This window comes from Ranitomeya variabilis, chromosome 5 (genome assembly GCF_051348905.1).
Source record: "Ranitomeya variabilis isolate aRanVar5 chromosome 5, aRanVar5.hap1, whole genome shotgun sequence".
Lineage (NCBI taxonomy): Eukaryota > Metazoa > Chordata > Amphibia > Anura > Dendrobatidae > Ranitomeya > Ranitomeya variabilis.
The window spans coordinates 1,016,695-2,170,127 of NC_135236.1; the positions used below are offsets into that span (position 1 = coordinate 1,016,695).

General features: G+C 47.1%; 6 protein-coding genes and 1 long non-coding RNA gene across 12 annotated transcripts; 2 read left to right on the forward strand and 5 right to left on the reverse strand.

Moving 5' to 3' along the window:
• Window positions 1-151,215: 151,215 nt before the first annotated feature.
• On the reverse strand, window positions 151,216-213,210 carry LOC143774120 (uncharacterized). Its single transcript, XM_077261423.1, has 5 exons — window positions 212,557-213,210; window positions 164,227-164,481; window positions 164,090-164,149; window positions 157,255-157,611; window positions 151,216-151,378 (listed from the first exon to the last, which is right to left on the reverse strand). Exons 1-5 carry the CDS (start codon window positions 212,657-212,659, stop codon window positions 151,374-151,376), a joined length of 780 nt encoding a protein of 259 aa, XP_077117538.1. The 5' UTR covers window positions 212,660-213,210; the 3' UTR covers window positions 151,216-151,373.
• A 72,819-nt stretch (window positions 213,211-286,029) lies between these two features.
• Window positions 286,030-317,654, reverse strand: TP53 (tumor protein p53). Its single transcript, XM_077261430.1, has 11 exons — window positions 317,531-317,654; window positions 316,753-316,835; window positions 315,632-315,680; window positions 315,273-315,455; window positions 314,969-315,155; window positions 314,534-314,643; window positions 314,123-314,232; window positions 313,739-313,860; window positions 312,682-312,767; window positions 312,512-312,594; window positions 286,030-286,220 (listed from the first exon to the last, which is right to left on the reverse strand). The coding sequence occupies exons 2-11, from the start codon at window positions 316,821-316,823 to the stop codon at window positions 286,133-286,135; spliced, it is 1,089 nt and encodes a 362-aa protein (XP_077117545.1). The 5' UTR covers window positions 316,824-316,835; window positions 317,531-317,654; the 3' UTR covers window positions 286,030-286,132.
• A 146-nt stretch (window positions 317,655-317,800) lies between these two features.
• LOC143774122 (monocarboxylate transporter 13-like) lies at window positions 317,801-396,815 on the forward strand. Of its 4 annotated transcripts, none has more exons than XM_077261427.1 (5): window positions 317,801-318,035; window positions 386,741-386,944; window positions 387,219-387,362; window positions 387,475-388,203; window positions 396,346-396,815. In XM_077261427.1, exons 2-5 carry the CDS (start codon window positions 386,746-386,748, stop codon window positions 396,783-396,785), a joined length of 1,512 nt encoding a protein of 503 aa, XP_077117542.1. In that variant the 5' UTR covers window positions 317,801-318,035; window positions 386,741-386,745; the 3' UTR covers window positions 396,786-396,815. The 4 variants fall into 4 exon arrangements, with proteins under 4 accessions (XP_077117542.1, XP_077117543.1, XP_077117540.1 ...); XM_077261428.1 differs by having other exon boundaries at window positions 317,801-318,018; XM_077261425.1 differs by lacking the exon at window positions 317,801-318,035 and adding an exon at window positions 361,776-361,924.
• A 9-nt stretch (window positions 396,816-396,824) lies between these two features.
• ACAP1 (ArfGAP with coiled-coil, ankyrin repeat and PH domains 1) lies at window positions 396,825-803,796 on the reverse strand. The gene is made up of 23 exons (XM_077261424.1): window positions 803,599-803,796; window positions 801,211-801,281; window positions 764,135-764,192; window positions 763,693-763,812; window positions 543,496-543,549; window positions 526,995-527,053; window positions 526,526-526,709; window positions 524,786-524,830; window positions 524,399-524,494; window positions 524,176-524,250; window positions 514,206-514,315; window positions 488,238-488,286; window positions 439,089-439,189; window positions 432,668-432,779; window positions 432,407-432,588; window positions 425,143-425,212; window positions 424,715-424,809; window positions 412,744-413,081; window positions 409,504-409,679; window positions 409,312-409,421; window positions 409,136-409,246; window positions 408,685-408,734; window positions 396,825-396,962 (listed from the first exon to the last, which is right to left on the reverse strand). Exons 1-23 carry the CDS (start codon window positions 803,779-803,781, stop codon window positions 396,856-396,858), a joined length of 2,556 nt encoding a protein of 851 aa, XP_077117539.1. The 5' UTR covers window positions 803,782-803,796; the 3' UTR covers window positions 396,825-396,855.
• LOC143774124 (uncharacterized) lies at window positions 542,628-543,102 on the reverse strand. The gene is made up of 2 exons (XR_013215474.1): window positions 542,803-543,102; window positions 542,628-542,755 (listed from the first exon to the last, which is right to left on the reverse strand). It is a non-coding gene; the product is annotated as an uncharacterized LOC143774124 (long non-coding RNA).
• A 35,979-nt stretch (window positions 803,797-839,775) lies between the features above and the next one.
• NEURL4 (neuralized E3 ubiquitin protein ligase 4) lies at window positions 839,776-980,767 on the reverse strand. Of its 2 annotated transcripts, none has more exons than XM_077261431.1 (29): window positions 980,459-980,767; window positions 969,435-969,819; window positions 969,201-969,266; window positions 941,254-941,528; window positions 941,013-941,124; window positions 940,816-940,904; window positions 940,660-940,732; window positions 938,190-938,445; window positions 937,924-938,105; window positions 937,738-937,823; window positions 937,496-937,658; window positions 921,636-921,831; window positions 921,491-921,567; window positions 921,335-921,413; window positions 921,087-921,262; window positions 920,156-920,284; window positions 919,898-920,043; window positions 919,604-919,819; window positions 919,430-919,528; window positions 902,080-902,220; window positions 901,834-901,998; window positions 901,596-901,754; window positions 901,184-901,363; window positions 900,395-900,488; window positions 865,840-865,944; window positions 862,970-863,114; window positions 862,789-862,898; window positions 845,348-845,507; window positions 839,776-840,357 (listed from the first exon to the last, which is right to left on the reverse strand). In XM_077261431.1, exons 1-29 carry the CDS (start codon window positions 980,765-980,767, stop codon window positions 840,153-840,155), a joined length of 4,578 nt encoding a protein of 1,525 aa, XP_077117546.1. In that variant the 3' UTR covers window positions 839,776-840,152. The 2 variants fall into 2 exon arrangements, with proteins under 2 accessions (XP_077117546.1, XP_077117547.1); XM_077261432.1 differs by having other exon boundaries at window positions 938,190-938,481.
• A 6-nt stretch (window positions 980,768-980,773) lies between these two features.
• Window positions 980,774-1,034,654, forward strand: GPS2 (G protein pathway suppressor 2). 2 transcript variants are annotated; one of them, XM_077261433.1, is made up of 12 exons: window positions 980,774-980,939; window positions 986,135-986,248; window positions 986,327-986,436; window positions 996,347-996,459; window positions 1,000,091-1,000,170; window positions 1,000,668-1,000,747; window positions 1,000,828-1,000,996; window positions 1,001,074-1,001,160; window positions 1,001,232-1,001,311; window positions 1,002,973-1,003,065; window positions 1,034,229-1,034,312; window positions 1,034,394-1,034,654. In XM_077261433.1, the coding sequence occupies exons 1-12, from the start codon at window positions 980,774-980,776 to the stop codon at window positions 1,034,475-1,034,477; spliced, it is 1,260 nt and encodes a 419-aa protein (XP_077117548.1). In that variant the 3' UTR covers window positions 1,034,478-1,034,654. The 2 variants fall into 2 exon arrangements, with proteins under 2 accessions (XP_077117548.1, XP_077117549.1); XM_077261434.1 differs by having other exon boundaries at window positions 980,774-980,910; window positions 986,136-986,248.
• Window positions 1,034,655-1,153,433: the final 118,779 nt, after the last annotated feature.

Sequence of the window (1,153,433 nt, forward strand, 5' to 3'; positions counted from 1 at the left end):
GCCCGCCAAATCGGACCCAGAGTGGCGCCGCCCGCCAAATCGGACCCAGAGTTGCGCCGCCCGCCAAATCGGACCCAGAGAGGCGCCGCCCGCCAAATCGGACCCAGAGTGGCGCCGCCCGCAAAATCGGACCCAGAGTGACCCGGGCCACCAAATCGGACCCAGAGTGACCCGGGCCGCCAAATCGGACCCAGAGTGACCCGGGCCGCCAAATCGGACCCAGAGAGGCGCCGCCCGCCAAATCGGACCCAGAGTGGAGCCGCCCACCAAATCGGACCCAGAGTGACCCGGGCCACCAAATCGGACCCAGAGTGACCCGGGCCGCCAAATCGGACCCAGAGTGACCCGGGCCGCCAAATCGGACCCAGAGTGGCGCCGCCCGCCAAATCGGACCCACAGTGGCGCCGCCCGCCAAATCGGACCCAGAGTGGCGCCGCCCGCCAAATCGGACCCAGAGTGGCGCCGCCCGCCAAATCGGACCCAGAGTGGCGCCGCCCGCCAAATCGGACCCAGAGTGGCGCCGCCCGCCAAATCGGACCCAGAGTGGCGCCGCCCGCCAAATCGGACCCAGAGTGGCGCCGCCTGCCAAATCGGACCCAGAGTGACCCGGGCCGCCAAATCGGACCCAGAGTGGCGCCGCCCGCCAAATCGGACCCAGAGTGGCGCCGCCCGCCAAATCGGACCCAGAGTGGCGCCGCCCGCCAAATCGGACCCAGAGTGACCCGGCCCGCCAAATCGGACCCAGAGTGACCCGGCCCGCCAAATCGGACCCAGAGTGACCCGGCCCGCCAAATCGGACCCAGAGTGACCCGGCCCGCCAAATCGGACCCAGAGTGACCCGGCCCGCCAAATCGGACCCAGAGTGACCCGGCCCGCCAAATCAGACCCAGAGTGACCCGGCCCGCCAAATCGGACCCAGAGTGGCGCCGCCTGCCAAGTCGGACCCAGAGTGGCGCCGCCCACCAAGTCGGACCCAGAGTGGCGCCGCCCGCCAAGTCGGACCCAGAGTGGTGCCACCCGCCAAGTCGGACCCAGACTGGCGCCGCCCGCCAAATCGGACCCAGAGTGACCCGGCCCACCAAATCGGATCCAGAGTGACCCGGCCCACCAAATCGGACCCAGTGACCCGGCCCACCAAATCGGACCCAGAGTGACCCGGGCCACCAAATCGGACCCAGAGTGACCCGGGCCACCAAATCGGACCCAGAGTGACCCGGGCCACCAAATCGGACCCAGAGTGACCCGGGCCACCAAATCGGACCCAGAGTGACCCGGGCCACCAAATCGGACCCAGAGTGACCCGGGCCGCCAAATCGGACCCAGAGTTACCCGGGCCGCCAAATCGGACCCAGAGTGACCCGGGCCGCCAAATCGGACCCAGAGTGACCCGGGCCACCAAATCGGACCCAGAGTGACCCGGGCCACCAAATCGGACCCAGAGTGACCCGGGCCACCAAATCGGACCCAGAGTGACCCGGGCCACCAAATCGGACCCAGAGTGACCCGGGCCACCAAATCGGACCCAGAGTGACCCGGGCCACCAAATCGGACCCAGAGTGACCCGGGCCACCAAATCGGACCCAGAGTGGCCTCAACCCTGAGGGGCTACAACTACCAAACCAGCGCCTGAGGGGCACCCAAGTGTGAAAGTCTTGCAGGGGCAGCCCGGGCACCATTCCAAAGCACTATCTGTAGTTCCTTCAGGAAATACCCATCTAGTTATTATTATTATTTGGTTTCTAAATTGTCCCTGAAAAAAACATTTTATCTTATTTGGTTTCTAAAGTCTCCCTGAGGAAAAAAAAAAAAAATAGGTGGGAGATTAATATTGACATTTGTGCTTGAGTGACAGTCCTGCGTGTGTGTCATCTCTGTGATTTGGTGCCACAGAAAACAGAGTGTGTAACATTGTGCCTGATTTTCCTTGTGGTCTCACCAACCTGTTAAGGGATATTGAAATCATACTGAAGTTATAGCTCACCGTGTAAGTTGTTTGACAGCAACAAATAAAGTTAATTTGGTTAAGTTTTTCAAACAATGAGGAAGTCTGGTGCAAGAGGTCGTGGCCGTGGGCGTTCATTGTCAGCTGGTAATGATGGTAGTGGTAGTGGAGCATCAGGTGGTCGTGGGGATAAAAATATTCCACCTAAGTCTGGAGCTGTGGAGGCTGTTTCGTCGTCTGGCTACACAAGGCCTCGAAAGCTTTCTTTTCTGGGATTAGGAAAACCGATTTTAAAGCCGGAGCAGCAACAGCAAGTTTTGGCTTACATTGCAGACTCAGCCTCTAGCTCTTTTGCCTCCTCTTCTGAAACTGGTAAATGTAAAAGCAGCGCGTCGCTTGTGGATGTTCACGGTCAGGGACAAGTCGCTTCCTTGTCCTCCTCAGCAAAAACAACAAGAGAGAAGGATGCAGCAGGCGACACAACGGGTTACTCCATGGAGCTCTTTACACATACCGTCCCTGGCTTAGAAAGTGAAACACTTAACAGGCCATGCCCATTACAAGTAGATTCTGACATGGAGTGCACTGATGCACAGCCACAGCCAGAGTAATATGCTGCTCCTTTGACTGAGACCACAACATTGCCCTCTCAGGGTACTGATCCGCAATCAGACCCTGATGAGACTATGTTGCCCCGCCACGAACGCTATACCACCGACCGACACAGTGACACAGACGAAGTTGCACACGAGCTCGAAGAGGAGGTAATAGATGACCCAGTTGTTGACCCCGATTGGCAGCCATTGGGGGAACAGGGTGCAGGCGGCAGTAGTTCAGAAGCGGAGGTGGAGGAGCGGCCGCAGCAGGCATCAACATCGCAACAGGTTCCATCTGCCGGGCCCGTATCTGGGCCAAAACGCGTGTCAAAGCCAAAACCTGTTGGAGGACAGCATGGCCATCCGGTTAAAGCTCAGTCTGCAATCCCTGAAAAGGGATCCGATGCTAGGAAGAGTGCAGTCTGGCATTTTTTTAAACAACATCCAATTGATCAGCGCAAAGTCATCTGTCAAAAATGTTCAACTAGCTTAAGCAGAGGTCAGAATCTGAAAAGTCTCAATACTAGTTGCATGCATAGACACTTAACCACCATGCATTTTCAAGCCTGGACTAACTACCAAACGTCCCTTAAGGTTGTAGCACCCTCGGCCAATGAAGCTAGTCAGCAACGCAACATCCCTTCCGTCACTGTAAGGCCACCATTTTCCGCACCACCGGCAGTATCTGTGCAGGTTTCTTTGACAGCCAAAAGCAGTCAGGGTCAGGGAATCACCAGTTTTGTAGGAGGAAATATTGCATCTAGGGCACCGGCGGAAACAATACCGTCTCCAACCGTCTCTCAGTCTGCCAGGTCCACCGGCACACCCGCAAGTTCCACGATCTCCATCTCTCCAGTTCAGCTCACACTACATGAGACTCTGGTTAGGAAAAGGAAGTACTTATCCTCGCATCCGCATACACAGGGTTTTAACGCCCACATAGCTAGACTAATCTCGTTAGAGATGATGCCCTACCGGTTAGTTGAAAGCGAAGCTTTCAAAGCCCTGATGGAGTACGCTGAACCACGATACGAGCTACCCAGTCGACACTTTTTTTCAAGAAAAGCCATCCCAGCCCTGCACCAGCACGTTAAACAGCGCATCGTCCATGCACTCAGGCAATCTGTGAGTACAAAGGTGCACCTGACTACAGATGCATGGACCAGTAGGCATGGCCAGGGACGTTATGTGTCCATCCGGCACACTGGGTGAATGTGGTGGATGCAGGGTCCACAGGGGACATCAATTTCGGGACAGTTGTGCCTAGCCCACGGTCTAGGAAACAGTTGGCTGTAGGCGTTCGCACCCCCTCCTCCTCCTCCTCCTCGTCCTCCTGCAGAAGCTACAGCTCTTCCACAGACCGCAGTCGGCCAACCACTCCATCGGCAGATGACACTGTTGCACACCAGTTGTCCCATTATGGGCCAGCTACTGGCAAGCGTCAGCAGGCTGTATTGGCTATGAAGTGTTTGGGCGACAACAGACACACCGCGGAAGTTCTGTCCGAGTTCTTGCAACAAGAAACGCAGTCGTGGCTGGGCACAGTAGATCTTGAGGCAGGCAAGGTAGTGAGTGATAACGGAAGGAATTTCATGGCTGCCATCTCCCTTTCCCAACTGAAACACATTCCTTGCCTGGCTCACACCTTAAACCTGGTGGTGCAGTGCTTATTGAAAACTTATCCTGGGTTCTCCGACCTGCTCCTCAAAGTGCGTGGACTTTGCTCACATATCTGACGTTCGCCTGTACACGCCAGCCTTATGCAGACCTATCAGCGGTCTTTGAACCTTCCCCAGCATCGCCTAATCATAGACGTTGCAACAAGGTGGAACTCAACACTGCACATGCTTCAGAGACTGTGCCAACAGAGGCGGGCTGTTATGTTTTTGTGGGAGGATACACATACATGGACAGGCAGTAAGATGGCAGACATGGAGTTGTCAGGTGTGCAGTGGTCCAAGATACAAGACATGTGTCAAGTCCTTCAGTGTTTTGAGGAATGCACACGGCTGGTTAGTGCAGACAACGCCGTAATAAGCATGAGCATCCCCCTAATGCGTCTGCTGATGCAAAGTTTGACGCACATAAAGGAGCAGGCGTCTGCACCAGAGGAAGAGGAAAGCCTTGATGACAGTCAGCCATTGTCTGGTCAGGGCAGTGTACAGGACGAGGTAGCGGGCGAAGAGGAGGTGGAGGACGAGGAGGATGATGGGGATGAGTATATTTTTAATGCGGAAGCTTTCCCGGGGGCACTGGAAATTGGTTGCGTGGCAAGGCCGGGTTCTGGTTTTTTGAGGGACACAAGTGACGTAGATTTGCCTGAAACTGCCCCTCAACCAATCACAACCGGAGATTTGACAACTGGAACTTTGGCCCACATGGCGGATTATGCCTTACGTATCCTAAAAAGGGACACACGCATTACGAAAATGATGAACGATGACGATTACTGGTTGGCCTGCCTCCTTGATCCACGCTATAAAGGCAAATTGCAAAATATTATGCCACATGAGAACTTGGAACTAATATTAGCAACCAAACAATCAACTCTTGTTGACCGTTTGCTTCAGGCATTCCCAGCACACAGCGCACGTGATCGTTCTTACACGAGCTCCAGGGGGCAGCAGACTAGGAGTGTTAGGGGTGCACACATCAGAAGTGGCATTGGACAGAGGGGTTTTCTGACCAGGTTGTGGAGTGATTTTGCTATGACCGCAGACAGGACAGGTACTGCTGCATCAATTGAAAGTGACAGGAGACAACATTTGTCCAGTATGGTTACTAACTATTTTTCATCCCTTATCGATATTCTCCCTCAACTGTCATTCCCATTTGATTACTGGGCATCAAAATTAGACACCTGGCCAGAATTGGCAGAATATGCATTGCAGGAGCTTGCTTGCCCAGCAGCAAGTGTCCTATCAGAAAGAGTATTCAGTGCTGCAGGTTCAATATTAACCGAAAAAAGGACTCGTCTGGCTACCCAAAATGTTGACGATCTAACATTCATTAAAATGAACCACAACTGGATTTCGAAATCTTTTTCCCCACCTTGCCCGGCCGACACCTAGCTTTCCTATGAAAAGCTCTTGCCTGTGGACTACTGTGAATTACTTTTCTAATGTATAATTTGCTGCAGCTGATTGTGTGGAGCGCCCCCACACTGCCGCAGGGCCGAGGGGGTACCCGGTACCGGGCCTCTGGGTCTCAGCGCTGGGGTTGTCACGGTGGCTAGACCCGGTCCGTGGCCCTGTCAGTCAGTGGGGGACGTCCGGTGATCTAGGTCGTGTTGTAACGGTGCAGTTGTGGGGTGCAGGTCGCGGTAAATAACGAGGACACCAGGTTGCAGTCTCTTTACCTCTTTACTGGAGATCTCTGAGTCCTCAGTCCAGAATACGGTTCACCAGGCTGCGCAAGTCCGGCCGGTCCAATGGCACCTCCAGAGTTCACTTCACAGGTGGAAATCGGTGCCTTCCTTCTTAGCGCTATGTGTTGTAGTCCTTCCCTGCTGTGCTTACGGAAAGTACCCCACAACCGTTGTGTCTGTTTCTTAAGTTCCCTCACAACTCGATTAAATGATGTTCTTCTAATCTTCCGTCCCTTCCTGATGTTACAGTTAGAACGGCACCCGTTTGTCGGATAGGCCTGGAGTTCTTCCGGGACCCTAGAGACGCCCCTCTCCCGCAATTGCCTCCCAAGACTTCATAGGTGATATGTGTTAGACAGCCCGCCTTAAACTGACTGTCCTGCCGCTGTTTAGAGTATTGCTTGAAGCAGAATGTTATAATACTCCCTCGGCGTTCCGGCCACCGGCAGTGCGCCTCAGTAGGGTGTTGCTCCGGTCTTACAGCACGACCCCTACTGGAATTCTCCTATTGCTTGATCTCGTTTCTCACTCAGCACAATCTATCTCGCTTCTAGTCCTTTCTTGGGCCCCGCCGCTTCCCGGAGCTGGTGCGGACCCGTTACGTTCTTTCCAATGCCAGGCCTCTGTCAGGATCCCACCCCTGACAGAGACCCTACTGTCTCTTCCTCCACAACACCCTCTGCCACAAGGTGTTGCTTCGTCCAATCCAGTCAGCTTTCTGATCTAACTTCCTGCCTGACCCCCGGTTTACCCACTATGGTGGGGAGTGGCCTAATGAATAGCACCCTTAGCTCCCCCCGGAGGCCCTGCTGTGAAATGTATTGGTGTCTGTGATACCTGATCAGATGAACTCCTTCAGTGCCATTGGACGCACCATGGCTCCCCATAGTGGCGGAGCCACAGTACTGCAACGACCAGGACTCTGGGGCGCTGCACTCCCCCCTGGTTAAACACAGTACTCCGGGACTGGGAAGAAAACAACAATACAAGTTAGCAAAAAGACATACAATTTTGTTGAGTGTAATAACAATAAGTATACTTGAACAGGCTTCCCTTTATGGGAGGTAAGGACACTTGAACGTTACAAACATGGCAAAAATATCATAGCAACATGCTATAATTAACTTTTCTTACCCAACCGGGTATTCTACTAAGTGCAAACATTTTTAACCAATAATTTAACTTTGCCTTTAAGGATATACACTCTTAATCCACTAAAGACCTTCCTATAATCACATTACAAGGTATTTTAACTTTTTTCATTCTCCTACTTTGGATCTGCAGGACCGCCTGTCCTATCGGCACCAGACCTACTGCCTCTCCTTTCTGTTACAGGACCGCCCCGTTCAGCCAGGGCCTACTGCCTTTTCAACTACTATACACAGTATAGAACATAACTTTTCTTTCAGTTTGAGAACACTGAGCCGGCTCTACTTGGCTCCTATAAGGACTCACCCACTAACCCTTACAGGTTCACTTTCTGTCCTTAGCAACACATTACTAACTTTCGATGGGGAACGCAGGGTTTACCTTCTATCCCCCCCCTTTTCTTATCAACATTATCGACTATCTTCTTTTCACAACATTAAACTTTCTCATTTCTTCCTTCTACTTTTTCTTTCAGAGAACATTATCAATATTTCTTCACATTTAACCAGTTAAACACATATAACTTTTCCCATATAAACATTATCATCATTTCCTTTGGTCAAGACATTATTGCTACTCATCTTAAGCAATATTACTATCGAAGCATAACAACTGAACATCCCCTTTAAGAGAGGACCAAGTCTCTGTGAGGTAGCACATCTTCTCAAGCTACCAGTCCATACTTATCAAAGGTTCCAGTACGGTATCTTCGCAAAGAGTCCTTGTTTAAGTAAAACCAGTAGGGAGCACCTTTAATAAGGTGCAAACTATATACAAAAGAGTTCGGATCATGCACAGTTCATGATTCAGCAGTTTTTTAAAACTTGTGCAAAACTTTTTGAAAAGACACAAACAAAACAATAGGGATCCCGGGTCAACAAAGGGATCCCTTTAAGAGTTAACCCTTTACGGGTATAGCAACAAAGTAGTAGAACAGTAACTATTTACAGATCCAGGGTATCGAGGTTTATTCTTCCTCAGGTGGCCGTGGGAGGTTGTTAAACATCAGTTGATGGTGGACACCTCCCGACCGTGCAGGCTTCAGCCCTTGGTCCATGGCTGATGCAGCGGTAGTTTGTTCCCTTTCTTTCCAGTCTTTCCATTGTAGGATCAAGTACCGCTTATATTGTTCCCAATTCAGCACGGCGATGGTGTGACCTTCTCGCCGGACTCCATCCGATCCAATTCGGGGGGCCTCCCACCGGAGGATAACTCCCTCCGGGCTCACATCTACGAACTCCCCCGTTTGGGTCGGTGGCAGAGGTATCAATCTCCCCGTTGCGCCGGGGGATAATACCCCTAGCCCCGCAAAAAGGAAACGGTTATTGTGGGGGCGAGGATCGATCGCAGAATCGGGATCGGTCGGGGGAGCAGGGACGCTTTCTATACCTGCGTCTGATGTGATTCCACCGATGTCGGTCCGCTCCATTAACAAGGACGCTGGAGTCGGCTGCAGCCCGGACCGCGGCTCTTCCCCGGCAGTCTCCGGATACGGCTCCGCTCCCCATAGCTCTTCTTCGGCTAGTTTCGGGATAGGTAGGCTCAGCTCCGCTACCAGCTCCGAGGAACTCAGGTCCTCCCTCTGCGGTGGACGCGGGTCCCTCTCGGATGGATGAGGGCAAACCGGGTTCACCTCGCCGTTGTTCGGGCCCCCGTTGTTCACCGTCGCTGTCCGGCATTCGAGGGCAAGGCATGTATCTGACTCTGCCATTTCTCCAAGGTCGAACTCCTCCTTCACTTCGTTCCCGCCATCGCAAGTCGGGGGGCGGGTCTCTGCTTTGAGGCAGGTCATCGCTTTGCAACAAGAGGCGCAGGGGGCGATCACCGTTTCTGGCGCCACTTTGATAGTCTCCTCCCATGGCACGCCCCCCTGGTTCTCTGGCGTAGCAATGGCGGCGGTTTTCGGCGGGAACTTTTGGTGGTAAATGGCGCAGCACAGTCTTTGCAATAAAGTACAGTCCAAGCACAACAAATCACAGTTCCAAGGCACACATGACCTGATTCTTCAGGCTTAAGTAGATCCTGTTCGTGACGCCAAGTTGTGGAGCGCCCCCACACTGCCGCAGGGCCGAGGGGGTACCCGGTACCGGGCCTCTGGGTCTCAGCACTGGGGTTGTCACGGTGGCTAGACCCGGTCCGTGGCCCTGTCAGTCAGTGGGGGACGTCCGGTGATCTAGGTCGTGTTGTAACGGTGCAGTTGTGGGGTGCAGGTCGCGGTAAATAACGAGGACACCAGGTTGCAGTCTCTTTACCTCTTTACTGGAGATCTCTGAGTCCTCAGTCCAGAATACGGTTCACCAGGCTGCGCAAGTCCGGCCGGTCCAATGGCACCTCCAGAGTTCACTTCACAGGTGGAAATCGGTGCCTTCCTTCTTAGCGCTATGTGTTGTAGTCCTTCCCTGCTGTGCTTACGGAAAGTATCCCACAACCGTTGTGTCTGTTTCTTAAGTTCCCTCACAACTCGATTAAATGATGTTCTTCTAATCTTCCGTCCCTTCCTGATGTTACAGTTAGAACGGCACCCGTTTGTCGGATAGGCCTGGAGTTCTTCCGGGACCCTAGAGACGCCCCTCTCCCGCAATTGCCTCCCAAGACTTCATAGGTGATATGTGTTAGACAGCCCGCCTTAAACTGACTGTCCTGCCGCTGTTTAGAGTATTGCTTGAAGCAGAATGTTATAATACTCCCTCGGCGTTCCGGCCACCGGCAGTGCGCCTCAGTAGGGTGTTGCTCCGGTCTTACAGCACGACCCCTACTGGAATTCTCCTATTGCTTGATCTCGTTTCTCACTCAGCACAATCTATCTCGCTTCTAGTCCTTTCTTGGGCCCCGCCGCTTCCCGGAGCTGGCGCGGACCCGTTACGTTCTTTCCAATGCCAGGCCTCTGTCAGGATCCCACCCCTGACAGAGACCCTACTGTCTCTTCCTCCACAACACCCTCTGCCACAAGGTGTTGCTTCGTCCAATCCAGTCAGCTTTCTGATCTAACTTCCTGCCTGACCCCCGGTTTACCCACTATGGTGGGGAGTGGCCTAATGAATAGCACCCTTAGCTCCCCCCGGAGGCCCTGCTGTGAAATGTATTGGTGTCTGTGATACCTGATCAGATGAACTCCTTCAGTGCCATCGGACGCACCATGGCTCCCCATAGTGGCGGAGCCACAGTACTGCAACGACCAGGACTCTGGGGCGCTGCAATTGTACAGCATACGACATGTTTACACCTCCCTAAATGGCAAAACTCCCCACACGGGGCCGTGGTATCGCGACTTGGCGCAAGCACCCGTGAGACTGCTGTTTGTCTGAAGAGGTGGGTGTGCTCGCTTTTGGTTGACGGCATTGCTACTGGGTCCCTCATAGTACAATGTAGTGTCTCTGGCGGTGGTGGTGCGCACCCAACGTCAGACACACCGTTGTAACATGAGGGGCCCTGGGGCGGTCCCGCCGGCCTCAAGAGAGTTCCCCCCTACCCCAGCTCAAAATGTGCTCTACCACGTGCAAAATTATGTCGCACAGCTCCACCAATCTTTAGTCTATTCGCTGACATCATTCAATGTCTGGCACTGACAATACAAATTTGTAGACATCTATGATGCAACTTAAAGTAGTCTGTGTCTGTGTCCTATATTGGCACCATTAAATAGTTACTGCCAAATTACTATGTCAGAAACTCAGCAGATGAGCCCACCCCTGTACCTAAGTATGCCACCTTTTTTTTTTTTTGGTTGTTTTGCGAGACATTAACATCTATTTATATTTTGGGAGTACTGGGACAGACACTCCTTGCAATACTCCTCCACTGACCACCAAGCTGCCTGTGTATCCATGTAACCGATGTAAAACTGCCATGAGCCTATTGTTTGTTATTTTAGGCCTTTGATAGCCTGTCTGCGGTCCCTTCTTTAAATACTCCTCCAATGACAACCAAGCTGCCTGCCCGTGTATCCATGTAACCGATGTAAAACTGCCATGAGCCTATTGTTTGTTATTTTAGGCCTTTGATAGCCTGTCTGCGGTCCCTACTTTAAATACTCCTCCACTGACCACCAAGCTGCCTGCCCGTGTATCCATGTAACCGATGTAAAACTGCCATGAGCCTATTGTTTGTTATTTTAGGCCTTTGATAGCCTGTCTGCGGTCACTCCTTGCAATACTCCTCCACTGACCACCAAGCTGCCTGCCCGTGTATCCATGTAACCGATGTAAAACTGCCATGAGCCTATTGTTTGTTATTTTAGGCCTTTGATAGCCTGTCTGCGGTCCCTTCTTTAAATACTCCTCCACTGACCACCAAGCTGCCTGCCCGTGTATCCATGTAACCGATGTAAAACTGCCATGAGCCTATTGTTTGTTATTTTAGGCCTTTGATAGCCTGTCTGCGGTCACTCCTTGCAATACTCCTCCACTGACCACCAAGCTGCCTGCCCGTGTATCCATGTAACCGATGTAAAACTGCAGTATTTTGCTTATAAAAAAGAAAATACTGGAGAGATATCAAATGCAGACATTTTAACATTAAAAACAAAAACACATACAACAAAAAACTGGTACAGTACAAAAATTGGCCACCAGCTACAAAAACTTTCTCCTGCAAGTAGTTAACTGAAATGTTTTTTTCCATTGAAAACACAGATATGGCATCCACCGAGTGTTGTCCTGTCGCGTCTTCTTTATATTATTGCCAAGAAGCTGCAACTGAATAAAGCTGAGCTTCTACCTTCGGCCTCTTATTAACTGCTTTTTTTAAAAAAAATTGGCCACCAGCTACAAAAACTTTCTCCTGCAAGTAGTTAACTGAAAGGTTTTTTTCCATTGAAAACACAGATATGGCATCCACCGAGTGTTGTCCTGTCGCGTCTTCTTTATATTATTGCCAAGAAGCTGCAACTGAATAAAGATGAGCTTCTACCTTCGGCCTCTTATTAACTGCTTTTTTTGAAAAAAATTGGCCACCAGCTACAAAAACTTTCTCCTGCAAGTAGTTAACTGAAAGGTTTTTTTCCATTGAAAACACAGATATGGCATCCACCGAGTGTTGTCCTGTCGCGTCTTCTTTATATTATTGCCAAGAAGCTGCAACTGAATAAAGCTGAGCTTCTACCTTCGGCCTCTTATTAACTGCTTTTTTTTGAAAAAAATTGGCCACCAGCTACAAAAACTTTCTCCTGCAAGTAGTTAACTGAAAGGTTTTTTTCCATTGAAAACACAGATATGGCATCCACCGAGTGTTGTCCTGTCGCGTCTTCTTTATATTATTGCCAAGAAGCTGCAACTGAATAAAGCTGAGCTTCTACCTTCCGCCTCTTATTAACTGCTGTTTTTTAAAAAAATTGGCTGTTCCGGCCTAGTAAAGGTGTCTGCCCCTGCCTGGTGTTGTCCTCAACTGAATAAAGCTGAGCTTCAACCTTCTGTTCCAAAATAACGATTTTTAAAAATGAAATTGGCTGTTCCGGCCTAGTAAAGGTGTCTGCCCCTGCCTGGTGTTGTCCTCAACTGAATAAAGCTGAGCTTCAACCTTCTGTTCCAAATTACGATTTTTAAAAATGAAATTGGCTGTTCCGGCCTACTAAAGGTGTCTGCCCCTGCCTGGTGTTGTCCTCAACTGAATAAAGCTGAGCTTCAACCATCTGTTCCAAAATAACGATTTTTAAAAATGAAATTGGCTGTTCCGGCCTACTAAAGGTGTCTGCCCCTGCCTGGTGTTGTCCTCAACTGAATAAAGCTGAGCTTCAACCTTCTGTTCCAAAATAACGATTTTTAAAAATGAAATTGGCTGTTCCGGCCTAGTAAAGGTGTCTGCCCCTGCCTGGTGTTGTCCTCAACTGAATAAAGCTGAGCTTCAACCTTCTGTTCCAAATTACGATTTTTAAAAATGAAATTGGCTGTTCCGGCCTACTAAAGGTGTCTGCCCCTGCCTGGTGTTGTCCTCAACTGAATAAAGCTGAGCTTCAACCTTCTGTTCCAGAATAACGATTTTTAAAAATGAAATTGGCTGTTCCGGCCTACTAAAGGTGTCTGCCCCTGCCTGGTGTTGTCCTCAACTGAATAAAGCTGAGCTTCAACCTTCTGTTCCAAAATAACGATTTTTAAAAATGAAATTGGCTGTTCCGGCCTAGTAAAGGTGTCTGCCCCTGCCTGGTGTTGTCCTCAACTGAATAAAGCTGAGCTTCAACCTTCTGTTCCAAAATAACGATTTTTAAAAATGAAATTGGCTGTTCCGGCCTAGTAAAGGTGTCTGCCCCTGCCTGGTGTTGTCCTCAACTGAATAAAGCTGAGCTTCAACCTTCTGTTACAAATGACGATTTTTAAAAATGAAATTGGCTGTTCCGGCCTACTAAAGGTGTCTGCCCCTGCCTGGTGTTGTCCTCAACTGAATAAAGCTGAGCTTCAACCTTCTGCCTCTTATTAACTGCTGTTTTTTAAAAAAAATTGGCTGTTCCGGCCTACTAAAGGTGTCTGCCCCTGCTTGGTGTTGTCCTCAACTGAATAAAGCTGAGCTTCAACCTTCTGTTCCAAATTACGATTTTTAAAAATGAAATTGGCTGTTCCGGCCTACTAAAGGTGTCTGCCCCTGCCTGGTGTTGTCCTCAACTGAATAAAGCTGAGCTTCAACCTTCTGTTCCAAAATAACGATTTTTAAAAATGAAATTGGCTGTTCCGGCCTACTAAAGGTGTCTGCCCCTGCCTGGTGTTGTCCTCAACTGAATAAAGCTGAGCTTCAACCTTCTGTTCCAAAATAACGATTTTTAAAAATGAAATTGGCTGTTCCGGCCTAGTAAAGGTGTCTGCCCCTGCCTGGTGTTGTCCTCAACTGAATAAAGCTGAGCTTCAACCTTCTGTTCCAAAATAACAATTTTTAAAAATGAAATTGGCTGTTCCGGCCTACTAAAGGTGTCTGCCCCTGCCTGGTGTTGTCCTCAACTGAATAAAGCTGAGCTTCAACCTTCTGTTTCAAAATAACGATTTTTAAAAATGAAATTGGCTGTTCCGGCCTAGTAAAGGTGTCTGCCCCTACCTGGTGTTGTCCTCAACTGAATAAAGCTGAGCTTCAACCTTCTGTTCCAAAATAAAGATTTTTAAAAATGAAATTGGCTGTTCCGGCCTAGTAAAGGTGTCTGCCCCTGCCTGGTGTTGTCCTCAACTGAATAAAGCTGAGCTTCAACCTTCTGTTTCAAATTACGATTTTTAAAAATGAAATTGGCTGTTCCGGCCTACTGTTGTGAAATTGGATTCTGGGCTCCCCCGGTGGCCACTTGTGGAATTTAACTTGTGTGCATCATCCCCTCTGTTCACCTGCTCCTATCAGTATGTGGGAGTCGCTATATAACCTTGCTCCTCTGTCAGTTTCATGCCGGTCATCAATGTAATCAGTAGCCTTTCTGTGCATGTTCCTGCTACTAGACAACTCCCAGCTAAGTTGGACTTTTGTCCTTGTGTGTTTTTGCATTTTGTTCCTGTTCACAGCTGCTGTTTCGTTACTGTGTCTGGAAAGCTCTTGTGAGCGGAAATTGCCACTCTGGTGTTATGAGTTAATGCTAGAGTCTTAAAGTAATTTCTGGATGGTGTTTTGAAAGGGTTTTCTGCTGACCATGAAAGTGCCCTTTCTGTCTTCATGCTATCTAGTAAGCGGACCTCGATTTTGCTAAACCTATTTTCATACTACGTTTGTCATTTCATCTTAAATCACCGCCAATATATGTGGGGGCCTCTGTCTGCCTTTTGGGAAAATTTCTCTAGAGGTGAGCCAGGACTGTCTTTTCCTCTGCTAGGATTAGGTAGTTCTCCGGCTGGCGCTGGGCATCTAGGGATAAAAAAACGTAGGCATGCTACCCGGCCACTTCTAGTTGTGCGGCAGGTTTAGTTCATGGTCAGTATAGTTTCCATCTTCCAAGAGCTAGTTCTCATATATGCTGGGCTATGTTCTCTCGCCATTGAGAATCATGACAGTTTGACCGGCCCAAAAAAGGGTTAAATTACTGGCTGAGAAAGGAGAGAAAATAGAAGTCTGCTACAATTTTTTTTTTTTTTTTTTTCCCCTCTAGTTCTGAGTGTGCTCTTAATTGAATCACTTGCTAGTCTGCCTATACTGCAGCCTTCCTCTCTTCCTCTCCTTCTAATTCTTGAATGGCTCTGTGTTCACCTGTTTCAAATGGATCTTCAGAGTGTAGCTACAGGTTTGAATAATCTCGCCACAAAGGTACAAAATTTGCAAGATTTTGTTGTTCATGCACCTATGTCTGAGCCTAGAATTCCTTTGCCTGAATTCTTCTCGGGGAATAGATCTCACTTTCAAAATTTTAAAAATAATTGCAAATTGTTTTTGTCCCTGAAGTCTCGCTCTGCCGGAGACCCTGCACAGAAGGTCAGGATTGTAATTTCCTTGCTCCGGGGCGACCCTCAAGACTGGGCTTTTGCATTGGCACCAGGGGATCCTGCGTTGCTCAATGTGGATGCGTTTTTTCTGGCCTTGGGGTTGCTTTATGAGGAACCTCATTTAGAGCTTCAGGCGGAAAAGGCCTTGATGTCCTTGTCTCAGGGGCAAGATGAAGCTGAAATATACTGCCAAAAATTCCGCAAATGGTCTGTGCTTACTCAGTGGAATGAGTGCGCCCTGGCGGCGATTTTCAGAGAAGGTCTCTCTGATGCCATTAAGGATGTTATGGTGGGGTTCCCTGTGCCTGCGAGTCTGAATGAGTCCATGACGATGGCTATTCAGATCGATAGGCGTCTGCGGGAGCGCAAACCTGTGCACCATTTGGCGGTGTCTACTGAGAAAACGCCAGAAAATATGCAATGTGATAGAATTCTGTCCAGAAGCGAGCGGCAGAATTTTAGACGAAAAAATGGGTTGTGCTTCTATTGTGGTGATTCAACTCATGTTATATCAGCATGCTTTAAGCGTACTAAGAAGCCTGACAAGTCTGTTTCAATTAGCACTTTACAGTCTAAGTTTATTCTATCTGTGACCCTGATTTGTTCTTTGTCATCTATTACCGCGGACGCCTATGTCGACTCTGGCGCTGCTTTGAGTCTTATGGATTGGTCCTTTGCCAAACGCTGTGGGTATGATTTGGAGCCATTGGAGGCTCCGATACCTCTGAAAGGGATTGACTCCACCCCATTGGCTAGTAATAAACCACAATACTGGACACAAGTGACTATGCGTGTTAATCCGGATCACCAGGAGGTTATTCGCTTTCTGGTGCTGTATAATCTACATGATGTTTTGGTGCTGGGATTGCCATGGCTGCAATCTCATAACCCAGTCCTCGACTGGAGAGCTATGTCTGTGTTAAGCTGGGGATGTAAAGGAACTCATGGGGACGTACCTTTGGTTTCCATTTCATCATCTATTCCCTCTGAGATTCCTGAATTCTTGTCTGACTTTCGTGACGTTTTTGAAGAACCCAAGGTTGGTTCACTGCCTCCGCACCGGGAGTGCGATTGTGCCATAGACTTGATCCCGGGTAGTAAATACCCTAAGGGTCGTTTATTTAATCTGTCTGTGCCTGAACACGCTGCTATGCGAGAATATATAAAGGAGTCCTTGGAAAAGGGACATATTCGTCCTTCGTCATCTCCCTTAGGAGCCGGTTTTTTCTTTGTGTCTAAGAAAGACGGCTCTTTGAGGCCGTGTATTGATTATCGACTTTTGAATAAAATCACGGTTAAATATCAATATCCGTTACCACTGCTTACTGATTTGTTTGCTCGTATAAAGGGGGCCAAGTGGTTCTCTAAGATTGATCTCCGTGGGGCGTATAATTTGGTGCGAATCAAGCAGGGGGATGAGTGGAAAACCGCATTTAATACGCCCGAGGGCCATTTTGAGTATTTGGTGATGCCTTTTGGTCTTTCAAATGCCCCTTCAGTCTTCCAGTCCTTTATGCATGACATTTTCCGCGATTATTTGGATAAATTTATGATTGTGTATCTGGATGATATTCTGATTTTTTCAGATGACTGGGACTCTCATGTCCAGCAGGTCAGGAGGGTTTTTCAGGTTTTGCGGTCTAATTCCTTGTGTGTGAAGGGTTCTAAGTGTGTTTTTGGGGTTCAGAAGATTTCCTTCTTGGGATACATTTTTTCCCCCTCTTCCATCGAGATGGATCCTGTCAAGGTTCAGGCTATTGGTGATTGGACGCAACCCTCTTCTCTTAAGAGTCTTCAGAAATTTTTGGGCTTTGCTAACTTTTATCGTCGATTTATTGCTGGTTTTTCTGATGTTGTAAAACCATTGACTGATTTGACTAAGAAGGGTGCTGATGTTGCTGATTGGTCCCCTGATGCTGTGGAGGCCTTTCGGGAGCTCAAGCGCCGCTTTTCTTCCGCCCCAGTGTTGCGTCAGCCTGATGTTGCTCTTCCTTTTCAGGTTGAGGTCGACGCTTCTGAAATCGGAGCTGGGGCGGTGTTGTCGCAGAGAAGTTCCGACTGCTCCGTGATGAGACCTTGTGCTTTTTTTTCCCGTAAATTTTCGCCCGCCGAGCGGAATTATGATATTGGGAATCGGGAGCTTTTGGCCATGAAGTGGGCTTTTGAGGAGTGGCGTCACTGGCTTGAGGGGGCCAGACATCAGGTGGTGGTATTGACTGACCACAAAAATTTAATTTACCTTGAGTCTGCCAGGCGCCTGAATCCTAGACAAGCGCGCTGGTCGTTGTTTTTCTCTCGGTTTAATTTTGTGGTGTCTTACCTACCGGGTTCTAAGAATGTTAAGGCGGATGCCCTTTCTAGGAGTTTTGAGCCTGACTCCCCTGGTAATTCTGAGCCCACAGGTATCCTTAAAGATGGAGTGATATTGTCTGCCGTTTCTCCAGACCTGCGGCGGGCCTTGCAGGAGTTTCAGGCGGATAGACCTGATCGTTGCCCACCTGGTAGACTGTTTGTTCCTGATGATTGGACCAGTAGAGTCATCTCTGAGGTTCATTCTTCTGCGTTGGCAGGTCATCCTGGAATCTTTGGTACCAGGGATTTGGTGGCAAGGTCCTTCTGGTGGCCTTCCCTGTCACGAGATGTGCGAGGCTTTGTGCAGTCTTGTGACGTTTGTGCTCGGGCCAAGCCTTGTTGCTCTCGGGCTAGTGGATTGTTGTTACCCTTGCCTATCCCGAAGAGGCCTTGGACGCACATCTCGATGGATTTTATTTCGGATCTGCCTGTTTCTCAGAAGATGTCTGTCATCTGGGTGGTGTGTGACCGTTTCTCTAAGATGGTCCATCTGGTTCCCTTGCCTAAGTTGCCTTCTTCTTCCGAGTTGGTTCCTCTGTTTTTTCAAAATGTTGTTCGTTTGCATGGTATTCCGGAGAATATCGTTTCTGACAGAGGGACCCAATTCGTGTCTAGATTTTGGCGGGCATTCTGTGCTAGGATGGGCATAGATTTGTCTTTTTCGTCTGCTTTCCATCCTCAGACTAATGGCCAGACCGAGCGGACTAATCAGACCTTGGAGACATATTTGAGGTGTTTTGTGTCTGCGGATCAGGATGATTGGGTTGCTTTTTTGCCTTTGGCGGAGTTCGCCCTCAATAATCGGGCCAGCTCTGCCACCTTGGTGTCCCCGTTTTTCTGTAATTCGGGGTTTCATCCTCGATTTTCCTCCGGTCAAGTGGAATCTTCGGATTGTCCTGGAGTGGATGCTGTGGTGGAGAGGTTGCATCAGATTTGGGGGCAGGTGGTGGACAATTTGAAGTTGTCCCAGGAGAAGACTCAGCTTTTTGCCAACCGCCGTCGTCGTGTTGGTCCTCGGCTTTGTGTTGGGGACTTGGTGTGGTTGTCTTCTCGTTTTGTCCCTATGAGGGTTTCTTCTCCTAAGTTTAAGCCTCGGTTCATCGGCCCGTACAAGATATTGGAGATTCTTAACCCTGTGTCCTTCCGTTTGGACCTCCCTGCATCCTTTTCTATTCATAATGTTTTTCATCGGTCATTGTTGCGCAGGTATGAGGTACCAGCTGTGCCTTCCGTTGAGCCTCCTGCTCCGGTGTTGGTTGAGGGTGAGTTGGAGTACGTTGTGGAAAAGATCTTGGACTCTCGTGTTTCCAGACGGAAACTCCAGTATCTGGTCAAATGGAAGGGATACGGTCAGGAGGATAATTCTTGGGTCACTGCCTCTGATGTTCATGCCTCCGATCTTGTCCGTGCCTTTCATAGGGCTCATCCTGATCGCCCTGGTGGTTCTGGTGAGGGTTCGGTGCCCCCTCCTTGAGGGGGGGGGTACTGTTGTGAAATTGGATTCTGGGCTTCCCCGGTGGCCACTTGTGGAATTTAACTTGTGTGCATCATCCCCTCTGTTCACCTGCTCCTATCAGTATGTGGGAGTCGCTATATAACCTTGCTCCTCTGTCAGTTTCATGCCGGTCATCAATGTAATCAGTAGCCTTTCTGTGCATGTTCCTGCTACTAGACAACTCCCAGCTAAGTTGGACTTTTGTCCTTGTGTGTTTTTGCATTTTGTTCCTGTTCACAGCTGCTGTTTTGTTACTGTGTCTGGAAAGCTCTTGTGAGCGGAAATTGCCACTCTGGTGTTATGAGTTAATGCTAGAGTCTTAAAGTAATTTCTGGATGGTGTTTTGAAAGGGTTTTCTGCTGACCATGAAAGTGCCCTTTCTGTCTTCATGCTATCTAGTAAGCGGACCTCGATTTTGCTAAACCTATTTTCATACTACGTTTGTCATTTCATCTTAAATCACCGCCAATATATGTGGGGGCCTCTGTCTGCCTTTTGGGAAAATTTCTCTAGAGGTGAGCCAGGACTGTCTTTTCCTCTGCTAGGATTAGGTAGTTCTCCGGCTGGCGCTGGGCATCTAGGGATAAAAAAACGTAGGCATGCTACCCGGCCACTTCTAGTTGTGCGGCAGGTTTAGTTCATGGTCAGTATAGTTTCCATCTTCCAAGAGCTAGTTCTCATATATGCTGGGCTATGTTCTCTCGCCATTGAGAATCATGACAGCCTACTAAAGGTGTCTGCCCCTGCCTGGTGTTGTCCTCAACTGAATAAAGCTGAGCTTCAACCTTCTGTTCCAAATTACGATTTTTAAAAATGAAATTGGCTGTTCCAGCCTACTAAAGGTGTCTGCCCCTGCCTGGTGTTGTCCTCAACTGAATAATGCTGAGCTTCAACCTTCTGTTCCAAATGACGATTTTTAAAAATGAAATTGGCTGTTCCGGCCTAGTAAAGGTGTCTGCCCCTGCCTGGTGTTGTCCTCAACTGAATAAAGCTGAGCTTCAACCTTCTGTTCCAAAATAACGATTTTTAAAAATGAAATTGGCTGTTCCGGCCTAGTAAGGGTGTCTGCCCCTGCCTGGTGTTGTCCTCAACTGAATAAAGCTGAGCTTCAACCTTCTGTTCCAAATTACGATTTTTAAAAATGAAATTGGCTGTTCCGGCCTACTAAAGGTGTCTGCCCCTGCCTGGTGTTGTCCTCAACTGAATAAAGCTGAGCTTCAACCTTCTGTTCCAAATGACGATTTTTAAAAATGAAATTGGCTGTTCCGGCCTACTAAAGGTGTCTGCCCCTGCCTGGTGTTGTCCTCAACTGAATAAAGCTGAGCTTCAACCTTCTGTTCCAAATGACGATTTTTAAAAATGAAATTGGCTGTTCCGGCCTACTAAAGGTGTCTGCCCCTGCCTGGTGTTGTCCTCAACTGAATAAAGCTGAGCTTCAACCTTCTGTTCCAAATGATGATTTTTAAAAATGAAATTGGCTGTTCCGGCCTACTAAAGGTGTCTGCCCCTGCCTGGTGTTGTCCTCAACTGAATAAAGCTGAGCTTCAACCTTGTGTTCCAAATTACGATTTTTAAAAATGAAATTGGCTGTTCCGGCCTAGTAAAGGTGTCTGCCCCTGCCTGGTGTTGTCCTCAACTGAATAAAGCTGAGCTTCAACCTTCTGTTCCAAAATAACGATTTTTAAAAATGAAATTGGCTGTTCCGGCATACTAAAGGTGTCTGCCCCTGCCTGGTGTTGTCCTCAACTGAATAAAGCTGAGCTTCTACCTTCTGCCTCTTATTAACTGCTGTTTTTTAAAACAAATTGGCTGTTCCGGCCTACTAAAGGTGTCTGCCCTTGCCTGGTGTTGTCCTCAACTGAATAAAGCTGAGCTTCAACCTTCTGTTCCAAATGACGATTTTTAAAAATGAAATTGGCTGTTCCGGCCTACTAAAGGTGTCTGCCCCTGCCTGGTGTTGTCCTCAACTGAATAAAGCTGAGCTTCAACCTTCTGTTCCAAATTACGATTTTTAAAAATGAAATTGGCTGTTCCGGCCTACTAAAGGTGTCTGCCCCTGCCTGGTGTTGTCCTCAACTGAATAAAGCTGAGCTTCAACCTTCTGTTCCAAATTACGATTTTTAAAAATGAAATTGGCTGTTCCAGCCTACTAAAGGTGTCTGCCCCTGCCTGGTGTTGTCCTCAACTGAATAAAGCTGAGCTTCAACCTTCTGTTCCAAATGACGATTTTTAAAAATGAAATTGGCTGTTCCGGCCTAGTAAAGGTGTCTGCCCCTGCCTGGTGTTGTCCTCAACTGAATAAAGCTGAGCTTCAACCTTCTGTTCCAAAATAACGATTTTTAAAAATGAAATTGGCTGTTCCGGCATACTAAAGGTGTCTGCCCCTGCCTGGTGTTGTCCTCAACTGAATAAAGCTGAGCTTCTACCTTCTGCCTCTTATTAACTGCTGTTTTTTAAAAAAAATTGGCTGTTCCGGCCTACTAAAGGTGTCTGCCCTTGCCTGGTGTTGTCCTCAACTGAATAAAGCTGAGCTTCAACCTTCTGTTCCAAATGACGATTTTTAAAAATGAAATTGGCTGTTCCGGCCTACTAAAGGTGTCTGCCCCTGCCTGGTGTTGTCCTCAACTGAATAAAGCTGAGCTTCAACCTTCTGTTCCAAATTACGATTTTTAAAAATGAAATTGGCTGTTCCGGTTTACTAAAGGTGTCTGCCCCTGCCTGGTGTTGTCCTCAACAGAATAAAGCTGAGCTTCAACCTTCTGTTCCAAATTACGATTTTTAAAAATGAAATTGGCTGTTCCGGCCTACTAAAGGTGTCTGCCCCTGCCTGGTGTTGTCCTCAACTGAATAAAGCTGAGCTTCAACCTTCTGTTCCAAATTACGATTTTTAAAAATGAAATTGGCTGTTCCGGCCTACTAAAGGTGTCTGCCCCTGCCTGGTGTTGTCCTCAACTGAATAAAGCTGAGCTTCAACCTTCTGTTCCAAATTACGATTTTTAAAAATGAAATTGGATGTTCCGGCCTACTAAAGGTGTCTGCCCGTGCCTGGTGTTGTCCTCAACAGAATAAAGCTGAGCTTCAACCTTCTGTTCCAAATGACGATTTTTAAAAATGAAATTGGCTGTTCCGGCCTACTAAAGGTGTCTGCCCCTGCCTGGTGTTGTCCTCAACTGAATAAAGCTGAGCTTCAACCTTCTGTTCCAAATTACGATTTTTAAAAATGAAATTGGCTGTTCCGGCCTACTAAAGGTGTCTGCCCCTGCCTGGTGTTGTCCTCAACTGAATAAAGCTGAGCTTCAACCTTCTGTTCCAAATGATGATTTTTAAAAATGAAATTGGCTGTTCCGGCCTACTAAAGGTGTCTGCCCCTGCCTGGTGTTGTCCTCAACTGAATAAAGCTGAGCTTCAACCTTCTGTTCCAAATTACGATTTTTAAAAATGAAATTGGCTGTTCCGGCCTACTAAAGGTGTCTGCCCTTGCCTGGTGTTGTCCTCAACTGAATAAAGCTGAGCTTCAACCTTCTGTTCCAAATTACGATTTTTAAAAATGAAATTGGCTGTTCCGGTTTACTAAAGGTGTCTGCCCCTGCCTGGTGTTGTCCTCAACAGAATAAAGCTGAGCTTCAACCTTCTGTTCCAAATTACGATTTTTAAAAATGAAATTGGCTGTTCCGGCCTACTAAAGGTGTCTGCCCCTGCCTGGTGTTGTCCTCAACTGAATAAAGCTGAGCTTCAACCTTCTGTTCCAAATTACGATTTTTAAAAATGAAATTGGCTGTTCCGGCCTACTAAAGGTGTCTGCCCCTGCCTGGTGTTGTCCTCAACTGAATAAAGCTGAGCTTCAACCTTCTGTTCCAAATTACGATTTTTAAAAATGAAATTGGATGTTCCGGCCTACTAAAGGTGTCTGCCCCTGCCTGGTGTTGTCCTCAACTGAATAAAGCTGAGCTTCAACCTTCTGTTCCAAATGATGATTTTTAAAAATGAAATTGGCTGTTCCGGCCTACTAAAGGTGTCTGCCCCTGCCTGGTGTTGTCCTCAACTGAATAAAGCTGAGCTTCAACCTTCTGTTCCAAATTACGATTTTTAAAAATGCAATTGGCTGTTCCGGCCTACTAAAGGTGTCTGCCCCTGCCTGGTGTTGTCCTCAACTGAACAAAGCTGAGCTTCCACATTCTGGCTTTCGGCCTATACTATCAGATATTAAACTGCATTTGGCCTACTAGTGTGGTTAGGCCCTTGAAACAGTGTCTGCTGCTCTTGGGTTTGCTACTCCACTGAACAAAGCAATGCCGCCTGTTTAGTCCTGTTACCAATTTTGAACTGCATTTAGCCTACTTTATTCTTTGGCCCTATATCCATTTCCTCCTCATCCTGCCCATTGCCCAGCCACTGCTAGATGAGTCTGCTGGTACATTGACCTAGACCACTACATTCCCCTTGTACTCTACACAGCCAGAATCTGACCCTGCTGAAAGTAAGGTTCCCCTTCCCGCATGTTATACCACCTTACACAGGGAAAAGAGGAAGGTGCAGATGAAAGTGCAGGTTCCTTCATCAGGTGGGGGGGCATACTCGTTGGCGACGTCACTGGCACAGGGCCCCTCAGAGTACGCAAAAGTGTCGCTGCTGGTGGGAGGCGCCCCCGCCATGCAAACACACCGCCGTACTTTGAGGGGCCCTGTGCCAGTGCCAATGCGAACGAGTGGGCCCCCCCTGCTTGCTCAGGATCACAGCACTTGCAACGTTGAAATACTTACCTCTGCCTGCAACACCGCCGTGACGTAGTCCGCATTTCCTGGGCCCACTAAAAACTTGAACCAGCCCTACTCCCCCCACAACTTTTGCCAAATGACCGCCAATTTCCTATGCCCAACTATTATTATAAAGTTAATTAAGATTGACAAGGTTCAGAAACAAGAATGGATGTTTTTGGCATTAAAATGGGCACTGTAGGTGTTTTCCTGGCCTCCACTCACTGCCGACTATGCTTCCCCATTGACTTGCATTGGGTTTCGCTTTTCGGTCGATCCCCGACTTTTAGCGATAATCGGCCGACTGCACTCGACTCGACTCTGGACAAAGTCGGGTTTCACAAAACCTGACTCGATCTTAAAAAAATGAAAGTCGCTCAACTCTACCTCACACCACACAGGTCCCAGAAGAATGATAGTATATCCATGGGCTTATTGTTCCACCCTCTAGGGATCCGCCCCTTGGATAGGTGGAGGGGTTCACACCCACCCTCAAACATTTGTTACCTGGAGCTGAAAGTACAAAAGAGGCTTCAGATGTCCAGTCCCGGCCAGTCTGAGAAGCCCCCTGCAGAGATCAACAAATGAACACAATGCCCCCCACCAAAAGCAGGGTAGGAAATGTTAATGAAGTATGGTCTATGAAATCAGGGCGGGGGTGGTACTCTGTTACATCTGCCTGCGAGACGACAGTGTTGACCTCAGAGACATTGTTATCCCTTCCGCAGCCTTCTCTGCTTCCTTCTCTTCTTCTGGGACCAACCTCTCCTCCCGCAGGCTACTCAAAGTCTGCTCCAACATATAACTGACTGGAATAGTGATTCTGATGATGGTATCGTCAGTGCTAACCATCTTAGGAGCCATTTCAAAACTGTGCAGAAGGGTGCAGAGGTCCTTAATCTGTGCCACAGTCATACTGCATCCCAATTGATGAGGCCATATTGTCCATAGCATCAAGACGGCAGACTCCTGGAGCAATTTTATGTATTGCGTATTCTTTTATCTCATTTTAATTACATTTCCTTCTTCTTTCTTTTTTTAGTGTCCTTATTACTTGCCTCTTTTGTGATCGGAGCTGCCCTTCATTTGGTGTTGCTCCAGGAGTCTGCGGTGTTGGTGCTATGGACAATATGGCCTCATCAATTGGGATGCAGTATGACTGAGGCTTTAGGGACTGTTTCTTTGCCTTAATATAAAAGAAGAAGATTGTAATTATAATCAAAACAGTCTGCATATATGTTTAAATATGCATTGAATCCATTAATATTATCTATGCCTTTTCAATAGTCTTATGATAGGTCACTCACTAGTTAATTTTATTTTTTTATTAATTTTGTTAATCATGCACATATGCTCAATGTATTGCTACAAGAGCCAATCTATTTCCAAACATACCATGCACTGTCCTTAAGCCCATAGACTTTATTTTTGTAAGTGTAGTTTTTTCATGAAGCAATAGCCTCTAATACACACTTAATGCCCTTTTGTAGATGTCTAACACAAATTCATGTATCATATACGTATATTTTTTAATAATTATAGTTATTAATTCATCATCTTTATAGGCACTCGTTCACTTTTTAGTTGCACTTTTTCCATTAATATATTCTTTGGGTAGATATCTGACCTAGAATTTCTGAGATTTCAATTAATTAGTGCTCTATTTATTTGAACAAGTCTAGTGACTGTATTTCATTACCATAGCAAACTCACCCACAGTGCTTTTAATATACTTTCCTTTACCCTTTATCCTGTGGCAATCGGATATACATATTCTACCGATGGTGACGTCACGCAGGTTTGCCGTTGGAAGCGCCACAATCCAGCCGCTGCCACCACTGATTAAACACCGGTTGTCACGTACCCGCTTCTCAGCACGTGACTTGCGGTTGCACCTGCAAGAGTTAATCTATCTCCCCTTTCTCAGTCCAGCATTCAACCTCTGCCCTATGCTGTAATGGGAGCATAAGTCACACACTGACCAAGGCCACACACCCGCTCATACACGCTGCCACCACTCACCGAACACACGGGCGATGAGTCCCGGAAATATTACTAATACTGTCTGCCAATCATAAGGCTCACACACTTTAAGGTTATGGATTTTTTAGAACATACGAGGTTCAACTTTTAAAGTTTTATGCTTTAATAGAAAAGGTACAGTGCTTACAATAAAAAGGGTATAAAAATACGGTAATAAAAGGTGACATACAAAATGCAAAACAGTTATAAAAATAAACAGGAGAAAACTTACAGAAATACCTAACTTTGTAGTCTGCTTGACAAAAAAATAAAAGTGACTTAAAAGATAAACGTAAATGGTGAATTGTGGTCAAAGTGTTCACATTTGGAACGTTTGAACACTGCATTACATGCGAAAGGTATGAGAGCAGAACGGATCAATAGCGAGGGAAAGGGACCTAACAACCTATCTAGGTACAGAACATGGCTGGTCACCAACATGGATGAAGTGCTGACCTGATGCCAAAACGTAAACCTCACACTTCATATAAGGAAGTCTCTAAACCAGAAGGGGTTAATCCAAAGAACTAATACCACTGCAGAAGGTTATGAGATTACTCTGCATGATTAAACTGGGATTAGTGTCACTGTCTGTCAGCACCAGCTGATTACACTGAATTTATAGTGCAGAGGGGAGGGAGTAACAAATTAGAGGTCAAATCTGAACATGGTTGTACAAGCAATGTTCCATAATAATACAGTGGAGCAAAACTGGAGCTGCTGCAGAGGACTCCCTCCATCCAGTGACAGGAGCTGGGGTTCATCCTGTACCTCCCTCCATCCAATGACAGGAGCTGGGGTTCATCCTGTACCTCCCTCCATCCAGTGACAGGAGCTGGGGTTCATCCTGTACCTCCCTCCCTCCAATGACAGGAGCTGGGGTTCATCCTGTACCTCCCTCCATCCAATGAGAGGAGCTGGGGTTCATCCTGTACCTCCCTCCATCCAATGAGAGGAGCTGGGGTTCATCCTGTACCTCCCTCCATCCAATGACAGGAGCTGGGGTTCATCCTGTACCTCCCTCCATCCAATGACAGGAGCTGGGGTTCATCCTGTACCTCCCTCCATCCAGTGACAGGAGCTGGGGTTCATCCTGTACCTCCTCCATCCAGTGACAGGAGCTGGGGTCCATCCAGTACCTCCCTCCATCCAATAACAGGAGCTGGGGTTCATCCTGTACCTCCCTCCATACAATGAGAGGAGCTGGGGTTCATCCTGTACCTCCCTCCATACAATGACAGGAGCTGGGGTTCATCCTGTACCTCCCTCCATCCAATGAGAGGAGCTGGGGTTCATCCTGTACCTCCCTCCATCCAATGAGAGGAGCTGGGGTTCATCCTGTACCTCCCTCCATCCAATGACAGGAGCTGGGGTTCATCCTGTACCTCCCTCCATCCAATGACAGGAGCTGGGGTTCATCCTGTACCTCCCTCCATCCAGTGACAGGAGCTGGGGTTCATCCTGTACCTCCTCCATCCAGTGACAGGAGCTGGGGTTCATCCTGTACCTCCCTCCATCCAATGGCAGGAGCTGGGGTTCATCCTGTACCTCCATCCATCCAATGACAGGAGCTGGGGTTCATCCTGTACCTCCCTCCCTCCAATGACAGGAGCTGGGGTTCATCCTGTACCTCCCTCCATCCAATGACAGGAGCTGGGGTTCATCCTGTACCTCCCTCCATCCAATGACAGGAGCTGGGGTTCATCCTGTACCTCCCTCCATCCAATGACAGGAGCTGGGGTTCATCCTGTACCTCCCTCCATCCAGTGACAGGAGATGGGGTTCATCCTGTACCTCCCTCCATCCAATGACAGGAGCTGGGGTTCATCCTGTACCTCCCTCCATCCAATGACAGGAGCTGGGGTTTATCCTGTACCTCCCTCCATCCAGTGATAGGAGCTGTAGTTCATCCTGTACCTCCCTCCATCCAATGACAGGAGCTGTGGTTCATCCTGTACCTCCCTCCATCCAATGACAGGAGCTGGGTTTCATCCTGTACCTCCCTCCATCCAATGACAGGAGCTGGGGTTCATCCTGTACCTCCCTCCATCCAATGACTGGAGCTTGGGTTCATCCTGTACCTCCCTCCATCCAGTGACAGGAGCTGGGGTTCATCCTGTACCTCCCTCCATCCAATGACAGGAGCTGGGGTTCATCCTGTACCTCCCTCCATCCAGTGACAGGAGCTGGGGTTCATCCTGTACCTCCCTCCATCCAGTGACAGGAGCTGGGGTTCATCCTGTACCTCCCTCCATCCAATGAAAGGAGCTGGGGTTCATCCTGTACCTCCCTCCATCCAATGACAGGAGCTGGGGTTCATCCTGTACCTCCATCCAATGACTGGAGCCGGGGTTCATCCTGTTCCTCCCTACATCCAGTGACAGGAGCTGGGTTTCATCCTGTACCTCCATCCAATGACTGGAGCCGGGGTTCATCCTGTTCCTCCCTACATCCAGTGACAGGAGCTGGGGTTCATCCTGTACCTCCCTCCATCCAGTGATAGGAGCTGTGGTTCATCCTGTACCTACGTCCATCCAATGACAGGAGCTGGGGTTCATCCTGTACCTCCCTCCATCCAATGACAGGAGCTGTGGTTCATCCTGTACCTCCCTCCATCCAGTGACAGGAGCTGGGGTTCATCTTGTACCTCCCTCCATCCAATGACAGGAGCTTGGGTTCATCCTGTACCTCCCTCCATCCAATGACAGGAGCTTGGGTTCATCCTGTACCTCCCTCCATCCAGTGATAGGAGCTGGGGTTCATCCTGTACCTACGTCCATCCAGTGACAGGAGCTGGGGTTCATCCTGTACCTCCCTCCCTCCAATGACAGGAGCTGGGATTCATCCTGTTCCTCCCTCCATCCAATGACAGGAGCTGGGGTTCATCCTGTACCTCCCTCCATCCAATGACAGGAGCTGGGGTTCATCCTGTACCTCCCTCCATCCAATGACAAGAGCTGGGGTTCATCCTGTACCTCCCTCCATCCAATGACAGGAGCTTGGGTTCATCCTGTACCTCCCTCCATCCAGTGATAGGAGCTGGGGTTCATCCTGTACCTACGTCCATCCAGTGACAGGAGCTGGGGTTCATCCTGTACCTCCCTCCCTCCAATGACAGGAGCTGGGGTTCATCCTGTTCCTCCCTCCATCCAATGACAGGAGCTGGGGTTCATCCTGTACCTCCCTCCATCCAATGACAGGAGCTGGGGTTCATCCTGTACCTCCCTCCCTCCAATGACAGGAGCTGGGGTTCATCCTGTTCCTCCCTCCATCCAATGACAGGAGCTGGGGTTCATCCTGTACCTCCCTCCATCCAATGACAGGAGCTGGGGTTCATCCTGTACCTCCCTCCATCCAATGACAAGAGCCGGGGTTCATCCTGTACCTCCCTCCATCCAATGACAGGAGCTGGGGTTCATCCTGTACCTCCCTCCATCCAGTGACAAGAGCTGGGGTTCATCCTGTACCTCCCTCCATCCAGTGACAGGAGCTGGGGTTCATCCTGTACCTCCCTCCATCCAATGACAAGAGCTGGGGTTCATCCTGTACCTCCCTCCATCCAGTGACAGGAGCTGGGGTTCATCCTGTACCTCCCTTCATCCAATGACAGGAGCTGGGTTTCATCTTGTACCTCCCTCCATCCAATGACAGGAGCTGGGGTCCATCCTGTACCTCCCTTCATCCAATGACAGGAGCTGGGGTTCATCCTGTACCTCCCTCCATCCAATGACAGGAGCTGTGGTTCATCCTTTACTTTCCTCCATCCAATGACAGGAGCTGGGGTTCATCCTGTACATCCCTCCAACCAATGACAGGAGCTGGGTTTATCCTGTACCTCCATCCATCCAATGACAGGAGCTGGGGTTCATCCTGTACCTCCCTCCATCCAGTGACAGGAGCTGGGGTTCATCCTGTACCTCCCTCCATCCCATGACAGGAGCTGGGGTTCATCCTGTACCTCCCTCCAGCAAATGACAGGAGCTGGGGTTCATCCTGTACCTCCCTCCATCCAATGACAGGAGCTGGGGTTCATCCGGTACCTCCCTCCATCCAGTGACAGGAGCTGGGGTTCATCCTGTACCTCCCTCCATCCAGTGACAGGAGCTGGGATTCATCCTGTACCTCACTCCATCCAGTGATAGGAGCTGTGGTTCATCCTGTACCTCCCTCCATCCAATGACAGGAGCTGAGTATCATGCTGTACCTCCCTCCATCCAATGACTGGAGCCGGGGTTCATCCTGTTCCTCCCTCCATCCAGTGACAGGAGCTGGGGTCCATCCTGTACCTCCCTCCATCCAATGACAGGAGCTGGGGTTCATCCTGTACCTCCCTCCATCCAATGACAGGAGCTGGGGTTCATCCTGTACCTCCCTCCATCCAATGACAGGAGCTGGGTTTCATCCTGTACCGCCCTCCATCCAATGACTGGAGCCGGGGTTCATCCTGTTCCTCCCTACATCCAGTGACAGGAGCTGGGGTTCATCCTGTACCTCCCTCCATCCAATGACAGGAGCTGGGGTTCATCCTGTACCTCCCTCCATCCAATGACAGGAGCTGGGGTTCATCCTGTACCTCCCTCCATCCAGTGACAGGAGCTGGGGTTCATCCTGTACCTCCCTCCATCCAGTGACAGGAGCTGGAGTTCATCCTGTACCTCCCTCCATCCAATGACAGGAGCTGGGTTTCATGCTGTACCTCCCTCCATCCAATGACTGGAGCCGGGGTTCATCCTGTTCCTCCCTCCATCCAGTGACAGGAGCTGGGGTTCATCCTGTACCTCCCTCCATCCAATGACAGGAGCTGGGGTTCATCCTGTACCTCCCTCCATCCAATGACAGGAGCTGGGGTTCATCCTGTACCTCCCTCGATCCAGTGACAGGAGCTGGGGTTCATCCTGTGCCTCCCTCCATCCAGTGACAGGAGCTGTGTTTCATCCTGTACCTCCCTCCATCCAATGACAGGACCTGGGTTTCATGCTGTACCTCCCTCCATCCAATGACTGGAGCCGGGGTTCATCCTGTTCCTCCCTCCATCCAGTGACAGGAGCTGGGGTTCATCCTGTGCCTCCCTCCATCCAATGACAGGAGCTGGGGTTCATCCTGTACCTCCCTCCATCCAATGACAGGAGCTGGGGTTCATCCTGTTCCTCCCTCCATCCAGTGACAGGAGCTGGGGTTCATCCTGTGCCTCCCTCCATCCAATGACAGGAGCTGGGGTTCATCCTGTACCTCCCTCCATCCAATGACAGGAGCTGGGGTTCATCCTGTACCTCCCTCCATCCAATGACAGGAGCTGGGGTTCATACTGTACCTCCCTCCATCCAATGACAGGAGCTGGGATTCATCCTGTACCTCCCTCCATCCAATGACAGGAGCTGGGGTTCATCCTGTACCTCCCTCCATCCAGTGACAGGAGCTGGGGTTCATCCTGTGCCTACGTCCATCCAATGACAGGAGCTGGGGTTCATCCTGTACCTCCCTCCATCCAATGACAGGAGCTGGGGTTCATCCTGTACCTCCCTCCATCCAATGACAGGAGCTGGGGTTCATCCTGTGCCTACGTCCATCCAATGACAGGAGCTGGGGTTCATCCTGTACCTCCCTCCATCCAGTGACAGGAGCTGGGGTTTATCCTGTACCTCCCTCCATCCAATGACAGGAGCTGGGGTTCATCCTGTACCTCCCTCCATCCAGTGACAGGAGCTGTGTTTCATCCTGTACCTCCCTCCATCCAATGACAGGACCTGGGTTTCATGCTGTACCTCCCTCCATCCAATGACTGGAGCCGGGGTTCATCCTGTTCCTCCCTCCATCCAGTGACAGGAGCTGGGGTTCATCCTGTGCCTCCCTCCATCCAATGACAGGAGCTGGGGTTCATCCTGTACCTCCCTCCATCCAATGACAGGAGCTGGGGTTCATACTGTACCTCCCTCCATCCAATGACAGGAGCTGGGGTTCATCCTGTACCTCCCTCCATCCAGTGACAGGAGCTGGGGTTCATCCTGTACCTCCCTCCATCCAGTGACAGGAGCTGTGTTTCATCCTGTACCTCCCTCCCTCCAATGACAGGAGCTGGAGTTCATCCTGTACCTCCCTCCATCCAATGACTGGAGCTGGGGTTCATCCTGTTCCTCCCTCCATCCAATGACAGGAGCTGGGGTTCATCCTGTATCTCCCTCCATCCAGTGATAGGAGCTGGGGTTCATCCTGTACCTCCCTCCATCCAGTGACAGGAGCTGGGGTTCATCCTGTACCTCCTTCCATCCAGTAACAGGAGCTGGGGTTCATCCTGTACCTCCCTCCATCCAGTGACAGGTGCTGGGGTTCATCCTGTACCTCCCTCCATCCAATGACAGGAGCTGGGGTTCATCCTGTACCTCCCTCCATCCAATGACAGGAGCTGGGGTTCATCCTGTACCTCCCTCCATCCAGTGACAGGAGCTGTGGTTCATCCTGTACCTACGTCCATCCAATGACAGGAGCTGGGGTTCATTCTGTACCTCCCTCCATCCAGTGTCAGGAGCTGGGGTTCATCCTGTTCCTCCCTCCCTCCAATGACAGGAGCTGGGGTTCATCCTGTACCTCCCCCCATCCAATGACAGGAGCTGGGGTTCATACTGTACCTCCCTCCATCCAATGACAGGAGCTGGGGTTCATCCTGTACCTCCCTCCATCCAGTGTCAGGAGCTGGGGTTCATCCTGTTCCTCCCTCCCTCCAATGACAGGAGCTGGGGTTCATCCTGTACCTCCCCCCATCCAATGACAGGAGCTGGGGTTCATACTGTACCTCCCTCCATCCAATGACAGGAGCTGGGGTTCATCCTGTTCCTCCCTCCCTCCAATGACAGGAGCTGGGGTTCATCCTGTACCTCCCCCCATCCAGTGTCAGGAGCTGGGGTTCATCCTGTTCCTCCCTCCCTCCAATGACAGGAGCTGGGGTTCATCCTGTACCTCCCCCCATCCAATGACAGGAGCTGGGGTTCATACTGTACCTCCCTCCATCCAATGACAGGAGCTGGGGTTCATCCTGTTCCTCCCTCCATCCAGTGACAGGAACTGTGGTTCATCCTGTACCTTCCTCCATCCAATGACAGGAGCTGGGGTTCATCCTGTACCTCCCTCCATCCAATGACAGGAGCAGGGGTTCATCCTGTACCTCCATCCATCCAATGACAGGAGCTGGGGTTCATCCTGTACCTCCCTCCATCCAGTGACAGGAGCTGGGGTTCATCCTGTACCTCCCTCCATCCAATGACAGGAGCTGGGGTTCATCCTGTACCTCCCTCCATCCAGTGACAGGAGCTGGGGTTCATCCTGTACCTCCCTCCATCCAATGACAGGAGCTGGGGTTAATCCTGTACCTCCCTCCATCCAGTGACAGGAGCTGGGGTTCATCCTGTACCTCCCTCCCTCCAATGACAGGAGCTGGGGCTCATCCTGTACCTTCCTCCATCCAATGACAGGAGCTGGGGTTCATCCTGTACCTCCATCCATCCAATGACAGGAGCTGGGGTTCATCCTGTACCTCCATCCATCCAATGAAAGGAGCTGGGGTTCATCCTGTACCTCCCTCCATCCAATGACAGGAGCTGGGGTTCATCCGGTACCTCCCTCCATCCAGTGACAGGAGCTGGGGTTCATCCTGTACCTCCCCCCATCCAATGACAGGAGCTGGGGTTCATACTGTACCTCCCTCCATCCAATGACAGGAGCTGGGGTTCATCCTGTTCCTCCCTCCCTCCAATGACAGGAGCTGGGGTTCATCCTGTACCTCCCTCCATCCAATGACAGGAGCTGGGGTTCATCCTGTACCTCCCTCCATCCAGTGACAGGAGCTGGGGTTCATCCTGTACCAACCTCCATCCAGTGACAGGAGCTGGGGTTCATCCTGTACCTCCCTCCATCCAGTGATAGGAGCTGTGGTTCATCCTGTACCTCCCTCCATCCAGTGATAGGAGCTGTGGTTCATCCTGTACCTCCCTCCATCCAATGACAGGAGCTGGGTTTCATCCTGTTACCTCCCTCCATCCAATGACAGGAGCTGGGGTTCATCCTGTACCTCCCTCCATCCAATGACAGGAGCTGGGTTTCATCCTGTACCTCCCTCCATCCAGTGACAGGAGCTGGGGTTCATCCTGTACCTCCCTCCATCCAATGACAGGAGCCGGGGTTCATCCTGTTCCTCCCTCCATCCAGTGACAGGAGCTGGGGTTCATCCTGTACCTCCCTCCATCCAATGACAGGAGCTGGGGTTCATCCTGTACCTCCGTCTATCCAATGACAGGAGCTGGGGTTCATCCTGTACCTCCCTCCAATGACAGGAGCTGGGGTTCATCCTGTACCTCCCTCCATCCAATGACTGGAGCTGGGGTTCATCCTGTTCCTCCCTCCATCCAGTGACAGGAGCCGGGGTTCATCCTGTACCTCCCTCCATCCAATGACAGGAGCTGGGGTTCATCCTGTACCTCCCTCCATCCAATGACAGGAGCTGGGGTTCATCCTGTACCTCCCTCCATCCAGTGACAGGAGATGGGGTTCATCCTGTACCTCCCTCCATCCAATGACAGGAGCTGGGGTTTATCCTGTACCTCCCTCCATCCAGTGACAGGAGCTGTGGTTCATCCTGTACCTCCCTCCATCCAATGAAAGGAGCTGGGTTTCATCCTGTACCTCCCTCCATCCAATGACTGGAGCCGGGGTTCATCCAGTACCTCCCTCCATCCAGTGACAGGAGCTGGGGTTCATCCTGTACCTCCCTCCATCCAGTAATAGGAGCTGTGGTTCATCCTGTACCTCCCTCCATCCAGTGATAGGAGCTGTGGTTCATCCTGTACCTCCCTCCATCCAATGACAGGAGCTGGGTTTCATCCTGTTCCTCCCTCCATCCAGTGACAGGAGCTGGGGTTCATCCTGTACCTCCCTCCATCCAATGACAGGAGCTGGGGTTCATCCTGTACCTCCGTCCATCCAATGACAGGAGCTGGGGTTCATCCTGTACCTCCCTCCCTCCAATGACAGGAGCTGGGGTTCATCCTGTACCTCCCTCCATCCAATGACTGGAGCTGGGGTTCATCCTGTTCCTCCCTCCATCCAGTGACAGGAGCCGGGGTTCATCCTGTACCTCCCTCCATCCAATGACAGGAGCTGGGGTTCATCCTGTACCTCCCTCCATCCAATGACAGGAGCTGGGGTTCATCCTGTACCTCCTGTTATGACCCCAATGGCGAGGGTCTCAGAGGAACGTGGAAGTCTGCAGAGTACAAAAATCCAGCTCATAGGGCAGTGGTAACTGGGTTGACCATATATCTACTCCTAACGCCAACACTAGAAGTAGCCGGGGATCATTCCTACGTTGATTCTAGATGACACGCGCCAGCCGGAGAATCTAGCTACCCCTAGTAGAGGAAAACAAAGACCTTTCTTGCCTCCAGAGAAGGGGACCCTAAAGCTGGATAGAAGCCCCCCACAAATAATGACGGTTAGGTAAGAGGAAATGACAAACACAGAAATGAACCAGGTTTAGCACAGAGAGGCCCGCTTACTGATAGCAGAATAAAGAAAGGTAACTTATATGGTCAACAAAAACCCTATCAAAATCCACACTGGAACTTCAAGAACCCCCGAACCGTCTTAACAGTCCGGGGGGAGAACACCAGCCCCCCTAGAGCTTCCAGCAAAGGTCAGGATATAGATTTGGAACAAGCTGGACAAAAATACAAAACCAAAACAAATAGCAAAAAGCAAAAGGCAGACTTAGCTGATATAACTGGAACCAGGATCAGTAGACAAGAGCACAGCAGACTAGCTCTGATAACTACGTTGCCAGGCATTGAACTGAAGGTCCAGGGAGCTTATATAGCAACACCCCTAACTAACGACCCAGGTGCGGATAAAAGGAATGACAGAAAAACCAGAGTCAAAAAACTAGTAACCACTAGAGGGAGCAAAAAGCAAATTCACAACAGTACCCCCCCCTTAGTGAGGGGTCACCGAACCCTCACCACGACCACCAGGGCGATCAGGATGAGCGGCATGAAAGGCACGAACTAAATCGGCCGCATGAACATCAGAGGCGACCACCCAGGAATTATCCTCCTGACCATAGCCCTTCCACTTGACCAGGTACTGAAGCCTCCGCCTGGAGAGGCGAGAATCCAAGATCTTCTCCACCACGTACTCCAACTCGCCCTCAACCAACACCGGAGCAGGAGGCTCAGCAGAAGGAACTACAGGCACAATGTACCGCCGCAACAAGGACCTATGAAATACATTGTGAATAGCAAACGACACAGGAAGATCCAGACGAAAAGATACAGGATTAAGGATTTCCAATATCTTGTAAGGCCCAATAAAACGAGGTTTAAATTTGGGAGAGGAGACCTTCATAGGAACAAAGCGGGAAGAAAGCCATACCAAATCCCCAACGCGTAGTCGGGGACCCACACCGCGGCGGCGGTTGGCAAAGCGCTGAGCCTTCTCCTGTGACAACTTCAAGTTGTCCACCACATGATTCCAGATCTGCTGCAACCTATCCACCACAGAATCCACCCCAGGACAGTCAGAAGGCTCCACATGACCCGAAGAAAAGCGAGGATGGAAACCAGAGTTGCAGAAAAAAGGCGAAACCAAGGTGGCGGAACTAGCCCGATTATTAAGGGCAAACTCAGCCAACGGCAAGAATGTCACCCAATCGTCCTGATCAGCAGAGACAAAACACCTCAAATAAGCCTCCAAAGTCTGATTGGTTCGCTCCGTCTGTCCATTAGTCTGAGGATGGAAAGCAGACGAAAACGACAAATCAATGCCCATCCTACTACAAAAGGATCGCCAGAACCTGGAAACGAACTGGGATCCTCTGTCTGACACAATATTCTCAGGGATGCCGTGCAAACGAACCACGTTCTGGAAAAACACAGGAACCAGATCGGAAGAGGAAGGCAGCTTAGGCAAAGGAACCAAATGGACCATCTTGGAGAAGCAATCACATATCACCCAGATAACGGACATGCCCTGAGATAGCGGAAGATCAGAAATGAAATCCATGGAGATATGTGTCCAAGGTCTCTTCGGGACAGGCAAGGGCAAGAGCAAACCGCTGGCACGAGAACAGCAAGGCTTAGCTCGAGCACAAGTCCCACAGGACTGCACAAATGACCGCACATCCCTTGACAAGGAAGGCCACCAAAAGGACCTGGCCACCAGATCTCTGGTGCCAAAAATTCCCGGGTGACCTGCCAACACCGAGGAATGAACCTCGGAAATGACTCTGCTGGTCCACTTATCCGGGACAAACAGTCTGTCAGGTGGACAAGACTCAGGCCTATCAGCCTGAAATCTCTGCAACACACGTCGCAGATCCGGAGAAATAGCTGACAAGATAACTCCATCTTTAAGAATACCAACAGGATCAGCGACTCCAGGAGCATCAGGCACAAAGCTCCTAGAAAGAGCATCGGCCTTCACATTCTTTGAACCTGGTAAATACGAGACAACAAAATCAAAGCGGGAGAAAAACAATGACCAGCGGGCCTGTCTCGGATTAAGGCGTTTAGCAGACTCGAGATACATCAGATTTTTGTGATCAGTCAAGACCACCACACGATGCTTAGCACCCTCGAGCCAATGACGCCACTCCTCAAATGCCCATTTCATGGCCAACAACTCCCGATTGCCCACATCATAATTTCGCTCGGCAGGCGAAAACTTCCTAGAGAAAAAGGCACAAGGTTTCATAACAGAGCAACCAGGGCCTCTCTGCGACAAAACGGCCCCTGCCCCAATCTCCGAAGCATCCACCTCAACCTGAAAGGGAAGTGAGACGTCAGGCTGGCACAAAACAGGCGCCGAAGTAAACCGGCGTTTCAACTCCTGGAAAGCCTCCACGGCAGCAGGAGCCCAGTTAGCTACATCGGAGCCCTTCTTGGTCATATCCGTCAAAGGTTTCACAATGCTAGAAAAATTAGCGATAAAACGACGGTAGAAGTTAGCGAAGCCCAAGAACTTCTGAAGACTCTTAACTGACGAGGGCTGAGTCCAATCAAGAATAGCTCGGACCTTGACTGGGTCCATCTCCACAGCAGAAGGGGAAAAAATGAACCCCAAAAAGGGAACCTTCTGTACACCAAAGAGACACTTTGAGCCCTTGACAAACAAAGAATTTTCACGCAAAATTTTAAAGACCAACCTGACCTGCTCCACATGCGAATCCCAATTATCAGAAAAAACCAAAATATCATCCAGATAAACAATCAAAAATTTATCCAGATACTTCCGGAAAATGTCATGCATAAAGGACTGAAAAACTGAAGGCGCATTGGAGAGCCCAAAAGGCATCACCAAGTACTCAAAATGACCTTCGGGCGTATTGAATGCGGTTTTCCATTCATCACCTTGCTTAATGCGCACAAGGTTGTACGCACCACGAAGGTCTATCTTGGTGAACCACTTGGCACCCTTAATCCGGGCAAACAAGTCAGACAACAGCGGTAAAGGATACTGAAATTTGACAGTGATCTTATTTAAAAGCCGATAATCAATACAAGGTCTCAAAGATCCGTCCTTTTTTGCCACAAAAAAGAATCCCGCACCAAGAGGGGAAGAAGACGGACGAATATGTCCTTTCTCCAGAGACTCCTTGATATATGAACGCATAGCGGTATGTTCAGGTACCGACAGATTAAACAGTCTTCCCTTAGGAAATTTACTGCCTGGGATCAAATCTATAGCACAGTCACAGTCCCTATGAGGAGGCAGTGCACTGGACTCAGACTCACTGAAGACATCCTGATAATCAGACAAATACTCCGGAACTTCCGAAGGCGTAGAAGAAGCAATAGACACAGGCAGGGAATCCCCATGAATACCACGACAGCCCCAACTTGAGACTGACATAGCCTTCCAGTCCAGGACTGGATTATGGGTCTGTAACCATGGCAGCCCTAAAACAACCAAATCATGCATTTTATGTAAAACCAGGAAACGTATCACCTCGCGGTGTTCAGGAGTCATGCACATGGTAACCTGTGTCCAATACTGCGGTTTATTTGCTGCCAATGGTGTAGCATCAATACCCCTAAGAGGAATAGGATTTTCTAATGGTTCAAGAGTAAAACCACAGCGCTTAGCAAATGAGAGATCCATGAGACTCAGGGCAGCACCTGAATCTACAAACGCCATGACAGGATAAGATGACAGTGAGCAAATCAAAGTTACAGACAGAATAAATTTAGGTTGCAAATTACCAACGGTGACAGGACTAACAACCTTAGCTATACGTTTAGAGCATGCTGAGATAACATGTGTAGAATCACCACAGTAGTAGCACAAGCCATTCCGGCGTCTATGAATTTTCCGCTCATTTCTAGTCAGGATTCTATCACATTGCATTAAATCAGGTGTCTGTTCAGACAACACCATGAGGGAATTTGCGGTTTTTCTATCACATTGCACCGAATTAGGTGTCTGTTCAGACAACACCATGAGGGAATTTGCGGTTTTGCGCTCCCGCAACCGCCGGTCAATTTGAATAGCCAGTGCCATAGTATCATTCAGACCTGTGGGAATGGGAAAACCCACCATAACATTCTTAATGGCTTCAGAAAGGCCATTTCTAAAATTAGCGGCCAGTGCACACTCGTTCCAATGTGTCAGCACGGACCATTTCCGAAATTTTTGGCAATACACTTCAGCCTCGTCCTGCCCCTGAGACATAGCCAGCAAGGCCTTTTCTGCCTGAATCTCAAGATTGGGTTCCTCATAAAGTAAACCGAGCGCCAGAAAAAACGCATCAAGATCAGCCAATGCCGGATCTCCTGGCGCCAGCGAAAAAGCCCAATCCTGAGGGTCGCCCCGTAAGAACGAAATAACAATTTTTACTTGCTGAGCAGAACCTCCAGATGAACAGGGTCTCAGGGACAAAAACAATTTACAATTATTCACGAAATTCCTAAACTTAAACCTGTCTCCAGAAAACAGTTCAGGAATCGGTATTTTAGGTTCTGACCTAGGATTTCTGATAACATAGTCTTGTATGCCCTGCACACGAGTAGCCAGCTGGTCCACACTTGTAATCAAGGTCTGGACATTCATGTCTGCAGCAAGCATAGCCACTCTGAGGTAAAGGGGAAGAAGAAAAAAAAAACAACTCAGAATCTTCTTTCTTATAATCCCTCTTCTGCAATGCATTAAACATTTAATACTGGCCTGGCAAACTGTTATGACTCCAATGGCGAGGGTCTCAGAGGAACGTGGAAGTCTGCAGAGTACAAAAATCCAGCTCATAGGGCAGTGGTAACTGGGTTGACCATATATCTACTCCTAACGCCAACACTAGAAGTAGCCGGGGATCATTCCTACGTTGATTCTAGATGACACGCGCCAGCCGGAGAATCTAGCTACCCCTAGTAGAGGAAAACAAAGACCTTTCTTGCCTCCAGAGAAGGGGACCCCAAAGCTGGATAGAAGCCCCCCACAAATAATGACGGTTAGGTAAGAGGAAATGACAAACACAGAAATGAACCAGGTTTAGCACAGAGAGGCCCGCTTACTGATAGCAGAATAAAGAAAGATAACTTATATGGTCAACAAAAACCCTATCAAAATCCACACTGGAACTTCAAGAACCCCCGAACCGTCTAACGGTCCGGGGGGAGAACACCAGCCCCCCTAGAGCTTCCAGCAAAGGTCAGGATATAGATTTGGAACAAGCTGGACAAAAATACAAAACCAAAACAAATAGCAAAAAGCAAAAGGCAGACTTAGCTGATATAACTGGAACCAGGATCAGTAGACAAGAGCACAGCAGACTAGCTCTGATAACTACGTTGCCAGGCATTGAACTGAAGGTCCAGGGAGCTTATATAGCAACACCCCTAACTAACGACCCAGGTGCGGATAAAAGGAATGACAGAAAAACCAGAGTCAAAAAACTAGTAACCACTAGAGGGAGCAAAAAGCAAATTCACAACAACCTCCCTCCATCCAGGGACAGGAGATGGGGTTCATCCTGTACCTCCCTCCATCCAATGACAGGAGCTGGGGTTTATCCTGTACCTCCCTCCATCCAGTGACAGGAGCTGTGGTTCATCCTGTACCTCCCTCCATCCAATGAAAGGAGCTGGGTTTCATCCTGTACCTCCATCCAATGACTGGAGCCGGGGTTCATCCAGTACCTCCCTCCATCCAGTGACAGGAGATGGGGTTCATCCTGTACCTCCCTCCATCCAATGACAGGAGCTGGGGTTCATCCTGTACCTCCCTCCATCCAATGACAGGAGCTGGGGTTCATCCTGTACCTCCCTCCATCCAATGAAAGGAGCTGGGGTTCATCCTGTACCTCCCTCCATCCAGTGACAGGAGCTGGGGTTCATCCTGTACCTCCCTCCATCCAGTGACAGGAGCTGGGGTTCATCCTGTACCTCCCTCCATCCAGTGATAGGAGCTGTGGTTCATCCTGTACCTCCCTCCATCCAGTGATAGGAGCTGTGGTTCATCCTGTACCTCCCTCCATCCAATGACAGGAGCTGGGTTTCATCCTGTACCTCCCTCCATCCAATGACTGGAGCCGAAGTTCATCCTGTTCCTCCCTCCATCCAGTGACAGGAGCTGGGGTTCATCCTGTACCTCCCTCCATCCAATGACAGGAGCTGGGGTTCATCCTGTACCTCCGTCCATCCAATGACAGGAGCTGGGGTTCATCCTGTACCTCCCTCCCTCCAATGACAGGAGCTGGGGTTCATCCTGTACCTCCCTCCATCCAATGACTGGAGCTGGGGTTCATCCTGTTCCTCCCTCCATCCAGTGACAGGAGCCGGGGTTCATCCTGTACCTCCCTCCATCCAATGACAGGAGCTGGGGTTCATCCTGTACCTCCCTCCATCCAGTGACAGGAGCTGGGGTTCATCCGGTACCTCCCTCCATCCAGTGACAGGAGCTGGGGTTCATCCTGTACCTCCCTCCATCCAGTGACAGGAGATGGGGTTCATCCTGTACCTCCCTCCATCCAATGACAGGAGCTGGGGTTCATCCTGTACCTCCCTCCATCCAATGACAGGAGCTGGGGTTCATCCTGTACCTCCCTCCATCCAGTGACAGGAGATGGGGTTCATCCTGTACCTCCCTCCATCCAATGACAGGAGCTGGGGTTTATCCTGTACCTCCCTCCATCCAGTGACAGGAGCTGTGGTTCATCCTGTACCTCCCTCCATCCAATGAAAGGAGCTGGGTTTCATCCTGTACCTCCATCCAATGACTGGAGCTGGGTTTCATCCTGTTCCTCCCTACATCCAGTGACAGGAGCTGGGGTTCATCCTGTACCTCCCTCCATCCAATGACAGGAGTTGGGGTTCATCCTGTACCTCCCTCCATCCAATGACAGGAGCTGGGGTTCATCCTGTACCTCCCTCCATCCAGTGACAGGAGATGGGGTTCATCCTGTACCTCCCTCCATCCAATGACAGGAGCTGGGGTTTATCCTGTACCTCCCTCCATCCAGTGACAGGAGATGGGGTTCATCCTGTACCTCCCTCCATCCAATGACAGGAGCTGGGGTTCATCCTGTACCTCCCTCCATCCAATGACAGGAGCTGGGGTTCATCCTGTACCTCCCCCCATCCAATGAAAGGAGCTGGGGTTCATCCTGTACCTCCCTCCATCCAATGACAGGAGCTGGGGTTCATCCTGTACCTCCCTCCATCCAGTGACAGGAGATGGGGTTCATCCTGTACCTCCCTCCATCCAGTGACAGGAGATGGGGTTCATCCTGTACCTCCCTCCATCCAATGACAGGAGCTGGGGTTTATCCTGTACCTCCCTCCATCCAGTGATAGGAGCTGGGTATCATCCTGTACCTCCATCCAATGACTGGAGCCGAGGTTCATCCTGTTCCTCCCTACATCCAGTGACAGGAGCTGGGGTTCATCCTGTACCTCCTTCCATCCAATGACAGGAGCTGGGGTTCATCCTGTACCTCCCTCCATCCAATGACAGGAGCTGGGGTTCATCCTGTACCTCCCTCCATCCAGTGACAGGAGATGGGGTTCATCCTGTACCTCCCTCCATCCAATGACAGGAGCTGGGGTTTATCCTGTACCTCCCTCCATCCAGTGATAGGAGCTGTGGTTCATCCTGTACCTACGTCCATCCAATGACAGGAGCTGGGGTTCATCCTGTACCTCCCTCCATCCAATGACAGGAGCTGGGGTTCATCCTGTACCTCCCTCCCTCCAATGAGAGGAGCTGGGGTTCATCCTGTACCTCCCTCCATCCAATGACTGGAGCTGGGGTTCATCCTGTTCCTCCCTCCATCCAGTGACAGTAGCTGGGGTTCATCCTGTACCTCCCTCCATCCAATGACAGGAGCTGGGGTTCATCCTGTACCTCCATCCATCCAATGACAGGAGCTTGGGTTCATCCTGTACCTCCCTCCATCCAGTGACAGGAGCTGGGGTTCATCCTGTACCTCCCTCCATCCAGTGACAGGAGCTGGGGTTCATCCTGTACCTCCTTCCATCCAGTGACAGGAGCTGGGGTTCATCCTGTACCTCCCTCCATCCAATGACAAGAGCTGGGGTTCATCCTGTACCTCCCTCCATCCAGTGACAGGAGCTGGGGTTCATCCTGTACCTCCTTCCATCCAGTGACAGGAGCTGGGGTTCATCCTGTACCTCCCTCCATCCAATGACAAGAGCTGGGGTTCATCCTGTACCTCCCTCCATCCAGTGACAGGAGCTGGGGTTCATCCTGTACCTCCTTTCATCCAATGACAGGAGCTGGGGTTCATCCTGTACCTCCCTCCATCCAATGACAGGAGCTGGGGTTCATCCTGTACCTCCCTCCATCCAATGACAGGAGCTGGGGTTCATCTTGTACCTCCCTTCATCCAATGACAGGAGCTGGGGTCCATCCTGTACCTCCCTCCATCCAATGACAGGAGCTGGGGTTCATCCTGTACCTCCCTCCATCCAGTGACAGGAGCTGTGGTTCATCCTGTACCTACGTCCATCCAATGACAGGAGCTGGGGTTCATCCTGTACCTCCCTCCATCCAGTGTCAGGAGCTGGGGTTCATCCTGTACCTCCCTCCCTCCAATGACAGGAGCTGGGGTTCATCCTGTACCTCCCTCCATCCAATGACAGGAGCTGGGGTTCATCCTGTACCTCCCTCCATCCAATGACAGGAGCTGGGGTTCATCCTGTACCTCCCTCCATCCAATGACAGGAGCTGGGGTTCATCCTGTACCTCCCTCCATCCAGTGAAAGGAGCTGGGGTTCATCCTGTACCTCCCTCCATCCAATGACAGGAGCAGGGGTTCATCCTGTACCTCCATCCATCCAATGACAGGAGCTGGGGTTCATCCTGTACCTCCCTCCATCCAGTGACAGGAGCTGGGGTTCATCCTGTATCTCCCTCCATCCAATGACAAGAGCTGGGGTTCATCCTGTACCTCCCTCCAGCAAACGACAGGAGCTGGGGTTCATCCTGTACCTCCCTCCATCCAGTGACAGGAGCTGGGGTTCATCCTGTACCTCCCTCCATCCAATGACAGGAGCTGGGGTTCATCCTGTACCTCCCTCCCTCCAATGACAGGAGCTGGGGTTCATCCTGTACCTTCCGCCATCCAATGACAGGAGCTGGGGTTCATCCTGTACCTCCCTCCATCCAATGACAGGAGCTGGGGTTCATCCTGTACCTCCATCCATCCAATGACAGGAGCTGGGGTTCATCCTGTACCTCCCTCCATCCAATGACAGGAGCTGGGGTTCATCCGGTACCTCCGTCCATCCAGTGACAGGAGCTGGGGTTCATCCTGTACCTCCCTCCATCCAATGACAGGAGCTGGCGTGCATCCTGTACCTCCCTCCATCCAGTGACAGGAGCTGGGGTTCATCCTGTACCTCCCTCCATCCAGTGACAGGAGCTGGGGTTCTTCCTGTACCTCCCTCCATCCAGTGATAGGAGATGTGGTTCATCCTGTACCTCCCTCCATCCAATGACAGGAGCTGGGTTACATCCTGTACCTCCCTCCATCCAATAACTGGAGCCGGGGTTCATCCTGTTCTTCCCTCCATCCAGTGACAGGAGCTGGGGTTCATCCTGTACCTCCCTCCATCCAATGACAGTAGCTGGGGTTCATCCTGTACCTCCCTCCATCCAATGACAGGAGCTGGGGTTCATCCTGTACCTCCCTCCATCCAGTGACAGGAGCTGTGGTTCATCCTGTACCTCCCTCCATCCAATGACAGGAGCTGGGGTTCATCCTGTACCTCCCTCCATCCAATGACAGGAGCTGGGGTTCATCCTGTACCTCCCTCCATCCAATGACAGGAGCTGGGGTTCATCCTGTACCTCCCTCCATCCAATGACCGGAGCTGGGGTTCATCCTGTACCTCCCTCCATCCAGTGACAGGAGATAAGGTTCATCCTGTACCTCCCTCCATCCAATGACAGGAGCTGGGATTTATCCTGTACCTCCCTCCATCCAGTGACAGGATATGGGGTTCATCCTGTACCTCCCTCCATCCAATGACAGGAGCTGGGGTTCATCCTGTACCTACGTCCATCCAATGACAGGAGCTGGGGTTCATCCTGTACCTCCCTCCATCCAATGACAGGAGCTGGGGTTCATCCTGTTCCTCCCTCCATCCAGTGACAGGAGCTGGGGTTCATCCTGTTCCTCCCTCCATCCAATGACAGGAGCTGGGTTTCATCCTGTTCCTCCCTCCATCCAGTGACAGGAGCTGGAGTTCATCCTGTACCTCCCTCCATCCAATGACTGGAGCTGGGGTTCATCCTGTTCCTCCCTCCATCCAGTGACAGGAGCTGGGGTTCATCCTGTTCCTCCCTCCATCCAATGACAGGAGCTGGGTTTCATCCTGTTCCTCCCTCCATCCAGTGACAGGAGCTGGAGTTCATCCTGTTCCTCCCTCCATCCAGTGACAGGAGCTGGGGTTCATCCTGTACCTCCCTCCATCCAGTGACAGGAGCTGGAGTTCATCCTGTACCTCCCTCCATCCAGTGACAGGAGCTGGGGTTCATCCTGTTCCTCCCTCCATCCAGTGACAGGAGCTGGAGTTCATCCTGTACCTCCCTCCATCCAATGACTGGAGCTGGGGTTCATCCTGTTCCTCCCTCCATCCAGTGACAGGAGCTGGGGTTCATCCTGTACCTCCCTCCATCCAGTGACAGGAGCTGTGGTTCATCCTGTACCTCCCTCCATCCAATGACAGGAGCTGGGGTTCATCCTGTACCTCCCTCCATCCAATGACAGGAGCTGGGGTTCATCCTGTACCTCCCTCCATCCAATGACAGGAGCTGGGGTTCATCCTGTACCTCCCTCCATCCAATGACCGGAGCTGGGGTTCATCCTGTACCTCCCTCCATCCAGTGACAGGAGATAAGGTTCATCCTGTACCTCCCTCCATCCAATGACAGGAGCTGGGATTTATCCTGTACCTCCCTCCATCCAGTGACAGGATATGGGGTTCATCCTGTACCTCCCTCCATCCAATGACAGGAGCTGGGGTTCATCCTGTACCTACGTCCATCCAATGACAGGATCTGGGGTTCATCCTGTACCTCCCTCCATCCAATGACAGGAGCTGGGGTTCATCCTGTTCCTCCCTCCATCCAGTGACAGGAGCTGGGGTTCATCCTGTTCCTCCCTCCATCCAATGACAGGAGCTGGGTTTCATCCTGTTCCTCCCTCCATCCAGTGACAGGAGCTGGAGTTCATCCTGTACCTCCCTCCATCCAATGACTGGAGCTGGGGTTCATCCTGTTCCTCCCTCCATCCAGTGACAGGAGCTGGGGTTCATCCTGTTCCTCCCTCCATCCAATGACAGGAGCTGGGTTTCATCCTGTTCCTCCCTCCATCCAGTGACAGGAGCTGGAGTTCATCCTGTTCCTCCCTCCATCCAGTGACAGGAGCTGGGGTTCATCCTGTACCTCCCTCCATCCAGTGACAGGAGCTGGAGTTCATCCTGTACCTCCCTCCATCCAGTGACAGGAGCTGGGGTTCATCCTGTTCCTCCCTCCATCCAGTGACAGGAGCTGGAGTTCATCCTGTACCTCCCTCCATCCAATGACTGGAGCTGGGGTTCATCCTGTTCCTCCCTCCATCCAGTGACAGGAGCTGGGGTTCATCCTGTTCCTCCCTCCATCCAATGACAGGAGCTGGGGTTCATTCTGTACCTCCCTCCCTCCAATGACAGGAGCTGGAGTTCATCCTGTACCTCCCTCCATCCAATGACTGGAGCTGGGGTTCATCCTGTTCCTCCCTCCATCCAGTGACAGGAGCTGGGGTTCATCCTGTACCTCCCTCCATCCAATGACAGGAGCTGGGGTTCATCCTGTACCTCCCTCCATCCAGTGATAGGAGCTGGGGTTCATCCTGTACCTCCCTCCATCCAATGACAAGAGCTGGGGTTCATCATGTAACTCCCTCCATCCAGTGACAGGAGCTGGGGTTCATCCTGTACCTCCCTTCATCCAATGACAGGAGCTGGGTTTCATCTTGTACCTCCCTCCATCCAATGACAGGAGCTGGGGTTCATCCTGTACCTCCCTTCATCCAATGACAGGAGCTGGGGTCCATCCTGTACCTCCCTCCATCCAATGACAGGAGCTGGGGTTTATCCTGTACCTCCCTCCATCCAGTGACAGGAGCTGTGGTTCATCCTGTACCTCCCTCCATCCAGTGTCAGGAGCTGGGGTTCATCCTGTACCTCCCTCCCTCCAATGACAGGAGCTGGGTTTCATGCGGTACCTCTCTCCATCCAGTGACAGGAGCTGGGGTTCATCCTGTACCTCCCTCCATCCAGTGACAGGAGCTGGGGTTCATCCTGTACCTCCCTCCATCCAGTGACAGGAGCTGGGGTTCATCCTGTACCTCCCTCCATCCAGTGATAGGAGCTGTGGTTCATCCTTTACCTCCCTCCATCCAATGACAGGAGCTGGGTTTCATCCTGTACCTCCCTCCATCCAATGACAGGAGCCGGGGTTCATCCTGTTCCTCCCTCCATCCAGTGACAGGAGCTGGGGTTCATCCTGTACCTCCCTCCATCCAATGACAGGAGCTGGGGTTCATCCTGTACCTCCCTCCATCCAATGACAGGAGCTGGCGTGCATCCTGTACCTCCCTCCATCCAGTGACAGGAGCTGGGGTTCATCCTGTACCTCCCTCCATCCAGTGACAGGAGCTGGGGTTCATCCTGTACCTCCCTCCATCCAGTGATAGGAGCTGTGGTTCATCCTTTACCTCCCTCCATCCAATGACAGGAGCTGGGTTTCATCCTGTACCTCCCTCCATCCAATGACAGGAGCCGGGGTTCATCCTGTTCCTCCCTCCATCCAGTGACAGGAGCTGGGGTTCATCCTGTACCTCCCTCCATCCAATGACAGGAGCTGGGGTTCATCCTGTACCTCCCTCCATCCAATGACTGGAGCCGGGGTTCATCCTGTTCCTCCCTCCATCCAGTGACAGGAGCTGGGGTTAATCTTGTACCTCCCTCCATCCAATGACAGGAGCTGGGTTTCATCTTGTACCTCCCTCCATCCAATGACAGGAGCTGGGGTTCATCCTGTACCTCCCTTCATCCAATGACAGGAGCTGGGGTCCATCCTGTACCTCCCTCCATCCAATGACAGGAGCTGGGGTTTATCCTGTACCTCCCTCCATCCAGTGACAGGAGCTGTGGTTCATCCTGTACCTACGTCCATCCAATGACAGGAGCTGGGTTTCATCCTGTACCTCCCTCCATCCAGTGTCAGGAGCTGGGGTTCATCCTGTACCTCCCTCCCTCCAATGACAGCAGCAGGGGTTCATGCGGTACCTCCCTCCATCCAGTGACAGGAGCTGGGGTTCATCCTGTACCTCCCTCCATCCAATGACAGGAGCTGGCGTGCATCCTGTACCTCCCTCCATCCAGTGACAGGAGCTGGGGTTCATCCTGTACCTCCCTCCATCCAGTGACAGGAGCTGGGGTTCATCCTGTACCTCCCTCCATCCAGTGACAGGAGCTGGGGTTCATCCTGTACCTCCCTCCATCCAGTGATAGGAGCTGTGGTTCATCCTGTAACTCCCTCCATCCAATAACTGGAGCCGGGGTTCATCCTGTTCCTCCCTCCATCCAGTGACAGGAGCTGGGGTTCATCCTGTACCTCCCTCCATCCAATGACAGGAGCTGGGGTTCATCCTGTACCTCCCTTCATCCAGTGAGAGGAGCTGTGGTTCATCCTGTACCTCCCTCCATCCAATGACAGGAGCTGGGGTTCATCCTGTTCCTCCCTACATCCAGTGGCAGGAGCTGGGGTTCATCCTGTACCTCCCTCCATCCAGTGACAGGAGCTGGGGTTCATCCTGTACCTACGTCCATCCAATGACAGGAGCTGGGTTTCATCCTGTACCTCCCTCCATCCAGTGTCAGGAGCTGGGGTTCATCCTGTACCTCCCTCCCTCCAATGACAGGAGCTGGGGTTCATGCGGTACCTCCCTCCATCCAGTGACAGGAGCTGGGGTTCATCCTGTACCTCCCTCCATCCAATGACAGGAGCTGTGGTTCATCCTGTACCTCCCTCCATCCAATGACAGGAGCTGGGGTTCATCCTGTACCTCCCTCCATCCAATAACAGGAGCTGTGGTTCATCCTGTACCTCCCTCCATCCAGTGACAGGAGCTGGGGTTCATCCTGTACCTCCCTCCATCCACTGATAGGAGCTGTGGTTCATCCTGTACCTCCCTCCATCCAATAACTGGAGCCGGGGTTCATCCGGTACCTCCCTCCATCCAATGACAGGAGCTGGGATTCATCCTGTACCTCCCTTCATCCAGTGACAGGAGCTGTGGTTAATCCTGTACCTCCCTCCATCCAAAGACAGGAGCTGGGGTTCATCCTGTACCTCCCTCCATCCAATGACAGGAGCTGGGATTCATCCTGTACCTCCCTTCATCCAGTGACAGGAGCTGTGGTTCATCCTGTACCTCCCTCCATCCAATGACAGGAGCTGGGTTTCATCCTGTACCTCCCTCCATCCAATGACTGGAGCCGGGGTTCATCCTGCACCTCCCTCCATCCAGTGACAGGAGCTGGGGTTCATCCTGTACCTACGTCCATCCAATGACAGGAGCTGGGGTTCATCCTGTACCTCCCTCCCTCCAATGACAGGAGCTGGAGTTCATCCTGTACCTCCCTCCATCCAATGACTGGAGCTGGGGTTCATCCTGTTCCTCCCTCCATCCAGTGACAGGAGCTGGGGTTCATCCTGTTCCTCCCTCCATCCAATGACAGGAGCTGGGGTTCATCCTGTACCTCCCTCCATCCAATGACCGGAGCTGGGGTTCATCCTGTACCTCCCTCCATCCAGTGATAGGAGCTGGGGTTCATCCTGTTCCTCCCTCCATCCAGTGACAGGAGCTGGGGTTCATCCTGTTCCTCCCTCCATCCAATGACAGGAGCTGGGGTTCATCCTGTACCTCCCTCCATCCAATGACAGGAGCTGGGGTTCATCCTGTACCTCCCTCCATCCAGTGATAGGAGCTGGGGTTCATCCTGTACCTCCCTCCATCCAGTGACAGGAGATGGGGTTCATCCTGTACCTCCCTCCATCCAATGACAGGAGCTGGGGTTCATCCTGTACCTCCCTCCATCCAATGACAAGAGCTGGGGTTCATCCTGTACCTCCCTCCATCCAGTGACAGGAGCTGGGGTTCATCCTGTACCTCCCTTCATCCAATGACAGGAGCTGGGTTTCATCTTGTACCTCCCTCCATCCAATGACAGGAGCTGGGGTCCATCCTGTACCTCCCTCCATCCAATGACAGGAGCTGGGGTTCATCCTGTACCTCCCTTCATCCAATGACAGGAGCTGGGGTTCATCCTGTACCTCCCTTCATCCAATGACAGGAGCTGGGGTCCATCCTGTACCTCCCTCCATCCAATGACAGGAGCTGGGGTTCATCCTGTACCTCCCTCCATCCAGTGACAGGAGCTGTGGTTCATCCTGTACCTACGTCCATCCAATGACAGGAGCTGGGGTTCATCCTGTACCTCCCTCCATCCAGTGTCAGGAGCTGGGGTTCATCCTGTACCTCCCTCCCTCCAATGACAGGAGCTGGGGTTCATCCTGTACCTCCCTCCATCCAATGACAGGAGCTGGGGTTCATCCTGTACCTCCCTCCATCCAGTGACAGGAACTGTGGTTCATCCTGTACCTTCCTCCATCCAATGACAGGAGATGGGGTTCATCCTGTACCTCCCTCCATCCAATGACAGGAGCAGGGGTTCATCCTGTACCTCCATCCATCCAATGCCAGGAGCTGGGGTTCATCCTGTACCTCCCTCCATCCAGTGACAGGAGCTGGGGTTCATCCTGTACCTCCCTCCATCCAATGACAGGAGCTGGGGTTCATCCTGTACCTCCCTCCATCCAGTGACAGGAGCTGGGGTTCATCCTGTACCTCACTCCATCCAATGACAGGAGCTGGGGTTCATCCTGTACCTCCCTCCATCCAGTGACAGGAGCTGGGGTTCATCCTGTACCTCCCTCCATCCAATGACAGGAGCTGGGGTTCATCCTGTACCTCCCTCCCTCCAATGACAGGAGCTGGGGTTCATCCTGTACCTTCCTCCATCCAATGACAGGAGATGGGGTTCATCCTGTACCTCCATCCATCCAATGACAGGAGCTGGGGTTCATCCTGTACCTCCATCCATCCAATGACAGGAGCTGGGGTTCATCCTGTACCTCCCTGCATCCAATGACAGGAGCTGGGGTTCATCCGGTACCTCCCTCCATCCAATGACAGGAGCTGGGGTTCATCCTGTTCCTCCCTCCTTCCATCCAGTGACAGGAGCTGGGGTTCATCCTGTACCTCCATCCATCCAATGACAGGAGCTGGGGTTCATCCTGTACCTCCCTCCATCCAGTGACAGGAGCTGGGGTTCATCCTGTACCTCCCTCCATCCAGTGATAGGAGCTGTGGTTCATCCTGTACCTCCCTCCATCCAATGACAGGAGCTGGGTTTCATCCTGTACCTCCCTCCATCCAATGACTGGAGCCGGGGTTCATCCTGTTCCTCCCTACATCCAGTGACAGGAGCTGGGGTTCATCCTGTACCTCCTCCATCTAATGACAGGAGCTGGGGTTCATCCTGTACCTCCGTCCATCCAATGACAGGAGCTGGGGTTCATCCTGTACCTCCCTCCCTCCAATGACAGGAGCTGGGGTTCATCCTGTACCTCCCTCCATCCAATGACTGGAGCTGGGGTTCATCCTGTTCCTCCCTCCATCCAGTGACAGGAGCCGGGGTTCATCCTGTACCTCCCTCCATCCAATGACAGGAGCTGGGGTTCATCCTGTACCTCCCACCATCCAATGACAGGAGCTGGGGTTCATCCTGTACCTCCCTCCATCCAGTGACAGGAGCTGGGGTTCATCCTGTACCTCCCTCCATCCAGTGACAGGAGCTGGGGTTCATCCTGTACCTCCCTCCATCCAGTGACAGGAGCTGGGGTTCATCCTGTACCTCCCTCCATCCAATGACAAGAGCTGGGGTTCATCCTGTACCTCCCTCCATCCAGTGACAGGAGCTGGGTTTCAAATTGTACCTCCCTCCATCCAATGACAGGAGCTGGGGTTCATCCTGTACCTCCCTCCATCCAATGACAGGAGCTGGGGTTCATCCTTTACCTCCCTCCATCCAGTGACAGGAGCTGGGGTTCATCCTGTACCTACGTCCATCCAATGACAGGAGCTGGGGTTCATCCTGTACCTGTCTCCATCCAGTGTCAGGAGCTGGGGTTCATCCTGTACCTCCCTCCCTCCAATGACAGGAGCTGGGGTTCATCCTGTACCTCCCTCCATCCAAAGACAGGAGCTGGGGTTCATCCTGTACCTCCCTCCATCCAATGACAGGAGCTGGGGTTCATCCTGTACCTCCATCCATCCAATGACAGGAGCTGGGGTTCATCCTGTTCCTCCCTCCATCCAATGACAGGAGCTGGGGTTCATCCTGTACCTCCCTCCATCCAATGACAGGAGCTGGGTTTCATCCTGTACCTCCCTCCATCCAATGACAGGAGCTGGGGTTCATCCTGTACCTCCCTCTATCCAGTGACAGGAGCTGGGGTTCATCCTGTACCTCCCTCCATCCAGTGACAGGAGCTGGGGTTCATCCTGTACCTCCCTCCATCCAGTGACAGGAGCTGGGTTTCATCTTGTACCTCCCTCCATCCAATGACAGGAGCTGGGGTTCATCCTGTACCTCCCTCCATCCAATGACAGGAGCTGGGGTTCATCCGGTACCTCCCTTCATCCAATGACAAGAGCTGGGGTTCATCCTGTACCTCCCTCCATCCAGTGACAGGAGCTGGGGTTCATCCTGTACCTCCCTCCATCCAGTGACAGGAGCTGGGGTTCATCCTGTACCTCCCTCCATCCAATGACAGGAGCTGGGGTTCATCCTGTACCTCCCTCCATCCAGTGACAAGAGCTGGGGTTCATCCTGTACCTCCCTCCATCCAATGACAGGAGCTGGGGTTCATCCTTTACCTCCCTCCATCCAGTGACAGGAGCTGGGGTTCATCCTGTACCTACGTCCATCCAATGACAGGAGCTGGGGTTCATCCTGTACCTGTCTCCATCCAGTGTCAGGAGCTGGGGTTCATCCTGTACCTCCCTCCATCCAATGACAGGAGCTGGGGTTCATCCTGTACCTCCCTCCATCCAATGACAGGAGCTGGGGTTCATCCTGTACCTCCCTCCATTCAATGACTGGAGCTGGGTTTCATCCTGTACCTCCCTCCATGCAATGACTGGAGCCCGGGTTTATCCTGTTCCTCCCTACATCCAGTGACAGGAGCTGGGGTTCATCCTGTACCTCCCTCCATCCAGTGACAGGAGCTGGGGTTCATCCTGTACCTCCCTCCATCCAATGACAGGAGCTGGGGTTCATCCTTTACCTCCCTCCATCCAGTGACAGGAGCTGGGGTTCATCCTGTACCTACGTCCATCCAATGACAGGAGCTGGGGTTCATCCTGTACCTGTCTCCATCCAGTGTCAGGAGCTGGGGTTCATCCTGTACCTCCCTCCCTCCAATGACAGGAGCTGGGGTTCATCCTGTACCTCCCTCCATCCAAAGACAGGAGCTGGGGTTCATCCTGTACCTCCCTCCATCCAATGACAGGAGCTGGGGTTCATCCTGTACCTCCATCCATCCAATGACAGGAGCTGGGGTTCATCCTGTTCCTCCCTCCATCCAATGACAGGAGCTGGGGTTCATCCTGTACCTCCCTCCATCCAATGACAGGAGCTGGGTTTCATCCTGTACCTCCCTCCATCCAATGACAGGAGCTGGGGTTCATCCTGTACCTCCCTCTATCCAGTGACAGGAGCTGGGGTTCATCCTGTACCTCCCTCCATCCAGTGACAGGAGCTGGGGTTCATCCTGTACCTCCCTCCATCCAGTGACAGGAGCTGGGTTTCATCTTGTACCTCCCTCCATCCAATGACAGGAGCTGGGGTTCATCCTGTACCTCCCTTCATCCAATGACAAGAGCTGGGGTTCATCCTGTACCTCCCTCCATCCAGTGACAGGAGCTGGGGTTCATCCTGTACCTCCCTCCATCCAGTGACAGGAGCTGGGGTTCATCCTGTACCTCCCTCCATCCAATGACAGGAGCTGGGGTTCATCCTGTACCTCCCTCCATCCAGTGACAAGAGCTGGGGTTCATCCTGTACCTCCCTCCATCCAATGACAGGAGCTGGGGTTCATCCTTTACCTCCCTCCATCCAATGACAGGAGCTGGGGTTCATCCTGTACCTCCCTCCATCCAATGACTGGAGCTGGGGTTCATCCTGTTCCTCCCTCCATCCAGTGACAGGAGCCGGGGTTCATCCTGTACCTCCCTCCATCCAATGACAGGAGCTGGGGTTCATCCTGTACCTCCCTCCATCCAGTGACAGGAGCTGGGGTTCATCCGGTACCTCCCTCCATCCAGTGACAGGAGCTGGGGTTCATCCTGTACCTCCCTCCATCCAGTGACAGGAGATGGGGTTCATCCTGTACCTCCCTCCATCCAATGACAGGAGCTGGGGTTCATCCTGTACCTCCCTCCATCCAATGACAGGAGCTGGGGTTCATCCTGTACCTCCCTCCATCCAGTGACAGGAGATGGGGTTCATCCTGTACCTCCCTCCATCCAATGACAGGAGCTGGGGTTTATCCTGTACCTCCCTCCATCCAGTGACAGGAGCTGTGGTTCATCCTGTACCTCCCTCCATCCAATGAAAGGAGCTGGGTTTCATCCTGTACCTCCATCCAATGACTGGAGCTGGGTTTCATCCTGTTCCTCCCTACATCCAGTGACAGGAGCTGGGGTTCATCCTGTACCTCCCTCCATCCAATGACAGGAGTTGGGGTTCATCCTGTACCTCCCTCCATCCAATGACAGGAGCTGGGGTTCATCCTGTACCTCCCTCCATCCAGTGACAGGAGATGGGGTTCATCCTGTACCTCCCTCCATCCAATGACAGGAGCTGGGGTTTATCCTGTACCTCCCTCCATCCAGTGACAGGAGATGGGGTTCATCCTGTACCTCCCTCCATCCAATGACAGGAGCTGGGGTTCATCCTGTACCTCCCTCCATCCAATGACAGGAGCTGGGGTTCATCCTGTACCTCCCCCCATCCAATGAAAGGAGCTGGGGTTCATCCTGTACCTCCCTCCATCCAATGACAGGAGCTGGGGTTCATCCTGTACCTCCCTCCATCCAGTGACAGGAGATGGGGTTCATCCTGTACCTCCCTCCATCCAGTGACAGGAGATGGGGTTCATCCTGTACCTCCCTCCATCCAATGACAGGAGCTGGGGTTTATCCTGTACCTCCCTCCATCCAGTGATAGGAGCTGGGTATCATCCTGTACCTCCATCCAATGACTGGAGCCGAGGTTCATCCTGTTCCTCCCTACATCCAGTGACAGGAGCTGGGGTTCATCCTGTACCTCCTTCCATCCAATGACAGGAGCTGGGGTTCATCCTGTACCTCCCTCCATCCAATGACAGGAGCTGGGGTTCATCCTGTACCTCCCTCCATCCAGTGACAGGAGATGGGGTTCATCCTGTACCTCCCTCCATCCAATGACAGGAGCTGGGGTTTATCCTGTACCTCCCTCCATCCAGTGATAGGAGCTGTGGTTCATCCTGTACCTACGTCCATCCAATGACAGGAGCTGGGGTTCATCCTGTACCTCCCTCCATCCAATGACAGGAGCTGGGGTTCATCCTGTACCTCCCTCCCTCCAATGAGAGGAGCTGGGGTTCATCCTGTACCTCCCTCCATCCAATGACTGGAGCTGGGGTTCATCCTGTTCCTCCCTCCATCCAGTGACAGTAGCTGGGGTTCATCCTGTACCTCCCTCCATCCAATGACAGGAGCTGGGGTTCATCCTGTACCTCCATCCATCCAATGACAGGAGCTTGGGTTCATCCTGTACCTCCCTCCATCCAGTGACAGGAGCTGGGGTTCATCCTGTACCTCCCTCCATCCAGTGACAGGAGCTGGGGTTCATCCTGTACCTCCTTCCATCCAGTGACAGGAGCTGGGGTTCATCCTGTACCTCCCTCCATCCAATGACAAGAGCTGGGGTTCATCCTGTACCTCCCTCCATCCAGTGACAGGAGCTGGGGTTCATCCTGTACCTCCTTCCATCCAGTGACAGGAGCTGGGGTTCATCCTGTACCTCCCTCCATCCAATGACAAGAGCTGGGGTTCATCCTGTACCTCCCTCCATCCAGTGACAGGAGCTGGGGTTCATCCTGTACCTCCTTTCATCCAATGACAGGAGCTGGGGTTCATCCTGTACCTCCCTCCATCCAATGACAGGAGCTGGGGTTCATCCTGTACCTCCCTCCATCCAATGACAGGAGCTGGGGTTCATCTTGTACCTCCCTTCATCCAATGACAGGAGCTGGGGTCCATCCTGTACCTCCCTCCATCCAATGACAGGAGCTGGGGTTCATCCTGTACCTCCCTCCATCCAGTGACAGGAGCTGTGGTTCATCCTGTACCTACGTCCATCCAATGACAGGAGCTGGGGTTCATCCTGTACCTCCCTCCATCCAGTGTCAGGAGCTGGGGTTCATCCTGTACCTCCCTCCCTCCAATGACAGGAGCTGGGGTTCATCCTGTACCTCCCTCCATCCAATGACAGGAGCTGGGGTTCATCCTGTACCTCCCTCCATCCAATGACAGGAGCTGGGGTTCATCCTGTACCTCCCTCCATCCAATGACAGGAGCTGGGGTTCATCCTGTACCTCCCTCCATCCAGTGAAAGGAGCTGGGGTTCAGCCTGTACCTCCCTCCATCCAATGACAGGAGCAGGGGTTCATCCTGTACCTCCATCCATCCAATGACAGGAGCTGGGGTTCATCCTGTACCTCCCTCCATCCAGTGACAGGAGCTGGGGTTCATCCTGTATCTCCCTCCATCCAATGACAAGAGCTGGGGTTCATCCTGTACCTCCCTCCAGCAAACGACAGGAGCTGGGGTTCATCCTGTACCTCCCTCCATCCAGTGACAGGAGCTGGGGTTCATCCTGTACCTCCCTCCATCCAATGACAGGAGCTGGGGTTCATCCTGTACCTCCCTCCCTCCAATGACAGGAGCTGGGGTTCATCCTGTACCTTCCGCCATCCAATGACAGGAGCTGGGGTTCATCCTGTACCTCCCTCCATCCAATGACAGGAGCTGGGGTTCATCCTGTACCTCCATCCATCCAATGACAGGAGCTGGGGTTCATCCTGTACCTCCCTCCATCCAATGACAGGAGCTGGGGTTCATCCGGTACCTCCGTCCATCCAGTGACAGGAGCTGGGGTTCATCCTGTACCTCCCTCCATCCAATGACAGGAGCTGGCGTGCATCCTGTACCTCCCTCCATCCAGTGACAGGAGCTGGGGTTCATCCTGTACCTCCCTCCATCCAGTGACAGGAGCTGGGGTTCTTCCTGTACCTCCCTCCATCCAGTGATAGGAGATGTGGTTCATCCTGTACCTCCCTCCATCCAATGACAGGAGCTGGGTTACATCCTGTACCTCCCTCCATCCAATAACTGGAGCCGGGGTTCATCCTGTTCTTCCCTCCATCCAGTGACAGGAGCTGGGGTTCATCCTGTACCTCCCTCCATCCAATGACAGTAGCTGGGGTTCATCCTGTACCTCCCTCCATCCAATGACAGGAGCTGGGGTTCATCCTGTACCTCCCTCCATCCAGTGACAGGAGCTGTGGTTCATCCTGTACCTCCCTCCATCCAATGACAGGAGCTGGGGTTCATCCTGTACCTCCCTCCATCCAATGACAGGAGCTGGGGTTCATCCTGTACCTCCCTCCATCCAATGACAGGAGCTGGGGTTCATCCTGTACCTCCCTCCATCCAATGACCGGAGCTGGGGTTCATCCTGTACCTCCCTCCATCCAGTGACAGGAGATAAGGTTCATCCTGTACCTCCCTCCATCCAATGACAGGAGCTGGGATTTATCCTGTACCTCCCTCCATCCAGTGACAGGATATGGGGTTCATCCTGTACCTCCCTCCATCCAATGACAGGAGCTGGGGTTCATCCTGTACCTACGTCCATCCAATGACAGGAGCTGGGGTTCATCCTGTACCTCCCTCCATCCAATGACAGGAGCTGGGGTTCATCCTGTTCCTCCCTCCATCCAGTGACAGGAGCTGGGGTTCATCCTGTTCCTCCCTCCATCCAATGACAGGAGCTGGGTTTCATCCTGTTCCTCCCTCCATCCAGTGACAGGAGCTGGAGTTCATCCTGTACCTCCCTCCATCCAATGACTGGAGCTGGGGTTCATCCTGTTCCTCCCTCCATCCAGTGACAGGAGCTGGGGTTCATCCTGTTCCTCCCTCCATCCAATGACAGGAGCTGGGTTTCATCCTGTTCCTCCCTCCATCCAGTGACAGGAGCTGGAGTTCATCCTGTTCCTCCCTCCATCCAGTGACAGGAGCTGGGGTTCATCCTGTACCTCCCTCCATCCAGTGACAGGAGCTGGAGTTCATCCTGTACCTCCCTCCATCCAGTGACAGGAGCTGGGGTTCATCCTGTTCCTCCCTCCATCCAGTGACAGGAGCTGGAGTTCATCCTGTACCTCCCTCCATCCAATGACTGGAGCTGGGGTTCATCCTGTTCCTCCCTCCATCCAGTGACAGGAGCTGGGGTTCATCCTGTACCTCCCTCCATCCAGTGACAGGAGCTGTGGTTCATCCTGTACCTCCCTCCATCCAATGACAGGAGCTGGGGTTCATCCTGTACCTCCCTCCATCCAATGACAGGAGCTGGGGTTCATCCTGTACCTCCCTCCATCCAATGACAGGAGCTGGGGTTCATCCTGTACCTCCCTCCATCCAATGACCGGAGCTGGGGTTCATCCTGTACCTCCCTCCATCCAGTGACAGGAGATAAGGTTCATCCTGTACCTCCCTCCATCCAATGACAGGAGCTGGGATTTATCCTGTACCTCCCTCCATCCAGTGACAGGATATGGGGTTCATCCTGTACCTCCCTCCATCCAATGACAGGAGCTGGGGTTCATCCTGTACCTACGTCCATCCAATGACAGGAGCTGGGGTTCATCCTGTACCTCCCTCCATCCAATGACAGGAGCTGGGGTTCATCCTGTTCCTCCCTCCATCCAGTGACAGGAGCTGGGGTTCATCCTGTTCCTCCCTCCATCCAATGACAGGAGCTGGGTTTCATCCTGTTCCTCCCTCCATCCAGTGACAGGAGCTGGAGTTCATCCTGTACCTCCCTCCATCCAATGACTGGAGCTGGGGTTCATCCTGTTCCTCCCTCCATCCAGTGACAGGAGCTGGGGTTCATCCTGTTCCTCCCTCCATCCAATGACAGGAGCTGGGTTTCATCCTGTTCCTCCCTCCATCCAGTGACAGGAGCTGGAGTTCATCCTGTTCCTCCCTCCATCCAGTGACAGGAGCTGGGGTTCATCCTGTACCTCCCTCCATCCAGTGACAGGAGCTGGAGTTCATCCTGTACCTCCCTCCATCCAGTGACAGGAGCTGGGGTTCATCCTGTTCCTCCCTCCATCCAGTGACAGGAGCTGGAGTTCATCCTGTACCTCCCTCCATCCAATGACTGGAGCTGGGGTTCATCCTGTTCCTCCCTCCATCCAGTGACAGGAGCTGGGGTTCATCCTGTTCCTCCCTCCATCCAATGACAGGAGCTGGGGTTCATTCTGTACCTCCCTCCCTCCAATGACAGGAGCTGGAGTTCATCCTGTACCTCCCTCCATCCAATGACTGGAGCTGGGGTTCATCCTGTTCCTCCCTCCATCCAGTGACAGGAGCTGGGGTTCATCCTGTACCTCCCTCCATCCAATGACAGGAGCTGGGGTTCATCCTGTACCTCCCTCCATCCAGTGATAGGAGCTGGGGTTCATCCTGTACCTCCCTCCATCCAATGACAAGAGCTGGGGTTCATCATGTAACTCCCTCCATCCAGTGACAGGAGCTGGGGTTCATCCTGTACCTCCCTTCATCCAATGACAGGAGCTGGGTTTCATCTTGTACCTCCCTCCATCCAATGACAGGAGCTGGGGTTCATCCTGTACCTCCCTTCATCCAATGACAGGAGCTGGGGTCCATCCTGTACCTCCCTCCATCCAATGACAGGAGCTGGGGTTTATCCTGTACCTCCCTCCATCCAGTGACAGGAGCTGTGGTTCATCCTGTACCTCCCTCCATCCAGTGTCAGGAGCTGGGGTTCATCCTGTACCTCCCTCCCTCCAATGACAGGAGCTGGGTTTCATGCGGTACCTCTCTCCATCCAGTGACAGGAGCTGGGGTTCATCCTGTACCTCCCTCCATCCAATGACAGGAGCTGGCGTGCATCCTGTACCTCCCTCCATCCAGTGACAGGAGCTGGGGTTCATCCTGTACCTCCCTCCATCCAGTGACAGGAGCTGGGGTTCATCCTGTACCTCCCTCCATCCAGTGATAGGAGCTGTGGTTCATCCTTTACCTCCCTCCATCCAATGACAGGAGCTGGGTTTCATCCTGTACCTCCCTCCATCCAATGACAGGAGCCGGGGTTCATCCTGTTCCTCCCTCCATCCAGTGACAGGAGCTGGGGTTCATCCTGTACCTCCCTCCATCCAATGACAGGAGCTGGGGTTCATCCTGTACCTCCCTCCATCCAATGACAGGAGCTGGCGTGCATCCTGTACCTCCCTCCATCCAGTGACAGGAGCTGGGGTTCATCCTGTACCTCCCTCCATCCAGTGACAGGAGCTGGGGTTCATCCTGTACCTCCCTCCATCCAGTGATAGGAGCTGTGGTTCATCCTTTACCTCCCTCCATCCAATGACAGGAGCTGGGTTTCATCCTGTACCTCCCTCCATCCAATGACAGGAGCCGGGGTTCATCCTGTTCCTCCCTCCATCCAGTGACAGGAGCTGGGGTTCATCCTGTACCTCCCTCCATCCAATGACAGGAGCTGGGGTTCATCCTGTACCTCCCTCCATCCAATGACTGGAGCCGGGGTTCATCCTGTTCCTCCCTCCATCCAGTGACAGGAGCTGGGGTTAATCTTGTACCTCCCTCCATCCAATGACAGGAGCTGGGTTTCATCTTGTACCTCCCTCCATCCAATGACAGGAGCTGGGGTTCATCCTGTACCTCCCTTCATCCAATGACAGGAGCTGGGGTCCATCCTGTACCTCCCTCCATCCAATGACAGGAGCTGGGGTTTATCCTGTACCTCCCTCCATCCAGTGACAGGAGCTGTGGTTCATCCTGTACCTACGTCCATCCAATGACAGGAGCTGGGTTTCATCCTGTACCTCCCTCCATCCAGTGTCAGGAGCTGGGGTTCATCCTGTACCTCCCTCCCTCCAATGACAGCAGCAGGGGTTCATGCGGTACCTCCCTCCATCCAGTGACAGGAGCTGGGGTTCATCCTGTACCTCCCTCCATCCAATGACAGGAGCTGGCGTGCATCCTGTACCTCCCTCCATCCAGTGACAGGAGCTGGGGTTCATCCTGTACCTCCCTCCATCCAGTGACAGGAGCTGGGGTTCATCCTGTACCTCCCTCCATCCAGTGACAGGAGCTGGGGTTCATCCTGTACCTCCCTCCATCCAGTGATAGGAGCTGTGGTTCATCCTGTAACTCCCTCCATCCAATAACTGGAGCCGGGGTTCATCCTGTTCCTCCCTCCATCCAGTGACAGGAGCTGGGGTTCATCCTGTACCTCCCTCCATCCAATGACAGGAGCTGGGGTTCATCCTGTACCTCCCTTCATCCAGTGAGAGGAGCTGTGGTTCATCCTGTACCTCCCTCCATCCAATGACAGGAGCTGGGGTTCATCCTGTTCCTCCCTACATCCAGTGGCAGGAGCTGGGGTTCATCCTGTACCTCCCTCCATCCAGTGACAGGAGCTGGGGTTCATCCTGTACCTACGTCCATCCAATGACAGGAGCTGGGTTTCATCCTGTACCTCCCTCCATCCAGTGTCAGGAGCTGGGGTTCATCCTGTACCTCCCTCCCTCCAATGACAGGAGCTGGGGTTCATGCGGTACCTCCCTCCATCCAGTGACAGGAGCTGGGGTTCATCCTGTACCTCCCTCCATCCAATGACAGGAGCTGTGGTTCATCCTGTACCTCCCTCCATCCAATGACAGAAGCTGGGGTTCATCCTGTACCTCCCTCCATCCAATAACAGGAGCTGTGGTTCATCCTGTACCTCCCTCCATCCAGTGACAGGAGCTGGGGTTCATCCTGTACCTCCCTCCATCCACTGATAGGAGCTGTGGTTCATCCTGTACCTCCCTCCATCCAATAACTGGAGCCGGGGTTCATCCGGTACCTCCCTCCATCCAATGACAGGAGCTGGGATTCATCCTGTACCTCCCTTCATCCAGTGACAGGAGCTGTGGTTAATCCTGTACCTCCCTCCATCCAAAGACAGGAGCTGGGGTTCATCCTGTACCTCCCTCCATCCAATGACAGGAGCTGGGATTCATCCTGTACCTCCCTTCATCCAGTGACAGGAGCTGTGGTTCATCCTGTACCTCCCTCCATCCAATGACAGGAGCTGGGTTTCATCCTGTACCTCCCTCCATCCAATGACTGGAGCCGGGGTTCATCCTGCACCTCCCTCCATCCAGTGACAGGAGCTGGGGTTCATCCTGTACCTACGTCCATCCAATGACAGGAGCTGGGGTTCATCCTGTACCTCCCTCCCTCCAATGACAGGAGCTGGAGTTCATCCTGTACCTCCCTCCATCCAATGACTGGAGCTGGGGTTCATCCTGTTCCTCCCTCCATCCAGTGACAGGAGCTGGGGTTCATCCTGTTCCTCCCTCCATCCAATGACAGGAGCTGGGGTTCATCCTGTACCTCCCTCCATCCAATGACAGGAGCTGGGGTTCATCCTGTACCTCCCTCCATCCAGTGATAGGAGCTGGGGTTCATCCTGTTCCTCCCTCCATCCAGTGACAGGAGCTGGGGTTCATCCTGTTCCTCCCTCCATCCAATGACAGGAGCTGGGGTTCATCCTGTACCTCCCTCCATCCAATGACAGGAGCTGGGGTTCATCCTGTACCTCCCTCCATCCAGTGATAGGAGCTGGGGTTCATCCTGTACCTCCCTCCATCCAGTGACAGGAGATGGGGTTCATCCTGTACCTCCCTCCATCCAATGACAGGAGCTGGGGTTCATCCTGTACCTCCCTCCATCCAATGACAAGAGCTGGGGTTCATCCTGTACCTCCCTCCATCCAGTGACAGGAGCTGGGGTTCATCCTGTACCTCCCTTCATCCAATGACAGGAGCTGGGTTTCATCTTGTACCTCCCTCCATCCAATGACAGGAGCTGGGGTCCATCCTGTACCTCCCTCCATCCAATGACAGGAGCTGGGGTTCATCCTGTACCTCCCTTCATCCAATGACAGGAGCTGGGGTTCATCCTGTACCTCCCTTCATCCAATGACAGGAGCTGGGGTCCATCCTGTACCTCCCTCCATCCAATGACAGGAGCTGGGGTTCATCCTGTACCTCCCTCCATCCAGTGACAGGAGCTGTGGTTCATCCTGTACCTACGTCCATCCAATGACAGGAGCTGGGGTTCATCCTGTACCTCCCTCCATCCAGTGTCAGGAGCTGGGGTTCATCCTGTACCTCCCTCCCTCCAATGACAGGAGCTGGGGTTCATCCTGTACCTCCCTCCATCCAATGACAGGAGCTGGGGTTCATCCTGTACCTCCCTCCATCCAGTGACAGGAACTGTGGTTCATCCTGTACCTTCCTCCATCCAATGACAGGAGATGGGGTTCATCCTGTACCTCCCTCCATCCAATGACAGGAGCAGGGGTTCATCCTGTACCTCCATCCATCCAATGCCAGGAGCTGGGGTTCATCCTGTACCTCCCTCCATCCAGTGACAGGAGCTGGGGTTCATCCTGTACCTCCCTCCATCCAATGACAGGAGCTGGGGTTCATCCTGTACCTCCCTCCATCCAGTGACAGGAGCTGGGGTTCATCCTGTACCTCACTCCATCCAATGACAGGAGCTGGGGTTCATCCTGTACCTCCCTCCATCCAGTGACAGGAGCTGGGGTTCATCCTGTACCTCCCTCCATCCAGTGACAGGAGCTGGGGTTCATCCTGTACCTACGTCCATCCAATGACAGGAGCTGGGTTTCATCCTGTACCTCCCTCCATCCAATGACAGGAGCTGGGGTTCATCCTGTTCCTCCCTCCATCCAATGACTGGAGCCCGGGTTTATCCTGTTCCTCCCTACATCCAGTGACAGGAGCTGGGGTTCATCCTGTACCTCCCTCCATCCAGTGACAGGAGCTGGGGTTCATCCTGTACCTCCCTCCATCCAATGACAGGAGCTGGGGTTCATCCTTTACCTCCCTCCATCCAGTGACAGGAGCTGGGGTTCATCCTGTACCTACGTCCATCCAATGACAGGAGCTGGGGTTCATCCTGTACCTGTCTCCATCCAGTGTCAGGAGCTGGGGTTCATCCTGTACCTCCCTCCCTCCAATGACAGGAGCTGGGGTTCATCCTGTACCTCCCTCCATCCAAAGACAGGAGCTGGGGTTCATCCTGTACCTCCCTCCATCCAATGACAGGAGCTGGGGTTCATCCTGTACCTCCATCCATCCAATGACAGGAGCTGGGGTTCATCCTGTTCCTCCCTCCATCCAATGACAGGAGCTGGGGTTCATCCTGTACCTCCCTCCATCCAATGACAGGAGCTGGGTTTCATCCTGTACCTCCCTCCATCCAATGACAGGAGCTGGGGTTCATCCTGTACCTCCCTCTATCCAGTGACAGGAGCTGGGGTTCATCCTGTACCTCCCTCCATCCAGTGACAGGAGCTGGGGTTCATCCTGTACCTCCCTCCATCCAGTGACAGGAGCTGGGTTTCATCTTGTACCTCCCTCCATCCAATGACAGGAGCTGGGGTTCATCCTGTACCTCCCTCCATCCAATGACAGGAGATGGGGTTCATCCTGTACCTCCCTCCATCCAATGACAGGAGCAGGGGTTCATCCTGTACCTTCCTCCATCCAATGACAGGAGCTGGGGTTCATCCTGTACCTCCCTCCATTCAATGACTGGAGCTGGGTTTCATCCTGTACCTCCCTCCATGCAATGACTGGAGCCCGGGTTTATCCTGTTCCTCCCTACATCCAGTGACAGGAGCTGGGGTTCATCCTGTACCTCCCTCCATCCAGTGACAGGAGCTGGGGTTCATCCTGTACCTCCCTCCATCCAATGACAGGAGCTGGGGTTCATCCTTTACCTCCCTCCATCCAGTGACAGGAGCTGGGGTTCATCCTGTACCTACGTCCATCCAATGACAGGAGCTGGGGTTCATCCTGTACCTGTCTCCATCCAGTGTCAGGAGCTGGGGTTCATCCTGTACCTCCCTCCCTCCAATGACAGGAGCTGGGGTTCATCCTGTACCTCCCTCCATCCAAAGACAGGAGCTGGGGTTCATCCTGTACCTCCCTCCATCCAATGACAGGAGCTGGGGTTCATCCTGTACCTCCATCCATCCAATGACAGGAGCTGGGGTTCATCCTGTTCCTCCCTCCATCCAATGACAGGAGCTGGGGTTCATCCTGTACCTCCCTCCATCCAATGACAGGAGCTGGGTTTCATCCTGTACCTCCCTCCATCCAATGACAGGAGCTGGGGTTCATCCTGTACCTCCCTCTATCCAGTGACAGGAGCTGGGGTTCATCCTGTACCTCCCTCCATCCAGTGACAGGAGCTGGGGTTCATCCTGTACCTCCCTCCATCCAGTGACAGGAGCTGGGTTTCATCTTGTACCTCCCTCCATCCAATGACAGGAGCTGGGGTTCATCCTGTACCTCCCTTCATCCAATGACAAGAGCTGGGGTTCATCCTGTACCTCCCTCCATCCAGTGACAGGAGCTGGGGTTCATCCTGTACCTCCCTCCATCCAGTGACAGGAGCTGGGGTTCATCCTGTACCTCCCTCCATCCAATGACAGGAGCTGGGGTTCATCCTGTACCTCCCTCCATCCAGTGACAAGAGCTGGGGTTCATCCTGTACCTCCCTCCATCCAATGACAGGAGCTGGGGTTCATCCTTTACCTCCCTCCATCCAGTGACAGGAGCTGGGGTTCATCCTGTACCTACGTCCATCCAATGACAGGAGCTGGGGTTCATCCTGTACCTGTCTCCATCCAGTGTCAGGAGCTGGGGTTCATCCTGTACCTCCATCCATCCAATGACAGGAGCTGGGGTTCATCCTGTTCCTCCCTCCATCCAATGACAGGAGCTGGGGTTCATCCTGTACCTCCCTCCATCCAATGACAGGAGCTGGGTTTCATCCTGTACCTCCCTCCATCCAATGACAGGAGCTGGGGTTCATCCTGTACCTCCCTCTATCCAGTGACAGGAGCTGGGTTTCATCCTGTACCTCCCTCCATCCAATGACAGGAGCTGGGGTTCATCCTGTACCTCCATCCATCCAATGACAGGAGCTGGGGTTCATCCTGTACCTCCCTCCATTCAATGACAGGAGCTGGGGTTCATCCTGTACCTCCCTCCATCCAATGACAGGAGCTGGGGTTCATCCTGTACCTCCCTCCATCCAATGACAGGATCTGGGGTTCATCCTGTACCTCCCTCCATCCAATGACTGGAGCTGGGGTTCATCCTGTACCTCCCTCCATCCAATGACAAGAGCTGGGGTTCATCCTGTACCTCCCTCCATCCAGTGATAGGAGCTGTGATTCATCCTGTACCTACGTCCATCCAATGACAGGAGCTGGGGTTCATCCTGTACCTCCCTCCATCCAATGACAGGAACTGGGGTTCATCCTGTACCTCCCTCCCTCCAATGACAGGAGCTGGGGTTCATCCTGTACCTCCCTCCATCCAATGACTGGAGCTGGGTTTCATCCTGTACCTCCCTCCATGCAATGACTGGAGCCCGGGTTTATCCTGTTCCTCCCTACATCCAGTGACAGGAGCTGGGGTTCATCCTGTTCCTCCCTTCATCCAGTGACAGGAGCTGGGGTTCATCCTGTACCTCCCTCCATCCAGTGACAGGAGCTGGGGTTCATCCTGTACCTCCCTCCATCCAGTGACAGGAGCTGGGTTTCATCCTGTACCTCCCTCCATCCAGTGACAGGAGCTGGGGTTCATCCTGTACCTCCCTCCATCCAGTGACAGGAGCTGGGGTTCATCCTGTACCTCCCTCCATCCAGTGACAGGAGCTGGGTTTCATCCTGTTCCTCCCTACATCCAGTGACAGGAGCTGGGGTTCATCCTGTACCTCCCTCCATCCAGTGACAGGAGCTGGGGTTCATCCTGTACCTCCCTCCATCCAGTGACAGGAGCTGGGTTTCTTCCTGTACCTCCCTCCATCCAATGACAGGAGCTGGGGTTCATCCTGTACCTCCATCCATCCAATGACAGGAGCTGGGGTTCATCCTGTACCTCCCTCCATCCAATGACAGGAGCTGGGGTTCATCCTGTACCTCCCTCCATGCAATGACAGGAGCTGGGGTTCATCCTGTACCTCCCTCCATCCAATGACAGGAGCTGGGGTTCATCCTGTACCTCCCTCCATCCAGTGACAGGAGCTGGGGTTCATCCTGTACCTCCCTCCATCCAATGACTGGAGCTGGGGTTCATCCTGTACCTCCCTCCATCCAATGACAGGAGCTGGGGTTCATCCTGTACCTCCCTCCCTCCAATGACAGGAGCTGGGGTTCATTCTGTACCTCCCTCCATCCAGTGACAGGAGCTGGGGTTCATCCTGTACCTCCCTCCATCCAGTGACAGGAGCTGGGGTTCATCCTGTACCTCCCTCCATCCAATGACTGGAGCTGGGGTTCATCCTGTTCCTCCCTCCATCCAATGACAGGAGCTGGGGTTCATCCTGTTCCTCCCTCCATCCAGTGACAGGAGCTGGGGTTCATCCTGTACCTCCCTCCATCCAGTGACAGGAACTGGGGTTCATCCTGTACCTCCCTCCATCCAATGACAGGAGCTGGGGTTCATCCTGTACCTCCCTCCATCCAATGACAGGAGCTGGGTTTCATCCTGTTCCTCCCTCCATCCAATGACTGGAGCCGGGGTTTATCCTGCTCCTCCCTACATCCAGTGACAGGAGCTGGGGTTCATCCTGTACCTCCCTCCATCCAATGACAGGAGCTGGGTTTCATCCTGTACCTCCCTCCATCCAATGACAGGAGCTGGGTTTCATCCTGTACCTCCCTCCATCCAATGACTGGAGCCGGGGTTTATCCTGCTCCTCCCTACATCCAGTGACAGGAGCTGGGGTTCATCCTGTACCTCCCTCCATCCAATGACAGGAGCTGGGGTTCATCCTGTACCTCCCTCCATACAATGACTGGAGCCGGGGTTTATCCTGCTCCTCCCTACATCCAGTGACAGGAGCTGTGGTTCATCCTGGACCTCCCTCCATCCAATGACAGGAGCTGGGTTTCATCCTGTACCTCCCTCCATCCAATGACTGGAGCCGGGGTTTATCCTGTTCCTCCCTACATCCAGTGACAGGAGCTGGGGTTCATCCTGTACCTCCCTCCATCCAATGACAGGAGCTGTGGTTCATCCTGTACCCCCCTCCATCCAATGACAGGAGCTGGGGTTCATCCTGTACCTCCCTCCATCCAATAACAGGAGCTGGGTTTCATCCTGTACCTCCCTCCATCCAATGACTGGAGCCGGGGTTTATCCTGCTCCTCCCTCCATCCAATGACAGGAGCTGGGGTTCATCCTGTACCTCCCTCCATCCAATGACAGGAGCTGTGGTTCATCCTGTACCTCCCTCCATCCAATGACAGGAGCTGTGGTTCATCCTGTACCTCCATCCATCCAATGACAGGAGCTGGGTTTCATCCTGTACCTCCCTCCATCCAATGACAGGAGCTGGGGTTCATCCTGTACCTCCCTCCATGCAATGACAGGAGCTGGGGTTCATCCTGTACCTCCCTCCATCCAATGACAGGAGCTGGGGTTCATCCTGTACCTCCCTCCATCCAGTGACAGGAGCTGGGGTTCATCCTGTACCTCCCTCCATCCAATGACTGGAGCTGGGGTTCATCCTGTACCTCCCTCCATCCAATGACAGGAGCTGGGGTTCATCCTGTACCTCCCTCCCTCCAATGACAGGAGCTGGGGTTCATTCTGTACCTCCCTCCATCCAGTGACAGGAGCTGGGGTTCATCCTGTACCTCCCTCCATCCAGTGACCAGGAGCTGGGGTTCATCCTGTACCTCCCTCCATCCAATGACTGGAGCTGGGGTTCATCCTGTTCCTCCCTCCATCCGGTGACAGGAGCTGGGGTTCATCCTGTACCTCCCTCCATCCAGTGACAGGAACTGGGGTTCATCCTGTACCTCCCTCCATCCAATGACAGGAGCTGGGGTTCATCCTGTACCTCCCTCCATCCAATGACAGGAGCTGGGTTTCATCCTGTACCTCCCTCCATCCAATGACTGGAGCTGGGGTTTATCCTGCTCCTCCCTACATCCAGTGACAGGAGCTGGGGTTCATCCTGTACCTCCCTCCATCCAATGACAGGAGCTGGGTTTCATCCTGTACCGCCCTCCATCCAATGACAGGAGCTGGTGTTCATCCTGCACCTCCCTCCATCCAGTGACAGGAGCTGGGGTTCATCCTGTACCTCCCTCCATCCAATGACTGGAGCCGGGGTTTATCCTGCTCCTCCCTACATCCAGTGACAGGAGCTGTGGTTCATCCTGGACCTCCCTCCATCCAATGACAGGAGCTGGGTTTCATCCTGTACCTCCCTCCATCCAATGACTGGAGCCGGGGTTTATCCTGTTCCTCCCTACATCCAGTGACAGGAGCTGGGGTTCATCCTGTACCTCCCTCCATCCAATGACAGGAGCTGTGGTTCATCCTGTACCTCCCTCCATCCAATGACAGGAGCTGGGGTTCATCCTGTACCTCCCTCCATCCAATAACAGGAGCTGGGGTTCATCCTGTACCTCCCTCCGTCCAGTGACAGGAGATGGGGTTCATCCTGTACCTCCCTCCATCCAATGACAGGAGCTGGGGTTTATCCTGTACCTCCCTCCATCCAGTGATAGGAGCTGTGGTTCATCCTGTACCTACGTCCATCCAATGACAGGAGCTGGGTTTCATCCTGTACCTCCCTCCATCCAATGACAGGAGCTGGGGTTCATCCTGTACCTCCCTCCATCCAGTGACAGGAGCTGGGGTTCATCCTGTACCTCCCTCCATCCAGTGACAGGAGCTGGGGTTCATCCTGTACCTCCCTCCATCCAGTGACAGGAGCTGGGGTTCATCCTGTACCTCCCTCCATCCAATGACAAGAGCTGGGGTTCATCCTGTACCTCCCTCCATCCAATGACAGGAGCTGGGGTTCATCCTGTACCTCCCTCCATCCAATGACTGGAGCCGGGGTTTATCCTGCTCCTCCCTACATCCAGTGACAGGAGCTGGGGTTCATCCTGTACCTCCCTCCATCCAATGACAGGAGCTGGGTTTCATCCTGTACCTCCCTCCATCCAATGACTGGAGCCGGGGTTTATCCTGCTCCTCCCTACATCCAGTGACAGGAGCTGTGGTTCATCCTGGACCTCCCTCCATCCAATGACAGGAGCTGGGTTTCATCCTGTACCTCCCTCCATCCAATGACTGGAGCCGGGGTTTATCCTGTTCCTCCCTACATCCAGTGACAGGAGCTGGGGTTCATCCTGTACCTCCCTCCATCCAATGACAGGAGCTGTGGTTCATCCTGTACCTCCCTCCATCCAATGACAGGAGCTGGGGTTCATCCTGTACCTCCCTCCATCCAATAACAGGAGCTGAGGTTCATCCTGTACCTCCCTCCGTCCAGTGACAGGAGATGGGGTTCATCCTGTACCTCCCTCCATCCAGTGATAGGAGCTGTGGTTCATCCTGTACCTACGTCCATCCAATGACAGGAGCTGGGTTTCATCCTGTACCTCCCTCCATCCAATGACAGGAGCTGGGGTTCATCCTGTACCTCCCTCCATCCAGTGACAGGAGCTGGGGTTCATCCTGTACCTCCCTCCATCCAGTGACAGGAGCTGGGGTTCATCCTGTACCTCCCTCCATCCAGTGACAGGAGCTGGGGTTCATCCTGTACCTCCCTCCATCCAATGACAAGAGCTGGGGTTCATCCTGTACCTCCCTCCATCCAGTGACAGGAGCTGGGGTTCATCCTGTACCTCCCTTCATCCAATGACAGGAGCTGGGTTTCATCTTGTACCTCCCTCCATCCAATGACAGGAGCTGGGGTTCATCCTGTACCTCCCTCCATCCAATGACAGGAGCTGGGGTTCATCCTGTACCTCCCTCCATCCAGTGACAGGAGCTGGGGTTCATCCTGTACCTCCCTCCATCCAATGACTAGAGCTGGGGTTCATCCTGTACCTCCCTCCATCCAATGACAGGAGCTGGGGTTCATCCTGTACCTCCCTCCATCCAGTGATAGGAGCTGTGATTCATCCTGTACCTACGTCCATCCAATGACAGGAGCTGGGGTTCATCCTGTACCTCCCTCCATCCAATGACAGGAGCTGGGGTTCATCCTGTACCTCCCTTCCTCCAATGACAGGAGCTGGGGTTCATCCTGTACCTCCCTCCATCCAATGACTGGAGCTGGGGTTCATCCTGTACCTCCCTCCATCCAGTGACAGGAGCTGGGGTTCATCCTGTTCCTCCCTCCATCCAGTGACAGGAGCTGGGGTTCATCCTGTACCTCCCTCCATCCAGTGACAGGAGCTGGGGTTCATCCTGTACCTCCCTCCATCCAGTGACAGGAGCTGTGGTTCATCCTGTACCTCCCTCCATCCAGTGATAGGAGCTGTGATTCATCCTGTACCTACGTCCATCCAATCACAGGAGCTGGGGTTCATCCTGTACCTCCCTCCATCCAATGACAGGAGCTGGGGTTCATCCTGTACCTCCCTTCCTCCAATGACAGGAGCTGGGGTTCATCCTGTACCTCCCTCCATCCAATGACTGGAGCTGGGGTTCATCCTGTTCCTCCCTCCATCCAGTGACAGGAGCTGGGGTTCATCCTGTACCTCCCTCCATCCAGTGACAGGAGCTGGGGTTCATCCTGTACCTCCCTCCATCCAGTGACAGGAGCTGGGGTTCATCCTGTACCTCCCTCCATCCAGTGACAGGAGCTGGGGTTCATCCTGTACCTCCCTCCATCCAGTGACAGGAGCTGAGGTTCATCCGATACCTCCCTCCATCCAGTGACAGGAGCTGGGGTTCATCCTGTACCTCCCTCCATCCAATGACAAGAGCTGGGGTTCATCCTGTACCTCCCTCCATCCAGTGACAGGAGCTGGGGTTCATCCTGTACCTCCCTTCATCCAATGACAGGAGCTGGGGTTCATCTTGTACCTCCCTCCATCCAATGACAGGAGCTGGGGTTCATCCTGTACCTCCCTCCATCCAATGACAGGAGCTGGGGTTCATCCGGTACCTCCCTCCATCCAATGACAGGAGCTGGGGTTCATCCTGTACCTCCCTCCATCCAGTGACAGGAGCTGGGTTTCATCCTGTACCTCCCTCCGTCCAATGACAGGAGCTGGGGTTCATCCTGTACCTCCCTCCATCCAATGACAGGAGCTGGGGTTCATCCTGTACCTCCCTCCATCCAGTGACAGGAAATGGGGTTCATCCTGTACCTCCCTCCATCCAGTGACAGGAGCTGGGTTTCATCCTGTACCTCCCTCCATCCAATGACAGGAGCTGGGGTTCATCCTGTACCTCCCTCCATCCAATGACTGGAGCTGGGGTTCATCCTGTTCCTCCCTCCATCCAGTGACAGGAGCTGGGGTTCATCCTGTACCTCCCTCCATCCAGTGACAGGAGCTGTGGTTCATCCTGTACCTACATCCATCCAATGACAGGAGCTGGGGTTCATCCTGTACCTCTCTCCATCCAGTGTCAGGAGCTTGGGTTCATCCTGTACCTCCCTCCCTCCAATGACAGGAGCTGGGGTTCATCCTGTACCTCCCTCCATCCAATGACAGGAGCTGGGGTTCATCCTGTACCTCCCTCCATCCAATGACAGGAGCTGGGGTTCATCCTGTACCTCCCTCCATCCAATGACAGGAGCTGGGGTTCATCCTGTACCTCCCTGCATCCAGTGACAGGAAATGGGGTTCATCCTGTACCTCCCTCCATCCAGTGACAGGAGCTGGGTTTCATCCTGTACCTCCCTCCATCCAATGACAGGAGCTGGGGTTCATCCTGTACCTCCCTCCATCCAATGACTGGAGCTGGGGTTCATCCTGTTCCTCCCTCCATCCAGTGACAGGAGCTGGGGTTCATCCTGTACCTCCCTCCATACAGTGACAGGAGCTGGGGTTCATCCTGTACCTCCCTCCATCCAATGACTGGAGCCGGGGTTTATCCTGTTCCTCCCTACATCCAGTGACAGGAGCTGGGGTTCATCCTGTACCTCCCTCCATCCAATGACAGGAGCTGTGGTTCATCCTGTACCTCCCTCCATCCAATGACAGGAGCTGGGGTTCATCCTGTACCTCCCTCCATCCAATAACAGGAGCTGGGGTTCATCCTGTACCTCCCTCCGTCCAGTGACAGGAGATGGGGTTCATCCTGTACCTCCCTCCATCCAATGACAGGAGCTGGGGTTTATCCTGTACCTCCCTACATCCAGTGATAGGAGCTGTGGTTCATCCTGTACCTCCCTCCATCCAATGACAGGAGCTGGGGTTCATCCTGTACCTCCCTCCATCCAATGACAGGAGCTGGGGTTCATCCTGTACCTCCCTCCATCCAGTGACAGGAGCTGGGGTTCATCCTGTACCTCCCTCCATCCAGTGACAGGAGCTGGGGTTCATCCTGTACCTCCCTCCATCCAGTGACAGGAGCTGGGGTTCATCCTGTACCTCCCTCCATCCAATGACAAGAGCTGGGGTTCATCCTGTACCTCCCTCCATCCAGTGACAGGAGCTGGGGTTCATCCTGTACCTCCCTCCATCCAGTGACAGGAGCTGGGGTTCATCCTGTTCCTCCCTCCATCCAGTGACAGGAGCTGGGGTTCATCCTGTACCTCCCTCCATCCAATGACAGGAGCTGGGGTTCATCCTGTACCTCCCTCCATCCAATGACTGGAGCCGGGGTTTATCCTGTTCCTCCCTACATCCAGTGACAGGAGCTGGGGTTCATCCTGTACCTCCCTCCATCCAATGACAGGAGCTGTGGTTCATCCTGTACCTCCCTCCATCCAATGACAGGAGCTGGGGTTCATCCTGTACCTCCCTCCATCCAATGACTGGAGCCGGGGTTTATCCTGTTCCTCCCTACATCCAGTGACAGGAGCTGGGGTTCATCCTGTACCTCCCTCCATCCAATGACAGGAGCTGTGGTTCATCCTGTACCTCCCTCCATCCAATAACAGGAGCTGAGGTTCATCCTGTACCTCCCTCCGTCCAGTGACAGGAGATGGGGTTCATCCTGTACCTCCCTCCATCCAATGACAGGAGCTGGGGTTTATCCTGTACCTCCCTCCATCCAGTGATAGGAGCTGTGGTTCATCCTGTACCTACATCCATCCAATGACAGGAGCTGGGTTTCTTCCTGTACCTCCCTCCATCCAATGACAGGAGCTGGGGTTCATCCTGTACCTCCCTCCATCCAGTGACAGGAGCTGGGGTTCATCCTGTACCTCCCTCCATCCAGTGACAGGAGCTGGGGTTCATCCTGTACCTCCCTCCATCCAGTGACAGGAGCTGGGGTTCATCCTGTACCTCCCTCCATCCAATGACAAGAGCTGGGGTTCATCCTGTACCTCCCTCCATCCAGTGACAGGAGCTGGGGTTCATCCTGTACCTCCCTTCATCCAATGACAGGAGCTGGGTTTCATCTTGTACCTCCCTCCATCCAATGACAGGAGCTGGGGTTCATCCTGTACCTCCCTCCATCCAATGACAGGAGCTGGGGTTCATCCTGTACCTCCCTCCATCCAGTGACAGGAGCTGGGGTTCATCCTGTACCTCCCTCCATCCAATGACTAGAGCTGGGGTTCATCCTGTACCTCCCTCCATCCAATGACAGGAGCTGGGGTTCATCCTGTACCTCCCTCCATCCAGTGATAGGAGCTGTGATTCATCCTGTACCTACGTCCATCCAATGACAGGAGCTGGGGTTCATCCTGTACCTCCCTCCATCCAATGACAGGAGCTGGGGTTCATCCTGTACCTCCCTTCCTCCAATGACAGGAGCTGGGGTTCATCCTGTACCTCCCTCCATCCAATGACTGGAGCTGGGGTTCATCCTGTACCTCCCTCCATCCAGTGACAGGAGCTGGGGTTCATCCTGTTCCTCCCTCCATCCAGTGACAGGAGCTGGGGTTCATCCTGTACCTCCCTCCATCCAGTGACAGGAGCTGGGGTTCATCCTGTACCTCCCTCCATCCAGTGACAGGAGCTGTGGTTCATCCTGTACCTCCCTCCATCCAGTGATAGGAGCTGTGATTCATCCTGTACCTACGTCCATCCAATCACAGGAGCTGGGGTTCATCCTGTACCTCCCTCCATCCAATGACAGGAGCTGGGGTTCATCCTGTACCTCCCTTCCTCCAATGACAGGAGCTGGGGTTCATCCTGTACCTCCCTCCATCCAATGACTGGAGCTGGGGTTCATCCTGTTCCTCCCTCCATCCAGTGACAGGAGCTGGGGTTCATCCTGTACCTCCCTCCATCCAGTGACAGGAGCTGGGGTTCATCCTGTACCTCCCTCCATCCAGTGACAGGAGCTGGGGTTCATCCTGTACCTCCCTCCATCCAGTGACAGGAGCTGGGGTTCATCCTGTACCTCCCTCCATCCAGTGACAGGAGCTGAGGTTCATCCGATACCTCCCTCCATCCAGTGACAGGAGCTGGGGTTCATCCTGTACCTCCCTCCATCCAATGACAAGAGCTGGGGTTCATCCTGTACCTCCCTCCATCCAGTGACAGGAGCTGGGGTTCATCCTGTACCTCCCTTCATCCAATGACAGGAGCTGGGGTTCATCTTGTACCTCCCTCCATCCAATGACAGGAGCTGGGGTTCATCCTGTACCTCCCTCCATCCAATGACAGGAGCTGGGGTTCATCCGGTACCTCCCTCCATCCAATGACAGGAGCTGGGGTTCATCCTGTACCTCCCTCCATCCAGTGACAGGAGCTGGGTTTCATCCTGTACCTCCCTCCGTCCAATGACAGGAGCTGGGGTTCATCCTGTACCTCCCTCCATCCAATGACAGGAGCTGGGGTTCATCCTGTACCTCCCTCCATCCAGTGACAGGAAATGGGGTTCATCCTGTACCTCCCTCCATCCAGTGACAGGAGCTGGGTTTCATCCTGTACCTCCCTCCATCCAATGACAGGAGCTGGGGTTCATCCTGTACCTCCCTCCATCCAATGACTGGAGCTGGGGTTCATCCTGTTCCTCCTTCCATCCAGTGACAGGAGCTGGGGTTCATCCTGTACCTCCCTCCATCCAGTGACAGGAGCTGTGGTTCATCCTGTACCTACATCCATCCAATGACAGGAGCTGGGGTTCATCCTGTACCTCTCTCCATCCAGTGTCAGGAGCTTGGGTTCATCCTGTACCTCCCTCCCTCCAATGACAGGAGCTGGGGTTCATCCTGTACCTCCCTCCATCCAATGACAGGAGCTGGGGTTCATCCTGTACCTCCCTCCATCCAATGACAGGAGCTGGGGTTCATCCTGTACCTCCCTCCATCCAATGACAGGAGCTGGGGTTCATCCTGTACCTCCCTGCATCCAGTGACAGGAAATGGGGTTCATCCTGTACCTCCCTCCATCCAGTGACAGGAGCTGGGTTTCATCCTGTACCTCCCTCCATCCAATGACAGGAGCTGGGGTTCATCCTGTACCTCCCTCCATCCAATGACTGGAGCTGGGGTTCATCCTGTTCCTCCCTCCATCCAGTGACAGGAGCTGGGGTTCATCCTGTACCTCCCTCCATCCAGTGACAGGAGCTGGGGTTCATCCTGTACCTCCCTCCATCCAATGACTGGAGCCGGGGTTTATCCTGTTCCTCCCTACATCCAGTGACAGGAGCTGGGGTTCATCCTGTACCTCCCTCCATCCAATGACAGGAGCTGTGGTTCATCCTGTACCTCCCTCCATCCAATGACAGGAGCTGGGGTTCATCCTGTACCTCCCTCCATCCAATAACAGGAGCTGGGGTTCATCCTGTACCTCCCTCCGTCCAGTGACAGGAGATGGGGTTCATCCTGTACCTCCCTCCATCCAATGACAGGAGCTGGGGTTTATCCTGTACCTCCCTCCATCCAGTGATAGGAGCTGTGGTTCATCCTGTACCTCCCTCCATCCAATGACAGGAGCTGGGGTTCATCCTGTACCTCCCTCCATCCAATGACAGGAGCTGGGGTTCATCCTGTACCTCCCTCCATCCAGTGACAGGAGCTGGGGTTCATCCTGTACCTCCCTCCATCCAGTGACAGGAGCTGGGGTTCATCCTGTACCTCCCTCCATCCAGTGACAGGAGCTGGGGTTCATCCTGTACCTCCCTCCATCCAATGACAAGAGCTGGGGTTCATCCTGTACCTCCCTCCATCCAGTGACAGGAGCTGGGGTTCATCCTGTACCTCCCTCCATCCAGTGACAGGAGCTGGGGTTCATCCTGTTCCTCCCTCCATCCAGTGACAGGAGCTGGGGTTCATCCTGTACCTCCCTCCATCCAATGACAGGAGCTGGGGTTCATCCTGTACCTCCCTCCATCCAATGACAGGAGCTGGGGTTCATCCTGTACCTCCCTTCATCCAATGACAGGAGCTGGGTTTCATCTTGTACCTCCCTCCATCCAATGACAGGAGCTGGGGTTCATCCTGTACCTCCCTTCATCCAATGACAGGAGCTGGGTTTCATCTTGTACCTCCCTCCATCCAATGACAGGAGCTGGGGTTCATCCTGTACCTCCCTCCATCCAATGACAGGAGCTGGGGTTCATCCTGTACCTCCCTCCATCCAGTGACAGGAGCTGGGGTTCATCCTGTACCTCCCTCCATCCAATGACTAGAGCTGGGGTTCATCCTGTACCTCCCTCCATCCAATGACAGGAGCTGGGGTTCATCCTGTACCTCCCTCCATCCAGTGATAGGAGCTGTGATTCATCCTGTACCTACGTCCATCCAATGACAGGAGCTGGGGTTCATCCTGTACCTCCCTCCATCCAATGACAGGAGCTGGGGTTCATCCTGTACCTCCCTTCCTCCAATGACAGGAGCTGGGGTTCATCCTGTACCTCCCTCCATCCAATGACTGGAGCTGGGGTTCATCCTGTTCCTCCCTCCATCCAGTGACAGGAGCTGGGGTTCATCCTGTACCTCCCTCCATCCAGTGACAGGAGCTGTGGTTCATCCTGTACCTCCCTCCATCCAGTGATAGGAGCTGTGATTCATCCTGTACCTACGTCCATCCAATGACAGGAGCTGGGGTTCATCCTGTACCTCCCTCCATCCAATGACAGGAGCTGGGGTTCATCCTGTACCTCCCTTCCTCCAATGACAGGAGCTGGTGTTCATCCTGTACCTCCCTCCATCCAATGACTGGAGCTGGGGTTCATCCTGTTCCTCCCTCCATCCAGTGACAGGAGCTGGGGTTCATCCTGTACCTCCCTCCATCCAGTGACAGGAGCTGGGGTTCATCCTGTACCTCCCTCCATCCAGTGACAGGAGCTGGGGTTCATCCTGTACCTCCCTCCATCCAGTGACAGGAGCTGGGGTTCATCCTGTACCTCCCTCCATCCAGTGACAGGAGCTGGGGTTCATCCGATACCTCCCTCCATCCAGTGACAGGAGCTGGGGTTCATCCTGTACCTCCCTCCATCCAATGACAAGAGCTGGGGTTCATCCTGTACCTCCCTCCATCCAGTGACAGGAGCTGGGGTTCATCCTGTACCTCCCTTCATCCAATGACAGGAGCTGGGGTTCATCTTGTACCTCCCTCCATCCAATGACAGGAGCTGGGGTTCATCCTGTACCTCCCTCCATCCAATGACAGGAGCTGGGGTTCATCCGGTACCTCCCTCCATCCAATGACAGGAGCTGGGGTTCATCCTGTACCTCCCTCCATCCAGTGACAGGAGCTGGGTTTCATCCTGTACCTCCCTCCGTCCAATGACAGGAGCTGGGGTTCATCCTGTACCTCCCTCCATCCAATGACAGGAGCTGGGGTTCATCCTGTACCTCCCTCCATCCAGTGACAGGAAATGGGGTTCATCCTGTACCTCCCTCCATCCAGTGACAGGAGCTGGGTTTCATCCTGTACCTCCCTCCATCCAATGACAGGAGCTGGGGTTCATCCTGTACCTCCCTCCATCCAATGACTGGAGCTGGGGTTCATCCTGTTCCTCCCTCCATCCAGTGACAGGAGCTGGGGTTCATCCTGTACCTCCCTCCATCCAGTGACAGGAGCTGTGGTTCATCCTGTACCTACATCCATCCAATGACAGGAGCTGGGGTTCATCCTGTACCTCTCTCCATCCAGTGTCAGGAGCTTGGGTTCATCCTGTACCTCCCTCCCTCCAATGACAGGAGCTGGGGTTCATCCTGTACCTCCCTCCATCCAATGACAGGAGCTGGGGTTCATCCTGTACCTCCCTCCATCCAATGACAGGAGCTGGGGTTCATCCTGTACCTCCCTCCATCCAATGACAGGAGCTGGGGTTCATCCTGTACCTCCCTCCATCCAGTGACAGGAAATGGGGTTCATCCTGTACCTCCCTCCATCCAGTGACAGGAGCTGGGTTTCATCCTGTACCTCCCTCCATCCAATGACAGGAGCTGGGGTTCATCCTGTACCTCCCTCCATCCAATGACTGGAGCTGGGGTTCATCCTGTTCCTCCCTCCATCCAGTGACAGGAGCTGGGGTTCATCCTGTACCTCCCTCCATCCAGTGACAGGAGCTGGGGTTCATCCTGTACCTCCCTCCATCCAGTGACAGGAGCTGTGGTTCATCCTGTACCTCCCTCCATCCAATGACAGGAGCTGGGTTTCATCCTGTACCTCCCTCCATCCAGTGACAGGAGATGGGGTTCATCATGTACCTCCCTCCATCCAATGACAGGAGCTGGGGTTTATCCTGTACCTCCCTCCATCCAGTGATAGGAGCTGTGGTTCATCCTGTACCTACGTCCATCCAATGACAGGAGCTGGGGTTCATCCTGTACCTCCCTCCATCCAATGACAGGAGCTGGGGTTCATCCTGTACCTCCCTCCATCCAGTGACAGGAGCTGGGTTTCATCCTGTACCTCCCTCCGTCCAATGACAGGAGCTGGGGTTCATCCTTTACCTCCCTCCATCCAGTGACAGGAGCTGTGGTTCATCCTGTACCTACGTCCATCCAATGACAGGAGCTGGGGTTCATCCTGTACCTCCCTCCATCCAATGACAGGAGCTGGGGTTCATCCTGTACCTCCCTCCCTCCAATGACAGGAGCTGGGGTTCATCCTGTACCTCCCTCCATCCAGTGACAGGAAATGGGGTTCATCCTGTACCTCCCTCCATCCAGTCACAGGAGCTGGGTTTCATCCTGTTCCTCCCTCCATCCAGTGACAGGACCTGCGGTTCATCCTGTACCTCCCTCCATCCAGTGACAGGAGCTGGGGTTCATCCTGTACCTCCCTCCATCCAGTGACAGGAGCTGTGGTTCATCCTGTACCTCCCTCCATCCAGTGACAGGAGCTGGGGTTCATCCTGTACCTCCCTCCATCCAATGACAGGAGCTGGGGTTCATCCTGTACCTCCCTCCATCCAATGACAGGAGCTGGGGTTCATCCGGTACCTCCCTCCATCCAATGACAGGAGCTGGGGTTCATCCTGTACCTCCCTCCATCCATTGATAGGAGCTGTGATTCATCCTGTACCTCCCTCCATCCAATGACAGGAGCTGGGTTTCATCCTGTACCTCCCTCCATCCAATGACTGGAGCCAGGGTTTATCCTGTTCCTCCCTACATCCAGTGACAGGAGCTGGGGTTCATCCTGTACCTCCCGCCATCCAGTGACAGGAGCTGGGTTTCATACTGTACCTCCCTCCATCCAATGACAGGAGCTGGGGTTCATCCTGTACCTCCATCCATCCAATGACAGGAGCTGGGGTTCATCCTGTACCTCCCTCCATCCAATGACAGGAGCTGGGGTTCATCCTGTACCTCCCTCCATCCAATGACAGGAGCTGGGGTTCATCCTTTACCTCCCTCCATCCAATGACTGGAGCTGGGGTTCATCCTGTACCTCCCTCCATCCAATGACAGGAGCTGGGGTTCATCCTGTACCTCCCTCCCTCCAATGACAGGAGCTGGGGTTCATCCTGTACCTCCCTCCATTCAATGACTGGAGCTGGGGTTCATCCTGTTCCTCCCTCCATCCAGTGACAGGAGCTGGGGTTCATCCTGTACCTCCCTCCATCCAATGACTGGAGCTGGGGTTCATCCTGTTCCTCCCTCCATCCAGTGACAGGAGCTGGGGTTCATCCTGTACCTCCCTCCATCCAGTGACAGGAGCTGGGGTTCATCCTGTACCTCCCTCCATCCAATGACAGGAGCTGGGTTTCATCCTGTACCTCCCTCCATCCAATGACTGGAGCCGGGGTTTATCCTGCTCCTCCCTACATCCAGTGACAGGAGCTGGGGTTCATTCTGTACCTCCCTCCATCCAATGACAGGAGCTGTGGTTCATCCTGTACCTCCCTCCATCCAATGACAGGAGCTGGAGTTCATCCTGTACCTCCCTCCATCCAATAACAGGAGCTGGGGTTCATCCTGTACCTCCCTCCATCCAGTGACAGGAGATGGGGTTCATCCTGTACCTCCCTCCATCCAATGACAGGAGCTGGGGTTTATCCTGTACCTCCCTCCATCCAGTGATAGGAGCTGTGGTTCATCCTGTACCTACGTCCATCCAATGACAGGAGCTGGGGTTCATCCTGTACCTCCCTCCATCCAATGACAGGAGCTGGGGTTCATCCTGTACCTCCCTCCATCCAGTGACAGGAGCTGGGGTTCATCCTGTACCTCCCTCCATCCAATGACTGGAGCTGGGGTTCATCCTGTACCTCCCTCCATCCAATGACAGGAGCTGGGGTTCATCCTGTACCTCCCTCCCTCCAATGACATGAGCTGGGGTTCATCCTGTACCTCCTTCCATCCAATGACTGGAGCTGGGGTTCATCCTGTTCCTCCCTCCATCCAGTGACAGGAGCTGGGGTTCATCCTGTACCTCCCTCCATCCAGTGACAGGAGCTGGGGTTCATCCTGTACCTCCCTCCATCCAGTGACAGGAGCTGGGGTTCATCCTGTACCTCCCTCCATCCAATGACTGGAGCTGGGGTTCATCCTGTTCCTCCCTCCATCCAGTGACAGGAGCTGTGGTTCATCCTGTACCTCCCTCCATCCAATGACAGGAGCTGGGTTTCATCCTGTACCTCCCTCCATCCAATGACTGGAGCCGGGGTTTATCCTGCTCCTCCCTACATCCAGTGACAGGAGCTGGGGTTCATCCTGTACCTCCCTCCATCCAGTGACAGGAGCTGGGGTTCATCCTGTACCTCCCTCCATCCAATGACAGGAGCTGGGTTTCATCCTGTACCTCCCTCCATCCAATGACTGGAGCCGGGGTTTATCCTGCTCCTCCCTACATCCAGTGACAGGAGCTGGGGTTCATCCTGTACCTCCATCCATCCCATGACAGGAGCTGTGTTTCATCCTGTACCTCCCTCCATCCAATGACTGGAGCCGGGGTTTATCCTGTTCCTCCCTACATCCAGTGACAGGAGCTGGGGTTCATCCTGTACCTCCCTCCATCCAATGACAGGAGCTGTGGTTCATCCTGTACCTCCCTCCATCCAAAGACAGGAGCTGGGGTTCATCCTGTACCTCCCTCCATCCAATAACAGGAGCTGGGGTTCATCCTGTACCTCCCTCCATCCAATGACAGGAGCTGGGGTTCATCCTGTACCTCCCTCCATCCAATAACAGGAGCTGTGGTTCATCCTGTACCTCCCTCCATCCAATGACTGGAGCCGGGGTTTATCCTGTTCCTCCCTACATCCAGTGACAGGAGCTGGGGTTCATCCTGTACCTCCCTCCATCCAATGACAGGAGCTGTGGTTCATCCTGTACCTCCCTCCATCCAATGACAGGAGCTGGGGTTCATCCTGTACCTCCCTCCATCCAATAACAGGAGCTGGGGTTCATCCTGTACCTCCCTCCATCCAATGACAGGAGCTGGGGTTCATCCTGTACCTCCCTCCATCCAATAACAGGAGCTGGGGTTCATCCTGTACCTCCCTCCATCCAATGACAGGAGCTGGAGTTTATCCTGTACCTCCCTCCATCCAGTGATAGGAGCTGTGGTTCATCCTGTACCTACGTCCATCCAATGACAGGAGCTGGGGTTCATCCTGTACCTCCCTCCATCCAATGACAGGAGCTGGGGTTCATCCTGTACCTCCCTCCATCCAGTGACAGGAGCTGGGGTTCATCCTGTACCTCCCTCCATCCAGTGACAGGAGCTGGGGTTCATCCTGTACCTCCCTCCATCCAGTGACAGGAGCTGGGGTTCATCCTGTACCTCCCTCCATCCAATGACAAGAGCTGGGGTTCATCCTGTACCTCCCTCCATCCAGTGACAGGAGCTGGGGTTCATCCTGTACCTCCCTTCATCCAATGACAGGAGCTGGGGTTCATCTTATACCTTCCTCCATCCAATGACAGGAGCTGGGGTTCATCCTGTACCTCCCTCCATCCAATGACAGGAGCTGGGGTTCATCCGGTACCTCCCTCCATCCAATGACAAGAGCTGGGGTTCATCCTGTACCTCCCTCCATCCATTGATAGGAGCTGTGATTCATCCTGTACCTACGTCCATCCAATGACAGGAGCTGGGGTTCATCCTGTACCTCCCTCCATCCAATGACAGGAGCTGGGGTTCATCCTGGTCCTCCCTCCCTCCAAAGACAGGAGCTGGGGTTCATCCTGTACCTCCCTCCATCCAATGACTGGAGCTGGGGTTCATCCTGTTCCTCCCTCCATCCAGTGACAGGAGCTGGGGTTCATCCTGTACCTCCCTCCATCCAGTGACAGGAGCTGGGGTTCATCCTGTACCTCCCTCCATCCAATGACAGGAGCTGGGTTTCATCCTGTACCTCCCTCCATCCAATGACTGGAGCCAGGGTTTATCCTGTTCCTCCCTCCATCCAGTGACAGGAGCTGTGGTTCATCCTGTACCTCCCTCCATCCAATGACAGGAGCTGGGTTTCATCCTGTACCTCCCTCCATCCAATGACTGGAGCCGGGGTTTATCCTGCTCCTCCCTACATCCAGTGACAGGAGCTGGGGTTCATCCTGTACCTCCCTCCATCCAGTGACAGGAGCTGGGGTTCATCCTGTACCTCCCTCCATCCAATGACAGGAGCTGGGTTTCATCCTGTACCTCCCTCCATCCAATGACTGGAGCCGGGGTTTATCCTGCTCCTCCCTACATCCAGTGACAGGAGCTGGGGTTCATCCTGTACCTCCATCCATCCCATGACAGGAGCTGTGGTTCATCCTGTACCTCCCTCCATCCAATGACTGGAGCCGGGGTTTATCCTGTTCCTCCCTACATCCAGTGACAGGAGCTGGGGTTCATCCTGTACCTCCCTCCATCCAATGACAGGAGCTGTGGTTCATCCTGTACCTCCCTCCATCCAATGACAGGAGCTGGGGTTCATCCTGTACCTCCCTCCATCCAATAACAGGAGCTGGGGTTCATCCTGTACCTCCCTCCATCCAATGACAGGAGCTGGGGTTCATCCTGTACCTCCCTCCATCCAATAACAGGAGCTGTGGTTCATCCTGTACCTCCCTCCATCCAATGACTGGAGCCGGGGTTTATCCTGTTCCTCCCTACATCCAGTGACAGGAGCTGGGGTTCATCCTGTACCTCCCTCCATCCAATGACAGGAGCTGTGGTTCATCCTGTACCTCCCTCCATCCAATGACAGGAGCTGGGGTTCATCCTGTACCTCCCTCCATCCAATAACAGGAGCTGGGGTTCATCCTGTACCTCCCTCCATCCAATGACAGGAGCTGGGGTTCATCCTGTACCTCCCTCCATCCAATAACAGGAGCTGGGGTTCATCCTGTACCTCCCTCCATCCAATGACAGGAGCTGGAGTTTATCCTGTACCTCCCTCCATCCAGTGATAGGAGCTGTGGTTCATCCTGTACCTACGTCCATCCAATGACAGGAGCTGGGGTTCATCCTGTACCTCCCTCCATCCAATGACAGGAGCTGGGGTTCATCCTGTACCTCCCTCCATCCAGTGACAGGAGCTGGGGTTCATCCTGTACCTCCCTCCATCCAGTGACAGGAGCTGGGGTTCATCCTGTACCTCCCTCCATCCAGTGACAGGAGCTGGGGTTCATCCTGTACCTCCCTCCATCCAATGACAAGAGCTGGGGTTCATCCTGTACCTCCCTCCATCCAGTGACAGGAGCTGGGGTTCATCCTGTACCTCCCTTCATCCAATGACAGGAGCTGGGGTTCATCTTATACCTTCCTCCATCCAATGACAGGAGCTGGGGTTCATCCTGTACCTCCCTCCATCCAATGACAGGAGCTGGGGTTCATCCGGTACCTCCCTCCATCCAATGACAAGAGCTGGGGTTCATCCTGTACCTCCCTCCATCCATTGATAGGAGCTGTGATTCATCCTGTACCTACGTCCATCCAATGACAGGAGCTGGGGTTCATCCTGTACCTCCCTCCATCCAATGACAGGAGCTGGGGTTCATCCTGTACCTCCCTCCCTCCAAAGACAGGAGCTGGGGTTCATCCTGTACCTCCCTCCATCCAATGACTGGAGCTGGGGTTCATCCTGTTCCTCCCTCCATCCAGTGACAGGAGCTGGGGTTCATCCTGTACCTCCCTCCATCCAGTGACAGGAGCTGGGGTTCATCCTGTACCTCCCTCCATCCAATGACAGGAGCTGGGTTTCATCCTGTACCTCCCTCCATCCAATGACTGGAGCCAGGGTTTATCCTGTTCCTCCCTACATCCAGTGACAGGAGCTGGGGTTCATCCTGTACCTCCCTCCATCCAGTGACAGGAGCTGGGTTTCATCCTGTACCTCCCTCCATCCAATGACAGGAGCTGGGGTTCATCCTGTACCTCCATCCATCCAATGACAGGAGCTGGGGTTCATCCTGTACCTCCCTCCATCCAATGACAGGAGCTGGGGTTCATCCTGTACCTCCCTCCATCCAATGACAGTAGCTGGGGTTCATCCTGTACCTCGCTCCATCCAATGACAGGAGCTGGGGTTCATCCTGTACCCCCCTCCATCCAGTGACAGGAGCTGGGGTTCATCCTTTACCTCCCTCCATCCAATGACTGGAGCTGGGGTTCATCCTGTACCTCCCTCCATCCAATGACAGGAGCTGGGGTTCATCCTGTACCTCCCTCCCTCCAATGACAGGAGCTGGGGTTCATCCTGTACCTCCCTCCATCCAGTGACAGGAGCTGGGGTTCATCCTGTACCTCCCTCCATCCAGTGACAGGAGCTGGGGTTCATCCTGTACCTCCCTCCATCCAGTGACAGGAGCTGGGGTTCATCCTGTACCCCCCTCCATCCAGTGACAGGAGCTGGGGTTCATCCTTTACCTCCCTCCATCCAATGACTGGAGCTGGGGTTCATCCTGTACCTCCCTCCATCCAGTGACAGGAGCTGGGGTTCATCCTGTACCTCCCTCCATCCAATGACAGGAGCTGTGGTTCATCCTGTACCTCCCTCCATCCAATGACAGGAGCTGGGTTTCATCCTGTACCTCCCTCCATCCAATGACTGGAGCCGGGGTTTAACCTGTTCCTCCCTACATCCAGTGACAGGAGCTGGGGTTCATCCTGTACCTCCCTCCATCCAATGACAGGAGCTGGGGTTCATCCTGTACCTCCCTCCATCCAATAACAGGAGCTGGGGTTCATCCTGTACCTCCCTCCATCCAGTGACAGGAGATGGGGTTCATCCTGTACCTCCCTCCATCCAATGACAGGAGCTGGGGTTTATCCTGTACCTCCCTCCATCCAGTGATAGGAGCTGTGGTTCATCCTGTACCTACGTCCATCCAATGACAGGAGCTGGGGTTCATCCTGTACCTCCCTCCATCCAGTGACAGGAGCTGGGGTTCATCCTGTACCTCCCTCCATCCAATGACTGGAGCTGGGGTTCATCCTGTACCTCCCTCCATCCAATGACAGGAGCTGTGGTTCATCCTGTACCTCCCTCCATCCAATGACAGGAGCTGGGGTTCATCCTGTACCTCCCTCCATCCAATAACAGGAGCTGGGGTTCATCCTGTACCTCCCTCCATCCAGTGACAGGAGATGGGGTTCATCCTGTACCTCCTTCCATCCAATGACAGGAGCTGGGGTTTATCCTGTACCTCCCTCCATCCAGTGATAGGAGCTGTGGTTCATCCTGTACCTACGTCCATCCAATGACAGGAGCTGGGGTTCATCCTGTACCTCCCTCCATCCAGTGACAGGAGCTGGGGTTCATCCTGTACCTCCATCCATCCAATGACAGGAGCTGGGGTTCATCCTGTACCTCCCTCCCTCCAATGACAGGAGCTGGGGTTCATCCTGTACCTCCCTCCATCCAATGACTGGAGCTGGGGTTCATCCTGTACCTCCCTCCCTCCAATGACAGGAGCTAGGGTTCATCCTGTACCTTCCGCCATCCAATGACAGGAGCTGGGGTTCATCCTGTACCTCCCTCCATCCAATGACTGGAGCTGGGGTTCATCCTGTACCTCCCTCCATCCAATGACAGGAGCTGGGGTTCATCCTGTACCTCCCTCCCTCCAATGACAGGAGCTGGGGTTCATCCTGTACCTCCCTCCATCCAATGACTGGAGCTGGGGTTCATCCTGTTCCTCCCTCCATCCAGTGACAGGAGCTGGGGTTCATCCTGTACCTCCCTCCATCCAGTGACAGGAGCTGGGGTTCATCCTGTACCTCCCTCCATCCAATGACAGGAGCTGGGTTTCATCCTGTACCTCCCTCCATCCAATGACAGGAGCTGGGGTTCATCCTGTACCCCCCTTCATCCAGTGACAGGAGCTGGGGTTCATCCTTTACCTCCCTTCATCCAATGACTGGAGCTGGGGTTCATCCTGTACCTCCCTCCATCCAATGACAGGAGCTGGGGTTCATCCTGTACCTCCCTCCATCCAATGACAGGAGCTGGGGTTCATCCTGTACCTCCCTCCATCCAATAACAGTAGCTGGGGTTCATCCTGTACCTCCCTCCATCCAATGACAGGAGCTGGGGTTCATCCTGTACCCCCCTTCATCCAGTGACAGGAGCTGGGGTTCATCCTGTACCTCCCTCCATCCAATGACAGGAGCTGGGGTTCATCCTGTACCTCCCTCCCTCCAATGACAGGAGCTGGGGTTCATCCTGTTCCTCCCTCCATCCAGTGACAGGAGCTGGGGTTCATCCTGTACCTCCCTCCATCCACTGACAGGAGCTGGGGTTCATCCTGTACCTCCCTCCATCCAGTGACAGGAGCTGGGGTTCATCCTGTACCTCCCTCCATCCAATGACTGGAGCTGGGGTTCATCCTGTTCCTCCCTCCATCCAGTGACAGGAGCTGGGGTTCATCCTGTACCTCCCTCCATCCAGTGACAGGAGCTGGGTTTCATCCTGTACCTCCCTCCATCCAATGACTGGAGCCGGGGTTTATCCTGCTCCTCCCTACATCTAGTGACAGGAGCTGGGGTTCATCCTGTACCTCCCTCCATCCAATGACAGGAGCTGTGGTTCATCCTGTACCTCCCTCCATCCAATGACTGGAGCCAGGGTTTATCCTGTTCCTCCCTACATCCAGTGACAGGAGCTGGGGTTCATCCTGTACCTCCCTCCATCCAGTGACAGGAGCTGGGTTTCATCCTGTACCTCCCTCCATCCAATGACAGGAGCTGGGGTTCATCCTGTACCTCCATCCATCCAATGACAGGAGCTGGGGTTCATCCTGTACCTTCCTCCATCCAATGACAGGAGCTGGGGTTCATCCTGTACCTCCCTCCATCCAATGACAGTAGCTGGGGTTCATCCTGTACCTCCCTCCATCCAATGACAGGAGCTGTGGTTCATCCTGTACCTCCCTCCATCCAATGACTGGAGCCAGGGTTTATCCTGTTCCTCCCTACATCCAGTGACAGGAGCTGGGGTTCATCCTGTACCTCCCTCCATCCAGTGACAGGAGCTGGGTTTCATCCTGTACCTCCCTCCATCCAATGACAGGAGCTGGGGTTCATCCTGTACCTCCATCCATCCAATGACAGGAGCTGGGGTTCATCCTGTACCTTCCTCCATCCAATGACAGGAGCTGGGGTTCATCCTGTACCTCCCTCCATCCAATGACAGTAGCTGGGGTTCATCCTGTACCTCCCTCCATCCAATGACAGGAGCTGGGGTTCATTCTGTACCCCCCTCCATCCAGTGACAGGAGCTGGGTTTCATCCTTTACCTCCCTTCATCCAATGACTGGAGCTGGGGTTCATCCTGTACCTCCCTCCATCCAGTGACAGGAGCTGGGGTTCATCCTGTACCTCCCTCCATCCAATGACAGGAGCTGGGGTTCATCCTGTACCTCCCTCCCTCCAATGACAAGAGCTGGGGTTCATCCTGTACCTCCCTCCATCCAATGACTGGAGCTGGGGTTCATCCTGTTCCTCCCTCCATCCAGTGACAGGAGCTGGGGTTCATCCTGTACCTCCCTCCATCCAGTGACAGGAGCTGGGGTTCATCCTGTACCTCCCTCCATCCAGTGACAGGAGCTGGGGTTCATCCTGTACCTCCCTCCATCCAATGACTGGAGCTGGGGTTCATCCTGTTCCTCCCTCCATCCAGTGACAGGAGCTGGGGTTCATCCTGTACCTCCCTCCATCCAGTGACAGGAGCTGGGTTTCATCCTGTACCTCCCTCCATCCAATGACTGGAGCCGGGGTTTATCCTGCTCCTCCCTACATCTAGTGACAGGAGCTGGGGTTCATCCTGTACCTCCCTCCATCCAATGACAGGAGCTGTGGTTCATCCTGTACCTCCCTCCATCCAATGACAGGAGCTGGGTTTCATCCTGTACCTCCCTCCATCCAATGACTGGAGCCGGGGTTTAACCTGTTCCTCCCTACATCCAGTGACAGGAGCTGGGGTTCATCCTGTTCCTCCCTCCATCCAATGACAGGAGCTGTGGTTCATCCTGTACCTCCCTCCATCCAATGACAGGAGCTGGGGTTCATCCTGTACCTCCCTCCATCCAATAACAGGAGCTGGGGTTCATCCTGTACCTCCCTCCATCCAGTGACAGGAGCTGGGGTTCATCCTGTACCTCCCTCCATCCAATAACAGGAGCTGGGGTTCATCCTGTACCTCCCTCCATCCAGTGACAGGAGATGGGGTTCATCATGTACCTCCCTCCATCCAATGACAGGAGCTGGGGTTTATCCTGTACCTCCCTCCATCCAGTGATAGGAGCTGTGGTTCATCCTGTACCTACGTCCATCCAATGACAGGAGCTGGGGTTCATCCTGTACCTCCCTCCATCCAGTGACAGGAGCTAGGGTTCATCCTGTACCTCCCTCCATCCAATGACTGGAGCTGGGGTTCATCCTGTACCTCCCTCCATCCAATGACAGGAGCTGTGGTTCATCCTGTACCTCCCTCCATCCAATGACAGGAGCTGGGGTTCATCCTGTACCTCCCTCCATCCAATAACAGGAGCTGGGGTTCATCCTGTACCTCCCTCCATCCAGTGACAGGAGATGGGGTTCATCCTGTACCTCCTTCCATCCAATGACAGGAGCTGGGGTTCATCCTGTACCTCCCTCCATCCAGTGATAGGAGCTGTGGTTCATCCTGTACCTACGTCCATCCAATGACAGGAGCTGGGGTTCATCCTGTACCTCCCTCCATCCAGTGACAGGAGCTAGGGTTCATCCTGTACCTTCCGCCATCCAATGACAGGAGCTGGGGTTCATCCTGTACCTCCCTCCATCCAATGACTGGAGCTGGGGTTCATCCTGTACCTCCCTCCATCCAATGACAGGAGCTGGGGTTCATCCTGTACCTCCCTCCCTCCAATGACAGGAGCTGGGGTTCATCCTATACCTCCATCCATCCAATGACTGGAGCTGGGGTTCATCCTGTTCCTCCCTCCATCCAGTGACAGGAGCTGGGGTTCATCCTGTACCTCCCTCCATCCAGTGACAGGAGCTGGGGTTCATCCTGTACCTCCCTCCATCCAATGACAGGAGCTGGGTTTCATCCTGTACCTCCCTCCATCCAATGACTGGAGCCAGGGTTTATCCTGTACCTCCCTCCATCCAGTGACAGGAGCTGGGGTTCATCCTGTACCTCCCTCCATCCAGTGACAGGAGCTGGGTTTCATCCTGTACCTCCCTCCATCCAATGACAGGAGCTGGGGTTCATCCTGTACCTCCATCCATCCAATGACAGGAGCTGGGGTTCATCCTGTACCTCCCTCCATCCAATGACAGGAGCTGGGGTTCATCCTGTACCTCCCTCCATCCAATGACAGTAGCTGGGGTTCATCCTGTACCTCCCTCCATCCAATGACAGGAGCTGGGGTTCATCCTGTACCCCCCTCCATCCAGTGAGAGGAGCTGGGGTTCATCCTTTACCTCCCTTCATCCAATGACTGGAGCTGGGGTTCATCCTGTACCTCCCTCCATCCAATGACAGGAGCTGGGGTTCATCCTGTACCTCCCTCCCTCCAATGACAGGAGCTGGGGTTCATCCTGTACCTCCCTCCATCCAGTGACAGGAGCTGTGGTTCATCCTGTACCTCCATCCATCCAATGACAGGAGCTGGGGTTCATCCTGTACCTCCATCCATCCAATGACAGGAGCTGGGGTTCATCCTGTACCTCCCTCCATCCAATGACTGGAGCTGGGGTTCATCCTGTTCCTCCCTCCATCCAGTGACAGGAGCTGGGGTTCATCCTGTACCTCCCTCCATCCAATGACTGGAGCCGGGGTTTATCCTGCTCCTCCCTACATCTAGTGACAGGAGCTGGGGTTCATCCTGTACCTCCCTCCATCCAATGACAGGAGCTGGGGTTCATCCTGTACCTCCCTCCATCCAGTGACAGGAGCTGGGGTTCATCCTGTACCTCCCTCCATCCAGTGACAGGAGCTGGGGTTCATCCTGTACCTCCCTCCATCCAATGACTGGAGCTGGGGTTCATCCTGTTCCTCCCTCCATCCAGTGACAGGAGCTGGGGTTCATCCTGTACCTCCCTCCATCCAATGACTGGAGCCGGGGTTTATCCTGCTCCTCCCTACATCTAGTGACAGGAGCTGGGGTTCATCCTGTACCTCCCTCCATCCAATGACAGGAGCTGTGGTTCATCCTGTACCTCCCTCCATCCAATGACAGGAGCTGGGTTTCATCCTGTACCTCCCTCCATCCAATGACTGGAGCCAGGGTTTATCCTGTTCCTCCCTACATCCAGTGACAGGAGCTGGGGTTCATCCTGTACCTCCCTCCATCCAGTGACAGGAGCTGGGTTTCATCCTGTACCTCCCTCCATCCAATGACAGGAGCTGGGGTTCATCCTGTACCTCCCTCCATCCAATGACAGGAGCTGGGGTTCATCCTGTACCCCCCTCCATCCAGTGACAGGAGCTGGGGTTCATCCTTTACCTCCCTTCATCCAATGACTGGAGCTGGGGTTCATCCTGTACCTCCCTCCATCCAATGACAGGAGCTGGGGTTCATCCTGTACCTCCCTCCGTCCAATGACAGGAGCTGGGGTTCATCCTGTACCTCCCTCCATCCAATGACTGGAGCTGGGGTTCATCCTGTTCCTCCCTCCATCCAGTGACAGGAGCTGGGGTTCATCCTGTACCTCCCTCCATCCAGTGACAGGAGCTGGGGTTCATCCTGTACCTCCCTCCATCCAGTGACAGGAGCTGGGGTTCATCCTGTACCTCCCTCCATCCAATGACTGGAGCTGGGGTTCATCCTGTTCCTCCCTCCATCCAGTGACAGGAGCTGTGGTTCATCCTGTACCTCCCTCCATCCAATGACTGGAGCTGGGGTTCATCCTGTTCCTCCCTCCATCCAATGACAGGAGCTGGGGTTCATCCTGTACCTCCCTCCATCCAGTGACAGGAGCTGGGGTTCATCCTGTACCTCCCTCCATCCAGTGACAGGAGCTGGGGTTCATCCTGTACCTCCCTCCATCCAATGACTGGAGCTGGGGTTCATCCTGTTCCTCCCTCCATCCAGTGACAGGAGCTGTGGTTCATCCTGTACCTCCCTCCATCCAATGACAGGAGCTGGGTTTCATCCTGTACCTCCCTCCATCCAGTGACAGGAGCTGGGGTTCATCCTGTACCTCCCTCCATCCAATGACTGGAGCTGGGGTTCATCCTGTTCCTCCCTCCATCCAGTGACAGGAGCTGTGGTTCATCCTGTACCTCCCTCCATCCAGTGACAGGAGCTGGGGTTCATCCTGTACCTCCCTCCATCCAGTGACAGGAGCTGGGGTTCATCCTGTACCTCCCTCCATCCAATGACTGGAGCTGGGGTTCATCCTGTTCCTCCCTCCATCCAGTGACAGGAGCTGTGGTTCATCCTGTACCTCCCTCCATCCAATGACTGGAGCCGGGGTTTAACCTGTTCCTCCCTACATCCAGTGACAGGAGCTGGGGTTCATCCTGTACCTCCCTCCATCCAATGACAGGAGCTGTGGTTCATCCTGTACCTCCCTCCATCCAATGACAGGAGCTGGGGTTCATCCTGTACCTCCCTCCATCCAATGACAGGAGCTGGGGTTCATCCTGTACCTCCCTCCATCCAGTGACAGGAGCTGGGGTTCATCCTGTACCTCCCTCCATCCAGTGACAGGAGCTGGGGTTCATCCTGTACCTCCCTCCATCCAATGACAGGAGCTGGGGTTCATCCTGTACCTCCCTCCCTCCAATGACAGGAGCTGGGGTTCATCCTGTACCTCCCTCCCTCCAATGACAGGAGCTAGGGTTCATCCTGTACCTTCCGCCATCCAATGACAGGAGCTGGGGTTCATCCTGTACCTCCCTCCATCCAATAACTGGAGCTGGGGTTCATCCTGTACCTCCCTCCATCCAGTGACAGGAGCTGGGGTTCATCCTGTACCTCCCTCCATACAGTGACAGGAGCTGGGGTTCATCCTGTACCTCCCTCCATCCAATGACTGGAGCTGTGGTTCATCCTGTACCTCCCTCCATCCAATGACAGGAGCTGGGGTTCATCCTGTACCTCCCTCCATCCAATAACAGGAGCTGGGGTTCATCCTGTACCTCCCTCCATCCAGTGACAGGAGATGGGGTTCATCCTGTACCTCCCTCCATCCAATGACAGGAGCTGGGGTTTATCCTGTACCTCCCTCCATCCAGTGATAGGAGCTGTGGTTCATCCTGTACCTACGTCCATCCAATGACAGGAGCTGGGGTTCATCCTGTACCTCCCTCCATCCAGTGACAGGAGCTGGGGTTCATCCTGTACCTCCATCCATCCAATGACAGGAGCTGGGGTTCATCCTGTACCTCCCTCCCTCCAATGACAGGAGCTAGGGTTCATCCTGTACCTTCCGCCATCCAATGACAGGAGCTGGGGTTCATCCTGTTCCTCCCTCCATCCAGTGACAGGAGCTGGGGTTCATCCTGTACCTCCCTCCATCCAGTGACAGGAGCTGGGGTTCATCCTGTACCTCCCTCCATCCAGTGACAGGAGCTGGGGTTCATCCTGTACCTCCCTCCATCCAATGACTGGAGCTGGGGTTCATCCTGTTCCTCCCTCCATCCAGTGACAGGAGCTGGGGTTCATCCTGTACCTCCCTCCATCCAGTGACAGGAGCTGGGGTTCATCCTGTACCTCCCTCCATCCAGTGACAGGAGCTGGGGTTCATCCTGTACCTCCCTCCATCCAATGACTGGAGCTGGGGTTCATCCTGTTCCTCCCTCCATCCAGTGACAGGAGCTGGGGTTCATCCTGTACCTCCCTCCATCCAGTGACAGGAGCTGGGGTTCATCCTGTACCTCCCTCCATCCAATGACTGGAGCTGGGGTTCATCCTGTTCCTCCCTCCATCCAGTGACAGGAGCTGGGGTTCATCCTGTACCTCCCTCCATCCAGTGACAGGAGCTGGGGTTCATCCTGTACCTCCCTCCATCCAGTGACAGGAGCTGGGGTTCATCCTGTACCTCCCTCCATCCAATGACTGGAGCTGGGGTTCATCCTGTTCCTCCCTCCATCCAGTGACAGGAGCTGGGGTTCATCCTGTACCTCCCCCCATCCAGTGACAGGAGCTGGGGTTCATCCTGTACCTCCCTCCATCCAATGACAGGAGCTGGGTTTCATCCTGTACCTCCCTCCATCCAATGACAGGAGCTGGGTTTCATCCTGTACCTCCCTCCATCCAATGACAGGAGCTGGGGTTTATCCTGCTCCTCCCTACATCCAGTGACAGGAGCTGGGGTTCATCCTGTACCTCCCTCCATCCAATGACAGGAGCTGGGTTTCATCCTGTACCTCCCTCCATCCAATGACTGGTGCCGGGGTTTATCCTGTTCCTCCCTACATCCAGTGACAGGAGCTGGGGTTCATCCTGTACCTCCCTCCATCCAATGACAGGAGCTGTGGTTCATCCTGTACCTCCCTCCATCCAATGACAGGAGCTGGGGTTCATCCTGTACCTCCCTCCATCCAATGACAGGAGCTGGGGTTCATCCTGTACCTCCCTCCATCCAATGACAGGAGCTGGGGTTCATCCTGTACCTCCCTCCATCCAATGACAGGAGCTGGGGTTCATCCTGTACCTCCCTCCATCCAATGACAGGAGCTGGGGTTCATCCTGTACCTCCCTCCATCCAGTGACAGGAGCTGGGGTTCATCCTGTACCTCCTTCCATCCAATGACAGGAGCTGGGGTTCATCCTGTACCTCCCTCCATCCAGTTATAGGAGCTGGGGTTCATCCTGTACCTCCCTCCATCCAGTGACAGGAGCTGGGGTTCATCCTGTACCTCCCTCCATCCAATGACAGGAGCTGGGGTTCATCCTGTACCTCACTCCCTCCAATGACAGGAGCTGTGGTTCATCCTGTACCTCCCTCCATCCAGTGACAGGAAATGGGGTTCAACCTGTACCTCCCTCCATCCAGTGACAGGAGCTGGGTTTCATCCTGTACCTCCCTCCATCCAATGACAGGAGCTGGGGTTCATCCTGTACCTCCCTCCCTCCAATGACAGGAGCTGGGGTTCATCCTGTACCTCCCTCCCTCCAATGACAGGAGCTGGGGTTCATCCTGTACCTCCATCCCTCCAATGACAGGAGCTAGGGTTCATCCTGTTCCTCCCTCCATCCAGTGACAGGACCTGGGGTTCATCCTGTACCTCCCTCCATCCAGTGACAGGAGCTGTGGTTCATCCTGTACCTCCCTCCATCCAGTGACAGGAGCTGGGGTTCATCCTGTACCTCCCTCCATCCAGTGACAGGAGCTGTGGTTCATCCTGTACCTCCCTCCATCCAATGACTGGAGCCGGGGTTCATCCTGTTCCTCACTACATCCAGTGACAGGAGCTGGGGTTCATCCTGTACCTCCCTCCATCCAATGACAGGAGCTGGGTTCATCCTGTACCTCCCTCCATCCAATGACAGGAGCTGGGGTTCATCCTGTACCTCCCTCCATCCAATGACAGGAGCTGGGGTTCATCCTGTACCTCCCTCCCTCCAATGAGAGGAGCTGGGGTTCATCCTGTACCTCCCTCCATCCAATGACTGGAGCTGGGGTTCATCCTGTTCCTCCCTCCATCCAGTGACAGGAGCTGGGGTTCATCCTGTACCTCCCTCCCTCCAATGACAGGAGCTGGGGTTCATCCTGTACCTCTCTCCATCCAGTGTCAGGAGCTGGGGTTCATCCTGTACCTCCCTCCATCCAATGACAGGAGCTGGGGTTCATCCTGTACCTCCCTCCATCCAATGACAGGAGCTGGGGTTCATCCTGTACCTCCCTCCATCCAGTGACAGGAGCTGTGGTTCATCCTGTACCTCCCTCCATCCAATGACTGGAGCCGGGGTTCATCCTGTTCCTCCCTACATCCAGTGACAGGAGCTGGGGTTCATCCTGTGCCTTCCTCCATCCAGTGACAGGAGCTGGGGTTCATCCTGTACCTCCCTCCTTCAAGTGACAGGAGCTGGGGTTCATCCTGTACCTCCCTCCATCCAGTGACAGGAACTGTGGTTCATCCTGTACCTTCCTCCATCCAATGACAGGAGCTGGGGTTCATCCTGTACCTTCCTCCATCCAATGACAGGAGCTGGGGTTCATACTGTACCTCCCTCCATCTAGTGACAGGAGCTGGGGTTCATCCTGTACCTTCCTCCATCCAATGACAGGAGCTGGGGTTCATCCTGTACCTCCCTCCATCCAATGACAGGAGCTGGGGTTCATCCTGTACCTCCCTCCATCCAGTGACAGGAGCTGGGGTTCATCCTGTACCTCCCTCCATCCAGTGACAGGAGCTGGGGTTCATCCTGCAGCTTCTTCCATCCAGTGACAGGAGCTGGGGTTCATCCTGCAGCTTCTTCCATCCAGTGACAGGAGCTGGGGTTCATCCTGTATCTCCCACTGTCATGATCCACAGGGGGGATGTATTTGTATATCCCACTGCTCTACCATTATGTCATGAACCGGGGGTGTTTGGTTGCCCCCAGTTCTTCATCAGGGATTTATTTATATCCCACTCCTAGGTTCGGAACCTGCAGCTCTCTAGCACCCCCCTTACCCTCAGGTCAGTCAGGGATCTGCACCTAGGGTAATTAGTAACCAGAAAGGCTGCCTTGCGTTGTACTGGCTATTGGGAACACTGCAGTGAGGGCAATAACTACTCCTGCTTATGTGGGAAATATAATTATCAACGTTTTAGAGCAATTGAAATGAAACTAGTAAATATTATAACTTTTACTTCAAAAAAAAATAGGCAGTGTTTACAAGTCTAAAAAGATATTACAAAAATGAGACAAATACACTATGTACACAATGATTGCGAAATAAAAGGGATTAAAGATGAAAAGCACTTAGGCCATGTGCACACGTTCAGTATTTTTCGCATTTTTTTCGCGTTTTTTCGCTATAAAAACGTGATAAAAACGCGAAAAAAACGCTAACATATGCCTCCTATTATTTTAAGTGTATTCCGCATTTTTTGTGCAAATGTAGCCTTTTTTTCCGCGAAAAAATCGCATCGCGGAAAAAGAAGCAACATGTTCATTAAAATGCAGAATTGCAGGGATTCCGCACACCTAGGGGTCCATTGATCTGCTTACTTCCCGCACGGGGCTGTGCACACCATGCGGGAAGTAAGCAGATTATGTGCGGTTGGTACCCAGGGTGGAGGAGAGGAGACTCTCCTCCACGCACTGGGCACCATATAAGTGGTCAAAAAATAAGAAATAAAATAAAAAATAGTCCTATACTCACCCTCGATGTCCCGCGCAGTGTTCCCGCCTCACCGCTGCACGCTGCCGTTCGGTTCCTGTACCTGATGTGCGGCGAAGGACCTCGCCGATGACGTCACTGTCCTGTGATTGGTCGTGAGCGGTCATGTGACCGCTCACATGACCGTGACGTCACGGAAGGTCCTGCGCGCACACACCAGCTATAGGAAGACGAACGGACGCCGCTGATGAGATGTCTGGGTGAGTATAAGCATTTTTTTATATTTTTTATTATTTTTAAACATTCTATCTTTTACTATAGATGCTGCATAAGCTGCATCTATAGTAAAAAGTTGGTCACACTTGTCAAACAGTATGTTTGACAAGTGTGACCAACTTGTCAGTCAGTTTTCCAAGCGATGCTACAGATCGCTTGGAAAACTTTAGCATTCTGCAAGCTAATTACGCTTGCAGAATGCTAAAAAAACGCGAAAAAAACGGAAAAAAAACGCAAAAAAAAAAATGCGGATTTCTTGCAGAAAATTTCCGGTTTTCTTCAGGAAATTTCTGCAAGAAATCCGCAACGTGTGCACATACCCTTACAGTTCTCTCAGACATTGATAAGCTATGTGGTGGTGTGGGGGAGGGGCACCTTCCCCAAGGGACACTGTACATCAGCACAGCCTCTGGTAGCTGACACCCTGGGCAGGAGACCCTTCCTAAAATGAGGTTCCATATTTTATACCCTCTGCTCGTGACATCACTGAGTGGGCTGAGTTATGAAATGCACTCTTTTTTCAGAGGGACTCAAACTCACTGAAAACTCATAACCGTCGTCGCTCTGGGATAGAACCTCATATAGCGATGATGGAACTACCATTCTTCCGAGCGTGAGCTGGGTGTTAATTTGATCCCAAACATGAAGTATCTCTATGATCCGGTTAGGTAGTAATCCATTTCTCAGATTCTGCTGGTGCGGGAAATTAGAAAATGCGTTGGTGTGTAGCTCTACTGATGCACACTCCAAAATGTAAAATTCCCCCTATCTCACTTAATCAATGCCATTATCATAGAATCATAGAATGGTAGAGTTGGAAGGGACCTCCTGAGTCATCTGGTCCAACCCCCGGCTCAAAGCAGGATTCACTAAATCATCCCAGACAGATGTCTGTCCAGCCTCTGTTTAAAGGCTTCCATGGAAGGAGAACTCACCACCTCTCGTGGCCGCCTGTTCCACTCATTGATCACCTAACTGTCAAAAAGTTTTTTCTCATATCTAATCTGAGTCTCCTCACATTCAGTTTCATCCCATTGCTTCTAGTCTTTCCTTGTGCAAATGAGAATAAAGATGATCCTTCTACAATGTGACAGCCCTTGAGATATTTGCAGACAGCTGTTAAGTCTCCTCTCAGTCTTCTTTTTTGCAATCTAAACATTCCCAAATCCTGTAACCGTTCCTCATAGGACATGGTTTGCAGACCGGTCACCATTCTAGTGGCTCTTCTCTGAACTTGCTCCAGTTTGTTGATGTCTTTTTTAAAATGTGCCCAAAACTGGACACAGTATTCCAGATGAGGTCTGACCTAAGAGGAGTAGAGGGCAATAATTACTTCACGTGATCTAGACTGTATGCTTCTGTTAATACATCCCAGAATTGCATTCGCCTTTTTTGCTGCTGCATCACACTGTTGACTCATGTTCAGTTTATGATCTATTAGTATACCCAAGTCTTTTTCACACGTGCTGTTGCTTAGCCCTATTCCTCACATTCTGTATATGCTTTTTTCATTTTTATTGCCCAGATGTAATACTTAGCATTTTTCCCTGTGAAAAACCATTCGGTTAGTTGCTGCCCACTGCTCCAGTTTATTTATATCTTTTTGAATCCTTTCCCTTCTCTAGTATTAGCTATCTCTCCTAGCTTTGTGTCATCAGCAAATTTAATCAGTTTACCCTCAATTCCTTCAAAAAAATCATTGATAAAGATGTTGAACAATACAGGGCCCAGGACAGAACCCTGTGGTACCCCACTTGAGACATTCTTCCAACTGGATGTGCAGCCATTTACGACCACTCTTTGAGACCGATCACTAAGCCAGTTATGAATCCACCTAACAGTTGCCTTCTCCATTCCATACTTAGTCATTTTTTCAATAAGGATGGTGTGAGATACTTTGTCAAATGCTTTGGTTGAAGTCAAGATGCACTATATCTACAGCATTTCCCTGATCCACCCCGTCAGTGATTCTGTCATAGAAGGAAACTAAATTAGTCTGACATGACTTATTAGATAGAAACCCATGCTGACTCTGTCACTTCATTCTTATCCAGGTACTTATATACATGTTGTTTAATAATTTGTTTAAAGATCTTTCCTGGTATAGAAGTCAGACACACCGGCCTATAGTTCCCTGGGTCCACCTTCTTCCCCTTTTTGAAGACAGGAACAACATTTACTCTTCTCCAATCTTCTGGGATTTCTCCTGTTCTCCAAGAATTTTCAAAAATTATGGAGAGTGGATCAAAAATGTCTTCTGCTATCTCCTTCAGTACTCTAGGGTGTAATTCATCTGGACCTGGAGACTTGAATTAATTTATGTTAGCTAAGTGTTTCCTCACTATCTTTCTATTTATAGACATCCTGGATTCTTCTACTCCTTTAATAGGACAGTGAAGATCAGTTGATGCTACATATCCTTTCTGAGAGAAAACAGATGCAGAATAGCAATTTAAAAGTTTGGCCTTCTCAGCATCCTTTCTTACCATTTCATCATTTTCATCCTGTAAAAATCCTATAGCATCTTTGACATTTCTTTTACTTTTGACATATCCCCAAAATCCTTTTTTATTGCTTTTGACGTCTCTTGCGTCTCTTGCAAGCCTTAATTCATTGTCAGCTTTAGATAATCTGATGCGTCCCCTGCAGGTTCTGCAGACAGCATTATATTCTTCTTTAGATATGCCTCCCTCTTCCTTTTTAGCATGTGTTTAAGTTCTGTGTTCATCCATCCTGGTTTCCTTAAATGCTTCATATTCTTCCCTCTTTTTGGAATTGTTAATGATTGTGCTTTGAGAACCTCATTTTTCAAGACATTTTTGTTCTTAAGGATATCCAGCCATTGGATCCCTCCGATTCTCTTTCTGAGTCCCTTAAAATCTGCCATCCTGAAATCTATAAACATACTGACCATTTGGGCATTAAACCAAATGAAATCAAGAAGTGTCTTTTACCTTTTAATGAAAAAAAGGAGAGATATATATTGATCCACTTTTTGTGCGTGGGTATGGGTCAATTTAGTAAAGATTTTTAAGTTAGGGTATAGAAGCCAAGCAATTATTTTTGTATTTCAGTTCACTTTGGCACACTTCCTTTTTTTTTTTTTGTTACTCTTTTAATTTTTTGTTTACACAACCTTTATTCACAATAACATGGGGTCGGATCATTAAGGGGGTGATAGGAATGATTGCCTGCCTCCAACCTGCAGGGGAGACGGCAATCGCTCCTCACTATCAATTTCTGATCCGGCTTTATCCTAATTTTCGTTCACATAACATGCACTTTTATACATAATTAGGCACTTGGATTGTGTCTTTATGTCACTTTATATGTGTTGCATTTGGCAACTCATATTGTCATATAATAAAGCGCACTATGATGTGTAATTTTCCCCCGGGATCAATAAAGTGTATCGTATCGTATCGTATATATTTACTCCGGTATATTTCCTTCACTAACGCATCCATAATGTGGATTGACACCACCTCTATCGTGCACGTTGCGGTGGTGTTTTTAAGTATATTTTATGCATCACTGAGGGTCTATGACTGGCATAAATAGATTCATATTCAGGGGTAGCGAGTGATATCTAGCCAATTCTCTGTATATTATTGGTTTATTATTGGATGATATGTGTGTTATACCATAAGGTTCTGAGTATGGATACTATTATTATGAGCAAAATTGGTGTTCGGTTTTCCTGTAACATCAGCAATAGGTTATAGGCTTAGATTTAACTAATCACCTTCTTTTATAAATTATGTAGCAGGTACACATGCACGTTTTGTTATGCTACATATGGCCAATATTGTCATTCACATATAGATAGATGCAGAGGTGTATCTAGCCTTTCCTGCACCCGGGGCAAAGGATCAGTTTATCGCCCCCCCCCCCCTCCCCCATTTGAACCTTAACTCTATTGAAACTGTATGACCAAGCAAGGTACATTCCTGAATCCCCATAATGTTAAAATAGATCCCAATAAAAGTAAAATTAATTGAGACATCAGTAGGTTAAGTGTTTTTGAATATCCATATTGAATCAGGAGCCCCATATAATGCTCCATAAAGGTTAATAATGGCCCCATAAGATGCTGCATAGACACATTTGCCCCATATAGTGCTGCAGAAATGTTGATTATGCCCCATAAGATGCTCCATAAATATATTTGCCCCATATAGTGCTGCAGAAACGTTGATTATGCCCCATAAGATGCTCCATAAATATATTTGCCTCATATAATGCTGATTATGCCCCATAAGATGCTCCATACAGACACTTGCCCCATTTGCTGTTGCTGCGATTAAAAAAAAAAAATCACATACTCACTTCTCCGTCGCTCAGGTCCCCGGCACTTTCAATAGTCACCTGCTCCTCGTTCCGTCGCCGCTCCATCTTCAGCATCTTCAGCACTGACGTTCAGGCAGAGGGCGCGCACTAACTACATCACCGTGCCCTCTGACCTCAGCGTCACTGCAGAAGATGCTGAAGACGGAGCAGCGCCCGGAACGAGGAGCAAGTGAATATCGCGCAGCGCTCCCCTCCCCGTTATACTCACCTGCTCCTGGCGAGGTGCAGTCCCTACTTCCCCGGCGCTGCAGCTTCTCCCTGTACTGAGCGGTCACCATTACCGCTCATTACTGTAAGGAATATGCAGCTCCACCCCTATGGGAGGTGGAGCCGCATATTCATTACTGTAATGAGCGGTACCATGTGACCGCTCAGTACAGGAAGAAGCTGGGGCGCCTGGGAACCGGAGACCTGCAGGGACCGCGCCGCCAGGAGTAGGTGAGTATCTCAGTGTGGGGGCGGCAGAATGCCACCGACGAGGAGCCTCCTTGGACTGCTGCATCGTCAGGCGGCCCGCTGGCGCCCCCCTGTCGGCTTCGCCCGGGGCACATGCCCCGGCTGCCCTCCCCCCTGGATACGCCACTGGATAGATGTTTAATACCTATTGCAATACTGTCATGTATGTACAGATGAATGTTCAATACCTACCGCAAGACCCTGCTCCGTTAAAATTGGTATGACTTGTTAGAGAAGTGCTTATGGGAGCAAGTCTTTTAAATATTAGTTTGCGGCTGATGAGTTGGATATACACTTTAATTTGCTTTGATATAAATCTTGCAGCAGTCCCCTCTGAAATGGTTGGATATCGCACATTCCCTGTCAGACTGCAGCTGTCTGTAGTACCGTCATATGATGTGTAGTAGTAAGTCCCACCTTGCTTGAACCCCATTGGTCACTTTGGAAGTTGAATTCCATGACGCCCTATCCCTAGACACGCCCCCAGGAAGAAGCATAACGTGAAACGCGCGTCGGGCAGCAGAAGGTTCAACGTGTCACTTTGCACCACATTCAGGAAGCTGTGCATCCATTAAGGTAATATGTATTGATTGGGATTTGCATATTGTAGTGAGCCGCTCTATATTACTTATGATTGATGGTGTTGCGGTATATCATAGAGCTTAGTTATGGAGTTGCCTGTGCAATGGAGTTGCCATCCGCAGAGTGGAGGAGTGGATTTATCTGTGTAGTAGATTTGCCACACACTTGTATGATTTTGTTATAATTCATACATCGTCACACTCCGTATATACGCTTTTCATATGGTTTCTCCTTGTGCTCCTCATTAGCATGTCTTAATAGACAGTTTATTTCAAGTAGTTATTTTGAGGACAATAGATTTTTCCATAAACAATACTAGGTGAGACATAAATGTCCTTTATAGTGCTAGCAAGCAGTATATGATTATATGAGTAGTCAATAATTTTTTTCCCAAATCGTGTTTTTTGATATTTTCATGGACGTTTCAGCTGACCTTTAAGAGTTATTAGTCACTGGTGTAGAAGCACTATTTTATTGTTGTGTATATTTTAATATATGTAAATAAAGGCTATTTTTTAATTAAAAAGTAAAAGACACTTCTTGATTTCATTTGGTTTAATGCCCAAATGGTCAGTATGTTTACATATTTGATGGAGTGTTGCCCACCCTATGTGTAGGAGAATGGGCTGGGGTTATATGTTTACCTTTCTGAACCCTAACCTTGAAGTCTGAGTCTTCACAGGTCTTCTTCCTCTAGTTATCCAAAATTCTAAAATAGCATGGTCGCTACCTCCTAGGGTCCCAACCACTCTTACCTCCTCAACCATTTCATCCCTGTTTATAAGGATTAGATCCAAAGTAGCAGATCCCCTTGTTTTCTCCCCTATCTTTTGGAAGATAAAGTTGCCAGCAAGAGAGGATAAGAATTTGCTTGACCTGTTAGTTTTGCCTGAGAGATTCCCAACAAATGTCTGGATAGTAGTGTTGACGATACCGTCCGATACTTGAAAGTATCGGTATCGGAAAGTATCGGCCGATACCGTCACAGTATCGGAATCCAATCCGATACCGATACCCGATACCAATACAAGTCAATGGGACTCATGTATCGGACGGTATCCCTGATGGTTCCCAGGGTCTGAAGGAGAGGAAACTCTCCTTCAGGCCCTGGGAACCATATAAATGTGTAAAAGAAAGAATTAAAATAAAAAATATCGCTATACTCACCTGTCCGACGCAGCCGGGACTTCAGCGAGGGAACCGGCAGCGTTGTTTGTTTAAAAATCGCGCTATTACTTGGTTACGTGAATTCCCGGCTTGTGATTGGTCAGGTCGGCCATGTTGCCGGGACGCGGACCAATCACAGCAAGCCGTGACGAAATTACGTCACGGCTTGCTGTGATTGGTCCGCGTCCCGGCAATATGGCCGCCCTGACCAATCACAAGCCGGGACGTCACGGGAGGCTGGACACGCGCTCATTTTAAAATGGGCGCGTGTCCAGCCTCCCGTGACGTCACGGCTTGTGATTGGTTGCGCCGCGATCAACCAATCACAAGCCGGGAGGCTGGACGCGCTCATTTTGAAATGGGCGCGTGTCCAGCCTCCCGTGACGTCACGGCTTGTGATTGGTTGCGCCGCGATCAACCAATCACAAGCCGGGAGGCTGGACGCGCTCATTTTGAAATGGGCGCGTGTCCAGCCTCCCGGCTTGTGATTGGTTGACCGCGACGCAACCAATCACAAGCCGTGACGTCACGGGAGGCTGGACACGCGCCCTTTTTAAAATGAGCGCGTTTCCAGCCTCCCGTGACGTCACGGCTTGTGATTGGTTAATGGCGGCCATGTTGCCGGGACGCGGACCAATCACAGCAAGCCGTGACGTATTTTCGTCACGGCTTGCTGTGATTGGTCCGCGGCCCGGCAACATGGCCGCCCTGACCAATCACAAGCCGGGACTTCGCGTAACCATGTAAAAGCGGGAATTTTAAACAAACAACGCTGCCGGTTCCTGCGCTGAGGTCCCGGCTGCGTCGGACAGGTGAGTATAGCGATATTTTTTATTTTAATTCTCTATTTTACACATTTTAACATTAATGTTGTTCCGATACCCGATACTTGCAGCATCGGAATGCTCAACACTACTGGATAGTTGAAATCTCCCATGACCACTATGTCATATTTTTTGGAGAACTTGGCCATTTGATGCATAAAGAATTCATCCATATCTCCAGCTTGCACAGGCGGCCTGTAGTAAATGCCTACAATGGTGTCCTTTCCGTTGTTCTCTCCTTGTATTCTTACCCAAACAGTTTCCACAGAACTCCCAGTCTCTGAAGCTTGGATCTCTGTGCAGATCTACACTTTTCTAACATATAATGCGACACCACCTACTTGTTTATCAAGTCTGTTTCTTGCAAATAAGTTGTATCCTTCTAGCCTTGTAGTCCAATCATGTGTATCGTCCCACCAAGTTTCAGTGATTCCAATGCCATCATATTTCTTCTCTTGTGTTAGTAGTTCCAATTCTCCTTGTTTGTTGCCCATGCTTTGTGCATTTGTATAAAAACATTTTAGTTTGTGATTGGTTTCTCTTCCTCCAATATTTATATTATTTAGATTTTTTTGTCTTTGTTGTTCCTTTACACTTCTAGTAGCAAAGTTCTCAATAGTATTTGTCATGTGTATGGCTTTTTCTGGCCATTTACTTCCCTTCCCACATTGTTCTAGTTTAAAGTTCTCCTGATGAGTGCAGCAATGCGACTTCCAAATATATGTTTTCCAGTTTTCATAAGGTGCACCCCATTTCTAGCAAGCAGTCCATTGTAAAGGTAATTCACTCCATGATCCAGAAATCCAAATCCTTGCTGATGGCACAATCGGCGTAGCCTGTTGTTCACCTGCAGAATCTTATTCCACCTCCTTGTTCCATGGCCATCCACTGGGAGGATGGAAGAGAAGACCACCTGTGCTGCCAGCTCTTTCACTTTCTTACCTAAGTTTTCAAAGTCATTGCAGATGGTTTCCGGGTCCTTTCTTGCGGTGTCGTTTGTCCCCACATGTATTAGCAGGAATGGGTGGTCCTCTGTTATGATCCGGTGACCTTGGAGCCGCATGAGACTTTCTCAGGAGTAGGTGGAACCTGTACTGACCGCAAACCCTAAACTGCCACCGCAACTAGAAGTATCCGTGGGGTGTACCTAACACATCCTAGACACCTCGACACAGCCGGAGGACTAAATACCCCTATAGATGGAAATGGGAATTCTATCTTGCCTCAGAGCAGAACCCCAAAGGATAGGCAGCCCCCCACAAATATTGACTGTGAGTATTAGAGGAAAGACACACGCAGGCAGAAATCAGGATTTAGCAAAAGAGGCACCTCTAGCTAAATAGAAAAGGATAGGACAGAGTACTAAGCGGTCAGTATTAAAATCCTAAAAATATCCACAGCAGAAAATACAAAAATACCACATCTAACTAAAGACATGGAATGTATATCTGCATCTCCTGAGAATCCAACATGACTGAAAAATCCAAACACAGTCTAAGCTGGACAAATAAACACAATGAATTGCACTGAATTGTAAAGCACACAGCATGTGTGCTGCAGAGACAAAAACAGAAACTTATCTTAGCTGAATTGGCAGCAGAGCAGGAGGAACCAGACAGAGATGAAACACCTCCAAGAACAATGGACAACTGGCAAGGACTAATGGATCCTGCACACCTAAATAGCCCAGTCAGAGCTGCAATCAGCAGAAACACCTGCCCAGGATTGCAACCCAGAGGCAACTGCACTACCACCAACAACCACCGGAGGGAACCTAAGAGCAGAATTCACAACAGCCGTTAGCCCAACCCAGTCCGTCAGGGAAAAGGTATATATTGACAGTGGTAGATTATGCCACACGGTATCCAGAGGCGGTTGCGTTACCTAACATACTGGCAGAGACGGTGGCGGCTGCCCTGCTCCAGGTTTTCTCAGGGGTTGGATTTCCCCAGGAGATTATCTCGGACCAGGGTACCCAGTTTACAGCAGAGGTGACCAACCAACTGTGGAAGCTGTGCGGCGTAAAGTCCATTAGAAGCGCCCCGTACCACCCGCAAACTAATGGGTTGTGTGAACGCTTTAACGGGACGTTAAAACAACTCATTGGGACTTTTACCAGGACCTACAGGGACTGGGAGACATTCTTGCCACACCTCCTGTTTGCCTATCAGGAGGTGCCCCAAGAACCCACGGGGTTCTCGCCGTTTGAACTGGTATACGGGAAGCAGGTAAGGGGACCCCTAGACTTAGTGCTAGAACACTGGGAAGGGGAGGGCATCATAGAAGGGGTACCTATTGTACCCTATGTGCTGGAATTCTGGGACCGCCTACAGGAGCTGACCCAGGCTGTACGTGGGAACATGCAGGTGGCCCAGCGGCGCCAGCGCGTATGGTATGATCAGAGGGCCAGAGAACACAGCTTGGAAATAGAACAGAAGGTCCTGGTGTTAGCGCCCACCAGGCAGAACAAGTTCCAAGCTGCATGACAGGGGCCCTACCAGGTAGTGGGGAAAATAGCCGACACCACCTATAATGCCGCCGATTGTGACGACCCCAGGGTTATCCACACGTTCCACGTGAATATGCTGAAGCCCTACCAGGAGCACCCTGAAGAGGTAGTGGCCATCTGTGCACCTGAAGCAGAGGATTTAGCCGGACTTCCCTTGCCTGATGTCTTAGGGGAAAGGACTCAGTGTAAAACATGGGACCAGGTACACTTGGGTGATGACCTAGGTCCCCGGGAGAGACAGCAGGCGGAGGTGTTGTTGAGGCAGCGACAGAGGATGTTTTCGGGGAGACCAGGGTACATTCGCCTGGCACAACACAAGGTTGAGACCTAGGAATAGACCCCCTTGTGACAACCCCCCTTCCGCGTCCCTGAGTCTGTACGAGAAGGGATGCGACAAGAGATACAAGAGATGTTGCGTTTAGGGGTCATTGAAGAGTCAGATAGTCCATGGGAATCCCCCGTAGTGTTAGTGCCCAAGAAGGATGGGACTACACGGTTTTGTGTAGACTGTCATAACCTCAATGAGAAAACGGTGACAGATGCGTATCCCATGCCGCGTGTGGATGAGTTGTTAGACCGGCTGGCGGGGGCAAAGTATTTGACCACCATCGATCTATGCAAAGGCTACTGGCAGATTCCCCTTAGTCCTGACGCTATTCCCAAGTCGGCATTTGTCACCCCGTTCGGCTTATTCTAGTTTCAAGTTATGCCATTCGGGATGAAGAATGCCCCGGCGACCTTCCAGAGGCTGGCTGACCGGCTTCTGGATGGTCTCCAGGACTATGCTCGTGACTTCCTGGATGACATCCCCATCTACAGCGCGACATGGGAAGAGCATCTAAATCACCTAGAGACAGTGTTGGACAGGATCCACAAGGCCGGAATCACCCTGAACCCAAACAAGTGTCATGTGGGCAAAGCTGAGGTTCAGTATTTATGGCATTGGGTGGGAAGTGGGAAACAGCGACCAGAACCAGCCAAGATTGAGGCCATAGCCAAATGGCCCACCCCACGTACTAAAACCCAGGTCATGGCGTTTCTAGGGACAGTGGGGTATTACAGGAAATTCGTTCCCAATTACAGCAGCGTAGCCAAGCCCCTCACTGATCTGACCCGTAAGAACCAACCCCACCAGGTAACCTGGACCCCAGAGTGTGAGGAAGCCTTCCGCCAGCTAAAGGACGCCGCCCTCACCAATACCCCTGTATTGGCCGCACCCGATCCAACTAAGCGTTTCCTGGTTCACACAGACGCTTCTATGTTTGGATTGGGGGCAGTACTGAGCCAAGTCGGGCCGGACGGCCAAGAACACCTGGTAGCTTACCTGAGTCGGAAACTACTGCCCCGTGAAGTAAGCTATGCGTCCATCGAGAAGGAGTGAATGGCGGTAGTATGGGCACTCAAAAAGTTGCAACCATATTTGTATGGACGACAGTTTTCCCTCCTAACGGACCATAATCCCCTAGTCTGGCTTAATCGGGTCTCCGGAGACAACGCCAGATTACTGCGGTGGAGTGTAGCCCTACAACCTCTGGACTTCACCATCCACTACAGACCCGGCAAACAAAACGGTAACGCTGATGGACTAAGTCGACAAATGGAACTTCTACCAACCCCATAAACTTTGGTCATCCCTAAACCGATCCGTTAAGGATCAGACTCTGTATGCCGATCGCGTCGCTGAAAGGGGGAGCTGTGTTACGGAACCCCTCAGCACCCAGAATATGTTGTGCAGTTATATGTATGTATAATAGGTTCCATGTGAGATGTATGTCCCTAATGCATCAGCCCACAGGCTGCGCCCCTGGGCAGAGGGGACAAGATATCCCCCTTCTGACCTCCCTAACCTTTGTAATTCCCACAGTAAATATCCGCAGGCTCTGGCCACCTGCGGCTATTGTAATGTGTCTGGCCTGCCGCGTTTCAATGGGCCTGGCCTCTGTATCTGTGTGATATATTCTGTGTCCTGTGAGTAAAGTGTTGTCACACTGGAAATACGTGGAGAAGCAGTGATCTTTTATATGCTCCCATGTACCAAGGAATTCCAGCCAGCGTCCTTCATTTAGACTCCGGCCAAAGCAGAGTGGACCTCCTGACCCACGGAGTGGCACTGAAAAAGGTACTCTAACACGGTAGACCCCGTTACACCAATGTTCTCCTTTCAGCTGCAAGAGCCAAAATCCAGTGTTCTTTGAGCTCGTGGAGACTCTTTGCTTATCCCAGAGTGCACTGGGAAAATGCAAATTCTCTCCTCAGGACTCCTCCCCTGGTATATTTTGTCTTAAAATGAACACTGTACTAGACAAAAAGATGGCCATGAGGCTGTAGGCTGCTTTCAACCAGTTCAGAGCAATAAAACTAACCAGTGAGGCTGCTAGCACACTGGTTTCACATTACAGCTGTACAGCAGGGAAAGGGAGAAGTGGACTTACACACATATGCAGCTGTGAAGGGGGGAAGCTGCAAGGGGGATCAGGGCTGCAGCTTACTAGTACAAAGCCAAAGAAACCTAGCAGAGCTGTGTAGGCGTGCATATTCATGACACCTCCACCTTTTGGACTGCGCTATGGAGGCAGGACCTCACGGTTCTCCTCCATGTGCAACTCGGCACGTTCGCCCCAGCGGGACAACCCACCTGCATTGTCATGCTCGCTGCCCTTTTTGTGTTTCACGGTAAAGTCGTACAGCTGGAGGGCAAGGCTCCAGCATAGCAACCTTCTGTTCGTACCAGACACGGTGTGCAGCCAGCTCAGGGGGTTGTGGTTGGTCACCACCGTGAAGGTGGGTCCATTCAGGTAGGGCTGTAAACGTTGCAGGGCCCAAACCATGGCCAGGCACTCCTTCTCGATGGTGGAATAGACCACATAGGGTTAGAAGCTTCCGGCTCAGGTACAGCACGGGGTGCTCTTGGTTCCCTGAGTCCACCTGCCTAAGCACAGCACCAAGGCTAAACTCGCAGGCGTCGGTCTGTACCAGGAACCACCGACTGATGTCGATGGCTTTTAACACAGGAGAACTGATCAGGGCTGTTTTCAAAGCCCGGAAAGCCACATCACTGCCATCTGTCCAGTCAACTGGGGTAGCTTCTTCCTGGTGAGGTCCGTCAAGGGTTTTGCCAGGCTACTACAGTTCTGTACAAAGCACCTATAGTACCCTGCAGTGCTCAGGAAGGACATCATCTGCTTCTTGGTCCTGGGGGTGGGCCAGGATGCAATTGTGTCCACTTTCCCAGGCTCTGGCCTCATGGAACCCCTACATACCCGGTGCTCCAGGTACTGGACCTTTCTCATGCCCATCTGGAACTTTCCTGGCTTAATTGTCAGGCCTGCTTGGTGAATTCGCCTGAGCACTTCCTGGAGATGCTGCAGGTGTTCCTCCCAGGAGAGACTGAAGACGGCAATGTCATCCAGGTACGCCACCGCGTACTTCTCCAATTCCTGAAGCAGGTGGTTGACCATCCACTGGAAAATGGCAGGGGCATTTTTCATGCCGAATGGCATGACCGTGGACTCGTACAGTGTCCTGCGCCTCGGGGCTCAGGGGAATCTGTCACTATCCCCGACTCAGATCCATTATGGACAAATATTTTGCGCCAGCTAACTGTTAAAGCAGCTCCTCGATGCGCGGCATTGAGTGCGCATCAGAGACTGTGATGGCGTTGAGCCCGCTGTAGTCCACACAGAATCGGGTGGTCCGATCTTTCTTTGGCATGAGGACTACTGGTGAGGCTCACGTGCTTTTGGACCTTTGAATCACCCCCAGCTGTAACATCTCATCGATCTCCTGGCGCACAACCTGCTGCACCTCATCGGAGATGGAGATTGTTTGTGTTTGATCAGCACGTTTCGCAGCTGCTCAAAGGTGGTCACTGACAGTCCTTGGATCCACTGGTCAAAGTGGGTTCTGATTCCATGCACCATATCGCTATAACTGTCGTGTGGGCCACGATTGATGTTCCGGAACTTTTTATGGATAACCTCAGGAGTTAGCTGGTACTTCTTTATCAGGGCCTGCTTGATGGCCCCATAGTCAACATCTTGGTCTTGAGGAAGAACAGCAAATGCCTCCAGAGCTTTGCCTTTTACTCCTGGGGTCAGGTAACTTCACAGGCTGACTGTACATCTGGCAGTGTTCTGGGAGACACAGCTCAATTAAGAAGCATGGCTATTAACTGAAATAATGAACACATGGAGACAGCCGACGCCTCAAAGTCTCAGATTGGATAATTGAGCTGTTAATCAACAGACTGACAACTCAGCATGCTCCTGTACCAGATTGGATGGCCAAGCTGTGAAAGTACTAACAGCTTTAGCACACCCCTATACCAGATTGGACATCCGAACTGTCAGTAATTGCATCCCAGACACCCTGAGGGGTGGAACCGTGACACTTCTCTACAGTAATCACCTCCTTCAGTCCAGGTGTCTTTCTACATTGTCTTCTCATCCTGTACAGTAATGACTTCGACCAGTTCCAGGTCACTATCTACACCATCTTCTCCTCTTCTACAGTAATGACCTCCCCCAGTCCCAGGTCACTATCTACAATATATTCTTCTCCTGTGTAATAATTACCTCCCCCTGTCTCAGGTCACTATCTACACCATCTTCTCCTCCTGTACAGTCATTACCTCCCTTAAGGTACCTTCACACGAAACGACATCGCTAGCGATCCGTGACGTTGCAGCGTCCTGGCTAGCGATATCGTTTAGTTTGACACGCAGCAGCGATCAGGATCCTGCTGTGATGTCGCTGGTCGCTGAATAAAGTCCAGAACTTTATTTGGTCGTCCGATCGCTGTGTATCGTTGTGTTTGAAAGCAAAAGCAACGATACCAGCGATGTTTTACACTGGTAACCAGGGTAAACATCGGGTTACTAAGCGCAGGGCCGCGCTTAGTAACCCGATGTTTACCCTGGTTACCAGCGTAAAAGTAAAAAAAACAAACAGCACATACTTACATGCGTCCCCCAGCGTCTGCTTCCTGACACTTACTGAGCGCCGGCCCTAAAAGTGAAAGTGAAAGCACAGCGGTGACGTCACCGCTGTGCTGTTAGGGCCGGAGCTCAGTCAGTGTCAGGAAGCAGACGCTGGGGGACGCGCTGGTGAGTATGTGCTGTTTGTTTTTTTTTACTTTTACGCTGGTAACCAGGATAAACATCGGGTTACTAAGCGCGGCCCTGCGCTTAGCAACCCGATGTTTACCCTGGTTACCCGGGGACCTCGGCATCTTTGGTCGCTGGAGAGCGGTCTGTGTGACAGCTCTCCAGCGATCAAACAGCGACGCTGCAGCGATCGGCATCGTTGTCGCTATCGCTGCAGCGTCGCTTCGTGTGAAGGTACCTTTAGTCCCAGGTCACAATCTACATCACCATCTTCTCCTGTATAGTAATTACCTCCCCCAGTCTCAGGTCACTATCTTCTCCTTTTGTACAGTAATCACCTCCCCAGTCCCAGGTCACTATCTACACCATCTTTGTCTTTTGTACAGTAATTATCTCCCCCCATTCCCAGGTCACTATCTACTCTATCTTGTCATGTACAGTAATTATCTCCCCCAGTCCCAGGTCACTATCTACACTATCTTCTCCTCCTGTACAGTAATTATCTCCCCCAGTCCCAGGTTACTAACTACACTATCTTGTCATGTACAGTAATTACCTCCCCAGTCCCAGGTTACTAACTACACTATCTTCTCCTCCTGTACAGTAATTACTTCCCCAGTCCTAATCTACACTATCTTCTCCTTTTGTACAGTAATTACCAGACAACTTTGATGTAATCGTAATATTAACCTGTACTATAAAATGCCTTTATTCCATACTTGTTCGCTTTGTTTAATCTCACCTTGCCAAAAATGTCATAAAAATGCATCAAAATGTAATCATGGACGCATGCCGTTCCAATAAAAAGTATAACTTGTTCAGAAAAAAAAGTTGTCAGAACTCTATTTTTGCACTAAGTGAAATGTAAAAGTAACAAATAAAAAAACCTACATTAGCCGCTGGTAGGTATGTCAGAGTTTTCTGGTAGCTTCTAATTTCTTTCTCTGGGGTCAGTGTGAATGTGTATGTGATAGATTGGAGAGATACAAATGGGTGGAACAAGGATGAGGCTGACCGCTGTTTATAGTGTATTGGGCTCTTGTAGCCTAATGGGAGGTGTGATTACTTAAAGAGGTAGTCCACTACAATGTATAAGATGCCTATCGATTTAAACCTTTTAAATTAGTATTTTTGGAAATATCTTATGTTGCCTGCGTGTGACGCTATCGCTCCATGCTTAGTCACGATCACATGACCCCTGTTTCAGCAGCCACATACATTGGCTGAGGTCACGTCAACATCCGTACTACTGTAACGGGGTGGCAGGTCCCCTCAGTTGCACCCTCTCCTCCTTCCATATCACCCTTGTGCCTCTTGTGTGTTAACTGCCTTGATTGTAATATGTTTCCCTTTATCTGCTGCAATCTGCCCTGCTTTTATGTAAGGAGAAAGACCGGGCTGTGGGTGCCTGCATCATGCTGGGTCCAGAACTGCTGAAGCTGTGTCCCATATTGCCTGGGGGAAAGAACGGGGGACGGGACGGGCCCCATGACCTGGGAAGAGGGGGCGTTACTGTAGGAGGGTGGTGCTGTTATGGACAGTAAGAAACATGCTGTTACTTTAAGAGACTGCACCCCCTTGTCTGGCAGGATGGAATGTTCTGCTTCTCCCCTGCAATAGACTGTGTGAATGAACAGGACTGTGCAGATGGCAGGGGTGGAGCCTGAACAGTGTATGTGTGAGCTGAGGCTGCTGCAGAAAGAAATTTGTGCTCATAGCTGCAGGAGAGGAGAACTGTGTCCTGATATAGATGCAAGAGAGGACCCCCAGCCTGTAACAGAGTGGGCATGTAAGCGAGGGTGGCTGTCCTGTGTTAGTTCGAGGAGCCACGAAGATACCGAGAAAGGGATTTACAGTTTCCAGGAGCACCTCCAGGACCCAGAAGCAAGAAGGCCACGTTTCACGGAGCTGACAGAAAGCCGTGCGCACCACCGTACTTTACTGTTGGGGGCCCCCAGGACTGGATCTGAGTCCCCAACATCACCGTGAGTTTGTTCCTGTTTTGTGCACATGTCAGGGCCTAGTGTAGGCTTCAATAGTCTGAACACGGCAGCCGTGAGGCCTGCTTTGTAAAGGCCAGGGAGGTTATACGTAGAGTAGCATTATTCTTTGTTTATTGTTTGCATTTAATTGTGTGACGTATATTGAGTCTGTAACAGTTGGAGCATCGTGCTATTTTACGGACAAGCTAAAGAATATAACTCTTGAAAATTATCTTTTGCCATTGCATACTGTTTGCATCTTTCTCATCCACTTCATTCCTTGCCTTCCAATAAATCTACCCTTTGTTGTTTGCACCTCATCTTGTGTACAGTAGTCTTCCTGCACCATGGTGGTCCCCCGGCCATCGCTTCAAGTGGCGCTGCGAGCAGTGTACTGTCACCAAGATGGAGGCAGCAGACAGCAACGGCGGGAATGCTAATGTTAATGGAGATGCTGTGGGCATTGGTGGAACCCCTCCAAGGACCCTCCCTATGGGCACCATATTTAGTGTGCTGCCAAAGTTTGACGGCAATAATATGCCAGTTTCCGACTGGGTGTCCCGGCTGCAAAGCACCCTGAAGATTTATAACATCAGCCCAGACCTTGACGTGGACATTGCGTTATCTGCCCTAGAGGGAGAAGCCCATTGAAACGTCTGCCTACAACCAGAACTCACCCACAGTACCCTGAAGGAGCTAGTGACATTCCTGGAAGAGATCTACGGTGAGACAGCTAGCGCCGGACACCTTCACACCAAATATTTCTCTAGGCTGCAGCGGGAAGAAGAAGGAATTTCTCAGTATGCAACAGCACTGCAAGAAGTGTTAGCCGAGGTGCAGCGAAAGGAGGCGGATGGATTTGGCAGCATGGGCTCTAAAGACCAGATACTCTGGGAGCAATTCATTCTGGGACTGCACAGCACATCCTTGAGGCGAGCACTGTCAGAACGGGTCTGGGCAGATCCGGCTTACTGTGAAGGAACAAATTATGAAAGATTCTCCATTTTTGTGCTTTTCGACTCCATTTTCTTGTTGCTTAAAGATAAATTCTGTTACTTAATTAGGTAAAAGGTTACAGCTGCCATTAAGTAATTTTATCTTGTTGTTCACAAGCCTGTTATTTAACTAGGCTATGGTTCATAATTGGCATAAAGACCTTGAGTCTTCTGACTCGAGCCAGATAATAGATTCGGGGGTGTATTGCTATACAAGATTGAGGCACCTGTTAGTATGTGTTTTTCTATGCCAAGAAGATATGACCATATATGTAGTTTCCGGTTTTTCTGTATACTCATGGGTTAAGTTTTTCCTGCATTCTTATAGGTTAAGAACTGTGAGCGTGTTCTTATGCTGATTGGTTGAAGTATAATTTCTATGACTATGAAAAGTGATATACAATAGAACAGGGGCCAGAGATCTGCTCGATCCCCCATACAGAGGCACACGTCTCCGTCTGGTCATTTTCAGTTGCCGGCAACGCCCTGTAGATTAATTTGGAAATCACTGAGTCAACCGTGAAGGATCAATTTAGATCCTCCCTCAACAGTTGGCGCCTGAAAACGTGGGGCCCCAAACAGGAACACCTCTGCCCCCAGGAGGACAAGACAAAGGACCCTCGGACCGGACACAGGCACTGGAAAATTGGGACTGATCATCCCCCACAACAACCACGGTAAGTTGGCAGTTATACTGTCCAGACTGTCCATTTGGTGTGGTTTTCCAGTGTTTGTTGCTGCAAAGAGGATCTGAGGTTTGTCCCCGATGGTGGGGTGATTTTTGGGTGGAATCATATAGAGGTGTAGTTCCGTTGGCAGCCCAGTGCTCAAACCGTACCTCATAAGGGACGGACACCCCAGATTGACCAGTGATGTAATTCTCTTTATAGTCAAAATATCCTGAATTCCTGATCACTGTTAGAATCAGGCGCAGTGAGGTGATCGAAGATTGGGTAGGATGCGTAACTCAGGAATTATATATATTTATATATGTCCAGAGGTGTCCGGAGGGAAAGTCTAAGACGCCCTCCTCCTTTCACTGAGTGCTGCGTTTTTGGGTTGTCCCAGCGGGGGACAGAGAGACCCAGTGGAACAAAACCGTAAGGCCGTCGGTATTGTGCACAACTAAAGTAAGGATATTTAGCTCTAAAGGAGAATCAGTTTCGGTGGAAGGAAAAGAAGACTTTGAATTTGTGTGATGAATCTGATATTGTTAGCCCAAAGACGGGGAAAATATTCTCAAACATTGGTTTTTCTAAGGTGTTCTGGTATGTGAATTGTGTGATGAAGGTTTTGTAGAAATTAATTAAGTCTGAGAACTGCTGTATTTCGTTTCTGTGCATTATCTCTAAGACACCTGATGGGAGGGGTCAAACAGCTGCGTTATTGCTTTCTCTGTGTTGAGGAATGCTGTGATTTTCTTATCTTTGCTGTGTTTCTGGTATGGAGGGGGCACATAGCTGCGTTCTAAGTTTCTCTATATTTTCTGTCGCGCTGGGAGATTTGTGTTTAAACAATAGTACAATATTGTATTGAAGTAGAAAGAAATATTGTAAGTTGGAAGTTGAAAGTGAAATATGGTACCTAGTTTTAGAAGGAAACTTGTAAGAGATTGTTTGATTATCAGTGTAATTGAAAGATTGGTAAAAGATTCACCTGCTTCAAGTTGCGTGGTTGATATATAGCAAATTGAGGATCAACAGAGGAAGTGAATTACGTTGAAAAAGGAAAGTTGCCTATTACTATGACAAAAAACTGGATGTTTTGTGGAGCAAGAAGGAACTGAGAAAGTGACTGAGATTAATGTGTCGGGAAAGCAAACAATCAAAAATTTGGGACAGGGGGTCTCTCTGCTAGATAATATGGTCCCTCCCCAGGAAATTAAGCCTCTACTCCCGACTGTAAGCCCTATGCCCCTTCACCCCATGGCACCACTATATCCTGGACCGCCGAGAAGTTCTATGGGCGTCTTATGGTAGTATTTAAAGTTCTGGGATTCTCATTGTAAAATAAAGCCCATTCACACATTTTTGTGGCAGCTTTAATGTTCGGCCTTAAATCTGAAATGAAAGAGGCAATAATGTCAGTTAGACCTGATATCGAGACTTCCACTCCAGATGATGCATTAAAAGTAGTAAAAAGGGTTTTAAGAACTTAGCCCATTCTGCATCAGCAGGGAAATTAAAAAATTAAAGGTTAAATCAGTGGCTGCAGTGATTCCTGCTCTAATCTCAGCACCCCCCCCCCCCCACGGCTGCAAGGACACAGCTCCGTTCCTTATCAGTGGCCCACTTAACAGACTTCAGCTCCTGCCCTCCCCACCTTACACAAATCCAATATCCCTTTTAACCCTATGTCTGGGAATCTCCCTCCCAAGCCCCATCATGTCAATTCTCAGATCAAGAGCTTGTTTTAATTGGAGTAGATGGCAGACCCAATAAATATACTCTTACAAAACCCATCCCATTGGGACCCTTCCCTAAAGTTACGGCTCAGTTCGTAATCTCTCCTATATGTCCGGTAAATTTACTGGGGGCAGATTTATTATCACAGTTTCGCTCCAGAATACAATTCCAAGATGATGGTCAGCTGGTACTTACGTTATATAACCCCTATGCAGATGAACACAATGAGATCTGTATCCTACATGCCCTTCCCACAGTGATGATGGCCCTGATAGGCCCAGATCCACCCCCAATAATGCCTGTAGAACCAGTAAAAGTGTTTCTCAAACCTTGTGCCCCTTTTCCCAAAGTCTATCAATACCCTTTGAAACATGATCAGGAGCGGGGCCTCAAGGAGCAAATACAAATGTTACTCGATAATGGTGCCCTGGTACCCTGTGTTTCCCCATGTAACACGCCCTTGTTTCCTGTTAAGAAAAATACTTCACCCGGCCAACTCCCTGTGTACCAGTTGGTACAAGATCTACGGGCAGTTAATGCAGCTACTGTTCTGGAAACTACGGTGCCTAATCCACACACTCTTTTGTCCCAGATACCTCAGGATGCTGCTTGGTTCACAGTCATCGACCTTGCCAATGCTTTCTTCAGCATTCCATTATACCCAAATTGCCAGTTTCTGTTTGCATTTATTTATCAGGGACGACAACAGAGCAGGAAGCCATTGCTGCCACTGTTAGCCTCCTCATGTATCTGGCAGATCTGAACTGTCGGGTTTCGGGCTCGAAATTTCGGTTCTGCCTTGGTCAAGTGATATTTTTGGGTCACTGTCTCCTTCAGGGTGTCAGACACCTCACAAAAGAAAGAAAAATAGCCGTCAGCTCCCTTCCTTTTCCAAAAGATGAGACTGAACTCCAGCGTTTTCTTGGACTATGTACTTATTGTCGTCACTGGATACCGGACACGTCCCGCAATGCCCTGAAAGACGGTTCAAGATATGCTGATGAGTTTGGCAGATTCCACATCGGATACGCTGTTACTACGGAAGATACTGTAGTGCACGGAGCTGCACTCCCTCCCTAACTGTCAGCACAAGAAGTACAACTTCAGACTCTGTCTACTGCATGTGTTCTGGTCAAAGACAGGCGGGCTAATCTATACATGGACTCACAGTATGCATTTGGTATTGCTCATGATTTCAGAAAACTATGGGCCAATCGAGGGTTTATTACTACCGCCGGGACTCCAGTGAAGAATGCTGAAGCTGTTAAAACCCTCATGGACTCAATCAAATTACCTACCCAGGTGGCCATTATCAAAATTAAGGTGCACGGTCCTAGGAAAAGTCCACACACTGTTGGTAACGCCTTTGCGGATATGCAAGCAAAAGCTGCTGCTTTCCTACCCGTTGAACTGACCATACCAGCTATGGTGACCACACGCTCTCTGCGTAAACAGTTACAAGAAACACTGACTCTACAGGAACCTGATGATCTACGCCAGACTGAGGTTTTCTGTCGGACCCCGCGAGATCGCTTAATGACGATGCAGAGAATGTCCCCAAAGGAAGAAGTGAAGCAGTGGAAGGCTGATGGAGCATGTATGGACAATGGTCTCTGGAAAAAGGATCAACTTGTGTGTCTCCCTAAGCGGATGTACCCTGCTATTGCCACGTGGGCACATGGGCCCACACATCGAGGAAAAAAATGTACAAAAATTCTACTGGGCTCCAGGTATTTCTACAGTCCTGACAGCACTCAACCATGCATGTAATATCTGTCAGACCTGCAATCCCGGTCAACTTCAACGTGTACCCCCAAAGCACCTTGCTAAGCCCGACTATCCTTTCCAAAGGCTCCAGGTGGACCACATCACGTTGCCTAAGTCTGGAAGGTATGAATATTGTCTGGTGGTTGTCGACATGTTCTCCAGTTGGCCAGAAGCATTCCCCGTTACCAACATGACTGCAAAAACCACAGCGAAGAAACTGGTGATAGAAGTTATATGCAGACATGGTGTTACAGAATATAATACATAAGTGGCTGACAGCACTCACTTATCTGGGCGCCCGTTCCATATCCAGGGACCCTCCTGGGTGATGAATATACTCCAAGTAAGAAGAACAGCGCTCCAGCCGGGTGTAATGATCCAATAGAAAATCTTTATTTGGCCATGGTAAACAGCAACGTTTCGACCTTAAAACGGTCTTTTTCAAGCATGCTTGAAAAAGACCGTTTTAAGGTCGAAACGTTGCTGTTTACCATGGCCAAATAAAGATTTTCTATTGGATCATTACACCCTGCTGGAGCGCTGTTCTTCTTACTTGGAGATGGTGTTCCAGAAGTCGTCGAAAGGGACCAAGGCCCGGCCTTTTCTTCTTATGTGTATCAGGAGGTTTTGACAAGGTTTGGATCCACTGTAGCCCTCCATACTCCGTACCATCCACAATCCAGTGGAAATTTGAGAGGCTGAACGGCACACTGAAGGGACAATTGACCAAAATGATGCAGGAGACTATGGCTCCATGGACAGAGCTCCTACCCATTGTACTGTACCACATTCGTACTACCCCTAAGGCAAAACATGGCCTGTCCTCATATGAGATATTATTTGGTGCTAGACCCTCAGTTGCAAATTTCCAGCCTCAGTAGTTATCAGAGGAAACTGACCGTGCTGTTCAATATGTTATTCAGCTTAGTAAAAATCTTGCTAACACCCATGTTTTAGTTTTTTTCTTCCCTTCCAGATTCAGCAGAAACCGACACTTGTCACAACTTAAAGTCTGGTGGTTTTGTGGTCGTGAAAAGCCATGTCAGAAAACATGGACTAGAACCTTTGTATGACGGTCTCTACCAAGTTCTCCTCATTACTCCTATGTCAGTAAAGCTGGAAGGAAGGCCGACGTGGATCCACGTATCGCACTGCAAGCTGGTCAAACAGACTAATAGCAAATAAGGGGACATAATGTTTTGGTTTTTCCCTTTGGGGAGACCATATGTAGTACAGATGGGTATAGCCAATAAAATTGTCAGTTCTATTTTCATTTACCCTATGATTTCACAAATGTGGGATAAATTGGTTAGGGCCACAGACTATCTAGATGATCAAATTTGGGATATATTGGATATACTTAATACTACTGTTGCTGTCCAAAACCAACTTATCATAGTCACTAATCAACACACTGTAGTACTGGATTACTTAACAGCAGCACAGGGTGGTATGTGTCAGGTTATTGGACCCGCTTGCTGTTATTATATAGATCCCAATAGCACTATGAAGTTAAAGTTAGAGGATATTCAAAGACTCAGAGATCAATATGATAAAGACAATGACCGTAATAAGGACAGTTGGTGGGCAGACACCTTCTCCTTTTTTAATCTAGCCAATTGGTTTGAGGGACTTGGGGGCTGGATAGCTGGAATCTTTCAAAGTTTGTTATATATTGTTGCCTTTATCCTTGTTATGTATGTAATACTAAAACTTGTTCTTTGGTGTATTTCTGTATGTATTAGGAAATTCTGCACTAAGATAACTAATGATGATACCAAAAGCGTTGCCACTCCTGCTCTTCTCTACACCGATTTCACAAAGATACCTGATGAAGATGTTGAAGCCAAGCGCATGGCTATCTTCAAAAGATCCCCACTACTGTTATCAATAATTGTTATTTGTAAAAAATTCTAGTATACAGGGGGGACGGGTACGCCGCAACAGCCATGGCTGGTAACATGGCACCAGTCATGTGAAGACCAGTACCCCTCGAGCTTAGAGCTTGGGATAGTACCTCTGATGCTGTATATTAATTAACAAAATTTATCTAGGGGGGAATGTGAAGGAACAAATTATGAAAGATTCTCCATTTTTGTGCTTTTTGACTCCATTTTCTTGTTGCTTAAAGATAAATTCTGTTATTTAATTAGGTAAAAGGTTACAGCTGCCATGAAGTAATTTTATCTTGTTGTTCACAAGCCTGTTATTCAACAAGGCTATGGTTCATAATTGGTATAAAGACCTTGAGTCTTCTGAATCGAGCCAGATAATAGATTCGGGGGTGTATTGCTATACAAGATTGAGGCACCTGTGTTTGTAGTATGTGTTTTTCTATGCCAAGAAGATATGACCATATATGTAGTTTCCGGTTTTTCTGTATACTCATGGGTTAAGTTTTTCCTGCATTCTTATAGGTTAAGAACTGTGAGCGTGTTCTTATGCTGATTGGTTGAAGTATAATTTCTATGACTATGAAAAGTGATATACAATAAAACAGGGGCCAGAGATCTGCTCGATCCCCCATACAGAGGCACACGTCTCCGTCTGGTCATTTTCAGTTGCCAGCAACGCCCTGTAGATTAATTTGGAAATCACTGAGTCAACCGTGAAGGATCAATTTAGATCCTCCCTCAACAGTACGTTTCGTCAAATCCTGACGGAAACAGTGGCCCGAAGTAAAGAAGAGAGCTACGCATCTTGGGTGATGCGTGTCCAGGGTGCCAATACCAGAGGGGACCCAAACCATTAGGAGTTGCTGGTCCCGGTGGTGCAAGACTTGCAGTGGTCCCTTGTCAACGTGCAAGAGAAACTGACCCAGATGGAGCGAACAGTTGGGGAACTACAACAGTCTGACCCACCGTACTCATGCAACCATTCTTCGGCCTGACCGATATGGGATCAGTGGGAGCAAGCCTCCTCCCATCAGGCATCAGAGGCACGAGGACAGGCTCGAGGTGGCCCCGGCAAAGGGGGAGGCATCCAATGCTGGGAATGTGGAGGACGGGGGCACCTTGACAGAGACTGTCGGAACTATACTCAAGGCCAGTGGAAGCCGCCGTTAAACTACCAACCCCCGCAGTAGTGTGGCACTCTGCGGGGGAGGAGGCGAGGAGAGAGGCCGCTCCATATCATAACAAACACTTGATTGCTGGGTGTCCCATCCTACGTGCAGAATTCAGGAGTTCTAGTAGATTGCCTGATAGATAGTGGGTCACAAGTGATGACGATGCCAGAAACGTATTTCAGGCTGCATTTCCAGGCCCTGGCCAAGCCAGAAAAAGAGACATTGATCCGGTTGTTTGCTGCCAACCAACAGCCGATCCCGGTCACAGGGGTCATGTGGATGAATATTCGAATGTGTGAGCAAGAAGTGGGGAGAAAAGGAATCCTGCTAGTCCCTGAGCCTATCAAAGAAGATGCGCCTGTAGTACTGGGAATGAATATCCTACAGGAACTCGATTAGATTATGTTACCAAACAGGGACCTGGATATTGGAAGAAGGCTACTACACATAAGCCTACTCAAGAAGCCCTTCAATGACTGATCCACGTCTGTGGGACGCAGAAGAGTGTGCCATCTTATCAGACGGTAGGGGTCATCAGGGCTCCTGGTAAAGAACCTGTAATCCTGCCTCCCGAGTGAGAAACTATAGTATACCTTCCAGTGGGGATGTAATAATTATAGGGGATAACTCAGGAGACTCTTTGCGTGGAGCAAGACAACTACAGGACACAGTTTTATAAGTGGTAAAGTCTATATTATCACACGGTGATTCAAACAGGTGCAGAGAGAAACTCAAGTCCACAACACTTGGTGTAAATATTAAACGCAGCTTAACAGTCTATAGTAACTTTAGAGGAAAAACGCAATCAAGCAGAAAGTCTATGAAGCACAGTTGTACTTGAGAATACTTGACACGAATAAGTCCTTGTTTAGTCCAAACACAGATAGCTATGCTTATAAGGCAGTTCAAGCAATGTCTTAGCTCAACCAGGAAGGCCTGGGTGATGATCTCAGGTTTAAGCAGAGCAGCAACAGCTTACATGTTCAGCAAATGCAGATGGAAGTAAACACAAGCAGCAGATGAAGGAGGATTACTGGAAACTGGTGTATGCAGCAGGAACTCAGAGCAGAGTAGCAGGATCACCACACAGGTTCACAGGAGCAGGAGCAGGTGCAAAGCCAGGGAGTCGCCAGGGTAAGAAGCTGGATGCAAGGCAGAATACTCTAGCACAGACTAAAGGCTGGGGTGGAGTTATATAGCAGGAAGACACAGTGCACATGAGACCAAAGACGCCATCTTGGAAAAGGGCAGTAATGCACAAAAGGTAATCAAAATGTTCAGAGTCCTGACAGGGGACTCATCGCAACCTTGATGGGTTGGAAGTGATTGTTCAGCCTGTGGTAGGCGGAGGAGTGGACCAAGAAGTCATGATAGCTCATACGATAGCTGTGGTCCAGCGAAGACACATCCCCATTAGAGCTTTGAATGTGGGCCCCAGGGAGGTCACCTTGCCACGAGGGACAGATCTGGCCCTGGTGTATCTACATAAGGGTGAAGTGATGAGTCAGAAGTAGATGTCTTTATATCCGAAAGAAGGTGTGGGGTGGTCCCTAGCAGTTGCTGCGGGGGCCGAAGAGACGCCATCCCCGGAGTGGAGTGGACAGGTCATCCTTGATCAAATGGAAGTGGATGTGAAGGCTCTGGGCCCTGAGCGTGCAAGCAATAGAAACTTTGCTGAGGGAAAATCAGGCCGCATTCGCCCATCACGCCGATGATTTTGGCTGTACTGAAGCCATCACACATGAGATACCGACCGGGGAAGCTCGTCCAATTCGAGAACGATATCGGCAGATCCCGCCCAAGATGTATCAAGAGGTGAAAACATTACTGAGGCAGATGCTGGATTCAGGAGTGGTGCAGAGTAGTCAGAGGTCTTGGGCAGCCCCTCTTCAAGAAAAAGGATGGGACATCTGGTTCTGTGTAGATTACAGGAAACTCAATGCCTGCACTGTTCGAGACTCGTATCCGTTGCCCCGCATCGAGGAATCCTTGACAGCGTTGGGGAAAGCTAAGTACTTCTCCACCCTGGACCTAGCATGCAGATACTGACAAGTAGCCGTGGCAGAGAAAGGCAAAGAGAAAACCGCCTTCATCCTCACTATGGGGCTGTTCGAGTTTAACCGGATGCCCTTTGGGCTCTCCAATGCTCCGGGCACATTTCAACGGCTGATGGAAAAGTGTTTGGGAGACTTAAATTTTCAGGCTACCCTGATCTGTTATGATCCGGTGACCTTGGAGCCGCATGAGACTATCTCTGGAGTAGGTGGTACCTGTACTGACCGCAATCCTAATACTGACACCGCAACTAGAAGTAGCCGTGGGATGTACCTAACAAGGCCTAGACACCTCGACACAGCCGGAGGACTAACTACCCCTAAAGATGGAAATGGGAAATCCTATCTTGCCTCAGAGCAGAGCCCCAAAGGATAGGCAGCCCCCCACAAATATTGACTGTGAGTTTAAGAGGAAATACGTACACAGGCAATAAAGACAGAGTTTAGCAAAAAAGGCACTTCTAGCTAAATAGAAAAGGATAGGACAGAGTTCTAAGCGGTCAGTATTAAAACTCTAGAAAAATCCACAGTAGAATATACTATATACTACATCTAACTAAAGACATAGGATGTATATCTGCATCTCCAGAGAAACCAGCATGACAGAAAAATCCAAACAAGGTCAAGCTGGACAAAAACACAATAGATTGCACTGCACATAAAAGCACACTGCATGTGTGCTACGCAGAACAAAAACCAGACACTTATCTTAGCTGAAATGACAGCAGGGCAAGTGGAGCCAGACAGAGATGCAATCCCTCCAAGATACAATGGACAACTGGCAGGGATTGATGGATCCTACAAACCTAAATACCTAATAGAGCTGCAATAAGCAGAAACACCTGCTCTGGCTTACAATCCAGAGACCACTGCACTACCACTAACAACCACCGGAGGGAGCCCAAGAGCAGAATTCACAACAGTACCCCCCCCTTGAAGAGGGGTCACCGAACCCTCACCAGAGCTCCCAGGCCGATCAGGACGAGCCAGATGAAAGGCCCGAACCAAATCAGCAGCATGGACTGTTGTGAATTCTGCTCTTGGGCTCCCTCCGGTGGTTATAAGTGGTAGCGCTGCTGTCTTTGGATCTCTGCATTCATCAGGTGTGTCCACTTATTGCAATTCGGACTGGGCTATTTAGTCTTGCTTGACCCTTTAGTCAGTGCCAGTTGTCCATTGTTCCTGGAGGATTCACATCCCTGCCTGGTCTCTCCTGCTTTGCTGTTCATTTCAACAAAGATAAGTTCTGGCCTTGTTTTTTGCCGTCCACATGCTGTGGGCCTTATTGTTCAGTTCTTTTCCATGTTTTGTCTTGTCCAGCTTGGTCTGTATAAGGATTTGTTCAGCCAAGCTGGTATCTCTGGAGATGCAGATATAACCTCCATATCTTTAGTTAGATGTGGAGATTTTGTATTTTCTGTGGTGGATATTTTCTAGTGTTTTAATACTGACCGCATAGTACTCTGTCCTATCCTTTCTATTTAGCTAGAGCGGCCTCCTTTGCTAAATCCTGATTTCAGTCTGCGTATGTTATTTCCCTCTCCTCTCACAGTCAATATTTGTGGGGGGCTGTCTATCCTTTGGGGATTTTCTCTGAGGCAAGATAGTTTTCCCTTTTCTATCTCTAGGGGTATTTAGTCCTCCGGCTGTGTCGAGATGTCTAGGGAGTGTTAGGTACATTCCACGGCTACTTCTAGTTGCGGTGTTAAGTTCAGGGTCTGCGGTTAGTACAGGTACCACCTTCTCCATAGTACGTCTCATGCTGCTCCTAGGCCACCAGATCATAACAGTACAACTGGCCAACAATGAGTTAATCGCATCTCAGAAGAAGGGAAGGAAAGTGCTGAGCCATTTTTTTTCTTTAGTCTGTTGTGTCTTTTCTTCCCTCTTTACCTCTGGGTGGCTCAGGAGTTTGGCGCTGGCATGGATGTTCAGGGATTGGCTTCTCGTGTGGATCAACTTGCTGCTAGAGTACAGGGTATTTCCGATTATATCGTTCAGACTCCGGTTTTAGAGCCTAGAATTCCAACTCCTGATTTGTTTTTTGGGGACAGGTCCAAATTTTTGAGCTTTAAAAATAACTGTAAACTGTTTTTTGCTCTGAAACCCCGTTCTGGTGATCCCATCCAGCAGGTTAAAATTGTCATCTCTCTGCTGCGTGGTGATCCTCAGGATTGGGCATTTTCCCTGGAATCTGGGAATCCGGCTTTGCTTAATGTAGACACCTTCTTTCAGGCGCTAGGGTTATTGTATGATGAACCTAATTCAGTGGATCATGCTGAGAAGACCTTGTTGGCCCTGTGTCAGGGTCAAGTAGCGGCAGAATCATATTGCCAGAAATTTAGAAAATGGTCTGTGCTGACTAAATGGAATGAGGATGCCTTGGCGGCAATTTTCAGATTGATCGGCGCTTGTGCGAGCGCAGAGTTGTGCACACTATGGCGTTGTCTTCCGAGCGGAGTCCTGAGCCTATGCAGTGTGATAGGACTGTGTCTAGAGCTGAACGACAAGGATTCAGACGTCAGAATAGGTTGTGTTTTTACTGCGGCGATTCTGCTCATGTTATTTCTGATTGTTCCGTTACCATCAGTACTGTACAACCTAAATTTCTGTTATCTGTGACCCTGATCTGCTCATTATCGTCATTATCTGTCATGGCATTTGTGGATTCAGGCACCGCTTTAAACTTAATGGACTTAGAATTTGCCAGACGTTGTGGTTTCCCCTTGCACCCTTTGCAGAGTCCTATTCCTTTGAGGGGCATTGATGCTACACCGTTGGCTAAAAATAAACCTCAGTTTTGGACACAGTTGACCATGTGCATGGCGCCAGCCCATCAGGAAGATTGTCATTTTCTGGTGTTGCATAATTTGCATGATGCTATTGTTCTGGGTTTCCCATGGTTACAGGTGCATAACCCGGTATTAGATTGGAAATCTATGTCTGTGACTAGTTGGGGTTGTCAGGGGGTTCATGGTGACGTTCCTTTGATGTCAATTTCCTCCTCCCCCTCTTCTGAAATTCCTGAGTTTTTGTCAGATTTCCAAGATGTATTCGATGAGCCCAAGTCCAGTTCCCTTCCACCGCATAGGGACTGTGATTGTGCTATTGACTTGATTCCAGGCTGTAAGTTCCCTAAGGGCCGACTTTTCAACCTGTCTGTGCCTGAACATGCCGCCATGCGGAGTTATGTTAAGGAGTCTTTGGAAAAGGGGCATATTCGGCCATCTTCTTCACCATTGGGAGCAGGTTTTTTTTGTTGCCAAGAAGGATGGCTCCTTGAGACCCTGTATTGATTATCGCCTCTTGAATAAGATCACGGTCAAATTCCAATACCCTTTGCCTTTGCTTTCTGATTTGTTTGCTAGGATTAAGGGGGCAAGTTGGTTTATTAAGATTGACCTTCGAGGGGCATATAATCTTGTTCGTATTAAGCAGGCTGACGAATGGAAAACTGCGTTTAATACGCCCGAAGGCCATTTTGAATACCTTGTGATGCCATTTGGGCTCTCTAATGCTCCATCTGTGTTTCAGTCCTTCATGCATGATATATTTCGGAATTATCTTGATAAATTCATGATTGTATATTTGGATGATATTTTGATTTTTTCAGATGATTGGGAGTCTCATGTGAAGCAAGTCAGGATGGTTTTTCAGATCCTTCGTGATAATGCTTTGTTTGTGAAGGGGTCTAAGTGCCTCTTCGGAGTACAGAAGGTTTCTTTTTTGGGCTTCATTTTTTTCTCCCTCATCTATAGAAATGGATCCAGTTAAGGTTCAGGCCATTCATGATTGGATCCAGCCCACATCCGTGAAGAGCCTTCAGAAATTTTTTGGCTTTGCTAATTTTTATCGCCGTTTCATTGCCAACTTCTCCAGTGTGGTTAAACCCCTGACCGATTTGACGAAGAAAGGCGCTGATGTGACGAATTGGTCCTCTGCGGCTGTTTCTGCCTTTCAGGAGCTTAAACGCCGATTTACTTCTGCCCCTGTGTTGCGTCAGCCTGATGTTTCTCTTCCATTTCAGGTTGAGGTTGACGCTTCTGAGATTGGGGCAGGGGCCGTTTTGTCTCAGAGGAATTCTGATGGTTCCTTGATGAAACCGTGTGCCTTCTTTTCTCAAAAGTTTTCGCCTGCGGAACGCAATTATGATGTCGGCAATCGTGAGTTGTTGGCTATGAAGTGGGCATTTGAGGAGTGGCGACATTGGCTTGAGTGGGCCAAGCACCATATTGTGGTCTTGACCGATCATAAGAATCTGATTTACCTCGAGTCTGCCAAGCGGCTGAATCCTAGACAGGCCCGATGGTCCCTGTTTTTCTCCCATTTTGATTTTGTGGTCTCGTATCTTCCAGGTTCTAAGAATGTTAAGGCTGATGCCCTCTCTAGGAGCTTTTTGCCTGATTCTCCTGGGGTCCTTGAGCCGGTCGGCATTTTGAAGGAAGGGGTGATTCTTTCTGCCATCTCCCCTGATTTACGACGGGTTCTTCAGGAATTTCAGGCTGATAAACCTGACCGCTGTCCAGTGGGGAAACTGTTTGTTCCTGACAGATGGACTAGTAAAGTGATTTCTGAGGTTCATTGTTCTGTGTTGGCTGGCCATCCTGGGATTTTTGGTACCAGAGATTTGGTTGGTAGGTCCTTTTGGTGGCCTTCTTTGTCACGGGATGTGCGTTCTTTTGTGCAGTCCTGTGGGACTTGTGCGCGGGCCAAGCCTTGCTTGTCCTGCGCTAGTGGGTTGCTTTTGCCTTTGCCGGTCCCTGAGAGGCCTTGGACGCATATTTCTATGGATTTTATTTCAGATCTTCCGGTTTCCCAGAGGATGTCGGTTATCTGGGTGGTTTGTGACCGGTTTTCTAAGATGGTTCATTTGGTACCTTTGCCTAAATTGCCTTCCTCTTCTGATTTGGTTCCATTGTTTTTTCAACATGTGGTTCGTTTGCATGGCATTCCGGAGAATATTGTGTCCGATAGAGGTTCCCAGTTTGTTTCTAGGTTTTGGCGGGCCTTTTGTGCTAGGCTGGGCATTGATTTGTCTTTTTCTTCTGCATTTCATCCTCAGACAAATGGCCAAACCGAGCGAACTAATCAGACTTTGAAAACTTATTTGAGATGCTTTGTGTCTGCTGATCAGGATGATTGGGTGGCTTTCTTGCCATTGGCCGAGTTTGCCCTTAATTAATCGGGCTAGTTCTGCTACTTTGGTTTCGCCCTTTTTTTGTAATTCTGGTTTTCATCCTCGTTTTTCTTCAGGGCAGGTTGAGCCTTCTGATTGTCCTGGGGTGGACTCTGTGGTTGACAGGTTGCAACAAATTTGGGCTCATGTTGTGGACAATTTGGTGTTGTCTCAGGAGGAGGCTCAGCGTTTTGCTAACCGTCGTCGGTGTGTTGGTTCCCGGCTTCGGGTTGTGGATTTGGTCTGGTTGTCTTCCCGTCATGTTCCTATGAAGGTTTCTTCCCCTAAGTTCAAGCCTCGGTTTATTGGTCCTTATAGGATTTCTGAGATTATCAATCCAGTGTCTTTTCGTTTGGCCCTTCCAGCCTCTTTTTCCATCCATAATGTTTTTCATAGATCTTTGTTGCGGAAATATGTGGTGCCCGTTGTTCCCTCCGTTGATCCTCCTGCCCCGGTGTTGATTGATGGGGAGTTGGAGTATGTGGTTGAGAAGGTTTTGGATTCCCGTTTTTCGAGGCGGAGGCTTCAGTATCTTGTCAAATGGAAGGGTTATGGCCAGGAGGATAGTTCTTGGGCTGTTGCCTCCGATGTTCATGCTGACGATTTGGTTCGTGCCTTTCATTTGGCTCGTCCTGATCGGCCTGGGGGCTCTGGTGAGGGTTCGGTGACCCCTCCTCAATGGGGGGGTACTGTTGTGAATTCTGCTCTTGGGCTCCCACCGGTGGTTATAAGTGGTAGCGCTGCTGTCTTTGGATCGCTGCATTCATCAGGTGTGTCCACTTATTGCAATTCGGACTGGGCTATTTAGTCTTGCTTGACCCTTTAGTCAGTGCCAGTTGTCCATTGTTCCTGGAGGATTCACATCCCTGCCTGGTCTCTCCTGCTTTGCTGTTCATTTCAACAAAGATAAGTTCTGGCCTTGTTTTTTGCAGTCCACATGCTGTGGGCCTTATTGTTCAGTTCTTTTCCATGTTTTGTCTTGTCCAGCTTGGTCTGTATAAGGATTTGTTCAGCCAAGCTGGTATCTCTGGAGATGCAGATATACCCTCCATATCTTTAGTTAGATGTGGAGATTTTGTATTTTCTGTGGTGGATATTTTCTAGTGTTTTAATACTGACCGCATAGTACTCTGTCCTATCCTTTCTATTTAGCTAGAGCGGCCTCCTTTGCTAAATCCTGATTTCAGTCTGCGTATGTTATTTCCCTCTCCTCTCACAGTCAATATTTGTGGAGGGCTGTCTATCCTTTGGGGATTTTCTCTGAGGCAAGATAGTTTTCCCTTTTCTATCTCTAGGGGTATTTAGTCCTCCGGCTGTGTCGAGATGTCTAGGGAGTGTTAGGTACATTCCACGGCTACTTCTAGTTGTGGTGTTAAGTTCAGGGTCTGCGGTTAGTATAGGTACCACCTTCCCCAGAGTACGTCTCATGCTGCTCCTAGGCCACCAGATCATAACAATGGACATCAGAGGCAAAAACCCAAGAATTATCCTCCTGGCCGTAACCCTTCCATTTGACAAGGTACTGAAGCTTCCGTCTCGAAAAACAAGAATCCAAAATCTTCTCAACGACATACTCCAACTCCCCATCAACCAACACAGGAGCCGGAGGATCAACAGAGGGAAGAACGGGCACCACATATTTCTGCAATAAAGATCTATGGAAAACATTATGGATAGCAAAAGATGCCGGAAGGGCCAAACGAAAAGACACCGGATTGATAATCTCAGAAATCCTATAAGGACCAATAAACCGAGGCTTAAACTTAGGGGAAGAAACATTCATAGCAACATGACGGGAAGACAACCAGACCAAATCCCCAACCCGAAGCCGGGAACCAACACACCGACGACGATTAGCAAAACGTTGAGCCTCCTCCTGAGACAACACCAAATTGTCCACCACATGAGCCCAAATTTGCTGCAACCTGTCAACCACAGAATCCACACCAGGACAATGAGAAGGCTCAACCTGCCCTGAAGAAAAACGAGGATGAAAACCAAAATTACAAAAGAAGGGCGAAACCAAGGTAGCCGAACTAGTACGATTATTAAGGGCAAACTCGGCCAATGGCAAGAAAGCCACCCAATCATCCTGATCAGCAGACACAAAGCATCTCAAATAAGTTTCCAAAGTCTGATTAGTTCGCTCGGTTTGGCCATTTGTCTGAGGATGAAATGCGGAAGAAAAAGACAAATCAATGTCCAGCCTAGCACAAAAGGCTCGCCAAAACCTAGAAACAAACTGGGAACCTCTGTCGGACACAATATTCTCCGGAATACAATGCAAACGAACCACATGCTGAAAAAACAATGGAACCAAATCAGAAGAGGAAGGCAACTTAGGCAAAGGCACCAAATGAACAATCTTAGAAAATCGGTCACAAACCACCCAGATAACCGACATCCTCTGGGAAACCGGAAGGTCTGAAATAAAATCCATAGAAATATGCGTCCAAGGCCTCTCAGGGACTGGCAAAGGCAAAAGCAACCCACTAGCGCGGGAACAACAAGGCTTAGCCCACGCACAAGTCCCACAGGACTGCACAAAATAACGCACATCCCGCGACAAAGAAGGCCACCAAAAAGACCTACCAACCAAATCTCTGGTACCAAAAATACCAGGATGACCAGCCAACACAGAACAATGAACCTCCGAAATCACCCTACTAGTCCATTTATCAGGAACGAACAGTTTCCCCACTGGACAGCAGTCAGGTTTGTCAGCCTGAAATTCCTGAAGAACCCGTCGCAGATCAGGGGAGATGGCATACCGAAATGACATGAGAAGCATCGCCACAGTAAAAACACAACCCATTCTGACGTCTGAATCCCCGTCGTTCAGCTCCAGACAGAATCCCATCGCACTGCATAGGCTCAGCTATCCGCTCTGAGGACAACGCCACAGCGCGCACAGCTCTGCGCTCACGCAGGCGCCGATCAATCTAAATGACCAGAGACATAGAATCGCTCAGACCAATAGGCGTGGGAAACCCCATCATAACATCTTTAACAGATTCAGAAAGACCCTTTCTGAAAATTGCCGCCAAAGCATCCTCATTCCATTTAGTCAGCACAGACCATTTTCTAAATTTCTGACAATACAATTCTGCCGCTTCTTGACCCTGAAACAGGGTCAACAAGGTCTTCTCAGCGTGATCCACAGAATTTGGTTCATCATATAATAACCCTAGAGCCTGAAAAAAGGCTTCTACATTAAGCAAGGCAGGATTCCCAGATTCCAGGGAAAATGCCCAATCCTGAGGATCGCCACGCAGCAGGGAGATGACAATTTTAACCTGCTGAATGGGATCACCAGAAGAACGAGGTTTCAGAGCAAAAAACAGTTTACAGTTATTTTTAAAACTCAAAAATTTAGACCTGTCCCCAAAAAATAAATCAGGAGTAGGAATCCTAGGCTCTAAAACCGGAGTCTGAACAATATAATCGGAAATACCCTGTACCCTAGCAGCTAGTTGGTCTACACGAGAAGCTAATCCCTGAACATCCATGCTAGCACAAGACTCCTCAGTCACCCAGAGGAAAAAAGGGAAGGAAAGACAAAACAGACTGCAGAAATAAAAATGGCTCAGCACTTTTCTTCCCTTCTTCTGAGATGCATTTAACTCATTGTGTCAAGGTGAAAATATATTTTCTTATATACCTTTTGTACTTTTATATATCTTATACTGTGAAACAATAAGTTTTTCCTATCTGCTAGCTAATGCAAATGTAATTGTATCTAAAGATGGCTGCCAGTGTTCATTCTTCATTTCAGTTTAGAATGTGAAGGGTTAAGAATTATTTCTCCTGAAAAGATAACTCTGGAATGTGAAGAAAGAAGTAACCACTGGGAGATGTCCTGACGAATCAGAGAGAGAGACTGAGCACTAGATGTATGCTGCTTAAACTCCGCCTAATGCATTCCTTTTCCTAGAACAATATAGTGCTGTGTATTTGGAAATAAACGCAGTTGCTGTGACCGTTACACACATGTGTGTGGATCCACGAGCATGCACTGAGATTGAACCAGCTACCTGTCTGACTCATTCTTACCTGGTACCACATGCTTATAGTTTAATTTGGAATGACTGGTGAATGAGGGTATATTGTCGTTTACGACCCCGACAATTTGGCAGCCCAACTGGGGGTGTGGCCAGCGATCCGAGACCCTCTGGACCCATGCCTGGATGTCTGTGGATGATACCCGTAGTGGCTGACCTCGAGGACTGATCACCCTCCGAACACGGTAAGTGGCGATCATGTACACTGTATATGTCACACTTGCTAGTGTCTCAGCCGTTATTGGTTTGTCTGTGGTCTCCTTGGGTCCGGGAGGTGACCGGTCGAGTGGTGAGATCGAACGCGATCCTGTGCCACGCTCTGAACCAGCAACTGAGAGACGTCGCATCCTGTGCGTCCTCTGTACACCACACCTCCTCCACCGGTCATTGTACTCCGTTCAACCACCCTACCCATGACTATTGTCCAGTAGTGAAGTGGAGTGATAGATTGAGAAAGTTGTAGAGTGTGGGGCAGCTTAGAGAAAGGGATAGGAGACGCAGCCTCTGTGATATTGTGCTGACAGGTAACTAAGGCGTTCCGTGAGGGGACCACCTGTGCTGACAGGTAACTAAGGCGTTCCGTGAGGGGACCACTTGTGCTGATAGGTAACTTAAGACGTTCCGTGAGGGGACCACCTATATTTTTGTGGAGGGGTCTCATTAGGAGGCTGCCTCCCAATGGTTGGAATATCGTGGCAGGATAGTCTGTAATCACTGTTGTTCAGGTTAGGGACAGGAAATATTGAGCGCGAGGCTCTTTTCCTAGTACGTCGAACGTGAGGCTCCATACTGTAGAACAAAGTGTTGATATCGCTGCCAGTGGTTTTACTGCAGAAAACCACAGTATTATGTGAGTCATGTTGCGTCTCTTAAAGCAGAAGAAGTCCATGCCCCACAAGTTAGATGAGGATGCCGTGGAAGTCAAGGCAATAGTTGAGTCACGGGAGGGCAAGAAGGCAGTCAAGAATGTTGAGAGATTGTATAAGCATGTAGGATTGCCCTAGTCAGGGAGATTGTAGCCGGCTATGTGGCCCAATCTCATAGAAAATAAAAGGGGCATGCTGAAAGATAAAGGATTGTTAGAACTAGCGCAAGCTCATCTGCGAGTTGCACGAAGCTTAAAGAACAAAGGATGAAAATAGGTTGATGGAGAGGAAGGATCAGACAATATAGAACCCGTATTTGGTTATAAAATGCCTTTGAACTGTGATCTTACAGATTGTAAAATGGCCGCCGTGCCACTGATGATGAAAATGTAGTCCCAGCCACCGCCCGGTAATGGCGGCGGAAAGAGATCTCCAGAAGCGTAGGTGTGTTCTGTTTGTGTTGTGCAGAATCCAACCTGGGTGGAAACCTGCCGTGTATGTGTGTACGGGCCGTCCTTGGGGCTCCGCCCAGACCACGGAGGATCATAGGAAAGTTTTGTAGAAATTAAGTCTGAAAACTGCTGCAATTTGTGACTTTGTAGAAGATACGGAGCTTTGTATCAGTGCTGTGTAGTGGATGGGAGGGGCGGAGCGGACCGCTGCGAGATTTCTTTGTCGGTTTTCTTCTTTCCTCCTTATCTATGCTACAAGCCAGAGAAAGGGGGGCAAAGATCTGGGCTTTTGTGTTCTCCCTTCTGTGCTGACTCGCTGAGGAATGCAGTGCTGGATGGGAGGGGGCATGTGAGCCCCTGCGCGATCTGCTTGAAATCTCTCCCCTCAGTTCTATGGGCTAGAGGGAAGGGGCCATGTATTGCATTCTAAGTTTTCTCTGTCCTTGGTTTAGTACACGCTGAGAGATTTATGTTTAAAGCAATAAGTACTGTATGAAATTGAAAGTGAAATAGACCTGTGCCTGGTCTTGGAGGAAAACTTGTAAATAACTGAAAGATTGGTAAATTAAGCCTCTTCTCCCGACTGTAAGCTCTGTGCCCCTCAATCCCAAAGCACCAATATATACTGGGTTGCCAAAACTTAGTGCGCCTCTATTCTATGATCCTGTCGGGTGGATTTGTGATGTATGCGGAGTTACTAATTCTCAGTGTAGAGGTCTGTTACAATTGTGGAGCGAGTAGATTCAGGGTCGTAGCCCCCACCTTTTGCTTGCTAAACGCTGACAGCAATTCCCCGCTCCAAATACAGCCCCCACCGCAGTCCGCAGTACAAGGACGAAGCTTCATTCCTTATCAGAGTCTATGTAACAGAGTTCAGCCCCTGCCTTCCCCACCTTACACAAATCTAGTCTCATACTAAAATATTCTTTTTAACCCTGTCTGGGAATCTCCCTCCCCAGCCCCATGTCAATTTTCAGACCAAGAGCTTGCTTTAATCGGTGTAGATGGCAGACCCCCCAGCCCGGAAAGGCCCCTACATCTCCTCTTCCCATGAAACCTTCACACTTACAAGGCCAGATTTTCCAGGAATCTGAAGTTTGGTTCCCTGTCATTCACGTTACTACATCACACTTCAGGAATCCCAGGTTCTTTTCTCAGTAGGGTATGGGGACATAGTTACCCACCAGGTAGGAGCTATAAGTGAACCCAGCTAATTCTACCCTGTCACATAGAGGTGGTTTGGCCCAACAGATAGCCAACAGGGGGGGGCCCAGCCATAGCCCAAGAGTGTCAGGCCTACTTTGCCGTTTATGGCCCCTTGCATCCAGGAGATGCTATGTCCACCCAAAGAGGGAATTTGTCCTGTGATATAGTGTTACACACTGCAGGCCCCGTATATGATTACAAGACACCCGAGCACTGCCGTACAGTATTGCAGACTGCCTTGCAGACAGAGCTCACCTATGCAGGGCATGCTACAGATGTGCTGATTCAGCTTCATGGAGACAAACAGAGACCTGTTGTTTATTACAGCGGCCGCCAGGATAAGGTGGCAAGAGGAAGTCCCTTATGTGTTTGGGCTGTGTTGTCTGTCCAGCTGTTGCTACACAAATCTTCAGAGATTGTTTTGGATTATCCACTGATGGTCCACATCCCACACGATGTACATAGTATCTTTAACCAGGTACAATCTAGCCACATGTCCATGGCTGGACAGCTGCGACTTTGGTGTGCTATTCTCATGCCTACTAATGTGACTTTGAAAAGGTGCACTGTCCTGAACCCCGCTACTTTTCACCTAGTTCCCCTGGATCCAAAGGGGGGAGGAGTAGGTGACATAAGGAGTAGGTGACATGAGCAAGGACACTTTTTTTCTTTTTCTTTTAAGAATGGATCCAGAGGAACAAGATTAGGTTTCCAAACCACATGATTGTCTAGAATTGATGTCTTAGGAAACGGCTGGTCTCTAGTGTGCCTATTCTAATGCTGATTTTGAGCTTTTTGTAGATGGATCCCGTCACCAAGATGACCAAGGATGCTTCTGTACCAGATATGCTGTGGTCTCAGAACATGAGGTAATCAAGGCAGAGTCAATGCCAGCTCATATGTCTGCACAAGCAGAGCGTGCAAACTAGCAGAAGGTAAGACTGTAAATATCTACACTGATTCCAGGTATGCTTTTGGCATTGCACACGATTATGGGCCTATCTGGAGAGCCAGGGCTTTCCTGACAGCAAATGGCCACCCCTTTAAACATGCTGAGGCAGTTTAGCAACTTATGAATGCACTACAGCTTCCCACCCAAGCAGGCATCATAAAGGTAAAGGCACATACCAAAGGCACTGATGGACGGACAAAGGGTAACGCACTGGCAGACCAGGCTGCCAAGAAAGCAGCAAGCACTCCTGTAGCCTCTCAAGTACATCACCTAGACACCCCACCATCCCCACTTGTGTTGAAAGACATCTTAGCCCGGTTACAAGAACAGGCAAGTAAGGAGGAGAAAAATAGGTGGCAAGAGATAGGGGCTTGCTCTGATACCGTCACTGGGCTATGGGGGAGGGGTGAAAAGGTCTGCCTGCCACAGGTACTGTACCCAATGATGGCACAGGTTCTGCACGGGAATGTGCACCACTCGAAGACGGCCATGTGTGACACCCTACAGAAACAATGGATTGCCCCCGGGTTTTCCACCTGCGCAGAAAGGCAGGTACAGAGCTGCATGATATGTGCCACACATAATCAGAGTAGGACAGTGAAAACCCCATCCAAGCACACTCCCCGGCCCTTTAACCAATTCCAGAGACTGCAGATTGATTATATTCAGTTACCCAGGGTAGGGACGTATGAGTATGTGTTGGTCTGCATTGATTTATTTTCAGGTTGGCCAGAAGCCTACCCAGTTGCCAAAGCTACGGCTAAGACAAAGGTGAAGAAACTGATGGCTGAGATCATATGCAGGTATGGAGTTCCTGAAGTCATTGAAAGCGATCGGGGTTCCCATTTTACTGGAGAGATCATGTCAGAGGTAATGGCAGCACTGGGGGTAAGTCAAGCATTGCATACTCCATCCGCAGAGCAGTGGAAAAGTGGAGAGACTAAATGGAACTCTTAAGCTTAAAATCCAGAAGGCAATGACAGAGACTGGTAAACCATGGACAAAATGCCTTCCTCTAGCTTTGTTTTCAGTAAGATATACCCCAAACAGGAAGACAGGACTGTCACCGTATGAGATTCTGTTTGGCAGGAGCCCCAGTCTTGAATGTTTCTTTCCACAACAGTTGCAACTCAAGTACCAGGACTTGACTAGCTATGTGCAGGCCTCACATGGACACCTTGCCAAAGTGCATTTAACTGTCTTCAGTTCTCTTCCAGACCCAGACAAGGATCCTGGACACTATCCCTTTGTGCCAGGAGACCTGGTGTATGTGAAAGTTTGTGCGCAGAGATTGTCTCCAGACAAGATTTGAAGGACCTCACACGGTGATCCTGGTCACCCCCACTGCAGTGAAACTTGAAGAAGAGAGCACTTGGATCCACGCCTCATATTGTAAAAGAGACCGAACCAGTGTTTAGTCACAGTAGTGACTGAAGGGAAATGTTGCTGTTGTTTTTGATCCTGGAAATGGGGGCCATCCTCGCCCCTACCTCTTCGGCCCCTATTGTAAATAAGAATCCTGGTTCCACTATTCTCTGGGTAAACCTGACAGCCCTGGTGAATATCTGGCGATTTGATTTCTGTGATGTAGTCAAGTGCCTCGAGACTGAACGGGTGGTAGAGGGAATCATCCAGTTTTATATGTGTGTTACCAGAAATGACAACAATAACTGTTATTATTGGACAGATGCTGCCTGGAATATGGGAGATGATTGGGGATATAAACCTAGCGAAGCCATGTTCTCTAAGGATAGGACGGGTAGGAGTCTCCGTAAGAGAATGCATCTAACAGCTTTTCCGCAACCACCTACAGGCTGTAAATGGGGTAGAAGTTGTCACCCCCTCCTCCTGAATCTTGAAAACCCCCAATCTGCTGATCTGCAGACGTTCGTATTGGGAAGGCATTATAATTATGTATTTAGTGATGGACCCTATGGGTATTTAGGCCACATACAGCTCCAGGATATTAGCTTCAGACCAACCATGACCCCTGTTACCAGTACAGCTAAAACAGGCCCAGGTGAGCGTTTGCAAAATGTAGTTAATGAAGTGATACCCATTCCAGGTCTCAGTTGGCAAGAAGTTTTCTCCATAGAAACACAAACAACCCCAAGGAAAAACCTATGGTTAGAATGGGTGAGATACAATGTAAGAGTCCAGAATATCTCTGTAGGATGTATTGCCTGTGCTGCTGCGAATACACATCTCTACACATGCATTGCTTTTTCCTGATGACAACACCACTGCCTGTGTCATGAATTTGTTGAGAAGTTTGAAGTCCACTGATTGCCCAGATTATGTCCCACTATATCATAAGGAACCTAAACTAAAGGTCCCAGGAGAAGTAACCGTATTAGCTGACAATTACACCTGCTGTAATTCCCACGACACCACAGGTACACCAGTAGGGATCTTCGAGACAGGTTTCTGCAAAGAGAACAGTCCTCTAGATACTGATTTGCTAATCAAACATACAATATATGTACGACATTTATTGGTTATGTGGAGATGGTAAGCTCCGTCCTAGGTTGCCTAATGCCTGGATAGGCCAATGCACCCTTGTTAAACTAGCCATGCAGTTCAAGATTTTATCTTGGGATCCAGAGGTACCTGATGAACCTACCAGAAAGAGGAGAAGTTTTGATCAGCTCCACATGAGTTATGAAGAAGATCCACTAGTATATATTGATGCTATTGGGGTGCCAAGGGGGGTGCCTGACCAGTTTAAAGCCCAGAACCAGATTTATGCCGGCATTGCTTCTATAATCCCACAGGTGCAGATTAATAAAAATGTTGAATGGATCAATTACATATATTACAGTGAACAAAGGTTCGTCAATTTCAGCCAAGATGCCTTCCAGGGTATGGTTGAGGATTTGGGCCCTAACACTTGTATGACCCGTGCAGCAACCCGACCTAAGAGAATTACACTGAATCCTGTCCAGACAAGATCACATGTAGTGACATAAGAAGCTGACACAGGATTGTGGTTGGCAGATAGTGGGGACATTAACTTTTAGGAGTAGGCTGACAGTAATCCTTTTGGGAAGGAGCTGTAGACCAGCATGTCATGTCGCCCCCACCACCAGAGAACCAACCACATCAGGTAGGGTAAGACAGATACAGGAGTATTATCCCTGGAGGCCCTCTGACTAGCTAACTACGCAGAACAATTGGCTGACCCTGAGAACCAACCTTTCCCATTTTTCAGATAAAGACAATATGATGGATGTATAAGTGCACCTAGGCAGGCCTAGGTAGTTAGTGAACACAAAAACAGATGACGTACTAGGACGCAAATTAAAGGGAACCTGTCACCACGTTTTTGGAAGATGGGATAAAAATAGCGTTAAATAGGGGCAGAGGTGGGCGTTACATTAGTGTGTGTGTTATGCGTTTATTACCCACCTAAGTTGCCGAAATAACTTTGCAAAGTCTCCGTTTTCGCCTGTCAATCAGGCTGGTCAGGTCGCATGGGCGTTGTCTTCCCCCAGATTTGGCGTAGTTTTCCGTTGGTGGCGTAGTGGTGTGCGCATGCCCAAAGTCCGGAATCCTCTTCCAGGGGATTTAAAATAGCGCGGTGTTCGTTATTGCATTGGTGATCGGTGGGCGCGGCCATCTTCCTTTGGCCGCGCGTGCGCAGAAGCGGCGCTCTGCTGGCCGCGGCTTCAGGAAAATGGCCGCCGCGATATCCATCTGCGCACGCGCGGCATCCCGCGGCCATTTTCCTGAAGCCGCGGCCAGCAGAGCGCCGCTTCTGCGCACGCGCGGCCAAAGGAAGATGGCCGCGCCCACCGATCACCAATGCAATAACGAACACCGCGCTATTTTAAATCCCCTGGAAGAGGATTCCGGACTTTGGGCATGCGCACACCACTACGCCACCAACGGAAAACTACGCCAAATCTGGGGGAAGACACCACGCCCATGTGACCTGACCAGCCTGATTGACAGGCGAAAACGGAGACTTTGCAAAGTTATTTCGGCAACTTAGGTGGGTAATAAACGCATAACACACACACTAATGTAACGCCCACCTCTGCCCCTATTTAACGCTATTTTTATCCCATCTTCCAAAAACGTGGTGACAGGTTCCCTTTAAGATTTTTTACAGATGTGACAAAAGGAAAGTGTAGAGCTATTGTTTGGACGGTTACAGTTGAAATGGGAAGACATGGGGTACAGTCCCATAGACCCACTTGATGTTAAAGTATTGGTAAATACATTCATTGACGGTATGACCAAAGACTTACGAGACGAAATATAGACAGCCAGACCTGAATGGAAAAATGTAGATCCAAAAGACCTGAAGGTTGCAAAAAAAGAAGTTGAACAAATTTATTACAAAAAGAAGATGTGTCATGTATGCTGGAGTAGACACATCTTTCTTCTCCAGTTGGTTAGGTGGGATCAAGGGATTCCTTCAATAAGTTTGTTTGGTACTAATTGCTCTCCTTATAGTTGGATCGATAATTCTCTGTTGTGTTATTCCCTTGTATAAAAAAGTTATTGCCAAAGCAACTCCGACTGGCGCCTTCCTCAATCAAGAAATAGATCCACCAGAGTACAATGGTACTGATCCAGGGGAGATCCCGAAGTATATTTCTCTCAAGAGAATAGACAAAACCCCCCATTCTCAGATGATGCCAAGAGATTTAGTTTAGGGACAGTGGGAGAACTCCATGTGAGGTTAGTGAAGGGTTCAGCTGCCTGGAGGCCTCTCGCTAGGGGAGAGTTTCTGAGGTGTCTGGATGAAGAAATCCACCTCCCCTTTTCCCATCACATGGACAGTCTCAAAGGATCTTTCTTTAAGGGAAAAAACTTAGTGTTTAGGGGGGATTGTCAAGGTGAAAATATATTTTCTTATATACCTTTTATATATCTTATACTGTGAAACAATAAGTTTTTCCTATCTGCTAGCTAATGCAAATGTAATTGTATCTAAAGATGGCTGCCAGTGTTCATTCTTCATTTCAGTTTAGAATGTGAAGGGTTAAGAATTATTTCTCCTGAAAAGATAACTCTGGAATGTGAAGAAAGAAGTAACCACTGGGAGATGTCCTGACGAATCAGAGAGAGAGACTGAGCACTAGATGTATGCTGCTTAAACTCCGCCTAATGCATTCCTTTTCCTAGAACAATATAGTGCTGTGTATTTGGAAATAAACGCAGTTGCTGTGACCGTTACACACATGTGTGTGGATCCACGAGCATGCACTGAGATTGAACCAGCTACCTGTCTGACTCATTCTTACCCGGTACCACATGCTTATAGTTTAATTTGGAATGACTGGTGAATGAGGGTATATTGTCGTTTACGACCCCGACAATTGTAGGCCAGTTGTACTGTTATGATCCGGTGACCCTGGAGCCGCATGAGACTATCTCTGGAGTAGGTGGTATCTGTACTGACCGCAATCCTAATACTGACACCGCAACTAGAAGTAGCCGTGGGATGTACCTAACAAGGCCTAGACACCTCGACACAGCCGGAGGACTAACTACCCCTAAAGATGGAAATGGGAAATCCTATCTTGCCTCAGAGCAGAGCCCCAAAGGATAGGCAGCCCCCCACAAATATTGACTGTGAGTTTAAGAGGAAATACGTACACAGGCAGAAAAGACAGAGTTTAGCAAAAGAGGCACTTCTAGCTAAATAGAAAAGGATAGGACAGAGTTCTAAGCGGTCCGTATTAAAACTCTAGAAAAATCCACAGCGGAATATACTATATACTACATCTAACTAAAGACATAGAATGTATATCTGCATCTCCAGAGAAACCAGCATGACAGAAAAATCCAAACAAGGTCAAGCTGGACAAAAACACAATAGATTGCACTGCACATAAAAGCACACTGCATGCGTGCTACAGAGAACAAAAACCAGACACTTATCTTAGCTGAAATGACAGCAGGGCAAGTGGAGCCAGACAGAGATGCAATCCCTCCAAGATACAATGGACAACTGGCAGGGATTGATGGATCCTACAAACCTAAATACCTAATAGAGCTGCAATAAGCAGAAACACCTGCTCTGGCTTACAATCCAGAGACCACTGCACTACCACTAACAACCACCGGAGGGAGCCCAAGAGCAGAATTCACAACACTGATCTATCTGGATGATATCATTGTGTTTTCGGCCTCATTTGAAGAACACCTTGCCCGGCTTGGACAGGTACTCGGAAGACTGCGGGCTCATAACCTGAAGGTGAAGTCAAAGAAGTGCCACCTCTTCAAGAGAGAGATCGAGTACCTGGGCCACATAGTGTCACAAGATGGAGTTCTACCCTCGCCAGAAAAAGTGGCTTCTATCCAGAAGTGGTCAGTCACTCGAACAGTGAGAGAACTCCAGGCTTTTCTGGGGCTCGCCGGGTACTACCGCCGGTTTGTTAAAGTCTTCGCAAAAATGGCGGATCCTCTCAATGAGCTGCTGAGGGGGATCGCTGGAGTGCCGAAGACCCAGTACATCCCTTGGGCCCAGAGACAAGACGAGGCCTTCCAGGCTATAAAGAATGCCCTTACATATAAAACGAAAAAACATACGGTATTAGATCAATATTATAGCTGTATAAAGAATGCCCTTACCTCAGCCCCGATTTTGGCCTACGCAGATTTTGATCAACTGTTCCTGTTGTACACAGATGGTAGCCTTAATTGACTCGCTGCAGTACTTTCTCAGATACAGGATGGACATGAGAGAGTCATCGGGTATGTCAGCAGGTCCCTGCGAGACAGCGAAAGAAACCCTCACAATTAAAGCTCCTTCCGGTTAGAGCTCCTGGCCCTGGTGTGGGCCATGACAGAGAAGTTTGTGGGCTTCCTGACAGGTACCAAGATTCACGTTCGAACAGACAATAATCCCCTGGCCCACCTTGAGAATGCTAAATTGGGGGCCTTAGAACAACGGTGGGTGGCTTGCCTAGCCAAATTTGACTTTACCATCCGTTATCGCTCTGCTACCAAAAAGGCAAATGCTGATGGGCTGTCAAGAGTGACTGTGGAGACTCCAGCGGGGGATCTCAATGAGCAACTCGAAGAGGAGGAAACCCCAGACTTTCATAAGTTTAAGCCCCCGTTGGTTGCGGCCCAGTCAAGAAGGGAGGCCTGCGCATTACCCCGGTCCCAGGGGAGAACCAATGAGGAATGGGGACATGTTCAGGATGAAGACGAAGGGCTGAGACAGATGAAATGGTGGGTAACTCAGAAGTGGAAGCCTGGAAAACAAGAGAGAGATGATCTGGACTCTGAAATGAAGAGTGTGTTACATCCGTGGGATAGACTGGAAGTACGAGAGTCAGTGCTATATCGTAAGAGACTACAGCCAAAAGATATGGAAGTAAGGTGGCAGGTGATCATCCCAGAAAGAATGGCTCAAGAAGAAGCTAAAGAAGCCCATGAATTTGGAGCTCACTTCGGCCCCACAAAGACCCACCAATGGTTACTGCGATATGTGTATTGCCCCCAGTTGGAGTCTGTGGTGGAAGAGGTTTGCCAGCAATGTCGAGTATGTGACCTCATTAAGAGTACCGAACAGAGGGCACCCATCCAGACCATACAAACTAAGGAACCGCTAGAATTCTTGATGATCGACTATCTCCTCGTGGGACACTCGGCCCGGGGTCTACAGTACTGCTTGGTGATGACCAATCATTTCTCTAAGTTCGCAGTAGTCTCCCCGACTAGAGATCAGACTGTGGAATTGGTGGCGTGAGCCATCTGTCAAGACTTCATCCGGGTGTTTGGGTGCCCAAAGCACATCCACTCCGACAAAGGCGCATGTTTCCAAGGCAAGGTGATGGAAGAACTGTATCGCATGTATGGCATCGAGCGGTCTCGGACCACCTTTTACCACCCTCAAGGTAATGGAGCATGTGAACGCTTCAACCGAACCTGACTTCAAATGCTGAGAACGTTGGAGGAGGATAAGAAGGCCTGTTGGCCAGACTACCTGCCAGAGTTGGTCTGGACCTACAACAATCGGGTCCACTCCACCACGGGTTATACCCCCTATCTACACCTGTTTGGAAGAGCTGGACGAGAGATCATTGAGCTGAATTTGGAACAGCCAGAGGAGTTGATGGAGCGAACTGTCACCTCATGGGTGAAAGAGCTTCGGCAACGATTACAGACGGTTGGCAGGTCAGCAGCTGCAAGAAAAAGAACATACTGGCAGCAAACTGACTCAAGAGTTACTGCTCCAACCCGGAGACCGAGTATTAGTCAGAGAGAAACGCCCCAAGGGAAAACTAAGTGAGAGATGGAAAGTACAGCCTTACAGAGTAATCGAGCGAGTGTATGCTAACGGCCCTGTCTACAAGGTGCAGATTGAGAGTGGGACGTCCACTCCTAGAGTACTTCACAGAAATATGCTGCGGCCCTGCTGGTTTGAGGTCTGTTCTACGCCATTGTCGCCTGAAGGCGCTACTCCACTTCCTGAATCTGTCATGCCTAATGGTGAAATCTATGATGAGTGGTGGACCCATGGATGTACCAGTACCGCCACATGAGTACGAGACCAGACAAGAGCCCACGATGACTCCTGCAGCAAGTGGTCCTCTGGAAGATAGTCAAGCCTTGCTGGACAGCCAAGAGCTTCAGAGATCCCAGAGGTCTAATTCAGGGGTTCCACCAGTCCGATATGTAGAACAGTGTGCTCTGTCTGTTTTTACAACTTTGTTGCCTCCTCTATAGGTACTGTTTCCGCATTGCACGTTCCTTCATTACACTTTGACCTTGATGCTGTGATGGCTGAGGACGACCATCATTAAGAAGGGAGGCATGTAGGAAGGTGGTGCTGTTATGGACAGTAAGGAACATGCTGTTACTTTAAGAGACTGCACCCCCTTGTCTGGCAGGATGAAATGTTCTGCTTCTCCCCTGCAATAGACTGTGTGAATGAACTAGACTGTGCAGATGGCAGGGGTGGAGCCTGAACAGTGTGTGTGAGCTGAAGCTGTTGCAGAGAGAACTTTGTGCTGATAACTGCAAGAGAGGAGAACTGTGTCCTGATATAGCTGCAAGAGAGGCCCCCCAGCCTGCAACAGAGTGGACTTGTGAGATTTGACAGACTTTTCCGGGTGCAGCGAGGGTGGCTGTCCTGTGTTAGTTCGAGAAGCCACGAAGATAACGAGAAAGGGATTTACAGTCTCCAGAAGCACCTACAGGACCCAGAAGTAAGGGGAAGACCACGTTTCACAGAGCTGACAGAAAGCCGAGCGCACCACCGTACTAGACTGTTGGGGGCCCCCGGGACTGGATCTGAGTCCCCAACATCACCGTGAGTTTGTTCCTGTTTTGTGCACATGTCAGGGCCTAGTGTAGGCTTCAATAGTCAGAACACGGCAGCCGTGAGGTCTGCTTAGTAAAGGCCAGGGAGGTTATACGTAGAGTAGCATTATTCTTTGTTTATTGTTTGCATTTATTTGTGTGACATATCTTGAGTCTGTAACAGTTGTAGCACCGTGCTATTTTACGGACAAGATAAAGTGTATAAGTCTTGTAAAGTGTCTCTTGCCATTGCATACCCCTGTTTGCATCTTTCTCACCCACTTCATTCCTTGCCTTCCAATAAATCTACCCTTTGTTGTTTGCACCTCATCTTGTGTACAGTAGTCTTCCTGCACCATGGTGGTCCCCCAGCCATCGCTTCATTACTAAGCCAGGCAGTGAGGAGAAATCGCATGAAGAGATGGTTTCGCACCGGCAGCGAGCAGAAGCAGGCGTGCGGCACGCTTCGTAGGGTGACAGACAGTGCTATGTGCTAGTGACGTACTATGGCCGAGTGCTCCTGAGCGCTCGAGCGGGACAGAGTGAGGATCTGCGCCACGAGCAGTGACAGGCCGCGCAGCAGAGATAAGGACCACAGAGCAGAGATCCAGGACGGCTGCATGAGAGATTTACTGCGTGAGAGACTTTCTGGTATCGGGGGACACACAGAGCAGCATATGCCGGGCAGTTTGGTGCAAATCAGCAGCAGCTCGCAGCCGAGTGAGCAGCGTGCTCCGTCCTCTGAGCACTGGCACTGCGACGGGCTGCATTGCTTGGTCCCCGCCGCCTCCAGTGGGACTGCTGCAGAGCAAAGTGCCGTGCGCTCCGTGACTGTGAGTACCGCGCACTTGCAGAGGAGAGAAGGTTGAGTACTGGACAGACTTTTGCGGTCTAACTTGCCACTTGCTTCCCACCCATTTACGTTTGACTCTGAGAGTGCCGCAGCCTTGTTTGTTTGGGCTGCACCAACTTATGGACTAGGGGCTCAGCGGAAGGTACCGGAGACCGACTGCTGCCGCCAGAAGACGGACCGCTGTTTGCAGGACCCCACTGAAACAGCACCGTGCTGGCCGTTGTCGGCGCCGCCGCCCTCCAAGCTTTAGCAGAAGACTGGGAAGCCTTTGACACGATAAGTGATTTAAGGAACTGCCGTTATCTTGTTTATTGCTCATTAACTCTACCTTTTACCTACCTTTGAACTGTTTAACCCTCATTTACCTGTTTATCTCCCTGCGTGGAGTATCCCCTGTTAAATTAAAACTGTTGGCCCTTGCTCGGTCTCTCTTGGCTCACTGCATCCCGCAACCTGCTTACAGTTATTCACTGTTGCTAGGTCAGGGACAGTAAGAGTTAACAGTGTGGGCTGTGCTTGCAGCCAGGAGGTGAAAGGAAGCTGCAGTTTCCTCAGAAGAACTGCCCGGATTGGATCGTTGAACAGGGCAGACGTATATGACCCAGGGCGCAGCCAGGCCTCCGGACAGGAGAGAACGGTTGCCCTGGATTGTGAAGGACTACGAAATAAGGACTAAAGGACTGCACCACGAGTCTTCAGGATTTCAGGAGGGTCCAATGCTGAAGGGGTCTCCGTTGTCCAGATTCCAGGATGTGGATTTTTGTGATCTCCGTCTTCTGCAGCCGTTGTGGGTACGGATATAGCCAGCATCAGGGAGAGATCATGAATCCAGTGATGTATTTTTGTTGCTTTATTCTTTATATCCTGTCACATTAAATAAGTTGTTTTCCCCGTTGGACAACGGTTGCCTTTTCTGCCTCTCTTTTGCCTGGACTACTGCAGCTGGAGCAAGAACAAGGTACGTCGTGAGGAAGGTTGTGTTGGCCCCAACTGTCTATGTGGAAGGTGCCACGGGAGAGATCGCTGGCAGTCTGCTCAGTGGACTCTATTCAAGTACTGTGCCTTTAAGAACCTGGCTCTGACTACAAACTTCCCCCCGGTCGCCCTCGTTACATGACCTTCCTTCACCGAAATGTGACCCAGTCACACGCACTCCCCTGAATTCCCTGGGCTGTGTGCGGTGTTAGCCCAATATCCAGCTCGCGCTTGTGGCCAATGAAAGCAGAGGAGTGAGGGAAAGCAGAGGAGTGAGGGAAAGCATCCGCTGAATAATGGGCGGTGACGTGGTGAAACCCTGCCCACATTCCAGTCAATCAGAGGGAGTGCGTGTGACGCTGCAGCCGGGGGTCATGTGATCGTAAATGAGCCAGCTGCGATAGCGCCGCTCACAGGTAAATATTGGAGCATAAGTTATTTACAAAAATGCCTTTTTAAAAGGTTTAATGCGATGGGCGCACTATACATTGTAGTGGTCCAACTCTCTAAGATGTCTAGGGCTCCACATAAAGCCCGGAATGCCGGAAGGCTGTTTTCTGCAAATGTTATTTCCGCTCTGTCATCCTTCTAGGTTAGGAAGATAGAAGCTACACCAGCTGGAGCCACGCAGTGTGGGCGACCTCCGCTGCACAGAGCACCCACATTATGTGAAGGTTTCACTTTATAAACTTTATTTTTATAGTTTCACGGTTTATGATCTCTGAGGAGTCCAGATATAGCGTCTGGTGCCACTGCCGACGTCATCACGAAGAAGCCGGACTGTGCATTTCCACTCAACGTAGAGGTAACAGTGGCCAGCAGCAAGTCAGGAGGACATGGACCAGTCATCATCCTGAAAGTGAAACAGATCTGTAGATGTCACCTCATCCACCACCCTCCTCCTCACCCACCATCCCCCTCCTCATCAACCTCATCCATCTCTTCTCCTCCTCATCCTTACCCACCATCACCCTGCCTCTCTTCTTCATCCTCACCCACCACCCCCCTTCTCACGCACCACCCCCTCTTCTCATCATCCTTACCCATCAGCACCCTGCCTCTCCTCTTCATCCTCACCCACCACCCCCTCCTCATCCACCACCCTTCTCCTCACCCACCACCCCCTGCTGACCCACCATCCCCCTCCTCATCAACCTCATCCATCACTTCTCCTCCTCCTTACCCACCAGCACTCTGCCTCTCTTCTTCATCCTCACCCACCACCCCCTCCTCATCCACCACCCTCCTCCTTACCCAACACACCCCCTCCTTATCATCCTTACCCACCAGCACTCTGCCTCTCCTCTTCATCCTCACCCACCACCCCCTCTTCTCATCTTTACCCACCAGCACCCTGCCTCTCTTCTTCATCCTCACCCACCACCCCCCTCCTCATCCACCACCCTCCTCCTCACACACCACCCCCTGCTCACCCACCATCCCCCTCCTCATCAACCTCATCAATCTCTTCTCCTCCTCATCCTTACCCACCAGCACTCTGCCTCTCTTCTTCATCCTCACCCACCACCCCCTCTTCTCATCATTCTTACCCATCAGCACCCTGCCTCTCTTCTTCATCCTCACCCACCACCCCCCTCCTCATCCACCACCCTCCTCCATACCCAACACACCCCCCTCCTCATCATCCTTACCCACCAGCACTCTGCCTCTCTTCTTCATCCTCACCCACTACCCCCCTCCTCATCCACCACCCTCCTCCTTACCCACCACACACCCCTCCTCATCATCCTTACCCACCAGCACTCTGCCTCTCTTCTTCATCCTCACCCACCACCCCCCTCCTCATCCCCCACCCTCCTCCTTACCCACCACACACCCCTCCTCATCATCCTTACCCACCAGCACTCTGCCTCTTCTTCATCTTCGCCCACTAACCCCTCCTCATCCACCACCCTCCTCCTTACCCACCACACCCCCCTCCTCATCATCCTTACTGTTATGATCCGGTGACTTTGGAGCCGCATGAACTTTCTCTGGAGTAGGTGGAAACTGTACTGACCACAAAACCTGAACTAACACCGCAACTAGAAGTAGCCGTAGGGTGTGCCTAACAAACCCTAGACACCTCGACACAGCCGGAGGACTAAATACCCCTAAAGATGGAAATAGGAATACTACCTTGCCTCAGAGCAGAACCCCAAAGGATAGGCAGCCCCCCACGAATATTGACTGTGAGTAGGAGAGGAAAGACACACACAGACAGAAAACAGGATTCAGCAAAAGAGGCCACTCTAGCTAAATAGGGAAAGATAGGACAGAATACTAAGCGGTCAGTATTAAAACCCTTCCAAAAATATCCACAGCAGATAATACAAAAAGTTCCACAATCTAACTAAAGACATGGAATGTATATCTGCCACTCCAGAGAATCCAACAAGACTGAGAAAATACTGACACAATCTAAGCTGGACAAAAAAACACTGAATAGCACAGAATTATTAAGCACACAGCATGTGTGCCACAGAAACAAAACCAGACACTTATCTTTGCTGATTTGGCAGAAGGCAGAAGGAACCAAACCAGGACCAAAACCTCCCAACAACCATGGACAACTGGCAAGGACTAATGAATCCTGCACGCCTAAATACCCCAGTCAGAACTGCAATCAGCAGATACACCTGACCAGGACTGCAACTCAGGGGCAACTGCATTACCACCTACAACCACGGGAGGGAGCCCAAAAGCAGAATTCACAACACCTTACCCACCAGCACTCTGCTTCTCTTCTTCATCCTCACCCACCACCCCCTCCTCATCCACCACCCTCCTCCTTACCCAACACACCCTCCTCCTCATCATCCTTACCCACCAGCACTCTGCCTCTCTTCTTCATCCTCACCCACCACCCCCTCCTCATCCACCACCCTCCTCCTCACCCACCACCCCCTGCTCACCCACCATCCCCCTCCTCATCAACCTCATCCATCACTTCTCCTCCTCATCCTTACCCACCAGCACCCTGCCTCTCTTCTTCATCCTCTCCCACCACGCCCCTCCTCATTATCCTCTGCCACCACCATCATGCTCCCTCCTCATAATCCTCACCCACCACATCTTCACGAACTACCATCATGCTCCTCCATGTCCTCTTCACCTACCACCACGCCACTCCTACACATCATGACTAACAACCTCATCATCTGCACTCACTACTATCATACTCCTTCACCACCCATAAACAATAACTCACTATCTCATGCTGATGATGACAGTATGCACTGTGTGATCAGATATGAGATGTACATGTACAGTTATGGATGAAAGTATTGGTACCCTGGAAATTATTCCAGAAATTTTAGTATTTCTACCAGCATATTATTGCAATTACACATGTTTTATAATAAACATGTTCATTTTTTTGTGTGTATTAGAACAACAAAAAACATAGAAAAAAGGCTAATTTGACATAATTTCACACTAATCTCCCAAAATGGGCCTGACAAAATTGTTGGCATCTTTCAACAAATATCGCTTAACAACTTTGTTTCAAGCATGTGAAGCTTGTTCGGACTTGTGGGTGGCAAGTAACAGGTGGTTGGCAATATGAAAATCACACCTGAAACCAGGGGAGAAGTTGACTCAGTGTTTGCATTGTGTGTCTGTGTGTGCCACACTAAGCATGGAGAACAGAAAGAGGTGAAGAGAATTGTCTGAGGACATGAAAACCAAAAGTGTTAAACAATATCAGCAATTTCAAGGTTACAAGTCCAGATATATTGATGTTGCTTTGTCCATGGTGCACAAATCAAGAACTTCACAACTCATGGCACTGTAGCTAATCTCCCTCCTGGCAGAAAAAAAATTGATGAAAGGTTGCAACACAGGATAGTCTGGATGGTGGATAAGCAGCCCCAATCAAGTGCCAAAGAATTTCAAGCTGTCCTACAGGCTCAGGGTGCATCAGTGTTCCTGCAAACTATCTGTCGACATTTCAATGAAATTAAAAGCTATGACAGGAGAGACCCAGGAGAACCCCACTGCTGACACAGACATTAAAACTAGACTGCGCTTTGACAAAATGTAGGTGAGTAGCTCATTATCCTTCTGGGAAAGCATCATGTGGACAGATGAGACCAAGAGCTTTTTGGTAAAGCGCATCATTCTACTGTTCACCAAAACAGAATGAGGCCTGCAAAGAAGAGAACACAGTACCTACAGTCAAATATGGTGGAGGTTCAAAGATGTTTTGGGGTTGTTTTGCTGCCTCTGGCACTGGTTGCATTGACTGTGTGCAAGGCATTATGGCATCTGAAGATTACTAAAGGATTTTACAATGCAATGTAGGGTTCAGGATTAGAAAGCTAGGTTTCCATCCTAGGTCATGGGTTTCCAGTAAGACCATGGCTTTAAACTTACAAACATACTCAAGAAGCACCTATAAATGGATGGAAGCAAAGTACTGCAGAGTTGTTATGTTGCAGCTATGAGTCCAGATCTAAATCCCTTTAATTGCCTTCAAGTATGAGAGATCTGGAGTAATCAACTAATCCACCTGTCCCCCCACTATTCCCTGGCCTCTCCCGTCTGTCAATCCGTTCACTGGCTCCCCATTACCCAGAGACTCCAGTACAAAACCCTAACCATGGCATACAAAGCCATCCACAACCTGTCTCCTCCATACATCTGTGACCTCGTCTCTCGGTACTTACCTACACGCAACCTCCGATCCTCACAAGATCTCCTTCTCTACTCCCCTCTTATCTCCTCTTCCCACGATCACATACAAGATTTCTCTCGCGTATCCTCCCTACTCTGGAACTCTCTACCACAACATATCAGACTCTCACCTACCATCGAAACCTTCAAAAAGAGCCTGAAGACCCACCTCTTCCGACAAGCCTACAACCTGCAGTAACCACCGATTCACCAAACCACTGCATGACCAGCTCTATCCTCACCTACTGTATTCTCACCCATCCCTTGTAGATTGTGAGCCTTCGCGGGCAGGGTCCTCTCTCCTGTATCCTCATCCATCCCTTGTAGATTGTGAGCCCTCGTGGGCAGGGTCCTCTCTCCTCCTGTATCCTCATCCATCCCTTGTAGATTGTGAGCTCTCGCGGGCGGGTCCTTTCTCCTCCTGTATCCTCATCCATCCCTTGTAGATTGTGAGCCCTCGCGGGCAGGGTCCTCTCTCCTGCTGTATCCTCACCCATCCCTTGTAGATTGTGAGCCTTCGCGGGCAGGGTCCTCTCTCCTGTATCCTCATCCATCCCTTGTAGATTGTGAGCCCTCGTGGGCAGGGTCCTCTCTCCTCCTGTATCCTCATCCATCCCTTGTAGATTGTGAGCTCTCGCGGGCGGGTCCTTTCTCCTCCTGTATCCTCATCCATCCCTTGTAGATTGTGAGCCCTTGCGGGCAGGGTCCTCTCTCCTCCTGTATCCTCATCCATCCCTTGTAGATTGTGAGCCCTCGTGGGCAGGGTCCTCTCTCCTCCTGTATCCTCATCCATCTTTTGTAGATTGTGAGCCCTCGCGGGCAGGGTCCTCTCTCCTCCTGTATCCTCACCCATCTATTGTAGATTGTGAGCCCTCGCGGGCAGGGTCCTCTCTCCTCCTGTATCCTCATCCATCCCTTGTAGATTGTGAGCCCTCGTGGGCAGGGTCCTCTCTCCTCCTGTATCCTCATCCATCCCTTGTAGATTGTGAGCTCTCGCGGGCGGGTCCTTTCTCCTCCTGTATCCTCATCCATCCCTTGTAGATTGTGAGCCCTCGCGGGCGGGTCCTCTATCCTCACCTACTGTATCCTCACCCATCTATTGTAGATTGTGAGCCCTCGCGGGCAGGGTCCTCACTCCTCCTGTACCAGTTATTACTTGTATTGTTTAAGATTATTGTACTTGTTTTTATTATGTATACCCCTCCTCACATGTACAGCGCCATGGAATAAATGGCGCTATAAGGGTATGTGCACACGCTGCGGATTTTGCTGCAGATCACCAGCGGATTGGCAGCTGCAGATTCGCAGCAGTTTTCCACTTGCTTATAGTAACATGTAAACTTATGAAAAACAGAATCCGCAGTGCACATGCTGCGGAAAAAAAAGCTCGGAAATGTAGCATTGTTTATTCCGCAGCATGTCAATTCTTTGTCCGGATTCCGCAGCGGTTTACACCTGCTCCATAATAGGAATCCGTAGGTGTAAAGCCGCAGGTGAAATCCGCACAAAAAACGTATAAAATCCGCGGTAAATCCGCAGGTAAAATGCAGTGCTTTTTACCTGCGGATTTCTCAAAACAGGTGCGGAAAAATCCGCAGCGGTTCCATCTACGTACGTGTGCACATACCCTAATAATAAATAATAATAATAATTTGCAAAAGAAGAGTCGTCCAAAACTCCAGCCGAGAGGTGTAAGAAGCTTGTGATGGTTATAGGAAGCGATTGATTGCAGTTATTTATAACAAAGGGGGTGACCAAATATTTAGTTGATTGTGCCAACTATTTTTTCTGGTCAATTGTGGGGGTTTTGTCCAATTTGCCTTTTTTTCTGTTTTTTTTTGCATTGTTCCAATACACCAATACACACAAAGGAAATAAACGTGTATTACAAAACATGTGGAACTGCAATAATTTTCTGGGAAAAAAATGCTCAATTTTCTGGAGCAATATCAAGGGTGCCAACACTTTTCAGCCATGACTGTATTTAAAGGTGCATGGCCATACGTTAGGTTTCTATGGGGGCACAAACTTACTCAGTGTGTATATACTCACCTCCATAGCACATGAAGGGTAGGGTCTCGCCACAGCACTCAGAGCTCCAGGTGAAGTTTTTACTAGGGTCTCCTGAGATGAGTCCGCATGGTTTAGATATTGGGTCACTGGGTTCTGATTCTCCCCAGTAGGCATATTGTCCCCATGCCTGGCCACCGCTCCAGCGCCAATCTCCCCAAAAACGATTCCTTTTTAACCCAAACCAAAATCCTTTGCTGGGAATGTAGAAAGACAGGAGGGCGGCAATACTGGTTTGCTCCTCAGTTGAAGTTATGGAGACCAGGTCTGTGTAGTGGGTCCGGCAGAAGGTCCGAGATTTTGCCCAAGTCATGGGTGTCTGCACCAAGTGGAGGATGCCTGAAGGGAGAAGTCACATTAACTGCCCTTTACTAATTACTGGTCTGAGCTAATCCCCTCATAGTCATTCTGCAGAAAGACCACCATGCCATGCGATGAAGGGAAGATAAGCTGAAATTATAGTAGTGGATGCAATGCATGGATGTTGTAGATAGGAGCAGTAGTGGTGTGTGTAATGTGAGTTAGTGTGCGGCATGTAGCACTGGGGTCTCCTCCAATGTGCGGCATGTAGCACTGTGTCGGACTGGGGTGGCTAGGGCCCACTAGTGGAACTGACTCCAGGGGCCCACTCTACATTTCAATGCTCAGGCTAGGTTCACCTTTGTGTTGTAGTATGTGTTAGGAGGCTCAGCAGTAAGTTTCATCATATTCACTAGTACAGGTACAACATGCTGCACATTGTTTTCTGCAAAAAAAAAGGACACTAACGGAAACAACAAAGACCTGATTACTGTATTTAATTGGTTCTCTCCATTGCCATTTTTGTCTATTTTTGACAGATCCATTTCTTTAAGGCTATGGTCACACTATGGCTATGTGCACATGTTGCGGATTTGCCTCTGGAATTTTCTGTGCGGATTCTGCATCTCTTGGCAGAAAACGCAGGTCAAAATCTGCGCGTTTTTCTTGCAGATTTTACGCATTTTTATCCCTGCGCATTTCTATAATGGAATGGGTGCAGAAACGCACAAGGAATTGACATGGTCCTTTTTTTAATCCCCTGCGGATTCCCTGTGGATTTTTCCGCACCATTAGCACAGCACTTTTATTTTCCCATTGATTTACATTGTATTGTAAATCACTTACGGTTCAGCAGTGGTTCTGCACGGAAAAAACGCTGCGGATCCGCAGGAAATCCGCAACGTGTGCACACAGCCTATCGGTATTTTACATCAGTTTCTGCAGCAAAACCTGAGTGCTTGGCAGGTTCCACTGCATTTTTGGTGCGTTTTTTCATGCATTTTTTTCCATTCAATTCAATGGGTGAAAAACCCTAAAAAAACGCTGAAAAAAGTGACATGCTCTACATCCAAAAACCATGCAAAGCTCAAAATACTGATAAAAAATAAACCAATGTATGTGCATGAGATCTTTGGAATCCCCGCCCCGCACTGTGCATAATGCATAACACAGTGCGGGCGGGGATTCCAAAGGTGGGTGGCCGCAATGCCCGCGCAGGCGCAGTCTGCAAGCCTGGCTGGGACGTCAGACGGCCAGAGCTTACTGCGTCTGCGCAGCACAGCAGTACATTGCGCAGGCGCCGGTTTTGAAACGATAACAGCGCTGAGGGGGCGGCGCCGAAAGTGCAGGAAGATTGGAGTGACGGCAGAGGAGCTGGCCAAGCTGGGGAGTGAGGACCAGCCTACCTGGCTAGAGACAGGAATTGTGGCTAAGTATAAAAACGCTTTATTTGGGGTGTACTTGAACCTAAAACTAAAAGAGCCACCTTGTTAGACTGCAGCATTACTGCTGCACAAGGTGGCTCTTTTAGTTTATAACGGCTGGAGGGGGGTGACAGTGGCCCTATAAACCTTTAGCAACCGCCGACACTCATTAAGCTAAGTTTCCTTATTTCCTCATCGCCGTTCTAAAATGGCAATCAGGGATAAGGCTGTAGCGCCCCCCAGAGTCGGAAAATCTCCAGGATCTTGGCTACCAGGGTTACCCGAGACCCCGGAGAACATGATCAGGGCAGGATTTTCTGCTGTCCGATCATGTGATTGCTGTTATCGCCCCCCAAGATCTGCCCGCCTGTACCCAGCAACAATAGGACATTTTTCCTATTCTTTCCTTTTGATCACTGTTAGGCTACGTTCACATTTGCGTTGTGCGCCGCAGCGTCGGCGCCGCAGCGCACAACGCAAACAAAAACGCGGCAAAACGCACGCTAAAACGCTGCGTTTTGCGCCGCATGCGTCCTTTTTGGCCGAAAGTTGGACGCAAAAAAAATGCAACTTGAAGCGTTTCTTGCGTCCAACGCTTGCGGCCATGCGGCGCAAAACGCAGCACAACGCATGTCCATGCGCCCCCATGTTAAATATAGGGGCGCATGCGGCGACGCTGCGGCGCCCGACGCTGCGGCGCTGACCGCAAATGTGAACGTAGCCTTATAGAGCATCCAATGCAAACTGGAGAGATGGCATTTTTTTTTACTGTTATATTTTTGTGATAAATGACATTATAAATATATTCATTGTTCATTCTGCATATAAAAATGCCAGGTATCTTTTTAAAAGGGACATGTGTTTTGTTGCGGTGCTTTTTAATGTCACATGTATGCACACAGTCACTTATTGACATAAATGCATTGCAGACACACTGTACTTCTCTAGATAGTGCACATATTAGGATTTGGGTACACACCTTATACACACACAGAAATAAGATAGGATTTCGGGCATCAAGTGCCATGAAGAAGATGGGGGCCCCCTGTCACTATCACAGGTGGCAGTGGGGGCGGGTAAAGTGATATCAACAACTAGAAGGCAGAAAGGGTAGAGGGGGCAGAAAGAGTGCAGCTGTGAGGGTCAAACAGAAAAAAAAACAGCTTTTGTTGGTGTGGACGGCAGGAGAGAGTCAGGACAGACATAAACAGGAAGCTCCAGTACTTACTCAGGCCAGCACTGTGTTCCTCTGGGGCCTCCCCTCCCCCTCCCGCCTGTGCCGACGACAGAGCTCAGAGCTTGGAGCAGGGCAGGAGCCGCAGACGCCTCTTCACTTCCATTAGCACTTTCATCACTGCTCGCTACTAGCTTCAGCGACTGCACGGCTCTCCTGGCCGCATGTTGCAGCAGCCTGACCCGGTCCATGCTGTTGGGCGGGACTTACTGCTGTCAGGCTCCAGGAGCAGCGTCTAAGTGCAGGTCAGGTAAATGGCTGTCTGAGCCTCCCTCCTCCCATCCTAGCCAGAGACTCCGGGAGGGAAGAGATCCAGCCCCAGCCGCACACTGCTCTCTTATGCTGCAGTCTGAGGCAGTGATCCCCACCATTATAGCAGGCATATGCCGGAGCACGGCTTTTCTCTCCTGAATGGGCGGGGAGAGACGGAGCTTAAATCGAGCATGCAGCACTGCTCAGAAGAGAGAGACTGTCGGAGGCAGGGGCCCACCGGGGGATCCACTGATTCCCCGGTGGGCCAGTCCGAGCCTGAGCACTGGGGTCTCCTCTAGTGTGCGGCATGTACTACTGGGGTCTCCAGTGTGCGGTATTACAGCTGAGGTTTCCTCCAGTGTGCGGCATGTACAGCTGCGGTCTCCTCCAGTGTGTGGTATGTACTACTGGGGTTTCCTCCAGTGTGCGGTATTACAGCTGAGGTCTCCTCCAGTGTGCGGTATTACAGCTGGGGTCTCCTCCAGTGTGCGGCATGTACAGCTGGGGTCTCCTCCAGTGTGCGGCATGTACAGCTGGGGTCTCCTCCAGTGTGCGGCATGTACTACTGGGGTCTCCTCCAGTGTGCGGTATTACAGCTGAGGTCTCCTCCAGTGTGCGGCATGTACAGCTGGGGTCTCCTCCAGTGTGCGGCATGTACAGCTGGGGTCTCCTCCAGTGTGCGGCATGTACTACTGGGGTCTCCTCCAGTGTGCGGTATTACAGCTGAGGTCTCCTCCAGTGTGCGGTATTACAGCTGAGGTCTCCTCCAGTGTGCGGCATGTACTACTGGGGTCTCCTCCAGTGTGTGGCATGTACTACTGGGGTCTCCTCCAGTGTGCGGCATGTACTACTGGGGTCTCCTCCAGTGTGTGGCATGTACTACTGGGGTCTCCTCCTGTGTGCAGTATGTACTACTGGGGTCTCCTCCAGTGTGCAGTGTGTACTACTGGGGTCTCCTCCTGTGTGCGGTATGTACTACTGGGGTCTACTCCAGTGTGCAGTATGTACTACTCGGGTCTCCTCCAGTGTGCGGCATACACTGCTGGGGTCTCCTCCAGTATGTGGCATGTACTGCTGGGGTCTCCTCCAGTGTGCAGCAAGTACAGCTAGGGTCTCCAGTGTGTGGTATGTTCTACTGGGGTCTCCTCCAGTGTGTGGTATGTACTACTGGGGTCTCCTCCAGTTTGTGGCATGTACTACTGGGGTCTCCTCCAGTGTGCGGTATTACAGCTGAGGTCTCCTCCAGTGTGTGGCATGTACAGCTGGGGTCTCCTCCAGTGTGCGGCATGTACTACTGGGGTTTCCTCCAGTGTGCGGTATTACAGCTGAGGTCTCCTCCAGTGTGCGGTATTACAGCTGAGGTTTCCTCCAGTGTGCGGCATGTACAGCTGGGGTCTCCTCCAGTGTGCGGCATGTACTACTGGGGTCTCCTCCAGTGTGTGGTATTACAGCTGAGGTTTCCTCCAGTGTGCGGCATGTACAGCTGGGGTCTCCTCCAGTGTGCGGTATGTACTACTGGGGTCTCCTCCAGTGTGTGGCATGTACAGCTGGGGTCTCCTCCAGTGTGCGGTATTACAGCTGAGGTCTCCTCCAGTGTGCGGTATGTACTACTGGGGTCTCCTCCAGTGTGCGTTATTACAGCTGGGGTCTCCTCCAGTGTGTGGCATGTACAGCTGGGGTCTCCTCCAGTGTGCGGTATGTATTACTGGGGTCTCCTCCAGTGTGTGGCATGTACTACTGGGGTCTCCTCCAGTGTGCGGTATTACAGCTGAGGTCTCCTCCAGTGTGCGGTATGTACTACTGGGGTCTCCTCCAGTGTGCGTTATTACAGCTGGGGTCTCCTCCAGTGTGTGGCATGTACAGCTGGGGTCTCCTCCAGTGTGCGGTATGTATTACTGGGGTCTCCTCCAGTGTGTGGCATGTACTACTGGGGTCTCCTCCAGTGTGCGGTATTACAGCTGAGGTCTCCTCCAGTGTGCGGTATGTACTACTGGGGTCTCCTCCAGTGTGCGGTATTACAGCTGAGGTTTCCTCCAGTGTGCGGCATGTACAGCTGGGGTCTCCTCCAGTGTGCGGCATGTACTACTGGGGTCTCCTCCAGTGTGTGGTATTACAGCTGAGGTTTCCTCCAGTGTGCGGCATGTACAGCTGGGGTCTCCTCCAGTGTGCGGTATGTACTACTGGGGTCTCCTCCAGTGTGTGGCATGTACAGCTGGGGTCTCCTCCAGTGTGCGGTATTACAGCTGAGGTCTCCTCCAGTGTGCGGTATGTACTACTGGGGTCTCCTCCAGTGTGCGTTATTACAGCTGGGGTCTCCTCCAGTGTGTGGCATGTACAGCTGGGGTCTCCTCCAGTGTGCGGTTTGTACTACTGGGGTCTCCTCCAGTGTGTGGCATGTACTACTGGGGTCTCCTCCTGTGTGCGGTATGTACTACTGGGGTCTCCTCCAGTGTGCAGTGTGTACTACTGGGGTCTCCTCCTGTGTGCGGTATGTACTACTGGGGTCTACTCCAGTGTGCAGTATGTACTACTCGGGTCTCCTCCAGTGTGTGGCATACACTGCTGGGGTCTCCTCCAGTATGTGGCATGTACTGCTGGGGTCTCCTCCAGTGTGCGGCAAGTACAGCTATGGTCTCCAGTGTGCGGTATGTTCTACTGGGGTCTCCTCCAGTGTGCAGTATGTACTACTGGAGTCTCTTCCAGTGTGCGGCATGTACTGCTGGAGTCTTCTCCAGTATGCAGTGTGTACTACTGGGGTCTCCTCCAGTATGTGGCATGTAATGCTGGGGTCTCCTCCAGTGTGCAGTGTTACAGCTGAGGTCTCCTCCAGTGTGTGGCAAGTACAGCTGGGGTCTCCTACAGTGTGTGATGTTACATGTGAGGTCTCCTCCAGTATGTGGCATGTAATGCTGGGGTCTCCTCCAGTGTGCGGCATGTACCGCGGGGGTCCCTTTATTGTTGTGTTGGGGTCTCCTCCAGTGTGCAGCAAGTACAGCTGGGGTCTCCTCCAGTGTGCAGTGTTACAGTTGAGGTCTCCTCCAGTTTGTGGCATGTACCGCGGGGGTCCCTTTATTGTTGTGTTGGGGTATAATTACTGTTGGGGTCTCCTCCTTTGGATAATAGCACTTAGGAAATTACATGGGTCACCCAGAAGTCTTCAGTGTATGGGGGTTGATAGTAGAAAACATGGTGGTGTGACTCAGACATCACATAAGGAGAGAAGATGTGGAGGAGCGGACTGGAACATCAGCGATCACCAACAATCTGCTGTAGGGAGTAGAGATAAGCAAATTTGATTGGGTCAGAGCTTATTCGGCAAGCTAAAGCGCTTACCGAATAAGCTGCATCGGGAACCCGGATGCCTGGATCACTGCTGATCGGCTGTCCGGCTCCGCAGCTGTATGTATCGCGCTGTGTCACTGTCACAACACATGCATGGAGAGACCGATCAGCTGTCGTGATCCAGGAAGCCGGGTTCCCTCTGCAGCTTATTCGGTAAGCGCTATAGCTTGCCGAATAAGCCCTGACCCCATTAAATTTGCTCATCTCTACTAGGGAGGAGCAAGGGCAACAAAAAATATAAAGAAGAAACTTTCATCTAACTTACCAACCACTGTCCCACCGCTCACGCCTGCGGACCCCTGTAATGTAGTAGATCTGATTGTACCTGTAAAACAGAGGACGCCTCCTTATAGATGTTTCAGGACATGTCTGGATGTCTTACAATTTGGAAAAACCCATTACCTCCAGATGTGGTCAAGCTGAGTACTGTAGCTGTAGTTGGAGCAGAAGTGAAGGGCTGAACCATTGGGGAAGAGTTCATTCCTGGACCAGCACCAGGACCAGCAGACCCCATGCCTTGTTGTGAGATACCCTGGGAGTCGGTCATGTTCCAGTAGGTAATAAGTTCTGGAGATGTTGTAGGCATGTATTGTAAAGTGGTGGGGCTTAGCGGCCACTGACAGTCCGAGGGGAGCTCAGGAACCGTGGTATTGGCAACTGTAAGGTCAAATTATGTGAAATTTAGCGAGAAAACATCAATAACAAATCTGCATCATTACTATATGTAAAAGGAGAAACAGAACCCAATCCCTACCTCATAAAAGGTGCGCCAAACCCATAACCTGCCCATGTAGGGGGAAAGCGGAACACAATCCCTGCCCCCATAAAGGGTATACCTGACTGCTTAGACCAAACCCTGTCCCTGCAAAGGGGAAAGCCAAGGGCAACTCCTGCCCCATAAAGGGTGCGCCAAACCCATAACCTGTCCATGTAGGGGGGAAAGCAGAACACAGTCCCTGCCCCCATAAAGGGTATACCTGACTGCTTAGACCAAACTCTGACCTTGCAAAGGGAAAGCCAAGGTCAACGCCTGCCCCCATAAAAGATGCTATCAGAAGATCATATGAACAGCGCTCCAGCCGGGTGTTATAATCCAAAATAAATCTTTATTCCAGCCATGTAACAGCGACGTTTCGACCGTACACCGGTCTTTTTCAAGCATACACAATGGTGTTATAGGTAGTGTTGAGCGATACCTTCCGATATCGGAAAGTATCGGTATCGGAAAGTATCGGCCGATACCGTCAAAGTATCGGATCTCGCCGATTCCGATACCCGATCCCAATGCAAGTCAATGGGACGAAAATATCGGAATTAAAATAAACCCTTTCTTTCCTTGTAGGTTCATTCTACATGAAGGAAAACAACTAAGAATAATGTAGGATGTATTGGGGGAGGTGGCGGAGACATTAAAGGCACAGAGGTTTAGCCCAATCAAATAGAATAGCAGGATTTTTAATTTTTTTTTAAGACGTTCGGAGTTACAAAGATATTGACTATGTTAAGATTTTTTTTATTTTGTCAGATATTGATGTTTCACTACTTCCACGCCCTTCACCCTCTTTTTTACTTCTCCCACACTTTCTTCTTCATCATCATCAGCATCTTTGACATCAACTTCTTCTTCACCTTATTCATCTTCTTCATCTTCTACCTTTAATTTTTTTTTTTACATTGTTCATATTCTTTTTATTTAACTATTATTCTTCTTCATATTCAACTTCTTCATCATATTCTTATTTGTGACAGGCATTCCCGTAGTTGTTATCTATAAAAGTTTGAAGATTACACCTTCCGTCCTGCCTGTCACAAAAGAGTTACATTTGTCCGCGTTCAGTTTGGCCTGCAGCATCAGGCCTTATCCAGGGGCACCACGAGGAACGGACTCACCCCCATACACTGCTTAGTCTTCTTCTGCTTATAATTTAGATAATATCTTTTGCTCTGATATTTAGTGTTATGCTTAATGTTCTTCTGCTCTTTGTTCTGCAGCCTCTTGTTCTTCTGCTTCTCGGTCTTCCATGTCGTCGTCGTCTCCAGGGTCGTCGTCTCCAGGGTTGTCGTCATCGGGGTGGTCTTCAGGGTCATCGACTCCAGGGTCGTCGTCTCCAGGGTTGTCGTCTCTGGTGTCATCGTCATCTTAGGGGTGGTCTTCCGGGTCGTCGTCTTTAGGGTCTTGAACTTGGAAATGTAGCAGAAGGTACAAGAAGGCTGAGAAAATGCCGAGAAACAGCTGATGGAACTGGAACTCGGATGGCTACCCGAACGTCCAAGAGCCAATGGAACTACCGAGGACCAGCTGACGTCACTGGAACCCGGTTACTAAGCAGGAGGTACCCGTGCCTGAAAGCACTACCAAGGACCACCTGACGTTGGTGGAACTCGGATACCCAGAGGGAGGCACCTAAGCCAAAGGCTCTGCCCGGAACCAGCTGACGGTACTGGAACCAGGATGGGGAGCAGAAGGTACAAGAGCAAAAGACACTGCCGAGAACCAGCTGACGGTACTGGAACCCGGATGGGTAGCCGAAGGTCCAAGAGCCAATGGAACTACCGAGGACCAGCTGACGTTACTGGAACCCGGTTACTAAGCAGGAGGTACCCGTGCCTGAAAGCACTACCAAGGACCACCTGACGTTGGTGGAACTCGGATACCCAGAGGGAGGCACCTAAGCCAAAGGCTCTGCCCGGAACCAGCTGACGGTACTGGAACCAGGATGGGGAGCAGAAGGTACAAGAGCAAAAGACACTGCCGAGAACCAGCTGACGGTACTGGAACTCGGATGGGTAGCCGAAGGTCCAAAAGCCAATGGAACTACCGAGGACCAGCTGACGTTACTGGAACCCGGTTACTAAGCAGGAGGTACCCGTGCCTGAAAGCACTACCAAGGACCACCTGACGTTGGTGGAACTCGGATACCCAGAGGGAGGCACCTAAGCCAAAGGCTCTGCCCGGAAACAGCTGACGGTGCTGGAACCAGGATGGGGACCTATTCAAGCTTGTCTTCCTAGAGCCCCAACTAGCGGTGTTGGAGCAAAGGGTCAGCAGGGGGAGCAGAGTGTAGGCCGAAGCCTGCACTGGAGGCATTTGTAGGTCTGTTGTGTCTGCGTGGCTGTTGCAGGACACGTTGCCGGCTACACAGCAGGGGAACAGCTGGCGGTGCTGAACCCCACTGACACATTGGCGGGTGTTTTTCTCTGTGCAGCTAGCAGTACCGGGCACCAACTGGCGGTGTTAGAGCCCAGGGTCAGCAGGAGGAGAGGGAGCAGAGTGTAGGCCGAAGCCTGCACTGGCGGCAGCTTTGTGTCTGCGTGGCTGTTGCAGGACACATTGCCGGCTACACAGCAGGGGAACAGCTGGTGGTGCTGAACCCCACTGACACATTGGCGGGTGTTTTTCTCTGTGCAGCCAGCACTTCGGGGCACCAACTGGCGGTGTTAGAGCCCAGGCTCTGCAGGGGGAGCAGAGTGTAGGCCGAAGCCTAATTGAACCAATTTTAAAGGTAACCTTTAACCCCCCTCAGGTGTTACAAACTAGAAGAGCCACACCTTATGCAGCAGTAGTGCTGCACAAGTCAAAGGTTGCTCTTTTAATTTTGTTCCTTGCACAAGCTGAATGAAACACGTACAACATTTTTGCCCTTATACAGTCAATCTGTCTTGGAGGCGGGAGTTCCCTTCGTAATGAGACGCAGCACAGCTGGCAAAAATACCACCTTGGTGCTTGGCGCGGCCTCCTGAGCATCGCATTTTGCTGTACAGGAGTCTGCGTTGTTGCGTTATCCCTTGGCCATGCGCTGCCCGTCTTCTGACATCATTTCATGTCGGCCGGTGCGGTTCGCGATGCCCATGAATCCCAGCCCCGCAGTGTCTTTACAGTGTTTCACACTGCGGGGCTGGGATTCATGGCCTGGCGCAGTACATATGTTCACCTCTCGCTCGTGTCCTTACACCTGCTACAGACTGTGCGGCGTCAGCTGATCCCTTATCGCATGCCACGGCCATGAAGCCGCACAGTCTGAAGAAGGTGGAAGGAGCTGAGTGACAGCCTGGCGAAGATATGCACTGCTCATGCCCGTCAATAACACCCTTGCAGTCAAAATAAATAAGACACCGAGGGGCGTTGTGTCGGGCAGGGCGGCCGCAGAGGCGCAGCCAGCCAAACAATGATGTCAGAAGAAGGGCTGCGCTACCAAGGGGGGCGCTGCGTGTCATTACAAAGGAAAGTTACACCTCAGGGACGTTTTAATGGTCACAGAGGACACATTGTAGACGTGTTTCGTTCCACGTGTGCAAGGAGAATAACTTAGTGAGCCACCTTGTACAAATGCAGCATTACTGCTGTACAAGGTGGCTGTTATACATACTGGAGCGCCCCCACACCGCCGCAGGGCCGAGGGGTACCCGGAGCCGGGCCTCTGAGTCTCAGTCCTGGGGTTGTCACGGTGGCTAGACCCGGTCCGTGGCCCTGTCTGTCAGTGGGGGACGTCCGATGCAATAAGTGGGGTTAATGGTGGTGTAGCGGTGCAGTGGTGAGGTGCAGGTCGCGGCAAATAACGAGGACACCAGGTTGCAGTCTCTTTACCTCTTTACTGGAGATCTCTGAGTCCTCAGTCCGGAACACGGTTCACCAGGCTGCGCAAGTCCGACCGGTCCAATGGCACCTCCAGAGTTCTCCTCACAGGTGGAAATCAGTGCCCTCCTTCTAGCGCTGTGTGTTGTAGTCCTTCCCTGCTGTGCTCACGGAAAGTACCCCACAACGGTTGTGTCTGTTTCTTAAGTTCCCTCACAACTCGATTAATTGATGTTCTTCTCGTATTCCATCCCTCCCTGTTATTCAGGTTGGAACGGCACCCGTTTGTCAGGTAGGCCTGGAGTTCTTCCGGGACCCTAGAGACGCCCCTCTCCCGCAATTGCCTCCCAAGACTTCATAGGTGATATGTGTTAGACAGCCCGCCTTAAACTGACTGCCCTGCCGCTGTTTGGAGTATGGCTTGAAGCTGTATGCTATTCCACTCCCTCGGCGTTCCGGCCACCGGTAATGCGCCTCAGTAGGATGTTGCTCCGGTCTTACAGCATGACCCTTACTGGTATTCTCCTTTCGCTTGATCTCGTTTCTCACTCAGCACAATCTATCTCGCTTCTAGTCCTTTCTTAGGGCACCGCCGCTATGCTGAGCAGGCACGGTCCCGTTACGTTCTTTCCAATGCCAAGCCTCTGTCAGGATCCCACCCCTGACAGAGACCCTACTGTCTCTTCCTCCACAACACCCTCTGCCACAAGGTGTTGCTTCGTTCAATCCAGTCAGCTTTCTCTACTAACTTCCTGCCTGACCCCCAGTTTACCCACTATGGTGGGGAGTGGCCTAATGAATAGAACCCATAGCTCCCCCCGGAGGCCCAGCTGTTAAACATATTGGTGTCTGTGATACCTGATCAGAGGAACTCCTTCAGTGCCATCGAACGCACCATGGCTCCCCATAGTGGCGGATCCACAGTACTGCAACGACCAGGACTCTGGGGCGCTGCAATACAAACGCCTGGGGGGGGGACAGGTTCCCTTCAATTTCAGTTCTTGTTTCTGCGTGGCTTTTGCAGGACACGATGCCGGCTACATAGCAGGGGAACTGGTGTTTTGCTCTGTGCAGCTAGCACTTCCGGGCGCCAACTGGCGGTGTTAGAGCCCATGGTCAGCAGGAAGAGCAGAGGGTAGGCCGAAGCCTGCACTGGAGCAAGTTGAAAGCGAACCTTTAACCCCCCCCCCCCAAGGCGTTTGTAGCTGAAGGAGCCATCTTGTACAGCACTAATGCTGAAAAAGGTAAACTTAGCTCTTTTAATTATGGTCCTTGCAAACGCTGCACTTGACACTTATGAAATGTGTCCCCTCACACCGTAAAACCGTCCGGTAGGTGGAACTTTCATTTGTCATGTGACGCAGCACAGCCGTCATTCTTACCCCCTTGGCGCCGTGCGCCGCCTCCTCAGCGTTGTTTGAATCTGTCCCGGAGCCTGCGCTGTTATGTTAGCCCTTGGCCATGCACACATTTTGCGCTGCCCGTCTTCTGACATCATTTGGTGTCAGGCTGGCTGCGCCTGTGCGGCCGCGCTGGCCAAGATCCCGCCTCGCTGTGTCATCTAATGTAATCACTCTGCGGACCTGTGATCCATGGGCATGAGCAGTGCATATCCTCGCATCTCACTCCCCTCCCTACTGCTTCTTCAGACTGTGCGGCGTCACGGCCGTGGCATGCTATTAGGGATCAGCTGACGTTGCACAGTCTGAAGAAGGCGTAGGGAGATGAGTGAGAGGCGGAGGTTAAGATATGCACTGCGCATGTCCATGGATCACAGGCCCGCAGTGGGATTAAATCAGAAGACACTACGAGGCGGGATCTCGTCCGGCGCGGCCGCACAGGCGCAGCCAGCCTGACACCAAATAATGTCAGAAGACGGGCAGCGCTAAGTGTGCCTGACCAAGGGCTAACATAACAGCGCAGGCTCTGGGACAGATTCAAACAACGCTGAGGAGGCGGCGCACGGCGCCAAGGGGGTAAGAATCACGGCTGTGCTGTGTCACATGACAAATGAAAGTTCCACCTACCGGACGGTTTAACGGTGTGAGGGGACACATTTCATAAGTGTTAGGTTCAGCATGTGCAAGGAGCACCACGAAAAGAGGCACTTTTTCCTTTTGCATCATTACTGCTGCACAAGGTGGCTCTTTCAGTAACAAACGCCTGGGGGGGGTACAGGTTCCCTTAAATTTAAGTTGTTGTGCCTGCGTGGCGGTCGCATGACACGTTGCCGTATACACAGCAGGGGAGCAGCAGGCATTACTGAACCCCACTAACACATTGGCGAGGTGTTTGGCTCTGTGCGGACAGCACTTCCAGGCAACAACTAGCGGTGTTGGAGCCCAGGGACAGCAGGAGGAGGAGGTAGAGGAGATAGGAGGGATTGCCACACACACAGCTGGGGAACAGCTGACATTACTGAACCCCAATAACAGAGGAGGGACTGTTGGGACTGTGCGTACAGCACTTCTGGACAGCAACTAGCGGTGTTGGAGCCCAGGGACAGAAGGAGGAGGAGGTGGAGGAGAGAGGAGGGATTGCCACACACACAGCTGGGGAACAGCTGACGTTACTGAACCCCAATAACAGAGGAGCGACTGTGGACTGTGTGGACAGCACTTCCGGACAACAACTAGCGGTGTTGGAGCCCAGGGACAGAAGGAGGAGGAGGTGGAGGAGAGAGGAGGGATTGCCACACACACAGCTGGGGAACAGCTGACGTTACTGAACCCCAATAACAGAGGAGCGGCTGTTGACTGTGCGGACAGCACTTCCGGACAACAACTAGCGGTGTTGGAGCCCAGGGACAGAAGGAGGAGGAGGTGGTGGAGGAGAGAGGAGGGATTGCCACACACACAGCTGGGGAACAGCTGATGTTACTGAACCCCAATAACAGAGGAGCGACTGTGGACTGTGCGGACAGCACTTCCGGACAACAACTAGCGGTGTTGGAGCCCAGGGACAGAAGGAGGAGGAGGTGGAGGAGAGAGGAGGGATTGCCACACACACAGCTGGGGAACAGCTGATGTTACTGAACCCCAATAACAGAGGAGCGACTGTGGACTGTGCGGACAGCACTTCCGGACAACAACTAGCGGTGTTGGAGCCCAGGGACAGAAGGAGGAGGAGGTGGAGAGAGGAGGGATTGCCACACACACAGCTGGGGAACAGCTGACGTTACTGAACCCCAATAACAGAGGAGCGACTGTGGACTGTGTGGACAGCACTTCCGGACAACAACTAGCGGTGTTGGAGCCCAGGGACAGAAGGAGGAGGAGGTGGAGGAGAGAGGAGGGATTGCCACACACACAGCTGGGGAACAGCTGACGTTACTGAACCCCAATAACAGAGGAGCGACTGTGGATTGTGCGGACAGCACTTCTGGACAACAACTAGCGGTGTTGGAGCCCAGGGACAGAAGGAGGAGGAGGTGGTGGAGGAGAGAGGAGGGATTGCCACACACACAGCTGGGGAACAGCTGACGTTACTGAACCCCAATAACAGAGGAGCGACTGTTGACTGTGTGGACAGCACTTCCGGACAACAACTAGCGGTGTTGGAGCCCAGGGACAGCAGGAGGAGCAGAGGAACACAATGTAGGCCGAAGCCTGATTGGAGAAAGTCGAAAGGGAACCTTTAACCCCCCCCCCCAAGGCATTTGTAGCTGAAAGAGCCAGCTTGTGCAGCACAAAGGATGCAAAAGGAAAAGGTGGCTCTTTTCATTATGCTCCTTGCAAACACAGAACTAAACACTTATAAAATGTGTCCCCTAATACCGTGAGACCGTCTCGGAGGTGGGACTTTCCTTCGTAATATCACGCAGCACAGCCGTCATTCCCCTTGGCGCCGTGCCCCGGCTCCTCAGCGTTGTTTGATTCCGTCCCGGAGCGTGCGCTGTTATGTTATCCCTTGGCCAGGCACACTTAGCGCTGCCCATCTTCTGACATCATTTGGTGTCAGTCTGGCTGCGCCTGTGCGTCCGCGCTGGCCAAGATCCCGCCTCGCAGTGTCGTCTAATGTAATCCCACTGCGGGCCTGGGATCCGTGGCCATGCGCAGTGCATATACTCGCCTCTCACTCCCCTCCCTACGGCTTCTTCAGACTGTGCGGTGTCACGGCCGTGGCATGCTATTAGGGATCAGCTGACGGTGCACAGTCTGAAGAAGGCGAAGGGAAATGAGTGAGAGGCGGAGGTGAAGATATGCACTGCGCATGCCCATGGATCCCAGGCCCGCAGTGTGATTAAATCAGAAGACACTGCGAGGCGGAGTCAGGTTGACACCAAATGATGTCAGAAGAGGGGCAGCGCTAAATGTGCCTGGCCAAGGGATAACATAACAGCGCAGGCTTCGGGACAGAATCAAACAACGCTGAGGAGCCGGCGCACGGCGCCAAGGGGGTAGGAATGACGGCTGTGCTGCGTCACATGACAAAGGAAAGTCCCACCTACGGGACGGTTTTACGGTATCAGTGGATACATTTTATAAGTGTTAAGTTCTGCGTGTGCAAGGAGCTAAACAAAAATAGCTACCGTTTCCTTGTGCAGCATTACTGCTGCACAAGGTGGCTCTTTCAGTAACAAACGCCTGGGGGGGGGACAGGTTCCCTTACATTTCAGTTGTTGTGTCAGCGTGGCGGTCGCAGGACACATTGCCGGCTACACAGCTGGGGATCAGCTGACGTTACTGACACCCAATAACACTGGGTCGTATGTTTTGACTGTGCAGACGGCACTTCTGAGCCTCAACTGGCGGTGTTGGAGCCCAGGAATTAAAGTTCAGGTGGTATAAAGATGAACACAACAGGAGACCTGGATACTGTAGACAGTCACCTAATTATTTAATCAGGAAGAGGAGTGGCAAATTCCTGCGAGATCCAGGCCTGGTTCATTTTCAGGAAAGGAAGCCGGTCAACGTTATCGGAGGATAGTCGCATGCGACGGTCAGTTAGTACACCACCTGCAGCACTAAAGACGCGTTCCGATAATACACTAGCCGCAGGGCAAGCCAGCACCTCCAATGCATACTGGCTTAGCTCTGGCCATGTATCCAGCTTTGAGACCCAAAACTTGAAAGGGGAAGAGCCATCTGGGAGTACAGCAAGAGGGCAAGACATGTAGTCTGTCACCATCTGACGGAACCGTTGCCTCCTGCTGCCTGGAGCCGTCTGTGATGGTGTAGACTTTTGTGGCGGGCACACAAAAGTGTGCCACAGTTGGGCCATACTGGTCTTGCCTTGGGCAGAGGCACTGCTTCTGCTCCCTCTTTGTGCAAAGTCTCCTCCACTGCCTGGACGCACTGAGCTGCTTTGTAATGCACTAGCAGCACTTCTCTCAGTTGGACTGGAGAAGATGATGGAATTCACCAGTGTGTCTTGGTACTCCCGCATTTTTCGCTCCCGGTTCAACGGTGTGATGAGGCTTTCTACGTTGTCCTGGTAGCGAGGATCGAGGAGGGTGAACACCCAATAATCAGACATGTTGAGAATGTGGGCGATGCGGCGGTCGTTTCTCAGGCACTGCAGCATGTAATCCACCATGTGCTGCAGACTGCCAACTGGCCAAGAAACGCTGTCCCCTGCTTGAGGCGTGATCTCTGCCCGCTCGTCATCACCCCACCCTCGCTGTACACACTGACTACTGGACAATTGTGTAACTCCCTCCTCTGGATGGATGTCTTCCTCCTCCATTGACTCCTCCTCATCCTCCTCACAAAGTGTCCCCTGCCTACGCGTTTGTGAGGAACCACGTGGCGCTGACTGTCCAGAAGATGATGGAAATGGTGAATCCTCATCCTCCACCTCTTCCACAACATCATCCCTTAGCGCTTGCAGTGATTTTTCAAGCAGGCAGATAAGGGGGACAGTCATGCTGACTAGTGCATCATCTGCACTCGCCATCCGCGTGGAATAATCGAAGGGACGCAAAACCTGGCAGACGTCCTTCATAGTGGCCCACTCTGTGGTTGTGAAGTCTGAACGGCGCGGAGTGCGACTTCTTTGCGCCTGATGCAGCTGGTACTCCATTACAGCTTGCTGCTGCTCACACAACCGCTCCAACATATGTAACGTGGAATTCCACCTGGTAGGTAGGTCACATATGATGCGATGTTCCGGAAGGTGGAATCGGCGCTGCAGAGCCACAATGCACGATTTTGCCGTGCTGGAACGCCGCAAGTGAGCACACTCTAGGCGGGCCTTGTGCAGCAGTGCATCAAGATCCGGATAGTCCCTCAAAAAACTCTGCACAACCAAATTGAGCACATGTGCCAGACATGGGATGTGAGTGAGGTTGCCGAGGCCCAGAGCTGCCACCAGATTTCGGCCATTATCACACACTACCATGCCTGGCTGGAGATTCGCTGCCACAAACCACACATCGCTCTCCTGCTTGATGGCATTCCAGAGCTCCTGCGCTGTGTGGCTTCGATTCCCCAAAGAAATTAATTTCAAGACGGCCTGTTGACGTTTGGCCACGGCTGTGCTCATGTCGGTCGTAACAGGTAAACGTTCACGGGTCCATGTGGAGGTGGACTGTGACGGCTCCTGCAGCGACGATTCTGAGGAACGCTGTTGGTTGGCCTAGCTCTTCAGTGTGTTTCTGTAACTCCGCCGCATGCCTGGTCCGCACATGTTTCCACATGTTGGAGGTATTGAGGTTGCTGACATTTCTACCTCTTTTGACTTTGTGATGACACACCTTGCATTTGACATAGCAAATGTCATCTGCAACTGTGTCAAAAAAGGAACAGGCACTGCAAGTCTTGGGAGCGCCCTTTTTGGCTGTTGGAAGAGACACGCTCCTAACGGGTGCCAAAGTGGAGGCTACAGGATCCGCAGTCTTCCCCCTCCCTCTCCCTCTTTGGCCCATTCGGGGAATCTCTTCCTCAGAGCTGCTCCCACCACCTTCCTGTCCCTCACACCACGATGGGTCAAGGACCTCATCATCTACACTACCCTCTGCCACCAACTGCTCCTCCTGGGTAGTCTCAGCAGCAGAGCACGCACCAGAAAGTGGCACCTGAGTGTCATCAGCGGATGCGTTCTGCGGTGTGGTGACCAGAGGCACTGGCCCACCCGCCTCTTCAGACTCAGAGAGAAAAAGCTGTTGGGCATCACTGCACACTGCCTCTTCTTCCATTTCTCCAATGCTGCTTGGCTGGCCCCCTGTTTCCAAGCCAAGAGATTCAGAAAACAGAAGTAGAGACGGCTCCTGTCCTGGGCTCTCTGACTGCCTGGGCAATTTGGCAGGTGGTGAAGAGACAGATGGGTGCTCTTCATTGCCCGGTGCCTGAGAGGATGTGGCACTAATTGAAGTCGATGCGTTAGCTGCCATCCATCCGACAACGGCTTCAATTTGTTCTTCACGCAGTAGCGGTGTACGGCGCTCTCCGACAAAGCTGCGCATGAAGGACTGTTCCCTGGTGAAACTGGGTGCTGATGAGTCACCGGTGCCCGCAGCAGGCACAGAATCCCCACGTCCTCTCCCTGCTCCGCACCCACGCCCACGTGCCTTACTCCCTGCCTTCTTCATCTTGGTTGACTGATAAAGATAAGCAGAAAATTACTAACGGCTTTGTGTGCTTATTCCTGAACAGCTCCTAACAGGTATAAGAAACAATAATTTTCTAAAGTGTCGACTAGACTTTAATATCAGCTAATGTGGCCTACACAACTGTAAAGTGGTGTGTTTGGTGAACTTTATTATTTATTTATTTTTTGGGGGCTGAACTGACAACTGGGCGAGCTGCAGTCACACGGAGACCGTGCAGACAGCCGTAAACGGCGCTGCAAGGCCCCAAAAACCTCCTCTACGTTATCCTATGTAGTGTTTTTCCACAATTTAGCTGGATACGGGTGGAAAGACACTAATAGGAATTTTTTGAAAAAATGTGCAGCAGCCTGCACTACTTAGAAAAAAGGAAATTGGATTTCACGGTATGACGCAGTGATTTACCCTGAGCTGGATACAACCGGCTATGGCTGCACACAGACTACAGGGCGAGCTGCAGTCACACGGACACCGTGCAGACAGCCGTAAACAGCGCTGCAAGGCCCCAAAAACCTCCTCTACGTTATCCTATGTAGTGTTTTTCCACAATTTAGCTGGATACGGGTGGAAAGACACTAATAGGAATTTTTTGAAAAAATGTGCAGCAGCCTGCACTACTTAGAAAAAAGGAAATTGGATTTCACGGTATGACGCAGTGATTTACCCTGAGCTGGATACAACCGGCTATGGCTGCACACAGACTACAGGGCGAGCTGCAGTCACACGGAGACCGTGCAGACAGCCGTAAACGGCGCTGCAAGGCCCAAAAACACTCCTCTACGTTATCCTATCTAGTGTTTTTCCACAATTTAGCTGGATACGGGTGGAAAGACACTAATAGGAATTATTAGAAAAAATATGTGCAGCAGCCTGCACTACTTGAAAAAGAAAAAAAAAATAGAACAGTATGAGGCAGTGAACCACCCTCCCTGAACTGAATACAACCAACTATGGCCTATGGCTGCACACAGACTAGAGAGTGGGCTGCACTCACACACACACACAGACCTTGCAGATCGCTGTGAAAACAGCGCTGCAAGGCAAAAGCAAGGTGATTAGTAGGTGAACACAGTGGTTGCTAAATTAGCCTTGGAAAAGAACAATGAAGCAAATCGCTATCTCTAAACTGGCCCTCAGTCAGCAAACAGCGTCCTGTCACTAACTGAATTCACAGCAGAGTGAGCGCAAAATGGCGCCAGCGACTTTTAAACTGCAGCATGACATCATTTCAGCAGCCAATCACAGCCTTGCCAGTAGTTTCATGCCCACCATGCTGAACAGGATGTGCCCACACTCAGAATCATTCCTCATTGGCTGAATTCGTGCAGTTTGAATCCTGAGAACTTCCGATTCCGGTATCCGATACGCGGCAAGTATCGGATCTCGGTATCGGAATTCCAATACCGCAAGTATTGGCCGATACCCAATACTTGCGGTATCGGAATGCTCAACACTAGTTATAGGCTGTCTTAAATAGTGTGGACACCATGCAGGGAGCCAATCACCATCAAGTATCAGCCCACAATACAATATCATATATAATATAGAAAAAAACAGACATCAGACACGTGCATAAACAAAAGTATCCCATAGATAGATGCAGCGCCCCCACTGCCGCAGGGCCGAGGGGTACCCGGTACCGGGCCTCTGAGTCTCTGCTCTGGGGTTGTCACGGTGGCTAGGCCCGGTCCGTGACCCTGCTGAGGGGCGCCCAATGAAAGGGGTGGATAAATGGTGATAATGTGATGTGATGAAGTGCCGGTCGTGGTAAATAACGAGGACACCAGGTTGCAGTCTCTTTACTGAAGGCTTCAGGGTCCACAATCCTGAATACGGTTAACTGGGCTGCGCAAGCCTGGTCGGTCCGATGGCACCTCCAGAGTTCCCTTTGCAGGTGGAAATCTGTGCCTACCTGCTAGCGCTTGTGTGTTGTAGTCCTTCCCTGCTGAGCACCACGGGATAGTCCTCACAACTGTTGTGTCTGTTTCTCATGTTCCCTCACAACTCGATTCTGATGTTCTTCCACGTCCCCCAGATCTTATGGTTAGGACGCACCCGTATGACGGGGAGGCTCGGAGCTCTTTCCGGGACTCTAGCGTCGCCCCACTCCTGTTGTTACCCCCCTGTGTCTTCCTAGGTCAATTGGGTGAGACAGCCCGCCTATAACTGACTGTCCTGCCGTAGGTTTGAAGTTTGGCTTGGAGCTCTATACTTCCTCGGCGTTCCGGCCACCGGTTATGCGCCTCAATGGGATGTTGCCTCGTCTTACAGCACGACTCCTACTGGTATTCTCCTTGTTGCGTTGATCTCGTTTCTCACTCAGCACAATAAACCTCGCTTCTTGTCCTTTCTTGGGGTACTGCCGCTATATCATGCAGGCGAGGTCCCGTAACGTTCTCTCTGGTTGCTAGGCCTCTGTCAGGATCCCACCCCTGACAGGGGCCCCTCCGAATCTTCTCCTACAACACCCTCTGCCACAAGGTGTTGCCTGGTTCCAACCCAGTCAGCTTTCTCCCTAACTTCCTGCCTAACCCCCAGTTTTACCAGATTGTGAGGAGTGGCCTAATGCATAGAACCCTTAGCTCCCCCTGGAAGCCAGACTGTGAAATGTATTGGTGTCTGTGATACCTGGTCAGATGAACTCCTTCAGTGCCATCAGAGGTACCATAGCCCCCCTTAGCGGCGGAGCGTCAGTACTGCAACGACCAGGATTCTGGGGCGCTGCATAGACTAACAACATATACAAAATCTAATAATCTATATAGAAGTATAAAAGCAATGCAATGTTTATCCATAGCTCATGTAATCACTTAATGCATCCCCGTCTCCATGGTGATCAGCTACCAATGAAGCGATCTTCAGCGTTCTCTTCCTGTATAGGTGGAACCAATTGGAACTTACGGCGCCAACACACGTATATAACCTATCTATTACCTTCACATAAAGCCGAACCACATTCCTACCCAATCAGATCCACTGATCCTTTGATGATGTATTTACATCATCATTGGTCGTCCCCTACCAGGCCTCACCGTTGCGTCGCATATTCACATGGTATCGCGGCATGGAAACGTCAGTGTCCCGCGTCATGGCCACGCCCCATCACATGATCGGAGCGGAGCCATGCCCAGCGTGACATGAAGTCACACACAGCAGACCCCACGTGACCGCCGCTTACCGGTTGTCCTGGAGACGCCAGAGAGCTGTAGGAAATGCCGATCTACCCGCACTATCAAACGGAGCTCAGAACAGAGCTCACATGCGCATGCGCTTAACAAAAAGGGACGTTCCCCACAGATAGGACAAATGTGGTGAGAACTCATCCCCGCGTAGAGGTGCCCGCTCTGTGCATCAATTGGCTCCTAAGATCTTTAATAATATAGTACAGATCCCTAATGTTGTATAGAAAAGGACCATTGATGAGTCCAAGATGGCCCAAATTAACCAGCCTCATATACTCTCTAAGGGGAAAAACCAAGTGAAAAAATACATACAATGAGTGGAAAAATAGTAACAATGACAAATAATAGGAGAGTCGGAACAGAGTCTGGAGACCAAAATTGGCATCTAAAAATTTCAATAAATGCTATGTGCTAATCAAGCACTTGATCAAATGTTTCCACGTCCAAATCCATTGTCCACCGACTGTCTCATTCATTGTCCATCTAAAAATACAAACAAAAGAAATATAATGTTAAAATACAATACATCAGTGTCTAAAAATATTTAAAAACAAGGGTGATGACACTCCCGAAGGGAGGACGTCCATAAATTTTACGGTTTTAAGGGGTACATATGTAGCGCCCCCACTGCCGCAGGGCCGAGGGGTACCCGGTACCGGGCCTCTGAGTCTCTGCTCTGGGGTTGTCACGGTGGCTAGGCCCCGGTCCGTGACCCTGCCGAGGGGCGTACAGTGATAGGTATGATATGGATGATGGTGGTGATGCTGTAGTAAATAACGAGGACTCCAGGTTGCAGTCTCTTTACTTCTTTACTGAAGGTTTTAGAGACCTCAGTCCAGAGCGCTGTCCGCCGGGTTGTCAGAGACCGGCCGGTCCAAAGGCATATCAGGAGTTCTCTTTACAGGTGGGAATCAGTGTCTACCTTCTAGCGCTGGGTGTTGTAGTCCTTCCCTGCTGAGCTCCCGGGATAGTCCTCACAACTGAATCTGTCTGTCTCTGATGTTCGTTCTCTCCGTCCCCCAGGTGATATGGTAGGACGCACCCGTATGACGGGGTAGGCCTGGAGTTCTTCCGGGACCCTAGAGTCGCCCCTCTCCCACAGCTGCCTCCGATGTCTGCTTAGGTGATTTGTGTGAGACAGCCAACCTATAGTTGGCTGTCCTGCCGTGGTTTGCAGTAGTACTTAGAGTCTCTTACTTGCTCGGCGTTCCGGCCACCGACTGTTTGCGCCTCAGAAGGATGTTGCCTCGGTCTAACAGCACGACTCCTTCTGGTCCTAATTCCTCCTTTCTGTATTCCCGTTGTTCACTGGTTAGTTCTGCTCTTAGGAGTCTGCCAGGATCACATCCCTGACAGGTCCTCTCACCAGCTCTTCCCAGTTACTTCTCCCTGTCTTCCTGTCCAACCCCCAGTTTTACCAGAGTGTGAGGAGTGGCCTACTAGATAGGACCACCCCCCCTGGTGGCCGGAGTGTGAAGTGTAGTGAGGTGTTACCTGATCAGAGAAACTCCTTTAGTGCAATCAGACGTACCATAGCTCCCCATAGTGGCGGAGCCACAGTACTGCAACGACCAGGACTCTGGGGCGCTGCACTCCCCCCCGGTTAAATCCAGTACTCCTGGACTGGGAAAACAAGAACAACAATACATGTTAACAGGAAACACAAAATTTTTGAAATAGCATAACAATTAAACATAACAGTGCTTCCCTTTATGGGAGGTGAGAACTCTTGAACGTTGCGAAAGTTAGGTCATGCACAGTTTATGACTCTCAGTTCAGTGGTTGAAACAGCAGGGACCCCGGGTAAACAAAGGGGTCCCCCTTTTTGAAAGTTTTTGAGCAATTCACCGTCCATTACTCTATTGTCCATTTTTTTAAAACCTGTAACAAAAGATATACACACAAACATTCTCAACTAAATAGCAGCCCTTATTAATACCTCCAAGTTTTGTAGCGGAGGGGAGTTTGATTTTGAGTGCTGCGTGTGGACCTCCGCAGCGCAGGGGTTGCTATTGGCCTAACAGGGCCCGCTATGCTTGCTACCGCTGGTGTAGTGCACTGTCTTCTAGCTACACTTCTAGTGAGTCTGGGTAGCACTGGCAGGTTGGGGCTCTCAGAGCTGCTGCTATCAACAGTGGGTACAGCAGATTCACCGATAGCAGAGGGAGGATTTGCCGGTTCAACGGTTGGCATGGCATCTTCAGGTAAAGCTTGTTGAGGTTGCGGGACCGGATGATCTGGTACCACCATCGCTTCTGGTGGGTCCGGCTGTTCAAACGTTAGAACAGGTACCACGATGGCCTGATTTATCTGAGTCCAGGACTGGGGAAAGTCACCAAGGACGGTATGGATCATCTTCTCCTTTCCCACCGGCGGGGAGATTCTTGGGGCCGTGTCCCTCTCTCTCAACTTATCGGGGCAGACCTTAAGGTGATCCCTGGATACCGCTGTCGAGGTCTCCCCTCTGTCCTTGCTGATGAGACAGACCTTTGTGTTGTCGAAGTCGGATGGCAGGATGGTATACGGTTCCGCTTCCCATTGGTCATCGAGCTTGTGTAATCTCCTCTTTCGTTTAAGTACTTGCTCACCAGGTGACAGGGGAATCGCAGGAGCGTGTTGGTTGTAGTCCCTTTCTTGTTTCTGTCTAGCCTGGGCGAGACTTCTTTCTACACTCTCCTGTACTTCGCGGTACCTTCGCTGCCTCTCTGCATCCCAATCTGCATCCGGCGAGGTATCTTCGGGTACTAGGACCCCCATGTCCAGATCAACGGGTAACCGACTAGATCTTCCTCGCATCAGGTACGCTGGAGTACAGTTGATGGAACTTACTGGGATGTGATTGTACATATCTACCAAGTCAGGCAACTTTATTGGCCACAGGTTCCGTTCCTCCACAGGCAAGGTCTTCAATAAATCGATTACCACTTGGTTCATCTTCTCACACATCCCGTTGGTTTGAGGATGGTACGGTGTGGTTCTGATCTTCTTACACCCGTACAGTTGACAGAATTCTTGGAACACTTCCGCTTCGAATGCAGGTCCCTGATCAGTCAGTACCTTCTCTTGGTAGCCATGGGGCCTACAAAAGTGCTGCTGGAAGGCCCTGGCGGCAGTCCTGGCCGTTAGATCCTTGACAGGTACAACCACCAAAAACCTGGAGTAGTGGTCCACGATGGTAAGGGCGTAGATATAGCCCGACCGGCTAGGTGTCAGCTTCACATGATCCAGTTCGAGCGGCCGTTTGGTGATGATAGGCCGCAGGGGAGCCCGTTGACTGTCACGGTCCTTCCTGCGCAGACCACATGGACCACACTCCCGACACCACTTCTCAATGGTTCTCTTCATGCCAATCCAATAGAACCTCCCTCGGAGGAGCCTTTCTAGCTTCCTCCATCCGAAGTGTCCGGCTCCATCATGGTAGGCTCCCAGAACCATGGGCGCATCTCGCCTTGGCACCACTATCTGCCACACCAATTCGTGAGTACGTGGGTCGATGCTCCTCCTGCACAACTTGCCATCATGGATAAACAGTTTGCTTCTCCCCTTCCACAGCTGTTGGGTCTCTTGTGGGTCATCTGGGCCAGGGTGCGACCCTGCCTGCGTCAAGAGCTCTTTCACCCGACGGACCGCGGGGTCACCATCCTGGGTTTCCGCCCACCCGTGATGGGGCAGGGGATTCAGCGTGTCATCCGGTTGGTTCTTGTGCCTGTTCTTCACATGATGAGAGCTCTGAGTGGCTTTGGGGCGATGGAATGCAGGCAGCTCCACCTCTTCAAGTGCCTCCGGGTCTTCTCCCGCTTCTGGCAAATTGGGCATTCAGGACAAGGCATCGGCATTGGCATTCTCGTGTCCTGCCCGGTATTTGATGGTGTAATCGTAGTTGGACAGCCGGGCCATCCATCGCTGTTCCAAAGCCCCGAGTTTGGCAGTATCCAGATGCGTTAGCGGATTGTTGTCCGTGAAGATGGTGAATTTCGCGGAGGCCAGGTAGTGTTTGAACCTCTCTGTCACTGCCCAGACAACGGCAAGGAATTCCAGCTTAAAGGAACTGTAGTTGTCAGGGTTCCTTTCCGTGGGACGGAGTTTCCTGCTGGCGTAAGCGATCACTCTTTCCTTGCCTTTCTGGACCTGAGACAGCACGGCTCCTAATCCCACATTACTGGCATCTGTGTACAGCACAAACGGTTGGTCGTATTCGGGGTAAGCCAGTACCTCTTCTCCCATCAGTGCCGACTTCAAACAGGTGAAGGATTCCTCCAGCTCCTTGTTCCAATCAAAGGGGGTGTTTCTCCCCTTGGTCTTCTTTGGTTGGCCCACCAACAGGTTTTGCAAGGGTGCGGCCTTCTTGGTGAAGTCCTTAATGAACCTTCGGTAATAGCCTACCAGCCCGAGGAACTGCCGGACTTCGTGGAGGTCACTGGGCTTTGGCCAGTCCTTGATCACTGTGACCTTGTCGGGGTCTGGGGCCACTCCTTCAGCGCTCACCACATGGCCCAGGTACTGCACTTTAGGTTTCAGCAGATGACACTTGGACGGTTTCACCTTTAAGCCGAAGTTGGACACGGCTTCAAACACCTCGGCCAGGTGCTTCAGATGGTCTTCGTAGGTCTTAGAGAAGACAATGACATCATCCAAATACAGCAGCACAGTTTCAAAGTTCATGTGTCCTAGGCAGCACTCCATCATCCTCTGGAACGTCCCGGGAGCATTGCACAATCCGAAGGGCATGTAGTTGAACTCGCAGAGACCCATTGGTGTCGTGAAGGCCGTCTTCTCTTTGTCCGCCTCCGCTACAGGAACCTGCCAGTACCCACTGGTGAGATCTAAGGTAGAGAAGTAGTTAGCAGATTTTAAGGCAGCCAGAGACTCCTCTATCCTGGGCAGTGGATATGCGTCCTTATGTGTAATGCGATTCAACTGCCTGTAATCAACACACATCCTCATGGTACCATCTTTCTTTTTAACAAGGACTAACGGAGCTGCCCAGGGGCTACAGCTGTCTCTCACCACCCCAGCCTCCTTCATTTCCCGCAGCATGTCCTTGGCACACTGGTAATGAGCTGGGGGTACAGGGCGATATCTCTCTTTTATGGGTCGGTGATCTCCCGTGGGGATGTGATGTTGGATCCCTTTCACCTGCCCAAAATCTAAGGGGTGTTTGCTGAATACCTGCTCGTACTCGTGTACCACCCTGTAGGCCCCCTGTTTTTGATGGGATGGGGTAGAGTCAGTGCCCACATGCAATTCCCGACACCAGTCTTTCGAGTGCTCTGCAGAACCTTTGTTCTCCGCCACGTTTGATGGGACCAAGGGTTCAGGTGTCTGTATCACACTATTATTGACAGTGAACAGTTTGGCGAGCGTGGTATACTTGGTGAGGTGAACCTCTTCCTCCCCACAATTGAGGACACGTACGGGCACTCTCCCCTGGCGGACGTCGACCACCCCCCGGGCTGTCAGAACAGTAGGCCTATTGTCTGAATATACGGGTTCTACCAAGACCTGGTAGTCCTTACCCCTGAGGCCTATGGCTGCCCGACACCATATTAACATTTCACTCCTGGGGGGTATTGCGATGGGGTTTGAATCACTCACGGTGACACGACCAATATCACCACCAGTCAGCTCTACCTGCTGTCTCTGCATCAGAGCTCTGATTTCCTTCTGCAGGGCACGTTGCTCACTGTGGCCAGCGGTTTCTGCCACCTGTTGCAACAAAACAATAACTTCTGCAAGACAATTTTCTATAACATTAGTACCAAGAGTCATCATGGGATTACATTCTCGACGATCAATATCAACAATCACAATCCCTTGGGCCTTCAATTCCACCCGCCCCACCTTGATGGTGACCTCCTTATACCCCACTTGTGGCAACGGCTGACCATTACTGGCTATTATGGTGAAATCATCGTCAGGGCCACGAGTAATATCAGTGTCCTCCCAATACCGTTTATAAAGCATGTAAGGTATAGTCGTCACCTGAGAACCGGTGTCCAGCAAAGCGTTCAAGGGGATTCCATCAACCACTACAGGGAGAACTGGTCGTCTGTTGTGATTCGGTTCGTGGGCTCCCCCGGTGGTCTCTTGTGGTACTGGTGTCCTGCAAGCTTTGTCTTCTCAGTTCACCTGTTCCTATCAGGATGTGGGAGTATCCTATTTAACCTTGCTCCTCAGTCATTCTAATGCTGGCCATCAATGTATCCAGAGTGATTCTGTTGCATGTTCCTGCTCCCAGTTTTCTGCTCAGCTTAGTTGGACACTTTAGTCCTTAAGTCTATTTTTGTATGTTTTGTCCAGTTTGCACTTATGTGAATCTCTGCAGCTGGAAGCTCTTGTTGGGCTGAAATTACCACTCCAGTGGCATGAGTTGTCACATGAGTTAAGGTAATTTCAGGATGGTGTTTTGAAGGGTTTTGCAGCTGACCGCGAAGTCCTCTGTTGTATCTTTCTGCTATTTAGTTAGCGGGCCTCTCTGTGCTAAATCTGCTTTCATACTACGTGTGTCTTTTCATCTGCTCTCACCGTTATTATATGTGGGGGGCTGCTATCTCCTGTGGGGACATTCTCTGGAGGCAAGCCAGGACTGTGTTTTCTTCTACCAGGGGTAGTTAGTTCTCCGGCTGGCGCGCGGCATCTAGAGACAACGCAGGAATGCCCCCTGGCTACTTCTAGTGTGGTGTGTAGGTTTAGCATCGCGGTCAGCTCTAGTTTCCATCACCCGAGAGCTTGTCCGTTTATTCTATGCTTCTGATGTTTCCTTGCCATTGGAAATCATAACAGTCGTCCTCCAATATACTTGGTTCTCCAATGCTGCGGGCCTGACCGTCCTACTCCTGGGGGTTGGCCCTTTGCCCCAGGGGTTGCTCGTTTAAAGGACAGTACCTTGCAAGGTGGCCCACCTGGTGACATCGGCGGCAGATGGGTCGTCCGTCCTGATGGAAGCGATCGCTGTCCCGGCCTCTGGTCGGTGGGGTCCTCTTCTGTCGCGTCCAGGGGACATCTTCTGGTCCGGAGGCTAGCTGGATCTTTTCCTTGGGGGCCTCCTGTAGGGACTGCACCGTCCGGGCTAGGGCAGCAATGCTCTTGGTCAGCTCCTGCATCTGAAGATGGAGTCCTGCAGGGGAGTCGTCCTCGAAGCTCTGGGCGTCAGCCTCCGCGGCAGCTGTGGTATCCGATGCCACCTCCTGGTGGTATGTGAGAGCGGGGCGCCTGGGTGGTATTACGCGGCTGGGCTGTCGCTCCTGCAATGCCTGGATAGCCTTATCTTTGAATTGCGCAAAAGTCAAGTCTGGATTTTGCATGGCCAGGAAGTGCAATTGGCCCCGCTGGTGACTGCACAGAAGCCCCTCAATAAACCGCTCCTTCAGAAGTTTTTCCTCATCTTGCATGCTGCCGGGATCACTCTGCTTAATGGCCCGCATCGCCTCTTGGAGATTAAGGGCATAGTCCCGTAAGCTATCCTGCGGCCTTTGTTTGCATCCATAGAAAGTCAGTTTAATTTCTGTAGCAGTGCGAGTATCGAAGGTGGCTTTCAGCTTTGCAAAAATCTGTTGTGCAGTTCCCTTATCCTCGGCGGGCCAGGACTTCAATTCTCTCAAAGCCGCCCCAAAGAGTTGGCCGGTTATCATATGAACCTTCTGAGGCTCTGTCAGGGGATAGAACTCGAGCAGGCTGCAGAGCCCTTCTTTAAAGTCAGTGAATGTATGCGACTCCCCCGAGTATCGTGGGAGCCAGGTCGCTCCGGGCAGGTACGGCATGGAGAAGGGCATTATGGCTTTTGTGTTAGCGGCAGTGTCCGACTGGCTGAGGGGGACAGCGGGTTCTGCGGCAACTGGTGGTGGCATTAGGGCCGCGGCTTCACTCGCTGCGGGGACCGGAGCTGCCCCTGCATCCGCGGCTGCGGCCGCCACCTCCTCTCCTCCCGACTCGGACATGGCTGTCCCTTCCTCCCACTAACCTGCTGAAGGTCGGAGTTCCTCTTCCGGGATTGGCGCCTTACTGCGCCTTCCGTTCCGCGCTTCTTTTGGCTGGTTCCGCCCACGAAGCTAAGGCTCCTCCCTCCGTGCGCGGCAATGGCGAATTTTTGGCGGTAAATGGCAATACACAGTCCAAGCACAATAAATCACAGTTCCAAGGCACACATGACCTGATTCTTCAGGCTTAAGTAGATCCTGTTCGTGACGCCAAGTTGTAGCGCCCCCACTGCCGCAGGGCCGAGGGGTACCCGGTACCGGGCCTCTGAGTCTCTGCTCTGGGGTTGTCACGGTGGCTAGGCCCCGGTCCGTGACCCTGCCGAGGGGCGTACAGTGATAGGTATGATATGGATGATGGTGGTGATGCTGTAGTAAATAACGAGGACACCAGGTTGCAGTCTCTTTACTTCTTTACTGAAGGTTTTAGAGACCTCAGTCCAGAGCGCTGTCCGCCGGGTTGTCAGAGACCGGCCGGTCCAAAGGCATATCAGGAGTTCTCTTTACAGGTGGGAATCAGTGTCTACCTTCTAGCGCTGGGTGTTGTAGTCCTTCCCTGCTGAGCTCCCGGGATAGTCCTCACAACTGAATCTGTCTGTCTCTGATGTTCGTTCTCTCCGTCCCCCAGGTGATATGGTAGGACGCACCCGTATGACGGGGTAGGCCTGGAGTTCTTCCGGGACCCTAGAGTCGCCCCTCTCCCACAGCTGCCTCCGATGTCTGCTTAGGTGATTTGTGTGAGACAGCCAACCTATAATTGGCTGTCCTGCCGTGGTTTGCAGTAGTACTTAGAGTCTCTTACTTGCTCGGCGTTCCGGCCACCGACTGTTTGCGCCTCAGAAGGATGTTGCCTCGGTCTAACAGCACGACTCCTTCTGGTCCTAATTCCTCCTTTCTGTATTCCCGTTGTTCACTGGTTAGTTCTGCTCTTAGGAGTCTGCCAGGATCCCATCCCTGACAGGTCCTCTCACCAGCTCTTCCCAGTTACTTCTCCTTGTCTTCCTGTCCAACCCCCAGTTTTACCAGAGTGTGAGGAGTGGCCTACTAGATAGGACCACCCCCCCTGGTGGCCGGAGTGTGAAGTGTAGTGAGGTGTTACCTGATCAGAGAAACTCCTTTAGTGCAATCAGACGTACCATAGCTCCCCATAGTGGCGGAGCCACAGTACTGCAACTGTTTTCTTATTATACCACCTATGCGATTACTGACCGAGTTAAACGTGGAAACAAATGGAATTCGTTCGCATGACCGTTTTAAGGGCATTTTCTTTCGAACACTTTCACGTGACATAGTGAGTGCCTTTATCTTAAAGTTATTCACCTCTTTTTTAGGGTATCCTCTTCTCACAAATTTAGAGCACATGTCACTCAACTGTTGGTTCACCAAATTCTTATCCGACACTATTCTGCGTACTCTTAGTAGTTGGCTCCAGGGGAGTGAATCAACCATCCTTCTAGGGTGATTGCTGTCAAAAAGCAACAGACTATTTCTGTCTGTTTCTTTCACAAAAATATCGGTCTTTAATCTATCTCCCTCTCTGTAAACTAAGGTATCCAAGAATTGCAATTGGGTTGTTGAGTGTACCAGTGTAAATTGTAATTCTGCATAAATCTCATTGAGGCTATTATGGAAGGTTTGTAATTCATCCAAATCACCATCCCATATTAGAAAAATATCATCAATGTAGCGCCACCAAGCTCTGACGTGGCGCCAGAGGATGGATTGGTACACAAACCTGTCCTCGAATACCGCCATGTAGATGTTAGCATAAGTAGGGGCCACATTGGACCCCATGGCGGTACCTCTCAACTGAAGGTAGTACTCAACCCCCAAAGAGGAAATAATTCCTCCTGAGGATGAGCTCCAACAGTGTGAGGACAAGCTGTGCACCCTCTGGAGCCACGTCAGAGCCCGATAGCGCACACTGAACTGCCTCAAGGCCTTTTTCATGTTCGATCGACGTATATAATAATGTAACATCGAATGATGCTAGGATCGCATTGTCAGATACTGTCACAGTTTCGATCTTATCAAGGAAATCATTTGTGTCTCTAATATAAGACTTAGCTGACACAGCAAAGGGGCGCAGTACTCGATCCAGAAAGATGGCAGTCTTGTGGAATAACGACCCCCTCCCCGACACTATCGGTCTACCTGGGGGGTTGAACAAATCTTTGTGGATTTTAGGTAGTACATATAGTACCGGTACAACCGGTGTATCCACAATCAGAAATTCAGACAGCTTGTGGTCAATGAGTCCCGTGGCCAGGGAGTCACTGACCACAAGCTGTAACTCCTTCTGGAATTTTAGAGTAGGGTTGTAAGATAACTTCTCGTACACAAGGTGGTCATCCAATTGTCTAAGAATCTCAGCTTTATATTTAGGGCTGTCCATGATAACCACTGCTCCACCTTTATCGGCTCTTTTGATGGTTAATGCAGTATTATCTGCCAATTTATTCACCGCTTTCTTTTCAGCCAACGTCATATTTTGACGTGCCGGAGGTTTATAGGTATTTTTCAATTTTCCTACTTCACTCTGTACCAATTCGATATATGATTGAATAAAATGATTCTTCATAGGGGGCTGAAACGAACTTCTATTATATAAACCCAATTCTTTTAAAGAAAAATTATACGTCAAATCATTATCAGCAGAGTTGACATTCACAACTTTATCAGAGAAGTAAGATGACAGTCTTAGCCTTCTAAAGAAAGCTTGTAAGTCTATCTCTAACCCAAACCAGTCCGGACTATTTGACGGGCAGAAGAACAGTCCCTTAGATATCACCCTAAGTTCAATTTCAGACAATATAGTTGAGGAAATATTTACCACCAAATCCTGATCCTCTATTAATTGTTCTTCGTATTCCTCGTTCTCATCATGGCCGTTCTCTCCTGTCTCTGTTTCCTTTGATGGTCTTTGCTGATGGCACCTCCTGTGTTTACGACCACCTCTCCGATTCCGTCTCCTGGGGTAGTCTGGCGGTCACGTGGGGTCTGCTGTGTGTGACTTCATGTCACGCTGGGCATGGCTCCGCTCCGATCATGTGATGGGGCGTGGCCATGACGCGGGACACTGACGTTTCCACGCCGCGATACCATGTGAATCTGCGACGCAACGGTGAGGCCTGGTAGGGGACGACCAATGGTGAATGATGTAAGTACATCATCAAAGGATCAGTGGATCCAATTGGGTAGGAATGTGGTTCGGCTTTATGTGAAGGTAATAGATAGGTTATATACGTGTGTTGGCGCCGTAAGTTCCAATTGGTTCCACCTATACAGGAAGAGAACGCTGAAGATCGCTTCATTGGTAGCTGATCACCATGGAGACGGGGATGAATTAAGTGATTACATGAGCTATGGATAAACATAGCATTGCTTTTATACTTCTATATAGATTATTAGATTTTGTATGTTGTTAGTCTATCTATGGGATACTTTTGTTTATGCACGTGTCTGATGTCTGTTTTTTTCTATATTATATATGATATTGTATTGTGGGCTGATACTTGATGGTGATTGGCTCCCTGCATGGTGTCCACACTATTTAAGACAGCCTATAACACCATTGTGTATGCTTGAAAAAGACCGGTGTACGGTCAAAACGTCGCTGTAACATGGCTGGAATAAAGATTTATTTTGGATTATAACACCCGGCTGGAGCGCTGTTCATATGATCTTCTGATTGCATGTGCTACCCAGGAGGGTTCCCTGGACTTTGAACGAGCGCCCTAAACAGTGAGTGCTGGCAGTCATTTCTCTGATGTATATCCCATAAAAGATGCTGTCACGAATCCTGTCATGAATCCCCAATGGCGAGGGATAGCACAGGACAAGCAAAGTATAACAAATATCGGACGAGCTCTAGGGTGATGGAACCTGGGCTGACCGCTGCCCTACGCCTGACAAACGCAACTAGAGATAGCCAGGGAGCGTGCCTACGTTGGTTCTAGACGCCACGCACCAGCCTAAGAGCTAACTAGTACTGCAGAGAAAACAAAGACCTCACTTGCCTCCAGAGGAATTAACCCCAAAGGTATAGTTGCCCCCCACATGTATTGACGGTGAAATGAGAGGAAGGCACACACATAGAGATGATGTATATAGCTTTAGCAAATAGAGGCCTGCTAAAAACTAGAAAGCAGAATGATACAAAAGGGGACTGAGCGGTCAGCAAAAAACCCTAATCAAAAATACCATCCTGAGATTACCAGAACCCATGTGCCAACTCATGGCACATGGGGAGAACCTCAGTCCACTAGAGCAACCAGCTAGCATAGAGACATTCTAAGCAAGCTGGACCAAAAACCAAACAACTGAAAATCAGCACTTAGCTTATCCTGAAAGATCTGGGAGCAGGTAGGCAGGAACCAAACAGAGCACATCTGAACACATTGATAGCCGGCAAGGGAAATGACAGAAAGGCCAGGTAAAATAGGAAACACCCAGCCTCTGATGGACAGGTGGAAACCAAAGGCCGCAACCCACCAAAGTCACCCAGTACCAGCAGTAACCACCAGAGGGAGCCCACAAACAGAATCCACAACAGTACCCCCCCCTTGAGGAGGGGTCACCGAACCCTCACGAGAACCCCCAGGGCGATCAGGGTGAGCTCTATGGAAGGCGCGGACCAAATCAGTCGCATGAACATCGGAGGCGACCACCCAGGAATTATCCTCCTGACCATAACCCTTCCACTTAACCAAATACTGGAGTTTGCGTCTGGAAACACGAGAATCCAAGATCTTTTCAACAACATACTCCAATTCTCCCTCCACCAGCACCGGAGCAGGAGGCTCGACCGAAGGAACAACGGGCACCTCATACCTCCGCAACAACGACCGATGGAACACATTATGAATAGCAAACGATGCTGGGAGATCCAAACGAAAAGATACAGGGTTAAGAATCTCCGAGATCCTATAAGGACCGATGAACCGAGGCTTGAACTTAGGAGAAGAGACCTTCATAGGGACAAAACGAGAAGACAACCACACCAAGTCCCCAACAAGAAGTCGGGGACCCACGCGGCGACGGCGATTAGCAAACTGCTGAGTCTTCTCCTGAGATAACTTCAAATTGTCCACCACCTGATTCCAAATCTGATGTAGCCTGTCCACCACCACGTCCACTCCAGGACAATCCGAAGATTCCCCCTGACCAGAGGAAAAACGAGGATGAAACCCCGAATTACAAAAAAAAGGAAAGACCAACGTGGCAGAACTAGCCCGATTATTAAGAGCAAATTCGGCCAGTGGCAAAAAAGCAACCCAGTCATCCTGATCAGCAGAAACAAAACACCTCAAATAAGTTTCCAAGGTCTGATTAGTTCGCTCCGTCTGGCCATTCGTCTGAGGATGGAATGCAGACGAGAAAGACAAATCAATGCCCATCTTGGCACAAAACGTCCGCCAAAATCTAGACACAAACTGGGATCCCCTGTCAGAAACGATATTCTCCGGAATCCCATGCAAACGAACCACGTTCTGAAAAAACAAAGGAACCAACTCAGAGGAGGAGGGCAACGTAGGCAAGGGCACCAAATGAACCATCTTAGAAAAGCGGTCACACACAACCCAGATAACGGACATTTTCTGTGAAACCGGGAGATCAGAAATAAAATCCATGGAAATGTGCGTCCAAGGCCTCTTCGGGATGGGCAATGATAACAACAACCCACTAGCCCGTGAACAGCAAGGCTTAGCTCGAGCACACACTTCACAAGACTGCACAAAGGTACGCACATCCCTAGACAAGGAAGGCCACCAAAAAGACCTGGCCACCAAGTCTATTGTACCAAATATTCCAGGATGACCAGCCAACACAGAAGAATGGACCTCGGAGATGACTCTACTGGTCCAATCATCCGGAACAAACAGTCTTTCTGGTGGACATCGATCCGGTTTATCCACCTGAAACTCCTGCAATGCGCGTCGCAAGTCTGGGGATACGGCGGACAATATTACCCCATCCCTAAGGATACCAGCAGGCCCAGTGTCTCCAGGAGAGTCAGGCACAAAACTCCTGGAAAGAGCATCTGCCTTCACATTCTTTGAACCTGGCAGGTATGAAACCACGAAATTGAAACGAGAAAAAAATAACGACCAATGAGCCTGTCTAGGATTCAAACGCCTGGCAGACTCAAGGTAAATGAGATTCTTGTGATCAGTCAAGACCACCACGCGATGTTTAGCACCCTCAAGCCAATGACGCCACTCCTCAAATGCCCACTTCATGGCCAAAAGCTCCCGATTACCCACATCATAATTGCGCTCGGCGGGCGAGAATTTTCTAGAGAAGAAAGCACATGGCTTCATCACCGAGCCATTAGAACTTCTCTGTGAAAAAACCGCCCCCGCTCCAATCTCGGAAGCATCAACCTCCACCTGAAAAGGAAGTGAAACATCTGGTTGACACAACACAGGAGCAGAAGAAAACCGGCGCTTAAGTTCCCGAAAGGCGTCCACAGCCGCAGGAGACCAATCAGCAACATCAGCACCCTTTTTAGTCAAATCAGTCAAAGGTTTAACAATACTGGAAAAATTAGCAATGAACCGACGATAAAAATTAGCAAACCCCAAGAACTTCTGAAGGCTCTTAACAGATGTAGGTTGTGTCCAGTCACAAATAGCCTGAACCTTAACGGGATCCATCTCAATAGTAGAAGGAGAAAAAATGTACCCCAAAAAAGAAATCTTCTGGACTCCGAAGAGACACTTTGAGCCCTTCACAAACAGAGAATTGGCCCGCAAAAACTGAAACACCTTCCTGACCTGTAGAACATGAGACTCCCAGTCATCAGAAAACACCAAAATATCATCCAAATACACAATCATAAACTTATCCAGATATTCACGGAAAATATTGTGCATAAAGGACTGAAAGACTGACGGAGCATTGGAGAGTCCAAAAGGCATTACCAAATACTCAAAATGGCCCTCAGGCGTATTAAATGCGGTTTTCCACTCATCACCCTGTTTTATCCGCACCAGATTATACGCACCACGAAGATCTATTTTAGTGAACCACCTAGCCCCCTTAATGCGAGCAAACAAATCAGTAAATAAAGGCAATGGATACTGGTATTTGACTGTAATCTTATTCAGAAGGCGATAATCTATACAAGGCCTCAGGGAACCATCTTTTTTTGCCACGAAAAAAAAACCTGCTCCCAGAGGGGACGAAGATGGACGAATATGTCCCTTTTCCAAGGACTCCTTAATATAATTCCGCATAGCAGTATGCTCTGGCAGTGACAGATTAAATAAACGACCCTTAGGGAACTTACTGCCAGGAATCAATTCTATAGCACAGTCACACTCTCTATGAGGAGGGAGCGAATTGAGCTTAGGCTCCTCAAAAACATCCCTATAATCCGACAAAAACGCAGGGATCTCCGAAGGAGTAGATGAAGCGATAGAAATCGGAGGTGCATCATCATGAACCCCCTGACATCCCCAGCTTAGCACAGACATTGTTTTCCAGTCCAGGACAGGATTATGAGTTTGTAACCATGGCAGACCAAGCACTAGTACATCATGTAAATTATACAGTACAAGGAAGCGAATCACCTCCTGATGAACGGGAGTCATGCGCATGGTCACTTGTGTCCAATACTGCGGTTTATTCATAGCCAATGGTGTAGAGTCAATTCCCTTCAGAGGAATAGGAACTTCCAGAGGCTCCAGACTAAAACCGCAGCGTTTAGCAAATGACCAATCCATAAGACTCAGGGCAGCGCCCGAATCCACATAGGCATCGACGGAAATGGAAGACAGTGAAAAAATCAGAGTCACAGACAAAATGAACTTAGACTGCAGAGTATCAATGGCAAAAGATTTATCAACCCTTTTTGTGCGTTTAGAGCATGCTGATATAACATGAGCTGAATCACCACAATAAAAACACAAACCATTTTTCCGCCTATAATTTTGCCGTTCACTTCTGGACTGAATTCTATCACATTGCATAGTCTCAGGTGCCTGTTCAGAAGACACCGCCAACTGGTGCACGGGTTTGCGCTCCCGTAAACGCCGATCAATCTGAATGGCCATAGCCATAGACTCATTCAGACCTGTAGGCGCAGGGAACCCCACCATAATATCCTTAATGGCCTCAGAAAGACCATTTCTGAAGTTTGCAGCCAGGGCGCACTCATTCCACTGAGTAAGCACCGACCATTTCCGAAATTTCTGACAATATATTTCCGCTTCATCATGCCCCTGAGAGAGGGCTAATAAAGCCTTTTCAGCCTGAATCTCTAGGTTAGGTTCCTCATAGAGCAATCCCAATGCCAGAAAAAACGCATCCACACTGAGCAATGCAGGATCCCCTGGTGCCAATGCAAATGCCCAATTCTGAGGGTCGCCCCGTAGGAACGATATAACAATCTTGACCTGTTGAGCAGGGTCTCCAGAGGAGCGAGATTTCAAAGAGAGAAACAATTTACAATTGTTCCTGAAATTCAGGAAGGTAGATCTATCTCCAGAAAAAAACTCTGGAATAGGAATTCTAGGTTCAGACATGGGAGTGTGAACAACGAAATCCTGTATGTTTTGAACCTTTGCCGCGAGATTACTCAGGCTGGAAGCCAAACTCTGGACATCCATGATAAACAGCTAAGATCAGAGCCATTCAAGGGTTAAGAGGAGGTAAGAAGCAGCTAGACAGCAATTAAGGGCTAGGCAGCAAAACTCTGAAGGGAAAAAAAAAAAAAAAAAAATTTCCCTTGAACACTTCTTTTTCTCCTGCTTCAGCCCAAACAATTAACACTTTGTGGGCCGGCTATACTGTCATGAATCCCAGCTGGCGAGGGATAGCACAGGACAAGCAAAGTATAACAAATATCGGACGAGCTCTAGGGTGATGGAACCTGGGCTGACCGCTGCCCTACGCCTGACAAACGCAACTAGAGATAGCCAGGGAGCGTGCCTACGTTGGTTCTAGACGCCACGCACCAGCCTAAGAGCTAACTAGTACTGCAGAGAAAACAAAGACCTCACTTGCCTCCAGAGGAATTAACCCCAAAGGTATAGTTGCCCCCCACATGTATTGACAGTGAAATGAGAGGAAGGCACACACATAGAGATGATGTATATAGCTTTAGCAAATAGAGGCCCGCTAAAAACTAGAAAGCAGAATGATACAAAAGGGGACTGAGCGGTCAGCAAAAAACCCTAATCAAAAATACCATCCTGAGATTAGAAGAACCCATGTGCCTACTCATGGCACATGGGGAGAACCTCAGTCCACTAGAGCAACCAGCTAGCATAGAGACATTCTAAGCAAGCTGGACCAAAAACCAAACAACTGAAAATCAGCACTTAGCTTATCCTGAAAGATCTGGGAGCAGGTAGGCAGGAACCAAACAGAGCACATCTGAACACATTGATAGCCGGCAAGGGAAATGACAGAAAGGCCAGGTAAAATAGGAAACACCCAGCCTCTGATGGACAGGTGGAAACCAAAGGCCGCAACCCACCAAAGTCACCCAGTACCAGCAGTAACCACCAGAAGGAGCCCACAAACAGAATCCACAACAGAATCCCACCAATCTGTCACGGTTCACGGGGAAAATACCTTTATCATCCCCACCACGCACACACCAATTGGTCACGAACCGGGGTTTCGTGGTTGCCCCTGGTTCCTTCTGAAGGGGAATTATCTATATCCCACTTCCGGTTTGGAACTTGCAACTCTCTGGCACCCCTCTTACCATCAGGTCAGTCAGGGTACTGCACCTAGGGTAATTAGTTGCCAGAAAGGCTGCCTGCTATGTACTGGCTATTGGGCACGCTGCAGCGAGGGTGATATAACTACTCCCACTCAGGTGGGAACAATAATTATCAATGCCGCCAGTTGCTACAAAGACTCCCAACCGCACAGTACAAATTCTGCTGCCACCAGCTCCAATTTTCCAAGTATTAACAGGTCCAAAGCCAACCCAAATCAGTAGCGTAATTCACTTCCGAGGACGCGACAGTTCGTTATAGAGCATGGAGGGACAAGCTAGTGATTTTATATTTTACTCCAAAAAAAGGTAGGCAGTGTTTACAAAGTATAAAAAGATATTACAAAGGAGACAATTAGCGTATGTACAATTCAATTACAAATAAAATGGGATTCAAGTTTAAAAAACACTTACATAGCATTCAGATCATTTCATCTCCTGGTTGCCCATGTGCTCAGGAGACACATCAAGATGCATATAACATCTGTATAGCAGCTGGACCCCGGACAAAAGACTCACACATAACTCAGCAGGGTTAAGATAAGCCCTCTCGTCGTGACGTCACTGAGTGGGCTGAGTTAGGAAATGCACTACTCTTTTCTACTCTTTACGTTTTTGCTTCAAAGAACAAACAAAGACATTCCTGGGGAGGGGGGAAACGAGTGGCTTGAATTCCATTGTGCTACAGGCAGAGAAAAGAAGCCGTGTCGAATCTGCAGCGTGTGTGTCTGTGCCAAGCTGTCTGTGCCAGATACGTCAAACCCATAACCTGCCCATGTAGGGGGAAAGCCGAACACAATCCCTGCCCCCAAAAAAGGGTGCACCAAACCCATAACCTGCTCATGTAGGGGGGAAAGCTGAACACAATCCCTGCCCCCATAAAGGGTATACCTGAAAGCTTAGACCTAACTCTCACCCTGCAAAGGGGAAAGCCAAGGCCAACTCCTGCCCCATAAAAGATGCGGAAAACCCAAAGTCTGCCTGCACAGAAAGGACGGCGGAACCAAATCCCTGCCCCTGTAAGGGTTAATCACTGAGGGAGATTTATGATGTAATTTAATATGTTCTGGCCAGTAGAGGGCAGCGTTAAGAGGCCGGAGTTGGAAAAAGAAATGCAATAATGATGGCATAAACCATAAAACATACACACTATTACACAAATATCATAAAAGCATTTAAAAACAACAGCACAACCTGATGAACATGTCCACACCATGCATGTAGCAACCAACATGAGTAGATCACAGCTTCCAGAAGATCTCCTGAGGTTGGACTTGGATCAGACAATGTGGACACAGGTAATACATATTCTATCCACTCAGTGGGGCAGAAAGTGCTACGTGCGGTATAGAGAAGACAGATAATACAGTGTATCCACAACCTAAAAACATAAATGGCAGTGCCAAGTCTTCTCGCCGTATCAGGAACTACATGTTGTAAGACATCAACCTGTTAGAGTCCAAACAAGTCGCCCGAGCAGAGATGGGACCACAGGAAGGTAGAAGAAATACCCAGATAGAATGTCAGTCCGTATCACCCATGGAGAGTCGTCAGGTTGGAGATCCCAAACAGCCAATGCGTATCCACATGGCTTCATCAGGGACGTAGAGAGGCCGGAGTTGGAGCACGGGGGGTTTTGGCAGTCGAGAGGGGTTGAAAAAGAGTCCGGATTGGAAGTGAAGCTGCGGATCCTTGGAGAAAGTCTGGATAGGACAGTGTGACTATGGATCTGTTGTTAGCGACTCTGGGACACATTGTTCAGCTAGACATGAGCCGACTTGGTGTGGACAATCAAGTACACAGCATCTTGGGCTAGGCCACATATCCAAGGACTGAGGTTCAGTTCACACAGGGCATTTTTGCTGCTTTTTTATGCTAATTTTCAGCTGCTCTTTACAGTACCAGCAAAGCCTATGAGATTTCAGAAATCTCCTGCACACACATTGGGGTTTTTTGCCATCAGTATTTTGTGCTTTGCATTGTTTTTGGACATAGAGCAGGTCACTTCTTTCAGTGTTTTTTCAGCGTTTTTCATCCACTAATGGGTGGTGAAAAAATGCACCAAAACACAGGTATCATTTCTTGCAGCGTTTTTTGTGTCAAACCTTCATTTTTTGGAATAGGACCTTTTTTTCCAATACTAAACTTTATCAGCAGGCACAAGAGACAAATCTAGCATGCCAAAACTGCTGTAAAAAACGGATCAACAACGTGAGAAAAACCAAGGAATGCATGCTTTTTTCTGCAGCTTCTTTCCTTCCAAGAGATCAGGTTTTCCTGCAAAAAAGCTCTGAAAAAACTCCTACTGTGAACTTTCCTTTAGGGAAGCTCTATGTTGGAGAGAGTGGCATTCCATAAGAACTTCATGATGTACAATAAACAAATTGTATTGTGGTGCCATGTTAGAAAAAATCGATGTGGATACTTTTCTGCCCAATGATGACAGAAGTATTCTCGGAGTGATACCTTTATTGGCGAACCAGAAAATAATATGTCTGCAGCTTTCAGAGCACAGCGGCTCCTTCTTCAGGCAAGATTACAAATAGATTAATAAGAAACAAGCACAACATTTAAGGGATACTACAGTAGGACATTTGTTCATGAGGTGGGAGGTGTGACGCCTCCTAAAGATAAGCCAAGGAAATCAAATGAGGCGGATGGAGAGGCGGTGGGAATGATGTCCTTAGTTATGTGGAGACCATCTGGTGGAGGTGTGAATAATGTCCATAGGGTTATAAATCCAGGTTATGCAAATTGTCTCTTCAGAGAGGAAGAGAGCTAGAACTCTAGTGCCACCTATTGGAAGGTAGCTATCCTACAAGTCAATGTTGACCCTTTAACGAGCCTTGTCACATGACTTAGGATAATAGCCAAACCAGAATCTCCATTTGCAGACACTGTGTTTCAGGGTGCTGCCCCTCGTCAGTGCAAAGCGGAGATCTGGTTGCGCTGTGTGAGAGGTGTTACAGGTGTTACATTGAGTCCTAGTGTCAAAGAATTGAATATCTTCATTAGTTTGAATTCCCAAATTTTTGACAGAGAAAGGAAAAGTTGCATATTCAAACTAATGAAGATGTTCAATTCTTTGACACTAGGACTCAATTTAACACCCCCTAAGAAGCTCAGGCGAAACGCGCGTCAGGGCGCCGCTACTGCTAACAGGTCAGGTATACAGGCTGGTGTGACTTGTACTCATGCTATTTAAGAGTTGCTTAAACCATTACAGCTACTAACATCTCTTGCTGCTATGCACTCCTGCACTTTGCAGGGCAATTAATACATTAATATATTTTTTGGACATGGGTTTCTTTTTAGTCTGGTTTAGGCAATTTATTTATCTCCATTAGCCCTTGCTAGTATGCACGTATGCACTCAATAGTGAATAGGAGATATATATATATCTCCATATATCTATCTATATATCTATCTATATATCTATATATATGACCAGAAATCCGGCTAAGCTGTACCATACATATACTGTATATATATATAAAATAACCACAGCAGTCATTGTGTAGACATTTCATTTACATCCACTATGGATTGATGACTTAATGGACTCCCTTTGCAGAATAATACTTGTAACTTATCAGTTGTATTTTCTGTAGGTTTAACTACCACCTATATGAGATATTATGTATTCAGTCTTTACATGCAGTACAAGTTGCTCATTGTTTTGCCTGTTAACCCATTACTTGCCAAATTAAAATTGTTACAAGTACGGATTTTTCAGAAAAGGGCGTCCCAATATTCAATTAAAAATTACAATGACATGATTTCCTATTTTGAAAACATTCATTTTACAAACACAACACAAAAAATTGGACCTAATTATAAAAATTATAAAATCTTAGTTACTAGAAGCTAAAGATCAGGCATCCCAAAAAAAGGACATTGGTAGATAATGGGTTTTAAATAGCAGTTACTTTGCATTTGTATCTCTGTCATCAACATTTTAACATAAGATTTTCAATAAAGAGGGATCATTTTTTAATAATATTTGGCGTCAACTTCCAATATTTGTAGGTAATGTTTGTAGGAAGTGCCACAGTTTAGGCCTGCTTTTTCTTATAAAACATGCAAAATAAAAGTAAGTGCAGACTTGATCAAGTTATTTTACCAGGTCAGATTTAGAAAAACCTGACATGGGCTTTTATTTTTGGAGAGACCTATAGAATTGGTAGCGGAATGGATCTCTCCTTCCACTCTGGGCCTTGGGAGTGGCCCATAGCCACGATTGCCATTTAAACTTTCAGCTTAGCGTTGTGTGTCAGTGGGTTGCTGAAAAGCACCTGAGCAGGGAGCGCTGTGCAGGACAGCCGGAGAAAGCAACGGAGGCCCCCATAAGCGACACGGCGGTCCTCCCAAGTGATACAGAGGCCCTCCCAAGTGATACGGAGGCCCCCATAAGTGATATGGAGGCCCCCATAAGTGACACGGAGGCCCTCCCAAGTGATACGGAGGCCCCCATAAGTGACACGGAGGCCCCCACAAGTGATACGGAGGCCCCCACAAGTGATACGGAGGCCCTCACAAGTGATACAGAGGCCCCCAAAAGTGATACAGAGGCCCCCAAAAGTGACACGGAGGCCCCCACAAGTGACACGAAAGCCCCCACAAGTGATACAGCGGTGAAGTCGCCCACGGCAACGGTTTGGTATGGACTGTATTGGATGTTCTGGCTGCGATCCAGAGGGTAACGTTTGCCTTTACTTTGTGAGTTTTGAAAATAAAGACTTTAAAGTTACACTTACCTAAGTCTCTACCTCTTTACTGCACTGTGTGAACACCGCCGCATTACAAAGTGAATATATGCATAGCCTTATAGAGGGGGAGATAGGAGAAAAGGCCTCTCCTATAAGAGAAACTTCGAAAACTGCTCCGAGAAGAGGATGACTAAAGTACTGGCACAATGCTGTCGATTTATGCAAAGAAAGGGTTAATCACGTATTTTACTGACATAAAACTGTTAATTCTGTTACTGTCCCTCCGTATACTGTAGTGGGTGTTATATAGAGGAGCTGCTCTCATTGTATCTGTTACTGTCCCTCCGTATACTGTAGTGGGTGTTATATAGAGGAGCTGCTCTCATTGTATCTGTTACTGTCCCTCCGTATACTGTAGTGGGTGTTATATAGAGGAGCTGCTCTCATTGTATCTGTTACTGTCCCTCCGTATACTGTAGTGGGTGTTATATAGAGGAGCTGCTCTCATTGTATCTGTTACTGTCCCTCCGTATACTGTAGTGGGTGTTATAGAGAGGAGCTGCTGTCATTGTATCTGTTACTGTCCTCTGTATACTGTAGTGGGTGTTATAGAGAGGAGCTGCTGTCATAACTGGTTAGTACATATTGACACAATAGTATCTATTCTTTGTGTGGCTGCTGATTGTTTCCCTCGTCTTGTGGTCGACCCTCGTCTTGTGGTCGACCCTCGTCCACGTTTCACCCCCATACAGATATTCTGACCCAAATCCTTGACTGCATAGAGTGCTGAGCCCGATCACTGCACGCATAAAGGGGACATCGAGCCTGAAGCTACCCCTGTGTGTGCGGAGAGGGGTCTCTGATTGCTTAGATTGCAGTGCGGCCATCCCGTGTGACTGGAATGGAAGCGCCAAGCCCAATTCCTAAAGCGCATGCAGAGCCAACACCATATAAGTGTAGCCCGTGAAGAGCCCAAGCTGCCTCCACAGAATGCCCCGCACCCTATTACTATCAGACCCGTCTGTCCAATTTCCACAGCCTTTCCATCCAGATCTCTCAAAATATTTGTCCTCGGCTCTTCTCTGATACTTACGCTTGTAGCACACGAAGTAGTACCGTGCTCCACAGTCGGAATCACTCCACTTGCCGGAGCTGATCCTCACACAGGAGTTTACACTCTGGCTTGGCTCTCCCGAATTCCACTTGGTGTAGGTTCCAGTTGCCCCATTACTCCAGCGCCACACACCCGGAGAACAGAGGTAGAGCCCGATCCAGGCCTCGTTCCATCCTGCTGTAGCAGCGACTGCTAGAACCTCCACATCTGAGAGGGTGCTGACCAAGTCTGTGTACTGAGACTTACAGTAAGAGACGGCTTCCAGCCATGTGAGAGACTGCTTCACCAGGTAGTACTGAGGATATGCCGCCAAGGCCACTGAAACTGGAGGAGAGAGTCAAAGGTCAGGAGTCAGAGGTCATAAACTGCAGAGGAGAGAGGCAGAGGTCACAGACTGCAGAGGAGTCAGAGGTCAGGAGGCAAAAAGCACAAAACCAGAGGCACAACTAAGTGCCCTGAGGCACTATGATGGACCATGAAGCACAGAGGCACTATGAAGCACAGAGGCATTATGAAGCACAGAGGCACCATGAAGCACAGAGGAGCTATGAAGCACAGACAGGGCCCCCATCAGGGCATTACTGCCCTGACTGGCGTATGGGGCCTGATGAACAGAGGGGGCCCACATCGGGCCCCCTCTCTTCCGCTCAATGGGCTCAAGCAACAGGCTTCTGCCGATGCAGTAACTGAACCTGCGTCCGAGTCGCAGGTTCAGTTAAACTCTATTGCCGTGCTGGCAGCTGACATCATCGCGCATGTCGCTGGCTTAGAACGTCATTGTCATTCTCCGGCGAGTCCGCGCTTGAAATGCCTGGAGGGAACATTGCCACAGGAGCGCAGCCAGGTAAAGAGAAAGATTTTTTTTGTTTGTTTATTGAAAGCTGCTCAGGGCAGATTGAAGACACGGGGGCAGGATAGGAGACACGGGGCAGGATAGGAGACACGGGGCAGGATAGGAGACACGGGGCAGGATGGGAGATACAGGGCAGAATGGAGACACAGGAGGCTTGATGGAGACACAGGGGGCAGGAATGGAAACACAGTGGGCAGGAATGGAAACACAGGGGGCATGTCAGGATTCACACCATGCTGCCAATATGTCACGGATCACGGGGGAAAACACTTTTATCATCCCCACCAATCACACCAATTTGTCACAAACTGGGGTTTGTTTGGTTACCCCTGGTTCCTTCTGAAGGGGATTTATCTATATCCCACTTCCCAGTTCCGGGTTGGAACTTGCAGCTCTCTGGCGCCCCCTTACCCTCAGGTCAGTCAGGGTACTGCACCTAGGGTAATTAGTCCCCAGAAAGGCTGCCTGCTATGTAATGTCTACTGGGTACGCTACAGCGAGGGCGATATAACTACTCCCACACAGGGGGAACAATAATTATCAATGCCGCCCGTTGCTGCAAAGATGCCCGACTGCACAGGACAAGGTATGCTCCCACCAGTTCCGATTAACGAGTCCGGAGCAAACCCAAATCAGTAGCATAATTCACCTCAGAGGATGCACAGTTTGTCATAGAGCAGAGAGAGACAAGCTAGTAATTTGATATTTTACTCCAATAAAAGGTAGGCAGTGTTTACAAAGTATAAAAAGATATTATAGAGAAGACAAATCATCTGTACAATACAAATTGCAAATAAAATGGGATTAAAATTGAAAAGAACACTTACAGGTCGTTATGTCATGGTATCATCTTGACTGACCGTGTGCTGGGGGGGGAAGGGTGAGCATATATCCAGGTGCATGGCACCCCTCTGCATGGCAGCAGGACCCTCGGACCAAAGACACTGAAGCCTCCTGCTTCACACACATATTTCCTAGCCTAAGGCCAAAGCACTCCCCCTGTGGTGACATCACATAGGGGATGAAACCTCCCCTTTACTTAGAGCTATGTTAACTATTTTCATGCATAACTTGCTGTGTGAGCCTCGCATAAGTAAGACACCATGCTCATGATGTTTCCCATGTCAGGGGCGTTCTTTTAAGTGTGAACACAGAGTAATTACATGAACCAATTACTGAGAAATCTGCACTTTGCACTTGTTGCATTTAGCTGCTAATGCTTTCAGTGAGGGATTTGAATTACACATACACAAGCAGTAGGCACAGAGAGAAGAGGGGGTTCAGAATGGCCTGCAGCGTGTGTTTTGTAAAGTTAGGTAGACACTCAAACATGGCATATTCACATTATCATGACACCTCCCGTTTTTTGAATGCGCTATGGAGACAGAACCTCTCGGTACCCCTCCATGCGCACCTCAGCAGGTTCACCCTGGTGGGACAACCCATCTGCATTGCCATGCTCCCTGCCCATTTTGTGTTTCATAGTAAAGTGGTACTGTTGGAGGACAAGGCTCCTGCGTGGCAACCTTCCATTGGTTCCACACATGGCTTGTAACCAGCGTAGAGGGTTGTGGTCCGTCACCACAGTGAAGGTGTGACCGTATAGGTAGGGCTGCAAACGTTGCAGGGCCTCCTTCTTGATGGTGGAATAGGCCACTTCCCTCGGAAGAAGCTTCAGGTTCAGGTACAACACGGGGTGCTCATGGTTCCCTGAGTCAACCTGTGTAGGAGATGGCTGGATTACTAAGTCCAAGACTTCCATGAGCAGGTCACAGGCTGACTGCAGGCATGATTCAGAAGCACTGATTGAACAGCTGAGGCTGCTTAAAAAGGCAAGAGGTGGAGAACAGGGCAGAAACATAGAAGCTAGAAACTCCATACTGACTCAGGGTAAGGTAGCTGCAGCAGGACAAATCAAAATCGCTGACGGAAAAACCAGGTTACAATAACAGAAAATCACAGCAGATATAGCAAAGAGACTGAGAACCTGGCTGAGCATAGCACCGAGGCCAAACTCACTGAGGTCGGTCTGCACCAAGAACGGTCAACTGCTGTTGCCTGCTTTCAACCCAGGAGCATTGCACAGGGATGTTTTCAACACCTGGAAGGCCCTGTAAGCAGCAGGTTAATCAGCATGATGTCCACAACGAGCAACAGAGAATGTTCATTTATTAAGAATTAAGAACATCCAGCTTACAACATGAGAACAGGATCAATCTGGTTTCTGAGAGAGAGATCTGCTGTGACTTTCAGCTTCAGCTGCACACACTAGAATGTGTTCACAGGGAAGGGGAAGAGGAACATCCTGTCTGTAAATGAGGACTCCTTTTTTTTTTTTAACTTTGTTGACATGTGAACAATATGCATGCAGATATATAAATCACATCATATTAAACAAACAATAGTTGTTGCAATACATACAGATCAATATGCATTAGGCTAACACCCCCACTCAACAACTACTTATTCTGTCAGTCCCATAGTGGTTCTCAATTCTTGGAACCTAGGTCGTGGCAATGGCTTGGTCAAAATATCAGCTAACATTTTATCAGTTTCACAATAAACAAACTGAATTACGCCACGATCTATTAAATCACGTAGATGATGATATCTGACGTCGATGTGCTTAGTTCTAGCACTGATCTTTTCACTGCATGCAAGTTTAATGCATCCTTGGTTGTCCTCATATATCACCGTTGGCTGAGTTAACGGTTTACCAAGATCATCCATCAGTTGTCTTAGCCAAATGATCTCCTGACTTGCATAGGCTGCGGATACATACTCAGCTTCTGTAGATGACAAAGCAACAGATACTTGTTTTCTACTAGACCAGGAGATTGAACTTTCTCCAAGTTTAAATACGTATCCGCTTGTGGATTTACGATCTTGCGAATCACCAGCCCAATCTGAGTCAACATAGCTGGTGAATTTTAGATTTCCTGCTGCAGATATTTTTAAATTTACACCTTGTGTCCCTTTAAATATTGGAGAACTCTTTTAACGGCATTCCAGTCCTTTTGGCGCGGTTTCTCCACATATCTGCACAATATTCCAACTGCTGTTGTAATATCCGGTCGAGTCATAGTTGATATATAAAGAAGTGCCCCCACTGCCTGTCGATATTTCTCATTGTTAGGCAACAGGTCACCTTCTTCCAGTTTCAGGTAGGATGATTCCATTGGTGTTGATACACCTTTGGCCTCCATCATTCCGAACTGATCCAAAATTGAATTAATCTTTGCACTTTGATTTAAAAGAAAACTTCCATCTTCCTCTCTCTGGATGTGGATTCCTAGATAATATGTCACATTTCCTAGGTCTTTCGTTTCAAAATGCTGGTTCAAAATTTTAGTAATTTTCCCAATTTCAGCTTCTTCTTGATGAACTACAATTACATCGTCCACATATAAGAGAATATACATCCATTTTCCATCTGTATATCTCATGTACAGGCATGGATCCGCTTGACCTCTTTTAAATCCTTCTTCTAACAAGACTTTGTTCATTTTAGTGTTCCATGCTCTCGCTGATTGCTTAAGACCATAAAGAGATTTTTGTAGTTTGCAAACAAGATTCTGTTCACCTTCCTTTACATAACCTTCAGGTTGAGTCATGTATAAGTCCTCCTCAATATCACCATTTAGAAATGCAGTTTTGATATCCAAATGTCTGACAAACATCCTTGGTACTGCTGCTACCACGAACAATGCTCTAAATGTTGTCTGCTTAGCGACCGGGGAAAAAGTAGCATCATAGTCTTCGCCATATTTTTGAGAATATCCTTTTGCGACCAACCTCGCTTTAAATCTGTGGACTTTACCTTCAGAATCATATTTGGTTTTAAATACCCATTTGCACTTAATTGCCTTTTTATCCTGTGGTAACTCAGTGAGTTTCCAAGTTTGAAGTTGATGAAGCGAGTTCATTTCTTCATTCGTGGCATTGATCCACTTTGTTCTTTCATGGGCGGGTAGTTTCTGCATTTCATCCCATGACTGTGGTTCTGACTCAGGCAGTGTCTTCACAACGTAGGATAAACATTTAGCTGGTATTCCTTTGTTTGATCTTGACGACCGTCTAATTTCAGGTTCACTTAGGCCTTTTGTTGTTCCTTCAGTGGTTGAAGAGTCCAGCCAGACTTCTACATTCTTTTCTTCGCTGTCTTGTAATTGTGATTGAGATTGTTGTTGTTGCTTCATCTGGACTACTGGCATAATGTCATAAAACTTGGGTGACACGAAGTTTTCATCAAACACTACATCTTTACTTATTGTGACCTTGTTTGTCTCTGGGTGTAAAATTCTATAACCTTTCTGGGTTTCACTGTAGCCTACAAGGATGCCTTCCTTGGCATGAGATTTTCACTTAGTTCGTTTTTCTTTGGGAACATGTGCAAATGCTTTACTTCCGAAAATCCTTATGTGTTGTAGTTTTGGTTTTGTACCATTCCATTGCTCAAATGGAGTTTTCTATGTCGCTTTACTTGGTAGTCTGTTCTGAAGATAACAAGCCGTCATAATAGCTTCGCCCCAATATACTGTAGGCAAATTTGCATCAAATAGCATACTCCTTGCGCTTTCACACAGTGTCCGGTTCCTTCTTTCAGCTACACCATTTTGCTCAGGGTTATATGGTACAGTAGTTTGAAATATGATTCCATTTTTCTTTAAAATGCTCTGTGTTTCAATACTTGTATACTCAGTTCCATTATCTGCACGTAAAGTTTTTGGCATTCTTCCAAACTTGTTATGTACTTCAGCTAGATATATTCCAAGTTTCTCTGGAACTTCATTTTTGCTGTGAAGTAAATAGACAACTGTATATCTTGAATTGTCATCAATAAATGTAAGAAAATATCTTTTCTTTCCAGGGGTCTGAGTACGCATTGGACCACAGATATCCGTGTGTACTAAATCTAGTGGTTGTTCTGGTCTTGTAGTACTTTTCTTAGGAAAGGCCTTTCTGGACATTTTCCCTTTGATACAGCTGGAACACCTCATTGTCTGATTACATGAATCAATTGTAATATTGTCAGCTAATTGTTCTTGAAATAACTTTCTTATTGCTTCTGGGTCTCTATGCGCAAGCCGCCTGTGCCATACATGAATACAGTTCTTGTGCAGTTCTTGCTTAGCTGTGCATGCACACTCTTTACATTTAAACTGATACAGTTCATCTCTGATTTTTCCTTTTGCTAATGTGTGACCCTCTTTTGAGATGATGCAGCTATCTTCCTTAAATGTAACTTCATTACCTTGTTTTGTGAGCTTTTTCACAGATAATAGATTACTTTCAAGACTAGGCACATATAGTACATCTTTTACATGGATCCTTCTACTTTGTGTTGCAGAGATGTTACAGTCAATATAACTGTCTCCTATGCTTTCTGAGTTCATGCACTGACCGTTCGCCATTATCACTTTCTCTGACTTACTTTGGTTAAGCTTAGTAAAGAAGTCTCTGTCATTGGTCATGTGACTGGTTGCACCAGAATCTATACACCACGCATGCTTTGATTTAAATGCATTGACTGATGTGAATGCAGCTTCAGTATTTGCCGAATCATTGTTTCCAGATACAGCACTCTTAACTCTCTGTTGACTGTTTTGCTTTTTCAGCTGATTCATTTTAGCTTTCCAGACTCTGCATTCAGCTTTTAAATGACCTGGCTTCTTGCATACAAAACATTCACGTGTCTCTTTAGGGTGGTTTCTGCTGGTGGGCACATCATGTGTTTGTAAAGCAGTTTCCTTGTTACATATCTTGCTGCTCACGTTTTCTGCCTTTCTCTTATATTCATCTACAAGCTTTCCTCTGACGTACTCCAATGTCAGCTCATCATCTGGGCGTGCATCTAATGCTGTTACAAGCGTATCATAGCTTTCTGGGAGACCACTAAGTAATAGTGCTGCTACATGGAAGTCCTTCATATCTTCCCCAATGCCCCGCAGGCGCTCTACAGTCTCCAGAGTATTTCTAATGTAGTCCTGCATGTCCTGGTCATTGTCACATCACAAAATCCCCTTATTTGATAACGGCACATATAACTGACCACGATATGAGTCACACAAAAGAACAACCAGTATACTGTGCTATATTAAAAGATAATCTTTATTAAGCAAAAAAAACTACAAACACCTGTAGCCATAATTACAGTTCATATTTGTCTCAAATACCAACAGGTATGATGATATATGTCACTACTTGATAAGTATAGGAAAATACATCAACGCTATTTTAATCTACCTTTCATGTAGAAAAAGTGCTCAGTGCTATTCACAGTAAAAGCCCCAGGTGCGTCCTAATATCATAGACACCTATAACACTGTGGGATCAAATAACCGCATGTTTGAGTACGACACTTACATGACAAGGTGATCTTATCGGCGTGGTTTTCCAAAGCGCCCCAACGCGCGTTTCGTCCCTTCGTCAGGAGGCGAACGCTACAGGGCGGGTGCATACGTATTAAATAGGGACTAATGTCCAATAGGGAAGCCAGTTTCTATTTTACACAGCTATGCTTGATCTAATGTATACGTCACATCCGATACATGGTGCGCGTGCGCAGGCGGCAGCATCCGTCTAGTGGGTGCCATGGTTTGCGGCCGTGGAACGCAAGCTAAGCCTGGGCAGTCATGGAGACGGCGCAGGCGTACTGCTCCTATTGACCGCTCACCATCGCACCGGCAGACATGACGACCGCACACGCGTCGCATCGGATTTGATGAAGGAGGGGAACTCGACTAAGGCTGCTTAGAATGCATAGTGCATGAATAGTGCGCTAAAAAGGTGAAAAAATGTGTATATACTGAATAGATGTTCATATGTTAAAGTGCTTAGTGCATTCATAGTATACTAATAGTGAGAGAATGTATAATACTAGCTATGTGACTATTCTTATTTAAATGTATCTGGTAAAAAACCATGATATATAGTTTTATATTAAAAATTGGCTAACCTCATACACCTAAAGTGACAAATATAACCATATAAATAGTATAACCAAATGAATATAAATATAAAGTGCATTATTAGCATATAGCAATATAAAGTGCCCTTGTGAATATTGGTAACATTATACAGCATTAGTGAACCCCATATTGTTTATAAAATCCACAAAATTCATACAATGATAAAAACATGTACAACCATATAGACATATAATTACAACATATACAAGTGCCATTTATGAATATAGAAAACACTACACATACACAAAATATGAGCCTTCTGTTTGTCGATGTTCTTTCCTCAGTAATGGAATGTCCAAATTCAGTATTAATGCCATATAGTTATATCCCATGTTCATATATGGATGAAACGTTAAGCCTGCTACCCATATTGGTAAGAAACAACCTATGACATGATTGCAAAAATGAAAATATTAGAATAAAAACAATACAATAACACTATAAAATCACCCACCCTATACCAATTAAAATACCAACCCCTTATCAAGATATTGACCAAAAACTACAGGTAAGAGCTGAATCCAAAATTCTCATTTAGCCCTAGTGGTGTCACTGTTTGCAAGCGGTAGATCCAGCGACTCTCAATTTGTGCCAATTTTTTGAAAAGATCCCCACTTCGTTGGCCTAATGATACCTGGTCTATCGCTCTTACTTTTAATAGACTTGAGTCCGAGTTGTGGAAATCCCTGAAATGTCTCGGTAGTGTTTTTAAGGGTTCCTCTGTAGTGTCTTCTTTGGACTTAGCTTTGTCTATATCCCGCACATGTTCCCTAACTCGAATTTTTAGTTCACGGGTTGTCATCCCCACATAGATCTTTGTGCATGGACATTGGGCATAGTAGATGACACCTGTGGATGAACACGTTAGTCTATGCCAGATTTTAAATGTTCGTGTGCCGCTAGAGTTTTGGAATTCTTTACATTTGACCAGGTTTCTGCAGGCCTTGCATAGGCCACATGGAAAGCAGCCTTTTAATCCTGCTAGGTCTGACCCTTTGCTCTTCTGATGATCAGCCACATAGTGGCTATTCACAAGGAGATCCCTAAGATTCCTTGATCTTCTTGCAGTGATCAATGGTGCAGGGGGGATGACTTTTTTCAATATTGGATCAGTTTTTAAAACACTCCAATGTTTTTGGAGAACTCCCCTCCTTCATCAAATCCGATGCGACGCGTGTGCGGTCGTCACGTCTGCCGGTGCGATGGTGAGCGGTCAATAGGAGCAGTACGCCTGCGCCGTCTCCATGACTGCCCAGGCTTAGCTTGCGTTCCACGGCCGCAAACCATGGCACCCACTAGACGGATGCTGCCGCCTGCGCACGCGCACCATGTATCGGATGTGACGTATACATTAGATCAAGCATAGCTGTGTAAAATAGAAACTGGCTTCCCTATTGGACATTAGTCCCTATTTAATACGTATGCACCCGCCCTGTAGCGTTCGCCTCCTGACGAAGGGACGAAACGCGCGTTGGGGCGCTTTGGAAAACCACGCCGATAAGATCACCTTGTCATGTAAGTGTCTTACTCAAACATGCGGTTATTTGATCCCACAGTGTTATAGGTGTCTATGATATTAGGACGCCACCTGGGGCTTTTACTGTGAATAGCACTGAGCACTTTTTCTACATGAAAGGTAGATTAAAATAGCGTTGATGTATTTTCCTATACTTATCAAGTAGTGACATATATCATCATACCTGTTGGTATTTGAGACAAATATGAACTGTAATTATGGCTACAGGTGTTTGTAGTTTTTTTTGCTTAATAAAGATTATCTTTTAATATAGCACAGTATACTGGTTGTTCTTTTGTGTGACTCATGTCCTGGTCATTGTGTAGCTTAGACTGATACAGCTTTCTCATTAGATAGAGTTTATTACTTAAATTTATTCTCTCATGTACTTTCTGCAGCTGTTCCCACATTTCCTTTGCAGATTCACACTTACACACATGTACAATCTGATCATCCTCTATACTGAGTGATATGGTGCTCTGTGCTTTCTGATCCATTTCTAGCCATTCCTGTGGTACCGGGTCAGGCTTAGGGTCCTGAGTGTATTTCCACGTACCTTCTCTTATCAGCAGCATCTTCACCTTGAATTTCCAGGATTGGTAGTTCTGGTTATTCAGGCTTGGCACTGTAAACTTTGTTGAGTTGCTGCTGGCGGCCATTTTACTTCTTCTCAGTTTGCTGTTGTCTTTCTATCTCTGTGCTCTGGAGGTTTGGGCTTGCTTTGACTCCTGGGCCCATAACCTGTTAGCAGCGGGTTAATCAGCATGATGTCCACAACGAGCAACAGAGAATGTTCATTTATTAAGAATTAAGAACATCCAGCTTACAACATGAGAACAGGATCAATCTGGTTTCTGAGAGAGAGAGAGATCTGCTGTGACCTTCAGCTTCAGCTGCACACACTAGAATGTGCTCACAGGGAAGGGGAGGAGGAACATCCTGTCTGTAAATGAGGACTCCTTTTTTTTTTTTTTTTTTAACTTTGTTGACATGTGAACAATATGCATGCAGATATATAAATCACATCATATTAAACAAACAATAGTTGTTGCAATACATACAGATCAATATGCATTAGGCCAACAGGCCCCCCTCACAGCAATCAGTCCAGTCGACTATGTGGGGTAGCTTCTTCCTGGTGAAGTCCATCAAGGGTTTTGCCAGGCTACTATAGTTCTGTACAAAGCACCTATAGTACCCTGTAGTGCCCAGAAAGGACATCACCTGTTTCTTGGTCCTGGGGGTGGGCCAGGACACAATCGTGTCCACTTTCCCAGGTTCTGGCTTTATGGACTTCCCACCTACCCGGTGCCCCAGGTAGTGGAACTCTCTCATGCCCATCTGGCACTTTCCCGGATTGATGGTCAGACTGACTTGTTGAATTTGCCTGAGCACCTCCTGGAGATGCTGCAGGTGGTTATCCCAGGAGGAACTGAAGACGGCAATGTCATCCGGGTATGCCACAGTGTACTTCTCCAGTCCCTGAAGCAGGTGGTTGACCATACGCTGGAAAGTGGCCAGGGAATTCTTCAAAGGGCATGACAGTGGACTCGTACAGTCCGAAGGATGTGATAAAGGTGGACTTCTCCTGCGCCTTGGGGCTCAGGGGAATCTGCCAGTATCCTCGACTCAGATCCATTATGGTCAGATATTTTGCACCAGCTAACCGCTCAAGCAGCTCCTCGATGCGCGGCATTGGGTGCATGTCAGAGGCTTTGTGTTACGGATCTGCAACAAAGGCGGAAGGTAGAAGGGGGAAACTGACCCTGCACTATGACTAGGCTGAAACCCTATGATGGAGTGGGTGACCCATTCCTTGCGAATAGACCCACCGACGATCCTAGGTTAATCTCAAACGAAGACCTAAAGATAAGGGGAAGGGGCACCCTAAAAGAACCAAGGACTGGGTACAAAAATGGGTCACCTCCTAGTGGAAAACACAGAGAAGGCTGCAGAAACCAATAGAAAACAGAAACTAAGGGTACCGTTACACTAAATGATTTATCAATGATCACGACCAGCGATACGACCTGGCCGTGATCGTTGGTAAGTCATTGTGTGGTCGCTGGGGAGCTATCACACAGACAGCTCTCCAGCGACCAACGATGCCGAAGTCCCCGGGTAACCAGGGTAAACATCGGGTTACTAAGCGCAGGGCCGCGCTTAGTAACCCGATGTTTACCCTGGTTACCATGTAAATGTAAAAAAAAAAAAACACTACATACTCACCTTCTGATGTCCGTCATGTCCAGCGCCGTCTGCTTCCCGCACTGACTGTGTCAGTGCCGGCCGTAAAGCACAGCACAGCAGTGACGTCACCGCTGTGCTCTCCTTTTACTTTACGGCCGGCGCTCACAGTCAGTGCGGGAAGCCGCCGGCGATGGACGTGACGGACATCAGAAGGTGAGTATGTACTGTTTTTTTTTTTACATTTACATGGTAACCAGGGTAAACATCGGGTTACTAAGCGCGGCCCTGCGCTTAGTAACCCGATGTTTACCCTGGTTACAAGCGAACGCATCGCTGGATCGGTGTCACACACACCGATCCAGCGATGACAGCGGGAGATCCAGCGACGAAAGAAAGTTTCAAACGATCTGCTATGACGTACGATTCTCAGCGGGGTCCCTGATCGCTGCTGCGTGTCAGACACAGCGATATCGTATGGATATCGCTGGAACGTCACGGATCGTGCCGTCGTAGAGATCAAAGTGCCACTGTAAGACAGTACCCTAAGGCTAGCAGAACCAGGGGTACTAGTACTGCACAAATAACACACACAGAAGACAAAGCAAAGCACCAAGCTAGAGCTCAAACAGATTAACACTGTTGTCCAGCAAGGATTGGGAGGCAGGTGCTGGTTAATAAACACCTGACCCAAGACAAACCCAGCACCAGAGGAAAAAGACCAGCAGCCAGAACTCCACAAGAAAATGGCAGATAGTCACAAACTAAACAGATTCCAACAGTACCTCCCCTGTAACGAGGATCCCCCAGATCCTCTAGGCGGGGCCTTATTCGGAAATCTCCTGTGAAAAGCCTTAATAATAATAAGAATAATCTTTATTTATATAGTGCCAACATATTCCGCAGCGCTTTACAGTTTAACAGTTTCAAACACAACAGTCATAGGTAACAACGTTAACAATACAATAAAAATTAAAGCAAAATAAGCCGCCTCTGCTCGTGAGAGCTTACAATCTACAATGAGGTGGGGGAGGTACAAAGTACAGGTGTGTATTTACAATGATGTATTTACAATGATGGTCCAGCCATCTTCAGGGGGTGGGGGGTAGATGGAGATAGTGAATGGGCTACACACACACAAACATAAAATGACTTTGATTAGTGAACGTGATAGGCCGCTCTGAACAAATGTGTTTTGAGGGAGCGCCTAAAACTATGCAAATTGTGGATGGTCCTAATATCTTGGGGTAGAGCATTCCAGAGGATTGGCGCAGCACTGGAGAAGTCTTGGAGTCGGGAGTGGGAGGTATGGATTAGTGCAGAGGTTAGTCGAAAGTCATTTGCAGAGCGCAGCGATCAGTTAGGCCGATAGACCGAAATGAGGGAGGAGATGTAAGGGGGTGCCGCACTGTGGAGACCTTTGTGGGTGAGAACAAGTACTTTGAATTGTATCCTGTAATGAATGGGCAGCCAGTGTAACGACTGGCGAAGAGCGGATGCGTCCGAGTAACAATTAGCTAGATAGACAACCCCCTGGCTGCTGCATTAAGGACAGACTGGAGAGGGGAAAGTCGAGTGAGGGGGAGGCCAATTAATAGAGCATTGCAGTAGTCCAGGCAGGAGTGGATCAGGGCGACTGAGGGTTTTTGTTGTTTCCATGGTGAGAAAAGGGCGGATTCTAGAGATGTTCTTTAGGTGTAAGCGGCACGAGCGGGCAAGAGATTGTATATGGGATGTGAAGGAGAGATTGAAGTCAAACATAACACCCAGACAGCGCGCCTGCTGCCAGGGTGTTATTATGGTGCCACCCACGGAGAGGGAAATGTCAGATTTAGGGAGGTTAGTAGATGGCAGGAGCAGAAGAACTTCAGTTTTGGAGAGGTTGAGTTTCAGATAGAGAGCGGACATGATGTTCGAGACTGCAGACAAACAGTCAGTGGCGTTCTGTAGTACAGCGGGGGTAAGGTCAGGGGATGACCTGTATAGTTGTGTGTCATCAGCATAAAGATGGTACTGAAAGCCAAATCTGTCCAATTGGGGCTGGGTAGAGGGAGAAGAGAAGGGGGCCAAGGACTGAGCCCTGAGGTACCCCGACAGTGAGAGGAAGAGGAGACGAAATGCAGCCAGAGAACAGAACACTGAAGGAGCGGTCAGAAAGGTAGGAGGAGAACCAGGAGAGAGCAGTGTCCTTAATGTCTAGTGACTGGAGCCTAGAGAGTAGGAGAGGGTGGTCAACAGTGTCGAAAGCTGCAGAGAGGTCGAGAAGAATGAGCAGAGAGTGGTCACCGTTACATTTTGCTGTCAGAAGGTCGTTGGTCACCTTGATGAGTGCAGTTTCTGTCAAATGTAGGGGGCGGAAACCGGACTGTGAAGAGTCTAGGAGGGAGTGAGTAGAGAGGTAACGGGTAAGGCAGGAGTAGATCAGGCGCTCCAAGAGTTTAGAGATGAAGGGGAGGTTGGAGACCGGTCTGTAGTTGTTTGTGCAGGATGGGTCGAGGGTGGGTTTCTTTAGTAATGGAGTAATGATAGAGTGTTTGAAGGAGGAGGGGAAAATGCCAGAGGAGAGGGAGAGAATAAAGATTGTAGTTAGGTGAGTTGTGACAACTGAAGAGAGACTGGAGGAGGTGTGAGGGAATGGGGTCGGTGGTGCATGTAGTCGGACGAGAAGAAGAGAGGAGCTTGGAGACTTCTTCTTCTGTGATGGGATCGAATGTGGAGAGTGAGCCAGGGGAGATGCAGGGACAGATGGGAGTCACTGCACTTGGTGTCTGGGAGCGGATTTCCTGACGGATATTATCTATTTTCTCTATACAGTGGGAGGCCAGGTCATCAGCACAAATGTCTGTGATAGGGGCTTGTGCTTTTGGCCTGAGGAGGGAGTGAAAGGTGTCAAAAAGTTTCTTGGGGTTGTTGGATAGTGAGGAGATCAGAGTGGTGAAGTAGGTCTGTTTGGCGAGGTGAAGGGCAGAGTTATAGGTCCTTAATATAAATTTGAAGTGTATGAAGTCTTCTGGCGTGCGTGTTTTCCTCCATAAGCGTTCAGCACACCTAGAGCATCGCTGGAGAAATCGGGTTTGCGATGTGAGCCAGGGCTGTTTTACTCTGTGCTTGGAGGTTCTGAGGGTGAGGGGCGCTACTTGGTCCAGGGTGCTTCTAAGAGTGTCATTAAAGTAATGTACAGCCAGATCAGGACAGGAAAAGGAAGAGATTGGGGACAATGATGAGTGTAGGGAGTCTGAAAGTGCGTAAGGATTAATACCATGTAGATTTCTGAATGTGTGGTAGGTAGGAAAGTGCTGGGGTGGGCGAGGAATTAACTTTGAGGCCGAGACATCCACAGTTTTCACCCAGGAATTGTCCTCGGGACCGAAACCCTTCCAGGACACAAGATACTGTAACCCTCCTCTATGCCACCTGGAATCAAGAATGCGTGAAATCTCAAACTTGCAGTCCTCAATTGGAGGAGCAGATGACATAGCCACCTTATCTGGAGTGTCAACCTTCTTCAGCAAAGATACATGAAAAACGTAATTAATTTTCCAGGATGAAGGAATGTCTAATCTCACCACTGCAGAATTGACAATGTGAACCACTTTGAAAGGTCCTAAAAACCTCGGCCCCAACTTTTTAGAAGGGATCTTCAAATGCAAATTCCAAGAGGACAACCAAACCATGTCCCGAACAACAAACCTCGCCTCCCTTCTACTCTTGTCAAAAAATTTCTAAGACCTCCTATTAGCCTGTTTAAGATTATGGCGCACACTGGTCCAAACCCTTTCCAAATTTCCAGAAAAACTCTCCTCCTCAGGCACCGCCGCCCCAATCTTAGAAAAAGGACTGAAAGATGGATTCTTTCCAGTACAACAAAAGAAAGGAAAACACCCAGCCGAAGAATTATTGAGAGCAAACCCAGCTAATTGTAGATATTCCGACCACATCTCCTGATTATCTGCTACAAAACATCTCAAAAACTGCTCAACGTCCTGGTTCTTGCTCTCAGTCTGTCCCTTGGACTGCGGATGACAGCCCGACGAAAATAACAAATGAACCTTAAGTCTGTCACAAAAGGCACGCCAAAAGCGAGCCACAAACTGTGGTCCCCTATCGGAGACAATGTCCGTGTGAACACCATGGAGTCTGACAATCTCTTTCACAAATGCCCTGGCAAGTGTCTTAGAGCAGGGTAATTTATTGAACGGGACCAGATGACACATCTTACTAAACTGGTCCACAACAACCCAGATAACAGAAAAATCCTCAGAGGCAGGTCGGTGATAAAATCCATTGCAAGATACGTCCATGGAGAACTAAGAACCTCTAACGGGCAAAGCAACCCTACTGCCGGAGCATGAGAAGCCTTAGACCTAGTGCACAGGTACACTGACGCACCCACTTGACAATTTCTCTTAGCCACCCTGGCCACCAGAAACTCCGACTGATCAACTTTCTTGTTTCGCAATCCCTGGATGAACCGCCAAACAAGACTCATGACATTCCATAAACAAAGCTCTCCTCAGGGCTTTAGGCACAAATCATTTCCCATATGGATTGTTAGTTGGTGCCGCATCCTGGGCTTTAAGAATGCTATTTTCCAACTCAGAACCTAATGCTGCCACGACCACCCCTCTCTGCAGTATAGATTCTTCCTTTTCAGTATTAACTGCTGGGGAGAAACTTCGAGACAAAGCATCAGCTTTAACATTTTTTGTCCCAGGGATATATGTCACAGAGAAATGGAACCCGGCAAAAAACAATGCCCACCTAGCTTGACGGGCATTCAAACGTTTAGCAGCATCCAGATGGATCAGGTTGTTATGATCAGTAAAGACTTATAGGAAGTCTAGCGCCCTCCAAAAAATGTTGCCAATGCTCAAACGCAAGCTTAATAGCCAGCAATTCTCGGTTCCCAACATCGTAGTCGAGCTCCACCTCTGAAACTTTCTTAGAAAAGAAAGCACAGGGATGCACCCCATCCTCTCCCTCCTGGGACAGAACAGCCCCCACTCCTACTGATGAGGCGTCCACCTCTGCCAGAAAGGGCTTAGTCTCATCTGTCTGGATCAAAACAGGAGCAGAGCTAAACCTCTCCTTGAGATGCTCAAAAGCCTTAACAGCCTCAGGGGACCATTGGACTGTATTGGAACCCTTCTTAGTAACATTAGTAAAGGGTTTTGCGATATAGAAAATTCATAACGAATTTTTCTGTTAATAATTATCAAACCCCAACAATCTCTGAATCGACTTCAAGCATTCAGGTCTAGGCCACTCCAATACCGCCTGAACCTTCACCGGGTCCATCTCAAAATTATCACTGGAAACAAAGTACCCCGAAAAAACACATTTTCTGTACCGCAAACTCGCATTTCTCCAGTTTAGCAAAGAGTGTGTTTTCTCTCAGAATCTGCAGAACCTCACGGACTCTCTGCCAATGCGACTCCAGATCGGGTGAATAGATCAAAATATCATCCAAATAAACAAATCACTCTCCTACCGATCAATGGCCTCAGGATGTTGTTAATGAAATTTTGAAAGAACGCCAGAGCATTTGTAAGGCCGAAAGGCATAACTAGACATCAGGTACAGAATGGGACTGAAATTCAGTCCTGGCATTTGAAATCACACAGGCCCATGATGTCCCCTTTCCCAAGTACCAGATGGGATATATTACCCTGGATGGAGGAAAGGAAGATGTACTACAAGACCAAAATTTCTAATGATACCCATGGCCTGCTGGGGTAAGTGTTGTGAATTCTGCTCTTGGGTTCCCTCCGGTGGTTGTTGGTGGTAGTGCAGTTGCCTCTGGGTTGCAATCCTGGGCAGGTGTTTCTGCTGATTGCAGCTCTGACTGGGCTATTTAGGTCTGCAGGATCCATTAGCCACTGCCAATTGTCCATTGTTCTTGGAGGTGTTTCATCTCTGTCTGGTTCCTCCTGCTCTGCTGCCAATTCAGCTAAGATAAGTTTCTATTTTTGTCTCTGCAGCACACATTCTGTGTGCTTTACAATTCAGTGCAATTCATTGTGTTTATTTGTCCAGCTTAGACTGTGTTTGGATTTTTCAGTCATGTTGGATTCTCAGGAGATGCAGATATACATTCCATGTCTTTAGTTAGATGTGGTATTTTTTGTATTTTCTGCTGTGGATATTTTTAGGATTTTAATACTGACCGCTTAGTATTCTGTCCTATCCTTTTCTATTTAGCTAGAGGTGCCTCTTTTGCTAAATCCTGTTTTCTGCCTGTGTGTGTCTTTACTCTTATATTCACAGTCAATATTTGTGGGGGGCTGCCTATCATTTGGGGTTCTGCTCTGAGGCAAGATAGAATTCCCATTTCCATCTATAGGGGTATTTAGTCCTCCGGCTGTGTCGAGGTGTCTAGGATGTGTTAGGTACACCCCACGGCTACTTCTAGTTGCGGTGTCAGTTTAGGGTTTGCGGTCAGTACAGGTACCACCTACTCCAGAGAAAGTCTCATGTGGCTCCAACGTCACCAGATCATAACAGGTAAGTGACAGTCAGTGAATTTGTGCTCCATCACAACTCTTAACAGTATGGGTATCTTGAGAACACTGATTTTGCTAACAACATAGCAGACAAGGCAGCCCACGACCAGACAGGCCCTTCTGGCATTTGCCAGAATTGCCAGATGGCCAGTCTGGCCCTGCTAGACACTCAAAATGACCTTCAGGGGTATTAAAGGCTGTCTTCCATTCATCGCCTTCTTTAACCCGCAGCAAATTATATGCCCCACGGAGATTTTAGAGAACCACTTGTGTCATGAATCCCAATGGCTAGGGATAGCACAGGACAAGCAAGGTACAAATATATAACGGACGAGCTCTAGGGTGATGGAACCTGGGCTGACCGCTGCCCTACGCCTGACAAACGCAACTAGAGATAGCCAGGGAGCGTGCCTACGTTGGTTCTAGACGCCACGCACCAGCCTAAGAGCTAACTAGCACTACAGAGAAAATAAAGACCTCACTTGCCTCCAGAGAAATGAACCCCAAAAGGTATAGTTGCCCCCCACATGTATTGACGGTGAAATGAGAGGAAGGCACACACATAGAGATGATATATATAGGTTTAGCAAATTGAGGCCCGCTGTAAACTAGAAAGCAGAACGATACAAAAGGGGTCTGAGCGGTCAGCAAAAAACCCTAATCAAAAAACCATCCTGAGATTACAAGAACCCATGTGCCAACTCATGGCACATGGGGAGAACCTCAGTCCACTAGAGCTACCAGCTAGCATAGAGACATAATAAGCAAGCTGGACAAAAAAACCAAACAACTGAAAATCAGCACTTAGCTTATCCTGAAAGATCTGGGAGCAGGTAGGCAGGAACCAAACAGAGCACATCTGAATACATTGATAGCCGGCAAGGGAATGACAGAAAGGCCAGGTAAAATAGGAAACACCCAGCCTCTGATGGACAGGTGGAAACCAAAGGCCGCAACCCACCAAATTCACCCAGTACCAGCAGTAACCACCAGAGGGAGCCCACAAACAGAATCCACAACAGTACCCCCCCCTTGAGGAGGGGTCACCGAACCCTCACGAGAACCCCCAGGGCGATCAGGGTGAGCTCTATGGAAGGCGCGGACCAAATCAGTCGCATGAACATCGGAGGCGACCACCCAGGAATTATCCTCCTGACCATAACCCTTCCACTTAACCAAATACTGGAGTTTGCGTCTGGAAACACGAGAATCCAAGATCTTCTCAACAACATACTCCAATTCTCCCTCCACCAGCACCGGAGCAGGAGGCTCAACCGAAGGAACAACGGCACCTCATACCTCCGCAACAACGACCGATGGAACACATTATGAATAGCAAACGATGCTGGGAGATCCAAACGAAAAGATACAGGGTTAAGAATCTCCGAGATCCTATAAGGACCGATGAACCGAGGCTTGAACTTAGGAGAAGAGACCTTCATAGGGACAAAACGAGAAGACAACCACACCAAATCCCCAACAAGAAGTCGGGGACCCACGCGGCGACGGCGATTAGCAAACTGCTGAGTCTTCTCCTGAGATAACTTCAAATTGTCCACCACCTGATTCCAAATCTGATGTAGCCTGTCCACCACCACGTCCACTCCAGGACAATCCGAAGACTCCACCTGACCAGAGGAAAAACGAGGATGAAACCCCGAATTACAAAAAAAAGGAGAGACCAACGTGGCAGAACTAGCCCGATTATTAAGAGCAAATTCGGCCAGTGGCAAAAACGCAACTCAGTCATCTTGATCAGCAGAAACAAAACACCTCAAATAAGTTTCCAAGGTCTGATTAGTTCGCTCCGTCTGGCCATTCGTCTGAGGATGGAATGCAGACGAGAAAGACAAATCAATGCCCATCTTGGCACAAAACGTCCGCCAAAATCTAGACACAAACTGGGATCCCCTGTCAGAAACGATATTCTCCGGAATCCCATGCAAACGAACCACGTTCTGAAAAAATAAAGGGACCAACTCAGAGGAGGAAGGCAACTTAGGCAAGGGCACCAAATGAACCATCTTAGAAAAGCGGTCACACACAACCCAGATAACGGACATTTTCTGTGAAACCGGGAGATCAGAAATAAAATCCATGGAAATGTGCGTCCAAGGCCTCTTCGGGATGGGCAAGGATAACAACAACCCACTGGCCCGAGAACAGCAAGGCTTAGCTCGAGCACACACTGCACAAGACTGCACAAAGGTACGCACATCCCTAGACAAGGAAGGCCACCAAAAAGACCTGGCCACCAAGTCTCTAGTACCAAATATTCCAGGATGACCAGCCAACACAGAAGAATGGACCTCGGAGATGACTCTACTGGTCCAATCATCCGGAACAAACAGTCTTTCTGGTGGACAACGATCCGGTTTATCCACCTGAAACTCCTGCAATGCACGTCGCAAGTCTGGGGATACGGCGGACAATATTACCCCATCCCTAAGGATACCAGTAGGCCCAGAGTCTCCAGGAGAGTCAGGCACAAAACTCCTGGAAAGAGCATCTGCCTTCACATTCTTTGAACCTGGCAGGTATGAAACCACGAAATTGAAACGAGAAAAAAACAACGACCAACGAGCCTGTCTAGGATTCAAACGCCTGGCAGACTCAAGGTAAATGAGATTCTTGTGATCAGTCAAGACCACCACACGATGTTTAGCACCCTCAAGCCAATGACGCCACTCCTCAAATGCCCACTTCATGGCCAAAAGCTCCCGATTACCCACATCATAATTGCGCTCGGCGGGCGAGAATTTTCTAGAGAAGAATGCACATGGCTTCATCACCGAGCCATTAGAACTTCTCTGTGACAAAACCGCCCCCGCTCCAATCTCGGAAGCATCAACCTCAACCTGAAAAGGAAGTGAAACATCTGGTTGACACAACACAGGAGCAGAAGAAAACCAGCGCTTAAGTTCCTGAAAGGCCTCCACGGCCGCAGGAGACCAATCAGCAACATCAGCACCCTTTTTAGTCAAATCAGTCAAAGGTTTAACAATACTGGAAAAATTAGCAATGAACCGACGATAAAAATTAGCAAACCCCAAGAACTTCTGAAAGCTATTAACAGATGTAGGTTGTGTCCAGTCACAAATCGCCTGAACCTTGACGGGATCCATCTCAATAGTAGAAGGAGAAAAAATGTACCCCAAAAAAGAAATCTTCTGGACTCCGAAGAGACACTTTGAGCCCTTCACAAACAGAGAATTGGCCCGCAAAACCTGAAACACCTTCCTGACCTGTAGAACATGAGACTCCCAGTCATCAGAAAACACCAAAATATCATCCAAATACACAATCATAAACTTATCCAGATATTCACGGAAAATATTGTGCATAAAGGACTGAAAGACTGACGGAGCATTGGAGAGTCCAAAAGGCATTACCAAATACTCAAAATGGCCCTCAGGCGTATTAAATGCGGTTTTCCACTCATCACCCTGTTTTATCCGCACCAGATTATACGCACCGCGAAGATCTATCTTAGTGAACCACCTAGCCCCCTTAATGCGAGCAAACAAATCAGTCAATAATGGCAATGGATACTGATATTTGACTGTAATCTTATTCAGAAGGCGATAATCTATACAAGGCCTCAGGGAACCATCTTTTTTTGCCACGAAAAAAAAACCTGCTCCCAGAGGGGACGAAGATGGACGAATATGTCCCTTTTCCAAGGACTCCTTAATATAATTCCGCATAGCAGTATGCTCTGGCAGTGACAGATTAAATAAACGACCCTTAGGGAACATACTGCCAGGAATCAATTCTATAGCACAGTCACAATCTCTATGGGGAGGGAGCGAATTGAGCTTAGGCTCCTCAAAAACATCCCTATAGTCAGACAAAAACGCAGGGATCTCTGAAGGAGTAGATGAAGCGATTGACATCGGAGGTGCATCATCATGAACCCCCTGACATCCCCAGCTTAACACAGACATTGTTTTCCAGTCCAGGACAGGATTATGAGTTTGTAACCATGGCAGACCAAGCACTAGTACATCATGTAAATTATATAGTACAAGGAAGCGAATCATCTCCTGATGAACGGGAGTCATGCGCATGGTCACTTGTGTCCAATACTGTGGTTTATTCATAGCCAATGGTGTAGAGTCAATTCCCTTCAGAGGAATAGGAACTTCCAGAGGCTCCAGACTAAAACCGCAGCGTTTAGCAAATGACCAATCCATAAGACTCAGGGCAGCGCCCGAATCCACATAGGCATCGACGGAAATGGAAGACAGTGAAAAAATCAGAGTCACAGACAAAATGAACTTAGGCTGCAGAGTACCAATGGCAAAAGATTTATCAACCCTTTTTGTGCGTTTAGAGCATGCTGATATAACATGAGCTGAATCACCACAATAAAAACACAATCCATTTTTCCGCCTATAATTTTGCCGTTCACTTCTGGACTGAATTCTATCACATTGCATAGTCTCAGGTGCCTGTTCAGAAGACACCGCCAATTGGTGCACGGGTTTGCGCTCCCGTAAACGCCGATCAATCTGAATGGCCATAGCCATAGACTCATTCAGACCTGTAGGCGTAGGGAACCCCACCATAATATCCTTAATGGCCTCAGAAAGACCATTTCTGAAGTTTGCAGCCAGGGCGCACTCATTCCACTGAGTAAGCACCGACCATTTCCGAAATTTTTGACAATATATTTCCGCTTCATCATGCCCCTGAGAGAGGGCTAATAAAGCCTTTTCAGCCTGAATCTCCAGGTTAGGTTCCTCATAGAGCAATCCCAATGCCAGAAAAAACGCATCCACACTGAGCAATGCAGGATCCCCTGGTGCCAATGCAAATGCCCAATTCTGAGGGTCGCCCCGCAGGAAAGATATTACAATCTTGACCTGTTGAGCAGGGTCTCCAGAGGAGCGAGATTTTAAAGAAAGAAACAATTTACAATTGTTCCTGAAATTCAGGAAGGTAGATCTATCTCCAGAAAAGAACTCTGGAATAGGAATTCTAGGTTCAGACATGGGAGTGTGAACAACAAAATCCTGTATGTTTTGAACCTTTGCCGCGAGATTACTCAGGCTGGAAGCCAAACTCTGGACATCCATGATAAACAGCTAAGATCAGAGCCATTCAAGGGTTAAGAGGAGGTAAGAAGCAGCTAGACAGCAATTAAGGGCTAGGCAGCAAAACTCTGAAGGGAAAAAAAAAAAAAAAATTTCCCTTAAACACTTCTTTTTCTCCTGCTTCAGCCCAAACAATTAACACTTTGTGGGCCGGCTATACTGTCATGAATCCCAATGGCTAGGGATAGCACAGGACAAGCAAGGTACAAATATATAACGGACGAGCTCTAGGGTGATGGAACCTGGGCTGACCGCTGCCCTACGCCTGACAAACGCAACTAGAGATAGCCAGGGAGCGTGCCTACGTTGGTTCTAGACGCCACGCACCAGCCTAAGAGCTAACTAGCACTACAGAGAAAATAAAGACCTCACTTGCCTCCAGAGAAATGAACCCCAAAAGGTATAGTTGCCCCCCACATGTATTGACGGTGAAATGAGAGGAAGGCACACACATAGAGATGATATATATAGGTTTAGCAAATTGAGGCCCGCTGTAAACTAGAAAGCAGAATGATACAAAAGGGGTCTGAGCGGTCAGCAAAAAACCCTAATCAAAAAACCATCCTGAGATTACAACAACCCATGTGCCAACTCATGGCACATGGGGAGAACCTCAGTCCACTAGAGCTACCAGCTAGCATAGAGACATAATAAGCAAGCTGGACAAAAAAACCAAACAACTGAAAATCAGCACTTAGCTTATCCTGAAAGATCTGGGAGCAGGTAGGCAGGAACCAAACAGAGCACATCTGAATACATTGATAGCCGGCAAGGGAATGACAGAAAGGCCAGGTAAAATAGGAAACACCCAGCCTCTGATGGACAGGTGGAAACCAAAGGCCGCAACCCACCAAAGTCACCCAGTACCAGCAGTAACCACCAGAGGGAGCCCACAAACAGAATCCACAACACACTTGGCTCCAACTAATTGATTAAACAAATCCGAAATTAGCGGCAAGGGGTAAGGATTGTGCACAGTGATCTTATTAATCTCCCTGAAATCCAGACATGGCCTAAGACCCCATCTTTTTTTTTTTTTTTTTACAAAAAAGAACCCCACTGCCACAGGGGACTTAGAGGGTCTTATATGACCTGCAGCAAGACTAGTCTGCAGGTATTCCTTTAAGGCCTCCCTCTCGGGAATCGTCAGATTAAATAAACTAATCTTAGAGAGAATAGAACCTGGAACAAACTCAATAGCGCAATCGTAATCTCTATGAGGTGGGAGAGCTTGTGACTCCACGTCTGAAAAGACTTTCCAGAATTCCTGAATAGCTTCAGGTAGCTCTTTTTTCACAACAGCAGCAATGCGTACATCACAACATTTCCCATAACACTCCTGACCCAGGATCTTATCGTACTTGACAAACAGTCCAGTACAGGATTGTGCATCTTTAACCAGGGTAACCCAAGGACAACTGGAAAAGGCAATTTATCAAGTACAAACAAATCTAAAGATTCCTGGTGTTCCACATTCACAGTGAGTGGAAACGCTGTGACCTTTCGAGAAATGCACCCATGCTCTAGAGGAGTGTTATCAATCACCACTACAGGAAAAGGGTATGATAAAGGTACAGAATCAATCTTATACTTGTCTAGAAATTCTTGATCAATCAAATTATGTGCAGAACCACAGTCTACCATCACTTGAAAATCAATCGACTGACCACGACAGGTAGAACTACCAGAAAAAGAAACTCCTGCCGACCGTAAAAATGCAATGAGAAAGGGAGGGTTATTCTGAATGACTTTTTTTTTCTCTTTTCCTTGTCTATGCATCCTTCACATTGCTTAATAAAATGGTCAGCCTTATCACAATAAAGACATTGCCCCTCAGAGAATCTTCTCTGCTTTTCCTGGGAACGAGAGGACATCGCCCCAAGTTGCATCAGCTCCCCACAGTCAACGGGGCGCTCCAGCAAAATTGAAACCTTCTCCTCATTCTATCTACCTCTCAATCTTCTATCCACCCGGATAGCTAATTGCATAGCAGCCTCAAGCGTAGCAGGTGCAGGATATGCAAATCTTTAACCCTGTCATTCAAACCTGCTAAAAACTGACTCTTGAGTGCTGGATCATTCCAGCTGACCTCTGCAGACCATCGTCTGAACTGGGTACAATATCTCTCAGCATCGCCAGAACCCTGTTTCAGCCGCCTGAGTTCTGCCTCGGCTGTAGTGACCCGATCAGGATCATCATATAACACCCCCATAGCAGAAAAAAACACTTCTACTGACATCAAACAAGGGTCATCCGGACGCAATTGTAACAACCCTGCTGGCATCACTGCATGGGCTCCCATCCCCCACCTGCTTTTCACGCAAACTCACTTCTCCGGTCCATGCTCTGAGTTCTCTCTGCTGCCAGCTCCATGCTGTGTGCCTCATGTTTCCTGCTTGCTCTGTGCATGACTTTTGTCTGTGTGCATAGGGGGACGGCAGTTCCTGTGTCTTATTGAGACTGTGTGCACCTTGTTAAGGTGTCCACGGCCAATTGCCATGAGGCTTCCTGTATTTAAGACTTTCCCACCCATTGGTGGGGGCCTGTGCAACTTATTCCCTCAGTCAGTTCTTAGCTGCTGAGGTGCCAAGTCCTGTCTCTGTGACTTTTGTGTCCGCCACCCAGTGGGGTATTGTACGCTGGTCTGTGTCCTTGTGTGCCAACCAGTGTCATACCCTGGCCTGTGTCCACCACCCAGTGGGGCGTCGTACCCTGGCTTGTGTCCGTGTCTCTGTGCCTTGTCTTGTTCCTGACTCTGTCTTAGTCTAGTACTGTTCATGTGTCTATGTCCCTGTCTTGGTTTGCTTTCTCTGCCGTGCGTACTCTGTGTCTTGCTTTGCTCTGCTCTCGGCTCTGCACTCTGTATCTTGCTTTGCTCCTTGCTCTGCATTCTGTGACCTTGATCTGTACTCTGTGGTTTTGCTCTCAGCTCACACTCTGTGTCTTGCTCTGCTCTCATCTCTGCACTCTGGTTTTGCTCACGGCTCTGCACTCTGTAGCTTTGCTCTGCACTCAGCTCTGCACTCTGACTATGCTTAGCTCTCTGCTCGGCACTCGGTGTCTTGCTTTTCGCTGCTCTCGGCTCTGCACTCTGTGGTCCTTCTCTGCTCTGTGGCTCCGCTCAGCTCTTGCTCTGCGGCTCCGCTCCTCGCAGTTCTACCTGGCTCCGCTCCCTGTGGTTCTACCTTGCTCCACTCCTGCGTCTCTGCTCTTGGCTCCACCTCCTGCTCTTGGCTCCACCTCCTGCTCTGCTGTTCTTGGCTCCACCTCCTGCTCTTGGCTCCGCCTCCTGTGTTTCTGTTCTTGGCTCCGCCTCCTGCTTTTCTGCTTTGCTCTGCTCCTTGACGTCTTTCTCTACCTGTTTCTCATATACCCTCCTGTCTGAACAGGTTCTTTTTTACATATCTGCCTGCAGACCGATCCATACCGGTTCTTACAGTGTACCAGCCTTGTCCGCCTGTCCTACCAGAGAGCCAGCCATACCTGCCTGCCTGAGAGCCAGTCGTGCCCGCCTGTCTGCCAGAGTTCAAGCTGTGCCCGCTTGCCTGTCTGTGTTCCATTCCCCGGTGGGATCAACAGCCACAGCCAGACACCACCCTGGAGTGGTACCTGGTAGCTTCCTGCCGCACAAGTCTGACCTCACCATCAGAGGCTCCAGTGAATACCAAGGAAGCTACTTAGTTACGCCCCTTCCAGGGTAGTCTGGTCTGTGACACAGCGGGGCCACCCCCCGCACCAACCAGTCTGGACGCGAGCGTTACAGCAATGAAAATGCCCAAACTTGGGGCTCACCTCGCAATAACGACATAATAATCCCCACACGCTGTAATTCAGCCCCTGAAGACCTCGGTCTCAGCCAAAAATAAAGTAAACATGCATGTTTAAACGAAAAAAATTCCTGCCGTTTATCAGAAAAACATTCAGGCAAACCCACCTTAGGTTCTTCATAGCGGATTCCAGGGCAATTACTCACGTGCTGCTGTAAGCTAACAACTTCCAACGTTAACCCTTGCAGACGCTGAGCAAGATCTTGAACTCTGTTCATGTTGCATAAATCCGGGAGGTTTTTTTTTTTTATACTTCTTTCTGGCTGGACAAACTGTTACAGATCTGCAACAAAGGACTAAGGTAGAAGGGGGAAAACGGACCCTGCACTATGACTAGGCTCAAACCCTACAATGGAGTGGGCGACCCATTCCTTGCTATTAGACCTACCGATGATCCTAGGTTAATCTCAAACGAAGACCTATAGATATGGGGAAGGGGTACCCTAAAAGAACTAAGGACTGGGTACAAAAATGAGTCACCTCCTAGTGCAAAACACAGAGAAGGCAATAGAAAACAGAAACTAAGGCTAGCAGAACCAGAGGTTCCAGTACTGCACAAATAACACACACAGAACACTATGCAAAGCACCAAGCCAGAGCTCAAGCAGATTAACACTGTTGTCCACACAGAACCAGGTGGTCCGATCTTTCTTTGGCACGAGAACTACAGGTGAGGCCCAAGCACTCTTTGACAGTTGAATCACCCACAGCTGTAACATCTCATTGATCTCCTGCCGCATAACCTGCTGCACCTTGTCAGAGATCCGATAGTGTGTTCGCCGTAGTGGGGCATAATTCCCAGTGTCCACCTCGTGGACTACTAATATAGTCCTTCCAGGTCGGTTGCAGAACACGACCCGAAAGGGTTCAAGTGTGGTCCGTAACTGCGACCACTGGGGTTCGGTTAACAAGGCGCTTACCTCCCCGTCCTCGATGGACCCACTGGCCTTGGCTTGGGCCAGCATGTCCAGGAGGGGGTCTTCCTCCCCGTCTTTGCGCAGGCTGCAGACCGGTAGGACGTAAGGTTCAAGTTCTTGATGAGCCTTCATCTTGTTGACATGAAAGGCCTTTCGCCCACGACGAGCGTGGTCAAGCGTCACCACGTAGGTGACCGGGTTGAGCTGTTGGTGGACGACGTACGGGCCTTCCCAGGCTGCCTGAAGCTTATCCTTTGTTACGGGGACCAGCACCCACACCTTCTGACCCATGTGGTAGGTCCACTCCCGGGGGTTCTGGTCGTACCAGTGCTTCTGATCAGCCTGAGCCTGCGTCATGTTGTCATGCACCAACTGCGTCAAGGTCTGCATCTTGTCACGGAAGCGCATGACATACTCCACTATGGACACTTCAGAAGAGTTCGGCTCCTCTTCCCAGGATTCTCTTACCAACCCAAGGGGTCCCTGGACTCGCCTGCCTTACAGGAGCTTGAAGGGGAAGAACCCCATTGAGGCCTGCAGAACCTCTCGGTAAGCGAATAGCAGGTGTGGGAGGTACCGCTCCCAGTCGCGTCCTTGGGTCTCAACCAGCATGCGTAGCATCTGTTTGAGGGTACCATTGAAGCACTCACACAAGCCATTGGTCTGTGGGTCATACGCACTCGATACCAGACGCTTCACCTGCATTCTCTTAGACAGAGCCTCCATTAGGCAAAACATGAATTGGGTCCCTTGATCGGTAAGCATCTCCCTGGAAAATCCTACCCGTAAAAAAATGGCCAACAGTGCATCTGCCACCTTACCCGCCCTAGTTGAGAACAGAGTCACTGCCTCTGGGTACAGGGTTACGTAGTCTACCACAGTGAGAACGTATTGCTTTCCAGAGATGCTGGGGACGGCCAGCAGGCCCACAATGTCCACTGTGACCCTCTGGAAAGGCTCCTCTATCACTAGCAAAGGAATCAGGGGAGCCTTAAGAGCAGGCCCCACCTTCCCCACTCTTTGGCAGGTGATACAGGGGCGGCAGTAGTTTGTCACATCTGTCCCCATCTTGGGCCAATAGAAGTGTTGAGACAGCCGGACCTTGGTTTTTCTGATCCCCAAGTGTCCAGCGAACGGGATCTCATGGGCAATCCACAACTCACTCCTGAATTGGTGCGGGACGACCAGCTGTCTTTCCCTCAACCACTCCTTTTGCGATTTTCTGGATACTGTCTCCCAGTGCAACCTACCTCGTTCCCAGAACACCCTCTCTTTATCAGTCACGGAGGTGGGCATCTCAGTGAGGTGTCTCAAATTCTCTAGGCTCGCATCTAAGTGAAGAGCGGCCTGGAACTCCTGTCTATGGGCAGCCAGAAGTGACATCAGGGTCCCTTCCCCATGGGAACCCTCTGGGACCTGCTCTGGGTCCATCTCTGGTTCAGTCATGCCTGTGACAGAGGAGGGTCCAGAAGGCAGAACGTTTTCGCGTTCCGGGCACTCTGAATGTGGGTGACAGCAGCTACGTAGGCTGTCTCCCCGGGAAATTCCACAGACCCATTAGCCGACGCTGCTATGTGTACTACCTCCCCATCCACCCTAACATCCCAGGAGCATTGCTACTTATGGGGCAGTAATCTTCCTCTGTGGCACTGGTCAGCTGCACGGCATCACCTTCATCTTTGTTCCCATGCATCTCCACATTTCCCATAGCACCATCGCTTGCTCCTGATAGGGGTTCCTCAGCCATCCCACCCTGCGGAGTGATGTGGCTGAGCACTCCTGCACCTGTGAACACATCATTCTTATGACACAAGTGGTTAGCAGGTAACACATACACATTTTCATCATTAGCATTATCGGTATTACCCTCAGCATTTTCACAAAAATGATTATCTGGTGCATCATTAATCGGTAACGCATTGTCAGGTAACACATGCAATTTCCCATCGATATCATCAGCATTCGATCGGGGAGGGGAGTCAGGGACATAGTATGCAACCATCCTCCCCAAATCAGTCCCAAATAAAACATCAGTGGGCAAGTTATCGGACAGCCCTACTTCCGTCACCCCGCTCCCGGCACCCCAATCTATATACACCTGGGCCATTGGCAGGGGACAGCGGATGCCCCCAATCCCGGTGACAGGGCTTTCCCCAGAATAATCTCTTCAGGGGCTGCCAGTTCGGGTCAGATGAGGGTTTGTTCAGTCCCGGTGTCCTTGAGGCCTGTAGTGACATGGCCCCCCATGATGACTTGCTGCACGTTGTCAAACACCCTCCCTACCGCCCCACCCACCAAATGAACTGCTACATTAGGCCCTGGGGCCTTGGCTGTGGGATTCTTCTGCTTCCCTGGCCAGTGGGCGCTGATAGGACCAGTCCGCTTGCAGAAAAAACACTGTCAAGGGTCGGTGGTAGGTCTGGAGCTGTTGACAACGGAGACAGGGCCTCTGGTGTGTTGGCTGGCAGGGGCACTGACATTGGTAGCAGGCTTACCCCCTCTACAGCTGGCGATGACTGGCTTCCGCACTTCCGATCTACGGTTGGCCTCATAGGCATCGGCAATCTGCGATGCTTTAGTCATGTACTTGGGCTCTCTGTCCTTCACGAACTGTCGCACCTCAGCTGGGTAAGGATGTAAGAACTGGTCTTTGATCATCAGGTCCTGCAGCTGTGCAAAGGTGGTCAGACAGTCCTTTCGTCCACTGGTCAAAGAGGGTCCCGAGTCCATGCGCCACATCGCCGTAGCTGTCATGTAGGCCACATTGGAGGTTCCGGAACTTTCTATGCTAAACCTCAGGTGTAAGCTGGTACTTGGTTATCAGAGCCTGCTTGATGGCCTCATAGTCATCATCTTGGTCTGGTGAGAGAGCAGCAAATGCCTCCAGAGCTTTGCCTTTTAGCCCTGGGGTCAGGTATCGGGCTCATTGATGCCCAGGCAGCTGGTACTGTCTTCAGGCTTTCTCAAAGGCCCACAGAAAAGTGTTCATGTCCCGGTCCTTTTCCATCACAGGAAAATGCTCTGGCCGGGGTTTAGGGGTCTGAGCGCTGTTGGGCTCACCGCTGGACTGGGACGACCTCTGCACCTGGAGTCGGGCTAACTCCAGCTGGTTCTGCTGGTTCGCTTGCCGCTCGGCTCTCTCCGCCTCTGCTCAGCGCTTGGCTCTCTCCGCCTCCCACTTTCCGCTTTCCCTTGGTACTGCTGGAGCAGCTGCAGCCGTCCATCACGGGTGTCGGCGGGGAATTCGTGCAAGGCCACCAGCAGGTGGGGTCCTATTCACCCCGGTTGCTAGTAGGGCTGGCATTTAGTGGTTGGACCTCTGCTGCAGCACCATGTTCGCTTGTGCTGGCTTCCGCAGCCACTGGGCTCTGAGAGTGGTCTAGAGCGGCTTCCCATTGCACCAGAACTGCGACCAGTTGGGCTTTTGTTTTTGCCTGCACAGTCAATCTGCTGTGACTTGCATAAGGCAATAAGGGTGTCTCTGGTCTGCTGCTTATAAAAGGTTTCTCCCAGTACAACCATGGTTGCCAAATAAAAGATAGGATAGAAAATCAAAGAGAAGGAAGGGATAATTACCAGCACACACAATTGTCTCAGGACTAATAAACACTGAGTTCGTTCTCCAAACTTATTTGCGCCAAGTCCTCGCAAGAAATGTGCAAGTTTTTAGTGAGAAAAATGATTGCTCAAACCGAATCAATAATGCTCTATTATCCCACCGCTCTGCCACCAATATGTCATTGACCCCACCAATCTGTCACGGTTCACAGGGAAAATACCTTTATCATCCCCGCCACTCACACCAATTTGTCACGAACCGGGGTTGTTTGGTTACCCCTAGTTCCTTCTGAAGGGGATTTATCTATATCCCACTTCACAGTTCCGGTTTGGAACTTGCAGCTCTCTGGCGCCCCCCTTAACCTCAGGTCAGATTAGGTACTGCACCTAGGGTAATTAGTCGCCAGAAAGGCTGCCTGCTATGTACTGGCTATTGGGCACACTGCAGCGAGGGCGATATAACTACTCCCACGCAGGCAGGAACAATAATTATCAACGCCGCCATTGCTACAAAGCCCCCCAAACGCACAGACTAGTAAACATGGTGGGTTTGTAGTTTGCAGTAAAATTGCCTTGTATTGCAAGTATTTGCCTTTTTTAAAGCTGTAACTGAACCTTAGTGTTAAAAACATGTCAAATAAAATTGCCAAATTCTCCTGTAAATAATTGTGCAAAGAGGGAACCATCATACCATTAAAAAATACGAGTGGATTTTCCTGGGCCCATCCAGTATGTGGGTTCCAAGGCCTAATGGGGTGCATATGACTATGCAGCAGGGCTGGCCTTGCTGGCAATGTGTAAAACCAAGGAGTACGGGAGTACAAAATGCATATTGTGAAGTGGATTTGAGTCGCCCCACGGGCTAGGGGTAACTCGGTACCGGGTCCTGCTGTTCACAGGGGGATGTCACAATGGTGACCCGGTCCGCGGCCCTGGGCGCTTATGTAAAAGGGAAACATCTTTAAAGGGAACCTGTCACCTGAATTTGGCGGGACCGGTTTGCGGTCATATGGGCGGGGTTTTCGGGTGTTTTATTCACCCTTTCCTTACCCGCTGGCTGCATGCTGGCCGCAATATTTGATTGAAGTTCATGCTCTGTCCTCCGTAGTACACGCATGCGCAAGGCAATCTTGCATTGCGCATGCGCAGTATGCTTTGCCCATCTGCGGGCAAAGCCGAAAAGCATTAGTGCGCATGCGCTGGCGCACTATGTCCTGGAACACAGCGAAATACTTCCGGGACATAGTGTGCCGGCGCATGCGCACTAATGCTTTTCGGCTTTGCCCGCAGATGGGCAAAGCATACTGCGCGTGCGCAAGGCAAGCTAGAGTCCGGCCGGTTTGGAGGCAAGTCCAGAGTCCCCTGTCCAGGTGGAAATCAGTAGCCTTCCCTTGCACTGTAGTGGTGTAGTCCCTTACTGCTAAGCCTCTCGTAAGGAAAGCAATACCAGTGTGACGACCAGGGCCCTGGGGCGCCACAGATTTTCATGGGCCCATCCACTATGTGGGTTCCAAGGCCTAATGGGGTGCATATGACTGACTATGCAGCAGGGCTGGCCTTCCTGCCAAGGTATAAAACAAAGGAGTACGGGAGTACAAAATGCATACTGTATTGTGAAGTGGATTTTCATGAGCCCATCCATTATGTGGGCTCAAAGGCTTATTGGGGTGCATATGAATTGGTAGCAGGGCAGGCCTTGAATTCAATGCAACACTTTTTCAGGAGTCCCCCCTGGACATCTTTATGACAGGGGTATTGTGGTGTGTCGTAGTTCTTGGCAGCCCATCCACTCAGCATAAGCTACAACAGCTTAGGAGACCCACAGTTTACAATGGCCCTTTAAGAAGATTAATGCCGCCTGATGCACCAGTAAAAATAGGCTCTGTGATTATAAGAGTCCCTCCTTCGTACATGAAACAAGATGGATAACAGAAACCCCAAATACATATTGTGAGATAGAGAGTGTGGTAAATAATAGCACCCACCCTCAGACTCACTAAATCCAAAAATATCATATTTAGGAAAGGAGAGAATATGGAGCATCGATGAACAAAATATCAACATTTTATTTCATAAATAGTCCATAATAAAATGTGAAGTTCAATAACATTATACAGTAACATGCAGGAAAAAATGCCAGGAAATGCTGAAGGCCCCACCCCCCCACACTCAAATGATGCCCCCACAAAGGAGAGCATCAAGAAACCCCCTATAATCTCATATAGTCAGATGCTGCAAAGCAATGGTCTCAGTAGACCTGGCCCTGGTCCCATACACCAATACCCCACACAGATATACCAAGTATAGCTCTATCCCATCACAAAAAATGGGGGGTAGGTATAAGTCCAGGGCTTACCAATATCGGGGGCGAGGTGGGAGAGCAGCCAGAGAATGGACCCCGACGTGCGTTTCGCGGCAGTGCTGTGCCTCTTCCTCAAGGGGATGGTCATTTGGTGCCAACAAGGACCTTAAAGTAGCCCGATGACCCCGGTCACATGGTGCTTGCCGATGCATCACGGCGGCACTCTTGGCGCGTGCGCATTGCGTCCGCCAGGTCCTAGCCGTGGAACTCGGCGTCATGCCAAGTGCGCACGCGTGGGGAGCAAGAAAGCACCCGGAGCGCACGCCCAAGGCCAGGAGATGCCGGTCCACACCAGGGCACAGCGAACCGCAATGCGACGTGCACGGCCACTGCACATTTTTGGCCCTGCCGACACTCCTGATTGATGTGCCATTTCATCCTCGGGGGATCTTAGTTGTGCACTATGGACAAGATGTGTGATTTTCTCTCTGATCGTCATGATGGACAACTGCCCCCCTTTTTTCGAATGGATGGATATTTACCAAAGTGTGGATCCGTTGTATCATGACATGATGTTCACTTAAAGTGTGTCCTTTTGATATTGTAATTTGGAAGTGGTCATGCTAGGTTTCTTGTTTTGGGGTATAATTTATGGCAGGTTATAAAATGTACTTTTTTAAAAAATGTATTTTTTAGCGGTGGCCGTGCGCGTCGCGGTTCGCTGTGCCCTGGTGTGGACTGGCGTCTCCTGGCCTTGGGCGTGCGCTCCAGGTGCTTTCTTGCTCCCCACGCGTGCGCACTTGGCATGACGCCGAGTTCCACGGCTAGGACCTGGCGGACGCAATGCGCAAGCACCAAGAGTGCCGCCGTGATTCCTCGACAAGCACCATGTGACCGGGGTCATCGGGTTATTTTAAGGTCCTTGTTGGCACCAAATGACCATCCCCTTGAGGAAGCGGCACGGCACTGCCGCGAAACGTGCGTCGGTGTCCATTCTCCGGTTGCTCTCCCACCTCGCCCCCGATATTGGTAAGCCCTGGACTTATACCTACCCCCCATTTATTTGTGATGGGATAGAGCTACACTTGGTATATCTGTGTGGGGTATTGGTGTATGGGACCAGGGCCAGGTCTACTGAGACCATTGCTTTACAGCATCTGACTATATGAGATTATGGGGGGGTTTCTTGATGCTCTCCTTTGTGGGGGCATCATTTGAGTGTGGGGGGTGGGGTCTTCAGCATTTCTTGGCATTTTCGTGCATGTTACTGTATAATGTTATTGAACTTCACGTTTTATGGACTATTTATGAAATAAAATGTTGATATTTTGTTCATCGATGCTCCGTATTCTCTCCTTTCCTAAATATGAAACAAGATGGGTCTGCGTATGTGTCACACACCACATGGCCAGCTAGGGGGGTTACAGGTTACAATGACATTTCCCAGTGAATGCATTTGTAGTGGTTGAAAGCAATGTCAAAGATGAAAAACGCATCAAAAACGCAGCGTCTGAACTAAGCCTAAGTGGGGGGAGGAAATTTTTGGTCTGGGGTTAATTATTCGGCCTTACAGGCAAGTCATTAACCTGCAAAGGATGGACCTTAACATATTTCCAAGCAAATCCCGTTTTGGTTTCGTTTTTGTGTGTTTTTGGTGGCACCGGGAAAAATGACATGAATCTCTGAAAAAAATGATTAAGGCTGTGACCTAGGAGTCAGGAATGCTTCCAGGGGCGATCCCCATGATGTCCCCGTGTCATTTGAGCAGTGCTTCCATCATTTTCAGATGTTTTCAGACCTTAAAAGGACCCCCGGGGGGATCGCGATAAAAATACTCGGGTCTCCCATAGACTTACATTGGGCTCGTTGTTCTGGCCGAGTACCCGAGTATCCAATCTGCTCGACCCGAGCACCCGAGCATTTTAGTGCTCGCCCATCACTAGCCATAATCAGTATTTATGCAGCATTATATGGGGCAAATATCTCTATGGAGCATCATATGGGGCCCTTATTAACCTTTATGGAGCATTATATGGGGTGTATTTTGTATGGGGCATCTTATGGGGCCATCATGAACTGTATGCAGCATTATATGGGGCTCCTGATTCAATATGGATATTCAAAAACACTTCACCTACTGATGTCTCAGTTAATTTTACTTTTATTGGTTTCTATTTTTATTTTTGACATTTACCGGTAGCTGCTGCATTTCCCACCCTAGGCTTATACTTTAGTCACTAGGTTTTCCCAGTTTTTTGTGACAAAGTTAGGGGTCTCGGCTTATACTCGATTATATACGGCACTTAACCTGTGTATGTTAACATACAGTATACAAAAGTGAACGCGCTCACACTATTCAATCATACTAGTCCTTGAATTTTGTACTTTGAAATAAAATTGCGTTGTATTGCAAGTATCAGCCTTCTTTAAAGCCATATCTGAACCTTAGTGTTAAAAACATGGCAAATACAATTGCCAAATTCTCCTGTAAATCATTCTACAAAGAGGGAACCATCATACCATTAAAAAATGCTAAAAGTTCATCATCCTTCAATGTAGTAGATCCTGCTCTCAACATATTCTCGGGATTCCATTACCATTTGAAAACCAAGAAAGGGTTTGACAGCTTGAGGTTTCATGGTACACAATTTTTTTTTTAAACTGAGGGTATGTGCACACGTAGATGGAACCTCTGCGGATTTTTCCGCACCTGTTTTGAGAAATCCGCAGGTAAAAAGCACTGTGTTTTACCTGCGGATTTACTGCGGATTTTATGCGGATTCCTATTATGGAGCAGGTGTAAACTGCTGCTGAATCCGCACAAAGAATTGACATGCTGCGGAATAAACAATGCTACGTTTCCACGCGTTTTTTTCCGCAGCATGTGCACTGCAGATTTTGTTGTCCATAGGTTTACATGGTTCTGTAAACACATGGAAAACTGCTGCGGATCTGCAGCAAAATCCACAGCGTGTGCACATGGCCCGACAGTCTCCTGTCTCCAATCACGTCATTCAGACTGCATTGTGGGGTATTCTCAAAAGCTTAACTGAAAACAGGCATCATTTTGTGTCACATTAGTAAACTTTATAGTCTTGCAAGGATTTACTCGCTTTTGGACCGATTGTTGTTCCATCAGAAGACGATTTCAGGGAAGCAACATTATTTTCTTCATCTGATATAATAACAGTCGAAAAAATATATAATGATCTTCAAGTGTTTCTGTGGAGAAAATGCATACTTTGCATGGGGGTGTAATTAATTTTTTGGCATGAAATGCCATTTACTTCAAAGGGAACCTGTCACCCCCCCCAGGCGTTTGAAACTAAAAGAGCCATGGGGCAATCCCCATGATGTCCCCGTGTCATTTGAGCAGTGTTTCCATCATTTTCAGACGTTTTTAGACCTTAAAAAAGGACCCCCGGGGGGATCACGGTAAAAATACTCAGGTCTCCCATAGACTTGCGTTTGGCTCGTTGTTCTGGCTGAGTACCCGAGTATTCCAATCTGCTCGACCCAAGCAACGAGCACCCGAGCATTTTAGTGCTCGTGCAGCGCCCCAGAGTCCTGGTCATTGCAGTACTGTGGCTCCGCCGCTAAGGGGGGCTATGGTACGTCTGATGGCACTGAAGGAGTTCAGCTGACCAGGTATCACATACACCAATACATTTCACAGTCTGGCCTCCAGGGGGAGCTAAGGGTACTATTCATTAGGCCACTCCTCACAGTCTGGTAAAACTGGGGGTTAGGCAGGAAGTTAGAGTGAACGCTGACTGGGTTGGAACCAGGCAACACCTTGTGGCAGAGGGTGTTGCAGGGGAAGATTCGGTAGGGTCCCTGTCAGGGGTGGGATCCTGACAGAGGCCTGGCAAACAGAGAGAAAGCTACGGGACCGCGCCTCCACTTCATAGCGGCGGTGCCCTAAGAAAGGACAAGAAGCGAGATTTATTGTGCTGAGTGAGAAACGAGATCAAAGCAAGAAGGAGAATACCAGTAGGAGTCGTGCTGTAAGATCGAGGCAACATCCTACTGAGGCGTAAACAACCGGCGGCCGGAACGCCGAGGAGGTACAGAGCTCTAAGCCATACTTCAAACCAACGGCAGGACAGTCAGTCACAGGCGGGCTGTCTCACCTAAATCACCTACGCAGACATAGGGGGCAACCTTTGGAGAGGGGCGACTCTAGGGTCCTGGAAGAGCTCCGAGCCTACCCGTCATACGGGTGCGTCCCAACCATAACACCTGGGAGGGACGGAAGATTAGCAAAAGATCATCTAATCGAGTTGTGAGGGAACACGAGAAACAGACACAACAGTTGTGGGGACTATCCCGTAAGCCCAGCAGGGGAGGACCACAACACATAGCGCTAGCAGGAAGGCACAGATTTCCACCTGCAAAGGGAACTCTGGAGGTGCCATCGGACCGGCCGGACTTGCGCAGCCCGGTTAACCGTATTCCGGATTGAGGACTTTGAGACCTTCAGTAAAGAGGTAAAGAGACTGCAACCTGGTGTCCTCGTTATTGACTGCGACCGGCACTACACTACCACCATCATCCACATCTATCACTGCGCGCCCCTCAGCAGGGTCACGGACCGGGTCTAGCCACCGTGACAACCCCAGAGCAGAGACTCAGAGGCCCGGTACCAGGTACCCCTCGGCCCTTCGGCGGTGGGGACGCTTCAGACTTGGCGTCACGAACAGGATCTACTTAAGCCTGAAGAATCGGGTCATGTGTGCCTTGGAACTGTGATTTACTGTGCTTGGACTGTACTTTATTGCAAAGACTGTGTGTTGCCATTTACCGCCAAAGGTTCCCGCCAAAAGCCGCCGCCATTGCAGCGCCACAGGGAGCACAGAGGAAGAAGGGCATGCCATGGGAGGAGACTACCAAAGCGGCGCCAGAAGTAGCGACCGCCCCCTCCGACTCCTGCTGCGAGGGGACAACCTACCCAGCAGCAGAGGAGAACCGCCCCCTGATTTGCAACGGCGGGAACGAGGTGAAGAAGGAGCTCAACCTCGGAGAAATGGCGGAGCCAGGTGCATGCGTTGCCGCCGAATGCCAGACAGCGACGATGAGCAGCAAGTGCCCGAGCAACGGCGAGGTGATCCCGGCTTGCCCTCACCCATCAGAGACGGACTCGCGTCCACCGCCCGTGAAGGACCTGAACTCCTGGGAGCCGCCAGTGGAGGAGCCGAGTCTACCTATCCCAGCCACGGAGCCATGGAGGGCGGAGCCACGTCAAGAGGCCGCTCCGGAAGAGCCGCGGTCCGGGCTGCAGCCGATTCCAGTGTCCTCGTCAATGGAACCGATCGACATCGGTGGAATCACATCAGGCGCAGGTATGGACGGCACCCCTACTCCCCCGGCCGATTCTGCTCTCCCGACCGATCCGGCTCCCCTGACCGATCCCGCTCCTGTGACCGCTCCTCACCCCAGCAACAATAACCGCGCCTTTACGGTGGAATGGGTGGTCCTCACCCCCGACGTGATGGGGAAGCTGGTACCTCCCCTACCGACCAAGATGGGGGAACCCACAGATGTGGGCCCAGATGGGGTGATCCTCCGGTGGGACACCCCCTGGAACGAGCCGTATGGAGCTCCGGGGGAGAGCCTCACCCTTGCTGTGCTCACTTGGGAACAGTATAAACAATGTCTGATCCAACACTGGAAAAACCGAGACGAAACAGAACAATCTGATATGCCGAAGACGCAACGCAGGAAGCCTGCGCACAACAGGAACAACGTGGTAAAGCGGGGGACTGTGCTAGCCTTCCACCCGAAGAGGGGTTGGGGCTCCATACAGGAACCGGGACTACCAACTGACGTCTTCGTTACTAGCTACAACGTAAAAACTCCCTGCTGCAGTCGAGATGGTGACCCATTGCAAAGGGGGGATCAGGTGACCTACACTCGCCGCCGGAATGCACAAGGATGGTGCGCTCGGAACGTCCACCGGTGTGAGCCTGAGGGAGCGTCTCCTGTTGCCGTGACCCCGATTGATCCAGATTTGACAGATCTTGTTACTATCACCACCGTCCGCCTTGTAGCAGCCGCCGAGCTTGCAAGCAGGGTTAGCCTTCAAATCCAAACACCGGCTGATCTGATGGCACCTGAGAGACCAACTACCAGCACAGGTGCTGCATCGGCCGGGGACAGAAGATCACCCCCTACACTACAAGACTGAGTAAGCAAAAATGCTTTAATGACTGTAAATAAGTTAATTGTTTTCATTGTTTTCTCTGCTACTTTGCTGCTAAAACCCGTCTAGGGTTATTCTTAAAGGGATCCCTTTGTTGACCCGGGATCCCTATTGTTTTTGTTTGTTTTCTACGTTTTGCACAAGTTATCAAAGAACTGCTGAATCATGAACAATGCATGATACAAACTTTTTGTATATAGTTTGCACCTTCTTAAAGGTGCTCTCTACTGGTTTTACATAAAGACGGACTCTTTGCGAAGATACGGTTCTTGGAACCTGCACTGGAGTCCTTGCTGCATACGGACTTGCGGCTTGAGAAGTTGCACTACCTCATAGAGACTTGGTCCCCTCTTAAAGAGGATGTTCACATCCTGCACTTATGAACAGTGTTGCCTTAAGATGGTTGAATGGCAATAATGTCTTGAAAAAGAAAGTATTGATGATGTTGATATGTGAAAGTTAAATGTAACTAACTAGTTGATTGTAAGAAATGTTTAATAATGTGTTAGAGAATGAGGACAGAAAGTGAACCCGTAGGGGTTAGTGGTGAGTCCTCTTAGGAGCCATATAGAGATGGCTCAGTGATCTCAAACTGAAAGAAAAATATGTTCTATACTGTGTATAGTAGTGGAAGGACAGTAGGCTCGGGCGTAAAGGAGCGGTCCTGTAACAGAAAAGAGAGGCAGTAGGTCTGGAGCAGTTAGGACAGGCGGTCCTGCAGACGTAAAGTAGGAGAATGCATAAAAGTTAATTAGCCTTATATGTGATATAAGAAGGTCTTTAGTGGATTTAGCGAGTACGTCCTTAAAGGCAATGTTAAACTATTGTTCAGAATTTGCACTCAGTAGAATACCCGGTTGGGTAAGAAAAGTTATTTATAGTAAAGTTATTTAAAAGTATTTAACCATGTTTGTAACGTTCAAGTGTCCTCACCTCCCATAAAGGGAAGCTCTGTTAAAAAGTTTACTTGTACTTGCATTTTAAAAATTGTATGTCTTTTTGCTGACATGTATTGTTGTTTTCTTCCCAGTCCAGGAGTACTGGATTTAACCGGGGGGAATGCAGCGCCCCAGAGTCCTGGTCGTTGCAGTACTGTGGCTCCGCCGCTAAGGGGGGCTATGGTACGTCTGATGGCACTGAAGGAGTTCATCTGACCAGGTATCACATCCACCAATACATTTCACAGTCTGGCCTCCAGGGGGAGCTAAGGGTACTATTCATTAGGCCACTCCTCACAGTCTGGTAAAACTGGGGGTTAGGCAGGAAGTTAGAGTGAACGCTGACTGGGTTGGAACCAGGCAACACCTTGTGGCAGAGGGTGTTGCAGGGGAAGATTCGGTAGGGTCCCTGTCAGGGGTGGGATCCTGACAGAGGCCTGGCAAACAGAGAGAAAGCTACGGGACCGTGCCTGTACTTCATAGCGGTGGTGCCCTAAGAAAGGACAAGAAGTGAGATTTATTGTGCTGAGTGAGAAACGAGATCAAAGCAAGAAGGAGAATACCAGTAGGAGTCGTGCTGTAAGATCGAGGCAACATCCTACTGAGACGTAAACAACCGGCGGCCAGAACGCAGAGGAGGTACAGAGCTCTAAGCCATACTTCAAACCAACGGCAGGACAGTCAGTCACAGGCGGGCTGTCTCACCTAAATCACCTACGCAGACATAGGGGGCAACCTTTGGAGAGGGGCGACTCTAGGGTCCCGGAAGAGCTCTGAGCCTACCCGTCATACGGGTGCGTCCCAACCATAACACCTGGGAGGGACAGAAGATTAGCAGAAGATCATCTAATCGAGTTGTGAGGGAACACGAGAAACAGACACAACAGTTGTGGGGACTATCCCGTAAGCCCAGCAGGGGAGGACCACAACACATAGCGCTAGCAGGAAGGCACAGATTTCCACCTGCAAAGGGAACTCTGAAGGTGCCATCGGACCGGCCGGACTTGCGCAGCCCGGTTAACCGTATTCCGGATTGAGGACTTTGAGACCTTCAGTAAAGAGGTAAAGAGACTGCAACCTGGTGTCCTCGTTATTGACTGCGACCGGCACTACACTACCACCATCATCCACATCTATCACTGCGCTCCCCTCAGCAGGGTCACGGACCGGGTCTAGCCACCATGACAACCCCAGAGCAGAGACTCAGAGGCCCGGTACCGGGTACCCCTCGGCCCTGCGGCGGTGGGGGCGCTGCACTCGCTCATCACTATTGATGACCCATTGGTACTCTGCAATATGAAGGACAATCTATGCATGTTGTTTGAACACCAGCAGTGAGCGATTGCCTCCTTCCACCTTCCCCCAAGCCTTTGGTGGAATGACTGAATGAGAAGTTGGGACCTATAAAAAGGAGGATCTGCTTGTGTTCAGAGAGTCTCCATTACAGTCATGACATCATCACTCCAACTGAAGAAATACGGAGCTGCCTCATTGACCATCATTGAACCCTCAAAGATGTTTAGAGAATCCAGGTTGGTATAATCAGGTCACCTGGCCTTGTATATCAATGGACAGTCAGCTTCCTAAGCCTGTCGTTACCTCCTCTCTCTGTGTGTGTGTATCACAGGTGGGGTAGCGACTCTAGGAGCTCTGAATTAACAGCTGCCATTATCCCGACGAGTGAGTGGAAGGGTGGGACTGTAAGTTGCACCATCTTGGGTATTTGCTGGGACTGTGCTGTATGCTATTGAGTGTTGTGGTTCAATAAATTATTGCCACACTGTTTTACCCTCACCCTGTGTTGTCTGAGTCTGGGAGACAGCGCGGACTGTTATGACCTGGTGGTTACGGAGCGGTACTGAGATGACCTGGTGGGTAAAACCAATCATGGACAAGCTCAGAGGAGGTGGCAGCTCCACAGACAGAAATCACTGATATGACCTAGTGATTACGAAGCAGCACTGAAATGACCTGGTGGGTAAAACAAATAATGTACAAGCTCTGAGGAGGTGGTAGCTTTACTGACCGCAATCCCTACTCCTAACACCAACACTAGAAATAGCCGTGGAGCGTTCCTATCTCTGCCTAGACGCCTCTTCACAGCCTAAGAACTAGCTACCCCTGAAGATGGAAACTGAAAACTATCTCGCCTCAGAGAAACCCCCAAAGGAACATAGTCCCCCACAAATATTGACGGTGAGTGGAGAGGGAAATGACAAACTCAGAAATGAAACTAGATTTTAGCAAAGGAGGCCAATACTATCTAAATAGACAGAGATAGAAAAGGCTACTGTGCGGTCAGTATAAAAACTAAATGTCCACGCAGAGTTTACAAAAATAACCTCCACACCGACTCACGGTGTGGAGGGGCAAATCTGCGACCCCAGAGCTTCCAACTAGCCGGAGATTTTCATAATGACAAGATGGACAAAAGAGACATAACTTAAACTGAACAGAAGGTCATAAGCAGGGAAACACCCAAAAACTAGCAGAACTTATCTTAAGTTGAAATGGACTGGCCAACAGAGAACTTCCAGGAAAGAACTGAATCCACAGGAAAAACATTGACAGCTGGCATCAACTACAGCCAAAAGCCCAGTTAAATAACAAGGCCAGGGAACCGATTAGTGAAAGCAGCTGCTAAGTTCCACTCGAAACCACCAGAGGGAGCCCAAGAGCAGAACTCCCAAAAATACCATTCGTAACCACAGGATGGAGCCCAAGAACGGAATTCACAACAGCGGACCTTCAGTGGTATGAGTCCTGGTCCATGCAGTCTTTCTAAAGAAAGCCGGGTCCGTGGATGAGAGCCCCAACTAACCTTGTGTCTCTATAGCCAAAATAAGGCTCTGGACCATATCTCTCATATTAGAGGCCCAGTCAGAATCCAGGTCCGAGTCAGCCTCGGAAAGTACATCTGAAACTGCCTCACCAAGTGACTCAGGAGAGGAGGACATGGAAGAAGCTGTCTGCAGGGAGAGGCCAGGGGGAGAGAGGGAGTGAGAGGAGGACCTGAAACGATGCTCCAGCCTAGATCTCTCACAGCTCATGTTGGCAGGCATAGCCGATGAGTCCTGCGATCCACTGACAGTGGCAGAGGGAGGAATAGGCAATCTGTCAAGAATGGACACCAGGGTCTGCGACACCTTGGTGAGGTAAATAAGAGATTGTGTCTGTCTATATGAAATGCATATAATCCCCACCTGGTACGTCACCCCACTTTCCACACAGACTCTTACCTCTGCTCCTAGTATTCACATGGTAGGTCTTTCAACTAACCCCAGCTTTACCCCAGTGTTATTTATGACCTTGTTTACTTTGGCTTGATTCTATGCATTTGGTCCACTCTTAATTCTCTGACCAAGATGAAGAGAACACTCCTCTCTGCTTCACACCTGAATGCACTTTGTAGCACATATATTGCATAGCTCAAGACTGCCAAGACTTTAGTCTGCAGTGTGATTCCTAGAAGTGTGTCCTAGAAGTGTGAAGATTAATGTAGAATTAAAACCAGAAGTTAACCAGAAGGGAACAGAAAGTAACTGTATACAGTCACTGCAAACAATGTTTCTGTTTGTTTTCACTCTAACCCCTATAATCCTTCACTTTCTGCTAACTCCCCTAATCCCAACTCCTAGTAAGGAACTTTTCATCTCTTCTTCAATCCTCCCCATCCATCTCACCTCCTCCTCAGAACCATTCCTCAACATACAATCCTCTGTCTCCAAACACAGACAGCCACCTCATGCCCTCTCCTGCTCCCCCCTGATAACACTTTCTCTGCTCCTTCTCACTGCTGGTGATATCTATCCAAATCCTGGTCCTCCTCACCACATCCCCACAGTCATTTTTACCTCCCATCCACACTATCACAAATTTCCATAACCTCTCTAACCTTAAACCTATTCGCCCAGCTCCCGCCTCCCCAGTTCCACTAACAGGAGCTCTGTGGAACGCTCGCTCTGCCTGCAAAAAGCTTTCCTACATCCATGATCTTTTTGTTACTACCAAACTTTCCTTCCTCGCCATCACCGAAACCTGGCTCACCCCTTCTGACACAGCCTCTCCTGCTGCACTTTCATATGGTGGATTCCACCATTCTCACACACCCCGCCCCAGCAGCAAGCATAGTAGAGGAGTTGTTTTTTTCCTGTCAGATAACTGCTCCTTCACCCCAATCCAAATTACCACCCTCTGTTACCCTCCCTTCCTTTGAGGTGCTCCCAGGGTCAACCATCACCTTCTTCGACCACTTCATCACCGGGCTACTTCCGTTCCTCTCCGCTGACATCCCCACTATCATCTTGGGTGATTTCAACATCCCCATTGACATCCCACTCAGCTGCCACTATACTTCTATCTCTCACTTCCTCCTTCGGCCTCAATCAATGGTCTTCTGCAGCCACCCACAAAGATGGCCACACTGGACTTCATCTTCACCCGCCTCTGCTCCCTATCTAACCTCTCTAACTCACCTCTTCCTCTTTCTGACCACAACCTACTCACATTCTCTTCCCTCTCCACTCCTTGTCTACGACCCCCAACCCACAAACTTGCACACCCTCGCAGAAATCTTAAACACCTCGATCTACACTCACTCTCTGAATCGCTTCTCTCTCTTACAGAAATAAGTTCCCTACACAATGCGGATGACGCTGACACTCTGTATAATACCACAATAGCTGTAGCTTTGGAATCTTTTGCCCCTCTCACACATACCAAAGCTTGCAAAATCAACAGACAGCCCTGGCACACCAGACTGACCAAAGAACTGAGGCGAGCTTCCAGGGCTGCTGAGCAGAGATGGAAAAGATCCCACTCCAACGAGCACTTCATCGCATTCAAACAGTCCCTCACTACTTTCAAGACCACACTTGCCACAGCTAAACAAACCTACTTCTCATCTCATATCCTCCCTGTCTCACAACCCTAAACAGTTATTCAACACCTTCAATTCTCTCCTCCGTCCCCCAGCACCTCCTCCCTCCACACTCATCTCACCTGAAGACTTTGTTTCATTTTTCAAGCAGAAGATTGATAACATCAGAGACTGTTTTGGTCGACAACCCCCAGAGCCCTTCCTCCCAACTGCCCAGCCATCCAACTCCAAAATCAACTTCTCCACCATTACAGAAGATAGACTCTCCACTCTACTCTCAAGATTGCATTTCACCACCTGTGCACTTGACCCTATCCCTTCCCACTTCATCCTAAACCTCACCACAGTCTTCATCCCAACCCTAACCCATCTCTTCAACCTATCATTAACAAGTTGTGTTTTCCCCTCAAGCTTTAAACATGCATCAATCACACCTATCCTCAAAAAGCCCTCTAGACCCATCCTCTGTATCTAGCTATCGCCCTATATCACTTCTCTCATATGACTCAAAACTACTGGAACAACACGTCCATCTTGAACTATCCTCCCATCTCTCTTCTTGCTCCCTGTTCGACCGCATACAATCTGGCTTCTGGTCACACCACTCCACTGAAACTGCCCTAACTAAAGTCACCAATGGCCTATTAACAGCCAAGAGCAGGCGACACTACTCTGTCCTCCTCCTGGACCTGTCCTCAGACTTTGACACAGTGGACCATTCCCTATTACTACAGACCCTCTCATCCCTTGGCATCACAGACTTGGCCTTATCCTGGATCTCGTCGTACCTAACAGACAGGACATTCAGTGTCTCCTACTCACACATCACCTCCTCACCTCGCCCCCTATCTGTCGGATTCCCACAAGGTTCAGTCCTAGGGCCCCTGCTCTTCTCCATTTACACCTTTGGCCTGGGACAGCTCATAGAATCTCATGGCTTTCAGTATCACCTCTAAGCTGACGACACACAGATCTACATCTCTGGACCAGATATCATCTCCCTACTAACCAGAATCCCTCACTGTCTGTCCGCTATTTCATCCTTCTTCTCCACTAGATTTCTAAAACTTAACATGGGCAAAACAGAATTCATCATCTTTCCCCCATCTTACACGACCCACCCAACGAACCTATCCATTACAGTAAGCGGCTGCCCACTCTCCCCAGTCCCACAAGCTCGCTTCCTCGGGGTAATCCTTGACACTGATCTCTCCTTCAAACCACATATCCAAGCTCTTTCCACTTCCTGCTGCCTTCAACTCAAAATTATTTCACAGATCTGTATGGAGCGCCCCCACACCGCCGCAGGGCCGAGGGGTACCCGGAGCCGGGCCTCTAGGTCTCAGTCCTGGGGTTGTCACGGTGGCTAGACCCGGTCCGTGGCCCTGTCTGTCAGTGGGGGACGTCCGGTGCAATAAGTGGTGTAGTAACGGTGTAGCGGTGCAGTTGTGGAGTGCAGGTCGCGGTAAATAACGAGGACACCCGGTTGCAGTCTCTTTACCTCTTTACTGAAGCTCTCTGGGTCCTCAGTCCAGAATACGGCTCACCAGGCTGCGCAAGTCCGGCCGGTCCAATGGCACTTCCAGAGCTCTCCTTGCAGGTGGAAATCGGTGCCTTCCTTCTAGCGCTATGTGTTGCAGTCCTTCCCTGCTGTGCTTACGGAAAGTACCCCACAACTGTTGTGTCTGTTTCTCGTGTTCCCTCACAACAACTTAATTCGCAATGATCTTCCTCGTCCCTCCAGATACTATGGTAGGAACGCACCCGTATGACGGGGGGCTCGGAGATCTTCCGGGACTCTATCTGTGCCCCTCTCCTGTTGGTACCCCCCTTTGCCTTCCTGGGTGATGCGTGAGACAGTCCGCCTAAAGCTAACTGCCCTGCCGTAGGTCTGAGGTATGGCTTGAAACTCTTTACCTCCTCGGCGTTCCGGCCACCGGTAGTGCGCCTCAGTAAGGTGCTGCCTCTTTCAGCACAACCCTCACTGGTATCTCCTTTCGCTTGACTTCGTTTCTCACTCAGCACAATCTATCTCGCTTCTAGTCCTTTCTTGAGTCCCGCCGCTTCCAGGAGCCTGCGCGGACCCGTTACGTTCTTTCAATGCCAAGCCTCTGCCAGGATCCCACCCCTGGCAGAGACCCTACAGTCTCTCCCTTCACAACACCCCCTGCCACAGGGTGTTGCTCCGTTCAATCCCGTCAGCGTTCTCTCTAACTTCCTGCCTGACCCCCAGTTTACCCACTATGGTGGGGAGTGGCCTAATGAATAGCACCCTTAGCTCCCCCCGGAGGCCCAGCTGTGAAATGTATTGGTGACTGTGATACCTGCTCAGAGAACTCCTTCAGTGCCATCGAACGCACCATGGCCCCCCTTAGTGGCTGAGCCATGATACTGCAACGACCAGGACTCTGGGGCGCTGCACTCCCCCCTGGTTAAACACAGTACTCCGGGACTGGGAAGAAAAACAACAATACAGGTTAGCAAAAAGACATACAATTTTGTTGAGTGCAAATAACAATAAGTATACTTAAGTAGGCTTCCCTTTATGGGAGGTGAGGACACTTTTAACGTTACAAAACATAATCAACATTATAAATTACAGAGCATAAATAACTTCTGTTACCCAACCGGGTATTCTACTTAGTGCAATTTTTTGGAACAATAACTTAACATTGCCTTTAAGAAACTCACACTCTTAGTCTATCAAAGGCCTTCCTATAATCACATTATAAGGCATTTCAACTTTACATTCTCCTTCTTGTGAACCTGCAGGACCGCCTGTCCCTACGGCACCAGACCTACTGCCTCTCCTTTCTTTTACAGGACCGCCCTGTTCAGCCAGGGCCTACTGCCTTTCGCTACTATACACAGTATAGACATAACATTCCTTTCATTTAAAGAACTCTGAGCCCGCTCTACTCGGCTCCTTTAAGGACTCACTCTCTAACCCCTACGGGTTCACTCTCTGTCCTTAGTAACAAAGTAACTTTTCAATGGGGACGCGGGGTTTACCTTCTATCCTCACCTTCATTATTACTTCTTTTACTTTCAACTATGCAGGCTTCTACATCTACCCCTACGGGCTCTCTGCATCTTTCCTTTCTACAAAACATTATTCAGATTTCACATTTCAACAACTTCAACACATATAACTCGGCATGTAAAACAGTTACATTTTCTTTTTCAAGGCATCATTATCACATTACTGTTCGGTAACAGTATCTCTTTCAAATTTACTTCGTCACATCCCCTTTAAGAGGGGACCAAGTCTTTCTGAGGTAGCTCGTCTTCTCAGCCTACCAGTCTTATGCAAAGTTCCAGCCCGGGATCTTCACAAAGTGTCTTTAACTAGGACTAGTAGGAAAGGTTTCTTCGCAAAGTGTCTTTAACTAAAACCAGTAGAGAAGGAATCTTCGCAAAGTGTCTTTTGGCTCAAACCAATAGGGCAAATATCTTCGCAAAGTGTCTTTGGCTAAAACCAGTAGGGAGCACCCTTAAGAAGGTGCAAACTATTTACAAGGAAAGTTCGAATCATGCACAGTCCATGATTTCTGCAGTTCTTTAAACTTTTGTGCAACATCTTCAGACAAGGAAAACAAACAAAGAGGATCCCGGGTTAACAGAGGGATCCATTAACCCTGGGCGGGTTTAGCAGCAACAGGAACAGTTAAAACAATAACGTAGCAACTATGTACATTTTCATAACATTGGAAGCTATGTCTTACTGAGGTTCTACGGAAGGTGACCTTCTTTCTGGCTTCACCAGACTCACAGATCGGCCCGGTGAGCCAGGACGCCGTTCTGGTCCCAGTAAGGATAGAATCCCTCTCCGGGAGGTCCTTCTCGTCGGTAGGCGTACCCGCCTCTCCGGGGCGCGGTGAGGTCGACCTTCCCCTGGTTCCGCGGGGTCAGATCCCGCTGCCTTTCCTCCAGGACTATCCTCTTCTGGTGTCCCAGCAGCAGCCTGGAGGGCGACACATCGTTGGACCCCCCGGGCAAACCAGCCCGTCTCACTGGTGTTCTTTCTCCACCTCGTATAGGTGACGGCGTCCCCCGGCTCCAGATTGCAATCAGACCGCCTGCCAGAAGGTTCCACCTCTTCTCGGTCCACCCGGACCTGGATCGGCTCCCCGATCTCCTGTATGACCCCTCTCCCTTGCTGGGGATGGAAGGCCACCACAACACCCCAGTGTGAGGGCGAAATCTCGGGGACACTAACCAAGTCCACTTGTTCTGCAGGCTGGGGCCGGCTCCGCCACTCTGCCATAAGGCGCCGTAAGTGCTCCGCATCCGGCATGATCTTCAGACCCGGTGCAGGTAGGGCGCCTTCAGCCGGGTCCGGGTAAGGAGCAATGGGAGACAGCTTAATCTCGGTGGGTTGGCCCACCCGGGTGAGCACTCGGGCATCGGCCCTCAGTCGGCGGGTCAGCTGGCGGGCCTCGGCTGCAGCCACACGTTCCTCCGATAACGGCATCGGAGGTCGGCCCATCGGGGACTCGGTAAGGGTCAGACCTCCCAGCAGCGGTGCCTCGGAGCCTATCTCGGACGCCGCGGCCTCAGACTGAGCCGACTCAGCTCCGCGTGGTGCTTCGGGTGCCGCCATCTTTTTCTCCTCTCCCGCGTCTTCTTCCCGCGGTCTCTTCCGTGGGCGGCCCCGTCCCCATGGTCGCCACCCTCCGACCAAGATCAGGAGGCATACCTCAGCTGTTGACGGGCACGTCCTCAGGACACAGAAATACTTAGACTGGGCGGCCATTACTGTTCGCGCTCTCCAGCTCGTCTACGCCCACTCCACGCCCCTCTTCTCTTCCTGCGCTTTCCTCAGCGCTGCAATGGCGGCGGATTTTGGCGGCAAATGGCACAGCACACAGTCTTGCAATAAAGTACAGTCCAAGCACAGTAAATCACAGTCTCTAGGCACACATGACCTGATTCTTCAGGCTTAAGTAGATCCTGTTCGTGACGCCAAGTTTGGAGCGCCCCCACACCGCCGCAGGGCCGAGGGGTACCCGGAGCCGGGCCTCTAGGTCTCAGTCCTGGGGTTGTCATGGTGGCTAGACCCGGTCCGTGGCCCTGTCTGTCAGTGGGGGACGTCCGGTGCAATAAGTGGTGTAGTAACGGTGTAGCGGTGCAGTTGTGGAGTGCAGGTCGCGGTAAATAACGAGGACACCCGGTTGCAGTCTCTTTACCTCTTTACTGAAGCTCTCTGGGTCCTCAGTCCAGAATACGGCTCACCAGGCTGCGCAAGTCCGGCCGGTCCAATGGCACTTCCAGAGCTCTCCTTGCAGGTGGAAATCGGTGCCTTCCTTCTAGCGCTATGTGTTGCAGTCCTTCCCTGCTGTGCTTACGGAAAGTACCCCACAACTGTTGTGTCTGTTTCTCGTGTTCCCTCACAACAACTTAATTCGCAATGATCTTCCTCGTCCCTCCAGATACTATGGTAGGAACGCACCCGTATGACGGGGGGCTCGGAGATCTTCCGGGACTCTATCTGTGCCCCTCTCCTGTTGGTACCCCCCTTTGCCTTCCTGGGTGATGCGTGAGACAGTCCGCCTAAAGCTAACTGCCCTGCCGTAGGTCTGAGGTATGGCTTGAAACTCTTTACCTCCTCGGCGTTCCGGCCACCGGTAGTGCGCCTCAGTAAGGTGCTGCCTCTTTCAGCACAACCCTCACTGGTATCTCCTTTCGCTTGACTTCGTTTCTCACTCAGCACAATCTATCTCGCTTCTAGTCCTTTCTTGAGTCCCGCCGCTTCCAGGAGCCTGCGCGGACCCGTTACGTTCTTTCAATGCCAAGCCTATGCCAGGATCCCACCCCTGGCAGAGACCCTACAGTCTCTCCCTTCACAACACCCCCTGCCACAGGGTGTTGCTCCGTTCAATCCCGTCAGCGTTCTCTCTAACTTCCTGCCTGACCCCCAGTTTACCCACTATGGTGGGGAGTGGCCTAATGAATAGCACCCTTAGCTCCCCCCGGAGGCCCAGCTGTGAAATGTATTGGTGACTGTGATACCTGCTCAGAGAACTCCTTCAGTGCCATCGAACGCACCATGGCCCCCCTTAGTGGCTGAGCCATGATACTGCAACGACCAGGACTCTGGGGCGCTGCATGTACATTTCTAAACCAAGAATCTGCAAAAACCCTAGTCTATGCCCTCATCATCTCCCGCCTTGACTACTGCTCTATGGTCTCCCTTCGAACACTCTCACATCTCTCCAATCTATTCTAAACTCTGCTGCCTGACTAATCCACCTGTCCCCCCCCCCTCTGCTATTCCCCGGCCTCCCCACTCTTTCAATCCCTTCACTGGCTCCCCATTACCCAGAGACTCCAGTACAAAACCCTAACCGTGATGTGCAAAGCCATCCACAACCTGTCTCCTCCATACATCTGTGACCTCGTCTCCCGGTACTTACCTGCACACAACCTCCGATCCTCACAAGATCTCCTTCTCTACTCCCCTCTTATCTCCTCTTCCCACAATCGCATACAAGATTTCTCTCGCGTATCACCCCTACTCTGGAACCCTCTACCACAACATATCAGACTCTCGTCTAGCATGGGAACCTTCAAAAAGAGCCTGAAGACCCACCTCTTCCAACAAGCCTACAACCTGCAGTAACCACCGATTCACCAAACCACTGCATGACCAGCTCTATCCTCACCTACAGTATTCTCAACCATCCCTTGTAGATTGTGAGCCTTCGCGGGCAGGGTCCTCTCTCTTCCTGTACCAGTTATGACTTGTATTGTATAAGATTATTGTACTTGTTTTTATTATGTACACCCCTCACATGTAAAGCGCCATGGAATAAATGGCACTATAATAATAAATAATAATGATAATAATAATAATAGAAGAGACACAGACCCACTAACTAATACCAGAAGGTTAGGGGACAGAAAAAGATCTTGTGAGGAGAGTATCAGCCTGGAGAGCAGAGCCTACTCACAAGAGATGCAGGTCCTGAAGTCTGTTTACAGGCTGTAGAGGAGCTTCAGGAGACAAGTAAGGCTGCAATGAGATTGCAGGAGGAGAGCTGTGATCCGTGAAGAGAAACGCCACGTTACGGGTCCTGAAGCCGGCAAATGGCGACAGTAGGAAGAGGAGGGCCCACAGGAAAAAGGTGCACATCATTCATGCCATTGAGAGCATGGGATGTGTCTGCTATGGGCAGGAAGAGGGGGCAGAGCTAATTGCTGGGAGAAGGCCGCGTTGAAGCCGGGGCCTAAATTAGAAAATGCAGCTGAGGACACAGGGGAGAGCGGTACGGAGGCCCCAAAGTTACCAGTACAGTAACCCTGCGCCCTGCAATTAAAGGGGACAAACCACGTATAGACCAAAACGGTCTATACCTACTCTTAAAGCCCTGGCGGGCGTGTGGGCAGGAGATGGGGGCCAGGAACAATGTTCAGATCACTTAAACGCTCTTCATGTGTTAGGGGTTGAGGTCCTGCTGGATAGACGTATGAAGACACGGGGTGGCAGTTCACGCTGTACTCAGTCTCTACCTGGGAGTACAGTGTGACTGTTCACACTGTATACCTCCAGGGGTAAAGAACTATGAAAACCGAGGTAGATATGGGTCTAGTAAAGGACTTGTGTCCACCTCCTACTGACACTAGTCTAAACGGATTATCCGAGTAGCGGTCGGTGGGAGGACACTGCTGGGTGGACACTGCTGAGGAGCTAACTGTTATATGCTTAGTGTCTGCCTCCTAATGGCAGCAGCGTACACCCATGGTTTCCTGTGCCCCCTAATGAAGCGATACAGTAAAGAGGGTAGGAGAGGTCCAATGGCCGATGTTCTAAAGGACAGAAATGTCCAAGAAGGATGGGAGATTTTACTAAATGACATTTTTACTGCACAATCGATAACAATGCTGAAAAGAAGGAAGAATTGAAAGAATTTAAAGAGACCAGGATGGATGAACACAGAACTTAATCACTTGTCAAAAGGGAAAAAATAAATGTATATTAAATGGAAAGAGGGGGATATGTAAAGAATATAATGCTTTCTGCAGGTAATGCAGGGCAAGAGTTGGAAGAGATACAATCTATGAGGAAAAGGGGAGACGCGAGAGGTGGATGGTGACAATTGCTTTCGTTGCTCAGACCAGCCATAGTGTAAGGCTCGGGTGTTCATGTAAAGCTGCATGGACCAGTTAACAGCCTAAGTATGTAGCAGTACAGACACAGAGGCTATTAACTGCATAAAGTGTATGAGAACATGATGAGAGGTAACAATTTTGAATGGGCATGTCACAAATCACAGGGAGGATAACTTTATCATCCCCACCGCTCACACCAATATGTCCTGAACCGGGGTTGTTTGGTTGCCCCGAATCTTTTCTGATGGGGAATTATCTATATCCCACTTCCGGTTTGCAACTTGCAGCTCTCTGGCACCCCCCTTACCCTCAGGTCAGACAGGGAACTGCACCTAGGATAATTAGTCGCCAGAAAGGCTGCCTTGCTATGTATTGGCTAATGGGCACACTGCAGAGAGTGTGATATAATTACTCCCACTCAGGCGGGAACAATAATTATCAATGCCGTCCGTCGCTGCCAGCTTTCCCAAACGCGCAGGACAAATCCGCTGCCATCAGCTCCGATTTCATAATTAATAATGGGTCCGGAGCCCACCCACTTAGTAGCGTAATTTACTTCAGAGGACGTGATAGTACGTTATAGAGCAAGGAGAAACAGAGCTAGTAATTTTATATACACTGCTCAAAAAAATAAAGGGAACGCTTAACCAACGGAATATAACTCCAAGTAAATCAAACTTCTGTGAAATCAAACTGTCCACTTAGGAAGCAACCCTGATTGACAATCAGTTTCACATGCTGTTGTGCAAATGAAATAGACAACAGATGGAAATTATTGGCAATTATCAAGACACCCTCAATAAAGGAGTGGTCCTGCAGGTGGGGACCACAGACCACATCTCAGTACCAATGCTTTCTGGCTGATGCTTTGGTCACTTGAATGTTGGTTGCGCTTTCACACTCGTGGTAGCAGGAGACAGACTCTACAACCCACACAAGTGGCTCAGGTAGTGCAGCTCATCCAGGATGGCACATCAATGCGAGCTGTGGCAAGGTTTGCTGTGTCTGTCAGCGTAGTGTCCAGAGGCTGGAGGTGCTACCAGGAGACAGGCCAGTACACCAGGAGACGTGGAGGGGGCCGTAGGAGGGCAACAACCCAGCAGCAGGACCGCTACCTCCGCCTTTTTGCAAGGAGGAACAGGAGGAGCCCTGCCAGACCCCTTTTGAGACCATATCCTGGTGCAGTTGGCTCTGGGGTTCTCCTAATGCAGGACATTGCCAGACCTCATGTGGCTACGGTGTGTCAAAAGTTCCTGCAAGATGAAGGCATTGAAGCTATGGACAGGCCCGCCCGTTCCCCAGACCGGAATCCGATTGAGCACATCTGGGACATCATGTCTCACTCCATCCACCAACATCACGGTGCACCCCAGACTGTCCAGGAGTTGGCGGATGCTTTAGTCCAGGTCTGGGAGGAGATCCCTCAGGAGACCATCCGCCGCCTCATCAGGAGCATGCCCAGGCATTGTACAGTAGGGAGGTCATACAGGCACGTGGAGGCCACACACACTACTGAAAAGGTAGAAATATGTACACACACAGTGTACACACACCCGCGCTACGTCCTACATTGCATTTAAGTAATATCACTACTAATGTGAAATTTACCTGCTTGATGGAGTGAGATGAGCGGTTTTAATAGTGGCACAGGTCAAATCATAGATAGTATAAATGTGTTTACTATAAAAGAAAAGTAAGGGTATTTAGTTAGTTATATGTAAAAGTGGTCTGTCTGAGTGCATGAATATATACACACATTGATGGCGTTGTTCTATAATCAAGAGCTGGATCGCTCGTACTCAAGGTGTCTGTAATGTAGACTAATGCACTCAGGATATCGATCTGAAAGAGAAAAAAACCTACATATATTCCTTAATTAGTGTCACAGTCTCTCACAATTGCAGAGTAAAAGGTTCCTGAATACCTGTTCCTAATATGCGCTGGTACAGAGTCCTCAGATCATGCGCTGCTTGATAACTATATGCTGCAGCCACATAGGTTGATGTGGAAAGCAGGAGTCCCAGAGGGCACTGAGACGACAGTCAGCAAAACGATAATGTACAAGCAGGGCCATATTTAGAGTTTCTGCTGCCCTAGGGACTTTTCGTCCTGCCTCCACCACTGGTGAGTATGACTAATGCAGACACTGTCGGCAGTGACTTGGGCTACTTTCACATCAGCGATTTTTACCATTCGTGGCCGATCCGGCAGTTTTTCTGCATCTGCCACGTAACGCATCACTTACGGCAACACTGCGTTCGGTCTCATTCATTCCCTGTGGGACTTGCGGACATGTGCCGCACTTGCAGTTTTGCCGCGATCCGGTAAATGCGGTACTTGCAGCAACGGAAAAAAACGCTGCTAGCAGTGTTTTTTTGTCTCATCGTAAGTGTAAAACCGCAAGTGCTGCACATGTTCGCAAGTCCCATAGGGAATCAGTAAAGGGTCCAAATCTATGTATATGCCCATGTAGCTCTTTCAAAGTAATTCCAGCAATATTTTTACATGTTCAGTCCATTCATCTGAAATCAGTTTGCATACATATGCAAATGAGGGAGTAGATCTGTTACTCCAGCTCTATACCCCCTCAGTGCTGTATTATATAGTATATAACACAGCCACATAGTATGTAAGAGCCACGTAGTATATAGCAGCCACATAGTATACAGGTCCTTCTCAAAAAATTAGCATATAGTGTTAAATTTCATTATTTACCATAATATAATGATTACAATTAAACTTTCATATATTATAGATTCATTATCCACCAACTGAAATTTGTCAGGTCTTTTATTGTTTTAATACTGATGATTTTGGCCTACAACTCCTGATAACCCAAAAAAACCTGTCTCAATAAATTAGCATATCAAGAAAAGGTTCTCTAAACGACCTACTACCCTAATCTTCTGAATCAAGTAATTAACTCTAAACACATGCAAAAGATACCTGAGGCTTTTAAAAACTCCCTGCCTGGTTCATTACTCAAAACCCCCATCATGGGTAAGACTAGCGACCTGACAGATGTCAAGAAGGCCATCATTGACACCCTCAAGCAAGAGGGTAAGACCCAGAAAGAAATTTCTCAACAAATAGGCTGTTCCCAGAGTGCTGTATCAAGGCACCTTAATGGTAAGTCTGTTGGAAGGAAACAATGTGGCAGAAAACGCTGTACAACGAGAAGAGGTGACCGGACCCTGAGGAAGATTGTGGAGAAGGACCGATTCCAGACCTTGGGGAACCTGAGGAAGCAGTGGACTGAGTCTGGTGTGGAAACATCCAGAGCCACCGTGCACAGGCGTGTGCAGGAAATGGGCTACAGGTGCCGCATTCCCCAGGTAAAGCCACTTTTGAACCATAAACAGCGGCAGAAGCGCCTGACCTGGGCTACAGAGAAGCAGCACTGGACTGTTGCTAAGTGGTCCCAAGTACTTTTTTCTGATGAAAGCAAATTTTGCATGTCATTCGGAAATCAAGGTGCCAGAGTCTGGAGGAAGACTGGGGAGAAGGAAATGCCAAAATGCCTGAAGTCCAGTGTCAAGTACCCACAGTCAGTGATGGTGTGGGGTGCCATGTCAGCTGCTGGTGTTGGTCCACTGTGTTTCATCAAGGGCAGGGTCAATGCAGCTAGCTATCAGGAGATTTTGGAGCACTTCATGCTTCCCTCGGCTGAAATGCTTTATGGAGATGAAGATTTCATTTTTCAGCACGACCTGGCACCTGCTCACAGTGCCAAAACCACTGGTAAATGGTTTACTGACCATGGTATTACTGTGCTCAATTGGCCTGCCAACTCTCCTGACCTGAACCCCATAGAGAATCTGTGGGATATTGTGAAGAGAAAGTTGAGAGACGCAAGACCCAACACTCTGGATGAGCTTAAGGCCGCTATTGAAGCATCCTGGGCCTCCATAACATCTCAGCAGTGTCACAGGCTGATTGCCTCCATGCCACGCCGCATTGAAGCAGTCATTTCTGCCAAAGGATTCCCGACCAAGTATTGAGTGCATAACTGAACATTATTATTTGATGGTTTTTTTGTTTGGTATTAAAAAACACTTTTATTTGATTGGTCGGGTGAAATATGCTAATTTATTGAGACAGGTTTTTTGGGTTATCAGGAGTTGTATGCCAAAATCATCAGTATTAAAACAATAAAAGACCTGACAAATTTCAGTTGGTGGATAATGAATCTATAATATATGAAAGTTTAATTGTAATCATTACATTATGGTAAATAATGAAATTTAACACTATATGCTAATTTTTTGAGAAGGACCTGTATAGCACAGCCCACACAGCATATAACACAGCCCACGTAATATATAGCACAGCCCACGCAGTATATAACACAGCCAATGTAGTATATAACACAGCCCATGCAGTATATAGCACAGCCCATGCAGTATATAGCACTGCCCACGTAGTATATAACACAGCCAGGCAGTGTATAACACAGCCCACGCAGTATATAACACAGCCCACGTAGTTTATAACACAGCCCGCGTAGTGTATAACACAGCCCGCATAGTGTATAACACAGCCCACGCAGTATATAACAGCCCAGGCAGTATATAACACAGCCTACGTAGTATATATCACTGCCCACGTAGTATATAGCAGCCAGGCAGTATATAACACAGCCCACGCAGTATATAACACAGCCCACGTAGAATATAACAGCCCACGTAATATATAGCAGTATGGGCACCATATCCCTGTTAAAAAAGAATTAAAATAAAAAAGTTATATACCCACCCTCCGGCGTCCACCGAAGCTGTCCCGATGCGCGTGATGCTGCCGCCAGCTTCCATTCCCAGTGATGCATTACGAAGTTACCCAGATGACTTAGCGGAGACCGCCAAGTCATCTGGGTAATTTCACAATGCATCACTGGGAACGGAAGCTGGCGGCAGCATCGCGCGCATCGGTGGACGGTGGAAGGTGAGAATAGCACAATTTTTAAATATTTTAATTATTTTTAACATTATATCTTTTTACTATTGACGCTGCATAGGCAGCATCAATAGTAAAAAGTTGGTCCGGGATGGGGCGACACACTGGCACTGACAGCTCCGCACACACGTACAGCTCCACACAGACACACACATACATACAGCTCCACACACATACACACATACAGCTCCGCACACACACACACACACACAGCCCCACACACACATACAGCTCTGCGCGCACACACATACAGCACCGCTGCCCGCACACACACATACAGCCCCACACACATACAGCTCCGCACACACACACATACAGCACCGCAGACACACACATACAGCTCCGCACACACACACACACACAGACACACACATACACACAGCTCCGTGCACACACAGCTCCGCTGCCCACGCACACACACATACAGCCCCACAGACATATAGCTCCACACACACACACATACAGCACCGCAGAGACACACACATACATACAGCTCCGCACACACACAGAGCTCCGCACACACACACATACAGCACCGCACAGACACACATACATACAGCTCCACACACATACACACATACAGCTCCGCACACACACACACACACACACACACACAGCCCCACACACACATACAGCTCTGCGCACACACACATACAGCACCGCTGCCCGCACACACATACAGCCCCACACACATACAGCTCCGCACACACACACATACATCACCACAGACACACACATACAGCTCCGCACACAGAGCTCCACACAGACACACACATACACAGCTCCGTGCACACACACAGCTCCGCTGCCCACGCACAGACACACACATACATACATCTCCGCACACACACACAGAGCTCCGCACACACAAACACACATACAGCACCGCACAGACACACATACATACAGCTCCGCACACACAGAGCTCCGCACACACAGAGCTCCTCACACACAGAGCTCCTCACACACAGACACATACATACAGCTCCGCACACACACACACACATACAGCACCGCATAGACACACATACATACAGCTCCGCACACACAGAGCTCCATACACACACACATACAGCACCGCACAGAAACACATACATACAGCTCCGCACAGAGCTCCGCACACACAGAGCTCCGCACACACAGACACACACACACACATACAGCACCGCACAGACACACACACATACAGCTCCGCACACACAGAGCTCCATACACACACACATACAGCACCGCACAGACACACATACATACAGCTCCGCACAGAGCTCCGCACACACAGAGCTCCGCACACACAGACACATACATACAGCTCCGCACACACACACATACAGCACCGGATAGACACACATACAAACAGCTCTGCACACACAGAGCTCCGCACACACAGAGCTCCGCACACACAGAGCTCCGCACACACAGACACACACATACAGCTCCGCACACACACACACAGCACCGCATAGACACACATACAGCTCCGCAGAGCTCCGCACACACAGAGCTCCGCACACACAGACACATACATACAGCTCCGCACACACACACACATACAGCACCGCATAGACACACATACATACAGCTCCGCACACACAGAGCTCCACACACACATACAGCTCCGCACACACACACATACAGCTCCGCACACAGAGCTCCACACACATACAGCACTGCACAGACACACATACATACAGCTCCGCACACAGAGCTCCGCACACACAGACACATACATACAACTCCGCACACACAGACACATACAGCACCACATAGACACACATACATACAGCTCCGCACACACAGAGCTCTGCACACACAGACACACACATACAGCACCGCACAGACACACATACATACAGCTCCGCACACAGAGCTCCGCACACACAGACACATACATACAGCTCCGCACACACACACAGACACATACAGCACCGCATAGACACACATACATACAGCTCCGCACACACAGAGCTCCGCACACACACATACAGCACCGCACAGACACACATACAGCACCGCATAGACACACATACATACAGCTCCGCACACACAGAGCTCCGCACAGACAGACACACACATACACAGCTCCGTGCACACACACAGCTCCGCTGCCCACGCACACACATATAGCTCCACACACATACAGCACCGCACAGACACACACACACACACATACAGCACCGCATAGACACACATACATACAGCTCCGCACACACAGAGCTCCACACACACACACATACAGCACCGCACAGACACACATACAGCACCACATAGACACACATACATACAGCTCCGCACACACAGAGCTCCACACACACACACATACAGCACCGCACAGACACACATACAGCACCGCATAGACACATACATACAGCTCCGCACACAGAGCTCCGCACACACAGAGCTCCGCACAGACAGACACACACATACACAGCTCCGTGCACACACACAGCTCCGCTGCCCACGCACACACACATACAGCCCCACACACATATAGCTCCACACACACACATACAGCACCGCACAGACACACACATACATACAGCTCTGCACACACACAGAGCTCCGCACACACACACACACATACAGCACCGCACAGACACAGAGCTCCGCACACATACACACACACATACAGTTCCGCACACACAGAGCTCCACACACATACAGCACCGCAGACACACATACATACAGCTCCGCACACAGAGCTCCGCACACACAGAGCTCCGCACACACAGACACACACATACAGCACCGCACAGACACACATATACAGCTCCGCACACAGAGCTCCGCACACACAGAGCTCCGCACACACAGACACATACATACAGCTCCGCACACAGACACATACAGCACCGCATAGACACACATACATACAGCTCCGCACACACAGAGCTCCGCACACACAGACACATACATACAGCTCCGCACACACACACACACACATACAGCACCGCATAGACACACATACATACAGCTCCGCACACAGAGCTCCACACACACACACACATACAGCACCGCACAGACACACATACAGCACCGCATAGACACACATACATACAGCTCCGCACACACAGAGCTCCGCACACACAGACACATACATACAGCTCCGCACACACACACACACACACACATACAGCACCGCATAGACACACATACATACAGCTCCGCACACACAGAGCTCCACACACACACACACACACATACAGCACCGCACAGACACACATACAGCACCGCATAGACACACATACAGCTCCGCACACAGACACACACATACACAGCTCCGTGCACACACACAGCTCCGCTGCCCACGCACACACACATACAGCCCCACACACATATAGCTCCACACACACACATACAGCACCGCACAGACACATACATACAGCTCCGCACACACAGAGCTCCGCACACACACACATACATACAGCTCCGCACACACACAGAGCTCCGCACACACACACACACATACAGCACCGCACAGACACACATACATACAGCTCCGCACACACAGAGCTCCGCACACACATACACATACATACAGCTCCGCACACACACACACACATACAGCACCGCATAGACACACATACATACAGTTCCGCACACAGAGCTCAACACACACACACATACAGCACTGCACAGACACACATACATACAGCTCCGCACACAGAGCTCCGCACACACAGACACACACATACAGCTCCGCTGCCCGCACACACATACATACATACATACAGCTCTACACACACACACACACATACATACAGCTCCGCATAAAGAGCTCCGCACACACAGAGCTCCGCACACACAGACACATACATACAGCTCCGCACACACACACAGACACATACAGCACCGCATAGACACACATACATACAGCTCTGCACACACAGAGCTCCGCACACACAGACACATACATACAGCTCCGCACACACACACACATACAGCACCGCATAGACACACATACATACAGCTCCGCACACACAGAGCTCCGCACACACATACACATACATACAGCTCCGCACACACACACACACACATACAGCACCGCATAGACACACATACATACAGTTCCGCACACAGAGCTCAACACACACACACATACAGCACTGCACAGACACACATACATACAGCTCCGCACACAGAGCTCCGCACACACAGACACACACATACAGCTCCGCTGCCCGCACACACATACATACATACAGCTCTACACACACACACACATACATACAGCTCCACACACAGAGCTCCGCACACACAGAGCTCCGCACACACAGACACATACATACAGCTCCGCACACACACACAGACACATACAGCACCGCATAGACACACATACATACAGCTCTGCACACACAGAGCTCCGCACACACAGACACATACATACAGCTCCGCACACACACACACACAGCACCGCATAGACACACATACATACAGCTCCGCACACACAGAGCTCCACACACACATACAGCACCGCATAGACACACATACATACAGCTCCACACAGAGCTCCGCACACACAGAGCTCCGCACAGACACATACACAGCTCCGTGCACACACACAGCTCCGCTGCCCACGCACACACACATACAGCCCCACACACATATAGCTCCACACACACACATACAGCACCGCACAGACACACACATACATACAGCTCTGCACACACACACACATACAGCACCGCACAGACACAGAGCTCCGCACACATACACACATACATACAGCTCCGCACACACACAGAGCTCCACACAGGCACACACACATACAGCTCCACACACACAGAGCTCCACACACATACAGCACCGCACAGACACACATACATACAGCTCCGCACACACAGAGCTCCGCACACACAGACACATACATACAGCTCCGCACACACACACAGACACATACAGCACCGCATAGACACACATACATACAGCTCCGCACACACAGAGCTCCGCACACACAGACACATACATACAGCACCGCATAGACACACATACATACAGCTCCGCACACACAGAGCTCCACACACACACATACAGCACCGCACAGACACACATACAGCACCGCATAGACACACATACATACAGCTCCGCACACAGAGCTCCGCACACACAGAGCTCCGCACAGACAGACACACACATACACAGCTCCGTGCACACACACAGCTCCGCTGCCCACACACACACACATACAGCCCCACACACATATAGCTCCACACACACACATACAGCACCGCACAGACACACACATACAGCTCTGCACACACACACAGAGCTCCGCACACACACACACACATACAGCACCGCACAGACACAGAGCTCCGCACACATACACACATACATACAGCTCCGCACACACACAGAGCTCCGCACAGACACACACACATACAGCTCCACACACACAGAGCTCCACACACATACAGCACCGCACAGACACACATACATACAGCTCCGCACACACAGAGCTCCGCACACACAGACACATACATACAGCTCCGCACACACACACATACAGCACCGCATAGACACACATACATACAGCTCCGCACACACAGAGCTCCGCACACACAGAGCTCCGCACACAGACACACACATACAGCTCCGCACACACACATACAGCACCGCATAGACACACATACATACAGCTCCGCACACACAGAGCTCCACACACACAGAGCTCCGCACACACAGACACACACATACAGCACCGCATAGACACATACATACAGCTCCGCACACACAGAGCTCCGCACACACAGACACACACATACAGCACCGCACAGACACACATACATACAGCTCCGCACACAGAGCTCCGCACACACAGAGCTCCGCACACACAGACACATACATACAGCTCCGCACACACACACAGACACATACAGCACCGCATAGACACACATACATACAGCTCCGCACACACAGAGCTCCGCACACACAGAGCTCCGCACACACAGACACACACATACAGTTCCGCACACACACATACAGCACCGCATAGACACACATACATACAGCTCCGCACACACAGAGCTCCGCACACACAGAGCTCCGCACACACAGACACATACATACAGCTCCGCACACAGAGCTCCACACACACACATACAGCACCGCACAGACACACATACAGCACTGCATAGACACACATACATACAGCTCCGCACACAGAGCTCCGCACACACAGAGCTCCGCACAGACAGACACACACATACACAGCTCCGTGCACACACACAGCTCCGCTGCCCACACACACACACACACAGCCCCACACACATATAGCTCCACACACACACATACAGCACCGCACAGACACACACATACAGCTCTGCACACACACAGAGCTCCACACACACACACACATACAGCTCTGCACACACAGAGCTCCGCACACACACACATACAGCACCGCACAGACACACATACATACAGCTCCGCACACACAGAGCTCCGCACACACAGACACATACATACAGCTCCGCACACACACATACATACAGCACCGCATAGACACACATACATACAGCTCCGCACACACACACATACAGCACCGCACAGACACACATACATACAGCTCCGCACACAGAGCTCTGCACACACAGACACACACATACAGCTCCGCTGCCCGCACACACACACATACATACATACAGCTCTACACACACACACACACACACACACACACACACACACACACACACACATACAGCTCTGCACACCAGCAGTGGCAATGTTTGCTCCCAGGACCCAGATAGAGTGAGTGGGGGTGTATTATTATATCCCACCCCCACCACTCACTCTCTGGGTCCGTCTGCCAGGAGGAAAGATCAAACAGATATCAAACATTCAAGGGCTTCTGTGTTGGCACAGCTCCTCCAGCCTCAGGCACTACAGGAAGAAACGAGGCTGAGGAATGTGAGGGAAGGGGTGAGGACCGTGAGGTGAGTCACAGACAGCTGTGCAGCAGGCAACGCGCGGCCAGGAGCCAGGAGGGAGATGATTACAGACAGAGACAGTACACTACTCACTGTGTATGTACTGCTCTACTGTCTGCGAGTCCTCCAGCTCCAGGCCAGCAATGTGTGAGTCCAGGACAGGACCGAGGGTCGGGACCCAGGGCGCCGCCGCTCCACCTCAGCAGTCACATTCCGGCCGGCACCAGTGAGGCTGTGAGCAGGGGGTCAGTGAGGTCCCTGTGTCTCAGCAGGGGGAGTAGGGAGAGTCGGCACCAGCACCACGTGTTCTGGCTGCCGCTCTGCCGCCCCCAGTCTTCAGAAAGGGACCCACAGGACTAGTGTTAAAAAAAAAAAAGAGAAAGAAGAAAAAAAAAAACTTGCTCAGGTGCCGCCCCCCCACCTGTCCCCGCCCTAGGCACGTGCCCTCAAGTGCCTAGTGGCAAATACGGCCCTGTGTACAAGGCAAAGCTACTTAGCTGGCGGGTTCCTGCTTTTTCCTTTACGGTGGCTGTATGCACGGGGTCTTCCGGAGTCTTCAGCACGCGCTGTCCCGGCCGGTGACAGGCGTGCGCATAGCTAGAACTCTTCACTGAGAATTGAGAAGGACCTTCAGGAGGACCTTCAGTATCCGGGTCACGTGACCATCAGTCACGTGATGCTTCTCTGGGAAGGTACGGGGTGTAGTGGGAGCCAATGACCTACGCGCTTCAGAATTCCTGCGGATTCCTTCGTCAGGGTTGGCTCCCCTGGTCATCCTTAAATACATGCATCCTGATTAGCATAATTTATTCAAATGCAAATAGCTCCACCTCATTATTCAGACCTTTTGGTCTTAGAGTGTCTAATTCAAAAATCATGCGGGTTTCCTCTCGTGACATAAGTTTGATGAAATCGCCATTCCGCCAGTCTTTTTGGACCACTTTGATACCTGTTATTTTCACTCCAAGGGTGGATCCCTTATGGTACTTTGAAAAGTGTCTGGACAGAGGATGTAAATCATATTTATTGCGGCGAATGTTGCATAAATGTTCATTAATCCTTTTACGAAGGGGCCGTTTTGTGCGCCCCACATACTGTTTTTGCACGGGCATTCGATCACATAGATTACTCCTTGTGTTGTGCACGTTATAAAATCTGTAATGTCAATTTGTGTCCCGTTGTGGGATAGCACGAATTTTTGTTTGGGGCCACTGATTTGCACATTTTGCATGGAAAAAAGCCTTTCATTAACTGGTTGAATGGTCCCTTTCCATTGCTTTGTCGTTTCGGATTTTTTACTGTGGGGGCAATCGTTAGTCCTAGGTTCCGTGCTTTTCTAAAAACGAATTTGGGTCATATTGATATTCTGTCTCCAATTATTTTATCATCTTTTCGGAGGTCCCAGTGCTTATTCACAATTTTTTTTAGCAATATGGTGTTGGAATTGTACTGGGTGATAATTGGTATGGAGATCCGGTCCTGTTGTTTATCCGTCACGATCTTATCACATAAAAAGTCTCCCCTTGGCATCTCCTGCACACGATCTCTTGCTTCTGTTAAAAATTGGTGGTCATAACCCCTATTCAAAAATGTTTTAATTAAACGTCTGTTTCCCTAGTGTAATCTAGGGCACTGGTACAATTGCGGTGTGACCTAACAAATTGACTACGGGGCACGTTCAATAGCCATGTTGGAATATGGCAACTATTTACAGATATAGAACTGTTGGAGTCCGTTGGTTTTATGTAAGTGCATGCCTGGATGCGGTCCTCTGAGATAAAAATGTTTAGATCTAAAAAATGTACGTTCTCTCTACTTGTTATGGCTGTAAATTCAAGAAAAAAATCATTTTTATTTATGTCAATTAAAAACTGGTGTAGAGACTCGTCATTGCCCTCCCAAATAAAAAAAGATGTCATCAATATTCAGTACATTGAACCCTTTTTTAATCTAGGGAAATCACGAGTTCCCATTAATATTTTCGACAGCAATATATGCATCATCAAAGGTAAACTGAAACCTTTAGAACAATTACTACTGAAGGAAATGAGAGACCTTTGGGAAGTAGTCACTCTTGAGAGGTACGTGGCCTGACTGCATCCCAAAAGGTTTAACAATACAAAAAACGCTGTCCAGGGATACAGGTGATGAAGACACCCTAAAAGAATGGGATATGTTACTCAAGACAGTCTCAAAACAAACCATGTCATTATTAATAAACGGAGGGACCAACTATTAATAAGTAAAAATGAAATCTCCAAACTCTTTAAAGAGATTGATCCATATAAAAACCACCCAGAAATTAGGAATCTTTCAACCAGTATAAAAAAAAATCGAATAAACAACAGAAAGAAATAATTGAGAAAAAGAAGCGAAAATTTGAACGTGATGCGGTCCCGTCTTTTGAATCTAGAATAGGACAAGAATTTGAGGTAATAGACCAAGTAGACGGAATCTTCTATGTCAGAAGTAGCGTTCTCTGTACACCGGTCACCGAATCCCAGTATTACACCAATCCAGTCCGACTGCCGTGAAGTCATATTGACAACAGAAATTAGCAGTGAATCCCATGGTAACTTCCCGGCCACATCTCCAACTGTAGAGATACACCAGAACCTCAGACCAGATAATTTGAGCTCACACACATTAAAAAGGAATGAAGTAGCTCTCCTAAAGAAAGGACTAAAGTTCGCCCCAGCATCCAAATTTAGTAAGTTTGAAGCATTCATTGGCATCAAACAATTTATGCGGAAGCTTGCCCTGAAGAAGTATTTTATAAAAAAAAACCATTGGCGAGGGATCACCAACGCAACGTGTCAGGCCACAACTAGGAGATTTTACCAATTTACCTGTTAAATCAAAATTTAACCCACTTAATGAATACTCAGAATCCTTTGAAGCTTTCCAAAGGAATGTGATCCATGACCTGAAGAAAATTAGTAAAAAGAAATGTAACCAGGTCAGACAAAACCTCACTAGAAGGGAAATAAGTGCTATTCAGACATTACAACAAAAAGAGGATATTATTACCCGCCCCGCCGACAAGGGGGGAGGGATTGTCATTTTGGATCAATCTAAGTATGAGGAGGAATCACTACGCCTCCTAAATGATGCGAGAACGTATAAGAAATTATCGAGTGATCCCACTATAAAATTCACAAACGAACTAAAGAAACTACCGAATTTTTCGGACTATAAGACGCACCGGACCATAAGACGCACCTAAGTTTTAGAGGTTGAAAATAGGAAAAAAAAAATTTTGACGCAAATAACGGGGTAAAATATTTAATAACATAAATAACATAATATTTCACCAATGGAAATGTAAACAGAACTCAGCAGCAACATTAACAACCATTACTGATTAAAGTACAGAAACTCTTCAGTCATCAGGGAACCCCAAGAACTCCTCCTCATCACTACTGTCCATATTTAGGAAGCTCGGTTCCTCAGAATCACTAGTATCACTGTCTTCACTCTGTTCATAGAGGATGTCATCTTCAGAGCCATCTAAGGCATTGCTGATGCCACATTTTTTGAAGGACTTCACAATGGTTTCATCCTTAATGGACTGCCATGAGGTTTTCACCCACTCACAAACTTGGGTGATTGTGGGCCTCTTCATTCGTCCAGTTGGTGTCAGATCATGGTTTCCAGCAGCCATCCATTTATTTCACTCTTCTCTCATGAAAACTTTAAATGGCTTGTTGATGGAAACGTCCAAAGGTTACAACTGACTGGTAAGCCCCCCAGTAATTACGGCAATATGGGTTTTCTCTTCTTTAAATCTCCTTTTTGTGGCTTCAGTGATATGTGCCCTAAACTGGTCCAGCACTAATAGAGCAGTTTTTTTCAGAAGCCCCCCAGGACGTTTGGACCACACTTTTTCTATCAATATCTTCATGCCATTTTCATCCATCCCTTGTCGTGAACATGGACAATGACTCCTTTTGGGATTGTCTCTTTTGGCATGGTTTTTCTCTTGAAAATCAGCAGTGGAGGCAATTTGGTGCCATCTGCACAGCAGGACAACACAACGGTATAATGGTTTTTCTCATGCCCTGACGTCTTCACGGCTATAGTTTTGGCACCTTTCACGTCAACCGTTTTGTTTGACGGAACATCAAAGGTCAAAGGGACTTCATCCATGTTGCCAATCTGAGTCATTTCATATCCATTTTTCTTTCTTGCTTCCAGTACAAATTTGTGAAAAGACACAATCTTGGTTTCGTACTCTTTAGGCATTTTTTGTGCAATCCTAGTTTTTGTGCGCATAGCAAGGCCACATCGCTTCATAAATCTATAGCACCATGATGGTGATCCTGTGAAGTCCTGAATGCCTTTCTCTGCAGCAAGACGTTTAGCTTCATAAATGATCATTTTTGTCGATACAGAATATCCATTGTTCCTGTGACGTATGATCCACTCTTTCACATCCACTTCTAAATGTGGCCACTTTGCAGCATGCCCACGTAAACATTTTTTATCTTTGTCCATTTTTTGTAGCTGATGCTCCTGTTTCCTCCATTCCCATATCATTTTTTCAGTTGGAGGTGGCCCGAAGTGTCTCTCCGCTGCCCTGTTCCCATGTTCTTTGGCGTACTTCACTACCTCCAGTTTAAAAGGGATTTTATATGAAATCCTTCTCTGCTTTGACATCTTTCCAGAAGAGTAAGGTGACGTATCTTTCTGCAAGAAAACACAAAATGATGGTATCAGTACGGTACTTTGATCTGCTGCCGGAGGGCCACAGGTAGTGCTACGCTCTTGTACAGAACAACACCCCCCCAAGGAGAACATCTGCAAGGAGTTTGTATGTTGTCCCCAGGTTTGTGTGGGTTTCCTCCGCATTCTCTGCTTTCCTCCCACACTTCCAACATACCGTATACAGATAGAGATATTGTGAGCCCCAGTGGGGACAGTGATGATAATGTCTGTAAAATGCTGTGGAATAGGATAGTCCAATATACGGTATCATAGGCAATGCATAATAAAAAATACGGTAATACCGATACCATAATTGACCACTAACTCTGGTAATTTTTCTGTTCACCGTATGTGTGAGTTTTTTTTAACAAGCTGGAGTTTTTATTGGTATCAATTTGTGGTATGGTACCGTACTTCTGGTTTACAATCACTTTTTTATGTGGTGTGATGAAAAAGAAGCGTGTGTACAGACATATTGTATTTTTTGATGGGTTAAAAGGGTTTTTCTGGCACCGTTTGCTTCTGGATTGGGAAGTGAGTAGTGCTGACATCCTACCATCAAAGTGAACCAAGGCACCGGCATGACACTGTAGTTACCGTACCAATCATGCATCTGTCCACATGTGAATGCAGCTCACCTCCCACTACGGTATAAAGGGAACCTGACAGCTGATACATGCTACCGTAATCCACGGACACTGGCTGTATGATGTACCGTAAGCCAGGTATGGTATGCTGCACTCTGAAATGCTACGGCGTTTCAGAGAAAAACACACTGCACCGTACCTTTGGCTTTTCCCCTCCTGCTGCCAATCACTGACAGGTCTCTTCCTGTATGCGCACTCATTGGGAGCGGATGGGGAGAAGCGGCTGGGGACCTGTCAGACTAGTCTTTAGGTGGCTGTTCAATGTTCAGCCAGCATGTACGGTATTAGCGTAACAGTGGGCTGTATGACTTTAGCCACTTTGTGGCTAAAGTCATACAGCTTGTTGCTACACTAATGCACGCTGCCTACGCATTGGACAGCCTGTATTCAGAAAACATATCACCTTTAATACCGTATGTCATAGGTGCCATTTATTGTACCGTATGTCAAGTGCTTTGGAGAACTATGGCTATGTTTCCACGTTCATTCAGGAAACTCAGCGCTTTGGACGCAGCGGATGCCCTGCTCCGCCCAAAGCACCGCTCCTGTTGTATGCGCGGTGATTCCGAATGTGTTCATTGAGCACATGCGGAAGCACCGCATCGTATTCATTGACTGATATTTACGATATCTTGCGGAGATGGAGCGTCTCCGCAAGATAGACATGCTGCAGTCTATAAAGACGCGCCCCATGTCCGGATACACGCATAGTGGAGACGGAACTTCATAAAATCCCCTCCACTATGCTGTAACATCTGGACGCTGCGGATTGGACTCTACGGATATACGCAGCATCCAATCCGCAGCAAATACAGATGTATTATTCCACATGGAAACAGGCCCTAACTCCCAACATGCAGCTCCTGTAACATGCTGGGAGTTAGAGTTTGCGACAGCAGTGAGTGTGTGCTTTACTGTAACTTTTTTTTTTTTTTTACTTTTCTCCAAATTACCGTGGCCACGCTAGAAGGGGAAGTAAACGTTCTCCTATCCAGATTACGAGCCGCAGTGACAACAGTAGCTGAGACAAGGCCAGTACTTCACTGCAGCACGTGACCGGATGTGAGACCTCCTACTTCCTGTTTAGAGTGGCCGCAGTATACGAATTACAGCGGCTGCAAGACCTCCTCGACTCCACCGGTGGCTCCCACACTGCAGCTCCACCGGCGGCTCCCGCAGTGGCCCCTGCACCGCCGACAGATGGCGGCTCCCACTCCACCGCCGGCGGCTCCCACGCTGCCGCTCCACCGCCGGCGGCTCCCACTCCACCGCCGGCAGCTCCCACGCTGCCGCTCCATGACTCCACAGCTGGCGGTTTCAGCAGGGCCGCTCCACCGTTGGCAACTCAGCTCACTTGCTGTGACACTGCCGGCGGCTCCCGCTGTGGCCGCTCCACCGCCGGCGGCTTTGGCAGCGCTGACGGAACTCCGTGGCTCCCAGCTCCAGCATTTCAGCTCGACCGACGCCGGCTCCCAGCTCCAGCGAACCCCATTTACAGGTACATTCCATCTATTAGACGCACCCTCATTTCTCCCCCGAATTTGAGGGGGGAAAAGTGCGTCTTATAGTCAGCAAAATACGGTACTATCTAAAGGGCTAGACGACTGCTTTATTAATAAACAAGAATTCGAATACATATATACACCACATTCAAGAATGTCCGTATTTTATCATTTGCCGAAAATTCATACGGACCCTATAAATCCACCAGGCCGACCAATTGTTTCAGGGATAGGCAATTTAACTTCTAACTTATCCCATTACGTGGACAGTTTTTTACAGAAAATAGTGCCCTTTTTACCAGCATACCTCAAAGATCGTAAGCACATTCTACAAGTGCTAGACAAATTACAATGGAAAAGTAATTATATCATGGGTACCCTTGATATTACATCACTGTACACAGTTATCCAACACGATAGAGGTATGGAAGCAATGGGTCACTTTTTAAACGCGTCACAATCTCTCTCTCCGGAGAAAGTGGATTTTATTCAGGAATGTGCTCTTTTTATTCTCACGCACAAATTTTTTAAAATGGTGAGCACTACTACACCCAGCAGTGGGGTACAGCCATGGGGACCAGATTCGCGCTCAGCTACCCAAATCTATATGTGGGTAGATGGGAGACCACCCACATTTACCATAATGGCGAGCTACGCGCGGGTCTGGCCCTATGGCTGCGTTTTATTGATGACATCTTTTTTTATTTGGGAGGGCAATGACGAGTCTCTACACCAGTTTTTAATTGACATAAATCAAAAAGATTTTTCTTGAATTTACAGCCATAACAAGTAGAGAGAACGTACATTTTTTAGATCTAAACATTTTGATCTCAGAAGACCGCATCCAGACATGCACCTACATAAAACCAACAGACTGCAACAGTTTTATATCTGTAAATAGTTGCCATCTTCCAACATGGCTATTGAACGTGCCCCGTAGTCAATTTGTTAGGTCACACCGCAATTGTACCAGTGCCCTAGATTACACTAGGGAAACAGACGTTTAATTAAAACATTTTTGAATAGGGGTTATGACCACCAATTTTTAACAGAAGCAAGAGATCGTGTGCAGGAGATACCAAGGGGAGACTTTTTATGTGATAAGATCGTGACGGATAAACAACAGGACCGGATCTCCATACCAATTATCACCCAGTACAATTCCAACACCATATTGCTAAAAAAAAATTGTGAATAAGCACTGGGACCTCCGAAAAGATGATAAAATAATTGGAGACAGAATATCAATACGACCCAAATTCATTTTTAGAAAAGCACGGAACCTAGGACTAACGATTGCACCCACAGTAAAAAATCCGAAACGACAAAGCAATGGAAAGGGACCATTCAACCAGTTAATGAAAGGCCTTTTTCCATGCAAAAAATGCAAAATGTGCAAATCAGTGGCCCCAAACAAAAATTCGTGCTATCCCACAACGGGACACAAATTGACATTACAGATTTTATAACGTGCACAACACAAGGAGTAATCTATGTGATCGAATGCCCGTGCAAAAACAGTATGTGGGGCGCACAAAACGGCCCCTTCGTAAAAGGATTAATGAACATTTATGCAACATTCGCCGCAATAAATATGATTTACATCCTCTGTCCAGACACTTTTCAAAGTACCATAAGGGATCCACCCTTGGAGTGAAAATAACAGGTATCAAAGTGGTCCAAAAAGACTGGCGGAATGGCGATTTCATCAAACTTATGTCACGAGAGGAAACCCGCATGATTTTTGAATTAGACACTCTAAGACCAAAAGGTCTGAATAATGAGGTGGAGCTATTTGCATTTGAATAAATTATGCTAATCAGGACGCATGTATTTAAGGATGACCAGCGCAGGGGGAGCCAACCCTGACGAAGGAATCCGCAGTAATTCCGAAGCGCGTAGGTCATTGGCTCCCACTACGCCCCGTACCTTCCCAGAGAAGCATCACGTGACTGACGATCACGTGACCTGGATACTGAAGGTCCTCCTGAAGGTCCTCCTGAAGGTCCTCCTCAATTCTCAGTGAAGAGTTCTAGCTACGCGCACGCCTGTCACCGGCCGGGACAGCGCGTGCTGAAGACTCCGGAGGACCCCGTGCATACAGCCACCGTAAAGGAAAAAGCAGGAACCCGCCAGCTAAGTAGCTTTGCCTTGCACATTATCGTTTTGCTGACTGTCGTCTCAGCGCCGTCTGGGACTCCTGCTTTCCACATCTACCTATGTGGCTGCAGCATATAGTTATCAAGCTGCGCATGATCTGAGGACTCTGTACCAGCGCATATTAGGAACAGGTATTCAGGAACCTTTTACTCTGCAATTGTGAGAGACTGTGACACTAATTAAGGAATATATGTAGGTTTTTTTCTCTTTCAGATCGATATCCTGAGTGCATTAGTCTACATTACAGACACCTTGAGTACGAGCGATCCAGCTCTTGATTATAGCACAACGCCATCAATGTGTGTATATATTCATGCACTCAGACAGACCACTTTTACATATAACTAACTAAATACCCTTACTTTTCTTTTATAGTAAACACATTTACACCATGTTCCAAATTATTATGCAAATGATATCTTTCTTGGATTTTCCTAAACGGTCGGTGCAAATGACAGTCAGTCTAATAAAAGTCATCGCCCGTTAGAGTATACATCACATTTTATTGAAGAAACCTCCCAGTGATAACAGTATAATCTCCACAATGAATAAAACCCCACAATGCACTGCTCCAAATTATTAGGCCCAGTAGAATTTCTAAACATTTGATATAAAGAACTGAAAATGCTCATTTGTGGAATTTGCAGCATTAGGAGGTCACATTCACTGAACAAAAAAGCTATTTATCTCCAGAACCTCCTAACAGGCCAAGTGACATGTTACCATAGGACCCTTCTTTGTTATCACCTTCACAATTCTTGCATCCATTGAACTTGTGAGTTTTTGGAGAGTTTCTGCTTGTATTTCTTCCCTCCCAGAGTTGCTGTTTTGATGTGAACGGCCTCCCACCCTCATAGATCTTTTTGCTTGATGATACGCCAAAGGTTCTCTATAGGGTTGAGGTCAGGGGAAGATGGTGGCCACACCATGAGTTTATCTCCTTTTAAGCCCATAGCAGCCAATGACTCAGAGGTTTCTTTGCAGCATGAGATGGGGCATTGTCAGCATGAAGATGATTTTGCTCCTGAAGGCACGTTTCTGCTTTTTATACCATGGAAGAAAGTTGTCAGTCAGAAACTCTATATACTTTGCAGAGGTCATTTTCACACCTTCAGGAACCTTAAAGGGCCCTACCAGCTGTTTCCCCATGATTCTGTCCCAAAACATGACTCCTCCACCTCCTCGCTGACGTTGCAGCCTTGTTGGGACATGGTGGCCATCCACTCCTCCACCCATCTGGACCATCCAGGGTTGCTCGACACTCATCAGTAAACAAGATTGTTTGAAAATTAGTCTTCATGTATGTCTGGGCCCACTGCAACCATTTCTGCTTGTGAACACTGTTTAGGGGTGGCAGAATAGTAGGTTTATGAACCAAAGCAAGCCTTTGAAGGAGCCTACACCTTGAAGTTCGAGGGACTCCAGAGGCACCAGCAGCTTCAAATATCTGTTTGCTGGTTTGTAATGGTATTTTAGCAGCTGCTCTCTTTATCCGATGAACTTGCCTGGCAGAAACCTTCCTCATTAGGCCTTTATCAGCACAAACACATCTGTGCTCAGATACAGCCACAAATCTCTTAACAGTACGATGATCACGCTTAAGTTTTCGGGAAATTTCTATTGTTTTCATCCCTTCACCAAGGCATTGCACCATTTGATGTTTTTTGGCAGCAGAGAGATCCTTTTTCTTTCCCATGTTACTTGAAAACTGTGACCTGCTTAATAATGTGGAACATCATTTTTAAGTAGTTTTCCTTTCATTAGAATCACCTGGAAAACTATTTTTCACATGTGTTTAAGATTGATTTCAGTGATCCATTGAGCCCTGAGACACAATACCATCCATGAGTTTATTTGAAAAACAATTAAATCGTTTTGACACTTAAATCCAATTTGCATAATAACTTGGAACACGGTGTATACTATCTTTGATTTGACCTGTGCCACTATCAAAACCGCTCATCTCACTCCATCAAGCAGGTAAATTTCACATTAGTAGTGATATTACTTAAATGCAACCTAGGACGTAGCGCAGGTGTGTGTAAACTGTGTGTGTACATATTTCTACCTTTTTAGTTTTTTTATACCCTAGCAGTGATATAGGGTTCCACCTGCTGCAGTCCGCCTCTTTCAAACGTAACAGCGCCGCTATCCTCTACTACCACACACAATACTGAGCATCTTTTCCTTGTCATGAGGCATTTCCATTGAAGTTGGATCAGCCTGTAATTTGATTTTCCACTTTGATTTTACGTATCATTCCAAATCCAGACCTCCATGGGATATTCATTTTGATTTGCATTGATAATTGTAATGTTTTATTGTTCTGAACACATTCCTCTATGCAATGAATAAAAATTTGCAACTGGAATATTTCATTCAGAGATATCTAGGATGTGGTATTTTAGTGTTCCCTTTATTTTTTTTGAGCAGTGTATATATCTTTTTCTCCATTATTCAAGTCTTTAATTATCCCTTTCAATCCCAGGTGGACTGCATGAGCCATTGCCTGGCAATACTTTCTTCTATGATACAAAATTTTGCCTATTCCCAATTGAATGGATGCGTTAACGCCACAATCCCCCAATTATCCCAGGATGCACGTTTTTGGTTTCATGTCCAAATGTACATTAACCACCTCTCCGACCAATTTATCCACATCCCCCCATAGCCCTCCAAGCTTGGGGCATGACCAAACATATGTAATAAGTCATCTTCTTCTCTACTACATCTCGGGCATTTATCTTCACTTCTCAACATCATTTTTTCATTAGCTTTGGTGTCCTATAAGCCCTATGAAGAAGGACCAACTCGGATCTTCTCTGCGTGGTGTTTATTGATAATTTACCTGTAGCTTCCAGTATGTCCTCCTACTCTTCAGACGATCTGTGTGCCACCTCCCCTTCTGGTTCCAGAGTTTAACAGGCACCATTAACCTAAAACACTTCAGCTCCTCGTACGGCAGCCCACCACCAACACTAACACTTGGTATGAGGCCGATGCCCTCTTGAGTCAGACGGCAGCTAGGGCTGACTTGTGGAAATGGTGACTTATTCAGCACTACCAGTGGGATGGAAGGTACATGTATTATTGTTAAATTCCCAATACCACTCCAGGTTGTGATTCCAAAAACAGACAAGCTCCACAAATATGCAACGGAAAACCAGAGACACCAGTATTCCTATCCTTTTCGACTCTCACATGTGCATTGATGCTACTGGAGTCCCAAAAGGAGTACCAGATGATTTCAGATCCAGAGATCAAGTAACAGCAGGATTAGAATCACTATTCCCCAACAACACAGTGAATACAAATGTGGACTAGATAAATTGTATCTGCTATGGCCAACTGATGGATGCCATCTCTGACCAGCGCATGAATGTGGAACCCGTATAGATTCCTATAGTTTCTGGGTAAACATGAAGCTTTATGGGATTCCCAAAGATCGGCGAGAGGCGATCCCGGAAGAGGTGAGCACATGCTTAGCCTTGGGGGCCATTGAAGAGTCCAAGAGTGGCTGGTCCAGTCCCATAGTCTTAGTGCCAAAACCAGAGACTGGTGGTGTTGCAATGACTATAGAAAGGTGAATGAGGTTAAGATCGATACATACCAAATGCCCCGTGTTGATGAATTGAGAGGCTAGGGCGGGCCTGATATATTACCAACCTTGACCTCACAAAAGGGTATTGGCAAATTTCCATGTCCCAAGACGCCAAGGAGAAGACTGCCTTCTCAATGCCAGATGGATGCTTGCAGTACACAAAGATGCCGTTTAGGAGGAGCTCCAGCTACCTTCCAGAGAGCCATGGACCGGTTCCTAACTGCCCACAAGGGGTATGCAGCAGTCTACCTGAATGCTTCGTGATCTTCAGCCAGGATTGGGGAAGCCATTTGAGCAAAGTTCAGGCGATACTTGATGCTCTACGGAAGCCATTTTATTTCCCCATAAACCCAAAGAAATGTGCTGTGGGAATGGAGAAAGCTAAATACTTGGGCTACGTTTTAGGCAGGGGTGAAAGAGCCCCAGACAAAGTTGAGGCGATCCAGGGCTGAACACAACCCCCTCTCAAAGTAACAGGAGAGGGGTTCCTGGGTATTGCGGGCTACTACCGTCCGTTTATCCCCAACTTCATCATGATAGCAGACCTCCTTAAAGAGACAAAGTCAGCTATAGCCAAGTGGTCTCCAGAAGCTAAGACGGCCTTCCAAAAACTGAAACTAACCCTGTGTAAACAGCCAGTGCTGGTAGCACCCGATAGGAGTTTGTGATCCAGATGGTCTGATGTCAGGCTGGGCGCTGTCTTATCACAAGAGGTGAACGGGAAAGAGCATCCCATAATGTATCCAAGTTGGAAGTTGTCTACCTGCGAGACAAATTACTCCATAGTGGAGGAGGAATGTTTGGCCATCAAGTGGGTGTTGGACTCTCTAAGGTACTGCCTCTTAGGAAAGAATTTCAGACTAGTGTCAGATCATGTCTCACTGAAGTGGACAAAGGAGAAAAAGGGGAACAATGCCCGAGTGACCAGATAGTTCCTAGCACTTCAGGACTTTAGCTTCCATGTGCAGCATAGGCCAGGGAAACTGCAGGGCAATGCTGACGCTTTGTTGAGAAACCACTGTTCGATGGCTGAATGTGCCAAGCCCCTTCTTTGGGTAGGAAGGGGTGAGAGGCGGGTGGGTGTAGGTAAGATGGCCACTGGATGGGTCCTTGTGGGGAGAGATACATCATCAAGGTTGGTAGTTTTGGTGATGTAAGCTTGGGAAGCATGATCCAGCACGTACAGCTATGAGAGTTATTAGAGCATTCAAAGGATGTATTTTGCGAGCAATCAAAAGAGACGGGTGTGAATGACCGCTCACATATCCTTCCCCCCAGGACGTGGTTTGGCAGATAAAATGGAGACCAAATGTCTCATTCGGTGTCTGTGACTGGGAGGTGTGGAGGCTTCCAGTGTGTTTGCTGAAAGACAGTGACCTGAGCGGGCGGACCCACAGTACTACATGGGCTGTTTAGTCTGTTTTCACTTTGTGCTGGAGAAGGCTATCTTCTTTAGTTTGCTTATGCTTAAGCAGGTTTATGGAGTTCAATAAACCTAACTGGATATTTTTACGAATGCTGCTTCCTGTGCCTACCGCAACTGAGTGAGTTAGGACCTACACAGCATGTCTAAGTACTTTGATAAGAATACAGTAGTTAACCAGTTCAAGCATGGGTTTGTAGGAAACAAGTCATGCCAGACCAATGTAATTTCCTTCTATGATGAAATCACTGACTGGGTGGGTCAAGGAAATGTGGTAATTTAGTATATCTTGGCTTCAGCAAAGCATTTGATAAAGTATCTCATACTATCCGTATTGAAAAAAAATGACTAAGTATGGTATTGACAAGGCTATGTTAGGCTACGTTCACAATTGCGTTGCGTCGGGCGCAGGTTCGGCGGCGCATGCGTCATGCGCCCCTATATTTAACATGGGGGCGCATGGACATGCGTTGTCTTGCGTTTTGTGACGCATGCATCATTTTTGGCGCAAGCGTCATGCAGCGTCCTGTGCGCCCTTTTTTTTGCGCCAAAGATCAGGCCAAAACTGGACGCATACGTCACAAAAAGCTGCGTTTTGCATGCGTTGTGCCGCACAACGCAAATGTGAACGTAGCCATAGGTGGATACATAACTGACTCCGTGTTCGTACTCAAAATAGTGGTAATAAATGGTTGTACAACCAATAGAAGTGTTACAACTGAGGTACCACAAGGCTGTCCTGGCCCCAGTGTTACAACTGGGGTACCACAAGGCTCTGTCTTGGCCCGTGTTGGTCAGCCTTTTTATAAATGATCTAGATAAGCGAACTGAAGGTAAACGAATTAAATTTGCAAACGATATAAAGCGTGGGGTTGATGACAAACACTAGAAAAGACAAAGGATTCAAAAAGATCTAGAGAAGCTTGAACAATGGCCAGCAACTAATAGAATGGGATTTAACAAGGAGAAATGCAAGATTCTACATCTGGGCTAGAAAAATTACATCTACAGAATGGGAGGAATAGAACTAAGCAACATCATGTGTGAAAAAAAGACTTGGGTATACTAATATATCACAGACTGCACAAGTCAACAGTGTGATGCAGCAGCAAAAAAGGCAAACAGTTCTAGGCTGTATTAACAGAAGCATAGAGTCTAAATGATGTGAAGTAGTTATCCCCCCTCTACTCCTCCCTGGTCAGGCCTCATATGGAATACTGTGTCCAGTTCTGGGCACCACATTATATAAAAAAAAAAAAAAAAAAAAAAAAAAAAAAAAAAATTGGGAACACTAGCAAGTTCAGAGAAGAGCTACCAGGATGGTGAGCGGTCTGCAATGTCCTACAAGGAACGGTTAAAGGATCTAGGAATGTTTAGCTGCAAAAAAAGGCGGCTAAGAGGAGACTTAATAGGTGTCTACAAATATCTGAAGGGCTGTCACAGTGTAGCAGGATCATCATTATTCTCATCTACAAATGGAAACACAAGAAGAAATGGAAGGAAACTGAAAGGGAGAAGATGCACATCAGATATAACAAGGGTGACAGTGACCAATGAGTGGAACAGGCGGCCACGAGAGGTAGTGAGTTCTCCTTCAATGGAAGTCTTCACATAGATGCCGGACAGACATCTGCCTGAGATGGTTTAGTGACTCCTGCACTGAGCAGGGGGTTGGACACGATGACCCTGGAGGTCCCTTCCAACTCTACCATTCTATTGAGTAGTGGCATCATGGAGGAGGGTAAATAATGGAGGGGAGTAGTGGCATGGAGGTGGTGAGCAGATCATGGAGGTCAGATAGTAGCAGTGGTATCATGGAGGAGGGCAGACAATGGGGGTGGGGTAGTAGTGGTATCGTGGAGGACAGATCACAATAGTGGGGTTGTACTCACTCAGCCAGCAGATACACAGCGCTTTGCTCAGTGACATCTCAGCACGTTCTGCACTTACAGCGTGGCGGCTGCTGCACTTGGCTCAGTCGGGATTTCACCTGTCTACTTTGAATAACAAATGAAGTGCAAGCGGCCAAGTAAACAGTAGGTGGCAGCTCAAACAGCGGCCGACCTGCACCTGTCCAGTGACACGCAGCCCAAGCCTTGACCCCAGCACCTGCCTGCAGCCCCGACATCTGCCCACCCAATACAGCGGAAGCTCTGCCCCCCCATCAGCACAGCCCCAGCTGCCCACCCCCAGCCTGCAACCCTGACATCTGCCCACCCAACACAAACCCCAGCCCTGACAACCAACACCCCCCCGCCCAACAAAGCCGCGGACCCTGCTCCCCAGCCTGCAACCCTGACATCTGCCCACCCAACACAGCCCCAGCACCTGCTCCCCATCCCCATCAACACAGCCGCAGCCCCGGCTCCCCAACCCCAGCCTGCAACCCTGACATCTGCCCACCCAATACAGCCCCAGCACCTGCTCCCCATCCCCCCATCAACACAGCCGCAGCCCCTGCTCCCCACCCCGCAACCCTGACATCTGCCCACCCAACACAGCCCCAGCACCTGCTCCCCATCCCCCCCATCAACACAGCCGCAGCCCCTGCTCCCCACCCCCAGCCTGCAACCCTGACATCTGCCCACCCAACACAAACCCCAGCCCTGACAACCAAACACCCCCCCCGCCCAACACAGCGGCGGACCCTGCTCCCCAGCCTGCAACCCTGACATCTGCCCACCCAACACAGCCCCAGCACCTGCTCCCCATCCCCATCAACACAGCCGCAGCCCCTGCTCCCCAACCCCAGCCTGCAACCCTGACATCTGCCCACCCAACACAGCCCCAGCACCTGCTCCCCATCCCCATCAACACAGCCGCAGCCCCTGCTCCCCACCCCGCAACCCTGACATCTGCCCACCCAACACAGCCCCAGCACCTGCTCCCCATCCCCCCATCAACACAGCCGCAGCCCCTGCTCCCCACCCCGCAACCCTGACATCTGCCCACCCAACACAGCCCCAGCACCTGCTCCCCATCCCCCCCATCAACACAGCCGCAGCCCCTGCTCCCCACCCCCAGCCTGCAACCCTGACATCTGCCCACCCAACACAAACCCCAGCCCTGACAACCAAACACCCCCCCGCCCAACACAGCGGCGGACCCTGCTCCCCAGCCTGCAACCCTGACATCAGCCCACCCAATACAGCCCCAGCACCTGCTCCCCATCCCCCCATCAACACAGCCGCAGCCCCTGCTCCCCACCCCGCAACCCTGACATCTGCCCACCCAACACAGCCCCAGCACCTGCTCCCCATCCCCCATCAACACAGCCGCAGCCCCTGCTCCCCACCCCGCAACCCTGACATCTGCCCCCCCAACACACACCCCAGCCCTGACACATCTCCCCCCCCCCCAAACACAGCCGCGGACCCTGCACCTGCCTTCCCCCCCCCCCCCCCCCCACACAGCCATGGCAGTTGTCCCCTCACGGCCGTGACACAATACAGGACCAACATGTGTGGGGGCAGTGGGAACATGTTAGCCCTAAAAGGGGACCCAGCATTTAGCCACCACCCTCCACAGAGGACACATCCCCCTCCTCGGGAATATGAGAAATAGCAGCGAGAAGACAACAGAGGAATTACATGGAATGTTTATTAAAAAAAAAACAATGTATAAAATTGGCAGTGATTGTTAGAAAAGCAGAAAGAACAGGGAAGGTGGGCACAATGTCGGGGGTCCGGTCACTCAGAGTCCTGCTCGTCCTTCACCAGCAGCTTCTTCCCCTTCTTGGGCTTGATATCATCACGACATTTCCTGCACTTTAGGGTCCTGCAGAAGAAAAGATGTGAGAGAGGTCTCCATGTCACCAACACATAGGACCATGGGTTACATCAGACATGGAAGTGATTATATAGGAGAAGGGAGGACACTACCCACACTGAGGAGCACTGTACACCCCGCACATAGGACCACGGGTGACATCAGACAGAAGTGACCGGTCAGTGACTGTACATATAGGAGAAGGGAGGACACTACCCACACTGAGGAGCACTGTACACCCCGCACATAGGACCACAGGTGACATCAGACAGAAGTGACCGGTCAGTGACTGTACATATAGGAGAAGGGAGGACACTACCCACACTGAGGAGCACTGTACACCCCGCACATAGGACCACGGGTGACATCAGACAGAAGTGACCGGTCAGTGACTGTACATATAGGAGAAGGGAGGACACTACCCACACTGAGGAGCACTGTACACCCCGCACATAGGACCACGGGTGACAGACAGAAGTGACCGGTCAGTGACTGTACATATAGGAGAAGGGAGGACACTACCCACACTGAGGAGCACTGTACACCCAGCACATAGGACCACGGGTGACATCAGACAGAAGTGACCGGTCAGTGACTGTACATATAGGAGAAGGGAGGACACTACCCACACTGAGGAGCACTGTACACCCCACACATAGGACCACGGGTGACATCACATAGAGAAGTGACCGGTCAGTGACTGTACATATAGGGGGAAGGGAGGACACTACCCACACTGAGGAGCACTGTACACCCAGCACATAGGACCACGGGTGACATCACAGAGAAGTGACCGGTCAGTGACTGTACATATAGGAGAAGGGAGGACACTACCCACACTGAGGAGCACTGTACACCCCGCACATAGGACCACGGGTGACATCAGACAGAAGTGACCGGTCAGTGACTGTACATAGAGGAGAAGGGAGGACACTACCCACACTGAGGAGCACTGTACACCCCGCACATAGGACCACGGGTGACATCAGACAGAGAAGTGACCGGTCAGTGACTGTATATATAGGGGAAGGGAGGACACTACCCACACTGAGGAGCACTGTACACCCCGCACATAGGACCACGGGTGACATCAGACAGAAGTGACCGGTCAGTGACTGTACATATAGGAGAAGGGAGGACAATACCCACACTGAGGAGCACTGTACACCCCACACATAGGACCACGGGTGACAGACAGAAGTGACCGGTCAGTGACTGTACATATAGGAGAAGGGAGGACACTACTAACACTGAGGAGCACTGTACACCCCGCACATAGGACCACGGGTGACATCAGACAGAGAAGTGACCGGTCAGTGACTGTATATATAGGGGAAGGGAGGACACTACCCACACTGAGGAGCACTGTACACCCCGCACATAGGACCACGGGTGACATCAGACAGAAGTGACCGGTCAGTGACTGTACATATAGGAGAAGGGAGGACAATACCCACACTGAGGAGCACTGTACACCCCACACATAGGACCACGGGTGACAGACAGAAGTGACCGGTCAGTGACTGTACATATAGGAGAAGGGAGGACACTACTAACACTGAGGAGCACTGTACACCCCGCACATAGGACCACGGGTGACATCAGACAGAAGTGACCGGTCAGTGACTGTACATATAGGAGAGGGGAGGACACTACCCACACTGAGGAGCACTGTACACCCCGCACATAGGACCACAGGTGACATCACAGAGAAGTGACCGGTCAGTGACTGTACATATAGGAGAAGGGAGGACACTACCCACACTGAGGAGCACTGTACACCCCGCACATAGGACCACGGGTGACATCAGACAGAGAAGTGACCGGTCAGTGACTGTACATATAGGAGAAGGGAGGACACTACCCACACTGAGGAGCACTGTACACCCCGCACATAGGACCACGGGTGACAGACAGAAGTGACCGGTCAGTGACTGTACATATAGGAGAAGGGAGGACACTACCCACACTGAGGAGCACTGTACACCCAGCACATAGGACCACGGGTGACATCACAGAGAAGTGACCGGTCAGTGACTGTACATATAGGAGAAGGGAGGACACTACCCACACTGAGGAGCACTGTACACCCCGCACATAGGACCACGGGTGACATCAGACAGAAGTGACCGGTCAGTGACTGTACATATAGGAGAAGGGAGGACACTACCCACACTGAGGAGCACTGTACACCCCGCACATAGGACCACGGGTGACATCAGACAGAAGTGACCGGTCAGTGACTGTACATATAGGAGAAGGGAGGACACTACCCACACTGAGGAGCACTGTACACCCCGCACATAGGACCACGGGTGACATCAGACAGAAGTGACCGGTCAGTGACTGTACATATAGGAGAAGGGAGGACACTACCCACACTGAGGAGCACTGTACACCCCGCACATAGGACCACGGGTGACATCAGAGAGAAGTGACCGGTCAGTGACTGTACATATAGGAGAAGGGAGGACACTACCCACACTGAGGAGCACTGTACACCCCGCACATAGGACCACGGGTGACATCACACAGAGAAGTGACCGGTCAGTGACTGTACATATAGGAGAAGGGAGGACACTACCCACACTGAGGAGCACTGTACACCCCGCACATAGGACCACGGGTGACATCACAGAGAAGTGACCGGTCAGTGACTGTACATATAGGAGAAGGGAGGACACTACCCACACTGAGGAGCACTGTACACCCCGCACATAGGACCACGGGTGACATCAGACAGAAGTGACCGGTCAGTGACTGTACATATAGGAGAAAGGAGGACACTACCCACACTGAGGAGCACTGTACACCCCGCACATAGGAACACGGGTGACATCAGACAGAAGTGACCGGTCAGTGACTGTACATATAGGAGAAGGGAGGACACTACCCACACTGAGGAGCACTGTACACCCCGCACATAGGACCACGGGTGACATCAGACAGAAGTGACCGGTCAGTGACTGTACATATAGGAGAAGGGAGGACACTACCCACACTGAGGAGCACTGTACACCCCGCACATAGGACCACGGGTGACATCAGACAGAGAAGTGACCGGTCAGTGACTGTACATATAGGAGAAGGGAGGACACTACCCACACTGACGAGCACTGTACACCCCGCACATAGGACCACGGGTGACATCAGACATGGAAGTGATTATATAGGAGAAGGGAGGACACTACCCACACTGAGGAGCACTGTACACCCCGCACATAGGACCTCGGGTGACATCAGACAGAAGTGACCGGTCAGTGACTGTACATATAGGAGAAGGGAGGACACTACCCACACTGAGGAGCACTGTACACCCAGCACATAGGAACACGGGTGACATCAGACAGAAGTGACCGGTCAGTGACTGTACATATAGGAGAAGGGAGGACACTACCCACACTGAGGAGCACTGTACACCCCGCACATAGGACCACAGGTGACATCAGACAGAAGTGACCGGTCAGTGACTGTACATATAGGAGAAGGGAGGACACTACCCACACTGAGGAGCACTGTACACCCCGCACATAGGACCACGGGTGACATCAGACAGAAGTGACCGGTCAGTGACTGTACATATAGGAGAAGGGAGGACACTACCCACACTGAGGAGCACTGTACACCCCGCACATAGGACCACGGGTGACATCAGACAGAAGTGACCGGTCAGTGACTGTACATATAGGAGAAGGGAGGACACTACCCACACTGAGGAGCACTGTACACCCCGCACATAGGACCACGGGTGACATCAGACAGAAGTGACCAGTCAGTGACTGTACATATAGGAGAAGGGAGGACACTACCCACACTGACGAGCGCTGTACACCCCGCACATAGGACCACGGGTGACATCAGACAGAAGTGACCGGTCAGTGACTGTACATATAGGAGAAGGGAGGACACTACCCACACTGAGGAGCACTGTACACCCAGCACATAGGACCACGGGTGACATCAGACAGAAGTGACCGGTCAGTGACTGTACATATAGGAGAAGGGAGGACACTACCCACACTGAGGAGCACTGTACACCCCGCACATAGGACCACGGGTGACATCACACAGAGAAGTGACCGGTCAGTGACTGTACATATAGGAGAAGGGAGGACACTACCCACACTGAGGAGCACTGTACACCCCGCACATAGGACCACGGGTGACATCACAGAGAAGTGACCGGTCAGTGACTGTACATATAGGAGAAGGGAGGACACTACCCACACTGAGGAGCACTGTACACCCCGCACATAGGACCACGGGTGACATCAGACAGAAGTGACCGGTCAGTGACTGTACATATAGCAGAAAGGAGGACACTACCCACACTGAGGAGCACTGTACACCCCGCACATAGGAACACGGGTGACATCAGACAGAAGTGACCGGTCAGTGACTGTACATATAGGAGAAGGGAGGACATTACCCACACTGAGGAGCACTGTACACCCAGCACATAGGACCACGGGTGACATCAGAGGGAAGTGACCAGTCAGTGACTGTACATATAGGAGAAGGGAGGACACTACCCACACTGAGGAGCACTGTACACCCCGCACATAGGACCACGGGTGACATCAGACAGAAGTGACCGGTCAGTGACTGTACATATAGGAGAAGGGAGGACACTACCCACACTGAGGAGCACTGTACACCCCGCACATAGGACCACGGGTGACATCAGACAGAGAAGTGACCGGTCAGTGACTGTACATATAGGAGAAGGGAGGACACTACCCACACTGACGAGCACTGTACACCCCGCACATAGGACCACGGGTGACATCAGACATGGAAGTGATTATATAGGAGAAGGGAGGACACTACCCACACTGAGGAGCACTGTACACCCAGCACATAGGAACACGGGTGACATCAGACAGAAGTGACCGGTCAGTGACTGTACATATAGGAGAAGGGAGGACACTACCCACACTGAGGAGCACTGTACACCCCGCACATAGGACCACAGGTGACATCAGACAGAAGTGACCGGTCAGTGACTGTACATATAGGAGAAGGGAGGACACTACCCACACTGAGGAGCACTGTACACCCCGCACATAGGACCACGGGTGACATCAGACAGAAGTGACCGGTCAGTGACTGTACATATAGGAGAAGGGAGGACACTACCCACACTGAGGAGCACTGTACACCCCGCACATAGGACCACGGGTGACAGACAGAAGTGACCGGTCAGTGACTGTACATATAGGAGAAGGGAGGACACTACCCACACTGAGGAGCACTGTACACCCCGCACATAGGACCACGGGTGACATCAGACAGAAGTGACCAGTCAGTGACTGTACATATAGGAGAAGGGAGGACACTACCCACACTGACGAGCGCTGTACACCCCGCACATAGGACCACGGGTGACATCAGACAGAAGTGACCGGTCAGTGACTGTACATATAGGAGAAGGGAGGACACTACCCACACTGAGGAGCACTGTACACCCAGCACATAGGACCACGGGTGACATCAGACAGAAGTGACCGGTCAGTGACTGTACATATAGGAGAAGGGAGGACACTACCCACACTGAGGAGCACTGTACACCCCGCACATAGGACCACGGGTGACATCAGACAGAGAAGTGACCGGTCAGTGACTGTACATATAGGAGAAGGGAGGACACTACCCACACTGAGGAGCACTGTACACCCCGCATATAGGACAACGGGTGACATCAGACAGAAGTGACCGGTCAGTGACTGTACATATAGGAGAAGGGAGGACACTACCCACACTGAGGAGCACTGTACACCCCGCACATAGGACCACGGGTGACATCACATAGAGAAGTGACCGGTCAGTGACTGTACATATAGGAGAAGGGAGGACACTACCCACACTGAGGAGCACTGTACACCCCGCACATAGGACCACGGGTGACATCAGACAGAAGTGACCGGTCAGTGACTGTACATATAGGAGAAGGGAGGACACTACCCACACTGAGGAGCACTGTACACCCCGCACATAGGACCACGGGTGACATCAGACAGAAGTGACCGGTCAGTGACTGTACATATAGGAGAAGGGAGGACACTACCCACACTGAGGAGCACTGTACACCCCGCACATAGGACCACGGGTGACATCAGACAGAAGTGACCGGTCAGTGACTACATATAGGAGAAGGGAGGACATTACCCACACTGAGGAGCACTGTACACCCCGCACATAGGACCACGGGTGACATCAGACAGAGAAGTGACCGGTCAGTGACTGTACATATAGGAGAAGGGAGGACACTACCCACACTGAGGAGCACTGTACACCCCACACATAGGACCACGGGTGACATCAGACAGAGAAGTGACCGGTCAGTGACTGTACATATAGGAGAAGGGAGGACACTACCCACACTGAGGAGCACTGTACACCCCGCACATAGGACCACGGGTGACATCAGACAGAAGTGACCGGTCAGTGACTGTACATATAGGAGAAGGGAGGACACTACCCACACTGAGGAGCACTGTACACCCCGCACATAGGACCACGGGTGACATCAGACAGAAGTGACCGGTCAGTGACTGTACATATAGGAGAAGGGAGGACACTACCCACACTGAGGAGCACTGTACACCCCGCACATAGGACCACGGGTGACATCAGACAGAAGTGACCGGTCAGTGACTGTACATATAGGAGAAGGGAGGACACTACCCACACTGAGGAGCACTGTACATCCAGCACATAGGACCACGGGTGACAGACAGAAGTGACCGGTCAGTGACTGTACATATAGGAGAAGGGAGGACACTACCCACACTGAGGAGCACTGTACACCCCGCACATAGGACCACGGGTGACATCACATAGAGGAGTGACCGGTCAGTGACTGTACATATAGGAGAAGGGAGGACACTACCCACACTGAGGAGCACTGTACACCCCGCACATAGGACCACGGGTGACATCACATAGAGAAGTGACCGGTCAGTGACTGTACATATAGGGGAAGGGAGGACATTACCCACACTGAGGAGCACTGTACACCCCACACATAGGACCACGGGTGACATCAGACAGAAGTGACCGGTCAGTGACTGTACATATAGGAGAAGGGAGGACACTACCCACACTGAGGAGCACTGTACACCCCGCACATAGGACCACGGGTGACATCAGACAGAAGTGACCGGTCAGTGACTGTACATATAGGGGAAGGGAGGACATTACCCACACTGAGGAGCACTGTACACCCCGCACATAGGACCACGGGTGACATCAGACAGAGAAGTGACCGGTCAGTGACTGTACATATAGGAGAAGGGAGGACACTACCCACACTGAGGAGCACTGTACACCCAGCACATAGGACCACGGGTGACATCAGACAGAAGTGACCGGTCAGTGACTGTACATATAGGAGAAGGGAGGACACTACCCACACTGAGGAGCACTGTACACCCCGCACATAGGACCACGGGTGACATCAGACAGAAGTGACCGGTCAGGGACTGTACATATAGGAGAAGGGAGGACACTACCCACACTGAGGAGCACTGTACACCCCACACATAGGACCACGGGTGACATCAGACAGAAGTGACCGGTCAGTGACTGTACATATAGGAGAAGGGAGGACATTACCCACACTGAGGAGCACTGTACACCCCGCACATAGGACCACGGGTGACATCAGAGGGAAGTGACCGGTCAGTGACTGTACATATAGGAGAAGGGAGGACACTACCCACACTGAGGAGCACTGTACACCCCGCACATAGGACCACAGGTGACATCAGACAGAAGTGACCAGTCAGTGACTGTACATATAGGAGAAGGGAGGACACTACCCACACTGAGGAGCACTGTACACCCGCACATAGGACCACGGGTGACAGACAGAAGTGACCGGTCAGTGACTGTACATATAGGGGAAGGGAGGACACTACCCACACTGAGGAGCACTGTACACCCCGCACATAGGACCGCGGGTGACATCAGACAGAAGTGACCGGTCAGTGACTGTACATATAGGAGAAGGGAGGACACTACCCACACTGAGGAGCACTGTACCCCCCGCACATAGGACCACGGGTGACATCACATAGAGAAGTGACCGGTCAGTGACTGTACATATAGGAGAAGGGAGGACACTACCCACACTGAGGAGCACTGTACACCCCGCACATAGGACCACGGGTGACAGACAGAAGTGACCGGTCAGTGACTGTACATATAGGAGAAGGGAGGACACTACCCACACTGAGGAGCACTGTACACCCCGCACATAGGACCACGGGTGACATCAGACAGAAGTGACCGGTCAGTGACTGTACATATAGGAGAAGGGAGGACACTACCCACACTGAGGAGCACTGTACACCCCGCACATAGGACCACGGGTGACATCATATAGAGAAGTGACCGGTCAGTGACTGTACATATAGGAGAAGGGAGGACACTACCCACACTGAGGAGCACTGTACACCCCACACATAGGACCACGGGTGACATCATATAGATAAGTGACCGGTCAGTGACTGTACATATAGGAGAAGGGAGGACACTACCCACACTGAGGAGCACTGTACACCCCGCACATAGGACCACAGGTGACATCAGACAGAAGTGACCGGTCAGTGACTGTACATATAGGAGAAGGGAGGACACTACCCACACTGAGGAGCACTGTACACCCCGCACATAGGACCACAGGTGACATCAGACAGAAGTGACCGGTCAGGGACTGTACATATAGGAGAAGGGAGGACACTACCCACACTGAGGAGCACTGTACACCCCGCACATAGGACCACGGGTGACATCACATAGAGAAGTGACCGGTCAGTGACTGTACATATAGGAGAAGGGAGGACACTACCCACACTGAGGAGCACTGTACACCCCGCACATAGGACCACGGGTGACAGACAGAAGTGACCGGTCAGTGACTGTACATATAGGAGAAGGGAGGACACTACCCACACTGAGGAGCACTGTACACCCCGCACATAGGACCACGGGTGACATCAGACAGAAGTGACCGGTCAGTGACTGTACATATAGGAGAAGGGAGGACACTACCCACACTGAGAAGCACTGTACACCCCGCACATAGGACCACGGGTGACATCAGACAGAAGTGACCGGTCAGTGACTGTACATATAGGAGAAGGGAGGACATTACTCACACTGAGGAGCACTGTACACCCCGCACATAGGACCACGGGTGACATCAGACAGAAGTGACCGGTCAGTGACTGTACATATAGGGGAAGGGAGGACATTACCCACACTGAGGAGCACTGTACACCCCGCACATAGGACCACGGGTGACATCAGACAGAAGTGACCGGTCAGTGACTGTACATATAGGAGAAGGGAGCACACTACCCACACTGAGGAGCACTGTACACCCCGCACATAGGACCACGGGTGACATCAGACAGAAGTGACCGGTCAGTGACTGTACATATAGGAGAAGGGAGGACATTACTCACACTGAGGAGCACTGTACACCCCGCACATAGGACCACGGGTGACATCAGACAGAGAAGTGACCGGTCAGTGACTGTACATATAGGAGAAGGGAGGACACTACCCACACTGAGGAGCACTGTACACCCCGCACATAGGACCACGGGTGACATCAGACAGGGAAGTGACCGGTCAGTGACTGTACATATAGGAGAAGGGAGCACACTACCCACACTGAGGAGCACTGTACACCCCGCACATAGGACCACGGGTGACATCAGACAGAAGTGACCGGTCAGTGACTGTACATATAGGAGAAGGGAGCACACTACCCACACTGAGGAGCACTGTACACCCCGCACATAGGACCACGGGTGACATCAGACAGAAGTGACCGGTCAGTGACTGTACATATAGGAGAAGGGAGGACATTACTCACACTGAGGAGCACTGTACACCCCGCACATAGGACCACGGGTGACATCAGACAGAGAAGTGACCGGTCAGTGACTGTACATATAGGAGAAGGGAGGACACTACCCACACTGAGGAGCACTGTACACCCCGCACATAGGACCACGGGTGACATCAGACAGAAGTGACCGGTCAGTGACTGTACATATAGGAGAAGGGAGGACACTACCCACACTGAGGAGCACTGTACACCCCGCACATAGGAACACGGGTGACATCAGACAGAAGTGACCGGTCAGTGACTGTACATATAGGAGAAGGGAGGACACTACCCACACTGAGGAGCACTGTACACCCCGCACATAGGACCACGGGTGACATCAGACAGAAGTGACCGGTCAGTGACTGTACATATAGGAGAAGGGAGGACACTACCCACACTGAGGAGCACTGTACACCCCGCACATAGGACCACGGGTGACATCAGACAGAAGTGACCGGTCAGTGACTGTACATATAGGAGAAGGGAGGACACTACCCACACTGAGGAGCACTGTACACCCAGCACATAGGACCACGGGTGACATCAGACAGAAGTGACCGGTCAGTGACTGTACATATAGAAGGGAGGACACTACCCACACTGAGGAGTACTGTACACTCCGCACATAGGACCACGGGTGACATCAGACAGAAGTGACCGGTCAGTGACTGTACATATAGGAGAAGGGAGGACACTACCCACACTGAGGAGCACTGTACACCCAGCACATAGGACCACGGGTGACATCAGACAGAAGTGACCGGTCAGTGACTGTACATATAGGAGAAGGGAGGACACTACCCACACTGAGGAGCACTGTACACCCCGCACATAGGACCACGGGTGACATCAGACAGAGAAGTGACCGGTCAGTGACTGTACATATAGGAGAAGGGAGGACACTACCCACACTGAGGAGCACTGTACCCCCCGCACATAGGACCACGGGTGACAGACAGAAGTGACAGGTCAGTGACTGTACATATAGGAGAAGGGAGGACACTACCCACACTGAGGAGCACTGTACACCCAGCACATAGGACCACGGGTGACAGACAGAAGTGACCGGTCAGTGACTGTACATATAGGAGAAGGGAGGACACTACCCACACTGAGGAGCACTGTACATCCCGCACATAGGACCACGGGTGACATCAGACAGAGAAGTGACCGGTCAGTGACTGTACATATAGGAGAAGGGAGGACACTACCCACACTGAGGAGCACTGTACACTCCGCACATAGGACCACGGGTGACATCAGACAGAAGTGACCGGTCAGTGACTGTACATATAGGAGAAGGGAGGACACTACCCACACTGAGGAGCACTGTACACCCCGCACATAGGACCACGGGTGACATCAGACAGAAGTGACCGGTCAGTGACTGTACATATAGGAGAAGGGAGGACACTACCCACACTGAGGAGCGCTGTACACCCCGCACATAGGACCACGGGTGACATCAGACAGAGAAGTGACCGGTCAGTGACTGTACATATAGGGGAAGGGAGGACACAACCCACACTGAGGAGCACTGTACACCCCGCACATAGGACCACGGGTGACATCAGACAGAAGTGACCGGTCAGTGACTGTACATATAGGACAAGGGAGGACATTACCCACACTTAGGAGTACTGTACACCCCGCACATAGGACCACGGGTGACAGACAGAAGTGACCGGTCAGTGACTGTACATATAGGAGAAGGGAGGACACTACCCACACTGAGGAGCACTGTACACTCCGCACATAGGACCACGGGTGACATCAGACAGAAGTGACCGGTCAGTGACTGTACATATAGGAGAAGGGAGGACACTACCCACACTGAGGAGCACTGTACACCCCGCACATAGGACCACAGGTGACATCAGACAGAAGTGACCGGTCAGTGACTGTACATATAGGAGAAGGGAGGACACTACCCACACTGAGGAGTACTGTACACTCCGCACATAGGACCACGGGTGACATCAGACAGAAGTGACCGGTCAGTGACTGTACATATAGGAGAAGGGAGGACACTACCCACACTGAGGAGCACTGTACACCCCGCACATAGGACCACGGGTGACATCAGACAGAAGTGACCGGTCAGTGACTGTACATATAGGAGAAGGGAGGACACTACCCACACTGAGGAGCGCTGTACACCCCGCACATAGGACCACGGGTGACATCAGACAGAGAAGTGACCGGTCAGTGACTGTACATATAGGGGAAGGGAGGACACAACCCACACTGAGGAGCACTGTACACCCCGCACATAGGACCACGGGTGACATCAGACAGAAGTGACCGGTCAGTGACTGTACATATAGGACAAGGGAGGACATTACCCACACTTAGGAGTACTGTACACCCCGCACATAGGACCACGGGTGACAGACAGAAGTGACCGGTCAGTGACTGTACATATAGGAGAAGGGAGGACACTACCCACACTGAGGAGCACTGTACACCCCGCACATAGGACCACGGGTGACATCAGACAGAAGTGACCGGTCAGTGACTGTACATATAGGAGAAGGGAGGACACTACCCACACTGAGGAGCACTGTACCCCCCGCACATAGGACCACGGGTGACATCAGACAGAAGTGACCGGTCAGTGACTGTACATATAGGAGAAGGGAGGACACTACCCACACTGAGGAGAACTGTACACCCCGCACATAGGACCACGGGTGACATCAGACAGAAGTGACCGGTCAGTGACTGTACATATAGGAGAAGGGAGGACACTACCCACACTGAGGAGCACTGTACACCCCGCACATAGGACTACGGGTGACATCAGACAGAAGTGACCGGTCAGTGACTGTACATATAGGAGAAGGGAGGACACTACCCACACTGAGGAGCACTGTACACCCCGCACATAGGACCACGGGTGACATCAGACAGAGAAGTGACCGGTCAGTGACTGTACATAAAGGAGAAGGGAGGACACTACCCACACTGAGGAGCACTGTACACCCCACACATAGGACCACGGGTGACAGACAGAAGTGACCGGTCAGTGACTGTACAGATAGGAGAAGGGAGGACACTACCCACACTGAGGAGCACTGTACACCCCACACATAGGACCACGGGTGACATCAGACAGAGAAGTGACCGGTCAGTGACTGTACATATAGGAGAAGGGAGGACACTACCCACACTGAGGAGCGCCGTACACCCCGCACATAGGACTACGGGTGACATCACATAGAGAAGTGACCGGTCAGTGACTGTACATATAGGAGAAGGGAGGACACTACCCACACTGAGGAGCACTGTACACCCCGCACATAGGACCACGGGTGACATCAGACAGAAGTGACCGGTCAGTGACTGTACATATAGGAGAAGGGAGGACACTACCCACACTGAGGAGAACTGTACACCCCGCACATAGGACCACGGGTGACATCAGACATGGAAGTGACCGGTCAGTGACTGTATATATAGGGGAAGGGAGGACACTACCCACACTGAGGAGAACTGTACACCCCGCACATAGGACCACGGGTGACATCAGACAGAAGTGACCGGTCAGTGACTGTACATATAGGAGAAGGGAGGACACTACCCACACTGAGGAGCACTGTACACCCCGCACATAGGACCACGGGTGACATCAGACAGAAGTGACCGGTCAGTGACTGTACATATAGGAGAAGGGAGGACACTACCCACACTGAGGAGCACTGTACACCCCGCACATAGGACCACGGGTGACATCAGACAGAAGTGACCGGTCAGTGACTGTACATATAGGAGAAGGGAGGACACTACCCACACTGAGGAGCACTGTACACCCCGCACATAGGACCACGGGTGACAGACAGAAGTGACCGGTCAGTGACTGTACATATAGGAGAAGGGAGGACACTACCCACACTGAGGAGCACTGTACACCCCGCACATAGGACCACGGGTGACATCAGACAGAAGTGACCGGTCAGTGACTGTACATATAGGAGAAGGGAGGACACTACCCACACTGAGGAGCACTGTACACCCCGCACATAGGACCACGGGTGACATCAGACAGAAGTGACCGGTCAGTGACTGTACATATAGGAGAAGGGAGGACACTACCCACACTGAGGAGCACTGTACACCCCGCACATAGGACCACGGGTGACATCAGACAGAAGTGACCGGTCAGTGACTGTACATATAGGAGAAGGGAGGACACTACCCACACTGAGGAGCACTGTACACCCAGCACATAGGACCACGGGTGACATCAGACAGAAGTGACCGGTCAGTGACTGTACATATAGGAGAAGAGAGGACACTACCCACACTGAGGAGCACTGTACACCCCGCACATAGGACCACAGGTGACATCACATAGAGAAGTGACCGGTCAGTGACTGTACATATAGGAGAAGGGAGGACACTACCCACACTGAGGAGCACTGTACACCCCGCACATAGGACCACGGGTGACATCAGACAGAGAAGTGACCGGTCAGTGACTGTACATATAGGAGAAGGGAGGACACTACCCACACTGAGGAGCACTGTACACCCCGCACATAGGACCACGGGTGACATCAGACAGAAGTGACCGGTCAGTGACTGTACATATAGGAGAAGGGAGGACACTACCCACACTGAGGAGCACTCTACACCCCACACATAGGACCACGGGTGACATCAGACAGAAGTGACCGGTCAGTGACTGTACATATAGGAGAAGGGAGGACACTACCCACACTGAGGAGCACTGTACACCCCACACATAGGACCACGGGTGACATCAGACAGAGAAGTGACCGGTCAGTGACTGTACATATAGGAGAAGGGAGGACACTACCCACACTGAGGAGCACTGTACACCCCGCACATAGGACCACGGGTGACATCAGACAGAAGTGACCGGTCAGTGACTGTACATATAGGAGAAGGGAGGACACTACCCACACTGAGGAGCACTCTACACCCCACACATAGGACCACGGGTGACATCAGACAGAAGTGACCGGTCAGTGACTGTACATATAGGAGAAGGGAGGACACTACCCACACTGAGGAGCACTGTACACCCCGCACATAGGACCACGGGTGACATCAGACAGAGAAGTGACCGGTCAGTGACTGTACATATAGGGGAAGGGAGGACACTAACCACACTGAGAAGCACTGTACACCCCGCACATAGGACCACGGGTGACATCAGACAGAGAAGTGACCGGTCAGTGACTGTACATATAGGAGAAGGGAGGACACTACCCACACTGAGGAGCACTGTACACCCCGCACATAGGACCACGGGTGACATCAGACAGAAGTGACCGGTCAGTGACTGTACATATAGGAGAAGGGAGGACACTACCCACACTGAGGAGCACTGTACACTCCGCACATAGGACCACGGGTGACATCAGACAGAGAAGTGACCGGTCAGTGACTGTACATATACGAGAAGGGAGGACACTACCCACACTGAGGAGAACTGTACACCCCGCACATAGGACCACGGGTGACATCAGACATGGAAGTGACCGGTCAGTGACTGTATATATAGGGGAAGGGAGGACACTACCCACACTGAGGAGAACTGTACACCCCGCACATAGGACCACGGGTGACAGACAGAAGTGACCGGTCAGTGACTGTACATATAGGAGAAGGGAGGACACTACCCACACTGAGGAGCACTGTACACCCCGCACATAGGACCACGGGTGACATCAGACATGGAAGTGACCGGTCAGTGACTGTATATATAGGAGAAGGGAGGACACTACCCACACTGAGGAGCACTGTACACCCCACACATAGGACCACGGGTGACATCAGACAGAAGTGCCGGTCAGTGACTGTACATATAGGGGAAGGGAGGACACTACCCACACTGAGGAGCACTGTACACCCCGCACATAGGACCACGGGTGACATCACATAGAGAAGTGACCGGTCAGTGACTGTACATATAGGAGAAGGGAGGACACTACCCACACTGAGGAGCACTGTACACCCCGCACATAGGACCACGGGTGACATCAGACAGAAGTGACCGGTCAGTGACTGTACATATAGGAGAAGGGAGGACACTACCCACACTGAGGAGCACTGTACACCCAGCACATAGGACCACGGGTGACATCAGACAGAGAAGTGACCGGTCAGTGACTGTACATATAGGAGAAGGGAGGACACTACCCACACTGAGGAGCACTGTACACCCCGCACATAGGACCACGGGTGACATCAGACAGAAGTGACCGGTCAGTGACTGTACATATAGGGGAAGGGAGGACATTACCCACACTGAGGAGCACTGTACACCCCGCACATAGGACCACGGGTGACATCAGACAGAAGTGACCGGTCAGTGACTGTACATATAGGAGAAGGGAGGACACTACCCACACTGAGGAGCACTGTACACCCAGCACATAGGACCACGGGTGACATCAGACAGAGAAGTGACCGGTCAGTGACTGTACATATAGGAGAAGGGAGGACACTACCCACACTGAGGAGCACTGTACACCCAGCACATAGGACCACGGGTGACATCAGACATGGAAGTGACCGGTCAGTGACTGTACATATAGGAGAAGGGAGGACACTACCCACACTGAGGAGCACTGTACACCCCGCACATAGGACCACGGGTGACAGACAGAAGTGACCGGTCAGTGACTGTACATATAGGGGAAGGGAGGACACTACCCACACTGAGGAGCACTGTACACCCCGCACATAGGACCACGGGTGACATCAGACAGAAGTGACCGGTCAGTGACTGTACATATAGGAGAAGGGAGGACACTACCCACACTGAGGAGCACTGTACACCCCGCACATAGGACCACGGGTGACAGACAGAAGTGACCGGTCAGTGACTGTACATATAGGGGAAGGGAGGACACTACCCACACTGAGGAGCACTGTACACCCCGCACATAGGACCACGGGTGACATCAGACAGAAGTGACCGGTCAGTGACTGTACATATAGGAGAAGGGAGGACACTACCCACACTGAGGAGCACTGTACACCCCGCACATAGGACCACGGGTGACATCAGACAGAAGTGACCGGTCAGTGACTGTACACATAGGAGAAGGGAGGACACTACCCACACTGAGGAGCGCTGTACACCCCGCACATAGGACCACGGGTGACAGACAGAAGTGACCGGTCAGTGACTGTACATATAGGAGAAGGGAGGACACTACCCACACTGAGGAGCACTGTACACCCCGCACATAGGACCACGGGTGACATCAGACAGAAGTGACCGGTCAGTGACTGTACATATAGGAGAAGGGAGGACATTACCCACACTGAGGAGCACTGTACACCCCGCACATAGGACCACGGGTGACATCAGACAGAAGTGACCGGTCAGTGACTGTACATATAGGAGAAGGGAGGACACTACCCACACTGAGGAGCACTGTACACCCCGCACATAGGACCACGGGTGACATCACATAGAGAAGTGACCGGTCAGTGACTGTACATATAGGAGAAGGGAGGACACTACCCACACTGAGGAGCACTGTACACCCCACACATAGGACCACGGGTGACATCAGACAGAAGTGACCGGTCAGTGACTGTACATATAGGAGAAGGGAGGACACTACCCACACTGAGGAGCGCTGTACACCCCGCACATAGGACCACGGGTGACAGACAGAAGTGACCGGTCAGTGACTGTACATATAGGAGAAGGGAGGACACTACCCACACTGAGGAGCACTGTACACCCCGCACATAGGACCACGGGTGACATCAGACAGAAGTGACCGGTCAGTGACTGTACATATAGGAGAAGGGAGGACACTACCCACACTGAGGAGCGCTGTACACCCCGCACATAGGACCACGGGTGACAGACAGAAGTGACCGGTCAGTGACTGTACATATAGGAGAAGGGAGGACATTACCCACACTGAGGAGCACTGTACACCCAGCACATAGGACCACGGGTGACATCAGAGGGAAGTGACCGGTCAGTGACTGTACATATAGGAGAAGGGAGGACACTACCCACACTGAGGAGCACTGTACACCCCGCACATAGGACCACGGGTGACATCAGACAGAAGTGACCGGTCAGTGACTGTACATATAGGGGAAGGGAGGACACTACCCACACTGAGGAGCACTGTACATCCAGCACATAGGACCACGGGTGACATCAGACAGAAGTGACCGGTCAGTGACTGTACATATAGGGGAAGGGAGGACATTACCCACACTGAGGAGTACTGTACACCCCGCACATAGGACCACGGGTGACATCAGACAGAAGTGACCGGTCAGTGACTGTACATATAGGAGAAGGGAGGACACTACCCACACTGAGGAGCACTGTACACCCCGCACATAGGACCACGGGTGACATCACATAGAGAAGTGACCGGTCAGTGACTGTACATATAGGAGAAGGGAGGACACTACCCACACTGAGGAGCACTGTACACCCCGCACATAGGACCACGGGTGACATCAGACAGAAGTGACCGGTCAGTGACTGTACATATAGGAGAAGGGAGGACACTACCCACACTGAGGAGCACTGTACACCCCGCACATAGGACCACGGGTGACATCAGACAGAGAAGTGACCGGTCAGTGACTGTACATATAGGAGAAGGGAGGACACTACCCACACTGAGGAGCACTGTACACCCCGCACATAGGACCACGGGTGACATCAGACAGAAGTGACCGGTCAGTGACTGTACATATAGGAGAAGGGAGGACACTACCCACACTGAGGAGCACTGTACACCCCGCACATAGGACCACGGGTGACATCATACAGAGAAGTGACCGGTCAGTGACTGTACATATAGGAGAAGGGAGGACACTACCCACACTGAGGAGCACTGTACACCCCGCACATAGGACCACGGGTGACATCAGACAGAAGTGACCGGTCAGTGACTGTACATATAGGAGAAGGGAGGACACTACCCACACTGACGAGCACTGTACACCCCGCACATAGGACCACGGGTGACATCAGACAGAAGTGACCGGTCAGTGACTGTACATATAGGAGAAGGGAGGACACTACCCACACTGAGGAGCACTGTACACCCCGCACATAGGACCACGGGTGACATCAGACAGAAGTGACCGGTCAGTGACTACATATAGGAGAAGGGAGGACATTACCCACACTGAGGAGCACTGTACACCCCGCACATAGGACCACGGGTGACATCAGACAGAGAAGTGACCGGTCAGTGACTGTACATATAGGAGAAGGGAGGACACTACCCACACTGAGGAGCACTGTACACCCCACACATAGGACCACGGGTGACATCAGACAGAGAAGTGACCGGTCAGTGACTGTACATATAGGAGAAGGGAGGACACTACCCACACTGAGGAGCACTGTACACCCCGCACATAGGACCACGGGTGACATCAGACAGAAGTGACCGGTCAGTGACTGTACATATAGGAGAAGGGAGGACATTACCCACACTGAGGAGCACTGTACACCCCGCACATAGGACCACGGGTGACATCAGACAGAAGTGACCGGTCAGTGACTGTACATATAGGAGAAGGGAGGACACTACCCACACTGAGGAGCACTGTACACCCCGCACATAGGACCACGGGTGACATCATACAGAGAAGTGACCGGTCAGTGACTGTACATATAGGAGAAGGGAGGACACTACCCACACTGAGGAGCACTGTACACCCCGCACATAGGACCACGGGTGACATCAGACAGAAGTGACCGGTCAGTGACTGTACATATAGGAGAAGGGAGGACACTACCCACACTGAGGAGCACTGTACCCCCCCGCACATAGGACCACGGGTGACATCAGACAGAAGTGACCGGTCAGTGACTGTACATATAGGAGAAGGGAGGACACTACCCACACTGAGGAGCACTGTACACCCCGCACATAGGACCACTGGTGACATCAGACAGAAGTGACCGGTCAGTGACTGTACATATAGGAGAAGGGAGGACACTACCCACACTGAGAAGCACTGTACACCCCGCACATAGGACCACGGGTGACAGACAGAAGTGACCGGTCAGTGACTGTACATATAGGAGAAGGGAGGACACTACCCACACTGAGGAGCACTGTACACCCCGCACATAGGACCACGGGTGACATCACATAGAGAAGTGACCGGTCAGTGACTGTACATATAGGAGAAGGGAGGACACTACCCACACTGAGGAGCACTGTACACCCCGCACATAGGACCACGGGTGACATCAGACAGAAGTGACCGGTCAGTGACTGTACATATAGGAGAAGGGAGGACACTACCCACACTGAGGAGCACTGTACACCCAGCACATAGGACCACGGGTGACATCAGACAGAAGTGACCGGTCAGTGACTGTACATATAGGAGAAGGGAGGACACTACCCACACTGAGGAGCACTGTACACCCCGCACATAGGACCACGGGTGACATCAGACAGAAGTGACCGGTCAGTGACTGTACATATAGGGGAAGGGAGGACACTAACCACACTGAGAAGCACTGTACACCCCGCACATAGGACCACGGGTGACATCAGACAGAAGTGACCGGTCAGTGACTGTACATATAGGAGAAGGGAGGACATTACTCACACTGAGGAGCACTGTACACCCCGCACATAGGACCACGGGTGACATCAGACAGAGAAGTGACCGGTCAGTGACTGTACATATACGAGAAGGGAGGACACTACCCACACTGAGGAGAACTGTACACCCCGCACATAGGACCACGGGTGACATCAGACATGGAAGTGACCGGTCAGTGACTGTATATATAGGGGAAGGGAGGACACTACCCACACTGAGGAGCACTGTACACCCCGCACATAGGACCACGGGTGACATCAGACAGAAGTGACCGGTCAGTGACTGTACATATAGGAGAAGGGAGGACATTACCCACACTGAGGAGCACTGTACACCCCGCACATAGGACCACGGGTGACATCAGACAGAGAAGTGACCGGTCAGTGACTGTACATATACGAGAAGGGAGGACACTACCCACACTGAGGAGAACTGTACACCCCGCACATAGGACCACGGGTGACATCAGACATGGAAGTGACCGGTCAGTGACTGTATATATAGGGGGAAGGGAGGACACTACCCACACTGAGGAGCACTGTACACCCCGCACATAGGACCACGGGTGACATCAGACAGAAGTGACCGGTCAGTGACTGTACATATAGGAGAAGGGAGGACACTACCCACACTGAGGAGCACTGTACACCCCGCACATAGGACCACGGGTGACATCAGACAGAAGTGACCGGTCAGTGACTGTACATATAGGAGAAGGGAGGACACTACCCACACTGAGGAGAACTGTACACCCCGCACATAGGACCACGGGTGACATCAGACAGAAGTGACCGGTCAGTGACTGTACATATAGGAGAAGGGAGGACACTACCCACACTGAGGAGCACTGTACACCCCGCACATAGGACCACGGGTGACATCAGACAGAAGTGACCGGTCAGTGACTGTACATATAGGAGAAGGGAGGACACTACCCACACTGAGGAGCACTGTACACCCCGCACATAGGACCACGGGTGACATCAGACAGAAGTGACCGGTCAGTGACTACATATAGGAGAAGGGAGGACACTACCCACACTGAGAAGCACTGTACACCCCGCACATAGGACCACGGGTGACATCAGACAGAAGTGACCGGTCAGTGACTGTACATATAGGAGAAGGGAGGACACTACCCACACTGAGGAGCACTGTACACCCCGCACATAGGACCACGGGTGACATCAGACATGGAAGTGACCGGTCAGTGACTGTATATATAGGAGAAGGGAGGACACTACCCACACTGAGGAGCACTGTACACCCCACACATAGGACCACGGGTGACATCAGACAGAAGTGCCGGTCAGTGACTGTACATATAGGGGGAAGGGAGGACACTACCCACACTGAGGAGCACTGTACACCCCGCACATAGGACCACGGGTGACATCAGACAGAAGTGACCGGTCAGTGACTGTACATATAGGGGAAGGGAGGACACTACCCACACTGAGGAGCACTGTACACCCCGCACATAGGACCACGGGTGACAGACAGAAGTGACCGGTCAGTGACTGTACATATAGGGGAAGGGAGGACACTACCCACACTGAGGAGCACTGTAGACCCCGCACATAGGACCACGGGTGACATCAGACAGAGAAGTGACCGGTCAGTGACTGTACATATAGGGGAAGGGAGGACACTACCCACACTGAGGAGCACTGTACACCCCGCACATAGGACCACGGGTGACATCAGACAGGGAAGTGACCGGTCCTGTACATATAGGAGAAGGGAGGACACTACCCACACTGAGGAGCACTGTACACCCAGCACATAGGACCACGGGTGACATCAGACAGAAGTGACCGGTCAGTGACTGTACATATAGGGGAAGGGAGGACACTACCCACACTGAGGAGCACTGTACACCCAGCACATAGGACCACGGGTGACATCAGACAGAAGTGACCGGTCAGTGACTGTACATATAGGAGAAGGGAGGACACTACCCACACTGAGGAGCACTGTACACCCCGCACATAGGACCACGGGTGACATCAGACAGAGAAGTGACCGGTCAGTGACTGTACATATAGGAGAAGGGAGGACACTACCCACACTGAGGAGCACTGTACACCCCACACATAGGACCACGGGTGACATCAGACAGAAGTGACCGGTCAGTGACTGTACATATAGGAGAAGGGAGGACACTACCCACACTGAGGAGCACTGTACACCCCGCACATAGGACCACGGGTGACATCACACAGAGAAGTGACCGGTCAGTGACTGTACATATAGGAGAAGGGAGGACACTACCCACACTGAGGAGCACTGTACACCCCGCACATAGGACCACGGGTGACATCAGACATGGAAGTGACCGGTCAGTGACTGTACATATAGGAGAAGGGAGGACACTACCCACACTGAGGAGCACTGTAGACCCCGCACATAGGACCACGGGTGACATCAGACAGAAGTGACCGGTCAGTGACTGTACATATAGGAGAAGGGAGGACACTACCCACACTGAGGAGCACTGTACACCCCGCACATAGGACCACGGGTGACATCAGACAGAGAAGTGACCGGTCAGTGATTGTACACATAGGAGAAGGGAGGACACTACCCACACTGAGGAGCACTGTACACCCCGCACATAGGACCACGGGTGACATCAGACAGGGAAGTGACCGGTCCTGTACATATAGGAGAAGGGAGGACACTACCCACACTGAGGAGCACTGTACACCCAGCACATAGGACCACGGGTGACATCAGACAGAAGTGACCGGTCAGTGACTGTACATATAGGAGAAGGGAGGACACTACCCACACTGAGGAGCACTGTACACCCCGCACATAGGACCACGGGTGACATCAGACAGAGAAGTGACCGGTCAGTGACTGTACATATAGGAGAAGGGAGGACACTACCCACACTGAGGAGCACTGTACACCCAGCACATAGGACCACGGGTGACATCAGACAGAAGTGACCGGTCAGTGACTGTACATATAGGAGAAGGGAGGACACTACCCACACTGAGGAGAACTGTACACCCCGCACATAGGACCACGGGTGACATCAGACAGAAGTGACCGGTCAGTGACTGTACATATAGGAGAAGGGAGGACACTACCCACACTGAGGAGCACTGTACACCCCGCACATAGGACCACGGGTGACAGACAGAAGTGACCGGTCAGTGACTGTACATATAGGGGAAGGGAGGACACTACCCACACTGAGGAGCACTGTACACCCAGCACATAGGACCACGGGTGACAGACAGAAGTGACCGGTCAGTGACTGTACATATAGGGGAAGGGAGGACACTACCCACACTGAGGAGCACTGTACACCCCGCACATAGGACCACGGGTGACATCAGACAGAAGTGACCGGTCAGTGACTGTACATATAGGAGAAGGGAGGACACTACCCACACTGAGGAGAACTGTACACCCCGCACATAGGACCACAGGTGACATCAGAGGGAAGTGACCGGTCAGTGACTGTACATATAGGGGAAGGGAGGACACTACCCACACTGAGGAGCACTGTACACCCCGCACATAGGACCACAGGTGACATCAGACAGAAGTGACCGGTCAGTGACTGTACATATAGGAGAAGGGAGGACACTACCCACACTGAGGAGCACTGTACACCCCACACATAGGACCACGGGTGACATCAGAGGGAAGTGACCGGTCAGTGACTGTACATATAGGAGAAGGGAGGACACTACCCACACTGAGGAGCACTGTACACCCAGCACATAGGAACACGGGTGACATCACATAGAGAAGTGACCGGTCAGTGACTGTACATATAGGGGAAGGGAGGACATTACCCACACTGAGGAGCACTGTACACCCCGCACATAGGACCACGGGTGACATCAGACAGAAGTGACCGGTCAGTGACTGTACATATAGAAGGGAGGACACTACCCACACTGAGGAGCACTGTACACCCCGCACATAGGACCACGGGTGACATCAGACAGAAGTGACCGGTCAGTGACTGTACATATAGGAGAAGGGAGGACACTACCCACACTGAGGAGCACTGTACACCCCGCACATAGGACCACGGGTGACATCAGACAGAAGTGACCGGTCAGTGACTGTACATATAGGAGAAGGGAGGACACTACCCACACTGAGGAGCACTGTACACCCAGCACATAGGACCACGGGTGACATCAGACAGAAGTGACCGGTCAGTGACTGTACATATAGGGGAAGGGAGGACACTACCCACACTGAGGAGCACTGTACACCCCGCACATAGGACCACGGGTGACATCAGACAGAAGTGACCGGTCAGTGACTGTACATAGAGGAGAAGGGAGGACACTACCCACACTGAGGAGCACTGTACACCCCGCACATAGGACCACGGGTGACATCAGACAGAAGTGACCGGTCAGTGACTGTACATATAGGAGAAGGGAGGACACTACCCACACTGAGGAGCACTGTACACCCAGCACATAGGACCACGGGTGACATCAGACAGAAGTGACCGGTCAGTGACTGTACATATAGGAGAAGGGAGGACACTACCCACACTGAGGAGCACTGTACATCCCGCACATAGGACCACGGGTGACATCACATAGAGGAGTGACCGGTCAGTGACTGTACATATAGGAGAAGGGAGGACACTACCCACACTGAGGAGCACTGTACCCCCCGCACATAGGACAACGGGTGACAGACAGAAGTGACCGGTCAGTGACTGTACATATAGGAGAAGGGAGGACACTACCCACACTGAGGAGCACTGTACACCCCGCACATAGGACCACTGGTGACATCAGACAGAAGTGACCGGTCAGTGACTGTACATATAGGAGAAGGGAGGACACTACCCACACTGAGAAGCACTGTACACCCCGCACATAGGACCACGGGTGACATCAGACAGAAGTGACCGGTCAGTGACTGTACATATAGGAGAAGGGAGGACACTACCCACACTGAGGAGCACTGTACACCCCGCACATAGGACCACGGGTGACATCAGACAGAAGTGACCGGTCAGTGACTGTACATATAGGAGAAGGGAGGACACTACCCACACTGAGGAGCACTGTACACCCCGCACATAGGACCACGGGTGACATCAGACAGAAGTGACCGGTCAGTGACTGTACATATAGGAGAAGGGAGGACACTACCCACACTGAGGAGCACTGTACACCCCGCACATAGGACCACGGGTGACATCAGACAGAAGTGACCGGTCAGTGACTGTACATATAGGAGAAGGGAGGACACTACCCACACTGAGGAGCACTGTACACCCCGCACATAGGACCACGGGTGACATCAGACAGAAGTGACCGGTCAGTGACTGTACATATAGGAGAAGGGAGGACACTACCCACACTGAGGAGCACTGTACACCCCGCACATAGGACCACGGGTGACATCAGACAGAAGTGACCGGTCATTGATTGTACACATAGGAGAAGGGAGGACATTACCTTAGTGAATATAAGGTATTTTTCTTCACTTGCAGGCCGGAGCGGGGGCAGATAGCTCTTTATAGTGTAACGGATATCAGCCTTAAAGGCGGTGGCCGCATCATATAGAGACAAAATCTGCTGACCGTTTCCCTTTAATAGAATATGGCGTCTAAGTGTCGGGAATCCGGCAGCTACAGATCCTGCAGTAGCTGCACGTGGCCACCGGATGGCAGCATTGCAGTCTAACCTCTCTAAGGGGTGGAGACCATCAGCGCTGTTATAACCTGACATGTCACAGATTCCTTCTCAGCCAATCACATGTACAGGATTTGGGCTTCTGCACTCACAGCTTCTGCTGATCGACCTTGTCCTTGACGTCCATGGCATCGAGGATCTTCTTCACCATCTCATAGCGCTCCCGGCCTTTCACCTACAGAGACAGAGGGGTCAGGAACGTGGCGAAGAACCGGGGGCAACGTGGCGAAGAACCGGGGGCAACGTGGCCACGTAGCACTACCTGCACTGTGAACACCTCCTCCTCCTCAGCGAGAGGCTTCTTCTTCTTCAGGACCACAGAATCCTGGATCGGGGAGCTGGGAAGAGCTGTAGTCAGTAAAAGCAGTGCGTCAGTCAGATCTGAGCCCCCCAGCCCAGCCTGCACCATGTCCGGAATATTCAAGGAACCGCTGCCTCCCCCCAGCCCAGCCTGCACCATGTCCGGAATATGTAAGGAACCGCTGCCTTCCCCCAGCCCAGCCTGCACCATGTCCGATTATGTAAGGAACCGCTGCCTCCTCCAGCCCAGCCTGCACCATGTCCGGAACATGTAATAAGGAACAGCTGCCTCCTCCAGCCCAGCCTGCACCATGTCCGGAACATGTAATAAGGAACAGCTGCCTCCTCCAGCCCAGCCTGCACCATGTCCGGAATATTCAAGGAACCGCTGCCTCCCCCCAGCCTGCACCATGTCCGGAATATGTAAGGAACCGCTGCCCTCCCCCCCCCCAGCCTGCACCATGTCCGATTATGTAAGGAACCGCTGCCTCCTCCAGCCCAGCCTGCACCATGTCCGGAATATGTAAGGAACCGCTGCCTCTCCCCCCCAGCCTGCACCATGTCCGATTATGTAAGGAACCGCTGCCTCCTCCAGCCCAGCCTGCACCATGTCCGGAATATGTAAGGAACCGCTGCCTCCCCCCAGCCCAGCCTGCACCATGTCCGATTATGTAAGGAACCGCTGCCTCCTCCAGCCCAGCCTGCACCATGTCCGATTATGTAAGGAACCGCTGCCTCCCCCCAGCCCAGCCTGCACCATGTCCGGAATATGTAAGGAACCGCTGCCTCCCCCCAGCCCAGCCTGCACCATGTCCAGAATATGTAAGGAACCGCTGCCTCCCCCCAGCCCAGCCTGCACCATGTCCGATTATGTAACGAACCGCTGCCTCCCCCCAGCCTGCACCATGTCCGGAACATGTAAGGAACCACTGCCTCCCCCCAGCCCAGCCTGCACCATGTCCGGAACATGTAAGGAACCGCTGCCTCCCCCCAGCCCAGCCTGCTCAATGCCCATCCACCTCGTTTTCCGCTGGTTTTCAGCTCCTTCTTCTTCTGAAAGTTTTCCTCTTCAGTCCTACGATCCCGTCCAGGACAAGCACAGATCCGGACCTCAAAGCATCGACGTCCCAGAAGTACACCCCTAAAAACCAAAAGGAATGGGAAATCAGGTGAAAAGAAGAAGTGCTGCCTACATCAGGGGAGGGAGCGGAGGAAAATGGAAGGGATGTTAGGGGAGGGAGCAACGGGGAAGTAGGGACAGGAGAGAGGGACTGGAGGGAAGCAGGGACAGGAGGGAGGGACGGGGACTGCAGGGAGGGAGGGGGACTGGGGAATGGAGGGAGGGAGGGAGGGGTGTTGGAGCTGCGGCCTCGTCTGCCCGGCATGCACTACCCGCTGCTTACTGTTTGGTCTCCAGTGTGATGATGGTCATGATGGGGCGACGGTTCATCCCACCCATGCAGGAGCTGTTACACATGTAGTTCAGGAGGAGAACAGTGCACTCTGAGCCCACCTATGGAGAGAAAATGACAGGGCAGCGAGGGGCACACGGGGCAGCGAGGGGCACACGGGGCAGCGAGGGGCACACGGGGCAGCGAGGGGCACACGGGGCAGCGAGGGGCACACGGGGCAGCGAGGGGCACACGGGGCAGCGAGGGGCACACGGGGCAGCGAGGGGCACACGGGGCAGCGAGGGGCACACGGGGCAGCGAGGGGCACACGGGGCAGCGAGGGGCACACGGGGCAGCGAGGGGCACACGGGGCAGCGAGGGGCGCAGGTCCATGGCCTGCGGAGAAGAGGCCACCGTCCTTACCTGTGGCTCCTCATACGGCACGCAGACATTGTGACGACCATTGAAGTCCTCAGCGTAATAAGCCTGAACATTGCCCTCCACGCGAATCAGGTGACTCCTGGGGGCAGAATCTGGGGGAGAGAAGAGTCCACAAACATTGCTCCTCAGTCCATACACCAGCGAGACCAACACATGCCCAATATCAGAGCATGGAGACCCCCATACACAGGCAGAGCACCCACCGCACACCCATACCACAGCATGGAGACCCCCATACACAGGCAGAGTACCCACCGCACACCCATACCACAGCATGAAGACCCCCATACACAGGCAGAGCACCCACCGCACACCCATACCACAGCATGGAGACCCCCATACACAGGTGGAGCACCCACCCATACCACAGCATGAAGACCCCCATACACAGGCGGAGCACCCCCCCCCCGCACTCACCGTCTCCGGCCTCCACGCTCCGCTCGTGGTGCGGGCAGCGTCTCACCACCTCGGCCACATGTTCTGACTTCTTGTACACGGCCACAGCACGGATGGCCGAGCCGGCGGGGGGCGCGTTCCCCACACGGATCAGCACCGGACAGGTCTTGGCCGACTGGCAGAAGAGCTTGTTCAGGTCTGGAGAGTACTGAAAGGACAGGGGACGGAGTGAGGGTCTGCGCGCGCGAGGGTCTGCGCGCGCGAGGGTCTGCGCGCGCGAGGGTCTGCGCGCCCACCAGTCCCGGCATGTCCCCCGCCCACTCACCGTGCAGGTCACAGACTTGGCCGTCCCATTCTGCTGGAACTCCAGCTGTAGGCCGTGCTGCCCGGGGTAATCTTCAGTAGAGGGGACGGCTGAGCTGGAGACCGGAGCAAACGTGCTGCTGACCCCGCCCTCCTGTAAGGCCGCCACCGCCGGCATCGTGGGCTGCAGCGGGAATCCGAAGTCCTGGAGGAGAGAACTGATGAGACCAAAGCAGCCGCCGGGCGGGCAGTGCCGGAGGCCACGGGGACACCCACGCCCCACACAGAAAGGGGGAACCCAAGGAGGAGGGACGCAGCCCTGCACCAAAGGGGGGAACCCCGAGGAGGAGGGACGCAACCCCAAACTCACAGGGCACTTACTATGTACTCCGCACTGTACGGCACCTCTGGGAGGTCAGCATCCGGCAGCCTGAAAGACAGAAAACACATGACGGCGGACACCGGCCGAGATAACACCCCCCCGCCGCAAAACATGGATGGATGGGGGTGTGTGTGTGTGTGTGTGTGTGTGTGTGTGTGTGTGTGTGTGTGTGTGTGTGTGTGTGTGTGTGTGTGTGTGTGTGTGTGTGTGTGTGTGTGTGTGTGTGTGTGTGTGTGTGTACAACCACCCCCACACATGTAACCGCCAACACGTGTAACTCACACACCAGGAAATAGGATGAATTTCTTATCACTTCAATTACACATACAGAGCTCTCAGCTGCAGTTTCCTCTGCCTGTGTGATTTCACCTTCCCCCTCCCCTGCTATACAGCTGTAATGTGAGACCAGCGTGCCAGCAGCCCTCACTGAGGAGTTTATGGCCGTAAACTGAGAGTACAAGTAGAAGCACATGGGGACCAGGTTCCTTTGTCCTCGCTCATGTAACTATCACAGCATCGATTAATGATACAAGTGGGACTAATCCAGATTTCACCTGTGACTCGGTAGAACTACCAGTGAGGTTTCTAGGCCCCAGAAACGGACTACTACGTACCTGGGTCACCCCATGTCTATACTTACATGAACCCCCAGGTCACGCTGGGTTACACGGGTGCCGTCTCTCTACGAGGTTCATACGCCGAGATATGTGGGATGATGGTATTTCCTATACTCAGAGGAATGCATCCATAGCTCTGCCCACCCCATGGGGTCATCCAGGGGGAGACCCGTAGGTTTGGGCAAAGGTATAAACCTCAGAGGCCCAGACAAGAGGGGGGGGGGGGGTTTGCTGCAAGCTCCAAACTGGACCTGGGATATAGATAAATCCCCTTCAGAAGAGAACCAAACCCCCCGGGCCGTGACGTACTGGTGTGAGCGGTGGGATGATACAGGTGTCCCTCTGATCCGTGACATGTAATCCCCGTGTAACCACACACACACACCCCACTACATTATTGTGTATGAGCGCACAACATGCCGAGCTGTAATATCGCACACACAAGCCCCTCGGCGGCCATACTGTCTGCACACTGGACAATCACTGAGGATGAAGGGACTCACAGGCTCCAGAGGTCCTCGAAGGTCTCCTGACTGAGCGGAGGTTCCATCCCTCCATCACTCTGCGGCTCCATGGGGGCAGATTACTGCGGAGGAAACACTGAGGTTACAGCAGGCTACACACAGGCAGGAGAAGGTGCGGCGCACAGCAGTATACACTATATACAGTGTGTGTGTGGGCAGGGCTGTACAGGCCGAGTCGTGGAAATGGAGCAGTCAGAGGTTTGGCTTACCAACTCCCTCCAGGAAAGAGGGCGCGCACCGCCGGCTCCCGAGGAGGGAGGGAGGGAGGGCGCACACCACAGGCTCCCGGGGAGGGAGGGAGGGAGGGCGCACACCACAGGCTCCCGGGGAGGGAGGGAGGGAGGGCGCACACCACAGGCTCCCGGGGAGGGAGGGAGGGCGCACACCGGCTCCCGGAGGGGAGGGAGGGCGCACACCACCGGCTCCCGGGGAGGAGGGAGGGAGGGCGCACACCACAGGCTCCCGGGGAGGAGGGAGGGAGGGCGCACACCACCGGCTCCCGGGGAGGGAGGGCGCACACCACAGGCTCCCGGGGAGGGAGGGAGGGAGGGCGCACACCACAGGCTCCCGGGGAGGGAGGGAGGGAGGGCGCACACCACAGGCTCCCGGGGAGGGAGGGAGGGCGCACACCACCGGCTCCCGGGGAGGGAGGGAGGGCGCACACCACCGGCTCCCGGGGGGGAGGGAGGGCGCACACCGGCTCCCGGGGGGGAGGGAGGGCGCACACCGGCTCCCGGGGGGGAGGGTCAGTCCTCACCAGTATTCGATTCCTGATGATCTCTCTGCTACCTTCCTCGTGTCGGGAATTTCCCAGATCCCGACATGCTTTGCGCTGTTACCGCCCACATTAATAGACAGCTAGGGTTATTTCCGGCAGCTGAAACGCAAACAGAGAGGATTACTTCCGGGTCACGTTGCCGGGCGGCTGTTCATTGGTGGAGCGATCAATGTGTTACTAGCGGTCAAAGGTTCACGCCCACCTACAGGTCTTCTCCCATTCTCGCCTTCTCATTGGTCAGTTCTTTTATTGCGCCCCCTCTTAAATATTAATGAGTAATCAACAAAGTGACAGAAGGAGAAGCGCCGGGAAACGTGAGGGACGGCGGCGGCTGCAGTGACGCTCAGTGTGCGCACGTGCTGCTATAGAAACCGGAATCCGGAAACCGCTGCTGCCAAATGTGGCAAAACCGAGATGTTGGTGAAGAGTCTTAGAGCCGTGAACGGCCGGTAACCGGAGCCGCCATGGTGAGCGGTGCCCTCAGGTGACAGACGCTCTCTATCCGGTGTCGTCCGTCCTGCGCTCTTCTCCCTCCATCCGGTGTCGTCCGTCCGTCCGTCCTGCGCTCTTCTCCCTCCATCCGGTGTCGTCCGTCCATCCGTCCTGTGCTCTTCTCCCTCCATCCGGTGTCGTCCGTCCGTCCGTCCTGTGCTCTTCTCCCTCCATCCGGTGTCGTCCGTCCGTCCGTCCTGTGCTCCTCTCCCTCCATCCGGTGTCGTCCGTCCGTCCTGTGCTCTTCTCCCTCCATCCAGTGTCGTGCGTCCGCCCTGCGCTCTTCTCCCTCCATCCGGTGTCGTCCGTCCGCCCTGCGCTCTTCTCCCTCCATCCGGTGTCGTCCGTCCGCCCTGCGCTCTTCTCCCTCCATCCGGTGTCGTCCGTCCGCCCTGCGCTCTTCTCCCTCCATCCGGTGTCGTCCGTCCGCCCTGCGCTCTTCTCCCTCCATCCGGTGTCGTCCGTCCGCCCTGCGCTCTTCTCCCTCCATCCGGTGTCGTCCGTCCATCCATCCATCCTGTGCTCTTCTCCCTCCATCCGGTGTCGTCCGTCCTGCGCTCTTCTCCCTCCATCCGGTGTCGTCCGTCCGTCCTGCGCTCTTCTCCCTCCATCCGGTGTCGTCCGTCCTGCGCTCTTCTTCCTCCATCCGGTGTCGTCCATCCTGCGCTCTTCTCCCTCCATCCGGTGTCGTCCGTCCGTTCTGCGCTCTTCTCCCTCCATCCGGTGTCGTCCGTCTGTCTTGCGCTCTTCTCCCTCATTCCGGTGTCGTCCATCCTGCAGTATACAGTTGTGCTCAAAAGTTTACCCACCCTGACAGAATTTTTGCTTTGTTGGCATTTTGTTCAAAGAATATGAATGATATCACCCAAACTTTTTCTCCGCTCATGTTTAGTGGTTGGGTGAAGCCATTTATTGTCAGACTTCTGTGTTTTCTCTTTTTAGATCATAATGACAACCCAAAACATCCAAATGACCCTGATCAAAAGTTCACATCCCCCATTTCTTAAAACCGTGTATTGGTCCCTCTAACATCAATGACGGCTTGAAGTCTTTTGTGGTAGTTCTGGATGAGGTTCTTTATTTTCTCAGATGTAAAGCTGCCCACTCTTCTTGGCAAAAAGCCTCCAATTCCTGTAAATTCCTGGGCTGTGTAGCATGAACTGCGCGCTTGAGATCTCCCCAGAGTGCCTCAATGATATTGAGGTCAGGAGACTGAGATGTCCACTCCAGAACCTTCACTTTGTTGACTCTGCCTTGTGTTTTGGATTGTTGTCATGTTGGAACGTCCAATGTCATGTTCTCAATGGCAAGAGAACATAGCATCAGCATATATAGGAACTAGCTCTTGGAAGATGGGAACTGAGCTGACCATGAACTAAACCTAACGCACAACTAGCAGTGGCCGGGTAGCATGCCTACGTTGATTCTAGATGCCCAGCACCAGCCGGAGGACTAAATAATGCTAGCAGAGGAAAATATTAGTCCTAGCTCACCTCTAGAGAAATACCCCGAAAGGAGACAGAGGCCCCCCACATGTATTGGCGGTGAATTAAGATGAAATAACAAACGTAGTATGAAAATAGGTTTAGCAAATTTGAGGTCCACTTACTACATAGCAGAAGACAGAAAGGACACTTTCATGGTCAGCTGAAAACCCTATCAAAACACCATCCAGAAATTACTTTAAAACTCTGGCATTAGCTCATAACACCAGAGTGGCAATTCCTGTTCACAAGAGCTTTCCAGACACAGTAACGAAACTACAGCTGTGAACTGGAACAAAAATGCAAAAACAAACATGGACAAGAGTCCAACTTATCTAGTAGTTGTCTAGGAGCAGGAACAAGCACAGAGAGGCTTCTGATAACATTGTTGACCGGCAAGCAACTAACAGAGCAGCAAGGCTATATAGCGACTCCCACATCTTGATGGGAACAGGTGAACAGAGAAGATGAAGACACCAGTTCAATTCCACCAGTAGCCACCGGGGGAGCCCAGAATCCAAATTCACAACAGTACCCCCCCCTCAAGGAGGGGGCACCGAACCCTCACCAGAACCACCAGGGCGATCAGGATGGGCCCTATGAAAGGCACGAACCAAATCAGAGGCATGAACATCAGATGCATTCACCCAAGAATTATCCTCCTGGCCGTATCCCTTCCACTTGACCAGATACTGGAGTCTCCGTCTGGAAACACGAGAGTCTAAGATTTTCTCCACAACGTACTCCAACTCACCCTCAACCAACACCGGAGCAGGAGGCTCAACGGAAGGCACAACCGGTACCTCATACCTGCGCAATAATGACCGATGAAAAACGTTATGAATAGAAAAGGATGCAGGGAGGTCCAAACGGAAGGAAACAGGGTTAAGAATCTCCAATATCTTATACGGGCCGATGAACCGAGGCTTAAACTTAGGAGAAGAGACCCTCATAGGGACAAAACGAGAAGACAACCACACCAAATCCCCAACACAAAGCCGAGGACCAACACGACGGTGGCGGTTGGCAAAAAGCTGAGTCTTCTCCTGGGACAACCTCAAATTGTCCACCACCTGCCCCCAGATCTGATGCAATCTCTCCACCACAGCATCCACTCCAGGACAATCCGAAGATTCCACCTGACCAGAGGAAAATCGAGGATGAAACCCCGAATTACAGAAAAACGGGGACACCAAAGTGGCAGAGCTGGCCCGATTATTGAGAGCGAACTCTGCCAATGGCAAAAAAGCAACCCAATCATCCTGGTCAGCAGACACAAAACACCTCAGATATGTCTCCAGGGTCTGATTAGTCCGCTCGGTCTGGCCATTCGTCTGAGGATGGAAAGCGGACGAAAAAGATAAATCTATGCCCATCCTAGCACAGAATGCCCGCCAAAATCTAGACACGAATTGGGTCCCTCTGTCAGAAATGATATTCTCAGGAATACCATGCAAACGAACAACATTTTGAAAAAACAGAGGAACCAACTCGGAAGAAGAAGGCAACTTGGGCAGAGGAACCAAATGGACCATCTTAGAGAAACGGTCACACACCACCCAGATGACAGACATCTTCTGAGAAACAGGCAGATCTGAAATAAAATCCATCGAGATGTGCGTCCAAGGCCTCTTAGGAATAGGCAAGGGCAACAATAATCCACTAGCCCGAGAACAACAAGGCTTGGCCCGAGCACAAACGTCACAAGACTGCACAAAGCCTCGCACATCTCGTGACAGGGAAGGCCACCAGAAGGACCTTGCCACCAAATCCCTGGTACCAAAAATGCCAGGATGACCTGCCAACGCAGAAGAATGAACCTCAGAGATGACTCTACTGGTCCAATCATCAGGAACAAACAGTTTATCAGGTGGGCAACGATCCGGTCTATCCGCCTGAAACTCCTGCAAGGCCCGCCGCAGGTCTGGAGAAACGGCTGACAATACCACTCCATCCTTAAGGATACCTGTGGGCTCAGAGTTACCAGGCGAGTCAGGCTCAAAACTCCTAGAAAGGGCATCCGCCTTAACATTCTTAGAACCCGGTAGGTATGACACCACAAAATTAAACCGAGAGAAAAATAATGACCAGCGCGCCTGTCTAGGATTCAGGCGCCTGGCGGTCTCAAGATAAATCAAATTTTTGTGGTCAGTCAATACCACCACCTGATGTCTGGCCCCCTCAAGCCAATGGCGCCACTCCTCAAAAGCCCACTTCATGGCCAAAAGCTCCCGATTCCCAACATCATAATTCCGCTCAGCGGGCGAAAATTTACGGGAAAAGAAGGCACAAGGCCTCATCACGGAGCAGTCAGAACTTTTCTGCGACAACACTGCCCCAGCTCCGATCTCAGAAGCGTCGACCTCAACCTGAAAAGGTAGAGCAGCATCAGGCTGACGCAACACAGGGGCAGAGGAAAAACGGCGCTTAAGCTCCCGAAAGGCCTCCACAGCGTCAGGGGACCAATCAGCAACATCAGCACCCTTCTTAGTCAAATCGGTCAATGGCTTAGCAATATCCGAAAAACCAGCAATAAATCGACGATAAAAGTTAGCAAAGCCCAAAAATTTCTGAAGACTCTTAAGAGAAGAGGGCTGCGTCCAATCACAAATAGCTTGAACCTTGACAGGATCCATTTCAATGGAAGAGGGAGAAAAAATATATCCCAAAAAGGAAATCCTCTGTACCCCAAAAACACACTTAGAACCCTTCACACACAAAGAATTAGACCGCAAAACCTGGAAAACCCTCCTGACTTGCTGGACATGAGAGTCCCAGTCATCCGAAAAAATCAGAATATCATCCAGATACACAATCATAAATTTATCCAAATAATCGCGAAAAATATCATGCATAAAGGACTGGAAAACTGACGGAGCATTTGAAAGACCAAAAGGCATCACTAAATACTCAAAGTGGCCCTCGGGCGTATTAAATGCGGTTTTCCACTCATCCCCCTGCCTGATTCGCACCAAATTATACGCCCCACGAAGGTCAATCTTAGAGAACCACTTGGCCCCCTTTATGCGAGCAAACAAATCAGTCAGCAACGGCAATGGGTATTGATATTTAACAGTGATTTTGTTCAAAAGCCGATAATCGATACATGGTCTCAAAGAGCCGTCTTTTTTTTGACACAAAGAAAAAACCGGCTCCTAAGGGAGATGACGATGGACGAATATGTCCCTTTTCCAAGGACTCCTTTATATATTCTCGCATAGCAGTATGTTCAGGCACAGACAGATTAAATAAACGACCCTTTGGGTATTTACTACCCGGGATTAAATCTATGGCACAATCGCACTCTCGGTGCGGAGGTAACGAACCAAGCTTGGATTCTTCAAAGACGTCACGATAGTCAGACAGGAACTCAGGAATTTCAGAGGGAATAGATGATGAAATGGAAACCACAGGTACATCCCCATGAGCCCCCTTACATCCCCAGCTCAACACAGACATAGCTCTCCAGTCGAGGACTGGGTTGTGAGATTGCAGCCAAGGCAATCCTAGCACCAAATCATCATGTAGATTATACAGCACCAGAAAGCGAATAATCTCCTGGTGATCCGGATTAATACGCATAGTTACTTGTGTCCAGTATTGTGGTTTATTATTAGCCAATGGGGTGGAGTCAATCCCCTTCAGAGGAATAGGAGTCTCCAAAGGCTCTAAATCATACCCACAGCGTTTGGCAAAGGACCAATCCATAAGACTCAAAGCGGCGCCAGAGTCGACATAGGCGTCCGTGGTAATAGATGACAAAGAGCAAATCAGGGTCACAGATAGAATAAACTTAGACGGTAAGGTGCAAATGGAAACAGATTTATCAAGCTTTTTAGTGCGCTTAGAGCATGCTGATATAACATGAGTAGAATCACCACAATAGAAACACAACCCATTTTTCCGTCTAAAATTCTGCCGCTCGCTTCGGGACAGAATTCTATCACACTGCATACTCTCTGGCGACTTCTCAGTGGACACCGCCAGATGGTGCACTGGTTTGCGCTCCCGCAAACGCCTATCGATCTGAATAGCCATTGTCATGGACTCATTCAGACCCGCAGGCACAGGGAACCCCACCATAACATCCTTAATGGCATCAGAGAGACCCTCTCTGAAAGTCGCCGCCAGGGCGCACTCATTCCACTGAGTAAGCACAGACCATTTACGGAATCTTTGGCAGTAAATTTCCGCTTCATCTTGCCCCTGAGATAGGGACATCAAAGTTTTTTCTGCCTGAAGCTCCAAATGAGGTTCGTCATAAAGCAACCCCAAGGCCAGAAAAAACGCATCCACATTGAGCAACGCAGGATCCCCTGGTGTCAATGAAAAAGCCCAGTCTTGAGGGTCGCCCCGGAGCAAGGAAATCACAATCCTGACCTGCTGTGCAGGGTCTCCGGCAGAGCGAAATTTCAGGGACAAAAATAATTTGCAATTATTTCGAAAATTCTGAAACCCAGATCTATTCCCCGAGAAAAATTCCGGCAAAGGAATTCTCGGCTCAGATACAGGTGCATGACAAACAAAGTCTTGCAAATTTTGTACCTTCGTGGCGAGATTATTCAAACCTGCAGTTACACTCTGAAGATCCATTACAAACAGGTGCACAGAGCCATTCAAAGATTAGAAGGAGAAAAAAAAAAAAAAAAAAAAAAAAAATCTCAGCAGACTTCTTATTTCTCTCCTTTCTCAGCCAAGGATCTTAACCCTTTAGTGGGCCGGTCAAACTGTCATGTTCTCAATGGCAAGAGAACATAGCATCAGCATATATAGGAACTAGCTCTTGGAAGATGGGAACTGAGCTGACCATGAACTAAATCTAACGCACAACTAGCAGTGGCCGGGTAGCATGCCTACGTTGATTCTAGATGCCCAGCACCAGCCGGAGGACTAAATAATTCTAGCAGAGGAAAATATTAGTCCTAGCTCACCTCTAGAGAAATACCCCGAAAGGAGACAGAGGCCCCCCACATGTATTGGCGGTGAATTAAGATGAAACAACAAACGTAGTATGAAAATAGGTTTAGCAAATTTGAGGTCCACTTACTACATAGCAGAAGACAGAAAGGACACTTTCATGGTCAGCTGAAAACCCTATCAAAACACCATCCAGAAATTACTTTAAAACTCTGGCATTAGCTCATAACACCAGAGTGGCAATTCCTGTTCACAAGAGCTTTCCAGACACAGTAACGAAACTACAGCTGTGAACTGGAACAAAAATGCAAAAACAAACATGGACAAGAGTCCAACTTATCTAGTAGTTGTCTAGGAGCAGGAACAAGCACAGAGAGGCTTCTGATAACATTGTTGACCGGCAAGCAACTAACAGAGCAGCAAGGCTATATAGCGACTCCCACATCTTGATGGGAACAGGTGAACAGAGAAGATGAAGACACCAGTTCAATTCCACCAGTAGCCACCGGGGGAGCCCAGAATCCAAATTCACAACAGTCCAAGTACGTCCCATGTGCAGCTTCCGGTCTGATGATTGCAAATTTGCCTCCAGTATTTGCTGATAACGTGCTGCATTCATCTTTCCTTCAACTTTGACCAAGTTTCCTGTGCCTTTGTAGGTCACACATCCCAAAAATATCAGCGATCCACCTCCGTGCTTTACAGTGTATGTGTGTGTATGTGTGTATGTGTATATATATATATATATATATATATATATATATATATATATATATATATATATATATATATATTATATTATATGTGTGTGTGTACAGACCAAAAGTTTGGACACACCTTCTCATTTAAAGATTTTTCTGTATTTTCATGGCTATGAAAATTGCACATTCACACTGAAGGCATCAAAACTATGAAATAACACATGTGGAATTATATACTTAACAAAAAAGTGTGAAACAACTGAAATTATGTCTTATATTCTAGGTTCTTCAAAGTAGCCATCTTTTGCTTTGATGACTGCTTTGCACACTCTTGGCATTCTCTTGATGAGCTTCAAGAGGTAGTCACCGGGAATGGTCTTCCAACAATCTTGAAGGAGTTCCCAGAGATGCTTAGCACTTGTTGGCCCTTTTTGCCTTCACTCTGCTGTCCAGCTCACCCCAAACCATCTCGATTGGGTTCAGGTCTGGTGACTGTGGAGGCCAGGTCATCTGGCGGAGCACCCCATCACTCTCCTTCTTGGTCATATAGCCCTTACACAGCCTGGAGGTGTGTTTGGGGTCATTGTCCTGTTGAAAAATAAATGATGGTCCAACTAAACGCAAACCGGATGGAATAGCATGCCGCTGCAAGATGCTGTGGTAGCCATGCTGGTTCAGTATGCCTTCAATTTTGAATAAATCCCCAACAGTGTCACCAGCAAAGCCCCCCCACACCACCACACCTCCTCCTCCATGCTTCACGGTGGGAACCAGGCATGTAGAGTCCATCCGTTCACCTTTTCTGCGTCACACAAAGACACGGTGGTTGGAACCAAAGATCTCAAATTTGGACTCATCAGACCAAAGCGCAGATTTCCACTGGTCTAATGTCCATTCCTTGTGTTCTTTAGCCCAAACAAGTCTCTTCTGCTTGTTGCCTGTCCTTAGCAGTGGTTTCCTAGCAGCTATTTTACCCTTCGCCACGACAGCACCCCACATGAGAGAGAGGGATCCCGCCCCATAGGAACAGGAAACCTACAGAATAAAAGGAGGCGGTCCCCTCTCCTCCTCAGTTTAGGTTTCCTGTTCCTACAGGGACCCGGCTTACCTACAGATGAAGAGGATCCCTGGGCCATGCACCTGCCTGCGCCGGTGTCTAAGGGAACGGCAGGGGCTGCGGTTTCAGAAGCAGTGGCGGGGGAGCCCCTGCTTGCAGCCTCCCCCCTCGTCTGGCCGAACTTCCATGGTCCGGGTCCGGTCACCGTGGGTCCGCCCGGCACCATGAGGACGCGCGCGCTTCAGCAGCCAGCTTAATACTTCTGGCCGCCGCATGGTTAGTGAGAGCGGCGCGTCTAACCCGGAAGTCGCTGGAGCACTTCAGGGTGGGTCCGGGGAGGCAGGAGAATGGGCGGCAGATTTAAAAATGCAGCGCTGGTGTCGGGCCGGTGTGTGTAAGATGGCTTCACCGGCCGACGAAGCGCACCTGCCCGCAGCGCAACAGCGTTCTCCCAGCAAGGGGAGAAGCGCTAGGAGCAGCACAAAGAGTGGTGGTCGACCTCCAGAGAAGGGATCTACCACCAAACGAAATCCGCCTCCAGAACCGGTACCTGTCAGCTTCACTGGGTGAGTTTTTGAAAGAGTCTCTTCCTATATGCTGATATATGTTACTCCTGTATCCTTCCTCTAGACTAAGAAAAGGACACACAAGTCCAAGCACAAGGAATGTGCTTTATGTACGCAGCCCCTCCCGGATGATTATGCTAAAAAACTCTGTTCAGAGTGTATCATGCAAACCTTACGGCAGGAAAATATAATGACTCCATCAGATGTCAGAGCCATAATCCGGGAAGAAATGAAGGGTTTGGCGCAGACAAGTAGCACCAGTACCCGTCAGCCTAGCAGGTCCCGCTCTCCAGTCAGTTCAGAGTCAGAGGATGTACGTATATCCTCAGGCGAAGCGGGATCTCAGCCGAGCTCATCCGAAACTGAAGGGGGGCTTTGTCTACCCAACAGCAGTGTGGATAACTTAATAAAATCTGTCAGGAGCACGATGGGGTGCTCAGATGAAAAGGAAAAGAAATCGGCTCAGGACATAATGTTTGCGGGGTTAGGACAGAGGAAACGTAGATCCTTCCTCGTCATACAAACCATTAAGGAAATTATCAAAAAAGAGTGGGATAAGCAAAACAGAGGTTTCCTGCCATCATCCTCTAAATGACGCTATCCCTTCAGCGACGAGGAGCTAAATTCCTGGTCAAAGGTGCCGAAGGTTGATGCCGCTGTAGCCTCCACAACCAAGCAGTCGGTCTTACCGGTGGAGGATTCAGGGGTCCTGACAGACCCACTGGACCGTAAAGCAGAAGCTTTACGAAAAAGGTCGTGGGAAGCCAACACGGGCGCGTTCAGGCCCGCTATATCTAGTACCTGCACTGCAAGGTCACTACTAGTGTGGATGGAGCAACTGGAGGAACAGATTAGAGGTAGAACTTCGAGAGAGTCAATCCTGCCGAAATTCCCTCTAATTAAAGAAGCAGTAGCATTCCTGGCTGATGCCTCCGTGGATTCGCTACGCCTAGCAGCCAGGTCAGCCGGTCTAGTGAACACAGCCCGGCGAGCACTCTGGCTAAAAAACTGGAAAGGGGACGCACAGGCCAAAGCAAAACTTTGTGCGATCCCCTGCCAGGGTGAGTTCCTTTTTGGAAAGACGCTGGATGAACTCCTGAATAAAGCAGGAGAAAGGAAGAAAGGCTTCCCTAACCAGTATCTTCCATCTTACAGGAGACCCGTAGAAGCGCAGGAGCGCGAAACGGCCGTCGTCTCATTCCACAACTTCTCCCTGCCATGCTCCGCTATTTTATTGTAATGCCACACTAATAAACGGACTTTTGCACGGACGGTGAGTGCTCCTTTTTCTTCTTTTTTACATCTTACAGGAGAGCATTCAGAAGACGCCCCTTTACCAGGAACAAGCCGTTCGCACAAAGGGAGCGATGGGAGTCGAAGGACCCGAAGCAAAAAGGTGCCTTTTTTTAGCGGGTCCCATAATCCGAAACGCAAATACCGCTAACCAGGAAGTGGGCGGCAGATTAAAATTCTTCCTTCCCAAATGGGAGCAAATAACATCTAGCCAGTGGATTCTGGACATTGTACAATACGGCCTAAAATTGGAATTTGACCGAATCCCTTGGGATTCCTTTATAGTAACATCACCAAAAGGACAAGATCAACAAAGGGCTCTGGAATCAGAGATCCTATCTCTTCTATCTAAAAAAGTCCTGATAGAAGTTCCCCAGGATCAAGAAGGGAGAGGGTTCTATTCCCCTTTATTCTTGCTCAATAAGCCAGATGGTTCGTTCAGAACCATCATAAATCTCAAAAGATTAAATTCCTTCCTGCGTAATCATACCTTCAAAATGGAATCCATTAGTTCTACCATAAAACTTTTATTCCCTAGGTGTGTCATGGCCGGAATAGACTTAAAAGATGCCTATTATCATCTTCCTATACATGCCGAACATCAGCAGTACCTAAGAGTAGCAGTCATTCTGGAAGGACAGGTTCGTCACTTTCAGTATGTAGCAATGCCATTTGGGCTTTCTATGGCTCCCCGCGTCTTCACTAAGGTGATATTAGAAGTGATGGCTCATCTACGCCAACGGGACACCTTGATAATACCCTACCTAGATGATTTTCTAGTAGTAGGGAACTCTATACTTCAGTGTAAAACTCGTTTATCTAATACGATCTCGTCCCTACAGGAGTTGGGTTGGATCGTCAACTTCGAAAAATCCCGGCTGAATCCAGAGACCGTTCAAATATTTCTAGGAATCCAGCTAGACTCCGTAAGTCCGAGATGCTTCCTTCCTCACTCAAAAAGACTGACTATACAATCAAGGGTATCAAAGGCAATGAACAACCCCTACATGACACTTAGAAAGGCCATGTCTTTACTGGGATCTTTATCATCATGTATCCCAGCTGTACCATGGGCACAAATTCATACTCGTCTATTACAGTATGAAGTATTGTCAGCTCAGGGGAAAGATGGACATCTGGAAAGTAAAATAACTCTTTCCAGAGATGTCTTAGAATCTCTATCCTGGTGGCTAGACATGGAACACCTTTCAAGGGGTGTACCATGGATAATAGACCCTTCTAAAATAATTACCACCGACGCCAGCCCTATTGGGTGGGGTGCACATATGGAAGATAGTCTGGCCCAAGATACTTGGGACCAGGCAGAATTGACGTGTTCGTCCAATTGGAAGGAGTTAAAAGCGGTAGAATATGCCTTAAAACGTTTTCTTCCGCAGATTCAAGGAGCAAATGTAAGAATTTACTCGGACAATTCCACCACAGTGGCATATGTGAACCGTCAGGGTGGTACAAAGTCAGGAAGTCTAATGACCATAGCTGCAGACATCTTCCAGCTGGCAGAGACTCATCTAACAGCCCTGCACATCAGAGGTGTAGAGAACATCAGGGCAGACTACCTCAGCCGAAACGAGCTACGTCAAGGGGAATGGACCTTAAACAAATCCATATTCAGAATGATAACAGAATCATGGGGGATACCACAAATAGACCTATTTGCCACGAGAGACAACCGGCAAGTAAAAAGGTTCGCTTCCCTGAACGTCACGGATCACCCAGATATGTTGGACTCTCTCCACCATCCTTGGAGGTTCAAACTGGCATACACCTTTCCTCCGATGTCTCTGATTCCACTAGTGATCAGAAAAATCAGGAGGGAACAAGCAAGAGTGATTCTCATTGCACCGTTCTGACCGAAAAGACCATGGTTCTCTTGTCTCCAGACCATGTGCCTATGCGACCCATGGATTCTCCCATCAGACAAGGAGCTGCTGTCCCAAGGCCCCTTTTTCCACCGCAAGTGAAAGGTCTTCACTTGACGGCGTGGAATTTGAGAGGCAACTATTAAGTTTAAGAAGGTTCTCAGTAGAACTAGTAAACACCCTCTTATTGAGCAAAAAAAGATCTACCACCCTAATATCTAGTAGGGTATGGAAGAAATTTTTGGACTTTTACACAGTACTGTTCACTAAGCAAGTTCCGATCACACCTATTCTAGAGTTCTTGCAAAAAGGCAGAGAATTAGGATTATCTGTAAATACCTTGAGAGTTCAGGTCTCGGCCTTAGGAGCCCTATATGGATGCAATATAGCAGCTAATAGATGGATCTCCAGATTCATAAAATATTGTGAACGTAGTAAACCGGTCCATATTCCCCGTCTACCTCCGTGGGATTTAAATCTAGTACTAGAGGCCTTAACCAGCTCCCCATTTGAGCCACTAGATTCCATACCTTTAAATGTCCTGACATATAAAGTAGCCCTATTGGTAGCCCTAACCTCAGCTAGACGGGTTAGCAACATCCAGGCCCTATCAGTAGACCCACCCTTCTTACTGATATTTCATGATCGGATAGTCCTAAAACCAGACCCCTCATACCTCCCTAAGGTAGCGTCCACCTACCACAGGTCACAAGAGATATTTCTCACTTCCTTTTTTGATTCACCTGTAACTCCAGAACAACATAAGTTCCACACCTTAGATGTCAGAAGAGCCATCCTGACCTATATAGAAAGGTCTCAGACATGGAGGGAGAGTAGGGCTCTGTTTATCTCCTTTCAGGGCCACAAGAAAGGACATGGGGTCACGAGAGCTACCATATCTCGATGGATCAGAGATGCTATCTGCTTGGCCTATATGTCAAAAGGCGAGATTCCTCCAGTGGGTATAAAAGCGCACGCAACACGAGCCATGGCTTCCTCCTGGGCGGAACAAGCAGATGTACCGATCCATCTAATATGTAAGGCCGCAACTTGGTCTACACCTTCTACCTTTTACAACCATTATAGACTCGATCTATCTACATCTTCTGATCTGACCTTTGGTAGAGCTGTTCTTAGTACAGTAATCCCACCCAAAGAATGACTCTCTGAAAATCTCTCATGTGGGGTGCTGTCGTGGCGAAGGGTAAAAAGCCGGATTACTTACCGGTAATGCTCTTTTAATGAGTCCACGACAGCACCCATTTACTACCCTCCCTAAGTTATGCACAGCTCTTCCTTTTAAGTTCACAAATAATGGTTGTATAGAGTTTAAGATATTTATGTTGCTGAATAAGAATTAATACTAAAGCTTTTGCAGTTCCCTTTTTGTACTCTGTAAACCTAAACTGAGGAGGAGAGGGGACCGCCTCCTTTTATTCTGTAGGTTTCCTGTTCCTATGGGGCGGATCCCTCTCTCTCATGTGGGGTGCTGTTGTGGACTCATTAAAAGAGCATTACCGGTAAGTAATCCGGCTTTTTACCATGAAGGCCTGCTGCACAAAGTCTCCTCTTAACAGTTGTTGTAGAGATGTGTCTGCTGCTAGAACTCTGTGTGGCATTGACCTGGTCTCTAATCTGAGCTGCTGTTGACCTGCGGTTTCTGAGGCTGGTGACTCGGATAAACTTATCCTCAGAAGCAGAGGTGACTCTTGGTCTTCCTTTCCTGGGGCGGTCCTCATGTGAGCCAGTTTCTTTGTAGCACTTGATGGTTTTTGCAACTGCACTTGGGGACACTTTCAAAGTTTTCCCAATTTTTCTGACTGACTGACCTTCATTTCTTAAAGTAATGATTGTCACTCGTTTTTCTTTACTTAGCTGCTTTTTTCTTGCCATAATACAAATTCTAACAGTCTATTCAGTAGGACTATCAGCTGTGTATCCACCAGACTTCTGCACAACACAACTGATGGTCCCAACCCCATTTATAAGGCAAGAAATCCCATGTATTAAACCTGACAGGGCACACCTGTGAAGTGAAAACCATTCCTGGTGACTACCTCTTGAAGCTCATCAAGAGAATGCCAAGAGTGTGCAAAGCAGTCATCAAAGCAAAAGGTGGCTACTTTGAAGAACCTAGAATATGATAAGTATATAATTCCACATGTGTTAATTCATAGTTTTGATGCCTTCAGTGTGAATTTACAATTTTCATAGTCATGAAAATACAGAAAAATCTTTAAATGAGAAGGTGTTCAAACTTTTAGTCTGTACTGTATAATATATATATATATATATATATATATATATATATATATATATATATATATATATATATATATATATACACTCACTGGCCACTTTATTAGGTACACCATGCTAGTAACGGGTTGGACCCCTTTTGCCTTCAGAACTGCCTCAATTCTTCGTGGCATAGATTCAGCAAGGTGCTGGAAGCATTCCTCAGAGATTTTGGTCCATATTGACATGATGGCATCACACAGTTGCCGCAGATTTGTCGGCTGCACATCCCTGATGCGAATCTCCCGTTCCACCACATCCCAAAGATTTCATGTTGTTTACGCCAAATTCTGACCCTACCATCCGAATGTCGCAGCAGAAATCGAGACTCATCAGACCAAGCAACGTTTTTCCAATCTTCTACTGTCCAATTTCGATGAGCTTGTACAAATTGAAGCCTCAGTTTCCTGTTCTTAGCTGAAAGGAGTGGTACCCGGTGTGGTCTTCTGCTGCTGTAGCCCATCTGCCTCAAAGTTCGACGCACTGTGCGTTCAGAGATGCTCTTAGGCCTACCTTGGTTGTAACGGGTGGCGATTTGAGTCACTGTTGCCTTTCTATCAGCTCGAACCAGTCTGCCCATTCTCCTCTGACCTCTGGCATCAACAAGGCATTTCCGCCCACAGAACTGCCGCTCGCTGGATTTTTTTTCTTTTTCGGACCATTCTCTGTAAACCCTAGAGATGGTTGTGCGTGAAAATCCCAGTAGATCAGCAGTTTCTGAAATACTCAGACCAGCCCTTCTGGCACCAACAACCATGCCACGTTCAAAGGCACTCAAATCACCTTTCTTCCCCATACTGATGCTCGGTTTGAACTGCAGGAGATTGTCTTGACCATGTCTACATGCCTAAATGCACTGAGTTGCCGCCATGTGATTGGCTGATTAGAAATTAAGTGTTAACAAGAAGTTGGACAGGTGTACCTAATAAAGTGGCCAGTGAGTATGTATGTATGTATGTATGTATGTATGTATATATATATAATATATATATATATATATATATATATATATATATATATATATATATATATATATATATAATTAGTGTGTGTACAAGTCTATTGTGTGGCTAGCAGTAATTTAACATCTGTTCTGAAGGCTGCAGGTCTCACAGGAGGTCAGAACACGTCTTGAGAAGGCAGACTTCTGTCTCCAATCTCACCAGGGGTCGTGCTGGGAAACTAGAAGAAAGGGAACATTTGACACCTTCTTGCTCTTTAAAGAGAGATGTCAATTACAGCCTGCCACTATCTATCTGTGGGAAGCTTTACACAAAGAATCTCAGAGAAAATAATATATTCATTGGGGGCGTGGCCGTGGTCCAATCAAAAACAATCAATTAGAATATCAATTTGAGGGGCTGGTCTAGAAACCTGACCTCCAGGGTGACTCTATAAACTTGGATTGTATACATTCAAAATTGTTCACATGTAAGGGCAGCCTGGGAAATTGACGTGATCCAGTCCATATTCACTCCATCCCCCCCCCCCCCTCAGGGAGCAGAAGCAGACTACAATTTAGCTATTTCTGTAAGTTTTCTCCTGTTTATTTTATACTGTTTTGCATAGTTGTATGTCTTTTTACAATATTTTTATACCTTTTTTTCTTTACTGTAAGCACTGACCCTTTTGTATTAAAGCATATAACTTTAACAAGTTGAACCTTGAATGTTCTAAACAATCAATAACCTAAGGTGTGTGAGCCTTATGAGTGTTAGACAGTATTAGTAATATTTCTGGGACTCATCGCCCGTGTATTCGGTGAGTGGTGGCAGCGTGTATGAGCGGGTGTGTGGCCTGGGTCGGTGTGTGATTTATGCTCCCATTACAGCATAGGACAGAGGTTGAATGCTGGACTGAGAGACGGGAGATAGATTAACCCTTGCAGGCCCAAGTTACATGCTGAGCGGATATGTGACGAATTAGTGACAGCACGGAAGGGATCCGTGACAGTGTTCCTTTCCTCATAGGCCTTGTTGACCTCTCTCCAAATGTATGGTTGTGGCCAAAAAGTTCAATTTTGGTCTCATCACTAGTGTTGAGCATTCCGATACTGCAAATATCGGGTATCGACTGATATTCGCTGTATCGAAATTCCGATACCGAGTTCCGATATTTCTGCGATATCGGAATCGGAAGTCCCCCACAGTGCAAAAATCACTATAATGGAGTGTGGGCGGTGCGTGGGCGGAGACTGCGTGTCTGTGTGCGGGGGGGGGGGTCTGTGCTAGTGTGCGTGCCTGCCGGGGATCCGTACGGCCTGCCGGGGGGGCCTGTGCGGCCTCTCTGGGGTCTGTACGGCCTGCCGGGGGAGTCTGTACGGCCTGCCGGGGGGGTCTGTGCGGACTGCCGTGGGTCTTTGTGTCTGTGCAGGCATCGTCCGATGGGACTACAAGTCCCATCGGACGATGCCTGCTACACTGACAGTGATTGACACATTAGCCAATGATGGGACAGTAGTAGTCCCATCATCTGGCTAATGTGTTGAATGTAAAAAAAAAAATATATATACTCCATACACGCTACATACATGCTACACACATGCTACATACATACATACATACACACATGCATGCTACACACATGCATGCTACACACATGCATGCTACACACATGCATGCTACATACATGCATGCTACATACATGCATGCTACATACATGCATGCTACATACATACATGCTACATACATGCTACATACATGCTACATGCATGCCGGGGGGTCTGTGCGGCCTCTCCGGGGTCTGTACGGCCTGCCGGGGGAGTCTGTACGGCCTGCTGGGGGGGTCTGTGCGGACTGCCGGGGGTCTTTGTGTCTGTGCAGGCATCGTCCGATGGGACTACAAGTCCCATCGGACGATGCCTGCTACACTGACAGTGATTGACACATTAGCCAATGATGGGACAGTAGTAGTCCCATCATCTGGCTAATGTGTTGAATGTAAAAAAAAAAAAAAAAAAAGCTACATGCATGCTACATGCATGCTACATGCATGCTACACGCATGCTACACACATACAGCATACATGCTACATACATACATGCTACATACATACATACATGCTACATACATACATGCTACATACATACATACATGCTACATACATACATACATGCTACATACATACATACATACATACATACATACATACATACATACATACATACATACAGTGGGGCAAAAAAGTATTTAGTCAGTCAGCAATAGTGCAAGTTCCACCACTTAAAAAGATGAGAGGCGTCTGTAATTTACATCATAGGTAGACCTCAACTATGGGAGACAAACTGAGAAAAAAAATCCAGAAAATCACATTGTCTGTTTTTTTAACATTTTATTTGCATATTATGGTGGAAAATAAGTATTTGGTCAGAAACAAACAATCAAGATTTCTGGCTCTCACAGACCTGTAACTTCTTCTTTAAGAGTCTCCTCTTTCCTCCACTCATTACCTGTAGTAATGGCACCTGTTTAAACTTGTTAGTTATCAGTATAAAAAGACACCTGTGCACACCCTCAAACAGTCTGACTCCAAACTCCACTATGGTGAAGACCAAAGAGCTGTCAAAGGACACCAGAAACAAAATTGTAGCCCTGCACCAGGCTGGGAAGACTGAATCTGCAATAGCCAACCAGCTTGGAGTGAAGAAATCAACAGTGGGAGCAATAATTAGAAAATGGAAGACATACAAGACCACTGATAATCTCCCTCGATCTGGGGCTCCACGCAAAATCCCACCCCGTGGGGTCAGAATGATCACAAGAACGGTGAGCAAAAATCCCAGAACCATGCGGGGGGACCTAGTGAATGAACTGCAGAGAGCTGGGACCAATGTAACAAGGCCTACCATAAGTAACACACTACGCCACCATGGACTCAGATCCTGCAGTGCCAGACGTGTCCCACTGCTTAAGCCAGTACATGTCCGGGCCCGTCTGAAGTTTGCTAGAGAGCATTTGGATGATCCAGAGGAGTTTTGGGAGAATGTCCTATGGTCTGATGAAACCAAACTGGAACTGTTTGGTAGAAACACAACTTGTCGTGTTTGGAGGAAAAAGAATACTGAGTTGCATCCATCAAACACCATACCTACTGTAAAGCATGGTGGTGGAAACATCATGCTTTGGGGCTGCTACTCTGCAAAGGGGCCAGGACGACTGATCCGGGTACATGAAAGAATGAAGCAAGGGCATTGAAGATGAAACGTGGCTGGGTCTTTCAACATGACAATGATCCAAAGCACACCGCCAGGGCAACGAAGGAGTGGCTTCGTAAGAAGCATTTCAAGGTCCTGGAGTGGCCTAGCCAGTCTCCAGATCTCAACCCTATAGAAAACCTTTGGAGGGAGTTGAAAGTCCGTGTTGCCAAGCGAAAAGCCAAAAACATCACTGCTCTAGAGGAGATCTGCATGGAGGAATGGGCCAACATACCAACAACAGTGTGTGGCAACCTTGTGAAGACTTACAGAAAACGTTTGACCTCTGTCATTGCCAACAAAGGATGTATTACAAAGTATTGAGATGAAATTTTGTTTCTGACCAAATACTTATTTTCCACCATAATATGCAAATAAAATGTTACAAAAACAGACAATGTGATTTTCTGGATTTTTTTTCTCAGTTTGTCTCCCATAGTTGAGGTCTACCTATGATGTAAATTACAGACGCCTCTCATCTTTTTAAGTGGTGGAACTTGCACTATTGCTGACTGACTAAATACTTTTTTGCCCCACTGTACATGCTACATACATACATACATACATACATACATACATACATACATACATACATATATATATATATATATATATATATATATATATATATGTATATATATATACATACATACATGCATACATGCTACATACATACAGGTCCTTCTCAAAAAATTAGCATATAGTGTTAAATTTCATTATTTACCATAATGTAATGATTACAATTAAACTTTCATATATTATAGATTCATTATCCACCAACTGAAATTTGTCAGGTCTTTTATTGTTTTAATACTGATGATTTTGGCCTACAACTCCTGATAACCCAAAAAACCTGTCTCAATAAATTAGCATATTTCACCCGTCCAATCAAATAAAAGTGTTTTTTAATAACAAACAAAAAAACCATCAAATAATAATGTTCAGTTATGCACTCAATACTTGGTCGGGAATCCTTTGGCAGAAATGACGGCTTCAATGCGGCGTGGCATGGAGGCAATCAGCCTGTGACACTGCTGAGATGTTATGGAGGCCCAGGATGCTTCAATAGCGGCCTTAAGCTCATCCAGAGTGTTGGGTCTTGCGTCTCTCAACTTTCTCTTCACAATATCCCACAGATTCTCTATGGGGTTCAGGTCAGGAGAGTTGGCAGGCCAATTGAGCACAGTAATACCACGGTCAGTAAACCATTTACCAGTGGTTTTGGCACTGTGAGCAGGTGCCAGGTCGTGCTGAAAAATGAAATCTTCATCTCCATAAAGCATTTCAGCCGATGGAAGCATGAAGTGCTCCAAAATCTCCTGATAGCTAGCTGCATTGACCCTGCCCTTGATGAAACACAGTGGACCAACACCAGCAGCTGACATGGCACCCCACACCATCACTGACTGTGGGTACTTGACACTGGACTTCAGGCATTTTGGCATTTCCTTCTCCCCAGTCTTCCTCCAGACTCTGGCACCTTGATTTCCGAATGACATGCAAAATTTGCTTTCATCAGAAAAAAGTACTTGGGACCACTTAGCAACAGTCCAGTGCTGCTTCTCTGTAGCCCAGGTCAGGCGCTTCTGCCGCTGTTTCTGGTTCAAAAGTGGCTTTACCTGGGGAATGCGGCACCTGTAGCCCATTTCCTGCACACGCCTGTGCACGGTGGCTCTGGATGCTTCCACACCAGACTCAGTCCACTGCTTCCTCAGGTTCCCCAAGGTCTGGAATCGGTCCTTCTCCACAATCTTCCTCAGGGTCCGGTCACCTCTTCTCGTTGTACAGCGTTTTCTGCCACATTGTTTCCTTCCAACAGACTTACCATTGAGGTGCCTTGATACAGCACTCTGGGAACAGCCTATTTGTTGAGAAATTTCTTTCTGGGTCTTACCCTCTTGCTTGAGGGTGTCAATGATGGCCTTCTTGACATCTGTCAGGTCGCTAGTCTTACCCATGATGGGGGTTTTGAGTAATTAACCAGGCAGGGAGTTTTTAAAAGCCTCAGGTATCTTTTGCATGTGTTTAGAGTTAATTAGTTGATTCAGAAGATTAGGGTAATAGGTCGTTTAGAGAACCTTTTCTTGATATGCTAATTTATTGAGACAGGTTTTTTGGGTTATCAGGAGTTGTAGGCCAAAATCATCAGTATTAAAACAATAAAAGACCTGACAAATTTCAGTTGGTTGATAATGAATCTATAATATATGAAAGTTTAATTGTAATCATTACATTATGGTAAATAATGAAATTTAACACTATATGCTAATTTTTTGAGAAGGACCTGTACATACATGCTACACACATACATGCTACATACATGCTACATACATACATACATACATACATACATACATACATACATACATACATACATACATACATACATACATACATACATACATACATGCTACATGCTGTTGTGAAATTGGATTTTGGGCTCCCCCGGTGGCCACTGGTGGAATTGAACTGGTGTGCATCATCCCCTCTGTTCACCTGTTTCCATCAGGATGTGGGAGTCGCTATTTAACCTTGCTCCTCTGTCACTTCCATGCCGGTCAACATTGTAATCAGAAGCCTTTCTGTGCATGTTCCTGCTCCTAGACAACTCCCAGCTAAGTTGGACTTTAGTCCTCGTTTGTTTTTGCATTTTGTTCCAGTTCACAGCTGTAGTTTCGTTTCTGTGTCTGGAAAGCTCTTGTGATCTGAAATTGCCACTCTGATGTTATGAGTTAATACTAGAGTCTTAAAGTAATTTCAGGATGGCGTTTTGATAGGGTTTTCAGCTGACCATGAAAGTGCCCTTTCTGTCTTCCTGCTATCTAGTAAGCGGACCTCAATTTTGCTAAACCTATTTTCATACTACGTTTGTCATTTCATCTAAGATCACCGCCAATATATGTGGGGGCCTCTGTCTGCCTATCGGGGAAATTTCTCTAGAGGTGAGCCAGGACTATATTTTCCTTTGCCAGGATTAGTTAGTCCTCCGGCCGGCGCTGGGCGTCTAGGGATAAAAAACGTAGGCAACGCTACCCGGCTACTGTTAGTTGTGCGGCAGGTTTAGTTCATGGTCAGTTTAGTTTCCATCCTTCCAAGAGCTAGTACTTATGTTTGCTGGGCTATGTTCTCTTGCCATTGAGAACCATAACAACATGCTACATACATGCTACATGCATACATACTACATGCATGCTACACACATGCTACATACATGCTACATACATACAGCATACATACTACATACATGCTACATACATACATGCTACATACATGCTACATACATGCTGCATACATACATACATGCTGCATACATACATACATGCTGCATACATACATACATACATGGTACATACATACATACATGCTACATACTGTTGTCGCAGGTCTTGACCTACTCTCAGATGAGTCCACTGTAGAGATGATGTCACGGCACCGGTGAGATGAGACACAATACACCAGGGCTATATCTGAAGTATCTCTAGTTTATTTAAGCTTACACACACTTTTTATGCATTCTTGTGTTGGAGGCGGATTCTCCATATATGGGCTAAGCGTCGGAGTGTATTACTCCCTAGTCTCCCTATGGTTTCGCAAACACATTTTTACACAGTACATTATTCGTTATTTTACCAAGGACATTCCCTGCTACAATTAGTTCTTATGAATCAGCGATAACAGCGCAATGAAGAATAGTGAATTATGTCTTGTTTTTCTGACCTTTAATAACACTTATACAAAATGGAGGCAAGCAAAATAAAATGGATCCTGCTCTAACATTCCCCCATTTTATTCACTATTCTGAATAAGCTGTACTGTTTCCTGGCCGGAGGATTTGTTAGTATATATCATCATCAGCTGTGTGAGTGCAGAATTTCCCAGCGCATACTACACCAAGGACAGAAAATACAGAGAAAACTGGAACGCAGCTACATGCCCCCTCCATAGCAGAGATAAGAAAATCACAGCATTCCTCAACACAGAAGATGTTTGACTCCCCCCTCCCATCAGGTATTTTAGAAATTTCACACAGAAACGGAATACAGCAGTTCTCAGACTTAATTAATTTCTACAAAACCTTCATCAAACAAATTCAAAGTCTTCTTCTTCCATGGAAACTGATTATCTAGCAGGGAGACCCTCTGTCCCAAATTTTTAACTGTTTGCTTTCCCGACACATTAATCTCAGTCACTTTCTCAGTTCCTTCTTGCACCACAAAACATCCAGTTTTTTGTCATAGTAATAGACAACTTTCCTTTTTTCAACGTGACAAAACAATCAGAATTCACTTCCTCTGTTGATCCTCAATTTGCTATATATCAGCCACTCAACTTGAAGCAGGTGAATCTTTTACCAATCTTTCAATCACACTGATAATCAAACAATCACTTACAAGTTTCCTTCTAAAACTAGGCACTAGATTTCACCTTCAACTTCCAATATTTCTTTCTACTGCAAAACGATATTGTTGCTTTAAACAAAACACAGATCTCCCAGCACATACAGAGATACACTTATAAACTATTTTGAACACTGTATATGCAATAAGGACAATCGCAACTATATGCAATAAGCTTTGTAAAATCCCAGCTATCCAGCCCCCGATCCCCTTAAACCAATTGGCTGGGTTGAGGAAAGAGAAAGTATCTGACCACCAGCTGTCCGACAGTAGTGTTCCACAACTGAACATTGTTCGTGGCATTGTTGGCAAGTGTGTCAGAACAATCAGTCCAGGCAAGCAGTTCCTCAGGTGACACAGGGATAGCTAGGAAGGGGATACTTGTGGCTGATGTTGGTGAATGCGTACAGATCCAACAGTCTGACAAGGGCTGGGAATTTCTCAACAAGTCATCTATCAATTTTCTCTGTTGCACAAACTTATTCTTCAAGGATGTTGGAGAATTCAGACTGTCCCATGCGATTACACATAATATCATGGAAATTGAAACCAGCCAAAACATTATGTTTCCTTTATCGGCTGTCGGGTTCTTTACCTCGCTTGCAGTGTGATGCGTGGATCCAACTAGGTTTTCCTTCGAGCTTGACAGCTGTGGCTGTGGTCAGGAGCACTTGGTATGGTCCGTCAAATCTTGGTTCCAGGCTCTTCCGGACGTGCCGCTTTATCACTACCCAGTCTCCTGGCTCCAAGGGATGGTATCCAGGATCCTTGTCTGGGTCTGGAAGAGAACTGAAGACAGTTAAATGCACTTTGGCAAGGTGTCCATGTAAGGCCTGCACATAGCTAGTCAAGTACTGGTACTTGAGCTGCAACTGTTGTGGAAAGAAACATCCAAGATTGGGGCCCCTGCCAAACAGAATCTTATACGGTGACAGTCCTGTCTTCCTGTTTGGGGTATATCTTACTGAAAACAAAGCTAGAGGAAGGCATTCTGTCCATGGTTTACCAGTCTCTGCCATTGCCTTCTGGATTTTAAGCTTAAGAGTTCCATTTAGTCTCTCCACTATTCCACTACTCTGTGGATGGAGTATGCAATGCTTGACTTACCCCCAGTGCTGCCATTACATGATCTCTCCAGTAAAATGGGAACCCTGATCGCTTTCAATGACTTCAGGAATTCCATACCTGCATATGATCTCAGCCATCAGTTTCTTCGCTGTTGTCTTAGCCGTAGCTTTTGGCAACTGGGTAGGCTTCTGGCCAACCTGAAAATAAATCAATGCAGACCAACACATACTCATACGTCCCTACCCTGGGTAACTGAATATAATCAATCTGCAGTCTCTGGAATGGGTAAAGGGGCCGGGGAGTGTGTTTGGATGGAGTTTTCACTGTCCTACCCTGATTATGTGTGGCACATATCATGCAGCTCTGTACCTGCCTTTCTGCGCAGGTGGAAAACCCAGGGGGCAATCCATTGTTTCTGTAGGGTGTCACACATGGCCGTCTTCGAGTGGTGCACATTCCCGTGCGGAACCTGTGCCATCATTGGGTACAGTACCTGTGGTAGGCAGACCTTTTCACCCCTCCCCCATAGTCCAGTGACGGTATCAGAGCAAGCCCCTATCTTTTGCCACCTATTTTTCTCCTCCTTACTTGCCTGTTCTTGTAACCGGGCTAAGATATCTTTTGACACAAGTGGAGATGGTGGGGTGTCTAGGTGATGTACTTTAGAGGCTACAGGAGTGCTTGCTGTTTCTTGGCAGCCTGGTCTGCCAGTGCGTTACCCTTTGTCCGTCCATCAGTGCCTTTGGTATGTGCCTTTACCTTTATGATGCCTGCTTGGGTGGGAAGCTGTAGTGCATTCATAAGTTGCTGGACTGCCTCAGCATGTTTAATGGGGTGGCCATTTGCTGTCAGGAAAGCCCTGGCTCTCCAGATAGGCCCATAACCGTGTATAATGCCAAAAGCATACCTGGAGTCAGTGTAGATATTTACAGTCTTACCTTCTGCTAGTTTGCACGCTTCTGTGAGCGCCTTGAGCTCTGCTTCTTGTGCACACATATGAGCTGGCATTGACTCTGCCTTGATTACCTCATGTTCTGAGACCACAGCATATCTGGTACAGTAGCGTCCTTGGTCATCTTGGTGACAGGATCCATCTACAAAAAGCTCAAAATCAGCATTAGGTATGGGCACACTAGAGACAGTAGGGAGACCAGCCGTTTCCTGAGACATCAATTCCAGGCAATCATGTGGTTTGGAAACCTGATCTTGTTCCTCTGGATCCATTCTAGAAAGAAAAAGAGTGTCCTTTTTCATGTCACCTCCCCCTCCCCCATTTGGATCCATAGGAACTGGGAGAAGAGTAGCGGGGTTTAGGACAGTGCACCTTTTCAGAGTCACATTAGTAGGCATGAGAATAGCACACTGAAGTCGCAGCTGTCTGGCCATGGACAGGTGGCTAGGTTGTACTTGGTTAAGGATACTATGTACATCATGTGGGGTATGGACCATCAGTGGGTGATCCAAAACAATCTCTGACGACTTGTGTAGCAACAGCTGGACAGACAACACAGCCCAAACACAGGAGGAACTTCCTCTTGCCACTTTATCCAGGCGGCCGCTGTAAGAAGCGACAGGTCTCTGTTTGTCTCCATGAAGCTGAGTCAGCACACCCGTAGCATGTCCTGCATTTTCATGAAGAAAAAGGTTAAAAGGAAGGGCATAATTGGGGATGCCCAAAGCTGGAGAAGAAACAATGCATAATTTCAGAGAGTAAGAACAGTCAAGTGCCTCTGGTGTAAGACAGAAGGGGACAGATTGCATACGGTCATATAGAGGTTGCATTAAGATGGAGGCAGACCGAATCCATGGACGACAGTAGGAAGTTAGTCCTAGAAACACACGGAGGCCCTGCACATTCCGCGGGGGCTGCATGTCCATGATAGCCTGTTTTCGCTCAGGGGTGAAGTGCTTTTTCCCTGGAGAGAGACAATGTCCTAGAACCACAACAGTACTTAAGCAAAACTGTAATTTTTGTTTGGATACCTTGCACCCCTGTTCATGGAGAAAAATAGAGTAAAGAGATTGTGGCCATTTTACACAGAGAACGAGAAGGAGCACACAGCAATAGGTCATCAACATACTGAATGAGAACTACTCCTTTAACATGCCAGCCTTGTGATACTGACAAACTAGGTGCAATGGAACACTGAAAAAGGCATTTGCTAAGTCAATCACTGGAAAACAAATACTGTTAACAGGAATATGTGCCAACAAGGTGTGAGGGTTAGGAACCAAGGGAGCAAGCAGTTCTGTGCGGCATTGACTGCTCTGAGGTCATGGACCATTCTATAATTCACCGGCTCCCCAGGCCTAACCTTCTTCTTTACTGGATACAGGGGAGTGTTGCAAACGGACTGTGTAGGCACAACAACCCCTGATTCCAGCAATTTTTGTAACTGTGCATCTATTGCAGCCTCCTGAGCAGCACTCCAGGGGTATTGACGCAATAGGGTGGTGCTACCCCTGGTTTCAATTTGACTATTATGGGGGGAACTTTTAGTTTTCCCACATCAGTTTTGCCTTTTGCCCACAGATCAGTGGGGAGTTGATCCAAGGCAGGTGCAGTGAACGGATCACTTTCTGCAGTACTTGCAGCTGCATACTGTACTGTACTGTACAGTCGGGGGTGGGAGGTAGAGTGACCAGAGGACACAGTTGCAGGCTGCCAGTTACCTATTCGTCGGTCCGGGGGGTAGCAGGGGTGGGAACCTTATCTGTATATGGGTTTGTGCGACAATCTTTCCTAAAATGTCCTGGTTTCTTACATCCGTAACACAATCTAGGACCCATAGTGGGTCCTCCACGTCCTCCACCTCTCTGTGAGGGTCCACTCCTCTGAAAGTGAACCTTAGTCTTCTGCTTCTGTGAGTCCAAACTGACTCCATGCGCAATCTTAGCAAGATCGCCTGGGGGGCAGGATCTCCAATCTGGTCTACTTGCCATCACCTTCTCTCACATACTTATCAATCCCTTGCATATATGCATGACTTAACAAACGTGTCGCAGTTCTATCATCTTCACCATAACCCATATCAGACCACCGTTGTTGCAACGTGTAGAAATAATCAATGGAGAGCTCCTTCGGGTCCTGTGTACAGTCTTCTAAATGCACCGATACTTCCTCCTGTCTAATGTTACTGGCTTTTTCTAGCGCCTCAACAAAGTCAGACCCTGACCTGGCATTGTTAGGTTCTCCGTCTTGGGGACCATTTCCCCCTGGGTACATTTTAAATGTCTCAGCTGTCAGTCGGTGGAAGGTGCTTCCTCCAGGGCTGAACGCACTAACTGTCGCACGTCCTGTCTGGTTGCCTGGTAAGTGTGCTGTATCACCCCACACTGTCTGGCAAAAGTCATAGGTCCTTGGTTAATGTCTGGCAGTTGGGCAGTCAAAGACATCTGTTCTGTGGGAGACCATGGCTGATACCATGTTGCTAGTAGGTAAGTCGGAGGTCCACTGTCAGTTGCACAGTGTGGGTTTTCATGAAGTCATGCCATTTACCTGAATCTAATTCCCCTAAGGGGTGGAAGCCTCCTGCCTTCAAGAGCACACTAACCTGCTTCTGGGATTCCTTCCCTTCTGGACTATTCTGTGGACTAATTCTCTAGCACTATGGAACCCTGTTCTTGGTTCCCAATTCTATTGCTAGTATACGTGCAGGCTGAAAACTTATCAGACGGACCTTTCCTCCTCACCTACAGTAGGCTATGTCCTCCTACGATACGTGCAGGCTGAAAACTATCAGACAGACCTTTCCTCCTCACCTAGAGTAGGCTATGTCCTCCTGCCTTAGTCCTAAACTATAGGTTTACTGTGCTTGAAGGTTACTGCATTAGCTTGCTTCCAAGATTGATAACACAGGTATATGAACAGACAAACAACAAACACTCCACAAGCACAACATACAAAGAGTCAATCATTTTAGTCTAACAGTGGAGTCATCAGTAACCACACAATGCGGGTCAATATCTGGGTTCAAGGGTACCTGAGCCGGGCAAAGCCCGTGATCTTACCTGGTCCCGGTCGACTAGAAGCAGGGGAAAACCCGTCCACAAGTGGAATGACGTAGGCAGAATATAATCAGTATTCTCACCCCAGCTCTGTGTGATGCCACTAGTCCCGGGAAGTCCCCTGGTCCATTACTGGAGTCGGCCGGGTCTCAGATGAAGCACTCAGGTCCCTGTTCGGGCAGCCAGAATTGTTGTCACAGGTCTCGACCTACTCTCTGAGTCCACTGTAGAGATGGCGTCACGGCACCGGAGAGATAAGACACAATACACCAGGGCTGTATCTGAAGTATCTCTAGTTTATTTAAGCTTACACACACTTTTTATGCATTCTTGTGTTGGAGGCGGATTCTCCATATATGGGCTAAGCGTCGGAGTGTATTACTCCCTAGTCTCCCTATGGTTTCGCAAACACATTTTTACACAGTACATTATTCGTTATTTTACGAAGGACATTCCCTGCTACAATTAGTTCTTATGAATCAGCGATAACAGCACAATGAAGAATAGTGAATTATGTCTTGTTTTTCTGACCTTTAATAACACTTGTACAAAATGGAGGCAAGCAAAATAAAATGGATCCTGCTCTAACAATACATACATACATACATACATGCTACATACATACTACGTACATGCTACATACATACATGCTACATACTACATACATGCTACATGCATACATACATACATACATACTGCAAACATACATACAGTACAGACATACAGTACATTAAACATAGATTACATACTCACCATTACTTGTCACTTTGTTCCCCGAAGCCAGTGTCATCTGTAAAAAATATGAAAAAAATAAACAACCAATATACTCCCTGTGCGCAGAAATCCACGAGTGTCCCACGACGATCTCCCGTGGAGAGCAGCAGCATCAGATAATGCGACTGCTCTCCAGGGGCTCCAGGAACACAATGACGGGAGGAAGGTATCCTTCCGCACTGTATTCCTCCGCCACTGTAATAAAAAAGTCCCTAGTCTCACTTATGGCATTGCTGGCTGACAAATTTTCCCAGGCAGCAATTGTCATAAAGTGAGACTTTGAACTCAGGTAACCTCAGTGATGCACTGCAGGAGCCATTGTCTCCTGTCCGTGTGTCACTGAGGGTCCTATAGAGCAGTGACATCACCCAATGTCACTGTTCTATAGGGGAGATCGTCGTGGGACACTCGTTATTAATTGGACTATGGCGGACAGGTAGTATGCGGTTTATTTTACGTTTTTTGCAGGCTCTGAAGTATGGTAAGTATGGTGAAATGAAGAATATTAATATACTTTTTCCTAATGTGTGTGTGTGTGTGTGTTTTATTAACCCTTTACTAGGATTGGATTAATAATGGATAGGCGTCTTATTGACGCCTCTCCGTTATTAACCCGGCTTAATGTCACCTTACAATAGCAAGGTGACATTAACCCCTTATTACCCCATATCCCACCGCTACACGGGAGTGGGAAGAGAGGGGCTAAGTGCCGGAATTGGCCCATCTTACAGATGTGCCATTTCCGGGGTGGCTGCGGACTGGTATTTGTAGCCGGGGGGGGGGCAATATCCATGGCCCCTCTCTAGGCTATGAATATCAGCCCGCAGCTGTCTGCGTAGCCTTTCTGGCTATAAAATATAGGGGGACCCCACGTCATTTTTTTTGGGGGGGGTCCTCCTATTTTAATAGCCAGTAAAGGCTACGCAGACAGCTGCGGGCTGATATTCATAGCAGGCTACAAATATTGGCCCCCGGCCGTCGGCTTTCCCCCTCTGGCGCAGAAAATTGCGCGGGAGCCCACGCCGTTGTTGTTGTTTTTTTTTTTTTGTTTTTTTTTAAATTCAACGCTCATAAAGGCCTCTTTCACACTTGCGTCGGGCCGACGTACCGACGCACGTTGTGAAATTTGTGCACGATGTGGGCAGCGGATGCAGTTTTTCAACGCATCCGCTGCCCATTCTGAAGTCTGGGGAGGAGGGGGCGGAGTTTCTGCTGTGCATACGCTGTAGAAAATGGACGCAACGGACAAAAAAAGTTCACTTGAACGTTTTTTTCGTGCCGACGGTCCGCCAAAACACGACGGATCCGTTGCACGACGGACGTGACTTGTGGCCTTCCATTGCAATCTGTCGCTAATATAAGTCTATGGGTAAAAAACGCATCCTGCGAGCACATTTGCAGGATCCATTTTTTTCCACCTGATCCGTGTTTTACTGCCGGATCCGTTTTTTTCCGCCGGATCTGTTTTTTCTCGTATTAGCGCCGGATTGCGCCTGATGGCCACACGTTTCATCCGTTTTTTTGCCGGATCCGTCAAAAAAGCTGTTTCTGCCTGACGGATAACACATACAGAGGAACGTTTTTTCTGTCCGGTGAAAACACGCACAGCGACGGATCCAGCAAAAAACGTATGAAACTGTTTATTTATTTTCCAAAAACATCAAAACTGCACCAAAAACCGCACCAAAAACTGAACCAAAAACATACATCCAAAACAGCACCAAAAACTGCATTAAAAACCGCACCAAAAACTGCATCAAAACCTGCAAACCTGGTGCAGTTTTGATGCGGTTTTTGGTGCGGTTTGTGATGCAGGATTTTGGTGCTGTTTTTGGTGCTTTTTTTGGTGCAGGTTTTTGGTGCTGTTTTTGATGCAGTTTTTGGTGCTTTTTTTATGCAGGTTTTTGGCGCAGTTTTGATGCGGTTTTTGGAAAATAAATAAACGGAAAATGTGCATGATTTGAATGGAAACATGCATGAAAAAACAGATTCAGAGGCCGGATTCATCATTTCACATCTCAGTTTCATACGTTTTTTGCCGGATCCGTCGCTGTGCGTGTTTTCGCCTGACAAAAAAACCGTTCCTATGTGTTTTCCGTCCAGCGGAAACAGCTTTTTTGACGGATCCCCCCCCAGCTACAAATACCAGTCCGCAGCCGCCCCAGAAATGACGCATCTGTAAGATGCGCCAATTCCGGCACTTAGCCCCTCTCTTCCCACTCCCGTGTAGCGGTGGGATATGGGGTAATAAGGGGTTAATGTCACCTTGCTATCGTAAGGTGACATTAAGCCGGGTTAATAACGGAGAGGCATCAATAAGACGCCTATCCGTTATTAATCCAATAGTAAGAAAAGGGTTAATAAAACACACACACATTAGGAAAAAGTATTTTAATATTCTTCATTTCACCATACTTACCATACTTCAGCGCCTGCAAAAAAGTAAAATAATAAACCGCATACTACCTGTCCGCCGTAGTCCAATTAATAACGAGTGTCCCATGACGATATCCCCTATAGAACAGTGACATCGGGTGATGTCACTGCTCTATAGGACCCTCAGTGACACACGGACAGGAGACAATGGCTCCTGCAGTGCATCACTGAGGTTACCTGAGTTCAAAGTCTCACTTTATGACAATTGCTGCCTGGGAAAATGTCTCATACAGCAATGCCATAAGTGAGACTAGGGACTTTTTTTTTTACAGTGTCGGAGGAATACAGTGGCGGAAGGATACCTTCCCTCCAGGGGCCCCTGGAGAGCGGTTGCAACAGCTGATGCTGCTGCTCTCCACGGGAGATCGTCATGGGACACTCGTGGATTTCTGCGGACAGGGAGTATATTGGTTGTTTGCTTTTTTTACAGATGACACTGGCTTCGGGGATCAAAGTGACAAGTAATGGTGAGTATGTAATCTATGTTTAATGTACTGTATGTCTGTATGTATGTAATGTATGAATGTACTGTATGTAGCATGTATGTATGGATGTATGTATGTAGCATGTATGGATGTATGTATGTAGCATGTATGTATGTATGTATGTAGCATGTATGTACAATGTATGTATGGATGTAGCATGTATGTAGAATGTATGTATGTAGCATGTATGGATGTATGTAGTATGTATGTATGTAGCATGTATGTAGCAGGTAGCATGTATGTAACATGTATGTAACATGTATGTATGTATGTATGTATGTAGCAGGTAGCATGTATGTATGTAGCATGTATGTATGTATGTATGTATGTAGCATGTATGGAGTATTTTTTTTCTTTTCATTCAACACATTAGCCGGATGATGGGACTACTACTGTCCCATCATTGGCTAATGTGTCAATCACTGTCAGTGTAGCAGGCATAGCCCGATGGGACTTGTAGTCCCATCGGACGATGCCCGCACTTAGACCCCCCGCACTGACCCCCCCCACGCCGCAGAGACACCCCCCCTTGCCGCACAGAGACCCCCCCACACACGCCGCATCGAGCCCTGGCACGCCGCATAGAGCCTGGGCAGCCCGGATACAGCGCCGCATAGAATTAGATCCCCGGCAGGCCCGCACAGACCCCGCCCGCACACAGACACTCAGTGTCCGCCCACACTCTTCCCCCCCCTCCAGAACAGCATATAGAAGGACAGAAAGGGCTGATTTACGTTCCGATATTTTGGTCCCATTGACTTGCATTGGGATCGGGTATCGGTATCGGCGAGATCCGATATTTTTTGGATATCGGCCAATCCAATCCGATACCTTCCGATATTCAAAAGTATCGGTATCGATCAACACTACTCATCACTCCAAATTATCTTGTTCCAGAAGTTTTGAGACTTGTCTCTGTGTAACAACCCTGCAGGCATCATTGCATGGCTTTCCATGTCCCATCAGGCAGATCCGCCTTCTTACTTACCCCTCCAGGCCATGCTGTGAGTTTGTCTGCTGCATGTTGTGAACCTCATGTCTCCTGCCTTCTCTCTGCATACTTCCTGGCTGTGTGCTTGGGGTGGATTCCTATACAGACTGTGTGCACCTTCCTAAGGTGTCCCCTGCCAATTGCCAAGAGGCATCAGGTACTTAAGGCATTCCCACCTCTAGGTGGAGGCCTGAGCAACTTAGTTCCTCAGTGTCTTGCTGCTGAGGTGCCAGGTCCTGTCTCGCTTTTTCTCTTGTGTCAGCCACCCAGGGGGGCTTCGTTCCCTGGCCTGTACCTGTGTCGCTTGTTTCAGCCACCCAGGGGGCTTCATTCCCTGGTCCGAGTCCTTGTTTCTGTGCCTTGTCCCATTCCTGACCCTGTCTGAACCTAGTCCTATACCTGGGTCCGTTTGTATCCTAGTCTGTAGCCTTTCCTATTCTGCTGTGTGGCTCCTGGTGTTCACTCCTACTCCTCTTTTTGCTCCGCCTCTTGCGGTTCTGGTCTTTGCTCCGCCTCTTGCGGCTCTGGTCTTTGCTCCGCCTCCTTCGGCTCTGGTCTTTGCTCCGCCTCCTTCGGCTCTGGTCTTTGCTCCGCCTCCTTCGGCTCTGGTCTTTGCTCCGCCTCCTTCGGCTCTGGTCTTTGCTCCGCCTCCTTCGGCTCTGGTCTTTGCTCCGCCTCCTTTGGCTCTGGTCTTTGCTCCGCCTCCTTCGGCTCTGGTCTTTGCTCCGCCTCCTTCGGCTCTGGTCTTTGCTCCGCCACCTTCGGCTCTGGTCTTTGCTCCGCCTCCTTCGGCTCTGGTCTTTGCTCCGCCTCCTTCGGCTCTGGTCTTTGCTCTGCCTCCTGCGGCTTTGTCCTGCTCTCCGCATCGTGTGGCTTTGCTCTGCTCCCGTTCCACGCCCTGTGTGTCCTTGTCTCTCCTGTCTACTTCTTCCCTGTTCCTTTATGCCTCTAGTCTGAACTGGTCCCTACCTGTTCCCTTATCCCACACATACCTGCCTATGTTCCCGTGCTACCCGAACCAGTTCCAGTCCTGCCAGCCGTGCCCTCTAGAGTGCCCGCCGTGCTCGTCCATACCTACTCCCACCTGTTAAGTGTTCCGTCCCTCAGTGGGATCAGCAGCCACACACCGCCCTGGAGTGGCACCTGGCAGCCACCTGCCGCACAAGCCTGACCTCCCCATCAGGGGCTCCAGTGAACACCAAGGCAGCTGCTTAGTCACCCCCCTTCCAGGGTAGTCTGGTGTGGCACAGTGGGGCCACCGTCCCCTCGCTCATGCCATCAGTCATGGTGCGAGCGTAGCACTGTGTGCTGTTTTGTATATTGTAGGTGAGATACTTTGTGACATTTGGGCAGTAATGGCTTTCTTCTAGCGACTCGACCTTGCAGCCCATTTTTCTTCAAGTGCCTCCTCATTGTGCATCTTGAAGCAGCCACACCGCTAGTTTTCAGAGAGTCCAGTATTTCAGCTGATGTTATTTGTGGGTTTTTCTTTGCATAACGAAACAATTTTCCTGGCTGTTGTGGATGACATTGTTGTTGGTCTACCTGACCGTGGTTTTGTTTTTACAGAGCCCCGGATTTTCCATTTGTTAATCACAGTGTGAACGCTGCTGACTGGCATTATCAATTCCTTGGATATCTTTTTCCTGTTTTATACAGTTCCACTACCTTTTCCCATAGATCAGTTGACAATTCTTTTGCTTTCCCCATGACTCACAATCCAGAAACATCAGTGGCTGGATGAAAGATGCAAGAGTCTGTCTGGATCCCAGAACCACAAGCAAACAGGTCACAGGTGAGGATGTCACCTTTAGTAGCCATTCACACCCATTATTGTCAACTTCTATGCATGTTATCAGGCCAAAATCACCAGGTCGTCCACAACTGCCAGGAAAATTGTTCGGGATGCAAAGAAAAACCCACAAATAACATCAGCTGAAATACTGGACACTCTGAAAACTAGCGGTGTGGCTGTTTAAAGATGCACAATAAGGAGGCACTTGAAGAAAAGTGGGCTGCATGGTCGAGTCACCAGAAGAAAGCCATTACTGCGCAAATGTCACAAGGTATCTCGCCTACAATACACAAAACAGCACAGAGACAAGCCTCAAAACTTCTGGAACAAGGTAATCTGGAGTGATGAGACCAAAATTGAACTTTTTGTCCACAACCGTAAATGTTACATTTGGAGAGAGGTCATCAAGGCCTATGATGAAAGGAACACCATTCCTACTGTAAAGCATGGAGGTGGATTGCTGATGTTTTGGGGTTGTGTGAGCTGCAAAGGCACCACGTTATCAGCAAATACTGGAGGCAAGATTGCAATCATCAGCCCGGAAGCTGCGCATGGGACGTTCTTGGACGTTCCAACATGACAACCATCCAAAACAGAAGACCGAGTCGACAAAGTGAAGGTTCTGGAGTGGCCATCTCAGTCTCCTGACCTCAGTATTATTGAGCCACTTTGGGGAGATCTCAAGCGCGCAGTTCATGCTAGACAGCCCAGGAATTTACAGGAACTGGAGGCTTTTTGCCAAGAAGAGTGGGCAGCTTTACCATCTGAGAAAATAAAGAACCTCATCCCGAGCTACCACAAAAGACTTCAAGCTGTCATTGGTGTTAGAGGGACCAATACACGGTTTTAAGAAATGGGGGATGTGAACTTTTGATCAGGGTCATTTGGATGTTTTGGGTTGTCATTATGATCTAAAAAGAGAAGACACAATACTGTGACAATAAATGGCTTCACCCAACCACTGACCATGAGTGGAGAAAAAGTTTTGGTGTCATCATTCATATTCACTGAAAAAAGACCAAGAAAGCAAAAATTCTGCTGGGGTATGTAAACTTTTGAGCGCAACTGTACTTGGTTCACCCACTGTATGTGCTTCCTGACGGTGATGCTGCAACTGTGGCCCACTGTGACTGTGGTGCTCTGTGGCGGCGGTGCTGCGACACTGGCCCACTGTGACTGTGGTGCTCTGTGGTGGCGGTGCTGCGACACTGGCCCGCTGTGACTGTGGCCCTCTGTGGTGGTGGTGCTGTGACAATGGCCTGCTGTGACTGTGGTGCTCTGTGGGGGCGGTGCTGTGACACTGGCCCGCTGTGACTGTGGTGCTCTGTGGCGGCGGTGCTGCGACACTGGCCCACTGTGACTGTGGTGCTCTGTGGTGGCGGTGCTGTGACACTGGCCCGCTGTGACTGTGGCCCTCTGTGGTGGTGGTGCTGTGACAATGGCCTGCTGTGACTGTGGTGCTCTGTGGGGGCGGTGTTGCGACACTGGCCCGCTGTGACTGTGGTGCTCTGTGGTGGCGGTGCTGCGACACTGGCCCACTGTGACTGTGGTGCTCTGTGGCGGCGGTGCTGTGACTGTGGTGCTCTGTGGCGGCGGTGCGACACTGGCCTGCTGTGACTGTGGCCCTCTGTGGTGGTGGTGCTGTGACACTGGCCCTCTGTGACTGTGGTGCTCTGTGGTGGCGGTGCTGTGACACTGGCCCGCTCTGACTGTGGTGCTCTGTGGCGGCGGTGCTGCGACACTGGCCCGCTGTGACTGTGGTGGCGGTGCTGCGACACTGGCTCGCTGCAACTGTGGCTCTCTGTGGTGGCGGTGCTGCGACACTGGCCCGCTGTGACTGTGGTGCTTTGTGGCGGCGGTGCTGTGACACTGGCCTGCTGTGACTGTGGTGGCGGTGCTGCGACACTGGCTCGCTGCAACTGTGGCCCTCTGTGGTGGCGGTGCTGTGACTGTCGTGCTCTGTGGCGGCGGTGCGACACTGGCCTGCTGTGACTGTAGCCCCCTGTGGTGGCGGTGCTGTGACTGTGGCCCGCTGTGACTGTGGTGCTTTGTGGCGGCGGTGCTGTTACTGTGGCCTGCTGTGACTGTGGTGCTTTGTGGCGGCGGTGCTGTTACTGTGGCCTGCTGTGACTGTGGTGCTTTGTGGCGGCGGTGCTGTTACTGTGGCCTGCTGTGACTGTGGTGCTTTGTGGCGGCGGTGCTACGACACTGGCCCGCTGTGACTGTGGTGCTCTGTGGTGGCGGTGCTGTGACTGTGGTGCTCTGTGGCGGCGGTGCTGCGACACTGGCCTGCTGTGACTGTGGTGGCGGTGCTGCGACACTGGCTCGCTGCAACTGTGGCCCTCTGTGGTGGCGGTGCTGTGACTGTGGTGCTCTGTGGCGGCGGTGTGACACTGGCCTGCTGTGACTGTAGCCCTCTGCGGTGGCGGTGCTGCGACTCTGGCCCGCTGTGACTGTGGTGCTTTGTGGCGGCGGTGCTGTGACACTGGCCTGCTGTGACTGTGGTGGCGGTGCTGCGACACTGGCTCGCTGCAACTGTGGCCCTCTGTGGTGGCGGTGCTGTGACTGTGGTGCTCTGTGGCGGCGGTGCGACACTGGCCTGCTGTGACTGTAGCCCTCTGTGGTGGCGGTGCTGTGACTGTGGCCCGCTGTGACTGTGGTGCTTTGTGGCGGCGGTGCTGTTACTGTGGCCTGCTGTGACTGTGGTGCTTTGTGGCGGCGGTGCTGTTACTGTGGCCTGCTGTGACTGTGGTGCTTTGTGGCGGCGGTGCTGTAACACTGGCCCGCTGTGACTGTGGTGCTTTGTGGTGGCGGTGCTGCGACACTGGCCCACTGTGACTGTGGCCCTCTGTGATGGCGGTGCTGCGAAACTGGCCCGCTGTGACTGTGGTGCTTTGTGGCGGCGGTGCTGTAACACTGGCCCGCTGTGACTGTGGTGCTTTGTGGTGGCGGTGCTGCGACACTGGCCCACTGTGACTGTGGCCCTCTGTGATGGCGGTGCTGCAACACTGGCCCACTGTGACTGTGGTGCTCTGTGGTGGCAGAGCTGCGACTGTTGCCCTCTGTGGTTGGCGGTGCTGTGACTGTGGCCCTCTGTGGTTGGCGGTGCTGTGACTGTGGCCCTCTGTGGTGGCGGTGCTGTGATTGTGGCCCTCTTTGGTGGCGGTGCTGTGACTGTGGTGCTCTGTGGCGGTGCTGCGACTGTGGCCCTCTGTGGCGGTTCTGTGACTGTGGCCCTCTGTGGCGGCGGTGCTGTGACTGTGGCCCTCTGTGGTGGCGGTGCTGTGACTGTGGTGCTCTGTGGCGGCGGTGCTGCGACTGTGGTGCTCTGTGGCGGCAGTGCTGCGACTGTGGTGCTCTGTGGCGGCGGCAGTGCTGTGACTGTGGTGTAGTTAACAACTTTATAATTTTAGTCCAGAAAAAATCGGCAGTGTTTACAAAAATACCAAAAGATATTATAAAAGAGACAAATATAAATATGTACAAACCGTTCTAAAATAAAGGGGATAAAGGAGCGAAACGTAGTAAATCTCAGTCCCAGGTATGACGTGTCAATAAAGGGAGGAGTCTGCACCCCAGCATGGTGTCTGTACCCCAGCATAGTGTCTGCACCCCAGCATGGTGTCTGTACCCCAGCGTGGTGTCTGTACCCCAGCGTGGTGTCTGCACCCCAGCGTGGTGTCTGCACCCCAGCGTGGTGTCTGCACCCCAGCATGGTGTCTGTACCCCAGCATGGTGTCTGTACCCCAGCGTGGTGTCTGTACCCCAGCGTGGTGTCTGTACCCCAGCGTGGTGTCTGTACCCCAGCGTGGTGTCTGCACCCCAGCGTGGTGTCTGTACCCCAGCATGGTGTCTGTACCCCAGCGTGGTGTCCGTACCCCAGCGTGGTGTCCGTACCCCAGCGTGGTGTCTGTACCCCAGCATGGTGTCTGTACCCCAGCATGGTGTCTGTACCCCAGCATGGTGTCCGTACCCCAGCGTGGTGTCTGTACCCCAGCGTGGTGTCTGTACCCCAGCGTGGTGTCCGTACCCCAGCGTGGTGTCCGTACCCCAGCGTGGTGTCTGTACCCCAGCATGGTGTCCGTACCCCAGCATGGTGTCTGCACCCCAGCATGGTGTCTGTACCCCAGCATGGTGTCTGTACCCCAGCGTGGTGTCTGTACCCCAGCGTGGTGTCTGTACCCCAGCGTGGTGTCCGTACCCCAGCGTGGTGTCCGTACCCCAGCGTGGTGTCCGTACCCCAGCGTGGTGTCTGTACCCCAGCATGGTGTCCGTACCCCAGCATGGTGTCTGTACCCCAGCGTGGTGTCTGTACCCCAGCATGGTGTCTGTACCCCAGCGTGGTGTCTGTACCCCAGCGTGGTGTCTGTACCCCAGCATGGTGTCTGTACCCCAGCGTGGTGTCTGCACCCCAGCATGGTGTCTGTACCCCAGCATGGTGTCTGTACCCCAGCATGGTGTCTGTACCCCAGCATGGTGTCTGTACCCCAGCGTGGTGTCTGCACCCCAGCATGGTGTCTGTACCCCAGCGTGGTGTCTGTACCCCAGCGTGGTGTCTGTACCCCAGCATGGTGTCTGTCTCTCCGGCTCTCTGAATACCTTACTAAATGGACGTTCCTGTTTTATGGTTCGGCCGTATACTTAGGGACCCCCACTTTGGCTGACCTCACATCTGGGCTGTTTCCCACCTATTTCGGAAAGTTATCCAAAACTCATTTTTTTTCATATCTTTGGCTCGGAAGCTCACAGGCCAACGATATTGGCATTATTTTTTCCCCTGCGATTTTTACTGTTCTTTAGAGTCTGAACACGGTATGTCTGTGATTTACTGGTGGGCAGAAATGCATTTCCCAGGTTTCTGATGGCCCTAGACCAATGGGGGGGGTAGCAGGAGGCTCTGGCTGTGTAACCAAAACAATGGACAGTAATAATAATATTTTCTGACAGATGGGGTGAATAAATCTGAGCCTGCAGCAGTCTGGAAAATGGGCCTATTGTTGTGAACGGGAGAAGCCGCTTGTTTTCATAGTTCTGATATTATACTGCTCGTTTCACTGGCTTATTTCTAACAACAGACTGTAAATGTGATTAATAAGCCGAGGGGGAATGACTGTGATTACACCGGTATAATGTCCCTTGTTGCTGCAGCTCTGGGGGTGACTGGATTATCGGTGTAGGTAATGTCCTACTCCTGGTGTGATTGCAGCTCTGGGGGTGACTGGATTATCAGTGTAGGTAATGTCCTACTCCTGGTGTGATTGCAGCTCTGGGGGTGACTGGATTATCGGTGTAGGTAATGTCCTACTCCTGGTGTGATTGCAGCTCTGGGGGTGACTGGATTATCAGTGTAGGTAATGTCCTACTCCTGGTGTGATTGCAGCTCTGGGGGTGACTGGATTATCGGTGTAGGTAATGTCCTACTCCTGGTGTGATTGCAGCTCTGGGAGTGACTGGATTATCAGTGTAGGTAATGTCCTACTCCTGGTGTGATTGCAGCTCTGGATGTGACTGGATTATCAGTGTAGGTAATGTCCTACTCCTGGTGTGATTGCAGCTCTGGATGTGACTGGATTATCGGTGTAGGTAATGTCCTACTCCTGGTGTGATTGCAGCTCTGGGGGTGACTGGATTATCGGTGTAGGTAATGTCCTACTCCTGGTGTGACTGCAGCTCTGGATGTGACTGGATTATCAGTGTAGGTAATGTCCTACTCCTGGTGTGATTGCAGCTCTGGGGGTGACTGGATTATCGGCGTAGGTAATGTCCTACTCCTGGTGTGATTGCAGCTCTGGGGGTGACTGGATTATCGGTGTAGGTAATGTCCTACTCCTGGTGTGATTGCAGCTCTGGATGTGACTGGATTATCGGTGTAGGTAATGTCCTACTCCTGGTGTGATTGCAGCTCTGGGGGTGACTGGATTATCGGTGTAGGTAATGTCCTACTCCTGGTGTGATTGCAGCTCTGGATGTGACTGGATTATCGGTGTAGGTAATGTCCTACTCCTGGTGTGATTGCAGCTCTGGATGTGACTGGATTATCAGTGTAGGTAATGTCCTACTCCTGGTGTGATTGCAGCTCTGGGGGTGACTGGATTATCAGTGTAGGTAATGTCCTACTCCTGGTGTGATTGCAGCTCTGGGGGTGACTGGATTATCGGTGTAGGTAATGTCCTACTCCTGGTGTGACTGCAGCTCTGGATGTGACTGGATTATCAGTGTAGGTAATGTCCTACTCCTGGTGTGATTGCAGCTCTGGGGGTGACTGGATTATCAGTGTAGCTAATGTCCTACTCCTGGTGTGATTGCAGCTCTGGGGGTGACTGGATTATCGGTGTAGGTAATGTCCTACTCCTGGTGTGATTGCAGCTCTGGATGTGACTGGATTATCGGTGTAGGTAATGTCCTACTCCTGGTGTGATTGCAGCTCTGGGGGTGACTGGATTATCGGTGTAGGTAATGTCCTACTCCTGGTGTGATTGCAGCTCTGGGGGTGACTGGATTATCAGTGTAGGTAATGTCCTACTCCTGGTGTGATTGCAGCTCTGGGGGTGACTGGATTATCAGTGTAGGTAATGTCCTACTCCTGGTGTGATTGCAGCTCTGGGGGTGACTGGATTATCGGTGTAGGTAATGTCCTACTCCTGGTGTGATTGCAGCTCTGGATGTGAGTGGATTATCGGTGTAGGTAATGTCCTACTCCTGGTGTGATTGCAGCTCTGGGGGTGACTGGATTATCGGTGTAGGTAATGTCCTACTCCTGGTGTGATTGCAGCTCTGGATGTGAGTGGATTATCGGTGTAGGTAATGTCCTACTCCTGGTGTGATTGCAGCTCTGGATGTGAGTGGATTATCGGTGTAGGTAATGTCCTACTCCTGGTGTGATTGCAGCTCTGGATGTGACTGGATTATCGGTGTAGGTAATGTCCTACTCCTGGTGTGATTGCAGCTCTGGGGGTGACTGGATTATCGGTGTAGGTAATGTCCTACTCCTGGTGTGATTGCAGCTCTGGGGGTGACTGGATTATCAGTGTAGGTAATGTCCTACTCCTGGTGTGATTGCAGCTCTGGGGGTGACTGGATTATCAGTGTAGGTAATGTCCTACTCCTGGTGTGATTGCAGCTCTGGGGGTGACTGGATTATCGGTGTAGGTAATGTCCTACTCCTGGTGTGATTGCAGCTCTGGATGTGACTGGATTATCGGTGTAGGTAATGTCCTACTCCTGGTGTGATTGCAGCTCTGGGGGTGACTGGATTATCAGTGTAGGTAATGTCCTACTCCTGGTGTGATTGCAGCTCTGGGGGTGACTGGATTATCAGTGTAGCTAATGTCCTACTCCTGGTGTGATTGCAGCTCTGGATGTGACTGGATTATCGGTGTAGGTAATGTCCTACTCCTGGTGTGATTGCAGCTCTGGATGTGAGTGGATTATCGGTGTAGGTAATGTCCTACTCCTGGTGTGATTGCAGCTCTGGATGTGACTGGATTATCGGTGTAGGTAATGTCCTACTCCTGGTGTGATTGCAGCTCTGGGGGTGACTGGATTATCGGTGTAGGTAATGTCCTACTCCTGGTGTGATTGCAGCTCTGGGGGTGACTGGATTATCAGTGTAGGTAATGTCCTACTCCTGGTGTGATTGCAGCTCTGGGGGTGACTGGATTATCAGTGTAGGTAATGTCCTACTCCTGGTGTGATTGCAGCTCTGGGGGTGACTGGATTATCGGTGTAGGTAATGTCCTACTCCTGGTGTGATTGCAGCTCTGGATGTGACTGGATTATCGGCGTAGGTAATGTCCTACTCCTGGTGTGATTGCAGCTCTGGATGTGACTGGATTATCGGTGTAGGTAATGTCCTACTCCTGGTGTGATTGCAGCTCTGGATGTGACTGGATTATCGGTGTAGGTAATGTCCTACTCCTGGTGTGATTGCAGCTCTGGATGTGACTGGATTATCGGTGTAGGTAATGTCCTACTCCTGGTGTGACTGCAGCTCTGGGGGTGACTGGATTATCGGTGTAGGTAATGTCCTACTCCTGGTGTGATTGCAGCTCTGGGGGTGACTGGATTATCGGTGTAGGTAATGTCCTACTCCTGGTGTGACTGCAGCTCTGGATGTGACTGGATTATCGGTGTAGGTAATGTCCCTTGTTGCTGCAGCTCTGGGGGTGACTGGATTATCGGTGTAGGTAATGTCCTACTCCTGGTGTGATTGCAGCTCTGGATGTGACTGGATTATCGGTGTAGCTAATGTCCTACTCCTGGTGTGATTGCAGCTCTGGGGGTGACTGGATTATCGGTGTAGGTAATGTCCTACTCCTGGTGTGATTGCAGCTCTGGGGGTGACTGGATTATCGGTGTAGGTAATGTCCTACTCCTGGTGTGATTGCAGCTCTGGGGGTGACTGGATTATCGGTGTAGGTAATGTCCTACTCCTGGTGTGATTGCAGCTCTGGTGGTGACTCCACGAGAAGGAAAAGATGTAATTTACCGATCACTCCACCTGTGCAATTAGCTGAGCTGCCTAACGAGGCTGGACTCCGATGAAGCAGGAGCCAAGTACCGGTGGGAATGGATCCTACATCACCGGATGCACCATGATTCTGCCTGTTCCCTCTCTGAAGCACCACCCTTTCATTCTAGGCTGATGTATTTCTTTCGCTGCTTGCTGGCCCGTGGGATCTATTCTCCCAGGTTCTTAGTTTTGGCCCCAGGGTAAGAATCTGATCTTCTAGGTCCTTAGTTTTTTTTACCCCCAAGTAGCCTTAACTCTCTCAGATTCTCAGTTAGATAGGATCTGATCTCCGAGGTTGTTCGTTTTTGCCCACAGTTGGGGTTAATTCTCTCAGGTTCTCAGTTTTGCCTCTGGGGTTAGGATCTGATCTCCGAGGTTCTTCGTTTTTGCCCACAGTAGGGGTTAATTCTCTCAGGTTCTCAGTTTTGCCTCCGGGGTTAGGATCTGATCTCTGAGGTTCTCAGTTTTTGCCCACAGTAGGGGTTAATTCTCTCAGGTTCTCAGTTTTGCCTCCGGGGTTAGGATCTGATCTCCGAGGTTCTTCGTTTTTGCCCACAGTTGGGGTTAATTCTCTCAGGTTCTCAGTTTTGCCTCCGGGGTTAGGATCTGATCTCCGAGGTTCTTCGTTTTTGCCCACAGTAGGGGTTAAATCTCCCAGGTTCTCAGTTTTGCCTCCGGGGTTGGGATCTGATCTCCGAGGTTCTTCGTTTTTGCCCACAGTTGGGGTTAAATCTCCCAGGTCCTCAGCTTTTGCCCCCAGGTAATTCAGCAACTGGGAGATCAGAATTTATCTGTTTTATTTAACCACCATCAGGTCAAAGATTGACTTCTTGCTGATTGAGGTATTTACTACAGGTTCAACCATTACCTGACGTGAGAGAAGTTGAGCCCTGACGGTGATTGCATGCGGCTGTAACTCTTCACTCACTTGGAGTTCAGCCCTTATCATCTGACTCTACAGCCGTGAACCAGGTGACTGTCAGACGTGAGGCTCGGAGAAGGCGGTCATCAGATGAAGCTTAGAGAGGTGATGGCTGTGGCCCTCTATGTGTTACGTGCTGTGTACGGTAATCATTGTGGCGCTGTAGGTGTTATGTGCTGTGTACGGTGATCATAGTGGCCCTCTAGGTGTTACGTGCTGTGTACGGTGATCATTGTGGCCCTCTAGGTGTTACGTGCTGTGTACGGTGATCATAGTGGCCCTCTAGGTGTTACGTGCTGTGTACGGTGATCATAGTGGCCCTCTAGGTGTTACGTGCTGTGTACGGTGATCATAGTGGCCCTCTAGGTGTTACGTGCTGTGTACGGTAATCATTGTGGCGCTGTAGGTGTTACGTGCTGTGTACGGTGATCATTGTGGCCCTGTAGGTGTTACGTGCTGTGTACGGTGATCATTGTGGCCCTGTAGGTGTTACGTGCTGTGTACGGTGATCATTGTGGCCCTCTAGGTGTTGTGCTGTGTACGGTGATCATAGTGGCCCTCTATGTGTTACGTGCTGTGTACGGTAATCATTGTGGCGCTGTAGGTGTTACGTGCTGTGTACGGTGATCATTGTGGCCCTGTAGGTGTTACGTGCTGTGTACGGTGATCATTGTGGCCCTGTAGGTGTTGTGCTGTGTACGGTGATCATTGTGGCCCTCTAGGTGTTAGGTGCTGTGTACGGTGATCATTGTGGCCCTCTAGGTGTTACATGCTGTGTACGGTGATCATAGAGGCCCTTTAGGTGTTACGTGCGGTGTACGGTGATCATAGTGGCCCTCTAGGTGTTACGTGCTGTGTACGGTGATCATAGTGGCCCTTTAGGTGTTACGTGCTGTGTACGGTGATCATAGTGGCCCTCTAGGTGTTACGTGCTGTGTACGGTGATCATTGTGGCCCTCTAGGTGTTAGGTGCTGTGTACGGTGATCATTGTGGCCCTCTAGGTGTTACGTGCTGTGTACGGTGATCATAGAGGCCCTTTAGGTGTTACGTGCTGTGTACGGTGATCATTGTGGCCCTCTAGGTGTTACGTGCTGTGTACGGTGATCATAGTGGCCCTTTAGGTGTTACGTGCTGTGTACGGTGATCATAGTGGCCCTCTAGGTGTTACGTGCTGTGTACGGTAATCATTGTGGCCCTGTAGGTGTTACGTGCTGTGTACGGTGATCATTGTGGCCCTCTAGGTGTTAGGTGCTGTGTACGGTGATCATTGTGGCCCTCTAGGTGTTACGTGCTGTGTACGGTGATCATTGTAGCCCTCTAGGTGTTACGTGCTGTGTACGGTGATCATTGTGGCCCTCTAGGTGTTACGTGCTGTGTACAGTGATCATAGTGGCCCTCTAGGTGTTACGTGCTGTGTACGGTGATCATAGTGGCCCTCTAGGTGTTACGTGCTGTGTACGGTGATCATTGTGGCCCTGTAGGTGTTACGTGCTGTGTACGGTGATCATTGTGGCCCTCTAGGTGTTACGTGCTGTGTACGGTGATCATAGTGGCCCTCTAGGTGTTACGTGCTGTGTACGGTGATCATAGTGGCCCTCTAGGTGTTACGTGCTGTGTACGGTGATCATTGTGGCCCTGTAGGTGTTACATGCTGTGTACGGTGATCATTGTGGCCCTCTAGGTGTTAGGTGCTGTGTACGGTGAAGTGGACGGCTGACTGCTCACTTTGCCTCAGTGCTGACTGCTCACTGCTGACTTTGCCTCACTGCTGACTGCTCACTGCTGACTTTGCCTCACTGCTGACTGCTCACTGCTGACTTTGCCTCACTGCTGACTTTGCCTCAGTGCTGACTGCTCACTGCTGACTTTGCCTCAGTGCTGACTGCTCACTGCTGACTTTGCCTCACTGCTGACTTTGCCTCAGTGCTCACTTTGCCTCAGTGCTCACTTTGCCTCAGTGCTCACTTTGCCTCAGTGCTCACTTTGCCTCAGTGCTCACTTTGCCTCAGTGCTGACTGCTGACTTTGCCTCTCTGCTAACTGCTCACTTTGCCTCAGTGCTGACTGCTCACTGCTGACTTTGCCTCACTGCTGACTTTGCCTCACTGCTGACTTTGCCTCACTGCTGACTTTGCCTCACTGCTGACTTTGCCTCACTGCTGACTGCTCACTGCTGACTTTGCCTCACTGCTGACTGCTCACTGCTGACTTTGCCTCACTACTGACTGCTCACTGCTGACTTTGCCTCACTGCTGACTGCTCACTGCTGACTTTGCCTCACTGCTGACTTTGCCTCACTGCTGACTGCTCACTGTTGACTTTGCCTCACTGCTGACTGCTCACTGTTGACTTTGCCTCAGTGCTGACTTTGCCTCAGTGCTGACTTTGCCTCAGTGCTGACTTTGCCTCAGTGCTGACTTTGCCTCAGTGCTGACTTTGCCTCAGTGCTGACTTTGCCTCAGTGCTGACTTTGCCTCAGTGCTCACTTTGCCTCAGTGCTCACTTTGCCTCAGTGCTGACTTTGCCTCAGTGCTCACTTTGCCTCAGTGCTGATTGCTCACTTTGCCTCAGTGCTGACTGCTCACTGCTGATCTTGCCTCACTGCTGACTGCTCACTGCTGACTTTGCCTCACTGCTGACTTTGCCTCACTGCTGACTGCTCACTGCTGACTTTGCCTCACTGCTGACTGCTCACTGCTGACTTTGCCTCACTGCTCACTGTTGACTTTGCCTCACTGCTGACTGCTCACTGTTGACTTTGCCTCACTGCTGACTGCTCACTGTTGACTTTGCCTCAGTTCTGACTTTGCCTCACTGCTGACTTTGCCTCACTGCTGACTGCTCACTGCTCACTTTGCCTCAGTGCTGACTTTGCCTCAGTGCTGACTGCTCACTGCTGACTTTGCCTCAGTGCTCACTTTGCCTCAGTGCTGATTGCTGACTTTGCCTCAGTGCTAACTGCTCACTTTGCCTCAGTGCTGACTGCTCACTGCTGATCTTGCCTCACTGCTGACTGCTCACTGCTGACTTTGCCTCACTGCTGACTGCTCACTGCTGACTTTGCCTCACTGCTCACTGTTGACTTTGCCTCACTGCTGACTGCTCACTGTTGACTCTGCCTCACTGCTGACTGCTCACTGTTGACTTTGCCTCAGTGCTGACTTTGCCTCAGTGCTGACTTTGCCTCAGTGCTGACTTTGCCTCACTGCTGACTGCTCACTGCTCACTTTGCCTCAGTGCTGACTTTGCCTCAGTGCTGACTGCTCACTGCTGACTTTGCCTCAGTGCTCACTTTGCCTCAGTGCTGATTGCTGACTTTGCCTCAGTGCTAACTGCTCACTTTGCCTCAGTGCTGACTGCTCACTGCTGACTTTGCCTCACTGCTGACTGCTCACTGTTGACTTTGCCTCACTGCTGACTGCTCACTGTTGACTTTGCCTCACTGCTGACTGCTCACTGTTGACTTTGCCTCACTGCTGACTGCTCACTGCTGACTTTGCCTCAGTGCTGACTGCTCACTGCTGACTTTGCCTCAGTGCTGACTGCTCACTGCTGACTTTGCCTCAGTGCTGACTGCTCACTGCTGACTTTGCCTCAGTGCTGACTGCTCACTGCTGACTTTGCCTCGGTGCTGACTGCTCACTGCTGACTTTGCCTCGGTGCTGACTGCTCACTGCTGACTTTGCCTCGGTGCTGACTGCTCACTGCTGACTTTGCCTCAGTGCTGACTGCTCACTGCTGACTGCTCACTGCTGACTTTGCCTCACTGCTGACTTTGCCTCACTGCTGACTGCTCCCTGCTGACTTTGCCTCACTGCTCACTGCTCACTTTGCCTCAGTGCTGACTTTGCCTCAGTGCTGACTGCTCACTGCTGACTTTGCCTCAGTGCTCACTTTGCCTCAGTTCTGATTGCTGACTTTGCCTCAGTGCTAACTGCTCACTTTGCCTCAGTGCTGACTGCTCACTGCTGACTTTGCCTTACTGCTCACTGTTGACTTTGTCTCAGTGCTGACTGCTCACTGTTGACTTTGCCTCACTGCTGACTGCTCACTGTTGACTTTGCCTCACTGCTGACTGCTCACTGCTGACTTTGCCTCACTGCTGACTGCTCACTGCTGACTTTGCCTCACTGCTGACTGCTCACTGCTGACTTTGCCTCACTGCTGACTGCTCACTGCTGACTTTGCCTCACTGCTGATTGCTCACTGCTCACTTTGCCTCAGTGCTCACTACTGACTTTGCCCCAGTGCTGACTGCTCACTGCTGCCTTTGCCTCAGTGCTGACTGCTGACTTTGCCTCACTGCTGACTGCTCACTGCTGCCTTTGCCTCAGTGCTGACTGCTCACTGCTGACTTTGCCTCAGTGCTGACTGCTCGCTGCTGACTTTGCCTCAGTGCTGACTGCTCGCTGCTGACTTTGCCTCACTGCTGACTGCTCACTGCTGACTTTGCCTCACTGCTGACTGCTCACTTTGCCTCAGTGCTCACTGCTGACTTTGCCTCACTGCTGACTGCTCACTGCTCACTTTGCCTCAGTGCTGACTGCTCACTGCTGACTTTGCCTCAGTGCTGACTGCTCACTGCTGACTTTGCCTCAGTGCTGACTGCTCACTGCTGACTTTGCCTCAGTGCTGACTGCTCACTGCTGACTTTGCCTCAGTGCTGACTGCTCACTGCTGACTTTGCCTCAGTGCTGACTGCTCACTGCTGACTTTGCCTCAGTGCTGACTGCTCGCTGCTGACTTTGCCTCACTGCTGACTGCTCACTGCTGACTTTGCCTCACTGCTGACTTTGCCTCACTGCTGACTGCTCACTTCTCACTTTGCCTCAGTGATGACTGCTCACTGCGGACTGCTCACTGCTGACTTTGCCTCAGTGCTCACTGCTCACTTTGCCTCAGTGCTGACTTCGCATCTTTCCGTAGCTCACATTGTGTTGCTAAAAGCGGGTTCAGGTCGCTCCTTGAACGTCGTTGTTTTGTTGTTTTTTCTTTGTATCATCTCCTGTTCTCATTGTGTGCGTGTGACTGGTGTGGTCTCTGAAATGTGCGTTCTCTTTGGGATCGGTGGATGTGTGACACCTTGTGATTGGTGTGATCAGCTTGGTTAATGTGATTCCAGTTTCCTTGGTTCCTGTAATTGATGTAATCGTTAAAGATATAATTGCAAATCTATAGGCCATCTCCTACTTCGCCTTGCTTCAGTATTCACTATGGCAACGCTCCATTATGACTCTTTAATTACCTGTTTGTAAGGGTACCGTCTCACAGTGGCACTTTGATCGCTACGACGGCGCGATCCGTGACGTTCCAGCGATATCCATACGATATCGCTGTGTCTGACACGCAGCAGCGATCAGGGACCCCGCTGAGAATTGTACGTCGTAGCAGATCGTTTGGAACTTTATTTCGTCGCTGGATCTCCCGCTGTCATCGTTGGATCGGTGTGTGTGACACCGATCCAGCGATGTGTTCGCTTGTAACCAGGGGAAACATCGGGTTACTAAGCGCAGGGCCGCGCTTAGTAACCCGATATTTACCCTGGTTACCATCGTAAAAGTAAAAAAAACAAACAGTACATACTCACCTTCGCGTCCCCCGGCGTCTGCTTCCTGCACTGACTGAGCGCCGGCCGTGAAGTGAAAGCACAGCACAGCGGTGACGTCACTGCTCTGCTGTTAGGGCCGGCGCTCACAGTCAGTGCAGGAAGCGGACGCCGGGGGACGCGAAGGCAAGTATGTACTGTTTGTTTTTTTACATTTTACACTGGTAACCAGGGTAAACATCGGGTTACTAAGCGCGGCCCTGCGCTTAGCAACCCGATGGTTACCCGGGGACCTCGGCATCGTTGGTCGCTGGAGAGCGGTCTGTGTGACAGCTCCCCAGCGACCACACAGCGACTTACCAACGATCACGGCCAGGTCGTATCGCTGGTCGTGATCGTTGGTAAATCGTTATGTGAGACGGTACCCTAAAGGAGGGGTTAGAGGGCATCAGATAAAGGGGATCCTCTAATGGATGGCAGATGTAATCCCATCCCCAACTTGCCTAAGAATGAGGAAAGTGACAGATTTATGACCAGTGAAGAGAACTTGTCACCTCTAGCATCAGCTTTGAACAAAAAGTAGCAATCAAATTACTTCATTACGTAAAATCTTCTTTTTATGGATTCTGAATGGCATAGATATGAAAGTCATATTTTCGTCGTCGTGGCCAATGTAACGCATTGTCCGAAGGCACTGGACAGTGACCTTAACACCTTAGGGTATCAGGTGGATGATGCTATCCATGCCATGTTTCCTGTCTATGTAAAGGTAAATTCGTGATCGGAAACATGACAGTAATATCTCTTGCGTGGGACCTCCGGAGGTGACTATATTGTGGAATATCTTATGGTTTGCTGAAGACCATCTCTGTTGTGAGTCACCAGAACGGAGGCCTGTGGGCATAACTTGTGTTTAATAAAAGCAAATGCAAAGTCAGTCCTAGGAGATGCAGTTTACTGTACTGTAGTTCTATCTGTTGCCCCCCCCCCCCCCAAAAAAAAAAATGCTCCCCATCATAAAAGCCAAGCCAACCCTGCAACATTAGGTTTAGTACATTTCTTCTGATTATCCTTTTTATTTTATGAAATTGTAGATACCGTATTGCTTTGTCCATTTTGTAATATATAGTATATTTCTATAACCCTGCCTACTGTGGAGATACGGGAAGTCAGCGGGTGCCCTGGTCCGCTAGCCAAAACCACATGGACCAGGGATCATCCCACCGAATGTCCGCTCTCCTTTCCCCATAGGCATAACACTACTTGCAACACAGGGTGAGGGTAACACAATGTGGCAATACTTCATTGAACCACAAAACAGGTAGATAACGCATGGAACAGTCCCAGCATAATTCCCCAAGATGGTGCAAATTAGAGTCTCGCCCTTCCGCTGACTCGCAGGGATAAGAGCAGCTGTTACTTCATAGATTCCAGGGTTGACTACCCCAACCTGTGGCACGCACACACAGAGGAGGTAACGACAAGCATAGGAAGATGACAGTCCATTGAGGTACAAGACCAGTGGATCGGAGGGTCACAGCTTGGAATCTCCATGGAGCCAGCTGACTGGTGGGTCACATTCCTGGCTTTCACAAACTGATCCATGGGGCTCAGGTGACCGGTGGGTCCAAATCCAGACTATTCCAAAAGTATCCATAGTTCAGCGATGGTCAATGGAGCAGATCTGTATTCTTTCAGCTGGGGCAGTGGTCCCCTAAGCTGGCATCCTGTAGAATGACACATCTGTGTCACTCATGATGGAGCCATGATGTCTTGGCTGCTGTCCAGTAGAGTCTCTGGTTCTTGGTTGTCTGGATATATATCTGTATATGAAGGTATCTGTTACAGAGGTGAATATATGCAGTGGGGGAAATAATTATTTGATCCATTGCTGATTTTGTAAGTTTGCCCACTGACAAAGACATGAACCTGTCTATAATTTTAAGGATAGGTTCATTTTAACATTGTGATTTTCTGGATTTTATTTTTTATATTCTATCCCTCATTGTATAAATTTGCATTTTGCAGTGAGAAATAGTATTTCATCCCTCTGACAAATAAGACTTAATACTTGGTGGTAAAACCCTCGTTGGCAAGCTCAGCAGTCAGACGTTTTTGTACACTGCGTGCAGAATTATTAGGCAAGTTGTATTTTAGGGGATTATTTTTATTATTGATCAACAACTATGTTCTCAATCAACCCAAAAGACTCATAAATATCAAAGCTTAATATTTTTGGAAGTTGGAGTGGGTTTTTTTAGATTTGGCTATCTTATTACTATTACTGTGCAGAATTATTAGGCAACTTAATAAAAACCACATATATTCCCATCTCACTTGTTTATTTTCACCAGTTAAACCAATATAACTGCACAAAATTTAGAAATAAACATTTCTGACATGCAAAAACAAAACTCCAAAAAATCAGTGCCCAATATAGCCCCCTTTCTTTCTGATGACACTCGGCAGCCTCCATCCATAGATTCTGTCAGTTGCTTGATCTGTTTACGACCAACATTGCGTGCAGCAGCCACCACAGCCTCCAGACACTGTTCCGAGAGGTGGACTGTTTTACTTCCCTGTAGATCTCACATTTTATGAGGGCCACAGGTTCTCTATGGGGTTCAGATCAGGTGAACAAGGGGGCCATGTCATTATTTTTCTTCTTTGATACCTTTAGGCTACTTTCACATATCAGGCTTTTTGTTTCAGGCACAATCCGGTAATTTTTGAAAAAAAACGGATCCGTTTTTGTTTTTTTTACGGCGGTTCCGTTTTTTTCCCATAGAGTTGTATTCGCAGCGGATTGTGCCTGATGGCCAGTCGTTTCATCCGTTTTTTTCTGGATCCGTCCAAATAGTCGTTTCTGCACAGTGACGGAATCGGCCAAAACCACATGAAACGGAGGTGTGAAACACTGAATCCGGCGGCCTGATCCGGTTTTCAAAGCATTTGCCATACAAATCATGCAGATTTTCTGTTCTGGGGTGTCTCTTTCTCTTTCTCTTTCTCTCTCGTCCCCGGAATCAGGAAGGCAAAAATGCGCATTAAAGAAAGCCGGAACCAGCTAAAAAACGGATCCGTCGCATCAGTTTTTCACAATTTACGTTGGATCCATTTTTTTTTACAAATTTGCTGGATTCTGCCTGAAACCAAAAAACTGATGTGTGAAAGTAGCCTTACTGGCCAGCCACACTGTGGAGTAGTTGGAGGCATGTGATGGAGCATTGTCCTGCATGAAAATCATGCTTTTCTTGAACGATACTGACTTCTTCCTGTACCACTGCTTGAAGAAGTTGTCTTCCAGAAACTGGCAGTAGGTCTGGGAGTTGAGCTTCACTCCATCCTCAACCCGAAAAGGTCCCACAAGTTCATCTTTGATGATCCCAGCCCATACCAGTCCCCCACCTCCACCTTGCTGGCGTTTGAGTCGGAGTGGAGCTCTCTGCCCTTTACTGATCCAGCCTCTGGCTCATCCATCTGGCCCATCAAGAACCACTCTCATTTCATCAGTCCATAAAACCTTTGAAAAGTCAGTCTTAAGATATTTCTTGGCCCAGTGTTGACGTTTTATCTTATGTTTCTTGTTCACAGGTGGTCGTTTTCCAGCCTTCCTTACCTTGGCCATGTCCCTGAGTATTGCACACTTTGTGCTTTTTGTTACTCCAATAACGTTGCAGCTCTGAAATATGGCAAAACTGGTGGCAAATGGCATCTTGGCAGCTTCACGCTTGATTTTCCTCAATTCATGGGCAGTTATTTTGTGCCTTTTTTGCCCAACACGCTTCTTGCGACCCTGTTGGCTATTTGCCATGAAACGCTTGATTGTTCGGTGATCGCGCTTCAAAAGTTTGGCAATTTCAAGACTGCTGCATCCCTCTGCAAGACATCTCACAATTGTGGACTTGTCAGAGCCCGTCAGATCTCTCTTCTGACCCATTTTTGCCAAAGGAAAGGAAGCTGCCTAATAATTATGCACACCTTATATAGGGTTTTGATGTAATTAGAGAACACCCCTCCTCATTACAGAGATGCGCATCACCTGATTTACTTAATTGGTAGTTGGCCCTCAAGCCTGAACAGCTTGGAGTAGGACGACATGTATAAAAAAAAAGATCAAAATAAAAAAGATAAAAAAAGTATCATGTCGCTTGGCAACTCGGAGCTTCAGCTCCCTCCATAAGTTTTTTCTATGGGATTAAGGTCTGGAGACTGGCTAGACCACTCCATGACCTTAATGTGCTTCTTTTTGAGCCACTCCTTTGTTGCCTTGGCTGTATGTTTTGGGTCATTGCTTTGCTGGAAGTACCAGCCACGACCTATTTTTAATGTCCTGGCGGAGGGAAGAAGGTTGTCACTCAGGATTTTGGGGTACATGGCTCCATCCATTCTCCCACTGATGAGGTGAAGTAGTTCTGTGCCCGTAGCAGAGAAACACCCCCAAAACATAATGTTTCCACCTCCATGCTTGACAGTGGGCACGGTGTTCTTTGAGTCATAGGAAGCTTTTTTCCATCATACATGACGGCACCAGGAGAGAGGGGATCTGCCCTTCAAGGACAGGAAACCTTCAAGATAAAGGGACGGCTCCTCTCTACTCATCAGTTGATGACCCTTAGGGCTTGTTTCCATTTGCGAGAAACACGTCCGTGTCTCGCATGTGGAAACCAAGCTCTGGCGCCGGCACTCCAGAGCGGAGCGTGCGGCTCCATGTGTTGCTATGCGGCCACGCGCTCCGCTCCCAAGTGCCGGCACCAGAGCTTGGTTTCCACATGCGAGACACGGACGTGTTTCTTGCAAATGGAAACAAGCCCTTATATTCCCACCCTGTTGATCACATCATTAGTTGGGTGCATTATTAGCGTTATACACTCCCTTGGGTGTTGGTAATTATAAAGGATGTATTATTTATGTGTACACTAATCTGCGGAGTTCCTCTCGTGCTCTGTAAAACAACTGGTGCGGAGAGAGGAGCCGCCCCTTTATCTTGAAGGTTTCCTGTCCTTGAAGGGTGGATCCCCTCTCTCGCGGTGCCGTCATGTCTCATGAAAAAACACATTACCAGGTAAGTAAATTAGCTCTTTGGCATTAACTCAACTCGCTGTGTTTTGGAGGAAGAGAAACACGGGTAGTGTTTCTCTTCCTCCAAACACAGCGAGTTGAGTTAATGCCAAAGAGCTAATTTCTTGTCTCATCTGACCCCAGCACCTTCTCCCACTCACTCACAGAATCATCCAGGGGTTCATTGGTAAACTTGAGACGGGCCTGCACATGTGCCTTCTTGAGCAGGGGGACCTTGCGGGCTCTGCAAGATTTAAAACCTTTACGGCGTAATGTGTTACCAATGGTTTTCTTGGTGACTGTGGTCCCAGCTGCCTTGAGTGTCATTAAAAAGTTCACCCTTGTAGTTTTGGGTTGATCTCTCACCTTACTTATGATCAAGGATACCCCACGAGGTGAGATTTTGCATGGTACCCCAGATCGATGTCGAATGACATACATTTTGTATTTTTTCCATTTTCTTTCTATTGCACCAACAGTTGTTTCCTTCTCACCTAGCGTGTTACTTATGGCTTTGTAGCCCATTCCAGCTTTGTGCTAAAGGTGACTATGTAAGACAGCTGTCTTTAATGCAGGTAACGAGTTGATTAGGAGCGTCTAACTGGTCTGTAGGAGCCAGAACTCTTAATGGTTGGTAGGTGATCAAATACTTATTTCTCACAGCAAAATGCAAATAAATTGATATAATTTATATAATGTGATTTTCTGGATTTTATTTTTGATATTCTATCTCTCAATGTTAAAATTAACCAACTCTTAAAATTATAGACTGCTCATGTCATTGTGAGTGGGCAAACTTACAAAATCAGCAAGGGATCAAATACTTATTTCCCACACTGTATCCTCTTTTTTTATAGTTTACCTCTGGATGGTGTCTTGAAGGACAGTTGTTAAGGGAATGACTGGTGGCAAGATCAACTCGCATAACTTGATTATTTAATCTATTTGCATAGTTTTTATTCCTCTGTTTTGCAAGTCAGCAAGCTAGCTGACCTGGACAATGTGCAATCAACATATCAGCAAACATCTTTGTTTAATTATACAAGTCAATAAGAAAAAATATGAATGGCACTGAGAAAACCACTCTTAGTACTCACTGTTAAAGGATGAATAAACTCTGAATCACGGACACCTTCCAGAAACCTTCACCTTGCTGGAGGTGCTTGCTGTGAAAAAAGTGCATGAAAGTCCAAAGAAGCAAGAAAAACAGCAGCAGCACTCCAAATATTGGTGAAAAAACAACCTTAGTCCTTTATTGCATTATAAAAATCATGGACAAGGTATTGCGGGTAAACAGGACTGTTTCATTTGCCTGCATATTCTGCACTTGTTTACCCGCAATACCTTGTCCATGATTTTTATAATGCAATAAAGGACTAAGGTTGTTTTTTCACCAATATTTGGAGTGCTGCTGCTGTTTTTCTTGCTTTTTTGATCTTTGTTTAATTATCCTGCTTATATAGTCATCCAGGATAACCGCACAATATGTTGCATCAAATGTCAACTCTCAAGTTAATATTGCATGCTTATACGAACATAAGTCTGTGTTTTCTTGACTAACCAGAAAGAAAGGCATAAATGCAAAAGTCAACAAATAAGTTTATTCATCCTGGCTTACTGAAAGTGGACGTCTAGTTAATTATGATAAAATGCTGTGTCGTCACACCTACTTTTTTTCCGGATTAAATATATAACATTTTTAATAGCTTCGGTCCTTTTGCTCCATAAACCAAACCCATACGCTACTTATAACAGGATACCACTCCATGGATTCAGTGAAGAAAGAATCCGGCACTCATCCAGTTGCAGAAAAATTATATTTATTGGCAAAGCAATCCAAAAACAGTGACATTTCAATTGAAAGGACCTTTTTCAGACTTTAAGGATATAATAAACAAACAAATTTCCATCTTACAAATCCAAGTATGTTCCTACATGTTGTTTTTTTCCTTTTATACAATGTGGTCTCAACTATTATTATGTACATACTGTGAGGGGAATCATTTACGAGGGGCAGTATTGTGTCCCCCAGCATGCGTCTAGAGACTTGTTAAACCTGCTGGAGTTCATTGCGATTACAGCAAAACATCTGTGATTATAAGGCTTAGTTAAAGTAAGTATGGTTGTGGTCGAAGTAGTTTACCAAGTCAGATTTTAGGAAAACCCGATATGGGCTTTTAATTTTGGAGGGATTTGCAGGTTTGGTAGTGGGGCAAATCCTTCCCTCCACTTCGGGTTTTGGGAGTGTCTCCACAATTCCCATTTAAACTCTTAGTTTTGTCTTGTGTGTCAGTTTTTGTTTTGCAAGCTGCAGAGCAGGAGACTCTGTGCAACCCAGGCCTGTGTGAAGTTAACACAGAGCCAGGGACTTCATAGCTGGTGACGCACCCAAGAGATACAGTGGGGCAGGCAACACGTTTTGACGTGTTCTGTTTTGAGGGCCTGGCTGTGAACTGGAGGATGTCACTTACCTGTTTTTATGAGTTTTTGAAATAAAGACCCTTTGTGTTGAGCTTTCTGGAGTCCCTGCCTATTTGTCCCATTTTGTGAACACCGTTGCACTACATATGGTGGAGAATGCAGGCAGTGTGAACTGAAGCATACCCAAAGCAAGCTGCATGTCGGTAATTAAGCCAGGAAAGATATATATCTTGGTACCGTGTTAGCCACTAGATAGAAAAATATTTAGAATTGAGAGTTTTCACTGGTTGATACCTTTTAATGGCTAACTGAAAAGATGGTAACAAATTGCAAGCTTTTGAGACTACTCAGGTCTCTTCATCAGGCATAGACATAGGTAATTAAGCCAGTGACACTACATCCCAGGTTGGCCAATAAAATGGAGGAGCTGATAAAGCAGTTGGTCATCAGTCAGTGGTAACCCTAGGAGTTGTACCAGTGGCACCAGACAAACAACCTGTTAATGCAGCAGATTTCGGCCCTGCGAAAGACGCTTTCACCATTGTCCCCCAACCCGCTCTGAGTTCAGTCAGCATTGAGGAAGTTGAATCCGGAGGATGACGTGGAAGCCTTTCTCACCATCTTTGAATGCACAGAGGAGCTCGGAAGCCTGCCTACTTCCCAGTGGGCTCAAGTGGTGGCCACATTCCTGATGGGAGACACTCAGAAAGCCTACTTTGACCTTAGTCGGGAGGATGCCCAGAACTATGGGAAACTGAAAGGATTGATCCTTGCCCGACTGGGGGTTAACATGTATGTGCAGGCACAACGGGTGTTTCAGAGTCCTTTGTGGAGGCCCGACCCACCAGGTCTCATGCATATGACTTGCTGCAGCTAGTAAGAAAAATTGCTCCAGCCTGAGACCTTGACTCCTTCCAAGATGGTATAGAGCAGGGGTGGGCAATTTTGCCATGGGGCCGCATGAGAAATTGGGATGGTTTTAGAGGGCCGGACTAATATAATTACCGTATTTTTCGGACTATAAGACGCACCGGACCATAAGGCGCACCCCAAATTTGGGGTGAAAATTGCAGAAAAAAAGATTTTTTATAAGATGGGGGTCCGTCTTATTGTCCGAATTTACAGTATCTTACCTGAGGGCTGGCGGTGGCAGAGCAGGGTCACAGGAGCCATGGTGTCGGCAGAGGTGGGGTGATGTGGTGTGGCGTGCACCTGAGCAGGGTCCCTTCCTGCTTAGGTGGGCGATGCCACGGCCTGGTGTCCTTGGGGGGTTTGCAGCAGTGGTGTGGCGACGGCAGAGATGCAGTATGGCGTGCGCAGGGTCCCTTCCACCGGTGAGGTGACGCAGCGGCCCGGAATGCAATGTGACAGCAGAGCCGGGTTGAATATCGGTGGCGGTAGCCATCTTCCCGAGGCCGCGCGTGCGCAGTTGGAGTGCTCTGCTTCACGGGGCTTCAGGAAAATGGCCGCGGGAGGCTGCGCGTGCGCAGATGGAGATCGCGGCGGCCATTTTCCTGAAACCGAGATCTAAATCTGCAAACTCGGCTTCAGGAAAATGGCCTCAGCGATCTCCATCTGCGCACGTGCAGCCTCCAGTGGCCATTTTCCTGAAGCCCTGTGAAGCACAGCACTCCATCTGCGCACGCGCGGCCTCGGGAAGATGGCCGCCGCCACCGATAAACCGGTGATCAACCCGGCTCTGCTGCTCACTTTGCACGTGACGTACAGAGCTCAGCCTCTTGTGACTGGTGGCATAATGCTGCCTCCAGTCACAAGAATGATTGACACAGCTGGGAGCTAATGGCTCCTGATGCTGTGTCAATCACATCCTGACGCTGGAGGAACTGTAGTTCCGACAGCGTGTGGATGAGCTTGGGGCCTTCACTCCAGCCGCCAGCGGTCCTCCTCAGAAGTGTCTGGCGGCTGGCCGAGCGGTGCCGGGGGCGGCTGTCAGAAGTGACAGCTAGCTGGCGGGCCGTTTAAAATCATCAGGCGGGCCGTATACGGCCCGCGGGCCGCATCTTGCCCAGGTCTGGTATAGAGGGTGGTGGTCGACCGGCTTGTGAGAGCTCTGCCAGCAGCTATATAGCGTTGGGTGGGGCAAGGGGATCTGGGCACCCTAGACCAGGTGGTTAGCCTGACCAAGCAGTATACGGTGATTTCATATGGGATTTAGCCCCACTACGGTTATCACGCCGGTCGCCGCCAGCCCATGAGCCTGGTAAAAGGACACGACGCTCTGATGGGGTCAGTCAGAACCGAGCTCCTACTGAGGGGGTACCCCGGAGTGAGGGTTGCAGGAGACCAGTTTCCCCTAAACCGGTTTTGTGGACTAGCGGTGTCACAGCTATTAGGTTTTGGTGGTGCCAAGGGCCAGGACTTGTGGCTGCCAACTGCTCCCTGACAGCTGAACCCTTGAACTGTGGGTTTACTGTCACCCAGGCCGTCTTCATCGCAGATGCCTTTGCCCCAGCGAGTGATCCCCATCTGTGCCAGGTGTGTCTCAACAGACACCAGGCCTAGGCTATCCTGGACTCAGGAAGCCTAGTGACACTTGGATCATTGATATTTTGGGTTAGAACCCACAGGGAAAAAAAGTTAGTGTCATATGAATTCATGCTGAACTCCGCTAGTGTCAGACAGCGGAGGTTACATCTTTTTGCTCCATGCAGAGAGGTTAAACGTGGTGGGAGTGGTGAAGACCCTTCCTTCCAGGGCTATTCGGGGAAGAGATTTGCTCCTTTTCTGGTCCCTTGTGGGAGAATAAAATTGTGAAGACACAGCATTGTATCTTAATTAACCAGATGACTATTTTTAGAAAGCTATATAGAATAGACTGTTATCTATATGTTGTTGTTGTTTTTATTTTAAGTGTTTCTGTGTGGTTGTTTGGTAAGCCTGTAATATTGACTTGTAAGTTCGCATTTAATGGCATATTGTGCTCTTATCGTTGATATCTAGTGATGTTTACTGATATGCAAATTAGACATTGCCTAGGCCAGATAGTTTGTTGATTATTAAAACAGAGGAGGAAAATCTATGCAAATAGATTACATAATCAAACAAGGCAACTTGGTCGTCACTATTCTTCCCCTTATCTGTGATGCTGGACTGAAGAACACTTGTTAAACATAAATAGAGGTGATATGCCTGTGAGACAGAGAGACAGCCAAAGATTCAGTCAGGACGTCCAAACGACGAGAGGCAGGACTGCAGCCAATACATCATGGCTCCATCACAAGGGACAAAGATTCGTTATTCTACAGGATGCCGGCTTAAGGGACTTCGGCCCCAACCGGAAGACTACAGAGCTACTCCATTGGCCTTCGCTGAACTATGGATGCGTTTGGAGAAAGCCAGTATTTGGACCCACCGGTCGCCCAGAGAAGTCAGGTTGTGATCCTCTGGTGAACTGGCCATGTACCTGAATGGACTGTCATCTTCCTATGCTTGTAGTTACCGCCTCTCTGTGTGCGTTCTGCAGGTTGGGCACTCAACCCTGGAAGATGAAGCCAGGTTGTGACCCTCGGGTCAACTGGCCTTGTATCTGAATGGACTGTCAACTTCCTAAGCTTGTCGTTACCTCCTCTCTGTGTGCGTGCCACAGGTGGGATAGTCGACCCTGAAAGCTCTGAAGTAACAGCTGCTATTATCTTGGCACGTCAGCGGAAGGGTGAGACTCTGTAATGTGCACCATCCTGAGGTATGTTGCTGGGACTGTTCTACGTGTTATCTGCCTAAATTAACCCTCCCAGGGTAAATATTTTTGTGGGCACGGAGCCTGAAGATCCTGAGACAGATTCCTGTCGTAGGGGTCACCTACATAGGGAAAGAGCGTGAACCCGACAGTTTCTCCTAGAGGTGTTGGCAGGACAGGGCGAGGAGACCATGACCATTCCAGAGCTGGAAGTGCCATGAGGTACTTTTGGGACAGCCCAGCTCCAGGATCCCACTCTAACCCAGAAAAGGGTGATGGAGGTAAATGGGGTGGCTCAGCAACCGGGTGAGGAAGCAGTTTTTCTACCCATGGAGGTCAACTAGGAGTTACTTTATAGAGTTGAAAAAATCCGGGACGCAATAGTGGAACAGTTGGTAGTACCCCAATTCTACAATCAGGCAGTGTTCGAAATAGCTCACACACGCATGCTGGGTGGGCACTTGGGGGTTATAAAAATACAATAAGTATTTTACAACAGTTCTTTTGGACTGGGATTTATGCCAAGGTGCAGAGGTTTTGGGAGATGTGTCAAGTGACCATACCCACCACAAACTTCCATTAGTACCGCTACCTATTATGGAGATACCTTTTGAGAAGATTGCTATGATCTGGTAGGGACAATAGTAAAATCCGAATGTCAGGAAATATGAAGAATTTCTTATTGTCCCAATTACACATACAGAGCTTGCAGCTGCAGTTTCCTCTGCCTGCATGTGCCTGTGTGCGATTTCACTCCCCCCTCAGGCTATGTGCACATGTATTCTGGAGGACTGCCGATTTTTCCACAGCGGATTTGGATAAACCGCAGTGCTAAACCGCTGCGGTTTTTCCTGCGGATTTATCGCGGTTTCTACTGCGGATTCCACTGCGGGTTTTCACCTGCACATTTCTATTGGAGCAGGTGGAAACCCGCAGCGGAATCCGCACAAAGAATTGACATGCTGCGGAATGTAAACCGCTGCGTTTCCGCGCGTTTTTTTCCGCAGCATGTGCACTGCGGATTTCGTTTCCCATAGGTTTACATTGTACTGTAAACTCATGGGAAACTGCTGCGTATCCGCAGCTGCAGAAACGCTGCGGACCCGCAGCACAATCCGCTGCGTGTGCACATAGCCTTACTCTCCCCTGCTATACAACTGTAATGTGAGACCAGCGTGCCAGCAGCCTTCACTGAGTAGTTTATGGCCCTAAACTGAAAGTACAAAGTAGAAGTACATGGGAAAAAAACCATGGTTTCTTTGTCCTTGCAAATGTAAATATCGATTAACGATTAATGATCAAAGTGGGACAAATACAGCTTTGGCATGTGCCTTGGTAGAACTACCAGCCAGTGAGTTTTCTAGGTTCCAGAACCAACGCAATCACGGAAATGGATTACTGCTTAGCCTGGGCTCATATCCACATCATGTTTGGGCTCAAATTTACGCCCAGCTCACGCCCGGAAGAATAGTAGTTCCGTGGTCGCTATACGGGGTGCCATCCCCGAGCTACGACAGTTAGAAGCTTTCAGTATGCTTCAGTCCCTCTGAGAAAAGAGGAGTGCATTTCATAACTCAGCCCACTCAGTGATGTCCTGACCAGAGGGTATATCTTAACCCTGCTAAGTTATGAGTCAGCTTTTGCCCAGGAAGCTAACTGAGAGACACCTCTGCGATGCACTGGGACATATGCTCCTCTCCCCAGCCGCATGGTCAGCCATGATATGAAAGAACTGTAAGTCTATTTTCTTCCATTAATCCCTTTTTCTTTCGGAATCGTCTATATACATAATTGTCTCGTTTTAACATATCTTTTATACTTTTGTATACACTGCCTACCTTTTTGGAGTAAAATATATAAAATTACTAGCTTCGTTTCTCCTTGCTCTAGAATGTACTGTCACGTTCTCTGAAGTAATTACGCTACTAATTGGATTGGCTCCTGACCCCTTTATTAATTCAGGAATAGGAGCTGGTGGCAGCAGAATTGTCCTGAGCCGTTGGGAAAACCTGGTAGCGACGGACGGCGTTGATAATTATTGTTCCCGCCTGAGTGGGAGTAGTTATATCGCTCTCGCTGCAGTGTGCCCAATAGCCAGTACATAGTAAGGCAGCCTTTCTGGCGACTAATTATCCTAGGTGCCGTACCCTGTCTGACCTGAGGGTAAGGGGGGCGCTTGAGAGCTGTAAGTTCCAAACCGGAACTGGGAAGTGGGATATAGATAAATCCCCTTCAGAAAAGAACCAGGGCAACCAAACAACCCCGGTTCATGACATATTAGTGACAGGTGGGGATGATAAGAATGGCCCCCCTGGGAATCGTGACACCGCCCATGGCCACCAACATATATTAGTGGTGGTAGATTATGCTACTTGTTACCCGGAGGCAATTCTTCGTTACACCTCGGCTAAACTTATCGACTGAGAGCTGTTTGCCATGTTCTGTAGCATTGTGCCACCTAGGGAGATCCTTACTGATCAGGGGACCTCTTATGTACAAGGTGACAAAGTTTCTTCAAGCTTCTTCAAATAAAACAATTGCGCACGTCGGTGTACCACCCACAGACTGAATGACTGGTCAAATGGTTTAACAAAACCATTAAAACAATGCTGAAAAAAAGTGGTTTCCAAGGATGGAAGGGATTGGGACATGTTGTTGCCCTATTTAATATTTGCCTTCTGCGAGGTACCGCAGACTTCCATGGAATTCTCACCCTTTGAGCTATTGTATGGCAGCTATCCTAGGGGCCTGCTGGATGTAGCCAAAGACTTGCGAGCAGGAGCCTACTTCGCCTAAGTTTATAATAGAGCACGTGGTAAGTATGTAGGACCAGATCGCGGCAGTCATGCCTATAGTGAAAGAACATCTAATGGATGCTCAGGCAGCACAGTCGAGCATATAACAAGCCACGGTCAGGTCCTTTAAAGAAGGGGACTGTGTATTAGTCTTAGTGCTCACTGCAGAAAGTAAGCTTATGGGCCAAGTGGCAAGGGCCGTATGAAGGCCTGGAAAGGGGTGCGGAGGTGAATTACTGAGTATACCAGCCTGGGAAAAGAAAACCACACAGAAGGATTGGGAGTGTATGATTACAGATGCGACTCCGGTCATATTATCTGGGGACCCTTCGACACCAGCCCGAAAGGAGCCTGAGAGAGAGGTAAAGATAAGCGACTCTCCAAACAGCAGCGACGGGAAGCTCAGAAATTAGTGCAAGAGAATACGGATGTCTTCTTGGAACTACCCGGCCCGTACTTCTGTGATCCAACATGATATTGTCACCGAGCCTCAGGTAAGGGTACGAATGGAACTCGTGTACCAGAAGCCCAGAGGCAAGCCATCATGGGTGAGGCAAGACAAATGTGGGCTAGCCCCTTTGTACTGTTTCCGAAGCCGGACGGATCATTCAATTTTCAGAAGTCGTTACAAAACCGTAATGAAGTGTCAAAGTTCGACCTTTACCCAATCCCCAGGGTGGACAAGCTGATCGAGCGACTGGGGCAGACCCAGTACTTTACCATGCTCAACCTGAACAAGAGTTACTGGCAGGTGTCTCTTACAGAGTTGGCAAAAGAAAAGACCACCTTTATAACACCGGAGCGTCTTTATAACTGTTGTCTTGCCTTTTGATTTACCAGGGACTCCAGCCACATTCCAAAGGCTGATGGACATAGTGTTAGAGCCCCATCAGAATTACACGTCAGCATACTTAGATCATATCATCACCTTTAGTACTGACTGGCATACCCAGTGGCATTATCCCAGGTACAAGCAGTAGTGAATTCGCTCAGTGCTGCGGGCTTGACAGCAAATTTTAAAAAAGTACAAAAGGTCTTGAGGAAGCCCAATACTTAAGGTACCATCACACTAAGCGACTTTGCAGCAAGAACGACAGCGATCCGTGACGTTGCAGCGTCCTGGATAGCAATCTCATTGTGTTTGACACGCAGCAGCGATCTGGATCCCGCTGTGATTTTCCTGGTCGGAGCTAGAAGTCCAGAACTTTATTTTGTCGCTGATCACCCGCTGTCATCGCTGCATCGGTGTGTGACACCGATCCAGCGATGTGTTCACTTGTAACCAGGGTAAATATCGGGTTACTAAGCGCAGGGCCGCACTTAGTAACCCGATATTTACCCTGGTTACCATTGTAAAAGTAAAAAAAAAACACTACATTTTCACCTTCTGATGTCTGTCACGTTCCCCGCCGGCGGCTTCCCTGCACTGAATGTGTCGGCGCCGGCCGTAAAGCAGAGCACAGCGGTGACGTCACTGCTGCTGCCGGCGCTGACACATTCAGTCAGTGCAGGAAGCTCTCGGCACGGCAGCAGCGCGTAACCCTGTGGACGCCGGGGGACGTGACAGACATCAGAAGGTGAGTATGTAGTGTTTGTTTTTTTTCACTTTTACAATGGTAACCAGGGTAAATATCGGGTTACTAAGCGCGGCCCTGCACTTAGTAACCCGATGTTTACCCTGGTTACCCGGGTGCTGCAGGGGGACTTTGGCATCGTTGAAGACAGTTTCAGTCGTTCCCCTGATCGTTGGTCGCTGGAGAGAGCTGTCTGTGTGACAGCTCCCCAGCGACCACACAACGACTTACCAACGATCGCATCGCTGGTCGTGATCGTTGGTAAGTCGTTTAGTGTAACGGTACCTTTAGAGTACGTGATCGGCCGTGGGGTTTATCAAACCCCAAATAAATAAGATCGAGGCCATTCAAAACTGGCCACGGCCTGTTACAATTAAATAGGTAAGAGTATTCCTCATCATCATTGGGTATTACCGGTGGTTCATACCTAATTTTGCTGGGAGATCATCGCCACTGATCGATCTCTTAAAGGGAAAGAAATCTGTCATGGCTAGGTGGAAGCTCCCGGCAGAGGAAGCGTTTCAATCTATGAAGTTAGCGTTCTGCAGACAGCCTGTCCTCACCAGCCCCCAATTTCAAAAAAGGCTTCCTCATACAAACAGGTGCCTCGGAGGTAGGCCTAGGAGCTGTTCTGTCACAGGAGATGAATGGAGGAGAACATCTGAGTAGGAAACGAACCCCGGCTGAAAAAAATTGTATTGTAGTGGAGAAGGAGTGCTTGGCCATTAAGTGGGCCTTGAAGTCCCTACGTTATTTGTTTGGTGACAGACCATTCACCCTGGGTCTGGATGAGATATGCCAAGCAGAGAAAAGCTCGAGTCATCAGATGGTTCCTGTCACTACCAAATTTTAGCTTCATGGTACAATATCGAGTGGGGAAGGCGCAAGGAAATGCGGATGCCCTGTCACGGGCACCCTGTATGGTGACGTGTTCAACCCCACTAGTTTGGACAGAGTTGGGGGATATGTGAGGCAGTGAGGTGAATTGTATACAAGAGCCGGTACGTGACCAACACTATGTATATGGAGACATCTTAAACCTGCTGCAATGAGATTAAAACAAAACATCTGTGATTACAAGGCAGAGTAAAAGTAAGTGTGGATTTGGTTAAAGTAGTTGACCAAGTCAGATTTTAGGAAAACCCGACCCGGGGTTTTATTTTTGGATGGATTTGCAGGTTTGGTAGTGGGGCGAATCCCTCCACTCCGGGTTTTGGGAGTGTCTCCATGAACTTGGTTTTTGGTTTTTTTTGCTTTATTTGAGGTCTGAAAAGCACTGTTTTTATTTTGACCATTTATCATTTTCAGAAAATAAATTCAAAATTTATTGCTTGGAATTTTCGGAGACCTGTTGTCAGTAGTTTATAGAATAATAAAAGAACAGTTTACATTCTACTCAAAAATATACCTATAAAGAGAAAAATCAGACAAACTGAACATTTTGCAGTGGTCTCCTATAAAGAGAAAAATCAGACAAACTGAACATTTTGCAGTGGTCTCAATTTTTGCCAGAGCTGTATGTATGTGTATACAGTATGTATGTTTGTATAAAAATATATATATATATATATATATATATATATATATATATATAAATAAATATATATTTATATAATGTGCGTGTGTGTGTATATATTATATATTCCATGCGTTGGAATCGGAGGCGTATACACCATACGCCCACTCTGAGCTCCCTAATATCCGGCCTATTAGTGGAAGCAGCCGTGGCCTCGTCCATCAATCGTCAGCCAATTGCGTAATTGTCTTGACATATTGGAGTGTTGTTCCTTGACACATTGGTGTTCTCCTTGACACATTGGTACTAGCCGGGAGATCTGCATTATTTCCTTTGTTGGTTCCTTGACAAATTGATGGCAGCGGTGACATCTGCCTGATCTCTCGGCTGTTGTTCTTGACAGTGATCCCTGGGATCTGGGGTGAGTTATCTGTGGGACTTCTGTGATTGATGTGATCTTTTGTGCTCGATTCATGGCTGTGGCTACAGTGATCAGGTTGACTCAGGTGATTGGTGTGGTCAGCCTAGTTCATGTCATTTGGGAGCTTCCTGTGATCGTTGCAGTTCCAGTAATCAACCTGGCTCCAGTGATTCTGTGATTGGTGTGGTTCCAGTGATTAGCCTGGTTCTTGTGATTTGGTGTGATCAATGTCGCTCCTGTGATTGGTGTGATCAGCCTGGTTCATGTAATCATTGTGATTGGTGTGATCGTTGTGGTTCCTGTGATTTGGTGTGATCGTTGTGATTCCTGTGATTTGGTGTGATCGTTGTGATTCCTGTGATTTGGTGTGATCGTTGTGGTTCCTGTGATTGATGTGATTGTTGTGATTCCTGTGATTTGGTGTGATCATTGTGGTTCCTGTGATTGGTGTGATCGTTGTGGTTCCTGTGATTTGGTGTGATTGTTGTGATTCCTGTGATTTGGTGTGATCATTGTGGTTCCTGTGATTGGTGTGATCGTTGTGGTTCCTGTGATTTGGTGTGATTGTTGTGATTCCTGTGATTTGGTGTGATCATTGTGGTTCCTGTGATTGGTGTGATCATTGTGGTTCCTGTGATTGGTGTGATCGTTGTGGTTCCTGTGATTTGGTGTGATTGTTGTGATTCCTGTGATTTGGTGTGATCATTGTGGTTCCTGTGATTGGTGTGATCGTTGTGGTTCCTGTGATTTGGTGTGATTGTTGTGATTCCTGTGATTTGGTGTGATCGTTGTGGTTCCTGTGATTGGTGTGATCGTTGTGATTCCTGTGATTTGGTGTGATTGTTGTGATTCCTGTGATTTGGTGTGATCGTTGTGGTTCCTGTGATTCATGTGATTGTTGTGATTCCTGTGATTTGGTGTGATCATTGTGGTTCCTGTGATTTGGTGTGATCATTGTGGTTCCTGTGATTGGTGTGATCGTTGTGGTTCCTGTGATTGGTGTGATCGTTGTGGTTCCTGTGATTGGTGTGATCGTTGTGGTTCCTGTAATTTGGTGTGATTGTTGCGGTTCCTGTGATTGATGTGATCGTTGTGATTGGTGTGATCGTTGTGGTTCCTGTGATTGGTGTGATCGTTGTGGTTCCTGTGATTTGGTGTGATCGTTGTGGTTCCTGTGATTGGTGTGATCGTTGTGATTCCTCTGATTGTTGTGGTTCCTGTGATTGGTGAGTGAGCTGAGTTACAGGACATGTGCCAGGAGTGGGGTGAGATGCTGGACTCGTGGAAGGAGTGAGCAGAGCTGTTGCAGAATGAATTATGTTGTCATTTATCAATAATCCTTGTCTCCACTATTACAACGCCAGAGGTCCCCTGTTATGAGATCGTTGTAGGGGGTCATTCACACATCTGTCTTCTGCTCAGCTGGCTTCACACTTGCGTTTGGCTGGTCTGCGTATGGCTGCGTACATCTTCCCTTAAGCTCCGTCTACTTCCGCATGCGTCCTGCGTACCGATCTTTAACATTGGGTATGCAGGGACATGCGTTGGATGCGGCGTTTTGACATGCAAGAAAATGCAACATGTTGAGTTCGGCGGATACATCAAAACGTCGCATGTGGATGCATCCACATACAACACATGTCCCTGCGTACCCAATGTTAAAGATAGGTACGCAGGACGCATGAGGAAGTAGGCGGGGCTTAACGGAGGACGTACGCAGACCAGCCAAACGCAAGTGTGAACCCGGCCTAATGTGTATATGTGCATGGGATAACGCTTGCCTGCCTTCCTTTATACCCACACTTGGCTTTGGCTGTGAATTTTGCTATCCTGTCCATCTTTCTGTTCTTTACTGATCTGATTTTTTTCTCTCTCTCTTTTGGCCTTCTAGTTTCAATGTCTTCCTTCTTTCCAAAAATGATGGACACGTGGGGCACCATGCTACTCTTCTCCTGCTTCCTTCAGGCTGGCTTAGTATTTGGAACTCTCCGTTCCTTTGGGATATTTTTTCCGGAATTTGTGGAATATTTTGGCTCCCCAGCTGGAAGTGTCTCATGGGTGACATCTTGTGCAGTTGCAGTTCAACAACTGATGAGTAAGTATAAACTGACTGTGAAATATGAGGTGTTGATTGAGAGCCCCACTATAGACTGGTGGATGGTCTGCCCTAGTGGCAGTAAAATAGTTTGGATGCCTATAATCAGCTGGTGATATGACCTCTTTGTGATCTCCTCGGACAAGTATGCAGATGAGCTGTCCTTTATCGTCACTTGTAGGTGGTGCTATACATGAATTCTGGCAGGAACCAGTTTGCAGGATTGATCCCACACATGACCTTGGTCTGACTGGTGCTGTTCTCTTGTCCGCAGGTCCCCTGGGCTGTGCACTCGCCCTTCGGTTTGGATCTCGCCCTGTAGTCATCTTGGGAGGTTTCCTCTCATCTCTTGGCTTGTTTTTAGCCTCCTTATCCACTGAACTCTACCAACTTTACCTGAGCATCGGAGGCGTCTCGGGTAACCAGCCCAATGTGAATGTTGACTTGTGGGGTGCCCAACATGACGGGAGGGTGGGCAGGCTGCTAAAATGTGATTAGGGCAGGGAATAACATTGTATCTCTTTCTGCAGGGCTTGGATGGGCGCTCATCTTCTCTCCATCGATGGCTGCTGTGACTTGCTACTTTTCACGTAGGCGGTCTCTTGCTACTGGATTTGTGCTGACTGGTGTTGGGGTCTTCTCGTTTGCCCTGACACCTCTCCTACAGTACCTTGTGGAAGAATATTCCTGGTGTGGGGCTATGCTTTTGCTGTCTGGAGTGGCTCTTCATTCTGTGCCATGTGGTGCTCTTCTCCAGACCTCCAGTGACACCCCTCCTGACCGGTCCTTCCTCTGGGGATGGGAACTTCTTTGTAATCTGGTTTTCCTTCGCTACTGCCTAGCTGTAACCCTGATCAATGCTGCTTATTTTGTGCCTTTTGCTCATTTGGTTGCTCATATGCGGACAAAAGGCATTGGAGATCGCCCGGCTGCTTTTTTAATGTCTCTTGCTGGCATAGCAGATGTTGGTGGTCGTCTGTTTGCTGGTTGGTTGTCTGATCTTAGCCCAAAACATACACTACACCTGCTGAGCCTGTGGACAGGGCTGTCCGGTGTGATCCTTGGACTGCTCCCCCTGGCAAGTAGCGATGTAGAGATGGGTGCTGCTGCCACTGCATTTGGCTTCTGTGCCGGGGCGCTGACTCCTGGCGTGTTCTCTGCCCTCCCGTGGGTTGTAGGGGCACAGAGGGTTCTTCCTGCTCTTGGATTGCTCCAGATGCTTGAGAGTGTGGGAGGACTCCTTGGACCTCCTATATCAGGTGAGTCACTACGATTTGTACTTGTGCCCCAATAGTATAGTGACAACCAGCACAAAAGTAATAATTAGAGTAAGAGCAAGCAGTTGTCAGACCACCATGAAGAAGGTGGCACCAGTAGTGCAAGTAGAGCTGAGCCAACCGAGGACCTGTCAGCAGGAGCCAGGTGCTGAAGAAAAGACTTGGCTGTAATGCAGATTACATTTCTTTCCTGAAGCAATCTGTGATCTTGTTCTTCAGTAATCACCCTTGAAGTCATATACTAAGGATGCGCAGGGGGCTGGATGCTGCACTTGGTCTTCTCCAGCCAGCCTGCAGATTTGCCTGCCTTGGTCTTTGACTTACAAATCACTGATTTTTAGTAAAGAAAATCTCAAACCTTTATTCAAAATTTATTAAAATTTCATATTTCATGTGAAAAATAGAGAGCAACGCGTTAGACGGTGGTCTTTAAGTAACAACAGATTTCACAAAATCTATATACAGTGTTGGAATCAATAAATGTGGCTGTACAGATCACATGATGCCAGAGTATGCAATAAAACAAAAAAGTGTATAACCAAGGAACATAAAAGCAATAAACATCTCGCCGAAAGAAAAAAATACAAAATTACTAATTAAACCTAATTTCTTTACACCTGCTAAGGCCTTTGGGGTGGCAGGTGCCCCGGTTCTATATCCAGAATGCTTCATGGGGTCAGAGGCATCTCCTGATATCAGGGACACTCCTCACCTCGAGGTGGAGATGTCGCGAGACGCCCCTAACCGTGATTTGTTCTTTACTAGTGATGAGCGAGTTTGCTCATTACTTGAGATTTCCGAGCATGTTACATGAAAAGTATAATGTTACAGGGTAGATACACTAGATTCCTTGATGGGGCGTTGATCCAGAGAACTAGTCTGACTGCCGTATGTGGAGTCAGGAAGGAATTTTTTTCCCCAATGTGGAGATTACTCTTTGCCACATGGTTTTTTTTGCCTTCCTCTGGATCAACATGTTAGGGCATGTTAGGTTAGGCTATGGGTTGAACTACTAGATGGACTTAAAGTCTTCCTTCAGCCTTAATAACTATGTTTATGCTCAGGTGATCTCCGAGTATTTCGGCATGCTCCGAGGTCTAGTTTGTGTTGCCGCAGCTGCATGATTTGCAGGGATTGTCTGTTAGGGAATCCCCACATGTATTCAGGCTGTCTAGCAGCAGCAAATCATGCAGCTTCGGTGACACAAACTAAATTTCCGAGCAGGCCCAAGATACTTGGAGACCACCCGAACATGCTCCGAAAACTCTAGTAACGAGCACACTTGCTCATCACTATTCTTTACCCCTCAATGATTTTCGGTGTCTAAACTTCAATTAACAGGTATTACTCATGTGTTTGCAGGAGTTGCAAATGGAAAACATCCTAAGGGAGCCATCCATTAACCAAGCTTTGATTTTTTTTTTTTTTTTCCTGCCAACCCAGGGCTGATTGTATGGATTTTTTCCAAGAAATGGTCGAGAGAGAATTGGAGAGGTTGGATGTAGCAACTAGGTGTGCTAGAAGACATACTAACCTTACATAGTTACATTTGTCTGCATTGCAGGAATTGAAGAATATGGCCGTTATTTACATGTCAGACAAAGGCGGTGTCGTAGTAGTCACAGGTATCTATTACCTATTGATTACAAATAATGGCTATGTTGGAGGACACCACTCCATACAAGAGATTGTCCAGAAATCCCACCACCAATTTCAAAAGGACACAAATAATATCTCATTAAGGATTCTCTCTCTGGGTTCTTACCAAAACGCAAATAGATTATCTTAACGTGGAACCTCCTGTTCTCCCTATATTACATGCCCTTCATAATGGGTAAAAAGCTGTTGACCCGCCCTCAATGAGACCCAATGTATCGGGCATAGGGTCCATCACTGACCACCATAACGAATGACTCCAACTGTTATCTCAAAAAGCCCCAGGTTTTCTAGAAGATTCCAGACGTGTCTTGGATCAAGTTGCTGTCAAAATATGGTCAGATAATGTCACCTGCTTAAGTTGTGATGTTGTCTCACGATCTACTTCAATACCCCAAGACATTGTGGTCAATGCGCTCGAATTTCATCTTACAGTACAGTGATTTGTGATCTATTTTTCTTGTCACATTTTCTCACAATTGTGTCTACAATGCAGGGGAGTGTGAAGTATTCTCCTTCATTCTGGCAATGTCATTTCTGGGAAGAAAGGTCTCTCTAATAATAATCCATTGGTTCCGGAATTTGTCCAGTATCTCAGTAATAATCATTGTAATGTAACTTTCACATCAATTTCTCATTTTTCCAGATCTCATTTTTAAACCTTAAACTAGAAGGCAAATCCTCATGCCAGTTTCACCTCCATTATTCTAAAACCAATGTCCGGTAGCCGCATTCTTCATGTCCAGAGAGGTCATCCTCTCTAGTAAGAACTTGCACACAAAGGAATTGGAATCATCATAACAAATTATTCCATGAATTAGATAATTCTTGTGATAAACCATGAAAACGGGCGGCTGGTCCTGGATTGTGGAAAGGGCCCCCAACATTGTACTGCATAAGATCCTGCAGATCTTTGTATTCTCTAACGACAAGGATAAATCCGATAACCTGGTGAAACCTGTACTGTCCTTACGACTTAGTACTTGATGTAACCAAATAAAATCCATCATTTTAGACTTTTCCCGATATTAGCAAAAAAGGGTCCAAACTCCTAGGACAGAAATCACACGGTGAACACCACCAATTTTATAGTAGGAAAGGGGGGATTGTGAATATAAATGAACCTAAATTATAAGATAAAATATCACATTTTAAATGCAATTACCATTCATCATAGAGATGTATATTGGATCAGAGTGTGTGGCTGGTTATTTTATAAGCACCGCTGAGATCCACTAGATCCCAAGTGAACTCAGAGATATAGGGAATTAATGTGAAATGGAGTCCCAGCCACCGACCCGAGAATTAGGGGCTGGATTCCAATTTCACTATTAGGCACTGAAATATTGTAACGCTATGATGTTGACAACACCATTATTATTACACTGTCACACCATGTATCTTATTCCCCATAATTATTAGGCTGGTTAATTCCAAAAACGCTTATAGCATAGGGAGCCCTTGTGTTATTATATCAGGTGAACATTAACCTGTAGATATAATAACTGGCAATGTAGGTAATGAGTATTGATTAAACTGATCCATCTCTCCCTCGGAGAGCAGGTTTACCAGGCGGCTGTGCTCATTCATCCAGCCGCGGCAGCTCGTAGCAGCCTAACAGGCACAGCCGTGAAGCCCTAAGGCCGACGATCCCCGCAGTAAATCCCGAGAGGTTGAACCGGGGATCACCGCCACCATTTCATCCTATTAGAACCTACTTGAATAACTCTACAGTTTACTCAATATTCATTACCTACATTGCCTGTTATATGTACAGGTTAATGTTCACCTGATAGAATAACACAAGGGCTCCCTATCCTAGAAGCGTTTTTGGAATTATGGGGAATAAGATACATGGTGTGACAGTGTAATAATAATGGTGTTGTCAACATCAGAGCGTTACAATATTTCAGTGCCTAATAGTGAAATTGGAATCCAGCCCCTAATTCTCGGGTCGGTGGCTGGGACTCCATTTCACAATAATTCTCTATAACTGAGTTCACTTGAGATCTAGTGGATCTCAGCGGTGCTTATAAAATAACCAGCCACACACTGTGATCCAATATACATCTCTATGATGTGTGGTAATTTCATTTAAAATGTGATATTTTATAATAAAGGTTCATTTTTATTCACCTTCCCCTCTCCCCGTTTTTCACAATATTATATGAGGATGACTCTTTCCACATAGCTACAATCAAACAACCAGGATGAAGCAAAGAGGGAGCTATCCCTCAGCACCTTCTTCTTGCTGGTTTCAGTCCAGAATTCATGGCAAAACATGGTCAGGTCAGCCTTGGTTTTATAAGTGCACCACTAACTGCTGTATAACTTGTCAACATTCAACACACACATTTAATAATTATCCTGCATCTCAACAATATAAACCACTTTCTGTGAATTACCATTGATGTATTCTTTAAGTTGATATCATCATCTATTGCACGATTTGTGATGAAATGTACAGTATATAGGATGCACCTCAAAGAAACGAAAAGGTTGTTTTCCTAACATTTAACTGAAGCCAGAGGCGGAGAGAGATCGGCAGACGCCTTCTGAAGCCAGAGGCGGAGAGAGATCGGCAGACGCCTTCTGAAGCCAGAGGCGGAGAGAGATCGGCAGACGCCTTCTGAAGCCAGAGGCGGAGAGAGATCGGCAGACGCCTTCTGAAGCCAGAGGCGGAGAGAGATCGGCAGACGCCTTCTGAAGCCAGAGGCGGAGAGAGATCGGCAGACGCCTTCTGAAGCCAGAGGCGGAGAGAGATCGGCAGACGCCTTCTGGAGCCAGAGGCGGAGAGAGATCGGCAGACGCCTTCTGAAGCCAGAGGCGGAGAGAGATCGGCAGACGCCTTCTGAAGCCAGAGGCGGAGAGAGATCGGCAGACGCCTTCTGGAGCCAGAGGCGGAGAGAGATCGGCAGACGCCTTCTGAAGCCAGAGGCGGAGAGAGATCGGCAGACGCCTTCTGAAGCCAGAGGCGGAGAGAGATCGGCAGACGCCTTCTGAAGCCAGAGGCGGAGAGAGATCGGCAGACGCCTTCTGAAGCCAGAGGCGGAGAGAGATCGGCAGACGCCTTCTGAAGCCAGAGGCGGAGAGAGATCGGCAGACGCCTTCTGAAGCCAGAGGCGGAGAGAGATCGGCAGACGCCTTCTGAAGCCAGAGGCGGAGAGAGATCGGCAGACGCCTTCTGAAGCCAGAGGCGGAGAGAGATCGGCAGACGCCTTCTGAAGCCAGAGGCGGAGAGAGATCGGCAGACGCCTTCTGAAGCCAGAGGCGGAGAGAGATCGGCAGACGCCTTCTGAAGCCAGAGGCGGAGAGAGATCGGCAGACGCCTTCTGAAGCCAGAGGCGGAGAGAGATCGGCAGACGCCTTCTGAAGCCAGAGGCGGAGAGAGATCGGCAGACGCCTTCTGAAGCCAGAGGCGGAGAGAGATCGGCAGACGCCTTCTGAAGCCAGAGGCGGAGAGAGATCGGCAGACGCCTTCTGAAGCCAGAGGCGGAGAGAGATCGGCAGACGCCTTCTGGAGCCAGAGGCGGAGAGAGATCGGCAGACGTCTGTGCACCTGCCACCTAATTGACTGTAATATACGTAAATAAATTAGATTTCATAAGTAGCTTTGTATATTTCTTTGTTTTTCTTTTGGCGATATAAAAGAAAACTTGTTAATTGGTTATACACATGGTTTTGTCTTCATTCCATACTCTTGCATCATGTGATCTGTACAGCCACATTTATTGGCTCTAACTCTGTATAGATTTTGTGAGATCTGCTGTTACTTAGCTCAGACAAAGATCGCCAGCCACCAATGAGGCCATCAGAAGGGTAAGGACATGGGTGAGGCCGTTGGAAGGGCCAGCAAGGCTGAAGGGAGGACCGACACATCAGGCAGGAAGATAGGGGAAGGTCGTCGTTTTGCCGAGAAGTCACTTAGTACCTCAGGAGGGCAGGGAGGTCGACAAAGCTGACTGGAGGACTGAGAGGGCAGGCAGGGATGTTGGTAAGTTCATCAAGAAGGTTGAGAGGTCAAAGAGGCGGACTGCAGGTCAAAGACATCATGGAGGTAGATGGGAGGTCAGTGAGGCCGATCGGAGGGCAGGGGAGGTTGACAACGGTAATCCAAAGACAGATTGAAGAGGCAGATGGGAGAGCAGGTAGGTCGGCAAGGCTGACCAAAGGAGAAATACATTAGGGAGGTTGGTGATTCTAAGTCTGGAGGGCAGACACTTCAACAAGTTTGTCAGAACTAGAGCAGAAGCTCATATATGGGGACACATGGTCTTCCCTTCTTAAGTATGACCTTTCTTCCGATGAGGGCACGCATGGATCTGTCCTGAGGGTCTCAATCTACAGACAGAGAACAAAGGTCCCACATAAGAATGACATAGTCCTAAAAATCCAGCCTTTATTTCTGTACAGTGGGGGAAATAATTATTTGGTACACTGCCGATTTTGCAAGTTTTCCCACCTGCAAAGAATGGAGAGGTCTGTAACCGTATTTGATAGAATAGAAAAACAGAACTTAATATTTGGTACAGAAACTTTTGTTTGCAATCACAGAGGACAGACATTTCCTATAGTTCTTGACCAAGAATGCACAGACAGCAGCAGGGATTTTGGCCCCTCCTCCATACCGATCTTTCTGGTTTCAGGGCTGTCACTGGGCAACATAGTTTCAGATCCCTCCAAAGATTTTCTATTGGGTTCAGGTCTGGAGACTGGTTAGGCCACTCCGTGACCTTGAAATGTGTCTTATGGAGCTACTGGAGGTTGTTGGACAAAATATTGCGATACATGAGCCTATCTATCTTCCCATCAATACGGTGCAGTCGTCCTGTCCCTTTTGCAGAAAAGCACACTCCAACTACGATGTTTCCCCCACCATGCTTCACAGTTGGGATGGTGTTCTTTGGGTCCTGTAAGGGGACCTTGTGTGCCCTGCAGGATTTTAATCCATGACGGCATTGTTACTAACTGTAATGTTTTAGACCAGAGATCCCCAACCTGTAGCTCGGGAGCCACATGTGGCTCGCGGCTGTCTGCCAGCTTGGTGCATTAGCTCAAGGTCTAGCAAACAGGTATAAAGAGCACATCTGAAAATGGTGAATTTTGTGAGCTGCCCTGCACAGAAGAGCAGATCTGGATGAACATATACTGACCTTAGGGGTTTTGAGATAATTTAAGTATGCTACGCTAGAGACAAGATGATACCACTTGTCAGAGGAGGTGTTTGAAGCTGGATGTGACAGTGTCTTGGGAGTGCTTTATAGAATACTGAATAGGGATATTGTGGGAACCCCTGGATCTTAGTATACTGCTTTGGGGTGATTTTTGTGGAAAAGCTTTAGTTACCATTAGGCCTGGGGGCTTTGGTTGCCACGATTGTGATGGCACAGGAGCTGAATGTGGCTCGCGGCCCTCTCTCTAGGCTAGATGTGGATTGCGACCCTTTCAGAGCTGAATGTGGCTCTCGAGGTCAGAAATGTTAGGGACCTCTGTTTTAGACTGTGGTCCTACCTTTTATCAGGTCATTGACCAGGTCCTCCCGTGTAGTTCTGGGTTGATTCCTGACCTTTCTCAGAATCATCCTTACCCCATGAGGCGAGATCTTGCATGGAGCCCCAGACCGAGGAATATTAACAGTCATCTTGTGTTTCTTCCATTTTCTAATAATTCTGCCAACAGTTGTTGCCTTCTCACCAAGCTGGTTGCCTATTGTACTATATACCATCCCAGCCTTGTGCAGGTCTACAATTTCCTCCCTGGTGTCCTTAGACAACTCTTTGATCTTGGCTGTGGTAGAGAGGTTGGAGTGTGATTGAGTGTGTGGACAGGTATCTTTTGTATAGGTAACAAGGTCAAACAGATGCAATTAATCCAGGTAATGAACGCAGAGTAGAAGGCGTCTTAGGGCTCCTACTCACTTGCGCGAGACTCGGATGAGTCTCGCACGGCAATACCCCGGCACTGCACCTGGCACAGAGGAGCGGAGCGTGCGGCTGCATGTATTGCTATGCGGCCGCACGCTCCGATCTGAGTGCTGGGTGCAGAGCCGGGTTTTAAACATGCGAGACTCATCCAAGTTGCTCGCAAGTGAGTAGGAGCCCTTACAGAAACACTCACAGGTCTGTGAAAGGCAGAATTCTCGCTGGTTGGTCGGTGATCTAATACTTATTTCATGCAATAAAACGCAAATTAATTATGGAACAATCCTACAATGCGATTTTCGGAATTTTATCTTTAGATTCTTTCTCTCACAGATGAAGTGTACCTACAATAAAAAATTACAGACCCTCCATTCTGCGTCGGTGGAAAACTTACAATATCGGCAGTGGATACTTATATTCCCCACTGTAGCTAAGGAGGTTAGAGATGAATGTGGCAGCAGTAGAGTCCCTGGGGTCCCGGCTGAGCGGGTGTGATGTCACTGCCGTTTCCATGTTGTGGAATAATGGAAGTGCTTATTTTTTACAGGTTGGCTGTGTGATCGGACCGGAGACTTCTCCATGTCTTTTCTTCTCTCTGGCTCCTTCCTGCTTCTTGGAGCGTTCATCATCCTCACTCTGCCTGAAATCAGTTGCAGAAGTATTTGTATCCAAGCACAGAGGACCTCCAGGACTCCGAATGATGAGCCACCGGTTACAGATGGTGCAGCTCTGGCTAATGGCTACTGTGAGTGCCGAGTAGAGCAGCTGCCATCGGATAGTCCTGTGTTCAGAGAAGACAAAGCAGGGGCAGATGTGTCATCCTCTGAACATTGGCCACCACAGGAGGAAGGAACAGGACACAGCCAGGATAACGGCAAACATGGGGACAGGTGTCATCGGGAGGCTGACCAGACACTGCTGGAGTGTCAGCGCTTATCCCCAGTGACATCACTGCCACTCTCCTCCGGCTCGGCGGTTCTATCATGACCCCAATAAAATGTCTATTTATTAGTAAAATGCCTGACGCTCATTGTTCTCCGGGGGGGCCAGACCTCATTCAGAGCGTGCTCAGTCTGGCGTCACAGCTACGACGTGATAACTTCTCTGGAGCATCAGACGCCATCAGAGAGAAGTCCCGAAATATATCCTGATAGGTCTCATCACCTGTATGGAGACATGAGAAGAATACGGAGGGTAAGGTGGGACAATGGCCCAGTGACAGATGATTGGACAGATTTACCATTTCTGCTACCTTTTTCTTAGGCACGTTTGTATTTAGGATTTATTGATCAGGCCAAGCCACTATATACACATGTGGTCAAAATTCTTGGTACCCCTTATTTAATGACAGGAAAAACCCACACTGGTCACAGGAATGACTTGAATCTGACAAAAGTAATAATAAAAAAAAATCTATGAAAATGAACAAATGAAAGTCAGACATTGCTTTTCAGCCATGCTTCCACAGAATTAAAAAAAAAAAAAATAAAACTCATGAAATCGGCCTGGACAGAAATGATGTCACCCTTAACTTAGTATTTTGTTGCCCAACCGTTTGAGGCAATCACTGCAATCAAACTATTCCAGTAACTGTCAATGAGACTTCTGCTCCTCTCGACAGGTATTTTGGCCACTCCTCAAGAGCAATCTGCTCCAGTTGAAGGCTGCCTTTTCCAGACGGCATGTTTCAGCTCTTTCCAAAGATGCTCAATAGGAATTAGGTCAGGACTTATAGAAGGCCACTTCAGAATAGTCCAATGTTTTCCTCTTAGCCATTCTTGGGTGTTTTAGCTGTGTGGTTTGGGTCATTATCCTGTTGCAAGACCCCTGACCTGCGACTGAGACAAAACTTTCTGACACTAGGCAGCACATTTCTCTCTAGAATCCCTTGATAGTCTTGAGATTTCATTGTACCCTGCACAGATCCTAGACACCCTGTGCCAGATGCAGCAAAGCACCCGCAGAACATAACAGAGCCGCCTCCATGTTTCACAGTAGGGACAGTGTTCTTTTCTTGATATGCTTCATTTTTCCGTCTGTGAACATAGAGCTGATGTGCCTTGCCAAACACTTCCATTGTTGTCTCATCTGTCCATAGGACATTCTCCCAGAAGCTTTGTGGCTTGTCAACATGAAGTTTTTCAAATTCCAGTCTGGCTTTTTTATGATTTTTTTTTTCAACAATGGTGTCCTCCTTGGTCTTCTCCCATGAAGTCCACTTTGGCTCATATAACGACAGATGGTGCGATCTGACACTGATGTTCCTTGAGCTTGAAGTTCACCTTTAATCTGTACAGAGGTTTTTCTTTCTCTTTTGTTACCATTCGTATTATCCGTCTTTTATTTGTCACCAATGTTCCTCCTGCGGCCACGTCCAGGGAGGTCGGCTACAGTCCCATGGATCTTACATTTTTGAATAATATGTGCAACTGTAGTCACAGGAACATCACGCTGCTTGGAGATGGACTTATATAATTTACCTGTAACATGTTTGCCTATAATGTTCTTTCTAATCTCCTGAGATGACTCTTTCCTTCGCTTCCTCTGGTCCATGTTGAGTGTGATACCCACCATGTCACCATCAGCACAGTGATATCTGTAGCCCTATATACTGGCCACTCACTGATTCCAGGATTGTAGACCCCTGTGATGAGAGTTAGTAGACACACCGTGTCAACATGTCCCTCTTATCACATTATTTTCAGGGGTCCCATCATTTCTGTCCAGGCCGATTTCATGAGGTTTTTTTTTTAATTCTGTGGAAGCATGGTGGAAAAGCAATGTCTGACCTTCATTTGTTCATTTTCATAGATCTTTTATTTATTACTTTTGTCAGATTCAAGTTATTTCTATGACCAATGGTGGTTTTTTTTCTGTCATTAAACAAGGGGCACCAACAATTTTGACCACGTGTGTATAACTAGCACATGGGCATTTAGACCATGGCGACAGAATCCTTTACAGCAAGTGTTTATTGAGAGCGTTGGTGCCCTGTGTGGGTTAGCTCCAAACGTCTTCTGTATTGTGTGGCAGAATATTGCTGCTCCAAAAAGAACAAATTTCAGATGCAAGAGTCCTAGTAAATCTGCGCCAATTACAAACCTACACATAAACAAGACCAGATCCCTGCTGACTGACCGAAAATGTTCCAACCAGCAACAGATCCTTTCAAGCAGACGTAAAACAGGAGCAAATCCTTCCAGACAGATCTAAAATAGCAGCAGATCTTTCCAGGCAGTCATAAGTAAAATGGCAGCTGCTTCTAGAAATGCATAAAACAGGAGCAGATTCTTCCAGGCAGGAAGATGTAGAACAGCAAAAGATCCTTTTGACAGATGTAAAACAAGATACATCTAAGAAGACCTAAAACAGCAGCAATGCATTCATGGAGGCGGACATAAAACAGCAGTAGATCTTTCCAGCAGACATAAAATGAGCAGATCATTTCAGGCAGACAAGAAGCCGACCTAAAACAGGAGCAGATCCTTCCATGCAGACAGACAAGCAGACCTAAAACGAGTAGATCCTTCCAGGGAGACAGACAAGAAGCAGACCTAAAACAGAAAAAGATCCTTCCAGGCAGACAGACAAGAAGCAGAGCTAAAACAGGAGCAGATCCTTACAGGCAGGCAAATGTAAAACAGCAAAAGATCCTTTCGTAAGATGTAAAACAGAAGACCCATCAAAGCAGACATCAGGGAACCAGACATAAAACAGCAGTTGATCCTTCCAGACAGACGTAAAACAGCAGTAGATCCTTTCAGACAGATGTAAAACAGGAGCAGATCCTTCCAGGCAGACAAGAAGCAGACCTAAAACAGGAGCAGATCCTTCCAAGGAGGCAGACAAGATGCAGGCGTAAAACAGGAGCAGATCCTTCCAGACCGACTGACAAGAAACAATAAGCAGACCTAAAATAGGAGCAGATCCTTCCAGACAGACAAGAAACAACAAGCAGACCTAAAATAGGAGCAGATCGCAACAGATCTTTTCGACAGATGTAAAACAGAAGACTCATCTAAGCAGACATAAAACAGCAGCAATGCCTTCAGAGAGGCAGCCATAAACAGCAGTAGATCCTTTCAGAGGTAAAACAGAAGCAGATCCTTCCAGGCAGACCTAAATCAGGAGCAGATCCAGACAGACCAAAAGCAGACCTAAAACAGGAGCAGATCTGTCAGGAAGATCTTAAGTATTTTTCCATTATTCTGTGGGACCAAGTCCTGCCAGCATCCCCCTCGCACTGCTCCGGCCCACTTTTTCTCCCTCTGTGAATTTCCACTCCCCCCTTCCTGCCAACAAATGGTCAGTTTTATTGCAGGCCAGCTCTGGCAGAGCTAAGAGTGTTTTCCTGCCAATAATATCTTTGTTTCCTGAGCAGAATACTCAAAGTAGAATTCAGTAACACACGTTAACCCGAGAAACATGAACATTAGATTTCCAGGATCTGGGCAATTGGGGCTACATATCGCAGCGTTTTGCGGCATTTAGGGCCATCAGAAACCTGGGAAATGAATTTCTGCCCACCAGTAAATCACAGCCATACTGTGTTTGGACTCAAAAGAACGGTAAAATCCCAGGGGAAAAAATAATGCCAATATTGTTGGCCTGTGAGCTTCGAGATCAAAGATATGAAAAAAAAGGAGTTTTTGATAACTTTCCAAAATAGGTGTACCTCCCAGAAAACATCCCACATGTGAGGTCAACCAAAGTGGGAGTCCCTAAGTTTATGGCCAAACCATAAAACAGGATCGTCCATTTTGGGAGGCATTCAGAGCCAGAGAGACAGCAGCTAACACATTATTCTGGGGTGCTGAATCGTCTCTTTGGGAACTCTCCACCACTTTATCGACATGTCATACCTGTGACTGAGAATTAGTAAGTTTCGTACCTTTATCCCTTTTATTACTGTACATATTTGTATTTTGTCTCTTTTGTAATATCTTTTGTTTTTTGTAAACACTGCCGATTCTTTCTGGAGTAAACTTATATATTTGCTAGCTTCGTACTCTTGCTCTTTGATCAAACTGACATGTACTCCGTGCAAATTCACACTACCTTGGGTTGGTTTCTGACCCGATATAAGCTTGGTAATGGACCGGGCTTATATCTAACAAAGAACTGGTGGCAGCATACCGATCTGGTGTTATTGGGGGATCCTGACAGTGACGGATGGAGGTTTATAAGTGTATCCCCGGTCTGGGACTGATGATATATATACCGTCCTCACTGCAAAGTGCCCTAATAAACAGTATGGGACAGGGCAGCCTCTCTGGCGACTACTTATCATAGGTACATTTCAATGACTGACCTGAGGGTAAGGGGGTGCTAGTGAGCTGCGACTGTGTAAGCTCAGTCACAGATTGGTGACGGCTGGGTGATATCCATATCCCCTGGCTCTCTCGTGAGAGGGGTTTTTGTGACAAGATCATTCCAGACAGACATAAAACAGCAGTAGATCCTTTCGACAGGCGTAAAACATGACACATCTAAGCAGACATAAAACAGCAGCAATGCCTTCAGGGAGGCAGACATAAAACAGCAGTCGATCCTTCCAGGCAGACAAGTAGCCGACCTAGAACAGGAGCAGATCCTTCCAAGCAGACAAGAAGCAGACCTAAAACAGGAGCATATCCTTCCAGGCAGACCTAGAACAGGAGGAGATCCTTCCAGGCAGACAAGAAGCAGACCTAGAAAAGGAGCAGATCATTCCAGGCAGACAGACAACAAGCAGACCTAGAACAGGAGCAGATCCTTCCAAGCAGAGAAGAAGCAGACATAAAACAGGAGCATATCCTTCCAGGCAGACAGACAACAACAGACCTAAAACAGGAGCAGATCCTTCCAGGCAGACAAGAAGCAGACCTAGTACAGGAGCAGATCATTCCAGGCAGACAGACAACAACAGACCTAGAACAAGAGCAGATCCTTCCAAGCAGACAAGAAACAGACCTAAAACAGGAGCAGATCCTTCCAGGCAGACCTAGAACAGGAGGAGATCCTTCCAGGCAGACAAGAAGCAGACCTAGAAAAGGAGCAGATCATTCCAGGCAGACAGACAACAAGCAGACCTAGAACAGGAGCAGATCCTTCCAAGCAGAGAAGAAGCAGACAAAACAGGAGCATATCCTTCCAGGCAGACATTCAACAACAGACCTAAAACAGGAGCAGATCCTTCCAGGCAGACAAGAAGCAAACCTAGTACAGGAGCAGATCATTCCAGGCAGACAGACAACAACAGACCTAGAACAGGAGCAGATCCTTCCAAGCAGACAAGAAACAGACCTAAAACAGGAGCAGATCCTTCCAGACAGACAGACAATAAGCAGACCTAGAACAGGAGCAGATCTTTCCAGACATATGTAAAACAAGACTAGCTCCTTCCAAGGCAGACGCAAAAAAAACAAGAGTCCCTAAACATTGTGGAACACTGTTTTTTATGTAATTTCTATGTCCTTGCACTTCTCAGGATTGTTGGGTTAAATCCAGGGGGATAGGGTGGTACCTGGGTCATGTGCCCCACACATCCCTTCTATTTTAGGGGTTAATCTCTAATTCCTGCCATGTTTGTCCACATCTATATACCAGTGCAGGGATCTGATGGGGATCCAGGCGGTTTCTCCTCTTCTTATGTCTTCTAGTGACTGCTTTTATCCCTTTGGATTTTGTACTTTTAGATTGAAACTGATTTCTACGTGTATCCTATTTTTCAGAGATGGTGCACGTGTCTAAGAAAGGTGACCTAGAAACATGTTAAAACAGAGATTCATGGTGTATTCCAATGTGAACCACATCATACAAGTGACGCTTCTCAGCTCAAATTGAGCCTTTTCCAAGCATCGTATGACACAAAAGTCCAGTTCTTTAAATAGCTTTTTAGGTGCCTCAACCTGACGTCACGTGTGTGAGGACTGACGAATAGCAATCATGTAAAGCTGATGATACACATACCGTTCATTAGCTTTTGTAGTCATTATAATAGTAAATTACACTCCCTATAACCTCAGAGGATTGTGTGTTCTGTGTATAACAAAGAGTAAACACATGAGGTCGTCCCGGGGAGAATACTGATAATTGAAGGGTGTGATGGGAATGGATGGAGGTCAGTGCAGAAAGAAGACGTATTCCACATGGATTTAGGGCCAGACACCTACTTTTTCTCCCATAATTTGGGCTTCTGTGCTCAATTTTAAACATATGTTCTATGGACCTGATGGTGCTAACAACTGAATGTTAACAATCTGTCGTGGAGTCCAAGGAGAAGTCATAACACATTGAAGAACAAATTAAAGATGCGTGAGAACCACAGAACTTATCTGTTCCTCAATCTCGTTCTTGAGATCTCTCAAATCTTAAGTTGAGAAAATAAACAGAAAATGCATGAAATACTTTAGAGAAACAGAAAATGTTCTCTCTCCATGACCTACAAATGGCAGGAACTTCATTGTACAGAAGACCATTAACAGGATCCCAATCATCAAGATGTCAGTGAGTCTGTTCCCTCCCAACTTCAGCCCTTTTTAAGTAGGCAGAAATATACCCGAGACCCACCATGAGAGCCAGATGTCATTATCGGAGATGTTGATAGTCCCTAACACAGTCACAGAGTCCAATGAGTCACTAGTTTTGAATATCTTGTCCAAGACCATAAGTCCCAACAAACTGATAGTTCTTTCTAAAGGAAAACAATAAATTTTGATATTTTTTGCCTTGACATGGACCTTCAAAAATTCTTTCATATCCTCAGATTTTGCCTACCTTTTGTGATTTCTGATGTGGAAGAGTCAACTACATCAGGTAATAATGATTTGAAATCCTTCATTAAGTTTGCAACACCAAGAAAAAAAAGTGGTGGGACGATGGAAATCACAGGATGGAGACGTCCGTGATCTGCAAATGATGAAAGGAAGAGAACAAAACTTTCAAAACCTCCGGATTAGCCAGTTAGGAGTCTGAACCTCATGCAGAAATCCCGACACTTCCAACCTCTGCTGCCGTCAGTGAGGTCATTAATGGTCGTCTGAGGAAGGTTCTGCCACTGAATGTACAAATCGCCAAGATCCGCTGCCGGCAGTTCCTGTCTGATCACTGACTAATGATGTCCCCTAATGTGCTCAAAGGAGACAAGTCTGGAGATTCTGCCGGAACTCCTGTTTAATCACCGATCAATGACATCTAGATGTGCTCGATGGTGATAAGTTCAGAGGCGCTGCTGGCAGCTCCTGTGTGATCAATGACCAATAACGTCCCTGATGTGCTCAAAGCAGACAAGTCCGGAGATGCTGCCAGAACTCCTGTGTAATCATCGACCAATGACCTCCCCGAAGTGCTCGATGGAGACAAGTCCGGAGATGCTGCCGGAGCTTCAATGATATCACCGATCTATGACATCCAGATGTGCTCAATGGTAACAAGTCCGGAGATGCTGCCGGAGCTCCAGTGTTATCACCGATCTATGACATCCAGATGTGCTCAATGGTAACAAATCCGGAGATGCTGCCAGAACTCCTGTGTAACCACCCATCAATGACGTCCAGATGTGCTTGATGGTGACAAGTTCGGGGATGCTGCCGGCAGCTCCTGTATGACAAAATAACATCCCCGATGTGCTTGAAGCAGACACTGTTGTGAATTCTGTTCTTGGGCTCCCTCCGGTGGTTATAAGTGGTAGCGCTGCGGTCTGTCCTTCACAGCAGTTATGAGGTGTGTCCACTCTGGACTGGGCTATTTAGTCTGGCCTCACCCTTTAGTCAGTGCCAGTTGTCCATTGTATTCTGGAGGATTCACATCCCTTCATGGTTTCTCCTGCTTCCTGGTCTTTTCACCAAGATAAGTTCTGCTTGTTTTGCAGCCCACATGTTGTGGGCCTTATTGTTCAGTGCATTTCATGTTTTTTCTTGTCCAGCTTAATCTGTGTAAGGCTAGGTTCCCATTGCGTTAATGGGATAGCGCTAACGGACAGCGTTGCACGGCGAAATTAACGCCGTGCACCGCGTCCGTTAGCGCTCCCATTGCCGGCAATGTTAGAGCGCATTGCTAGCGCGTGTCATTTTCGGCACGCGCTAGTGATGTGCCGGTCTTTTGTAGCGCGCCTCGGACGCTGCTTGCAGCGTCCGCGGCGCGCCAGAGGTCCGTTCCCCGCTCTCGCAGATCGGGGAACTGCGAGAGCGGGGACGTTAACGCGACCCCTGAACGCGGCCCCGAAAAAGACATTGCGTTAGCGCAATCCGCTAGCGCTCGCGCTAAACGGATTGCACTAACGCAATCTGAACCTAGCCTAAGGATTTATGCAGTTAAGCTGGAATCTCTGGAGAGGCAGATATACCCTCCATATCTTTAGTTAGATGTGGAGTTTTTTGTATTTTCTGTGGTGGATATTTCCTAGTATTTTAATACTGACCGCATAGTTCTCTGTCCTATCTTTCCTATTTAGCTAGATTGGCCTCCTTTGCTAAATCCTGTTTTCAGCCTGTGTATGTTTTTTCCTCTCCTCTCACAGTCAATATTTGTGGGGGGCTGCCTATCCTTTGGGAATTTTCTCTGAGGCGAGATAGTTTTCCCTTTTCTATCTATAGGGTTAATTAGTCCTCCGGCTGTGTCGAGGTGTCTAGGATCAGTAGGTACATCCCACGGCTACTTCTAGTTGCGGTGTTAAGTTCAGGGTCCGTGGTCAGTATAGATACCACCTTCTCCAGGGTACGTCCAATGCTACTCCTGGGCCACCAGATCATAACAAGACACATCCAGAGATGCTGCCGGAACTACTGTGTAATCACCAATCAATGATGTCCAGATGTGCTTGATAATGACAAGTTCAGAAACGCTGGCAGCTCCTGTGTAATCATCGACCAATGACCTCCCCAAGGTGCTAGAAGCAGACAAGTGTCCGGAGATGCTGCCGGAACTACTGTGTAATCACCAATCAATGATGTTGAGATGTACTGCCGGCAGCTCCTGTGTAATCATCGACCAATGACCTCCCCAAGGTGCTTGAAGCAGACAAGTCTGGAGATGCTGCCGGAACTCCTGTGTAATCACCAATCAATGATGACCAGATGTGCTTGATGGTGACAAATTCAGAGATGCTGCCGGCAACTCCTGTGTAATCATCGACCAATGACTTCCCAAGGTGTTCGCTGGAGACAAGTCCGGGGTCGCTGCAGCCATGAGAGCAAATTTCGTGTGGACACTGGAAAGGCATTAATATCAGTGAGGGTAACAGCCAAGACAATAACCACTGGGATTTCTGAGTGTAGTGTCAGACTCCCAGACTGAATGAATCCAGATTCTTTGTAAATACTGATAAACAAATTGGAATATTTGCAGATCGGTAATGTCTCTGTCCTGGGATTTCCTTCATTGCACAACTTTTCCTTCTTGGTGTTGCAATTTCAATGTTGAGGAGTGTAGTTGAGAAAGATATTGTAGAGATTGTGAAGCGAGGCAAATTGGTCAGATTTGAAACCTATAATAATGTGAGTACAAAGGAAAGATCAGCCTGAAACCTTAGTGCAGGAGAACTCCCTTCTCGAACCCACTGACTATGGATGCTTTCTGGCTGGTGCTGCTGGACAAAGTGACTACATGATATTTACTCATGATTGTCTAGAAATGAAATTGTCATGATCCGTTCCGCTCCTGTCTCTCCTTTTTCCGGGCGGATCGTGTCAAGGGTTAACTTTGCTGTGCCTCATTCTGGGTTTAGGTTTGCTATTTACAGTGCCTTGCAAAAGTATTCAGCTCCCTGGAACTTTTCAACCCACTTTCAACCCACTTATCATGTTTCAAACATTTAGATACCAAATGTAAAGTTTTGGTGAAGAATCAACAACAAGTGGAACACAATTGTGAAGTTGAACGAAATTTATTGGTTATTTTAAATTTTTGTGGAAAATCAAAAACTGAAAAGTGGGGCGTGCGATATTATTCGGCCCCTGTAACTTAACCCCTTAGTGAGAGAGCCAATTTGGTACTTAATGACCGGGTCAGTTTTTACAATTCTGACCACTGTCACTTTATGAGGTCATAACTCTGGAAAGCTTTAATGGATCCCGCTCATTCTGAGATTGTTTTTTTTGTGACATTGTTCTTCATGTTAGTGGTCAAATTTCTTCGATATTATTTGTGATTATTTATAAAAAAAACAGAAATATGGCGAAAATTTTTAAAATGTTGCAATTTTCAAACTTTTAATTTTTATGCCCTTAAATCAGAGAGTTATGTCACACAAAATAGTTAATAAATAACATTTCCCACATGTCTACTTTACATCAGCACAATTTTGGAAACAACATTTTTTTTTTTTTGCTAGGAAGTTATAAGGGTTAAAAGTTGACCAGCGATTTCTCATTTTTACAACAAAATTTACAAAACCATTTTTTTAGGGACCATCTCACATTTAAAGTCACTTTGAGGGGTGTACATGACAGAAAATACCCAAACTTGACACCATTTTAAAAACTGCACCCCTTAAGGTGCTCAAAACCACATTCAAGAAGTTTATTAACCCTTTACATGCTTCACAGGAACTGAAACAATGTGGAAGGAAAAAATGAACATTTAACTTTTTTTTTTGCAAATATATTACTTCAGAACCAATTTTTTATTTTCACAAGTGTAAAAACAGAAATTTAACCATAAATGTTGTTGCGCAATTTCTCCTGAATATACCGATACCCCATATGTGGGGGTAAACCACTGTTTGGGCGCATGGCAGAGCTTGGAAGAGAAGGAGCGCCGTTTGACTTTTTCAATGCAGAATTGGCTGGAATTGAGATCGGACGCCATATCGCGTTTGGAGAGCCCCTGTGGCCACATGGGGTTTTTTTGCCTTCCCCTGGATCAACATGTTAGGGCATGTTAGGTTAGGCTATGGGTTGAACTAGATAGACTTACAGTCTTCCTTCAACCTTAATAACTATGTAACTATGTAACATAGAAATGTGTGGTCCCATCAGTGAATTTCAGCTTCCTCCTAAAAGTTATATAGGAGGTTTGAAAACATCAAGGATAAATTGGTACAGGTGGACACAAATATTTTTTTCTAATCTAAAAATGGTCACATTCCTATGTTTTGCATTGTAGCCATTAGAATAATGGGGTCACAGCAGATTGTTTATTAGAAACCGGATTAACAACAAGAGGGGAGGAGGTTTTGAATTGCACTGTTTAGGAAAACCTATATCTCCAAAGAAATCCAAGCTTCAGAGAATGGTAGCTCTGCAGAAACTGGCTAACAATACAAGTAGAGAAGAACAGAAAGGACACTATTGTAGGTGTTTACTATAGGCCACCTGGACAGACTGAAGATATGGATGAAGTCTTTTTACATAAGATGTCTCTGTTCTAAAAAGGACGATATATTGATCATGGGAGATTTTAACTCTCCAGATATTTGTTGGGAATCTCTCTTAGGCAAAAGTAAAAGAAAGAAGTCCAGAAAATTCTTATCTTCTGTCGCTGACAATTTTATCTTTCAAAAGTTAGAAGAAAGAACAAGAGGATCTGTAATCTTGGACCTAATTCTTACCAACAGGGAGGAAATGGTTTGGGCCTTGTTTGGGTGCGGGAGAGCGGCATACCTAAATATCTAGACCAGGAGGCTTCGCAGCAGCCCTCCTATCAACCTCCCCTCCTCCCTTTGCAGCTAAATATCTGCAGGGAAGTACCTACAAGGAAAATCTTCCACTCCACTCTCCTTGGCCAAATTGATGGAAAAATAAAAAAAGTTATGGCTCTGAGAAGGAGGGGAGCGAAAAACAAAAACACAAAACTGAGAAAGCTACGGGGGTTAAGGGGTTAATGTCTATGGATGTAGATGAGGACAGAGAAGCTGGAAGGATCTAGAGATCGAGTTCTACTTCTGTGCAGGGAATTGAGTTCTCACCTGATTGGCCGAGTGCAATGTCCGCTTCCCTCATCTTGACCAATCGCAGCCTAAAATAGTAAAATAGTCATATAGTAATGGTGCAAACATGGAACCACTGAAAGGACTGATACCATAAACTATACTGACGTGATCAGACCTTACACCACACCCCTGGTGATGACATCACACCCTTATACTCCAGCCCCGCCCCCTCATCTATCACTGCTGACAACGTGCCTGTATACATGTGAGAGGTTATCAACCCCGCCCCCGGTGATGACATCACTGATATAATGATGAGACCACACCCCTTTTACTCCAACCCCGCCCCCTCATCTATCACTGCTGATCACCAGCCTCTATACATGAGAGGTTATCAGACCCGCCCCCGGTGATGACATCACTGCACTGCCGCCGCCCACCTCCCTTTACTCCGCCCTCATTTCGCAGAGCACACATGACCACTTACAAGGTGACGATGTCGGCATTGGCAGCTTCGATGGCGATGGAGAGGACGTCCTTCCCGTCACTGTCCAGAGCATTGATGTCTGCGCCACGCTTGAGGAAGAGACAGGCCAGCCTGTGAGGAGCCAGAGATGAGCGGGGGAAGCTGTGACCACTCATGGCCTCGGCACGTGGACTTACCCTGTGTAGCCTTGGACGGTGGCATGATGGAGGGCTCCTCGTCCTTCTCTGTCCACCTGATTAACACTTGCCCCATTCTGGAGAAGAAACTCACAGGCCACAAGAGAGTCCTGGAGGTGAGAGAAGCAGAAGACTGAGGAGATGGCCGGGCCGGCGCTCAGTACATGCAGACGGAGACGGAGGCTGCCTTACCGAGAGCACAGCTTGTATCAGGGGCGTGCGGCCATCTTCCTCACTGTGCACCCAGTTCACATCCGCACCGTGTGCCAGGGCGTCAGCCATGGTGGGCAGATAACGGTGTTCTGCTGCTCGGTATAAGAGGGCCCCTGGATGGAGGTTTGCCAGATCACCCAGTCCTGCCTTGGCACCTGTGCAGACAGGAAATAATCTCTCTAAACAAAGGGGTCACTTTCCAGGAAGCCGGCACAGATATGGAGGAGGCCAACATCCGCAGCCTAGACGGTAGCGAGACTGGCGCAGGCAGCAGTGTGGTGGCAGGGAATAAAAGCTGCTCTCTCCATGTCTTTACTCTTTTCCTTTCTGCACATTTTTATGCTGATTTTTAATGAACAAAAAAATACATTCAGTGGATATAAAAAGTCCACACGCCCCTGGTAAAATGTCAGGTTATTGACATGTAAAATTATCCTACCAAGAAGACTCATTTTAGAACTTTTTCCACCCTTTATTGTTGCCCAGAATTTCTACAAATCCTCTCAGAAACAAACTGAAAGATTTTTAAGAGGGAAAATAAAAATAATAAAAACTAAAATAATGTGGTTCATAACTGTGAATAAAGTTAATAAAAACCAAACCAGAATCTCAATTTTTTCAGGTGTTGCTCCTCTTCAGTGCAATGCATGAGCTCTAATTCAGCTGTATGAGAGTCTTCTGACTAATGTCTCAGGGTTAACATTTCTCCTTGCGGAGAATGACATGCAAGGGCAATGAGTCTGACATTCATACAGCCAAATCAGATCTCATGCTTTCCACTGATGAGGGGCAACATCCCAAAATATGTGTCTGCAAATTAAGATTCTGGTTTGGCTTTATATGTCATATGCCAAGGCTCGTTAACGAGTAGACACTGGCTTTTAGGATTGCTACTTCTAATAATTGGCACTAGAGTTCAAGTCCTCCTCCTCTCTGAAGAAGCTATTTGCATACCTAGAACTGGACACCCCTCAAACACTGACAACACAATAGGAAAATTGCTCCAGGAGGCTGTCAAGAGGCCGACAGCAACATTTAAGGAGCTGCAGGAAATTGTAGTTAGTCCTGGTTGTGTCCTTCATTTGACAACAATCTCCAATATTCTTCATATGTGAGGAAGGCTGTCAAGACAGAAGCCTTTTCTTACACAAAACAACATCCCAATGTGGCAACAGTGTGTGTTGCCAAAATCTCCATCCAGTCTGACAGAAGCCTGTGGGAACGTGTTAAGTTTGATGAGATCGAGAGGGAACTTTTTGACCATAATTCCAAAAGGTTTGTTTGGTGCAAAGACAACACTGTGCATCAACAGAAGATCACCGTTCCAACAATGAGGCATGGTGGGGGCAGCATTGTACTTTGGAGCTGTTTTATTTAACAGATGTGGAGCTACTGCAAGGAGGAACGTACTAGTGTAAGGCTGTGCAGATTTATGCAACGGCATAATTTTACTTTTCAAACACAAGAAAAACATAAAATGACCTCAAAAAGATACAAGAGTGATCTGAATGAGATAGAACTAGTGAAGAACAGAGTGATCTGAATGAAACAGAGCAAGACAGATTGTAGATTGTAAGCTCTGACGAGCAGGGTTGTCTTATTTTGCTTTAATTATTGTATTCTTAACATTGTTACTTATGACTGTTGTGTTTGAAACTGTTAAACTGTAAAGCACTGCTGAATATGTTGGCACTATATAAATAAAGATTATTATTATTAAGACAGAAACCAAGAGGAGATGAGGCAAACATGAAAGGACCTGGAGCTAATATAGTAAAAGAAAGGCATAGAGACCTCAAGGAAATTGCACAATAAATTAGAGAAAAAGAGTGGGACCTGAAGGATATAAACAAATGTCCTGGAGGAGATGGAGGAAAAGCGACAAGAGAAAGATGGAGTCTTGTAGGAAACAAATGTCCCGGAGGAGATGGAGGAAAAGCGACAAGAGAAAGATGGAGTCTTGTAGGAAACAAATGTCCTGGAGGAGATGGAGGAAAAGCGACAAGAGAAAGATGGAGTCTTGTAGGAAACAAATGTCCCGGAGGAGATGGAGGAAAAGCGACAAGAGAAAGATGGAGTCTTGTAGGAAACAAATGTCCCGGAGGAGATGGAGGAGAAGGGACCAGAGAAAGATGGAGTCCTGTAGGAAACAAATGTCCCAGTGGAGATGGAGGAGAAGCGAAAAGAGAAAGATGGAATCCTGTAGGAAACAAATGTCATGGAGGAGAAGTGACAAGAGAAAGATGGAGTCCTGTAGGAAACAAATGACCTGGAGGAGATGGAGGTGACGTAACAAGAGAAAGATGGAGTCCTCTAGGAAACAAATGTCCTGGAGGAGAAGCGACAAGAGAAAGATGGAGTCATTTTGGAAACAAATGTCATGGAGGAGATGGAGGAAAAGCGACAAGAGAAAGATGGAGTCCTGTAGGAAACAAATGTCCTGGACAAGATGGAGGAAAAGCGACAAGAGAAAGATGGAGTCCTGTAGGAAACAAATGTCCCGGTGGAGATGGAGGAGAAGCGAAAAGAGAAAGATGGAATCCTGCAGGAAACAAATGTCCCAGAGGAGATGGAGGAGAAGGGACAAGAGAAAGATGGAATCCTGCAGGAAACAAATGTCCCTGAGGAGATGGAGGAGAAGCAAAAAGAGAAAGATGGAATCCTGCAGGAAACAAATGTCCCGGTGGAGATGGAGGAGAAGCGAAAAGAGAAAGATGGAGTCCTGTAGGAAACAAATGTCCCGTAGGAGATGGAGGCGAAGCGACAAGAGAAAGATGGAGTCCTGTAGGAAACAAATGTCCTGGACGAGATGGAGGAAAAGCGACAAGAGAAAGATGGAGTCCTGTAGGAAACAAATGTCATGGAGGAGAAGCAACAAGAGAAAGATGGAGTCCTGTAGGAAACAAAGTAAAATTTAGGAATCCTCCAACCTGCTCCTCTGATGCATTATGGTTAAAAAAAATAAAATTTCTCTAATGAAAGGAAAAGGTGGAAAACTTGCTGCCTGATCAGGAAGCAGAGGAAACTCATTACTTCAGATGGTAATGCTCATGGAATTGTAGACAATGTCATGGAATGACTGTATGGCAGAACTGTCTGCCCCTAAATGCAAAGATTTTGCAAAGACTTCAGCCACTTCTTTGACTAAAAGCTATGTCCCCCAAGCAACATTGTAGCGACAGCAATTTCTGTCTTCAGCCATCTGCAGACCAAACTTACCCACAGGTGGAGGGGGCGCTGTGCCTGGTTTAGGTCTTATTTGGGGTTTAGGCTTTAGTCTGGCTATGGCTCTTTTCCCATCAGGCCCAGCCTCTGTGTTGCCCTTCCTGGCAGTAATATCTAGAAAGCTGTTGTCCCTCTGTCTTCCAGGGCTGTTTATGGGCCACTTCTTTACTCCAGTTGCTGACCTGGTCTCCAACATTCTAGTTTCTGGGGTGCTGAGAGGTCGGACAGGTGGTTTGTCATTGGAAATGGAGCTGCGAAGCGGAGTCTGAGGAAGCTTGGTGATAAATTTCTTCTCCACATACTTTGCTCTGATCCAGATTTCTTTCTCACTGCTATGTGAAGAAAGTGCCCAAGGTTAGGAGAGTAATCAAGGAATCAACATTTTGATCAGTTTACAACCATAGGTCAAAGTAAAATTGTTACCAAAGGCATACCTCCCAATCGTCCCGGATCCCGCGGGACTGTCCTGATTTTGACAGTCGGCCCCGGGATCCCGGACGGGACATTAGTTGTCCCGCACTACGTGCCTAGGGCGGGGACAATGCAGCAGGGGGCGGCACCTGAATAAGGTTTGTGGCTGTTTCTTTTTTTTTATAAAAGCTGGGTCTCCTCCCCACCGACCCCGGCCCCCCGCCCCCTGTGCGGCGCAGCCACTCTGAGGGAGAGAGCCAGCAGCAATCAAGATGAAAGGTCAGCGACTCAGCATACCTCCTGTGTGTGCACGGAGCTCCGGCTTCTCCTGCTCTTATCTGCTATCCCGGCAGAGAAGGAGAGACGGGGGAGGTGCCGGGATAGTGCAGAGCTGTGAGCAGGAGAAACTGAAGAGCTGCACATGGACATCAGCCGCCCCTGCACCACAGAGGAGATTGTGTGATGTGTGTGTGTGATGCTGCATGTGTGTGTGTGTATGAGGTATCTGGTGTGTATGTGATGGCTGCGTATGTGTGATGGCTGCGTGTGTGTGATGGCTGTGTGTGTGTGATGGCTGCGTGTGTCTGTGATGGCTGCGTGTGTGTCTGTGATGGCTGCGTGTGTGTCTGTTATGGCTGCGTGTGTCTGTGATGGCTGCGTGTGTCTGTGATGGCTGCGTGTGTCTGTGATGGCTGCGTGTGTCTGTGATGGCTGCGTGTGTCTGTGATGGCTGCGTGTCTGTGTGATGGCTGCGTGTCTGTGTGATGGCTGCGTGTCTGTGTGATGGCTGCGTGTGTGTCTGTGATGGGTGCGTGTGTCTGTGATGGCTGCGTGTGTCTGTGATGGCTGCGTGTGTCTGTGATGGCTGCGTGTGTGTGTGTGTGATGGCTGCGTGTGTCTGTGATGGCTGCGTGTGTCTGTGATGGCTGCGTGTGTCTGTGATGGCTGCGTGTGTGATGGCTGCGTGTGTGTTTTTATGGCTGCGTGTGTGTCTGTGATGGCTGCGTGTGTGATGCATTTGTGTCAGAGCTGCGTGTGTGTGTGATGCTGTGTGTGTGATGGCTGCGTGTGTGTGATGCATTTGTGTCAAAGCTGCATGTGTTTGTGAGCTGCGTTTGTGATGCTGTGTGTGTGTGTGTGATGCTGCATGTGTGTGAGCTGCGTGTGTGTGTGTGCTGTGTGTGTGTGCTATGTGTGTGTGAGCTGTGTGTGTAGGCTGTGTGTGAGCTGCATGCCTGTATGTCATTATACAGTGGGGTTGTGTGTGTGTCATTATACAGTGGGGCTGTCTGTGTGTGTCATTTTACAGTGGCGCTGTGCGTGTGTGTGTCATACAGTAGGGCTGTGCGTATGTGTCATACAGTGGGGCTGAGCGTGTGCCTGTCATTATACAGTGGGGCTGTGCGTATGTGTCATTATACAGTGGCGCTGTGCGTGTGTGTGTCATACAGTAGGGCTGTGTGTATGTGTCATTATACAGTGGGGCTGAGCGTGTGCCTGTCATTATACAGTGTGGCTGTGTGTGTATTATACAGTGGGGCTGTGCGTGTGTGAATGTCATTATACAGCGGGGCTGTGCGTGTGTGTCATTCAGCGGGGCTGTGCGTGCGTTACCCCGCCGTACTTATTTAGTTCTTCTTTATTTCTTTTTCCCTGCAGCCTTCACCTGTCTCGGCTCCCCAGCCTCTCCGGTCTGACGTCCATCTTCCTGGTCCCGAGGTTCGGTCCTGCCTTCACGGTTTTCCTTTTTTGTTCTCCACCCTCCTTCGGCATTTTCCCCTCTGTTCTTGTTTCCTCTCTCTCTAGAGCCGCCCCTCTTGGTACAGCTACTGCGGTTTTGGCTCCTCTGGGCTTGCCCCTGACGGTCCCTGTATAGGGGTCAGGTCCATAAGGTTAGCTCGCCCAGGGGTAGGTCTTTTCCGCGGTCCAGAGGGTCCACTCTCTTCCCTACACGTTCGCGCTACAGTAAAGGAAAATCGGGAAGGCAGGACCGAACCTCAGGACTAGGAAGACGGACGTCAGACCGGAGAGGCTGGGGAGCTGAGACAGGTGAAGGCTGCAGGGAAAAAGAAAGAAGAACAAAATAAGTACGGCGGGGTAACTGAAAAAAAGCAACAAACACAGGGGCAAAGCAGGCAGGACAAGGACAATAGGCTCAGACTACGCAGTACACAAAAGACAGAGAGCACAGGTAGAGCGAACTGGCCAGATGCACAAGCGGAGGCTATATGACAATCAGGCATCGCAAAGCAGGAAGGTCAGCCTCTTATAGGAGAAGTCTTACCCGGATTGGCTGTCACTGGAGAGCTCCAGGGAAGAAGGAATAGAGGAACGCATGCGTCCTTTGATGATTCCAGAGCGCCTGCGCAAACACCGGATGCCCCTAACAGCAAGATACCGGAAGTGAAGAGACGATCTGAGGACGAGCGTACTGTGACCTGGAAGAGGAGCGGCGGGGACTCGCAGCGGCAGGAGGATGGGACATTGCACTGGAAGAGAAGCTGGCGCGCTGGAACCTGGAGGAGGAGCGGCGGCGGCACGCAGTGACAGGAGTGGTAACGGGCTGTGCGTGTGTGCCTGTCATTATACAGTGGGGCTGTGCGTGTGTGTGTCACTATACAGTGGGGCTGTGCGTGTGTGTGTCACTATACAGTGGGGCTGTGCATGTGTGCCTGTCATTATACAGTGGGGCTGTGCGTTTGTGCCTGTCATTATACAGTGGGGCTGTGCGTTTGTGCCTGTCATTATACAGTGGGGCTGTGCGTGTGTGCCTGTCATTATACAGTGGGGCTGTGCGTGTGGCCTGTCATTATACAGTGGGGCTGTGCGTGTATGTGTAATTATGCAGTGGGGCTGTGCATGTGTGTGTGTGTCATTGGTGCATTCACTCTGTGTCATTCTATGTGACTGCAGACTTGTGCATCTCACATTGCTCACAAAGCTGTGGTTATTTGGCGGGTGTCTGGCTGCAAGTTTGTGATTTGCATACATGCAGTCACATGCCGACTAAACTTGCATGGCGAATGCAAATGTATTGAACAAGGCCCAAAACAGTCTAGTCGAAATGTGGCTGGGAATATATATATTGCATTATTGTGGTCACAAGACCACCTGTTGCCGGCACCAGAGAATCTTCACAGCGCACAGTGCGCACGATATGAGGATTCACACATAGTGACTGTAGACATGTAGCATAAGATCCGACAACCCCTTTAAGGATGAGCCGATACAGTATGGAGCATCATGTGTGGTCATTATACAGTATGGAGCACTGTGTGGCCATTATACAGTATGGAGCACTGTGTGGCCATTATACAGTATGGAGCATCATGTGCGGACATTATACAGTATGGAGCATCAAGTGCGGACATTATACAGTATGGAGAATCATGTGTGACCATTATACAGTATGGAGCACTGTGTGGCCATTATACAGTATGGAGCACTGTGTGGCCATTATACAGTATGGAGCACTAATGTGGCCATTATACAGTATGGAGCATCATGTGCGGACATTATACAGTATGCAGCATCATGTGCGGTCATTATACAGTATGGAGCATCATGTGTGTTCATTATACAGTATGGAGCATCATGTGTGTTCATTATACAGTATGGAGCGTCATGTGTGGTCATCATACAGTATGGAGCATCATGTGTGGCCATTATACAGTATGGGGCACTGTGTGGCCATATTTTTTTGTTTATAATTATTGTATATGAAACAGTGTGATCAGCAGTGCTAAATGGGTGTGGATGGGACGTGGATATGGGTGTGACTAATTATGAATGGGTGTGGTCAGAGGCGTGGCCTAAAATTTGCCGCGCCACGCTTTGCGCACCGCTAACTTTGTCCCTCTTTCCCATCTTCAAAAGTTGGGAGGTATGCCAAAGGTCATGGAGTTAGCTTTATTACTGGAACAGTGGTGGCATCTCATGGACATGTCTCCTAGAAGATCACTAAACTCAGGCATGATCACTTAATCTAGTGAAGAAGGAAATTGGAGAACATAGAGCAGCCCAGAAGAAGAAGAAACTCCCTCTCCTGTGTCACCAGATGGAATTTATAGATGTAGTGTTTCCCATGTAATGTTCATACAGAAAAAGAGCCAAAATATTGTGACCTTCAAGAAGTCACCGTCTGTCTGCCATGACCACAGTGAAAATTCTCCTTGGGTCTGAATGGGGGCAATCTGTGTTTTGGGGACCCTGGTAGAACAGTATTTTTATGGACCATTTTTACGTGACCTGTTCCAGTTTCTTTGTTTTTTGTGCTTTTTGCCTCTTTGTACTTTTATGCTTTGATTTTATGTCATTTCTGCAGTAATTTAAAGGGATTTGTCATTATAAATTACCCATTGTTTGAATCAGTTTTTTTGTGATCAATGAATTAAGAAAACTTTACCAAAACCCTTTAATATCACAACATTTATGAAAGGTAAAACAATCTGGCAATTTTCACATTTGCCTCTGGAATTTCCTGTATCTTCGTGGCAATGAGCAAACTAAGAGCCCATGCTTTGTACTGAGCATGTGCAAAGCATGTGTCATTGTGGAGTTGTGAAGGGACAAATTAAGAAAGATTCTCCATTTTGTGCTTTTCGACTCCATTTTGCTGTTCTAAGATACATTTTGTTAGTAGGCTAAAGTTTACAGCTGTTATGAGACCTTGATTGTTGCAATCTAAACAGAACATGAGACTGAGGGTGTATTGTTCTACGAAACTTTGACGCACAGACTGTTCCTGCATTCTTATAGGTTAAGAACTGTGAGCGTGTCCTTATGCTGATTGGTTGAAGCATAATTTCTATGACTATGAAAAGTCATACACAATAAACGGGGGCCAGAGAGATCAGCTTGATCCCCCCCAAACAGAGACACACGTCTCCGTCTGGTCATTTTCAGTTGCCGGCAACGCCTTGTAGATTAATTAGGAAATCACTGAGTTAACCGTGAAGGATCACTTTAGATCCTCCCTCAACAGTTGGCGCCCGAAACGTGGGGCCCCAAGCAGGAACGCCTCTGCCCCCCGGAGGACAACAAGACAAAGGACCCTCGGACCAGATACAGGCACTGGAAAATTGGGACTGATCCCCCACAACAACCACGGTAAGTTGGCAGTTATACTGTCCAGACTGACCGTTTGGTGTGGTTTTCCTGTGTTTGTGCTGCAAAGAGGATCTGAGGTTTGTCCCCGATGGTGGGGTGATTCTTGGGTGGAATCATATAGAGGTGTAGTTCCGTTGGGAGCCCAGTGCTCAAACCGTACCTCATAAGGGACGGACACCCCGGATTGACCAGTGATGTAATTCTCTTTATAGTCAAAATATCCTGAATTCCTGATCACTGTTAGAATCAGGCGCGGTGAGGTGATCGAAGATGGGTAGCATGCGTAACTCAGGAATATATAGATATATATATGTATTTCCAGAGGTGTCCGGAGGGGTTAAGTCTGAGACGCCCTCCTCCTTTCACTGAGTACCGGGTTTTTTGGGTTGTCCCAGTGGGGGACAGGTAAACCCGGTAGAATAGATTATACGGCCGTTCTAGTATTGTACACGACTAAGTAAGGATATTTAGCTCTAAAGGAGAATCAGTTTCCGTGAAAGAAGAAGAAGATTTTGAATTTGTGTGATGAATTTGATATTGTTAGCCCAAAGACGGGGAAAGAAATCTGTCAGGAATGCAGGGAAAATATTCTCAATCATTGGTTTTTCTAAGGTGTTCTGGCATGTGAATTGTGAGATGAAGGTTTTGTAGAAATAATTAAGTCTGAGAACTGCTGTATTCTGTTTCTGTGTGAAATTACTAAGATACCAGATGGGAGGGGTCAAACAGCTGCGCTATTGCTTTCTTCTTTCTGTGCTGAGGAATGCTGCGATTTTCTTATCTCTGTGTCTCTGGTATGGAGGGGGCACGTAGCTGCGTTCTAAGTTTCTCTGTATTTTCTTGGTGTAGTATGTGCTGGAAGATCTGTGTTTTGTTTAAAGCACCTGCTTCAAGTTGAGTGGTTGATATATAGCAAGTTGAGTATAAACAGAGGATGTGAATTCTGATTGTTTTTGCTACGCTGAAAAAGGAAAGTTGTCTATTAGGCTACTTTCACACTAGCGTCGGGAAAGACCCGTCGCTGTGCGTCGGGCCGACGTTCCCGACGCTAGCGTGGTCTCCGCCGCACAACGGGGGCAGCGGATGTATTTTTCCAACGCATCCGCTGCCCCATTGTGAGGTGCGGGGAAGTGCGGGGAGGTGGGGGCAGAGTTCCGGCCGCGCATGCGCGGTCGGAAAAAGCGGACCGTCGGGAGCAAAAAACGTTACATGTAAGGTTTTTTTCTCCCGACGGTCCGCTAAAACACGCCCAAGCGTCGCAAAACGGACGCGACGTTTGGCAATGCGTCGCAAATGCGTCGCTAATGTTAGTCTATGACGAAAAAACGTATCCAGCAAGAACTTTTGCTGGATGCGTATTTTCGGCAAAACGACGCATTTGCGACGTATTGCAGTTAACGCTAGTGTGAAAGTAGCCTTACTATGACAAAAAACTGGATGTTTTGTGGTACTAGAAGAAACTGAGAAAGTGACTGAGATTAATGTGTCAGGAAAGCAAACAATTAAAAATTTGGGACAGGGGGTCTCCCTGCTAGATAATGTGGTCCCTCCCCAGGAAATTAAGCCTCTACTCCCGACTGTAAGCCCTATGCCCTTTAACCCCAAGGCACCAATATATCCTGGACTGCCGAGAAGTTCTATGGGCGTCTTATGGTAGTATTTAAAGATCTGGGATTCTCATTGTAACAAAAAGCCCATTCACACCTTTTTGTAGTAGCTTCAATGTCCGGCCTTAAATCTGAATTGAAAGAGGCAATAATGTCAGTCAGACCCGATATTGAGACCTCCACTCCGGATGATGCATTAAAAGTAGTAAAAAAGGTTTTAAGAACTTACCCCGCTCTGCATCAGCAGGGAAATTAAAGGTTAAATCAGTGGCCGCAGTGATTCCTGCTCCAATCTCAGCCCCCCCACCCCCACGGCTGCAAGGACACAGCTCAGTTCCTTATCAGTGGCCCATGTAACAGACTTCAGCTCCTGCCCTCCCCACCTTACACAAATCCAATATCCTTTTTAACCCTATGTCTGGGAATCTCCCTCCCCAGCCCCACCATGTCAATTCTCAGACCAAGAGCTTGTTTTAATTAGAGTAGATGGCAGACCCAATAAATATACTCTTACAAAACCCATCCCATTGGGACCCTTCCCTGAAGTCACTGTTCAGTTCCTAATCTCTCCCGTATGTCCGGTAAATTTACTGGGGGTAGATTTATTATCACAGTTCCGCTCCAGAATGCAATTCCAAGATGATGGTCAGATGGTCCTCATGTTATATAACCCCTATGCAGATGAACATAATGTGGATGATCTTTTGTTGTGTGCACGAACAGAGCAGGAAGCCATTGCTGCCACTGTTAGCCTCCTCAAGTATCTGGCAGATCTGAACTGTCGGGTTTCGGCCTCGAAACTTCGGTTCTGCCTTGGTCAAGTGACATTTTTGGGTCACTGTCTCCTTCAGGGTGTCAGACACCTCACAAAAGAAAGAAAAATAGCCGTCAGCTCCCTTCCTTTTCCGAAAGATGAGACTGAACGCCAGCATTTTCTTGGACTATGTACTTATTGTCGTCAGTGAATACCGGACGCATCCCGCATAATGCAATCTCTCTCCAATGCCCTGAAAGACTGTTCAAGATATGCTGATGATTTTGGCAGGTTCCACACTGGATACGGTGTAGTGCACGCAGCTGCGCTCCCTCCCTCACCGTCAGCACATGAAGTAGAACTTCAGGCTCTGTCTACTGCATGTATTCTGGCCAAAGACAGGCGGGCTAATATATACACGGACTCACAGTATGCATTTGGTATTGCTCATGATTTCGGAGCCCTATGGGTCAATCGAGGGTTTATTACTACCGCTGGGACTCCAGTGAAGAATGCTGAAGCTGTTAAAACCCTCATGGACTCAAATCAAATTACCTACCCAGGTGGCCATTATCAAAGTTAAGGAGCACGGTCCTAGGAACAGTCCACAGACTGTTGGTAATACCTTTGCAGATATGCAAGCAAAAGCTGCTGCTCTCCTACCCGATGAACATATCATATCAGCTATGGTGACCACACGCTCTCAGCGTAAACAGTTACAAGAAACACTGACTCTACAGGAACCTGATGATCCACGCCAGACTGAGGTTTTCTGTCGGACCCCGCGAGACCGCTTAATGACGATGCAGGAATGTCCTCAAAGGAAGAGGTGAAGCAGTGGAAGGCTGATGGAGCATGTATGGACAATGGTTTCTGGAAAAAGGACCAACTTGTGTGTCTCCCTAAGCGGATGTACCCTGCTATTGCCACGTGGGCACATGGGCCCACACATCGAGGAAAAAAAACAGGCCCTAGCCCTGGTACAAAAATTCTACTGGGCTCCAGGTATTTCTACAGTCCTGACAGCACTCAACCGTGCATGTAACATCTGTCAGACCTGCAATCCCGATCAACTTCAACGTGTACGCCCGAAGCACCTTGCTAAGCCCGACTATCTGTTCCAAAGGCCCCAGGTTGACCACATCACGTTGCCTAAGTCTGGAAGGTATGAATATTGTCTGGTGGTTGTCGACATGTTCTCCAGTTGGCCAGAGGCATTCCCCGTTACCAACATGACTGCAAAGACTACAGCGAAGAAACTGGTGAAGGAAGTCATATGCAGATATAGTGTTCCAGAAGTCATCGAAAGTGACCAAGGCCCGGCCTTTTCTTCTCATGTGTATCAGGAGGTTTTGATAATGCTTGGATCCACTGTAGCCCTCCATACTCCGTACTATCCACAATCCAGTGGGAAAGTTTAGAGGCTGAACGGCACACTGAAGGGACTATTGACCAAAATGATGCAGGAGACTACGGCTCCATGGCCAGAGCTCCTACCCATTGTACTGTACCACATTCGTACTACCCCTAAGGCAAAACATGGCCTGTCCCCATATGAGATATTGTTTGGTGCTAGGCCCCCAGTTGCAAATTTCCAGTCTCAGTAGTTGTCAGAAGAAACTGACCGTGCTGTTCAATATGTTATTCAGCTTAGTAAAAATCTTGCTAACACCCATGTTTTAGTTTCTTCTTCCCTTCCAGATTCAGCAGAAATCGACACTTGTCAGAACTTGAAGTCTGGTGATTTTGTGGTCGTGAAAAGCCATGTCAGAAAACACGGACTAGAACCCTTGTATGACGGTCCCTACCAAGTCCTCCTCATCACTCCTATGTCAGTAAAGCTGGAAGGAAGGCCGACGTGGATCCACGTATCGCACTGGAAGCTGGTCAAACAGACTAGTAGCAAATAAGGGGACATAATGTTTTGGTTTTTCATATTTCCATATAATAATATTGGTTACCACATGGGACAGCCCAAATTCCCCAACATTCTTGAATAATAAGTTTGTACAATATCATGAAAGATTAGTTGTACAGATGGGTATAGCCAATAAAATTGTCAGTTCTATTTTCATTTACCCTATGATTACACAAATGTGGGATAAATTGCTTAGGGCCATAGATTTTCTAGATGATCAAATTTGGGATATATTGGATATACTTAATACTACTGTTGCTGTCCAAAACCAACTTATCATAGTCACTAATCAATACACTGTAGTACTGGATTACCTAACAGCAGCACAGGCTGGTATGTGTCAGGTTATTGGACCCGCATGCTGTCATTATACAGATCCCAATAGCACTATGAAGTTTAAGTTAAAGTTAGAGGATATTCAAAGACTCAGAGATCAATATAATAAAGAAAATGACCGTAATAAGGACAGTTGGTGGGCAGACACCTTCTCCTTTCTTAATCTAGCCAATTGGTTTGAGGGACTTGGGGGCTGGATAGCTGGAATCTTGCAAAGTTTGTTACATATCGCTGCCTTTATCCTTGTCATGTATGTAATACTAAAACTTGTTCTTTGGTGTATTTCTGTATGTATTAGGAAATTCTGCACTAAGACAACTAATGATGAAACCAAAAGCGTTGCCACTCCTGCTCTTCTCTACACCGATTTCACAAAGTTATCTGATGAAGATGTTGAAGCCAAGCGCATGGCTATCTTCAAAAGATCCCCACTACTGTTATCAATAATTGTTATTTGTAAATTCTAGTATACAGGGGGGAAGGGTACGCCGCAACAGCCATGGCTGGTAACAAGGCACCAGCCATGTGAAGACCAGTACCCCCTCGAGCTTATAGCTTGGGATAGTACCTCTGATGCTGGACATTAATTAACAAAATGTATCTAGGGGGGAATGTGAAGGGACAAATTAAGAAAGATTCTCCATTTTGTGCTTTTCGACTCCATTTTGCTGTTCTAAGATAAATTTTGTTAGTAGGCTAAAGTTTACAGCTGTTATGAGACCTTGATTGTTGCAATCTAAACAGAACATGAGACTGAGGGTGTATTGTTCTACGAAACTTTGACGCACAGACTGTTCCTGCATTCTTATAGGTTAAGAACTGTGAGCGTGTTCTTATGCTGATTGGTTGAAGCATAATTTCTATGACTATGAAAAGTCATACACAATAAACGGGGGCCAGAGAGATCAGCTTGATCCCCCCCCCAAACAGAGACACACATCTCCGTCTGGTCATTTTCAGTTGCCGGCAACGCCTTGTAGATTAATTTGGAAATCACTGAGTTAAACGTGAAGGATCACTTTAGATCCTCCCTCAACAGAGTGAGTAGGAGGAGGTGAGCTGTGACATTGCCTATTGTGAATGGTGGATCCTGTGTTATCTACTGTATATAGAGGTGTTATCAGTCATTGTACAGGAGGAGGAGGTGAGCTGTAATATCACCTATTGTGACTGGTGGATCCTGTGTTATCAGCTGTATACAGAGGTGTTATCAGTCATTGTACAGGAGGAGGAGGTGAGCTATGATATCACCTATTGTGAATGGTGCATCCTGTGTTATCAGCTGTATATAGCGGTGTTATCAGTCATTGTACAGGAGGAGGAGGTGAGCTGTGATATCACCTATTGTGAATGGTGGATCCTGTGTTATCTACTGTATATAGAGGTGTTATCGGTCATTGTACAGGAGGAGGAGGTGAGCTGTGATATCACCTATTGTGAATGGTGGCTCCTGTGTTATCTACTGTATATAGAGGTGTTATCAGTCATTGTACAGGAGGAGGAGGTGAGCTGTGACATCACCTATTGTGAATGGTGGATCCTGTGTTATCAGCTGTATACAGAGGTGTCATCAATTAGTGTAATGCTGAGACTGATCAGAAACTCTTCCTGAAAGGACAGAAGGTACGAGTGTAAATGCCCCATTGGTCCGTGTGAAAATTTCAACTTTACTAACATTGTGTTTTAATGGTATAAAAGCGGAAGTAAATCCGATCCGTGTGACTCTAACTCCTGATTCACACAACGATGGTGTCCAGTAACATCACGATCTGAGAGGGTCTACATCCCTGCCGGTGTCACGGCCGGAGGCAGCATTCGTAGGACACCCACCGTGTGCTGGAGGACGTCGGCTTCTTGATGTTCATTTCTTCTATCCGAGCCTCATAGATTCCATTGATCGTAGCATTTCCCAGCTCACACATCAGCTACAAACAAAAAAGACGGTCTCCATGTTATGGGTGTGCATCGGCGTGGGACCGAGCCGTGGATCTCATACGATGTGGTCAATTCTCCAGATCGGAGCCAATGACCAGCACCACCGAGGGCACAGATTGTCCAGCAATCACTACAGGCTGGCCCATAGTCAGGATCAGCCCAGATAGCACAGTACCGTGTCCCAGAGGTGGCCCTATGGCGAAACCCACCTACTCCACACAAACACGGATGTTTCCTCCAGATACGCCATGTCTATCAGTGTCCCACCACAATCCACAGCCACCACCCAAAAATAAAGACTCTTCTTCACAAAACATCCTCACCTTTACCAGCTCGGGTTCCCACGAATCCAGAGTGAGAGAGCGGACTTTGGAGAAATGGACTCCCAGGCTTCTACATAGAGAGGAGCAGACAGTGAAGAGAATGAAGGCTCCTGACCCACCCTATGTTCTACCATGATCATGGACATGTAGTGCATGGAGGAGATGGCAGGGGGTATGCGACAAGAAAGTGCATGGCAGAGGGTATGTGACAAGAAAGTGCACAGCAGGGGGTATGTGACATGAAATTACACGGCAGGGGGTATGCTACATGAAAGTATGCGGCAGGGGGTATGTGACATGAAAGTGCACAGCACGGGGTATGCTACATGAAAGTGCACAGCAGGGGGTATGTGACATGAAATTACACGGCAGGGGGTATGCTACATGAAATTACACGGCAGGAGGTATGCTACATGAAAGTATGCGGCAGAGGGTATGCTACATGAAAGTGCACAGCAGAGGGTATGTGACATGAAATTACACGGCAGTGGGTGTGCTACATGAAAGTGCACGGCAGTGGGTTATGCTACATGAAAGTGCACGGCAGGGGGTATGTGACATGAAAGTGCACGGCAGGGGGTATGTGACATGAAATTACACGGCAGTGGGTGTGCTACATGAAAGTGCACGGCAGGGGGTATGTGACATGAAAGTGCACGGCAGGGGGTATGCTACATGAAAGTGCACGGCAGGGGTTATGCTACGTGAAAGTGCACGGCAGGGGGTATGCGACATGAAAGTGCACGGCAGGGGTTATGCTACGTGAAAGTGCATGGCAGGGGTTATGCTACGTGAAAGTGCATGGCAGGGGGTATGCTACGTGAAAGTGCACGGCAGGGGGTATGCGACATGAAAGTGCATGGCCGGGGGTATGCTACATGAAAGTGCACGGCAGGGGGTATGCTACATGAAAGTGCACGGCAGGGGTTATGCTACATGAAAGTGCACGGCAGGGGGTATGCGACATGAAAGTGCACGGCAGGGGTTATGCTACGTGAAAGTGCATGGCAGGGGGTATGCTACGTGAAAGTGCACGGCACGGGGTATGCTACATGAAAGTGCACGGCAGAGGGTATGCTACATGAAAGTGCAAATGGCAGGGGGTATGCTACATGAAAGTGCACGGCAGGGGTTATGCTACGTGAAAGTGCACGGCAGGGGGTATGCTACATGAAAGTGCACGGCAGGGGGTATGCTACATGAAAGTGCAAATGGCAGGGGGTATGCTACATGAAAGTGCAGGGTCTGTGGCTTTAGGAGTCTAGACTCTGTCTTACCCTTCATGCATATAAAACGTATATACAAAGTCTACACACCCCAGTTAAAATTTCTGCCAAGATTAATTGCAGAACTTTTTCCATCTCTAATGTCGCCATAATTTGTACAATTCATTAAGAAATTAACTGAAATTTTTACAGGTCGTAAAAGGAAAAAAGCTGTAAAATAATGTGATTGCATAAATCTGCACACCCTATGCTAATACGATGTGCAGTCCCCTGTGAATGATTGCCAGCATTCAATGTTTTTAGGTCGGGGTCTATCAGCTCGGCACATCTAGAATTGGCGATCTTTGCCAGCTCTCCCCTGTAGCAGCCCCACTTGTGTCAGATTGCGGGGACATCTCCTGTGTACGGCGCCCTCTTCAGGTCACCACAGATTGCGGGGACATCTCCTGTGTACGGCGTCCTCTTCAGGTCACCACAGATTGCGGGGACATCTCCTGTGTACAGCGTCCTCTTCAGGTCACCACAGATTGCGGGGACATCTCCTGTGTACAGCGCCCTCTTCAGGTCACCACAGATTGCGGGGACATCTCCTGTGTACAGCGCCCTCTTCAGGTCACCACAGATTGCGGGGACATCTCCTGTGTACTGCGTCCTCTTCAGGTCACCACAGATTGCGGGACATCTCCTGGGAACAGCGCCTTCTTCAGGTCACCACAGATTGCGGGGACATCTCCTGTGTACAGCGTCCTCTTCAGGTCACCACAGATTGCGGGGACATCTCCTGTGTACAGCGCCCTCTTCAAGTCACCACAGATTGCGGGGAGCATCTCCTATGTACAGCGCCCTCTTCAGGTCACCACAGATTGCGGGGACATCTCCTGTGTACAGCGCCCTCTTCAGGTCACCACAGATTGCGGGGACATCTCCTGTGTACGGCGCCCTCTTCAGGTCACCACAGATTGCGGGGACATCTCCTGTGTACAGCGCCCTCTTCAGGTCACCACAGATTGCGGGGACATCTCCTGTGTACAGCGCCCTCTTCAGGTCACCACAGATTGCGGGGACATCTCCTGTGTACAGCGCCTTCTTCAGGTCACCACAGATTGCGGGGACATCTCCTGTGTACGGCGTCCTCTTCAGGTCACCACAGATTGCGGGGACATCTCCTGTGTACGGCGCCCTCTTCAGGTCACCACAGATTGCGGGGGCATCTCCTGTGTACAGCGCCCTCTTCAGGTCACCACAGATTGCGGGGACATCTCCTGTGTACAGCGTCCTCTTCAGGTCACCACAGATTGCGGGGGCATCTCCTGTGTACAGCGTCCTCTTCAGGTCACCACAGATTGCGGGGGCATCTCCTGTGTACAGCGTCCTCTTCAGGTCACCACAGATTGCGGGGGCATCTCCTGTGTACAGCGCCCTCTTCAGGTCACCACAGATTGCGGGGACATCTCCTGTGTACAGCGCCCTCTTCAGCTCACCACAGATTGCGGGGACATCTCCTGTGTACAGCGCCCTCTTCAGCTCACCACAGATTGCGGGGACATCTCCTGTGTACAACGTCCTCTTCAGGTCACCACAGATTGTGGGGACATCTCCTGTGTACGGCGCCCTCTTCAGGTCACCACAGATTGCGGGGGCATCTCCGGTGTACGGCGTCCTCTTCAGGTCACCACAGATTGCGGGGACATCTCCTGTGTACAGCGCCCTCTTCAGGTCACCACAGATTGCGGGGACATCTCCTGTGTACGGCCTCCTCTTCAGGTCACCACAGATTGCGGGGGGATCTCCTGTGTACAGCGCCCTCTTCAGGTCACCACAGATTGCGGGACATCTCCTGTGTACGGCGCCCTCTTCAGGTCACCACAGATTGCGGGGGCATCTCCTGTGTACGGCGTCCTCTTCAGGTCACCACAGATTGCGGGGCATCACCTGTGTACAGCGCCCTCTTCAGGTCACCACAGATTGCGGGGGCATCTCCTGTGTACGGCGCCCTCTTCAGGTCACCACAGATTGCGGGACATCTCCTGTGTACAGCGCCCTCTTCAGGTCACCACAGATTGCGGGGGCATCTCCTGTGTACGGCGCCCTCTTCAGGTCACCACAGATTGCGGGGACATCTCCTGTGTACAGTGTCCTCTTCAGGTCACCACAGATTGCGGGGACATCTCCTGTGTACAGCGCCCTCTTCAGGTCACCACAGATTGCGGGGACATCTCCTGTGTACAGCGCCCTCTTCAGGTCACTACAGATTGCGGGGACATCTCCTGTGTACAGCGCCATCTTCAGGTCACCACAGATTGCGGGACATCTCCTGTGTACAGCGCCCTCTTCAGGTCACCACAGATTGCGGGGGCATCTCCTGTGTACAGCGCCATCTTCAGGTCACCACAGATTGCGGGGACATCTCCTGTGTACAGCGCCCTCTTCAGGTCACTACAGATTGCGGGGACATCTCCTGTGTACAGCGCCCTCTTCAGGTCACCACAGATTGCGGGGACATCTCCTGTGTACAGCGCCCTCTTCAGGTCACCACAGATTGCGGGGACATCTCCTGTGTACAGCGCCCTCTTCAGGTCACCACAGATTGCGGGGGCATCTCCTGTGTACGGCGTCCTCTTCAGGTCACCACAGATTGCGGGGACATCTCCTGTGTACAGCGCCCTCTTCAGGTCACTACAGATTGCGGGGACATCTCCTGTGTACAGCGTCCTCTTCAGGTCACCACAGATTGCGGGGACATCTCCTGTGCACAGGGTCCTCTTCAGGTCACCACAGATTGCGGGGACATCTCCTGTGTACAGCGCCCTCTTCAGGTCACCACAGATTGCGGGGACATCTCCTGTGTACGGCCTCCTCTTCAGGTCACCACAGATTGTGGGGACATCTTCTGTGTACAGCGCCCTCTTCAGGTCACCACAGATTGCGGGAACATCTATGTACAGCGCCCTCTTCAGGTCACCACAAATTGCGGGGACATCTCCTGTGTACAGCGCCCTCTTCAGGTCACCACCGATTGCGGGGACATCTCCTGTGTACAGCGCCCTCTTTAGGTCACCACAGATTGCGGGGACATCTCCTGTGTACAGCGCCCTCTTCAGGTCACCACAGATTGCGGGGGACATCTCCTGTGTACAACGCCCTCTCCAATTCACCACAGATTGCGGGGGCATCTCCTGTGTACAGCGCCCTCTTCAGGTCACCACAGATTGCGGGGGCATCTCCTGTGTACAGCGCCCTCTTTAGGTCACCACAGATTGCGGGGACATCTCCTGTGTACGGTGCCCTCTTCAGGTCACCACAGATTGCGGGGACTTCTCCTGTGTACAGCGCCCTCTTCAGGTCACCACCGATTGCGGGGACATCTCCTGTGTACAGCGCCCTCTTCAGGTCACCACAGATTGTGGGGACATCTCCTGTGTACAGCGCCCTCTGCAGGTCACCACAGATTGCGGGGACATCTCCTGTGTACAGCGTCCTCTTCAGGTCACCACAGATTGCGGGGACATCTCCTGTGTACAGCGCCCTCTTCAATTCACCACAGATTGCGGGGGCATCTCCTGTGTACAGCGCCCTCTTCAGGTCACCACAGATTGCGGGGGCATCTCCTGTGTACAGCGCCCTCTTTAGGTCACCACAGATTGCGGGGACATCTCCTGTGTACGGTGCCCTCTTCAGGTCACCACAGATTGCGGGGACTTCTCCTGTGTACAGCGCCCTCTTCAGGTCACCACAGATTGCGGGGGCCTCTCCTGTGTACAGCGCCCTCTTCAGGTCACCACAGATTGCGGGGACATCGCCTGTGTACGGCGTCCTCTTCAGGTCACCACAGATTGTGGGGACATCTCCTGTGTACAGCGTCCTCTTCAGGTCACCACAGATTGCGGGGACATCTCCTGTGTACTGCGTCCTCTTCAGGTCACCACAGATTGCGGGGGCATCTCCTGTGTACGGCGTCCTCTTCAGGTCACCACAGATTGCGGGGACATCTCCTGTGTACAGCGCCCTCTTCAATTCACCACAGATTGCGGGGGCATCTCCTGTGTACAGCGCCCTCTTCAGGTCACCACAGATTGCGGGGACATCTCCTGTGTACAGCGCCCTCTTCAGCTCACCACAGATTGTGGGGACATCTCCTGTGTACAGCGCCCTCTTCAAGTCACCACAGATTGCGGGGACATCTCCTGTGTACAGCGCCCTCTGCAGGTCACCACAGATTGTGGGGACATCTCCTGTGTACAGCGCCCTCTTCAGGTCACCACAGATTGCGGGGGCATCTCCTGTGTACAGCGCCCTCTTCAGGTCACCACAGATTGCGGGGATATCTCCTGTGTACAGCGCCCTCTTCAGGTCACCACAGATTGCGGGACATCTCCTGTGTACAGCGCCCTCTTCAGGTCACCACAGATTGCGGGACATCTCCTGTGTACAGCGCCCTCTTCAGGTTACCACAGATTGCGGGGACATCTCCTGTGTACAGCGCCCTCTTCAGCTCACCACAGATTGTGGGGACATCTCCTGTGTACAGCGCCCTCTTCAAGTCACCACAGATTGCGGGGACATCTCCTGTGTACAGCGTCCTCTTCAGGTCACCACAGATTGCGGGGACATCTCCTGTGTACAGCGCCCTCTGCAGGTCACCACAGATTGCTCCTTGGGTTTAGGTCTGGGCATGGGCTGGGCCATTCTTCTGGGGAAGCCTGGTTTGTTGCTTAGTGTCATCTGTTGAATGGTAGATTTCATCTTCAGCTTTTTGTCAGAGGTCTTAAGATTTATAATTGACTGATATTTGTTCTGTCCATTATTCCCTCCCCCTTGGTTAAAGCTCCTGTTCCAGCTGCTGAACAGCAGCCCCAGAGAACATTGCTGCCCCCACCATGCGTCACTGTGGGGATGGGGTTCTTCTGGTGATGCGCATTGTCAGCTTTGCATCTTTTGAAATTATAGTAAAACGTTCCACCTCAGTCTCATCATACAGAACACGTGCCCACATGGTTTTGGCCGACGCGATGGAGGTTTTGGTAAAACTTAGTCGGTCATAGATGTTTTTCTTTTGTTATAAAATGCAACTAAGAAAATATCAGAGAAATCCTCAGGGAGCAGTGACACTTTCTTGGGGCTAATCAGATTCACTGTAAATGATGGCGGATGAACACTGACTACAACGTAACATGTGGGATAATGTGATTGGCTGGTCCTGAACAAACTCAGTCCTGATTATAAGAAGGCGTGCACACTTATGCAACCACATTGTAGTTTTGTTATTTCTATTTTCCCCTAAAAAGATTTCAGTTTGTTTCACAATAGATTTGTACAAATTACGAGAGATATTAAAGGGAACCTGTCACCTGAATTTGTTGGGACAGGTTTGCAGTCATCTGGGAGGGGTTTTCGGGTGTTTGATTCACCCTTTCCTTACCCGCTGGCTGCATCCCGGCCGCAATATTTGATTGATGTTCATGCTGTGTCCTCAGTAGTACAAGATTGCCTTGCGCACACGCAGTATGCTTTGCCCAACTGCGGGCAAAGCCGAAAAGCATTAGTGCGCATGCGCCGGCGCACTATGTCCTGGAACACAGTGAAATACTTCCGGGACATAGTGTGCCGGCGCATGCGCACTAATGCTTTTCAGCTTTGCCCGCAGTTGGGCAAAGCATACTGCGCGTGCGCAAGGCAATCTTGTACTACTGAGGACACAGCATGAACATCAATCAAATATTGCAGCCAGCATGCAGCCAGCGGGTAAGGAAAGGGTGAATCAAACACCCGAAAACCCCGCCCATATGACCGCAAACCTGTCCCGCCAAATTCAGGTGACAGGTTCCCTTTAAAGGTGGAAAATAATCATCCTGGGTAGGATTGTAACATAAGACTAAGCCTGGCATTTTACCCGGGGTGTGTAGACCTTTTATATAAGCTGCACGTAAGAATATAATGTAGTATTCAGCCTCATGCACACTCAGTGATGGCACCTCGTCACTACCTCACACTCACAGTATCTCTGATGTGTCAGTGGAAGACCCCCGTAGGGTCATTACCTGTGAATCCCACTGCACTCGATGCACAAAGTCACCCCCAGGTTGATACTCGTCCACTCTGGCTCTGCTGCACGGCAGTCACAGCACACGGCGTTCCCTGGGACTCTCAGCACCATGTCCTGGGCACATATCACATTGCCCTTCTGTTGTGCTGGAGCCTCGGATGGCGAGCGGGACAACCTCTGGGGAAAGCAAGCAGCCTGGATGTATCAGACCAGCAGTGGTTCATGTCTCCATCACTGGGCTGCAGTAATAACTCACCAGGCTCCCGCTGTCCCTTCTGTTTTCACTGTAGGCCGTAGTGATGCTCTTCTGAACAGCGCTGACCCACAAGTCCAAGACGCGTTCCGACTCCGCCTGGAGCATGCAGGACCTAGAGAAGAAGACCCCTGAATATTAGACTCCTGTCATGATGGCTCTTTTATCACTCATGATCTGGAATCTAGAGACCCAGACCCTGTACATGTAGACATACAATGGTGAGGAGCAGTCCCTGACCCTGTACATGTAGAGATACAATGGTGAGGAGCAGTCCCTGACCCTGTACATGTAGAGATACAATGGTGAGGAGCAGTCCCTGACCCTGTACATGTAGAGATACAATGGTGAGGAGCAGACCCTGACTCTGTACATGTAGAGATACAATGGTGAGGAGCAGTCCCTGACTCTGTACATGTAGAGATACAATGATGAGGAGCAGTCCCTGACCCTGTACATGTAGAGATACAATGGTCAGGAGCAGACCCTGACTCTGTACATGTAGAGATACAATGGTCAGGAGCAGTCCCTGACCCTGTACATGTAGAGATACAATGGTGAGGAGCAGACCCTGACTCTGTACATGTAGAGATACAATGGTGAGGAGCAGTCCCTGACCCTGTACATGTAGAGATACAATGGTGAGGAGCAGACCCAGACCCTGTACATGTAGAGAGATACAATGGTGAGGAGCAGACCCTGACCCTGTACATGTAGAGATACAATGGTGAGGAGCAGACCCTGACTCTGTACATGTAGAGATACAATGATGAGGAGCAGTCCCTGACTCTGTACATGTAGAGAGATACAATGGTGAGGAGCAGTCCCTGACCCTGTACATGTAGAGATACAATGGTGAGGAGCAGACCCTGACTCTGTACATGTAGAGATACAATGATGAGGAGCAGTCCCTGACCCTGTACATGTAGAGATACAATGGTGAGGAGCAGACCCTGACCCTGTACATGTAGAGATACAATGGTGAGGAGCAGACCCTGACCCTGTACATATAGAGATACAATGGTGAGGAGCAGACCCTGACCCTGTACATATAGAGATACAATGGTGAGGAGCAGACCCTGACCCTGTACATGTAGAGATACAATGATGAGGAGCAGACCCTGACCCTGTACATGTAGAGATACAATGGTGAGGAGCAGACCCTGACCCTGTACATGTAGAGATACAATGGTGAGGAGCAGACCCTGACCCTGTACATGTAGAGATACAATGGTCAGGAGCAGACCCTGACCCTGTACATATAGAGATACAATGGTGAGGAGCAGACCCTGACCCTGTACATGTAGAGATACAATGATGAGGAGCAGACCCTGACCCTGTACATGTAGAGATACAATGGTGAGGAGCAGACCCTGACCCTGTACATGTAGAGATACAATGGTGAGGAGCAGACCCTGACCCTGTACATATAGAGATACAATGGTGAGGAGCAGACCCTGACCCTGTACATGTAGAGATACAATGATGAGGAGCAGACCCTGACCCTGTACATGTAGAGATACAATGGTGAGGAGCAGACCCTGACCCTGTACATGTAGAGATACAATGGTGAGGAGCAGACCCTGACCCTGTACATGTAGAGATACAATGGTCAGGAGCAGTCCCTGACCCTGTACATGTAGAGATACAATGGTGAGGAGCAGACCCTGACTCTGTACATGTAGAGATACAATGGTGAGGAGCAGCCTCTGACTCTGTACATGTAGAGAGATACAATGGTGAGGAGCAGTCCCTGACCCTGTACATGTAGAGATACAATGGTGAGGAGCAGACCCAGACCCTGTACATGTAGAGATACAATGGTGAGGAGCAGTCCCTGACCCTGTACATGTAGAGATACAATGGTGAGGAGCAGTCCCTGACCCTGTACATGTAGAGATACAATGGTCAGGAGCAGACCCTGACTCTGTACATGTAGAGATACAATGGTGAGGAGCAGTCCCTGACCCTGTACATGTAGAGATACAATGGTGAGGAGCAGTCCCTGACCCTGTACATGTAGAGATACAATGGTGAGGAGCAGTCCCTGACCCTGTACATGTAGAGATACAATGGTGAGGAGCAGACCCTGACCCTGTACATGTAGAGATACAATGGTGAGGAGCAGACCCTGACTCTGTACATGTAGAGATACAATGATGAGGAGCAGACCCTGACCCTGTACATGTAGAGATACAATGGTGAGGAGCAGACCCTGACCCTGTACATGTAGAGATACAATGGTGAGGAGCAGACCCTGACCCTGTACATGTAGAGATACAATGGTCAGGAGCAGTCCCTGACCCTGTACATGTAGAGATACAATGGTGAGGAGCAGACCCTGACTCTGTACATGTAGAGATACAATGGTGAGGAGCAGCCTCTGACTCTGTACATGTAGAGAGATACAATGGTCAGGAGCAGTCCCTGACCCTGTACATGTAGAGATACAATGGTGAGGAGCAGTCCCTGACCCTGTACATGTAGAGATACAATGGTGAGGAGCAGTCCCTGACCCTGTACATGTAGAGATACAATGGTGAGGAGCAGACCCTGACCCTGTACATGTAGAGATACAATGGTGAGGAGCAGACCCTGACCCTGTACATATAGAGATACAATGGTGAGGAGCAGCCCCTGACCCTGTACATGTAGAGATACAATGGTGAGGAGCAGTCCCTGACCCTGTACATGTAGAGATACAATGGTGAGGAGCAGACCCTGACCCTGTACATGTAGAGATACAATGATGAGGAGCAGACCCTGACCCTGTACATGTAGAGATACAATGGTGAGGAGCAGACCCTGACCCTGTACATGTAGAGATACAATGGTGAGGAGCAGACCCTGACCCTGTACATGTAGAGATACAATGGTCAGGAGCAGTCCCTGACCCTGTACATGTAGAGATACAATGGTGAGGAGCAGACCCTGACTCTGTACATGTAGAGATACAATGGTGAGGAGCAGCCTCTGACTCTGTACATGTAGAGAGATACAATGGTCAGGAGCAGTCCCTGACCCTGTACATGTAGAGATACAATGGTGAGGAGCAGTCCCTGACCCTGTACATGTAGAGATACAATGGTGAGGAGCAGACCCTGACCCTGTACATGTAGAGATACAATGGTGAGGAGCAGACCCAGACCCTGTACATGTAGAGATACAATGGTGAGGAGCAGACCCTGACCCTGTACATGTAGAGATACAATGGTGAGGAGCAGACCCTGACCCTGTACATGTAGAGATACAATGGTGAGGAGCAGCCTCTGACCCTGTACATGTAGAGATACAATGGTGAGGAGCAGATCCTGACCCTGTACATGTAGAGATACAATGGTGAGGAGCAGACCCTGACCCTGTACATGTAGAGATACAATGGTGAGGAGCAGACCCTGACCCTGTACATGTAGAGATACAATGGTGAGGAGCAGTCCCTGACCCTGTACATGTAGAGATACAATGGTGAGGAGCAGACCCTGACCCTGTACATGTAGAGATACAATGGTGAGGAGCAGACCCTGACCCTGTACATGTAGAGATACAATGGTGAGGAGCAGCCCCTGACCCTGTACATGTAGAGATACAATGGTGAGGAGCAGTCCCTGACCCTGTACATGTAGAGATACAATGGTGAGGAGCAGACCCTGACCCTGTACATGTAGAGATACAATGGTGAGGAGCAGACCCAGACCCTGTACATGTAGCGATACAATGGTGAGGAGCAGCCCCTGACCCTGTACATGTAGAGATACAATGGTGAGGAGCAGCCCCTGACCCTGTACATGTAGAGATACAATGGTGAGGAGCAGTCCCTGACCCTGTACATGTAGAGATACAATGGTGAGGAGCAGCCCCTGACCCTGTACATGTAGAGATACAATGGTGAGGAGCAGCCCCTGACCCTGTACATGTAGAGATACAATGGTGAGGAGCAGCCCCTGACCCTGTACATGTAGAGATACAATGGTGAGGAGCAGCCCCTGACCCTGTACATGTAGAGATACAATGGTGAGGAGCAGACCCTGACCCTGTACATGTAGAGATACAATGGTGAGGAGCAGCCTCTGACCCTGTACATGTAGAGATACAATGGTGAGGAGCAGTCCCTGACTCTGTACATGTAGAGATACAATGATGAGGAGCAGACCCTGACCCTGTACATGTAGAGATACAATGGTGAGGAGCAGTCCCTGACCCTGTACATGTAGAGATACAATGGTGAGGAGCAGACCCTGACCCTGTACATGTAGAGATACAATGGTCAGGAGCAGTCCCTGACCCTGTACATGTAGAGATACAATGGTGAGGAGCAGCCCCTGACCCTGTACATGTAGAGATACAATGGTGAGGAGCAGCCCCTGACCCTGTACATGTAGAGATACAATGGTGAGGAGCAGCCCCTGACCCTGTACATGTAGAGATACAATGGTGAGGAGCAGACCCTGACCCTGTACATGTAGAGATACAATGATGAGGAGCAGCCCCTGACCCTGTACATGTAGAGATACAATGGTGAGGAGCAGCCCCTGACCCTGTACATGTAGAGATACAATGGTGAGGAGCAGCCCCTGACCCTGTACATGTAGAGATACAATGGTGAGGAGCAGCCCCTGACCCTGTACATGTAGAGATACAATGGTGAGGAGCAGTCCCTGACCCTGTACATGTAGAGATACAATGGTGAGGAGCAGTCCCTGACCCTGTACATGTAGAGATACAATGGTGAGGAGCAGACCCTGACCCTGTACATGTAGAGATACAATGGTGAGGAGCAGACCCTGACCCTGTACATGTAGAGATACAATGGTGAGGAGCAGCCTCTGACCCTGTACATGTAGAGATACAATGGTGAGGAGCAGTCCCTGACTCTGTACATGTAGAGATACAATGATGAGGAGCAGACCCTGACCCTGTACATGTAGAGATACAATGGTGAGGAGCAGTCCCTGACCCTGTACATGTAGAGATACAATGGTGAGGAGCAGACCCTGACCCTGTACATGTAGAGATACAATGGTCAGGAGCAGTCCCTGACCCTGTACATGTAGAGATACAATGGTGAGGAGCAGACCCTGACTCTGTACATGTAGAGATACAATGGTGAGGAGCAGCCTCTGACTCTGTACATGTAGAGAGATACAATGGTCAGGAGCAGTCCCTGACCCTGTACATGTAGAGATACAATGGTGAGGAGCAGTCCCTGACCCTGTACATGTAGAGATACAATGGTGAGGAGCAGTCCCTGACCCTGTACATGTAGAGATACAATGGTGAGGAGCAGACCCTGACCCTGTACATGTAGAGATACAATGGTGAGGAGCAGTCCCTGACCCTGTACATGTAGAGATACAATGGTGAGGAGCAGACCCTGACCCTGTACATGTAGAGATACAATGGTGAGGAGCAGCCCCTGACCCTGTACATGTAGAGATACAATGGTCAGGAGCAGTCCCTGACCCTGTACATGTAGAGATACAATGGTGAGGAGCAGTCCCTGACCCTGTACATGTAGAGATACAATGGTGAGGAGCAGTCCCTGACCCTGTACATGTAGAGATACAATGGTGAGGAGCAGACCCTGACCCTGTACATGTAGAGATACAATGGTGAGGAGCAGTCCCTGACCCTGTACATGTAGAGATACAATGGTGAGGAGCAGACCCTGACCCTGTACATGTAGAGATACAATGGTGAGGAGCAGCCCTGACCCTGTACATGTAGAGATACAATGGTGAGGAGCAGTCCCTGACCCTGTACATGTAGAGATACAATGGTGAGGAGCAGACCCTGACCCTGTACATGTAGAGATACAATGGTGAGGAGCAGTCCCTGACCCTGTACATGTAGAGCTACAATGGTGAGGAGCAGCCTCTGACTCTGTACATGTAGAGATACAATGGTGAGGAGCAGACCCTGACCCTGTACATGTAGAGCTACAATGGTGAGGAGCAGCCTCTGACTCTGTACATGTAGAGATACAATGGTGAGGAGCAGACCCTGACCCTGTACATGTAGAGATACAATGGTGAGGAGCAGCCCTGACCCTGTACATGTAGCGATACAATGGTGAGGAGCAGACCCTGACTCTGTACATGTAGAGCTACAATGTTGAGGAGCAGACCCAGACCCTGTACATGTAGCGATACAATGGTGAGGAGCAGACCCTGACTCTGTACATGTAGAGCTACAATGTTGAGGAGCAGACCCAGACCCTGTACATGTAGAGATACAATGGTGAGGAGCAGACCCTGACCCTGTACATGTAGAGATACAATGGTGAGGAGCAGACCCTGACCCTGTACATATACATATACAATGGTGAGGAGCAGACCCTGACCCTGTACATGCAGATATACAATTTTGAGGAGCAGACCCTGACCCTGTACATATACATATACAATGGTGGGCAGTGTAGTCTTACTTTGATGGGGACACAACTTCAAAGCAGAATCTTCTGTCTGCATCAGGACACAACTTCACAGCACATAGTCGAAGATCAACGATCACAACCGTCAGAACTTTCTGGAAGAAGAATCAGTCATTCCATCGTAATACAAAACATAAGTCAATGAGGGGCTGAGTGTGGACATCTCCATGGTGACAACACTGCCTATACGTAGCATGCATCTGGTGTGTGAGAGGTGGTCAGCCTCGCTCCCCGGTGATGACACCACTGTTGTAATGCCATGTGCTCAGACATGGACCACATGCACTGCCTATACGTAGCATGCATCTGGTGTGAGAGGTGGTCAGCCTCGCTCCCTGGTGATGACACCACTGTTGTAATGCCATGTGCTCAGACATGGACCACATGCACTGCCTATACGTAGCATGCATCTGGTGTGTGAGAGGTGGTCAGCCTCGCTCCCTGGTGAGGACACCACTGTTGTAATGCCATGTGATCAGACATGGACCACATGCACTGCCTATACGTAGCATGCATCTGGTGTGTGAGAGGTGGTCAGCCTCGCTCCCCGGTGATGACACCACTGTTGTAATGCCATGTGATCAGACATGGACCACATGCACTGCCTATACGTAGCATGCATCTGGTGTGTGAGAGGTGGTCAGCCTCGCTCCCCGGTGAGGACACCACTGTTGTAATGCCATGTGATCAGACATGGACCACATGCACTGCCTATACGTAGCATGCATCTGGTGTGTGAGAGGTGGTCAGCCTCGCTCCCTGGTGATGACACCACTGTTGTAATGCCATGTGATCAGACATGGACCACATGCACTGCCTATACGTAGCATGCATCTGGTGTGTGAGAGGTGGTCAGCCTCGCTCCCTGGTGATGACACCACTGTTGTAATGCCATGTGCTCAGACATGGACCACATGCACTGCCTATACGTAGCATGCATCTGGTGTGTGAGAGGTGGTCAGCCTCGCTCCCTGGTGATGACACCACTGTTGTAATGCCATGTGATCAGACATGGACCACATGCACTGCCTATACGTAGCATGCATCTGGTGTGTGAGAGGTGGTCAGCCTCGCTCCCTGGTGAGGACACCACTGTTGTAATGCCATGTGATCAGACATGGACCACATGCACTGCCTATACGTAGCATGCATCTGGTGTGTGAGAGGTGGTCAGCCTCGCTCCCTGGTGATGACACCACTGTTGTAATGCCATGTGATCAGACATGGACCACATGCACTGCCTATACGTAGCATGCATCTGGTGTGTGAGAGGTGGTCAGCCTCGCTCCCTGGTGAGGACACCACTGTTGTAATGCCATGTGATCAGACATGGACCACATGCACTGCCTATACGTAGCATGCATCTGGTGTGTGAGAGGTGGTCAGCCTTGCTCCCCGGTGAGGACACCACTGTTGTAATGCCATGTGCTCAGACATGGACCACATGCACTGCCTATACATAGCATGCATCTGGTGTGTGAGAGGTGGTCAGCCTCGCTCCCTGGTGAGGACACCACTGTTGTAATGCCATGTGCTCAGACATGGACCACATGCACTGCCTATACGTAGCATGCATCTGGTGTGTGAGAGGTGGTCAGCCTCGCTCCCCGGTGATGACACCACTGTTGTAATGCCATGTGCTCAGACATGGACCACATGCACTGCCTATACGTAGCATGCATCTGGTGTGTGAGAGGTGGTCAGCCTCGCTCCCCGGTGATGACACTACTGTTGTAATGCCATGTGCTCAGACATGGACCACATGCACTGCCTATACGTAGCATGCATCTGGTGTGTGAGAGGTGGTCAGCCTTGCTCCCTGGTGATGACACCACTGTTGTAATGCCATGTGCTCAGACATGGACCACATGCACTGCCTATACGTAGCATGCATCTGGTGTGTGAGAGGTGGTCAGCCTCGCTCCCTGGTGAGGACACCACTGTTGTAATGCCATGTGATCAGACATGGACCACATGCACTGCCTATACGTAGCATGCATCTGGTGTGTGAGAGGTGGTCAGCCTCGCTCCCCGGTGAGGACACCACTGTTGTAATGCCATGTGATCAGACATGGACCACATGCACTGCCTATACGTAGCATGCATCTGGTGTGTGAGAGGTGGTCAGCCTCGCTCCCTGGTGAGGACACCACTGTTGTAATGCCATGTGATCAGACATGGACCACATGCACTGCCTATACGTAGCATGCATCTGGTGTGTGAGAGGTGGTCAGCCTCGCTCCCCGGTGATGACACCACTGTTGTAATGCCATGTGATCAGACATGGACCACATGCACTGCCTATACGTAGCATGCATCTGGTGTGTGAGAGGTGGTCAGCCTCGCTCCCTGGTGATGACACCACTGTTGTAATGCCATGTGATCAGACATGGACCACATGCACTGCCTATACGTAGCATGCATCTGGTGTGAGAGGTGGTCAGCCTCGCTCCCTGGTGATGACACCACTGTTGTAATGCCATGTGACCAGACATGGACCACATGCACTGCCTATACGTAGCATGCATCTGGTGTGTGAGAGGTGGTCAGCCTCGCTCCCTGGTGATGACACCACTGTTGTAATGCCATGTGATCAGACATGGACCACATGCACTGCCTATACGTAGCATGCATCTGGTGTGTGAGAGGTGGTCAGCCTCGCTCCCTGGTGATGACACCACTGTTGTAATGCCATGTGATCAGACATGGACCACATGCACTGCCTATACGTAGCATGCATCTGGTGTGTGAGAGGTGGTCAGCCTCGCTCCCTGGTGATGACACCACTGTTGTAATGCCATGTGATCAGACATGGACCACATGCACTGCCTATACGTAGCATGCATCTGGTGTGTGAGAGGTGGTCAGCCTCGCTCCCCGGTGAGGACACCACTGTTGTAATGCCATGTGCTCAGACATGGACCACATGCACTGCCTATACGTAGCATGCATCTGGTGTGTGAGAGGTGGTCAGCCTCGCTCCCTGGTGATGACACCACTGTTGTAATGCCATGTGCTCAGACATGGACCACATGCACTGCCTATACGTAGCATGCATCTGGTGTGTGAGAGGTGGTCAGCCTCGCTCCCCGGTGAGGACACCACTGTTGTAATGCCATGTGATCAGACATGGACCACATGCACTGCCTATACGTAGCATGCATCTGGTGTGTGAGAGGTGGTCAGCCTCGCTCCCCGGTGAGGACACCACTGTTGTAATGCCATGTGATCAGACATGGACCACATGCACTGCCTATACGTAGCATGCATCTGGTGTGTGAGAGGTGGTCAGCCTCGCTCCCCGGTGAGGACACCACTGTTGTAATGCCATGTGATCAGACATGGACCACATGCACTGCCTATACGTAGCATGCATCTGGTGTGTGAGAGGTGGTCAGCCTCGCTCCCTGGTGAGGACACCACTGTTGTAATGACATGTGCTCAGACATGGACCACATGCACTGCCTATACGTAGCATGCATCTGGTGTGTGAGAGGTGGTCAGCCTCGCTCCCCGGTGAGGACACCACTGTTGTAATGCCATGTGATCAGACATGGACCACATGCACTGCCTATACGTAGCATGCATCTGGTGTGTGAGAGGTGGTCAGCCTTGCTCCCCGGTGAGGACACCACTGTTGTAATGCCATGTGATCAGACATGGACCACATGCACTGCCTATACGTAGCATGCATCTGGTGTGTGAGAGGTGGTCAGCCTCGCTCCCCGGTGATGACACCACTGTTGTAATGCCATGTGATCAGACATGGACCACATGCACTGCCTATACGTAGCATGCATCTGGTGTGTGAGAGGTGGTCAGCCTCGCTCCCTGGTGATGACACCACTGTTGTAATGCCATGTGCTCAGACATGGACCACATGCACTGCCTATACGTAGCATGCATCTGGTGTGTGAGAGGTGGTCAGCCTCGCTCCCTGGTGATGACACCACTGTTGTAATGCCATGTGCTCAGACATGGACCACATGCACTGCCTATACATAGCATGCATCTGGTGTGTGAGAGGTGGTCAGCCTCGCTCCCTGGTGATGACACCACTGTTGTAATGCCATGTGATCAGACATGGACCACATGCACTGCCTATACGTAGCATGCATCTGGTGTGTGAGAGGTGGTCAGCCTCGCTCCCTGGTGAGGACACCACTGTTGTAATGCCATGTGCTCAGACATGGACCACATGCACTGCCTATACGTAGCATGCATCTGGTGTGTGAGAGGTGGTCAGCCTCGCTCCCTGGTGATGACACCACTGTTGTAATGCCATGTGATCAGACATGGACCACATGCACTGCCTATACGTAGCATGCATCTGGTGTGTGAGAGGTGGTCAGCCTCGCTCCCCGGTGAGGACACCACTGTTGTAATGCCATGTGATCAGACATGGACCACATGCACTGCCTATACGTAGCATGCATCTGGTGTGTGAGAGGTGGTCAGCCTCGCTCCCTGGTGATGACACCACTGTTGTAATGCCATGTGCTCAGACATGGACCACATGCACTGCCTATACGTAGCATGCATCTGGTGTGTGAGAGGTGGTCAGCCTCGCTCCCTGGTGATGACACCACTGTTGTAATGCCATGTGATCAGACATGGACCACATGCACTGCCTATACGTAGCATGCATCTGGTGTGTGAGAGGTGGTCAGCCTCGCTCCCCGGTGATGACACCACTGTTGTAATGCCATGTGATCAGACATGGACCACATGCACTGCCTATACGTAGCATGCATCTGGTGTGTGAGAGGTGGTCAGCCTCGCTCCCCGGTGAGGACACCACTGTTGTAATGCCATGTGATCAGACATGGACCACATGCACTGCCTATACGTAGCATGCATCTGGTGTGTGAGAGGTGGTCAGCCTCGCTCCCCGGTGAGGACACCACTGTTGTAATGCCATGTGCTCAGACATGGACCACATGCACTGCCTATACGTAGCATGCATCTGGTGTGTGAGAGGTGGTCAGCCTCGCTCCCTGGTGATGACACCACTGTTGTAATGCCATGTGATCAGACATGGACCACATGCACTGCCTATACGTAGCATGCATCTGGTGTGTGAGAGGTGGTCAGCCTCGCTCCCCGGTGAGGACACCACTGTTGTAATGCCATGTGATCAGACATGGACCACATGCACTGCCTATACGTAGCATGCATCTGGTGTGTGAGAGGTGGTCAGCCTCGCTCCCCGGTGAGGACACCACTGTTGTAATGCCATGTGCTCAGACATGGACCACATGCACTGCCTATACGTAGCATGCATCTGGTGTGTGAGAGGTGGTCAGCCTCGCTCCCCGGTGAGGACACCACTGTTGTAATGCCATGTGATCAGACATGGACCACATGCACTGCCTATACGTAGCATGCATCTGGTGTGTGAGAGGTGGTCAGCCTCGCTCCCTGGTGAGGACACCACTGTTGTAATGCCATGTGCTCAGACATGGACCACATGCACTGCCTATACGTAGCATGCATCTGGTGTGTGAGAGGTGGTCAGCCTCGCTCCCTGGTGAGGACACCACTGTTGTAATGCCATGTGCTCAGACATGGACCACATGCACTGCCTATACGTAGCATGCATCTGGTGTGTGAGAGGTGGTCAGCCTCGCTCCCTGGTGATGACACCACTGTTGTAATGCCATGTGCTCAGACATGGACCACATGCACTGCCTATACGTAGCATGCATCTGGTGTGTGAGAGGTGGTCAGCCTCGCTCCCTGGTGATGACACCACTGTTGTAATGCCATGTGATCAGACATGGACCACATGCACTGCCTATACGTAGCATGCATCTGGTGTGTGAGAGGTGGTCAGCCTCGCTCCCCGGTGAGGACACCACTGTTGTAATGCCATGTGATCAGACATGGACCACATGCACTGCCTATACGTAGCATGCATCTGGTGTGTGAGAGGTGGTCAGCCTCGCTCCCTGGTGATGACACCACTGTTGTAATGCCATGTGCTCAGACATGGACCACATGCACTGCCTATACGTAGCATGCATCTGGTGTGTGAGAGGTGGTCAGCCTCGCTCCCTGGTGATGACACCACTGTTGTAATGCCATGTGATCAGACATGGACAACATGCACTGCCTATACGTAGCATGCATCTGGTGTGTGAGAGGTGGTCAGCCTCGCTCCCTGGTGAGGACACCACTGTTGTAATGCCATGTGATCAGACATGGACCACATGCACTGCCTATACGTAGCATGCATCTGGTGTGTGAGAGGTGGTCAGCCTCGCTCCCTGGTGATGACACCACTGTTGTAATGCCATGTGCTCAGACATGGACCACATGCACTGCCTATACGTAGCATGCATCTGGTGTGTGAGAGGTGGTCAGCCTCGCTCCCCGGTGAGGACACCACTGTTGTAATGCCATGTGATCAGACATGGACCACATGCACTGCCTATACGTAGCATGCATCTGGTGTGTGAGAGGTGGTCAGCCTCGCTCCCCGGTGAGGACACCACTGTTGTAATGCCATGTGATCAGACATGGACCACATGCACTGCCTATACGTAGCATGCATCTGGTGTGTGAGAGGTGGTCAGCCTCGCTCCCCGGTGATGACACCACTGTTGTAATGCCATGTGCTCAGACATGGACCACATGCACTGCCTATACGTAGCATGCATCTGGTGTGTGAGAGGTGGTCAGCCTCGCTCCCTGGTGATGACACCACTGTTGTAATGCCATGTGATCAGACATGGACCACATGCACTGCCTATACGTAGCATGCATCTGGTGTGTGAAAGGTGGTCAGCCTCGCTCCCTGGTGAGGACACCACTGTTGTAATGCCATGTGATCAGACATGGACCACATGCACTGCCTATACGTAGCATGCATCTGGTGTGTGAGAGGTGGTCAGCCTCGCTCCCCGGTGAGGACACCACTGTTGTAATGCCATGTGATCAGACATGGACCACATGCACTGCCTATACGTAGCATGCATCTGGTGTGTGAGAGGTGGTCAGCCTCGCTCCCTGGTGAGGACACCACTGTTGTAATGCCATGTGCTCAGACATGGACCACATGCACTGCCTATACGTAGCATGCATCTGGTGTGTGAGAGGTGGTCAGCCTCGCTGCCTGGTGAGGACACCACTGTTGTAATGCCATGTGATCAGACATGGACCACATGCACTGCCTATACGTAGCATGCATCTGGTGTGTGAGAGGTGGTCAGCCTCGCTCCCTGGTGATGACACCACTGTTGTACTGCCATGTTATCAGACATGGACCACATGCACTGCCTATACGTAGCATGCATCTGGTGTGTGAGAGGTGGTCAGCCTCGCTCCCTGGTGATGACACCACTGTTGTAATGCCATGTGCTCAGACATGGACCACATGCACTGCCTATACGTAGCATGCATCTGGTGTGTGAGAGGTGGTCAGCCTCGCTCCCTGGTGAGGACACCACTGTTGTAATGCCATGTGATCAGACATGGACCACATGCACTGCCTATACGTAGCATGCATCTGGTGTGTGAGAGGTGGTCAGCCTCGCTCCCCGGTGAGGACACCACTGTTGTAATGCCATGTGATCAGACATGGACCACATGCACTGCCTATACGTAGCATGCATCTGGTGTGTGAGAGGTGGTCAGCCTCGCTCCCTGGTGATGACACCACTGTTGTAATGCCATGTGATCAGACATGGACCACATGCACTGCCTATACGTAGCATGCATCTGGTGTGTGAGAGGTGGTCAGCCTCGCTCCCTGGTGATGACACCACTGTTGTAATGCCATGTGCTCAGACATGGACCACATGCACTGCCTATACGTAGCATGCATCTGGTGTGTGAGAGGTGGTCAGCCTCGCTCCCCGGTGATGACACCACTGTTGTAATGCCATGTGCTCAGACATGGACCACATGCACTGCCTATACGTAGCATGCATCTGGTGTGTGAGAGGTGGTCAGCCTCGCTCCCCGGTGAGGACACCACTGTTGTAATGCCATGTGATCAGACATGGACCACATGCACTGCCTATACGTAGCATGCATCTGGTGTGTGAGAGGTGGTCAGCCTCGCTCCCCGGTGATGACACCACTGTTGTAATGCCATGTGCTCAGACATGGACCACATGCACTGCCTATACGTAGCATGCATCTGGTGTGTGAGAGGTGGTCAGCCTCGCTCCCCGGTGATGACACCACTGTTGTAATGCCATGTGCTCAGACATGGACCACATGCACTGCCTATACGTAGCATGCATCTGGTGTGTGAGAGGTGGTCAGCCTCGCTCCCCGGTGATGACACCACTGTTGTAATGCCATGTGCTCAGACATGGACCACATGCACTGCCTATACGTAGCATGCATCTGGTGTGTGAGAGGTGGGCAGCCTCGCTCCCCGGTGATGACACCACTGTTGTAATGCCATGTGCTCAGACATGGACCACATGCACTGCCTATACGTAGCATGCATCTGGTGTGTGAGAGGTGGTCAGCCTCGCTCCCTGGTGAGGACACCACTGTTGTAATGCCATGTGCTCAGACATGGACCACATGCACTGCCTATACGTAGCATGCATCTGGTGTGTGAGAGGTGGTCAGCCTCGCTCCCTGGTGAGGACACCACTGTTGTAATGCCATGTGATCAGACATGGACCACATGCACTGCCTATACGTAGCATGCATCTGGTGTGTGAGAGGTGGTCAGCCTCGCTCCCCGGTGAGGACACCACTGTTGTAATGCCATGTGATCAGACATGGACCACATGCACTGCCTATACGTAGCATGCATCTGGTGTGTGAGAGGTGGTCAGCCTCGCTCCCTGGTGAGGACACCACTGTTGTAATGCCATGTGCTCAGACATGGACCACATGCACTGCCTATACGTAGCATGCATCTGGTGTGTGAGAGGTGGTCAGCCTCGCTCCCTGGTGATGACACCACTGTTGTAATGCCATGTGATCAGACATGGACCACATGCACTGCCTATACGTAGCATGCATCTGGTGTGTGAGAGGTGGTCAGCCTCGCTCCCTGGTGATGACACCACTGTTGTAATGCCATGTGCTCAGACATGGACCACATGCACTGCCTATACGTAGCATGCATCTGGTGTGTGAGAGGTGGTCAGCCTCGCTCCCTGGTGATGACACCACTGTTGTAATGCCATGTGCTCAGACATGGACCACATGCACTGCCTATACGTAGCATGCATCTGGTGTGTGAGAGGTGGTCAGCCTCGCTCCCTGGTGAGGACACCACTGTTGTAATGCCATGTGATCAGACATGGACCACATGCACTGCCTATACGTAGCATGCATCTGGTGTGTGAGAGGTGGTCAGCCTCGCTCCCCGGTGAGGACACCACTGTTGTAATGCCATGTGATCAGACATGGACCACATGCACTGCCTATACGTAGCATGCATCTGGTGTGTGAGAGGTGGTCAGCCTCGCTCCCTGGTGAGGACACCACTGTTGTAATGCCATGTGCTCAGACATGGACCACATGCACTGCCTATACGTAGCATGCATCTGGTGTGTGAGAGGTGGTCAGCCTCGCTCCCTGGTGATGACACCACTGTTGTAATGCCATGTGATCAGACATGGACCACATGCACTGCCTATACGTAGCATGCATCTGGTGTGTGAGAGGTGGTCAGCCTCGCTCCCTGGTGAGGACACCACTGTTGTAATGCCATGTGATCAGACATGGGCCACATGCACTGCCTATACATAGCATGCATCTGGTGTGTGAGAGGTGGTCAGCCTCGCTCCCCGGTGATGACACCACTGTTGTAATGCCATGTGCTCAGACATGGACCACATGCACTGCCTATACGTAGCATGCATCTGGTGTGTGAGAGGTGGTCAGCCTCGCTCCCCGGTGATGACACCACTGTTGTAATGCCATGTGATCAGACATGGACCACATGCACTGCCTATACGTAGCATGCATCTGGTGTGTGAGAGGTGGTCAGCCTCGCTCCCTGGTGAGGACACCACTGTTGTAATGCCATGTGCTCAGACATGGACCACATGCACTGCCTATACGTAGCATGCATCTGGTGTGTGAGAGGTGGTCAGCCTCGCTCCCCGGTGATGACACCACTGTTGTAATGACATGTGATCAGACATGGACCACATGCACTGCCTATACGTAGCATGCATCTGGTGTGTGAGAGGTGGTCAGCCTCGCTCCCCGGTGAGGACACCACTGTTGTAATGCCATGTGATCAGACATGGACCACATGCACTGCCTATACGTAGCATGCATCTGGTGTGTGAGAGGTGGTCAGCCTCGCTCCCTGGTGATGACACCACTGTTGTAATGCCATGTGCTCAGACATGGACCACATGCACTGCCTATACGTAGCATGCATCTGGTGTGTGAGAGGTGGTCAGCCTCGCTCCCCGGTGATGACACCACTGTTGTAATGCCATGTGCTCAGACATGGACCACATGCACTGCCTATACGTAGCATGCATCTGGTGTGTGAGAGGTGGTCAGCCTCGCTCCCCGGTGATGACACCACTGTTGTAATGCCATGTGATCAGACATGGACCACATGCACTGCCTATACGTAGCATGCATCTGGTGTGTGAGAGGTGGTCAGCCTCGCTCCCTGGTGATGACACCACTGTTGTAATGCCATGTGATCAGACATGGACCACATGCACTGCCTATACGTAGCATGCATCTGGTGTGTGAGAGGTGGTCAGCCTCGCTCCCCGGTGATGACACCACTGTTGTAATGACATGTGATCAGACATGGACCACATGCACTGCCTATACGTAGCATGCATCTGGTGTGTGAGAGGTGGTCAGCCTCGCTCCCTGGTGATGACACCACTGTTGTAATGCCATGTGCTCAGACATGGACCACATGCACTGCCTATACGTAGCATGCATCTGGTGTGTGAGAGGTGGTCAGCCTTGCTCCCTGGTGATGACACCACTGTTGTAATGCCATGTGCTCAGACATGGACCACATGCACTGCCTATACGTAGCATGCATCTGGTGTGTGAGAGGTGGTCAGCCTCGCTCCCTGGTGAGGACACCACTGTTGTAATGCCATGTGATCAGACATGGACCACATGCACTGCCTATACGTAGCATGCATCTGGTGTGTGAGAGGTGGTCAGCCTCGCTCCCCGGTGAGGACACCACTGTTGTAATGCCATGTGATCAGACATGGACCACATGCACTGCCTATACGTAGCATGCATCTGGTGTGTGAGAGGTGGTCAGCCTCGCTCCCTGGTGATGACACCACTGTTGTAATGCCATGTGATCAGACATGGACCACATGCACTGCCTATACGTAGCATGCATCTGGTGTGTGAGAGGTGGTCAGCCTCGCTCCCCGGTGAGGACACCACTGTTGTAATGCCATGTGATCAGACATGGACCACATGCACTGCCTATACGTAGCATGCATCTGGTGTGTGAGAGGTGGTCAGCCTCGCTCCCTGGTGAGGACACCACTGTTGTAATGCCATGTGCTCAGACATGGACCACATGCACTGCCTATACGTAGCATGCATCTGGTGTGTGAGAGGTGGTCAGCCTCGCTCCCTGGTGATGACACCACTGTTGTAATGCCATGTGCTCAGACATGGACCACATGCACTGCCTATACGTAGCATGCATCTGGTGTGTGAGAGGTGGTCAGCCTCGCTCCCTGGTGAGGACACCACTGTTGTAATGCCATGTGCTCAGACATGGACCACATGCACTGCCTATACGTAGCATGCATCTGGTGTGTGAGAGGTGGTCAGCCTCGCTCCCCGGTGATGACACCACTGTTGTAATGCCATGTGATCAGACATGGACCACATGCACTGCCTATACGTAGCATGCATCTGGTGTGTGAGAGGTGGTCAGCCTCGCTCCCTGGTGAGGACACCACTGTTGTAATGCCATGTGATCAGACATGGACCACATGCACTGCCTATACGTAGCATGCATCTGGTGTGTGAGAGGTGGTCAGCCTCGCTCCCCGGTGAGGACACCACTGTTGTAATGCCATGTGATCAGACATGGACCACATGCACTGCCTATACGTAGCATGCATCTGGTGTGTGAGAGGTGGTCAGCCTCGCTCCCTGGTGATGACACCACTGTTGTAATGCCATGTGATCAGACATGGACCACATGCACTGCCTATACGTAGCATGCATCTGGTGTGTGAGAGGTGGTCAGCCTCGCTCCCCGGTGATGACACCACTGTTGTAATGCCATGTGATCAGACATGGACCACATGCACTGCCTATACGTAGCATGCATCTGGTGTGTGAGAGGTGGTCAGCCTCGCTCCCCGGTGAGGACACCACTGTTGTAATGCCATGTGCTCAGACATGGACCACATGCACTGCCTATACGTAGCATGCATCTGGTGTGTGAGAGGTGGTCAGCCTCGCTCCCCGGTGAGGACACCACTGTTGTAATGCCATGTGATCAGACATGGACCACATGCACTGCCTATACGTAGCATGCATCTGGTGTGTGAGAGGTGGTCAGCCTCGCTCCCTGGTGATGACACCACTGTTGTAATGCCATGTGCTCAGACATGGACCACATGCACTGCCTATACGTAGCATGCATCTGGTGTGTGAGAGGTGGTCAGCCTCGCTCCCTGGTGAGGACACCACTGTTGTAATGCCATGTGATCAGACATGGACCACATGCACTGCCTATACGTAGCATGCATCTGGTGTGTGAGAGGTGGTCAGCCTCGCTCCCCGGTGAGGACACCACTGTTGTAATGCCATGTGATCAGACATGGACCACATGCACTGCCTATACGTAGCATGCATCTGGTGTGTGAGAGGTGGTCAGCCTCGCTCCCTGGTGAGGACACCACTGTTGTAATGCCATGTGCTCAGACATGGACCACATGCACTGCCTATACGTAGCATGCATCTGGTGTGTGAGAGGTGGTCAGCCTCGCTCCCTGGTGATGACACCACTGTTGTAATGCCATGTGATCAGACATGGACCACATGCACTGCCTATACGTAGCATGCATCTGGTGTGTGAGAGGTGGTCAGCCTCGCTCCCTGGTGAGGACACCACTGTTGTAATGCCATGTGATCAGACATGGGCCACATGCACTGCCTATACATAGCATGCATCTGGTGTGTGAGAGGTGGTCAGCCTCGCTCCCTGGTGAGGACACCACTGTTGTAATGCCATGTGCTCAGACATGGACCACATGCACTGCCTATACGTAGCATGCATCTGGTGTGTGAGAGGTGGTCAGCCTCGCTCCCTGGTGATGACACCACTGTTGTAATGCCATGTGATCAGACATGGACCACATGCACTGCCTATACGTAGCATGCATCTGGTGTGTGAGAGGTGGTCAGCCTCGCTCCCTGGTGATGACACCACTGTTGTAATGCCATGTGATCAGACATGGACCACATGCACTGCCTATACGTAGCATGCATCTGGTGTGTGAGAGGTGGTCAGCCTCGCTCCCCGGTGATGACACCACTGTTGTAATGCCATGTGCTCAGACATGGACCACATGCACTGCCTATACGTAGCATGCATCTGGTGTGTGAGAGGTGGTCAGCCTCGCTCCCCGGTGATGACACCACTGTTGTAATGCCATGTGATCAGACATGGACCACATGCACTGCCTATACGTAGCATGCATCTGGTGTGTGAGAGGTGGTCAGCCTCGCTCCCTGGTGAGGACACCACTGTTGTAATGCCATGTGCTCAGACATGGACCACATGCACTGCCTATACGTAGCATGCATCTGGTGTGTGAGAGGTGGTCAGCCTCGCTCCCCGGTGATGACACCACTGTTGTAATGACATGTGATCAGACATGGACCACATGCACTGCCTATACGTAGCATGCATCTGGTGTGTGAGAGGTGGTCAGCCTCGCTCCCCGGTGAGGACACCACTGTTGTAATGCCATGTGATCAGACATGGACCACATGCACTGCCTATACGTAGCATGCATCTGGTGTGTGAGAGGTGGTCAGCCTCGCTCCCTGGTGATGACACCACTGTTGTAATGCCATGTGATCAGACATGGACCACATGCACTGCCTATACGTAGCATGCATCTGGTGTGTGAGAGGTGGTCAGCCTCGCTCCCCGGTGATGACACCACTGTTGTAATGACATGTGCTCAGACATGGACCACATGCACTGCCTATACGTAGCATGCATCTGGTGTGTGAGAGGTGGTCAGCCTCGCTCCCTGGTGATGACACCACTGTTGTAATGCCATGTGATCAGACATGGACCACATGCACTGCCTATACGTAGCATGCATCTGGTGTGTGAGAGGTGGTCAGCCTCGCTCCCTGGTGATGACACCACTGTTGTAATGCCATGTGCTCAGACATGGACCACATGCACTGCCTATACGTAGCATGCATCTGGTGTGTGAGAGGTGGTCAGCCTTGCTCCCTGGTGATGACACCACTGTTGTAATGCCATGTGCTCAGACATGGACCACATGCACTGCCTATACGTAGCATGCATCTGGTGTGTGAGAGGTGGTCAGCCTCGCTCCCTGGTGAGGACACCACTGTTGTAATGCCATGTGATCAGACATGGACCACATGCACTGCCTATACGTAGCATGCATCTGGTGTGTGAGAGGTGGTCAGCCTCGCTCCCCGGTGAGGACACCACTGTTGTAATGCCATGTGATCAGACATGGACCACATGCACTGCCTATACGTAGCATGCATCTGGTGTGTGAGAGGTGGTCAGCCTCGCTCCCTGGTGATGACACCACTGTTGTAATGCCATGTGATCAGACATGGACCACATGCACTGCCTATACGTAGCATGCATCTGGTGTGTGAGAGGTGGTCAGCCTCGCTCCCCGGTGATGACACCACTGTTGTAATGCCATGTGATCAGACATGGACCACATGCACTGCCTATACGTAGCATGCATCTGGTGTGTGAGAGGTGGTCAGCCTCGCTCCCCGGTGAGGACACCACTGTTGTAATGCCATGTGCTCAGACATGGACCACATGCACTGCCTATACGTAGCATGCATCTGGTGTGTGAGAGGTGGTCAGCCTCGCTCCCTGGTGAGGACACCACTGTTGTAATGCCATGTGCTCAGACATGGACCACATGCACTGCCTATACGTAGCATGCATCTGGTGTGTGAGAGGTGGTCAGCCTCGCTCCCCGGTGATCACACCACTGTTGTAATGCCATGTGATCAGACATGGACCACATGCACTGCCTATACGTAGCATGCATCTGGTGTGTGAGAGGTGGTCAGCCTCGCTCCCCGGTGAGGACACCACTGTTGTAATGCCATGTGCTCAGACATGGACCACATGCACTGCCTATACGTAGCATGCATCTGGTGTGTGAGAGGTGGTCAGCCTCGCTCCCCGGTGAGGACACCACTGTTGTAATGCCATGTGACCAGACATGGACCACATGCACTGCCTACACGTAGCATGCATCTGGTGTGTGAGAGGTGGTCAGCCTCGCTCCCTGGTGATGACACCACTGTTGTAATGCCATGTGATCAGACATGGACCACATGCACTGCCTATACGTAGCATGCATCTGGTGTGTGAGAGGTGGTCAGCCTCGCTCCCTGGTGATGACACCACTGTTGTAATGCCATGTGCTCAGACATGGACCACATGCACTGCCTATACGTAGCATGCATCTGGTGTGTGAGAGGTGGTCAGCCTCGCTCCCCGGTGAGGACACCACTGTTGTAATGCCATGTGATCAGACATGGACCACATGCACTGCCTATACGTAGCATGCATCTGGTGTGTGAGAGGTGGTCAGCCTCGCTCCCTGGTGATGACACCACTGTTGTAATGCCATGTGCTCAGACATGGACCACATGCACTGCCTATACGTAGCATGCATCTGGTGTGTGAGAGGTGGTCAGCCTCGCTCCCTGGTGATGACACCACTGTTGTAATGCCATGTGCTCAGACATGGACCACATGCACTGCCTATACGTAGCATGCATCTGGTGTGTGAGAGGTGGTCAGCCTCGCTCCCCGGTGAGGACACCACTGTTGTAATGCCATGTGATCAGACATGGACCACATGCACTGCCTATACGTAGCATGCATCTGGTGTGTGAGAGGTGGTCAGCCTCGCTCCCTGGTGATGACACCACTGTTGTAATGCCATGTGATCAGACATGGACCACATGCACTGCCTATACGTAGCATGCATCTGGTGTGTGAGAGGTGGTCAGCCTCGCTCCCTGGTGAGGACACCACTGTTGTAATGCCATGTGCTCAGACATGGACCACATGCACTGCCTATACGTAGCATGCATCTGGTGTGTGAGAGGTGGTCAGCCTCGCTCCCTGGTGATGACACCACTGTTGTAATGCCATGTGATCAGACATGGACCACATGCACTGCCTATACGTAGCATGCATCTGGTGTGTGAGAGGTGGTCAGCCTCGCTCCCCGGTGAGGACACCACTGTTGTAATGCCATGTGATCAGACATGGACCACATGCACTGCCTATACGTAGCATGCATCTGGTGTGTGAGAGGTGGTCAGCCTTGCTCCCTGGTGAGGACACCACTGTTGTAATGCCATGTGCTCAGACATGGACCACATGCACTGCCTATACGTAGCATGCATCTGGTGTGTGAGAGGTGGTCAGCCTCGCTCCCTGGTGAGGACACCACTGTTGTAATGCCATGTGATCAGACATGGACCACATGCACTGCCTATACGTAGCATGCATCTGGTGTGTGAGAGGTGGTCAGCCTCGCTCCCTGGTGAGGACACCACTGTTGTAATGCCATGTGATCAGACATGGACCACATGCACTGCCTATACGTAGCATGCATCTGGTGTGTGAGAGGTGGTCAGCCTCGCTCCCTGGTGATGACACCACTGTTGTAATGCCATGTGCTCAGACATGGACCACATGCACTGCCTATACGTAGCATGCATCTGGTGTGTGAGAGGTGGTCAGCCTCGCTCCCTGGTGATGACACCACTGTTGTAATGCCATGTGATCAGACATGGACCACATGCACTGCCTATACGTAGCATGCATCTGGTGTGTGAGAGGTGGTCAGCCTCGCTCCCTGGTGATGACACCACTGTTGTAATGCCATGTGCTCAGACATGGACCACATGCACTGCCTATACGTAGCATGCATCTGGTGTGTGAGAGGTGGTCAGCCTCGCTCCCTGGTGAGGACACCACTGTTGTAATGCCATGTGATCAGACATGGACCACATGCACTGCCTATACGTAGCATGCATCTGGTGTGTGAGAGGTGGTCAGCCTCGCTCCCTGGTGAGGACACCACTGTTGTAATGCCATGTGATCAGACATGGACCACATGCACTGCCTATACGTAGCATGCATCTGGTGTGTGAGAGGTGGTCAGCCTCGCTCCCCGGTGATGACACCACTGTTGTAATGCCATGTGATCAGACATGGACCACATGCACTGCCTATACGTAGCATGCATCTGGTGTGTGAGAGGTGGTCAGCCTCGCTCCCCGGTGATGACACCACTGTTGTAATGCCATGTGATCAGACATGGACCACATGCACTGCCTATACGTAGCATGCATCTGGTGTGTGAGAGGTGGTCAGCCTCGCTCCCTGGTGATGACACCACTGTTGTAATGCCATGTGATCAGACATGGACCACATGCACTGCCTATACGTAGCATGCATCTGGTGTGTGAGAGGTGGTCAGCCTCGCTCCCTGGTGATGACACCACTGTTGTAATGCCATGTGATCAGACATGGACCACATGCACTGCCTATACGTAGCATGCATCTGGTGTGTGAGAGGTGGTCAGCCTCGCTCCCTGGTGATGACACCACTGTTGTAATGCCATGTGCTCAGACATGGACCACATGCACTGCCTATACGTAGCATGCATCTGGTGTGTGAGAGGTGGTCAGCCTCGCTCCCTGGTGATGACACCACTGTTGTAATGCCATGTGATCAGACATGGACCACATGCACTGCCTATACGTAGCATGCATCTGGTGTGTGAGAGGTGGTCAGCCTCGCTCCCTGGTGATGACACCACTGTTGTAATGCCATGTGCTCAGACATGGACCACATGCACTGCCTATACGTAGCATGCATCTGGTGTGTGAGAGGTGGTCAGCCTCGCTCCCCGGTGAGGACACCACTGTTGTAATGCCATGTGATCAGACATGGACCACATGCACTGCCTATACGTAGCATGCATCTGGTGTGTGAGAGGTGGTCAGCCTCGCTCCCTGGTGAGGACACCACTGTTGTAATGCCATGTGATCAGACATGGACCACATGCACTGCCTATACGTAGCATGCATCTGGTGTGTGAGAGGTGGTCAGCCTCGCTCCCTGGTGATGACACCACTGTTGTAATGCCATGTGCTCAGACATGGACCACATGCACTGCCTATACGTAGCATGCATCTGGTGTGTGAGAGGTGGTCAGCCTCGCTCCCCGGTGAGGACACCACTGTTGTAATGCCATGTGATCAGACATGGACCACATGCACTGCCTATACGTAGCATGCATCTGGTGTGTGAGAGGTGGTCAGCCTCGCTCCCTGGTGATGACACCACTGTTGTAATGCCATGTGATCAGACATGGACCACATGCACTGCCTATACGTAGCATGCATCTGGTGTGTGAGAGGTGGTCAGCCTCGCTCCCTGGTGAGGACACCACTGTTGTAATGCCATGTGATCAGACATGGACCACATGCACTGCCTATACGTAGCATGCATCTGGTGTGTGAGAGGTGGTCAGCCTCGCTCCCTGGTGATGACACCACTGTTGTAATGCCATGTGCTCAGACATGGACCACATGCACTGCCTATACGTAGCATGCATCTGGTGTGTGAGAGGTGGTCAGCCTCGCTCCCTGGTGATGACACCACTGTTGTAATGCCATGTGATCAGACATGGACCACATGCACTGCCTATACGTAGCATGCATCTGGTGTGTGAGAGGTGGTCAGCCTCGCTCCCTGGTGATGACACCACTGTTGTAATGCCATGTGATCAGACATGGACCACATGCACTGCCTATACGTAGCATGCATCTGGTGTGTGAGAGGTGGTCAGCCTCGCTCCCCGGTGAGGACACCACTGTTGTAATGCCATGTGCTCAGACATGGACCACATGCACTGCCTATACGTAGCATGCATCTGGTGTGTGAGAGGTGGTCAGCCTCGCTCCCCGGTGAGGACACCACTGTTGTAATGCCATGTGACCAGACATGGACCACATGCACTGCCTATACGTAGCATGCATCTGGTGTGTGAGAGGTGGTCAGCCTCGCTCCCTGGTGAGGACACCACTGTTGTAATGCCATGTGCTCAGACATGGACCACATGCACTGCTTATACGTAGCATGCATCTGGTGTGTGAGAGGTGGTCAGCCTCGCTCCCCGGTGAGGACACCACTGTTGTAATGCCATGTGCTCAGACATGGACCACATGCACTGCCTATACGTAGCATGCATCTGGTGTGTGAGAGGTGGTCAGCCTCGCTCCCTGGTGAGGACACCACTGTTGTAATGCCATGTGATCAGACATGGACCACATGCACTGCCTATACGTAGCATGCATCTGGTGTGTGAGAGGTGGTCAGCCTCGCTCCCCGGTGATGACACCACTGTTGTAATGCCATGTGCTGAGACATGGACCACATGCATTGCCTATACGTAGCATGCATCTGGTGTGTGAGAGGTGGTCAGCCTCGCTCCCTGGTGAGGACACCACTGTTGTAATGCCATGTGCTGAGACATGGACCACATGCACTGCCTATACGTAGCATGCATCTGGTGTGTGAGAGGTGGTCAGCCTCGCTCCCTGGTGAGGACACCACTGTTGTAATGCCATGTGATCAGACATGGACCACATGCACTGCCTATACGTAGCATGCATCTGGTGTGTGAGAGGTGGTCAGCCTCGCTCCCTGGTGATGACACCACTGTTGTAATGCCATGTGCTCAGACATGGACCACATGCACTGCCTATACGTAGCATGCATCTGGTGTGTGAGAGGTGGTCAGCCTCGCTCCCTGGTGAGGACACCACTGTTGTAATGCCATGTGATCAGACATGGACCACATGCACTGCCTATACGTAGCATGCATCTGGTGTGTGAGAGGTGGTCAGCCTCGCTCCCTGGTGATGACACCACTGTTGTAATGCCATGTGCTCAGACATGGACCACATGCACTGCCTATACGTAGCATGCATCTGGTGTGTGAGAGGTGGTCAGCCTCGCTCCCCGGTGAGGACACCACTGTTGTAATGCCATGTGCTCAGACATGGACCACATGCACTGCCTATACGTAGCATGCATCTGGTGTGTGAGAGGTGGTCAGCCTCGCTCCCTGGTGATGACACCACTGTTGTAATGCCATGTGATCAGACATGGACCACATGCACTGCCTATACGTAGCATGCATCTGGTGTGTGAGAGGTGGTCAGCCTCGCTCCCTGGTGATGACACCACTGTTGTAATGCCATGTGATCAGACATGGACCACATGCACTGCCTATACGTAGCATGCATCTGGTGTGTGAGAGGTGGTCAGCCTCGCTCCCCGGTGAGGACACCACTGTTGTAATGCCATGTGCTCAGACATGGACCACATGCACTGCCTATACGTAGCATGCATCTGGTGTGTGAGAGGTGGTCAGCCTCGCTCCCTGGTGAGGACACCACTGTTGTAATGCCATGTGCTCAGACATGGACCACATGCACTGCCTATACGTAGCATGCATCTGGTGTGTGAGAGGTGGTCAGCCTCGCTCCCCGGTGAGGACACCACTGTTGTAATGCCATGTGATCAGACATGGACCACATGCACTGCCTATACGTAGCATGCATCTGGTGTGTGAGAGGTGGTCAGCCTTGCTCCCCGGTGAGGACACCACTGTTGTAATGCCATGTGATCAGACATGGACCACATGCACTGCCTATACGTAGCATGCATCTGGTGTGTGAGAGGTGGTCAGCCTCGCTCCCTGGTGAGGACACCACTGTTGTAATGCCATGTGATCAGACATGGACCACATGCACTGCCTATACGTAGCATGCATCTGGTGTGTGAGAGGTGGTCAGCCTCGCTCCCTGGTGATGACACCACTGTTGTAATGCCATGTGCTCAGACATGGACCACATGCACTGCCTATACGTAGCATGCATCTGGTGTGTGAGAGGTGGTCAGCCTCGCTCCCTGGTGATGACACCACTGTTGTAATGCCATGTGATCAGACATGGACCACATGCACTGCCTATACGTAGCATGCATCTGGTGTGTGAGAGGTGGTCAGCCTCGCTCCCTGGTGATGACACCACTGTTGTAATGCCATGTGCTCAGACATGGACCACATGCACTGCCTATACGTAGCATGCATCTGGTGTGTGAGAGGTGGTCAGCCTCGCTTCCTGGTGATGACACCACTGTTGTAATGCCATGTGATCAGACATGGACCACATGCACTGCCTATACGTAGCATGCATCTGGTGTGTGAGAGGTGGTCAGCCTCGCTCCCTGGTGATGACACCACTGTTGTAATGCCATGTGATCAGACATGGACCACATGCACTGCCTATACGTAGCATGCATCTGGTGTGTGAGAGGTGGTCAGCCTCGCTCCCTGGTGATGACACCACTGTTGTAATGCCATGTGATCAGACATGGACCACATGCACTGCCTATACGTAGCATGCATCTGGTGTGTGAGAGGTGGTCAGCCTCGCTCCCTGGTGATGACACCACTGTTGTAATGCCATGTGCTCAGACATGGACCACATGCACTGCCTATACGTAGCATGCATCTGGTGTGTGAGAGGTGGTCAGCCTCGCTCCCTGGTGATGACACCACTGTTGTAATGCCATGTGATCAGACATGGACCACATGCACTGCCTATACATAGCATGCATCTGGTGTGTGAGAGGTGGTCAGCCTCGCTCCCTGGTGAGGACACCACTGTTGTAATGCCATGTGCTCAGACATGGACCACATGCACTGCCTATACGTAGCATGCATCTGGTGTGTGAGAGGTGGTCAGCCTCGCTCCCTGGTGATGACACCACTGTTGTAATGCCATGTGCTCAGACATGGACCACATGCACTGCCTATACGTAGCATGCATCTGGTGTGTGAGAGGTGGTCAGCCTCGCTCCCCGGTGAGGACACCACTGTTGTAATGCCATGTGATCAGACATGGACCACATGCACTGCCTATACGTAGCATGCATCTGGTGTGTGAGAGGTGGTCAGCCTCGCTCCCTGGTGATGACACCACTGTTGTAATGCCATGTGCTCAGACATGGACCACATGCACTGCCTATACGTAGCATGCATCTGGTGTGTGAGAGGTGGTCAGCCTCGCTCCCTGGTGATGACACCACTGTTGTAATGCCATGTGATCAGACATGGACCACATGCACTGCCTATACGTAGCATGCATCTGGTGTGTGAGAGGTGGTCAGCCTCGCTCCCCGGTGAGGACACCACTGTTGTAATGCCATGTGCTCAGACATGGACCACATGCACTGCCTATACGTAGCATGCATCTGGTGTGTGAGAGGTGGTCAGCCTCGCTCCCCGGTGAGGACACCACTGTTGTAATGCCATGTGATCAGACATGGACCACATGCACTGCCTATACGTAGCATGCATCTGGTGTGTGAGAGGTGGTCAGCCTCGCTCCCCGGTGAGGACACCACTGTTGTAATGCCATGTGCTCAGACATGGACCACATGCACTGCCTATACGTAGCATGCATCTGGTGTGTGAGAGGTGGTCAGCCTCGCTCCCTGGTGAGGACACCACTGTTGTAATGCCATGTGCTCAGACATGGACCACATGCACTGCCTATACGTAGCATGCATCTGGTGTGTGAGAGGTGGTCAGCCTCGCTCCCTGGTGATGACACCACTGTTGTAATGCCATGTGATCAGACATGGACCACATGCACTGCCTATACGTAGCATGCATCTGGTGTGTGAGAGGTGGTCAGCCTCGCTCCCTGGTGAGGACACCACTGTTGTAATGCCATGTGCTCAGACATGGACCACATGCACTGCCTATACGTAGCATGCATCTGGTGTGTGAGAGGTGGTCAGCCTCGCTCCCTGGTGAGGACACCACTGTTGTAATGCCATGTGCTCAGACATGGACCACATGCACTGCCTATACGTAGCATGCATCTGGTGTGTGAGAGGTGGTCAGCCTCGCTCCCCGGTGAGGACACCACTGTTGTAATGCCATGTGCTCAGACATGGACCACATGCACTGCCTATACGTAGCATGCATCTGGTGTGTGAGAGGTGGTCAGCCTCGCTCCCCGGTGATGACACCACTGTTGTAATGCCATGTGCTCAGACATGGACCACATGCACTGCCTATACGTAGCATGCATCTGGTGTGTGAGAGGTGGTCAGCCTCGCTCCCCGGTGATGACACCACTGTTGTAATGCCATGTGCTCAGACATGGACCACATGCACTGCCTATACGTAGCATGCATCTGGTGTGTGAGAGGTGGTCAGCCTCGCTCCCCGGTGAGGACACCACTGTTGTAATGCCATGTGATCAGACATGGACCACATGCACTGCCTATACGTAGCATGCATCTGGTGTGTGAGAGGTGGTCAGCCTTGCTCCCCGGTGAGGACACCACTGTTGTAATGCCATGTGATCAGACATGGACCACATGCACTGCCTATACGTAGCATGCATCTGGTGTGTGAGAGGTGGTCAGCCTTGCTCCCTGGTGAGGACACCACTGTTGTAATGCCATGTGCTCAGACATGGACCACATGCACTGCCTATACGTAGCATGCATCTGGTGTGTGAGAGGTGGTCAGCCTCGCTCCCTGGTGATGACACCACTGTTGTAATGCCATGTGATCAGACATGGACCACATGCACTGCCTATACGTAGCATGCATCTGGTGTGTGAGAGGTGGTCAGCCTCGCTCCCCGGTGATGACACCACTGTTGTAATGCCATGTGCTCAGACATGGACCACATGCACTGCCTATACGTAGCATGCATCTGGTGTGTGAGAGGTGGTCAGCCTCGCTCCCTGGTGAGGACACCACTGTTGTAATGCCATGTGATCAGACATGGACCACATGCACTGCCTATACGTAGCATGCATCTGGTGTGTGAGAGGTGGTCAGCCTCGCTCCCCGGTGATGACACCACTGTTGTAATGCCATGTGCTCAGACATGGACCACATGCACTGCCTATACGTAGCATGCATCTGGTGTGTGAGAGGTGGTCAGCCTCGCTCCCCGGTGAGGACACCACTGTTGTAATGCCATGTGATCAGACATGGACCACATGCACTGCCTATACGTAGCATGCATCTGGTGTGTGAGAGGTGGTCAGCCTCGCTCCCCGGTGATGACACCACTGTTGTAATGCCATGTGATCAGACATGGACCACATGCACTGCCTATACGTAGCATGCATCTGGTGTGTGAGAGGTGGTCAGCCTCGCTCCCCGGTGAGGACACCACTGTTGTAATGCCATGTGATCAGACATGGACCACATGCACTGCCTATACGTAGCATGCATCTGGTGTGTGAGAGGTGGTCAGCCTCGCTCCCTGGTGAGGACACCACTGTTGTAATGCCATGTGCTCAGACATGGACCACATGCACTGCCTATACGTAGCATGCATCTGGTGTGTGAGAGGTGGTCAGCCTCGCTCCCTGGTGATGACACCACTGTTGTAATGCCATGTGCTCAGACATGGACCACATGCACTGCCTATACGTAGCATGCATCTGGTGTGTGAGAGGTGGTCAGCCTCGCTCCCTGGTGAGGACACCACTGTTGTAATGCCATGTGATCAGACATGGACCACATGCACTGCCTATACGTAGCATGCATCTGGTGTGTGAGAGGTGGTCAGCCTCGCTCCCCGGTGAGGACACCACTGTTGTAATGCCATGTGATCAGACATGGACCACATGCACTGCCTATACGTAGCATGCATCTGGTGTGTGAGAGGTGGTCAGCCTCGCTCCCCGGTGAGGACACCACTGTTGTAATGCCATGTGATCAGACATGGACCACATGCACTGCCTATACGTAGCATGCATCTGGTGTGTGAGAGGTGGTCAGCCTCGATCCCTGGTGAGGACACCACTGTTGTAATGCCATGTGATCAGACATGGACCACATGCACTGCCTATACGTAGCATGCATCTGGTGTGTGAGAGGTGGTCAGCCTCGCTCCCCGGTGATGACACCACTGTTGTAATGCCATGTGATCAGACATGGACCACATGCACTGCCTATACGTAGCATGCATCTGGTGTGTGAGAGGTGGTCAGCCTCGCTCCCTGGTGATGACACCACTGTTGTAATGCCATGTGATCAGACATGGACCACATGCACTGCCTATACGTAGCATGCATCTGGTGTGTGAGAGGTGGTCAGCCTCGCTCCCTGGTGATGACACCACTGTTGTAATGCCATGTGCTCAGACATGGACCACATGCACTGCCTATACGTAGCATGCATCTGGTGTGTGAGAGGTGGTCAGCCTCGCTCCCTGGTGATGACACCACTGTTGTAATGCCATGTGCTCAGACATGGACCACATGCACTGCCTATACGTAGCATGCATCTGGTGTGTGAGAGGTGGTCAGCCTCGCTCCCTGGTGATGACACCACTGTTGTAATGCCATGTGATCAGACATGGACCACATGCACTGCCTATACGTAGCATGCATCTGGTGTGTGAGAGGTGGTCAGCCTCGCTCCCCGGTGATGACACCACTGTTGTAATGCCATGTGATCAGACATGGACCACATGCACTGCCTATACGTAGCATGCATCTGGTGTGTGAGAGGTGGTCAGCCTCGCTCCCTGGTGATGACACCACTGTTGTAATGCCATGTGATCAGACATGGACCACATGCACTGCCTATACGTAGCATGCATCTGGTGTGTGAGAGGTGGTCAGCCTCGCTCCCCGGTGATGACACCACTGTTGTAATGCCATGTGCTCAGACATGGACCACATGCACTGCCTATACGTAGCATGCATCTGGTGTGTGAGAGGTGGTCAGCCTCGCTCCCCGGTGATGACACCACTGTTGTAATGCCATGTGATCAGACATGGACCACATGCACTGCCTATACGTAGCATGCATCTGGTGTGTGAGAGGTGGTCAGCCTCGCTCCCTGGTGAGGACACCACTGTTGTAATGCCATGTGATCAGACATGGACCACATGCACTGCCTATACGTAGCATGCATCTGGTGTGTGAGAGGTGGTCAGCCTCGCTCCCCGGTGATGACACCACTGTTGTAATGACATGTGATCAGACATGGACCACATGCACTGCCTATACGTAGCATGCATCTGGTGTGTGAGAGGTGGTCAGCCTCGCTCCCTGGTGAGGACACCACTGTTGTAATGCCATGTGATCAGACATGGACCACATGCACTGCCTATACGTAGCATGCATCTGGTGTGTGAGAGGTGGTCAGCCTCGCTCCCTGGTGATGACACCACTGTTGTAATGCCATGTGATCAGACATGGACCACATGCACTGCCTATACGTAGCATGCATCTGGTGTGTGAGAGGTGGTCAGCCTCGCTCCCTGGTGAGGACACCACTGTTGTAATGACATGTGATCAGACATGGACCACATGCACTGCCTATACGTAGCATGCATCTGGTGTGTGAGAGGTGGTCAGCCTCGCTCCCCGGTGAGGACACCACTGTTGTAATGCCATGTGATCAGACATGGACCACATGCACTGCCTATACGTAGCATGCATCTGGTGTGTGAGAGGTGGTCAGCCTCGCTCCCTGGTGATGACACCACTGTTGTAATGCCATGTGATCAGACATGGACCACATGCACTGCCTATACGTAGCATGCATCTGGTGTGTGAGAGGTGGTCAGCCTCGCTCCCTGGTGATGACACCACTGTTGTAATGCCATGTGATCAGACATGGACCACATGCACTGCCTATACGTAGCATGCATCTGGTGTGTGAGAGGTGGTCAGCCTCGCTCCCTGGTGATGACACCACTGTTGTAATGCCATGTGCTCAGACATGGACCACATGCACTGCCTATACGTAGCATGCATCTGGTGTGTGAGAGGTGGTCAGCCTCGCTCCCTGGTGATGACACCACTGTTGTAATGCCATGTGCTCAGACATGGACCACATGCACTGCCTATACGTAGCATGCATCTGGTGTGTGAGAGGTGGTCAGCCTCGCTCCCTGGTGAGGACACCACTGTTGTAATGCCATGTGCTCAGACATGGACCACATGCACTGCCTATACGTAGCATGCATCTGGTGTGTGAGAGGTGGTCAGCCTCGCTCCCTGGTGATGACACCACTGTTGTAATGCCATGTGCTCAGACATGGACCACATGCACTGTCTATACGTAGCATGCATCTGGTGTGTGAGAGGTGGTCAGCCTCGCTCCCCGGTGATGACACCACTGTTGTAATGCCATGTGATCAGACATGGACCACATGCACTGCCTATACGTAGCATGCATCTGGTGTGTGAGAGGTGGTCAGCCTCGCTCCCTGGTGAGGACACCACTGTTGTAATGCCATGTGCTCAGACATGGACCACATGCACTGCCTATACGTAGCATGCATCTGGTGTGTGAGAGGTGGTCAGCCTCGCTCCCCGGTGATGACACCACTGTTGTAATGCCATGTGACCAGACATGGACCACATGCACTGCCTATACGTAGCATGCATCTGGTGTGTGAGAGGTGGTCAGCCTCGCTCCCTGGTGAGGACACCACTGTTGTAATGCCATGTGATCAGACATGGACCACATGCACTGCCTATACGTAGCATGCATCTGGTGTGTGAGAGGTGGTCAGCCTCGCTCCCTGGTGATGACACCACTGTTGTAATGCCATGTGATCAGACATGGACCACATGCACTGCCTATACGTAGCATGCATCTGGTGTGTGAGAGGTGGTCAGCCTCGCTCCCTGGTGATGACACCACTGTTGTAATGCCATGTGCTCAGACATGGACCACATGCACTGCCTATACGTAGCATGCATCTGGTGTGTGAGAGGTGGTCAGCCTCGCTCCCCGGTGATGACACCACTGTTGTAATGCCATGTGCTCAGACATGGACCACATGCACTGCCTATACGTAGCATGCATCTGGTGTGTGAGAGGTGGTCAGCCTCGCTCCCTGGTGATGACACCACTGTTGTAATGCCATGTGATCAGACATGGACCACATGCACTGCCTATACGTAGCATGCATCTGGTGTGTGAGAGGTGGTCAGCCTCGCTCCCTGGTGATGACACCACTGTTGTAATGCCATGTGCTCAGACATGGACCACATGCACTGCCTATACGTAGCATGCATCTGGTGTGTGAGAGGTGGTCAGCCTCGCTCCCTGGTGAGGACACCACTGTTGTAATGCCATGTGATCAGACATGGACCACATGCACTGCCTATACGTAGCATGCATCTGGTGTGTGAGAGGTGGTCAGCCTCGCTCCCTGGTGATGACACCACTGTTGTAATGCCATGTGATCAGACATGGACCACATGCACTGCCTATACGTAGCATGCATCTGGTGTGTGAGAGGTGGTCAGCCTCGCTCCCTGGTGATGACACCACTGTTGTAATGCCATGTGATCAGACATGGACCACATGCACTGCCTATACGTAGCATGCATCTGGTGTGTGAGAGGTGGTCAGCCTCGCTCCCTGGTGATGACACCACTGTTGTAATGCCATGTGATCAGACATGGACCACATGCACTGCCTATACGTAGCATGCATCTGGTGTGTGAGAGGTGGTCAGCCTCGCTCCCTGGTGAGGACACCACTGTTGTAATGCCATGTGATCAGACATGGACCACATGCACTGCCTATACGTAGCATGCATCTGGTGTGTGAGAGGTGGTCAGCCTCGCTCCCTGGTGAGGACACCACTGTTGTAATGCCATGTGCTCAGACATGGACCACATGCACTGCCTATACGTAGCATGCATCTGGTGTGTGAGAGGTGGTCAGCCTCGCTCCCCGGTGAGGACACCACTGTTGTAATGCCATGTGATCAGACATGGACCACATGCACTGCCTATACGTAGCATGCATCTGGTGTGTGAGAGGTGGTCAGCCTCGCTCCCCGGTGAGGACACCACTGTTGTAATGCCATGTGATCAGACATGGACCACATGCACTGCCTACACGTAGCATGCATCTGGTGTGTGAGAGGTGGTCAGCCTCGCTCCCTGGTTAGGACACCACTGTTGTAATGCCATGTGCTCAGACATGGACCACATGCACTGCCTATACGTAGCATGCATCTGGTGTGTGAGAGGTGGTCAGCCTCGCTCCCTGGTGATGACACCACTGTTGTAATGCCATGTGCTCAGACATGGACCACATGCACTGCCTATACGTAGCATGCATCTGGTGTGTGAGAGGTGGTCAGCCTCGCTCCCTGGTGAGGACACCACTGTTGTAATGCCATGTGATCAGACATGGACCACATGCACTGCCTATACGTAGCATGCATCTGGTGTGTGAGAGGTGGTCAGCCTCGCTCCCCGGTGAGGACACCACTGTTGTAATGCCATGTGATCAGACATGGACCACATGCACTGCCTATACGTAGCATGCATCTGGTGTGTGAGAGGTGGTCAGCCTCGCTCCCTGGTGAGGACACCACTGTTGTAATGCCATGTGATCAGACATGGACCACATGCACTGCCTATACGTAGCATGCATCTGGTGTGTGAGAGGTGGTCAGCCTCGCTCCCTGGTGAGGACACCACTGTTGTAATGCCATGTGATCAGACATGGACCACATGCACTGCCTATACGTAGCATGCATCTGGTGTGTGAGAGGTGGTCAGCCTCGCTCCCCGGTGAGGACACCACTGTTGTAATGCCATGTGATCAGACATGGACCACATGCACTGCCTATACGTAGCATGCATCTGGTGTGTGAGAGGTGGTCAGCCTCGCTCCCTGGTGATGACACCACTGTTGTAATGCAATGTGATCAGACATGGACCACATGCACTGCCTATACGTAGCATGCATCTGGTGTGTGAGAGGTGGTCAGCCTCGCTCCCCGGTGATGACACCACTGTTGTAATGCCATGTGCTCAGACATGGACCACATGCACTGCCTATACGTAGCATGCATCTGGTGTGTGAGAGGTGGTCAGCCTCGCTCCCTGGTGATGACACCACTGTTGTAATGCCATGTGATCAGACATGGACCACATGCACTGCCTATACGTAGCATGCATCTGGTGTGTGAGAGGTGGTCAGCCTCGCTCCCCGGTGAGGACACCACTGTTGTAATGCCATGTGATCAGACATGGACCACATGCACTGCCTATACGTAGCATGCATCTGGTGTGTGAGAGGTGGTCAGCCTCGCTCCCTGGTGATGACACCACTGTTGTAATGCCATGTGATCAGACATGGACCACATGCACTGCCTATACGTAGCATGCATCTGGTGTGTGAGAGGTGGTCAGCCTCGCTCCCTGGTGATGACACCACTGTTGTAATGCCATGTGATCAGACATGGACCACATGCACTGCCTATACGTAGCATGCATCTGGTGTGTGAGAGGTGGTCAGCCTCGCTCCCCGGTGAGGACACCACTGTTGTAATGCCATGTGCTCAGACATGGACCACATGCACTGCCTATACGTAGCATGCATCTGGTGTGTGAGAGGTGGTCAGCCTCGCTCCCCGGTGATGACACCACTGTTGTAATGCCATGTGATCAGACATGGACCACATGCACTGCCTATACGTAGCATGCATCTGGTGTGTGAGAGGTGGTCAGCCTCGCTCCCCGGTGAGGACACCACTGTTGTAATGCCATGTGCTCAGACATGGACCACATGCACTGCCTATACGTAGCATGCATCTGGTGTGTGAGAGGTGGTCAGCCTCGCTCCCCGGTGATGACACCACTGTTGTAATGCCATGTGATCAGACATGGACCACATGCACTGCCTATACGTAGCATGCATCTGGTGTGTGAGAGGTGGTCAGCCTCGCTCCCTGGTGATGACACCACTGTTGTAATGCCATGTGATCAGACATGGACCACATGCACTGCCTATACGTAGCATGCATCTGGTGTGTGAGAGGTGGTCAGCCTCGCTCCCTGGTGAGGACACCACTGTTGTAATGCCATGTGCTCAGACATGGACCACATGCACTGCCTATACGTAGCATGCATCTGGTGTGTGAGAGGTGGTCAGCCTCGCTCCCTGGTGATGACACCACTGTTGTAATGCCATGTGATCAGACATGGACCACATGCACTGCCTATACGTAGCATGCATCTGGTGTGTGAGAGGTGGTCAGCCTCGCTCCCTGGTGATGACACCACTGTTGTAATGCCATGTGCTCAGACATGGACCACATGCACTGCCTATACGTAGCATGCATCTGGTGTGTGAGAGGTGGTCAGCCTCGCTCCCCGGTGAGGACACCACTGTTGTAATGCCATGTGATCAGACATGGACCACATGCACTGCCTATACGTAGCATGCATCTGGTGTGTGAGAGGTGGTCAGCCTCGCTCCCTGGTGAGGACACCACTGTTGTAATGCCATGTGATCAGACATGGACCACATGCACTGCCTATACGTAGCATGCATCTGGTGTGTGAGAGGTGGTCAGCCTCGCTCCCCGGTGAGGACACCACTGTTGTAATGCCATGTGCTCAGACATGGACCACATGCACTGCCTATACGTAGCATGCATCTGGTGTGTGAGAGGTGGTCAGCCTCGCTCCCTGGTGATGACACCACTGTTGTAATGCCATGTGATCAGACATGGACCACATGCACTGCCTATACGTAGCATGCATCTGGTGTGTGAGAGGTGGTCAGCCTCGCTCCCTGGTGATGACACCACTGTTGTAATGACATGTGCTCAGACATGGACCACATGCACTGCCTATACGTAGCATGCATCTGGTGTGTGAGAGGTGGTCAGCCTCGCTCCCTGGTGATGACACCACTGTTGTAATGCCATGTGATCAGACATGGACCACATGCACTGCCTATACGTAGCATGCATCTGGTGTGTGAGAGGTGGTCAGCCTCGCTCCCCGGTGAGGACACCACTGTTGTAATGCCATGTGCTCAGACATGGACCACATGCACTGCCTATACGTAGCATGCATCTGGTGTGTGAGAGGTGGTCAGCCTCGCTCCCTGGTGAGGACACCACTGTTGTAATGCCATGTGCTGAGACATGGACCACATGCACTGCCTATACGTAGCATGCATCTGGTGTGTGAGAGGTGGTCAGCCTCGCTCCCTGGTGAGGACACCACTGTTGTAATGCCATGTGCTCAGACATGGACCACATGCACTGCCTATACGTAGCATGCATCTGGTGTGTGAGAGGTGGTCAGCCTCGCTCCCCGGTGATGACACCACTGTTGTAATGCCATGTGCTCAGACATGGACCACATGCACTGCCTATACGTAGCATGCATCTGGTGTGTGAGAGGTGGTCAGCCTCGCTCCCTGGTGATGACACCACTGTTGTAATGCCATGTGATCAGACATGGACCACATGCACTGCCTATACGTAGCATGCATCTGGTGTGTGAGAGGTGGTCAGCCTCGCTCCCTGGTGAGGACACCACTGTTGTAATGCCATGTGCTCAGACATGGACCACATGCACTGCCTATACGTAGCATGCATCTGGTGTGTGAGAGGTGGTCAGCCTCGCTCCCTGGTGATGACACCACTGTTGTAATGCCATGTGATCAGACATGGACCACATGCACTGCCTATACGTAGCATGCATCTGGTGTGTGAGAGGTGGTCAGCCTCGCTCCCCGGTGATGACACCACTGTTGTAATGCCATGTGATCAGACATGGACCACATGCACTGCCTATACGTAGCATGCATCTGGTGTGTGAGAGGTGGTCAGCCTCGCTCCCTGGTGATGACACCACTGTTGTAATGCCATGTGATCAGACATGGACCACATGCACTGCCTATACGTAGCATGCATCTGGTGTGTGAGAGGTTGTCAGCCTCGCTCCCTGGTGATGACACCACTGTTGTAATGCCATGTGATCAGACATGGACCACATGCACTGCCTATACGTAGCATGCATCTGGTGTGTGAGAGGTGGTCAGCCTCGCTCCCCGGTGAGGACACCACTGTTGTAATGCCATGTGATCAGACATGGACCACATGCACTGCCTATACGTAGCATGCATCTGGTGTGTGAGAGGTGGTCAGCCTCGCTCCCCGGTGATGACACCACTGTTGTAATGCCATGTGCTCAGACATGGACCACATGCACTGCCTATACGTAGCATGCATCTGGTGTGTGAGAGGTGGTCAGCCTCGCTCCCCGGTGAGGACACCACTGTTGTAATGCCATGTGATCAGACATGGACCACATGCACTGCCTATACGTAGCATGCATCTGGTGTGTGAGAGGTGGTCAGCCTCGCTCCCTGGTGATGACACCACTGTTGTAATGCCATGTGCTCAGACATGGACCACATGCACTGCCTATACGTAGCATGCATCTGGTGTGTGAGAGGTGGTCAGCCTCGCTCCCTGGTGATGACACCACTGTTGTAATGCCATGTGATCAGACATGGACCACATGCACTGCCTATACGTAGCATGCATCTGGTGTGTGAGAGGTGGTCAGCCTCGCTCCCCGGTGATGACACCACTGTTGTAATGCCATGTGATCAGACATGGACCACATGCACTGCCTATACGTAGCATGCATCTGGTGTGTGAGAGGTGGTCAGCCTCGCTCCCCGGTGAGGACACCACTGTTGTAATGCCATGTGCTCAGACATGGACCACATCCACTGCCTATACGTAGCATGCATCTGGTGTGTGAGAGGTGGTCAGCCTCGCTCCCTGGTGATGACACCACTGTTGTAATGCCATGTGATCAGACATGGACCACATGCACTGCCTATACGTAGCATGCATCTGGTGTGTGAGAGGTGGTCAGCCTCGCTCCCCGGTGAGGACACCACTGTTGTAATGCCATGTGATCAGACATGGACCACATGCACTGCCTATACGTAGCATGCATCTGGTGTGTGAGAGGTGGTCAGCCTCGCTCCCTGGTGATGACACCACTGTTGTAATGCCATGTGCTCAGACATGGACCACATGCACTGCCTATACGTAGCATGCATCTGGTGTGTGAGAGGTGGTCAGCCTCGCTCCCTGGTGAGGACACCACTGTTGTAATGCCATGTGATCAGACATGGACCACATGCACTGCCTATACGTAGCATGCATCTGGTGTGTGAGAGGTGGTCAGCCTCGCTCCCCGGTGAGGACACCACTGTTGTAATGCCATGTGATCAGACATGGACCACATGCACTGCCTATACGTAGCATGCATCTGGTGTGTGAGAGGTGGTCAGCCTCGCTCCCCGGTGATGACACCACTGTTGTAATGACATGTGATCAGACATGGACCACATGCACTGCCTATACGTAGCATGCATCTGGTGTGTGAGAGGTGGTCAGCCTCGCTCCCTGGTGATGACACCACTGTTGTAATGCCATGTGATCAGACATGGACCACATGCACTGCCTATACGTAGCATGCATCTGGTGTGTGAGAGGTGGTCAGCCTCGCTCCCCGGTGAGGACACCACTGTTGTAATGCCATGTGCTCAGACATGGACCACATGCACTGCCTATACGTAGCATGCATCTGGTGTGTGAGAGGTGGTCAGCCTCGCTCCCTGGTGATGACACCACTGTTGTAATGCCATGTGATCAGACATGGACCACATGCACTGCCTATACGTAGCATGCATCTGGTGTGTGAGAGGTGGTCAGCCTCGCTCCCCGGTGAGGACACCACTGTTGTAATGCCATGTGCTCAGACATGGACCACATGCACTGCCTATACGTAGCATGCATCTGGTGTGTGAGAGGTGGTCAGCCTCGCTCCCTGGTGATGACACCACTGTTGTAATGCCATGTGATCAGACATGGACCACATGCACTGCCTATACGTAGCATGCATCTGGTGTGTGAGAGGTGGTCAGCCTCGCTCCCCGGTGAGGACACCACTGTTGTAATGCCATGTGCTCAGACATGGACCACATGCACTGCCTATACGTAGCATGCATCTGGTGTGTGAGAGGTGGTCAGCCTCGCTCCCTGGTGATGACACCACTGTTGTAATGCCATGTGCTCAGACATGGACCACATGCACTGCCTATACGTAGCATGCATCTGGTGTGTGAGAGGTGGTCAGCCTCGCTCCCTGGTGATGACACCACTGTTGTAATGCCATGTGATCAGACATGGACCACATGCACTGCCTATACGTAGCATGCATCTGGTGTGTGAGAGGTGGTCAGCCTCGCTCCCCGGTGAGGACACCACTGTTGTAATGCCATGTGATCAGACATGGACCACATGCACTGCCTATACGTAGCATGCATCTGGTGTGTGAGAGGTGGTCAGCCTCGCTCCCTGGTGATGACACCACTGTTGTAATGCCATGTGCTCAGACATGGACCACATGCACTGCCTATACGTAGCATGCATCTGGTGTGTGAGAGGTGGTCAGCCTCGCTCCCTGGTGATGACACCACTGTTGTAATGCCATGTGCTCAGACATGGACCACATGCACTGCCTATACGTAGCATGCATCTGGTGTGTGAGAGGTGGTCAGCCTCGCTCCCTGGTGAGGACACCACTGTTGTAATGCCATGTGCTCAGACATGGACCACATGCACTGCCTATACGTAGCATGCATCTGGTGTGTGAGAGGTGGTCAGCCTCGCTCCCCGGTGATGACACCACTGTTGTAATGCCATGTGCTCAGACATGGACCACATGCACTGCCTATACGTAGCATGCATCTGGTGTGTGAGAGGTGGTCAGCCTCGCTCCCTGGTGAGGACACCACTGTTGTAATGCCATGTGATCAGACATGGACCACATGCACTGCCTATACGTAGCATGCATCTGGTGTGTGAGAAGTGGTCAGCCTCGCTCCCCGGTGATGACACCACTGTTGTAATGCCATGTGATCAGACATGGACCACATGCACTGCCTATACGTAGCATGCATCTGGTGTGTGAGAGGTGGTCAGCCTCGCTCCCCGGTGATGACACCACTGTTGTAATGACATGTGATCAGACATGGACCACATGCACTGCCTATACGTAGCATGCATCTGGTGTGTGAGAGGTGGTCAGCCTCGCTCCCTGGTGAGGACACCACTGTTGTAATGCCATGTGATCAGACATGGACCACATGCACTGCCTATACGTAGCATGCATCTGGTGTGTGAGAGGTGGTCAGCCTCGCTCCCCGGTGATGACACCACTGTTGTAATGCCATGTGCTCAGACATGGACCACATGCACTGCCTATACGTAGCATGCATCTGGTGTGTGAGAGGTGGTCAGCCTCGCTCCCTGGTGAGGACACCACTGTTGTAATGCCATGTGCTCAGACATGGACCACATGCACTGCCTATACGTAGCATGCATCTGGTGTGTGAGAGGTGGTCAGCCTCGCTCCCCGGTGAGGACACCACTGTTGTAATGCCATGTGCTCAGACATGGACCACATGCACTGCCTATACGTAGCATGCATCTGGTGTGTGAGAGGTGGTCAGCCTCGCTCCCTGGTGATGACACCACTGTTGTAATGCCATGTGCTCAGACATGGACCACATGCACTGCCTATACGTAGCATGCATCTGGTGTGTGAGAGGTGGTCAGCCTCGCTCCCTGGTGATGACACCACTGTTGTAATGCCATGTGCTCAGACATGGACCACATGCACTGCCTATACGTAGCATGCATCTGGTGTGTGAGAGGTGGTCAGCCTCGCTCCCTGGTGATGACACCACTGTTGTAATGCCATGTGCTCAGACATGGACCACATGCACTGCCTATACGTAGCATGCATCTGGTGTGTGAGAGGTGGTCAGCCTCGCTCCCTGGTGATGACACCACTGTTGTAATGCCATGTGCTCAGACATGGACCACATGCACTGCCTATACGTAGCATGCATCTGGTGTGTGAGAGGTGGTCAGCCTCGCTCCCTGGTGATGACACCACTGTTGTAATGCCATGTGATCAGACATGGACCACATGCACTGCCTATACGTAGCATGCATCTGGTGTGTGAGAGGTGGTCAGCCTCGCTCCCCGGTGATGACACCACTGTTGTAATGCCATGTGATCAGACATGGACCACATGCACTGCCTATACGTAGCATGCATCTGGTGTGTGAGAGGTGGTCAGCCTCGCTCCCCGGTGAGGACACCACTGTTGTAATGCCATGTGATCAGACATGGACCACATGCACTGCCTATACGTAGCATGCATCTGGTGTGTGAGAGGTGGTCAGCCTCGCTCCCTGGTGATGACACCACTGTTGTAATGCCATGTGCTCAGACATGGACCACATGCACTGCCTATACGTAGCATGCATCTGGTGTGTGAGAGGTGGTCAGCCTCGCTCCCTGGTGATGACACCACTGTTGTAATGCCATGTGATCAGACATGGACCACATGCACTGCCTATACGTAGCATGCATCTGGTGTGTGAGAGGTGGTCAGCCTCGCTCCCCGGTGATGACACCACTGTTGTAATGCCATGTGCTCAGACATGGACCACATGCACTGCCTATACGTAGCATGCATCTGGTGTGTGAGAGGTGGTCAGCCTCGCTCCCCGGTGAGGACACCACTGTTGTAATGCCATGTGCTCAGACATGGACCACATGCACTGCCTATACGTAGCATGCATCTGGTGTGTGAGAGGTGGTCAGCCTCGCTCCCTGGTGATGACACCACTGTTGTAATGCCATGTGCTCAGACATGGACCACATGCACTGCCTATACGTAGCATGCATCTGGTGTGTGAGAGGTGGTCAGCCTCGCTCCCTGGTGAGGACACCACTGTTGTAATGCCATGTGATCAGACATGGACCACATGCACTGCCTATACGTAGCATGCATCTGGTGTGTGAGAGGTGGTCAGCCTCGCTTCCTGGTGATGACACCACTGTTGTAATGCCATGTGATCAGACATGGACCACATGCACTGCCTATACGTAGCATGCATCTGGTGTGTGAGAGGTGGTCAGCCTCGCTCCCCGGTGATGACACCACTGTTGTAATGCCATGTGCTCAGACATGGACCACATGCACTGCCTATACGTAGCATGCATCTGGTGTGTGAGAGGTGTTCAGCCTCGCTCCCTGGTGATGACACCACTGTTGTAATGCCATGTGCTCAGACATGGACCACATGCACTGCCTATACGTAGCATGCATCTGGTGTGTGAGAGGTGGTCAGCCTCGCTCCCTGGTGATGACACCACTGTTGTAATGCCATGTGCTCAGACATGGACCACATGCACTGCCTATACGTAGCATGCATCTGGTGTGTGAGAGGTGTTCAGCCTCGCTCCCTGGTGATGACACCACTGTTGTAATGCCATGTGCTCAGACATGGACCACATGCACTGCCTATACGTAGCATGCATCTGGTGTGTGAGAGGTGGTCAGCCTCGCTCCCTGGTGATGACACCACTGTTGTAATGCCATGTGCTGAGACATGGACCACATGCACTGCCTATACGTAGCATGCATCTGGTGTGTGAGAGGTGGTCAGCCTCGCTCCCCGGTGAGGACACCACTGTTGTAATGCCATGTGCTCAGACATGGACCACATGCACTGCCTATACGTAGCATGCATCTGGTGTGTGAGAGGTGGTCAGCCTCGCTCCCCGGTGAGGACACCACTGTTGTAATGCCATGTGCTCAGACATGGACCACATGCACTGCCTATACGTAGCATGCATCTGGTGTGTGAGAGGTGGTCAGCCTCGCTCCCTGGTGATGACACCACTGTTGTAATGCCATGTGCTCAGACATGGACCACATGCACTGCCTATACGTAGCATGCATCTGGTGTGTGAGAGGTGTTCAGCCTCGCTCCCTGGTGATGACACCACTGTTGTAATGCCATGTGCTCAGACATGGACCACATGCACTGCCTATACGTAGCATGCATCTGGTGTGTGAGAGGTGGTCAGCCTCGCTCCCTGGTGATGACACCACTGTTGTAATGCCATGTGATCAGACATGGACCACATGCACTGCCTATACGTAGCATGCATCTGGTGTGTGAGAGGTGGTCAGCCTCGCTCCCTGGTGATGACACCACTGTTGTAATGCCATGTGCTCAGACATGGACCACATGCACTGCCTATACGTAGCATGCATCTGGTGTGTGAGAGGTGGTCAGCCTCGCTCCCTGGTGATGACACCACTGTTGTAATGCCATGTGACCAGACATGGACCACATGCACTGCCTATACGTAGCATGCATCTGGTGTGTGAGAGGTGGTCAGCCTCGCTCCCCGGTGAGGACACCACTGTTGTAATGCCATGTGATCAGACATGGACCACATGCACTGCCTATACGTAGCATGCATCTGGTGTGTGAGAGGTGGTCAGCCTCGCTCCCCGGTGATGACACCACTGTTGTAATGCCATGTGATCAGACATGGACCACATGCACTGCCTATACGTAGCATGCATCTGGTGTGTGAGAGGTGGTCAGCCTCGCTCCCTGGTGATGACACCACTGTTGTAATGCCATGTGCTCAGACATGGACCACATGCACTGCCTATACGTAGCATGCATCTGGTGTGTGAGAGGTGGTCAGCCTCGCTCCCTGGTGATGACACCACTGTTGTAATGCCATGTGCTCAGACATGGACCACATGCACTGCCTATACGTAGCATGCATCTGGTGTGTGAGAGGTGTTCAGCCTCGCTCCCTGGTGATGACACCACTGTTGTAATGCCATGTGCTCAGACATGGACCACATGCACTGCCTATACGTAGCATGCATCTGGTGTGTGAGAGGTGGTCAGCCTTGCTCCCCGGTGAGGACACCACTGTTGTAATGCCATGTGATCAGACATGGACCACATGCACTGCCTATACGTAGCATGCATCTGGTGTGTGAGAGGTGGTCAGCCTCGCTCCCCGGTGATGACACCACTGTTGTAATGCCATGTGATCAGACATGGACCACATGCACTGCCTATACGTAGCATGCATCTGGTGTGTGAGAGGTGGTCAGCCTCGCTCCCTGGTGATGACACCACTGTTGTAATGCCATGTGCTCAGACATGGACCACATGCACTGCCTATACGTAGCATGCATCTGGTGTGTGAGAGGTGGTCAGCCTCGCTCCCTGGTGATGACACCACTGTTGTAATGCCATGTGATCAGACATGGACCACATGCACTGCCTATACGTAGCATGCATCTGGTGTGTGAGAGGTGGTCAGCCTCGCTCCCCGGTGAGGACACCACTGTTGTAATGCCATGTGCTCAGACATGGACCACATGCACTGCCTATACGTAGCATGCATCTGGTGTGTGAGAGGTGGTCAGCCTCGCTCCCTGGTGATGACACCACTGTTGTAATGCCATGTGATATGACATGGACCACATGCACTGCCTATACGTAGCATGCATCTGGTGTGTGAGAGGTGGTCAGCCTCGCTCCCTGGTGATGACACCACTGTTGTAATGCCATGTGATATGACATGGACCACATGCACTGCCTATACGTAGCATGCATCTGGTGTGTGAGAGGTGGTCAGCCTCGCTCCCTGGTGAGGACACCACTGTTGTAATGCCATGTGCTCAGACATGGACCACATGCACTGCCTATACGTAGCATGCATCTGGTGTGTGAGAGGTGGTCAGCCTCGCTCCCCGGTGAGGACACCACTGTTGTAATGCCATGTGCTCAGACATGGACCACATGCACTGCCTATACGTAGCATGCATCTGGTGTGTGAGAGGTGGTCAGCCTCGCTCCCTGGTGATGACACCACTGTTGTAATGCCATGTGCTCAGACATGGACCACATGCACTGCCTATACGTAGCATGCATCTGGTGTGTGAGAGGTGGTCAGCCTCGCTCCCCGGTGATGACACCACTGTTGTAATGCCATGTGATCAGACATGGACCACATGCACTGCCTATACGTAGCATGCATCTGGTGTGTGAGAGGTGGTCAGCCTCGCTCCCTGGTGATGACACCACTGTTGTAATGCCATGTGCTCAGACATGGACCACATGCACTGCCTATACGTAGCATGCATCTGGTGTGTGAGAGGTGGTCAGCCTCGCTCCCTGGTGATGACACCACTGTTGTAATGCCATGTGATCAGACATGGACCACATGCACTGCCTATACGTAGCATGCATCTGGTGTGTGAGAGGTGGTCAGCCTCGCTCCCCGGTGAGGACACCACTGTTGTAATGCCATGTGCTCAGACATGGACCACATGCACTGCCTATACGTAGCATGCATCTGGTGTGTGAGAGGTGGTCAGCCTCGCTCCCTGGTGATGACACCACTGTTGTAATGCCATGTGATATGACATGGACCACATGCACTGCCTATACGTAGCATGCATCTGGTGTGTGAGAGGTGGTCAGCCTCGCTCCCCGGTGATGACACCACTGTTGTAATGCCATGTGCTCAGACATGGACCACATGCACTGCCTATACGTAGCATGCATCTGGTGTGTGAGAGGTGGTCAGCCTCGCTCCCCGGTGATGACACCACTGTTGTAATGCCATGTGATCAGACATGGACCACATGCACTGCCTATACGTAGCATGCATCTGGTGTGTGAGAGGTGGTCAGCCTCGCTCCCCGGTGAGGACACCACTGTTGTAATGCCATATGATCAGACATGGACCACATGCACTGCCTATACGTAGCATGCATCTGGTGTGTGAGAGGTGGTCAGCCTCGCTCCCTGGTGATGACACCACTGTTGTAATGCCATGTGATCAGACATGGACCACATGCACTGCCTATACGTAGCATGCATCTGGTGTGTGAGAGGTGGTCAGCCTCGCTCCCCGGTGAGGACACCACTGTTGTAATGCCATGTGATCAGACATGGACCACATGCACTGCCTATACGTAGCATGCATCTGGTGTGTGAGAGGTGGTCAGCCTCGCTCCCTGGTGAGGACACCACTGTTGTAATGCCATGTGATCAGACATGGACCACATGCACTGCCTATACGTAGCATACATCTGGTGTGTGAGAGGTGGTCAGCCTCGCTCCCTGGTGAGGACACCACTGTTGTAATGCCATGTGATCAGACATGGACCACATGCACTGCCTATACGTAGCATGCATCTGGTGTGTGAGAGGTGGTCAGCCTCGCTCCCCGGTGAGGACACCACTGTTGTAATGCCATGTGCTCAGACATGGACCACATGCACTGCCTATACGTAGCATGCATCTGGTGTGTGAGAGGTGGTCAGCCTCGCTCCCTGGTGATGACACCACTGTTGTAATGCCATGTGCTCAGACATGGACCACATGCACTGCCTATACGTAGCATGCATCTGGTGTGTGAGAGGTGTTCAGCCTCGCTCCCTGGTGATGACACCACTGTTGTAATGCCATGTGCTCAGACATGGACCACATGCACTGCCTATACGTAGCATGCATCTGGTGTGTGAGAGGTGGTCAGCCTCGCTCCCCGGTGAGGACACCACTGTTGTAATGCCATGTGCTCAGACATGGACCACATGCACTGCCTATACGTAGCATGCATCTGGTGTGTGAGAGGTGGTCAGCCTCGCTCCCTGGTGATGACACCACTGTTGTAATGCCATGTGCTCAGACATGGACCACATGCACTGCCTATACGTAGCATGCATCTGGTGTGTGAGAGGTGTTCAGCCTCGCTCCCTGGTGATGACACCACTGTTGTAATGCCATGTGATCAGACATGGACCACATGCACTGCCTATACGTAGCATGCATCTGGTGTGTGAGAGGTGGTCAGCCTCGCTCCCCGGTGAGGACTCCACTGTTGTAATGCCATGTGATCAGACATGGACCACATGCACTGCCTATACGTAGCATGCATCTGGTGTGTGAGAGGTGGTCAGCCTCGCTCCCCGGTGATGACACCACTGTTGTAATGCCATGTGCTCAGACATGGACCACATGCACTGCCTATACGTAGCATGCATCTGGTGTGTGAGAGGTGGTCAGCCTCGCTCCCTGGTGATGACACCACTGTTGTAATGCCATGTGCTCAGACATGGACCACATGCACTGCCTATACGTAGCATGCATCTGGTGTGTGAGAGGTGGTCAGCCTCGCTCCCTGGTGAGGACACCACTGTTGTAATGCCATGTGATCAGACATGGACCACATGCACTGCCTATACGTAGCATGCATCTGGTGTGTGAGAGGTGGTCAGCCTCGCTCCCCGGTGAGGACACCACTGTTGTAATGCCATGTGATCAGACATGGACCACATGCACTGCCTATACGTAGCATGCATCTGGTGTGTGAGAGGTGGTCAGCCTTGCTCCCTGGTGATGACACCACTGTTGTAATGCCATGTGCTCAGACATGGACCACATGCACTGCCTATACGTAGCATGCATCTGGTGTGTGAGAGGTGGTCAGCCTCGCTCCCTGGTGAGGACACCACTGTTGTAATGCCATGTGATCAGACATGGACCACATGCACTGCCTATACGTAGCATGCATCTGGTGTGTGAGAGGTGGTCAGCCTCGCTCCCTGGTGATGACACCACTGTTGTAATGCCATGTGCTCAGACATGGACCACATGCACTGCCTATACGTAGCATGCATCTGGTGTGTGAGAGGTGGTCAGCCTCGCTCCCTGGTGATGACACCACTGTTGTAATGCCATGTGATCAGACATGGACCACATGCACTGCCTATACGTAGCATGCATCTGGTGTGTGAGAGGTGGTCAGCCTCGCTCCCCGGTGAGGACACCACTGTTGTAATGCCATGTGATCAGACATGGACCACATGCACTGCCTATACGTAGCATGCATCTGGTGTGTGAGAGGTGGTCAGCCTCGCTCCCTGGTGAGGACACCACTGTTGTAATGCCATGTGCTCAGACATGGACCACATGCACTGCCTATACGTAGCATGCATCTGGTGTGTGAGAGGTGGTCAGCCTCGCTCCCTGGTGAGGACACCACTGTTGTAATGCCATGTGATCAGACATGGACCACATGCACTGCCTATACGTAGCATGCATCTGGTGTGTGAGAGGTGGTCAGCCTCGCTCCCTGGTGATGACACCACTGTTGTAATGCCATGTGCTCAGACATGGACCACATGCACTGCCTATACGTAGCATGCATCTGGTGTGTGAGAGGTGGTCAGCCTCGCTCCCTGGTGAGGACACCACTGTTGTAATGCCATGTGCTCAGACATGGACCACATGCACTGCCTATACGTAGCATGCATCTGGTGTGTGAGAGGTGGTCAGCCTCGCTCCCTGGTGATGACACCACTGTTGTAATGCCATGTGATCAGACATGGACCACATGCACTGCCTATACGTAGCATGCATCTGGTGTGTGAGAGGTGGTCAGCCTCGCTCCCTGGTGAGGACACCACTGTTGTAATGCCATGTGATCAGACATGGACCACATGCACTGCCTATACGTAGCATGCATCTGGTGTGTGAGAGGTGGTCAGCCTCGCTCCCTGGTGATGACACCACTGTTGTAATGCCATGTGCTCAGACATGGACCACATGCACTGCCTATACGTAGCATGCATCTGGTGTGTGAGAGGTGGTCAGCCTCGCTCCCCGGTGAGGACACCACTGTTGTAATGCCATGTGATCAGACATGGACCACATGCACTGCCTATACGTAGCATGCATCTGGTGTGTGAGAGGTGGTCAGCCTCGCTCCCCGGTGAGGACACCACTGTTGTAATGCCATGTGCTCAGACATGGACCACATGCACTGCCTATACGTAGCATGCATCTGGTGTGTGAGAGGTGGTCAGCCTCGCTCCCCGGTGAGGACACCACTGTTGTAATGCCATGTGATCAGACATGGACCACATGCACTGCCTATACGTAGCATGCATCTGGTGTGTGAGAGGTGGTCAGCCTCGCTCCCTGGTGAGGACACCACTGTTGTAATGCCATGTGATCAGACATGGACCACATGCACTGCCTATACGTAGCATGCATCTGGTGTGTGAGAGGTGGTCAGCCTCGCTCCCTGGTGATGACACCACTGTTGTAATGCCATGTGCTCAGACATGGACCACATGCACTGCCTATACGTAGCATGCATCTGGTGTGTGAGAGGTGGTCAGCCTCGCTCCCCGGTGATGACACCACTGTTGTAATGCCATGTGATCAGACATGGACCACATGCACTGCCTATACGTAGCATGCATCTGGTGTGTGAGAGGTGGTCAGCCTCGCTCCCTGGTGATGACACCACTGTTGTAATGCCATGTGCTCAGACATGGACCACATGCACTGCCTATACGTAGCATGCATCTGGTGTGTGAGAGGTGGTCAGCCTCGCTCCCCGGTGATGACACCACTGTTGTAATGCCATGTGATCAGACATGGACCACATGCACTGCCTATACGTAGCATGCATCTGGTGTGTGAGAGGTGGTCAGCCTCGCTCCCCGGTGATGACACCACTGTTGTAATGCCATGTGATCAGACATGGACCACATGCACTGCCTATACGTAGCATGCATCTGGTGTGTGAGAGGTGGTCAGCCTCGCTCCCTGGTGAGGACACCACTGTTGTAATGCCATGTGATCAGACATGGACCACATGCACTGCCTATACGTAGCATGCATCTGGTGTGTGAGAGGTGGTCAGCCTCGCTCCCTGGTGATGACACCACTGTTGTAATGCCATGTGATCAGACATGGACCACATGCACTGCCTATACGTAGCATGCATCTGGTGTGTGAGAGGTGGTCAGCCTCGCTCCCCGGTGAGGACACCACTGTTGTAATGCCATGTGATCAGACATGGACCACATGCACTGCCTATACGTAGCATGCATCTGGTGTGTGAGAGGTGGTCAGCCTCGCTCCCCGGTGAGGACACCACTGTTGTAATGCCATGTGATCAGACATGGACCACATGCACTGCCTATACGTAGCATGCATCTGGTGTGTGAGAGGTGGTCAGCCTCGCTCCCTGGTGAGGACACCACTGTTGTAATGCCATGTGATCAGACATGGACCACATGCACTGCCTATACGTAGCATGCATCTGGTGTGTGAGAGGTGGTCAGCCTCGCTCCCTGGTGATGACACCACTGTTGTAATGCCATGTGCTCAGACATGGACCACATGCACTGCCTATACGTAGCATGCATCTGGTGTGTGAGAGGTGGTCAGCCTCGCTCCCTGGTGATGACACCACTGTTGTAATGACATGTGATCAGACATGGACCACATGCACTGCCTATACGTAGCATGCATCTGGTGTGTGAGAGGTGGTCAGCCTCGCTCCCTGGTGAGGACACCACTGTTGTAATGCCATGTGCTCAGACATGGACCACATGCACTGCCTATACGTAGCATGCATCTGGTGTGTGAGAGGTGGTCAGCCTCGCTCCCCGGTGAGGACACCACTGTTGTAATGCCATGTGATCAGACATGGACCACATGCACTGCCTATACGTAGCATGCATCTGGTGTGTGAGAGGTGGTTAGCCTCGGTCCCCGGTGATGACACCACTGTTGTAATGCCATGTGCTCAGACATGGACCACATGCACTGCCTATACGTAGCATGCATCTGGTGTGTGAGAGGTGGTCAGCCTCGCTCCCTGGTGATGACACCACTGTTGTAATGCCATGTGCTCAGACATGGACCACATGCACTGCCTATACGTAGCATGCATCTGGTGTGTGAGAGGTGGTCAGCCTCGCTCCCCGGTGAGGACACCACTGTTGTAATGCCATGTGCTCAGACATGGACCACATGCACTGCCTATACGTAGCATGCATCTGGTGTGTGAGAGGTGGTCAGCCTCGCTCCCTGGTGAGGACACCACTGTTGTAATGCCATGTGATCAGACATGGACCACATGCACTGCCTATACGTAGCATGCATCTGGTGTGTGAGAGGTGGTCAGCCTCGCTCCCCGGTGAGGACACCACTGTTGTAATGCCATGTGCTCAGACATGGACCACATGCACTGCCTATACGTAGCATGCATCTGGTGTGTGAGAGGTGGTCAGCCTCGCTCCCTGGTGAGGACACCACTGTTGTAATGCCATGTGATCAGACATGGACCACATGCACTGCCTATACGTAGCATGCATCTGGTGTGTGAGAGGTGGTCAGCCTCGCTCCCCGGTGATGACACCACTGTTGTAATGCCATGTGATCAGACATGGACCACATGCACTGCCTATACGTAGCATGCATCTGGTGTGTGAGAGGTGGTCAGCCTCGCTCCCTGGTGATGACACCACTGTTGTAATGCCATGTGCTCAGACATGGACCACATGCACTGCCTATACGTAGCATGCATCTGGTGTGTGAGAGGTGGTCAGCCTCGCTCCCCGGTGATGACACCACTGTTGTAATGCCATGTGCTCAGACATGGACCACATGCACTGCCTATACGTAGCATGCATCTGGTGTGTGAGAGGTGGTCAGCCTCGCTCCCCGGTGAGGACACCACTGTTGTAATGCCATGTGCTCAGACATGGACCACATGCACTGCCTATACGTAGCATGCATCTGGTGTGTGAGAGGTGGTCAGCCTCGCTCCCTGGTGATGACACCACTGTTGTAATGCCATGTGCTCAGACATGGACCACATGCACTGCCTATACGTAGCATGCATCTGGTGTGTGAGAGGTGGTCAGCCTCGCTCCCTGGTGATGACACCACTGTTGTAATGCCATGTGATCAGACATGGACCACATGCCTCGTACTACATCACCAGCATGTACATCATATGTGGAAGGTTGTCAGCCCCTCCTTCTGCCACCACTATGACGTAGTAGGAATATGAGCTTATCTACAGTTCTTCTAAGTGAGAATGAATTAAAAGTTCAGGAATGGCTTCCAATGGAGCTGCTTGTTCTCATGACATCGCCTGACTGAGGAATATTGAAATTGAAAGGTTTTTGCGGCATTTCACTAGTAGCACGTCCAAAGATCCTGACACGATCTAACGATCCGCAATGTTCCATGAGAGCAGAGAACAGGGGCTGTGTATGAAAGGTGTCTGTGTCATAGAAAATAATAAAAATCCTTGAGGTCCCTCCTATCCCACCACCCTTTCTTCTGTGTCTTTCATGTACCATTTGTCTTGGAGAGCTGGGAGATAGCAATCACACCTGTCTTTATGGAAAATGGCAGTGACACAGCTATGTGAAGAAGATTAATTAATATGCGAGGATTCCCCCTTTATGTCCAGAATTCTCTTTATGTCCACAGAAAGCGGGAGACAGGAGAAGGTAATTAGGATGTAAGTGGATTAAAGAAGATCTCGCACCCTTTACAAATAGCCACTGCAACAGTACAAGAGAGCAGACATTGTGTCTCCAGGAGAAAATATGGAAGATCGGAATTTCTATCCATCCGATATTGATGAGACGTATATTGTCGGTACTGGGATAACAGGCAAACATACACATATCGATGTAGTAAGTTCTTCTGTTAATCCCTTTTATTTTCTGTCACTGTTTATGCGGTATTGTTTTGTCCCCCTTGTAAAATCTTTTTTAATATACAATGTAATAGTTCTGTTCCTTCTTTTCTGTAAACTACGCCTCAAAGCCATAAGCTACTATTTAACGGTGTCCATTCGACCAAAACAGATCAGTGGTGACAGCGGATAGTCTGGGGCTATCTAAGAGTTAGCTGTGAACTTACCGGGGTGTGTACACATATTCCATGTGTTGGTATCTGGAGGTGTATATGCCGTAAGCTCAACAATAATTTTCTGATAGACGGCCTAGTGGTGCGAACAGACTGCGGCCTTCTCCGTTGATCGTCGGACAATCGTGTAATTGTCCGGACGATAGGAGGCAGCAGAGAGCTGTTCGCTCCAAAGATCACAGCGAGTGGTACTCGTGACCTTCCCGGCCTGTGATATCAGGAATTTGTGGGAATAAGAAAGTCCTGACAAATATTTGGTCCCTGACAGTCTGCATTACTAATGACATTGGAAAACTTCATCTGTACTCACCACCTTCTTCTGATAAACCAGTTGGTTATTCTGAATAGAGAACCAGCGACTGCAAAGTAAAATATTTATAATTACTTATCTCAGTGAGTGAACTAGAGACATATAAAATATATTAACCAGGAATAGAGAAGCCTGGAAGTAGAGTAACCTGAACTAGAGACATCTTATATTAACCTAGAATACAGAAGCCTGGGAGTAGAGGAACCTGAACTAGAGACATCTAATATATATTAACCTGGAATACAGAAGCCTGGGAGTAGAGGAACCTGAACCAGAGACATCTAATATATATTAACCTGGAATAGAGAAGCCTGGGAGTAGAGGAACCTGAACTAGAGACCCCTAAAATATATTAACCTGGAATACAGAGGCCTGGGAGTAGAGGAACCTGAACCAGAGACCCCTAAAATATATTAACCTGGAATACAGAAGCCTGGGAGTAGAGGAACCTGAACTAGAGACATCTAATATATATTAACCTGGAATAGAGAAGCCTGGGAGTAGAGGAACCTGAACTAGAGACATCTAATATATATTAACCTGGAATACAGAAGCCTGGGAGTAGAGGAACCTGAACTAGAGACATCTAATATATATTAACCTAGAATAGAGAAGCCTGGGAGTAGAGGAACCTGAACTAGAGACATCTAATATATATTAACCTGGAATACAGAAGCCTGGGAGTAGAGGAACCTGAACTAGAGACATCTAATATATATTAACCTAGAATACAGAAGCCTGGGAGTAGAGGAACCTGAACTAGAGACATCTAATATATATTAACCTGGAATACAGAAGCCTGGGAGTAGAGGAACCTGAACTACAGACATCTAATATATATTAACCTGGAATAGAGAAGCCTGGGAGTAGAAGAACCTGAACTACAGACATCTAATATATATTAACCTGGAATAGAGAAGCCTGGAAGTAGAGGAACCTGAACTAGAGACATCTAATATATATTAACCTGGAATACAGAGGCCTGGGAGTAGAGGAACCTGAACTAGAGACATCTAATATATATTAACCTGGAATAGAGAAGCCTGGGAGTAGAGGAACCTGAACCAGAGACATCTAATATATATTAACCTGGAATACAGAGGCCTGGGAGTAGAGGAACCTGAACTAGAGACATCTAATATATATTAACCTAGAATAGAGAAGCCTGGGAGTAGAGGAACCTGAACTAGAGACATCTAATATATATTTACCTGGAATAGAGAAGCCTGGGAGTAGAGGAACCTGAACTAGAGACATCTAATATATATTAACCTGGAATAGAGAAGCCTGGGAGTAGAGGAACCTGAACTAGACACCCATGAAAAATATTAACCTGGAATACAGAGGCCTGGGAGTAGAGTAACCTGAACTAGAGACATCTAATATATATTAACCTGGAATAGAGAAGCCTGGGAGTAGAGGAACCTGAACTAGAGACATCTAATATATATTAACCTGGAATACAGAAGCCTGGGAGTAGAGGAACCTGAACTAGAGATATCTAATATATATTAACCTGGAATACAGAAGCCTGGGAGTAGAGGAACCTGAACTAGAGACATCTAATATATAATAACCTGGAATACAGAAGCCTGGGAGTAGAGGAACCTGAACTAGAGACATCTAATATATATTTACCTGGAATAGAGAAGCCTGGGAGTAGAGGAACCTGAACTAGAGACATCTAATATATATTTACCTGGAATACAGAAGCCTGGGAGTAGAGGAACCTGAACTAGAGACATCTAATATATATTAACCTGGAATACAGAAGCCTGGGAGTAGAGGAACCTGAACTAGAGACATCTAATATATATTAACCTAGAATAGAGAAGCCTGGGAGTAGAGGAACCTGAACTAGAGACATCTAATATATATTTACCTGGAATAGAGAAGCCTGGGAGTAGAGGAACCTGAACTAGAGACATCTAATATATATTAACCTGGAATAGAGAAGCCTGGGAGTAGAGGAACCTGAACTAGACACCCATGAAAAATATTAACCTGGAATACAGAGGCCTGGGAGTAGAGTAACGTGAACTAGAGACATCTAATATATATTAACCTGGAATAGAGAAGCCTGGGAGTAGAGGAACCTGAACTAGAGACATCTAATATATATTAACCTGGAATACAGAAGCCTGGGAGTAGAGGAACCTGAACTAGAGATATCTAATATATATTAACCTGGAATACAGAAGCCTGGGAGTAGAGGAACCTGAACCAGAGACATCTAATATATATTAACCTGGAATAGAGAAGCCTGGGAGTAGAGGAACCTGAACTAGAGACATCTAATATATATTTACCTGGAATAGAGAAGCCTGGGAGTAGAGGAACCTGAACTAGAGACATCTAATATATATTTACCTGGAATACAGAAGCCTGGGAGTAGAGGAACCTGAACTAGAGACATCTAATATATATTAACCTGGAATACAGAAGCCTGGGAGTAGAGGAACCTGAACTAGAGACATCTAATATATATTAACCTGGAATACAGAAGCCTGGGAGTAGAGGAACCTGAACTAGAGACATCTAATATATATTAACCTAGAATAGAGAAGCCTGGGAGTAGAGGAACCTGAACTAGAGACCCCTAAAATATATTAACCTGGAATAGAGAAGCCTGGGAGTAGAGGAACCTGAACCAGAGACATCTAATATATAATAACCTGGAATACAGAAGCCTGGGAGTAGAGGAACCTGAACTAGAGACATCTAATATATATTAACCTGGAATACAGAAGCCTGGGAGTAGAGGGACCTGAATTAGAGACATCTAATATATATTAACCTGGAATACAGAAGCCTGGGAGTAGAGGAACCTGAACTAGAGACATCTAATATATATTAACCTGGAATAGAGAAGCCTGGGAGTAGAGGGACCTGAACTAGAGACATCTAATATATATTAACCTGGAATACAGAAGCCTGGGAGTAGAGGAACCTGAACTAGAGACATCTAATATATATTAACCTGGAATAGAGAAGCCTGGGAGTAGAGGAACCTGAACTAGAGACATCTAATATATATTAACCTGGAATAGAGAAGCCTGGGAGTAGAGTAACCTGAACTACAGACATCTAATATATATTAACCTGGAATACAGAAGCCTGAGAGTAGAGTAACCTGAACTACAGACATCTAATATATATTAACCTGGAATACAGAAGCCTGGGAGTAGAGGAACCTGAACTAGAGACCCATGAAAAATATTAACCTGGAATACAGAGGCCTGGGAGTAGAGTAACCTGAACTACAGACATCTAATATATATTAACCTGGAATACAGAGGCCTGGGAGTAGAGTAACCTGAACTAGAGACATCTAATATATATTAACCTGGAATAGAGAAGCCTGGGAGTAGAGGAACCTGAACTAGAGACATCTAATATATATTAACCTGGAATACAGAAGACTGGGAGTAGAGGAACCTGAACTAGAGATATCTAATATATATTAACCTAGAATACAGAAGCCTGGGAGTAGAGGAACCTGAACCAGAGACATCTAATATATATTAACCTGGAATACAGAAGCCTGGGAGTAGAGTAACCTGAACTAGAGACATCTAATATATATTAACCTAGAATACAGAAGCCTGGGAGTAGAGTAACCTGAACTAGACACATCTAATATATATTAACCTGGAATAGAGAAGCCTGGGAGTAGAGTAACCTGAACTAGAGACATCTAATATATATTAACCTGGAATAGAGAAGCCTGGGAGTAGAGGAACCTGAACTAGAGACATCTAATATATATTAACCTGGAATACAGAAGCCTGGGAGTAGAGGAACCTGAACTAGAGACATCTAATATATATTAACCTGGAATACAGAGGCCTGGGAGTAGAGGAACCTGAACTAGAGACATCTAATATATATTAACCTGGAATACAGAAGCCTGGGAGTAGAGGAACCTGAACTAGAGACATCTAATATATATTAACCTGGAATAGAGAAGCCTGGGAGTAGAGGAACCTGAACTAGAGACATCTAATATATATTAACCTGGAATACAGAAGCCTGGGAGTAGAGGAACCTGAACTAGAGACATCTAATATATATTAACCTGGAATAGAGAAGCCTGGGAGTAGAGTAACCTGAACTAGACACATCTAATATATATTAACCTGGAATAGAGAAGCCTGGGAGTAGAGTAACCTGAACTAGACACATCTAATATATATTAACCTGGAATACAGAAGCCTGGGAGTAGAGGAACCTGAACTAGAGACATCTAATATATATTAACCTGGAATAGAGAAGCCTGGGAGTAGAGGAACCTGAACTAGAGACATCTAATATATATTAACCTGGAATAAAGAAGCCTGGGAGTAGAGTAACCTGAATTAGAGACATCTAATATATATTAACCTGGAATAGAGAAGCCTGGGAGTAGAGGAACCTGAACTAGAGACATCTAATATATATTAACCTGGAATAGAGAAGCCTGGGAGTAGAGGAACCTGAACTAGAGACATCTAATATATATTAACCTGGAATACAGAAGCCTGGGAGTAGAGGAACCTGAACTAGAGACATCTAATATATATTAACCTGGAATACAGAAGCCTGGGAGTAGAGTAACCTGAACTAGACACATCTAATATATATTAACCTGGAATACAGAAGCCTGGGAGTAGAGGAACCTGAACTAGAGACATCTAATATATATTAACCTGGAATAGAGAAGCCTGGGAGTAGAGGAACCTGAACTAGAGACATCTAATATATATTAACCTGGAATACAGAAGCCTGGGAGTAGAGGAACCTGAACTAGAGACATCTAAAATATATTAACCTGGAATACAGAAGCCTGGGAGTAGAGGAACCTGAACTAGAGACATCTAATATATATTAACCTGGAATAGAGAAGCCTGGGAGTAGAGGAACCTGAACTAGAGACATCTAATATATATTAACCTGGAATAGAGAAGCCTGGGAGTAGAGGAACCTGAACTAGAGACATCTAATATATATTAACCTGGAATACAGAAGCCTGGGAGTAGAGGAACCTGAACTAGAGACATCTAATATATATTAACCTGGAATAGAGAAGCCTGGGAGTAGAGGAACCTGAACTAGAGACATCTAATATATATTAACCTGGAATAGAGAAGCCTGGGAGTAGAGGAACCTGAACTAGAGACATCTAATATATATTAACCTGGAATACAGAAGCCTGGGAGTAGAGGAACCTGAACTAGAGACATCTAATATATATTAACCTGGAATACAGAAGCCTGGGAGTAGAGGAACCTGAACTAGAGACATCTAATATATATTAACCTGGAATAGAGAAGCCTGGGAGTAGAGGAACCTGAACTAGAGACATCTAATATATATTAACCTAGAATAGAGAAGCCTGGGAGTAGAGGAACCTGAATTAGAGACATCTAATATATATTAACCTGGAATAGAGAAGCCTGGGAGTAGAGGAACCTGAACTAGAGACATCTAATATATATTAACCTGGAATACAGAAGCCTGGGAGTAGAGGAACCTGAACTAGAGACATCTAATATATATTAACCTAGAATACAGAGGCCTGGGAGTAGAGTAACCTGAACTAGAGACATCTAATATATATTAACCTAGAATACAGAAGCCTGGGAGTAGAGGAACCTGAACCAGAGACATCTAATATATATTAACCTGGAATACAGAAGCCTGGGAGTAGAGGAACCTGAATTAGAGACATCTAATATATATTAACCTGGAATACAGAAGCCTGGGAGTAGAGTAACCTAAACTAGAGACATCTAATATATATTAACCTGGAATAGAGAAGCCTGGGAGTAGAGGAACCTGAACTAGAGACATATAAAATATATTAACCTGGAATAGAGAAGCCTGGGAGTAGAGGAACCTGAACTAGAGACATCTAATATATATTAACCTGGAATACAGAGGCCTGGGAGTAGAGGAACCTGAATTAGAGACATCTAATATATATTAACCTGGAATAGAGAAGCCTGGGAGTAGAGGAACCTGAACTAGAGACATCTAATATATATTAACCTGGAATACAGAAGCCTGGGAGTAGAGTAACCTGAACTAGAGACATCTAATATATATTAACCTGGAATAGAGAAGCCTGGGAGTAGAGGAACCTGAACTAGAGACATATAAAATATATTAACCTGGAATAGAGAAGCCTGGGAGTAGAGGAACCTGAACTAGAGACATCTAATATATATTAACCTGGAATACAGAAGCCTGAGAGTAGAGGAACCTGAACTAGAGACATCTAATATATATTAACCTGGAATAGAGAAGCCTGGGAGTAGAGGAACCTGAACTAGAGACATCTAATATATATTAACCTGGAATAGAGAAGCCTGGGAGTAGAGGAACCTGAACTAGAGACATCTAATATATATTAACCTAGAATACAGAGGCCTGGGAGTAGAGGAACCTGAACTAGAGACATCTAATATATATTAACCTGGAATACAGAAGCCTGGGAGTAGAGGAACCTGAATTAGAGACATCTAATATATATTAACCTGGAATACAGAAGCCTGGGAGTAGAGGAACCTGAACTAGAGACATCTAATATATATTAACCTGGAATAGAGAAGCCTGGGAGTAGAGGAACCTGAACTAGAGACATCTAATATATATTAACCTGGAATACAGAGGCCTGGGAGTAGAGGAACCTGAACTAGAGACATCTAATATATATTAACCTGGAATAGAGAAGCCTGGGAGTAGAGGAACCTGAACTAGAGACATCTAATATATATTAACCTGGAATACAGAGGCCTGGGAGTAGAGGAACCTGAACTAGAGACATCTAATATATATTAACCTGGAATACAGAAGCCTGGGAGTAGAGGAACCTGAATTAGAGACATCTAATATATATTAACCTGGAATAGAGAAGCCTGGGAGTAGAGGAACCTGAACTAGAGACCCATGAAAAATATTAACCTGGAATACAGAAGCCTGGGAGTAGAGGAACCTGAACTAGAGACATCTAATATATATTAACCTGGAATAGAGAAGCCTGGGAGTAGAGGAACCTGAACTAGAGACATCTAATATATATTAACCTGGAATAGAGAAGCCTGGGAGTAGAGGAACCTGAACTAGAGACATCTAATATATATTAACCTGGAATACAGAAGCCTGGGAGTAGAGGAACCTGAATTAGAGACATCTAATATATATTAACCTAGAATACAGAAGCCTGGGAGTAGAGGAACCTGAATTAGAGACATCTAATATATATTAACCTGGAATACAGAAGCCTGGGAGTAGAGGAACCTGAATTAGACACATCTAATATATATTAACCTGGAATACAGAAGCCTGGGAGTAGAGGAACCTGAACTAGAGACATCTAATATATATTAACCTGGAATACAGAAGCCTGGGAGTAGAGGAACCTGAACTAGAGACATATAAAATATATTAACCTGGAATAGAGAAGCCTGGGAGTAGAGGAACCTGAACTAGAGACATCTAATATATATTAACCTAGAATACAGAAGCCTGGGAGTAGAGGAACCTGAATTAGAGACATCTAATATATATTAACCTGGAATACAGAAGCCTGGGAGTAGAGGAACCTGAACTAGAGACATCTAATATATAATAACCTGGAATACAGAAGCCTGGGAGTAGAGGAACCTGAACTAGAGACCCCTAAAATATATTAACCTAGAATACAGAAGCCTGGGAGTAGAGGAACCTGAATTAGACACATCTAATATATATTAACCTGGAATACAGAAGCCTGGGAGTAGAGGAACCTGAACTAGAGACATCTAATATATATTAACCTAGAATACAGAAGCCTGGGAGTAGAGGAACCTGAATTAGACACATCTAATATATATTAACCTGGAATACAGAAGCCTGGGAGTAGAGGAACCTGAACTAGAGACATGTAATATATAATAACCTGGAATACAGAAGCCTGGGAGTAGAGGAACCTGAACTAGAGACATCTAATATATATTAACCTGGAATAGAGAAGCCTGGGAGTAGAGGAACCTGAACTAGAGACATCTAATATATATTAACCTGGAATAGAGAAGCCTGGGAGTAGAGGAACCTGAACTAGAGACATCTAATATATATTAACCTGGAATACAGAAGCCTGGGAGTAGAGGAACCTGAACTAGAGACATATAAAATATATTAACCTGGAATAGAGAAGCCTGGGAGTAGAGGAACCTGAACTAGAGACATCTAATATATATTAACCTAGAATAGAGAAGCCTGGGAGTAGAGGAACCTGAACTAGAGACATATAAAATATATTAACCTGGAATAGAGAAGCCTGGGAGTAGAGGAACCTGAACTAGAGACATCTAATATATATTAACCTGGAATACAGAGGCCTGGGAGTAGAGGAACCTGAACTAGAGACATCTAATATATATTAACCTGGAATAGAGAAGCATGGGAGTAGAGGAACCTGAACTAGAGACATATAAAATATATTAACCTGGAATACAGAAGCCTGGGAGTAGAGGAACCTGAATTAGAGATATCTAATATATATTAACCTGGAATAGAGAAGCCTGGGAGTAGAGGAACCTGAACTAGAGACATCTAATATATATTAACCTGGAATAGAGAAGCCTGGGAGTAGAGGGACCTGAACTAGAGACCCCTAAAATATATTAACCTAGAATACAGAAGCCTGGGAGTAGAGGAACCTGAACTAGAGACATCTAATATATATTAACCTGGAATAGAGAAGCCTGGGAGTAGAGGAACCTGAACTAGAGACATCTAATATATATTAACCTGGAATACAGAAGCCTGGGAGTAGAGGAACCTGAACTAGAGACCCCTAAAATATATGAGCCTGGAATAGAGAAGCCTGGGAGTAGAGGAACCTGAATTAGACACATCTAATATATATTAACCTAGAATACAGAAGCCTGGGAGTAGAGGAACCTGAACTAGAGACATCTAATATATATTAACCTGGAATACAGAAGCCTGGGAGTAGAGGAACCTGAACTAGAGACATCTAATATATATTAACCTGGAATACAGAAGCCTGGGAGTAGAGGAACCTGAACTAGAGACATCTAATATATATTAACCTGGAATACAGAAGCCTGGGAGTAGAGGAACCTGAACTAGAGACATGTAATATATAATAACCTGGAATACAGAAGCCTGGGAGTAGAGGAACCTGAACTACAGACATCTAATATATATTAACCTGGAATAGAGAAGCCTGGGAGTAGAGGGACCTGAACTAGAGACATCTAATATATATTAACCTGGAATAGAGAAGCCTGGGAGTAGAGGGACCTGAACTAGAGACATCTAATATATATTAACCTAGAATACAGAAGCCTGGGAGTAGAGGAACCTGAACTAGAGACATCTAATATATATTAACCTGGAATACAGAAGCCTGGGAGTAGAGGAACCTGAACTAGAGACATCTAATATATATTAACCTAGAATAGAGAAGCCTGGGAGTAGAGGAACCTGAACTAGAGACATCTAATATATATTAACCTGGAATACAGAAGCCTGGGAGTAGAGGAACCTGAACTAGAGACATCTAATATATATTAACCTAGAATAGAGAAGCCTGGGAGTAGAGGAACCTGAATTACAGACATCTAATATATATTAACCTGGAATACAGAAGCCTGGGAGTAGAGGAACCTGAACTAGAGACATCTAATATATAATAACCTGGAATACAGAAGCCTGGGAGTAGAGGAACCTGAACTAGAGACATCTAATATATATTAACCTGGAATACAGAAGCCTGGGAGTAGAGGAACCTGAACTAGAGACCCCTAAAATATATGAGCCTGGAATAGAGAAGCCTGGGAGTAGAGGAACCTGAACTAGAGACATCTAATATATATTAACCTGGAATACAGAAGCCTGGGAGTAGAGGAACCTGAACTAGAGACCCCTAAAATATATGAGCCTGGAATAGAGAAGCCTGGGAGTAGAGGAACCTGAACTAGAGACATCTAATATATATTAACCTGGAATATAGAAGCCTGGGAGTAGAGGAACCTGAACTAGAGACCCATGAAAAATATTAACCTGGAATACAGAGGCCTGGGAGTAGAGGAACCTGAACTAGAGACATCTAATATATATTAACCTGGAATACAGAAGCCTGGGAGTAGAGGAACATTTTTGTGACCATTGTGGGTTTTTGTGTCATTAAACGAGGGGTACCGACAATTTTGACGACTTGTGTGAGAGCAATAGCTTTGAAGGAATAAGTAAAGGGCTAAAAACGATACACTCAGCATTATTTGCAGGCAACATTATTTTATGAACCGACCTCAGGAGGATTTGCCCAGTATCCTTAAACTAATAAATACTTATGGCTCTTTACGGGCGTCAAGTTAAACAAATCATCATGTGAAATGCTAATACTAAAGGACAAGAATCTAAATACCAATGTGGGGAATAGAAACGACATGTTTGGGAAGAAGTGATCACTTAAATATGTGGGAATACTACCAGGTCGAACGACAGATTTGATTTATAGTCATAACTATAATCCTCTGAATGTGAACATAGAGAGGGAACTGAAGAACTGGTCTGGTTTCATTGTTGGCAGAGATGAGCGATCCTTTCAAGGCTCGGTTTGGCTCGGCGAGCATCCTGATATTTGCGGTTCATCGATTGTACCCGAACTTGTCACGTTTCCACCCCTCAGGGTGTCTGGGATGCAGTTACTGACAGCTCGGCCATCCAATCTGGTACAGGGGCGTGCTGAACTGTGTGTTGATTGCCAGCTCGACTATCCAATCTGAGACTGTGAGGCGTCGGCTGTCTCATGTGTCCATTATTGCACTTAATGGCCATGCTTCTTAACTGAGCTGTGTCTCCCAGAACACTGCCAGGCGTACAGTCGTCTTGTGAGGTTTGTGCTCTCTGAGCCTTTGTAATGACCAGAGGTCCGAATAAGATCCAGTGAGTCACAAACCAAGACCAAGGCAGAAATCTCCAACAGTAGTTTACTCAAAGGTAAAATAACTAAGGTGATATGGAGAATACCCAAGCAGATGCACCCTAAAGATACACTGATTCAGCAACAGCTGAAGTCACTGTGCCACTCCAAGGTCTCCTGAGAACTGTAGGCTACAACAGACTAATGCTCAATTTACCTAACAGAACAGCTCAATACAAGAACAAGTGTAAATTGAATGTAGTGTTATCAATGGAGCCCCTGGAATGACACACTGAGTATAACTTACACAATCTAATGTTCAATACACTTCTAAGTAACAAACACTCTGAACAGGGATACCCGGGTATCTATGACTATGATACCGTATCCTGAGATAGATCTCCTCTCAGGCAGGAAACTGCACAGGCTGCAGCCAGTCCATATCTCCAGCGCCAATAAGTTACAGCAAGCTCCTCTTGTCTTGTCGGCCGGTGCTGAGCCCAAACGCCGGGGACTTAGTTTCGTGGCCTCACGATGTTGTCTCTGCTTCTGTAGCTCCTAGAAATGTTCTCACAACAACCCGTCCGTCTTTATATCAGCAATCTGTCCAAAGTTGTTTCTCCACTAACTGCACAGGGACTCCACAGACTCTCAAATACGTAGTGGGTTTTCAGCAAAGTCTCAGTCTTTCAACATAAAAGGTTAACTCTTCCCAGGAAAACGTTAGCAACCAAAGTCTCTCAAAAGCTTATTTTTCTCCAACACACTCGCAGTAAATCCACACGCAGTCTCTGTCAAGATATCACTGCAGCTTCTCCTTGTCTTCCCGCCTTTCCTTGTCTGCTCTCACTTCCTTGTCTCACACTTTACACACAGGACACCAGACCCCACCCACCAGCACACATTGTCTCCGGGATTCTGGCAGTGTCTGTCCCTTGCTGCAGCAGGCAAAAACCACAGGGTCCTAGTGCTCTCTCAGTGGGACTACAGTTCACCCTCTTACACCTTGAGGTCTATATGTTTGACCTGTAGCCTGAACCTGGACTTTGTTCTGACCACCTGCCTGTTTAACCCCTTCAGCTCTGATCCGTTATCCTCCCGGTACTCTGACCTCGGAACGTTACCTGACTACGGTTTTGTCTCTTCCTTCTGTTTATGACATTCCCTCCTGGATTCTGACCTTGCACCCCTTGACTACTCTGACTCACAGCTTAGCCGTGAGAAGTGACTAGCATCACAGAAACCCATTGAATTCAATGGGAGGCAAAATCAAACTTATACACAACACTTTAATGGGGACAAATAGCTTCCCAAATAGCTCAAATTAGGGGCAGACACCATGAAAAGTGGCATCAATTGACCCAGAGTACAAACAGTATACCATATATACTCGATTACAAGCTGACCTGAGTATAAGCAGAGGCACCTAATTTTGCCACGGAAAACTGGGTAAGCTTATTGACTCCAGTATAAGCCGGGTATGCATTGTCCCCTCATCCCTGTCTTGCTATGCTTGACTCGCCCCGTCCTGTCTTGGTATGCGTGGCTCCCCCCTTAGCTGTCCTGGTATGCGTGTCTCCCCCCGTACTGGTCCTGGTATGCGTGGCTCCCCCCATCCTGTCCTGGTATGTGTGGCTCCCCTTGTAGCTGTCCTGGTATGCATGGCTCCCACTGGCTGCCCTGGTATGCGTGGCTCACCCCGTCCTGTACTGGTTGTCATGGTTCCCCCCATAGCTGTCCTGGTATGCGTAGTTCACCCTGTCCTGTCCTGGTATGCGTGGTTCACCCCATCCTGTCCTGGTATGCGTGGCTGCCCCCTGTAGCTGTCCTGTATGCGTAGCTCCCCCGTAGATGTCCTTGTATATGTGGCTTCCCCCGTAGCTGTCCTTGTATGCGTGGCTCCCCCCATCCTGTCCTAGTATGCGTGGCTCCCCCCCATAGCTGTCCTGGTATGCGTGGCTCCCCCCATAGCTGTCCTGGTATATGTGGCTCCCCCATAGCTGTCCTGGTATGCATGGCTCCCCCTGTAGCTGTCCTGGTATGTGTGGCTCCCCCCTGTAGCTGTCCTGGTATGTGTGGCTCCCCCCTGTAGCTGTCCTGGTATGTGTGGCTCATCCCCGTAGCTGGCATGGTATGCGCTCATCCTCGTAGCTGTCCTAGTATGCGTGGCTCCCCCATAGATGTCCTGCTATGCGTGGCTCCCCCCGTAGATGTCCTAGTATGCGTAGCTCCCCCCGTCCTGTCCTGGTATGCGTGGCTTCCCCATAGCTGTTATAGTATGCGCTCACCCTCGTAGCTGTCCTGGTATGTGTGGCTCCCCCCTGTAACTGCCTGGTATGCGTGGCTCCCCCAGTAGCTGTCCTGGTATACGTGGCTCCCCCATAGATTTCCTGGTATGCGTGGCTCCCCCTTGTAGCTGTCCTGGTATGCGTGGCTCGTCCAGTAGCTGTCCTGGTATGCGTGGCTCACCCCCGTAGGTGTCCTGGTATGTGCTCACCCCCGTAGCTGTCCTAGTATGCGTGGCTCCCCCCCGTAGCTGTCCTGGTATGCGTGGCTCCCCCCGTAGCTGTCCTGGTATGCGTGGCTTCCCCGTAGATGTCCTGGTATGTGCTCACCCCGTAGCTGTCCTGGTATGCGTGGCTCCCCCAGTAGCTGTCCTGGTATGCGTGGCCCCCCCATAGCTGTCCTGGTATGCATGGCTTCCCCGTAGATGTCCTGGTATGCGTGGCTCCCCCCGTAGCTGTCCTGGTATGCGTGGCTCCCCCCATAGCTGTCCTGGTATATGTGGCTCCCCCATAGCTGTCCTGGTATGCGTAGCCCCCCGTAACTGTCCTGGTATGCGTAGCTCCCCCCTTCCTGTCCTGGTATGCATAGCTCCCCCCTTCCTGTCCTGGTATGCGTGGCTCACCCATAGATGTCCTGGTATGCATAGCTCCCCCCTTCCTGTTCTGGTATGCATGGCTTCCCTGTAGCTGTCCTGGTATGCGTGGCCCCCCGTAGCTGTCCTGGTATACGTGGCTCCCCCGGAGGTGTCCTGGTATGCGTGGCCCCCCCGTAGCTGTCCTGGTATGCGTGGCCCCCCGTAGGTGTCCTGGTATGCGTAGCTCCCCCCTCCCACCCTTGTATGCATGCTTCCTATTACAAAAAGAAACAAACGTCCTACTCACCCTCCAGCGTGCCCTCGCAGCACCTCGTTCTAGTGCCAGCAGCTCTTCCTGTGCCGAGCGATCACATGACCCTGCTCATTAAAGTAATTAATATTCCCTCCATGCCTATGGGAGAAGAGACGCGTGCATATTCATTACCTTAATGAGCGGTGCCAGGTGATTGCTCAGCACAGGAAGAGCTGCCAGAAGCCGCAACCAACGAGTTGCTGCGAGGGCACCAGGACCAACAAGATGCTGTGAGCTCACGCTGGAGGGTGAGTAGGGTGTCTTCTGGAAGCCGGAGGCTGTGGGTGTCAATGTGCGCGCTATAAGAGAAATGAATATTCATAAGTGATGAGCGAATATACTCGTTACTCCAGATTTCCCGAGCATGCTCAGGGATCCTCCTAGTATTTTTTAGTGCTTGGAGATTTAGTTTTTCTTGCCGCAGCTAAATGATTTACATCTGATAGCCAGCTTGATTACATGTGGGGATTCCCTAGCAACCAGGCAACCCCCACATGTACTTATGCTGCTATCAGATGTAAATCATTCAGCTGCGGCAAGAAAAACTAAATCTCGAGTAACGAGTATATTCGCTCATCACTAATATTCATTTCTCTTTAGCAGCGGCACAGGCTTTAGCCACAGCCGCCGGCTCCTGTCTCTGCTCCACCGCTACCCCTGCTCCACCGGATTTCTGGGACAATTGACTCGTTTTATACACGAATATATACAGTAATTGTGCAGCTTGGATGCATGGGACAGGGCTTGGACAAGCAGTTCTAGCTTAAACATTGATCAGTAACAGGTGTATAAGTGACAGGTGTAGGCCTGGTGTTCTGAGAGGCCTGCCAAATTCAGGCATCACGCATGAAGGAGACCCAACTCGAAGTCCAAACATTTCCAAATATTAGGGGCAGACACCCGGAAAAGTGGCATCATTTGACCCACAGTAGAAATCTGTCAATGGAAAAGCAGCAGTCAGCCATGGGCAATGCATGAGGTAACAGGGTCTGGGCCAGCATTTACAGCTTGGAAATTAAGTTTCAATTAAGATGAGGTGGGTAAGGGAATGGTGTAAGCCTTCTTAGCTTGGAGCCCTGATACCTCATGCTACAGCCCAATTTTTTTCCCAGCCACACTCAGGTGGCGCACATATCAGCTTCGTAGAGCACTAATGTTAGAAAAATGTAAGGATAGTAACACAGGTAGTTGACTGAAAGTAAGTGCAGGCCTGCCGGTCTCGGAGGTCTACAGCTACAGGCAACAAACATGAAAGAGACCCAACTTGGAGTCCAAACATTTAAAAAAATAATTGCCACACACCACTAAAGTGGCATCAATTTCCACAGAGTAGAAACAGTATAATAGGCCTCTGACGCACATTCTACAGCAGTCAACCCACCTGATGGAGACCCAACTTGGAGTCTCATTCCAAAAAATTGTGTGCAACAGCAGCAGTAGAAACAGCAGGCACAGAAGCCATAACAAAGGTGCCACAGACTGCAATAGAGCAAAATCAATGCATGACACTAAAGATGACACCATCACCTAGTCTGCCCAGTCTCCGACTGGAGCGTAAAAGTATGGTAATTGGATATCCATAATTTGTTAATTTTGATGAAAGTTATGTGGTCTCCATTTATTCAGTCGCCATGACAGCACCACGAGAGAGGGGATCCACCCTTCAGAGAAAGGAAACCTACAGACATAAAAGGGCAGCACCTCTCTCCCGCATCAGTTGGTTTCCTATCACTGACAGTTGACCCCTTCAGACATACCTTATGAAGAAGGTGAAGATAGAAATTGTACCCAGGCCCGGTAGGCCAGTTCAGGAAGCGGGGCTCCCTTTCCTCGGTCTGTTCGGCATGCTGGAAATGCCACACGGCAGGGGGCCTGTGTGTGTGGGCAGCAGCAGGAGGATGCAGTCTTCAGGGGGAGTGCTGGCTTCTTGGTGATGTGTCGCCGCGGTTACTGGTGAGTATGGGCCACGGGGGGCCTTCTCCCAGGGTTGTACTGGCTGGTGGGGGCATTCCCAGCGGGGGTCTCGGCACATCGTGCATGGCGACGGTGCAGGTCCGGTGCCTCTGATGCTGCCGGGTCGTGGCCGGGGTGACGAGCCGGAAGGGAGGTCCATGGTGACACGGCCGGTGGTGGTGATTATGTCTGTCAGTGCGGCCCTGTGAAGTGCCGTGGATTCCCGTGATGATGGTGGTCTGCGGGTGCGGATGGGGCTCGCATTCTGAGGGTCGACCACGATGGGGGCACGGGGCTGTACGGTCAGCTAGGGCACATGTCCGTTCGGGTGAGGTGCCCGCGTTCCGGCTAAGGGGTGCAGTCTTATGGGGGAGGGGCCTCCCGGTGGAGTGCATTTTAAGTACCAGGCAGACCACCCTGATTTGCCTGCTGGCCCCATCCAGGGGCGGTACCTTGGGGGTGACCCGGCTATTTAAGAAACCGTCATTGGCTGCCAGGTGCTTCTCGGCCATTTTGCAAGATGGAGCCACTGGAGCAAGAAGCATTGCAGAACTCTCCAGAGCAGCAGTGTCAGCTCTTAGAGAAGCGCCAAGCAACGGTTACCCGGTGGCGATCTAGTGGCAGCAGTCACCCTGGAGGAGATAAAGCCAGTCAGAAATCTAAGCCTGGCAAGTCCTCAGGCTGTAGAGATGTATCACCGACTGAGTAGGACCCCCTGCAGACTATGGGGAAAAAGCGTTCCGCTAAGGCTAAGCATAGGGAATGTGCTGAATGTGGGGTTCCACCTCCAGATGGCTACGAAAAGAAACTGTGCAGACCGTGCATTCAGTATTTAATAGCGGAGGTGACCCCAGACTTTGCCACCAGCCTGAGACAGATGGTCAGACAGGTGGTCAGGGGTTCGGTCAAGTCCCTATCTCAGGATAGAGGGGTTAAGGAAAGAGAGCCCAGATCTCTGATTTCAATTGCGGAGAGTGACTAGGGAGAGCTAAGGTCAGATTCATCCCATTCGTAATCATCATCTTCAGAGGCCAGGTCCGGTTGCTCATGCTTTTCATTTGATCGGATAGATTGACTTGTCAAAGCAGTAATACCATGGGGATTGAAGAAACCCGGTCAGAAAAGTCCGTATAGGCTGTAATGTTTAAAGATCTAGACCGAAAAACTCATAGATGTTTTCCCGTGATTGATAAAGTAAACTCCCTAATTACACGAGAATGGAAAAAACCTGAAAGGAAAGGTTCTCTTCCCCCAGCATTTAAAAGAAAGTACCCATTTGAGGAGGCAGCATCTTCCGCATGGGATAAAGCCCCAAAACTCGATGCAGCTATGGCTAAGGCTTGCAAAAGAACCTCACTACCATTTGAGGATTTAGGGAGTTTAAAGAACCCATTAGACAGACGGGCCGATGTGTTTCTTAAAGGAGCTTGGGAAACATCGGCGGGGTCTCTCAGGCCGACAATTGCAGCCACTTGTACAGCCCGATCTCTAATGGTATGGCTAGACCGCTTAGAGGAGCAGCTTAAAGACCAGGTCCCTAGAGATGAGATCCTATCCTCCCTTCCCATAATCCGGGGAGCGGCGGCTTACCTTTCTGATGCATCAGCAGATTCGGTAAAGCCAATGCTGCCCATAGAGCCATATGGCTGAAGTGTTGGCCGGGGGACATGCAGGCCAGGTCAAAGCTGTGCAGCATTCCATGTGAAGGTGTACATCTGTTTGGCTCTGTTCTGTATGAACTACTGGAAAAAGTGGGTGATAGTAAAAAACGGTTACCTTACTTGGGAAAACCCTCATACAGATGGGATTCTAATAGAAGGTGGTCCGACCGTAGAAGGTCGACTAGAGAAAGGACCAGATATGACACCAATAGGAAGAAAGGTAGAGGTTATATGTTCAACCACAATGACTGTCGGACCGGGTGGGAGGCAGGCTCTTAGCCTTCTATCCGGCCTGGTTAAACATTTCAAATAGCCCATGGATTCTAAGCATTATCAAGACAGGGATAAAATTTGAATTTCAGAGGACACCTCAGGATAAGTTTCTCTTAACACCCATCCATTCTTCACCTACAGAACAACGGGCGCTAGAATCGGAGGTTCAGGAACTTCAACAGAAAGGAGTCTTGGTGAAGGTTCCTACGGTACAAAGAGGTAAGGGGTTCTACTCCCCCCTCTTCCTGGTCAAGAAGCCAGATGGCTCCTTTCATACCATTATCAATTTGAAGGGCCTGAATAAATTCATACTGGTCCATTCTTTCAAGATGGAGTCTGTAAAAACAGCAATAAAGCTACTGTTCAACAATTGTTTCATGGTAGTCTTAGATCTCAAAGAAGACCATTATCATGTCCTTATACACACAGACCACCAACAGTTTCTAAGAGTAGCAGTTTCACTGGGCCAGACAGTAAAGCACTTCCAATTCAGGGCACTCCCCTTTGCGGTTGCTGTTGCCCCTCGCGCTTTCACTAAAATAATTGTAGAGGTCATGGCACATCTGCATGAGCAGGATGTACTAGTGATTCCCTGTCTGGATCACCTGTTAATTGTGGGACAGCTCAGAATTACACTTCACTGCCCAATTGGGGAAAGTAATATCAGCCTTGCAGAGACTGGGGTGGATTATTAGTTTTAAAAAAATCACGAGTGCAACCCTAAGGCTATGGGCACACGTTCAGGAATTCTTGCAGAAAATTCCTGAGAAAAAACTGAAATTTTCTGCAAGAAATCTGCAAGAAATCTGCATGCGTTTTTTGCCTCGTTTTTGGTGCGTTTTTGATGCGTTTTTTCCGGACATTTCCCAATGCATTTTGAAGTGGGAAATCCACAAAAAAACGCAAAATTAATGAACATGCTGCGTTTTTTACCGCGATGCGTTTTTTTTCGCAGAAAAAAACGCATCATGTGCACAAAACATGCGGAATTAATTCTAAATGATGGGATGCATATTGTATGCTGTTTTTTTGCGGTTTTATAACGTTTTTATCAGGAAAAAACGCGAAAAATCAGCAACGTGTGCACACAGCCTTAGAGGTGCAGGAATTCCTGGGTCTCGTCCTAGACTCCAGAATGCAGGAATGTCGCCTACCAGAGGCAAAGGTGGACAGTATTCGACGGCAATCACTCAGGGTGGTTAATAATCCGTCAGTCATGCTATGAGGGGCAATGTCACTGTTAGGCTCACTCACGTCATGTATTTAGGTGGTTCTTTGGGCCCAGTACCACACCAGAGCCCTGCAGTGGGATGTAGTGTGCAATGCTCATCATCTAGAAGGCCACCTTGAAAGTAGATTTTACTTGTCCGCTGCTTTTATACAGTCCTTACGTTGGTGGTTACACATACCAAACCTACGTACAGGTGTTATCTGGTGTGGTGACTACGGATGCTAGCCCCAGAGGCTGGGGAGCACACATGGGGGGTATGTGGGTCCAGGGGATAAGGACGCAATCGGAACAAAACTTGTCATCCAACCTAAAAGAGTTGTTAGCAGTAGAACGGGCTCTGAGTAATTTCCTTATATCCCTACAGGGCCGGCACATCAGGCTATTTTCAGACAACCAGGTAACTGTAGCCTACATTAACCATGAAGGGGGGACTCAGTCCAGGTCATTAATGGAAGCGGCGGATCGTATCTTTCAGATAGCCGAGGTTCATCTGCTGTCACCAACATCTCTTCATATAAAAGGCAAACACAATATCATGGCTGATTACCTAAGTCGCAACAAACTCAGACAAGGAGATTTAAGACGGCCTGATTCAGCACCCAATCAGATCATATAATTATGGGGGTTCCCAGACATAGACCTCTTTGCCAACAGAGAACAGAAAGCTACGCAGTTTTGCTCCTTGAATCCCAGAGAAAATCGGTATGCAGTGGATGTGCAGCGCCCCAGAGTCCTGGTCGTTGCAGTACTGTGGCTCCGCCACTAAGGGGAGCTATGGTACGTCTGATGGCACTGAAGGAGTTCATCTGACCAGGTATCACAGACACCAATATATTTCACCGTCGGGCCACCAGGGGGAGCTAAGGGTTCTATTCACTAGGCCACTCTCCTCACAATCTGGTAAAACTGGGGGTCAGGCAGGAAGTTAGAGAGAAAGCCGACTGGATGGGAACCAGGCAACACCTAGTGGCAGAGGGTGTTGCAGGGGAAGATTCGGTAGGGTCCCTGTCAGGGGTGGGATCCTGACAGAGACTTGGCAACTTGAGCGAACGTAACGGGACCGTGCCTGCTCAGCATAGCGGCGGTGCCCAAGGAGGGATTGGAAGCGAGATAGATTGCGCTGAGTGAGAAACGAAATCAAAGCAAGAAGGAGAAATACCAGTAGGGGTCATGCTGTAAGACCGAGGCAACATCCTACTGAGGCGCATAACCGGCGGCCGGAACGCCGAGGGAGTATTACAATATTCAGCTTCAAGCAATACTCTAAACCAACGGCAGGACAGTCAGTCAAAGGCGGGCTGTCTCATCTAAATCACCTATGCAGTCTTGGGGGGCAACTTGTGGAGAGGGGCGACTCTAGGGTCCCGGAAGAGCTCCGAGCCTACCCGTCATACGGGTGCCGTCCTAACCGTAACATCAGGGAGGGACGGAGGATTAGCAGAACATCATCTAATCGAGTTGTGAGGGAACTTAAGAAACAGACACAACAGTTGTGGGGACTTTCCGTAAGCACAGCAGGGAAGGACCGCAACACATAGCGCTAGAAGGAAGGCACAGATTTACACCTGTTAAGAGAACTCTGGAGGTGCCATTGGACCGGCCGGACTTGCGAAGCCTGGTTATCCGGACTGAGGACCCAGAGATCTTCAGTAAAGAGGTAAAGAGACTGCAACCTGGTGTCCTCGTTATTTACTGCACCGCACCACCACAGCCTCACCACCACCACTATCCACATCTACCACTGACTGTGCGCCCCTCGGCAGGGTCACGGACCGGGCCTAGCCACCGTGACAACCCCAGAGCAGAGACTCAGAGGCCCGGTACCGGGTACCCCTCGGCCCTGCGGCAGCGGGGGCGCTGCAGATGCTCTCCTAATCTCACTTCGATCTAGCTTATGCTTTTCCCCCATTGAACCTAATCCCAATAATTCTGAGGAAGATACAAGAGGACAGAGCTCAGGTAATCTTAATAGCTCCATTCTGGCCCAGGAGACCATGGTTTCCCTGGCTGAGTAAGGTGTCCGTTTCCCAGCCTTGGATTCTTCCGGAGCTTCCAGATCTCCTCTCCCAATTCCCGATTCTCCATCCACGAGTGTCCAATTTACATCTGGCGGCGTGGAATTGGAAAGGGCACTACTAAGGGGGAAGGGGTTTTTCCAGGAACTTGTTAATATCTTGCAGAAAAGCAGGAAGGTTTCCACAACAAATATTTATGTCAGAGTTTGGAAGAAATTCTTAGCAGTTTCGGGAGCAGAGGTTGGTCAAAGAGTCTGTATTAGCGAGATTTTGGAATTCCTACAGAGAGGATTAGAAATGGGTCTAGCCACAAGCACTCTTAGAGTTCAGGTGTCAGCTCTAGGAGCACTGTACAATCATAACTTAGCTAGCAATTACTGGGTTGCTAGGTTCATCAAGGCAGCGGCTAGGTCCAGACCCATTGTTAAACAGAAGTTAGTTCCGTGGGATCTAAACCTGGTGCTTACAGCGTTAACAGTAGCTCTGTTTGAGCCTACTGACTCTGCCCCGATAAGAATCCGGTCCTTAAAGACTGCCCTTTTAGTTGCACTCATGTCTGCAAGAAGGGTTAGTGACCTGCAGGCTCTCTCTAGACAACCCCTGCACATTCAGTTTAGAGCCTGATCCTCTTTACTTTCTGAAAGTAGCTTCAAAGTTTCACAGACTACAACAAATCGTCCTCCCTTCTTTCTGCCCTAATCCCACTAATCAAAAGGAACATAAACTCCATTCGTTAGATGTAAGAAGGTGTCTGCTTAGGTATATTTTAGTAACAGATCCTTGGAAAAAAGATAATTCCTTATTTATATCCTTTCAGGGGGTTAGGAAAGGACTTAAGGTACCTTCACACGAAACGACATCGCTAGCGATCCGTGACGTTGCAGCGTCCTGGCTAGCGATATCGTTTCGTTTGACACGCAGCAGCGATCAGGATCCTGCTGTGATGTCGCTGGTCGCTGAATTTGGTCGCTGAATAAAGTCCAGAACTTTATTTGGTCGTCCGATCGCCGTGTATCGTTGTGTTTGACAGCAAAAGCAACGATACCAGCGATATTTTACACTGGTAACCAGGGTAAACATCGGGTTACCAAGCGCAGGGCCGCGCTTAGTAACCCGATGTTTACCCTGGTTACCAGTGTAAAAGTAAAAAAAACAAACAGCACATACTTACATGCGTCCCCCAGCCTCTGCTTCCTGACACTGACTGAGCGCCGGCCCTAAAGTGAAAGTGAAAGCACAGCGGTGACGTCACCGCTGTGCTGTTAGGGCCGGAGCTCAGTCAGTGCAGGAAGCAGAGGCTGGGGGACGCGCAGGTGAGTATGTACTGTTTGTTTTTTTTACTTTTACGCTGGTAACCAGGGTAAACATCGGGTTACTAAGCGCGGCCCTGCGCTTAGCAACCCGATGTTTACCCTGGTTACCCGGGGACCTCGGCATCGTTGGTCGCTGGAGAGCGGTCTGTGTGACAGCTCTCCAGCGATCAAACAGCGACGCTGCAGTGATCGGCATCGTTGTCGCTATCGCTGCAGCGTCGCTTCGTGTGAAGGTACCTTTAGAGTGTCCAAAAACATCTTAGGCAGATTGATTAGGGAGGCAATTTCTTTGGCTTATGCAACAGGTGGCATGGAAGTCCAGGAAGGTATAAGAGCTCACTCCACTCGAGCCATGGCAACATCCTGGGCAGAGAGGTCGGGGTGTCCATTGAGGGCATATGTAAGGCGGCCACATGGTCCTCTCCGGCTACTTTCTTTAAACATTATAGACTGGATCTGGGTGGCTCCTCCGATCTCATGTTTGGGAGAAGGGTGCTGGAGGCAGTGGTCCCTCCCTAGACTATTTTACATCTCTGTAAATCTCTTGTGGTGCTGTCATGGCGACCGAATAAATACTTAAGATACTTACTAGTGATGAGCAAATATACTCGTTACTCGAGATTTCTCGAGCATGCTCGGGGATCCTCCGAGTATTTTTTTGTGTCTGGCCTATTTCGAAAAGGGGTTAAACCAAGCCTGTCCTTCATTTTTGTTATCCTTGATTAAGGACTCGCTTACAGTGAGAAACGAGTAGGAAATTTATACCATATAGCTGAACTTAAGTGTTACTGTCATTCATTATTTAATCACACTAGAATAAAGTTATACGTTTTATTTGAATTTTCGACTGGAAGAATTTTTTTCTATTGGACCTAAAGTTTATGAACGTGAAATAGAGGAACCTGGAGTAGAGGGACGTAAAATATATCAATCTGCAATAAGATAATGTGGAATTGATGAACCTAAAATATATGTACGTGAAATAGAGGAATTTGGAGTTGAGGCAACTGAAGTATATGAATGTAGAATATCTGAACCTGGAGTAGAGGCACCTAAAATATATGAATCTGTAACAGAAGAACCTAGAATAATGGAATCTGGAGCAGAGGAACCTAAAATATCCGAACCTGGAATAGAGGCACCTAAAATATATGGACTTGTAATAGAGGAACCTGGAATAGTGGAATCTGGAGCAGAGGAACCTAAAATATCCGAACCTGGAATAGAGTCATCTAAAATATATGGACTTGTAATAGAGGAACCTGACGTGGAAGCACCTGAAATACAGGAATCTGCAATAAAGAGACCTAAAATACATGAACCTGGAATAGAGGAACCTAGCATATATGAACCTGAAGTAAAGGAACCTAAAATGAACCAAGTGACCAAGATTATAGGAGTCTACAATAGATACACCTGGAATAAAGGAACCTGAAATTAAGAATGTTTAGAACTGAAGAATGTAGAATTAATTTTTTACCTATTTTTCTGTGCCACTGGAATACTGTAAACCATTTTTTACAATAGACGCAAATGGAATCTAGAAACCTGGAATAGAGGCCCTTGAACGGAAGAAATCTGGAGTTTAAAAAGCTAGAAGCAAGAACCTGCAAGAGAGGCATATAAAACAAAGCAACCTGAAGGCTAAAATAGAAGACCCTGGAATATAAACCCCTAAAACAGAATCCCTGAACTATAGCTGGAGAAGTGAACCTACAACAGAAGAACTGCGGTACCTGAAATAAGGTAACTTGAATAGAAGCACTCAGAAGAAGCAAGACTATCAGCTTCCTGAGCATTGAAGCACCGGAAATAAGGGAAGCTGGAGTAGAAGAACCTAGAATAGATAAGCCTAAAATAGAGACCCTGAAGCGGAGTCACCTAAATTAAAATAACCTAGACTGAAGAAACCTAAAATACAAGCTCCTAGTATGGAAACCTAGAATAGAGAAATCTTACATATTGAAAGAAGGAACCTAGAATATTGAAGTAGAGGATTGGATTAGAAGCCACTTATCACTTCATAGAGCACATTCTCAGTTACAGACTATTAGCCACATGCCACAGGTACAGGAGAAGTCTATATAAATGTAACCCCTGTTCCTCTCCTCTTCCAGTAATTTACTAGACAAGTGATATGTGTAAGAGGGTTAAGAGCTGGCTCAGGGATAGGAAACAAAGGGTGGTTATTAATGGAGCACACTCGGACTGGGTCGCGGTTAGCAGTCGGGTACCACAGGGGTCAGTATTGGGCCCTCTTCTTTTTAACATATTTATTAATGACCTTGTAGGGGGCATTCAGAGTAGAATTTCAATATTTGCAGATGACACTAAACTCTGCAGGGTAATCAATACAGGGGAGGACAATTTTATATTACAGGATGATTTATGTAAACTAGAAGCTTGGGCTGATAAATGGCAAATGAGCTTTAATGGGGATAAATGTAAGGTCATGCACTTGGGTAGAAGTAATAAGATGTATAACTATGTGCTTAATTCTAAAACTCTGGGCAAAACCGTCAATGAAAAAGACCTGGGTGTATGGGTGGATGACAAACTCATATTCAGTGGCCAGTGTCAGGCAGCTGCTACAAAGGCAAATAAAATAATGGGATGCAGTAAAAGAGGCATAGATGCTCATGAGGAGAACATAATTTTACCTCTATAGAAGTCACTAGTTCGACCACACTTAGAATACTGTGCACAGTTCTGGTCTCCGGTGTATAAGAAAGACATAGCTGAACTGGAGCGGGTGCAGAGAAGAGCGACCAAGGTTATTAGAGGACTGAGGGGTCTGCAATACCAAGATAGGTTATTACACTTGGGGCTATTTAGTTTGGAAAAACGAAGACTAAGGGGTGATCTTATGTTAATGTATAAATATATGAGGGGACAGTACAAAGACCTTTCTGATGATCTTTTTAATCATAGACCTGAGACAGGGACAAGGGGGCATCCTCTACGTCTGGAGGAAAGAAGGTTTAAGCATAATAACAGGCACGGATTCTTTACTGTAAGAGCAGTGAGACTATGGAACTCTCTGCCGTATGATGTTGTAATGAGTGAGTCATTACTTAAATTTAAGAGGGGACTGGATACCTTTCTGGAAAAGTATAATGTTACAGGGTATATACACTAGATTCCTTGATAAGGCGTTGATCCAAGGAACTAGTCTGATTGCCGTATGTGGAGTCGGGAAGGAATTTTTTCCCCCAATGTGGAGCTTAGTGTTTGCTGCATGGTTTTTTTTTTCCTTCCTCTGAATCAACATGTTAGACTATGGGTTGAACTAGATGGACTTAAAGTCTTGCTTCAATCTTAAATACTAGGTTACTATGTAAGAAGTCTCTACTTATTTCGGATTCCTCTTCCACTCAGGTTTCTCCTGAATAATCACGTCCCCCACCAAAACGGCAATGATGTTCTCTCACCGGCTCCAGGTCTTAAAAGTATTACTGGCTCGTTTAAAGAGGTATCCTTCAATCACGATCTCAGATGTCTCTCCATCTCCTTGATGAATAGCATCTTCATCAGAAATGTCCTAAGGAGTAAGAAGATGGGGAGAGGACATAAGGAAGAGTAAGGCTACTTTCACACTAGCGTTTACTGCAATACATCGCAATGCGCCGTTTTGCCGAAAAAACGCATCCTGCAAAAGTGCTTGCAGGATGCGGTTTTTTTTGCATTGACTTACATTAGCGACGCATTTGCGACGCATTGCCACACGTCGCAACCGTCGTGCGACGGTTGTGCCGTGTTGTGGCGGACCGTCGGGACCAAAAAACGTTACATGTAACGTTTTTTGCTCCCGACGGTCCGCTTTTTCCGATCGCGCATGCGCGGCCGGAACTCCGCCCCCACCTCCACGCACTTCCCCGCACCTCACAATGGGGCAGCGGATGCGCTGGAAAAATGCATCCGCTGCACCCGTTGTGTGGCGGAGACAGCGCTAGCGTCGGGGACCTCGGCCCGACGCACTGCGACGGACCGAGCCCGACGCTAGTGTGAAAGTAGCCTAAAACGGCATATAACCGATAGTAATAATATGAAGAGACAAGCATGTGAACTAGAGGAATGGACAGAGGGCACATTGTGGGCCCCGGGCAAAAGAGTTTCAGTGGGCCCCTTTAACACATACCACGATTTATGATACACAGATAAGAACTGTCGGTATAATACAATTCCAAAGATTTCACTTCTTGCATTACATGAGTGATATCAATTGTAAACTCTACAATAGCTCAGAAACGGGCAAATCCTCACAACGCAGAGCATGTCCTGAGGACAATGTTTAAAATACAGTTTGCAAGGTTCCTTGAACACAAAAAACTTGTCCTTACCTCCTGAAAACCTGTCTGGGACGGCAACCTTGAGTTCCAGCTCGACCGCCTTACCTGCAGAGACCCCAACCTTAGATATCTGCAGCCGGAATGAGTTCCTCCGGAAACAAGGAGCAATGAGTCGGTAATGTGATCTCTCTACTACAGGGAGATCCTCAACCCTGAGCTTTCTATTTGCTGCAGGATTCGGTTTGTCTCAGTCTGTGGAGGGATTTTTTGGTCTCTAGCCCTTATCTATGATGACCCTGACCAAATCTCCTCGGCTGAGTCCAGGTTACATCATCTACAGCAGGGAATCGGTCAGTGGAGATGTATAGCTCCGAATTCCACAGATGGGCAACTGATACTAAGTGGAGTGACCCGGCTCTCTGAAGCGAATTTCTTCAGGGTCTCACTGAAAGGTTGAAGGATGCTTTGGCGGCATGTGAAACTGCTGAGTCCTTGGAGGCTGTTATTTCATTGGCTATACGTGTTGATAGACGCCTTATGGATCAGCGGGTAAGACCACCTTCTCCGGAGCTTCCTTTTCGGGGTATTGCCCCTTTGCCAGGGGGAGCGCTCTGGCAGTGAACCAGTTCTGGGGAAGGTAGAGGAACCCATGCAGTTAGGGGGTGCCTCTGCATCATACATTTCCTTGGAGATTTTCAAAAAGAAGGGAGTGTGTAAAATTTGTGGAAAAAAGGGACATTTTATTGTGGCCTATCCTTTGATACCTAAGCAAAAGGAGACTCATTTAAACATTGGTAGTCTGGAGTTGAATAAGCATGGGGTGCATTTATCATCATCCTGCAGTTCCCGATTTGTCCTGACAGCAGATGTGGTGCTGGAGAGCAAAACCAAGGAGATTTCTGTGTTTGTAGACAGTGGAGCTGGAGTCAGCATGGTTGATGCTCAGTTTGCCAGAACTCATGGGCTGTTTGCTGTACTTTAGTGAGCCCCATCGGGGAAAGTGATGATAATGTGTGCAATATGTTAGCGCTATATAAAAATAAATTATTATTTATCATTATAATTAGAGCCCTATTAAGTCTAAGCATGGAGTGGAAGTATAACCCGGTTAAGCAGAAATCTATTTCTCTTATTCTGCTGGTGTTGGAGCTTAGAAAAGTCACTGTGTGATGGCTCTGCTGGGGCACATTATAAAAATGTAAGATTCATCAATAATTGGTGCCATGATACTTAACTTTTCAAGAACAAAGAAGTCCCATGTGCGTGGGACAAAGGTTGATTCCTGACCACCAACACATTCTTGAGGGAAGGGGGATGAGTGGTTTAGAATTACACAGGCAGACTGAGGGGGCCATACAGCTGTGTATCTGCAGAAGTGCTTTGTGTTTAGACCAGCAAATGCAGTGGAACATTCAGGAAGTGTTATTGGGAAAACAAGACATTCTTCCTATTTCCTGACACCTCCCCCTTTTGGACTGTGCTACAGAGGCAGGACCTCTTGGTACTCCTTCATGTGCACTTTAGCAGGTTTGCCTCGGCAGGACAACCCTTCTGCATTGCCATGCTCGCTGTGTGTTTTTGTGTTTCACAATAAAGCTGTACTGCTGGAGGGCAAGGCTCCAGTGTAGCAACCTTCTGTTGGTACCAGATACGATGTGCAGCCAACTCAGGGGGTTGTGGTCGGTCACCACAGTGAAGGTGCATCCGTACAGGTAGGGCTGCAAACATTGCAGAGCCCAAACCATGGCCAGGCACTCCTTCTCTATGGTGGAATAGGTCACTTTCCTCGGCAGAAGCTTCAGGCTCAAGAACACGAGGTGCTCTTGGGTTCCTGAGTCCACCTGACTGAGCACAGCACTGAGGTCAAACACGCTGGTGTCGGTCTGTACCAGAAACGGCCAACTGCTGTCGACACCTTTTAGCATCGGAGAACTGCTCAGAGCTGTTTTCAAAGCCCGGAAAGCCACCTCACAGCCGTCTGTCCAGTCAACTGTTTGGGGCAGCTTCTTCCTGGTGAGGTCCGTCAAGGGTTTTGCCAGGCTACTATAGATATGTACAAAGCGCTTATAATACCCTGCAGTGTCCAGGAAGGACATCACCTGCTTCTCGGTCCTGGGGGTGTGCCAGGATGCGATAGCATCCACTTTCCCAGTCTCTGGCCTCATGGAGCCCCCACCTACCCGGTGCCCCAGGAAGTGGACCTCGCTCATGCCCATCTGGTACTTTCTCAGCTTGATGGTCAGGCCTGCTTGGTGAATTCGCCTGAGCACTTCCTGGAGATGCTGCAGGTGTTCCTCCCAGGAGAGACTGAAGACAGCAATGTCATCCAGGTACGCCACCGCGTACTTCTCCAGTTCCTGAAGCAGGTGGTTGACCATCCGCTGGAAAGTGGCAGGGGCATTCTTCATGCCAAATGGCATGACCGTGGACTCGTACAGTCCGAAGGGGGTGATAAAAGTGGACTTCTCCTGCACCTCAGGGCTCAGGGGAATCTGTCAGTATGCCCGACTCAGATCCATTACGGACAAATATTTTTCGCAAGCTAACCGCTCAAGCAGCTCCTCAATGCGCAGTATTGGGTGCGCATCAGAGGCTGTGATGGTGTTGAGCCCCCTGTAGTCCAGGCAGAACTGGGTGGTCTGATCCTTCTTTGGCATGAGGACTACAGGTGAGGCCCATGTGCTTTTAGACCACTGAATCACCCCCAGCTGTAGCATCTCATCGATCTCCTGGCGCATAACCTGCTGCACCTGGTCGAAGATCCGATAGGGTGTCTGCTGTAGTGGGGCATGATTCCCAGTGTCCACCTCGTGGACCGCTAACTCAGTCCTTCTGGGTCTGTTGGTAAACACGGCCCAGAAGGGTTCCAGCGTGGTCCGCAACTGTGACTGCTGGGGTTCGGATAGCAAGGCGCTTACTCCATGTCCTCGATGGACCCACCGGCCTTGGCTTGGGCCAGCATGTCCAGGAGGAGGTTTTCGTCCTACATCCTCAGGCAGGTTGCAGACCGGTAGGACGCAGGTTTCATGTTCTTGATGAGCCTTCATTATATTGACATGAAAGGCCTTTTGCCTACCCCGAGCATGGTCAAGAGTGACAACGTAGGTGACTGGATTGAGCTGTTGGTGTATGACGCATGGGCCTTCCCAGGCTCCCTGAACTTATCCTTTGGTACAGGGACCAACACCCACACCTTTTGACCCACCTGGTAGGTCCGCTCCTGGGCGTTCTGGTCGTACCGGTGCTTCTGGTCAGCCTGAGCCTGCGTCATGTTGTCATGCACCAACTGCGTCAAGGTCTGCATTTTGTCACGGAAGCACATGACATACTCCACGATGGACACTTCTGAAGGATTCGGCTCCTCTTCCCAGGATTCCCTTACCAACCCAAAGGGTCCCCGGACTTGCCTGCCATACAGGAGCTCGAATGGGGAGAACCCCATCGAGGCCTGTGGAACCTCTCGGTAAGCGAATAGCAGTTGCGGGAGGTACTGCTCCCAGTCGCACCCTTTGGTCTCAATCAGCATTCTTAGCATCTGTTTGAGGGTACCGTTGAAGCGCTCACACAAACCATTGGTCTGGGGGTGATACGCACTCGATGCCAGACGCTTCACCTGCATTTTCGTACAGAGAGCCTCCATTAGGCGAGCCATGAATTGGGTCCCTTGGTCAGTAAGCATCTCCTTGGGAAATCCTACACGTGAAAAAATGGCCAACAGTGCATCCGCCACCTTATCCGCCCTAGTTGAGGACAGAGCCACTGCCTCTGGGTACCGGGTAGCATAGTGTACCTCAGTGAGGATGTATTGCTTTCCAGAGCTGCTGGGGACGGCCAGGGGCCCCACAAATTCCACCGTGATCCTCTGAAAACGCTCCTCTATCACTGGCAAAGGGATCAGGGGAGCCTTATGAGCAGGCCCCGCCTTCCACACTCTTTGGCAGGTGATACAGGTGTAGCAGTAATTTGCTACATCTGTCCCCATCTTGGGCCAATAGAAGTGTTGAGACAGCCGGGCCTTATTTTTGCTAATCCCAAAGTGTCCAGCGAGCGGGATCTCAGGGGCAATCTGCAACAACTCACCCTTGAACTGGTATGGGACAGCCAGCTGTCTTTTTCTCAACCACTCCTTTTGGGATTTACCGGGAACTGTCTCCTAGTATAATTTCCCTCATTCCCAGAACACCCTCTCCTTATTATTCACGGAGGTGGGCATGTCGGCGAGGTGTCTCAAGTTCTCCAGGCGCGCACCTGAGTGCAGAGCAGCCTGGAACTCCTGGCTAGGGGGAGCCAGAAGTGACATCAGGATCCCTTCCCCAGGGAACCCTCTGGGACCTGCTCTGGGTACATTTCCAGTTCAGTCACCCCTGTGACTGAGGAGGGTCTGGAAGGCAGAACGTTATCTGCGTTTCGGGCACTCTGACTGCAGGTGACAGCAGCTATGTAGGCTGTCTCTCTGGGGATTTTCACAGACCCATCAGCCGGCGCTGCTATGGGCTCTACCGAGGTATGGAAGGGGGCTGAAATTCAGTCCTGGCATTTGAAATCACACAGGCCCATATTGTACCCATCCCCATAAAACCAGATGCGATATATTACTAATATTACCCTGGATGGAGGAAAGGAAGATTTTCTATAAGACCAATATTTCTAATGATACCCGTGGCCTGCTGGGGTAAGTGATGGAGTCAGCAACTTTGTGCTCCATCACAACTCTTAACAGTAGCGGTGTCTTGAGAACACTGATTCTGTTAACAACGTAGCAGGCAAGGCAGCTCACGACCAGACAGGCCCTTCTGGCATTTTCCCGAATTGCCAGATGGCCAGTCCAGCCCTGGCTCTACCTCCCCATCCCACCCCATATCCTCAGGAGCAGTGCTATACATGGGGCAGCTACCTATCTCTGTGGCACTGGTCAGTTGCACGGCATCACCTTCCTCACAGTTCCCGTGCATCTCCCCATTTCCCTTAATACCATCGCTTGCTCCTGTTAGGGGTTTCTCAGCCATTTCACCCCTCAGAGTGACATGGCTGAGCACTCCTGCACCTGTAGACACATTATCGTTAGGAGATAAATGGTTAGCAGGTGAAACACACACATTTTCATTATCATTATCATCATCATCATGAGTTAAATCACTCTCAGGTAACGCATGCACTTTCACAGCAATAACATCACCCTTAGTATCAGATTGGGGAGGGGATCAGGGACGTAATATGCAAACACTCTCCCCAAATCAGTTCCCAATAAAACATCGGTGGGCAAGTTATCGGACAGCCCCACTTCCTTCATCCCGCTCCCAACACCCCAATCTAAAAACACCCGGGCCATGGGCAGGAGACGGCGGATGCCCCAAATCCCGGTGACAGGGTTTTCCCTGGAATAATCTCTTCAGGGGCCGCCAGTTCGGGTTGGATGAGGGTTCGTTCAGCCCCGGTGTCCTTGAGGCCTGCAGCGACATGGCCCCACATGGTGACTTGCTGCATGTTGTCAAACACCCTCCAAGCCACCCCACCCACCAAAAGAACTGCCGCATTAGGCCCTGGCTGGGGGGTTCTTCTGCTTCTCCGGACAGTTGGCACTGATATGACCAGTCTTATTGCAGGCAAAACACTTGCGAAGGTCGGTGGTGAGTCTGGTACTGGCAACGGGGACAGCGCCTCCTGTGAGTCAGCTGGCAGGAGCACTGGGGTCGTTTGATGGCTTACCCCCTCTCCATCTGGCAGTGACTGGCTTCTGTACTTCCAGTTTATGGTTGGCCTCATAGGCATCGGCAATCTGCATTGCTTTATCCTCGTCTTTGGGCTCTCAGTCCATCGCGAACTGTCGCATCTCAGCTGGACAAAGATGTAGAAACTGGTTTCTGATCATCAGGTCTCGCAGCTGCTCAAAGGTGATCGCTGACAGTCCTTGGTCCACTAGTCTTTCTAGTAGATTCTGAGTCAATGCACCAAATTGCTGTAACTGTCTTGTGGGCCACGTTGGAGGTTCCGGAAATTTTTACGGTAAACCTCATGAGTGAGCTGGTACTTCTTTATCAGGGCCTTGTTCTGATGGGAGAGAAGCTAATGCCTCTAGAGCTTTGCCTTTGAGCCCTGACGTCAAATATTGGACCCATTGGTCATCAGGCTGCCGGTACTGTCAGCAGGCTTTCTCAAATGCCCGCAAAAAGGTGTCTAAGTCCCTGTCCTTTTCCATCACAGGAAAGTGCTCCAGCAGGGATCAAGGGATCTGAGCGCTGTTGGGCTCGCTGCTGGATGGGGATGACTTCGGCCCCTGGAGTCGGGCTAACTCCATCAGGTACTGCCGCTCTGCTTGGGCCTGCCGTTCAGCTCTCTCTAATTTCCGCTGGGCTCTCTCTGCCTCCCGCTGGGCTCTCTCTCTTGGAACTGTAGGCTTCAGACATGCTTCAGGATCGTCTGTGGGGAGTTGGTCCAATGCCATCTGCAGGTGGGGGTCCACTCCGCCCTGGTTGCGGGTAGGGCTGGCCTGCCCTGGTTGGACCTCTGGTTCAGTAATGTCCATGTTTTGGCTCGCCCCAGCCTCTGTTGGGCTCTGGGAATGGGCTTGATCAGCTACACATTGCACTAGTTCCGCGACCATTTGGACCTTGATTTTGCCATGGGGTCCAGGCCGTGGTACGTGCATATTCCAACAAGAGTGTCCTTATTCTGCTGGGTGTACCGGCGCTTTCCTTTTGCGGCCATCATTGCCAAATATAAGATAGGATTGAAAAACAAAGAGAAAGGGAGGGGGTAATCGAAAGTACACACGGTATCATCTCAGGACTAGTAAACACTGAGCTCGTTCTCCAAAACTTTTTGCACAGGGTCCTCGCAAGAACCGTGCAAGTTTTTAGTGAGAGGAATGATTGCTCAAATCAGATCACTAAAGGTACCGTCACATTAAGCGACGCTGCAGCGATAGCGACAGCGATGCCGATCGCTGCAGCGTCGCTGTTTGGTCGCTGGAGAGCTGTCACACAGACCGCTCTCCAGCGACCAACGATGCCGAGGTCCCCGGGTAACCAGGGTAAACATCGGGTTGCTAAGCGCAGGGCCGCGCTTAGTAACCCGATGTTTACCCTGGTTACCAGCGTAAAAGTTAAAAAAACAAACAGCACATACTCACCAGCGCGTCCCCCATCCTCTGCTTCCTGACACTGACTGAGCTCCGGCCCTAACAGCACAGCAGTGACGTCACCGCTGTGCTTTCACTTTCAGTTTAGGGCCGGCGCTCAGTCAGTGTCAGGAAGCAGAGGCTGGGGGACGCGCTGGTGAGTATGTGCTGTTTGTTTTTTTAACTTTTACGCTGGTAACCAGGGTAAACATCGGGTTACTAAGCGCGGCCCTGCGCTTAGTAACCCGATGTTTACCCTGGTTACCAGTGTAAAATATCGCTGGTATCCTTGCTTTTGCTGTCAAACACGGCGATACACGGCGACCTAGCGACCAAATAAAGTGCAGACCTTCTAGCAGCGACCAGCAATTTCACAGCGGGATCCAGATCGCTGCTGCGTGTCAAATACAGCGATATCGCTATCCAGGTCGCTGCAACGTCACGGATCGCTGGCGATATCGCCTAGTGTGACGGTACCTTAATGCTCTAATATCCCACCGCTGCCACCAATATGTCATGAACCGGGGGTGTTTGGTTGCCCCCAGTTCTTCTTCAGGGAATTTTTATATCCCAATTCCCAGTTCCGGTTTGAAACTTGCAGCTCTCTGGTGCCCCCCTTATCCTCAGGACAGTCAGGGAACTGCAGCTAGGATAATTAGTCGCCAGAAATGCTGCCTTGTCATGTACTGGCTATTGGGCACACTGCAGTGAGGGCGATATAATTATTTCTGGCTGCAGCAGAGCAATACACTTATAAACCCCTTTCCGTCACTGCCAGCATTGCCCAACAAGCTCAGACCGCTCCGCTTCTGCCAGCTCCTATTACTATGATTAATAATGGGTCAGGAACCAACCCAATCAGTAGCAATTACTTAGGTCAGAAGACTTAGGGTACGTTTAGAGCAAGGAAAACAAGACTAGTAAATATTATAGCTTTTACTCCAAAAATAAATAGGCAGTGTTTACAAAAGTATAAAAAGATTGTTACAAAATGAGACAAATACTATATGTACACCACGATTACAAAATAAAAGGGATTAAAGATGAAAAAACACTTATAGTTATCATATATCATGGTTGCCATGTGGTGTGGGGAAGGGAGTGACATCTCAATGCATCAGGCTGGTTGCAGAGCCCCCGGTAGCAGGCTTCCTGGGCAAAAGACCACCTCCCAACTGAGCTCTTCAATGTCATATCCTCTGCTCCATGACCTCACTGAGTGGGCTGCGCCCTGGAATTGCACACCCCTTTTCAAAGCCACCAAAACTTCATTGATTTCATACCTCAGTGGGGGGCCTCGTGGCGCAACAACAAGACTATCATTGATCTTATTTTAAAATTAGCATTCTATTAAGTCTAAACATGGAGTGGAAGTATGACCCAGTTAAGCATAAATCTATTTATCTTATTCTGCTGGTGTTGGAGCTTAGAAAAGCCACTGTGTGATGGCTCTGCTGGGGCACATTATAAAAATGTAAGATTCACACCTCTATCAATAATCGGTGCCATTATACTTAACTTTTCAAGAACAAAGAAGTCCCATGTGCGTGGGAAAAGGCTGATTCCTGATCACCAACACATTCTTGAGGGAGGGGGGATGAGTGGTTTAGAACAGACTGAGGGGGCCATGCAGCTGTGTGTCTGCAGAAGTGCTTTGTGTTTAGACCAGTAAATGCAGTGGAAAGTTCCGGAAGTGTAATTGGGACAAGACATTCTTCCTATTTCCTGAAATTTATTACAGTGGTCACATGGTGAAGTCCAGTAGTTATTAGTGTGCGCACGATCAGTCCTAGTGGATATGACAGTGTCTACATGCCTACATCCAGTGGGTATTACAGTATCTACGGCTCACATCCAGTGGGTATTACAGTGTTCACATGCTCACGTCCAGTGGTCATTAGTGTCGACAGCTCACATCCAGTGGGTATTAGTGCCCACATACTCACGCCAAGTGCTTATTAAAGGGTCCACATGCTCATGTCCAGTGGAACTCACTTTGTGTTTCATGCTGATCAGCTTCTGCTCCAAGTCTCGGTTCTCACGAGCTCCTTCCAACACTTTTTGATGAACCTGTAAATATAAAGGGCAAAATGATAAAGAGCTTTTTATTAGTACATCAAGGAGCCCATCTCTAAAGACTTCCAGGTCCTAGTGTATTCTACAGGTTTCTGAGGTTGACAGTCTACAGGGTGGACCTACACACTTCCACTAGACTTACCTGTGCCGCCAGCCCCTTACGATAGTCATCCAGGTTGTGCAGTACCATATGACTCTGCGCTAGGAAGCAGGCCTGAGCGTCGATCAGTTGCAGCATCTAGCAGTGAAGCAATGGATGTTACACCTCAGTGAGTGGAAATGTCCTCCATGATAATGTCCCCTGGCGACCTCACCACCCAGTAGAGCCCGTGCCCATCGCTTGCCCCAAAGCGCTCTCTGGTGGACCCCTCAATATTACACTACAGACCATCATATCTCTCTTCTCCCATTATACAGACTAAGATTATTCATGGGGTTAAACAGATCAGATCTCCGCACTTGTGTCCTCCATTGTATCATGCACCTTCCTCCACATCCTCTGATCCCCAAAACTTCCAGAAAAACTCACAAATTCCAGAATATCGAATTTCTTCTTCCCTTGGATGATATTAATCTGAAACAAAGAAAACTGATGATGAACGAAAAAACAAGAATTTGAGGATGCGAGACAGATCTGGTATTACAGATGTGACGTCTCATTATGGTGTCGGCCCGGTATTACAGATGTGATGTCTCGTTATGGTGTCGGCCCGGTATTACAGATGTGACGTCTCGTTATGGTGTCGGCCCGGTATTACAGATGTGACGTCTCGTTATGGTGTTGGCCCGGTATTACAGATGTGACGTCTCGTTATGGTGTCGGCCTGGTATTACAGATGTGACGTCTCGTTATGGTGTCGGCCCGGTATTACAGATGTGATGTCTCGTTATGGTGTCGGCCCGGTATTACAGATGTGACATCTCGTTATGGTGTCGGCCCGGTATTACAGATGTGACGTCTCGTTATGGTGTCGGCCCGGTATTACAGATGTGACGTCTCGTTATGGTGTCGGCCCGGTATTACAGATGTGACGTCTCGTTATGGTGTCGGCCCGGTATTACAGATGTGACGTCTCGTTATGGTGTCGGCCCGGTATTACAGATGTGACGTCTCGTTATGGTGTCGGCCCGGTATTACAGATGTGACGTCTCGTTATGGTGTCGGCCCGGTATTACAGATGTGACGTCTCGTTATGGTGTCGGCCTGGTATTACAGATGTGACGTCTCGTTATGGTGTCGGCCCGGTATTACAGATGTGACGTCTCGTTATGGTGTCGGCCCGGTATTACAGATGTGACGTCTCGTTATGGTGTCGGCCCGGTATTACAGATGTGACGTCTCGTTATGGTGTCGGCCCGGTATTACAGATGTGACGTCTCGTTATGGTGTCGGCCCGGTATTACAGATGTGACATCTCGTTATGGTGTCGGCCCAGTATTACAGATGTGACGTCTCGTTATGGTGTCGGCCCGGTATTACAGATGTGACGTCTCGTTATGGTGTTGGCCCGGTATTACAGATGTGACGTCTCGTTATGGTGTCGGCCCGGTATTACAGATGTGACGTCTCGTTATGGTGTCGGCCCAGTATTACAGATGTGACGTCTCGTTATGGTGTCGGCCCGGTATTACAGATGTGACGTCTTGTTATGGTGTTGGCCCGGTATTACAGATGTGACGTCTCGTTATGGTGTCGGCCCGGTATTACAGATGTGACGTCTCGTTATGGTGTCGGCCCGGTATTACAGATGTGACGTCTCGTTATGGTGTCGGCCCAGTATTACAGATGTGACGTCTCGTTATGGTGTCGGCCCGGTATTACAGATGTGACGTCTCGTTATGGTGTCGGCCCGGTATTACAGATGTGACGTCTCGTTATGGTGTCGGCCCGGTATTACAGATGTGACGTCTCGTTATGGTGTCGGCCCGGTATTACAGATGTGACGTCTCGTTATGGTGTCGGCCCGGTATTACAGATGTGACGTCTCGTTATGGTGTCGGCCCGGTATTACAGATGTGACGTCTCGTTATGGTGTCGGCCCGGTATTACAGATGTGACGTCTCGTTATGGTGTCGGCCCGGTATTACAGATGTGACGTCTCGTTATGGTGTCGGCCCGGTATTACAGATGTGACGTCTCGTTATGGTGTCGGCCTGGTATTACAGATGTGACGTCTCGTTATGGTGTCGGCCCGGTATTACAGATGTGACGTCTCGTTATGGTGTTGGCCCGGTATTACAGATGTGACGTCTCGTTTTGTAGTCTCACCTGCAGTGTGTAGTCCAGAACTCGTTCTCTGAACGCTCTACGAGACGTCTGCACCGCCATGGAAGCTTCTTGCATTTCTTGTGTCTTCTTGCGAGACATTTCTGCATTGTGATTAAGTGCACTCTCTAGTCCCTCTCTGCAGCGCTCTAACTCCTTGCGACTTTCTTTGAAGGATCGAAGGTCTCTAAAAAAACAAACAATGAACATTGCAGCTTTAAAAGGAAGAATAGCAAGTGCAGCTCTGGAGGTGACTGGAGGATAACACATGATGTAACAGCAGAATAGTGAGTGCAGCTCTGGAGGTGACTGGAGGATAACACATGATGTAACAGCAGAATAGTGAGTGCAGCTCTAGAGGTGACTGGAGGATAAGATATGATGAAACAGCAGAATAGTGAGTGCAGCTCTGGAGGTGACTGGAGGATAAGACAGGGGGGCCCCGAATGGCTGGAGAAGGACAGGGTCTCACTCTTTCAACAGATGCTGCAGTTTCTGTTTGAAGCTTTGCTGGATGGAGTCTAGAAGTTCCTGCAGGAATGGAGAATTACATGAAGAGCAGTTATGGCTGAGATCAACAAGAAGGGATAACAGGAAAGAGAGAAGGGTCAGTGAGGAGGAGAGGAGCAGAGGTGAGGAGGGGCAAGGAGGAGAGGCGAGCAGGAGAGGCGAGTTAGCAGAGGCGAGGAGGAGATGTGAGGAGGAGAAGCGAGTTGAGGAGAAGCGAGGAGCAGTGGCGAGGAGGGGAGGAGAGGTGAGGAGGAGAAGTGTGATGGTGTGATATGCTATGTGGGTATCATTTTTGTGTGTGTTTCTATCTTGCTGATTGTCGTGGTGGTCTCTTGTAGGATGAGTTATTTCTAATTGATGAATGGCTGGGCCTGAACTACCAGGGAGTGATTTAAAGAAGCCTTAATTGACCTACTGGTGGGTGCTAGCCAGACCACCTACTCCCATATGTCTGAAGGACAAGCCCAGGAGACGAGGACCCCCACCCCAAAAAGCCAGTGGGTGGTGTGGTACGAAGAAGAGATGGCGGTTCTGGGCCCAGGCATCTCGGGAGTACAAGGAGGAGGCTGCCCGCTGGGCACAACGGAGACAAGAAGCAATGGAGCAGGAAAGAGGGAGTAACGCAATGTGGAATGTAAACCCAAGATCCGGGAGCCTGTACAGATCACCCGGACAGAGTTTAAGCCATTTGATGAGGCTTCCGGAGATGTGGAGGGGTTCTTCAAGGACTTTGAGCAGCAGTGTGCTGTGATGGAGGTGACCCACTCTGGCTGGATGCGTTTGTTAGTGGGACTCCTGAACGGTAGCCTGGCGGAGGCTTACCGAACCATTGACTCACAGCAGAATCGGGATTATAACATTGTAAAGCGGACTATCCTGGATTACCATGCTACCACCCCAGACTCATACAGGGCCAAGTTCAGGGACCTCCCATGCACTACGGGGGGATCGTTTAGGATGTATGCACTGTGATGTAGCGATGTCCTTGCTGTGCAGTGAATAGGCAGTGACCCATATAAAGTTCAAACAAAGTCTTGTTTATTTCACAGCATACTCACAAACGGGAAAAAATAAGCAAACAAGTCCTTCAGTATGCAGCCAGGAAAAATAACAACAGTCCACAATCCGTTGCCGTGAACGTAATACACCACCGTGTACGCTGGGGTGTCAGGCTTTTTAGGCTTTGCCCGGCCCGTGTTGCTCCACACGGACAGAGCTCCTCATAAAGCTCCTGCTAGGTCTGACTCCCAGACCAACACTGACACACCCAAACTCTTTTGCAGGGTTTTTTTTTTTCTTTCCTCCAGATTCTATGGCCATGGGCCACTATAAGATCTGGGCTGGAGGAAACGCACCGGCCCCACTGCCTTCCTGCAGTCCGTTTCAAAAATAAAAGCCCATACCGGGTTTTCCTGAATAATTTCTGGGTCAAATAACTTGATCCAGTTTACACTCACTCTTATTCTTCCCTGTGTCTCACAGGCAAACCTGCTGTGAGCACAGGGCACTCCAGCGGACCTAATATGCTTCTAAGCACATCCTGGGGGATACATAGCGACCCTCGCATATGACACCGGTCACTGCCTTACATACCCCCCCCTCTGTTCAGACTTGTGGGGTTGAACATTTGTCAGCATACATGGTGCCCGTGACAGGGCATCCGCATTTCCCTGTGATTTCCCAGCCCGATGTTCCACAGAGAAGCTGAAGTTTTGCAGGGACAAGAACCATCTGGTGACTCGGGCATTCCTCTCTTTTGCATTTCTCATCCAGACAAGGGGTGAATGGTCCGTTACCAACCGAAACTGACGCCCGAGCAAATAGTAGCGTAGGGACTCCAAGGCCCATTTAATCGCCAAGCACTCCTTCTCCACAACGCTATAATTTCTCTCTGCCGGGGTCAGTTTCCTGCTTAAATAGGTGACTGGATGCTCATCCCTGTTCACCTCTTGCGACAGCACCGCTCCTAAGCCTACCTCTGAGGCATCGGTTTGCACAATAAAGGTTTTCTTGAAGTCAGGGCTGATGAGGACCGGCTGTCCACACAACGCTGACTTCATAGACTGGAAAGCTTCCTCTGCTTGAGGATTCCACTTGACCATCACCGTTTTCTTCCCTTTTAACAGGTCCGTTAGGGAAGCCGATTTACCAGCAAAATTGGGTATAAATAGACGGTAATACCCAGTGATGCCAAGGAATGCCCTTACTTGTTTGGTACTTAAGGGCTTGGGCCAGTTTTGAATGGCCTCAATTTTGTTCACTTGAGGTTTGACCACTTCTCGGCCGATCACGTATCCTAAGTACCGTGCTTCCGTGAGACCTATTGCACATTTCTTTGGGTTTGCGGTTAACCCTGCGGCTCTAAGAGAGTCCAGCACTGCTTGTACCTGGGACAGATGGGTATCCCAGTCGGTACTAAAGATGACTATGTCATCCAAATAGGCCGACGCGTAATCTCTATGCGGCGCTAACACAATGTCCATCAGCCTCTGGCATGTGGCCGGAGCCCCATGTAACCCAAATGGTAAGACAACGTATTGAAAGAGACCCTCTGGGGTTATAAACGCAGTCTTTTCTTTCGCTGACTCCGTTAAGGGAACCTGCCAGTAACCTTTCGTGAGATCCAGCGTGGTGAAGTACTGTGCCTTCCCCAGTCTCTCAATTAGCTCGTCCACCCGTGGCATGGGATACAGGTCAAATTTTGACACTTCATTTAACTTCCTAAAGTCATTACAGAAGCGTAATGACCCATCAGGTTTTGGTATTAGTACAATGGGGCTAGCCCACTCACTTTGGGACTCCTCAATGACTCCCAACTGAAGCATTTGCTTTACCTCAGCCGCGATGGCTTGCCTTCGGGCTTCTGGCACTCGGTAGGGTTTCATTCGCACCTTTACCCGGGGCTCAGTGACAATGTCATGCTGAATTACTGAGGTTCGCCCCGGCAGCTCTGAGAATACATCCATATTCTGCTGTACCAAAGCTCGAGCCTCCCGCCGCTGCTGTTTTGTGAGGTCATCATTGATTTTTACCTCACACCCGGCTGTGTCCTTGGCGAGTGCCAGAGGGACTTCCGACTGTATGACCGTAGTTGCTTCTGTGACCAAACATTCTCGGTCCTTCCAGGCCTTTAGCAGGTTTACATGGTACAGCTGCTCGGGTTTTCTTTTCCCGGGTTGGTACACTTTGTAATTCACTTCCCTCACCTTCCCCCGTATCTCATAAGGCCCTTGCCACTTGGCCATGAGTTTACTCTCTGGGGTGGGCACTAGTACCAACACCCAGTCTCCTTCTTTAAAGGTCCTGACCGTGGCCCTTTTATTATATGTACGGCTCTGAGCGGCCTGGGCATCCAACAGATGCTCCTTTACTATGGGTTGCATGACCGCAATCCGATCCTGCATACTTGCCACATACTCGATTACACTTTTATGTGGAGTGGGCTCCTGTACCCACGTCTCTTTGGCTACATCCAGCAGTCCCCTCGGGTGTCTGCCATACAATAGCTCAAATGGGGAGAACCCCTGTGGACGCCTGCGGTACCTCGCGTATGGCGAACATTAAATATGGCAATAACATATCCCAATCCTTCCCATCCTTGTTGACCACCTTTTTGAGCATGGCCTTGAGGGTCTTATTAAACCTCTCGACCAACCCATCGGTTTGTGGATGGTACACTGACGTACGTAACTGTTTAATTTGGAGCAATTTACATAGCTCCTTAGTCACTTTAGACATAAAAGGAGTTCCCTGATCTGTAAGGATCTCCTTGGGAAGCCCCAGGCGACAAAACATGGCAAACAGTTCATGGGCTATTAGTTTAGCCAAAGTGTGCCGGAGCGGTATCACCTCTGGATACCGGGTGGCGTAGTCTACGACTACTAATATGTGCTGGTGGCCCCGGGCGGATTTTACTATTGGTCCTACCAGATCCATTGCTATCCGCTCAAAAGGTACCTCTATGATGGGCAGAGGCACTAATGGGCTCCGGTAGTTCGTGGTGGGTGAGGTTAGTTGACACTCAGGACATGTGTCACAGTACTTTGTGACCTCAGCGTAGACACCAGGCCAAAAAAACCTCTGTAATATGCGCTCTAACGTCTTTTTGGCCCCCAAGTGCCCCCCCCCAACATGTGAGTGTGAGCCATGTCGAGCACCGCCCGACGATATGGTTGGAGCACTACCAGTTGTTCCACCACCTCATCCCGGATTTTATCAACCCTGTACAGTAACTCCTGGTTGATCATCATCCGGGGAAACTCTTTTTCTGCACCCGGTTGTTGTGCCACCCCATTCACCTCGATTACTCTTTCCCTTGCCCGGGTCAGAGTGGGATCCTGGAGCTGGGCAGTCCCGAACTTACCAGGTGACACCTCCAGCTCAGGAATTGGTGGATTCTCCTCCACCTCTCCTGCCAATACCTCTAGGGGAAACCTATCAGGATTACACACTGTCCCTATGGTGGCGACCGCTACGGCATGTATCCCTGACTCGGGATCTTCAGGTTCTGCACCTGGAATGCTTTTTACCCTGAGAGGGTTAACTCTGTTCTCCCAGAGGGACCAGAACAGGGGCAAGTCTCTACCGATCACAGTCCCATACGGAAGAGTCTTTACCACGCCCACCACATGTTTTATCTCTCCACATGGGGTGGAGAAAGTGACCTCCGCAGTTGGGTACTCTCGGAGGTCCCCATGTATGCACACTACCCCCACGTTTCGTCCAGTAGGATTGTCCCCAGCAACCAGGGACCCGTGTACCAGGGTCACCAAGCTCCCTGAGTCCAAGAAAGCATCCGTCTGGTACCCGTTCACGAGTACTCTACACAGCTGAGGTTCGGTACCGGCAGGGTCTGTAGTGGCAATGCAGACTGGCTGGGCATACATAGACACCCGACGGGTATACCCGCAGTCCATGGGTTCTGTTGTTAGAGGGCAATTAGCAACCACATGTCCAGGTTCTTGGCATCGCCAACACGTAATGATTGTGGCCCGAGGTAACCTTGGGGCCAGTTTAGGGGACACAGGTCTGTGGTCACTCTCTTTTCGAGACAACCCCTCAGCACGGACTCGGTCCGGTTTTGACCCAGTGGAGAGTCGTGGACTTTTCTCAGACTCCTGAGCTGGCGGAGCCTTACGTGACAGTCGAAGCGGAGCAGTGTCCCGTATAAAGTCCTGGGTGGCCTTATATTGCTCTATCAGACCTACAACTTGGTCTAGGGTACCCGGGTCCCCTTGACCCACCCAACGCTGTATGGCTGCTGGCAGAGCCCTCACCAGTCGGTCGACCACCACCCTCTCCACTATCTGACTTGTGGTTAAAGTCTCAGGTTGGAGCCACCGTTTCACAAGCTGCAGTAAGTCAAAAATCTGAGACCGGGCAGGCTGGGCTTCCACAAAAGTCCAAGAAAACACCCGTTGAGCTCTCACATAAGTATTAACCCCCAGTCGGGCAAGGATCTCACCTTTTAACTTGGCATAGTCCTGGGCATCCTCCCGACTAAGGTCAAAGTAGGCCTTTAGCGCATCACCCCTCAGGAACGGAGCCACAACTTCAGCCCACTGTGCTGCTGGCAGATTCTCCCGCTCTGCCGTGCGCTCATAGACGGTGAGGAAGGCTTCCATGTCATCTTCCGGACTCAATTTCCTCAAAGCGGAGCGGACCTTGTCTCGGGCATCGCGACGTTCCGGGGTCGGTGCTGGAGGTGCCTCACGCAGGGCTGTAATTTGCTGCAGCAACAGGTTATTAGTTTGTTGCTGTTGTTGCTGTGTGAGGACCAGCTGCCTCAGAATCTCCTCCATTTTGTCTGTAGGTCTGAGTTGCAATGTAGCAGGCTTGATGACAGACATGCAAATGGTGTTGGGGTATGCCTTAATTCACACTGCTCCGCATTCTCCAACCAAATGTGATGTAGCGATGTCCTTGCTGTGCAGTGAATAGGCAGTGACCCAAATAAAGTTCAAATAAAGTCTTGTTTATTTCACAGCATACTCACAAACCGGAAAAAATAAGCAAACAAGTCCTTCAGTATGCAGCCGGGAAAAATAACAACAGTCCACAATCCGTTGCCGTGAACGTAATACACCACCGTGTACGCTGGGGTGTCAGGCTTTTTAGGCTTTGCCTGGCCCGTGTTGCTCCACACGGACAGAGCTCCTCATAAAGCTCCTGCTAGGTCTGACTCCCAGACCAACACTGACACACCCAAACTCTTTTGCAGGGTTTTTTTTTCTTTCCTCCCGATTCTATAGCCATGGGCCACTATAAGATCTGGGCTGGAGGAAACGCACCGGCCCCACTGCCTTCCTGCAGTCCGTTTCAAAAATAAAAGCCCATACCGGGTTTTCCTGAATAATTTCTGGGTCAAATAACTTGATCCAGTTTACACTCACTTTTATTCTTCCCTGTGTCTCACAGGCAAACCTGCTGTGAGCACAGGGCACTCCAGCGGATCTAATATGCTTCTAAGCACATCCTGGGGGATACAGAGCGACCCTCGCATATGACACCGGTCACTGCCTTACAGCACATAAGATGTCCCAGGCATGTCAGAGATGGCTGGAAGCAGAAAACCACGGCACCATAGATACCCCTCCTGGATTGTACGGACTACGGCCTTTGTCCATTAGAAATACAGAGCAATGGCATTGCCACCTGCAGGATGTCTTAATTGATGGATACAAAGTGTCGGGATTTAGAGACACGGGGGCATTCCTGACTATCGCTGACCCCCGTGTGGTTCGACCCGAGGCAATTCACCAGGGACCGGGAATTCCCATTGTCCTGGCGGGGGGTGTCCGCAAATATATACAGCGAGCTTTGGTACGTTTGGATTATGGTTTGGGAGAAAAACTGTGTTGGATTGGAGTTATGGGAGGACTTCCTGAAGATATCCTCCTTAAAAATGACATTGGGGAGTTACAAAGTCATTTTGTGGGAGCAGTCACCCGACTACAGGCCCTTTAAGCACCACAACATCCAGACCTCACCGAGGAGCAATCTGTTTGGCCAGAAGGTCCGTGGGCCTCTCACTCTTCTGAAAGAACAATTGGAGGGAGATATCGCAGATACCGTAATGCCCATCATTCCCTACATTCTAGAGTTCAGAGACTGTCTCGCCCAGCTAGCAACCTTGGCTAATGAACATCATCGAACGGCCCAGTCCAGTCAAAAAACCTGGTATGACCATAAAGCCAGGACCCGGGAATTTATGGACAAGTGCTCATGATTATTGCAACCTCTGCCACTGTACAAGGAACTATAAACGATTGAGCAATGTGGACTAAAGTGAGCAGGCCAGAGGTCTGTGTAGACCTCATAGCGTGCTCACTTATTATGAGGGGGAGAGGTTGTGATGGTGTGATATGCTATATGGGTATCATTTTTTTTTGTGTTTTTATTTTGCTGACTGTTGTGGTGTTCTCTTGTAGGATGAGTTATTTATAATTGATGAATGGCTGTGGTTGCCATCTGATATCAGCCCCCACAGTACTGTATTGTTGTCTTCTCACAGGATCAGTGAATAATCCTATTTGCTAATATGCTAATGACATATTGACCTAACTTGTTGAAACAATGAGCCCCTGCAACCTTCCCCCTCCTGACCTGTGAATGAGGAGGGGGACTTTTAAAATATCAGTGAGGTGAGACACAGATCAGATCCGGTGTGTAATCATGATGTGAAGACAGCATCTCAGAGAGAAAGAAGCGTATATGGACTGTTATCCTCTGCTGGATTGTTGGCTCTCATCTCCCAGGACTTTTATCTTCTTACTGAACTGCATTCGGATTCTTGACTATTTTATCCTTTGTGTGGTGGATCGTATATGGACCTATCGTATTTTTGCCTAAATAAAGGTGTGAAGGAAGAAATTAAGAAAGAATCTCCATTTTTGTGCTTTTCGACTCCATTTTGTTGTTTTGATATAAATTTTGTTAGTAGGCTAAACTTTACCGCTGGTATGAGACCTTGATTGTTGCAACTTGGGCAGAACATGAGACTGAGGGTATGAGACCTTGATTGTTGCAACTTGGACAGAACATGAGACTGAGGGTGTATTGTTCTACAAAACTTTGACGCACAGATTGTTCCTGTATTCTTATAGGCTAAGAACCGTGAGCGTGTTCTTATGCTGATTGGTTGAAGTGTAATTTCTATGACTGTGATATAGTCATGCAGAATAAACGGGGGCCAGAGATCAGCTCGATCCCCCATACAGAGACACATGTCTCCGTCTGGTCATTTTCAGTTGCCGGCAACACCATATATATTAATTTGGAAATCACTGAGTTAACCGTGAAGGATCACTTTAAATCCTCCCTCAACAGTTGGTGCCGAAACCCGGGATCCAAGCAGGAACGCTTCTGCCCCCCGGAGGACAACAAGACAAAGGATCCTCGGGCCGGACACAGGCACTGGAAAATTGGGACTGATCATCCCCCACAACTACCACGGTAAGTTGGCAGTTATACTGTCCAGACTGACCGTTTGGTGTGGTTTTCCTGTGTTTGTTGCTGCAAAGAGGATCTGAGGTTTGTCCCCGGAGGTGGGATGATTCTTGGGTGGAATCATATAGAGGTGTAGTTCCGTTGGAAGCCCAGTGCTTGAACCGTACCTCATAAGGGACGGACACCCCGGATTAACCAGTGATGTAATTCTCTTTACAGTCAAAATACCCTGAATTCCTGATCACTGTTAGAATCAGGCGCGGTGAGGTGATCGAAGATTGGGTAGGATGCGTAACTCAGGAATATATTGATTTAAATATTTCCAGGGGTGTCCGGAGGGTTAAGTCTAAGACGCCCTCCTCCTTTCACTGAGTACCGCGATTTTGGGTTGTCCCAGAGGGGGACAGGTAAAAACCCTGAGTGGAATAGGCCACACAGCTGCTCTGGTAACTATACACGACTAAAAAGGGGTATTTCGCTTTAAAGGAGAATCAGTTCGTGGAAGAAGAAGACTTTGAATTGTGTGATAAAAATTAGATATTGTTAACCCAAAGAAGGGAAAAGAAATCTGTCAGGAATGCAGGGAAAATATTCTCAATCTGGTATGTGAATTGTGCGATGAAGATTTTGTAGAAATTAATTAAGTCTGAGAACTACTGTATTTCGTTTGTGTTTGTCTTTGAAATATCCGATGGGAGGGGTCGCGTAGCTGCGCTATTGCTTGTCTCTTTTCTCTGTGTAGAGGAATGCTGTGATCTCTCTTATGTCTGTGTCCTTGGAATGGAGAGAGCACATACTGTAACGGTGTTCTCTGTATTTTCTCTGGTAGATCTGTGTCTTGTTTGAGGCGACAATATTGTTTGAAGTACAAAGAAATATAATCTGGAAAATTGGAAGTGAAATCTAGTGTCTAGTTTTAGAAGGAAATTTGTAAGTGATTGGTAAAAGCAAGTTGAGTGGTTGATATATAGCAAATTGAGGATCAACAGAGAAAGTGAATTCTAGTTGTTTTTGTTACCGTTACGTTGAAAAAGGAAAGCTGTCTACTCCTATGATAAAGTCTGGATGTTTTGTGGTGCAGGAAGGTATTGAGAAAGCGTTTGAGAATAATGTGTCAGAAAGACAAACAATTAAAAATGATGATCTGGAACAGGGGGTCTCCCTGCTTGATAAGGTCCCTCCCCAGGAAATCAAGCCTCTTCTCCCGACCGTAAGCTCTGTGGGTTGCCAAAACTTAGTGCGCCTCCACCCTATGATCCGGCTGCGTGGATCTGTGATGTATGCGGAGTTACTAATTCTCAGCGTAGAGAGGTCTGTTCAAGAAGACCCGGAGTTGTAGCTCTCACCTTTCATTTGCTAAACGCTGACAGCAATTCCCCCGTTCCAAATACAGCCCCCCCCTTTCACAGCAGCGCTCCTTATCAGCTCCAGCCCTCCCCTTCTTACACAAATCCAGTCTCATACTAAAATATCCCTTTTAACCCTGTCTGGGAATCTCCCTCCCCAGCCCCATGTTAATTCTCAGATTAAGAGCTTGTTTTAATTGGAGTAGATGACAGACCCAATAAATATACTCTTATAAAACCTATCCCTGTGGGACCTATCCCTGAAGTTACTGCTCAGTTCGTAATCTCTCCCTCATGTCCGGTAAATTTACTGGGGGCAGATTTATTATTACAGTTTCGCTCCAGAATACAATTCCAAGATGATGGTCAGATGGTCCTTACGTTATATAACTCCTCTGCAGATGAATGTGAAGAGATGTGTATCCTGCTTGCCCTTCCCGCGGTTATGGTGGTCCTGGTGGACCCAGATTCTCCCCCAATAATGCCTGTAGAACCAGTAAAAGTGTTTCTCAAACCTGGTGCCCCTTTTTCTAAAGTCCATCAATACCCTTTGAAATATATACATCAGAAAAAACAGAGCGAGCTATGGCTTAAAAAGGTAAACATTTTATTTTATTCAATATGTAAAAACATGCATGAAGATGCTGAGAATAAAAAAGGGGAGAGAACAATCTCTCAGCAGGGACACAGTGTACAATATAAGCGGACCAGCCTATGGAGGGTAAGGTGCTAAGGAGGCCTTTATAGAAGTCAGATGCAGCGACAAAGCTTGCAATATACAAAAGGTTTAAGGTGCAAGTGCAGCTTAAAGTGCGATTGAATATGAAGGGTTAATTGCCCTAGGTATAAAGGATCCCCCAGAAAAACAGATATGCGCTCAATAGCGTGGTTACATTACCTCCGTGGGCATGGACCGGTTCCCCTTTGAAATATGATCAGGAGCAGTGTCTCAAGGGGCAAATACAAATGTTATTCGATAATGGTGCCCTGATACCCTGTGTTTCCCCATGTAACACACCCTTGTTTCCCGTTAAGAAAAAGACCCCACCCGGCCAACCCCCTGTGTACCGGCTGGTACAAGATCTACAGGCATTTAATGCAGTTACTGTTCCAGAAACTCCGGTGGTGCCTAAGCCACATACTCTTTTGTCCCAGATATCTCAGGATGCCGCTTGGTTCATAGTTATCGATCTTGCCAATGTCTTTTTCAGCATTCCATTACACCCAGATTGCCAGTTCTGTTTGCATTCATTTATCAGGGATGACAATTGACGTGGACAGTTATGCCAAAGGGGGGCCAGTCATAGCCCAAGAGTGTCAGGCCTACCTTGCCACTTATGGCCCCTTGCAACCAGGAGAGGCTATGGCCACCCCACACGATGTATATAGTATCCTTAACCAAGTACAACCTAGCCACATGTCCATGGCTGGACAGCTGCGACTTCAGTGTGCTATTTTAAAAAGGTGCGCTGTCCTGAACCCCGCTACTCTTCCCCTAGTTCCCCTGGATCCAAAGGGGGGAGGAGTAGGTGACATGAAAAAGGACTCTTTTTCTTTCTAAAATGGATCCAGAGGAACAAGATTAGGTTTCCAAACCACATGATTGTCTGAAATTGATGTCTCAGGAAACGGCTGGTCTCTAGTGTGCCTATTCTAATGCTGATTTTGAGCTTTTTGTAGATGGATCCCGTCACCAAGATGACCAAGGACGCTTCTGTACCAGATATGCTGTGGTCTCAGAACATGAGGTAATCAAGGCAGAGTTAATGCCAGCTCATATGTCTGCACAAGAAGCAGAAGGTAAGACTGTAAATATCTACACTGATTCCAGGTATGCTTTTGGCATTACACACGGTTATGGGCCTATCTGGAGAGCCAGGACTTTCCTGACAGCAAATGGCCACCCCTTTAAATATGCTGAGGCAGTCCAGCAACTTATGAATGCACTACAGATTCCCACCCAAACAGGCATTATAAAGGTAAAGGCACATACCAAAAGCACTGATGGACGGACAAAAGGGTAACGCACTGGCAGACCAGGCTGCGAAGAAAGCAGCAAGCACTCCTGTAGCCTCTCAAGTACATCACCTAGACACCCCACCATCTCCATTTGTGTTGAAAGACATCTTAGCCCGGTTACAAGAACAGGCAAGTAAGGAGGAGAAAAATAGGTGGCAAAAGATAGGGGCTTGCTCTGATACCGTCACTGGACTATGGGGGAGGGGTGAAAAGGTCTGCCTACCACAGGTACTGTACCCAATGATGGCACAGGTTCTGCACGGGAATGTGCACCACTCGAAGACGGCCATGTGTGACACCCTACAGAGACAATGGATTGCCCCCGGGTTTTCCACCTGCGCAGAAAGGCAGGTACAGAGCTGCATGATATGTGCCACACATAATCAGAGTAGGACAGTGAAAACCCCATCCAAACACACTCCCCGGCCATTTAACCAATTCCAGAGACTGCAGATTGATTATATTCAGTTACCCAGGGTAGGGACGTATGAGTATGTGTTGGTCTGCATTGATTTATTTTCAGGTTGGCCAGAAGCCTACCCAGTTGCCAAAGCTACGGCAAAGACAACGGCGAAGAAACTGATGGCTGAGATCATATGCAGGTATGGAGTTCCTGAAGTCATTGAAAGCGATCAGGGTTCCCATTTTACTGGAGAGATCATGTCAGAGGTAATGGCAGCACTGGGGGTAAGTCAAGCATTGCATACTCCATCCGCAGAGTAGTGGAAGAGTGGAGAGACTAAATGGAACTCTTAAGCTTAAAATCCAGAAGGCAATGGCAGAGACTGGTAAACCATGGACAGAATGCCTCCCTCTAGCTTTGTTTTTAATAAGACATACCCCAAACAGGAAGACAGGACTGTCACCGTATGAGATTCTGTTTGGCAGGGGCCCCAATCTTGAATGTTTCTTTCCACAACAGTTGCAGCTCAAGTACCAGGACTTGACTAGCTATGTGCAGGCCTTACATGGACACCTTGCCAAAGTGCATTTAACCGTTTTCAGTTCTCTTCCAGACCCAGACAAGGTTCCTGGATACCATCCCTTTGTGCCAGGAGACCTGGTGTATGTGAAAAAGTTTGTGCGCAGAGATTGTCTCCAGCCGAGATTTGAAGGACCTCACACGGTGATCCTGGTCACCCCCCACTGCAGTAAAACTTGAAGGAAAGAGCACCTGGATCCACGCTTCACACTGTAAAAGAGACCGAACCAGTGTTTTGTCACAGTAGTGACTGAAGGGAAATGTTGCTATTGTTTTTGATCCTGGAACTGAGGGCTATCCTCGCCCCTACCTCTTTGTTCCCTATTGTAAAAATAAGAATTCTGGTCCCACTATTCTCTGGGTAAACCTGACAGCCCCGGTGAATATCTGGCGATTTGATTTCTGTAATGTAGTCAAGTGCCCCGAGACTGAACGGGTGGTAGAGGGGACCATCCAGTTTTATATGTGTGTTACCAGAAATGACAACAATAGTTGTTATTATTGGACAGATGCTGCCTGGAATACGGGAGATGATTGGGGATATAAACCTAGCGAAGCCATGTTCCCTAAGGATAGAACGGGTAGGGGTCTCCGTGAGAAAATGCATCTACAGCCCTTCTGCAACCACTTAGGGGCTGTAAATGGGGTAAAAGTTGTCACCCCCTCCTCCTAAATCTCGAAAGCCCCCAATCTGCTGACCTGCAGACATTTGTACTGGGAAGGCATTATAATTATGTATTTAGTAGTGGATACCATGGGAATTTAGGCCCAGGTGAGCGTTTGCAAAATGTAGTCAATGAAGTGATCCCCATTCCAGGTCTCAGTTGGCAAGAGGTTTTCTCCATAGAAACACAAACAGCCCCAAGGAAAAATCTATGGTTAGAATGGGTGAGATACAATGTAAGAGTCCAGAGTATCTCTGTAGGATGTATTGCTTGTTCTGCTGCAAATACACATATGCATTGCTTTTCCCTGATGACAACACCACTGCCTGTGTCATGAATCCGTTGAAAGGTTTGAAGTCCACTGATTGCCCAGATTACGTCCCACTATTTCATAAGGAACCTAAACTAAAGGTCCCAGGAGAAGTAACCGTATTAGCTGACAATTACACCTGCTATAATTCCCACGACACCACAGGTACACCAGTAGGGATCTTCGAGACAGGTTTCTACAAAGGGAGCAGTTCTCTAGATACTGATTTACTAATCAAACATACAGAATATATGTACGACATTTATTGGTTATGTGGAGATGGTAAGCTCCGTCCTAGGTTGCCTAATGCCTGGATAGGTCAATGCACCCTTGTTAAACTAGTTATGCAGTTCAAGATTTTATTTTTGGGATCCAAAGATACCTGATGAACCTACCAGAAAGAGGAGAAGTCTCGATCAGCTCCACATGAGTTATGAAGAAGATCCACTAGTATATATTGATGCTATTGGGGTGCCAAGGGGGGTGCCTGACCAGTTTAAAGCCCAGAACCAGATTTATGCCGACTTTGCTTCTATAATCCCACAGGTGCAGATTAATAAAAATGTTGAATGGATCAAATATATATATGTATATATTACAGTGAACAAAGATTTGTCAATTATAGCTGTGATGCCTTTTAGGATATAGTTGAGGATTTGGGCCCTAACACTTGTATGACCCGTGCTGCAACCCGACCTAAGAGAATTACACTGAATCCTGTCCAGACAAGATCATATGCAGTGACATAAGCTGACACAGGATTGTGGTTGGTGGATACTGGAGACACTAACTTTTAGGAGTAGGCTGACAGTAATCCTTTTGGGAAGGAGCTGTAGACCAGCATGTCATGTCGCCCCCACCACCAGAGAACCAACCACATCAGGTAGGGTAAGACAGATACAGGAGTATTATCCCTGGAGGCCCTCTGACTAGCTATGCAAAAACAATTGGCTGACCCTGAGAACCAACCTCTCTCATTTTACAAACAAATAATGATAATATGATGGACGTATAAGTGCACCTAGGCAGGCCTAGGTAGTTAGTGAAAGCAATCCCGACTGGCACCTTCCTCAATCAAGAAGTAGACCCACCAGAGTACAATGGTACTGGTCCAGGGGAGATCCCTAAGTATGTCCCCCTCAAGAGAGTAGACAAAACCCCCCATTCTCAGATGATGCTAAGAGATTTAGTTTAGGGACAGTGGGAGAACTCCATGTGAGGTTAGCGAAGGGTTCAGCTGCCTGGAGGCCTCTCGTTAGGGGAGAGTTTCTGAGGTGTCTGGATGAAGAAATCCACCTCCCCTTTTCCCATCACATGGACAGTCTCGAAGGATCTTTCTTTAGGGAAAAAAACTTAGTATTTAGGGGGGATTGTCAAGGTGAAAATATATCTTTATACCTTTTTGTACTGCTATACTTATACTGTGAAACAATAAGTTTTTCCTATGCTTGCAGATATAACTGTATTTAAAATGGCTGCCAGTATTTACCTTTATCCTTGTTATGTATGTAATACTAAAACTTGTTTTTTGGTGTATTTCTGTGTGTATTAGGAAATTCTGCACTAAGACAACTAATGATGAAACCAAAAGTGTTGCCACCCCTGCTCTTCTCTACACAGATTTCACAAAGTTATCTGATGAAGATGTTGAAGCCAAGCGCATGGCTATCTTCAAAAGATCCCCACTACTGTTATCAATAATTGTTATTCGTAAATTCTAGTATACAGGGGGGACGGGTACGCCGCAGCAGCCATGTGAAGACCAGTATACCCCTCGAGCTTAGAGCTTGGGATAGTATCTCTGATGCTGGACATTAATTAACAAAATTTATCTAGGGGGGAATGTGAAGGAAGAAATTAAGAAAGAATCTCCATTTTTGTGCTTTTCGACTCCATTTTGTTGTTTTGATATAAATTTTGTTAGTAGGCTAAACTTTACCGCTGGTATGAGACCTTGATTGTTGCAACTTGGGCAGAACATGAGACTGAGGGTATGAGACCTTGATTGTTGCAACTTGGACAGAACATGAGACTGAGGGTGTATTGTTCTACAAAACTTTGACGCACAGATTGTTCCTGTATTCTTATAGGCTAAGAACCGTGAGCGTGTTCTTATGCTGATTGGTTGAAGTGTAATTTCTATGACTGTGATATAGTCATGCAGAATAAACGGGGGCCAGAGATCAGCTCGATCCCCCATACAGAGACACATGTCTCCGTCTGGTCATTTTCAGTTGCCGGCAACACCATATATATTAATTTGGAAATCACTGAGTTAACCGTGAAGGATCACTTTAAATCCTCCCTCAACAAAGGTCTTGGAGTTGCTCACTATTCTCTTGCTCTGTTGATTGTGTGGCATTGGAGAAGGACCCCGTGACAGAGGTGAGGAGCAGAGGCAAGTAGGGGCGAGGAGGAGAGGCAAGGAGTAGATGTGAGGAGGAGAGGTGTGGAGAGGAGGAGAAGCGAGGAGCAGAGGTGAGGTGGAGAGGCGAGGAGGTATGGGGAAGAGAGGCAAGGAGGAGAGGTGAGGAGGAGAGCTGAGGAGGATAGGTGAGGAGGAAACATGAGGAGCAGAGGTGAGTAGGAGAGGCGAGGAGAGGAGAGGATGAGAGGCGAGGAGCAGAGGTGAGGAGAGGATGAGAGGCTAGGAGCAGAGGTGAGGAGGAGAGGCAAGGCGATGAGAGGCTCACCGTGTGATGGTCGATCAGCCTACTCAAACCTTCTGAGAACTTCTCCAGACATTCCTGGAAGCAGAAAAATTAGAAGCCATGAAACAAACATGACATCATCCAGAATCACCGTCCTCACATCATCATCCAGAGAATTGTCACCATCCACAGAATCATCATCAACATCCACAGAATCATCATCCACAGAATCATCAACATCCACAGAATCATCATCATACCCAGAATCATAATCCACAGAATCATCATTGTGAAGAAACCAGATTGTATCTCAATTTCCCAGACGACTATGTTTTTGCAAACCAAGAAGAATTGACTTTTTATCTGTGGATAAAAGCTTGGCTTGTGGATTTAAGTGTTTATTTCTGGTGGGTCAAGAAGACAGACTTGCAAATTGATATACCATTTAACATACTGTGTAAGTCTGTAATAGTGACTTGTACATAGTGTGTGTTTATCTTTGTTTATTGATGTGTGCTGATATGCTAATAGTGCATTATATTCTGGAACCAGCTTGTTGACTTCGAAAGCAGAGAAGGAAAGACTGTGCAAACAGATTGAATGGTCAAGTAGTGCTACTTGATCTCATCACCATTGATTCCCTTATCGTGAGGTTGGACTGAAGGACACTGGGTAATTCTAAAAATAGCTTACATGCCTCGGCTATAAAAATACTCAGTGATCTCATCATTAGAACTGAAGAAATACAGAGCTACCAGTTGGACATTCTGCAAGACACCCAAAGGAGGACAGACAGGACTGCAGCCAATTCATCATGGCACCATCACGAGGGACACAGGTCTATGATTCTATAGGAAACAACCTAGGGTTTTTGGCTCTGGTTGGAAGGACACAGATCTGATCCAGTGACCATATCTGAACCATGGATATGTTTGAAGAAAGCCAGGTTTTGGGACCCTCTGGTCACCTGGTTCCATGGAGATGGTCGGATAAGCCAGGTGGTGACTTTCATGTCAACTGGCTTTGGACCTTGTACGGACTCTATGGACTGTTCTCTGTCATCTCTCTACTCTTCTCGATATCTCTTTTCTGTATGTGTATCACAAGTGGAATAGCGCACTGGGAGCTCTGACATATCATCTACCATTACCCCAGCGAGTCAGCGGAAGGGTGAGACCCTGTAATGTGCACCATCTTAGGGGTAATAGCTGGGACTGTTCTGTTTGCTATGGGGTGTTGTGGTTCAAAAGAGTATTGCCACATTGTTTTACCCTGTGTGTTGTCTGTGTAGTGTTTTGCCCATGGGGAGATAGAGTGGGAGTTCAGTGGTATGAGCCCTGGTCCATGCAGTCTTGCTGAAGGCAGCCGGGCCAGCGGATGAGAGCACCCACTGACCCCGTTTCTTCACAATTGGTGGCAGAAGTGGGATACTACTCAGCCAGGTGGAACTGGGGGAGCTGCAGGGGATTGGTATTCTCACATTTCGTCCAGGGCTCCGCAAATAGGGAGGTATATACATAAACTAAGCAGACCAGTGATGAGGCATGCACAGCAGGTTTCAGACGCTACTATGTCCAACCCCACCAACTCGGCCTTGGGAAGAGGACTAGAGTGGATATATGACCTTAACAAGAAACAGAAACTACAGGAGATGTTAAAGGCTTCAATGGATTGAATAGGATTTAATCCAGGAACTGTGGAATGCGGAGGAAGCCATGCGTGGACCCAATGGTTACCAGTTGTTACTGTCAGGACTCTGAACATTTTTTACCTTTTGTGCATTTCTGCCCTTTTCCAACATGGCGTCTTTGGTCTCATGTGCACTTGTCTTCCTGCTATAAAATTCCACCCCAGCCTTCAGTCTGTGCTAGATTATTCTGCCTTGCATCCAGCTCCTGATTACTCCCTGGCCTTGCACCTGCACCTGCTCCTGTGAACCTGTGTTGGAGATCCTGCCACTCTGCTCTGAGTTCCTGCTGCATACACCAGTGTTCAGTAATCCTCCTTCATCTGCTGCTCGTGTTACTTCCATCTGTATTTGCTGGACATGTCAGCTGTTGCTGCTTTGCAATAACCTGAGACTATTAACCAGGCCTCCCTGGTTGAGCTAACATATGATTTGAACTGCCTAATAGTATATCTATCTGTGTCTGGACTAAGTCAAGGATCTATTCGTGTCTAGTTTCCTCAAGAATAACTGTGCTTCATAGATTTTCTGTTTGTTTGCATCTACCTCTGAAGTTTCCTATTGACTGCTAAGCTGCGTTTATTATTTGCACCAAGTGTTGTGGACTGAGTTTCTCTCTGCACCTGTTTGAATCACCATGTGATAATATAGACTTTACCACTTATAAAACTGTGTCCTGTTGTCTTGTTCCACGCAAAGAGTCTCCTGAATTATCCCCTATAATTATTACAGGATAATCTAGCCATAAAAAAAAAAAGGAGACTGCTGGAACAATGACTGCAGAGAGCAGATTAGAGCAGGTGTTTTCCATAATTAGATCACTACAGAAAGATGTGTAAGGTCTGCAAAAGAAGTTTGGAAGCTTTGAACACAATCAACAAGTGTTTGTCCTTTGCAGGACTTAAGCAATCGCATGGCAGCCCAGGAAAACAAACTTGCTGGCATAGAGTCCCAGTATGGACAGGCTTTTCAGGACATAAGCACGCAAATAGCTGCACAAGTGACTTTACCCTCTGGGCAACCGCCACCAGCTGGCCCACCTAAGTTGCCCCCATTCAGATTTAATGGTGATCGCGACAAATTTCGTGGCTTTGTGAATCAATGTATGCTATATTTTGATGTGCATGCTGACCGTTTTCCTACTGATAGATCCAAAGTATTGTGTGTAATAATGCTACTGACCTCACGAGCGCTCGCCTGGGCGAATCCGATGATTGAGTCTCGTGACCCACGGTTAAATAACTTGGATGATTTCTTGGCCGCTATGGCATTAATGTTTGATGATCCTAATCACTGTGCAACCGCTGAATCTGCTTTGTTGTCTTTACGCCAGGCTAAACGTTCTGTTATTGAGTATGCCACTGAATTCAGGAGATTGGCGGTAGATACCAATTGGGACAGTTATGCACAATTGCCTATTTTTAAAAGGGGTCTGTCTAGTATTATAAAAGATGAACTAGCTTGCTCTGAGTCACCACAAGAGCTAGAGACATTTATACAGCATTGTGTGCGCATTGACATTCGCCTTACTGAGCGTAGGCAGGAGAAGTTTGCTGTATATAACCGTATTTCTAACTTTTCCCTTCCTTCCAAAGAGCCTGCAGGTAAAACCTCTCGGGAGGTGGAGGAGGTGCCCATGCAAATTGATTCTGTTCAGAGGCGTGAGATCAATGAGTGCCGGGAGCATCACCTTCGTGAAAGTCTATGTTTCTACTGCGGCCAGTCTGACCACTTCTTGATCAATTGTCCTAAGTGTCCTAGATGGCCTAACAAGGTGCTAGCAGCAGTAGGGGAGTATGACAACTGGGATGATGAATCTGACATCTCTGAATGTAGCCTGCCTTTAAACGCTGTATTCCATTCACTTTCTATGACTTCACCCCCCAAGGAGCTGAAGGAAAAGAACTCTCACTGTTCTCTCCCTATTAAGATCCTGTGTTCAGGAAAGTGGATTTCCAGTTCAGCTATGATTGGCTCTGGTGCAGGTGGCAATTTCATGGATATCGCATTTGCTAAGGAACATGTTATTAAAATTCAGCAAAGAGCCTCTCCAATTACCATGGAAACAGTGGATGGGTCACCTTTAATCTCTGGGCCTGTGGATTAGGAGACCATACCCCTTGAAATTTTGTTGGAGCCTAATCATCAGGAGCAACTTTCTTTCTTGCTAATTTCTTCTCCTCATTTTCCTGTGATTTTAGGCATTCCTTGGTTGCGTTCTCGGAACCCAATTATCAACTGGGAGACAAAGGAGATTATCTTTCCAACAAGGAGTAACTCAGCGTTAATAGAAGCTGTCCCTGAGTCCACGACTACGGAACCACATGTACAGGTATTTTCTTTACCTCCAGCATATAAAGAGTTCTCTCACCTCTGTGACAAGAAGAATGCATATCAACTTCCTCCACACAGGCATTATGACTGTTCCATTGAGTTGCTTCCTGGGGCAGATATTCCTTTTGGTCACGTATACCCTTTGGCGGCACCTGAGCTTCAAGCCTTAAAGGAGTATATTGATGAAAATCTGGCCAAAGGCTTCATACGTCCTTCTTCCTCACCAGCAGGGGCACCCATTTTTTTTGTAAAGAAGAAGGATGGGACCCTGAGACCCTGTGTTGACTATCGGGAACTCAATAAGGTAACCGTATGAAACCGTAACCCTTTGCCTCTGATTCCTGAATTACTGGAAAGAGTCCGCCATGCTAAGGTGTTCTCTAAGCTGGATCTTCGTGGGGCTTATAATTTGGTGCGTATTCGTCCAGGGGATGAGTGGAAGACAGCATTCAGATGCCGGTATGGACACTTTGAATCTCTTGTGATGCCCTTCTGGCTTTGTAACGCCCCTGCAGCATTTCAACACCTTGTTAATGACATCTTCAGAGATTTGTTGGACCAGTTTGTGGTGATCTATTTGGACGATATTCTAATCTTTTCTGACTCTCTACAGGAACATGAAGAACATGTCAAAACTGTTTTAAGACGTCTGAAAGAGAACCAACTGTATATCAAGCCGGAGAAATGCGAGTTCCATCGTTCTGAGATACAGTTCTTGGGTTATATCATCTCTCCCCAGGAGCTGAACATGGAATCTGGTAAGATTCAGGCTATCCTTGACTGGCCGGTACCCAAGAACATTAAGGAGGTCCAACGTTTTATTGGTTTTGCAAATTTCTACAGACGCTTCATTTGAAATTTTTCTGATATTGTCCGTCCCATTACTTCCTTGACAAAGAAGGAAAAGCCCTTTAAGTGTTCATCACAGGCTCAAGAAGCTTTTGATCGGCTGAAGATCTGTTTCACATCAGCACCGCTGTTGATACACCCAGATCCAACACATCCTTTCATTGTGGAGGTGGACGCTTCTGATAATGCTTTGGGGGCTATTCTCTCCCAAAGAACTGGAGAGAAGGGTCTGCTACATCCTTGTGCTTTCTTTTCCCGTAGACTAACCTCAGCAGAGAAGAATTACGACGTGGTATCTTTGTGTGGAAACTTCCTGAAGAAGAAGCCATGAGCTTCGAAACGCGTTGAATAAACCACCAGAACACCTTATAACTATATCTGGATCCATTATTTGTCACAGCAGCGCGGATTTTATCCACATTGATCTATCTATTATGATGTGGGAGACAAGGAATTGCTGGCTATTATTGCGGCTTTCAAAGAATGGAGACATCATCTGCAAGGAGCTGCACAACAGATCATAGTGCTAACTGACCATCGCAATCTAGAGTTCCTTAGATCCGCTAGATGTCTTTCTCCTCGTCAGGCTCGTTGGAACTTATTCTTAAATCAATTTAACTTTGTTATCTTGTACCGTCCAGGTTCTCGTAATGGGAAGGCTGATGCTTTATCCCGAATCCATGCTGTGGATTCCGTACCTGGAGCCCCGTCCAAGACTATTCTATCTGATGCCAATTTCATCAGAGTTATCCACGATCAGGACTTGTGGAAGGAGTGCAGGGAGGCCTATGAAGGTGATGTATTTCTGGCCAACCCACCTGTGGATATTAATCTTGTCTTTAAGGGTGGCATGTGGTTCAGAGATCGACGTATCTACGTCCCTGAGGTCTTCCGTCTGCAGATCCTCAAGTTGGTACATGACTCCAAGTTGGCTGGTCACAGGGGGGTACAAAAGACACAAGAGTTCCTGAGCCGATTCTTCTGGTGGCCAACTTGCCTGAAGGATACCAAGGACTATGTGTTGTGAATTTGCTTTTTGCTCCCTCTAGTGGTTACTAGTTTTTTGACTCTGGTTTTTCTGTCATTCCTTTTATCCGCACCTGGGTCGTTAGTTAGGGGTGTTGCTATATAAGCTCCCTGGACCTTCAGTTCAATGCCTGGCAACGTAGTTATCAGAGCTAGTCTGCTGTGCTCTTGTCTACTGATCCTGGTTCCAGTTATATCAGCTAAGTCTGCCTTTTGCTTTTTGCTATTTGTTTTGGTTTTGTATTTTTGTCCAGCTTGTTCCAAATCTATATCCTGACCTTTGCTGGAAGCTCTAGGGGGCTGGTGTTCTCCCCCCGGACCGTTAGACGGTTCGGGGGTTCTTGAATTTCCAGTGTGGATTTTGATAGGGTTTTTGTTGACCATATAAGTTACCTTTCTTTATTCTGCTATCAGTAAGCGGGCCTCTCTGTGCTAAACCTGGTTCATTTCTGTGTTTGTCATTTCCTCTTACCTCACCGTCATTATTTGTGGGGGGCTTCTATCCAGCTTTGGGGTCCCCTTCTCTGGAGGCAAGAAAGGTCTTTGTTTTCCTCTACTAGGGGTAGCTAGATTCTCCGGCTGGCACGTGTCATCTAGAATCAACGTAGGAATGATCCCCGGCTACTTCTAGTGTTGGCGTTAGGAGTAGATATATGGTCAACCCAGTTACCACTGCCCTATGAGCTGGATTTTTGTATTCTGCAGACTTCCACGTTCCTCTGAGACCCTCGCCATTGGGGTCATAACAGTTTGCCAGGCCAGTATTAAATGTTTAATGCATTGCAGAAGAGGGATTATAAGAAAGAAGATTCTGAGTTTTTTTTTTCTCCTTCCCCTTTACCTCAGAGTGGCTATGCTTGCTGCAGACATGAATTTCCAGACCTTGATTACAAGTGTGGACCAGCTGGCTACTCGTGTGCAGGGTATACAAGATTATGTTATCAGAAATCCTAGGTCAGAACCTAAAATACCGATTCCTGAACTGTTTTCCGGAGACAGGTTTAAGTTTAGGAATTTCGTGAATAATTGTAAATTGTTTTTGTCCCTGAGACCCTGTTCATCAGGAGATTCTGCTCAGCAAGTAAAAATTGTTATTTCGTTCTTACGGGGCGACCCTCAGGATTGGGCTTTTTCGCTGGCGCCAGGAGATCCGGCATTGGCTGATCTTGATGCGTTTTTTCTGGCGCTCGGTTTACTTTATGAGGAACCCAATCTTGAGATTCAGGCAGAAAAGGCCTTGCTGTCTATGTCTCAGGGGCAGGACGAGGCTGAAGTGTATTGCCAAAAATTTCGGAAATGGTCCGTGCTGACACATTGGAACGAGTGTGCACTGGCCGCTAATTTTAGAAATGGCCTTTCTGAAGCCATTAAGAATGTTATGGTGGGTTTTCCCATTCCCACAGGTCTGAATGATACTATGGCACTGGCTATTCAAATTGACCGGCGGTTGCGGGAGCGCAAAACCGCAAATTCCCTCATGGTGTTGTCTGAACAGACACCTAATTCGGTGCAATGTGATAGAAAAACCGCAAATTCCCTCATGGTGTTGTCTGAACAGACACCTGATTTAATGCAATGTGATAGAATCCTGACTAGAAATGAGCGGAAAATTCATAGACGCCGGAATGGCTTGTGCTACTACTGTGGTGATTCTACACATGTTATCTCAGCATGCTCTAAACGTATAGCTAAGGTTGTTAGTCCTGTCACCGTTGGTAATTTGCAACCTAAATTTATTCTGTCTGTAACTTTGATTTGCTCACTGTCATCTTATCCTGTCATGGCGTTTGTAGATTCAGGTGCTGCCCTGAGTCTCATGGATCTCTCATTTGCTAAGCGCTGTGGTTTTATTCTTGAACCATTAGAAAATCCTATTCCTCTTAGGGGTATTGATGCTACACCATTGGCAGCAAATAAACCGCAGTATTGGACTCAGGTTACCATGTGCATGACTCCTGAACACCGCGAGGTGATACGTTTCCTGGTTTTACATAAAATGCATGATTTGGTCGTTTTAGGGCTGCCATGGTTACAGACCCATAATCCAGTCCTGGACTGGAAGGCTATGTCAGTCTCAAGTTGGGGCTGTCGTGGTATTCATGAGGATTCCCTGCCTGTGTCTATTGCTTCTTCTACGCCTTCGGAAGTTCCGGAGTATTTGTCTGATTATCAGGATGTCTTCAGTGAGTCTGAGTCCAGTGCACTGCCTCCTCATAGGGACTGTGACTGTGCTATAGATTTGATCCCAGGCAGTAAATTTCCTAAGGGAAGACTGTTTAATCTGTCGGTACCTGAACATACCGCTATGCGTTCATATATCAAGGAGTCTCTGGAAAAAGGACATATTCGTCCGTCTTCTTCCCCTCTTGGTGCGGGATTCTTTTTTGTGGCAAAAAAGGACGGATCTTTGAGACCTTGTATTGATTATCGGCTTTTAAATAAGATCACTGTCAAATTTCAGTATCCTTTACCGCTGTTGTCTGACTTGTTTGCCCGGATTAAGGGTGCCAAGTGGTTCACCAAGATAGACCTTCGTGGTGCGTACAACCTTGTGCGCATTAAGCAAGGTGATGAATGGAAAACCGCATTCAATACGCCCGAAGGTCATTTTGAGTACTTGGTGATGCCTTTTTGGGCTCTCCAATGCGCCTTCAGTTTTTCAGTCCTTTATGCATGACATTTTCCGGAAGTATCTGGATAAATTTTTGATTGTTTATCTGGATGATATTTTGGTTTTTTCTGATAATTGGGATTCGCATGTGGAGCAGGTCAGGTTGGTCTTTAAAATTTTGCGTGAAAATTCTTTGTTTGTCAAGGGCTCAAAGTGTCTCTTTGGTGTACAGAAGGTTCCCTTTTTGGGGTTCATTTTTTCCCCTTCTGCTGTGGAGATGGACCCAGTCAAGGTCCGAGCTATTCTTGATTGGACTCAGCCCTCGTCAGTTAAGAGTCTTCAGAAGTTCTTGGGCTTCGCTAACTTCTACCGTCGTTTTATCGCTAATTTTTCTAGCATTGTGAAACCTTTGACGGATATGACCAAGAAGGGCTCCGATGTAGCTAACTGGGCTCCTGCTGCCGTGGAGGCTTTCCAGGAGTTGAAACGCCGGTTTACTTCGGCGCCTGTTTTGTGCCAGCCTGACGTCTCACTTCCCTTTCAGGTTGAGGTGGATGCTTCGGAGATTGGGGCAGGGGCCGTTTTGTCGCAGAGAGGCCCTGGTTGCTCTGTTATGAAGCCTTGTGCCTTTTTCTCTAGGAAATTTTCGCCTGCCGAGCGAAATTATGATGTGGGCAATCGGGAGTTGTTGGCCATGAAATGGGCATTTGAGGAGTGGCGTCATTGGCTCGAGGGTGCTAAGCATCGTGTGGTGGTCTTGACTGATCACAAAAATCTGATGTATCTCGAGTCTGCTAAACGCCTTAATCCGAGACAGGCCCGCTGGTCATTGTTTTTCTCCCGCTTTGATTTTGTTGTCTCGTATTTACCAGGTTCAAAGAATGTGAAGGCCGATGCTCTTTCTAGGAGCTTTGTGCCTGATGCTCCTGGAGTCGCTGATCCTGTTGGTATTCTTAAAGATGGAGTTATCTTGTCAGCTATTTCTCCGGATCTGCGACGTGTGTTGCAGAGATTTCAGGCTGATAGGCCTGAGTCTTGTCCACCTGACAGACTGTTTGTCCCGGATAAGTGGACCAGCAGAGTCATTTCCGAGGTTCATTCCTCGGTGTTGGCAGGTCACCCGGGAATTTTTGGCACCAGAGATCTGGTGGCCAGGTCCTTTTGGTGGCCTTCCTTGTCAAGGGATGTGCGGTCATTGTGCAGTCCTGTGGGACTTGTGCTCGAGCTAAGCCTTGCTGTTCTCGTGCCAGCGGTTTGCTCTTGCCCTTGCCTGTCCCGAAGAGACCTTGGACACATATCTCCATGGATTTCATTTCTGATCTTCCGCTATCCCAGGGCATGTCCGTTATCTGGGTGATATGTGATCGCTACTCCAAGATGGTCCATTTGGTTCCTTTGCCTAAGCTGCCTTCCTCTTCCGATCTGGTTCCTGTGTTTTTCCAGAACGTGGTTCGTTTGCACGGCATCCCTGAGAATATTGTGTCAGACAGAGGATCCCAGTTCGTTTCCAGGTTCTGGCGATCCTTTTGTAGTAGGATGGGCATTGATTTGTCGTTTTCGTCTGCTTTCCATCCTCAGACTAATGGACAGACGGAGCGAACCAATCAGACTTTGGAGGCTTATTTGAGGTGTTTTGTCTCTGCTGATCAGGACGATTGGGTGACATTCTTGCCGTTGGCTGAGTTTGCCCTTAATAATCGGGCTAGTTCCGCCACCTTGGTTTCGCCTTTTTTCTGCAACTCTGGTTTCCATCCTCGCTTTTCTTCGGGTCATGTGGAGCCTTCTGACTGTCCTGGGGTGGATTCTGTGGTGGATAGGTTGCAGCAGATCTGGAATCATGTGGTGGACAACTTGAAGTTGTCACAGGAGAAGGCTCAGCGCTTTGCCAACCGCCGCCGCGGTGTGGGTCCCCGACTACGCGTTGGGGATTTGGTGTGGCTTTCTTCCCGCTTTGTTCCTATGAAGGTCTCCTCTCCCAAATTTAAACCTCGTTTTATTGGGCCTTACAAGATATTGGAAATCCTTAATCCTGTATCTTTTCGTCTGGATCTTCCTGTGTCGTTTGCTATTCACAATGTATTTCATAGGTCCTTGTTGCGGCGGTACATTGTGCCTGTAGTTCCTTCTGCTGAGCCTCCTGCTCCGGTGTTGGTTGAGGGCGAGTTGGAGTACGTGGTGGAGAAGATCTTGGATTCTCGCCTCTCCAGGCGGAGGCTTCAGTACCTGGTCAAGTGGAAGGGCTATGGTCAGGAGGATAATTCCTGGGTGGTCGCCTCTGATGTTCATGCGGCCGATTTAGTTCGTGCCTTTCATGCCGCTCATCCTGATCGCCCTGGTGGTCGTGGTGAGGGTTCGGTGACCCCTCACTAAGGGGGGGGGTACTGTTGTGAATTTGCTTTTTGCTCCCTCTAGTGGTTACTAGTTTTTTGACTCTGGTTTTTCTGTCATTCCTTTTATCCGCACCTGGGTCGTTAGTTAGGGGTGTTGCTATATAAGCTCCCTGGACCTTCAGTTCAATGCCTGGCAACGTAGTTATCAGAGCTAGTCTGCTGTGCTCTTGTCTACTGATCCTGGTTCCAGTTATATCAGCTAAGTCTGCCTTTTGCTTTTTGCTATTTGTTTTGGTTTTGTATTTTTGTCCAGCTTGTTCCAAATCTATATCCTGACCTTTGCTGGAAGCTCTAGGGGGCTGGTGTTCTCCCCCCGGACCGTTAGACGGTTCGGGGGTTCTTGAATTTCCAGTGTGGATTTTGATAGGGTTTTTGTTGACCATATAAGTTACCTTTCTTTATTCTGCTATCAGTAAGCGGGCCTCTCTGTGCTAAACCTGGTTCATTTCTGTGTTTGTCATTTCCTCTTACCTCACCGTCATTATTTGTGGGGGGCTTCTATCCAGCTTTGGGGTCCCCTTCTCTGGAGGCAAGAAAGGTCTTTGTTTTCCTCTACTAGGGGTAGCTAGATTCTCCGGCTGGCACGTGTCATCTAGAATCAACGTAGGAATGATCCCCGGCTACTTCTAGTGTTGGCGTTAGGAGTAGATATATGGTCAACCCAGTTACCACTGCCCTATGAGCTGGATTTTTGTATTCTGCAGACTTCCACGTTCCTCTGAGACCCTCGCCATTGGGGTCATAACACTATGTTCTCTCTTGCGAGGTATGTGCCCGTTACAAGACTCTTCATGTGGCACCTACGGGTCTTCTACAACCATTACCTGTTCCATCCCGCCCTTGGGGGTCTATATCAATGGACTTTATTGTGGAGCTGCCTACATCGGGGGGTGTTGTGAATTTGGTTTTTTGGCTCCCCCGGTGGTCGCTGGTGGTACTGGACTTGTGTGCTTCACTTTCTCTGTTCACCTGTTTCCATCAGGATGTGGGAGTATCCTATTTAGCCTTGCTGCTCAGTTATTCTAGTGCCGGCCATCAATGTAACCAGAGCCTTTCTGTTGCATGTTCCTGCTTCTAGACTACTATCAGCTAAGTTGGACTCTTAGTCCTAAGTTTGTTTGCATTTTTGTTCCAGTTCACAGTTATGTTATGTTTCTGTAGCTGGAAGCTCTTGTGGGCCGAAATTACCACTCCGGTGTCATGAGTTGACACATGAGTCTTAAAGTAATTTCTGGATGGTATTTTAATAGGGTTTTCAGCTGACCGTGAAGTTCCCTATTGTATCTTCTTACTATCTAGTAAGCGGACCTCGCTTTGCTGAACCTACCTTCATACTGCGTATGTCTTTTCCTCTGAACTCACCGTCAATATATGTGGGGGGCTTCTGTCTCCTTTTTGGGGGAATTTCCCTAGAGGTAAGCCAGGTCTGTTTTTTCCTCTATTAGGGTTAGTTAGTTCTCCGGCTGGCGCTGGGCGTCTAGGGATAAAACGTAGGTACGTCACCCGGCCACTGTTAGTTGTGTGGTAGGTTTAGCTCACGGTCAGCTCGAGATTCCATCACCCAAGAGCTGTTCTGTTATTTAAGTTCTCTGACGTTCCCTTGCCATTGGGAACCATGACAGTATGGCCGGCCAAGGGTTAAAACCGTTGGCAGAAGAAAGGAGAGAAAAAGAAGTCTGCAGATTTTTATTTTTTTTTTTTCTTCTGAGCTTGCTCTATAGTTTACTCAGTTGCATTTCTGCTCTAATTGCAGCCTTTGCCTCTCTCTCTCCTTCTAATCCTTGAATGGCTCTGATCTCACCTGATTAAAATGGATCCTCAGAGTTTGGCTACAGGTTTGAATAATCTTGCTACGAAGGTTCAAAATTTACAGGATTTTGTTATTCATGCTCCTATATCTGAACCTAGAATTCCTATACCAGAATTTTTCTCCGGGGATAGATCTCGTTTCCTGAATTTCAAATATAATTGTAAATTATTTCTTTCCCTGAGATCTCGCTCCGCTGGAGATCCCGCACAGCAGGTTAGGATAGTAATTTCCTTGCTGCAGGGTGACCCTCAAGACTGGGCATTTGCATTGGCACCCGGGGATCCTGCGTTGCTCAATGTGGATGCGTTTTTTCTGGCTTTGGGGTTGCTTTATGAGGAACCTAATTTAGAGATTCAGGCTGAAAAAACCTTGATGGCCCTATCTCAAGGGCAAGATGAAGCTGAAATATACTGCCAAAAATTTCGTAAATGGTCTGTGCTTACTCAGTGGAATGAGTGCGCCCTGGCGGCGAATTTCAGAGAGGGTCTCTCTGATGCCATTAAAGATGTTATGGTGGGGTTCCCTGCACCTACAGGTCTGAATGAGTCCATGACAATGGCTATTCAGATTGATCGGCGTTTGCGGGAGCGCAAACCTGTGCACCATTTGGCGGTGTCTTCTGAGAAGGCTCCAGAAAATATGCAATGTGATAGAATTCTGTCCAGAAGCGAACGGCAGAATTTTAGGCGAAAAAATGGGTTGTGCTTCTATTGTGGTGATTCAACTCATGTTATATCAGCATGCTCTAAACGTACAAAAAAGGTTGATAAGTCTATTTCAATTGGCACTTTACAGTCTAAGTTTATTTTGTCTGTGACCTTGATTTGTTCATTATCGTCAATTACCGCGGATGCCTATGTCGACTCTGGCGCCGCTTTGAGTCTCATGGATTGGTCCTTTGCCAGGCGCTGTGGGTTTGATCTAGAGCCTCTGGAAGTTCCTATACCTCTGAAGGGTATTGACTCTACACCATTGGCTAGTAATAAACCACAATACTGGACACAAGTGACTATGCGTATGAATCCAGACCATCAGGAGACGATTCGCTTCCTTGTGTTGTACAATCTACATTATGTTTTGGTGCTCGGATTGCCATGGTTACAATCTCATAACCCAGTTCTTGACTGGAAAGCAATGTCTGTGGTAAGCTGGGGATGTCAGGGGGCTCATGGGGACGTACCTTTGGTTTCCATTTCGTCATCTATTCCCTCTGAGATTCCAGAATTTTTATCTGATTATCGTGATGTTTTTGAGGAGCCTAAGCTTGGTTCACTACCTCCTCACAGAGATTGCGATTGTACCATAGATCTGATTCCGGGCAGTAAATTTCCAAAGGGTCGTTTATTTAATCTATCTGTACCTGAACATGCTGCTATGCGAGAATATATTAAGGAGTCCCTGGAAAAGGGACATATTCGTCCTTCTTCATCTCCCTTAGGAGCCGGTTTTTTCTTTGTATCTAAAAAAGATGGCTCTTTGAGGCCGTGTATTGATTATCGACTCTTGAATAAAATTACAGTCAGATATCAGTATCCTCTGCCACTGCTGACTGATTTGTTTGCTCGAATAAAAGGGGCCAAGTGGTTCTCTAAGATTGATCTCCGTGGGGCGTATAATTTGGTGCGAATTAAGCAGGGGGATGAGTGGAAAACCGCATTTAATACGCCCGAGGGCCATTTTGAGTATTTAGTAATGCCTTTTGGTCTTTCAAATGCCCCTTCAGTCTTTCAGTCCTTTATGCATGACATTTTCCGGGAATATTTGGATAAATTCATGATCGTGTATCTGGATGATATTTTGATTTTTTCGGATGACTGGGATTCTCATGTCCAACAGGTCAGGAGGGTTTTTCAGGTTTTGCGGGCTAATTCCTTGTGTGTGAAGGGTTCTAAGTGTATTTTTGGGGTTCAAAAGATTTCTTTTTTGGGGTACATTTTTTCCCCCTCTTCCATTGAGATGGATCCTGTCAAGGTTCGGGCTATTTGTGATTGGACGCAACCTTCTTCGCTTAAGAGCCTTCAGAAATTTTTGGGCTTTGCTAATTTTTATCGTCGATTTATAACTGGTTTTTCTGATGTTGCTAAACCTTTGACTGATTTGACCAAAAAGGGTGCTGATGTTGCTGATTGGTCCCCTGCTGCTGTGGAGGCCTTTCGGGAGCTTAAGCGCCGCTTTTCTTCCGCCCCTGTGTTGCGTCAGCCTGATGTTACTCTTCCTTTTCAGGTTGAGGTCGATGCTTCCGAGATCGGAGCTGGGGCGGTCTTGTCGCAGAACAGTTCCGATTGCTCCGTGATGAGACCTTGTGCGTTCTTTTCTCGAAAATTTTCGCCCGCCGAGCGAAATTATGATATTGGTAATCGGGAGCTTTTGGCTATGAAGTGGGCTTTTGAGGAATGGCGTCATTGGCTTGAGGGGGCTAGACATCAGGTGGTGGTATTGACCGATCACAAGAATTTGATTTATCTTGAGTCTGCCAGGCGCCTGAATCCTAGACAGGCGCGCTGGTCCTTGTTTTTCTCTCGGTTTAATTTTGTGGTCTCGTACTTACCAGGTTCTAAAAATGTGAAGGCGGATGCCCTTTCTAGGAGTTTTGAGCCTGATTTCCCTGGTGATTCTGAACCTACAGGTATCCTTAAGGATGGGGTGATATTATCTGCTGTTTCCCCAGACCTGCGACGGGCTTTGCAGGAGTTTCAGGCGGATAGACCTGATCGTTGCCCGCCTGGTAGACTGTTTGTTCCTGATGATTGGACCAGTAGAGTCATCTCGGAGGTTCATTCTTCTGCGTTGGCAGGTCATCCCGGGATCTTTGGTACCAGGGATTTGGTGGCTAGGTCCTTCTGGTGGCCTTCTCTGTCTCGAGATGTACGGGTTTTTGTGCAGTCTTGTGATGTTTGTGCTCGGGCCAAACCTTGTTGTTCTCGGGCTAGCGGATTGTTGTTATCTTTGCCTATTCCAAAGAGGCCTTGGACTCACATCTCTATGGATTTTATTTCTGATCTCCCTGTTTCTCAGAAAATGTCTGTCATCTGGGTGGTGTGTGACCGTTTTTCAAAGATGGTTCATTTGGTGCCCTTGCCTAAGTTGCCGTCCTCTTCCGAGTTGGTTCCTCTGTTTTTTCAAAATGTGGTTCGCTTGCATGGTATTCCGGAGAATATCGTTTCTGACAGGGGGACCCAGTTCGTGTCTAGATTTTGGCGGGCGTTCTGTGCTAGGATGGGCATTGATTTGTCTTTTTCGTCTGCGTTCCATCCTCAGACTAATGGCCAGACTGAGCGAACTAATCAGACCTTGGAGACTTATTTGAGGTGTTTTGTGTCTGCGGATCAGGATGACTGGGTTGCCTTTTTGCCGTTGGCGGAGTTTGCCCTCAATAATCGGGCTAGTTCTGCCACTTTGGTTTCTCCTTTTTTTTGCAATTCGGGGTTTCATCCTCGCTTTTCTTCTGGTCAGGTGGAGTCTTCGGATTGTCCTGGAGTGGATACTGTGGTGGATAGGTTGCATCGGATTTGGGGACAGGTGGTGGACAATTTGGAGTTGTCCCAGGAGAAGACTCGGCATTTTGCTAACCGCCGTCGTCGTGTTGGTCCTCGTCTTCGTGTTGGGGACTTGGTGTGGTTGTCTTCTCGTTTTGTCCCTATGAGGGTTTCTTCTCCTAAGTTTAAGCCTCGGTTCATCGGCCCGTATAAGATTTTGGAGATTCTTAACCCTGTGTCCTTTCGATTGGACCTCCCGGCATCTTTTTCTATCCATAATGTCTTCCATCGGTCATTATTGCGCAGGTATGAGGTACCGGTTGTGCCTTCCGTTGAGCCTCCCGCTCCGGTGTTGGTTGAGGGTGAATTGGAGTACGTTGTGGAGAAGATCTTGGACTCCCGTGTTTCCAGATGGAAACTTCAGTATCTGGTCAAGTGGAAGGGCTAAGGTCAGGAGAATAATTCTTGGGTGACAGCCTCTGATGTTCATGCCTCTGATTTGGTCCGTGCCTTTCATAGGGCTCATCCTGATCGCCCTGGTGGTTCTTGTGAGGGTTCGGTGCCCCCTCCTTGAGGGGGGGGGGGTACTGTTGTGAATTTGGTTTTTTGGCTCCCCCGGTGGTCGCTGGTGGTACTGGACTTGTGTGCTTCACTTTCTCTGTTCACCTGTTTCCATCAGGATGTGGGAGTATCCTATTTAGCCTTGCTGCTCAGTTATTCTAGTGCCGGCCATCAATGTAACCAGAGCCTTTCTGTTGCATGTTCCTGCTTCTAGACTACTATCAGCTAAGTTGGACTCTTAGTCCTAAGTTTGTTTGCATTTTTGTTCCAGTTCACAGTTATGTTATGTTTCTGTAGCTGGAAGCTCTTGTGGGCCGAAATTACCACTCCGGTGTCATGAGTTGACACATGAGTCTTAAAGTAATTTCTGGATGGTATTTTAATAGGGTTTTCAGCTGACCGTGAAGTTCCCTATTGTATCTTCTTACTATCTAGTAAGCGGACCTCGCTTTGCTGAACCTACCTTCATACTGCGTATGTCTTTTCCTCTGAACTCACCGTCAATATATGTGGGGGGCTTCTGTCTCCTTTTTGGGGGAATTTCCCTAGAGGTAAGCCAGGTCTGTTTTTTCCTCTATTAGGGTTAGTTAGTTCTCCGGCTGGCGCTGGGCGTCTAGGGATAAAACGTAGGTACGTCACCCGGCCACTGTTAGTTGTGTGGTAGGTTTAGCTCACGGTCAGCTCGAGATTCCATCACCCAAGGGCTAGTCTGTTATTTAAGTTCTCTGACGTTCCCTTGCCATTGGGAACCATGACAGGGGGGCATGAATACAATCATGGTGGTAGTTGATCGCCTGACTAAAGCTGCTCATTTTGTTCCGTGCACCGGCCTCCCCTCAGCTAAAGATACAGTGAACTTGGTTATACAGAATGTCTTTCGGTTGCATGGGGTGCCGGATGAGATCATCTCTGACCGTGGAGTACAGTTCACTTCAAGATTCTGGAAGGGGTTTTGCTCTGCACTCAATATTAATGTCTGTCTCTCTTCTGCTTACCATCCCCAGACAAATGGTCAGACTGAGCGTACCAACCAGACGCTGGAACAATATCTAAGATGTTATGTCAGCCATCTCCAGGATGATTGGTTGGAGTTGTTGCCCTTAGCCGAATTTTCATATAATAATTCTCAGAGCGCCTCCATTAAATTTACACCTTTCTTTGCCAATCTGGGTTATCATCCGTTTATTTTACCTAGTTCTCCAATTAATTCTCCGGTTCCAGCAGTGGAGGAAAGGCTGACTGCGATGAGACAAAATCTGGAGGTTCTGAAGGAATCCCTGACCACGGCTCAAGAACGTTATAAGAGATCGGCTGATAGATTACGTAAACCTGCACCCATGTTCAAGGTACGAGATTCCGTGTGGTTAGCAACTAAGAATCTGAAGTTGAATGTTCCTTCACAAAAACTTGTGAGCTCTGTGGCCTGCCAGCTGAAGCTACCTAGGACAATGAAGGTACACCCAGGTTTTCATGTATCTTTACTAAAGCCTGTATCTCCTAATACCTTCCAGAGACGTGTTGTGCCACCTCCGCAGCCTGTGATGATTGATGGGCAAGAACAATTCATGGTGGAGGAAATTATTGATTCCAGGATTCGCAGGAATCGGCTCCAATATCTGATAAGATGGCAGGGATATCCCCCTGAGGAAGACTCTTGGGAACCTGTGGAAAACATCAATGCCCAACAGAAGATTTCTCGTTTTCATGAGAGATTCCCTGAGAAACCAGGTCCAGGATCGTCCTGAGGCCGCTTCTAAGGAGGGAGTAATGTCAGAACTCTGAACATTTTTTACCTTTTGTGCATTACTGCCCTTTTCCAACATGGCGTCTTTGGTCTCATGTGCACTTGTCTTCCTGCTATAAAACTCCACCCCAGCCTTCAGTCTGTGCTAGATTATTCTGCTTTGCATCCAGCTCCTGATTACTCCCTGGCCTTGCACCTGCACCTGCTCCTGTGAACCTGAGTTGGAGATCCTGCCACTCTGCTCTGAGTTCCTGCTGCATACACCAGTTCCAGTAATCCTCCTTCATCTGCTGCTCATGTTACTTCCATCTGCATTTGCTGGACATGTAAGCTGTGCTGCTCTGCAAAACCTGAGCTTATCACCCAGGCCTCCCTGGTTGAGCTAAGATATGATTTGAACTGCCTAATAGCATATCTATCTGTGTCTGGACTAAGTCAAGGATCTATTCGTGTCTAGATTCCTCAAGAATAACTGTGCTTCATAGATTTTCTGTTTGTTTGCATCTACCTCTGAAGTTTCCTATAGACTGCTAAGCTGCGTTTATTATTTGCACCAAGTGTTGTGGACTGAGTTTCTCTCTGCACCTGCTTGAATCACCGTGTGATAATATAAACTTTACCACTTATAAAACTGTGTCCTGTTGTCTTGTTCCACGCAAAGAGTCTCCTGAATTATCCCCTATAATTATTACAGTTACTCTTTAATTACATGTTGACTTTATTTTCATAAGGAGGACATGAAAATGGGAAGCGAGAGTTACTCTCACGAAACGCGCGTCTGGTCCCGGACTGAACATCGCATTTCATGGGTAATTAACCTTTTACCTTCACTTATTACTTTTGGGGCAGCAATCACTGCTTTAATATGTGTGGCATATCAGCTCTTAGTATTCAATTTCAATACGGGAGTAAGTACCTTCCCTTATTGTATATATCATGGGGACTTTTTTGCTTCGTGCTGTTCATTATGGCCACCTAATAACTATATGATTGACAGCTGCTCTGATCAGTCCAGGATTGTGACCGCTGTGCGTTCACACTTTTTGGGATCACACTATACAATAGTATTTATCCATGCTATTACATGAATTACGTGTTTTTTCTTATTTTTTCCTTTGTAGCTCCTTTATTAATTGTATTTAATAAATAATATTTTTATAAAATAACTCTAGTCCTCCCAATTAATCATAGTTAATATTGAGTTAATATATGGTATAGATTAAATTTGCACATTGCTGGTTTTCTTTATATATTTTAATGAACATGTTGCTTTTTTTTCCGCGATGCGATTTTTTCGCGGAAAAAAAGGCTACATTTGCACAAAAAATGCGGAATACACTGAAAATAATGGGAGGCATATGTCAGCGTTTTTTTCACGTTTTTATCACGTTTTAATAGCAAAAAAACGCGAAAAATACTGAACGTGTGCACATGGCCTTAAAATAGCTTACATGCCTCAGGTATAAAAAGACTCAGAGATCTCATCATTAGAACTGAAGAAATACAGAGCTACCAGTCAGACATTCTGTAAGACACCCAAACGGAGGAGAGACAGGACTGCAGCCAATTCATCATGGCCCCATCACGAGGGACACAGGTCTATGGTTCTATAGGAAACAACCTAGGGGTGTTTGGCTCTGGTTGGAAGGACACAGATCTGATCCAGTGACCATCATCATCATCCACAGAATCATCATCATCCAACAGAATAATCGTCCACAGCATCATCATCCCCAGAATAATCATCATCCACAGAATCATCATCATCATCATCCACAGAATCATCATCATCCACAGAATCATTGTCCACAGAATCATCATCATCGTCATACACAGAATAATCATCATCCACAGAATCATCATCATCCCCAGAATAATCATCATCCACAGAATCATCATCATCCACAGAATCATCATCATCCCCAGAATAATCATCATCCACATAATCATCATCATCCACAGAATCATTGTCCACAGAATCATCATCACTCACAGATATCATAATATATGTAGGATGTCTCAGGGATTCTTATACATAGTATCTGCTGTAATATAACTGTTATTCCCATTATCGGCTTTTCTCACCTCTGTCCCCCAATCTTTATATGTATCTGCGGGATGTCTCAGGGATTCTTATACATAGTATCTGCTGTAATATAACTGTTATTCCCATTATCAGCTTTTCTCACCTCTGTCCTTCCAATCTTTATATGTATCTGCAGGATGTCTCAGGGATTCTTATACATAGTATCTGCTGTAATATAACTGTTATTCCCATTATCGGCTTTTCTCACCTCTGTCCTTCCAATCTTTATATGTATCTGTGGGATGTCTCAGGGATTCTTATACATAGTATCTGCTGTAATATAACTGTTATTCCCATTATCAGCTTTTCTCACCTCTGTCCCTCCAATCTTTATATGTATCTGCGGGATGTCTCAGGGATTCTTATACATAGTATCTGCTGTAATATAACTGTTATTCCCATTATCGGCTTTTCTCACCACTGTCCTTCCAATCTTTATATGTATCTGCGGGATGTCTCAGGGATTCTTATACATAGTATCTGCTGTAATATAACTGTTATTCCCATTATCGGCTTTTCTCACCTCTGTCCTTCCAATCTTTATATGTATCTGTGGGATGTCTCAGGGATTCTTATACATAGTATCTGCTGTAATATAACTGTTATTCCCATTATCAGCTTTTCTCACCTCTGTCCTTCCAATCTTTATATGTATCTGTGGGATGTCTCAGGGATTCTTATACATAGTATCTGCTGTAATATAACTGTTATTCCCATTATCGGCTTTTCTCACCTCTGTCCTTCCAATCTTTATATGTATCTGTGGGATGTCTCAGGGATTCTTATACATAGTATCTGCTGTAATATAACTGTTATTCCCATTATCGGCTTTTCTCACCTCTGTCCCCCAATCTTTATATGTATCTGCGGGATGTCTCAGGGATTCTTATACATAGTATCTGCTGTAATATAACTGTTATTCCCATTATCGGCTTTTCTCACCTCTGTCCTTCCAATCTTTATATGTATCTGTGGGATGTCTCAGGGATTCTTATACATAGTATCTGCTGTAATATAACTGTTATTCCCATTATCGGCTTTTCTCACCTCTGTCCTTCCAATCTTTATATGTATCTGCGGGATGTCTCAGGGATTCTTATACATAGTATCTGCTGTAATATAACTGTTATTCCCATTATCGGCTTTTCTCACCTCTGTCCTTCCAATCTTTATATGTATCTGCAGGATGTCTCAGGGATTCTTATACATAGTATCTGCTGTAATATAACTGTTATTCCCATTATCAGCTTTTCTCACCACTGTCCTCCAATCTTTATATGTATCTGTGGGATGTCTCAGGGATTCTTATACATATTATCTGCTGTAATATAACTGTTATTCCCATTATCGGCTTTTCTCACCTCTGTCCTTCCAATCTTTATATGTATCTGTGGGATGTCTCAGGGATTCTTATACATAGTATCTGCTGTAATATAACTGTTATTCCCATTATCGGCTTTTCTCACCTCTGTCCTCCAATCTTTATATGTATCTGTGGGATGTCTCAGGGATTCTTATACATAGTATCTGCTGTAATATAACTGTTATTCCCATTATCGGCTTTTCTCACCACTGTCCTTCCAATCTTTATATGTATCTGCAGGATGTCTCAGGGATTCTTATACATAGTATCTGCTGTAATATAACTGTTATTCCCATTATCGGCTTTTCTCACCTCTGTCCTTCCAATCTTTATATGTATCTGTGGGATGTCTCAGGGATTCTTATACATAGTATCTGCTGTAATATAACTGTTATTCCCATTATCGGCTTTTCTCACCTCTATCCTTCCAATCTTTATATGTATCTGCAGGATGTCTCAGGGATTCTTATACATAGTATCTGCTGTAATATAACTGTTATTCCCATTATCGGCTTTTCTCACCTCTGTCCTTCCAATCTTTATATGTATCTGCAGGATGTCTCAGGGATTCTTATACATAGTATCTGCTGTAATATAACTGTTATTCCCATTATCGGCTTTTCTCACCTCTGTCCTTCCAATCTTTATATGTATCTGTGGGATGTCTCAGGGATTCTTATACATAGTATCTGCTGTAATATAACTGTTATTCCCATTATCAGCTTTTCTCACCTCTGTCCCTCCAATCTTTATATGTATCTGTGGGATGTCTCAGGGATTCTTATACATAGTATCTGCTGTAATATAACTGTTATTCCCATTATCGGCTTTTCTCACCTCTGTCCTTCCAATCTTTATATGTATCTGTGGGATGTCTCAGGGATTCTTATACATAGTATCTGCTGTAATATAACTGTTATTCCCATTATCGGCTTTTCTCACCACTGTCCTTCCAATCTTTATATGTATCTGCGGGATGTCTCAGGGATTCTTATACATAGTATCTGCTGTAATATAACTGTTATTCCCATTATCAGCTTTTCTCACCTCTGTCCTTCCAATCTTTATATGTATCTGTGGGATGTCTCAGGGATTCTTATACATAGTATCTGCTGTAATATAACTGTTATTCCCATTATCGGCTTTTCTCACCTCTGTCCCCCAATCTTTATATGTATCTGCAGGATGTCTCAGGGATTCTTATACATAGTGTCTGCTGTAATATAACTGTTATTCCCATTATCGGCTTTTCTCACCTCTGTCCTTCCAATCTTTATATGTATCTGCGGGATGTCTCAGGGATTCTTATACATAGTATCTGCTGTAATATAACTGTTATTCCCATTATCGGCTTTTCTCACCTCTGTCCTTCCAATCTTTATATGTATCTGCAGGATGTCTCAGGGATTCTTATACATAGTATCTGCTGTAATATAACTGTTATTCCCATTATCGGCTTTTCTCACCTCTGTCCTTCCAATCTTTATATGTATCTGTGGGATGTCTCAGGGATTCTTATACATAGTATCTGCTGTAATATAACTGTTATTCCCATTATCGGCTTTTCTCACCTCTGTCCTTCCAATCTTTATATGTATCTGCGGGATGTCTCAGGGATTCTTATACATAGTATCTGCTGTAATATAACTGTTATTCCCATTATCGGCTTTTCTCACCTCTGTCCTTCCAATCTTTATATGTATCTGTGGGATGTCTCAGGGATTCTTATACATAGTATCTGCTGTAATATAACTGTTATTCCCATTATCGGCTTTTCTCACCTCTGTCCTTCCAATCTTTATATGTATCTGTGGGATGTCTCAGGGATTCTTATACATAGTATCTGCTGTAATATAACTGTTATTCCCATTATCGGCTTTTCTCACCTCTGTCCTTCCAATCTTTATATGTATCTGCAGGATGTCTCAGGGATTCTTATACATAGTATCTGCTGTAATATAACTGTTATTCCCATTATCGGCTTTTCTCACCACTGTCCTTCCAATCTTTATATGTATCTGCAGGATGTCTCAGGGATTCTTATACATAGTATCTGCTGTAATATAACTGTTATTCCCATTATCGGCTTTTCTCACCTCTGTCCTTCCAATCTTTATATGTATCTGCAGGATGTCTCAGGGATTCTTATACATAGTATCTGCTGTAATATAACTGTTATTCCCATTATCGGCTTTTCTCACCTCTGTCCTTCCAATCTTTATATGTATCTGTGGGATGTCTCAGGGATTCTTATACATAGTATCTGCTGTAATATAACTGTTATTCCCATTATCGGCTTTTCTCACCTCTGTCCTTCCAATCTTTATATGTATCTGCAGGATGTCTCAGGGATTCTTATACATAGTATCTGCTGTAATATAACTGTTATTCCCATTATCGGCTTTTCTCACCTCTGTCCTTCCAATCTTTATATGTATCTGTGGGATGTCTCAGGGATTCTTATACATAGTATCTGCTGTAATATAACTGTTATTCCCATTATCGGCTTTTCTCACCTCTGTCCTTCCAATCTTTATATGTATCTGCAGGATGTCTCAGGGATTCTTATACATAGTATCTGCTGTAATATAACTGTTATTCCCATTATCGGCTTTTCTCACCTCTGTCCTTCCAATCTTTATATGTATCTGTGGGATGTCTCAGGGATTCTTATACATAGTATCTGCTGTAATATAACTGTTATTCCCATTATCAGCTTTTCTCACCTCTGTCCTTCCAATCTTTATATGTATCTGTAGGATGTCTCAGGGATTCTTATACATAGTATCTGCTGTAATATAACTGTTATTCCCATTATCGGCTTTTCTCACCTCTGTCCTTCCAATCTTTATATGTATCTGTAGGATGTCTCAGGGATTCTTATACATAGTATCTGCTGTAATATAACTGTTATTCCTGTTATCGGCTTTTCTCACCTCTGTCCTTCCAATCTTTATATGTATCTGCGGGATGTCTCAGGGATTCTTATACATAGTATCTGCTGTAATATAACTGTTATTCCCGTTATCGGCTTTTCTCACCTCTGTCCTTCCAATCTTTATATGTATCTGTGGGATGTCTCAGGGATTCTTATACATAGTATCTGCTGTAATATAACTGTTATTCCCATTATCAGCTTTTCTCACCTCTGTCCTTCCAATCTTTATATGTATCTGCGGGATGTCTCAGGGATTCTTATACATAGTATCTGCTGTAATATAACTGTTATTCCCATTATCGGCTTTTCTCACCTCTGTCCTTCCAATCTTTATATGTATCTGCAGGATGTCTCAGGGATTCTTATACATAGTATCTGCTGTAATATAACTGTTATTCCCATTATCAGCTTTTCTCACCTCTGTCCTTCCAATCTTTATATGTATCTGTAGGATGTCTCAGGGATTCTTATACATAGTATCTGCTGTAATATAACTGTTATTCCCGTTATCGGCTTTTCTCACCTCTGTCCTCCAATCTTTATATGTATCTGTGGGATGTCTCAGGGATTCTTATACATAGTATCTGCTGTAATATAACTGTTATTCCCATTATCGGCTTTTCTCACCTCTGTCCTTCCAATCTTTATATGTATCTGTGGGATGTCTCAGGGATTCTTATACATAGTATCTGCTGTAATATAACTGTTATTCCCATTATCAGCTTTTCTCACCTCTGTCCTTCCAATCTTTATATGTATCTGCAGGATGTCTCAGGGATTCTTATACATAGTATCTGCTGTAATATAACTGTTATTCCCATTATCGGCTTTTCTCACCTCTGTCCTTCCAATCTTTATATGTATCTGTGGGATGTCTCAGGGATTCTTATACATAGTATCTGCTGTAATATAACTGTTATTCCCATTATCGGCTTTTCTCACCTCTGTCCTTCCAATCTTTATATGTATCTGCGGGATGTCTCAGGGATTCTTATACATAGTATCTGCTGTAATATAACTGTTATTCCCATTATCGGCTTTTCTCACCACTGTCCTCCAATCTTTATATGTATCTGCGGGATGTCTCAGGGATTCTTATACATAGTATCTGCTGTAATATAACTGTTATTCCCATTATCGGCTTTTCTCACCACTGTCCTTCCAATCTTTATATGTATCTGTGGGATGTCTCAGGGATTCTTATACATAGTATCTGCTGTAATATAACTGTTATTCCCGTTATCGGCTTTTCTCACCTCTGTCCTTCCAATCTTTATATGTATCTGCGGGATGTCTCAGGGATTCTTATACATAGTATCTGCTGTAATATAACTGTTATTCTCATTATCGGCTTTTCTCACCTCTGTCCTTCCAATCTTTATATGTATCTGCAGGATGTCTCAGGGATTCTTATACATAGTATCTGCTGTAATATAACTGTTATTCCCATTATCGGCTTTTCTCACCTCTGTCCTTCCAATCTTTATATGTATCTGCGGGATGTCTCAGGGATTCTTATACATAGTATCTGCTGTAATATAACTGTTATTCCCATTATCGGCTTTTCTCACCTCTGTCCTTCCAATCTTTATATGTATCTGTGGGATGTCTCAGGGATTCTTATACATAGTATCTGCTGTAATATAACTGTTATTCCCATTATCGGCTTTTCTCACCTCTGTCCTTCCAATCTTTATATGTATCTGCAGGATGTCTCAGGGATTCTTATACATAGTATCTGCTGTAATATAACTGTTATTCCCATTATCGGCTTTTCTCACCTCTGTCCTTCCAATCTTTATATGTATCTGTGGGATGTCTCAGGGATTCTTATACATAGTATCTGCTGTAATATAACTGTTATTCCCGTTATCGGCTTTTCTCACCTCTGTCCTTCCAATCTTTATATGTATCTGCGGGATGTCTCAGGGATTCTTATACATAGTATCTGCTGTAATATAACTGTTATTCCCGTTATCGGCTTTTCTCACCTCTGTCCTTCCAATCTTTATATGTATCTGCAGGATGTCTCAGGGATTCTTATACATAGTATCTGCTGTAATATAACTGTTATTCCCATTATCGGCTTTTCTCACCTCTGTCCTTCCAATCTTTATATGTATCTGCAGGATGTCTCAGGGATTCTTATACATAGTATCTGCTGTAATATAACTGTTATTCCCGTTATCGGCTTTTCTCACCTCTGTCCTTCCAATCTTTATATGTATCTGCAGGATGTCTCAGGGATTCCTATACATAGTATCTGCTGTAATATAACTGTTATTCCCATTATCGGCTTTTCTCACCTCTGTCCTTCCAATCTTTATATGTATCTGCAGGATGTCTCAGGGATTCTTATACATAGTATCTGCTGTAATATAACTGTTATTCCCATTATCGGCTTTTCTCACCTCTGTCCTTCCAATCTTTATATGTATCTGTAGGATGTCTCAGGGATTCTTATACATAGTATCTGCTGTAATATAACTGTTATTCCCATTATCGGCTTTTCTCACCTCTGTCCTTCCAATCTTTATATGTATCTGCGGGATGTCTCAGGGATTCTTATACATAGTATCTGCTGTAATATAACTGTTATTCCCATTATCGGCTTTTCTCACCTCTGTCCTTCCAATCTTTATATGTATCTGCGGGATGTCTCAGGGATTCTTATACATAGTATCTGCTGTAATATAACTGTTATTCCCGTTATCGGCTTTTCTCACCACTGTCCTTCCAATCTTTATATGTATCTGTGGGATGTCTCAGGGATTCTTATACATAGTATCTGCTGTAATATAACTGTTATTCCCGTTATCGGCTTTTCTCACCTCTGTCCTTCCAATCTTTATATGTATCTGTGGGATGTCTCAGGGATTCTTATACATAGTATCTGCTGTAATATAACTGTTATTCCCATTATCGGCTTTTCTCACCACTGTCCTTCCAATCTTTATATGTATCTGTGGGATGTCTCAGGGATTCTTATACATAGTATCTGCTGTAATATAACTGTTATTCCCATTATCGGCTTTTCTCACCTCTGTCCTTCCAATCTTTATATGTATCTGTGGGATGTCTCAGGGATTCTTATACATAGTATCTGCTGTAATATAACTGTTATTCCCATTATCAGCTTTTCTCACCTCTGTCCTTCCAATCTTTATATGTATCTGCAGGATGTCTCAGGGATTCTTATACATAGTATCTGCTGTAATATAACTGTTATTCCCATTATCGGCTTTTCTCACCTCTGTCCTTCCAATCTTTATATGTATCTGTGGGATGTCTCAGGGATTCTTATACATAGTATCTGCTGTAATATAACTGTTATTCCCATTATCGGCTTTTCTCACCACTGTCCTTCCAATCTTTATATGTATCTGCGGGATGTCTCAGGGATTCTTATACATAGTATCTGCTGTAATATAACTGTTATTCCCATTATCGGCTTTTCTCACCTCTGTCCTTCCAATCTTTATATGTATCTGTAGGATGTCTCAGGGATTCTTATACATAGTATCTGCTGTAATATAACTGTTATTCCCATTATCGGCTTTTCTCACCTCTGTCCTTCCAATCTTTATATGTATCTGTGGGATGTCTCAGGGATTCTTATACATAGTATCTGCTGTAATATAACTGTTATTCCCATTATCGGCTTTTCTCACCTCTGTCCTTCCAATCTTTATATGTATCTGTAGGATGTCTCAGGGATTCTTATACATAGTATCTGCTGTAATATAACTGTTATTCCCATTATCGGCTTTTCTCACCTCTGTCCTTCCAATCTTTATATGTATCTGTGGGATGTCTCAGGGATTCTTATACATAGTATCTGCTGTAATATAACTGTTATTCCCATTATCGGCTTTTCTCACCACTGTCCTTCCAATCTTTATATGTATCTGCGGGATGTCTCAGGGATTCTTATACATAGTATCTGCTGTAATATAACTGTTATTCCCATTATCGGCTTTTCTCACCTCTGTCCTTCCAATCTTTATATGTATCTGCGGGATGTCTCAGGGATTCTTATACATAGTATCTGCTGTAATATAACTGTTATTCCCATTATCGGCTTTTCTCACCACTGTCCTTCCAATCTTTATATGTATCTGTGGGATGTCTCAGGGATTCTTATACATAGTATCTGCTGTAATATAACTGTTATTCCCATTATCGGCTTTTCTCACCTCTGTCCTTCCAATCTTTATATGTATCTGCAGGATGTCTCAGGGATTCTTATACATAGTATCTGCTGTAATATAACTGTTATTCCCGTTATCGGCTTTTCTCACCACTGTCCTTCCAATCTTTATATGTATCTGTGGGATGTCTCAGGGATTCTTATACATAGTATCTGCTGTAATATAACTGTTATTCCCATTATCGGCTTTTCTCACCTCTGTCCTTCCAATCTTTATATGTATCTGCAGGATGTCTCAGGGATTCTTATACATAGTATCTGCTGTAATATAACTGTTATTCCCGTTATCGGCTTTTCTCACCTCTGTCCTTCCAATCTTTATATGTATCTGTGGGATGTCTCAGGGATTCTTATACATAGTATCTGCTGTAATATAACTGTTATTCCCATTATCGGCTTTTCTCACCTCTGTCCTCCAATCTTTATATGTATCTGCGGGATGTCTCAGGGATTCTTATACATAGTATCTGCTGTAATATAACTGTTATTCCCATTATCGGCTTTTCTCACCTCTGTCCTTCCAATCTTTATATGTATCTGCGGGATGTCTCAGGGATTCTTATACATAGTATCTGCTGTAATATAACTGTTATTCCCATTATCGGCTTTTCTCACCTCTGTCCTTCCAATCTTTATATGTATCTGCAGGATGTCTCAGGGATTCTTATACATAGTATCTGCTGTAATATAACTGTTATTCCCATTATCGGCTTTTCTCACCTCTGTCCTTCCAATCTTTATATGTATCTGCGGGATGTCTCAGGGATTCTTATACATAGTATCTGCTGTAATATAACTGTTATTCCCATTATCGGCTTTTCTCACCTCTGTCCTTCCAATCTTTATATGTATCTGTGGGATGTCTCAGGGATTCTTATACATAGTATCTGCTGTAATATAACTGTTATTCCCGTTATCGGCTTTTCTCACCTCTGTCCTTCCAATCTTTATATGTATCTGCGGGATGTCTCAGGGATTCTTATACATAGTATCTGCTGTAATATAACTGTTATTCCCATTATCGGCTTTTCTCACTTCTGTCCTTCCAATCTTTATATGTATCTGCAGGATGTCTCAGGGATTCTTATACATAGTATCTGCTGTAATATAACTGTTATTCCCATTATCGGCTTTTCTCACCTCTGTCCTTCCAATCTTTATATGTATCTGTGGGATGTCTCAGGGATTCTTATACATAGTATCTGCTGTAATATAACTGTTATTCCCATTATCGGCTTTTCTCACCACTGTCCTTCCAATCTTTATATGTATCTGCGGGATGTCTCAGGGATTCTTATACATAGTATCTGCTGTAATATAACTGTTATTCCCATTATCGGCTTTTCTCACCTCTGTCCTTCCAATCTTTATATGTATCTGTGGGATGTCTCAGGGATTCTTATACATAGTATCTGCTGTAATATAACTGTTATTCCCATTATCGGCTTTTCTCACCTCTGTCCTTCCAATCTTTATATGTATCTGTGGGATGTCTCAGGGATTCTTATACATAGTATCTGCTGTAATATAACTGTTATTCCCATTATCGGCTTTTCTCACCACTGTCCTTCCAATCTTTATATGTATCTGTGGGATGTCTCAGGGATTCTTATACATAGTATCTGCTGTAATATAACTGTTATTCCCATTATCGGCTTTTCTCACCTCTGTCCTTCCAATCTTTATATGTATCTGTGGGATGTCTCAGGGATTCTTATACATAGTATCTGCTGTAATATAACTGTTATTCCCATTATCAGCTTTTCTCACCTCTGTCCTTCCAATCTTTATATGTATCTGCAGGATGTCTCAGGGATTCTTATACATAGTATCTGCTGTAATATAACTGTTATTCCCATTATCGGCTTTTCTCACCTCTGTCCTTCCAATCTTTATATGTATCTGTCGGATGTCTCAGGGATTCTTATACATAGTATCTGCTGTAATATAACTGTTATTCCCATTATCGGCTTTTCTCACCTCTGTCCTCCAATCTTTATATGTATCTGCAGGATGTCTCAGGGATTCTTATACATAGTATCTGCTGTAATATAACTGTTATTCCCATTATCGGCTTTTCTCACCTCTGTCCTTCCAATCTTTATATGTATCTGCAGGATGTCTCAGGGATTCTTATACATAGTATCTGCTGTAATATAACTGTTATTCCCATTATCAGCTTTTCTCACCTCTGTCCTTCCAATCTTTATATGTATCTGCGGGATGTCTCAGGGATTCTTATACATAGTATCTGCTGTAATATAACTGTTATTCCCATTATCGGCTTTTCTCACCTCTGTCCTTCCAATCTTTATATGTATCTGCGGGATGTCTCAGGGATTCTTATACATAGTATCTGCTGTAATATAACTGTTATTCCCATTATCGGCTTTTCTCACCTCTGTCCTTCCAATCTTTATATGTATCTGCGGGATGTCTCAGGGATTCTTATACATAGTATCTGCTGTAATATAACTGTTATTCCCATTATCGGCTTTTCTCACCTCTGTCCTTCCAATCTTTATATGTATCTGTGGGATGTCTCAGGGATTCTTATACATAGTATCTGCTGTAATATAACTGTTATTCCCATTATCGGCTTTTCTCACCTCTGTCCTTCCAATCTTTATATGTATCTGCAGGATGTCTCAGGGATTCTTATACATAGTATCTGCTGTAATATAACTGTTATTCCCATTATCGGCTTTTCTCACCTCTGTCCTTCCAATCTTTATATGTATCTGTGGGATGTCTCAGGGATTCTTATACATAGTATCTGCTGTAATATAACTGTTATTCCCATTATCGGCTTTTCTCACCTCTGTCCTTCCAATCTTTATATGTATCTGTGGGATGTCTCAGGGATTCTTATACATAGTATCTGCTGTAATATAACTGTTATTCCCATTATCGGCTTTTCTCACCTCTGTCCTTCCAATCTTTATATGTATCTGCAGGATGTCTCAGGGATTCTTATACATAGTATCTGCTGTAATATAACTGTTATTCCCATTATCGGCTTTTCTCACCTCTGTCCTTCCAATCTTTATATGTATCTGCGGGATGTCTCAGGGATTCTTATACATAGTATCTGCTGTAATATAACTGTTATTCCCATTATCGGCTTTTCTCACCTCTGTCCTTCCAATCTTTATATGTATCTGTGGGATGTCTCAGGGATTCTTATACATAGTATCTGCTGTAATATAACTGTTATTCCCATTATCGGCTTTTCTCACCTCTGTCCTTCCAATCTTTATATGTATCTGCAGGATGTCTCAGGGATTCTTATACATAGTATCTGCTGTAATATAACTGTTATTCCCATTATCGGCTTTTCTCACCTCTGTCCTCCAATCTTTATATGTATCTGTGGGATGTCTCAGGGATTCTTATACATAGTATCTGCTGTAATATAACTGTTATTCCCATTATCGGCTTTTCTCACCACTGTCCTTCCAATCTTTATATGTATCTGCAGGATGTCTCAGGGATTCTTATACATAGTATCTGCTGTAATATAACTGTTATTCCTGTTATCGGCTTTTCTCACCTCTGTCCTTCCAATCTTTATATGTATCTGTGGGATGTCTCAGGGATTCTTATACATAGTATCTGCTGTAATATAACTGTTATTCCTGTTATCGGCTTTTCTCACCTCTGTCCTTCCAATCTTTATATGTATCTGCAGGATGTCTCAGGGATTCTTATACATAGTATCTGCTGTAATATAACTGTTATTCCCATTATCAGCTTTTCTCACCACTGTCCTTCCAATCTTTATATGTATCTGTGGGATGTCTCAGGGATTCTTATACATAGTATCTGCTGTAATATAACTGTTATTCCCATTATCGGCTTTTCTCACCACTGTCCTTCCAATCTTTATATGTATCTGCAGGATGTCTCAGGGATTCTTATACATAGTATCTGCTGTAATATAACTGTTATTCCTGTTATCGGCTTTTCTCACCTCTGTCCTTCCAATCTTTATATGTATCTGTGGGATGTCTCAGGGATTCTTATACATAGTATCTGCTGTAATATAACTGTTATTCCTGTTATCGGCTTTTCTCACCTCTGTCCTTCCAATCTTTATATGTATCTGCAGGATGTCTCAGGGATTCTTATACATAGTATCTGCTGTAATATAACTGTTATTCCCATTATCAGCTTTTCTCACCACTGTCCTTCCAATCTTTATATGTATCTGTGGGATGTCTCAGGGATTCTTATACATAGTATCTGCTGTAATATAACTGTTATTCCCATTATCGGCTTTTCTCACCACTGTCCTTCCAATCTTTATATGTATCTGCAGGATGTCTCAGGGATTCTTATACATAGTATCTGCTGTAATATAACTGTTATTCCTGTTATCGGCTTTTCTCACCTCTGTCCTTCCAATCTTTATATGTATCTGTGGGATGTCTCAGGGATTCTTATACATAGTATCTGCTGTAATATAACTGTTATTCCCATTATCAGCTTTTCTCACCTCTGTCCTTCCAATCTTTATATGTATCTGCGGGATGTCTCAGGGATTCTTATACATAGTATCTGCTGTAATATAACTGTTATTCCCATTATCGGCTTTTCTCACCTCTGTCCTTCCAATCTTTATATGTATCTGTAGGATGTCTCAGGGATTCTTATACATAGTATCTGCTGTAATATAACTGTTATTCCCATTATCGGCTTTTCTCACCACTGTCCTTCCAATCTTTATATGTATCTGATGTCTCAGGGATTCTTATACATAGTATCTGCTGTAATATAACTGTTATTCCCATTATCGGCTTTTCTCACCTCTGTCCTCCAATCTTTATATGTATCTGTGGGATGTCTCAGGGATTCTTATACATAGTATCTGCTGTAATATAACTGTTATTCCTGTTATCGGCTTTTCTCACCTCTGTCCTTCCAATCTTTATATGTATCTGCAGGATGTCTCAGGGATTCTTATACATAGTATCTGCTGTAATATAACTGTTATTCCCATTATCAGCTTTTCTCACCACTGTCCTTCCAATCTTTATATGTATCTGTGGGATGTCTCAGGGATTCTTATACATAGTATCTGCTGTAATATAACTGTTATTCCCGTTATCGGCTTTTCTCACCTCTGTCCTTCCAATCTTTATATGTATCTGTGGGATGTCTCAGGGATTCTTATACATAGTATCTGCTGTAATATAACTGTTATTCCCATTATCGGCTTTTCTCACCTCTGTCCTCCAATCTTTATATGTATCTGCAGGATGTCTCAGGGATTCTTATACATAGTATCTGCTGTAATATAACTGTTATTCCCATTATCGGCTTTTCTCACCACTGTCCTTCCAATCTTTATATGTATCTGCGGGATGTCTCAGGGATTCTTATACATAGTATCTGCTGTAATATAACTGTTATTCCCATTATCGGCTTTTCTCACCTCTGTCCTTCCAATCTTTATATGTATCTGCGGGATGTCTCAGGGATTCTTATACATAGTATCTGCTGTAATATAACTGTTATTCCCATTATCGGCTTTTCTCACCTCTGTCCTTCCAATCTTTATATGTATCTGCAGGATGTCTCAGGGATTCTTATACATAGTATCTGCTGTAATATAACTGTTATTCCTGTTATCGGCTTTTCTCACCTCTGTCCTTCCAATCTTTATATGTATCTGTGGGATGTCTCAGGGATTCTTATACATAGTATCTGCTGTAATATAACTGTTATTCCCATTATCGGCTTTTCTCACCTCTGTCCTTCCAATCTTTATATGTATCTGTGGGATGTCTCAGGGATTCTTATACATAGTATCTGCTGTAATATAACTGTTATTCCCATTATCAGCTTTTCTCACCTCTGTCCTTCCAATCTTTATATGTATCTGCGGGATGTCTCAGGGATTCTTATACATAGTATCTGCTGTAATATAACTGTTATTCCCATTATCGGCTTTTCTCACCTCTGTCCTTCCAATCTTTATATGTATCTGCAGGATGTCTCAGGGATTCTTATACATAGTATCTGCTGTAATATAACTGTTATTCCTGTTATCGGCTTTTCTCACCTCTGTCCTTCCAATCTTTATATGTATCTGCAGGATGTCTCAGGGATTCTTATACATAGTATCTGCTGTAATATAACTGTTATTCCTGTTATCGGCTTTTCTCACCTCTGTCCTTCCAATCTTTATATGTATCTGTGGGATGTCTCAGGGATTCTTATACATAGTATCTGCTGTAATATAACTGTTATTCCCATTATCGGCTTTTCTCACCTCTGTCCTTCCAATCTTTATATGTATCTGCGGGATGTCTCAGGGATTCTTATACATAGTATCTGCTGTAATATAACTGTTATTCCCATTATCGGCTTTTCTCACCTCTGTCCTTCCAATCTTTATATGTATCTGTGGGATGTCTCAGGGATTCTTATACATAGTATCTGCTGTAATATAACTGTTATTCCTGTTATCGGCTTTTCTCACCTCTGTCCTTCCAATCTTTATATGTATCTGTGGGATGTCTCAGGGATTCTTATACATAGTATCTGCTGTAATATAACTGTTATTCCCATTATCGGCTTTTCTCACCTCTGTCCTCCAATCTTTATATGTATCTGTGGGATGTCTCAGGGATTCTTATACATAGTATCTGCTGTAATATAACTGTTATTCCCATTATCGGCTTTTCTCACCTCTGTCCTTCCAATCTTTATATGTATCTGTGGGATGTCTCAGGGATTCTTATACATAGTATCTGCTGTAATATAACTGTTATTCCCATTATCGGCTTTTCTCACCTCTGTCCTTCCAATCTTTATATGTATCTGCGGGATGTCTCAGGGATTCTTATACATAGTATCTGCTGTAATATAACTGTTATTCCCATTATCGGCTTTTCTCACCTCTGTCCTTCCAATCTTTATATGTATCTGCGGGATGTCTCAGGGATCCTTATACATAGTATCTGCTGTAATATAACTGTTATTCCCATTATCAGCTTTTCTCACCTCTGTCCTTCCAATCTTTATATGTATCTGCGGGATGTCTCAGGGATCCTTATACATAGTATCTGCTGTAATATAACTGTTATTCCCATTATCAGCTTTTCTCACCTCTGTCCTTCCAATCTTTATATGTATCTGTGGGATGTCTCAGGGATTCTTATACATAGTATCTGCTGTAATATAACTGTTATTCCCATTATCGGCTTTTCTCACCTCTGTCCTTCCAATCTTTATATGTATCTGCGGGATGTCTCAGGGATTCTTATACATAGTATCTGCTGTAATATAACTGTTATTCCCATTATCGGCTTTTCTCACCACTGTCCTCCAATCTTTATATGTATCTGTGGGATGTCTCAGGGATTCTTATACATAGTATCTGCTGTAATATAACTGTTATTCCCATTATCGGCTTTTCTCACCTCTGTCCTTCCAATCTTTATATGTATCTGTGGGATGTCTCAGGGATTCTTATACATAGTATCTGCTGTAATATAACTGTTATTCCCATTATCAGCTTTTCTCACCTCTGTCCTTCCAATCTTTATATGTATCTGCGGGATGTCTCAGGGATTCTTATACATAGTATCTGCTGTAATATAACTGTTATTCCCATTATCGGCTTTTCTCACCTCTGTCCTTCCAATCTTTATATGTATCTGCAGGATGTCTCAGGGATTCTTATACATAGTATCTGCTGTAATATAACTGTTATTCCCATTATCGGCTTTTCTCACCTCTGTCCTTCCAATCTTTATATGTATCTGCAGGATGTCTCAGGGATTCTTATACATAGTATCTGCTGTAATATAACTGTTATTCCCATTATCGGCTTTTCTCACCACTGTCCTTCCAATCTTTATATGTATCTGTGGGATGTCTCAGGGATTCTTATACATAGTATCTGCTGTAATATAACTGTTATTCCTGTTATCGGCTTTTCTCACCACTGTCCTTCCAATCTTTATATGTATCTGTGGGATGTCTCAGGGATTCTTATACATAGTATCTGCTGTAATATAACTGTTATTCCCATTATCGGCTTTTCTCACCTCTGTCCTTCCAATCTTTATATGTATCTGTGGGATGTCTCAGGGATTCTTATACATAGTATCTGCTGTAATATAACTGTTATTCCCATTATCGGCTTTTCTCACCTCTGTCCTTCCAATCTTTATATGTATCTGTGGGATGTCTCAGGGATTCTTATACATAGTATCTGCTGTAATATAACTGTTATTCCCATTATCGGCTTTTCTCACCTCTGTCCTTCCAATCTTTATATGTATCTGTAGGATGTCTCAGGGATTCTTATACATAGTATCTGCTGTAATATAACTGTTATTCCCATTATCGGCTTTTCTCACCTCTGTCCTTCCAATCTTTATATGTATCTGCGGGATGTCTCAGGGATTCTTATACATAGTATCTGCTGTAATATAACTGTTATTCCTGTTATCGGCTTTTCTCACCTCTGTCCTTCCAATCTTTATATGTATCTGCAGGATGTCTCAGGGATTCTTATACATAGTATCTGCTGTAATATAACTGTTATTCCCGTTATCGGCTTTTCTCACCTCTGTCCTTCCAATCTTTATATGTATCTGTGGGATGTCTCAGGGATTCTTATACATAGTATCTGCTGTAATATAACTGTTATTCCTGTTATCGGCTTTTCTCACCTCTGTCCTTCCAATCTTTATATGTATCTGCAGGATGTCTCAGGGATTCTTATACATAGTATCTGCTGTAATATAACTGTTATTCCCATTATCGGCTTTTCTCACCTCTGTCCTTCCAATCTTTATATGTATCTGCGGGATGTCTCAGGGATTCTTATACATAGTATCTGCTGTAATATAACTGTTATTCCCATTATCAGCTTTTCTCACCTCTGTCCTTCCAATCTTTATATGTATCTGCGGGATGTCTCAGTGATTCTTATACATAGTATCTGCTGTAATATAACTGTTATTCCTGTTATCGGCTTTTCTCACCTCTGTCCTTCCAATCTTTATATGTATCTGTGGGATGTCTCAGGGATTCTTATACATAGTATCTGCTGTAATATAACTGTTATTCCTGTTATCGGCTTTTCTCACCTCTGTCCTTCCAATCTTTATATGTATCTGCAGGATGTCTCAGGGATTCTTATACATAGTATCTGCTGTAATATAACTGTTATTCCCATTATCGGCTTTTCTCACCTCTGTCCTTCCAATCTTTATATGTATCTGCGGGATGTCTCAGGGATTCTTATACATAGTATCTGCTGTAATATAACTGTTATTCCCATTATCAGCTTTTCTCACCTCTGTCCTTCCAATCTTTATATGTATCTGCGGGATGTCTCAGGGATTCTTATACATAGTATCTGCTGTAATATAACTGTTATTCCCATTATCGGCTTTTCTCACCTCTGTCCTTCCAATCTTTATATGTATCTGTGGGATGTCTCAGGGATTCTTATACATAGTATCTGCTGTAATATAACTGTTATTCCCATTATCGGCTTTTCTCACCTCTGTCCTCCAATCTTTATATGTATCTGTGGGATGTCTCAGGGATTCTTATACATAGTATCTGCTGTAATATAACTGTTATTCCCATTATCGGCTTTTCTCACCTCTGTCCTTCCAATCTTTATATGTATCTGTGGGATGTCTCAGGGATTCTTATACATAGTATCTGCTGTAATATAACTGTTATTCCCATTATCGGCTTTTCTCACCTCTGTCCTTCCAATCTTTATATGTATTTGTGGGATGTCTCAGGGATTCTTATACATAGTATCTGCTGTAATATAACTGTTATTCCCATTATCGGCTTTTCTCACCTCTGTCCTCCAATCTTTATATGTATCTGCGGGATGTCTCAGGGATTCTTATACATAGTATCTGCTGTAATATAACTGTTATTCCCATTATCAGCTTTTCTCACCTCTGTCCTTCCAATCTTTATATGTATCTGCGGGATGTCTCAGGGATTCTTATACATAGTATCTGCTGTAATATAACTGTTATTCCCATTATCGGCTTTTCTCACCTCTGTCCTTCCAATCTTTATATGTATCTGTGGGATGTCTCAGGGATTCTTATACATAGTATCTGCTGTAATATAACTGTTATTCCCATTATCGGCTTTTCTCACCTCTGTCCTTCCAATCTTTATATGTATCTGCAGGATGTCTCAGGGATTCTTATACATAGTATCTGCTGTAATATAACTGTTATTCCCATTATCAGCTTTTCTCACCTCTGTCCTTCCAATCTTTATATGTATCTGTGGGATGTCTCAGGGATTCTTATACATAGTATCTGCTGTAATATAACTGTTATTCCCATTATCGGCTTTTCTCACCTCTGTCCTTCCAATCTTTATATGTATCTGCAGGATGTCTCAGGGATTCTTATACATAGTATCTGCTGTAATATAACTGTTATTCCCGTTATCGGCTTTTCTCACCACTGTCCTTCCAATCTTTATATGTATCTGTGGGATGTCTCAGGGATTCTTATACATAGTATCTGCTGTAATATAACTGTTATTCCCATTATCGGCTTTTCTCACCACTGTCCTTCCAATCTTTATATGTATCTGTGGGATGTCTCAGGGATTCTTATACATAGTATCTGCTGTAATATAACTGTTATTCCCGTTATCGGCTTTTCTCACCTCTGTCCTCCAATCTTTATATGTATCTGCGGGATGTCTCAGGGATTCTTATACATAGTATCTGCTGTAATATAACTGTTATTCCCATTATCGGCTTTTCTCACCTCTGTCCTCCAATCTTTATATGTATCTGTGGGATGTCTCAGGGATTCTTATACATAGTATCTGCTGTAATATAACTGTTATTCCCATTATCGGCTTTTCTCACCTCTGTCCTTCCAATCTTTATATGTATCTGCAGGATGTCTCAGGGATTCTTATACATAGTATCTGCTGTAATATAACTGTTATTCCCATTATCAGCTTTTCTCACCTCTGTCCTTCCAATCTTTATATGTATCTGCGGGATGTCTCAGGGATTCTTATACATAGTATCTGCTGTAATATAACTGTTATTCCCATTATCGGCTTTTCTCACCTCTGTCCTTCCAATCTTTATATGTATCTGTGGGATGTCTCAGGGATTCTTATACATAGTATCTGCTGTAATATAACTGTTATTCCCATTATCAGCTTTTCTCACCTCTGTCCTTCCAATCTTTATATGTATCTGTGGGATGTCTCAGGGATTCTTATACATAGTATCTGCTGTAATATAACTGTTATTCCCATTATCGGCTTTTCTCACCTCTGTCCTTCCAATCTTTATATGTATCTGCGGGATGTCTCAGGGATTCTTATACATAGTATCTGCTGTAATATAACTGTTATTCCCATTATCGGCTTTTCTCACCACTGTCCTTCCAATCTTTATATGTATCTGTGGGATGTCTCAGGGATTCTTATACATAGTATCTGCTGTAATATAACTGTTATTCCCATTATCGGCTTTTCTCACCTCTGTCCTTCCAATCTTTATATGTATCTGCGGGATGTCTCAGGGATTCTTATACATAGTATCTGCTGTAATATAACTGTTATTCCCATTATCGGCTTTTCTCACCTCTGTCCTTCCAATCTTTATATGTATCTGCGGGATGTCTCAGGGATTCTTATACATAGTATCTGCTGTAATATAACTGTTATTCCCGTTATCGGCTTTTCTCACCTCTGTCCTCCAATCTTTATATGTATCTGTAGGATGTCTCAGGGATTCTTATACATAGTATCTGCTGTAATATAACTGTTATTCCTGTTATCGGCTTTTCTCCCCTCTGTCCTTCCAATCTTTATATGTATCTGCGGGATGTCTCAGGGATTCTTATACATAGTATCTGCTGTAATATAACTGTTATTCCCGTTATCGGCTTTTCTCACCTCTGTCCTTCCAATCTTTATATGTATCTGTGGGATGTCTCAGGGATTCTTATACATAGTATCTGCTGTAATATAACTGTTATTCCTGTTATCGGCTTTTCTCCCCTCTGTCCTTCCAATCTTTATATGTATCTGTGGGATGTCTCAGGGATTCTTATACATAGTATCTGCTGTAATATAACTGTTATTCCCATTATCGGCTTTTCTCACCTCTGTCCTTCCAATCTTTATATGTATCTGCGGGATGTCTCAGGGATTCTTATACATAGTATCTGCTGTAATATAACTGTTATTCCTGTTATCGGCTTTTCTCACCTCTGTCCTTCCAATCTTTATATGTATCTGCGGGATGTCTCAGGGATTCTTATACATAGTATCTGCTGTAATATAACTGTTATTACCATTATCGGCTTTTCTCACCTCTGTCCTTCCAATCTTTATATGTATCTGTGAGATGTCTCAGGGATTCTTATACATAGTATCTGCTGTAATATAACTGTTATTCCCGTTATCGGCTTTTCTCACCTCTGTCCTTCCAATCTTTATATGTATCTGTGGGATGTCTCAGGGATTCTTATACATAGTATCTGCTGTAATATAACTGTTATTCCCATTATCGGCTTTTCTCACCTCTGTCCTTCCAATCTTTATATGTATCTGCAGGATGTCTCAGGGATTCTTATACATAGTATCTGCTGTAATATAACTGTTATTCCCATTATCGGCTTTTCTCACCTCTGTCCTTCCAATCTTTATATGTATCTGCGGGATGTCTCAGGGATTCTTATACATAGTATCTGCTGTAATATAACTGTTATTCCCATTATCGGCTTTTCTCACCACTGTCCTTCCAATCTTTATATGTATCTGCAGGATGTCTCAGGGATTCTTATACATAGTATCTGCTGTAATATAACTGTTATTCCCGTTATCGGCTTTTCTCACCTCTGTCCTCCAATCTTTATATGTATCTGTGGGATGTCTCAGGGATTCTTATACATAGTATCTGCTGTAATATAACTGTTATTCCCATTATCGGCTTTTCTCACCTCTGTCCTTCCAATCTTTATATGTATCTGCAGGATGTCTCAGGGATTCTTATACATAGTATCTGCTGTAATATAACTGTTATTCCCATTATCGGCTTTTCTCACCTCTGTCCTTCCAATCTTTATATGTATCTGCGGGATGTCTCAGGGATTCTTATACATAGTATCTGCTGTAATATAACTGTTATTCCCATTATCGGCTTTTCTCACCACTGTCCTTCCAATCTTTATATGTATCTGCAGGATGTCTCAGGGATTCTTATACATAGTATCTGCTGTAATATAACTGTTATTCCCGTTATCGGCTTTTCTCACCTCTGTCCTCCAATCTTTATATGTATCTGTGGGATGTCTCAGGGATTCTTATACATAGTATCTGCTGTAATATAACTGTTATTCCCATTATCGGCTTTTCTCACCTCTGTCCTTCCAATCTTTATATGTATCTGTGGGATGTCTCAGGGATTCTTATACATAGTATCTGCTGTAATATAACTGTTATTCCCATTATCGGCTTTTCTCACCTCTGTCCTTCCAATCTTTATATGTATCTGCGGGATGTCTCAGGGATTCTTATACATAGTATCTGCTGTAATATAACTGTTATTCCCATTATCGGCTTTTCTCACCACTGTCCTTCCAATCTTTATATGTATCTGCAGGATGTCTCAGGGATTCTTATACATAGTATCTGCTGTAATATAACTGTTATTCCCGTTATCGGCTTTTCTCACCTCTGTCCTTCCAATCTTTATATGTATCTGTGGGATGTCTCAGGGATTCTTATACATAGTATCTGCTGTAATATAACTGTTATTCCCATTATCGGCTTTTCTCACCACTGTCCTTCCAATCTTTATATGTATCTGCAGGATGTCTCAGGGATTCTTATACATAGTATCTGCTGTAATATAACTGTTATTCCCATTATCGGCTTTTCTCACCTCTGTCCTTCCAATCTTTATATGTATCTGTGGGATGTCTCAGGGATTCTTATACATAGTATCTGCTGTAATATAACTGTTATTCCCATTATCGGCTTTTCTCACCTCTGTCCTTCCAATCTTTATATGTATCTGTGGGATGTCTCAGGGATTCTTATACATAGTATCTGCTGTAATATAACTGTTATTCCCATTATCGGCTTTTCTCACCTCTGTCCTTCCAATCTTTATATGTATCTGCGGGATGTCTCAGGGATTCTTATACATAGTATCTGCTGTAATATAACTGTTATTCCCATTATCGGCTTTTCTCACCTCTGTCCTCCAATCTTTATATGTATCTGTGGGATGTCTCAGGGATTCTTATACATAGTATCTGCTGTAATATAACTGTTATTCCCATTATCGGCTTTTCTCACCTCTATCCTTCCAATCTTTATATGTATCTGCAGGATGTCTCAGGGATTCTTATACATAGTATCTGCTGTAATATAACTGTTATTCCCATTATCGGCTTTTCTCACCTCTGTCCTTCCAATCTTTATATGTATCTGTGGGATGTCTCAGGGATTCTTATACATAGTATCTGCTGTAATATAACTGTTATTCCCATTATCGGCTTTTCTCACCTCTGTCCTTCCAATCTTTATATGTATCTGTGGGATGTCTCAGGGATTCTTATACATAGTATCTGCTGTAATATAACTGTTATTCCCGTTATCGGCTTTTCTCACCTCTGTCCCTCCAATCTTTATATGTATCTGTGGGATGTCTCAGGGATTCTTATACATAGTATCTGCTGTAATATAACTGTTATTCCCATTATCGGCTTTTCTCACCTCTGTCCTTCCAATCTTTATATGTATCTGCAGGATGTCTCAGGGATTCTTATACATAGTATCTGCTGTAATATAACTGTTATTCCCATTATCGGCTTTTCTCACCTCTGTCCTTCCAATCTTTATATGTATCTGCGGGATGTCTCAGGGATTCTTATACATAGTATCTGCTGTAATATAACTGTTATTCCCATTATCGGCTTTTCTCACCACTGTCCTTCCAATCTTTATATGTATCTGTGGGATGTCTCAGGGATTCTTATACATAGTATCTGCTGTAATATAACTGTTATTCCCATTATCAGCTTTTCTCACCTCTGTCCTTCCAATCTTTATATGTATCTGCGGGATGTCTCAGGGATTCTTATACATAGTATCTGCTGTAATATAACTGTTATTCCCATTATCGGCTTTTCTCACCTCTGTCCTCCAATCTTTATATGTATCTGCGGGATGTCTCAGGGATTCTTATACATAGTATCTGCTGTAATATAACTGTTATTCCCATTATCGGCTTTTCTCACCACTGTCCTTCCAATCTTTATATGTATCTGCGGGATGTCTCAGGGATTCTTATACATAGTATCTGCTGTAATATAACTGTTATTCCCATTATCGGCTTTTCTCACCACTGTCCTTCCAATCTTTATATGTATCTGCGGGATGTCTCAGGGATTCTTATACATAGTATCTGCTGTAATATAACTGTTATTCCCATTATCGGCTTTTCTCACCTCTGTCCTTCCAATCTTTATATGTATCTGCGGGATGTCTCAGGGATTCTTATACATAGTATCTGCTGTAATATAACTGTTATTCCCATTATCGGCTTTTCTCACCTCTGTCCTTCCAATCTTTATATGTATCTGTGGGATGTCTCAGGGATTCTTATACATAGTATCTGCTGTAATATAACTGTTATTCCCATTATCGGCTTTTCTCACCTCTGTCCTTCCAATCTTTATATGTATCTGCGGGATGTCTCAGGGATTCTTATACATAGTATCTGCTGTAATATAACTGTTATTCCCATTATCGGCTTTTCTCACCTCTGTCCTTCCAATCTTTATATGTATCTGCGGGATGTCTCAGGGATTCTTATACATAGTATCTGCTGTAATATAACTGTTATTCCCATTATCGGCTTTTCTCACCTCTGTCCTTCCAATCTTTATATGTATCTGTGGGATGTCTCAGGGATTCTTATACATAGTATCTGCTGTAATATAACTGTTATTCCCATTATCGGCTTTTCTCACCTCTGTCCTTCCAATCTTTATATGTATCTGTGGGATGTCTCAGGGATTCTTATACATAGTATCTGCTGTAATATAACTGTTATTCCCATTATCAGCTTTTCTCACCTCTGTCCTTCCAATCTTTATATGTATCTGTGGGATGTCTCAGGGATTCTTATACATAGTATCTGCTGTAATATAACTGTTATTCCCGTTATCGGCTTTTCTCACCTCTGTCCTTCCAATCTTTATATGTATCTGTGGGATGTCTCAGGGATTCTTATACATAGTATCTGCTGTAATATAACTGTTATTCCCATTATCGGCTTTTCTCACCTCTGTCCTTCCAATCTTTATATGTATCTGCGGGATGTCTCAGGGATTCTTATACATAGTATCTGCTGTAATATAACTGTTATTCCTGTTATCGGCTTTTCTCACCTCTGTCCTTCCAATCTTTATATGTATCTGCGGGATGTCTCAGGGATTCTTATACATAGTATCTGCTGTAATATAACTGTTATTCCCATTATCGGCTTTTCTCACCTCTGTCCTTCCAATCTTTATATGTATCTGTGGGATGTCTCAGGGATTCTTATACATAGTATCTGCTGTAATATAACTGTTATTCCCATTATCGGCTTTTCTCACCTCTGTCCTTCCAATCTTTATATGTATCTGCGGGATGTCTCAGGGATTCTTATACATAGTATCTGCTGTAATATAACTGTTATTCCCGTTATCGGCTTTTCTCACCTCTGTCCTTCCAATCTTTATATGTATCTGCGGGATGTCTCAGGGATTCTTATACATAGTATCTGCTGTAATATAACTGTTATTCCTGTTATCGGCTTTTCTCACCTCTGTCCTTCCAATCTTTATATGTATCTGCGGGATGTCTCAGGGATTCTTATACATAGTATCTGCTGTAATATAACTGTTATTCCCGTTATCGGCTTTTCTCACCTCTGTCCTTCCAATCTTTATATGTATCTGCGGGATGTCTCAGGGATTCTTATACATAGTATCTGCTGTAATATAACTGTTATTCCCGTTATCGGCTTTTCTCACCTCTGTCCTTCCAATCTTTATATGTATCTGCAGGATGTCTCAGGGATTCTTATACATAGTATCTGCTGTAATATAACTGTTATTCCCATTATCGGCTTTTCTCACCTCTGTCCTCCAATCTTTATATGTATCTGTGGGATGTCTCAGGGATTCTTATACATAGTATCTGCTGTAATATAACTGTTATTCCCATTATCGGCTTTTCTCACCTCTGTCCTTCCAATCTTTATATGTATCTGCGGGATGTCTCAGGGATTCTTATACATAGTATCTGCTGTAATATAACTGTTATTCCCATTATCGGCTTTTCTCACCTCTGTCCTTCCAATCTTTATATGTATCTGTGGGATGTCTCAGGGATTCTTATACATAGTATCTGCTGTAATATAACTGTTATTCCCATTATCGGCTTTTCTCACCTCTGTCCTCCAATCTTTATATGTATCTGCGGGATGTCTCAGGGATTCTTATACATAGTATCTGCTGTAATATAACTGTTATTCCCATTATCGGCTTTTCTCACCTCTGTCCTTCCAATCTTTATATGTATCTGTGGGATGTCTCAGGGATTCTTATACATAGTATCTGCTGTAATATAACTGTTATTCCCATTATCGGCTTTTCTCACCACTGTCCTTCCAATCTTTATATGTATCTGTAGGATGTCTCAGGGATTCTTATACATAGTATCTGCTGTAATATAACTGTTATTCCCATTATCAGCTTTTCTCACCTCTGTCCTTCCAATCTTTATATGTATCTGTGGGATGTCTCAGGGATTCTTATACATAGTATCTGCTGTAATATAACTGTTATTCCCATTATCGGCTTTTCTCACCTCTGTCCTTCCAATCTTTATATGTATCTGCGGGATGTCTCAGGGATTCTTATACATAGTATCTGCTGTAATATAACTGTTATTCCCGTTATCGGCTTTTCTCACCTCTGTCCTTCCAATCTTTATATGTATCTGCGGGATGTCTCAGGGATTCTTATACATAGTATCTGCTGTAATATAACTGTTATTCCCATTATCGGCTTTTCTCACCTCTGTCCTCCAATCTTTATATGTATCTGTGGGATGTCTCAGGGATTCTTATACATAGTATCTGCTGTAATATAACTGTTATTCCCGTTATCGGCTTTTCTCACCTCTGTCCTTCCAATCTTTATATGTATCTGTGGGATGTCTCAGGGATTCTTATACATAGTATCTGCTGTAATATAACTGTTATTCCCATTATCGGCTTTTCTCACCTCTGTCCTTCCAATCTTTATATGTATCTGCGGGATGTCTCAGGGATTCTTATACATAGTATCTGCTGTAATATAACTGTTATTCCCGTTATCGGCTTTTCTCACCTCTGTCCTTCCAATCTTTATATGTATCTGCGGGATGTCTCAGGGATTCTTATACATAGTATCTGCTGTAATATAACTGTTATTCCCGTTATCGGCTTTTCTCCCCTCTGTCCTTCCAATCTTTATATGTATCTGCAGGATGTCTCAGGGATTCTTATACATAGTATCTGCTGTAATATAACTGTTATTCCCATTATCGGCTTTTCTCACCTCTGTCCTCCAATCTTTATATGTATCTGTGGGATGTCTCAGGGATTCTTATACATAGTATCTGCTGTAATATAACTGTTATTCCCATTATCGGCTTTTCTCACCTCTGTCCTTCCAATCTTTATATGTATCTGCGGGATGTCTCAGGGATTCTTATACATAGTATCTGCTGTAATATAACTGTTATTCCCATTATCGGCTTTTCTCACCTCTGTCCTTCCAATCTTTATATGTATCTGTGGGATGTCTCAGGGATTCTTATACATAGTATCTGCTGTAATATAACTGTTATTCCTGTTATCGGCTTTTCTCACCTCTGTCCTTCCAATCTTTATATGTATCTGTGGGATGTCTCAGGGATTCTTATACATAGTATCTGCTGTAATATAACTGTTATTCCCATTATCGGCTTTTCTCACCTCTGTCCTTCCAATCTTTATATGTATCTGCAGGATGTCTCAGGGATTCTTATACATAGTATCTGCTGTAATATAACTGTTATTCCCATTATCGGCTTTTCTCACCTCTGTCCTTCCAATCTTTATATGTATCTGTGGGATGTCTCAGGGATTCTTATACATAGTATCTGCTGTAATATAACTGTTATTCCCATTATCGGCTTTTCTCACCTCTGTCCTCCAATCTTTATATGTATCTGCGGGATGTCTCAGGGATTCTTATACATAGTATCTGCTGTAATATAACTGTTATTCCCATTATCGGCTTTTCTCACCACTGTCCTTCCAATCTTTATATGTATCTGCGGGATGTCTCAGGGATTCTTATACATAGTATCTGCTGTAATATAACTGTTATTCCCATTATCGGCTTTTCTCACCTCTGTCCTTCCAATCTTTATATGTATCTGTGGGATGTCTCAGGGATTCTTATACATAGTATCTGCTGTAATATAACTGTTATTCCCATTATCGGCTTTTCTCACCTCTGTCCTTCCAATCTTTATATGTATCTGCGGGATGTCTCAGGGATTCTTATACATAGTATCTGCTGTAATATAACTGTTATTCCCATTATCGGCTTTTCTCACCTCTGTCCTTCCAATCTTTATATGTATCTGTGGGATGTCTCAGGGATTCTTATACATAGTATCTGCTGTAATATAACTGTTATTCCCATTATCGGCTTTTCTCACCTCTGTCCTTCCAATCTTTATATGTATCTGCGGGATGTCTCAGGGATTCTTATACATAGTATCTGCTGTAATATAACTGTTATTCCCATTATCGGCTTTTCTCACCTCTGTCCTTCCAATCTTTATATGTATCTGTGGGATGTCTCAGGGATTCTTATACATAGTATCTGCTGTAATATAACTGTTATTCCCGTTATCGGCTTTTCTCACCTCTGTCCTTCCAATCTTTATATGTATCTGCGGGATGTCTCAGGGATTCTTATACATAGTATCTGCTGTAATATAACTGTTATTCCCATTATCGGCTTTTCTCACCTCTGTCCTTCCAATCTTTATATGTATCTGCGGGATGTCTCAGGGATTCTTATACATAGTATCTGCTGTAATATAACTGTTATTCCCATTATCGGCTTTTCTCACCTCTGTCCTTCCAATCTTTATATGTATCTGCGGGATGTCTCAGGGATTCTTATACATAGTATCTGCTGTAATATAACTGTTATTCCCATTATCGGCTTTTCTCACCTCTGTCCTTCCAATCTTTATATGTATCTGTGGGATGTCTCAGGGATTCTTATACATAGTATCTGCTGTAATATAACTGTTATTCCCATTATCAGCTTTTCTCACCTCTGTCCTTCCAATCTTTATATGTATCTGTGGGATGTCTCAGGGATTCTTATACATAGTATCTGCTGTAATATAACTGTTATTCCCGTTATCGGCTTTTCTCACCTCTGTCCTTCCAATCTTTATATGTATCTGTGGGATGTCTCAGGGATTCTTATACATAGTATCTGCTGTAATATAACTGTTATTCCCATTATCGGCTTTTCTCACCTCTGTCCTTCCAATCTTTATATGTATCTGCGGGATGTCTCAGGGATTCTTATACATAGTATCTGCTGTAATATAACTGTTATTCCTGTTATCGGCTTTTCTCACCTCTGTCCTTCCAATCTTTATATGTATCTGCGGGATGTCTCAGGGATTCTTATACATAGTATCTGCTGTAATATAACTGTTATTCCCATTATCGGCTTTTCTCACCTCTGTCCTTCCAATCTTTATATGTATCTGTGGGATGTCTCAGGGATTCTTATACATAGTATCTGCTGTAATATAACTGTTATTCCCATTATCGGCTTTTCTCACCTCTGTCCTTCCAATCTTTATATGTATCTGCGGGATGTCTCAGGGATTCTTATACATAGTATCTGCTGTAATATAACTGTTATTCCCGTTATCGGCTTTTCTCACCTCTGTCCTTCCAATCTTTATATGTATCTGCGGGATGTCTCAGGGATTCTTATACATAGTATCTGCTGTAATATAACTGTTATTCCTGTTATCGGCTTTTCTCACCTCTGTCCTTCCAATCTTTATATGTATCTGCGGGATGTCTCAGGGATTCTTATACATAGTATCTGCTGTAATATAACTGTTATTCCCGTTATCGGCTTTTCTCACCTCTGTCCTTCCAATCTTTATATGTATCTGTGGGATGTCTCAGGGATTCTTATACATAGTATCTGCTGTAATATAACTGTTATTCCCATTATCGGCTTTTCTCACCACTGTCCTTCCAATCTTTATATGTATCTGTGGGATGTCTCAGGGATTCTTATACATAGTATCTGCTGTAATATAACTGTTATTCCCATTATCGGCTTTTCTCACCTCTGTCCCTCCAATCTTTATATGTATCTGTGGGATGTCTCAGGGATTCTTATACATAGTATCTGCTGTAATATAACTGTTATTCCCATTATCGGCTTTTCTCACCTCTGTCCTCCAATCTTTATATGTATCTGTGGGATGTCTCAGGGATTCTTATACATAGTATCTGCTGTAATATAACTGTTATTCCCATTATCGGCTTTTCTCACCTCTGTCCTTCCAATCTTTATATGTATCTGCGGGATGTCTCAGGGATTCTTATACATAGTATCTGCTGTAATATAACTGTTATTCCCATTATCGGCTTTTCTCACCTCTGTCCTTCCAATCTTTATATGTATCTGTGGGATGTCTCAGGGATTCTTATACATAGTATCTGCTGTAATATAACTGTTATTCCCATTATCGGCTTTTCTCACCACTGTCCTTCCAATCTTTATATGTATCTGTAGGATGTCTCAGGGATTCTTATACATAGTATCTGCTGTAATATAACTGTTATTCCCATTATCAGCTTTTCTCACCTCTGTCCTTCCAATCTTTATATGTATCTGTGGGATGTCTCAGGGATTCTTATACATAGTATCTGCTGTAATATAACTGTTATTCCCATTATCAGCTTTTCTCACCTCTGTCCTCCAATCTTTATATGTATCTGTGGGATGTCTCAGGGATTCTTATACATAGTATCTGCTGTAATATAACTGTTATTCCCATTATCAGCTTTTCTCACCTCTGTCCTTCCAATCTTTATATGTATCTGTGGGATGTCTCAGGGATTCTTATACATAGTATCTGCTGTAATATAACTGTTATTCCCATTATCAGCTTTTCTCACCTCTGTCCTTCCAATCTTTATATGTATCTGTGGGATGTCTCAGGGATTCTTATACATAGTATCTGCTGTAATATAACTGTTATTCCCGTTATCGGCTTTTCTCACCTCTGTCCTTCCAATCTTTATATGTATCTGCAGGATGTCTCAGGGATTCTTATACATAGTATCTGCTGTAATATAACTGTTATTCCCATTATCGGCTTTTCTCACCTCTGTCCTTCCAATCTTTATATGTATCTGCGGGATGTCTCAGGGATTCTTATACATAGTATCTGCTGTAATATAACTGTTATTCCCATTATCGGCTTTTCTCACCTCTGTCCTTCCAATCTTTATATGTATCTGCGGGATGTCTCAGGGATTCTTATACATAGTATCTGCTGTAATATAACTGTTATTCCCATTATCGGCTTTTCTCACCTCTGTCCTCCAATCTTTATATGTATCTGTGGGATGTCTCAGGGATTCTTATACATAGTATCTGCTGTAATATAACTGTTATTCCCGTTATCGGCTTTTCTCACCTCTGTCCTTCCAATCTTTATATGTATCTGTGGGATGTCTCAGGGATTCTTATACATAGTATCTGCTGTAATATAACTGTTATTCCCATTATCGGCTTTTCTCACCTCTGTCCTTCCAATCTTTATATGTATCTGTGGGATGTCTCAGGGATTCTTATACATAGTATCTGCTGTAATATAACTGTTATTCCCGTTATCGGCTTTTCTCACCTCTGTCCTTCCAATCTTTATATGTATCTGCGGGATGTCTCAGGGATTCTTATACATAGTATCTGCTGTAATATAACTGTTATTCCCGTTATCGGCTTTTCTCACCTCTGTCCTTCCAATCTTTATATGTATCTGCGGGATGTCTCAGGGATTCTTATACATAGTATCTGCTGTAATATAACTGTTATTCCCGTTATCGGCTTTTCTCACCTCTGTCCTTCCAATCTTTATATGTATCTGTGGGATGTCTCAGGGATTCTTATACATAGTATCTGCTGTAATATAACTGTTATTCCCATTATCGGCTTTTCTCACCTCTGTCCTCCAATCTTTATATGTATCTGTGGGATGTCTCAGGGATTCTTATACATAGTATCTGCTGTAATATAACTGTTATTCCCATTATCGGCTTTTCTCACCTCTGTCCTCCAATCTTTATATGTATCTGTGGGATGTCTCAGGGATTCTTATACATAGTATCTGCTGTAATATAACTGTTATTCCCATTATCGGCTTTTCTCACCTCTGTCCTTCCAATCTTTATATGTATCTGTGGGATGTCTCAGGGATTCTTATACATAGTATCTGCTGTAATATAACTGTTATTCCTGTTATCGGCTTTTCTCACCTCTGTCCTTCCAATCTTTATATGTATCTGTGGGATGTCTCAGGGATTCTTATACATAGTATCTGCTGTAATATAACTGTTATTCCCATTATCGGCTTTTCTCACCTCTGTCCTCCAATCTTTATATGTATCTGTAGGATGTCTCAGGGATTCTTATACATAGTATCTGCTGTAATATAACTGTTATTCCCATTATCGGCTTTTCTCACCTCTGTCCTTCCAATCTTTATATGTATCTGTGGGATGTCTCAGGGATTCTTATACATAGTATCTGCTGTAATATAACTGTTATTCCTGTTATCGGCTTTTCTCACCTCTGTCCTTCCAATCTTTATATGTATCTGTGGGATGTCTCAGGGATTCTTATACATAGTATCTGCTGTAATATAACTGTTATTCCCGTTATCGGCTTTTCTCACCTCTGTCCTTCCAATCTTTATATGTATCTGTGGGATGTCTCAGGGATTCTTATACATAGTATCTGCTGTAATATAACTGTTATTCCCATTATCGGCTTTTCTCACCTCTGTCCTCCAATCTTTATATGTATCTGTGGGATGTCTCAGGGATTCTTATACATAGTATCTGCTGTAATATAACTGTTATTCCCATTATCAGCTTTTCTCACCTCTGTCCTTCCAATCTTTATATGTATCTGTGGGATGTCTCAGGGATTCTTATACATAGTATCTGCTGTAATATAACTGTTATTCCCATTATCGGCTTTTCTCACCTCTGTCCTTCCAATCTTTATATGTATCTGCGGGATGTCTCAGGGATTCTTATACATAGTATCTGCTGTAATATAACTGTTATTCCCATTATCGGCTTTTCTCACCTCTGTCCTTCCAATCTTTATATGTATCTGTGGGATGTCTCAGGGATTCTTATACATAGTATCTGCTGTAATATAACTGTTATTCCCATTATCGGCTTTTCTCACCACTGTCCTTCCAATCTTTATATGTATCTGTGGGATGTCTCAGGGATTCTTATACATAGTATCTGCTGTAATATAACTGTTATTCCCATTATCGGCTTTTCTCACCTCTGTCCTTCCAATCTTTATATGTATCTGCGGGATGTCTCAGGGATTCTTATACATAGTATCTGCTGTAATATAACTGTTATTCCCATTATCAGCTTTTCTCACCACTGTCCTTCCAATCTTTATATGTATCTGTGGGATGTCTCAGGGATTCTTATACATAGTATCTGCTGTAATATAACTGTTATTCCCATTATCGGCTTTTCTCACCACTGTCCTTCCAATCTTTATATGTATCTGTGGGATGTCTCAGGGATTCTTATACATAGTATCTGCTGTAATATAACTGTTATTCCCATTATCGGCTTTTCTCACCACTGTCCTTCCAATCTTTATATGTATCTGTGGGATGTCTCAGGGATTCTTATACATAGTATCTGCTGTAATATAACTGTTATTCCCATTATCGGCTTTTCTCACCTCTGTCCTTCCAATCTTTATATGTATCTGCAGGATGTCTCAGGGATTCTTATACATAGTATCTGCTGTAATATAACTGTTATTCCCATTATCGGCTTTTCTCACCTCTGTCCTTCCAATCTTTATATGTATCTGTGGGATGTCTCAGGGATTCTTATACATAGTATCTGCTGTAATATAACTGTTATTCCCATTATCGGCTTTTCTCACCTCTGTCCTTCCAATCTTTATATGTATCTGCAGGATGTCTCAGGGATTCTTATACATAGTATCTGCTGTAATATAACTGTTATTCCCGTTATCGGCTTTTCTCACCACTGTCCTTCCAATCTTTATATGTATCTGTGGGATGTCTCAGGGATTCTTATACATAGTATCTGCTGTAATATAACTGTTATTCCCATTATCGGCTTTTCTCACCTCTGTCCTCCAATCTTTATATGTATCTGCGGGATGTCTCAGGGATTCTTATACATAGTATCTGCTGTAATATAACTGTTATTCCCGTTATCGGCTTTTCTCACCTCTGTCCTTCCAATCTTTATATGTATCTGCGGGATGTCTCAGGGATTCTTATACATAGTATCTGCTGTAATATAACTGTTATTCCCATTATCGGCTTTTCTCACCTCTGTCCTTCCAATCTTTATATGTATCTGTGGGATGTCTCAGGGATTCTTATACATAGTATCTGCTGTAATATAACTGTTATTCCTATTATCGGCTTTTCTCACCACTGTCCTTCCAATCTTTATATGTATCTGTGGGATGTCTCAGGGATTCTTATACATAGTATCTGCTGTAATATAACTGTTATTCCCATTATCGGCTTTTCTCACCTCTGTCCTTCCAATCTTTATATGTATCTGCAGGATGTCTCAGGGATTCTTATACATAGTATCTGCTGTAATATAACTGTTATTCCCATTATCGGCTTTTCTCACCTCTGTCCTTCCAATCTTTATATGTATCTGTAGGATGTCTCAGGGATTCTTATACATAGTATCTGCTGTAATATAACTGTTATTCCCATTATCGGCTTTTCTCACCTCTGTCCTTCCAATCTTTATATGTATCTGTGGGATGTCTCAGGGATTCTTATACATAGTATCTGCTGTAATATAACTGTTATTCCCATTATCGGCTTTTCTCACCTCTGTCCTTCCAATCTTTATATGTATCTGTGGGATGTCTCAGGGATTCTTATACATAGTATCTGCTGTAATATAACTGTTATTCCCATTATCGGCTTTTCTCACCTCTGTCCTTCCAATCTTTATATGTATCTGCGGGATGTCTCAGGGATTCTTATACATAGTATCTGCTGTAATATAACTGTTATTCCCATTATCGGCTTTTCTCACCTCTGTCCTTCCAATCTTTATATGTATCTGTGGGATGTCTCAGGGATTCTTATACATAGTATCTGCTGTAATATAACTGTTATTCCCATTATCGGCTTTTCTCACCTCTGTCCCTCCAATCTTTATATGTATCTGCGGGATGTCTCAGGGATTCTTATACATAGTATCTGCTGTAATATAACTGTTATTCCCATTATCGGCTTTTCTCACCTCTGTCCTTCCAATCTTTATATGTATCTGCGGGATGTCTCAGGGATTCTTATACATAGTATCTGCTGTAATATAACTGTTATTCCCATTATCGGCTTTTCTCACCTCTGTCCTCCAATCTTTATATGTATCTGTGGGATGTCTCAGGGATTCTTATACATAGTATCTGCTGTAATATAACTGTTATTCCCATTATCGGCTTTTCTCACCTCTGTCCTTCCAATCTTTATATGTATCTGCAGGATGTCTCAGGGATTCTTATACATAGTATCTGCTGTAATATAACTGTTATTCCCATTATCGGCTTTTCTCACCTCTGTCCTTCCAATCTTTATATGTATCTGTGGGATGTCTCAGGGATTCTTATACATAGTATCTGCTGTAATATAACTGTTATTCCCATTATCGGCTTTTCTCACCTCTGTCCTCCAATCTTTATATGTATCTGCAGGATGTCTCAGGGATTCTTATACATAGTATCTGCTGTAATATAACTGTTATTCCCATTATCGGCTTTTCTCACCTCTGTCCTTCCAATCTTTATATGTATCTGTGGGATGTCTCAGGGATTCTTATACATAGTATCTGCTGTAATATAACTGTTATTCCCATTATCGGCTTTTCTCACCTCTGTCCTTCCAATCTTTATATGTATCTGTGGGATGTCTCAGGGATTCTTATACATAGTATCTGCTGTAATATAACTGTTATTCCCATTATCGGCTTTTCTCACCTCTGTCCTTCCAATCTTTATATGTATCTGTGGGATGTCTCAGGGATTCTTATACATAGTATCTGCTGTAATATAACTGTTATTCCCATTATCGGCTTTTCTCACCTCTGTCCTTCCAATCTTTATATGTATCTGTGGGATGTCTCAGGGATTCTTATACATAGTATCTGCTGTAATATAACTGTTATTCCCGTTATCGGCTTTTCTCACCTCTGTCCCCCAATCTTTATATGTATCTGTGGGATGTCTCAGGGATTCTTATACATAGTATCTGCTGTAATATAACTGTTATTCCCATTATCGGCTTTTCTCACCTCTGTCCTTCCAATCTTTATATGTATCTGTGGGATGTCTCAGGGATTCTTATACATAGTATCTGCTGTAATATAACTGTTATTCCCATTATCGGCTTTTCTCACCTCTGTCCTTCCAATCTTTATATGTATCTGTGGGATGTCTCAGGGATTCTTATACATAGTATCTGCTGTAATATAACTGTTATTCCCATTATCGGCTTTTCTCACCTCTGTCCTTCCAATCTTTATATGTATCTGTGGGATGTCTCAGGGATTCTTATACATAGTATCTGCTGTAATATAACTGTTATTCCCATTATCGGCTTTTCTCACCTCTGTCCTTCCAATCTTTATATGTATCTGTGGGATGTCTCAGGGATTCTTATACATAGTATCTGCTGTAATATAACTGTTATTCCCATTATCGGCTTTTCTCACCTCTGTCCTCCAATCTTTATATGTATCTGTGGGATGTCTCAGGGATTCTTATACATAGTATCTGCTGTAATATAACTGTTATTCCCATTATCGGCTTTTCTCACCTCTGTCCTTCCAATCTTTATATGTATCTGCAGGATGTCTCAGGGATTCTTATACATAGTATCTGCTGTAATATAACTGTTATTCCCATTATCGGCTTTTCTCACCTCTGTCCTTCCAATCTTTATATGTATCTGTGGGATGTCTCAGGGATTCTTATACATAGTATCTGCTGTAATATAACTGTTATTCCCATTATCGGCTTTTCTCACCTCTGTCCTTCCAATCTTTATATGTATCTGTGGGATGTCTCAGGGATTCTTATACATAGTATCTGCTGTAATATAACTGTTATTCCCATTATCGGCTTTTCTCACCTCTGTCCTTCCAATCTTTATATGTATCTGTGGGATGTCTCAGGGATTCTTATACATAGTATCTGCTGTAATATAACTGTTATTCCCGTTATCAGCTTTTCTCACCTCTGTCCTTCCAATCTTTATATGTATCTGCGGGATGTCTCAGGGATTCTTATACATAGTATCTGCTGTAATATAACTGTTATTCCCATTATCGGCTTTTCTCACCACTGTCCTTCCAATCTTTATATGTATCTGTGGGATGTCTCAGGGATTCTTATACATAGTATCTGCTGTAATATAACTGTTATTCCCATTATCGGCTTTTCTCACCTCTGTCCTCCAATCTTTATATGTATCTGCGGGATGTCTCAGGGATTCTTATACATAGTATCTGCTGTAATATAACTGTTATTCCTGTTATCGGCTTTTCTCACCTCTGTCCTCCAATCTTTATATGTATCTGCGGGATGTCTCAGGGATTCTTATACATAGTATCTGCTGTAATATAACTGTTATTCCCATTATCAGCTTTTCTCCCCTCTGTCCTTCCAATCTTTATATGTATCTGTGGGATGTCTCAGGGATTCTTATACATAGTATCTGCTGTAATATAACTGTTATTCCCATTATCGGCTTTTCTCACCTCTGTCCTTCCAATCTTTATATGTATCTGCAGGATGTCTCAGGGATTCTTATACATAGTATCTGCTGTAATATAACTGTTATTCCCGTTATCGGCTTTTCTCACCTCTGTCCTCCAATCTTTATATGTATCTGTGGGATGTCTCAGGGATTCTTATACATAGTATCTGCTGTAATATAACTGTTATTCCCATTATCGGCTTTTCTCACCTCTGTCCTTCCAATCTTTATATGTATCTGCAGGATGTCTCAGGGATTCTTATACATAGTATCTGCTGTAATATAACTGTTATTCCCATTATCGGCTTTTCTCACCTCTGTCCTTCCAATCTTTATATGTATCTGTGGGATGTCTCAGGGATTCTTATACATAGTATCTGCTGTAATATAACTGTTATTCCCATTATCGGCTTTTCTCACCTCTGTCCTTCCAATCTTTATATGTATCTGTGGGATGTCTCAGGGATTCTTATACATAGTATCTGCTGTAATATAACTGTTATTCCCATTATCAGCTTTTCTCACCTCTGTCCTTCCAATCTTTATATGTATCTGCAGGATGTCTCAGGGATTCTTATACATAGTATCTGCTGTAATATAACTGTTATTCCCATTATCGGCTTTTCTCACCTCTGTCCTTCCAATCTTTATATGTATCTGCGGGATGTCTCAGGGATTCTTATACATAGTATCTGCTGTAATATAACTGTTATTCCCATTATCGGCTTTTCTCACCTCTGTCCTTCCAATCTTTATATGTATCTGCGGGATGTCTCAGGGATTCTTATACATAGTATCTGCTGTAATATAACTGTTATTCCCATTATCGGCTTTTCTCACCACTGTCCTTCCAATCTTTATATGTATCTGTGGGATGTCTCAGGGATTCTTATACATAGTATCTGCTGTAATATAACTGTTATTCCCATTATCGGCTTTTCTCACCACTGTCCTTCCAATCTTTATATGTATCTGTGGGATGTCTCAGGGATTCTTATACATAGTATCTGCTGTAATATAACTGTTATTCCCATTATCGGCTTTTCTCACCTCTGTCCTTCCAATCTTTATATGTATCTGCAGGATGTCTCAGGGATTCTTATACATAGTATCTGCTGTAATATAACTGTTATTCCCATTATCAGCTTTTCTCACCTCTGTCCTCCAATCTTTATATGTATCTGTAGGATGTCTCAGGGATTCTTATACATAGTATCTGCTGTAATATAACTGTTATTCCCGTTATCGGCTTTTCTCACCTCTGTCCTTCCAATCTTTATATGTATCTGTGGGATGTCTCAGGGATTCTTATACATAGTATCTGCTGTAATATAACTGTTATTCCCATTATCAGCTTTTCTCACCTCTGTCCTTCCAATCTTTATATGTATCTGCAGGATGTCTCAGGGATTCTTATACATAGTATCTGCTGTAATATAACTGTTATTCCCATTATCGGCTTTTCTCACCTCTGTCCTTCCAATCTTTATATGTATCTGCGGGATGTCTCAGGGATTCTTATACATAGTATCTGCTGTAATATAACTGTTATTCCCATTATCGGCTTTTCTCACCTCTGTCCTTCCAATCTTTATATGTATCTGCGGGATGTCTCAGGGATTCTTATACATAGTATCTGCTGTAATATAACTGTTATTCCCATTATCAGCTTTTCTCACCTCTGTCCTTCCAATCTTTATATGTATCTGCAGGATGTCTCAGGGATTCTTATACATAGTATCTGCTGTAATATAACTGTTATTCCCATTATCGGCTTTTCTCACCTCTGTCCTTCCAATCTTTATATGTATCTGTGGGATGTCTCAGGGATTCTTATACATAGTATCTGCTGTAATATAACTGTTATTCCTGTTATCGGCTTTTCTCACCTCTGTCCTTCCAATCTTTATATGTATCTGCAGGATGTCTCAGGGATTCTTATACATAGTATCTGCTGTAATATAACTGTTATTCCCATTATCGGCTTTTCTCACCACTGTCCTTCCAATCTTTATATGTATCTGCAGGATGTCTCAGGGATTCTTATACATAGTATCTGCTGTAATATAACTGTTATTCCCGTTATCGGCTTTTCTCACCTCTGTCCTTCCAATCTTTATATGTATCTGCGGGATGTCTCAGGGATTCTTATACATAGTATCTGCTGTAATATAACTGTTATTCCCGTTATCGGCTTTTCTCACCTCTGTCCTTCCAATCTTTATATGTATCTGCGGGATGTCTCAGGGATTCTTATACATAGTATCTGCTGTAATATAACTGTTATTCCCATTATCGGCTTTTCTCACCTCTGTCCTTCCAATCTTTATATGTATCTGCAGGATGTCTCAGGGATTCTTATACATAGTATCTGCTGTAATATAACTGTTATTCCCATTATCGGCTTTTCTCACCTCTGTCCTTCCAATCTTTATATGTATCTGTGGGATGTCTCAGGGATTCTTATACATAGTATCTGCTGTAATATAACTGTTATTCCCATTATCAGCTTTTCTCACCTCTGTCCTTCCAATCTTTATATGTATCTGCAGGATGTCTCAGGGATTCTTATACATAGTATCTGCTGTAATATAACTGTTATTCCCATTATCGGCTTTTCTCACCTCTGTCCTCCAATCTTTATATGTATCTGTGGGATGTCTCAGGGATTCTTATACATAGTATCTGCTGTAATATAACTGTTATTCCCATTATCGGCTTTTCTCACCTCTGTCCTCCAATCTTTATATGTATCTGTGGGATGTCTCAGGGATTCTTATACATATTATCTGCTGTAATATAACTGTTATTCCCATTATCGGCTTTTCTCACCACTGTCCTTCCAATCTTTATATGTATCTGCAGGATGTCTCAGGGATTCTTATACATAGTATCTGCTGTAATATAACTGTTATTCCCATTATCGGCTTTTCTCACCTCTGTCCTTCCAATCTTTATATGTATCTGTGGGATGTCTCAGGGATTCTTATACATAGTATCTGCTGTAATATAACTGTTATTCCCATTATCGGCTTTTCTCACCTCTGTCCTTCCAATCTTTATATGTATCTGTGGGATGTCTCAGGGATTCTTATACATAGTATCTGCTGTAATATAACTGTTATTCCCATTATCGGCTTTTCTCACCACTGTCCTTCCAATCTTTATATGTATCTGCAGGATGTCTCAGGGATTCTTATACATAGTATCTGCTGTAATATAACTGTTATTCCCATTATCGGCTTTTCTCACCTCTGTCCTTCCAATCTTTATATGTATCTGTGGGATGTCTCAGGGATTCTTATACATAGTATCTGCTGTAATATAACTGTTATTCCCATTATCGGCTTTTCTCACCTCTGTCCTTCCAATCTTTATATGTATCTGTAGGATGTCTCAGGGATTCTTATACATAGTATCTGCTGTAATATAACTGTTATTCCCATTATCGGCTTTTCTCACCTCTGTCCTTCCAATCTTTATATGTATCTGCAGGATGTCTCAGGGATTCTTATACATAGTATCTGCTGTAATATAACTGTTATTCCCATTATCGGCTTTTCTCACCACTGTCCTTCCAATCTTTATATGTATCTGCAGGATGTCTCAGGGATTCTTATACATAGTATCTGCTGTAATATAACTGTTATTCCCGTTATCGGCTTTTCTCACCTCTGTCCTTCCAATCTTTATATGTATCTGCGGGATGTCTCAGGGATTCTTATACATAGTATCTGCTGTAATATAACTGTTATTCCCGTTATCGGCTTTTCTCACCTCTGTCCTTCCAATCTTTATATGTATCTGCGGGATGTCTCAGGGATTCTTATACATAGTATCTGCTGTAATATAACTGTTATTCCCATTATCAGCTTTTCTCACCACTGTCCTTCCAATCTTTATATGTATCTGTGGGATGTCTCAGGGATTCTTATACATAGTATCTGCTGTAATATAACTGTTATTCCCATTATCGGCTTTTCTCACCTCTGTCCTTCCAATCTGCTGTAATATAACTGTTATTCCTGTTATCGGCTTTTCTCACCTCTGTCCTTCCAATCTTTATATGTATCTGCAGGATGTCTCAGGGATTCTTATACATAGTATCTGCTGTAATATAACTGTTATTCCCATTATCGGCTTTTCTCACCTCTGTCCTTCCAATCTTTATATGTATCTGCAGGATGTCTCAGGGATTCTTATACATAGTATCTGCTGTAATATAACTGTTATTCCCATTATCGGCTTTTCTCACCACTGTCCTTCCAATCTTTATATGTATCTGCAGGATGTCTCAGGGATTCTTATACATAGTATCTGCTGTAATATAACTGTTATTCCTGTTATCGGCTTTTCTCACCTCTGTCCTTCCAATCTTTATATGTATCTGCAGGATGTCTCAGGGATTCTTATACATAGTATCTGCTGTAATATAACTGTTATTCCCGTTATCGGCTTTTCTCACCTCTGTCCTTCCAATCTTTATATGTATCTGCGGGATGTCTCAGGGATTCTTATACATAGTATCTGCTGTAATATAACTGTTATTCCCATTATCAGCTTTTCTCACCACTGTCCTTCCAATCTTTATATGTATCTGTGGGATGTCTCAGGGATTCTTATACATAGTATCTGCTGTAATATAACTGTTATTCCCGTTATCGGCTTTTCTCACCTCTGTCCTTCCAATCTTTATATGTATCTGTGGGATGTCTCAGGGATTCTTATACATAGTATCTGCTGTAATATAACTGTTATTCCCATTATCGGCTTTTCTCACCTCTGTCCTTCCAATCTTTATATGTATCTGTGGGATGTCTCAGGGATTCTTATACATAGTATCTGCTGTAATATAACTGTTATTCCCATTATCAGCTTTTCTCACCTCTGTCCTTCCAATCTTTATATGTATCTGCAGGATGTCTCAGGGATTCTTATACATAGTATCTGCTGTAATATAACTGTTATTCCCATTATCGGCTTTTCTCACCTCTGTCCTCCAATCTTTATATGTATCTGTGGGATGTCTCAGGGATTCTTATACATAGTATCTGCTGTAATATAACTGTTATTCCCATTATCGGCTTTTCTCACCACTGTCCTTCCAATCTTTATATGTATCTGCAGGATGTCTCAGGGATTCTTATACATAGTATCTGCTGTAATATAACTGTTATTCCCATTATCGGCTTTTCTCACCACTGTCCTTCCAATCTTTATATGTATCTGTGGGATGTCTCAGGGATTCTTATACATAGTATCTGCTGTAATATAACTGTTATTCCCATTATCGGCTTTTCTCACCTCTGTCCTTCCAATCTTTATATGTATCTGCAGGATGTCTCAGGGATTCTTATACATAGTATCTGCTGTAATATAACTGTTATTCCCATTATCGGCTTTTCTCACCTCTGTCCTTCCAATCTTTATATGTATCTGCAGGATGTCTCAGGGATTCTTATACATAGTATCTGCTGTAATATAACTGTTATTCCCATTATCGGCTTTTCTCACCTCTGTCCTCCAATCTTTATATGTATCTGCAGGATGTCTCAGGGATTCTTATACATAGTATCTGCTGTAATATAACTGTTATTCCCATTATCGGCTTTTCTCACCTCTGTCCTTCCAATCTTTATATGTATCTGTGGGATGTCTCAGGGATTCTTATACATAGTATCTGCTGTAATATAACTGTTATTCCCATTATCGGCTTTTCTCACCTCTGTCCTTCCAATCTTTATATGTATCTGCGGGATGTCTCAGGGATTCTTATACATAGTATCTGCTGTAATATAACTGTTATTCCCATTATCAGCTTTTCTCACCTCTGTCCCTCCAATCTTTATATGTATCTGCAGGATGTCTCAGGGATTCTTATACATAGTATCTGCTGTAATATAACTGTTATTCCCATTATCGGCTTTTCTCACCTCTGTCCTTCCAATCTTTATATGTATCTGCGGGATGTCTCAGGGATTCTTATACATAGTATCTGCTGTAATATAACTGTTATTCCCATTATCGGCTTTTCTCACCTCTGTCCTTCCAATCTTTATATGTATCTGCAGGATGTCTCAGGGATTCTTATACATAGTATCTGCTGTAATATAACTGTTATTCCCATTATCAGCTTTTCTCACCTCTGTCCTTCCAATCTTTATATGTATCTGCGGGATGTCTCAGGGATTCTTATACATAGTATCTGCTGTAATATAACTGTTATTCCCATTATCAGCTTTTCTCACCTCTGTCCCTCCAATCTTTATATGTATCTGCAGGATGTCTCAGGGATTCTTATACATAGTATCTGCTGTAATATAACTGTTATTCCCATTATCGGCTTTTCTCACCTCTGTCCTTCCAATCTTTATATGTATCTGCGGGATGTCTCAGGGATTCTTATACATAGTATCTGCTGTAATATAACTGTTATTCCCGTTATCGGCTTTTCTCACCTCTGTCCTTCCAATCTTTATATGTATCTGCAGGATGTCTCAGGGATTCTTATACATAGTATCTGCTGTAATATAACTGTTATTCCCGTTATCGGCTTTTCTCACCTCTGTCCTTCCAATCTTTATATGTATCTGCGGGATGTCTCAGGGATTCTTATACATAGTATCTGCTGTAATATAACTGTTATTCCCATTATCGGCTTTTCTCACCTCTGTCCTTCCAATCTTTATATGTATCTGCGGGATGTCTCAGGGATTCTTATACATAGTATCTGCTGTAATATAACTGTTATTCCCATTATCGGCTTTTCTCACCTCTGTCCTTCCAATCTTTATATGTATCTGCGGGATGTCTCAGGGATTCTTATACATAGTATCTGCTGTAATATAACTGTTATTCCCGTTATCGGCTTTTCTCACCTCTGTCCTCCAATCTTTATATGTATCTGCAGGATGTCTCAGGGATTCTTATACATAGTATCTGCTGTAATATAACTGTTATTCCCATTATCGGCTTTTCTCACCTCTGTCCTCCAATCTTTATATGTATCTGCGGGATGTCTCAGGGATTCTTATACATAGTATCTGCTGTAATATAACTGTTATTCCCATTATCGGCTTTTCTCACCTCTGTCCTTCCAATCTTTATATGTATCTGTGGGATGTCTCAGGGATTCTTATACATAGTATCTGCTGTAATATAACTGTTATTCCCATTATCAGCTTTTCTCACCACTGTCCTTCCAATCTTTATATGTATCTGTGGGATGTCTCAGGGATTCTTATACATAGTATCTGCTGTAATATAACTGTTATTCCCGTTATCGGCTTTTCTCACCTCTGTCCTTCCAATCTTTATATGTATCTGCAGGATGTCTCAGGGATTCTTATACATAGTATCTGCTGTAATATAACTGTTATTCCCATTATCGGCTTTTCTCACCTCTGTCCTTCCAATCTTTATATGTATCTGTGGGATGTCTCAGGGATTCTTATACATAGTATCTGCTGTAATATAACTGTTATTCCTGTTATCGGCTTTTCTCACCTCTGTCCTTCCAATCTTTATATGTATCTGCGGGATGTCTCAGGGATTCTTATACATAGTATCTGCTGTAATATAACTGTTATTCCCATTATCGGCTTTTCTCACCTCTGTCCTTCCAATCTTTATATGTATCTGTGGGATGTCTCAGGGATTCTTATACATAGTATCTGCTGTAATATAACTGTTATTCCCGTTATCGGCTTTTCTCACCTCTGTCCTTCCAATCTTTATATGTATCTGTGGGATGTCTCAGGGATTCTTATACATAGTATCTGCTGTAATATAACTGTTATTCCTGTTATCGGCTTTTCTCACCACTGTCCTTCCAATCTTTATATGTATCTGTGGGATGTCTCAGGGATTCTTATACATAGTATCTGCTGTAATATAACTGTTATTCCCATTATCGGCTTTTCTCACCACTGTCCTTCCAATTTTTATATGTATCTGCAGGATGTCTCAGGGATTCTTATACATAGTATCTGCTGTAATATAACTGTTATTCCCGTTATCGGCTTTTCTCACCTCTGTCCTTCCAATCTTTATATGTATCTGCGGGATGTCTCAGGGATTCTTATACATAGTATCTGCTGTAATATAACTGTTATTCCCATTATCGGCTTTTCTCACCTCTGTCCTTCCAATCTTTATATGTATCTGTGGGATGTCTCAGGGATTCTTATACATAGTATCTGCTGTAATATAACTGTTATTCCCATTATCGGCTTTTCTCACCACTGTCCTTCCAATCTTTATATGTATCTGCAGGATGTCTCAGGGATTCTTATACATAGTATCTGCTGTAATATAACTGTTATTCCCATTATCGGCTTTTCTCACCTCTGTCCTTCCAATCTTTATATGTATCTGCGGGATGTCTCAGGGATTCTTATACATAGTATCTGCTGTAATATAACTGTTATTCCCATTATCGGCTTTTCTCACCTCTGTCCTTCCAATCTTTATATGTATCTGTGGGATGTCTCAGGGATTCTTATACATAGTATCTGCTGTAATATAACTGTTATTCCCATTATCGGCTTTTCTCCCCTCTGTCCTTCCAATCTTTATATGTATCTGTGGGATGTCTCAGGGATTCTTATACATAGTATCTGCTGTAATATAACTGTTATTCCCATTATCAGCTTTTCTCACCTCTGTCCTTCCAATCTTTATATGTATCTGCGGGATGTCTCAGGGATTCTTATACATAGTATCTGCTGTAATATAACTGTTATTCCCATTATCGGCTTTTCTCACCTCTGTCCTTCCAATCTTTATATGTATCTGTGGGATGTCTCAGGGATTCTTATACATAGTATCTGCTGTAATATAACTGTTATTCCCATTATCGGCTTTTCTCACCTCTGTCCTTCCAATCTTTATATGTATCTGCGGGATGTCTCAGGGATTCTTATACATAGTATCTGCTGTAATATAACTGTTATTCCCATTATCGGCTTTTCTCACCTCTGTCCTTCCAATCTTTATATGTATCTGCGGGATGTCTCAGGGATTCTTATACATAGTATCTGCTGTAATATAACTGTTATTCCCATTATCGGCTTTTCTCACCTCTGTCCTTCCAATCTTTATATGTATCTGCAGGATGTCTCAGGGATTCTTATACATAGTATCTGCTGTAATATAACTGTTATTCCCATTATCGGCTTTTCTCACCTCTGTCCTTCCAATCTTTATATGTATCTGTGGGATGTCTCAGGGATTCTTATACATAGTATCTGCTGTAATATAACTGTTATTCCTGTTATCGGCTTTTCTCACCACTGTCCTTCCAATCTTTATATGTATCTGTGGGATGTCTCAGGGATTCTTATACATAGTATCTGCTGTAATATAACTGTTATTCCCATTATCGGCTTTTCTCACCTCTGTCCTCCAATCTTTATATGTATCTGCGGGATGTCTCAGGGATTCTTATACATAGTATCTGCTGTAATATAACTGTTATTCCCATTATCGGCTTTTCTCACCTCTGTCCTTCCAATCTTTATATGTATCTGCGGGATGTCTCAGGGATTCTTATACATAGTATCTGCTGTAATATAACTGTTATTCCCATTATCGGCTTTTCTCACCTCTGTCCTTCCAATCTTTATATGTATCTGCGGGATGTCTCAGGGATTCTTATACATAGTATCTGCTGTAATATAACTGTTATTCCCATTATCGGCTTTTCTCACCTCTGTCCTTCCAATCTTTATATGTATCTGCGGGATGTCTCAGGGATTCTTATACATAGTATCTGCTGTAATATAACTGTTATTCCCATTATCGGCTTTTCTCACCTCTGTCCTTCCAATCTTTATATGTATCTGTGAGATGTCTCAGGGATTCTTATACATAGTATCTGCTGTAATATAACTGTTATTCCCATTATCGGCTTTTCTCACCTCTGTCCTTCCAATCTTTATATGTATCTGTGGGATGTCTCAGGGATTCTTATACATAGTATCTGCTGTAATATAACTGTTATTCCCGTTATCGGCTTTTCTCACCTCTGTCCTTCCAATCTTTATATGTATCTGTGGGATGTCTCAGGGATTCTTATACATAGTATCTGCTGTAATATAACTGTTATTCCCATTATCGGCTTTTCTCATCTCTGTCCTTCCAATCTTTATATGTATCTGCGGGATGTCTCAGGGATTCTTATACATAGTATCTGCTGTAATATAACTGTTATTCCCATTATCGGCTTTTCTCACCTCTGTCCTTCCAATCTTTATATGTATCTGCAGGATGTCTCAGGGATTCTTATACATAGTATCTGCTGTAATATAACTGTTATTCCCATTATCGGCTTTTCTCACCTCTGTCCTTCCAATCTTTATATGTATCTGTGGGATGTCTCAGGGATTCTTATACATAGTATCTGCTGTAATATAACTGTTATTCCCATTATCGGCTTTTCTCACCTCTGTCCTTCCAATCTTTATATGTATCTGTGAGATGTCTCAGGGATTCTTATACATAGTATCTGCTGTAATATAACTGTTATTCCCATTATCGGCTTTTCTCACCTCTGTCCTTCCAATCTTTATATGTATCTGTGGGATGTCTCAGGGATTCTTATACATAGTATCTGCTGTAATATAACTGTTATTCCCGTTATCGGCTTTTCTCACCTCTGTCCTTCCAATCTTTATATGTATCTGTGGGATGTCTCAGGGATTCTTATACATAGTATCTGCTGTAATATAACTGTTATTCCCATTATCGGCTTTTCTCACCACTGTCCTTCCAATCTTTATATGTATCTGTGGGATGTCTCAGGGATTCTTATACATAGTATCTGCTGTAATATAACTGTTATTCCCATTATCGGCTTTTCTCACCTCTGTCCTCCAATCTTTATATGTATCTGTGGGATGTCTCAGGGATTCTTATACATAGTATCTGCTGTAATATAACTGTTATTCCCGTTATCGGCTTTTCTCACCTCTGTCCTTCCAATCTTTATATGTATCTGCAGGATGTCTCAGGGATTCTTATACATAGTATCTGCTGTAATATAACTGTTATTCCCATTATCGGCTTTTCTCACCTCTGTCCTTCCAATCTTTATATGTATCTGTGGGATGTCTCAGGGATTCTTATACATAGTATCTGCTGTAATATAACTGTTATTCCCATTATCGGCTTTTCTCACCACTGTCCTTCCAATCTTTATATGTATCTGCGGGATGTCTCAGGGATTCTTATACATAGTATCTGCTGTAATATAACTGTTATTCCCATTATCGGCTTTTCTCACCTCTGTCCTTCCAATCTTTATATGTATCTGTGGGATGTCTCAGGGATTCTTATACATAGTATCTGCTGTAATATAACTGTTATTCCCATTATCGGCTTTTCTCACCACTGTCCTTCCAATCTTTATATGTATCTGCAGGATGTCTCAGGGATTCTTATACATAGTATCTGCTGTAATATAACTGTTATTCCCATTATCGGCTTTTCTCACCTCTGTCCTCCAATCTTTATATGTATCTGCGGGATGTCTCAGGGATTCTTATACATAGTATCTGCTGTAATATAACTGTTATTCCCATTATCGGCTTTTCTCACCTCTGTCCTTCCAATCTTTATATGTATCTGTGGGATGTCTCAGGGATTCTTATACATAGTATCTGCTGTAATATAACTGTTATTCCCATTATCGGCTTTTCTCACCACTGTCCTCCAATCTTTATATGTATCTGTGGGATGTCTCAGGGATTCTTATACATAGTATCTGCTGTAATATAACTGTTATTCCCATTATCGGCTTTTCTCACCACTGTCCTTCCAATCTTTATATGTATCTGCAGGATGTCTCAGGGATTCTTATACATAGTATCTGCTGTAATATAACTGTTATTCCCATTATCGGCTTTTCTCACCTCTGTCCTCCAATCTTTATATGTATCTGTAGGATGTCTCAGGGATTCTTATACATAGTATCTGCTGTAATATAACTGTTATTCCCGTTATCGGCTTTTCTCACCTCTGTCCTTCCAATCTTTATATGTATCTGCGGGATGTCTCAGGGATTCTTATACATAGTATCTGCTGTAATATAACTGTTATTCCCATTATCAGCTTTTCTCACCTCTGTCCTCCAATCTTTATATGTATCTGCGGGATGTCTCAGGGATTCTTATACATAGTATCTGCTGTAATATAACTGTTATTCCCATTATCGGCTTTTCTCACCACTGTCCTTCCAATCTTTATATGTATCTGCGGGATGTCTCAGGGATTCTTATACATAGTATCTGCTGTAATATAACTGTTATTCCCATTATCGGCTTTTCTCACCTCTGTCCTTCCAATCTTTATATGTATCTGTAGGATGTCTCAGGGATTCTTATACATAGTATCTGCTGTAATATAACTGTTATTCCCGTTATCGGCTTTTCTCACCTCTGTCCTCCAATCTTTATATGTATCTGTGGGATGTCTCAGGGATTCTTATACATAGTATCTGCTGTAATATAACTGTTATTCCCATTATCGGCTTTTCTCACCTCTGTCCTTCCAATCTTTATATGTATCTGCGGGATGTCTCAGGGATTCTTATACATAGTATCTGCTGTAATATAACTGTTATTCCCATTATCGGCTTTTCTCACCTCTGTCCTTCCAATCTTTATATGTATCTGCGGGATGTCTCAGGGATTCTTATACATAGTATCTGCTGTAATATAACTGTTATTCCCATTATCGGCTTTTCTCACCTCTGTCCTTCCAATCTTTATATGTATCTGCGGGATGTCTCAGGGATTCTTATACATAGTATCTGCTGTAATATAACTGTTATTCCCATTATCGGCTTTTCTCACCTCTGTCCTTCCAATCTTTATATGTATCTGTGAGATGTCTCAGGGATTCTTATACATAGTATCTGCTGTAATATAACTGTTATTCCCATTATCGGCTTTTCTCACCTCTGTCCTTCCAATCTTTATATGTATCTGTGGGATGTCTCAGGGATTCTTATACATAGTATCTGCTGTAATATAACTGTTATTCCCGTTATCGGCTTTTCTCACCTCTGTCCTTCCAATCTTTATATGTATCTGTGGGATGTCTCAGGGATTCTTATACATAGTATCTGCTGTAATATAACTGTTATTCCCATTATCGGCTTTTCTCATCTCTGTCCTTCCAATCTTTATATGTATCTGCGGGATGTCTCAGGGATTCTTATACATAGTATCTGCTGTAATATAACTGTTATTCCCATTATCGGCTTTTCTCACCTCTGTCCTTCCAATCTTTATATGTATCTGCAGGATGTCTCAGGGATTCTTATACATAGTATCTGCTGTAATATAACTGTTATTCCCATTATCGGCTTTTCTCACCTCTGTCCTTCCAATCTTTATATGTATCTGTGGGATGTCTCAGGGATTCTTATACATAGTATCTGCTGTAATATAACTGTTATTCCCATTATCGGCTTTTCTCACCTCTGTCCTTCCAATCTTTATATGTATCTGTGAGATGTCTCAGGGATTCTTATACATAGTATCTGCTGTAATATAACTGTTATTCCCATTATCGGCTTTTCTCACCTCTGTCCTTCCAATCTTTATATGTATCTGTGGGATGTCTCAGGGATTCTTATACATAGTATCTGCTGTAATATAACTGTTATTCCCGTTATCGGCTTTTCTCACCTCTGTCCTTCCAATCTTTATATGTATCTGTGGGATGTCTCAGGGATTCTTATACATAGTATCTGCTGTAATATAACTGTTATTCCCATTATCGGCTTTTCTCACCACTGTCCTTCCAATCTTTATATGTATCTGTGGGATGTCTCAGGGATTCTTATACATAGTATCTGCTGTAATATAACTGTTATTCCCATTATCGGCTTTTCTCACCTCTGTCCTCCAATCTTTATATGTATCTGTGGGATGTCTCAGGGATTCTTATACATAGTATCTGCTGTAATATAACTGTTATTCCCGTTATCGGCTTTTCTCACCTCTGTCCTTCCAATCTTTATATGTATCTGCAGGATGTCTCAGGGATTCTTATACATAGTATCTGCTGTAATATAACTGTTATTCCCATTATCGGCTTTTCTCACCTCTGTCCTTCCAATCTTTATATGTATCTGTGGGATGTCTCAGGGATTCTTATACATAGTATCTGCTGTAATATAACTGTTATTCCCATTATCGGCTTTTCTCACCACTGTCCTTCCAATCTTTATATGTATCTGCGGGATGTCTCAGGGATTCTTATACATAGTATCTGCTGTAATATAACTGTTATTCCCATTATCGGCTTTTCTCACCTCTGTCCTTCCAATCTTTATATGTATCTGTGGGATGTCTCAGGGATTCTTATACATAGTATCTGCTGTAATATAACTGTTATTCCCATTATCGGCTTTTCTCACCACTGTCCTTCCAATCTTTATATGTATCTGCAGGATGTCTCAGGGATTCTTATACATAGTATCTGCTGTAATATAACTGTTATTCCCATTATCGGCTTTTCTCACCTCTGTCCTCCAATCTTTATATGTATCTGCGGGATGTCTCAGGGATTCTTATACATAGTATCTGCTGTAATATAACTGTTATTCCCATTATCGGCTTTTCTCACCTCTGTCCTTCCAATCTTTATATGTATCTGTGGGATGTCTCAGGGATTCTTATACATAGTATCTGCTGTAATATAACTGTTATTCCCATTATCGGCTTTTCTCACCACTGTCCTCCAATCTTTATATGTATCTGTGGGATGTCTCAGGGATTCTTATACATAGTATCTGCTGTAATATAACTGTTATTCCCATTATCGGCTTTTCTCACCACTGTCCTTCCAATCTTTATATGTATCTGCAGGATGTCTCAGGGATTCTTATACATAGTATCTGCTGTAATATAACTGTTATTCCCATTATCGGCTTTTCTCACCTCTGTCCTCCAATCTTTATATGTATCTGTAGGATGTCTCAGGGATTCTTATACATAGTATCTGCTGTAATATAACTGTTATTCCCGTTATCGGCTTTTCTCACCTCTGTCCTTCCAATCTTTATATGTATCTGCGGGATGTCTCAGGGATTCTTATACATAGTATCTGCTGTAATATAACTGTTATTCCCATTATCAGCTTTTCTCACCTCTGTCCTCCAATCTTTATATGTATCTGCGGGATGTCTCAGGGATTCTTATACATAGTATCTGCTGTAATATAACTGTTATTCCCATTATCGGCTTTTCTCACCACTGTCCTTCCAATCTTTATATGTATCTGCGGGATGTCTCAGGGATTCTTATACATAGTATCTGCTGTAATATAACTGTTATTCCCATTATCGGCTTTTCTCACCTCTGTCCTTCCAATCTTTATATGTATCTGTAGGATGTCTCAGGGATTCTTATACATAGTATCTGCTGTAATATAACTGTTATTCCCGTTATCGGCTTTTCTCACCTCTGTCCTCCAATCTTTATATGTATCTGTGGGATGTCTCAGGGATTCTTATACATAGTATCTGCTGTAATATAACTGTTATTCCCATTATCGGCTTTTCTCACCTCTGTCCTTCCAATCTTTATATGTATCTGCGGGATGTCTCAGGGATTCTTATACATAGTATCTGCTGTAATATAACTGTTATTCCCATTATCGGCTTTTCTCACCTCTGTCCTTCCAATCTTTATATGTATCTGCAGGATGTCTCAGGGATTCTTATACATAGTATCTGCTGTAATATAACTGTTATTCCCATTATCGGCTTTTCTCACCTCTGTCCTCCAATCTTTATATGTATCTGCAGGATGTCTCAGGGATTCTTATACATAGTATCTGCTGTAATATAACTGTTATTCCCATTATCGGCTTTTCTCACCTCTGTCCTTCCAATCTTTATATATATCTGCGGGATGTCTCAGGGATTCTTATACATAGTATCTGCTGTAATATAACTGTTATTCCCATTATCGGCTTTTCTCACCTCTGTCCTCCAATCTTTATATGTATCTGCAGGATGTCTCAGGGATTCTTATACATAGTATCTGCTGTAATATAACTGTTATTCCCATTATCGGCTTTTCTCACCTCTGTCCTTCCAATCTTTATATGTATCTGCGGGATGTCTCAGGGATTCTTATACATAGTATCTGCTGTAATATAACTGTTATTCCCGTTATCGGCTTTTCTCACCTCTGTCCTTCCAATCTTTATATGTATCTGCGGGATGTCTCAGGGATTCTTATACATAGTATCTGCTGTAATATAACTGTTATTCCCATTATCGGCTTTTCTCACCTCTGTCCTTCCAATCTTTATATGTATCTGTGGGATGTCTCAGGGATTCTTATACATAGTATCTGCTGTAATATAACTGTTATTCCCATTATCGGCTTTTCTCACCTCTGTCCTTCCAATCTTTATATGTATCTGTGGGATGTCTCAGGGATTCTTATACATAGTATCTGCTGTAATATAACTGTTATTCCCGTTATCGGCTTTTCTCACCTCTGTCCTTCCAATCTTTATATGTATCTGTGGGATGTCTCAGGGATTCTTATACATAGTATCTGCTGTAATATAACTGTTATTCCCATTATCGGCTTTTCTCACCTCTGTCCTTCCAATCTTTATATGTATCTGCGGGATGTCTCAGGGATTCTTATACATAGTATCTGCTGTAATATAACTGTTATTCCCATTATCGGCTTTTCTCACCTCTGTCCTTCCAATCTTTATATGTATCTGTGGGATGTCTCAGGGATTCTTATACATAGTATCTGCTGTAATATAACTGTTATTCCCATTATCGGCTTTTCTCACCTCTGTCCTTCCAATCTTTATATGTATCTGCGGGATGTCTCAGGGATTCTTATACATAGTATCTGCTGTAATATAACTGTTATTCCCGTTATCGGCTTTTCTCACCTCTGTCCTCCAATCTTTATATGTATCTGCAGGATGTCTCAGGGATTCTTATACATAGTATCTGCTGTAATATAACTGTTATTCCCGTTATCGGCTTTTCTCACCTCTGTCCTTCCAATCTTTATATGTATCTGCGGGATGTCTCAGGGATTCTTATACATAGTATCTGCTGTAATATAACTGTTATTCCCATTATCGGCTTTTCTCACCTCTGTCCTTCCAATCTTTATATGTATCTGTGGGATGTCTCAGGGATTCTTATACATAGTATCTGCTGTAATATAACTGTTATTCCCGTTATCGGCTTTTCTCACCTCTGTCCTCCAATCTTTATATGTATCTGCAGGATGTCTCAGGGATTCTTATACATAGTATCTGCTGTAATATAACTGTTATTCCCATTATCGGCTTTTCTCACCTCTGTCCTCCAATCTTTATATGTATCTGTGGGATGTCTCAGGGATTCTTATACATAGTATCTGCTGTAATATAACTGTTATTCCCATTATCGGCTTTTCTCACCTCTGTCCTTCCAATCTTTATATGTATCTGTGGGATGTCTCAGGGATTCTTATACATAGTATCTGCTGTAATATAACTGTTATTCCTGTTATCGGCTTTTCTCACCTCTGTCCTTCCAATCTTTATATGTATCTGCGGGATGTCTCAGGGATTCTTATACATAGTATCTGCTGTAATATAACTGTTATTCCCATTATCGGCTTTTCTCACCTCTGTCCTCCAATCTTTATATGTATCTGCAGGATGTCTCAGGGATTCTTATACATAGTATCTGCTGTAATATAACTGTTATTCCCATTATCGGCTTTTCTCACCTCTGTCCTCCAATCTTTATATGTATCTGTGGGATGTCTCAGGGATTCTTATACATAGTATCTGCTGTAATATAACTGTTATTCCCATTATCGGCTTTTCTCACCACTGTCCTTCCAATCTTTATATGTATCTGTGGGATGTCTCAGGGATTCTTATACATAGTATCTGCTGTAATATAACTGTTATTCCCATTATCGGCTTTTCTCACCTCTGTCCTTCCAATCTTTATATGTATCTGCAGGATGTCTCAGGGATTCTTATACATAGTATCTGCTGTAATATAACTGTTATTCCCATTATCGGCTTTTCTCACCACTGTCCTTCCAATCTTTATATGTATCTGCGGGATGTCTCAGGGATTCTTATACATAGTATCTGCTGTAATATAACTGTTATTCCCGTTATCGGCTTTTCTCACCTCTGTCCTTCCAATCTTTATATGTATCTGCAGGATGTCTCAGGGATTCTTATACATAGTATCTGCTGTAATATAACTGTTATTCCCATTATCGGCTTTTCTCACCACTGTCCTTCCAATCTTTATATGTATCTGCAGGATGTCTCAGGGATTCTTATACATAGTATCTGCTGTAATATAACTGTTATTCCCATTATCGGCTTTTCTCACCACTGTCCTTCCAATCTTTATATGTATCTGCAGGATGTCTCAGGGATTCTTATACATAGTATCTGCTGTAATATAACTGTTATTCCCATTATCGGCTTTTCTCACCTCTGTCCTTCCAATCTTTATATGTATCTGTGGGATGTCTCAGGGATTCTTATACATAGTATCTGCTGTAATATAACTGTTATTCCCGTTATCGGCTTTTCTCACCTCTGTCCTCCAATCTTTATATGTATCTGCAGGATGTCTCAGGGATTCTTATACATAGTATCTGCTGTAATATAACTGTTATTCCCATTATCGGCTTTTCTCACCTCTGTCCTCCAATCTTTATATGTATCTGCAGGATGTCTCAGGGATTCTTATACATAGTATCTGCTGTAATATAACTGTTATTCCCGTTATCGGCTTTTCTCACCTCTGTCCTTCCAATCTTTATATGTATCTGCAGGATGTCTCAGGGATTCTTATACATAGTATCTGCTGTAATATAACTGTTATTCCCATTATCGGCTTTTCTCACCACTGTCCTTCCAATCTTTATATGTATCTGTGGGATGTCTCAGGGATTCTTATACATAGTATCTGCTGTAATATAACTGTTATTCCCATTATCGGCTTTTCTTACCTCCGTCCTTCCAATCTTTATATGTATCTGTGGGATGTCTCAGGGATTCTTATACATAGTATCTGCTGTAATATAACTGTTATTCCCATTATCGGCTTTTCTCACCACTGTCCTTCCAATCTTTATATGTATCTGCAGGATGTCTCAGGGATTCTTATACATAGTATCTGCTGTAATATAACTGTTATTCCCATTATCGGCTTTTCTCACCTCTGTCCTTCCAATCTTTATATGTATCTGCAGGATGTCTCAGGGATTCTTATACATAGTATCTGCTGTAATATAACTGTTATTCCCATTATCGGCTTTTCTCACCACTGTCCTTCCAATCTTTATATGTATCTGCAGGATGTCTCAGGGATTCTTATACATAGTATCTGCTGTAATATAACTGTTATTCCCATTATCGGCTTTTCTTACCTCCGTCCTTCCAATCTTTATATGTATCTGTGGGATGTCTCAGGGATTCTTATACATAGTATCTGCTGTAATATAACTGTTATTCCCATTATCGGCTTTTCTCACCACTGTCCTTCCAATCTTTATATGTATCTGCAGGATGTCTCAGGGATTCTTATACATAGTATCTGCTGTAATATAACTGTTATTCCCATTATCGGCTTTTCTCACCTCTGTCCTTCCAATCTTTATATGTATCTGCAGGATGTCTCAGGGATTCTTATACATAGTGTCTGCTGTAATATAACTGTTATTCCCATTATCGGCTTTTCTCACCTCTGTCCTTCCAATCTTTATATATATCTGCGGGATGTCTCAGGGATTCTTATACATAGTATCTGCTGTAATATAACTGTTATTCCTGTTATCGGCTTTTCTCACCTCTGTCCTCCAATCTTTATATGTATCTGCAGGATGTCTCAGGGATTCTTATACATAGTATCTGCTGTAATATAACTGTTATTCCCGTTATCGGCTTTTCTCACCTCTGTCCTTCCAATCTTTATATGTATCTGCAGGATGTCTCAGGGATTCTTATACATAGTATCTGCTGTAATATAACTGTTATTCCCATTATCGGCTTTTCTCACCACTGTCCTTCCAATCTTTATATGTATCTGCAGGATGTCTCAGGGATTCTTATACATAGTATCTGCTGTAATATAACTGTTATTCCCATTATCGGCTTTTCTCACCTCTGTCCTCCAATCTTTATATGTATCTGTGGGATGTCTCAGGGATTCTTATACATAGTATCTGCTGTAATATAACTGTTATTCCCGTTATCGGCTTTTCTCACCTCTGTCCTTCCAATCTTTATATGTATCTGTGGGATGTCTCAGGGATTCTTATACATAGTATCTGCTGTAATATAACTGTTATTCTCATTATCGGCTTTTCTCACCTCTGTCCTTCCAATCTTTATATGTATCTGCGGGATGTCTCAGGGATTCTTATACATAGTATCTGCTGTAATATAACTGTTATTCCCATTATCGGCTTTTCTCACCACTGTCCTTCCAATCTTTATATGTATCTGCAGGATGTCTCAGGGATTCTTATACATAGTATCTGCTGTAATATAACTGTTATTCCCATTATCAGCTTTTCTCACCTCTGTCCTCCAATCTTTATATGTATCTGTGGGATGTCTCAGGGATTCTTATACATAGTATCTGCTGTAATATAACTGTTATTCCCATTATCGGCATTTCTCACCTCTGTCCTTCCAATCTTTATATGTATCTGCGGGATGTCTCAGGGATTCTTATACATAGTATCTGCTGTAATATAACTGTTATTCCCATTATCGGCTTTTCTCACCACTGTCCTTCCAATCTTTATATGTATCTGCAGGATGTCTCAGGGATTCTTATACATAGTATCTGCTGTAATATAACTGTTATTCCCATTATCAGCTTTTCTCACCTCTGTCCTCCAATCTTTATATGTATCTGCGGGATGTCTCAGGGATTCTTATACATAGTATCTGCTGTAATATAACTGTTATTCCCATTATCGGCTTTTCTCCCCTCTGTCCTTCCAATCTTTATATGTATCTGTGGGATGTCTCAGGGATTCTTATACATAGTATCTGCTGTAATATAACTGTTATTCCCATTATCGGCTTTTCTCACCTCTGTCCTTCCAATCTTTATATGTATCTGTAGGATGTCTCAGGGATTCTTATACATAGTATCTGCTGTAATATAACTGTTATTCCCATTATCGGCTTTTCTCACCTCTGTCCTTCCAATCTTTATATGTATCTGCGGGATGTCTCAGGGATTCTTATACATAGTATCTGCTGTAATATAACTGTTATTCCCATTATCAGCTTTTCTCACCTCTGTCCTTCCAATCTTTATATGTATCTGCGGGATGTCTCAGGGATTCTTATACATAGTATCTGCTGTAATATAACTGTTATTCCCATTATCGGCTTTTCTCACCTCTGTCCTCCAATCTTTATATGTATCTGTGGGATGTCTCAGGGATTCTTATACATAGTATCTGCTGTAATATAACTGTTATTCCTGTTATCGGCTTTTCTCACCTCTGTCCTTCCAATCTTTATATGTATCTGTGGGATGTCTCAGGGATTCTTATACATAGTATCTGCTGTAATATAACTGTTATTCCCATTATCGGCTTTTCTCACCTCTGTCCTCCAATCTTTATATGTATCTGTGGGATGTCTCAGGGATTCTTATACATAGTATCTGCTGTAATATAACTGTTATTCCCATTATCGGCTTTTCTCACCTCTGTCCTTCCAATCTTTATATGTATCTGCAGGATGTCTCAGGGATTCTTATACATAGTATCTGCTGTAATATAACTGTTATTCCCATTATCGGCTTTTCTCACCTCTGTCCTTCCAATCTTTATATGTATCTGTGGGATGTCTCAGGGATTCTTATACATAGTATCTGCTGTAATATAACTGTTATTCCCATTATCGGCTTTTCTCACCTCTGTCCTCCAATCTTTATATGTATCTGTGGGATGTCTCAGGGATTCTTATACATAGTATCTGCTGTAATATAACTGTTATTCCCATTATCGGCTTTTCTCACCTCTGTCCTTCCAATCTTTATATGTATCTGTGGGATGTCTCAGGGATTCTTATACATAGTATCTGCTGTAATATAACTGTTATTCCCATTATCGGCTTTTCTCACCTCTGTCCTTCCAATCTTTATATGTATCTGTGGGATGTCTCAGGGATTCTTATACATAGTATCTGCTGTAATATAACTGTTATTCCCATTATCGGCTTTTCTCACCTCTGTCCTTCCAATCTTTATATGTATCTGCAGGATGTCTCAGGGATTCTTATACATAGTATCTGTTGTAATATAACTGTTATTCCCATTATCAGCTTTTCTCACCTCTGTCCTTCCAATCTTTATATGTATCTGTGGGATGTCTCAGGGATTCTTATACATAGTATCTGCTGTAATATAACTGTTATTCCCATTATCGGCTTTTCTCACCTCTGTCCTCCAATCTTTATATGTATCTGTGGGATGTCTCAGGGATTCTTATACATAGTATCTGCTGTAATATAACTGTTATTCCCATTATCGGCTTTTCTCACCTCTGTCCTTCCAATCTTTATATGTATCTGTGGGATGTCTCAGGGATTCTTATACATAGTATCTGCTGTAATATAACTGTTATTCCCATTATCGGCTTTTCTCACCTCTGTCCTTCCAATCTTTATATGTATCTGTGGGATGTCTCAGTGATTCTTATACATAGTATCTGCTGTAATATAACTGTTATTCCTGTTATCAGCTTTTCTCACCTCTGTCCTTCCAATCTTTATATGTATCTGTGGGATGTCTCAGGGATTCTTATACATAGTATCTGCTGTAATATAACTGTTATTCCCATTATCAGCTTTTCTCACCTCTGTCCTTCCAATCTTTATATGTATCTGCAGGATGTCTCAGGGATTCTTATACATAGTATCTGCTGTAATATAACTGTTATTCCCGTTATCGGCTTTTCTCACCTCTGTCCTCCAATCTTTATATGTATCTGTGGGATGTCTCAGGGATTCTTATACATAGTATCTGTTGTAATATAACTGTTATTCCCATTATCAGCTTTTCTCACCTCTGTCCTTCCAATCTTTATATGTATCTGCGGGATGTCTCAGGGATTCTTATACATAGTATCTGCTGTAATATAACTGTTATTCCCGTTATCGGCTTTTCTCACCTCTGTCCTTCCAATCTTTATATGTATCTGTGGGATGTCTCAGGGATTCTTATACATAGTATCTGCTGTAATATAACTGTTATTCCCATTATCGGCTTTTCTCACCTCTGTCCTTCCAATCTTTATATGTATCTGTGGGATGTCTCAGGGATTCTTATACATAGTATCTGCTGTAATATAACTGTTATTCCCATTATCGGCTTTTCTCACCTCTGTCCTTCCAATCTTTATATGTATCTGCAGGATGTCTCAGGGATTCTTATACATAGTATCTGCTGTAATATAACTGTTATTCCCATTATCGGCTTTTCTCACCTCTGTCCTTCCAATCTTTATATGTATCTGCGGGATGTCTCAGGGATTCTTATACATATTATCTGCTGTAATATAACTGTTATTCCCATTATCAGCTTTTCTCACCACTGTCCTCCAATCTTTATATGTATCTGTGGGATGTCTCAGGGATTCTTATACATATTATCTGCTGTAATATAACTGTTATTCCCATTATCAGCTTTTCTCACCACTGTCCTCCAATCTTTATATGTATCTGTGGGATGTCTCAGGGATTCTTATACATAGTATCTGCTGTAATATAACTGTTATTCCCATTATTGGCTTTTCTCACCTCTGTCCTTCCAATCTTTATATGTATCTGCAGGATGTCTCAGGGATTCTTATACATAGTATCTGCTGTAATATAACTGTTATTCCCATTATCAGCTTTTCTCACCACTGTCCTCCAATCTTTATATGTATCTGTGGGATGTCTCAGGGATTCTTATACATAGTATCTGCTGTAATATAACTGTTATTCCCATTATTGGCTTTTCTCACCTCTGTCCTTCCAATCTTTATATGTATCTGCGGGATGTCTCAGGGATTCTTATACATAGTATCTGCTGTAATATAACTGTTATTCCCGTTATCGGCTTTTCTCACCTCTGTCCTTCCAATCTTTATATGTATCTGTGGGATGTCTCAGGGATTCTTATACATAGTATCTGCTGTAATATAACTGTTATTCCCATTATCGGCTTTTCTCACCTCTGTCCTTCCAATCTTTATATGTATCTGTGGGATGTCTCAGGGATTCTTATACATAGTATCTGCTGTAATATAACTGTTATTCCCATTATCGGCTTTTCTCACCTCTGTCCTTCCAATCTTTATATGTATCTGCAGGATGTCTCAGGGATTCTTATACATAGTATCTGCTGTAATATAACTGTTATTCCCATTATCGGCTTTTCTCACCTCTGTCCTTCCAATCTTTATATGTATCTGCAGGATGTCTCAGGGATTCTTATACATAGTATCTGCTGTAATATAACTGTTATTCCCATTATCGGCTTTTCTCACCTCTGTCCTTCCAATCTTTATATGTATCTGTGGGATGTCTCAGGGATTCTTATACATAGTATCTGCTGTAATATAACTGTTATTCCCGTTATCGGCTTTTCTCACCTCTGTCCTTCCAATCTTTATATGTATCTGCGGGATGTCTCAGGGATTCTTATACATAGTATCTGCTGTAATATAACTGTTATTCCCATTATCGGCTTTTCTCACCTCTGTCCTTCCAATCTTTATATGTATCTGTGGGATGTCTCAGGGATTCTTATACATAGTATCTGCTGTAATATAACTGTTATTCCCGTTATCGGCTTTTCTCACCTCTGTCCTTCCAATCTTTATATGTATCTGCGGGATGTCTCAGGGATTCTTATACATAGTATCTGCTGTAATATAACTGTTATTCCCATTATCGGCTTTTCTCACCTCTGTCCTTCCAATCTTTATATGTATCTGCGGGATGTCTCAGGGATTCTTATACATAGTATCTGCTGTAATATAACTGTTATTCCCGTTATCGGCTTTTCTCACCTCTGTCCTTCCAATCTTTATATGTATCTGTGGGATGTCTCAGGGATTCTTATACATAGTATCTGCTGTAATATAACTGTTATTCCCATTATCGGCTTTTCTCATCTCTGTCCCTCCAATCTTTATATGTATCTGCAGGATGTCTCAGGGATTCTTATACATAGTATCTGCTGTAATATAACTGTTATTCCCGTTATCGGCTTTTCTCACCTCTGTCCTTCCAATCTTTATATGTATCTGCAGGATGTCTCAGGGATTCTTATACATAGTATCTGCTGTAATATAACTGTTATTCCCATTATCGGCTTTTCTCACCTCTGTCCTTCCAATCTTTATATGTATCTGTGGGATGTCTCAGGGATTCTTATACATAGTATCTGCTGTAATATAACTGTTATTCCCATTATCGGCTTTTCTCACCTCTGTCCTTCCAATCTTTATATGTATCTGCAGGATGTCTCAGGGATTCTTATACATAGTATCTGCTGTAATATAACTGTTATTACCATTATCGGCTTTTCTCACCTCTGTCCTTCCAATCTTTATATGTATCTGTGGGATGTCTCAGGGATTCTTATACATAGTATCTGCTGTAATATAACTGTTATTCCCATTATCGGCTTTTCTCACCTCTGTCCTTCCAATCTTTATATGTATCTGCGGGATGTCTCAGGGATTCTTATACATAGTATCTGCTGTAATATAACTGTTATTCCCATTATCGGCTTTTCTCATCTCTGTCCCTCCAATCTTTATATGTATCTGCAGGATGTCTCAGGGATTCTTATACATAGTATCTGCTGTAATATAACTGTTATTCCCGTTATCGGCTTTTCTCACCACTGTCCTTCCAATCTTTATATGTATCTGCGGGATGTCTCAGGGATTCTTATACATAGTATCTGCTGTAATATAACTGTTATTCCCATTATCGGCTTTTCTCACCTCTGTCCTTCCAATCTTTATATGTATCTGTGGGATGTCTCAGGGATTCTTATACATAGTATCTGCTGTAATATAACTGTTATTCCCATTATCGGCTTTTCTCATCTCTGTCCCTCCAATCTTTATATGTATCTGCAGGATGTCTCAGGGATTCTTATACATAGTATCTGCTGTAATATAACTGTTATTCCCATTATCGGCTTTTCTCACCTCTGTCCTTCCAATCTTTATATGTATCTGCAGGATGTCTCAGGGATTCTTATACATAGTATCTGCTGTAATATAACTGTTATTCCTGTTATCGGCTTTTCTCACCTCTGTCCTTCCAATCTTTATATGTATCTGCAGGATGTCTCAGGGATTCTTATACATAGTATCTGCTGTAATATAACTGTTATTCCCGTTATCGGCTTTTCTCACCTCTGTCCTTCCAATCTTTATATGTATCTGCAGGATGTCTCAGGGATTCTTATACATAGTATCTGCTGTAATATAACTGTTATTCCCATTATCGGCTTTTCTCACCTCTGTCCTTCCAATCTTTATATGTATCTGTGGGATGTCTCAGGGATTCTTATACATAGTATCTGCTGTAATATAACTGTTATTCCCGTTATCGGCTTTTCTCACCTCTGTCCTTCCAATCTTTATATGTATCTGTGCGATGTCTCAGGGATTCTTATACATAGTATCTGCTGTAATATAACTGTTATTCCTGTTATCGGCTTTTCTCACCTCTGTCCTTCCAATCTTTATATGTATCTGCAGGATGTCTCAGGGATTCTTATACATAGTATCTGCTGTAATATAACTGTTATTCCTGTTATCGGCTTTTCTCACCTCTGTCCTTCCAATCTTTATATGTATCTGCAGGATGTCTCAGGAATTCTTATACATAGTATCTGCTGTAATATAACTGTTATTCCCATTATCGGCTTTTCTCACTTCTGTCCTTCCAATCTTTATATGTATCTGCGGGATGTCTCAGGGATTCTTATACATAGTATCTGCTGTAATATAACTGTTATTCCCATTATCGGCTTTTCTCACCTCTGTCCTTCCAATCTTTATATGTATCTGTGGGATGTCTCAGGGATTCTTATACATAGTATCTGCTGTAATATAACTGTTATTCCCATTATCGGCTTTTCTCACCTCTGTCCTTCCAATCTTTATATGTATCTGTGGGATGTCTCAGGGATTCTTATACATAGTATCTGCTGTAATATAACTGTTATTCCCATTATCGGCTTTTCTCACCACTGTCCTTCCAATCTTTATATGTATCTGCGGGATGTCTCAGGGATTCTTATACATAGTATCTGCTGTAATATAACTGTTATTCCTGTTATCAGCTTTTCTCACCTCTGTCCTTCCAATCTTTATATGTATCTGTGGGATGTCTCAGGGATTCTTATACATAGTATCTGCTGTAATATAACTGTTATTCCCATTATCGGCTTTTCTCCCCTCTGTCCTTCCAATCTTTATATGTATCTGTGGGATGTCTCAGGGATTCTTATACATAGTATCTGCTGTAATATAACTGTTATTCCCATTATCGGCTTTTCTCACCACTGTCCTTCCAATCTTTATATGTATCTGTAGGATGTCTCAGGGATTCTTATACATAGTATCTGCTGTAATATAACTGTTATTCCCGTTATCGGCTTTTCTCCCCTCTGTCCTTCCAATCTTTATATGTATCTGCAGGATGTCTCAGGGATTCTTATACATAGTATCTGCTGTAATATAACTGTTATTCCCATTATCGGCTTTTCTCACCTCTGTCCTTCCAATCTTTATATGTATCTGTGGGATGTCTCAGGGATTCTTATACATAGTATCTGCTGTAATATAACTGTTATTCCCATTATCGGCTTTTCTCACCTCTGTCCTTCCAATCTTTATATGTATCTGTGGGATGTCTCAGGGATTCTTATACATAGTATCTGCTGTAATATAACTGTTATTCCCGTTATCGGCTTTTCTCACCACTGTCCTTCCAATCTTTATATGTATCTGTGGGATGTCTCAGGGATTCTTATACATAGTATCTGCTGTAATATAACTGTTATTCCCATTATCGGCTTTTCTCACCTCTGTCCTTCCAATCTTTATATGTATCTGTGGGATGTCTCAGGGATTCTTATACATAGTATCTGCTGTAATATAACTGTTATTCCCATTATCGGCTTTTCTCACCACTGTCCTTCCAATCTTTATATGTATCTGTGGGATGTCTCAGGGATTCTTATACATAGTATCTGCTGTAATATAACTGTTATTCCCATTATCGGCTTTTCTCACCTCTGTCCTTCCAATCTTTATATGTATCTGCAGGATGTCTCAGGGATTCTTATACATAGTATCTGCTGTAATATAACTGTTATTCCCGTTATCGGCTTTTCTCACCACTGTCCTTCCAATCTTTATATGTATCTGCGGGATGTCTCAGGGATTCTTATACATAGTGTCTGCTGTAATATAACTGTTATTCCCATTATCGGCTTTTCTCACCTCTGTCCTTCCAATCTTTATATGTATCTGTGGGATGTCTCAGGGATTCTTATACATAGTATCTGCTGTAATATAACTGTTATTCCCATTATCGGCTTTTCTCACCTCTGTCCTCCAATCTTTATATGTATCTGTGGGATGTCTCAGGGATTCTTATACATAGTATCTGCTGTAATATAACTGTTATTCCCATTATCGGCTTTTCTCACCACTGTCCTTCCAATCTTTATATGTATCTGTGGGATGTCTCAGGGATTCTTATACATAGTATCTGCTGTAATATAACTGTTATTCCCGTTATCGGCTTTTCTCACCTCTGTCCTCCAATCTTTATATGTATCTGCAGGATGTCTCAGGGATTCTTATACATAGTATCTGCTGTAATATAACTGTTATTCCCATTATCGGCTTTTCTCACCTCTGTCCTTCCAATCTTTATATGTATCTGCGGGATGTCTCAGGGATTCTTATACATAGTATCTGCTGTAATATAACTGTTATTCCCATTATCGGCTTTTCTCACCTCTGTCCTTCCAATCTTTATATGTATCTGTGGGATGTCTCAGGGATTCTTATACATAGTATCTGCTGTAATATAACTGTTATTCCCATTATCGGCTTTTCTCACCTCTGTCCTTCCAATCTTTATATGTATCTGCGGGATGTCTCAGGGATTCTTATACATAGTATCTGCTGTAATATAACTGTTATTCCCGTTATCGGCTTTTCTCACCTCTGTCCTTCCAATCTTTATATGTATCTGTGGGATGTCTCAGGGATTCTTATACATAGTATCTGCTGTAATATAACTGTTATTCCCGTTATCGGCTTTTCTCACCTCTGTCCTTCCAATCTTTATATGTATCTGTAGGATGTCTCAGGGATTCTTATACATAGTATCTGCTGTAATATAACTGTTATTCCCATTATTGGCTTTTCTCACCTCTGTCCTTCCAATCTTTATATGTATCTGTGGGATGTCTCAGGGATTCTTATACATAGTATCTGCTGTAATATAACTGTTATTCCCATTATCGGCTTTTCTCACCTCTGTCCTTCCAATCTTTATATGTATCTGTGGGATGTCTCAGGGATTCTTATACATAGTATCTGCTGTAATATAACTGTTATTCCCGTTATCGGCTTTTCTCACCTCCGTCCTTCCAATCTTTATATGTATCTGTGGGATGTCTCAGGGATTCTTATACATAGTATCTGCTGTAATATAACTGTTATTCCCATTATCGGCTTTTCTCACCTCTGTCCTTCCAATCTTTATATGTATCTGCAGGATGTCTCAGGGATTCTTATACATAGTATCTGCTGTAATATAACTGTTATTCCCATTATCGGCTTTTCTCACCACTGTCCTTCCAATCTTTATATGTATCTGTGGGATGTCTCAGGGATTCTTATACATAGTATCTGCTGTAATATAACTGTTATTCCCGTTATCGGCTTTTCTCACCACTGTCCTTCCAATCTTTATATGTATCTGTAGGATGTCTCAGGGATTCTTATACATAGTATCTGCTGTAATATAACTGTTATTCCCGTTATCGGCTTTTCTCACCACTGTCCTTCCAATCTTTATATGTATCTGTGGGATGTCTCAGGGATTCTTATACATAGTATCTGCTGTAATATAACTGTTATTCCCATTATCGGCTTTTCTCACCTCTGTCCTTCCAATCTTTATATGTATCTGCGGGATGTCTCAGGGATTCTTATACATAGTATCTGCTGTAATATAACTGTTATTCCCGTTATCGGCTTTTCTCACCTCTGTCCTTCCAATCTTTATATGTATCTGCGGGATGTCTCAGGGATTCTTACACATAGTATCTGCTGTAATATAACTGTTATTCCCGTTATCGGCTTTTCTCACCTCTGTCCTTCCAATCTTTATATGTATCTGTGGGATGTCTCAGGGATTCTTATACATAGTATCTGCTGTAATATAACTGTTATTCCCATTATCGGCTTTTCTCACCTCTGTCCTTCCAATCTTTATATGTATCTGTGGGATGTCTCAGGGATTCTTATACATAGTATCTGCTGTAATATAACTGTTATTCCCATTATCGGCTTTTCTCACCACTGTCCTTCCAATCTTTATATGTATCTGTAGGATGTCTCAGGGATTCTTATACATAGTATCTGCTGTAATATAACTGTTATTCCCATTATCGGCTTTTCTCACCACTGTCCTTCCAATCTTTATATGTATCTGTGGGATGTCTCAGGGATTCTTATACATAGTATCTGCTGTAATATAACTGTTATTCCCATTATCGGCTTTTCTCACCTCTGTCCTTCCAATCTTTATATGTATCTGTGGGATGTCTCAGGGATTCTTATACATAGTATCTGCTGTAATATAACTGTTATTCCCGTTATCGGCTTTTCTCACCACTGTCCTTCCAATCTTTATATGTATCTGTGGGATGTCTCAGGGATTCTTATACATAGTATCTGCTGTAATATAACTGTTATTCCCATTATCGGCTTTTCTCACCTCTGTCCTTCCAATCTTTATATGTATCTGTGGGATGTCTCAGGGATTCTTATACATAGTATCTGCTGTAATATAACTGTTATTCCCATTATCGGCTTTTCTCACCACTGTCCTTCCAATCTTTATATGTATCTGCGGGATGTCTCAGGGATTCTTATACATAGTATCTGCTGTAATATAACTGTTATTCCCATTATCGGCTTTTCTCACCACTGTCCTTCCAATCTTTATATGTATCTGCAGGATGTCTCAGGGATTCTTATACATAGTATCTGCTGTAATATAACTGTTATTCCCATTATCGGCTTTTTTCACCTCTGTCCTTCCAATCTTTATATGTATCTGCAGGATGTCTCAGGGATTCTTATACATAGTATCTGCTGTAATATAACTGTTATTCCCGTTATCGGCTTTTTTCACCTCTGTCCTTCCAATCTTTATATGTATCTGTAGGATGTCTCAGGGATTCTTATACATAGTATCTGCTGTAATATAACTGTTATTCCCATTATCGGCTTTTCTCACCTCTGTCCTCCAATCTTTATATGTATCTGCAGGATGTCTCAGGGATTCTTATACATAGTATCTGCTGTAATATAACTGTTATTCCCATTATCGGCTTTTCTCACCTCTGTCCTCCAATCTTTATATGTATCTGCAGGATGTCTCAGGGATTCTTATACATAGTATCTGCTGTAATATAACTGTTATTCCCATTATCGGCTTTTCTCACCTCTGTCCTCCAATCTTTATATGTATCTGCAGGATGTCTCAGGGATTCTTATACATAGTATCTGCTGTAATATAACTGTTATTCCTGTTATCGGCTTTTCTCACCTCTGTCCTCCAATCTTTATATGTATCTGCAGGATGTCTCAGGGATTCTTATACATAGTATCTGCTGTAATATAACTGTTATTCCCATTATCGGCTTTTCTCACCACTGTCCTTCCAATCTTTATATGTATCTGTGGGATGTCTCAGGGATTCTTATACATAGTATCTGCTGTAATATAACTGTTATTCCCATTATCGGCTTTTCTCACCTCTGTCCTTCCAATCTTTATATGTATCTGTGGGATGTCTCAGGGATTCTTATACATAGTATCTGCTGTAATATAACTGTTATTCCCATTATCGGCTTTTCTCACCTCTGTCCTTCCAATCTTTATATGTATCTGTGGGATGTCTCAGGGATTCTTATACATAGTATCTGCTGTAATATAACTGTTATTCCCATTATCGGCTTTTCTCACCACTGTCCTTCCAATCTTTATATGTATCTGCAGGATGTCTCAGGGATTCTTATACATAGTATCTGCTGTAATATAACTGTTATTCCCATTATCGGCTTTTCTCACCTCTGTCCTTCCAATCTTTATATGTATCTGTGGGATGTCTCAGGGATTCTTATACATAGTATCTGCTGTAATATAACTGTTATTCCCATTATCGGCTTTTCTCACCTCTGTCCTTCCAATCTTTATATGTATCTGCGGGATGTCTCAGGGATTCTTATACATAGTATCTGCTGTAATATAACTGTTATTCCCATTATCGGCTTTTCTCACCTCTGTCCTTCCAATCTTTATATGTATCTGCGGGATGTCTCAGGGATTCTTATACATAGTATCTGCTGTAATATAACTGTTATTCCCATTATCGGCTTTTCTCACCACTGTCCTCCAATCTTTATATGTATCTGTGGGATGTCTCAGGGATTCTTATACATAGTATCTGCTGTAATATAACTGTTATTCCCATTATCGGCTTTTCTCACCTCTGTCCTTCCAATCTTTATATGTATCTGCGGGATGTCTCAGGGATTCTTATACATAGTATCTGCTGTAATATAACTGTTATTCCCGTTATCGGCTTTTCTCACCACTGTCCTTCCAATCTTTATATGTATCTGTGGGATGTCTCAGGGATTCTTATACATAGTATCTGCTGTAATATAACTGTTATTCCTGTTATCGGCTTTTCTCACCTCTGTCCTCCAATCTTTATATGTATCTGCAGGATGTCTCAGGGATTCTTATACATAGTATCTGCTGTAATATAACTGTTATTCCCATTATCGGCTTTTCTCACCACTGTCCTTCCAATCTTTATATGTATCTGTGGGATGTCTCAGGGATTCTTATACATAGTATCTGCTGTAATATAACTGTTATTCCCATTATCGGCTTTTCTCACCTCTGTCCTTCCAATCTTTATATGTATCTGTGGGATGTCTCAGGGATTCTTATACATAGTATCTGCTGTAATATAACTGTTATTCCCATTATCGGCTTTTCTCACCACTGTCCTTCCAATCTTTATATGTATCTGTGGGATGTCTCAGGGATTCTTATACATAGTATCTGCTGTAATATAACTGTTATTCCCATTATCGGCTTTTCTTACCTCCGTCCTTCCAATCTTTATATGTATCTGTGGGATGTCTCAGGGATTCTTATACATAGTATCTGCTGTAATATAACTGTTATTCCCATTATCGGCTTTTCTCACCACTGTCCTTCCAATCTTTATATGTATCTGTGGGATGTCTCAGGGATTCTTATACATAGTATCTGCTGTAATATAACTGTTATTCCCATTATCGGCTTTTCTCACCACTGTCCTTCCAATCTTTATATGTATCTGTGGGATGTCTCAGGGATTCTTATACATAGTATCTGCTGTAATATAACTGTTATTCCCGTTATCGGCTTTTCTCACCTCTGTCCTTCCAATCTTTATATGTATCTGTGGGATGTCTCAGGGATTCTTATACATAGTATCTGCTGTAATATAACTGTTATTCCCATTATCGGCTTTTCTCACCACTGTCCTTCCAATCTTTATATGTATCTGTGGGATGTCTCAGGGATTCTTATACATAGTATCTGCTGTAATATAACTGTTATTCCCATTATCGGCTTTTCTCACCTCTGTCCTTCCAATCTTTATATGTATCTGCAGGATGTCTCAGGGATTCTTATACATAGTATCTGCTGTAATATAACTGTTATTCCCATTATCGGCTTTTCTCACCACTGTCCTTCCAATCTTTATATGTATCTGTGGGATGTCTCAGGGATTCTTATACATAGTATCTGCTGTAATATAACTGTTATTCCCATTATCGGCTTTTCTCACCTCTGTCCTTCCAATCTTTATATGTATCTGCGGGATGTCTCAGGGATTCTTATACATAGTATCTGCTGTAATATAACTGTTATTCCCATTATCGGCTTTTCTCACCACTGTCCTCCAATCTTTATATGTATCTGTGGGATGTCTCAGGGATTCTTATACATAGTATCTGCTGTAATATAACTGTTATTCCCATTATCGGCTTTTCTCACCTCTGTCCTTCCAATCTTTATATGTATCTGCGGGATGTCTCAGGGATTCTTATACATAGTATCTGCTGTAATATAACTGTTATTCTCATTATCGGCTTTTCTCACCACTGTCCTTCCAATCTTTATATGTATCTGCAGGATGTCTCAGGGATTCTTATACATAGTATCTGCTGTAATATAACTGTTATTCCCATTATCGGCTTTTCTCACCTCTGTCCTCCAATCTTTATATGTATCTGCAGGATGTCTCAGGGATTCTTATACATAGTATCTGCTGTAATATAACTGTTATTCCCATTATCGGCTTTTCTCACCACTGTCCTTCCAATCTTTATATGTATCTGCGGGATGTCTCAGGGATTCTTATACATAGTATCTGCTGTAATATAACTGTTATTCCCGTTATCGGCTTTTCTCACCTCTGTCCTTCCAATCTTTATATGTATCTGTGGGATGTCTCAGGGATTCTTATACATAGTATCTGCTGTAATATAACTGTTATTCCTGTTATCGGCTTTTCTCACCTCTGTCCTCCAATCTTTATATGTATCTGCGGGATGTCTCAGGGATTCTTATACATAGTATCTGCTGTAATATCACTGTTATTCCTTTTATCGGCTTTTCTCACCTCTGTCCTTCCAATCTTTATATGTATCTGCGGGATGTCTCAGGGATTCTTATACATAGTATCTGCTGTAATATAACTGTTATTCCCATTATCGGCTTTTCTCACCACTGTCCTTCCAATCTTTATATGTATCTGCGGGATGTCTCAGGGATTCTTATACATAGTATCTGCTGTAATATAACTGTTATTCCCATTATCGGCTTTTCTCACCTCTGTCCTTCCAATCTTTATATGTATCTGTGGGATGTCTCAGGGATTCTTATACATAGTATCTGCTGTAATATAACTGTTATTCTCATTATCGGCTTTTCTCACCACTGTCCTTCCAATCTTTATATGTATCTGCAGGATGTCTCAGGGATTCTTATACATAGTATCTGCTGTAATATAACTGTTATTCCCATTATCGGCTTTTCTCACCTCTGTCCTCCAATCTTTATATGTATCTGCGGGATGTCTCAGGGATTCTTATACATAGTATCTGCTGTAATATAACTGTTATTCCCATTATCGGCTTTTCTCACCTCTGTCCTCCAATCTTTATATGTATCTGTGGGATGTCTCAGGGATTCTTATACATAGTATCTGCTGTAATATAACTGTTATTCCCATTATCGGCTTTTCTCACCACTGTCCTTCCAATCTTTATATGTATCTGCGGGATGTCTCAGGGATTCTTATACATAGTATCTGCTGTAATATAACTGTTATTCCCGTTATCGGCTTTTCTCACCTCTGTCCTTCCAATCTTTATATGTATCTGTGGGATGTCTCAGGGATTCTTATACATAGTATCTGCTGTAATATCACTGTTATTCCTTTTATCGGCTTTTCTCACCTCTGTCCTTCCAATCTTTATATGTATCTGTCGGATGTCTCAGGGATTCTTATACATAGTATCTGCTGTAATATAACTGTTATTCCCATTATCGGCTTTTCTCACCACTGTCCTTCCAATCTTTATATGTATCTGTGGGATGTCTCAGGGATTCTTATACATAGTATCTGCTGTAATATAACTGTTATTCCCATTATCGGCTTTTCTTACCTCCGTCCTTCCAATCTTTATATGTATCTGTGGGATGTCTCAGGGATTCTTATACATAGTGTCTGCTGTAATATAACTGTTATTCCCATTATCGGCTTTTCTCACCACTGTCCTTCCAATCTTTATATGTATCTGTGGGATGTCTCAGGGATTCTTATACATAGTATCTGCTGTAATATAACTGTTATTCCCATTATCGGCTTTTCTCACCACTGTCCTTCCAATCTTTATATGTATCTGTGGGATGTCTCAGGGATTCTTATACATAGTATCTGCTGTAATATAACTGTTATTCCCATTATCGGCTTTTCTCACCTCTGTCCTTCCAATCTTTATATGTATCTGCGGGATGTCTCAGGGATTCTTATACATAGTATCTGCTGTAATATAACTGTTATTCCCATTATCGGCTTTTCTCACCACTGTCCTTCCAATCTTTATATGTATCTGCGGGATGTCTCAGGGATTCTTATACATAGTATCTGCTGTAATATAACTGTTATTCCCGTTATCGGCTTTTCTCACCTCTGTCCTTCCAATCTTTATATGTATCTGTGGGATGTCTCAGGGATTCTTATACATAGTATCTGCTGTAATATAACTGTTATTCCCATTATCGGCTTTTCTCATCTCTGTCCTTCCAATCTTTATATGTATCTGTGGGATGTCTCAGGGATTCTTATACATAGTATCTGCTGTAATATAACTGTTATTCCCATTATCGGCTTTTCTCACCACTGTCCTTCCAATCTTTATATGTATCTGTGGGATGTCTCAGGGATTCTTATACATAGTATCTGCTGTAATATAACTGTTATTCCCGTTATCGGCTTTTCTCACCTCTGTCCTTCCAATCTTTATATGTATCTGCAGGATGTCTCAGGGATTCTTATACATAGTATCTGCTGTAATATAACTGTTATTCCCATTATCGGCTTTTCTCATCTCTGTCCTTCCAATCTTTATATGTATCTGTGGGATGTCTCAGGGATTCTTATACATAGTATCTGCTGTAATATAACTGTTATTCCCATTATCGGCTTTTCTCACCTCTGTCCTTCCAATCTTTATATGTATCTGCGGGATGTCTCAGGGATTCTTATACATAGTATCTGCTGTAATATAACTGTTATTCCCATTATCGGCTTTTCTCACCTCTGTCCTTCCAATCTTTATATGTATCTGCAGGATGTCTCAGGGATTCTTATACATAGTATCTGCTGTAATATAACTGTTATTCCCATTATCGGCTTTTCTCACCACTGTCCTTCCAATCTTTATATGTATCTGCGGGATGTCTCAGGGATTCTTATACATAGTATCTGCTGTAATATAACTGTTATTCCCATTATCGGCTTTTCTCATCTCTGTCCTTCCAATCTTTATATGTATCTGTGGGATGTCTCAGGGATTCTTATACATAGTATCTGCTGTAATATAACTGTTATTCCCATTATCGGCTTTTCTCATCTCTGTCCTTCCAATCTTTATATGTATCTGTGGGATGTCTCAGGGATTCTTATACATAGTATCTGCTGTAATATAACTGTTATTCCCATTATCGGCTTTTCTCACCTCTGTCCTTCCAATCTTTATATGTATCTGTGGGATGTCTCAGGGATTCTTATACATAGTATCTGCTGTAATATAACTGTTATTCCCATTATCGGCTTTTCTCACCTCTGTCCTTCCAATCTTTATATGTATCTGTGGGATGTCTCAGGGATTCTTATACATAGTATCTGCTGTAATATAACTGTTATTCCCATTATCGGCTTTTCTCACTTCTGTCCTTCCAATCTTTATATGTATCTGCGGGATGTCTCAGGGATTCTTATACATAGTATCTGCTGTAATATAACTGTTATTCCCATTATCAGCTTTTCTCACCTCTGTCCTTCCAATCTTTATATGTATCTGCAGGATGTCTCAGGGATTCTTATACATAGTATCTGCTGTAATATAACTGTTATTCCCATTATCGGCTTTTCTCACTTCTGTCCTTCCAATCTTTATATGTATCTGCGGGATGTCTCAGGGATTCTTATACATAGTATCTGCTGTAATATAACTGTTATTCCCATTATCGGCTTTTCTCACCTCTGTCCTTCCAATCTTTATATGTATCTGTGGGATGTCTCAGGGATTCTTATACATAGTATCTGCTGTAATATAACTGTTATTCCCATTATCGGCTTTTCTCACCTCTGTCCTTCCAATCTTTATATGTATCTGCAGGATGTCTCAGGGATTCTTATACATAGTATCTGCTGTAATATAACTGTTATTCCCATTATCGGCTTTTCTCACCACTGTCCTTCCAATCTTTATATGTATCTGCGGGATGTCTCAGGGATTCTTATACATAGTATCTGCTGTAATATAACTGTTATTCCCATTATCGGCTTTTCTCATCTCTGTCCTTCCAATCTTTATATGTATCTGTGGGATGTCTCAGGGATTCTTATACATAGTATCTGCTGTAATATAACTGTTATTCCCATTATCGGCTTTTCTCATCTCTGTCCTTCCAATCTTTATATGTATCTGTGGGATGTCTCAGGGATTCTTATACATAGTATCTGCTGTAATATAACTGTTATTCCCATTATCGGCTTTTCTCACCTCTGTCCTTCCAATCTTTATATGTATCTGTGGGATGTCTCAGGGATTCTTATACATAGTATCTGCTGTAATATAACTGTTATTCCCATTATCGGCTTTTCTCACCTCTGTCCTTCCAATCTTTATATGTATCTGTGGGATGTCTCAGGGATTCTTATACATAGTATCTGCTGTAATATAACTGTTATTCCCATTATCGGCTTTTCTCACTTCTGTCCTTCCAATCTTTATATGTATCTGCAGGATGTCTCAGGGATTCTTATACATAGTATCTGCTGTAATATAACTGTTATTCCCATTATCGGCTTTTCTCACCTCTGTCCTCCAATCTTTATATGTATCTGCGGGATGTCTCAGGGATTCTTATACATAGTATCTGCTGTAATATAACTGTTATTCCCATTATCGGCTTTTCTCACCTCTGTCCTTCCAATCTTTATATGTATCTGCGGGATGTCTCAGGGATTCTTATACATAGTATCTGCTGTAATATAACTGTTATTCCCATTATCGGCTTTTCTCACCTCTGTCCTTCCAATCTTTATATGTATCTGCAGGATGTCTCAGGGATTCTTATACATAGTATCTGCTGTAATATAACTGTTATTCCCATTATCGGCTTTTCTCACCACTGTCCTTCCAATCTTTATATGTATCTGCGGGATGTCTCAGGGATTCTTATACATAGTATCTGCTGTAATATAACTGTTATTCCCATTATCGGCTTTTCTCACCTCTGTCCTTCCAATCTTTATATGTATCTGCAGGATGTCTCAGGGATTCTTATACATAGTATCTGCTGTAATATAACTGTTATTCCCATTATCGGCTTTTCTCACCACTGTCCTTCCAATCTTTATATGTATCTGCGGGATGTCTCAGGGATTCTTATACATAGTATCTGCTGTAATATAACTGTTATTCCCATTATCGGCTTTTCTCACCACTGTCCTTCCAATCTTTATATGTATCTGCGGGATGTCTCAGGGATTCTTATACATAGTATCTGCTGTAATATAACTGTTATTCCCATTATCGGCTTTTCTCACCACTGTCCTTCCAATCTTTATATGTATCTGTGGGATGTCTCAGGGATTCTTATACATAGTATCTGCTGTAATATAACTGTTATTCCCATTATCAGCTTTTCTCACCTCTGTCCTTCCAATCTTTATATGTATCTGCGGGATGTCTCAGGGATTCTTATACATAGTATCTGCTGTAATAGAACTGTTATTCCCATTATCGGCTTTTCTCACCACTGTCCTTCCAATCTTTATATGTATCTGCAGGATGTCTCAGGGATTCTTATACATAGTATCTGCTGTAATATAACTGTTATTCCCATTATCGGCTTTTCTCACCTCTGTCCTCCAATCTTTATATGTATCTGTGGGATGTCTCAGGGATTCTTATACATAGTATCTGCTGTAATATAACTGTTATTCCCATTATCGGCTTTTCTCACCTCTGTCCTTCCAATCTTTATATGTATCTGCAGGATGTCTCAGGGATTCTTATACATAGTATCTGCTGTAATATAACTGTTATTCCCATTATCGGCTTTTCTCACCACTGTCCTTCCAATCTTTATATGTATCTGCGGGATGTCTCAGGGATTCTTATACATAGTATCTGCTGTAATATAACTGTTATTCCCATTATCGGCTTTTCTCACCACTGTCCTTCCAATCTTTATATGTATCTGCGGGATGTCTCAGGGATTCTTATACATAGTATCTGCTGTAATATAACTGTTATTCCCATTATCGGCTTTTCTCATCTCTGTCCTTCCAATCTTTATATGTATCTGTGGGATGTCTCAGGGATTCTTATACATAGTATCTGCTGTAATATAACTGTTATTCCCATTATCGGCTTTTCTCACCTCTGTCCTTCCAATCTTTATATGTATCTGTGGGATGTCTCAGGGATTCTTATACATAGTATCTGCTGTAATATAACTGTTATTCCCATTATCGGCTTTTCTCACCTCTGTCCTTCCAATCTTTATATGTATCTGCAGGATGTCTCAGGGATTCTTATACATAGTATCTGCTGTAATATAACTGTTATTCCCATTATCGGCTTTTCTCACCTCTGTCCTTCCAATCTTTATATGTATCTGCAGGATGTCTCAGGGATTCTTATACATAGTATCTGCTGTAATATAACTGTTATTCCCATTATCGGCTTTTCTCACCACTGTCCTTCCAATCTTTATATGTATCTGCGGGATGTCTCAGGGATTCTTATACATAGTATCTGCTGTAATATAACTGTTATTCCCATTATCGGCTTTTCTCACCTCTGTCCTCCAATCTTTATATGTATCTGCGGGATGTCTCAGGGATTCTTATACATAGTATCTGCTGTAATATAACTGTTATTCCCGTTATCGGCTTTTCTCACCTCTGTCCTACCAATCTTTATATGTATCTGTGGGATGTCTCAGGGATTCTTATACATAGTATCTGCTGTAATATAACTGTTATTCCCATTATCGGCTTTTCTCATCTCTGTCCTTCCAATCTTTATATGTATCTGTGGGATGTCTCAGGGATTCTTATACATAGTATCTGCTGTAATATAACTGTTATTCCCATTATCGGCTTTTCTCACCTCTGTCCTCCAATCTTTATATGTATCTGTGGGATGTCTCAGGGATTCTTATACATAGTATCTGCTGTAATATAACTGTTATTCCCATTATCGGCTTTTCTCACCTCTGTCCTTCCAATCTTTATATGTATCTGCAGGATGTCTCAGGGATTCTTATACATAGTATCTGCTGTAATATAACTGTTATTCCCATTATCGGCTTTTCTCACCACTGTCCTTCCAATCTTTATATGTATCTGCGGGATGTCTCAGGGATTCTTATACATAGTATCTGCTGTAATATAACTGTTATTCCCATTATCGGCTTTTCTCACCACTGTCCTTCCAATCTTTATATGTATCTGCGGGATGTCTCAGGGATTCTTATACATAGTATCTGCTGTAATATAACTGTTATTCCCATTATCGGCTTTTCTCATCTCTGTCCTTCCAATCTTTATATGTATCTGTGGGATGTCTCAGGGATTCTTATACATAGTATCTGCTGTAATATAACTGTTATTCCCATTATCGGCTTTTCTCACCTCTGTCCTTCCAATCTTTATATGTATCTGTGGGATGTCTCAGGGATTCTTATACATAGTATCTGCTGTAATATAACTGTTATTCCCATTATCGGCTTTTCTCACCTCTGTCCTTCCAATCTTTATATGTATCTGCAGGATGTCTCAGGGATTCTTATACATAGTATCTGCTGTAATATAACTGTTATTCCCATTATCGGCTTTTCTCACCTCTGTCCTTCCAATCTTTATATGTATCTGCAGGATGTCTCAGGGATTCTTATACATAGTATCTGCTGTAATATAACTGTTATTCCCATTATCGGCTTTTCTCACCACTGTCCTTCCAATCTTTATATGTATCTGCGGGATGTCTCAGGGATTCTTATACATAGTATCTGCTGTAATATAACTGTTATTCCCATTATCGGCTTTTCTCATCTCTGTCCTTCCAATCTTTATATGTATCTGTGGGATGTCTCAGGGATTCTTATACATAGTATCTGCTGTAATATAACTGTTATTCCCATTATCGGCTTTTCTCATCTCTGTCCTTCCAATCTTTATATGTATCTGTGGGATGTCTCAGGGATTCTTATACATAGTATCTGCTGTAATATAACTGTTATTCCCATTATCGGCTTTTCTCACCACTGTCCTTCCAATCTTTATATGTATCTGCGGGATGTCTCAGGGATTCTTATACATAGTATCTGCTGTAATATAACTGTTATTCCCATTATCGGCTTTTCTCACCTCTGTCCTTCCAATCTTTATATGTATCTGTGGGATGTCTCAGGGATTCTTATACATAGTATCTGCTGTAATATAACTGTTATTCCTGTTATCGGCTTTTCTCACCTCTGTCCTTCCAATCTTTATATGTATCTGCAGGATGTCTCAGGGATTCTTATACATAGTATCTGCTGTAATATAACTGTTATTCCCGTTATCGGCTTTTCTCACCTCTGTCCTCCAATCTTTATATGTATCTGTGGGATGTCTCAGGGATTCTTATACATAGTATCTGCTGTAATATAACTGTTATTCCCATTATCGGCTTTTCTCACCACTGTCCTTCCAATCTTTATATGTATCTGTGGGATGTCTCAGGGATTCTTATACATAGTATCTGCTGTAATATAACTGTTATTCCCATTATCGGCTTTTCTCACCTCTGTCCTTCCAATCTTTATATGTATCTGTGGGATGTCTCAGGGATTCTTATACATAGTATCTGCTGTAATATAACTGTTATTCCTGTTATCGGCTTTTCTCACCTCTGTCCTTCCAATCTTTATATGTATCTGCGGGATGTCTCAGGGATTCTTATACATAGTATCTGCTGTAATATAACTGTTATTACCATTATCAGCTTTTCTCACCTCTGTCCTCCAATCTTTATATGTATCTGCGGGATGTCTCAGGGATTCTTATACATAGTATCTGCTGTAATATAACTGTTATTCCCATTATCAGCTTTTCTCACCTCTGTCCTTCCAATCTTTATATGTATCTGCAGGATGTCTCAGGGATTCTTATACATAGTATCTGCTGTAATATAACTGTTATTCCCGTTATCGGCTTTTCTCACCTCTGTCCTTCCAATCTTTATATGTATCTGCGGGATGTCTCAGGGATTCTTATACATAGTATCTGCTGTAATATAACTGTTATTACCATTATCAGCTTTTCTCACCTCTGTCCTCCAATCTTTATATGTATCTGCGGGATGTCTCAGGGATTCTTATACATAGTATCTGCTGTAATATAACTGTTATTCCCATTATCAGCTTTTCTCACCTCTGTCCTTCCAATCTTTATATGTATCTGCAGGATGTCTCAGGGATTCTTATACATAGTATCTGCTGTAATATAACTGTTATTCCCGTTATCGGCTTTTCTCACCTCTGTCCTTCCAATCTTTATATGTATCTGCAGGATGTCTCAGGGATTCTTATACATAGTATCTGCTGTAATATAACTGTTATTCCCATTATCGGCTTTTCTCACCTCTGTCCTTCCAATCTTTATATGTATCTGCGGGATGTCTCAGGGATTCTTATACATAGTATCTGCTGTAATATAACTGTTATTCCCATTATCGGCTTTTCTCACCTCTGTCCTTCCAATCTTTATATGTATCTGTGGGATGTCTCAGGGATTCTTATACATAGTATCTGCTGTAATATAACTGTTATTCCCATTATCGGCTTTTCTCACCACTGTCCTTCCAATCTTTATATGTATCTGCAGGATGTCTCAGGGATTCTTATACATAGTATCTGCTGTAATATAACTGTTATTCCCATTATCGGCTTTTCTCACCTCTGTCCTTCCAATCTTTATATGTATCTGTGGGATGTCTCAGGGATTCTTATACATAGTATCTGCTGTAATATAACTGTTATTCCCATTATCGGCTTTTCTCACCTCTGTCCTTCCAATCTTTATATGTATCTGCAGGATGTCTCAGGGATTCTTATACATAGTATCTGCTGTAATATAACTGTTATTCCCATTATCGGCTTTTCTCACCACTGTCCTTCCAATCTTTATATGTATCTGCAGGATGTCTCAGGGATTCTTATACATAGTATCTGCTGTAATATAACTGTTATTCCCATTATCGGCTTTTCTCACCTCTGTCCTTCCAATCTTTATATGTATCTGCAGGATGTCTCAGGGATTCTTATACATAGTATCTGCTGTAATATAACTGTTATTACCATTATCGGCTTTTCTCACCTCTGTCCTTCCAATCTTTATATGTATCTGCAGGATGTCTCAGGGATTCTTATACATAGTATCTGCTGTAATATAACTGTTATTCCCATTATCGGCTTTTCTCACCTCTGTCCTTCCAATCTTTATATGTATCTGCAGGATGTCTCAGGGATTCTTATACATAGTATCTGCTGTAATATAACTGTTATTCCCATTATCGGCTTTTCTCACCACTGTCCTTCCAATCTTTATATGTATCTGCGGGATGTCTCAGGGATTCTTATACATAGTATCTGCTGTAATATAACTGTTATTCCCATTATCGGCTTTTCTCACCTCTGTCCTTCCAATCTTTATATGTATCTGCAGGATGTCTCAGGGATTCTTATACATAGTATCTGCTGTAATATAACTGTTATTCCCATTATCGGCTTTTCTCACCACTGTCCTTCCAATCTTTATATGTATCTGCGGGATGTCTCAGGGATTCTTATACATAGTATCTGCTGTAATATAACTGTTATTCCCATTATCGGCTTTTCTCACCTCTGTCCTTCCAATCTTTATATGTATCTGCAGGATGTCTCAGGGATTCTTATACATAGTATCTGCTGTAATATAACTGTTATTCCCATTATCGGCTTTTCTCACCTCTGTCCTCCAATCTTTATATGTATCTGCGGGATGTCTCAGGGATTCTTATACATAGTATCTGCTGTAATATAACTGTTATTCCCATTATCGGCTTTTCTCACCTCTGTCCTTCCAATCTTTATATGTATCTGCAGGATGTCTCAGGGATTCTTATACATAGTATCTGCTGTAATATAACTGTTATTCCCATTATCGGCTTTTCTCACCACTGTCCTTCCAATCTTTATATGTATCTGTGGGATGTCTCAGGGATTCTTATACATAGTATCTGCTGTAATATAACTGTTATTCCCATTATCGGCTTTTCTCACCTCTGTCCTTCCAATCTTTATATGTATCTGCGGGATGTCTCAGGGATTCTTATACATAGTATCTGCTGTAATATAACTGTTATTCCCATTATCGGCTTTTCTCACCTCTGTCCTTCCAATCTTTATATGTATCTGCAGGATGTCTCAGGGATTCTTATACATAGTATCTGCTGTAATATAACTGTTATTCCCATTATCGGCTTTTCTCACCTCTGTCCTTCCAATCTTTATATGTATCTGTGGGATGTCTCAGGGATTCTTATACATAGTATCTGCTGTAATATAACTGTTATTCCCATTATCGGCTTTTCTCACCTCTGTCCTTCCAATCTTTATATGTATCTGCAGGATGTCTCAGGGATTCTTATACATAGTATCTGCTGTAATATAACTGTTATTCCCATTATCGGCTTTTCTCACCACTGTCCTTCCAATCTTTATATGTATCTGCAGGATGTCTCAGGGATTCTTATACATAGTATCTGCTGTAATATAACTGTTATTCCCATTATCGGCTTTTCTCACCTCTGTCCTTCCAATCTTTATATGTATCTGCAGGATGTCTCAGGGATTCTTATACATAGTATCTGCTGTAATATAACTGTTATTCCCATTATCGGCTTTTCTCACCACTGTCCTTCCAATCTTTATATGTATCTGCGGGATGTCTCAGGGATTCTTATACATAGTATCTGCTGTAATATAACTGTTATTCCCATTATCAGCTTTTCTCACCTCTGTCCTTCCAATCTTTATATGTATCTGCAGGATGTCTCAGGGATTCTTATACATAGTATCTGCTGTAATATAACTGTTATTCCCATTATCGGCTTTTCTCACCACTGTCCTTCCAATCTTTATATGTATCTGCGGGATGTCTCAGGGATTCTTATACATAGTATCTGCTGTAATATAACTGTTATTCCCATTATCGGCTTTTCTCACCTCTGTCCTTCCAATCTTTATATGTATCTGCAGGATGTCTCAGGGATTCTTATACATAGTATCTGCTGTAATATAACTGTTATTCCCATTATCGGCTTTTCTCACCTCTGTCCTCCAATCTTTATATGTATCTGCGGGATGTCTCAGGGATTCTTATACATAGTATCTGCTGTAATATAACTGTTATTCCCATTATCGGCTTTTCTCACCACTGTCCTTCCAATCTTTATATGTATCTGTGGGATGTCTCAGGGATTCTTATACATAGTATCTGCTGTAATATAACTGTTATTCCCATTATCGGCTTTTCTCACCACTGTCCTTCCAATCTTTATATGTATCTGTGGGATGTCTCAGGGATTCTTATACATAGTATCTGCTGTAATATAACTGTTATTCCCGTTATCGGCTTTTCTCACCTCTGTCCTTCCAATCTTTATATGTATCTGCGGGATGTCTCAGGGATTCTTATACATAGTATCTGCTGTAATATAACTGTTATTCCCGTTATCGGCTTTTCTCACCTCTGTCCTTCCAATCTTTATATGTATCTGCAGGATGTCTCAGGGATTCTTATACATAGTATCTGCTGTAATATAACTGTTATTCCTGTTATCGGCTTTTCTCACCTCTGTCCTTCCAATCTTTATATGTATCTGTGGGATGTCTCAGGGATTCTTATACATAGTATCTGCTGTAATATAACTGTTATTCCCATTATCGGCTTTTCTCACCTCTGTCCTTCCAATCTTTATATGTATCTGCAGGATGTCTCAGGGATTCTTATACATAGTATCTGCTGTAATATAACTGTTATTCCCATTATCGGCTTTTCTCACCTCTGTCCTTCCAATCTTTATATGTATCTGAGGGATGTCTCAGGGATTCTTATACATAGTATCTGCTGTAATATAACTGTTATTCCCATTATCGGCTTTTCTCCCCTCTGTCCTTCCAATCTTTATATGTATCTGTGGGATGTCTCAGGGATTCTTATACATAGTATCTGCTGTAATATAACTGTTATTCCCATTATCGGCTTTTCTCACCTCTGTCCTCCAATCTTTATATGTATCTGTGGGATGTCTCAGGGATTCTTATACATAGTATCTGCTGTAATATAACTGTTATTCCCATTATCGGCTTTTCTCACCTCTGTCCTTCCAATCTTTATATGTATCTGCAGGATGTCTCAGGGATTCTTATACATAGTATCTGCTGTAATATAACTGTTATTCCCATTATCGGCTTTTCTCACCTCTGTCCTCCAATCTTTATATGTATCTGTGGGATGTCTCAGGGATTCTTATACATAGTATCTGCTGTAATATAACTGTTATTCCCGTTATCGGCTTTTCTCACCTCTGTCCTCCAATCTTTATATGTATCTGTGGGATGTCTCAGGGATTCTTATACATAGTATCTGCTGTAATATAACTGTTATTCCCGTTATCGGCTTTTCTCACCTCTGTCCTTCCAATCTTTATATGTATCTGTGGGATGTCTCAGGGATTCTTATACATAGTATCTGCTGTAATATAACTGTTATTCCCATTATCGGCTTTTCTCACCTCTGTCCTTCCAATCTTTATATGTATCTGCGGGATGTCTCAGGGATTCTTATACATAGTATCTGCTGTAATATAACTGTTATTCCCATTATCGGCTTTTCTCACCTCTGTCCTTCCAATCTTTATATGTATCTGCAGGATGTCTCAGGGATTCTTATACATAGTATCTGCTGTAATATAACTGTTATTCCCATTATCGGCTTTTCTCACCTCTGTCCTTCCAATCTTTATATGTATCTGCAGGATGTCTCAGGGATTCTTATACATAGTATCTGCTGTAATATAACTGTTATTCCTGTTATCGGCTTTTCTCACCTCTGTCCTTCCAATCTTTATATGTATCTGTGGGATGTCTCAGGGATTCTTATACATAGTATCTGCTGTAATATAACTGTTATTCCCATTATCGGCTTTTCTCACCTCTGTCCTTCCAATCTTTATATGTATCTGCAGGATGTCTCAGGGATTCTTATACATAGTATCTGCTGTAATATAACTGTTATTCCCATTATCGGCTTTTCTCACCTCTGTCCTTCCAATCTTTATATGTATCTGTAGGATGTCTCAGGGATTCTTATACATAGTATCTGCTGTAATATAACTGTTATTCCCGTTATCAGCTTTTCTCACCTCTGTCCTTCCAATCTTTATATGTATCTGTGGGATGTCTCAGGGATTCTTATACATAGTATCTGCTGTAATATAACTGTTATTCCCATTATCGGCTTTTCTCACCTCTGTCCTTCCAATCTTTATATGTATCTGTGGGATGTCTCAGGGATTCTTATACATAGTATCTGCTGTAATATAACTGTTATTCCCGTTATCGGCTTTTCTCACCTCTGTCCTTCCAATCTTTATATGTATCTGCGGGATGTCTCAGGGATTCTTATACATAGTATCTGCTGTAATATAACTGTTATTCCCATTATCGGCTTTTCTCACCTCTGTCCTCCAATCTTTATATGTATCTGCGGGATGTCTCAGGGATTCTTATACATAGTATCTGCTGTAATATAACTGTTATTCCCATTATCGGCTTTTCTCACCTCTGTCCTTCCAATCTTTATATGTATCTGCAGGATGTCTCAGGGATTCTTATACATAGTATCTGCTGTAATATAACTGTTATTCCCATTATCGGCTTTTCTCACCTCTGTCCTTCCAATCTTTATATGTATCTGCAGGATGTCTCAGGGATTCTTATACATAGTATCTGCTGTAATATAACTGTTATTCCCGTTATCGGCTTTTCTCACCTCTGTCCTTCCAATCTTTATATGTATCTGTGGGATGTCTCAGGGATTCTTATACATAGTATCTGCTGTAATATAACTGTTATTCCCGTTATCGGCTTTTCTCACCTCTGTCCTTCCAATCTTTATATGTATCTGCGGGATGTCTCAGGGATTCTTATACATAGTATCTGCTGTAATATAACTGTTATTCCCGTTATCGGCTTTTCTCACCTCTGTCCTTCCAATCTTTATATGTATCTGTGGGATGTCTCAGGGATTCTTATACATAGTATCTGCTGTAATATAACTGTTATTCCCATTATCGGCTTTTCTCACCTCTGTCCTTCCAATCTTTATATGTATCTGTGGGATGTCTCAGGGATTCTTATACATAGTATCTGCTGTAATATAACTGTTATTCCCATTATCGGCTTTTCTCACCTCTGTCCTCCAATCTTTATATGTATCTGTGGGATGTCTCAGGGATTCTTATACATAGTATCTGCTGTAATATAACTGTTATTCCCATTATCGGCTTTTCTCACCTCTGTCCTTCCAATCTTTATATGTATCTGCGGGATGTCTCAGGGATTCTTATACATAGTATCTGCTGTAATATAACTGTTATTCCCGTTATCGGCTTTTCTCACCTCTGTCCTTCCAATCTTTATATGTATCTGCGGGATGTCTCAGGGATTCTTATACATAGTATCTGCTGTAATATAACTGTTATTCCCATTATCGGCTTTTCTCACCTCTGTCCTTCCAATCTTTATATGTATCTGCGGGATGTCTCAGGGATTCTTATACATAGTATCTGCTGTAATATAACTGTTATTCCCATTATCGGCTTTTCTCACCTCTGTCCTTCCAATCTTTATATGTATCTGCGGGATGTCTCAGGGATTCTTATACATAGTATCTGCTGTAATATAACTGTTATTCCCATTATCGGCTTTTCTCACCTCTGTCCTCCAATCTTTATATGTATCTGTGGGATGTCTCAGGGATTCTTATACATAGTATCTGCTGTAATATAACTGTTATTCCCATTATCAGCTTTTCTCACCTCTGTCCTCCAATCTTTATATGTATCTGCGGGATGTCTCAGGGATTCTTATACATAGTATCTGCTGTAATATAACTGTTATTCCCATTATCGGCTTTTCTCACCTCTGTCCTTCCAATCTTTATATGTATCTGCGGGATGTCTCAGGGATTCTTATACATAGTATCTGCTGTAATATAACTGTTATTCCCATTATCGGCTTTTCTCACCTCTGTCCTTCCAATCTTTATATGTATCTGCAGGATGTCTCAGGGATTCTTATACATAGTATCTGCTGTAATATAACTGTTATTCCCATTATCGGCTTTTCTCACCTCTGTCCTCCAATCTTTATATGTATCTGTGGGATGTCTCAGGGATTCTTATACATAGTATCTGCTGTAATATAACTGTTATTCCCGTTATCGGCTTTTCTCACCTCTGTCCTTCCAATCTTTATATGTATCTGCGGGATGTCTCAGGGATTCTTATACATAGTATCTGCTGTAATATAACTGTTATTCCCATTATCGGCTTTTCTCACCTCTGTCCTTCCAATCTTTATATGTATCTGCGGGATGTCTCAGGGATTCTTATACATAGTATCTGCTGTAATATAACTGTTATTCCCATTATCGGCTTTTCTCACCTCTGTCCTTCCAATCTTTATATGTATCTGCAGGATGTCTCAGGGATTCTTATACATAGTATCTGCTGTAATATAACTGTTATTCCCATTATCGGCTTTTCTCACCTCTGTCCTCCAATCTTTATATGTATCTGTGGGATGTCTCAGGGATTCTTATACATAGTATCTGCTGTAATATAACTGTTATTCCCGTTATCGGCTTTTCTCACCTCTGTCCTTCCAATCTTTATATGTATCTGCGGGATGTCTCAGGGATTCTTATACATAGTATCTGCTGTAATATAACTGTTATTCCCATTATCGGCTTTTCTCACCTCTGTCCTTCCAATCTTTATATGTATCTGCGGGATGTCTCAGGGATTCTTATACATAGTATCTGCTGTAATATAACTGTTATTCCCATTATCGGCTTTTCTCACCTCTGTCCTTCCAATCTTTATATGTATCTGCGGGATGTCTCAGGGATTCTTATACATAGTATCTGCTGTAATATAACTGTTATTCCCATTATCGGCTTTTCTCACCTCTGTCCTCCAATCTTTATATGTATCTGTGGGATGTCTCAGGGATTCTTATACATAGTATCTGCTGTAATATAACTGTTATTCCCATTATCAGCTTTTCTCACCTCTGTCCTCCAATCTTTATATGTATCTGCGGGATGTCTCAGGGATTCTTATACATAGTATCTGCTGTAATATAACTGTTATTCCCATTATCGGCTTTTCTCACCTCTGTCCTTCCAATCTTTATATGTATCTGCGGGATGTCTCAGGGATTCTTATACATAGTATCTGCTGTAATATAACTGTTATTCCCATTATCGGCTTTTCTCACCTCTGTCCTTCCAATCTTTATATGTATCTGCAGGATGTCTCAGGGATTCTTATACATAGTATCTGCTGTAATATAACTGTTATTCCCATTATCGGCTTTTCTCACCTCTGTCCTCCAATCTTTATATGTATCTGTGGGATGTCTCAGGGATTCTTATACATAGTATCTGCTGTAATATAACTGTTATTCCCGTTATCGGCTTTTCTCACCTCTGTCCTTCCAATCTTTATATGTATCTGCGGGATGTCTCAGGGATTCTTATACATAGTATCTGCTGTAATATAACTGTTATTCCCATTATCGGCTTTTCTCACCTCTGTCCTTCCAATCTTTATATGTATCTGCGGGATGTCTCAGGGATTCTTATACATAGTATCTGCTGTAATATAACTGTTATTCCCATTATCGGCTTTTCTCACCTCTGTCCTTCCAATCTTTATATGTATCTGCAGGATGTCTCAGGGATTCTTATACATAGTATCTGCTGTAATATAACTGTTATTCCCATTATCGGCTTTTCTCACCTCTGTCCTCCAATCTTTATATGTATCTGTGGGATGTCTCAGGGATTCTTATACATAGTATCTGCTGTAATATAACTGTTATTCCCGTTATCGGCTTTTCTCACCTCTGTCCTTCCAATCTTTATATGTATCTGCGGGATGTCTCAGGGATTCTTATACATAGTATCTGCTGTAATATAACTGTTATTCCCATTATCGGCTTTTCTCACCTCTGTCCTTCCAATCTTTATATGTATCTGCAGGATGTCTCAGGGATTCTTATACATAGTATCTGCTGTAATATAACTGTTATTCCCATTATCGGCTTTTCTCACCTCTGTCCTCCAATCTTTATATGTATCTGTGGGATGTCTCAGGGATTCTTATACATAGTATCTGCTGTAATATAACTGTTATTCCCGTTATCGGCTTTTCTCACCTCTGTCCTTCCAATCTTTATATGTATCTGCGGGATGTCTCAGGGATTCTTATACATAGTATCTGCTGTAATATAACTGTTATTCCCATTATCGGCTTTTCTCACCACTGTCCTCCAATCTTTATATGTATCTGCGGGATGTCTCAGGGATTCTTATACATAGTATCTGCTGTAATATAACTGTTATTCCCATTATCGGCTTTTCTCACCTCTGTCCTTCCAATCTTTATATGTATCTGCGGGATGTCTCAGGGATTCTTATACATAGTATCTGCTGTAATATAACTGTTATTCCCGTTATCGGCTTTTCTCACCTCTGTCCTTCCAATCTTTATATGTATCTGTGGGATGTCTCAGGGATTCTTATACACAGTATCTGCTGTAATATAACTGTTATTCCCATTATCGGCTTTTCTCACCTCTGTCCTTCCAATCTTTATATGTATCTGTGGGATGTCTCAGGGATTCTTATACATAGTATCTGCTGTAATATAACTGTTATTCCCGTTATCGGCTTTTCTCACCTCTGTCCTTCCAATCTTTATATGTATCTGCGGGATGTCTCAGGGATTCTTATACATAGTATCTGCTGTAATATAACTGTTATTCCCGTTATCGGCTTTTCTCACCTCTGTCCTTCCAATCTTTATATGTATCTGTGGGATGTCTCAGGGATTCTTATACATAGTATCTGCTGTAATATAACTGTTATTCCCATTATCGGCTTTTCTCACCTCTGTCCTCCAATCTTTATATGTATCTGTGGGATGTCTCAGGGATTCTTATACATAGTATCTGCTGTAATATAACTGTTATTCCCATTATCGGCTTTTCTCACCTCTGTCCTTCCAATCTTTATATGTATCTGTGGGATGTCTCAGGGATTCTTATACATAGTATCTGCTGTAATATAACTGTTATTCCCGTTATCGGCTTTTCTCACCTCTGTCCTCCAATCTTTATATGTATCTGTGGGATGTCTCAGGGATTCTTATACATAGTATCTGCTGTAATATAACTGTTATTCCCATTATCGGCTTTTCTCACCTCTGTCCTCCAATCTTTATATGTATCTGCAGGATGTCTCAGGGATTCTTATACATAGTATCTGCTGTAATATAACTGTTATTCCCATTATCGGCTTTTCTCACCTCTGTCCTTCCAATCTTTATATGTATCTGCAGGATGTCTCAGGGATTCTTATACATAGTATCTGCTGTAATATAACTGTTATTCCCATTATCGGCTTTTCTCACCTCTGTCCCTCCAATCTTTATATGTATCTGTAGGATGTCTCAGGGATTCTTATACATAGTATCTGCTGTAATATAACTGTTATTCCCATTATCGGCTTTTCTCACCTCTGTCCTTCCAATCTTTATATGTATCTGTGGGATGTCTCAGGGATTCTTATACATAGTATCTGCTGTAATATAACTGTTATTCCCATTATCGGCTTTTCTCACCTCTGTCCTCCAATCTTTATATGTATCTGCGGGATGTCTCAGGGATTCTTATACATAGTATCTGCTGTAATATAACTGTTATTCCCATTATCGGCTTTTCTCACCTCTGTCCTTCCAATCTTTATATGTATCTGTGGGATGTCTCAGGGATTCTTATACATAGTATCTGCTGTAATATAACTGTTATTCCCATTATCGGCTTTTCTCACCTCTGTCCTTCCAATCTTTATATGTATCTGCAGGATGTCTCAGGGATTCTTATACATAGTATCTGCTGTAATATAACTGTTATTCCCATTATCGGCTTTTCTCACCTCTGTCCTCCAATCTTTATATGTATCTGTGGGATGTCTCAGGGATTCTTATACATAGTATCTGCTGTAATATAACTGTTATTCCCGTTATCGGCTTTTCTCACCTCTGTCCTTCCAATCTTTATATGTATCTGCGGGATGTCTCAGGGATTCTTATACATAGTATCTGCTGTAATATAACTGTTATTCCCATTATCGGCTTTTCTCACCTCTGTCCTCCAATCTTTATATGTATCTGTGGGATGTCTCAGGGATTCTTATACATAGTATCTGCTGTAATATAACTGTTATTCCCATTATCGGCTTTTCTCCCCTCTGTCCTTCCAATCTTTATATGTATCTGTGGGATGTCTCAGGGATTCTTATACATAGTATCTGCTGTAATATAACTGTTATTCCCATTATCGGCTTTTCTCACCACTGTCCTTCCAATCTTTATATGTATCTGTAGGATGTCTCAGGGATTCTTATACATAGTATCTGCTGTAATATAACTGTTATTCCCATTATCGGCTTTTCTCACCTCTGTCCTCCAATCTTTATATGTATCTGTGGGATGTCTCAGGGATTCTTATACATAGTATCTGCTGTAATATAACTGTTATTCCCATTATCGGCTTTTCTCCCCTCTGTCCTTCCAATCTTTATATGTATCTGTGGGATGTCTCAGGGATTCTTATACATAGTATCTGCTGTAATATAACTGTTATTCCCATTATCGGCTTTTCTCACCACTGTCCTTCCAATCTTTATATGTATCTGTGGGATGTCTCAGGGATTCTTATACATAGTATCTGCTGTAATATAACTGTTATTCCCGTTATCGGCTTTTCTCACCTCTGTCCTTCCAATCTTTATATGTATCTGTGGGATGTCTCAGGGATTCTTATACATAGTATCTGCTGTAATATAACTGTTATTCCCATTATCGGCTTTTCTCACCTCTGTCCTTCCAATCTTTATATGTATCTGCGGGATGTCTCAGGGATTCTTATACATAGTATCTGCTGTAATATAACTGTTATTCCCGTTATCGGCTTTTCTCACCTCTGTCCTCCAATCTTTATATGTATCTGCGGGATGTCTCAGGGATTCTTATACATAGTATCTGCTGTAATATAACTGTTATTCCCATTATCGGCTTTTCTCCCCTCTGTCCTTCCAATCTTTATATGTATCTGCGGGATGTCTCAGGGATTCTTATACATAGTATCTGCTGTAATATAACTGTTATTCCCGTTATCGGCTTTTCTCACCTCTGTCCTCCAATCTTTATATGTATCTGTGGGATGTCTCAGGGATTCTTATACATAGTATCTGCTGTAATATAACTGTTATTCCCATTATCGGCTTTTCTCCCCTCTGTCCTTCCAATCTTTATATGTATCTGCGGGATGTCTCAGGGATTCTTATACATAGTATCTGCTGTAATATAACTGTTATTCCCGTTATCGGCTTTTCTCCCCTCTGTCCTTCCAATCTTTATATGTATCTGCGGGATGTCTCAGGGATTCTTATACATAGTATCTGCTGTAATATAACTGTTATTCCCATTATCGGCTTTTCTCACCTCTGTCCTCCAATCTTTATATGTATCTGTGGGATGTCTCAGGGATTCTTATACATAGTATCTGCTGTAATATAACTGTTATTCCCATTATCGGCTTTTCTCCCCTCTGTCCTTCCAATCTTTATATGTATCTGTGGGATGTCTCAGGGATTCTTATACATAGTATCTGCTGTAATATAACTGTTATTCCCATTATCGGCTTTTCTCCCCTCTGTCCTTCCAATCTTTATATGTATCTGCGGGATGTCTCAGGGATTCTTATACATAGTATCTGCTGTAATATAACTGTTATTCCCGTTATCGGCTTTTCTCACCTCTGTCCTTCCAATCTTTATATGTATCTGTGGGATGTCTCAGGGATTCTTATACATAGTATCTGCTGTAATATAACTGTTATTCCCGTTATCGGCTTTTCTCACCTCTGTCCTTCCAATCTTTATATGTATCTGCGGGATGTCTCAGGGATTCTTATACATAGTATCTGCTGTAATATAACTGTTATTCCCATTATCGGCTTTTCTCACCTCTGTCCTCCAATCTTTATATGTATCTGTGGGATGTCTCAGGGATTCTTATACATAGTATCTGCTGTAATATAACTGTTATTCCCATTATCGGCTTTTCTCACCTCTGTCCTTCCAATCTTTATATGTATCTGTGGGATGTCTCAGGGATTCTTATACATAGTATCTGCTGTAATATAACTGTTATTCCCATTATCAGCTTTTCTCACCTCTGTCCTCCAATCTTTATATGTATCTGTGGGATGTCTCAGGGATTCTTATACATAGTATCTGCTGTAATATAACTGTTATTCCCATTATCGGCTTTTCTCACCTCTGTCCTTCCAATCTTTATATGTATCTGTGGGATGTCTCAGGGATTCTTATACATAGTATCTGCTGTAATATAACTGTTATTCCCATTATCGGCTTTTCTCACCTCTGTCCTTCCAATCTTTATATGTATCTGTGGGATGTCTCAGGGATTCTTATACATAGTATCTGCTGTAATATAACTGTTATTCCCATTATCGGCTTTTCTCACCTCTGTCCTTCCAATCTTTATATGTATCTGCGGGATGTCTCAGGGATTCTTATACATAGTATCTGCTGTAATATAACTGTTATTCCCATTATTGGCTTTTCTCACCTCTGTCCTTCCAATCTTTATATGTATCTGCGGGATGTCTCAGGGATTCTTATACATAGTATCTGCTGTAATATAACTGTTATTCCCATTATCGGCTTTTCTCACCTCTGTCCTTCCAATCTTTATATGTATCTGCGGGATGTCTCAGGGATTCTTATACATAGTATCTGCTGTAATATAACTGTTATTCCCATTATCGGCTTTTCTCACCTCTGTCCTTCCAATCTTTATATGTATCTGTAGGATGTCTCAGGGATTCTTATACATAGTATCTGCTGTAATATAACTGTTATTCCCGTTATCGGCTTTTCTCACCACTGTCCTTCCAATCTTTATATGTATCTGTGGGATGTCTCAGGGATTCTTATACATAGTATCTGCTGTAATATAACTGTTATTCCCGTTATCGGCTTTTCTCACCTCTGTCCTTCCAATCTTTATATGTATCTGCGGGATGTCTCAGGGATTCTTATACATAGTATCTGCTGTAATATAACTGTTATTCCCGTTATCGGCTTTTCTCACCTCTGTCCTTCCAATCTTTATATGTATCTGCGGGATGTCTCAGGGATTCTTATACATAGTATCTGCTGTAATATAACTGTTATTCCCATTATCGGCTTTTCTCACCTCTGTCCTTCCAATCTTTATATGTATCTGTGGGATGTCTCAGGGATTCTTATACATAGTATCTGCTGTAATATAACTGTTATTCCCGTTATCGGCTTTTCTCACCTCTGTCCTTCCAATCTTTATATGTATCTGTGGGATGTCTCAGGGATTCTTATACATAGTATCTGCTGTAATATAACTGTTATTCCCATTATCGGCTTTTCTCACCTCTGTCCTTCCAATCTTTATATGTATCTGCGGGATGTCTCAGGGATTCTTATACATAGTATCTGCTGTAATATAACTGTTATTCCCGTTATCAGCTTTTCTCACCTCTGTCCTTCCAATCTTTATATGTATCTGTGGGATGTCTCAGGGATTCTTATACATAGTATCTGCTGTAATATAACTGTTATTCCCGTTATCAGCTTTTCTCACCACTGTCCTTCCAATCTTTATATGTATCTGTGGGATGTCTCAGGGATTCTTATACATAGTATCTGCTGTAATATAACTGTTATTCCCATTATCGGCTTTTCTCACCTCTGTCCTTCCAATCTTTATATGTATCTGCAGGATGTCTCAGGGATTCTTATACATAGTATCTGCTGTAATATAACTGTTATTCCTGTTATCGGCTTTTCTCACCTCTGTCCTTCCAATCTTTATATGTATCTGCAGGATGTCTCAGGGATTCTTATACATAGTATCTGCTGTAATATAACTGTTATTCCCGTTATCGGCTTTTCTCACCTCTGTCCTCCAATCTTTATATGTATCTGCGGGATGTCTCAGGGATTCTTATACATAGTATCTGCTGTAATATAACTGTTATTCCCATTATCAGCTTTTCTCACCTCTGTCCTTCCAATCTTTATATGTATCTGTGGGATGTCTCAGGGATTCTTATACATAGTATCTGCTGTAATATAACTGTTATTCCCATTATCAGCTTTTCTCACCTCTGTCCTTCCAATCTTTATATGTATCTGCAGGATGTCTCAGGGATTCTTATACATAGTATCTGCTGTAATATAACTGTTATTCCCATTATCGGCTTTTCTCACCTCTGTCCTTCCAATCTTTATATGTATCTGTGGGATGTCTCAGGGATTCTTATACATAGTATCTGCTGTAATATAACTGTTATTCCCGTTATCGGCTTTTCTCACCTCTGTCCTTCCAATCTTTATATGTATCTGCGGGATGTCTCAGGGATTCTTATACATAGTATCTGCTGTAATATAACTGTTATTCCCATTATCGGCTTTTCTCACCTCTGTCCTTCCAATCTTTATATGTATCTGTGGGATGTCTCAGGGATTCTTATACATAGTATCTGCTGTAATATAACTGTTATTCCCGTTATCGGCTTTTCTCACCACTGTCCTTCCAATCTTTATATGTATCTGCGGGATGTCTCAGGGATTCTTATACATAGTATCTGCTGTAATATAACTGTTATTCCCATTATCGGCTTTTCTCACCTCTGTCCTTCCAATCTTTATATGTATCTGTGGGATGTCTCAGGGATTCTTATACATAGTATCTGCTGTAATATAACTGTTATTCCCGTTATCGGCTTTTCTCACCACTGTCCTCCAATCTTTATATGTATCTGTGGGATGTCTCAGGGATTCTTATACATAGTATCTGCTGTAATATAACTGTTATTCCCGTTATCGGCTTTTCTCACCTCTGTCCTTCCAATCTTTATATGTATCTGCGGGATGTCTCAGGGATTCTTATACATAGTATCTGCTGTAATATAACTGTTATTCCCATTATCGGCTTTTCTCACCTCTGTCCTTCCAATCTTTATATGTATCTGTGGGATGTCTCAGGGATTCTTATACATAGTATCTGCTGTAATATAACTGTTATTCCCGTTATCGGCTTTTCTCACCACTGTCCTTCCAATCTTTATATGTATCTGCGGGATGTCTCAGGGATTCTTATACATAGTATCTGCTGTAATATAACTGTTATTCCCATTATCGGCTTTTCTCACCACTGTCCTTCCAATCTTTATATGTATCTGTGGGATGTCTCAGGGATTCTTATACATAGTATCTGCTGTAATATAACTGTTATTCCCATTATCGGCTTTTCTCACCTCTGTCCTTCCAATCTTTATATGTATCTGCGGGATGTCTCAGGGATTCTTATACATAGTATCTGCTGTAATATAACTGTTATTCCCATTATCGGCTTTTCTCACCTCTGTCCTTCCAATCTTTATATGTATCTGCAGGATGTCTCAGGGATTCTTATACATAGTATCTGCTGTAATATAACTGTTATTCCCATTATCGGCTTTTCTCACCTCTGTCCTTCCAATCTTTATATGTATCTGTGGGATGTCTCAGGGATTCTTATACATAGTATCTGCTGTAATATAACTGTTATTCCCGTTATCGGCTTTTCTCACCTCTGTCCTTCCAATCTTTATATGTATCTGCAGGATGTCTCAGGGATTCTTATACATAGTATCTGCTGTAATATAACTGTTATTCCCATTATCGGCTTTTCTCACCTCTGTCCTTCCAATCTTTATATGTATCTGCGGGATGTCTCAGGGATTCTTATACATAGTATCTGCTGTAATATAACTGTTATTCCCATTATCGGCTTTTCTCACCTCTGTCCTTCCAATCTTTATATGTATCTGTGGGATGTCTCAGGGATTCTTATACATAGTATCTGCTGTAATATAACTGTTATTCCCGTTATCGGCTTTTCTCACCTCTGTCCTTCCAATCTTTATATGTATCTGCAGGATGTCTCAGGGATTCTTATACATAGTATCTGCTGTAATATAACTGTTATTCCCATTATCGGCTTTTCTCACCTCTGTCCTTCCAATCTTTATATGTATCTGTGGGATGTCTCAGGGATTCTTATACATAGTATCTGCTGTAATATAACTGTTATTCCCATTATCGGCTTTTCTCACCTCTGTCCTTCCAATCTTTATATGTATCTGTGGGATGTCTCAGGGATTCTTATACATAGTATCTGCTGTAATATAACTGTTATTCCCATTATCGGCTTTTCTCACCACTGTCCTTCCAATCTTTATATGTATCTGCGGGATGTCTCAGGGATTCTTATACATAGTATCTGCTGTAATATAACTGTTATTCCCATTATCGGCTTTTCTCACCTCTGTCCTCCAATCTTTATATGTATCTGCAGGATGTCTCAGGGATTCTTATACATAGTATCTGCTGTAATATAACTGTTATTCCCGTTATCGGCTTTTCTCACCTCTGTCCTTCCAATCTTTATATGTATCTGCGGGATGTCTCAGGGATTCTTATACATAGTATCTGCTGTAATATAACTGTTATTCCCATTATCGGCTTTTCTCACCTCTGTCCTTCCAATCTTTATATGTATCTGTGGGATGTCTCAGGGATTCTTATACATAGTATCTGCTGTAATATAACTGTTATTCCCATTATCGGCTTTTCTCACCACTGTCCTTCCAATCTTTATATGTATCTGCAGGATGTCTCAGGGATTCTTATACATAGTATCTGCTGTAATATAACTGTTATTCCCATTATCGGCTTTTCTCACCTCTGTCCTTCCAATCTTTATATGTATCTGTGGGATGTCTCAGGGATTCTTATACATAGTATCTGCTGTAATATAACTGTTATTCCCATTATCGGCTTTTCTCACCTCTGTCCTTCCAATCTTTATATGTATCTGTGGGATGTCTCAGGGATTCTTATACATAGTATCTGCTGTAATATAACTGTTATTCCCATTATCGGCTTTTCTCACCTCTGTCCTTCCAATCTTTATATGTATCTGTGGGATGTCTCAGGGATTCTTATACATAGTATCTGCTGTAATATAACTGTTATTCCCATTATCGGCTTTTCTCACCTCTGTCCTTCCAATCTTTATATGTATCTGCGGGATGTCTCAGGGATTCTTATACATAGTATCTGCTGTAATATAACTGTTATTCCCATTATCGGCTTTTCTCACCTCTGTCCTTCCAATCTTTATATGTATCTGCAGGATGTCTCAGGGATTCTTATACATAGTATCTGCTGTAATATAACTGTTATTCCCATTATCGGCTTTTCTCACCTCTGTCCTTCCAATCTTTATATGTATCTGTGGGATGTCTCAGGGATTCTTATACATAGTATCTGCTGTAATATAACTGTTATTCCCGTTATCGGCTTTTCTCACCTCTGTCCTTCCAATCTTTATATGTATCTGTGGGATGTCTCAGGGATTCTTATACATAGTATCTGCTGTAATATAACTGTTATTCCCATTATCGGCTTTTCTCACCACTGTCCTTCCAATCTTTATATGTATCTGTGGGATGTCTCAGGGATTCTTATACATAGTATCTGCTGTAATATAACTGTTATTCCCATTATCAGCTTTTCTCACCACTGTCCTTCCAATCTTTATATGTATCTGTGGGATGTCTCAGGGATTCTTATACATAGTATCTGCTGTAATATAACTGTTATTCCCGTTATCGGCTTTTCTCACCTCTGTCCTTCCAATCTTTATATGTATCTGTGGGATGTCTCAGGGATTCTTATACATAGTATCTGCTGTAATATAACTGTTATTCCCATTATCGGCTTTTCTCACCACTGTCCTTCCAATCTTTATATGTATCTGTGGGATGTCTCAGGGATTCTTATACATAGTATCTGCTGTAATATAACTGTTATTCCCATTATCAGCTTTTCTCACCTCTGTCCTTCCAATCTTTATATGTATCTGTGGGATGTCTCAGGGATTCTTATACATAGTATCTGCTGTAATATAACTGTTATTCCCATTATCGGCTTTTCTCACCACTGTCCTTCCAATCTTTATATGTATCTGCAGGATGTCTCAGGGATTCTTATACATAGTATCTGCTGTAATATAACTGTTATTCCCGTTATCGGCTTTTCTCACCTCTGTCCTTCCAATCTTTATATGTATCTGCAGGATGTCTCAGGGATTCTTATACATAGTATCTGCTGTAATATAACTGTTATTCCCATTATCAGCTTTTCTCACCTCTGTCCTTCCAATCTTTATATGTATCTGTGGGATGTCTCAGGGATTCTTATACATAGTATCTGCTGTAATATAACTGTTATTCCCATTATCGGCTTTTCTCACCTCTGTCCTTCCAATCTTTATATGTATCTGCAGGATGTCTCAGGGATTCTTATACATAGTATCTGCTGTAATATAACTGTTATTCCCATTATCGGCTTTTCTCACCTCTGTCCTTCCAATCTTTATATGTATCTGCAGGATGTCTCAGGGATTCTTATACATAGTATCTGCTGTAATATAACTGTTATTCCCATTATCGGCTTTTCTCACCTCTGTCCTTCCAATCTTTATATGTATCTGCAGGATGTCTCAGGGATTCTTATACATAGTATCTGCTGTAATATAACTGTTATTCCCATTATCGGCTTTTCTCACCTCTGTCCTCCAATCTTTATATGTATCTGCGGGATGTCTCAGGGATTCTTATACATAGTATCTGCTGTAATATAACTGTTATTCCTGTTATCGGCTTTTCTCACCTCTGTCCTTCCAATCTTTATATGTATCTGTGGGATGTCTCAGGGATTCTTATACATAGTATCTGCTGTAATATAACTGTTATTCCCGTTATCGGCTTTTCTCACCTCTGTCCTTCCAATCTTTATATGTATCTGCAGGATGTCTCAGGGATTCTTATACATAGTATCTGCTGTAATATAACTGTTATTCCCATTATCGGCTTTTCTCACCACTGTCCTTCCAATCTTTATATGTATCTGCGGGATGTCTCAGGGATTCTTATACATAGTATCTGCTGTAATATAACTGTTATTCCCATTATCGGCTTTTCTCACCACTGTCCTTCCAATCTTTATATGTATCTGTGCGATGTCTCAGGGATTCTTATACATAGTATCTGCTGTAATATAACTGTTATTCCCATTATCGGCTTTTCTCACCTCTGTCCTTCCAATCTTTATATGTATCTGTGGGATGTCTCAGGGATTCTTATACATAGTATCTGCTGTAATATAACTGTTATTCCTGTTATCGGCTTTTCTCACCTCTGTCCTTCCAATCTTTATATGTATCTGCGGGATGTCTCAGGGATTCTTATACATAGTATCTGCTGTAATATAACTGTTATTCCCATTATCGGCTTTTCTCACCACTGTCCTTCCAATCTTTATATGTATCTGTGGGATGTCTCAGGGATTCTTATACATAGTATCTGCTGTAATATAACTGTTATTCCCATTATCAGCTTTTCTCACCTCTGTCCTTCCAATCTTTATATGTATCTGCGGGATGTCTCAGGGATTCTTATACATAGTATCTGCTGTAATATAACTGTTATTCCCATTATCGGCTTTTCTCACCTCTGTCCTTCCAATCTTTATATGTATCTGTGGGATGTCTCAGGGATTCTTATACATAGTATCTGCTGTAATATAACTGTTATTCCCATTATCGGCTTTTCTCACCTCTGTCCTTCCAATCTTTATATGTATCTGTAGGATGTCTCAGGGATTCTTATACATAGTATCTGCTGTAATATAACTGTTATTCCCATTATCGGCTTTTCTCACCTCTGTCCTCCAATCTTTATATGTATCTGCGGGATGTCTCAGGGATTCTTATACATAGTATCTGCTGTAATATAACTGTTATTCCCATTATCGGCTTTTCTCACCTCTGTCCTTCCAATCTTTATATGTATCTGTGGGATGTCTCAGGGATTCTTATACATAGTATCTGCTGTAATATAACTGTTATTCCCATTATCGGCTTTTCTCACCTCTGTCCTTCCAATCTTTATATGTATCTGTGGGATGTCTCAGGGATTCTTATACATAGTATCTGCTGTAATATAACTGTTATTCCCATTATCGGCTTTTCTCACCTCTGTCCTTCCAATCTTTATATGTATCTGCAGGATGTCTCAGGGATTCTTATACATAGTATCTGCTGTAATATAACTGTTATTCCCGTTATCGGCTTTTCTCACCTCTGTCCTCCAATCTTTATATGTATCTGCGGGATGTCTCAGGGATTCTTATACATAGTATCTGCTGTAATATAACTGTTATTCCCATTATCGGCTTTTCTCACCTCTGTCCTCCAATCTTTATATGTATCTGCAGGATGTCTCAGGGATTCTTATACATAGTATCTGCTGTAATATAACTGTTATTCCCGTTATCGGCTTTTCTCACCTCTGTCCTTCCAATCTTTATATGTATCTGTGGGATGTCTCAGGGATTCTTATACATAGTGTCTGCTGTAATATAACTGTTATTCCCATTATCGGCTTTTCTCACCTCTGTCCTTCCAATCTTTATATGTATCTGTGGGATGTCTCAGGGATTCTTATACATAGTGTCTGCTGTAATATAACTGTTATTCCCATTATCGGCTTTTCTCACCTCTGTCCTCCAATCTTTATATGTATCTGTGGGATGTCTCAGGGATTCTTATACATAGTATCTGCTGTAATATAACTGTTATTACCATTATCAGCTTTTCTCACCACTGTCCTTCCAATCTTTATATGTATCTGTGGGATGTCTCAGGGATTCTTATACATAGTATCTGCTGTAATATAACTGTTATTCCCATTATCGGCTTTTCTCACCTCTGTCCTTCCAATCTTTATATGTATCTGCAGGATGTCTCAGGGATTCTTATACATAGTATCTGCTGTAATATAACTGTTATTCCCATTATCGGCTTTTCTCACCTCTGTCCTCCAATCTTTATATGTATCTGCAGGATGTCTCAGGGATTCTTATACATAGTATCTGCTGTAATATAACTGTTATTCCCATTATCGGCTTTTCTCACCTCTGTCCTTCCAATCTTTATATGTATGTGTAGAATGTCTCAGGGATTCTTATACATAGTGTCTGCTGTAATATAACTGTTATTCCCATTATCGGCTTTTCTCACCACTGTCCTTCCAATCTTTATATGTATCTGTGGGATGTCTCAGGGATTCTTATACATAGTATCTGCTGTAATATAACTGTTATTCCCGTTATCGGCTTTTCTCACCTCTGTCCTTCCAATCTTTATATGTATCTGCGGGATGTCTCAGGGATTCTTATACATAGTATCTGCTGTAATATAACTGTTATTCCCATTATCGGCTTTTCTCACCTCTGTCCTTCCAATCTTTATATGTATCTGTGGGATGTCTCAGGGATTCTTATACATAGTATCTGCTGTAATATAACTGTTATTCCCATTATCGGCTTTTCTCACCTCTGTCCTTCCAATCTTTATATGTATCTGCAGGATGTCTCAGGGATTCTTATACATAGTATCTGCTGTAATATAACTGTTATTCCCATTATCAGCTTTTCTCACCTCTGTCCTTCCAATCTTTATATGTATCTGTGGGATGTCTCAGGGATTCTTATACATAGTATCTGCTGTAATATAACTGTTATTCCCATTATCGGCTTTTCTCACCTCTGTCCTTCCAATCTTTATATGTATCTGCAGGATGTCTCAGGGATTCTTATACATAGTATCTGCTGTAATATAACTGTTATTCCCGTTATCGGCTTTTCTCACCACTGTCCTTCCAATCTTTATATGTATCTGCGGGATGTCTCAGGGATTCTTATACATAGTATCTGCTGTAATATAACTGTTATTCCCATTATCGGCTTTTCTCACCTCTGTCCTCCAATCTTTATATGTATGTGTAGAATGTCTCAGGGATTCTTATACATAGTATCTGCTGTAATATAACTGTTATTCCCGTTATCGGCTTTTCTCACCTCTGTCCTTCCAATCTTTATATGTATCTGCGGGATGTCTCAGGGATTCTTATACATAGTATCTGCTGTAATATAACTGTTATTCCCATTATCGGCTTTTCTCACCTCTGTCCTCCAATCTTTATATGTATCTGCAGGATGTCTCAGGGATTCTTATACATAGTATCTGCTGTAATATAACTGTTATTCCCGTTATCGGCTTTTCTCACCTCTGTCCTTCCAATCTTTATATGTATCTGCGGGATGTCTCAGGGATTCTTATACATAGTATCTGCTGTAATATAACTGTTATTCCCATTATCGGCTTTTCTCACCTCTGTCCTCCAATCTTTATATGTATCTGCAGGATGTCTCAGGGATTCTTATACATAGTATCTGCTGTAATATAACTGTTATTCCCGTTATCGGCTTTTCTCACCTCTGTCCTTCCAATCTTTATATGTATCTGCGGGATGTCTCAGGGATTCTTATACATAGTATCTGCTGTAATATAACTGTTATTCCCATTATCGGCTTTTCTCACCTCTGTCCTCCAATCTTTATATGTATCTGCAGGATGTCTCAGGGATTCTTATACATAGTATCTGCTGTAATATAACTGTTATTCCCATTATCGGCTTTTCTCACCTCTGTCCTTCCAATCTTTATATGTATCTGTGGGATGTCTCAGGGATTCTTATACATAGTATCTGCTGTAATATAACTGTTATTCCCATTATCGGCTTTTCTCACCTCTGTCCTTCCAATCTTTATATGTATCTGCAGGATGTCTCAGGGATTCTTATACATAGTATCTGCTGTAATATAACTGTTATTCCCATTATCGGCTTTTCTCACCTCTGTCCTTCCAATCTTTATATGTATGTGTAGAATGTCTCAGGGATTCTTATACATAGTGTCTGCTGTAATATAACTGTTATTCCCATTATCGGCTTTTCTCACCTCTGTCCTCCAATCTTTATATGTATCTGCGGGATGTCTCAGGGATTCTTATACATAGTATCTGCTGTAATATAACTGTTATTCCCATTATCGGCTTTTCTCACCTCTGTCCTTCCAATCTTTATATGTATCTGTGGGATGTCTCAGGGATTCTTATACATAGTATCTGCTGTAATATAACTGTTATTCCCATTATCGGCTTTTCTCACCTCTGTCCTTCCAATCTTTATATGTATCTGCAGGATGTCTCAGGGATTCTTATACATAGTATCTGCTGTAATATAACTGTTATTCCCATTATCGGCTTTTCTCACCTCTGTCCTTCCAATCTTTATATGTATCTGCGGGATGTCTCAGGGATTCTTATACATAGTATCTGCTGTAATATAACTGTTATTCCCATTATCGGCATTTCTCACCTCTGTCCTTCCAATCTTTATATGTATCTGTGGGATGTCTCAGGGATTCTTATACATAGTATCTGCTGTAATATAACTGTTATTCCCGTTATCGGCTTTTCTCACCTCTGTCCTTCCAATCTTTATATGTATCTGCAGGATGTCTCAGGGATTCTTATACATAGTATCTGCTGTAATATAACTGTTATTCCCATTATCGGCTTTTCTCACCTCTGTCCTTCCAATCTTTATATGTATCTGTGGGATGTCTCAGGGATTCTTATACATAGTATCTGCTGTAATATAACTGTTATTCCCATTATCGGCTTTTCTCACCTCTGTCCTTCCAATCTTTATATGTATCTGCAGGATGTCTCAGGGATTCTTATACATAGTATCTGCTGTAATATAACTGTTATTCCCATTATCGGCTTTTCTCACCTCTGTCCTTCCAATCTTTATATGTATCTGCGGGATGTCTCAGGGATTCTTATACATAGTATCTGCTGTAATATAACTGTTATTCCCATTATCGGCATTTCTCACCTCTGTCCTTCCAATCTTTATATGTATCTGTGGGATGTCTCAGGGATTCTTATACATAGTATCTGCTGTAATATAACTGTTATTCCCGTTATCGGCTTTTCTCACCTCTGTCCTTCCAATCTTTATATGTATCTGCAGGATGTCTCAGGGATTCTTATACATAGTATCTGCTGTAATATAACTGTTATTCCCATTATCGGCTTTTCTCACCTCTGTCCTTCCAATCTTTATATGTATCTGTAGGATGTCTCAGGGATTCTTATACATAGTATCTGCTGTAATATAACTGTTATTCCTGTTATCGGCTTTTCTCACCTCTGTCCTTCCAATCTTTATATGTATCTGTGGGATGTCTCAGGGATTCTTATACATAGTATCTGCTGTAATATAACTGTTATTCCCATTATCGGCTTTTCTCACCACTGTCCTTCCAATCTTTATATGTATCTGTGGGATGTCTCAGGGATTCTTATACATAGTATCTGCTGTAATATAACTGTTATTCCCATTATCGGCTTTTCTCACCTCTGTCCTTCCAATCTTTATATGTATCTGCGGGATGTCTCAGGGATTCTTATACATAGTATCTGCTGTAATATAACTGTTATTCCCGTTATCGGCTTTTCTCACCTCTGTCCTTCCAATCTTTATATGTATCTGCGGGATGTCTCAGGGATTCTTATACATAGTATCTGCTGTAATATAACTGTTATTCCCATTATCGGCTTTTCTCACCTCTGTCCTCCAATCTTTATATGTATCTGTGGGATGTCTCAGGGATTCTTATACATAGTATCTGCTGTAATATAACTGTTATTCCCGTTATCGGCTTTTCTCACCTCTGTCCTTCCAATCTTTATATGTATCTGCGGGATGTCTCAGGGATTCTTATACATAGTATCTGCTGTAATATAACTGTTATTCCCATTATCGGCTTTTCTCACCACTGTCCTTCCAATCTTTATATGTATCTGTGGGATGTCTCAGGGATTCTTATACATAGTATCTGCTGTAATATAACTGTTATTCCCGTTATCGGCTTTTCTCACCTCTGTCCTTCCAATCTTTATATGTATCTGTGGGATGTCTCAGGGATTCTTATACATAGTATCTGCTGTAATATAACTGTTATTCCCATTATCGGCTTTTCTCACCTCTGTCCTTCCAATCTTTATATGTATCTGCAGGATGTCTCAGGGATTCTTATACATAGTATCTGCTGTAATATAACTGTTATTCCCATTATCGGCTTTTCTCACCACTGTCCTTCCAATCTTTATATGTATCTGCAGGATGTCTCAGGGATTCTTATACATAGTATCTGCTGTAATATAACTGTTATTCCCATTATCGGCTTTTCTCACCTCTGTCCTTCCAATCTTTATATGTATCTGCGGGATGTCTCAGGGATTCTTATACATAGTATCTGCTGTAATATAACTGTTATTCCCATTATCGGCTTTTCTCACCACTGTCCTTCCAATCTTTATATGTATCTGCAGGATGTCTCAGGGATTCTTATACATAGTATCTGCTGTAATATAACTGTTATTCCCATTATCGGCTTTTCTCCCCTCTGTCCTTCCAATCTTTATATGTATCTGCAGGATGTCTCAGGGATTCTTATACATAGTATCTGCTGTAATATAACTGTTATTCCCATTATCGGCTTTTCTCACCTCTGTCCTTCCAATCTTTATATCTATCTGTGGGATGTCTCAGGGATTCTTATACATAGTATCTGCTGTAATATAACTGTTATTCCCATTATCGGCTTTTCTCACCTCTGTCCTTCCAATCTTTATATGTACCTGCAGGATGTCTCAGGGATTCTTATACATAGTATCTGCTGTAATATAACTGTTATTCCCATTATCGGCTTTTCTCACCTCTGTCCTTCCAATCTTTATATGTATCTGCAGGATGTCTCAGGGATTCTTATACATAGTATCTGCTGTAATATAACTGTTATTCCCATTATCGGCTTTTCTCACCTCTGTCCTTCCAATCTTTATATGTATCTGCGGGATGTCTCAGGGATTCTTATACATAGTATCTGCTGTAATATAACTGTTATTCCCATTATCGGCTTTTCTCACCTCTGTCCTTCCAATCTTTATATGTATCTGCGGGATGTCTCAGGGATTCTTATACATAGTATCTGCTGTAATATAACTGTTATTCCCATTATCAGCTTTTCTCACCTCTGTCCTTCCAATCTTTATATGTATCTGTGGGATGTCTCAGGGATTCTTATACATAGTATCTGCTGTAATATAACTGTTATTCCCATTATCGGCTTTTCTCACCTCTGTCCTTCCAATCTTTATATGTATCTGCAGGATGTCTCAGGGATTCTTATACATAGTATCTGCTGTAATATAACTGTTATTCCTGTTATCGGCTTTTCTCACCTCTGTCCTTCCAATCTTTATATGTATCTGCGGGATGTCTCAGGGATTCTTATACATAGTATCTGCTGTAATATAACTGTTATTCCCATTATCGGCTTTTCTCACCTCTGTCCTTCCAATCTTTATATGTATCTGCGGGATGTCTCAGGGATTCTTATACATAGTATCTGCTGTAATATAACTGTTATTCCCATTATCGGCTTTTCTCACCACTGTCCTTCCAATCTTTATATGTATCTGTGGGATGTCTCAGGGATTCTTATACATAGTATCTGCTGTAATATAACTGTTATTCCCATTATCGGCTTTTCTCACCTCTGTCCTTCCAATCTTTATATGTATCTGCAGGATGTCTCAGGGATTCTTATACATAGTATCTGCTGTAATATAACTGTTATTCCCATTATCAGCTTTTCTCACCTCTGTCCTTCCAATCTTTATATGTATCTGTGGGATGTCTCAGGGATTCTTATACATAGTATCTGCTGTAATATAACTGTTATTCCCATTATCGGCTTTTCTCACCTCTGTCCTTCCAATCTTTATATGTATCTGCAGGATGTCTCAGGGATTCTTATACATAGTATCTGCTGTAATATAACTGTTATTCCCGTTATCGGCTTTTCTCACCACTGTCCTTCCAATCTTTATATGTATCTGTGGGATGTCTCAGGGATTCTTATACATAGTATCTGCTGTAATATAACTGTTATTCCCATTATCAGCTTTTCTCACCTCTGTCCTTCCAATCTTTATATGTATCTGTGGGATGTCTCAGGGATTCTTATACATAGTATCTGCTGTAATATAACTGTTATTCCCATTATCGGCTTTTCTCACCTCTGTCCTCCAATCTTTATATGTATGTGTAGAATGTCTCAGGGATTCTTATACATAGTATCTGCTGTAATATAACTGTTATTCCCGTTATCGGCTTTTCTCACCTCTGTCCTTCCAATCTTTATATGTATCTGCGGGATGTCTCAGGGATTCTTATACATAGTATCTGCTGTAATATAACTGTTATTCCCATTATCGGCTTTTCTCACCTCTGTCCTCCAATCTTTATATGTATCTGCAGGATGTCTCAGGGATTCTTATACATAGTATCTGCTGTAATATAACTGTTATTCCCGTTATCGGCTTTTCTCACCTCTGTCCTTCCAATCTTTATATGTATCTGCGGGATGTCTCAGGGATTCTTATACATAGTATCTGCTGTAATATAACTGTTATTCCCATTATCGGCTTTTCTCACCTCTGTCCTCCAATCTTTATATGTATCTGCAGGATGTCTCAGGGATTCTTATACATAGTATCTGCTGTAATATAACTGTTATTCCCGTTATCGGCTTTTCTCACCTCTGTCCTTCCAATCTTTATATGTATCTGCGGGATGTCTCAGGGATTCTTATACATAGTATCTGCTGTAATATAACTGTTATTCCCATTATCGGCTTTTCTCACCTCTGTCCTCCAATCTTTATATGTATCTGCAGGATGTCTCAGGGATTCTTATACATAGTATCTGCTGTAATATAACTGTTATTCCCATTATCGGCTTTTCTCACCTCTGTCCTTCCAATCTTTATATGTATCTGTGGGATGTCTCAGGGATTCTTATACATAGTATCTGCTGTAATATAACTGTTATTCCCATTATCAGCTTTTCTCACCACTGTCCTTCCAATCTTTATATGTATCTGTGGGATGTCTCAGGGATTCTTATACATAGTATCTGCTGTAATATAACTGTTATTCCCATTATCGGCTTTTCTCACCTCTGTCCTTCCAATCTTTATATGTATCTGCAGGATGTCTCAGGGATTCTTATACATAGTATCTGCTGTAATATAACTGTTATTCCCATTATCGGCTTTTCTCACCTCTGTCCTTCCAATCTTTATATGTATCTGCAGGATGTCTCAGGGATTCTTATACATAGTATCTGCTGTAATATAACTGTTATTCCCATTATCGGCTTTTCTCACCTCTGTCCTTCCAATCTTTATATGTATGTGTAGAATGTCTCAGGGATTCTTATACATAGTGTCTGCTGTAATATAACTGTTATTCCCATTATCGGCTTTTCTCACCTCTGTCCTCCAATCTTTATATGTATCTGCGGGATGTCTCAGGGATTCTTATACATAGTATCTGCTGTAATATAACTGTTATTCCCATTATCGGCTTTTCTCACCTCTGTCCTTCCAATCTTTATATGTATCTGTGGGATGTCTCAGGGATTCTTATACATAGTATCTGCTGTAATATAACTGTTATTCCCATTATCGGCTTTTCTCACCTCTGTCCTTCCAATCTTTATATGTATCTGCAGGATGTCTCAGGGATTCTTATACATAGTATCTGCTGTAATATAACTGTTATTCCCATTATCGGCTTTTCTCACCTCTGTCCTTCCAATCTTTATATGTATCTGCGGGATGTCTCAGGGATTCTTATACATAGTATCTGCTGTAATATAACTGTTATTCCCATTATCGGCATTTCTCACCTCTGTCCTTCCAATCTTTATATGTATCTGTGGGATGTCTCAGGGATTCTTATACATAGTATCTGCTGTAATATAACTGTTATTCCCGTTATCGGCTTTTCTCACCTCTGTCCTTCCAATCTTTATATGTATCTGCAGGATGTCTCAGGGATTCTTATACATAGTATCTGCTGTAATATAACTGTTATTCCCATTATCGGCTTTTCTCACCTCTGTCCTTCCAATCTTTATATGTATCTGTGGGATGTCTCAGGGATTCTTATACATAGTATCTGCTGTAATATAACTGTTATTCCCATTATCGGCTTTTCTCACCTCTGTCCTTCCAATCTTTATATGTATCTGCAGGATGTCTCAGGGATTCTTATACATAGTATCTGCTGTAATATAACTGTTATTCCCATTATCGGCTTTTCTCACCACTGTCCTTCCAATCTTTATATGTATCTGTGGGATGTCTCAGGGATTCTTATACATAGTATCTGCTGTAATATAACTGTTATTCCCGTTATCGGCTTTTCTCACCTCTGTCCTTCCAATCTTTATATGTATCTGCAGGATGTCTCAGGGATTCTTATACATAGTATCTGCTGTAATATAACTGTTATTCCCATTATCGGCTTTTCTCACCTCTGTCCTTCCAATCTTTATATGTATCTGTGGGATGTCTCAGGGATTCTTATACATAGTATCTGCTGTAATATAACTGTTATTCCCATTATCGGCTTTTCTCACCTCTGTCCTTCCAATCTTTATATGTATCTGCGGGATGTCTCAGGGATTCTTATACATAGTATCTGCTGTAATATAACTGTTATTCCCATTATCGGCATTTCTCACCTCTGTCCTTCCAATCTTTATATGTATCTGTGGGATGTCTCAGGGATTCTTATACATAGTATCTGCTGTAATATAACTGTTATTCCCGTTATCGGCTTTTCTCACCTCTGTCCTTCCAATCTTTATATGTATCTGCAGGATGTCTCAGGGATTCTTATACATAGTATCTGCTGTAATATAACTGTTATTCCCATTATCGGCTTTTCTCACCACTGTCCTCCAATCTTTATATGTATCTGTAGGATGTCTCAGGGATTCTTATACATAGTATCTGCTGTAATATAACTGTTATTCCTGTTATCGGCTTTTCTCACCTCTGTCCTTCCAATCTTTATATGTATCTGTGGGATGTCTCAGGGATTCTTATACATAGTATCTGCTGTAATATAACTGTTATTCCCATTATCGGCTTTTCTCACCACTGTCCTTCCAATCTTTATATGTATCTGTGGGATGTCTCAGGGATTCTTATACATAGTATCTGCTGTAATATAACTGTTATTCCCATTATCGGCTTTTCTCACCTCTGTCCTTCCAATCTTTATATGTATCTGCGGGATGTCTCAGGGATTCTTATACATAGTATCTGCTGTAATATAACTGTTATTCCCGTTATCGGCTTTTCTCACCTCTGTCCTTCCAATCTTTATATGTATCTGCGGGATGTCTCAGGGATTCTTATACATAGTATCTGCTGTAATATAACTGTTATTCCCATTATCGGCTTTTCTCACCACTGTCCTTCCAATCTTTATATGTATCTGCGGGATGTCTCAGGGATTCTTATACATAGTATCTGCTGTAATATAACTGTTATTCCCATTATCGGCTTTTCTCACCTCTGTCCTCCAATCTTTATATGTATCTGTGGGATGTCTCAGGGATTCTTATACATAGTATCTGCTGTAATATAACTGTTATTCCCGTTATCGGCTTTTCTCACCTCTGTCCTTCCAATCTTTATATGTATCTGCGGGATGTCTCAGGGATTCTTATACATAGTATCTGCTGTAATATAACTGTTATTCCCGTTATCGGCTTTTCTCACCTCTGTCCTTCCAATCTTTATATGTATCTGTGGGATGTCTCAGGGATCCTTATACATAGTATCTGCTGTAATATAACTGTTATTCCCATTATCGGCTTTTCTCACCTCTGTCCTTCCAATCTTTATATGTATCTGCAGGATGTCTCAGGGATTCTTATACATAGTATCTGCTGTAATATAACTGTTATTCCCATTATCGGCTTTTCTCACCTCTGTCCTTCCAATCTTTATATGTATCTGCGGGATGTCTCAGGGATTCTTATACATAGTATCTGCTGTAATATAACTGTTATTCCCATTATCGGCTTTTCTCACCTCTGTCCTTCCAATCTTTATATGTATCTGCAGGATGTCTCAGGGATTCTTATACATAGTATCTGCTGTAATATAACTGTTATTCCCATTATCGGCTTTTCTCACCTCTGTCCTTCCAATCTTTATATGTATCTGTGGGATGTCTCAGGGATTCTTATACATAGTATCTGCTGTAATATAACTGTTATTCCCATTATCGGCTTTTCTCACCTCTGTCCTCCAATCTTTATATGTATCTGCAGGATGTCTCAGGGATTCTTATACATAGTATCTGCTGTAATATAACTGTTATTCCCATTATCGGCTTTTCTCACCTCTGTCCTTCCAATCTTTATATGTATCTGCGGGATGTCTCAGGGATTCTTATACATAGTATCTGCTGTAATATAACTGTTATTCCCATTATCGGCTTTTCTCACCTCTGTCCTTCCAATCTTTATATGTATCTGCAGGATGTCTCAGGGATTCTTATACATAGTATCTGCTGTAATATAACTGTTATTCCCGTTATCGGCTTTTCTCACCTCTGTCCTTCCAATCTTTATATGTATCTGTGGGATGTCTCAGGGATTCTTATACATAGTATCTGCTGTAATATAACTGTTATTCCCATTATCAGCTTTTCTCACCACTGTCCTTCCAATCTTTATATGTATCTGCAGGATGTCTCAGGGATTCTTATACATAGTATCTGCTGTAATATAACTGTTATTCCCATTATCGGCTTTTCTCACCACTGTCCTTCCAATCTTTATATGTATCTGCAGGATGTCTCAGGGATTCTTATACATAGTATCTGCTGTAATATAACTGTTATTCCCATTATCGGCTTTTCTCACCTCTGTCCTTCCAATCTTTATATGTATCTGTGGGATGTCTCAGGGATTCTTATACATAGTATCTGCTGTAATATAACTGTTATTCCCATTATCGGCTTTTCTCACCTCTGTCCTTCCAATCTTTATATGTATCTGCGGGATGTCTCAGGGATTCTTATACATAGTATCTGCTGTAATATAACTGTTATTCCCATTATCGGCTTTTCTCACCACTGTCCTTCCAATCTTTATATGTATCTGCAGGATGTCTCAGGGATTCTTATACATAGTATCTGCTGTAATATAACTGTTATTCCCATTATCGGCTTTTCTCCCCTCTGTCCTTCCAATCTTTATATGTATCTGCAGGATGTCTCAGGGATTCTTATACATAGTATCTGCTGTAATATAACTGTTATTCCCATTATCGGCTTTTCTCACCTCTGTCCTTCCAATCTTTATATGTATCTGTGGGATGTCTCAGGGATTCTTATACATAGTATCTGCTGTAATATAACTGTTATTCCCATTATCGGCTTTTCTCACCTCTGTCCTTCCAATCTTTATATGTATCTGCAGGATGTCTCAGGGATTCTTATACATAGTATCTGCTGTAATATAACTGTTATTCCCATTATCGGCTTTTCTCACCTCTGTCCTTCCAATCTTTATATGTATCTGCGGGATGTCTCAGGGATTCTTATACATAGTATCTGCTGTAATATAACTGTTATTCCCATTATCGGCTTTTCTCACCTCTGTCCTTCCAATCTTTATATGTATCTGCAGGATGTCTCAGGGATTCTTATACATAGTATCTGCTGTAATATAACTGTTATTCCCATTATCGGCTTTTCTCACCTCTGTCCTTCCAATCTTTATATGTATCTGCGGGATGTCTCAGGGATTCTTATACATAGTATCTGCTGTAATATAACTGTTATTCCCATTATCAGCTTTTCTCACCTCTGTCCTTCCAATCTTTATATGTATCTGTGGGATGTCTCAGGGATTCTTATACATAGTATCTGCTGTAATATAACTGTTATTCCTGTTATCGGCTTTTCTCACCTCTGTCCTTCCAATCTTTATATGTATCTGCGGGATGTCTCAGGGATTCTTATACATAGTATCTGCTGTAATATAACTGTTATTCCCATTATCGGCTTTTCTCACCTCTGTCCTCCAATCTTTATATGTATCTGCGGGATGTCTCAGGGATTCTTATACATAGTATCTGCTGTAATATAACTGTTATTCCCATTATCGGCTTTTCTCACCTCTGTCCTTCCAATCTTTATATGTATCTGCGGGATGTCTCAGGGATTCTTATACATAGTATCTGCTGTAATATAACTGTTATTCCCATTATCGGCTTTTCTCACCACTGTCCTTCCAATCTTTATATGTATCTGTGGGATGTCTCAGGGATTCTTATACATAGTATCTGCTGTAATATAACTGTTATTCCCATTATCGGCTTTTCTCACCTCTGTCCACCAATCTTTATATGTATCTGCGGGATGTCTCAGGGATTCTTATACATAGTATCTGCTGTAATATAACTGTTATTCCCATTATCAGCTTTTCTCACCTCTGTCCTTCCAATCTTTATATGTATCTGTGGGATGTCTCAGGGATTCTTATACATAGTATCTGTTGTAATATAACTGTTATTCCCATTATCAGCTTTTCTCACCACTGTCCTTCCAATCTTTATATGTATCTGCAGGATGTCTCAGGGATTCTTATACATAGTATCTGCTGTAATATAACTGTTATTCCCATTATCGGCTTTTCTCACCTCTGTCCTTCCAATCTTTATATGTATCTGTGGGATGTCTCAGGGATTCTTATACATAGTATCTGCTGTAATATAACTGTTATTCCCATTATCGGCTTTTCTCACCTCTGTCCTCCAATCTTTATATGTATCTGCAGGATGTCTCAGGGATTCTTATACATAGTATCTGCTGTAATATAACTGTTATTCCCATTATCGGCTTTTCTCACCTCTGTCCTTCCAATCTTTATATGTATCTGTGGGATGTCTCAGGGATTCTTATACATAGTATCTGCTGTAATATAACTGTTATTCCCATTATCGGCTTTTCTCACCTCTGTCCTTCCAATCTTTATATGTATCTGCGGGATGTCTCAGGGATTCTTATACATAGTATCTTCTGTAATATAACTGTTATTCCCATTATCGGCTTTTCTCACCTCTGTCCTTCCAATCTTTATATGTATCTGCAGGATGTCTCAGGGATTCTTATACATAGTATCTGCTGTAATATAACTGTTATTCCCATTATCGGCTTTTCTCACCTCTGTCCTTCCAATCTTTATATGTATCTGCGGGATGTCTCAGGGATTCTTATACATAGTATCTGCTGTAATATAACTGTTATTCCCATTATCAGCTTTTCTCACCTCTGTCCTTCCAATCTTTATATGTATCTGTGGGATGTCTCAGGGATTCTTATACATAGTATCTGCTGTAATATAACTGTTATTCCTGTTATCGGCTTTTCTCACCTCTGTCCTTCCAATCTTTATATGTATCTGCGGGATGTCTCAGGGATTCTTATACATAGTATCTGCTGTAATATAACTGTTATTCCCATTATCGGCTTTTCTCACCTCTGTCCTCCAATCTTTATATGTATCTGCGGGATGTCTCAGGGATTCTTATACATAGTATCTGCTGTAATATAACTGTTATTCCCATTATCGGCTTTTCTCACCTCTGTCCTTCCAATCTTTATATGTATCTGCGGGATGTCTCAGGGATTCTTATACATAGTATCTGCTGTAATATAACTGTTATTCCCATTATCGGCTTTTCTCACCACTGTCCTTCCAATCTTTATATGTATCTGTGGGATGTCTCAGGGATTCTTATACATAGTATCTGCTGTAATATAACTGTTATTCCCATTATCGGCTTTTCTCACCTCTGTCCTCCAATCTTTATATGTATCTGTGGGATGTCTCAGGGATTCTTATACATAGTATCTGCTGTAATATAACTGTTATTCCCATTATCGGCTTTTCTCACCTCTGTCCTTCCAATCTTTATATGTATCTGTGGGATGTCTCAGTGATTCTTATACATAGTATCTGCTGTAATATAACTGTTATTCCCATTATCGGCTTTTCTCACCTCTGTCCTTCCAATCTTTATATGTATCTGCAGGATGTCTCAGGGATTCTTATACATAGTATCTGCTGTAATATAACTGTTATTCCCATTATCGGCTTTTCTCACCTCTGTCCTTCCAATCTTTATATGTATCTGCAGGATGTCTCAGGGATTCTTATACATAGTATCTGCTGTAATATAACTGTTATTCCCATTATCGGCTTTTCTCACCTCTGTCCTTCCAATCTTTATATGTATCTGCAGGATGTCTCAGGGATTCTTATACATAGTATCTGCTGTAATATAACTGTTATTCCCGTTATCGGCTTTTCTCACCTCTGTCCTTCCAATCTTTATATGTATCTGCGGGATGTCTCAGGGATTCTTATACATAGTATCTGCTGTAATATAACTGTTATTCCCATTATCAGCTTTTCTCACCTCTGTCCTTCCAATCTTTATATGTATCTGTGGAATGTCTCAGGGATTCTTATACATAGTATCTTCTGTAATATAACTGTTATTCCCATTATCGGCTTTTCTCACCTCTGTCCTTCCAATCTTTATATGTATCTGCAGGATGTCTCAGGGATTCTTATACATAGTATCTGCTGTAATATAACTGTTATTCCCATTATCGGCTTTTCTCACCTCTGTCCTTCCAATCTTTATATGTATCTGCGGGATGTCTCAGGGATTCTTATACATAGTATCTGCTGTAATATAACTGTTATTCCCATTATCAGCTTTTCTCACCTCTGTCCTTCCAATCTTTATATGTATCTGCGGGATGTCTCAGGGATTCTTATACATAGTATCTGCTGTAATATAACTGTTATTCCCATTATCGGCTTTTCTCACCTCTGTCCTCCAATCTTTATATGTATCTGTGGGATGTCTCAGGGATTCTTATACATAGTATCTGCTGTAATATAACTGTTATTCCCATTATCGGCTTTTCTCACCTCTGTCCTTCCAATCTTTATATGTATCTGTGGGATGTCTCAGGGATTCTTATACATAGTATCTGCTGTAATATAACTGTTATTCCCATTATCAGCTTTTCTCACCTCTGTCCTTCCAATCTTTATATGTATCTGCGGGATGTCTCAGGGATTCTTATACATAGTATCTGCTGTAATATAACTGTTATTCCCATTATCGGCTTTTCTCACCTCTGTCCTCCAATCTTTATATGTATCTGTGGGATGTCTCAGGGATTCTTATACATAGTATCTGCTGTAATATAACTGTTATTCCCATTATCAGCTTTTCTCACCTCTGTCCTCCAATCTTTATATGTATCTGCAGGATGTCTCAGGGATTCTTATACATAGTATCTGCTGTAATATAACTGTTATTCCCATTATCGGCTTTTCTCACCTCTGTCCTTCCAATCTTTATATGTATCTGTGGGATGTCTCAGGGATTCTTATACATAGTATCTGCTGTAATATAACTGTTATTCCCATTATCGGCTTTTCTCACCTCTGTCCTTCCAATCTTTATATGTATCTGCGGGATGTCTCAGGGATTCTTATACATAGTATCTGCTGTAATATAACTGTTATTCCCATTATCAGCTTTTCTCACCTCTGTCCTTCCAATCTTTATATGTATCTGCGGGATGTCTCAGGGATTCTTATACATAGTATCTGCTGTAATATAACTGTTATTCCCATTATCGGCTTTTCTCACCTCTGTCCTTCCAATCTTTATATGTATCTGTGGGATGTCTCAGGGATTCTTATACATAGTATCTGCTGTAATATAACTGTTATTCCCGTTATCGGCTTTTCTCACCTCTGTCCTTCCAATCTTTATATGTATCTGTGGGATGTCTCAGGGATTCTTATACATAGTATCTGCTGTAATATAACTGTTATTCCCATTATCAGCTTTTCTCACCTCTGTCCTTCCAATCTTTATATGTATCTGCGGGATGTCTCAGGGATTCTTATACATAGTATCTGCTGTAATATAACTGTTATTCCCATTATCGGCTTTTCTCACCTCTGTCCTTCCAATCTTTATATGTATCTGCAGGATGTCTCAGGGATTCTTATACATAGTATCTGCTGTAATATAACTGTTATTCCCGTTATCGGCTTTTCTCACCACTGTCCTCCAATCTTTATATGTATCTGCAGGATGTCTCAGGGATTCTTATACATAGTATCTGCTGTAATATAACTGTTATTCCCATTATCGGCTTTTCTCACCACTGTCCTTCCAATCTTTATATGTATCTGTGGGATGTCTCAGGGATTCTTATACATAGTATCTGCTGTAATATAACTGTTATTCCCGTTATCGGCTTTTCTCACCTCTGTCCTTCCAATCTTTATATGTATCTGTGGGATGTCTCAGGGATTCTTATACATAGTATCTGCTGTAATATAACTGTTATTCCCATTATCAGCTTTTCTCACCTCTGTCCTTCCAATCTTTATATGTATCTGCGGGATGTCTCAGGGATTCTTATACATAGTATCTGCTGTAATATAACTGTTATTCCCATTATCGGCTTTTCTCACCTCTGTCCTTCCAATCTTTATATGTATCTGCAGGATGTCTCAGGGATTCTTATACATAGTATCTGCTGTAATATAACTGTTATTCCCATTATCGGCTTTTCTCACCTCTGTCCTTCCAATCTTTATATGTATCTGCAGGATGTCTCAGGGATTCTTATACATAGTATCTGCTGTAATATAACTGTTATTCCCATTATCGGCTTTTCTCACCTCTGTCCTTCCAATCTTTATATGTATCTGCAGGATGTCTCAGGGATTCTTATACATAGTATCTGCTGTAATATAACTGTTATTCCCGTTATCGGCTTTTCTCACCTCTATCCTTCCAATCTTTATATGTATCTGCGGGATGTCTCAGGGATTCTTATACATAGTATCTGCTGTAATATAACTGTTATTCCCATTATCGGCTTTTCTCACCACTGTCCTTCCAATCTTTATATGTATCTGTGGGATGTCTCAGGGATTCTTATACATAGTATCTGCTGTAATATAACTGTTATTCCCATTATCGGCTTTTCTCACCTCTATCCTTCCAATCTTTATATGTATCTGCGGGATGTCTCAGGGATTCTTATACATAGTATCTGCTGTAATATAACTGTTATTCCCATTATCGGCTTTTCTCACCTCTATCCTTCCAATCTTTATATGTATCTGTAGGATGTCTCAGGGATTCTTATACATAGTATCTGCTGTAATATAACTGTTATTCCCATTATCGGCTTTTCTCACCACTGTCCTTCCAATCTTTATATGTATCTGTGGGATGTCTCAGGGATTCTTATACATAGTATCTGCTGTAATATAACTGTTATTCCCATTATCGGCTTTTCTCACCTCTGTCCTTCCAATCTTTATATGTATCTGCAGGATGTCTCAGGGATTCTTATACATAGTATCTGCTGTAATATAACTGTTATTCCCATTATCGGCTTTTCTCACCTCTATCCTTCCAATCTTTGTATGTATCTGCGGGATGTCTCAGGGATTCTTATACATAGTATCTGCTGTAATATAACTGTTATTCCCATTATCAGCTTTTCTCACCTCTGTCCTTCCAATCTTTATATGTATCTGCAGGATGTCTCAGGGATTCTTATACATAGTATCTGCTGTAATATAACTGTTATTCCCATTATCGGCTTTTCTCACCTCTGTCCTTCCAATCTTTATATGTATCTGCAGGATGTCTCAGGGATTCTTATACATAGTATCTGCTGTAATATAACTGTTATTCCCATTATCGGCTTTTCTCACCTCTGTCCTTCCAATCTTTATATGTATCTGTGGGATGTCTCAGGGATTCTTATACATAGTATCTGCTGTAATATAACTGTTATTCCCATTATCGGCTTTTCTCACCTCTGTCCTTCCAATCGTTATATGTATCTGTGGGATGTCTCAGGGATTCTTATACATAGTATCTGCTGTAATATAACTGTTATTCCCATTATCGGCTTTTCTCACCTCTGTCCTCCAATCTTTATATGTATCTGCAGGATGTCTCAGGGATTCTTATACATAGTATCTGCTGTAATATAACTGTTATTCCCATTATCGGCTTTTCTCACCTCTGTCCTTCCAATCTTTATATGTATCTGCGGGATGTCTCAGGGATTCTTATACATAGTATCTGCTGTAATATAACTGTTATTCCCATTATCGGCTTTTCTCACCTCTGTCCTTCCAATCTTTATATGTATCTGTGGGATGTCTCAGGGATTCTTATACATAGTATCTGCTGTAATATAACTGTTATTCCTGTTATCGGCTTTTCTCACCTCTGTCCTTCCAATCTTTATATGTATCTGTGGGATGTCTCAGGGATTCTTATACATAGTATCTGCTGTAATATAACTGTTATTCCCATTATCGGCTTTTCTCACCTCTGTCCTTCCAATCTTTATATGTATCTGCAGGATGTCTCAGGGATTCTTATACATAGTATCTGCTGTAATATAACTGTTATTCCTGTTATCGGCTTTTCTCACCTCTGTCCTCCAATCTTTATATGTATCTGTGGGATGTCTCAGGGATTCTTATACATAGTATCTGCTGTAATATAACTGTTATTCCCGTTATCGGCTTTTCTCACCTCTGTCCTCCAATCTTTATATGTATCTGTGGGATGTCTCAGGGATTCTTATACATAGTATCTGCTGTAATATAACTGTTATTCCCATTATCGGCTTTTCTCACCTCTGTCCTCCAATCTTTATATGTATCTGTGGGATGTCTCAGGGATTCTTATACATAGTATCTGCTGTAATATAACTGTTATTCCCATTATCGGCTTTTCTCACCTCTGTCCTTCCAATCTTTATATGTATCTGCAGGATGTCTCAGGGATTCTTATACATAGTATCTGCTGTAATATAACTGTTATTCCCGTTATCGGCTTTTCTCCCCTCTGTCCTTCCAATCTTTATATGTATCTGCAGGATGTCTCAGGGATTCTTATACATAGTATCTGCTGTAATATAACTGTTATTCCCATTATCGGCTTTTCTCACCTCTGTCCTTCCAATCTTTATATGTATCTGTGGGATGTCTCAGGGATTCTTATACATAGTATCTGCTGTAATATAACTGTTATTCCCATTATCGGCTTTTCTCACCACTGTCCTTCCAATCTTTATATGTATCTGCAGGATGTCTCAGGGATTCTTATACATAGTATCTGCTGTAATATAACTGTTATTCCCATTATCGGCTTTTCTCACCTCTGTCCTTCCAATCTTTATATGTATCTGTGGGATGTCTCAGGGATTCTTATACATAGTATCTGCTGTAATATAACTGTTATTCCCGTTATCGGCTTTTCTCACCTCTGTCCTTCCAATCTTTATATGTATCTGCAGGATGTCTCAGGGATTCTTATACATAGTATCTGCTGTAATATAACTGTTATTCCCGTTATCGGCTTTTCTCACCTCTGTCCTTCCAATCTTTATATGTATCTGTGGGATGTCTCAGGGATTCTTATACATAGTATCTGCTGTAATATAACTGTTATTCCCGTTATCGGCTTTTCTCACCACTGTCCTTCCAATCTTTATATGTATCTGTGGGATGTCTCAGGGATTCTTATACATAGTATCTGCTGTAATATAACTGTTATTCCCATTATCGGCTTTTCTCACCTCTGTCCTTCCAATCTTTATATGTATCTGTGGGATGTCTCAGGGATTCTTATACATAGTATCTGCTGTAATATAACTGTTATTCCCGTTATCGGCTTTTCTCACCTCTGTCCTCCAATCTTTATATGTATCTGTGGGATGTCTCAGGGATTCTTATACATAGTATCTGCTGTAATATAACTGTTATTCCCATTATCGGCTTTTCTCACCTCTGTCCTCCAATCTTTATATGTATCTGCGGGATGTCTCAGGGATTCTTATACATAGTATCTGCTGTAATATAACTGTTATTCCCATTATCGGCTTTTCTCACCACTGTCCTTCCAATCTTTATATGTATCTGTGGGATGTCTCAGGGATTCTTATACATAGTATCTGCTGTAATATAACTGTTATTCCCATTATCGGCTTTTCTCACCTCTGTCCTTCCAATCTTTATATGTATCTGCGGGATGTCTCAGGGATTCTTATACATAGTATCTGCTGTAATATAACTGTTATTCCCATTATCGGCTTTTCTCACCACTGTCCTTCCAATCTTTATATGTATCTGCAGGATGTCTCAGGGATTCTTATACATAGTATCTGCTGTAATATAACTGTTATTCCCATTATCGGCTTTTCTCACCTCTGTCCTTCCAATCTTTATATGTATCTGTGGGATGTCTCAGGGATTCTTATACATAGTATCTGCTGTAATATAACTGTTATTCCCGTTATCGGCTTTTCTCACCTCTGTCCTTCCAATCTTTATATGTATCTGCAGGATGTCTCAGGGATTCTTATACATAGTATCTGCTGTAATATAACTGTTATTCCCGTTATCGGCTTTTCTCACCTCTGTCCTTCCAATCTTTATATGTATCTGTGGGATGTCTCAGGGATTCTTATACATAGTATCTGCTGTAATATAACTGTTATTCCCGTTATCGGCTTTTCTCACCACTGTCCTTCCAATCTTTATATGTATCTGTGGGATGTCTCAGGGATTCTTATACATAGTATCTGCTGTAATATAACTGTTATTCCCATTATCGGCTTTTCTCACCACTGTCCTTCCAATCTTTATATGTATCTGCGGGATGTCTCAGGGATTCTTATACATAGTATCTGCTGTAATATAACTGTTATTCCCATTATCGGCTTTTCTCACCTCTGTCCTTCCAATCTTTATATGTATCTGTGGGATGTCTCAGGGATTCTTATACATAGTATCTGCTGTAATATAACTGTTATTCCCATTATCGGCTTTTCTCACCTCTGTCCTTCCAATCTTTATATGTATCTGCAGGATGTCTCAGGGATTCTTATACATAGTATCTGCTGTAATATAACTGTTATTCCCATTATCGGCTTTTCTCACCACTGTCCTTCCAATCTTTATATGTATCTGTGGGATGTCTCAGGGATTCTTATACATAGTATCTGCTGTAATATAACTGTTATTCCCATTATCGGCTTTTCTCACCTCTGTCCTTCCAATCTTTATATGTATCTGCGGGATGTCTCAGGGATTCTTATACATAGTATCTGCTGTAATATAACTGTTATTCCCATTATCGGCTTTTCTCACCTCTGTCCTTCCAATCTTTATATGTATCTGCAGGATGTCTCAGGGATTCTTATACATAGTATCTGCTGTAATATAACTGTTATTCCCATTATCGGCTTTTCTCACCACTGTCCTCCAATCTTTATATGTATCTGCAGGATGTCTCAGGGATTCTTATACATAGTATCTGCTGTAATATAACTGTTATTCCCATTATCGGCTTTTCTCACCACTGTCCTTCCAATCTTTATATGTATCTGTGGGATGTCTCAGGGATTCTTATACATAGTATCTGCTGTAATATAACTGTTATTCCCATTATCGGCTTTTCTCACCACTGTCCTCCAATCTTTATATGTATCTGTGGGATGTCTCAGGGATTCTTATACATAGTATCTGCTGTAATATAACTGTTATTCCCATTATCGGCTTTTCTCACCTCTGTCCTTCCAATCTTTATATGTATCTGCGGGATGTCTCAGGGATTCTTATACATAGTATCTGCTGTAATATAACTGTTATTCCCGTTATCGGCTTTTCTCACCACTGTCCTTCCAATCTTTATATGTATCTGCGGGATGTCTCAGGGATTCTTATACATAGTATCTGCTGTAATATAACTGTTATTCCCATTATCGGCTTTTCTCACCTCTGTCCTCCAATCTTTATATGTATCTGCAGGATGTCTCAGGGATTCTTATACATAGTATCTGCTGTAATATAACTGTTATTCCCATTATCGGCTTTTCTCACCACTGTCCTTCCAATCTTTATATGTATCTGTGGGATGTCTCAGGGATTCTTATACATAGTATCTGCTGTAATATAACTGTTATTACCATTATTGGCTTTTCTCACCACTGTCCTTCCAATCTTTATATGTATCTGTGGGATGTCTCAGGGATTCTTATACATAGTATCTGCTGTAATATAACTGTTATTCCCATTATCGGCTTTTCTCACCACTGTCCTCCAATCTTTATATGTATCTGCGGGATGTCTCAGGGATTCTTATACATAGTATCTGCTGTAATATAACTGTTATTCCCATTATCGGCTTTTCTCACCACTGTCCTTCCAATCTTTATATGTATCTGCGGGATGTCTCAGGGATTCTTATACATAGTATCTGCTGTAATATAACTGTTATTCCCATTATCGGCTTTTCTCCCCTCTGTCCTTCCAATCTTTATATATATCTGAGGGATGTCTCAGGGATTCTTATACATAGTATCTGCTGTAATATAACTGTTATTCCCATTATTGGCTTTTCTCACCTCTGTCCTTCCAATCTTTATATGTATCTGCGGGATGTCTCAGGGATTCTTATACATAGTATCTGCTGTAATATAACTGTTATTCCCATTATCGGCTTTTCTCACCACTGTCCTTCCAATCTTTATATGTATCTGTAGGATGTCTCAGGGATTCTTATACATAGTATCTGCTGTAATATAACTGTTATTCCCATTATCGGCTTTTCTCACCACTGTCCTCCAATCTTTATATGTATCTGCAGGATGTCTCAGGGATTCTTATACATAGTATCTGCTGTAATATAACTGTTATTCCCATTATCGGCTTTTCTCACCTCTGTCCTTCCAATCTTTATATGTATCTGTAGGATGTCTCAGGGATTCTTATACATAGTATCTGCTGTAATATAACTGTTATTCCCATTATCGGCTTTTCTCACCACTGTCCTTCCAATCTTTATATGTATCTGTGGGATGTCTCAGGGATTCTTATACATAGTATCTGCTGTAATATAACTGTTATTCCCATTATCGGCTTTTCTCACCTCTGTCCTCCAATCTTTATATGTATCTGCAGGATGTCTCAGGGATTCTTATACATAGTATCTGCTGTAATATAACTGTTATTCCCATTATCGGCTTTTCTCACCACTGTCCTTCCAATCTTTATATGTATCTGTGGGATGTCTCAGGGATTCTTATACATAGTATCTGCTGTAATATAACTGTTATTCCTGTTATCGGCTTTTCTCACCTCTGTCCTTCCAATCTTTATATGTATCTGCGGGATGTCTCAGGGATTCTTATACATAGTATCTGCTGTAATATAACTGTTATTCCCGTTATCGGCTTTTCTCACCTCTGTCCTCCAATCTTTATATGTATCTGCAGGATGTCTCAGGGATTCTTATACATAGTATCTGCTGTAATATAACTGTTATTCCCATTATCGGCTTTTCTCACCACTGTCCTTCCAATCTTTATATGTATCTGTAGGATGTCTCAGGGATTCTTATACATAGTATCTGCTGTAATATAACTGTTATTCCCATTATCGGCTTTTCTCACCTCTGTCCTTCCAATCTTTATATGTATCTGTGGGATGTCTCAGGGATTCTTATACATAGTATCTGCTGTAATATAACTGTTATTCCCATTATCGGCTTTTCTCACCTCTGTCCTCCAATCTTTATATGTATCTGCGGGATGTCTCAGGGATTCTTATACATAGTATCTGCTGTAATATAACTGTTATTCCCATTATCAGCTTTTCTCACCTCTGTCCTTCCAATCTTTATATGTATCTGTAGGATGTCTCAGGGATTCTTATACATAGTATCTGCTGTAATATAACTGTTATTCCTGTTATCGGCTTTTCTCACCTCTGTCCTTCCAATCTTTATATGTATCTGCAGGATGTCTCAGGGATTCTTATACATAGTATCTGCTGTAATATAACTGTTATTCCCATTATCGGCTTTTCTCACCACTGTCCTTCCAATCTTTATATGTATCTGTAGGATGTCTCAGGGATTCTTATACATAGTATCTGCTGTAATATAACTGTTATTCCCATTATCGGCTTTTCTCACCTCTGTCCTTCCAATCTTTATATGTATCTGTGGGATGTCTCAGGGATTCTTATACATAGTATCTGCTGTAATATAACTGTTATTCCCATTATCGGCTTTTCTCACCTCTGTCCTTCCAATCTTTATATGTATCTGCGGGATGTCTCAGGGATTCTTATACATAGTATCTGCTGTAATATAACTGTTATTCCCATTATCAGCTTTTCTCACCTCTGTCCTTCCAATCTTTATATGTATCTGTGGGATGTCTCAGGGATTCTTATACATAGTATCTGCTGTAATATAACTGTTATTCCCATTATCGGCTTTTCTCACCTCTGTCCTTCCAATCTTTATATGTATCTGTGGGATGTCTCAGGGATTCTTATACATAGTATCTGCTGTAATATAACTGTTATTCCCATTATCGGCTTTTCTCACCTCTGTCCTTCCAATCTTTATATGTATCTGTGGGATGTCTCAGGGATTCTTATACATAGTATCTGCTGTAATATAACTGTTATTCCCATTATCGGCTTTTCTCACCTCTGTCCTCCAATCTTTATATGTATCTGTGGGATGTCTCAGGGATTCTTATACATAGTATCTGCTGTAATATAACTGTTATTCCCATTATCGGCTTTTCTCACCTCTGTCCTTCCAATCTTTATATGTATCTGTGGGATGTCTCAGGGATTCTTATACATAGTATCTGCTGTAATATAACTGTTATTCCCATTATCGGCTTTTCTCACCTCTGTCCTTCCAATCTTTATATGTATCTGTAGGATGTCTCAGGGATTCTTATACATAGTATCTGCTGTAATATAACTGTTATTCCCATTATCAGCTTTTCTCACCTCTGTCCTTCCAATCTTTATATGTATCTGTGGGATGTCTCAGGGATTCTTATACATAGTATCTGCTGTAATATAACTGTTATTCCCATTATCGGCTTTTCTCACCTCTGTCCTTCCAATCTTTATATGTATCTGCAGGATGTCTCAGGGATTCTTATACATAGTATCTGCTGTAATATAACTGTTATTCCTGTTATCGGCTTTTCTCACCTCTGTCCTTCCAATCTTTATATGTATCTGCAGGATGTCTCAGGGATTCTTATACATAGTATCTGCTGTAATATAACTGTTATTACCATTATTGGCTTTTCTCACCACTGTCCTTCCAATCTTTATATGTATCTGTGGGATGTCTCAGGGATTCTTATACATAGTATCTGCTGTAATATAACTGTTATTCCCATTATCGGCTTTTCTCACCTCTGTCCTCCAATCTTTATATGTATCTGCGGGATGTCTCAGGGATTCTTATACATAGTATCTGCTGTAATATAACTGTTATTCCCATTATCGGCTTTTCTCACCTCTGTCCTTCCAATCTTTATATATATCTGCGGGATGTCTCAGGGATTCTTATACATAGTATCTGCTGTAATATAACTGTTATTCCCGTTATCGGCTTTTCTCACCTCTGTCCTTCCAATCTTTATATGTATCTGTGGGATGTCTCAGGGATTCTTATACATAGTATCTGCTGTAATATAACTGTTATTCCCATTATCGGCTTTTCTCACCTCTGTCCTTCCAATCTTTATATGTATCTGTGGGATGTCTCAGGGATTCTTATACATAGTATCTGCTGTAATATAACTGTTATTCCCATTATCGGCTTTTCTCACCTCTGTCCTTCCAATCTTTATATGTATCTGTGGGATGTCTCAGGGATTCTTATACATAGTATCTGCTGTAATATAACTGTTATTCCCATTATCGGCTTTTCTCACCTCCGTCCTTCCAATCTTTATATGTATCTGCAGGATGTCTCAGGGATTCTTATACATAGTATCTGCTGTAATATAACTGTTATTCCCATTATCGGCTTTTCTCACCACTGTCCTTCCAATCTTTATATGTATCTGCGGGATGTCTCAGGGATTCTTATACATAGTATCTGCTGTAATATAACTGTTATTCCCGTTATCGGCTTTTCTCACCACTGTCCTTCCAATCTTTATATGTATCTGCAGGATGTCTCAGGGATTCTTATACATAGTATCTGCTGTAATATAACTGTTATTCCCGTTATCGGCTTTTCTCACCACTGTCCTTCCAATCTTTATATGTATCTGCGGGATGTCTCAGGGATTCTTATACATAGTATCTGCTGTAATATAACTGTTATTCCCATTATCGGCTTTTCTCACCTCTGTCCTTCCAATCTTTATATGTATCTGTGGGATGTCTCAGGGATTCTTATACATAGTATCTGCTGTAATATAACTGTTATTCCCATTATCGGCTTTTCTCACCACTGTCCTTCCAATCTTTATATGTATCTGTGGGATGTCTCAGGGATTCTTATACATAGTATCTGCTGTAATATAACTGTTATTCCCATTATCGGCTTTTCTCACCTCTGTCCTTCCAATCTTTATATGTATCTGTGGGATGTCTCAGGGATTCTTATACATAGTATCTGCTGTAATATAACTGTTATTCCTGTTATCGGCTTTTCTCACCACTGTCCTCCAATCTTTATATGTATCTGCGGGATGTCTCAGGGATTCTTATACATAGTATCTGCTGTAATATAACTGTTATTCCCATTATCGGCTTTTCTCACCTCTGTCCTTCCAATCTTTATATGTATCTGTGGGATGTCTCAGGGATTCTTATACATAGTATCTGCTGTAATATAACTGTTATTCCCATTATCGGCTTTTCTCACCTCTGTCCTTCCAATCTTTATATGTATCTGCGGGATGTCTCAGGGATTCTTATACATAGTATCTGCTGTAATATAACTGTTATTCCCGTTATCGGCTTTTCTCACCACTGTCCTCCAATCTTTATATGTATCTGCAGGATGTCTCAGGGATTCTTATACATAGTATCTGCTGTAATATAACTGTTATTCCCGTTATCGGCTTTTCTCACCACTGTCCTCCAATCTTTATATGTATCTGCAGGATGTCTCAGGGATTCTTATACATAGTATCTGCTGTAATATAACTGTTATTCCTGTTATCGGCTTTTCTCACCTCTGTCCTTCCAATCTTTATATGTATCTGTGGGATGTCTCAGGGATTCTTATACATAGTATCTGCTGTAATATAACTGTTATTCCCATTATCGGCTTTTCTCACCTCTGTCCTTCCAATCTTTATATGTATCTGTGGGATGTCTCAGGGATTCTTATACATAGTATCTGCTGTAATATAACTGTTATTCCCATTATCGGCTTTTCTCACCTCTGTCCCTCCAATCTTTATATGTATCTGCGGGATGTCTCAGGGATTCTTATACATAGTATCTGCTGTAATATAACTGTTATTCCCATTATCGGCTTTTCTCACCTCTGTCCTTCCAATCTTTATATGTATCTGCAGGATGTCTCAGGGATTCTTATACATAGTATCTGCTGTAATATAACTGTTATTCCCATTATCAGCTTTTCTCACCTCTGTCCTCCAATCTTTATATGTATCTGCGGGATGTCTCAGGGATTCTTATACATAGTATCTGCTGTAATATAACTGTTATTCCCATTATCGGCTTTTCTCACCTCTGTCCTTCCAATCTTTATATGTATCTGTGGGATGTCTCAGGGATTCTTATACATAGTATCTGCTGTAATATAACTGTTATTCCCATTATCGGCTTTTCTCACCTCTGTCCTTCCAATCTTTATATGTATCTGCGGGATGTCTCAGGGATTCTTATACATAGTATCTGCTGTAATATAACTGTTATTCCCGTTATCGGCTTTTCTCACCACTGTCCTCCAATCTTTATATGTATCTGCAGGATGTCTCAGGGATTCTTATACATAGTATCTGCTGTAATATAACTGTTATTCCCATTATCGGCTTTTCTCACCTCTGTCCTCCAATCTTTATATGTATCTGCAGGATGTCTCAGGGATTCTTATACATAGTATCTGCTGTAATATAACTGTTATTCCCATTATCGGCTTTTCTCACCTCTGTCCTTCCAATCTTTATATGTATCTGTGGGATGTCTCAGGGATTCTTATACATAGTATCTGCTGTAATATAACTGTTATTCCCGTTATCGGCTTTTCTCACCTCTGTCCTTCCAATCTTTATATGTATCTGCGGGATGTCTCAGGGATTCTTATACATAGTATCTGCTGTAATATAACTGTTATTCCCGTTATCGGCTTTTCTCACCACTGTCCTTCCAATCTTTATATGTATCTGTGGGATGTCTCAGGGATTCTTATACATAGTATCTGCTGTAATATAACTGTTATTCCCGTTATCGGCTTTTCTCACCTCTGTCCTTCCAATCTTTATATGTATCTGCGGGATGTCTCAGGGATTCTTATACATAGTATCTGCTGTAATATAACTGTTATTCCCGTTATCGGCTTTTCTCACCTCTGTCCTTCCAATCTTTATATGTATCTGCAGGATGTCTCAGGGATTCTTATACATAGTATCTGCTGTAATATAACTGTTATTCCCATTATCGGCTTTTCTCACCTCTGTCCTTCCAATCTTTATATGTATCTGTGGGATGTCTCAGGGATTCTTATACATAGTATCTGCTGTAATATAACTGTTATTCCCGTTATCGGCTTTTCTCACCTCTGTCCTCCAATCTTTATATGTATCTGCAGGATGTCTCAGGGATTCTTATACATAGTATCTGCTGTAATATAACTGTTATTCCCGTTATCGGCTTTTCTCACCACTGTCCTCCAATCTTTATATGTATCTGCGGGATGTCTCAGGGATTCTTATACATAGTATCTGCTGTAATATAACTGTTATTCCCATTATCGGCTTTTCTCACCACTGTCCTCCAATCTTTATATGTATCTGTAGGATGTCTCAGGGATTCTTATACATAGTATCTGCTGTAATATAACTGTTATTCCTGTTATCGGCTTTTCTCACCACTGTCCTCCAATCTTTATATGTATCTGTGGGATGTCTCAGGGATTCTTATACATAGTATCTGCTGTAATATAACTGTTATTCCCATTATCGGCTTTTCTCACCTCTGTCCTTCCAATCTTTATATGTATCTGTGGGATGTCTCAGGGATTCTTATACATAGTATCTGCTGTAATATAACTGTTATTCCTGTTATCGGCTTTTCTCACCTCTGTCCTTCCAATCTTTATATGTATCTGTGGGATGTCTCAGGGATTCTTATACATAGTATCTGCTGTAATATAACTGTTATTCCCATTATCGGCTTTTCTCACCTCTGTCCTTCCAATCTTTATATGTATCTGTGGGATGTCTCAGGGATTCTTATACATAGTATCTGCTGTAATATAACTGTTATTCCCATTATCGGCTTTTCTCACCTCTGTCCCTCCAATCTTTATATGTATCTGCGGGATGTCTCAGGGATTCTTATACATAGTATCTGCTGTAATATAACTGTTATTCCCATTATCGGCTTTTCTCACCTCTGTCCTTCCAATCTTTATATGTATCTGTGGGATGTCTCAGGGATTCTTATACATAGTATCTGCTGTAATATAACTGTTATTCCCATTATCGGCTTTTCTCACCTCTGTCCTTCCAATCTTTATATGTATCTGTGGGATGTCTCAGGGATTCTTATACATAGTATCTGCTGTAATATAACTGTTATTCCCATTATCGGCTTTTCTCACCTCTGTCCTTCCAATCTTTATATGTATCTGCAGGATGTCTCAGGGATTCTTATACATAGTATCTGCTGTAATATAACTGTTATTCCCATTATCGGCTTTTCTCACCTCTGTCCTTCCAATCTTTATATGTACCTGCAGGATGTCTCAGGGATTCTTATACATAGTATCTGCTGTAATATAACTGTTATTCCCATTATCGGCTTTTCTCACCACTGTCCTTCCAATCTTTATATGTATCTGTGGGATGTCTCAGGGATTCTTATACATAGTATCTGCTGTAATATAACTGTTATTCCTGTTATCGGCTTTTCTCACCTCTGTCCTTCCAATCTTTATATGTATCTGTGGGATGTCTCAGGGATTCTTATACATAGTATCTGCTGTAATATAACTGTTATTCCCATTATCAGCTTTTCTCACCACTGTCCTTCCAATCTTTATATGTATCTGTGGGATGTCTCAGGGATTCTTATACATAGTATCTGCTGTAATATAACTGTTATTCCCATTATCGGCTTTTCTCACCTCTGTCCTCCAATCTTTATATGTATCTGCGGGATGTCTCAGGGATTCTTATACATAGTATCTGCTGTAATATAACTGTTATTCCCATTATCGGCTTTTCTCACCTCTGTCCTTCCAATCTTTATATGTATCTGCGGGATGTCTCAGGGATTCTTATACATAGTATCTGCTGTAATATAACTGTTATTCCCATTATCGGCTTTTCTCACCTCTGTCCTTCCAATCTTTATATGTATCTGCAGGATGTCTCAGGGATTCTTATACATAGTATCTGCTGTAATATAACTGTTATTCCCATTATCGGCTTTTCTCACCTCTGTCCTTCCAATCTTTATATGTATCTGTGGGATGTCTCAGGGATTCTTATACATAGTATCTGCTGTAATATAACTGTTATTCCCATTATCAGCTTTTCTCACCTCTGTCCTTCCAATCTTTATATGTATCTGCAGGATGTCTCAGGGATTCTTATACATAGTATCTGCTGTAATATAACTGTTATTCCCATTATCGGCTTTTCTCACCTCTGTCCTTCCAATCTTTATATGTATCTGCAGGATGTCTCAGGGATTCTTATACATAGTATCTGCTGTAATATAACTGTTATTCCCATTATCGGCTTTTCTCACCTCTGTCCTTCCAATCTTTATATGTATCTGTGGGATGTCTCAGGGATTCTTATACATAGTATCTGCTGTAATATAACTGTTATTCCCATTATCAGCTTTTCTCACCTCTGTCCTTCCAATCTTTATATGTATCTGCGGGATGTCTCAGGGATTCTTATACATAGTATCTGCTGTAATATAACTGTTATTCCCATTATCGGCTTTTCTCACCTCTGTCCTTCCAATCTTTATATGTATCTGCAGGATGTCTCAGGGATTCTTATACATAGTATCTGCTGTAATATAACTGTTATTCCCATTATCGGCTTTTCTCACCTCTGTCCTTCCAATCTTTATATGTATCTGTGGGATGTCTCAGGGATTCTTATACATAGTATCTGCTGTAATATAACTGTTATTCCCATTATCGGCTTTTCTCACCACTGTCCTTCCAATCTTTATATGTATCTGCAGGATGTCTCAGGGATTCTTATACATAGTATCTGCTGTAATATAACTGTTATTCCCATTATCGGCTTTTCTCACCTCTGTCCTTCCAATCTTTATATGTATCTGTGGGATGTCTCAGGGATTCTTATACATAGTATCTGCTGTAATATAACTGTTATTCCCATTATCGGCTTTTCTCACCTCTGTCCTTCCAATCTTTATATGTATCTGTGGGATGTCTCAGGGATTCTTATACATAGTATCTGCTGTAATATAACTGTTATTCCCATTATCGGCTTTTCTCACCTCTGTCCTCCAATCTTTATATGTATCTGCGGGATGTCTCAGGGATTCTTATACATAGTATCTGCTGTAATATAACTATTATTCCCATTATCGGCTTTTCTCACCACTGTCCTTCCAATCTTTATATGTATCTGCAGGATGTCTCAGGGATTCTTATACATAGTATCTGCTGTAATATAACTGTTATTCCCATTATCGGCTTTTCTCACCACTGTCCTTCCAATCTTTATATGTATCTGTGGGATGTCTCAGGGATTCTTATACATAGTATCTGCTGTAATATAACTATTATTCCCATTATCGGCTTTTCTCACCACTGTCCTTCCAATCTTTATATGTATCTGCAGGATGTCTCAGGGATTCTTATACATAGTATCTGCTGTAATATAACTGTTATTCCCATTATCGGCTTTTCTCACCTCTGTCCTTCCAATCTTTATATGTATCTGTGGGATGTCTCAGGGATTCTTATACATAGTATCTGCTGTAATATAACTGTTATTCCTGTTATCGGCTTTTCTCACCTCTGTCCTTCCAATCTTTATATGTATCTGTGGGATGTCTCAGGGATTCTTATACATAGTATCTGCTGTAATATAACTGTTATTCCCATTATCGGCTTTTCTCACCTCTGTCCTTCCAATCTTTATATGTATCTGTGGGATGTCTCAGGGATTCTTATACATAGTATCTGCTGTAATATAACTGTTATTCCCATTATCGGCTTTTCTCACCTCTGTCCCTCCAATCTTTATATGTATCTGCGGGATGTCTCAGGGATTCTTATACATAGTATCTGCTGTAATATAACTGTTATTCCCATTATCGGCTTTTCTCACCTCTGTCCTTCCAATCTTTATATGTATCTGTGGGATGTCTCAGGGATTCTTATACATAGTATCTGCTGTAATATAACTGTTATTCCCATTATCGGCTTTTCTCACCTCTGTCCTTCCAATCTTTATATGTATCTGTGGGATGTCTCAGGGATTCTTATACATAGTATCTGCTGTAATATAACTGTTATTCCCATTATCGGCTTTTCTCACCTCTGTCCTTCCAATCTTTATATGTATCTGCAGGATGTCTCAGGGATTCTTATACATAGTATCTGCTGTAATATAACTGTTATTCCCATTATCGGCTTTTCTCACCTCTGTCCTTCCAATCTTTATATGTACCTGCAGGATGTCTCAGGGATTCTTATACATAGTATCTGCTGTAATATAACTGTTATTCCCATTATCGGCTTTTCTCACCACTGTCCTTCCAATCTTTATATGTATCTGTGGGATGTCTCAGGGATTCTTATACATAGTATCTGCTGTAATATAACTGTTATTCCTGTTATCGGCTTTTCTAACCTCTGTCCTTCCAATCTTTATATGTATCTGTGGGATGTCTCAGGGATTCTTATACATAGTATCTGCTGTAATATAACTGTTATTCCCATTATCAGCTTTTCTCACCACTGTCCTTCCAATCTTTATATGTATCTGTGGGATGTCTCAGGGATTCTTATACATAGTATCTGCTGTAATATAACTGTTATTCCCATTATCGGCTTTTCTCACCTCTGTCCTCCAATCTTTATATGTATCTGCGGGATGTCTCAGGGATTCTTATACATAGTATCTGCTGTAATATAACTGTTATTCCCATTATCGGCTTTTCTCACCTCTGTCCTTCCAATCTTTATATGTATCTGCGGGATGTCTCAGGGATTCTTATACATAGTATCTGCTGTAATATAACTGTTATTCCCATTATCGGCTTTTCTCACCTCTGTCCTTCCAATCTTTATATGTATCTGCAGGATGTCTCAGGGATTCTTATACATAGTATCTGCTGTAATATAACTGTTATTCCCATTATCGGCTTTTCTCACCTCTGTCCTTCCAATCTTTATATGTATCTGTGGGATGTCTCAGGGATTCTTATACATAGTATCTGCTGTAATATAACTGTTATTCCCATTATCAGCTTTTCTCACCTCTGTCCTTCCAATCTTTATATGTATCTGCAGGATGTCTCAGGGATTCTTATACATAGTATCTGCTGTAATATAACTGTTATTCCCATTATCGGCTTTTCTCACCTCTGTCCTTCCAATCTTTATATGTATCTGCAGGATGTCTCAGGGATTCTTATACATAGTATCTGCTGTAATATAACTGTTATTCCCATTATCGGCTTTTCTCACCTCTGTCCTTCCAATCTTTATATGTATCTGTGGGATGTCTCAGGGATTCTTATACATAGTATCTGCTGTAATATAACTGTTATTCCCATTATCAGCTTTTCTCACCTCTGTCCTTCCAATCTTTATATGTATCTGCGGGATGTCTCAGGGATTCTTATACATAGTATCTGCTGTAATATAACTGTTATTCCCATTATCGGCTTTTCTCACCTCTGTCCTTCCAATCTTTATATGTATCTGCAGGATGTCTCAGGGATTCTTATACATAGTATCTGCTGTAATATAACTGTTATTCCCATTATCGGCTTTTCTCACCTCTGTCCTTCCAATCTTTATATGTATCTGTGGGATGTCTCAGGGATTCTTATACATAGTATCTGCTGTAATATAACTGTTATTCCCATTATCGGCTTTTCTCACCACTGTCCTTCCAATCTTTATATGTATCTGCAGGATGTCTCAGGGATTCTTATACATAGTATCTGCTGTAATATAACTGTTATTCCCATTATCGGCTTTTCTCACCTCTGTCCTTCCAATCTTTATATGTATCTGTGGGATGTCTCAGGGATTCTTATACATAGTATCTGCTGTAATATAACTGTTATTCCCATTATCGGCTTTTCTCACCTCTGTCCTTCCAATCTTTATATGTATCTGTGGGATGTCTCAGGGATTCTTATACATAGTATCTGCTGTAATATAACTATTATTCCCATTATCGGCTTTTCTCACCACTGTCCTTCCAATCTTTATATGTATCTGCAGGATGTCTCAGGGATTCTTATACATAGTATCTGCTGTAATATAACTGTTATTCCCATTATCGGCTTTTCTCACCTCTGTCCTTCCAATCTTTATATGTATCTGCGGGATGTCTCAGGGATTCTTATACATAGTATCTGCTGTAATATAACTGTTATTCCCATTATCGGCTTTTCTCACCACTGTCCTTCCAATCTTTATATGTATCTGCAGGATGTCTCAGGGATTCTTATACATAGTATCTGCTGTAATATAACTGTTATTCCCATTATCGGCTTTTCTCACCTCTGTCCTTCCAATCTTTATATGTATCTGTGGGATGTCTCAGGGATTCTTATACATAGTATCTGCTGTAATATAACTGTTATTACCATTATCGGCTTTTCTCACCTCTGTCCTTCCAATCTTTATATGTATCTGTGGGATGTCTCAGGGATTCTTATACATAGTATCTGCTGTAATATAACTGTTATTCCCATTATCGGCTTTTCTCACCTCTGTCCTTCCAATCTTTATATGTATCTGTGGGATGTCTCAGGGATTCTTATACATAGTATCTGCTGTAATATAACTGTTATTCCCATTATCGGCTTTTCTCACCTCTGTCCTTCCAATCTTTATATGTATCTGCGGGATGTCTCAGGGATTCTTATACATAGTATCTGCTGTAATATAACTGTTATTCCCATTATCGGCTTTTCTCACCTCTGTCCTCCAATCTTTATATGTATCTGCAGGATGTCTCAGGGATTCTTATACATAGTATCTGCTGTAATATAACTGTTATTCCCATTATCGGCTTTTCTCACCTCTGTCCTTCCAATCTTTATATGTATCTGTGGGATGTCTCAGGGATTCTTATACATAGTATCTGCTGTAATATAACTGTTATTCCCGTTATCGGCTTTTCTCACCTCTGTCCTTCCAATCTTTATATGTATCTGCGGGATGTCTCAGGGATTCTTATACATAGTATCTGCTGTAATATAACTGTTATTCCCATTATCGGCTTTTCTCACCTCTGTCCTTCCAATCTTTATATGTATCTGTGGGATGTCTCAGGGATTCTTATACATAGTATCTGCTGTAATATAACTGTTATTCCCATTATCGGCTTTTCTCACCTCTGTCCTCCAATCTTTATATGTATCTGTGGGATGTCTCAGGGATTCTTATACATAGTATCTGCTGTAATATAACTGTTATTCCCGTTATCGGCTTTTCTCACCACTGTCCTCCAATCTTTATATGTATCTGTGGGATGTCTCAGGGATTCTTATACATAGTATCTGCTGTAATATAACTGTTATTCCCGTTATCGGCTTTTCTCACCTCTGTCCTTCCAATCTTTATATGTATCTGCGGGATGTCTCAGGGATTCTTATACATAGTATCTGCTGTAATATAACTGTTATTCCCATTATCGGCTTTTCTCACCTCTGTCCCTCCAATCTTTATATGTATCTGCGGGATGTCTCAGGGATTCTTATACATAGTATCTGCTGTAATATAACTGTTATTCCCATTATCGGCTTTTCTCACCTCTGTCCTTCCAATCTTTATATGTATCTGTGGGATGTCTCAGGGATTCTTATACATAGTATCTGCTGTAATATAACTGTTATTCCCATTATCGGCTTTTCTCACCTCTGTCCTTCCAATCTTTATATGTATCTGTGGGATGTCTCAGGGATTCTTATACATAGTATCTGCTGTAATATAACTGTTATTCCCGTTATCGGCTTTTCTCACCTCTGTCCTTCCAATCTTTATATGTATCTGCGGGATGTCTCAGGGATTCTTATACATAGTATCTGCTGTAATATAACTGTTATTACCATTATCGGCTTTTCTCACCTCTGTCCTCCAATCTTTATATGTATCTGTGGGATGTCTCAGGGATTCTTATACATAGTATCTGCTGTAATATAACTGTTATTCCCATTATCGGCTTTTCTCACCTCTGTCCTTCCAATCTTTATATGTATCTGTGGGATGTCTCAGGGATTCTTATACATAGTATCTGCTGTAATATAACTGTTATTCCCATTATCGGCTTTTCTCACCTCTGTCCTTCCAATCTTTATATGTATCTGCAGGATGTCTCAGGGATTCTTATACATAGTATCTGCTGTAATATAACTGTTATTCCCATTATCGGCTTTTCTCACCTCTGTCCTTCCAATCTTTATATGTACCTGCAGGATGTCTCAGGGATTCTTATACATAGTATCTGCTGTAATATAACTGTTATTCCCATTATCGGCTTTTCTCACCACTGTCCTTCCAATCTTTATATGTATCTGTGGGATGTCTCAGGGATTCTTATACATAGTATCTGCTGTAATATAACTGTTATTCCTGTTATCGGCTTTTCTCACCTCTGTCCTTCCAATCTTTATATGTATCTGTGGGATGTCTCAGGGATTCTTATACATAGTATCTGCTGTAATATAACTGTTATTCCCATTATCAGCTTTTCTCACCACTGTCCTTCCAATCTTTATATGTATCTGTGGGATGTCTCAGGGATTCTTATACATAGTATCTGCTGTAATATAACTGTTATTCCCATTATCGGCTTTTCTCACCTCTGTCCTCCAATCTTTATATGTATCTGCGGGATGTCTCAGGGATTCTTATACATAGTATCTGCTGTAATATAACTGTTATTCCCATTATCGGCTTTTCTCACCTCTGTCCTTCCAATCTTTATATGTATCTGCGGGATGTCTCAGGGATTCTTATACATAGTATCTGCTGTAATATAACTGTTATTCCCATTATCGGCTTTTCTCACCTCTGTCCTTCCAATCTTTATATGTATCTGCAGGATGTCTCAGGGATTCTTATACATAGTATCTGCTGTAATATAACTGTTATTCCCATTATCGGCTTTTCTCACCTCTGTCCTTCCAATCTTTATATGTATCTGTGGGATGTCTCAGGGATTCTTATACATAGTATCTGCTGTAATATAACTGTTATTCCCATTATCAGCTTTTCTCACCTCTGTCCTTCCAATCTTTATATGTATCTGCAGGATGTCTCAGGGATTCTTATACATAGTATCTGCTGTAATATAACTGTTATTCCCATTATCGGCTTTTCTCACCTCTGTCCTTCCAATCTTTATATGTATCTGCAGGATGTCTCAGGGATTCTTATACATAGTATCTGCTGTAATATAACTGTTATTCCCATTATCGGCTTTTCTCACCTCTGTCCTTCCAATCTTTATATGTATCTGTGGGATGTCTCAGGGATTCTTATACATAGTATCTGCTGTAATATAACTGTTATTCCCATTATCAGCTTTTCTCACCTCTGTCCTTCCAATCTTTATATGTATCTGCGGGATGTCTCAGGGATTCTTATACATAGTATCTGCTGTAATATAACTGTTATTCCCATTATCGGCTTTTCTCACCTCTGTCCTTCCAATCTTTATATGTATCTGCAGGATGTCTCAGGGATTCTTATACATAGTATCTGCTGTAATATAACTGTTATTCCCATTATCGGCTTTTCTCACCTCTGTCCTTCCAATCTTTATATGTATCTGTGGGATGTCTCAGGGATTCTTATACATAGTATCTGCTGTAATATAACTGTTATTCCCATTATCGGCTTTTCTCACCACTGTCCTTCCAATCTTTATATGTATCTGCAGGATGTCTCAGGGATTCTTATACATAGTATCTGCTGTAATATAACTGTTATTCCCATTATCGGCTTTTCTCACCTCTGTCCTTCCAATCTTTATATGTATCTGTGGGATGTCTCAGGGATTCTTATACATAGTATCTGCTGTAATATAACTGTTATTCCCATTATCGGCTTTTCTCACCTCTGTCCTTCCAATCTTTATATGTATCTGTGGGATGTCTCAGGGATTCTTATACATAGTATCTGCTGTAATATAACTATTATTCCCATTATCGGCTTTTCTCACCACTGTCCTTCCAATCTTTATATGTATCTGCAGGATGTCTCAGGGATTCTTATACATAGTATCTGCTGTAATATAACTGTTATTCCCATTATCGGCTTTTCTCACCTCTGTCCTTCCAATCTTTATATGTATCTGCGGGATGTCTCAGGGATTCTTATACATAGTATCTGCTGTAATATAACTGTTATTCCCATTATCGGCTTTTCTCACCACTGTCCTTCCAATCTTTATATGTATCTGCAGGATGTCTCAGGGATTCTTATACATAGTATCTGCTGTAATATAACTGTTATTCCCATTATCGGCTTTTCTCACCTCTGTCCTTCCAATCTTTATATGTATCTGTGGGATGTCTCAGGGATTCTTATACATAGTATCTGCTGTAATATAACTGTTATTACCATTATCGGCTTTTCTCACCTCTGTCCTTCCAATCTTTATATGTATCTGTGGGATGTCTCAGGGATTCTTATACATAGTATCTGCTGTAATATAACTGTTATTCCCATTATCGGCTTTTCTCACCTCTGTCCTTCCAATCTTTATATGTATCTGTGGGATGTCTCAGGGATTCTTATACATAGTATCTGCTGTAATATAACTGTTATTCCCATTATCGGCTTTTCTCACCTCTGTCCTTCCAATCTTTATATGTATCTGCGGGATGTCTCAGGGATTCTTATACATAGTATCTGCTGTAATATAACTGTTATTCCCATTATCGGCTTTTCTCACCTCTGTCCTCCAATCTTTATATGTATCTGCAGGATGTCTCAGGGATTCTTATACATAGTATCTGCTGTAATATAACTGTTATTCCCATTATCGGCTTTTCTCACCTCTGTCCTTCCAATCTTTATATGTATCTGTGGGATGTCTCAGGGATTCTTATACATAGTATCTGCTGTAATATAACTGTTATTCCCGTTATCGGCTTTTCTCACCTCTGTCCTTCCAATCTTTATATGTATCTGCGGGATGTCTCAGGGATTCTTATACATAGTATCTGCTGTAATATAACTGTTATTCCCATTATCGGCTTTTCTCACCACTGTCCTTCCAATCTTTATATGTATCTGTGGGATGTCTCAGGGATTCTTATACATAGTATCTGCTGTAATATAACTGTTATTCCCATTATCGGCTTTTCTCACCTCTGTCCTTCCAATCTTTATATGTATCTGCGGGATGTCTCAGGGATTCTTATACATAGTATCTGCTGTAATATAACTGTTATTCCCATTATCGGCTTTTCTCACCTCTGTCCTTCCAATCTTTATATGTATCTGTGGGATGTCTCAGGGATTCTTATACATAGTATCTGCTGTAATATAACTGTTATTCCCATTATCGGCTTTTCTCACCTCTGTCCTCCAATCTTTATATGTATCTGTGGGATGTCTCAGGGATTCTTATACATAGTATCTGCTGTAATATAACTGTTATTCCCGTTATCGGCTTTTCTCACCACTGTCCTCCAATCTTTATATGTATCTGTGGGATGTCTCAGGGATTCTTATACATAGTATCTGCTGTAATATAACTGTTATTCCCATTATCGGCTTTTCTCACCTCCGTCCTTCCAATCTTTATATGTATCTGTGGGATGTCTCAGGGATTCTTATACATAGTATCTGCTGTAATATAACTGTTATTCCCATTATCGGCATTTCTCACCTCTGTCCTTCCAATCTTTATATGTATCTGTGGGATGTCTCAGGGATTCTTATACATAGTATCTGCTGTAATATAACTGTTATTCCCGTTATCGGCTTTTCTCACCTCTGTCCTTCCAATCTTTATATGTATCTGCAGGATGTCTCAGGGATTCTTATACATAGTATCTGCTGTAATATAACTGTTATTCCCATTATCGGCTTTTCTCACCTCTGTCCTTCCAATCTTTATATGTATCTGTAGGATGTCTCAGGGATTCTTATACATAGTATCTGCTGTAATATAACTGTTATTCCTGTTATCGGCTTTTCTCACCTCTGTCCTTCCAATCTTTATATGTATCTGCGGGATGTCTCAGGGATTCTTATACATAGTATCTGCTGTAATATAACTGTTATTCCCATTATCGGCTTTTCTCACCACTGTCCTTCCAATCTTTATATGTATCTGTGGGATGTCTCAGGGATTCTTATACATAGTATCTGCTGTAATATAACTGTTATTCCCATTATCAGCTTTTCTCACCTCTGTCCTTCCAATCTTTATATGTATCTGCGGGATGTCTCAGGGATTCTTATACATAGTATCTGCTGTAATATAACTGTTATTCCCATTATCGGCTTTTCTCACCTCTGTCCTTCCAATCTTTATATGTATCTGCGGGATGTCTCAGGGATTCTTATACATAGTATCTGCTGTAATATAACTGTTATTCCCGTTATCGGCTTTTCTCACCTCTGTCCTTCCAATCTTTATATGTATCTGCGGGATGTCTCAGGGATTCTTATACATAGTATCTGCTGTAATATAACTGTTATTCCCATTATCGGCTTTTCTCACCACTGTCCTTCCAATCTTTATATGTATCTGCGGGATGTCTCAGGGATTCTTATACATAGTATCTGCTGTAATATAACTGTTATTCCCATTATCGGCTTTTCTCACCTCTGTCCTCCAATCTTTATATGTATCTGTGGGATGTCTCAGGGATTCTTATACATAGTATCTGCTGTAATATAACTGTTATTCCCGTTATCGGCTTTTCTCACCTCTGTCCTTCCAATCTTTATATGTATCTGCGGGATGTCTCAGGGATTCTTATACATAGTATCTGCTGTAATATAACTGTTATTCCCGTTATCGGCTTTTCTCACCTCTGTCCTTCCAATCTTTATATGTATCTGCAGGATGTCTCAGGGATTCTTATACATAGTATCTGCTGTAATATAACTGTTATTCCCATTATCGGCTTTTCTCACCACTGTCCTTCCAATCTTTATATGTATCTGCAGGATGTCTCAGGGATTCTTATACATAGTATCTGCTGTAATATAACTGTTATTCCCATTATCGGCTTTTCTCACCTCTGTCCTTCCAATCTTTATATGTATCTGCGGGATGTCTCAGGGATTCTTATACATAGTATCTGCTGTAATATAACTGTTATTCCCATTATCGGCTTTTCTCACCACTGTCCTTCCAATCTTTATATGTATCTGCAGGATGTCTCAGGGATTCTTATACATAGTATCTGCTGTAATATAACTGTTATTCCCGTTATCGGCTTTTCTCACCACTGTCCTTCCAATCTTTATATGTATCTGCGGGATGTCTCAGGGATTCTTATACATAGTATCTGCTGTAATATAACTGTTATTCCCATTATCGGCTTTTCTCACCTCTGTCCTTCCAATCTTTATATGTATCTGCGGGATGTCTCAGGGATTCTTATACATAGTATCTGCTGTAATATAACTGTTATTCCCATTATCGGCTTTTCTCACCTCTGTCCTTCCAATCTTTATATCTATCTGTGGGATGTCTCAGGGATTCTTATACATAGTATCTGCTGTAATATAACTGTTATTCCCATTATCGGCTTTTCTCACCTCTGTCCTTCCAATCTTTATATGTACCTGCAGGATGTCTCAGGGATTCTTATACATAGTATCTGCTGTAATATAACTGTTATTCCCATTATCGGCTTTTCTCACCTCTGTCCTTCCAATCTTTATATGTATCTGCAGGATGTCTCAGGGATTCTTATACATAGTATCTGCTGTAATATAACTGTTATTCCCATTATCGGCTTTTCTCACCTCTGTCCTTCCAATCTTTATATGTATCTGCGGGATGTCTCAGGGATTCTTATACATAGTATCTGCTGTAATATAACTGTTATTCCCGTTATCGGCTTTTCTCACCTCTGTCCTTCCAATCTTTATATGTATCTGTGGGATGTCTCAGGGATTCTTATACATAGTATCTGCTGTAATATAACTGTTATTCCCATTATCGGCTTTTCTCACCACTGTCCTTCCAATCTTTATATGTATCTGTGGGATGTCTCAGGGATTCTTATACATAGTATCTGCTGTAATATAACTGTTATTCCCATTATCAGCTTTTCTCACCTCTGTCCTTCCAATCTTTATATGTATCTGTGGGATGTCTCAGGGATTCTTATACATAGTATCTGCTGTAATATAACTGTTATTCCCATTATCGGCTTTTCTCACCACTGTCCTTCCAATCTTTATATGTATCTGCAGGATGTCTCAGGGATTCTTATACATAGTATCTGTTGTAATATAACTGTTATTCCCATTATCGGCTTTTCTCACCTCTGTCCTTCCAATCTTTATATGTATCTGCAGGATGTCTCAGGGATTCTTATACATAGTATCTGCTGTAATATAACTGTTATTCCCATTATCGGCTTTTCTCACCTCTGTCCTCCAATCTTTATATGTATCTGTGGGATGTCTCAGGGATTCTTATACATAGTATCTGCTGTAATATAACTGTTATTCCCATTATCGGCTTTTCTCACCTCTGTCCTCCAATCTTTATATGTATCTGTGGGATGTCTCAGGGATTCTTATACATAGTATCTGCTGTAATATAACTGTTATTCCCATTATCGGCTTTTCTCACCTCTGTCCTTCCAATCTTTATATGTATCTGCAGGATGTCTCAGGGATTCTTATACATAGTATCTGCTGTAATATAACTGTTATTCCCATTATCGGCTTTTCTCACCTCTGTCCTTCCAATCTTTATATGTATCTGTGGGATGTCTCAGGGATTCTTATACATAGTATCTGCTGTAATATAACTGTTATTCCCATTATCGGCTTTTCTCACCTCTGTCCTCCAATCTTTATATGTATCTGTGGGATGTCTCAGGGATTCTTATACATAGTATCTGCTGTAATATAACTGTTATTCCCATTATCGGCTTTTCTCACCTCTGTCCTCCAATCTTTATATGTATCTGTGGGATGTCTCAGGGATTCTTATACATAGTATCTGCTGTAATATAACTGTTATTCCCATTATCGGCTTTTCTCACCTCTGTCCTCCAATCTTTATATGTATCTGCAGGATGTCTCAGGGATTCTTATACATAGTATCTGCTGTAATATAACTGTTATTCCCATTATCGGCTTTTCTCACCTCTGTCCTCCAATCTTTATATGTATCTGCAGGATGTCTCAGGGATTCTTATACATAGTATCTGCTGTAATATAACTGTTATTCCTGTTATCGGCTTTTCTCACCTCTGTCCTTCCAATCTTTATATGTATCTGTGGGATGTCTCAGGGATTCTTATACATAGTATCTGCTGTAATATAACTGTTATTCCCATTATCGGCTTTTCTCACCTCTGTCCTTCCAATCTTTATATGTATCTGTGGGATGTCTCAGGGATTCTTATACATAGTATCTGCTGTAATATAACTGTTATTCCCATTATCGGCTTTTCTCACCACTGTCCTTCCAATCTTTATATGTATCTGCGGGATGTCTCAGGGATTCTTATACATAGTATCTGCTGTAATATAACTGTTATTCCCATTATCGGCTTTTCTCACCACTGTCCTTCCAATCTTTATATGTATCTGCAGGATGTCTCAGGGATTCTTATACATAGTATCTGCTGTAATATAACTGTTATTCCCATTATCGGCTTTTCTCACCTCTGTCCTTCCAATCTTTATATGTATCTGCAGAATGTCTCAGGGATTCTTATACATAGTATCTGCTGTAATATAACTGTTATTCTCATTATCGGCTTTTCTCACCTCTGTCCTTCCAATCTTTATATGTATCTGTAGGATGTCTCAGGGATTCTTATACATAGTATCTGCTGTAATATAACTGTTATTCCCATTATCAGCTTTTCTCACCACTGTCCTTCCAATCTTTATATGTATCTGTGGGATGTCTCAGGGATTCTTATACATAGTATCTGCTGTAATATAACTGTTATTCCTGTTATCGGCTTTTCTCACCTCTGTCCCTCCAATCTTTATATGTATCTGTGGGATGTCTCAGGGATTCTTATACATAGTATCTGCTGTAATATAACTGTTATTCCCATTATCGGCTTTTCTCACCTCTGTCCTCCAATCTTTATATGTATCTGTGGGATGTCTCAGGGATTCTTATACATAGTATCTGCTGTAATATAACTGTTATTCCCATTATCGGCTTTTCTCACCTCTGTCCTCCAATCTTTATATGTATCTGTAGGATGTCTCAGGGATTCTTATACATAGTATCTGCTGTAATATAACTGTTATTCCCATTATCGGCTTTTCTCACCTCTGTCCTTCCAATCTTTATATGTATCTGCAGGATGTCTCAGGGATTCTTATACATAGTATCTGCTGTAATATAACTGTTATTCCCATTATCGGCTTTTCTCACCTCTGTCCTCCAATCTTTATATGTATCTGTGGGATGTCTCAGGGATTCTTATACATAGTATCTGCTGTAATATAACTGTTATTCCCATTATCGGCTTTTCTCACCTCTGTCCTTCCAATCTTTATATGTATCTGTGGGATGTCTCAGGGATTCTTATACATAGTATCTGCTGTAATATAACTGTTATTCCCATTATCGGCTTTTCTCACCACTGTCCTTCCAATCTTTATATGTATCTGCAGGATGTCTCAGGGATTCTTATACATAGTATCTGCTGTAATATAACTGTTATTCCCATTATCGGCTTTTCTCACCTCTGTCCTTCCAATCTTTATATGTATCTGCGGGATGTCTCAGGGATTCTTATACATAGTATCTGCTGTAATATAACTGTTATTCCCATTATCGGCTTTTCTCACCTCTGTCCTTCCAATCTTTATATCTATCTGCGGGATGTCTCAGGGATTCTTATACATAGTATCTGCTGTAATATAACTGTTATTCCCATTATCGGCTTTTCTCACCTCTGTCCTCCAATCTTTATATGTATCTGTGGGATGTCTCAGGGATTCTTATACATAGTATCTGCTGTAATATAACTGTTATTCCCGTTATCGGCTTTTCTCACCTCTGTCCCTCCAATCTTTATATGTATCTGTGGGATGTCTCAGGGATTCTTATACATAGTATCTGCTGTAATATAACTGTTATTCCCATTATCGGCTTTTCTCACCTCTGTCCTTCCAATCTTTATATGTATCTGCGGGATGTCTCAGGGATTCTTATACATAGTATCTGCTGTAATATAACTGTTATTCCCATTATCGGCTTTTCTCACCTCTGTCCTCCAATCTTTATATGTATCTGTGGGATGTCTCAGGGATTCTTATACATAGTATCTGCTGTAATATAACTGTTATTCCCATTATCGGCTTTTCTCACCACTGTCCTTCCAATCTTTATATGTATCTGTGGGATGTCTCAGGGATTCTTATACATAGTATCTGCTGTAATATAACTGTTATTCCCGTTATCGGCTTTTCTCACCTCTGTCCTTCCAATCTTTATATGTATCTGTGGGATGTCTCAGGGATTCTTATACATAGTATCTGCTGTAATATAACTGTTATTCCCGTTATCAGCTTTTCTCACCTCTGTCCTTCCAATCTTTATATGTATCTGTGGGATGTCTCAGGGATTCTTATACATAGTATCTGCTGTAATATAACTGTTATTCCCATTATCGGCTTTTCTCACCTCTGTCCTTCCAATCTTTATATGTATCTGTAGGATGTCTCAGGGATTCTTATACATAGTATCTGCTGTAATATAACTGTTATTCCCATTATCGGCTTTTCTCACCACTGTCCTTCCAATCTTTATATGTATCTGCAGGATGTCTCAGGGATTCTTATACATAGTATCTGCTGTAATATAACTGTTATTCCCATTATCGGCTTTTCTCACCTCTGTCCTTCCAATCTTTATATGTATCTGCGGGATGTCTCAGGGATTCTTATACATAGTATCTGCTGTAATATAACTGTTATTCCCATTATCGGCTTTTCTCACCTCTGTCCTTCCAATCTTTATATGTATCTGCGGGATGTCTCAGGGATTCTTATACATAGTATCTGCTGTAATATAACTGTTATTCCCATTATCGGCTTTTCTCACCTCTGTCCTTCCAATCTTTATATCTATCTGTGGGATGTCTCAGGGATTCTTATACATAGTATCTGCTGTAATATAACTGTTATTCCCATTATCGGCTTTTCTCACCTCTGTCCTTCCAATCTTTATATGTATCTGTGGGATGTCTCAGGGATTCTTATACATAGTATCTGCTGTAATATAACTGTTATTCCCATTATCGGCTTTTCTCACCTCTGTCCTTCCAATCTTTATATGTATCTGCGGGATGTCTCAGGGATTCTTATACATAGTATCTGCTGTAATATAACTGTTATTCCCATTATCGGCTTTTCTCACCTCTGTCCTTCCAATCTTTATATGTATCTGCGGGATGTCTCAGGGATTCTTATACATAGTATCTGCTGTAATATAACTGTTATTCCCGTTATCGGCTTTTCTCACCTCTGTCCCTCCAATCTTTATATGTATCTGTGGGATGTCTCAGGGATTCTTATACATAGTATCTGCTGTAATATAACTGTTATTCCCATTATCGGCTTTTCTCACCACTGTCCTTCCAATCTTTATATGTATCTGCGGGATGTCTCAGGGATTCTTATACATAGTATCTGCTGTAATATAACTGTTATTCCTGTTATCGGCTTTTCTCACCTCCGTCCTTCCAATCTTTATATGTATCTGCAGGATGTCTCAGGGATTCTTATACATAGTATCTGCTGTAATATAACTGTTATTCCCGTTATCAGCTTTTCTCACCTCTGTCCTTCCAATCTTTATATGTATCTGCAGGATGTCTCAGGGATTCTTATACATAGTATCTGCTGTAATATAACTGTTATTACCATTATTGGCTTTTCTCACCTCTGTCCTTCCAATCTTTATATGTATCTGTGGGATGTCTCAGGGATTCTTATACATAGTATCTGCTGTAATATAACTGTTATTCCCATTATCAGCTTTTCTCACCTCTGTCCTTCCAATCTTTATATGTATCTGCAGGATGTCTCAGGGATTCTTATACATAGTATCTGCTGTAATATAACTGTTATTACCATTATCGGCTTTTCTCACCTCTGTCCTTCCAATCTTTATATGTATCTGCAGGATGTCTCAGGGATTCTTATACATAGTATCTGCTGTAATATAACTGTTATTCCCATTATCGGCTTTTCTCACCACTGTCCTTCCAATCTTTATATGTATCTGCGGGATGTCTCAGGGATTCTTATACATAGTATCTGCTGTAATATAACTGTTATTCCCGTTATCAGCTTTTCTCACCTCTGTCCTTCCAATCTTTATATGTATCTGCAGGATGTCTCAGGGATTCTTATACATAGTATCTGCTGTAATATAACTGTGATTACCATTATTGGCTTTTCTCACCTCTGTCCTTCCAATCTTTATATGTATCTGCGGGATGTCTCAGGGATTCTTATACATAGTATCTGCTGTAATATAACTGTTATTCCCATTATCGGCTTTTCTCACCTCTGTCCTTCCAATCTTTATATGTATCTGCAGGATGTCTCAGGGATTCTTATACATAGTATCTGCTGTAATATAACTGTTATTACCATTATCGGCTTTTCTCACCTCTGTCCTTCCAATCTTTATATGTATCTGCAGGATGTCTCAGGGATTCTTATACATAGTATCTGCTGTAATATAACTGTTATTCCCATTATCGGCTTTTCTCACCACTGTCCTTCCAATCTTTATATGTATCTGTGGGATGTCTCAGGGATTCTTATACATAGTATCTGCTGTAATATAACTGTTATTCCCATTATCGGCTTTTCTCACCTCTGTCCTTCCAATCTTTATATGTATCTGCAGGATGTCTCAGGGATTCTTATACATAGTATCTGCTGTAATATAACTGTTATTCCCGTTATCGGCTTTTCTCACCACTGTCCTTCCAATCTTTATATGTATCTGCGGGATGTCTCAGGGATTCTTATACATAGTATCTGCTGTAATATAACTGTTATTCCCATTATCAGCTTTTCTCACCTCTGTCCTTCCAATCTTTATATGTATCTGCAGGATGTCTCAGGGATTCTTATACATAGTATCTGCTGTAATATAACTGTTATTACCATTATCGGCTTTTCTCACCTCTGTCCTTCCAATCTTTATATGTATCTGCAGGATGTCTCAGGGATTCTTATACATAGTATCTGCTGTAATATAACTGTTATTCCCGTTATCGGCTTTTCTCACCACTGTCCTTCCAATCTTTATATGTATCTGCGGGATGTCTCAGGGATTCTTATACATAGTATCTGCTGTAATATAACTGTTATTCCCATTATCGGCTTTTCTCACCACTGTCCTTCCAATCTTTATATGTATCTGCGGGATGTCTCAGGGATTCTTATACATAGTATCTGCTGTAATATAACTGTTATTCCCATTATCGGCTTTTCTCACCACTGTCCTTCCAATCTTTATATGTATCTGCGGGATGTCTCAGGGATTCTTATACATAGTATCTGCTGTAATATAACTGTTATTCCCATTATCGGCTTTTCTCACCTCTGTCCTTCCAATCTTTATATGTATCTGCGGGATGTCTCAGGGATTCTTATACATAGTATCTGCTGTAATATAACTGTTATTCCCATTATCGGCTTTTCTCACCACTGTCCTTCCAATCTTTATATGTATCTGCAGGATGTCTCAGGGATTCTTATACATAGTATCTGCTGTAATATAACTGTTATTCCCATTATCGGCTTTTCTCACCTCTGTCCTCCAATCTTTATATGTATCTGCAGGATGTCTCAGGGATTCTTATACATAGTATCTGCTGTAATATAACTGTTATTCCCATTATCAGCTTTTCTCACCTCTGTCCTTCCAATCTTTATATGTATCTGTGGGATGTCTCAGGGATTCTTATACATAGTATCTGCTGTAATATAACTGTTATTCCCATTATCGGCTTTTCTCACCTCTGTCCTCCAATCTTTATATGTATCTGTAGGATGTCTCAGGGATTCTTATACATAGTATCTGCTGTAATATAACTGTTATTCCCGTTATCGGCTTTTCTCACCACTGTCCTTCCAATCTTTATATGTATCTGTGGGATGTCTCAGGGATTCTTATACATAGTATCTGCTGTAATATAACTGTTATTCCTGTTATCGGCTTTTCTCACCTCTGTCCTCCAATCTTTATATGTATCTGCGGGATGTCTCAGGGATTCTTATACATAGTATCTGCTGTAATATAACTGTTATTCCCATTATCGGCTTTTCTCACCTCTGTCCTTCCAATCTTTATATGTATCTGCAGGATGTCTCAGGGATTCTTATACATAGTATCTGCTGTAATATAACTGTTATTCCCATTATCGGCTTTTCTCACCTCTGTCCTTCCAATCTTTATATGTATCTGTGGGATGTCTCAGGGATTCTTATACATAGTATCTGCTGTAATATAACTGTTATTCCTGTTATCGGCTTTTCTCACCTCTGTCCTTCCAATCTTTATATGTATCTGCAGGATGTCTCAGGGATTCTTATACATAGTATCTGCTGTAATATAACTGTTATTCCCATTATCGGCTTTTCTCACCTCTGTCCTTCCAATCTTTATATGTACCTGCAGGATGTCTCAGGGATTCTTATACATAGTATCTGCTGTAATATAACTCTTATTCCCATTATCGGCTTTTCTCACCTCTGTCCTTCCAATCTTTATATGTATCTGCAGGATGTCTCAGGGATTCTTATACATAGTATCTGCTGTAATATAACTGTTATTCCTGTTATCGGCTTTTCTCACCTCTGTCCTTCCAATCTTTATATGTATCTGCGGGATGTCTCAGGGATTCTTATACATAGTATCTGCTGTAATATAACTGTTATTCCCGTTATCGGCTTTTCTCACCTCTGTCCTTCCAATCTTTATATGTATCTGCAGGATGTCTCAGGGATTCTTATACATAGTATCTGCTGTAATATAACTGTTATTCCCATTATCGGCTTTTCTCACCTCTGTCCTTCCAATCTTTATATGTATCTGCAGGATGTCTCAGGGATTCTTATACATAGTATCTGATGTAATATAACTGTTATTCCCATTATCGGCTTTTCTCACCTCTGTCCTTCCAATCTTTATATGTATCTGTGGGATGTCTCAGGGATTCTTATACATAGTATCTGCTGTAATATAACTGTTATTCCCATTATCGGCTTTTCTCACCTCTGTCCTCCAATCTTTATATGTATCTGCAGGATGTCTCAGGGATTCTTATACATAGTATCTGCTGTAATATAACTCTTATTCCCATTATCAGCTTTTCTCACCTCTGTCCTTCCAATCTTTATATGTATCTGTGGGATGTCTCAGGGATTCTTATACATAGTATCTGCTGTAATATAACTGTTATTCCCATTATCGGCTTTTCTCACCTCTGTCCTTCCAATCTTTATATGTATCTGCAGGATGTCTCAGGGATTCTTATACATAGTATCTGCTGTAATATAACTGTTATTCCCATTATCGGCTTTTCTCACCTCTGTCCTTCCAATCTTTATATGTATCTGCAGGATGTCTCAGGGATTCTTATACATAGTATCTGATGTAATATAACTGTTATTCCCATTATCGGCTTTTCTCACCTCTGTCCTTCCAATCTTTATATGTATCTGTGGGATGTCTCAGGGATTCTTATACATAGTATCTGCTGTAATATAACTGTTATTCCCATTATCGGCTTTTCTCACCTCTGTCCTCCAATCTTTATATGTATCTGCAGGATGTCTCAGGGATTCTTATACATAGTATCTGCTGTAATATAACTCTTATTCCCATTATCAGCTTTTCTCACCTCTGTCCTTCCAATCTTTATATGTATCTGTGGGATGTCTCAGGGATTCTTATACATAGTATCTGCTGTAATATAACTGTTATTCCCATTATCGGCTTTTCTCACCACTGTCCTTCCAATCTTTATATGTATCTGTGCGATGTCTCAGGGATTCTTATACATAGTATCTGCTGTAATATAACTGTTATTCCCATTATCGGCTTTTCTCACCTCTGTCCTCCAATCTTTATATGTATCTGTGGGATGTCTCAGGGATTCTTATACATAGTATCTGCTGTAATATAACTGTTATTCCCATTATCGGCTTTTCTCACCACTGTCCTTCCAATCTTTATATGTATCTGCAGGATGTCTCAGGGATTCTTATACATAGTATCTGCTGTAATATAACTGTTATTCCCATTATCGGCTTTTCTCACCTCTGTCCTTCCAATCTTTATATGTATCTGCAGGATGTCTCAGGGATTCTTATACATAGTATCTGCTGTAATATAACTGTTATTCTCATTATCGGCTTTTCTCACCACTGTCCTTCCAATCTTTATATGTATCTGCAGGATGTCTCAGGGATTCTTATACATAGTATCTGCTGTAATATAACTGTTATTCCCATTATCGGCTTTTCTCACCACTGTCCTTCCAATCTTTATATGTATCTGTGGGATGTCTCAGGGATTCTTATACATAGTATCTGCTGTAATATAACTGTTATTCCCATTATCGGCTTTTCTCACCACTGTCCTTCCAATCTTTATATGTATCTGTGGGATGTCTCAGGGATTCTTATACATAGTATCTGCTGTAATATAACTGTTATTCCCATTATCGGCTTTTCTCACCACTGTCCTTCCAATCTTTATATGTATCTGTGGGATGTCTCAGGGATTCTTATACATAGTATCTGCTGTAATATAACTGTTATTCCCATTATCGGCTTTTCTCACCTCTGTCCTTCCAATCTTTATATGTACCTGCAGGATGTCTCAGGGATTCTTATACATAGTATCTGCTGTAATATAACTGTTATTCCCATTATCGGCTTTTCTCACCTCTGTCCTCCAATCTTTATATGTATCTGTGGGATGTCTCAGGGATTCTTATACATAGTATCTGCTGTAATATAACTGTTATTCCCATTATCGGCTTTTCTCACCTCTGTCCTTCCAATCTTTATATGTATCTGTGGGATGTCTCAGGGATTCTTATACATAGTATCTGCTGTAATATAACTGTTATTCCCATTATCGGCTTTTCTCACCTCTGTCCTTCCAATCTTTATATGTATCTGCGGGATGTCTCAGGGATTCTTATACATAGTATCTGCTGTAATATAACTGTTATTCCCGTTATCGGCTTTTCTCACCACTGTCCTTCCAATCTTTATATGTATCTGCGGGATGTCTCAGGGATTCTTATACATAGTATCTGCTGTAATATAACTGTTATTCCCGTTATCGGCTTTTCTCACCACTGTCCTTCCAATCTTTATATGTATCTGTGGGATGTCTCAGGGATTCTTATACATAGTATCTGCTGTAATATAACTGTTATTCCCATTATCGGCTTTTCTCACCTCTGTCCTTCCAATCTTTATATGTATCTGTGGGATGTCTCAGGGATTCTTATACATAGTATCTGCTGTAATATAACTGTTATTCCCATTATCGGCTTTTCTCACCTCTGTCCTTCCAATCTTTATATGTATCTGCAGGATGTCTCAGGGATTCTTATACATAGTATCTGATGTAATATAACTGTTATTCCCATTATCGGCTTTTCTCACCTCTGTCCTTCCAATCTTTATATGTATCTGCAGGATGTCTCAGGGATTCTTATACATAGTATCTGCTGTAATATAACTGTTATTCCCGTTATCGGCTTTTCTCACCACTGTCCTTCCAATCTTTATATGTATCTGTGGGATGTCTCAGGGATTCTTATACATAGTATCTGCTGTAATATAACTGTTATTCCCGTTATCGGCTTTTCTCACCTCTGTCCTCCAATCTTTATATGTATCTGTGGGATGTCTCAGGGATTCTTATACATAGTATCTGCTGTAATATAACTGTTATTCCCATTATCGGCTTTTCTCACCTCTGTCCTTCCAATCTTTATATGTATCTGTGGGATGTCTCAGGGATTCTTATACATAGTATCTGCTGTAATATAACTGTTATTCCCATTATCGGCTTTTCTCACCACTGTCCTTCCAATCTTTATATGTATCTGTGGGATGTCTCAGGGATTCTTATACATAGTATCTGCTGTAATATAACTGTTATTCCCGTTATCGGCTTTTCTCACCACTGTCCTTCCAATCTTTATATGTATCTGCAGGATGTCTCAGGGATTCTTATACATAGTATCTGCTGTAATATAACTGTTATTCCCGTTATCGGCTTTTCTCACCTCTGTCCTTCCAATCTTTATATGTATCTGTGGGATGTCTCAGGGATTCTTATACATAGTATCTGCTGTAATATAACTGTTATTCCCATTATCGGCTTTTCTCACCTCTGTCCTCCAATCTTTATATGTATCTGTGGGATGTCTCAGGGATTCTTATACATAGTATCTGCTGTAATATAACTGTTATTCCCGTTATCGGCTTTTCTCACCTCTGTCCTTCCAATCTTTATATGTATCTGTGGGATGTCTCAGGGATTCTTATACATAGTATCTGCTGTAATATAACTGTTATTCCCGTTATCGGCTTTTCTCACCTCTGTCCTTCCAATCTTTATATGTATCTGCGGGATGTCTCAGGGATTCTTATACATAGTATCTGCTGTAATATAACTGTTATTCCCATTATCGGCTTTTCTCACCTCTGTCCTTCCAATCTTTATATGTATCTGTGGGATGTCTCAGGGATTCTTATACATAGTATCTGCTGTAATATAACTGTTATTCCCGTTATCGGCTTTTCTCACCTCTGTCCTTCCAATCTTTATATGTATCTGTGGGATGTCTCAGGGATTCTTATACATAGTATCTGCTGTAATATAACTGTTATTCCCATTATCGGCTTTTCTCACCTCTGTCCTTCCAATCTTTATATGTATCTGTGGGATGTCTCAGGGATTCTTATACATAGTATCTGCTGTAATATAACTGTTATTCCCGTTATCGGCTTTTCTCACCTCTGTCCTTCCAATCTTTATATGTATCTGTGGGATGTCTCAGGGATTCTTATACATAGTATCTGCTGTAATATAACTGTTATTCCCATTATCGGCTTTTCTCACCTCTGTCCTCCAATCTTTATATGTATCTGTGGGATGTCTCAGGGATTCTTATACATAGTATCTGCTGTAATATAACTGTTATTCCCGTTATCGGCTTTTCTCACCTCTGTCCTTCCAATCTTTATATGTATCTGTGGGATGTCTCAGGGATTCTTATACATAGTATCTGCTGTAATATAACTGTTATTCCCATTATCGGCTTTTCTCACCTCTGTCCTTCCAATCTTTATATGTATCTGTGGGATGTCTCAGGGATTCTTATACATAGTATCTGCTGTAATATAACTGTTATTCCCATTATCGGCTTTTCTCCCCTCTGTCCTTCCAATCTTTATATGTATCTGTAGGATGTCTCAGGGATTCTTATACATAGTATCTGCTGTAATATAACTGTTATTCCCATTATCGGCTTTTCTCACCTCTGTCCTTCCAATCTTTATATGTATCTGTGGGATGTCTCAGGGATTCTTATACATAGTATCTGCTGTAATATAACTGTTATTACCATTATCGGCTTTTCTCACCTCTGTCCTTCCAATCTTTATATGTATCTGTGGGATGTCTCAGGGATTCTTATACATAGTATCTGCTGTAATATAACTGTTATTCCCATTATCGGCTTTTCTCATCACTGTCCTTCCAATCTTTATATGTATCTGCGGGATGTCTCAGGGATTCTTATACATAGTATTTGCTGTAATATAACTGTTATTCCCGTTATCGGCTTTTCTCACCTCTGTCCTTCCAATCTTTATATGTATCTGCAGGATGTCTCAGGGATTCTTATACATAGTATCTGCTGTAATATAACTGTTATTCCCATTATCGGCTTTTCTCACCACTGTCCTTCCAATCTTTATATGTATCTGCAGGATGTCTCAGGGATTCTTATACATAGTATCTGCTGTAATATAACTGTTATTCCCGTTATCGGCTTTTCTCACCTCTGTCCTTCCAATCTTTATATGTATCTGCGGGATGTCTCAGGGATTCTTATACATAGTATCTGCTGTAATATAACTGTTATTCCCATTATCGGCTTTTCTCACCACTGTCCTTCCAATCTTTATATGTATCTGCAGGATGTCTCAGGGATTCTTATACATAGTATCTGCTGTAATATAACTGTTATTCCCGTTATCGGCTTTTCTCACCACTGTCCTTCCAATCTTTATATGTATCTGTGGGATGTCTCAGGGATTCTTATACATAGTATCTGCTGTAATATAACTGTTATTCCCGTTATCGGCTTTTCTCACCACTGTCCTTCCAATCTTTATATGTATCTGCAGGATGTCTCAGGGATTCTTATACATAGTATCTGCTGTAATATAACTGTTATTCCCGTTATCGGCTTTTCTCACCTCTGTCCTTCCAATCTTTATATGTATCTGCAGGATGTCTCAGGGATTCTTATACATAGTATCTGCTGTAATATAACTGTTATTCCCATTATCGGCTTTTCTCACCACTGTCCTTCCAATCTTTATATGTATCTGCAGGATGTCTCAGGGATTCTTATACATAGTATCTGCTGTAATATAACTGTTATTCCCGTTATCGGCTTTTCTCACCACTGTCCTTCCAATCTTTATATGTATCTGTGGGATGTCTCAGGGATTCTTATACATAGTATCTGCTGTAATATAACTGTTATTCCCGTTATCGGCTTTTCTCACCTCTGTCCTTCCAATCTTTATATGTATCTGCGGGATGTCTCAGGGATTCTTATACATAGTATCTGCTGTAATATAACTGTTATTCCCATTATCGGCTTTTCTCACCTCTGTCCTTCCAATCTTTATATGTATCTGCGGGATGTCTCAGGGATTCTTATACATAGTATCTGCTGTAATATAACTGTTATTCCCATTATCGGCTTTTCTCACCACTGTCCTTCCAATCTTTATATGTATCTGCAGGATGTCTCAGGGATTCTTATACATAGTATCTGCTGTAATATAACTGTTATTCCCATTATCGGCTTTTCTCACCACTGTCCCTCCAATCTTTATATGTATCTGTGGGATGTCTCAGGGATTCTTATACATAGTATCTGCTGTAATATAACTGTTATTCCCGTTATCGGCTTTTCTCACCTCTGTCCTTCCAATCTTTATATGTATCTGTGGGATGTCTCAGGGATTCTTATACATAGTATCTGATGTAATATAACTGTTATTCCCATTATCGGCTTTTCTCACCTCTGTCCTTCCAATCTTTATATGTATCTGTGGGATGTCTCAGGGATTCTTATACATAGTATCTGCTGTAATATAACTGTTATTCCTGTTATCGGCTTTTCTCCCCTCTGTCCTTCCAATCTTTATATGTATCTGTGGGATGTCTCAGGGATTCTTATACATAGTATCTGCTGTAATATAACTGTTATTCCCATTATCGGCTTTTCTCACCTCTGTCCTTCAATCTTTATATGTATCTGCAGGATGTCTCAGGGATTCTTATACATAGTATCTGCTGTAATATAACTGTTATTCCCATTATCGGCTTTTCTCACCACTGTCCTTCCAATCTTTATATGTATCTGTGGGATGTCTCAGGGATTCTTATACATAGTATCTGCTGTAATATAACTGTTATTCCCATTATCAGCTTTTCTCACCTCTGTCCTCCAATCTTTATATGTATCTGCGGGATGTCTCAGGGATTCTTATACATAGTATCTGCTGTAATATAACTGTTATTCCCATTATCGGCTTTTCTCACCTCTGTCCTTCCAATCTTTATATGTATCTGCAGGATGTCTCAGGGATTCTTATACATAGTATCTGCTGTAATATAACTGTTATTCCCATTATCGGCTTTTCTCACCTCTGTCCTTCCAATCTTTATATGTATCTGTGGGATGTCTCAGGGATTCTTATACATAGTATCTGCTGTAATATAACTGTTATTCCCGTTATCAGCTTTTCTCACCACTGTCCTTCCAATCTTTATATGTATCTGTGGGATGTCTCAGGGATTCTTATACATAGTATCTGCTGTAATATAACTGTTATTCCTGTTATCGGCTTTTCTCACCTCTGTCCTTCCAATCTTTATATGTATCTGTGGGATGTCTCAGGGATTCTTATACATAGTATTTGCTGTAATATAACTGTTATTCCCATTATCGGCTTTTCTCACCTCTGTCCTTCCAATCTTTATATGTATCTGTGGGATGTCTCAGGGATTCTTATACATAGTATCTGCTGTAATATAACTGTTATTCCCGTTATCGGCTTTTCTCACCTCTGTCCTTCCAATCTTTATATGTATCTGCGGGATGTCTCAGGGATTCTTATACATAGTATCTGCTGTAATATAACTGTTATTCCCATTATCGGCTTTTCTCACCTCTGTCCTTCCAATCTTTATATGTATCTGCGGGATGTCTCAGGGATTCTTATACATAGTATCTGCTGTAATATAACTGTTATTCCCATTATCGGCTTTTCTCACCACTGTCCTTCCAATCTTTATATGTATCTGCAGGATGTCTCAGGGATTCTTATACATAGTATCTGCTGTAATATAACTGTTATTCCCATTATCGGCTTTTCTCACCACTGTCCCTCCAATCTTTATATGTATCTGTGGGATGTCTCAGGGATTCTTATACATAGTATCTGCTGTAATATAACTGTTATTCCCGTTATCGGCTTTTCTCACCTCTGTCCTTCCAATCTTTATATGTATCTGTGGGATGTCTCAGGGATTCTTATACATAGTATCTGCTGTAATATAACTGTTATTCCCATTATCGGCTTTTCTCACCTCTGTCCTTCCAATCTTTATATGTATCTGTGGGATGTCTCAGGGATTCTTATACATAGTATCTGCTGTAATATAACTGTTATTCCTGTTATCGGCTTTTCTCCCCTCTGTCCTTCCAATCTTTATATGTATCTGTGGGATGTCTCAGGGATTCTTATACATAGTATCTGCTGTAATATAACTGTTATTCCCATTATCGGCTTTTCTCACCACTGTCCTTCCAATCTTTATATGTATCTGCAGGATGTCTCAGGGATTCTTATACATAGTATCTGCTGTAATATAACTGTTATTCCCATTATCAGCTTTTCTCACCTCTGTCCTCCAATCTTTATATGTATCTGCGGGATGTCTCAGGGATTCTTATACATAGTATCTGCTGTAATATAACTGTTATTCCCATTATCGGCTTTTCTCACCTCTGTCCTTCCAATCTTTATATGTATCTGCGGGATGTCTCAGGGATTCTTATACATAGTATCTGCTGTAATATAACTGTTATTCCCATTATCGGCTTTTCTCACCTCTGTCCTTCAATCTTTATATGTATCTGCAGGATGTCTCAGGGATTCTTATACATAGTATTTGCTGTAATATAACTGTTATTCCCATTATCGGCTTTTCTCACCTCTGTCCTTCCAATCTTTATATGTATCTGCGGGATGTCTCAGGGATTCTTATACATAGTATCTGCTGTAATATAACTGTTATTCCCATTATCGGCTTTTCTCACCACTGTCCTTCCAATCTTTATATGTATCTGCGGGATGTCTCAGGGATTCTTATACATAGTATCTGCTGTAATATAACTGTTATTCCCATTATCGGCTTTTCTCACCTCTGTCCTCCAATCTTTATATGTATCTGCAGGATGTCTCAGGGATTCTTATACATAGTATCTGCTGTAATATAACTGTTATTCCTGTTATCGGCTTTTCTCACCTCTGTCCTTCCAATCTTTATATGTATCTGCAGGATGTCTCAGGGATTCTTATACATAGTATCTGCTGTAATATAACTGTTATTCCCATTATCGGCTTTTCTCACCACTGTCCTTCCAATCTTTATATGTATCTGCGGGATGTCTCAGGGATTCTTATACATAGTATCTGCTGTAATATAACTGTTATTCCCATTATCGGCTTTTCTCACCTCTGTCCTCCAATCTTTATATGTATCTGCAGGATGTCTCAGGGATTCTTATACATAGTATCTGCTGTAATATAACTGTTATTCCCATTATCGGCTTTTCTCACCACTGTCCTCCAATCTTTATATGTATCTGTGGGATGTCTCAGGGATTCTTATACATAGTATCTGCTGTAATATAACTGTTATTCCCATTATCGGCTTTTCTCACCTCTGTCCTCCAATCTTTATATGTATCTGCAGGATGTCTCAGGGATTCTTATACATAGTATCTGCTGTAATATAACTGTTATTCCCATTATCGGCTTTTCTCACCTCTGTCCTCCAATCTTTATATGTATCTGCAGGATGTCTCAGGGATTCTTATACATAGTATCTGCTGTAATATAACTGTTATTCCCATTATCGGCTTTTCTCACCTCTGTCCTTCCAATCTTTATATGTATCTGTGGGATGTCTCAGGGATTCTTATACATAGTATCTGCTGTAATATAACTGTTATTCCTGTTATCGGCTTTTCTCACCTCTGTCCTCCAATCTTTATATGTATCTGCGGGATGTCTCAGGGATTCTTATACATAGTATCTGCTGTAATATAACTGTTATTCCCATTATCGGCTTTTCTCACCTCTGTCCTTCCAATCTTTATATGTATCTGCAGGATGTCTCAGGGATTCTTATACATAGTATCTGCTGTAATATAACTGTTATTCCCATTATCGGCTTTTCTCACCTCTGTCCTTCCAATCTTTATATGTATCTGTGGGATGTCTCAGGGATTCTTATACATAGTATCTGCTGTAATATAACTGTTATTCCCATTATCGGCTTTTCTCACCTCTGTCCTTCCAATCTTTATATGTATCTGCGGGATGTCTCAGGGATTCTTATACATAGTATCTGCTGTAATATAACTGTTATTCCCATTATCGGCTTTTCTCACCTCTGTCCTTCCAAGCTTTATATGTATCTGCAGGATGTCTCAGGGATTCTTATACATAGTATCTGCTGTAATATAACTGTTATTCCCATTATCGGCTTTTCTCACCTCTGTCCTCCAATCTTTATATGTATCTGTGGGATGTCTCAGGGATTCTTATACATAGTATCTGCTGTAATATAACTGTTATTCCCATTATCAGCTTTTCTCACCTCTGTCCTTCCAATCTTTATATGTATCTGCAGGATGTCTCAGGGATTCTTATACATAGTATCTGCTGTAATATAACTGTTATTCCCATTATCGGCTTTTCTCACCTCTGTCCTTCCAATCTTTATATGTATCTGTGGGATGTCTCAGGGATTCTTATACATAGTATCTGCTGTAATATAACTGTTATTCCCATTATCGGCTTTTCTCACCACTGTCCTTCCAATCTTTATATGTATCTGCGGGATGTCTCAGGGATTCTTATACATAGTATCTGCTGTAATATAACTGTTATTCCCATTATCGGCTTTTCTCACCTCTGTCCTTCCAATCTTTATATGTATCTGCGGGATGTCTCAGGGATTCTTATACATAGTATCTGCTGTAATATAACTGTTATTCCTGTTATCAGCTTTTCTCACCTCTGTCCTTCCAATCTTTATATGTATCTGTGGGATGTCTCAGGGATTCTTATACATAGTATCTGCTGTAATATAACTGTTATTCCCATTATCGGCTTTTCTCACCTCTGTCCTTCCAATCTTTATATGTATCTGTGGGATGTCTCAGGGATTCTTATACATAGTATCTGCTGTAATATAACTGTTATTCCCATTATCGGCTTTTCTCACCTCTGTCCTCCCAATCTTTATATGTATCTGCAGGATGTCTCAGGGATTCTTATACATAGTGTCTGCTGTAATATAACTGTTATTCCCATTATCAGCTTTTCTCACCTCTGTCCTCCAATCTTTATATGTATCTGCAGGATGTCTCAGGGATTCTTATACATAGTATCTGCTGTAATATAACTGTTATTCCCATTATCGGCTTTTCTCACCACTGTCCTCCAATCTTTATATGTATCTGCAGGATGTCTCAGGGATTCTTATACATAGTATCTGCTGTAATATAACTGTTATTCCCATTATCGGCTTTTCTCACCTCTGTCCTTCCAAGCTTTATATGTATCTGCAGGATGTCTCAGGGATTCTTATACATAGTATCTGCTGTAATATAACTGTTATTCCCATTATCGGCTTTTCTCACCTCTGTCCTCCAATCTTTATATGTATCTGTGGGATGTCTCAGGGATTCTTATACATAGTATCTGCTGTAATATAACTGTTATTCCCATTATCAGCTTTTCTCACCTCTGTCCTTCCAATCTTTATATGTATCTGCAGGATGTCTCAGGGATTCTTATACATAGTATCTGCTGTAATATAACTGTTATTCCCATTATCGGCTTTTCTCACCTCTGTCTTCCAATCTTTATATGTATCTGTGGGATGTCTCAGGGATTCTTATACATAGTATCTGCTGTAATATAACTGTTATTCCCATTATCAGCTTTTCTCACCTCTGTCCTTCCAATCTTTATATGTATCTGTGGGATGTCTCAGGGATTCTTATACATAGTATCTGCTGTAATATAACTGTTATTCCCATTATCGGCTTTTCTCACCTCTGTCCTCCAATCTTTATATGTATCTGTGGGATGTCTCAGGGTTTCTTATACATAGTATCTGCTGTAATATAACTGTTATTCCCATTATCGGCTTTTCTCCCCTCTGTCCTTCCAATCTTTATATGTATCTGTGGGATGTCTCAGGGATTCTTATACATAGTATCTGCTGTAATATAACTGTTATTCCCATTATCGGCTTTTCTCACCTCTGTCCTTCCAATCTTTATATGTATCTGCAGGATGTCTCAGGGATTCTTATACATAGTATCTGCTGTAATATAACTGTTATTCCCATTATCGGCTTTTCTCACCACTGTCCTCCAATCTTTATATGTATCTGCGGGATGTCTCAGGGATTCTTATACATAGTATCTGCTGTAATATAACTGTTATTCCCATTATCAGCTTTTCTCCCCTCTGTCCTTCCAATCTTTATATGTATCTGTAGGATGTCTCAGGGATTCTTATACATAGTATCTGCTGTAATATAACTGTTATTCCTGTTATCGGCTTTTCTCACCTCTGTCCTTCCAATCTTTATATGTATCTGCGGGATGTCTCAGGGATTCTTATACATAGTATCTGCTGTAATATAACTGTTATTCCCATTATCGGCTTTTCTCACCTCTGTCCTCCAATCTTTATATGTATCTGTGGGATGTCTCAGGGATTCTTATACATAGTATCTGCTGTAATATAACTGTTATTCCCATTATCAGCTTTTCTCACCACTGTCCTTCCAATCTTTATATGTATCTGCGGGATGTCTCAGGGATTCTTATACATAGTATCTGCTGTAATATAACTGTTATTCCCATTATCGGCTTTTCTCACCTCTGTCCTTCCAATCTTTATATGTATCTGCAGGATGTCTCAGGGATTCTTATACATAGTATCTGCTGTAATATAACTGTTATTCCCATTATCGGCTTTTCTCACCTCTGTCCTTCCAATCTTTATATGTATCTGCGGGATGTCTCAGGGATTCTTATACATAGTATCTGCTGTAATATAACTGTTATTCCCATTATCGGCTTTTCTCACCTCTGTCCTTCCAATCTTTATATGTATCTGTGGGATGTCTCAGGGATTCTTATACATAGTATCTGCTGTAATATAACTGTTATTCCCATTATCGGCTTTTCTCACCTCTGTCCTCCAATCTTTATATGTATCTGTGGGATGTCTCAGGGATTCTTATACATAGTATCTGCTGTAATATAACTGTTATTCCTGTTATCGGCTTTTCTCACCTCTGTCCTTCCAATCTTTATATGTATCTGCGGGATGTCTCAGGGATTCTTATACATAGTATCTGCTGTAATATAACTGTTATTCCCATTATCGGCTTTTCTCACCTCTGTCCTCCAATCTTTATATGTATCTGTGGGATGTCTCAGGGATTCTTATACATAGTATCTGCTGTAATATAACTGTTATTCCCGTTATCGGCTTTTCTCACCTCTGTCCTTCCAATCTTTATATGTATCTGTGGGATGTCTCAGGGATTCTTATACATAGTATCTGCTGTAATATAACTGTTATTCCCGTTATCGGCTTTTCTCACCACTGTCCTCCAATCTTTATATGTATCTGTGGGATGTCTCAGGGATTCTTATACATAGTATCTGCTGTAATATAACTGTTATTCCTGTTATCGGCTTTTCTCACCTCTGTCCTTCCAATCTTTATATGTATCTGCAGGATGTCTCAGGGATTCTTATACATAGTATCTGCTGTAATATAACTGTTATTCCCATTATCGGCTTTTCTCACCTCTGTCCTTCCAATCTTTATATGTATCTGCGGGATGTCTCAGGGATTCTTATACATAGTATCTGCTGTAATATAACTGTTATTCCCATTATCGGCTTTTCTCACCTCTGTCCTTCCAATCTTTATATGTATCTGTAGGATGTCTCAGGGATTCTTATACATAGTATCTGCTGTAATATAACTGTTATTCCCATTATCGGCTTTTCTCACCTCTGTCCCTCCAATCTTTATATGTATCTGTGAGATGTCTCAGGGATTCTTATACATAGTATCTGCTGTAATATAACTGTTATTCCCATTATCGGCTTTTCTCACCTCTGTCCTTCCAATCTTTATATGTATCTGCAGGATGTCTCAGGGATTCTTATACATAGTATCTGCTGTAATATAACTGTTATTCCCATTATCGGCTTTTCTCACCTCTGTCCTTCCAATCTTTATATGTATCTGTGGGATGTCTCAGGGATTCTTATACATAGTATCTGCTGTAATATAACTGTTATTCCCATTATCGGCTTTTCTCACCTCTGTCCTCCAATCTTTATATGTATCTGTGGGATGTCTCAGGGATTCTTATACATAGTATCTGCTGTAATATAACTGTTATTCCCATTATCGGCTTTTCTCACCTCTGTCCTTCCAATCTTTATATGTATCTGCAGGATGTCTCAGGGATTCTTATACATAGTATCTGCTGTAATATAACTGTTATTCCCATTATCGGCTTTTCTCACCTCTGTCCTTCCAATCTTTATATGTATCTGTGGGATGTCTCAGGGATTCTTATACATAGTATCTGCTGTAATATAACTGTTATTCCCATTATCGGCTTTTCTCACCTCTGTCCTTCCAATCTTTATATGTATCTGCAGGATGTCTCAGGGATTCTTATACATAGTATCTGCTGTAATATAACTGTTATTCCCATTATCGGCTTTTCTCACCTCTGTCCTTCCAATCTTTATATGTATCTGTGGGATGTCTCAGGGATTCTTATACATAGTATCTGCTGTAATATAACTGTTATTCCCATTATCGGCTTTTCTCACCACTGTCCTCCAATCTTTATATGTATCTGTGAGATGTCTCAGGGATTCTTATACATAGTATCTGCTGTAATATAACTGTTATTCCCATTATCGGCTTTTCTCACCTCTGTCCTTCCAATCTTTATATGTATCTGCAGGATGTCTCAGGGATTCTTATACATAGTATCTGCTGTAATATAACTGTTATTCCCATTATCGGCTTTTCTCACCTCTGTCCTCCAATCTTTATATGTATCTGCGGGATGTCTCAGGGATTCTTATACATAGTATCTGCTGTAATATAACTGTTATTCCCATTATCGGCTTTTCTCACCTCTGTCCTTCCAATCTTTATATGTATCTGTGGGATGTCTCAGGGATTCTTATACATAGTATCTGCTGTAATATAACTGTTATTCCCATTATCGGCTTTTCTCACCTCTGTCCTCCAATCTTTATATGTATCTGTGGGATGTCTCAGGGATTCTTATACATAGTATCTGCTGTAATATAACTGTTATTCCCATTATCGGCTTTTCTCACCTCTGTCCTCCAATCTTTATATGTATCTGCGGGATGTCTCAGGGATTCTTATACATAGTATCTGCTGTAATATAACTGTTATTCCCATTATCGGCTTTTCTCACCTCTGTCCTTCCAATCTTTATATGTATCTGCGGGATGTCTCAGGGATTCTTATACATAGTATCTGCTGTAATATAACTGTTATTCCCATTATCGGCTTTTCTCACCTCTGTCCTTCCAATCTTTATATGTATCTGTGAGATGTCTCAGGGATTCTTATACATAGTATCTGCTGTAATATAACTGTTATTCCTGTTATCGGCTTTTCTCACCTCTGTCCTTCCAATCTTTATATGTATCTGCAGGATGTCTCAGGGATTCTTATACATAGTATCTGCTGTAATATAACTGTTATTCCCATTATCAGCTTTTCTCACCACTGTCCTTCCAATCTTTATATGTATCTGTGGGATGTCTCAGGGATTCTTATACATAGTATCTGCTGTAATATAACTGTTATTCCCATTATCAGCTTTTCTCACCACTGTCCTTCCAATCTTTATATGTATCTGTGGGATGTCTCAGGGATTCTTATACATAGTATCTGCTGTAATATAACTGTTATTCCCATTATCGGCTTTTCTCACCTCTGTCCTTCCAATCTTTATATGTATCTGTGGGATGTCTCAGGGATTCTTATACATAGTATCTGCTGTAATATAACTGTTATTCCCATTATCGGCTTTTCTCACCTCTGTCCTTCCAATCTTTATATGTATCTGTGGGATGTCTCAGGGATTCTTATACATAGTATCTGCTGTAATATAACTGTTATTCCCATTATCAGCTTTTCTCACCACTGTCCTTCCAATCTTTATATGTATCTGTGGGATGTCTCAGGGATTCTTATACATAGTATCTGCTGTAATATAACTGTTATTCCCATTATCGGCTTTTCTCACCTCTGTCCTTCCAATCTTTATATGTATCTGCGGGATGTCTCAGGGATTCTTATACATAGTATCTGCTGTAATATAACTGTTATTCCCGTTATCAGCTTTTCTCACCTCTGTCCTCCAATCTTTATATGTATCTGTGGGATGTCTCAGGGATTCTTATACATAGTATCTGCTGTAATATAACTGTTATTCCCATTATCGGCTTTTCTCACCTCTGTCCTTCCAATCTTTATATGTATCTGCGGGATGTCTCAGGGATTCTTATACATAGTATCTGCTGTAATATAACTGTTATTCCCATTATCGGCTTTTCTCACCTCTGTCCTTCCAATCTTTATATGTATCTGCGGGATGTCTCAGGGATTCTTATACATAGTATCTGCTGTAATATAACTGTTATTCCCATTATCGGCTTTTCTCACCTCTGTCCTTCCAATCTTTATATGTATCTGCAGGATGTCTCAGGGATTCTTATACATAGTATCTGCTGTAATATAACTGTTATTCCCGTTATCAGCTTTTCTCACCTCTGTCCTTCCAATCTTTATATGTATCTGCAGGATGTCTCAGGGATTCTTATACATAGTATCTGCTGTAATATAACTGTTATTCCCATTATCGGCTTTTCTCACCTCTGTCCTTCCAATCTTTATATGTATCTGTAGGATGTCTCAGGGATTCTTATACATAGTATCTGCTGTAATATAACTGTTATTCCCATTATCGGCTTTTCTCACCTCTGTCCTTCCAATCTTTATATATATCTGCGGGATGTCTCAGGGATTCTTATACATAGTATCTGCTGTAATATAACTGTTATTCCCATTATCGGCTTTTCTCACCTCTGTCCTCCAATCTTTATATATATCTGCGGGATGTCTCAGGGATTCTTATACATAGTATCTGCTGTAATATAACTGTTATTCCCATTATCGGCTTTTCTCACCTCTGTCCTCCAATCTTTATATGTATCTGCAGGATGTCTCAGGGATTCTTATACATAGTATCTGCTGTAATATAACTGTTATTCCCATTATCGGCTTTTCTCACCTCTGTCCTTCCAATCTTTATATGTATCTGCGGGATGTCTCAGGGATTCTTATACATAGTATCTGCTGTAATATAACTGTTATTCCCATTATCGGCTTTTCTCACCTCTGTCCTTCCAATCTTTATATGTATCTGCAGGATGTCTCAGGGATTCTTATACATAGTATCTGCTGTAATATAACTGTTATTCCCATTATCAGCTTTTCTCACCTCTGTCCTTCCAATCTTTATATGTATCTGCGGGATGTCTCAGGGATTCTTATACATAGTATCTGCTGTAATATAACTGTTATTCCCATTATCGGCTTTTCTCACCTCTGTCCTTCCAATCTTTATATGTATCTGTGGGATGTCTCAGGGATTCTTATACATAGTATCTGCTGTAATATAACTGTTATTCCCATTATCGGCTTTTCTCACCTCTGTCCTCCAATCTTTATATGTATCTGCGGGATGTCTCAGGGATTCTTATACATAGTATCTGCTGTAATATAACTGTTATTCCCGTTATCGGCTTTTCTCACCTCTGTCCTTCCAATCTTTATATGTATCTGTGGGATGTCTCAGGGATTCTTATACATAGTATCTGCTGTAATATAACTGTTATTCCCATTATCAGCTTTTCTCACCTCTGTCCTTCCAATCTTTATATGTATCTGCAGGATGTCTCAGGGATTCTTATACATAGTATCTGCTGTAATATAACTGTTATTCTCATTATCGGCTTTTCTCACCTCTGTCCTTCCAATCTTTATATGTATCTGTAGGATGTCTCAGGGATTCTTATACATAGTATCTGCTGTAATATAACTGTTATTCCCATTATCGGCTTTTCTCACCTCTGTCCTTCCAATCTTTATATGTATCTGTGGGATGTCTCAGGGATTCTTATACATAGTATCTGCTGTAATATAACTGTTATTCCCATTATCGGCTTTTCTCACCTCTGTCCTTCCAATCTTTATATGTATCTGTGGGATGTCTCAGGGATTCTTATACATAGTATCTGCTGTAATATAACTGTTATTCCCATTATCGGCTTTTCTCACCTCTGTCCTTCCAATCTTTATATGTATCTGCAGGATGTCTCAGGGATTCTTATACATAGTATCTGCTGTAATATAACTGTTATTCCCGTTATCGGCTTTTCTCACCACTGTCCTTCCAATCTTTATATGTATCTGCGGGATGTCTCAGGGATTCTTATACATAGTATCTGCTGTAATATAACTGTTATTCCCGTTATCGGCTTTTCTCACCTCTGTCCTTCCAATCTTTATATGTATCTGTGGGATGTCTCAGGGATTCTTATACATAGTATCTGCTGTAATATAACTGTTATTCCCATTATCGGCTTTTCTCACCACTGTCCTTCCAATCTTTATATGTATCTGCGGGATGTCTCAGGGATTCTTATACATAGTATCTGCTGTAATATAACTGTTATTCCCGTTATCGGCTTTTCTCACCACTGTCCTTCCAATCTTTATATGTATCTGCGGGATGTCTCAGGGATTCTTATACATAGTATCTGCTGTAATATAACTGTTATTCCCATTATCGGCTTTTCTCACCTCTGTCCTTCCAATCTTTATATGTATCTGTGGGATGTCTCAGGGATTCTTATACATAGTATCTGCTGTAATATAACTGTTATTCCCATTATCGGCTTTTCTCACCTCTGTCCTTCCAATCTTTATATGTATCTGCGGGATGTCTCAGGGATTCTTATACATAGTATCTGCTGTAATATAACTGTTATTCCCATTATCGGCTTTTCTCACCACTGTCCTTCCAATCTTTATATGTATCTGTGGGATGTCTCAGGGATTCTTATACATAGTATCTGCTGTAATATAACTGTTATTCCCATTATCGGCTTTTCTCACCTCTGTCCTTCCAATCTTTATATGTATCTGTAGCATGTCTCAGGGATTCTTATACATAGTATCTGCTGTAATATAACTGTTATTCCTGTTATCGGCTTTTCTCACCTCTGTCCTTCCAATCTTTATATGTATCTGCAGGATGTCTCAGGGATTCTTATACATAGTATCTGCTGTAATATAACTGTTATTCCCATTATCAGCTTTTCTCACCTCTGTCCTTCCAATCTTTATATGTATCTGTGGGATGTCTCAGGGATTCTTATACATAGTATCTGCTGTAATATAACTGTTATTCCCATTATCGGCTTTTCTCACCTCTGTCCTTCCAATCTTTATATGTATCTGCAGGATGTCTCAGGGATTCTTATACATAGTATCTGCTGTAATATAACTGTTATTCCCATTATCGGCTTTTCTCACCTCTGTCCTTCCAATCTTTATATGTATCTGTGGGATGTCTCAGGGATTCTTATACATAGTATCTGCTGTAATATAACTGTTATTCCCATTATCGGCTTTTCTCACCTCTGTCCTTCCAATCTTTATATGTATCTGTGGGATGTCTCAGGGATTCTTATACATAGTATCTGCTGTAATATAACTGTTATTCCCATTATCGGCTTTTCTCACCACTGTCCTTCCAATCTTTATATGTATCTGCAGGATGTCTCAGGGATTCTTATACATAGTATCTGCTGTAATATAACTGTTATTCCCGTTATCGGCTTTTCTCACCTCTGTCCTTCCAATCTTTATATGTATCTGCAGGATGTCTCAGGGATTCTTATACATAGTATCTGCTGTAATATAACTGTTATTCCCATTATCGGCTTTTCTCACCTCTGTCCTTCCAATCTTTATATGTATCTGCAGGATGTCTCAGGGATTCTTATACATAGTATCTGCTGTAATATAACTGTTATTCCCATTATCGGCTTTTCTCACCTCTGTCCTTCCAATCTTTATATGTATCTGCAGGATGTCTCAGGGATTCTTATACATAGTATCTGCTGTAATATAACTGTTATTCCCATTACCAGCTTTTCCCACCACTGTCCTTCCAATCTTTATATGTATCTGCAGGATGTCTCAGGGATTCTTATACATAGTATCTGCTGTAATATAACTGTTATTCCCATTATCGGCTTTTCTCACCTCTGTCCTTCCAATCTTTATATGTATCTGCAGGATGTCTCAGGGATTCTTATACATAGTATCTGCTGTAATATAACTGTTATTCCCATTATCGGCTTTTCTCACCTCTGTCCTTCCAATCTTTATATGTATCTGCAGGATGTCTCAGGGATTCTTATACATAGTATCTGCTGTAATATAACTGTTATTCCCGTTATCGGCTTTTCTCACCTCTGTCCTTCCAATCTTTATATGTATCTGCGGGATGTCTCAGGGATTCTTATACATAGTATCTGCTGTAATATAACTGTTATTCCCATTATCGGCTTTTCTCACCACTGTCCTTCCAATCTTTATATGTATCTGTGGGATGTCTCAGGGATTCTTATACATAGTATCTGCTGTAATATAACTGTTATTCCCATTATCGGCTTTTCTCACCTCTGTCCTTCCAATCTTTATATGTATCTGCGGGATGTCTCAGGGATTCTTATACATAGTATCTGCTGTAATATAACTGTTATTCCCATTATCGGCTTTTCTCCCCTCTGTCCTTCCAATCTTTATATGTATCTGTGGGATGTCTCAGGGATTCTTATACATAGTATCTGCTGTAATATAACTGTTATTCCCATTATCGGCTTTTCTCACCTCTGTCCTTCCAATCTTTATATGTATCTGTGGGATGTCTCAGGGATTCTTATACATAGTATCTGCTGTAATATAACTGTTATTCCCATTATCAGCTTTTCTCACCACTGTCCTTCCAATCTTTATATGTATCTGCAGGATGTCTCAGGGATTCTTATACATAGTATCTGCTGTAATATAACTGTTATTCCCATTATCGGCTTTTCTCACCTCTGTCCTTCCAATCTTTATATGTATCTGTGGGATGTCTCAGGGATTCTTATACATAGTATCTGCTGTAATATAACTGTTATTCCCATTATCGGCTTTTCTCACCTCTGTCCTTCCAATCTTTATATGTATCTGTGGGATGTCTCAGGGATTCTTATACATAGTATCTGCTGTAATATAACTGTTATTCCCATTATCGGCTTTTCTCACCTCTGTCCTTCCAATCTTTATATGTATCTGTGGGATGTCTCAGGGATTCTTATACATAGTATCTGCTGTAATATAACTGTTATTCCCATTATCGGCTTTTCTCACCTCTGTCCTTCCAATCTTTATATGTATCTGCGGGATGTCTCAGGGATTCTTATACATAGTATCTGCTGTAATATAACTGTTATTCCCATTATCGGCTTTTCTCACCTCTGTCCTTCCAATCTTTATATGTATCTGTGGGATGTCTCAGGGATTCTTATACATAGTATCTGCTGTAATATAACTGTTATTCCCGTTATCGGCTTTTCTCACCTCTGTCCTTCCAATCTTTATATGTATCTGCGGGATGTCTCAGGGATTCTTATACATAGTATCTGCTGTAATATAACTGTTATTCCCATTATCGGCTTTTCTCACCACTGTCCTTCCAATCTTTATATGTATCTGCGGGATGTCTCAGGGATTCTTATACATAGTATCTGCTGTAATATAACTGTTATTCCCATTATCGGCTTTTCTCACCTCTGTCCTTCCAATCTTTATATGTATCTGTGGGATGTCTCAGGGATTCTTATACATAGTATCTGCTGTAATATAACTGTTATTCCCGTTATCGGCTTTTCTCACCTCTGTCCTTCCAATCTTTATATGTATCTGCGGGATGTCTCAGGGATTCTTATACATAGTATCTGCTGTAATATAACTGTTATTCCCATTATCGGCTTTTCTCACCACTGTCCTTCCAATCTTTATATGTATCTGCGGGATGTCTCAGGGATTCTTATACATAGTATCTGCTGTAATATAACTGTTATTCCCATTATCGGCTTTTCTCACCTCTGTCCTTCCAATCTTTATATGTATCTGCAGGATGTCTCAGGGATTCTTATACATAGTATCTGCTGTAATATAACTGTTATTCCTGTTATCGGCTTTTCTCACCTCTGTCCTTCCAATCTTTATATGTATCTGCGGGATGTCTCAGGGATTCTTATACATAGTATCTGCTGTAATATAACTGTTATTCCCGTTATCGGCTTTTCTCACCTCTGTCCTTCCAATCTTTATATGTATCTGTGGGATGTCTCAGGGATTCTTATACATAGTATCTGCTGTAATATAACTGTTATTCCCATTATCGGCTTTTCTCACCTCTGTCCTTCCAATCTTTATATGTATCTGCAGGATGTCTCAGGGATTCTTATACATAGTATCTGCTGTAATATAACTGTTATTCCCGTTATCGGCTTTTCTCCCCTCTGTCCTTCCAATCTTTATATGTATCTGCGGGATGTCTCAGGGATTCTTATACATAGTATCTGCTGTAATATAACTGTTATTCCCATTATCGGCTTTTCTCACCTCTGTCCTTCCAATCTTTATATGTATCTGCGGGATGTCTCAGGGATTCTTATACATAGTATCTGCTGTAATATAACTGTTATTCCCGTTATCGGCTTTTCTCCCCTCTGTCCTTCCAATCTTTATATGTATCTGCAGGATGTCTCAGGGATTCTTATACATAGTATCTGCTGTAATATAACTGTTATTCCCATTATCGGCTTTTCTCACCACTGTCCTTCCAATCTTTATATGTATCTGCGGGATGTCTCAGGGATTCTTATACATAGTATCTGCTGTAATATAACTGTTATTCCCATTATCAGCTTTTCTCACCTCTGTCCTTCCAATCTTTATATGTATCTGCAGGATGTCTCAGGGATTCTTATACATAGTATCTGCTGTAATATAACTGTTATTCCCATTATCGGCTTTTCTCACCTCTGTCCTTCCAATCTTTATATGTATCTGTGGGATGTCTCAGGGATTCTTATACATAGTATCTGCTGTAATATAACTATTATTCCCATTATCGGCTTTTCTCACCTCTGTCCTTCCAATCTTTATATGTATCTGCAGGATGTCTCAGGGATTCTTATACATAGTATCTGCTGTAATATAACTGTTATTCCCATTATCGGCTTTTCTCACCTCTGTCCTCCAATCTTTATATGTATCTGTGGGATGTCTCAGGGATTCTTATACATAGTATCTGCTGTAATATAACTGTTATTCCCATTATCGGCTTTTCTCACCTCTGTCCTTCCAATCTTTATATGTATCTGCAGGATGTCTCAGGGATTCTTATACATAGTATCTGCTGTAATATAACTGTTATTCCCGTTATCGGCTTTTCTCACCTCTGTCCTTCCAATCTTTATATGTATCTGCGGGATGTCTCAGGGATTCTTATACATAGTATCTGCTGTAATATAACTGTTATTCCCATTATCGGCTTTTCTCACCTCTGTCCTTCCAATCTTTATATGTATCTGCGGGATGTCTCAGGGATTCTTATACATAGTATCTGCTGTAATATAACTGTTATTCCCATTATCGGCTTTTCTCACCTCTGTCCTCCAATCTTTATATGTATCTGCAGGATGTCTCAGGGATTCTTATACATAGTATCTGCTGTAATATAACTGTTATTCCCATTATCGGCTTTTCTCACCTCTGTCCTTCCAATCTTTATATGTATCTGCGGGATGTCTCAGGGATTCTTATACATAGTATCTGCTGTAATATAACTGTTATTCCCGTTATCGGCTTTTCTCACCTCTGTCCTTCCAATCTTTATATGTATCTGTGGGATGTCTCAGGGATTCTTATACATAGTATCTGCAGTAATATAACTGTTATTCCCGTTATCGGCTTTTCTCACCTCTGTCCTTCCAATCTTTATATGTATCTGCGGGATGTCTCAGGGATTCTTATACATAGTATCTGCTGTAATATAACTGTTATTCCCGTTATCGGCTTTTCTCACCTCTGTCCTTCCAATCTTTATATGTATCTGCGGGATGTCTCAGGGATTCTTATACATAGTATCTGCTGTAATATAACTGTTATTCCCGTTATCGGCTTTTCTCACCACTGTCCTTCCAATCTTTATATGTATCTGTGGGATGTCTCAGGGATTCTTATACATAGTATCTGCTGTAATATAACTGTTATTCCCGTTATCGGCTTTTCTCACCTCTGTCCTTCCAATCTTTATATGTATCTGTGGGATGTCTCAGAGATTCTTATACATAGTATCTGCTGTAATATAACTGTTATTCCCGTTATCGGCTTTTCTCACCTCTGTCCTTCCAATCTTTATATGTATCTGTGGGATGTCTCAGGGATTCTTATACATAGTATCTGCAGTAATATAACTGTTATTCCCATTATCGGCTTTTCTCACCTCTGTCCTTCCAATCTTTATATGTATCTGCAGGATGTCTCAGGGATTCTTATACATAGTATCTGCTGTAATATAACTGTTATTCCCATTATCGGCTTTTCTCACCTCTGTCCTTCCAATCTTTATATGTATCTGTAGGATGTCTCAGGGATTCTTATACATAGTATCTGCTGTAATATAACTGTTATTCCCATTATCAGCTTTTCTCACCTCTGTCCTTCCAATCTTTATATGTATCTGTAGGATGTCTCAGGGATTCTTATACATAGTATCTGCTGTAATATAACTGTTATTCCCATTATCGGCTTTTCTCACCTCTGTCCTTCCAATCTTTATATGTATCTGTAGGATGTCTCAGGGATTCTTATACATAGTATCTGCTGTAATATAACTGTTATTCCCATTATCAGCTTTTCTCACCTCTGTCCTTCCAATCTTTATATGTATCTGTGGGATGTCTCAGGGATTCTTATACATAGTATCTGCTGTAATATAACTGTTATTCCCATTATCGGCTTTTCTCACCTCTGTCCTTCCAATCTTTATATGTATCTGCGGGATGTCTCAGGGATTCTTATACATAGTATCTGCTGTAATATAACTGTTATTCCCATTATCAGCTTTTCTCACCTCTGTCCTTCCAATCTTTATATGTATCTGTGGGATGTCTCAGGGATTCTTATACATAGTATCTGCTGTAATATAACTGTTATTCCCATTATCGGCTTTTCTCACCTCTGTCCTTCCAATCTTTATATGTATCTGCGGGATGTCTCAGGGATTCTTATACATAGTATCTGCTGTAATATAACTGTTATTCCCATTATCGGCTTTTCTCACCTCTGTCCTTCCAATCTTTATATGTATCTGCAGGATGTCTCAGGGATTCTTATACATAGTATCTGCTGTAATATAACTGTTATTCCCGTTATCGGCTTTTCTCACCTCTGTCCTTCCAATCTTTATATGTATCTGTGGGATGTCTCAGGGATTCTTATACATAGTATCTGCTGTAATATAACTGTTATTCCCATTATCGGCTTTTCTCACCACTGTCCTTCCAATCTTTATATGTATCTGCAGGATGTCTCAGGGATTCTTATACATAGTATCTGCTGTAATATAACTGTTATTCCCATTATCGGCTTTTCTCACCTCTGTCCTTCCAATCTTTATATGTATCTGTGGGATGTCTCAGGGATTCTTATACATAGTATCTGCTGTAATATAACTGTTATTCCCATTATCGGCTTTTCTCACCTCTGTCCTTCCAATCTTTATATGTATCTGTGGGATGTCTCAGGGATTCTTATACATAGTATCTGCTGTAATATAACTGTTATTCCCGTTATCGGCTTTTCTCACCTCTGTCCTTCCAATCTTTATATGTATCTGCGGGATGTCTCAGGGATTCTTATACATAGTATCTGCTGTAATATAACTGTTATTCCCATTATCGGCTTTTCTCACCTCTGTCCTTCCAATCTTTATATGTATCTGTGGGATGTCTCAGGGATTCTTATACATAGTATCTGCTGTAATATAACTGTTATTCCCATTATCGGCTTTTCTCACCTCTGTCCTTCCAATCTTTATATGTATCTGCAGGATGTCTCAGGGATTCTTATACATAGTATCTGCTGTAATATAACTGTTATTCCCATTATCGGCTTTTCTCACCTCTGTCCTTCCAATCTTTATATGTATCTGCGGGATGTCTCAGGGATTCTTATACATAGTATCTGCTGTAATATAACTGTTATTCCCATTATCGGCTTTTCTCACCTCTGTCCTTCCAATCTTTATATGTATCTGCGGGATGTCTCAGGGATTCTTATACATAGTATCTGCTGTAATATAACTGTTATTCCCGTTATCGGCTTTTCTCACCTCTGTCCTTCCAATCTTTATATGTATCTGTGGGATGTCTCAGGGATTCTTATACATAGTATCTGCAGTAATATAACTGTTATTCCCATTATCGGCTTTTCTCACCTCTGTCCTTCCAATCTTTATATGTATCTGCAGGATGTCTCAGGGATTCTTATACATAGTATCTGCTGTAATATAACTGTTATTCCCGTTATCGGCTTTTCTCACCTCTGTCCTTCCAATCTTTATATGTATCTGCGGGATGTCTCAGGGATTCTTATACATAGTATCTGCTGTAATATAACTGTTATTCCCGTTATCGGCTTTTCTCACCTCTGTCCTTCCAATCTTTATATGTATCTGTGGGATGTCTCAGGGATTCTTATACATAGTATCTGCTGTAATATAACTGTTATTCCCATTATCGGCTTTTCTCACCTCTGTCCTTCCAATCTTTATATGTATCTGTGGGATGTCTCAGGGATTCTTATACATAGTATCTGCTGTAATATAACTGTTATTCCCATTATCGGCTTTTCTCACCTCTGTCCTTCCAATCTTTATATGTATCTGCGGGATGTCTCAGGGATTCTTATACATAGTATCTGCTGTAATATAACTGTTATTCCCGTTATCGGCTTTTCTTACCTCTGTCCTTCCAATCTTTATATGTATCTGCGGGATGTCTCAGGGATTCTTATACATAGTATCTGCTGTAATATAACTGTTATTCCCGTTATCGGCTTTTCTCACCTCTGTCCTTCCAATCTTTATATGTATCTGCGGGATGTCTCAGGGATTCTTATACATAGTATCTGCTGTAATATAACTGTTATTCCCGTTATCGGCTTTTCTCACCTCTGTCCTTCCAATCTTTATATGTATCTGCAGGATGTCTCAGGGATTCTTATACATAGTATCTGCTGTAATATAACTGTTATTCCCATTATCGGCTTTTCTCACCTCTGTCCTTCCAATCTTTATATGTATCTGCAGGATGTCTCAGGGATTCTTATACATAGTATCTGCTGTAATATAACTGTTATTCCCGTTATCGGCTTTTCTCACCTCTGTCCTTCCAATCTTTATATGTATCTGTGGGATGTCTCAGGGATTCTTATACATAGTATCTGCAGTAATATAACTGTTATTCCCATTATCGGCTTTTCTCACCTCTGTCCTTCCAATCTTTATATGTATCTGTGGGATGTCTCAGGGATTCTTATACATAGTATCTGCTGTAATATAACTGTTATTCCCATTATCGGCTTTTCTCACCTCTGTCCTTCCAATCTTTATATGTATCTGTGGGATGTCTCAGGGATTCTTATACATAGTATCTGCTGTAATATAACTGTTATTCCCATTATCGGCTTTTCTCACCTCTGTCCTTCCAATCTTTATATGTATCTGCGGGATGTCTCAGGGATTCTTATACATAGTATCTGCTGTAATATAACTGTTATTCCCATTATCGGCTTTTCTCACCTCTGTCCTTCCAATCTTTATATGTATCTGTGGGATGTCTCAGGGATTCTTATACATAGTATCTGCTGTAATATAACTGTTATTCCCATTATCGGCTTTTCTCACCTCTGTCCTCCAATCTTTATATGTATCTGCGGGATGTCTCAGGGATTCTTATACATAGTATCTGCTGTAATATAACTGTTATTCCTGTTATCGGCTTTTCTCACCTCTGTCCTCCAATCTTTATATGTATCTGCAGGATGTCTCAGGGATTCTTATACATAGTATCTGCTGTAATATAACTGTTATTCCCATTATCGGCTTTTCTCACCTCTGTCCTTCCAATCTTTATATGTATCTGCGGGATGTCTCAGGGATTCTTATACATAGTATCTGCTGTAATATAACTGTTATTCCCATTATCGGCTTTTCTCACCTCTGTCCTTCCAATCTTTATATGTATCTGCGGGATGTCTCAGGGATTCTTATACATAGTATCTGCTGTAATATAACTGTTATTCCCGTTATCGGCTTTTCTCACCTCTGTCCTTCCAATCTTTATATGTATCTGTGGGATGTCTCAGGGATTCTTATACATAGTATCTGCAGTAATATAACTGTTATTCCCATTATCGGCTTTTCTCACCTCTGTCCTTCCAATCTTTATATGTATCTGCAGGATGTCTCAGGGATTCTTATACATAGTATCTGCTGTAATATAACTGTTATTCCCGTTATCGGCTTTTCTCACCTCTGTCCTTCCAATCTTTATATGTATCTGCGGGATGTCTCAGGGATTCTTATACATAGTATCTGCTGTAATATAACTGTTATTCCCATTATCGGCTTTTCTCACCTCTGTCCTTCCAATCTTTATATGTATCTGTGGGATGTCTCAGGGATTCTTATACATAGTATCTGCTGTAATATAACTGTTATTCCCGTTATCGGCTTTTCTCACCTCTGTCCTTCCAATCTTTATATGTATCTGTGGGATGTCTCAGGGATTCTTATACATAGTATCTGCTGTAATATAACTGTTATTCCCATTATCGGCTTTTCTCACCTCTGTCCTTCCAATCTTTATATGTATCTGCAGGATGTCTCAGGGATTCTTATACATAGTATCTGCTGTAATATAACTGTTATTCCCATTATCGGCTTTTCTCACCTCTGTCCTTCCAATCTTTATATGTATCTGCGGGATGTCTCAGGGATTCTTATACATAGTATCTGCTGTAATATAACTGTTATTCCCATTATCAGCTTTTCTCACCTCTGTCCTTCCAATCTTTATATGTATCTGTGGGATGTCTCAGGGATTCTTATACATAGTATCTGCTGTAATATAACTGTTATTCCCATTATCGGCTTTTCTCACCTCTGTCCTCCAATCTTTATATGTATCTGCAGGATGTCTCAGGGATTCTTATACATAGTATCTGCTGTAATATAACTGTTATTCCCATTATCGGCTTTTCTCACCTCTGTCCTTCCAATCTTTATATGTATCTGTGGGATGTCTCAGGGATTCTTATACATAGTATCTGCTGTAATATAACTGTTATTCCCGTTATCGGCTTTTCTCACCTCTGTCCTTCCAATCTTTATATGTATCTGCAGGATGTCTCAGGGATTCTTATACATAGTATCTGCTGTAATATAACTGTTATTCCCATTATCGGCTTTTCTCACCTCTGTCCTTCCAATCTTTATATGTATCTGCGGGATGTCTCAGGGATTCTTATACATAGTATCTGCTGTAATATAACTGTTATTACCATTATCGGCTTTTCTCACCTCTGTCCTTCCAATCTTTATATGTATCTGTGGGATGTCTCAGGGATTCTTATACATAGTATCTGCTGTAATATAACTGTTATTCCCATTATCGGCTTTTCTCACCTCTGTCCCTCCAATCTTTATATGTATCTGTGGGATGTCTCAGGGATTCTTATACATAGTATCTGCTGTAATATAACTGTTATTCCCATTATCGGCTTTTCTCACCTCTGTCCTTCCAATCTTTATATGTATCTGCGGGATGTCTCAGGGATTCTTATACATAGTATCTGCTGTAATATAACTGTTATTCCCATTATCGGCTTTTCTCACCACTGTCCTCCAATCTTTATATGTATCTGCAGGATGTCTCAGGGATTCTTATACATAGTATCTGCTGTAATATAACTGTTATTCCCATTATCGGCTTTTCTCACCACTGTCCTTCCAATCTTTATATGTATCTGCGGGATGTCTCAGGGATTCTTATACATAGTATCTGCTGTAATATAACTGTTATTCCCATTATCAGCTTTTCTCACCTCTGTCCTTCCAATCTTTATATGTATCTGTGGGATGTCTCAGGGATTCTTATACATAGTATCTGCTGTAATATAACTGTTATTCCCATTATCGGCTTTTCTCACCTCTGTCCTTCCAATCTTTATATGTATCTGTGGGATGTCTCAGGGATTCTTATACATAGTATCTGCTGTAATATAACTGTTATTCCCATTATCGGCTTTTCTCACCACTGTCCTCCAATCTTTATATGTATCTGCGGGATGTCTCAGGGATTCTTATACATAGTATCTGCTGTAATATAACTGTTATTCCCATTATCGGCTTTTCTCACCTCTGTCCTTCCAATCTTTATATGTATCTGTGGGATGTCTCAGGGATTCTTATACATAGTATCTGCTGTAATATAACTGTTATTCCCATTATCGGCTTTTCTCACCTCTGTCCTCCAATCTTTATATGTATCTGTGAGATGTCTCAGTGATTCTTATACATAGTATCTGCTGTAATATAACTGTTATTCCCATTATCAGCTTTTCTCACCTCTGTCCTTCCAATCTTTATATGTATCTGTGGGATGTCTCAGGGATTCTTATACATAGTATCTGCTGTAATATAACTGTTATTCCCATTATCGGCTTTTCTCACCTCTGTCCTTCCAATCTTTATATGTATCTGTGGGATGTCTCAGGGATTCTTATACATAGTATCTGCTGTAATATAACTGTTATTCCCGTTATCAGCTTTTCTCACCTCTGTCCTTCCAATCTTTATATGTATCTGTGGGATGTCTCAGGGATTCTTATACATAGTATCTGCTGTAATATAACTGTTATTCCCATTATCGGCTTTTCTCACCTCTGTCTTCCAATCTTTATATGTATCTGCAGGATGTCTCAGGGATTCTTATACATAGTATCTGCTGTAATATAACTGTTATTCCCATTATCGGCTTTTCTCACCTCTGTCCTTCCAATCTTTATATGTATCTGTGGGATGTCTCAGGGATTCTTATACATAGTATCTGCTGTAATATAACTGTTATTCCCATTATCGGCTTTTCTCACCACTGTCCTTCCAATCTTTATATGTATCTGCGGGATGTCTCAGGGATTCTTATACATAGTATCTGCTGTAATATAACTGTTATTCCCGTTATCGGCTTTTCTCACCTCTGTCCTTCCAATCTTTATATGTATCTGCAGGATGTCTCAGGGATTCTTATACATAGTATCTGCTGTAATATAACTGTTATTCCCGTTATCGGCTTTTCTCACCACTGTCCTTCCAATCTTTATATGTATCTGCGGGATGTCTCAGGGATTCTTATACATAGTATCTGCTGTAATATAACTGTTATTCCCATTATCGGCTTTTCTCACCTCTGTCCTTCCAATCTTTATATGTATCTGTGGGATGTCTCAGGGATTCTTATACATAGTATCTGCTGTAATATAACTGTTATTCCCGTTATCGGCTTTTCTCACCTCTGTCCTTCCAATCTTTATATGTATCTGTGGGATGTCTCAGGGATTCTTATACATAGTATCTGCTGTAATATAACTGTTATTCCCGTTATCGGCTTTTCTCACCTCTGTCCTTCCAATCTTTATATGTATCTGTGGGATGTCTCAGGGATTCTTATACATAGTATCTGCTGTAATATAACTGTTATTCCCATTATCAGCTTTTCTCACCTCTGTCCTTCCAATCTTTATATGTATCTGTGGGATGTCTCAGGGATTCTTATACATAGTATCTGCTGTAATATAACTGTTATTCCCATTATCGGCTTTTCTCACCTCTGTCCTTCCAATCTTTATATGTATCTGTGGGATGTCTCAGGGATTCTTATACATAGTATCTGCAGTAATATAACTGTTATTCCCATTATCGGCTTTTCTCACCTCTGTCCTTCCAATCTTTATATGTATCTGTGGGATGTCTCAGGGATTCTTATACATAGTATCTGCTGTAATATAACTGTTATTCCCATTATCGGCTTTTCTCACCACTGTCCTTCCAATCTTTATATGTATCTGTGGGATGTCTCAGGGATTCTTATACATAGTATCTGCTGTAATATAACTGTTATTCCCATTATCGGCTTTTCTCACCACTGTCCTCCAATCTTTATATGTATCTGCGGGATGTCTCAGGGATTCTTATACATAGTATCTGCTGTAATATAACTGTTATTCCCATTATCAGCTTTTCTCACCTCTGTCCTTCCAATCTTTATATGTATCTGCAGGATGTCTCAGGGATTCTTATACATAGTATCTGCTGTAATATAACTGTTATTCCCATTATCGGCTTTTCTCACCACTGTCCTTCCAATCTTTATATGTATCTGCAGGATGTCTCAGGGATTCTTATACATAGTATCTGCTGTAATATAACTGTTATTCCCATTATCAGCTTTTCTCACCTCTGTCCTTCCAATCTTTATATGTATCTGCAGGATGTCTCAGGGATTCTTATACATAGTATCTGCTGTAATATAACTGTTATTCCCGTTATCGGCTTTTCTCACCTCTGTCCTTCCAATCTTTATATGTATCTGTGGGATGTCTCAGGGATTCTTATACATAGTATCTGCTGTAATATAACTGTTATTCCCATTATCGGCTTTTCTCACCACTGTCCTCCAATCTTTATATGTATCTGTGGGATGTCTCAGGGATTCTTATACATAGTATCTGCTGTAATATAACTGTTATTCCCATTATCGGCTTTTCTCACCTCTGTCCTTCCAATCTTTATATGTATCTGCAGGATGTCTCAGGGATTCTTATACATAGTATCTGCTGTAATATAACTGTTATTCCTGTTATCGGCTTTTCTCACCTCTGTCCTCCCAATCTTTATATGTATCTGCGGGATGTCTCAGGGATTCTTATACATAGTATCTGCTGTAATATAACTGTTATTCCCATTATCGGCTTTTCTCACCTCTGTCCTTCCAATCTTTATATGTATCTGCAGGATGTCTCAGGGATTCTTATACATAGTATCTGCTGTAATATAACTGTTATTCCTGTTATCGGCTTTTCTCACCTCTGTCCTCCCAATCTTTATATGTATCTGCGGGATGTCTCAGGGATTCTTATACATAGTATCTGCTGTAATATAACTGTTATTCCCATTATCGGCTTTTCTCACCTCTGTCCTTCCAATCTTTATATGTATCTGTGGGATGTCTCAGGGATTCTTATACATAGTATCTGCTGTAATATAACTGTTATTCCTGTTATCGGCTTTTCTCACCTCTGTCCTTCCAATCTTTATATGTATCTGCAGGATGTCTCAGGGATTCTTATACATAGTATCTGCTGTAATATAACTGTTATTCCCATTATCGGCTTTTCTCACCTCTGTCCTTCCAATCTTTATATGTATCTGCGGGATGTCTCAGGGATTCTTATACATAGTATCTGCTGTAATATAACTGTTATTCCCATTATCGGCTTTTCTCACCACTGTCCTTCCAATCTTTATATGTATCTGTGGGATGTCTCAGGGATTCTTATACATAGTATCTGCTGTAATATAACTGTTATTCCCATTATCGGCTTTTCTCACCTCTGTCCTTCCAATCTTTATATGTATCTGCGGGATGTCTCAGGGATTCTTATACATAGTATCTGCTGTAATATAACTGTTATTCCCATTATCGGCTTTTCTCACCTCTGTCCTTCCAATCTTTATATGTATCTGTGGGATGTCTCAGGGATTCTTATACATAGTATCTGCTGTAATATAACTGTTATTCCCATTATCGGCTTTTCTCACCTCTGTCCTTCCAATCTTTATATGTATCTGTGGGATGTCTCAGGGATTCTTATACATAGTATCTGCTGTAATATAACTGTTATTCCCGTTATCGGCTTTTCTCACCTCTGTCCTTCCAATCTTTATATGTATCTGCAGGATGTCTCAGGGATTCTTATACATAGTATCTGCTGTAATATAACTGTTATTCCCATTATCGGCTTTTCTCACCTCTGTCCTTCCAATCTTTATATGTATCTGCAGGATGTCTCAGGGATTCTTATACATAGTATCTGCTGTAATATAACTGTTATTCCCATTATCGGCTTTTCTCACCTCTGTCCTTCCAATCTTTATATGTATCTGCGGGATGTCTCAGGGATTCTTATACATAGTATCTGCTGTAATATAACTGTTATTCCCATTATCGGCTTTTCTCACCTCTGTCCTTCCAATCTTTATATGTATCTGTGGGATGTCTCAGGGATTCTTATACATAGTATCTGCTGTAATATAACTGTTATTCCCATTATCGGCTTTTCTCACCTCTGTCCTTCCAATCTTTATATGTATCTGTGGGATGTCTCAGGGATTCTTATACATAGTATCTGCTGTAATATAACTGTTATTCCCGTTATCGGCTTTTCTCACCTCTGTCCTTCCAATCTTTATATGTATCTGCAGGATGTCTCAGGGATTCTTATACATAGTATCTGCTGTAATATAACTGTTATTCCCATTATCGGCTTTTCTCACCTCTGTCCTTCCAATCTTTATATGTATCTGCAGGATGTCTCAGGGATTCTTATACATAGTATCTGCTGTAATATAACTGTTATTCCCATTATCGGCTTTTCTCACCTCTGTCCTTCCAATCTTTATATGTATCTGTGGGATGTCTCAGGGATTCTTATACATAGTATCTGCTGTAATATAACTGTTATTCCCGTTATCGGCTTTTCTCACCTCTGTCCTTCCAATCTTTATATGTATCTGTAGGATGTCTCAGGGATTCTTATACATAGTATCTGCTGTAATATAACTGTTATTCCCATTATCGGCTTTTCTCACCTCTGTCCTTCCAATCTTTATATGTATCTGTGGGATGTCTCAGGGATTCTTATACATAGTATCTGCTGTAATATAACTGTTATTCCCATTATCGGCTTTTCTCACCTCTGTCCTTCCAATCTTTATATGTATCTGCAGGATGTCTCAGGGATTCTTATACATAGTATCTGCTGTAATATAACTGTTATTCCCATTATCGGCTTTTCTCACCTCTGTCCTCCAATCTTTATATGTATCTGCGGGATGTCTCAGGGATTCTTATACATAGTATCTGCTGTAATATAACTGTTATTCCCATTATCGGCTTTTCTCACCTCTGTCCTTCCAATCTTTATATGTATCTGTGGGATGTCTCAGGGATTCTTATACATAGTATCTGCTGTAATATAACTGTTATTACCATTATCAGCTTTTCTCACCTCTGTCCTTCCAATCTTTATATGTATCTGCAGGATGTCTCAGGGATTCTTATACATAGTATCTGCTGTAATATAACTGTTATTCCCATTATCGGCTTTTCTCACCTCTGTCCCTCCAATCTTTATATGTATCTGCGGGATGTCTCAGGGATTCTTATACATAGTATCTGCTGTAATATAACTGTTATTCCTGTTATCGGCTTTTCTCACCTCTGTCCTTCCAATCTTTATATGTATCTGTGGGATGTCTCAGGGATTCTTATACATAGTATCTGCTGTAATATAACTGTTATTCCCATTATCAGCTTTTCTCACCTCTGTCCTTCCAATCTTTATATGTATCTGTGGGATGTCTCAGGGATTCTTATACATAGTATCTGCTGTAATATAACTGTTATTCCCGTTATCGGCTTTTCTCACCTCTGTCCTTCCAATCTTTATATGTATCTGTGGGATGTCTCAGGGATTCTTATACATAGTATCTGCTGTAATATAACTGTTATTCCCATTATCGGCTTTTCTCACCTCTGTCCCTCCAATCTTTATATGTATCTGTGGGATGTCTCAGGGATTCTTATACATAGTATCTGCTGTAATATAACTGTTATTCCCATTATCGGCTTTTCTCACCTCTGTCCCTCCAATCTTTATATGTATCTGCGGGATGTCTCAGGGATTCTTATACATAGTATCTGCTGTAATATAACTGTTATTCCTGTTATCGGCTTTTCTCACCTCTGTCCTTCCAATCTTTATATGTATCTGCGGGATGTCTCAGGGATTCTTATACCTAGTATCTGCTGTAATATAACTGTTATTCCCATTATCGGCTTTTCTCACCTCTGTCCTTCCAATCTTTATATGTATCTGCGGGATGTCTCAGGGATTCTTATACATAGTATCTGCTGTAATATAACTGTTATTCCCATTATCGGCTTTTCTCACCTCTGTCCTTCCAATCTTTATATGTATCTGCAGGATGTCTCAGGGATTCTTATACATAGTATCTGCTGTAATATAACTGTTATTCCCATTATCGGCTTTTCTCACCTCTGTCCTTCCAATCTTTATATGTATCTGCGGGATGTCTCAGGGATTCTTATACATAGTATCTGCTGTAATATAACTGTTATTCCCATTATCGGCTTTTCTCACCTCTGTCCTTCCAATCTTTATATGTATCTGCAGGATGTCTCAGGGATTCTTATACATAGTATCTGCTGTAATATAACTGTTATTCCCATTATCGGCTTTTCTCACCTCTGTCCTTCCAATCTTTATATGTATCTGCGGGATGTCTCAGGGATTCTTATACATAGTATCTGCTGTAATATAACTGTTATTCCCATTATCGGCTTTTCTCACCTCTGTCCTTCCAATCTTTATATGTATCTGCAGGATGTCTCAGGGATTCTTATACATAGTATCTGCTGTAATATAACTGTTATTCCCATTATCGGCTTTTCTCACCTCTGTCCTTCCAATCTTTATATGTATCTGCAGGATGTCTCAGGGATTCTTATACATAGTATCTGCTGTAATATAACTGTTATTCCCATTATCGGCTTTTCTCACCTCTGTCCTTCCAATCTTTATATGTATCTGCGGGATGTCTCAGGGATTCTTATACATAGTATCTGCTGTAATATAACTGTTATTCCCATTATCGGCTTTTCTCACCTCTGTCCTCCAATCTTTATATGTATCTGTGGGATGTCTCAGGGATTCTTATACATAGTATCTGCTGTAATATAACTGTTATTCCCATTATCAGCTTTTCTCACCTCTGTCCTTCCAATCTTTATATGTATCTGCAGGATGTCTCAGGGATTCTTATACATAGTATCTGCTGTAATATAACTGTTATTCCCATTATCGGCTTTTCTCACCACTGTCCTTCCAATCTTTATATGTATCTGCAGGATGTCTCAGGGATTCTTATACATAGTATCTGCTGTAATATAACTGTTATTCCCATTATCGGCTTTTCTCACCTCTGTCCTTCCAATCTTTATATGTATCTGCAGGATGTCTCAGGGATTCTTATACATAGTATCTGCTGTAATATAACTGTTATTCCCATTATCGGCTTTTCTCACCTCTGTCCTTCCAATCTTTATATGTATCTGCGGGATGTCTCAGGGATTCTTATACATAGTATCTGCTGTAATATAACTGTTATTCCCATTATCAGCTTTTCTCACCTCTGTCCTTCCAATCTTTATATGTATCTGCGGGATGTCTCAGGGATTCTTATACATAGTATCTGCTGTAATATAACTGTTATTCCCATTATCGGCTTTTCTCACCTCTGTCCTCCAATCTTTATATGTATCTGTGGGATGTCTCAGGGATTCTTATACATAGTATCTGCTGTAATATAACTGTTATTCCCATTATCAGCTTTTCTCACCTCTGTCCTCCAATCTTTATATGTATCTGCGGGATGTCTCAGGGATTCTTATACATAGTATCTGCTGTAATATAACTGTTATTCCCATTATCGGCTTTTCTCACCTCTGTCCTCCAATCTTTATATGTATCTGTGGGATGTCTCAGGGATTCTTATACATAGTATCTGCTGTAATATAACTGTTATTCCCATTATCGGCTTTTCTCACCTCTGTCCTTCCAATCTTTATATGTATCTGCGGGATGTCTCAGGGATTCTTATACATAGTATCTGCTGTAATATAACTGTTATTCCCATTATCAGCTTTTCTCACCTCTGTCCTCCAATCTTTATATGTATCTGCGGGATGTCTCAGGGATTCTTATACATAGTATCTGCTGTAATATAACTGTTATTCCCATTATCGGCTTTTCTCACCTCTGTCCTCCAATCTTTATATGTATCTGCGGGATGTCTCAGGGATTCTTATACATAGTATCTGCTGTAATATAACTGTTATTCCCATTATCGGCTTTTCTCACCTCTGTCCTTCCAATCTTTATATGTATCTGTGGGATGTATCAGGGATTCTTATACATAGTATCTGCTGTAATATAACTGTTATTCCCATTATCGGCTTTTCTCACCTCTGTCCTTCCAATCTTTATATATATCTGTGGGATGTCTCAGGGATTCTTATACATAGTATCTGCTGTAATATAACTGTTATTCCCGTTATCGGCTTTTCTCACCTCTGTCCTTCCAATCTTTATATGTATCTGCGGGATGTCTCAGGGATTCTTATACATAGTATCTGCTGTAATATAACTGTTATTCCCATTATCGGCTTTTCTCACCTCTGTCCTTCCAATCTTTATATGTATCTGTGAGATGTCTCAGGGATTCTTATACATAGTATCTGCTGTAATATAACTGTTATTCCCATTATCGGCTTTTCTCACCACTGTCCTTCCAATCTTTATATGTATCTGTGGGATGTCTCAGGGATTCTTATACATAGTATCTGCTGTAATATAACTGTTATTCCCATTATCAGCTTTTCTCACCTCTGTCCTTCCAATCTTTATATGTATCTGCAGGATGTCTCAGGGATTCTTATACATAGTATCTGCTGTAATATAACTGTTATTCCCATTATCGGCTTTTCTCACCTCTGTCCCTCCAATCTTTATATGTATCTGTGGGATGTCTCAGGGATTCTTATACATAGTATCTGCTGTAATATAACTGTTATTCCCATTATCGGCTTTTCTCCCCTCTGTCCTTCCAATCTTTATATGTATCTGCGGGATGTCTCAGGGATTCTTATACATAGTATCTGCTGTAATATAACTGTTATTCCCATTATCGGCTTTTCTCCCCTCTGTCCTTCCAATCTTTATATGTATCTGTGGGATGTCTCAGGGATTCTTATACATAGTATCTGCTGTAATATAACTGTTATTCCCATTATCGGCTTTTCTCACCTCTGTCCTTCCAATCTTTATATGTATCTGTGGGATGTCTCAGGGATTCTTATACATAGTATCTGCTGTAATATAACTGTTATTCCCATTATCGGCTTTTCTCACCTCTGTCCTTCCAATCTTTATATGTATCTGTGAGATGTCTCAGGGATTCTTATACATAGTATCTGCTGTAATATAACTGTTATTCCCATTATCGGCTTTTCTCACCTCTGTCCTTCCAATCTTTATATGTATCTGTGGGATGTCTCAGGGATTCTTATACATAGTATCTGCTGTAATATAACTGTTATTCCCATTATCGGCTTTTCTCACCTCTGTCCTTCCAATCTTTATATGTATCTGCGGGATGTCTCAGGGATTCTTATACATAGTATCTGCTGTAATATAACTGTTATTCCCATTATCGGCTTTTCTCACCTCTGTCCTTCCAATCTTTATATGTATCTGTGGGATGTCTCAGGGATTCTTATACATAGTATCTGCTGTAATATAACTGTTACTCCCATTATCGGCTTTTCTCACCTCTGTCCTTCCAATCTTTATATGTATCTGCGGGATGTCTCAGGGATTCTTATACATAGTATCTGCTGTAATATAACTGTTATTCCCATTATCGGCTTTTCTCACCTCTGTCCTTCCAATCTTTATATGTATCTGTGGGATGTCTCAGGGATTCTTATACATAGTATCTGCTGTAATATAACTGTTATTCCCATTATCGGCTTTTCTCACCTCTGTCCTCCAATCTTTATATGTATCTGTAGGATGTCTCAGGGATTCTTATACATAGTATCTGCTGTAATATAACTGTTATTCCCATTATCGGCTTTTCTCACCTCTGTCCTTCCAATCTTTATATGTATCTGCAGGATGTCTCAGGGATTCTTATACATAGTATCTGCTGTAATATAACTGTTATTCCCATTATCGGCTTTTCTCACCTCTGTCCTTCCAATCTTTATATGTATCTGTGGGATGTCTCAGGGATTCTTATACATAGTATCTGCTGTAATATAACTGTTATTCCCGTTATCGGCTTTTCTCACCTCTGTCCTTCCAATCTTTATATGTATCTGCGGGATGTCTCAGGGATTCTTATACATAGTATCTGCTGTAATATAACTGTTATTCCCATTATCGGCTTTTCTCCCCTCTGTCCTTCCAATCTTTATATGTATCTGCAGGATGTCTCAGGGATTCTTATACATAGTATCTGCTGTAATATAACTGTTATTCCCATTATCGGCTTTTCTCACCTCTGTCCTTCCAATCTTTATATGTATCTGCGGGATGTCTCAGGGATTCTTATACATAGTATCTGCTGTAATATAACTGTTATTCCCATTATCGGCTTTTCTCACCTCTGTCCTTCCAATCTTTATATGTATCTGCGGGATGTCTCAGGGATTCTTATACATAGTATCTGCTGTAATATAACTGTTATTCCCATTATCGGCTTTTCTCCCCTCTGTCCTTCCAATCTTTATATGTATCTGTGGGATGTCTCAGGGATTCTTATACATAGTATCTGCTGTAATATAACTGTTATTCCCATTATCGGCTTTTCTCACCACTGTCCTTCCAATCTTTATATGTATCTGCAGGATGTCTCAGGGATTCTTATACATAGTATCTGCTGTAATATAACTGTTATTCCCATTATCGGCTTTTCTCACCTCTGTCCTTCCAATCTTTATATGTATCTGTGGGATGTCTCAGGGATTCTTATACATAGTATCTGCTGTAATATAACTGTTATTCCCGTTATCGGCTTTTCTCACCTCTGTCCTTCCAATCTTTATATCTATCTGTGGGATGTCTCAGGGATTCTTATACATAGTATCTGCTGTAATATAACTGTTATTCCCATTATCGGCTTTTCTCACCTCTGTCCTTCCAATCTTTATATGTATCTGCAGGATGTCTCAGGGATTCTTATACATAGTATCTGCTGTAATATAACTGTTATTCCCATTATCGGCTTTTCTCACTTCTGTCCTTCCAATCTTTATATGTATCTGCGGGATGTCTCAGGGATTCTTATACATAGTATCTGCTGTAATATAACTGTTATTCCCATTATCAGCTTTTCTCACCTCTGTCCTTCCAATCTTTATATGTATCTGTGAGATGTCTCAGGGATTCTTATACATAGTATCTGCTGTAATATAACTGTTATTCCCATTATCGGCTTTTCTCACCTCTGTCCTTCCAATCTTTATATGTATCTGTGAGATGTCTCAGGGATTCTTATACATAGTATCTGCTGTAATATAACTGTTATTCCCATTATCGGCTTTTCTCACCTCTGTCCTCCAATCTTTATATGTATCTGTGGGATGTCTCAGGGATTCTTATACATAGTATCTGCTGTAATATAACTGTTATTCCCATTATCGGCTTTTCTCACCTCTGTCCTTCCAATCTTTATATGTATCTGTGGGATGTCTCAGGGATTCTTATACATAGTATCTGCTGTAATATAACTGTTATTCCCATTATCGGCTTTTCTCACCTCTGTCCTTCCAATCTTTATATGTATCTGTGGGATGTCTCAGGGATTCTTATACATAGTATCTGCTGTAATATAACTGTTATTCCTGTTATCGGCTTTTCTCACCTCTGTCCCTCCAATCTTTATATGTATCTGTGGGATGTCTCAGGGATTCTTATACATAGTATCTGCTGTAATATAACTGTTATTCCCATTATCGGCTTTTCTCACCTCTGTCCTTCCAATCTTTATATGTATCTGTAGGATGTCTCAGGGATTCTTATACATAGTATCTGCTGTAATATAACTGTTATTCCCATTATCAGCTTTTCTCACCTCTGTCCTTCCAATCTTTATATGTATCTGCGGGATGTCTCAGGGATTCTTATACATAGTATCTGCTGTAATATAACTGTTATTCCCATTATCGGCTTTTCTCACCTCTGTCCTTCCAATCTTTATATGTATCTGCGGGATGTCTCAGGGATTCTTATACATAGTATCTGCTGTAATATAACTGTTATTCCCATTATCGGCTTTTCTCACCTCTGTCCTTCCAATCTTTATATGTATCTGTGGGATGTCTCAGGGATTCTTATACATAGTATCTGCTGTAATATAACTGTTATTCCCATTATCGGCTTTTCTCACCTCTGTCCTTCCAATCTTTATATGTATCTGCGGGATGTCTCAGGGATTCTTATACATAGTATCTGCTGTAATATAACTGTTATTCCCATTATCGGCTTTTCTCACCACTGTCCTTCCAATCTTTATATGTATCTGCAGGATGTCTCAGGGATTCTTATACATAGTATCTGCTGTAATATAACTGTTATTCCCATTATCGGCTTTTCTCACCTCTGTCCTTCCAATCTTTATATGTATCTGTAGGATGTCTCAGGGATTCTTATACATAGTATCTGCTGTAATATAACTGTTATTCCCATTATCAGCTTTTCTCACCTCTGTCCTTCCAATCTTTATATGTATCTGCGGGATGTCTCAGGGATTCTTATACATAGTATCTGCTGTAATATAACTGTTATTCCCATTATCGGCTTTTCTCACCTCTGTCCTCCAATCTTTATATGTATCTGTAGGATGTCTCAGGGATTCTTATACATAGTATCTGCTGTAATATAACTGTTATTCCCATTATCAGCTTTTCTCACCTCTGTCCTTCCAATCTTTATATGTATCTGTGGGATGTCTCAGGGATTCTTATACATAGTATCTGCTGTAATATAACTGTTATTCCCATTATCAGCTTTTCTCACCACTGTCCTTCCAATCTTTATATGTATCTGTGGGATGTCTCAGGGATTCTTATACATAGTATCTGCTGTAATATAACTGTTATTCCCATTATCAGCTTTTCTCACCACTGTCCTTCCAATCTTTATATGTATCTGTGGGATGTCTCAGGGATTCTTATACATAGTATCTGCTGTAATATAACTGTTATTCCCATTATCGGCTTTTCTCACCTCTGTCCTTCCAATCTTTATATGTCACCGCACCACGACAAGTGGGAAGAGCGGGGCTAACTGCCTGATTTAGGGCACCTTATGGATGCGCCTTTTCTGGGGCGGCTGAGAGCTGATGATTTAATAGTCTGGGAGGGGGCCTATATCCATGTACCTGTCCAAGGCTTTTAACATCAGCCCACAGCTGGCTGCGTAGGCTTTGATGGTTATTAAATACAGGGGAACCTACATCTTTTTTTTTGCGGAGCGGGCAGTCCCCCATTATAATAACCAGGAAAGGCTAAGTATACAGCTGTGAGCTGATATTAATAGCCTGGGAACCTTTATGAATATTGTCTCTTTCCCAGAATACAGTCGGCATTCCCTCTGCTGATTATTAAAATTATGGGGCACCCCCAAACGTTTCTTTTTTTTAATTATTTTTTAAATTGTTAACAAGAACAGTAAGGTCACCTGATCTCAAGGCAACTGTTTCTCTTGCCAGTGGCGGACTAATGAAAGGCCGCGAGTCCAGCACTCTGCACTCCGGCATTCAACGGTCCGGCACTGAGCTACCGTGAGACGCATTGGTTTGAACTCGCATAACCTTTCAGGTTACCAGAGTTCACAGCCAATGGATCTCCCGGCAGCTGCAAGGCCCGGAAACCTCATATGAAACTTTGAAGGACACTTTAAGGTTACTGAAGTTCCCAGCTGCTGGACCACCTGAAGGCTGTGAACTAAGGCTATCTTGGATGTGTAAATTACTGTACTTGACAATATTTATTATCAGCTCACAGCTGTATAGTGAGCCTTTCCTGGTTAGTAAAATGGTGGAGTGGCAAAAACAATTATGCAGGGTCCCCCTATATTTAATAACTAGCAGAGGCTAGACAGACAGCTGTGGGCTGATATTAATAGTCTAGAAAAAGGCCATGGATATTGGCCACTCCCAGCTAAAAACATCAGCTCTCAAGCACCCCAGAAAAGGTGCATCCATAAGATGCGCCAATTCTGGCACTTAGCCTCTCTCTTTCCACTTGCCCTGGTGCGGTGGCAAGTGGGTGATAGTTGGGAGGATTGATGTCACCTTTACCTTGCCAGGGGTTAGTAATGGAGAGGAGTCCATAAGACGTCCTGCCACTAGTAACCCCAAAGTCATACTGAAAAAAATACCACAGCCAGAATAAAGTCCTTTATTAGTCGCCCATTCCACCGAATTTAGTGAAATAAAACATTAATAAAAATCAACCATATCCCTCATCCGTCATTCTGTCCCACACCGTAATCCATTTCTAGGGATAAACAGTTTTCAACCTGGAGGATGCCAAGATGCGACCACCCAGGCTCAGAACTACTGGAGAATGAGCTGCTGCTAGCGCAGCTGTAGTTACTAGCGGTGACATTATCACAGTTACCGCCAGTCACTGAGGCTGCATTCCCAGCCGGGCGCCTGAACTGCGGTGACTTCGGTGAGATCCCCACTAGTCAGTGAGGCTGCTCATTCCTCAGTGGTTCTCAGCCTGGACTGTCGCATCTTGGCCCCGTCCAGGTTGAAAACTGTGTATTCCCAGAAATGGATCACGGCGTGGGACAGAATGACGGACATGTGACGGATATGGTTGTTTTTTTATTTTAGTTTTATTACAGGAGACCATGGCTTCAGTAGAATGGGCAATGATGTAAAATTTAGTTTAGATTCATTAAAGGAGTCTGTGTCATTCTTTCAATTAAATGACTTTATTCTGACTGTGTTTATTTACAATATAACTATAGGATTAGTAATGGATGGGTGTCTTATAGACGCCTCTCCATTACCAAGCCGTGAGATTGATGTCATCAGACAATACAAAGGTGACATAAATCCCATAAATATGAACCCAATTTGCCACCACCACAGGGCAAGAAGCATAAGCTGGGAAAAGCACCACAATTGACGCATCTCATAGATGTGCCTTTTCTGGGTGGCTGTGGGCTGCTATTTTTAGGCTGGGGGGCCAATATTCTGGGAATACCAGCCCCCAGCTGTTGGCTTTAGCTTGACTGGCTGTCAAAAGCTAAAAAAATGCAATTTTCTTAAATTTTTTGTTTAAATAATTAAAAAAACAGCATCAGGGACCCCTCTATTCTTGATAACCAGCCTTGCTAACTCTGATAGCTGAGGGTTGCAACCCGCAGCTTTCAGTTTTGCCTGGCTGGTTATCAGAAATACAGGGGAACCCACATCATTATTTATTTATAGCGCAATTGATGCCACTTTTCCTTGCGTCTACCCCTAATTTTACTTGTTTTGGCAGCTTTTTGGCCCCAAAGAAGGTGATGTCTATGTAATTTGTTTTGCCCCCCATTGAAGTCAGTGGGTTTAGGGTATGTTCGTTGAACCGTTCGGCCAACATTGGGACTTTCACCGATCCAAACCGAACCAAACCTTGAAAGGTTCACTCAACTCTATACATGATGTGAACATCTGTATATCACTCGTACAGTGATCCAGGAGTTGGCACTTACTTCCAACATGGAGTCTTCTTGTGAGTGGCAAGATAATTCCCGCAGAGCACAGACAAACTGTCGATTGGAAGAGCAGTACTGCCGTCCGCCATCCATTGTGTGAGTGCAGAGCTTAACCAACTGTGAACAGAGAAATGAGTGTGAACTCTTGAAGCCAGACCATAGATAGTGCCATACCTGCTTATGTTACGGATGTTTTGCCAGGCAGATCTGGTTGTCAGGGGTACCAGTCTGTTCTGATGATTCCAAAAACAGGCTACACTATCTGGGATAAAAGTCTTAGAAGATGTGGTGGGCGCCATCTCTAAAGATCAAGGAGCCCCGGGGTTTGGTATCAGTGCATAACTTGCTGGTTACATGTCGTATCCACCAACCAGTATCCAGCACTAATCATAAAACTCCCTTGCCCCCAACTACGAGGCACCCCAAATTCAAAACTGACCTTCTCTAGCCGACTCTCTAAATCGAAAACTTCGGACTCCACCATTTCCATGGCCGCTCTACAAAAAAAGAACAATAAGGAATACCCATGAGATGGATAGGAAATTGAAGATCGTTATGGTCCTTGTGATGCCAGGAACTGAGAGACGCAAGTGATTATCTACAATGAGGTGACATCTACCACGAGGCAATGACTGCCATGAGGATTCATCTGCCATCATATGACATCTGCCACAAGGCAATGACTGCTATGATGCGGCAACTGCCATAAGGCAATGACTGCCATGAGGGGTCAACTACCATGAGGTGATGTTTGCCATGAGGTGGTGACTGCCATGAGTTATTGACTGCATGGGGTGATGCCTGCTGTGAGGCGATGACTGCTATGAGGTGGCGTCTGACATGAGACAATGACTGCCATGAGGCGGTGTCGGTCATGAGGCGACAACTGCCAAAAGGCATTGACTGCCATAAAGAGGCGACGACTACCATGGGGTAGCATCTTCTATGAGGCAGCAATTGCTCCAAGGCAAAGACTGCAATGAAGTGGCGCCTACCATGAGTTGATGACTAACATGAGGTGCCTTCTACAATGAGGAAATTACTGCTATGAGGCGGGGTCTACCTCGAGGTGACACTTGCCATAAGGAGACAACTGTTATGGGGCGGTGTCTGCCATGGGGAGGCTTCTAATGTGAGGTGACGACTTCTATGAGGCAGCATTGGCCATGACGGGACAACTGCTATGATGCAGCATCTTCTATGTGGGTACTTAGCATCTCATCGGAGGTGGCAGTCTACAACCAATTGTTGGCATCACCACGATGTCTCTGACACACAGCACAGCCTTCCTGCTCATGGGGGAAGGGAGCCCAGTTTCACTGCAAGCGTCTTACTCAGGACATCCTTTCGTAGCTTGGCACTAAAAGAGTCCCATAAAATAGAGAATCAGATATCTCGGGAGGAATCAGTGAAAACCAATCTAAGGGCAGGTCACATAGCACCAGTCCAACATCACACCTCCAGCTCCAACTTCTTCATTACAAGTGTGGATAAGAGGGAGGGACCGTGACAAGGAACCTGGTGACTGTCTGTCCTAAAGACTCACCCCAAACTGACCAAGTAGCCCTCATCAATCATTACAAGGGAGTTTCACAGTATGTGGGGACCACCACTCACATAGCACATCCACACATGGCACCACCCACACAGTATGTAGGGGCCACCAACCTTGTCTGTCAGCTCCCCCACGCTGTGAAGGAGGTCCCACCCTGTGTAGAGGGTTCATTAACCAGAGCACACTGCACTTTGAACTCCTGGCTCATCAGTTCACCTCGGACTGAGCCAAAGTTACCTTCATCATGTCACATCTATCTGGTGAGGCCCTAGCATGGCTCAATTCTCTGTGGGAAAGAGGGGATCCGGTAATGTCGAACCTACAGTCCTTCTTGGAAGCCTTTCGTAAGGTCTTTGAAGAGCCTGGTCGCATTACTTCTGCAGCCTCTTCTCTGCTCCAGTTACGCCAAGGTAACCTCTTAGTGGGCCAGTATGCGGTCCATTTTTTTAACCTTGTCTTCAGAACTCACTTGGAACAATGAGGCTGTGGTAGCAAGCTACTGGGAAGCCCTCTTCGGGTGAATCAAGGATGAACTGGCTGGCCGGGAGATACCCACCTCTCCGGATGACCTGGTGTCCTCGCAAACTGAATTGACATTAGGCTTCAGGAATGGACCAAAGAGGTGAACAGCGAGAAAAGATTGGTACGCTTGGCTCCCACCTTTCAACAACCCATCATTAAGCAAGTTCCTGCTGCGACTTCCTTACCATAACCTATGCAGATTGACCAGGCGAAGCTGTCCAAGCACTGCCAAGAGGTTCGTCGGGCCAAAGAGACATGCTTCTACTGTGGCAGCTCTGAGTACCTTATTTGTTCCTGCCCAGAGAGACCAGGAAACGCCAGTGCCTAGGGTCGGTAGGAGAGGCTACATTGGGCAAGACTTCTACCTCTCCATCGATGACCCTGACTGTGTCTGTCTCCTGTGGCAAAGGGTCTTTTGCTGAATTGGCCCACCTGGACTCTGGTTCCGCCAGTAAGTTTGTTCAACAGGCTGTGGTCGAGAGGTATAAGATTCCAGTCCTACGTCTTCTGGATCCGAGGGTGATTTCTTCAATGGATGAAAAGCCTCTTCCAGAAACCATCCAGTACATCACGAAGCCCATGGAGCTTCAGGTGGGGATGTTGCATTCGGAGAAGATTTCTCTCCATGTGCTGTCTGGTCTTTCTTATGATCTACTTCTAGGTCTCCCGTGGCTGCAAAAACACAAACCTGTTCTGGACTGGAGGTCTGGAGAAGTACTCTGTTGGGGCTCAGGATGTCAGGAAATGTGCCTTGCTCATGTTCGTCTTGTGCAGTCTCCTACTTCTCATACTAATTTTTTAAACCAAAAATTCCAAACCAATCATAACACCCCCACCACAACGTTAATGGGGTGCCAGGATGTATAGAAGGTTCAGTGCATGCATGATAGGAAAACCAAAGAGAAACAAAAAAGCACCATAAGAACCAGAGTAATCATGGGAAATCTTTATTAATTAAAAGGTAACATAAAAACACACAGAACAAAGACAGGGAACACACCACAAACAGGTGGCAGGGTGGTCACTAACAGGCAAAGCAGTAAGTTGGCGAACACTAATGCCCACAAGATAGCTAAAGTCATAAGCCACAAAAAACCAGGCAGTAATTCTATGGGTCAATACACCGTGTGTCAAACATCATATACGCCGGTACCGGGCCAGTATAACAGAACAGATAGTGCGCCAAAAAACAAGTGAAGAGAATAGTAACAATGGTTACCTGCAGGACCACGATGCCACCCACCCCAACGCGCGTTTCGGCGCTGTGCCTTCTTCCGGGGGTATGGCATCATGGGAAAGGTACGCTTTTTATAAGAATAGGGGGCCAATCCAGAGTGAAAACCAGCACCGTATGTCGGCGCATGCGCAGACGGATCACAGCTAGAGCGGCGCCGAGGGCGTCAGGCCAGGTAAAGGAGGCGCCAGCAAAGACCGCCCACATGGAAGCACGTGAGCGGCCAAGATGGCGCGACCCAGCACCAAGCCGAGGAGACGCCGTCAGAGTCGCCCAGCAACGGAGTGCCGGCGCGCATGCGCACCGGATCTGGTAAGTGGCGACATGATAGATTGAAAAATCAACACCGAACAAAAGCTGAATACAATAAGGCTCGGTTATATGCAGGCACAAAATTACATGATACAATAAAGTGCAAAAGTGCATGTGAAAAATATGAGATAAACAACACAGGACAAGAAGATATGTATAAAAGTGCAACATTATACCATAAAACATATGTTTATATAAACAATAAGCTGCAAAACACACATGCAGCTCAAGGGGTTAGATACATCTAAGTGTACAAGATAAAGTGCAATATGTGCAAAGTGCATAGTGCAACATTAAATAGCACTGAGAAGTACAATAGCAAACACTACTGAAGAAAAAAATTCAAAATATAATTCAAAAATATATAACACTTATATATAATACGACTAATAGAATGTACACTGTGAAAAGTGTGCTGGTATGAAGATGAAGTCCCGCATTGGTCCAAACCAGATAAATACGTTTTTATTCCTATTCCAATTAGGTATATTCCTTTATACAAATAAGTTAAAAACGGCCCACAGGCCTAACCTAAAAAAAAGAAAAATAGAAAAATGAAAAATGGTTAAAAACTGAATAAAGCAGAAAGGAAAAAAGAAAATAAATTACAAAAAGCGAAAAAGTAATTTAAAAACAATGCCAATTAAAAAGTGTACCAGGGATGATCACAAAAACGGGGCAAAGCTCAAAGTCTCATTAAGACCATAGGGATGCAATGTTTTCAGTTTCCATATCCATCGTGATTCCTTCTGTGCCAAATGGCGACTCAAATTACCACCACGTAGAGTAACAATCAGGTGATCAATGCCCTTAATCTTAAAACCAGAAGGATCACATGAGTGGTAAAGCTTAAAATGCCTAGGAATGGTTTTAAGGCAATCCACATTCTCTTCTTTGGAGGCTGCCAGAATATCACAAACATGTTCGCGTGCTCTGACCTTAAGGGTACGTGTCGTGAGTCCAATATATATCTTGCCACAAGGGCAAGTCCCATGATATATCACCATAGTTGTTAAACAGTTGATGGTATGAGTAATCGCAAACTCACGACCGTCAGAGGAGAGAAAGTGAGTGGCAGACTCAATGTTCGGGCATGCAATGCATTTTCCACAGGGTCTACAACCCCACTGGGGACGATTAGTATTCATTGCACTAGAAAAAATTGGAGGAGGAGGCACCGGTGGGAGGTAGCTCCTAACCAAATGGTCACCTAAATTCCTGGATCTACGTGCTGTAACTGAAGAGTGGGGAGGCAAATACTGTTTCAATACAGGATCCATAAGCAAAATCGGCCAATGTTTAGCCAGAATATCAGACATTTCCCTCCACCTGGAGTGATATTGTGTTATGAGTCTGACCTGATTCGTATGCTTGATTTGCTTGGATGAGTAGAGGAGATGATGGCGATTTGAATGTTTCGCCCTGTTGTAGGCCCTCTTAATACTCCTTCTGCTGTAACCACGGTCCATAAAACGATTCTTCAGATCTGCAGCCTGGGTTTCAAACATCTCATTGGTAGCACAGATCCTTTTGAGTCGGAGGAATTGACCCGTGGGGACCGCATCAATCACATGGGGTGGGTGAGACGATGAAGCATGTAAGACGGCATTCACAGCCGTCTCTTTACGGAAAACACTGGTCAAAAGTAACCCATCCTCACCTCTCTCCACCAGGACATCTAAAAAATCAATGCAAGAAAAATTACATTTATACGTCAGATGTATATTCAAAGTGTTCTTGTTCAAATCCCGTATGAAATTCTGTAACTCAAAAGATGTACCTCGCCAGATCAAAAATACGTCATCAATGTAGCGGGCCCAAAATATGACCCGCTCCATTGATGACGCGTGATCTGACGAGAATAGATCCCTCTCCCACAGCCCCAGGAACAAATTTGTGTACGAAGGCGCACAAGCCGCGCCCATTGCTGTTCCCTGGAGCTGTAGGTAGAAGGATCCGTTAAAAAGAAAAAAATTGTGCGTGAGCAAAAATTTCTGGCCTGCCCGTGTCACATTGCACGTATGCGTACATCTTCGACAAGAAGGAGGCTGAGACCTTTGCGACCTCATAGACCGTATGACTGCCCGATTGACCTCCTGCTGGGTTCCTCACCTCCACAAAGCCAAATCTACCCCCATTTGTCTTCTTCGTCGATTCCAGTTATAAAGCTTATATGGTTCCTGGTGTTGAAATATTTACATTTAAATGTCTGGTTCCGTTCACGACATGTTCCAGGTATTAAGAATGCTTTGGCTGACTCACTTTCACGCTTTGATTTTCAGAAGTTTCAGGAACTCGCCCCAGCGGCCAGTCAACAGGGAACGCCATGTCCTGGTTTCATATGGCAGGTGCCGGAAACCCTCTAATGCCTCTGGTGTGGATGTCGGTGGCTCCTTCAACCTGGAATGCATATGGTAAGGCGTGGAGGGAATGGTGTAATTTTGCGGGTAATCTTCCTGTGGATAAGTGTATTAGAGCGAAGTTAAGGGTAACAGAATCTTATTTGCAACATTTGCATGAAGGTGGTTCGTCGGTAGCGGTGGCAAGGAACAGGTTATCGGGATTGTCTTTTCATTTTAAATTAAGAGGTTAGGAGGATATTACTAATAGCTTTATTTTGCGTCAGGCATTAAAGGGTTGGAATAGCCCAGGGGAGATAAGTGCGGTTAGACGACCAATTTCTTATCCTCTTTTGGCTAGAATTATTGATAATACAAAGTTGATATGTAATTCGTACTTTGAATCGGTTTTGTTTTCAGCAGCTTTTGGTATTGCTTTCTTTGGGGCATTACGGGTGAGTGAACTGGTAGCTCCTTCGGCACATAAGCAAGGGGGGTTGCAGTATGATGATGTGTCAATGTGCAAAGGGGGCATTCGTATTAGAATTCGGCATTCAAAGACAGATTCATCGGGAAAAGGAACGTGGTTTCCGTTGTTTTCCATTGCAGTGCCGGTTTGTCCCATTAATTTGGTTCTGCAATATTTGGCAATCAGACAAGATGGTCATTCTTTTTTTGCGCATGTCAATGGGTCCCCGCTAACCAGATTCCAGTTTTTGGCTTTGTTAAGAAAAATTTGAGTGAGTTTAGGTCTGCCTCCTGGGGAATTTGGGACTCATTCATTTAGAATTGGTGCTGCTACAGAGGCTGCAAGAGCGGGCCTCATGGACGAGGAAATTAGGAGAATTGGCAGATTGCATTCATCATGTTTCTCTCGTTACATCAGGCCAGATTTGTTGATGTGATGGTAGACTGAATATGCATTAAATGTTAGTTTTCTTTTTCATTTAGGTTTTTCCAGGCCAAGTGTTTGGATCTTGGGCCACTCTTATGTATTTTGGGCCGAGCAGAGGGCGGAATTACGGCCTGGAGGAAGATCGCTTGGCTTTCATAATGTGGACGTGAATTGGAGAAGCATTCGCGGATTGACATGGTCTCAAGTTCTCCTCGAGGTGGTCCAAATATCGAGAATGGAAGTCCAAAGGATTATCTTGGTGCTGCACGCAGGTGGAAATGATTTGGGTGCGGTTCAGCTCACGGAGCTCATTACAATGATGAAGGCTGATATGGTGAAATTTCCAGGTTTTTTCACACAACTCGTGATGGTGTGGTCAGAGATTATACCCAGGGTGGTATGGCGTGGGGCACGAGATTGGGCGAGTATAGAGAGAGTGCGCAGAGCAGTAAATCTTAGAATTTTGCGAATTATGTATTTAAAGGGTGGAATTATTGTAAGGCATAGACCACTAGAAGGGAATAATGCCAGGCTATTGCGTCCAGATGGGATACATTTGACAGACATTTGGTTGGACATATTCTTTTCAGGCATACAAGACAGGATTGAGGAGGCTTTGTTTGCTTTGGGGGGGGGTCGTAGCTCTGATTGGTCATAGCTACTCCTTGGCGGAAGAACAATACGGGAACATGTGCTGGGAGTCCGGCGGCATAACCCCACAGAAAATTCCGGTGGTTAATAGAGAGCTGCGGCCTTAACCCGCCAACAAAAAAGGTGGTTATATACAGTATATAAAAGATGAGAGCTGTTTGCATAGTTACTCTCCAATAAAGTTTTGAATGATTATTAAGTGTGTTCGCGTCAAGAGAAAGTGCGAAGAGTTTGTCAGGTCTGGGCAGTCTGCGGGGGCCCGGCCATTGTGGGACGGAGGCCCCTTGACTGGCTGGCCAGTTTGGTTAAAATTCCCCCTCTTCTTCGCTTTTCTCTGGCGCCGGCAAATAAGGGGTTAATAAAGGTTTTCTCTGTAGTTGATGATAGTGGGGCTGGCAGCGTCACTTCCGGTGGGTTCGTTTGTATAAAAGGCGGGGCCGGAAATGCTCTGGCCTCTTTGAACGGGAGAGTCACTGAGCTGCCCACCCTCCCTCCCATGTTGGTTTGGTTATATGATAATTGGTGGTGTGTTTAAGTTGTTTAATTTTAGTTCATGAAGTCGCAGCGGTTGGCGGAAGAACAATACAGGAACATGTGCCGGGAGTCCGGCGGCATAACCCCACAGAAAATTCCGGTGGTTAATAGAGAGCTGCGACCTTAACCCGCCAACAAAAAAGGTGGTTATGTATATAAAAGATGAGAGCTGTTTGCATAGTTACTCTCCAATAAAGTTTTGAATGGTTATTAAGTGTGGTCTCCTTTGTTCGTGTCAAGAGAAAGGGCGAAGAGTTTGTCAGGTCTGGGCAGTCTGTAGTTACTCGGCTAGCGATCAAGCTGGCTCTGGGGAGTGGTGGTACTTGCTGGAATGAGCATTGCACACTGTGATAATTTACACTGACCAAAAGAATCTGGCTTATCTGCAGTCTGCTCAGCGGTTTAACCCCCGTCAAGTCAGGTGGTCTTTGTTCTTCGCTCGCTTCAACTTCACACTTTACTTTTTGCCGGTTGATAAAAACATTAAGGTGGATGCGCTCTCCAGGCCTTTCAGGCCTCCGACCAGGAGGAGGAGCCTAAACATATCATCGAGCCCTCAATAATAATCACAGTCGCTCTGCTAGACTTATCTGGTCTACCCGCTGGTAAAACTTACACGGCTGGACCTGACAGGAAGCGAGTTCTTCTCTGGGGACATTCTTCTATGGTGGCAGGCCATGCCCGGACAGAAGAAGACAACTCTCCTTATCTCTTGACACTATTGGTCGCCGACACTGCACAAAGATGTTGCGTATTTCGTCTCCGCTTGTCCATCGTGTGCCCGAAATAAAACTCCCAAACAGCTTCCGAATGGTCGGTTGATTCCCTTGCCTGTGCCGTCTGCTCCCTGGCAGCATATCTCCATGGATTTCATCATGGATCTGCCAATGTTGGCAGGATGTACCGTCATCTGTGTGGTAGTGGATCGTTTCTCCAAGATGGTTCATTTTATCCCGCTATCTGGTCTTCCATCTGCACCCGTACTGGCAAAAGAATTCATTCTTCAGATTTTTTGTCTCCATAGTCTACCGCTTCACAAAGTCTCTGACAGAGGTGTCCAGTTTACCTCTCGTTTCTGGAGGGCCACCTGTAAAGCTACTGGATGTTACTTTGGATTTCTCATCTTCTTACCATCCTCAGTCCAATGGCCAAGTTGAATGAGTCAATGAGATCCTGACTAATTTTCTCCGCCATTTTGTCAGTGCTTACCACAGTGACTGGGCTGAGCTCCTGCCTAGGGCCAAATTCTCTTACAATAACCACGTGAGCAAGTCTTCGGCCAAATCTCCATTTTTTTTGTGGTTTACGGTCAACACCCCAAAGTGCCGTTCCCTGTGGCTGTCACCTCTGATATTCCAGCTGCAGTTTCTTGTCAGGAACTTTTTTGAAATCTGGGAAGACACCAAAGCGTCCTTGGTGAAATCCTCTGAACAGATGAAAAGACATGCGGATAAGAGACATCTGGACTCAACTTCGTTTCGCCCTGGAGATAAGGTCTGGCTATCATCTAAGTATATCCGTCTCAAGATACCATCCTATAAATTGGGTCCTCGCTTCATTGTTTTAAGGTGTTGAAACAGATTAATCCAGTAGCCTACAAATTCAAACTCCCAGCCTCCTTGTGAATCCCCAATTCCTTCCATGTGTCTCTTCTCAAACCTGTTGTCCTCAGTTCTTTCTTTAAGGTTCTTGTTGCCACTCCGACTCCTGTCAGCGATGAGCACGTTTTTGAGGTAGAGAACATTTTGGCCACCAAGAAGGTAAAAGGGAAGACCTTCTTTCTTGTGGATTGGAATGGGTTTGGTCCTGAGGAGAGGTCCTGGGAGCCCAGGGAGAACATCCATTCCCCTCTCCACCTGGATAAATTTCTGACAGGTTTGAAAAAGAGGGGGTGTAAGGGGGGTACTGTAGCGCCTGCATCTCTGCCTTCAGTCCCTCTCTCCCTGCAGAGACATCAGTCACCGCCGAGGCTCCCGTTCTGCTCCTTCTGGGTCTGCTGCTGCCCGGGGTGTGGGCACTCCTAGCAGGTCTCCAAGCACTGTGCTTAGAGGGCGCGCGCACACACTTCCTCTTTCTCAAAGGAGCCATGCGCGTTCCTCTAAAGTGTCGCCAGCCAATAGCTGGAGGTCTCTTACTATTTAAACCACCTTCTCCAACATGGGGGTGCCTGTGCAATGTTTTGAGTTAGTTCCTAACACGCTTGTCAGTTCTCAGGTCCCAGTACTAGCATCTCAGCCTGCTGCACCCGCCAGGGCTTCCTTCAATGGTAGCAGAGTCTGCTGCAACCCCCAGTGCTTCCTTCAACAGTAGCTGAGTCTGCTGCACCTGTCAGTACTTCCTGTAACAGAGTGTCACCCCAGCCTGTACACATGGACCATACTGTAATCAGGCTTATATTAGCATTCCTTGCTCTGTATCTGGTGGGGGTATGCTTGTCTTTGTTTCCCTCTGCAGGGGGCATCTACAGTACACAAACCTGTAGAGAGACTGCAGACAGGGTTTCTGGAACTTTCTTAATCATTAGAGCTATGTTTAAGGGGATGGGTGTTGGGATCAGCCCCTTTGTTGGGCATAGATACTAAGAGTGGTAGGACAACAAGCCACATGTTCTGTTAGTCGATGCTGTGTGCTTTGAAGGACAAGGATCTGCAGCTGCAGCTGGATCCTGGTATCATGTATGGAGATTGGAGATCATTTTGCCACATGGAATTGTGATGTCTCACCACCCTACGGGATGTAAAGACTGAATCTGAAGACTGTTGTTGTGAGGTGACTTGCGAAGGGCTGGGATCTTAGGCTGAGGCGAGATCCCTGTGACCGTGTGTATTGTTGGAAGCTGCCACGTGTGTCATGAATCCCAATGGCTAGGTGTCATGATCTCTGCAGGCAGAGATCATAGCAAGCCTATAGAGGGACAAGCTCTCGGAAGATGGAACTATACTGACCATGAACTAAGCCTGCCGCGCAACTAGAAATAGCCAGGTAGCATTTCCTATTTATCGCTAGATGCCCAGCTCTGGCCTAAGACCTAAATAGCTAGCAGAGGGAAATATAAGACCTGGCTCACCTCTAGAGAAATATTCCAAAGAAGACAGTAGCCCCCCACATATAATGACGGTGAGTTCAGATGAAACAACAAACGCAGCAGGAAAATAGTCTTAGTAAATTTGAGGTCCGCTTACTAGATAGCAGAAGACAGATAGTATACTTTCATGGTCAGCAGAAAAACACTAACAAAACACCATCCAGAGATTACCTTAAACTCTGGCATTAACTCATAACGCCAGAGTAGCAATCCCTGATCAACGAGAGCTTTCCAGACACAGTAACAAAACTTCAGCTGTGAACTGGAACAAATAGGCAAAACAAAACATGGACAAAAGTCCAACTTATCTAGAAGTTGTCTAGAAGCAGGAACAAGCACTGAGAGGCATCAGATAACATTGTTGACCGGCAAGAAACCACCAGAGAAATGAGCTTAAATAGCGACACCCACTACTGATGGAACCAGGTGAAACAGGAAAGAGGATGACAAGTCCAATTCCACAAGCGGCCACCGGGGGAGCCCAGAATCCAAATTCACAACAGTACCCCCCCCTCAAGGAGGGGGCACCGAACCCTCACCAGATCCACCAGGGCGACCAGGATGAGCCCTATGGAAGGCACGAACAAGATCAGAAGCATGAACATCAGATGCATTGACCCAAGAATTATCCTCCTGGCCGTAACCCTTCCATTTGACCAGATACTGGAGTTTCCGTCTGGAAACACGAGAGTCCAAAATTTTCTCCACAACGTACTCCAACTCACCCTCAACCAACACCGGAGCAGGAGGCTCAACTGAAGGTACAACAGGTACCTCATACCTGCGCAATAACGACCGATGAAAAACGTTATGAATGGAAAAGGACGCAGGGAGGTCCAAACGGAAAGAAACAGGATTAAGAATCTCCAATATTCTATAAGGGCCGATGAACCGAGGTTTAAACTTAGGAGAAGAGACCCTCATAGGGACAAAACGAGAAGACAACCACACCAAATCTCCAACACAAAGCCGAGAACCAACACGACGATGACGGTTGGCAAAACGCTGAGTCTTCTCCTGGGACAACTTCAAATTGTCCATAACCTGCCCCCAGATGTGATGCAATCTCTCCACCACCGCATCCACTCCAGGACAATCCGAGGATTCCACCTGACCGGAGGAAAATCGAGGGTGAAACCCCGAATTACAGAAAAACGGGGACACCAAGGTGGAAGAACTGGCCCGATTATTGAGGGCGAACTCTGCCAATGGCAAAAAAGCAACCCAATCATCCTGGTCAGCAGAGACAAAACACCTCAGATATGTCTCAAGGGTCTGATTAGTCCGCTCGGTCTGGCCATTAGTCTGAGGGTGAAAAGCAGATGAAAAAGACAAATCTATGCCCATCCTAGCACAGAATGCCCGCCAAAATCTAGACACAAATTGGGTACCTCTGTCAGAAACAATATTCTCAGGAATACCGTGCAATCGGACAACATTCTGAAAAAACAGAGGAACCAACTCAGAAGAAGAAGGCAACTTGGGCAGAGGAACCAAATGGACCATTTTAGAGAAACGGTCACAGACCACCCAGATGACAGACATCTTCTGGGAAACAGGCAGATCTGAAATAAAATCCATCGAGATGTGTGTCCAAGGCCTCTTAGGAATAGGCAAGGGCAACAGCAGTCCGCTAGCCCGAGAACTACAAGACTTGGCCCGAGCACAAACGTCACATGACTGCACAAAGACTCGCACATCTCGTGACAGGGAAGGCCACCAGAAGGATCTTGCCACCAAATCCCTGGTACCAAAAATTCCGGGATGACCTGCCAATGCAGAAGAATGTACCTCAGAGATGACTCTGCTGGTCCAATCATCCGGAACAAACAGTCTATCAGGCGGACAACGATCCGGTCTATCCGCCTGAAACTCTTGCAAGGACCGCCGCAGATCAGGAGAAACGGCCGACAAAATTACTCCCTCCCTAAGGATACCTGTGGGTTCAGAATTACCAGGAGAGTCCGGGTCAAAACTCCTAGAAAGGGCATCTGCCTTAACATTCTTAGAACCCGGTAGGTATGACACCACAAAATTAAAGCGAGAAAAAAATAAAGACCAGCGCGCCTGTCTAGGATTCAGGCGTCTGGCAGTCTCAAGATAAATCAAATTTTTGTGGTCAGTCAATACCACCACCTGATGCCTAGCCCCCTCGAGCCAATGGCGCCACTCCTCAAAAGCCCACTTCATGGCCAAAAGCTCCCGATTCCCAACATCATAATTCCGCTCTGCGGGCGAAAATTTGCGAGAAAAGAAGGCACAAGGCCTAATGACGGAGCAGTCGGAACCTTTCTGCGACAACACTGCCCCAGCTCCGATCTCCGAAGCGTCAACCTCAACCTGAAAAGGCAGATTCACATCAGGCTGACGCAACACAGGGGCAGAGGCAAAACGGCGCTTAAGCTCCTGAAAGGCCTCTACAGCATGAGGGGACCAATTAGCAACATCAGCGCCTTGTCTGGTCAAATCAGTCAGTGGTTTAACGACATCCGAAAAACCAGCAATAAATCGGCGGTAAAAGTTGGCAAAGCCCAAAAATCTCTGAAGACTCTTAAGAGAGGAGGGCTGAGTCCAGTCACAAATAGCTTGCACCTTGACGGGATCCATCTCAATGGAAGAGGGAGAAAAAATATACCCCAAAAAGGAAATTTTCTGGACCCCAAAAACGCACTTAGACCCCTTCACACATAAAGAATTAGACCGCAGAACCTGAAAAACTCTCCTGACCTGCTGGACATGAGAGTCCCAGTCATCAGAAAAAATCAGAATATCATCCAGATATATTATCATAAATTTATCCAGAAAATCGCGGAAAATATCATGCATAAAAGACTGGAAAACTGAAGGGGCATTAGAAAGACCAAAAGGCATGACCAAATACTCAAAGTGGCCCTCGGGCGTATTAAATGCGGTCTTCCACTCATCCCCCTGCCTGATCCGCACCAAATTATACGCCCCACGAAGATCAATTTTAGAGAACCACTTAGCACCCTCTATACGAGCAAACAAATCAGTAAGCAATGGCAATGGGTATTGATACTTAACAGTGATCTTATTCAGAAGCCGATAATCAATACATGGTCTCAAAGAGCCGTCTTTTTTTGAGACAAAGAAAAACCCAGCTCCCAAGGGAGAAGAAGATGGACGAATATGTCCCTTTTCCAAAGACTCCTTTATATATTCCCGCATAGCAGCATGTTCCGGCACAGACAAATTAAACAAACGACCCTTTGGATATTTACAACCCGGTATCAAATCTATGGCACAATCGCACTCACGGTGCGGAGGTAACGACCCAAGCTTGGGTTCGTCAAAGACGTCTTGATAATCAGAGAGGAACTCAGGGACTTCAGAGGGAATGGACGACGAAATAGAAACCAAAGGTACGTCCCCATGAATACCCTTACATCCCCAGCTCAACACAGACATTGCTCTCCAGTCCAAGACTGGGTTGTGAGACTGCAACCATGGCAATCCCAGTACCAAATCGTCATGTAAATTATACAGCACCAGGAAACGAATAATCTCCTGGTGATCCGGATCGATACGCATGGTTACTTGTGTCCAGTATTGTGGTTTATTATTAGCCAATGGGGTGGAGTCAATCCCCTTCAGAGGAATAAGAGTCTCCAAAGGCTCTAAATCAAAACCACAACGATTGGCAAAGGACCAATCCATAAGACTCAGAGCGGCGCCAGAGTCAACATAGGCGTCCGTGGCAATGGATGACAAAGAACAAATCAGGGTTACAGACAAAATAAACTTAGACTGAATGGTGCCAATGGAAACAGACTTATCAAGCTTCTTTGTACGCCTAGAGCATGCTGATATAACATGAGTAGAATCCCCACAATAGAAACACAATCCATTCTTCCGTCTAAAATTCTGTCGCTCGCTCCTGGACAGAATTCTATCACACTGCATACTTTCTGGCGTCTTTTCCATAGACACCGCCAGATGGTGCACCGGTTTGCGCTCCCGCAGACGCCTATCAATCTGAATAGCCATTGTCATGGACTCATTCAGACCTGCAGGCAAAGGGAACCCCACCATAACATCCTTAACGGCATCAGAGAGACCTTCTCTGAAAGTTGCCGCCAAGGCGCACTCATTCCACTGAGTAAGCACAGACCATTTACGGAATTTTTGGCAGAAAACTTCAGCTTCGTCTTGCCCCTGAGATAGTGCCATCAAAGTTTTTTCTGCCTGAAGTTCCAAATGAGGTTCCTCATAAAGCAAGCCCAAGGCCAGAAAAAACGCATCCACATCGCGTAACGCAGGATCCCCTGCTGGCAATGAGAAGGCCCAATCTTGAGGGTCACCCCTGAGCAAGGAAATCACAATCCTAACCTGCTGAGCAGGGTCTCCAGCTGAACGAGACTTCAGGGACAAATAAAGCTTACAATTATTTCGGAAATTCTGGAAGCTAGCTCTATTCCCTGTGAAGAACTCCGGCAAAGGAATTCTCGGCTCAGATACCGGAGCATGTACCACAAAATCTTGTAAATTTTGTACTTTCGTGATGAGATTATTCAAACCCGCAGTTACACTCTGGAGATCCATTATTGTCAGGTGCACACAGAGCATGCAGAGATTAGGAGGAGAGAGAGAAAAAAGACTGCAGCAAGGCAGACTGGAGGAAAAAAAAAAAAAAAAAAAAAAAAAAAAAATTCCAGCAGACTTCTTATAACTCTCCTTTCTCAACCTGGGTCTTTAACACTTTATGGGCCGGTCAAACTGTCATGATCTCTGCAGGCAGAGATCATAGCAAGCCTATAGAGGGACAAGCTCTCGGAAGATGGAACTATACTGACCATGAACTAAGCCTGCCGCGCAACTAGAAATAGCCAGGTAGCATTTCCTATTTATCGCTAGATGCCCAGCTCTGGCCTAAGACCTAAATAGCTAGCAGAGGGAAATATAAGACCTGGCTCACCTCTAGAGAAATATTCCAAAGAAGACAGTAGCCCCCCACATATAATGACGGTGAGTTCAGATGAAACAACAAACGCAGCAGGAAAATAGTCTTAGTAAATTTGAGGTCCGCTTACTAGATAGCAGAAGACAGATAGTATACTTTCATGGTCAGCAGAAAAACACTAACAAAACACCATCCAGAGATTACCTTAAACTCTGGCATTAACTCATAACGCCAGAGTAGCAATCCCTGATCAACGAGAGCTTTCCAGACACAGTAACAAAACTTCAGCTGTGAACTGGAACAAATAGGCAAAACAAAACATGGACAAAAGTCCAACTTATCTAGAAGTTGTCTAGAAGCAGGAACAAGCACTGAGAGGCATCAGATAACATTGTTGACCGGCAAGAAACCACCAGAGAAATGAGCTTAAATAGCGACACCCACTACTGATGGAACCAGGTGAAACAGGAAAGAGGATGACAAGTCCAATTCCACAAGCGGCCACCGGGGGAGCCCAGAATCCAAATTCACAACAGCTAGGGTTAGCAAGGGACAAGCAAAGTAATACTAAATATCGGACGAGCTCTAGGGTGATGGAACCTGGGCTGACCGCTGCCCTACGCCTGACAAACGCAACTAGAGATAGCCAGGGAGCGTGCCTACGTTGGTTCTAGACGCCACGCACCAGCCTAAGAGCTAACTAGTACTGCAGAGAAAATAAAGACCTCACTTGCCTCCAGAGGAATGAACCCCAAAAGGTATAGTTGCCCCCCACATGTATTGACGGTGAAATGAGAGGAAGGCACACACATAGAGATGATATATATAGGTTCAGCAAATTGAGGCCCGCTGTAAACTAGAAAGCAGAACGATACAAAAGGGGTCTGAGCGGTCAGCAAAAAACCCTAATCAAAAAACCATCCTGAGATTACAAGAACCCATGTGCCAACTCATGGCACATGGGGAGAACCTCAGTCCACTAGAGCTACCAGCTAGCAGAGAGACATAATAAGCAAGCTGGACAAAAAACCAACAACTGAAAATCAGCACTTAGCTTATCCTGAAAGATCTGGGAGCAGGTAGGCAGGAACCAAACAGAGCACATCTGAATACATTGATAGCCGGCAAGGGAATGACAGAAAGGCCAGGTAAAATAGGAACCACCCAGCCTCTGATGGACAGGTGGAAACCAAAGGCCGCAACCCACCAAAGTCACCCAGTACCAGCAGTAACCACCAGAGGGAGCCCACAAACAGAATCCACAACAGTACCCCCCCCTTGAGGAGGGGTCACCGAACCCTCACGAGAACCCCCAGGGCGATCAGGGTGAGCTCTATGGAAGGCGCGGACCAAATCAGTCGCATGAACATCGGAGGCGACCACCCAGGAATTATCCTCCTGACCATAACCCTTCCACTTAACCAAATACTGGAGTTTGCGTCTGGAAACACGAGAATCCAAGATCTTCTCAACAACATACTCCAATTCTCCCTCCACCAGCACCGGAGCAGGAGGCTCAACCGAAGGAACAACGGGCACCTCATACCTCCGCAACAACGACCGATGGAACACATTATGAATAGCAAACGATGCTGGGAGATCCAAACGAAAAGATACAGGGTTAAGAATCTCCGAGATCCTATAAGGACCGATGAACCGAGGCTTGAACTTAGGAGAAGAGACCTTCATAGGGACAAAACGAGAAGACAACCACACCAAATCCCCAACAAGAAGTCGGGGACCCACGCGGCGACGGCGATTAGCAAACTGCTGAGTCTTCTCCTGAGACAACTTCAAATTGTCCACCACCTGATTCCAAATCTGATGTAGCCTGTCCAGCACGATGTTTAGCACCCTCAAGCCAATGACGCCACTCCTCAAATGCCCACTTCATTACCAAAAGCTCCCGATTACCCACATCATAATTGCGCTCGGCGGGCGAGAATTTTCTAGAGAAGAATGCACATGGCTTCATCACCGAGCCATTAGAACTTCTCTGTGACAAAACCGCCCCCGCTCCAATCTCGGAAGCATCAACCTCAACCTGAAAAGGAAGTGAAACATCTGGTTGACACAACACAAGAGCAGAAGAAAACCGGCGCTTAAGTTCCCGAAAGGCCTCCACGGCCGCAGGAGACCAATCAGCAACATCAGCACCCTTTTTAGTCAAATCAGTCAAAGGTTTAACAATACTGGAAAAATTAGCAATGAACCGACGATAAAAATTAGCAAACCCCAAGAACTTCTGAAGGCTCTTAACAGATGTAGGTTGTGTCCAGTCACAAATCGCCTGAACCTTGACGGGATCCATCTCAATAGTAGAAGGAGAAAAAATGTACCCCAAAAAAGAAATCTTCTGGACTCCGAAGAGACACTTTGAGCCCTTCACAAACAGAGAATTGGCCCGCAGAACCTGAAACACCTTCCTGACCTGTAAAACATGAGACTCCCAGTCATCAGAAAACACCAAAATATCATCCAAATACACAATCATAAACTTATCCAGATATTCACGGAAAATATTGTGCATAAAGGACTGAAAGACTGACGGAGCATTGGAGAGTCCAAAAGGCATTACCAAATACTCAAAATGGCCCTCAGGCGTATTAAATGCGGTTTTCCACTCGTCACCCTGTTTTATCCGCACCAGATTATACGCACCGCGAAGATCTATCTTAGTGAACCACCTAGCCCCCTTAATGCGAGCAAACAAATCAGTCAATAATGGCAGTGGATACTGATATTTGACTGTAATCTTATTCAGAAGGCGATAATCTATACAAGGCCTCAGGGAACCATCTTTTTTTGCCACGAAAAAAAACCCTGCTCCCAGAGGGGACGAAGATGGACGAATATGTCCCTTTTCCAATGACTCCTTAATATAATTCCGCATAGCAGTATGCTCTGGCAGTGACAGATTAAATAAACGACCCTTAGGGAACTTACTGCCAGGAATCAATTCTATAGCACAGTCACAATCTCTATGAGGAGGGAGCGAATTGAGCTTAGGCTCCTCAAAAACATCCCTATAGTCAGACAAAAACGCAGGGATCTCAGAAGGAGTAGATGAAGCGATTGAAATCGGAGGTGCATCATCATGAACCCCCCGACATCCCCAGCTTAACACAGACATTGTTTTCCAGTCCAGGACAGGATTATGAGTTTGTAACCATGGCAGACCAAGCACTAGTACATCATGTAAATTATACAGTACAAGGAAGCGAATCACCTCCTGATGAACGGGAGTCATGCGCATGGTCACTTGTGTCCAATACTGCGGCTTATTCATAGCCAATGGTGTAGAGTCAATTCCCTTCAGAGGGATAGGAACTTCCAGAGGCTCCAGACTAAAACCGCAGCGTTTAGCAAATGACCAATCCATAAGACTCAGGGCAGCGCCTGAATCCACATAGGCATCGACGGAAATGGAAGACAGTGAAAAAATCAGAGTCACAGACAAAATGAACTTAGGCTGCAGAGTACCAATGGCAAAAGATTTATCAACCCTTTTTGTGCGTTTAGAGCATGCTGATATAACATGAGCTGAATCACCACAATAAAAACACAATCCATTTTTCCGCCTATAATTTTGCCGTTCACTTCTGGACTGAATTCTATCACATTGCATAGTCTCAGGTGCCTGTTCAGAAGACACCGCCAAGTGGTGCACGGGTTTGCGCTCCCGTAAACGCCGATCAATCTGAATGGCCATAGCCATCGACTCATTCAGACCTGTAGGCGTAGGGAACCCCACCATAATATCCTTAATGGCCTCGGAAAGACCATTTCTGAAGTTTGCAGCCAGGGCGCACTCATTCCACTGAGTAAGCACCGACCATTTCCGAAATTTTTGACAATATATTTCCGCTTCATCATGCCCCTGAGAGAGGGCTAATAAAGCCTTTTCAGCCTGAATCTCCAGGTTAGGTTCCTCATAGAGCAATCCCAATGCCAGAAAAAACGCATCCACACTGAGCAATGCAGGATCCCCTGGTGCCAATGCAAATGCCCAATTCTGAGGGTCGCCCCGCAGGAAAGATATTACAATCTTGACCTGTTGAGCAGGGTCTCCAGAGGAGCGAGATTTTAAAGAAAGAAACAATTTACAATTGTTCCTGAAATTCAGGAATGTAGATCTATCTCCAGAAAAGAACACTGGAATAGGAATTCTAGGTTCAGACATGGAAGTGTGAACAACAAAATCCTGTATGTTTTGAACTTTTGCCGCGAGATTACTCAGGCTGGAATCCAAACTCTGGACATCCATGTTAAACAGCTAATATCAGAGCCATTCAAGGGTTAAGAGGAGGTAAGAAGCAGCTAGACAGCAATTAAGGGCTAGACAGCAAAACTCTGAAGGGAAAAAAAAAAAAAAAAAATTCCCTTAAACACTTCTCTTTCTCCTGCTTCAGCCCAAACAATTAACACTTTGTGGGCCGGCTATACTGTCATGAATCCCAATGGCTAGGGATAGCACAGGACAAGCAAAGTACAAATATATTACGGACGAGCTCTAGGGTGATGGAACCTGGGCTGACCGCTGCCCTACGCCTGACAAACGCAACTAGAGATAGCCAGGGAGCGTGCCTACGTTGGTTCTAGACGCCACGCACCAGCCTAAGAGCTAACTAGCACTGCAGAGAAAATAAAGACCTCACTTGCCTCCAGCGGAATGAACCCCAAAAGATATAGTTGCCCCCCACATGTATTGACGGTGAAATGAGAGGAAGGCACACACATAGAGATGATATATATAGTTTTAGCAAATTGAGGCCCGCTGTAAACTAGAAAGCAGAACGATACAAAAGGGGACTGAGCGGTCAGCAAAAAACCCTAATCAAAAAAAACATCCTGAGATTACAAGAACCCATGTGCCAACTCATGGCACATGGGGAGAACCTCAGTCCACTAGAGCTACCAGCTAGCATAGAGACATAATAAGCAAGCTGGACAAAAAACCAAACAACTGAAAATCAGCACTTAGCTTATCCTGAAAGATCTGGGAGCAGGTAGGCAGGAACCAAACAGAGCACATCTGAATACATTGATAGCCGGCAAGGGAAATGACAGAAAGGCCAGGTAAAATAGGAAACACCCAGCCTCTGATGGACAGATGGAAACCAAAGGCCGCAACCCACCAAAGTCACCCAGTACCAGCAGTAACCACCAGAGGGAGCCCACAAACAGAATCCACAACAAGTATGTAGCTGGAACTTTAGATAGTAAGAAAAGGTTTGATAATATACTTTAGATAAACTGAAAAGGAAATGCAGTGAGCCTGTGGGGGTTAATAGACTGTTCTGCATTTAAATAAAGTAAGCCCGTGGGGGTTAGTTAATGACTTTTTGCACTTAAATAAAGATAGAATGTTTGCCTATGCACTTAGTAAATAGTATACCTGTACGGGTAATTGTATTTCATAGTTAGTTAGTACATCTGTTATTGGTCAGCAATGTAAATATGTTATTGTTTGCAACGTTCAAGTGTCCTCGCCTCCCATAAAGGGAAGCAAGAGTTAAATTAATTTGTTTTATAGCATTTAAAAATTTGCATGTCTTTTTGCTAATGTATTGTTGTTTTCTTTTCCCAGTCTGGGAGTACTGGATTTAATGGGGGGGGGGAGTGCAGCACCCCAGGGTCCTGGTCGTTGCAGTAATGTCATTCTTCCACCATGGGGAGTGATTTTACATCTGAAGGCAATGAAGGGGATCTCTTTACCAGGTATCACAAACCATGCAACACACTTCGCACTCCAGCCCACCAGGGGGAGATATGCTCCATCTATTAGGGCACTCTTCACAATTAGGTAAAACTGGTGGTCTGGATAGGAGATTAGGCAGAAGCTGACTGGGCTTCACCCAGGCAGCACCTGTCAGGCAGCCAGAGGGGAAGGAGGAACATCTAAGAGCTGCAGACAGATTGGTCCCTGACTGGGGTGGGATCCTGTCAGAGGCCTAGACAGAAGGCCACGGAGCTGCATTGGCCCGGCGTGCGGCAGCATCCTAAGAAAGAGACACGAACAGCAAATTGTATTGTAGAGGGTGAGAAACGAAGTCATAGCAAAAGGAGAGGAAAACCAGAAGGAGTTCTGCCCTGCAAAAGGCTGCCTCCTTTCTGAGGCGCAGGATTCGGTAGCCGGAACACCGAGGGAGCAACAGTCTCCAAGCCTTGCTCCAGAGACCGGCAGGACAGAAAATTCCACGTTACCTGCCCGACCTATACCCAGGAGGCACGGTGGCAACTTGTGGGGGCTGGGGCGTGCTAGAGTCCCTGTAAAAAGCCTCAGGCCATCAGTCATACGGGTTGTTCCTATCCATCTGGGGGACAGAGAGAGACATAACATCTAGAACATCTACAACAGTTGTGAGGACCTTATGAGAGGCTCAGCAGTACGGTACTACAACATCCAGGCGCTAGAGGAAGGCTACTGATTTCCACCTGGATAAGGGACTCTGGATTTGCCTTCAGACCGGCCGGACTCTGCCTGCCCTGTGATCTGTACCCTGGACTGTGGATGCTGAAGCCTTCAGTAAAGGTAGAGACTGCAACCTTGTGTCCTCGTTCTTCACTGCGCCTCTCACCATTCACCACCTACACACTGGGAAGCCCTGGGGACATACTTCACCTGTGGGAAGGTATACCATCTAGTTGCCATAACATCACCCCAGCGGACCCCTGAAAGCAGCGTCGGTCATCCTGACTGAATACCACAGGTGGCGTCATCATGAACATTTCCCCTTTAAAGACCTTTCCCTTTTACACGGACGTCCCTAGGGCCATGGACTGAGTCAGCCACTGTGACATCCCCCTTTGAGAACCGAAGGGCCCGGTACCAAGTAACCCCACTGCTCTACGGGGGCGATCCATACTCAGCTTGGCTAGTAGCTGTAAATCATTCAGCTGCAGCGACGAAAAGTAAATCTCCGAACACTAACAAAGACTCGGAGACCACCCGTGCATGCTCGGAAAAACCCAAGCAATGAGTATACTCGCTCATCACTATCACATCCGAGGTCAGAAAGGGGTTAAAGGGATAATCATTCAAAGTTTGAAAATTGAACATATTTTGAAATTTCAATCAAATTTTCAATATTTTTTATACATAAACACAAAACATATGACCTAAATTTACCATTATCATAAAATACCATGTGCCATGAAAAACATTCTCAAAATCATTGGGATATGTTGAAACATTAGCTGAGTTATTACCACATAACGTAACACTGGTCAGATCTTAGAAATTTAGTCACTAATGGGTTAACTAGAGGTCGGGAAAATGGCCTTTTTTACCACAACAGAAACACACCCCGCCCTTACGCCGAACTACAATTTGCCTGGATGAGACGCCGCACCCACCTGCATAGGTTCCTCAGTTGGCTCAGTACAGGCCACCCTCGACCCTGGACTTCCTCCTCCCAGAGGTGACTCCCTATGTCTCTGGTGAAGACGGCGATCAACCCGGATCACCAGAGACATGGCTGCTTCAAGGGAGTCAGGAGTCTCAGAGAGCTAGAGCATCTTTTACTCTCACTGAGAGGCCCTCACAGAACTGACTATGGAGTGCGGACTGCGGAGTCATTCCACCTGGTGTCCGTGGCCCACCTCCAGAACTCAGAGCAATATTCCTCAGATGGTCTCCTTGCTGAAGTTGGCGTATAGAGGACTTCAGCTAGGGAGATGCAATCGGGGTCTTCAGGCCCAGAGCCTGAAAAAATCCCTCTACCATCTGGAGTGACTGAGTCAGACCGGAGAGAAAACGCCCATGCTTGTGGGTCCCCCTAAAGGAGCGAGATAACTATCCCCACATGTTGCTCCTCTGTACCTCAGGAAACCGGATGTAACCTGAAGTACAGTTTACAGGCGTCTCTGAAAACAATAAACTTGTCACGCCCTCCAGAGAACCTGTCTGCTAACGCGACCTTCGGCTCCACAATGGTTTGGCTGAGAGATGAGATCCCCACACCAGATGTAACAGAGTGTTATAAAAAATATATTGCCAGAATCTGTCCCTTCCTCAGCCCACAATCTACTAAAACTCTTGTGCATGCCCTCATCATCTCCCGCCTTGATTGCTGCAACACCCTCCTCTGTGGCCTCCCCACTAACTCTCTTGCACCACTCCAGTCTATCCTCAACCCCACCTCCAGCCCGCCTAATCCACCTCTCTCCTTGCTTCTCCCCTCTGCAAATCCCTCCACTGGCTCCCAATTCCCCAACGAATCCAGTTCAAACTACTAACACTGATCTACAAAGCCATCCACAACCTGTCCCCTCCCTATATCTCTGAACTAATCTCCCAATATCTTCCCTCACATAATCTTTGATCCTCCCAAGACCTCCTACTCTCCTCCACACTTATTCGTTCCTCACACAACCGCCTCCAAGATTTCTCCCGAATATCCCCCATCCTCTGGAATTCCACGCCTCAACACATCCGATTATCCACCACCCTCAGATCCTTCAGACGGAACCTGAAAACCCATCTCTTCAGGAAAGAATACAGCCTGCAATAACCATTCTGCCGCCTCACCACCACCCGAGCTGCCACCTTATCACCACCCGAGCTGTCGTCTCACCACCACCCAAGCTGCCACCTCACCACCACCCAAGCTGCCACCTCACCACCACCAGAGCTCCGCGTCACCACCACCAAAGCTGCCGCACCCCCGACCTGTCTCTTCCCCATTATTCCGTAGAATGTAGGTCCGCAAGGACAGGGTCCTCTCCCCTCTATACCAGTCTGTAATTGTAAATTCGATAACTGTAAACGATATCTATAACTCTGTACGTAACCTCTTTCTCATGTACAGCACCATGGAATTAATGGTGCTATATAAATAAATAATAATAATAATAAAACCACTGCAAACCACTGCAAATCCGCCACCTCCAAACTGAGCTGCTGCAATTGCCCGTCACAGTTGAGATTGAATCCATCACGGATCAGAAAAAATTATTGTAGTCAAAGTTAATGTCACGGCACAACTGTCGGGTGACCAGGGACCAGGGCTCCTTTTCTGGCCCTAACACTAGGGGTGCACTAGCTCGCCCTATTTCCCAGGATACTTCAGATGCTGAAGACGCCGGGACCTCCACCCTTGCCTAATCTCCTAAATTAGCCCTTCGTCTGTCCCCTTCCCCAACCCAGGGAATTGAGGGTGCTACTGTGCACCGCAGTACACCAGTCCGACAAATAGACAAAGACAAGGGGTAATGGAAAACTCCATACACACAAAATATTCACTCACATGTAACAGAGGAATCCACCAGGGTGTGAAGGTAGGGGGAATAAACCAAAACAGAGAAGGATAAGGGATTATCAAGGGTACAAACCAAACAACAGACACTTATATTTCCTCCAGCTCTCCTCATACCAACTTTTCTCCTTCCTATTGTCATGCAAGTGCTAACTCTGACAAGGATTAGTAATAGAGCCCAGATTTTATAGGGACAAGGAGTGGCTAACAGAGCACAGCTGAACACAGGAAGTTCCAACATGTCCGATTAACCCCTGTTCTGCTGGAAAAAATAAACACACTTAATAAACCAGAGAAGTGCTTCTTCTCATCGGCGGAGTAGGAGCAACCAGACGCTGCGGTCTTCTAGCTCCGCTCCATTGTGGTAACCCTGTGACAGGGAAGTTATCAGTTGGTTGAGAATTGGATGAGGAGGAACTATCAGGCGAGATGGAAATTCATCAGCAGGGAGAAGAGACACTGAGAAGCAGTCAGCATGCTAGGTGGGCAGGGAATCATCAGCAAGGAGGAGGCACATTGAGGAGCGGTCAAGCCCGGCTTGGCGGGTAGAGATTCATCACCAGGGAGGAGAGACACCGCGGAGTGAGCTGGGTGAGCAGAGATTCATCAGCAGGGCAGGAACTGGCAATAGAATAAAGACTATAGGCCAAATGGAGGCAGAGCGGAACCCACAACTCTACGGGTTGCAGAATTTTTCCAGGATAGAGCACGGGTTGCGTCGATATAATTAATAATAATAATAATAATTTTATTTCTATAGCGCTAACATAATCCGCAGCACTTTACATTTTAGAGGGGCCTTGTACAGACAATAAGACATTACAGCATAACAATAAACACATAGATCAAAACAGATACCAAGAAGAATGAGGGCCCTGATGCCCGCAAGCTTACAATTTATGAGGAAAAAGGGGAGACACGAAAGGTGGATGGTAACAATTGCTTTCATTGTTCTGACCAGCCATAGTGTAAAGGTACCTTCACACTAAGCGACTTTACAACGATAACGATAGCGATCCGTGAGGTTGCAGCGTCCTGGCTAGCGATATCGTTGTGTTTGACACGCAGCAGCGATCAGGATCCCGCTGTGATATTGTTGGTCGTTGCTGAAAGTCCAGAACTTTATTTCGTCGCTGGATCTCCCGTAGACATCGCTGGATCGGTGTGTGTGACACCGATCCAGCGATGTCTTCACTGGTAACCAGGGTAAACATCGGGTTACTAAGCGCAGGGCCGCGCTTAGTAACCCGATGTTTACCCTGGTTACCATTGTAAAAGTTAAAAAAAACCCCCACATACTCACATTCCGGTGCCCGGCGTCCGCTTCCCTGCACTCCTCCTGCATCCTGTGTAAGTGCCGGCCGTAAAGCAGAGCGGTGACGTCACCGCTCTTCTCTGTGGGAGATGCCGGAGATGTTCGGCACTGACACAGGATGCAGGAGGAGTGCAGGGAAGCGGACGCCGGGCACCGGAATGTGAGTATGTGTTTTTTTTTTTTACTTTTACAATAGTAACCAGGGTAAACATCGGGTTACTATGCGCGGCCCTGCACTTAGTAACCCGATGTTTACCCTGGTTACCAGGGGACTTCGGCATCGTTGGTCGCTGGAGAGCCGTCTGTGTGACAGCTCTCCAGCGACCACACAACGACTAAACAGCGACGCTGCAGCGATCGGCATCGTTGTCTGTATCGCTGCAGCGTCGCTTAGTGTGAAGGTACCTTAAGGCTCGGGTGTTCATGTAAAGCTGCATGAACCAGTTACCAGCCAGAATGTGTAAAAGTACAGACACAGAGGGCTATTAAATGCATAAAGTGTGTGAGAACATGATACGAGGAACCTGGTTATGGTGAAAATGTTGAATGGGTAACAGAGATAGTTGGATAAATGATTTGAGACAGTAGGCCAGCCTGAAGAAATGCGTTTTTAGGGCACGCTTAAAACTGGGGGGATTGGGGATTAATCAAATTATCCTGAGTAGTGCATTCCAAAGAACTGGTGCAGAACGCAAAAAGTCTTCTAGACAGGAGTGGGAGGTTCTGATTATTGAGGATGCTAACCTCAGGTCATTAGCAGAACGGAGGGCACGGGTAGGGTGGTAGGCTGAGACCAAGGAGGAGATGTAGCGTGGTGCTGAGCCATGGAGCGCTTTTTGGGTGAGGGTAATAAGTTTGTACTGGATTCTGGAGTGGATGGGTAACCAGTGTAATGACTGGCACAGGGTAGAGGCATCGGTGTAACGGTTGGTGAGGAATAGGATCCTGGCAGCAGCATTCAGGACAGATTGGAGCGGGGAGAGTTTGGTAAGAGGGAGATTGATAAGTAGAGAGTTACAATAGTCCAGATGTGAATGATTAAGAGCAACAGTAAAAGTTTTTGCAGAGTCGAATGCAAGAAAAGGTCGAATTCTAGAAATGCTTTTGAGGTGCAGATAACGAAGTGAGCCAGGGGTGAATATTGTATTTTATTAAAGATTTGCTTGCTGTGTTTAATTAATTATTTGCTTGCCCATCAGTTCATTCTCAGGAATCAATGTTTCCATTCAGTGACAGTAAGCAGAGGAAGATGAGCAGGCTGGATCTTATGTATACCTAAGGGTACTGTCACACTCTGCAACTTTCCAACGATCACGACCAGCGATACGACCTGGCCGTGATCGTTGGAAAGTCGTTGTGTGGTCGCTGGAGAGCTGTCACACAGACAGCTCTCCAGCGACCAACGATGCCGAAGGCCCCGGGTAACCAGGGTAAACATCGGGTTACTAAGCGCAGGGCCGCGCTTAGTAACCCGATGTTTACCCTGGTTACTATCGTAAAAGTAAAAAAAAAAAAAACAGTACATACTCACATTCCGGTGTCCGTCAGGTCCCTAGCCGTCTGCTTCCCGCTCTGACTGAGTGCCGCCGTAAAGTGAAAGCAGATCACAGCGGTGATGTCACCGCTGTGCTCTGCTCTTACATTCCGGCCGGCAGTCAGTTAGAGCGGGAAGCAGACTGCAAGGGACCTGACGGACACCGGAATGTGAGTATGTACGTTTTTTTTTTTTTTACTTTTACGATGGTAACCACGGTAAACATCGGGTTACTAAGCGCGGCCCTGCGCTTAGTAACCCGATGTTTACCCTGGTTACAAGCGAACGCATCGTTGGATCGGTGTCACACACACCGATCCAACGATGACAGCGGGAAATCCAGCGACGAAAGAAAGTTCCATACGATCTGCTACGACGTACGATTCTCAGCAGGATCCCTGATCGCTGCTGCGTGTCAGACACTGCGATATCGTAACGATATCGCTAGAACGTCAAGGATCGTACCGTCGTAGCGACAAAAGTGCCACTGTGTGACAGTACCCTAAGGCCAAACCCAAGAGTAATAATGAAGAAACTCTAGCATTGCATTGTTCTTACAGCCGCTAGGCCCATTGTGTGGATGGGGATTGTAGACCCAGGGGGCCGTCACCACAGGGGTCTCACATGCAGTCCCAGGTGATGGGCATATGGAATATACTTCATTCTTTGAGCTATTAGCAAATGTTTAAGGGGGAGGGAGTTGTTGGAGTGACCTTGAAGAGGATTGAGGATGACGTCCTGGAGGACATGTATGGATGGGCTATGGAGTTTGGAGACCGGTTTCCAGCTGGGCTGGACACACGAGTAACTGTTGAGGTATTTGTTGTCTGGATTTCAGGAATTTTTTAAGTGGAACTGTTGCGGCTGGATACATGGGCTTTGGCTGTAATATTTGTTGTTTGGAAAAGCGTGGACCGTGACTGCAGACCATACTGTCGGGAGAAACGATTCTTTGGGCCAACCAAAAGTTGGGTGACAGTATCGCCTGGTACAGGGGCAGTGGGACTATCGGCTCCAGGAAGGGGATCAAGTGGACTGAGGATATTGTATTTTGGCCATGTACCTGAATTTTTTTTGTAAAACAATGGACGTAAGGAATAAAAAATAGTTGCATCGTTAACCTGCCTAGCTGATTATACAACCCACAACCTCAGATCTTCACAGTCACTAAGAAGTATTCAGCTAAGTTTGGTAGGTGGAGATACAGCAGAAAGTAAGAAGGGGCTGTCAGAGGACTGTGACTTAGTAGTAGATGAAGAGGAAATGTCAAGACAAGTGGAGATTCATAAGCAGGGAGGAGGTACACTGAGGAGTGGTCAGCCTCGGGGGTGGATAGAGATTAATCAGCAAGGAGTGGAGACACTGAGGTGCGGTCAGCCTGGCTAGGTGGGAAGAGAATCATGAACAGAGACGAGGGACACTGAGGAGCTGCCAGCCCGGCTTGGTGGGCAGAGAATCATCTTCATGAAGGTGGGCAGAGAATAATCTACAGGGAGGATGGACACTGAGGAGCTGTCAGACCGGCTGGGTGGGCAGAAAATCATCAGCAAGTAGGAGGGACACTGAAGAGCAGTCAGCCCAGGAGATCTTTGTACATAGGCTCTCTGACTGAGCACTCCACCCATCAGCCTGTGGTGGTTTTATTTGCAGCAGGATCCTATTTACCCGGTTTGATTCATACGTCCTTCGCAAAGAACAACCTGCCCAATTCCAGCCTTGCTGAACCATCCACAGATCATCACCGATCCTCCACCAAATTTCACAGTGGGTGCAAGACACTGTGGCTTGTATGCCTCTCCAGGTCTCCGTCTAACCATTAGACGACCAGGTGTTGATCTGGGGATGCTTCAGCAAGACTGGAATTGGGCAAGTTGTTCTTTGTGAAAGACGTATAAAACAAGCCGCATACAAGGTTATCGTGGAAAAACAGTTGATTCCTTCTGCAGCGCCCCAGAGTCCTGGTCGTTGCAGTACTGTTGCTCCGCCACTAATGGGGGCTATGGTACGTCTGATGGCACTGAAGGAGTTCATCTGACCAGGTATCACAGACACCAATACATTTCACAGTCTGGTAAAACTGGGGGTTGGATAGGAAGTTAGATCAGAAAGCTGACTGGGTTGGGACCAGGCAACACCTTGTGGCAGAGGGTGTTGTAGGGGAAGATTAAGAGGGGTCCCTGTCAGGGGTGGGATCCTGACAGAGGCCTAGCAACCAGAGAGAACGCTACGGGACCGCGCCTGCACAATATAGCGGCGGTACCCCAAGAAAGGACAAGAAGCGAGGTTTATTGTGCTGAGTGAGAAACGAGATCAACGCAACAAGGAGAATACCAGTAGGAGACGTGCTGTAAGACAAGGCAACATCCTACTGAGGCGCGTAACCGGTGGCCGGAACGCCGAGGAAGTATAGAGCTCCAGGCCAAACTTCAAACCTACGGCAGGACAGTCAGTTATAAGCGGGCTGTCTCACCCAATTGACCTAGGAAGACACAGGGGGGTAACAACAGGAGTGGGGCGACGCTAGAGTCCCGGAAGAGCTCCGAGCCTCCCCGTCATACGGGTGCGTCCTAACCATAAGATCTGGGGGACGTGGAAGAACATCAGAATCGAGTTGTGAGGGAACACGAGAAACAGACACAACAGTTGTGGGGACTATCCCGTAAGCACAGCAGGGGAGGACCACAACACACAAGCGCTAGAAGGTAGGCACAGATTTCCACCTGCAAAGGGAGCTCTGGATGTGCCATCGGACCGGCCAGGCTTGCGCGGCCCGGTTAACCGTATTCCGGATTGAGGATCCTGAAGCCTTCAGTAAAGAGGTAAAGAGACTGCAACCTGGTGTCCTCGTTATTTACCGCGACCGGCACTTCACCGCACCATAGTGACATCATCCCATACCTCCACCTTCATTGCACGCCCCTCAGCAGGGTCACGGACCGCGTGTAGCCACCGTGACAATCCCAGAGCAGAGACTCAGAGGCCCGGTACCGGGTACCCCTCGGCCCTGCGGCAGTGGGGGCGCTGCAAACTTGGCGTCACGAACAGGATCTACTTAAGCCTGAAGAATCAGGTCATGTGTGCCTTGGAACTGTTATTTATTATACTTGGACTGTGACGTATCGCAAAGACTGTGGATTGCCATTTGCCGCCAAAAACCGCCGCCATTATAGCGCTAAGGAGAGCGCAGGAGAAGAAGAGGGGTGTGGAGTAGGCGTGGACCAGCTGAAGAGCGCGAAAGACAATGGCCGCCCAGTCTATATATTTCTGCACTGTGAGGACGTGTCCGTCAGCAGCCGAGATCCGCCTCTTGATTCTCAATGGTGGGCGGAGACAGAGAAAACGAAACCGCCCACGAAGGAGATAGCGGGAAAAAGACCAGGAAGCGACCCATGCGGAGGACGCCATGACGAGTCGCTCAGACCAGGAATGCGGGGTTGAAGCCGAAGACTTCCCCAGCCACCCGGACGAGCACAGTGGCCAGCTCTCCGTGATCGGGACCGGTCTCCTGCAAATGGAGATGGAGGGCCTGATCGAACAACTCCTCCAGCTATGGACGGAGACGCCAGCGGAGGACCTTCTAACGCCGGACCCTACGTTGCTGCCGGAACCCCAGCCGACGCTCCCATTGACCATACCAACAGCGGAGCCGACCGAGGAGGAAGGGCACACACCGACTGGTGAGTCCGCCGACCCTGTCCCGCTGGCTGAGGGTCTGTTGATAGGCCCCGTCGCGGCACCCCCTCTCCCTGGGACCCATAGACTCCAGCGCTTGTTGCCGTGGGAGGAGGCAACGGGAATGGAACACCTCTTGAAAGCCCGGATTCCACCAATTACCCCGCTGAGTGAGGTCCATGCGGAGCGTACAGTATGCCGCTTGGTGAACCTAGGACCCGACCTCATGGGATTCCCCGGGGTGAAGACACAGGAACGGGAGATGGTACAGGCCCTGAGCTGGGAGGAATACCAGGTCCAGCTGGAACAGCAGTGGGAGGAGAGAGAAAGGGCGTACCAGGTTGGGCTAGAGGCCTACCACCAAAAGGACTTGGCAGTCAAGGACCAGGCCCGCAAGGACCCCATCGCTCACCAGGCCCCGCGCAGGCAGGGCACCGTTGTCGCCTTCAAGCTCCGCGGAGGCTGGGGTTTTATCAAGGAGCCGGGCCTGTACGCCGAAGTCTTTGTTAACCGACGGGATGTGGAGTCTCATCTCAGAGAGGGCCACCCAGACCGGGATCTCTACCCGGGGGACGAAGTTATTTACACCAGGCACTTTGGGGAAAAGGGGTGGTTCGCCCTGAATGTCCACAAGAAGCAGAGCCCCGTGACACCCCCGACTAAGGTGCCAGTGAAGCTGACCCCCGTAGCAATGGTGCCCCCTCGTGGTCAGCCCATGATCGTCACCAAGACCACCGAGGTCACTCCGACGTACACCGTCATTAAAACCACGACCTGCAACATTGTCACACTGTCGTGGCCAAGGGGGCGTCCTTCCAGGTGGTCGGTGCTCCAGCTGCCCCAGAACAGAAGACAGTGGGTACGCAGACCCCCAGATGGGACTGTACTCCCCCTTACGCAGTACCAGGCGGTGGGCAATATCCAAAGGGGTTGCCTCCGCCGGTGCTGCCCCCTGACTGGTTCAAGTAAATGTCCTGATCTTCTGAACATGTATATAGTTAACTGTTTGTCCTTCTGATGTTTTTGCTGCTACAACCCGATCAGGGTTAACTCTTAAAGGGATCCCTTTGTTTACCCGGGATCCCTTCTTCTGCTTTTTGTTTTGTTTCCTGTTTATTCATCATTGAAAGAACTGCTGAATCATGAACAATGCATGATTACAAACTTTTTGTACATAGTTTGCACCTTCTTAAAGGTGCTCTCTACTGGTTTTACACAAGGAAAGGACTCTTTGCGAAGACACTGGTCTTGGAACCAGCACCGGAGTCCTTACTGCGAACAGACTTGCAGCTTGAGAAGTTGCACTACCTCATAGAGACTTGGTCCCCTCTAAAAGGGGATGTTCACATATTGCACTTATGAACAGTGTTGCCTTAAGATGGTTAAATGGCAATAATGTCTTGAAAGAAGAAGTTAAATGTAGCTAACTAGTTGATTGTGAGAAATGTTTAATGATGTTGATAGAAGAATGAGGACAGAAAGTGAACCCGTACGGGGTTAGTCAGTGAGTCCTCCTAGGAGCCATACAGAGATGGCTCAGTAATCCTGAACTGAAAGATGGATGATAAGTTCTATACCGTGTATAGTAGTAGAAAGGCAGTAGGCCCGGGCAGAAAGGGGCGGTCCTGTAACAGAAAGGAGAGGCAGTAGGCCTGGAGCAGATAGGACAGGCGGTCCTGCAGATGTAAAGAAGGAGAATGCAGAAAAGTTGATTAGCCTTATAATGTTTTATAAGAAGGTCTTTAGTGGATTCAGCGAGTACGTCCTTAAAGGCAAAGTTAAATTATTGTTCAAAAATTTGCACTTAGTAGAATACCCGGTTGGGTAAAAGAAGTTATTTATAGTATGTTACTTAAATATTTAACCATGTTTGTAACGTTCAAGTGTCCTCACCTCCCATAAAGGGAAGCTTTGTTAAAGTTTACTTGTATTGCATTTCAAAAATTGTATGTCTTTTTGCTGACATGTATTGTTGTTTTCTTCCCAGTCCAGGAGTACTGGATTTAACCGGGGGGGAGTGCAGCGCCCCAGAGTCCTGGTCATTGCAGTACTGTTGCTCCGCCACTAAGGGGGGCTATGGTACGTCTGATGGCACTGAAGGAGTTCATCTGACTAGGTATCACAGACACCAATACATTTCACAGTCTGGTAAAACTGGGGGTTGGATAGGAAGTTAGATCAGAAAGCTGACTGGGTTGGAACCAGGCAACACCTTGTAGCAGAGGGTGTTGTAGGGGAAGATTCAGAGGGGTCCCTGTCAGGGGTGGGATCCTGACAGAGGCCTAGCAACCAGAGAGAACGCTACGGGACCGCGCCTGCACGATATAGCGGCGGTACCCCAAGAAAGGGCAAGAAGCGAGGTTTATTGTGCTGAGTGAGAAACGAGATCAACGCAACAAGGAGAATACCAGTAGGAGTCGTGCTGTAAGACGAGGCAACATCCTACTGAGGCGCGTAACCGGTGGCCGGAACGCCGAGGAAGTATAGAGCTCCAGGCCAAACTTCAAACCTACGGCAGGACAGTCAGTTATAGGTGGGCTGTCTCACCCAATTGACCTAGGAAGACACAGGGGGGTAACAACAGGAGTGGGGCGACTCTAGAGTCCCGGAAGAGCTCCGAGCCTACCCGTCATACGGGTGCGTCCTAGCCATATAATCTGGGGGACGAAGAACATCATAATGGAGTTGTGAGGGAACTTCAGAAACAGACACAACAGTTGTGGGGACTATCCCGTAAGCACAGCAGGGGAGGACCACAACACACAAGCGCTAGAAGGTAGGCACAGATTTCCACCTGCAAAGGGAGCTCTGCATGTGCCATCGGACCGGCCAGGCTTGCGCGGCCCGGTTAACCGTATTCCGGATTGAGGATCCTGAAGCCTTCGGTAAAGAGGTAAAGAGACTGCAACCTGGTGTCTTCGTTATTTACCGCGACCGGCACTTCACCGCACCATAACGACATCATCCCATACCTCCACCTTCATTGCACGCCCCTCAGCAGGGTCACGGACCGGGTCTAGCCACCGTGACAATCCCAGAGCAGAGACTCAGAGGCCCGGTACCGGGTACCCCTCGGCCCTGCGGCAGTGGGGGCGCTGCACTTCTGCTCAGGCAATGTTCCCAACTCTGAGGACTGTTCCAGCAGGACAATGCACCATGCCACACAGCTAGGTCAATCAAGGTGTGGATGAAGGACCACCACATCAAATCCCTGTCATGGGAAGCCCAATATCCAGACCTGAACTCCACTGAAAACCTCTGGAATGTAAATAAAGGAAGAAGGAAAGTCACAAGCCATCAAAGAACTGCTGACATTATTGTACCAGGAGTGGTATAAGGTCACCCAGGAGCAGTGTGAAAGACTGGTGGAAAGCTGCAAAGACGCAGGAAAGCTGGGATTAAAAATCATGGTTATTCCACAAAATATTAATTTCTGAACTCTTCCTGAGGTAAAACATTAGTATTGTTGTTTCTAAATGATCATGAACTTGTTTTTCTGCATTATTTGAGGTCTGCTAGCAATGTATTTTTTTGTTATTTTGACCATTTGTAATTTTTAGAAAATAAATACAAAATGTATTGCTTGGAACTTCGGAGAGATGTGGTCAGTAGTATATAGAATAAAAGAACAGATTACATTTTACTCAAAAATATACGTATGAAGAGAAGAATCAGACAAACAACATTTTGCAGTGGTCTCTTCATTTTTGCCAGAGCGGTATACTGTTGTTCTTGGGATAACTTGGTTGTTGAAGACAGATCCTTCTCTCTATTAGGTTTTGTCCCAATAACTGGGTCCTTACATCAAGTGACCTTTTCGCTCTAAAACAAGGAGAGGAACGTTCACTTTTCTTTTTACACATAGGCAGTGAGCATGTCTTGTTGGCACTATAATTTTATTACTTGTTAATTTGATTAAAAAATTATGTTTTATTGAATCTCACATTATTGCTATTGGGCAGAGAATCATCAACAGGGAGGAGGGACAGTCACGACTCTGTTGTCAGGTGTCCCGGGACCAGGGTCTCCTTCCCTGTCCCTAACACTAGGGGTGCCAAAGCTCACCCTGTTTCCTGAATTATTTCTGATGGTGAAGTCACCCGGACCATGTACCTTGCCTTAGCTCTTGAATCTGCCCTCAGTCTGTACCTTTCCCCCACCCAGGGAAGAGGGGAGTAGTAGGGTACCGTAACAAGGTAATACGAACAGGGATAAAGGAAAATACCAATCATACAAATATACTCACACATATAAGAGAGAAATGCACCAGGAAGTGGAGGATGGGGTAAAATAAAAGTAGAAGAAGAAAGGGACTTATCACACACTCAAAATCTCGGAACAGTCACAGATAAATCCACCAAACATCTTTTCCAACAACAACCTCCAGCTATGCAGCATAAGCGCTAGAGGAAGGCTTTGATCTCCACCTGGATAAGGGGACTCCTAACTTGCCTCCAAGCCGGCCGGACCCTGCCTGCCCTGTGATCTGGTGCCCTGGACTGTGGCTGCCTGAAGTCTTCAGTAAACCAGGTAAAGAGACTGCAAACCTGTGTCCTCGTTCTTTACTGCACCATTCACCATCTTCCATCTACACACCGCGAGCCCTGGGAATATACTTCACCTGTGGGAAGTTATACCATCTTAGCTGCCATAACATCACCCCAGAGGACCCCTTAAAGCTGCGTCGGTCCCCACTGACCGAATACCACAGGTGGAGTCACGAGCAATAGACTTTATTTACCAAATCCCTTTAAAGACTTTCCCCCTTTTACATGGGCACCCAGGGCCACGGACCGGGTCGCCACCGTGACATCCCCCTGTGAACCCCGGACCCGAGTACCCCACAGCCCTGGCGGGCGACTCACTATCACAGAACAGCTGAGAGCCTTCATGCAGGAAAGCTTCCTGGAGTTCTCAACTGAGCAGATTAACCCCTGCACTACTAAAATAAATGTACACCGTTTAATGCAAAGGTGAAGTGCTTCTAATTAGCACAGGAGTAGGAGAAACAGACGCTGTGTTCTTCTGGTTCCTCTCGGTCGCGGTAAATGCATGACAGGGACATTGAAGAGCAGTCAGTCCAGTTGGCTGGGCAGATTGTTGAGATGAGCTCATTTATATCAGGATAATGCTTTCATTCTAACATGGAATGTCACAGTGAGTACAGCAGCCTTATCCGGTCGAATGTACGCAGCTTGTACTGTGAAATCTGATGAGAGATATGTGCCATCCTGGAGGGGGTAGCTACATTTATGGGGGATTGGGCTTGATAACTTGGCTCTTGCCTTCCCCAATAATATTGTCAGGAGAAATGAATACTTTTTCACTGTCTGAGACACCGTGCAGATAAGCTTCTGCTCTGTGACATCTGTGGTTTCCTCTTCTCACTTCCTGAATCAGAGCGGTGACACTGGGGGGTATCCGGGGTGAGCGCACCTTATACACAGAGCTGCACATTAACCCATAATATACGCCAGCCCCAAGCAAAAAGCCTAAGTCCCTCATCAGTGAGAAGAAATGAACAATGGGCAGCCTGAAGTACTACAAGTAACAGCCCTGAGCAGCGCTACTAAGGCTGGGAGGATGGAGGCACCAAGAGCCTCCTACCTCAGCACCACTCTGTGCTTCAGCAATGCATTATATGGACATGGCCCTGAGCACCTCACGCCCCAGCCGCTCACCTTACCTTGTGTGGGGAGAGTCTGTGAGACATTCCTGGAAGTCCAAGGTGACAGTCATGGCCAACAAAGGAGAGAACTAGCAACGATAACGGAGAGAACAGTGAGACTGCTGCTGTCAGGGAGGAAGAGACAGCAACTTCCCCAGGAAGGAAGAAGCATGAAAGAGACACCCCCCAAGTGTGGAAGAGGCAGCGACAATCTAGAGATAGCCCTATAGCAGTCACCGACTGGGCTCGTTATCAGCCACCGACTGGACTTGATATCAGCCACCGACTACACCTACTATCAGTCACCGACTGGGAGCATTATCAGACACAGACTGGGCTCACTATCAGCCACCAGCTAGACATACTATCAGCCACCGACTGGGCTCACTATCAGCCACCGACTGGGCTCGTTATCAGCCACCGACTGGGCTCGTTATCAGCCACCGACTGGGCTCACTATCAGCCACCGACTGGGCTCGTTATCAGCCACCGACTGGGCTCGTTATCAGCCACCGACTGGGCTCGTTATCAGCCACCGACTGGGCTCGTTATCAGCCACCGACTGGGCTCGTTATCAGCCACCGACTGGACTTGATATCAGCCACCGACTACACCTACTATCAGTCACCGACTGGGAGCATTATCAGACACAGACTGGGCTCACTATCAGCCACCAGCTAGACATACTATCAGCCACCGACTGGGCTCACTATCAGCCACCGACTGGGCTCGTTATCAGCCACCGACTGGGCTCATTATCAGCCACCGACTGGGCTCGTTATCAGCCACCGACTGGCCTCGTTATCAGCCACCGACTGGCCTCGTTATCAGCCACCGACTGGCCTCGTTATCAGCCACCGACTGGCCTCGTTATCAGCCACTGACTGGGCTCACTATCAGCCACTGACTGGGCTCACTATCAGCCACCGACTGGGCTCACTATTAGCCACCGACTGGGCTCACTATCAGCCACCGACTGGGCTCACTATCAGCCACCGACTGGGCTCACTATCAGCCACTGACTGGGCTCACTATCAGTCATGGATTTGGAGCATTATCAGACATGGACTGGGCTCATTATCAGCCACCAGCTAGACATACTATCAGCCACCGACTGGACTCGTTATCAGCCACCGACTGGGCTCGTTTTCAGCCACCGACTGGGCTCGTTATCAGCCACCGACTGGGCTCGTTATCAGCCACCAACTGGGCTCGTTATCAGCCACCGACTGGGCTCGTTATCAGCCACCGACTGGGCTCGTTATCAGCCACCGACTGGGCTCACTATCAGCCACCGACTGGGCTCACTATCAGCCACCGACTGGGCTCACTATCAGCCACCGACTGGGCTCACTATCAGTCATGCATTGGGAGCATTATCAGACAGGGACTGGGCTCACTATCAGCCACCAGCTAGACATACTATCAGCCACCGACTGGGCTCGTTATCAGCCACCGACTGGGCTCACTATCAGCCACCGACTGGGCTCACTATCAGCCACCGACTGGGCTCACTATCAGCCACTGACTGGGCTCACTATCAGTCATGGATTTGGAGCATTATCAGACATGGACTGGGCTCATTATCAGCCACCAGCTAGACATACTATCAGCCACCGACTGGACTCGTTATCAGCCACCGACTGGGCTCGTTTTCAGCCACCGACTGGGCTCGTTATCAGCCACCGACTGGGCTCGTTATCAGCCACCGACTGGGCTCGTTATCAGCCACCGACTGGGCTCGTTATCAGCCACCGACTGGGCTCACTATCAGCCACCGACTGGGCTCAATATCAGCCACCGACTGGGCTCACTATCAGCCACCGACTGGGCTCACTATCAGTCATGCATTGGGAGCATTATCAGACAGGGACTGGGCTCACTATCAGCCACCAGCTAGACATACTATCAGCCACCGACTGGGCTCGTTATCAGCCACCGACTGGGCTCACTATCAGCCACCGACTGGGCTCACTATCAGCCACCGACTGGGCTCACTATCAGCCACCGACTGGGCTCACTATCAGCCACCGACTGGGCTCACTATCAGTCATGGATTTGGAGACAGACATTAATATTGAGTGCAGAGCAAAACCCCTTCCAGAATCTTGAAGTGAACTGTACTCCACGGTCAGAGATGATCTCATCCGGAACCCCATGCAACCGAAAGACATTCTGTATAACCAAGTTCACTTATCTTTAGCTGAGGGGAGGCTGGTGCATGGAAGAAAATGAGCAGCTTTAGTCAGGCGATCAACTACCACCATGATTGTATTCATGCCCCCCGATGTAGGCAGCTCCACAATAAAGTCTATTGATATAGACCCCCCAAGGGCGGGACGGAACAGGTAATGGTTGTAGAAGACCCGTAGGTGCCACATGAGGAGTCTTGTAACGGGCACATACCTCGCAAGAGAGAACATAGTCCTTGGTATCCTTCAGGCAAGTTGGCCACCAGAAGAATCGGCTCAGGAACTCTTGTGTCTTTTGTACCCCCCTGTGACCAGCCAACTTGGAGTCATGTACCAACTTGAGGATCTGCAGACGGAAGACCTCAGGGACGTAGATACGTCGATCTCTGAACCACATGCCACCCTTAAAGACAAGATTAATATCCACAGGTGGGTTGGCAAGAAATACATCACCATCCTAGGCCTCCCTGCACTCCTTCCACAAGTCCTGATCGTGGATAACTCCGATGAAATTGGCATCAGATAGAATAGTCTTGGACGGGGCTCCAGGTACGGAATCCGCAGCATGGATTCGGGATAAAGCATCATCCTTCCCATTATGAGAACCTGGACGGTACGAGATAACAAAGTTAAATTGATTTAAAAATAAGTTCCAACGAGCCAGATGAGGAGAAAGACATCTAGCAGATCTAAGGAACTCTAAATTGCGATGGTCAGTTAGCACTATGATTAGTTGTGCAGCTCCATGCAGGTGATGCCTCCATTCTTTGAAAGCCGCAATAATAGCCAGCAACTCCTTGTCTTTCAAGTTGTAATTCTTCTCTGCTGAGGTTAGTCTACGGGAAAAGAAAGCACAAGGATGTAGCAGACCCTTCTCTCCAGTTCTTTGGGAGAGAATAGCCCCCAAAGCATTATCAGAAGCGTCCACCTCCACAATGAATGAAAGTGTTGGATCTGGGTGTATCAACAGCGGTGCTGCTGTGAAACAGATCTTAAGCCGATCAAAAGCTTCTTGAGCCTGTGATGACCACTTAAAGGGCTTTTCCTTCTTTGTCAAGGAAGTAATGGGACGGACAATATCAGAAAAATTTCGAATGAAGCGTCTGTAGAAATTTGCAAAACCAATAAAACGTTGGACCTCCTTAACGTTCTTGGGTACCGGACAGTCAAGGATAGCCTGAATCTTACCAGATTCCATGTTCAGCCCCTGGGGAGCAGGGGTGGATTAAGGGTAGCCTGGGCCCCGGGCTGTTCAGACACTGTGGGCCCCCCCGGTCATGTGACGGGGGTCATGTGACGGGGGTCATGTGACGGGGGTCATGTTATACCTGAACCAGATTATTCCAGAAAAATGGCCGGGCCCTACTCTACTGTAACCTATTAAATATTTGTTAAAATATGCAATACAATTTAGGTATATTTTGACCAATATCACAAACAAGGAACAAATACCACCGAACCATGACCAGACCACAAATTACAACCACAGTGATCGAATAATATCACATACAAGGAACACTGCACCATGTCAAGAACACATATTACCACCACTTGGTGACCAAACAGCACATACAAGGGACAAATACCACAACACCATTTCCAGACCACATATTACCACCACATAGTGACTGAATACTACAATACTGATCAGTAAAAAAAAATAAAACAAAAAAAAACAACAATACTATCACCATAAGTGCCAGTATTCACAGGAGATCTGTACTTAGTATGCAGTGTCTGTGTAGAGGTAATACAGAGATCACTGGTGGTATTATACACAGGAGCTCTGTATATAATGTATAGGTAATACAGTGATCACTGGTGACATTATACACAGGAGCTCTGTATATAGTATACAGTGTATAGTGTCAGTGTATAGGTAACACTGACTCACCAGTGATGTCTCTAGGTGAAGTCCTTCATCTTTCATCCAGCACAGACCGCCATCACTTCATCCAGCCAGGACTCGTTTCTGCAGGAAATAACACAGTTATTTCAAGCTCCGCTTGCAGAACACATTACTTAATTTTTCACAACTTCTACATTACACCACATGAAGAAAAAAAGGCGACATAGTGTCACTCTACACAGTAACAGGACCGCCCCCCATTTAAAACAGTATACTCAAAAAATAAAATAAATACATCACTGCAGTAATAATATCCCTTAATTAGCCCCTATGGTAATAATATTCCCCATCCTGGCCCCGTTTATTTAATTCCTGCCTCCAGCCATATGTTCTCCCATCCTGCCCTCATGAGTGTCCATTCTACCCCATATGATCTCCCCATCCTGCCCCATCTGTCTCCATCGTATCCATCCTGCCCCATGATCCAATCCTGCCCCATGTCTTTCATTCTGCCCCGTCTCTCCAATTATGCCCCGTATCTACATTCTGCCCATGCCTCCAGTCCTGCCCCCAGTGTGTCCAGCAATCTGCCCCAGTATGTCCACCATATTGCCCCAGTGTCCAGCAATCTGCCCGTGTGTCCAGCATTGCCCCCAGACAGTGTGTCCAGCAATCTGCCCCAGTGTCTGACTCCAGCATATTGCCCCCAGTGTGTCAAGCAATCTGCCCCAGTGTGTCCAGCATTGCCCCCGACAGTGTGTCCAGCAATCTGCCCCAGTGTCTCCAGCATTGCCCCAGTGTCTCCAGCAATCATCTGCCCCAGTGTGTCCTCCAGCATTGCCCCCAGTGTGTCCTCCAGCATTGCCCCCAGTGTCTCCTCCAGCATTGCCCCCCAGTGTGTCCAGCAATCTGCCCCAGTGTCTCCTCCAGCATTGCCCCCAGTGTGTCCAGCAATCTGCCCCATCTGTCTCCATCGTATCCATCCTGCCCCATGATCCAATCCTGCCCCATGTCTTTCATTCTGCCCCGTCTCTCCAATTATGCCCCGTATCTACATTCTGCCCATGCCTCCAGTCCTGCCCCCAGTGTGTCCAGCAATCTGCCCCAGTATGTCCACCATATTGCCCCAGTGTCCAGCAATCTGCCCGTGTGTCCAGCATTGCCCCCAGACAGTGTGTCCAGCAATCTGCCCCAGTGTCTGACTCCAGCATATTGCCCCCAGTGTGTCAAGCAATCTGCCCCAGTGTGTCCAGCATTGCCCCCGACAGTGTGTCCAGCAATCTGCCCCAGTGTCTCCAGCATTGCCCCAGTGTCTCCAGCAATCATCTGCCCCAGTGTGTCCTCCAGCATTGCCCCCAGTGTGTCCTCCAGCATTGCCCCCAGTGTCTCCTCCAGCATTGCCCCCAGTGTGTCCAGCAATCTGCCCCAGTGTCTCCTCCAGCATTGCCCCCAGTGTGTCCAGCAATCTGCCCCAGTGTCTCCAGCATTGCCCCAGTGTGTCCAGCAATCTGCCCCAGTGTCTCCTCCAGCATTGCCCCCAGTGTGTCCAGCAATCTGCCCCAGTGTCTCCAGCATTGCCCCAGTGTGTCCAGCAATCATCTGCCCCAGTGTGTCCTCTAGCATTGCCCCCAGTGTGTCCATAGTATATACATCACATAGCACTCAGCCGTATTCTAGGCTAGTGTGAGCGCCGACTAAGGGTATGTTTCCACGTTCAGTAAATGCTGTGGATTCGATGCTGCGTAGAGCCACAGCGTCCAATCTGCAGCGTCCAGCATAGTGGAGGGGATTTCAAGAAATCCCGTCTCCACTATGTGTGTACAGATGCCCACGGGTTCCCTGCGTATACGCACGTGCGGTGCGCCTTTATAGACATCAGTATGTCTATTTATCTTGTGGAGACGATCAGTCTCCGCCAGATAAATATCACAGACTAATTTATAGGGTACAGTGATTCCACACGGTTCAGTGCATCTGGAATCACCGCGTGTACAAAAGTCGGCAGCGCGGACATGTGCTGTGTCCAAAGCGCTGCCTAAGGCCATGTGCACACGCTGCGGATTCCGTTGCGGAATTTTCCACAGCGGATTTGATTAAATCCGCAGTGCAAAAAGTACTGCAGATTTATCGCGTTTTTTTGTGCGGTTTCCACAGCGGTTTTAGACACCTGCGGATTTTTAATATGGAGCAGGTGCCAAACCGCTGCGGATTCCACACAAAGAATTGACATGCTGCGGAAAATAAACCGCAGCGTTTCCGCGCGTTTTTTTCCGCAGCATGTGCACAGCGGTTTTTGTTTTCCATAGGTTTACATTGTACTGTAAACGCATGGAAAACTGCTGCGGATCCGCGTCAAAAACCGCAACGTGTGCACATACCCTAATCCTGAACGTGTGCACATACCCTAATCCTGAACGTGTGCACATACCCTAATCCTGAACGTGTGCACATACCCTAAGAGCCTTTATTCCCCCTGCAATATACAGTGCGTGTGATACCTATGATAGATATCTATACATAGTGTGTGGTGAAGGTGAGCCTATTCTTCAGCTATAAAGCCTGATGCACAGTGTCCTACTGACCCCCTGCAGAGAAGGATGAGGCTGCTGTGTCCCATCTGCCCCCTGACAGGACTCAGCAGCTCCAGTCTGAACGTTTTTCAGAGCAGTTTGGAGAGACACCTGTGGGAATCTTCAGAGAGCGCTGCTGTGTCCTGAGGGGCAGAGTGGGCTCAGCACTTAGGCTTCTCTGCAGGAGGTGGGGGAGGGGGTCACCAGCACAGACTGTGCTGTGCTCTTATCTCCATCTATAGACAGGGGTCAGGACATAGGCTACGTTCACATTAGCGTTAAGCTAATGTGCGTCGGGTTTGCGTCGGCGACGCAGCGGCGACGCATGCGTCATGCGCCCCCTATACTTAACATGGGGGACGCATGCGTTTTTTATTGTTGCGTTGTGCCACACATGCGTCTTTTTTGCCGCAAGCGTCGGACCAAGAAAACGCAACAAGTTGCATTTTTCTTGCGTCCGATTTTCGGCAAAAACCGACGCATGCGTCGCGTTTTTGCGTGCGTTTTGCCGCGTTTTTGCGTGCGTTGTGCGTTGCGTCGTCGACGCAGCGGCGCACAACGCTAGTGTGAACTTAGCCATAGTAATCCTCAGTGAGCGGCTCCTGTGCTGATAGTATGGACAGCGGCCAGCTCACCGATGATGCGTCTGCTGCAGGGACTGGACTACTGCAGCCTGTCCTCACACCGTCCATACACCTCACCAGTGTCACCAGTGTCACCAGCACACTCATTGCTCACACTCACCGGGGGCTGCGCTGCTCACTGACTGTGGAGAGAGAATGCTACACGGAGCCCGCGCTCAGCAGGGATTGGACGGTGGAGTCCCGCCCTCCTGTGGCTCAGCACTGGCTGCTTCAGCACAGCCATCTGTCACAGTGACGCTCCTCCTCCTCCTCCCTCCTCACATCGCTGCGGCTTATGAAACTGACGGGGGGGAGCCATAAACCAGTAAGGGACGGGTATAATAATGCCCTGATGGCGGCGGCCGGCGGGCAATCTGTGCGGTAGCCCAGGGCCCCCCCACACCACTGGGCCCTGGGCTACCGCCCAGATTGACCCTCTTGTGATCCGCCCCTGCTGGGGAGAGATGATATAACCTAAGAACTGTATCTCAGAACGATGGAACTCGCATTTCTCCGGCTTGATATACAGTTGGTTCTCTTTCAGACGTCTTAAAACAGCTTTGACATGTTCTTCATGTTCCTGTAGAGAGTCAGAAAAGATTAGAATATCGTCCAAATAGATCACCACAAACTGGTCCAACAAATCTCTGAAAATGTCATTAGCAAGGTGTTGAAACGTTGCAGGGGCATTACAAAGCCCGAAGGGCATCACGAGATATTCAAAGTGTCCATACCGGCATCTGAATGCTGTCTTCCACTCATCCCCTGGACGAATACGCACCAAATTATAAGCCCCACGAAGATCCAGTTTAGAGAACACCTTAGCATGGCGGACTCTTTCCAGTAATTTGGGAATCAGAGGCAAAGCGGTAACGGTTTCGTACGGTTACCTTATTGAGTTCCCGATAGTCAACACAGGGTCTCAGGGTCCCATCCTTCTTATATATAAAAAATATAGGTGCCCCTGCTGGTGAGGAAGAAGGACGTATGAAGCCTTTAGCCAGATTTTCATCAATATACTCCTTTAAGGCTTGAAGCTCAGGTAAAGCCAAAGGGTATACGTTACCAAAAGGAATAGCTGCCCCAGGAAGCAGCTCAATGGGACAGTCATAATGCCTGTGTGGAGGAAGATGATCTGCATTCTTCTTGTCACAGATGTCAGAGAACTCTTTATAAGCTGGAGGTAAAGAAAATACCTGTACATGTGGTTCCGTAGCAGTGGACTCAGGGACAGCTTCTGTTAACGCTGAGTTGCTCCTTGTTGAGAAGATAATCTCCTTGGTCTCCCAGTTGATAATTGGGTTCTGAGAACGCAACCAAGGAATGCCTAAAATCACAGGAAAATGAGGAGAAGAAATTAGCAAGAAAGTTGCTCCTGATGATTAGGCTCCAACAAAATTTCAAGGGGTATGGTCTCCTGATCCACAGGCCCAGAGATTAACCCCTTCCCGACCTGTGACACAGCGTATGCGTCATGAAAGTCGGTGCCAATCCGACCTGTGACGCATATGCTGTGTCACAGAATGATCGCGTCCCTGCAGATCGGGTGAAAGGGTTAACTCCTATTTCACCCGATCTGCAGGGAGAGGGGGAGTTGTACTTCAGCCCAGGGCGGGTGGCTTTGCCCCCACGTGGCTACGATCGCTCTGATTGGCTGTTGAAAGTGCAACAACCAATCAGAGCAATTTGCAATATTTCACCTATGAAAATGGTGAAATATTGCAATCCAGCCATGGCCGATGCTGCAATAGCATCTGCCATGGCTGGAAATCATGTTCTGCCCCCCCCACCACCCCCGATCTCCTCCCCAGTCCTCCGCTCTGTCCGGTACCCACCTCCGTCCCCCTGTCCGCTCCCCCGTGCTCCTGTCCGCTCCCCCCGTCCTCCGATCCACCCCCCTGTGCTCCGATCCACCCCCCCACCACCTCCTCATACTTACCGAGCCTCCCGAAGTCGGTCCGTCTTCTCCCTGGGCGCCGCCATCTTCCAAAATGGCGGGCGCATGCTCAGTGCGCCCGCCGAATCTGCCGGCCGGCAGATGCGTTCCATGTACATTTTGATCACTGTGGTAAACTTATCACAGTGATCAAAATAAAAAAATAGTAAATGACCCCCCCCCCCTTTATCACCCCCATAGGTAGGGACAATAATAAAATATAGAAAATATATTTTTTTTCCACTGGGGTTAGAACTAGGGTTAGAGTTAGAACTAGGGTTAGGGTTAGGGTTAGCATTAGAATTAGGCTATGTGCACACTGTGCGGATTTGGCTGCGGATCCGCAGCGGATTGGCCGCTGCGGATTCATAGCAGTGTTCCATCAGGTTTACAGTACCATGTACCCCTATGGAAAACCAAATCCGCTGTGCCCATGGTGCGGAAAATGCCGCGCGGAAATGCTGCGCTGTATTTTCCGCAGTATGTCAATTCTTTGTGCGGATTTCGCAGCGTTTTACAGCTGTTCCTCAATAGGAATCCGCAGGTGAAATCCGCATAAAAAATACTGGAAATCCGCGGTAAATCCGCAGGTAAAACGCAGTGCCTTTTACCTGCGGATTTTTCAAAAATGGTGCGGAAAAATCTCACACGAATCCGCAACGTGGGCACATAGCCTTAGGGTTAGGGTTGGAATTAGAGTTAGGGTTGGAATTAGGGCTAGGGTTGGAAATAGGATTAAGAATAGGCTTGTGGTTAGGGTTAGGGTTAGGGGTGTGTTGGGGTTAAAGTTGTGGTTGGGGTTGGGATTAGGGTTAAGGTTGGGATTAGGGTTAGGGTTGTGGTTAGGGGTGTGTTGGGGTTGGGTTGTGATTAGGGTTATGGCTAGAGTTGGGATTAGGGTTAGGGGTGTGTTGGGGTTAGGGTTGGGATTAGGGGTGTGTTGGGGTTAGTGTTGGAGTTAGAATTGAGGGGTTTCCACTGTTTAGGCACATCAGGGGTCTCCAAACGCAACGTGGCGCCACCATTGATTCCAGCCAATCTTGCGTTCAAAAAGTCAAATGGTGCTCCCTCCCTTCCGAGCCCCGACGTGTGCCCAAACAGTGGTTTACCCCCACATATGGGGTACCAGCATACTCAGGACAAACTGGGCAACAATTATCGGGGTCCAATTTTTCCTGTTACCCTTGCGAAAATAAAACATTGCTTGCTAAAACATAATTTTAGAGGAATGAAAAATGATTTTTTATTTTCACGGCTCTGCGTTATAAACTTCTGTGAAGCACTTGGGGGTCACTTGTGGGGGGTTTCTACTGTTTAGGCACATCAGGGGCTCTGCAAATGGAATGTGACGCATGCAGACCACTCCATCAAAGCCTGCATTTCAAAACGTCACTACCTCCCTTCCGAGCCCCGACTTGTGCCCAAACAGTGGTTTACCCCCACATATGGGGTATCAGCGTACTCAGGAGAAACTGGACAACTTTTGGGGTCCAATTTCTCCTGTTACCCTTGGTAAAATAAAAAATTGTGGGCTAAAAAATCATTTTTGAGAAAAGAAAAATTATTTTTTATTTTCATGGCTCTGCGTTATAAACTTCTGTGAAGCACTTGGGGGTTCGAAGTGCTCACCACATATCTAGATAAGTTTCTTGGGGGGTCTAGTTTCCAAAATGGGGTCACTTGTGGGGGGTTTCTACTGTTTAGGCACATCAGGGGCTCTGCAAATGGAATGTGACGCACGCAGACCACTCCATCAAAGCCTGCATTTCAAAACGTCACTACCTCCCTTCCGAGCCCCGACTTGTGCCCAAACAGTGGTTTACCCCCACATATGGGGTATCAGCGTACTCAGGAGAAACTGGACAACAACTTTTGGGGTCCAATTTCTCCTGCTACCCTTGGGAAAATAAAAAATTGTGGGCTAAAAAATCATTTTTGAGAAAAGAAAAATTATTTTTTATTTTCATGGCTCTGCGTTATAAACTTCTGTGAAGCACTTGGGGGTTCAAAGTGCTCACCACATATCTAGATAAGTTTCTTGGGGGGTCTAGTTTCCAAAATGTGGTCATTTGTGGGGGGTTTCTACTGTTTAGGCACATCAGGGGCTCTGCAAATGGAATGTGACGCACGCAGACCACTCCATCAAAGCCTGCATTTCAAAACGTCACTACCTCCCTTCTGAGCCCCGACTTGTGCCCAAACAGTGGTTTACCCCCACATATGGGGTATCAGCGTACTCAGGAGAAACTGGACAACAACTTTTGGGGTCCAATTTCTCCTGCTACCCTTGGGAAAATAAAAAATTGTGGGCTAAAAAATCATTTTTGAGAAAAGAAAAATTATTTTTTATTTTCATGGCTCTGCGTTATAAACTTCTGTGAAGCACTTGGGGGTTCAAAGTGCTCACCACATATCTAGATAAGTTTCCTGGGGGGTCTAGTTTCCAAAATGTGGTCATTTGTGGGGGGGTTTCTACTGTTTAGGCACATCAGGGGCTCTGCAAATGGAATGTGACGCACGCAGACCACTCCATCAAAGCCTGCATTTCAAAACGTCACTACCTCCCTTCTGAGCCCCGACTTGTGCCCAAACAGTGGTTTACCCCCACATATGGGGTATCAGCGTACTCAGGAGAAACTGGACAACAACTTTTGGGGTCCAATTTCTCCTGCTACGCTTGGAAAAATAAAAAATTGTGGGCTAAAATATCATTTTTGAGAAAAGAAAAATAATTTTTTATTTTCATGGCTCTGCGTTATAAACTTCTGTGAAGCACTTGGGGGTTCAAAGTGCTCACCATACATCTAGATTAGTTCCTTGGGAGGTCTAGTTTCCAAAATGGGGTCACTTGTGGGGTAGCTCCAATGTTTAGGCACACAGGGGCTCTCCAAACGCGACATGGTGTCCGCTAATGATTGGAGCTAATCTTCCATTCAAAAAGCCAAATGGCGTGCCTTCCCTTCCGAGCCCTGCCGTGCGCCCAAACAGTGGTTTACCCCCACATATGGGGTATCATCGTACTCAGGACAAACTGGACAACAACTTTTTGGGTCCAATTTCTCCTGTTACCCTTGGGAAAATAAAAAATTCTGGGCTAAAAATCATTTTTGAGGAAAGAAAAATTATTTTTTATTTTCACGGCTCTGCGGTATAAACTTCTGTGAAGCACTTGGGGGTTCAAAGTGCTCACCACACATCTAGATTAGTTCCTTGGGAGGTCTAGTTTCCAAAATGGGGTCACTTGTGGGGGAGCTCCAATGTTTAGGCACACAGGGGCTCTCCAAACGCGACATGGTGTCCGCTAACGATTGGAGCTAATTTTCCATTCAAAAAGTCAAATGGCGCTCCTTCTCTTCCGAGCCTTGCCATGTACCCAAACAGTGGTTTACCCCCACATGAGGCATCGGCGTACTCAGGAGAAATTGCCCAACAAATTTTAGGATCCATTTTTATCCTGTTGCCCATGTGAAAATGAAAGAATTGATGCTAAAAGAAATTTTGTGTGAAAAAAAAGTACTTTTTCATTTTTGCGGATCAATTTGTGAAGCACCTGAGGGTTTAAAGTGCTCACTATGCCTCTAGATAAGTTCCTTGGGGGGTCTAGTTTCCAAAATGTGGTCACTTGTGGAAGAGCTCAAATGTTTAGGCACACAGGGGCTTTCCAAACGCGACATGGTGTCCGCTAACAATGGAGATAATTTTTCATTTAAAAAGTCAAATGGCGCTCCTTCCCTTCCGAGCCTTACCATGTGCCCAAACAGTGGTTTACCCCCACATGTGAGGTATCGGTGTACTCAGGAGAAATTGCCCAACAAATTTTAGGATCCATTTTATCCTGTTGCCCATGTGAAAATGAAAAAATTGAGGCTAAAATAATTTTTTTGTGAAAAAAAAGTACTTTTTCCTTTTTTCGGATCAATTTGTGAAGCACCTGGGGGTTTAAAGTGCTCACTATGCTTCTAGATAAGTTCCTTGGGGGGTCTAGTTTCCAAAATGGGGTCACTTGTGGGGAAGCTCCAATGTTTAGGCACACGGGGGCTCTCCAAACGCGACATGGTGTCCGCTAAAGATTGGAGCCAATTTTTCATTCAAAATGTCAAATGGCGCTCCTTCCCTTCCGAGCCCTGCCGTGCGCCCAAACAGTGGTTTACCCCCACATATGAGGTATCAGCGTACTCAGGACAAATTGTACAACAACGTCCGTGGTCCAGTTTCTCCTTTTACCCTTGGGGAAATAAAAAAATTGTTGCTAAAAGATCATTTTTGTGACTAAAAAGTTAAATGTTCATTTTTTACTTCCATGTTGCTTCTGCTGCTGTGAAACACCTGAAGGGTTAATAAACTTCTTGAATGTGGTTTTGAGCACCTTGTGGGGTGCAGTTTTTAGAATGGTGTCACTTTGGGGTATTTTCAGCCATATAGAACCCTCAAAATGACTTCAAATGTGAGGTGGTCCCTAAAAAAAATGGTTTTGTAAATTTTGTTGTAAAAATGAGAAATCACTGGTCAAATTTTAACCCTTATAACTTCCTAGCAAAAAAAAAATTTGTTTCCAAAATTGTGCGGATGTAAAGTAGACATGTGGGAAACGTTATTTATTAACTATTTTGTGTCACATAACTCTCTGGTTTAACAGAATAAAAATTCAAAATGTGAAAATTGCGAAATTTTCAAAATTTTCGCCAGATTTCCGTTTTTTTCACAAATAAACTCAGAAATTATCGACCTAAATTTATCACTAACATGAAGCCCAATATGTCACGAAAAAACAATCTCAGAATCGCTAGGATCCGTTGAAGCGTTCCTGAGTTATTACCTCATAAAGGGACACTGGTCAGAATTGCAAAAAACGGCAAGGTCATTAAGGCCAAAATAGGCTGGGTCATGAAGGGGTTAAAGGTGACCCATCCACTGTTTCCATGGTAATTGGAGAGGCTCTTTGCTGAATTTCAATACCATGTTCCTTGGCAAATGCGATATCCATGAAATTGCCACCTGCACCAGAGTCAATCATAGCTGAACTGGAAATCCACTGTCCTGAACACAGGATCCTAATAGGGAGAGAACAGTGAGAGTTCTTCTCCTTCAGCTCCTTGGGGGGTGAAGTCATAGAAAGTGAATGGAATACAGCGTTTAAAGGCAGGCTACATTCAGAGATGTCAGATTCATCATCACATTTGTCATACTCCCCTACTGCTGCTAGCACCTTGTTAGGCCGTCTAGGACACTTAGGACAATTGATCAAGAAGTGGTCAGACTGGCCGCAGTAGAAACATAGACTTTCACGAAGGCGATGCTCCCGGCGCTCATTGATCTCGCGCCTCTGAACGGAATCAATTTGCATGGGCACCTCCTCCACCTCCCGAGAGGTTTTACCTGCAGGCTCTTTGGAAGGAAGGGAAAAGTTAGAAATACGGTTATATGCAGCAAATTTCTCCTGCCTACGCTCACTAAGGCGAATGTCTATGCGCACACAATGCTGTATAAATGTCTCTAGCTCTTGTGGTGACTCAGAGGGAGCTAATTCATCTTTTACAATACTAGACAGACCCCTTTTAAAAATAGGCAATTGTGCATAACTGTCCCAATTGGTATCTACCGCTAATCTCCTGAATTCAGTTGCATACTCAATAACAGAACGTTTAGCCTGGCGTAAAGACAACAAAGCAGATTCAGCGGTTGCACGGCGATTAGGGTCATCAAACATTAATGCCATAGCGGCCAAGAAATCATCCAAGTCATTTAACCGTGGGTCACGAGACTCAATCATCGGATTCGCCCAGGCGAGCGCTCGTGAGGTCAGTAGCATTATTACACACAATACTTTGGATCTATCAGTAGGAAAACGGTCAGCATGCACATCAAAATATAGCATACATTGATTCACAAAGCCACGAAATTTGTCGCGATCACCATTAAATCTGAATGGGGGCAACTTAGGTGGGCTAGCTGGTGGCGGTTGCCCAGAGGGTAAAGTCACTTGTGCAGCTATTTGCGTGCTTATGTCCTGAAAAGCCCGTCCATACTGAGACTCTATGCCAGCAAGTTTGTTTTCCTGGGCTGCCATGCGGTTGCTTAAGTCCTGCAAAGTCTGTCCAAACACTTGTTGATTGTGTTCAAAGATTCCAAACTTCTTTTGCAGACCTTCCATATCTTTCTGCAATGATCTAATTATGGAAAGCACCTGCTCTAATCTGCTTTCTGCAGTCATTGTTCCAGCAGTCTCCTTTTTTTTATGGCTAGAGTATCCTGTAATAATTATAGGGGATAACTCAGGAGACTCTTTGCGTGGAACAAGACAACTACAGGACACGTTTTATAAGTGGTAAAGTCTATATTATCACACGGTGATTCAAACAGGTGCAGAGAGAAACTCAAGTCCACAACACTTGGTGTAAATATTAAATGCAGCTCAGCAGTCTATAGGAAGCTTCAGAGGAAAATGCAATCAAGCAGAAAGCCTATGAAGCACAGTTATTCTTGAGGATACTTGACACGAATAAATCCTTGTCTTAGTCCAAACACAGATAGATAAGCTTATAAGGCAGTTCAAATCATATCTTAGCTCAACCAGGGAGGCCTGGTTAATAGTCTCAGGTTTTTGCAGAGCAGAAACAGCTTACATGTCCAGCAAATGCAGATGGAAGTAAACACGAGCAGCAGATGAAGGAGGATTACTGGAACTGGTGTATGCAACAGGAACTCAGAGCAGAGTAGCAGGATCACCACACAGGTTCACAGGAGCAGGTATATAGCCAGGGAGTAATCAGAGGTCAGGAGCTGGATGCAAGGCAGAATACTCTAGCACAGACTGAAGGCTGGGGTGGAGTTTTATAGCAGGAAGACACAGTGCACATGAGACCAAAGACGCCATCTTGGAAAAGGGCAGTAATGCACAAAAGGTAATAAAAATGTTCAGAGTCCTGACAGCAGGAGGAGCAGACTGTAGGTATTGCTGCACACACAGCAGGGGAGCAGCTGGCGTTACTGAACCCCAATAACAGAGGAGCAACTGTTGACTGTGCAGACAGCACTTCCGGGCAGCAACTGGTGGTGTTGGAGCCCAGGGAATGCAGGAGGAGCAGACTGGAGGTATTGCCGCACACACAGCAGGGGAGCAGCTGGCGTTACTGAACCCCAATAACAGAGGAGCAGCTGTTGACTGTGCAGACAGCACTTCCGGGCAGCAACTGGCAGTGTTGGAGCCCAGGGAATGCAGGGGAAATAGAGTGTAGGCTGAGGCCTAATTGGAGCAGGTTAAAAGGGAACCTTTAACCCCCCCAGGCGTTTGTAACTGAAAGAGCCACCTTGTGCAGGACTAATGCTGCACAAGGAAAAGGTGGCTCTTTTAGTTATGATCCTTGCACACGCAGAACTAAACACTTATAAAATGTGTCCCCTCATTGTTGTGTATCCGCTTTTTGGGCTCCCCTGGTGGTACTGGTGACTTGTTTGCACTTTGCTTCTTCTGTTCACCTGCTTCCATCAGTGTTTGGGAGTTTCCTATTTAGCCTTGCTCTTCAGTCATTTCCTTGCTGGTCATCATTGTAACCAGAGCCTTCGGTTGCGTGTTCCTGCTACTAGTCTGCTGATCAGCTAAGTGGACTTTGTCCTTTTGTTTTGTACCTTTTGTCCAGTTTGCAGTTTTTGTAATTCTCTGTAGCTGGAAGCTCTTGCGGGCTGAAATTGCCACTCCTGTGTCATGAGTTGACACAGGAGTCTTAAAGTAATTTCAGGATGGTTTTTGAAAGGGTTTTCAGTTGACCGTGAAGTCCTCTTTTGTATCCTTCTGCTATCTAGTAAGTGGACCTCTCTTTGCTAAATCTACTTTCATACTGTGTATGTCTTTTCCTCTTAATTCACCGTTATTACATGTGGGGGGCTGCTATCATCTTTTGGGGTATTTCCCTAGAGGTAAGCCAGGTCTGTTTCTTCCTCTACCAGGCGTAGTTAGTCCTCCGGCTGGCGCGTGGCATATAGGAAGCCGTAGGTATGCTCCCTGGCTACTGTTAGTTGTGTGGTAGATTTAGCTCACGGTCAACTCGAGTTTCCATCACCCGAGAGCTCGTTCGTTACTTATTTGTTTTTTACGTTCCCTTGCCATTGGGAACCATGACAGTATGACCAGCCTACAAAGTGTTAATTGTTTGGGCTGAAGCAGGAGAAAAAGAAGTGTTGAAGGGAAATTTTTTTTTTTTTTTCCTTTTCCTCAGAGTTTTGCTGCCTAGCCCTTAATTGCTGTCTAGCTGCTTCTTACCTCCTCTTAACCCTTGAATGGCTCTGACCTTAGCTGTTTAACATGGATGTCCAGAGTTTGGCTGCAGGTTTAAATAATCTTGCTACGAAGGTTCAAAATTTACAAGATTTTGTTATACATGCTCCTATTTCTGAACCTAAAATCCCTACACCAGAGGTATTTTCCGGAGATAGATCTCGGTTTTAGAATTTCAAATATAATTGTAAATTATTCCTTTCTCTCAGACCTCACTCCTCAGGAGATCCTGTCCAGCAGGTTAAGATTGTAATCTCTTTGCTGCGAGGTGACCCTCAAAATTGGGCATTTTCATTGGCACCAGGGGATCCTGCGTTGCTCAATGTGGATGCGTTTTTCCTGGCTTTAGGGTTGCTTTATGAGGAACCTAATTTGGAGATTCAAGCTGAAAAAGCTTTGATAGCCCTATCTCAAGGGCAAGATGAAGCGGAGATATACTGCCAAAAATTTCGTAGGTGGTCTGTGCTTACTCAGTGGAATGAGTGCGCCTTAGCGGCAAATTTCAGAGAGGGCCTTTCTGATGCCGTTAAAGATGTTATGGTCGGGTTCCCTGCGCCTACAGGTCTGAATGAGTCCATGACAATGGCAATTCAGATTGATCGGCGTTTGCGGGAGCGCAAACCCGTGCACCATTTGGCGGTATCTTCTGAAGAGACGCCAGAGAAAATGCAATGTGACAGAGTTATGTCCAGAAGCGAGCGGCAGAATTATAGGCGTAGAAATGGCTTATGCTTCTATTGTGGTGATTCTGCTCATGTTATATCGGCATGCTCTAAGCGTACTAGGAAGGTTGACAAGTCCATTTCAATTGGCACTTTACAGTCCAAATTTATTTTGTCTGTAACCTTGATTTGTTCATTATCAGTTATTACCGTGGATGCCTATGTGGACTCGGGCGCCGCTCTGAGTCTTATGGACTGGTCCTTTGCCAGGCGCTGTGGGTTTGATTTAGAGCCTCTGGAAGTCCCTATACCTCTGAAGGGTATTGATTCTACACCTTTGGCTTGTAATAAACCACAGTTCTGGACGCAAGTGACTATGCGTATGACTCCAGACCATCAGGAGGTGATTCGCTTCCTTGTGTTGTACAATTTACATGATGTTTTGGTGCTTGGATTACCATGGTTACAGTCTCATAACCCAGTCCTTGACTGGAAGGCTATGTCTGTGTTAAGCTGGGGATGTCGGGGGCTCATGGGGACACTCCTATGGTGTCCATTTCGTCATCTATTCCATCTGAGATTCCGGCATTTTTGTCTGATTATCGTGATATTTTTGAAGAGCCTAAGATTGGTTCACTCCCTCCTCACAGGGATTGTGATTGCGCCATAGATCTGATTCCTGGCAGTAAATTTCCAAAGGGTCGTTTGTTTAACCTATCTGTACCTGAACATGCTGCTATGCGCGAGTATATTAAGGAGTCCCTGGAAAAGGGACATATTCGTCCTTCTTCATCACCTTTAGGAGCCGGTTTTTTCTTTGTCTCTAAAAAGGATGGCTCTCTGAGGCCTTGTATTGATTATCGTCTCCTGAATAAAATTATAGTCAAATATCAGTATCCGTTGCCTTTGCTGACTGATTTGTTTGCTCGCATAAGGGGGGCTAAGTGGTTCTCTAAGATTGATCTTCGTGGGGCGTATAATTTGGTGCGAATTAAGCAGGGGGATGAGTGGAAGACCGCATTTAATACGCCTGAGGGCCATTTTGAGTATTTGGTAATGCCTTTCGGCCTTTCTAATGCACCTTCTGTCTTTCAGTCCTTGATGCATGATATTTTCCGGGAATGTTTGGATAAATTTATGATTGTGTACTTGGATGATATTTTGATTTTTTCTGATGACTGGGAGTCTCATGTTCAGCAGGTCAGGAGGGTTTTTCAGGTTTTGCGGGAGAATTCTTTGTGTGTAAAGGGTTCAAAGTGTGTTTTTGGGGCTCAAAAAATTTCATTTTTGGGGTATATTTTTTCCCCTTCTTCTATTGAGATGGACCCTGTCAAGGTTCGGGCTATTTACGACTGGACGCAGCCTACTTCTCTGAAGAGTCTCCAGAAATTCTTGGGCTTTGCTAATTTTTATCGTCGATTTATAGCTGGTTTTTCTGGCGTTGCTAAACCTCTGACGGATTTGACTAAAAAGGGTGCTGATGTTGCCAATTGGTCCCCTGCTGCCGTGGAGGCCTTTCGGGAGCTTAAGCGCCGCTTTTTGTCTGCCCCTGTGTTGCGCCAGCCTGATGTTTCTCTTCCCTTTCAGGTTGAGGTCGATGCTTCCGAGATCGGAGCGGGGGCGGTTTTGTCGCAGAAAAGTTCCGACTGCTCAGTGATGAGACCTTGTGCGTTCTTTTCGCGAAAATATTCGGCCGCCGAGCGAAACTATGATGTTGGTAATCGGGAGCTTTTGGCCATGAAGTGGGCATTTGAGGAGTGGCGTCATTGGCTTGAGGGTGCCAGACATCAGGTGGTAGTTTTGACTGATCACAAGAATTTAATTTATTTGGAGTCTGCCAGGCGCCTGAATCCTAGACAGGCACGTTGGTCGTTGTTCTTTTCCCGGTTTAATTTTGTGGTCTCGTACTTACCGGGTTCTAGGAATGTGAAAGCAGATGCTCTTTCTAGGAGTTTTGAGCCTGACTCTCCTGGGAATTCTGAACCTGCTGGTGTCCTTAAGGATGGAGTGGTTTTGTCTGCTGTCTCTCCAGATTTGCGAAGTGCTTTGCAAGAATTTCAGGCGGATAGACCTGATCGTTGTCCGTCTGGTAGACTGTTTGTTCCTGACGAGTGGACCACTAGAGTCATCTCGGAAGTTCATTCTTCTACTCTGGCAGGTCATCCGGGAATTTTTGGCACCAGAGATTTGGTGGCTAGATCCTTCTGGTGGCCTTCCCTGTCTCGAGATGTGCGTGTTTTTGTGCAGTCTTGCGGTGTGTGCTCGGGCCAAGCCTTGTTGTTCTAGGGCTAGTGGGTTGTTGTTGCCCTTGCCTATTCCGAAGAGGCCTTGGACGCACATCTCTATGGACTATCTCGGATCTCCCTGTTTCTCAGAAGATGTCTGTTATCTGGGTGGTGTGTGACCGTTTTTCTAAAATGGTTCATTTGGTGCCATTGCCTAAGTTGCCTTCCTCATCTGAGTTGGTCCCTCTGTTTTTTCAAAATGTGGTTCGCTTGCATGGTATTCCGGAAAACATCGTTTCTGACAGGGGTACCCAGTTCGTGTCTAGATTTTGGCGGGCAGTCTGTGCCAGGTTGGGCATTGATTTGTCCTTTTCGTCTGCATTCCATCCTCAGACCAATGGCCAGACGGAGCGAACTAATCAAACTTTGGAGACTTATTTGAGGTGTTTTGTGTCTGCGGATCAGGATGATTGGGTTGCCTTTCTGCCGTTGGCGGAGTTTGCTCTTAATAATCGGGCTAGTTCTGCCACTTTGGTTTCTCCTTTCTTTTGCAATTCAGGGTTTCATCCGCGTTTTTCATCTGGTCAGGTTGAGTCTTCGGATTGTCCTGGAGTGGATGCGGTGGTGGATCGGTTGCATCGGATTTGGGGACAAGTGGTGGATAATTTGGAATTGTCCCAGGAGAGGACTCAGCAGTTTGCTAACCGTCGTCGTCGTGTTGGTCCCCACCTTCGCGTTGGGGACTTGGTGTGGTTGTCTTCCCGTTTTGTCCCTATGAGGGTTTCTTCTCCCAAATTTAAGCCTCGGTTTATCGGTCCTTATAGGATTTTGGAGATTCTTAACCCTGTTTCCTTTCGTTTGGACCTCCCGGCATCTTTCGCGATCCATAATGTGTTCCATCGGTCGTTGTTGCGGAGATATGAGGTACCGGTGGTTCCTTCTACTGAACCTCCTGCTCCTGTGCTGGTGGAGGGTGAATTGGAGTACGTCGTGGAGAAGATCTTGGACTCCCGTATTTCCAGACGGAGACTTCAATATCTGGTTAAATGGAAAGGCTATGGTCAGGAAGATAATTCTTGGGTAACTGTTGTGAATTTGCTTTTTGCTCCCTCTAGTGGTTACTAGTTTTTTGACTCTGGTTTTTCTGTCATTCCTTTTATCCGCACCTGGGTCGTTAGTTAGGGGTGTTGCTATATAAGCTCCCTGGACCTTCAGTTCAATGCCTGGCAACGTAGTTATCAGAGCTAGTCTGCTGTGCTCTTGTCTACTGATCCTGGTTCCAGTTATATCAGCTAAGTCTGCCTTTTGCTTTTTGCTATTTGTTTTGGTTTTGTATTTTTGTCCAGCTTGTTCCAAATCTATATCCTGACCTTTGCTGGAAGCTCTAGGGGGGCTGGTGTTCTCCCCCCGGACCGTTAGACGGTTCGGGGGTTCTTGAATTTCCAGTGTGGATTTTGATAGGGTTTTTGTTGACCATATAAGTTACCTTTCTTTATTCTGCTATCAGTAAGCGGGCCTCTCTGTGCTAAACCTGGTTCATTTCTGTGTTTGTCATTTCCTCTTACCTCACCGTCATTATTTGTGGGGGGCTTCTATCCAGCTTTGGGGTCCCCTTCTCTGGAGGCAAGAAAGGTCTTTGTTTTCCTCTACTAGGGGTAGCTAGATTCTCCGGCTGGCGCGTGTCATCTAGAATCAACGTAGGAATGATCCCCGGCTACTTCTAGTGTTGGCGTTAGGAGTAGATATATGGTCAACCCAGTTACCACTGCCCTATGAGCTGGATTTTTGTATTCTGCAGACTTCCACGTTCCTCTGAGACCCTCGCCTTTGGGGTCATAACAGGTAACTGCCTCTGATGTTCATGCCTCGGATTTGGTTCGTGCCTTTCATAGGGCTCATCCAGATCGCCCTGGCGGTTCTTGTGAGGGTTCGGTGCCCCCTCCTTAAGGGGAGGGTACTGTTGTGTATCCGCTTTTTGGGCTCCCCTGGTGGTTGCTGGTGGTACTGGTGACTTGTTTGCACTTTGCTTCTTCTGTTCACCTGCTTCCATCAGTGTTTGGGAGTTTCCTATTTAGCCTTGCTCTCCAGTCATTTCCTTGCCGGTCATCATTGTAACCAGAGCCTTCGGTTGCATGTTCCTGCTACTAGTCTGCTGATCAGCTATGTGGACTTTGTCCTTTTGTTTTGTACCTTTTGTCCAGTTTGCAGGTTTTGTAATTCTCTGTAGCTGGAAGCTCTTGCGGGCTGAAATTGCCACTCCTGTGTCATGAGTTGACACAGGAGTCTTAAAGTAATTTCAGGATGGTTTTTGAAAGGGTTTTCAGTTGACCGTGAAGTCCTCTTTTGTATCCTTCTGCTATCTAGTAAGTGGACCTCTCTTTGCTAAATCTACTTTCATACTGTGTATGTCTTTTCCTCTTAATTCACCGTTATTACATGTGGGGGGCTGCTATCATCTTTTGGGGTATTTCCCTAGAGGTAAGCCAGGTCTGTTTCTTCCTCTACCAGGCGTAGTTAGTCCTCCGGCTGGCGCGTGGCATATAGGAAGCCGTAGGTATGCTCCCTGGCTACTGTTAGTTGTGTGGTAGATTTAGCTCACGGTCAACTCGAGTTTCCATCACCCGAGAGCTCGTTCGTTACTTATTTGTTTTTTACGTTCCCTTGCCATTGGGAACCATGACACCTCATACTGTGAAACCGTCCCGGAGGTGGGACTTTCCTTCGTAATTTGACGCAGCACAGCCGTCATTCATACCCCCTTGGCGCCGCCTCCTCAGCGTTGTTTGAATCTGTCCCGGAGCCTGCACTGTTATGTTAAACCTTGGGCATGCGCAGTTAGCGCTGCCCGTCTTCTGACATCATTTGGTGTCAGGCTGACTGCGCTTGTGCAGATCGCGCCCCGCAGTGTCTTCTGATTTATTCACACTGCGGGGCTGGGATTCCTGGGCATGCGCAGTGCATATCTTAACCTCTCACTCATCTCCTCCCGCCTTGTTCAGACCGTGCAGCGTCACGGCCGTGGCATGCGATTAGGGATCAGCTGACGGTGCACAGTCTGAAGAAGCCGGAAGGAGATGAGTGAGAGGCGAAGATATGCACAAGGTGGCTCTTTCAGTTACAAACGCTGGGAGGGGGGGGACAGGTTCCCTTTAATTTCTGTAGTAGTGTGAGTGTGGAGGTAGCAGGAGCAATTGCCGGATGCACAGCTGGGGATCAGCGGACGTTGCTGAAACCCAATAACACTGTGTCATGTGTTGACTGTGCAGATGGCACTTCTGAGCAGCAACTGGCGGTGTTGGAGCCCAGGGATTGCAGTTCACGTGGTAGAAACATGAACACAACAGGAGACCTGGATACTGTTGCCAACCACACCATCACACCTCCTCCTCCATTCTTCATGGTGGGAACCAGGCATGTAGAGTCCATCCGTTCACATTTTCTGCGTCGCACAAAGACACGGTGGTTGGAACCAAAGATCTCAAATTTGGACTCATCAGACCAAAGCCCAGATTTCCACTGGTATAATGTCCATTCCTTGTGTTCTGTAGTCCAAACAAGTCTCTTCTGCTTGTTGCCTGTCCTTAGCAGTGGTTTCCTAGCAGCTATTTTACCATGAAGGCCTGCTGCACAAAGTCTCCTCTTAACAGTTGTTGTAGAGATGTGTCTGCTGCTAGAACTCTGTGTGGCATTGACCTGGTCTCTAATCTGAGCTGCTGTTAACCTGCGATTTCTGAGGCTGGTGACTCGGATAAACTTATCCTCAGAAGCAGAGGTGACTCTTGGTCTTCCTTTCCTGGGGCAGTCCTCATGTGAGCCATTTTCTTTGTAGGGTTTGATGGTTTTTGCAACTGCACTTGGGGACACTTTCAAAGTTTTCCCTATTTTTCGGACTTTCCTTCATTTCTTAAAGTAATGATGGCCACTCGTTACACACAGTCTATTCAGTAGGCCTATCAGCTGTGTATCCACCAGACTTCTCAACTCAACTCAACACAACACAACTGATGATCCCAACCCCATTTATAAGGCAAGAAATCCCACTTATTAAACCTGACAGGGCACACCTGTGAAGTGAAAACCATTCCCGGTGACTACCTCTTGAAGCTCATCAAGAGAATGCCAAGAGTGTGCAAAGCAGTCATCAAAGCAAAAGGTGGCTAGAGGGGGAGAAACACCCTTAAAAAAAAAAAAAAAGTGAGATCTAAGAGCTAGTCTTCTATAAATGTAGACATAGCTTGGGGATGCATTCATGCAGGGGTGCATTCGTGCACTATTATTCGTGTACTTTTATTCAAAGTATTTTTTTCTAAGTATTCGGCAGTTATAACATGGCAGTTAGGGCAGGAGACAGGTAAGAAAAACTAAACCTATTCCCTATTCATTTGGAACAGAACAAATACACACCATATGTATTTGTATAATCTATATCCTGGCTGCTGCATTCACTCACAGTCACCGCCTTTGCATAAACTCTTTACACTCCATCCATATTAGCCCCTCTGTCCTTGCCTCTCCTATCTATAGCACTCATGCTCTGTTCACATTGCTTAACAGCGCAAATCCATTCAGTCCCACCATCCAACACAAGAGACGCTCTCACAAATCACTTAACCATCTGCTCACTTTCTATCCTCCTTCTCCTAGTCGCTGGAGACATCTCTCCAAACCCCGGCCCCCCATGTTATAGCCAGTCAAACCTCCCAATTGCTACACCCAGAAACCCCTCTAACCTTATTAATATTCCATGCATGCCTTCTGTCTCTTTCAATTGTGCCCTTTGGAATTCTCGCTCTGTGTGTAATAAACTCTCCTTCATTCATGACTTCTTCCTTTCTAACTCTCTTAATCTCCTGGCTCTTACTGAAACCTGGATCCAGCAGTCAGACACCACCGCTGCTGCTGCTCTCTCATATGGTGGACTACACTTTTCTCATACCCCAAGATCAGACAACAGAGCAGGTGGAGGCGTTGGTCTGCTCCTTTCACCCAAATGTACCTTCCAAGTTATCCCCCAAGTACCCTCACTTGTATTCCCTTCCTTTGAGGTCCATGCTGTCAGACTCTACGTCCCCTTCTCCATACGAGTAGCGGTTGTGTATCGTCCGCCTGGCCCCTCTCATCAGTTCCTGGATCATTTTGCCACCTGGCTTCCACACTTTCTCTCCTGTGACACCCCCATCCTTATCATGGGTGATTTCAACATCCCCATTGCCTCTCCCATCTCCTTCTCACCTTTTATCTCTAACCTCCTCTTTCAGCCTCTCGCAGCATACTAACTCTCCAACGCATGAAGATGGAAACTCCCTTGACTTGGTCTTCTCCCGACTTTGCTCAGTGGATGATTTCATAAACTCCCCTCTCCCGCTCTCTGACCACAACCTTCTTTCATTCTCTATCAAGAACTGCCATCCCGCTCAGGTCACCCCCACTTTCCACACTTCTAGAAACATACAGGCCATTAACACCCAGAAACTTATGAAGAACTTGCAGTCCTCATTGGCCCCAATCTCCTCCATCTCATGTCCTGATTCTGCCCTGAAGCATTACAATGAAACCCTGCAAAGTGCCCTGGATGAAGCTGCACCTCCTATACATAGGACAACTCAGCACAGACAGCGACAACCGTGGAACATGCTGCAAACACGTTTCCTGCAGCGGTGCTCCAGGTGCGCCGAACGTCTGTGGAGAAAATCTAATCTACCCGGAGATTTCATCCATTATAAGTTCATGCTAAAAACATACAACTCTGCCCTTCAACTCTCCAAACAAACCTATTTCAACATCCTCATCACCTCGCTTTCCAATAACCCTAAACGTCTCTTCGACACTTTCCAGTCCCTACTCAACCCAAGAGAGCAGGCCCCAACCACGGATCTCCGCGCTGACGATCTGGCCAATTACTTCAAAGAAAAAATTGACCACATTCGACAGGAAATCATCTCCCAATCTCTTCATACCATGCACTGTCCTCCCTCCCCCTCTGCATCTAGTTCACTCTCTGACTTTGAACCAGTTACAGAAGAAGTAAGCAGGCTCCTTGCATCTTCTCGCCCGACCACTTGCACCAGTGACCCCATTCCGTCACATCTCCTCCAGTCCCTTTCCCCGGCTGTCACCTCTCACCTAACAAAAATATTCAACCTTTCCCTCACTTCCGGTAATTTTCCCTCCTCATTTAATGTCTTCAAAGGGAGATTTGTAGTTAAAATTCTGCGCTGCCGCTAAGATGAATTTCAGGAGAGTATAGTTGATTCACAGTGGTTTTATTCAACGTGTTTCAGGGGTCTCATGCCCCCTTCATCAGGAAATACCACCTTAGGGTGGATAAGACCCTATTGCGCTTTTTGTCTCCCCATTGTTTTGCAATAGTCCCTCCTCATTTAAGCATGCCATCATACATCCATTACTTAAAAAACCCTCCCTCGACCAAAATTGTGCCGCTAATTATAGACCTGTCTCTAATCTTCCCTTCATCTCTAAACTCCTCGAACGCCTGGTCCACTCCCGTCTTACCCGCTATCTCTCAGATAACTCTCTTCTCGACCCTCTTCAATCTGGCTTCCGCTCTTTACACTCTACTGAAACTGCCCTCACTAAAGTCTCTAATGACCTACTAACAGCTAAATCTAATGGTCACTACTCCATGCTAATTCTCTTGGATCTCTCCGCAGCATTCAACACTGTGGATCATCAGCTCCTCCTCACTATGCTCCGCTCCATCGGCATCAAGGACACCGTTCTCTCTTGGTTCTCCTATCTGTCTGACCGATCCTTCTCTGTATGTTTTGCTGGTTCCTCCTCCTCTCACCTTCCCCTTACTGTTGGGGTTCCTCAAGGATCAGTCCTAGGCCCCCTCCTCTTCTCTTTGTATACTGCCCATATTGGACAAACAATCAGTAGATTTGGTTTCCAGTACCATCTCTATGCTGACGACACCCAATTATACACCTCTTCTCCTGCTTTCATGCCGACCTTCTTAGAAAACACCAGTGATTGTCTTACCGCTGTCTCTAACATCATATCCTCCCTCTATCTGAAACTGAACCTGTCAAAAACTGAACTCCTCGTGTTCTCTCCCTCTACTAACCTACCTTTGCCTGACATTGCCATCTCCGTGTGCGGTTCCATCATTACACCAAAGCAACATGCCCGCTGCCTTGGGGTCATCCTTGATTCCGAGCTTTCATTCACCCCCCACATCCGATCATTGGCTCGCTCTTCTTATCTGCATCTCAAAAACATTTCTAGAATTCGCCCTTTTCTTACTTTCGACTCTGCAAAAACTCTTACTGTCTCACTTACTCATTCTCGTCTGGACTATTGTAACTCTCTACTAATCGGCCTCCCTCTTACCAAACTCTCCCCGCTCCAATCTGTCCTGAATGCTGCTCCCAGGATCATATTCCTCACCAACCGTTACACCGATGCCTCTACCTTGTGCCAGTCATTACACTGGCTACCCATCCACTCCAGAATCCAGTACAAAACTACTACCCTCATCCACAAAGCACTCCATGGCTCAGCACCACCCTACATCTCCTCTCTGGTCTCAGTCTACCACCCTACCCGTGCCCTCCGCTCCGCTAATGACCTCAGGTTAGCATCCTCAATAATCAGAACCTCCCACTCCCGTCTCCAAGACTTTACACGTGCTGCACCGATTCTTTGGAATGCACTACCCAGGTTAATACGATTAATCCCCAATCCTCACAGTTTTAATCGTGCCCTAAAAACGCATTTGTTCAGACTGGCCTACCGCCTCAACACATTAACCTAACTATCCCTGTGTGGCCCATTAAAAAAAAATAATAATAATCAGGTTCCTCGCATCATGTTCTCATACACTTTATGCAGTTAATAGCCCTCTGTGTCTGTACTGCTACATACTTAGGCTGTTAACTGGTTCATGCAGCTTTACATGAACACCCGAGCCTTACACTATGGCTGGTCCAAAGAACTAAAGCAATTGTTACCATCCACCTCTCGTGTCTCCTCTTTTCCTCATAGGATGTAAGCTTGCGAGCAGGGCCCTCATTCCTCCTGGTATCTGTTTTGAACTGTGATTTCTGTTATGCTGTAATGTCTATTGTTTGTACAAGTCCCCTCTATAAGTTGTAAAGCGCTGCCGAATATGTTCCCGCTATATAAATAAAAATTATTATTATTATACTTTGAAGAACCTAGAATATAAGACATAATTTCAGTTGTTTCACACTTTTTTGTTAAGTATATAATTCCACATGTGTTAATTCATAGTTTTGATGCCTTCAGTGTGAATTTACAATTTTCATAGTCATGAAAATACAGAAAAATCTTTAAATGAGAAGGTGTGTTCAAACTTTTGGTCTATACTGTATGTAACGTTGAATTCCACCTGCTGGGTAGGTCACATATGATGCGATGTTCCGGAAGGTGGAATCGGCGCTGCAGAGCTGCAATGCGCGATCTTGCCATGCTGGAACGCCGCAAGTGAGCACACTGTAGGTGGACCTTGTGCAGCAGTGCATCAAGATCCGGATAGTCCCTCAAAAAACTCTGCACGACCAAGTTGAGCACATGTGCCAGACATGGGATGTGAGTGAGGTTGCCTGGGCCCAGAGCTGCCACCAGATTTCGGCCATTGTCACACACTACCTTGCCTGGCTGGAGATTCGTTGGCACAAACCACACGTCGCTCTCCTGCTTGATGGCATTCCAGAGCTCCTGCGCTGTGTGGCTTCGATTCCCCAAAGAAATTAATTTCAATATGGCCTGTTGACATTTGGCCACAGCTGTGCTCATATCGGTCGTAACAGGTAAGCATTCACGGGTCCATGTGGAGGTGGACTGTGATGGCTCCTGCAGCGCTGATTCTGAGGAACTTGAGTATGAGGAGGAGTCAATGTGTCAATTCCTGCAATCCTTGGAGTTGGCAGAACACGTACAGCGCCACTCTCACGATCTGTACCCGGCTCCACAACATTTACCCAATGGGCAGTGAGGGAAAGGTATCGTCCCTGTCCATGGTGACTGGTCCGCGCATCGGTGGTGAGGGGGACCTTGCTACTGATGGCGTTTAGTAGCGCATGTTTAAGATTTCCCTCCACATGCTTTTGCGGGGCAGGGACGGCTTGCCTGCTGAAATAAAAGCAGCTGGGCACGTTGTATTGTGGGACTGCCAATGCCATCAAGTTACGCAAGCTGTCAGTCTCCACCAGCCTGAATGACATTTCAAGGGACAGTAGTTTTGCAATGCCAGCATTCAGAGCCTGTGCTCGGGGGTGGTTTGCCGAGAATAGCCGCCTTTTCTCCCATGCCTGTGCTACCGATGGCTGGAGACTGGGCTGGGAGTGTGAGGATGACTGGGAACGTGGTGCTGTGGGTGGAATTACACTGGGTCTCTGGACAACAGTGCCAGAGGTTCTTCCATGGTGATCCTGTGAGGAAGCCGAACCAGCTGTGTGTGAGCTGGAGGAAGAGGCTACAACACGAGCTAAAGAGGTGGTAGGTGTCGCTGTAGGTTGGCCTAGGTCTTCAGTGTGTTTTTGTAACTCCTCCGTGTGCTTGGTCTGCACGTTTCCACATATTTGTGGTATTGAGGTTGCTGAGACTTCCCTCTTTTGACTTTCTGATGACAAAGCTTGCATTTGACAAAGCAAATGTCATCTGCACCTGTGTCAAAAAAGGACCAGGCACTGCAAGTCTTGGGAGCGCCCATTTTGGCTTTTGGAAGAGGCATGCTCCTAATGGGTGCCGAAGTGGAGGCTACAGGCACTGCAGTCTTCCCCCTCCCTCTCTGGGCCGTTGGGGGAATCTCTTCCTCAGAGCTGCTCCCACCAGCTTCCTGTACCTCACGCCATGATGGGTCAAGGACCTCATGATCTACACTACTCCACTATCCACTACTACTACTGTGTCTGCTGTGTTATGTTCCTGGAATCCCTCTGCGTCTGGAGCCTTGGACCCAGTGACTTTCAGTCTCTTGTAACTGGTGTTTCTGCTGAGAATCTACTTACTCTGTGCTCCGACTACCATGCGGTGCTAGCTCCTGGCAGGTCCAGCAATCCTGCGGTTCTAGCACCATCCCGCTTGAGTTCCTTCCTAGTTCCGATGCCCGGAGCCTGACGACCGCAGTCTGGAACCTGATGACCGCTGTCTGGAACTTGCAGCCTGATGACTGTGGTGGTGCCTGTAGGTCGAGTCGGATGTCTGGAACCGAACGACTCCAGTCTGATGTCTGCCGGTGACCCTGGGTCCAGATGTCCTGTCTGTACCCTGATGTCCTGCCTGCGTCTTGATGACTTTGTGTACCCTGATGTCCTTCCTGTGTCCGATGTCCTGATGTAACTGATGCCCTGGGCTGCCACGCCAGTGTCCCAGCTGATGACCTGGGCTTCTACATCAGTGTCCCAGATGTCTATCCGGTATTCCTGATGTCTTGCCTGTGTCCTGATGACTTCGTGTACCCTGATGTCCTGCCTATGTGTGCCTCGGTGATCAGTTGGTGCCTTGGGGTCCACTGGGTGGTACCCTTCTGGAGGTGTTGAATCGGGAGCCTGACATCATTATGTTTTGTTTATATACTGTGTGACTTTACTTTAGTAAACTTTGCTTTCCCCATACCTGAAGTTATGCGGTGTAATCAAGACCTACGTGTCTCTTTCCTTGTCAACATGCTCGGCTGCCACAAAACCCCGGTCTCTGCCCTCCCCTAGTTCGGGTAGGCCCGGGTCCCCCTCAGCGGTATAAAGGGTCCGTTGTTATGGTTACCCCCAATGACCAGGGGAATAAAAATACAAAACGGACTAGCTCTCGGGTGATGGAAACTAAGGTCGACCGTGACCTGAACCTGACCCAACACTTACAGTAGCCGGGGGATGTACCTACGATGCCCTAGACACCACGCGCCAGCCGGAGATCTAACTACCCCTATAAGAGGAATATACAGGCCTGCCTTACCTCCAGATGAACCCCAAAAGGTGATAGTAGCCCCCCACAGATATTGACGGTGAGTTCAGAGGAAATGACATACGTAGGATGAACAGCAGATTTAGCACAGTGAGGTCCGCTTACTAGATAGCAGAAGGACAGGAAAGTGTTACTTCACGGTCAACCTAAAAACACTATTCAAAAACACCATCCAGAAACTACTTTAAACTCCAGTGACAACTCATGCCACTGGAGTAGTAATTTTCTGTCCACAAGAGCTTCCAGCACTGAAGAGTCACATTGCAGATAGCTGGACAAAAATAGCAAAACAAGAAACAAAATTCAACTTAGCTGAACTGGGACTTGAAGCAGGTGAATGCAACAGAATGCTACTAGCACATTGTTGGCCGGCATATGACTAACAGCCAAGCAGCCTTAAATAGGAAACTCCCCTAGAGGGTGGCGACAGGTAATCAGAGATGGAAGAAGGCACATAAGAGACACTACCATAACAAACCACCGGGGGAGCCCACAAACCGAATTCACAACAGTACCCCCCCCTTAAGGAGGGGGCACCGAACCCTCACCAGAACCACCAGGGCGATCTGGATGAGCACTATGAAATGCACGAACCAAATCGGGAGCATGAACATCGGATGCTGTCACCCAAGAATTATCCTCCTGGCCATAACCTTTCCACTTAACCAGATACTGAAGTTTCCGTCTGGAAACACGGGAGTCCAAGATCTTTTCCACCACATACTCCAATTCACCCTCAACCAACACAGGAGCAGGTGGATCAGCAGAAGGAACAACCGGTACCTCATACCTCCGCAATAATGACCGATGGAAAACATTATGGATATTAAAAGATGCTGGGAGGTCCAAACGAAAGGACACAGGATTAAGAACCTCCAGAATCCTATAAGGGCCGATAAACCGAGGCTTAAACTTAGGAGACGAGACCTTCATAGGAACAAATCGAGAAGACAGCCACACCAGGTCCCCAACACAAAGACGAGGACCAATACGCCGATGACGATTAGTGAACTGTTGAGTCTTCTCCTGGGACAACTTCAGATTGTCCACAACCTGTCCCCAAATCCGATGCATCCTATCAACCACAGCATCCACTCCAGGACAATCCGAAGACTCCAATTGACCGGACGAAAACCGAGGGTGAAACCCTGAATTACAAAAAAATGGAGAAACCAAAGTGGCAGAACTGGCCCGATTGTTAAGGGCAAACTCTGCCAACGGCAAAAAGTCAAGCCAATCATCCTGATCAGCGGACACAAAACACCTCAAGTAAGTCTCCAAGGTCTGATTAGTACGCTCAGTCTGGCCATTAGTCTGAGGATGGAATGCAGACGAAAAAGACAAATCGATACCCATCCTGGCACAGAACGTCCGCCAAAATCTAGACACAAACTGAGTACCCCTGTCAGACACTATATTCTCAGGAATACCATGCAAACGCACCACATTCTGAAAAAATAGAGGAACCAACTCAGAGGAGGAGGGCAATTTGGGTAAAGGTACCAAATGAACCATCTTAGAAAAACGGTCACAAATCACCCAGATGACAGACATCCTACGAGAAACCGGAAGGTCAGAAATAAAGTCCATAGAGATGTGCGTCCAAGGCCTCTTAGGAATAGGCAAGGGCAACAACAACCCACTGGCCCTAGAACAGCAGGGCTTGGCCCGAGCACAAACATCACACGACTGCACAAACATGCGCACATCTCGAGACAAAGAAGGCCACCAGAAGGACCTAGACACCAAATCCCTGGTGCCAAAAATTCCAGGATGACCTGTCAACGCGGAAGAATGAACCTCCGAGATAACTCTACTGGTCCAATCATCAGGGACAAACAGTCTACCAGGCGGACAGCGATCAGGCCTATCCACCTGAAACTCCTGCAAAGAACGCCGCAGGTCTGGGGAGACAGCTGACAATATCACCCCATCCTTCAGGATGCCGGTAGGTTCGGAATCACCAGGCGAGTCAGGCTCAAAACTCCTAGAGAGGGCATCCGCCTTCACATTCTTGGACCCAGGCAGGTATGACACCACAAAGTTAAATCGGGAGAAAAACAACGACCAGCGCGCCTGTCTAGGATTCAGACGCCTGGCCGACTCAAGATAAATTAGATTCTTGTGGTCAGTGAGGACCACCACCTGGTGTCTAGCACCCTCAAGCCAATGACGCCACTCCTCAAACGCCCACTTCATGGCCAGAAGTTCCCGATTTCCCACATCATAATTTCGCTCAGCGGGCGAAAACTTTCGGGAGAAAAACGCACATGGTCTCATTACTGAGCAGTCAGGATCTTTCTGCGACAAAACTGCACCTGCTCCGATCTCCGAAGCATCCACCTCAACCTGGAACGGAAGTAACACATCAGGTTGGCGCAACACAGGAGCGGAAGAAAAGCGGCGCTTAAGCTCTTGAAAGGCCTCCACAGCCGCAGAGGACCAATTAGCAACATCAGCACCCTTTTTGGTCAAATCAGTCAAAGGTTTAGCAATGGCAGAAAAACCCGCTATAAATCGGCGATAGAAATTAGCAAAACCCAAGAACTTTTGCAGACTCTTCAAAGAAGTAGGTTGCATCCAATCACAAATAGCCTGGACCTTGACAGGGTCCATCTCCATAGATGAAGGGGAAAAAATATATCCCAAAAAGGAAATTCTCTGAACTCCAAAACTACACTTTGAGCCCTTTACAAAAAGAGAATTAGCTCGCAAAACCTGAAAAACCCTCCTGACCTGTTGAACGTGAGATTCCCAGTCCTCCGAAAAAACAAGAATATCATCCAAATACACAATCATAAACTTATCCAGATATTCACGGAAAATATCGTGCATAAAGGACTGAAAAACGGAAGGGGCATTTGCGAGACCGAAAGGCATTACCAAATACTCAAAATGGCCTTCAGGCGTATTAAATGCGGTCTTCCACTCATCCCCCTGCTTAATCCGCACCAAATTATACGCACCACGTAGATCGATCTTAGTGAACCACTTAGCCCCCTTTATACGAGCAAACAGATCAGTCAGTAAAGGTAACGGGTACTGGTATTTAACTGTAATCTTATTCAAAAGTCGATAGTCGATACAAGGTCTCAATGAACCATCCTTTTTACCTACAAAGAAAAATCCTGCCCCTAGTGGAGACAACGAGGGGCGAATATGACCCTTTTCCAAGGATTCTCTGATATACTCCCGCATAGCAGTATGTTCGGGCACAGACAAATTAAACAAGCGACCCTTAGGAAACTTACTACCGGGGATCAATTCAATAGCGCAGTCACACTCTCTGTGGGGAGGGAGAGAATCAACTTTAGGCTCTTGAAAGACATCATAAAAATCTGACAGAAATGCTGGGATCTCAGAGGGAGTAGATGAAGAAATAGGAACCAAAGGTGCATCCCCATGAATACCCCGACATCCCCAGCTCAACACAGACATAGATTTCCAGTCCAAGACGGGATTATGAATCTGTAACCATGGTAATCCAAGCACTAAGACATCATGTAGGTTATATAATACAAGGAAACGAATAATCTCCTGATGGTCTGGGGTAAGACGCATAGTCACTTGTGTCCAATATTGTGGTTTATTGCTAGCCAAAGGTGTAGAATCAATACCCTTCAGGGGAATAGAAACTTCCAACGGCTCCAAATCAAACCCACAACGCTTGGCAAAGGACCAATCCATGAGACTCAGAGCGGCGCCAGAATCCACATAAGCATTCACAGTAACAGATGATAAGGTACAAATCAATGTCACGGACAAAAGAAATTTTGACTGCAAGGTACCTGTAGAAAAAGATTTATCAACCTTTTTATCAACCTTATTTATACGTTTAGAGCATGCTGATATAACATGAGCTGGATCTCCACAGTAGAAGCACAATCCATTTTTGCGCCTGTAATTTTGACGTTCGCCTCTAGACAAAACACGATCGCATTGCATATGCTCTAATGCCTTTTCAGAGGTCACCGCCAAATGGTGCACAGGTCTTTGCTCAGAAGACACCGCCATATGGTGCACAGGTTTTTGCTCAGAAGATACCGCCATATGGTGCACAGATTTGCGCTCCCGCAAACGCCGATCAATCTGGATAGCCAATTTCATGGCATCATTCAGACCTGTAGGCACAGGGAACCCCACCATGACATCCTTCACGGCATCAGAGAGACCTTCTCTGAAATTAGCTGCTAAAGCGCACTCATTCCATCTAGTAAGCACCGACCATTTACGGAATTTCTGGCAGTATATCTCAGCTTCATCTTGCCCTTGGGAAAGAGCTATCAAGGCTTTCTCAGCCAAAATCTCCAAATTAGGCTCTTCATAAAGCAACCCCAAAGCCTGAAAAAACGCATCTACATTTAACAACGCAGGATCCCCTGGCGATAATGCAAATGCCCAACTTTGTGGGTCGCCGCGCAGTAGAGAGATAACAATTTTAACTTGTTGAGTATGATCACCAGCAGAGTGAGATCTCAGAGACAAAAACAATTTGCAATTTTCCCTGAAACTCAAAAACCGGGATCTGTCTCCGGTAAAGTATTCAGGCAGAGGAATCTTAGGTTCAGACATTGGAGCACGTATAACAAAATCTTGTAGGTTCTGTACTTTTGTCGCAAGGTTATTCAAACCTGCAACTAAACTCTGTGAATCCATGATTCAAATGGGTGTAACCCAAGCATTCAGAGGTTAAGAGGAGAGGAGAAAAAAAAAAGGCTGAAGACTGCAGTTTAAGCAAGGAATACAAATGAGCAAACTAAGGTGCACTTTCAAACACAGAAAAAAAAAAACCTTTTCTCCTCCTTCCTGCTTTAGTGCATATTTTAACACATAGATTTTTTACTGGCCGGCCAAACTGTTATGGTTACCCCCAATGACCAGGGGAATAAAAATACAAAACGGACTAGCTCTCGGGTGATGGAAACTAAGGTCGACCGTGACCTGAACCTGACCCAACACTTACAGTAGCCGGGGGATGTACCTACGATGCCCTAGACACCACGCGCCAGCCGGAGATCTAACTACCCCTATAAGAGGAATATACAGGCCTGCCTTACCTCCAGATGAACCCCAAAAGGTGATAGTAGCCCCCCACAGATATTGACGGTGAGTTCAGAGGAAATGACATACGTAGGATGAACAGCAGATTTAGCACAGTGAGGTCCGCTTACTAGATAGCAGAAGGACAGGAAAGTGTTACTTCACGGTCAACCTAAAAACACTATTCAAAAACACCATCCAGAAACTACTTTAAACTCCAGTGACAACTCATGCCACTGGAGTAGTAATTTTCTGTCCACAAGAGCTTCCAGCACTGAAGAGTCACATTGCAGATAGCTGGACAAAAATAGCAAAACAAGAAACAAAATTCAACTTAGCTGAACTGGGACTTGAAGCAGGTGAATGCAACAGAATGCTACTAGCACATTGTTGGCCGGCATGTGACTAACAGCCAAGCAGCCTTAAATAGGAAACTCCCCTAGAGGGTGGCGACAGGTAATCAGAGATGGAAGAAGGCACATAAGAGACACTACCATAACAGACCACCGGGGGAGCCCACAAACCGAATTCACAACAGTCCGTATTGCGTCTCCGGGGGATGTGCACCCCACGCAGTCGTGGTCAGTCGGCGTGGGGCGTCTATGGGCTGGGCCGCATCAGCGGCTGAACGTGACATGAGCTTTGTACGATCTCCGTTCAGATTTTGCTCTCACACACGAGCTTTGTATGATCCGCAGTTCCAGTTGCTTTGTATGATCCTACATTCAGGTTTTTTCCTCACACACGAGCTTTCTACGATCCTGCGTTCGGGTTTTGCTCTCACACAAGATTTGTATGATCCTCCGTTCCGGTTTTGCTCTCACCCACGAGCTTTGTACGATCCTCTGTTCGGGTTTTGCTCTCACATATGAGCTTTGTACGATCTCCATTCGGGTTTTGCTCTCACACACAAGGTTTGTACGATTCTCTGTTCCGGTTTTGCTCTCACGCACGAGCTTTGTACGATCCACCGTCCTCTGCTCAGGTTTTACTCTCACCTACGAGCTTTGTGCGATCAGTCACCTACTACTCAGACTTCGCCCTCACACATGAGCTTTGTATTATCCTCCGTTCAGGTTTTTCCCTCACATATGAGCTTCGCAAGATCCTCTGCTCAGGTTTTGCTCTCACATACGAGCTTTGTACGATCTACGTTCAGGTTTTGCTCTCACTCACGAGCTTTGTATGATCCTCTGTTCAGGTTTTCCTCTCACACACAAGCTTAGTACAATCCTCCATCCTCCGCTCAGGTTTTTCTCTCATGCACGAGGTTTGTACGATCCTCCGTTCAGGTTTTCCTCTCACATGAGCTTTGTATGATCCTCCGTTCAGGTTTTTCTCTCACACGAGCTTTGTACGATCCTCCGTTCAGGTCTTCCTCACACACGATCTTTGTACGATCCTCCGTTCAGGTTTTCCTCTCACACGAGCTTTGTATGATCCTCCGTTCAGGTTTTTCTCTCACACACGAGCTTTGTACGATCCTCCATTCAGGTTTTCCTCACACACGAGCTTTGTACAATCCTCCGTTCAGGTTTTCCTCTCACACACGAGCTTTTGTACGATCCTCCATTCAGGTTTTTATGCTCACACACTAGCTTTGTACGATCCTCCATTCACGTTTTACTCTTGCCCACAAGCTTTGTACAATCTGCCGCCATCCACTCAGGTTTTACCCTTACCCACGAGCTTTGCACAATCGGTCGCCCTCTGCTCAGGTTTTGCTTTCACACAAGCCTTCTACCTAACCTCAGTCCTCCGCTGGAGCTTTACTTTCACCCACAAGCTTTCTACAATCTGTTGGTCTGCTCAGGTTTTATTTTCACACACGAGCTTGTACAGTACTTTGCACTACACTAAGGATTTACCCTCACCCATAAGCTTTGTATGGTCTTCCGACTAACGCAAAGGTTTCACTCTTTGTACGATTTTCCATCCTCTGCTCATGTTTTACTCTCCCTCGAGTTTGTACAATCTGTCGCCCTATGCTCAGATTTTAATCTAATCTCTGAGCTTTGTACAATCTGCCGCCCACTGTTCAGGTTTTTGGCCACGAGCTTTGTATGAACCTCCGTCCCACGCTAGACTTGTACATCAGCACACAAGCTCTGCACCAACCGCCGTGCTGCGCTTGAGTTGCACACTGGCACACAAGCTTTGTACAATTTGCTGTCCTCCGCTAGACTTGTACACCGGCACACGAGCTCTGCACCATGTGCCATGCTGTGCTCAACTTGTACAAAGTACCCGAGATGTGCACCATCTGACACAGTTTGTTGTTTTTTATTAACACACTTCCCATATTCTGTACAAGAAATTTATGTATTAAAAAAAATAAACTTAATGTACAAATCAAGAAAAAAAAATAAATCAGCAGCTTAAATAAAAGGCAAGAGGCTGGAACAGAAACTCTGCGCCCGTCCGTGTGTCCCGCCACCAGCCAAAATGCTTCATTTGTTCAATAAATTAATGGGAGGGGATGTAAACAACGGGCGGGGAGCTGACAAATTGGAGGGGACATTAGTTAGGGAGTGGTGGGGAGAAGTTCGATCAGAGGGTCATTTGCAACAGACTCCCTATTTGTGGCACAGATATTCTCCGAAGTCCACTCTTCTCTTCTAGTGTCCGCACATCTGACACAAGTTCACTCCACGCGCACCAGCAGTCCCCTCAAGATGGTGGCCCCCTTTTCCTTGGTCAGCCACTCCACTTCAGAGCTAGGTATCCTGGGATCCAAAATATCAGAGGACCCTGCTGATGGAGGACCAATTTTATATGACCCCGGTCGTACACAGATCTGCAGAGCAACTTGGGCTCCAAATGTGCGCTGAGAGCGGGGGTCCCTGAACCTGAAATCGGAGAAAGGCAAGGATCAGAATGGAGAGACCACTTAAAATTATAAAAAGGGTACAAGAACTAAAGCACCAAGGGTAATGACCATACAATGCACAACTCCTGAACACAGTAGTGGGAAGTAGAAGCCAATGACTAACCATTGCTATACTTGCAGAGCAGCGGGCAGTACCAGCCAATGACTAACCATTGCCGTACTGGCCTAGCAGCGGGCAGTACCAACCAATGACTAACCATTGCTATACTGGCCGAGCAGCGGGCAGTACCAGTCAATGACTAACCATTGCCGTACTGGCCTAGCAGCTGGTAGTACCAGCCAATGGCTAACCATTGCCGTACTGGCTGAGTAGCGGGCAGTATCAGCCAATGACTGCTGTACTGGCCGAGTAGCGGGCAGTACCAGCCAATGACTAACCATTGCTATAATGGCCGAGCAGCTGGCAGTACCAGCCAATGACTAAGCATTGCCGTACTGGCCGAGTATAGGGCAGAACTAGTGAATGACTATCCATTGCCGTACTGGCCGACTATAGAGCAGTACCAGCCAATGACTAACCATTGCCATACTGGCCGAGCAGCGGGTAGTGCCAACCAATGACTAATGACTGCTGTACTGGCCGAGTAGTGGGCAGTATCAGCCAATGACTAACCACTGCGGTACAGGCCGAGAAGCGCGCAGTAGCAGCATACAACGAATACAAACTAGGTCATGACATTTATAAAGCTCCATGTGTAGAAGACTCAGACCTGGGTCCACGAGAAACTCTAAATCAAAAGATCTAACCATTATGGGCAGGGGCTGAGCATTACACCATACTATCCCATGACTAACCGTTACTGACACAGGCTGAACAGTACACCGTACCATCCCATGACTAACCGTTACTGACACAGGCTGAACAGTACACCGTACCATCCCATGACTAACCGTTACTGACACAGGCTGAGCAGTACACCGTACCATCCCATGACTAACCATTACAGGCACAGGCTGAGCAGTACACCATACTATCCCATGACTAACCATTACTGGCACAGGCAGAGCAGTATGTTGTACCATCCCATAACTAACCTTTACTGACACAGGCTAAGCAGTACACCATACTATCCCATGACTGACCATTACTGGCACAGGCTGAGCAGTACACCGTACTATCCCATGACTAACCATTACAGGCACAGGCTGAGCAGTACACCATACTATCCCATGACTAACCATTACTGACACAGGCTGAGCAGTATGTTGTACCATCCCATAACTAACCTTTACTGACACAGGCTAAGCAGTACACCATACTATCCCATGACTGACCATTACTGGCACAGGCTGAGCAGTACACCATACTATCCCATGACTAACCATTACTGGCACAGGCTGAGCAGTACACCGTACTATCCCATGACTAACCATTACTGACACAGGCTGAGCAGTACACCGTACTATCCCATGACTAACCATTACTGGCACAGGCAGAGCAGTATGTTGTACCATCCCATAACTAACCTTTACTGACACAGGCTAAGCAGTACACCATACTATCCCATGACTGACCATTACTGGCACAGGCTGAGCAGTACAGCGTACTATACCACACGACTAACCATTACTGACACAGGCTGAGCAGTACACCATACTATCCCATGACTGACCATTACAGGCACAGGCTGAGCAGTACAGCGTACTATACCACACGACTAACCATTACTGACACATGCTGAGCAGTACACCATACTATCCCATGACTGACCGTTACTGACACAGGCAGAGCAGTACACCGTACTATCCCATGACTAACCATTACTGACACAGGCTGAGCAGTACACCATACTATCCCATGACTGACCGTTACTGACACAGGCAGAGCAGTACACCGTACTATCCCATGACTAACCATTACAGGCACAGGCTGAGCAGTACACCGTACTATCCCATGACTAACCATTACAGGCACAGGCTGAGCAGTACACCATACTATCCCATGACTGACCGTTACTGACACAGGCAGAGCAGTACACCGTACTATCCCATGACTAACCATTACTGGCACAGGCTGAGCAGTACACCGTACTATCCCATGACTAACCATTACTGGCACAGGCTGAGCAGTACACCGTACTATCCCATGACTAACCATTACTGGCACAGGCTGAGCAGTACACCGTACTATCCCATGACTAACCATTACAGGCACAGGCTGAGCAGTACACCATACTATCCCATGACTAACCATTACAGGCACAGGCTGAGCAGTACACCGTACTATCCCATGACTGACCGTTACTGACACAGGCAGAGCAGTACACCGTACTATCCCATGACTAACCATTACTGGCACAGGCTGAGCAGTACACCATACTATCCCATGACTAACCATTACAGGCACAGGCTGAGCAGTACACCATACTATCCCATGACTAACCATTACTGACACAGGCTGAGCAGTACACCATACTATCCCATGACTGACCGTTACTGACACAGGCAGAGCAGTACACCGTACTATCCCATGACTAACCATTACTGGCACAGGCTGAGCAGTACACCGTACTATCCCATGACTAACCATTACTGACACAGGCTGAGCAGTACACCATACTATCCCATGACTAACCATTACTGACACAGGCTGAGCAGTACACCGTACTATCCCATGACTGACCGTTACTGACACAGGCAGAGCAGTACACCGTACTATCCCATGACTAACCATTACAGGCACAGGCTGAGCAGTACACCGTACTATCCCATGACTAACCATTACTGGCACAGGCTGAGCAGTACACCGTACTATCCCATGACTAACCATTACTGGCACAGGCTGAGCAGTACACCGTTCTATCCCATGACTAACCATTACTGACACAGGCTGAGCAGTACACCATACTATCCCATGACTAACCATTACTGACACAGGCTGAGCAGTACACCGTACTATCCCATGACTGACCATTACAGGCACAGGCTGAGCAGTACACCGTACTATCCCATGACTGACCGTTACTGACACAGGCTGAGCAGTACACCGTACTATCCCATGACTGACCATTACTGGCACAGGCTGAGCAGTACACCGTACTATCCCATGACTAAACATTACTGGCACAGGCTGAACAGTACACCGTACTATCCCATGACTAACCATTACTGACACAGGCAGAGCAGTACACCGTACTATCCCATGACTGACCATTACTGACACAGGCTGAGCATTACACCATACTATCCCATGACTGACCATTACTGGCACAGGCTGAGCAGTACACCGTACTATCCCATGACTGACCGTTACTGACACAGGCAGAGCAGTACACCGTACTATCCCATGACTAACCATTACTGGCACAGGCTGAGCAGTACACCGTACTATCCCATGACTAACCATTACAGGCACAGGCTGAGCAGTACACCATACTATCCCATGACTGACCGTTACTGACACAGGCAGAGCAGTACACCGTACTATCCCATGACTAACCATTACTGGCACAGGCTGAACAGTACACCGTACTATCCCATGACTGACCATTACTGGCACAGGCTGAGCAGTACACCGTACTATCCCATGACTAACCATTACTGACACAGGCTGAGCAGTACACCGTACTATCCCATGACTGACCATTACAGGCACAGGCTGAGCAGTACACCGTACTATTCCATAACTAACCATTACAGGCACAGGCTGAGCAGTACACCGTACTATCCCATGACTAACCATTACTGACACAGGCAGAGCAGTACACCGTACTATCCCATGACTAACCATTACTGGCACAGGCTGAGCAGTACACCGTACTATCCCATGACTAACCATTACAGGCACAGGCTGAGCAGTACACCGTACTATCCCATGACTGACCGTTACTGACACAGGCAGAGCAGTACACCGTACTATCCCATGACTAACCATTACTGGCACAGGCTGAGCAGTACACCATACTATCCCATGACTAACCATTACAGGCACAGGCTGAGCAGTACACCATACTATCCCATGACTAACCATTACTGACACAGGCTGAGCATTACACCATACTATCCCATGACTGACCGTTACTGACACAGGCTGAGCAGTACACCGTACTATCCCATGACTAACCATTACTGACACAGGCTGAGCAGTACACCATACTATCCCATGACTAACCATTACAGGCACAGGCTGAGCAGTACAGCGTACTATACCACACGACTAACCATTACTGACACAGGCTGAGCAGTACACCGTACTATCCCATGACTGACCGTTACTGACACAGGCAGAGCAGTACACCGTACTATCCCATGACTAACCATTACTGACACAGGCTGAGCAGTACACCGTACCATCCCATGACTAACCGTTACTGACACAGGCTGAGCAGTACAGCGTACTATACCATGACTAACCATTACTGGCACAGGCTGAGCAGTACACCATACTATCCCATGACTGACCGTTACTGACACAGGCAGAGCAGTACACCGTACTATCCCATGACTAACCATTACTGACACAGGCTGAGCAGTACACCGTACCATCCCATGACTAACCGTTACTGACACAGGCTGAGCAGTACAGCGTACTATACCATGACTAACCATTACTGACACAGGCTGAGCAGTACACCATACTATCCCATGACTAACCATTACTGACACAGGCTGAGCAGTACACCGTACCATCCCATAAGTAACCTTTACTGACACAGGCTGAGCAGTACAGCGTACTATACCATGACTAAAAATTACTGACATAGGCTGAGCAGTACACCGTACCATCCCATGACTGACCATTAATGGCACAGGCTGAGCAGTATGTTGTACCATCCCATAACTAACCATTACAGGCACAGGCTGAGCAGTACACCGTACTATTCCATGACTAACCATTACTGGCACAGGCTGAGCAGTACATCATACTATCCCATGACTAATCATTACTGGCACAGGCTGAGCAGTACACCGTACTATCCCATGACTAATCATTACTGGCACACACTCACTGGACTTTGGGACAGAATTCAGGCAGGCCGGCATATCGCAGAGTGGGCGATAGGACCACGCTTTGCACCTCGCGGCTCTGCAAGACGTTGGGCTCAGATGCTGGGAAGCCATTTTGTGGATCGGTCTTTATTGGCATAGATGTGAGAATACACGATGAGCCTGTGAAGAAAGAGCGGTAAGAACACATGAAAAACCTGCAGAGGAGAGCAGCAAGAACACACGATGACCATGATGAGAAGGAGAGCAGCGAGAATACATAAGTAACCTGCAGAGGAGGAGAGCAGTGAGAATAAACCTGCGGAAGGGGAGACCAGCGAGAATACACAAGGAACCTGCGGAAGAGGAGAGCAGCGAGAATACACAAGGAACCTGCAGAAGAGGAGAGCAGTGAGAATACACAAGGAACCTGCGGAAGAGGAGAGCAGCGAGAATACACAAGGAACCTGCGGAAGAGGAGAGCAGTGAGAATACACAATAAACCCGCAGAAGAGGAGAGCAGTGAGAATACACAATAAACCTGCGGAAGGGGAGACCAGCGAGAATACACAAGGAACCTGCGGAAGAGGAGAGCAGCGAGAATACACAAGGAACCTGCAGAAGAGGAGAGCAGTGAGAATACACAAGGAACCTGCAGAGGAGGAGAGCAGTGAGAATACACAATAAACCCGCAGAAGAGGAGAGCAGTGAGAATACACAATAAACCTGCGGAAGGGGAGACCAGCGAGAATACACAAGGAACCTGCGGAAGAGGAGAGCAGCGAGAATACACAAGGAACCTGCGGAAGAGGAGAGCAGCGAGAATACACAAGGAACCTGCAGAAGAGGAGAGCAGTGAGAATACACAAGGAACCTGCAGAGGAGGAGAGCAGTGAGAATACACAATAAACCCGCAGAAGAGGAGAGCAGTGAGAATACACAATAAACCTGCGGAAGAGGAGAGCAGTGAGAATACACAATAAACCTGCAGAAGGGGAGACCAGCGAGATTACACAAGGAACCTGCAGAAGAGGAGAGCAGTGAGAATACACAATAAACCTGCAGAAGGGGAGACCAGCGAGATTACACAAGGAACCTGCAGAAGAGGAGAGCAGCGAGAATACACAAGGAACCTGCGGAAGAGGAGAGCAGCGAGAATACACAAGGAACCTGCAGAGGAGGAGAGCAGTGAGAATACACAATAAACCCGCAGAAGAGGAGAGCAGTGAGAATACACAATAAACCTGCGGAAGGGGAGACCAGCGAGAATACACAAGGAACCTGCGGAAGAGGAGAGCAGCGAGAATACACAAGGAACCTGCAGAAGAGGAGAGCAGTGAGAATACACAAGGAACCTGCGGAAGAGGAGAGCAGCGAGAATACACAAGGAACCTGCAGAAGAGGAGAGCAGTGAGAATACACAAGGAACCTGCGGAAGAGGAGAGCAGCGAGAATACACAAGGAACCTGCAGAAGAGGAGAGCAGTGAGAATACACAAGGAACCTGCAGAGGAGGAGAGCAGTGAGAATACACAATAAACCCGCAGAAGAGGAGAGCAGTGAGAATACACAATAAACCTGCGGAAGAGGAGAGCAGTGAGAATACACAATAAACCTGCAGAAGGGGAGACCAGCGAGATTACACAAGGAACCTGCAGAAGAGGAGAGCAGTGAGAATACACAATAAACCTGCAGAAGGGGAGACCAGCGAGATTACACAAGGAACCTGCAGAAGAGGAGAGCAGTGAGAATACACAATAAACCTGCGGAAGAGGAGACCAGTGAGATTACACAAGGAACCTGCAGAAGAGGAGAGCAGTGAGATTACACATGGAACCTGCAGAAGGGGAGACCAGCGAGAATACATAAGGAACCTGCAGAAGAGGAGAGCAGTGAGAATACACAATAAACCTGCGGAAGGGGAGACCAGCGAGATTACACATGGAACCTGCAGAAGAGGAGAGCAGTGAGAATACACAATAAACCTGTGGAAGAGAAGACTGTCGTGATAATGTGAACATGCCATGTTTGAGTATCAGCCTAGCTTTACAAGACACGCTGGGGGCTATTCCGACCCCACTTCTCTCCCATCCCACTGCCTTCGCTGGTATAGTCACAAACCTCTATGGCCGAGACACAGTGTAACTTGAAACTCCAGTGTGCCGCTCTGACCCTCCTCACTCCTTCCTTCCTCCCTCCCGTAGGAATTCCTTTGTCTCCAACCACCTGGGCTTGCTGTGTATGGGGGAGATATTAAAGAAGCCATAATGCGACGCCAGCGTATGATAGAAATATGACCGAGACATATTTGGAACGTGCTTTGATAGAGCTTTGCTACAGCGCCTTTTGCTAAAATCTAGCACCAAGGGAACAAGAGAAATGGATTTCTCCTAAACACAGTGGAATAGCTAACCCGAGTTTAGACTCATTAGAAACCTAATTTCAATATAAAATGAGTGATGGGTGTGCCGTTATTCTGCTAGGTTCTCAAGCACATTTATGATTATAAGTTTTTGTACCAAAATGTGCACCCTGGCAGCTAGGGGAGGGTGCAGGTAAACCAGCCCCTTTAGTGATGTCACAAGCCTACGAGGATAAGTTACTGCCAGTCAGCCCAGCCTTCAATCTTGCCTGAGAAGCTGTTGCACCAGGACACTCTGATGAATTGGGATGTCTGGCTTCTCCCACCAGCATGGTTAGCCTGGAATGATCTAAGCAACATGTGAGTGTTTATCTTCTTTAATCCCTGTTTTTTTTGTAATTGCTTGTGCATACCTTAATTGTCTCATACTGTAAAATCTTTTTATACCTTTTGTAAACACTGCCTACCTTTTGGAGTAAACTATAAAATTACTAGTTCGTCTTCTCCATGTTCAAATTTCCACGTGCCTGAAGTTAATTATGCTACTAATTTGGGTTGGCTCGAATCCCTCTGTTGAGGAATCTGAGCTGGTGGCATCGAAATGTGTTCTGGGCTAGGTGAGTACCGCTGGCAGCGACGGAACGGGGTTTTATAAGCTATTGTCTGGCTGCGGCCAGAGCATTTACAATTCCCTCGCTGCAGCGTACCTGCTAGCCAGTCCGCAGTGAAGCTGCCCATCCGGCGACTAATTATCCCAGCTGTAGTTCCCTGACTGACCTCAGGGTAAGGAGAGCGCCGGAGAGCTGCAAGTTCCAAAGTGGAACTGGAATGTGGGATATACATAAATCCCTGCAGTTGGTGACATATTGTAGCAGCAGTGGGATAACTAAAATAAGCGCCTGTGGTAAGTTGATAGGTCAATAGCCTTGTTTTTGTTTTCATCACATTGTAGCAGTGGAGGGATAACTAAGATAAGCCTCCTGCACATGTGATAGCTGTGTGCTGGCCAAAGGTCACCCCCCTTTCCGTGAGATTGACCAGTGAGAATATACAAGGAACCTGCAGAAGAGGAGAACAATGAGAATACTCAATAAACCTGTGGAAGAGGAGAGCAGTGAGAATACACAAGGAACCTGCGGAAGAGGAGAGCAGTGAGAATACACAATAAACCTGCAGAAGAGGAGAGCAGTGAGAATACACAAGGAACCTGCGGAAGAGGAGACCAGTGAGAATACACAATAAACCCGCAGAGGAGGAGAGCAGTGAGATTACACAATAAACCTGCGGAAGAGGAGAGCAGTGAGAATACACAATAAACCCGCAGAGGAGGAGAGCAGTGAGAATACACAATAAACCTGCGGAAGAGGAGAGCAGTGAGAATACACAAGGAACCTGCAGAAGAGGAGAGCAGTGAGAATACACAATAAACCTGCGGAAGAGTAGACCAGTGAGAATACACAATAAACCCGCAGAGGAGGAGAGCAGTGAGAATACACAAGGAACCTGCGGAAGAGGAGAGCAGTGAGAATACACAATAAACCCGCAGAGGAGGAGAGCAGTGAGAATACACAATAAACCCGCAGAGGAGGAGAGCAGTGAGATTACACAATAAACCTGCGGAAGAGGAGAGCAGTGAGAATACACAATAAACCCGCAGAGGAGGAGAGCAGTGAGAATACACAATAAACCTGCGGAAGAGGAGACCAGTGAGAATACACAAGGAACCTGCAGAAGAGGAGAGCAGTGAGAATACACAATAAACCTGCGGAAGAGTAGACCAGTGAGAATACACAATAAACCCGCAGAGGAGGAGAGCAGTGAGAATACACAAGGAACCTGCAGAAGAGGAGAGCAGTGAGAATACACAATAAACCCGCAGAGGAGGAGAGCAGTGAGATTACACAATAAACCTGCGGAAGAGGAGACCAGTGAGAATACACAATAAACCTGCGGAAGAGGAGAGCAGTGAGAATACACAAGGAACCTGCAGAAGAGGAGAGCAGTGAGAATACACAATAAACCTGCGGAAGAGGAGACCAGTGAGAATACACAATAAACCTGGAGACCAGTGAGAATACACAATAAAATGCAGAGGAAAAGAGCAGTGAGAATACACAATAAACCCGCAGAGGAGGAGAGCAGTGAGATTACACAATAAACCTGTGGAAGAGGAGACCAGTGAGAATACACAAGGAACCTGCAGAAGAGGAGAGCAGTGAGAATACACAATAAACCTGCGGAAGAGGAAAGCAGTGAGAATACACAATAAACCTGCGGAAGAGGAGACCAGTGAGAATACACAAGGAACCTGCAGAAGAGGAGAGCAGTGAGAATACACAAGGAACCTGCAGAAGAGGAGAGCAGTGAGAATACACAATAAACTTGCGGAAGAGAGAATACAGTAGGAACCTGCAGACGAGGAGAGCAGAGAGAATACAAAATAAACCTGCGGAAGAGGAAAGCAGTGAGAATACACAATAAACCTGCGGAAGAGGAGACCAGTGAGAATACACAAGGAACCTGCAGAAGAGGAGAGCAGTGAGAATACACAATAAACCTGGAGACCAGTGAGAATACACAATAAACCTGCAGAGGAAAAGAGCAGTGAGAATACACAAGGAACCTGCGGAAGAGGAGAGCAGTGAGAATACACAATAAACCTGCAGAAGAGGAGAGCAGTGAGAATACACAATAAACCTGCGGAAGAGGAGACCAGTGAGAATACACAAGGAACCTGCGGAAGAGGAGAGCAGTGAGAATACACAATAAACCTGCGGAAGAGGAGAGCAGTGAGAATACACAAGGAACCTGCAGAAGAGGAGAGCAGTGAGAATACACAATAAACCTGGAGACCAGTGAGAATACACAATAAACCTGCAGAGGAGGAGAGCAGTGAGAATACACAATAAACCTGCGGAAGAGGAGAGCAGTGAGAATACACAATAAACCTGCGGAAGAGGAGACCAGTGAGAATACACAATAAACCTGCGGAAGAGGAGAGCAGTGAGAATACACAATAAACCTGCGGAAGAGGAGAGCAGTGAGAATACACAAGGAACCTGCAGAAGAGGAGAGCAGTGAGAATACACAATAAACCTGCGGAAGAGGAGACCAGTGAGAATACACAAGGAACCTGCGGAAGAGGAGAGCAGTGAGAATACACAATAAACCTGCGGAAGAGGAGAGCAGTGAGAATACACAATAAACCTGCAGAAGAGGAGAGCAGTGAGAATACACAATAAACCTGCGGAAGAGGAGACCAGTGAGAATACACAAGGAACCTGCGGAAGAGGAGACCAGTGAGAATACACAATAAACCTGGAGAGCAGTGAGAATACACAATAATCTTGCGGAAGAGGAGAGCAGTGAGAATATACAAGGAACCTGCAGAAGAGGAGAGCAGTGAGAATACACAAGGAACCTGCAGAAGAGGAGAGCAGTGAGAATACACAAGGAACCTGCAGAAGAGGAGACCAGTGAGAATACACAATAAACCTGCAGAAGAAGAGAGCAGTGAGAATACACAAGGAACCTGCTGAAGAGGAGACCAGTGAGAATACACAAGGAACCTGCAGAGGAGACCAGTGAGATTACACGAGGAACCTGCAGAAGAGAAGAGAAGTGAGAACATAGGAGGAACCTGCAGAAGAGGAGAGCAGTGAGGATACACGAGGAACCTGCAGAAGAAGAGAGCAGTGAGAATACACAAGGAATCTGCGGAAGAGAGCAGTGAAAATACACAAGGATCCTGCAGAAGAGGAGAGCAGTGAGAATACACGAGGAACCTGGGGAAGAGGAGACCAGTGAGAATACACAATAAACCTGCGGAAGAGGAGAGCAGTGAGAATACACAATAAACCTGCGGAAGAGGAGACCAGTGAGAATACACAAGGAACCTGCAGAAGAGGAGACCAGTGAGAATACACAAGGAACCTGCAGAGGAGACCAGTGAGATTACACGAGGAACCTGCAGAAGAGAAGAGCAGCGAGAACATAGGAGGAACCTGCAGAAGAGGAGACCAGTGAGAATACACAAGGAACCTGCAGAAGAGGAGACCAGTGAGAATACACAAGGAACCTGCAGAGGAGACCAGTGAGAATACACAAGGAACCTGCGGAAGAGGAGACCAGTGAGAATACACAAGGAACCTGCAGAAGAGGAGACCAGTGAGAATACACAAGTAACCTGCAGAGGAGACCAGTGAGAATACACAAGGAACCTGCGGAAGAGGAGAGCAGTGAGAATACACAATAAACCTGCGGAAGAGGAGAGCAGTGAGAATACACAATAAACCTGCAGAAGAGGAGAGCAGTGAGAATACACAATAAACCTGCAGAAGAGGAGAGCAGTGAGAATACACAAGGAACCTGCGGAAGAGGAGACTAGTGAGAATACACAATAAACCTGGAGAGCAGTGAGAATACACAATAAACCTGCAGAGGAGGAGAGCAGTGAGAATACACAATAAACCTGCGGAAGAGGAAAGCAGTGAGAATACACAATAAACCTGCGGAAGAGGAGAGCAGTGAGAATACACAAGGAACCTGCGGAAGAGGAGAGCAGTGAGAATACACAATAAACCTGCAGAAGAGGAGAGCAGTGAGAATACACAATAAACCTGCGGAAGAGGAGACCAGTGAGAATACACAAGGAACCTGCGGAAGAGGAGACCAGTGGGAATACACAATAAACCTGGAGAGCAGTGAGAATACACAATAAACCTGCAGAGGAGGAGAGCAGTGAGAATACACAATAAACCTGCGGAAGAGGAGAGCAGTGAGAATACACAATAAACCTGCGGAAGAGGAGACCAGTGAGAATACACAAGGAACCTGCGGAAGAGGAGAGCAGTGAGAATACACAATAAACCTGCGGAAGAGGAGAGCAGTGAGAATACACAAGGAACCTGCAGAAGAGGAGAGCAGTGAGAATACACAAGGAACCTGCAGAAGAGGAGACCAGTGAGAATACACAATAAACCTGCAGAAGAGGAGAGCAGTGAGAATACACAAGGAACCTGCAGAAGAGGAGACCAGTGAGAATACACAAGGAACCTGCAGAAGAGGAGACCAGTGAGAATACACAAGGAACCTGCAGAGGAGACCAGTGAGAATACACAAGGAACCTGCGGAAGAGGAGACCAGTGAGAATACACAAGGAACCTGCAGAAGAGGAGACCAGTGAGAATACACAAGTAACCTGCAGAGGAGACCAGTGAGAATACACAAGGAACCTGCGGAAGAGGAGAGCAGTGAGAATACACAATAAACCTGCGGAAGAGGAGAGCAGTGAGAATACACAATAAACCTGCAGAAGAGGAGAGCAGTGAGAATACACAATAAACCTGCAGAAGAGGAGAGCAGTGAGAATACACAAGGAACCTGCGGAAGAGGAGACTAGTGAGAATACACAATAAACCTGGAGAGCAGTGAGAATACACAATAAACCTGCAGAGGAGGAGAGCAGTGAGAATACACAATAAACCTGCGGAAGAGGAAAGCAGTGAGAATACACAATAAACCTGCGGAAGAGGAGAGCAGTGAGAATACACAAGGAACCTGCGGAAGAGGAGAGCAGTGAGAATACACAATAAACCTGCAGAAGAGGAGAGCAGTGAGAATACACAATAAACCTGCGGAAGAGGAGACCAGTGAGAATACACAAGGAACCTGCGGAAGAGGAGACCAGTGGGAATACACAATAAACCTGGAGAGCAGTGAGAATACACAATAAACCTGCAGAGGAGGAGAGCAGTGAGAATACACAATAAACCTGCGGAAGAGGAGAGCAGTGAGAATACACAATAAACCTGCGGAAGAGGAGACCAGTGAGAATACACAAGGAACCTGCGGAAGAGGAGAGCAGTGAGAATACACAATAAACCTGCGGAAGAGGAGAGCAGTGAGAATACACAAGGAACCTGCAGAAGAGGAGAGCAGTGAGAATACACAAGGAACCTGCAGAAGAGGAGACCAGTGAGAATACACAATAAACCTGCAGAAGAGGAGAGCAGTGAGAATACACAAGGAACCTGCAGAAGAGGAGACCAGTGAGAATACACAAGGAACCTGCAGAGGAGACCAGTGAGATTACACGAGGAACCTGCAGAAGAGAAGAGCAGTGAGAACATAGGAGGAACCTGCAGAAGAGGAGAGCAGCGAGAATACACAAGGAACCTGCGGAAGAGGAGAGCAGCGAGAATACACAAGGAACCTGCAGAGGAGGAGAGCAGTGAGAATACACAATAAACCCGCAGAAGAGGAGAGCAGTGAGAATACACAATAAACCTGCGGAAGGGGAGACCAGCGAGAATACACAAGGAACCTGCGGAAGAGGAGAGCAGCGAGAATACACAAGGAACCTGCAGAAGAGGAGAGCAGTGAGAATACACAAGGAACCTGCGGAAGAGGAGAGCAGCGAGAATACACAAGGAACCTGCAGAAGAGGAGAGCAGTGAGAATACACAAGGAACCTGCGGAAGAGGAGAGCAGCGAGAATACACAAGGAACCTGCAGAAGAGGAGAGCAGTGAGAATACACAAGGAACCTGCAGAGGAGGAGAGCAGTGAGAATACACAATAAACCCGCAGAAGAGGAGAGCAGTGAGAATACACAATAAACCTGCGGAAGAGGAGAGCAGTGAGAATACACAATAAACCTGCAGAAGGGGAGACCAGCGAGATTACACAAGGAACCTGCAGAAGAGGAGAGCAGTGAGAATACACAATAAACCTGCAGAAGGGGAGACCAGCGAGATTACACAAGGAACCTGCAGAAGAGGAGAGCAGTGAGAATACACAATAAACCTGCGGAAGAGGAGACCAGTGAGATTACACAAGGAACCTGCAGAAGAGGAGAGCAGTGAGATTACACATGGAACCTGCAGAAGGGGAGACCAGCGAGAATACATAAGGAACCTGCAGAAGAGGAGAGCAGTGAGAATACACAATAAACCTGCGGAAGGGGAGACCAGCGAGATTACACATGGAACCTGCAGAAGAGGAGAGCAGTGAGAATACACAATAAACCTGTGGAAGAGAAGACTGTCGTGATAATGTGAACATGCCATGTTTGAGTATCAGCCTAGCTTTACAAGACACGCTGGGGGCTATTCCGACCCCACTTCTCTCCCATCCCACTGCCTTCGCTGGTATAGTCACAAACCTCTATGGCCGAGACACAGTGTAACTTGAAACTCCAGTGTGCCGCTCTGACCCTCCTCACTCCTTCCTTCCTCCCTCCCGTAGGAATTCCTTTGTCTCCAACCACCTGGGCTTGCTGTGTATGGGGGAGATATTAAAGAAGCCATAATGCGACGCCAGCGTATGATAGAAATATGACCGAGACATATTTGGAACGTGCTTTGATAGAGCTTTGCTACAGCGCCTTTTGCTAAAATCTAGCACCAAGGGAACAAGAGAAATGGATTTCTCCTAAACACAGTGGAATAGCTAACCCGAGTTTAGACTCATTAGAAACCTAATTTCAATATAAAATGAGTGATGGGTGTGCCGTTATTCTGCTAGGTTCTCAAGCACATTTATGATTATAAGTTTTTGTACCAAAATGTGCACCCTGGCAGCTAGGGGAGGGTGCAGGTAAACCAGCCCCTTTAGTGATGTCACAAGCCTACGAGGATAAGTTACTGCCAGTCAGCCCAGCCTTCAATCTTGCCTGAGAAGCTGTTGCACCAGGACACTCTGATGAATTGGGATGTCTGGCTTCTCCCACCAGCATGGTTAGCCTGGAATGATCTAAGCAACATGTGAGTGTTTATCTTCTTTAATCCCTGTTTTTTTTGTAATTGCTTGTGCATACCTTAATTGTCTCATACTGTAAAATCTTTTTATACCTTTTGTAAACACTGCCTACCTTTTGGAGTAAACTATAAAATTACTAGTTCGTCTTCTCCATGTTCAAATTTCCACGTGCCTGAAGTTAATTATGCTACTAATTTGGGTTGGCTCGAATCCCTCTGTTGAGGAATCTGAGCTGGTGGCATCGAAATGTGTTCTAGGCTAGGTGAGTACCGCTGGCAGCGACGGAACGGGGTTTTATAAGCTATTGTCTGGCTGCGGCCAGAGCATTTACAATTCCCTCGCTGCAGCGTACCTGCTAGCCAGTCCGCAGTGAAGCTGCCCATCCGGCGACTAATTATCCCAGCTGTAGTTCCCTGACTGACCTCAGGGTAAGGAGAGCGCCGGAGAGCTGCAAGTTCCAAAGTGGAACTGGAATGTGGGATATACATAAATCCCTGCAGTTGGTGACATATTGTAGCAGCAGTGGGATAACTAAAATAAGCGCCTGTGGTAAGTTGATAGGTCAATAGCCTTGTTTTTGTTTTCATCACATTGTAGCAGTGGAGGGATAACTAAGATAAGCCTCCTGCACATGTGATAGCTGTGTGCTGGCCAAAGGTCACCCCCCTTTCCGTGAGATTGACCAGTGAGAATATACAAGGAACCTGCAGAAGAGGAGAACAATGAGAATACTCAATAAACCTGTGGAAGAGGAGAGCAGTGAGAATACACAAGGAACCTGCGGAAGAGGAGAGCAGTGAGAATACACAATAAACCTGCAGAAGAGGAGAGCAGTGAGAATACACAAGGAACCTGCGGAAGAGGAGACCAGTGAGAATACACAATAAACCCGCAGAGGAGGAGAGCAGTGAGATTACACAATAAACCTGCGGAAGAGGAGAGCAGTGAGAATACACAATAAACCCGCAGAGGAGGAGAGCAGTGAGAATACACAATAAACCTGCGGAAGAGGAGAGCAGTGAGAATACACAAGGAACCTGCAGAAGAGGAGAGCAGTGAGAATACACAATAAACCTGCGGAAGAGTAGACCAGTGAGAATACACAATAAACCCGCAGAGGAGGAGAGCAGTGAGAATACACAAGGAACCTGCGGAAGAGGAGAGCAGTGAGAATACACAATAAACCCGCAGAGGAGGAGAGCAGTGAGAATACACAATAAACCCGCAGAGGAGGAGAGCAGTGAGATTACACAATAAACCTGCGGAAGAGGAGAGCAGTGAGAATACACAAGGAACCTGCAGAAGAGGAGAGCAGTGAGAATACACAATAAACCTGCGGAAGAGTAGACCAGTGAGAATACACAATAAACCCGCAGAGGAGGAGAGCAGTGAGAATACACAAGGAACCTGCAGAAGAGGAGAGCAGTGAGAATACACAATAAACCCGCAGAGGAGGAGAGCAGTGAGATTACACAATAAACCTGCGGAAGAGGAGACCAGTGAGAATACACAATAAACCTGCGGAAGAGGAGAGCAGTGAGAATACACAAGGAACCTGCAGAAGAGGAGAGCAGTGAGAATACACAATAAACCTGCGGAAGAGGAGACCAGTGAGAATACACAATAAACCTGGAGACCAGTGAGAATACACAATAAAATGCAGAGGAAAAGAGCAGTGAGAATACACAATAAACCCGCAGAGGAGGAGAGCAGTGAGATTACACAATAAACCTGTGGAAGAGGAGACCAGTGAGAATACACAAGGAACCTGCAGAAGAGGAGAGCAGTGAGAATACACAATAAACCTGCGGAAGAGGAAAGCAGTGAGAATACACAATAAACCTGCGGAAGAGGAGACCAGTGAGAATACACAAGGAACCTGCAGAAGAGGAGAGCAGTGAGAATACACAAGGAACCTGCAGAAGAGGAGAGCAGTGAGAATACACAATAAACTTGCGGAAGAGAGAATACAGTAGGAACCTGCAGACGAGGAGAGCAGAGAGAATACAAAATAAACCTGCGGAAGAGGAAAGCAGTGAGAATACACAATAAACCTGCGGAAGAGGAGACCAGTGAGAATACACAAGGAACCTGCAGAAGAGGAGAGCAGTGAGAATACACAATAAACCTGGAGACCAGTGAGAATACACAATAAACCTGCAGAGGAAAAGAGCAGTGAGAATACACAAGGAACCTGCGGAAGAGGAGAGCAGTGAGAATACACAATAAACCTGCAGAAGAGGAGAGCAGTGAGAATACACAATAAACCTGCGGAAGAGGAGACCAGTGAGAATACACAAGGAACCTGCGGAAGAGGAGAGCAGTGAGAATACACAATAAACCTGCGGAAGAGGAGAGCAGTGAGAATACACAAGGAACCTGCAGAAGAGGAGAGCAGTGAGAATACACAATAAACCTGGAGACCAGTGAGAATACACAATAAACCTGCAGAGGAGGAGAGCAGTGAGAATACACAATAAACCTGCGGAAGAGGAGAGCAGTGAGAATACACAATAAACCTGCGGAAGAGGAGACCAGTGAGAATACACAATAAACCTGCGGAAGAGGAGAGCAGTGAGAATACACAATAAACCTGCGGAAGAGGAGAGCAGTGAGAATACACAAGGAACCTGCAGAAGAGGAGAGCAGTGAGAATACACAATAAACCTGCGGAAGAGGAGACCAGTGAGAATACACAAGGAACCTGCGGAAGAGGAGAGCAGTGAGAATACACAATAAACCTGCGGAAGAGGAGAGCAGTGAGAATACACAATAAACCTGCAGAAGAGGAGAGCAGTGAGAATACACAATAAACCTGCGGAAGAGGAGACCAGTGAGAATACACAAGGAACCTGCGGAAGAGGAGACCAGTGAGAATACACAATAAACCTGGAGAGCAGTGAGAATACACAATAATCTTGCGGAAGAGGAGAGCAGTGAGAATATACAAGGAACCTGCAGAAGAGGAGAGCAGTGAGAATACACAAGGAACCTGCAGAAGAGGAGAGCAGTGAGAATACACAAGGAACCTGCAGAAGAGGAGACCAGTGAGAATACACAATAAACCTGCAGAAGAAGAGAGCAGTGAGAATACACAAGGAACCTGCTGAAGAGGAGACCAGTGAGAATACACAAGGAACCTGCAGAGGAGACCAGTGAGATTACACGAGGAACCTGCAGAAGAGAAGAGAAGTGAGAACATAGGAGGAACCTGCAGAAGAGGAGAGCAGTGAGGATACACGAGGAACCTGCAGAAGAAGAGAGCAGTGAGAATACACAAGGAATCTGCGGAAGAGAGCAGTGAAAATACACAAGGATCCTGCAGAAGAGGAGAGCAGTGAGAATACACGAGGAACCTGGGGAAGAGGAGACCAGTGAGAATACACAATAAACCTGCGGAAGAGGAGAGCAGTGAGAATACACAATAAACCTGCGGAAGAGGAGACCAGTGAGAATACACAAGGAACCTGCAGAAGAGGAGACCAGTGAGAATACACAAGGAACCTGCAGAGGAGACCAGTGAGATTACACGAGGAACCTGCAGAAGAGAAGAGCAGCGAGAACATAGGAGGAACCTGCAGAAGAGGAGACCAGTGAGAATACACAAGGAACCTGCAGAAGAGGAGACCAGTGAGAATACACAAGGAACCTGCAGAGGAGACCAGTGAGAATACACAAGGAACCTGCGGAAGAGGAGACCAGTGAGAATACACAAGGAACCTGCAGAAGAGGAGACCAGTGAGAATACACAAGTAACCTGCAGAGGAGACCAGTGAGAATACACAAGGAACCTGCGGAAGAGGAGAGCAGTGAGAATACACAATAAACCTGCGGAAGAGGAGAGCAGTGAGAATACACAATAAACCTGCAGAAGAGGAGAGCAGTGAGAATACACAATAAACCTGCAGAAGAGGAGAGCAGTGAGAATACACAAGGAACCTGCGGAAGAGGAGACTAGTGAGAATACACAATAAACCTGGAGAGCAGTGAGAATACACAATAAACCTGCAGAGGAGGAGAGCAGTGAGAATACACAATAAACCTGCGGAAGAGGAAAGCAGTGAGAATACACAATAAACCTGCGGAAGAGGAGAGCAGTGAGAATACACAAGGAACCTGCGGAAGAGGAGAGCAGTGAGAATACACAATAAACCTGCAGAAGAGGAGAGCAGTGAGAATACACAATAAACCTGCGGAAGAGGAGACCAGTGAGAATACACAAGGAACCTGCGGAAGAGGAGACCAGTGGGAATACACAATAAACCTGGAGAGCAGTGAGAATACACAATAAACCTGCAGAGGAGGAGAGCAGTGAGAATACACAATAAACCTGCGGAAGAGGAGAGCAGTGAGAATACACAATAAACCTGCGGAAGAGGAGACCAGTGAGAATACACAAGGAACCTGCGGAAGAGGAGAGCAGTGAGAATACACAATAAACCTGCGGAAGAGGAGAGCAGTGAGAATACACAAGGAACCTGCAGAAGAGGAGAGCAGTGAGAATACACAAGGAACCTGCAGAAGAGGAGACCAGTGAGAATACACAATAAACCTGCAGAAGAGGAGAGCAGTGAGAATACACAAGGAACCTGCAGAAGAGGAGACCAGTGAGAATACACAAGGAACCTGCAGAAGAGGAGACCAGTGAGAATACACAAGGAACCTGCAGAGGAGACCAGTGAGAATACACAAGGAACCTGCGGAAGAGGAGACCAGTGAGAATACACAAGGAACCTGCAGAAGAGGAGACCAGTGAGAATACACAAGTAACCTGCAGAGGAGACCAGTGAGAATACACAAGGAACCTGCGGAAGAGGAGAGCAGTGAGAATACACAATAAACCTGCGGAAGAGGAGAGCAGTGAGAATACACAATAAACCTGCAGAAGAGGAGAGCAGTGAGAATACACAATAAACCTGCAGAAGAGGAGAGCAGTGAGAATACACAAGGAACCTGCGGAAGAGGAGACTAGTGAGAATACACAATAAACCTGGAGAGCAGTGAGAATACACAATAAACCTGCAGAGGAGGAGAGCAGTGAGAATACACAATAAACCTGCGGAAGAGGAAAGCAGTGAGAATACACAATAAACCTGCGGAAGAGGAGAGCAGTGAGAATACACAAGGAACCTGCGGAAGAGGAGAGCAGTGAGAATACACAATAAACCTGCAGAAGAGGAGAGCAGTGAGAATACACAATAAACCTGCGGAAGAGGAGACCAGTGAGAATACACAAGGAACCTGCGGAAGAGGAGACCAGTGGGAATACACAATAAACCTGGAGAGCAGTGAGAATACACAATAAACCTGCAGAGGAGGAGAGCAGTGAGAATACACAATAAACCTGCGGAAGAGGAGAGCAGTGAGAATACACAATAAACCTGCGGAAGAGGAGACCAGTGAGAATACACAAGGAACCTGCGGAAGAGGAGAGCAGTGAGAATACACAATAAACCTGCGGAAGAGGAGAGCAGTGAGAATACACAAGGAACCTGCAGAAGAGGAGAGCAGTGAGAATACACAAGGAACCTGCAGAAGAGGAGACCAGTGAGAATACACAATAAACCTGCAGAAGAGGAGAGCAGTGAGAATACACAAGGAACCTGCAGAAGAGGAGACCAGTGAGAATACACAAGGAACCTGCAGAGGAGACCAGTGAGATTACACGAGGAACCTGCAGAAGAGAAGAGCAGTGAGAACATAGGAGGAACCTGCAGAAGAGGAGAGCAGTGAGGATACACGAGGAACCTGCAGAAGAAGAGAGCAGTGAGAATACACAAGGAATCTGCGGAAGAGAGCAGTGAAAATACACAAGGAACCTGCAGAAGAGGAGAGCAGTGAGGATACACGAGGAACCTGGGGAAGCGGAGACCAATGAAAATACACAATAAACCTGCGGAAGAGGAGAGCAGTGAGAATACACAAAGAACCTGCAGAAGAGGAGAGCAGTGAGAATACACAAGGAATCTGCGGAAGAGAGCAGTGAAAATACACAAGGATCCTGCAGAAGAGGAGAGCAGTGAGAATACACGAGGAACCTGGGGAAGAGGAGACCAGTGAGAATACACAATAAACCTGCGGAAGAGGAGAGCAGTGAAAATACACAATAAACCTGCGGAAGAGGAGACCAGTGAGAATACACAAGGAACCTGCAGAAGAGGAGACCAGTGAGAATACACAAGGAACCTGCAGAGGAGACCAGTGAGATTACACAAGGAACCTGCAGAAGAGAAGAGCAGTGAGAACATAGGAGGAACCTGCAGAAGAGGAGAGCAGTGAGGATACACGAGGAACCTGCAGAAGAGGAGAGCAGTGAGGATACACGAGGAACCTGCAGAAGAAGAGAGCAGTGAGAATACACAAGGAATCTGCGGAAGAGAGCAGTGAAAATACACAAGGATCCTGCAGAAGAGGAGAGCAGTGAGAATACACGAGGAACCTGGGGAAGAGGGGGAGCAACAAGTAAATGAGAAACTTGCAGAGAAGAGGGCAGTGGGAATACACAAGGAACCTACAGAAGAGGAGAGCAGTGAGAACGCACAAGGAACCTGCGGAAAAGATATGTGAGACTACACGATGAGCCTATATTAAAGGAAAAGTGGTGAGAATACACAAGAAACCTGCAAAAGAGGAGAGCGGTGAGAACACATTAGGAGCCAGAGGAGGAGCGTGGTGAGAACCCAGAATGAGCCTGCGGAGGGGGAGAGCAGTGAATACACAAGGAGCCTGTGGAATAGGAGAGTAGTGAGAATACACAATGAGCATGCGAAGAAGAAGAGCCATGAGAATACATGAGCAGAAGAATGTCGAGAAGCCACAATGAGCCTGCGGAGGAGAGCAGTGAAAATACACAAGGAACTTGTGGAGGAGAGCAGTGATAACATACTAGGAGTCTGTGGAGGAGAGCCGCGAGTCTAAGCGAGGAACCTGCAGAGAGCAGTCAGTATACACAAGGAATCTGCGGAGGAGAGCAGTGAGAATACACAAGGAAACTGAGGAAGAGAGTGGTAGGAACACAAAATGAGCCTGCAGAGGTGGAGAGAATACACAAGGAACTTGTGGAGAAGAGCGGTGAGAACAGATGATGAGCCTATGGAGGAGAGCAGGGAGGACACACAAGGAACCTGTGGAAGAGGAGAGCGAAGATAGTACATGATGAATCTGTGGAAGAGGAGAGCAGCGAGAATGCATGAAGAGCCTGAGAATGAGAATACACGATGAAATTGCACAGGAGATTAGAGAATACACAATGAATCTGCGGAGAAGAAGCACAATGCAGAAATATTCACACCCTATTACGGAGTAATTTAGAATGACAAACAGGCAGTGCTCGGCCCACTCACCTGGGAGAAGCTCCCCCCAATCCAGCGTCCTCCGCACACTGCCCGCACTGCTGCCCTGGTATGCCATGTGCCACTTCTTGTATTGGGTACATGATAACCGCGGACTCAGCCTGAAAAACACCAAAGCTGTGAGTGAGAATATCCAGAATTCCCACAATCTCAATGTGAAAGCTACAAATACCTGAGGGGGAAGCTGCACCATCCCGTTGGCTCGGCGTACTCCTGAGGGGGGTCTCCCCTCTTACTGTACATCTCATCTCCTCGCAGCTTGTGACAAGACTCACAGTGACAAACACACAACTTCGAGTCCTCCATGAAATAGCCATCTACGAGACAGAGCAGAAAAGACTGTGTGACATGAACGCTAAGATCCCTAGGACAGAGAAAGTAAGGAGGTAGAGTAAGAGGCAAAGGAGAGGAAAGGGGAGGTGAAAAAAGCAGAAGAGAACAAGAAGGTAGATGAGGATGAGGAAGAGAGGAAGGAGGATGAAAAGGCAGAAAGTAAAGACGGAGGAAGAAGAGGCTTGGAAAGAAAAGGAAGAGGAACAAGACAGAAAGGGCGGAGAAGGCGGAAGCAAGGAGACAAAAGGAGGAGGATGAGGGCAAGAAAGAATAATAAATTGAGGAAAGAGAGGAGGAAATGGTTGAGGAGAAAAGGAAGAAGGAGGAAGAGGCGAAGGAGAGGGAGGAAGAGGAAAAGATCAAAAAGAAAGGAAGGAGGAGGAGAACAGGGCAGAGGAGAAAGGAGGAGTAGGAATAGGCTGAGGAAAGAGAAAAAAAAAAAAAAACGAGTACAAGGAGAGAGAAGGTAGAGAAGGAAGAGCCAGGGAAACCTGAGAAGGTAGGAGGACAGGGAAAAAGCTCAATAGAGACAGTATGGAAATGGAGAAAAAAGTTGAGATGGGAGAAAAGGTAAGGATGGATGAAGTGGCTGCGGAAACAGGAAGAAGAGACTGATAAAGAGGAAGGAGGAAACAAATGCAGAGGAGAGAAGGAGGAGGAAAAGGCCAAGGAAAAGGAGGAAGGAAAAGACCGAAAAGAGGAAAAAGGAAGAGGAAAAGGCCAAGGAAAAAGAAAAAAAAAAAAGAGAAGAGTCCAAGGAGAGGGAAGGTAGAGCTACACAAAATATGAGGAGGAGGACGAGGAAAATGCCAGAAAGAGAAAGGATGTATGTGGAGGAAAAGGCTGAGGGGAGAAAGGAAGGAAGAGGAATTAAAAAAGTTGAAATGATTAGAAAAAGTAAGGACGTGGAAAGGGGTAGGAAGAGACTGAGGAAAAGGAAGGAAAGAAGAGAAGAGAGAGGAAGGATGAAGATAAGGCAGTAGAGGCTGGAAAGAGGCCGGAAGGAAGAAGAAAAGGCTGAGGAGAGAAAGGATTTAGAAGGAGGAGGAAAAGGCTGATAAAAGTTAGGAAGGAGTAAGAAAAAGCAGATGAGAGAAAGGAAAGAGAAGGAAAATAATGAAAAAAAGAGATGAAGGAGGAGGAAAAGGCCAAAAAGGGAAATTACGGAAGTAAAGGTAGAGGAGGAAAAGAAATATGAGAGAGAAGAAAGAGAAAGAAGAAAATAAGGTGGAGAGGAAGAGGCAGAAGAGAGAGGAGGTGGAAATGGCCAGAGAAAGAGGAAAAAGGTGGAAGTGGCTAAGGAAAGAGGAAGGAAGAGGAAGAAGTAGAGGAAGAAGAAGATTGATGAGTACCCAGAGAAAACAGGAAGAGTTAAAGTCAGAGAAGTTAGAGGAAGGATGAGAAGGAAAAGGCTGTGGAAAGAGTAGGAAGGGACTGAGGAAAGAGGAGGATAAAAAGGAAAAGTCAGTGAGGAGAAGAAAAAGGCAGATGAAAGAGAGGAATGAGAAGGAAAAGGGAGAGGATGCTGAAAAAAGGAGAAAGAGGCAAAGGAGAGAGGAAGAAAAGGAAGGAGGTGGAAAAGATAAAGGAAGGAGAAGGAGGAAGAGGAAAAGGCGGAGGAAAGAGAGAGAAAGCAGAGGAGACATAAGGAAGAGGAAAAGAGAGGAAGAAGGATGAAAAGACTGAGGAGAGAGAAGGAGGAGGAAAGGCTGAGAAGAAAGAGGAAGGAGGAGGCAAAAGCCAATGAGAGAAAGAAAGGTGGAGAAGAAAAAGGCCAAGAGAGGAAGGAGGAAGAGGCTGAAAATAGAGACAGAAGAGGCTAAAGGAGAAACAGAAAAGAGAAGTAGAAAAAGGCAGAGAAGCAAGGAATGAGGAAGAGGAAAAGGCAGAGGAGAGAGAAGAAAATGGAGAGGCAAAAGAGGGTGGAGAAGGAGGAAAAGTCCAAGTAGTGAAAGGAAGGAGTAAGAGGAAAAGGCAGAAGAAAGAGGAGGAAAAAACTGAGGAGAGAGGAGAAGATTGACGACAGAGCGAGAAAGGAGGAAAAGGCAGAGGAGATACAAGTAGGAGTAGGCTGAGGAAAGAGGAAAATGGAGAGACAAAAGAGGGTGGGGAAGGAGGAAAAGGCCAAGTTGTGAAAGGAAGGAGGAAGAGGAAAAGGCTGAAGAAACAGGAGGGAAAAGCTGAGGAGAGAGGAGGAAGACGAAAAGGATGAGGAGAGGGATGAGGAGAGGTAAGAGGAGGAAAAAACTGAGGAGAGAGAACGAGGAAAGGTTGAGGAGAGAGAGTAAGGAGGAAAAAGCAGAGGAGAGAGAAGGAGGAGGAAAAGGCTGAGGAGAGATGTGTAGGAGGAGGAAAATGCTGAGTAGAGAGAGGAAGGAGAAGGAAATGGACATGGGGAGATAGGGAGGTGTAAAAAGTCAAGGAGAGTAAAGGGGGAAGGAAAAGTCTAAGTATAGTGAAAGGAGAGGGTGAGGCCAATAGGAGTAAAGAGGGAGGATGATGGTGAGGAGAGTGGGGACACTGAGGAAAGAGGCAGCGGGGGACGCTGAGGAAAGAAGCAGTGGGGGACGTTGAGGAAAGAGGCAGAGGGGGACGCTGAGGAAAGAGGCAGCGGGGAAGCTGAGGAAAGAGGCAGCGGGGACGCTGAGGAAAGAGGCAGCGGGGGACGCTGAGGATAGAGATAGTGGGGCAGCAGTCTAAGCCTCTTACCAGGCAGCAGTAACAGCTCTTTGAAGCGGAGGCAGAGGGCAAGATATTCACAGCTGAGTAGAGCCATAGGGTCTGGCGGAAGCCAGCACAAACTCTCCTTCACACCTATAGAGATGGAGAAGCTTATCTACTAGACCTCAGTGGTTGACAACTTTTAATGGCTAACTGAAAAGATAAGAAACAAGCACTTTTTTTTTTTTAGACTGATCCGCTCTCTTCATCAGGGCTAGTAAGGGTATGTGCACACATTGAGTATTTGATAGCAGAAATCTCTGCAACGTTTCTCCATCTTCAGGAATTTGTTGACAGCAAAAACAATGGAAAAATTGTGTGTTTTTTAAGCCTTCTTTGTGCATTCTTTGTATGTATTTTTGTACAGCAATCCGTTTTGTGATGTAATTTCCTTGTTCAGCACCTTTTTTTCATGCTTATTTTCCCCGTCCCAGGCTAAAAATCCCAGAAATGGCGCTTAGCCCCAGCTCTTTTCGATGCCCTGGTGCAGTGGTATCGAGGTAATGGGATTAGGGGTCGGTGCCAGCAACTGTCGCTGCCAGACCCCCTCATTACTAAACTGGTAAGTAAAGAGTTAAACACACCGAGAATCTAGAATTGTAGCATGCTGCAGTTGTCCTCGTATATCGGACCAGAGTCACCAATGCAAGTCAATGGGTGTGAGGAAAAAAAAAATTGCACGTCACTTGGATCATGTGAATGCCGTCCGATTTTTACACACCGATGTTCATGAAAACCCGACATTTCATCTGCCGCGTACAGTAAAATCACAGCATGACCCGACAGAATAGAATAGATACTCTGCACATCTACTCCCCCTCCAACTGGCTGTCAATTACCGCCCCCCCAGGGTCAACCATCATTTTCTTCGACCACTTCACCACCTGGCTACTTCATTTCCTCTCCGCTGACATCCCCACTATCATCATGGGCGACTTCAACATCTCCGTTGACACCTCCACCTCAGCTGCCTCTAAACTTCTATCTCTCACTTCCTCCTTCGGCCTCACTCAATGGTCTTCTGCAGCCACCCACAACGATGGCCACACACTGGACCTCATCTTCACCCGCCTCTGCTCCCTATCTAACCTCTCTAACTCACCTCTTCCTCTTTCTGACCACAACCTACTCATTCTCTTCCCTCTCCACGTCTACAATTCCCACCCCACAAACTCACTCACCCTAGCAGAAATCTCAAACATCTCGACGTACACACTCTCTGAATCCCTACTCCCTCTTACAGACATAAGTTCCCTACACAATGTAGATGACGCTTTATATAACACCTTAATAGCTGTAGCTCTGGAATCGGTTGCCCCTCTCACACATACCAAAGGTCGCAAACTCAGACAACCCTGGCACACCAGCCTGACCAAAGAACTGAGGTGCGCTACCCGAGTTGCTGAGCGGAGATGGAAAAGATATCACTCCAACGAGCACTTCATCGCATTCAAACAGTCCCTCACTACTTGCAAGGCCTCACTCGCGACAGCGAAACAAACCTACCTCATCTCTCATATCCTCCCTGTCTCACAACCCTAAACAGTTATGCAACACCTTCAATTCTCACCTCCGTCCCCCAGCACCTCCTCCCTCCCCACTCATCTCAGCTGAAGACTTTGCCTAAGTTTTTAATCATAAGATTGAGAACATCAGAGACAATTTTGGTCGACAACCCCCAGAGCCCTTCCTCCTCCTCCAAAACCAACTTCTCCACTATTACAGAAGATAGACTCTCCACTCTAATGTCAAGATCACATCTCACCACCTGTGCACTTGACCCGACCCCATCCCACTTCATCCCAAACCTCACCACAGTCTTCATCCCAACCCTAACCCAGGGTTATTCCATATCAAGTGATCCAAATATGAATATTTTTCTTACCTGACGTCTTCAGATTTTTTTTATTTTTATGAAATACAACTTTAGTTAATCACAAATTAAAAGCTATGAATTTTTTTCTTCATCAGTTGATTTTTTAAAGACTTCTAAAGTTTTGAAAAAGTGTGAATTTTGGCCTGGTATGGCTTTACATTTTTTATCATATCTCGGTACCGGCTTTCATAGGTCACAAGACTATGTTTCTTTACATTTTGTTTTGGAGAAATCAAATTCAAACTTTTGATGCGCAATTGTGAAAAAAACGTATGTTTTAAAATTGGTAAAAAATGAATGTGTGTTAGTTGTGTCCTTGTTTATATTTGTGCCAGGATTCAACTTGGGACCTGTCACATTTCATTTTCTTTTTTAAGCCTTGAATCATCTGATTTTATGTCTGTGAGTTTCTTCCCTTTTTTTTCTTCAAATTACAACTTATTGCATTCAACATTTATATGTAACAATAAAGAAACACAAAAAGCAACTAGTGAAGTCCAGAATAAATCCATCCTAATCATGACACAACTTGCTCAGTATTTTCAACCTGAAGGCACAGAACAAGCCAAAAGATAAAAGGTGATCACATCCTCCAGAGGTTTATAAATACAGCCTCGTCCTAATTAGGTGGTAAAAACAAGAAGAAAAGAACCAATATTGTTACCCCCTATTTATTATATTATTATATCACTAAACCGGTCATTTAGGAAGTGTTTAACGCCTTTCTGACATTGGGCCCGTATGCCCACCGATGGGATAGTACGTCATAGCGATCGGCTGCGCTCATGGGGGGAGAGCGGCCGATCGTGGCTAGGTGTCAGATGACCATCGCAGCTGATATCCGGCACTATGTGCCAGGAGCGGTCACGGACTGCCCCCGGCACATTAACCCCCGGCACACTGCGATCAAACATGATCGCAGTGTTCCGGGGGCATAGGGAAGCATCGCGCAGGGAGGGGGCTCCCTGCAGGCTTCCCTGAGACCCCTGGAGCAACGCGATGTGCTCACATTGTACCGAGCGTCTCCTCCCTGCAAGCCCCGAATCCAAAATGGCTGCGGGGCTACATCCGGGTCCTGCAGGGAGGTGGCTTCACAGCGCCTGCTCAGAGCAGGGCCGGGAAGCCTCCAGGAGCGGCGCACGTCAGATCGCCGATCAGACAGTGCACAGCAAAGTGTCAGACCAGCGATCTTACACTATAACATGATACCCCCCCCCCCGGGGCAATGTTATACGGTAAAAATGTTCACATGCGTAAAAAAAAATATATATATATTTCCTATAAATACATTTCTTTGTCTAAGTAATAAAAAAACACAATAAAAGTGCACATGTTTAGTAACCCGACCTATAAAACTGTCCCACTAGTTAACCCCTACAGTGAACACCGCAAAAAACAAAAAAAAACACAACGCTTTATTATCATACCGCCGAACAAAAAGTGGAATAACACGCGATCAAAAAGACAGATATAAATAACCATGGTACCGCTGAAAACATCATCTTGTCCCGCAAAAAACGAGCCGCCACACAGCATCATAAGCAAAAAAATAAAAAAGTTATAGTCCTCAGAATAAAGCGATGCAAAAATTATTATTTATTCTATAAAATAGTTTTTATCGTATAAAAGCGCCAAAACACAAAAAATGATATAAATGAGGTATCGCTGTAATTGTACTGACCCGAAGAATAAAACTGCTTTATCAATTTTACCAAACGCGGAAAAGTATAAACGCCCCCCCCAAAAGAAATTCATGAATAGCTGGTTTTTGGTCATTCTGCCTCACAAAAATCGGAATAAAAAATCGATAAAAACTGTCACGTGTCCGAAAATGTTACCAATAAAAACGTCAACTCGTCCCGCAAAAAACAAGATCTCACATGACTCTGTGGACCAAAATATGGAAAAATTATAGCTCTCAAAATGTGGAGACGCAAAAACTATTTTTTGCAATAAAAAGCGTCTTTCAGTGTGTGACGACTGCCAACCATAAAAATCCGCTAAAAAACCTTTTCTCAGGGTTATTGGAGATTTGGAGGACGCGATCATGTCTGTCACAGAGCACTGGTCTCCATTGGTCCTTTATGGTATGTGACCAGCCCCAGCCATTATGGGTGAACTGTGGCCACCCCAGCACTGGGGGTTATGAACACCATAGAAGACCTCTAGTAGGAGGGTACGAGGGCTTCTGCCCCGGTAAAATACTTGTCTTCTACACTCTTACAACACCTGCTCCATGTGTGCATCACCATTCATTCTGACAGCAGGTGGAGGCTTGGGATCGATGGCGCTGGCTCTGGGCGCCGTCTACTGCACACGTGCGGATGGCCGCCAGCTGTTTGTTACGTGGTTCTGTTGTTTCCTTTGGACATGGTCACTTTCTGCAGCAGGAACACGGCGTGCACATGTGATTGCAGGATCAGCCATGGAACGATTGATGAAATGCAGCGGAGTGTAGATTGCCAATTAACACTGAATCGTTACTGCCTGTTGTCTCATGTCTGCACATTATCGCACTTCTCTCTGGCCACTATTTGCACTGTCTGAACACTGTCTCTCAGGAGCTCTTCGAGCCTTTCACACAAACACTATTACGTATGCTCCAATTGTCTGTATGAGAAATACCATGTCTGTACACCATTACCGTGCTGGAGAAAGGCTCTCCGTGAGCTGGAGAAAGGCTCTCCGTGAGCTGGAGAAAGGCTCTCCGTGAGCTGGAGAAAGGCTCTCCGTGAGCTGGAGAAAGGCTCTCCGTGAGCTGGAGAAAGGCTCTCCGTGAGCTGGAGAAAGGCTCTCCGTGAGCTGGAGAAAGGCTCTCCGTGAGCTGGAGAAAGGCTCTCCGTGTGCTGGAGAAAGGCTCTCCGTGTGCTGGAGAAAGGCTCTCCGTGTGCTGAAGAAAGGCTCTCCGTGTGCTGGAGAAAGGCTCTCCGTGTGCTGGAGAAAGGCTCTCCGTGTGCTGGAGAAAGGCTCTCCGTGTGCTGGAGAAAGGCTCTCCGTGAGCTGGAGAAAGGCTCTCCGTGAGCTGGAGAAAGGCTCTCCGTGTGCTGGAGAAAGGCTCTCCGTGAGCTGAAACGTCGCCACGATGGCCGATTACACCTGAACACTTCTTGGACTCTCATTCTAAGGTTTGGTACATGATGAGGGGCTTTGCACCCACAATTTGTTTCTTCTGTGCTGCTCTCACTTTTTGCTATCGCTAAAAAACCCGCTATAAAGTAAATGAAACCCCCTTCATCACCCCCTTAGTTAGGGAAAAGTAATACAATTAAAAAATGTATTTATTTCCATTTTCCCGTTAGGGTTATGGTTGGGGTTAGGGCTAGGGTTATGGTTGGGATTAGGGTCAGGGGTGTGTTTGGATTAGGGTTTCAGTTAGAATTGGGGGTTTCACTGTTTGGGCACATCAGGGGCTCTCCAAACGCAACATGGCGTCCGATATCAATTCCAGACAATTTTGCATTGAAAAGTCAAATGGCGCTCCTTCACTTCCGAGCTCTGCCATGCGCCCAAACGATGGTTCCCCCCCACATATGGGGTATCAGCGTACTCAGGACAAATTGCACAACAACTTTTGGGGTCCATTTTCTCCTGTTACCCTTGGGAAAATAAAACAAATTGGAGCTGAAGTAAATTTTTTGTGAAAAAAAGTTAAATGTTCATTTTTATTTAAACATTCAAAAAATTCCTGTGAAACACCTGAAGGGTTAATAAACTTCTTGAATGTGGTTCTGAGCACCTTGAGGGGTGCAGTTTTTAGAATGGTGTCACACTTGGGTATTTTCTATCATATAGACCCCTCAAAGTGACCTCAAATGTGAGGTGGTCCCTAAAAAGAAATGGTGTTGTAAAAATGAGAAATTGCTGGTCAACTTTTAACCCTTATAACTCCCTAACAAAAAAAATGTTGGTTCCAAAATTGTGCTGATGTAAAGTAGACATGTGGGAAATGTTATTTATTAAGTATATGGTGTGACATATCTCTGTGATTTAATTGCATAAAAATTCAAAGTTGATGAATTGCAAAATGTTCCAAATTTTCGCCAAATTTGTTTTTTTTCACAAATAAACGCAGGTAATATCAAAGAAATGTTACCACTATCATGAAGTACAATATGTCACGAGAAAACAATGTCAGAATCACCGGGATCTGTTGAAGCTCCAGAGTTATAACCTCATGAAGGGACAGTGGTCAGAATTGTAAAAATTGGCCCGGTCATTAAGGTGCAAACCACCCTTGGGGGTTAAGGGGTTAAGAAGAATAGTCCAGGAGTTAAATCCTCGTTCTATAAAATATGAACTATAATTAATAGTAGGTTGTTACACTGGCCTTCTATCATCAATGTGTCCCTTCTAGTGGGTGTCCATATGCCGGCCTGTCATGGTGCTCGGCTCCACCGGAGATATAGCCGATCTTTGTAAGTTTTACAATGTCTGCTTTTCTTGGATACAGAGAGGACGGCGCTGGACCAGAAGGTGCAGAAAAGTCACTCCTACGTCTTCATTGTCACCACCAGCGCCGATCATATTCACAGGTCACACAGCCAGTTGTCTTGTGCCGCCTTCCACCACTTCATGGACGTCACTGTCTTTATTTCCACTACATGGGATGACAGTCCGGCATTGCGGAGTCCCTGTGATGGGTTCTGCTCCTCCCCGTAGTCCTGGTTCGTACAATACAGGTCCTTCTCAAAAAATTAGCATATAGTGTTAAATTTCATTATTTACCATAATGTAATGATTACAATTAAACTTTCATATATTATAGATTCATTATCCACCAACTGAAATTTGTCAGGTCTTTTATTGTTTTAATACTGATGATTTTGGCCTACAACTCCTGAAAACCCAAAAAACCTGTCTCAATAAATTAGCATATCAAGAAAAGGTTCTCTAAACGACCTATTACCCTAATCTTCTGAATCAACTAATTAACTCTAAACACATGCAAAAGATACCTGAGGCTTTTAAAAACTCCCTGCCTGGTTCATTACTCAAAACCCCCATCATGGGTAAGACTAGCGACCTGACAGATGTCAAGAAGGCCATCATTGACACCCTCAAGCAAGAGGGTAAGACCCAGAAAGAAATTTCTCAACAAATAGGCTGTTCCCAGAGTGCTGTATCAAGGCACCTCAATGGTAAGTCTGTTGGAAGGAAACACTGTGGCAGAAAACGCTGTACAACGAGAAGAGGTGACCGGACCCTGAGGAAGATTGTGGAGAAGGACCGATTCCAGACCTTGGGGAACCTGAGGAAGCAGTGGACTGAGTCTGGTGTGGAAACATCCAGAGCCACCGTGCACAGGCGTGTGCAGGAAATGGGCTACAGGTGCCGCATTCCCCAGGTAAACAGCGGCAGAAGCGCCTGACCTGGGCTACAGAGAAGCAGCACTGGACTGTTGCTAAGTGGTCCCAAGTACTTTTTTCTGATGAAAGCAAATTTTGCATGTCATTCGGAAATCAAGGTGCCAGAGTCTGGAGGAAGACTGGGGAGAAGGAAATGCCAAAATGCCTGAAGTCCAGTGTCAAGTACCCACAGTCAGTGATGGTGTGGGGTGCCATGTCAGCTGCTGGTGTTGGTCCACTGTGTTTCATCAAGGGCAGGGTCAATGCAGCTAGCTATCAGGAGATTTTGGAGCACTTCATGCTTCCATCGGCTGAAATGCTTTATGGAGATGAAGATTTCATTTTTCAGCACGACCTGGCACCTGCTCACAGTGCCAAAACCACTGGTAAATGGTTTACTGACCATGGTATTACTGTGCTCAATTGGCCTGCCAACTCTCCTGACCTGAACCCCATAGAGAATCTGTGGGATATTGTGAAGAGAAAGTTGAGAGACGCAAGACCCAACACTCTGGATGAGCTTAAGGCCGCTATTGAAGCATCCTGGGCCTCCATAACATCTCAGCAGTGTCACAGGCTGATTGCCTCCATGCCACGCCGCATTGAAGCAGTCATTTCTGCCAAAGGATTCCCGACCAAGTATTGAGTGCATAACTGAACATTATTATTTGATGGTTTTTTTGTTTGTTATTAAAAAACACTTTTGTTTGATTGGACGGGTGAAATATGCTAATTTATTGAGACAGGTTTTTTGGGTTTTCAGGAGTTGTAGGCCAAAATCATCAGTATTAAAACAATAAAAGACCTGACAAATTTCAGTTGGTGGATAATGAATCTATAATATATGAAAGTTTAATTGTAAACATTACATTAGGGTAAATAATGAAATTTAACACTATATGCTAATTTTTTGAGAAGGACCTGTACATGAGCTGGATGCGGAGAATATTTCTCTCGCTCCATTTGAGGAGTTTTCTGGGTGGTAAGATTTGGTGTGAACGTGGCCTCTGGAGGCTCGAGCTGCCGGCCGGTCATCGCAGTCACCGTCTGCCCCTAACAAAGCTTCTAAGCTGTAACATAATACCGTAACATCTAACAATCCTGGATTATTAGAACTATGGACCCCACAGGCTGAACAGAGCTGAAATCCAGATTTTCGAACTGACCCTGTAATAGTTTTATTTTGTAATCGATGGTCCCGATCCCAGCTTGTGTCTTGGTACAGATGTGGCTCGGAGCAGAGCAGGCACATGGGCAGTTTTAGACATTTTAAAATTAAATGTTCTTTTTCAGAAATGCGTTTTAAAATGTTGCGTTCGCATGGGTAAAATATTATCGAAGCTACTCTTGTGCCCTATCTGGTGAAAGCCTGGACCGTTCCGAGTAGAATGGGGTTTATTCGGTTTCTCTGTCTTTTTTCTAGCCGGAGTTATGGGTAGAAATGTAAAGGCGGGCAACACCGAAATTCGCACTTTTTCTGAACTATGAAACTCAATTAAAATATGTATATATATATATATATATGTATATATATATATATATATATATATATATATATATATATATATATGTATATATATATGTATATATATATATATATATATATATATATATATATATATATATATATATATATATATATATATATATATCTATCTAGAATGTTTGTTTCTTCACATTTTGCATTCTCTGACACACTGTTACCAAATAACAAAATCTCAAAAGATTAAAAACAGAGGTAAAAGTCATTGGTTCACCTGACATGGAATGACCCCCATCTATTCACCCTATCACCCACAACTGGTGTTTACCCCTCAAGCTTTAACCCCTTCTGACATCTGACGTACTGTCCCGTCGAGGTGGGGTTGGCCCGTATGACCACCGACGGGATACTACGTCATGCCCTTTAATGCGACTTAAGTCACGGTGATCGCATTAAAATTCCGACGCCATCTTACCTTACGGAAGATAGCCTCGGCATCCTGGGGTATGGCGCCGCCCCACTGCCCTCCCGATCGCTGTGATTGGCTGTTTAATTCTCTCTCAGCCTCTCTCATTGTTTCAGCCATTCAGATTGGCTGAAACAGTGAGGTCCCAGCTAGGATCGAGGACCGATGTACTCGATCCTAGGGCCAGTGCCTGGCAACGCCAGGCATCGGCCAAAACCCCCCAGATTGGCGCGATCGACGATAACATCGACTGCGCCAATCGCAGGGCACAGGGGTGGTGTTACCGCGCTGTGCCCTGCCTGTAACTTCACCGATCCTACCCCGGAGCCTGCAGCTACTGATTGGCGCGATCGATGTGATGTCGATCACGTCAATCAGAGGGTGTGACCGTGCTGTGCCCTGATGGTGACCTGCCTATGATTGGAGCTGTGAGCTCCGAACATAGGCTGGTGCCTAGCAACACCGGCGTCACCAGGGCCTCCTCTGATTGGTGGGATCGATGTGATCATTCAATCCCCCCCACCAATGACAGGCCACAGCAGTGGTATGCTCTGCAGGAATCCTCACACTTGTTGAGGATTCCTGCAGAGCGGTCACGCTGACAGATCCCCTCCTGTGCTGAGACTTGTGGTGCCACAGTAGCCTGTGACAATTCTTGCTAAAGAAAAAAGAAAGAAGACAGAAGAAAGAAGAGAGACTACAACCTTAAGTGTTCATCCCCAATCCCGGCCGGATCTCTCTTCACCCCCCCATCCCCACTTTGCGCCGCGTCTGTCCGTGCCCAAATTTAGCAGCCGCCGAGCGTTAATTGGTGACTTAGTTCACCGATCAACACTTGTGCTGACTTTTCTTTTCCACATCCCCACGCACGCACCCAGCCGCCGCGTCTAAACCCGTGCCCTTCCTTTCTTTTTTTTCCACATCCCCGTGCGCACACCCAGCAGCCGCCGAACTTTGATAAGTGACGCGGATCACTTATCAGAGCTAGGGCCTGCTGTTTTAGACTTTTCCTTTCACAGGTATTTTTTTCCATTTAGCTTTTTCTTTTCAGAAGTTTGCACCAAACACTATCCCCCCACATCTACACATAGTTACCAATAAAGTACACCCAAGCACCATACTCGAAAAAAAATGTCCCGCTCGTCCCAGCAGCGCTATTCAGCGGAGGAGGCATATTCTTTCCTTGCCTCCGACACTGATAGCGAGGGAGAGGTTCCCACATTCCTTTACTCTTCAGATTCTTCATCCTCTTCATCTTCCTCCTCAGGTCCTGCGGAACCACCATGCAGACGTTGCCGGACAGAAGCAGTGCCCAATGTTCATGAAGATGAACCAGCATGCCCCTCTTCGGACCCCATATGGACCTCGTCCCCCGAAAATTATGAGCCACTGATTCCTGATTTTGTGGCAGAATCAGGAATCAAGCTTGACACCACCGGCCTCACAGAACTAGACTTTTTTAAAGTCTTTTTCTCTGAGGCTTTTGTTAACCTCATTGTGGAGCAAACTAATTTGTACGCTCGGCAATTTTTGGAGCAAAACCCCGGTTCATCATTTTCTAACTGGCCTCCTGTAGACGCAGTTGAAATGATGCCGTTTTGGGGCCTGGTCCTTCATATGGGGATCCTGAAGAAGCCAGAACTTCGGCAATATTGGAGTGTTGACATTTTATATACCACTCCAGTGTTCCGAATCATCATGACCCGGACGCGTTTTGAGGCCATCCACAAGTTCCTGCATTACAACGATAATGCACGGTGTCCCGCACGAGATGACCCCAATTTTGATCGTCTGTTCAAAGTTCGGCCGGTCATCGAACACTTCAGCAAAAAGTTTGCTGAAGTGTAAATGCCCCAAAGGGACATCTGCGTGGATGAGCCCTTGGTTCATTTTAAGGGGCGGCGGCTCAGATTCCGTCAATACCTGCCCAACAAGAGGGCAAGGTACGGAATCAAACTCTACAAGCTGTGTGAGAGTACCTCAGGGTACACCTACAGCTTTAGAGTCTACGAAGGGAAGGACACCAGGATTGAACCCCCAGAGTGTCCCCCTGTCCTGGGAGTGAGTTGGAAAATTGTATGGGATTTGGTGCACCCACTGCTGTGCACCTCTTTATTAAAAGAGGTCTGGATACACATGATGAGAGCATTATACTGCCTCTGTACAAATCCCTAGTTAGACCGCACATGGAGTACTGTGTCCAGTTTTGGGCACCGGTGCTCAGGAAGGATATAATGGAACTAGAGAGAGTACAAAGGAGGGCAACAAAATTAAAAAAGGGGATGGGAGAACTACAATACCCAGATAGATTAGCGAAATTAGGATTTAGTCTACAAAAAAGACGACTGAGGGGCGATCTAATAACCATGTATAAGTATATAAGGGGACAATACAAATATCTCGCTGAGGATCTCTTTATACCAAGGAAGGTGACGGGCACAAGGGGGCATTCTTTGCGTCTGGAGGAGAGAAGGTTTTTCCACCAACATAGAAGAGGATTCTTTACTGTTAGGGCAGTGAGAATCTGGAATTGCTTGCCTGAGGAGGTGGTGATGGCGAACACAGTCGAGGGGTTCAAGAGAGGCCTGGATGTCTTCCTGGAGCAGAACAATATTGTATCATACAATTATTAGGTTCTGTAGAAGGACGTAGATCTGGGGATTTATTATGATGGAATATAGGCTGAACTGGATGGACAAATGTCTTTTTTCGGCCTTACTAACTATGTTACTATGTTACCTCTAAACCAATAACTTTTATTCCAGCATCCCACTCTACAAATACCTCTCTGAGCGAGGTACCGCAGCCTGCGGTACTGTCCGCAAAAATCAGAGACGCCTCCCGAAGACGCTACTTGGGCAGATGCTCAGAAAAGGTGAGCGCAGAGCACAAAGTAGCGACCACCTGCTGGTGATCAAGTACAAGAGGGATGTCCTTCTCTTGACCACCATACACTGTGATGGCAGCGCCCTCAGCACTGTACGGGGTACCTCTACACAGGTCTGCAAACCGGACTGTGTACTGGGGTACAACAAAAACATGGGGGGTATTGATCTCTCCGAACAACTCCTCCAACCGTAGTGCTTTGAGAAAGGCCAAGGTGTGGTACAAAAAGCTGTCCGTGTACATCGTACAAATGGCAATGCTCAACGCTTTCCTGCTGTCACGATGTGCACGCCACACCGATACGTCGTACCTTCAGTTCCAGGAGGTAGTGGTTAAGGCCCTGATGTTTGGCACGAGGGAAGGAGTGGGCCCCAGTACTTCTGGAACTGAAGGTACACGTATCATACCAGGTCAGCATTTTCCGGGTGTGATCCCGCCAACTGGAAGAAAAGGTAAGCCGTAAAAAAGGTGCCGAGTTTGCTACAAAAGAGGAATACGCAAGGACACCATCTATCAATGCGACACCTGTCCCGAAAAACCTGGCCTGTGTATGAAGGATTGCTTTAAATTGTACCACACCTCCATGCACTACTAATTTACTTTACAGGAACCAGTAGATTAGTTCCAAAGAGGGGGCACATCTAGGTAAGTTCCTTGGGGGTCTAGGTTCCAAAATTATGTCACTTGTGTTTTTTTTTTTTTCTACTGTTTAGGCACATCAGGGGCTCACCAAATGGAACATGACGCCTGCAGACCATTCCATCAAAGTCTGCATTCCAAATCGTCACTGCTTCCCTTCTGAGCCCCGACGTGCCCACTTTTTTTCCCACATATGGAGTATCAGCGTACTCAGGACAAACTGGACAACAACTTCTGGGGTCCAATTTCTCCTGTTACCCTTGGGAAAAAAAAATTGGGGACTGAAAGATAATTTTTGTGGGAAAAAATTATAATTTTTTATTTTCACGCCAGGCGTCAAACTTTAGTGAAGCACTTGAGGGTTTAAAATTCTCACCACACACCTAGATAAGTTCCTTAGAGGGTCAAGTGTCCAAAATGGGGTCACTTGTGGGGAGTTTCTACTGTTTAGGCACATCAGGGGCTCTGCAAATGGAACAAGATGCCCGCAGACCATTCCATCAAAGTCTGCATTCCAAAATGTCACTACTTCCCTTCCGAGCCCTGAAGTGCGCCCAAACAGTAGTTTTCTCCCACATATGGGGTACCAGCGTACTCAGGACAAACTGGACAACTTTTGGGGTCCAATTTCTCCTGTTACCCTTGGGAAAATAAAAAACTTGCGCACTGAAAGATCATTTTTGTGAGAAAAAGTAGGAATTAGTCCTACCGGTAAGTATGTTTCCAGGAGTCCATCATGACAGCACCACCAGGAGGTTGTCCTTCTTATCCTTGATAGGGACAGGAAACACAGAAGAGGTTAAATAGCCCCTCCCCACCTCCACCCCTCAGTGATTTTCCAAGTACCACACCAGGATGGATGCAACTCTATTTTATTGAAATTCCCTTCTTCCCATGTTTACATCACATATCAGAGGGGAACTCAAGGGAGGGTATATAAGGGGTGCTGTCATGATGGACTCCTGGAAACATACTTACCGGTAGGACTAATTCCTACTTTCCAGGACGTCCCTCCTGACAGCACCACCAGGAGAAATACCAAATAACTCCTTTATTTTTTAGGGCGGGATTACAGCCTGGAGGACTTTCCTCCCAAATGTAGTCTGTTGATTCACAGTTACATCTAACTTATAATGTCTACAAAAGGTATTTGACCTCGACCATGTTGCAGCTCTGCATATTTGGTCCATAGAAGCCCCAGCGCTTTCTGCCCATGAGGCTGAGATTGCTCTCAACGAATGTGCCTTGAGACTTTCTGGAGGAGTTCTTCCTGCCGAGATATAGGCTGCCGTGATGGTAGATTTAATCCATCTTGCTAGAGTAGCTTTGGATGCTTTTTTCCCCTTGTTTTTCCCGGTCATCTGGATGAAGAGGTTAGAGTCAATTCTCCAGCTATCTGTAATCTCCAAGTAGTGTAGAATTGTTCTTTTTTACGTCTAGAGCGTGGAGAAATCGCTCTTTGTCATTACTGAAGTTCTGGCAGAATGTAGGTAGAACAATCTCTTGACTTCTGTGGAAGTCTGTAACCACTTTAGGAAGGAACCCGGGATTTAGTTTAAGGATGATACAGTCATCCTGGACTTTTAAGTATGGATGTTTAATAGAGAAAGATTGGATCTCACCAACGCGACGTGCTGACGTTATTGCCACTAGAAAAAGGGCTTTAAGTGTTACGGCTTTCAGGTCTGCCTGACCTAATGGCTCATAAGGTGCTTTACAAAGTTCATTTAGCACTAAGTTTAGGTCCCAGGGAGGCACTGAACTGCGAATTGTAGGCCTAAGTCTCTGAATGGCCTTGACGAACCTCACTATCCAAGGATGGGAGGCTAGTTGGAAGTCATAGAAGGAACTGAGGGCCGAGATCTGTACCTTCAGTGTACTAGGCCTTAGTCCCTTATCGAAACCTGACTGGAGGAAGTCTAAGATTTTTGGAATATCTGGACCATGAGAGACCGATACAGGAACTGTACTCTGAGAACAAAACTTTTTTCCATATCTTCCTGTATATTGCGGCAGTTACCGGTTTCCTACTGTTTTGAATAGTAGCAATGACTGGTTCTGAGAGGCCTTTTGATCTTAGGATCTCTTTTTCAGGATCCATGCCGCTAACTGTAGAAGGCCCGGGTTTTGATGGACTAGGGGCCCTTGAGACAGAAGGTCTGGTACCGCTGGTAGATGGATTGGATCCTCCCAGGACATGCTCTTTAGAAGAGGAAACCAGCTCCTTTTGGGCCAGTATGGGGCTATCAAGATAACTGATGTCTGGCTCTCCTGAATCTTCCTCAATACTCTCGGTATTAGGGCCAATGGAGGAAAAGCATAAGCCAACTTCATGTCCCAGTTCTGAGCTAGCGCATCTATTCCCGATGGTCTGTCTCCTGGGTTTAGTGAGAAAAATCTTTTTGTCTTTGCGTTCTTCCCTGAGGCAAATAGATCTACTTCCGGGAAGCCCCACCGTTAGGTTATCTGGAGGAAGATCTGGTCGTTTAAGGACCATTCTGTAGGACATAGTCTCTGCCTGCTTAGGAAGTCGGCTACCTGGTTTTTGGTTCCTTTCAGGTGTATCGCCGTTATTGATCTGACGGTCTGCTCTGCCCAAGAGAATATTGTGTTCGATAGGTCCTGTAAGTGACGATGCTTTGGACCTCCCTGGTGAAGTAGAAAGGCTACTGTAGTCGAGTTGTCTGAAAAGACACGGATATGTTGGTCTTTTAACCTTCCCTGGAATGCGTTTAAGGCCTCCCAGACTGCCCTTAGTTCTCTGTAATTTGAAGACCTGGTTTGTACTGATACGGGCCAAGTCCCCTGGGAGTAATTCCCTTCTATGTGTGCTCCCCAGCCGCTGTGACTTGCATCTGTAGTGATATTTACCGACGGAGATGTTCTCCAGGGTCTTCCTTTCCCGAGATTTCCTGTTATGGTCCACCATGACAGTGAACCTTTTGTATCCAGGGATAATCGTATTTTGTTGTCCAGGGTTACGTCCCTGCCGTCCCAAAGCGAGAGGATCTCTTGCTGCAGGGGTCTTGAGTGATACTGGCTCCACTGGACGCTGGAAATACAAGAGGTCATTAAGCCCAATACTCGCATGGCTTTCCTTATGGATGTTTGCTTTTGCTTTTGTAATTTTTGGATTTCTTTTTTGAATGACTCCTGCTTGTGAAGTGGGAGGTACGTATGTTCCTGAACTGAGTCTAGGATTACCCCAAGAAATGATTTCCTTGTTTCGGGTTTGAGGCTTGACTTTTTGAAATTTATTAGCCATCCTAGCTTTTCCAGGAGTGAAATAGTTGTTGATAAGTTCTCTTCCATCTGTTGTGGAGAGTCCGCTATGAGCAGGATGTCGTCTAGATAAGGGACGGTAAGTATCCCTTTCTCTCTCAAGAACGCCATCACTTCTGCCATGAGTTTGGTGAATACTCTGGGAGCAGACGAGATGCCGAAAGGTAGACATGTGAACTGATAGTGCAGGATTTGGCCCTGGTCTTTTATGGCGAATCTGAGATACTGTTGGTGTGAGGCGGAGATGGGAACCTGATAATAGGCACTTTTTAGGTCTAATGTGCTCATTACTGAACCTTCCCGGATTAGAGGTATTGCAGATTTGAGAGATTCCATTTTGAATCGTTTGTAAGTAACTGACCGATTCAGAGGTTTTAGGTTTATAATCGTACGGAATTCTCCGTTTGGTTTTTTTATGGAGAATAGACTCGAGTAGTGTCCTCTGAACCTTTGGGCATGGGGTACCGGAATGATGGCTTTTATCTGGATAAGTTCCTGAATATCCTTCAGAAGTCTTTGCTGAGTCGATAAAGACTGGGTCTGAGTTAGGCAAAATCTTTTGGGAGGTGTTTGGCTGAACTCTATTTTGTATCCTCGTTCTATCAAACTTAGGATCCATGGGTTCTGAGAGATGTTTTGCCAACCTTGTAGGAAGTACTGAAGCCTTCCCCCCACTAGATTGGCGTCATTGTTTATTAGATCTTGATTTTTGGTCTTGAAAGGTACCTCTGCCTCTACCACCTTTCGGGTAGCTCCATCTTCCACCTTTCCCTTTTCCTCTATAGTCCTGTCTGGGATGGAAACGAGACCTACGAAAGGGCGGCGTGTTTTTTGGTTTTTCTTCTGGGAAACCCTTTTTCTTATCCGCTGCTTTTTCAAGCAACTCGTCCAGTACTGGACCAAAAACGTGAAGGCCAGAAAAGGGTATTGAACACAGTTTGTTCTTTGACTGTGTATCGCCGGACCATGATCTGAGCCACAGAGCTCTTCTCGCTGCATTGGATAAAGCATTGTTCCTTGCAGCAAACCGCACTGACTCTGCCGAGGCATCGGCCATAAAGTCTGTTGCCATCTTTAGGAGTGGTAAAGATTTTAGAATCTCGTCTCTAGGCGTTTTATTATTAATCTGGGTCTCAAGTTTCTCTACCCACAGGGACATTGATCTGGCAACTGAGGTGGCCGCAATATTGGTTTTCATGACAGCAGCCGAGGCCTCCCAGGCCTTTTTGAGGAGATCTTCAGATCTTTTGTCCATAGGATCCTTGAGACCCGAGGAATCCTCAAAAGGGATGGCGGTCTTTTTTGAGACCTTGGCTACGGGTATATCCACTTTAGGAACAGATTCCCAGATTTTGGTCTCCTCTGGATCAAAGGGCAGGCGATATTTGAAATCTCTTGGGACTATCAGTTTTTTCCCTACATCGCCCCATTCTTCTAAGATCATTTCTTGAATATGACGATTTACGGGAAACACTCTGCTTCTACGAGCTCTGAGCCCCCCAAACATTTCGTCTTGGACTGTAAGGGGTTCTGTGGCCTCCTCTACTCTCATGGTATCTCTGACGGCCTGTAGTAGTGTCTCAGTGTGTTCAGAAGAAAATAGATATCTCTTCTTTTCCTCTGTGAGGATATTTGAAGAGCGTTCTCCCTCCATGGAATCGGATACGGAGTAGGCTGAAAGCTCCCCTTCTTCTGAACTAAGATCCTGCTCCCACCTAGGTCTCTTAGGGCGGGGAGAATCGACTGGCAACAGCGCTGATACTGTGGACTGTACTTCTTCCCTGATCATAGTTTTAATACTATCCAGGAGGGAAGTCTGTTCTCCTTTAAGAAGTCCTGCCATGCATTTATCACATACTTTCTTGCTATGCCCCTCTGGTAGCCTGCTGGAGCATAGAGGGCATTTTGTCCTGCGCTTTTGGCCTGATGCTGGGCGGTTGGACATCCCCTTATCATGATCGGGGGCGAGCTCTGAGGACAGGGTTTCCTGACGATCTGCACTCTCCATTTCTCTAGGAACAGTGTGCAGTCAGATGTTTCTGATTAAATAGGGCTCTCACCTGTCTTCAAAACATCTGATTCGTCCTCCTTCCGAGCTCAGCTGCCGGTGATTACTGCGGGTCTCTGACGCCCACTGCTGCTGGGCGAGGATTCTTTTCTTCAGCTGTTATAATACAGCCTGACGCCTGCTTCCGGCGTCCCCCGAGCTGCCCGGGAACGCCACCGGAAGTTCCCATTGGTGGTTACAGCGTCGCTGCAGCGGCGCGCCCCAGAGACGCGGCACACACGCCAGTGCGTCGCCTCGGTGACGCGGCACGCCAGAGACGCGGCGCGCTCTGATGACGCGGCGTCCCGATGACGCGGCACCCCTGACGACGCGGCGCGCTCTGATGACGCGGCACGCCCCCCGCAGGCCCAACCCAGCGCGCTCTCCGGCGTGGGTTGGGAGAATCACCGCCGGTATCCGGGTGCAGCAAAAAGGTGCAGAGCCCTCTGAAGAGGGATGCACCGAAGTCGGGAGCACAGCTCGACCGGCGCTGAGGGACCTCCAGCGGTATCAGCGCAATTATGCGGCGCCCTGCACCGCCTGCTCAGAGCCCTCGGGAGAGGGATGAGACTGCTCCGTGAGCCCTGCTCGACCGGTTACGTGGATCTTCAGCACGGTAAGCCGTGCCATCGCTCCTCTGCGTCTGTCCCTGATAGGGACAGGAAAAACACTGAGGGGTGGAGGTGGGGAGGGGCTATTTAACCTCTTCTGTGTTTCCTGTCCCTATCAAGGATAAGAAGGACAACCTCCTGGTGGTGCTGTCAGGAGGGACGTCCTGGAAAAATAGAATTTTTTATTTTCACGCCCGGGCGTTATAAACTTCTGTGAAGCACTTGGGGGTTCAAAGTGCTCAACGCACAACTAGATAAGTTCCTTAGGGGGTCTAGTTTCCAAAATGGGGTCACTTGTGGGGGGTTTCTACTGTTTAGGCACATCAGAGGCTCTCCAAATGCGACATGGCGTCCGATATCAATTCCAGCCAATTTCAGCTTGAAAATGTCAAACGGCGCTCCTTTCCTTCTGAGCTCTGCCATGCGCCCAAACAGTGGTTCCCCCCACATATGGGGTATCAGCGTACTCAGGACAAATTGGACAACAACTTTTGTGGTTCATTTTCTCTTTTTACCCTTGGGAAAATAAAAAAAATATTGCTGAAAGATCATTTTTGTGACTAAAAAGTTAAATGTTCATTTTCTCCTTCCATGTTGATTCTGCTGCTGTGAAGCACCTGAAGGGTTAAACTTCTTGAATGTGGTTTTGAGCACCTTGAGGGGTGCAGTTTTTAGAATGGTGTCACTTTTGGGTATTTTCTGCCATATAGACCCCTCAAACTGACTTCAAATGTGAGGTGGTCCCTAAAAAAAATGGCTTTGTAAATTTTGTTGTAAAAATTAGAAATTTCTGGTCAAATTTTAACCCTTATAACTTCCTAGCAAAAATAATTTTTTTTTCCAAAATTGTGCTGCTGTAAAGTAGACATGTGGGAAATGTTATTTATTAACCATTTTGTGTCACATAGCTCTCTGGTTTAACAGAATAAAAATTAAAAATTTGAAAATTGTGAAATTTTCTAAATGTTCGCCAAATTTCCTTTTTTTTCACAAATAAATGCAAGTTATATCGAATAAATTTTACCACATTCATGAAGTACAATATGTCACGAGAAAACAATCTCAGAATCGCCAAGATCCGTTGAAGCGTTCCAGAGTTATAACCTCATAAAGAGACAGTGGTCAGAATTGTAAAAATTGGCCCGGTCATTAACATGCAAACCACCCTTGGGGGTAAAGAGGTTAAACACGCCTCAATCACACCTATCATCAAACAGTCCTCTTGACTGACTCATCCTCTGTATCTAGCTATAGCCCTCTATCTCTTCTCCCTTATGCCTCAAAACTACTGGAACAACACATCCATCTTGAACTGTCCTCCCATCTATCTTCCTGCTCCCGCTTTGACAGCTTACAATCTGGCCAAAGTGAAGAGATAAACCTTCAAAAGAACCTGAAGACCCACCTCTTCCAGCAAGCCTACAACCTGCAGTAACCACCGATCGTCCAAACCACTGCACGACCAGCTCACCCATCCCTTGTAGACTGTGAGCCCTCGCGGGCAGGGTCCTCTCTCCTCCTGTATCCTCACCCATCCACTGTAGATTGTGAGCCCTAGCGGGCAGGGTCCTCTCTCCTCCTGTATCCTCACCCATCCCCTGTAGATTGTGAGCCCTCGCGGGCAGGGTCCTCTCTCCTCCTGTATCCTCACCCATCCACTGTAGATTGTGAGCCCTAGCGGGCAGGGTCCTCTCTCCTCCTGTATCCTCACCCATCCCCTGTAGACTGTGAGCCCTCACGGGCAGGGTCCTCTCTCCTACTGTATCCTCACTCATCCCTCGTAGACTGTGAGCCCTCGCGGGCAGGGTCCTCTCTATTGTATCCTCACCCATCCCCTGCAGACCGCGAGCCCTCGTGGGCAGGGTCCTCTCTCCTCCTGTATCCTCACCCATCCCCTGTAGACTGTGAGCCCTCGCGGGCAGGGTCCTCTCTCCTCCTGTATCCTCACCCATCACTTGTAGACTGAGCCCTAGCGGGCAGGGTCCTCTCTCCTCCTGTATCCTCACTCATCCCCTGTAGACTGTGAGCCCTCGCGGGCAGGGTCCTCTCTCCTCCTGTATCCTCACCCATCCCTTGTAGACTGTGAGCCCTAGCGGGCAGGGTCCTCTCTCCTCCTGTATCCTCACCCATCCCCTGTAGACTGTGAGCCCTCGTGGGCAGGGTCCTCTCTCCTCCTGTATCCTCACCCATCTATTGTAGACTGTGAGCCCTCGCGGGCAGGGTCCTCTCTCCTCCTGTATCCTCACCCATCACTTGTAGACTGAGCCCTAGCGGGCAGGGTCCTCTCTCCTCCTGTATCCTCACTCATCCCCTGTAGACTGTGAGCCCTCGTGGGCAGGGTCCTCTCTCCTCCTGTATCCTCACCCATCCCCTGTAGACTGTGAGCCCTCGTGGGCAGGGTCCTCTCTCCTCCTGTATCCTCACCCATCTATTGTAGACTGTGAGCCCTCGCGGGCAGGGTCCTCTCTCCTCCTGTATCCTCACCCATCACTTGTAGACTGAGCCCTAGCGGGCAGGGTCCTCTCTCCTCCTGTATCCTCACTCATCCCCTGTAGACTGTGAGCCCTCGCAGGCAGGGTCCTCTCTCCTCCTGTATCCTCACCCATCCCTTGTAGACTGTGAGCCCTCGCGGGCAGGGTCCTCTCTCCTCCTGTATCCTCACCCATCTCCTGTAGACTGAGCCCTCGCAGGCAGGGTCCTCTCTCCTCCTGTATCCTCACTCATCCCCTGTAGACTGTGAGCCCTCGCAGGCAGGGTCCTCTCTCCTCCTGTATCCTCACCCATCCCTTGTAGACTGTGAGCCCTCGCGGGCAGGGTCCTCTCTCCTCCTGTATCCTCACCCATCCCCTGTAGACTGTGAGCCCTCACGGGCAGGGTCCTCTCTCCTCCTGTATCCTCACCCATCCCCTGTAGACTGTGAGCCCTCGTGGGCAGGGTCCTCTCTCCTCCTGTATCCTCACCCATCTATTGTAGATTGTGAGCCCTCGCAGGCAGGGTCCTCTCTCCTCCTGTATCCTCACCCATCCCCTGTAGACTGTGAGCCCTCACGGGCAGGGTCCTCTCTCCTCCTGTATCCTCACCCATCTCCTGTAGACTGAGCCCTCGCAGGCAGGGTCCTCTCTCCTCCTGTATCCTCACCCATCCCCTGTAGACTGTGAGCCCTCGTGGGCAGGGTCCTCTCTCCTCCTGTATCCTCACCCATCTATTGTAGATTGTGAGCCCTCGCAGGCAGGGTCCTCTCTCCTCCTGTATCCTCACCCATCACTTGTAGACTGTGAGCCCTCACGGGCAGGATCCTCTCTCCTCCTGTATCCTCACCCATCTCCTGTAGACTGAGCCCTCGCGGGCAGGGTCCTCTCTCCTCCTGTATCCTCACCCATCCCTTGTAGACTGTGAGCCCTCGTGGGCAGGGTCCTCTCTCCTCCTGTATCCTCACCCATCTATTGTAGATTGTGAGCCCTCGCAGGCAGGGTCCTCTCTCCTCCTGTATCCTCACCCATCTATTGTAGATTGTGAGCCCTCGCAGGCAGGGTCCTCTCTCCTCCTGTATCCTCACCCATCACTTGTAGACTGTGAGCCCTCACGGGCAGGATCCTCTCTCCTCCTGTATCCTCACCCATCTCCTGTAGACTGAGCCCTCGTGGGCAGGGTCCTCTCTCCTCCAGGACCAGTTGTGACTCGTATTCATTTTATTATGTATACCCCTCCTCACATGTAAAGTGCCATGGAATAAATGGCGCTATAATAATACATAGTAATAATAATAATCCATAATGTAGAAGACATATTTAGATCACACCCTAAGGGTAAGTTATCATCACGTGTACATTATTTTTTTTTAAAAACACCCAAATAATCCGTGTGTATAATGAGTTTGTATCTACAGTTAGTTATTCATATTCCACTGCAGACAACGTCATACAAAGATTCTGATCCCGACAATTCTTATAAAAAATAAGATAATCAATATGAATATTTATAAGACGTTCACCAATCAATGAAGACCTGTCACAGATCGGGATAAGTATCGTGTCAGGTCCCTAGGAGGTCTGCTAGGCTGGTCCTGCACCCTGGTTTACGGGATTGGGTGGCTCGCCCTAGTTGTCCCTGAACATATAGAGAAGCCAAGGATTAGTGTAATCTAGACATAAAATCGGAAGAAAGAAAAACAAGTGACCGCTTATCATTCCATGGCAGGGGTTGGGGGCCCCGAGAAGCCCCGGCCATCACTCTCCCCCATACCAGGAGACATCTTTCTGGCTGCCATTGCGCACAGGCATTTTAGATTTCTGCCTTCCCTACATGAAGTTCAGGGTTATAGATTTCTATCCGCAGTGTACATTACTGATGAGCGAGCACGCTCGGGGGGTCTCAGAGTATTTTGGGCGTGCTCGGAGGTTTAGTTTGTGTCCCTGCAGCTGCATGATTTGTGACAACCCTCACATGTACTCAGGCTGTCTAGCAGCCGTAAACCATGCAGCTGCGGGGACACAAACTAAACCTCCGAGCAGTCACAAATACTCGGAGACCCCCCGAGCAAGCTCGCTCATCACTAGTATACATGTATTCTTGGGGTATTGCCTATATACTCACCTCTGGTATATGCTAATGGAGGGCACAGGGCGCACCGCATCTCATCTACCTGGCTCCATCTTATTTTCTGCCTCCAGTCCTTCCCCAACAATGTGAGGCACCATTGCTGCGGATTTTAACTTCATTGCCTTTATACACGGGATGGAGGCCTCTCCTACATTACACAGGATGGAAACCGCTCCTAGATTACGCAGGATGGAAACCGCTCCTAGATTACACGGGATGGAGGCCTCTCCTGTATTACACGGGATGGAGGCCTCCCTATATCACACAGGATAGAGGCCTCTCCTATATTACACAGGATGGAGGCCTCTTCTACATTACATGGGATGGAGGCCTCTCCTACATTACACAGGATGGAAACCGCTCCTAGATTACGCAGGATGGAGGCCTCTCCTACATTACACAGGATGGAAACCGCTCCTAGATTACGCAGGATGGAAACCGCTCCTAGATTACAGGGGATGGAGGCCTCTCCTGTATTACACGGGATGGAGGCCTCCCTATATCACACAGGATAGAGGCCTCTCCTATATTACACAGGATGGAGGCCTCTTCTACATTACACGGGATGGAAACCGCTCCTACATTACACGGGATGGAGGCCTCTCCTGTATTACACGGAATTGAGGCCTCCCTATGTCACACAGGATAGAGGCCTCTCCTATATTACACGGGATGGAGGCCTCTCCTATATTACACGGGATGGAGGCCTCTCCTACATTATACGGGATGGAGGCCTCTCCTACATTACACGGGATAGAGGCCTCTCCTACATTACACGGGATGGAGACCTCCCCTATATTACACGGGATGGAGGCCTCTCCTACATTACACGGGATGGAGGCCTCTCCTACATTACACAGGATGGAGGCCTCTCCTATATTACACAGGATGGAGGCCTCTCCTACATTACACGGGATGGAGGCCTCTCCTACATTACACGGGATGGAGGCCTCTCATACATTACACGGGATGGAGGCCTCTCCTATATTACACGGGATGGAGGCCTCTCCTATATTACACGGGATGGAGGCCTCTCCTACATTATACGGGATGGAGGCCTCTCCTACATTACACGGGATGGAGGCCTCTCCTACATTACACAGGATGGAGGCCTCTCCTATATTACACAGGATGGAGGCCTCTCCTACATTACACGGGATGGAGGCCTCTCATACATTACACGGGATGGAGGCCTCTCATACATTACACGGGATGGAGGCCTCTCCTATATTACACGGGATGGAGGCCTCTCCAGGCGACGACAAGATGTATACCGGGATATACAGTCTGTCACAAAAAACCTTCACTTTTAGTCATGCGCTTGGAGCTCGCCCCTTACCCTCAGGTCAGTCAGGGAACTGCACCTAGGATAAGTAGTCGCTGGAGAGGCTGCCCTGTCACACGCTGGTTATCGGAGCACTCTGTATATATACCTCCAGTCCCAGGCCGGGAGTACATACACTGGGTACGGAAAGTATTCAGACCCCTTTCAATGTTTCACTCTTTGCTTCATTGCAGCCATTTGGTAAATTCAGAAAAGTTCATTTTTTCTCATTAATGTACACTCTGCTCCCCATCTTCACTGAAAAAAAAAACAAATGTAGAAATTTTTGCAAATGTAATAAAAAAACCCCTGAAATATCACATGGCCATAAGTCTTCAGCCCCTTTGCTCAGTATTGAGGAGAAGCCCCTTTTTGAGCTAGTACAGCCATGAGTCTTCTTGGGAATGATGCCACAAGTTTCTCACCCCTGGATTTGGGGATTCTTCCTTGCAGATCCTCTCCAGTTCCGTCAGGTTGGATGGTGAACGTTGGTGGACGGCCATTTCCAGGTCTCTCCAGAGATGCTCTATTGGGTTTAGGTCAGGTCTCTGGCTGGGCCGGTCAAGAATGGTCACAGAGTTGTTCTGAAGACGCTCCTTTGTTATTTTAGCTGTGTGCTTAGGGTCATTGTCTTGTTGGAAGGTGAACCTTCAGCGAAGTCTGAGGCTCCAGAGCACTCTGGAAGAGATTTTCATCCATGATACCTCAGTACTTGGCCGCATTCATGTTTCCCTCAATGACAACCAGTCGTCCTGTCCCTGCAGCTGAAAAACACCCCCATAGCATGATGCTGCCACCACCATGCTTCACTGTTGGGATTGTATTGGGCAGGTGATGAGCAGTGCCTGGTTTTCTCCACACATACCGGTTAGAATTATCACCAGAAAGGTCTATCTTCATCTCATCAGACCAGAGAATCTTATTTCCCATAGTCTGGGAGTCCTTCATGTATTTTTAGCAAACTATGCGGCTTTCATATGTCTTGCACTGAGGAGAGGCTTCCGTCGGGCCACTCTGCCATAAAGGCCTGACTGGTGGAGGCTGCAGTGATAGTTGACTTTGTGGGATTTTCTCCCATCTCCCTACTGCATCTCTGGGGCTCAGCCACAGTGATCTTGGGGTTCTTCTTTACCTTCTCACCAAGGCTCTTCTCCCACGATTGGTCAGTTTGGCTGGACGGCCAGGTCTAGGAAGACTTCTGGTGGTCCCAAACTTCGTCCTTTTAAGGATTATGGAGGCCATTGTGGTCTTGAGTACTGCAGAAATTATTTTTTAACCTTGACAGATCTGTGCCTTGCCACAATTCTGTCTCTGAGCTCCTTGGCCAGTTCCTTTGGCCTCATGATCCTCATTTGGTCTGACATGCACTGTGAGCTGTGAGGTCTTATATAGACAGGTGTGCGCCTTTCCAAATCAAGTCCTATCAGTTTAATTACACACAGCTGGACTCCAATGAAGGAGTAGAACCATCTCAGGGAGGATCACAAGGAAATGGACAGCATGGGACCTAAATATGAGTGTCTGAGCAAAGGGGCTGAAGACTTATGACCATGTGATAGTTCAGTTTTTCTTTTTTATTAAACTTGCAAAAATTTCTACATTTCTGTTTTTTTTCAGTCAACATGGGGTGCAGAGTGTACATTAATTTGAAAATATCGTAGTTACTCACCGATAACGGTATTTCTCTGATCCCATGACGGCACCACGGAGAGAGGGATCCGCCCTCAGGGACAGGAAACCCACAGGTCAAACAGGCGGGACCTCTCCTCCACCTCAGTTTGGTTTACAGAGCCTTAACAGGACTACAGCTGTAGCTTAAATGGTTATTTAAACAACAAAATAATTGAATTCCTTGAGAGACACCGCGTGACTAAGTATCAATGGTTAATAACTAGAGTGCACACCCACACGTGAAAGGGAGGGAATATACGGTTGCTGTCATGGGATCAGAGAAATACCGTTACCGGTGAGTAACTACGATATTCTCTTACCCCCATGACGGCACCACGGAGAGAATTTCATAGAATGTGTATTAGGGTGGGATTACTGCCTCTAGGACCCTTCTACCAAAGGTTAGGTCCGAAGAGCAAGATAGGTCCAGTTGGTAGTGTTTGAAAAATGTAGAGGGAGAAGACCAAGTGGCCGGTCTACATATCTGGTCAATCGATGCTCCTGCTTGCTCTGCCCAAGAGGTTGCTACCGATCTAGTTGAATGAGCTTTGATCCCGTCTGGAACAGCTTCATTGGATGAGGCGTGTGCCAGAGTGATGGCATCCCTTACCCATCTCGCCAGCGTGGCTTTTGATGCTTTGTGTCCTTTATTTGGGCCCTGAAAACAGACAAACAGAGACCTGCCTTTCCTACACTCTCTAGTGGCGGTTATATATTGGGTCAGGCATCTCTTAACATCTAATGTGTGTAGAGATCTTTCCTTTTCATTCTTGGGATTTGTGCTCTGCTTTATTGCCGGCGCTGACACATTCAGTGCAGGAAGCTCTCGGCAGTAGCGCGTAACCCTGTGGACGCCGGGGGACGTGACAGACATCAGAAGGTGAGTATGTAGTGGTTTTTTTTTTTTTTTTAACTTTTACAATGGTAACCAGGGTAAATATCGGGTTACTAAGCGCGGCCCTGAACTTAGTAACCCGATGTTTACCCTGGTTACCTGGGTGCTGCAGGGGGACTTCGGCATCGTTGAAGACAGTTTCAATGATGCCGAAGTCGTTCCCCTGATCGTTGGTCGCTGGACAGAGCTGTCTGTGTGACCGCTCCCCAGCGACCACACAACGACTTACCAACGATCACGGCCAGGTCATATCGCTGCTCGTGATCGTTGGTAAGTCTTTTAGTGTAACGGTACCCTTAGAGGTGGGTAAGCTGATAGATCCTGCAAGTCACTGATTCTGCGGGCTGAGGTTAATGCTACCAGAAGAGAAGTTTTCAGGGAGATTATCTTTAAGGAAGCTTGAGACAAGGGTTCAAAAGGTGCTTTAGTTAGTGCAGACAGTACCAGGTTTAGGTCCCAGGGAGGCGAAGTGTGACGTAGGACTGGTTTAGACCTAATTGAGGCTTTAATAAACCTTTTTATCCAGTGATTCCCTGCTAGGTCACAGGTGTATAGAGCACCTAATGCTGCGATCTGAACCTTAAGGGTGCTTGTTGCTAGCCCTTTTTCTAATCCTTTCTGAAGGAATTCTAGCACTTCCTGAATTGGGATCTTTCCTGACAAGCTGACATTTGAATTAGAGAGGAACTTTTTCCAGACTTTACCATATGCTCTGGTAGTTACTGGTTTTCTACTGGACAAAAGGGTTGAAACTAAATTTGAAGAAAACACCCTTTTTGTTAAAAGTTCCCTCTCAAATTCCAGGCTGTCATATGCAAGTTTTTTAATTGTGGATGATTCAGTGGCCCTTGGCGTAGAAGGTTTGGGATCTCCGGGAGAACCCATGGTTCTGTTATAGACATTAGGCGTAGCCATGGGAACTACGCTCTTTGGCCAGAACGGGGCTATCATAATTACTCTCGCTCCGGCCTTCCGGATTTTCTTCAGAACTAATGGAATTAATGCTATCGGAGGAAAGGCATAAGCTAGTTTGAAGTTCCAGGGATTTAGAAAGTCGTCTAGGGTCACTGGATTCCCCCGTGGGTCGACTGAACAGAATGCCTGTGTTTTCCGGTTTAGATTGTTTGCGAATAAATCTATTTCCGGAACTCCCTAACAATCCACAATGTGGTTGAATATCTCCTGATTTAATTCTCATTCTCCCTGCTTTAACTGTGTTCTGCTTAAAAAATCTGCCGCCTGATTCTCTGTCCCTTTGATGTGAAGGGCTGACAGGGAGAATAGATTGACTTCCACCAGTGACATGATAGATTTTGTCACTTCCATCAGCGACTGGGACTTTGTTCCCCACTGGCGATCAGGTATGCCACCACCACCCTGTTGTCTGAAAGCACCCTTACGTGATGGGAATGGAGGGAGACTAGGAAGTGGTTGAGTGCGTATTCTACTGCCAAGAGTTCTTTCATGTTCGAGGAGAAGAGTTTTCTTTCTCTGACCAAGGGCTTTGGGCAATTTGATCATTTAAATGAGCCCCCCAACCCCATGGGCTCGCATCCGTGGTCAGGGTCACAGAAACTGGCCATACCCATGGGACCCCTCTGGTTAGGTTGGCCGGGTCTATCCACCAAGCTAGGGAACATATTGTTTGTGAAGAGATTTTTAAGCGGTTTTCTAAATCCCCCTTTAAGCGGAGTTGTGCTTCCAATATTTCCCACTGGAGATCTCTGGAGTGATACTGAGCCCATTGGACTGCTGGAATACAGGCTGTCATTGATCCTAACACGGACATTGCTTTCCGCAAGGTGATTACTGGTGAAAGTCTTAATTGGGTTATTAGCTGTATCATGTTGGAAACTTTCGTCCCTGGAAGACGGCATTCTTGTTTTGTTGAATCTATCATTATTCCTAAGTACTGTTGTATTTGTGTTGGAATAATCCTGGATTTCTCTAGATTCAACATCCAACCCAGATTTGACAGGGCTGTCATCACTTTGTCTAACTGCTGACTGCAATGGTGTGAGGACCTGCCCACTACTAGGAGATCATTTAAAAAAACTCAGCGAGGAAGGAAAGCATAGGACCTGGTATAAGAGAGATGCCGTAAAGTGGCTACCAGGTACACACAAAATTGGCCTTTTTTATGCGCTAAACGCTCTCATTTTTCATATTTCTAGTGCAGTAATGCAGTTGAATTTTCGTGTTTCATGTTTTAGCGCTGCAGTGTGCTGCCTTATTTGCTTGACACTACTAGGAGATCATCCAGATATGGGACTATTAGCACGTCTTGTTCCCTTGTGTGGGCTATCACTTCTGCCAAATACCCTCGGGGCTATAGCAAGGCCAAATGGGAGAGCTGTGAACGGATAATGTTTCAGTTCTCCTTGCATCATCACCGCCACTCAGGTATTTCCGGTAACTGGGATGGATGGGCACATGATAGTATGCGTCTTTTAGGTCGACTACAGTCATGAAACAAGACGGATGAAGGGTTCTGACACAGGTTTTTATTGTTTCCATCTTGAAACTCTGGGTCACTAGATATTTGTTCAATTGTTTCAGATTTATTACTGTTCTGAAAGTCCCATCTGGTTTTGTTCGAAGAAAAAGAGGGGAGTAAAACCCCGTGTCCTTTTCCTGTTGTGGAACCTCCTGCAGGACATTCTTTGTAAGACTGTATATTTCCTTTTGCAGGCCCAGTTGTTCGACCTCTTATTTTCTCTGCGGTGTTATGACAAAATGGTGGCGGGGCAATGTATGAAATTTTAATTTTAGACCAGTCCTTATTATACTCAGTGTCCACTTGCTTCCTGATATTTTTTCCCAGGCTTGAAGAAAGTATGTCAGTCTCCCTCCCACCTGGGGCGTACCTTCATTGGGATTGTTTCTTATTGTCTGGCTTGTTAAACATGAAACCTCTGCCTTTAAACCTTTTATCCTCCCAACCTTCTTTTAGTTTTTTTGGGGGGGCATTTACGCATGAATTTCCTACCCCGAAAGGGCCGTCTATAAGATTGGTTAGGAAACCCTGGAAAGGCTTTCTTCTTGTCTACGGCCTTTTCGAGAATGTCATCTAGGGTAGGCCCAAACAAAAATTCTCCCTCACATGGTATGGAGCATAACTTTGCTTTAGCTTGCAGGTCTCCTGGCCAGCACTTGAGCCACAGAGCTCTTCTGGCTGCATTCGAAAATGAAGCCGACCTTGCCGTCAGTCTCACAGAGTCTATGGAAGCGTCTGCTAAATATGCAGCAGCACCCCTCATTATTGATACAGAATCCAATATTGATTCCCTTGAGATTTTATCCCTCAATTGGGACTCTAGGTGGTCCAACCACACCATTAATGCTCTTCCCGTGCATGTAGCGGCTATTCCTGGTTTTAAACCCCCACTAGCGGCTTCCCAGGAGCCCTTAAAGAAAACTTCGGCCTTCTTGTCCATAGGGTCCTTAAGGGTCCCCATATCCTCAAAGGGTAACACAAATTTTCTTAGAGGCCTTCGCAATAGCGACATCTAATTTTGGTGCTTTCCCCCAAGAAGCACATGCTGGGTCGTCAAACGGATATTTTCTCTTTGGAGCTAGGAGGACTTTTTTATCCGGCCTCTTCCACTCCTTTTTTATTAGGATCGGTATTTTTTCGTTTAACGGGAACGTCCGGCGTTTCCTCTGCTCTAGGCAGCTGAACATAAGGTCTTCTGCCGTTTTTTTAGATCGAGTGTCTGCCAGTCCCATGGTTGTTCTAACTGCTTTTATCAATGCGTCAGTTTCCTCTATAGGGAAACAGTTACGACCACTTTCTGATGATGCAGAGGATGATGAAGAGGACAGAGAACTATCTGAGCTATATTGGACACGGTGTTCCTCACTAGTACTGGAATCCGAGGATTTATGTCTCGATTTGCGTTTTCTCTTAAGATTAACGTTTTTCAATGCATCTTCTACCTGAGATTTAATCAGTTCTTTAAGGTTGGATGCAAATCTTGGGGATTCTTCCCTTAAAGTTTTTTCTATGCAGATCGCACAGAGTTTTTTCACCCATATAGCAGGGAAATCTGCAGAGCAGATTGGACATACTCTGTGTTTAGTTTTTGCCGTACATTTCTTTCCCTAAGGAATACAACAAACCCTATTTAGATATGTACATTCACGGAGGTCACTTACTCTCCTAATATGAGGGAGATACCGGTTCTGGTCTTGGAGAGGAGTCCTCGATTTGAACCTTTGCCCTCCTCCCAGATCCACTGGAGCCTCTGCTGCGTTGGGATCCTGAGCTATGGCGCTGAGTAGGCTGCTGTTGTCGCCGCTGCGGGTTAAGCTGCAGGCGTTTCTTCGGTGGGGATTGCAGAACTTCTTCTGCGGGTTGCTCTGTTCCACTCATGGTGAATCGCTTGAGCAGCGGTATCAGGCTGCTCTGTTGTTTATATTTCCTGCCTGCAGTGCCAGTGACTTCCGGTTCCAGAGATCCTCTGCGCCGACCCGGAAGTGACCCACCGCGCCTGCGCACTAACCCGCGGTCAGTCTCGCGAGCGCCCATGCTGGCAGCCGGCTCCTGGAAGTATCGGAAGCGCCGCCGTCGCTGCACTCAAAGTCGGCGCTTCCTGTCAGTGGCCGCCGCCACCATCCCCCAGGGCCTCGGACCAGCGGTAATTTACCAGGTAGCCGCCACTACCTATTACCGGTCATTTGGGGAAAGGAAGAGGCAGACCGGGTCCTCTTCACTGCCTCTTCCCCTGCACACGCGCAGGTCCCGCCGACCCCGGATTGTGCCTTCAGGGACAGAAATCCACCTCGACCGCGGCAGGGGCCCCACTGTTTTGATTTGGCCAGATGGTCCCCGGCATCCCGCGACGAAAGGTTATGTTCACCTGTAGGTTCCCAGTCAGGGACAGGAAACCGAACTGAGGTGGAAGAGAGGTCCCGCCTTTTTGACCTGTGGGTTTCCTGTTCCTGAGGGCGGATCCCTCTCTCCGTGGTGCCGTCATGGGGGTAAGAGGAAAATGAACTATTTTGAGTTTACCAAATGTAATGAAACCAAGAGTGAAAAATTTAAAGGGGTCTGAATACTTTCCGTACCCACTGTATAAGCCTCCGGTCTGTCACTGCTAGGATCCCCCAATAACACCAGAACGGTATGCTGCCACCAGTTCCTCGATAGATATAAGGTGGTCCGTTACCAAGCCTATATCGGGTCAGAAACCAACCCATGTAGTGTGAATTTGCGCGGAGTACGTGTGAGATCGATCATAGAGCCAGAAGAATGAAGCTAGCAAATTTACAAGTTTAATCCATAAAAATCGGCAGTGTTTACAAAAGATATTACAAAGAAACAAAATACAAGTATGTACAAACAGTTATGAAATAAAAGGGTTAAAACTACGAAACTTACTAAATCTCAGTCACAGGTATGACGTGTTGATAAAGGGGAGGAGAGTTCCCTGAGAATTGATTCAGTACCCCAGCATGGTAGTCTCTGTGGCTCTAAATAACGGCCAAAAATGGACGTTTCTGTTTTACGCTATGGCCATAAACTTAGGGCCTTCCACTTTGCTGACCTCACATATGTGCTGTTTCCTGGGAGGAACCCAAAGCTTGTAAAGTTATCAATAACTTATTTTCTCCATATCTTTGGTCTGGAAGCTCACAGGCCAACAATATCGGCATTATTTTTTCCCCTGCGATTTTGCCCCTCTTTAGAGTCAAAACACAGTATGTCTGTGATTCGCTGGTGGGCTGAAATTCAATTCCCAGGTTTCTAACGGCCCTACATGCCACAAAACGCTGCCATGCATAGCCCCAAGTACCCCGATCCCAGAAATATAATTTTCATGTTTCTAGGATTAATGTGCATTATTGAATTTTACTTTGAGTGTTATGCCTAGCAGACAAAAATCCCTCTAAGCTAAATTCTCTCAATCCAAAATTAATGAATTGCAAGTCCCACACCAGGGCCAAACCCACACCAGGGCCAAACCCACACCAGGGCCAAACCCACACCAGGGCAAAACCCACACCAGGGCAAAACCCACACCAGGGCAAAACCCACACCAGGGCAAAACCCACACCAGGGCAAAACCCACACCACGGCCAAACCCACACCACGGCCAAACCCACACCAGAGCCAACACTACACCAGAGACAAACCCACACCAGAGCCAACCCTACACCAGAGTCAAACCCACACCAGAGACAAACCCTACACCAGAGACAAACCCACACCAGAGCCAAACCCTACACCAGAGCCAAACCCTACACCAGAGCCAAACCCACACCAGAGCCAACCCTACACCAGAGTCAAACCCACACCAGAGACAAACCCTACACCAGAGACAAACCCACACCAGAGCCAAACCCTACACCAGAGACAAACCCACACCAGAGCCAAACCCACACCAGAGCCAAACCCACACCAGAGCCAAACCCTACACCAGAGACAAACCCACACCAGAGACAAACCCTACACCAGAGACAAACCCTACACCAGAGCCAAACCTACACCAGAGCCAAACCCACACCAGAGACAAACCCACACCAGAGCCAAACCCACACCAGAGCCAAACCCTACACCAGAGCCAAACCCACACCAGAGCCAAACCCTACACCAGAGCCAAACCCACACCAGAGCCAACACTACACCAGAGACAAACCCACACCAGAGCCAAACCCTACACCAGAGCCAAACCCTACACCAGAGCCAAACCCTACACCAGAGCCAAACCCTACACCAGAGCCAAACCCACACCAGAGCCAAACCCTACACCAGAGCCAAACCCTACACCAGAGCCAACACTACACCAGAGCCAAACCCTACACCAGAGCCAAACCCACACCAGAGACAAACCCTACACCAGAGCCAAACCCACACCAGAGCCAAACCCACACCAGAGACAAACCCACACCAGAGACAAACCCTACACCAGAGACAAACCCACACCAGAGACAAACCCTACACCAGAGCCAAACCCTACACCAGAGCCAAACCCTACACCAGAGCCAAACCCACACCAGAGCCAAACCCTACACCAGAGCCAAACCCTACACCAGAGCCAAACCCACACCAGAGACAAACCCACACCAGAGCCAAACCCACACCAGAGACAAACCCACACCAGAGACAAACCCTACACCAGAGACAAACCCTACACCAGAGACAAACCCACACCAGAGCCAAACCCTACACCAGAGCCAAACCCACACCACTCCCTGCTTGCTCACTCCCTAGATCAGGCGATTTAGGTACAGCTGCTCTTCCCAGAGCTGCATATAACCTGCACATCACTGCAGTGTTTGTCTGGTTCTTGAATTGTGCATAAGACCAGAAATAAATACATTACGATAATCATATGATATAAAAAATGGCGCTAAGCGATATATTGATTGTGCTTGGAATCAGTGTATCGCAGGTGCGGTCTGATGGTCACTCACCGTCTACCATGTCCGCCTTCTCTCGCTCTCCGGGAATATGACCCTCGTGAGAATTAGACTCCGCCCCCTGTGCCTCTCCTGTCACTATGGAAACCTGAAAAGAGATACGCGGTAGGAGGAAAACTAACACATGGGGAAAAGAGAAGAAGACCTTCACAGGAGGCCAATGTCAATCTATGGCCGACATCACAAAGAACAGATCCCACAGGAGCCCCCCCATCTATAGCACTGACCCAACACTGTACAGATTCCACAGGAGACGGCCATATATATCATGGACCCCACAGGAGCCCACCCATCTACAGCACTGACCCCACAGGAGCCCTCCATCTATAGCACTGACCCCACAGGAACCCCTGCCATCTATAGCACTAACCCCCCAGGAGCCCTCCATCTATAGCACTAACCCCCCAGGAGCCCTCCATCTATAGCACTGACTCCACAGAAGCCCCCCATCTATAGCACTGACCCAACACTGTACAGATTCCACAGGAGACGGCCATATATAGCACTGACCCCACAGGAACCCCCCCCATCTATAGCACTAACCCCCCAGGAGCCTTCTATCTATAGCACTGACCCAACACTGTACAGATTCCACAGGAGACGGCCATATATACCATGGACCCCACACTGCACAGACTCCACAAGAGCCCACCTAAAAATAAGACTGCCCCCACACACGTGTTTCCCATATACATAATTGATTTCACAGGAGCCCCCTCCCCACATATCACTGACCTCACATTGTACAGACCCCTATCAGGGCAGCCCCCGTATAACACTGACCTGCTCACACTGTCCGTACAGGTCGATCACCACGTAGCACAGCTCAGGGAGATCTTGTGTTCCCACCCCCTGATCCAGACCGTTAATGTATAAGTGGAGACCACCCGAGGAATCCAGCAAGAGTCCGACACAGGTTCCCTCAGGACATAGATCAAGATTGGGCCCATACCCTTCACGGATCTAGAAGACAGAGAGCAGGAAGTCATGCACAGAGGGTGGAAGATGCGGGCACTGGTGGAGGCAGTATCACTTGTATGTTGTGTGTTTGGGGAGGGGAGTCACTGTCGGGTCAGTAATGATCGTGTAAGTGGGTCACATGTAGGGGAGTCACATTCAGGTTGGGGGGGGGGGGGGGGGGTTGTGGTCAGTGAGCGGTCATGCTGAAGGGCTCCTGTGCCTATGCTTGCGGTACCTTGGCGCCATTGTACAGGACAGCGCTACGCTGGAAGATCCACGCGCTCCTCTTCAGAGCGGCGGCTGTGGCCGGGAAGTTGAGCCTCTCGGGGGAAACACCAATGACACCAATGGATAGAGACGATGTCCAGCATGGAGAAAGCTGATCTATCCTGACCTGGGAGTGAAAGGTAACACTGGGGTGAGTGGTTGCAGAGGCCTCACCTCAGTCCTGTCCATACCGCCCACTGTCCTACCTGGAATAAGAAGAGTGGAGGCAGCGGCTGGGTCAGCACCACGATGCCCTGGTTATAGCTGCACACGCGCGTCGCTGTCCTGTTTCCATGTGACAGTTGAATATTTTTCCCATGATTCCCCATAAAGTGCAATGCGTGAAGCTGGAGAGCCGGCGGAGGATCACCCTAAGAAGAGAAAAGCCTAGAATTAACATCGCCCTGTGTGGGGAGGGGCAGGCTTTGACTTCGGGGTCAAGGAGGACGCACGTTATGCTCTACATCATCTTCATCCTCGCTCTCAGAGTTTACAGATGGCGGCTTGGTGGCATCTGATTCCTCCAACACCGAAGAGCTGACCACCGACAACGCCATGATGGAGCCATGAAGATCTAGGATGGCGTACACCCCCTGGTGGCAGAGAGAAGAGCGACAATTCATGACGTGTCCGGTGTCCTGTGCCTCAGACCCCCAGAAACGGAAAATAGGGAACACCGAGCATTCTCTCCCCCGACATCGGCTGATGCAATCATGTGCCCACCACACCCAGAAGTCCTACACAAGGGAGGGGCCACAGAATGAGGGGTCACATGTTAAAAGTATGTGCCCCCCACATTCACCTCCGGGGGCTTCTCTGTCCTCATCTACATCCATAGACATTAATATGGAGAAAAGTATGTGCCCCCCACATCCATCTCCGGGGGCTACTAGGTCCTCATTTACATCCATAGTCATTAAAATGGAGGAAAGTATGTGCCCCCCACATCCACCTCAGGGGGCTTCTCTGTCCTCATCTACATCCACAGACATTAACATGGAGAAAGTATGTGCCCCCAACATCCTCCTCCGGGGGCTTCTCTGTCCTCATCTACATCCATAGAGATTAACATGGAGAAAGTATGTGCCCCCCACATCCTCCTCCGGGGGCTTCTCTGTCCTCATCTACATCCATAGAGATTAACATGGAGAAAGTATGTGCCCCCCACATCCTCCTCCGGGGGCTTCTCTGTCCTCATCTACATCCATAGAGATTAACATGGAGAAAGTATGTGCCCCCCACATCCACCTCCGGGGGCTTCTCTGTCCTCATCTACATCCATAGAGATTAATATGGAGAAAGTATGTGCCCCCCACATCCTCCTCCGGGGGCTTCTCTGTCCTCATCTACATCCATAGATATTAATATGGAGAAAGTATGTGCCCCCCACATCCTCCTCCGGGGGCTTCTCTGTCCTCATCTACATCTATAGACATTAATATGGAGAAAGTATGTGCCCCCCACATCCACCTCTGGGGGCTTCTCTGTCCTCATCTACATCCATAGACATTAATATGGAGAAAGTATGTGCCCCCCACATCCTCCTCCGGGGGCTTCTCTGTCCTCATCTACATCCATAGAGATTAACATGGAGAAAGTATGTGCCCCCCACATCCTCCTCCGGGGGCTTCTCTGTCCTCATCTACATCCATAGACATTAATATGGAGAAAGTATGTGCCCCCCACATCCTCCTCCGGGGGCTTCTCTGTCCTCATCTACATCCATAGAGATTAATATGGAGAAAGTATGTGCCCCCCACATCCTCCTCCGGGGGCTTCTCTGTCCTCATCTACATCCATAGAGATTAACATGGAGCTGGCACAATGCAGTAAGGGGGGTAATGTCCTTCTGGAATCACGAAACACAGACTCCTCTGCCATCTGTTCATCAGCACTCAGCCCCTCGCTCTAACGTTATGGGGTCTCCACTTCGTGGCAGAGTTTCCGTGGTTCCTTCCTCTTCTCAATATCACTAACAGGTGATGTGTAAAGTGCAGGAGGAAAAAATGGTGAGGGGCTGAAAGCCGCACAGACGGCATGCTGAGGGGCTCAACGTCGCACAGACGGCATGGTGAGGGGCTCAACGTCGCACAGACGGCATGGTGAGGGGCTGAACGCCGCACAGACGGCATGGTGAGGGGCTCAACGCCGCACAGACGGCATAGTGAGGGGCTCAACGCCGCACAGACGGCATGGTGAGGGGCAGAACGTCGCACAGATGGCATGGTGAGGGGCAGAACATCGCACAGACGGCATGGTGAGGGGCTCAACGTCGCACAGACGGCATGGTGAGGGGCAGAACGTCGCACAGACGGCATGGTGAGGGGCAGAACATCGCACAGACGGCATGGTGAGAGGCTGAACGCTCCACAGACGGCATGGTGAGGGGCAGAACGCCCCACAGACGGCATGGTGAGAGGCTGAACGCTCCACAGACGGCATGGTAAGGGGCAGAACGTCGCAGAGACGGTATGGTGAGAGGCTGAACGCCCCACAGACGACATGGTGAGAGGCTGAACGCCCCACAGACGGCATGGTAAGGGGCAGAACGTCGCACAGACGGCATGGTGAGGGGCTGAACGCCCCACAGACGGCATGGTGAGAGGCTGAACGCCCCACAGATGACATGGTGAGAGGCTGAACGCCCCACAGACGGCATGGTGAGGGGCTGAACATCGCACAGACGGCATGGTAAGGGCCAGAACATCGCACAGACGGCATGGTGAGGGGCAGAACGCCCCACAGATGGCATGGTGAGGGGCTGAACGTCGTACAGACGGCATGGTGAGGGGCTGAACGCTCCACAGACGGCATGGTGAGGGGCTGAACGTCGCACAGACGGCATGGTGAGAGGCTGAACGTCGCACAGACGGCATGGTGAGGGGATGAACGCCCCACAGACGGCATGGTGAGAGGCTGAGCGCCCCACAGACGGCATGGTGAGAGGCTGAGCGCCCCACAGACGGCATGGTGAGGGGCTGAACGTCGCACAGACGGCATGGTGAGGGGATGAACGCCCCACAGACGGCATGGTGAGAGGCTGAGCGCCCCACAGACGGCATGGTGAGAGGCTGAGCGCCCCACAGACGGCATGGTGAGGGGCTGAACGTCGCACAGACGGCATGGTGAGGGGATGAACGCCCCACAGACGGCATGGTGAGAGGCTGAGCGCCCCACAGACGGCATGGTGAGAGGCTGAGCGCCCCACAGACGGCATGGTGAGGGGCTGAACGTCGCACAGACGGCATGGTGAGGGGATGAACGCCCCACAGACGGCATGGTGAGAGGCTGAGCGCCCCACAGACGGCATGGTGAGAGGCTGAGCGCCCCACAGACGGCATGGTGAGAGGCTGAACGCCCCACAGACGGCATGGTAAGGGGCAGAACGTCGCACAGACGGCATGGTGAGGGGCTGAACGCCCCACAGACGGCATGGTGAGAGGCTGAACGCCCCACAGATGACATGGTGAGAGGCTGAACGCCCCACAGACGGCATGGTGAGGGGCTGAACATCGCACAGACGGCATGGTAAGGGCCAGAACATCGCACAGACGGCATGGTGAGGGGCAGAACGCCCCACAGATGGCATGGTGAGGGGCTGAACGTCGTACAGACGGCATGGTGAGGGGCTGAACGCTCCACAGACGGCATGGTGAGGGGCTGAACGTCGCACAGACGGCATGGTGAGAGGCTGAACGTCGCACAGACGGCATGGTGAGGGGATGAACGCCCCACAGACGGCATGGTGAGAGGCTGAGCGCCCCACAGACGGCATGGTGAGAGGCTGAGCGCCCCACAGACGGCATGGTGAGGGGCTGAACGTCGCACAGACGGCATGGTGAGGGGCTGAACGTCGCACAGACGGCATGGTGAGGGGCTGAACGCCCAACAGACGGTATGGTGAGGGGCTGAACGTCGCACAGACGGCATGGTGAGGGGCTGAACGTCGCACAGACGGCATGGTGAGGGGCTGAACGCCCCACAGACGGTATGGTGAGAGGCTGAACGCCCCACAGACGGCATGGTGAGGGGATGAACACCCCACAGACGGCATGGTGAGAGGCTGAGCGCCCCACAGACGGCATGGTGAGGGGATGAACACCCCACAGACGGCATGGTGAGGGGATGAACACCCCACAGACGGCATGGTGAGGGGATGAACGCCCCACAGACGGCATGGTGAGAGGCTGAGCGCCCCACAGACGGCATGGTGAGAGGCTGAACGCCCCACAGATGGCATGGTGAGAGGCTGAACGCCCCACAGACGGCATGGTGAGAGGCTGAACGCTCCACAGACGGCATGGTGAGGGGCTGAACGTCGCACAGACGGTATGGTGAGAGGCTGAACGCCCCACAGATGGCATGGTGAGAGGCTGAGCGCCCCACAGACGGCATGGTGAGAGGCTGAACGCCCCACAGACGGCATGGTGAGAGGCTGAACGCTCCACAGACGGCATGGTGAGGGGCTGAACGTCGCACAGACGGTATGGTGAGGGGCTGAACGTCGCACAGACGGTATGGTGAGAGGCTGAACGCCCCACAGATGGCATGGTGAGAGGCTGAACGCCCCACAGATGACATGGTGAGGGGCTGAACGTCGCACAGACGGCATGGTGAGGGGGGCAGAACGTCGCACAGACGGTATGGTGAGAGGCTGAACGCCCCACAGACGACATGGTGAGAGGCTGAACGCCCCACAGACGGCATGGTAAGGGGCAGAACGTCGCACAGACGGCATGGTGAGAGGCTGAACGCCCCACAGACAACATGGTGAGAGGCTGAACGCCACACACTAATGGGATAAAGAGGGCAAGAGGCAGAATTTTATACCTGGTGAGCGAGGAGCTGTGGCAGATTTTTTTTTACCCCGGTGGATGACGGGCGGGATTTTATACCACGGTAGGCTATACCACCTGTGGGCGAGGGGCAGAGGCAGCATTTTATTACCCCGGTGGACTGGTGCTGGGGCATGACTTTATACCCTGGTAGACTGGTGCTGGGGCATGACTTTATACCCCGGTGGGCAGAGGGCCGGATTTACAGAAGTCTAGTCACCATGTGGCAAGAACGCGGGATGTGACACCTCGGCGCTGTGACGACTCGGAGTCAGTCTGGCTTCTGGTGAAGGGGCAAACTATTTATTCTATACGTACTATTCCTTTGTTCAGCAAGTCAAGGACATGAGCCATTGTTTCATGTGAGATTGTCCTCAGCCTCATTATGTTTGCTAATGGTTGAGGAAGGCAGCTGATTACGGATTATCTCCCCCAAAATCTTGTGGGACACAATGCCCTGAAATGGGAGCTGTGACATACTAAAGAGCCCTGTTCCTGTCACCGGTGTGATTCTACAAGACTTCAGCCTAGGGACCATGGTTCGAACTGGTGGAATACAGATCTGCTCCACTAACCATCACTGAGCCCACAGAGTCATTTGGAGAACCCAGGTGGGAACAATCAGGTCACCTGGTCACATTCCTCATTGTGCTCCGTCAGCTTCCTAAGCTTGCTGCTACCTCCACTGTGGGTGCCTGCAAAGAGTGGGGTGCTGCTGGTTGGGGTAGTTGGTCCTGATCTCCGAGCACCAGCAGAATGGCAAGACTCTGTCACTTGCACAATCTTGTGTCCTTGCTGGAAATGTACTATAGGATGTTGACTGTTGGCGACCAAATAAAGTCTTATCGCAATGTGGTACCGTCACACTGTGCTGCGAGAAGTGTTCTGCTCAGGGGGAACGAGTACTGATGTTCAGTGGGCTGAGAACTGACCCATGCTGTGTTTGTAAAGACAGATAAGCCAGCTGACAAGAGCACCAACCCATCCTCGTGACTCCACAACTGGTGGCAGCAGAGGGATACTACTCAGCCCACCTCATCCGGTGGAGCTGCAGGGGACAGGTGTTCGTAGACACCGTCCAAGGGCTCCACAGCCACAGAGGTAGATAGGCATACCCAGCAGGCCACAGGTGAGGCATACCGAGCAGGCCAAAGGTGAGGCATATACACCAGGCTTCAGGCGCCAGCTCTACCTTGGGAAGAGGATCGCAGAGGATGTACAGCCGCTGCAAGAAAAGGCAACTATAGGAGCTGTGACTGCATCGATAGATCGAATACCAGGCCACAGACAACCTGTCGGATTTGATCCAGTAATTGGTCCGTTGGGATGCCCAGCAGATCGTGGAGGATGACAAAAACCCTGTCGAGGTTGACCCAGAGGAATTAAACTGCTTGCCAGATGAAGGATCCAGAGATGGTCTGGAATCAACAACCCAGCCCCAAGCAGCCAAGGCCAGCAGATGTTGGTCGCATTGGGGCCAGAAACCTCAAGCAGGGGAGAGGGCTTGTGCTATGGAATCAGTTTAGGGAGCTCCAGTTCACCTACCGCTGGTCCCTGCCTTCATGGCCATCCACTACAAAAAAAAAAAAAAAAAATCATCTTCGCTATAGTGACATGCCAATATTTAATGAGTGCAGCACTGAAGTTGATGAATACCTGCAAAGGTTTGAGACCCTGATGCACCAGGAGCCCATAGCTGAGAGGGCCAAATAACTAAACTAGTTTGACTGGCCAGGCCCAGGATGCCATCCTGTTGCTTGGACCTTGGGTCTGACTGGACTATTAGGGACACCCTGTTGGCCCTTTCATCACCCTGAGCAAATTCCCGTCTTTGTCTCGCTAGGTTGCCTCCTTTGTAGAATTTGGCAGTCAACTCAGATGGCATTGCATCCGCTGGCTGGATGGTTGGGCTGCACACTCCGCTGCTGCCCTCCAGGATATGATCGTGCCCAAGGAACTCGTGAAGCCCGACACCCCAGAGCAAGCAGCCCAATTGGAAAATGAGTTTACAGCCAATCGACCCCGTTGGAGACCCAATATGCCCACCAACCCATGAGACCCCTCAATCAGGAACTCAAGTGGCCACCCGCTTATCGAGTAGGACTATCCCCCTACCCAGCAAAAGCCCCACTAGGACAACGGTTTACAAACAGGACCCGTGAATTGCTGAACCCACAGTGTTAGTTATACATGTGGGTTTTCGATTCTCACCAGGGCCGGGCCCCCATGCCTAGAGCCTGTCTGTTGGACCAGCTGGTCAACATTTGCAGAACACTACCATCGGGATAGAAAAGCAGCAGACGAAGAGATATACCTTGTCCACACCCTAGGTAGAGTTTGCCACCTTACACCAGCCAACCTCAAGCGCCAAATCCAGCTGGTTGAAGTTGGTGACATCCAGGCCCTGGGACACTGGAGGTCAGTGCTCGGACATCTCTCTGTGCAGTTGGAACAGTGGTACCCACCATGGAGAGGTCGAAGTGAAAATCATGGACAGCCTCCCCACACCTGTTATTTTTGGGAGTGACCTAGGATAGATCATCACAGTCACCACCCACAAACACGCCAAGGAGCACTCTGATCTGGATCCTTCTGCCACCCCTTCTGAGGATAACCCACATTTAAAGCCTCAATCATCCTCCTCTGAGCTGGTGACAGTGAGTACGCCTGAATAGACTGTGGCTACTGACTGGGGGGAGATACATAGCAAAGGGATTAGGGAAGCCCAACTCACAGACCCCACCTTGTACAGCTGCCCGACCTGGTGAAAACAACAACAACAAAAAAAAATCAGTGGGAGACGTATAGATGGGGAAAAACCCGCATACGGCCCAGAGAAGTCTGGACCCGTATCCATCAGTTTGTGGTAACCTACTAGTACCGACTCCAACTCCTACGCTTCGCCCACGACGTACCTGCAGCTGGGCGCATGTGGGGTTAAAAGGACACGGGCTCGTCTGCTGCATAGTTTTTTTTGGCCAAGAGTCACTCAAGAGGTGCAGAAATATTGAGCCTCTTGTTCGGTGTGTCAATGGATGGGGAAGCACCAAGTCGAGCCCAGCTTCAATCTATGCCATTGATAGGTGAACCATTCCAGACGACACTGACTTGAAGGATTGCTGCCTTCCAATAGGTGGCATTAGAGTTCTAATTCTCTTCCTCTCATCAGTCCAGGAACCACGGTTCCAGCTGGTGGATTACAAAAATGCTCCACTGCCCAACAATGAGCCCACAAATTCGTTTATAGAACTTGGCTTGGGACAATTAGGTCACCTGGCCACATACCTCGCTGTGCTTGATCAGCTTATTAGGCTTGCCACCACCTCCTCTCTGTGGGTGCCACCAATAGCAGGCTGCAGCTGGTTGGATAGTCGGCCCTGAAAGCCCCAAAATTGAGGAGGTTCTAATCCCCCCACTTGCACCACCTTGTATTGTGAAGGAACAAATTATGAAAGGTTCTCCATTTTGTGCTAGATTCTCCATTTTGTGTTTTTGACTCCATTTTCTTGTTGCTTAAAGATAAATTCTGTTATTTAATTAGGTAAAAGGTTACAGCTGCCATGAAGTAACTTTATCTTGTTGTTCACAAGCCTGGTATGCAACTAGGCTATTGTTCATAATTGGTATAAAGACCTTGAGTCTTCTGTCTCGAGCCAGATAAGAGATTCGGGGGTGTATCACTATACAAGACTGAGGCATCTGTTAGAAAAACATATACTATGCCAAAAAGACATGACTATATCTGTAGTTTCCATTTTTTCTGTATCCTCATGGGTTAAGTTTTTCCTGCATGCTTATAGGTTAAGAACTGTGAGCGTGTTCTTATGCTGATTGGTTGAAGTATAATTTCTGTGACAATGAAAACTGATATACAAAATAAACGGGGGCCAGAGATCAGCTCGATCCCCCATACAGAGACACACGTCTCCGTCTGGTCATTTTCAGTTGCCGGCAACACCTTGTATATTAATTTGGAAATCACTGGGTTAACCGTGAAGGATAAATTTAAATCCTCCCTCTACAGTTGGCGCCCAACGTGGGGCTCCAAGCAGGAACGCCTCTGCCGCCCGGAGGACAACAAGACAAAGGACCCTCGGACCGGACACAGGCACTGGAAAATTGGGACTGATCATCCCCCACAACAACCACGGTAAGTTGGCAGTTATACTGTCCAGACTGACCGTTTGGTGTGGTTTTCCTGTGTTTGTTGCTGCAAAGAGGATCTGAGGTTTGTCCCCGGAGGTGGGATGATTTTTGGGTGGAATCATATAGAGGTGTAGTTCCATTGGAAGCCCAGTGCTCGAACCGTACCTCATAAGGGACGGACACCCCGGATTGACCAGTGATGTAATTCTCTTTATAGTCAAAATATCCTGAATTCCTGATCACTGTTAGAATCAGGCGCGGTGAGGTGATCGAAGATTGGGTAGGATGCGTAACTCAGGAATCATATATTTATGTATTTCCAGGGGTGTCCGGAGGGTTAAGTCTAAGACGCCCTCCTCCTTTCACTGAGTACCGCGTTTTTGGGTTGTCCCAGCGGGGGACAGAGAGAGACCCAGTGGAATAAAACCGTAAGGCCGTCGGTATTATGCACAACTAAGAAGGATATTTAGCTCTAAAGGAGAATCCGTTTTTGTGGAAGGAAAAGAAGTCTTTGAAGTTGTATTATGAATCTGATATTGTTAGCCCAAAAAATGGGGAAAATATTCTCAATTATAGGTTTTTCTAAGGTGTTCTGGTATGTGAATTGTGTGATGAAGGTTTCGTAGAAATTAATTAAGTCTAAGAACTGCTATATTTTGTGTCTGTGTTTGTCTTTGGAATATCCGATGGGAGGGGTCGCGTAGCTGCGCTATTGCTTGTCTCTTTTCTCTGTGTAGAGGAATGCTGTGATCTCTCTTGTCTCTGTGTCCTTGGAATGGAGAGAGCACATACTGTAACGGTGTTCTCTGTATTTTCTCTGGTAGATCTGTGTCTTGTTTAAAGCGACAACATTGTTTTTAAGTATAAAGAAATATTATAATCTGGAATTTGAAAGTGAAATATAGTGCCTGGTTTTATAAGGAAATTTGTATCAGTGATTGAAAGATTGGTAAAAGCAAGTTGAGTGGTTGATATATAGCAAATTGAGGATCAACAGAGGAAGTGAATTCTGATGAATAATGTGTCAGAAAGACAAACAATTAAAAATGATGATCTGGAACAGGGGGTCTCCCTGCTTGATGATAAGGTCCCTCCCCAGGAAATCAAGCCTCTTCTCCCGACTGTAAGCTCTGTGCCCCTCAATCCCAAAGCACCAATATATACTGGGGGCAGATTTATTATCACAGTTCCGCTCCAGAATACAATTCCAAGATGATGGTCAGATGGTCCTTGCGTTATATAACCCCTATGCAGATGAATATAATGAGATCTGTATCCTACATGCCCTTCCCACAGTTATGATGGTCCTGATAGACCCAGATTCTCCCCCAATAATGCCTGTAGAACCAGTAAAAGTGTTTCTCAAACCTGGTGCCCCTTTTCCCAAAGTCCATCAGTACCCTTTGAAACATGATCAGGAGCAGTGCCTCAAGGGGCAAATACAAATGTTATTCGATAATGGTGCCCTGATACCCTGTGTTTCCCCATGGAACACGCCCTTGTTTCCCATTAAGAAAAAGACCCCACCCGGCCAACCCCCTGTGTACCGGCTGGTACAAGGTCTACGGGCAGTTAATGCAGTTACTGTTCCAGAAACTCCGGTGCCTAAGCCACATACTCTTTTGTCCCAGATATCTCAGGATGCTGCTTGGTTCATGGTTATCGATCTTGCCAATGTCTTCTTCAGCATTCCATTACACCCAGATTGCCAGTTTCTGTTTGCATTCACTTATCAGGGATGACAATTGACGCGGACAGTTATGCCACAGGGGGCCCAAAAAAAAGAAGTCCCAATCAGTTTGCAAAAAATATGGGAGAGTGTCTTTTACCCTGGCAGTTAGAACACCCCTATGTCACGCTGCTTCAGTATGTGGATGATCTTTTGTTGTGTGAACGGACAGAGCAGGAAACCATTGTTGCCACTGTTAGTTTTCTCAAGTATCTGGCTGATCTGAACTGTCGGGTTTCGGCCTCGAAATTTCGGTTCTGCCTTGGTCAAGTGATATTTTTGGGTCACTGTCTCCTTCAGGGTGCCAGACACCTCACAAAAGAAAGAAAAATAGCCGTCAGCTCCCTTCCTTTACCAAAAGATGAGACTGAACTCCAGCGTTTTCTTGGACTATGTACTTATTGTCGTCAGTGGATACCGGACGCATCCCGTATAATGCAACCTTTCTACAATGCCCTGAAAGACGGTTCAAGATATGCTGATGATTTGGCAGATTCCACACCAGATACGCTGTTACTACGGAAGATACTGTAGTGCACGGAGCTGCACTCCCTCCCTCACTGTCAGCACAAGAAGTAGAACTTCAGGTTCTGCCTACTGCATGTGTTCTGGCCAAAGACAGGCGGGCTAATATATACACGGACTCACAGTATGCATTTGGTATTGCTCATGATTTAGGAGCCCTATGGGCCAATCGAGGGTTTATTACCACCGCCGGGACTCCAGTGAAGAATGCTGAAGCTGTTAAAACCCTCATGGACTCAATCAAATTACCCACTGATGGTCCATACCTCACACGATGTATATAGTATCCCTAACCAAGTATAATCTAGCCACATGTCCATGACCAGACAGCTGCGACTTCGGTGTGCTATTCTCATGCCTACTAATGTGACTTTGAAAAGGTGCACTGTCCTAAACCCCGCTACTCTTCTCCTAGTTCCTATGGATCCAAAGGGGGGAGGAGTAGGTGACATGAAAAAGGACACTCTTTTTCTTTCTAAAATGGATCCAGAGGAACAAGATTAGGTTTCCAAACCATATGATTGTCTAGAATTGATGTTTCAGGAAACGGCTGGTCTCTAGTGTGCCTATTCTAATGCTGATTTTGAGCTTTTTGTAGATGGATCCCGTCACCAAGATGACCAAGGACGCTTCTATACCAGATATGCTGTGGTCTCAGAACATGAGGTAATCAAGGCAGAGTCAATGCCAGCTCATATGTCTGCACAAGAAGCAGAGCTCAAGGCGCTCATAGAAGCGTGCAAACTAGCAGAAGGTAAGACTGTAAATATCTACACTGATTCCAGGTATGCTTTTGGCATTGCACACGATTATGGGCCTATCTGGAGAGCCAGGGCTTTCCTGACAGCAAATGGCCACCCCTTTAAACATGCTGAGGCAGTCCAGCAACTTATGAATGCACTACAGCTTCCCACCCAAGCAGGCATTATAAAGGTAAAGGCACATACCAAAGGCACTGATGGACGGACAAAAGGGTAACGCACTGGCAGACCAGGCTGCCAAGAAAGCAGCAAGCACTCCTGTAGCCTCTCAAGTACATCACCTAGACACCCCACCATCTCCATTTGTGTTGAAAGACATCTTAGCCCGGTTACAAGAACAGGCAAGTAAGGAGGAGAAAAATAGGTGGCAAAGGATAGGGGCTTGCTCTGATACCGTTACCGGACTATGGGGGAGGGGTGAAAAGGTCTGCCTACCACAGGTACTGTACCCAATGATGGCACAGGTTTTGCACGGGAATGTGCACCACTCGAAGATGGCCATGTGTGACACCCTACAGAAACAATGGATTGCCCCCGGGTTTTCCACCTGCTCAGAAAGGCAGGTACAGAGCTGCATGATATGTGCCACACATAATCAGAGTAGGACAGTGAAAACCCCATCCAAACACACTCCCCGGCCCTTTACCCATTCCAGAGACTGCAGATTGATTATATTCAGTTACCCAGGGTAGGGACGTATGAGTATGTGTTGGTCTGCATTGATTTATTTTCAGGTTGGCCAGAAGCCTACCCAGTTGCCAAAGCTACGGCTAAGACAACGGCGAAGAAACTGATGGCTGAGATCATATGCAGGTATGGAATTCCTGAAGTCATTGAAAGCGATCAGGGTTCCCATTTTACTGGAGAGATCATGTCAGAGGTAATGGCAGCGCTGGGGGTAAGTCAAGCATTGCATACTCCATCCACAGAGTAGTGGAAAAGTGGAGAGACTACATGGAACTCTTAAGCTTAAAATCCAGAAGGCAATGACAGAGACTGGTAAACCATGGACAGAATGCCTTCTTCTAGCTTTGTTTTCAGTAAGATATACCCCAAACAGGAAGACAGGACTGTCACCGTATGAGGTTCTGTTTGGCAGGAGCCCCAATCTTGAATGTTTCTTTCCACAACAGTTGTAGCTCAAGTACCAGGACTTGACTAGCTATGTGCAGGCCTTACATGGTCTCCTTGCCAAAGTGCATTTAACTGTCTTCAGTTCTCTTCCAGACCCAGACAAGGTTCCTGGACACCATCCCTTTGTGCCAGGAGACCTGGTGTATGTGAAAAAGTTTGTGTGCAGAGATTGTCTCCAGCCGAGATTTGAAGGACTTCACACGGTGATCCTGGTTACCCCCACTGCAGTAAAACTTGAAGGAAAGAGCACCTGGATCCACGCCTCACATTGTAAAAGAGACCAAACCAGTGTTTAGTCACAGTAGTGACTGAAGGGAAATGTTGCTGTTGTTTTTGATCCTGGAACTGAGGGCTATCCTCGCCCCTACCTCTTCGGCCCCTATTGTAAATAAGAATGCTGGCCCCACTATTCTTTGGGGAAACCAAACAGCCCCAGTGAATATCTGGCGATTTGATTTCTGTGATGTAGTCAAGTGCCTCGAGACTGGACGGGTGGTAGAGGGGATCATCCAGTTTTATATATGTGTTACCAGAAATGACAACAATAATTGTTATTATTGGTCAGATGCTGTCTGGAGATGATTGGGGATATAAACCTAGTGAAGCCATGTTCCCAAGGATGGAACGGGTAGGAGTCTTTGTGAGAGAATGCATCTAACAGCCCTTCTGCAACCACTTAGGGGCTGTAAATGGGGTAGAAGCTGTCACCCCCTCCTCCTAAATCTTGAAAGCCCCCAATCTGCTGACCTGCAGACGTTTGTACTGGGAAGGCATTATAATTATGTATTTAATGGTGGATACTATGGGAATTTAGGCCATATACAGCTCCGGGATATTAGTTTCAGACCAACCAAAGCCCCTGTTACCAGTACATCTAAAACAGGCCCAGGTGAGCGTTTGCAAAATGTAGTTAATGAAGTGATCCCCATTCCAGGTCTCAGTTGGCAAGAGGTTTTCTCCATAGAAACGCAAACAGCCCCAAGGAGAAACCTATGGTTAGAATGGGTGAGATACAATGTAAGAGTCCAGAATATCTCTGTAGGATGTATTGCTTGTGCTGCTGCGAATACACACCTATACACACATGCATTGCTTTTCCTGATGACAACACCACTGCCTGTGTCATGAATCTGTTGAAAGGTCTGAAGTCCACTGATTGCCCAGATTACGTCCCACTAATTCATAAGGAACCTAAACTAAAGGTTCCAGGAGAAGTAACCGTATTAGCTGACAATTACACCTGCTATAATTCCCATGACACCACAGGTACACCAGTAGAAATCTCCGAGACAGGTTTCTGCAAAGAGAACAGTTCTCTAGATACTGATTTGCTAATTAAACATACACAATATATGTACACCAAAGATACCTGATGAACCTACCAGAAAGAGGAGAAGTCTCGATCAGCTCCACATGAGTTATGAAGAAGATCCACTAGTATATATTGATGCCATTGGAGTGCCAAGGGGGGTGCCTGACCAGTTTTAAAGCCCAGAACCAGATTTATGCTGGCTTTGCTTCTATAATCCCACAGGTGCAGATTAATAAAAATGTTGAATTGATCAATAATATATATATTACAGTGAACAAAGATTTGTTAATTATAGCTGTGATGCCTTTTAGGATATAGTTGAGGATTTGGGCACTAACACTTGTATGACCCGTACTGCAACCCGACCTAAGAGAATTACACTGAATCCTGTCCAGACAAGATCACATGTAGTGACATAAGAAGCTGACACAGGATTGTGGTTGGTGGATAGTGGGGACATTAACTTTTGGGAGTAGGCTGACAGTAATCCTTTTGGGAAGGAACTGTAGACCAGCATGTCATGTCACTCCCCACCACCAGAGAACCAACCACATCAGGTAGGGTAAGACAGATACAGGAGTATTATCCCTGGAGGCCCTCTGACTAGCTAGCTATGCAAAAACATTTGGCTGACCCTGAGAACCAACCTTTCTCATTCTACAAACAAATAATGACAATATGATGGATGTATAAGTGCACCTAGGCAGGCCTAGGTAGTTAGTGAAAGCAATCTCGACTGGCACCTTCCTCAATCAAGAAGTAGACCCACCAGAGTATGATGGTACTGATCCAGGGGAGATCCCTAAGTATGTCCCTCTCAAGAGAGTAGACAGAACCCCCCATTCTCAGATGATGCTAAGAGATTTAGTTTAGGGACAGTGGGAGAACTCCATGTGAGGTTAGTGAAGGGTTCAGCTGCCTGGAGGCCTCTCGCTAGGGGAGAGTTTCTGAGGTGTCTGGATGAAGAAATCCACCTCCCCTTTTCCCATCACATGGACAGTCTCGAAGGATCTTTCTTTAAGGGAAAAACTTAGTGTTTAGGGGGATTGTCAAGGTGAAAATATATTTTCTTATATACTTTTTGTACTGCTATATCTTAGACTGTGAAATAATAAGATTTCTCCCTCGCTTGTAGATATTAATGAAACTGTATTTAAAATGGCTGGTAACATGGCACCAGTCATGTGAAGACCAGTACCCCTCGAGCTTAGAGCTCGGGATAGTATCTCTGATGCTGGACATTAATTAACAAAATTTATCTAGGGGGGAATGTGAAGGAACAAATTATGAAAGGTTCTCCATTTTGTGCTAGATTCTCCATTTTGTGTTTTTGACTCCATTTTCTTGTTGCTTAAAGATAAATTCTGTTATTTAATTAGGTAAAAGGTTACAGCTGCCATGAAGTAACTTTATCTTGTTCACAAGCCTGGTATGCAACTAGGCTATTGTTCATAATTGGTATAAAGACCTTGAGTCTTCTGTCTCGAGCCAGATAAGAGATTCGGGGGTGTATCACTATACAAGACTGAGGCATCTGTTAGAAAAACACATACTGTGCCAAAAAGACATGACTATATCTGTAGTTTCCATTTTTTCTGTATCCTCATGGGTTAAGTTTTTCCTGCATTCTTATAGGTTAAGAACTGTGAGCGTGTTCTTATGCTGATTGGTTGAAGTATAATTTCTGTGACAATGAAAACTGATATACAAAATAAACGGGGGCCAGAGATCAGCTCGATCCCCCATACGGAGACACACGTCTCCGTCTGGTCATTTTCAGTTGCCGGCAACACCTTGTATATTAATTTGGAAATCACTGGGTTAACCGTGAAGGATAAATTTAAATCCTCCCTCTACAGTATACTTACTGGGAATGTAGTATATGTACTAAATGATGTCCTATCAGGAACGGTTGCAGGATTTGGGAATGTTTAGCTTGCAAAAAAGAAGACTGAGAGGAGACTTAATAGCTGTCTACAAATATCTCAAGGGCTGTTACATTGTAGAAGGATCATCTTTATTCTCATTTGCACAAGGAAAGACTAGAAGCAATGGGATGAAACTGAATGGGAGACACAGATTAGATATTAGAAGGGTGACAGGGTGATCAATAAGTGGAACAGGCGGCCACGAGAGGTGGTGAGTTCTCCTTCAATGGAAGTCGTCACACAGAGGCTGGACAGACATCTGTCTGAGATGGTTTAGTGAATCCTGAGCAGGGGGTTGGACCAGATGACGCAGGAGGTCCCTTCCAACTCTACCATTCTATGTTGGTGACCCAATAAAGTCCTACCAGAGTGTGGTACCCTTGATGAGGGAGGATCTAAAGTGATCCTTCACGGTTAACTCAGTGATTTCCAAATTAATCTACAGGGCATTGCCGGCAACTGAAAATGACCAGACGGAGACATGTGTCTCTGTTTGGGGGGGGGGGGGAATCAAGCAGATCTCTGGGCCCCCGTTTTATTGTGCATCATAGAAATTATACTTCAACCAATCAGCATAAGAACACGCTCACAGTTCTTAACCTATAAGAATGCAGGGAAAACTTAACCCATGAGGATACAGAATAAACAGAAACTACAGTACATATGGTCGTGTCTTCTTGGCATAGAAAAAGCATAATAACAGGTGCCTCAGGGTCCTGTATAGCGATACACCCCCGAGTCCCTTATCTGGTTCAAGAGAACACTCTGGCCTTGTAGCAGAACATAAACAATAGCTTAGTTGAATAACAGACTTGTGAACAACAAGATAAAGTTACTTCATGGCAGCTATAACCTTTTATCTAATTAAATAACAATTTATCTTTAAGCAACAAGAAAATGGAGTCAAAAGCACAAAATGGAGAATCTTTCTTAATTTGTTCCTTCACACCCTCACCCTGTGGTGCCCGAGTAGTGTTCAGTCCAAGAGGAAAAATTACAGGCGTTCAAGTAGGATGAGCCCCGTCCCATGTGGTCTTTGTAAAGACAGCCAGGCCAGCAAACAAGAGCACCCATTGACCCTCATGTCTCCACACTCACCCAGTCACCTGTGAATCCTTACAGTCGGAGACGTGAAGGGCTTTTACAGCAAGATGCAGACCCTCAAACGTAGGGGTAACAGGATAAGAGCAATTGGTGAGACCGAGCAGCTGTGAAGACTGACATTGCACCAGGATGCATCAGATGCTGATGAAGTCCCGGGCCAAGCAATGATGGTCACATGCACTCAGAACCAACTGGGGTTAACCCTTTCATTACAGAAGCCTGTGCTGCAGAAGACCCCCAAGCTGTGGGGAATCGCCCTGAACCCCAAGCTATCAGCCTCATGTCTCGAGATCCAGTGGGATCCCGCAGATCTCACAGGGTACCTTACCTTTGGGACACCGCTGGCTGCCGCTCCCATGTCCTCCCCATTTATCACTATGTGCAGAGTGTCGTCACTATCACGCCGGACCCCGAGTCTGCAGCCGGCCTAAACGGGACAGGGAATACATGACATACTGGATGTGAAGCAGAGCTACAACCCCATTCAGGAATGAGGACGTACCCGGATCCGATCCAAACTGCTGCAGTAATTCTCCCGCAAACGCTGGCCGTTCCTCAGAACCTCAGACCCAGAAACCAACCAGGTGACCCGGGAGCGGAGATCGACAGCTGTTGCCGGGAGCCCTCCACCCAAAAATGGGGCCTCGTGTGGTGGAATAGAGGTGACCCCAATATGACAAGACCCCGACCAGTGCAGGTCCAGCCGCTCCACCTTCACCTGTCAGGAAGACAATATAAAGACACGGACAAACACAAAAGGGTCCTACAGGCCTGCTCCCCATCGCGGCCCACTCACCTCGAAAACCTCATTGACCAGGAGCTCACTACTACTGAACAGGATGCCATCCGCGTAGCCCACACTCCGCTCCGCTCGCGTCCCATCACCCAGGACAGACACGTTCTTCCCACAGATGGAGTGGAACCGGTGAGAGACACTAGGGACTGGAACGGAGACAGCCAGTGAGGAGGCAATGATGGGCAATAGTCTCAGGACGACACCGCCACCTGTGGGTGGATCCATGGAGCACTGACAGCAGCGCTACAGCAGACTCACCTGGAGAGGGTGACGGGAGAGACTTGTCTGTCACATGACTCGCTGATAAACTGTTGTCTATGAGGCCACTCCCACCAGTCAGCGACACCTGGACGCACTGTCCGTACAGGTCTATGACCGCGTAGATATCTGCCAGACACGACAGGAAGTCACAGTACTAAGACATGCCACTGTGCAGAAGGGCACTTCCAGCCGGCACTCCCGCACCCGCCTCTCCCCGCCGGCACTCCCGCCTCTCCCATCCAGCAATCCAGCACCCGCCTCTCCCCGCTGGTACACTCGCACCACTTGCACCCGCCTCTTCTTTCTGGCTCTCTCGCCTCTTCCAGCCGGCACTCCCACACCCTCCTCCCTGCCGGAACTCCCACCTCTCCCAGCCGGCACTCCCGCACCCGCCTCTCCCCGCCGGCACTCCCGCCTCTCCCATCCAGCAATCCAGCACTCGCCTCTCCCCGCTGGTACACTCGCACCACTTGCACCCGCCTCTTCTTTCTGGCTCTCTCGCCTCTTCCAGCCGGCACTCCCGCACCCGCCTCTCCCTGCCGGCACTCCCACACCCTCCTCCCTGCCGGAACTCCCACCTCTCCCAGCCGGCACTCCCGCACCCGCCTCTCCCCACCAGCACTCCCGCCTCTCCCAGCCAGAAATCCCACACCCGCCTCTTCCCGCCAGTACACCCACACTACTTGCACCCGCCTCTTCTTTCTGGCTCTCTTGCCTCTTCCAGCCGGCACTCCCACACCCTCCTCCCTGCCGGAACTCCCACCTCTCCCAGCCGGCACTCCCGCACTCGCCTCTCCCCACCAGCACTCCCGCCTCTCCCAGCCAGAAATCCCACACCCGCCTCTTCCCACCAGTACACCCACACTACTTGCACCCGCCTCTTCTTTCTGGCTCTCTCGCCTCTTCCAGCCGGCCCTCCCGCATTCACCTCTCCCCGCTGGCACTCCCGTGCAGGCCACTCCTTGGTCTTCGCCATTGATGTAATAGTGCAGATCTCCTCTGGTGGTTTTCATCATCCCAATCCTTGATCCCGATCCCAGGGAGTCCAGATCACAGCCATAGTTATTCCTCAGTGTGTTACCATCCTGCATGATGGCCGTGCCGCTAATGGGGGGAGAAGACAGTGAGCGGCTGTTCTGTGGGGACCATGTCCAACAATCAGGGTTCAGCACTCACCTCAGCATCCACGTGTCATAGTCGATGTCAGTCATGGTGTTGGGGAACTCCAGGTCCTCCGGGCGGATCGCTGTGACTCCTGCAATGCCACCACATGTTACAGACCTACAGGCACATACAGGGGAGGGGGCATCAGCTGAAGAACGGGGCGCTCACCTGCCTCTATGGACCCGGACCAGCGATCCACCATCTTCTGAATGACAATCTCAAATAGTTCGCCGTCCCTCAAAGGCCTTAAGAGAAATAAAACGATGAGGAATGCAAGGAGAAGTCAGGACCACCACGGAGTACTCCCACTCACCGGCTAGACATGACGATGGCATCATTGAATTCACTGCGGGAATTGTTCCTTAGGGCGGTGCGCCCCCCGTTAGTGATGAGGGCGTTACTGCCGTGCAGTTGGTGGAAGCGAAGGTCAGAAAGCGACTGCTGAGTGCAGGGTGTCCCGGGCGTGAGGGCAAGAACCTCGTCATCTTCTCCAGGCAGAAGACCCGCATCTGCAAGAACAAAGCACGATTACATGTAGAGATCCCTGTGAATACACAGCATTGTATCTTCATTATGCCAGACGTAACTTGTGGAGGCCCAGAATCATAAACTGTTGTCTGAAGTAGTGACTCTTCAGGATCTCAGCTTAGGGGGCTACGGACCCGGCTGGAAGAACACAGGACTGCGTCATTGACCATCACTGAAACCCCAGAGACTTCTTAAAGAATCCAGGCTGGGACAATCGGTTCACCTGGCCGTCTAATGGTTAGATGGAGACCTGGAGAGGAGTACAAGCCACAGTGTCTTGCACCCACAGTGAAATTTGGTGGAGGATCGGTGATGATCTGTGGATGGTTCAGCAAGACTGGAATTGGGCAGGTTAATCTTTGCGAAGGACGTATGAATGAAGCCGCATACAAGGTTATCCTGGAAAAACAGTTGATTCCTTCTGCTCAGGCAATGTTCCCCAACTCTGAGGACTGGTGTTTCCAGCAGGACAATGCGCCATGCCACACAGCTAGGTCAATCAAGATGTGGATGAAGGACCACCACATCAAACCCTGTCATGGGCAGCCCAATCTCCAGACCTGATCCCCATTGAAAACCTCTGGAATATAATCGGGAGGAAGATGGATAGTCACAAGCCATCAAAGAAGAACTGCTGACATTATTGTACCAGGAGTGGCATAAGGTCACCCAGAAGCAGTGTGAAAGACTGGTGGAAAGCTGCCAAGACGCTTGAAAGCTGGGATTAACAATCATGGTTATTCCACAATTTATTGATTTCTGAACTCTTCCTGAGGTAAAACATTAGTATTGTTGTTTCTAAATGATCATGAACTTGTTTTTCTGCATTATTTGAGGTCTGCAAGCAATGCATTTTTTTGTTATTTTGAACATTTCTCATTTTCAGAAAATAAATACAAAATTTATTGCTTGGAACTTCGGAGACATGTGGTCAGTAGTTTATAAAAGAACAATTTATATTTTACTCAAAAATATAAATAGAAAAATCAGAGAAACTGAACATTTTGCAGTGGTCTCTTCATTTTTGCCAGAGCTGTATATACAGGAGTACATGCAGAGCCCCCACCCCAGACCACTACACTGGGGGAAATAAGTATTCGATCCCTTGCTGATTTTGTAAGTTTGCCCACTGACAAAGATATGAACAGTCTATAATTTTAAGGGTAGCTTAATTTTAACACAGAGATAGAATATAAAAAATAAAATCCAGAAAATCACATTGTATAAATTTTATAAACTTATTTGCATTTTGCAGTGAGAAATAAGTATTTGATCTTCTACCAACCTGTCATGAAGTCCCAGCGTATGTCAGGGATCCCACCAATAATATGTCATGGATCACAGGCAGGACACCTTTATCATCCCCACCACTCACACCAATTTGTCATGAACCGGGGTTGTTTGGTTGCCCCTGGTTCTTTTCTGGAGTAGATTTATCTATATCCCACTTCCCAGTTCCGGTTTGGAACCTGCAGCTCTCTGGCGACCTCCTTTCCCTCAGGTCAGTCAGGGTACTGCACCTAGGATAATTAGTCACCAGAAAGGCTGCCTTACTTGGTACTGGCTAATGGGCACACTGCAGCGAGGGCGATATAACTACTCCCACTCTGGCGGGAACAATAATTATCGATGCCGCTGGTCGCTACAAAGCCCCCCAATCACACAAGACAAATTCCAGTGCCACCAGCTCTGATTTCCTAATTATTAACGGGTCCAGAGCCAACCCAGTTTAGTAGCTAATTCACTTCAGAGGACGCGACAGTTCATTATAGAGCAAGGAGAGACAAGCTAGGAGTTTTATATTTTACTCCAAAAAGGTAGGCAGTGTTTACAAAGTATAAAAAATTATTATAAAGAAGACAAATATCATATGTACAATACAATTACAAATAAAATGGGATTAACGTTGAAAAATCACTTACATTTCGTTATGTAATTTTATCTCACGGCCGATCGTGTGCTGTGGAGGAGGGGATACATCAAGATGCATAGCTGGCATCTGTATCTCAGTTAGACCCAGGACAAAGTCACATGAAGACCCCTGCTTCACTTAGTTATTTCCTAGCCTAAAACCAAAGCCCTCCCCTTGTGGTGACCTCACTTAGAGGCTGAAACCTCCGTTTTTACTTCGTGTTATGATAACCATTTTTATGCCTAGCTCGCTGTATGAATCTTGTATACGAAAGTCACAATGATCAGGAGGTGCACCACATTGGGGCGATTCTTTTCAGTGTAAATACGACGTAGTTACATGACCCGCTTATGGAGAAATCTGCACTTTGCACTCGTTGGGTTTAGCTTCTAGCGATTTCAGGGAGTTAGAGATCCCTCGATGGACATCCGGAATATATTTTTTATATCTCTAGCCCTGATCGGTGCCAATATATATAACCTTGAAAGAACAATAGAAGCTCATGATTTCTATACCAGTTTCAACCAGTACCTAGGGGGGAGGGGGAGTGAGTAGGGTAGGGAGACTTGTCTGCTGCAGGTAAAAGCCATAAAACTGCTCAGTGGGCTGCTACACATTGGTATCAAGTTGCACAGAGTATGTCTGCCATAGAGCTTTGTTCTTGTATCAGCGAATGCAGTGGGGGAGAAAGGGGGGTTGAATCTGCAGAGTGTGTCTGCGTCATGGTACCTTCTAGAACTAAACTCACAATATGGCATTTTTACATTATCGTGACAACCATTAAGAGTTTTGGCTCCTACAGATGAGTTAGATGCTCCTAATCAACTCATTATCTGCATTAAAGACAGCGGTCTTACATAGTCACCTTTATAAAAGACTCCTGTCCACAGACTCAATTAATCAGTCAGACTCTAACCTCTACAACATGGGCAAGACCAAAGAGTTTTATAAGGATGACAAAATCATAGACCTGTATAAAGCTGGAATGGGCTACAAAAACATAAGTAAGACGCTGAGTGAGAAGGAGACAACTGTTGGTGTAATAGAAAGAAAATGGAAGAAATACAAAATGACTGTCAATCGACATCGATCTGGGGCACCATGTAAAATCTCATGTCGTGGGGTATCCTTGATCATGAAGAAGGTGAGAGATCAGCATAAAACTACACTTGGGGAACTTGTTAATGATCTTAAAGCAGCTGGGACCACAGTCACCAAGAAAACCATTGGTAACACATTACACTGTAAAGGTGTAAAATCCTGCAGTACCCGCAAGGTCCCCCTGCTCAAGAAGGCACCTGTGCAGGCCCATCTGAAGTTTCCCAATGAACATCTGGAGGATTATGTGAGTGATTGGGAGAAGGTGCTGTGGTCAGATGAGACAAAAATTGAGATCTTTGGCATTAACTTAACTTGCCGTGTTTGGGTCATAGGCAGCAAAGAACACCGTCCCCACTGTCAAGCATGGAGGTGGAAACATTATGTTTTGGGGGTGTTTCTCTGCTAAGGGCACAGGACTACTTTACCGCATAAATGGGAGAATGGATGACGCCATGTACAGTAAGATCCTGAGTGACAACCTCCTTCCCTCCGCCAGGACATTAAAAATGGGTTGCAGCTGGTTCTTCCAGCAAGACAATGACCCCAAACATACAGCCGAGGCAACAAAGGAGTGTCTCAAAAAGAAGTACATTAAGGTCATGGAGTGGCCTAGCCAGTCTCCAGACCTTAATCCCATAGAAAACTTATGGAGGGAGTTGAAGCTCTGAGTTACCAAGCGACAGCCCCAAAATCTTAAAGATTTAGAGATGATCTGCAAAGAGGAGCGTGTTGTACAACGCTTGTAACACTGGGGCCAGGACAGAGCCATGTTGTACCCCACTTGTAACACTGGGGCCAGAAAAGAGCCTTGTTGTACTCTATTTGAAACAAACACTTTTCCAATTGGATGTACAACCACTCATCACCACTCTTTCAGTATGATGACTGGGCCAGTTATGAATCCACCTAACAGTAGCCTTGTCAATCCCATACTGTTTTCATTAGGGATAGTATGAGATACTTTATCAAACGCTTTGCTGAAGTCGAGATATACTATATCTACCACATTTCCCTGATCCACCCAGTCAGTGATTCCATCATAGAAGGAAATTACACTAGTCTGGCATGACTCGTTTGCTACAAACCCATGCTGGCTCTGGTTAATTATTGTATTCTTATTCTAGTACGTACATACATGCTGTTTAATAATTTGTTCACAGATTTTTCCTGGTGTAGAAGTAAGGCTCACTGGCCTTCACCAATCTTCTGGGACTTCTCCTGCTCTCCAGGATCCAGGATTCTGGCTAGTGATTCTGCAATTTCCTCTGCTACCTCTTTCAGTACACTAGGATGTAATTCATCTTGACCAATTAGATGTAAATTCATATAACTTAGATAAGTGTTCCCTCACTATCTCTCTGTTTATAGATAGTGTGGATTCTTTTATTCCTTCTATGGCACTGCGAAGATCAGTTGATGTTTGAGAAAACCAGATGTAAAATAGGAATTTAAAAGTCTGTCCTTCTCAACATAATTGTTTGACCACTTCATCCTTTTCATCCCGTAAAAAAAACAATAGCATCTTTGACATGCCCCCAATATCCTTTTTTACGGCTGATGTAAAGGATACATCCATACCTTCAAATCTATCCAGATGGATTATAGTAAACACTTACAATAGTGTCCTTTCTGTTCTTCTCTCCTTATATTCTTACCCAAACAGTTTATGCAGAGCTACCATTCTCTGAAGCTTGGATCTCTGTGCAGATATATGCTTTCCTAACAAACAATGCAACATCTCCTCCTCCTTGTTAATCCTATTTCTAATCAATAAGTTGTAGCCTTCAAGGTTTGCATTCCATCATGTGCATCATCCCACCATGTTTCAGTGATGACTATGGCATCATAGATCTCTTCCTGTGTTAGCAGCTCCAGATCTCCTTGCCGGTTTCCCATGTTCTGTGCATTTGTATAGACACATCTTAGTTTGTAGTTGGCTGCCCTTGCTCCTCTATTTTCAGAGTTTGTTGTTTTTGTTCTTTATTTCCACTTCTAATAGGTTCTCAAAATGATTAATTAGCAGCATATTGTCTTCTGCCCGTATATTTCCCATCCCATACGGCTCTAGTTTAAAGCTCTACTGGTGAGTGTAGCAAGGCATTTACCAAATATGCATTTTCTTGTTTTCCTAAGACGCACCTTATGAAGATCTGAGGTTGTGGGTTGTAATAATCACCTAGGCAGGTTAACGATGCCACTCGCTTTACTACTTCTGTCCATGGTTATACAGAAAATCCAGGTAGATGGCCAAAATACAATGTCCTCAGTCCACAAGTTCTCAACCTGGAATCGATAATTCCACTGCTCCCATACCAGGCGATATCCACTGTCTCCCAACTTTTGGTATCTCCAGCAGGTATAGTGTGCAGTAACAGCCTATGTTCATCCAGATGATGGATATCATGACAGTAGCTCATGGAAACCCCTCCAGCCAACAATCAACCTCCAAAGTAAGTAGGCCATCCATCGATGTGCTCCACTAGTCATCCTCGATCCTCTCCCTTCGAACTCACTCTCTCAACTGCCTGATTAACCATATTGCTTATTTCCCTCCCTCCCCTTTAAACATTTGCTTTTAGCTCAAAGAATGAAGCATATTCCATAAGCCCATCACCTGGGACTGCATGTGAGACCTGTCATGGTTCCCAATGGCAAGGGAACGTAAGAAACATATAAGTAACGAACGAGCTCTCGGGTGATGGAATCTCGAGCTGACCGTGAGCTAAATCTACCACACAACTAACAGTAGCCAGGGAGCATACCTATGGCTTCCTATATGCCACGCGCCAGCCGGAGGACTAACTACGCCTGGTAGAGGAAGAAACAGACCTGGCTTACCTCTAGGGAAATACCCCCAAAAGATGATAGCAGCCCCCCACATGTAATAACGGTGAATTAAGAGGAAAAGACATACACAGTATGAAAGTAGATTTAGCAAAGAGAGGTCCACTTACTAGATAGCAGAAGGATACAAAAGAGGACTTCACGGTCAACTGAAAACCCTTTCAAAAACCATCCTGAAATTACTTTAAGACTCCTGTGTCAACCCATGACACAGGAGTGGCAATTTCAGCCCGCAAGAGCTTCCAGCTACAGAGAATTACAAAAACTGCAAACTGGACAAAAGGTACAAAACAAAAGGACAAAGTCCACTTAGCTGATCAGCAGACTAGTAGCAGGAACATGCAACCGAAGGCTCTGGTTACAATGATGACCGGCAAGAAAATGACTGGAGAGCAAGGCTAAATAGGAAACTCCCAAACACTGATGGAAGCAGGTGAACAGAAGCAGCAAAGTGCAAAAAAGTCACCAGTACCACCAGCAACCACCAGGGGAGCCCAAAAAGCGGATACACAACAGTACCCTCCCCTTAAGGAGGGGGCACCGAACCCTCACAAGAACCGCCAGGGCGATCTGGATGAGCCCTATGAAAGGCACGAACCAAATCCGAGGCATGAACATCAGAGGCAGTTACCCAAGAATTATCTTCCTGACCATAGCCTTTCCATTTAACCAGATATTGAAGTCTCCGTCTGGAAATACGGGAGTCCAAGATCTTCTCTACGACGTACTCCAATTCACCCTCCACCAGCACAGGAGCAGGAGGTTCAGTAGAAGGAACCACCGGTACCTCATATCTCCGCTACAACGACCGATGGAACACATTATGGATAGCGAAAGATGCCGGGAGGTCCAAACGAAAGGAAACAGGGTTAAGAATCTCCAAAATCCTATAAGGACCGATGAACCGAGGCTTAAATTTGGGAGAAGAAACCCTCATAGGGACAAAACGGGAAGACAACCACACCAAGTCCCCAACGCGAAGGTGGGGACCAACACGACGACGACGGTTAGCAAACTGCTGAGTCCTCTCCTGGGACAATTCCAAATTATCCACCACTTGTCCCCAAATCCGATGCAACCGATCCACCACCGCATCCACTCCAGGACAATCCGAAGACTCAACCTGACCAGATGAAAAACGCGGATGAAACCCTGAATTGCAAAAGAAAGGAGAAACCAAAGTGGCAGAACTAGCCCGATTCTTAAGAGCAAACTCCGCCAACGGCAGAAAGGCAACCCAATCATCCTGATCCGCAGACACAAAACACCTCAAATAAGTCTCCAAAGTTTGATTAGTTCGCTCCGTCTGGCCATTGGTCTGAGGATGTAATGCAGACGAAAAGGACAAATCAATGCCCAACCTGGCACAGACGGCCCGCCAAAATCTAGACACGAACTGGGTACCCCTGTCAGAAACGATGTTTTCCGGAATACCATGCAAGCGAACCACATTTTGAAAAAACAGAGGGACCAACTCAGATGAGGAAGGCAACTTAGGCAATGGCACCAAATGAACCATTTTAGAAAAACGGTCACACACCACCCAGATGACAGACATCTTCTGAGAAACAGGGAGATCCGAGATAAAGTCCATAGAGATGTGCGTCCAAGGCCTCTTCGGAATAGGCAAGGGAAACAACAACCCACTAGCCCTAGAACAACAAGGCTTGGCCCGAGCACACACATCGCAAGACTGCACAAAAACACGCACATCTCGAGACAGGGAAGGCCACCAGAAGGATCTAGCCACCAAATCTCTGGTGCCAAAAATTCCCGGATGACCTGCCAGAGTAGAAGAATGAACTTCCGAGATGACTCTAGTGGTCCACTCGTCAGGAACAAACAGTCTACCAGACGGACAACGATCAGGTCTATCCGCCTGAAATTCTTGCAAAGCACGTCGCAAATCTGGAGAGACAGCAGACAAAACCACTCCATCCTTAAGGACACCAGCAGGTTCAGAATTCCCAGGAGAGTCAGGCTCAAAACTCCTAGAAAGAGCATCTGCTTTCACATTCCTAGAACCCGGTAAGTACGAGACCACAAAATTAAACCGGGAAAAGAACAACGACCAACGTGCCTGTCTAGGATTCAGGCGCCTGGCAGACTCCAAATAAATTAAATTCTTGTGATCAGTCAAAACTACCACCTGATGTCTGGCACCCTCAAGCCAATGACGCCACTCCTCAAATACCCACTTCATGGCCAAAAGCTCCCGATTACCAACATCATAGTTTCGCTCGGGGGCCGAAAATTTTCGCGAAAAGAACGCACAAGGTCTCATCACTGAGCAGTCGGAACTTTTCTGCGACAAAACCGCCCCCGCTCCGATCTCGGAAGCATCGACCTCAACCTGAAAGGGAAGAGAAACATCAGGCTGGCGCAACACAGGGGCAGACAAAAAGCGGCGCTTAAGCTCCCGAAAGGCCTCCACGGCAGCAGGGGACCAATTGGCAACATCAGCACCCTTTTTAGTCAAATCCGTCAGAGGTTTAGCAACGCCAGAAAAACCAGCTATAAATCGACGATAAAAATTAGCAAAGCCCAAGAATTTCTGGAGACTCTTCAGAGAAGTAGGCTGCGTCCAGTCGTAAATAGCCCGAACCTTGACAGGGTCCATCTCAATAGAAGAAGGGGAAAAAATATACCCCAAAAATGAAATTTTTTGAACCCCAAAAACACACTTTGAACCCTTTACACACAAAGAATTCTCCCGCAAAACCTGAAAAACCCTCCTGACCTGCTGAACATGAGACTCCCAGTCATCAGAAAAAATCAAAATATCATCCAAGTACACAATCATAAATTTATCCAAATATTCACGGAAAATATCATGCATTAAGGACTGAAAGACAGAAGGTGCATTAGAAAGGCCGAAAGGCATTACCAAATACTCAAAATGGCCCTCAGGCGTATTAAATGCGGTCTTCCACTCATCCCCCTGCTTAATTCGCACCAAATTATACGCCCCACGAAGATCAATCTTAGAGAACCACTTAGCCCCCCTTATGCGAGCAAACAAATCAGTCAGCAAAGGCAACGGATACTGATATTTGACTGTAATTTTATTCAGGAGACGATAATCAAAACAAGGCCTCAGAGAGCCATCCTTTTTAGAGACAAAGAAAAACCCAGCTCCTAAAGGTGATGAAGAAGGACGAATATGTCCCTTTTCCAGGGACTCCTTAACATACTCTCGCATGGCAGCATGCTCAGGTACAGATAGGTTAAACAAACGACCCTTTGGAAATTTACTGCCAGGAATCAGATCTATGGCGCAATCACACTCTCTGTGGGGAGGGAGAGAACCAATCTTAGGCTCTTCAAAAATATCACGATAATCAGACAAAAATGCCGGAATCTCAGATGGAATAGATGACGAAATGGACACCATAGGAGTGTCCCCATGAGCCCCCCCGACATCCCCAGCTTAACACAGACATAGCCTTCCAGTCAAGGACTGGGTTATGAGACTGTAACCATGGTAATCCAAGCACCAAAACATCATGTAAATTGTACAACACAAGGAAGCGAATCACCTCCTGATGGTCTGGAGTCATACGCATAGTCACTTGCGTCCAGAACTGTGGTTTATTACAAGCCAAAGGTGTAGAATCAATACCCTTCAGAGGTATAGGGACTTCCAGAGGCTCTAAATCAAACCCATAGCGCCTTGCGAAGGACCAGTCCATAAGACTCAGAGCGGCGCCAGAGTCCACATAGGCATCCACGGTAATAACTGATAATGAACAAATCAAGGTTACAGACAAAATAAATTTGGACTGTAAAGTGCCAATTGAAATGGACTTGTCAACCTTCCTAGTACGTTTAGAGCATGCCGATATAACATGAGCAGAATCACCACAATAGAAGCATAAGCCATTTCTACGCCTATAATTCTGCCGCTCGCTTCTGGACATAACTCTGTCACATTGCATTTTCTCTGGCGTCTCTTCAGAAGATACCGCCAAATGGTGCACGGGTTTGCGCTCCCGCAAACGCCGATCAATCTGAATTGCCATTGTCATGGACTCATTCAGACCTGTAGGCGCAGGGAACCCGACCATAACATCTTTAACGGCATCAGAAAGGCCCTCTCTGAAATTTGCCGCTAGGGCACACTCATTCCACTGAGTAAGCACAGACCACCTACGAAATTTTTGGCAGTATATCTCCGCTTCATCTTGCCCTTGAGATAGGGCTATCAAAGCTTTTTCAGCTTGAATCTCCAAATTAGGTTCCTCATAAAGCAACCCTAAAGCCAGGAAAAACGCATCCACATTGAGCAACGCAGGATCCCCTGGTGCCAATGAAAATGCCCAATTTTGAGGGTCACCTCGCAGCAAAGAGATTACAATCTTAACCTGCTGGACAGGATCTCCTGAGGAGTGAGGTCTGAGAGAAAGGAATAATTTACAATTATATTTGAAATTCAGAAACCGAGATCTATCTCCGGAAAACACCTCTGGTGTAGGGATTTTAGGTTCAGAAATAGGAGCATGTATAACAAAATCTTGTAAATTTTGAACCTTCGTAGCAAGATTATTTAAACCTGCAGCCAAACTCTGAGGGTCCATCCTTAAACAGGTGAGCTCAGAGCCATTCAAGGATTATAAGGAGAGAAAGGCAAAGGCTGTAATTAAAGCTGAAATACAACTGATCCAACTATGGAGCAAGCATAGAGGAAAAAGGGAAAAAAAAAAAAAAATTTACAGACTTCTTTTTTCTCTCCTTTCTTCTGCCAATAAGTTTAACACAGGCCGGTCATACTGTCATGGTTCCCAATGGCAAGGGAACGTAAGAAACATATAAGTAACGAACGAGCTCTCGGGTGATGGAATCTCGTGCTGACCGTGAGCTAAATCTACCACACAACTAACAGTAGCCAGGGAGCATACCTACGGCTTCCTATATGCCACGCGCCAGCCGGAGGACTAACTACGCCTGGTAGAGGAAGAAACAGACCTGGCTTACCTCTAGGGAAATACCCCAAAAGATGATAGCAGCCCCCCACATGTAATAACGGTGAATTAAGAGGAAAAGACATACACAGTATGAAAGTAGATTTAGCAAAGAGAGGTCCACTTACTAGATAGCAGAAGGATACAAAAGAGGACTTCACGGTCAACTGAAAACCCTTTCAAAAACCATCCTGAAATTACTTTAAGACTCCTGTGTCAACTCATGACACAGGAGTGGCAATTTCAGCCCGCAAGAGCTTCCAGCTACAGAGAATTACAAAAACTGCAAACTGGACAAAAGGTACAAAACAAAAGGACAAAGTCCACTTAGCTGATCAGCAGACTAGTAGCAGGAACATGCAACCGAAGGCTCTGGTTACAATGATGACCGGCAAGGAAATGACTGGAGAGCAAGGCTAAATAGGAAACTCCCAAACACTGATGGAAGCAAGTGAACAGAAGCAGCAAAGTGCAAAAAAGTCACCAGTACCACCAGCAACCACCAGGGGAGCCCAAAAAGCGGATACACAACAGAGACCCCTGTGGTGACGGCTCCCCTGGGTCTACAATCCCAATCCACAAAGTGGGCCTAGCGGCTGTAAGAACAATGGAATGCTAGAGTTCCTTCATTACTACTCTTGGGTTTGGCCTTATGTATGGATAAGATCCAGCTTGCTTGTCTTCCTCTGCTTACTGTCACTGAATGGAAACATTGATTCCTGAGGATGAACTGACGAGCAAGAAAATCACTAATAAAACACAGCAAGAAAATATCTAATACAATAATATTGACGTAATCAATGCTCCGTGCTGGAAACATTCGGCAATCTGTAGAGCTATGGTCTCCACTCTACGTCCAATAGTCTTTAGTAATTGGCCAACTTCTCATACAACCCATCTCTAGCAAGGAGTCCATAATACAAGTAACTCCTTTCATGGTCAAGAAACCCAAAATGTTGCTCACGGCACCATCGACCTAGCAGGTTATTCACCTTTGGGTTTAATCTCATAAGTAAATTTCCAACCACGGGGAGGATGGATGAGAGGACGACCAGTGCTCCCCGCTACTTCACTTTCCGACCTAAGTGGTCGAAGTCTCTGTCTACATGTACGGTACATAGAAAGGAGCGGCTCTTCAAACATTCTGAATAGTTATTTCTACTTGGTCATTAGATTCTGCAGGAACACTGAAAAGTAGTACACACCCCGCAGAGCCCCCACCACAATCCCCTCCACACCCCTATATACGAGTACATGTAGTACACACCCCGCAGAGCCCCCACCACAATCCCCTCCAGACCCCTAAATACGAGTACATGTAGTACACACCCCGCAGATCCCCCACCACAATCCCCTCCAGACCCCTATATGCGAGTACATGTAGTACATACCCCGCAGAGCCCCCACCACAAACCCCTCCAGACCCCTATACATGAGTACATGTAGTGCATACCCCACAGAGCCCCCACCACAATCCCCTCCACACCCCTATACACGAGTACATGTAGTGCACACCCCGCAGAGCCCCACCACACCCCTATATACGAGTACATGTAGTACACACCCCGCAGAGCCCCCACCACAATCCCCTCCACACCCCTATATAGGAGTACATGTAGTACACACCCCGCAGAGCCCCCACCACAATCCCCTCCACACCTATATACGAGTACATGTAGTACACACCCCGCAGAGCCCCCACCACAATCCCCTCCAGACCCCTAAATACGAGTACATGTAGTACATACCCCGCAGAGCCCCACCACAATCCCCTCCAGACCCCTATATACGAGTACATGTAGTACATACCCCGCAGAGCCCCCACCACAAACCCCTCCAGACCCCTATACATGAGTACATGTAGTGCACACCCCACAGAGCCCCCACCACAATCCCCTCCACACCCCTATACACAAGTACATGTAGTGCACACCCCGCAGAGCCCCACCACACCCCTATATACGAGTACATGTAGTACACACCCCGCAGAGCCCCCACCACAATCCCCTCCACACCCCTAAATACGAGTACATGTAGTACATACCCCGCAGAGCCCCCACCACAATCCCCTCCAGACCCCTATATACGAGTACATGTAGTACATACCCCGCAGAGCCCCCACCTCAATCCCCTCCAAACCCCAATATACGAGTACATGTAGTGCATACCCCGCAGAGCCCCCACCACAATCCCTCCAGACCCCTAAATATGAGTACATGTAGTACATACCTCACAGAGCCCCCACCACAATCCCCTCCAGACCCCTATATACGAGTACATGTAGTGCATTCCCCACCACAATCCCCTCCAGACCCCTATATATGTGTACATGTAATGCATCCCCACCACAATCCCCTCCAGACCCCCATATATGAATACATGTAGTGCACACCCTGCTGAGTCCCCTCCACACCCCTATATACGAGTACATGTAGTGCACCCCCACAGAGCCCTCATCACAATCCCCTTCAGACCCCTTTACATGAGTACATGTAGTGCACACCCCGCAGAGCCCCCACCACAATCCCCTCCACACCCCTATATACGAGTACATGTAGTGCACCCCCAGAGCCCTCATCACAATCCCCTTCAGACCCCTTTACATGAGTACATGTAGTGCACACCCTGCAGAGCCCCCACCACAATCCCCTCCAGACCCCTATATACGAGTTCATTTAGTGCACACCCCGCAGAGCCCCCACCACAATCCTCTCCAGACCCCATACACGAGTACAAGTATTATACACCCAGCAGAGCCCCTATCACAATCCCCTCCAGACCCCTATATACGAGTACATGTAGTGCACACCCCGCAGAGCCCCCATCACAATCACCTCCAGACCCCTATATACGAGTACATGTAGTGCATTCCCCACAGAGCCCCCACCACAATCCCATCTAGACCCCTACATACAATTACATGTAGTGCATCCCCACCACAATCCCCTTCACACCCCTATGGGTACATGTAGTGCACACCCCGCAGAGCCCCATCACAATCCCCTCCACATCCTTATATATGAGTACATGTAGTTCACATCACATAATCCCACCACAATCCCCTCCAGACCCCTATATACAAGTACATGTAGTACACACCCCGCAGAGCCCCCACTACAATCCCCTCCAGACCGCATATGTCACGATAATGTAAAAATGTCATTGTGAGTTTGGTTTCAGAAGGTTACATGGCTTTCCAGAGACACGCTGCGGGCCATTCCGATCCCCCCCTCTTTTCTCTCTATGACTGCTGCTTGTGTGTGGAATCCAAAACCCCTTGCTTTCCCTCCCACTAAAAGAATTTTTATAGCTCTATGCTGGGCAGACAATTCTCCCTAGACTCCTCATTCCCCCCCTCCCATCGAAAACTGGCCAAAACTGGTACTTTCTTTGTTGAGATTCTTTGTTCTATTAATGTGATATATAGAGGCACCGATCCGGGCTAGGGATATAAGAGTTATATATTCCGGATGTCCATCGATAGATCTATCACTCACCGAAAGAGCAAGCAGCTAAACGCAACGAGGGCAAAGCGTGGATTTCTTCTTAAGCATTTCATGTAATTGTGCCGTGCTTACATTTAAAAGAATCGCCCGGAAGTGGTGAACCCCAGGAACCTGGTGTAGTTCGTATACGAGATTCCTACAGAGACATATGCATAAAAATAGTTTTCATATTCTAAGTAAAGGGGAGGTGCCAGCCTCTAAGTGATGTCACCATAGGGGGAGTGCCTGGGTTTTGGCCAAGAATAACTTAGTGAGACAGCATTCTTGCAGTGTCTTTGTGTCCGGGGCCTAGCTGTGTACAGATGTGATAGGCATCTAGATGTGTGTATCCTACAAAGGCCACAGCCAGCTATGATGATTTAAAATGATCTGAATGACCTGTAAGTGTTCTTTTCAATTTTAATCCCATTTTATTTGTAATCTGTATAGTACATATGATATTGTCTCCTTTATAATATCTTTTTATACTTTGTAAACACTGCCTACCTTTTTTTTTTTTTTTTTTGGAGTAAAGTATAAAATTACTAGCTTGTCTTTCCAGGTTCTAAACGAACTGTCGCGTCCTCTGAAGTGAATTACGCTACTGATTTGGGTTGGCTCTGGACCCTTTAATCCTTGGAAAATCGGAGCTGGTGGCAGCATGCTTTGTTTTGTGTGTTTGGGAGGCTTTGTAGCTATGGCGGCGTTGATAATTATTGTTCCCGTCTGAGTGGGAGTAGTTATATCGCCCTCGCTGCAGAGTGCCCAATAGCCAGTACATAGCAGGCAGCCTTTCTGGTGACTAATTATCCTAGGTGCAGTACCCTGACTGACCTCAGGGTAAGGGGGGGGGCGCCAGAGAGCTGCAAGTTCCAGAGCGGAACTGGGAAGTGAGATATAGATAAATACCCTTCAGAAGGAACCAGGGGCAACCAAACAACCCCGGTTCATGACAAATTGGTGTGAGCAGTGGGGATGATAAAGGTATCCTCCCTGTGAACCGTGACAGATGGTGGCAGCATGGTGGGATTCCTGACACCATACATGAATACATGTAGTGCACACTTCGCAGAGCCCCCACCACAATCCCATCGAGACCCCTACATGCAATTACAAGTAGAGCACCCCCACCACAATCCCCTCCACACCCCTATATAATACATCTACTGTAGTTCACATCCCACAGAACCCCACCACAATCCCCTCCAGATCCCATACATGAATACATGTAGTGCACACCCATCAGAGCCCCCACCACAATCCCCTCCACACCCCTATATACGAGTACATGTAGTTCACCCCCCCTGCAGAGTCCACAACACCCCCCCAGAGGGACTCTCACCTGCTTCCTCCACGATGGTGGCTTGTGCCGCTTGACCGTATAAATCCACCACAGCAAACACGTTGGGGGGAACGTTCCAGGCAGCAACACCCTGAGCAACGCCATTAACAAAGAAGTTCAAGGTGCCATCCTCTCGCCGCACAACCCCTACAGTGTCACCCGCCTGAAAGAGAAAAGCCCGGTCAGCATGCAGGACTTTATGAAGGAGGAGCATCGGCCTGCCCCGATGGGATGCGTCTGACCTTCAGCCTGTCCAGGTTGTGCCCGTATTCGTCCAGGATGGTGGTGCCGTTGTGCATGACTCCATTGCCGGTCATCATCCAAGTCCCTGCAGAGAAGCAGACATGTTAGAACTGAACGGCACGGCCTTGGCCCAGCGCAGCCTCGGCCAGGCGCAACCTCGGCCCAGCGCAGCTAGAAGAACTCACCTGAGCGCAGGTTGGTCATGGTGGACGGGAGCTGTAAATATGATGGGTTATGGGTGGTGACGCCAATCTCAATGGATCCTGCCCACTTGTCCACCATCTTATCAATCCGCACCTGAAACACCTCGTTATTATGCAGGGCTCGGTTACTGAGGACCACGCCATGGTTGAAGTCATCGGTGGCACTGGACAGGAATACAAAGACATGATCGGTCATGTTGGCTGGGGACAGCGAAGGGACAGGGCGGTGACAGTCTAGGAATACGTACTGTGGCCGGAGAGCGGTTCGGCCGCCATTCACGATTGACGCTTTCTGACCACAATTGGCATGAAACAGCAGTAGCCCAGGGTCAGAGGTCTGAGAGTTCTGGCGCCCGGCATCGGGTGAACGGGCCCGTAGGATGGCGTTATTCCTCCGCAGACGATCGGCGTGATTGTGATTGTGAACTATTGTCACCTTAACGGCCATCCCATAGAGGTCAACCACACCGTACACCACCGGGGGGGTCTGACATGAGGCCACGCCTGGAGGAGAAGCACAGGCCATCAACCACGGAGACCCTGAGGGCACCGAAAGAGATCAGTCACCTGACATCAGAAAGTACAGGACTGCAGAATTAACGATTACATGTATGATCAGCGCAGACACCACATCGTTACATACAGGACCGTGGGGTATCATCACACGTGTGATCAGCGCACACATCACAGATTGCTACATACAGGACTGTGGGGTATCATCACACGTGTGATCAGCACAGACACCACACACTGCTACATACAGGACCGCGGGGTATCATCACACGTGTGATCAGCGCAGACACCACACATCGTTACATACAGGACCGTGGGGTATCATCACACGTGTGATCAGCGCACACATCACAGATTGCTACATACAGGACTGTGGGGTATCATCACACGTGTGATCAGCACAGACACCACACACTGCTACATACAGGACCGCGGGGTATCATCACACGTGTGATCAGCGCAGACACCACACATCGTTACATACAGGACCGTGGGGTATCATTACACGTGTGATCAGCGCAGACACCACACACTGCTACATACAGGACCGTGGGGTATCATCACACGTGTGATCAACGCAGACACCACACATCGCTACATACAGAACCGCGGGGTATCATCACACGTGTGATCAGCGCAGACATCACAAATTGCTACATACAGGACTGCGGGGTATCATCACACGTGTGATCAGCACAGACATCACAGATTGCTACATAGAGGACTGCGGGGTATCATCACACGTGTGATCAGCACAGACATCACACAGCGCTACATACAGGACTGCGGGGTATCATCACACGTGTGATCAGCGCAGACATCACAGATTGCTACATACAGGACTGCGGGGTATCATCACACGTGTGATCAGCACAGACATCACAGATTGCTACATAGAGGACTGCGGGGTATCATCACACGTGTGATCAGCACAGACATCACACAGCGCTACATACAGGACTGCGGGGTATCATCACCCGTGTGATCAGCGCAGACATCACAAATTGCTACATACAGGACTGCGGGGTATCATCACACGTGTGATCAGCACAGACATCACAGATTGCTACATAGAGGACTGCGGGGTATCATCACACGTGTGATCAGCACAGACATCACACAGCGCTACATACAGGACTGCGGGGTATCATCACCCGTGTGATCAGCACAGACACCACACATCGCTACATACAGGACTGCGGGGTATCATCACACGTGTGATCAGCGCAGACATCACAGATTGCTACATACAGGACTGTGGGGTATCATCACATGTGTGATCAGCGCAGACACCACACATCGCTACATACAGGACTGCGGGGTATCATCACACGTGTGATCAGCGCAGACACCACACATCGCTACATACAGGACTGCGGGGTATCATCACACGTGTGATCAGCGCAGACATCACAGATTGCTACATACAGGACTGTGGGGTATCATCACACGTGTGATCAGCGCAGACACCACACACTGCTACATAAAGGACCGTGGGGTATCATCACACGTGTGATCAGAACAGACATCACAGATTGCTACATACTGGACCGCGGGGTATCATCACACGTGTGATCAGCACAGACATCACAGATTGCTACATACTGGACCGCCGGGTATCATCACACGTGTGATCAGCACAGACATCACAGATTGCTACATACTGGACCGCCGGGGTATCATCACACGTGTGATCAGCACAGACATCACACATCGCTACATACAGGACTGCGGGGTATCATCACACGTGTGATCAGCGCAGACATCACAAATTGCTACATACAGGACTGCGGGGTATCATCACACATGTGATCAGCACAGACATCACAGATTGCTACATACAGGACTGTGGGGTATCATCACAAGTGTAATCAGAGGGGCCGGGATCCTACCATTACAGAGCGGCCGGGGACCTCCCATTACAGAGGAGCCTGGGACCTCCCATTCATCTTCGGGAGGCTATAAGCCGGTCTCAATCCATATCTCTGCTACATGTCAGTGACAGGACGTGGACCACACTGTGTGGACGTCAGATGATGGTTTCCACTTACGGCCCCCTCTAATGGGCTCTTGTTCCCCACTTCTTCCTTTCCCGAATACAGAGGACAAATCCCCCTGATCCATCCCAATCTCAGACCACTTAGCGGGATACAAGACTAAGGCTGTACTGTGTCCCCCACGCCCCCGGCTCAGGGGACATCTCACCTTGGTCCATGCCATTGATGTAGAAGTGGAGGGCACCGTTCGATTTCCTTGTCAATCCAATGTGATCCCCCTCCTGGGTATTAAACAATAGATGTGACCACATTCAGAAGACCCCCGTCACAGCTATAACCACAGTCATACATGACGGTCGCTGACCTGTAGCTCGTCCAGGCTGAACTCGCAGTACTCCCTCCGTGTGCCCTTCCCATTGGTGAGAATCCCGCAGCCACTCATCATGATGGTTCCTGGATGGGAAGTCACCATTATTGGGAGTGGACGGGCCACGGGTAATAGGCCACAAAGAGGAAGCATAGCAAGCATGGGGGCAGGCAGCACGAGGACACAGCTCTCACCTGAGCGCAGGTTGGTCATGGTGGCCGGATACTCCAGGCTGTTGGGGTTGTGAGTGGTGACGCCAATCTCAATGGAGCCCGACCATTTATCTACGAGCTTATCGATGCGGATCTGCCAGGGGTCAAACAGAACAATGGCAAGGAGGCAGATGACTGATCCGTTCCTTCCCGCAGAATACTAATTAATCCCTGCCCGTTCCACCAAGAGATACTGATGACAGATTTGTCTATGCCCACCCACCTCAAACATTTCGCAGTCCTTCAGGGGGCGGTTGGTCATCACCACGCCATTGTTAAACTCATCAAGGGGTCTCCTCCGTTCAGCTGTCTTGTTACCGTTGCTGAGCTTTATGAGCGTGCCGCACTTCTCATGGAATAGGAGGGCGTCATTAGAGGTGGGAGGAGAGTGCTCAGCCGTGGGTGGAGGAGACCCCAGACTCACACTCAGGAGATTCCCGTGATAAGCAGATAGGATGGCATTACTGACCACGGCCGACAGCTCTGTGCTCGGAAACGCTGGGGACCAAAAACAAGGAAAGCATAAATGTCATCATCCATCATCATTACCAACATCACCACCCAAGAACCTCATCAAGGACACCATCACCAATCTACAATCATTATCATCACCGATTACTTTCATCATCGTCATCATAATCATCACTCATCTTCATCCATCATCACTATCAATATTATCACCAACAGACTCATCATCATCGATCATCCTCGTACACTGTCACAAACACTTCCTGCTGCGCACGTAACTAGGATGTGACTAGGGGGGACTCCGCTTCCCAAGCTCACTCGCCTGTCGCAGTGAGCTGACAACGAGATTAGAGCACCACACTTCTCGCTCTCACCACGCGGATCACCTGCTGTTGGTCAGACAATAGTGCTCCCCCCGTTTCCCAAGCACCAGACACCACACTGCATGCACTTTGGCATACACAGGGTAACACAAAGACAGTACACTTTCCCTCTCCAGGGTTGTTGGTACCTTTATACTTTACCTCTCCAGGGTTGTGGGTACCTTTATACTTTACCTCTCCAGGGTTGTGGGTACCTTTATACTTTCCCTCTTCAGGGTTGTGAGTACCTTTAGACTTTCCCTCTTCGGTATTGTGAGTACTGTTATGACAGCATTTTCATCTTAAAGGGAACCTGTCACCCCCAAAATCGAAGGTGAGCGAAGCCCACCGGCATCAGGGGCTTATCTCCAGCATTCTGTAATGCATTCTGTAATTATAATCTGTAATTATACTCACCCAGGGGCGATCCCGCTGCGGTCCGGTCCGATGGGCGTTGCGGTCCGGGGCCTCCCATCTTCTTATGATGACGTCCTCTTCTGGTCTTCACGCTGCGGCTCCGGCGCAGGCGTACTTTGTCTGCCGGGAAAAGTCAGAGAGGCCCAGCCCCTGCACACTGCAGTACTTTGCTCTGCCCTCAACAGGGAGATAAAGTACGCCTGCACCGGAGCCGCAGCGTGAAGACAAGAAGAGGACGTCATCCTATGAAGATGGGAGGCCCCGGACTGCGACATTCATCGGATCGGACAGCCCGCCCAGGTGAGTATAATCTAACCTCTTTTTCTCATCTTTCAGGATACATCGGGGGCTTATCTACAGCATTACAGGATGCATTACAGAATGCTGGAGATAAGCCCCTGATGCCGGTGGGCTTAGCTCATCTTCGATTTTGGGGGTGACAGGTTACCTTTAATTAACCAGATGACTATTTTCAGTAAGCCAGGAGGAATAGACCTATCTATATGTTGACTTTTGAATTTATGTGTGTTTCTTTCTTCAGCTGGTCAACAGTCTGAAATGTTAAGTCTTCTTGTAGGTTGAATTGATATTTGTAAATTGATGAACGGTTGCTATTTATCACATATCAGCTCCTGCAGTTTATTGTACTGTTATCTTTGCAAAACAAGCATGTAGGGCCATGAACAATGATGTTTGCTGATACGTTGATTACACATTTTACCAGGCCATGCAGTTTATTAACTTGCAAACATTAAAGGATGAACTAAGTAATCAAACAATGCAAGTTAATCTCATCACGCGTTCCCCTTGACCTGAGATTTGTGGCTTGAAGAACAGTTAACTATAGAAAGAGGATATGCCTCTAACAATATTAATCCAGACATACAGATATCAAAGTCATCCAAGAAATTCAAAGAACAAGAGACTATTTACAAAACCATAGCCAGGAACACTCTACAGGAAACCTGCCAGATCATGGCTCCATCAAGAGGGACACAGATTTGACATTCTACAGCATGTCAGCTTAGGGGACCACGGCCTGGCTGAAATACAGATCTGCTCCACTGACTATTACTGAACCCATGGATAAGTTTGAGGTAGTCAGGATTTGGACCCAACGGTCACATGAGCCCTATGGATAAGTTTCGGAAACAAGGATTGGGACCAACCTGTCACCTGGTTCCATGGAGATGCTCGGAAAAGCTAGATTGTAAAACTTTCATCACCTGGCCTTGTACCTTAATGGACTTGTCATTACTGCCTCTCTGTGCATGCCACAGGTGGGGTAGTTGGCCCTGGAAGCTCTGAACTAAAGGCTGCTCTTATCCCGGTGAGTCAGTGGAAGGGTGAGACTCTAATTTTGGACGATCTTAGTTATTTTGCTGGGACTGTTCTATGTGGAATGTTCACATGTGGAATTACATACTTAACAAAAAAGTGTGAAACAACTGAAAATATATCTTATATTCTAGGTTCTTCAAAGTAGCCACCTTTTGCTTTGATGTGACTGCTTTGCACACTCTTGGCATTCTCTTGATGAGGTACAAGAGGTAGTCACTGGGAATGGTCTTCCAACAATCTTGAAGGAGTTCCCAGAGATGCTTAGCACTTGTTGGCCCTTTTGTCTTCACTCTGCGGTCCAGCTCACCCCAAACCATCTCGATCGGGTTCAGGTCTGGTGACTGTGAAGGCCAGGTCATCTGGCGTAGCACCCCATCACTCTCCTTCTTGGTCAAATAGCCCTTACACAGCCTGGAGGTGTGTTTGGGGTCATTGTCCTGTTGAAAAATAAACGATGGTCCAACTAAATGCAAACCGGATGGAATAGCATGCCGCTGCAAGATGCTGTGGGAGCCATGCTGGTTCAGTATGCCTTCAATTTTGAATAAATCCCCAACAGTGTCACCAGCAAAGCCCCCCCACACCATCACACCTCCTCCTCCATGCTTCACGGTGGGAACCAGGCATGTAGAGTCCATCCGTTCACCTTTTCTGCGTCGCACAAAGACACAGTGGTTGGAACCAAAGATCTCACATTTGGACTCATCAGACCAAAGCACAGATTTCCACTGGACTAATGTCCATTCCTTGTGTCCTTTAGCCCAAACAAGTCTCTTCTGCTTGTTGCCTGTCCTTAGCAGTGGTTTCCTGGCAGCTATTTTACCATGAAGGCCTGCTGCACAAAGTCTCCTCTTAACAGTTGTTGTAGAGATGTGTCTGCTGATAGAACTCTGTGTGGCATTGACCTGGTCTCTAATCTGAGCTGCTGTTAACCTGCGATTTCTGAGGCTGGTGACTCGGATAAACTTATCCTCAGAAGCAGAGGTGACTCTTGGTCTTCCTTTCCTGGGGCGGTCCTCATGTGAGACAGTTTCTTTGTAGCGCTTGATGGTTTTTGCCACTGTACTTGGGGACACTTTCAAAGTTTTCCCAATTTTTCGGACTGACTGACCTTTACTTCCTAAAGTAATGATGGCCACTCGTTTTTCTTTACTTAGAATTTGTATTATGGCAAGAAAAAAGCAGCTAACAGTCTATTCAGTAGGACTATCAGCTGTGTATCCACCAGACTTCTGCTCAACACAAATGATGGTCCCAACCCCATTGATAAGGCAAGAAATCCCACTTATTAAACCTGACAGGGCACACCTGTGAAGTGAAGACCATTCCCGGTGACTACCTCTTGGAGATCATCAAGAGAATGCCAAGAGTGTGCAAAGCAGTCATCAAAGCAAAAGGTGGCTACTGTGAAGAACCTAGAATATATGACATCATTTCAGTTGTTTGACACTTTTTTTGTTAAAGGGAACCTGTCACCCTCAAAATCGATGGTGAGGTAAGCCCACCGTCATCAGGGGCTTATCTACAGCATTCTGTAATGCTGTAGATAAGCCGCCGATGTTACCTGAAAGAGGAGAAAAAAACATTATACTCACCCAAGGGCGGTCCCGCTCCGATGGGCGTCTCAGTTCCGATACAGCGCCTCCCATCTTCATTCCATGACGTCCTCTTCTGGTCTTCACGCCGCAGTGCCCGCTTCATACTCCTCTCTAGTCAGCGCTCACACAGGGTTAATGGCAGTGTTAACGAGGTCTGTGTGCCGTATGCCGCGGTGTAGCGCACTCCGTTAACGCTGCCATTAACCCTCTGTGACCAACTTTTTACTATTGATGCTGCCTATGCAGCATCAATAGCAAAAAGATCTAATGTTAAAAATAAGAAAAAAAATAAAAAATCATTATATACTCACCCTCCGTTGGCCCCCCGGATCCAGCCCAGGCCTTTCCTGCTCCACGTGACGCTCCAGTGACCGGTCCATGCATTGCGGTCTCACGAAGTCATCATCTCGCGAGACCGCAATGCACTCTTGGGACCGAAGCGCGCGAGGAGCATCAGTAAATGCCTCGCCTGGATCCGGGGGGCCGACAGAAGGCGAATATATAACTTTTTTATTTTAATTCTTTTTTTAACAGGGATATGGTGCCCACATTGCTATATACTGCGTGGGCTGTGTTACATACTGCGTTGGCTGTGTTACATACTGCGTGGGCTGTGTTACATACTGCGTGGGCTGGGCTCTATACCACGTGGCCTGGGCTCTATACTACATGGGCTGTGTTATACACTACGTGGGCTGTTATATACTACGTGGGCTGTGTTACATACTGCGTGGGCTGTGTTATACGCTACGTGGGCTGTGTTATACGCTACGTGGGCTGTGTTATACGCTACATGGCTGTGGTATATTTCTCTGCTGTATCTGTGCATCATGAATCGTGGTATGAGTTAAAGAGGGGGCCCACTGAGACTCTTTCGCCCGGGGCACTCAAAAACCTGCAGCTGGCCCTGGCTTCACTGATTGTTCGCGGCCAGGCGTGACCAATCAGCGACAGTCGCAGTCCACCCGCGAATTGGTGCGGAATTTGAACCACGCTTCGCCAATTGGTCGCGCCCGGCCGAATACTGTGTATAAATTGCATTATTCTGAAAACTTCATAAATAAACTACATACATATTCTAGAATACCCGATACGTTAGAATCGGGCCACCATCTAGTCAATCATAAAAATGCACTAAAGGACATTTGTTCATTAAGGCCTTTGGGTGTTAATGTTTCTAATCTAAAAATCAATTTAGCTTCAACTTGAGCCAGACGCTTCTTAATGTCTCCACCTCTGACATTAAGGACAACATGATCAATACCTCGGACTTTCAATAGGGTGGAACAACTTCAGAAGTTTTGGCAATGTCTTAAGGTATTCAATATCAATAGTAGTTTGTGCCGCCCTAATATCCAATACATGTTCCCTAAAGGTACCGTCACACTAGGCGATATCGCCAGCAATCCGTGACGTTGCAGCGACCTGGATGGCGATATCGCTGTATTTGACACGCAGCAGCGATCTGGATCCCGCTGTGAAATTGCTGGTCGCTGCTAGAAGGTCTGCACATTATTTGGTCGCTAGGTCGCCGTGTATCGCCGTGTTTGACAGCAAAAGCAAGGATACCAGCGATATTTTACACTGGTAACCAGGGTAAACATCGGGTTACTAAGCGCAGGGCCGCGCTTAGTAACCCGATGTTTACCCTGGTTACCAGCGTAAAAGTTAAAAAAACAAACAGCACATACTCACCAGCGCGTCTCCCAGCCTCTGCTTCCTGACACTAAAGCGCCGGCCCTAAACTGAAAGTGAAAGCAACAGCGGTGACGTCACCGCTCTGCTGTTAGGGCCGGAGCTCAGTCAGCGTCAGGATGCAGAGGCTGGGGGACGCGCAGGTGAGCATGTACTGTTTGTTTTTTTAACTTTTACGCTGGTAACCAGGGTAAACATCGGGTTACTAAGCGCGGCCCTGCGCTTAGTAACCCGATGTTTACCCTGGTTACCCGGGGACCTCGGCATCGCTGGTCGCTGGAGAGCGGTCTGTGTGACAGCTCTCCAGCGACCACACAGCGACGCTGCAGCGATCGGCATTGCTGTCGCTATCGCTGCAGCGTCGCTTAATGTGACGGTACCTTAACTCTACGTCTAGGCGCTCTTCAAGTCAAGCCAAGATTGCAAAGACGATTAGCACAGTGAATTACTGCTGTTGAAGTACATGTCATTGGGGAGAGAATGTGGAATGTCTTGTCCTCATCAGCACTGGAGAAAACCGTACAATGTTAGGACATGCCACACAAGATCCGCATGGGCGACAACCCCACTTGGGGCCACGTGATCCAAATGAGTTGTCAACTTTCTTTTTATAATGGCTATGTACCAAAGCATCACACAAATTCTTGGATCTTCTGTATGTAATAGATGGTTTTGAAGCTAAGTACTATGTCAAAATGGGGTCGAATTGTAAAATTCTCCAATGTTTGGATAAAACGTCCCTAACCTCCAGCCACCTACAATTACAGTTGTTGCCAAAAGTATTCACACCCCTGCAATTCTGTCAGATAATACTCAGTTTCTTCCTGAAAATGATTGCAAACACAAATTCTTTGTTATTATTATTATCTTCATTTAATTTGTCTTAAATGAAAAAAACACAAAAAGAATTGTCCTAAAGCCAAATTGGATATAATTCCACACCAAACATAAAAGGGGTGGACAAAAGTATTGGCACTGTTCTAAAAATACTGTGCTGCTTCTGTAATTAGTGTAATTAACAGCCCCTGTAACTTCCCTGTGGCACCTAACAGGTGTTGGCAATAACTAAATCCCACTTGCAGCCAGTTGACATGGATTAAAGTTGACTCAACTTCTGTCCTGTGTCCTTGTGTGTACCACATTGAGCATGGAGAAAAGAAAAGACCAAAGAACTGTCTGAGGACTTGAGAAACCAAATTGTGAGGAAGCATGAGCAATCTCAAGGCTACAAGTCCATCTCCAAAGACCTGAATGTTTCTGTGTCTACCGTGCGCAGTGTCATCAAGAAGTGTAAAGCCCATGGCACTGTGGCTAACCTCCCTAGATGTGGACGGAAAATAAAAATTGACAAGAGATTTCAACGCAAGATTGTGCGGATGTTGGATAAAGAACCTCGACTAACATCCAAACAAGTTCAAACTGCCCTGCAGTCCGAGGGTACAACAGTGTCAACCCTTACTATCCTTCGGGGTCTGAATGAAGAGACTGTATGGTAGGAGACCCAGGAAGACCCCACTTCTTACCCCGAGACATAAAAAAGCCAGGCTGGAGTTTGCCAAAACTTACCTGAAAAAGCCTAAAACGTTTTGGAAGAATGTTCTCTGGTCAGATGAGACAAAAGTAGAGCTTTTTGGGCAAAGGCATCAACATAGAGTTTACAGGAGAAAAAAAGAGGCATTCAAAGAAAAGAACACGGTCCCTACAGACAAACATGGCGGAGGTTCCCTGATGTTTTGGGGTTGCTTCGCTGCCTCTGGCACTGGACTGCTTGACCGTGTGCATGGCATTATGAAGTCTGAAGACTACCAACAAATTTTGCAGCATAATGTAGGGCCCAGTGTGAGAAAGCTGGGTCTCCCTCAGAGGTCATGGGTCTTCCAGCAGGACAATGACCCAAAACACACTTCAAAAAGCACTAGAAAATGGTTTGAGAGAAAGCACTGGAGACTTCTAAGGTGGCCAGCAATGAGTCCAGACCTGAATCCCATAGAACACCTGTGGAGAGACAAAAAATGGCAGTTTGGAGAAGGCAGCCTTCAAATATCAGGGACCTGGAGCAGTTTGCCAAAGAAGAATGGTCTAAAATTCCAGCAGAGCATTGTAAGAAACTCATTGATGGTTACCGGAAGCGGTTGGTCGCAGGTATTTTGGCTAAAGGTCGTGCAACCAAGTATTAGGCTGAGGGTGCCAATACTTTTGTCTGGCCCATTTTTGGAGTTTTGTGCGAAATGATCAATGTTTTGCTTCATTCTCTTTTGTGTTTTTTCATTTAAGACAAATTAAATGAAGATAATAATAACAAAGAATTTGTAATTTGTAAAGGATTAAATATATCGTACCTTATCAGGACTTCGAACAAGTGCATTTTTATGATTGATTTTAATTATTTTCTTTTTTTTTTTTTTTTGTTTTGTTTCTTGCTTTTTAGTTTTTCTGCCATTCAGATGTCCTAAGGAATCTTCTTCATCCACACTATAGTGTTTTTGCACATTAATAAAATGTGTTTATATTTATATTTTCGTTGTATCATATTTTTTCACCTGTTCACATGTGTCCTCGCTGCAGTTACCACTTATTTTTTGTAATTAATGGTTATAGATAGATTATATAAAAAAAAATCTATATACACATAAAAAATCTATATATATATAAATAATAATAATAAAATATATATATATATATATATATATATATATATATATATATATATATATACACACACACACACACACACACACACACACACACACACACACACACACACACACACACACACACACACAGTGCAGACCAAAAGTTTGGACACACCTTCTCATTTAAAGATTTTTCTGTATTTTCATGATTATGAAAATTGTACATTCACACTGAAGGCATCAAAACTATGAATTAACACATGTGGAATTATATACTTAACAAAAAAAGTGTGAAACAACTGAAAATATGTCTTATATTCTAGGTTCTTCATAGTTGCCACCTTTTGCTTTGATGACTGATGACTGTTTTGCACACTCTTGGCATTCTCTTGATGAGGTACAAGAGGTAGTCACCGGGTATGGTCTTCACTTCACAGGTGTGCCCTGTCAGGTTTAATAAGTGGGATTTCTTGCCTTATAAATGGGGTTGGGACCATCAGTTGTGTTGAGCAGAAGTCTGGTGGATACACAGCTGATAGTCCTACTGAATAGACTGTTAGAATTTGTATTATGGCAAGAAAAAAGCAGCTAAGTAAAGAAAAACGAGTGGTCATCATTACTTTAAGAAATGAAGGTCAGTCAGTCCGAAAAATTGGGAAAACTTTGAAAGTGTCCCCAAGTGCAGTGGCAAAAACCATCAAGCGCTACAAAGAAACTGGCTCACATGAGGACCGCCCCAGGAAAGGAAAACCAAGAGTCACCTCTGCTTCTGAGGATAAGTTTATCCGAGTCACCAGCCTCAGAAATCGCAGGTTAACAGCAGCTCAGATTAGAGACCAGGTCAATGCCACACAGAGTTCTATCAGCAGACACATCTCTACAACAACTGTTAAGAGGAGACTTTGTGCAGCAGGCCTTCATGGTAAAATAGCTGCTAGGAAACCACTGCTAAGGACAGGCAACAAGCAGAAGAGATTGGTTTGGGCTAAAGAACACAAGGAATGGACATTAGACCAGTGGAAATCTGTGCTTTGGTCTGAGGAGTCCAAATTTGAGATCTTTGGTTCCAACCACTGTGTCTTTGTGTGACGCAGAAAAGGTGAATGGATGGACTCTACATGCCTGGTTCACACCGTGAAGCATGGAGGAGGAGGTGTGATGGTGTGGGGGGGCTTTGCTGGTGACACTGTTGGGGAGTTATTCAAAATTGAAGGCATACTGAACCAGCATGGCTACCACAGCATCTTGCAGCGGCATGCTATTCCATCCGGCTTGCGTTTAGTGGGACCATCATTTATTTTTCACCAGGACAATGACCCCAAACATACCTCCAGGCTGTGTAAGGGCTATTTGACCAAGGAGGAGAGTGATGGGGTGCTACGCCAGATGACCTGGCCTCCACAGTCACCAGACCTGAACCCAATCGAGATGTTTGGGGTGAGCTGGACCGCAGAGTGAAGGCAAAAGGGCCAACAAGTGCTAAGCATCTCTGGGAACTCCTTCACGATTGCTGGAAGACCATTCCCGGTGACTACCTCTTGAAGCTCATCAAGAGAATGCCAAGAGTGTGCAAAGCAGTCATCAAAGAAAAAGGTGGCTACTTTGAAGAACCTAGAATATAAGACATAACAAAAAAGTGTGAAACAACTGAAATTAAGTATATAATTCCATATGTGTTATTTCATAGTTTTGATGCCTTCAGTGTGAATGTACAATTTTCATAGCCATGAAAATACAGAAAAATCTTTAAATGAGAAGGTGTGTCCAAACTTTTGGTCTGTACTGTATATATATATACATACATACACACATACGGCGGTACATACATACACACACATACAGTACATACATACATATACAAACACACATACATATACATACACTGCTCAAAAAAATAAAGGGGACACAGACAACAGGATATAACTCAGAGTAAATCAAACTTCTGTGAAATCAAACTGTCCACTTAAGGTACCTTCACACGAAACGACGCTGCAGCGATAGCGACAACGATGCCGATCGCTGCAGCGTCGCTGTTTGGTCGCTGGGGAGCTGTCACACAGACCGCTCTCCAGCGACCAACGATGCCGAGGTCCCCGAGTAACCAGGGTAAACATCGGGTTGCTAAGCGCAGGGCCGCGCTTAGTAACCCGATGTTTACCCTGGTTACCAGCGTAAAATGTAAAAAAACCAAACAGTACATACTTACATGCGTCCCCCGGCGTCCGCTTCCTGCAATGACTGAGCGCCGGGAGTAGCAGGGCACAGCGGTGACGTCACCGCTGTGCTGTGCTTTCACTTTCAGGCGCTCAGTCAGTGTGGGAAGCGGATGCCGGGGGACGCATGTAAGTATGTACTGTTTGTTTTTTTTACATTTTACGCTGGTAACCAGGGTAAACATCGGGTTACTAAGCACGGCCCTGCGCTTAGTAACCCGATGTTTACCCTGATTACCAGTGTAAAATATCGCTGGTATCGTTGCTTTTGGTGTCAAACACAACGATACACGGCGATCGGACGACCAAATAAAGTTCTGAACTTTATTCAGCGACCAGCGACATCACAGCAGGATCCTGATCGCTGCTGCGTGTCAAACTAAACGATATCGCTAGCCAGGACGCTGCAACGTCACGGATCGCTATCGTTATCGTTACAAAGTCGTTTCGTGTGAAGGTACCTTTAGGAAGCAACACTGTTTGACAATCAATTTCACATGCTGTTGTGCAAATAGAAAAGACAACGGATGGAAATTATTGGCAATTATCAAGACACCCTCAATAAAGGAGAGGTTCTGCAGGTGGGGACCACAGACCACATCTCAGTACCAATGCTTTCTGGCTGATGGTTTGGTCACTTTTGAATGTTGGTTGCGCTTTCACACTCGTGGTAGCAGGAGATGGACTCTACAACCCACACAAGTGGCTCAGGTAGTGCAGCTCATCCAGGATGGCACATCAATGCGAGCTATGGCAAGGTGGTTTGCTGTGTCTGTCAGCGTAGTGTCCAGAGGCTGGAGGTGCTACCAGGAGACAGGTCAGTACACCAGGAGACATGAAGGGGGCTGTAGGAGGGCAACAACCCAGCAGCAGGACCGCTACTGCAGCCTTTGTGCAAGGAGGAACAGGAGGAGCACTGCCAGAGCCCTGCAAAATGACCTCCAGCAGGCCAAAAATGTGCATGTGTCTGCACTGACGGTTAGAAACGACTCCATGAGGATGGTCTGAGAGCCCGACATGTACAGATGGGGGTTGTGCTCACAGCCCAACACCGTGCAGGACGCTTGGCATTTGCCACAGAACCCCAGGATTGGCAAATTCGCCACTGGTGCCCTGTGCTCTTCACAGATGAAAGCAGGTTCACACTGAGCACATGTGACAGACATGACAGAACCGGGAGATGCTGTGGAGAGCGATCTGCTGCCTGCAACATCCTTCAGCATGACCGGTTTGGCAGTGGGTCAGTAATGGTGTGGGGTGGCATTTCTTTAGAGGGCCGCACAGCCCTCCATGTGCTCGCCAGTGGTAGCCTGACTGCAATTAGGAACCAAGATGAGCTCCTCAGACCCCTTGTGAGACCATATGCTGGTGGGGTTGGCCCTGGGTTCCTCCTAATGCAGGACAATGTCAGACCTTATGTGGCTGGATTGTGCCAGCAGTTCCTGCAAGATGAAGGCATTGAAGCTCTGGACTGGCCCGCCCGTTTCCCAGACCTGAATCCGATTTAACACATCTGGGACGTCATGTCTCGCACCATCCACCAACGGCACTTTGCACCACAGACTGTCCAGGAGTTGGCGGATGCTTTAGTACAGCTCTGGAAGAAAATCCCTCAGGAGACAAAACGCTGCCTAATCAGGAGCATGCCCAGGAGTTGTAGAGAGGTCATACAGGCACGTGGAGGCCACACACACTACTGAGCATCATTTCCTTGTCTTGAGGCATTTCCACTGAAGTTGGATCAGCCTGTAATACAAATTGCCCTCCTGGGATCGGACTCTGAGGTTTAGATTAGATTAGAGGATGGTAAGCCTAAGTGTCAAGTTAATGTATAAAATGGCGTATGATTTTTCTTTTTCCTTGTTATCACACCACCTGGAACCTTCCCTAGCTTGCCTGTAACCCTACACCCTCTCCTCACTCCTTCCTTTCCCCCTCCCGTAGGAATGTTAATTAGCAAGGAGTGTGTACAAGTCTCTGTCTGAAACTCATCTGCTTGCTGTATGTGGGGGAGATATTAAAGAAGCCTTAATGCGACGCCAGTGTATGATAGAAATGACAGATACATATTTGGAGCATGCTTTGATAGAGCTGCGCTACGGCTCCTTTTGCTAAATTCTAGCACCAAAAGAACCCGAGAAATGGATTTCTCCTAAACAAAGTGGAATAGCTAGCCCGAGTTTGGAATCATTAGAAAGCTAATTTCAATATAAGATGAGTGATGTGTGTGCCTTAATTATGCTAGGTTCTCAAGCCCATGTATGACTAACTTTTCGTGCTAAAATGTGCACCCTGGCAGCTAGGGGAGGGTGCAGGTAAACAAGCCCCTTTAGTGAGGTCACAAGCCCTGAAGTATAAGTTACTGCACTCAGCCCAGCCTTCATTCTTTGCCAAAAGGAGAAAAATTCAGAGCAATGATTTATAAAACAAACTTTAATTGCCATAAATAGTACAAAAATATATATCAAAACATTACATTATTTAATGACTAGAGCACAGGATGAATGTCCCAGGAATGCTGGAAAAGCGCCCATCCCCCCACTCCCCCAGATGTAAATACCCTTGTAATGGTATGCATAAGGAAAAGCACCTACACTATCCAACCAAGGTCACCCCAAAACAGTGGGATTCTATATTAATGCCATTAAGTATGGTGGTGGAAAGAGGGTGCTAGCACTTACCACTACACAGAGGTAGGAGGGGGCGGTCGGGCGATGGTCCCCAACGCACGTTTCGTGGCCACCAGTGCCACTTCCTCAGGGGAAGCACCCTCTTTCCACCACCATACTTAATGGCATTATTATAGAATCCCACTGTTTTGGGGTGACCTTGGTTGGATAGTGTAGGTGCTTTTCCTTATGCATACCATTACAAGGGTATTTACATCTGGGGGAGTGGGGGGATGGGCGCTTTTCCAGCATTCCTGGGACATTGATCCTGTGCTCTAGTCATTAAATAATGTAATGTTTTGATATATATTTTTGTACTATTTATGGCAATTAAAGTTTGTTTTATAAATCATTGCTCTGAATTTTTCTCCTTTTGGCATGGTTTGTTTTGAGCTGATTTGGTGAGGTCGGGGTCTTTTGGCGTATCTACTGCCAGACCTCGTGCGCTCACAAAATGTATTTGGGAGTTTTGTATTCAGCCTTCATTCTTGCCTGGGACGCTGCTGTAATAAGACCCTCTGTAATGAATTGTGAAGTCTGGCTCCTCCCACCAGCATGGTTAGCCTGGAATGATCTAAGCAATACTTGAGTGTTCTCTTCTATTTTAATCCTTATTTTATTTGTAATTGCAATGTACATATGATCGCCTCTTTTATAATATCTTTTTATACTTTGTAAACACTGCCTAACTTTATGGAGTAAAATATATAATTGCTAGCTTGTCTCTCTCTCTGCTCTATAACGAACTGTGTCCTCTGAGGTGAATTACGCTACTGATTTGGGTTGGCTCCGGACCCGTTAACCTTTGGTGAAAATCTGAGCTGGTGGCAGCATACTTTGTTCTGTGCGTTTGGGAAGCTGTGTAGTGACGGCGGCGTTGTTAATTATTCTTCCCGCCTGAGTGGGAGTAGTTATATCACCCTCGCTGCAGCGTGCCCAATAGCCAGTACACAGCAGGCAGCCTTTCTGGTGACTAATTACCCTAGGTGCAGTACCTAGTCTGACCTGAGGGTAAGGGGGGCGCCAGAGAGCTGCAAGTTCCAAACCGGAACTGGGAAGTGGGATATAGATAAATCCCCTTCAGAAGGAACCAGGGGCAACCAAACAACCCCGGTTCATGACAAATTGGTGTGAGTAGTGGGGACGATAAAGATATCCTCCCCAGGATCCCTGATATGTTGGTGGGATCCGTGACATGTGGGCAGCACGGCGTGAACCGTGACACTAAGCATGGAGAGGTGGAGAAAGGAGGTCATTATAATTTATATTTGATTTTTCCACAGGAACCTCCTAGTGGAATAATATGACTCCATATTTCCAGGCACTCTCCACATCTGGGACTCTCCAAGCTGCACCATGATGGAGCCGGAACGGGCAGACGTTACACTTATGTTGTTTCTAAGAATGAAGACCCTGGAGCTCGGAACCACAGGAGTGATTATGTCCCCTGACCACCAATATAACGGTGCATTATGTCCCCCGACCACAGATATATCCAGGGATTGTATGTACATCACATTATTATACATACAGCAGGGAAAGACTACATTACTTTATCCAGAACCCATGACGGAACCTCCTGGGAGAGGTGGGATCCCCAAATCAAGGACAGTAGATCTACAGAATATAAGTAGGGACATCTCCTCCGCATCAGTGGGTTCAAGGGCATTGATAGCTCCTCCACTAACGATTAAGTGAGAGCATAAATATCACCGGCCATTTCGTTTTTTATCACCCTGTGAATCGCACCTCCACTTCTAGCAGCGCACACACATCACAAGTGACTGGAGGGAAATATTAGGGTGCTGTCATGGGTTCAGAAAAATCCCATTAGTGGTAAGTAATGTCTTTTCCTATCACCCATGAGAGCACCACCTGGGAGATTTACAGAGAATTAAATCCACATTACATAGGGACCACTAGCTGTAGAAAGTCCCCTTCTCCCAAAGGATAAATCAGTGATGGAGGATAAATCAAGCTGGTAGTGCTTATAGGTTAAAGGAGATCACCACCTCCGCCCAGGAGGCTGACATGGCCTAAGTAGAGCCTTCAGATCCCCACTGGAGATGTCCTGTAACTTGAGGTATAGGCCATACTAATGGCCTCACAGTACTTCTTAAATTCCCATCGCTTCCTAGAACCCTGCAAGGAGACGAATAATGACTGACTCTTCCTCCATGGCCCTGTGGCTGAAACACATTATCAGACATCTAACATCCAAGGTCTCCACAGCTTGTCCTTCAAACACTGAAGGACAAAAGATGCCGGTTAACTGATCGCTGGAACAATGATGGATTATCTCTAACTCCCCCCAAGCCTGCGGATAATGGCCTGATGGACAGCTGTGGGTATAAAAGGGACCTCGTCTTCTGCAGAGAGACTCTAGAGCCGTGGTTCTCAACCTTCCTAATGCCGCGACCCTTTAATACAGCTCCTCATGTTGTGGTGACCCCCAACCATAAAGTTATTTTCGTTGCTACTGTTATGAACCGTAATGGAAATCTCTAATCTGCAGGATGTATTTCCATTGTTATAAATGGAACATAAAGTACAATGATCAGAAAACCTGTAACATGGTTACATAGTTATTAAGGTTGAAGGAAGACTGTAAGTCCATCTAGTTCAACCCATAGCCTAACCTAACATGCCCTAACATGTTGATCCAGGGGAAGGCAAAAAAAACCCCATGTGGTAAGAGTAAGCTCCATCATGGGGAAAAAAAATTCCTTCCCGACTCCACATACGGCAATCAGACTAGTTCCCTGGATCAACGCCTTATCAAGGAATCTAGTGTATATACCTGTAATATTATACTTTTCCAGAAAGGTATCCAGTCCCCTCTTAAATGTAATTAATGAATCACTCATTACAACATCATACGGCAGAGAGTTCCATAGTCTCACTGCTCTTACAGTAAAGAATCCGCGTCTGTTATTATGCTTAAACCTTCTTTCCTCCAGACGTAGAGGATGCCCCCTTGTCCCTGTCTCAGGTCTATGATTAAAAAGATCATCAGAAAGGTCTTTGTACTGTCCCCTCATATATTTATACATTAACATAACATCACCCCTTAGCCTTCGGTTTTCCAAACTAAATAGCCCCAAGTGTAATAACCTATCTTGGTATTGCAGACCCCCCAGTCCTCTAATAACCTTGGTCGCTCTTCTCTGCACCCGCTCTAGTTCAGCTATGTCTTTCTTATACACCGGAGACCAGAACTGTGCACAGTATTCTAAGTGTGGTCGAACTAGTGACTTGTATAGAGGTAAAATTATGTTCTCCTCATGAGCATCTATGCCTCTTTTAATACATCCCATTATTTTATTTGCCTTTGTAGCAGCTGCCTGACACTGGCCACTGAATATGAGTTTGTCATCCACCCATACACCCAGGTCTTTTTCATTGATGGTTTTGCCCAGAGTTTTAGAATTAAGCACATAGTTATACATCTTATTACTTCTACCCAAGTGCATGACCTTACATTTATCCCCATTAAAGCTCATTTGCCATTTATCAGCCCAAGCTTCTAGTTTACATAAATCATCCTGTAATATAAAATTGTCCTCCCCTGTATTGATTACCCTGCAGAGTTTAGTGTCATCTGCAAATATTGAAATTCTACTCTGAATGCCCCCTACAAGGTCATTAATAAATATGTTAAAAAGAAGAGGGCCCAATACTGACCCCTGTGGTACCCCACTGCTAACCGCGACCCAGTCCGAGTGTGCTCCATTAATAACCACCCTTTGTTTCCTATCCCTGAGCCAGCTCTCAACCCACTTACACATATTTTCCCCTATCCCCATTACTCTCATTTTATGTAACAACCTTTTGTGTGGCACCGTATGGAAAGCTTTGGAAAAGTCCATATACACTACGTCCACTGGGTTCCCTTGGTCCAGTCCGGAACTTACCTCTTCATAGAAGCTGATCAAATTAGTCTGACATGAACGGTCCCTAGTAAACCCGTGCTGATACTGGGTCATGAGGTTATTCCTCTTCAGATACTCCAGCATAGCATCCCTTAGAATGCCCTCCAGGATTTTACCCACAGTAGAGGTGAAGCTTACTGGCCTATAATTACCGAGTTCAGTTTTTGTCCCCTTTTTGAATATTGGCCCCACATTTGCTATACGCCAGTCCTGTGGTACAGACCCTGTTATTATGGACTCTTTAAAGATTAATAATAATGGTCTATCAATGACTGTACTTAGTTCCTGCAGTACTCGGGGGTGGATCCCATCCGGGCCCGGAGATTTGTCCATTTTAGTGATTTTTAGACGCCGCTGTACTTCCTGCTGGGTTAAGCAGGTGACATTTAATGGGGAATTTTTATCACTAGTCATATTGTCGCCATGGGATTTTCTTTTGTAAATACTGATGAAAAAAAGTCATTTAGCAGATTGGCTTTTTCCTCATCCACCATTTCACCCAGACTATTTTTAAGGGGGCCAACACTGTCATTTTTTAGTTTCTTACTATTTATATACCGTATTTTCCGGCGTATAAGACGACTGGGCGTATAAGACGACCCCCCAACTTTACCAGTTAAAAAATAAAATCTTCTTAAAAGTCGGGGGTCTTCTTATACACCCTATGTCGTCTTATAGGGCCGGTGAATATGTGCCTTTTGGGGGGGGGGGAGTGATCCTGATGAGGACGAGGGGGCGTCTCACAGGAAAGTGAGTATCCCCCATTACCTTATCATAGCGCTGCAGCGTGGGGTCTCTGTGCTGGGAGCGGCGGCTGCTGTGCTGTGCTGTGCTGTGGCGGCTCCTCTTCTGCAGTGTGGGGCCTCTGGTGCTGTGGGGCGGTGGCGGCGGCGTATCTTCATACAGTCGGGGCTCCTCCGGCATCTCAAAGACTGGAAGCCCCGCCGGCAACTCCATGGGTACAATGCGGTCAGGTGGCCTCCGGGAAAATGGCCGCTGCTCAGATTCAGATCTCGTCCCGAGATCTCGGGAGACGAGATCTGAATCTGAGCAGTGGCCATTTTCCCGGAGGCAGCTCAATAGGTGCGATGCGGTGGCCCGGCCGCTGGGGGCTGCGCATGCTCAGATTCAGATCTCAACGAGATCTGAATCTAAGCAGCGGCCATTTTCCCGGAGGCCAGCGCATTGTACCGATGGAGTTGCCGGCGGGGCTTCCAGGCTGAGATGCCGGAGGAGCCCCGACTGCATGAAGATACGCCGCCGCCGCCACCGCCCCACAGCACCAGAGGCCCCACACTGCAGAAGAGGAGCCGCCACAGCACAGCACAGCACAGCAGCCGCTCCCAGCACAGAGACCCCACGCTGCAGCGCTATGATAAGGTAATGGGGGATACTCACTTTCCTGTGAGACGCCCCCTCGTCGTCATCAGGATCACTCCCCCCCCCACCCACCATATACACCTGGCGTACAAGGCGATTCCCGGCGTACAAGACGACCCCCGACTTTTAAGAAGATTTTCAGGGGTTAAAAAGTCGTCTTGTACGCCGGAAAATACGGTAGTTAAAGAATATTTTGGGATTATTTTTACTCTCTCTGGCAATGAGTCTCTCTGTCTCAATCTTTGCTGCCTTGATTTGCTTTTTACAGAATTTATTTAATGTTCTGTATTTATTTAATGCCTCCTCACTACCTACTTCCTTTAATTCTCTAAATGCTTTCTTTTTGTCCCTTATTGCGCCCCTTACAGCTCTATTTAGCCATATTGGTTTCCTCCTATTTCTAGTATGTTTATTCCCATACGGTATATACTGTGCACAGGTCCTATCCAGGATGCTAATAAACGTCTCCCATTTTCTTTGTGTACTTTTATGTCTCATTATATCATCCCAGTTAATTGCACCAAGATCATCTCTCATCCATTGGAAATTTGCCCTCCTGAAGTTTAGTGTCCTTGTCACCCCTCTACTACACATCTTATTAAAGGTTACATGAAAACTTATTATTTTGTGATCACTATTCCCCAAGTGACCCCCAACCCTTATATTTGATATGCGGTCTGGCCTGTTGGTTAATATTAGGTCTAGCAGTGCCCCCCTTCTTGTTGGGTCCTGAACCAGTTGTCAGAGGTAATTGTCTCTCATAGTTGTCAGACCCCGATCACCTTTGCTGGAACTGCAGGTTTCTGTTCCCCAATCTATTTCAGGGTAGTTGAAGTCCCCCATAATAATGACTTCTCCTTGAGTCGCAGCTTCATCTATTTGCTTTACGAAGATATTCTCCATTGCTTCCATTAGTTTTGGAGATTTATAACAAACCCCTATCAGTAATTTATTATTTTTTCCCCCTCCCCTTATCTCCACCCACAGGGACTCTACATTTTCATTAGATTCACCTATATTATCACGCAGGATGGGTTTTAAGGAAGATTTTACATATAGACACACCCCTCCCCCTCGCTTATCTGTACGGTCATTTCTGAACAGGCTATAGCCCTGCAAGTTAACAGCCCAGTCATGGCTCTCATCCAGCCACGTCTCAGATATCCCCACCATGTCATAATTATGCTCCAACAACATTAGTTCTAATTCATCCATTTTGTTGGCGAGGCTTCTGGCATTAGTATACATGCACTTGATGTTACTCTCTGTACCTCTATTCTTTCTTAAATTACTAACTGTTCTAACCCCACCCCCCATGCCACCGCCACCCCCAACTTCCTTATTTGTGCCCAGGTCTCTATCTGCACTATCTTCCCCTCCTATAACATGAATACCCTCCCCCCATTCCCTAGTTTAAACACTCCTCCAACCTTCTAGCCATTTTCTCCCCCAGCACAGCTGCCCCTTCCCCATTGAGGTGCAGCCCGTCCCTAGCGTAGAGCCTGTAGCCAACTGAGAAGTCGGCCCACTTCTGCAGGAACCCAAACGCCTCCTTCCTACACCAATTCTTGAGCCACTTATTAACCTCCCTAATCTCCCGTTGCCTCTCTGGCGTGGCACGTGGTACGGGCAGTATTTCGGAAAATACCACGTTGGAGGTCCTTGCTTTCAGCTTGCAGCCTAATTCCCTGAAATCATCTTTAAGGACCTTCCACCTACCTCTAACTTTGTCATTTGTGCCAATGTGCACCATGACCGCTGGGTCCTCACCAGCCCCTCCCAGTAATCTGTCCACCCGATCAGCGATGTGTCGGACTCGAGCGCCAGGTAGGCAGCACACCGTTCGACGATCCCTGTCTTTGTGACAGATTGCCCTATCTGTTCCCCTAATAATTGAGTCCCCCACTACCAGCACCTGTCTGGCCTGCCCTGCTCTCCTATTTCCCTCCTTACTGGAGCAGTCACTCCTCCGGCTTTCAGAGGACATGCCTGGCTGCAGCAGTGCTACCCCTGTACTGGCACCCCCCTCATCTGCCAACTTAGCAAACTTATTGGGGTGTGCCAGATCAGGACTAGCCTCCCTGGCACTCTTCCCTCTACCCCGCTTCCTAACTGTCACCCAGCTAACTGCCACACTGTCCTGCAGCTCCATCCTACCATCCCCCTCCTCATCTATCCCATTGAGCGTCTGCTCTGTGAGCAGAAGACTCCTCTCCATATTGTCTATGGATCTCAGTGTTGCCAGCTGCACATTTAGATCCAGTATCTGGGTTTCCAAATGCACAACGTGCTCACATCTCGCACAGCAGTATGCACCCTCGACCGGCTGATCAAGGACTGCATACATGTGGCAAGATGTGCACTGGAGGTATTAACAATAGTGGAGCACATTTCCTAATGGGGATTGCACCACACAGAAACGTTAAATAAAAATAAATACAAAGTATTAATTAAAAAAAAAAAAAACAGAAGCAATTCCTCCCTTGGAAACTCCCTGATTCCAAAGTCACTGAATCACAAGTCACACACTTACCGCCGTTCACACTTACGCTCAGGTCACACTCAGCTCGTTCACACTCGCTGTGCTGAAGATTTATAGATTTTTTTTTTTTCTCTATCTCCCCTCAACAGCAATCCACCTTGCTGTTCAGATGCACTTCCAAAAAGGATATATTGTGAAATATTTCTCATTACAGATAGTTTGCTGTTGACGCATGGTGTAGCACGGGTAACAGTCCTAATATAATAGTAGTAAACTACACTGCTACATCGTGACAGTATGCGCAGAAAGCCAAAGTCGGGGCCAAGGTGGAGATGGCTTCTTTCTCAACAGATCAGTTTTTGCAGGAGCACAATGATCATCTTCCAAAACAAGTCTACTTCTGGATTTACACTTGAGAACCTACAAGCTGGAAAACCGTTTCACAAATTATTGTTGCTGGAAATGGAAGAAAGCGCCACAGCATGACTGCAAACACCTGACCCAGAACCTTGTCACTGGCATTGTGGAGAAATCCAATCTCACAGCATCGCTGCTAAGAAGTTCAGTGAACTCCTCGTGCCGTCTCGGCAACATCTACAACTTTGACGGTGAACTTCTGGCAAGTGCAAATGGATGTCAGGTAGATATGGAAAGTACAAGGAAATTTCGTCTCCAAGCATGTGCAAGTGTTCTTCCACAGAAATCATCATCAGCGTCAACCTTTAGTCTGGTTCAATGTCATGTTCCTCAAAGACAGATCTAGTAGGCAACATGTACATTTTATTTTCACGCAAGTTTTTTTGCCAAAGCTCAAGTTTAATTTGGAATGATCGGATCTTTTCAGACAAATTGAGGCTGTCACAGGGTTACCACGACCGTGTGGAGCCAGAAGACTGCGGCGTCTGGTGGCTCTTTCTTCGGCGCTGAGAAGAAGCACTTTTACTTCATTTTAAATGTGTTTTTCTTCTGGCAGAACAGGGGTTAATCGGCCATGTTGGAAATCCCTGTGCTCACAGCTGAGCTCGGTTAGCCACTCCTTTCCCTTTTATAATCTGGGCCGTTACGAATCCTTGTCAGAGCTAGCATTTGCTGCATGGCTAACGGAGGGAAAGGAGTTGGTATGAGAAGGAGTTATTAGTGACTGTTGCTTGGTTTCTATGGGTGGTAGTTCCTTATCCTCTGTTTTGGTTTATTCCCCTACCTTTCAACTCTAGTGAATTCCTCTGTTATATACAGTACAGACCAAAAGTTTGGACACACTTTCTCATTTAAAGATTTTTCCGTATTTTCATGACTATGAAAATTGTACATTCACACTGAAGGCATCAAAATTATGAATTAACACATGTGGAATTATATACTTAACAAAAAAGTGTGAAACAACTGAAATTATGTCTTATATTCTAGATTCTTCAAAGTAGCCACCTTTTGCTTTGATGACTGCTTTGCACACTCTTGGCATTCTCTTGATGAGCTTCAAGAGGTAGTCACCCGGAATGGTCTTCCAACAATCTTGAAGGAGTTCCCAGAGAAGGAGTTCCTACCTTCAGAATCATCCCGGGGAGCAGTGCGAGCTAGGGCGCCCCCTAGTGTTAGGGCCTGGAAAGGAGCCCCTGGTCCCAGGTCACGTGACAGCTGTGTGATAACAGAGGCATGTTGTATTTGGTTCTTTAACTCATTCAAGATGGCAAAGATGTCAACTAAGTCAGCTATTCTCTGCAGTTCACTTTTAGCACTGAAAAATGCTTCGAACTGCGGTCTTGCTTTATGATTATAAAACGTTTTGAGTTCATCTTGAAGTTCAAAAACGTGTTTGAAAATGTTTCCTCTGGACAACCATCTGACTTCAGTGTAAACTCGCAGAGCATTGTTGGGTGCATCCAACGCAGTGCACACTTGTGGGAACAGTAGCCTGTTTAAAGAGTTCGCCTTCACGAAATGGTCAGAACATGACGCTTCTCATCACTTCTTGCAACTCTTGTGGTAGCATCTTTGTTACCAATATTTGCTGGTGAACCATACAGTGAGCTCCGTTGACTTTTGGTGACTCATTTGGTACCAAAAGTTGACGTCCAGACTGACATCCTAGAAAGCTGGAGCACAAACCTCTTCCCAAGAGATCTTCTGCTCCTTCAGAAATGAGCCGTGTCAGATACATCGCGTGCAGTAGCTGTCGTTTCCAGAAACTCCTCTTTAGGGCATGTTCACACTTTGCAGATTTTGCTGCGGATTTTTCCGCAGCGGATTTGGAAAAACCGCAGTGCAAAAACCGCTGCGGTTTTCACTGCGGATTTTCCTGCGTTTTCATCTGCGGATTCCTCTGCGGGTTTTCAACAGCACTTTCCTATTGGTGCATGTTGGAATCCGCAGAGAGAAGGGACATGCTCCTTTTTTCCGCAGCAATTCCGCGCGGTTTTTAAAGGGATTTTCCGCAATGTGGGCACAGCGGTTTCTTTTCCATAGGGTAACATTGTACTGTACCCTGCATGGAAAACTGCTGCGGATCCGCAGCGGCAAATCCGCTGCGGATCCGCAGCAAAAAACGCAAAGTGTGAACATAGCCTTAAAGTCGCCACCATTGATGTACCTCACGTAAACCAATGACTGAACAATTGCAACGTCTGTTGATTCATCAAGCTGGACACTAACTATTGGAAGTGAAGCAGCTTTCCGGGATTACCTGATGAAGAATATTAGCAGACATGTCATCTATTCTTCTGCGGAAATTGCAGCCAATCTGGTAAATTCGTCTTTCCTATCATAACTCGAACAAGGTGTTTGGCCGCTGACAGCAGTGAATTCTCCGCGTTGGTGCGAGGCTTCATCGCTCAGAGATTCCACCAAATATGAAGCTTCCTCGGCTGCCATGTGCGGTTTGTGGCGTTCTTGACTCAATCAGCTTTGCATCTAAAATAGTTGGTGCCCTCACCGGCAAAGCTCGGATGCTTGCTAGCAAAATGGCGCTTTAGTTTGTTCGGCTTCATAGATTCGGCTGATAGAACTTCACAACCAGTAACACATTGCGGTTTCAGTTCCTACTGTAATTATGGAGGTAAAACCATAGTGTAAGAAATCATCACTGTATTTTCTATTCTTAATGCTCTTTTTTACATGATCCATTGTCATGGGACGGTATGATAATGAAAAGGACAGGATCGCTTTAATAATACAAGAGATGATACGTGGCCAAGTTCATTCAATGCAGCTCATTACAGGAATGTACCCTTCTCTATGTTGTTTTACATACCTGTTCCTCCCACAAGGGGGCAGTACCCACCTCACCCACAGCTGAGGATAAAAGGGCCAATCAGTGCCCAGATTACGCTCCCAGGTGACTGCCGCTCTCTACACACGTGTGACTGGTCCACATTAGAGATGGGCGAACCCAAACAGTAAAGTGTGGCGTCCGTACTGAACACCTGCTGTTCACCAGAAAGTCTGTGCTACTGTTCCTGATGTTTGTCGCATTGTCATGTGCTTGATAGCGTGGCAAACACCACTTGTGATTGGTGGGAAAATCATTACCCCCCCCCCCCCACGGTATGGGGGGTCCCCACGCCATATGTTTTAATTTTTTAAATAATTTAAAAACACGGTGTGGCGTCCCTTCCATTTTTGATAACCAGCCGTGCTAAAGCAGACAGCTGTGGGCTGGTATTCTCAGGCTAGTAAGGGGCCTTTGACATTGACCCTCCCCAGCCTAAAAATCAGAAGCCAATTCTGGCGCTTTACCAGGCTTTTCCCACTTGCCCTATAACGGTGGCAACTGGGGTTCATATTTGTGGGGTTGATGTCACCTTTGTATTGTCAGGTGACATCAAGCCCATGGCTTACTAATGGAGAAGCGTCAATAAGAACCTATCCATTCCTAATCCTACAGTTATAAGGTAAATAAAGACAGACAGCATAAAGTCCTTTATTAGAAATAAGACTTAACAGTTTTCCATTTTATTTAAAAATAACAAACACAGATATACTCACCCAACGCCTAATTCCACCGAAGCTCTCGTTCTCCTGTAATAAAAACGAATATAAAAAAAACAACAATGTCCCTTACCTTTCTGCCGTGATGTCCCACGCTGTAATCCATGTCTGGGGGAGAATTAGTTTTCAATCTAGAAGGTGCCAAGATGTGGCCATCCAGGTTGAGAGCCACTGGTGAATGAGCTGCGGTGAGTGCAGTGACCGGCAGTGACTTCAGAGGTTACTTCTGGTCAGTGAGGCTGCGATCCCAGCCGGGCGCCTGAACCACGGTGACCTCCGTCCGGTGAGAGGAGAGTTCACCAGGAGAATTTCACTGCACTGAATTTGAACTGCGGTTAGGGTGGATTTGATAGATTCCATGTTGAAAGGACAGGTCTTTAGGAACTAGTTTAGCTTTTTCAGGTTCATGATGGTCCTGACAGAGGCATCTATTTTTTGTTTTCTTTTATCAGGAAGAGACACTAGAACCCCTCTCCATCCTGCTCTACAAGGACTGATTATTTTACCTGTCCCTGGACTTCCGTTTCTAGAGCTAACTGCTCCTCTCCTCCAGACCTCCAAAGGGGCGTTATCACAAAAGGTCTATGGGGACCATCCAACGACTCTAGTCTCAGGCCAGACTATCAATTTGAGAATCCATCTGTTCGACAAGATTCTCACCCAGGCAGGGGAGAAGTGGGAAAGTCTTTCCCCAGAAGATTTTTTTTATTCTCCGAGGAGGGACCCCCAAACATGAACCCTCTTGTTCCTTCAACGGTCCTCCCCTTCCCCTGATGTTTTGAAGGTCTTCTATTACCACACCTTCTCCCTTAAAAGGACCTCCTGTATGAGAAGTTTTTTTTACCATCACTGGCCTCGTCTAGGATGTCATCAAGGGAAGGCCCAAACAGAATCTAGATTTTGATTGCATATCACTAGGCCAGCTTTTAAGCCACAGGGATTTTCGAGTGGCATTCAAGAGAACTGCCGATCTTGCCGCTAATCTTGCAGAATCTGCCGCTGCATCTGCCAGGAATGCTGCTGCTCCCTGCATTAACGGGATATCGGCCAAGATGCCTTCCCTCGCAGCCTTATTCCTCAGCTGACTTTCCAATTGATCAAGCCAGACCATCATTGACCTGGCTGACGAGGATTCCCAGATATTTTTGTTTTTAGGTAGCCATCTGCCTTTTTATCTAAGAGATTAACTACTCCCATATATTTAAAGGGCAAGGAGGATTGTTTTGAGGACTAAGGCTTCATTCATACTTGCGTCGGTACAGGTCTGTCGCTAAGCGTCGGCTCGATGTACCGACGCACGTTGTGAAAATGTTGCACAACGTGGGCAGCGGATGCAATTTTTCAACGCTTCCGCTGCCCATTCTAAAGTCCGGGGAGGAGGGGGCGGAGTTCCGTCCGCACATGCGCGGTAGGAGATGGCAGACGCGACGTACGAAAAAACGTTTCCTTGAACTTTTTTGTCCCGACGGTCCGCCAAAACATGACGCATCCAGTGCACGACAGACGCGACGTACGAAAAAACGTTTCCTTGAACTTTTTTGTCCCGACGGTCCGCCAAAACATGGCGCATCCAGTGCACGACAGACGCGACGTATAGCCATATGTCACAATCCGTCAGCAATACAAGTCTATGGGAAAAAAACGCATCCTGCGGGCACATTTGCAGGATCCGTTTTTTTCCCAAAATGACGGATTGCGACGGACGTCACACGACGCAAGTGTGAAAGTAGCCTAAGCTCCTTAGGAAATATAGGGGTTTCTTTGCATTAGTTTTTTTCTATATAAGCCTGGCAGAGTTTATACTGCCATGAGCTGCACAATTCCTCTGCACAGAGTCCACATTTTTTATGCTTGAGTTTAGCTACACATTTCTTAGGCCTCTGCTAACAAATAGGCGACAAGAGAACAACCTGTTACCAAAATGAACTTCCATGAATATCACTTAGCACAGCACCACTAGTGAAGGTACTGAATTCGGAGGCGTAAAGGCCCATCAGAGTGACCTCCTTTGGTGGCTGTGCCACAGCTCTGCTGGCTGGCCCTACGGACACCTCTGGAACAGTCAGTATGAACCCTGCCGCTGCATCAACGTTGCTACTGCTTGTGTTTCCTGTGCTGCTGGGTTTGCTGCTTCAACTGTTCCATCACAGAACTGGGAAGGAGTGCCAGAGTCACCGCTCTTCTGGTGGTCTTAAACCAGCTTTAAATGCAAGATCCACGTGAACAGCATCTCCCCTCAATAGCCGCCTCCTCTGGACCTCTTCCGGAAGCAATTCAATACATGGTCATAAGTCACTGACGCGCTAGCCAATAGGGCATAGCCTTACAGTGCACTCTGCGCATGCACAGCTCCCGTAATGACGTGTCCGCCCGCACTCCAGCCAAGCCCCCAATGGACCTACTGTGGTGCTTCCAGGCCCTACACACCGGCTCAGCAGATCTCACGCCCAGCTAGGTGACTGAGCAGGACCTGGGTAAGAGACTTCTTTTCTTCATTCCGCACCAAACACTGTGTATGGGTTCCCCATCAAGGACAGGAAGTCCAGTGATGTGGGGGAGAGGTTGTTTCCTGTCCTTCTTGAGTGGACCCCCTCCCTCCCTCTCTCAGGTGGTGCTGTCATGGCTGATAGGAAAATATGGCATTTTCACTTCTGCCTTGTGATGTCCCTGGTTTGGATGGGAGACATCCAATCTGCCTAGGGACAATTATCTCCACCTTCGTTGTAACATCTCTTTACTAACAAGGAAGAACAGGGTCAACACTTGCTCTCCCAGGAATTGTCCGCTACTCTCTAATCTACACAGGTGCTGACTGGTGTCCTGTGATATTGGGTTTATCCACTATCACCACCATCATTCTTACAACCACCATGAAAAAATAACCAACACCTGTCACCGCCTATCACCATTCTCATCCGTCACCATCCTCATCAACAATCAGAAATATAAGCATCCACCATCATCATCCCAAACTAGTTCCCATCACACTGACTCACCGGTGTCGGAGTCCAGGCTGCTGGGAAATTTGTCAGGACGTGGATGTCCTGCAGAGAGCGGAGGACCTGGGTGGAGGAGCAGACAGACACCAGTAATGCAGTCATTACACCTCCCCCCCATGTATGTGAGAACACCGAAGATATCACATCACGTTTGATTGACTAATAAGTGCCCCATGTCCACAGCGGGTGACTGGGAAGATCACAAGGAGTCAGCGGGAAAAGCACGCTCACCTGTGTCAGGATCCTCTAGGTCCTCGTCCTCCTCCTCAGGAAGCTGGCAGGATAAGACGGTAATCTGGGTGCACTTACCATACAGGTCCACCACCGCCCACACCCCGGGGGGTATCCCTGAGGCCGCGGGTCCACAGTCTCTACCATTCACCCACAGATGGAGCTCCCCAGAGAGGGTTCGCTGAATGCCCACACGATCACCCTCCCCCAACTGGTCCAGGTCTTGTCCATACTCCTCCAGGATGGAGCGGCCATCCTCCAGCACCGAACACCCAGACACGATCCAGGAGCCGCCCTTCAGCCCCGTGGCGCTGCTGGGAAAATCCAGGAGAGACGGGTCCTGAGTGGTGAGGCCGATCTCCATGGACCCACTCCACGAATTCATCTAGAAGGGGTGACAGATCCAGTGAGTACACATGTAGAGATTATATAAGGACACAATATTAAACATACACACAGATATATTCTATACACACATACGTCATGTAGGTACACACACCCAGAAATTATACATATACAGATAGGTCCAGAAATCTTTGGCCAGCAACGAATCCTTGTGATTTCAGCTCCGCAGGCCGCTATTTCGGATGTAAAATGAAAACAACTGAAGTGGAGACTTTCAGGGTTAAAGGGGTTGAACAGAAATCAATTGTGAAACAGTTATGAACGGCAGCCATTTTCCTACAAATCCTCAACATTTCAGGGGCTCGGAAGTAATGGGACAAATTACCGTTCCCAAAATGTCCATGTTTAACACTTTGTAGGGAATCCTTGGTGGCCTGGAGTCTGGAGGCCATGGCCGTCACCATCATAGGTCACGTCCAGTGTGAGGCTTTGCAGCAATCACAGCCTGAAGACTGGAGGCCATGGCGGTCACCATCACGGGTCTTCTCCGGTGTGAGGCTTTGCAGCAATCACAGCCTGGAGTCTGGAGGCCGCCACCATCACAGGTCTCCTCCAGTGTGGGGCTTAGCAACAATCACAGCTTGAAGTCTGGAGGCCATGGCCATCACCATCACAGGTCTCCTCCAGTGTGAGGCTTTGCAGCAATCACAGCTTGAAGACTGGAGGCCATGGCGGTCACCATCACGGGTCTTCTCCGGTGTGAGGCTTTGCAGCAATCACAGCCTGGAGTCTGGAGGCCGCCTGTTGTGAATTTACCTTTTGGCTCCCTCTAGTGGCTACTAGTGATTTGACTCTGGGTATGTCATTCATCCCTTGTATGCTCACCTGGGTCGTTAGGTCAGGGGTGTTGCTATATAAGCTCCCTGGACCTTCAGTTCAATGCCTGGCAACGTTGATATCAGAGCTAATCTGTAGTGCTCTTGTCTACTGATCCTGGTTCCTGCTTGATTAAGCTAAGTCTGCTTTCTTGCTTTTTGCTATTTGTTTTTGTTTGCATTTTTGTCCAGCTTGTATATAATCTGTTTCCTGACCTTGCTGGAAGCTCTAGGGTGGCTGGTGTTCTCCCCCCGGGCCGTTAGACGGTTCGGGGGTTCTTGAATCTCCAGCGTGGATTTTTATAGGGTTTTTGTTGACCATATAAGTTATCTTACTACATTCTGCTATTAGTAAGTGGGCCTCTCTTTGCTAAAATCTAGTTAATCTCTGTGTTTGTCATTTCCTCTTTCCTCACCGTTATTATTTGTGGGGGGCTACTATCCTTCTTTTGGGGTCTATTCTCTGGAGGCAAGAGAGGTCTTTGTTTTCCTCTTCTAGGGGTAGTTAGTCCTCCGGCTGGCGCGAGACATCTAGCGACCAACGTAGGCATGTTCCCCGGCTACTGCTAGTGTTGGCGTTAGGAGTAGATATATGGTCAACCCAGTTACCACTGCCCTATGAGCTGGATTTTTGTACGTCGCAGACTTACTTGTTTCTCTGAGACCCTCGCCATTGGGGTCATAACAGCCGCCACCATCACAGGTCTCCTCCAGTGTGAGGCTTAGCAACAATCACAGCTTGAAGTCTGGAGGCCATGGCCATCACCACAGGTCTCCTCCAGTGTCTCCAGTGTGAGGCTTTGCAACAATCACGGTATGAAGTCTCTAGGCCATGGCGGTCACCATCACGGGTCTTCTCCGGTGTGAGGCTTTGCAGCAATCACGGCCTGGAGTCTGGAGGCCGCCACCATCACAGGTCTCCTCCAGAGTGAGGCTTAGCAACAATCACAGCTTGAAGTCTGGAGGCCATGGCCATCACCACAGGTCGCCTCCAGTGTGAGGCTTTGCAACAATCACGGTTTGAAGTCTGGAGGCCATGGCGGTCACCATCACGGGTCTTCTCCGGTGTGAGGCTTTGCAGCAATCACGGCCTGGAGTCTGGAGGTCGCCACCATCACAGGTCTCCTCCAGTGTGAGGCTTAGCAACAATCACAGCTTGAAGTCTGGAGGCCATGGCCATCACCACAGGTCTCCTCCAGTGTGAGGCTTTGCAACAATCACGGTTTGAAGTCTGGAGGCCATGGTCATCATGGGTCTCCTCCGGATTGAGGCTTTGCAGCAATCACGGCCTGAAGTCTGGAGGCCATGGTCATCATGGGTCTCCTCCGGATTGAGGCTTTGCAGCAATCACGGCCTGAAGTCTGGAGGCCATGGTAGTCACCATCATGGGTCTCCTCCAGTGTGAGGCTTTGCAACAATTATGGCCTAAAGTTTCAAGGCCATGGTTGTAACATCGCTGGTGTCCTCCAGTGTGAGGCTTTGCCGCCTTTACTGCAGTGACTTCAGTTCTCGCTTTTATTGGCTCTTTCTGCCTTCAGTTTTGTTTTCAGTCTGCGAAATGAGGCTTGATGGGCAGAGATCTGGCGAGGACTCGGCGATTGCAGAATATTCCATTTCTTTGCTTTCACAGGATGTTTTGGGTCATTGTCTGTCCTGTGAAGCGTTGTCCAATCATCATTGCTACATTTGGTTGGAGCTGAGCAGAAAGTATCACCCTGTACACACAGGATTCATCCGGCTGTTTCTGTCCTCGGTCATGTCATCATTAATCACTAGTGACTCGGTGCCATTGGAAGCTATGCAGGCCCGCGCCATCATACAGCGTCCATCATGTGTTACAGAGGATGTGCTGAGAATCAGTAACCGCTCCAAGTCTTCTCCAGACTTACTTCTTCCCCATCGTTCTGGTGCTGATGGATCTTAGTTTTGCTTTTCCAGAACTAGGCAGCTTCTGTAGATGTTTTTTGGCAAAGTCTATCATGTCTTTTCTATTTTTCGGCTGAATAATGGTTTGCACCTTGTGGTGAACCCTCGGTATTTGCTCCCATGAAGTCTTCTATTTATGGTGGACTTAGATACTAAGACCACGACTTGCTGCAGAGAGTTCTTCACTTGAGAGAATGTTGTGAAGGGGATTTTCTTCATCATTGGAAGGATTCTGCGATCATCCACCACTGTTGTCTTCTGTGGATGATCAGGCTTTTGTGAAGTCCCCAAGCTCGACAGGGCGCACTTTTCTTTAAAGAATATACCAAACTGTTGATTTGGACGCTCCCAACATCTCTGATATCTCTCTGATGGATTTCTTTTTCAGCCTAATGATGGTCCGGTTTCTCAGCCATTGAGAGCTTCTCTTACCGTAAGCTGTGGGTTCACAACAACAGCTTCCAAATGCAAAGCCTCACCTGGAATCAGCTCCAGACCTTTTACATGCTTAATTGATGTATCAATGAGGGAAAGCCCATGCTGCCCATTAATGAGCTTCTGATATAATTGTCCAATTAGTTTTGATCGCTTTACAAAGAGGCAGCTCCATATTAAAGAGTAGTAATTCCTAAACCCTTCCCTCAATTAGGATGTGAATCCCTCAGATTAAAGCACTTGTCGCCTAGATTGATTGGAGCAGAAATACGTTTTGGTCAACGGCTAAATTGCAAAAACTTCAGTGCTAATTTGCACACAATATGAAAAAAAGTTTTTGAAATATTTTAAATCAGCAATCGGCTGGAAAATCTATTTGTCACGCAAATATTTCTGGACCCAACGGTATAACCTATAGCATCTAAAGACACAAACATCCCGTAATAAAGGAATCTCACAGTTACCTCCTGTAGCATAATGACACTATTATACATTATTATATGGGTGCACTACGCGGCTCTAAAGAGGGGAGGGGGTGGCCTGCACGGCGTTACAAGGGGGGCGGTCGCCAACGGCGTTACACTGGGGGTGTCGTATGCAGCACTATAAGGGGGGAGGGGGTTGAACGTGGCTCTAAAACAGGGGGGTGGGGGTGTTGTACGCAGCGCTATATAGGGGGTCATGCACAACACTATACATTGCTTTGATAAAGCATGCATGCCCGTGAACTTTGCCACATTACACCCACAAACGTACATGTATTTTATTGGGATTTTATACTACATGCGAGCAAAGTAAATCCTGAGTGACCAGTCGCCCCCAAAAGTCAAATAATTAGCACATTGTGCCCACCTGTGTGTGATTTCTTTTCAGTATAACTACAGCTGTTCTGTGAAGGCCTCAGAGGTTTGTGTGAGAACATTATGGATCAAACAGCATCATGAAAACCAAGGAGCCCACCAGACAGTACAGGGATAAAGTGGGGGAAAGGAGGAAAGCAGGATTAGGTTATAAAAAAAAAAAAAAATAGCCCAAGCTCTAACCATTCTCTGAACACTGATCAATCCATCATCCAAAAATGGAAGAAGTATGGCACAACTGTAAACCTACCAAAACATGGTCGTCCAACTAACTGGACATCCCCAGCAAGGAGAGTACCAATTAGAGAAGCAGCCAAGATGCCCATGGTCATTGGAGAAGCTGACGAGATCCACAGCTCAGTGGGGAGAATCTGTTCACAGGACGACTATTAGTCGTATACTCCACAAATCTGGCCATTATGGGAGAGTGGAAAGAAGCGGCTCTGCTCAGATGAGACCAAAGGAGAACTTATTGGGCAAAATGCTATGTGTGGTGGAAAGACGTCTGCTATTCCTGGTATGTCCACTGGCTGCAATATCACCATCGCCCATCTTTCCTGATCCCTCTCACCCTGCATCCGTCTGCTATTCCTGGTATGTCCACTGGTTGCCATTACTGGTTTTTTCCTTCTCTATTTTCTTCCCCTGCATGTTTTCTCACCTTAATTCCTTGATGCCAACACACAGTTGGCTTTATCTTTCCATTTGGATCTATTTCCAGTTGCATTTTCCCTTCTGACTTCTAATTCATCCCCTCCTGTGTCTGTGACCAGCCTCCCTGCTGCCCCTCTCTCCTGATCACACCTGGCCTATTTCATGTGCACTTAGCGTGTTATAAATTCAGAGCCGCAGGTCTGTCTTGACCGGTCTGTCTCCATAAGGATGGCTCTAAAAGGATAACAGCAGAAATATGCCAGAAGTGAACAGAAGGTACGACTAACCCCTGTTAATAACTGTACTAAATTTCTTTCCCCTGCCACCACACTTACTCTCATCATGCTGACATACACTAACAGTTTTGGCTCCATTACTCCTCACTCTCCTTCGCTATCCCCAAACCCCAGCACCCTCTAACCAAGTAATAATCTCTCCTTCCCTCTTACCTCCCCACCTGACCTCCTCTGCTGACCTGCTCCTCAACCTCAGATCTCTCCTAATAAAACACAAAACAAGCCGCCCACTCTCCTTCTCCCACCTGCTCTGTGTCTCTCTGCTTCTCCTCACTGCTGGCGACATATCTCCCAACCCTGGGCCCCCACAGGTCATACCTCCCATTATTACCCCCTTCTATCGCTCCCAACCCAATATAAACACCCGAAATCTAGCCAACCTCAAATCCGTGCCCATGACGCCCACCCCCCTTTACCCTCTCTCTGGATCACTATGGAATGCCTGCTCCATCTGCAATAAACTCCACGTGATTCACGACCTCTTTACTTCTCGTAATCTTTCCTTCCTGGGCCTCACCGAAACATGGCTGACACCCTTACACAGCCTCCCATGCTGCGCTATGTTAACAGACATGGTGGAGGAGTGGGCCTTCTCCTTTCTTCCAACTGTACCTTTAACCCAATCCCACCTCTACCCTCCCTTATCCTCCCCTCTTTTGAAGTCCACTCTGTCCGCATCTACTCCCCTACAACCTTCAAATGGCCGTCAGATACCGATCTCCGGGCCCGACCACTGCCTTTATTGACCAATTTTCCACCTGGCTCCTTCACTTTCTGTCTGCTGACATTCCTACCATCATCATGGATGACTTCAACATCTCCATTGATGCCCACCAGTCAGCAGCCTCCAAACCTGTCCCTTACTTCATCTTTTGGACTTACTCAGTGGTCCTCCTCAGCCACCCACACAGATGGACACAGACCTGGTCTTCCCCTGTTTCTGCTCCCTATCCAACAGGCTTAGTCAGGCCGTGAATTGGCCCCTCCCTACTCTCGTCAAGTCAGTGCCCCCTCCCTACTCTCCTCCAGTCAGTGCCAGTGTGTCGCCCCATGCTGGACCAACTTTTTACTATTGATGCTGCCTATGCAGCATCAATAGTAAAAAGATATGTTAAAAATAAAAAATAAATTGTGCTATTCTCACCTTCCGATGTCCACCGATGCCCTCGCTGCTGCCGCCAGCTTCCATTCCCAGAGACGCATTGCGAAATTACCCAGATGACTTAGCGGTCTCGTGAGACCACTAAGTCATCTGGGTAATTTCACAATGCATCTCTGGGAATGGAAGCTGCCGGCCGCATCGCGCACGTCGGGACCACCTCGGTGAACGACGGAGGGTGAGCATATAACTATTTTTTATTTTAATTCTTATTTTTATCAGGGATATGGTGCCCACATTGCTATATACTGCGTGGGCTGCGTCGTATACGGCGTGGGCTGCGTCATATACTACGTGGGCTGCGTCGTATACGGCGTGGGCTGCGTCGTATACTACGTGGGCTGCGCTTTATACTACGTGGCTGTGCTAAGCGCGACGTACATACATACATATTCTAGAATACCCGATGCGTTAGAATCGGGCCACCATCTAGTACCTGCATAATTGGGGACTCCCATGCAGTGTAGGTAATCTCCTAGGGGTTCTCTGTCTTGGTGTTGCTTCTCTGATTTTCCAGACGGATTATGTTTAAAAGCCCCTTGGTGATGGATGATGTGAGTATATGTACTTAATCACTATATGTATTTAATCCTTATATGTACTTTGTATCTTAAAATATACAAAAGTGTACGCACTTACACTATTCAATCATACTATTCCTTTAATTTTGTACTTTGAAATAAAATTGCGTTATATTGCAAGTAGTAGCCTTCTTTAAAGGGAACCTGTCACCCCCAAAATGGAAGATGACCTAAGCCCACCGGCATCAGGGGCTTATCTCCAGCATTCTGTAATGCATTCTGTAATGCTGTAGATAAGCCCCCGATGTATCCTGAAAGATGAGAAAAAGAGGTTAGATTATACTCACCTGGGTGGGCGGTCCGATCTGGTTCTGGTCCGATGGGCGTCACGGTCCGGGGCCTCCCATCTTCTTACGATGACGTCCTCTTCTGGTCTTCACGCTGCGGCGCAGGCGTACTGATCTGTCCTTGCAGTGGGCAGGCGCTGGGCCTCTCTGACCTTTCCCGGCGCGTGCACACTGCAGTACTTTGCTTTGCCCTCAATAGGACAGATCAGTACGCCTGCGCCGGAGCCGAGGCCTGAAGACCAGAAGAGGACGGCCCTGGACCGCGACGCCCACCGCAGTGGGACTGCCCGCCCAGGTGAGTATAATCTAACCTCTTTTTCTCATCTTTCAGGCAGCATCATGCTGTGGGCAGGCATTTCTCAAGCAGGGGCAGGGAAGCTGGTCTGAGGTGATGAGGAGATGGATGGAGCTAAATACAGGGCAATTCTGGAGGAACACCTGTTAGTGGTTGCAAAACACAAGACTGGGTTGTAGGTTCCCCTTCCAGCAGGACAACAACCCTAAACATCCTGCCAGAACTGCATGGTTTATAGCAAAACACATTCATGTGTGTGAACGTCAGTCCAGAACCAAATCCCAGAGAATCTGCGGCAAGACGTGAAAACTGCTGATCACAGAAGTCTCAACCAATCTCACTGAGCGAGAGCGGGTCTGTTATTGGTATAATTATAAAATCAATAACGTTTTCATATTAACACTGAAGCCTGGATTACACGGATCAGAATCTGGCTCTATGACCCCTGGATGACCCTTAACGCGGCTGAGACATCCAACTCCAATTCCGGCAAACCGATAATTAAGGTTGGGATCTGTGATTACGGCTTGCCGAAGGATGGGGGAATTGTCAGATTTATCATGCCCAGCATCAGGGTGACCAGAAAGGCAAGCAGATCACTTTACAAGTCTGCGTCCTTCTTGGCAAATGATAAATTGAGGTTTTTATGAACGGCATAGATATGACCGACATGAAACCATTTTCTGAGTCGTGGTGAATGCACGACATTGGGTTATGTCACTGGAGGGTAGCTGCAGCTCCTCCAAATTAATATCAGTGTGATGGATGGTGCTATCCAACCATCTATAGAATGTAGTATCGTGATAGGAACCATGAGAGGAATATCTCCCGCCTGGGACCTCCGCAGGTGAAGATATACTGGAAGTTGGGGATCCCATCATTTCCTAAACGAATTAGCCAGAGAAGTCACCGGAGGGGAGGTATGTGAGCGAGACCTGTGCTAATAATACCCAACTGTGATCAGTGCCAGTCCCGAGAGACAGTGCGGCGTGATGCTGTACCGACACCACGTTCAGAAGAGTCAGAGCCAACCCTGCATCGTCAGGTCTAGTACATTTCTTTCGTTATTCCTTATTATTTTATATCATCTTCTATATTTTTATAACCACTGGCTGCTTCTCAGATTCTATATACGGTATATGGTGGTGGCAGCTACTTCCTTTGGTTATTGTGGAGCTGGCAGTGACTGTAGCGGGGGGGTGTATATATGTATATACATATATACATACATATATACATACGTATTCAATATCTATCCTCCATGAGTTATCATCGGAGGTGTATATACCATACGATCACTGTTAGTTCCCCCACAACTGGTCTAGTAGTGGAAGCAGCCGCGGCCTCGTCAGTCACTTGTGTATTTGTCCTGATGACTGGAGGCAGCGGTGCGTTGGTTCTGGACATTGGTGGCAGCGGTAGAATCCCTCTGACGTTCTCCTTGACAGTGTGCAAAGGAGAAGCAAAACTGACACCTCTAGAAGTGCAAAGCTGGTGGAGACCCCAAAAGACTGCAGCAGTGAAAGGCGGTCCTACAAAGTGCTGACTACAAGCGCACGGCACAGCGCAGACATTCACACGGCGCGCACATTTACACGGCACGGCGCAGACATTTACACGGCGCGCACATTTACACGGCACGGCGCGCACATTTACACGGCACGGCGCAGACATTTACACGGCACGGCGCAGACATTCACACGGCATGCACATTTACATGGCACGGCGCGCACATTCACACGGCACGGCGCGCACATTTACACGGCGCGCACATTTACACGGCACGCACATTTACACGGCACGCACATTTACACGGCACGCACATTTACACGGCACGGCGCGCACATTTACACGGTGCGGACATTTACACGGCACGCACATTTACACGGCACGGCGCGCACATTTACATGGCACGGCGCGCACATTTACACGGCACGGCGCGCACATTTACACGGCACGCACATTTATACGGCACGGTGTGAGTGCTGCGTGTTATTGTGTCGGCTGCAGAACAGATCTGTGTATAGAATGTACATCTGCCTGTACCACCGACATCCAGCACCAGGGGACTGCAGACATGTCCACGGGGGTGAAGACATTGTGTAAGGGGGGCTCACACTGTGCATATAGGGGGCTCACACCCCACACACGGGGGACCTCGCACCTCACACACGGGGGGCTCTCACACCTCACACACAGGGGCTCACACTGTGCATATAGGGGGCTCACACCCCACACACGGGGGACGGGGGGGGCTCGCACCTCACACACGGGGGGACTCGCACCTCACACACGGGGGGCTCTCACACCTCACACACAGGGGGGCTCTCACACCTCACACACAAGGGCTCTCACACCTCACACATGGGGGGGCTCACACTGTGCATATAGGGGGCTCACACCCCACACACGGGGGACCTCGCACCTCACACACAGGGGGACTCACACCTCACACACGGGGGGACTGGGGGGGGGCTCGCACCTCACACATGGGGGGCTCTCACACCTCACACACAGGGGGGGCTCTCACACCTCACACACAGGGGGGGCTCTCACACCTCACACACAGGGGGGCTCACACTGTGCATATAGGGGGCTCACACCCCACACACGGGAGGACTCACACCTCACACATGGGGGGGACTCGGGGCTCGAACCTCACACACGGGGGACGGGGGGCTCGCACCTCACACACAGGGGCTCACACTGTGCATATAGGGGGCTCACACCCCACACACGGGGGACGGGGGGGCTCGCACCTCACACACGGGGGGACTCGCACCTCACACACGGGGGGCTCTCACACCTCACACACAAGGGCTCTCACACCTCACACATGGGGGGGCTCACACTGTGCATATAGGGGGCTCACACCCCACACACGGGGGACCTCGCACCTCACACACGGGGGGACTCGCACCTCACACAGGGGGGGGCTCTCACACCTCACACACAGGGGGGGCTCACACCTCACACACAGGGGGGGCTCTCACACCTCACACACAGGGGGGGCTCTCACACCTCACACACAGGGGGGCTCACACTGTGCATATAGGGGGCTCACACCCCACACACGGGGGGGACTCGGGGCTCGAACCTCACACACGGGGGACGGGGGGCTCGCACCTCACACACATGGGGGCTCACACCCCACACACGGGGGACGCTCGCACCTCATTATACAGCGGTCACAGGCACTCTCTCATACACCACTGCCCCAGGGTCTCTCCTCTCTCTGGGTCTCTCCTCTCTCGGACTCAGGACCCTCCCAGTGACAGCTTCGCACACATTGGGGTCTCTGGGGGTCGCACCTTGCGGTCCAGGCGGACAGTGAACACCTCCCCCGGGGTCAGCGGACGGCCGCTCAGCACCAGGCCCTGGTTGAACTCCTGCGCCGGCTGTTTCCTGGTCGCCGTCCGGTTCCCGTTGCTGAGGATGACCAGCTTGCCGGTGCGGGGGTGCAGCTCCGCCATGGCCGCCGCTTTACGGCACCCGCACGGGCGCTTTACGATGTCACCAAGGAGACGAGTCTGACAGCGGCAGCCGGAAGTTTCCTCCGGTTGGCGGAAGATAAAAAGCCGGAAGTTCCAGATGGTTGGCGAAGGAATTGCAGCCCGCATTAGCGAATGGTTGGCGGAAGTGACGTCACGTCCGGTCGGAGTAGCGGGAAGTGCTATGGAGTAGGGGGCAGACACCGGAAGAGGCCAAGTCCCGCTCCAGCCGCTGAGCCGCGCCGCACCCCGGGCACCGAGAGAGGGAGACGGTGTGTGAGCTCCGAGCGCCGCGGTCTGTGCTGGGTGCTGCGACCCCGGATATAAGAGTGCGACCCCGAAATATCACCGCGACCCCCGGATATAAGAGCGCGACCCCGAAATATCACCGCGGCCCCCGGATATAAGAGCGCGACCCGAAATATCACCGCGACCCCCGGATATAAGAGCGCGACCCCGAAATATCACCGCGACCCCCGGATATAAGAGCGCGACCCGAAATATCACCGCGACCCCCGGATATAAGAGCGCGACCCCCGAAATATCACCGCGACCCCCGGATATAAGAGCGCGGCCCCGAAATATCACCGCGACCCCCGGATATAAGAGCGCGGCCCCGAAATATCACCGCGCCCCCCGGATATAAGAGCGCGGCCCCGAAATATCACCGCGACCCCCGGATATAAGAGCGCGACCCCCGAAATATCACCGCGACCCCCGGATATAAGAGCGCGGCCCCGAAATATCACCGCGACCCCCGGATATAAGAGCGCGACCCCCGAAATATCACCGCGACCCCCGGATATAAGAGCGCGGCCCCGAAATATCACCGCGACCCCCGGATATAAGAGCGCGACCCCCGAAATATCACCGCGACCCCCGGATATAAGAGCGTGGCCCCGAAATATCACCGCGACCCCCGAATATAAGAGCGTGGCCCCGAAATATCACCGCGACCCCCGGATATAAGAACGCGACCCCCGAAATATCACCGCGACCCCCGGATATAAGAGCGTGGCCCCGAAATATCACCGCGACCCCCGGATATAAGAGCGCGACCCGAAATATCACCGCGACCCCCGGATATAAGAGCGCGACCCGAAATATCACCGCGACCCCCGGATATAAGAGCGCGACCCCCGAAATATCACCGCGACCCCCGGATATAAGAGCGCGGCCCCGAAATATCACCGCGACCCCCGGATATAAGAGCGCGACCCCCGAAATATCACCGCGACCCCCGGATATAAGAGCGCGGCCCCGAAATATCACCGCGACCCCCGGATATAAGAACGCGACCCCCGAAATATCACCGCGACCCCCGGATATAAGAGCGTGGCCCCGAAATATCACCGCGACCCCCGAATATAAGAGCGTGGCCCCGAAATATCACCGCGACCCCCGGATATAAGAACGCGACCCCCGAAATATCACCGCGACCCCCGGATATAAGAGCGCGGCCCCGAAATATCACCGCGACCCCCGGATATAAGAGCGCGACCCCCGAAATATCACCGCGACCCCCGGATATAAGAGCGCGGCCCCGAAATATCACCGCGACCCCCGGATATAAGAACGCGACCCGAAATATCACCGCGACCCCCGGATATAAGAGCGCGACCCCCGAAATATCACCGCGACCCCCGGATATAAGAGCGCGATCCCGAAATATGACCGCAACCCCGAAATATCACCGCGGCCCCCGGATATATGAGCGCGGCCCCGAAATATCACCGCGACCCCCGGATATAAGAGCGCAACCCCGAAATATCACCGCGACCCCCGGATATAAGAGCGCAACCCCGAAATATCACCGCGACCCCCGGATATAAGAGCGCGGCCCCGAAATATCAACGCGACCCCCGAATATAAGAGAGCGGCCCCTGAATATAAGAGCGCGGCCCCGAAATATCAACGCGACTGCCGAATATGAGCACGGCCCCGAAATATCACCGCGACCCCCGGATATAAGAATGCGACCCCGAAATATGACCGCGGCCCCCGGATATAAGAGCGCGGCCCCGAAATATCACCGCGACCCCCGAAATATCACCGCGACCCCCGGATATAAGAGCGCGGCCCCGAAATATCACCGCGGCCCACGCATATAAGAGCGCGACCCCGAAATATCACCGCGACCCCCGGATATGAGAGCGCGGCACCGAAATATCACCGCGACCCCCGAATATAAGAGCGCGGCCCCGAAATATCACCGCGGCCCCGAAATATCAACGCGACCACCGAAATATCACCGCGACCCCCGAATATAAGAGCGCGGCCCCGAATTATCAATGCAACCCCGAATATGAGCGTGGCCCCGAAATATCACCGCGACCCCCGGATATAAGAGCGCGACCCCCGAAATATCACCGCGACCCCCGGATATAAGAGCGCGGCCCCGAAATATCACCGCGACCCCCGGATATAAGAGCGCGACCCCCGAAATATCACCGCGACCCCCGGATATAAGAGCGCGGCCCCGAAATATCACCGCGACCCCCGGATATAAGAGCGCGACCCCCGAAATATCACCGCGACCCCCGGATATAAGAGCGTGGCCCCGAAATATCACCGCGACCCCCGAATATAAGAGCGTGGCCCCGAAATATCACCGCGACCCCCGGATATAAGAACGCGACCCCCGAAATATCACCGCGACCCCCGGATATAAGAGCGTGGCCCCGAAATATCACCGCGACCCCCGGATATAAGAGCGCGACCCGAAATATCACCGCGACCCCCGGATATAAGAGCGCGACCCGAAATATCACCGCGACCCCCGGATATAAGAGCGCGACCCCCGAAATATCACCGCGACCCCCGGATATAAGAGCGCGGCCCCGAAATATCACCGCGACCCCCGGATATAAGAGCGCGACCCCCGAAATATCACCGCGACCCCCGGATATAAGAGCGCGGCCCCGAAATATCACCGCGACCCCCGGATATAAGAACGCGACCCCCGAAATATCACCGCGACCCCCGGATATAAGAGCGTGGCCCCGAAATATCACCGCGACCCCCGAATATAAGAGCGTGGCCCCGAAATATCACCGCGACCCCCGGATATAAGAACGCGACCCCCGAAATATCACCGCGACCCCCGGATATAAGAGCGCGGCCCCGAAATATCACCGCGACCCCCGGATATAAGAGCGCGACCCCCGAAATATCACCGCGACCCCCGGATATAAGAGCGCGGCCCCGAAATATCACCGCGACCCCCGGATATAAGAACGCGACCCGAAATATCACCGCGACCCCCGGATATAAGAGCGCGACCCCCGAAATATCACCGCGACCCCCGGATATAAGAGCGCGATCCCGAAATATGACCGCAACCCCGAAATATCACCGCGGCCCCCGGATATATGAGCGCGGCCCCGAAATATCACCGCGACCCCCGGATATAAGAGCGCAACCCCGAAATATCACCGCGACCCCCGGATATAAGGGCGCGGCCCCGAAATATCAACGCGACCCCCGGATATAAGAGCGCAACCCCGAAATATCACCGCGACCCCCGGATATAAGAGCGCGGCCCCGAAATATCAACGCGACCCCCGAATATAAGAGAGCGGCCCCTGAATATAAGAGCGCGGCCCCGAAATATCAACGCGACTGCCGAATATGAGCACGGCCCCGAAATATCACCGCGACCCCCGGATATAAGAATGCGACCCCGAAATATGACCGCGGCCCCCGGATATAAGAGCGCGGCCCCGAAATATCACCGCGACCCCCGAAATATCACCGCGACCCCCGGATATAAGAGCGCGGCCCCGAAATATCACCGCGGCCCACGCATATAAGAGCGCGACCCCGAAATATCACCGCGACCCCCGGATATGAGAGCGCGGCACCGAAATATCACCGCGACCCCCGAATATAAGAGCGCGGCCCCGAAATATCACCGCGGCCCCGAAATATCAACGCGACCACCGAAATATCACCGCGACCCCCGAATATAAGAGCGCGGCCCCGAATTATCAATGCAACCCCGAATATGAGCGTGGCCCCGAAATATCACCGCGACCCCCGAATATAAGAGCGCGGCCCCGAAATATCACCGCGACCCCCGGATATAAGAGTGCGGCCCCGAAATATCACCGCGACCCCCGGATATAAGAGCGCGACCCCGAAATATCACCGCGACCCCTGGATATAAGAGCGCGACCCCCGAAATATCACCGCGACCCCCGAAATATCACCGCGACCCCCGAAATATCACCGCGACCCCCGAATATAAGAGCGCGGCCCCGAAATATCACCGCGTCCCCCGGACATAAGAGCGCGACCTCGAAATATCACAGCGACCCCCGAAATATCACCGCGACCCCCGAAATATCACCGCGACCCCCGAAATATCACCGCGACCCCCGAATATAAGAGCGCGGCCCCGAAATATCACCGCGTCCCCCGGACATAAGAGCGCGACCTCGAAATATCACCGCGGCCCACGAAATATCACCGCGACCCCCGGATATAAGAGCGCGGCCCCGAAATATCACCGCGACCCCCGGATATAAGAGCGCGACCCCGAAATATCACCGCGACCCCCGGATATAAGAGCGCGGCCCCGAAATATCACCGCGACCCCCGGATATAAGAGCGCGGCCCCGAAATATCACCGCGGCCCACGCATATAAGAGCGCGACCCCGAAATATCACCGCGACCCCCGGATATAAGAGCGCGACCCCGAAATATCACCGCGGCCCACGGATATAAGAGCGCGGCCCCGAAATATCAACGCGACCCCCGAAATATCACCGCGACCCCCGAATATAAGAGCGCGGCCCCGAAATATCACCGCGACCCCCAGATATAAGAGCGCGGCCCCGAAATATCAACGCGACCACCGAAATATCACCGCGACCCCCGAATATAAGAGCGCGGCCCCGAAATATCACCGCGACCCCCGGATATAAGAGCGCGGCCCCGAAATATCAACGCGACCACCGAAATATCACCGCGACCCCCGAATATAAGAGCGCGGCCCCGAAATATCAACGCGACCCCCGAAATATCACCGCGACCCCCGAATATAAGAGCGCGGCCCCGAAATATCACCGCGACCCCCAGATATAAGAGCGCGGCCCCGAAATATCAACGCGACCCCCGAAATATCACCGCGACCCCCGAATATAAGAGCGCGGCCCCGAAATATCACCGCGACCCCCGGATATAAGAGCGCGGCCCTGAAATATCACCGCGGCCCCCGGATATAAGAGCGCGGCCCCGAAATATCACCGCGACCCCCGGATATAAGAGCGCGACCCCCGAAATATCACCACTGTTCCGGATGCAATAGCGCCACCACTGAAATCTCATCGTGGCCACCGATATTTCACTGCGGCCCCCAAGATAAGACCACTGATCTGCCCAACCAGTGATATATCGCCATGGCCCCCAATATATCACTTTAACACTCTAAGCCCCCTTAAGTTTCCCTTCCGAACTCTGCACCCCGATATCTCCTGTAATCCTGTCTTGCAGTCCTCGCTGTGACCCCACTATGCCGGCCCTATTAGAACGACCCAAGCTGTCCAACACGATGGCGCGAGCCCTCCACAAACATGTCATGATGGAGCGGGAGCGCAAGAGACAAGGTACGCAGTGTGGGGGGTGACACCATGGGCCTGTGACTGAGCTGGAGGGCTGACTACTGTCTGTCTGACCATTCACAGAGGAGGAGGAGGTGGATAAGATGATGGAGCAGAAGCTGCGGGACGAGCAGGAGAGACGGCGGAAGAAGGAGATGGAGGAGAGAATGTCCCTGGAGGAGACCCGGGAGCAGGTGAGCGGCCATGTTTGCCCTGTATGTACTGAAGTCACTGACACCAGGAGCACTGAGAGGAGCAAGACAACCCCAAATGTTGCCCCCAGCCGTCCTCCACATTCTTTTCGAGCTTGGGGGGAAGGGGGTGTATACTATGCCAAAAGCTGTCCAGGGGGTCCTGCTCCCCTGGGATGCTACATGGAGCATATACATAGAGGGGGTTACATGATCTGAGTCCGGTACGGTGCAGGAGGGCGTCGGCTCAGGGAAGGAGGCAGCGGCACGTCGTCCCCCGGCTGTAGCGCACAACGGGGCAGCAGCACGTCGTCCCCCAGCTGTAGCGCACAACGGGGCAGCAGCATGTCGTCCCCCGGCCGTAGTGCACAACGGGGCAGCAGCACGTCGTCCCCCAGCTGGAGCGCACAACGGGGCAGCGGCACGTCGTCCCCCGGCCGGAGCGCCCAACGGGGCAGCAGCACGTCGTCCCCCGGCTGTAGCGCACAATGGGGCAGCAGCATGTCATCCCCCAGCTGTAGTGCACAACGGGGCAGCAGCACGTCGTCCCCCAGCTGGAGCGCACAACGGGGCAGCGGCACGTCGTCCCCCGGCTGTAGCGCACAACGGGGCAGCAGCACGTCATCCCCCAGCTGTAGCGCACAACGGGGCAGCAGCACGTCGTCCCCCGGCCGTAGTGCACAACGGGGCAGCAGCACGTCGTCCCCCAGCTGGAGCGCACAACGGGGCAGCGGCACGTCGTCCCCCGGCCGGAGCGCCCAACGGGGCAGCAGCACGTCGTCCCCCTGGCTGTAGCGCCCAACGGGGCAGCAGCACGTCGTCCCCCGGCTGTAGCGCACAACGGGGCAGCAGCATGTCATCCCCCAGCTGTAGCGCACAACGGGGCAGCAGCACGTTGTCCCCCGGCCGGAGCGCCCAACGGGGCAGCGGCACGTCATCCCCCGGCTGGAGCGCACAACGGGGCAGCAGCACATCGTCCCCCGGCTGGAGCGCACAACGGGGCAGCAGCACGTCGTCCCCCAGCTGGAGCGCACAACGTGGCAGCGGCACGTCGTCCCCCGGCTGGAGCGCACAACGGGGCAGCAGCACGTCATCCCCCAGCTGTAGCGCACAACGGGGCAGCGGCACGTCGTCCCCCGGCTGGAGCGCACAACGGGGAAGCGGCACGTCGTCCCCCAGCTGGAGCGCACAACGTGGCAGCGGCACGTCGTCCCCCGGCTGGAGCGCACAACGGGGCAGCGGCACGTCGTCCCCCGGCTGGAGCGCACAACGGGGCAGCGGCACGTCGTCCCCCGGCTGGAGCGCACAACGGGGCAGCGGCACGTCGTCCCCCGGCTGGAGCGCACAACGGGGCAGCAGCACGTCATCCCCCAGCTGTAGCGCACAACGGGGCAGCGGCACGTCGTCCCCCGGCTGGAGCGCACAATGGGGCAGCGGCACGTCGTCCCCCGGCTGGAGCGCACAACGGGGCAGCGGCACGTCGTCCCCCGGCTGGAGCGCACAACGGGGCAGCGGCACGTCGTCCCCCGGCTGGAGCGCACAACGTGGCAGCGGCACGTCGTCCCCCGGCTGGTCCCTTTTCTGCAGTAGTGGTCAGACAGTTATTTGATTACAGAATGAATGAGTCCACAGCCTCCAGTGAGGATCAGAAGAAGTGATTTCCCTCCTAATACTTAAAGGGACTCTATCACCTGAATTTGGAGGGAACAATTTTCAGTCATATGAGCGGGGTTTTCGGGTGTTTGATTCACCCTTTCCTTACCCACTGGCTGCATGCTGGCTGCAATATTGGATTGAAGTTCATTCTCTGTCCTCCATAGTACACGCCTGCGTAGGCAAGATTGCCATGTGCAGGCATGTACTACGGAGGACAGAGAATGAACTTCAATCCAATATTGCAGGAAAGGGTGAATCAAACACCCGAAAACCCCGCCCATATGACTGAAAATTGTTCCCTCCAAATTCAGGTGACCGAGTCCCTTTAAAAGCTCCTGAGTGGGTATGATGTCACCGGGAACGTGCACATTGTAATGTGGTGTTTTTTTGTCACATGCCTTGTTCTGTCTTTTTGCCTATTTTGTTACATTACAACCTGTGTGTGGATGTTTGTGTGTGATACATCAGCACTAACTAGTCTAAGTTGGTGAAGTGAGAAAAATATAGGCATAAATAACATTTATGGGATCAAAGAACTAAAAATTGGCATGTGCAAATGTATTCACTACTTTTCTTGAAGCAGCTAAAAATTTCTGGTGCAATCAATTCCCTTCATGAGTCTCATTTTTAATGACTGGACGTCTCCCTGTGTGCAATCGAAGTGTCACTTGTCTGTCAGTATATACACGTTACCTTTTCTGAAAGACCATAGAGGCTGCAACATCATTAACGAGAGGCACCACTAACCAAACGCCACCGTGAAGACCAAGGAGACCTCCAAACAACACCGTGAAGACCAGGGAGACTTCCAATAAATTGGGGACGAAGTTGCTGAGAAGTGCAAGTCAGTATTGGGTTATCAAACAAATCTCCCAATCTCTGATCCCTGGAGCGCCATCAAATGGAGATAACATGGTTCCACAGCAAACCTGCCAAGAGAGAGCGCCCACCAAACCTCTCAGCCAGGGCAAGGAGAGCACTAATCAGAGAGGCAACACCGAGACAAAAGCTAACCCTGAAGGAGCTGCAGAGTCCCCAAGCAGAGAGTGGACTATCCACATGACCACAATAAAGCCGATCACTCCATAGAGGTGGCCTTTATGGAAGAGTGGCCAAAAAAGTCTTTATTTACACATGAAAAATTGTAAGGCTCATTTTGAATATACCACAATGGTAATTGTGGTCAGTGGTAATTGTGTGATGACGCTCTTCTATTCGGGCACCATGGAGCACATCTGTGGGTCAGTGGTAATTGTGAGATGATGCTCTTCTATTCGGGGATCATGGAGCACATCTGTGGGTCAGTGGTAATTGTGTGATGACGCTCTTCTATTCGGGCACCATGGAGCACATCTGTGGGTCAGTGGTAATTGTGAGATGATGCTCTTCTATTCGGGGATCATGGAGCACATCTGTGGGTCAGTGGTAATTGTGTGATGACGCTCTTCTATTCGGGGGATCATGGAGCACATCTGTGGGTCAGTGGTAATTGTGTGATGATGCTCTTCTATTCGGGGATCATGGAGCACATCTGTGGGTCAGTGGTAATTGTGTGATGACGCTCTTCTATTCGGGGGAACATGGAGCACATCTGTGGGTCAGTGGTAATTGTGAGATGATGCTCTTCTATTCGGGGGATCATGGAGCACATCTGTGGGTCAGTGGTAATTGTGTGATCACGCTCTTCTATTCGGGGGATCATGGAGCACATCTGTGGGTCAGTGGTAATTGTGTGATCACGCTCTTCTATTCGGGGGATCATGGAGCACATCTGTGGGTCAGTGGTAATTGTGACATGACGCTCTTCTATTCGGGGCCCGTGGAGCACATCTGTGGGTCAGTGGTAATTGTGTGATGACGCTCTTCTATTCGGGGGATCATGGAGCACATCTGTGGGTCAGTGGTAATTGTGTGATGACGCTCTTCTATTTGGGGGCCTGTGGAGCACATCTGTGGGTCAGTGGTAATTGTGTGATGACGCTCTTCTATTCGGGGGTCCGTGGAGCACATCTGTGGGTCAGTGGTAATTGTGTGATGACGCTCTTCTATTTGGGGGCCTGTGGAGCACATCTGTGGGTCAGTGGTAATTGTGTGATGACGCTCTTCTATTCGGGGGTCCGTGGAGCACATCTGTGGGTCAGTGGTAATTGTATGATGACGCTCTTTTTTTCGGGGGATCATGGAGCACATCTGTGGGTCAGTGGTAATTGTGTGAGTGACGTTCTTCTATTCGGGGGAACATGGAGCACATCTGTGGGTCAGTGGTAATTGTGTGATGACGCTCTTCTATTCGGGGATCATGGAGCACATCTGTGGGTCAGTGGTAATTGTGTGATCACGCTCTTCTATTCGGGGGCCTGTGGAGCACATCTGTGGGTCAGTGGTAATTGTGAGATGACGCTCTTCTATTCGGAGGTCCGTGGAGCACATCTGTGGGGCAGTGGTAATTGTATGATGACGCTCTTCTATTCGGGGGATCATGGAGCACATCTGTGGGTCAGTGGTAATTGTGTGATGACGTTCTTCTATTCGGGGGCCCGTGGAGCACATCTGCGGGTCAGTGGTAATTGTGTGATGACGTTCTTCTATTCGGGGGCCCGTGGAGCACATCTGCGGGGCAGTGGTAATTGTATGATGACGCTCTTCTATTCGGGGGAACATGGAGCACATCTGTGGGTCAGTGGTAATTGTGTGATGACGCTCTTCTATTCGGGGGAACATAGAGCACATCTGTCGGTCAGTGGTAATTGTGAGATGACGCTCTTCTATTCGGGACCTGTGGAGCACATCTGTGGGTCAGTGGTAATTGTGTGATGACGTTCTTCTATTCGGGGGCCCGTGGAGCACATCTGTGGGTCAGTGGTAATTGTGTGATGACGTTCTTCTATTCGGGGGAACATGGAACACATCTGTGGGTCAGTGGTAATTGTGTGATGACGCTCTTCTATTCGGGGGATCATGGAGCACATCTGTGGGTCAGTGGTAATTGTGTGATGACGCTCTTCTATTTGGGGAACGTGGAGCACATCTGTGGGTCAGTGGTAATTGTGTGATGACGCTCTTCTATTCGGGGGATCATGGAGCACATCTGTGGGTCAGTGGTAATTGTGTGATGACGTTCTTCTATTCGGGGGCCCGTGGAGCACATCTGTGGGTCAGTGGTAATTGTGTGATGACGCTCTTCTATTTGGGGAACATGGAGCACATCTGTGGGTCAGTGGTAATTGTGTGATGACGCTCTTCTATTCGGGGATCATGGAGCACATCTGTGGGTCAGTGGTAATTGTGTGATGACGCTCTTCTATTCGGGGGCCTGTGGAGCACATCTGTGGGTCAGTGGTAATTGTGTGATGACGCTCTTCTATTTGGGGGACATGGAGCACATCTGTGGGTCAGTGGTAATTGTGTGATCATGCTCTTATATTCGGGGGAACATGGAGCACATCTGTGTGTCAGTGGTAATTGTGTGATGATGCTCTTCTATTCGGGGCCCGTGGAGTACATCTGTGGGTCAGTGATAATTGTGTGATGACGCTCTTCTATTCGGGGGAACATGGAACACATCTGTGGGTCAGTGGTAATTGTGTGATGACGCTCTTCTATTTGGGGAACGTGGAGCACATCTGTGGGTCAGTGGTAATTGTGTGATGACGCTCTTCTATTCGGGGATCATGGAACACATCTGTGGGTCAGTGGTAATTGTGTGATGACGCTCTTCTATTTGGGGAACATGGAGCACATCTGTGGGGCAGTGGTAATTGTGTGATGACGCTCTTCTATTTGGGGAACGTGGAGCACATCTGTGGGTCAGTGATAATTGTGTGATGACGCTCTTCTATTCGGGGGAACATGGAACACATCTGTGGGTCAGTGGTAATTGTGTGATGACGCTCTTCTATTTGGGGAACATGGAGCACATCTGTGGGGCAGTGGTAATTGTGTGATGACGCTCTTCTATTCTGGGGAACATGGAGCACATCTGTGGGTCAGTGGTAATTGTGTGATGACGCTCTTCTATTCGGGGGCCTGTGGAGCACATCTGTGGGTCAGTGGTAATTGTATGATGACGCTCTTCTTTTCGGGGGATCATGGAGCACATCTGTGGGTCAGTGGTAATTGTGTGATGACGCTCTTCTATTCGGGGGAATCATGGAGCACATCTGTGGGTCAGTGGTAATTGTGTGGTGACGCTCTTCTATTCGGGGATCATGGAGCACATCTGTGGGTCAGTGGTAATTGTGTGATGACCCTCTTCTATTCGGGGATCATGGAGCACATCTGGGGATCATGGAGCACATCTGTGGGTCAGTGGTAATTGTTTGATGACGCTCTTCTATTCGGGGGATCATGGAGCACATCTGTGGGTCAGTGGTAATTGTGTGACGCTCTTCTATTCGGGGGCCTGTGGAGCACATCTGTGGGTCAGTGGTAATTGTGTGAGTGACGTTCTTCTATTCGGGGATCATGGAGCACATCTGCGGGTCAGTGGTAATTGTGTGATGACGCTCTTCTATTCGGGGGATCATGGAGCACATCTGTGGGTCAGTGGTAATTGTGTGAGTGACGTTCTTCTATTCGGGGATCATGGAGCACATCTGCGGGTCAGTGGTAATTGTGTGATGACGCTCTTCTATTTGGGGAACATGGAGCACATCTGTGGGTCAGTGGTAATTGTATGATGACGCTCTTCTATTCGGGGGATCATGGAGCACATCTGTGGGTCAGTGGTAATTGTGTGATGACGCTCTTCTATTCTGGGGAACATGGAGCACATCTGTGGGTCAGTGGTAATTGTGTGGTGACGCTCTTCTATTCGGGGATCATGGAGCACATCTGTGGGTCAGTGTTCATTGTGTGATGACGCTCTTCTATTCGGGGATCATGGAGCACATCTGGGGATCATGGAGCACATCTGTGGGTCAGTGGTAATTGTGTGATGACGCTCTTCTATTCGGGGGATCATGGAGCACATCTGTGGGTCAGTGGTAATTGTGTGATGACGCTCTTCTATTCGGGGGCCTGTGGAGCACATCTGTGGGTCAGTGGTAATTGTGTGAGTGACGCTCTTCTATTCGGGTATCATGGAGCACATCTGCGGGTCAGTGGTAATTGTGTGATGACGCTCTTCTATTCGGGGGATCATGGAGCACATCTGTGGGTCAGTGGTAATTGTGTGAGTGACGTTCTTCTATTCGGGGATCATGGAGCACATCTGCGGGTCAGTGGTAATTGTGTGATGACGCTCTTCTATTCGGGGGATCATGGAGCACATCTGCGGGTCAGTGGTAATTGTGTGATGACGCTCTTCTATTCGGAGGTCCGTGGAGCACATCTGTGGGTCAGTGATAATTGTATGATGACGCTCTTCTATTCGGGGGATCATGGAGCACATCTGTGGGTCAGTGGTAATTGTGTGATCACGCTCTTCTATTCGGGGGCACCGTGGAGCACATCTGTGGGTCAGTGGTAATTGTGAGATGACGCTCTTCTATTCGGAGGTCCGTGGAGCACATCTGTGGGTCAGTGGTAATTGTGTGATGATGCTCTTCTATTTGGGGAACATGGAGCACATCTGTGGGTCAGTGGTAATTGTGTGACGCTCTTCTATTTGGGGAACATGGAGCACATCTGTGGGTCAGTGGTAATTGTGTGACGCTCTTCTATTTGGGGAACATGGAGCACATCTGTGGGTCAGTGGTAATTGTGTGATGACGCTCTTCTATTCGGGGGCCCGTGGAGCACATCTGTGGGTCAGTGGTAATTGTGTGATGACACTCTTCTATTCGGGGGATCATGGAGCACATCTGTGGGTCAGTGGTAATTGTGTGATGACGCTCTTCTATTCGGGGAACATGGAGCACATCTGTGGGTCAGTGGTAATTGTGTGATGACACTCTTCTATTCGGGGGCACCGTGGAGCACATCTGTGGGTCAGTGGTAATTGTGTGATCACGCTCTTCTATTCGGGGGCACCGTGGAGCACATCTGTGGGTCAGTGGTAATTGTGTGATGACGCTCTTCTGTTCGGGGGCCCGTGGAGCACATCTGTGGGTCAGTGGTAATTGTGTGATCACGCTCTTCTATTCGGGATCATGGAGCACATCTGTGGGTCAGTGGTAATTGTGTGATGACGCTCTTCTATTCGGGGGAACATGGAGCACATCTGTGGGTCAGTGGTAATTGTGTGATCACGCTCTTCTATTCGGGATCATGGAGCACATCTCTGGGGCAGTGGTAATTGTGTGATGACGCTCTTCTATTCGGGGGAACATGGAGCACATCTGTGGGTCAGTGGTAATTGTGAGATGACGCTCTTCTATTCGGGGGAACATGGAGCACATCTGTGGGTCAGTGGTAATTGTGTGATCACGCTCTTCTATTCGGGATCATGGAGCACATCTCTGGGGCAGTGGTAATTGTGTGATGACGCTCTTCTATTCGGGTATCATGGAGCACATCTGTGGGTCAGTGGTAATTGTGTGATGACGCTCTTCTGTTGGGAGATCATGGAGCACATCTCTGGGGCAGTGGTAATTGTGTGATGAGGCTCTTCTATTCGGGGGAACATGGAGCACATCTGTGGGTCAGTGGTAATTGTGTGATGACGCTCTTCTATTCGGGGGCCCGTGGAGCACATCTGTGGGTCAGTGGTAATTGTGTGATGAGGCTCTTCTATTCGGGGGATCATGGAGCACATCTGTGGGTCAGTGGTAATTGTGTGATCACGCTCTTCTGTTCGGGGGCCCGTGGAGCACATCTGTGGGTCAGTGGTAATTGTGTGATGACGCTCTTCTATTCGGGGAACATGGAGCACATCTGTGGGTCAGTGGTAATTGTGTGATGACGCTCTTCTATTTGGGGGATCATGGAGTATATCTGTGGGTCAGTGGTAATTCTGTGATCACGCTCTTCTATTCGGGGGATCATGGAGCACATCTGTGGGTCAGTGGTAATTGTGTGATCACGCTCTTCTATTCGGGGAACATGGAGCACATCTGTGGGTCAGTGGTAATTGTGTGATGAGGCTCTTCTATTCGGGATCATGGAGCACATCTGTGGGGCAGTGGTAATTGTGTGATCACGCTCTTCTATTCGGGGGATCATGGAGCACATCTGTGGGTCAGTGGTAATTGTGTGATGACGCTCTTCTATTCGGGATCATGGAGCACATCTGTGGGGCAGTGGTAATTGTGTGATGACGCTCTTCTATTCGGGGCCCGTGGAGCACATCTGTGGGTCAGTGGTAATTGTGTGATGACGCTCTTCTATTCGGGATCATGGAGCACATCTGTGGGTCAGTGGTAATTGTGTGATGACGCTCTTCTGTTGGGAGATTATGGAGCACATCTGTGGGTCAGTGGTAATTGTGAGATGACGCTCTTCTATTAGGGTCCCATGGAGCACATCTGTGGGTCAGTGGTAATTGTGTGATGACGCTCTTCTATTCGGGATCATGGAGCACATCTGTGGGTCAGTGATAATTGTGAGATGACGCTCTTCTATTAGGGTCCCGTGGAGTGCCTTTGCGTTCCACTCATTTATTGACGTCACATCCGGTGACGCGCTTCCTGTAGGTCCTAGGAGCGCAAACATTCTTGAGCCCTGAGCAGGGATTGGCGCCACTCTACTTTAAAGGGAATGCCTGTGGGTATTTATACTCCATGTATCTTTGGTGAAACGCCGCCTACACTTATCCTAGCCACGGTTTGTGGAGCTTTTGTGCCTTTTATAGCACCGTTCCCTTTCATTTTTTCGCCCACTGTGGGATTCTCCTGGATAACCAGAAGATGGGGAAAACGCGTGGGGACTATGGGGACTACGCCAGTTATCTTCATAAAGCTCGGTAACTTTTAATTCTGGCTCCATTAGAGCTTCGTTATGTTGTACATCTGTGTTGTCCGCCATCCAGGACCTCGTTGTTTGTGGGATGTAATTGTATTATCAGTAGTTTATCATCACATCTGGTGATATGCGATAGGATCAAAGAGTGATAGTTTTCATTTATCGGGGGCGCAACATCATACTTACAGGGCGCCAACCTCCGCGGACAGGATGGGAATGGTGATGGGCGAGTCAGTCCACAATTCTCCACTTCGTTACGTGACCCAATGTAGAAGGTCTGTTTCTCTGTTTCCAGGGGCTCGAGCAGCGCATTTATAACTTTATAGTTAATTAAGATACGGTTTTATTATTTTTGTTGGTTGTTACTCCTTTGTTTCTTCTCATATCTCCACTTGTCTTCCTGGTGTCTCCTCAGATTATGAAGCTGCAGGATAAGCTGAATAAACTGCAGGAAGAAAAGCACCAACTGTTCCTACAGCTGAAGAAGGTTCTCCATGAGGAGGAGAAGAGGAGGAGGAAGGAGCAGAGGTTAGTGATGGTGGCATTCTCTCAGGAGTACAGCTCCCTCCTCAGTTTTGGCCCCTGCTCTGGAGTAGAGCCCCTTCCTCAGTATTGGCCCCCGCTCTGGAGTAGAGCCCCTTCCTCAGTATTGGCCCCCGCTCTGGAGTAGAGCTCCCTCCTCAGTATTGGCCCCCTCTCTGCTTGAGTAGAGCCCCCTCCTCAGTATTGGTCCCCGCTCTGGAGTAGAGCCCCCTCCTCAGTATTGGCCCCCGCTCTGGAGTAGAGCCCCTCCTCAGTATTGGCCCCCACTCTGCTGGAGTAGAGCCCCCTCCTCAGTATTGGCCCCCGCTCTGCTGGTTAGAGCCCCCTCCTCAGTATTGGCCCCCGCTCTGCTGGAGTAGAGCCCCCTCCTCAGTATTGGCCCCCGCTCTGCTGGAGTAGAGCCCCCTCCTCAGTATTGGCCCCCGCTCTGCTGGAGTAGAGCCCCCTCCTCAGTATTGGCCCCCGCTCTGCTGGAGTAGAGCCCCCTCCTCAGTATTGGCCCCCGCTCTGCCGGAGTAGAGCCCCCTCCTCAGTATTGGCCCCCGCTCTGCTGGAGTAGAGCCCCCTCCTCAGTATTGGCGCCCGCTCTGCTGGAGTAGAGCCCCCTCCTCAGTATTGGCCCCCGCTCTGCTGGAGTAGAGCCCCCTCCTCAGTATTGGCCCCCGCTCTGCTGGAGTAGAGCCCCCTCCTCAGTATTGGCCCCCGCTCTGCTGGAGTAGAGCCCCCTCCTCAGTATTGGCCCCCGCTCTGCTGGAGTAGAGCTCCCTCCTCAGTATTGGCCCCCTCTCTGCTTGAGTAGAGCCCCCTCCTCAGTATTGGTCCCCGCTCTGGAGTAGAGCCCCCTCCTCAGTATTGGCCCCCGCTCTGGAGTAGAGCCCCTCCTCAGTATTGGCCCCCACTCTGCTGGAGTAGAGCCCCCTCCTCAGTATTGGCCCCCGCTCTGCTGGTTAGAGCCCCCTCCTCAGTATTGGCCCCCGCTCTGCTGGAGTAGAGCCCCCTCCTCAGTATTGGCCCCCGCTCTGCTGGAGTAGAGCCCCCTCCTCAGTATTGGCCCCCGCTCTGCTGGAGTAGAGCCCCCTCCTCAGTATTGGCCCCCGCTCTGCTGGAGTAGAGCCCCCTCCTCAGTATTGGCGCCCGCTCTGCTGGAGTAGAGCCCCCTCCTCAGTATTGGCGCCCGCTCTGCTGGAGTAGAGCCCCCTCCTCAGTATTGGCCCCCGCTCTGCTGGAGTAGAGCCCCCTCCTCAGTATTGGCCCCCGCTCTGCTGGAGTAGAGCCCCCTCCTCAGTATTGGCCCCCGCTCTGCTGGAGTAGAGCCCCCTCCTCAGTATTGGTCCCTCTCTCTACTGGAGTAGAGCCCCCTCCTCAGTATTGGCCCCCGCTCTGCTGGAGTAGAGCCCCCTCCTCAGTATTGGCCCCCGCTCTGCTGGAGTAGAGCCCCCTCCTCAGTATTGGCCCCCGCTCTGCTGGAGTAGAGCTCCCTCCTCAGTATTGGCCCCCTCTCTGCTTGAGTAGAGCCCCCTCCTCAGTATTGGTCCCCGCTCTGGAGTAGAGCCCCCTCCTCAGTATTGGCCCCCGCTCTGGAGTAGAGCCCCCTCCTCAGTATTGGCCCCCGCTCTGCTGGTTAGAGCCCCCTCCTCAGTATTGGCCCCCGCTCTGCTGGAGTAGAGCCCCCTCCTCAGTATTGGCCCCCGCTCTGCTGGAGTAGAGCCCCCTCCTCAGTATTGGCCCCCGCTCTGCTGGAGTAGAGCCCCCTCCTCAGTATTGGCCCCCGCTCTGCTGGAGTAGAGCCCCCTCCTCAGTATTGGCCCCCGCTCTGCTGGAGTAGAGCCCCCTCCTCAGTATTGGCCCCCGCTCTGCTGGAGTAGAGCCCCCTCCTCAGTATTGGCCCCCGCTCTGCTGGAGTAGAGCCCCCTCCTCAGTATTGGCGCCCGCTCTGCTGGAGTAGAGCCCCCTCCTCAGTATTGGCCCCCGCTCTGCTGGAGTAGAGCCCCCTCCTCAGTATTGGCCCCCGCTCTGCTGGAGTAGAGCCCCCTCCTCAGTATTGGCCCCCGCTCTGCTGGAGTAGAGCCCCCTCCTCAGTATTGGTCCCTCTCTCTACTGGAGTAGAGCCCCTCTCTACTGGAGTAGAGCCCCCTCCTCAGTATTGGCCCCTCTCTACTGGAGTAGAGCCCCCTCCTCAGTATTGGCCCCTCTCTACTGGAGTAGAGCCCCCTCCTCAGTATTGGCCCCTCTCTACTGGAGTAGAGCCCCTCCTCAGTATTGGCCCCTCTCTACTGGAGTAGAGCCCCCTCCTCAGTATTGGCCCCTCTCTACTGGAATAGAGCATCCTCCGCAGTATTGGCCCCCACTCTGGAGTAGAGCCCCCTCCTCGGTATTGGCCCTTGCTCTGGAGTAGAGCCCCCTCCTCGGTATTGGCCCCTGCTCTGGAGTAGAGCCCCTCAGTATTGGCCCCGCTCTGCTGGAGTAGAGCCCCCTCCTCAGTATTGGCCCCGCTCTGCTGGAGTAGAGCCTACTTCCTCGGTATTGGCCCCCGCTCTGCTGGAGTACAGCTCCCTCCTCAGTATTGGCCCCCGCTCTGCTGGAGTAGAGCCCCCTCCTCAGTATTGGCCCCTCTCTACTGGAGTAGAGCCCCCTCCTCAGTATTGGCCCCTCTCTACTGGAGTAGAGCCCCCTCCTCAGTATTGGCCCCGCTCTGCTGGAGTAGAGCCCCCTCCTCGGTATTGGCACCCGCTCTGCTGGAGTAGAGCCCCCTCCTCAGTATTGGCCCCTCTCTACTGGAGTAGAGCCCCCTCCTCAGTATTGGCCCCTCTCTACTGGAGTAGAGCCCCCTCCTAAGTATTGGCCCCTCTCTGCTGGAGTAGAGCCCCCTCCTCAGTATTGGCCCCCGCTCTGCTGGAGTACAGCTCCCTCCTCAGTATTGGCCCCCGCTCTGCTGGAGTACAGCTCCCTCCTCAGTATTGGTCCCCGCTCTGCTGGAGTAGAGCCCCCTCCTCAGTATTGGCCCCTCTCTACTGGAGTAGAGCCCCCTCCTCAGTATTGGCCCCTCTCTACTGGAGTAGAGCCCCCTCCTCAGTATTGGCCCCTCTCTACTGGAGTAGAGCCCCCTCCTCAGTATTGGCCCCTCTCTACTGGAGTAGAGCCCCCTCCTCAGTATTGGCCCCCGCTCTGCTGGAGTACAGCTCCCTCCTCAGTATTGGCCCCCGCTCTGCTGGAGTAGAGCCCCCTCCTCAGTATTGGCCCCTCTCTACTGGAGTAGAGCCCCCTCCTCAGTATTGGCCCCTCTCTACTGGAGTAGAGCCCCCTCCTCAGTATTGGCCCCCGCTCTGCTGGAGTAGAGCCCCCTCCTCAGTATTGGCCCCCGCTCTGCTGGAGTAGAGCCCCCTCCTCAGTATTGGCCCCCGCTCTGCTGGAGTAGAGCCCCCTCCTCAGTATTGGCCCTGCTCTGCTGGAGTAGAGCCCCCTCCTCGGTATTGGCCCCCGCTCTGCTGGAGTAGAGCCCCCTCCTCGGTATTGGGGGATTGTGATACCAGGCCGTTATGGATTGTCTGGAGTAGTTCGGGGGTCTGTGGGGGTTCTGGAAGGATTTGATCTCAGGAGCCTTGTCTTTTTGGTGCAGTGACCTCACCACGCTCACGTCTGCCGCCTACCAGCAGGGCATGGTAATGCACACAGGGACGCATATCCTTAATATGCAAGGTAAGACTCTAACACACGTTTTCCTATTTGCTTGAGATCCTTAAAGGAAACCTGTCCGCCGGGTTTTAGATCCCAAAGCAATGTCACCTGTGAGCCCCTGCAATGTGCATGACGTCCGTGCCTCCACTTTATACAGATCCATCACGAGTGCGGGGGGTCCGACACATGCAGCTCTCTGGCATGTCCCTCTTCTTTGTGACACGCTCCCCCCCCGAGATCTCACACGAGCGCTGTAATTCCCATAATCGATAGCGTCATCAGGACCTTAGTGTGATGGTATCGGGGATGGCGGCGTGGAGCAAGTGACAGAAGAGAGTGAGTGGTCAGTCACTGACGGGCCGAGGGGGCTGTACCTGCCGGACCCATGGGCATTAAGTGTGGATGTAGTGGGCATCGCGGGGGCTTGTCGGCAGTGCGAGGTCCATGAAGCCGCCCACAGGTTTCCTTTCATCCTCCGTTAACCCTTTCCTCCCCCTGACTTCTCCTTCCTCTTGCAGGGAGTCCTGGAGGTCATTCCCGTCACAGCTCTCTCATGGCTGATCGGGCCAAGCAGATGTTCGGACCCCCAGTGATAACGGTCGGCTTTATGTGCTTTTCCCAAATGTTTTCTGCTTGTGTTTTACATTCTCCTCCAATCAATGAATTGTCTTTCTTCAGGGTCGTCACTACCCCACACAGCCGTCCTTCAGCCCCACGGCCTCCGAGCATGGTCAGTACCCAAGTAGTCAGGCAGGGCACAGCCCCTACACTGTCAATCAAGCACAGCACAGCTTTGGGGCCGGCCAGGCAGGGCCCGTCAGTTACACAGGCAGCCAGCCGATCCGAGGTTAGAGGGGCTCCATGTACACGTGTGATGGTGACGCCGTACGTCCCTGTGATCACCCAGTGTCTGTCTGTCTGCAGGTCCAGCCGCCTTCCCCACCATGCAGTACCTGTCTCACCAGCAGCCAGGGTACTCTGTTCATGGCCACTATCCAGGAGCTCATGCAGGTTGGTGCAGTGTCCCTCCTGTGGCCCTCAGGAGCCGGGGCCCTGCTGTCTGACCTCTCTATCCTCTGCAGGTTTTATGCCTCCAAGCAGCACCATCCCACTCCAGAAGCAGCTGGAACATGCCAATCAGCAGTCCGGATTCACCGACTCGGTGAGTATCCGGAGCACGCGGGGTATATCCCCTCTCCGTCGTGTGTCCCGAGGCACGCGGGGTATATCCGCTCTCTGTCGTGTGTCCCGAGGCACGCGGGGTATATCCACTCTCTGTCGTGTGTCCCGAGGCACGCGGGGTATATCCGCTCTCTGTCATGTGTCCCGAGGCACGCGGGGTATATCACTCTCCGGCGTGTGTCCCGAGGCACGCGGGGTATATCCGCTTTCCGTCATGTGTCCCGAGGCACGCGGTGTATATCCGCTCTCCGTCATGTGTCCGAGGCACGCGGGGTATATCCACTCTCCGTCATGTGTCCAAGGCACGCGGTGTATATCCGCTCTCCGGCGTGTGTCCCGAGGCATGCGGGGTATATCCACTCTCCGGCGTGTGTCCTGAGGCACGCGGGGTATATCCGCTCTCCGTCATGTGTCCGAGGCACGCGGGGTATATCCACTCTCCGTCATGTGTCCCGAGGCACGCGGGGTATATCCACTCTCCGGCGTGTGTCCCGAGGCACGCGGGGTATATCCACTCTCCGGCGTGTGTCCCGAGGCATGCGGGGTATATCCACTCTCCGGCGTGTGTCCTGAGGCACGCGGGGTATATCCGCTCTCCGTCATGTGTCCTGAGGCACGCGGGGTATATCCGCTCTCCGTCATGTGTCCTGAGGCATGCGGGGTATATCTGCTCTCTGTCATGTGTCCCGAGGCACGCAGGGTATATCCGCTCTGTCATGTGTCCCGAGGCACGCGGTGTATATCCGCTCTCCGTCATGTGTCCGAGGCACCCGGGGTATATCCACTCTCTGTCGTGTGTCCCGAGGCACGCGGGGTATATCTGCTCTCTGTCATGTGTCCCGAGGCACGCGGGGTATATCCACTCTCCGTCATGTGTCCCGAGGCACGCGGGGTATATCCACTTTCCGTCATGTGTCCCGAGGCACGCGGGGTATATCTGCTCTCTGTCATGTGTCCGAGGCACGCGGGGTATATCCACTCTCCGGCGTGTGTCCCGAGGCATGCGGGGTATATCCGCTCTCCGTCATGTGTCCTGAGGCACGCGGGGTATATCCGCTCTCCGTCATGTGTCCTGAGGCATGCGGGGTATATCTGCTCTCTGTCATGTGTCCCGAGGCACGCGGGGTATATCCGCTCTCCGTCATGTGTCCCGAGGCATGCGGGGTATATCCACTCTCCGGCGTGTGTCCTGAGGCACGCGGGGTATATCCGCTCTCCGTCATGTGTCCGAGGCACGCGGGGTATATCCACTCTCCGTCATGTGTCCCGAGGCACGCGGGGTATATCCACTCTCCGGCGTGTGTCCCGAGGCACGCGGGGTATATCCGCTCTCCGTCATGTGTCCCGAGGCACGCAGGGTATATCCACTCTCCGTCATGTGTCCTGAGGCACGCGGGGTATATCCGCTCTCCGGCGTGTGTCCCGAGGCACGCAGGGTATATACCAGTCAGTCATGTCCTGGAAGTTTTCAGGTCCGAGCGTCCCGGGGGTCACACGAGAGGCACATGAGACCCCTCCACGTGGCGCTGTGGATTGCAGTCGCGCTCCCCCTTGTATGCACCTTAGGGGGGTGTCCTGCTGTATTTCTGTGTCTGTATTTGGACATTTTTTTTCCTCACATTGCCCCGTCTCTCTCCTCAGTCTACCCTTCGGCCCATGCACCCCCAGGCTCTGCACCCCTCGCAGACCCTTTTGACAGCTCCGCCGATAGCGGTGCCCATGCAGCCGACCAAGGTAAGAGCCAATAACTGCGCGCTCGCTGGTGGGGCGGTGTTCGAGAGGCTCGCGCTAGGCGGCTGAGGCTTCGGGTAAATCGGACTCTAGTAGTAATGACTAGATTTTTACACAAACCGACATCTCTGATATATATACACAGTGTCCCTAATCAGGAAGACAGTTGGAAAAGTAACAGAGGGAGCAAGCTCCTACAATAATGGAATCCTACAAAAAATTGTGGCGTGAAATTGCCCCAAAATATACAGGCAAGAAGGCCAAAGTGTTATAAAAATTACACATTTTATTACAAAAAATTAAGTCAATGAAAATGGACAATACATATGATGGGTAACGGTAAAATGACTAAGATGAAGCCGACAGTGTGAAACGTGAAACGCGCGTCGGGGCTCAGCATCTCATCATTATGGGTAAGCACGATCCTTGACATCTTACTTATGTAGATACCTCCAAAGGTTTATGTGGGTGAAGCAGAATGTGTGGTCACCATTACTTGTGCTAGCCTTACTAGAGGGGTATTTTATTACACGTTATGGTACACACAGATGTAGTCCCACTTCTTACCACCACCCTTCCTGCAGCCTTGTGAGGGACATATGGTTACTGTATACTATTACCACCCCTGGCAAAAATTATGGAATCACCGGCCTTGGAGGACGTTCATTCTGTTGTTTAATTTTGTAGAAAAAAAAGCAGATCACAGACATGGCACAAAACTAAAGTTATTTCAAATGGTAACTTTCTGGCTAAAAGAAATCAAGAACAAAAATTGTGGTAGCCAGTAGTGGTTACTTTTTTTAACCAAGCATAGGGTTAAAATTATGGAATCACTCAATTCTGAGGAAAAAATTATGGAATCACCCTGTAAATTTTCATACCCAAAAATAACACCTGCATCAAATTAGATCTGCTCGTTAGTCTGCATCTAAAAAGGAGTGATCACACCTTGAAGAGCTGTTACACCAAGTGGATTAACATGAATCATGGCTCCAACAAGAGAGATGTCAATTGAAACAAAGGAGAGGATTATCAAACTCTTAAAAGAGGGTAAAACATCATGCAATGTTGCAAAGATGTTCACAGTCAGCTGTGTCTAAAATCTGGACCAAATACAAACAACATGGGAAGGTTGTTAAAGGCAAACATACTGGTAGACCAAGGAAGACATCAAAGCGTCAAGACCGGAAACTTAAAGCAATATGTCTCCAAAGCAGGAAATGCACAACAAAACAAGTGAGGAACAAATGGGAGGAAACTGGAGTCAACGTCTGTGACCGAACTGTAAGAAACCGCCTAAAGGAAATGGAATTTACATACAGAAAAACTAAACGAAAGCCATCATTAACACCTAACAGAAAAAACAAAATTACAATGGGCTAAGGAAAAGCAATCGTGGACTGTGGATGACTGGATGAAAGTCATATTCAGTGATGAGTCGCGAATCTGCATTGGGCAAGGTGATGATGCTGGAACTCTTGTTTGGTGCCGTTCCAATGAGATTTATAAAGATGACTGCCTGAAGAGAACATGCAAATGTCCACAGTCACTGATGATATGGGGCTGCATGTCAGGTAAAGGCACTGGGGAGATGGCGGTCATTACATCGTCAATAAATGCACAAGTTTATGTGGATATTTTGGACACTCTTCTTATCCCATCAATTGAAAGGATGTTTGGGGATGATGAAATCATTTTTCAAGATGATAATGCATCCTGCCCTAGAGCAAAAACCGTGAAAACATTCCTTGAAAAAAGACACATAAGATCAATGTCATGGCCGGCAAATAGTCCGGATCTTAATCCAATTGGAAATCTTTGGTGGAAGTTGAAGAAAATGGTCCATGACAAGGCTCCAACCTGCAAAGCTGACCTGGCCACAGCAATCAGAGAAAGTTGGAGCCAGATTGATGAAGAGTCCTGTGTGACCCTCATTAAGTCCAGGCCTCAGAGACGGCAAGTGGTTAGAAAAGCCAGAGGTGGTGCCACAAAGTACTAGTGATGGGTTGGAGTGTTTTGTTTTGTTTTTTTTCATGATTCCATAATTTTTTGCTCAGAATTGAGCGATTCCATAATTTGTCCCCTATGCCTGGTTAAAAAAGTAACCATTACTGACTGCCACATTGTTTGTTCTTGATTTCTTTTAGTGTTTCTTAACCCGTTCCCGACCTGTGACGCCACGTAGGCGTCATGAAAGTCGGTGCCAATCCGACCTGTAACACCTATGTGGCGTCATGGAGGGATCGCGTTCCTGCAGATCAGGTGAAAGGGTTAACTCCAATTTCACCCGTTCTGCAGGGACAAGGGGAGTGGTGCTTCAGCCCAGGGGGGGTGGCTTCACCCCCTCGTGGCTACGATCGCTCTGATTGGCTGTTGAAAGTGCAACAGCCAATCAGAGCAATTCGTAATATTTCACCTATAAAAAGTGGTGAAATATTACAATCCAGCCATGGCCGATGCTGCAATATCATCGGCCATGGCTGGAAACCCTGATGTGCCCCCCCCCCAGCCACCGATCGCCTCCCCAGTCCTCCGTTCTGTCCCGTAGTCCCCCTCCGTCCTCCTGCCCGTTTCCCCCCCCCCCGTGCTCTGATCCATCCCCCCCCCCCTCATACTTACCGAGCCTCCCAGAGTCCGTCCGTCTTCTCCATGGGCGCCGCCATCTTCCAAAATGGCGGGCGCATGCGCAGTGCGCCCGCCGAATCTGCCGGCAGATTCGTTCCAGGTACATTTTGATCACTGTGATAAAACTTATCACAGTGATCAAAATAAAAAAAACAGTAAATGAACCCCCCCCCCCCTTTATCACCCCCATAGGTAGGGACAATAATAAAATAAAGAAAATATATATTTTTTTCTGCACTAGGGTTAGGGCTAGGGTTACCATTAGGGTTAGGGTTAGAACTAGGGTTAGAATTAGGCTATGTGCACACGGTGCGGATTTGGCTGCGGATCCGCGGCGGATTGGCCGCTGCGGATTCGTAGCAATTTTCCATCAGGTTTACAGTACCATGTAAACCTATGGAAAACCAAATCCGCTGTGCCCATGGTGCAGAAAATACCGCGCGGAAACGCTGTGCTGTATTTTCCGCAGCATGTCAATTCTTTGTGCGGATTCTGCAGAGTTTTGCACCTGTTCTTCAATAGGAATCCACAGCTGAAATCCACACAAAAAACACTGGAAATCCGCGGTAAATCTGCAGGTAAAACGCAGTGCCTTTTTACCTGCGGATTTTTCAAAAATGGTGCAGAAAAATCTCACACGAATCCGCAACGTGGGCACATAGCCTTAGGGTTAGGGTTGGAATTAGAGTTAGGGTTGGAATTAGGGCTAGGATTGGAAATACGGTTAAGATTAGGCCTGTGGTTAGGGTTATGGTTAGGGCTGGGTTGTGGTTAGGGTTGTGGTTAGGGTTGTGGTTAGGGTTGTGGTTAGGGTTGTGGTTAGGGTTGTGGTTAGGGTTGTGGTTAGGGTTGTGGTTAGGGTTGTGGTTAGGGTTGTGGTTAGGGTTGTGGTTAGGGTTGTGGTTAGGGTTGTGGTTAGGGTTGTGGTTAGGGTTGTGGTTAGGGTTAGGGATTAGGGGTTAGGGATCAGGGTTAGGGATTAGGGTTAGGGATTAGGGTTAGGGATTAGGGTTAGGGGTTAGGGTTGGGATTAGGGTTAGGGATTAGGGTTAGGGATTAGGGTTAGGGTTATGGGTGTGTTGGAGTTAGGGTTGTGATTAGGGTCATGGCTAGAGTTGGGATTAGGGTTAGGGGTGTGTTGGGGTGAGTGTTGGAGTTAGAATTGAGGGGCTTCCACTGTTTAGGCACATCAGGGGTCTCCAAACGCAACATGGCGCCACCATTGATTCCAGCCAATCTTGCGTTCAAAAAGTCAAATGGTGCTCCCTCCCTCCCGAGCCCTGACGTGTGCCCATACAGTGGTTTACCCCCACATATGGGGTACCAGCGTACTCAGGACAAACTGGGCAACAATTATTGGGGTCCAATTTCTCCTGTTATCCTTGCAAAAATAAAAAATTGCTTGCTAAAACATAATTTTAGAGGAAAGAAAAATTATTTATTTTCACGGCTCTGCGTTATAAACTTCTATGAAGCACCTGGGGGTTTTAAGTGCTCACTATGCATTTAGATAAGTTCCTTCGGGGGTCTAGTTTCCAAAATGGGGTCACTTGTGGGGTGTTTCTACTGTTTAGGCACATCAGGGGCTCTGCAAATGCAACGTGACGCCCGCAGACCATTCCATCAGTCTGCATTTCAAAAGTCACTACTTCCCTTCCGAGCGTACTCCGGACAAACTGGGCAACAACTATTGGGGTCCAATTTCTCCTGTAACCCTTGTGAAAATAAAAAATTGCTTGCTAAAACATCATTTTTGAGGAAAGAAAAATAATTTTTTATTTTCACAGCTCTGCGTTGTAAACTTTTGCGAAGCACTTTGGGGGTCAAAGTGCTCACCACATATCTAGATAAGTTCTGTGGGGGGTCTAGTTTCCAATATGGGGTCACTTGTGGGGGGTTTCTACTGGTTAGGCACATCAAACGCAACGTGACGCCCGCAGAGCATTCCATCAGTCTGCATTCCAAAACGTCACTACTTCCCTTCTGAGCGCTGCCGTGCGCCCAAACAGTGGTTTACCCCCACATATGGGATATCATCGTACTCAAGACAAACTGGACAACAACTTTTGGGGTCTAATTTCTCCTGTTTCTCTTGTGAAAATAAAAAATTGCGGGCTAAAAATAATTTTTGAGGAAAGAAAATGATTTTTTATTTTCACAGCTCTGCGTTATAAACTTCTGTGAAGCACTTGGGGGTTTAAAGTGGTCACCGCACATCTAGATTAGTTCCATGGGAGGTCTAGTTTCCAAAATGGGGTCACATGTGGGGGAGCTCCAATGTTTAGGCACACAGGGGCTCTCCAAACGCGTCATGGTGTCCGCTAATGATTGGAGCTAATTTTTCATTCAAAAAGTCAAATGGCGCTCCTTTCCTTCCAAGCCCTGCCATGTGCCCAAACAGTGGTTTACCCACACATGTGAGGTATTGGTGTACTCAGGAGAAATTGCCCAATAAATTTTAGGATCCATTTTATCCTGTTGCCCATGTGGAAATGAACAAATTGAGGCTAAAATAATTTTTTTTTTTTTTTTTTTTTACAAAAAATAAGGGAATTAGACCTACCGGTAATTCGGTTTTCAGTTAGTCCCTCAGGACAGCACCATGGAGGACGTCCTTCCTTTGACCTATAGCGGGACAGGATCATAGGTTAAAAGGACCCTCCAGTGTTTTTTCAAAGTACCACAGAAGGATGGAAATAAATAGTCTAAACATGCCCTTACAAAAGTGTGTAATAAACCATTTAACGACTTCATCTTAATTTCGAGCCATTGTGACCCAATCTGCCGGTAGATTAATCCCGAGCAATCCTAAAAACAGAAACATAAGGGAGGGAACTAAGGGTGCTGTCCTGAGGGACTACCTGGAAACCGAATTACCGGTAGGTCTAATTCCCTTTTTCCATTACGTCCCTCAGGACAGCACCATGGAGAATACCAAAGCAACTCTCCCAGGGTGGGTACAGAAGCCCAGGAATCAAAGTCCCAGGCAAAAACCAGACTAGATATATAAAGGATCTGAAAGATCAGAAAAACCATAGATATCTAAAGAGATCCGCAAAGAAAATCACCGTAGTGAGTGTCTGATATACATCTATAATGGCCGATTTCAGTATGAATGTGGTAAATGAAATAAGCATCAGGAGCAGAGTGTGAGATTCACCCATTGTGCTCCAATACCAATAATGACCCACAGCAAGTTATTTATTGTGATAGATACTTATAGACATCGCAGCCCCAGAATAGGGTTAGAGAACCTTACTGCCCAGCAAAATATGGTGAAAGTCACAGCCACCACACAATGAGGACTGTACCGCCCAATAATAAGCTGCATGTGCTTATAACAGGACTGTTCCTTCATCGGACCTTCTGGGCTCAGGTTAAGCCTTGGGTACAGACCAGCTTACCGTACTACAAGGAGACCTGCAGGACAGAGGTCCTGGACTGCGGGAAGATCAAACCAATAACAGTTAGTACATGGATAATGGCAGAGCATTGGGATGTACGCACATTACTCATCCAGGAGATCACGTCTATTCTAAATCCTTAGATGTCTAACCCCAAGGGGTTGGATATTAATGAAACTAAGGAATACACCATCCGGCAGGTGATATCTCCTGCCATTACCAATGCTGGGCTTCCATTAGAAGCGCTGAAAGAGAAACGTGGGTCATCGCTCCTGTTTTACTGATGTTAGACACAGGGAGTCCGGACTCTGAATCAATGAAGGTGGTGGTAGTGCTAGTAAAAATCTTCCGACACTTGAAATGATTCGAAACTGCATTTATACGAGTCATTAGTCCAGACATTATAAGTATGTTGACTATTTGTCCATATATGCATATACGCACATACATATCCAAGAGGCAATCTTCTCAGGGATCTTTATACACCCAGACTGCCATTGTGGGAGTAACCATATTCCATGGCTAGAGAAAAGTAGGTCTCTTCCCCATTACGGAGGGAGATTATCTACTGTGAGGCAGTGAGACTATGGGGTCTGAACAGTAAGAGCCCTGGATCCAGTTTCATTTATCTTAGGAGCCGTGACTGCTGTAAGAGCCGCGAGTATGAGATCCTCTGCCACACGACAGTACTGCTACTTCACCACAAGGTACAGAAGGCCGTGCTGATGTCCCTGGTAAACAAAGCGCAACAGACTTATGGGACAAGAATCTGTCTGATTGCCGAAAGTAGAGTTTGGGAAGGATTAATAATAATAACAACAATAATAAACTTCATTTATACAGCATCAACATATTCCACAGCGCTTTACAGTTTGACAGTTTCAAACACAACAGTCATAAGTAACCACCATATAATAATTAAAGCACAATAAGCCGCCCCTGCTCGTGAGAGTTCAATCTACAATGAGGCAGGGAAGATACAATGTACAAGTATTAACAATGTTGTATAACAATGATGGCACAGCCATCTTCAGGGGGTGGGAGATAGATGGAGATAGTGAATGGGCTACACACACACACAAACATAAAATGACTGATTAGGGAACGTGATAGGCCGCTCTGAACAAATGCATAGTTTTAGGCGCTCCCTCAAAACACAAGTTGTGGATGGTCCTAATATTTTAGGGCAAATCATTCCAAGGAGGAAGGAATCCTTCCTTTCAACTCGTGGGATTTTTCCACTCCCAGGACAGTAGTATGTCCTTTTATAGGATTATAGGATGTACCAAAATGACGCATGTCATCTTTTAAAGCTAATTATGTAATAGACTTGCCTTTAGCACTCAAAGTAGAATCTACCTGAGAGATCTGTTCCAAACAGAAGAAATGCAGATTTTACTAAGCCAATTCAAGCATATCTGTTTGCTTGACTAAGCCCTGTTGTAAAGAATGAAGTAACAGAAGCTGGATCTGGGTCCAAAAACACAAGGACTCTATATCCAGAGTTGAGGCCCAAGACAAAAATGTGAAGTGGTAGGCCGATGATACAATGTGCGGCCACACAAGGCACCTCTAACCCAGTGGCTCACAGCCAGAGGTGCAAAAGGCACCACGCCCGACACACTGATACCCCCTGAGGCACAGGGCACCGAAACCCTATGATGCAATATGATGCGTATAGGAACTATGAAGAAATATAATGCAATGATGTCCAAAGGCACTATTAAGTAATCTGATACAATACGATGGAATATGATGCAAAGTCACTATGAAGCGCTGTGATGCATATAGCAACTATGAAGAAATATGATGCACAAAGGCAATCTGAAGCACTATGATGCATACAGGAACAATGAAGCAATATGATGCATATAGGAATAATGAAGCAGTATGATGCATGAAGTAACTATGAAGCGCTATGGTGCATATAGGAACAATGAAGCACTATGATGCATATAGGAACTATGAAGCAATATGATGCATGAAGTAACTATGAAGCAATATTCTGTAATATAATGCACAAAGTCACTATGAAGCGCTATGATGCATATAGGAACCATGAAGCAATATGCTGTAATATAATGCACAGAGGCAATATGAAGCGCTATGATGCATATAGGAACCATGAAGCAATATGCTGTAATATGATGCACAGAGGCAATATGAAGCGCTATGATGCGTATAGGAACCATGAAGCAATATGCTGTAATATAATGCACAGAGGCAATATGAACCATGAAGCAATATGATACACAAAGGCAATATGAGCACTATGATGCATATAGGAACAGTGATGCAGTATGAAGCACTATGATGCAGAAAGGCAATATGAAGCACTCTGATGCATAAAGGAACCATGAAGCAATATGATGCACAAAGTAACTATGAAGCACTATGATGCATATACGAGCTATAAAGCAATATGATGCACAAAGTCCCTATGAAACAGTATGATGCCACAGAGGCACTCAATATGTTGCATAGATGTACTATGATGCAGTATCATGCAGAGAGACACTCCATATGATGCATAAAAGCAGTATGATGCAGTATTGTGCACAGAGGCACTAGATATGATGCATGGAAGCAGTATGATGCAAAGAGATGCACAGAGAGACTAGGCCATGCTTGAAGGTGCCAAACAAGAGACCAGACTTACACTTTTAAGCAAAAGAGCAATCTATCAGAGTTCCAGATAAATCTCCACTCTGAACAGTACATCTCATTTGTCAGACTGACTCCACCCGAAGGAGCTAATTAATGAGCTGCAGCTGGAGGGCAGTCTTCATGGAGATAATGTGCTGAATTAACACCTTGTGTCCTCCTATGGACGGAGTAGTTAAGTTGCAAAGAAAAGTGAAACACTTGTTTATTGAACCAGAAAATGGAAAGCATGCTTCCAAAAAAAATCACTCTGAAGCCCAATCATAAGGCTCTGTGCAGACAAAACCTGCAACTAACTGAAGTCCAGTCATGAGATGTAGCCTGGACATATGGCCCTACCATAGCCTAGAGGTCCAAGGCCTAGCTGCAAATGGGTTCCAGGTACAGCTTTGGCACAAAGGCATGAGACTAGAGTCAGCCCAGAGACCCAGGCCATCAATGCAACACTTAAACCATGCACTGACCTGTGCTGGCTCCATACCTGCTAGAAGACAGGGGGAGCTGGTAACACTGAGAGCCTACCGTGGAAGGAAGCGGCGTCCCATCAGGAATGTCGCATTACTGTCAATGATTTCTTCTCCTGTGCCCCCTTCCGTGTTCCAACGTGGAACGCACGCCAATCCTATGTGCTGGCGCTCCTCTCTGACGTAACCGGAAGCGCAAGGGCCTTCTCCACCACACGACTTTCGGACGTAGAGGTGTTTTGCCGGTCGGCGTCCGAGCCGAGAGCCCCCCACCGGGAGGAAGCGGCTCTACCCAGGAGCCCGTCCGCTCGATTGGTCTCTGGGGCTGAGGGACTCCCCACCGGGGAGTTTACACCCTGTGCTACTTGACAGGGGGAAGGATTGGACCTGCCGCACGATCCCCCTAAGCCCATTGCACAGGCTGACTGTTGGCTGAGGAACCTCTCAAAGAGGAGTCGGCCACGGTCCAACTGACCAAGAAAAGAATCCACAGGCTATCTTCGCTCTAGGAGCAACCTCTCATACAACCGTCCCCTGTAGGGACAGGAAAAACGGTGGAGAGGGGAGGGTCCTTTTAACCTCACTATGATCCTATCCCGCTATAGGTCAAAGGACGTCCTCCATGGTGCTGTCCTGAGGGACGTAATGGAAAAGTACTTTACTCTGTCACCTCATTGGGGGACACAGGACCATGGGTGTTATGCTGCTGTCCACTAGGAGGCGACACTATGCATAATCTGAAAAAGATTAACTGTGGCTCCTCCTGTGCAGTATACACCCCTGGACGGCATCAGCCTTCTCCAGTTTTTGCTTAGTGTCGCATAGGAGGCACACCTAAAAGATTTTTACTCCTTTTTTTTCCGACGGGATTACAGATGAAGAAAAGAGGGTCTCCTGTGAGACTCCCGGCATGGCTCCTTCCTCAGCCCCCTATTATGGGGTGCTCAGTTGAAGTAGAGATGGCTATTCCCCATGTTGCTCCTTCCCCAGTCCCTCGGGTGCTGGTTCGAAGTCGAGACCCCCCCCCCCTCCCCCAATTCCTTTTGGTTTCTGGGTTGAGGTCGAGGCGAGGATAAAGGCCCCTGAAGGTGACAAAGGCACCCTCCCTATCCCCCTCTGGGGGTATTAGGTTGAGACACCTCAGGTAGGGCCTGTACAGGCAGCATTCTACAGCTCCCAGCAATGGGCCAGCACACTGCGCCTGCATGCAGGGACCCCAGCCCAGCTGCGGGCTCCTGTTGGGGCCGGGGGGAGTGCAGGCAGGCATGGCACATACAGACACAGGGCTCCCTGCGCCCCTGTCTCTGCGGCAGCACCAGCTCTATACTGCCTCAGGGAGACCCCTACCGGGCTCCCCCTTCCGCTTATAGCCCCACCGTCATCCTGCCTTTAAATCCGGAGGGGTCCGGTTCAGATCCGACCGCCTCCCGGACTTTCGCGCCGGCCTGGAGCCCTTCTGGGCCTCAGGCATCTAATTTAGGCCCCGGCTTCGGCCTAGCTGAAGCTGCCGCCTCCTCTCCGCCCCCCGGCCCGCCCCCCAGAATGACAAATATGACACTCTACAGTGTCATAAAGGGGGTGGATCGAGACAGAAAGGGCGCGTTTTTACACAGCCTTGCCGCCTTTTCCCCAGCTCTCCGCCCCCTTCTCCTCCTTTCCTCTCTGTCTCAGCAGCCATTTTCGGCTGCAGATTAACCCTGCATCTCCCGGTCTGCAGGACCAGGCAGCCAGTCTCCGGGGGGCACAGGACTGTGGATCTTCGGCGCTGCACCTAGGGGCACACTGGTGGGGTAAGATCACAGCTGGGTTTTTTACTCAGCTGTGAATCCATATTACCTATAAGGCTCCCCTATAGGTTTCTCTACCCCTGTAAGGTCCTCTGCTGGCAGCACTTCTGCACTCTGTGCACTATGCCGGGCTCAAGGTCCAAGAGAACCAGGCAGAACTGCTATTATGCATTCTGCACAGCCTGCGGGACCGCTCTCCCCAGTAGTAGCACGTACCCGCATTGTCAGAACTGTATACAAACTAATGTGTCAAAGCCCCAAGAAGCCCCTGCCAGTGCCTCGGTGTCTAATGCCACGCCGGAATGGGCTACTCGGATATCGCAATCTATGACGCAGTCTATAGATAACCTAACCTCCACATTGCTTCAGGCTCTGCAGGGTCATGCCCCGGCTATGACCGTTACCCAGCAAAGGGAGAGCTTGACTCAGGAACAAGATGACCCTGGCACATCCACGTCTAGGTCAGGACGCAAGCGGACCCATAGATCAAGTCCATCTGCGTCATCCCATAGCACACGGTCATCCCCCTCTAGGGAGAGACACCGTAGCTCCAGGTCATCTAGACCATCCCATTCCAGGGACAGACAATGGAGATCTCCGCAATCCCCGACCAGAGAAGGCCTCCTCCCCAGCCCACTCAGCAGGGGATGCCTCAGTGATACACAGGATTCGGAAGGCATCTGCGACTCTGACTCAGACAGAGAAACGGAGGGGTCCCTGATCCCAATCCCTCCTAGCAATACAGCGCTAGTTGAGGACATTTCATCCATCCATCAGGTGCTGGACATTTATGATCTGCCACCAGAGGCCCCAGAACATAAGATTTCCTTTGAAGGACCTCTGAAGCCGCCTAAGGTTTTCTCTAACCACCCAGAGTTTAAGGCGATCCTTAAAAAGCAGCTCTCACAGCCTGAGAAAAAATTCGCTAATCGCAAATATCTGGAGGCGAGGTACCCCTTCCCACAGAAGGACACCAAGGAATGGACAGATCCACCTGAAGTGGACCCCCCAGTCTCTAGGCTAGCAGCACAGACCCTCCTTTCACTGCCAGATAGCTCAACCCTCAGGGACGCAGCAGACCGGCAGGTAGAACGTTCAATTTTCGAGGCAGCAGGGGCATCCCTGGCTCCCGCGTTCGCCTCAGTTTGGGCTACCGAGGCCATTCTGGCCTGGGCAAAGAATTCACAAGCTCTCCAAGCATCCGCTCCTGAGCTGTCGGACCAAGCGGTTCAAATAGCAGTTGTAGCAGACTACATGCTCCATGCAGCTCTGGATTCAGCAAGGGGAGTAGCGGGGATAGCATCAAACGCCATCACGATTCGGCGTATCCTCTGGCTGCGGGAATGGAAAGCAGACGCAGCCTCCAAGAAGTCCCTCACGCACCTCCCCTACCTCAGTGGGAGACTTTTCGGTGAAAAGTTGGACACTATGATATCCAACGCCACCGGGGATAAGAGTACTTCTCTCCCCCAACTGAAACCTAAACGCACTTACAAGAAGCGTAACCAAACTCGATTCCGATCCTTTCGGAATTCCTCTGGCTGGTCCGTCTCGCGTCCAGCACAAAATCGTAACCGTTCCCCACGCAGGGACAACTCACGATCGACGCAAAGGTCGGACAAGACCTGGCAGTCAAAAGCAGGCCAGCCTAAGCCCAGAGGAGGAAAATCTCAGACTTTCTCCTCATCATGACTCACGGACTCCGGAAGACACCACACCAGTAGGCGGCCGACTTTTGCTCTTTCAAGTCTGGCTGCCTATTACAGAAGACAGGTGGGTCATGGAACTAGTGTCTTCCGGATACAAAATAGACTTCACCTCCAACCCACCGGACCGATTCTTCCTCTGTCCCCCCAAAACCGCCAGCCAAGGCTCGTGCCTACCACCAAGCGGTCTCCTCGCTTTTTCAAGCAGGAGTCATAGTACCTGTACCCACGACCGACCGCTTCTCAGGGTTCTACTCCAATCTGTTCGTAGTTCCCAAGAAAGGAGGCAGCGTACGGCCCATACTAGACCTAAAACAGCTCAACAAATATGTACGGGTCCGTTATTTTCGCATGGAGTCCCTTCGGTCCATCATTGCGTCCATGGAGAAGGGAGAATATCTCGCGTCCATGGACATACAAGACGCATACCTGCATATATACTCATTGCCCCTGCCCATCAGAGGTTTCTCAGGTTCCCAATAGGCCAGGACCACTACCAATTCGTGGCTCTCCCTTTCGGACTCACCACGGCTCCCAGAGTGTTCACCACGGTCATGGCAGCCACCATGGACGTCCTGCACTCCAGAGGCATAGTAGTCGTTCCATACCTGGACGATCTACTCATCAAGGCTCCCACCTTCAAGGACTGCGAGCTCAGCGTCTCAATCACAACCGATACTCTCAGTCGCATGGGCTGGTTAATCAACCTACAAAAGTCATCACCAACCCCGAGTCAGTCCCTGACCTTCCTGGGAATGTTATTCAACACCTCCAGGGGTCTAGTGCTTCTTCCCAAGGACAAGGCACTGGCTCTCCGACTAGCAGTTCGCACCCTCCTCCGCAAACCCCCTCGATCTCCGGTTTGCCATGAGAGTCCTCGGCAAGATGGCAGCAGCAGTAGAAGCTGTCCCATTTGCCCAGTTTCACCTCAGACCTCTCCAACTAGCCATTCTCAAGTCCTGGGACAGGAATCCCTTTTCTCTCGACAGGGAGTCCAGCTAACGTCGTCAACCAGGAGGTCCCTGCACTGGTAGCTCAAGCCAACCTCGCTAGCAAAGGGGAAATCCTTTCTCACAGGTCAATGGAAGGTTCTGACCACCGACGCGAGCCTGACGGGTTGGGGTGCGGTGCACCTACACCACAGGGCACAGGGCAAGTGGTCCCCAGTGGAAGCGACCATGCCCATCAACATCCTGGAAATTCGTGCCATCCTTCTGGCATTGAGGGCCTTCCATCACTTACTGGCAGCCTCTCACATCAGAATACAGTCGGACAATGCCACAGCTGTGGCATATGTGAATCACCAAGGGGGACCCGCAGTACCCAGGCGATGCGAGAAGTGTCACACATCCTCCGCTGGGCGGAGGACACAGGGTCGGTTCTTTCGGCGGTCCACATTCCGGGTGTGGACAACTGGGAAGCAGACTTCCTCAGCCGACAAAGAATAGACTCGGAAGAATGGTCTCTCCATCCCGAAATTTTTCAACAGATCTGTCTCCGCTGGGGGACCCCGGATGTGGACCTAATGGCATCCCACTTCAATGCCAAGGTCTCCAACTTCATTGCCAGAACACACGATCCGCGGTCGCTCGGAGCAGACGCTCTGGTTCAGGACTGGACCCAGTTCCAGCTTCTGTATATTTTTTCACCTCTCCCCCTGATATCCAGAGTGGTGAGAAAGATCAAACAAGAGGGAGTTCCAACCATCCTAATTGCACCAGACTGGCCCAGACGCACATGGTACGCCGACATCGTACAACTCACAGCAGACGCCCCCTGGCGTCTCCCCGACCGCCACAATCTTCTATCATTGCCAGGTGAATCAAATCCACCATACAAGAGGCCTACCGCCTTAAGAATTCTCCTCTTCCAGCCTGTATTACGGCACACTCTACACGGGCGGTAGGGGCCTCCTGGGCCATTCGGCACAACAAGTGTATAAGGCGGCCACTTGGACTAGCTTACACACGTTTACTAAACACTACAGGGTTCATACCCAGTCCTCAGTGGACGCGAGCGACGTCCCATGGTCCTGTGTCCCCCAATGAGGCGACAGAGTAAAGGAGATTTTTGTGTACTCACCGTAAAATCTTTCTCTTAGCCTCTAATTGGGGGACACAGCTCCCACCCTGTTGCCCTTTCCGGGCCGTTGTAACTGTTGAGTTCTCATATTGTTTTCTTGAGCTCGTACATAGTTGCCTTCTTACAGGCATAATTATGTTATTCATGTTACGTTCCTTCTACTGCTTTTGCACAAAACTGGAGAAGGCTGATGCCGTCCAGGGGTGTATACTGCACAGGAGGAGCCGCAGTTAATCTTTTTCAGATTATGCATAGTGTCACCTCCTAGTGGACAGCAGCATAACACCCATGGTCCTGTGTCCCCCAATTAGAGGCTAAGAGAAAGAGATTTTACGGTGAGTACACAAAAATCTCCTTTTTCATTTTTACGGATCAATTTGTGATGCACCTGGGGGTTCAAAGTGCTCACTATGCATCTAGATAAGCTCCTTGGGGGGTCTAGTTTCCAAAATGGGGTCAGTTGTGGGGAGCTCCAATGTTTAGGCACACAGGGGCTCTCCAAACGTGACATGGTGTCCGCTAAAGATTGGAGCCAATTTTTCATTGAAAAAGTCAAATGGCGCTCCTTCCCTTCTGAGCCCTGTCGTGCGCCCAAACAGTGATTCCCCCCACATATGGGGTATCGGCGTACTCGGGACAAATTGCACAATAACTTTTGGGGTCCAGTTTCTCTTTTTACCCTTGGGAAAATAAAAAAAATTGTTGCTAAAAGATCATTTTTGTGACTAAAGTTAAATGTTCATTTTTTCCTTCCATGTTGCTTCTGCTGCTGTGAAGCACCTGAAGGGTTAAACTTCTTGAATGTGGTTTTGAGCACCTTGAGGGTTGCACTTTTGGGTATTTTCAGCCATATAGACCCCTCAAACTGACTTCAAATGTGAGGTGGTCCCTAAAAAAAAAATGGTTTTGTAAATTTCATTGTAAAAATGAGAAATCGCTGGTCAAATTTTAACCCTTATAACTTCCTAGCAAAAAAATGTTTTCAAAATTATGCTGATGTAAAGTAGACATGTGGGAAATGTTATTTATTAACTATTTTGTGTCACATAACTCTCTTGTTTAACAGAATAAAAATGCAAAATTTGAAAATTGCAAAATTTTCAAAATTTTTGCCAAATTTGCATTTTTTTTTCACAAACGCAAAAATTATCCACCTAAATATACCACTAACATGAAGCCCAATCTGTCACGAAAAAACAATCTCAGAACCGCTAGGATCCGTTGAAGCGTTCCGGAGTTATTACCTCATAAAGGGACACTGGTCAGAATTGCAAAAAACGGCCGGGTCATTAAGGTCAAAATAGGCTGGGTCATGAAGGGGTTAAAGCCAGAAAGTTGCCATTTGAAATGACTAGTTTTGTGCCATGTCTGTGATCGGCTTTTTTTCTACAAAATTAGACAACTGAATGAACATCCTCCAAGGCCGGTGATTCCATCATGTTTGCCCGGGGTTGTAGTAGTGCATTGCCGCAGCTTGCTGGCTTTGCCCATCTTTGTCTTTTTTCCATTACCCATCATATGTTTTGTCTATTTTCATTGAATGTTAATTTGTTGTAATAAAATGTGTAATTTTTATAGCACTTTGGCCTTCTTGCCTGTGTATTTTGGGGCATTTTCACGCCGACTACCACCACTGTCATCCCTGACTGTGCAGGCGGTGATTAACCCTTGCCAGCCTTAGCTTCCGGTGTCCAGCAGAAGTCACTGATGACGTATGCAGCAGGCTCAGGAGCTGCACTCGCTCTCTGCACAGCCGAGGTCTGGTTTTCTCCTGAGGAAGGGCCCCTGCATGACCTGGAAACGTGTTGACTATTAACCTGTTTGAAATACATCTTTGAAGAACATCGTCCGCCATTCATCTTTATCTGCAGTGCAGATTTGGACACATACACTCTGTTTCGCCATAGTCTGACTGTGGCCAGAAATATAACAATTGCACGTGGGATAAGGCACCAACCTCCCGGCCTCGGAGAACCCTTCAATAGAATTAAGGACTTGTTTTTTGCTGATAAGTCACCATACCATGTACTGGAAGATGTGAAAAGCCCCCACAAGTCTCCTGGTATTGACCTTCAGGTCAGGAGATGAAGGCGACACCGAGCTGCATCTCTCTTGTTCTTTAATTTGGTTATTGTATATTTGGATCTGACTTTTTCTGGATCTGGTGAATTCAGATACAGCTCTGGCAAGAATGAAGAGACCACTGCAAAATGATTAGTTTGTCTGATTTTCCTCTTTAAGGCTATATACACACGTTGCGGATTGTATGTGTGTTTTCGCCGCAAAATCACGGCAAACATGCATACACAACACAGCCCATTGAATTCAATGGGATTCTGCAATGCTGTGCTAATGCGTATTTTTCCACGGCGGAATCGCATAGCGGAAAAATACGCAGCATGTTAATTCTTTGTGCGGAATTGCGGGGATTCCGCACACATAGGAATACATTGATCCGCTTACTTCCCGCATGTGGCTATGCCCACCATGCGGGAAGTAAGCTGATCATGTGCAGATGGTACCCAGGGTGGAGGAGACGAGGCTCTCCTCCATGCCCTGGGAACCATATACCTGTAAAAAAAAATAATTATAATAAAAAATCGTGATATTCTCACCATCCGGCGGCCGCCGCAGCCTTCCCGCTCCTCGCGATGCTCCAGTCCCAGTAATGCCTTGCGACAATGACCTGTGATGACGTAGCAGTCTCGCGTGATTTTACATAATCTGGGGTCATTGCCGCGGGGCATTACTGGGAACTGGAGCATCACGAGGAGCTGGAAGCCTGCAGGGGCCGCTGGAAGGTAAGACTATCACAATTTTTTATTTTTAACATTAGATCTTTTACTATTGATGGTGCATGTAAAATGTTGGTCACACTTCTCAAGCACTATGTTTGTGTGACCAACCTGTCAATCAGTTTTCCAAGCAATGCTGCAGATCGCTTGGAAAACGCTAGTGTTGAGTGGGAATACGCATGCCAATTCCGCAACGTGTGCACAAACTACTGACAACATGTCTCCGAAGTTCCAAGCAATAAATATTGTATTTTCTGAAAATGACAATTGGTCGAAATAACAAAACAAATGCATTGCTTGCAGACCTCAAATAATGCAAAAAAACAAGTTCATAATCATTTAGAAACAACAATACTAATGTTTTTACCTCAGGAAGAGTTCAAAAATATTTATGGGCCGTCCATGACAGCACCACAGAGAGAGAGGGGATCCGCCCTTCAGGAACAGGAAACCTATACAGATACATAAGGGCGGCCCCTCTCCCACGTATTAGTTGGTTTCCTGTTCCTGGAGGACAGGATGCCCTACAGATATCTGTACTTCATATAGAATACCCAGGCCGGCTGTCCGTCTCAGGTAGCGATGGGGTCTCCTTTCCTCGGTCAGTGCGGGTCCCTGGAAGCGCCACGGGTGGTCCAGGTAAGGCTCCACGGCAGTGAGCGGAGCAGGTGGAGCAGAGTCCGGAGGATGTCTGTCTCCGGGTGCCAGCGACGGAGGTGAGACCCGCGGACGCAGTGACCAGCCCAGTCGCAGGACTTCATCTAGACTAAAGGATACGGTTCGCTCCCCCAGTAATCCGGTACCTACCGCTGCTGCCTAGACCTTCGTGAACGTGCCCTGATGCAGTCTTTTCCTATGTTTTTTCCTTAGGGGAAAAAATGCGGTGGTAAAGAATAAGGAGTGTGCACTATGTAGTTGCCCTTTGCCAGAAGCCTACCCTAAAAGACTATGTCAGTCGTGTGTGTGACAGACGGTGGCGGAAGAGTCTCCCGATTTTACCTCAAACCTTAGCGAAATCATCAGGAGAGAAGTAAAAGATTCCCTAAAATCCTTGTCCCAAGGGGAGCCTTCCAAGAGGCAAAGGGAACCTAGCGTTTCAGATTCGTCTACTGCCCCTAGGAAAGAATGTGGTTCAGAAGCCTCCGTCTGCTCCACATCCTCTTCAGAAGAGGATTCTAATCGATTTTGCTTCCTGCTAGACCAGATGGACAGGCTGATTAAATCAGTCAGATCCACCATGGGGGTGGCTGATGAAAAAACAGAAGTTTTGGCGCAAGACCTAATGTTTGGCGGTCTAGATCCGAGAAAGCGTAAATCATTTCCATTTAATGACAAAGTTCAGAACCTTATCAAAAGAGAGTGGAAAAAGCCAGAAAGAAAAGGCTCCCTACCAGGAAAAAAAAGGCTCCCTACCACCAGCCTTTAAATTGAGATATCCCTTTTGACGACCCCTTGGTGAGCACGTGGGATAAGGCACCAAAATTAGATGCAGCGGTGGCTAAGGCTTCTAAAAAATCCTCTATTCCCTTCGATGATATGGCTTCTTTAAAAGATCCTCTTGATAAGAAGGCATATTCGTTTCTTAAAGGGACTTGGGAGATGTCGGCTGGTGCTCTAAGACCTGCAGTAGCTGCGACATGCTCAGCCAGATCGATGATGGTCTGGCTGGACCAACTAGAATCTAAGCTAGAAGATGGAGCCTCTAAGGAATCCATGTTAAAATCTCTGCAGACAATCCAGAATGCTGCTGCTTTTCTCTCTGATACGTCCACAGATTCTGCAAGGATGGCAGCTAGGGCTGCAGGGTTATCAAAAGCGGCACGCAGGGCCCTATGGGTGAAGTGTTGGCCCGGCGACATTCAGGCCAGATCGCGTCTTAGCTCTATTCCTTGCGAAGGAGAATACCTGTTCGGTCCGGTTCTAGACGAACTACTGGAGAAGGCCGGAGATGAGAAAAAAAAATTTCCCAGTCTACCGACCACTTCTTCTAGGCAACCTTTCACAGGGAAAAGGTTCTTTCGCAGAAGGCCGGCCAGGGACCAAGGCAGATGGGATGATAAAAAGAAAAAAGGTACTGGATTCATGTTTGGAGGTGGGGGCGTCAGGAACCATCCCGTGAGATCAAAAAGCCACCCCAATGACTAGTCTCCCCGGTGGGAGGTAGACTATCTGCCTTCTACCCAGCCTTTTCCATAATTTCCAGTAGCAATTGAATTTTGGGAATAATAGCTACGGGTCTACAGCTAGAGTTCTCCTCTATCCCTAATTTCTTAAGAGTTACCCCGCTCAGGTCCTCTCCAGCAGAACAGGTGGCCCTGGAAATGGAAATTCACGACCTGGTCAGTAAGAAGGTCCTATCAGAGGTTCCAGAAGGGGGTAGTAATTCTACTCTCCTCTGTTCCTAATACATAAACCAGACGGCTCCTTCAGAACTATTATCAACCTTAGGGCTCTTAACAATTTTCTGACCATACAACCGTTTAAAATGGAGACTGTTAATACCGCAATAAAATTACTGTTTAAAAACTGCTTTATGTTGGTGTTGGGTTTAAAGGATGCCTATTACCATATCCCTATTTATGCAGGCCACCAATGATTCCTGAGGGTAGCGGTCCAGTTAGATGGTGTGGTCAGACATGCCAAAAGGGAGGGTCCTATAACCCCCCGGGTATGTACTGAGGTCATTGCCCACCTACATGAGTCTGACATTCTGGTAATCCCCTACCTTGACGATCTCCTTATCGTGGGTAAAACAGCGGATCACTGTTTAGAGCAATTACAATAAGTAATGTCTGCCTTGGAGCGACTGGGATGGTTACTAAATGTCAAAGTCCCGGTTACAGCCCATGAAAGTGCAGCGAATTATAATAATTTTTCTTTTTTAGGCCTGATCTTGGATTAGGATCAGGAATGCCGTTTACCTCACGAAAAAATAGATCTCCTACACCTTCAGGTGCTAAACGCCTCCAAAAACCCCACCATGTCCCTTAGAAAAGCGATGTCTCTTCCTGCATTCCCGCGGTCCGATGCGCCCAGTATCATACAAGGATACTTCAGGGCGAGGTATTATTACAAAAAAAAATCTTAGGGAGTCGCCTAGAGAGCCAGCTGACCTTGTCCCAAAACACTATTGTATCCCTCGAATGGTGGCTAGACCGAAATAACCTATCCAAGGGGGTCCCCTAGGAATATAACGTAACTCATGTAATCACCTCAGACGCTAGCCCTTCTGGGTGGGGGGCTCACATGGGTGAAATTATAATCCAGGGACTTTGGGATCAGCTTCAGATGGAAATGTCCTCTAGCCTGAAAGAGTTAACGGCGGTGGAGCAGGCAGTTAAGACTCCTTGTCTATCTACAGGGTCACCACGTGCGGATATTCTCCGACAATCGGGTCACTGTGGCATATATCAATCATGAAGGCGGACCCGTTCCAAATCCCTGATGAACATGGCAGATCGTCTGTTCCAGCTAGCAGAGCAACACTTTCTCTCATTGACGGCTCTTCATATAAGATGAATAGAAAATACGGCGGATTACTTAAGCCGCAAAACCTTGAGGCAGGGAGAATGGTCCCTAAACGACTCCATCTTCAACCTCGTGGAAAGGTGGGGTCAACCGGAGGTGGATCTTTTCGCCACAAAGGAAAACCGGAAAGTGAGACGATTCTGCTCTCTGAACCCCAGAGAAAATCCTGTATGTCAGTAGACGCCCTCCTCACAGACTGGAACTTCAGGTTAGCTTACGCCATTCCTCCCCTGTCTCTACTTCCTCTGGTGATGAGGAAAATCAGGAAAGACAAGGCCAAAGTTATAGTAATTTCCCCCTTTTGGCCCAGAAGGATGTGGTTTTCATGCCTCAGGACCATGTCCACATCCGACCCAGATCTCCTATCCCAGGGCCCAGTCTACCATCCTCGGGCGGTTGGCCTTCGTCTGACGGCGTGGATTTTCATCGGTCGCTTTTAAGAGAGAGAGCGGTTTCTCTCCGCGCCGGATTATTTTTCTGCTCTTCAGCAGAGTGTTAATCACCACAAAAATTTGTCAGGATCTGGAAAAGATTTCTTCAAAACTCGGGGGTAGTAGCTGGTCAATCAGCACCAATAGACCAGATTTTGGAGTTCTTGCAAAAGGGGTTGGATATGGGGTTATCCCCAAATACTTTTAAAGTACAGGTGTCAGCCTTAGGGGCCCTCTTTGGCTGCAACATTTCTGAAAATTACTGAATAAGTAGGTCTATCAAGGCGACAAAACGGTCTAGGCCAATGATGAAGAATAGGGTCATGCCGTGGGACTTAAACTTAGTCCTCTCGGCCATGACAGAAGCCCCATTCGAGCCAATTTCTTCATCCTCTATTAAAAATCTGTCTCTTAAAGTAGCCTTCCTGGTGGCCAATCTTGCCTTGCGCAGGCGTGTACTATGGAAGACAGAGAATGAACTTCAATCCAATATTGCAGCCAGTGGGTAAGGAAAGGGTGAATCAAACACCCGAAAACCCCGCCTCTATGGCTGAAAATTGTTCCCTCCAAATTCAGGTGACAGAGTCCCTTTAAGATGATGTATTCTAGAATATCTAGCAGTGACTGATCCCTTGGAAGATAGATAACGCCATATTCGTGTCCTATCAGGGTAGTAGTGTCGGGGTCGTAAACAACAATAAACTCTCATTCACCAGTCATTCCAAATTAAAGTATGAGCCGAGCATCTGGTACCGGATAAGAATGAGTCAGACAGGTAGCTGGTTCAAACTCAGTTAATGCCCCGTGCGTCCACACATGTCTGCAACGGTCACACCAACTGGCTTTATTCTAAAATACACAATACTATATTGAGTGTTAGGGGAAGGCGTGCATTAGGCGGGGTTTGAACAGTATACGTCTAGTGCTCAATCTCCTCCTGATTCGCTGGACGTCTTCTGGTGGATTCCTCCTCTTCTTTCTATTTCCAAGTTTCGATCTCTAAAGAAATGAAAGTTAACTCTTTAGACACTGAACTAAAATAAGAATGAACACTGGCAGCCATCTTTAAATACAATTACATTTACAAGCAAGCAGTTAGGAAAAACTTATTGTTTCACAGTATAAGAGTATAAAAGTACAAAAAGAGTATAAAGATATATATTTTCACCTTGACAATCCCCCCTAAACACTAAGTTTTTCCCTTAAAGAAAGATCCTTCGAGACTGTCCATGTGATGGGGAAAGGGGAGGTGGATTTCTTCATCCAGACACCTCAGAAACTCTCCCCTAGCGAGAGGCCTCCAGGCAGCTGAACCCTTCACTAACCTCACATGGAGTTCTCCCACTGTCCCTAAACTAAATCTCTTAGCATCATCTGAGAATGGGGGGTTTTGTCTACTCTCTTGAGAGGAATATACTTAGGGATCTCCCCTGGATCAGTACCATCGTACTCTGGTGGATCTACTTCTTGATTGAGGAAGGCGCCAGTCGGAGTTGCTTTGGCAATAACCTTTTTGTACAAGGGAATAACACAACAGAGAATTATCGATCCAACTATAAGGAGGGCAATCAGTACCAAACAAACTTATTGAAGGAATCCCTTGATCCCACCTAACCAACTGGAGAAGAAAGATGTGTCTACTCCAGCATACATGACACGTCATCTTATTGTCCTAATTTGTTCAACTTCTTTTTGCAACCTTCAGGAGATCTTTTGGATCTACATTTCGCCATTCAGGTCTGGCTGTCTATATTTCGTCTCGTAAGTCTTTGGTCATACCGTCAATGAATGTATTTACCAATACTCTAACATCAAGTGGGTTTATGGGACTGTACTCCATGTCTTCCCATTTCAGCTGTAACCGTCCAAAGTATAGCTCTACACTCTCTCCTTTGTCACATCTGTAGAAAATCTTAATTTGCGTCCTAGCACGTCACCTGTTTTTGTGCTCACTAACTACCTAGGCCTGCCTAGGTGCACTTATACGTCCATCATATTATCATTATTTGTCTGTAGAATGAGAAAGGTTGGTTCTCAGGGTCAGCCAATATTTTTGCGTAGCTAGCTAGTCAGAGGGCCTCCAGGGATAATACTCCTGTATCTGTCTTACCCTACCTGATGTGGTTGGTTCTCTGGTGGTGGGAGTGACATGACATGCTGGTCTACAGCTCCTTCCCAAAAGGATTACTGTCAGCCTACTCCCAAAAGTTAATGTCCCCACTATCCGCCAACCACAATCCTGTGTCAGCTTCTTGTATCACTACATGTGATCTTGTCTGGACAGGATTCAGTGTAATTCTCTTAGGTCGGGTTGCAGCACGGGTCATACAAGTGTTAGGGCCCAAGTCCTCAACTATATCCTGAAAGGCATCACAGCTATAATTAACAAATCTTTGTTCTCTGTAATATATATATATTTGATCCATTCAACATTTTTATTAATCTGCACCTGTGGGATTATAGAAGCAAAGCCAGCATAAATCTGGTTCTGGGCTTTAAACTGGTCAGGCACCCCCCCTTGGCACTCCAATGGCATCAATATATACTAGTGGATCTTCTTCATAACTCATGTGGAGCTGATCAAGGCTTCTCCTCTTTCTGGTAGGTTCATCAGGTATCTTTGGTGTACTGGTAACAGGGGCTTTGGTTGGTCTGAAACTAATATCCTGGAGCTGTATATGGCCTAAATACCCATAGGGTCCAGCACTAAATACATAATTATAATGCCTTCCCAATACGAACGTCTGCAGATCAGCAGATTGGGGGTTTTCAAGATTTAGGAGGAGGGGGTGACAGTTTCTACCCCATTTACAGCCTCTAGGTGGTTGCAGAAGGGCTGTTAGATGCATTCTTTCACGAAGACTCCTACCGTCCCATCCTTAGGGAACATGGCTTCACTAGATTTATATCCCCAATCATCTCCCGTATTCCAGGCAGCATCTGTCCAATAATAACAATTATTATTGTCATTTCTGGTAACACACATATAAAACTGGATGATCCCCTCTACCATCCGTTAAGTCTCAGGGCATTTGACTACATCACAGAAATCAAATCGCCAGATATTCACCGGGGCTGTCAGGTTTACCCAGAGAATAGTGGGACCTTAGTATTTTCATTTACATTAGGGGCCGAAAAGGTAGGGGCGAGGATGGCCCCTAGTCCCAAGGTCAAAAACAACAGCAACATTTCCCTTCAGTCACTACTGTGACTAAACACTGGTTCGGTCTCTTTTACAATGTGAGGCGTGGATCCAGGTGCTCTTTCCTTCAAGTTTTACTGCAGTGGGGGTGACCAGGATCACCGTGTGAGGTCCTTCAAATCTTGTCTGGAGACAATCTCTGCGCACAAACTTTCACATACACCAGGTCTCCTGGCACAAAGGGATAGTGTCCAGGATCCTTATCTGGGTCTGGAAGAGAACTGAAGACAGTTAAATGCACTTTGGCATGGTGTCCATGTGAGGCCTGCACATAGCTAGTCAAGTCCTGGTACTTGAGTTGCAACTGTTGTGGAAAGAAACATTCAAGACTGGGGCTCCTGCCAAACAGAATCTCATACGGTGACAGTCCTATCTTCCTGTTTGGGGTATATCTTACTGAAAACAAAGCTAGAGGAAGGCATTCTGTCCATGGTTTACCAGTCTCTGTCATTGCCTTCTGGATTTTAAGCTTAAGAGTTCCATTTAGTCTCTCCACTTTTCCACTGCTCTGTGGGTGGAGTATGCAATACTTGACTTACCCCCAGTGCTGCCATTACCTCTGACATGATCTCTCCAGTAAAATGGGAACTCCGATCGCTTTCAATGACTTCAGGAACTCCATACCTGCATATGATCTCAGCCATCAGTTTCTTCGCTGTTGTCTTAGCCGTAGCTTTGGCAACTGGGTAGGCTTCTGGCCAACCTGAAAATAAATCAATGCAGACCAACACATACTCATACGTCCCTACCCTGGGTAACTGAATATAATCAATCTGCAGTCTCTGGAATGGGTAAAGGGGCTGGGGAGTGTGTTTGGATGGGGTTTTCACTGTCCTACTCTGATTATGTGTGGCACATATCATGCAGCTCTGTACCTGGCTTTCTGCGCAGGTGGAAAACCCGGGGGCAATCCATTGTCTCTGTAGGGTGTCACACATGGCCGTCTTCGAGTGGTGCACATTCCCGTGCAGAACCTGTGCCATCATTGGGCACAGTACCTGTGGTAGGCAGACCTTTTCACCCCTCCCCCATAGTCCGGTAACGGTATCAGAGCAAGCCCCTATCCTTTGCCACCTATTTTTCTCCTCCTTACTTGCCTGTTCTTGTAACCGGGCTAAGATGTCTTTCAACACAAGTGGAGATGGTGGGGTGTCTAGATGATGTACTTGAGAGGCTACAGGAGTGCTTGCTGCTCTCTTGGCAGCCTGGTCTGCCAGTGCGTTACCCTTTGTCCGTCCATCAGTGCCTTTGGTATGTGCCTTTACCTTTATGATGCCTGCTTGGGTGGAAAACTGTAGTGCATTCATAAGTTGCTGGACTGCCTCAGCACATTTAAAGGGGTGGCCATTTGCTGTCAGGAAAGCCCTGGCTCTCCAGATAGGCCCATAATCGTGTGCAATACCAAAAGCATACCTGGAATCAGTGTAGATATTTACAGTCTTACCTTCTGCTAGTTTGCTCTGCTTCTTGTGCAGACATATGAGCTGGCATTGACTCTGCCTTGATTACCTCATGTTCTGAGACCACAGCATATCTGATACAGAAGCGTCCTTGGTCATCTTGGTGACGGGATCCATCTACAAAAAGCTCAAAATCAGCATTAGAATAGGCACACTAGAGACCAGCCGTTTCCCGAGACATCAATTCTAGACAATCATGTGGTTTGGAAACCTAATCTTGTTCCTCTGGATCCATTCTAGAAAGAAAAAGTGTCCTTTTTCATGTCACCTACTCCTCCCCCCTTTGGATCCAGGGGAACTAGGAGAAGAGTAGCGGGGTTCAGGACAGTGCACCTTTTCAAAGTTACATTAGTAGGCATGAATAGCACACTAAAGTCGCAGTTGTCCAGCCATGGATATGTGGCTAGGTTGTACTTGATTAAGGATACTATGTACATCATGTGGGGTGTGGACCATCAGTGGATAATTCAAAACAATCTCTGAAGATTTGTGTAGCAACAGCTGGACAGACAACACAGCCCAAACACATAAGGGACTTCCCTCTTGCCACCGTATCCAGGCGGCCACTATAATAAGCAACAGGTCTCTGTTTGTCTCCATGAAGCTGAGTCAGCACACCTGTAGCATGCCCTGCAGGTGAGCTCTGTCTGCAAGGCAGTCTGCAATACTGTACGGCAGTGCTCGGGTGTCTTGTAATCATATACGGCCTGCAGTGTGTAGCACTATATCACAGGGCAAATTCCCTCCCTCGGTGGTCATAGCATCTCCTGGATGCAAGGGGCCATAATTGGCAAGGTAGGCCTGACACTCTTGGGCTATGGCTGGGCCCCCCTTTTTAGCTATCTGTTGGGCCAAACCACCTCTATGTGACAGGGTAGAATTAGCTGGGTTCACTTATAGCTCCTACCTGGTAGGTAATCATGTCCCCATACCCTACTGAGAAAAGAACCTGGGAGCCCTGAGGTGTGATGTAGTAACATGAATGACAGGGAAACCAAACTTCAGATTCCTAGAAAGTCTGGCCTTGTAGGTGTGTAGGTTTCACGGGAAGAGGAGATGTAGAGGCCTTTCCGGGCTGGGGGGGTCTGGCATTTACACCGATTAAAGCAAGCTCTTGGTCTGAAAATTGACATGGGGCTGGGGAGGGAGATTCCCAGACAGGGCTAAAAGGGATATTTTAGTATGAGACTAGATTTGTGTAAGGTGGGGAGGGCAGGGGCTGAACTCTGTTACATAGACTCTGATAAGGAATAAAGCTTCGTCCTTGTACTGCGGTGGGGTGGGGGCTGTATTTGGAGCGGGGAATTGCTGTCAGCGTTTAGCAAGCGAAAGGTGGGGGCTACGACCCTGAATCTACTCGCTCCACAATTGTAACAGACCTCTCTTCACTGAGAATTAGTAACTCCGCATACATCACAAATCCACCCGACAGGATCATAGAATAGAGGCGCACTAAGTTTTGGCAACCCAGTATATATTGGTGCTTTGGGATTGAGGGGCTCAGAGCTTACAGTCGGAAGAAGAGGCTTAATTTACCAATCTTTCAATTATTTACAAGTTTTCCTCCCAAGACCAGGCACAGGTCTATTTCACTTTCAATTTCATACAGTACTTATTGCTTTAAACATAAATCTCTCAGCGTGTACTAAACCAAGGACAGAGAGAACTTTGGAATGCAATACATGGCCCCTTCCCTCTAGCCCACAGCACCGAGGGGAGGAATTGCAAGCAGGTCGCGCAGGGATTCACTCACCCCCTCCCATCTAGTAACACAGGGATAAGAAAAATCACTGCATTCCACAGTGCACAAGGGAGAATACAAAAGCCCAGATCTTTGCCCCCCTTTCTCTAAGTTCGTAGCACAGATGAGGAAAGAGGAGAAATCCCACACCGGTCCGCTCCCTCCTCCCCTCTACTACACAGCACTGATACAAGGCTCCGTATCTTCTACAAAGTAACAAATTGCAGCAGTTTCCAGACTTAATTTCTACAAAACTTTCCTATGATCCTCCGTGGTCTGGGCGGAGCCCCAAGGACGGCCCGTACACACACACACACACGCGGCAGGTCTCCACCCAGGTTGGATTCTGCACAACACAAACAGGACACACCTACGCTTCTGGAAAGCTCATCCCGCTGCCATTACAGGGCGATGGCTGGGACCGCATTCTCATCACCAGTGGCACGGCGGCCATTTTACAATCTGTAAAATCACAGTTCAAAGGCATTTTATAACCAAACACGGGTTCTACATTGTCTGATCCTTCCTCTCCATCAACATATTTTCATCCTTTGTTCTTTAAGCTTCGCGCAACTCGCAGATGAGCTTGCGCTTGTTCTAACAATCCTTTATCTTTCAACATGCCCCTTTTATTTTCTATGAGATTGGGCCACATAGCCGGCTACAATCTCCCTGACTAGGGCAATCCTACATGCTTATACAATCTCTCAACATTCCTGACTGCCTTCTTTCCCTCCCGTGACTCTACTATTGCCTTGACTTCCACGGCATCCTCATCTAACTTGTGGGGCACAGACTTCTTCTGCTTTAAGAGACGCAACATGACTCACAGAATACTGTGATTTTCTGCAGTAAAACCACTAGCAGCGATATCAACGCTGGTGTTCTACAATACGGAATCTCGCTCAACGTATTAGAAAAAGAGCCTCGCGCTCAATATTTTCTGTCCCTAACCTGAACACCAGCGATTAACAGACTATCCTGCTACGATATTCTAAACAGTCGGGAGGCGGTCTCCTAGTGAGAGCCCTCCACAGAAATACAGGTGGTCCCTGCTCGGGACGTCTTAATTACCTAGCTGGTACAATATCACAGAGGCTGCATCTCCTATCCCTTCCTCTAAGCCGCCCCACAATCTACAACTAGCTCAATCTTCCACTCCACTTCACTACTGGACAATAGTCACGGGTAGGGTGGTTGAACGGAGTACAATGACCGGTGGAGGAGGCGTGGTGTACATGAGGACGCGCCGGATGCAACGTCTCTCAGTTGCTGGTTCAGAGCGTGGCACAGGATCGCATTCGATCTCACCACTCGACCGGTCACTCCCCAGACCCAAGGAGACCACAGACAAACCAATAACGGCTGAGACACTAGCAAGTGTGACACATACAGTGTATATGATCGCCACTTACCGTGTGCGGAGGGTGATCAGTCCTCGAGGTCAGCCACTACGGGTATCATCCACAGACATCCAGGCATGGGTCCAGGGGGTCTCGGATCGCTGTCCACGCCCCCCGTTGGGCTGCCAAATTGTCGGGGTCGTAAACGACAAACTCTCATTCACCAGTCATTCCAAATTAAAGTATGAGCCGAGCATCTGGTACCGGATAAGAATGAGTCAGACAGGTAGCTGGTTCAAACTCAGTTAATGCCCCGTGCGTCCACACATGTCTGCAACGGTCACACCAACTGGCTTTATTCTAAAATACACAATACTATATTGAGTGTTAGGGGAAGGCGTGCATTAGGCGGGGTTTGAACAGTATACGTCTAGTGCTCAATCTCCTCCTGATTCGCTGGACGTCTTCTGGTGGATTCCTCCTCTTCTTTCTATTTCCAAGTTTCGATCTCTAAAGAAATGAAAGTTAACTCTTTAGACACTGAACTAAAATAAGAATGAACACTGGCAGCCATCTTTAAATACAATTACATTTACAAGCAAGCAGTTAGGAAAAACTTATTGTTTCACAGTATAAGGGTATGGCTCCACGGTCCGGAGGGGCGGCGGTATCGCCGCAGCGGCGAAGCCGCTCGGCGCTAAGCCCCGCCCCCTTTCTGGGACGCGATCATGCCGGATGTGTTAACTCTTCACATCCGGGATGATCGCTCTGTCCCATAGTGCCCTGTGATATGCCCTGCGGGGACGCTGCGTCCCCGCAAGGTGTACGGACATGCTGCGATCTTAAAAGACGCGCAGCATGTCCGGAGTCGCAGGGCCGCCGCGTGCGGGTTTCCACGCATAGTGGAGACGGGATTTCATAAAATCCCCTCCACTATGCTGGAACATCTGGACGCTGCTTGTTTGACGCTGCAGCGTCAAACAAGCAGCGTTTACTTACCGTGGAAACATACCCTTAGAGTATAAAAGTACAAAAAGAGTATAAAGATATATATTTTCACCTTGACAGTAGGAAAGGTCATAGAGCATCAAAATCTACGCTAGCTAGGTGGATCAGGGAGGCTATTTCGCTGGCATACATTTCAAAGGGCAAGCCGGCGACTGAAGGTCTGAGAGCGCATTCCACTAGAGCTATGGCTGCCTCGTGGGCAGAGAGGCTAGAGGTGTTGATCGACCAAATATGACCTTATGCCACTCCTGGTACAATAATGTAAGCAGTTCTTCTTTGTTTGATGACCTGTGACTATCCATCTTCCTCCTGATTACATTCCAGAGGTTTTCTGAGGGGTTCAGGTCTGGAGATTGGGCTGCCCATGACAGTGATTTGATGTGGTGGTCTCTTAAAATTTTTGCCAGAGTGGAACGTTTGAGGGGAAAAGGTGATTTTCAAATTTTTCCAAAATATTTTTAAAGATTTTTTTTTTTTTCATCCTAATTGGGGCTTGAGCTGCTAATAGTCTGGTCGCGCGCTCTAAATGCCGCTTACCGCAGCTGAATTTGCCCTTTCTGGTGATGCCCAGCATGTCTGGACTACACAGAAGTCCCAACTTGGCAGCCATGGGGTCTTCTGCTGGCTCCCAGCTACCATAGACCCTAATCGGCGCCCTGTGATTACACCATGGAGCCAATGGGTGCCGTGGACCACATGCTTTCATGCCACTGTCAGACTCTTGACTACGGGTTGCCAGCACCGATGCCTGATGTGACGTACACGTATGAGCCTTGTCCGCATCCTCTCGCACATGCAGCCGGATGATCTGTGGTGATCACTTCTGCCATCTTGCCGAAGCAGAGACGTCAATTTATTAATCAGCTTGTGGAGATTGGCGTTGATGCTTGTGGTCTCCATTGCTGACTGATCTTCTTTCTTTTCAGCCAACCCTGTCGTATTCCCACCCACCACGTTCGGCTTCTCCGGGAGGATACCCACATGGGACCCCACCTCAGCAGCCACACACGGTAAGTAGATGACGAGGCAAGTGAGAGAAGCTGGCAGACTGTGGATGACATGGTGACCCCTTTCTTTACCTTCTGTCACAGTCTGGCTTCCAGGCGTCCCCACAGCCGACCCCTCGTCTTCCATTCATGCAGCACGGACAGAACCAGAGATTCTACCACAAGTGATTGTCCATCTGCAGCTCCAAATCAATGGGATGGATGCAAAGATCCGCTCTGTGCTCAGTCCGACCCTTCTATTCTGTAGATCTGCTGTCTCTCCCCAATCACCCCACAACTTTTAACTCAGCGGACACCTCTGTCACAGACTCGGGTGTTCTTGGAAATAAAGTGATTTTACCTGTGTTTCCTAGAGAAGAGTTGTGATGTCACCCGCGTGCTACTAGGATGAATGTCGCGCTGGTGAAAGTAAATGATGTTATCGGCAGCACTCGTGTGTCGCTGATGTCTTCTGCCAAAGGGAGTGTGTGATCGGTATACAAGCATTGTGGGGGGCGCTGCAGCAACACGCACCTGGCGATGAACACGGCAATGCTGCCACAATAGGAACGTAGCTGGAGGTGCCAACCTCCAATCCCACACCAGAGTCGGCAGGTGTCCAATAAGAAGGGTCAGCTGAACCACAGTCTCTACTAGGTGGTGCTGGGGTCTGGCAGCTGTGGTGGCCCGGGATCTGGCCACAGCAGTGTCTTTTTAAAATGTGGTGCCTAGAACTGGACACAGTATTCCAGATGAGGCCTTACCAAGGTGGAATAGAGGGGAATAATTCACGTGATCAAGACTATGCTTCTCTTAATACATCCTAGAACTGTTTGCCTTTTTTTCTGCTGCGTCACACTGTTGACTCCTGTGCAGTCTGTGATTTATTAGTATACCCAAGTCTTTCACATGTGCTTGCTTAGTTCTATTCCTCCCATTCTGTAGATATAATTTTAGTATTTCTTGCCCAGATGTAGAATCTTGCAATTCTCCTTGTTAAATCTCAATCTATTAGTCTCTGCCGATTGTTCAAGCTTATCTAGATTCTTCTGAATCCTTTCTCTGTCTTCTCTACTGTTCTCTATCGCTCCTAGCTTTACATCGTTTGCATCTGATTAGTTTACCTTCAGTTCCCTTATCTCGATCATTAATAAAAATGTTGAAGAACACTGGGGCCAGGACAGAGCCTTGTGGAACCCCACTTGTAACACTCTTTCAATTGGATGTACAACCATTTATCACCACTCTTTGAGTATGATGACTGAGCCAGTTATGAATCCACCTAACAGTAGCCTTGTCAATTCCATACTTGGTCATTTCTCAGTAAGGCTAGTGTGAGATACTTTATCAAATGCTTTGCTGAAGTTGAGATATACTACATCTACAGCATTTCCTTGATCCACCCAGTCAGTGATTCCATCATAGAAGGAAATTAGATGAGTCTGGCATGACTTGATTCAAGTAAAAAAGAAATAGCGTCCAATCCAGGTGAAAGGTTGAAAAAATCTTTAATCCGCCATGATATGTTTCGACCAATGGTGGACTTTATCAAGTATACTTGATAAAGACCACCACTGGTCGAAACGTATCATGGCGGATTAAAGATATTTTTTCAACCTTTCACCTGGATTGGACGCTGTTCATTTTTTTACTGGATTGCGTATTTTCCAATGGGGTTACTTGGATTGAGAGCGTGCGTCTCTTGGTGAATTTCCGTCAGCTGTTTCTTCTTGTTTGTCATGACTTGTTTGTCACACACAGGAGGGAACTCTGATGGAGCACATGATTAAATTCACAAAATCTAGATTAACAGGTTTTAGTAAACGAATGCTCACCAAAAAACTAATTCCTTTAAAATGTATATTTTATTAAACCGTTTAAAACCAAGCAAAAGCCAACAAATGCGTACTGTGCCCTACCAGGCAAACAAGGTGGTTTCTGAGCAGTACAGATAATACTATGCTACCGGGGGTAACCACAATAAGTGTGTCTTACTCAACCTAATACGCCCTAGATTCATCCCTGCCGTGCCGCAAAGGTTGGCACCTTACCTTGAACACAAATTGGCACCTCTGCTCACCAGCGGCTAACCTGCACCAAAATGAAAACAATGTCAAGAGGCAGCAAGCACCACAAATGGTCCCTGGAACAAAGGTTTTCCTCACAATGGCTAGTCAGCCAGCAAAGTAACCCTGGAAAGGGGCAGATGGAGAATGCGGGGTTTAGGGTGATGGTGAGGTTACCTAAGATTATAAGTACCAAGGGATGTCCAACAATCCTTAGGCATATATCACCTTAACATCAGCATAACCAATAACGGACATCCATATAGTTTGTCAGAGAACCCATAAAAACACATTAAATCATTTAGGGAAAAACCAAGAGGTTGGACTGACCATAACCTAGGAGAAGTGAGGGTCCGCCGGCAGTGAGCAGGGGCGTCATTGTGTGTACATGCTAGGGTGCCAACCTCCCGTCAAGGTAGCGACATCTGATTAGGGATACTGGAGGGAGAGTTATGGTCAGTCCAACCTCTTGGTTTTTCCCTAAATGATTTAATGTGTTTTTATGGGTTCTCTGACGAACTCTATATGGATGTCGGTTATTGGTTATTCTGATGGTGTTAAGGTGGTATATGCCTTAGGATTGTTGGACATCCCTTGGTAATTGTGAACAAAACCTTTTGTTCCAGGGATCATTTGTGGTGTTCGCTGCCTCTTGACGTTCTCATTATTTTTGGTGATGGCTGCCTCTTGCCATTGTTCTCATTATTTGTGGTGTTGGCTGCCTCTTGACATTGTTCTCATTATTTGATGTGGTCGCTGCCTGTTTACGTTCTCATTATTTTGGTGCGTGTTAGGGAATTATAGGGCGCATTCACATGAGCTTCTCTCCCATTCTCCTCGTAACCACACTGCGGCCTCCACACGAGCTTCTCTCCCATTCTCATCAGCACCTAAAGCCTCCACACGAGCTTCTCTCCCATTCTCATCAGCACCTAAAGCCTCCACACGAGCTTCTCTCCCATTCTCCTTATCACTAGAGATGAGCGAATATTTCAATGTTAGGCTTTGATTTTATTTTTCACCGAATTTGCAATATTCGCCGATTAATTTGTCGAATATTCACTGAACATAACCGAACACCATTCAGGTCAATGAGAGGCAAAAACAAACGCATGCACACCACCTTATAATGGCCCCAAATGCTGCCAAAACACATCAAATGGGGACAGACACCAGGAAAGTGGCCTCAATTCATCCACAGTACAGATTGTAGCATGGCACTGCCGCAATCTCCCAGGCATGAGGTATTGGAGTCTGGGACATCATCTACAGCTTTCAAATGAACGTCACAGTAAGACGAGGTGGGTGAGGGATCGGTGTAGAACCCTTTTCTGTGAACCCTGACACCACATGCAACACCTCTACCTGCTTTCATGCTGAGCCACACTCTGGGCACAAATATCAATTTTCTAGACTACTCTTGTCAGAAAAATTTAAGGATAGTAACACAAGTAGTTGATAAAGGAAGTGGAGGCCGACGGTCTCGGAGGCCTACTGCTACAGGCAACACACATGAAGGAGACCCAACCATGAGTGTTCACATTTCCAAAAATTATTGGCAGACACCACCACAGTGGCATCAATTTCACCATAGTAGAAATAGTATAATAGGGACCGACAGGTCTTCAACTGCACCCAATCCAGCAGATGGAAACCCAACCATGAGTGTTCACATTTAAAGAAATGAGTGCTTGACACCATCGAAGGGGAATAAATATCATGAATAATAATAATTTTATTTATATAGCGCCAACATATTCCGCAGGTCTTTACAAATTATAGCGGGGACTTGTACAAACAATAGGCATTACAGCATAACAGAAATCACAGTTCAAAACAGATACCAAGAGGAATGAGGGCCCTGCTGCTCGCAAGCTACAAACTATGAGGAAAAGGGGAGACACGAGAGGTGGATGGTAACAAGTGCTTTCGTTGTTAGGACCGGCCATAGTGTAAGGCTGTGTGCACACGTAGCAGATTTTTCACATTTTTATCGCTATAAAAACGCTATAAAACCGTGAAAAAAACGCTCTCACATTAAGCATCCTATTTAATAGAATGCAATCCGCATTTTTTGTGCACATGCTGCATTTTTTTCCTGAGCGGAATCGCATTCCAGAAAAAAACGCAGCATGTTCATTAAATTTGCGGAATCGCGGGGATTCCGCACACCTAAGAATGCATTGATCTGCTTACTTCCTGCATGGGGCTGTGCCCACCATGCGGGAAGTAAGCAGATCGTGTGCGGTTGGTACCCAGGGTGGAGGAGAGGAGACTCCTCCACGGACTGGGCACCATATAATTGTTAAAATAATAATTAAAAAAAAAAATCGTGATATACTCACCCTCTGATGGCCCCGGAGTCCTCCCACCTCTCAGCGGTGCACGTGGCCGCTTCCGTTCCTATAGATGGTGTGTGTGAAGGACCTGCGATGACGTTGTGGTCACGTGACCGCGACATCATCGAAGGTCTTGCACACACACCATCTATAGGAACAGAAGCTGCTGAGGAGATCGGCTGTTTGCGGAAGGTGAGTATAACTTTTTTGTTTATTATTTTTAACATTCTATCTTTTACTATTGATGCGGCATAGGCTGCATCAATAGTAAAAAGTTGGTCACACTTGTCAAACACTATGTTTGACAAGTGTGACCAACCTGTCAATCAGTTTTCCAAGCGATACTACAGATCGCTTGGAAAACGCTAGCATTCTGCAAGCTAATTATGCTTGCAAAACGCTAGTTTTCTGCAGGAATATGCATGCCAATTCCGCATGCGATATACCCGCGGCAGGAGTTGCAGAATTGCCGCGGAAATTTCCGCGGCAATTCTGCAACGTGTGCACTTAGCCTAAGGATCGGGTGTTCATGTAAAGCTGCATGTACCGGTTAACTGCCTAAGTATGTAACAGTACAGACACAAAGGGCTATAAAGTGTATGAGAACATGATGCGAGGAACCCGATTATGGTTTAATTTTTTTTTTTTTTTTGCGAATGGGCCACACAGTGATAGGTTAATGCGTTGAGGCGGTAGGCCAATCTGAACAAATGAGTTTTTAGGGCACGCTTAAAACTGTGGGGATTGGGGATTACTCGTATTAACCTGGGTAGTGCATTCCAAAGAATCGGCGCAGCACGTGTAAAGTCTTGGAGACGGGAGTGGGAGGTTCTGATTATTGAGGATGCTAACCTGAGGTTATTAGCGGAGGGCATGCGTAGGGTGGTCATGAGAATAGAAATAGTATAATTGGGACCGAGACGTCTTCCTAAGCCAGCAGATGTAGACCAACGATGACTGTTCACATTTCCACAAATTTGTGTTAATGTAACAAGGCTACAAGGGGAGGTACAGTAGATGTGGCCTGGTTTCTTAAAGGCACAGTACTGTGACAGAGTCTACTGAGCACACAGTCAGCGAGCACCCCTGACCCCTTGTACATGTAAGATGAAGTTGATGCAGATTTTCCCCACTGATTACCTTTTCTCCTCCTTGGTCACTGCAGTCCAGGCAATGAGAGTCCAGGGTCACGGCTGGGATCCAACAGGGAAAACTTTATTTTGTTGTTTTTTTATAAGAAGATGATGAAACAAGTAGGGATGATAGAAATGAGGCACAACATTGGATTCCTGTTCTTTCCTTGACACTGTCCACGGGCTGTACCCACAACGTCCACCGTAGCTGAGATTTGCAATCCTCTAACTGCTGGCATCTGGGCGCCTGAGACCCCTTCAGCTGCGGGCCTGTGTGGCAATCCTGAGTTCTTTTGGGTTTAGTCCTTAGTTCAGGGCAAAAGACCTACCGTCCAAGGGGTCTGGCAGTGCCCTGTCTGTCAAACACGACTGCTCTGGTCAAAGTCTCCAGGCAGTTCTGACTGGGGGCAGCAGTCCCTGGCTCTAGCATGCAGTGTAACACAGGGACAGCACACCAATACTTATAATTAGTGTTGAGCGATACCGTCCGATACTTGAAAGTATCGGTATCGGAAAGTATTGGCCGATACCGGCAAAGTATCGGATCTAATCCGATACCGATACCAATACAAGTCTATGGGACTCAAGTATCGGACGGTATCCCTGATGGTTCCCAGGGTCTGAAGGAGAGGAAACTCTCCTTCAGGCCCTGGGATCCATATTAATGTGTAAAATAAAGAATTAAAATAAAAAATATTGATATACTCACCTCTCCGACGCAGCCTGCACCTTATCGAGGGAACCGGCAGCCTTCTTTGCTTAAAATGCGCGCGTTTACTGCCTTCCGTGACGTCACGGCTTCTGATTGGTCGCGTGCCGCCCATGTGACCGCGACGCGACCAATCACAACAAGCCGTGACGTAATTTTCAGGTCCTGAATGCCTAATTCTAGAATTAGGCATTCAGGACCTGAAAATTATGTCACGGCTTGTTGTGATTGGTCGCGTCGCGGTCACATGGGCGGCACGCGACCAATCAGAAGCCGTGACGTCACGGAAGGCAGTAAACGCGCGCATTTTAAGCAAAGAAGGCTGCCGGTTCCCTCGGTAAGGTGCAGGCTGCGTCGGAGAGGTGAGTATATCCCTATTTTTTATTTTAATTCTTTCTTTTACACATTGATATTAATCCCGATACCGATTCCCGATATCACAAAAGTATCGGATCTCGGTATCGGAATTCCGATACCCGCAAGTATCGGCCGATACCCGATACTTGCGGTATCGGAATGCTCAACACTACTTATAATACATTGAAAACACAATACATGGCAATACAGGGTATGACAGAAACAGCACAATACAGTTAATGCAAAAATATTCCATGAAGTGTACGGGGAGTCATATGGAGGAGAGGGTGCAACTGAGGGGACCTGCCACCCCCTTACACTCCCTCCTCCTTAAGTATGGCCATCCCCGGCCATGTCAAACTGGGCAAAGCAGAACAACAGTCCATGAAGAGTTCTTTTACGGCCGGTCATCCTTTTAACACGGGCGGCCACAGTTTTTTTTTTTTTTTTTTTTTTTTAAGTGGGACGTTTTCAGACCCAACAGTCCTTTTTCCTATGTGGGGGTCCACGTGACCCTGGTCCTTCTGGGGACTGTTTCCCCCTCCCTCCTTTCAGTGGATCACGGACAGACTCTTTTTGATAGTGGTGTGCTGTGTTTGAACATGGGGCCAGTCCAGGGTAAGAATTGGGACAAAGTTCAGGAGCAGGCAGTCCAACAGCCACATCCGGAGTCCACTTTTATTAACCCCATAGGGTCCTGGTTCCGTGATCCAGCAGGGGGACACCAACGGGTGTCAACAAAACTGAGAGGAGATGAAAACAAACAATTGTGTAAAGCTTCCACGGATTTGGTACATAGTGGAAATGCTGACGTCTTGAGGTCATCGTACAATGGCTGCATCAGCTTTGAGGCATCTGGAATCCTTTGGCGACAATAAGTGATAGGTCAGCCAGCTCATCCGAGGCCCATGTCTTATGTTCTTGGCAGAACTCAACACTAGAGTCCCATGTAGTGTCACTGGCAAGTGAGTCATCATTGAACACGATATCCATAACAGGCCAATATGCATCGCCTGCTTTAAGATTTGGCAAGGAAATGAGATCTTGCCACTTGGCTGGCTAAGTACTTTGGATTTGAAGCATGCAAAGGCATCGGCTGTTTTTCTGGATCTGGAAGTTGGTTCAACAGAGTAGCAAGCTTGCTGGGGTGTAAACTTGACGTAGAGGGTGGGCTCCTCAGGCATGAGCATTGGCATTGTTGGTGGTGACACCTGAGGTGGGACTAGAGATGGCACCGGGAGTACAGATGTAATCCCTTGTGTATGAGGAGCAGGTGGAGGTAACTCCTGGAATGAGGGGCTCTTATTTGGGCAGCTCCAGTGTCATGGTGTGGGGTCCAGGTGACGCAAGCACTCTTAAAAGCTTTAACAGTCCTGTCCTCATTACTAATTAACCTGACTTCAGAGAGGTAGCAAATGCTTGGGGGGCTACACTTGTTTATTATAATTCTAACGATTTCCCTTGTACATGCATGAACAGGGAAACCGAAAATGCCAACACCAATGGCGGGCATTGTCAAGGTCTCAATCTGCTCACTAATATTCGCATACTCTAAAATGCGAGTTATTGCTGCACGAAGTTGTTGAGCACTAACGTCTGGATGAATAGGGTCAAAAGTAGGGGTCACAGTGTGTATGATCATTCTACACAGAAGATTGCCAGATTTAGTCACCGCTATGTCCCCAACAGCTATCTGACCACGTGACTCAACAATGATTCGACCGTCAGCTTGAATAGTCGCCCCTCCTGCTTCCACTATAGCTCTAGCTACACCTCCATTGTGCTCTAACCGAGAATTGGCAGCAGCATTAACAATAGTGTCTGTCTCCATTGTTGTTATGTCACCCTTTCCCACCACTAACAAGGGTCCCTCAGGAAGTTCTTTTTCAAAAATAGGTTGCCAACATTCCCTCCCCTTTGTGCTTCCTGTGCTATTGGTATCCCCCTCCCAGATTGAGCCCCATTGTTACAGTTGCCACCGTCCCATACAGGTGTGCACTTGGCTGTGAGACAGCCTGTGAGGTACCGGGTATAGGGTTAGGCAGACTGCGTGAGAGTGCTGTTGTAGCGGAAGCATTGGGAGGAGAGGCCGTTGCTTGGAGCATCTCATGTGGGTGTGCGGCTAAATTGGCTGTGGAAGTGACAGTAGAAAGGGTTGGTGTCGGGGACGATCCAGCTGGGAGGATTGCTGGATTCACGACAGGAGTGATAGGGGAAAGGGTCGGTGCCCCATTGGAAACCACTGAGACGGGAAACATGGGTAAAGCCTGTTCACTTCCCGAAGGAATAGAGTATTGGCCGTTAGTGGTCATTACTGGGTAACAAGGATTTAGTGATGTGGTGTGCAGCCTTAGGCTAGGGTCACATTGCGTTTACGTTCTCTAGGTTTGGTTGCAGGGGTGGGAGCTCTGTCTTCACCCGCACCCATTTAAGGCGGGCATCTGTCACAACAGGGTGCGGCTGTTTCTCTTTTGGCGCCAAATGCACTGCATGATGCCCACAAAAAGCAGCAATCCCTGTAGTTTTCACGCCAACAGCCACCATCTTTTCAGCAGTCAGCACCATTTTTAAGTCCATAATATCCGCCATCTTTTCCTCTTGTCACAGTGGGCAGCACAACACAAGTATCGATCTTAACCCCTTCGCGACATGCGCCGTACATGTACTGCGCATGTCGCATCCCCTGCTTTGATGTGCGCTCCGGCGGTGAGCGCACATCAAAGTCGCGACATGTCAGCTGTTTTGAACAGCTGACATGTGCGCGCAATAGCGGCGGGTGAAATCGCTATTCACCCGCCGCTATTAACCTGTTAAATGCCGCTGTCAAACGCAGACAGCGGCATTTAACTACCGCATCCGGCCGGGCGGCCGGATATGACGTCATCGCCGACCCCCGTCACATGATCGGGGGTCGGCGATGAGTCAGGAAGGTAACCATAGAGGTCCTTGAGACCTCTATGGTTACTGATGCCGGCGTGCTGTGAGCGCCCCCCTGTGGTCGGCGCTCACAGCACACCTGCATTTGAGCTACATAACAGCGATCTGATGATCGCTGTTATGTAGCAGAGCCGATCGGGCTGTGCCTGCTTCTAGCCTCCTATGGAGGCTATAGAAGCATGGCAAAAGTGGGAAAAAAAAGTTTTTAAAAATGTGAAAAAAATATTAAAAATATAAAAGTTTAAATCACCCCCCTTTCGCCCCATCCTAAATAAAACAATAAAAAAAAATCAAAACCTACACATATTTGGTATAGCCGCGTTCAGAATCGCCCGATCTATCAATTAAAAAAAAGCATTAACCTGATCGCTAAACAGCGTAGCGAGAAAAAAATCCGAAACGCCAGAATTACGTTTTTTTGGTCGCCGCGACATTGCGTTAAAATGCAATAACGGGTGATCAAAAGAACATATCTGCGCCAAAATGGTATCATTAAACACGCCAGCTCAGCACGCAAAAAATAAGCCCTCACCCGACCCAAGATCACAAAAATTGGAGACGCTACGGGTATTGGAAAATGGCACTTTTTTTTTTTTTTTTTTTTAAGCAAAGTTTGGAATTTTTTTTCACCACTTGGATAAAAAATAACCTGGTCATGTTAGGTGTCTATGAACTCGTAATGACCTAGAGAATCATAATGGCAGGTCAGTTTTAGCATTTAGTGAACCTAGCAAAATAGCCAAGCAAAAAACAAGTGTGGGATTGCACTTTTTTTGCAATTTCACCGCACTTGGAATTTTTTTCCCGTTTTCTAGTACACGACATGCTAAAACCAATGATGTCGTTCAAAAGTACAACTCGTCCCGCAAAAAATAAGCCCTCACATGGCCATATTGACAGAAAAATAAAAAAGTTATGGCTCTGGGAAGGAGGGGAGCGAAAAACGAAAACACAAAAACGAAAAAGGGCCGCGGCATGAAGGGGTTAAAGTCCCAAATTTCAGAGTCGCTGTCAGCCGACAGCTCTATGTCTTCCAATTCAGGCAGCACATCAAACACTCCATATTCACAGTCCTGGTTAGCTGCCATCTCCACTTCTATTATGGGCACCAGATTTACAAGTCCCACATGTTCCATATACGCTATCTATCGGTCCCAGGGTTGTAAGGCTGCGAGGGTCCATCCTGCCGACTACGCTATGTGTACCAAGGGTACCGGGGGAGGGTAGTTGTGGCCTGGTTACTTAAAGGCACAGTACTGCGACAGAGTCTCCTGAGCACACAGAGAGCACCCCCTATCCCTTGTACATGTAAGATGAAGGTGATGCAGATTTTCCCCACCGATTACTTTTTCTCCTCCTTGGTCACTGCAGTCCAGGCAATAAAAGTCCTGGGTCACTGCTGGAGATCCAACAGGGAAAACTTTATTTTTTTGGTTTTTTTAAGATGAAACAAGTAGGGATGATAGAAACAAGGCACAACATTGGATTCCTGTTCTTTCCTTGACACTATCCATGGGCTGTACCCACAGGGTCCATGGTAGTCGAGATTTACAGTCCTCCAACTGCTGGCATCTGGGTGCCTGAGACCCCTTCAGCAGAGGCCCTTTCCAGTCCTGGGGGCCTGTGTTGCAATCCTGATTTCCTTTAGGTTTAGTCCAGGGCAACACACCTCTCCTGTCCAGGAGGTCTGGCAGTGCCCTGTCTATCAAGCACGTCTGCTCTGGTCAAAGTCTCCAGGTAGTTCTGACTGGGAGCAGGAACTTCCTGTCTCCTTGTGGCGGCAAGTCCAACCCCCTTATTTAAAGGGAATATGTCACCCCAAAATTTGTTTATAAGCTAAGGCCACCAGCATCAGGGGCTTATCTACAGCATTCTGTAATGCATTCTGTAATGCTGTAGATAAGCCCCCGATGTATCCTGAAAGATAAGAAAAAGGTTAGATTATACTCACCCAGGGGTGGTCCCGGTGCGGTCCGGTCAGATTGGCGTCGTGGTGCGGGTCCGGCACCTCCCATCTTCTTACGATGACGTCCTCTTCTTTGCTTCATGCCGCGGCTCCTTCACAGGCGTAATTCTCTGCCCGGTTGAGGGCAGAGCAAAGTACTGCAGTGCGCAGGAGCCGGGAAAGGTCAGAGAGACCCGGCGCATGTGCACTGCAGTACTTCACGGTGCCCTCAACAGGGCAGAGAATTACGCCTGTCAAGGAGCCGCGGCATGAAGCAAAGAAGAGGACGTCATCGCATGAAGTTGGGAGGCGCCGGACCGCCCCTGGGTGAGTATACTCTAACTTGTTTTTCTTATCTTTCAGGTTACATCAGGGGCTTATCTATAGCATTACAGAATGCATTACAGAATGCTGGAGATAAGCCCCTAATGGTGGCCGCAGCTTATACAATAAAAATGGGGTGACAGATTCCCTTTAACATCAGCAGCAGCCACAGCAGGCACAGAATCCACACTAAAGATATCAGTGCAGTTACATGACATTAATACATCAACTAAAAAATGCAATATCACCCAAGCTGTACAGTCTGCGATGGGGGTGAAAAAGTCCTTGGAGATCCATGACTTAGGGTATGTGCACACATTGCGGTTTTTGCTGCGGATCTGCGTTTTTGACACTGCGGATCTGCAGCAGTTTTCCATGCGGTGTACAGTACCATGTTAACCTATGGAAAACAAAAACCGCTGTGCGCATGCTGCGGAAAAAATCGTGCGGAAACGCTGCGGTTTATTTTCCGCAGCATGTCAATTCTTTGTGCGGTATCCGCAGCAGTTTGACACCTGCTCCAATAGGAAGCTGCAGGTGAAAAACCGCAGCGGAAACCGCAATAAAAACCGCGATAAATCCGCAGTAAAAACCGCAGCGGTTTTGCACTGCGGATTTTTCAAAAACGCTGCGGAAAATTCCGCAATGGAATCCGCAGCGTGTGCACATGGCCTTAGAGTTAGGCGGTCAACACTTTCAGGGGACAGTCGGCCGCACTTATCCGTCAGGACACCACCAGCAGCGCTGAAGACATGAGAGAACGCTGGCTGCCGGGCACGATAAGGGTATGTGCCCACGTTGCGGATTTGCTCTTGTAAAAATCTGCGTGGATTCTTCCGCTCTTGGAAGAGAACGCAGGTGAAAACACGTGTTTTTGATGCGGATTTTCATGTGGATTTCTATGTGGCTTTGTCTGCCGATTTGCAGGCTAAATAAAGATATATTTAACAAAAAAAATTGTGATGTCATTTCCTAGTCCAACCCCTTCTTGTACATTCTCCATTGAAGACCATAATAACATTAAATACCATGTTCAAATATAATGTATACACACAAAACAGCCCATGTGGGGTCATCACAACAGAACCAGACCCCAATCAGAGGACAATAAAACACTCCTTATCTAAGCACTGGTCCAATATTTATGGACATAACTGTTTATCGCCCATGGTAATTCTGCTTCATGTCACCTGTCTTATCCAGGTTTTTTTTTTCCTCTGATATGTTGTGCATAAATATGTGATTCTTCAGAATTTCTGTTAGCCCTTGCCTGATGAAGAGACCTGTGTAGTCTCGAAAGCTTGCAATTTGTTACCATCTTTTCAGTTAGCCATTAAAAGGTATCAACCACTGAGGACTCTCAATTCTAAATATTTGTCTATAATATGTATATATATATATATACATACACTGCTCAAAAAATAAAGGGAACACTTAAACAGAATATAACTCCAAGTAAATCAAACTTCTGTGAAATCAAACTGTCCACTTAGGAAGCAACACTGACTGACAATCAGTTTCACATGCTGTTGTGCAAATGGAATAGACAACAGATGGAAATTATTGGCAATTATCCAGACACCCTCAATAAAGGAGTGGTTCTGCAGGTGGGGACCACAGACCACATCTCAGTACCAATGCTTTCTGGCTGATGTTTTGGTCACTTTTGAATGTTGGTTGTGCTTTCCATTCATGGTAGCATGAGACGGACTCTACAACCCACACAATAGGCTCAGGTAGTGCAGCTCATCCAGGATGGCACATCAATGCGAGCTGTGGCAAGGTTTGCTGTGTCTGTCAGCATAGTGTCCAGAGGCTGGAGGTGCTACCAGGAGACAGGCCAGGAGAAGTGAAGGGGGCCGTAGGAGGGCAACAACCCAGCAGCAGGACCGCTACCTCCACCTTTGTGCAAAGAGGAACAGCAGGAGCCCTGCCAGAGCCCTGCATAATGACCTCCAGCAGGCCACAAATGTGCATGTGTCTGCACAAACTGTTAGAAACTGACTCCATGAGGATGGTTTGTGTGAAGAAACCAGAGTATACAGTACAAACCAAAAGTTTGGACACACCTCATTTATAGATTTTTCTGTATTGTCATGACTATGAAATTTGTACATTCACACTGAAGGCATCAAAATTATGAATTAACACATGTGGAATTATATATTTATCAAAAAAGTGTGAAACAACTGAAATTATGTCTTATATTCTAGGTTCTTCAAAGTAGCCACCTTTTGCTTTGATGACTGCTTTGCACACTCTTGGCATTGTCTTGATGAGCTTCAAGAGGTAGTCACTGGGAATGGTTTTCACTTCACAGGTGTGCCCTGTCAGGTTTAATAAGTGGGATTTCTTGCCTTATAAATGGGGTTGGGACCATCAGTTGTGTTGTGCAGAAGTCTGGTGCATACACAGCTGAGAGTCCTACTGAATAGACTTAGCTGCTTTTTTCTTGCCATAATACAAATTCTAAGTAAAGTTCCAGGTCAATGCCACACAGAGTCCTAGCAGCAGACACATCTCTACAACAACTGTTAAGAGGAGACTGTGCAGCAGGCCTTCATGGTAAAATAGCTGCTAGGAAACCACTGCTAAGGACATGCAACAAGCAAAAGAGATTGGTTTGGGCTAAAGAACACAAGGAATGGACATTAGACCAGTGGAAATCTGTGCTTTGGTCTGATGTGTCCAAATTTGAGATCTTTGGTTCCAACCACTGTCTTTGTGCGACGCAGAAAAGGTGAACGGATGGACTCTACATGCCTGGTTCCCACCGTGAAGCATGGAGATGGTGTGGGGGTGCTTTGCTGGTGACACTGTTGGGGATTTATTCAAAATTGAAGGCATACTGAACCAGCATGGCTACCACAGCATCTTGCAGCAGCATGCTATTCCATCTGGTTTGCATTTAGTTGGACCATCATTTATTTTTCAACAGGACAATGACCCCAAACACACCTGCAGGCTGTGTAAGGGCTATTTGACCAAGGAGAGAGATGGGGTGCTATGCCAGATGACCTGGCCCCACAGTCACTAGACCTGAACCCAGATGGTTTGGGGTGAGCTGGACCGCAGAGTGAAGGCAAAAGGGCCAACAAGTGCTAAGCATCTCTGGGAACTCCTTCACGATTGTTGGAAGACCATTTCCGGTGACTACCTCTTGAAGCTCATCAAGAGAATGCCAAGAGTGTGCAAAGCAGTCATCAAAGCAAAAGGTGGCTACTTTGAAGAACCTAGAATATAAGACATATTTTCAGTTGTTTCACACTTTTTGTTAAGTATATAATTCCACGTGTTAATTCATAGTTTTGATGCCTTCAGTGTGAATGTACAATTTTCATAGTCATGAAAATGCAGAAAAATCTTTAAATGAGGTGTGTCCAAACTTTTGGTCTCTACTGTATCTTAATTACCCAGACAGCTATGTTTTTGCAAACCAATAAGAATTGACTTTTCATCTGTATATTGGCTTGTGGATTTAATTGTTTATATCACCCCTACTCTGGAACCTTCTACCACAACACATCAGACTCTCGCCTACCATCAGAATCTTCAAAAAGAATCTGAAGACCCACCTCTTCCGACAAGCCTACAACCTGCAGTAACCACCGATCAACCAACCGCTGCACGATCAGCTCTATCCTCACCTACTGTATTCTCACCCATCCCTTGTAGATTGTGAGCCTTCGCGGGCAGGGTCCTCACTCCTCCTGTACCAGTTATGACTTGTATTGTTTAAGATTATTGTACTTGTTTTTATTATGTACACCCCTCCTCACTTGTAAAGCGCCATGGAATAAATGGCGCTATAACAATAATAATAATAATCTGGTGGTTCAAGAAGACAAACTTGCAAACTGATATACCATTTAACATACTGTGTAAGTCTGTAATAATGACTTGTACATAATGTGTTTATCTTCGTTTATTGACGTGTGCTGATATGCTAATTGTACATTGAAATCTGGAACCAGCTTGGTGACTTTTAAAGCATAGAGGGAAAGACTGCAAATAGATTGAATGGTCAAGTAGTGCTACATGATCTCATCACCATTGTTTACCTTATCTTGATGTTGGACTGAAGGACACTGGGTAATTCTAAAAATAGCTTACATGCCTTGGGTATAAAAAGGAAGAGCTGTTGGTGTTGAGAGAGCCTACATTACAGAAGTCATGGCAGAAACGCTCTTCAGGATCTCAGCTGAGAGTACATCAGACCCGGCTGCCAGAACACAGGACTGCTCTCGGATATCTCTACGCTTGTCGTTACCTCCTCTCTGCGTGTATACCACAGATGGAGTGGGAGCTCTGATGTAACATCTACCATTATCTCAGCGAGTCAGCGGAAGGGTGAGGCCCTGTAATGTGCACCATCTTGGGGTAGTTGCTGATTGTTCTGTTTGCTATGGTGTGTTGTGGTTCAAAAAAAGTATTGCCACACTGTTTTACCTTAACCCTGTGTTGTCTGTGTAGTGTATTGCCCACCTGGAGATAGAGCGGGCGTTCAGTGGTATGAGCCTTGGACCACGCAGTCTTGCTAAAGACAGTCGGGCCAGCGGACAAGAGCACCTACTAACCCCATTTCTCCACAGTCTGAGTGCCCGATGTCCACAGATGGAGGTTGTGCTCACAGCCCAACACCGTGCAGGATGCTTGGCATTTGCTACAGAACACCAGGATTGGAAAATTCGCCACTGGCGCCCTGTGCTCTTCACAGATGAAAGCAGGTTTACACTGAGCACATGTGACAGATGTGACAGAGTCTGGAGACGCTGTGGAGAGCGATCTGCTGCCTGCAACATCCTTCAGCATGACCGGTTTGACAGCTTTAGTCCAAGTCTGGGAGGAGATCCCTTAGGAGACCATCTGCCACCTTATCAGGTGCATGCCCAGGTGTCAAGATATGGTATGAAATACATAAGTTTAGTTTCTCTGCCAGCACACATAGGGTGGGTGCTGACCCCCCCTTCACTGTGTTTTAGCTTGTCTTGTCAATGAGTGTAGAAGGGTTTATTGCTTCTTGCTGCACATTCCTGACTTTCAGCTCACAAGCCTTCATCCCCCTCTGCCAAGGTATTTACGACCGGCATTTCCTGTAGTGGAAAGTGACCAGCTTTAACTGGATTAGAAACTTCTAGAATCCTGAAAGTCCTTTGTTCTGGTTTTGTAAGATATTAGGCCAACCATTTAAGATAGGACCACGAAAATATATATTTTTAATCTCCATCGGAGCATCTATCCAGCACTCTAAAGACGAGTTTCTAACTCCATCGGGTAAATAAGTAGGGATTTCTCTGTAAATATACATCCCAAATAGGACATATTTGATCTCATTAGAAAGCCCACGTTAATCCGAGATGAATGCTGGGTTTGTTAGGACTATGACATGTTTTGTAGCGGAATTACAAGTCTTAGACAAATTTAGCTTACATTTAGTTAGACTGAAAAGGTAGGAGGGTCTGGGATAGCCAGCCCTTTTTGGTGAGGTCACCAAGCTGAGCTATAACTGTTTTGGCCAGACCCCAGCAGTCAGTCTGTTGCTGGAAGAACATGTGAGTCTGATCTGAAGAGCTGTACCTCATGCATTGGGATTTTTGGAAGCTCCGCCCACCAGCAGGGTTTTTGCCTGAACTGATATGAACTAAGAACATGTGAGTGTTAACTTTTCTCCTTTAATCCTCTTTATGTTATAATTACCTTGTACATATTTGCAATTGTCTCATTTGTAACATCTTTGTAAAATATTTTGATATAAACACTGCATAAACTTTATGAGTATAATATTTCATACTAGTTCATTCTCCATGCTCTAAACGTACCCTGTCTCCTGAAGGGAATTACGCTACTGTTTTGGGTTAGCTTCGGACCCGTTTAATCGAAGCTGGTGGCAGCGATACCGTGCAGGCTTTTGGGTGATGTTGTAGCGACTGCGGCATTAATAATTATTATTCCTGCCTGAGTGGGAGTAGTTATCGCGTCGCTGCAGTGTGCCCAATAGCCCGTACATAGCAGGCAGCCTTTCTGGCGAATAATTACCCTAGGTGCAGTACCTAATCTGACCTGACAGTAAGCGGGCGCCAGAGAGCTGCAAGTGTTAAGTGGAACTGTAAGCGGGATACATAAATCCCTGCAGTTCATGGTATATTGAAGAGCAGTGGGATACCTAGAATAAGCCCCTGCTGTAAACTAAGAGGTCAATAGCCTTGTGTGTGTTTTTTTTATCACATTGTGGCAGTGGAGGGATAACTAAGATAAGCCCCCTGCACATGTGATAGCCGTCTGTTGGTCTAAAGTCACCCCAATCCGTGACATATTGGTGGCAGTGGTCAGGAATCCCTGGGGATTTTGTGACAAACTGCTGGCCGCGGCGAAGGGATCGTGACATTTGGTGGCAAGGCGGTGGGATATTAGAGCATTAGTGATTTGGTTTGAGCAATCATTCCTCTCACTAAAAACTTGCAGAAGGTTCTTGCGAGGACTCTGCGCAAATAAGTTTGGAGAAGGAACTCAGTGTTTATTAGACTTGAGACAATTGTGTACTGGTAATTAGCCCCTCCCTTTCTCTTCGTTTTTCTATCCTATCTTTTATTTGGCAACCATGGCTGCGAAAGGAGAAGCCTGGTACACCCAGCAGAAGAAGGACACCCTTGCTGGGATATGCACGTACCATGGCCTGAAGCCCCAGGGTAAGAACAAGGCTCAAATGGTCGCTGAACTGATGCAATTTGAAGCAGACCAAGCCAGGCCACAGAGCCCAGAGGCTGCAGAAGCCAGCACCAGCGAACATGGTGCTGCAGCAGAGGTCAAACCACTGAATACGGGCCCTACTGGCAACCAGGGGGGCGCAGACCTCCGCCTGCAGCTGGCTCTGCAACAATGCTCCGCAGATGACCTAGAGAGACGTCTGCAGCTGATCCAGCAATACCAGGAGCGAGCCGAGCGAGAGGCCCAGCGAGAGGCCCAGCGAGAGGCAGAGAGAGCCGAGCGAGAGGCCCAGCGAGCCGAGCGCCAAGCCCAGCGAGAACATGAACTGGAGATGCTCCGACCGGAGGGGATGCCTTCCACCGCCCAGAGCCGTGAGCCCAGCAGCACTCAGATACCGAAGGCCCGACCACTTTCCTGTTATGGAAAAGGATGGGGACTTGGACACTTTTCTGCGGGCATTTGAGAAAGCCTGCAGACAGTACCAGCTGCCTACACAAGAATGGGCACGATACCAGACACCAGGGCTGAGAGGCAAAGCTCTGGAGGCGTTTGCTGCACTCCCTCAAGAACAAGATGGTGACTATGAGGCTATCAAGCAGGCCCTCATAGCCAAGTACCAGCTTACACCCGAGGTGTACCGTAAAAAGTTCCGGACCCTCCAATGTGGCCCACACGACAGTTACAGTGATGTGGTGCATGGACTGGGGACCCACTTTGATCAGTGGACCCAAGGACTGTCCGTGACCACCTTTGCACAGCTGCGAGACCTGATGATCAAAGACCAGTTCTTCCATCTTTGCCCAGCTGAGGTGCGACAGTTCGTGATGGACAGAGAACCCAAAGACGTGACGAAAGCAGCACAGAGTGCCGATGCCTATGAGGCCAACCGTAGATCGGAAGTGCGGAAGCCAGTCACCACCAGCTGGAGAGGGGGTAAGCCTGCATCCAACGCCAGTACCCCTGCCAGGCAACACTCCAGAGGTCCTGTCCCCGTGGCCAACAGCACCAGACCTACCACCGAACTTCACCAGTGTTACCACTGCAGGCAGCCTGGTCATATCAGTACCTTCTGTCCAAACAAGCAGAAGAACCTCCCAGCCAAGGCCCCAGGGCCTAATACAGCAGTTCTTTTGGTGGGTGGTGTGGTTGGGAGGGTGTGTGATAACGTACAGCATGTCACTGTGGGAGGTCATGTTGCTACCGGCCTCAAGGACACCGGGGCTGAACGAACCCTCATCCGACCCGAACTGGCGGCCCCTGAAGAAATCATTCCGGGGGAAAACCCTAACTGTCACGGGGATTGGGGGCATCAGCTGTCCCTTACCGATGGCCCGGGTTTATATTGATTGGGGTGCTGGGAGCGGGGTGAAGGAAGTGGGGCTGTCTGATAATTTGCCCACTGATGTTTTGTTGGGGATTGATTTGGGGAGGTTGGTTGCATACTACATCACTGACCCCTCTCCCCAATCTACTAATGAGGGTATCGTTAACCCTGATGATGATGATGATGGGAAATCGCATGTGTTACCTGACCATGCTTTATGTTGTAATGATGCATCTGATAACCATTTTTTCCCTAGGATTGATGGTGAAAATGTTGTACCTGTGCCAACTGTACCTGATAATGATGTTTCTGTGAAAGTTGATGTGTTCGTAGGTACAGGAGTGCTCAGCCACGTCTCTCTGCGGAGTGAGACGGCTGAGGAACCCCTAGCAGGGGCAAGTGTCGGTGCTACCGGAAATGGGGAGATACATGGGAACCGTGAGGAAGGTGATGCCATGCAATTGACCAGTGCCACCGAGGAAGGTAATTGGCCCATAAGTAGCAATGCTCCTGAGGTAATGGGGGTGGATGGGGAGGTAGAGCCCATAGCAGCGTCGGCTGATGGGTCTGTAGAAACCCCTGGGGAGACAACCTACGTAGCTGCTGTCACCCGCAGTCAGAGTGCCCGGAACGCAGATAACTGTCTGCCTCCCGGACTCTCCTCAGTCATCAGTATGACTGAACCAGAGGTGGACCCAGTGCAGGTCCCAGAGGGTTCCCGTGGGGAAGGGACCCTGACATCGCTTCTGGCTTCCCCTAGCCAGGAGTTTCAGGCTGCTCTGCACACAGATGCGAGCCTAGAGAGTTTGAGACAACTCGCCGGGACGCGCTTCTCCGAGGCTGATAAGGAGAAGGTGTTCTGGGAAGGAGGAAGGTTGTACCGGGAGACAGTACCCGGAGAATCACAAAAGGAGTGGTTGAGGGAAAGACAGCTGGTGGTCCCGCAGCAATTCCGGGGTGAGTTGTTGCGGATTGCCCATGAGATCCCGCTAGCTGGACACTTGGGGATCAGCAAAACTAAGGCCCGGCTGTCTCAACACTTCTATTGGCCTAAGATGGGGACAGATGTGTCAAACTACTGCCGCTCCTGTGTCACCTGTCAAAGAGTGGGGAAGGCGGGGCCTGCTCTTAAGGCTCCCCTGATCCCTTTGCCAGTGATAGAGGAGCCTTTCCAGAGGATCGCGGTGGACATTGTGGGCCCGCTGGCCGTCCCCAGCAGCTCTGGAAAGTGATATATTCTTACTGTGGTAGACTACGCTACCCGGCACCCAGAGGCAGTAGTTCTGTCGTCAACTAGGGCAGATAAGGTGGCGGATGCCCTGTTGGCCATCTTTTCACGTGTAGGATTTCTCAGGGAGATGCTCGCTGATCAAGGGACCCAATTCATATCTCGCCTAATGGAGGCTCTCTGTAAGAAAATGCAGGTGAAGCACCTGGTATCGAGTGCGTATCACCCACAGACCAATGGCTTGTGTGAACACTTCAATGGTACCCTCAAACAGATGCTACGCATGCTGGTTGAGACTCAAGGGCGCGACTGGGAGCGGTACCTCCCACACCTGCTGTTCGCTTACCGAGAGGTTCCACAGGCCTCGACGGGGTTCTCCCTTCGAGCTCCTGTATGGCAGGCGAGTCCGGGGACCCCTTGGGTTGGTAAGAGAATCCTGGGAAGAGGAGCCGAACCCTTCTGAAGTGTCCCTAGTGGAGTATGTCATGCGCTTCCGTGACAAGATGCAGACCTTGACACAGTTGGTGCATGACATGACGCAGGCTCAGGCTGATCAGAAGCACTGGTACGACCAGAACGCCCGGGAGCGGACCTACCACGTGGGTCAAAAGGTGCGGGTGCTGGTCCCCGTACCAACGGATAAGCTTCAGGCAGCCTGGGAGGTCCCGTACGTCGTCCACCAACAGCTCAACCCGGTCACCTACGTGGTCACGCTTGACCACGCTTGGGGTAGGCGAAAGGCCTTTCACGTCAACATGATGAAGGCTCATCACGAACGTGAACCTTTCGTCCTACCGGTCTGCAGCGCACCCGAAGACGGGGAGGAAGACCCCCTCCTGGACATGCTGGCCCAAGCCAAGGCCAATGGGTCCATTGAGGACGTGGAGGTAAGCGCCTCGCTAGATGAACCACAGCGGTTGCAGTTGCAAACCACACTGGAACCCTTCCGGGTCGTGTTCTCGAACCGGCCTGGAAGGACTGAGTTAGCAGTCCACGAGGTGGACACCGGGAATCACACCCCACTACGGCAAACACCCTATCGAATCTCTGACCAGGTGCAGCAGATTATGCGCCAGGAGATCGATGAGATGTTACAGCTGGGGGTGATTCGACGGTCAAAGAGCGCGTGGGCCTCACCTGCAGTGCTCGTGCCAAAAAAGGACCGGACCACCCGGTTCTGCGTGGACTACAGGGGGCTCAACGCCATTACAGCCTCTGACGCGCACCCAATGCCGCGCATCGAGGAGCTGCTTGAGACGTTAGCTGGCGCAGAATACCTGACAATAATGGATCTGAGTCGCGGATACTGGCAGATTCCCCTGAGCCCCGAGGCACAGGAGAAGTCCGCCTTTATCACACCCTTTGGACTGTACGAGTCCACGGTCATGCCCTTCGGCATGAAGAATGCCCCTGCCACTTTCCAGCGGATGGTCAATCTCCTGCTTCAGGGACTGGAGAAGTACGCAGTGGCGTACTTAGATGACATTGCCATCTTCAGTTCCTCCTGGGATGAACACCTGCAGCATCTCGAGGAGGTGCTCAGGCGAATTCACCGAGCAGGACTGACTATCAAGCCGGGAAAGTGCCAGATGGGCATGAGGGAGGTCCACTACCTGGGGCACCGGGTAGGCGGAAACACCCTAAAGCTAGAGCCTGAGAAAGTGGGCGCGATCGTGAACTGGCCCACTCCCAGGACCAAGAAACAGGTGATGTCCTTCCTGGGCACTGCAGGGTACTATAGGCGCTTCGTACAGCACTATAGTAGCCTGGCAAAACCTTTGAGGGACCTCACCAGGATGAAGCTACCCCACATCGTCAACTGGACAGATGGCTGTGAGGGGGCCTTCCAGGCGTTGAAAACTGCACTGTGCAACGCCCCTGTGTTGAAAGCAGTCGACCGTTCTTGGTACAGACTGACGCCAGCGAGTTTGGCCTCGGTGCTGTGCTCAGCCAGGTTGACTCGGAGGACCAAGAGCACCCCGTGTTGTTCCTGAGCCGGAAACTTTTGCCGAGGGAAGTGGCCTACTCCACCATTGAGAAGGAGTGCCTGGCCAGTCTGGGCCCTGCAGCGCTTGCAGCCCTACTTGTACGGTCGCACCTTCACCATGGTGACCGACCACGACCCTCTGCGCTGGCTAAGCACCATGTGTGGAACCAACGGCAGGTTGCTACGCTGGAGCCTTGCCCTTCAGCAATTTGACTTCACCATTGAACACAAAGCGGGCAGGGAGCATGGGAATGCCGATGGACTATCCCGCCAGGGTGAACCTACTGAGGTGCGCATGGAGGCATACCGTGGGGTTCTACCTCCCTAGCGCACTCCAAAAGGGGGAGGTGTCATGATATGGTATGAAATACATAAGTTTAGTTTCTCTGCCAGCACACATAGGGTGGGCGCTGACCCCCCCTTCACTGTGTTTTAGCTTGTCTTGTCAATGAGTGTAGAAGGGTTTATTGCTTCTTGCTGCACATTCCTGACTTTCAGCTCACAAGCCTTCATCCCCCTCTGCCAAGGTATTCACGACCGGCATTTCCTGTAGTGGAAAGTGACCAGCTTTAACTGGATTAGAAACTTCTAGAATCCTGAAAGTCCTTTGTTCTGGTTTTGTAAGATATTAGGCCAAACATTTAAGATAGGACCACGAAAATATATATTTTTAATCTCCATCGGAGCATCTATCCATCACTCTAAAGACGAGTTTCTAACTCCATCGGGTAAAGAAGTAGGGATTTCTCTGTAAATATACATCCCAAATAGGACATATTTGATCTCATTAGAAAGCCCACGTTAATCCGAGATGAATGCTGGGTTTGTTAGGACTATGACATGTTTTGTAGCGGAATTACAAGTCTTAGACAAATTTAGCTTACATTTAGTTAGACTGAAAAGGTAGGAGGGTCTGGGATAGCCAGCCCTTTTTGGTGAGGTCACCAAGCTGAGCTATAACTGTTTTGGCCAGACCCCAGCAGTCAGTCTGTTGCTGGAAGAACATGTGAGTCTGATCTGAAGAGCTGTACCTCATGCATTGGGATTTTTGGAAGCTCCGCCCACCAGCAGGGTTTTTGCCTGAACTGATATGAACTAAGAACATGTGAGTGTTAACTTTTCTCCTTTAATCCTCTTTATGTTATAATTACCTTGTACATATTTGCAATTGTCTAATTTGTAACATCTTTGTAAAATATTTTGATATAAACACTGCATAAAATTTATGAGTATAATATTTCATACTAGTTCATTCTCCATGCTCTAAACGTACCCTGTCTCCTGAAGGGAATTATGCTACTGTTTTGGGTTAGCTTCGGACCCGTTTAATCGAAGCTGGTGGCAGCGATACCGTGCAGGCTTTTGGGTGATGTTGTAGCGACTGCGGCATTAATAATTATTGTTCCTGCCTGAGTGGGAGTAGTTATCGCGTCGCTGCAGCATGCCCAATAGCCCGTACATAGCAGGAAGCCTTTCTGGCAACTAATTACCCTAGGTGCAGTACCTAATCTGACCTGACAGTAAGGGGGGCGCCAGAGAGCTGCAAGTGTTAAGTGGAACTGTAAGCGGGATACATAAATCCCTGCAGTTCATGGTATATTGAAGAGCAGTGGGATACCTAGAATAAGCCCCTGCTGTAAACTAAGAGGTCAATAGCCTTGTGTGTGTTTTTTTTATCACATTGTGGCAGTGGAGGGATAACTAAGATAAGCCCCTCTGCACATGTGATAGCTGTCTGTTGGTCTATAGTCACCCCAATCCGTGACATTGGTGGCAGTGGTCAGGAATCCCTGGGGATTTTGTGACCAACTGCTGGCCGCGGCGAAGGGATCGTGACACCAGGCATTGTAGGGAGATCATACAGGAACGTGGAGGCCACACACACTACTGAGCATCATTTCCTTGTCTTGAGGTATTTCCACTGAAGTTGGATCAGCCTGTAACTTCATTTTCCACTTTGATTTTGAGCATCATTCCAACTCCAGAACTCTGTGGGATATTAGTTGTGATTTACATTGATCATTTTTAGGTTTTATTGTTCTTACCATATTCCACTATGCAATGAATAAAGACTTACAACTGGAATATTTCATTCAGTGATATCTAGGAAGTGGGATTTTAGTATTCCCTTTATTTTTTTGAACAGTGTGTGTGTATATATATGTATATAGCCAGATACCCTAATTAATAAAATAGTAAATAAAAAGTTAAAAGACACAGACATACACAAAATCTGCATGAAATGCAATATCTGTTTAATTTTGAATTTTTTTTTATAAGGGTATGTGTCACGTACCCACGTCTCAGCACTTGACTTGGGGTTTGGTGCTGCATGGGTTAATCTATCTCCTCTCCGTCCAGCATTCAACCTCTGTCCTATGCTGTAATGGGAGTGAAATGCCCGCCAGGGCAGTGGGGTACTCGGTACCGAGTCCAATCTTAAAGGGGATTTTACGATGGCTGCGACCCAGTCCGTGGCCCTGGACGCCCAATTAAAAGGGAACGGTCTCCAAAGGGGTTTTTGAATAAAGTTTGTCGTGACGTCACCTGTGGTGTTCGGTCAGTGGGGACCGACACCGCCTAAAGGGGTCCTCTGGGGTGATGGTATGGCGGCTAGATGGTGATGCTTCCCACAGGTGAAGCGGGGTCCCCACGGCTCCCAAGGTGGGTGGCAAGGATGTTTTATGCCGACGAATAAGTAGAGTACACAAGTTGTAAAATCTTTACCTGGTTTCCTGGTGGTAGTAGTCCACAGTCCAGGGTACCAGGCACAGGTGGTGATGTGGTCCGGCCGGCCTGGAGGCAAAGGTGACCCCTCTTCCAGGTGAGGTCCGTATGCTTCCTACTTGTGCTAAGATGTTGAGGTCCCTGCTGCTTGTAGCTTGTTGGCAAGGAATCCTCTCCTGTCCTGGGATAGTTGCCTGCAAGGTAGGCAGTTTGAGCCTTTTTATAGGGTGTCTACCACGACCCGTGCACTTATAGTACTGCTGTACCTCAGGCTTGGTGCGGGCAGTTAACGTGTAGTCTAGTGCCTTCTGGTTCTGCTAGGTGTCTTAGAGTCCCACAAAAGCCTCGGGCTACCGGTACCCGGTTTCTGCACTTCGGCTCAGAGGGTGCCCTGTCGCAGTTCCCCTCTGAGCCCTATTCCACTCCTGTGCTACTTTCCTCAATGCTACACTGCATATCCCCAGCTCTCCCTGGATCCTGAATGTCGTATATTGCAATGATTTTCTATGTGTCAGCAAGCACCCCGAATGGTAGTTTCATGTCATTCAACTCCTTTGCTAGAATTTATCATCAGTTACAGGGCTTTCAGTACTCACTGTTGTAGCTCCGGGGGGGGGGGGGGGGGGGGGGTCGCTGTAGATGTTTATCACAGGAGAGGTGTTTAGTATAGAGAAGTAATCAGGACTGCATCTTTGATTATCCACACCAGGATGTGTTAAGCGGCTGTCCCTAATTTATAACTAACCAGCTCCCATTATCCCGCTGTCCTCTCCCTGCACTGGGGGCCTATCAATTCAGATTCATTCTTAGGGGTGCACGCATGTGTGGGGTCGCACACATTCAGCAAAGCATCAAGGTATAGGGCAGTTACTCCATGGCAGTTAGTCAGGTCAGGAGTCAAGTAACGCACTGCTCTCCCTTCTATCCATGTGCTTTATTGCTATCCTCCTGTGTTCCCTTGCCACAGCCCCATCCCCCCTCCATCACAACACATATACATCAGCTCCTCTCTCCTTCCCTCTCCCATGCACTTCTCACCTTCCTGAAAAACCTCAGCCCATCTTTCCCAAACACACTGCACAAAAAAAAACTTCTTACAATTCCAAAAACTTCTTGCTTTTTATCTTCCTACTCCTACTGATTTGGGGAGACATCTCCCCCAACCCTGGTCCACCATGCCACAACCTCAACCGCTACTGTCATGATTCCCCAATGGCATGGGAACATCAGAAACACAAAAATAACAGACTAGCTCTCGGGTGATGGAAACTCAAGCTGACCGTGACCTAAATCTACCACACAACTAACAGTAGCCAGGAAGCATTCCTACGGCTGCCTAGATGCCATGCGCCAGCCGGAGAACTAACTACGCCTGGAAGAGGAAGGAACAGACCTGGCTTACCTCTAGAGAAATTCCCCAAAGATGATAGTAGCCCCCACGTATATTAACGGTGAGTTCAGAGGAAAAGACATACACAGTATGAAGGTAGATTTAGCAAAGCGAGGTCCACTTACTAGATAGAGGAAGGATACAAAAGAGGACTTCACGGTCAGCTGAAAAACCCTTTCAAAAAACCCATCCTGAAATTACTTTAAGACTCCTGTGTCAACTCATGACACAGGAGTGGCAATTTCAGTCCACAAGAGCTTCCAGTAACAGGAAATGACAAAACTGTAAACTGGACAAGAAAAACAAAACAATAAGGACAAGAGTCCACTTAGCTGATCAGCAGACTAGTAGCAGGAACATGCAACTGAAAGACTCAGGTTACAATGATGACCGGCAAGGAAGTGACTGGAGAGCAAGGCTAAATAGGGAACTCCCAAAACTGATGGAAGCAGGTGAGCTGAGGCAGAAAAGCACACACAAGTCTCCAGTACCACCAGCCACCACCAGGGGAGCCAAAAAGCGGATCACAACAGTACCCCCCCCCCCTTAAGGAGGGGGCACCGAACCCTCACAAGAACCGCCAGGGCGACCTGGATGAGCCCTATGAAAGGCACGAACCAAATCCGAGGCATGAACATCAGAGGCAGTTACCCAAGAATTATCTTCCTGACCATAGCCCTTCCATTTAACCAGGTACTGGAGTCTCCGCCTGGAAATACGGGAGTCCAAGATCTTCTCTATAACGTACTCCAATTCACCCTCAACCAGCACAGGAGCAGGAGGCCCAGCGGAAGGAACCACCGGCACCTCGTATCTCCGCAACAACGACCGATGGAACACATTATGGATAGCGAAAGATGCCGGAAGGTCCAAACGAAAGGAAACAGGGTTAATAATCTCCAAAATCCTATAGGGACCGATGAACCGAGGCTTAAATTTAGGAGAAGAAACCCTCATTGGGACAAAACGGGAAGACAACCGAACCAAGTCCCCAACACGAAGGCGAGGACCAACCCGACGCTGGCGGTTAGCCTGGGACAAATTCAAATTGTCCACCACTTGTTCCCAAATCCGATACAACCGATCCACCACAGCATCTACTCCAGGACAATCCGAAGACTCCACCTGACCAGAAGAAAAACGGGGATGAAACCCCGAATTGCAAAAGAAAGGGGAAACCAAAGTGGCAGAACTGGCCCGATTATTAAGAGCAAACTCCGCCAACGGCAAAAAGGCAACCCAATCATCCTGATCCGCAGACACAAAACACCTCAAATACGTCTCCAAAGTTTGATTAGTTCGCTCCGTCTGGCCATTAGTCTGAGGATGGAAGGCAGACGAAAAAGACAAATCAATGCCCAACCTGGCACAAAATGCCCGCCAAAATCTAGAAACGAACTGGGTACCCCTATCAGAAACGATATTTTCAGGAATACCATGCAAGCGAACCACATTTTGAAAAAACAAAGGAACCAACTCAGACGAGGAAGGCAACTTCGGCAATGGCACCAAATGAACCATCTTAGAAAAACAGTCACACACCACCCAGATAACAGACATCCTCAGCTTAACACAGACATAGTTTTCCAGTCCAGTACTGGGTTATGAGATTGTAACCATGGTAATCCAAGCACTAAAACATCATGTAAATTATACAACACGAGGAAGCGAATCATCTCCTGATGGTCTGGAGTCATACGCATAGTCACTTGCGTCCAGAACTGTGGTCTATTACAAGCCAGAGGTGTAGAATCAATACCCTTCAGAGGTATAGGAACATCCAGAGGCTCCAAATCAAACCCACAGCGCCTGGCGAAGGACCAATCCATGAGACTCAGAGCGGCGCCAGAGTCCACATAGGCATCCACGGTAATAACTGATAATGAACAAATCAGAGTTACAGACAGAAGAAATTTAGACTGTAAAGTGCCAATAGAAACAGACTTGTCAACCTTCCTAGTACGTTTAGAGCATGCTGATATAACATGCGCGGAATCACCACAGTAGAAGCACAAGCCATTTTTGCGCCTATAATTCTGCCGCTCGCTTCTTGACAGAATTCTGTCACATTGCATTTTCTCTGGCGTCCCTTCAGAAGATACCGCCAAATGGTGCACGGGTTTGCGCTCCCGCAAACGCCGATCAATCTGAATCGCCATTGTCATGGACTCATTCAGACCTGTGGGCGTAGGAAACCCCACCATGACATCCTTAACGGCATCAGAAAGGCCCTCTCTGAAATTTGCCGCTAGGGCACACTCATTCCACTGAGTAAGCACAGACCATTTACGAAATTTTTGGCAGTATATCTCAGCTTCATCTTGCCCTTGAGACAGGGCTATTACAGCTTTTTCAGCTTGAATCTCCAAATTAGGTTCCTCATACAGCAACCCTAAAGCCAGAAAAAACGCATCCACATTGAGCAACGCAGGATCCCCTGGTGTCAATGAAAATGCCCAATTCTGAGGGTCACCTCGCAGCAAAGAAATCACAATCTTAACCTGCTGAACAGGATCTCCAGAGGAGTGAGGTCTGAGAGAAAGGAATAATTTACAATTACATTTGAAATTCCGAAACCGAGATCTATCTCCGGAAAATACCTCTGGTGTAGGAATCTTAGGTTCAGAAATAGGAGTACGTATAACATAATCTTGTAAATTCTGAACCTTCGTAGCAAGATTATTTAAACCTGCAGCCAAACTCTGAGGGTCCATCCTTAAACCGGAGAGATCAGAGCCATTCAAGGATTAGAAGGAGAGAAAGGCAAGGCTGTAAATAGAGCAGAAATACAACTGAGCCAACTAAGTAGCAAACATGAGAGGAAAAAAAAAAAAAAAAATCTACAGACTTCTTTTACTCTCCTTTCTTCTGCAAATTACTTTAACAGCGGCCGGTCATACTGTCATGATTCCCCAATGGCATGGGAACATCAGAAACACAAAAATAACAGACTAGCTCTCGGGTGATGGAAACTCAAGCTGACCGTGACCTAAATCTACCACACAACTAACAGTAGCCAGGAAGCATTCCTACGGCTGCCTAGATGCCATGCGCCAGCCGGAGAACTAACTACGCCTGGAAGAGGAAGGAACAGACCTGGCTTACCTCTAGAGAAATTCCCCAAAGATGATAGTAGCCCCCACGTATATTAACGGTGAGTTCAGAGGAAAAGACATACACAGTATGAAGGTAGATTTAGCAAAGCGAGGTCCACTTACTAGATAGAGGAAGGATACAAAAGAGGACTTCACGGTCAGCTGAAAAACCCTTTCAAAAAACCCATCCTGAAATTACTTTAAGACTCCTGTGTCAACTCATGACACAGGAGTGGCAATTTCAGTCCACAAGAGCTTCCAGTAACAGGAAATGACAAAACTGTAAACTGGACAAGAAAAACAAAACAATAAGGACAAGAGTCCACTTAGCTGATCAGCAGACTAGTAGCAGGAACATGCAACTGAAAGACTCAGGTTACAATGATGACTGGCAAGGAAGTGACTGGAGAGCAAGGCTGAATAGGGAACTCCCAAAACTGATGGAAGCAGGTGAGTGTAACGATTCCTGATACTTATCTGTCCGGCCGGCGCGCTCCCAGCGTTCCTTCTTCTTCTTCTGCCTCCAGTTTCTCGGCCTCTCTGCGCGTCGCCGGTCCACGCATGCGCCGTAGGGTCTCCTCCGCCGCTCTGCCTTCTGGGAGGTCGTGACCCAGTGGTCCCGCCTCCAATATGGCGGCGCCCATCAGGTATTTCAGCTCGGCGCTTCCCCAGGTAAAGCGCCTGCATATCTTCGTTGTTTCTGCTCCGTAGTTCAGCGTTGTGCTCTGGCCCATTCTAAGCTTAAGCCTCGTTGTTCCCTTTCCTGCCTTGTGCTCTGTTTCTTCGGCTTCTTCCCTCGCCCTCCGTCCCCTTTATCCTTCAGCTCCAACTGCCTGGTTAACTTGTATTTTTCCCTTCCAGTGCTCCGCATCAGTCATCCTCTGCATACCAGTTCTCCTGCTCCACCCAGTCGTCCCTTTGGCTCCGGCAGTTGCGGTTCCATCCTCCCTGGGCCTGCTCCTAACACTCCCTGTATAGGGGGTGCTCCCATCAGGTTCGCTCGCCCTAGGGGGCTCTGGGATCGTGACCCAGAGGGTCCACTTTGGGGTTCACCTCTCCCTCCCTGGCTCACCCCCGTGTAGCGTGATAGTATACGCAGGCCATGGATCCCGCTGGAGCCGCTGCCGCTCAAAAAGAGTTGCTCTTTCTCCGCGAGAATCAGTCCCGTATGATGGCCTTTATGAAGTCGATGGACTCTCGTTTGTCCTCACTTCAATCTTCCGATCCTGGGAATGCTTCTTTGTTGCTAAATCTGCAGCAGGAGCTGGCGCAGCAGCGCGACACCCAAACGCAGATTTTGACTTATCTAGCCGCTATTGATTCTCGCCTTCTCTCCCTACAGACCCCTTCCCCTACAGTCGCGTCTGTTCACGCTCCTCACGCACCTCCCCGTTTGGCCAAACCCCCACGCTACAATGGAGACCCCAAAGTGTGTCGGGGTTTCCTTAATCAGTGTCGCCTCCATTTTGAGCTCTTGCCCTTGCAATACCCCACCGATCGAGCTAAAATTGCTTTCATAATTTCCCATCTCGAGGGGAATGCATCAGCGTGGGTAAATCCTCTCTGGGAACGAGATGATCCACTAATGTCTCGCCTAGACAATTTCCTCGAGACGTTCCGTCGAGTGTTCGACGAACCTGGTCGCCTGGCCTCAACTACTGAGTCCCTGTTCAGTTTACAACAAGGGACCCTATCCGTTGGTCAGTACGCCATTCAATTCCGCACTTTATCCTCGGATCTTGGGTGGAACAATGAGGCCCTGGTAGGGGCATTCTGGCGTGGTCTATCCGGGCGCATAAAAGACGAATTGGCGGGACGTGATACTCCCACCAATTTGGAAGATCTAATATCCTTGGCTACTCGTATTGATCTCCGATTCCAGGAACGAGCACGAGAGAGAAGGACTCCACGTCTTTCCCTGCCTCTTCGAACGTCACCCAGTCCTAAACCCAGAGTGTCTACCTCTGAACCGGTACCGGAACCTATGCAGGTAGACCGGCTCAAGATGTCTGAGCAACGGCGCCAGGAGAGACGCACTCAGGGTCTGTGCTTCTACTGTGGCAGTTCTTCCCATCTCCTGCGTGCTTGTCCTGATCGTCCGGAAAACTCCTCCACCTAGGTCAGGTAAGAGAGGCCTCCCTAGGTACATGTGATACCTCTCTACCCCTTACGCTCTCTGTTCTACTTCTTGTCTCTGGTAAACGCTATTCCCTGCAAGCTTACATTGACTCGGGTGCAGCAGGGAATTTTATCAGGTTAGAGGAGGTAGTAAGATTTTCTGTTCCCGTTAAGACTCTTGAAAGCCCTCTCTTTCTTGCGTCAGTTGATGGTAAACCTTTGCAAGAGACTATAACCCAGGTCACCCAAGTAGTAGAACTTCAGGTAGGGGTTTTACACAAGGAAAAGATTGCCTTTTACGTTTTAGCCAATATTTCCCATCCAGTACTTTTAGGCTTACCGTGGTTACGTACCCATGAACCTGTGTTAGATTGGCATAATGGCAATATTCTCTCGTGGGGGGATTCCTGTCGGGCTCGGTGTCTCTTGTCGGTACGTCCTGTGGGTGACTCTTGCTCTTCCCTTGCCCTTCCTGGTCTGCCTTCTGCTTATTCTTCCTTTTCTGATGTTTTCAATAAAAAAGAAGCAGAGAACCTTCCTCCACATCGGTCCTACGACTGTCCTATAGATCTGGTTCCTGGTGCCATGCCTCCGCGAGGAAGAATTTACCCTCTCTCTCCTACGGAGACTCAAGCCATGTCGGAGTACGTTCGGGAGAACCTTGCTAGGGGATTCATTCGGAAGTCCACCTCCCCTGCTGGGGCCGGTTTCTTTTTTGTCAAGAAAAAAGACGGCTCACTTCGTCCCTGCATAGACTATAGGGGATTGAACAACATAACGGTGAAGAATAAATATCCGTTACCTTTAATCTCTGAACTCTTTGACCGCTTAAGAGGAGCACGAGTTTTCACTAAGTTAGATCTTCGAGGTGCTTACAACCTTGTTCGAATCCGTGCCGGGGATGAGTGGAAGACTGCATTCAATACTCGTGACGGCCACTATGAGTACTTGGTGATGCCTTTTGGTCTCTGCAACGCTCCCGCTGTTTTCCAAGAATTCGTAAATGACATCTTCAGAGATTGCCTTTATGTATGTGTCGTAGTTTATCTGGACGACATACTAATCTTCTCTCCGAATCTCTCTGCCCATCGACGAGATGTCCGTCTTGTTCTTCAACGCCTCCGAGAGAACCATCTTTTTGCCAAGATCGAGAAATGTGTATTCGAACAATCCAGTTTACCCTTCTTGGAATATATTGTTTCAGATGCCGGTCTAAAGATGGATCCAGCCAAGGTCTCCGCAGTTCTGGATTGGCCACAGCCTGTTGGTATTAAAGCCATTCAACGTTTCCTCGGCTTCGCCAATTACTATAGGCAATTCATTCCACATTTCTCTTCTTTAACCAAGCCCATCTCGGCTCTTACTCGCAAAGGAATTGCTTCCAACAACTGGTCTTCGGAGGCCCAAAATGCATTTCTTACTTTAAAACAAAAATTTGCTGTAGCCCCGGTACTTCATCGTCCTGACGCTAACAGACCCTTCGTCCTTGAAGTGGATGCATCTTCCGTGGGAGTCGGAGCAGTCCTCTTACAGAAGTCAGCTTCTGGACGTGTCGTCACTTGTGGGTTCTTCTCCAAATCATTTTCTTCTTCAGAACGCAATTATTCTATCGGAGATAAGGAACTGTTGGCCATTAAGTTGGCCTTAGAAGAGTGGCGATATCTTCTCGAAGGGGCCGTTCATTCCTTCACCATATTTACAGATCATAAGAATCTAGCCTATGTACAGACTGCTCAAAGACTTAACCCTCGTCAGGCTAGATGGTCCCTGTTTTTTGGACGTTTTGATTTTGAACTCCATTTCCGTCCTGGAGACAAAAATGTCAGAGCTGATGCTCTCTCACGGTCCTCTCAACCTTTGGATGTGGTGGAGAATCCTGCACATATTATTGATCCGGCTAAGATTATTTCCGTTGCTCCTCTGGAAGTAGTCTCCTCTCCTCCTGGGAAGACCTTCGTGGCAAGCAAAGACAGGAGACAAGTTTTGCTCTGGGGTCATTCCTCTAAATTTGCCGGGCACGCAGGAGTCAAGAAGACACTTTCTCTTATAACTCGTCACTACTGGTGGCCATCCGTTCGTCAGGACGTCCTAGATTTCCTTGCTTCGTGTCCTTCTTGTGCAAAAAATAAGGTTCCTCGGCAGCTACCTACCGGACTCTTACATCCGCTTCCTGTACCTTCTTGTCCTTGGAGTGATATTGCCATGGACTTTATTACGGATCTCCCTCGCTCCTCTAATTGCTCTGTTATCCTAGTGGTTGTGGACCGATTTTCGAAAATGGCCCACTTCATACCCTTGTCTGGATTGCCATCTGCTCCCGAATTGGCAAAGATCTTCATCCTTCATGTCTTCCGACTTCACGGCTTTCCTCGTCACATTGTTTCTGATCGTGGAGTTCAGTTCACCGCCCGCTTCTGGAGAGCCCTGTGTAGCTTAATGAAGGTGACCTTGGATTTCTCCTCCGCCTACCATCCTCAGTCCAATGGCCAAGTGGAGCGTGTCAATCAGGTTCTCACATCCTATTTACGACATTTCTCCAATGCCCATCAGAACGATTGGGTCTCTTTGCTTCCGTGGGCTGAATTTGCCTATAACAATCACCCCTGTGAATCTTCTTCTAAATCTCCATTCTTGGTGGTTTTCGGGCAACACCCTGGCATTCCTTTTCCCATTTCCTGCACTTCAGGCGTACCGGCAGCTGATTCTTTGTCCCAGGAGTTCTCCAAAATTTGGCAAGAGACTAAGGAGTCACTTCTTAAGGCCAGTGATCGTATGAAAAGGTTCGCGGATAAGAGACGGCTTGATGCTCCACCTTATCAACTGGGGGATAAGGTGTGGCTCTCATCTCGGTATATTAGGTTGAAAATTCCGTCTCATAAACTTGGTCCTCGTTACATTGGTCCCTTTGAAATTTCCCACCGAATTAATGATGTAGCTTACAAGTTAAAATTACCCGCATCTTTGCGTGTTCCTAATGCCTTTCATGTCTCACTTCTTAAGCCTGCTGTATTTAATCGTTTTCACTCTTCTTCTCCTGTAGACCCATCCTTCTCTTCCTCCGACGGACAATTCGAGGTGAGGGACATTCTAGCCCAGAAAACGGTTAAGGGTCGGACATGGTTTCTGATTGATTGGAAGGGTTTTGGTCCTGAGGAGAGATCTTGGGAACCTCGAGAAAACATCAATGCACCCCTTATTTTGAAGAAGTTTCTTTCCAGTTCCAGGAGGGGGGGGGGGGGGGAGTAAGAAAGGGGGTACTGTAACGATTCCTGATACTTATCTGTCCGGCCGGCGCGCTCCCAGCGTTCCTTCTTCTTCTTCTGCCTCCAGTTCCTCGGCCTCTCTGCGCGTCGCCGGTCCACGCATGCGCCGTAGGGTCTCCTCCGCCGCTCTGCCTTCTGGGAGGTCGTGACCCGGTGGTCCCGCCTCCAATATGGCGGCGCCCATCAGGTATTTCAGCTCGGCGCTTCCCCAGGTAAAGCGCCTGCGTATCTTCGTTGTTTCTGCTCCGTAGTTCAGCGTTGTGCTCTGGCCCATTCTAAGCTTAAGCCTCGTTGTTCCCTTTCCTGCCTTGTGCTCTGTTTCTTCGGCTTCTTCCCTCGCCCTCCGTCCCCTTTATCCTTCAGCTCCAACTGCCTGGTTAACTTGTATTTTTCCCTTCCAGTGCTCCGCATCAGTCATCCTCTGCATACCAGTTCTCCTGCTCCACCCAGTCGTCCCTTTGGCTCCGGCAGTTGCGGTTCCATCCTCCCTGGGCCTGCTCCTAACACTCCCTGTATAGGGGGTGCTCCCATCAGGTTCGCTCGCCCTAGGGGGCTCTGGGATCGTGACCCAGAGGGTCCACTTTGGGGTTCACCTCTCCCTCCCTGGCTCACCCCCGTGTAGCGTGATAGTGAGCTGAGGCAGAAAAGCACACACAAGTCTCCAGTACCACCAGCCACCACCAGGGGAGCCAAAAAGCGGATCACAACACGCTACCCTTCCTCACATCAAAACCATTCTAACCTTATTAATGTTACTTGCACTCCCTCATCTCCTTTTAATTTTGCCCTTTGGAATCCACGGTCTGTATGTAACAAGCTTCCCTTCCTGCACAACTACTTTCTGAATAACTCTAAATCTATTGGCCCTCACTGAAACCTGGATCCAGGATTCTGACACTGTCTCCCCTGCTGCCATTTCCCATACTGGCCTACAATTCTCCTATTCCCTGAGACCCAGAAACAGACCTGGTGGTGGAGTCGGTATACTCCTCTCCCCACAATGCATCTTCCAGGTCATCCCCCCCAGCTCCATCACTCTCATTCCCTTCTTTTGAGGTCCACACCATGAGGCTCTTCTGTCCCCTCTCCCTCAGAGTAGCGGTCATATACTGGCCCCCAGGCTCACCCACCCACTTCCTGGACTATTTCTCTGCCTGGCTGCCACACTTCATGTCCTCAGAACTCCCAACCCTTATCCTGGGAGACTTCAACATCCACATAAACAGCCCCACTTCTACATATGCATCCCAGCTTCTATCACTAACCACTTCGCTCGGCCTCTCACAGCTCTCAACCTCTAAGACACACAAGAACGGTAACACCCTTAACCCGGTCTTTGTCCGGCTGTGTTCAATCTCCTACCTAAATAACTCACCGATGCCCCTCTCTGACCACAACATTCTCTCCTTCATGCTCACAAATCCTCGCCCACCCCAGCACACTCCTACCTACCATTCAGTCAAAAATCTACAAGCCATTAACCCTCATACACTTTCAGACTTCCTACGCTTATCATTGTCCCCAATTTCCTCTTTTTCCTGTCCTGATCTGGTGGTACATCACTGCAATGACACTCTTAGAAGTACACTGGACCAAGTAGCTCCCCTCACCCTCAGAACCTTTAAACACAGAGTAAAACAGCCCTGGCTCACATCGCAAACCCGATTTCTCCAGCGATGCTCTAGGAGTGCTGAACACTTATGGAGGAAAACACACACCAGAAGACGTCATACACTTCAAATGTATGTTAAAAACCTGCAACTCTGCCCTTCACCTTGCCAAACAGACCTACTTCACCACCCTGATCTCCTCACTATCCAACAACCCTAAGAAACTTTTTGACACCTTTCACTCCCTCCTCAGGCCAAAAGCACAAGCCCCCATCACAGACATTTGTGCTGATGACCTGGCCTCCCACTTTATAGAGAAAATAGACAATATCCGTCAGGAAATCCACTCCCAATCATTAAAATCAGTGACTGCATCTCTCCTGGCTCATTCTCCACATTTGATCCCATTACAGAAGAAGTCTCCAGGCTCCTCTCTTCTTCTCGTCCGACTATATGTACTACTGACCCCATTCCCTCACATCTCAAGTCTCTCTCTCCAATCGTTACTACTCACCTAACTACAACCTTTAATCTCTCACTCTCCTCAGGCATTTTCCCGTCCTCCTTCAAACACTATCATTACTCCGTTACTAAAGAAACCCGCCCTCGACCCATCCTGCACAAATAACTACAGACCGGTCTCCAACCTCCCCTTCATCTCTAAACTCTTGGAGCGCCTAGTCTACTCACTCCTTACCCATTACCTCTCCATTCACTCCCTCCTAGACCCTTCACAGTTCGGCTTCTGCCCCTACACTCGACAGAAACTGCACTCATCAAAGTGACCAACGACCTTCTGACAGCAAAATGTAACGGTGACAAGTCTGCTCATTCTTCTTGATCTTTCTGCAGCTTTTGACACTGTTGACCACCCTCTCCTACTCTCTAGGCTCCAGTCACTAGGCATTAAGAACACTGCTCTACTGGTTCTCCTGTCTTTCTGACCGCTCCTTCAGTGTTCTGTTCTCTGGCTCCACTTAGTCTCCTCTTCCTCTCTCTGTCGGGGTACCTCAGGGCTCAGTCCTTGGCCTCCTTCTCTTCTCTCTATACACGGTCCCAATTGGACAGACCAACAGCAGATTTGGCTTTCAGTACCATCTTTATGCAGACGACACAAAACTACATGTCATCCCCTGACCTTACCCCCGCTGTACTACAGAACACCAGTGACTGTCCGCAGTCTCCGACATCATGTCCGCTCTCTATCTGAAACTCAACCTCTCCAAAACTGAACTTCTGCTCAGACCATTTACTAACCTCCCTAAACCTAATGTTTCCCTCTCCATGAGTGGCACCATAATAACACCCCGGCAGCAGGCGCGCTGTCTGGGTGTTACATTTGACTCCGATCTCTCCTTCACATCCCATATACAATCTCTTGCCCACTCGTGCCGCTTACACCTAAAGAACATCTCTAGAATCTGCCCTTTTCTCACTATGGAAACAACAAAAACCCTCACTGTCGCCCTGATCCACTCCCGCCTGGACTACTGCAACACTCTATTAATTGGCCTCTCTCTTCCTCGACTTTCCCCTCTCCGGTCTATCCTTAATGCAGCAGCCAGGGTTGTCTATCTATCTAATTGTTACTCGGACGTGTCCCCTCTTCGCCAGTGGTTACACTGGCTGCCCATTCATTATAGAATCCAATTTAAAGTACTTGTTCTCACCCACAAAGCTTTTCACTGTGCAGCACCCCCTTACACCTCCTCCCTCATTTCTGTCTATCGGCCTAACTGACCTCTGCACTCTGCAAATGACTTTCAACTAACCTCTGCACTAATCTGTACCTCCCGACTCCAAGACTTCTGACGTGCTGCACCAGTCCTCTGGAATGCTCTATATAATAATAATAATAATAATTTTTATTTATATAGCGCCAACATATTCCGCAGCGCTTTACAACTTATAGAGGGGACTTGTACAGACAATAGACATTACAGCATAACAGAAATCACAGTTCAAAACAGATACCAGGAGGAATGAGGGCCCTGCTCGCAAGCTTACAAACTATGAGGAAAAGGGGAGACACGAGAGGTGGATGGTAACAATTGCTTTAGTTATTTGGACCAGTCATAGTGTAAGGCTCGGGTGTTCATGTAAAGCTGCATGAACCAGTTATCAGCCTAAGTATGTAGCAGTACAGACATAGAGGCTATTTACTGCATAAAGTGTATGAGAACATGATGCGAGGAACCTGATTATGTTTTTTTTTTTTTTTAATAGGCCACACAGGGATAGTAAGGTTAATGCATTGAGGCGGTAGGCCAGTCTGAACAAATGAGTTTTTAGGGCACGCTTAAAACTGTGGGGATTAATCGTATTAACCTAGGTAGTGCATTCCAAAGAATTGGCGCAGCACGTGTAAAGTCTTGGAGACGGGAGTGGGAGGTTCTGATTATTTACCTCTACCCAAGATATTAGGACCATTCACAATTTGCATAGTTTTAGGCGCTCCCTCAAAACACATTTGTTCAGAGCAGCCTATCACATTCCCTAATCAGTCATTTTGTTTGTGTGTAGCCCATTCACTACTTCCATCTATCCCCCACTCCCTGAAGATGGCTGAACCATCATTGTAAATACATCATTGTAAATACACACCTGTACTTTGTATCTCCCCCACCTCATTGTAGATTGTAAGCTCTCTCGAGCAGGGTCTTATTGTGCTTTAATTATTGTATTGTTAACGTTGTTACTTATGACTGTTGTGTTTGAAACTGTTAAGCTCTAAAGAGCTGCGGAATATGTTGGCGCTAAAGATTATTATTATTTACACAACAACCTTTCAGGTTCTCTCTATCCAGAGGCTGCAGCTCCCTCGTGGCTGCTAGGCCTCTCTGTCTGTTCCAGACGTCCTTCCTCTATCTCTCCCTCCTGGAGACTCGCTCTTTACACTCACTCCCTCCAACTGGCTAACTCCTCCTCCAGGATACTTAAAGCTGAGGGAAGCTCCCCTGAATCCGGGTCCTGAGCTCCCCCTCCTGGCCTGGATTCAGAATGTGTGGCATGTGTGTGCTTACCTGGTAAAGAGAATCCCCTTTGCCTCCACGCATGATATCGCCCTCCCTAAAAGGAAGGCAACATCACTGTAAACCAGTTACCTGGGGTGTTACAGGAGGCCACACACCCCGCTCTTACACGCTGCCACCACTCACCGAACACACGGGCGATGAGACCCAGAAATACACCATGTTCCATATTATTATGCAAATGACATTTTTCTCGGATTTTCCTAAATGGTCGATGCAAATGACAGTCAATCTAATAAAAGTCATCACCCCTTAGAGTATACATCGAATTTTATTGAAGAAACCTCTGTTATGATCCTAGTGGCAAGGATCGCAAGTAGGACTAGCTAAGTAACTAAATCGACTACAAACTCTGGGGAAGTGGTAACTGAATTGACCGCAACCTGATCCTATCCGCAAACAACTATAGGCAGCCGTGGAACGTTACCTGAAAATCCTAGACGTCTCTTCACGGCCTGAGAAACTGACTATTCCTAGAGGGAACGAAAGTCCTCACTTGCCTCAGTGAAATGACCCCAAAGATATAGAATAGCCTCCCACAAATATTAACGGTGAGTTAAGGGGAAAGCACAAACGCAGAGATGAAATTAGATTTAGCAAATGAGGCCCGCTAACGCTAGAAAGCAGAAAATAGAAAGGGAACTGTGCGGTCAATTAAAAACCCTATTCAAAATATCCACGCAGAGATCACCCGAGCCCCCGCACCAACTAACGGTGCGGGGGAAGCAACTCTGTACCCCAGAGCTTACCAGCAAAAAGAAATCACATATTAGCAAGCTGGACTAAACTCATCATACACAGAAATCATATTGCAGACAGATGAGCAAAAAAATAATTAAACAGAACTTAGCTTCTCCTGAAGAGACTGAAACCGAAGATAATCAGGAGTAATCAGAATAGCACTGAGTACACTTACAGCCGGCAACAAGTGGAAGTGAAACAGAGCTAAATAGGAAACTCCCAAGTGAATAACGAGGCAGCTGATCAGCCTCAGACCCGCAGGATAACAAACAAAGCCACCAGGGGGAGCCCAAAACAAAAGTCACACAATACCACCTGTGACCACAAGAGGGAGCCTGAAAACAGAGTTCACAACAAACCTCCCAATGATAACAGTATAATCTCCAAAATGAATAAAAACTCAAAATGCACTGTTCCAAATTATTAGGCACAGTAGAATTTCTACACATTTGTTTTAAAGAACTGAAAATGTTCATTTGTGGAATTTGCAGCATTAGGAGGTCACATTCACTGAACAAAAAAAGCCAGATTACTTACCGGTAATGCTCTTTTAATGAGTCCACGACAGCACCCCACATGAGAGAGAGGGATCCGCCCATAGGAACAGGAAACCTACAGAATAAAAGGAGGCAGTCCCCTCTCCTCCTCAGTTTAGTTTTCAGAGTATAAAGGGAACCGCAAAGTTTTAGTATTGTGCAAAATTTGGGAGGGAAGTAAATGGGTGCTGTTGTGGACTTATTAAAAGAGCATTACCCGTAAGTAATCCGGCTTTTTACCCTTCGCCACGACAGCACCCCACATGAGAGATTTTCAGAGAGTCATTATCTGGGTGGGATTACTGTACTAAGAACAGCTCTACCAAAGGCCAGGTCAGAAGATGTAGATAGATCAAGTCTATAATGGTTGTAAAAAGTAGAAGGTGTTGACCAGGTTGCGGCCTTACATATTAAATGAATTGGTACATCTGCTTGTTCTGCCCAGGAGGAAGCCATGGCTCATGTTGAATGTGCTTTTATACCCACTGGAGGAATCTCACCTTTTGATGCATAGGCCAAGCAGATAGCTTCTCTGATCCACGGAGATATGGTAGCTTTTGTGACCCCATGTCCTTTCTTGTGGCCCTGAAAGGAGACAAACAGCCCTACTCTGCCTCCATGTCTGAGACCTTTCTATATAGGTCAGGATGGCTCTTCTAACATCCAAGGTGTGGAACTTATGTTGTTCCGGAGTTACAGGTGAATCAAAAAAGGAAGGGAGAAAAATTTCCTGTGATCTGTGGTAGGTGGATGCCACCTTAGGGAGGTATGAGGGGTCTGGTTTTAGGACTATCCGATCTTGAAATATTAGTAAGAAAGGTGAGTCTACTGATAGGGCCTGCATGTCGCTTTCCCTTCTAGCTGAGGTTAGGGCTACTTTATATGTTAGGACATTTAAAGGTATGGAATCTAGTGGCTCAAATGGGGAGCCGGTTAAGGCCTCCAGTACTAGATTTAAATCCCACGGAGGTAGACGGGGAATATGGACCGGGTTACTACGTTCACAAGACTTTATAAATCTGGAGATCCATCTATTAGCTGCTATATTGCATCCATATAGGGCTCCTAATGCTGAGACCTGAACTCTTAAGGTGTTTACCGATAACCCTAATTCTCCGCCCTTTTGTAAGAACTCTAGAATAGGTGTTACCGGAACTTGCTCAGTGAACGGTACTGTATAAACGTTTAAGAATTTATTCCATACCCTACTATATATTAGGGTGGTAGATCTTTTTCTACTTAGTAAAAGGGTGTTTACTAGTTCCACTGAAAACCCCCTTGAACTTAATAGTTGTCTCTCAAATTCCACGCCGTCAAGTGAAGACCTTTCACTTGCGGGTGGAAAAAGGGGCCCTGGAACAGCAGCTCCTTGTCTGATGGAAGAATCCATGGGTCGCATAAACACATGGTCTGGAGACAAGAGAACCATGGTCTCCTTGGCCAAAAGGGTGCAATGAGGATTACACATGCTCGTTCCCTTTTGATTTTTCTGATCACTAGTGGAATCAGAGACATCGGAGGAAAGGCGTATGCCAGTTTGAACTTCCAAGGGTGGTGAAGAGAGTCCAACATGTCTGGATGATCCATGAAGTTCAGGGAAGCGAACCTTTTTACTTGTCTGTTGTATCTTGTGGCAAACAGATCTATTTGTGGTATACTCCATGTTCTTGTTATCATTCTGAATATGGTTCTGTTTAAGGTCCATTCCCCCTGGCGTAACATGTTTCGACTGAGGTAGTCTGCTTTGTTTTCTACACCTCTGATGTGTAGGGCTGTTAGGGATGCCAGATGAGTCTCTGGTAGCTGGAAGATTGCTGCTATGGTCATCAGACTTCCTGACCGTGGACCACCTTGACGGTTCACATATGCAACTGTGGTGGAATTGCCTGAGAAAACCCTTACATGTGCTCCTTGAATCTGTAGAAGAAAATGATTTAAGGCATATTCTACCGCTCTTAATTCTTTCCAATTGGAAGAACATGTTAATTCTGCCTGATCCCAGGTACCTTGGGCCAGACTATCCTCCATATGTGCACCCCACCCCATAGGGCTGGCGTCGGTGGTAATTATCTTAGAAGGGTCTATTAGCCATGGTACACGCTTTGAAAGGTGCTCCATATCTAGCCACCAGGATTGGGATTCTATGACATCTCTGGAAAGAATTAGTTTACTTTCCAGATGTCCTTTTCCCTGAACCGACAATACTTCATACTGTAATTGACGGGTATGAAATTGAGCCCACGGCACAGCTGGAATACATGAGGATAATGATCCCAGTAAGGACATAGCCTTCCTTAGTGTCATGTGTGGGTTTTCCATTGCCTCTGACACTCTTGATTGTATAGTCACTCTTTTTGACTGCGGGAGGAAGCATTTCTGACTTACGGAATCTAGCTGGATTCCTAGAAATATTTGAACGGTTTCTGGATTCAGCCTGGACTTTTCGAAGTTGACGATCCAACTCAACTTGTTATGGTTCTCAATGGCAAGAGAACATAGCCCAGCATACATAGGAACTAGCTCTTGGAAGGATGGAAACTTAAACTGACCATGAACTAAACCTGCCGCACAACTAACAGTAGCCGGGTAGCGTAGCCTGCGTTTTATCCCTAGACGCCCAGCGCCGGCCGGAGGACTAACTAATCCTGGCAGAGGAAAATATAGTCCTGGCTCACCTCTAGAGAAATTTCCCCGAAAGGCAGACAGAGGCCCCCACATATATTGGCGGTGATTTAAGATGAAAATGACAAACGTAGTATGAAAATAGGTTTAGCAAAATCGAGGTCCGCTTACTAGATAGCAGGAAGACAGAAAGGGTACTTTCATGGTCAGCTGAAAACCCTATCAATACACCATCCTGAAATTACTTTAAGACTCTAGTATTAACTCATAACATCAGAGTGGCAATTTCAGATCACAAGAGCTTTCCAGACACAGAAACGAAACTGCAGCTGTGAACTGGAACAAAATGCAAAAAACAAACAAGGACAAAAGTCCGACTTAGCTGGAAGTTGTCTGGTAGCAGGAACATGCACAGAAAGGCTTCTGATTACAATGTTGACCGGCATGGAAGTGACAGAGGAGCAAGGTTAAATAGCGACTCCCACATCCTGATGGGAACAGGTGAACAGAGGGGATGATGCACACAAGTTCAATTCCACCAGTGGCCACCGGGGGAGCCCAAAATCCAATTTCACAACAGTACCCCCCCCTCAAGGAGGGGGCACCGAACCCTCACCAGAACCACCAGGGCGATCAGGATGAGCCCTATGAAAGGCACGGACCAGATCGGAGGCATGAACATCAGAGGCAGTCACCCAAGAATTATCCTCCTGACCGTATCCCTTCCATTTGACCAGATACTGGAGTTTCCGTCTGGAAACACGGGAGTCCAAGATTTTTTCCACAACGTACTCCAACTCGCCCTCAACCAACACCGGAGCAGGAGGCTCAACGGAAGGCACAACCGGTACCTCATACCTGCGCAACAATGACCGATGAAAAACATTATGAATAGAAAAAGATGCAGGGAGGTCCAAACGGAAGGACACAGGGTTAAGAATCTCCAATATCTTGTACGGGCCGATGAACCGAGGCTTAAACTTAGGAGAAGAAACCCTCATAGGGACAAAACGAGAAGACAACCACACCAAGTCCCCGACACAAAGCCGAGGACCAACCCGACGCCGGCGGTTGGCAAAAAGCTGAGTCTTCTCCTGGGACAACTTCAAATTGTCCACCACCTGCCCCCAAATCTGATGCAACCTCTCCACCACAGCATCCACTCCAGGACAATCCGAAGATTCCACCTGACCGGAGGAAAATCGAGGATGAAACCCCGAATTACAGAAAAAAGGAGACACCAAGGTGGCAGAGCTGGCCCGATTATTGAGGGCAAACTCCGCTAAAGGCAAAAAAGCAACCCAATCATCCTGATCTGCAGACACAAAACACCTCAAATATGTCTCCAAGGTCTGATTCGTCCGCTCGGTCTGGCCATTAGTCTGAGGATGGAAAGCAGACGAGAAAGACAAATCTATGCCCATCCTAGCACAGAAAGCCCGCCAAAATCTAGACACGAATTGGGTTCCTCTGTCAGAAACGATATTCTCCGGAATACCATGCAAACGAACCACATTTTGAAAAAACAGAGGAACCAACTCGGAAGAAGAAGGCAACTTAGGCAGGGGAACCAAATGGACCATCTTAGAGAAACGGTCACACACCACCCAGATGACAGACATCTTCTGAGAAACAGGAAGATCCGAAATAAAATCCATCGAGATGTGCGTCCAAGGCCTCTTCGGGATAGGCAAGGGCAACAACAATCCACTAGCCCGAGAACAACAAGGCTTGGCCCGAGCACAAACGTCACAAGACTGCACAAAGCCTCGTACATCTCGTGACAGGGAAGGCCACCAGAAGGACCTTGCCACCAAATCCCTGGTACCAAAGATTCCAGGATGACCTGCCAACGCAGAAGAATGAACCTCAGAAATGACTTTACTGGTCCAATCATCAGGAACAAACAGTCTACCAGGTGGGCAACGATCAGGTCTATCCGCCTGAAAATCCTGCAAGGCCCGCCGCAGGTCTGGAGAAACGGCAGACAATATCACTCCATCCTTAAGGATACCTGTAGGTTCAGAATTACCAGGGGAGTCAGGCTCAAAACTCCTAGAAAGGGCATCCGCCTTAACATTCTTAGAACCCGGTAGGTATGACACCACAAAATTAAACCGAGAGAAAAACAACGACCAGCGCGCCTGTCTAGGATTCAGGCGTCTGGCGGACTCAAGATAAATTAAATTTTTGTGGTCGGTCAATACCACCACCTGATGTCTAGCCCCCTCAAGCCAATGACGCCACTCCTCAAAAGCCCACTTCATGGCCAAAAGCTCCCGATTCCCAATATCATAATTCCGCTCGGCGGGCGAAAATTTACGAGAAAAAAAAGCACAAGGTTTCATCACGGAGCAGTCGGAACTTCTTTGCGACAAAACCGCCCCAGCTCCGATTTCAGAAGCGTCGACCTCAACCTGAAAAGGAAGAGCAACATCAGGCTGACGCAACACAGGGGCGGAAGAAAAGCGGCGCTTAAGCTCCCGAAAGGCCTCCACAGCAGCAGGGGACCAATCAGCAACATCAGCACCCTTCTTAGTCAAATCAGTCAATGGTTTAACAACATCAGAAAAACCAGCAATAAATCGACGATAAAAGTTAGCAAAGCCCAAAAATTTCTGAAGACTCTTAAGAGAAGAGGGTTGCGTCCAATCACAAATAGCCCGAACCTTGACAGGATCCATCTCGATGGAAGAGGGGGAAAAAATGTATCCCAAGAAGGAAATCTTCTGAACCCCAAAAACGCACTTAGAACCCTTCACACACAAGGAATTAGACCGCAAAACCTGAAAAACCCTCCTGACCTGCTGGACATGAGAGTCCCAGTCATCCGAAAAAATCAGAATATCATCCAGATACACGATCATAAATTTATCCAAATAATCACGGAAAATGTCATGCATAAAGGACTGAAAGACTGAAGGGGCATTTGAAAGGCCAAAAGGCATCACCAAATACTCAAAGTGGCCCTCGGGCGTATTAAATGCGGTTTTCCACTCATCCCCCTGCTTAATTCGCACCAAATTATACGCCCCACGGAGATCTATCTTAGAGAACCACTTGGCCCCCTTTATGCGAGCAAACAAATCAGTCAGCAGTGGCAACGGATATTGATATTTAACCGTGATTTTATTCAAAAGCCGATAATCAATACACGGCCTCAAAGAGCCATCTTTCTTAGACACAAAGAAAAAAACGGCTCCTAAGGGAGATGACGAAGGACGAATATGTCCCTTTTCCAAGGACTCCTTTATATATTCTCGCATAGCAGCATGTTCAGGCACAGACAGATTAAATAAACGACCCTTAGGGTATTTACTACCCGGAATCAAATCTATGGCACAATCGCACTCCCGGTGCGGAGGTAATGAACCAAGCTTAGGTTCTTCAAAAACGTCACGATAGTCAGACAAGAATTCAGGAATCTCAGAGGGAATAGATGACGAAATGGAAACCAAAGGTACGTCCCCATGCATCCCCTTACATCCCCAGCTTAACACAGACATAGCGTTCCAGTCGAGGACTGGGTTATGAGATTGCAGCCATGGCAATCCAAGCACCAACACATCATGTAGATTATACAGCACAAGAAAGCGAACAATCTCCTGATGATCCGGATTAATTCGCATAGTTACTTGTGTCCAGTATTGTGGTTTATTACTAGCCAATGGGGTGGAGTAAATCCCCTTCAGAGGTATAGGAGTTTCAAGAGGCTCTAAATCATACCCACAGCGTTTGGCAAAGGACCAATCCATAAGACTCAAAGCGGCGCCAGAGTCGACATAGGCATCCGCGGTAATAGATGATAAAGAACAAATCAGGGTCACAGATAGAATAAACTTAGACTGAAAAGTGCCAATTGAAACTGACTTATCAAGCTTCTTAGTACGCTTAGAGCATGCTGATATAACATGAGTTGAATCACCACAATAAAAGCACAACCCATTTTTTCGTCTAAAATTCTGCCGTTCGCTTCTGGACAGAATTCTATCACATTGCATATTCTCTGGCGTCTTCTCAGTAGACACCGCCAAATGGTGCACAGGTTTGCGCTCCCGCAGACGTCTATCGATCTGGATAGCCATTGTCATGGACTCATTCAGACCCGCAGGCACAGGGAACCCCACCATAACATCCTTAACGGCATCAGAGAGACCCTCTCTGAAATTCGCCGCCAGGGCGCACTCATTCCACTGAGTAAGCACAGACCATTTACGGAATTTTTGGCAGTATATTTCAACTTCATCTTGCCCCTGAGATAGGGACATCAAGGCTTTTTCCGCCTGAAGCTCTAAATGAGGTTCCTCATAAAGCAACCCCAAGGCCAGAAAAAACGCATCCACATTGAGCAACGCAGGATCCCCTGGAGCCAATGCAAAAGCCCAATCTTGAGGGTCGCCCCGGAGCAAGGAAATCACAATCCTGACCTGCTGAGCAGGATCTCCAGCAGAGCGAGATTTCAGGGACAAAAACAACTTGCAATTATTTTTGAAATTTTGAAAGCAAGATCTATTCCCCGAGAAAAATTCAGGCAAAGGAATTCTAGGTTCAGATATAGGAACATGAACAACAAAATCTTGTAAATTTTGAACTTTCGTGGTGAGATTATTCAAACCTGCAGCTAAACTCTGAATATCCATTTTAAACAGGTGAACACAGAGCCATTCCAGGATTAGAAGGAGAGAGAGAGAGGAAGGCTGCAATATAGGCAGACTTGCAAGTGATTCAATTGAAAGCACACTCAGAACTGAAGGAAAAAAAAAAAAAAAAATTTTTCAGCACACTTCTTTTTTCTCTCCTTTCTCTGCCAATTAATTTAACCCTTTGTGGGCCGGTCAAACTGTTATGGTTCTCAATGGCAAGAGAACATAGCCCAGCATACATAGGAACTAGCTCTTGGAAGGATGGAAACTTAAACTGACCATGAACTAAACCTGCCGCACAACTAACAGTAGCCGGGTAGCGTAGCCTGCGTTTTATCCCTAGACGCCCAGCGCCGGCCGGAGGACTAACTAATCCTGGCAGAGGAAAATATAGTCCTGGCTCACCTCTAGAGAAATTTCCCCGAAAGGCAGACAGAGGCCCCCACATATATTGGCGGTGATTTAAGATGAAAATGACAAACGTAGTATGAAAATAGGTTTAGCAAAATCGAGGTCCGCTTACTAGATAGCAGGAAGACAGAAAGGGTACTTTCATGGTCAGCTGAAAACCCTATCAATACACCATCCTGAAATTACTTTAAGACTCTAGTATTAACTCATAACATCAGAGTGGCAATTTCAGATCACAAGAGCTTTCCAGACACAGAAACGAAACTGCAGCTGTGAACTGGAACAAAATGCAAAAAACAAACAAGGACAAAAGTCCGACTTAGCTGGAAGTTGTCTGGTAGCAGGAACATGCACAGAAAGGCTTCTGATTACAATGTTGACCGGCATGGAAGTGACAGAGGAGCAAGGTTAAATAGCGACTCCCACATCCTGATGGGAACAGGTGAACAGAGGGGATGATGCACACAAGTTCAATTCCACCAGTGGCCACCGGGGGAGCCCAAAATCCAATTTCACAACACCAACTCCTGTAGGGACGAGATCATATTAGATAATCGAATCTTACATTGAGGTATAGAATTTCCTATTACTAGAAAATCATCTAGGTAGGGTATTATCAAAGTGTCCCGTTGGCGTAGATGAGCCATCACTTCTAATATCACTTTTATGAAGATGCGGGGAGCCATAGAAAGCCCAAATGGCATTGCTACATATTGAAAGTGACCTGCCAGGATGACTGCTACCCTTAGGTACTGCTGGTGTTCGGCATGTATGGGAAGATGATAGTAGGCATCTTTTAGGTCTATCCTGGCCATGACACATCTAGGGAACAAAAGCTTGATGATAGAACTAATGGATTCCATTTTAAAAGTATGATTACGCAAAAAAGAATTACATTTTTTGAGATTTATGATGGTTCTGAATGGACCATCTGGTTTATTGATCAAAAATAAAGGGGAATAGAACCCCTTCCCTTCTTGATCCTGGGGAACCTCTATCAAGACTCTTTTAGATAGAAGAGATAGGATCTCTGATTCCAGAGCCCTTTGTTGTTGTCGTTCTTTTGGTGATGTTACTACAAAAGAATCCCAAGGGATTCGATCAAACTCCAATTTTAACCCGTATTGAATAATGTCCAGAATCCAATGGCTAGATGTTATTTGTTTCCATTTAGGAAAGAAAAATTTTAATCTGCCGCCCACTTCATGGTCAGCGGTACTTGCTACGCTTCGTATTATAGGATCCGCTAAACAGAGCACCTTTTTGTTTTGGATCCTTTGTCTCCCAGCGCTCCCTTTGAGTCTCAAACGGTTTGTTTCTGGTAAAGGGGCGTCTTCTGAAGGCCCTCCTGTAAGATGGAAGAGATTGATTAGGGAAGCCTTTCTTTCTCTCTCCCACTTTATTTAGGAGCTCATCCAATGTTTTCCCAAAAAGAAACTCACCCTGGCAAGGGATCGCACAAAGTTTTGCCTTTACCTGTGCGTCCCCTTTCCAGTTTTTTAACCAGAGTGCTTGCCGGGCTGTTTACTTGGCCGGCTGATCTGGCTGCTAGGCGTAGCAAATCCACAGAGGCATCTGACAGGAATGCTATCGCTTCTTTTATTGGAGGGATTTTCGGTAAGATTGACTCTCTCGATGTTCTACCTCTAATTTGTTCCTCCAGCTGTTCCACCCACACTAGTAGTGACCTTGCGGTGCAGGTACTAGAGATAGCTGGCCTGAATGCCCCCGTGTTAGCTTCCCACAATCTTTTTAGTAAGGCTTCTGCTTTATGGTCTAACGGGTCTGTTAGGATCCCCGAATCTTCAACTGGTAAGACCGATTGTTTAGAAGTTGAAACAACGGCGGCATCAACCTTTGGCACCTTTGACCAGGAATTTAGTTAATCGCTGAAGGGATAGCGTCTCTTAGAGGATGATGGTAGGAATACTCTTGCATTCTGCTTATCCCATTCTTTTTTAATTAGTTCTTTAATAGTGGGTATGACAGGGAAGGATCTACGTTTTTTCTGTCCTAACTCCGCAAACATGATGTCTTGAGCTGATTTTTTTCCTTTCTCGTCTGGGCACCCCATCGTGCTTCTGACAGATTTTACTAAGTTGTCTATACTGCTGTTAGGTAGACAAAGCCCCCCTTCATTCTCGGATGAACTCGGCTGGGATCCAGATTCGTCTGAGGATCTATGTACATCCTGATTCTGAACTTGCTGGAGATCGGGACCTGCTTGGTTGGCGGGTACTGGTGCTACTTGTATGCGCCAAACCCTGCATTTCTTCCCGAATTATGGCTCCAACATCAGATGGAGTCATTATATTCTCCTGCAGTAAGGTTAGCATAATACATTCTGAGCATAACCTCTTAGCATACGAATCCGGAAGGGGCTGCGTACATAAGGCACATTCCTTGTGCTTGGACTTGTGTGTCCTTTTCTTAGTCTAGAGGAAGGGGATACAGGAGGAACATATATCAGCATACAGGAAGAGGCTTTTTTAAAAACTCACCCAGTGAAGCTGACAGGTACCGGTTCTGGAGGCGGATTTTTTGGCAAGTGATCCTTCTGTTTGGTGGTAGATCTCTTTTCTGGAGGTCGACCACCACTTTTAGTGCTGCTCTTAGTGCTTCGCTCCTTGCTGGGAGAACGCTGCTCTGCTGCAGGCAGGTGTGCTTCGTCGGCCGGTGAAGCCATCTCATACACACCGGTCCGACACCAGCGCCGCTTTTTAAATCTGGCGCCGGATCTCCTGCCTTCCCGGACCCAACCCGGAAGTGCTCCGGCAACTTCTGGGTTAGATGCGCCGCTCTCTCTCACCATGCGGCGGCCGGAGGTATTAAGCCAGCCGCTGCAGCGTGCACGCCCTCATGGAGCCGGGCGGACCAGCGGTGACCGGACCCGGACCATGGATGTGTGACAGACAAGGGGGGAAGCTGCAAGCAGGGGCTCCCCCGCCGCTGCTTCTGGAACCGCAGCCCCTGCCGTTCCCACAGAACCGACGCAGGCGGGTGCATGGCCCAGGGATCCTCTTCATCTGTAGGTAAGCAGGGATTCCTATAGGAACAGGAAACCTAAACTGAGGAGAGGGGACCGCCTCCTTTTATTCTGTAGGTTTCCTGTTCCTATGGGCGGATCCCTCTCTATCATGTGGGGTGCTGTCGTGGCGAAGGGTAAAAACCTATTTAACTCCAAAAAATCCTAACAGGCCAAGTTACATGTTAACATAGGAGATCTTCTTTGATATCACCTTCACAATTCTTGCATCCATTGAACTTGTGAGGTTTTGGAGAGTTTCTACTTGTATTTCTTTGCATGAAGTAAGAATAGCCTCCCAGAGCCGCTGTTTTGATGTGAGCTGCCTCCCACCCTCATAGATCTTTTGCTTGATGATACTCCTAAGGTTCTCTATAGAGTTGAGGTGAGGGGAAGATGGTGGCCACACCATGAGTTTATCTCCTTTTATGCCCATAGCAGCCAATGACTGAGAGGTATTCTTTGCAGCATGAGATGGTGCATTGTCATGCATGAAGATGATTTTGCTCCTGAAGGCACGTTTCTGCTTTTTAGACCATGGAAGAAAGTGGTCAGTCAGAAACTGTATATTATTTGCAGAGGTCATTTTCACACCTTCAGGAACCTTAATCCCTTCACCCCGAAGCCTGTTTTCACCTAACTGACACGGCCAAATTTTACAATTCTGACCACTGTCACTTTATGAGGTCATAACTCTGAAACACTTCAATGGATCCTGGTGATTCTGAGATTGTTTTCTCGTGACATATTGTACTTTATGATAGTGGTAAAACTTCTTCGATATGACTTGCATTTATTTGTGAAAAAAAACAAAAATTTTTCGAAAATTATGAAAATTTCGCAATTTTCAAATTTTTCGTTTTTATGCCCTTAAATTAGAGAGTTATATCACATAATATAGTTAATAAACAACATTTCCCACATGTCTGCTTTACATCAGCACAATTTTGGAAACATAATTTTTTTTTGTTAGGGAGTTAAGGGTTAAAAGTTGACCAGCGATTTCTCATTTTTGCAACAAAATTTGCAAAACCATTTTTTTTACGGACCACCTCACACTTGAAGTGACTTTGAGGGGTCTATATGACAGAAAATGCCCAAAAGTGACACCATTCTAAAAACTGCACCCCTCAAGGTACTCAAAACCACATTCAAAAAGTTTATTAACCCTTCAGGTGCTTCACAGGAATTTTTGGAATGTTTAAAAAAAATTGAACATTTAACTTTTTTTTCACAAAATTCTTACTTCAGATCCAATTTGTTTTATTTTACCAAGGGTAACAGGAGAAATTGGACCAAAAAAGTTGTACAATTTGTCCTGAGTACGCCGATACCCCACATGTTGGGGTAAACCATTGATTGGGCACATGGCAGAGCTTGGAAGGGAAGGAGCGCCATTTGACTTTTCAATGCAAAATTGGCTGGAATTGAGATCGGAACCCATGTCATGTTTGGAGAGCCCCTGACGTGCCTAAACAGTGGAAACCCCCACAAGTGACACCATTTTGGAAAGTAGACCCTCTAAGGAACTAATCTAGATGTGTGGTGAGCACTTTGAACCTCCAAGTGCTTCACAGAAGTTTATAATGTAGAGCCGTAAAAAAAAAATGAATATTAATTTTCACAAAAAATGATCTTTTTGCCCCAAATTTTTTATTTTCCCAAGGGTAGCAGGATAAATTGGACCCCAAAAGTTGTGTAAATTGTCCTGAGTACGCTGATACTTCATATATGGGGATAAACCACTGTTTGGGCGCATGGCAGAGCTCGGAAGGGAAGGAGCGCCATTTGACTTTTCAATGCAAAATTGGCTGGAATTGAGATCGGAACCCATGTCGTGTTTGGAGAGCCCCTAACGTGCCTAAACAGTGGAAACCCCCACAAGTGACACCATTTTGGAAAAAAGACCCCCTAAGGAACTTATCTAGATGGGTGGTGAGCACTTTTAACCCCCAATTGTTTCACTAAAGTTTAGAATGTAGCGCTATGAAAATTAAAAAATCATTTTTTCTTTCCATTAAATCATGTTTTAGCCCGCAATTTTTTTTCCCCAAGGGTAACAGGAGAAATTGGACCACAAAAGTTATTGTCCAATTTGTCCTGAGTACGCTGATACCCCATACATTGGGGGGAACCACTGTTTGGGCGCACGGCAGAGCTCGGAAGGGAAGGAGCGCCGTTTGAAATGCAGACTTATGGATTGGTCTGCAGGTGTCATGTTGCATTTGCAGAGCCCCTGATGTACCTAAACAGTAGAAACCCCCCACAAGTGACCCCATATTGGAAACTAGACCCCCCACGGAACTTATCTAGATGTGTTGTGAGAACTTTGAACCCCCAAGTGTTTCACTACAGTTTATAACGCAGAGCCGCGAAAATAAAAAATATATTTTTTCCACGAAAATTATATTTTAGCCCCCACGTTTTTATTTTCCCAAGGGTAAGGCTGGTTTCACACTTGCGTTTTTATCTGCATGCGTTTTTTAAAAAAACGCTTGTGTGAAAAAACGCATGTAAACGCGGTAAAACGCATGCGTTTTTTAGACGCATGCGTTTTTATAGAAAAACACAAGAAAACGAGAAAAAAACAAAAAACCCTAACCCTACCCCTAACCCTAACCTGAAATACGTGGCACTGAAATACGTGGCACTGAAATACGTTTATATACGTATATACGTATATAAGTGCCACGATATTTCAGTGGCCACGTATATAAGTGCCACGTATATAAGTGCCACGTATTTCACGTAAATGCCACGATATTTCAGTGCCACGTATTTCACTGAAATATCGTGGCACTGAAATACGTGGCACTGAAATATCGTGGCACTGAAAGACGTGGCACTGAAATACGTGGCACTGAAATATCGTGGCACTGAAATACGTGGCACTGAAATATCGTGGCACTGAAATATCGTGGCACTGAAATATCGTGGCACTGAAATACGTGGCACTATGACTGTCAGAAAATGTTCATTAAACGGTTAGGGGTGAGTTTAGGGGTAGGGTTAGGGTTTGGATCCCTTTATCACCTTGATGGTGGTGGGTGACTTTTCAGTGTGTGTTCTGTTTTTTTTCTATAAAAACGCATGCGTTTTTAACGCAAACAAACGCGTTGAGATCGGACGCCATGTCGCGTTTGGAGAGCCCCTGATGTGCCTAAAAAGTGAAAACTCCCCAATTCTAACTGAAACCCTAACCCCAACCCTAATCCCAGCCCTAACCCTAGCCCTAACCCCAACCCCAACCCTAGCCCTAACCCTAGTCCTAACACTAGCGCTACTTTCACACTAGCGTTTTTTTGCATACGTCGCAATGCGTCGTTTTGGCGAAAAAACGCATCCTGCAAAGTCATCTGCAGGATGCGTTTTTTCCCCATAGACTAACATTAGCAACATATTGACACGTCGCAAGCGTCGTGCGACGGTTGCGTCGTGTTGTGGCGGACCGCCGGCAGCAAAAAACATTACATGTAACTTTTTTTGTGCCGACAGTCCACCATTTCCGACCGCGCATGCGCGGCTGGAACTCCGCCCCCACCTCCCCGCACCTCACAATGGGGCAGCGGATGCGTGGAAAAACAGCATCTGCTGCCCCCATTGTGCGGCGCTTGCACAGTATGCGTCGGTATGTCGGGCCGACGCAGAGCGACGGCCCCGTACCGACGCTAGTGTGCAAGTAGCCTAACGGGAAAATGGAAATAAATATATTTTTTAAAATTGTATTATTTTTCCCTAACTAAGGGGGTGATGAAGGGGGATTTGATTTACTTTTATAGCGTTTTTTGGGCAGATTTTTATGGTTGGCAGCCATCACACACTAAAAGATGCTTTTTATTGCAAAAAATAGTTTTTGCATCACCACATTTTGAGAGCTATAATTTTTCCATATTTTGGTCCACAGAGTCATGTGAGATCTTGTTTTTTGCGGGACGAGTTGACGTTTTTATTGGTACCATTTTCGGGTACATGACATTTTTTGATCGCTTTTTATTCCGATTTTTGGGAGGCGGAATGAACAAAAATCAGCAATTCCTGAAATTCTTTTAGGGGGGCGTTTATACCGTTCCGCGTTTGGTAAAAAGGATAAAGCAGTTTTATTCTTCGGGTCAGTACGATTACATCGATACCTCATTTATGTAATTTTTTTATGTTTTGGCGCTTTTACACAATAAAAACTATTTTATATAAAAAAATAATTGTTTTTGCATCGCTTTATTCTGAGAGCTATAACTTTTTTATTTTTCTGCTGATGATGCTGTATGGCGGCTTTTTTTTGCGGGACAAGATGACGTTTTCAGCGGTACCATGCTTATTTATATCTGTCTTTTTGATCGCGTGTTATTCCACTTTTTGTTTGGCGGTATGAGAATAAAGCGTTGTTTTTTGCCTTTTTTTTTTTTTTTTTACGGTGTTCACTGAAGGGGTTAACTAGTGATATAGTTTTATAGGTGGGGTCGTTACGGACGCGGCGATACTAAATATGTGTACTTTTATTGTGTGATTTTTTTTTTTATTTAGATAAAGAAATGTATTTATGGGAATTTTTTTTTTTTTTTTTTCTTTATTTAGGAATTTTTTTTTTTTTTTTACACATGTGGAATTTTTTTTTTTTTACTTTTTTACTTTGTCCCCTCATCGATCTGACAGGCACATTGCAGAGGCTTGCCGGCGCCTGCTATGAGGAATTCTCAGCAGACGCCGGCATGCAGGGTCAACTCATGACCCGGAAGGAGTCCCGCGGCCATCTTGGATCCGGGGACTCCTTCCAGGTCACCGGAGCAGCGCGATCTCATCGCGTTGCTCCGGTGGGAGAGCGCAGGGAGCCCCCGTCCCTGCGCGATCCCCCTCTATGCCGCTGTCACTATTGACAGCAGCATCAGAGGGGTTAAATGCCCGCGATCGGCGATAGCGCCGATCGTGGGCATTGCTGCGGGGTGTCAGCTGTCATATACAGCTGACACCCGCACCCGATCACCGCGGCACTCAGCGCGAGACCGCGGTGATCGGGGCGCCGTACTAGTACTGCGGCTGTCAGTAATGCAGTGCCGGCAGCGCAGTACTAGTACGGCGCATGTCGGGAAGGGGTTAAAGGGCCCTCCCAGCTGTTTTCCCATGATTCCAGCCCAAAACATGACTCCTCCACCTCCTTGCTGACGTTGCAGCCTTGTTGGGACATGGTGGCCATCCACCAACCATCCACTACTCTATCCATCTGGACCATCCAGGGTTGCTCGACACTCATCAGTAAACAAGACTGTTTGTTTAGGGTTGGCCGAATAGTAGATTTATGCACCACACCAATCCTTTGAAGGATCCTACACCTTGAGGTTCGAGGGACTCCAGAGGCACCAGCAGCAATAACTGCTGCTTTGTAATGGTATTTTGGCAGCTGCTCTCTTAATCCAATGAATTTGGCAGAAACCTTCCTCATTAGGCCTTTGTCTGCATGAACTCTGTCTGTGCTCTGTTTCAGTCACAATTCTCTTCACAGTATGATGATCACTCTTAAGTTTTCTTGAAATATCTGTTTTCATCCCTTAACCAAGGCACTGCACTATTTGATGCTTTTCGGCAGCAGAAAGATCCTTTTTCTTTCCCATGTTACTTGAAAACTGTGGCCTGCTTAATAATGTGGAACATCATTTTCAAATAGTTTTCCTTTCATTAGAATCACCTGGAAAACTAATCATCATGTGTTTAAAATTGTTTTCAGTGATCCATTGAGCCCTGAGACACAATACCATCCATGTGTTCATTTGAAAAACAAAACAATTAAATCTTTGACACTTAAGTCCAATTTGCATAATAATTTGGAACACTGTGTACTACCACTACTACTGTCTGCCAATCATAAGGATCACACACTTTAAGGCTATGGATTCTTTAGAGCATACAAGGTTCAGACTTACCGTATTTTTCAGCATATAAGACGACTGGGCGTATAAGACGACCCCCAACTTTTTGGGGATCATCCTATACACCGGGAGTCATCTTATATGGCGTGTGCAGGGAGCAGTCCCAGATGGTTCCCAGGGCCTGGGGGAGAGGAGACTCTCCTTCAGGCCCTGGGATCCATATTCGTGTAAAAAAAAAAAAAAAAAGGAATAAAAAAAAAAAAAAATGGACATACTTCCCTTCTGATGGCCCCCAGAGTTCTCCCGACTCTCTGCGATGCATGCGGCGGCTTCTGTTCCCAAGGATGCATTGCACGCCGAAGGACCTTTGTGACATCGCGGTCATGGATTTCAATAAACAAAGAAACTTTTAATCTTTTCATCTGTGTCCTGTGCGCTCCCATGTGACCAGAGTATCCTGCAACTCACTGTTTATTCCTCTTCTGAGGCACCCGGCAGGAGCTGCATCGGACCTTTCTCAATCAACATCTCCCCTGACTGCCAGCCTGGCGCTCCATTAGCCTGTCTTCTCTGTATCTATTTGCAATATTCTAGACCAGCCTCTCATGTTAGTAGTATAATTGCTGGTTTGTGACTGGACCATGGCCACTCCATGAATGAATAGATTATTTAATCTGAAACACTTTCTATAACGTTTCTCATAGATAGTGTCAGGCTGTAATTGGCATCTCTCTTCAAAAGAGTCAGAAGGTGTGAAAAGTTCCCACTTCATGGTTCTTAGCAAGGCCCCCTGGCAAGATTGGAGACAGGAGACTGCCTTCTCAGTGTAACGCCCACAGGGTGTGACAAGGTATAGTGGACTCACTAGAGCACTGTTGGTGCAGTGGCGGCTGTATACCCGATACTCAAAAGACAGGAGTGGATCTCATAAACCAAAAGTTATTTATTAACAAGGTAAAACAAAAAGAGAAAAGGTGTCAGAGGGAAGAACCTCTGGATCACGACAGTGTACCACGTGGTTGAGCACCGGGCAAGGTGTACCCCAATACAGGGATTCCCTCGTCACACCAGGTGGCCTGAATGCCGCAAAGCCAGGACCAGAGGATGACCCATATTGACAAACTAGCAATACTGTAGAATACTTGGACTTGCTGGTGGAGAGAATCCCAGAACCTCCATAAAATCCAGAAAGGTTAATCCCACTGGTAGCAGGGTCTGGAGGGTTCCGTGAGAAGAGGCAAGACAACTTGGAGTGGGAACTGAAGAGACCAGAGGAGTCCAGGATGGGAAACGCCAGAAGAGGACTCTGTGAAAATAGACATGAAAGTAAAGTGCAGAGCACAGTAGAGCGTGGCCTGAAGTAGAGGCAACAATCCAGAGAATGAACACATTGCCCAGGCACCTGCCTTAAGGGGAGGATGCTTTTTATGCACAGAGCATCATAGCACAGACAGCCCTAATAGCAAACAGGTACCCTGCTGTTTCAAGTATGTGCAGGAAGCAAGGCACAGCTCCGAAGAGCATTTCCAGGAGACCTGCCAAGAGGATGCAGGTTCTTAGCAGAGAAAGGAGCCGCTGATCGTCTGGAGCCACGGACAGGGCAAGGCTATGTGACAGGCACCGGTCTCCCTGCGCAGCGGAGACCAGACCTGCGGCTGAGGGCATGACAGTACCCCCTTACGCCCCCCCTTCTTCAAACCTGCCAGGAACTTTCTAAGAAGAACCGGGGCATTAATGTTCTCCTTAGGCTCCCAGGATCTCTCTTCAGGGCCATATCTCTTCCAGTTAATCAGAAAGAGTGACCTGCCCCCTCTTTTCTTCATAGCCAGGGTGTCCTTAACTTCATAGACGTCCTCGGAACTGACAGAAGGAAATTTACCTGGATCCTGGGTGAAGCGACTGAGAACAACTGGTTTAAGCAGGGATACATGGAAGGAGTTATGGATCCGTAAGGAGGCAGGCAATTTCAAACGATAACACACATCGTTGATCCGGTGGAGTCCTTCTTATTCAGCTTATAAGAAGGGACCTTAAGACGGATGTGCCTGGAAGACAGCCATACCTTATCTCCAGGTTGGAAAGGTGGAGGATCCAGACGTCTCTTATCCGTATGTTCCTTGGTTCGAACCGATGCCTGCTCCAGTGAGGTCCTTGTCTCCGTCCAGACTTTTGTGAAGTCCTTAGCCAGGAACTCAGCTGCAGGATTGCCGGAAGCAAGAGGCAGTGGAGTCGGGATCTTAGGATGCTGTCCATAAACAATAAAAAATGGGGAGTTAGAGGAGGACTCACCGACATGATTGTTGTAGGAAAACTCAGCCCATGGCAGCAGGTCGGCCCAGTCGCTGTGGGACCATTCACGAAGTGTTGCAGATAGTTGGTGAGGACTTGATTCACTCTCTCTACTTGGCCATTAGATTGTGAGTGATAGGCCGAGGAGAAGTCCAGGGTAACATCCAACAGTTTACAGAGGGACCGCCAGAATCGGGAAATGAATTGGACTTCTCTGTCGGAGACAATGTGGAGTGGGAGTTCGTGAAGCCGAAGGGCATGCTGAATGAAGAGCTCTGCGAGTTTAGGAGTGGAAGGAAGACTAGACAGTGGAGTGAAATGTCCCATCTTGGAGAACCGGTCCACAACAACCCAGCTTACTGTACAACCCGATGATGCTGGCAGATCTGTGATGAAATCCATGGCAATGTGTTGCCAGGGAGCAGATGGAATCGGGAGCGGGTGGTGGTGACCGACTGGCAGTTTCTTGGGTGTTTTATTACGAGCACAGGAGGGGCAGGCTGTAACAAAGTTCAGAACATCCTGGCGCAAGGTGGACCACCAGTAGTGTCGGGATATTAGTTGTAAAGTCTTCTTTTGACCGGCGTGTCCGGCAAGCTTAGAAGAATGACCCCAGCATAGAACTCCCTTCTTGTCTTTTATTTATAAGGGTCTTACCGGGAGGGAGCTGCGATAGCCTGACTGGAGCCACCGTGATCATCTTGGACGTTCAATGATATGCTGAGGCTTCTCTTCAAGGTCGTCTGACAAGAAGGACCTGGAAAGCGCATCAGCTTTGATATTCTTCTCTGCAGGAAATGGAGAGAAATTGAACCAAGCAAAGAATAATGACCAACGAGCTTGTCGAGGATTGAGTCTTTGAGCAGACTGAAGATAGGATAGATTCTTATGATCAGTGTAAATGATGACTGGATGAACTGCGCCTTCAAGCAGATATCGCCATTCCTCTAAGGCTAGCTTAATTGTCAGTAACTCTCTATCACCAATTCATTAGTTACGTTCACAGGGTGAAAGTGCCTTGGAGAAGAAACCACAGGTCACCATCTTACCGGTAGGTAGTTTTTGTGAGAGGACTGCTCCGGCTCAAGATGATGAAGCGTCCACTTTAAGGAAAAACTGTTTGTTGATCATAGGCCTATGAAAAGCTGGGGCGGTTGAGAAGGCTTGTTTGAGGGAGGTGAAAGCTGATTCGGCCTCAGGAGTCCAATCCTTAGGTTTGGCACCTTAACAAGTCAGGGCGATGAGTGGTCTTACCAGAGAGAATTGGGGAATGAATTGCCGATAGTAGTTGGCGAATCCTAGGAACCGCTGAATGGCCTTGATTCCCTCAGGTCGGGGCCACTTAAACACGGCAGAGACCTCTGGATCCATCTCGAGACCTGTATCGGAAATAATATAGCCAAGAAAGGGTAAAGACCTCTGTTCAAACAGACATTTCTCAAACTTCGTGTAGAGACGATTCTCCCTCAACCTTTGAAGAACGAGCCGAACATTCCTCCTGTGAGTTGGTAAGTCGGGAGAAAATACCAGGATGTCATCCAGATACACCACCACACAAACTGAGCAGGTCACGGAATACATCATTGACAAATTCCTGGAAGACAGCGGGTGCATTGCTTAACCCGAATGGCATGACCCGATATTCGTAGTGACCATCTCGCGTGTTGAAGGCAGTTTTCCACTCATCCCCAGATCATATCCTGACGAGGTTGTAAGCCCCACGGAGATCCAACTTGGTGAAAATCCTGGAACCTCGAAGCTGATCAAAGAGCTCGGAAATTAAGGGAAGAGGGTATCTGTTCTTTACCGTTATTAGGTTGAGACCACGGTAGTCGATGCATGGGTGAAGAGACCCATCTTTCTTCTTGACGAAGAACCCAGCTGCAGCTGGGGAGGACTTCTGGATAAACCCTCGAGCCAAATTCTCCTTGATGTAATCGGACATGGCTTGAGTCTCAGTGGGAAAAAGAGGGTAGATCCTACCTCGAGGCGGAGTAGATCCAGGAATTAGGGGGCCAGTAGGCAGAAGGTAACCCGGGTAAATCTGCAGGAGACTGTGAGGTAGAACCAAGCCATACTGGTTTGAGGCAGTGTTGTTGACAAGACTGACCCCATCGAAGGACATCTCCAGACCACCAATCCAGGATAGGTTCATGGAGGCGTAGCCACGGAAGACATAGAAGGAATGGTGGAGAAAGAATCGGTAACACATAGAAGGTAATTCTCTCCCTGTGGAGTGCTCCAATTAGAAGCTCCACCTCTTCGGTGATACAGATAATGGCATCTTTCAGGGGTCTACCATCTATGGAGATGATATGCCAGGACCGCTGCAGTAGAACAATTGGAATCACGAACCGCCTGGCCACAGCTTGCTGGATGAAATTTCCTCCAGAGTCCAGATAGGCCATCTCGGAGAACCACACCTCCCCGAAGATCACCTGTATGGATATGGTTAGCGGAAGAGAAGAATCATTCTCACCTAGGAAGGCCTCCCTTACCTGTCCTAGGCAGATGAGTTCTCCCGACGTCTCAGTTCCACTGCATTGATCGGAAGTGGAGCGTCCACCATAACGATATGGATTCCTAGTCAGAATTTCCTCCTGCTGATTCCTCTTCACCTTTACGTGGTCAAGCTTCATGGGCTCATCCTCAAAGACCGGAGCAGGACAAAGCAGAAACCGAGGTTTCAGTGAAGATGCTGGATGAGGAAATTGCTTCTCGAGAAGCCTCTCTGGAGCGCTGCTGAAGCAGGTCAATCCGAATGGCAAGGGATATGAGATCATCCAGGGTCTCGGGTAGATCCCTGCCTGCCAATTCATTCTTAATTCTCCCAGATAACCCTCGCCGGAAGGCTCCGACCAGGGGCTCATTGGTCAAATTGCGCTCCGAAGCCAGGGTGCGGAAACGGATGGCATACTGAACGACAGAGAGAACCCTGTTGCAAACTGAAGAGAGACTCCATGGCAGATGTGGCACGACCAGGCTCATCAAATATCTTGCGGAAAGTGTCAAAGAATACCTGCAGATCAGACACGATGGAATCATTCTGTTCCATTAGGGGGTTGAACCAAGCTAAAGCCTCTCCCTCACAATGAGAGGCAAGGAAAGCCACCTTGGCCATGTCGGTCTAAAAATACTGAGGCAAAAAATGAAAATGCAGTGAGCATAGGTTGAGAAATCCTCTGCTCAACTAGGGGTCACTATAGTAACGAGGAGGCTTGCAGAGACGAGAACAGGATCCCATGGTGGGCAAAACCGTCAGATGATGTACCTTAGTTAACCGGTCATCCACAGAGGTCATGTAGTCCAAGAAGCGGGTCTGCGTCTCATGTTGGCGATTGAATTCCAGACGGAGCTCTGCTAGCTGGGTCACGTTGGTGGACTCGGCAGCCTGTAGCGAGGCGGGTATCCAGTTTGCATGAAGGCAACTAGCTGATTTTGGCTCTGACAAAGCACAGCTAGCTCTGTCTGGACTGAGAATCGGGTATCAGCGAAGTCCATGGCCTGGGCAAACTAACGCCCCACAGGGTGTGACAAGGTATAGTAGACTCACTAGACCACTGATGGTGCAGTGGCAGCTGTATACCCGATACTCAAAAGACAGGAGTGGATCTCATAAACCAAAAGATATTTATTAACAAGGTAAAACAAAAAGGGAAAAGGGAAGAACCTCTGTCCCAACACCAGGTGGCCTGAATGCCGCAAAGCCAGGACCAGAGGATGACCCATATTGACAAACTAGCAATACTGTAGAGTACTTGGACTTGCTGGTGGAGAGAATCCCAGAACCTCCATAAAATCCAGAAAGGTTAATCCCACCGGTAGCAGGGTCTGGGAACTGAAGAGACCAGAGGAGTCCAGGATGGGAAACGCCAGAAGAGGACTCTGTGAAAATAGACATGAAAGTAAAGTGCAATGCACAGCAGAGCGTGGCCTGAAGCAGAGGCAACAATCGAGAGAATGAACACATTGCCCAGGCACTTCTCTTAAGGGGAGGATGCTTTTTATGCACAGAGCATCATAGCACAGACAGCCCTAATAGCAAACAGGTGCCCTGCTGTTTCAAGTATGTGCAGGAAGCAAGGCACGGCTCCTAAGAGCATTTCCAGGAGACCTGCCAAGAGGATGCAGGTTCTTAGCAGAGAAAGGAGCCGCTGATCGTCTGGAGCCACGGACAGGGTAAGGCTACTTTCACACTTGCGTTTACCTGATCTGCGGCAGGCTGCGGACTTCCTCCATGAAGCCCCGCCCTCGGCCGCTAGCTCCGCCTACTTCTGCATGCGACCTCCGTATCTATCTTTAACAATAGGTACGCAGGTCGTGTGGCTGTATGCGGATGCTGCCGCATGCGTCGTTTTGACGATGCGGAAAAAAAAAATGCTACAGGCTGCGTCCTACGCTGGTCACCGCATCGTCAAAATGACGCATGCGGCAGCATCTGCATACAGCCGCACGACCTGCGTACCTAATGTTAAAGATAGGTACGGAGGTCGCAGGTGGGCCGCATGCAGAAGTAGGCGGAGCTAGCAGCGGAGGTGCGGCCGAGGGCGGGGCTTCACGGAGGAAGTCCGCAGCCTGCCGCAGATCAGGTAAACGCAAGTGTGAAAGTAGCCTAAGACTGTGAGATAGACGCCAGTCTCCCTGCGCAGCGGAGACCAGACCTGCGGCTGAGGGTATGACACTCAGGATAACATATGCTGTGAGGCCTGCAGTTCAGGACAAATGTTAAATACTACTAGTCATACATCCATACCTATACATATTTCACTACACCTCCCTCCTTATGAACGTGCATGGGGGTTGACTTACAAGGTCAGCTCCCGAGTGCGTATCTGGTTCCACCCCACCTTGGCGAGATAGGCCATCAGCATTGCCATGATCGACTCCCTTCTTATGTTGAATTGTGAAATCATATTGCTGTAATATCCGGCTCCATCTAAGCAATTTCCAGTTGTCCCCAACTACCTTGTTGAGCCAACTCTGTGGGTTATGATCTGTTATCACGATGAAGGTGCGCCCATAGAGGTATGGTTGCAGTTTCTGCAGCGACCACACTATTGCTAAACATTCTCTGGGTAGAAGTTTTCTGCTTAGGTAGAGAATTGGGTGCTCCTCACCTTGCTAGTTCAGCAACTCCTCTACCTGTTTCCTCATGTGTGCCTTCACCTCTGCTGACACCCGGTAAGCAGACTGCCATACTGGGGAATTAGTACCAGTGTCCACATGGTGAGTTGCTAAGTGCGTCCTCCCAGGCTTCCCTGTGAAGACTTACGTGGATTCGCTGAGTGCCCCCACCAGCTCAGATCTCTGACTATGGGATAGCTCAGGGTTAAACTCTGCTGACTCCAGGGACTCCATGAGTCCCAGCCCCACATCTAGTAACAAATCGGCCTCCCCCTCTTCAGGCAGGCTACAGCCAGTATGTAAATCCAAGAGCAAAATATACACACCACACCTAAACAATGGAAGGGGTGTCAGGGTATGTATAATAAGGTTCAGTGCCAATAGAGTATGAACCAATGAGAAAAGGAGCACCAAGAGAACCAAGAGTAAAACATGATAACAGCTTTATTTAATACAAGATAATAAACAGAAAAAACACAGGACAGATGACAGGGAACACACCATGGCGGTGGCACCACAGGATACAGCAGGCAAAACTAATTACAAAAGCATCACAAAGAGCCTAACTAATGTGCACCCAAACCTAATAAACATACATGTGTAACAATATGTTTGGGCAAATGCCAGTAGTAAGGGGCACCAATACAGAATGGCTTCAGAAAGATGCGACAGAATGACAATGAAAAGAATATTACCTGCGGGACCGTGATGCCACCCACCCCAACGCCGCGTTTCGGCCTCGTGCCTTCTTCCGGGGGTATGGCATCATCAATAGGGGCCAGCGTTTTAAATGTTATGAGAGCCAATCCAGAGCGCCGTTACAATGAGACCCAATATGGTGGCGCATGCGCAAATCGGCTGCATCCAGAAGGCAGAGCGACACCGAGGGCGTCAAGCAAGGCCGAGGACCGCGTCACCATGAACCGCCCACATGGAATCACGTGAGCGGCGGCGGCGTCAGACCCCAGACAAGCCAAAGAGACGCCATCAGCATCGCCTGGCAACAGAGCGCCGACGCGCATGCGCACTGGGTCAGGTAAGTATGGGAGGAACGGCATCCCGATGAGAAAACACTGGCTAAGACAACCCTAATATATAATATATATGACTAAAAACATTGCGGACCAAAAGACAGGAGGGATCAACCAGTAAATATGCAATGTGATAAAGTGCAAAGTGCAAAAATATAAAAGTGGAATTAGTCCCCCACAAAAAGAGAGGAAAAGTATTATAATGACTAAATAGTACAAATAAGTAAAACATTGTATATAAAAAACAATTACTATAAAAAATGAATAATGATAAGTGATTGTGATTACGCCAGTGCTACAGAATAATTACAAATGATGAATAAATAGTATAAAAAGATAAATGATCCGTAGATCAGATGCAGTGATCTTCATAAAAGGTGATATCCCACATATTTCTAAGAAAAGGTGCAGAAGCAAAAGGCCGCAATGATGAGGATCCAAAGGACCCAATCTAAAAAAATAAAAATATAAACAACAAAAGAAGGGTTAAAATATGACACAAAACAAGATACCAATTAAAAAGCGTGACTAAGATGATCAAGGGGATGGTCTACTCAAAGAAATGAGGCGAAACTGAGACTTTCATTGAGACCTAAGGGATGTAATGTCTGGAGTCTCCATATCCAACGCGCCTCTTTCTGCGCTAGATGGCGGCTCAATTTACCGCCACGTAAATCAACAATCAGGTGGTCAATGCCCTTAATCCTAAAACCAGAGGGATCACAAGAGTGGTGTAGCTTAAAATGTCTAGGAATAGTTTTTAGACACTCTGCGTTCTCCACCTTGGCAGCCGCCAAAATGTCACATACATGCTCCCGTGTTCTGACTTTTAGGGTGCGTGTTGTAAGCCCAATATATATTTTATTACAGGGGCATGTTCCATGATATACCACCATTGTAGTTTGACAATTGATCGTATGTGTAATGGTGAATTCACGGCCATCTGATGACAAAAATTGCGTAGCAGAGTCAATGTTGGGGCATGCTATGCAATTCCCACATGGTCTGCAACCCCATCGAGAGCGATTAGGTACATTGGAAAAGATTGGAGAAGGTGTTGCTGGTTTTAAATAACTCCTAACCAGGTGATCCCCTAAATTTTTGGATCTCCGTGCTGTGACAGAAGGATGTGAGGGCAGATATTGCCTTAGAATGGGATCCGCAAGCAATATGGGCCAATGTTTGGCCAGAGCATTGGACATCTCCCCCCACCTAGAGTGATACTGTGTAACAAATCTGACCTGATTTGTACTCTTGGCCGGCTTGGAAGAGAAAAGAAGTTGTTGGCGGTCTGAGTACTTCGCCCTGTTGTACGCTTTTTTAATACTTCTTTTGCTATAGCCGCGATCCATAAAGCGGTTTTTCAAATCCTCAGCTTGGATTTCAAAAGACTCGTTGGTGGTACATATTCTTTTCAGCCGAAGAAATTGTCCAGTGGGGACCGCTCTTATCACATGGGGTGGGTGGGAAGATGAAGCATGAAGTACTGCATTCACAGATGTCTCTTTACGGAAAACACTGGTCAAAAGCAAACCATCCGCATTCCTCTCCACCAAGACATCTAAAAAATCAATACGGGAAAAATCATATTTGTAAGTGAGATGAATATTCAGTGAATTGTCATTCAGCTCCTGCACAAACGACCGTAACTCAACCGGAGTTCCTCGCCAGATCAGGAAAATATCGTCGATGTAGCGGGCCCAAAATACGACCCGCTCCATCGACGAACCATGGTCTGACGAGAACAGATCCCTCTCCCACAGCCCCAGGAACAGGTTGGCATACGAGGGCGTCCTACAGCCAGGTAGGACACAGGTCTCCTGTCATGATGAGCCTTCAGCATATTTACATGAAATACTTTCTGTCACATTGCATGCTCATCTAGGGTCACCACATAATTAACATTATTTAACTGCTTGTGTACAGTGTATGGTCCCTCCCATGCGGCATGTAATTTATCTTTGTGTGGATTGGATATAAGCGAAGTTCTTATGATCAGTGAAGATGACAACCTGATGTACCACTCCCTCGAGGAGATGTCGCCACTCTTGCAGGGCTAACTTGATTGCCAACAATTCTCGATCTCCAACGGAATAGTTCCTTTCTGAGGTAGAAAAGACATCCGAGAAGAAACCACAGGTGACCATCCGACCAGTGGACAACTTCTGGGTGAGAACCGCACCAGCACCTATGGAAGAAGCGTCTACCTCTAGCAAGAATTGTTTATCTGAATCCAGTCGATGAAGGACGGGTGCGGAGAATGCCTGTTTTAAAGAAACAAAAGCCTCCTCTGCCTCAGGAGTCCAATCCTTGGCATTTGCGCCTTTCCGGATCAAGGCCGAGATGGGTGCCACTCGGGTGGAAAAGTGTGGAATGAATAAATGGTAATAGTTGGCAAACCCTAGGAACAGTTGTATGGCTTTCAGACCGGATGGGCGAGGCCACTTAAGAATGGCAGATACCTTCTTTGGATCCATCTTTAATCCAGTGGACGAGACAATATAACCAAGGAAAGGTAGAGAGGATTGTTCAAAGAAACATTTTTCAAATTTAGCATAGAGTCTGTTCTCCCTGAGTCTTTGTAAGACCAGACGTACTTGTCTCCGGTGGGAGGCTAAATCTGCAGAGATCAGGATGTCATCCAGGTAAACAACAACACACGAATAGAGCAGATCTCTGAAAATATAATTTACGAATTCCTGAAAAACTGCAGGTGCATTACTTAGACCGAACGGCATAACCAGGTATTCGTAGTATCGTCCCGAGTGTTAAAGTGGTTTTCCACTTGCCTCCTTTACGAATATGTATTAGATTGTAGGCCCCTCTGAGGTCCAGTTTGGTGAAGATTTTAGAACCCCCTAAGACAATCAAACAACTCTGAGATAAGCAGCAACGGATACCGGTTCTTTACCGTAATCGACACAGTGCCAAAGAGATCCATCTTTTTTTCTTCACGAAGAAGAATCCTGCTCCAGCTGGCGAGGATGACTTCCGGATAAATCCTCGGGCCAGGTTCTCCTGAATGTAGTCAGACATGGACTGGGTCTCGGCTTGAGAAAGAGGATAGATTCGCCCCCCGAGGGGGATATGTTCTGGGAAGCAGATCAATCGGGCAATCATACGACCTGTGCAGAGGTAATTTCTTTGCCTCCTTTTTCCTGAAGACGTCAGCGAAGGCCCAGTAAGAGGAGGGTAGGCCCGGCAGGGCAGTGGACTGGACTGGAGGAAGAACAGGTCGAACAGGGATGATACACCTATCCAAGCAGGAGTCTCCCCAGCGCAGAACCTCTCCCGTCTTCCAATTTAAGACTGGTTCATGCATCCGGAGCCAGGGTAGACCTAAAAGCAAGGGGTGAGACAAACCAGGCAACACATGAAAGAAAATTCTTTCAGAATGCATTAAACCTACCCGGAGTATCACAGGCACAGACTGGAACCGAATGGACTCGGACAGGGGTTTGCCATCCACAGCTGTCAACTGCAATGGTTCTGGAAGGTGGTGGACTGGTATCTGATAACGATCCACGACCGCCTGCTGAATGAGATTGCCAGCGGCTCCAGAATCCAGGTGCCAAAGACCACGGAGACTCATTTGCAGTGGTGGAGAGAGATGATCGGTACCTAGGGCTGCCTCTCCCACAGACCTTAGGCACTGGAGTTTCCCGACTTCCTTGGACAGGAGCGGATAAAATGCTTGGAACCCTCCAGCACCCAGAACATGTTGTGCAGTTATATGTATGTATAATAGGTTCCATGTGAGATGCATGTCCCTAATGCATCAGCCCACACTGCACCCCTGGGCAGAGGGGACAAGATATCCCCCCCTTCTGACCTCCCCCACCTTTGTAATTCCCACAGTAAATATCGGCAGGCTCCGGCCACCTGCGGCTATTGTAATGTATGTCTGGCCTGTCGCTTTTCAATTGGCCCGCCCTCTATATCTGTGTGATATATTCTGTGTCCTGTGAGTAAAGTGTTGTCATACTGGAAATACGTGGAGAAGCAGTGATCTTTTATATGCGCCCATGTAACCAAGCAATTCCAGCCAGCGTCCTTCATTCAGACTCCAGCCAAAGCAGAGTGGACCTCATGAAACACGGGGTGGTATTGAAAAAGGTACTCCAGCACGGTAGACACCGCCACACTGGTTGCAGACAGCGGGATGTGATACCCCGTCTACAGGAGGAAAGGAATGAATGGAAAACAACTACCAGAAGTTAAAGAGTACTACATTAAAAGATCTGGTGGAAGCCCGAGGATTAATCGCCAACAAAAGCGGATTTGATAGCAGCCATCATGGAATACGACAGTGCAGCACCCCCCAATGTGAACGTGGAGGAGACTGAATTCCAGAGGGAGGTAAAGAACAGACTGGCCTTCTATGGCCCAAACCCTGCAGTAGAGATCGTACGAGAGGTGATGGCTGATGTGCGTACTGATCTGAAGGAAAAGATGGCTGAGCGGACCAGGATAGAGCTAGCCAAGATGGAGTTGGCAGAGCGGACCAAAGTGGAGCTGGCCAAGATGGAGAGTCAGCGAGCAGGGGGAGCTCTGGCCTCCGCCCAGGTACCTTCAACAGTAAGCCACAAAAAGATCCAGTATAATGCTGACAGTTGGGGGAGGCAGAGGAAGACATTGATGGCTTTCTGCAGGACTTTGAGCGGCAGTGTGCCCTTCATCAAGTGAAGCCGGAGGAACGGGTTCAGATTCTGGCCAGCAAGCTGACAGGCCGGGCAGCGGATGCCTATCGCACGGTGCTTGATGAGGACTGTATGGAATATGAGCGGATCAAAGAAGTGATCTTGGCCCAGTATGCGCTGACACCAGAGGCATACCGCCAAAAGTTCCGTGGACTTATAAAACCAGTAACCAATACCCACGCTGAATGGGCCTGTAAATTACGGGGGTCACTGCTACAGTGGGTACAAGGGACCCAAGCAACCACTACGGAGGACATCCTCCAACTCTTCTTGTTAGAACGATTCTTTAATGGACTAACCCCCAAGACACAGGAATGGCTTTGGGACAGGTGGCCAACGACTCCTGAGGCCACTCGTCTGGCCGATGATCATGATGCCAGGAGGCCTCAGTTGTCCGGATCAAAGATGGTCACTAGGGGTCCGCCCATGGACCTGGAGGCCCCCAAACCACAGAAGATTGTAGGGGGACCAGCTAAAAACCCGGCCTACCACAGTCCCCCTGGGGCGCGATGCCACACCTGCCGTCAGCTTGGCCACCTGCAAAGACAAAGTCCCAACCGGACTCAGCATACCCAGTGGCCAAAGGCGGGAACAGCTACCTTCAGCCGGGCCGCTGTACACTGCTACCAAGGTGAAGCTGACCCTGCATTGGGGGCTACAACTAACCAAGGGGTGGAAGAAATGGAGGAAGTGCTGCTTGAAGTAGACCCCGTGCAGGCAGCCCGGGCAGATAATCGACAACAGCATCGACAGGTCGTGTGGGTTAATGGGAAACGTATGCATGGACTAAGATTCCGGGGCAACTTTGACCCTTGTGAAGCCTCATCTCGTCCGGGACCAAGAGAAGATGGACCGGACAGTGGCAGTCTGTAGCAGGGGGAGCCATACATCATCTGCCCACTGCCAGGATTCACCTGAACTGGGGAGTCAGAGATGGCCTTGTTGAGGTCGGCTTGATGGAGGATTTGCCTGCAGACGTCTTGCTGGAAAATGACTTGGGGCCCATGTTGTCTGCCTTCTCGGTTGCCCCTCTGGCTGAGACATCCTGTGACCACCCAGAGACAAGCTCGAGCTGCGGAGGCGGAATCACACTCAGAGGAGGCCCAGGTAAGACATCCCAGCCCTACACGTTTTCCCATAGCCAGACACATTTCTTGGGCCACTCCAGCTGAATTTAAGAGTTACTTGAGGATCCTTCATTGGAGGGATATCATGGGAAGGCACAGAAGGGGAGAGGGGTACTGGAAGGGAGGGGAACAGTTTGTATGGAAGCAGGGACTCCTCTACCAGATCACAGAGCAGCACCACACAGGGACGAGCACCACTATAAAACGACAGCTGGTAGTTCCCAAGAAGTATAGGCAGGAGTTACTGCGAATCTCTCATGACATACCCTTGGCCGGGCACTTCGGCGTCAGTCGCACCAGGCTTTGTGACACAAAACGTCTTTTGGCCGGGGGTAACCCATGATGTTCGTCAGTACTGCCAGACCTGTGACAGTTGAAAGCGCATTGGCAAGAGGGGAGATCGATGCAAGGTCAAATTACGCCCCTCCCCATTGTGGAGGAACCATTTAGCCGAGTAGCGGTCGATCTGATAGGGCCGTTAGCCAAAACCAGTCCGTCAGGGAAAAGGTATATATTGACAGTGGTAGATTATGCCACACGGTATCCAGTGTGTTACCTAACATACTGGCAGAGACGGTGGCGGCTGCCCTGCTCCAGGTTTTCTCACGGGTTGGATTTCCCCCGGAGATTATCTCGGACAAGGGTACCCAGTTTACAGCAGAGGTGACCAACCAACTGTGGAAGCTGTGCGGCGTAAAGTCCATTAGAAGCGCCCCGTACCACCCGCAAACCAACGGGTTGCGTGAACGCTTTAACGGGACATTAAAACAACTCATTGGGACTTTTACCAGGACCTAAAGGGACTGGGAGAAATTCTTGCCACACCTCCTGTTTGACTATCGGGAGGTGCCCCAAGAATCCACGGGGTTCTCCCCGTTCGAACTGGTATATGGGAGGCGGGTAAGGGGACCCCTAGACTTAGTGCTAGAACACTGGGAAGGGGAGGGCATCATAGAAGGGGTACCTATTGTACCCTATGTGCTGGAATTCCGGGACCGCCTACAGGAGCTGACCCAGGCTGTATGTGGGAACATGCAGGTGGCCCAGAGGCACCAGCGCCTATGGTACGCTCGGAGGGCCAGAGAAAGCACCTTGGAAATAGGACAGAAGGTCCTGTTGTTAGAGCCCACTAGGCAGAACAAGTTCCAAGCTGCATGGCAGGGGCCCTACCAGGTAGTGGGGAAAATAGCCGACACCACCTATAATGTCGCCAATTGTGACAACCCCAGGGTTATCCGCATGTTCCACGTCAATATGCTGCAGCCCTACGGGGAGCACCCTGAAGAGGTAGTGGCCATCTGTGCATCTGAAGCAGAGGATTTAGCCGGACTTCCCTGGCCTGATGTCTTAGGGGAAAGGACTCAGTCTAAAACATGGGACCAGGTACTTGGGTGAAGACCTAGGTCCCCGGGAGAGACAGCAAGCGGAGGCGTTGTTGAGGCAGCGACAGAGGATGTTTTCGGGGAGACCAGGGTACACTCGCCTGGCACAACACAAGGTTGAGACCCAGGATCAGACCCCCCTGTGACAACCCCCCCTTCCATGTCCCTGAGTCTGTACGAGAAGGGATGCAACAAGAGATTCAAGAGATGTTGCGTTTAGGGGTCATTGAAGAGTCAGATAGTCCCTGTGCATCCCCTGTAGTGTTAGTGCCCAAGAAGGATGGGACTACACGGTTTTGTGTAGACTATCGTAAGCTCAATCAGAAAACGGTGACGGATGCGTATTCCATGCCGCGTGTGGATGAGTTGTTCGACCGGCTGGCGGGGGCAAAGTATTTGACCACCATCGATCTATGCAAAGGCTACTGGCAGATTCCCCTTAGTCCTGACGCTATGCCCAAGTCGGCATTTGTCACCCTGTTTGGCTTATTTCAGTTTCGAGTTATGCCATTCGGGATGAAGAATGCCCTGGCGACCTTCCAGAGGCTGGCTGACCGGCTTCTGGATGGTCTCCAGGACTATGCTTGTGCCTACCTGGATGACATCGCCATCTACAGCGCAACATGGGAAGAGCATCTAAATCACCTAGACAGTATTGGACAGGATCCACAAGGCCGGAATCACCCTGAACCCAAACAAGTGTCACGTGGGCAAAGCAGAGGTTCAGTATTTAGGGCATTGGATGGGAGGTGGGAAACAGCGACCAGAACCAGCCAAGATTGAGTCTATAGCCAAATGGCCCACCCCACGCACTAAAACCCAGGTCATGGCATTTCTAGGGACGGCGGGGTATTACAGTAAATTTGTTCCCAATTACAGCAGCGTAGCCAAGCCCCTCACTGATCTGACCCGTAAGAACCAACCCCGCCAGGTAACCTGGACCCCAGAGTGTGAGGAAGCCTTCCGCCAGCTAAAGGACACCCTCACCAATACCCCTGTATTGGCCGCACCCGATCCAACTAAACGTTTCCTTGTTCACACAGACGCTTCTATGTTTGGACTGGGGGCAGTACTGAGCCAAGTCGGGCCAGATGGCCAAGAACACCCGGAAGCTTACCTGAGTAGGAAACTACTGCCACGTGAAGTAAGGTATGCGGCCTTCGAGGAGTGCCTGGTGGTAGTATGGGCACTCAAAAAGTTGCAACCATATTTGTATGGACGAGTTTTCCTTCCTAATGGACCATAATCCCCTAGTCTGGCTTAATCGGGTCTCCGGAGACAACGCCTGATTACTGCGGTGGAGTTTAGCCCTACAACCTCTGGACTTCACCATCTACTACAGACCCGGCAAACAAAACGGTAATGCCGATAGACTAAGTCGACAAACGGAACTTGTAACAACCCCATAAGCTTCGGTCATCCCCAAACCGATCCGTTAAGTATCAGCCTGTGTATGCCGATCGCGTCGCTGAAAAGGGGAGCCGTGTTACGGAACCCCCAGCACCCAGAATATGTTGTGCAGTTATATGTATGTATAATAGGTTCCATGTGAGATGCATGTCCCTAATGCATCAGCCCACAGGCATCTTTTATATGCGCCCATGTAACCAAGCATTTCCAGCCAGCGTCCTTCATTCAGACTCCAGCCAAAGCAGAGTGGACCTCCTGAAACACGGGGTGGTACTGAAAGAGGTACTCATGCACGGTAGACACCGCCACACTGCCACAGTGGAAACAGCAACCCTCCTGGTGACACCTCCTGGCGGCGGTTACCCAAGCTTACTCAATTTAAGTCCATAGCCATAGGTGAAGGAAATGAAGTCGGGGAGGTCACTGGTTCAGGAGTACTAGCAACCGGGTGGTAGGACCACTTTTCAGGTCTGATCTCCTTGGATCGTTCTTGAAACTAAGTCTATCCGGACTGCCAGGGAAATCAAGTCATACAGAGTACTAGGCACGTCCCGTCCCACCAGCTCATCCTTAATGCTTCCTGAAAGACCCTCCAAGAAGGTAGCCAAGGATTCATTGTTCCAGGATAATTCAGATGAAAGGGTACGGAACTGAACTGCATACTGGGCCACAGCATGAGCCTCCTGACGTAGTAGAAGAGGAGCCGAAGCTGTCGACGTAGCACAACCTGGTTCATCAACAGTCCTGCGGAATGCCTCTAGAAAAGACTGAAGATTAGTAACCAGAGGATTCATTCTCTCCCACAACAGATTCAGCCAGGTGAGGGCCTCTCCGTCAAGTTGAGACATTATGAAGCCCATATTAGCCCGATCAGAAGCAAACATGCCCCAGGAGTTCAAAGTGCAGCATCCACTGGTTAATGAACCCCCGACACTGAATGGGATCTCCAAGGAAGCGGGTGGGGGCCACCAGGCGAGCACCTTTACTTGCTGTGCATTTAGATACCTGGATGCCGGTGGCAGAGACAGGTGCAGTCGAAGAAACCAGGGTATCCATATGAGTAGACAAGTTGTGCAGAAAATTTGTAATCTTGTCCTGTGTCCTGTTGACCCCTCAGATGGGTAACCTCTGACATAGGTCCACGGCCGGAGGTGCCTGGGATCCAGCAGGTTCCATGGCCAGAGCAATCTGTAACGAATGGAAATTGAGGCACAGATGGTGAAGTTCACATTCGTTTTTATTGTAATTTAACGTGGAACTTCAGGACCACGGTTAGGGGGGCTCCGAAGGGGGCGTGACTACGTGAGCCCCAGACACCCATGGTAAGACCCCTCGAATAGGGTCAGAATGGGATGCCTGGGGGAGACGGGTTCTACCTCCAGTTAGACTCCGAACTGGTGGTAGCTGACCCAGTGGGACAAACGGACAAGCAAGGTTAGCAGGTGACGTAGAGCTAACCGGGGGGTTCGGGTAGAAGCTGATGGCACAACTGATCGATACCGAGCTAGACTCGTAGCTAAAGGCTATTCCTCAGACATTTGCTCCAGGTGTCAAACACACCACAATCAGAACTTTGGATGTAAAGGCAGCATTTCTCAATGGAGACTTAACAGGAGACAGTTATATGGAACAACCCCCAGGATTCAAGGATAAAAGGAAACAAAACCTGGTTTGTAAGATACAGAAAAGTATATATGGTTCAAAACAAGCCGATAAAGCATGGAATGATAAAATCCCAGAAGTACTCATAAATGAACATTTTCAAAGAAGCAAAGCGGATCCTTGTCTATATACAAAGACTGACAGATGGATCTATGTGCTGATATATGTGTACGATATTTTCGTTTGTTTTGAAAAAGAAAGGGATGAAGCGGAGATAGGGAAAATTTTGAATCAACACTTCGAGATCAAAGATCTGGGAAATGTGAAACAGTACCTAGGAATACAGAAATTAGACGGGAGTTTCCATCTTAATCAAAATCACATGATTCAAGGCATAAATCGAAACATTTGGATTGAAAGATGCAAAACCAGACCAAGTCTCCAATGGAAACCAACTATCTATCTGAAGGAAATAAATAAATAGTGAACAGAATCTGTTACCGAATAATGAACAATACTGAAAGGCAATGGGAAAATTATATCTTGTGACTGTTACAAGGCCGGACATTGCAGCAGTGTGGGAATTTTGAGCAGGAAGGTGTCAAAGCCAAACAAAATGGACTGGAATGCAGTGAAGAGGTTAATCCATTATTTGAAAGGGACTAGTGTTAAACAAACTACCTGCAAGTGAGAAATGCATTTTAACCGGATACGTTGATGCAGACTGTGCCGGAGATCCAATTGACTGGAAGTCTACCAGTGGCTATCTTTTCTTGCTCTCAGGCAGACCAATTAGTTGGACTCGTAAGAAACAATCTATAGTAACACTGTCATCAACAGAAGCAAAATATGTCGCCACAGCACATGCCAGTCAATAAGTTCTATGGTTAAGACCACTGCTAACAGACTTAGGACAACAACAAATGGGACCAACAAAGATGTGTGAGGATAATCAAGGATGTCTAGTTCTCGCTCAGATGGAAAGAGTTAATCGAAGAACTAAACACATTGATGTGAAGCTTTACTTCTTGAGAGATCACCAGGAACAAAGAATCCTAAATTTAGAGTACTGTCCAAATGATGATAGGACAGCAGATATTTTCAAAGCCATTGAATGCTGAAAGACATCAGAGACTGATGAATAAATTAGGCTTAACTGAATAAGTCCTTACTGTTGAGGAAGGGTGTTGGCAGATAGGCAACAGATACAGACTTTTTTTGTGTGCAGGAGGAGTTTACACTTTTCTGACAGTAGATTGCGATGTTGTTACTGTTATATGCTTAGTTGAATGTAATGCATATACTTCTTGTATTTTCTTTTCACTTGCTCTCTGGTAAAAGGTTCTTCCGACTTCCTGCTATGCTGTATTAAGAAGCTGATGAATGCACCTCATCTTCTGTTAAGATAAAAGTTGAATTACATCATATTATCTACTCTCACAAGTTTCTTCTGCGACCAAACTATGCAACACTTTCAAAGTACTCAGTGCCAGGCCCTGTTCTTGCCCTTTCTGAAGGAACTCCAGGATCTCTTTTAATGGGTACCTTTCCTTCTGGAGAACACCCTGTGGACAATAAGAACTTTTTCCATGTCCTACCATAAATCTTTGTAGTGACCGGCTTTCTGCTAGCAAGTAATGTATAGATCAGATTGATAGAGAACCCCTACCCTCTAGCACAGACCTCTAAAGTTCCAGGCTGTTAAGTGCAGCCCAGTCACCTGAGGATGAAAAACAGGCCCTTGAGATAGAAGGTCTGGGATTTCAGGCAGGATCCATGGCTCCATGAATAACAATCCTCAGCCAAAAGAACCAGGGCCTCTCAGGCCAAAAGGGTGCAATAAGTATTACCCTTGCCCCGTATTGCCTGATTTTCTTGAGGACTGCTGGTATCAGACAGATTGGAGGAAAGGCGTATGCCAGGGAAAACCCCCATTTGATTGGGAAGGCATCCACTGCCTGGGGATTTTCTTTTGGATTCAGGGAACAGAACTTTTTCACTGTTGTTCCATCGAGTGGCAAAAAGGCTGATCTCCGGTTCCCCCCACAGGTACACCAAACGTCTGAATACTGTTGTTTTGAGGGACCATTCGCCTTGCAGAAGTGGCCTGCAGCTCAAAAAGTCCGCTGTTGCATTGTCTTTTCCTCTGATGTGGAGTGCAGGCAGTGACAAGATGTTCTTTTCAGCGAGGCTGAAAATTCATTTGGTTACATGCATTAGGGTCTGGGGACCATGTACCCCCTGATCATTTAGATATGCCACAGTGACCTGGTTGTCTGAAAATATCTTCACATGATGGCCTCACAGGAACGGTAGGAGACTAACTCCTATCTACTGTGCAAAGCTGCAACATATGAGGCTTCCTTTTCTATTGATGACCATGTCCCATGGATCAGATGGTTGTCCAGATGTGCTCCCCACCCCCTGGGACTGGTATCTGTGGTCACTACCCTGGTGATATATTGTCCAATTTGTCCTGAGTACGCTGATACCTGATATGTGGGGGGGAACCACCGTTTGAGCGCATGGCAGAGCTCGGAAGGGAAGGAGCATCATTTGGAATGCAGACGTATATGGATTGGTCTGCAGGCGTCACATTGCGTTTGCAGAGCCCCTAATGTACCTAAACAGTAGAAACCCCCACAAGTGACCTAATATTGGTAACTAGACCCCCCAAGGAACTTATCTAGTTGTGTTGTGAGAACTTTGAACCCCCAAGTGTTTCACTACAGTTTATAATGCAGAGCTGTGAAAATAATAAAAAAAAAATTCCCCTAAAAATTATTTTTTAGCCCCCAGTTTTGTATTTTCCCAAGGGTAACTGTTGAGGAGAGGCATACGATCAAATACTTAATTAACCTCAAGACATAAGGTAATTGAGAGAAGCAACCCATAACATGCATTGTTTAACCTTACATAAGTTTTCCTCAGATCAAAGTGAGACACTAAAGATGGCTGCCATCTCCTGTATCAGAGCCATGTGCTCTGGTATCCAAGATGAACAATGAAGACACTAAAGATGGCTGCCATTTCTTGTATCAGCAGACCAAGTGTTGGTGTCCAAGATAACGCCCACCCTGATGACCTCATGGATCCACCCACAGTGAAGCCCACCCTGATGACCTCATGGACCAACCCACCCTGATGACCTCATGGATCCGCCCATGGACTTGCTCATTGCCCAACCCACTAACCAATGGAATATATCCGATCACTCCCATTTTAGAGCTAACCGAGCCCCCTTACAGAAAATACATAAGATGTGTTTTAAGCCAAATAAAGTCCTTCTTGGAGCTGAGCCACAGATTGATCAAGGAGTATACATCCAACTGTGTGGTGTATTTCTTTTGGTGCGCACCTGATCAATATCCATTAGGCCAGGAGTAGGCAACTAGAGAATTGAATATTTTATTAATTGTTCAACCCTAATATTTGGCCGCCCAACCTGGGGCCAGCAGAGAAAGAGCCCTGAGACCCTGAGGACCGGCGAGTGGAACGGCAAGACGCGCTGAGAACCCCGAACCTGGAGACTGATCACCTCCTTAACAGAACACGGTAAGTCTGCTGATTATTTATAATCTGTAGTCTTTACCTGTGTCCTTCGGGGTATCCTGTGCAGATTGCCTGACCGTGTCCGGTTTTCTTGGTATCTGTAAGACGGCAGAAAGGGTCTCTCCGCTGCTGGTCATTTAATTGCAAGAACCGTCACATATTTTAGTTGCCTACTGCCTGTTACATGTTGTGAAGAGGGGAGATGACTGGTAGTTAAGAAAAGTAAGTGTAAGGACAGGAAAAGCAAGTTTTTTTTAAAAGAAAAGAAGCAAATGTTTACAGAAGGAGAAGCATGTGTTAGAACGGGAAAAGCAGGTTTTTAGAGGAGAACAAGCGTTAGGAAAAAAAAAAATAATTTTTTGTCTGTGGTATACGGTTGTCGCCTGTGATAAGATTTTCAGTTCTGTATAAGAGAGACTAGGACCTGGAGTGATTGACTCGGCCTAGGGGGGCCTGGTAAAGCTTGGAGTGAATTACTCAGTTCGGGCCTAATAAATTGTGTAGCTGCTCATTAAAACTTGGAGTGAATGACTCAGTTCGAGCCAAATAAATAAATTTATAGTTTTTGCCCCGTGACATCGAGTGAGTTGACTCTGCATGGGGACTGGTAAGTTAGGGAGCAATTTGACAAGGTAGGGAATAATTGGTTTGTAAAGTACGGAGCACGGAAGTCAGACAGGGACCACGTGACAAGAAGCAATAGGAACTGAGTACTGCAGACTCAGTTCCCTTTAGAATCTCAGGTTTGAGTCATCTCCCCCGTCTTATTGTTTGTTTGGTGTTTGTTATCTTGATATAGATATATATACTGTATATCTATAGAAAGATGGAGAAATTAATGCAGTTCTGCCGTATGGGCATGAAGCCAAATTCAGATGGCAAATTAGACTCGTGTAAATTAGTGGAAGTTGTGTGGAATGCCAGAAGGGGGAGGTTACAGCCCCTGGACTGGAAGATTGTCTTAGAAAAAAAAAAAAAAAAATAAAAAGAAAGAAAAGGTATCCTAGAAGATAATGGATTGTTGTCTATTGCTAGGGCAGGAGAAGGTCTCTGAAAGTCTGTATAGAGAAAATTGGGTAGAGGAGGAAAGGAATAGAAAGAGTGGAGTTTTGAGTTATGTGTATTACAAAAATATATCCTGTGAGCGGTCACCACCGTATAATGGTGGCCCAGAGCCATGTGTTAAATGCTGACGGCATCCATTTTGTGGATGGCAAAAGTGTTGATGCTAACAGCAGCCATTTTGTTGATGGCAAATGTGTTAATTGTAACAGCAGCCATTTTGTGGATGGCAAATGTTTTAATTCTAATAGCGGCCATTTTGTTGATGGCAAATGTGCTTATTCTGATGGCAGCAGCCATTTTGTGGATGGCAAATGTGCTGCTCCTGGTGGTGAACATCTCAGACTAAGGCTACACACCACATCACTAAATCCTTGTTACCCAGTAAGGACCACTGATGGCCAATACTATATTCCTTCGGGAAGTGAACAAGCTTTACCCATGTTTCTCATCTCAGTGGTTTCCAGTGGGGCACCGACCCTTTCCCCTATCACTCCTGTCGTGAATCCAGTTATCCTCCCACCTGGATTGTCCCCGGCACTGACCCTTTCTACTGTCACTTCCACTGCCAATTTAGCCACACACCCACATGAGATGATCCAAGCAGCGGCCTCTCCTCCCAATGCTTCCGCTATAACAGCACTCTCACGCAGTCTACCTAACCCTATACCCGGTACCTCACAGGCTGTCTCGCAGCCAAGCGCACACCTGTATGGGACGGTGGCAACTGTAACAAGGGGGGCTCAATCTGGGAGGGGGATACCAATAGCACAGGAAGCACAAAGGGGAGGGAATGTTGGCAACCTATTTTTGAAAAAACTTCCTGAGGGACCCTTGTTAGTGGTGGGAAAAAGTGACATAACAGTGGAGACAGACGCTATTGTTAATGCTGCCAATTCTCGGTTAGAGCACAATGAAGGTGTAGCTAGAGCTATAGTGGAAGCAGGAGGGGCGACTATTCAAGCTGACGGTCGAATCACTGTTGAGTCACGTGGTCAGATAGCTGTTGGGGACATAGCGGTGACTAAAGCTGGCAATCTTCTGTGTAGAATGATCATACACGCTGTGACCCCTGCTGTTGACCCTGTTCATCCAGACGTTAGTGCTCAACAACTTCGTGCAGCAATAACTCGCATTAATGAGGACAGGACTGTTAAAGCTTTTAAGACTGCCTGCGTCACCTGGACCCCACACCATGATACTGGAGCTGCCCAAATAAAGCCCCTCATTCCAAGACTCCTGCTCCTCATATACAAGGGACTACATCTGTACTCCCGGTGCCATCTCTACTCCCGCCTCAGGTGCCACCACCAACAGTGCCAATGCTCATGTCTGAGGAGCCCACCCTCTATGTCAAGTTTACACCCCAGCAAGCTGCTACTCTGTTGAACCAACTTCCAGATCCAGAAAAAACAGACGATGCCTTTCTACAGGAGCATGCTTCAAATCCAAAGTACTTAGCCAGCCAAGTGGCAAGATCTAATTTCCTTGCCAAATTTTAAAGCAGGCAATGCATATTGGCCTGTTATGGATATCATGTTCAATGATGACTCACTTGCCAGTGACAAGACATGGGACTCTGGTGTTGAGTTCTGCCAAGAACCTAAGACATGGGCCTCGGATGAGTTGGCTGACCTATCACTTATTGTCGCCAAAGGATTCCAGATGCCTCCAAGCTGATGCAGCCATTGTACGATGACCTCAAGACGTCAGCGTTTCCACTATGTACCAAATCCATGGAAGCTTTCTACGCTCTTAAACAGGCCATACAGTCTGCACCAGCTCTTGGAATCCCAAGTTCTGATATCAACTGAGGACATCCAGTTCTCTTAATGGCTCCACACTACATAATTGCTATTCTTGCAACCTAAACATCTGTTCGTGCAGCGTCATATGAGACTCCAATGTTCGCTCTTGGTTCCGGATAATGTCACTCTTGTCCGCTGCAGCAACTTCAAACTGTCCACGCTGCTTCCTCTTTCCAGGGGGGATGTGGATGATGATACTGATGCTCTCGGAGAAGATGCCTCTACACACTCAGAGGATCATGACTGTCTTGAACAAATGCATGAAGAAGTAGCCTCCCAGAAAAACGTGTCTGAAGACCCACTCCCACATGCTGACCTTCTTCACTGATGGTGCCAGATTTGCAGATGAAACAGGAAGATTCTATACGGGATATGCCGTGGTTACACATGACCAGGTCATCTCAGCTGGATCGCTACCACCGCACATGTCTGCACAAGAAGCGGAACTTAAAGCTTTGACGTTGGCTTGTCAGGAAGCGACGGAGAAGGTGGTCAACATCTACACGGATTCAAGATACGCTTTTGGAGTGGCTCATGACTTCGGCAGTATCTGGGCAGCCAGAGGATATCTAACGTCCAGTGGAGCTCCTGTAAAACATGCTGCTATCATACAAGAACTTGTGGCCGCTCTAGATCTACATTTGGAGGTTGCAGTGATCAAGATCAAAGCTCATGGGAGATTGGATTCTCCAGAAGCAAGGGGGAACTTCTTTGCTGACAAAACAGCAAAGACCTATGCTGTGGATCCATTTGGGAAAGAGAAAGCAGCGGTGTACGTGTCACAAGACACTGAAGAAGGGACTAAAGCCTCTCTTATGAGGATTATCCGTCTACATCAAGACAAGACATCAGATGATGAAAAGAAGTCATGGCAAGAAGGAGGAGCTAAAAAGGATGAAGATGGAGTCTGGAGGATGAACAAAAAGGTCTGTCTACCTCGTAATCTGTACCCCTCAGTGACAGAATGGGCACACGGTATCACCCACAGAGGCAAGAATCAGATGAATGACCTGATTTGGAAGACTTATATGGCACCTGGGATCTCTACTGTCACCCAAAATTATTTCAAATCCTGCCTTGTGTGTGCAACATGCAGTCCAGCACATACTCAGAAAGTTACTCAGAAACATTTGGCTAAACCACTTTATCCCTTTCAGAGGATTCAGATTGATCACATTCAAATGCCAAAAGTAGGGAAGTACGAATATGTACTGGTAGTGACTGTAATGTTCTCAGGATGGCCCGAAGCCTATCCAGTAACCAACATGACTGCCAGAGTGACTGTTAAGAGACTGATGACTGAAGTAGTATGCAGATATGGGGTCCCAGAGGTAATTGAGAGTGACCAAGGACCTGCGTTCACTGCAGCACGGACTAAGGAACTATGGACATTGGTGGGAGCTGATTTGGGTTTACATACTCCATATCACCCACAGAGCAGTGGGAAAGTAGAAACACTGAATGGCACCTTCAAAAATAAAATACTGAAAGCCAGTTAGGAGGTCAGACTTGGACAGACATTTTGCCCGTTGCTTTATACTCAGTCAGAAACACTCCAAGGGGTCCCACTAAACTCACACCATACGAGATTCTTTTTGGGGGGCCTCCAAGGTTGGGTCAATATTTTCCACAACAGCTAGCCTTAGGAAGTGATACTCTTGTAAATTATGTAATTGCCCTTACTAAAGAACCGTCAGTAACACATGTACAAGTTTTATCATCCATTCCAGGTCCAGATTCCACTGAAGGTACCCATACTTTCCAACCTGGTGACTACGTGCTGGTAAAGAAGTTCATCAGAAAGACATCTCTGGAGTCGAGATTTGAGGGTCCCTACTAAGTGCTCCTGACTACTCCTACTTCGGTCAGGGTTGCTGAGCGCCTCCTGGATCCATCTCTCACATTATAAACTTGTTAGACAGTTAGGGACAGAGTAGGATCTGACCTTGTCAAAGTCCAGCTACAAAGGGAGGTTTTCCACAAGGGAAAACTTGTCTCAAACTGGTGAAAACTCCAATTCCCCCTCCCGGGCAAGACGGTCAGATCTAGGATGTGTACATCAGGGTTAGTCGCACATGTGTATTTTATGTAAACCATGGAGATGGGAGATTGGAGAGTAATAGATCCAGCAGGTAGGAAAGTCCCGAGGACATGGGTAACGCGCTCCGATATACCTCCTCGGTATACCCATAATTAGTCACACATTCTCTTGTGTCTATAGCATCCGTATTGTCATGAAGCCTCTGATGTCAGTGACACTTAACACCGGTGGATTAGGGAACCACGGTGGGATCAAGATAAAAAAAAAAAAAAAAGATTAATAAAGTATTTAGGGGGGGGGACTGTTGAGGAGAGGCATAAGATCAAATACTTAATTAACCTCAAGACATAAGGTAATTGAGAAGCAACCCATAACATGTACTGTTTAACCTTACATAAGTTTTCCTCAGATCAAAGTGAGACACTAAAGATGGCTGCCATCTCCTGTATCAGAGCCATGTGCTCTGGTATCCAAGATGAACAATGAAGACACTAAAGATGGCTGCCATTTCCTGTATCAGCAGACCATGTGTTGGTGTCCAAGATAACGCCCACCCTGATGACCTCATGGATCCACCCACAGTGAAGCCCACCCTGATGACCTCATGGACCAACCCACCCTGATGACCTCATGGATCCGCCCATGGACTTGCTCATTGCCCAACCCACTAACCAATGGAATATATCCGATCACTCCCATTTTAGAGCTAACCGAGCCCCCTTACAGAAAATATATAAGATGTGTTTTAAGCCAAATAAAGTCCTTCTTGGAGCTGAGCCACAGATTGATCAAGGAGTATACATCCAACTGTGTGGTGTATTTCTTTTGGTGCACACCTGATCAATATCCATTAGGCCAGGAGTAGGCAACTAGATAATTGAATATTTTATTAATTGTTCAACCCTAATATTACAGGTGAAATTGGACCTCAAAAGTTGTTGTCCAATTTGTCTTGAGTACACTGATACCCCATATGTGGGGGGGGACCACCGTTTGGGCGCATGGGAGGGCTCGGAAGGGAAGGAGCGCAATTTAGAATGCAGACTTAGATGGAATGGTCTGCAGGCGTCACATTGCGTTTGCAGAGCCCTTAATGTACCTAAACAGTAGAAACCCCCCACAAGTGACACCATTTTGGAAAGTAGACCCCCTAAGGAACTCATCTAGATGTGTTGTGAGAGCTTTGAACCCCTAAGTGTTTCACTACAGTTTATAACGCAGAGCCATGCAAATACCGGTTTTTACTTACCGGTAATAGGATTTTACAGAGTCCACGACAGCACCCTTACGAGAGAGGGGATCCGCCCACCATCTGGACAGGAACCTACAGGATTTAAAGGGGCGGTCCCCCTCACCACTCCAGTTTGTGTTTCAGAGTATAAGGGACACCGCCCATTGAGTTAGTACATAAACATATATACTTAAACATTACTAAATACCACCACCTCTAAAAGAGTGATAACTAATAGCACACTTTCCAAAGAGTGCAGGAAACCAGTGATTAACTACGGGGGGGAATGTGCGGGTGCTGTCGTGGACTCTGTAAAATCCTATTACCGGTAAGTAAAAACCGGTTTTCCTATCGCCACGACAGCACCCTTACGAGAGACTTTCAAAGACTAATCACCTGGGAGGGACTACAGCACTAAGTACTGAACGGCCAAAGTCTAAATTGGCCTTACATGATAGATCAAGACGGTAATGATTATAAAAGGTGGAAGGAGATGACCACGTTGCCGCCTTACATATCACGTCTATGGAGACGTCCGTTTTCTCCGCCCAGGATGAGGCCATGGCTCGAGTGGAGTGGGCCTTGATGCCTTCTGGTGGAGTCTGACCCTTGGCAGTATAGGCAAGACATATTGCATCTCTGATCCATCTGGCAATAGAACCTTTAGTAACACTCGCCCCCTGTCTTGGGTTCTGAAAGGAGACAAAAAGAGCCCTACTCTGCCTCCAGGGTTCTGTTTTGTGTAGGTACTCTAATACAGTTCTTCTAACATCTAACATATGACATTTTTGTTCTTCTGCTGAAACTGGGTTATCACAAAAAGAAGGCAAATATATTTCCTGACTCCTATGGAATTTAGAGGCTACCTTCGGTAGGTATGCTGGGTCAGGTTTCAAGACTAGCCTATCCTGAAAGATCATTAGATAAGGAGGGTCTACTGACAACGCTTGCATATCACTCACTCTTCTAGCAGAAGTCAAGGCTACTAGCAGGGCCGTCTTTAAAGTTAAATTTTTTATGGAGACAGAATCTAACGGCTCAAAGGGGGGTTCTGTTAAAGCATCTAAAACCAAATTTAGATCCCATGGCGGTAATCTAACAATATGAACGGGGTTACTCCGATCCATAGCTTTCATAAACCTAGATACCCATCTATTTCCTGCTACATTGCTGTTATACAATGCCCCCAGAGCAGATACCTGGACCCTAAGGGTATTTACCGCCAAACCCAACTCACGGCCTTTCTGTAAAAACTCCAGAATAGCCGGAATTGGAATTTTATCCGTAAAGGGCTGTTGGTGAAAGGCAAGAAATTTTTTCCAGACCTTACAGTAAATTTTAGTAGTAATTTCCTTTCGGCTACTTAAAAGGGTGGATATTAAAGCATCAGAAAATCCCCTCCTTTTCAATAATTCCCTCTCAAATTCCACGCCGTGAGATGCAGAGATTCCACATTGGGATAACGGAATGGACCCTGAGAAAGAAGATCTGGAATTACGGGCAACACCCAGGGGTCGGTCACTGACTTTGCCCTAAGTAAGGAGAACCATGCCCTTCTGGGCCAGAAGGGGGCAATCAGGATTACCCTCGCCCTCTCCTTCCTGATCTTCCTGAGAACTAGCGGAATCAGACATAGTGGGGGAAATGCATAGGCTAGAGGGAACCCCCAATGAATCTGAAGGGAGTCCACTACGAAGGGTTGTCCGCTACCCTAAGGGATGCAAACTTCCTGGTCTGTCTGTTTTCCCTCGTAGCAAACAGATCTATGACTGGTGATCCCCACAGACCCACTATCTGTTTGAAAACTAGCCGATTTAGAACCCACTCTCCCTGACGTAGAGAATGACGGCTGAGGTAGTCTGCCTGTATGTTGTGTTCTCCTCGTATGTGAACCGCTGAAAGAGAGCGAAAATGAGTCTCGGCCATATTGAAAATGTCTGTGGTGGTGATCATCAGAGACTTCGACCTCGTCCCTCCCTGATGGTTGAGGTATGCTACTACTGTCATGTTGTCCGACTGGACTCTTACATGCGAGTCCTGAAGCAATGGTAGCCATCTGAGCAGGGTATTTCTTACTGCCGTGAGCTCCTTCCAATTGGAGGACTCTTGGGCTTCTAAGGGAGACCATTGCCCTTGAGTCCAAACATCTCCTATGTGAGCTCCCCATCCTATTGGACTGGCATTGGTCGTAATCGTGTTGTCTGGTACTATTTCCCAACAAACTCCGTTTGACAAATGTTCTATACTTAGCCACCATTTTAGACTGTTTAGAGTGGTGGTAGATAGTCTGAGATTTCCGCTTAACCGACCTTGAAGGCTCTTCTCTGTATCCAGGACCTGGGCTTGTAGTACCCGAGTGTGGAATTGAGCCCACAGAACAGCCGGTATACATGCTGTTAATGATCCCAACAGGGACATTGCATCTCTCAAGGTCAGATTTGGTCTTTTTATCACCGTGCTGACTTTGTGTATAACCTTCTGCTTCTTTTCTTCTGGAAGAAAACATAGCTGATTCTCTGAATTTAGCAGAATACCCAAGAAGGTCTGAATAGTCGATGGCCTTAGTTTTGACTTCTCTAGGTTGACCAACCAACCTAGGTCCTGTAGAGAAGATATTATACAGTTTAGGCGATCTTTACACTGGACAAATGAATTACCCACTACCAGGAAGTCATCCAAGTAGGGTATAACTAAAGTATCTTGCTCTCTGACATAGGCCATTACTTCCGCAATGACCTTAGTAAACACCCTTGGTGCCATAGATAATCCAAATGGCATTGCCGTAAACTGAAAGTGCCTGACCTGATCGTTTAGGCGCACCGCCATTCTGAGGAACCGTTGGTGATCTTTGTGAATGGGCAGATGGTAGTATGCATCTTTTAAATCCAGGACTGTCATATAACACCTGGGAAAAAGAAGTTTAGTTGCCGATTTAATTGATTCCATTTTAAAGGCATGGTATTGTAAAAATTTGTTCAGTTTTCGTAAATTTATGATGGTTCGAAAGGAACCATCAGGTTTGGGGATTAAGAATAAGGGGGAATAAAACCCCTCTCCCTCCTGATCTTTTGGAACCTCTACAATAACTTCTTTTTGTCTCAACATTTGAATCTCTTTTTCCAGGGCCTTCTGTTGGTTTAAGGAACCAGGGGCAGTCAATACAAAATAATCTGAAGGTCTTACCCGGAACTCTAGTTTTAATCCGAACCTAACTATACCCAGGATCCAATTACTGGAAGTTACTTTGACCCATTGAGTATAAAAATGCCTTAATCTGCCCCCTACTGGAAGGTCCGATCTATCGGTAATTTCGCCTACGTCTTGAAGAAGACGATGAGGTGTTGAAGTCTGAATTCCTCTTCTTCGGCTCCGCCGGCTCCCAATTTCGGGCTGAGTAAGGTCTCCGGTATGGGAAACGTCTCTTGAAGGTATTCCTAAAGGTAGGATTAAACACTTTAGGAAAACCCTTCTTCCTATCATCAGCCTTAGTTAGGATGTCATCCAGCACTGGCCCAAACAAGTACTCACCCCTACACGGAATAGTACATAGTTTAGCTCTAGCCTGCGCGTCCCCCTTCCAGGTTTTAAGCCATAAGGCTCGCCGGGCAGCGTTTGAGAGTCCTGCTGATCTGGCTGCAAGTTTTAGGGAGTCTACCGAGGCGTCCGCCAAATATGCCACACCTTCCCGAATCTGGGATAGTGAATCCAGTAACTTGTCACGAGGCACCTTAGTTTTTAGCTGCTCCTCCAGCTGGGCTACCCAGACCATAACTGATCTGGCCGTGCAAGTGCCGGCAATTGCCGGTTTGAAAGCCCCCGACGATGCTTCCCAAACCTTCTTAAGGAACATGTCTGCTTTTCTGTCCGCAGGGTCCTTTAGAAGGCCTACATCCTCTAGCGGTAAGGTGGTTGATTTAGATGTGGAAGCCACAGCCGCATCCACTTTAGGAATTTTGACCCATTCCGCCAGGATTTTAATCATCAAAGGGGTACCTTCTCTTCGCTGATGATGGCAGGAAACCCTTATCCTGCTTATCCCATTCTCGCTTAACAAGTTCTTTCACCGTGTCCACTACCGGAAATGATTTACGGCTCCTTTGGCACAACCCTGCAAACATTAGATCTTGGGTTGACCTTGGCTCCTTGTTCTCTACAACCCCCATGGTGGTACGAACCGCTTTAACTAGTGCGTCCATTCCATCCACTGAAAAACAAGGTCTCCCCTCTTCATCTGAAGAGGATGGTGATGAGGAACGTGAACATTCACCCACTTGCATAGACGGGCTCGATCCTGGTGATACTTCCCTGGACCTTTCATGCCGACTGCTTTTAAGGGAACGACTAATTTCCTCCCTTATAACTGCTCTGAGGTCTGATGCACGAAGGGGAGCCTCCTCTTCCAAGGTCTGACAAATACAAGTTTGGCAGAGCCTTTTCTGAGGCAGGGGAACCGCACATAACGCACATTGCTTTGCTTGATTTAGCCGATTTCTTGGCCTAAAACAAAGCACAAGGACAGACAGGCTATATCAGCTACTTGGTTTTTTTTTTTTTTGTAAACACTCACCAAGGCTGAACTGCATAGTACCGGTCTCTGAGGAGGGGAATCCATACGTGACGTTGAGGCACCTGCCTGCTCCTGCCCTCGTACCACGCTGCTGCTGCACAATCTTCTGCAGACACCGCTGCTTAATACAGGCAGCCGCGCCTCCTCCCCCAGCATACCCCGGAAGTCTTACCATCCACTTCCGGGTCCTCTTGTATGAAGGACGCTGAGCCGGCGCCGCGCGCTCACAGACAGCGCTGCGGCGTTCCCGCGACCCAGGGCGGCCTGCCCGACCCCTGAGAACGCGTACCACACGACCAGACGAGGAGGGGTCTGAAAAAAAGAACACCCCCGACGCTGCTTCCAGAGTCCCCGATTCTGCCGTTCTCAAAGGAAACCGCGCAGAGGCATGGTGGACCCGGGTAAGAGAATCCTGCAGGCTCCCGCCATCCGGACAGGAACCCAAACTGGAGTGGTGAGGGGGACCGCCCCTTTAAATCCTGTAGGTTCCTGTCCAGATGGTGGGCGGATCCCCTCTCTCATAAGGGTGCTGTCGTGGCGATAGGAAAAAAAATTTTTTTTTCCACAAAAATTATTTTTTAGCCCCCAGTTTTGTATTTTCCCAAGGGTAACAGGAGAAATTGGACCCCAAAAGTTGTTCTCCAATGTGTTCCGAGTACGCTGATACCACATATGTTGGGGTAAACCCGTTTGGGCGCACAGGAGAGCTCGGAAGGGAAGGAGCACTGTTGTACTTTTTCAACTCAGGATTGGCTGGAATTGAGATCGGACGCCATGTCGCATTTGGAGAGCCCCTGATGTGCCTAAACAGTGGAAACCCCGCAATTATAACTGAAACCCTAATCCAAACACACCCCTAACCCTAATCCCAACGGTAACCCTAACCACACCTCTAACGCAGAAACACCCCTAACCCTAATCCCAACCCTATTCCCAACCGTAAATGTAATCCAAACCCTAACCCTAACTTTAGCCCCAACCCTAACTTTAGCCCCAACCCTAACTGTAGCCTTAACCCTAGCCCCAGCCCTAACCCTAGCCCTAACCCTAGCCGGAAAATGGAAATAAATACATTTTTTAAATTTTTTTATTTTTCGCTAACTAAGGGGGTGATGAAGGCGGGTTTGATTTACTTTTATAGCGGGTTTTTTAGCGGATGTTTATGATTGGCAGCCGTCACACACTGAAAGACGCTTTTTATTGCAAAAAATATTTTGTGCGTTACCACATTTTGAGAGCTATAATTTTTCCATATTTGAGTCCACAGAGTCATGTGAGGTCTTGTTTTTTGCGGGACGAGTTGACGTTTTTATTGGTAACATGTTCGGGCACCGGAGATTTTTTGATCGCTTTTTATTCCGATTTTTGTGAGGCAGAATGACCAAAAACCAGCTATTCATGAATTTCTTTTGGGGGGAGGCGTTTATACCGTTCCGCGTTTGGTAAAATTGTTAAAGCAGTTTTATTCTTCGGGTCAGTACGATTACAGCGATACCTCATTTATATAATTTTTTTTATGTTTTGGCGCTTTTATACGATATAAACTATTTTATAGAAAAAATAATTATTTTGGCATCGCTTTATTCTGAATACTATAACTTTTTTATTTTTTCGCTGATTATGCTGTATGGCGGCTCGTTTTTGCGGGACAAGATGACGTTTTCAGTGGTACCATGGATATTTATATCCGTCTTTTTGATCGCGTGTTATTCCACTTTTTGTTTGGTGGTATGAGAATAAAGCATTGTTTTTTGCCTCTTTTTTTTTACGGTGTTCACTGAAGGGGTTAACTAGTGATATAGTTTTATAGGTTGGGTCGTTACGGACGCGGCGATACTAAATATGTGTACTTTTATAGTTTGATTTTTTTTATTTAGATAAAGAAATGTATTTATGGGAATATTATATATATTTTTTTTCTTTATTTAGGATTTTTTTTTATTATTTTTTTTTTTACACATGTGGAAATTTTTTTTTTTTTTTACTTTGTCCCAGGGGGGGGGGGGGGGGACATCACAGATTGCCAATTTGACAGTTTGCACAGCACTCTGTCAAATCGGCGATCTTACTTCCAGCAGTGCAGGCTGCAGCTTTCATCTGCAGCCTGCTCTGCACCCGGAAGTAGTCCCTGCAGGACCCGGATGCAGCCCCGCGGCCATTTTGGATCCGGGGCCTGCAGGGATACGAGGTAAGAGACCCTCGCAGCAACGCGATCACATCGCGTTGCTCCGGGGGTCTCAGGGAAGCACGCAGGGAGCCCCCTCCCTGCGCGATGCTTCGCTGTACCGCTGGCACACCGCGATCATGTTTGATCGCGGTGTGCCGGGGGTTAATGTGCCGGGGGTGGTCCGTGACCGCTCCTGGCACATTGTGCCGGATGTCAGCTGCAATAGGCACCTGACACCCGGCCGCGGTCCCCCCGTGAGCGCCGACGATCGCGCTGGACGTACTATTCCGTCCTTGGGAATTAGGGCCCACCCCACATGGACGGAATAGTACGTCCATTGGCAGAAAGGGGTTAAACATTTTCACCATATTTACTTTTTTTCATTAATAATCGCAAGTAATATCGGAGAAATGTTACCACTAACATGAAGAACAATATGTCACGAAAAAACAGTCTCTGAATCAGCGGAATCTGTTAAAGCGTTCCAGAGTTATAACCTCAAAGTGACAGTGGTCAGAATTGTAAAAATTGGCTCAGTCATTAAGTACCAAATTGGCTCTGTCACTAAGGGGTTAAAGAAAGTTAATAATGATGAGCGAGTGTACTCGTTGCTCGGGTGACCTCCGAGTATTTGTTATTACTCGGAAAATAGAATTATTCTTACCGTTAATTCGGTTTCTAGGAACCTTCCACGACGGCATATGGAGGTTGCCTCTTTGCCCTAATGGGGAACAGGAAATGGAGAGGTTAAAAGGCCCTCCCACCTCCCTCTCACCAGTGACTTATAACTGAAAACCATAGCACCGGTTTACCTTGAATCCCAGATTTAAATCCAGGAGTATAGGGAGGGAACTAGCGCCGTCGTGGAAGGTTCCTAGAAACCGAATTAACGGTAAGAATAGTCATAGTTACTCACCGATAACGGTGTTTCTCAGAGCCCATGACAGCACACCAGAGAGAGGGGATCCGCCCTTCAGGGACAGGAAACCTACAGGATAAAAGGGCGGTACCTCTCCCCTGCATCAGTTTTGTTTACAGAGCATCGGAGGTCCTCCAGGTTAGTTACAACAACAGAAAAAGTACAATTTATCATATTGCTTAACAGGTAAACACCGTGTCTATATAAAAAGGCACTTCACACAAAATAATGTGCTCACCGCACACGTGATGAGGGGGGGAATAAGTAGGTGCTGTCATGGGCTCTGAGAAACACCGTTATCGGTGAGTAACTATGACTTTCTCAGTCACCCATGACAGCACACCAGAGAGAATTGCAGAGATATATTGGTTAGGGAGGGACCACAGCCTGTAGAACCCTTCTTCCGAAGGTTAGGTCAGACGAGGAGGCTAGGTCTAGGCGATAGTGTCTGAAAAAGGTTGAAGGTGAAGACCAGGTGGCCGCCTTACAGATTTGGTCTAATGGTACCTCTGACCTTTCGGCCCAGGAGGTCGCCATAGCCCTTGTAGAGTGGGCCTTCAGTCCCTGTGGGACGGCGTTCCCGGTGGATGAGTAGGCCAAGGCTATTGCGTCTGTTACCCATCGTGCTATAGTGCTCTTAGAAGCTTTGAGTCCTTTCCTAGGCCCCTGGAAACAGATAAAAAGAGACCCTTCCTTCCTACACTGTTGGGTGGATTTAATATATTGGATTAGACACCTTCTCACATCTAGTGTGTGGAATTTTTCTTCTTTCCTATTTTTAGGGTCTGGACAGAAGGAAGGAAGGATTATTTCCTGGGACCTGTGAAATATGGATGCTACTTTGGGTAGATAGGCAGGGTCTGTTTTTAGTACAACCTTATCATCCAGGATTTGTGTAAAGGGAGGGTTTGCGGACAGGGCTTGGAGATCACTTATTCTGCGGGCCGATGTCAGGGCTATTAGGAGGGCAGTTTTAAGTGATAGAATCCTAAGAGGTATTGACTCTACAGGTTCAAACGGGGGTTCTGTCAGGGCTGACAAGACCAGGTTCAAGTCCCAAGTTGGTAATTTTTTTACTGTTACAGGTTTAGACCTTGCGGCTGCTCTGATAAACCGCATCACCCAAGGGTTTGCTGCTATGTTTTCACAGTAAAGTGCTCCTAGAGCTGATATTTGTACTTTTAAGGTACTTATTGAAAGGCCCAGGTCTAACCCCTTTTGTAGAAATTCTAATATTTCAGTCACAGGAACCCCGTCTTGTAACCTGACCCCGGAGGAGGATAAAAATTTTTGCCAAGTTTTACCATATATTTTTGTGGTCACTGGTTTTCTACTTTTCATTAGTGTAGAAACTAGTTTGTTAGAAAAACCTCTATCCCTCAATAGTGACCTCTCAAATTCCACGCTGTTAAGTGGAGATTCTCTGACTGGGGGTGGAACACCGGTCCCTGAGACAGAAGGTCCGGAAGATCCGGAAGGACCCAGGGATCTGTGATCGATAGCATCCTCAGCCAGGAGAACCAGGCCCTTTTGGGCCAGAAGGGGGCTATTAGGATAAGTCTGGATTTGTCCTGCCTGATTTTTCGCAGAACTGCTGGGATGAGGATGATGGGAGGAAATGCGTATGCAAGAGTGTGTGTCCAGGGAATCGTAAATGCGTCTACTGCCCGAGGATTCCCTCTGGGATCTAAGGAGCAAAAGGTTTTCACCTTCTTGTTGTGCCTGTTTGCAAAGAGGTCTATTACAGGGATGCCCCATAAGTCTGTGATTTTTTTGAAGATTCCCTGATTCAAGGACCATTCCCCTTGTTTTAGTTGGGTACGACTTAGAAAGTCCGCTTCCTGGTTCTCTACCCCTTTTATGTGTAGGGCTGATATGGATAGAAAACTGTTCTGTACTAGGCTGAGAATTTCGGAGGTAGTTTCCATTAGTGTTTGAGACCTGGTACCCCCCTGGTGATTCAAGTAAGCTACAACTACTTTGTTGTCTGAAAAAATTCGGACGTGATGCCCTTGTAATTCTCTTAGGAAAAAACGTAGTGCATGATTCACCGCTCTCAGCTCTTTTTGGTTTGAGGAAGTCTCGAGTTCCTGACTTGACCATACCCCCTGAGCGACTTTGTTGTTCAGGTGAGCCCCCCACCCTGTGGGACTTGCGTCTGTTGTTACTATCTGAGGGTTCTCTATTACCCATGGAATCCCTTTTGATAGATTGGTGGGATTTAACCACCAGTTTAGGGAATGAATAACAGGCGAACTTAGAGTCATGCGACCCTCTAACCGACCTCTCAGTAAACTCTGGTTTTTTAAAATGTCCCACTGGAGGGGTCTCGTGTGGAGCTGCGCCCACTGAACTGCTGGAAGGCAAGCAGAGAGGGACCCTAGTAACGACATCGCCTTCCTCAGAGACATGGATGGTTTTGAGCAAGCTTCCGACACTAGATGTAATATCTTTTGTCTTTTCTGAACTGGGAGGCGACATTCTTGGGAACTTGAGTCCAAAGTGAGACCCAAAAATTCCTGAACCCTGGTTGGTTCCAGTTTTGATTTTTGAAGGTTCACCAGCCAGCCTAGTTTTTCCAAAATGTCTATCACTCTTTGGCAATGCTGACTGCAGAGTTGGGCCGAGCTGCTGACAATCAAAAAGTCGTCCAAATATGGAACGATTAAGATGTCCTCTTCCCTTAGATGTGCCATCATCTCTGCTACCAATTTGGTGAAGATGCGAGGTGCGATTGATATGCCAAAGGGAAGGGCTCTGTATTGGTATTCCCTTATCTGCCCTTTCATGACCACTGCTAGTCTGAGGAATTTTTGAGAATTCTTGTGGATGGGAACGTGATAATACGCGTCGCTGAGATCTAGAACTACCATGAAACAGTTCGGAAACAGGTTTTTTATTGTCGACTTTATTGATTCCATTTTGAATCGTTTGTTTTTTACGTAAGTGTTTAATTTCCGTAAGTTTATTATGGTCCGGAAGGACCCGTCTGGTTTGGGAACCAGAAATAATGGGGAGTAGAAACCTTCCTTCCTCTCCAGAGGGGGAACTTCCAGAATGACATTTTTGTCCAATAATTTTAGGATTTCGAGTTCTAGAGCTTCTTGTTGTTGGGGAGAAGACCTCGGTGAAGTTACTACATAATGTCGGGGGGGTAGGGAAAAAAATTCTATTTGAAGACCCGCGTGTATTAGATTTAGTATCCAGGGGCTGGTAGTGATTTTTTCCCAGGCCGGGAGGAATTGAGACAACCTCCCTCCCACCCTGGGGGAGATGTCACTTAGGGGGGGGTTTCTTATCTCGTGGGGAACTACCGAAGAGGAACCCTCTTTCTCTTCTTTTCCCATCATCCCAGCGGTTTTGTTCTCTTGGCGGTCTTCTTCTAAAGAATTTCCTACTCCGAAAGGGCCGTTTATTGAACGTTTGAGGTAGGATGGGGAACCCTTTCTTTTTATCACCTGCTTTTTGCAGGATGTCGTCTAGAGTCTCTCCAAAGAGAAACTTGCCCTCACACGGAATAGAACATAGTTTGTGTTTAGTTTGTAAATCTCCTGGCCAGCTTTTGAGCCACAGGGTTCTGCGTGCGGCATTCGAGAGGGCTGCAGATTTAGACGTTAATTTAATCGAATCGGCAGACGAATCGGCTAGAAATGCCGCGGCACCTCTAATCATGGGAATAGAGTCTAACACCTTATTTCTGGGTACCCCATCCCTCAGTTGTTTCTCTAAGTTGTCAACCCAGATCATAAGGGAGCGTGACGTGCAAGCCGCTGCTATGGCCGGTCTCAGGCATCCCCCCGCCGACTCCCAGGCACCTTTGAGAAAGGTGTCGGCTCTCTTGTCAAGAGGATCCTTTAGGGTTCCCATATCTTCAAATGGTAACGCGTATCTTTTTGAGGCTTTAGCTACCGCCACGTCGAGTTTGGGAGCCTTATCCCATGAAGAGGAGGATTCCTCTTCAAATGGATATTTTCTTTTAATAGAGGGAACTGATGCATTTTTCCTCTCTGGTTTTTCCCACTCTCTTTTGATTAAGGTTTGTATATTTTCATTTAGGGGAAAAACTTTTTGCTTTTTTTGGCATAGTCCTCCGAACATGACATCCTGAACGGTTTTGTCAGGACGAGGGTCCAATACACCCATTGTCGACCTCACTGCTTTAACAAGGCCGTCGACCTCGTCTAAGGGAAAACAATGACGACCTCCCCTTTCGTCATCTGAAGAAGAGAAGGAGGAGTCCTGTGTATCTGAGTTTACGACATCAGAGCTGGAGGAATCGGAGTTCCTATAGGGATTAGGTTTTTCTTTACTGACTTTCTTTCCTCCTTTAAGGGTTTTAAAAACAGACTCTACCTCTGTTTCGATTACGGAGCGTAACTCAGAGGCAAAGTTTGGTGTCTCCTCGCAGAGGACTTGACCAATACACGAATCACATAACTTTTTATCCCAAGATTGCGGTAATTCTATATCGCATAATGGGCAGGTTCTGTGCTTTGTTTTTGCCGTTCTCTTCCTTGCCTAGGATAAAGGAGAAGAGGGACCCCAGTTACAAACAAATGAGCTTTCACGAAGATCACTCACCAATCAGACGCAGCCACAGGTACCGGTTCTGGAGGAGGGGTAGGATCTTGAAGTGAGAGATCCGTAGATGGTAGCTGATTCACCACACTGGAACTCTTGCTACGTTGCGTGGAATGGCTACCAGACCGAGAACTCCGGGTGCCCGCAGAGGTTCGCTTCTTCTGTGCGTCCGGTTTCGGTCGTTGATGGTGGCGCTGCTGCTGCTGCGGTGGCGGCGGCGGCTGGAGCTGCTGGTCGCTGTCTTCCATGGCTCTATTTAGCTTGGGACGGCATGCAGCAAGGAGTCTCCTATGCGCGCCCTCTTTTAAACAGAGCGCTTCTTAATAGCCCCTCCTCTGTGGCTGCGTGAAGGAGGAAGCGTCTTTTTTTTTTTTTTTTTTTTTTTCTCTGACATGCTACTGCGCATGCGCGCGCCGTCAGGGACCCGGAAATGAAGCAATCCAGTTCCGGGGCAGCGCCATCTTGGTGCACCTTAGTTACAGCGCTGCCCCCGAACCGGAAGCCACATATTACCTCCGGTGCGGCGCCATTTTGGAAACGCCGGCGTCCTGAGTGGCAGAGTGTCGGGAGCCCCAGCCTCCTATCCGGAGTGGCGGCTACACTTCCTCCCGCTCACGCTGACGGCCCGTCGGTCGCAGCCGTGGCGGCTTCGGACACCGCACCAGCCGTGGCAGGGGCCTCCCCGCTGCCAGGACTCGGACTGGCCGGCTCCGGATTCCAGGCTTCTTCACGGTTCCAGCTTCTCAGGTACCGTCCAGAAGGTTCCCCGTCAGGGACAGGAAACCAAACTGATGCAGGGGAGAGGTACCGCCCTTTTATCCTGTAGGTTTCCTGTCCCTGAAGGGCGGATCCCCTCTCTCTGGTGTGCTGTCATGGGTGACTGAGAAAATTCTATTTTCTCTAGTCACCTTCCACGACGGCATATGGAGGAATACCAACTGATTGGCGCTAGGGAGGGACAACGGCCTGGAGTACTTTCCGGCCGAAGGCTAAATCCTTGTTGGGCATTACATCCAATCTGTAATGCCTGGAGAAAGTATGCAATGAAGACCATGTGGCTGCCCGGCAGATTTGCTCCGCTGATGCACCTGCTCTTTCTGCCCAGGAGACTGAGGTTGATCTAGTCGAATGAGCCTTGATTCCCACTGGAGGAGTTTTGTCTTGAGCAAGGTATGCTTCTGCTATTGCTTTCTTTATCCAGTTGGCAATAGTACTTTTGGCTACCTTTTTTCCCTTATTTTGTCCTGATGGATGGATAAATAAATTGTGGTCAATTCTGTAAGAACTGGTTTGTTCTAAGTAAAATAATACAGTGCGCCTGACGTCCAGCATATGGAATCTCTCTTCTTTGGAATTTGCAGGATTTTGGCAAAAAGAAGGTAGAATAATTTCCTGGGAGCGGTGGAAGTCCGATACGACCTTTGGAAGAAAGGAAGGGTCTAGGCGCAGTACTATAGAGTCATCTCGAATGGTTAGGTATGGTTCTCTTATTGAGAGAGCTTGTAATTCCCCCACCCTCCTTGCTGATGTAATAGCCACTAGAAAAATTGTTTTGTAGATTAAGTTTTTTTGGGAGCAGGAGGATAATGGTTCGAAGGGGGGACCTGTGAGCCCCTGTAATACTAGGTTGAGATCCCACAGTGGTACTGTTATTTGCTTCTTAGGGTTCATTCTGGAAGCTGATATCATGAATCTCTTGATCCAGCGATGATTTGCCAGATCCTGATCAAATATTGAACTGAGGGCGGACACCTGGACTTTTAAGGTGCTAGGCCTGAGGCCTATTTCTAAGCCCTTTTGCAAAAAGTCTAGAATTTTTGAAATATTCGGGTTGAAGGGATCCGGCACCTCAGGAAGACAGAAGGATGAGAATTTCTTCCAGATTTTATTATATATTGCAATGGTTACAGGTTTCCTAGATTTTTGAAGTGTGGAAACCACTGCTGCTGATAGTCCTCTGGCTCTTAATATTTGGGCTTCAGTAGCCATGCCGCCAGATTCCACTTGTGGGCATCTAGGAGATGGATTGGTCCTTGAGAAAGAAGGTCTTCTTCTATCGGAAAGTGGAGCGGCCCATCCACCTGAAGGTCCACTATCAGGTTGTACCAACTCCTCTTGGGCCACAGTGGAGCTACCAATATGGTAGGCGTTTGTTCTTCTCGCACTTTCTGTAAGACTTTCGCCAGTATTGGGATTGGTGGAAACGCATAAGCCAGCCGGAAATTCCACTTCTGGACCAGTGCATCCACTCCTTTGGAGCCGTTCCTGGGGTTCAGAGAGAAGAATGCTTCGACTTTCGCATTTCGGCTGGATGCAAAGAGGTCGATTTCTGGGAGACCCCATTTGTTCACCAGCATCTCGAAGCTTCGGTTGCTCAGGCACCATTCCCCCGGATGTATGTCTTGGCGACTTAGATAGTCTGCCTGAATGTTGGACGAGCCTTTCAGGTGAACCGCTGTCAGAGATAAGAGATGTCTTTCTGCCCAGGAGCATATCCGGGCAGATATATTCTTCAGGGAATTGTTTTTTGAACTGCCCTGATGTCTGATGTGGGCCACCGTGGTCACATTGTCCGAATATATCCGAACGTGATGTCCCTTGATCAGATGACCTCCTACTAGTAGGGCTTCTTCTACAGCTTTTAGCTCTCTGTAGTTGGAAGATTTCTTGCTTGTTGACTGGTCCCAGAGACCTTGGAAAGGGATGTGATTTATCATGGCCCCCCAGCCTCTCTGGCTGGCGTCCGTTGTTACTGTGGTCAGTGGGACTTGCGTCCAGCTGACCCCTTTTTGTAAATTTTTTGGGGACATCCACCATGCCAGGGAGGCCTTGACACGACCTGGTGTGTACAACCTCTTGTTTAAAGAACTGGGATGACCGTCCCAATTCTGCAAGTTATGTGCCTGAAGAATTCTGGAATGGGCCTGGGCCCATGGTACCGACTGAATGCAGGCTGTCATCGAGCCTACAAGAGACATGCCTTCTCTGATTGTAGGGGATCTGGTGTCCCTGAACGTTTTGACCTTTGATAAAAGGGTTTGACGGTGTTCCACTGGGAGGAAGGACATTTGTCTTGCCGAGTCCAGGAGAACTCCCAGGAATTTCCTGCATTTGGAGGGTCGTAGGTGAGATTTTTCCAGATTCGGCACCCATCCAAGAGATGTCAGTATTTCGAGAGTCTTGGATACATGAGACTCCAGGGCCTGTTTGGAAGGAGCTATTATCAGAAGGTCGTCTAGGTACGGCACTATACAGACGCCTTGCTTCCGGATAAAGGAGACTACCTCCCCCATTATTTTGGAAAATACCCTTGGAGCCGAGGAAATTCCGAATGGGAGGACGTTGAATTGATAGTGCTCTATCAGACGCCCTCTCTGCACAGCGAATTTGAGGTATTGGCGATGTCTTTGGTGAATGGGGATGTGAAAGTAGGCATCTTTCAGATCGAGAGTGGCCATGAAGGAGTGTGGACCTATCAAGGGGATGGCATTCTTCACTGATTCCATCTTGAATCTTCGGTACTTTATATGCCGATTGAGATTCTTTAGATTTATAATGACACGGGACTCGCCCGATGGCTTGGGAACCAGGAATAAGCGAGAGTAGTGGCCGCGATCCCTCTCCGATTCTGGTATCTGGGATATCGCACCTGACATCTTTAAGGCTCTGAGACCGTACGCCAATTTTCACTGATCTTTTAGGGAGGGTAGGGAGGTGACTTTTAGACCCCGTGGGGGGGAGGAAATGAATTCTATTAGGAGACCCTCTTTGATGACATTGAGGATCCAGGGGCAAGAGGTGATGTTTTGCCACTGGGAGTAAAATTTTGAAAGTCTCCCCCCCACTGGATCGAAGTCACCGTTTCTCCTGTTGAGACTGCTGCTGCTGTTGTTGAGGGATGAGGATGTTTCTCCCCCCTCCCTTCGGGTAACTCCACCTCCCGGACTTGCCTTTCCCTCTCTGAGAGGTTTGGGCCTGAAAGGGACGAAAAAACTTCTTTTTGGGAGTTTTTTGTTCTGGGAGAGCTTTCTTTTTATCGGTTGCTTTCTCCAAGATGTCATCAAGAGAAGGCCCGAAGACGTAGTTACCTTTAAATGGTATGGCGCATAACTTGGCTTTGGAGGTGATATCACCAGACCACATTTTTAACCACAGCGCCCTTCTGGCCGAGTTAGTCTGTACTAACGACCTTGCAGCAATTCTGATAGTTTCCATCGAAGAATCTGCTAGGAAACCCGTGGCTCTAAGGAGACTAGGAAGGGAGTCTAATAATTCAGCTCTTGAAGTGCCCTGGGATATGTGAGACTCCAGTTCACCTATCCAGCGGAATAGAGCTCTAGCCACGCACGTTGATGCGATATTAGCTTTGAGGGCTACCGAGGAGGTCTCCCATGATTTCTTTAATAGACTCTCTATCTTCCTGTCCATCGGATCCTTTAATTGTGACGAGTCTTCAAATGGAAGAGCCGTTCTTTTAGCCACTCTTGCCACCTGAGAGTCAACTTTAGGGACCTCCCATTTGGTCATTTCGCCTTCTAAGGGGAATCTACGCTTCATCTCGGATGGAGTACTGAGGCGTTTTTCAGGTAATTCCCACTCTTGGTCAATCATATCAGAAATATTCTGGTGGATTGGAAACCCCACCCGTTTACCCTTAGTTATGCCACCAAACATCTGGTCCTGTATGGACTGGGGTTCTGGCTCCTCCTCCAGCCCCATAGTACTGCGTACTGCGGCTACTAAGTCCTCAATCCAGTCAGAAGAAAAGAGATATTTTCTGGCCTCAGATGAAATAGAGGATGCAGATTCCTCCTGACGACCTGAGGATGAGGCATAAGAGAGGTCTGACTCAGATTCAGAATCCTCTTCCTGGATCTTCCTTTTTTTGGCTGGAGAGGGTGGCGGAGGGGTTGGAGGGGTAAAGGCTGCTAGGGAGGATTGCACCTCTTGCTTGACCAGGGACCGGATTTCCTCTAGCAAAGAAGGTTGCTCTGCCCTGACAACTTTGTCAGTACAGGTCCTGCAGAGTTTTTTCTCCCATGAAGGTGGCAGCTTAATATTATAGATGGCACACTTCTTTTTAACAGTAGTTTTGGGGGTAGACCTTTCTCCCTGCAATGAGAGGGGAGAGAGAGAGTGACCAAGGATACCCCAAAATTACTATCTAAGGACCCCTGTCCCTGCGGCACTTACTGTGGCAGGGGCAGCGCTGGGCTCTGCAAGCGCAGGGCAGGTACCGCTCTCCATGACAGGAACAGTCTTACCTGCGACGTTTTCTGGCAGGTTTTATACACAGCGGTATGCACCTGCCCCCAGCGATGTCCTCTTCCCCTCCATGGTCCAGCGTGGAGGACGCCGTCCTGCACGAGACACCGCCGGCGGAAGTGCCTCCAGGGAGCGCAGAAAGGACCGGAAGTGACGCGCGCGATCACTTCCGGGTTGCCAGCAGCGTGTTGGAGGGGAAGGAGACCGGAGAGCTCCAGGAGGACTCCGGTCAGGAACACTAGCCTGCTTTGCCCTCACGGGGGCGCGGGAAGGCTAGGCACAGGTCCCGAGGACACCGCGGCGCGGCGCGACGGGAGCAGCATAGGAGGGGAGGTAAGATACGACCCCATGCTGCCCGGTTACACACAAGCCGACGCTTGTTAGATGCAGCAGTCACCGGCCACCACTGCATACGAGAGTAAACCTCTCCTGTCCCATGGGGAACAGGAAAGACACTGGTGAGAGGGAGGTGGGAGGGCCTTTTAACCTCTCCATTTCCTGTTCCCCATTAGGGCAAAGAGGCAACCTCCATATGCCGTCGTGGAAGGTGACTAGAGAAATATAGTTTTCATGCCTCAGTTGCATGATTTACGGCTTCTAGATACGCTGAATACATGTGGGAATTCCAGGCATTCCTCACATGTATTCAGCGTATCTGGAAGCTGTAAATCATGAAACTGAGGCGATGAAAACTATATTTCCAAGCAGTAACAAATACTCAGATGTCACCCGAGCGTGCTCAGGGAAACCCGAGCAACGAGTACACTCGCTCATCACTAAAAGTTCACGATTTTTTCCAATTTAGTAAAGTTTTGCTCGTGTTTCTGATCACGAAAACGAATGTGCTATATTCCTGTCAAATTTATGTTAGGCAATCGTTTTCCGAACAAATTCACTCATCACTAGACATCACCACACCGCGGTCTCCACACGAGCTTCTCTCCCATCTCCTCATCACCACACCGCGGGCTCCACACGAGCTTCTCTCCCATCTCCTCATCACCACACCGCGGGCTCCACACGAGCTTCTCTCCCATCTCCTCATCACCACACCGCGGGCTCCACACGAGCTTCTCTCCCATCTTCTCCTCACACCGCGGGCTCCACACGAGCTTCTCTCCCATCTCCTCATCACCACACCGCGGGCTCCACACGAGCTTCTCTCCCATCTCCTCATCACCACACCGCGGGCTCCACACGAGCTTCTCTCCCATCTCATCACCACATTGCAGCCTCCACACGAGCTTCTCTCCCATCTCCTCACTGCAGCCTACACACGAGATTCTCCTGTTTCTCCTCATCACCACACTGCAGCCTCCACATGAGCTTCTCTCCCATCTCCTCATCACCACACCGCGGGCTCCACACGAGCTTCTCTCCCATCTCCTCATCACCACACCGCGGGCTCCACACGAGCTTCTCTCCCATCTTCTCATCACCACACCGCGGGCTCCACACGAGCTTCTCTCCCATCTTCTCATCACCACACCGCGGGCTCCACACGAGCTTCTCTCCCTTCTCTCCACACTGCAGTCTCCACACGGGCTTCTCTCCCATCTCCTCATCACTACACCGCGGGCTCCACACAAGCTTCTCTCCCATCTCATCACCACACTGCAGCCTCCACACGAGCTTCTCTCCCTTCTCTCCACACGGGCTTCTCTCCCATCTCACCACACTGCAGCCTCCACAAGAGCTTCTCTCCCATCTCATCGCCACACTGCAGCCTCCACACAAGCTTCTCTCCCATCCCTTCACTGCAGCCTCCACACGAGCTTCTCCCGTTAATCCTCATCACCACTGCAGCTTCCACACAAGCTTCTCTCCCATCCCTTCACTGCAGCCTCCACACGAGCTTCTCTCCCATCTCCTCATCACCACACTGCAGCCTCCACATGAGCTTCTCTCCCATCTCCTCACCACACTGCAGACGAGCTACTGTCCCTTCTCACCCCATCTCCTCTCCACACTGCAGTCTCCACACGAGCCACTCTCCCATCTCACCATACTGCAGTCTCCACAAGAGCTTCTCTCCATTCTCCTCACCAATGCAGCCTCCACAGAAGCTTCTCTGCCTTCTCATCACCACACCGCAGCCTCCACATGGGCTTCTCCCCCTTCTCTCCACACTGCAGTCTCCACAAGGCTTCTCTCTCATCTCCTCACCACACTGCAGCCTCCACACGAGCTTCTCTCCCTTCTCACCACACTGCAGACTCCACACTAGCTTCTCTCCCATCCCTTCACTGCAGCCTCCACACGAGCTTCTCCTGTTTCTCCTCATCACCACACTGCAGCCTCCACACAAGCTTCTCTCCCATCTCCTCCTCACCACCACAGCGGCCTCCACAGAAGCTTCTCTCCCGTATCATCATCCAAACCGCAGCCTGCACACGAGCTTCTCTCCCATCTCCTCACCACACTGCGGCCTCCACACGAGCTTCTCTCCCATCTCCTCAATGCAGCCTCCAAACAAGCTTCTCTGCATTCTTCTCACCACACTGCAGCCTCCACACGAGCTTCTCTCCATTCTCACCACACTGCAGCCTACACACGAGCTTCTCTCCCTTCTCTCCACACTGCAGTCTCCACACAAGCTTCTCTCCCTTCTCCTCAGCACACCGCAGCCTCCACAAGAGCTTCTCTCCATTGTCACCACACTGCAGCCTACACACGAGCTTCTCTCCATTCTCACCACACTGCAGCCTCCACAAGAGCTTCTCTCCCATCTCCTCACCACACTGCAGCCTCCACACGAGCTTCTCTCCCTTCTCACCACACTGCTGCCTCCACACGAGCATCTCTCATCTCCTCACCACACTGCAGCCTCCACACGAGCTTCTCTCCCTTCTCACCACACTGCAGCCTCCACACGAGCTTCTCTCCCTTCTCACCACACTGCAGCCTCCGCACGAGCTTCTCTCCCTTCTTCTCACAACACTGCGGCCTCCACACGAGCTTCTCAACATTCTCCTCACCACAATGCAGCCTCCACACGAGCTTCTCTCCCTTCACCTCACCACACTGCAGCCTCCACATGAGCTTCTCTCCCTTCTTCTCACCACACTGCGGCCTCCACACGAGCTTCTCTCCCATTCTCCTCACCACACTGCAGCCTCCACATGAGCTTCTCTCCCTTCTTCTCACCACATTGCGGCCTCCACACGAGCTTCTCTCCCTTCTCACCACACTGCAGCCTCCACACGAGCTTCTCTCCCTTCTCCTCACCACACTGCAGCCTCCACACAAGCTTCTCTCCCTTCTCAGCACACTGCAGCCTCCACACGAGCTTCTCTCCATTCTCACCACCCTGCAGCCTCCACACGAGCTTCTCTCCATTCTCCTCACACACTGCGGCCTCCACACGAGCTTCTCTCCCTTCTCACCACACTGCTGCCTCCACACGAGCTTCTCTCTCATCTCCTCACCACACTGCAGCCTCCACACGAGCTTCTCTCCCTTCTCCTCACCACACTGCAGCCTCCACATGAGCTTCTCTCCATTCTCACCACTGCAGCCTCCACACGAGCTTCTTTCCATTCTCCTGACCACACTGCAGCCTCCACACGAGCTTCTCTCCCTTCTCACCACACTGCAGCCTCCACACGAGCTTCTCTCCCTTCTCACCACACTGCAGCCTCCACACGAGCTTCTCTCCATTCTCTTCACCACACTGCAGCCTCCACAAGAGCTTCTCTTTCTTCTCCTCACCACATTGCGGCCTCCACACGAGCTTCTCCCTTCTTCTCACCACACTGCAGCCTCCACACGAGCTTCTCTCCCTTCTTCTCACCACACTGCAGCCTCCACACGAGCTTCTCTCCCTTCTCACCACACTGCAGCCTCCACACGAGCTTCTCTCCCTTCTTCTAACCACACTGCAGCCTCCACACGAGCTTCTCTCCCTTCTCACCACACTGCAGCCTCCACACGAGCTTCTCTCCCTTCTTCTAACCACACTGCAGCCTCCACACGAGCTTCTCTCCATTCTCCTCACCACACTGCAGCCTCCAACACAAGCTTCTCTCCCTTCTTCTCACGACACTGCGGCCTCCACAAGAGCTTCTCAACATTCTCCTCACCACACTGCAGCCTCCACACGAGCTTCTCTCCCTTCTTCTCACCACACTGCGGCCTCCACACGAGCTTCTCTCCCATTCTCCTCACCACACTGCAGCCTGCACACGAGCTTCTCTCCCTTCTCACCACACTGCAGCCTCCGCACGAGCTTCTCTCCCTTCTTCTCACGACACTGCGGCCTCCACACGAGCTTCTCAACATTCTCCTCACCACACTGCAGCCTCCACACGAGCTTCTCTCCCTTCTCACCACACTGCAGCCTCCATACGAGCTTCTCTCCCATTCTCCTCACCACACTGCAGCCTCCACATGAGCTTCTCTCCCTTCTTCACACCACACTGCGGCCTCCACACGAGCTTCTCTCCCTTCTCACCACACTGCAGCCTCCACACGAGCTTCTCTCCCTTCTCCTCACCACACTGCAGCCTCCACACAAGCTTCTCTCCCTTCTCAGCACACTGCAGCCTCCACACGAGCTTCTCTCCATTCTCACCACCCTGCAGCCTCCACACGAGCTTCTCTCCATTCTCCTCACCACACTGCGGCCGCCACACGAGCTTCTCTCCCTTCTCACCACACTGCTGCCTCCACACGAGCTTCTCTCTCATCTCCTCACCACACTGCAGCCTCCACACGAGCTTCTCTCCCTTCTCCTCACCACACTGCAGCCTCCACATGAGCTTCTCTCCATTCTCACCACTGCAGCCTCCACACGAGCTTCTTTCCATTCTCCTGACTAGGGTTGAGCGAAACGGGTCGTTCATTTTCATAAGTCGCCGACTTTTGGCAAAGTCGGCGTCTCATGAAACCCGATCCGATCCCAGTGTGGGTCGGCCACGTGGAACGCGAACTTGGCGCCAAAGTCGCGTTTCGAATGACGCCTTCCCCGCCATTTTTTTGAGCCAATTAATTGTGGGCAGCGTGATGACATAGCACTATGATGCCGCAGGAGCCGGAACCTATGTTACGTTTTCGGACGTAGTAATTTCCGGAGTCAAAAAATAACATATGCCTTGCACGGAGGGGAGAGAGAGAGAGGGAGAGAGAGAGAGAGAGAGAGAGAGAGAGAGAGAGAGAGAGAGAGAGAGGGAGGGAGGGAGGGAGGGAGGGAGGGAGGGAGGGAGAGAGAGAGAGAGAGAGAGAGAGAGAGAGAGAGAGAGAGAATAAAAAAAAAAGAGAATAAAAAAAATAATTTCATTGACATACATTGGGTTTCGTGTTCCGGGTCCGGAACCCGACTTTACAGTAGAATCGGCCGATTCCATACGATCCGACATCCGAGAAGGTCGGGTTTCACAAAACCCACCTCGATCCTAAAAAAGCTAAGGTCGCTCAACCCTACTCCTGACCACACTGCAGCCTCCACACGAGCTTCTCTCCATTCTTCTCACCACACTGCAGCCTCCACACGAGCTTCTCTCCCTTCTTCTCACGACACTGCGGCCTCCACACGAGCTTCTCAACATTCTCCTCACCACACTGCAGCCTCCACACGAGCTTCTCTCCCATCTCCTCATCACCACACCGCGGGCTCCACACGAGCTTCTCTCCCATCTCATCACCACATTGCAGCCTCCACACGAGCTTCTCTCCCATCTCCTCACTGCAGCCTACACACGAGCTTCTCCTGTTTCTCCTCATCACCACACTGCAGCCTCCACACGAGCTTCTCTCCCATCTCCTCATCACCACACCGCGGGCTCCACACGAGCTTCTCTCCCATCTCCTCATCACCACACCGCGGGCTCCACACGAGCTTCTCTCCCATCTTCTCATCACCACACCGCGGGCTCCACACGAGCTTCTCTCCCATCTTCTCATCACCACACCGCGGGCTCCACACGAGCTTCTCTCCCTTCTCTCCACACTGCAGTCTCCACACGGGCTTCTCTCCCATCTCCTCATCACTACACCGCGGGCTCCACACGAGCTTCTCTCCCATCTCATCACCACATTGCAGCCTCCACACGAGCTTCTCTCCCATCTCCTCACTGCAGCCTACACACGAGATTCTCCTGTTTCTCCTCATCACCACACTGCAGCCTCCACACGAGCTTCTCTCCCATCTCCTCATCACCACACCGCGGGCTCCACACGAGCTTCTCTCCCATCTCCTCATCACCACACCGCGGGCTCCACACGAGCTTCTCTCCCATCTTCTCATCACCACACCGCGGGCTCCACACGAGCTTCTCTCCCATCTTCTCATCACCACACCGCGGGCTCCACACGAGCTTCCCTCCCTTCTCTCCACACTGCAGCCTCCACACGAGCTTCTCTCCATTCTCAACACTGCAGCCTCCACACGAGCTTCTTTCCATTCTCCTGACCACACTGCAGCCTCCACACGAGCTTCTCTCCCTTCTCCTCACCACATTGCGGCCTCCACACGAGCTTCTCTCCCTTCTTCTCACCACACTGCAGACTCCACACGAGCTTCTCTCCCTTCTTCTCACCACACTGCAGCCTCCACACGAGCTTCTCTCCCTTCTCACCACACTGCAGCCTCCACACGAGCTTCTCTCCCTTCTTCTCACACTGCAGCCTCCACACGAGCTTCTCTCCCTTCTCACCACACTGCGGCCTCCACACGAGCTTCTCTCCCATCTCCACACCACACTGCAGCCTCCACACGAGCTTCTCTCCCTTCTCACCACACTGCTGCCTCCACACGAGCATCTCTCTCATCTCCTCACCACACTGCAGCCTCCACATGAGCTTCTCTCCCTTCTCACCACACTGCAGCCTCCACACGAGCTTCTCTCCATTCTCACCACACTGCAGCCTCCACACGAGCTTCTCTCCCGTCTCCTCACCACACTGCAGCCTCCACACAAGCTTCTCTCCCTTATCAGCACACTGCAGCCTCCACACGAGCTTCTCTCCATTCTCCTCACCACACTGCGGCCTCCACACGAGCTTCTCTCTCATCTCCTCACCACACTGCAGCCTCCACACGAGCTCTCCCTTCTCACCACACTGCAGCCTCCACACGAGCTTCTCTCCCTTCTCAGCACACTGCAGCCTCCACACGAGCTTCTCTCCATTCTCACCACCCTGCAGCCTCCACACGAGCTTCTCTCCATTCTCCTCACCACACTGCGGCCGCCACACGAGCTTCTCTCCCTTCTCACCACACTGCTGCCTCCACACGAGCTTCTCTCTTATCTCCTCACCACACTGCAGCCTCCACACGAGCTTCTCTCCCTTCTCCTCACCACACTGCAGCCTCCACATGAGCTTCTCTCCATTCTCACCACTGCAGCCTCCACACGAGCTTCTTTCCATTCTCCTGACTAGGGTTGAGCGAAACGGGTCGTTCATTTTCATAAGTCGCCGACTTTTGGCAAAGTCGGCGTCTCATGAAACCCGATCCGATCCCAGTGTGGGTCGGCCACGTGGAACGCGAACTTGGCGCCAAAGTCGCGTTTCGAATGACGCCTTCCCCGCCATTTTTTTGAGCCAATTAATTGTGGGCAGCGTGATGACATAGGTTCCGGCTCCTGCGGCATCATAGTGCTATGTTACGTTTTCGGACGTAGTAATTTCCGGAGTCAAAAAATAACATATGCCTTGCACGGAGGGGAGAGAGAGGGAGAGGGAGAGGGAGAGGGAGAGGGAGAGGGAGAGGGAGAGGGAGAGGGAGAGGGAGAGGGAGAGGGAGAGGGAGAGGGAGAGGGAGAGGGAGAGAGAGAGAGAAAATAAAAAAAAAAAGAGAATAAAAAAAATAATTTCATTGACATACATTGGGTTTCGTGTTCCGGGTCCGGAACCCGACTTTACAGTAGAATCGGCCGATTCCATACGATCCGACATCCGAGAAGGTCGGGTTTCACAAAACCCACCTCGATCCTAAAAAAGCTAAGGTCGCTCAACCCTACTCCTGACCACACTGCAGCCTCCACACGAGCTTCTCTCCATTCTTCTCACCACACTGCAGCCTCCACACGAGCTTCTCTCCCTTCTTCTCACGACACTGCGGCCTCCACACGAGCTTCTCAACATTCTCCTCACCACACTGCAGCCTCCACACGAGCTTCTCTCCCATCTCCTCATCACCACACCGCGGGCTCCACACGAGCTTCTCTCCCATCTCATCACCACATTGCAGCCTCCACACGAGCTTCTCTCCCATCTCCTCACTGCAGCCTACACACGAGCTTCTCCTGTTTCTCCTCATCACCACACTGCAGCCTCCACACGAGCTTCTCTCCCATCTCCTCATCACCACACCGCGGGCTCCACACGAGCTTCTCTCCCATCTCCTCATCACCACACCGCGGGCTCCACACGAGCTTCTCTCCCATCTTCTCATCACCACACCGCGGGCTCCACACGAGCTTCTCTCCCATCTTCTCATCACCACACCGCGGGCTCCACACGAGCTTCTCTCCCTTCTCTCCACACTGCAGTCTCCACACGGGCTTCTCTCCCATCTCCTCATCACTACACCGCGGGCTCCACACGAGCTTCTCTCCCATCTCATCACCACATTGCAGCCTCCACACGAGCTTCTCTCCCATCTCCTCACTGCAGCCTACACACGAGATTCTCCTGTTTCTCCTCATCACCACACTGCAGCCTCCACACGAGCTTCTCTCCCATCTCCTCATCACCACACCGCGGGCTCCACACGAGCTTCTCTCCCATCTCCTCATCACCACACCGCGGGCTCCACACGAGCTTCTCTCCCATCTTCTCATCACCACACCGCGGGCTCCACACGAGCTTCTCTCCCATCTTCTCATCACCACACCGCGGGCTCCACACGAGCTTCTCTCCCATCTTCTCATCACCACACCGCGGGCTCCACACGAGCTTCTCTCCCTTCTCTCCACACTGCAGCCTCCACACGAGCTTCTCTCCATTCTCAACACTGCAGCCTCCACACGAGCTTCTCTCCCTTCTCCTCACCACATTGCGGCCTCCACACGAGCTTCTCTCCCTTCTTCTCACCACACTGCAGACTCCACACGAGCTTCTCTCCCTTCTTCTCACCACACTGCAGCCTCCACACAAGCTTCTCTCCCTTCTCACCACACTGCAGCCTCCACACGAGCTTCTCTCCCTTCTTCTCACACTGCAGCCTCCACACGAGCTTCTCTCCCTTCTCACCACACTGCGGCCTCCACACGAGCTTCTCTCCCATCTCCACACCACACTGCAGCCTCCACACGAGCTTCTCTCCCTTCTCACCACACTGCTGCCTCCACACGAGCATCTCTCTCATCTCCTCACCACACTGCAGCCTCCACATGAGCTTCTCTCCCTTCTCACCACACTGCAGCCTCCACACGAGCTTCTCTCCATTCTCACCACACTGCAGCCTCCACACGAGCTTCTCTCCCGTCTCCTCACCACACTGCAGCCTCCACACAAGCTTCTCTCCCTTATCAGCACACTGCAGCCTCCACACGAGCTTCTCTCCATTCTCCTCACCACACTGCGGCCTCCACACGAGCTTCTCTCTCATCTCCTCACCACACTGCAGCCTCCACACGAGCTCTCCCTTCTCACCACACTGCAGCCTCCACACGAGCTTCTCTCCATTCTCACCACTGCAGCCTCCACACGAGCTTCTTTCCATTCTCCTGACCACACTGCAGCCTCCACACGAGCTTCTCTCCCTTCTCACCACACGAGCTTCTCTCCCTTCTTCTCACCACACTGCAGCCTCCACACGAGCTTCTCTACCTTCTTCTAACCACACTGCAGCCTCCACACGAGCTTCTCTCTCTTCTCACCACACTGCAGCCTCCACACGAGCTTCTCTCCCTTCTTCTCACCACACTGCAGACTCCACACGAGCTTCTCTCCCTTCTTCTCACCACACTGCAGCCTCCACACGAGCTTCTCTCCCTTCTCACCACACTGCAGCCTCCACACGAGCTTCTCTCCCTTCTTCTAACCACACTGCAGCCTCCACACGAGCTTCTCTCCCTTCTCACCACACTGCAGCCTCCACACGAGCTTCTCTCCCTTCTTCTCACCACACTGCAGCCTCCACATGAGCTTCTCTCCATTCTCCTCACCACACTGCAGCCTCCACACGAGCTTCTCTCCATTCTCCTCACCACACTGCAGCCTTTACACGAGCTTCTCTCCCTTCTTCACACTGCGGCCTCAACACGAGCTTCTCTCCCTTCTTCTCACCACACTGCAGACTCCACACGAGCTTCTCTCCCTTCTTCTCACCACACTGCAGCCTCCACACGAGCTTCTCTCCCTTCTTCTCACGACACTGCGGCCTCCACACGAGCTTCTCAACATTCTCCTCACCACACTGCAGCCTCCACACGAGCTTCTCTCCCTTCTCCTCACCACACTGCAGCCTCCACATGAGCTTCTCTCCCTTCTCCTCACCACACTGCAGCCTCCACACGAGCTTCTCTCCCTTCTCCTCACCACACTGCAGCCTCCGCACGAGCTTCTCTCCCATCTTCTCACACTGCAGCCTCCACACGAGCTTCTCTCCCTTCTTCTCACCACACTGCAGCCTCCACACGAGCTTCTCTCCATTCTCCTCACCACACTGCAGCCTCCACACGAGCTCTCCATTCTCTTCACCACACTGCAGCCTCCACACGAGCTTCTCTCCATTCTCCTCACCACTGCAGCCTCCACACGAGCTTCTCTCCCATTCTCCTCACCACACTGCAGCCTCCACACGAGCTTCTCTCCCTTCTCTTCACCACACTGCAGTCTCCACATGAGCTTCTCTCCATTCTCCTCACCACACTGCAGCCTCCACACGAGCTTCTCTCCCTTCTCCTCACAACACTGCAGTCTCCACATGAGCTTCTCTCCATTCTCCTCACCACACTGCAGCCTCCACACGAGCTTCTCTCCCTTCCCCTCACCACACTGCAGCCTCCACACGAGCTTCTCTCCCATTCTCCTCACCACACTGCAGCCTCCACACGAGCTTCTCTCCATTCTCCTCACCACTGCAGCCTCCACACGAGCTTCTCTCCATTCTCCTCACCCCACTGCAGCCTCCACACGAGCTTCTCTCCCTTCTCCTCACCACACTGCAGCCTTTACACGAGCTTCTCTCCCTTCTTCACACTGCAGCCTCCACACGAGCTTCTCTCCATTCTCCTCACCACACTGCAGCCTCCACACGAGCTTCTCTCCATTCTCCTCACCACACTGCAGCCTCCACACGAGCTTCTCTCTCATCTCCTCACCACACTGCAGCCTCCACACGAGCTTCTCTCCATTCTCCTCACCACACTGCAGCCTCCACACGAGCTTCTCTCCATTCTCCTCACCACACTGCAGCCTCCACACGAGCTTCTCTCCCATTCTCCTCACCACACTGCAGCCTCCACACGAGCTTCTCTCCATTCTCCTCACCACACTGCAGCCTCCACACGAGCTTCTCTCTCATCTCCTCACCACACTGCAGCCTCCACACGAGCTTCTCTCCATTCTCCTCACCACACTGCGGCCTCCACACGAGGGTCTCTCCATTCTCCTCACCACACTGCAGCCTCCACACGAGCTTCTCTCCATTCTCCTCACCACACTGCAGCCTCCACACGAGCTTCTCTCCATTCTCCTCACCACACTGCAGCCTCCACACGAGCTTCTCTCCATTCTCCTCACCACACTGCAGCCTCCACACGAGCTTCTCTCCATTCTTCTCACCACACTGCAGCCTCCACACGAGCTTCTCTCCCTTCTTCTCACGACACTGCGGCCTCCACACGAGCTTCTCAACATTCTCCTCACCACACTGCAGCCTCCACACGAGCTTCTCTCCCATCTCCTCATCACCACACCGCGGGCTCCACACGAGCTTCTCTCCCATCTCATCACCACATTGCAGCCTCCACACGAGCTTCTCTCCCATCTCCTCACTGCAGCCTACACACAAGCTTCTCCTGTTTCTCCTCATCACCACACTGCAGCCTCCACACAAGCTTCTCTCCCATCTCCTCATCACCACACCGCGGGCTCCACACGAGCTTCTCTCCCATCTCCTCATCACCACACCGCGGGCTCCACACGAGCTTCTCTCCCATCTTCTCATCACCACACCGCGGGCTCCACACGAGCTTCTCTCCCTTCTCTCCACACTGCAGTCTCCACACGGGCTTCTCTCCCATCTCCTCATCACTACACCGCGGGCTCCACACAAGCTTCTCTCCCATCTCATCACCACACTGCAGCCTCCACACAAGCTTCTCTCCCTTCTCTCCACACGGGCTTCTCTCCCATCTCACCACACTGCAACCTCCACAAGAGCTTCTCTCCCATCTCATCGCCACACTGCAGCCTCCACACAAGCTTCTCTCCCATCCCTTCACTGCAGCCTCCACACGAGCTTCTCCCGGTAATCCTCATCACCACTGCAGCTTCCACACAAGCTTCTCTCCCATGCCTTCACTGCAGCCTCCACACGAGCTTCTCCTGTTTCTCCTCATCACCACTTCAGCCTCCACACGAGCTTCTCTCCCATCTCCTCATCACCACACTGCAGCCTCCACATGAGCTTCTCTCCCATCTCCTCACCACACTGCAGACGAGCTACTGTCCCTTCTCACCCCATCTCCTCTCCACACTGCAGTCTCCACACGAGCCACTCTCCCATCTCACCATACTGCAGTCTCCACAAGAGCTTCTCTCCATTCTCCTCACCAATGCGGCCTCCACAGAAGCTTCTCTGCCTTCTCATCACCACACCGCAGCCTCCACACGGGCTTCTCCCCCTTCTCTCCACACTGCAGTCTCCACAAGGCTTATCTCTCATCTCCTCACCACACTGCAGCCTCCACACGAGCTTCTCTCCCTTCTCACCACACTGCAGACTCCACACGAGCTTCTCTCCCATCCCTTCACTGCAGCCTCCACACGAGCTTCTCCTGTTTCTCCTCATCACCACACTGCAGCCTCCACACAAGCTTCTCTCCCATCTCCTCCTCACCACTGCGGCCTCCACAGAAGCTTCTCTCCCGTATCATCATCCAAACCGCAGCCTCCGCACGAGCTTCTCTAACATCTCCTCACCACACTGCGGCCTCCACACTAGCTTCTCTCCCATCTCCTCAATGCAGCCTCCAAACAAGCTTCTCTGCATTCTCCTCACCACACTGCAGCCTCCACACGAGCTTCTCTCCATTCTCACCACACTGCAGCCTACACACGAGCTTCTCTCCCTTCTCTCCACACTGCAGTCTCCACACAAGCTTCTCTCCCTTCTCCTCAGCACACCGCAGCCTCCACACGAGCTTCTCTCCATTCTCACCACACTGCAGCCTACATACGAGCTTCTCTCCATTCTCACCACACTGCAGCCTCCACAAGAGCTTCTCTCCCTTCTCACCACACTGCGGCCTCCACACGAGCTTCTCTCCCATCTCCTCACACTGCAGCCTCCACACGAGCTTCTCTCCCATCTCCTCACCACACTGCAGCCTCCACACGAGCTTCTCTCCCTTCTCACCACACTGCAGCCTCCACACGAGCTTCTCTCCCTTCTCACCACACTGCAGCCTCCGCACGAGCTTCTCTCCCTTCTTCTCACGACACTGCGGCCTCCACACGAGCTTCTCAACATTCTCCTCACCACACTGCAGCCTCCACACGAGCTTCTCTCCCTTCACCTCACCACACTGCAGCCTCCACATGAGCTTCTCTCCCTTCTTCTCACCACACTGCGGCCTCCACACGAGCTTCTCTCCCATTCTCCTCACCACACTGCAGCCTCCACATGAGCTTCTCTCCCTTCTCACCACACTGCGGCCTCCACACGAGCTTCTCTCCCTTCTTCTCACCACACTGCGGCCTCCACACGAGCTTCTCTCCCTTCTCACCACACTGCAGCCTCCACACGAGCTTCTCTCCCTTCTCCTCACCACACTGCAGCCTCCACACAAGCTTCTCTCCCTTCTCAGCACACTGCAGCCTCCACATGAGCTTCTCTCCATTCTCACCACCCTGGAGCCTCCATACGAGCTTCTCTCCATTCTCCTCACCACACTGCGGCCTCCACACGAGCTTCTCTCCCTTCTCACCACACTGCTGCCTCCACACGAGCTTCTCTCTCATCTCCTCACCACACTACAGCCTCCACACGAGCTTCTCTCCATTCTCACCACTTCAGCCTCCACACGAGCTTCTTTCCATTCTCCTGACCACACTGCAGCCTCCACACGAGCTTCTCTCCCTTCTCACCACACTGCAGCCTCCACACGAGCTTCTCTCCCTTCTCACCACACTGCAGCCTCCACACGAGCTTCTCTCCATTCTCACCACACTGCAGCCTCCACACGAGCTTCTCTCCCTTCTCCTCACCACATTGCGGCCTCCACACGAGCTTCTCCCTTCTTCTCACCACACTGCAGCCTCCACACGAGCTTCTCTCCCTTCTTCTCACCACACTGCAGCCTCCACACGAGCTTCTCTCCCTTCTCACCACACTGCAGCCTCCACACGAGCTTCTCTCCCTTCTTCTAACCACACTGCAGCCTCCACACGAGCTTCTCTCCCTTCTCACCACACTGCAGCCTCCACACGAGCTTCTCTCCCTTCTTCTAACCACACTGCAGCCTCCACATGAGCTTCTCTCCATTCTCCTCACCACACTGCAGCCTCCACACAAGCTTCTCTCCCTTCTTCTCATGACACTGCGGCCTCCACAAGAGCTTCTCAACATTCTCCTCACCACACTGCAGCCTCCACACGAGCTTCTCTCCCTTAATCTCAACACACTGCGGCCTCCACACGAGCTTCTCTCCCATTCTCCTCACCACACTGCAGCCTGCACACGAGCTTCTCTCCCTTCTCACCACACTGCAGCCTCCGCACGAGCTTCTCTCCCTTCTTCTCACGACACTGCGGCCTCCACACGAGCTTCTCAACATTCTCCTCACCACACTGCAGCCTCCACACGAGCTTCTCTCCCTTCTCCTCACCACACTGCAGCCTCCACATGAGCTTCTCTCCCTTCTTCTCACCACACTGCGGCCTCCACATGAGCTTCTCTCTATTCTCACCACCCTGCAGCCTCCACACGAGCTTCTCTCCATTCTCCTCACCACACTGCGGCCTCCACACGAGCTTCTCTCCCTTCTC

Excerpts from the sequence above, each read along its gene's own strand:
- GPS2 (XM_077261433.1), top strand. The coding sequence starts at position 980,774 with ATGGTTGGCGGAAGTGACGTCACGTCCGGTCGGAGTAGCGGGAAGTGC. Across the intron at positions 980,940-986,134 it reads CTCCGAGCGCCGCGGTCTGT|GTCCTCGCTGTGACCCCACT; the intron begins GCTGGGTGCTGC and ends TCCTGTCTTGCA. Across the intron at positions 986,249-986,326 it reads GCGGGAGCGCAAGAGACAAG|AGGAGGAGGAGGTGGATAAG; the intron begins GTACGCAGTGTG and ends GACCATTCACAG.
- NEURL4 (XM_077261432.1), bottom strand. The coding sequence starts at position 980,767 with ATGCGGGCTGCAATTCCTTCGCCAACCATCTGGAACTTCCGGCTTTTT. Across the intron at positions 921,832-937,495 it reads CACCATCGTGGAGGAAGCAG|ATGCGGGTCTTCTGCCTGGA; the intron begins GTGAGAGTCCCT and ends TTGTTCTTGCAG. Across the intron at positions 863,115-865,839 it reads AGAGCTGTTACTGCTGCCTG|ATGGCTATTTCATGGAGGAC; the intron begins GTAAGAGGCTTA and ends TCTGTCTCGTAG.
- LOC143774122 (XM_077261427.1), top strand. The coding sequence starts at position 386,746 with ATGTCTTCCTTCTTTCCAAAAATGATGGACACGTGGGGCACCATGCTA. Across the intron at positions 387,363-387,474 it reads GAGCATCGGAGGCGTCTCGG|GGCTTGGATGGGCGCTCATC; the intron begins GTAACCAGCCCA and ends CTCTTTCTGCAG. Across the intron at positions 388,204-396,345 it reads CCTTGGACCTCCTATATCAG|GTTGGCTGTGTGATCGGACC; the intron begins GTGAGTCACTAC and ends TATTTTTTACAG.
- LOC143774120 (XM_077261423.1), bottom strand. The coding sequence starts at position 212,659 with ATGGCCGCCAGCAGCAACTCAACAAAGTTTACAGTGCCAAGCCTGAAT. Across the intron at positions 164,482-212,556 it reads GATGCTGCTGATAAGAGAAG|TTGCCAATACCACGGTTCCT; the intron begins GTACGTGGAAAT and ends TTGACCTTACAG. Across the intron at positions 157,612-164,089 it reads GAGCGGTGGGACAGTGGTTG|GCATCCTCCACTTGGTGCAG; the intron begins GTAAGTTAGATG and ends TTCTCCCTTCAG.
- TP53 (XM_077261430.1), bottom strand. The coding sequence starts at position 316,823 with ATGGAGCCGCAGAGTGATGGAGGGATGGAACCTCCGCTCAGTCAGGAG. Across the intron at positions 312,768-313,738 it reads GAAAACCAGCGGAAAACGAG|CTCTTCCCAGCTCCCCGATC; the intron begins GTGGATGGGCAT and ends TACTGACTACAG. Across the intron at positions 312,595-312,681 it reads AGGAGGTGTTCACAGTGCAG|GTGAAAGGCCGGGAGCGCTA; the intron begins GTAGTGCTACGT and ends CTGTCTCTGTAG.
- ACAP1 (XM_077261424.1), bottom strand. The coding sequence starts at position 803,781 with ATGTGGTTCAGAGATCGACGTATCTACGTCCCTGAGGTCTTCCGTCTG. Across the intron at positions 432,589-432,667 it reads GAAGGGACAGCGGGAGCCTG|AGGTTGTCCCGCTCGCCATC; the intron begins GTGAGTTATTAC and ends TGCTTTCCCCAG. Across the intron at positions 409,247-409,311 it reads ACCGTCCAAGGCTACACAGG|GCTGGCCTGTCTCTTCCTCA; the intron begins GTAAGTCCACGT and ends GGCTCCTCACAG.